Genomic DNA, 1,153,433 nt, shown 5'->3' on the forward strand with positions numbered 1-1,153,433 from the left:
GCAGATACTCTTTTTAGGTCAAAGCCTACTAGACAGCACAGCTGTCTGGTTTGCTAACAACATCTTGGGGACACTCGGAGAGCTTCCATGGGAATGCATTCTGCCCATTGTTTACCATTGGCTCTGTAACTAACATTTTTTTTGCTTTTTATTTGCTGGCTCTATTTGTTTTAGGCTGTCCGGCTTGAGTTTTCCCTTTTCGTTGCTCAAACCCTATTTACTGTATTCTTCCACCAGTATTGGATTTCTGAAAATAGGCCTTTAAATCTTGTTTTTATCTTGTCACCTTTGCAGTACATTGAGAGACAGAGATCATATGTCAGTCTCAGTCTTCCAGGGAGCTTGGTGTTTACATTTATTTTTCTTACTTCAAAGCAAGAGGATTTATGTGACAGTCACGCAGTCTGTTGGGGGTGTGCTTCAGGAAGGCTGTACTATGATATTTTTTCCTAGCACACAACAAAATGTAGATATCTGTAAATTAACTGTGCAGATATTTCAGAATATATCAGAATTAAAAAAAAGCACAAACGAAGCATATTTTTGGGTAATTCTGAAGTGAAGTGGAAACAAATATTTTATCACAATCAAAACAAATGAGTACACTAGTTGATGACATTTCCACATATTATTCTTTGTGTGCAGTAAAACTATATGTCTGTGTAAATGTAATGGTAATTGCAAATGAAAATATGTTGTCTGTAATGGAAGTTTACCACCACACCATGTATACTTCACTTTACCCTACTCTACTCTGCACCACTCCACACTATGCCACTCCACTGCACTCTACGCCACTTCACACTGCATCACTGCATGTTATTCTGCACCAGTCCACTGTATGCTACTTCACTCTATGCTTTTGTACTCTACACCACTTTACTCTACTATGCACCACTGAATTCTTCGCCACTGCACTCTACACCCCTCCATTCTGAACCACTTCACTCTATGCCACTCTACTCTGCAAAACTGCACTCTGTGGCACGGCACTCTATGCCAGTGCACTTTACTCTGTACCACTTCACTCTACGCCAGTGCACTCTATGCCAATCAACTCTATAGCACTTCAATATACTCTGCACTCTATGCCACTGTACTCTACATCAATGTACTCTATTGTGCACCACTCCACTCTACTCTGAAACAATCTACTCTATGCCACTGCACTCTGTGCCACTCCACTCAGTGCCACTCCACTTTACTCTGTGCCACTGCACTCTACTCTGCACCCCTACAAGCGCTCTACACCACTTTATTCAAAATCAATGCACTCTATGCCATTGCACTCTACACCAATCTACTCTCCACGACTGCACTTAATGCTACTCTGTTCTACTCTTCATCACTGTGCCCTACGTCGCAGCTCTCTGCACCTCTCTACCGTGCACCACTCTGCTTTGCAACTCTCTACTCTATGCCAATGCATTCTATGCCACTGTACTGTATGCCACTGTACTCTACTCTGTACCACTCAGCACTATGCCACTCTACTGCACTCTGTGCCACGATACTTTACGCTACTGCACTCCGCATCACTCCACATCACTCTAATGTATTCTACACCACTGCACTATACACCACTGTACTGTATGCCATAGCACCCTTCTACTCTTCACCACTCTACCCTGCATCACTCTACTCTGCACCACTGCACTCTATGCTACTGCACTCTTTGACACTCTACTCTACAAGTCTGCACTCTCTGCCATTAAACTCAACTTACCTCTGCTCTGCAACACTGCACTCGACTCTGCACCAATCAACACTATGCCACTGTACTGTACTCTATGCCACAACAATATACCCAACTACACTATGTATCATTTGACACCATTCTAATGTATTCTACACCACTTCACTAAACACCACTGTACTCTATACCACTGCACACTACGACACTCTAAACCTCTGCACTCTACACTGCACCGCTCCACTCTACCCTTCACCACTTCACTCTACCGTACTTCACTCTTCTCTGAAACAACCTACTCTACACCACCGCACTGTATGCCACTGCAATCTACTCTGTACCATGCTATGCCACTCTACTCTACATCACAGCACTCTATGCCAATGCACTCTACACCTAGTTACTGAAAACCAATGCAGTCTACGTCAGTCTACTCTGGACCACTGTACTTTTTGCCACTTCACTCTAGGCCACTCTACTCCACTCTACTCTACTCCACTCTACTCTCCATACTCAACCTTATGACACTCTCCTCCATTAAACTCTACTCAACTCTGGGGCACTCTGCTCCACTCTGCTCCATTCTGTTCCACTCTGCTCCACTCTGCTCCACTCTATGCCACTACACTCTACAAAACTGTATTCCACTTTATGCTCTTCACAACACTATTCCACTTTATGAAGTTCTATGCAACCCCCTCTATGCTATTCCATGCCATTTTATCCCACTCTATTCTATGACACACTACTCCACTCTACTCCTCTTCTTCTCTCTACACCACTCCACTCTACTCTACGCCACTCAACTTTACAGCACTCAACTCCACTCTATGCCATTCCACTCTCCTACACTACACTACTCTACTCTAAGCCTCTCCACTCTCCGACAATCTACCTCACTATATTCTATTCTTCTCTACAACACTCTACTCCACTCCACACCCTCTATGCCACTCCACTCTGCTCTATGCCACTCTACCCTACGGCACTACTCCACAGTGACACTCTACTCCACTCAGCTCTACTCCACTCTATGCCCTTCCATTCTGCAACACGCTACTGTCTCCACAACACTCAACAACACCTTACACCACTCCACTTTACTCCACGCCACTCAATTCTACTCTACACCACTCTATGCCACTCCACCCCAGTCCATGACACACCACTCTACTCCACTTTATGACAGTCCACTCTCCTTTGCACTACTAACTTTTAGCCATGCTGAACAGCAGCAATGCTCGTGTACAACATGGCTAAAACATATTGCCAAAGTCAATAGCTCTAGCATAGGCAAAACCTATTAGCTTTTCCAGTGCTTGTTGACTTTTGCTCATACATGTGTCTGTAGTCCCTTTCTCTCACTCAGCACTCCACCCACTGTCTGTTGTGTTTCCCCTACTCCCAACCCACCTCCAGCTGTCCATTGTTTTTCCCCACACCGATCCCCTCCCTCCTGCCGCTGTCCCTTCTGTATCCACCCCGCACTTGTGTTACTTGCTCCCCACAAACTCACCGCACTGTTTTAAGATAGTATATCAGCGGGGACTGCTGTGTAACACGGCTTAAAGGGAAAAAATGTGATAAAAGGCGTTCAGTGCTGGCCACGTCATAGCGTTTGTGGTGGAAGGGCTGAGGAAGCTGATTGTAGAAACCGCAAAACTAGTGGACAAAGCACTAAACCGCATTAGGTAATAGTGGTCGGGGGCTACCGTGCTCCCATGCCAATGCAGCATACATAACGCTTGGCCACAAGCTCAGCAGTTTTTGACACAGAATAAGGAGAATAATGGTATAAGTGCATTGTCTAATTTTGGGAGTAACGAGTGGAGTGGCTCCCACCAAATAACGACATTTCATCTATTTCATACAAAACAGTCACTACACCAAACTTACACCAATGTGCACTGTTTCATACAGCACCTTTTTTTAAACAGACTGAGAAGTGACACATATATGTACATTTATTTTCTTATAATGTAGCCAGTTTTCAAACCTGCAATACCAATTCAATACTTTGACTCTGCTGGCACAGATGGATTATTAGCCAAACATAAAAATAAAATCAAGGTGTAGAAATCATACGTTTTTATTGCTGGTAAGGATACTAGCCTGGAGTCGAGGCTAGCTGTTTGGAGAGGGAAGCCAGCAGAAATTGAAAAGCAGAATACAGATTATATAATTAGACAAAAAGAACTAAAGTAGAGATGATCTCACAGTGTAAGTACAACTGATGGCAAGGCACAAACACCTTAATTTGCAGTAGAGGATTTTGATTTACAGGATAGTTGGAAAAAATGTTAAATTCCTGTAGTTTGGAACGCTGAAAACAACACAGACAAAGATTAGAAAGAAGGCCTTATTAAAGCTAGCTTTGAGAAAAGAAAAATTTGCACATGGAGATTAGTATCTGAGTAGGTTATACAATATTGAATCTCATGAAGATTTAAACCCTTAGGGCTTGATTACAACTATAGGTACTATTTATCGCACCTGGTAAATAACGATTCTGGGGGGATCTTTATTTATCAGGTGCGATAAATAGCTTCTAATACGAGTTTCGAGGGAATAACACGCGGATGTTGGTGTTTAATGCACCCAAACCGCCTGGTACGGTAAATACCGTGTGATTCTTCCCTTTGAACTCCAGCAGGTTTGACCTGCCAACATGTAATGAAGGTTAAGATATTTAACTCATCTGATAATTACCAGTTGTGTTAAATACTTTGAAACTCTTAATTCCGACCCATGAGTAACAGGGCTTTACACATGGATGTCATTCGGAGGTAGTCAGGGGTCGCAGCTGTGACCTGTAGCTTGCTTCCTGCTACTCCTGGAACTTTCTTTGCAACCCCGGGCCTAAAAGAAGGCAAAGCATTTTCAAAGGAAGTGCCAGGAGTAGCAGAGAGCAAGCTAGAGCTAACAGCTGCAACCCCTTACTACCTCCAAATGAGGACCATGGGTTTACCCATAGGTCGTAATTTAAGGAGGGACTCATAGTCACAGCAAAAGTGTCAAGTTTTCTGGCATAACTCGATACAGACACAATGTTCTAGAGTTATAGATTACTATGAGTGCCTGTTGTAATTTGCATCATCCTGCATGTTACAGTGCGCAATCCTTGTATACCCATAACATCGTGAATGAGATCTGTGTTGGTCATCACAGTGCTGTTTGTGATTTATCCTTTTGTCTTTTTCAGATGGACTTGCTAGGGCATGGGATGTGTACGCACTCCTGCCGCTTACGTGTATTTGGGGTGTTACTGCTTTGGACCCTGCTGCTATCACTGGGTAACTCATCCGTGGATGTTTGCCGTGGTCTGTCCTGCTCAAGCTCTGAGGGGGAGAACGAGCCGCAACAACCTCGCCACCAGTGTGCCGGAGGACGCTGCCCAGGGGGGCGAGCAAGCAGGCCGTCCCGGTCCTTCCATGTGCAGCCCAGCTCCGGAAGCAGCTCAGGGCTTGGCCACCAATTTAGAGGGGCACAGGGTGTGCCCCACCAGCAGGCATCACTCCCAGAAAGCCGGGCCTCTGCAAGCATCAGCTACACCCAGCAGCAGACACCTGTGGTCCAAGCTTTGAGCCCACCTCTACAGCCGGCCGCACACTCTGAACCAATTCGCCAAGCTGCATCCCCCATAGAGGCAGCATGTGTGGGAGCAGATTGCCCCGCTAGACCGAGCAGCAACATTAGCCAGGAATGCAGGGGTATTGAATGTAGGCTGCCCCTCAGGATTCGGTTGAAGCCAAGGCCCAGGTTGGTACCCTGTGTCGGTGAAGGGTGTCCAGCTGCGGATTCACCCACCATGGTTCGTGTGGCAGACCGTGCTGCACAGTTTATTGGAGATGTCACAGATTTCACCTACCCGGGTGCGGACTTCGGAGGCGCAGCACTTGGGGTGCAGCTCACCTGCGACATCAAACCAGGTATGTGGAGAGCACTTAAGATGAGAAGGCCGGCAGTAGCGTGTTGTCGTCTTCCCTAGGTTTGCTCATTTTGCATTACAGATCAATATCGAAGATGGGGGTGGAGTCCATAACTCACAATTGGGTGCTAACATGCCTTGCTTTGCCATGATTTGGTTATATACCATATATTTCCACTGGAGGGCATCTGGAATGCACCCTAAGTGGTTGCTTTCCAGGTGAATTGAAGGTCACCCTTGAAAACTAGTCATATGTTTAGACGGAAACGGTTTCAAAAGATGGCACCTTTAAAGTAGTTTGCTTCAGAACTTTGAACTAGGTCTACCAGCCTTGAGTGATTTCTTGTTTTCAATGGGAAGAACTCGTTTTTCTTTAAGAATCCGTTTGTATCTATTTAGATAAATATGGATCCTCACTGTTTATGGATTGTGTGTTGTTATTGGCGACCATTATTTACTCAGTAGACTATCCAGAGTACCGAAAAATGTTTGTATTTCGGTGTAAGCATGGGTCAGTTTATTACTGTCAAGTTAGCAGCAATATATTTAGAATGCTAGTCTCTTTGCCCCACCCTCAAAAAATTGTCCACTTTGGTGCCAAAGTTCATGTGTATCCCTAACCAAAGCTTCCACTCTGGGCAAACTATGGATGCATCTAGAAGTGGATTTTTTTGAATATTAATGTCCTTGCACGAACATCCAGCAGGAGTTCGGTTTGCCTCACTCCAGCTTATGGGTCAATCAATAGCCTCATATTATACTGCCCTCAACCATTGAATTCAAAACATTTTTTGAAGGTATTATGAAATCCTCCATCAAAACGTCATGAAACACTTCTGAAAGATTCAGAACATCCTCTTGGAAAGTACTACGAACTGTAATACAAACATTGTATATAACTACGACCAATAAATCTCATGGTTGCAAAAACCCATGCCTAAAAAAAGAATTAAACCTCTTTTAAATAAATTGAGAAATAAATAAATCAATCAATGAAACATTTTGAAGTTACTTGTGAGGCAACCCTGGTACTGCAAATAATTTTATGATATATTTGTTATTAGACGGAGATTATTTTTAAATATCAGCTCAAATACACCCAGCAGGAGCAGAAGGGCCACAATGACTGACAACCCGCAACAGGAAATCTACACTTCACTTTCACTGTAGGAAGATACAACAGCATACCGATATACCCTCTCGGATATCTGTTTATAGTATAACAGTATTCAAATACAAGTTATAAAATGTCCTGCAGTGTTTAATCTGTGTCAGTTAGTCAGCAGAGTATTTCTTGGTGTGTGTGTATATATCACTGATCCAAAAGGTAAAGTCTTAAGATAGCAGTAATTTTTAATTTGATATTTTATTACTGTTGATGATGGAATGCAATTCCTTATTAATGACCTCAAGTCGCATCCATTGCATAGTAGTATAGGCATGGCATCTCCTACCCCTCGCCCTAAAGTGCTTTTGCTAGGACATGTAAGCGTGTACTCCTTTCACAGTCTGGTCATTAGAGTATGGGGTTATATTGCAGTCTGTTTGGGAAGTTCAAGTTCAAGTTCAAGGATTTATATAGCGCACTAATCACCCAGAGGGTCTCAAGGCGCTTGGGGAGGGGGATCATTATTTATCGAATAGCCAGGTTTTGAGTTCTTTTCTGAAGGGGATGTGGTTCTGTGTAAGGCGGAGGTGAGTGGGGAGTGAGTTCCAGGTCTTGGCCGCCAAGTAGGAGAAGGATCTACCTCCCATGGTGGATCTTTGGATACGCGGAACTGCGGCGAGGCCTTGATTGGAGGATCTTAGTTGGCGGGTGGGTGTGTAGAAGGATAGACGAGTGTTGAGGCATTCGGGTCCTAGATTGTAGAGGGCCTTGTGGGCGTGGGTGAGGAGACGGAATGTTATTCTCTTGTTGACGGGAAGCCAGTGGAGGTTTTTCAGGTGGCCGGTGATGTGATCTTGGCGAGGGATGTCCAGAATGAGTCTCGCTGATGCGTTTTGGATGCGTTGGAGTTTTTTCTGTAATTTGGCTGTAATTCCGGCGTAGAGGGTGTTTCCGTAGTCTAGTCGACTCGTAACCAGTGCGTGGGTGACAGTCTTTCTTGTTTCGGTGGGGATCCAATGGAAGATTTTTTTGAGCATACGAAGTACGTTGAAGCAGGAGGATGAGACGGCGTTGACTTGTTTGGTCATCGAGAGTGAGGAGTCTAGGATGAAGCCAAGGTTACGTGCGTGGTCTGTGGGTATGGGTGCAGAGCCCAGATCCGCAGGCCACCAAGAGTCGTCCCAGGCAGAGGGGGATGATCCTAGGATGAGCACTTCCGTTTTGTCTGAGTTGAGTTTTAGGCGGCTGTTTTTCATCCAGACGGCTACTTCTTTCATGCCTTCGTGAAGATTGGTTTTGGCGGTGTTGGGGTCTTTGGTGAGGGAAAGGATCAGCTGGGTGTCGTCGGCGTAGGAGATGATATTAAGGTTGTGTTGACGCGCGATGGAAGCGAGTGGACTCATGTAAACGTTGAAGAGGGTGGGACTGAGTGATGATCCTTGTGGTACACCGCAGATGACTTCTGTTGCCTCTGATCTGAACGGGGGAAGTCGGACTTTCTGAGTTCTTCCAGCTAGGAACGAGGTGATCCAGTCCAAGGCTTTTCCTTGTATGCCGATGTTGTTGAGACGTTGTATGAGGGTGCTGTGGCATACCGTGTCGAAGGCGGCGGAGAGGTCGAGTAGAATGAGGGCCACTGTTTCTCCGTTGTCCAGTAGTGTTCGGATGTCGTCTGTCGCTGCAATGAGGGCGGTTTCGGTGCTGTGTTTGGTTCGGAAGCCGGACTGTGAGGGATCGAGGGAGTTGTTGGATTCGAGGAAGGCGGCGAGTTGGCTATTGACGGCTTTCTCAATGACTTTGGCCGGGAATGGGAGGAGGGATATGGGGCGGTAGTTTTTAAGTTCGGAGGGGTCTGCAGTTGGTTTCTTCAGGAGGGCGCTGACTTCGGCATGTTTCCAGCTTTCTGGGAAGGTAGCAGAGTTGAGGGAGCAGTTGATGACATAACGGAGATGGGGTGCGATGATGGAGTCAGCTTTGTTGAATATGTGGTGGGGGCATGGGTCGGTTGGCGAGCCAGAATGGATGGAGTTCATGGGAAGACGTTTGGTGTTGTGGATGAGGGCCGCAGGGGTGCTCTGGTAATATAGTAAACTTGCATGCGTGCGGTGAACTGTATGTGGGGAATCAAATGAGTCAGGTTTTGCATATACACACTATCCATGTATATGGGACATGCATTCATTATGGGAGGTGAAAGGCCCCAACTATCTTTGGGTGTACATGGTAAGTGCCTCCTCTATTCATTATGTTTGGTTGGTAGAGGATGGGGAAGGAGTTTGTGTGTTGGGTGGCAGGCCAACAGGAATTGCTCTTGTTGTGTAGCCACAAACGTGAGGCTGAGATCATGCGTGTAGTGAAGCAAAGAAAACATGAGATAGAGTTCTGTTTTGGTTGTACATGCTATCTTTTTGAGTTAGGTTAATCCCTTTAGTCGTGGGAGTTATTAACAGCAGGTAGTTCACATTGTTGATGACGCCGTGACGGCCCTTGACCAAAATATCCCTTGTCTCCTGATCCTTCTAGACTTGTCCTCAGCCTTCGCTACCATAAAACATGAAAACCTGATCGATCTCCTACAATATAGGATGGGATTTTTGGGCCCAGTCTTAAACTGGTTTGCTTCCTTCCTTCAAAACCGCACGCAAAGGGCCACAGTTAATCATGCCCTCGCTGCCAATACCCTTGTCCTGATTGGAGTGACTCAAGGTTCTACGCTATCACTCACTCTCTTTAACCTGTTAATGGAGCCTCTGGCAGTCATTCTGAACAGAGCGAACATTCAGTACCACATGTATGTGTATGATACTTAATTGTACCTGAAGATCTCCTCGCAAGAGGACATTAAAACTTTAAATGCTGCACTTGCCCAAACTCAACAATGGTTAGCTCAGAAACATCTCCTACTAAATATGCTCAAAGCGGAATTTCTTTTGATCACCCCACCTAATCCCCCCGCTCCTACCCTTGACGGGATTAAAGACCTAACTGCTCTGAACTGTACACCTCATGTTGTAGACTCTGCCAAATCCTTAGGTATCACCTTGGATAAACACCTACATATGCAAGCTCACATCAGTGCTACTACTAGGGGTCCCAATTTCCAACTCAACATACTGAAGAAAATCAAACCATTCCCATCCCCGAAGATCTAAATCAGGCGGTTCAATCTCTGATTATCCCTAGACTGGAATATGGGCAGGTGACCCTCGCAGGACTTCCCAAAGCTAGCTTGGCCCCACTCAGAGCTACCTTGAATACATCGGCCAGACTTTTAACGGGCTTGAGGAAATTTGATCACATTTCACCCGACTTGCTGCAGGTAAATTGGTTATCCATTGAAGCGAAAATATGACTCAATGTAGCTTGTCTGACGCATAAAGCCATTCACCACAATACCCCATACTACCTTGCAAATAAACTTGAGCTATCGGGCTCCAGCCGGAACCTCAGAAGTACATCCACCCTTCTTTTGAAACCTCCAAGATTCAAAAAGAAAAAATCATATAACCGTGCGTTCACTGGTCTTGCTCCGAGAATCTGGAACTCCCTGCCATCCAAGATCAATTCCAATCCATCCACGACCTCCTTCAAAAAACTGGTCAAAAGGCTACTAATGAACAAATGTTAACACATTGATTATGCTCGTGTGTTTTGTCAAGAACAAAAACTTTGAATTATTTTCACTGATATTCCGTTATATGTGTTTGCCCTCTTTTTGTTCAAGTCCTAGATAGCTCCTTTAACTGCATTGGACTGTTTTCATTCTGTTAGTTCCTTATTTCTGCTTAAACTCTTTGTGGATCATCGCACATCTTGTTCGCGTCTATTGTATGATGTTTTACTATGAGCGCTCTATGGCACCTCCGAAACACTGTACTTTTTAATTTTGAATGTTTTCCCACAGATTATAACTTCACTTTCCTGGTTTATGTTTTGTATAATTGCTGGTGCTAACTCTGTACACTTGTTCGCGCTCTATAAAACTTTGAGTTCTCGTGATAAACTTTTATCTTACAAGTGTGGTACAAAAAGATGCAAAAATAAGTCATCATGACTTTGTCCTGAAGTATATACTACCAGAACATCCAGCTGAAATACTGTGCTGTCAAAATATCTTGACCAGAATTTCACCTACAGACTACCATGAAGGTAGAGATAGCTAGGCAAGAATAGACTTCCTGCACGTTACTGCAAATGTATGTATGTACCTTGCAAAAGTATTCATACATAAAAATATGTACTTGTATACATACCTAGGCGGACTTTGGGTCAGCGTTCTTCATCCAGTGGTGTTTTCAGCTGTCTTTCACATTTACTCACCACAGCATAGAGCATAGGACAATGAGTCAACCAACTCAAGTCATTGGCTCTCTTACATTGTGACTAAGAGCATTTAACCTCATCACATGTGCACATCCATTAAAAGAAGTGCACTTCATTGTAAGGGCTGTTACCCGAACACTTTGCTATCATTTTCTTTCTTTCCATTTTTTATTTTTTTTCTTACTTTTTTAGTCACCCCTGCAGTAATCCAAAGTCAATAGTACATTTCTTTGCACCAATAAGAATCATATTTTCCTGTGATGTTCATTAATACTAAATAGAGTTTGCATATATTTTCGAGGTACATCTGTTTGCTAGGAAATACTCGTATAAATGTTTTTTATTTAAATATACAATTTGCATCGCAAGCATACGGCCACCACAATTAGGCAGCATGTTTTTTTTCTTTTGTAGTATATGCTTGGCAGAAAATGTAAAGAGAGATGTCACCATCGAACCAGCTTGCCAAGGCCTGACCTATTGGCTTTGCCAATGCTCGTTTCAAAATGCTATGTTCAACAGTCTGTAGTATGCCTTTAAAAAATAAAATTCGGAGTTGCCCTCATGCTTAGGTCGGTACTTAACTCTGTGCTCAGGAATAATAAATCATAACCCGAAATTATTGATAATTCCACAAAATCTGAATCTATTTTTAACTCATCAGATTCAGTTATACCAGTCTTTTCAAGTAGTATTCAATTAGACGTAATCCTTGATGGTATGTGCAATATAACTGGCTCAAGTTAGTGCTATTACATTGCCGCCGCTCGCATAACTTTGAAAACATAAGTAGTACCAGACCTAGCGGCTTGAATGTAACCAGCTGCAGGCACTTTGCAAGCACGGCTGTGTTGTCATAAACAGTTACACTGTGCTCAGCTCATCCTACAACTCATGTATGCTGCAGCGGCAAAAATGATCAGTGCCCTATTGAATTATACAGTGGCAGCATAGACATTGGGTTCACTAGAATATTTTCTTAGAAACTGCATAGAACAGACAGGATTATAAACCTCACACTATGTAAATGAAACCGAAAAAATGTATGGTAGTACTAACACAAATGTCAATGCAGTCAGGTACAAATGGCTTTTGGGATTGTGTCATCGACATACAAAATCCCTTTGAGGGTGGTTGTAGCCTGCGTAAACGTAAGTCAACACATTGCCCCATTCTGCTGACATTTATGGAGCAGAATCCATATATTGAGCCTTAAGTCATCCAGAGAAGGTGAGGAAGGCCAGGATTGTCCAAAAAACACGTGAGCAGGAATGCATTTTTCAGGGTACGCTGGGATATAGTACCGGAGTTTTCAGCATTAATTGCGTGTGCAAAAGTGCCTCCAAAAGGGCTGTTGAGGTGTGCACGAGGCATGCACTTGGACCTGAATTTACTTACCTTCAGGCGTGGCCGGTACAGGTAAGAGAGGTGGAGCCCCGCCCCAACCCTACCGCTCTTACCTGTACCAGCAGCGCCTGCTAACCTTTTACTCAACACAACAAATGCGCCATATCTACTAAGATATGGCGCACCTCTTCTCTCTCCATGCGCAAATGTAATTCAGGCAGCCTAGTGCCAATGTAGGCCCTTTTGCACCATGGTGCAAGGGTGACTGAGGTACTAGCGACAGCACACATGGAAAGAGGAAGTAATAAGGGAAAATAAAGGGCAGGTGGACAATTTTGGGTCAAAACCAGGTGAACCCACTTAAGTAAATCTGGATTTGCATCAAAATACCTGGGTGAGTGCATTGAGAGTCCATGTTCCACTCATTTAATGTCTACCCGATGTAGGGTAACACAAGACAGCTTAAGGCCTTGTGTTGCGTTATTCTGTGGCTGAAAAGTGAGTTAATTAATATCAATGGCGTTACCCAGTACTGTACAGAACCTGGGGATAGTTGCAGTATACGAACAATGGTTCTGCTACCTATATTCTGAAAATATCAATACTTCAATCAAACCCACCAGCCCGGGGAATGTTCATTTAATGAAGAAATAACAAACTAGATTCTCCCAGTTTAACTAAATAACTACGAGTGAACAAATCATGAAATCCATGTATATTAAAGGCATAAAATGTATACACACATAAAATTATTTTCAAAATCAATATACAAGAACGCAATACAAATACAGTGTCTAAATTGTTACATACAAAAATCACACAACAATAAAGTAGACACACAATGATCACATATAAATATTATTCCATCAACGTCAAATTCATATGAGACAGTCAATTTCAATTTCAATTTATTTTATTATGTTTGGCTCTGGTTAAGGGCCACATAAAATTCAGAACAAATACAAACAGAGAAAATAAAATACATCACACATACAAAACTGATTTCATCCATAGAATTGATGGCATGAGGGCACAAAGTCAGATCTCTCCAGGTTGCCTTAATAAATAGCTAAGAAACCTTTAAAGAAATTAAAAATATAGGAGCAAAACATTTCATTTGGGGGACAGTATAGAGATCGTAAAAAAACATTAACGTCATATATACCCAATTGTAGACATATCGATTTTAACCATTTAAAACGCAATGGTCGAAGTGCAGGGCAGATTAACATAACATGGATACAATTCTGAGTACTTAAGCTACAGAAGTTACACATGGGGGAGGTTCCGTACCATTTAGAAAGAAGTGAGTTTAAAGGCAGTAAATCGTAACGTAACAGAAACCATAATCTACGAATACCATGAGGTAAATTCCATGTGGCATAGGGTTGGGCCAACTTCATAGTGTAGGAGTTAAGGAGAAGATTACTACCCCCTTTCCCTTGTATTGTGTTCCTATCCATTTGATAACAAAGTTCCCATGATGCCTGTTTTAGCACAAGTTTTAGCTGTGATGATGAATACAGGAATAACACACTTTCATCTAGCTTTAAGAGTGACACAGCTCTTCTGAAATTCCTTACCATACGTGAGAACTCATTAAAGTTGCCCAACAGTTCCTTTTTAAGGAGGGCCCTCATCGACCCTGATTCAGCTCTAGCCAAGCAAGCCACCCATCTTACCAGGGCACATAGTCCCTGAACCCAGCTGCTCGTAAGGCCGAAATCCAGTCTACATGCTGCCAAGGAGCAGGAGGTATTAAAGTTGGATAGAGATCTTAGGAGTTTCCCCTCAATTTTATTACAAAACTCCCAATGCTTCAACTCTAAGAGTTCTATACCATACAGTATCGTAGGAGGAATCTTGGCCCTAAACACTTCAAGAAGACAAGCGAAGTGTCTCTTTCCAGTAGCGGAATAAAGGGAGTTTAAGCCATTGCCGTGGGCAAGTGCTTTACGTGAACAGTGCTCAATATGGGGCCTCTCACTCAAATTGGCTGCAATAATTTCCCCCAAAAAAGTGTAGGTTTTAACAACCTCTACTTTTTGGCCACCAATAAACCATCCAAAATTTACAGAACGGCATTTCTTTTTTCCAGCAATACACATGATTTTGCTTTTAGATATATTCATTTTCATACAATGTGTATCAGCAAACACGTGTAAAGCTTGCAGCCGATTAGCAAGACCTTTAGGGGTTAGATCTAATACAAGAATATCGTCAGCGTACATGAGACAAGAGATCGGGGTCCCACCTACCACCGGAGCAATACCCACACACGCTGATAGATAAGCAGGAAGGTCTGCAGTGTATAGTGGGAACAATAGTGGTGCCAGGAGACAGCCTTGTTTAAGGCCATTCTGGGAGGGAATCTTGGGCGAAAGTCCCCTCTCACCCCCTTGGAGAACACTGCACCACGTTTCTGAATGGAGAGCACGCAACAGCTCTAATAGATACACTGGTAGACCAAGGGCAGCTAGTTTTCTCCACAGCGTTCGACGGTCGACTTTATCGAACGCTGTGGAGAAATCAATGAACGCTGCGAACACCACTCCTCCTCTTACACGTGAGTATTTATCCGTGATCACATGGAGGGTGGTGAGATTGTCCAATGTACTGTGTTCCTTACGGAAACCAGTCTGTTCACATGGAAGTATATTATTCTCCTCGACCCAATCCTCAAGCAAGCCCAGAATACATTTAGCAAAGACCTTTCCGACTGAGTCCAGGAGAGCAATCAAACGGTAATTCATGGGACAATCCCTTGATCCCTTCTTGAAAATGGGGACCAATATACTTCCCTTCCAGGAGGCTGGAACAGTTTTAGTTACAAAGCAGGATTTAAACACAGGGTGAAGAATCCTACTCCAGAGTAAAGGTTCCTGCTTTAAAACCGTCATGGGGAGTTCGTCAGGTCCCATTGCGCCCGACAAGCGCATATTCTTTATAGCCATTTCTATTGTTTTCACAGTTGGATAGTCGATCGGATCCTCAGATAGGAATTCAGGTGCACTATCTGAAGCCGTGTCTTCGTTCCCTGCATACAGCTTTCTAACATAAGAGGACCATACCTCTTCAGAGATGGGAATAGGAAGAGGACTGCTTCTGGTACCACAGCCCCTCCCGACTATGGCCCAGAATTCTCTATTTTTACCATGAGCAACTGCCTCCCGTAGGTTTATCCATACTAAGTCTTTCTTCTCCTTTTTTAGACTCCTTCTTAATCTGATTCTCCTTCTTTTTAACCTCGATATTTCCTTAGCTAGTTCCCCAGATCTTCCTATATATTGCATTCGCACTAATTTGTTTATTTCCTTATTCAGGGTGCGCAATGCGCTAGGGACAAAAGGCTTTTTTCCAGAGCCACTAACCTTTTTTACATCTGAGGTGATCTTTCTCACCAGTTTTTCGAAATTAGCAATTTCGGAACCACACCAGCTATTTAATTCTAGTATAGTTTTGCATAAAATATCATGTACACCTCTTATTAAAGTGCTGTTCCAGCAGCACCTACCCGAAGTTCCCTGGAAGGAGACCTCATTGTTACCAACCGACCAGGACTCAGTGGGTGGAGGTTTAAAAGAAAGCGTTATGGAAATTATGCAATGATCACTAAAAGAGGTGGGGGCTATCATTAGATCCTGGACATAAGGAAAAATGTTAAAGTCAGAGATCACATAGTCCAGGATAGAGGGGCTGAAAGGAGACTTATGCGTGAAGTTCGCAGGCACATCCGAGGGAAATCTCCCATTTAAAATAAGCCCCTCAACAGCCGAGAGTTCCTCCAGAAGAATCTTCCCTCTTTTGTTTGTTATTATTTTATCGGGGAAAATCGATTGTGGGATGAAATAAGCCTCTTCTTTGGGTATATTTCTAAATAAATTTAAGCTGGCGTTCGAGATTTTACAATTCAAATCTCCAACTAGAATAACATCAGGGGGAGAGGAAACATTCTTAATCTGTCCAATATATTGAAATACATGCTTCAATAAATTATTATAACACTCTTCAGGGGGGACATACACATTAATAATTACAATGCCCGATTTATTAGGAAAATTTGGGAGATTCGAAATTCTTATGGCTTGGAAGAGATTACTGGGATCAATGTAATGCGAAAATCTCCAGCTCAGTTTATTAGTTAACAGACAAACTATTCCCCCTTTAGCATGACCTTTCCTAGAAGGGGCGGCAGGTGCTTCCAACACATAGTATTCCTTCCCTCCATAGATACTATCAATGCACCATGTTTCTTGGATGCAGATCACACTTGCTCCTAGCGAGAATAAAAAATCAAGTTTCTCGGGGCTACTGTGTATCCCGGCTGCGTTCCAAGAAATTATTTTTAATTGATTATTAAAGATGATGGAATAATTTGGAATTATCGGTGCTCTTGGTTGCAAGAGCACCATGCAGCCAATTCCACCGGTGATTCTCGTCTACTGGTGCGGAGTTCCTGATTGGCGGAAGAAGCAGTGCTTTAGAGACTGACCGTTTCCCCTTTGAGACCCAGATCTTTAAATCCTCAAACGGAGAGGATGCCCTATCTAACTTGTCACCCTTTCGGGTCATACCGTGGGGAGAAATGGTCACATCAGAACTAAAAATGGGCAGCACATCGATACCTCTACATTGAAAACTCTCCACTTGCTGTAGTTTCAAATTTACAATGAATTTAGAATACAATTTGACTCTTATACTGGTTACACTATCTTCACCTAGCAGAGACACTAACTCAATATCCCTTGATTGAATAAGGTGAAGACATTCCTGATCACTAAGACATTTAAGCAACCATGATCTATTTAGAGGCAAATTTACATCAAATAGAGGCACAAAGTCCAAAACAAAAGTGTCCACATAATTCATTGATTTTTTTGCCTGGGGGCAATGAAGCGGGCCTATATCTGCCCTAACCTTAGGGGCAAAAGAGGGAGCAAAAGGATTAAGATCCCCCAGTGCAACCGGGGTAGTGCTACCTGTCTCAACCACCTGCGGGATAATCGGGCCATGACCACCCTTCTGGGGCAAGTCATCTAAAGGCAAAGGCAGAGTATTACCGTTAGTCTCTGTACCTAAGTGTTCATGATAAGATTCACTTGCCATTTTGATGATCCCCAAGTTTGAATTAATGGCGTTCTCCTCATTGTTGATTAAAACAATAGAATCTTGAAAGATTATCCGCCTTTGTCTTTTCTTCCTGTATTTACGTAGAGGTTTCCTTTTTTTCCCTTTGTCGTTTCTGTGTTTTCGGCTTTTTTTGCTGATTTCTTGATCGTCCTCTTCTTGTAGCTCTATTTTCCCGGTTTTAAAAATCGGGAATAGTTCCTGTGCTACTGAACTTGGTACACCAGTCTGAATATCTTCCTCTATTTCAAAATCGGAGTTTTTTACACAATTATTTGCCACTGAAACTGACGTAGCCGTAAAAATGTTTTCTTGAACCATAGCTGTCGGCTTTATAACAGGCTTCTCCAAAGGTACATTTAAGTTCCCCGTTGCTTGGTTGGTATCAGTCACGTTCCAGGAAGCACTCCTCACTTCAGGCACCTTGTGCAGCATTGCGTTCAATATTTTGGTGACTGAATCTAAGATACAGTCTGAGCTGCCCACAAATTTGCCCAAGAGACATAGTATAGATGAGAGCAAATTTTCAAGGGCAATCAAAGACTCCGATATTGGTTTTTCGCCAGTAGCAACAGGAGGACAGATTCCTGATAGATGGAATTCAGGAGACACAGAAACATTTAACAGTGCGGACATATCCTGCGCATTTATGGAGGGAGTACTACTGTATAGCAATAGGCCAGATGGAGTCGCGCCCACTAATGGTTTAGAGGATTCAAAAAGTTTTGGACTTCCTGCACTCAAATATCGGCCACAAAGTTCGAGGTCAATAGATGACAGAGAAACATCTCCCTCTGAGCTAACACGCACATTACCAGCCTGTGGCGCCGGAGGATTATTAGTGTGTTTTCCTTCCATTAAATGCACAAGAGGCCCAGTAGGACTATTATCAATAACAAGAGCAGGGCTTATCCCTGCAGTAGTTTCTATTTGGAATGGATCTATCAGTGTTGGAGGAGAGACCATATTATCAGCCGCTTGAGATGGACCCGCCTGTGAGATAGGTAGGAAACCATCATTAGCGTCCACAGCTGCTTTCTTATCCACAGCTTTTTCCCAAAGGTCAAAGAGCTGACACTGTCCTTTTAGCGAATAGTTGATCATAGATTTATTTCTTAAGGGGTTAGATTTTGTTTTTGCACAGGTCCTTCCCCCCACTAATCTCCCAGAACGGAGTTTCTTAGTCATCCTCACGAATTTCCAAAAGGATTGACGCCGCACAAAAAAGAGGGTATGTCCGCTAATGTTACAATAGTATAAAATGAGTAAATGAGCTTTAAAAGTAATATAAAAAAGGAAAATTGGAGAGACGAGAACAATCAGCCCGCAGACAAGGTCTATGGGTAAAATGAAAGTACGCTTAACCCTCAGAGCAGTCACTTCAATATCCGCCGGTATACAAGTACTTGTGTAAATGGAAATAACCGGGCCCAACCCAGCCTACCTCAGCCACCGAGGGCCACAGAGGGCCCGCCCTTTGCCCGGGCTTAGCCCCGGGCGCTCCCGCGACGCAGGGGTGACGCGCTCTTATGCGCCGCCTGGCGCGAAGTCTGCACCGTCTTCCGCTGCGGGGCAGACCGGGAAACGTAGTCCTGTGGCCCCCTCCGCTCGGCGGCCGCTTCGGGATGGTAAGTGCGGCTGCGGGAGGGGGACCAAGACCAACAGGCTCCGGGCTCCAGAAATGCTGTTCTGCAACGTTTGCGAGGTAGGCACTCGCTCCCTAGGGGTTCCGCTTCCTTAGGGATAGTCTCTGGGGTATAAACAGCGTCACCCGCTCCACCGGGGTGACGCGCTCTTATGCCCCGCCTGGCGCGAAGTCTGCACCGTCTTCCGCTGCGGGGCAGACCGGGAAACGTAGTCCTGTGGCCCCCTCCGCTCGGCGGCCGCTTCGGGATGGTAAGTGCGGCTGCGGGAGGGGGACCAAGACCAACAGGCTCCGGGCTCCAGAAATGCTGTTCTGCAACGTTTGCGAGGTAGGCACTCGCTCCCTAGGGGTTCCGCTTCCTTAGGGATAGTCTCTGGGGTATAAACAGCGTCACCCGCTCCACCGGGGTGACGCGCTCTTATGCGCCGCCTGGCGCGAAGTCTGCACCGTCTTCCGCTGCGGGGCAGACCGGGAACCGTAGTCCTGTGGCCCCCTCCGCTCGGCGGCCGCTTCGGGATGGTAAGTGCGGCTGCGGGAGGGGGACCAAGACCAACAGGCTCCGGGCTCCAGAAATGCTGTTCTGCAACGTTTGCGAGGTAGGCACTCGCTCCCTAGGGGTTCCGCTTCCTTAGGGATAGTCTCTGCGGTATAAACAGCGTCATATGAGACAGTCCTATATTACACGTAGAAACTTGATTCCACAATTTCGTGGTTTAGATGGACTAAGACATTTGATTTGTCATATACATCGACGTTTCGACCCCTCAAATGCAGCGTGAGATTTTTAATCATCAGTATGGGGTCTTCATCAGGACTAGAAATAGTGTGTGCTGCCGTATAATTATGGTTGAGCGCCTCAAAGTGCTGTTTGTCGTTCACAGACCATTAAAGGAAAGGAGGGGACACCATGTATTTATTCCGCCTTGAAGAACTTCAAGCGTCAGAAGTCACAAATCAAATCCATGTATTCATGTGAGGGCGCAATACGAAGATGAACCTCCGTTGCGAGAAACAATATCAAAAGGATTACTTCCAACCACTGTGTTCAGAGATGACAAAAGGTTCCAGTACATCTATTCATTAAGTCCTCTCAGGGCACCGACCTCATCAAGGTGCTCACTGAGATCAAGCGTACTCGTTCTGCCGTACTCGCTACAGCGTGTATAACATCTGTAAGAGCACAGACCTCAACTGGGTGCTCAGAGTGATCAGGCGCACTTGTGCTGCCGTGACTGCTACTATGTGTACGCTTTGCAGAGATGAATGGAAAAACTGCCTCTCTCGTGGGCCATAGACGAGAGAGAGAATGAAGATTGTAATCTACTGAGCCTAGAGGATATATTGTGTGTAGACAAAGAGCATGGCTAGTATAAAGCAAGTAGTAGGCATGCAGCTAGCACGTGCTTACAGACAGTCTGTAAACGCCTTGGCTCCTGGTCTGCGGTGCGTGCAGCTTTTGCTTCATTCTCTGAACTCTGATCCAATACAGACCCGAGATCCGAATATCAAAGTATGCACAAATGAAAAGGTTTGGTGGTTATTGGTAAATGTAGATGTCTACTCTAAAGTAAAAAATGACCAGGGTTGAGACGCTGTTGGAACAGTGTGAAAAGTTAGACTGGTTAACAACGCCTCTGTGCTCCCGGTTGTAAGACTCACATGATGTGCAGGACTTAAAGTGTGCAGCATTTTATATCAGCATAGGATGCGTTCAGGGATGTGTGGGTGGGTGGGGATTGAGCCTGGCTTTGGCAGCCACAGTGGCACAATGTAAGATGATAAGCCCCCAGCAGAATGTAGTAAGGGGCGTCAGAGACTCCATAATTTGTAGACATTCATAAGCTTTAGATTACTTGGGGCCTCCTTGAAGGGTGGTGACCCAAATGCACTGAGGGGGCCTGTGTTATGCCCCATGGCCTACAACAGCTGTACCGGGCTCTAATTAAGGACCAACCACTTTAAAGATGGGGCAAACTTGGTCCTGCAGATTTGGACAAGTTTCAAACAGCACCGAGTCCTTTCCTGGAACAGCCTCAAGGCCTTTCTTATACCTGCCATGTCATGCTCTCGCCCGTTGCTTCCCATCAGCGCATACGCCTACAGTTAGAAGTGGCCAAGCAATACTCCAGCTGCTCGCGGACCTCCGCTGAATTGGGTGGAGTTTTTCTGTAACTTCGCATAATTCCGCAGAGTGAACCTCCACGAGTTCCGCCCTGTTCTAGTTCTTGGTAATACTATACATTTTATAGAGTAGTGGTGTGGGTTAGTGCAGAGTTAAAGGCAAATTTATATTGGCAAGATTTGAAACACTGCATATAGATGTACTGTTTTGCAGACTGAAGGTGCATTTTTTGAGTCAGTTTTGATAGATTGGCAATAGGCGTATGCACTATGGAGATTGTTAGAGCACATACCCCAGTAGCACTACTGTTGGTTGTTTATTGATAAGAATGACTTTGCTTTATTGATTTTCCTTAACCCCTTCGCTGCGGGGTGTTTTCCCCCCGCTGTGCGGGGGGAGGGGGACCGCGCGCGGCGCCACTGTGTTTGTGACGAGCTTAGCTCGTCATGAGGCACAGTGGAGCTGCACTCATGACGAGCTGAGCTCGTCACAGCCACACCCGTTTTTGGAACGTTCAGCACAGCAGGGAAATTATCCCCGCGTGCGAACGTTGCAACGGCCAGCTCGTCATGAGTGCAGCTCCCCTGTGCCTCAAGCACTCAAGGGGTAAATGTGCCGAACATGGGTCTCTTGCGAAAATGCAGTGCCCATAAGAGACTAAAAACTGTGACAGGTATGAATATTCAGCCTCTTGGCTGAGCTTCTGAAAATTCTTTTTGAAGAATACATAGAGCGCTCATTGTAAGTGTAAGTATGGCAAGTTCATACAGCAATAGTTGCCAGTGGTGCAGAGTTTAGGGTGATTAAAGTTAGTATAGCCTAGTGTTTTGTTATGGTTTAGTTGTTTTGTGTTAGCTTGCAGTTTCTGGTAGTGTAGTGAGGTAGGCTTTACTATAAGTGTAGTTTAATATGTTATATTTACTCGTAGTATATGTTTGTTATTTTATACCTAATGCTATTTTATTTGAAATGTTTATCAGGTTATTTGTGGGCGTGGGTGGGTATTTTGTGTTTTCTTTGAGGTTTTTGGGGGCAATGGACAACTTTTCATATTTGTGAATACTCCTTTTCCAAATAAGGAAATAAGGTTAGTTATATTTTAGTTAACATTAGTTTTTATTTCATTTATTGTTTAGTTTTCCTGGAGCTTTTTTTAAATTTTGTTTTTGGGGGTTTTAATGGTTTCGGACGAGCATGAATTATTTTGTGTTTATTTTTGTTTTATCTTGAATCTTTGTATTTTGTGGGCTTTTTAAAATCTTTTTTTGTGTATTTAATTTTTGGGGGTTAATTCCAGAACATGGACATCTGTGACAAAACGTTAAAGTATATTTTAATTTATTTTAATTTGTGGAAAATGTCTATTTGTTTTATATGTTTTTTGTTACTGTAAAGCCTTATTAAGTGTTATATATTTTGCTTAGTTATTGTAATGTAATGTAATGTAATGTAAAGCACATTTCTATAGCGCTCCTATCACTCCAAGGAGTATCTTGGCAACTTGGTAGTAGGTGTTGAGATGCTAAGAGGTAGTAGATGTTTTTAATGTGTAGCGATTCATTTATTGATATATATTTTAACCATTTTTACTTTTTTTCTGTATTTTGCTTAAAATGAAATATATTTTTTAGACTGAATGGAACAAATAATTAAAATAGTATTTATAAATACATGTGCCTTGTATGCTATTGTTAATTAGAGTACCATTTTAGATTTTGTTTTTTAGAGTAGAGTTCTTGCTATGGATTCTTGGTATAGTAGGCCTTGATTATAAATAAATAGTTAAGCTTTCTATGGTTTGATACAGCTCTTTGGACTGCTTTGATATTTTAGGGTTTGTGTGCCCATTGGATTATTCTATTCTAAGCTGTTAGTAGCTTTGCTCTTTTTTTTTTAAACATTTCTAGGAATAGATAGAGTGTAGGGTGGCTTCAGCCTAGTGTGGATTGGAAGACAGTGTGCCTGCTTTCCACCGCATTGTTTACTTTGACTTGTTGAGCAACGGTTCTATCCTATACGTTCCACCATGTTATCTGATACTTGGGTTGGTGTCTGTGGCCAGAACAGTGCAGTCTGCTAACACAAGTATCTTCAAAATAGTCCATTAGGGGACTTGCTTAATCGTTGATGTGTTTGATTGCAGAGAGTCTCTATCAGGAGGCTGTAGTGATTAACTATTTCTGCAACTTGTTCATGTAGCAGGGCTATTAGTTTATTTGATCTCATAGCCCAATTGGTATTTGTTGAGTATTCTACACAAATTCTTAGAGGTGTCTCCAAATACTCTGGTTGAAATGAGAGCTGCAGCCCTGTATGACCGGCTTTATGTGGGTAGATTTTAAATATGGGACTAGTTATTGCTTGTTTGAAGTCAATGGTAATTTTTTGGAGGTTGCAGTTGTTAGTTCTGAATTGTACTTGAATTAGTAATTTGAATTATGCAACAACATGCATGTTGGGAAGAAGTGCATACTCTAAAGGTGTGTTTGTATTGTGGTATTCACCATGTATGGTATAGATTTGTATGAATGGTGGATGGCAGGATTAAAATGTGCCATCCATCATCCACGTCAGGCTTTGTGTTAATCTTAGCAGGTTATTTTCTGTAGCATGAGTGATTATTCTCCTGTCAATGTTACTGTTGTCATACATAAGGAACGGTTCTTTTTTATGTATTGTAGTTAAATTATAAGGGATATTTATGTCTTGGAAACGTTCAGTTGTAGTTTTCCTGGTGCATGCTGTGAGTCTTGTTTAAGTTTGGGATACTTGAGGGTTGTCCTGTAATATAGTCAGGAGAATTTGGTAAAATATATTTTAAAATAGTTCCTGTAGGTTCCTGTTAACTAGTGCGTGCTTCCCTAAGGTCTTCTAAAACTTTTATAAGTCCTATTTCTATCAGGTTTGGCAAGTGTTTATGTTGTCTAACTTTGAATACTTCATCACTTGTAGAGGTAGTCTTCCCATAACAATCATTCGAATAATGCTTTGTACTTTTCCAATTAATGTTTTCTTTGCACATGCTTTCTTGACTGCTAATATATCCCGTGTGTTAATAACAATTTTGGGTTGTTATATGTAATGTCATATTTATCTACTTTGTAGGTTTGTGAAGTGGGGGGGTTGGGAACATACATTTCTTATTTTTGTCATGTGATTTTCAAGTTTGCTTCAATGCTGTTTCCTATTTAAGGGACATATAAATAAAAATTATTATTTTATATTTTGTGTTTAACTTTAAAGCTAGGCAGTAGAGGACCAAATTGTAACATTTATGTTTTTACCAAAACAATACATTAGATGGTTTTATGTTCCTCTAACTGTTGTTTTTTTAAACAATTTTTATTGAGATTTTACACATAGCATTACAATCACACAGAGATGAACATGCAATCTTAAACATAATAGTGAAAACAGGACTTATTATTGCAAGCACAGTCCTGTATACAGTTCTTCAGTGAGTCACTATGTAATAGATCAGTGGCAGAGATGCTCAGCAAGAACAACCTCAACAATACCCCAGCCCTCAGTGCTCCCACTCCACCCATCTGTCAAGGTTTGTACCTTCTACATGTCAAGAATGTACTCTGTAAGAGCTGCATGGCTTGGACAAGCTGCCCTCCAGCCGTGTGCAAGGCAGCATGTATCTTGGCCTAGAAGGAGCAGAGTAATAGGCAATGACATAGTATGTGCGGCAGATCATAATTCTCTACTCTGCACTTCCAATAAGTGCAGAGTAGTCATGTGGTAGGATGCCCACCCAGTATAGTTTAGTTGGAGTCCAATGCTAGTTATGGAACCCCTAGAAACTTTCAACTTAGCCTCATGGAGCAGCGTATTGCGTGTACGTATGCGGTATGCCCAGTCTTTCTTGGTATGTTAATGTTCCAGTGCAGTCTGCCAGAACATCCTAGCAAACTCTTAAGTAGGAGTGGAGAAGAGGGCATCGATCAAGGGTCCTGATAGACCAGAGACGACCCCCCCTATATGTTCCCAATGTCTCTAAGTTGGGTGTACAAGTGATTTAAGAGTGATGTCAACTTTCTTTCTCTGTTGGCTCCTGATGCAGTGTGACAGTTGAACAAAGGACCTTATTTAGGATCATGTAAGGCCGAACCCTAACTGCATTTCCTGCAAAATTTCATTGTATCCCCAACAATTAGCTGATAGACCCTTATGATCCCTTCAGATTTCCATGGTGATCAGGCGATGGGTTTACCTATTTGCAGGCCATTGGCATGCCAAATGGGGGCAGGCATGTAACTAAAAATGGGATTTCAGAAGTATGTGATCCACAAGGTCAGCATGACTATGATCATAGGGTTGTTCACTTGGGAAGGGAGGGATCGATTTCTGTAAAGGACCTCTATGACCTATCACCCTCCAGTAGGTGTTTTTTGATGAAAATCTAGTTAAGGATCCAAGATCACAGGGAGCACAGTTTATTAGTTCAGATAAGTAGTTAGTATAGTAATATGTCGACATGTAGAAGTTGAAGTACCCTGATTCAGTGTGGGCATATCATTTATCAATTTTCAAGCCAGGTCTGCTACCACATTCAAACATATTGATAACCAAATCTATTTGGGCCACGGTGCTTTTGGGACCAAAAATGTAGTTAAATCTTGGCACTATAACCAATTTTCCAGCCTGCATCTGGATCCATAATGACAAGAGCAGGGGGAATCATTTCTCAAAGTTCACTCCCATGTGTGAGAGGCCTCCATGTGTTAAATGTTCTAGGTATTTATTTCCTTTTGGGACCCACCTACAATTGTAGCCTTCAACAAAGGTTCTCGTGGTGCTGTGGGATATGGAATTCACCCCCCCCCCCACTTGGCCCAGTTAACCTTGTACCCTGAGAACTGTGAGAAAGAATCTAAGAGTTTGATGAGCACTAGCAATGACTCATCTGGGTTTGTTACTGTCAATAGGATATCATCTGTGTAAGGAATGAGTTTGACCATGATGGAATTGACTGACATCCCATGGATTAATAGAGCAGTCCTAAGTGTTGTGGCCAGCGGTTGCAGAGCTAAGAGAAATAGGAATGGGGAGTGTAGCCAACCCTGTCAAGTGCCTCATCTAATGGGGGTGTTGCAGGAGAGGAAGCTGCCAAAGTTAAGACGAGCTTCAGGCGTCTGATATAACCATTGAAACTTTGTGTTAAATTGGTGTCGAAGACCATATCTTTCCATTTCAATGAATAGGTATGGCCTTTCATTTCAGTGAAAGGCCTTTCCTGCGTCCAGTGAGCTGGCCAAAGTATCATGTTTTTATTTTTTAGTGACCCATAGAAAAACCCAACAGAGTTCGTAAATCGTTCCTGGACGAGCATTTGGGCACAAACCCAGCTTGGGATGATCGTATCAGGGAGGGGATAACTTTTCCCAGCCTGTTCACTAGTATTTTAGCCATTATCTTGATATTTATGTTAATCTTTGAAATGGGTCTATAACATTTGCATTCCAGGGGGCTTTGATCTCGTTTGGTAAAGGGTAATGCCGCCTAGTGAATTGGAAGGATCACATTCCTTGAAAGCTTTGTATAACATAGTAACAATCTCGGTTTTGCAGTTTTCGTAAAGTTCCCATGTGGAAGTCACCCTCACCTGGAGATTTACAAGTCGGAAGGTTGGATATGGCATCATTGACCTCACCCTTCATGATCTCCCCCTCTAAAAGCGGAATGCCTTCCTCAGATAAGGTAGGGGGTGAACCGATGCTAAAAAAATATCTTCTGCCTCATGCTCAATCATACTGTAGGCTGCGCGTAGAAACTCATAGTAGGAGGTAAATGCCTCTGTAATGTATCCTCAGTGTATAAGGACCTTGCCCCGCAGTCTCTGACTACAGGAATCAATTCATTGTGTTTTCCTCTTTTGCAGCTGGAGGGCAAGCATTCTGTCCTCCTGTTCCCCTCTTTCATAGAGTTTCCATTTTAATTGAAGAAATGCCTTCTCTGCCATTGACAGATAATATTTATAAAGGGCAAATGTGGGGCAAGTGGCTGCATTCCATCCTGCTGCTATTTTGGCTATGGTATTGTCTAGGAGCTTCCTTTTGACTAAGAATTAGTTGTTCTTGGTAGCAGAATCCCTCATCATTCGTCTGCACCGTGCGGCTCTACTTGCCACCCGAGAGGATCTTAGGGGAGGAGATGGAGTGAGCATTTTCAGAATAAAATGTGCAGACGTGTTTTGAGCAAGCGTTTGATAGCTTGAGGAATTCATTCTCCAGTTTCTGTCTGGGTGTTTGCAGTGGCCTAATTGCAATGTCACTTGCATTTGTATCTTTCTTCTCTGTCAATCAAGTTGCAGAGCATCTTGTGTTTAAAGGACTTACTGACAAGTATAGCCACCCTGCAGTTTTTTGTGACTGCAGTTGTCATGGTTAGGTGCCTCCCCTGCTTTGAAAAGGCAGCTGTGGACAACTTTCCAGACCTAGTTCGTCTTTAGCTTATCTTCCTCCCCTGCCAATAGATAGGTCTCTTGGATCAATGCAGTGCCAGCATGTTTGTGCTTCAAGTAGGTCAGTACTCATGGTTCTTAATGTAATTGTTTATGCTGTAGACGATCCATGATATGATGTTGACAGGGGGAGGCCCATTGGTGGGTATTCTGCTTTTGATGCCAGTGGGGCAGAATAAGAGAATGTGAGCTGGCTCCTTTTGGGCTACCTGTTGTGCATGGTGTTATAGAAAATTAGCAAAGTGGAGAATCTGGTGTGGGTGTCTGTTCTGGATAAATGATGCACAGTTAACAGCGTTGAGTTATTATAACATAGAAGGACCCCACAAATGAGTTGGGGTGCATTTTGTGCTAACTGTCGTGCATGGTGCTATAGAAAATGAGCAATGTGGGGAATTTGGTGTGGGTGTCTGCTCTGGAGAAATGATGCACAATTAACAGCATTGAGTTATAACATAAAAGGACCCCACAACTGAGTTGTGGTGCATTGGAAGATTTCTTGGTCTGATGATCTAGAGAGAGAGACTTGCACTCCTCCCTATATATTAGTCCTGGTGTGCTGTCTGTGGCTTATAATGTTGTGCCATTCATCTAACACGATGATCCTCTATTGCTGCTGTCATGGTCTTTGCTTCTGGTGTGTGGTTGTACAGTTCTTTCTGGTGAAATGCCCTCTGTGTCAAGGAAGTCTGAGAGTTCTTTTGGTTCATAACATTTCAATGTTTTGCCATTAATGGTTATGAACATCACCGCTGGGTACAGAAATCCAAATTTCACATTATGTTGCCGTAGTTGTAGGCTCAGGACCAGGAATTTATTGCATTTGATTGCCATGTCACAGGAATAATCCTCAGTAATGTGAATCTGTTCTCCCTTATGGGTAAAGGGACCCCCATGCTATTTAGCCGGTTGCAGAATTGTCCACATTTGATCATATCGTAGAAGGCATGCTATGATTGTCCTAGGTTGGGATGAATCCAGGGTTTGATGGGGACTCAGTCTGTTTGTGTGCCTTACTTACAGCATGGATGAGAACTGGGTTTTCAGGTGTTTTAGTAATAGCTGTTTCAGGAAGAGGGTCATGTTGTCTCCCTCTGCCCCCGCTATCACTCCATAGAGGTGGATATTGTTCCCTCACCTGCCGTCTTCCAGGTCATTGACTTTGTGTTTAAGTCTCCAGATTTTGGCCTTTTTTTATCAGGATCCTCAATTCTGCAAGCTATGGCATACAGTAGCAGGTGTACAGATGTAAAGTCAGAACGCATAGAGCATGTTTTAACAGAAACCCCAGACATTTGTGTAGAAACTGGTCATTTTTGTACCCAGGGCTGTAATTTCTGCTAGAATTATGTCTGGTGGCATGTTTGTGATTTCACTCTGTTTTGAGGTGCTTCTCTGTTTGATTTCCACCACTGCCTCAGAGAAGAGCAACTGCCTTGATGATTGGCACGCTTTTGTATAAGGCATGTGGCTGACTATGGGTGGCAGTGAAAGTTTGTTCAGTGCCCCCAATGAGGATATCGAACAGCCTATGTGCATCAGACCTGGTGTGTAAGTGGGAGAGTGATTTCACAGCCAGGACCACGTCTCTTGGACCTGCAGTGCCATTTCCAATGGGGCAACATTCCTGTCTCCATGTAGATTCTTAGGTTGTCATAATGAAAGACTGAGGGCCTGATTTAGAAGTCGGTCGAGGGGAACATTCCAACACAAATTGACGCATATACCATTCACCGTATTACAACCACATTCTATCCTGTGGGGATCGTAATACGTCGTACGGGATATCTGTCACATCTGTGATGGAACACTCCCTCCGCTAACTTCTAAATCAGGCTCTATGTAAGTCAGGGGGTCCCGACACTGCTCCTAGGCCTCTGGCATAAGCCTCTCAACCAGGATGTATGTGGTGCTATGCCCCCTCTCCGATCTTCTAGATCCATCTCTCGTACCTCTGGTGCAGCACTTGGTGCTGCTTAGGGCCTGCACAGCTTTCTCATCAGACAAGAAGTCTTACAGGTATGGTTTTGTCAGTTCACCCTGCTGTCTACTATTGCTGGTAGGGGTGATTGTTAGGATATGCTCTTGCAGGAGTGATGGGGGAGGGTTAGCGTGCCTATCTCTTAATCTCAAGGCCACACAGATTGCTGTTCCCTTCCCATATATGGAATCTGTAGATAGGTAGGGCATATAGTCAAAATGGGTCTCGGAGACTCTGTTCTCTGACCAGCCTAGGTACTGGGCCTAGGCCTCTGTTGAATCCTCTCAGGTCCTCTGCTTGTACCGCCGGTGCAGCGCAGCTTGCTTCTGTCCTGAGGCTCATGCTGGTCCTACTCCCCAGAGTGGAGGGTTGTTCCTAGGCATGACATCCCTGGAAGGAAGGCAGCATGTCTCCGCTACATCCCAGGGGGGCTGTTATGTGGAGTGATCAGGTTCTGTACCTGCAAAGGCAGGAGGGGGCTACAAAGCTCAGATGCACTGGGCGATCTGCAGCTGCTGAAAAGTCAAAATGGGTTCCAGGTGAGGGAGGTCAGCTTTTCTCTCATTCCTACCGCTGCATATACGGAACGGGGCCTTCGGATTGCAGGGTGTGAGCCCCAATGACCTCCTGATCGGCAGAGGTATCTCATGGTGCGGTCATCTTCCTTTGTGATTGGCTCCATCTACCTGTTACGTTTTCAGCATTTCAAAGACTAGAACATATTTATTTTCCTTGCTTTATTTTATTAATTTACACATGAGTTTGCTATTCTTATTGGACTTTTTGAAAACGTTCTTGGGTTTGGAAGAGGAGCAAACGCTAATAAAATACCTTACCAACTATACATCCATCTCAAAATGTGATTGTGTTCCTCCCAGGAAAGATACTTGATACATTATCAAAGGTTTTTCAAATTTTTGTAATTATCTGCTTGTTATGTATTTTGGATGTTAAATTCTGTGGAGAAACTCCATTTTCAATATTTTTTTATATATGGTTACGAAGTGTCAGGCTCATATGTTGAGAGATGTTTATTAGGATACAGCTTCTGAGTCATTTGGCCATGGGCTTCTGCTCTCTCCATAAAAGTGTAAAAAAAGTGATGGATGGAATCCTTGAACTAATGTCAGCCACTGATAATTATTTGGGACAATATCTCAATCCATCCAATCCATCCCATGCCACCTCAGTTTGGACCCAGTCATATGTAAATCAGTCTTTACCCTGCTTCAAAGGGAACAGTCCAGCCTGTTCTTGTTGTTTCAGCCAGGACGCTTCACCATACCGTCTCAAACATGTTAATGAGACCCCTGATGAAGGGCCATGATTGACCCGAAATGCATTGGGTTGGAAAATATATAAATTGAAAGAATATTATTTGGCTACCAAGGAACCATTGGTAGTATGATACAAATTCATTGAATAAAATTCAAGAAGAAGCTTCAGCATCATACAAAGTGTTTTATTTCAAATAATCTGGTGAATTGAATTTCGGATACATTTTTGGTTTCCAGATAAGTCCTCCCATCAGCTAGGTGGGATTCTTCCCTCCAAGCATTCTTGTTGAACAGTCCAGCCTGAACCACCAGGCTAGGTCCTCCATGAAAAATAACACAAGCAACCCTGGACCGGTTTTGCCCTAGTTAGGGCTTATCAACCAGGTATAGCTTAGTTTCAGTGACACAGTGTGCATGGGTCCAATATCTGGGCATGCCCATCCCACTTAGGGCGACACACTCAATTATACAAAAAAGTGATGGATGAAATGCTTTAATGAATCTATATCATCAAGATCTCAGAAACAATGAACAATCTGAAGGATCTCCTTCCGGAGCTTGAAGGGTTTTTGGTTCATCCCCGCCTAAACCAAGATTGAGTTTCTTGCAAGGTATAATTATACCAATATTTTCAACTCTTCCATGCTGAGAGATGGACCACAACCCATAAAGTGAGCGTGGGATTTGTAATGTTATGGCATTGTCTGATGTACACTGTTTTGACTGATTGCGATGATGTAGAGATGAGCTGGCTGTAATTCAGCATCTTTGGCACTAGCAGTAAACTCTGAATTGCCCAGACCAAAACTGCGATTTTTCTAATTTTCTATATTGGTGGCAGCTGCTTGTAATTATTAAATAATCATGTGAACTTGTTTTGCATTCACTGATGCTGATTACCTTTTTAACTGATATGAAAACAGTTAGAGTGCAATACATTTTTCACACAAGCCTTCAGAATGTTGGCTGATTTTTGTGTTTAGTGAAATTTACAAATGGATAAGATATCTATTAATATGCAAGACCATAGAATCTTAAGAGGCTCTACTTTATTTTTGTTATCACTGTAGGCAGAATGGAGAATGTGACCCAGTTAAGGTAAGTGTGCAGTAAAAGTCCTTGAAAGTAGGGCCTTCTGCATCTTTTGGGCCATTGAAAATTTAGCAGTTCATCTCTACACCATCATCTTGGAATTGAAACTGAAGCTTGTTGCTAGTTCCCTGCAGAGGAAATGCCAAAAGCTTGCATATCACATGCCAGGCACACAGTCAACGAAGATGGCACATGAACACATTCTCTATGCCTTGTCCACCTCGTCTAGCTACCCTAATTTTTCCAAATGGATTCTATTTGTTTCCCCTCAGGTTTGAACATGTTTATTGTGGTCTTGAGCAGGAGATGATGCCGTCTATGTTCAGGAATAAGGGATCTTTTTTTTCAAGGACATTGACCACCATGAGGGCCTTACACTTGCCTGGAGTACATTGATTGCTCTTTGAGTCAGAGGTGGGCTCAGCTGGTGGAGCAGTGGCATACTTCTACATACATACACAACAAGACAGGATGGAAGAGAGAAGGCATTTTGGTCGGCGTACAAAGGAGGTAGAATAACCAGACCAGAGACCTGAGGAACAGCAAGCCTAGGAGCTCTAAATAGAAGCATATCCATGGTTACAAGAAGACAGCGTGCCCAGAGGCACTCAGTCACAAAACTGGGAAAGTAATCGAGATCTTTGATGCCCCATTCCAGACTTATACTTTAAGATAGTTGACGTGTGAGCCAAGGTGGATCATAAAATAAAGACAGAGGTTAGAATTCACAATAACATCCCAGTGCCCCTTCTTTGTGGTCTTATCCAATGTACTCTCTCTCTTTCAAGCATGAAGGATCTTGACACATTTCAGATCAGAGCTGCTGAACTACACGTCTGTTCATTCATAAGATGTACACAGAATATTCTTGGAGCTATACCTGTTCACTCATTTTACTCTGTTTATCTTCCAGTATGTCTTGTGGATGTTTGCAAGTCTGAAGACATGCCATACCCCATGGGAGACTGGGTGAGTTAGTAGAGGGTTTGTGTTAGCAAAGTAATGTGGGATAGTTGTCACCTGTTGCCAGCCATACTGTGGGGAAATCAAATAGTGGTGTGTGGCGGGGGTGACTAAAGAGCTGCCCCATCTTGAAATGACTTTATTGGAGATTGGATATTGAGAGCATCTAGCTAGATGACCCTTGTGATTGAAGGACCCACGTGGAGATAGGTAACCTCTGGCATAGCGAGAGTATTTTTAAGGGGGAATCAGACTCAGCAGCTTCATGCGATAGAAGAGGGTGTACACACATACATCAATTAGGGGCTGCCAGAAATACCAACTGCTTACCACTCCCTTAGACTGAGAGGTCACATGTTCATTCCATTCACAGATTTCTGTTCTCACTCTAGGTGCTGAATTGAATTGACAAACCTGGTGATGTGTCACTCTTCGTACTGCATCCTCAGTGGTCCCACTCTTATTGCCCTCATAGCCATTCGGAGTCTCACTCTATTTACATACCTGTAGGCTTACTCTGTGTACTACCATCCCAGAGCTGATGGGGGTCTCACCTTCTGCTTTGCGCTTAAACCTGTGGGTCACCATCTGCACTGCACTCTCAGCCTGACGGTCCAACTCTGACTGTAGTCTCAGACCTGGAGATCTCACTCTGTTCATCTCACACAGAGGAGCATCGTCTCAATGGGTTTATTGCACTGACAGAGCTGATGTGTCATCTTCTGTGTACAGTCCTGCTGGAAAGTATGACTTGCTTTCATGGTTCTCCCCACTTTTTTCTGTTTTCTGACTAGTCTGACTAGAATCCTGCTAATCAGGACCCCAGTCTCTGTGTTTCCTCCCTTAATTGGATCATGGTGAGTACTTAGGTACCTCCCAGATTGGATACTGGTGTCCCCTTGAAAGTCCCTAGTATATGGTACTAAGGTACCCAGGACATATATACACAAGTGGTCCCCCATGGGCTGAAGCATGTATTATGCCACCAATGGGAAACCACTCAGATTGTGACTACAGGCATGCCATTGCAGCCTGTGTAAGCTGGTGCTAGCACCACTTAAGGTAGGTATAGGTTTTCTTGTATCTGAGGTCACTAAACTTAAAACCTATAAGTCACTCCTAAGGCAGGCCTATCAATCCTGAAGGCAGGGTGCTTGGTAATAAGTGTGAGGGTGCCCCTGCATGAGCAGGACACCCCTAGAAATGCCGGAGTCCATTCTTCAGGTGTTGTAAGTGCATCAGCCATTCCGATACATAAAGTGGCTATGCATCAGTACCCAGTGGCTAACTCTAAACAGGCTATAATGAATCCTGGCATGTTTGGTATCACACATGTTGGAATCATACCCCAACACCATAAATGGCAAGCTATTGCTGCTGACAACCACAGACATGATTCTGTCCTCCTAGCAGGGGAAAGTCGGACAATAGGTTTCCTGTCACAGGAAGGTGTGACCACCTCCCAGACAGGACTTAGTGTACTGGGCCAGGGTGGGGCACTTGCCAGCGCCACTAGACTGCTTTGAAGGGCACATTTAGTGCCTTCCTGGGATACTCCAGGGAGCCGTTGGCTCCCACTCTGGCACAAAACTGGACAAAGGACATGGTAGTATCCTCCCAATTTTCCAGCCCCTTCTCTGGGAGGGACCCCTACATTTTCCTAACCCTTTCCTTAGGATACTTAAGGGCTCTTTAGATTCATCGTGGGACAAGATTCAGATCCAAAACCACATAATCGTCAACCATCTGGGCACATTGGACTTCACTTTGGAAACCGAGACTGCAACGGGAAGACTCCTGCTGCTCCTTGTCTCATCTTCCTGCCAGTGTTCTGCATTTTCTGTTCCTGTGCTCCATACAGGTTCTTGTCCAGGTCTGTGGGCATCCAAGACACCCAAAGGAATCTCGCTTGGAGTGATGGAGTCACTGGTTCAATGACTAAATATCGAGGGACATAATATAGAATGCCCAAAATATCGATTCCAAAATATTGAAGTACAAAATATAGAATTCCTATCTACAAACAGGTAAGTACTAAAATATCGAATCCAAAATATAGAATGCTAAAATATAGTTAACTAAAATATCGAATTTTTTAAATGCGTTAACAATAATATAATAAAAGTAATTAAATATTAAAAACAATTAAATAAAACATACTTAAAATAATGTAAAAAAAGCTTACAATGTAAAAATAATAAATGTAATATAAAAAAAGTAGAGATTTTGTTGGATAGTGAGAGTGTAAAAAATACTATTCCCACTCCAGTGAGTGCAACAGTAGGAAAAGCGTTGGATAGCGTAGGGGTAACAAATACTATTCCCACTACAGTGAGTGCAACAGCAGGTAAAACGTTGGATAGCGTAGGGGTAAAAATTACTATTCCCACTCCAAAGAGTACAACAGTAGGGAAAGGGTTGGATAGGGGGAGGGTAACAATTACTATTCCCACTCCAGTGAGTGCAACAGTAGGGAAAGTGTTGGATAGCGTAGGGGTAAACATTACTATTCCCACTCCAGTGAGTGCAACAGTAGGGTAAGCATTGGATAGCGTAGAGGTAAAAATTACTACTCCCACTCCAAAAAGTGCAACAGTAGGGAAAGCGTTGAATTGCGGGAGGGTAAAAATTACTATTCCCACTCCAGTGAGTGCAACAGAAGGGGACGCGTTGGAAAGCGGGAGGGTAAAAATGACTATTTCCACTCCAGTGAGTGCAACAGTAGGGAAAGCGTTGGATAGCTGGATGGTAAAAATTACTATTCCCACTCCAGTGAGTGCAACAGTAGGGAAAACATTGGATAGCATAGGGGTAAAAATTACTATTACCACTCCTGAGAGAGCAACAGTAGGTAAAGTAATGATTTAATATTAAAAGAAGTTTAAATTAATTATCAATACCAATTAAATTGAATTAAAAACAATTACCGATTAATGCAAATTAATTACCAATTAATAAAAATAATTACCAATTAATAATTAATTATCAATTAATTATCAATACATGTAAATAAAAATAAATATTTACTTTATTACAATTAAATTACTTCCACCCTATTCCCCTATAAACCTACAACCCGCTCAAAATAATAAATAATACAATTAACATAATTATCAATCAATTAATAAAAATGAATTACCAACTAATAAAAATTAATCACCAATTAATAGAAATTAATTACCAATTAATAAAAATGAACTACCAATTAATAATTAATTATCAAGCAATCAATTATCAATACATATAAATAAAAATAAATATTAACTTTATTACAATTAAATTACTTCCCACCCTATTCCCCTATAAACCCACAACCCGCTCCAAATAAATAATACAACTAACATAATTATCAATTAATCAATTAATAAAAATAAATTACCAATTATTAAAAATGAATTACCAATTAATAAAAATAATTACCAATTAATAATTAATTATCATTCAATTAATTAACAATACATATAAATAAAAATTAATATTCAATTTACTATAATTAAATTACTCCCCCCCCCCCCCCCTATTCCCCTATAAACCCACAACCCGCTACGGATTAAATTACGCAAAAAAATAAATTACATAACATTCACTACTTAAAAAAAATTAAACATACATTACAAAATTAATACATAATTTTAACACATATACTACCATACATAACACCTGAATCTGTAGGCACCACAACAAAGCTGACTGGTCTGCTGTTCCTGATCTCCCACAGACTCTGAGAGGTTTAGCAGCACAGGTGGTGATTCTGCAACTCCCTTGAGGCCTGTACTGTCTTCTCAGCAAGTTTGAAGTCAGTATCCCTCGTTGGAACCGCTGGAGCAGTACCCTGTGCACTGCGTTGACTTGCTGTTGCCAATGCTTGTTGACTCTCTTCTCCAGAGATCTTCAGACTCCAAGAAGGTCCAGCATCTCTTGCTACCAATATCCTCGTCCCCACCACATACTCTGCACCGTGGGCCTTCATCATTGGTGAGCTGCTCAAGGTCCTCTTGCGACTCCTATGCCTCTGGCCTCTGGGACCTCTTGAGGATCTTCTTTGGCTCCTGTGGGCTCAGCTGTTTGCTTGGGGCCTACTCTGACTCACCTGCACTTGGTGAGTCCCTTGGACGTAGCTGGTCCGGACACTGCACCTTTTTCATCTGCCACGTTTGTTGCCGCTGCCAAGACTTGTTGCTGCTCCTGCCAGACACCGACCTTCTTGCTCTTGACATCCAACGTAGGATAGCTCATGAATGCCTCCTGGTCTTCGGCAGCATCGCCTGGTCTGCATAGCAGCAGCGCCAAGGTCACCGTCAGCTCTCCTGCATCTTCCGACATCGGTGGGCATTCCCCTTCCGTGCCTCTTGGTCAATCTTGAGTGGCGTAGAATCTGTCCCCTCTGCTTACAGGTACCTCTCATCCTGTATCGAACCTTGGATTCCACCGTACTCTTTCACCTTCTTCGCTAGTGGCATCTTTACTGAAGTCCTCCATTGTGGTCCACGGCGGTATCCTATGTCACGGGTTAAAGAAAAAGGTGGTTCTGTTGGGTAAGACAAAATTGCTTTGATATTGCTATTAATGCACTCTATGGTGAAGGCTCTCTGAAATCCACGACTAACAGAAAACAATGCTTTAACTAAAACGTAATACGATCAAGTAGTTGTATTGTTTCTTCTTTATCTGAATTACGTCATTCAGTGGTTTCATACAATACATCAAAAGACTGTCTGGGTGTGTGTTACAGTGCAATTCAGTGACATTTGTGTGAAGTGCTCAAAGATGCAAGATATATACAGTGGACTCATTTACATATATACAAACATATACACATATTTTAGCGGCCAGCTACTGATTTATAGCCAAGGATCCCTATTTGTCTTGATGGAATCCTGGTGATGCTGGACCTAAACAACCGTCGAAGTTTTGACCCTGTAATGTCCCAATCGGTGGTCACAGCGGGTCTATCTCAAGACAAGTGGTGGGTGGGGGGGTTTTGACAGTATTTGTTTCAAAGGCTGGGGGTCCTCAGCCTTTGTGGGTATAAGGCAGACATCAATGTACCCGTTTGGTTGGGAGGAAACCCGTCAGATTTAGAGGCGGAGGTACAATGTCGCATCCGGCTGCAGCTTAAGATCGACGCTCATCCTATGTCACTTCACACCTGTGCACCTGGGTTCCCTAGTGTAGGTATCCTTTTACCGTGGTATCCACGGGTGGGGTGACCCTCCAACCTTCCATCTTCCATGGGGTTTCTTTAGGGTCCTCTGAGAAGGGTCCTTCTTCTTGAAAAAAGCAACCGCGACTTCCCAGTTGACTTGTATTGAGCACACAGTTGTGTTTCCACTCTGCGCACAGCCTCCGTGGGGTTTCTGGGTACTTATCTTGGGTGATTCCTTGGGTCCCCAGCTCTTCTAAGTCTTTTGGGTCCAGTCTCGACTTAGGTCATGGGTCACATTCCACTTTATTAGTATATGGTTTGGTCTCCCCCTGGAGACCACTGTGTTTTTGTGCTACTTACGTGTTCTATTACTGAAGTATTGTTTGTAATGTGATTATATCTCCTGGGAGGAAATATTGCAATGTATTATTGAGTGTTTATAATAAATACACATTTTTGTAACTACACTGTGTGATTCTTTTTGACCTAACTTACACTATTTGATTAGTACTGGTAAAACAAGCTGCTTTACACTCCTTCTGGACTAAGTCTGAAGGCTGCTCTCCACAGCTTTCTAAGGTTGTCTAAGACCACTAAAATCACCATAAGGGTTGTCTGGATTAGTGCAGGGTGCTACACTTACGTAAGTGTGCACCATAGTCTAAGCCAGCCTCCTACAAATTCTCTGAGACCGGACATTGTCACTGCATTCCCAGACTTTAAGGAACCCCTCTTACTTGAGGTCTCACTATGTTCACTCCCCTAACTCTGTGTCCACCTCTCACAGACTTAGGGTCCGTTACTTTATACAGAGCACTTAAAGACCTTGTTCTATCCAGTCAGTGTACCTTCCTCTGTGACTTGAGGGTATCACTCTCAGTGAGTCTCCCTCATTGTACTGAATTTCAGTTGGAATCTTACTCTGCTTGCTTAATTTACAGACCTGCTGGTCTCACTCTGCTTACTTCAGGCACTTGTGAGTGGTCTCATTCTGTATTTGCATGATAGCAGTTAACGTTCATCTTTTACCCAGCTCACAAACCTGTTGATTCCCATCATGTGCAGACACGTTATCTGTGGATGTATTATTCTATTGAATTAATTCAGAGGATATGATTTCACTCAGTTTATTTCACCTACAAGTCTGAGTCTCACGTTGTCAGTGAGTTCAATCTCCTTACTGATCACTCTCAGACATGTGGTGCACTCTGTTTATTCCACTAATATTGATTGCATTGTTCACTCATGTAATAGATCTGAGGGTTTCAGTATTTCTTCTATCAACCTTTGAAGATGAGATTGATCCAGCGCTTAGGAACTGATACATTTTCTAAAGGCAAGGCCCAATTTCCATTACTCAACAAGCCCCTTCACACTGGGTTAGTTGTGTTCCTTGTAACTATACCAACTTACCAATTTCCATTATTATGTATCCCTATTTTACCATATAAAGCTATGCAATCTTTATTAAGTAGGTCAGGGTAGACAAATTAATGCTCATGAATACAAATACACTAATAAAGACAAACTCATTTGTAAATGTATAACATTTATCTAAATAATGTGAATGAATGCTCATAAACATCAAATACAGCACCAATCATCGATCCTCACTAAGCAAACAACATCAGAAGAGAAAAATTACAAATTCACAGTCAATGACTATGCTTTGAGGAATGGATAGGAGAAAAGACAAAAGTTTCAGAGAGAAAATACATTTGCAAATAATTATGCAAATTAGATATCAGGCTAATACTAACCCAATAAGGAAACACTAACTCCTGGCCGGGATATCAGCATGGGCCCCTCAAATAGATTTGAAAAGGCAAATACTAAGGGGGTTAGGATGGCGGGCAGATTGCCCCCGCCGTGCCGGAATGACCCCCCGCCATATTAGTATGGCTGGGGGGTCCGCGGTGGGTGGAAAGACCGTCCACCGCTTTTAAGGCGACCGAGGCGGAAAAGGGTTCATATGGTAGCGGTGTCTATCAGACACCACCAGCAATATTAGAATGGGCTATGACAGATGCCTTTCCGTGGCGGCAATGCCGCCACAGAAAGGCATGCGGAGTCTGCTTTGGGGGCCCGATGCCGGCCCCCATGGACTCCGGGGGGTGTGCGGGGTGCACATGGGGGGTACCTATGGTACCCCCAAGCAGCTCCATGCACAGCATGGCAGGCACCGCGCGGTGCCTGCCATGCTGTGCATGGAAGTGCACAGCATGCCTTCATGCCATTTCGGCGGGCGCTGCTGAGTGCATCGCCCGCCACAATGGTAGGAATGCTGGATGCGCCCGCCATTGTGGCTGGTGCATCCTAATGCTGGCCACGGGACCCCCGCCCTTATGGCAGGCGGTCCCTACCACCGGTAGGATCACGGGCGAACAAAGTCCGCCCGTCATCCTAATGGGCCCCTAAATCGGGAAACACAGGAGAAACAGTAAACTGACGACATGCGACAATCTCACCCCAACAGTCAGCAAGGAGGTCTGTCCTAAACCCCTCCGTCCAAGCACCTTAATTATACCTTAAAAACGCAAAGACCATCCCACAGAAGTATCTAACTCTGGCATTTCTCTACTCTTGATTGGCTAGGAAAGGGGGTGTATGGTCACTCCACTCTCTACACACAGAGGAGCTTCTAAGAGTTTATTGTTCTTGTAACAACAATGACATCAGTTTTGTGACCCAGGAAATATTCTCCATTCCACTATCGCTTGTTTCCTCCACTCGGCAGCATATAATACTTTGTATAACAATCTGCCGCTGAACACCTTTCTGCAGAGGACGTTTTGCTCCCCATTCATAGTAACGTCCTTTCGTTCAGAATTTTGGCAGCTGTACAGACCTCCGAAAGACAAATTCAGGCTTCTTCTTCTCTTCTGCTCACACTTCATAATTTTTAAATATGTTTCTTCGGTTTTAGTAATAACCCTCAAACTGACATGCAGAACAAAAAAACCCATGCTTACTTTCTATAGAGAAAGAAACACAAACATTTATTACTTTCATGAAAATATTTTCTCTACGCACCAACCCAAATGCTGCATCCATCCCTGCGCATTCCACATTAGTAATTTATTTTATTTTCAGCAAATATTAGTAACATGAACTTGAAGCAGCATTAGTCTTTTTATTTTTCATTATCCCAAAAAAAAGCTTGCGGCTACTTTAGCAGTTTAGTTTCGTGCTTGCGCAGAAACATTTTTCCCCATGTTAGGCCTTGCTTTTAGATTTTCACTGCACACGTTTTGTAAATATTACTGAGGGTTCAATCCGAGCAGGTTCATTTTTACGCGGAAACCCTGCTCCACCAAGATCTCATGCTCTATTACATTACATTCCAGTTTTGAGAATCTGACACTGTTTAAAAAGCAACATCGAACTGTTTTGGGTCACAATGGCTTTAATTCCGCCTTGGACATGTAAATTGTCTTTCAAGATATTTGATTCAACACATTTGAGTTTTTTTTTTTAAGTTTCATTTATTTTAATAACGAGTTGTTTCTGTTATTATTCCATATTTCTCATACTATCAAGTAATTTAATATTTTCCATTATATTAAATCTGATTTCATCCCTTCAGGACATACATGAAGATTAATGCATTTCTGAGGAATGTCACTTCTTCAACAGGATGATATGCCCCTATTTTGATCAAAACGTGAGCGAAAGTCATGAGAAATAGTTAATCATATTGCCAAATAAGTGGCAAAATGTACATCAAGAAAATAATATAATAAAATTACCTCATTTTACCAGAGAACATCAACAGTTCTGTCCTTCTGAGATTCTACAAATGGAAAACAAATTGTAATCAACACCATATTGCCAGATACCCATTTTCAAGTAATAACTGTGATAACCAGTCTTTGGTAGCTTACATGAAGTAGTGTACAACAGTGTGTACCAGACTCTTCCTTAGTTTTCCACCATTTTACCTACCATGTTTCAAAGCCTTTAATTATTGTAGATTATTCTGTCATGTCTGGGCTGGACCAAAACAGTTGTATAATAATTCCTTTCTAGTTATAGTGTCGCATATTGATAACGTCACTTGACTTCTGTCCTGCCACCTTTGAATTGATGATTGACCATTGCTTTTTTGGTGAACTGCCTCAAGGCAAGTTATCTCCTGTCTCCACAGGGGGTGGCCTGGATGCAGAACTAAACCAGACAGGTTTTCTTGGGGAGTTTCCTCATTTTACAAGGATAGGCACTAGGTGGAGACGAACAGCATTTCATAGTGGCCCTAAGATTCTGACATCTTGAAATACTCCCACGCCTTGGCCAGACCAGGGTTTTCTGGGATGGGATTAGAGTAAAGCAATCAAAAGAACTGAAAAATTGCTTGCTTAACTTGGACAACTTTCTGGTGATGGCATTGGGACCTCTAATCTACTGCTGGCTAGTGGCTACTATATGTAAGGCTTCCAACCATGACCGTCCCAGAACAAAAATGGACTATGAAGAGGATTGAAGCCAGACCTGCTTCCCCTTCGAAACTTCTTGAGAGAGGAGTTGCATGATTTCTTGGTTAATTGCACTAGGAGTATTTAGCTGTGAGATAAGAGTTTTTGACCTCCACAATTTTATCTAGGTCAGAAACTGTTGACTGGGGTGAACCACTGGATTATTTGCCACCCATTAACATACATTGTCAGTCTTTGTTTTCCTGATTCTTTTTTACATTTAAATTGAGAAATTGGCATCTCCAGTTGTCTTGATCTGATTTTGACAATGTCTGTCAAATAGTAATTATTTTCTTTTTTCTTTTTCATTAATCGGCATGGGAACTTTATTGATTTGTTTTCTTTGATGTTCTTTTTGTGCTGCGAGAATACTAGTATTTCTCGAACGAAATGCCTGTTGCTTCGTGCCATAGCTACCAAAGGAAAGATATGGTTTTCTGCCTGAAACAGTACTTTCCTACAAATGCCTTGATTTATTTTCTTTATGGGAGTTCACAACTTGCTCACAATAGGCAAGCAGGGCTTTAGCCTAGAAGAATAATTAAGCGTATTTACTACACCCACAGATATGTAAGGCTTCTTTTTAATGGATTGATTTGCTGCGTTTACCGCACTGAGATTCCATAAGGGACTTAGCTGAAGGGAATAAGTCACTGTATTTACCACCTTTGCAGTCATTTTGGGCCTGATTCACAGAGGTAAACTTGCATTTTTGTGTAAGTTTATGATTTTTGCAATTCAAAGTAATTTTATTAGTAGTATTTTCACAACTGCAGAGTCTCCGCACTCGTGTCGGAGACTATTCATTTAAAAATATAGGCAGTCATAAAGATACTACTCATAAAATTCCTTTGTGAATTGCAAAACATCGTAAACTTACACAAAAGTGTACGTTTATTTTTGTGAATAACTCCTGTAGACTCTAACTTTATTGGAATGATTTGCTGTATTTACTCCATTCACTGTGAAGTTGTATGATGAAATATTGTATACAAAAATAGCGAGACACAGGAATATCGTGTCAGCCAAATCGTCTACAAAAATAATACTTTGTTTGTGAACTGTCATAATATCGATAATAGAAATATAATGGACAAGAATGTTGTCAAAAAAGGTATAATATATATATATATATACACACACACTCACACACATATAGATAATATGTAATTTATTGAAAATAGTAAAGTTAAAAAGAATATAATTAAAAACAAATAGTTTTAAATATTAATGCAAGTTAAATAATATAGTTACTCTTTAAAAAATGTAAAAACAATATTCCAACTATTAAAAAAATACACTACAATTGTTAAGAATGTAAATATTAAAACTGACAAACTCATATATAACAGAAATGTCTATTAAATTTAAATTAATAAACTAAAATTGAAACATAAACAAAAATACATTTTAAACAAAAAATTACAAATTATGTTTAATGAATAATTTAAAATTTTAAAAATAACAATAAAATATAATAACAGTCCAAGTAAAAAAAAATGGTATAGAAAATCTTGGACTTTGAAGGAGCTGGATTTGCTATTATAATTCCAACTGAAGCAAAAGTAGGACAAGTACTGGGCTTTGAAGGAGTTAGATTTACTATTCTCACTCCAATCTAAGCAACTGTAGGGAAAGTGTTGGACTTTGTAGGGGTTAGATGTGCTATTACCTCTCTAACATAAGCAACAGCAGGGAAAGTGTTTGACTTTGGGTTGGTTGCATTTATTATTCAGACTCCAACTTAAGCCACAGCAGGAAATGTTTTGGCATTTGGCCATTGGCGTAACGAAACTTGAGGTGGCCCCCCTGCAAAGAAGTATGTGGAGGGGCCTCCTCCATGCTCAATCAGGAACTCTCCGGCCAATGCACTGGGTTGAGGTGGCTCCCTGGAGATTAGGGTCCCCCGCACCACGGGGTGCTGTGTTAGGCCACTGCTTTGGGCTGGTGATTAGATTTACTAATCTCACTCCAATCTTAGCAACAGTAGGGAAAATGTTGTATTTTGGAGGGGTTAGATATACCATTTCAATTCCTAAACTTAAAAAAGAAACATTTAAATACATAACAAAATAAAAATATTTATACATATTTAAAATAAATAATATATTTATTATAGCTAAATAAAATTAAATTAAGTGGGAAAAATAAAACTTTCAAGGGATGGTTTGCCATATTCACTTTATTCGCAGTCTGGTGCTTCTTTTTCAGTTGAGTTTAACTAGGGGGCTGAGTGGCTAACTGGCTGAATGCAAGAGTGAATCAACGGTTGTAGAATAAGTAATCATTAAGTGCATGGATGAAAGAGTGAGTTAGTGGTTAAGCACATGGATAGATTAATCGATCAGTGCCTGCGTGGATAGATGACTGCATGGAACCATAATGTGTGAATTGCAGGCCCCATGGTTTAATGAATGAGGTCATGAGTGACTAAATTCACAAACCTAATTAATCACCCTTTCAACCATCCATGTACCAACTAACCAACCAATGGGGCCTGTGACAAATGACACCTATTGACTTTGCTAGTGCTTCAATATGTGTTGCTTCTTTACCAAACAAGTTTATTATTATAAAACTAATTGTCATATCAGAATGCATCAGTGTAGAAACATACCCAGCCTGCTACTGAATAGGAGGAACATGCAAGGCCAGAATGTCTGAAATGGAAAGAGAAAAACAATAGGTTTAGAGCTCAATTATGACACAAAGATGTAGAAACAGTGCTACTCACGTGCACTAAACAATTGAATTATTATGCAAAGAGATTAATTTCTGTTTGACGGCAGCACTGACAATTCAAATGTAAATTCAAAATATCTATAAGTGCTACCAGCAGGTGCAGAGAAATCCAACATCCTAGGGGGCATAATGACCCATTCAAGGCTTGCCTCTCATGAGTCAAAGCCCCTCCCCATAGACAACAATGGTACTACTTTGCATATTACAATCTACACATCTGCCTATTTACTATATACATGGTTCATTTTGCCCTTAACCTATTGACACATATTTAATCAAACCTTCGAGAGAAAAAACCAGGTAGCATTTAGTTATAGTAATTAATTAAAATCAAACAACCACTGAAATTCTCCAGTTATTGGGGTCACTTTCTACCTCTTCTCGAATCTGTATGAAATTGTAGTTGGTTATGCCAAAACAAATCTCCTCACTCCATCAGAGATGTCAATGTGTGGCAGCTGTTGCTGGCACGTTGCCATATTGTTTAAATTATGTGACATAGCCCAAACCGAGTGTCCAAAGTCATTTGACCATGATAGGTGTGAAAGATATACTCAACCGTCCACAGATACTCATAGTAATAGTACTTAAACACATTCCTCCTAGAGCAGATGCAATTCATTGCATAGCGCTGCACATAGTAAATATCAATGTACCATCTTTTACTGCTTGAACAAGATTATTATTCCTTTTTGGCCTGAGTTTCAAGGGATCATTTCAAGATGCCAATGGCATTCGGTGTGGGGTATATCACAGTTCAAACAATATACCACAATGTTTACCATGAGTATATATGGATGACAGAGCATTTCTTTCACATATCTCATGGTGCCCTGACTACGGGCACTCAGTGTGGGGTGAATCAGATGATTCAAACAATATGACTTGATTAAACCATCATTCCGGATAGGGCTGGCATTTATGGTTTGATTGTGCCCTTATTCTGGAATTGAAGGTGTTCACCAGGTAGAACAAGAAGCCCAAATTTGACATGTTTTGGCTGTGTAGCGTTCTGTGAGCCCGCCACCACACTCAATGTCTGGTGATTCACCTACCTTGCAGAACCCCCCCTCCACTTATCCCTAGCCATGCCAGGGCGGTTCAGATGATGCAGATGCTCAGGAACAAGCAGAGTGTAGCATCTGTCGGCATGTCGCCTATCAGCTTGAGCCGCAATTCTTCCTCATCATCTCACCTTAGGCTTCTGGTGAGTCGCTGTCTACTGACTCACTTCAGTTAAAAGAAGTGGCGAAAGGCCACCTTAAAACTGGATAAAGACTTTTTTGTCACTCGTATCTTTGTAGTGCTGTTCCATCTTCTGATTACGGATCTTTGGATTTGTTGTCTGCACCACACAGTGGTTCTGCACTTCATACAATAAAGTGCATTGAGACTGAAATGGAAATTGTTCTACTCATCTAGTTCCCACAGCACCATTCCAGGAACATTTTACAGTATTTCTGTGACCAAGATGGTGTTTAATTTTATTATTCTGCTAAAAACACGGATATTTCTTATACTCCTTTGTATACTTTGAATTCAGATGTTTTATCATTGTTGAAGTTTCAAAAGAGTACATATACTTATCTTTCTCCTGCTTAACTACTGGCTGCAAAGTTTCCACTTTATGAGTTGCGTTTTACTGTTATCTCCAGGTTACCTTATAGTGCATAGATTAGTCACTAACTTATACCCAAATAAGTGGGCCTGGGACACAAATATGAAATCCATTTGGACATATGTGGGTTCTTTCAAATTTTCAATAACTTGTCATAGATCCCCGAACCAGTCTTAATGAGATCCATGATTTAATCAGCTTTACTGGAAGAGGTAATAGAATAGAAAGAGGGTAGAATAGAAAATTGCAAATCGTAATAGGACCCTCTCCCAGCTACTTCATACAAAGGTCAGTTATGGCTCCACACCACAGCAAGATTTAAAGTTTGCATTTTTATTTATTTTATTTAAAGTGTTTTACATAGTGTTGTATTCATCATTACTTATTTTAGAACATTATTGCATTCCTTCTTGTGTTCTTACTTCTATGTTCTGTGCTGGGTTTCCATGGATGGACGGTTGGTAGGATTACTGAGCATGAGAACCTGAAGTAGAGTGGTTGTTTAAGCTGTACTCTTTCTACTATAATAAATACTTCCCACCATTTACCTGACTTTATTGTGATGATCATATCACAATTTTGGCGACAAGGATGGGATCTAAGGGACAGCGTTCACTCAGACTGCTTAATGAAAGATTTTGTAAGATTTTGAATTGTTAATGTTTCTTGCAATGTTATGTATATAGTTTTTTTTCTTTTTTGTTTTTTATTTTCTGAAGGGGGAGGTGTGTTGTCAAGTCAAGTCAAATTGGCTTTATTTCGATATGCAAAATATCTTAAAAAGCAGTGTATACATATTACAATAATAATAAAAGAATAAGAGCCTAGCCATACAATACATTTAAGCAGAATATAAATAAGATACAATTAAAATGGCGGCAATAAATTATCTAAAACGGTCAGACAAAATGACCTAGATTAAACAATGTACGAAAGCCTTTTTGACCTAATTAACCATGCCCAGCTTAACCCCTTCGGCGCTCATGAGGAGCTGAGCTCGTCATGAGTTGTGCCGCCTGCACTCTCATGACGAGCTCAGCTCGTCATATAACGCGGCTTTTTGAAAAAAGCTGCACAGCGCAAAAATAGCCGCCGCACGCATGCGGTTAAAAACTTCGCTATACCACAAACAAGCAGGGGCCGCGTATCAGATTATAAAATTCGCAAAGCCACACTGTAGTGTCTGGTACCCAACTCTTTACACAATGGTTTTAACCATCTGTTTCGAGGCGCTTTATAAGCACGGCATTCGAACAGAAAATGGGGCACTGACTCAATCTTGGAAGGGCAGAAACGACAGAAAGGAACAGTTTGCGCCGGAATCTTCCAGCGTGCTGTCAGATCTCCCACAGGGAGCACACCTAATCTGAATTTAAAATATAAGGCCCTATCTCTAGATTTTGAAATAATGTCGAGATAGGGTTCCTGGAGGGCTACATCCTTTACCATTAAAAAATCGCTAGAGGATTTACATAGATTAGGGTCATTATTTCTCTTATTCATTACCCAGTTCCAGTACACTCTTTTCAAAACCACCTTAGGAGGTGCGGGCCTAGAGTGCAACGCCTCTCCGAGGCCCAGCTCTTCTAACAAGTTTTTTACGTCCACTAACCACCTTATTTTTGGCCAACCGGACATGGATAATATTTCCTTCAGCCCCTCTGCATAACTACCAAGTTCAGGGACCCTCCATATGTGAGCCCAAAGGAGAAGGGGTCTTAGTCGGGCCAAGTCTTTAATGGGGCGACAACCCATATCCAAGAGCAAAGGAAGGGTGGGAGTGCTATTGGGGAGGGACATCAAATCCTTCAGGAATTTATTTTCAGAGCAGGATAGCTGATTTACATTCTGGGCTCCCCAAAGCTCTGCCCCGTATAGCGCCGCACTAACGCCTCTTGCCGTATAAATATCTAGCACCGGGGCAATAGGTTTAAGGGTGGATAGCCTCTGATCCTTAAGGAGAGCCCCCACCACCCTTTTATGACTTAATAGCATTTTATGGAGGTGACTATTCCACCTCATAGTATTGGAGAGGCGAATACCAAGGTAGTCAAGCTCCTTGACTCTATCCACAGGTACCATATTTAATGCAGGTGGCCGGCCAAGTTTTTTGGGAGGATTCAGGACCAAATATTTTGTTTTTTCTGTGTTGATCTTTAGCCCCCTAATCTCACAGAAAGATTGGAAATTGTCAAGTAGGCTCTGTAGACCAACCGGGGATTTGGAAATTAGAAGGGTGTCGTCTGCAAATATTAAAGTGGGTATTCTCCTCCCTGCCAGGTATGGGGCGTCAGCAGGATTTTTTAAAAGATGCTCCACCACTCCGTTCACATGTAATGAGAACAGAGTGGGGGCAAGAACGCACCCCTGTCGAACTCCTCTATTTACTATTATCCGAGCAGTCTTTTGGCCCTGATTGCCCCACCGCACCTGAGCAAAATTCTCAGCGTGGAGCTTCATTATTAATGATAATAGATACGGAAGCATTCCCAAATCGAACAATACCCTCCATAGGCTGCCCCGAGGCACTAGGTCAAAGGCAGTTCGCAAATCAATAAATGCAAGATACAGACTGCCTTTGCCCAGTACAACCACCTTCCAATATAACATCAGCAGTCGGAATGACTGCTCAGTGGTCCCCATGCCAGACCTAAAACCCGCTTGGAAGTCGGACAGAATCTTATTTTCTTCCGCCCACTGGAGCACCCTCCCAAGGACCACCTTCCCTGCGACTTTCTGAGATGAATCAATTAAGCTTATAGGGCGATAGGTTGCTGGGTCGTCCCGCCCCCCTTTTTTAAAGATTGGAACGACCTCAGCGCCCATCCAAGATTCAGGAAGAGTGGCACCGTGGTAGGTTGAATTAAGCAAGGCGGCGATAAGAATCCCCCATTCCGACAAGTTGAGGCGAAGCAGATCTCCTGGTAAGCCATCCGGCCCTGCAGCTTTATTAGATACAAGAGTTTTGATGGCATTCTCCACCTCCTTAGCAGTGAATGCCATACCCTCCCTCAACCCAGGGGGACCCGACGCTGAAAGATCAATGGTGGCTGGCCCATCTTCCACAATGGTACTGTAAAGGCGAGCAAAATGCTCAAACCATGACCCCTTAGTGATATTACATGTTATAAGCGAGTCGGTGGGCCTATTCTTAGATCTCACTAAATCCCAAAAGCCCCTAGAGTCTCTTCCTGCACTTGCTGCTTTCAAGTCGCACCAAAACTTATTTTCCCACCCCTTCCTAGCTTCACTAATTACAGCACTATACCTCTTCCTTGCAATACCAATCAACCCGATTTGCTTGGTTTTAACTGCGTTGATTAGATCCCTTTTTGCCTTCCTGCAAGGGGTAGAATACCATCCTGGGTTGCCACACCACAGCAAGATTTAAAGTTTGCATTTTTACTTATTTTATTTAAAGTATTTTACATAGTGTTGTATTCATCATTACTTAGTTTAAAACATTATTGCATTCCTTCTTGTGTTCTTACTTCTATGTTCTGTGCTGGGGTTCCATTGATGGGCGGTTGGTAGGATTACTGACCATGAGAACCCGAAGTAGAGTGGTTGTTTAAGCTGTCCTCTTTCTACCCTAATAAATACTTCTCACCATTTACCTGACTTTATTGTGATGATTATACCGGATGGTATCAGAGCACCTTACCTCACTGACAATTTCAACGGCTCTGCACTTTCCTCGATAGGTGCCTTTGTTCCAAAAATATGCGCTTAACATGCATCTTATCGCTCTTACACACAGATAGTGGGTTCTCAAACAAGGAGGACCTGTCCAGCTTTTCAAGGTTCTGCTTAATATATGCGAGCCAAGGTATTTTCATTCTGTGATCGCAAACTAAGTAGTTCTTAATTATTGCCTGATTTAGGACAGCATAGGGATTAATCCAAATGGAAACACACAGCAATAGGGGGCCATGTTTAACATAATCATCAATGTACAGTAAGCCTCGTTTTTCCAGATAGATAAAATTTGAAGTGGAATGGGGGAGGGAAAGATGACATGGTTTTCCACCACCTGAAGTGCACAGCAATCTATGTGACCCCACATACCATTTCCATAGGTCGTAAGTGGTGCACACTGGGTTCTGTAAATTTCCAAAAAAGGGGTAATAGGTTTGCCACCCAAGGAATGACTAAGAGTAGACACAGCACTACCAGAGTGGGTAAACTTTGAACAGTGATAGGAAATATTACTAGCCAAAGACAAGCTAGATTGAAATACTACCCCCAAATATGTAACTCTAGACATATTTACAAGCCTGTTATTACTTATAGGAACAGTACGTAATTTTGTGTATTTAGGGTGGCATTCCCTAGTATGCGATTTGGAGAAATAGGTAAATAAGTCTAAGCCAGACATAAACTGTGAGAAAGCTCTGACTAAGCATCACAAAGAATTGTAAGTGTGTGCACTTAGGACAGCATTGTCCACATACAAGAGAACGGGTGTTGGAACAGAATTGACCAAGGGTGCGTCTTAACAAGCTACTGTCAAATGGTGGTTAAGTTTATTAATTTACAAAATAAACTCGAGGGAGCAAGGAAACAGCATTACCATACTCATTGTTGTAGTTTAAAAGGATCAGAAACCTCCTCATTGGGTCCAAACCTGACCCTGGCTGATAAATGTTGTTACATGAGAGATAAAAAATATACCTTGGTGGCATTCAACTCCAGGTCAAGCAAAATCAACCACACTTTTGATATGGGTAAACTTATCAAAAGCGCATAAGTCCATAAAGCTAGATACTATAGCACGCGCTTCACTATACTATGCATAGAAGCAGAGGCAAATTTCAGCACTGCTCCATCGTACCCAGCCACTCCCTGAAGCAGTATTGGTAAGGACTCAGGATACTGTACTCCCTAACCCAATAGCGTATTTATTAAATATAACCCTCCCAATGATATTGACCGAGGAGTCTATGAGCTAGATGGGTCAGTACCACTTAAGATCGACTACTTTTCTTAAAGATTGGAACAATGACTGCGCACAGCCAAGAGGGATGATGTTCCAACCCAAAAATATTATTAAATTAATTGATAAGAAGTTGAACCCATAAATCAACATTACATTTTGAAAACATCAAGAGGGACCGCGGTTGACCCAGGTGCTTTGCATCAGAGCTCTGTTGTAGGGCACTTTAGCATAGTACTCGTGCTGCAGTAATTAGAAAAATCAATGGACACGTCACCAGAAGAGTACAGACAGCAAGTATTCATAACATGGGAGACCCATTATTCTCCTGTAATATGACTGCTCAGAGTAGATACTCGTTTCTTTTGCTCTCTGAGTGATTTTACCTAACTCCAGAAACAATGTAGGATTTTTTAATCTGACAGTTGAAGTCAAATGTTCCCAGCTATTATGAATATGAATTTCCTTTTTATTAAAGCCTTTTTACATAACTACAAGGCAGCTAAAACCTCTCTGGCGTTTCTTGGAAAAGAAGAGAGAGCCTTACTTAGGCATCAATTATCATGAGAGCAAGGTGCGCCGAACCAGTGCTGAAGACAAGCAGTATGACTACAAGCCAATTTGAGTAGTAAAAATGTATTGTTAGTACAGAGTTTAATGAAAACGAACCATAAACTGCCCCTTAGATATTGCATAAGAGAAAATAATCATACATTTATTTAGATTAGATTTGATTATGGAGGCAAAAAATTTGCTGGAATTGGGAAGATTACTTGCTAATCTAAACTCGCTGTGCTGAGACTGTGGACAAATTATGGATTCTGCTTCCAGTGCAAAGCTTATGCTAGACTCACGGAGACACCCTTAAACTATGATGGAAAGGAGTCTCTGTGGTGCATGTAATCTGAATTTTGAGCTGCGCAAGGGAAAAGGGAGGAGAGTGTCCTATTTCTGTAAAAAGGGCACTCTCCTCCTCTCTCCTTTTCATGCAGTGCAGCATTTGATTTTGCTGCACTGCGCTGCATGAGTAGGTGGCAAATCTGGCCCTCAGTCTGTACCATTCTATTGATCAGTTTAATACCATCAGGGACATTTAATCTCCTATTGGAATGAAGACAGTGAAACAGATTTGGACCATGGGAATCTACACTGCTATTCCTTTCCCTACTATGGAGTCCATTAGGATGGCGGACGGACTTGAGTCCGTCCGCGACCCTTGAGGAGGAGGGAACGTCCGCATGGGCTGCGGCGTTCCCTCCTCTGCAATTAGGATGTGACCGCCACCCTGGCGGTCACATCCTCTATTTTTAACATTGCGGCGGGTGCGGCTTCAAGCTGCACCCGCCGCAATGGTAAAAAAGCACGCATTGCATTTACATGCAGAAAGCTGCAGGCACTGCGCGGTGCCTGCCGCTGTCTGCATGTAAATGCAGAGGGGTACCATAGGTACCCCCCATGTGCACCCCCCAACCCTCCCACCCCCCCTTCACCCAGGGGGCCCGCAACGGGCCCCCGAAGTGCACATCCGTATGCTTGTCCACGGCGGAGAACCCGCCACGGAAAAGCATATCTGACACGCAATCCTAATATGGCTGGCGGTGTCTGAGAGACACCGCTACCATATAAGAGCTTTTCCGGCGTGGTTGTAAGCCGACCGCGGCGAAAAAGCGGCGGACATAAACCAAGACCCACCAGCCATCCTAATTTGGCAGTGGGTCTTTGGAGGCTCCGCGGCGGTTTTCTCGTATCCACCGCCGCCGCCACTGCCCGGTGGATGCGGGAAAACCGCGATCGTAATGTGCCCCTATGTCTTTATCTCCATGGTTGTTAAATGTATTTATGGCCTTGAAATCTCTTTCTTTCTTCTCTGATTCAGCTTAGTGTACCTCTCTGCTCTCTTCCTCACACCTCTCACAGTTGATTACTCTAGCCCTGGTGTCCCAAACAGTGGCTCATAAGCTACAAGTAGCTTGCAGAAATTTTCAGAGTAGCTCCCAGTCATGGGTTCATTTTTAACTGCAAACTGCAAAAAGTGTTACATTTTCAAGTTTGCAAGTTAAGGAAATGCTATGTTTATTTTACATCATTATCAGGCTGCAGATAGCAGAGCCTGATAATGAGCTGTACTCCACTCAGATTTATGACCCATGTGGGTCACAGAGGTTCAGACCTGAAATATTGAGGTATTTAACTTTTAAATAAAAGTCCTTCTCAACTCACTATTGGAGCATGAGAAGAAAATTATATTTCTGAATGCTTTTAAATGAGAAAACATTCAAATAAACAGTTAATTAAGTTAACTCTTCATTTTAATGTTCCCCTTTTTCAAAGTGTCTCATTTACAAACAGCAGGCATCTTGCTCCCAGTGACTAGTAGACACAGTGCCATATTTATAACTTTAATACAGTCATTTTCTTTTCAAACGGAAAAATTTAAAGTGAGGAAAAATGTTTCTTTGACACATTGTTGTAATGCTTTTCTCTACTTTAAATTAAGCCAATTAAGTCCTAATGTTTTATGAAGCATGTTTCTTCACTTTAAATTCCTCACATTTAAACAAATGACTGAATGTTCCTGTTATAAATATGGCACCATATCTACAGCCCACCAGGAGTAATATGCCTGATGTTTGTAAAGACACTTTGACATGGGAGAAACAAAACCAGTATGAGAATTGGGTGTTGTCCAATTCAGAATGGTATTAATCAGTGTAAATACTCTGAAGTTGAGGTAGATAGTACCTTAGGAAGTCCTGATTAGGGCTTAAACGGGCAACTGACAGAGCTATACCTGCTCGTCTGCAGACTGCACGACTTGTGCTGGCGCTGGTTTTAGGGTCCCGAATTGGACAACACCCAATTCTCATACTGTTTTTATGTCCTGAAGAAAGCCCAATGACCCACTAGGGGCACTTAAAGGGCTGAAACATGGTGACCATCGGTTTGGACTACGATAGTGCGGTGGACTCATAACCAGTCCATCGCTGCATGTATTTCACTTTTTGTACAGCCTTCCCATACACCAAACGGAATACAAAATTTATTTTTAGGTAGTATGAGGATCACTTTTTAAACATCACACCTCACTTGAGCACCTTTCACTCACCATCGATTTCTGATCAGTACTGTAAAAACAAGTGGTTCCCTCCAGGTGGAGGAAGCATACAACAAGAGACCTGATGATGATGCTGTCACGTAACTAACAAAGGCGGAAAATCAAGATAAACCGCCACACGACCTGCCTACGTGAATGAGGGTTTTTTAAGTACTTCTTTAAGTACTGGCAGATAGAATACAGTGGACCCTGTTTGCAGGTACAAGTGATCCATTCTCTTTTGATTTTGACAAATACATATGACACTTGTTTTCAGTACCCCATACACATATTTCCCATTCATTCACACACATGTTCAAACATCCCACAGTTCATGTATTCACTGACACACATGGTAGCCCTGTCGTAGTACCCCCAGTCACAGTATTTCTTTCAAACCAAAGTATCGGGCACCATAGACATGAGGCTTAAAGTCAATAAAGCTGGGCGAGGGGATATCCAGTAACAATGCACAAGTTACTTAGCCATCAGTAGCTCACAACGATTTTCACTGATCTGAAGTAGCTCTCATTACAGAAAAGGTTGGAGACCCCTGTCTAACCTCTACCTGTCACATTTGATTTGCCAGCCCCTAAACTTTAGAACCCTCTTCAAGTTGTGATACACTCTTCGCCCTACATCTTCTGTTCTGGATCTTCTTTTTCTCTTATATTGTCCCTTCCCTAAACTTGTTATTGATTATCAGACCTATTTTCGGCGCTTGGTAGTAACTGCTATAAATGTTAATTGCATGAAAAATACAAAATATTCTAGGAGTTAGGGGTATCAAATAGATACTAATCTTTCTTCCAAAAGATATTCAGCTTTGGGAAAAGTACTTAATTTCTTCATTACATGGACATTGCAGCATAGAATAGTTGTAATTCTGAAGATCCTCCGATTGCTAAATTGACAAATTCTTTTCTGTGTTTTAGGAGAAAACGAAGTGCCTTCAGAAGATGCCCTCATCCTACAACTGCAGCTTGCCAAGGGACAAGAGAAATTTGTTGAAATGCTTAGAAATCAGCAGAAGGTGATTGCTGATTTGCAGCAACGACTCACGGAACAGCAAAGCACACTAATCAACCAGCAGCGGGAGATCCTCGACCAGCAAAGGAAAATGTATGAACAGATGGATGTAGTGAAGGCCCAGTACGGAATGCTGTTTGACACTGTCAAGCAGATGTCCTTTCAGAGCTTGCAGGATGATATCCAGCACTATTTCGAAGGGCATCTCCAGGGTCTTCAGAACCAAGCCAGGAACCACCTACAGAAGTCATTTTCTGTGCAGAAAGTGGATGTGGATGCCAAAGTGATCGATGTTGGGCCACCTCTGCTGGACTGCGGCATTTGTGAAGATGATGAATTTTGTGATTTCCAAAAGAGCCCGTCACAGTGTGAAAAATGCACCCTGTGTCCAGCCGGGTTTTTCCAAATGACCGAATGCTCTGCCAACGCTGATCGAATTTGTCAGGTGAGGTTTCACTGTTTAGTTTATCTTAACTGTAGTTTGCCAAGGATTTATAAGGTAGGTGAAACCATGATGTAACTATAATAAAATTCAAACTTTGTTATCAAAAGATTGAGCAAGTCAACTCAATTAGGACTATTCTTGTATAGTCAAATTTGCTGTTGGCTGTTGCACAGATCAGCTGCACATATTGTCGATTAACCAAACCCGACAAAAGCACCAAGTATGGTTACATATTCCCACTGGCACAGAGATGCCTGCAGTGGCATTTTTTTCTGACTGGGGCAGAAAATTAAAGCCAACATTCTTCACACTTAGCTCTCACTCGTGCTCCAAAATGCACTAAGTAGCTTGCTACCCAGCAATCAAGAGTGCGTTGATGCCTTGTCACAGATATGATGGTACAAAAGGGGGTGGTGATGGACAGAGCATCTGAACCAATCAAACACTCACACCCAGTCAACAGTTCTGGGTTTGATCCATCACCGTTCTTTAGCCCACTCTGCCACCCCAGTTCAGACATGGCCATATGCAAATCAGTCTGACCCTGTGCCTCATGGGAACAGTCCAGCCCGAACTGCCAAGCCATGCCTTCCCTGGACCGCAAACAAGCTTCCTAGGACCGGTTTCTGGCATTACAGCCGTCTTCAGCCAGGCTTGCTTGAATCCAGTGGCAAAGTGAGCAAGGGACTCACGTCTGAGCGTACCCTGCCAACATATGGCGAACAAAGCGGTACAAAAGGGGGTGTTGACTGGGTGTGAGTGTTTGATTGGTTCAGATGCTCCATCCATCACGACCCCCTTTTGTACCGCTTTGTCACAGATATGAAGCATTATAGAAATACAACATCTAATCCAAATCAAGCCAAAGTAGATAAGAAGGAAGAAAGAATTGAAACGAGACAATCCAGTCATTCTTTCCACATCTAGTACCTGCTTTTCCTATCGAGCTAGCATTTTTAATTAATTTTCCTATGTGTGGATGTTACCGTCCCAGTATTGTTTCAAAAACATTTTCTGTTTAGATAGTCTTGCGGTGCTATATGTTGGATGGAAGTGCTTGGCTGCATGTGATGGATTGAGGGCTTTTCAAATGTGTAGACACATAGCCCTCCTGCAGATATAGCATATTTAGGAATACTACTCCATTGCAATTCGGTACTCTGTAAATCTATTGCGATTCGGATTACCGACCTGCACTTATAATGAATTTACAGTATAGACAAGGAAAGCATAGATTTAATATTCTTAAATCCACTCTTACTTACCTTGACTACATTTTGGTCAGTCGATACTGTGGTGCTGAAAGAAGTGCGGATATTTATTGAAAACGTAATATTTTGATAGAAAAAACACATTTCATAGTAGGCATACTGTTATATATTGAATTTGGGAAATTCAGGGTTTTCTTTGGAACACTGTTTTTTTTTCATCAAAGTGGCTTCCGTCTGCATGGCAGCAATGTTCTGGTGAAAAAAAAGTGGCAGTCAGTCCTACAAACCCTGGAGGCAAATCAGATGTTTGTCGTATTTTATTTTTCAAAGACAGACCCCAAAGCCGGGTCTTAATCTCAAAATGAAATAAATGTCCCTGATACAGTGATAGTCTTCTATCGGTGCATGGGGCAAAAAATTGATTTTGTGTCCAGGATTAACTTGCTGCTGATACTTCCTCGTGGGAAGGAAAAAAGCTGCTGGACATGGCTTGAGGAAGCCTTCTGACACCATATCCATCAGTGGGCTTCATTCGAAAGAGATTTCCTTCCAACCAAGCTGGAGGAGGCTTTTCCGCCAGTATAACCACCCATCTGAAAAGGGGCAGGGTGTGTGTGTGTGACAGCCATCAACTTTTGACAACAGTTCTTTTTCCACCCCATAAAAACGTCTAAGGTAACAGATTTATCTCAAACAGGTCTTAGATTGTTTTGCCTTATTGTAGTTCCTCTTCCTTCTACCCTTCCCCTAAACTGGTCAAATTACTTGACAGTCATTTTACTTTCTTAATTGGGAACACATATCATTGCAGAATTGGGAAACATAGGTTCTGAAGGGCAACCAAAGCACACCATATTATTTTAGATTCACTACAGAAGAAACCAGACTAGGGGCCTGATTTATGGTTAGGCGGATTGTACTCCGCCCTTCAGGGTGGTAGAGGACATTAGCTTCACCCTCTTCATGGGCCACCGTCTACCAAATTTAAAGAGGACTGCAGCCCAGATGCCATCTCTCTGCATTGAAAGGAATAGCTACCACAGCAGTTCCTTTCAATGTACTCAAAGTTTGGTGGACGGACACAGTCAAATTTGACAGCCATTCACCAAAATGTAACGTTTTTGTTTTTCAAAAACAAAGACCTCGAAGGATATTTAAAGTAACAACAAAATAATGACCTCTGCACACTGGGAGTTTCTCCCAAGGCATTGGAGTTATTATCTTTTTTCTATCCCTCAGCTCCAAGCCTTTCCTGTGGTGAGCCAGGGACACCTGACCCAAAACATTCCCCCATTGTGCACAGGTCTGAGGCAGGAACCCTGCCCCCTTAAACATGATGAGAGGCCACATCAGCGTGTGCATAGGTCATACTTTGCCTCAGTAATTTCAAGATCAGAGACCCATGATGTAAAACTGTGCCCTCTTCCCCCGCTGGCAGTAGGGCCCGACAGCACTGCCACCTGAGCAAATTTCAAAAGAGCTCGCCACCGGGCATGGATCGAAAGCGCTACACTGCATCGATTAATTACATTGTTTAGTTACTCTATTTTGAAACGATGTGCCCGGCTGCAGTAAAAATCTGTAATGAGCAACAGCATTCTCTGCAGCGCCCGTGGTTTCCTCTGACTCTGCCCTCGCGTCTGATGGTGGCAGCAGTACCTCCGAGAAACCAGATTGCTAACGCTATGCTAGGAATCGAGCAATCAACGCTAATGCTGGCTATTTTCTCGCTGACTCGCTCCCCCGTGGATATATTCTCAGCACGCAACGCCGCCATAGGGCGAACTGCCTTCCTAGCTGCAGAACACTTAGGGGCCCATTAGGATGTCGGGCGGATTGCCCCCGCCAGGCTGGCAGTTGCCACCGCCAGCCTGACGGGGGCAATCCGCCCGACATCCTCACTAGTTTTCCCCCCCACCATATTAGTATGGCGGGGGGGACCTCGGCGGACGGAAAGACCGTCCGCTGCTTTTCCGCCCGGTCGCCTTGCGGCCAGGGCGGAAAAGGAATAATATGGCTGGCGGTGTCTATCAGATACCGCCAGCCATATTAGCATGGGCATTTTACAATGCCTTTCCGTGGTGGCATGGCATGCGGTCTTCACTCTGGGGGTCCCCTGCGGGCCCCCAGAGTGAAGGAGGGGTGGGGGCTGCACACGGGGGTACCTGTGGTACACCCCCACATTTCCATAAACAAAGTGGCAGGCACCACGCGGTGCCTGCCGCTTTGTATATGCAAATGCTGAAATGCATTTGTAGCATTGTGGCGGGCGGTGCTGAGAGCACCGCCCGCCACAATGCTGCGGACAAAGTCCGCCCATCATCCTAATGGACCCCTTAGTATTAGTTGCAGGATCCGGTGCATTACACAACAGTATTACTATACGTGAAGCGGTAATGCACCCCAGGAACACCCTTCTGTGTGCGGGTTGACATTTAAAGAAAACTTTAATGACGTGTATTGGCAACGCAATTAAGGAGCTGCTCTTGTATTTGAGTGTGTCGGACATAACCTGGCCTGCTACGATAAGGAGGAATATTGAAAATCACGTGTTTGTACTATATGTGTTACATGTGTCGTGCATCATTCGTTTTCCTGTTTCAATTTTACGTTTACTACAGAGGCTTGGGGTTTCATTCACGAAGAAATGTCTTACGAGGGCAAGAATCAAAAATACTGAGGCAAATGTGTTTCAGAGCAAACAAAAAAACACAAGAAATGTAATCGATGCACGTGCCTGCGATGGACAGGAGTTCAATAGAAATCATTCATATATCACTAATATATAATTCGTTGTACCATACAGGCTCTGATGTCAAATATTCATTGTTATCACTTACTTTAGTAGTGACTACAAATATTTTATTAGGCCTTTGTTTCCTGTTAACAAGGCGATTCGGTGCAAGGGTTTTCAGGATATCCTGCAAACTGATCATGTGCCATGTTGGTGCTCCCATTCCCATAGCAATAGAGCAGTTGGCTGCAATTGGAGACCTGTTGTGGCCTCTTATCCTGGCAAAGCCAGCAACTGAACCCAGTGCCCTTACTGCGCTACGTTCCGGTAATAAGACCATTTGTTGATTCTCAATGCTTGCTGGCAGGATATCTCTGCGAGTTGACCATTAGAAAATGCACTGACCTGCATGTCACTTTGTAAAATCCAGCAAGGGAGCCCCAGGCTTCCTTGCTTTCATGCTTCAGAAAACTGGAAACAGAGTACCATTACAATGGTTAATAGTAATACCAGTTTTATACAGCGCTTAGAAATGAAGAAGTGCGGAGAAAAGCATTGTGTAAAAACCTTGATCACGTTTTCCGCGCAAATTGCGAACCTACAAATTGTAGTTCCTCCTCTTGATCACGCCCTTTGTGCCTCTTACTTCTGAACTTTGACTCACAATCACAGAGGGTGACTTTACAATAATATGGAGAGCTTTAAGGTGGTATTGCAGCTCTTCATTCTACCTTTAATACCTTTCAGTGTTGTTTAGTGGTGCAGCAGTTTTTGGAGTTTAACCGCATGCGTGCGGGCGGAATTCCGCCCGTACGCTGGGTTTTTTAAAATCGCACTTTACGTGACGAGCTGGGCTCGTCATGAGCTTGCGAGGAGGCTACCTCATGACGAGCCCAGCTCGTCATCAGCGTTGAAGGGGTTAAAGACTGGCTGACAAGATTTAGTATTCTGTCCTCTTTTGCAAGGATTGTTTCAAGTGCCTTGCTCCAGATCAGTGGAGCACCTACATTTGGTCCATAGTCATGTCTTGACAACAGAGAAAAACCTATTTTTAGGTCTCGCCTGGCGTTAGTAGCACCCATGCTCTGACCTCGCAATGCGAGAGCTTCATGGAATCAATACGGTTCCAGAAGTCTTGTCTCTATTTTTAGGTCCCGCCTTGCATTAGCAGCGTGCATGTGCTGTTCTCGCCATGCGAGGGCTTCTTGGAATCAATACGCTTCTAGAAATCATGTCTCTGCTCCGCCTGCATTTTTTATTGGTGCACGTCATTTCGCGTCACGGATTATGCAGAACGTAGTGTGATAATTGCACTGGAGGTTTTTTAGTCCCTCCTGGTTGCCACCCTGCCCTCTTTTGGCCATGCCCACCAGGATTTGATCTTTTACTTGCGGCGGGAGACAGTGCCTGACAAGCCTTTTATTTGTCTGGCGTGGCTTGTTTAGCATTACTGTGATGTACCGTCATGTGGGTTGTGCGTTTACTATTGTGTGGCGTTCAACTAATAATAATCATTATAAGTTTATTGTGGCTTGGGGCTTGTGCCCTTTACGCACTCACTAAAGAAGCCGCATGTCCGAAATGTTGTATTTTTTTTCATTCGGCTTTGCAAATGCTTAAGCCGCTTGCGTTTTTTTTTGTAAGTGCTGTGACGTCGTGATTTAACTTTAAATATATATTTTTTTATGCGACAGACCACTGCAGACTGAGCGTGTGACATCAGTGCTTGGCGTCTTAGCAACACGGTCCTTTCCTGTTATTTACAGCTCTGGCTGTCTGTCTGTTGTTTCCGTGTACGGCTCAATGCGTGAGCTACAGTTGTCATCGACAGCAATAAGTGTTGATCCTCCACATTCAGCCATGGCTACTGATGAGCTGGCTTTCAAGCCAAGCTGAACCGGAGGCTGAAGGTGGAGGAAGGCGGCGGAGAGCCTCCGGGACTTAGGAAGGGCAGAGAACCTGAGTCGGGGAGGCAGAACTGGGAGCCCACGCCAAGCGCATGACCAGACGTCAGCGTTAAGTTGCAGCTATGGAAAGACCTGAAAGAGGGCTTAGGCGAGCAGCAGCCGCCGAGTTTGTGGGTCTTCAACCCATACACAGAGTTCAAGGAGTTCAGCAGGAACCAGATCAAGAGCATGGAAAGCACGTTCAAACAGTGAGTCACTGCGCCAGTCTGCATCACTCTGCGTAAAAACAGTACTCCAGACTGCACCCCGGCTGGTCCACAACAACCATAAACTGAGTAAAGCCGCCACTCTACCTTGTGCACAGCCCGCACATGTTTAGCCCCTGTATATTTCTAACACGTGCAGTGTGTCTCCTACAAATATGCAGTGCTAGCATACAGCACTCCAGGTTGCAAGGCTCTTCACCCAGAACCACCATAAACTGAGTGGAACTGCTGCATGCCATCTTGTGCACAATCCGCACATCTGCAGACCGCCAACGTGTACATCCATTCACACCCACATTCATGCAGCACATGTAATAATCTCCTTGCTGCACCCTGGGCGCCAGCCTCTGCCAAACGAAATAGAGCACATCGCGTTGATACAGTAAGTCACGGCACTGCAGCGCCGTACACCCTTGGCAGATCAGCATAACTGAGGTTTGATAACATGAATACACATACGGCTGTATTTCCACACATCCAAGGTCTGCAGGTCAAGAGCACGTTCAAACAGTGCATAAATCATACAGCTCGTTAAACGCTGCTTTCTACCTACCACAACCTGTCCATGCAGATTAAATGTTAGAACATCCTCCCACCGAGTCACTCCACCTCCCAACCCATGAAGATCGAAAATGAATGTTAAAATAGTGAGTCAGATCCTGTCGCATAAAGATCACCAGGGCACCCACACACTACTATTTGAAGACACCACGCGCCTTGACCTGCTCGTTGTCGTTGCCCCTGTTCTTGAAGTGACCATGTCATCTTTATACTCTCTCAGCAAAGAGTACACCCACAACCGGAAGTCACAGTCCGACTCGCCCCCATCATCTCCCTCTCCCACCACCAAAACTCTTAGAGTAAGAATTTTTTTCTTGTTCCCTTCTGCTCATATAAAAACTTCTTCTGATGTTGTTTCAAATTGCTAGCTGCAACAGAACTAGACTATCGACCGGTTTTAGAACCGGTACAACCAGAGGGAGGGTGAAAATAATGTTGAGTAGCTTTACAATGCTCGAAGGGTTTGGGATGTGAGACAGAGTCTGCCGTCTTCACAAGAGTGTAGGTGCTATGTACTTGCTGTCCAGCCGCGAAACGCTACCTGCCAGTTTAGGACCCCTCATGCCCTAGCTTTATATATTTCCCTGCACAATCTAGTGCTTTGAGCCGACATGTGGGAACGTAATTGAACATTTATACATTGCTCTAGCTTACTACTAGTGACAAAGGCCAGATTGTGGTTTAGATTGGCAGATCCGACAATCCCCTCACACAACAGTACCTGCTTCTTCTCCTTTGCGATAAACGGTCACTGCCAATGGTATATTTTTGCTTACCATAAACTAGTATGTCTTTAATTCAATCGTGGTATATGGTGGTTTATCACACAATATTTTGTAATCAGTTTGTGTGCAGCTTTCCTATAGTTATGTTTGCTATTTTTTATATATAACAATATAGAGTTGACTTTATGCAGCAATGCACAACCTAAGTTTTGTGGCATTCTGTAGTGAGGTACACATAACCAAACTAGTAGTGTTTTCTAAAACACCTATGCGCTGCTTTTTTCTAGAGTCCTTAAGTGGCATGGCTACAGTGTACTTTCCTTGACCACTTAAGGGCTTCATTAAATGGCTATATATTGCTTTGCTGCATTCATGGGGCCAACGTAATTGGTTGGTGTCGTATTTAAAACTGCTACCATAAGTTCTGTTTCTGCATGTTAAACTTTTTTATATATATATATATATTTATATATATATATATATATATATATATATATATATATATATATATATATATATATATATATTAACTACTGGCGGTCGCCAGTAGGTAGTTATAGTTAGGATCGATTTCCATAGGGAAATCGCAACATTCTATTTGGAATAACTTTAGCGCCGGTTGAGGAATCAGCCTGAATTTTTCAGCAACTTTGCCTCGCGGCGCTCCGCTCCTTCCCTGAAAGTTTGGGGGGATTCGTCAAGCGAGGGCCGAGATAAAAGGGGGTCCCAAAACGTGTTTTCCCCATGTTAATTTCCATAGGGCGGTCTGTCGCACTTTTAGCTCGAATGGCTGAATGGATTTTCTCCAAACTTGGCAAAATTGTAGGGACTGGTAGCCCGATGTGCCTTTGCTATGTCTCAAGATATGTGGTCCAGAGGATTTTGAGTAATTTAGGTTCAAAAAAATGTATATATCTGTAAGCGCGCCCCGGTGCGCGTACCGGGGAGCGCTCCGGTCGCGCAACGCGACCTGCGCACGGGAAGCTGATTGGCTCTCGGGTGTCTGTAAACATTCGAAACAGTTCGCAGCGGCCGCCATCTTGTGTCTCGGTAGGATCGAGACACAAGAGGTGGTAAAAACAAAAGGGAAAATAATGAAAAGGGGGCAGGGTACACCCCCCCTGACCCTCTAGGTTTGATGTGGGGGCCATAAAAGGGTCCCTCGGGTAAAAAAAAAAAATTGTTTTTTTTTCGATTTTCGCGGGGGGAGCGCCCAGTACGCGCACCGGCGCGCGAACCGGGAAGCGAATCAAAACAAAAAGAGATTGCCAGAGTGCTAAACATTTTAGCAATTTTTTATAAATGGGTGGTAGTTCTGAAAAGAACTTTTTTTTTAATTGTTTTGTTGTTTTATATATTTTTTTATTTTTCTGAACATTTTTTTTGTATTTTTGTATTTTTTGAACAATTTCATATTTTTTTTGGTTTTTTTTGGGCGGAACAACGAAAAACAGGCATTAGAAAGGGCTCAACAGGAGCAAAAAAAAATAATTACTTCTTGGGGTGTTTTGAGCACTTGTGGTTTTCAAATGCTCTATTAATTAAAATGATACTCCTCTCCCCATAAGAAATTAGTGCACCACAATAAATGCACACTAGCTTCAGGTGCACAAAACTCTTTTGAATACTTGGGACCGTCTCCCTCGCCTCTGGTCCCGATAGAGTTTCCTGTGACGATATACTGGCCACAGGAGTTGGTGGGTTATCCTGGAGGTGACGCACCTCAGCAACGCTATAATTGATTGGATGCCACCTCTGCATGTGGCGGTGCATAGTATAGTTTCCAAAACTATACTTTTTGTCTGTGCCTCGGGACAGAACTGCATTGCAAATGAGGCATGTCACATACAGGGCATTGACCTTTTTTTGCTCTCGAGGGTAAGAAAAAAATTGCCATATAAAATGGTCTATGTGGTGGGATTGCCGGGGCTCTTCACGCAAGAACTGCCTCGGCTCTACCTCCTCTTCCTCTTCCTCTGGGTTTGGAAGGAACTGTGCAGGTGGTCCTTCCTTCCTAGGTGGTAGTGGTGGTGGTAGGGGTCCACTAGCTGCAGCTACTACAGATGCCATGACTGAACAAGCAGAAACAGGTCTTCCTCTCACAAAGATGAAAGTCAGAGTGAGGAAAAAAGGTGGGGTTTTCATCATTTGGGAAAAAAAAGTGTTCTGGACCAATGAAAAGTGTTATTTTCAAGTCACATGATCCAAGCTTTCATCATTTGGAAACCAAAACTGATCTGTACCAATGAAAAGTGTTATTTTCAGATCACATGACCCGACGCGCTTACGCTACGCGCCCCGGGGCGCGTTGCGTAAGCGCTTCATGACGTTGCGCGATCGTATGCGATCGCGTGGTTCCGGGTGCGCTTACGCAGTGCGTCATATGACGCATGACGCGACTACGCGAAACGTCATGATGTTGTTTTTGTTCGCGGGAATAGCGCTCTCGGGACACTCCCCCGTACGCGCCCCGGGGCGCGCCGTAACATTGCGCTCACCCGTGCGTTCACCGGTACGCACCCCGGGAGCGCACCGGGGCAAACAATAAAAAAAAAAAACATATTTACACAATATAAAATTCGTTATAAAAATTATTGCTTTTCATACCTATAGAGATTTGCTATTAAAAAACCTATGAAATTCACTGAAAAAACCATAGGTTTCACACCAGTTATAGTTAGGAATTTGCATTTAAAAAACCTATTAAATTCACTGAAAAAACCATAGGTTTTACACCAGTTATAGTTAGCTGGAAATTTTACTCGCATAAAACCATTGAAATTCCCACGTTATAGTTAGTTGGACTCACTATAACTTGCGTGTGCAATGCACTGCTGATGACGTCACATATTACATCACTCATGACATGGTCAGTGACATCACTCATGACATCGCTGATGACACCATCCTTGTGACAGAGTGACAGACCTCCTTTCACTGTAATTTAACCCTTGAAACACATATTCAAAAATAGAAACTAAAATTTTCTAAAAAATGGAGATACCCATACCAGTTACAACAACCAATTCAATAATTCCACTATCTATATATACATCCACTCATTCAGCAACAGTTCTATATAGTCACTCATACATATACTCACTCATCATATGTAGTGATACACCTATACATCCTGTTCCACACTGACAGGCATCCAAAAGTTACTCACACACATACTCACACATGCAAATAAACTATTGAACATCCATTCATTAGCATATACAGCTATACACACACTACCACTTTACTTCTAAGGAAACTTACACATACTTACTCTCTTAAACAATCACTTATAGAAACACGTACTAATTTAAACAGGAACTCTTAGAATCCCTCACTCTCACATATACTCACTTATATACATCAATATTCACATATACGGGGGAGGAGCCTAGCTCGCGAGCGTAATGGCCGCCTTTTAGCTCGGCTCCGTCGGCCCTCCAGCCAACCTCGAATATCCTGCAATATATCCTGTACTGCGACGATACTTCACTACAGATTTTGGATTATGGCGACCCACTCTTACTCACCGTCTGGTCCGGAGGCTCCTGCGTGCTGTGGGTCCGCAGCTGTGCCCTCGGTGGGATTGGGGCCTCCGGGCGCTCGAGACCGGGACCTCGCCTGTGGGACCCGACCGGCGGTGCTGAGATTGCCGGCCCCGGCCGCGAGAGTGAGCCACTGGTGGGAGCCGTTGTGTGTACGCCCCGGCGATCCTGAACCGGCCCCGATTTGTGGTCAGTGCGGCTGGAGGGGGACGAGATGTGTCGGGGGCTGACTGTGTGAAGGGGTCCCTTCGCCTTTGTTCTGTCTGGCAGCCCTGGACCCCGCGCCTGGCTCTCGCTTGTGGGCCCGCCACTGTTCGGAGGGGGCCCCCCCCCCCATTGAGCGACGGCCCGTTCTGTGCCGGTGGGGCCGTGGTTGGGAGCCTCCGGAGGTCTGCAAAGTCCTACATTTGGGAACTGTTTGGGGGCCCGCGGTGGAGTGCGGGGCGGCGAAACTCACAAAATGGCTACCAACAACGTGGGGAGTGATCCGCTCTGCACCGACGAACCTTGCTGGCCGGATTGCGCGGAGGCCTGGGCGTGTGCTCGGGCGCCCACGCTCGGAGATGTCCTGGACGCCTTGATGTCCTTGTACGCTGTCTTGGCCCCTGGTGCTTCTACCGACCCCATGCGGCCCGCCGCCATTTTGGGTCGTCGCTCTTTCTTGCACCCCTATCGTCCTGATGCCTCCATTGCTTTGCCCCCTTCGGCTGCGCCAGGAGTTGCTGTCGCTGTTCTTCGGCCGCTTGATGGGCCGGTGGCTTTTGAACCTCCGCTTTCTCACCGCCCGGACTTCGAGGACTTGCACACGACGCCGAGATCTGCTCCTTTCCGGACAATTGGGAACTATGGTGGACCGCTGTTTGCTCCCGCTTCGATGGATTCGAGCTTTTGTCCTGGTGAGGTACCTTTGCATTGTCGAACTGCGAAACTGGACTCCGGCTTGCTTTTGCTTGCCCTGTCGTTGCTGCTACAATTGACTTGCTTCTTTGACTTTTTGTATTCCATTGGTGTGGTGGCTCTCCCTACTCTACATCATTGCCGTAACCCTGGTCAACACTATGATTATTCTGTGCTGGGGGGTCCGCTCCTTGTTATCCTTTATTGGGTTGGCTTCGTGATTAGGAAGGGCTGGGGGTGAGTTGCAAGACACTGATGGACTGCTGGTTTACCTGTTCGTAGCACTGATGCTTGTACTCTCGACATTGTGAAACGTTAAAATTTCCCCCCCTCCCCCCCCCTGCGGGTTTTTGCTGTATGTGAATGGTGTAGCATTGCTTTGATAATTAGTCATTTGCTGGTCGGGGGGGTCGTAGCCGAGTGTGTTTGTTCATATCCTCTGGCTCCTCCCTCACATCTTATTTTTGTTTTATATTCCCTTTCCTCCTTCTTTTTGTCTCCTTATTCTACTTTCTTTCTTTACTATATTTCGGGTTTCGGATTAGGGCGACAGGCATGCTGTTGGGAGGGTAGGCCGTAGCCTTCTGCAGGGGTGCGGGGTGGGACGGGTGGGCGGGGTCTTTCAGATGTTGTTTTTTTTTTTGGTTCTATGGCCCTTTTCTATCCCTTTATAGCGGTGCCGCTTCTGTCCTCGCTTCTCTGGCATGAGTGGGTTGGGGTCTGTCGCTATGCCACTTTTATCTGTTTCGATGCTCCGTCGCGACTGCCATACCCTTCTTCTCGCCAGCTCTCTACTTTCTTCTGTATTATTAGCTGCGGGATGCCTGGCCCGGGGTGGCGCCCTTCTTGCACGATTGTGTTTCTCCTTCTCTATTCCTTTTATTTCTTTTTCCTTTTTCAATTTTTCATATTTTCGTATATTTTAGATCAGACGGGGGGTCGGGTGGTGTTCCTTTTGGGTAGGATTTAGCACTCTGTGATTATGTTGTTTGCACTGTTTATTGGATTTTGTGTGTACGGCGTTGATATTAGTACACAGCCATTGAATGCTCGCATATTCTGTTTTCACTTCCCGATTATATTTCTTAGAGGGCCTGTATCCTCCTACATGGCGTGCTCCACGTAAAACTCGCTTTATTGTATGACACTGGATCCTTTCTTCCTGCTGTAAGAATGTGCCCTCTCACGTCCTGCTATATAGTGGTTAAGTTCGCAAATAAATCCTGCAGTGATATATTGACTGGGTGGGCACTGATTGGCGCGGACTGAAGTGTAGTGTTTATGTATCCTGTCTGCAATGTTCAACGCACAAATCCTAACTATTGCTGCTCCTTTAGTTGATATTATGTCGTATGGCTCGCCCTTTCGGTTGTCTGGTCTGAATGTATGACACCTCTTTAAATTTATAAAATGAAACCTACGTTATTCTTCTTATGTCTGCTGCTAATGCACCGTGGCGCTCTTATTTTTAGCTTCTCCGACTAGTAAGATGACCTGGAATGTTGTTGATTGTCATAGCGGCCGGCCCGCAGTGGTTGTAGGCAGACGCTGTGTACTATGTATAAGATAAATAAAGGTTTTCAAAAAAAATAAAAATAAATAAATATTCACATATACTAGATTAAAACATATGTAGTTACTGATAAAGACACTAGTGAGACAGTCATTCAGTCACTAACACACACATATACACACTCATCCACCCATACAGTCCTGCACATATGCTGTCTTCAAAACACATACAAAGAGAGAGTCAGTCATTCATGCATCTATGTGATAAGTAACACCCCCACCAAACATATAGACACTCATATTGATATTAAAAAAATATCTAATAACCCATATACCTACACATGTAGCTACTCACCAACCCATGCACCCACTTATACACAAAGTCAATCAATCAATCAATCAATCAATCAAAGCATTTATATAGCGCACTACTCACCCGTAGGGTCTCAAGGCGCTAGGGGAGGGGGGTCCGCTACTGCTCGAACAGCCAGGTCTTGAGCTGCTTCCTGAAGGCAAGGTGGTCCTGGGTCAGGCGGAGGTGGGTCGGGAGGGAGTTCCAAGTCTTGGCGGCCAGGTAGGAGAAGGACCTTCCTCCTGTGGTGGCTCTTCGGATGCGGGGGACGGAGGCGAGGGCGTGGCCGGTCGATCGAAGTTGGCGTGTGGGAGCATAGAAGTTGAGGTGGCTGTTGAGGTATCCTGGGCCTTGGTTGTGTAGGGCTTTGTGTGCGTGGGTGAGGAGACGGAAGGTGATTCTCTTGTTGACCGGGAGCCAGTGCAGTTCTCTCAGGTGTCCGGAGATGTGGCTGCGTCGGGGGATGTCCAGGATGAGTCGTGCTGAGGCGTTCTGAATCCGCTGGAGTCTCTTCTGGAGTTTGGCGGTGGTTCCGGCCTAGAGGGAGTTGCCGTAGTCCAGACGACTGGTGACGAGGGCCTGGGTGACCGTCTTCCTGGTCTCGGTGGGGATCCACCGGAAGATCTTACGTAGCATGCGCAGGATGTTGAAGCACGACGAGGAGACGGCGTTGACTTGTCTGGTCATGGAGAGGGAGGAGTCCAGGATGAAGCCCAGGTTGCGTGCGTGGTCTGTTGGTTTGGGTGCGCTGCCCAGGGCGGGGGGCCACCTGGAGTCGTCCCAGGCGGAGGGTGAAGATCCCCGGATGAGGACTTCCGTCTTGTCCGAATTCAGTTTCAGGCGGCTGTTCATCATCCACTTGGCTACGTCTGTCATCCCTTCGTGTAGGTTGGCTCTGGCGATGGCGGGGTCGTTGGTGAGTGAGAGGATCAGCTGGGTGTCTTCGGCATAGGAGATGATGTTGAGGTTGTGTTGGCGTGCGATGGCTGCGAGGGGGCTCATGTAGACGTTGAAGAGGGTTGGGCTGAGCGAGGAGCCTTGAGGAACGCCGCAGATGACTTCAGTGGCTTCTGATCTGATCGGGGGGAGGCGGACTCTCTGTGTCCTTCCGTCGAGGAACGAGATGATCCATTCCAGTGCCTTCTCCTGGATTCCGACGTTGCTGAGGCGCTGCACTAGGGTACGGTGGCAGACAGTGTCGAAGGCCGCGGAGAGGTCTAGGAGGATGAGGGCCGCTGTTTCTCCGTTGTCGAGCAGGGCTCGGATGTCATCGGTGGCTGCGATCAGGGCGGTCTCGGTGCTGTAGTTGGCCCGGAAGCCAGACTGCGAGAGGTCGAGGGATCCGTTCGTCTCGAGGAAGGCGGCCAGCTGCTTGTTGACGGTCTTCTCGATGACTTTAGCAGGAAACGGGAGCAGCGAGATGGGGCGGTAGTTTTTGAGTTCGGTGGGGTCCGCTGACGGTTTCTTAAGTAGAGCGCTGAGTTTGGCGTGCTTCCAGCTCTCCGGGAAGATAGCGGTGTCGAAGGAGGTGTTGATGATGTCCCGCAGGTGGGGTGCGATGACAGCGTCGACCTTGTTGAAGACGTGGTGAGGGCAGGGGTCGGTCGGAGATCCGGAGTGGATGGAGTTCATCGTGCGGATAGTGTCCTCGGTGCTGATCGGGGTCCAGGCGCGGAGGGTGGTGGTGGGGGGCGGTGGTTCAGTCGTGGCGTGCGTCGGTTGAGTGCTGAAGCTGTTGTGTATATCCGCGATCTTGTTGTGGAAGTAGGAGGCGAGGGAGTTGCAGAGGTCTTGCGAGGGGGTGATGTCGTTGTTTCCGGCGTTGGGGTTGGAAAGCTCTTTAACGATGTTGAAGAGTTCCTTGCTGTTGTGTGCGTTGTTGTCCAGTCATTCCTTGAATGCAGTTTTCTTGGTGGCGTGGATAAGTTGGTGGTGTTTTCGGGTGGCAGCTTGAGGGCAGTCATGTTGTTCGGTGTTGGGTCTCTGCGCCAGGCTTTCTCGAGTGCTCGGCAGTTCTTCTTGGCGCTCTTGCGTTCGTCGGTGAACCATGGGGCTTTCTTGCTGCCGGGTCTGCTAGGCGGGGTCTTCAGAGGGGCAAGGTCATCTGCGCAGTTGCTGATCCACTTCGTGAGGTTGGTGGCCGCCTGGCTTGGGTTAGTTGCGCTGGTGGGAGGGTTCATGCTCAGGGAGGTCGTGAGCTGGTCGGCTGTGATCTTGTTCCAGCTTCTGTGTGCAACCTGTTGCTGGTGGTGGTGGATCATGGACCTTCTGAAGCTGAAGTGGACGCAGCTGTGGTCTGTCCAGTGGAGTCCGGTGGCGTGGCTGAAGGTGATGTCCTTGCTGGATGAGAACACAGGGTCGAGTGTGTGTCCGGCGTAGTGGGTGGGGGTGGTCACCAGCTGCTTGAGACCGAGGTTGGCGAGGTTGTCCAGCAGGGTGGTGGTGTTGTGGTCGTTGTTGTTCTCCAGGTGGAAGTTGAGGTCCCCAAGGAGGATGTAGTCAGCGGAGAGGAGGGCGTGCGGGCTGGTGAAGTCGGCGATGTCTTCGCTGAACTGTGTGCGTGGTCCTGGGGGTCTGTAGATGAGGGTGCCTCTGAGGGTGGTCTTGGGGTTGATGTGGATCTGGAAGTGCAGGTGTTCGGCGGGAGCGAGGGTGTCGTCGGTGTTGGTCGTGATGCGGATGGTGTTCCTGTGGATGATGGCGATGCCTCCTCCTGTCTGGTTGACGCGGTCCCTCCGGATGATCTTGTAGCCGTCCGGGATGGCGATGGCGATGTCGGGCGCTGAGGAGGCGTTCATCCAGGTTTCCGTGAGGAAGGCGACGTCTGGGGCTGTGGTGTCGAGCAGGTTCCAGAGCTCGACGGCGTGTCTGTGGATGGAGCGGGTGTTGAGCAGGATGCACTTGAGGTGGTTGCTGCTGGTGCTCGGCTTGGTCGGTGCTGGTGTAGTGCAGGTCCGGATGCAGGTGAACTTGCAGGAGTGGCAGCAGAAGGGTCCGTGGGTGCGTCTCGGGGTGGCTCGATAGCAGCCCGGGATTCGACCGGCGTTGAGTGCGTAGAGTTCGGTGGCGTCGTAGGTCCGGCGGGTGGGCTGGTGTCTGCGGGAGACAGGGGTCCTGGCACTGGACACGGTCCAGGCGCGGACGGGCGCAGACGGGCTTACCTTTGGCGCACCTTCGGCGCTCAATCGGTGCTCCCGCTGCGCGCGTCCACTGCGCGGTCGCTCAGGGGGCGTCATAAGTGAGGAGCCGGGAGGGCGGGTCAGCTGGGTGGCGGGAGCGGGGCGGCCAATGGGCAGGAGGGGGGCGGAAAGTGAAACATTAACACATATATTTAAATATTTAAACATTACTCACTAATATTTATTTTTCAAAAAGACACACATTCACTGGATGGTGTCACCAGTGATGTCATGAGTGATGTCACTGACCATGTCATGAGTGATGTAATATGTGACGTCATCAGCAGTGCATTGCACGCGCAAGTTATAGCGAGTCCAACTAACTATAACGTGGGAATTTCAATGGTTTTATGCTAGTAAAATTTCCAGCTAACTATAACTGGTGTAAAACCTATGGTTTTTTCAGTGAATATATATATATCTCACATGCCCACACACTATAACAACACATAGCACACTGGGACCAGTAGGGCCAATCTTGTAAGAAGAAAGGTGAACAGATAAGACCTATTTTTGTTGGTTACAAATAACATAACTGGAAGAAGCCCATCATCAGACATGGGTCAACTTAAAATTTAAGCAGTCTTCAGAATAAAAAAAACCTGTCTAAAACTGTCACCAACCACAGACCCTAATTGCCCTGTTGGTGCTAGCATCGTGCAGTGAGGGACAAAGATGCTCGAAGTGTGGATAAATAGCAATTGTAGTGTCAGTAGATGAAGGTTCTCAGGCTAATCCAGGCTATTATATCCATACAGAAGCCCTAGCTGTTTTGCAGCTGACTCCACACATGTATGCAGCACAGTATTCAGTGAAGAAGGAAGTCTCCCTCATGGGAGCTAGTAGCCAGTGGATCATTAATGGCTGTATTTTCCTTCTCAGATTTCAGCATTGGCTCATCATACGTGATGTACATACCACACAAATATAGAGTATATAGAGTAAAAGTCAATATTCCATGAAATATTAAGTGCCAGTATTAAAAAAGAAATTAAATGCTGCACAAGTATTTCTTACTCCAACAATTACACAAATCAGAAATATAATCAAAACTGACCACACAAAGCACAACACAAACAACTGTCTCTTGGTGTCTGATTAATTGGTGTTATTATCAAACTTGGAAGTGCACTGTTAGGATTCTAACATGCAACTTAACATTATAGGAACCTCTACATTGGGTGTTTAATGAACTGAGCTAAAATATTAGCATTTAAGAGAGAATTAAAACTACAAATTTGTTTTATCGCTTAGCATTTTATTACCTTTGCGCTGGCAATAACAATCTAGCGATTTAATATGTTGGGGGAAAGGGATACACAGTGCCATTAAAAAACTACAAATACTCATAAAATGGGTCTCAAAATATATATGATTATAATATATATAATGTATGTATATATATATATATATATATATATATATATATATATATATATATATATATATACATATATCCAAAGTCTTAGCACAAAGTCATACCATGCGCTCTCAGGAAATGAGTAAAGTTCCACAAATAAAGTTTTCACAGGTTTTAATCCACACAACGCGTTTCGCCTTGCAGCTTGTTCACGTGTAGACGTGTCAGAAACAAACTCACATTGATAAAGTGTTGCATGAACATCAAAGAAGGACACATTGTATCACCACAATGGCAGCCATCTTAAAATGTCAAAGTCGAATATTGAGAGAAGTATAAGGCAAAAAATACGGAATACGGCAAAGTATATCAATGTGGGAAAATAAAGTATATACATATATGACATTTCACACAGGAAGTACATTTCTCAAATTGCAATAATTATGAGTGTGTTTGACTACTTCTTGTAGAAAGATGTTTGCACTTCTAATACGTAAACTTAATTAATGTTGAACATTAACCACTGAAATACATGCCAAAAATATCGTATGTTATAAAACAAATTACTGGCAAGTGCCTGACTTGTCACCAAATATACATTCTCTACAAAACGACCCAAGCAATATCCATTAGGTTGATTGATACCTCGCATTATATTTTCATGAAAACAGTACGGAGTCCGCTATAAGCAAGTGCTCAAAGTCCAAATACAATGATGTTCGAACTAGTGGGAAAATATGTTATAAACGTGACATACGTGATCTACAACTCGGAGTGCAAAGGTTAGGTACGCCCGTGAAAGTGAATGTTCGTGGTTGGGCCCCTTCCTTTCCTCCTGCACAGAAAAAGAAGAAAAAAACAGAGAAATAAAGAATTAAAAGAAGATATTAAAAAAACTGTCACACAAGTGTGTGTGGTTACAGCTTAATGATTATTATGCATGGTAGGTAATAGTTAAATGCTCATTGTATACCATGATGCAGAAAAACAGCTCTGAGACATTCAAGTAAACAGTAAAAATTATTATTAAGATCCCTCTTTTAAATGTACTGCCAATTCTTCATCAATATTGAGCCCACCTGGAGTTCTACTTTGGAATTGAATTATGTAGCGTGATTCTCTCTGTCTGAGAGATAGAACTCTGCCCCCCCCTCTCGGGTTTCTAGGAATGTGTTCCAAGATCATGTAGCTACAGTCTGCAGTGTTGGAGAAATGGTGTTCCTCAAAATGCTAGCGACAGGGTACTTGGGGTCATGATTGGTTATGGCCCTGAGGTGTTCTAGAATTCTTTTTTTGGCAGCACAGGTAGTACTACCTATGTACCATAGTTTGTACGTACATTCGATTGCATAGATAACAAAATTCGTACCAGATGTGAGGAATTGAGTGAGTTTCTTCGTGACCCCATTGTATACCAACTTGTCTTTGTATTTACTGTTATTACAGGCCTTGCAATGGCCGCGAGGATAGAAGCCAACCAGACCATGCTGAGTATTAGAGGGATAGACAGTAACATCATTTCTGACCACAAGGTCACGTAGGTTCTTGTTCCGTCTGTAAGTAATATTGGGTCTATTGGGTATGGAACTTCCCAAAATCCCATCAGTTTTCAATATGTCCCAATTCTTAGTAATTACTTTCTTCACTCTGTGTGAATCAGAATTGAAAGTGAGGATCATACGTGTGATATCATTCTCCATCGATGACTCCTCCACATGTTTATCCCGGAGAGTTTCCGTTCTTTCTACCCCCTCAACTCGTTTAAGCGCTTTTGTGAGGACCCACTGTGGGTAGCCACGCTTTTGAAATCTTTCTACGATGTTTACGCTCTCTTCTTTAAAGGCCAGGTTGGTATTGCAGTTTCTTTTGGCCCTCAACAGCTCACCATAGGGGATACTCCATTTAAGGGATTCCGGGTGGCTGCTGAGGGCATGTAGGACACTGTTGCCAGCTGTTGCTTTGCGAAACAGAGAAGTGCAAACAGTATTGTTTTCTATTTTGAGTTTAACATCTAGATACTCTGTCTCGGTGTCACAGATGTTCCCTGTCAAAAGAATATTGTATTTATTGCTGTTGAGTTTGCCAATAAAACATTTGGCTTCTTCCTTGGTTCCCGTCCACACGATGAACAAGTCATCAATGTAGCGTAGCCACATAATAGTTTTTTGAAGCTCACCTGATAGGGTCGTGCTGGCGAAAATCTCTTGTTCCCAATAGCCCATAAAGAGATTCGCAAAGCTTGGAGCAAAACACGACCCCATCACATTACCCTTAATCTGCCTGTAGAGGGCGCCATTAAAGGAGAAGATGTTATTTTGAAGACAAAAAATCATCATTTTGATGACCATTTTAGTATGTTCACGATATCTGAGAGCTCTGTTGGAAAGAAAATGTTCGCATGCCTCTATTCCTTGTTGGTGATCTATGATAGTATATAGAGAATGTACATCTAGAACCATAAGAAGATAGTCGGGGCTCCAGATGAGATTCTCGATTTTGCATAGGACATCCTTGGTGTCTCTATGTAACTCGGTAATTGGCAAACAAAGTCACGTAAGAAAAAAATCAACGTACTTAGAAATGTGTTCACTAATACTTCCAATTGAGGAAACGATGGGACGTCCCGGGGGTTTCGTGTTGTGTTTGTGCAACTTTGGTATTAGGTACAGGATAGGGAGTTTAGGATAGTCTCTTTTTAAATAGCAGTACTCCTCCCATTCAAGTAGACCTTTGTCTTTCCACATAACTAGTTTGTCCCAAATAAGGGTAATGCTCAGGTTGTAAATTAGAGTAGTCACAGGTATGTAAAAATTGTTGTCACTTAGTTGGCGCATGGCCTCATTGATGTATTCTTCTCTCTCTAGAATCACAATATTCCCTCCCTTATCAGCAGGGCGAATAACTATAGTGGAGTCTTCATGCAATGAATTGAGAAATTTGCGTTGGGTGATGGAGAGATTGTTGTTACTCTGCATGTCTCCCCTGTGATTTGTATGCCTCAGGTCAGTAAGGCCCTTGATAACACATTCGTGAAAGGTGTCTATACTATCATGCGGGAGTGTAGGCATGAATGTAGATTTTACTTTGAACTCTGTTCTTGCTGCTACACTTTGTTCTAATTCCATATTCTCTAACATTTGTGTTGCACTAACCTGTTCACTGCAATTCTCACTCGTATTCTCTAACTCTGCTATTGTGAGCAATGCATCCACATCACCGATTACAAAGTTGTTCATATATGCATTTTCATTATTTACAGTTTTTGCATTGTGCCCCAATCTTTTGAGTTTGTGCCATTTTTTTAATTTGAGTTTGCGCACAAACTTAAATGTATCAATTCTAGTATCGGTATAACTGAAATATGTTGAAGGGCAGAATGAAAGTCCGAGACATAGGGTTCTCTTTTCATTATCAGTCAATTGTTTTTTAGACAAATTAACAACTGTTTTGTTTACCGTTTCAGCATCCATTAGTAGTTCTTGTTTGAGCGCGTAGTTCGGCTTCCCATGGCGCCCTTTGTTTTGTCTGTGCTCCCAGCATTGTTTGAGTCGTTTCTTACGGTTACGGCGTTTCCCCTTGTCTTGCCTCATCCGCGCCCTCTTCCTCTTGGTGTCGGTGATGCATGGTCTCTCACATTTTGACGGTCTTTCTGCATCACCCCAAACGCGTCTAAAAAATTAATCTGTTTATTTCGTCTCCTGATGTACTTCCTCCAGTGATGTCTGACTCAGTATCACTTGGGATGTTACTTTCATTCACATTGCTGTTGGTTATGTTCATACTGGCTTGTTGAGAGTGACTTCTATATAGATGGCCATATTTTTTACTAAAGGTGAGAATCCTCCCACATTCATAGTCCGCGTAATCTCTATTCATTTTGCTTTGTTTCCTAGCCTTAATTTCTTCTTCATATTTGTTTAGGCGTTCCTTCATTGAGTCATGCGTTTTTTTCAAATTGTCACTATCCATTGCTTGTGATAATTCTACTATGATCTCTTAGATCTGTTTTAATAGTTCATCTCTATCCAGCCAGGCGAATTTAATAAGAATTTCCATCATTTTCTTGGAGCTAGAGGCCCAATTTTCAGACCATTCTTTCAGCATGGTTGGATTGGGTGCTTCATAAGTGGGAGTTATAAATATCCTTAGACCACGCGGTACCATTGCCTGATCTACATAGTTTTGAAGTGAGATTGCTTCCCACCACTTCCATAACTCTGCACGTTTCAGTTTTTCCAGTTTTTTGATTTTTTCTTCCAAACTTTGTTTTTTGGGATCATGGCTGCTCGCTTTGCCAATGTTACTTGAGCTAGCCGGTTTTCTGCTAAAGAGAGTAAGAGCAGCCGCTCTTCTCTCCGTTTCTTCTTCCATATTGCAATTAAGTTTGTTAAACGACCTGTGTTTCTCAGATAGTATCAAATGGGTGATGCTTTACTCAAAATCCCCTCTCTGCATTAGAGAGTTCCCCTTGCCTTCTACTTCAAAGATTTGTGCCGACAGTGTTGTATCAGTCAATTAGATGTAAAGCTAACAGTGTATCCGCCGATGTAAGATTGTAACGACTGATATATCTGATATTTTGTCAGCATCGTAATACTTGAGTCAACAGTCTTTCCAAAAGTTGTCATACACATCTCTAATATCAGTGTGTTTGCTCGGAGACCCGACCTCCCCTCGAATCGGACCGCCCTCACTCATGCAGCAGTCACATACCACATGCAAGCCGCTGCCCCGGAGAAAGGAAAAAATGGTTGGCACTATCCGTGCGTTTCCACCCCTTACCTCACTAGGGACAGACTTAACTGCGGCAGGACTTACCTACGAGAGTTGCAGTGTCGGGTGTCCAAGGTCGTCTCCGCTGTTGACTCGTATGATTTACGGCCGGTCCAGTGTATCCCTCGTTCAATGTCAATCGCAAGAAGAGCTCCTTCTGAGATACTGGGACCCGAGAGGGTTGGCGCAAACTCCGGCGGAGCGTGCCGGTGAATCACAATCCAAAGTCTTAGCACAAAGTCGTACCATGCGCTCTCAGGAAATGAGTAAAGTTCCACAAATAAAGTTTTCACCGGTTTTATTCCACACAACGCATTTCGCCTTGCAGCTTGTTCACGTGTAGACGTGTCAGAAACAAACTCACATTGATAAAGTGTTGCATGAACATCAAAGAAGGACAAATTGTATCACCACAATGGCAGCCATCTTAAAATGTCAAAGTCGAAAATTGAGAGAAGTATAAGGCAAAAAATACGGAATACGGCAAAGTATATCAATGTGGGAAAATAAAGTATATACATATATGACATTTCACACAGGAAGTAAATTTCTCAAATTGCAATAATTATGAGTGTGTTTGACTACTTCTTGTAGAAAGATGTTTGCACGTCTAATACGTAAACTTAATTAATGTTGAACATTAACCACTGAAATACATGCCAAAAATATCGTATGTTATAAAACAAATTACTGGCAAGTGCCTGACTTGTCACCAAATATACATTCTCTACAAAACGACCCAAGCAATATCCATTAGGTTGATTGATACCTCGCATTATATTTTTATGAAAACAGTACGGAGTCCGCTATAAGCAAGTGCTCAAAGTCCAAATTCAATGATGTTCGAACTAGTGGGAAAATATGTTATAAACGTGACATACGTGATCTACGACTCTGAGTGCAAAGGTTATGTACGCCCGTGAAAGTGAATGTTCGTGGTTGGGCCCCTTCCTTTCCTCCTGCACAGAAAAAGAAGAAAAAAACAGAGAAATAAAGAATTAAAAGAAGATATTAAAAGAACTGGCACACAAGTGTGTGTGGTTACAGCTTAATGATTATTATGCATGGTAGGTAATAGTTAAATGCTCTTTGTATACAATGATGCAGAAAAACAGCTCTGAGACATTCAAGTAAACAGTTAAAATTATTATTAAGATCCCTCTTTTAAATGTACTGCCGCATGATAGTATAGACACCTTTCACGAATGTGTTATCAAGGGCCTTACTGACCTGAGGCATAAAAATTGCAGGGGAGACATGCAGAGTAACAACAATCTCTCCATCACCCAACGCAAATTTCTCAAATCATTGCATGACGACTCCTCTATATTTATTCACCCTGCTGATAAGGGAGGGAATATTGTGATTCTAGAGAGAGAAGAATACATCAATGAGGCCATGCGCCAACTAAGTGACAACAATTTTTTACATACCTGTGACTGCTCTAATTTACAACCAGAGCATTACCCTTATTTGGGACAAACTAGTTATGTGGAAAGACAAAGGTCTACTTGAATGGGGGGAGTACTGCTATTTAAAAAGAGACTATCCTAAACTCCCTATCCTGCACCTAATACCAAAGTTGCACAAACACAACACGAAACCCCCGGGACGTCCCATCGTGTCCTCAATTGGCAGTGTTAGTGAACACATTTCTAAGTACGTTGATTTTTTCTTACGTGACTTTGTTTGCCAATTACCGAGTTACATAAGAGACACCAAGGATTTCCTATGCAAAACCGAGAATCTCATCTGGAGCCCCGACTATCATCTTGTGGTTCTAAATGTACATTCTCTATATACTATCATAGATCACCAACAGGGAATAGAGGCATGCGAACATTTTCTTTCCAACAGAGCCCTCAGATATCGTGAACAAACTAAAATGGTCATCGAAATGATGATTTTTTTGTCTTCAAAATAACATCTTCTCCTTTAATGGCGCCCTCTACAGGCAGATTAAGGGTACTGCGATGGGGTCGTGTTTTGCTCCAAGCTTTGCGATTCTCTTTATGGGCTATTGGGAACAAGAGATTTTCGCAAGCACGACCCTATCAGGTGAGCTTCAAAAAACTATTATGTGGCTACGCTACATTGATGACTTGTTCATCATGTGGAAGGGAACCAAGGAAGAAGCTGAATGTTTTATTGGCAAACTCAACAGCAATAAATACAATATTCTTTTGACAGGGAACATCAGTGACACCGAGACAGAGTATCTAGATGTTAAACTCAAAATAGAAAACAATACTGTTTGCACTTCTCTGTTTCGCAAAGCAACAGCTGGCAACAGTGTCCTACATGCCCTCAGCAGCCACCCGGAATCCCTTAAATGGAGTATCCCCTATGGTGAGCTGTTGAGGGCCAAAAGAAACTGCAATACCAACCTGGCCTTTAAAGAAGAGAGCGTAAACATTGTAGAAAGATTTCAAAAGCGTGGCTACCCACAGTGGGTCCTCACAAAAGCGCTCAAACGAGTTGAGGGGGTAGAAAGAACGGAAACTCTCCGGGATAAACCTGTGGAGGAGTCATCAATGGAGAATGATATCACACGTATGATCCTCACTTTCAATTCTGATTCACACAGAGTTAAGAACGTAATTACTAAGAATTGGGACATATTGAAAACTGATGGGATTTTGGGAAGTTCCATACCCAATAGACCCAATATTACTTACAGACGGAACAAGAACCTACGTGACCTTGTGGTCAGAAATGATGTTACTGTCTATCCCTCTAATACTCAGCATGGTCTGGTTGGCTTCTATCCTTGCGGCCATTGCAAGGCCTGTAAAAACAGTAAATACAAAGACAAGTTGGTATACAATGGGGTCACGAAGAAACTCACTCAATTCCTCACATGTGGTACGAATTTTGTTATCTATGCAATCGAATGTACGTGCAAACTATGGTACATAGGTAGCACTTCCTGTGCTGCTAAAAAAAGAATTCTAGAACACCTCAGGGCCATAACCAATCATGACCCCAAGTACCCTGTCGCTAGACATTTTGAGGAACCCCATTTCTCCAACACTGCAGACTGTAGCTACATGATCTTGGAACACATTCCTAGAAACCCGAGAGGGGGGGACAGAGTTCTATCTCTCAGACAGAGAGAATCACGCTACATAATTGAATTCCAAAGTAGAACTCCAGGTGGGCTCAATATTGACGAAGAATTGGCAGTACATTTAAAAGAGGGATCTTAATAATAATTTTTACTGTTTACTTGAATGTCTCAGAGATGTTTTTCTGCATCATGGTATACAATGAGCATTTAACTATTACCTACCATGCATAATAATCATTAAGCTGTAACCACACACACTTGTGTGCCAGTTCTTTTAATATCTTCTTTTAATTCTTTATTTCTCTGTTTTTTTCTTCTTTTTCTGTGCAGGAGGAAAGGAAGGGGCCCAACCACGAACATTCACTTTCACGGGCGTACCTAACCTTTGCACTGCGAGTTGTAGATCACGTATGTCACGTTTATAACATATTTTCCCACTAGTTCGAACATCATTGAATTTGGACTTTGAGCACTTGCTTATAGCGGACTCCGTACTGTTTTCATGAAAATATAATGCGAGGTATCAATCAACCTAATGGATATTGCTTGGGTCGTTTTGTAGAGAATGTATATTTGATGACAAGTCAGGCACTTGCCAGTAATTTGTTTTATAACATACGATATTTTTGGCATGTATTTCAGTGGTTAATGTTCAACATTAATTAAGTTTACGTATTAGACGTGCAAACATCTTTCTACAAGAAGTAGTCAAACACACTCATAATTATTGCAATTTGAGAAATGCACTTCCTGTGTGAAATGTCATATATGTATATACTTTATTTTCCCACATTGATATACTTTGCCGTATTCCGTATTTTTTGCCTTATACTTCTCTCAATATTCGACTTTGACATTTTAAGATGGCTGCCATTGTGGTGATACAATTTGTCCTTCTTTGATGTTCATGCAACACTTTATCAATGTGAGTTTGTTTCTGACACGTCTACATGTGAACAAGCTGCAAGGCGAAACGCGTTGTGTGGATTAAAACCTGTGAAAACTTTATTTGTGGAACTTTACTCATTTCCTGAGAGCGCATGGTACGACTTTGTGCTAAGACTTTGGATATATATATACATACATTATATATATTATAATCATATATATTTTGAGACCCATTTTATGAGTATTTGTATTTTTTAATGGCACTGTGTATCCCTTTCCTCCAACATATTGAATCGCTAGATTGTTATTGCCAGCGCAAATGTAATAAAATACTAAGCGATAAAACAAATTCGTAGTTTTAATTCTCTCTTAAATGCTAATATTTTAGCTCAGTTCATTAAACACCCAATGTAGAGGTGCCTATAATGTTAAGTTGCATGTTAGAATCCTAACAGTGCACTTCCAAGTTTGATAATAACACCAATTAATCAGACATCAAGAGACAGTTGTTTGTGTTGTGCTTTGTGTGGTCTGTTTTGATTATATTTCCGATTTGTGTAATTGTTGGAGTAAGAAATACTTGTGTAGCATTTAATTTCTTTTTTAATACTGGCACTTAATATTTCATGGAATATTGACTTTTACTCTATATACTCTATATTTGTGTGGTATGTACATCACGTATGATGAGCCAATGCTGAAATCTGAGAAGGAAAATACAGCCATTAATGATCCACTGGCTACTAGCTCCCATGAGGGAGACTTCCTTCTTCACTGAATACTGTGCTGCATACATGTGTGGAGTCAGCTGCAAAACAGCTAGGGCTTCTGTAGGTATATAATAGCCTATATTAGCCTGAGAACCTTCATCTACTGACACTACAATTGCTATTTATCCACACTTCGAGCATCTTTGTCCCTCACTGCACGATGCTAGCACCAACAGGGCAATTAGGGTCTGTGGTTGTTGACAGTTTTAGACAGGTTTTTTTCATTCTGAAGATTGCTTAGATTTTAAGTTGACCCATGTCTGATGATGGGCTTCTTCCAGTTATGTTATTTGTAACCAACAAAAATAGGTCTTATCTGTTCACCTTTCTTCTTACAAGATTGGCCCTACTGGTCCCAGTGTGCTATGTGTTGTTATAGTGTGTGGGCATGTGAGTGGGGATAATGTGCTGCATGGCTAAACACTTATAAGGTCTCAAAGGCGAGAACTATTGGCTATGCCAATGTTTGTTTCCAATAGATAGCATGCTCTAAGAGGGGTCTTTGGGTCTTCCCCTTGCCTTTGATTGGATGACTTTGTTGCCCAGCTCACTTGCCTGCTCTTGATAGTTTTCCTACCTATGGTTGTGTTTGTCCCGTCCAAGAGCATTTTGATTGGTTGAGGTATCATTCCACCTGTGATTTCAGACCTTGAATTGCAGTGTAGGAAAGGAACTATGTTTTCCTCTCTCTGTTGCTGCACCCCCTTCTTCCCCATCCCATCCACTTTGCCCCTCACTTCCTTTCCTATCACTCACCCAGTCCCTACTTCCTGCCCGGGCCTCTGGTACTTTTTTCCCACCTGCCATGATATCGATGGACAGCAGTTTTAAGACAGTTTTGTAACATTTCAAGATAGCTTTCCATATGTGCGCTTGTGCTTTACATGTGCAGTAGGCATCTTTTAAGAAATGGGTTATATTTGATTAAGTCTGATTCAAAGATTGCCACTGCGAATGCGAAAGCGAATGCTTCAGCTCTGGTCATCTTTGTATGCGGTATGTTAAAATGTTTGAAAATGCATTAAAAGATGCCGATGAGCATGCAGGAGCATTTGTGGTAGACATCACTAAATTGATTTCCTAATATTTGAATAAATCCTAGTAGTAAATCTGTTCAGCACTTTTTGGAGTAATTAAAGAAAGAAAACTATGTATGTAGGGACGCGGACCCAGGAGCAATGCAAAGCCCTGATTGGCTGGCCGCAACCTGAAAAGAAAGTTGCAGCCGCCATTTTGTTTCTTGGTCAGCCTGGGGGGGGGGGGCAAATAAAATGAAAGATAACATAAGGGGTCAGTCAAGATAGAGGTATCCTGACCCCATAGGACAGATCTATGAGGGACCCCTCATGGGCATAAAATTGCCCTCTTTTTGGCCGAATCATGGATCTGCTTTTCCACTGAGGTGCTCAGCGTGGCCCCCAGTGTACCTCCGCGTCAAATCCCAGGATCCTAAGCCCAAGTGATAAAAAAAACCACCAACTCACACAGCAAAGCCCCGCAACGTTCTGCCTTCAGTGGGGGGTTGGGTACATGCAGGGTGGTTTGGCTGCAGGGTATGTCATGAGTGATGTAATATGTGATGTCAAAAGCAGTGCATGGCAAAAGTACAAGTTATAGTTAGTTCTGCTAACTATACCTGGTGAACGTCTGTGGTTCTATTAGTTCAAAACATTAAAAGTCACCTAAATATAAAGTTTTTTTTCAGTGAATTGCTAAGGTTTTTTAAAAATAAAACCTGATGTTTTTACCACACCTAACTATAACGTTACTTTAACCTTTGGTTTTCATAGTTAATTTCTAGGTTTTAAAAAAAATATTTTCTTACCAAACATACAGCCAACCCCCTGCTTCGGCTGTGCGTGGCGGGGGGTTGCCACAGGGACCTTAAGTTTTCTAAAGAGGAGGGGAGCCACGTGGTCTCCTCCCCAAGCCTTATTAGGGCCCTGAGGACCCAATCCCCTAGGCCTCTTTTATAATGAAAGATTAAGTACTCCCCTCCCTGAACCTTATTAGGCCTTAGGGACCCCTTCCCACAGAGCCTTTATTTTCTAAAACGTGAGAGGGTCCGCAAGGACCACCTCCCCAGCCATTATACGCCCTTAGGAACCTGTCAGACATTTTTAATGCATACTGTCTCTCTTCAAAACCCCACTTTAAGTGAACAATTTTTAAATGATTTCCATTCCCTTCATTCGCCAAACATCCCTCCCCTTTTGTTGCCCCTTGCTCCTCAGTTTGGGTCATGATATATATTGACAATGCATAAACACAGATGAGTGAACAGATTAGCAGTATATGGTGAGCGTTCACTGTCATGGAGCCATTAGTGAATGTGAACCAGCTTTGGGATTGAGAGAATGTATATGGCATGGTCTGTTACAGCTGCTGCTTCAAGGCTCTGTGTATGATCATGTGAAATAGGACAAGGGAAACAATTGTTCATTTGATTTGGAACCTATATACTGAGATCTATTTGGAGATATGGTTTCCCTCACTGCTAATAACACTTTGGTAGTATCATGTTGTTGCAAAGTTATCCTGTGCCCTGGGCACCCCCCAACTTTTTGCTGACTGGTACTGGTGGTAACTGACCGTGACTGACCCGGGGCTCTTCCTAACCAGGCACATGACAGTCCTATGCTGAAAACACTTAGAATACAGTGAAAAAACCTACATACACTAGGTTACATTAAGGGTTGGGGTACCCCTGGGATTGGTATGCCCTACCCCTTAGGGTCCCAGCACATAATTGGGCGGGGGTTTTGAAACTACCTATCAGTCCCTAGTATAATAATAGGGCATGGCAGTTTAGAGGCCAGCAGCCCTTTCTGCTCTTGTATGTGTGCACTCCTGAAGCCTGAGGTCCTTTTAAAACTGGCTTTGTGCTGTAGGACTACTTTTAAAAAGTAAATTGTGCCCACACTTGACTATTATGTTTGTGGCACTTAAGAATGGTTAACCTACAATGTTTGGGCATATTATGTACCCCCAGGGTCTCCCCTAGGTGTCCCAGGGGAGGGGTCGGGTATCTATAAGGTGAACCCTTATAAAATGAGTTTTATATGCCCTGCGTTAAGTGAAATTGCACATTTCACTCCCCACATTGTGATTAAGTGCTGCCCAAAATCGACTTTGGTGGTAGGAGCACTGTGGAGGGAGGATCTGCAATATTGTTACATATTCAGAACCCCTAAAGTCTCCCCTAGGAGGTCCTGGGGAGGGGGCCTCTAGATATATGTGGAGTACTTATAAAATATGTTTGAATAAGCCCTGGAAAAATGGCCCAAGTCACTTTTCCCATTGCAAATCCCATACCATAGGTTCACATTGGAAAAGGTTATTAGTTAATAACTGGAGAAAGAAAAGCCATACACCTAGGATTAAAGGACTCAGTAGAATGGTAATGATAAATCCAACAATATGGTATTGTTGGATTTATTGTGAAATGTACAGACAAGAAGTTATAAGACTTTTTTTCTTCCTCTGTAAGCCAGAATTCAACCCTGTACTGCTCTGCCCTGAGTGGTCAGAGATAAGTGGGTGAGCCTGGCTGCTTTAAAGAGGTGATAAATGCCCTCTGGGTTTAGGAAGCTTCTCAGGAGGAGAAGTTGCTGGGCATAGGAATCCCAGAGCGTGGGGAGGAGTCGTAAACGATGGACCTCAAGTGTAGGGGGAGGACCCCAGTGTCATTTACAACTTTACCCTGTTCATCTACAGCCAGATTCTAGGCTTAAGAAAGCAATGAGCAGATGCAAGGGGGGAGACTATGGAGATTAGCAATCCTAGGTGTGTGTTTAGCCAGCTCTTCTCTCCCTGCTGAAAATTCTGACATATTGGATTTTGGAAGAATAGTGGTGTCTGGGTTAGCATTTTGCCACACTCTGCAGAAAGTGGTCAGACCTTTGGGTGGAACCCAGCAGCCCATTGGACAGGAGTGGCATCCTGCGTGACCCGGAGAAGTTGGAATAAGTATCTGAGAAGGGCAGAGCCCCTCAGATCTGCTGCTTGAAACTTAAGAAAGCAAGACGGGCCATGCTGGAAGTTTGATGTGCATTTTCAAAGGCCTGCACTCTGAAGACTGCACCTTCTGCACCATCTGCAACTACAGCCTGTGGATTATTGTGCTGTAAAAGGACCAAAGAGTGGACTCCCTGCAAGATAAAGGTTGTCAGAGCTCACCTGGAACATCACTACAACAATCCCCAGCCTGGAGCACTACCGGTGGATTTGTAGGGGTTTTGTTCAAGTGGATTGTGGGGATTGAAGTCTCACACTTTCAAGGACCCTCTTAGAGATTCCAGAACCTTGGATTGTGTGTTGGATATTTTGGGAGCTGCAAGAATAACTTCAGGAAGGAGTTCTAACAGGAACCAGCCTGCTGGAGGGAGCTGCACAAGACTGGTGAGAGATCTTCCAGATCAATTTCTAAAGGTGAATGTGTCCCTGTCAGAGGCAACAATATGACTAAAAGGATCACTCTTGGTTTCTAAGCACTAGAAAGTGACTAATCTTTAAACATATCTCTGGTTCCCTACAGTGGTTTTGTTTTCGTTTTGGTGTCATTTAAAAGATACAAATATTTCCTATCTTTATAAATTTGTGTTGGATTTTTATTTTGTGTTGTGTCTTAATTATTTACTGAATTGGTGTTTTTAAATGCTTTACATACCTGTCTTTGAAGTTAAGCCTGCCCGCTCGCAATCACGTTACCAAGGGTTGAGCATAGGAATAATTTTCTAAGACCTATTCTGAGACCTATTCTGTGTTAGTGGCCTTATTGCCAGTGACAGATATATACTTGCCCCTACTAAGAATCCACTTTCCAACACATGTGATCTGTTTGAATTATAGTTATTGTTAATTATTATTTGCATATTTTCCTAGGCAGCCTCCAGAGTTACAGTGCTATTTATACTTTAGTTTCTTCTTATGAAAGCTATAGATCTAGACATATTCTATTTTCACAATTGCTCTTCTCCAGGTGAAGCTCTAAATATGACCAAATTAAATATTTCTCTGCTGTGTGTGACATGGTCTTTGCTGTAAAGTTTTAGACCAAGATGCTTTGCATTCCTTTAACCAATTAGGACCACAACACTTGCTTTAATTGCAATGAAGTGAAGGTCACATGTTTACAGTTCTCTCAGCAGTATAATGCAGGAGTGCACTATCATGTTTTCAGAAACAATTCTGGGAAATCGGAGACCCAGGTTGTTAGCAGCTAAAATCAAATCCCTGTGGCTCAGGGGTCACAATTCCGAGTTGTGTAGTACTTACAGGGTGCAATAAAGTCTGCACAGTTCAATACATTTCAGCAGGCCAAACCTGGCTGAATTTAACAGGGAAAAGGAGTATGATATTTACTGTGACGTGGACTTAAGTACCAGATTTCACTTGTTATTTTCCAATCCTCAGAATAGTTGCAATTTATCATATCTGATAAATTCGGAACTCCAATGAGGTGGATTTTAGCTGGTGTGCTAAATAGTGTCTTCCCTCTGTGATACTCTTAGTCAAGATATTAGACACAGAATCAAGACATAGGGGGCATTTACAATTTGCTGGGTTTTTTTCTGAAAACAAATCAGTTGCCCCAATGGCACATGGAGCCAATTGGACAACATCCTTTAGTTGGGACAACATACATCACAGTGTGGTGCCAAACAGGGAAATCTAATGATGATGGCCACCTCTACAAAGCATGAGACACCTGTCAGTATGACCTGACAATCCTGTGGTGCTCAGTATATCATTTCAGATGTTTCTGAGTTAGCAGAGGCCCCGCAGTCATAAACCAGCACTTCTTCTCCTTTAAATGTAGTGGGGGAATACAAGTTTAGCAGGAGCAGTTCTGATTTATGGTGGTCTTCACTCTCTCCCAAATTCTAAAAGACTCCACTAGATATCACCATGCCAGGATAGGAATTTGTTTGTGAAGCATTATCATGACTGATATTACCAATGACTGCACCAATGGTGTGATTATATTTTATTGTGACTAAATGCAAACTATATTTACAGAGGTCAGGTGAAGTGAGGTGCAGCAGATGCAGAACATGTCTCATTTATACATATTTTCCTTCCAAATTAAGGAGAACGATTCCTCCATGATGTAAAGGAATCAAGCGGGCCATTCCTCACCATTACCATTACCAAACTCATAGATTCAGCCTCAAGACATGAGTGATGTGTCACTGACCTTAGTCCTGTCTGATTACCAGAAAAAGGCTACATTAGGTCAGCAAATTAAGCTAGCTTTACAAGGCAGGTTTTTTTGGGAAGTGGGGTGATTCCAAGGAATCAGAAACTAAGGGAATTGTGTTTTGAAAGACATGTTTATGGGTTTTCTCCCCTATACAAAAGGGAACTAAGGGCCTGATTTAGTGTTTGATGGATTGTTCTTAATTCATCAGAGTGGTGGTGGACAACATCTCCGCCATCCTGAGTGACCACCATTTGTCAAATTTAGAGATAACTGCCAGCCCTGCGGTCATCGCTGTATATTAAAGGAAACCACCATCGCACCAGTTTTTCTCAATGTATAAAAAGTTTGCTGGATGTCTGCCTTCGGTTAAAACATAAATCTCCCAAGGTGGCTGTTTGTTTCTGAAAAAAAAAGCTAATGAACCCCACACATAAGTTTTTTATCTTCCTTCACTGCCAGGGTTTTCCTGTCAATGATGGAAAGGAAAACAAATATATGATGCCTTCTCCCTAAATGAACTCCATTGATGGAGAACTTAGGTCCGTCCGCCTTAAAATTAGGAGGTGGACTGAGGGTTTGCCAGGATGAGTAGTCCGCTGTGTTTGCATTGGAGTACCCTGTCCTCTGATCTCTAAATCGGGCCCCGAGTTTTCTGTGGTGCCAAAATCTTCCCATGGTCTTGATCTGTTCTGTAGATGTGATAGCCATTCATTGCCGGTGTTCTGGTTTGTTTCATCTTATGAGCAGATTGTAAGGACCCACAAAAAGGTGATGTGCTACTCTGCAGGCTGTCAATACTGGTCAGATAACTTATACAACAAACTACTCAATGTCTCTGGATTGGCTGTATGGCAACGAGCAGAAAGATGCAAAATAAAAGTCTGCAAAGAGCAGCAAGAGGCAAGATAAAGGTGAGACAAGAGTAGAAAAAGGCAGAATAAAGGTCAGAAACAAGCAGACAGAGGCAAAACAAAGGTCAGCTATCAGCAAAAAGAGGCACAATAAAGGTTAGCAATGAACAGAAAGAGGCAGACCAAAGGTGAGAAACAAGCAGCAAGAGGAAAAAAAGGTGAGAACTAGCAGAGAGAGGCAAAATAAAGGTGCCAAATGAGCAGCAAGAAGCAAAATAGAGGTCAGAAACGAGCAGCAAGAGGCAGAATTAAGGCCAGGAGCGAGCAGAAAGAGGCAATAAAATGGGCAGACTGAGCAGAAAGAGGCAACATAGAGGGAAGAAGCGGGCAGAGAAAACGAGCAGAGAAGACTCAAAACTGATGGCAGCAGAGAGTGGAGGAAAGCTGGACAGGAGGACCGTGGGGACCTGCTCCTATGAGCCCCCTACTTTTTTTTTACTGTGCCCCACTGACACACCCACTCATCTACTTATGCCCCACTCACAGACCCACTTCATGCACCTACTCACAGGCCCTCTCAGAGACTCATGCACCCTCTGACAGACACACTCAGACCCTCATGCACTCAGTCACAGATCCATTCAAGCACTCATTCACCCACTCACAGACCCACTAAGAGACTTCAAAAACACTCATGCACCCACTCACAGACCCAGACAGAAACTGACGCACCGACTCACAGACCCACTCAGACACTTACGCATCCAGTCACAGACCCACTCAGACACTCATGCACCCACTCACAGACCCAGACAGAAACTGACGCACCGACTCACAGACCCACTCAGACACTTACGCATCCAGTCACAGACCCACTCAAACACTCATGCACCCACTCACAGACCCAGACAGAAACTGACGCACCGACTCACAGACCCACTCAGACACTTACGCATCCAGTCACAGACCCACTCAGACACTCATGCACCCACTCACAGATCCACACAGGTACTCATACACCTACTTACACATCCATGTACACCCCCATACAGTTACTCACAGATCCATACAGCCACTCACATCCACAAATGACTCAAACAGCCACTCAGAGAACCATACAGACACTCACACACCTACTCTCAAAGGTTACAGGTTACAGTTAGGAAATACAATGTATAAAAAACGTTGCAATTCACTGAATAAACAAAAGGTTACAGGGATGTTATAGTAAGAAAATTAAATTAAAAAAAACATGGAAATTCACTGAAAAAAACAAAAGTTATGGGGATGTTATCTGATTACTTGTACAAAACCAGTGAAATTCAGCAGTTATAGTTACCTGAGCTAACAAATAACATATGCCCCTGCGATGCACTGCTTATGACCTCACATATTTAATCACTTATGACATGGTCAGTAACACCACTGATGACATCATTGATGACATCCATAAAACCACTCACACACCCACTTACACGCACATACAACATCTCTACACCCTCTCCCACACAACCAATGACATACCCATTCACAGACCCATACAAATACTCACACACCTACTCACTGATCCATTGAGCCACTCACACATCAACTCACCCATACAGCCACTTACACAACCACTAACTCATATACACAGCTGGCACTCACTCACCTACTCACTGACCAATACAGCAACTCCCACAACCAATCATATAGACATTTACACACCGAGTCATACACCCAAACAGCTACTCACATACTAATTCATTCACCCAAACAGCTACTCACACACCTACTCAATCACCCATACAGTCACTCACACAGCAACTCATACACTTACTCACACACCCACTCACTTACTCATACATATACTAACATGTGTACTGACTCAACTATATGGTCACTGAGACAAACACATACTCTCCTATACAACCTCTCACACTCACTTACTCACCCATACAGCCATTCACACACCCATTCACCCACCCATACAGCCACTCACATACTCACTTACTCACCCATACACCCACTTGCACACCAAATCATGCACCGATACAGCCACTCGTGTACCCTGTCAATCACTCATACAAACACTTATGTACCTGCTCAGTCAGTCATTCAGCCACTCATGCACCCTTTCATTCACCATCTACAGCTATTGACACACCCACACACTCACCCAATCATTCACCCTCTTATTCACCATTACAGCCACTTACACAACCACTCACTCACCCATACAGACACACAGCCACTCACTTACTCATACTCCCACTGACTCACCCACTCACTCAGCCATACAAAAACTTACACACTCCCTCATGTATAGAGTCTCTGACATACCCACTCACTCTTCTATACACCACTTGCACACCGACTTACTCACCTCTACAGGCACTCCCACAGCCACCATAGTATATATGTTTAACACTCAGTAACTTTTAGAGTATACTCACAATCACTGAATGATGTAATCAGTGATGAGATTTGTGATGCCATCGGAGATGTCACTGACCATGTCATGAGTGATGTAATATGTGAGGTCTTAAGCAGTGCATTACAGTGGCGCAAGTTAAAGTTAGCTCAGCTAACTAAAACTGCTGACATACTTACCTTGCATGATAAAAGCATGCATTATAAAAGCATATGCGTGGTAAAGACATTGTAGTGTAAAGGCATTGCATGGTAAATGATGCATGGTCAAGGCATTGCATTGTAAAGGCAATGCATGGTAAATGATGTGTGGTAAAGCATTGCGTGGTAATGCCTCTGTTGTAAATGCTGTTTCTCCTCTGAATTTGGTGAACAAGAAAGTTGGTGCAACATTTGAAAATGAGAGAACAATTGTTAAAAAAATGATTTCCATCCTTAGTCTTAAATAATTATTTTGCACTTAACTGCAGTGCTTTACCTATCCGTCTGTCATGCTTGTATTTGTATCTTTAGTTTAACCTTTGCTCAACTTATATGGTGCTTTGCCCTTATGGCTTTATATGAAAAAATTCAGAATTGCCTATTATCAAATAATCGTTTGTTGTATAACTTTTTATTTGCATATAATATAAGGTGCATTGAAATGTTTCATGTATTTGATGTATGATTAGTGTTGCAACCACCAAGCAGTACACATCATAAACGTGCTGTGATTTCGTGCAGTACCTAGTTAAACAAATTCAATTCACATGACAAGGAGATATGTACAACGTGGGGACCATGAGTTTTTAACAAATATTATTTGTTATAGTCCTGTTTTCAAGAAGGATCAGGCTGCAGCCTTAACGGAAACTTCAGCGGCGTCCAAATATCAGTGCTTCTCACAAAGATCCCACACCAACATTTCTGATTGTGTTGTGTAAGGGAGGGAGAGCCGTCTGATTAAAGGCAGAATCTCACGCGTCATGGGATGATCTGGTAACAAAGGCCTTACCTCTGTCAGTGCTTCATCATGATTATCACGTAGTACTTGTACAAATCCCACCAGATTGGCAACCATCTGTTCTTGTGAAAGTGCAGGAGTGGGTGAGAGCATGGAACTCATTGAAAGCCTTCTTGCAGGGTCCTTTCTCGTGAGCCATGAACAGCATTTTAAATTGAACCTCTCCCTGATCAAGTGGCTTTTGGCTCTTTGCTCACTTTGAAATGCGTTGATCATGAATTACGAGAGAGTTTTTTTTTTTTTTAAAGCGCACAATCACCCGTAAGGGTCTCCAGGCGCTGGGGGCCGTCGGGAAGATTAAGCAAGCTATTGCCCAGAGTCACATGGTGCTGGGCTAACCTGCCGCCGGTGCCAGGGATCGAACCCTGATCCCCAGATTCCGGAGTCAGTCGCCCTAGCCGAGGCGCCACACCTCTTCCTCGTTTATTGAGCAGAATGTTGTAGGCGCCATCTAGATACACATTGCCTTAGTCCAGTTTCGGAGTGATCAGAATTTGTGCAATGGTTGATTTAGCAGCGTTTGTATAAAAGAATATCTCAAAGTACTAAATTATTTCCGACTGACATGATGAGATATGTGGGCTGATTTCTGGCGCAAAGTTAAACTGGGGTCGAGCAGGACCTATCAATGCTTCATTTTATTAAACTTATTCCACAGGATTATAGAGGGAGGAAGTTGATGAGTAATCTGGGTGATGTTATGGTAAGGAAATTGATCTTCAATACCTTGAGAGCCCTCAGTTGTGTTTTGATAACAAATAAAATGATGACCAGCAGAGTGATGTGAGAGAAAAGGCTGGTCTGGTGGCTCAGTAGACTAATGCGTCCATTACAGGGGTCTGTGTTCAACCTCATGGTCACAGGTTCAAATCTTGGCGGGTCCACTCAGCCTTTCATCCATCTGAGGTTGATAAAATGAGTACCGTTGGGTATCAATGAACATCTGTTATTCAGCGCCAAGATACCTTCGGGTGAACGTGTGCTTGAAAATACATGTTATGTTATAGAGTAAATCAAGCATTATTCGCCATCCCACGAGGACTCACACAACTCTTTCACAAAAGGGCTCTACCAAAGAGCGTGGGATCTTTTCGTCACTACACCCACCAGTGTGGAGAATTTCTGAACGTAGGAGAACTGTGTTGTAACAGCGAAATCCAAACAAAAAATGGAATGAATGTCTGTGGCCTTCCAAATTGTTGCTGTCACATTTTTCTTCCTGCTAGAATCCCTCTCCCTTTTTTGGGACTGATGAACGAGACCACATGACTAAATACGGCATGAAACAAAGGAAAACGTTCCCAAATATTTATGTTTGTATAATTACATATGGTCATGCTTTTTCAGTGGTGTACATATTAGTGGCCTTTTAATAAACAGAGGCCCAGATTCTGAAAACAGTCACGGAACGCAGCTCAGCATCCAAAGAGACTGCGTTGCATTGTGTGACAGGGAGAGAGCAGCAGGGCGCCATATTCACAGAGATATGGCAGTCTTCTCCCCTCTCCCTAGCGCCGGTGCTGATTTCAGAGGCCCCGAGCCAGGCACATGCCTTAGCGCCATAGTGCTAGGGTGTGTGCCGGAGTCTAGTAAAGGTTTTGTACAGGAAGGATACCCTTCCTGTATGAAATACTATGCCTAGACACACTTCAAAGCTTTTCGTACTTTGTATGTGTGCTGGACAGTGCAGTATACATGTAAAGTCTGAAAATAAAGGAGAAATGAAAACATTTCTCCTTTTAACGCCTGATTTACAGCGGCGTTAATTTTTGGCGCTAAACTCTGTCTGCTAATGTTAGTAGATAGGGATTAGCATCAAAATGCATGGGTGGTAGCATGGGAACGCCCATGTACCACCCATGTAACGCCCCCTTGACTCAAAGTAATGCAAAGCAGCGTTTTGTGCTGCTTTGTGTTACTTTTCCATGCAAACCAATGCTAATACCAATTAGCGTTTGTTTGTTAATTCCCAAAAAGGTTTAGCGTCAGGTTAACATTAAAAAATTAACGCTAATCCGACGCTAAACCCTTGTGAATTTAGGGCAGAATGTCTTTTGTACAAATGAGGTTGAAGAGGTGCCGCTACACAAGTGACACCGTAGTCTACATTTGTGCTGACCTGTTGCATAGGTAAGAAAAATACAATAATGTAATTATTTAATGTGTCAATTGCAGGACAGAGATGAATGCTTTGATTCCCCAAATATTTGCGGTGAACGGATCAAGTGTTTGAATACCCCAGGTAAGATGTCATACTTTTTAAAGACTTGTTTCTGCCTTAATATTAATACATGTATTTGTGATTCTATTGGCACCCTTATTCTGTGTATGTCAGAATCCATAGTTTGGTTATGTATGGCATTTATGGACCAGATCCTGTTACTGCCCCCACCACCCTTACCAGCCCAGATGGAATGAGGCAGTTAGATGCAATCCTTGCCCCTGCTGCAACGGTACAGTAACTGAGGCTGCCGATGTATTAATAGGCTATACTACACCCTGGGTGAGCCATTCCATGTGCTACATATAACAACAGCTTCTAGAAGCATCCTACAGTGCATGCTGAACCAGAGTAGACCCCTTTGCTTGTGCCATATTTCTCAAAGGTTCCCAAGTAGTGACTCGAGGCACTGCACCCTAATAGATCCCTGCGTGTTTTCAGTGTTCCAGGAGCATCCGGGATGGCTTGAAGAACTGCACCCAGTAACATGAGGTCCTTGTGCCTGATTCATACCAAAGTTCGTGAGTGTTTTCAGTTACACAATGATTTATAGTGATCGCGAGGGAAGCGGATGTAGCGATACGGCTAGAGCTGCCGACTATGGAGGTGGGAAACCAGGTTTGAGCCTCCTCAACATCCTGTGATTCTGGGAAATTTACTTAATCTCCCCGTGCCTACCAAAAATGAATATGTCCTTGTGTAAGATAACTGGTGCTCATGTAAAGCGCTACCTGAAATTATTCACCTATTTTTATTTTGTGGTAATTATGAGGTTTTTAGATTCTGCTGGACTCACAATTTTAGTACGTTCGCCAAAATATACTGTTTAGTACATGTGCTAAAACCATACGTGTGCAGAGAGTGTGAGTACTATGTATTAAGCTCCCTATCTGCCACTCTAGAAACCTAATAATAAATATACCCAGTACAAGTTTGCAGTAAAGTGCAAAGTAGTTTTTTTTTAAGTTTTATGTTTATTAAGAGAGAAAATCATTACATACATGGAAAGAAATATCATATAAAAGAAATCACAATGTAGCAGATTATAGTCCATATCTGGAAAACGATTAAGAGGTGGAGGAAAGAGGGGTAAAGAGAAAAAAGAGGGGGGAGTATCATATAAAACAGTATAAATAAAAGTATTACCTGAATCTTACTACAAAATCATCAAAAAGAACATTGTTAGGAGTACTGTAAAACATAAACATGGAAATGGAATAATTGGAAGGGAACAAAGGAGTAATATCTGGAATATAAGGTGAGGAGATAACATAAAATTTATGGAGGTTTCCTAACTTCATCTCGAGTATTAACTTCGGTAGAAGAGGTTGAAGCTATATCTGTCAAATAGGAGGTTAGAGGAAGCCATAAAAGATCTCTTTTAATGCGTAGAGATAAGGGGGTGATATTGTACTTATCCAATCTGTGATGAAAACAAACAGCATTCCACCAAGCCTTAAAAGTAACTTTGCCAGCTTGTTTCCAATTAGAAGTTATTAAATGTAGGGCTATCGCTAATAACAAGTCGGTAAATGAGGGAATGGGGGTAGGAAGCAGCCAGGAGGCTGATAAGGAGCCTAGAAAAATATTGGAAATGGACAAGGGGACGTGGGTATTGAAAATTTTATTAATTTGGGACAAACTAAAAGACAAAAACGAGAGAGGGAGGGGCAGTCAAAAAGCATATGTTTTAAATCAGCTGGGGCGTTATTACATGACCAACAGGCTGAGGAGAGGTCTGTGGAAAAAGAGGCTAATTTCATTGAAGTAAAAAGAAGGCGTTTGTAAATAAAATATAGGGTCTGAGATGTATTGGCTGCTCTTGACGTTTTATAAATTTTTAACCATAATTTGTCCCAAAAAGGAATAGACCAACATTCTACAAGATCTTTTTCCCAGGCCAATTCAGATTTCTCCTTGGGTCTATCGGAGGAGAAAAATAGGTTTTTATATAAAGAAGAGACTGATGTAGTATTAGATAGGATTGGAAAGAGAGTAGAGGATCTGGAAGGAATATTGGGATTAGATGGTAAAGAAAGAAGATATTGTATAAGAGATGGAAGAAGTGAATCATATTGGGATTTACAGGAAGAGGGTAAGGAAAAATTTGATTGAAGTTCTGAAAAAGAGAAGGGAAGGAAATTAGACACCAGTTGTGAAATCCAAAGTAGACCTTTGAGTCTCCATGTTTTCCAATAGATGGTACAACCTTTGATACGTAGTAAATGATTATGCCAAATAGGTTCATGTTCTAATGAAGTAAGGGCAGGATAGGAGGACGGGAAAAGAGGTTTTAATATTTTACATTTATGAGAGATCACTTGAGGACGAAAAGAAGAAATATTATTAGTAAAAGACAGAGATTCACGAAAGTGGAAGGGAGTTATAAAGTGCTTCTCGATAGTCAACCAAAGAGGATGATGGACACAATGAACCTGATCAAGCCATCGAGAGGATTGTCTCAGAGAAAAAGCATGATGATAGGATTTGAAATCAGGGAATTTGAGGCCGCCAGAGATTTTATCAGCCTTGAGAATTTTTTCAGAGCGATACGAGGAGACTTGTTTTTCCAAAGAAATTTGTTTAGTATAGAATCAATTTTCTTGAAATACAAACCAGGAATGTGGATTGGAATCATAGATAAAGGATAGAGAACCAATCAGAGCATCATTTTAATGGAATCTAAGCGTCCACACCAGGAGAAAAAAAGCGGATGTCAACGGTCAATAGATGCAGACAGAGATTTGGAAAGACTGTCAAAATTTTCTTTTAGAGTTTCCGGAATAGTGGGAGAAAACCATAAACCTAAGTATTTGATTTTAGAGGTTTTCCAGGAAAAGCCAGAGGAAATACAATCTTGCTTTAAACAAAGAACATTTAAGGGGAGAACTTCACATTTATCTGAATTGAGACGGTAACCGGATAACTGCGAAAAAATATGAACTTGAGAGAGAAAAGCTGGAAGAGAAATAGAAGGATTGGAACAATATAAAAGAATTTCATCAGCATAAACATACATTTTAACATAGGAGGTATCGAGTTGAAAACCAGAGATTCTGTCATCAAGTCGAATTTTCGTTAAAAAAGGTTCTAATGCAATTATAAATAAAAGAGGAGATATAGGACAACCTTGACGAACCCCTCTAGAAAGAGAGAAATAATCAGAGGTTTTCCCATTAACATAAATAGAGGCTTTAGGGCCAGAATATAATAAAGAAATGAGAGAGATTAATTTAGCAGGAAAACAATCCATTTAAGAGCTTGGAACATGATGTCCCATCCTATTCTATCGAATGCTTTTTCAGCATCTAGTGCTATAGCAGCAATGGGATAATCAAGGGAAGACGCTTTACTTAAAATATTAAAGAAAACTCTGGAATTATCGGAAGATAGACGACCCTTGACAAAGCCAGATTGTTCCTGACCAATAATGTTCGGTAGAGCCCCGGGGCCGCCAGCAGAACGCCACACCAGATCAAGACGAAGAGCAAGAATTTTTGCAACAATCTTGTAATCTAAGTTGACTAATGAGATCGGGCGGTAATTTTTACAAGAAGACGGATCTTTATTTTCTTTGGGGATTAAACAAATCATGGCTTCTTGAAAAGAACCTGAAGAGGAGCCTTCTGTTATAAAATATTTATAAAGCGATAAAAGATGAGGAAGTAATAAAGAGGCAAAGTGAGTATAAAATTCGATAGTGAAACCGTCAGAACCAGGAGCTTTTCCTTTTTTCAATTTAGAAACAGCATGCTTAATTTCAGATAAAGTGATGGCTGAGTCTAATGAGGCAAAATCTATGTCACTAGTGGGGGGAGGATGAAGGGAATTAAAGAAAGAGCAAAGAGTATCAGGGGACGGGTGTTGCTCCGGTGTGTATACATTTTTGTAAAAAGAGACATATTCATTTAAAATATCATTATCTTTAAATAATGAAGCTCCAGCATTATTACAGATGGATTCAATTTTTGTTCGTTCCCGACGAATCTTTAAATAATTTGCAAGTAATTTTCCCATCTTATTCTGACCTCCATGATAACGGGCACTGCTTTTTAAAAGATAGGAGGAAGCAGCTTCCGTAGATGACTTATTAAAAGAAATGTTTGCGTCAATCAGATTTTTTAGGGAAATTTTCGGAATTAGAGCGATAATAGGAATATTCAAGATGCTTAATTTTGGCTAATAATTGAGCATTTTGGGCTTCAAAAAATTTCTTTTTCCTTCAGAGGAAACTTATTATAATTCCCCTAGCTGCCGCTTTAAAGGAGTCCCAAAGCATTACTGGAGAAGAGTCCGGAGTAGAATTAATAGAAAAGAATTCAGACACAAAAGAGGTGAATTGGCCTGTGAAATTGGGATCTGATAATAATGCATCATTGAAACGCCATCTGCCTGTATGAGGAGTAAAAGGTATAAGATCAAAATCTACAAAAACCGGAGCATGGTCTGATATTAGAATTGAACCAATCTCGGCATGTGAGACAAGTTGAGATAAGGGTTTACTAAAGAAAAGATAATCTATTCTAGATTGTGAGTTGTGAGGAGGAGAGTAAAAAGTATACTCCAATAGGTCTGGATTACAAAGTCTCCAAATATGAATTAAGGCTTCCTATAGCAGAGGTGAATTGTGAATGCATCTTGGTATTGGAGAATTTTACAGAGGAGTGTCTATCTAGAATGGGGTGAAGGATCTGATTACAATCACCTCCAAAGATAACATAGTCATCAGCAAACATAAGAAGTTTATCAGAAATCTGATTCCAGAACACATTATCAACACTAACAGGTGCATAAACGTTAAACAATACTAAGGGTATTTGATCAACAAGTAATTTAACAACTACCCAACGCCCTTCAAGATCATTTTCCTGATGGATTACCGTGAATTTATGTTTTTTATGACACAATATAGATAAGCCATTTTTCTTACCTAAGGCTGCAGAAGAGAAAACATGACCAACCCAACCTCTTTTCAGTTTGACTGCTTCAGCATCTGATAAGTGGGTTTCCTGAACAAAGGCAATATCAGCATTTAGTCTAGCTAAATGGGTTAACACGCGCTGTCTCTTTATAGGGTTATGAACACCTTTAACATTCCAAGTTAAGGCTCTAAACGAGAATCATGAAAACAAACATGCACAGATATTATAAAAATAGTATCAAAATAATATCCATGAAATAGAACATATAAACTAGTCATAGGAATATAAACTGTCGAAGAATCAAGGATTGGGTGATGAATAAGAACATGCAAATATGCTATAAACACAATTGAAGAATATATATCAACTAAGCTGTGAGCAACTAATATGTAAACAATATAATAATGCAAAATCTTATTATCTAAAGAAGAGAGAAGAAAAGAAAAAGGAATAGATTCAGGATTAAGTATAGAAACAAGAGAAGGTGAAACGATGGAAAGGTAAAAAAAGTATTGCAGAAAGTAGAAATAAAAAGAGTATTAGAATAGTAGATGAAATAGAGAGAACGATATGAGAAAAAGGAAAGGAGTAAGGGAGAAAACGTTGGAGAGATAAGGGAAAAGGAGACAAGTATGCAAGTTAATATAAGCAATTGACAATAAAAATGGACAACAAAAGGACATACCACAAGAAAACAATGAGACTGGGGCTGGTGGAACCACATGAGGAAAGCAGCACACTGGATCAAGGACTCCGTAGGAACACGCAAGGGGGAACAAACCTCCAAGTGAAACATGAAGACACAGAGATGAAGGGATTGCAAAAACCGCATCTAAAAGGAATCCAAATAAACAGTATTAACATCTGAATACACAGTAAAATTTTGTTTAAAATGTTTAGGATCAAATCTGGTACCGCCCCTAAATACTTACAAACCCTGGCAACCCCTACATTCCGGCAAGAGCGCTGCGTTCTCAACATTCCGCAAACTTCTCCACCCCGAAGTTCAGGCTAGCGAGAATGGGAGGAAGATCCTTCTCTGTCCTAGGGCCCACGCTCTGGAACAAACTCCCTCTTCACATCCGCAAAGAAACCAGTTATGTCATCTTCAGGAAACATCTAAAGACCTGGCTTTTCCAGAAATAATTCACCAGTCATGAATCCACCTTACTTTAATCGCTTCAACTCTGTCATTGGCGCCGGGAAACCCTTGTTGGGTAGCTGCGCGCCATACAAATGCAAAAAATTAAATAAATAAATAAATAAATAAAATAAGAATAAAATACAAAACAAAAATATAATACAAAAATTCAGAGCACAAAATACAAACTACAAAATACAAGATACAGCGGGGGTAGATGAAGGGAAAACATCATGTCGAACATCGCTCCGTAGGTAAAGTATCTTCGATCACTTGGAAGCTCGAGGGATGTCCATTGATTCAGTTGTACAAGAGTCAAGAAATTGTTGAAGCCTCGTTGGATCTTCATAAGTTGTCGTCTTGTTGTTATAAGTTACTTTAAAAAGGCAGGGATGGAATAAGCCATGGCGAGCATTCAAGGACCGAAGAGCAGGTCTCATCTCCAGAAACTTCTTGCGGGGATCTGCAGTAATTTTAGCATAATCTTGCACAAAGAAAAGATTAGATCCATTCCAAGTAATCTTCCCCTTCTGCTTGGCAGCATGTAGCACTTTGAGTAAATCTGTATACTCCAAAAAATACAGAATAATACCTCTAGGTTTTGGTGTTGAAGAAGAAGAAATAGGTTAGCGAGAAGATGGGCCCAGACGATGTGCACGTTGAATGTTCAAAGATGGAGTACTTGGAAGACCAAGGAGCGTAGGTAAGAAAGATTGAAAAAAGGATATGGCATTCGATCCTTCAAGACCTTCAGCAAGGCCATAAATGAGTAGGTTGTTACACCGATTTCGATTTTCTAAATGTTCAACTTGTTGTTTGAGATCTTGAATTTCCTTTTGCATACAGGGGACCTGGTTAGTAAACACCTGTATTGAAGCAATTATCTTTTCAAGATGTTCCACCTTTTGTTCAGAGTGCAACCATTTATCCTCAAGATTTTGAAGGCGGGAATTTGTTTCCGTCATGTAGGGCTTAAGTGAACGGATTTCCTCCAGTAGAAGGTCCATAGAGATAGAAGAGGCTATATTGGTCGGAGATGGCGGATTTGTTTTAACCCTTTTTCCTGATGTTGAAGTAGAAGATGAAGGTATTTTAGAAGAAGTTTTGGCATTTGAACGAGAAATATTAGGAGACGAGCACTTTGAGGAGAGAGAGCCATTTGATACATCCTCCATATTTTCTTGCAAAACACTAAAAGGGTTATTGTCTTCCAACGGAACGTTGACAGCGTTAATTTGCTGGGGAGAACCTTGGTTATGGCGAGGCATTGCCATTGTGAGAATGAGGAATAGATATAGAATTAAGACTATATCACAAAAACTAGTTCAGAAAAAAATCCTCAAATGTAGAAGCTGTACCTCTGATGGAGGAACATTGACAAATGTAGCAAGATGTGATGAATACTGACTAAAAACTGTGAAAAGCAAAGTTATAACAGTTAAAGAATACCATTGTATTGGAGGAGTCAAAAATATAGCAGAGAACTGTTTACTCTGTATTGTAATAAAATTGCTCTTTAATATAGTTTATAAAAAGTCACACTGCATAAGCGCATTTCCAGAGCAGTGAACTTATTAAGTGTGAAGCCAAAAGGAAGAATGTTGCTTTCCAGATAATGAAGGACAAACCTCCTCACAAATGGCGTCAGAAAGGTAATTTCAGGCAAATAGAAACAAAAGGGTTAGCCAGTGAAGAGAAAACTGCTATTCATACGCGAGGTCGAAAGCAGCGCAAAACGGCAAATGCGCAGCTCTCACCCGGCGTCAGGAAGTCCAAAATGGCCGCCGTGCCTCAGGCGCGAACCGCCGAAGGTCGGAAAATAGAATAAAATCCCTTCCGCTCATCCCGCAGCATTATAGAAGAGACTACAAGGGCAACAGGCATTCCGACATTAAAGGCAGCGACATTGCGACCCCTAAAGTGAGTAAAAACCCCTGGAGGGCTCCCGTTGCAATTACGAAGCAACGGAGCTCCTCGGCACCGCGGCCATTCCCTCTGGTGCCGTAACCACGCCCTGCTAAGTAGTACTTTTAAGGTTGCAGCAGCGTAGGGACCGTCTCCATAGGTGGCTAACCTAAAGTACAATAATTCACTTGTTTTTATATCTTTATATACCTCTTGGCTATTTAACACAGCTATTTGGTAACCAACCAGTGTTGGGACTTTTCAAATATTTGTCCAATCATTAATCAACAACAGACATTTAGCTATATTTGGAAATTCACTAACGAAATGCTGCAACAGAAGGAAAACAGCAGTGCACTCTTAGTCTCATGACTTCCTTTGTTTCTCAAGGCCTTGAAGTCACTGCTAGCTCAGCACAGCTCATTAGACCATTAGACATTCTCCCAGCTCCTATTAGGTGTCACAAAATGAGACTATATCCTCTCCTCTGACACCTTATAGTGTCGCTTACTCAATTTAAAAGCCACTGTTCCCTTTCTTCCTGGTCAGTGGTATGTCCTATTATATCAAATTCATTTCTACATATTGTCCTAGTGACTGCCCACTTGGGCCACTGGAAATATATATTGGGGTATGAATTGGGGGGATGGTCAAAAAAGAAAGGAAACGTTGTGTGTTTAAGTCCACACTTTATTTGGAAACCCATGCTGTCAAAATTCACATCTAATCTATCTATTCTTTATAACACGAACACCCTTTCTTTGCACTCCTTGCCTGATTCACGAAAAAAGCAGTTGGTGAAAGAAAATTCCACATCCTGATACTATGAATCTGTATTTGTAAAATGTTAATGTAGAAATATACACTCACAAATACAAACAAGCCAGATGTCTGGTAGGATTACCACATTTGTGATTTTTGGGTTACAGGTAGAATTAAGCCCTTTTTTTGAGGGAGTGGCTGCTCCCTATTTTGCAGTGAACACTCACAAACTTGGAGGATTGGTGGGTATCCACAGTTAGGTAGTGTCCTATTCTGCTAAAACAGGTGAAACTGCACCTGGAAAAAGGCAATACATACTATTGATCTTGGTGGACTTGACATTCTCTGCTGAGTCATTCCCATGCTTTTTGCTTTCATCCCTCCTGTTTTCTGAACCTGTCATTGACGGCTTTCAGGACTCTGTGCACTTTACCACTGCTAACGTGTGCTAAAGTGCTTGTGTATATTTAATGTACTTGTATTTCCCCCCTAAAGTGGTACAACATGTACCCAGGGACTGTAAATTAAATGCTTATTGTGGTTCTGCAGCACTTATTGCGCCACCCAGCCCCTTAAAACATGTCTCAGTCCTGCCATTGCAGCCTGCAATCCAACATTGCAAAATAAACATGTTGGCAAGCATAAAACTTCCTTTTTAATGCATATAAGTCATCCCTAAGTTAGGCCTTAAACAGCCCTTAGGACAGGGTGCATTGTATTAAAAAAAGTTAGACATTTATTTTTACTTTTTACGTGTGCTTGTAGAGAAAAACTGTTACATTTGTTTTTTTTACTCCTGCAAGGCCTACCTCTTCCATAGGATAACATTGGGTTACCTTGTTACATTTAATAAGTGATAACATTTGCTTGGAAACAGGTCGAAATATTATGGTTGGTCTTTAGAGAATTGTAATAAAAAATTCTCTTTAATAGTAAGTTTGGATCTTAAGTCACAATTCTGTAAATGCCACTATTAGAAAGTTGCCATTGTCTTGTCCTAACCATTTGGTGCCTGCAGCCTCTATCTTGGGTCAGATAGCTAGGTGTAGTGGGCCTTTGTTTATTCCTCCCAGGGTGTATCACAAAGGGGGCCTGGGTGTTGGCAGGTTGGGCCATTCTGATCTAATGGGAGGGGCACAGATGTCACTGCCATCTATCACACTTGCAATTCTAAGAAGCTACCTCATCACACACACAAAGAACTTCAAACTAGCCTTCTGTGACTCCAAGTATTCTGGGACCAGGCAAGGAGGAAGAAAATTCCAGAACCACATGTGATAGAAAAGCCTAGAAGTGTCTCAAAGCTGGCACTTGTTATAAATATCGGTCCAAGAGACCCACTCTTCGGTATACTCCTAGACCTGTTGATACTACAGAAGAAAGACTGCCCTGCTGCCAGAGGACATTCCTGCTGCTTGAGGACCTGCTCCCTTCATCCAAGGGTCAGCTGGCTGACCTCCTGTCTGGGCTACAGAGGCACAACAAGCTCCAGAGTCCTCCCTGCAACTGCTCAGCTGACCGGCTGCAATTGGACCGGCCAGGACCTGTAACTGGACCTGCCTGAGCCCTGCTGGCCTCTGCTAGAGTGTGTCCCTGCTCCCCATGAGGCACCTCCCTAGGTCCTGGACCCTTGTTTGGTATCTGAGTGCTCTTCTTTGATACAAAAGGAAGGATCCTGAATTTGGGAGCTCTTCATGATTGCATAAAAATCTTGTCACCCTCGACGACTATCATCACAAAGTTGTAGTGGACCGACTATTCACGTTACAATTACAGCGATGATTGGCAAAGCGAGATTTGGACTTTGTGCTTTAGCGACGACAGCCTGCGGTGACCATCAATGCAAGGCTGCAGTGACGACCATACGCAACTCTCTCTTTGCTCCTTGTGGCCTCCTCAACTGAGAACTGGACTCTTCCTGTTGATCTTTGAGAAGAGAACTCTTACAGTAGAACTAGCCTGGTCTCTGTGTCCGGCTCGCATTCCTTCATGGTCAGCCTGAACTTGTGCCTTTACCCCGGTTAAGCACGACCAGATAAGCGAGAGTAGTGCTTTGTGCTTTTAGGGGCTACATTTATCTCAATATTTTAAATTGCATATCTTCGGTTCTACTGATTAAATTTTAGTCATTTTGGTGTCAATATAAATGTTACCCTATTTTTCGAAATTGGTGTGGAATCTTTCTTGTGTTTGTGTTTTCAATTTCTTTCTGTTTGTGTGTTGCATAGAAAGTTTACTCCTTTCCTCTAAGTTAAGCCTGAATGTTTTTGAGCCAAGCTATCCGAGAGTTGACCACAGGTTATTTAGTGACTTTTGTCGTTGACCCTGACAGGTGTTGTGGCTGCTGCTTAAGAAGGGCTCACAACCCCACAGGCCCCAACAAACAACCCAATTTCTCACAGGGGCTAGTCACAAAGTTAACTTACTCTTGTTAGTAACTTACACATGTAAGTTTACACTATGTAGTCAAGTGCACATTTTATGGCATGTACAATTCATTCATGCATATAACGGAGATGTTTTGTGAATTTGTAGACATGAGTAACTTAAATTTTGTGCATGTATGGCTAGTTGAACATATCTTTGTGAATTAGCCTCTAATGTTCATGAGCTGAAGTGTTTACTTTGCCTGTGCATTTTTTTAAAATTAACCTTAAGCCTTGGACATGCCTTTTAAGAATATTCAGGTTGTACATGGAAATTATTAGTCATGCCGTTAAAAAATGTAAAGAAGTAAACAATCTGACCATAGCAAATGGATAGCTGAAGGCAAGTTCTGCTGTCACAATCCCAACAAAAACATAATTGCTTTATGATTCTCTAGTGATAACATCAGTGAGCGATTACTAACATGAAGCAATGCTCTCAGGAGACAGCACTACTCCTCAGAGGCCTGCCAGTTGCATTTTCAAAAGACAGAGTAAAAGTTGGTATTTTCCGCACTTCAATGCACATATTGACTGTTTCAAAAGTCATTGGTCTTGTTTGGGAGTTGAACCTTGAACAAGAATACTTTGTTGGATCTGGGTGCCACTATTATACTAATGACAGGTGTTGCAAAATGGGTTCTGTCCATTTAGTACACCCAGATGTTTTGGTTTTTGTTCACCCAGTTTTTAACTTTTTAGTGTGGGTGAGTCTCACTACTTGGTGTCTCATCCACGGTAATCACACAGTACGTTTACTTTATGTGTTTACCTCCAGTGTCTGCCTTTTAAGATAAGGTTGCTGCAACGCAGCTAGGGTAAGGGGCAATTGGCTGGTCACACATGAATACGTGAGAGGGTTGTGCTTGTGAAACTACTGTTGTACCTAGCCCGTAACTGCACACAGGTAGCCTGGTGCAAAGGGGACTCAGTAGGGTAAGATATTGACCTGGAGTAGGACTTATAATATTAGTGGGCACTCATAGGTAAAGTCAGTATGGTTTACTATTTTGTCTGCTGTGACACTTTATGTTATACATGGGGAAATATGTCTTAGAGTGCAGTTTTGCTTCCCTTTGCCCTACATAGTCCAGCGAGGTATCATGTTGAGGTGAGAAGTGTGCACCAAGATTGACTATGCAAGTCCCAAGCAGATATATTTACACCTCCCGGGTTGTCCAGAATTTTCATATTACTCTGGCTCAGCTCAGAATCAGAGCCCAGGCCTTTTGTCACCCTGCTAAGCCAAATTAATTGCTTCCCAGCAATGGAAACAGAGGCCTACCCACACAAAAGTAGTAATTAATTATGCTTCCTTCAACTCCATAGGAGAAAGGGGTCGGCAAGAAAGTATACACCTTTTAATTAGCTGTCCCATTGCACAAGGGCTGGGACAGCCCAGGTCCACTGAACAAAAGAGGAAGCCCAGACAACTAGAGCCAACACGGAGGGGACTCCTCTTTGAAGTTTAGGTTAGAAAGACCCTGACAGGGATGTCATCAAGGGGTGGAGCTGAGGACCCCAGAGGAAATGTGACTTCTGGATGGCAGTGACCTTGAATTGTACCAGCATACTATGCAGGAGAGGTGGGACAGGGGTGGTGGGGTGATATGAAAGCCCTGGGATTAGCCAGTGGTGCCTGACTTCTAGAACCTTCCTCCCCCATTTAAAATCTCTTCCACACATCGAGAGAGAGTGCTTTTTTGGATACTGGAACTGCGATAAGGGCAGCAGCCATGGACAACTGGAAGGACAAGCCCCAATGCCTTAAAGGACTAAGGATTCTGCCTACAGTTGACCCCAGCACAAGTGGGTTTCTCAAGGACCAGGGAAGCTGGTTCCCTTACACCCCTTAAGGACAAGTTGGGGGAAGATTTGGAATTCTGTGTCTCGACAAGAGAGAGGAGCGTGAGAGACAAAGGAAAGAGGAAAGATGGTGCAAGGAGCACGTAAAACCAGTTCCCTGCAGAATGCGCTCTTTCTATGGCAGAATGTCCACTGAAACTGCTCCAAGTGGCTAGAGCTCGCCACAAGAATAATGAGTCCAATGTCTTTAAAATCATCCTATTGTGGCCAACATATCTAATTTCTAAGATGCTTTACCTTTGACCTTCTGCAAGGATCGAAGCGAGTTGTGTCTTGCTACAACTCTGAAATTACCCCCAGGCTATATCAGGCCACAGGGGCAGATGCAAGCCTCTGTAATTTTTTTGGGACCCAGGAGGGGATGTTCTTGGGGCTATCTGCCTGGTGCTTCTGAGGCTCAGGGTCCCCATCCCCCTAGCCATTGCATGCCATTGTGTCCCTGGATCCCTTCTCTGGGCCCAAGTCAAGAAAATGAAAGGGGGAGAATTGTTACACCCACCCAGGAAGGAGAAAGAGGCCCAGGACTCCATCTCTGGGCCCCCGATGCAGAAGGACCAAGAGGGAGCACTGTTGCTCCCCCTCAGCAACAGAGGGATCACTCCTGCCTGTGTCTAGAGGGGGCGAGGTGGCCACCGCAATCAATGCACCCTGTCTGCATGAAGCAGGCAAGGAGATCGAGGAGGCCGGCACCTGTGTCGTCGAGAACAGAGCGGGTTGTGCAGGGAGCCCGCCAGGCCGTCCATGAGTGGACTCCCTGCATTGCCCCAAAAAGTAGAGGACAGGATACCCGGTTGGTACCGGGTGCCCCCTTACCACCCCCCCAGACAAAAAGAAGTAATGCGGCATGAAGCAGCACAGCTGCAAAGGAATACGGCCAGAGCCGTCTCATTAAAATTCACTGGTTCCACAGTGAGTGCCCCATAATGCCCTTCAGGGCTTCATCTGCATATATTTTTCTTGGATTGGCATGGCACCAGAGGGACACCACCAGCAAAATAAAGAAGTGTTGTGAGGACTACAGGAGGTGCTGCAGCCCCCCTTCCACATTGAAAGGTGACTATATGTTTGCCAGACTAAAAATGTATGACCTCCTCAGACGTGTTCTTACCTGTTTTCAGCACTCCTAAGGTTGAAGCTTCTGCTTTGCAGCTGGGAGAGCAGCTCTCTCTAAGGGCTGGCTCCCTGGTTTCATTTGATGTGACCTAAAGTTATATATAAAAAGAAACAGACACATGTTATGTTCATTTCAAATTATTTACTAATGATGTAATACTTACATTGATTTTTGACCAATGTTGAAATGCTTTATTGACAATACTAATTACACATGGGTGTTGATTACAGTGAAATGGTGATAGTTTTAACATGTGGGTTATTTGCCTTTTAAAGTGGTAAACCTCTGACAAAGCCAATAGGCTTGACAAATATGTTGTATAGTGAACCCTTGATTAAGCCAATAGGCATGTTTTATTTAATGTGTAATCTGTAATATGAAGTTGTATCTGGTAGAGGTAGATAGGGCACTGTGAGTTTGGGAATCATGACCCTTAAGGGGTCAAATGTGGTTTCAGAATGTCATATAAGATATTTCTATCTGCCTGATGCTTATATTTGTAAATTAATGTTTAGTATGTAGTAGTGTCTGTAATAAATGTACTTTTTCTCTTCTAATGAAAAAGCACTGACTGAAAAATCATTTACTGAGTGTTATTGTAGCGTGCTAGTGAATGATGATCTCTAGCACACACCACTTACCCTGAGTAGGCCTTTGACTGCTCTGCTTGGTTTCCCTGAGAGAGTCAAGTGCTACAATTGGGTGCTTGGTTCTCACTAATGGGAAATTGTGGGCCTGTTACTTGAACAGGCCTCACATACAGCACAACTAATAACCCCATTTTCTACAATAGGGAATATCCATTGAGCTAAGCCCTGATCCTCTGGTGCACTATTTTCTTGTCCCATTATAAGTGGTCTGGTGTTTGCCGCACCTGGATTTTATGGGTGAAGGAACATCAGACCCTATTTTACTGGAGTGGAGCACAGCCCATCCTCTGACCCCTGCTGACCACCTTCCTAGGCACTGGGGAGATATATTCCTCCCTCCTTGTAGGATACATCCTCTCTTTCTATCAGCCACCTGCAAACATGTGCCATCTTCTCCAATCAGGTGATGAATGTAAGCATTAAACCCCACAGAATAAGCTAGGGAAGTGGGCTACGGCATCAGAGCAACAAAGGCCTTCACCTTGCCACACAAACAAGAGGGACAGAAAGGTACCAGGTAGTCCCCACGGCCATATAGCAGGAACCAACCAACCTCATACATGTGGAGTTACCTAAAATGACCAACTGTGACCCAAACCAGTGAGGTGCCTGCCGTCATCCACAGACAAGATGCTTAATAAACAAAGGCACTACGAACATCCCTAGCTGTCCCATCTCTAAACACACTGCAGTAGCAAAGGCACAAACCATTACGAATAAGTTTTTAATCAGGGAATAGGTTGGAGCTCTCCGTTGCCTCAGTCTTAGTCGATTTAGTAGTCTTATGGATGGCAATGGAGTCAGAGCCCTAATGCTATTATATCTCTTAGTGGCATTCAGCACTACTGACATCCCGGAGTCCTTCAAAGACTAGAAGAAATCAGCATTATCAGATCAAATTAGCTATGGTTAAAGTCATTTTTCAGTGGCATAAGACACCAAAGCCTTTAAATTGTGGTGTTCTAAAGGGATTAACTCAGTCCCCACTTTTCTTTAACATATACTTGTTCCCTCCTGGGGAAATTACTCACTCAATTCAGAGTACAATTTTGCATGTACGCCACCGTACCCAGTTGATTTTTGGTCTGTCATTTAACTTCTCAGCCAAACTTATGTCCTACTGTCTTGATAGGAGCAGATAGTGTGTGCCCATCAATTTTTTAAAGTAAACCCTGATAAAAGTTAGTTATTCATTACTAAAAATGATTCTTTCACTTGCATCCCAGACCGCTGGCTAGATGTTATGGTCCCATCATACAAGACTGCAAACTCAGTTTGAAACCCGGGAAGCAAAATCTATGCCAGCCTGTCTTTAGATATTCATCAAAAGAGAGGAAGAGGGAAGACACCCAAGCACGACCTCCTAAATAACCATCATTATCACAAATGGTGCTTATGCAGGTAAATTAACATACACCTTTATTGTGTGTTGATTGTCCTCTAGATGTGTCTCCTGAAGGGATCCAAAAGGTATTGAAAAGGTTGCCTCACCCACAACTTATTGGGGCATGCTTTATTATTGGCGACCTTTCCACACCAGATTGGGTAAATACTAGGTGACATTTTAAATTCTGCCAGAAGAATCGGAGGAATTTGGTAATTTCACGTTACTCTTGCAGCAGTATTAATCTGCAGTGGTTTGATTTCTAAACAGTTTGGGAACACAGATTATTGTTTCATCTCCAGTGGTTTCTAAACATAGAGACACTGCTCCCTTTTCCTCCCCTATTTAGGAAACACTGCACTGCAGTGAACACGCCTCAGTGCCCTTACATACTCTGAAGTGATTACTGAAGAGCATGTAAGGGTGGCGAGGGTATGTACTACAGTGCACACCCCTTGGTCCCCTTACATACTCTGCAGCTATTACTGCAGAGTATGTAAGTGCGCCAAGGGGTATGCACTGCAGTGATTTCTAAACAGGGCGGGAAGAAGGAGCAGTCCCTTGTTTAAAAGCCACTGGAGATTAAGGTTTAAACACAGGTCTAAACCCCTGTTTAGAATGTATGTAAGCGCGCCGAGGGATGCAGTTTCTAAACGTAGAGGGACTGCTACCTGTTCCTGCCATGAGTGGTGCCTCTATGCTAAAGAAAGCACATAGTTCCCACTGTGTACCCTTAATTACAAGCTATCTTGTTAGGCAAAATGCATCCTTGCATCAATTTTAGGACACCAGAATGCACTAAGAAAATAGCGCAAAATGCATCTGGTGGAATTTTTAAGTAATTCTGTGAAATACAACCGCAACCCCCCCTCCCCCAACCCCACCCCCCTCCCAATCCCCGTTACACTATTTCCACTACAGCAGACTCAACCATTTTGGGAGTTCTAGGAAAATGTTCACCTTTACTAAAGCAGAGGTCGAGGTGGAAAGTACACATACCTCATGGCATGCCCTAGGAGTTCTCTTTGGTTGTGGGTTCCCTGGATATAATTCAAAATTATTTAAATGGCTATCTGATAAAATGCAATGATTCATCTATCCACTTATGACTGAAATAATACATAGATGATGATAGTTGCGGGTGAGGCGACATCTCCAAGGTTGGATCCCATCAAGCGACACCTAGAGAGTACAATTAACACACAATGAACTTTGATGTAGGTTAATTTTCCTGCGTACACACTATCTGTGACAATGAGCCTCACCATATACACAGGTGAGAAAAGTCACTGCCAGCTGCTTTTTACAGCTCACAATTTTAATGAGAATGTACCTTTTATTCACATCATCTTGGTTACCACACTAGTGTAGTCTAGAGTAGTATATGGAAATATAATTTACTTTGGCTTTCACATCAAACTCTTTAAAACTTCAACTAGTCTAAAACACATCTGCATCGCTTATTTCTGCTGTTTCGTTGAGACCACATCAGTCCAATTTTATGAAACCTTCATTGGTTACCACTAACGGCCAAAGTACTATTTAAATCCATGGATATTGTTCACTGAATTACCTATCAAGCTAGCCCAGATTTTCTGCCTGAAAATCCCTTCTCCATACACCTGCTCAAACAGAATGCTCAACAAAATAAGCCCTACTTAAGCTTCCTGAAACCAGAGCCACTACAGTTGGAGACAAAGCTTACTCTGTTGCCATAGTTAAGACATGAAACAATCCGCCTCCACCTTTACACCAAGAACTGTCTTTGCCGATGTTTTGTAGGAAGCTCAAAACTTGGCTGATCAAATAGCAGCTTTTCACTCCCGACACATTTCCTTTTTCTGGCTCATTTATTTATTTCCCCTTCTAGCCATGTTCTATCATTAAATATCCTTTTGACCTACCATGGTCAGTAAGGTATTTCTACAGTACCAAGAATCTAGAGAGTATGAGTGTTTGATAAATAAACATATAACATAACCTAGAATGGGCCTCATGAGTCAAAACATCCAGAAAGCAGTGCCATAGCTATTATTAGTTCAGATACAAGTCCAGGGAGACCCTGGGCTGCTAGAAGCACAACTGTTGTGCTTCTAGCAGCCCAGGGTCTCCCTGGACTTGTATCTGAACGATTATTATTTAGGAGGGAGTTAGGCACGCAACCCTCACGCTAGTAAGCACGCTAAAATTTCCTCAGAACCCACATAACCTAATTACATAATTGAACACTGGTGTGCAGATCCACCCCACACAAGCAATTTTATACCCACAGTGCCAACCCACGGATCAGCACCCAAGAGCAATCATGTCCTGGCAGGACATTTCAAATCTGTGAGAAGTTGGCCTGGTAGGGGATGTTTCCAATTCTGGAACCACCTACTACCTGACCAAACAATCCCCTTATGGTGTCTGGTTGTAAGTCAACCTTATTAGACAAGCTATCCTAGTGGTAGCATGGACTAAGCAGCCTAAAGGCTTAACTTAAGAGGTCGTGTTAAGCGAGCTGTTTTACCACATACAATCCTGTAATACCAAATGAAAGGACACCACACAAGTATATATTATAAAAATATATGTGTTTATTACTAAAAACAATCCCCAGTATTCTTTATGAATAAAGGGGCACAAGCGTTAAATCAAAAGCACTGTTTAAACATACAAAGTTGCACAATTATGGATGAGGGCAGGGGGCCACTCAAACCATATACTAAACAAGTGGTATAAGAGAGGCCACTCGAACAGTGGTTAGGCCTAGGGCCTAGGGAATCGCTGGGAGCAGTCAGGACAAGCAATGCTGAAGTCGGGAATGGCCCTCGGGATTCGGGAGATGTGCGGAAAACGCACGCATGCACCAATGTTAACCAATGGTGCGTAAAAGTCAAATAGTTAAAGTTTAAGGACACTTCCGCTGAACCTAGAGGAACAAAACTTAACACACAGACCCTAGAGGTGTGCACCAGTGTGGGAACACCGGCGGAGCAAAGTTACCTCACCCACAGGAAGTGGGTGCACAGGGTCGAAGTGGCGTCGGGTTTTGACACGCAGGCTCTTGGTGCTTGAAGCTGAAAGGGCTGCAGGCAGGGTGAAGACGAAGTGTCCGGTGGAGTCCAAGGGTGGACTCAAGTTGTAGAGTACCTGAAAGCAGAGGGGACAGAGTCTGGGTCACTCAGCAGTGACCAGGGTGGAACCAGGACGGAACCAGGCAATGTCGGGCGCAATCAGGTGGTCGTCGAGGCGCTTCTCTTCGCTGTCACGTGGGCTCTGGGGCATCTGCGACGTCCAGGAGCAGGTCACGATCTGTCCCACGCAGGCTCTCACCGTCGGTGCAGTCGGCTTCCGGTTTGGAGCAAACAAGCCTTGGTAAGAGCAATCCACGCGGGATTGGAAGATGGCGTCTCACTCGGACCAGGAAGGTCAGAGTCGGGGCTCCCTTTCAGGGGAGCTGGTGTGGATCTGGAGCAACCAGAATCACGAGTCTTCTTTTGTAGTTCGTCGGCACAGGGACCACAAGCCAGCTGGCAAGTGACCGGGCCAACGCGTTGAGCCAAATCGTGCCAAAGGGCCCCACGCAGCACTCGTCGAGTGTGGAGGGCTGAACTTCGGCTCAGGAGTAGCTCAGGGTGGGGGCTTCTCAAACCCCGGTGTACAGCTTCGAGGGTCACTCGTGGGCTGCACGGTCAGCGTCTCGTGGTCACTTCAAGATGGCGTGCCCCACGCTTCCGGTCGCCTCCACGGGTCTCAGCTTTGCAGGGACTGTGGATCGGGCTGTTAGAAGCTGGGCAGGCTTGATCTCGTCGATCTCAGTCGCTCGAGTTCCGGCGGGAACTGCAACCAAGTAGACGTCGAGGGCTGGATGGTGCCTGCTGCTGCAGGGTGGTCACTCCTTGACCACAAGGGAGATTCTTCGGGCTTCCACGTTGAGATGGAGGGCGAAGGGTCCAGAATATCGTTTCAAATGTTTCTTCCAGGAAATCTGATGTGCATTGGCACTGCTCCCACTCTTATTCGAATCTGGTGGGCGTGATTACCTGCTAGGTCCCCTCCTATGGGTGGGACCCAGGAAGTGGGTGGATACACCCCCTTCCTTTGATCCAGGCCGCCCTGGCACGAGGGCTGGAGTGCCCCAGAACCGGTTTGGCCGGATTATGCAAGGGGCAGCCTTGTGCGCCCCAGGCAGTGTCTGGTTTCTTTCAAACCTCCCTGCTACAATACACTATCTCCTGTCTGGAGGGCGGTGACACCCTCCTGTGACAGGAAACCCTTTGTCCAGGACCCCCTTGACTGGGTTTCGGTCAGCTCCAGGGGTCCAGACATTTGTCTGTGGCAGAGGCATCCATTTTGTGGATCTTAAGGCCTTTGGAGAAATCAACCGCATTAAAGTGAAGTAACATGTCTTACCCCTCTAGAGGGGTGGAATGCCATCCCCGTCGCCAGAACTGGCGAGGGGATGGTATTCCAAAGCGTATGACACCTTACACGACATGTTTTGATAAAGCCAAACCAGAGTTGCTAAATAACCGCGAGGATTATAAGGCACTTAATAGTATATGGTATGGCATTATCCTGAAACAGCTTAGGGATTTGTTCCCGACGGCTGCAGACAGGCTCAGCTCATGCTAGAGCTCCATCTCACATAAAAACCAAGCACCCAGCCTCCAGGATTGGTGAGGCCTGTCTATAGGAGTGGCTCACAGGTTTACATGTGTCCAGATATAGGTTTAGACATAGGTATACTATATCTAAGCAAGGGGTGTGTACACCACCTTACCCCAGCTGAGTGATCAGCCAGTTGTGTCAATTTAAGAACCAGCCAGGGGTGGCAAAAGATATGCTGCAGCCCCTGGTAGGCCTTAGTGGCTCCTGTGCCCTGTGCACCTATAGTGCATTCTACAGGGGCTGACAAGGAGTCCATTTCCAATTGGTATGTACCTAGGGTACATGGAATCCATTTTACAGAGAGAGCAGATGGCCTGGGGCCCTGATTAGCAGGGAACCAGGTCAACTAAGTCAAAAAACCAGCTAAACACAGGCAAAAAATCTGGGGTAACCATAGTCAGGTAGCCACCTTCCTACAAAATCTGACCACGAACCAGGCAGAAACAAAAGTCTATTCATCGGAAGAAGCGGAAATAATTTATGCCTTAGTGAAGGAAGTGAGGGAATATGGAACATCTACAGGAACTACGACGCAGCAACTCAAACAACTCGAATATTTGATGAGAAAAGAAGTGAACCAAAGACTACACGCAACAACGTTGATAGAATATCACAAAGTCAAGCGTATACCTCGAGGCTTAAGGGTTGCACTACGCCTAATGCTCTTCAAATACAACAAATCTTTCATGGCCCGTTGGAACGCAATTCTGAATAAATGTTCGCTCGATTTGATTCTGCTCATAATAGAAGAAATATCGTCACTATTAAGCGAACTAGCGTTTGACATCAATAAATTAAAAAACGAAATAAGTAATCGGATGGAGAATGAGAATTGGAATCAAGTACTTGAGAAAATAAACAAAAATCTTGATACGCACGCAAAGGAAGTACACGAAAGGAAGATACGGAAGTTCCGAAGGGACACGATCGATTACAAATTGGACGAGGTTTACACCTGGGCCGAAAAATATGCACAGAAGAGGGTCTTTAAAAAACCAGACGCAACATCGTCTGAAGAAAGCATAGTACAAGATGAGGATTTAATGATGCAGAGGCCACCTGCTACCTTGACACATCTCACAGTACCAAACTTGGAAACTACAGCTACCACCTCCACAAGTAGTGGACCTTTTTTAGGAGAGGGCCCCACGACCAAAATTCCACCAGACAAAACGTCAACACTACAAGACGAAACACAAGGCGTGGACAAACCAAAAGCGCACAAAGAGCAAGGAAGGCCACAGCGATCTGTGAAGAAGTGAACTCTTTGGTAATCAACATCTCATCAAGACAGTTAACCATGGAGGAGATTAAGGTACTCAATAAAGGAACCTCTTTTGTTCCATCCTACACGTCCAACGCATTAGAGACGGAGGTAGCCCTTTTTAAATTCATGCGTAAATTAAGATTAAGGTGGTTCTTCACCATCAACCCCAGTCAACAAGAACTCACGACTGAACAGAAAAAATTCAGACCAAAAAGTAAATTTTTATCACCAATCTCCCATAAGACCCTAGACACTTTTGAGTCTTTGGTCAAAAAGGATTTAGAATCAATCAAATATGGCTCAATACAACATCAAAATTTGAGTCCTAAGGAACGACGCACTCTTAACAAGTTGAGACAAGATTCTTCAGTAACTTTTCATCCAGCGGATAAAGGAGGAGCTCTAGTGGTGCTCGACACCGACTTTTACAATAAGAGTGTAATGGAACACATTCATGACAAAGATACGTACCTTCCTTTGGAACAAGATCCAACAAATGAATTGCTGAGAATACTGGATGAGTTCTTGTCTAGAGCCTTAGAATCTGGTATCATAGATGAGAACACTAAAAAATTTTTGTTCAACTCTGCACCTAAGATTCCGACCTTATACATGCTACCGAAGGTGCACAAGCACAAAACTAAACCACCTTTTCGACCTATAGTAGCAGGGTGTGGCTCTATCCACGAGACTCTTGGATACTATCTTGACTTTTATTTACAACCGTTGGTCCAATCCTGGAAGACATATGTGAAAGACACCACCGACTGTTTATTGAAACTGGAATCACAAAAACATCTCTTTGCGAATGACATCTGGCTCTGTACAATCGATGTAGTCGCACTATACACCTCTATAGCACACAAAGAAGGACTGGAGGCAATAGAATGGCGATTGTTAAATTCTGATATTGATCACGATAAAGCAGTTTTCCTTCTAGAACTACTACATTTTGCACTTTATAACAACTACTTTGTGTGGAAGGATAACTTTTTCATACAGCGCACAGGGACAGCGATGGGTTTTCCAGGAGCACCATCATACGCCAATACTTACATGGCTCATTTCGAGGACCAACATATACTTTCTAATTTGATGTGGAAAAGACACGCAGCAGTTTTCCTGAGGTATATCGATGACATTCTTGTCATCTGGACAGGCACCAGAGATGAACTTGAAGAGAGCATTTGCAAACTGAATGAATTGAACCCTCGCATCAAGTTCACTCACAGTATCGAAGAAAAGAAGATTCATTTCTTGGATATTGAAATAAGCAAAACACCAACTGGGTTATCTACGTCAGTATATAGGAAGCCAACAGACGTCAATAATGCGTTGCTTTTTACGAGTGCACACCCGTACAGTTTAAAAAAGCATCTTCCGATTTCGCAGATGATGCGAATCAAGAGGATAACATCAGATGATGTACGAAGTAAGGAAGAGATTACCAAACAGACACAACAATACAAAGAGCGAGGTTACCCAGAGCAAATACTTAGTGAAGCACGCGATGAACTTTTAACACCCAAAGAGAAAGTACCGATGCAACGTGAGGTATTTGTTCTTAAGAACTCCACGCAAGCTACACAGATCAAGACAATAATTAGGAACCGTTGGGAACTCATCGAAAATGAACCTGATTTCAGAACAGTTTTTCTAGGTAGTCCCCTTTTTGCACATACCAGAACCAAGAATCTGAGGGAACTCTTGAAACCTCAAAAAAGAACTGCTAGACAAAGAGAGAGGGGCATGATGAAATGTTATAACTGCGGACAATGTGGTAATGTTATCACAGGTGATCAATTCACTCACCCGCAATCAGGTGTCAGCATCAAACTAAGACACAATGCAGATTGCAATACGGAAGGCGTTGTATACGCGATTAAGTGTCCCTGTGGACTAGTTTACGTGGGACGTACAAGTCGAAAAATAAAGACTCGTATAGTAGAGCACAAAAGTCGAATCAGGAATCGCACCACAACCTCCCCATTGGCCAGACATTGGGTAGAAGCTAATCATACAATTCCTCAACTCAGATACACAGTCCTAGAACGAATAGAACGCTCCCCAGGATTGGATTTGCATACACTTCTAGCGAGAAGGGAAACACACTGGATAAAATTCTTAGGAACCATTAATCCAAATGGTTTAAATGATCATTATGAACTCTTGTGTTTTCTTTAAAAAATTTCATATGATGACGCACTTTAGATTGTAAGGGGGAACACTGAGTCTTGGTAATCACCCATACTTTTCTTTTCTCATTTCTGCTACAGCTCTTTCATAAATCACGTAATTGAGTCATGAATTACTTTTTTTACTCCTTTTGCACTTATTATGTTTTTCCATTTTTATTTTCACCTTCACCTTGTTACTCCAGATATTCTTGTATCAAGCGTAGGAATACAATAAGAATCAATGGCAGTATGTCTGAGACTCCTTTTGAGTTTATTTCAACACACTACTGTGTATATTCTCATTAAGGAGGGTATTACACCACCATTCCATTGTTTCAACTTAGGACAAAGGACTTTAGAATTAGTGACCCATTAGAAAACTCCGAATAGGTTTACTGATGATCCATACGAAAGATGCACTCATTGCACACAGCGCTCAGGCTGCAGGGCGCACTCTAATCGCCATGTTTAGTGAGGCACAACAAAGCTACTTGACTATTGTCCCTCCTTTGTGTTGAGTAAGGCAGTAACCGCCGGGCGAGTTCCGCACCACGTGATCGGTAGGGCGGACTCGCACCGGAGAAACTCATTCAGGACGCCGACGTTGGAAGCGGCAGGTTAGTTGACGGATATAACATCAATAGTCAGTTTTGGTAAGGGTGGCAGCTTTACAGCATTGGACTGACCGCGAGTCTTATTTTTACATACAGAATGTTGCTGGGCGACCACTTTTTGAGCAGCGTCATCACCCGTTTTTGAAGGTGGCAGTAAGATGTGCTTTCGACTTCAGAATCACACCGGTATATACACATAGTGCACAATAGTAACAAAGGCTCCCATTTATTTACTCGTTGTTCAGGTTTTGATACAGAAAGGGACATTGATGCTGGCTCCATTTGATAAACGTGAGACTGCTTTCACGAGTGTACGTACTCTTTTTTCTTGAAGATGCACCTTTAGATTTAAGGGTAGAAATTTGAATACTGCATATTCACATGGTGTAACTGTCACCGGCATGTGTTTTAATGTCACGGTTTTGTAGCCTGTTTTACACTTTTGAGAGTGCAGCACGTTTAATTTTCAGTAATGAGTTGGTTTTATTTCCTGCACCTCACATTCATTGATTGTTGAGTATGACACGGGTGTCATCTTCTGGTGGCATGTACTTTGGCTCTTTTTCCTCAGTGTTCACTCCAGAATGTTCTCTTGTGATGAATTCTTGTACATATGAAAAAATTCAAAATATATTCTGGTATGTTGTTGCCTTTTAGATCCTGTCGAATCTGCATATTGAGAAACCAATCATTCAAGGACGATTGAATTTTTGACTGCATATAATTAATCCTCTGAAGAAGGGTTCCTTACGTAACCCGAAATGCATTGGGATGTTGGTTATTGTTTTTGAATACCTATTATTGATGAACTGTTATTATCATCTAACAGGAATTGAAAATATGTCTTGTTAATTTTTTCATTTGTCTAATGTTGATATAAATAACGAATGATCTTTTGAAACATATGTGTATACATGTGTATATATATTTTTGAGGATTACTACTTATGAGCAAATAAGCTACCGGTTAAAAAATAAATGAAAACGTGAAAAAATTCCATTTAATTTTTAGAGGCTTAATGCCCAACTGTTGTGCTTCTAGCAGCCCAGGGTCTCCCTGGACATGTATCTGAACGATTATTATTTAGGAGGGAGTTAGGCACGCAACCCTCACGCTAGTAAGCACGCTAAAATTTCCTCAGAACCCACATAACCTAATTACATAATTGAACACTGGTGTGCAGATCCACCCCACACAAGCAATAGCTATTATTAGGGCAGCAGGTGTAATAACCCGAGGTCTGTGGATCGTGGGTCCCGCGTTCACAAAGTACAACAGTCTTTCACTATCCAAAATTGATTCACGGGCCCATTGACCTTGCTTGCATCAGGGTCCAAAGCACCCTTGCATCCTTACTGCTGAAGAGAACTGAAAGGCAGCTAACCTAGTCAAGTCTACAGTGTTATAACACAATACAAAGAATCCACTATGACCCACCCAACAGGCACCATGGAGAACCAGAGGGAGGGTGGATATAGAATGGTCACAGTGTGTGTATGTTTGTGTGTTTTTACTGCAGTTTCTGAATCTGTTATGTAGAGTGTCAGATATACAGATTTTAGAGAAAGAAAAGAAGACAGAGTGATGGGAACCAATTCAGGCGTATGGAAAAGAAGGACACAGGAAGAGTCTGTATGGGATGGGAAAGAAGCATCAAAGGGGATCCCTGCATGAGCAGTGCTCCACACTTGACTCCCACATTTCGCCATGAGCTACCAGAAAGAGCACAAGAAGCAAAATGTTTAAATTACCTCCCAACTGCCTAAACCTTTTGTCACTTCCACATATCCAGCGAAGCAGAACGGAAATGCCTACATAAGCCACTGTGCGTTCTTTTCGAAAGCTACTCATGAGCAGAAGAGATCTGCTTCTGCTTTTCTATAAGAGAAAACCAAATCTGGAACATCAAACACCGTTAGGGCAGGAGACATATTCCAATATGCAAAGAATTCGTAGATTATTGGAGTCAGCTTAGGGGTGAAGAGCACTGCATGTGTTTATATTGTCGCTTACACAATCTATGTCATTAAAGAGATCTTATGCAGTTTCAAATGTTGCTATGAGAACACGGACCTATGTCGCATCTGCTGTGCAGATATTGTTCAAGTATCTTCAAAATGTATTTGGAGTCATGCAAAAATGAGATAACCCTATTCTGATATTAACTCTGATGAAGCAATAGTTGCACTTTCAAATAGATGTAATAACAACAAGGTGATGGATGGAATGCTTAAATAATAACCACCTATGACGTTGTTGTTGTTGTTGTTAAAGGTGATGCTCTAAGTGCGACGAGTATGCCTAAACTTGGCTACTTTGCTCACTGTTCCTCTGGGAATCAAGCTATGCCTGGCTGATAAGCCCTAATCAGGGCAAAACCGGTCCTAGGTTGCTTGCATTCTAGTTTAAGGAGGACCTGGCCTGGCAATTCGGGCTGGACTGTTACCATTGGAGCAGGGTCAAGGAAGATTTGCAAATGGCTGGGTCCAAACTGAGTTGGCATGATGGGCATAAATTGATGGTCTTGGATGCGGCCCTAAGCAATTGCCAGTGGCTGAGATTAATTTAAGTATTCCATCCATAAACTTATTTTCTTGCATTCAAGAGTGGTCAGCTCTAGTAACAGATTGGTTGAGACTTCATGGTTTGACTGCATCTATTGTTTTTCATGGTGCCTTTGGCTCACTATCTTTAGAAATCCCTTGTGACTTTTTTACTAGACTATTGGTCTACAGCATCATTGAATAAAAGCAACAATTTCTCTCAGGGAATCCCTATCTTGGTGACTGAGTGAGAGCAATCTAATGATGGGAGTGTCCTTGAACCAACTGATGGTACTGGTGCAGCAACTACATTCTAGTTCATTAGGCTGAGGGTCAATACTGGAGCAGTGCTCTGCTGAGGTCAATGATTTGCAGAAGAAGGTCCTCAATTCTCCTATTGGAAGGAACTGTTAGCTATTCTGAAGGCAATGATGTTTGTTTCACAACAGCTTGATGGAAAACCCTTAGAAAAGACAATCAGATTCCCAGCGCATACATAAATCATCGGGGAAGAACAAGATCTTACACTCTAAGTCTAGTGGCATAAGAGATTTCCATGAATGGTGATTCCACTCCTTTCTCACTCTGAATTTATTTTCTATGAAAGGAAAATAGGTCTGGGGCCTACTCAGTCACAAGTTTCCATCACCTGTCCAATTTCACCTCCAGCACAGTGTTTCATTTTTAAGAAAGGGGAATCTCCAAAGATATATCTTTTTGGTATCCTCAAACAAGCATCAACTACCTTTCTTTGTTCAGCTGCACCATCTCATCTGGACTGGGCAGTGGATGCCCTTCCTGTACACTGGCCTCAAGTGCTTCTATATGTCTTCCCGGCAATTCCAATTGTAGCCCAGGTTCTGCCAAAGTACAAAGGGAAAGGGAAAAGTTCTGACTGATAACTCCAATTTTGCCACATGAGTATGGTTTCCTCTTCTGTTGTCTCTAGCTGTAGAGTCCATCTACCATAAAAGGTGGCAATGTCACACGTGGAATGCATTCTTGAATTTGTTTTTTCTGGCTGTAACATGAGTCTTTCTCTCGAACTACAATATACTAATGCTTCCAATTATGTACGTTAGCTTTCTTTGCTGTGGCTCCTTCCCCACCCACAACAGGGCAATTTCCAGGTAGGTCCACTTCAAGGCCTCAGTTGTATCTAAATAAAGATAGAAGTTTCTGTTTTCCTTTTTTGTTGATCAGGGATACAAATCACCCTCAACCTTGAGGATCAGGTGGGTACTCTGTGCAGGCCCATGGGCACTGGCCATGACATTCCTGAAACTCACTAGCATTGTGGGCCTACTCTCTTCTTCAGTTCATGTCATCTTCCCAAGCCTCTTCAATTATTGGACTTTTCAGTGACTCATGAACGGCTTTGGTGCCATGGAATCAGGGCTTTAAGTGGGCTGGGTTCTGAAAAAGCGGGTGCTGAGACAAGTTCGAGCTCTCCATTTTTGCCCTCCCACTCAGGAAAAAAAAAATCTTAACTCTGTAGCAGTGCCACCCTTCACTGCCCTTGAGGTAACTTCAAATCGACTTGTTATAGTTCTTTCACAGTCTCATTATTTCAGCTATAGTTGTTGCTTATTTATCTTATGCTACTAACAACCATTGACAAAGCCAATAGTCCTAACTTCTTGTCTGTATAGTGTTACTTATTGTATTAGATATATATTGATGCAACGACAGACACAGCAAAATACCAGTTGGGCGGCACACTATGCTAAGCACAGATTGTTAGCTTCGGTGTTTTTAAGCCACGCCCTTAATTACATCGGCCATGCCCCTTTGAGAGATTGCCCCCCGCACTCGCATTTTTTCATCCCACTTAAATCCCGGCCTGAACTGCTACCGGTACGCTGCAGGCACATATTTAAATGAGCTGTTTGCCAACTAATTTCAAAAGCAGGTAGTGCATGTTTTTTACAATTAAAGGGGTTCTACCCTTGTTTCTTTTTACATGTGTTCGAGTGTTTAACTTTTCTGCTTTACATGCAAAAATCTGAGTGAGGTTTACTATTAAGAGTAATAGAAACATTTGAAAAAAGAAGACAAATGTAGAAGGAAGATCAGAAATGACATAGACATGTCAGAGGATGTAAAGAAATTCAGTTTCAAAAGCCTGAAACGCCCAGTACAACGATAGGTGCTGGAGGATGGGGCGGAGCAATGAAGTGGCAGAGCAAACTGTGGAGTGAACACGACCTGAAATTCTGAAGAGTACGGGTATAAGACAAGAGACACTACAATGATAAGGGCAGAGGGGTATGTGAAGTAAATGATAGTAGACAGGTGAATTGTGAAGGGTAGACTGAATATGAGTAAGTAAGATTAAAGAGTTGTATGACGTTACAACTCATGCTTTTACCCCGCATGCCGTTACAACACAATCTTTTACCCCAACTACAATTTACTATTCCAACTCCAGTCTGTCCAACAGTATGGAAGGTGTTGGAGTTAAATCCAACACCCTATACCCCTAGAGCAAGCCATTTCCGTTATAATGGCATGCGGGGTAAAGGCATGCGTTGTAATGCATGCGTAGTAACTGCTCCCAGATTAAAAAGCAGTTACCGCCATTGCTATTTTAAGAGGAGAAGAAGGGCAGAGGGGAAAAAGTTGCAGAGCTAAGTTAGTTTTTCTTCTTGTCGCATGCTTAAACACTGTGGTCCACACTGGAAGAACTGACATGGTGAGTCAAGTCTCTGAGCTTTAATAGTCGTGGAAATGTTAGGAAACAGGTAGAACGACCTTAATTCAAACACTCTATAGTGATAAATTAGAAATGTAAAGTGGTGTCGACAATTTATAACAGAGGGAACAAACATGACAAAGTAGAACTGACAACAAGAAAATAAATTCGTGTGCCTACCGGTCCTTTGCGGCTGGGGCTGGAGTTCCCGAGATGTTGCTTCTGGGTCGTGGGCTCATCTTCCCGAGCTTGGCCGGGGGGGGTCGTGCCTAGTTGGATGTGCTCCTGCTGTTCCTGGCTGTGATGGCTGTGGAGTGGGGGCCTTGTTCCTGGGGTGGGCCCCCGCTCTGGGTGAGTCCCGCTTGCGTGGTTTTTCTTTCTAAGGACATGCATTTCAGTGAGACAATCAGCCGGCTTGATTGGGGTGCGGTGTTCGAGTCTCGGCGATGCCTCTGTTCATGTTAGTTTCTCCCCGTGCTTGGCATTTGATTCTGTGTGGCGCTCTGTTGCCACGCATTGTGCTTGCTAATTGTTCAATGTCCTGTCAGCTCCAGGCTCAGGAACTGTGGATGTTTTCGGGTTCCTGCCAGTCCATTCAGCCTCTTCTCCTTCTCAGTTCGAAGGGGTGAATGCCGTTGGATTGGGAGCTCCGTGATGCCCTTCATGGTGTTCATTTCCTTTACTACCTGTGCTGCTTTTCTGTGTGGATGTGTCCCGTGCAGTTCGTTTCCTGTGGACCCTCTGCCCTCCAGGCTGGCCCCCAGCTCCTTCCTGGGCATGTTGGCTGTGTTAGTGGGGGCTTCGGTGTTGGTTCTGCTGGACGCACTCGTGGCTGGAGCCCGCGCTGTTCTTTCTTCTGGGGTCCCTGTGTGACTCGTCCATTTGGCCCTGGCCTTTCCGCGCTTGGCCGGTTGGGTTTCGTGGGGTTGGCGTCCCTGGGATGCCTTTCTTTTTTGGCATGCTCCTGGGAGGACTTATGGCTGGTGGTCTCGGGCGTTGGGGTGCCGTGTTCCTTTCCCTGTCCCTCGCCTGCCTGTCGGTGTCCTGGGTTCTCTATGGCTGCTCGAGCTTGGCTGTGGCTTCGCCTGCGCCCTTCTCTGGGTCTGTGATGTTTTTCCCTGTGCCGGTGGGGGCCTTGTTGTGCTGTTGGCCCCTGCCCAGGCTGTTTCGCCCCCATTCTTCTTCTAGGTGTCTCGTGGGCTGGTCCTGGAAGTGGTGGCTGGCTGTCCTTCTGGATGTGCCATGTTCTGGCGTCATTATCTCCTGGGGTGCCGTGGTTTGGGCCGGGGCCTCCTACTTGGGGTGCATGCGTTCGCGCTGTGCTTCGTCCCCTCTTCTTTTTTGGGTTGTCCTGCTGCAGCCACAGGTGCCTGCGCTGCTTGCTTCCTGTGTGTGCTCAGTGGCGGGTGCTTCTGTGTGCTTGTGGTGCTCGGACGCACTGGTGTTCTCTGGTGCTTCCCCCCCCCCCGGCGGTTCGTGGGTGTCTGGTGGGTGCTGGTCGGTCGGGCGCTGTGGTTCCTGTGCTCCTCTTTTTGGTCTGCGAGGTCACGTTTCTGTTCCTGGCCTGCTGCCTTGCCACCTGCCCGCCCCAGCTCTTGTCTGTTCTCTGGGGGCGGGCGTGTCGTGGGGCTTCTCGCTTTGGTTCCCTTCTTCGGCTTGTTCCCCTGCTTTTGGACGCTTGAGTTTGGGGGTTTTCCCCTCCGGAGTTGGCGTGGGTTCCTGTCGCCTCTGTGGGGGCTGGTTCCTTTTTTTTTCGCTGGCTCTCTGCCTTTTTTGCTTGCTCCTGTGTTGTTGGGTTCTCCCTGCGTGCTTGCTTGTGCCTTGCTCTCTGCTACTCTTCTGTTTGGGTCGCTTCTCGCTTCTTCGGCGACTGCCTTCTCCGTGGGTGGCCTTGCCTCCGCTGCGGGCTGGCTGTTGTGGCCTTGCTGCGGTTGTGTGCCCTGGTTCTTCACCACCGCTTCCTGGCTTCTGTGGGGTTGGTCGGCATTTGGGGCTCCTGGTTCCTGGCTCTGTTCCTCCAGTCCTTTGGGCTGCACCTGGTTCCTGTCCTTGGATGCTTGCCGGTGTCGTGCCGGGGGCTCTCTGGGGTGCTTTGTCCCCTCTACCTGCACTTGGGGGGCTTGTGCTGCCTTGGGTTCGACTGTTCTGTGCTGTTCCGCCCTGCCTGTGCCTGTTCTCATCTGTTCCCTGTGGTTTTGCTGGGTCTGGCCTGGATGGTGTCTGCTTGGGCGCCCGTCTGGGTCTTCCTGGTGCTGTGGGCTTCCCTTTGCTCCGGCCTGGGCCTTCTGGTGTTGTCACAGGACCTTCTGTGGGCTTGGCCTGGATGCTTCTGCTCTGGCTCTCCCCGTGCTTGCCTTTGGTTTGCTTCTGGTGTTTCCTGGCCGCCCCTCCTGTTTCTGCATGGTGCCTGCCTGGTTTGTTCCTGGCTGGGGCCTCCTGGCTGCTGCCGTGTCCTGTCGTGCCGCCTGTTCTCCGATGTGGTGTGCTGTCCCCATGCTCCACTGTCTGCTCGGTGGATGTGCATGGTCGGGCCGGGTTGGTGCCTGCCCGGCCTCCTGGGGCTCCTGGGTGCTGTTGGCTTCTTGGTCCTTCTGCACGCGGGGGTGTTTGCTCCCTGGGTTGTTCTGGTCTCGTCTGGTTCCCTTGGTGGGTGCCTGGCTGAGGTTTTGGCTGGGGCGTGCCGCTCCTGCATGTTGGGCTCCTTTTTGGGCTCTGCTTCCTTGCTGGTCTCCCTTTGGGTCCTGGCGGGGTGTTCTGCGTTGGGGCCGCTTCCTGGTGGTTCCTTCTGGGCCTTCTCCTGCTGTTGGTTCTCATCCCGGGCTTGTTTTTCCGGTGTTGTGGGCCTGTGTGGGGTTCTGTGGCTCCGGTTCTACCGGCTTCTTACTGGTTGTGTGTGGCCTCGGTCTGTGCCTCCTGGGGTTTCGGACTGTGCTGTCCCTTTTCGGCCTGCTCTGGGGGTTTGTTGCCGGCCGTTTCCGGGTTCTTTCCTGGTTCTGTGGTGCTGGCTCGCTCTTTCCTCCCTTGCTTTCCCGGGCTTAGTTCCCGGTGTGGGTCTGTTTGGGTGCACCTCCCTCTCTGGTTGAGGTGCTGTCCTGTGGTGCTCGTGCCTCTGCTGGTCCCTCCCTCCTGGCTGCGGGTTGTCTGTGGTTTCCTGCTGCTTGGTCCTCTGCTCTCCTTCTGGGGTTTGCTTGGGCCTGCTGTTCCTCCTGCGTGGTCGGGTTGCTTGGCTCTGTTCCTGGCTTCCCGGTTCTGTTGGCGTTTGTTGGCCTCTTTTTTGCGGTTTGCTTGGCTCCTCTCCGGCGTTGCTGGGTTGGGGCCTTGTGGTTCTGGTCTGGGTGCTGTGCTCCCTGGGCTTTCTTTTTCCCGCTGCTCCTGCCCTTGCTGCTTGCCTGGCCTGGGTGTGGGGTTCCTGGGCGGTCCTGTGTCATTTGGGCACCTTCTTTGTGCTGCCCTCGGTGCCTCGTTGGGCAGCTGCTGGGGTTTCCCAGTTGCTCTGTGCTCCCCTCCTGCCTTGTGTTCCTTCCCTTTGGGGTTGGGGTTTTCTGGGCTTGTGGTCGTTTCTCTGTTCCCGACCTGGTTGAGTTTTCTTTGTAGCTGGTTTCCGGTCTTGTTGGCCTCTCCTTGTTTGATAGGCTTTCGGCTGGGTTCTGGGGTTCTTCCCCTTCCCTGTCTTTTGGGTCGGGTTCTCGGTCCTGGTCGGCTCCTGGGTGCTTGTTGCTTCCTGGGCCTCCTCGGCCGGGTTTCCTCCTCGGGTCTCTTGGACTCAAGTCCTTTCTTTTTGGGGATTTGGCCGGGTTTCTGGCCTGTGCTTCTCCTTCCTTTTTGGGCTGGGTGCTTGTGCCTGTGGTCTGTTGGCCGTTTCTTTCTTTTGCTTTCTTCCGGGTTGTCTCGTCTTCCTGGTGGGTCTGCCTGGCCCTGTGTGCCTTTCGGCTGGTTCTGTCCTTTGCGGTCTTCTCCGGTGAGTTGTTTTGGCTGGTCTTGGTGTCCTGGTCCGGGTCCCGGTTGCCGGTTTCTCGGGTTGGCGGCCTCCTTTCTTTGGAGCCCTGGCCTTTTTTCTTTGTCTCCGGTCCTTGTCCCTGCTGTCCTGTTCTAGGTTGCGGGCCGGCTGTTTCCTGCGGTCTTCCTTTCCTCCTCGGTGCTCCCTTGGGTGGCTGCTTTTGTTGTGGTTTCCTGGGTGTGCTTGTGCGTGCGGAAGGCCGGGTTTTCTCCTTTGGTATTCTCCACTTGTAATTATGAAGGTGTCGAGGACGAAGGGACCTGGGGGTAATGTCCTATTACTTACCGGTAATATTCATTACTCCGGGTCCCGTAGTACTCGACACCTTCTTACGCCCCTCCCTCCCTCCCGGGCGGCCGGCCTTCCTGTCTGGGTTTGTTAGTACAGGAGGGCTGCTGGGTAAGTACTGCTTATGTACTCCCGGGGGGAGGGGCAGTATTAGTATCCCAGCATTCCTCTTGTTTTTTTCTGTCGGGAGATGATCATCTCCACTTGTAATTATGAAGGTGTAGAGTACTACGGGACCCAGAGTAATGAATATTACCGGTAAGTAATAGGACATTACTGAGCCCAGGGCTGCGGCTGTGAGTCACCCTGGCTGCAGTATACTGCAGGGGGAAGACTCTAGTGAGCACGTTGGGCTGGTCGGAGAGAGGCCGCCATCCAACCCGACATGCGCACATGGGCCCCTCTGATTCTGACTGTGTATCCTGTCTGTCAGTAATATGCCTCACCCCCTCAGGCCCACACTGGACAATTTCCAAGGGACCTGCCTCCTCATGCCTGAAAATTAAATCTGCCTACTGCAGAAATGCCTAACATGTCCTAAAATGTTTAGGACTTTTACTTGCATTTAACTGGGGGCAAAATATCAGCAGGACAATGCCCCTGCTAGAGATCACTAAATTCACAATTACGTGTATAAATTGCTTGTGCTTAGATCTGTCATTTGCATTAAATTGCACATATTCCATACTGCCAAAGTGAATTAAACATAATCCATACTGCCAAATTTCAATTTGTTCTCTTCCTCAAAGACTAATAGAACATGATCTGGTGTCTGGCGAAATATCACATTACTCGATAAGAGTTATTTCATTTTAATTTGTAATTTATACGAAAATCTGCTGCATTGAAAGGAGTGTGCACAGACCATGCGGGGCCAGAGGTAGGCTAAACAAGGATTATTTGCAAGTATAGAAAATGATAGCAGTATGTAATGCACCCTGCAGAATAAGAACTTCTATATCTATAATCAGTTTTTTTTTTTTGTGAAGTTTTATATAGAGCAAACTTGACCTGAAGGGATCAGAGCGCTTTACATGAGCACCACTTCAATTTAGGGGTGTTATGCGTTTTCAAATCACAGAGCAGTAACTAATGTATGGAAGACTTCAGCCTACAAACTAAAATGTCCAAATATCCGGTTAAATCACAAAGAGGGTTAAAATATTTTGTGTACAGTTTATGTTATCAAAATCACGATTCTAATCTGTGTTCCCCAGAACTAGTGGTATCAAGGCAGGCCAATGGCAAAACGTACTAGATTTACGGCAATGATTCCATATATTTCACTGTGCAACTCTTAAGAATCAGGGGTCCGATTCACAAAGAATTAGTTTAAGAAGCCGTAAATTACTCCTGGAACACTCTTGAATTCCTACTTAATTCCAGGAGTAACTCCTGTAATAGTACTCCTGGCTTACTTGTGGAATTCAGCAGTGAGCTTAAGTGCGCCAAAAATATTTCACATCAAAATCAGACCCAAAGCTTCCAGCAAATGATTTCTAGAGGTATTTTACAAAGTCTCAAAATATTTACTTACGGGTTGTTATTATGTTGCTGCACATTGGTTATATTAATTGAACACTAATATTAATGATGTCATATTTTGTGCCTTGAGGTGTAATGGGATTGCTCTTTTTTGTCCACAGGTGGCTTCCGATGTCTTGGCGTTGCGGAGAGGGATGCTGTCTCTGGGCTCTGCGGAGATGGTTACTTTTTCAATAAAGAAATGGAGGAATGCCAAGCTTGCGCTGAATGCGAGCATGGAATGGTCGCTTTTGCTTGCTCCGCAGTCAGTGACACTGTCTGCTCCGCCGCCTCCGAGACCAAGCTTTCTGAATGTTGGGCGGCCAGCCTATCTCTACCCTCAGCTAAGACTGCCTCTTCTCAGGTGTACACAGGATTGAACATGAAGATCAAAGAAAAGCTAGAATGTGACATCCTATCGACTGAAGATAGCCGCCTGGTCTTTAGGCAGCACGGCTTAGTGTGGGTTGACCTCAACTTTGCTGTGAAGCATAATTGCCGAAATTTTCTTCAGCTCTCTTTGAAATTAAACAACAGTGAAGAGGGTTATGAGCTGAGCGGTGTCCGCATTGAGCAACCAGATGGAAAATATTATCAGAGCACGACTTTAAGTAGTGCAGCTGAGGTGGAGCCCAGCCACACGCTTTCTGTCTTTCTAAAGAGCCCAAACCAATTTTGCAACCAAAGCAAAGACTTGAACGCGTATGATCTTAACACACCCCTCAGCTTGTTCTGGTTATCTCATGATACTGGTGCGGTGGCCATGAGCGCACAAATGTCGACAGCGATGCATTATCAAACAAACTATCGACCAACTTTTAAAATTACCTCTGTGTCTGACCCATATATGATCAGCTCATCTCACGATGGCAGAAGTATAAAGTTTACGGAAATGGGTGTTGTGAAGTTCGTCTTTCAACAAGCCCTCTACTCCATGGGGCACACTTGTGTGCATGAAGGATTTTCTCTGGTCTCTTACATCAGTAGAAATGGTACCAACTCAGAGCTGATGCAGGTGTATAAGTCGGGGGTGAACTATAGAGACACTTCAATATCTGCTGCTGGAGCAACAAAAGTCAATGCTGGGGACATGATTAGCTTTGAGATACTCTCCCCGGCACAGTGCAATGTGCGGTACTTTGGAGAAAATTCAGGCATCAGCATGCTCAGCCTTATATGGATCCCAACAGCTGTCTCTGCTGCCCTGTCAGCCACCGTCTCCAGCACTGGCTTGCCTACAGGAGCGGTGAGAAACAAATGTTTGCATTTCAGTAAGTCCTCCTCCCAAGAGAAACAGATACAACTGGTCACTTCTGGACAATTTGCCCAGAAATATTTTCTTTTCACAGAACGGGGGACGGCTAGCGTGTCATTCAATTTAAAAGTCATTCATTCGTGTAACATCATCAAACTGACATTAAATGCTCACACCAGTGGCCAGGTGCATCCAACAGCAATCGCACAGCAGATTGGAGGTCAGATGCCAGAGGGAAGTGTTTGGACCACGGTGTCCCTGCGTTCATCGTTTGAAGTGCAGAATGGCACCATGATCTCCATTTCACTCGACTGTGTGCGTGGTAGGATCAATCAAATCGCCCATGAACATGGAACCAGCATTTCCATTCTATGGGTTTCCTTCTAACATTCCAAGAATTTCTAGTACTGACACCATACTGTCTTCTTGGTACTGATATGTGTGCGTTGGTGTGCAGTTATTTGAACTTAGCACGTGCACATCAGTGAAAATCAACCTCACCAGCATTGATGCAAGTCAAACTCTGCTCGATTACAAATGTGAAGACAGGTCATTGCCTAAAAATGTTCCACCCAATAACTTTCCATTGCTGTGGGCGATGAACAAACCCAGAGCTTAAGGCAAAGTAGCACCACACATCTCTAATAGGAAAAAAGCTTTCTAACTTCAATGCATTACTGTTACAGATATAGAAATGAATTACCAAATCAATAGTGAAAAATGAAACCACAATAACACAAATTGGAATTGGAAAGTTACCAGTAATGTGAATCTTTATCAACATTTGAATGCACCTCGAAGAAAACCTACATTTTCTACCTGGTGGATTAGTGCTTTGCGGTTAAGGCATGACTCAAAGCCATTCAAGATATGAAATTGTCAATCTTTATTTCAGTTCACATGTCTTCGGAACTGTAGGTTGTAAAGGCTGAGTATTTACGAACTATGGGGCATATTACCAACAACTAGCGATAATTTTTGTCTCTAACTTGTTTAGAGACAAAAATTATCGCGGCACATCATCGATTTTTATCGCAGATAAACCTTGCTATTAGCAAGGTTTATCGCAAATGCGATAAAAAACGGCCGCAATGCATGAATATCGCTGAAAAGTCAGCGATATTCATGCATTATCGAGCAAATGCTCTTAGCCATGTTATCCACCTCCCATTGGATAACATGGTGAAGAACTGCTCAGGGCAGGTGTTAGCTTTTGGAGATATTCGCGCTTAGCGCGAATATCTCCAAAAGTTGGTAATAGGAGATAGCGATGTTAGTGACTGTTTCCAGTCGCTAACATCTTGGCACGCCCACTTTGCATGTCATTAGTGATAAGTATCACTGACATGCAAAGTGGGGCCCAAGATGGTCGCTATCTCCTATTAGCTGTCACTAACTGGTGTTAGCGACAGCTTGGTAATAGGGAGATCATTTTATCTCCGCTTTCTTGGCTTTTAAAGCCAAAAAAGCGGAGATAAACCCCCTTGATAATATGCCCCTATGATATTTACGTTGAAATTGGCCAAGTAGGGATTCCAGTAAAGAGCTAACTTTTCATTTAGTGAAGCTCAAGGGCACATTCACCATGTGTCCTACTCATAGTCAGTCTACTATCTCGCTTGTATATATTTTTGTGTTTTTATGTCATCTTGAGCTCAGAATGTTTGACGTTCAAATAATTCACCTACTAATTTTCATACATTTTTCTTTTATTTACTTCCACTTCATGTTCAGTCATTCTTTTCTGCTCCACTTAGTGTTTCACATGTTTCCAAGGCAATTGAATGAGAGGTGATGGCCCTCAGGTCTCATATTGCAACCAAGGCGTGTTCATTCCACTACTAAATCAGTTTGAGATATGTCAGCCTGGACTGACAACACTGCCCAAAATTTGGAGGGCAGAAAGAAAAAAGTACGTTTTAACCAAAGATAGAGGAGTATATTTAGCAAGTTTCATCTCAGGTCTTAAAATAATTGGTTTTACTTCAAAAATTCACCACTATGGACGGATTTGGAATTTATATTGTGCAAACATACAGTGATGGGGATACATGTGGCAGTAGTGGTAAACTTTGAGCATTTTAGTATATGCGCAATGTTCTGAAAAAGCTTTGCATTAGTGGGATGCCTCAAGTACTAGTGACAATATAGTATCAGTTTATAATTTAAGGGTTCTTTTTTAAAAAAGCCTTTCATTTTATATAAATAATCAGACCTGTTCAAGAAAATAATACATTGCACTGGAAGCTCACCATCTCCATATGCAATTTCCTTAAAGCTATTGCTGCCATTATCTGATATGCTTTAAAAAGTAAATAACAATACTGATGCTGTAGTAACATTATAATAGCATTTTTGTTGGAATGTAACATGTAGGGATTTTAATTCTGAATGGATCATTTGAGTTGCCCCAAAATATGACAGAGACATTTTTTTGTGGAAGAAAGCATTTTCCCCTCTGTAAATTATAGATAAATTCAGCACTTGTGTAAGTTATATCTAAATATAAACCAACCATGCTGATCCTAGAAACACCTAGTAGAATATTGACTCCCAACCTTAGACGAAATGTATGTATTTAAAATATTTATTTTCTCTGCTTGACCTGTGGTGCGAATAAGTGGCCAAGTCCTTGCTTGAATTTAGATGGGCATTCCATGTGGTAGGAACTGGTGCGATTCATAAGCGAACAAGCCATAGGGTGTTTACGGAGTGCCAAATTCATGGTGACAAGGAAGGGTCCAAAGAGGATTGTTGCTGGACTGGCGAGAAAAGTCAAAACTTTTTTAAACCTCTTTCCTGTGTCAGCACATGACCCCTAAGCACAAGCAGTATGGAAGGACATGTGAGGCCCACTCTTTTTGTGAATTAGAGAGAGGGGGACTCAATGAGATAATTACTTTCATTCGGGGTGAGTCAAGTTTGTTGACATATATTTTGCTTGACAGAGTACTGCTAGTGCTCCTTTGCTTGACTGCTATCGCCATCTTTGTATTTACCATCATGCTGTTGCTATCACCTTTGAGATGAAGTTGAAGGTTGACATAAGTGTGGGGCGTGAGGCTAAGTAAATGACACAACTTAGTCACAAACAGTGCGATGTTCAGGATTATTTTGTCACCCCCTTGACAGCTAAAGAGGATCTATAGATGAAATCATCAATTACTAAACTATGAGACTGGGGTGGAGTGATCACCATATATGTCTACATACAATTGCTTTGTAGTGACCTGGTCCATAAAGAATACCTTAAGGGTTGCAATACCTGCCTGTTCTCTCACTGGGCCTGATTAACAAAGCTTTTCAGTGAGCATTTGTGGCTTCCTGCAAATTTAGATATGAGCTGCTATTTGGTACCATTTCCACATGACTGATAGGAGTAACGTCATACCCAGCAGAAGCTTTGGTGCATACAGTAACGCAACAATGGCCCCTGTAGACCCAACGATGCGGGGGGGGCAAGCTCCAGGGGCCCGCACCAGTACTGTGAATGAATGTCTGGCCCCTGGCCTTAGCGCTCCTGACTGGGCCGGAGCGTTGGAGCAGGGGGCCCCCCTTAAGCTTCATTATGCCGCTGGATACATACTGAAATGGAAGAAAGTTCACAGGGATGATTTCGAGCTTAGGTGGTGGTGGTGGTGGTGGCGGTGTGGGGGGGGGGGTGTGCTCTCTCATGATAAAATTACGTTGGTATTGCAAGTTCAAGGAGCTGGATATTTTCTCTGCAAGGAAAGCAGCCTCACTCTCGATGCGTTGATGTATTCCATGAATCACACCCTTGCACCACTGAGTATTTTCTTAAGAAAATGAGATCTCATTCTTTGTCATTAGACATCATCCCGTTTAACTGTCTGAAACAACCACATAAACAGAGCCCTGCTCTGTGAATGGATAATAAATAGACATCCATAGAAACGAACTGATGCTCAGTGCACTGACATTTCAAAACAGCACCCTCCTGGCAACCTGAACTCCAAAGATCGGTCAACTGGGTACAAAATAACCTCTGAGGCACAGTGACCGAAAACAATATCAGCTGCAAATTCAATATATGCTACTTCTGTGCCACTGGTATGAAAATGGTGTTAAGTAATTGTGCTTATTGGAATTTCTTCTTGAAGTGAAAAGAAAAGTCAATGCTTCAAAAGTGGCCTTAATATACAGAATAAACAATGCCTCACTTATTCAATGCCTAAACAATAACTGCATACATATGTCCAAATGCTTCCGTGACACACCCTGCTTAAAACCACATTTTGAGTAGAATATTCACTCTATCAATATGTGTAACTAATATAAAATGTATAAACATTTCATGTGTGGTATCTGAATGCTCAATTGTTCATGCGAATCATATCTCCAGCAAAAGGACACGTGAACGTTACTTTCTTTTTACACTATTCGCTTATCATATCCTACAAGGATACGGAGACTGAACTAATAACAGACATTTTTCAAATGTTCGGCCAAAAGATTTTACAGCCTAAAAGATTGTGCTAAAATATATATTTTATCATTTTAAGACACTTCTTTATAATGTTTGCAATATTGCAAATTTGTCATGTCAAATACAAAGTGTATGCGTCTTTTTTATTTAATATTGCTATAATATATATATATATGTATATATATATATATATATATTTCTTTTTACTTGATGTGTATGTTTTGAAAAGAGGTAAGTGGTACATTATTTCTTTTTGCGGTTTGATTTCTGAAATACTATCCTAAACCTGAGCAAATGCTCATACTAGTGTTTTAATGTCATATCACTATTAGTGTGCATAATATGGCTACAGGAAGCAGTTGAAATAAAAAAAATCTAACTTTACTGATTACGATCAAGATTTAGATTATATATATATATATATATATATATATATATATATATATATATATATATATATATATATATATATATATATATATATATACAATTTCTTTTTCGGGCTCATGACCAAAGGGATCCATAACTAACTTGCACACCTATCCAATCATGCTTTAAATATCAATATGTGTTTTGTGACAGAAATTTGATATGTTGGTTCGACTTCTTACACTCAAAGATCAGTATATAAAATAAAGATATTATTAAAATCTCAAGTTCATGAAACAATGCATTTGATAATTGAGTAATGTTCTAAGAGCCCATGAGAGTAAGCGAAAGAAGATTTGTAATAATTTCTGCATACACCAGTGGTAATCAACGTTAGGACTCTTGACACAAGTGACTTAACCAGCACAATAAAATACCAGGATCTAATAATTATGATCAAAATGCTGAGAGATTTACTGACAGTCAATATTTCTGACAGATACAATAGGAAGAAAGAGCTTTCTTAAGGACGATAAGCGTCACACACTAAGGTGGCATGCTTCATCATAGTGTTCCTATTCACACCACAATATCAGTTGTGGTGTGGGATACAACTCCTAAAATAGGAGGAGCTCTTGGATATTTTTTGTCCTGACCTTTGTGCGTAAAATGTGTGGGTTAGCTGTGCATGAGTGTACGTGAATCATAGTGAGACTAAACCAGCTTTAACTTCCGTTTTCTAGCAGTCAGCACTTTGTAACACTCCCCTTTGACGCGCAACGTCACACCACGCACGCCCCTCCCACCCACCCGTCACGTCCGCCCAGTGCATAGCCTGTATGTTGGCAACCTACCATTGAACAGTATGTCCCGGCGCCACTCAGACAGACGGGTAGATCTTCGGGCGTCTCAAGGGGCGAGCTATTGTAAGTGTCTCCTGAATCTCCGACGCAAGGTAATGTGGGTTCTAAACTAACGAGCGGAGCTCCGACTATGGGGAGGTAACGATGCATGCCATGCTTTCTACCCACAGATACTCTGCCACTTGCCCTTAGAGAGCGCCGACGTGGCCCACCATCCGGAATTTGGGGGTAGACTTTAAACTTAGCGCTTCATTATGATTTACGCTGTTTCTTTACATGGTTTATGTGACAGACCGGGCATCTTTAACCCTTCACGTTATGCCCTCATGTTAATGAACACATCTGCATTTACCCTTATTACCGTAGCGCATGTGTCAATTTCAACGAAGCACTATACAGCCACTGACTTCAGTTGTAGCCATACTGCAGCCTCTGGCAGACGATTTCCTCATTCCATTATAAGCGGCCATTTACGGCCTATGAGCCAAATTATAGTTGTTATGATGTGGAGTAGTTGGCCACCCACCATCGTTGTCCACACTTCCTTTACGATCTTCCCGTCCCCTCAAGGCTGACCTGACACCAGTGATTTGAATGTGCCTGTATATCACGCCATGTACGCCACCTTATCCCACCGATACAGACACCAGGTGTGTGTCTATCATCCACACAGGTAGCGGTGGCGCTTTGAGTTTGGTTCTGATCCAGACTACACTATATGTCGATTGAGTCATATTTTGTGGAGTGAGTCACATTTCTTCTAACATGCATGCAGAGTGGAATGCCAGATCACAATTATATCAAAGTACCAGTGAAATCCACTGTTTACATGTGCTGTATGTAATTTTATGTATATCTGTACGTCTTTCTCTTTTTATCTCACCAGGTTGGGTTTAGGAACCTGCACCACATGTTGGTTCCAGTGCGAAGACGCATTCATACCTGACTAGGTGTACTACAGGTATACAGGGCTCTTTCTCCCCTGATTCCTCAAACATCTTTCCTTTATTTGCACTCTTGATGGTCCTGACGAAGCGCCCTTGGATCCCTTATGGACCTACGAGCAGCACGAAACATGTTGACCATTTTCTCTTGAACACACACACATACAGATTCTGAGAGCAGGGGGAAGACATTCTACTCCCCCATCTTATTTTTTTCACAGAGGTAGCTCCAGTCTCTAACTCATTTTTTAACCTTGCCACATGGACCCCCGAATAAAATCAGATTCTGGGTATCGTTTGGTAATTTTAACTCACTTACTTTCTTACCACCTTGGGCCCACATACCCACATGCACAACTGTGGCATCTCCTTAAAAGATCTCTGATAAAGAGCCCTCTTGCGGGCCCGTAGACGACAGCAGTGCCACCCCCATAAGGAGCAATGCCCGCTGATGAAGCATGACACTCGCAAGGGTGTGTGAGGGCACTATATCCAAAAAAGGAGGGATCCCCCATCACTTGTAAAAACCCAACTTTATTGAGATTGACATATTACATACTACGTCTTCAACCACAATTGGTGGTGACTATTCTCTATTATAAGGAACAGCTACCCCCAAGTGAATACCAGACTAAAACTGTTGCCTGGTCAGACTCTACAACGTTATTCTTATCTGCTAGGGACAGGTTTTGAAACAAATAGCAGGCCAAGAAAATCATCCCTGACTATATCTTATTGGTAAACATGTTTCTGCCCCAAAATAACCCTTCAACAAGGTGTAGGGGGGAATTCATTAGGACCTAAATCAAATCACTCTGCTGTAAAATGTAACAGTGTAATAGCGTAAAAGAGATCTTTGACTAACCTAACCGGTTTGGGCTTTGATTATACTGCAGTACAGTCCATCCTGACCACACCAAGCATGCTTGAGACATGGGTAACTCAGACATTAACCTAGGCTTAAGATTGGACAAAACTGACTAACCTGAAGAAATTACAAACATGCATGACATTACATGATGCCATCATGACCCGATACTTATATGGCAATTGTGCACCCCAAGGTCTTATTGCAACTAATTCACCCAGGTTATTCTAGAGAACAAAACATTTAAGAAAGAATGGTAGCTTATTGCCTGGCGTTGTAATAGAGACTGATTAGTGTTGATTATTAATACTGCAAAGCGTTTTGTCTGATTCCCACAGTTTGATCTGTTTTTGTTGCGGGCCCTGGGCCCAGCCGATAAGGTGGGGCAATGTTTGTATTGGCACAAATGGGGTATTGCTATGTGGTTAGAAATTTTGTAGACTTCTGCAGATTCAGGAGATTCAGGCAATGTTTGAGATTTGAAGAGCATTGTGTGTATGAAAATCTGATGGGATCCATGCAAGGCAAACCACCCTGGACTCCCCTCGTTGTCTAGTTTTCAAAAATGTCTGTGGCTTATAGGTTTGCATGGGTGGCCACAGCACAGCCCCAAATACAGCAGCTATCCCTATTCCTTATCTCTCAACATAGCGCTTTGGGGACTTTTGTGTCGTGGTCTCTTGGCACACCCAAGCAAGCTGGGCTACCGTTCTTATCAGGAGACATGTGGGAACTCAGAGGGGTAGGAAATGTGTGGCTCCCCAAAGATTCCAGAAGTATTTGTCATTGAAATTTGAGAAAAGTGTGTGTTTATTACCAGCGTTTGACATTTGCAAAGGCTTCTGGACTCCCCTGCATGTCTAGCTTTCAAAAATGTTCCAGTTTTCTAGATTTGCCAGGTGTGCCGGCTGAGCTACGGTCCACAATCCATGGCTACCCACACTGCAAAAAAAGGGTCAATTTTCAGTGTAAAAATGTGGTATTTACATGTGTTTTGAGACGTTTCCTGTCACAGTCACTGTGCCAACCCACATAAGTGAGGTACCATTTTTATTGGGAGATTTGGGAAAATGATGTATGGAAGGATGTTTGTGGTTCCCCGCATATTCCAGAACTTTCCATCACAGAAATGTGAGGAAAATCTGTTTATTTAATCAAAATGTGATTTTTCCATAGGGATTCTCTGTATAAAAACCTAATGAGAGCTACACAAGTCATCCCACCCTGGATTCCCCAGATGCCTAGTTTTCAATAATGTGCAAGTTTGCTAGGTTTCCCTAGGTGCCCGGTGCCCTAGGGCCTAAAATCCACGACAACCCACTTTGCAAAAAAAGGGTCAGTTTTGAGTGAGAAAATGTAATGTGTCTATGTTTTGTTTTGGTCTGTTTCCTCCTGCAGGCACTAGGCCTACCCTCACAAGTCAGGAACTATTTTTATCAGGGGAATTTGGGGAATGCTAGTTGGAAGGAGGTTTGTGGCTCTCCACAGATTCAGAAATTCCCATCACAGAAATTAGAGGAAAATATTTGTGTGGGTCAAATTGTGAGGTTTGCAAGGGATTCTGTGTTAAAATTCCTAGTCGGAGCCATACAAATAACAAAACCCTGTATTCCTGCCGGTGTCTAGGTTTCAAAATGTGCAAATTTGCTACATGTCCCTAGGTGCAAGCCGAGCCTGGGCTCAAAATACACTTTGCGAAGAAAGGGTCAGTCTGGAGTGGAAAAATTTGATGAATCCATGTTGCGCTATGAGCCGTTTCCTGTTGCGGGCACTATGCCTACCCAGAGAAGTGAGGTACTATTTTTATTCAATAATCAAGGAGAGAGATAGGGAGAGTAGACTGACACTCTTATTCCCCGGTTATAATCACTAAACAAATAAAGAGTGTCTTATGGTTGCACTTAAACCACATTCGGGAGCAAAAAGAAGGGAGGGAAACGGCCTCACTTAGGACGTTCAAGGAAAGCCCTCACTCACCACCTGGTGATGACATGCTTCATCATCGGGCTCCACCAAGGAGACCGAGTGTCTCCTTGGTGTGCTACAACGCCAGATCTACTGCGGAGCAGGTTAGTGAGATTTGGGACGTGTTGGTGCAAATTAAGCTAGTGAGTGGTGAAGGTATTTAAAAATAGTCTGTAGTGTATCGAAAGGAAATTTTATTCTATGATCACTAAAGACAATATCTTAAAATGTATGTGTATGGAAACAGTCCACATTTAGTTGAGTGGTAGATTCCTAGAGATGACTGATATCTAGGAATCTACCACTCAACTAAATGTGGGCTGTTTCCATACACATAGATTTTAAGATATTGTCTTTAGTGATCATAGAATAAAATTTCCTTTCGATACACTACAGACTATTTTTAAATACCTTCACCACTCACTAGCTTAGTTTGCACCAACACGTCCCAAATCTCACTAACCTGCTCCGCAGTAGATCTGGCGTTGTAGCACACCAAGGAGACACTCGGTCTCCTTGGTGGAGCCCGATGATGAAGCATGTCATCACCAGGTGTTGAGTGAGGGCTTTCCTTGAACGTCCTAAGTGAGGCCGTTTCCCTCCCTTCTTTTTGCTCCAGAATGTGGTTTAAGTGCAACCATAAGACACTCTTTATTTGTTTAGGTACTATTTTTATTGGCAGACTTGAAGAAATACTGAGGGGAAGAAAGTTTGTGGCTTCCCACAGATTCCAGAACTTTCCATCACAGAAAAGTGAGGAAAGTATGGGTTTTAGTCAAAGTTTGAGGTTTGCATGGGATTCTAGGTAAACAAATCTGGTGAGAGTCCTTCAAGTCATCCCACCCTAGATTACCCCAGGTTTCTTGTTTTCAAAGATGTGCAAGTCTGCTAGGTTTCCCTAGGTGTACGCTGAGTTAGACCCCAAAATCCACCGCTACCCACTTTGCAAAAAAAAGGTCAGTTTTGAGGGGGGAAAAATAATGTATCCTTGTTGTGGTTTGGGCCCTTCCCTGTCTCAGGCAACTACATAAGTGAGGTACCATTTTTATCAGGAGACTTAGGGGAGTGCTGGGTGGAAGGAAGTTGGTGGCTCCCAGCAGATTAAAAACTTTCCATCACAGAAATATAAGGAAAATTTGTTTTTTTTAGTCAAATGTCAAGGTTTGCAAGGGATTCTGGATAAAACAACCTGGTGAGAGCCATGCAGTCACCCCCCTCTGGATTTCCTCAGGTGTCTAGTTTTAAAAGATTTGCAAGTTTGCTAGGTTTCCCTATATTACAGCTGATATAGAGCCTAAATCTTTGCAAAAAAGGGGCTATTTTGAGTGGGAAAATGTGATGTATCCATGTTGTGTTTTAGGCCGTTACCTGTTGTGAGTACTGGGCCAACTTACACAAGTGAGGTACCACTTTTATCGGGAGACTAGGGTGAATGCAATGTGGGAGGAAGGTTGTGGCTCTCTGCAGATTCTAGACTGTTCCATCACAGAAATGTTAGGAAAATGTGTTTTATTAGTCAAGGTTTGAGGTTTGCAAGAGATTCTGTGTAAAAAAAAGCCTGGTGAGAGTCATGCAAATCAGCACATCTTGGATTCCCCTGTGTGTCTAGTTTTAAAAAATGTGCCAGTTTGCTAGGTTTCCATAGGTGCCGGGAAAATGTAATGTATCCATGTTTCATTATGGGCCATTTCCTGTTGCGTCCACTTATGTTTACCCACATGAGTGAGGTACCATTTTTATCAGAAGACATTTGGGGGTATAAACTAGTAGAACATTTGTTATTACAATTGTAATTAGATGCATTTGGGCCTTCCAAAACTAAACCAGTGTGTAAGCAAACATTTTGAAAAATCTCTCCTAAATCATATGCTAGTATGGGTACCCACAAATTCAGATATGTACGAATACCTACTGTTTCTAAACTCCATATCTTTTGCCCATTTCAGAAATACAAAGGTTTTCTTGATACCCATTTTTCACTCAACATATTTCACCATATATATTGGTCTATACTCAGTACACAATGAGAAACAATTTTACAGTGCAGTTCGGTTGTTGGCTGCTGGTACCTTGGGTTCTTAGCGAAGCTACAGACCCCATAAAACCCACCAACCAGAAGGGTCTAGTGGACGTAATGGTATATTGCTTTTATAAATCGGCCATCATGAAAAAAAGTTACAGACGAAAACACTGTCATAAATGGCTGTTTTTTTCCTGGATCACCCATAGGTTTCACACTGGTTTCCACTACAAACTGGAAGTAGGTTGAGAGCACAAAAAAAGGAGAAAAGGGTTACCTCTTGTAAAATGCCAAAACTGTGGTAAAAAAGTATTTTTTTAAATTCAGCTCTGCATGTTCCTGGAAGCTGGAAATATGGTGAGTTTAGCACAGCAACCAGTTCATTGATGCCTATTTTAGGAATAAAGAACAGACTTTTTTATCCAGAGCACTTTTCTTTTTCTATTTTTCCCCAAAACTCTACATTTAGCTATATTTTTCATGTTTTCTCGGGCCCCTCCAGAAGAATCCATAAACCCTGGCAACCATCAGAGTCCTCTGGATGTTGGAAAAAAAGGACACAAGCTTGATTCCTTATGTGAAAAAAAGTTTATGAAAACCTAAGCGCAAAGTACCGCAAATAGCCAGAAAAGGACTCAGCGTGGGGGTGGCGGGGTGGGGGGAGTTTAGAGGGTGAAGCCCCAACAGTTAAGGGGACATTTTATGTTTACTATTGTTCCAATATTTTAAAATAGAGATAATTATTTTTGTACTTATCTAGGCCTCAATTATTGATTTATTAAACTGAAGTTCACCTGTCTTGTGAAATTGTATTACTTGCTCTTCCATTTATTTTATATGTCACCAGCATGTTTCTTGCTTTAAAGTCATCTAGTATCAGTACTTCGGCCTTTGGAAAAGTTCGTGTTTTTTCTTCAAAATGAAACAGATCTCTGGACATTAAGCAGTAATGTTTCGACCTTTGTTGAATACAAGCAATGTGATCATTTTATTTTGGAACTTGTCATTTTTAAACCAAATACATTTTCAGACGCATATTTTATTCATTTGCCATCCTATTCATATTTTGTTGATATTAGTGTAGCAAGACCATCATTTGGCCTCTCCATTTATTTCAGATGTACACTGGGGTTTACAATAAGCAAATAATTTCGATGTAGATCTATTTTGCATCAGTGGCATTTGTAGAAGTGAATTTTAAGGGGGCACACATTGGGCCACAGATAAAAAGTTTTTACTTTTCCGAATCACTAAATGCATTTAGTGCATAGGAAAAAAGATGTTAGCATTCGTAATCCCTCTGATTTACTGATTCAAAGGGTTTGTCAATGCTACAACCCTTTGTACATCTGGACCAAAGTTGGATAGTTTAAAATAACCTGCTAACATATCCATTTTGCAAAATATTTTTCTAAGGCTAGAAGTCATGTATGCAGACAGCTGTAAAGCGAAGAACAAACTATTCCAATTCTTCAGGGTCTCTCAATGTGCCCAAGAACCATTATTTTCCTGCATCTGCAAATCACATATGTACCTTTTTACTAAATTCGGTCACTCCCTTCATACTGCTTTTGGGGCTGGATGTGAGAACACCCACCGGCCCTCCAAGCCTCAAAAGCATCTTGTAGTCCTCTAGCCCAACGGTGCAGGATGATCCTGGTGTCCTATTAAGTCGAAGGCCTATTATATTGCTAATAAGCAATCTATCTGCTCTACAGTGCCATGCATCAGATGCTGTTTCAGTCCCCTCCCCATGAGTATTGTAAACACCTGAAGCTAGTTCAGTGCCGCCATTTTGCTGAATTCTACATGGGCGTAAAAATGGTGGCTGCGATTATGTTACTAACATTAAAAACCGTAGCACCGAAGGCGGATGTTTCCAGAGCCCTCAAATTAGCAATAATTTAGGTAATTGCAAAAGCAACAAAATCTGTAACTTGTAGGCAATTAAGAGGAAGTAATTAGGAACTAAATAGTTGCCAACAGTTACCGCTGTGAACAGATGATTTGGTATGTACTTGTGGCCCTTTGATGTTTTTAAGTGGTGTGCTGTGCTTGTGTAGCGGAACTGAAGATTTCTCTTGCGTGAATGACCTGACTCACAGTAGAACAAACTGCTTGAAACAACTCATAATATTGTGTTTTGCAAAGCATATAAATTGGTGGCAATGGCCTTCTAGATACACGCCTTCTGAAAAACTCTTAAAACCTCTTACATTGCATAAGCACTGGGATTTCTGTAAGACTATATATGTTTTATCTTGCAAACATGTTTTAATTACTTTTTTTCATTTCACATGCAGAAAAATAGCTACAACCAGAGTGCTAGAAATGCCCCATGTTCAAGCGCTCCCATCAGTTTTTCATTGTATTGACCCCAGAATATTGGATTTCTGCTGTGCGCACGTATAGTGCGCTCACAATGTGCAAATCACTGACCGTCACTCATACACAACTGACCCATCCCTGTGACAAATGCGAGTCATACTCAATTGTGTGGTCTACCAGGACGTAACCATTTTCATCACACAAGATTACTTCAAGGGATGAGAAGCAGTAACCTAGAAGTTAGACATGAGAAGCAAGCAAGGAAGGTAACACACATATTGTACAGCAGATGTCTTGAAATATATGAACCAAATACATTTCAGCCATGATTCCTCAGTCTAGTGGTAAACGTTTACAAATGCAATGTAGTCAGCAAATTCTTTCTATTTACACCCCCTGCACGGCAGGCACATGGGGCCAGCATTCACATCCCTTCCAGGATTATGGGGCCAATAATGTAGTCAACATCCACTTATACAAGCAGTCACAGTCACATCTGACTACGTGAGGGATGGAGAGTACAAACTGTTTGATACAGAACACGAAACACCAAGACCCGCATAACGCACTATCCCTCCCTGGCACACGAGGCCTGACCAGCCCCCAGGCAAAGCCCACATCAGTAATCAACTCCAGGTAACCAAAGTCAGGGCTGACCACCAGCAGGTGAGTACCCCCTTCAGCCAGCCCTATGCCCAACAAGTTCATTACCCTGTCAAGTGGACAAACCCAGCCAACAGTCCAGTTTGTAGGTAGCCCGTTATTTTCTGCTCACATTTCTACCACAGGTTGGTGAGGTCACTGGCGAACTTGCTCCAACCCAAACCCAGCCTCAAATGCACTTTCTTGGATATTGTCCCTGTGGTTGTTTGGATGAAGCCCTCTTTGTCCTTATGTGGTCAATGCACCCCTCAGAAGCTTCCCCGCTGTGGGTCTGAATCCTTTGGAGGAGCTTGCACCCAGATGGTAATTGGAAGAGGCTGCACTCGTGGCCGCTGCACTTTTAACCACCCTGCCTCAATGCCTCCAGATGACACCACCACCTCACAAGAACACTGCCTCAGTTGACCCCTCCCCCTTTCCTGCTCCTGCCCGTGGAGCGACTAATGGCAACCCTCTGCTAAGCACAGTACGCCAACCCAGGAATTATGGTCTCCGGAACTGCAAAACAAACATGTAATGAGTGAGGAACCACATCTTACTTGAATCATAAGGGAAAAAACAAACATCTAAAAAATTATAATTTTGCTTATGTGTGGCAATGCTGAAAGTTTCAACTGTAGGCAAATTTTACCAATAACATAATGTGACTATTGCTCATAATTGCAACAGCTCTACTTGTAGCTAACTTTAGAATTTGCATGTAAAACTCAATTTCTATGACTGTGATTCTGATTAGGTTTTTGATAACTCTTGCCAAGCACATGCTGTGAGAAAAAATCTTGATGGTCAGATAACTGAATTGAAAGTGGCTTCAAAGTTTAGTCTTGTGCAAGACAAGTAATTGTAACATATAAATGCACCTGGTGAGGGGTGGACCTCAGTTTAACCTGGCCTTCGATGTTAAACCTCTTAAGAGAATAGGGAATGATCCCAAGAGATGAAAGTGTGAAAAATAGATCTTAATTTAAGCATCTTTGCCTTTCCATATTAAGTGTTGAGCTAGAGTTACATTTTTCAACTGCCCTAAAATAACTAATTCTGTAAAGATTCCTAATTCACAAAATATGGGGATCCAGGTGCCTCACTCACTGATTAAATAGACAGATATGATACCATGCCTATTAAATAATAGTGTTAACTGCATACATTTGTAGTGTAGTTCCTATATTCCAAATAGGCTCTGCACATTGGAATAATATATCCTGCAGCTTAGACGTAGGACTTAGGTCGACTAGGTCTCTGCCAAATATATTAGACTTAATTGTGAGTGCCAGCTAGCTCAGAGGTCACTAGACACTTTCTCGAATAAACAAGCAGGGATTCGTCTCTGACAACCATATAACATGACAACTTTGTTTCCCCAGAATGAAACGTATCTCTAGAGTTGCAGAAACAATAGACGGCTATTTCACTCAGTTAGATGTGCATGCTTCGTTTCACCAGAGTTGCTTAGAAATAGAGAGACGGGCGTTTTCAATAAAAGTATTTATTGAACAGTCTTATTTCTTAAGCTTAAGAAATGCACTGCTACAATTGAAATGCTAGCTAAGAAGTACACTGCATATAATACGAATAGTATTATAAAATAGTACTGTAAAAGCTTTATATGGATTCTGAGCCATATACATAAAATACATAGAATGCATAAAATACATACAATGATAAAATAGTGGCTAAAAGTACTCAACTGGTGCTTCTAACATACGCTTACCCCGGTGTACCTAACCTAAGCCTAGTACAAGGGAGGAAGTAAGTGAGGAGTAGTTTAAGTTTTAGTACTTCTCTGCCAAGAATCTGTTCAAGAATTCTCTAGGGATCTAATCAGCTCCGTACCTTGGTTTTAGAATGATAGAGGTCTTGTATCTCTCTCTCGGGACTCGATCTCCCAGCAACCCGCAAGGGTAGCCTGGAAACACCGAAGCTGGATTTCTCGGCAAGAGAAAAGACAACGTCTTTTCAGTGCGTCAGTTGGAGGTTCGGCTTCCTTTCGCACTTGCAGCAGCAGGGCGTTGGGCAAGTAGTTAGTCGATCTGCTCCTGAACCACCGTGTGTTTGACTGGGCAAATGTAAGGCATATTTATACCCCTGAAGGTGCCGAGTCTGACGTAAGATTGGACATAATATCGTCACTAGTGCCTCAATTCCTTGAAAACGTCTGGATTTCTTGGATAAATTAGTATTCATGCAGGGGGAGGTTCCTGACTGCTGAAGGCTGGTTTTACCACAAAATCAATGTGGATTCTCGGAGTTTAGTGGAAGTAGCCATGCCGTATTAGGGCTGCACAGGCTATAACTAAATAAGGCAATGATTCTTTATGCCTATATAAGGACTGGGTGATTTATACCTATATATGGGCAAGAATCGGAAGAAATTACACTAGGGTCCTAGATTCCCACATAACAAATTGAGCACATACAGCCTTAGATGTTGCAGACAAACCCACAGCAATGAGTGAGTCTAGTAAGGACTTTGATATGTATTGCGTGGTTCCCCTTGTTGTTTTTTCTTTTTAAATCTATGAAGTTTTACCTTTGCCTTGGAGTGAGGAATACGAAAAAGGCCTCAGCCACATGTTGTCACTAAAATGGTGTGCATTCCTTCTCTCAGTGCAGCCCCACTACTTTGTGACTGGCCCGGCCTTCTTTCATGGCTTCCGGGTGCCTCAGGAGAAGGGTAAAATGTTAATAATTAATCCATTATAGGGTAACAGTCAAACACAGACCACCCTACCTGCTGCATGTGGGTCACTTATAGAGCCATGGACCAGAATATTTTCACAATAGATCAAAGTAAAATTCATGCTTAGCAGGTAGCTGCTCGAATTCTTAGCAGCATGCTGCTGCAAGAATGTCCACAAGGAAATGTATATATTGATCATTAATTTGGACCTCGGGAAATAATATTTTCAAAACCGAATCTGGTGTGAAATTCAGCCTGAAAAGATAAAGCGTGCAGTTAGATTCAAGACATCTCTTTATCTTTTGGTACGAAAAGTTGTGGGCCTGATCAAGTTTAAGTGAGGTATTCACACTTTGGACCAGGGATTTCACAGTTTTTCACATTACTAGAGGGAGGCATGTACATTTTGCCCGTGAAGTTGGAGAAAATAAGAAAACATCACCGTTTTGAAAAAAGGCAAGCACATTTTCTTCACTTGACCCGACTTAACATGTGGTTACATTTCGGGTCACCTCACCCAGATACCCAGCAGATGGATTGGAATAACTGCAGGATGTAGGCACTACGTCCTGAGTGACGCGGGGGAACAACAGCAGCTGCTTCATCCATTCCCAAGTGCCAAAAGTATAGCAGGCAAGCAAGGGGTGGAACATTTAACCACAGCTCTATGAGGGACATTTGTTATCACTTTTCATTTAAACTTTGACGTTTACAGAGCTAATGAATCATTCTTTATTTACTTTTTACACTATCTATGGCAGCCATGTTACACAAAATGCAAATACATTTACATCATTAATAACAGTACACAACAATGGATCATTATGGTGTAATAATTCCAAACTACTTTAAGAAAACCTGAACCATTAGCCTGTAAGACCATCTTTCTAATAGTGGACACAATGGTGATACAGACATGCCCGCTATCCACCCAAGGATAGGGGGAGAGGTGGGCAATGCCTCCACTTGGGGCACTTGGGCTGCGTGCATGCTCAAGTCTACTTTCTCTGAAGGGGAGAGGAGGGGAGCAGACCTTTCTTGTTTAGGAGGAGTGTTGCCAGTGCGAGGCTTGCCGTGGTATGGTTAAACAGAGCTATAATCGCTGTCAGGGGTCCCCTGAAGAGTGTGTGGGGGGGGGTCGTCCCATACCTCCCACCTCTGAAGTGCTGTGGCCTCCGCTGCACCCTTTGTTATGGTCGCAGCCTGCCGATGCACCATGCTCGGGAGCGTCGGGCCTTCCAGTGCATGGCTGTCATTCATCGAGCCATCAACAGCGCCAAATTAATAAAACGGTTAGTGACACCTTTTGATTCTTGTAGAAAGACCCAGTAGACAGCAAGTAACACTGTCCAGATCTGGACGGGCAGTAACGCAGGCTATGACTGCGCAGACTTCTGCCCAGAGTGTGCGCGCACTCAGACATGTCCAGAACATGTGCACCATGTCCGCCGCGGGGGCATGACAGCCAGGGCAATCAGGAGTCCTAAGCATGGGCGGATTTTGCGGATCCACGATTCGCGGATTTGCGTATTCACGGATCGTGGATCCGCAAAATCCGCGGATTTTGCGGATTTGCGGATCCGCGGATTTGGGGCGGGGCTTCCATGCGAGTGCACATGCCTCTTGTGTGTATAAAAGGTCAGAGACCGATCAGAGCAGCAGATGAAGATACAGAAGCTCCTGGCCACAGGAACAGCACGAGGATTGCGCTCGTGAAAGTCAAGGATGCAAAGGCCTCTGTCCAGCATCACAGCTGATTTTCGATGGTATATTTGGGAAGAAGGCACATCTGCCCAGCCTTGACAACGCTCACGATTGTTTTTTGGGCCGATGAATGAGTCACTGAATTTAAGCATCAACTAGGGCACATGCCTAATTGATATCTGTAAGTGCTTCCGGTTGAGGTTTAATTTTTGTGCCAGGACCATCGTGCCAGAATGAACCCTGCCCCTCATATTTATTCAAGAAGACGCCACCGTTTTGTGCCATACCTATACTCAACTGGAGTACTTTCTACTGGATAATCAGTAAGTGCTACATCGTTGGGTAAATGTATAGTGCTTTTACTACACTACAGCTGCCTAAAGTGCCAGAGAGTTGTCTACAGCGACCAGGTGTGTGTTACTATGCAATCGCGCCGAAGGGCGCAGGGGTCCCTTGAGTGAGCTATCATAGTGGGTAAATGGCGGGAAGACGGTGCACACCGCGAGTGTGTGGGCGGGGCCAAACGGACGGGGCTTCCATGCGAGTGCACATGCCTCTTGTGTGTATAAAAGGTCAGAGACCGATCAGAGCAGCAGATGAAGATACAGAAGCTCCTGGCCACAGGAACAGCACGAGGATTGCGCTCGTGAAAGTCAAGGATGCAAAGGCCTCTGTCCAGCATCACAGCTGATTTTCGATGGTATATTTGGGAAGAAGGCACACCTGCCTGGCCTGTTGTAACTATTTTACGATGGCGCCGGCAAGCTGCCAGCGCCATCCTAAAATAGTTACTAAATTAGCTTCAACAGGAATCTCTAATAGATAAAATAAAGCAGGTGCTCGAGCACCTGCTTTATTTTATCTATTAGAGCTTCCTGTTGAAGCTAACTTAGTAACTATTTTAGGATGGCGCTGGCAGCTTGCCGGCGCCATCGTAAAATAGTTACAACAGGCCAGCAAGGCTTGAACTTTTGCCCCCGGAATCCGCCGCTCGCGGATTTGCGAATTCGCTGTAAATTCGCGGGAGTTCGCGGATCGCGAATTTACCGAAAATTTGCAAAATCCGCGAGCGTAACGGATTTTGCGCTCATGCTTAATCAGGACATACTACAGGGTATATTTTGTGAAACTGGGCCTGTATGAGGAATGCTCTGTGTAATATGTTGTACTGGATGTACTGAAAGCAGGCATTGCAAGAGACCTGTTGTGGGTACGCCAGCACTCTGCCCTATTCCTTCTGGGTCAGCGCACACCCTATATCGCTCTCCCAAATTTGCCAGATAGGTGCCAGTGGATCTTTGTCGTATGAGAGATGGCATTCGAAAGCCAGGACATTAAGCAACACCCATTGCCCATTATGTGGAGGGCCTGTGTCGGGTGATGCGTAGCAGGCTCACTGGCTCAGCACTCCAGTTCAGTTGTGAGGCGCCTGAACATCAGCGAGTGACCAGCCGGGAGCCCCGTTTGTTCCTTCAGCAAGGTAAACTTGGGGCGCCCCAGCCCCCTACTCTCAGTCGGTAGCTGTAATTTAGACAGAGTCACTCTATGCAGGGCTTTAAATGGGATGAAAAAACTGTGTGGGGGGAGTCTTTCAAAGAGGCGGGGCCAGTGTAATGAAGGGAGTGGCTTAAAAACACGTATGCTAAAAATCTGTGCTTAGCATAGTGTGCGCCCGACAGATAATATGATACAACAATTAACACCATACCTACAACAAGGCAGGACGATTGACTTTGTCAATGGTTGTTAGTTGCATAAGATAAGTAAGCAGCAACTATGGCTTGTATATAGTATGGAAAAAGCTTCCACTTAAAGCCCTGGTGACACCACGACGATGTTGCTGCTCCTGAGTTTCAAAAAGAGAAGGGAAATCCAGAGAGAAAATGACTCTCTTTAAAGGATTTCCCTTCCACTACAACGCTCAACTGGCATGATGTGATGCCGTAACTTCTCCACTAGTGAACAGTGAGCACGCCCACACTAGTGAGAAGTGAGCAGTGTGAGTATGCGCACATCGATGTGCCTGCTGTCACTGCAGTCCGGGTAAAAAACGGACCGCCTGTGCCAGGGCACAAACCAGAGCCCGATAGAGACCTGTTTTGAGGCCCCCTTTAAAAAATCTGCTCAGCACCGGAGAGACCCAGCCCGCTTAAAGCCCTGACTCTATGCCTCCCTTTGTTCTATAGGAGGCCACCCTATGGAACAAAGGGTGTTCAGTGTCTGGTACATGCCGCAGGGGATACAGATGGGTAAATTTGTGAAGAGTCGTGGCAGCATCACCATTTCAGAGAGAAACCCCAGCCCTGCACAGTGAAGGAGACAGAACACTAGAAGGCTATCTGCGGGCACCGGAAAGAGACCACCCTGGCAAGGTTACTATCAATTAAATCTTGGGTCATGTGATAAATATTAAAGCCCAAGTATCGGAAGGTGCACTGCTCCCACCTAATGACATGAGTGCCAACAGGGTTGCTATTCAGGGGGCAGTCCGGATGTATTGGGAACAGCAACATTTTAGCCCAGTTGACCGCCAAGCCTTAGTTGGCTTTGAAATCACCCAGGATGTTGGTGACCTCAGCTATACCATCACAAACATCTTTCATGTAGACGAGGATGCCATTGGCATACATGGAGATGGCGTGGATCTTCCCGCCAACAGGTAAGCCCCAGGGGAAACAGTCGGAACACCGTTTTCTGAACCATGCGCGTTCAGACTACGCAAGCTCTACCTTGCTTGACTTACCCACGCATATGCGTGGTTATGGCAGTGCGCAGTCTAGCTGCTGGAAGACGGAAGGAGGAAGACGCTGCGGTGAGTTAAGCGGGACTGAGGTTTTCTTCAGGGCTGGGGGGCGAATGGGTAGTTGTGTTAGTTTTTAGGGCAGGGAGGCGGGGTAGGATTCAGGGCAGTGGCAGGAGTTGAGGTAGTTTAAGGGATGATGCGGGGTGGGGTTATTGTAGGAATTTAGGCCTTAGGGCAGTGGGAGAGTAATGAGTAGTTGAGGTAGTTTTTAGGGCTGGGGGTCAGGGTAGGTTTTAGGGCAGTGGAAGGGGTTGGGGTAATTTAAGTGACAGCACAGGGGGAGTGAGGGGTCGGGGTAGTGTAAGTTAGGGTGCAGGTAAAGGAATGCATGGTTAAGACGCATTTGTCGTTTTGCTGCGTGGTAGAGGCACACATGGTAAGATCATTTGTGCTTCTGTCATACAACCTTGCCCCACCCATTGTCAGACTGATGGAGGCGCTGTGCCAGGGGTTCCATTGCCAGGGCTAAAAGCAAGGGGTGAAGGGGGCATCCCTGACCCCCTGCCAATTGGAAAAGTACTAGATATCCTCCAACCTATTTTTAGCCTCCTAGATAGCTCCGTGTAGAGGAGTTTGTCAACTGTAATAGCCTGCCCCTGATGCCCACCTTCTGCAAGACCGGGAATATGTAGTTCCAGACCAAGATGTCAAATGCTTTCTCGAAGTCTAGGACCAGGCAAGCTAAGTAGGACCAGTTTGCTGGAGCTTCCTCTAATATTCTATGCAGTCAGCGGATATTGAGGGTCATGGATCTGCCCGGTTTGTACCTGTTCTGATCAGGAAGGACCAATGCCAGCATATGTCTCAGCAACCTTGCCACCAGTACCTTACTAAGGATCTTATAACTACCCATCATGGACTGCGGTCTGTGGGAGGAAACCTCTAGGGGGTCCTGCACCGGCTTTGGGAGGGACACCAGAAAGGCCTCCCACATGGACGGGAGTAAATGACCCACAGAGATGGTGGCAGGGTACAGTTTAGCCAATTTAGAGGCCAGCAGGGCTACATATGTTTTATAAAATGTGATTGGCAAGCCATGCAAGCCTGGGTTTTACAGGTAGGGGAGTCATGTGTGGCACCCCTAATTTCCTGCTCCGTTACAGGGCCGTTCAGTTCTTCTCTCCAATCTGCAGGCACCGCTGGTAATGGAACAGTGGGGAGGTTGTCGTAAATCATGAGCTGTCAATGGCGGGGCACAGGGTTGTAAAGGGCCTGGTAGTGCACGTAGAATGCATTATGTATTGTTTTCTGGGTGGTGGCGACTGTGTTAGGGAAATCGTGGATGGTAGCCACTGGGGTCCATTGAACCCTGTAGCAGCCATGCCAGTAGACTTCCTGGCTTGTCCTCTTCTGCACTTAACTTGGCTTGATAAGCCTTGTAATCAAGGCAGCTCAGCAACTCAATTAGTTGGGCATGGAGATTCCGGGATTCAGATCATTAGACTGGGCGACATCCTCCATTGGGGCCTGCTCGAGACCCTGTAAGGAGATTTCCACTTGGATGAGCTGCTGGCTGAGTGTGCCTCTCATCCCCATTACTGTATGTATGCAATGCACTTGTAGCATAGTTTTTTACTCGTTTCACTTCACCAACCGTAAAGAAGCTAAGAAGGCACATTCTCTGGCCGCCGGGTTCAGGCTTGCCAGCTGTCCACTAGGGACCAGTGAGTGCATGAGCCATTGTGACAGGTAGGACACAACGCATATGGTGAACGATTGAGGAAGGGGAGGGTATGTTCTATCCAGTGCGAGTGTAGTATGCAGTTAAAATAGCCCTGAAGAATCTAAGGGAAATGGGACCATCTGGTCAAAAGTGAAGATATGCATGCCAGAAACCCTGCCTGTGCAACATTCGGCAAATATAGACTTCCCAAAAACACTTCCACCCCATCCAACCTCCTCTCCACAAACACATAGCTTCCCTCCGGGCCGTCTAGACCACTGTGCTTTGAAAAGTCACCAACGGCCTTATCCATATTAACACCTGATACAAATTGGGTTGTTGGTTGACTAGGGTATGAGCCCAGGTCGGGCAGCAACCACAATCCTAGTCAGGGTAAGAAGCAGGTAACCTCTAAATTAACCAGTGCTCACCCTCTGGTAGCTTGGCACAAAGCAGTCAGGCTTAACTTAGAGGCAATATGTAAAGTATTTGTGCAACACTTCAAACAAATATGGCTCTTCACAACTAATGTGTTGTTCACGCATTCCATTACAACGCGGTCATTACAACGACCGCGTTGTTTCTAAGCAAACCATTACATCGCAAGTCATTTCAACAACTTGCTGTAGGGGGCGCGCTGGACTTAGGAAGTGTATTATTTACTATTCCTACTCCAGTTTGTGCCACAGCAGGGAAGGTGTTGGATTCTAAATCCAACACCAGCTCGCCCCCTACAGCATGTCGTTGAAATGACTTGCGATGTAATGGTAGGCGTGGTAACAACGCAGACGTAACGACCGCGTTATAAAGGAACCGCATTGTGGAGACAGCGTTGTAAACTCTGTTTCCCCTTCAAACAGTAAAACAGTGAAAAAACCACACAAAAAATTCTACAACAGGTTAGAAACAAAGGGGCTTATTTACAAGAAACTGACGCATCGGCATAGATGTGTTAGTTTAGTTTCTCTGTGCTTGCATGCAAAACCCATGTGCCACCATGGATGCGCCGTATTTACAATACGATGCACAATGGCGCAAGGATTGACAGATGCAACAGAAGCTGACGCATTAGTCGGCGCAAATAGTCATGCATTGCTAGAGGCATGACGCAACTCAAGCAATGCATGGGTTGGCCTATTCTTAATACACTGCGTCACTCCTTGCGCCTGCTCCAAGCAGGCGTAGGGTTTTGACGCAGTGGTGTCCTAGAAGTGGTGCAGTGAAATCTTGTAGATTACACTGTGTCACTTCTATGAGGCTTTCTCGCATGGGAATGCCCACCCTGCATACATTATACTTGACACAGGTATAATGTGGCACAGGGCTTTACAAGATGATGCATCTCCCTAGATGTGTCACATTGTTAATGGGCCGCAAAGTGGCAAATTGTTTACCCAGCCACTGCGTCACAAAAAGTGATGCAACGGCGGCACAAAAGTGTTGCAAGGGGCTTGTAAATCAGCCCCTAAATGAGACAAGACCAAAATGACAAGAATCAAATAACGAGAACTTGAGATATGATTTTTTAAAGAATAAACCGTAAAGTAGCACTTATAAGCAATAAGCGCTTACTTGGGTTATCTGGTCGCAGCGGACGAGGACAGAGCCAAAGTTTAGGCCAACCGCAATGGAGCACGGGCTGGATACAGGGATCCAGTTAGGCTGCGTCAGCAAAGATGTGGGGCACAGTCAAGCGATGCGTCGCTGTTTCGACGTAGTAGGGCTGATGGACTGAATTTCTCCATGCAACAGTGTTGATGTGTCGGTTCCGAAGGTGATGTGCCAGTTCTGGATTGCAATGGTTCTGAAGGCGAGATTCCTGGTTTCTCCACGCAGTAGAGGCGATGCAGCGATCTTCTCCAAGCAGTGATGGCGTTGCGTTCGTTCTGCAGTGGTGGTTCCGAAGATGATGCACTGGTTCTGAGGGCGATGTGCTGGTCCCCTTCCCGGAACAGCTGTGATGCGTTAATTCAGCACATGCAGCAGAGGATGTGTCGGAATTGCTGGAGCAAACACCTTAGACCCACTTTAATGGGTCTAGGACTGGGGTGGCACCACTTGGCGGGGCAGAATCACAGAGTGCAGAGTTCAGGTGTAGGAGCAGAATGGATGGTAGTCTTTTATGTCCCTGAGACTTCAATTCAGGAGGCAAGCCCTTGGAGTCACTCTGGGCCCAAGGAATTCAAGTCCAGCCTTCTCACCCAGGCAGAGTAACAGCAGGCGGCAGAGTAGCACAGCAAGGCAGGAGTCTAGCAAAGCAGCAGTCCAGTAGAGTAGCAGTCCTTTAGCAGCACAGCAGTCCTTCTTCCTGGCAGAGTTTTCCCTGTCCAGAAGTGTACTGAAGTGGTGGTGTTAGAAGTCCAGTAGAAATACCTGGTTTTGCCTATGAAGTAGTGGAGACTTCAAAGACAGGTCTTTAAAATGCACAGAGCTCCTCCCTTCCTGCCCTGGCTTCAGACACCCATCATCAGGTGCTTGCAGCTCTTTTTGTGGGGACAGGACACAGTCTATTCAGTGTGAGGCTGTGCCCAGCTCCTCCATCCCCTCCTCCCTGAACAGCTCATTGAGTCACACCTAAACTCGCATTGTGTGTAGCTGTCTAGGGGGAATACACAAAGTCCATCTATCTTCCTCCCCAGACGTGTATCAGAGACAGGCAGCAGGCACAGAGTGGATAAAGAAATAAAATGCCAAATTACTTAGAGGCCGTGGATCGCCACGACCTGTGTGATGCACAGTTCAGGACAAAAATGTCTCTTATGCTAGTAAACTTGCTTTAATTACATGAAAACCAAAATTGTGTGTGTGTGAGCAAACCAAGAGACAATTTAAACGTAGAAATTCTAATAAAAAATGCTCAGTGAATATTATTGTTGTGAATTCAAAATGAATCTTTATATACTTCATAAATGTAATCCAATTTTAGGACCTTCTTCTAACATTGTCATATCCAATAGGGACACAGGGCAACATCCCTATACGTGATTGCATGCTAAAACCAATTAAATATTGAATAAACACCCTTTATAGTTTGATGAAATTAGCTAAAACACAGGTGTGCAGGCCCACCCATTCAAATTTTAAATGACTTAAAGTGGCATTTTCAGACTTTAAATTTAGAAACCGACTTTAACTTAATTTGTGATTTTAAATTGTGAGTCCTGAGACACCAAACTTGAAAAGTCCATCTCTTCACAGTTGGGAATGACAATTAAAATGTAATAAGGTAATCCCAATGTTATCATATGGGAGGGATAGGCCTTGCAGTAGTGAAAAACGAATTTGCCAGTTTTTCATTATCAGGGCATGCAAATTTAAAAGTACATGCCCTACCTATCATACACTCACCGAATGTTTACACAGGAATAAACTGGACATGTGTTGCTGAGTTCCATCTCTCCCACTCGGCTAAATACCCCTATCCATATTACAGATAATAAAGGCAACTGGAACTAAAGGGGGGAAAGGGGAGTGGGAGAGAAAAGACACAGATCTGGATCCTGCCACCTTCCTGGAAGACATCTGAATTTGCTGGGCGGCACTCCCTGGAGGATGAGATTTAAGATTAGTGATGTGAAATGCACAGATATCCCACTATCACCCCATGTAGCTGAAGATTTCTTAAGAGATGTCTAATCACAAGGACAGGAAGACACAGGAACCTGGAGCCGGACAACCTGAAGGTATATGTATGAGTAGTGTACAATATACATACCCCAAAGTATACTAGAAACTGCCTTGTACCTATATACCGATGTCTTGTAGAAAATAAAAGAAGATTTTAACAAACAGAAAAAGAGTTTAGACATAAGCTCTCATGTTGTACTGGGTACATGCATGCTGAAAACATTCAACACTATGGGAATAAGTCTACCATTCACTCAGTAAGTTAACATCACTCATCAGTCACATATATTATGCCACATTATTATCAAACATGTAGTCCTTTATTTATGGCAAAAACAGTCATGCCAGAAATGTATTGGAACCTCTTGGATGCAGTAAACACACACACACATATATATATATATATATATATATATATATATATATATATATATATATATATATATATATATATATATATATATATATATATATATATATATATATATATATATATATATATATATATATATATTACCTACTGGCGGTCGCCAGTAGGTATATATAGTTAGGATGTTTTCCCTATGGGATTTTTGAAAATTCTATGTCTAATAACTTTGGCGTTTGTGGACGGAATTGGCTGAAATTTTCAGGAAAATGGCACATTTTGTTTCTGAGCAGCCCTTGAAAATATGGGGGGGGTTCGTCAAGGGGGGGCCGAGAAAAAAGGGGGGTCCCAAAACGTGTTTTTAACATTGAGTTTTCCATAGGGCGGTTGGCCTCACTTTTAGCCCGAACGGCTGAATGGATTTGCACGAAACTTGGCAAAATTGTAGGGACTGGTAGCCCGATGTGCCTTTTGTAGGTCTCAATATATGTGCTTCAGTGGATTTTGAGAAATTAACGTTCAAAAAAAGATATATATCTGTAACAGCGGACCGGGCAGCGCTCCAGTTCGCGTACTTTTCGCGCAACGGAACTTTGTGAAGCGAAGCTGATTGGTTCTCCGGCGTCTGTAAACATTCCAAACAGTCCGTAGCGGCCGCCATCTTGTCTCTCGGTAGGATCGAGAGACAAGAGGAGGCTAAAGCGAAGGGGCAAATGACCATAAGGGGGCATAGTAGATCCTCGCTGACCCCCTAGGTTTGATGTAGAGGTTTTAAAAGGGCCCCGCGGGGCAAAAAAAATAATAATAATAATAGTCGAACGGCTGAATGGATTTGCACGAAACTTGGTAAAATATTAGGGACTGGTAGCCCGATGTGCCTTTGCTAGGTCTCAATATATGTGCTCCAGTGGATTTTGAGAAATTAACGTTCAAAAAAAGATATATATCTGTAACAGCGCTCCGCTTCGCGTAACGGAGGTTTGCGAAGCTGATTGGTTCTCCGGCGTCTGTAAACATTGCAAACAGTCCGTAGCGGCCGCCATCTTGTCTCTCGGTAGGATCGAGAGACAAGAGGAGGCCAAAGCGAAGGGGCAAATGACCATAAGGGGGCATAGTAGATCCTCCTTGACCTCTTAGGTTTGATGTGGAGGTTTTAAAAGGGCCCCGCGAGGCAAAAAAAAAAAAATAATAATAATCGAACGGCTGAATGGATTTGCACGAAACTTGGCAAAATTGTAGGGACTGGTAGTCCGATGTGCCTTTGCTAGGTCTCAATATATGTGCTCCAGTGGATTTTGAGAAATTAACGTTCAAAAAAAGATATATATCTGTAACAGCGCTCCGCTTCGCGGAGATAAAATTATATCTGTATTACCTAGCTGTTGCTAACACCAGTTAGCGACGGCTAGTAGGAGATAGCGACCATCTTGGGCCCCACTTTGCATGTGAGTGATATTTATCACTAATGACATGCAAAGTGGGCATGCCAAGATGTTAGCGACTGGAAACAGTCGCTAACATCGCTATCTCCTATTATCAACTTTTGGAAATATTCGCGATAAGCGCGAATATCTCCAAAAGCTAGCACCTGCCCTGAGCAGTTCTAAGGCATGTTATCCAATGGGAGGTGGATAACATGGCTAAGAGCATTAGCTCGGTAATGCATGAATATCGCTGAGTTTTCAGCGATATTAATGCATTGCGGTCGTTTTTTATCGTATTTGCGATAAACCTTGATAATAGCAAGGTTTATCTGCGATAATTTCTGACGATGCTTAGCGGTAAAAAAATCGTTGCTAAGCATCGTTAGGGATAAATATCGCTTAACTTTGGTAATATGCCCCAACGTCTGTTAACGTTCGATTCGAAGGAAATCAGGAAGTGTTGAAAAACATTGTCTGCGCCATCTTGCCTTTTTTCAAATGCCACACTTTTGTCGTGCACGGCAGTCATTTTAGATGCCTTGACCAGACCCACTCTGTGCACGCTGTCGATCCTTAGCATGACTCCCCACCCTCGCAAGCATCTCCCCCAGGCAGTGGTCACCCCCGCTCTCTGTCTTATGCATGGGTAATAAACCACCCCCCATCTGCGCTGCTCTTCCCTGAGAATCACACCCTGTGCCCGCCCGACACCTCCCTTTCGCCCTATTCACTACCGCACCCTCTGACACTCCTTTTCCTCTGTGTCCGATTGTCCAGGCCGGTCCTAGGGTATCAGCTAGCCCTGCAGATGTAGTTTATGGCCCCAGCTGTAAAGAATCACCCCTCTTCAAAGGAGTTATAGTAGATCAAGGCCCACACTCGATGAGATCCGTCACAGCAGACGCGTTCCTATTATCTGAAAACCATCCTGTATTGTGATTGGGGAGGGGACCGAGCCTGAAGCGGAAGATTCCAGGGATGACTCTTTGTACATCAAAGTTTTTACAATTATGTGTCACATTAAAAATATATAGCACTCCAACAAAGTAGTAAGATTATAAAACTTTAATAACTTATAAATATATACAAGAAAACAAAAACAGTAATAACATATAAACATTTTTAGGGAAAAACAACGAAGTAGAGGTCGGCTGTGCGAATAGTCCCAACGCAGCACAACGTCCAGATTTCTGGCGTGGGGCGTCGCGGGGGGTGGGTCATCAGTAGCAAACTGTTGTGCGAATAGTTCCAAGGCAGCAGAACGATGGCACCAAGGTGATGTCCAGTAAGTTGCCGCACTGGTTTTGGTATCCTACAATGCTGCTCCGAATAACGGCGTGGGGCGCCCCGGGGGAGGCGGTGTGAACGGGCCTCTCCAGGTGGAGTCTCATCTGTTGTAGTGGGGCGCCCCTTTACCGTTTCAGTTGCCATTCCGTCCGCTTTTGGTCCACTGTGTCAAAAGCCGCAATTCAGCTGAGTTGCGCCCACTCTTGCGGTGCAGCGATAGGCGGCTGTCACAGGACTCTCAAAATGGCGGCAGGCTGTTTCCTTTTTGGGCCTGGTCCACTGAAATGGCCCTGGGACACCTTGGAAATCGGACGCTTGTCTGCTAGGTCTTGGACCCCATTCTCGAAAGCGTCCCCTCCGCCTTGAGGATTCATCAAAAGTTTTGGGGGCCCCCGACTCCTGTAGGCTTCTGGTGGGGAGCGGCTGCCATGATTGCTCGCGGAATGACCACGACGGAGCTACGAGATGGTGGTGCTCTCATGCTGACGCCAGCTTCAGTCTGAAACATCCAGAAACAAGGTGGGGCTTTCATCGTTTGGGAAAAAAAAAAAGTTTTCATCCAATGAAAAGTGTTGTTTTTAGGTCATATGATCAAGCCTTCCATCATTAGGAAACCAAAAGTAAAATGAACCAATGAAAAGTTTTATAAACAAGTCACATGACCTGTTATGCGGCATAGGGTATAAAATGCGGAGAAAATACGTTGGCACGTGAGGCGGCGTCAGTAGCGGACCGATGTGCGAATAGGCCGAAGGCAGCGCAACAATATTTCCTGAATAGAAGACACCACAAGGCGCTGAGATGCCAAGATCCGGATGGCACCGAGGTGGTGTCTAGTAAGTTGCCGCACTGGTGTGGCAATCCTACAATGGTAAAAGTCGGCGTGGGGCGCCCCGTTGGCCTGTGAGATGGCGTCAGTAGCGGACCGATGTGCGAATGGGGCCAAAGGCAGCGCAACAATATTTTCGGAATAGAAGACACCACAAGGCGCTGAGATGCCAAGATCCGGATGGCACCGAGGTGGTGTCTAGCAAGTTGTGGCACTGGTGTGGCCATCCTACAATGGTAAAAGTCGGCGTGGGGCGCCCTGTTGGCCTGTGAGATGGTGTCAGTAGCGGACCGATGTGCGAATGGGGCCAAAGGCAGCGCAACAATATTTTCTGACTGACACCACAAGGCGCTGAGATGCCAAGATCCGGATGGCACCGAGGTGATGTCTAAGTTGCGGACCGATGTGCGAATGGGGCCAAAGGCAGCGCAACAATATTTTCTGTATGGAAGATACCACTAGGCGTTGAGATGCCAAGATCCGGATGGCACCGAGGTGATGTCTAGCAAGTTGCTGTACTGGTGTGGTCATCCTACAATGCTGAAACTCGGCGTGGGGCGCCCCATTAGCCTGTGAGATGGCGTCAGTAGCGGACCGATGTGTGAATAGGCCGGAACCAGCACAAGGCGCCAAGATCCGGATGTCACCGTGGTGGTTTCATAGTTGAGAGGTACTTCATCTGCAGTGGGGCGCCGAGATCCGGATGGCACCGAGGTGATGTCTAGCAAGTTGCTGTACTGGTGTGGTCATCCTACAATGCTGAAACTCGGCGTGGGGCGCCCCATTAGCCTGTGAGATGGCGTCAGTAGCGGACCGATGTGTGAATGGGGCAAAGGTAGCGCAAGAATATTTTCTGAAGAGGAGACACCACAAGGGGCTGAGATTCGGTTACCACCGAGGTGATGTCTAGCAAGTTGCCGCACTGGTGTGGCCATCCTACAATACTGCTCCGAATAACGGCGTGGGGTGCCCGAAGGGGGGGGGGGGGAGGCGGCGTGAACGGGCCTTCCTAGGTGGAGGCTCGTCTGCTGTAGTGGGGCGCCCCTTTACCGTTTCAGTTGCCATTCAGCTGAGTTTCGGCTGCTCTTGATGCTACAGCGACAGGCGGCTGCAACAGGACTCTCAAAATGGCGGCCTGTTCTTTGGATTTGGGCCTGGTCCACTAAAATGGCCCTGGGACACCTTAGAACTCGGACGCTCGATTTTTTTTTTCCTTTCCTGTACATGCAAAAAAAGGTAAATGCCCGGTACGTTACACGCTTCATCTGCCACGATGAACTCTCCAGAGGAACCGAAAAAAAATATAGTTATGGTAACTATACCATGCATCGTCATATGGAGAGGTGGCACCAATTAATTATAGTGCTGCATAAAAGAGAGATTTGGAGGAGAACCCCTGACCTGCTAGTACATTCATCAAAGAAGTGGCACTGACAGCATCAGAGGCAAGGGAAACGGTCCCAAATATTTAGAAGAACTTTGGAAAGATTAAAATGACATGTTTAGATTGTGGCAAATTAATTTCATGTGGACAGATGAGTGCTACTCTAATAAATACAGCATATGAACATCATCATAGTCGATGGTTGGTAGAGACATTTTGACTATATCCTGGACCTGCCCGTCCTCGCCCAAAATGGCGCCGGAATAAATGGGACTCGTAACTCCTTGTTGTGTACTGGTTGCAGAACCTTGAAATCACGAGATACGTATGCAGTTTTGAAGCACATGGCGGGCGGGGACGAGAATTGATTGAATATTTCGACATCCCTATTGATATTAAGTTCTGATGTGTTATTGATTACTGTACTATTGAAAGTTCGAATTAACGTCACCCATGGTACTTGCCCGCAAATGTATATCTAGATAATTTTATTGTAACTGGCCCTGTCCTATTTTAATTATAAAATGTACGTCCACCGATTCCGTAACTGTTAGACACCTTAGTTCTTGCAACCTAATGGCCCGCCCGTTACGTTCCTCTACAGTGTAAATGTCTACTCATCATATACGATTACAGTTTGCTCCGTGGCCGGCCCACGTGGTTATAGGCTCGTATTTGTATAATGAAATTTTCACAATAAAGGTTTTTAAAAGAAAACATGGTAGTAGTATATACATTGGTAAAGTTTTTAATAATAGTCACTGTTTTAGAATCAGTAAAAGGCAAGTGAAATAAAGCAGACCAATTACATGAAGGGTAAAAGGTATAATTCGAAGGAACGCAGTAAAGATAAATGGTCAAGGGCTGTTGTGTTTTCTACTCCTGCAACATAAAGTGATCGATAAGAATCTCATATTCAGGCGTATCGGCGACTAAGACAGCAGGTCGACCCTCTTTTGCTCAACGGCTCCGTCATGGGACGAAGAAACGCTCTTTTTCTCGAAAAAAGAATATATTTTACTTGCAGGACAGTTGTAAATTTTCCGGGAAAGTACATTAGCCTGGAACATTATAACATATATTTAAGAAAAAATAATGTTCGGAAGTAATAAAAAGCGTAATTTTTAGGTCATATGACCAAGCCTTTCATCATTAGAATAAGAAAAGTAAAATGAACCAATGAAAAGTTTTATTAACAAGTCACATGACTTGTTATGCTTACGTTACGCGCTGCGCGCCCCGGATGACTTCCGGATGCGCTAGTGCGGCGCGTCATATGACGCATTACGCGACAACGCAGGTCCAGAATATAGTCAAAATGTCTCCACCAACCAGCGGTTGGAACACAACCCCTTTCAGCAGGCTAAATAGTTCTGTTAAATGACAACAGAAGGGACAGGCAACAAGAACCATCAGTCAAAGAGGGGAGGGCTAGTTCTTCTCTACCGGGTTACATTGGGGCGCTACCGGAACTGATCGAATTGGTAGTCTACAGTGTTTCTGGATATTAAGACTGAAGCTGGGGTTAGCATGAGAGCAGCACCATTTCGTAGCTCCGTCGTGGACATTCCGCAACCAATTATGGCAGCCGCTCTTTATCGTTATTTTGGGCGGGGTGGGTGGCGGAGCCAAGCTGTTTTGCAGCCATCATTGTGTGGAGTTCAGTTCATCTCACTAGTTTTGTATTTGTCATGAGGGGTTGTTCCTAATGTTTCTATTTTAGCGAGGTCAAAAAGAGATCCCATTAGTGGCCTACTGATTTTGCTCGATTCCTTTTCTTTTTTTTTTACACAATTTTTCGTTATCTGCGAAGACTAAACAGAGTATTGCGACTCTGTGTTTGTTTGTAAATAGAGAATGAACCAAAGAGAACCAATTCTAAAACAGTAAATACTTGGATAACAATCAATCAAATGGAGAGAGAAGCAGGCACGACGTATTACAACGGGGGCAAAGGCCTGCGTTAACTACCCTTCACTATGTGCAAAGAGAGAGTACTCCTAATAGAAATGAGGGGGGGGGGGCACCATTCAAAGCAGATCAGTGTGCATAAACACGAAAATGTTTTCACTTACCACGTACTTGACATTCGACAGCTTATGATATTTGCTATTAAAAAACCATTGAAATTCACTGAAAAAACCATAGGTTATAGACCATATATAGTTAGGAATTAGCATTTACAAAACCTTGAAAATTCACTGAAAAAACCATAGGTTATAGACCATATATAGTTAGGAATTAGCATTTAAAAAACCTTATTTTACTCACACAAAACCATTGAAATTCCATATATAGTTAGTTGCACTAACTATATATCGCGCACCCGCAATCCACTGCTGATCATGTCACATATTACATCATTCATGACATGGTCAGTGACATCACTGATGACATCACTGATGACATCTCAAATGACATCACTGATGAGATCACTGATGACATCTCATTTGACATCAATGACCACATCACTGATGATATCATTCATGTGAAAATACAATGCATCTCCTCACATTTTAATATAACCTCTGTTTCACCCAGTGTTAAATACAGAGTATAATTTTTGAAACCATTGACACACCAATACTAGTTACTACATACGTACTCACTGATTCCTGTCATGAATGATGTAATATGTGACATGATCAGCAGTGGATTGCGGGTGCGCGATATATATGTATGGTATATATATATACCATACACGATATCAGGATATCTTAGTTTATTGGCCACATTTGAATTGTCACTTTTCTATGCATCTGTTTGGTTGCAGAGTGTGATAACAGAATGCTGCCACCTTGAAGTATAAACAAAACGTGTCCGAAATTGTATTGTATTGTATGTATGTATTGTATTGTATTTGTATTCTTGTATAGCGCAATGACTGTCACCCAATGGGCATCCTGGTGCTTAGACTGTTATGACACATACATTATGTTTCCAGCATCCGATACAATTACATTATTCTGGGGAACAAGTGTGTTTTTAAGGCTTTCTTAAAAGAAGGGAGGTCTTCCAAACCCCTCAGGCCCAGCGGAAGAGAATTCCACAGTCTCGCTGCGGTGAACCTGAAGGACCGTCCACCCATCCGGGACCTCAGAATCTTAGGCACTACTACCAAGTAGGCCGAGGCTGACTGGAGTGATCTGGACGGGGTGTACCAAGAGTAGAGGTCCTGTAGAGGGGACGGACCTTGTCCGTGAAGAGCTCTAAATACCAGGCACAAAGCTTTAAAATCGATCCGTTGAGGGACTGGTAGCCAATGAAGGTCCCTAAGTGCCCTGGCAGCTGAGTCCAGGCGCCGGCGTAGAGTGCTAGTTTGTCGGCGAAATTCTGTACGCGCTGCAATTTTCCCACCAAAGTAGCAAGCGCCCCCAGAAGCAGTGCGTTACAATAGTCCAGCCGACTTAAAATTATGCTCCGCACTACCTCTGGTCTAGCCTGCACAGGGAGCATGGGTAAGATCTTCCGCAACGAGCAGAGCAGTGCCATACAAGTGGCCACCGTTTTGTTCACTGATACGTCTAGCTGTAAGCTAGAGCTTAACATCACCCCCAGGTTTCGAACGGATTCCACAGGCAAGCTGGAACCCTGAAAGTCAGGAGGCCAAAAATCCAGTGGAAGGGGCCTAGGGGTACGATCCATGGAACACTGCAGCACCTCGGTTTTGGAGCTGTTAAATTGCAAAGAGTTATGGCCAAGCCATTCTGCCGTTGTGCTCATGCAGCGATGGAAGACCTCCTGTGACACAGCCTCCTTACCCTCAAACGAGAAGATGAGTTGGGTGTCGTCGGCGTAGTTGGTGACTGCTATGCCAAAACATTTTATCAACGTGATCAGGGGGCGGAGGTACAGATTGAATAGGATGAGGCTGATGGCCGACCCCTGAGGTACTGATCCAGCGCTCTCACCAAAATATTGCATAAATGACACTATCTACTACCACAAAACTTACACTACAACACTAGGACCATATCAACAATAGAGCGTCTGAATCATGAGGCGATAAGATCTAAATATGTTGTTTAAACTATCCACAATAATCAAGACCAGCTTGTCATTTTAGAAAGTTTATTTAAACACATCTAGAAAAACTTAGGTTTTGGTATTTTATTAAGCAAGCATCAGTATTAATAAAAAGAGCATAAATCAAGAATTATTATTCATTAGCAGGAATAAGTAAAATTAAGCATTTCCAAAATCCTAACTATCTCTCTGTCTCTACCCTCATCACCTAGAAATAAAGTAATTAATAAAAAACTCCTTTCCTCACGTGTAAAGTCCATCAGCATAACACGTCCTCCAGAATTTCTCGAGCGTAAGCCAACTATCTGTTCTCTGAACCCATTCTTATACCCTAAATTAAGCTGAGCTAACTATTTTTCACATTCCAGCAGACGAATTCTAGTTCTCCATTGGCTGAGCCACCTCGTACCACAGTAAACTGTGACACCTCCTTCTTACATGCCCGGGCAAATTCACTAGTTCATTGTTCATGTAGAAGTCTTGGCAGCTCTTCCTTAGGCTGCTACATTTTGTAGCGAAAGCACGATTCTTCCTTTCAACCTTGAGCCTGTCCGCTCTGAACTCCCGTGGCACGTTAGCAAACGTTAGCAAATTTCTCCAAAGAGTCATCTTTTTAGCAGTTCATTCCAAAACCTTTCAAAATAAAAGCTCAGAGGCTTTTTCCAACCTTTCAGAATTATTTTCACTTGAGCCATTTTCATCAATAGGCCTCTTTTCAAAGAGCGTCAATTTTCTGCGCTACCTCTCCTGCGCCACTTTTAAAAGTGTACTATTTTCCTGCAGCCATCTCTAAGCTTCATTTGTAAAACTATTATATAAACAAACACAAAGAATAATTAATGAAAGAAATACAGTTTGTTCTGTTGCCTCCCATCATTGCTAATAATTAACCCATTAGTCTAAATTACCTAGCAGTAAAACACAAATAAAGCAGCATTTTATATCTACCATTCTTCATTGAATCCAGCAGGGTTCTTTATGCACCTATAGAGAATATAGTGACACCACATAGACAAGGGAAGCAAAATAAGCACATGCCATTATATAAAAACAGCTGCTATTAGTTATGACATGACAATAGACAAGATTAATTTAATATTTTCCACATACATGAGAATGCAACATAATGCACATTTATGAGCACACATGTTAATTTCCCGCGTGTTCTGTGAAAATGCAACTTTAAACTAGATTGAATTAGCACACACACAGCACAAATTGTTAACATTATTAATTTATTTATGGAAGTGTGACTTCACAAGTTTAAACAGATTTCTGTTTTCTATCTCGCTCCATCAACTCCCTCATCTGGTGATTAACAAATCACCACACCACCACCCAAAATTTTAGCAACATTTTTTATCTAAGATGAACATGATTCAATTTCACCTGTGTTAGTATTTCTAAAGACTTCTCTCATCAGTTTATCTACAATTCTCATATTGAGTTTTAAGAAACCCCTCTAGTTCTATTTCTTTCTTTTGTGTAACATACAACTAAGCTTCAATAAATGTGTTGCAAAAACTATAACTAATAAAGTGTCAGTATCTTGCTTGTCATTTTAACCTTAAACTTCTCCTTGTTAATTTCTAAAAGAACAATAACCTAAATTAACCAAAGCAGAATTATTAGGAGCATATATATCAGAGACATCTTACAACATTTATTTAAAATTAAGCATCTTGAGCTTGTTGAATGTATTTTCATTAAGCTTGCAAAGAAAAATAAAACAAAAATTTAAAAAAAATTTGTCTAAATTTTAAAAAATTTCTAACACAATTTTCTAAAAATTTCTAACACCCCCCTTTTTCAATTTTTTTTTTTTAATATATACTCTTTAAACCTTCTAACAGTGTTTCTTCGACCTAATGTCACAAATTAATTTTTCAGCTAACATAATTTCTTCAACCTTGTGTCACCTAACACATTTTCTTCAGCCTTATGCCAAAAACAGAAACCTAAAATGTTTAAAAGGTAAGTACTTCAATCATTGTCACTTTTGTCTTCAATTTCTTCCTTACTGTAACTTTTTACCTCCATTACAGGTATCACTTCCATTTTCTTTCCTGCCTCACTTTTCTTTTCAGAATCTTTTTGACTTGATTTTTCATCAATCTGTTCTTTTGATCTGTGTACCAATTTGAATTTTAGGCCTTCATTTTCTCCTGGCCATTCATCACTTTTTCTTGGTAATTTCTTCTTTTGCTTGGTCACTTTACATTCCGTTCTCCAAGCTCCTTTTCTGAATTTTCTTATTTGAGAATCTTCATCACTCTCATCAGTTTCAGTGTCAGAAATTTTCATTCTGGACTCAGGTACTTCTCTACTCAGCAGCTTCACTCCGTTAGGAACATCATCTTTGTAGCTGGTACTTGGCAATTCATTTTCTTTTTCTTCAATTACCTTCAACTTCCCAGTTTCAGAATTCCTGTTCCTGCTTTCAGAGCTTCCTTTCTGCTTTTCAATACTCTCCTGGTCTTGAATCACAATCTGATCACATTCTTCTTCTGCTTCTTTTTCTGGCAGATTTCCATCATTTTCTGAGTCTTCAGTCACAACTTTCAAGTCTTCTTCAATCAAGGCTTGTTTTCTTTTCGTGTTCTCCAGATATCGACCAACTTGTCGATCTTCAAGATCTGGATTCTTTTCAGGCTCTTCTTCAGAATCTGAATCAGCAGTTGTGACACTATCCTCATCAGGATTTTCAGGTGTAGATACACGAAAAGTATGGCCAGTGTCAATCCACCTCTTCAGTCTTTTGCACTTCACTGCATTTGTTGTGACAAGACTGACTGGCCTCCTTTTCTGCCACCTTGGCACTAGAGAATTTCTTTTTAGACAAACCTTTTTTCTGATCCTTTTACCTGGTAACAGATCATATGCCTGCTCTTTTTCTCTTGTTTGCACTTCAGTTTCATCTTCATCAAACACAGAAATCATTTCATCTGATAAATTCCTGCAGTTCTCCAAATTGATGCTATCATTGATAGTCATCATTCTTTTCTCTGGTATAAATGTCTGTCTCATGACCTTGTCCATCATAATATCACGTGGACTTAAATCTGTCTTTTTATCAGTAGTACTTCTCAGAAACATCAAAACAAGTGGAAGGACATCTGTCCACCTTGTACCTATAGCTAGACTCATTTTTGCATCTCTGTTTATAGTATCATTCTCTTGCTCCACAACACCTGAAATTTCTAGTCTATGTGTACATTGGAGCAATCTGTTTTCAATATGTCTTTTACCATCTGATAATTTTTCAACAGTAATTTCATCATGTCGCATCTGAAATGTTTCAAACCATTTTGAAAACAAACAGTAAATCACAAAAATGTAGCACAGTTTGTCATTCAGTGACATCTCACAGAAATCCATTTGTAATCCAGTGAATGAATCACTCTCCTGTCCTTCTGTTCCCAATCTCACAACTGTTCTCTTAATTGAGTTCACTTGCTGGCAAGTCAGACACCTCTGGTAAAGAAATTCTGCAATTTCATGGTACATTCTGTCCATGTCAGTAATCATGCTATTTAGCAAAACTACTCTGTCATCTCTGTGTATCCAAATCTCATCCTCATCTCGCTGTCTATTATCTGTTCTTAACCATGTGTTTCTCAACCATGTGTTTTTCTCCTCATGAGCTGCATCATCTTGTAAGTCTTTGACTCCCTGCCATGTTTCAACTACAGATGTTAGTATTAGTGAACTCAAAGCATGTTCATCATTCATTTTGTATGCTGCACATTTCAAGCCAGCAATCTTTTCTGCCAATTGAATGTCATCAATCAACCTTTTAATTATATTAGCATTTCTGATAAGTGAACTTGCAGAAGTCAATGTTTCAATCTGTTGATCATTTGTGTCCTTTACTTTGATGTCTTCACTCAAAAGAACATCAATTTTATTCCAACATTCTGGAAGTACATTTAATCTTTTTGGACTGTTTTCTTGTTCTTTAATTAATCCTGTATCTGTTTTCTCTGTCTGTTCATTAACAAAAATTTGCAATGGCAGTGAAGCCATCTCAATCTGCTGAATCATCACCTGTCGCTGTATTTGTAGCTCTTTATTTAGCTCATTTATCTCAGTTTCCTTTTCATTTGACCATAATTTTGACTCATCAGACTGTGTCAAATCAATTAGATCAGTATCAGACTTCTCACCTGCTAGAACTGAAGTCATTTCTGTTTCTTGCTGAGTTTTGATCCCTACTAGTTCAATTTCAAGTACAATAGAATAAACCTTTTCAGTTAATGGGACCTTTAAAACTGCGGAACTAATTTCATCCTTTCCCAGCACAGGGACTGTCACTGTTTCCATATATTTCATGGACTGTTTCAAATCATTTATTGAATTCACATGATCAGGAATATTAATTCCAGATGTACCAGGCATCTCATCATGTTTTTCTGATGCATCATTTTTAGAAGAAGTCTGAGCTGGCACTCTATCCATCTGATCTGGGACTTTTGGCGTTACATTAATCTGTTCTGGCGGTCTTCTTGGATTTCTGTTCTGATCCATATTTGCTACTCTGACACTTTTATTATTTATTTTCACTAATTTGGGAATCATTAATTTACCCTCACATTTAGCAACAACCTTTTTCATTTTCTTATACAAGGAAGACATTTTCTTTAGATAATTTGGTAAATGTACTCTTTAAATTTGTTTTGCAGCGTTTGCTGATCAATTAATTAATTAATTTAACACTATCAGGTGTAGAAAACTTTATAACTCGGTCAATTTAATATATTTCCTAATTTACCTGCATCACTAATTTTTTATAAACCTGGAAAAAACATGTATTTACAAAACAGCAATATAAAACATTTATTCAACACTTTAATGTGACTGGGTATATTTTTGATACATTTGTACATCAACTGTTGTGAGAAAAAGAAAGCTTAATGTTGTTTTTCTTTTTAATAATATAATAATCAGTGTCCTTGCTCTAGTCACCTTTGCTGTTGTTATCTAGGATAGCTGTTTGCTGTGATGTTTAATACTTTCCAGGAAATTCCACCTTCCCAAATGTTGTGGCTAAATATTAAAAACGAATTAAATATCAATCACAAAGCTCTGGGCACTGCTAGCGTAGAAATAAACACTTGGTAATAAATAAACAATGTGCATCAGCACAACGAGTGTTTTAGCCAATCAGCGTGTGGCTGCACAGTGCTCAGCCAACCACAATGTTCATCAAGCCTCGACCAATCCAGTCGCGGCCTTTCTATGACACTGCGCCGTCTGAGCCAATCAGGATACGGCTCTTCTCAAGCAACAACAAACAAACCTCCCTCAACCAAGCCTCCTAAATGAAAAATAAAATTCAGGAAGCGTAGCGCGATTTCACTATCGCTTCAGAGCCAGCGCCCATCACTATAGCCAGCGCACAGCAAAACACAGTAATTTCCCAAAAATAGCGCAGTCTATAAAAGAAAAACAAAATTCAAACGGGGAACACTTTTAAAATAAAATTCCAATATTAATCGCACCTCAACCAATGAGATCGCTTCTTTGGTCAGACACTCCAGACCATGTATTATCAAATGGGAGAGCTTCGCCCAATCAGAGCAGGGCTCACGGAGCCTCGGCCAATGAGGTTGCAGCCCTTATGTGACGCTGCGCGTCAATAGCCAATGGGTGCGCGGCCTTTTCTATGACGCGCCGGGACCTTAACTAACCACAGCGCTGCCCCTTCGTGAATATTTCAAAGCCGAGCAAGCATTTCAAAGCCTGTCAAAGTCACAGCAAACACACCATGCTCACAAGGTCAATCTCCAATTAACAAAGCATGCAAATGCTCGGCACACTCATAAATTCCACACGCCTCCCTCTTCAACAACAGCGCTTCTGAGCCAACTACAGCACTGCCGACGACACCTCCACGAATCAGAACGCTGCCTCACTCAGACACTCGGCGAACCGGAGCGCAACTCATTTATGATGCTCCAGAGCCTTGTCCAATCAGAGCGCGGCTCCTGCTATGACGCTACGCGTCACCAACCAATGGGTGCGCGACTCTGCTATGACGCGCTGAAACAAGGAGCATCTCCCTCTATGACGCGCACATTTCACGATCGCAGTCAGTTTCCTTCCATACACGCTCCTTTCAATGCGTGTAACACCCGAGGCCAATACACATCCCGAGGCAATAACAACAATTCAATACGGGGACATTTACAATTACTAAACTACCTACGGAGCCTCGCCCAATCAAAGCGCAGCTCCTCTATCACACGGAGCTTCGCCCAATCAGCGCGCGGTACCGTGTATGACGCGTCGGCGTTTACTCGAATGGGAGCGCGGCGGCTGACGTAGTCAGCTGCTGCAGCTGACAGCTCTTCTCTCCCACTCGCTCTTTAGCAGCCCCCCTCCTTCACAAAATACTCGGCACACATTAACTTTGTTTTTAGACTTTTGCGCGCATCTAGCAACTGAATTTGAAAGACAGGGATATTTACAGTTATAACCCAATGAGCCCACAACGCTATGCTTTACTTTAAGATAGTACAACGTTCGCCAGCATAAATCAGCTGTGATATACAATCAATAGCGCGATCTACGAGAGGAGGATAGAAATAAAAAGGGAACACTTGTAAAATAAACAATATTTCGAGCATTAATCACGCCTCAGCCAATAAAAACGCTGTATTGCTCTGACACTCCGGGAAACCTGAACCAATCAGAGCACTACTCAATGATGACGCTCTAGACAGTTCTACCAACCAGAGCGCGGCAGGGCTATGACGTATGCAGCAGCTGCAGCTGCAGGCTCTCCCCACACGCTCTCACTCCTAAAACAGCCCCTCCCTTACAATTTTCGATCGGGGCACTTTTAAATTGATTTAAATAGCGTGCAATGCTTTTTAGTGTATTTAAACACTGCACAACATCATAAAAAGTCTTAAAATGGCATAGACTTTACTCTGAACTTTCCTAAGTACCTTACTTTTGGTACAATTTAGTGAATACATAAAACAAACTCATCTGTCTGTTTCTCTAAATAGGATAGTTTACATACATTCAAGTATTCACACCTCGGAATAGTCGGCGCTATTCTCATAAGAATAATTTCCAATTGCCAGTAGAGCAACTCTTACTCTACCCTTCTAACAAGTAAAATATGAACTCATTTTCCTCAGAACGCACAACTAAGTGACTGTTCGAAAGTTCCACTTGAACATACCTTACAAAACAATCACGCACTTTCACACGGAAAAATCCCTAAATTCAAACACACATGAAACGCCTACAGGACTCTCACCTGTTTATAGATATCATGCACCGTTAGCAAAATAACGACGTTATCCGTACAGGACTCTCACCTGTTTATAGATATAAAACATGTACCCCTACAGGACTCTCACCTGTTTATAGATAATCATGCACCGACATTACCCTACCCTTCACTCAAGCTCGAATATAACTAATACTCTTATCACAGTGAGTTTTACAACAGGCTCTTTGTCCCTATTCTCATGCTGCTCTAATTTCTTAGAAAATCCTGACTATACAAGATTCACACCTAGCCCTAAAACTGTGTTGCACGACCACAACACTGTGTTGCACGACCACAACACGTGATACACGGCGATATCACTTGTGATACACGGCGATATCACTTCTGAAGCAGAACAAACATCTTGTGTGACTGCCTTCTCATCACACAAACTGTACCGGTACAACTCACATATAGCACAAAACAAAACAAACTCAACATGTGTTAAAATTTAATCCTATGAATTTACCAACATATATGTATCATGCATGTAACATGTATGTCAAAAACAACATATATAAACCGTCCGATGGCTACCATGAAATTGATCCAGCGCTCTCACCAAAATATTGCATAAAGGACACTATCTACTACCACAAAACTTACACTACAACACTAGGCCCATATCAACAATAGAGCGTCTGAATCATGAGGCGATAAGATCTAAATATGTTGTTTAAACTATCCACAATAATCAAGACCAGCTTGTCATTTTAGAAAGTTTATTTAAACACATCTAGAAAAACTTAGGTTTTGGTATTTTATTAAGCAAGCATTAGAAAATGTCATAAAGAAAGATTTATTCAGTATTAATAAAAAGAGCATAAATCAAGAATTATTATTCATTAGCAGGAATAAGTAAAATTAAGCATTTCCAAAATCCTAACTATCTCTCTGTCTCTACCCTCATCACCTAGAAATAAAGTAATTAATAAAAAACTCCTTTCCTCACGTGTAAAGTCCATCAGCATAACACGTCCTCCAGAATTTCTCGAGCGTAAGCCAACTATCTGTTCTCTGAACCCATTCTTATACCCTAAATTAAGCTGAGCTAACTATTTTTCACATTCCAGCAGACGAATTCTAGTTCTCCATTGGCTGAGCCACCTCGTACCACAGTAAACTGTGACACCTCCTTCTTACATGCCCGGGCAAATTCACTAGTTCATTGTTCATGTAGATGTCTTGGCAGCTCTTCCTTAGGCTGCTACATTTTGTAGCGAAAGCACGATTCTTCCTTTCAACCTTGAGCCTGTCCGCTCTGAACTCCCGTGGCACGTTAGCAAACGTTAGCAAATTTCTCCAAAGAGTCATCTTTTTAGCAGTTCATTCCAAAACCTTTCAAAATAAAAGCTCAGAGGCTTTTTCCAACCTTTCAGAATTATTTTCACTTGAGCCATTTTCATCAATAGGCCTCTTTTCAAAGAGCGTCAATTTTCTGCGCCACCTCTCCTGCGCCACTTTTAAAAGTGTACTATTTTCCTGCAGCCATCTCTAAGCTTCATTTGTAAAACTATTATATAAACAAACACAAAGAATAATTAATGAAAGAAATACAGTTTGTTCTGTTGCCTCCCATCATTGCTAATAATTAACCCATTAGTCTAAATTACCTAGCAGTAAAGCACAAATAAAGCAGCATTTTATATCTACCATTCTTCATTGAATCCAGCAGAGTTCTTTATGCACCTATAGAGAATATAGTGACACCACATAGACAAGGGAAGCAAAATAAGCACATGCCATTATATAAAAACAGCTGCTATTAGTTATGACATGACAATAGACAAGATTAATTTATTATTTTCCACATACATGAGAATGCAACATAATGCACATTTATGAGCACACATGTTAATTTCCCGCGTGTTCTGTGAAAATGCAACTTTAAACTAGATTGAATTAGCACACACACAGCACAAATTGTTAGCATTATTAATTTATTTATGGAAGTGTGACTTCACAAGTTTAAACAGATTTCTGTTTTCTATCTCGCTCCATCAGTACGCCCTGTCCGACCCTCCTGATGTTAGATTTAAAGGGTGGCAGGGCTACTACCTGGTGCCTAGGATCGAGATACGACACCAGCCACTCAAGGGCCAGGCCAGAAACCCCAACCTCCGCCAGGCTCCTGATCAGGATCGTGTGGCTGACCGTATCGAACGCGGCCGACATATCGAGCAGCACTAGAAAGGCTGCTCGACCCTGGTCGGCACGCGTCCGAAGGTCATCAAGAACAGTCACCAATGCCGATTCCGTCCCATGTGCAGGCCTGAAGCCTAACTGGGCCACGTCCAAACAATCAGTGGTCTCAAGAAAGTTGGAGAGATGTTTTGTGGCCAGTTTCTCCAGAATTTTAATTGTGGGAGAAGAAACACTCTCCAACACAGATAAGTCATGCTAGTGCATACAAGCATGGTTTCCACCTTTAGAGATTAAAGTATTTGTCTTATTCCATTTCAGATCTCAAGTATTCTGTGGGTAACAAACAACGGGTAAGGAGGCGGACAAAGCCACCGGAGAACTGAAGCCAGGAACGCCGAGGAAACAGAGAGTCAGGTGAGGCAATCCGGAAAGCAAATTTGGTGGAAGACTGGAATGACAAGGATTTCCAGCTTCCTCCCCATCAAAATGGGCCTCTTAAGCAAGGTGGCCGCTTTCTTGCGATACCGGGCTAGACTTTGGCTTTCAGTTCCAGAGACTACATCTTGCCGTACTAGCAGGCATAATACTACCTTGCACCCTGCCTTCTGGGGAACCAGGGTCTACCTTAGATGAGACTTCTGTGTATTAAAACGAAAGGTTTAGGCTTGACCACCAGAGGTTTATCTGGCCAGGTCAAAATGGCAGTGAAATTGCACAGACAGGCTCTGCAATGGCAGGCCTGAGCCATGGTTAGAGGGCTGCTGAAGTGGTTGGCATAATGAGTGCTGCAGTCCCACTAGAAGCATTTAATTTACAGGCCCGGGGCACATGTGGTACCCTATATTAGAGACTTATTAGCAAATTAAATATGCCAATTGGGTATGAACCAATAGTACTATGCTTAAGGGAGAGAGCACATTCATTGTAGCACAAGTTAGCAGTGGTAAAGTGCACAGAGTCCTAAAGTTAGTAAAAATGAGGTAATAATAAGTGGCGGAACTAGGCATAAAGTCAAGAGGAAGACCACCCTAAGGTTGTCAGGTCAAACACATGTCCCCCCAGCTGAAAGTAGGAAGAGCTGCACAACCCCTTGTGAGTTCGCTTCACTAAGGCAGAAAAACCTAGAGGAGCATCAGCATTGGCGTGGGATGACTGCAGACCGTGTTCCACCATAAAGTCAATTCCCTGTAGCAAGATGGACCAACTCAACAATTTGGGATTTTCACCCCTCATCTACATGAGCCATCTGAGGGGCCTGTGGTCTGTCTGAACAATGAAATGAATACCAAATAGATATGGTCTCAACTTTTTCACAGCAAAGCTTCTCTTTTAATGGCACTCCACCTCTGTAACTTCCTACTAATTAAGGCAATTGGTGGGTCTAGGCCCTCTTCATTTAGCTGTGCTAAGACTGTCCCTATGCCATGCTCTGAAGCATCTGTCTGCACGATAAATTGCCTGGAGAATTCCGGTGCCTTCAGTACAGGTGCTGTACACATGGCTTCTTTGAGGTAATCAAAGGGTTTCTGACAAGGCTCTGTCCAGACCATCAATCTAGGCTGCTTCTTAGAAGTCAGCTTAGGGGTGCCATACCCTATAACAAATCTTCTGTAGTAGCCTGAGAGGCATAAGAAGGCTCTCACTTCTGTTTGGGTTTTAGGCGGTTGCCAGTACATGATGGTTTCAATCTTGGCCTAGAGGGGCTGCACCATGTCCCCACCTACCATGTGTCCAATGTACACCACGAAATCCTGCCCAATCTGGCACTTACTGGCCTTGATGTTCAGGCCTGCCTGTTTCAGGGCCTGAAGCACCTCATGGAGGTGAAGAAGGTGTTCCTCCTAGCTGGAACTCTAGACAGCAATGTTAACTTAGTAGGCGGCACAAAAGGCCTCCTTAAAAGCCAGGGCTGTTAACCAACCTTTGGAATGTAATATGGGGCATTTTCCAATCCAAAGGCATCACCCTGAACTGGAAGTGGCCCTCAGGTATTTAAAATGTGGCCCTCTATTTGGCTCGCTCAGTCAGAGCAATCTGACACTACCCTAATGTTAAATCGAAGGTACTGAGGAATTTGGCAGCGCCAATTCTGTCAATGAGCTCATCAGCTTGGGCATGGAATGTGCATCAGTCCTGGTGACTGAGTTGAGTCCTTGGTAGTACATGCAGAACTGGAGTTCTGGGGTGGTGCCCGGTGGGGCAGCCGTTGGTACCAACACCACAGGGCTGGACCAGGGACTATTAGAGGGCTCAATCACCCCTAATGCTAGCACCTTGGAGGCCTCCTCCTCCTTGATGCTGGCTCTCACCCTGTCTGACAACTTGTAAATATTGTTCTTCACAGGTGGACTGCCTCTAGTGTCAACATCATGGATGCACAGATGTGTGAGTCCAGGTTGAGGTAGAACAGTGAGGCAAACTATCTCAGCAACTGGTAATATCACCCGGTGTTCTGGGGTCAGGATGAAAGAGAATATGACACCCTCTACTAACCCGTCATATTCCTGTGCAGAGAGGAGGCGAGGGAGAGGTTCACTCTCCTCTTCCGCTCCCTCATCTGTCACGAGGAGCATGCTCACATAGGGTAGAGCACCCTTTACAGAGAGTTTACATAGATCACCCTTAGGGAGTTCCTATGGGTCTGGAGGTTGACCAAGTACGTGGCCTCCCCCTTATGCTCCATGATTTCATATGGGCCAGCCCATTGGTCCTGGAGAGAACTGGGCTCTACTGGTTACATAACCTACATTTTTGAGCCAGGCTTAAACTCCACTTGAGAGGCCTTCTGGTCATACTAGAGTTACATGACTTCTTGGCTGGCCTCTAAATTTCTTTTTGACTTCTTACAAAAGCGATGCATCTGGTTGCAGAGGGCCAGCGTGTAGCTGGCCACATCCTGGGGCTGGGGTAGGGGTCCCTGGAAGCTTTCTCCCACCCCTCCTTGACAAGGCTCAGAGGTCCCCAAAGAGGGTGGCCATAGACGGATTCAAAGGGGTTGAACCCTACTCCTTTCTATGATACCTCCCTGTAGGCAAAGATAAGGCATGGCAAGAGGACATCCCACCTACACCTCATTGGGTTACACAGTCACATAATCATTCCTTTTAAGGTCTTGTTGAATCTCTCCACAAGACAATTGATAAGGTGTGGTGAGCTTGTAAGTTACACCACACTCATCCCACATGGACTTCCTGTAGGCGCACATGAAGTTAGTGCCTCTGTCAAACATGGGTAAATATCCCTATCAGAGCTCTAGTGACCACCAGTGTAGTCACTGACTTCATAGGGATGGCCTCTGGGTAGCGGGTGGCATGGTCCACCAAGACCAGGACAAACCTGCTGCCTAAGGTGGTCTTGATGCCCAAGGGTCCAATAACATCAATGCCCACCCTTGCAAAGGGGATGCCAACAACTAGTAATGGGACCAGGGCAGCTGTTTGCTTTCTCCCTGATTTTTTACTAGCCTGGCAGATGGGACAGGACAAGCAGAATGCATCTGAGGCTGTCTTCATTCTGGGCCGATAAAAGTGAGAGACAACCTGGTAAAGGATTTGTCTTGCCCCAAATATCATGCCAGGGGGATGTAATGAGTCAAACCCAGTAGGCATGCCTTGTAACACTGGGGGACCACCACCAAAAAGTCTGCCCTGGAACCAGGAGCCTTAGGCTTGCTTTAAACAAAATCATTCTCCCAGTAGATTAGGTGATCCCCACAGGCTTCACCTGCAGCATGGTCTTAGGTCTGTCGTTTAAAGCCCTCACGAGTGGGATACTCCTTCAGCGCTTGGCAGATTTCCTCCCTGGTGGGCAAACCCTCAATTTGCCAGCTAGCAAGCTCAGGTAGGTCACCTGGGGTGGCAATATCCTCCCTATTTAACTCGGGGACCTCCTGCTCAGAGACCCCATCAACCTCCACCCTGGGAACTTCAGGGGCTGGTTTCCCATTCCCCTTAACCCTCTCCTTGGCAGCTGTCTGGGTCATTGTTCCAGGCTCCAGACTCCAGACTCCCTTGACTCTCTCCCCGGGCAGCCAGGGACTGTGTGGTCATACAGACCCACTCAACCAATGCCATCATCTCCAAGTGAGACCTGAGCTCTACCTCCCTTCAGGCAGTGTATTCCAGGGTGTTGCATAGTAAACAATCAACAGGCATGGCAGCGCTCACAGCCATTTTCAGAGAACTTGAGACCCCTCCTATTCAAAGAGGACCAGAGCCACCTGTAGATGGCTCTCTCGATTGTTAGCGACTACGACTTGATGGAATATGTTCGGTAGAACCTGCTCTGCAGACACCAGCTGATAATTGACAGAAGTCATGCTAGCTCCTATGTCTCAAAGAATCTCCACCCATTGCCCATTATTGGTGATCCACTGCCTATACTTTGAAGTATTTGCAGGTATGTGGGCTTTTGCCACCATTTCTGTATCCCCCAGGGAAACTAGGGTCATCTCGGTCTGTTCCCCAAAGCTAACTGGGACTACCTCCTCCCCACCAACCCAGATGTCTGCCCATCAGTGGAGGGCAATGCCCTCTTGGGACATTTTGGTCTGTATTATACATACAACGCATTTTCCTTGATTGCACCGGGCCCACCTTTTAAAAAGTGCGCCCAGCACAATCAAGGAAAATGCACCATATTAGGCTGAATGTGCTACCCAGGGCAGCCTCAAACGATGTGAAAAACTGAGCGTCTGCTTTGAAGATCTGTGGCACCCACCTGCACTTTTAAAGGGGATTAGAGATCCCCTTGCAGGTGGGTACAGTGAGTGACTGCACCAGCCTGCAAGGGGGTGCCTCTCCTCCAGATAGCTGCAATCAGGAGGCACACTGACAGGTTGTAAATGTAAATGTATGAAACTTATATAGCGCAGGACTTACCCTGGGGCATCTCCGCGCTTGCTTAGGGAACCCGTCCTGGTATTCCGCTGTGAGAAACCCCGGCAGGGTGTCCACAAGGTGAAAGCCAGGCATCCCACCGCGAGGGGCCGATGTGGAGATTAAGCAAGCTATTGCCCAGAGTCGCAGAGTGTGACCCCGTGAGTCGAGTAGGCACCGGAGCGAGAATTGTCAAGACCGTGGAATTTATGAACCCGAGACCCGCCGAGGCGGGGGATCGAACCCTGGTCCACGGTCGATCTCAGATTCCGGGTCTGCCGCCTCTAACCACTGAGCCACACTTCTCCACTGTCAGTGCGCCTCCTGAGAGGTTCTTTGCCTCTGCACCCGTGCCTGTAATATGGCGTGGGTGCAGAGGCAAAGGAATTCCCTCATTTTGTATGGGGCCACACCCCCATGCAAATGGGAGAATGCCCTCTTGAGGAAGCACTGGCACTGTATGTGCACCAGCACTTTCAGCATTACAGAAGGGGACGCACAAGCATTTGTGGGCCCCTTCTGTAGTACCAAAGTGCCCCAGGGGCTCCCAAAGTGGGCACAAACACCCATTAAGCCCCCTGGGCACATCTATAATACGGCTCCTGGAGTCACCGTTGGAGAGCCCCTATTTGTAGCACTCAGTACATTGGGGTACACACCTCCCTGTCTGCTTGTCAAAGAACCTTTTCTTTTTAGTATCAGCCTGGGCCTGGTTTCCACTACTCCCTCCGGAATTATTTGGGGGCATTTTTAGCTTTTTCTCCCCCTCTTTCTTCTGTTGCCAACCCTGTCCACCTTTGTGGGAGTCGGCCCCAGATACCTTTTTGTACACTCTGGTGATAGCCCAGAAGTCCGCCTCCTCAGCAAGGTTCCTGTGGTCAGACAGCTTACAGTCAACTAGGCGCTGGTGCAACTTAGGAAAACAAATACTGAGCATGTGGTCTCTCATGAGCAAATAGTACAACCCTAGTTATACAGTCAGTGGTCAGTACTAGGCAAAGATGGCGGTCTAAGATCTATCACAAGTGCAAATCAATTGAGGTAGGTAATCTGCCACGATGCATAAGGTAGGGAAAACCCACCAGATCCCCACGTTTGTGGCCAGCAGACCCTTTATGCTATATACACAAATCTTCTGCACACGTTCAAAAGTAAATACATAAAGTTTAATTAAATATCAGAATTTTTTATATTTTCAGATGGCTTTAATTTAAGATGTTTAAGCCTTCTTAGCCAACGCGTGTTTTGTCGCTGTTACACGGGATTACCCCGCGACTTCTTCAGGGCTGAGGTCAGTTTCAAGTAGTCTCTTAATTTCGGTGATAATTACAACCTGGAAGGGGTCCCTATAAGCACTGCTCCTGGAGAGGTAGACCAATTAGTCTTGTGTCTGGAGAGCTAAATATGCTTCCAAATATAAGGGAGTTTCTTTTAGAAGAGCTGCCCCATCCAGCAGTATTAGATAGAACCCTTTGGATCTCCAGGCCGTGGCGTGTTCTCCATGCAAATCAATAGTACAACCCAACAAAATCACTGACCTTGCTGCCCCTCACCCAGACATTCAGTTCCTTACTGGAGTAATCAACAAAATCTACCCACCTTCTAGCATGAGAAGTGTGCCCCTCACAACTGTTGGAATGTCTTTCCATAGTCCACATCCCAGTGCTCCTCACAAACCCTGTGAACTTTCAGTACAACTCTATATGCAGAAAAAAATGTATCAATGTCATCTCCCAGCACATAACTGGGCACTAGGCCTGGGCAAAGCTTGCAGAGTTTCACTCCATGGAATTCCAGGGAGCTACTAAAAACTGCCAAATTCCATGTAGTTCAGCGAACAGGTGGAGTATTGCTCAAACACCCCAATTTTATGTCCTGTGAGTTTCACTCTTACTACTGACATCTGCACTGTGCTCTGCAGAGTAGCATACATGTCCCAGTGCCTCAAAACCTCACTCCTGGGCAGCACAAATGGGTCCAGTGACTCACTGTAGGGGAGCATACTTGGCCCAGAGCCTCATCTTTGGCCAGCCACGTAGCCTCCCTAATGGGAAGCCTTGGTTCCTGTAGATACTGACCCAGAGGCCTCAGAGGATCCCTCAACATCAACCTCAGCTACCCACAACCTCATTCCTGATTGAGCAAATTCAAGCAGTGTTACTGTAACTTGGCGTCTCTCCACGCTGCACAGCCAGACAGCAGCACACAAATCCTAGCCTCTTGGCAGGCCAGGAAGGCGTCCCGGCTCGGCCCGATCTTTCCACATACACCCCAGGGACGGCAGAGGGCACTCACTGTCTTCAGCATCTTGGTGTCTGCCTGTGTTCACAAACCTTCAACAACTTCTGCCTGCGGCTCCTGCTGCTCCATTATAAGTCCCTTTATGGAGGACTGGCACTGGAAGGCTGTGCGGGTCACATCCCTAGCTTGGATGATTCTCACTGGGGTCTGCTTCTCCTTCTGCCCAGTGTTGCATGCCTCTGCTCAGCCTCTCCCTCTCTCAGCGTGGCTTCCTGCTAACGGAACTCAAATGTCTGTGCATACGGAACTCTGGCGGAAGTGGTGGTGTCAGAGGTCCAGTATTTATACCCAGTTGTGCCTTTGTGAGGAGACTACAAAGACAGGTCTTTGAAGTGCACAGAGTTCCTCCCTTCCTGCCCTTGCTCCAGACTCACTACAGGGGGTTTTCAGCTCTTCGTGTGGGGAAAAGGACCAGTTTTCACTGGAAAAATGTGATGTGTTCACCTTGCATTTTGGGCCGTTTCCTGTCACAGGTACTAGGCCTACCCACACAAGTGAGATACCATTTTTATCAGGAGACTTTGGGGAATGCTGGTGGGTGGAAATTAGTGGATCCACTCAGATTCCATAATTTTCCATCACAGAAATAAGAGTAAAATTTGCTTTTTGTTTTACAATGTTTGAGGTTTGCAAGGGATTCTGGGTAACAGAATCTAGTGAGAGCCACACAAGTCACCCCATCCTGGATTTCCCTGGGTGTCTAGTTGTCAAAAATGTATAGGTTTGCTAGGTTTCCCTTGATGCCGGCTGAGCTAGGGTCCAAAATCCACTGCTAGGCACATTGCAAAAAAAGGGTACGTTTTCACTGGAACAATATAATGTGTCCACGTTGCGCTTTGGGACATTTCCTGTCGCGGGCACTTGGCCTACCCACACAAGTGAGGTACCATTTCTATAGGGAGACTTTGGGGAATGCTGGGTGGGTAGAAGTTTGGGGATCCACGCAGATTTCAGAACTTTCCATTACAGAAATGTGAGGAAAGTGTGTGTTTTTCTTTTTACAAAGTTTTTTTTACAGAGTGTGCAATGGATTCTGGATAACAGAACCTGGTGCGAGGCACACAAGTCACCCCATCCTGGATTCCCCTGGTTGTCTAGTTTTAAAAATGTACAGGTTTGCCAGGTTTCCCTAAATTTCGGCTGAGCTAGGGTCCCAAATCCACAGCTAGGCATATTGCACAAAAAGGGTCCGTTTTCTGTTAAAAAATATGATGTGTCCACATTGAGTTTGGGCCGTTTCCTGTTATGGGCACTAGAACTACCTACACAAGTGAGGTACCATTTTTATCGGAAGACTTTGGGAAATGCTGGGTGGGTGGAAATTTGATCCACGCAGATTCCAGAACGTTTCATCACAGAAATATGAGGAAAATATGTTGTTGTTTTTTTTACAAAGTTTGAGATTTGCAAGGGATTCTGGGTAAGATAACCTGGTGAGAGCCACACAAGTCACCCCATCCTAGATTTTCCTGGATACCTAGTTTTCAAAAATGTATAGGTTTGCTAGGTTTCCTTAGGTGCTGGCAGAGTTAGGGTCCAAAATCCACAGCGAAAAAAAGGATATGTTTTCACTGAAAAAATATGTGTCCACGTTGAGTTTTGGGCTGTTGCCTGTCACGGGTACTAGGCCTACCCACACAAGTGAAGTACCTTTGTTATCGGAAGACTTTGGGGAATGCTGGGTGGCTGGAAGTTTGTGGCTTCCCGCAGATTCTGAAACTGTCCATCAAAGAAATTTGAGGAAAATGTGGTTTTGTTTTACAAAGTTTGGGATTTGCAAGGGATTCTGGGTAACAGAACCTAGTGTGAGCCACAAACATCACCCGATACTGCATTCCCCTAGGTGTCTAGTTTTAAACAATGTATAAGTTTGCTAGGTTTCTCTAGGTGTTAGCTGAGCTAGGGTCCAAAGTCCACAGCTAGGCACATTGCAAAAAGTCAGTTTTCACTGAAATAAATGTGATGTGTCCATGCTGCGTGTTGGGCCATTTCCTGTCGCAGGCACTATGCCTACCTACACAAGTGAGGTACCATTTTTATCGGGAGTCGTAGGGGAATACAGAATAACAGAACAAGTGTTATCACTTATTGACTTTCTTTGCATTTCTGCCTTCCAAATGCAAGACAATGTGTAAAAAAGAAATCATTTTGAAAAATGTCCATTAATTTACATGCTTGTATGGGTACCCACAATTTCGTAAATGTGCAAATAACCACTACTTCTAAACTCTATGGGGCAGATTTACAAGCCCCCTGCGCCACCAGTACATTACTTTTTGTGATGTACTATTGGTGTATTTCACTGCTCCATATTTACAAGGACAGGAAAAGCCATCCTACATGGGTTTTCCTGTCCTTGTAAATATGGCCCCTTTACACGCAGCATTTTGCCTACGTAACACCCAGGGAACCAGACACATTTCCTGATTTACGAGGAATCGCATATCTGGAAATGCTTCAGTATGCTATGCTACCCTAGGGGTGGCAGTGAGGTGCAACGAGGAGAAATGTTTTCTTTTTCCTAATTGTTTTCCTCTTTCAATGCGTACTGCATTCTACAGCACGCATTGAAAGAGGAAAATGCCTGTAGTGATTGTTTTCATGCAGGAAGGTGCCCCTTCCTGCACAAAAACAATATCCTCATGACGAGGGGGAGGAGGCCTAGCAGCACAGGGGTTAAAAAAATCACAAATGCATGTTGCAAGCAACAGAATAAAATGAACATTTCTAACATAGTCTAAAATGTCATGTAAAAATTCAAACAACCTAAAATCTACTTTGATGCACTGCTCTAGAAGAGCATGGAGTGGGAAACATCCTTTACGACGCAACTTTTACCACACAGTGCCTTTACAACGCAGGTTTTTCAACGCAAGTCATTACAACGAATTGCGCTGGGGTGCGCTCTAGGATAGGTAATAGTTTAATTTACTATCCAACACCTTCCTTACTATCCACGGGGACTGGAGTTGGAATAGTAAATTAAACTATTCACTATCCAGCACCCCCCAACGCAAGTCGTTGTAACGACTTGCGTTGAAAAACCTGCGTTGTAAAAGCATGCGTGATAAAAGCATGCGTTGTAACAACGTACATCCGCATGGAGTAGTATAACTTGCATCTGGATGTTCCTAAGAAGAATGATGCACTTCATACTGTTTACAGCCAAACATTGTAAACATCAGTATACATGGATGCCTTGTTCCCTGAGAAAGGCAAACACTTGTTGCATCAGCATCAGCTCCTCCCAGACTCAGGCTCAATCAATCAATCATGCCATTTGTATAGCGCACTACTCACCTGGGAGGGTCTCAAGGCGCTTGGGGGGAGGGGTATGCTACTGCTCGAACAGCCAGGTCTTGAGTTGTTTCCTGAAGGCGAGATGGTCCTGGGTCAGCCGAAGGTGGATGGGGAGGGAGTTCCAAGTCTTGGCAGCCAGGTAAGAGAAGGATCTTCCTCCGGCGGTGGCTCTTCAGATGCGTGGTACGGCTGCGAGGGCGAGGCTGGTGGACCGTAGCTGGCGGGTGGGCGTGTAGAAGGTCAGGCGGTCGTTGAGGTACTTGGGGCCCAGGTCGTGGAGAGACTTGTGTGCGTGGGTGAGGAGCCGGAACGTGATCCTCTTGTCGACGGGGAGCCAGTGCAGGTTCCTCAGGTGGCTGGAGATGTGGCGGCGTCGGAGGACATCCAGGATGAGTCGGGCGGAGGCGTTCTGGATGCGCTGGAGTCTTTTCTGTAGCTTGGCTGTGGTTCCGGCGTAGAGGGCGTTTCCGTAGTCCAGTCGGCTGGTGACGAGTGCCTGGGTTACAGTCTTCCTGGTCTCGGTCGGGATCCAGCGGAAGATCTTGCGAAGCATACGCAGGGTGTTGAAGCACGATGAGGAGACGGCGTTGACTTGTCTGGTCATCGAGAGGGAGGGGTCCAGGATGAAGCCCAGGTTGCGTGCGTGGTCGGTTGGCTTGGGTGCGGTGCCCAGGGCTGGGGGCCACCAGGAGTCGTCCCAGGCGGAGGGCGAAGATCCCAGGATGAGGACTTCCATCTTGTCCGAGTTCAGTTTCAGGCGGCTGTCCTTCATCCACTCGGCGACGTCTTTCATCCCTTCGTGTAGGCAGGTTCTGGCGGTGTCGGGATGGAAAAATACCATCTTTCAGCAGCAAGTGTGATTCAGCAGCATCTCTGGCAGTCAAGCAAGACCTTCTCTGGCAGTATCTTGCACGATAATCTGGTGTGAATAACCTCTCCTCAGACAAGTGGTCAAGTGGCAGTCCTTTATCTAATCAAAAATGGAATTTCTAATATCACTCTAGGAATGCCTGGTGTAGCCAATGAGCATCAAGATGCTATTGTAAGACTTATTCTTATGAAGATTTAAGATAGAAATAGCACAATTCAGACTACACTGTTTTGACTATTGTTCTTGTTTGACCTTGAAATTGAAATAATAAAGAACTTATTCCAGATAAATATTGCATCAGGTATCTTGTTGAAGTCTATGTCTCAGTGACTTGACACTTTCACAGGGTCTTGGAAAGATATGCACAGATGATAATTGTGCCATAGGCAGGTATGCTCAGGATTCTGCAGCAATACATAAAATAGAGTCTCGGCCTACTTGAAATAGAGTTGGGCCTTATGGTCTTTACGTCAGTGGATTCACTGTATCAGGAGTGAATAGGTCAGAAGAGGATGTGGCATGAGTGGATGTAAAATAGGGAGGAACAAGAACCAAGGTAATTCTCCTTAAGGAGGACGGGAAATAAGGCAGGATCTGGAGCAACGTCATTAAAGTTCATAGTACCAACGATGACAAAGGCAGGAAGGCAGAGCAACAATCTGAGAGGTCAGCTCTTGTACTGGGGAAGTTATTGAATCAGACACTGTCCTTCCATGGTGGTGGCTTTTATCTGATCGGTAATGCTTCCAGTTGCACAAAGGTGTGTGAGAGGGACCAGACCAAACCAAACCTTCCACACCAGTGGCTTCCAGGACCCTGCATGGTGCCATTGTACTTAGGAGCACTTTGCTGTGTTGCATGCAACTCCCCCACTATGAGCCCAGTCTCCATAGCATTCTTCCCTACATCTGCATACATCCTGATGCCACATCTTTCCCATGAACTGGCTGTGTCGATAAATATGTATATCAAGCCTGCAATGGAAGGACAGTGATCGGACAAGTGCAATGGGGTGTTAAACATGCTCTCTATATAGTACACTCATGGCATAGTAGGCATGGTGGGGATATTAAAGGTGAGTATACACAGCCAGCAGCCACTCCCATGCACTCCCAATCATCGTGAAAGTGTTTGCTGTATTATATTTCTCTGCTACTGGTTCTTTCTAGAGAGCCAATGACATTTGGTCTGGCGTATCTCAAGTAATTTAGCAAAATTATTGCACCTGAAGCTACAAGGTCATAAAGATGCTCAAATCTGACATATGAGATGAAGTTAAGATTAAAAAGGGAAGAGGGAGATAGTAATGTAACAATAAACAAAGTTTTATAGTTTTGTATGCTTTTATGGAGGGGTCATATAGGTTTGTATTTATTTGGCAGAGACCCAGTTCCTCCACTGCAATTGCCACAGTCAGTGGTGTTTTTTCCTCCTAAATTAAGAGACAAATTTGTGGAGAGGAGGTAGTATCTTCCACCCGGGTGATGGTAATAGTACCACCATTCTAATGTCTCATTCCACCATGCAGCTATGGAGCGCATTTGGTTGGAACCTGGGAGTGATAGAGATAGATAAATTACAGGCCTGGGAAATCCCTGGATGCCTCCATGTTAACATGTATGTGGGGCAGTGACAAAATGGACCCCGTTGACTCCCCAGATCCTGGGGTTATGTGTAATTCAAGGGCCTAGAGACGATACACAGTTCTCTTAGGTCCTAGAAGATTATATTTTTCATTAGAAATTTTGAATGAAGGCCGAATCTTTTATAAGACTGATTGCCTTTTTTTAACCTCCAGAACCCATGAGAGAGAACAAATAACAACAGGACAGAGTGATTTTTATATGTTTAAGTCCATCAAGGGTAAGGGCAGTACAGCATTTTTCTTTTGATAGAAAAAATCATCCCCCAGCTGGTTGGCTGGTCTAGATACTACTGCATACCTTGCTATCACTTCAGACCCCTAGTAGTTTGTTTGCTCTAGCTATACTAAAGAGACTTGAGTGCGACAAGTATTTGGCACATGTGAGAGCAATTTTGTTTTACAAATGGCAGGAATTCATAAAAGGTGCGTTTGCACTCAATCATTCATTCAGTAGCAGAGTGGATGAAGACCAGCCGTTTGAAACTGAACTCAGACAAAATGGAGGTCCTTATCCTCGGCTCAACCCCCTCCGCATGGTATGACTCCTGGTGGCCAACCTCGCTGGGAGCTGCCTTACACCCACAAACCACACACGCAATCTGGGGTTCATCCTGGACTCAGCGCTCGCGATGACCCAGCAAGTCAACACTGTTTCTTCCTCCTGCTTCAATACCCTCCGAATGCTCCGCAAGATCTACAGATGGATCCCCACTGAAAACAGGAGAACGGTCACCCAAGCACTCGTCAGCAGCGTGCTGGACTACGGTAAAGACCTCTATTCCTGGAACCACCATTACACTCCAAAAGAGACTCCAGCGCATACAGAATGCCTCCACACACCTCATCTTCAGACTCCCTCGCCACAGCCACATCACCACTCACCTAAGAGACCTGCATTGGCTCCTGGTCAACAAGAGGATCACTTTCAAACTCCTCACCCATGCTCACAAAGCACTCCACAATGCCGGACCAGCATACCTCAATGAACAACTGTCCTTCTACACACTGAGCCGCCAGCTTCGCTCCGCCGGCCTCCCCTCGCCACCGTCCCACGCATCCGCCGAACGACCACTGGCAGCAGATCTTTCTCCCACCTCGCCGCACAGACATGGAATACCCTCCCCTCCCACCTGCGTCAGACCCAGGACCTGCTGACCTTCAGGAGACACCTCAAAACCTGGCTGTCCGACCAGTAGCTGCCTCCCTCACCCACCCCTTAGCTCCTTGAGACCCTCACAGGTGAGTAGCGCGCTCTACAAATGTTTGCTTGATTGATCCCTGCGTAATTTTTCTTTCCTAAAATGTTGCAACATCAAGCATGGGTAAATCCTACTTTTTGGTATACATTGGCATTTATGCCTGAAAAGTTAGGAAGCACCCATAAGTCATGGGTTTATGGGGGATGTATGACGTTACAACGCAGGCTATTACAACGCCTGCCTTTACAACGCGGTTTTTACATCGCAATCCATTACATTGCATAGTGCTTTTGGGTGTTGGATAGTGAATAGTTTAATTTACTATTCCAACTCCAGTCCCCGTGGACACTAGGGAAGGTTATTGGATAGTAAATTAACCTATTCCCTATCCTAGAGCGCCCCCCAGCGCAATGCGTTGTAATGGTTTGCGTTGTAATGACCGCGTTGTAATGGTAGTGCGTTGTAAAAGTTTCGTTGTAAAGGTTGTTTACCGTTTATGGGAACTCACAGACTTTTGAAAATAGCCAGAAATCTACTCCTGCCAAGGGCAGAAGTAAATCTTCTTCCGGGTGAAGAATAAGAAGGGAACACACAAAATGCCAGTAAAGTTTTAGCAGAAAGGATCTTCATGGGCAAAAATATTTTTAATGTGAAAAAAATAAACAAAAAGCTCAATTGTATGCACTATAATGCCATTTCCACATGAGCAATTGTGTTGTTCCACATTATGGATGCCAATATTTTTACCTCCCGACCTATGCGGGCTAGATTCCCAAAGATCACCAATCTCAGGTACCCCTTGCTTTTCATAGTGAATCTGCCTGCGAATGGAGATATAACTCGATATTAAGGAAAACACTTTCGGAAGTTGTGGAAATAACATAACAAAACAATGGCTCAGAAGTAGCAAAATCCTTTTTGAAACTTTCGTGTAGGTTACTTAATTTCAGACCAAGAGAATCATAAAATGCACAATCCGATTAATTGTAAATCTATTAATTACCGCTGCTTCTGTTCCATTGAGACAGAGGTCAGGTGAAGCACCAAGGTGTTCAGCGGTGGGAGACAGTTTTGGGGTTTTGAAATTATTGCTAAATGATATCTGCGATTTAATGATAGCATCAATCAGCTGTATCTTATAATATGAACAAAGCAGCTCCTTCCTGGCAGGTTTCTGAAGGAATTAACTCTGTTCGGTTCCACTCTGTGCCTCCTACAAGGAAATTGAGTGCCTTAATTACTTTTAGAACAGATTAACGGTTCAAATGAAAATGTACCTTCTATGGCTAATAAAAAAGGAATTAGAAACTTTGGATGAGAAAATAACAGGTGTAGATAATAGTATTTTTTTTTCAGACTGACATTGATAAAAAGAACAAATAGTATCAGCTTAGAAGAACAATCTAATAAATTATTCGGACTGCTGATAGCGATTTTTAGAGAGTATTATAAAACCAGCATGTGAACGCTGACTTTAAGGGCATGCACATCAATTGGCAGTAGAAAAATGCTAATTAAAAGTTATAAACTAAAATGTCTCCTAGTGATCGGTATGAACTTGTACAGATTCAGGCTTAGAGTATGTCAACGAACATTGAAACCAAACCTGATGTTCTAGTGAAATAACTACTAGAGAGTTTGCAGTAAGATCTATGTATAGAAGCGTTTAAGGAGAATTGGTAGAATATGGGCTTAGTTTGTGCTAGTAGTTGCAGGTAGCAGTACTAGCACTTAATTTGGGGTTTGAGATGTTATTTTTCAACATCAGACTTTGACCCAGAAAAAGAGAGAGAAAGGCAGACAAGTGAGAAAGAGAAGCCGAACGAGGAAAACAGTGACAAAGGGAGCTGCAAGGATTTAAAAATAACCTGCAAGAGTGAGATAAAGAGGCAGAAAGAGTGGAGTGATTGAAGGAAGAGGCATGGACTGAAATAAAAAACAGACAACCTTGATAATAGGCTACCCTGGCATTCGTTAGCGCCGGTGGCAAGCTTCTCCAAAGAACGTTGGGCACCTGCACCTATGTTAAGCACTACCATCTTTCTGGGGCCACCATCTTACAGTTAATACTATATTGAACTCCAAAACATAAGCGGAGTAATATTTGAACATTGACTCCTCACCAGTGAGGCAAAGACAGAGGCGGCAGCATCATTCAGCCAGGACTGAAAACACAGCAGCAAGACCTGCCAATAAGACATGGGAAATACCCCACAGATAGGAAGCTATCTCCACAAGTAATTGCAGCTCTATACACAAATTCAGAAGTAAAAAAGTGGATTAACAAGTTACAGTTTGTTTATTTTGTGTGTGTTTACCAGAAGCCTGTATCTGTTTGAAAACATTCTTGATATTTACTGTTGTGTCCCGCTGGACACAGTCTAGTGTTTCACCAGCCTCTCCCACGAGGGCTGGCCCATACACTCACCCCAAACCCATCCAACACAGGTGTCACCGGTCAGGTGACCCTGCCAAACAAAAAGAGCTTGAGTGCACATGCTTACAGCCAGTTTTAGTACCCTACTAACAGTGTCTGTGTCAATCATTTATCAGCATGTGGGGCTAGGGCCCTCAACACCACATTGGGAATGAGAAGGTCTGACTCTCGTGTGTGCTGGGTGATACTGTGCTGTGCTTTTTGGGGGGAAGTCTAGCTCGAGGCAACCCCGCACCTACTGCCTGCATAGCAATGTCTGTGACAAAATGGTGGCAAGATGACGGCCACCAAAAGAGTGAGTCTGAAGGCGTCCACAGGCGATGCCCCTGCAGGCGCCCACCTGTTTGCGTGAATTAACGAGGCCGTATGAAAAGTTAAGGAGGGGTCAGTGTCAACAAGAACACATGTCACAGACCTCCTCTCAAGGTACGGCAAGGCCCATGACTGTAAATACCACCCTACCTGCTGAAATGCCTGTGAGTTGCCTCCGCCTGCCGCTGTCTGTTCCAGTGAGGAGACAGCACCCTTCCACTGAAGTGAGCTACACACATGTAAAACTTAAGCAAGGCCCACATGCATGCCCCCCGCAGAGCGGCTGACACTGACAACCACACCAGTCCAGCACTGCCATCTCTAATGAGTGGGGGCCCGCGGTCTGAGGAGAGACTCCCCAGCCTAACACAAGAGGTGTCTGCAGTGCCCCGCCACAGTTAGTAGACAATGTAAAGCATCCCAGAACATAATAAACTGCCTCCACAAATTTAGGCTGGCTCTGACACAAGAAGGTGGCTTGTAGCACCTCCACAGCCCTGACTCCGACAGCTGCTGCACAGGGCGATGCCTCACTTGCTTCCAGTGAAGTGCAAAGTGCAGGGAAGTACAGCGATTGGTCAGCCAAGGAAACAATGGCCAGAGGCTGCATCAACATTCCGGGAAGCCTGCACCGACATTCCCCTGCCCAGTCATTCCAATAAAAAAGAGGTAAAGAATTAAACAAAAAATGCGGCGCCCCCAAGCAATCGGCCAGCACCGTATTGTCCTTACCTGCGGGTGAGGCGGCTCTCATCCGTACATGCTGCTGAGTTTGGTGGTCGACTGCCAGAGTGGGAGACTGTGTCTTGGACCCTGAGGGGTGGAGTGCCTTGGCCCATGCGAGCATGGCAGCGGCCTCACCGCAAGGCTCTAACACAGCTGGAGTGCTGGGGTCTGACCACGAGTGAGGACAGTGGCAGCCCAGTGCACGGCCTTTCAATTGCACTTGTTAGGTTTGAAAATCCCATCTCTGCAACGCACTCGTTTCTTGCTACATTAGGTTAGCAATGTGTGGCTAAATATACGTCATTTGTATTCATGTTGTGTAACCCACCGAGTTATCCTCGTAAAGTGCAAAGATTCAGTTAGCGCGTGTGACTCCATTTTGTATTACGTAATCCCTATTAGATTGCTTAGGCTGTGCCCGAACTAGGCCTCATTATTCAGTATTGCTTGCCTCAGCAGAACACTGTACTTTGTTATTGGGTTTCTCTCTTATTCAAGGCTGCTTCCTAACTCACTAATGAATAGGCCATTCTGCCCTCGCATACCTATCCGAGTGTGTAGTTTCTGCTCCCATGTTAGGAGACGCTGAGACCCAGTGCCGTAGCCTTGAATCACAGATAACATGTACCCATCTGGCAGGTGGTAGCTCATCCTACTGTGCATCTTTGTTCATGTTCGGCCCAGGCCGGTAGTTTTCCATTGTGGGCGTGGTTGGAGGCTTCTCGGGAGGAATGATTACTCACTGTAGACTGTTGGGAAGTCAGTCCCTCGGCAGACATCTTAGGTAGCAGGTCAGGATGGACTCCTCTGCAGAGTATTGCTAAATAAATGTATGTTTGTATTCTCTACTGTCTGACTGACTCTTCATTTTTGGGAAGGCATAGTAGGTGGTTGTAAGTAACCCGGGTGGCCCCTAAGGGCCACCTCCTTCAGTTGGGACATGTACAGGGACCCCACAAGGTGACCCGACTCATCCGCAAACAGGTTGCAGGGTCGAGGTTGCATTAGGTCGGGCGGATCGGGATACCCCACACGATTGAGCTTGGTTCTCGAGCTTGGTTCCCACAGCTGCTCCTCATCTAGTGGTCACCAGCAGGGGTCCTGAGAAGGCGGAACCTTGGAGTTAACCGTTTGGTCCGAAGAGTCGTAGTGGAGAATAATTTGACTCAACCTGAGTGCACCAGGTGAGTGATTTGATTCTTGGGAAAATGGCGCTGTGCTTGAACGGCACGAGCCTGCAGGCTGTGTCTTGATACAGACTCCTGACTGTCTTGGTGCAGTTTTTGAACTGCCTTGCTTGAACTGCACGAGCCGATGGGCGGTGTCTTGGTACGGTCTTTTGGTCTGCCTTGGTTTGAACTTGGTGGGTTTGCGGACCCTTGAAAAAAAGACAGAGAGTGTTTGCAAACAATCTGCCAACTGGTAATTTGGTCACCTTTCGAAAAGGTCTGGGGCTAGAACCTGTCTTCTTGAACTTGGTACAGTCTCTGGACTGCAGTGGGCGGTTTTCGAACCGTTTTGCTTTGGTTCTCGAACTATTCTTCTCTTGTTTATGTTTCCTTTTATTACTTTTGTTGACGTTATACTTGTCCGTTGGGGACAGTGTATGTGTCTTATATTTAGATGCCTTCTTTGAGGAAGTTAGGGTGTTTTGGTTGCCGATAGTGTTCCACTGATACTTGATTGGAAGAGAGCCAGCCTGCGCCTCTGGAGGGTTCCCCGAATTTTGACGTATACGTCAAGCATGGTATTGGCCATATTATGTTTAGCACGTTGTGGCATAAATATACAGGGGACAATACTGAGCTGCAATGGCAACTTACTGGCTTGTTTGCTGAACAAAAATGGAATTTCTTGCATGATAAATTACTAGCACAAGCCATGTGCTAGTAATTTACACATCACAGGAGATAGCTCAGCGGGAGTACCGAACATGAGCCGCCTGCATGCACAAACTGTGTATCTGCCTGACGCTTCACAGTGTGATCGTCCAGCCACCTGTCACAGGAGATAGCTCCGTGGGAGTACCGAACATGAGCCGCCTGCATGCACAAACTGTGTATCTGTCTGACGCTTCACAGTGTGATCGTCCAGCCACCTGTCACTGGCTGCCTAGAGCAAACTGCATCCCTGCTTTCAAATGTACATGAGAAAAAGAGCTGCACTATGTACACAGCGAGCTACGTGGCTGCAAGGTCCTTCCACTCACCGTTCCTCCATGCAAATCATCGACACCTGTCCTACAAGTTGGCTAATGGCAACCACTCCATCATTTGCCATGTGTATCACCACCACCGCTGGAACGTCAAGTAACAAGACTGGAGTCCTGCACCCTCGCCATACACATTGACAAGAAGCACCCGTGACGATCTGAAGTACCAGTGACCACCTGCTCTCCTGGTTTACATCCTGATCGTGGTAGCAAGCTCATGTTCTGAGCAGGACACATCCATCCCTGCTGCTGCCCGAGTGATTAGGCAGTGGCTCCGAGGTGGTCTTGCGGCTGTCGAGATGCAGACATGTATTCAGCCACAGTACAACCCACAGGCAGTCCTGTGGCAACTCAACCAAGGGGCCTCCCCCAAGCATGAGAGAAGGACATGACTAAGCCCAACCGCTGGATTTCAGGAGTTAGCGAGGCCATATCAAAGAGACTTCAACAGGTCACAGCATACCTAGACAGCCTTCAGTGGATCAAGCAACAGCATCGCCAAGCATTCACAATGGACTGCCCGAATGCTCCTGATGCACCAAGTTTGAACTGTTATTCACCAAATGCATCACAGTGCAAACACGCTGACTGATCAACAGCACATAAGTGAACTGTCACCCAACTGACGTTACTCCCAAGGGTCCGGCCTTCATCTGCTCTGTGTTCTTGTCCAGAGGTACCTGGTTAAGTTATGGATGTGTACCGAGATGCCCGGGTATTCCCAGCTGCACCTTTCCACTGCCGTCCTGCGGACTGCCTCTCGCAGCTGTGAAACTTATTGTGTTTTAGTTGCTTTTCATTCCTTCCCACAGGTTGGAATTTTGTGTTTTTGTCTTTTATTTTTAATAAAATTTGGCAGGAATGTTTTGTCCTACTGGACACAGTCTAGTGTTTCACCAGCCTCTACCATGAGGGCTGGCTTATACACCCCCCTACACCCATCCAACACCGATGTCACTGGTCAGGTGACCCTACCAATAAAAGAGCCCGAGTACACACACTTGTGGCCAGTTTTAGTACCCTACTAACGGTGTCAATCATTTATCAGCATGTGGACCTAGGGCCCACAACACCACAATTATCATGCGGTCTCAAGGTGTTACCAGCAAGGCTGTAACTGTGGAGAGCTTTAAAAATGTCTTGTAACTCCATTTCCAGAATGACCTACAAGACAGGCCCAGAAGTTTCTGATGTAAGTGTTATTATTGTTGGTGGCGTCAGCTCCCTTTCACACTTTCATAGCTTTGTGACAGGGTCTGGATACACCATCCATGACAAAATCTGATTTTGCTCCCTGCAAATAGGAGGAGTCTTTGATTTGTTTTGATGCATTTTCTCTAAACTAACATGGAAAGCTACGGTGCAGATGCCAGAAGTGAAGGTCGCTCTTCTCTTTCTCTTTTTAGCTAATGTGAATTTTCGGAGTAGCAAAGTATTAATTTTTTCTTGTGTACCAGAGGCTAATCATGGGTTTGGGCTTGATTTCCATTATTGTTTGTGATTAGTTTTAACCCAATTTAATGAATGTTCTTTATGAGCTTTGGGCTGATATTAATATATATATTTCATTTCATTTAATCTTTATTTCGGCTCTTTTTGGCCATAAAAGATACATTATAACACAGTACATTATACACATTAAACACACACCAGTAGTAAGCAGAAAACATACATTCCAAGAATTAGAACATGAAAAATCATCATCCCTGTTAAAATGGGCATATAAATAAAAGTCAAGTATATTTATAGTTTTCTTTTCCGGCATATCTCATAGCATCCTAGCCTGAATCTAATATACACATATGTGCTAGCTATAGATCAAGAGCCATGTTTTTCCGTGTATACCCAACATTCAATAGGAATCTGCTAACGCAAAACACTATAAGGCGTCTAGTGTCAGCCTTAACAATCCTATATACTTCCTGGTATGATCGAATACCTAAGGCTTTACACAAGGGTTTGATCCATCTTTGCCTAGCTTGATCATAGGCAGTACAAAAAAACAATATGTGAATATCATCTTCTCTTAGATTTAGTTCACAACATGTACAATTAGTATTTTTTGGTTGCCCAGGGATCTTGTCCCATTTCGCTAGTACTACTTTAGTTTTTAATATACCATATCTAAATTTTAGATACAGGCTTTTTGCTAGGGCTGGTTGTATTTAATTCAAGAGTTCCTCAAACAGTGGAGTATCCTTAAAATCAAGAAAACTGCGTGTAATGGATCCACATGGATGGTTATTTTGGTAATTATGTGTTATATAAAACCAAAATTGACTCTTAACCTGGATCTTACTTCTTTGTGTCAAACAAGATGGATTATCCCAGTAATGAGCAAGGCCTAATCGATGGAACCAATTGTTAACGTGTTTAAGCCAAGGGTTTGTATTGTAAGCATTCAGACTCTTGACTTCTATAATACCTTGTCTATAGTCTATGAGTTCAGGAGTACTCCATAGTCTAACCCAAAACAACAGTGGCCTAAGTAGTGCAATATGATCCGTTCTTTTCATATTTAAATCCAAAAACATTGGTACAAGTGGAGTACGTTTGGGCAGTTTCAATAGCCTTCTAAAAAAGTTATTTTCGCTAGTCGTGAAGATGTTACATGCTTTTATGCCCCAGATTTCTGCTCCATATAAAGCACCAGATTGAGCCTTAAATTTGTAGACTTCTAGCGCTTGAGAAATGGACTTACTTAAACTTGCCCCATGGCGCTTTATAATGGGTAAGGAGCTCTGGTTATATATAGTTTTGCTCTTTTCAATTTGTGTACTCCATGAGGTTTTAGAATCTAGGGAGACACCCAAATACGAAAAATTTGTTACCAATTCAAGTCTTTGCTCATTTAGAAAGAGTTGCCCATTAAAAGTTTTGTGTGGATTTATAGACATACATTTGTTTTTTTTGCATTTATTTCAAGACCTTTTGAGTCACAGTATGTTTTAAACGTGTTCAAAAGGGTTTGAAGGCCCATGGGCGTTTGCGATATCAGAATTGTATCGTCCGCAAATAAAAGGGATGGTACCCTCACACCATTTAGCTTTGGGGAGTCATTGCTACACCTATCTAATATTTCTGGGATGTCATTGACAAATAAGGAAAAACGTGTTGGTGCCAGCACACATCCTTGGCGGACCCCACGTCTAATAGGTATGGCTTCGGTTAGTTCCCCTTTCGGGCCCCAACGCACTCTAGCAAAATTATTTTCGTGTAATCTTACTATCTGCTGGAGTATACAGGTTGGTAATCCCAATGCAAACAAACAATCCCATAAACGATCCCGCAAAACTAAATCAAAAGCTGCCCTAAGATCAACAAAGGCTACATAAATATGTCCCTTTAACCAAAAGACATATTTCCAACAAATGCAACAAAACCTAAAAACCTGATCTATCGTACTTATGTTCCGTCTAAAGCCTGCTTGGAACTTAGTAAGAATCTCATTCTCATCAATCCATGTTTCCATACGATTTAAAAGATGCCTAGAAATTTTTTTTGTAAAATGTCCAAAAGACAAATGGGACGATAATTGGAAGGATCATGTCGATCCCCCTTTTTAAAAACTAATATGATTTCTGCTCCCCGCCAGCTGTGTGGTAACTTTCCACCGGCAACTATTATATTAAAAAGCTTGTTTATATACGCCGCCCAAATACTGGTCTCATGTTTATATAAGTCCCCAGGTATTTTATCTAGACCTGGGGCTTTCCCATTTTTCACTGTAATTAATGCTGACTCAGTTTCCTCAAGACTAAACTCTATAATGTTAGTTGATGACTCCAGCCAAGGGTTATTTACATCTGGTTTGTCACTATCAGGAGCTTTATACAAGTTGGTGAAATGATCCACCCAAGTTTGCTCATTAATAAACACGTCATCCAGTGACCTTCCTCCGATATTCTCGTTAGCAACTAATTGCCAAAAACCCACATTATCCTTAAGTTTAACAGCTATAAGCATCTTCTCCCAACATTCCTCATCCCATTCAATTCTAGCCATTCTCTGCACTCTCCTATATTCTTGTCTTAGGGACCTAATAGCGTGTAATGTATTGCTCTTTATTGCCTCTAGGAGTTTACTCTTGCAATTACGGCATTCTTTATTATACCATTGTTTGCTACCAGTGGAACTAATTTTGTTCAACCTTTTTTTATGCAGCATTTTCGTCACAAGTGGTACCAGGGCACTAAAAAATTCATTATGCTGGTTAATAAAGACATCACCCTCTACTGGTTGAGATAGATGTTTATCAAAAATATCCGCAAAAAGTGAGTAGATATTGGATAATGCCTCCTTATTGCTTAATAGACTAGCCCATTTAAGAGATCTCCTATTATTACTTATTAGAGGGCCATTATTAGTTAGGTGATCCACAATATTTTGTGTCATCGACGTCCTAGAGCTAGGGACTAGGCTGTTATCCATTGATAAGTGCAGTGGGCGATGGTCACTTTCATATCTATGGTCAATTACAAAATCTAACAATAGATTCCAAACATCGAAAGAGACCAAAATGTAATCAATACGACTTTGATGATTGTTTTTAACGAAGGTTGGTGCTTTCGGGGAGTCAGATGGAAAACGACCATTACAAGCCCTCAGACCATGTACAGATACCAGTCTCATTATCTGGGTAGCTAAGGTCGTACAGCTCACACCCTCTGTATATGATAAGGGGGGGATATTATTAGCTCTATCCTCCTCTAAAAAAACATCTCCAAACCCTATAATCGGTTCAAAGTTACAGTTAAAATCACCACATACTATTATACCAGTAGGCACCTCTACTAGGTCAGTAAGGAGTCTGTCCAGTTTGTTAAAAATTTCAGATTCCTTAAATAACCCACAAGGGCGGTTGTAAACATTACACAGTACAATACGCTTCCCGTCATTCAGCTTCACTAAGAGACACAATGGGGTCCATTAGGATGTCGGGCGGATTGCCCCCGCCAGGGTGGCGGTGGCCACCGCCACCCTGGCGGGGGCAATCCGCCCGACATCCGCATTCTAATTCCCCCCCGCCATATTAGGATGGCGGGGGGGACCGCGGCGGACGAAAACACCGTCCGCCGCTTTTACGCCCCGGTCGCATTGCGGCCGGGGCGGTAATGGAACCATATGGTGGCGGTGTCTATCAGACACCACCATCCATATTAGGGTGCCTGTCTGCAGCTGCTTTTCCGCGGCGGCAATGCCGCCACGGAAAGGCAGGCGGGGATTGCTGCGGGGGCCCCCTGCAGGGCCCCCAGGTTCACAACACTGTCAGGGGGCACATGGGGGGTACCCCCCCACATTTGCATATGCAAAGCGGCAGGCACCGCGCGGTGCCTGCCGCTTTGCATATGCAAATGCAAAAAAGCATTTTTAGCATCGTGGCGGGCGGTGCAGAGTGCACCGCCGGCCACAATGCTAAAACTACAGGATGTGCCTGCCACTGTGGCGGGCACATCCTAATGCCCCCCACGGGACCCCCGCCCTTATGGCAGGCGGTCCCGTTTCCCACTATGGTGACGGGCGGACAAAGTCCGCCCGTCATCATAATGACCCCCAATATGTCAGCAGAGTCTGTGGTTATTTGTGTAATTTTTACCTCTAGGGACACACTGATCCAAATTGTAAGCCCCCCCGATGGTCTACCCCTGGCTGATGGAATTGCCGTAATATTATAAGTCCTGTAACCCATCCTATGTGGCATTTCAAGGGACCAAGTTTCTTGGAGCAGACAAAAATCACAAGAATCTATATAGCTGGACCAATCAGGATCAGAGAGATTTTTGGTCAAACCAGCTATATTCCATGATATTAAAGTTCTTTTTTGTATTGTGGTTGATCTTATCCCTTCTGATGCTGATTTTTCCCCTACTAGTGAAGATGCCCCAAGATTGAAAACCACACTATTACAATCCCCTAATGTAGACCCTACTCCAGAAGGGACTTGATCACCTTTCACCTGTCCTGGTTTCAAAACACCTCCCGCTTCAGTAGCATCCCCCCTTTGATTTAACCTAGATGGTGGTAAGACTTGGATCATTTGCACTTCAGCAAGATGCCAGAAGTGAAGGTCGCTCTTCTCTTTCTCTTTTTAGCTAATGTGGATTTTCGGAATAGCAAAGTATTCATTTTTTCTTGTGTACCAGAGGCTAATCATGGGTTTGGGCTTGATTTCCATTATTGTTTGTGATTAGTTTTAACCCAATTTAATGAATGTTCTTTATGAGCTTTGGGCTGATATTAATATATATATATATATTGCATTGTTTTCAAGGCCTTCTATAACTTTGTTGCTGGTCCACTCGTTGCTGGAGTAGATGATGAACCTCCCATTTGCTTTATTGGTATTCTTGGATTTTGTTTTATGTTAAGGTCCTCTTGATCCTGTGTGATCTCGGATCCCGAGATCCCCATATCCGAGACTATCTAACCCCTCTATTACCGCCTCGCACCATAGCCCGTCCAGGCAGACGCGTAGAGCCCCCAACAACAGCGTCCCTGACGACAGGCATCCCGCCCCTCTCTCCTGTGCAGGAACCAATCAGAGGTGCCGAAGGACCGGAAGGGATACACCGTGACCCCGGAAGTCCCGCCTCTCCACCGACCGTCGGATACAGAAAAGCCGGAAGAGAAGACACGAGCGGGGTCGAAGGATTGTGGCAGGAGATTTCGGCTGGACCGGTGACGGACGGAGAAGACGGGAACGGAGAATGCGAGGAGTGGTCCGAAGAGTGGTGGAGTCCCACGGAGGTGGCTGGAGAGCGGCCGTAACTCGGAGGAGAGTTACGGCGGAGCGCGTGAGTACCAGTTACTCCCTTGAGCACGCTAGGTGCCCGTGTATATAGTTAGAAACCCCTCCCAGTGTAAATTGTTCCCGCTATCCTAGGCACGTCACAAGTAAGCACTAAGCAAGTTGTAAATACGCACTTCACACTGTATAAAGAGCACCCCCCTCCCCACATCCCTGAGCACTTCCATTCCTTTCCTTTCCTTGATCCATACCCGTACCGCCCTCACTTCCCCTTCGTATCCACACACTCCCGGGTTAACGGTGAAGGTACCGGATCTCGAGTCCAAGCACAGCTAACGGCTCCCTCTTTTCTCTTGTTTGCCCTCCGAGGTGTTCTCCGACCACAACGAGGCAGCTACACCAAAGACCCAGCCTTTCCTTGGACCCTCATCCCGCCCAGACAAGAAGAAGAAGACGGACACCTCTTCCCGGGATTTGGACCGAACTCTCCTACTGTCCCCGAAAAACCTTGTACAAACAAACCCCAATAAACCGCTATCGCCCACTATATCCGGCCTCCTCACCTGCTTTACCAGTCCGCTGACCGCCCACGATCACATCTGGTGTCGGAAGTGGGATTAACTGGAGGAATGGAGGCCGTGATGAAAAGGATGGCGGAATCTCAAGAACAACTGGGAAAGTTAATGGAGCAGTTCCTCAAAACTGCCGAGGACGATCGGGGGCAGCTCCATGATGTCTTGAAGGGACAAGGATCCTCCCACGACCAGGCTATGGGGAAACTGACCGATGTCCTGGGTCAACCGCGCCCGATGTCCTCCCTCCCGTCGGTGGTACTGCAGAAATACGCACCGGGGGAGGACCCTGACTTTTTCTTTACCAACTTTGAACGGCTGGCCCAGGCCGCCGCCTGGCCGTTAGACCGATGGGCTCACTATCTAGGGCCCCTGCTAACGGGGGATCTACAAGCTGCCTACCAGCAAGCGAATATACAAGGCAATACCCCCTATGACGACGTAAAGAAATGCATTCTTGAGCGGCTAGGTATAGACGAGGAAACCTACCGCGTACGTCTGCGCCAAGTAAAAGAAGGACCCCAAGAGACTCCCAGGGCCCTCTCCTTCCGAATCAAAGACCTCGCCAACCGCTGGCTGAAACTCGACAACTCCACTAAAGAGAATATCCTGGAAAAAATTTACCTGGAACAATTCCTATCGTCTTTGCATCCAGGCACGCAAAGATGGGTACGCCAGCATGCTCACCTGACCCTGGACACAGCAATAGAAATTGCAAGCGCTTATAGCAGGGCCCAGGAGGTCCAGAGGGGAAAGGACGATCACCCCCACAAACCTCATCCCCCCACAGGACTACGACCTCCACGACCCCCAGTACCAAGAAGACCTGATCCTCCTATCTTTTTCCCCACACCGGTGATGCATCGTCCTGTTAATCCCGGACCACAATGCTATAGCTGTGGCGGATTCGGTCACATTGCCAGGAACTGTCCACACAAGGAAGAGCCGATGGAAGTGGGTCTGGCACGGAACTATGTGTGCTCCGTACCAGGGGCCCCTCCGCCCCCTTTCCGACGTCCAGTGAACTTTGATGGACAACCCCTCATGGCCCTTATGGACACAGGGTGTCGACAGAGTGTTATCAGGCCTCAAGACCTATCCTACCCGGTGCAACCTTCGTCCGGCATGGTTGCCATTCAATGTGTGCACGGGGACACGAAGAGTTACCCCACCGCACAAGTACTGGTGCAGCATGAAAAGGATCCCGGCACGGCTCTTACAATGGGACTGATCCCCGCCCTACCAGAACAGGCGATCCTAGGAAGTGATTACCCCGGATTGCCCGGAATGTTGCATGACACCACAGAGTCCCTGACACACTGGTGGGAAGAAGCTCCCTTCCCTAAGGGATTGTCCTCCCCCCTGCAAACCCGTAAACCAGCTAAAACCAAAGCACAGAAGAAAAAGGAAAAAAGGGAATATACGGGCGCCTATCCAGTGCTTCCGGATGAACACCCCTGGCAAACGGACCGTGAATTCCGGGCCGCACAGCAGGAAGACCCTCTGTTACAGGAAGCCTGGGGAAGGGCAGTGGATCAAGAGGACCCCCTTAACGTAGGTCCCTACTTCTTTAAGAAAAACGGCCTTTTATACCGAAAAGGGGGGATCCAACAGAAACCCCAACTCCTGGTCCCCGGCCCCTTTCAGGAGAAAGTACTCTTCCTAGCACATAGTCATCTTCTGGGAGGGCATTTCGGTGAAGAAAAGACCAGCCAAACAATCCTGGACAAGTTTTATTGGCCTGGAATTCACCAGCATATCAAAAAGTTTTGCAAAGAATGTCCGGTCTGCCAAAAGCATAGTAGATACCGACCCCCTAGGGCCCCGCTGCAACCCCTTCCCATCATAGACGTCCCATTCAGCAGAGTAGGGATGGACATAATCGGACCCCTATTACCGTCCCGGAGTGGGTGTCGTTACGCCCTGGACATTGTGGACTATGCCACCCGCTTCCCTGAAGCCCTGCCCCTGAGACAACCCACCACCCAGAACATTGCGAAGGCCCTCATTACTGTATTCACTCGGGTGGGTTTTCCCAGGGAAATACTAACCGATCAGGGTACTCCTTTTGTCTCCTCTCTGATGAAACAGGTATGCGCCAGCCTGGGGATCAAACAAATCAGAACCTCGGCATACCACCCGCAAACCGACGGTTTAGTCGAGCGGTATAATGCCACCCTAAAACAGACCCTTAAGAAACTGCTAGGCTTAGAAGCCAAGCGGTGGGAAGATATGCTACCCCTTGCCCTGTTTGCTATCCGTTGTGCCACCCAAAGTAGCACCGGGTATTCCCCCTATGAATTGTTATACGGCCGACCCCCCCGCACCTTTCTTGATATGGCCCAAGAAGCATGGGAAGCAGAACCAGACCGTACCCGGCCCCTTCCCGAATACATGGAGAACCTGAAAACCCACCTATCCCTTATGAGAGATATAGTAAGCCAGAACCTCGAGAGTGCCCAGAACAGACAAAAAGGACAATACGATAAAGGCACCAAACCCAGAACCTTCCTGGCAGGGGATCTTGTGTTACTTATGCTGCCATCCTCCGATCAAAAACTCCTGGGACAGTGGCAAGGTCCATATAGCATCCTACGTCAGGTGACCCCAGTCACATACGAGCTAGACATAGATCCCGGTCGTGGAGTCACTCAGATCTACCACGTTAATCTTCTAAAAAAATGGGAAGGCCCCCGCCCCGTCTTAAGTGGGTCAGCACACATAGAACCCCTCTCCTTCAGCCCTTGTATCGATCCCGATATCACCCCACGACAGAGACAGGAACTCGAAACAGAACTATTTCCATTGCGACAGGTGTTCTCCTCCTCCCCGGGACACACCTCTATCACTGAGCACACAATACAAACTATTCCCGGGCAGGTAGTGCGACAAAGGCCGTACAGAGTCCCCGAGGCCCGCAGGGAAGTAATCCGACGCGAAACGGAACAGATGCTACAGATGGGTATCATCGAGCCCTCGGTAAGCGAGTGGAATTCCCCGATAGTACTCGTACCCAAACCGGACGGGTCTGTCCGGTTTTGTATTGATTTCCGGGGGGTAAATAAGATATCCTCCTTTGATACATACCCCTTACCCCGCGTCGACGAGATGGTCGAACGCATAGGGAAGGCCCAATACATCTCCACGCTAGACCTCTGTAAGGGGTATTGGCAGATTCCCCTACGGGAAGAAGATAGAAAAAAGACGGCCTTCTCCACACCTGACGGGTTATACCAATTCCTGGTCCTTCCTTTTGGGCTTCATGGCACCCCAGCCACGTTCCAACGGGCCATGAATAACATCCTGCAACCTCACTCTCTCTATGCTGGTGCATATCTTGATGATATCGTGATTTATAGTGACAACTGGACCCAGCATTTAGAACACCTGTACCAGGTCATCTCCTCCATAGGGGCATATGGTTTTACCATTAATCCCTCCAAAACTACCCTAGCAGCACAGACCGTGAAGTACCTAGGTTATCTCCTAGGGGAAGGCTTAATCAGACCCCAGGAGAGCAAAATCGAAGCCATACAGTCCCTCCCCTTCCCCCAGAGCAAAAGAGACCTTCGTGCTTTCCTGGGGCTCCTGGGTTACTACAGACGGTTCGTCCCCAACTTCTCACAAAGAGCAGCCCCCCTCACTGACCTCCTAAAAAAATCTATGAGAACAGACACCCTCCTCAAATCCCCTACGGTTGAACTGATGCAGGCATTCACGGATCTAAAGAATGCCCTGACCTCCCATCCCGTGTTAGTAAGCCCAGACTATACACGGCCGTTTATTTTACAAACTGACGCCTCCGAACAGGGACTCGGGGCGGTCCTCTCCCAGAAAGACCCCCAAGGGAACGAGAAACCTATCCTCTTTCTTAGCAGAAAACTGTTTCCCCGAGAGAAAAACTACGCCGTGGTGGAGAAGGAAGCCCTGGCCATTAAGTGGGCAGTAGACAGCCTACGGTATTATCTGGAGGGGAGACAATTCACCATCTACACTGACCATGCTCCCCTGGAGTGGATGGCGCGGAACAAGGGCCACAACGATAGAATCCTCCGCTGGTTCCTATCCCTCCAACCGTATCACTTCACCACTGTACACAGGAAGGGCTTAGAACAAGGGAACGCAGACTACCTTTCTCGTTACCCTGTGTCCACAGAGGGTACAAGAAAGACAGCTAGGGGAAGGGAATGTGATCTCGGATCCCGAGATCCCCATATCCGAGACTATCTAACCCCTCTATTACCGCCTCGCACCATAGCCCGTCCAGGCAGACGCGTAGAGCCCCCAACAACAGCGTCCCTGACGACAGGCATCCCGCCCCTCTCTCCTGTGCAGGAACCAATCAGAGGTGCCGAAGGACCGGAAGGGATACACCGTGACCCCGGAAGTCCCGCCTCTCCACCGACCGTCGGATACAGAAAAGCCGGAAGAGAAGACACGAGCGGGGTCGAAGGATTGTGGCAGGAGATTTCGGCTGGACCGGTGACGGACGGAGAAGACGGGAACGGAGAACGCGAGGAGTGGTCCGAAGAGTGGTGGAGTCCCACGGAGGTGGCTGGAGAGCGGCCGTAACTCAGAGGAGAGTTACGGCGGAGCGCGTGAGTACCAGTTACTCCCTTGAGCACGCTAGGTGCCCGTGTATATAGTTAGAAACCCCTCCCAGTGTAAATTGTTCCCGCTATCCTAGGCACGTCACAAGTAAGCACTAAGCAAGTTGTAAATACGCACTTCACACTGTATAAAGAGCACCCCCCTCCCCACATCCCTGAGCACTTCCATTCCTTTCCTTTCCTTGATCCATACCCGTACCGCCCTCACTTCCCCTTCGTATCCACACACTCCCGGGTTAACGGTGAAGGTACCGGATCTCGAGTCCAAGCACAGCTAACGGCTCCCTCTTTTCTCTTGTTTGCCCTCCGAGGTGTTCTCCGACCACAACGAGGCAGCTACACCAAAGACCCAGCCTTTCCTTGGACCCTCATCCCGCCCAGACAAGAAGAAGAAGACGGACACCTCTTCCCGGGATTTGGACCGAACTCTCCTACTGTCCCCGAAAAACCTTGTACAAACAAACCCCAATAAACCGCTATCGCCCACTATATCCGGCCTCCTCGCCTGCTTTACCAGTCCGCTGACCGCCCACGATCACATCCTGGAATTAGGAAGACATTTCTTAATTAGTGCTTTACCAAAATATCAAATAGCAAACTTTGTGTTATCACAATGTTGTTGCATTTATATTGTGATTTCCAAAATGTCCCTTTTTTCAAAAAGTATCACAGAAAAGAATGTTTTTGTGTTTTATTTAATATTATTGTTAAAAATATCATTCAGTATAATATTGATGTATGCAATATATTTTTTCTAAATTAATGTTATATTGTTAGGTGAGATGTTGTTTTTATAAGGTTAAGTTGTTTATTTAAAGGTAATTCTTTTATATTTTGTAATTTTTTAAGCTTTTAATAAAATTGTCTATATATTAAAATGATTATAAAATTATTAAAGCATGTAATTTTACTTTTTCTTTTTTAGCTATGTGTAAATGTAGAATTTTTAAATAGAGTTATTTTGTTATTACTTGATTCGGGATGTAGGATTATAAGGGAAAAGTGAGGGGAGTTTCATAATTTATGTTGTGAGTCTTTTATAAATTGGTTTAGAAACCTAATATTATAATTACTAATTTAAAACTTTACAAAATGTATTTTGCCTACCTTGGTAGTTTGTTGATATGTTTAAAAGGTGATGTTTGAATTTTTTTTTTTTACCTTACATTTTTAAGTTTTTCTGTTGCAAAAAAATCAATGTTTATGCTTTGTGAATAAAACGTAGCATATTTTGTACATATTTCAGCATTTGGTTTTATGTTTTGTGTTCGGCTTTTATTAATGTTTCAGTTTCACTACAAACAAGCACAAATATTCATTTGTTCTAAGTATTTTTACTGTAGTTAAAGTATGTAATATTCTAATATGTTTATGTATTGAATGTACTATTTTAAAATATTTAGGGCTCCATTACGATATCGGGCGGATTGCCTCCGCCAGGGTGGCGGTGGCCACCGCCACCCTGGCGGAGGCAATCTGCCCGACAACCACTCTCGTTTTCCCCTCCGCCTGATTAGGATGGCGGAGGGGACAATGGCGGACGGAAAGACCGTCCGCCGCTTTACCGCCGCGGTCGCCCTGCGACCGCGGCGGTAATAGATTAATATGGTGGTGGTGTCCAATGGACACCGCCAGCCATATTACAATGGCAATATGTAGAGGTCTTTCCGCGGCGGCAATGCCGCCACCGAAAGGCAGGCGGAGATTGGTGCAGGGGCCACCTGCAGGGCCCCCAGGTTGCCACCACTGTCGGGGGGCACATGGGGGGTACCTATGGTACCCCCCCACATTTGCATATGCAAAGCGGCAGGCACCGCACGGTGCCTGCCGCTTTGCATATGTAAATGCAAAAAAGCATTTTTCACATTGTGGCGGGCGGTGCAGAGTGCACCGCCCGCCACAATGCTAAAACTACAGGATGTGCCCGCCACTGTGGCGGGCACATCCTAATTCCCCCCACGGGACCCCCGCCCTTATGGCGGGCTGTCCCGTTCTGCGATAGGGTGGCGGGCGGACAATGTCCGCCCGTCATCCTAATGGAGCCCTTAATGTTTAATTAAAATATTGATGTTTTTCTACTTTTGATGAATAATATATATATATCATTTAGCGACTTATGATTTATCGTTTAAGCCCATGCGCACTTGTGCAAAGATTTCCATTTGTTGTAAAAAGGTCCGTGCTTGGCTACTGAGAGGAGCCCATAATTGTATCATGATCACATAGATTCAAGGGGAAAATGACAGAGTGTGAGCATCTTGTGAAAATACTTACCCCATCATTTATCTAAGTTTCGGATGTTTAAAACATGAGCGATGTTAAAGACGGGGGGAAGAATAAAGTTTTTTGGAACTGACTCATAACCACTAGGATAAAATTTAGGTTTGCTGCTCTGGCTTACTTTAAATCATAGCTGAAATGTTACCAACTGAATGTAAATTTAATATGATGTAATATTGAAAAGAAAACACGCATTTGTGTGGTGGTTGAAGTCTGTCTTCACGTTTTTTATTTTTTTCACCAGTCACGTGATGTTTATTTAAACACTGTCTTTGAGACAACTCAAGTACTCGTGAGCAGAGAAAAGTGGTTTCCGAAACGCGTAGAGTTTTTGCCATAAAATAAACTCTGTTTGAAAGCATTCGTGATGCCGTGGATCGTTGTTTATTCTGGGATAAGATACGACGGAATTGTGGATGTTTGGGCTTCGCTAACCCTCCACGGCCCTCCGTCGCTAAGTGGCTCGAGTTGAAGTGAACTTTGTTTGGTGGATATTTTGTATCAACTCCTGCCTGCCCTGCTGTTTGGATATTTGGTGCTTCCCGGACTGAAAAGCCTTTCATAGAAGTTACCGCGAATTGGAAACTGACAACGTCGGACTGAGGCAAGAAGAACCAGGTAAGCATGACATCGAGTGTTTTTGTTAACCATTTCAAATTCAAAGTTAACAGCTAGAGGGCAGACCGAGTCCTGAGGATCGTCATTTATCATTGACTTTCCCGAAAGGACCGCTTTCTTCAGAGACGCGCTACAAGCGTTTTATTCATTTTTAAGTACCAACACGATGGCAATGCAGAGAAATGCAAAATGCAATGAGGCAGCCACATTAATACTACCAATGATGTTATTGTGATCACAGAGGGTGCCCCTGATAGACCATCAACCAAGAATAAGAGACAATTGTGGGACAAGCTTTGGAAAGCACTAAAATCCGAACAAAATAAGTGGTGGGATGCGACCACCCTACAGAAATACATTGACGTAGGAAGAGTCCTACGCGGATTACGGATTTTTATAACACCAACTTTCAACAACCCCGAGTTGGTCGAGGAATGGGCAGGTAACAGCCACAACTGCTCTACAATAATGCTGGGTCTTCTTGTCAAATATGCACATAAAGATTGTGAAAGACTGGCTATTGAAATTGATGAACCAACATCCAAATTAAAAGACTGTTGTACACCTGAAGAGTTCCTCTCTGACATGACCAAAATGGAAACCAAACTCGAGAAAATTGAGGATGATATAAAAGCTAAGAAACAGCGCAAATATCACCGAGATCAAGTTGACTACGAGAAAGGACAAATATTAACATTCGCTAAAGGATACGATCATCTGCGGAACCAAAGACAAAATCAAACAACGAAACCTAAGAAAAGGGTTTGCGTAGTCACTTCAAAGTCTAACGATGCAGATAAATCTGGAGAACAAAGGGAAAACGGTGATAGTGACAATTACGAGAGTGATGCATCTGCCATTTCGGAACACCCGGGTGTAAAAAACGGAATTTTAAACAAATTTACGCTTATGGCACAGGGAAGGATGACGACCCAATACAAGCAAGGTGCCGCAGGCTCCAAAGGACGTGGACGTGGCGTGAGAGGAGAAGGAAGCAATACTGCAGTATCAGCAAGAGATGTCGACAGCCCAGTGGGAAAAAGAACAAGGGGCCAACAGAAATCAAAATGAATAAGACGAATAACAAAAGAACCTTTCAGGCCGGATTTTAAGCCAAGCAGAGATCGAGGTTCTTTTCCTTGGCCTTTCTTTTTGTCCCACTTCTAACTTCAATTATACACAGAGTAGTATTGATCTTTTCCAATTCACTCGTAAATTAAAACTCAAGAAATGGTTTTCAACGAAAGTAACTACCTATAAGGATGAGATACCCCCTGTAACCAGCACTCTAAGTATAGATGACATTGAATTGTACATGACATGCATCCCTTACAGGACGATGAACATCTTATTGATGACCCGTACCTCAATCTAATTAATGACAATATCCAACTAGACTTGTGCCATGCCAGTGGTTTCAAGACGAAATCTATCTTTCTCCCTCAGATTGTAGTGTGTTTTATCTAGGTACCTGAATCAATATCCTATTCATTGCCCTTGTCCGGTTATAAATCAATAATATCCCTGCAACGGCACAGAAACCCTTTTCATAATTCGGTCATAGCGCATGCTGTCACATTAAGCAAGCCTATTCCTCCAGCCCCCTAGAAAGCACACCGAGTTCTTAAAACAAATCCAAGCCTCCAGCAACCTGGGAAATCCCCGCTGCTATTGTTTTGATTTCGTCCGAGAACTCCTGTAAAGCACTGTAAGAACGACCAGTTCTTAGTGACATCTTTATTGACGTCTTATGTCCACCCTTACGTCAACCCCCGCACCTTTCAGGTATAAAAATACCAACGTTGCCTTAAGCAAACACACGGTGGTAATCCTGGAGCAGAGCAGCTACTACTTCCGAAGAGCCCAGCTGATGCGAGAGCCCACGGACGCTGCCCCTCCCTTTTGACGCGCTGAGAAAGACGCTGTCTTTTCTCTTGCCGAGAAATCCAGCCTCCGGCGTTTCCAGCCTACCCTTGCGGGTGACTGGGATACCGAGTCCTGAGAGAGAGATACCAGCCCTCCTGCCTTCTAATACCCAGGTACTGAACTGACTAAACCCTTACAGAGAATTCTTGAGTCAGATTCTTGGCAAAACAAACTTAACTTAAACTGCTACTTACTTACTCCCACCCATGTATTAGGCTAAGGTCACGTACACCGGGGTAGGCGTAGTTAGAAGCACCAGTTGAGTACGATTAGTCAATGTATATATGTATGTATCTATTTTATCCATTTTAAAGTATCATATGGCTAAGAAACCATATCAATGCTTTTACAGTATTATTTTATAATCCTGCTTTTACTGTATGCACTTTACTTAACTATAAGTATTGCAATTGTAGCAATTCATTTCTCTTGTATGAGGAAAGAGACTGCTCAATAAATAACACCTCTTATTGAAAACGCCCGTCTCTCTTTTTCTCTGCAATCTGGTGAAACTAAGTACGCACCTTTGACTTAGTGAAATAGCTGTCTTTTGTTTTCACACGACTCTAGAGATATACTCTTATTCAGGGAGAGCAAAGTTGTCATGTTTTATGGTTGTCAGAAACGAAATCCCTTCTTGTCTATCCAGGGAGGTTAAACTCCTCCTCGCTTATTCGAGAAAGTTTCTAGTGAACTCTGAGCTAGCTGGCAAAAAACTTAAGTCTAATATAGTCAGTAAAGACCTAGATAACCTCAGTCCTACGTCTACACTACTGAATATATTATTCCAATGCGCAGAGCCTATTGGGACTATAGGAACTACACTACATGCGCCCAACGTTTGGTAAGGCGATAAATCTAACGCAAGACGTTAGAGTAACTCAGTCGTGCTTTTTCACACAGACCCTTTCTCCCGTAAATACTCCAAAGACGTCTGGAGTGGGTAAAAGGTTAAAATCCGCCGGAACTTAGTAGAAAGAGATTTCTATGTATAGTTTTTGGTTTATTCAACGTTGAAGGATACAGTGTTCCAAAATATCGTGCACCTAATCTTTGTTTCCTTGAAAACTTGATCTGCAACAACAACAAAAAAAAAAACCTTCCTGTCAGTAAAATGTCAGACGGTGAAGGAGATAGGGAGACAGCTAGAATAGCAGCTCAACTCCTAGCGGAAGACACAAGTCTCCTACAGCAAGACCCGGATGCAATACTCATCCCGGTCAGCATAAGAAAAACTATAACTCTTAAAATAATAGAAAATGGACTAACATCGCGAGGTGGTACAGTCATATTCGTAATTGAGGCACATGAATATCGGCAGACAGAGGTATTCTATTCATGGATAAACTTTCCAGCAGCAAACGCTTTCACACATGAATTCCACTATTACAAAATAGAGGAACCACCGGATGAGTTTCGAGGAGGTGGAAATACCATTAAAATACCAAGAGCACCTGCTCTGGTTTAAAGGTGCCCTAAAACATAATAATCACATCACCAGGCTCGGTCCACTAGGAAGACCAGGAGCAACGTGGCCGGTTCTAGCCAGCTACACACCACATCCAGACATTGAAAAAATGTCAATACCAGAACTTTTGGTACAGTTAAAACAACTGATTAAAATACATAGACAATTAGTCCAATATGTAATGCAGACTTCAACAGTCCAACCACCTATTAACATTCCACAGCTGACCCCTCATCAGGGGAATACAAATAAAATAACACCACAGAACATACAGTCATGTCTGGGTAAAGTACCCGCAAAACGGTAACAAATTCCATTCTGGTTAGCACAAAAAATAGAGGCAGTATTTCCGGATACTACCCCTACTGAGAAACACAGAATTATGACTATCTGTCTTCCAATGGGGATCGCACCACATGTAGAGGACTGTGACACTTGGGGCACAGTCTTTGCTTCCATTTACACAAAAACACATGGTGTTCCGTCCATGGCGGTAATACCGGATGTGCTACGACAGATTCAAAACGAATACGGTCCAGAACCTGCTTTAACTCTGGGTATGAAATTACTGAAAGACTTCAAGCAGGTCTCAGCTTTATTATTATCTAACATAAAAGGAGAAGCAGCATCTGTGGCGATCCGCCAGAAATTGAAAGAAACAGATATAGCAGAACAGCCATTTGAACTTGCCAGAATCATAGAAAAATCCTATGAAGAACTAGGAAGAGATAGTTTGGGTGGGAAACCAGTAAAACCCCAACTAACTGAAAATCCTGAAAAGATATTTATTAAAAATAATCTAAACACTCCAAAAAAGAGCTGGGATGGAAATAAACAATCCACTCCCAAAGAAAAAAGATTCCAGTCCAGAGGAAAGTCTCCTCGGCGGAGAGAAAGATCCCCGGACCAAGGACACAGGTCTCCCCAGAGGGAGCCCTCTGAGAAAATATACAACCTTGGAAATACGGATAATTTGAAGAAACCTGATAGATATCAAGATATTGATACACGTCCCCCTCGATCTTTTCAGACTTCCTCGCAGAAATCGGAAAGAAGAGGACGGTCAGAACACAGGGAAGAGCACGTCAAGTCCAAAGACAAGGAACCTGCTCATCAAAGTAAAAAACCACAATTTCCAAAAAAGAAGGTATCCAGCATTAAAATAGTAAAACATGCCGAGGATCCTGAGGACACAGCTGAAAAAGGGAGAGTGGGCTCAGACAATGCTAGACAGCGCAGCAGAAGTGAGCATAGCTTGCAAGATCCTAATGAATCATCTTGAGACAGTGGACACGAATGAATACATTCAGGTGGAAACTGCAGACACCAGAGTTAGCAAACCTCATAAAATATACGAAATAACATTACGTATAGAGGGAGATAAGACTAGGAAAATAAGGGGTCTATTTTGGGATAACCTCTCAAAAGGCTATGACATCCTTTTAGCTGAAAAAGACTGGCCACCGGAGTTTGTCAGGGAGTGCCCTCATGGCAAATAAATGATTATGCCTGCCTTCTCAAATCACATTCCAATTCATAAAAAATATACACTTGCAAGAAAGTGGGCAGTAGCCCAAGCTCCTGCATTATATAAAAACCATGTTGGATGGGATGAGGACTCTCCTCCTCACAAAATCCAGTTAAAAAATCAACCAACTGCACAAAGGCAGTACCCAATTAAGCAAGAAGCTAAAAAACAGGTCAGGGAGATCTTAGATCAACTTGAATACCAGGGGGTGATTGAAACATGCACCTCTCAAATGAATAACCCTTTGTTTTCTGTCTCCAAGCCAGACGATTCATATCGTCTAGTTTTGGACTACAGACACCTTAACTCATGTTGCAAAACTTTTGCAGTACAAAACTCACATAGTGCAGCACTAATGAATAACATCGTGCGCAAAAAGTACAAAACAACATTAGACATCTCTAATGGATTCTTTTGTCAAAACATAGCACCTGAAAGCAGGTATTTGACCGCTTTCTCAATAATGGGCTCGCAGAAAAAATTCTGTCGACTCCCCCAGGGGTTCAAGAACAGCCCAGGATTATTCTCAGCGAGAGTAACAGAGTTACTACAACTGTATGATGATGAGGCATTATCTTATGTCGATGACATCTATCTAACAGATGATGACTTGGATACTCACTTGAAAAGAGTGAACACCATAATACTTAGGTTCGCAGCAGAGGGTTACAAATTCAACTTTAAAAAGTCCCGAATTGCCCATCTAACGGTCCTGTTTTTAGGATATGAATTATCAAGTGAAGGCAAAAGCCTGGCAGACAATTTCTTAGAGAAATGTGCTGTAATCCAAGCACCAAGAACGCTGAAAAACTTACAATCAATTCTAGGCTTCCTGAATTTCGGAAGAACTTACATTCTAAATTATGTAGAGAGGGTTAAACCTCTCTATGAACTAATAAAACCAGATTTTAAAACAATCAATTGGATTAAAAAACACACAGAAATTTTGAGATCATTGCAAACAGACATGTTAGCTAAAACAAAATTGCAAACACGCGATAACACTCGCAACCTTGTAATCCGGGTCATCCCAGGAAGATGCGGATTCACATACCTAACCTCAAATGAGGGAGAAACGGTACCAATAGCATACAAATCACATTTGTACACAAAAGCTGAAATGAAATTTAGCTCAACGGAAAAAATTCTAACTGCGGTTCAGACTGCGGTAGCAAAAGAAAGAGCCCTAGCACAAGGTAAACGAATAATCATCGTTACACCAGTACCAGCCCTAGAAGCGGTAACAAAGGCAAGCATTCCAAATGCTAAAGCGCTACATCCTAGATGGATCCAATGGGTTAATTCTCTTGCTGCAACAGACGTGGTCTACGAATTTGATCCTAATTTAAAAACACAAGAATTTCTCCAATATGAATTTGAATGTCCTCTGCCGACCGAAATCCTGCCCCTTGAACACTACGGCTGTATAATATATACAGACGGATCAGCACAGCCCGCAGTTGGGGGTAAACAAGCTTACAGTGCTGTGTGCGCGATTGTTAAAGGTCGTTGACACGAAGGAAAATTTAGACCACTGGTCACTAAAACACAATCTCTGGGAGATTGTACAGCTCAGCGAGCTGAACTACTGGCTTTTAAGATGGCGCTTGAAAATACTGATCGCGAATTCCCCACACTCATAGTGTGCGATTCGTATTATTGCGTTCAGTCTTATAATGAATACTTGCAGAATTGGGTTCTAAATGGTTTCAAATATGCAAAGGGTGGCACAATCAAGCATGGGAACAAGTAGTTCTTTTACAAAAGGAACTACAAAAGACTCACGTGATACATACACTGAGTCATCAACGTGATGGCGTTCACGTTGCAGGGAATTCATTGGCTGATGAGGTCGCGAAGGCAGCTGTGCAAACGGCTTCCGTAGCTGCCATCTCCCGGTCAAAAACAAAAATAGACAGCGACATATTATTTATTTATTTATTTATTGACATTTATAAAGCGCAGCATATACCCGAAGGTGTCTTAGCGCTGGTTAATTTGCAAGCTTCAGATGGTACTTAAATTAGATGCTCTGACCAAGTGCCCACTGAGTAAAAACTTATTTGGTGAACAGCCACGTTTTAAGTTTCTTGCGAAATTGGAGCAGAGACGGACATGTTCTAATGTTCTGAGGCAGGGTGTTCCAGAGTTTGGAAGCTGTCAGTGCTACAGTAAATAATGCGACAAAAACACTCCCGAAAGGCTTTCCAGTAAAGTACTCGTTAACTGATGGGAATAACGTTCCATTTGCTCGAATCCCTGGAGTGGGGGATAGGGCAATTCCAAACATGGAACATAGGTTAGGACTAATTATAGCGGCACACGATGGGCTCGCCTCTGCACACGCTGGTGTCTCGGCCACAGTATCAATATTAAAACAGAGATACTGGTGGCCACAAATGAGAAGACAAACTAGGAACTATGTTCTAGATTGTGAGATATGCCAAAAAATGAAAGTTTCAACAGTAAAAAGACCAGCACAGACGCCCCTTCTGATCTCAGATAAACCATTAGCTTGTGTTTACCTGGACCACTGTGGTCCCTTACAAAGGGATGGCAACTATAAATACATCATGGTCGCAGTGGACTCCTGCACGAGATTCATTTGGATGTGGCCCCAGCGCTCGGCTGACGCCAGAACTGTTATAAAAGATTTGCGAGTGTTTATCGGCACATACGCAATTGGCATGCTACACTCTGATCAGGGTCCTGCTTTTAGCTCTCGAGCTTATAAGGAGGCCATGACCAGCATGGGCATTGCGTTGCGGTATTCTTGTCCCTTCCAACCTGAGGGAAACGGGCTTGTGGAAAGAAAAAACCGAGACATAAAGCAATCTATAACGGCAAAGGTATTAGGTTCGGGTGTTGGGTGGGTCAAACATTTAATAAGTGTCCAACGTAGTCTTAATAATCTGCCAAGAAATTCTCTAAAAGGTTTCAGTCCGTACGAACTATTGTTCGGGACTAGAATGCATATCCAGGACCTCGATAGTCAAACTTCAGTGGTAGAAAGAAAATGCTTTGATATCAAAGATCGTTTGGCTATTTTACAGGACTTAAATGAAACAAGAAAAGACCTGAGCAACATAAAGTTGAAACAACAGCCAACAGCCACTGAAGAGAAACCACCTGTCCCAGCAAGGCCTGTCTGGATTCCAAAGATTGGGGATCTGGTCAGAGAGAAAATCGCGGTGAAGAAGGAATTTGGGCCTTCTTACAGAAAAGCAGTACCTGTCTTAGCTATCAACGGAACAAGATCAGTTGTACTACCGCCCCTTGCTGGTAAAAAGGAGAACCGAGTTGTATCCATCGACCTGGTTAAACCACAATCATGTGGCCAATAATAAGTAGTAGGCCAAGTGGACTCCCAAGAAGTAGCAGAACACCAAAGTTTGCTACAAATCAAGAGGTTCAAACTGAGAGAATAATCACATTTGATAAACCTACAGTGAATCAACAAGGACTATGCAACAAAGCCATGGAACTTATGCCTCTTGAAACCCAAATTACAACAATTCGTCAAGAAACACCTGTCTACAGCGATGTAGCCACAGACTATGCTAATAAAACAAGGAAAAATCCAGAAGCAATTCCAATAATTGACAGAACTGCGTCAGGCTACTTCATCAACTTCGATAACTTTTCTGAGGATCCGAGCGAACCTGAGGAACAGCCAACATCAACAACAACTTTTAAAGACAGGACTAAAAAACTCTTTCATCAACTAAAGGAGATATATCTGATTTCCCCATGGATTGAATTTTGGGTGGTGCTAGGTGTACTTTTCCTCCTGCTTTTGGCTCATCATGGTGCTATGCTTGGGACACTTCATTGAGGGAAAATATGTTACAATGGACACAGCAAGCCAGAACATCAACCTGGTCCTAAAGCCACACAAGTCTTCACACATCGAGAAAAGAGAACTTTCTTCAGTGAACTTCACAGCCAATCCATTACCCGGTGGGGTAGCATGGGACAAAACAGATTACGATATATATGGCCTGGTCGCACTCTTGAAGTATCCTCATCAATTTAAGGTTTCATTAAGTGACTTTGTAAAACCGAGTACATTCTCTGATGATTGGGACTTTGAAAGTATTAAGGATATGATGTCAGACTTAGTTATGTCAGCAAAATTTACAGAACATGATTATTTACAAACGAAGCTTGGAAAGTAACTCAAATTAAAACAGCAGAGAAAATACGGGAAATTGACCGTATTAATTTGGAAAAATCACTTTCTGTTGTGGACAATGGGTTAATGACTCTGTCTTCCAGAATATATTCACTGGACAGTATTGTATCATCTGCAATCGATATAATAGAACAGGACATGCTAATGTTACAACATGGTCAGTCCCAATTGCGTTCTATTGTACAGCTTGGCTGGACGTTACAAAATCTGCATTCAGGCTAAGTGCCTTGGCGTTTAATCAACACAACGTCACTATTCTCTATCTTTAACCTTACTGATATACAATACAGCTTGGCACAAAAGGGAGCAGAATATACAATTCTGAGCATTGAAAAACTTGAGAGATTACCATTGACAATGTCAGAACGACCTGTCATTGAATGGATAAGACACGGGATAATAACTATTCCGATACCGACTTTCCAATTTCGATACTGCCAACAGTATATACAGGCAGGCCAGTATGAAAGGTTGGGTAAAGGATACATCAAGTCATCATGGAAATTACCTTACACACACACATGTTATAGTGAAAAAGGACAGAATGTATTTCTTAGTGGTGATAATTGTGAACAATCACTAAGTGGTATACTTCTGTGTCAGGGCATAAATTTGCATGGGGCCTGTGAGGGGACTTCAAATAACCTTTCATGTCACCAGCTTGGCAGACCTGCAAATCGAATAGAGCCATTCTTTAGACGGCTTTCTAACGGGAGCTACATTCTAATTGTGGACCACAGATGTTGTGGCCTGGTGCCAGGAAAAGCTTATCTCGTAAGTGTAACGTCCAGGGTCACTTGCTGTGAGCAAGTATTGTATCCCAACGACACTCTAGACAGGGAGGGAAAAATTTGGCCCGGTCTGAAAATCTCTTCTATTCGAATTGATACTTTAAGCAGAATGAAGTCTGTTCTTCTACAGACGCCAGTGCACTTGACGTCATCAAAAGAAACGTATGATCTCCAAGTTGCAAGGACAACGGCAGAGATTCATAACCTTTTATCAACAAATTGCCCCCTACACTTCGCAGAAATGCTAAATGAAATCTTAAACATTTCTGATACGAATGGTATCGCAAGTGTATTTAAGACAATTTTTTCGGGACTGTTGACACCTTTCAAAGCAGTCCTGGGCATCTTTCCTAATTTTGTCCATTCACTCTTTGGTGGCCTTCCACTCCTGTTGGGACTCGTAGCAGGCATTTTATTTTTGACTCTCCTGCTTCGTTATGGCAAGCCATGTCCCAGACAAGACTCCAGCAACAATGGAAGAAACGATCCTAGCTATACGCTATCGGGACCGCATAACTAAAGTCCTTGGATTAGCCCGGCTAAGAAATCTGAATATGACCTGGTTTCTTTCATTCAGACCCATCTGGCAAAACTGTATCTTACCTGTGTTAAGATGTATGCTGTGCGGAGAAGAATGCGTGTTAGACGTCTGTCTTACACTACAATCAGAAGTACCATTGGATACAGATACTTTGCTGAACCCAGTAAAGGCTCATGCATCGTGTTGTCCCCAGCGGTTACCCATCCTGATGACGGCATTCGTTGAGACTTCACCACTGCGATTGAAGGGTAGTGAAGTGCAAGATGAGAGCAGCATCAACCAGGTACGACCCTATGTGAGCACTGCTGATCCTGTCATCGATGATAGCAATCATGCTCACAATTGCACAGTTGCGGCATTTTCCAACTTGGTCGAACTTTCACCCGAAGCGGTAAACTGCTTTTTTGAAAATCTATCTGAAATGATGTTCTCGCCCGAACAGAAAGAATAAACTCTTAAGCAAATGGGCACTCAGCGTTCCCTGAACTCTGAATTTGGCCTTCAGCTTTGAAAAACAAAAGCTTCTGAAAATATTTGGAACTGTTTTGACTTCTTCCCTTGAAAACAAAACTGTTTTTCCCCGATTCCAAAATATTTACTTTTTTTGGCACTCATCATCTGCTTAAAGTAGAACTATTCTTAGAGAACAGAGCTTCTATTTTTAGGAACTCTAGAGACAATATATTAACTCAGCCTCTAGCATATTTACAAAAAACTGTATTTATATGGGATGGAATGGTCTCGCACTTTTCTTTTCTGTATTAAGAGCCATTTCATGTGTAAATTTTCGCAAATCATTCATGCTGAGATATATGTGCAGCCTTTTTTTGAATGATTACACTGCTTGAAAGCATACAGTACCTATACTCATTTTCGTGTATTTCGCATATACCATTTCAGATGCAAAATAATGTATTTTGGGGTGGATCGGTATACACATGCACCGTTAGATATGTTTACTATTGCTTAGTTTTAGTAATTATGGACATGAATTCGTGGAGTGGGTGTAGTGTGTTTTATCTAGGTACCTGAATCAATATCCTATTCATTGCCCTTGTCCGGTTATAAATCAATAATATCCCTGCAACGGCACAGAAACCCTTTTCATAATTCGGTTATAGCGCATGCTGTCACATTAAGCAAGCCTATGCCTCCAGCCCCCTAGAAAGCACACCGAGTTCTTAAAACAAATCCAAGCCTCCAGCAACCTGGGAAATCCCCGCTGCTATTGTTTTGATTTCGTCCGAGAACTCCTGTAAAGCACTGTAAGAACGACCAGTTCTTAGTGACATTTTTATTGACGTCTTATGTCCATCCTTACGTCAACCCCGGCACCTTTCAGGTATAAATATACCAACGTTGCCTTAAGCAAACACATGGTGGTAATCCTGGAGCAGAGCAGATACTACTTCCGAAGAGCCCAGCTGATGCGAGAGCCCACGGACGCTGCCCCTCCCTTTTGACGCGCTGAGAAAGACGCTGTCTTTTCTCTTGCCGAGAAATCCAGCCTCCGGCGTTTCCAGCCTACCCTTGCGGGTGACTGGGATACCGAGTCCTGAGAGAGAGATACCAGCCCTCCTGCCTTCTAATACCCAGGTACTGAACTGACTAAACCCTTACAGAGAATTCTTGAGTCAGATTCTTGGCAAAACAAGCTTAACTTAAACTGCTACTTACTTACTCCCTCCCATGTATTAGGCTTAGGTCAGGTACACCGGGGTAGGCGTAGTTAGAAGCACCAGTTGAGTACGATTAGTCAATGTATATATGTATGTATCTATTTTATCCATTTTAAAGTATCATATGGCTAAGAAACCATATCAATGCTTTTACAGTATTATTTTATAATCCTGCTTTTACTGTATGCACTTTACTTAACTATAAGTATTGCAATTGTAGCAATTCATTTCTCTTGTATGAGGAAAGAGACTGCTCAATAAATAACACCTTTTATTGAAAACGCCCGTCTCTCTTTTTCTCTGCAATCTGGTGAAACTAAGTACGCACCTTTGACTGAGTGAAATAGCTGTCTTTTGTTTTCACACGACTCTAGAGATATACTCTTATTCAGGGAGAGCAAAGTTGTCATGTTTTATGGTTGTCAGAAACTAAATCCCTTCTTGTCTATCCAGGGAGGTTAAACTCCTCCTCGCTTATTCGAGAAAGTTTCTAGTGAACTCTGAGCTAGCTGGCAAAAAACTTAAGTCTAATATAGTCAGTAAAGACCTAGATAACCTCAGTCCTACGTCTACACTACTGAATATATTATTCCAATGCGCAGAGCCTATTGGGACTATAGGAACTACACTACAAGATATCTAATGATGTGATAGAGGTTTTTGAGAAGGGGGTGATGCCAAAATTTGATAAAGTCCGTAGAAAAAAACACTTTAAAAGGTACAATCTTAGTCAAGTGCAATTGAATGCAATTCAATCTATAAAGAATGACAGTAAATTCGTAGTCAAAAAATCTGATAAAGGGGGCAAGTGGTTGTCTTATCCAAGGAGATGTACCTACGTGAAGGACATCACCAACTTGACAACAAAGACAACTACGAAATAACTACTAAGACCAAATATGAACAGGCAAACAAAGAATATCGTGAACTGTTGGGAGAATGGAGGGATCGAGGGTTGCTGGAATGGGAGGAATATGAGTTTCTCAATTGCAAATACCCTAAACTCCCAGCATTCTATTTACTCCCAAAACTACACAAGAATGAGACTAATCCTCCTGGAAGGCCAATCATATCCTCAGTTGTTTAGAAAACACTTCACGCTATGTGGATTTCTATTTGCAACAGCTTGTTCAAAAACTCTCATCCTTTATTAAAGATTCGAGTGACTTTTTAAGACTACTCAATGAGATCAAATGGGAAGATAAATACCTATTAATGACTCTCGATGTTACGAGTCTGTACACATGTATCCCCCATGAGGCATGGATCAAAGCTTGCCGCCATTCCCTTGGAAATAGGCCAATCTCATATTTATTCCATACGGAGATGATCGTCGACATGATGTATAGGTGTCTCACACAAAATTATTTCATCTTTGACAAGGTTACATACCGTCAGATACTTGGAACTGCGATGGGGACCTGCTTTGCTCCCAGCTTCGCTGGATTATATCTCGGTTGGTGGGAGGAGCAGGTCGCCATCGCACTTCCTCTTTATAAAGAGTGTGTGGTCACATGGGCAAGATAAATAGATGAAATCTTTGTTTTCTGGAATGGCAGTATTGAGCAAGCTAATCAGTTTGTAGAATTGATCAATGATAACACCCTCAACCTTAAATTCAGCAGTAGGATTGAAAAGGAAATGATTGAATTACTTGACCTGAAACTAGAGGTGGCAGGTCAACGACTAGAAAGCTATTTATTCCGCAAGGAAACAGCTGGTAACAGCCTGTTACATGCGGCAAGCTGTCACCCCACAAACCTTATATGCAGCATCCCCTTGGGGGAGTTGCTGCATGCCAAGAGAAACTGTAGCAGTACTGAGGGATATGAGATGGAAAAGGAGACGATGATTAAACGTTTCCTTGAAAGAGGTTACTGTCAGAAAGACATCATGAAAGCCTGTGAAGAAGTTAATAACAGAGCTAGGAATTACCTCCTAAAAGTCAAATTAGCCAAATTGAATGAGAATGACACTGAAACCAAAATCAGGTTTACTACCACTTTTTCAAATCAGGTACACAAAGTTAGAGAAAGCTTTCAAAAATACTGGAAGATCCTTAAAACTGATAGCGATCTTGCCCCAGTAGTAGAGCACTACCCACAGGTGACTTACCGGAAGGCTAAATCTCTTAAAGACACTTTTATTCAAAGTACAGTAACACCGTTGCCTAAATCTGTTAACCAGATATATGGCTTCTACACATGCCAAAGATGTAAGGCCTGCAAATACAGCAAGAACTGCAAACAGGTTAAACTATCTCCCAACAGTAAGCCATATGTGATAAATAAACATGTTTCATGTAACACTGACCATGTTGTATATGCCCTCAGATGTCCTTGCAACAAGTTCTATATCGGCAGTACCATCCATCCCGCAAAGAAGAGGGTTCTAGAACATTTAAGGGCGATCACAAGAGAAGACAAACAATACTCAATAGCCAGACACTTTAAAGCAGTACACCAACAAACCACTAGTCTCCTATCATTCTGTGTCCTAGACACCATCCCCGTGAGAGAGAGAGGTGACAATAGGGTCCTTGAACTAAGACGGTTAGAGTCTAGATTGATAATAGAATACCAGACAGTACAGCCTTTTGGACATAATATTGACGAGGAACTTTCGGTTCACTTGGGTTGAGATGATCACAGGTGTCCCCGTGAACTAACTGACATACAGTGTTGTATGAAATTATTGGTTAGATCTATATGGGTGGGCAATGTCGTCCTTTTTTGCTGTTTTCATTTATGTCATTTTAAATTATGATGTATGAGTCATTTTTGTGACCCTGTTTTTATTATGTGTATTATTTACAGATCCACCACCAAACAAATTTTGGATCACGAGTTGGAATTCCTTTTTTATAAACAAAGAAGAGCAGCGGATTCTTGAGAATAGACCCCGGGACTGACAGAGTATAGCTGAGTTGCCATTTTTTGTGCAAAACTACTTATCCCCTTGAGTGTCAGGAATCTCCTTTAATAGGATGCCCAATTGCCATGGCCACTTGGGCTTGTTTCATTAGCGACTTATGATTTATCGTTGCACTTGTTTAAGCCCCTGCACACTTGCGCAAAGATTTCCATTTGTTGTAAAAACGTCTGCGCTAGGCTACTGAGAGGAGCGCGTAATTGTATCATGATCACGTAGATTCAAGGGGAAAACGACAGAGTGTGAGCAGCTTGTGAAAATACTTACCCCTTCATTTATCTGAGTTTCGCATGTTTAAAACATCAGTGATGTTTAAGATGGGGGGAACAATTACGTTTTTGGAAACTGACTCATAACCACCAGGATAAAAGTTAGGTTCGCTGCTCTGGGTTAAATCATAGCTGAAATGTTACCAACTTCTTGTAAATACAATATGATGTAATGTAATATTGAAAAGAAAAAACGCATTTGTGTGGTGGTTAAAACACACTACACATTTTTTATTTTATTCACCAGTCACGTGAAGTTTATTTAAACAATGACTTTGACACAACCCAAGTACTCGTGAGCAAGGAAACTTGGTTTCCGAAACGCGTAGAGTTTTTGCCATAAAATAAACTCTCTGTTTGAAAGCATTCGTGGTGCCGTGGACCGTTGTTTGTTCTGGGATAAGATACAATGGAATTGTGGATATATATATATATATATATATATATATATATATATATATATATATATATATTACCTACTGGCGATAGCCAGTAGGTATATATATTTAGGGTTGTTTTCCATAGGGAAATCGCAACATTCTATTGGGAATAACTTTGCCGCCGGTTGAGGAATCTTCCTGAAATTTTCCTTAACTTTGCCTCGCGGCGCTCCGTCATCAGTGATGTCATTTGAGATGTCATCAGTGATGTCACTGACCATGTCATGAATGATCTAATATGTGACATCATCAGCAGTGGTTTGCGGGTGGGCGAAATATAGTTAGTACAACTAGCTATATAGGAGCAATTTCATTGGTTTTGTATGAGTAAAATGTCCAGCTAACTATAACACCACTAAAACTTATAGTTTTTTGAGTGAATTTCAAAGGTTTTTTAAAAACGAATTCCTAACTATATAACTCCTGAAACCTATGGTTTTTTCAGTGAATTTCAAAGGTTTTTTAAAAATGCTAATTCCTAACTATATAAGGCCTGAAACCTATGGTTTTTTCAGTGAATATATATATATATATATATATATATATATATATATATATATATATATATATATATATATATATATATATATATATATATATCCATCAAAACGTGCCACAAAGTGAAGCGGTGAGAGCCATGTGAAAGGACTTTGATATATGACATAGCGGGTGTTGGCAACCACCTTTTAACCCACATGGGTAACACTAAGGCTTTTATTTGAGAGAGAGAGAAGGCACCCACTGTGGAAATAATCAGGCAGGAACTTCAAGCACCAGCATGCAGTGCGTGCAGACGCCCACTGGGGCGGGACTATGGGTGTAATTTCAGCTGTTCCTGCGCGACTGCCGGCCACCTCCCTTTGCCGATCAGCCCGTGAACAAGAGCAGTGATATGCTTGAAACGTGTTGGGCCATTCAAGAGACTAAGGGTGTAACTGTTACCCTGCCATGCCACAGCCCTTCATTAAAAGGCAATTTCTCATCGCTGTGTGGCGTCTTCACTTTGTGGCACTTTTTGATGGATATATATATATATATATATATATATATATATATATATATATATTTCAATGTTAAACAATTTCTCCACTGTGGTGTAGATTGGTGTGGAAATAGTAAAGGTACCCCCTCAAAGTCAGCCACTTTACCAAATTGGTTGAAATTGGAGTGGGAAGAGCAAATCTTCCCCTCAAAGTCCAACACTATCGCAAATGTAGCTGAGATTGGAGGGGAATAGTAATTTCACCAACTCAAAGTCCAACACTTTCTCCTATGTAGTTTAGATTAGTGTGGGAATAGTAAATGCACTGCCCCATAAAGACCACCGCTTTTCCCCAATGTATCTTAGATATGAACCTGAATAATACATTTCCCATCCTCAAGTCCACCACTTTCCCCAATCTGGTTTAAGTGATAGTGTGACTAGTAAATGTGTAGGTGAATTGTACTTCCAATCATGAGACATTGGTTTAGTAACATAAGTTTTATTTTTACAACAGTAAATCATTTTTAATGCAGTATTACGCTTTTATTAAATGTTTTACAGTTTTTATTTTGTTTTTTAAAAATATGTATGTAATAAATTTTGTTATTACAAATATTCATTGTTACAAACAGTTTTGCCTAATATTTAACATTTTCAAATGTGTTCCTAGTTTTACATGTTTCAGCAATTTTTTAATATGATTTCATTTTTTCACATTTGTAAATGTTTATAATTCTTTTCAATATTTCTAAAACACAGAAGCCATTTTGAATACAAACAAGAATGTGATAAGATCTTTACAATGATATTTTTGTGACTAGTAATACTTTCAAATAATTTGTTTCTTTTTTTGAAGTACTTACTAACATAATTGCAATGTTTTTAATTGGTATGTTTATATAAATATGAAATTTGTACATTTTTTCAGATGAGATAAAATTAAATATAAACAATATATTATTATTTCCAATTGTTTAACTTGTTTTCCAGTTGATATTTTTTCTTAAAGTGGCCATTATGTATACCAATTTCCATATTATTTTGGTCCATCTATCTCATGTGAGCTTCTGTGTGATTGTGGTTCCTCGTTCCACTCTCTGGTTGAAGTAAAACTAATTTTAATTTTTTTTGAGTGCTTGGTAATTTTGAGGATGTGTTTAGGGTTTAGTTTAGTATGTATAAGTTACTGTTTGTGGTTTCTTTGTTGCTAAGTGGCAGTGAAGTTTGGTAGGCTTTAATGTTTTGTGTTTATTTTAATGCATTTTATTGTGTATGTTTTTAGAGTAGCTATTTTTGTATTTGTGAAGTTTATGGGATTATTTGTGTTGTGTGGGTGGGTATTTTGTGTTTTTATGGGTATTTTATCAAGCCCCTGGGCATTTTATTCCCTTTTTCTGGATTGTGTTTTTTATATTGAATTTTTTGATTTTGGATGGATTTCCAATGGATTATTATTTTTCTCATTGAATATTATAATTTATTGTTGTTTTTTTTGATTATTTGAGTTCATGCACTTCCGCTACAAAAAAATAAGTTATATTTTGTATTATTTGTTAGGGGTGGGTAATGTTTATGTGTTTTACATTTTTATGTGTTATTATATTGTTTTATAATATGTTATACATTGTATTTTTTTGTTTTTGTTCTTTGCATTATGTGCTGTGCTCTTAAAAGGTTTTATTTGTTTGGTTTACTGTTTATTTATGTATTTGTTAATATTTATTTAAGTGATTTTGACATTTCAGTTTAAATGGATATTGTTTAAAGTTAAATATCTATTTTTGACTGATTAGTAAAATGTTTCAATAATATTCATTAATAACTAATTTAAATTATGTGTTTGATGTTCAGAGATATATTTTATATTTAGTTGATATGTATATGTCTGGTAAATCTTGACTGTTAGCAAACAGTTGGACTTTGCAGTGTAGCATTTAGTGCATTTCTTTGTTTTGTTTTGATATTTTGTGTTTTATTTGGATTAGAAATTGTTCTATTCTGAGTTGTTGGTAGCTTTGTACTTTTTTAATATTTGAGAGAATTGGTAGATTGTAGTGTGGGTTTTCCTAATCTCCCTTGGAATGAGTTGTGACACACAGCCACAGCATTGTTTGTTTTTACATTTTCTATCATGGTGCTGTCATATAGGTTCCACCATGGTATATGCCACTTGGGTTGGTGTCTGTGACCAGAATAGTGCAGTCTGTCGACTTAAGTATCTTTAAAATTGTCTACTTGAGGCACTTGAGACACCCCCCAGCATTCCTTGCACTTGTGGCCAAGCCCGGAGGCCGCAGCAGTGACAGCACCCTCCTGGAATTTGCATTGCCGCCTGCTGCAGCCTGAACTTTGTTTGCTTGCTGGAGGGAAGTAAAACTACACCCCCCAGCATTCCTTGCACTTTGGCCCAACCTGGAGGCCATGGCAGTGACAGGTGATGGGAGGTGCCGGAGTGCCTTAAAACTTTGACACAGGCCCTGCTGCATGGGACGCGTGTGAGGCACGGTCCAGGCAGAGACCAGGCCCAGAGCGGGCCGTCTGTGCCCTGTCAGAGCTCAGAACAGGCTGGGCTTGGCAACTACTTGTGGTTTTTCGACCCTAGAAGTCAACAACATGGGTAAGTGAAAACTAGAAAAGGGAAAGGGCAAGGGCAGCCCTGTTAAATACCGTACTGTGACTACGTTGGATAATTACCTGGCGTGTGTGGTCAGGAAATATTTACGGTAATAGACTTTGCCAAATGACGCCTACGTTTGGTTGAGGTAGGGTGCCTCTCCCTTGAGGACAATATGCAGAGTAATAACGGTGTGTCTAAAGAGGTGTTAACATATTCCCCTTCAGTACCAGGACGAGTGACAGTGAGTGAGACCTGTGGCCAAAATGAAATGTAAAAATAAATGACTAACAATAGAGAAGCCAAGCACACGGAATGCTAGGAAAATGGCACAGCCTAAGGAGACTGGAACAGAATCTGTTAGGAATTTGGACCCCAGTAACTGGGATTTGAAAGAGGAAAAACTTAAACAATTAATACAAAAATGTATTACTCCATTGCATGAGAAATTGCATAAATTTGAATCAATGCTTACAGGCTGATTTCGATGTTGGGCAGAATTGCTTCCACCTGACATCGACTTGTAAACAGGACCGACCGACACCTGATCGGAGGTCCCGCCCATCTTCTTAGGATGCGACCGAACACTGTTCGGTCGTATTTCAACAATTCCCGGCCAAAATGCATGCTCCTATAGGGAAATAGGAGGTGTAGTTCATCCCTGCACCCCTTGGCAGGCACCGCAAGGTACCTGCTACGTGGTGCATGGATCAACAGGGGGGCACCATAGTTGCCCCCTAGGCCCCCAAACGGATGCTGCACACTCAAGGAGACCCTGCTGGGGGCACCTAAAGACGCTTTCTGACATGGTTTCCATATTGGACAGGCTAGCATGGAAACCATGCCAGAAACCGTGCATCGAAATCCCAAGTGCGGAAAGGCCCGCCCTTTGGGATTACGAACCGGTTCCAGCTGGCCGATGGGCTCCTTGAGCCCATCAGAAACCAGATGAAAAGACCGGCCGGTTTCAATTCCGACTGGCTGTATAATTATCAGCCTGTCGGAATTGAAACCGATGTTGGTGGTTGGAAGGCCTCTAAACGCCATCGTAATAGGCCCCTTAATGTTTTAACCTCGAAAATAGATCATATACATGGCCTTCCAAATGTCAGTAAACTGGTCTACCGGACATTCAGAAATATTATTGGGCATTTCAACTCGGAGCAATTAACCAATGCATATATGGACCCAAGGGCGACCCTGCCTTCCAGATTGATAGATGGCTCCTGCCAGGGGTAGCTTTAAAGGGGCTCTATATGTGCGTTTGTTGAATCCTGCCACAAAGGAGTTTTTCAGATCACACAGGGAAAGATCACACAGGCCACGCCACTCTGGCATAGCGAACAACTGGGTAGACTGATTCGCTCGAAGGGCTTTAATCTCATAGGTATATCCAAGGTGGGAAACCTGTGGAAATCAGGAGGTATAATCCCTTTCACTCAGTTGCAGCAGGAATACGAATTGGCGCGGTCTGAACATTTTAGGTACCTACAAATTAGGCATGCCTTGCTTACTGTACTCCCTAGAGAAAGTACACTCCCGGAGTTCTCCCCACTCGAGGATAGAGTCTTAGATGGTGACCTGCCTGGGAAGGCCATATCACTTATTTACAAAAAGCTGATTAATAACAGGGCAGATCCCCTGGTCCAGCTCAGGGCAAAATGGGACCACGACGTACCAGGATTGGATGACGATGGAAGGCTGGCAGCTGTGGCCTCCCCTCTGGAGGTGGCCATCTCCTCCAGGCTTTGCATAGTGCAGCTGAAACTCCTTCATAGGTCCTACCTGTCTGGGCCATTACTGGTTCGTATGGGATATAGTTCAGATGGTGGCTGTGCAAGACAATGTGGGCAGGAGGGAACCTTTATTTACACACTCTGGGAATGTGCGATTATCCAGAGGTATTGGGAGGAGGTAGTGTGACTTATGGAAGGGGTGTTGAGGCAGATGATCGGCTGCAACATAAAGCTGGCTATCCTCAACTCCTGGGCCCAAACCTATCTGAGCTCCAAAGAACAAATATGGCCAACATTGGGGTTGATGGTGGCAAAGCAAAATATTGCAAGATTGTGGAAGGCTCAGACCTCACCAAGTATAGGAGAGTGGGGTAAAGATATAGACTGGTGTATGGTCACAGAAAAGACCATATACGAAGCTAGGGGGTGCCACAACAAATGGATGCAGGTTTGGGAAAAATAGAACACCCACAGGGGAGAGATATGTGCACTCTGAAGACGAGGAAGGATACTGACAACGAGATCTGAACACGTTAGAATTGTGACTGCAATTGTTGTCCTGTAATTACTTTTGCATTAAGTGTCCCTGGTATCATAACCATATTGCCAATGTCTGTGTAAATTGTCCTTTTCATATGGTAAACATTAATTTCAATAAAAAAAGATATTTTACATTTGTTTTATAACTCAGCGGTCAATATGGGCTGTCAAATTTCTGTATTATTTAAGGTCTTGTTTAGCCTAAAAATCAGGGCCAACTGTGGTTGCAGAATTTTAACTTAGTGCTTGGGGGTGATTTAAATGCTAAGACAGACCAACTTTGCCTTGATGAGAACCCTTTTGGGAGCGAAGTGCAACACAATTACTCATTTTGGGTCAATGAAAGAGGACGGCGGTTGATAAGAGCCCTAGAATGAGAAGATCTAGTAGATCTAGGCTCTTTAGTAGGGCAAGGCTTTAGTTGTAAACCAACTTTTATAGGGTGGGGAAAGGGAACAACTATTGATTTTCTATTCTTATCAAGGACAATGGGAGAGAGGGTCAAATCAGGCAATATTCTACCTACTAGTTATAGTGATCATAAGCCCATTGTGTTCGAACGAATACCTCTGGGAAAAGTAAGGACCAGCAATCCAGATTTAATTGGCCTGAAAACCACAGATAAGGGGTGCAGAATTAGGTCATGTAACATGCAGATTTCTGAGCAATTAAAGTCCCTGGTTAGCGCCAACCTGCATCTGCTAATGGATTCATTGCTTATGAATGATCCTTCTCCTGAGGAGGTTTTGGATGCTTCTGGATCCCTTACCAAAACCGCCAATGAGACCATGAAGAGTCTTTCTACCCCTGGGAAGAAGAGATTAACAAATAAGCTACGTAGAGAGACTCAACACTAGGCCTAAAATTAAAGCAGATGTTAACCAGGCCAGAGCAAGTTATTAGCTGGCCATAAAGTATAGGAAGCAAACACTAAAGGAAGAAACATGGGATAGACTAATGAATGCCTGTGCTGAGGGGAACTTCAGGGGCTTCTGAAAGATAGTCATGGGTAAAGATACGTTGCTAAATGCTCAAGGTGACACAGAGATTACCATCTCACCAGAACAGTCAGAGGACCCAAGCAAGTACAATGAAAAGGATGAGGATCTAATTGAGCTCCTACTAGCCATAACATTTGAATTGGAGGAAGTATGATAAGCTATTAGGATCAGCCCTGCCAACAAGGCTCCTGGCCTTGATGGGATCCCACTGGACTCACTTAAATCAAATATTCCATTCTGGGCTCTGCTGATGACTAATACCCTCATTGCAGCTGCAGCCAGAGATACCCCGAAGGAGTAGACGTCTGCTGCAATTGTACCGGTCTTCAAAAAATTGGACCATCAGAATCCTAGCTGCTATAGGCCCATTTCCTTGTTAAGTTCAATTTCAAAGGTGGCTGGAAGAGTTCTTTTGGGGAGACTAGAGGAATGGGCCCAAACTAATAATATTTTAGCCCTGTCCAAAATGTTTTTAGGTAGGGCAAGGGAACAATCGAACAATGCCTAAACCTAGAGTTGTTGATCGGGAAAAATGTGGTGGCAGAGAAACGTACCATCCACCTAGTCTTCATGGACCTAAGCAGCACCTTTCACTGATTCAACAGGTCAAAGATGTGAACTTTATTAGCAGATATAGGATTACCTAAAACCTTGTTAAATTTTTACGAGCCATGCACTCCAAATTAGCTGCTGTTGTTGCCAGGATGGGGAGTGCATGGATCCCTTCAATCTCCTGAGAGGCGTTAGGCAGGAGTGTGTCTTGGTACCCCTTGTATTTTTATTGTAAATTAATGTATTGAATATGTTTCTAATAGTCAAAGGAAAGGATATGCCTAGGGTTAACTCTGCTCTTGTACCAGCTCTGTTTCATGCAGTGGATGCGGTTTGCTATCCCGAACAGCTAATGGTCCTAGGGGATTGGTGGACCTGTTTGTAAATTGTATGAATTATATTGACCTGGACACCTACACTTCTAAGACTCATTTAATGATTTGCGGGAAGATAACCTCTAAAGTTAACTTTTTAACCATTAAGTGCAGAGTAATTTTGTGGGCCAGCTCTTTCCCATACTTGGGAGTTACTTTTGATCAACATTGCAATTGGAACCCTCCTATGGAAGAGGCCAGTGGTTTAACCAAGCTTGTGGTGCCCGTTTTACATTTTCTGCAATGATAGGACACACACCCATAGTTTCTCTTCTCCAAATTTACAGGATGAAATGTCTGCCAGTATTTACATAAGGTGCAGCCATTTGGGGATATCAAAATTGTACAATAATACAGAGGGAAGAGAGCCGGTCCTGTCGCAAATTGCTTGGGGCCGGTCCCACCAGCCCAAGTATTTTTATTCATGACGAACTAGGCACGGGGTTTATAGAACAATCTGTAAAATTAGCCCCACTGCTTTTATGAATTTCCGTTTGGTGTGGGAACCACACAGCTTGTAATAGGGGAGTAATCCAGGATTGCCTTGACTGTAACCTAGGGCATAAGATACCATGGTTAGTCTATATCAGGAATTTGGCAACTAAATTGGAGCATCCTGAATTGTACTATACTCACCAGTCTATTGTTAAAGCAGATGGGAAAACGATGAAAGAGAAGTTTTTTTGCCTAACTGTGTATATGGCTGAAAGTATTGCCCTGGAGACTCTGATTATGGGAGCCTGTAAGATAATAACATTGAACTTAGGACATTAGCCTTATCTTACATTGGTTAGAAATCTGTGGGAGAGATCATTGCTTACAAGGTTTCGATTGGGCTTAATACGGTGTTGTCTATGTTTCCCTCATGGACAATATGAACGTAATTCCATTTTAATTTGTCCATCTGACGGAATTGACCTACAAACCTTGGACCATCTGGAACTATTGTGCCTGGTGTATCACTACCTGTGTAGAAACTACCTGCTCCCTATATTAAGGTCTATGGGTTTTATCAGTATAGGCCTGCTTTTTTACACTTACAGATGTTGGCAGATTCAACTATCATAGCAGCTGTTGTGTCCTTTATAAAAAAAGTGCTTTATATTTTAATGCTGCTATGCACATGTAAATATCCCATTATATGCACTAAAGTGAGATGTCTTTTTCTCTTAGTTTTGTAGATCACATATTATATAATCTTTTTTAAAATGTATACTTATTTAAAGTATTTCTGTTTTATGAGGAGTGATGTTATGATTGTGATTTAATCATAATCGAATAAAGAATTATTGATGTGATATGAGGCACTTAATGTGTCTTTCTTACCATGGTGATTTCATTATTAGGTTGTAGTATGTAGCTATTTAAGTTACTGTTTAAAGTCAATGATTATGTTTTGGTGATACTAATTGTTAGATTTGGATTGTATTTTGATTATTATTGTGTGGTCTGTTGCACTTTGTTTGGTAAACTAATAGAATGTTTGTGTAGTGATATTTTCTGTGTAATGTGCAGAATCATATGAATGGTGGAGGACATGATTTGAATGTGCTATCCATAATCCACAACTTGCTCTGATTTAAGCTTTGTAGGTTGTTGGCAGCTGCATATATAATTTTTCTCCTGCCCATATTGGTGTCATCCTATAAAATGAAGGATTTATTGCTGTTTGATACAGTTATGTTTTCGGGGCTCTTTTTGGAGCATCAGGGGTTTTTGCTGGCTTGCCTAAGGTCTGGTAATATAATTAGGATTTCAATTTCTTTATTGACTTGGGGGTGAGTATGCTCTTTACATTATCAACAAGATAGTTGTTTTGTCTTAGCCCTCCCAAAACACACATTAGTCTAATACTGTGTACATTTCCTGTTTGTCTTTTCACTGCTTGTACTTTCTTGCCTGTAAGTATATCCCATGCCTGTCAATAACAATTCTCCTTTCCGAGATTTGATGTATGTGGCTCTTTCTGACATTTTATATTTGGATTTTAGAATAAAGCAATAAATATCTTAAGTAGCATTAATTTTTAAATATGTATTACATTGTTTCATTTATACCTATGGATTTGATGTAGCTGTAATTTGTAGAGGTGTTTGTTGAGGTATTTGTTGGAAAATTGTGGTCCAGGTGTTTGATTGTATTGATGCATTTTTTTAAGGCTTATTTTAGTTTAATTATTTTAAAACTGTAGAGCGGTTTGATATTTTTCTAAACTGAGGTATATTTGCTTACTTTTTTAGTTAAGTTTGGTGTGTTTGGCTTTTGAGAATTATGATGTACTTATTTCCTTGTTGTAATTATTAGATTTTTTTTGTTGCCGTTAAATATAGTAAAGAAACATGAATATAAAGTTTTATATGAATTATTGAGATAAAGTGCAAAGTTTTGAATGTTGGTGCTATTTATTTATTAATATTGTACTTCATTTTATTTATCCTGGAATTTGCAATTCCTTTTAATTGGAAGTGGCTTTTTAATTTCTTCTGTGCACAATCCATCAAGGTGTCACTTTCTTGTAGTTTTGAAGTTTGGCTGATTTTCAATTAGTAACGTGTTGATATTGGTTAATTAACACAGTGTTTAATTTCATTTGTTTGGAGTTTGATTTTGTTATGTTTAGTCCTTATTTGGTGGACCCTAATTAGTATTTATGTGTGAAAGTTACATAGATATATATTTTTAAATTATATTTAAATACAGTGTATTTGCCTTTGTTACAAATTGTTCTTTGTGAATATTTTCCACGTTCTTTGGTGCTATTTGTCTTTGTTACAAGTTGATATGTGCCTTCTTTATTGATGCTTTTCTTTTGGTGAATAGAATCTTTCATTTTTTTCATGTTCCTTATTTATGTGATATCAGGCAGAGCATTTCCCAAGGCTTAGTTAAGATCAATGGGGTGGGAGAGTTCCACAGTGACTACAACAAAACTTAAATACTCTTTAAATTCACCAGCCAAATTACTGACATAAACATAACTCCCCACAATCATGAATTAATACAAGAACAGTGCATAGCTCACATAAAATCTTTGCAAAAACTAACTCCAAAAAGAAAATGTCTATCTCTCCCTCTCTGTCCCTCTCTTTCCCCTCTCTCACTCTAGCTCTCTTTTTCATTCATCCCTTTCTCCATCACCTGATAGTAGCATGTGGAGTTGGGAATGGAAGTAATGGATTTTTCATATTCTACATATTGTAAACATTTTTATTACTATATCAGAGCGCATATAGCAACAATAGAAATTGACACTCAAAACTATTTACATTTAAATTGAAATAAAGACATCAATAATGACATTATACATATATTTAACATACTCCTGGTTAACTATTCACATTATGCATCAACAAATATGGTAGAAAAGAGAATTGAAACATTTCATGAATCTAATTTAGCACATGTAATATATATTTGTTATTTCAGTTTTTCAGGATTACATTTTTTTGCCCAATAATTGATGCATTTATAATCCATATTTTCCAACAAGGCCATATTTCACTGACATTATGGGCAAGGCAGAAGGGAATCAGGTGATCATCAACTTTTAAAGCACTTTCCCCTTTATTTTAAACTTTTTTAATACTAAATATGAAAGCCTATAGAAATGTTTTTAATTGACATCCAAGACCCTTTATATTTAAATTGAAACCGGGGAAGCTGTTTGTTTGTACCAGGGGACTTCAAGTGGCAGGATTCTATGCGCCAGAAAGAGGGACAGGAGAAGACTAGCAGCGCTTAATAAGTGCACTCTAACCCCTGTGGCATGGGATGCTGTTTGTTTGTACCAGGGGACTCCAAGTCCCAGGATTCTATGCAGCAGAAGGAGGACAAGGAGAGGCAGGAGAGGACCACCAGCCCTTAATAAGTGCACCCTGACCCCGGCTGCACGGAACACTGTTTGTTTTGTACCAGGGTACTCTGGCTCCCTGGATTCTATCCACCAGAAGGAGGGGCAAGAGAGGCTGGAGAGGACCAGCAGTGCTTAATAAGTGCAACCTAACGCCTGTGGCACAGGACATTATTTGTTTGTACCAGGGGACTCCAAATTCCATATTTCTTTGAACCAGAAGGAGGACTAGGAGAGGAAGGAGAGGACCAGCAGCGCTTAATAAGCGCACCCATGTCACCCGCGGCATGGGAGGCTATTTGTTTGTATCCAGGGACTTTTAGTCTCAGGATTCTGTTTGCAAGAAGGAGGGGCAGGAGAGGCAGGATAGGACCAGCTGCACTAAATAGGTGCACCCTGCCCCCCACAGCTCAGGACACTGTTTGTTTGTTCTAGGCGACACCAGGTCCCAATATTCTATGCACCAGAAGGAGGGGCAAGAGAGGACACCAGTGCTTAATAAGTGCACCCGACCCCTGTTGTGTAGGACTGCATGGGTTGCGCCCAGCCAAAGCCTAGGCCAAGTGCAGGCCTGTCCACACTTATCAGAGCCTGGATGAGACTGGGCTGGGACACCCCTCTGACATTCACTGTTCCTCCACATAAATGTGTTTTTTGATAATGGGTCCTCTACCCTTCTCACCCTGAGTTTGCTATCACATTGACTCCCCACTGGCCACTTGTGCTAATTTACTGATTCCTAATGGTTAAACCATGTCATAGCTACTTGTTGTTATCCACTTTTTCCTTTCAATCCTACTTTAGATCTTTTTATTGCAGTTTGAATCATGTGCAAACAGAAAATGTCACCTATGCCATGGACTCAAAAACATTTGCGCAGTGGGCCCAGCATATTAACCTATTTGACATCTGAATTTGGGGTGATAACTGATGAAATCAATACTTTTGAAGAGGAGTTGAGGTTGAGGATAGCTTCTCCTACTGATTCTCAATCCACTTGTGCTCCAGATGGGAGGGTGTCTCATGAGGGGGATGCCATCAATCCTACTGAATTATGTGGTCCGCCTTCCATGGGTAACTTACATCTACTCAAAGCTATTATCCACCATACTTCAGATAAGGGTCTTGTCACAAATTCACCTCCTCTGCTTCCTCTGAGAAAAAGAAAAGCAGCTGTTGCTGGGACTCCTAAGAGCACGGGATAGACTCTGGAATGTGTGGAGGACTTATTTTCTCGTTAATTTGGTAAACTCTAGAACTTTGTCACATCGTCTTTTCCATCCTGAAATGATAGGTTGGAGAAACTGGAATCTGCCTTTGCCAAACAGGTGAGGCATCACAATCGACTCAACCAGCCTCCTCTGGGGATCTCCAGTCCAACACCCATTCCTCAGCATTCTTACAGGACCGTGAGACACTGATGGTAGGGAATCTGGCATCTCAAAGCAAGTGGGCCCTGTATTGAAGGGAGTGTTTACATCTATTACCTTACCCAGCTTGTTTATAGGGGGGATGTTTGTTCTCTTGGTCAGGGATCCTCCAAAGGAATGTTCCCTGAGATGAGACTGTTTAACCCTTTTTTATAGTGGTGATTCTAATCCCACTCATAAGTTTCTTGATTTACCTCCTGCCACTGCTCTCTAAGTTATTGTTCGAGCAAATGTGGCCTTCCTCAAACCTGGTACGATTGAACGATTTCCACAGCTCATAAACTAAAATAGTACTTTGACCTGAGGGGCTAATACAAAAAGACCTGAATATGTGTGACACTATTATCATGGCCCGCAGTTTTCATTGGTTAGGTAAGTTGCCAAAGACTATGGATGGTGACTGCATTGTTGTGAATCTTGACAATCCTAGCACTGCAGGTCTTCTGTTGCTGGACCTTTCTAACCATGGTTACCTTGTGCCAACATTCAGCCTCTACCCTGGTGCTATTTTTACAGACCATGGATTGAATCTTCTATTCTTTCTGTGCCCCCTTCTTTTCCCTCTAATAAACAAGTTGCTGCAGTGGCTAGGTGTCTTTCTCAAAGCATTTCTACTTCTGAAAGATTTGCCCCTTTGAATTCTCTTAATGCAAATGATTGACTGTCCTGGGCTCCTCCTCTGTTGATGTTTATTTATTTTATTTATTATTTGAGCTTTTAGAGCGCGACAGCTACCCGAAAGGATTTCCCGGCGCTATGATAATGTAGTTAGTCGTGGATGGTCAGGCCAAATCAGTTATTGGTCGAAAAGCCAGGCCTTGACTGCTTTACGAAAGCGAATATAGCTGTCCTTGGAGCAGATGTTCAGAGGAAGAGAATTCCATAACTTAGGTCCCAGATAGGTGAAGGAGCGGCCTCCCATTCTGGAGAGTTTGATCTTTGGCACAGAAAAGAGGATTTGGGAGGAGGAACGAAGGGACCGGTTCGGGGAGTAGCATTTCACCAAGGTCTGTAGGTAGCTAGGTGCCACCTTATGCCTTATCTTGTGCATATAGCTGAGTGCCTTGAACCTCACTCGGTTTTCCACCTTTAACCAGTGAAGATTAAGAAGGCGACTAGATATATGGTCGGTTTTGTGGCAACCACTGAGAAGACGTGCTGCAGCATTTTGCACCAACTGCAGGCGTTGAGTGACTGCCTTGGCCGCCCCCAGATAGAGTATGTTGCCATAATTCAATCGGGAGGTGACCAAGGCATTCACCACCGACCTCTGGGTGTCACTGGGTAGCATCCACAGGCTCTTTCTCAACCAGCGAATGATGGTAAAACATGTGGAAGAAACCTTGTTGGCTTGGCATTGCATTGTCAGGTCCCTGTCAATTGCAACGCCTAGATTTCGTACCTGTTCCACCGGTGCAGGAAGAGGGCCCAGTTCAGCTGGCCAGTCTCTCGAAGTCCAGAGGTCAGGTTTGTGCCCCAGGACAAGGACCTCTGTCTTCCCACCATTCAGCTTGAGGAGATTGTGGTTCATCCATTAGGCAATTTCTCCAAGTCCAAGCTGAAGGAGGGAGACGGAGGCCCCGTCAGATTGAGTGAGGGAAAAGACGACCTGCGAATCGTCGGCATACGTAAACAGAGTCTACTATGTAGGCCAAAGTGGTGAAATAAAGATTAAAAAGTAGGGGACTAAGAATAGAGCCTTGGGGGACACCGTGAGGTTGGGGATAAGTATTGGAAGTGGCTAAGTGAGAGAAGATTTGAAAGGTGCGATCAGAAAGAAAAGAAGTCAGCCAGTACAGGGCCGATCCTTTCACGCCCATGGTGGCTAGGGAGTCCAGAAGGATTTTAAGGGAGATGGTGTCGAACGCCGCGCTGAGATCAAGTAATATCAGCGCGGCCGTCTCCCCTCTGTCAAGCAAGGACCGAAGATTCTCTGTGACGCCCAGGAGTGTAGTTTGCGTAGAGAAACCTGGCCGAAATCCTGACTGCGAAGGATGGAGTAAATTATTTATAGTCACAAACTGAGTGAGGTGATAATGGATGTGATGTTCCAGAACCTTAGAGAAAGCAGGTAACAATGAGATGGGGCAATAATTAGAAAGGAGCTCAGGGTCTGCAGTAGGTTTTTTCAGCTGTGGCGTAACCATTGCATGCTTCCAGGTGGCAGGGACGATGGCGGTCTTGAGCGATAGGTTCAAGGTGGAGCAGATTGCAGACAGTTGCGGAGGATCAAGGGACCGAAGAACAGCAATGGGTAAGGGATCCGAGGGGGAGTCAGATTTAATTTTGCAGAGCATTTCGCGAAGACCGTCTAGCTTTAAGTTGGGCCAGGTTAGTAATGAGCAGGGAATAGGAGCCACGTGACAATTGTCTTCCTTAACAAGAGTGGGATGAGTCACTTTATTATTGTCGCGGTTACAAGTAGAAATGTCCGAGTGGATCTTATCCACTTTACTTGTGAAGAACTGGGCAATTTCATTGCATCTATGACTCGACAGCGGGGGAGATTTTGCCGTAGTGAGAGAGCCAGCAAGATTTTTGACTAGGCCAAACAAAACTTTGGATTTATCAATGGCATCCGATATGGATTTCGTCACAAATTTAGCCCTAGTAGAGGCGCATGCTTTGTGATAAGACTTTAGGACGTTTCTATAAACGGAAGCTGCAGACTGGGAATAGTCTTTACGCCAGATGCGCTCGAGCTTCTTGCAGTAGGATTTTTCAACTTTTAGCGTCTCTGTGTACCAAGAAGCTGGAGTCTTGTGAGGTGCATCCTTCTTTAGAGAGATAGGGAGACAGATGTTCTCATTGACATCAGGGGGTCTCAGAAACCACTGGCCTAGGTTCACACAGTCATTTTGAGTTGGAGTTCAGCGGGTGTGATCAGAAATGCTGCAGATGCAGAGTGGGTTTATCTATTAAGAAAACACAAATGCCATTTGTTTACAAGAAACTATGGAGGCATCTAATAACTTCCCATTGGAGGGGTGTTCATTTTTTTTTGTTTCCGTTACTGGTTCAAATTCGGGAAGAGCTAAAGTGGGTCTTTCAATATTTATTTCTCCGAGACAAAACTGCAGTCCAAAACAAATTGACACTGGCTCTTTGAATTTACTTGCTGTTATTCTTTTTTTTCCAAATTGGGGCAATAATCTGCTTGTCAACTTGTATAACGCTAACCTGGCTCAATCTCGCAATGCTAACGCCTTGCAGTGGAGAGGCGTTTTGGATAAACAATAACATCTTATCAATGGGGGTCCCTCTATAATGTTAACGGTGCATTTTAATTCTCTCTTGTGAGATTCGTGTCCCCAGACTGATACCTGCACTTGTTCCCCTCTACTGCCAGTCACTCAGCATTTTAGACATTCTTCCCAGGGCAAGCTTTTAAATGCTATTTTAAGTGATTTTGATTTGTTTTTCTTAGATGCCGATGATTCTAATAAGCCCTCCTCTTTCAGTGTGTCCACCTTTTCTGGGAGGGGTTGGTATTCTGTTATTTATTTTATTTTTCTTTCCTCTCGCTTTGTATCCACCTTCTCGAACTTTGAGGTTTTCTGGGACCACAGAAGCGACCATAATCCCTTACGGGGCTTTTTTTTCCTGTGAAGTTAATATTGAGCCCTTCAATCACGTTTTGTGCAGAAGAGTTTCCACTAAAGACCAGGTTCACAGAATTAGCTGGGATAAGGTCCTGAGTCAATTTCAACATGGTTTTCAGCCTGGGAAGAGTACGGTGGATCTAGGTCTGAATCTATACTTGCTCATAACTACGTACTTCAAGGTCAAGACGGGCTCCTGTACCTAAACTCAGCCTTTTACAGGGTCAATAGGTCTATGCTTTGGAGCATTATGCTGGGCATGGTTTTTGATAAGACTGTCTTTTCTTTCCTTAATGACCTTCAAGCTGATCTCGCAACCACTATTCAGGGAGGTGTATGACCGAACTCACCTTTAATAGAGGCATCAGATAAGTTTGTATTTTGTTGCCGATTTTATTCACCTTATAACTTAGAGAAGTTCCTCTGTGCTCGGGGTAAGTTTTGCCTAGGGTGAATGGTCAGTCCATACCTGTATTACTCAATGCTGATGATTCTGTCCTGATTTCCAGAACCACTCTTGGTCTTCAATGTCTACTTAGCAGTTTTTGTGATTTCATTGGAAAGCCGCAAACTCACCACCAATTATACTAAGTCTAACATCATGGTATTCAGCCCTAAAAGTAAACAAAGCAGAGCCCAATCCATCACAGGCGACAAGCTTAGAGAGTTAAAGACAGTCCCTTATCCTGGGATTCTTTGTGACACCTCCCTTTTCTGGTTTCCCTTGATTAGCGCTAGAAGGCTTGCACTTTCAAGAAGCCTAGCCATGCTTTTCGAATTTGCCTCTAAACTAGAGCAACAATAAGTACCAGCAATTCTAACAAACTACCAAGCTAAATGTCTTTCTATTGCTTCTTACGGTGATGAGGTCTAGGAATATTCAAATTGGTTGCCCTTGCAAATTGTGGAGAATAGGTTTCTTAAGTGCCTGCTTTCATTGCCTTGCACTGAACCCTCTTTTAAAATGATAGCACTAGCCCATTTCCCTGTGACAGACGTAGTTAACACTACAATTTACTTATATAATACCCTTTCTACCAACAAAATGAAGACAAACTAAGTGCATAATGGATTATTTTAAAGAAATTTGGGTTGGCAGGCTGCATTGCTCCGGACACAGATGCCAACCCAAATTCAAATGGCATATAATGTATAACAGCATTTTGTCACACCAAGCCCAAAAAAACACGCAGTGGAAGGATGGCACAATGCCTTCCAATCCACACTAGGCAGAACCCAGCCTACACTGTATGGGTCTTAGTATGATTTTGGCAGTTTTGGAGTGGGGCCGCCACACTGCCTCCCTGCTCCGAGATCGCCAAAGCCATTAAAGACTGGCTGCCAAAGTCCAACTTTTTTTTACGCTGTTGGCCGGTTCTCTGGCTGTCCCACTGCTATGTCTTTGAAAAAGGCACTGCAGTGGGAGCGTCAAAGGCAGTCCCTGATGGGCATGGTCTCTTAAGTGGGGGACCTGGGGGTGCATGCCCACAAGAGGGAACAGCATGTGTCCTCCTGCATTCACCCCATGGCACAGAGGCCTTTAGTTTCATCCCTGTCACACTTTTCATGGTGGTCGCACTGCCATGGAAAGTGTGGCGTGATTTTGGCAGTTTTGGAGTGGGGCCGCCACACTGCCTCCCTGCTCCGAGATCGCCAAAGCCATTAAAGACTGGCTGCCAAAGTCCAACTTTTTTTTACGCTGTTGGCCGGTTCTCTGGCTGTCCCACTGCTATGTCTTTGAAAAAGGCACTGCAGTGGGAGCATCAAAGGCAGTCCCTGATGGGCATGGTCTCTTAAGTGGGGGACCTGGGGGTGCATGCCCACAAGAGGGAACAGCATGTGCCCTCCTGCATTCACCCCATGGCACAGAGGCCTTTAGTTTCATCCCTGTCACACTTTTCATGGTGGTCGCACTGCTATGGAAAGTGTGGCGTGATTTTGGCAGTTTTGGAGTGGGGCCGCCACACTGCCTCCCTGCTCCGAGATCGCCAAAGCCATTAAAGACTGCCTGCCAAAGTCCAACTTTTTTTTACGCTGTTGGGCGGTTCTCTGGCTGTCCCACTGCTATGTCTTTGAAAATGGCACTGCAGTGGGAGCGTCAAAGGCAGTCCCTGATGGGCATGGTCTCTTAAGTGGGGGACCTGGGGGTGCATGCCCACAAGAGGGAACAGCATGTGCCCTCCTGCATTCACCCCATGGCACAGAGGCCTTTAGTTTCATCCCTGTCACACTTTTCATGGTGGTCGCACTGCCATGGAAAGTGTGGTGTGAGGAAACTCTTAATATGCTTGCCGGTGGCGCAGCAGTACTGCCACCATATTAGCGGCCTCAGGCCGCTGCACCTCTGCCATGGATCATGAATTTCTGGCAGCAGCAGCGATCCCATGGTGATACAACCGCCACAGTCCTAATTTGAAGGCGTACCACCAGACTGGCGGACCGCGGACAGCCATCACAGGTTTGGCGGTCCATTGGAGTGTTACAAAAGGAGCAGAGCTACCAACAACTATGAATAGGGCAATCTGCTATCAAAATTGCCCCTAAACGTAGCAATCAACTAAAAGCATGCATGCCACACTCTTATGTAAAATCAAAATCTTCATTAATAGGAAAAAAGCAGCTTACAAGAAATAATAGCTAAAACATATAATAAAATTATTAGTAACCAACCACACTCCCAAAAAACTATTACAAAATTTAAACCAACAAAGATAATAAATATAACATTTTATTACATCAGTTAAGTAAAAAAGTCCTATAATAATGAACACTAAGATAATAAAATGATATATAAATTATTCACAAAAATATGTAACCATCACCAACTAAAAAAACAAACTTAACACCATCACATAATATAATTACAACACAACCACAGAATTCCAAAAGAAATTATATAAATAAGACTTACTGTTGTTTAACTGCATGATCTTTCCAAAATAATAATCCACCAAAAACAGGAAAAATATTGTCCAACCCACACCCCAAAAAATTCAAAAATAAAACAAATTCAATAGAGATATTTCAAAGCAATCCACAGTATCTAGGAACCATAAAAATAACTGAAAAAGTGTATAAAAAAAAGAAATGCTCCAGGAAACACCCAAAAAAGGAAATCATAGTAAAAACCATTGGTTTATTAAAAACCAAAATTGCTCTCCTTAAAAAAAAAAGCAGAAACTCCCAATGCCCATAGGACATATTAGTAAACAAAATAGTGTAAAGCAACTAAGAAAACCCACCCATCATGCTAAATCATCAAAATATAAGTAACATAACACAAATTAACATAACATTACTAAAAGTGTTCGTAATCCCCAAACTACAAACTAGTGAAAAATACTACTATTAATACATCTGAATGTACAAAGAACCCACAAACAACACTATAGGCCGGATTACAAGCTTGGTGGCCTGAACGCCGTGTCTGCCAGTAGACCACATCGCTAGCCATCTTCAGACCGCCGTATTATGAGTTAACCACGTTGGTGGCGGTTTAGCTGCGGAGATCTTGCAGATTTGGTGATTAGTTTTCCATATGTATCGATACCTGTGTTAACTTTTCAACTGAGCATAACATCTTCGACCCATCTCAACATGGGTTACGCCCCCGCCATAGCACGTAATCTGCCCTTTTGGCGGTTATCGAATCGATTCGAAGTAGGTTGGATGCGGATGAATCAGCGGCCATGATCCTATTGGACCTAAGTGCCGCATTCTATACGGTATCCCATGAGATTCTCCTTCATCGTCTTTGGACGATTGGTATTAGGGATGCTGCTTTGGAATGGGTTCAGTCCTTTCTGTCTGAACGGTCGCTCCAAGTGTCCGTGCCGCCGTTCCATTCGCATATACATGCTCTGGGCAGAGGGGTTCCTCAAGGCTCTATCTTGAGTCCCCTTCTGTTCAATTTGTACGTGGGACCTCTGGCGACAGTGGCCAGAGCCAGAGGGCTGACTCTGGTGTCGTATGCCGACGACACCCAGTTGGTGATTGCTTTCTCCCAAACATGTAGGACCAATCTGGAAAATTTTAAGGAGGATCTAACAGCTATCTCGGCTTGGATGAAGGTGAATTACCTTCAACTAAGTGCCAGCAAGTCTGAGATCTTGTTGTATGGGAAGGACCAGGGACTCTGGTCAGAGAAATGGTGGCCCGACCATTTAAAGGTGTCTGGTTCGATACCGGTCTGACTTTCGATAAGCAGACAAAAGCTGTAGCTGCTGTCTGTTTTGGGCTTCTGAGAGGGTTGAGAGCCTTGCTTGGTTTCTTCCCTCCCGGAGTACGTCAGACCATCCTGCAAGCTTCCATCTTGGCAAGGCTAGACTATGGCAATGCCCTATATCTTGGTGCTAACAAAGTTAGCATCAAACGCTTGCAGAGGGTCCAGAACGCAGCCGCACGTATGTTAGTGGCTCTTCCTAAATCGCACTCTGTGGCCCACGTTCTTGTGAAACTGCATTGGCTGCCAATCGAAGCTCAAATCCAGTTCAAGGTGCTCTGTATTGCGCACAAAATCTTGCGACTTCAAGGCCCAGCAGGGCTACTGGGCCTGTTGAAGCCTTACCTGCCTAGTAGAGCCTTACGATCGACCAATCAAGGTCTGGTCTGTGTCCCTCGTGTTAGGAAAGCAAGAGCGGGGGGCGGTCGTTTGGCCTCTTGGCGGCCAAACTGTGGAATTCTCTTCCAGTTTGCATTCGTGCCATTCCTATCTTCTGCCATTTCGCAGGTCCCTTAAGACTCGGCTGTTCCCCACACTGTGATATCCCTTGCTTGCTATGTTCTCCTGTTCTGATTAGGTTTCTGGTTGTGCTGGGACGCCTCGTCGCTGAGGCAGCCATGAGCATTATAAATCTTGTAATAAATAAATAAATATGTGTCAAATACACACATATCATGATACATGTGAAAAAATACCATCTACCCATTGCTGCAGTTTGGTCCTGTATGTGGGCAGTCCAGGCAATGGGCATATGGCACAAAAAGGACTCACCTGTATATCGCTGCAAACAGGGTCGTAATCGGGGTGAAAATGCTGCTGTAAAGGGGGACCCAAAGAATGGCATCCATGTCAAACTCTGATGGGAAGAACAGGAAAGAGGTTAGAACGCACCCTAAATCCTTTATTTCCTCCAGCTTGAAGCTGGCGGTCCCACTGCCGCGGTCGGCTCTTCAGAAAGCCAACTCGTAATATGAACGGAGGTTAAACGTCCCTCTACAAACCTATGGCTGCTGCTCTTCCCCGACCACAACCCTGGCAGTCTGCGGTGTACTGGCAATAGCAATCCACCCAACTCCTAATAGGGCTGTTGACCCGCCAAGCTTGCAGTGGTCAGACAGCGAGTACAGCAGCTCACAGACTTCCAAACTTGTAATAAACCCCTACAACTAACTTGTAGACCTCCCCTCTAAAAACTCCCACCCTCAAAACCCATAAAACTCCTGTTCAACAACAGCAGCATCTTACCGTAACCCATTTCTTGGATAATAGACTGCTAAACACAAATAGATTGCAAATAGAAAGTAGTAATATATAAAATGGCTGCTAAATGAGACAGAAAAAGACTCTCACCACAGAAATTAATGGGAATAATGTAAAATGCTGAATAAATGTATGAAAAGTGCAAAAAATGATTTAATGTGTAAAATGTGTTAGTAAATGATGTAAAAAATTTAAAGATTGTAAAGGCTAAATTAAATATCAGTACACAATATGTACAATCATTTAATATATATTGAAAACAATTATGCAAAACTGATGTTAGTAAATATGTATATAAATCAATTTAGGAAATGTTAAAAAAGTGTAAACAATGGAAAACAGTGGAAAATGTACAACAATAGTATTTACAGATAATTTACAATATGGTTTCAGTTCTGGGATGGGGACTATCGAACAAAGCCTTAACTTGAGCATCATACTATATACAAAGATCAAAGGCAGCAACCTGTGTTTGTAGATTAGTCCTCTGCCTTTGATTGCGTTAATCACTCAAACTTATGCGTCATTATGAGTGAAATGGGTGTGGACCACGCCATTATTCATTTTTACAGGATTTATATTCTGGTACTAAGGCTAGGATCATATATGGGAACCTGGACGAATGCACAAAGCCATTCAACATAGAGAGGGGCGGTGAGACAGGACTGTACCCTTGCACCGTTTTTATTTTCACTCTACATAAACAATGTAGGTACTGCGATGACAACAAACGCAAAAGATCTGGCTCAGGTGGACACTGCCCTGTGCCGGCCCCTCTCTACGCTGACCATGCCGTCCTGATGGTACGGACCACAATTTCCATGCAGTTGGTACTGAATGATTTTGGCAATTATGTGCAGGACCTTGATTTGCATGTAAATCAAACCAAGACATGCCACAAAATTAGAATCCAGGAATCCCGCATTGATTGTACAGATACTTTTTCTTATCTGGGTGTCTTATTTGATAAAGACGGAGCATGGAGGCCCGCAATCAAGACTAGGACACTGCTTTTTAGAAGCGCCTGTATGGCCTCAATGAAATTTGTCACAATATTAGGTACAAATCTGCTGCAAGAAATGTTGATAATTTATAGGGCAAAATGTGTAAGCAAAGCACTATATATGGTTCTGGCATATGGGGCTATGCAAACCGTACTGCAATACAATTAGTGGAAAATAAATGTTAAGGTACTTTTTTGCCTTACCTAAATCTGCCTCAATCTTTGTGTGTCATACAGAGTTGTGGGTATCTTTTCTTGTTGATCTAATAAAGATCCAACAAATTCTGCTGTGGCACAAGGTATGGTCGTCAGAGCATACTGCTCTAAACCAGCTCGTGATATGGGACTGCCTAAGGTCAACCCTCTATTCACGTATTTCATGGCTGAGATATATAGAATGCTTTTGTCAAGATCTGGGGCACCCAGAATATTTTTCTAAACCTGAATGTCTGGCCGAATTAAGTAGGAAAGATCTGAAGGCCGACTGTTTAACACATCTAGACAGTGTTAGGATGTCCGTAGAATTGTTAAAACCAATTGTTTTAAGGAACCAGCTTATTTTAACCAGTTACGATATGCAACTATACCTTAGATTTGTACCTCATCAAAAACATAGATATATATTAACTTGTTTCAGATTGGATAGTTTTCACTGCCTGGTCACTTTCCCTGAACAAAATAACTGGTCCCCTAACTTATCAAAATGTCCTTGTGATAATGTTTCAACACAGACTACAATCCATGTGGTATTCTTTTGTAAATTGGATAAAAAGTGGAGGACATTTTATATATTAAGCTTTTTCAAACATTTAGAATTCACTCAATGTCACCCGGCATACCTTTTTTTGCAGTCCCTGCTCACAGTTGATATTTGTGTAAGAAAGTCATCTTTTTTACGGAGCGTTCTTTGACCATATTGATAGAGGATATAGATAATCAGGGAAACAGCTTTTAAAGAACCTTGTGAGTAATCTGATCTGTTGTGTGTTATTTTTTATTTTTTATTGTTGTTTTATATACAATTTTATTAATAAAATGGCAGTAGGCCAACGAAATTAGGATCGTATGGTAGACCCAGATATGAGGTTTTTACCTTCCTGTATTTTTTAGTATGTTTACATTGTTAGATTTTTCTCTTTTAACGGACATAATTCAACACTTGGTATAGACAAACATTTTGAATGGTACAGAATTAACTGGTTCTATATACGATGTATGATTTTTAATTTTCTTTGCAACTTTTTATCATCATGTGTGCGAATTGATGTAGTAACGAAATGGTAATGAAATAGGATTGAAAATGTACTGTTTTTCAAATTATTTGTGTTTGTCAACGCTAAATGTGTTTATATGATCTAATATATTTTTGATTGCATAAAGAAGAAGAAGATGATGACATATAATTAACATTTTTTAACATTAAAAATCATTGCAATTTTTTTCATTTATTTAACTATATTAAAGCTTATTTTTAAGTTCAAAAATATATGTTTAAAAATCTAAAAATATACATTAGGTAAAGTTTGAAAACAAATAAAATGAGAAAAGTGTTTTAAATGTTTTATTCTATAATTTTTTTATAAATTAGATTATTGCATACAAACATACAACTAACTATGAGGCTGATTACAATGGTTGAGAGACTGCCACTTACAGACTCTCGGTGGCAGTCTCCTCACTATAATAACCAACTTTACAGTCTGCCATATTATGATGGCGGGCGGACGTGTGACTTTCATAAAGACTAACCTCCACACATCTGATGGGATCCTTGAGCCAGCCGGTGCAGCGGAGGAGCTTGTAGTCCCTACAATGCTGGTGATGCCTACCAAGAACTGCAGTAGGGATTACGATGGCCCTTACCGCCAGCCATTTCATGATGGGTACCCGCCATGAAAAGGCTGGTGTAAAGGGACATTGGGGGCCTGTTGTGGGCCCCCCTTCTCCCCTGGCCTTTGGTTATGGGTGTTGGGAGGCACCATAGTTATCCCTGTACCATTTGGCAGGCACCACATTGTGCCTGCCACGTAGTGCAGGGATATGTAACATGTTCCGTTTTTACATTGCGGCGGGTGCTGCAGCCAGCAGCACCCACCACAGTGTAAAATAAAGGCATTGTGACCAGCGTGGTGGCGGTTACATTGTAATGCCTACTATGAGACTGCCAACAGCATATCGGGTGGTCCCAATCTCTGATACGATGGCAGATGGACTGAAGTCTGTCCGCCATTGTAATCAGCCTCTATATTATGTTACATTTCTAAGCACCTACAATACTAATGAAATAACACAAACTATTTATACTACATGCAAATTACATTAAAAGAAAGGATTTCAGATTGAAATTTTAAAAGTAAATAATCACACTCCCAAAAAAACATTTTTAAGAAAGTGTTGGACACTAAGGGGCCGATTGCAATGCCGTAGGAAATGGCTCTGACCCTCTGTCGGAGCCATTCCTACGGCATTGTAATCAGTAGTTTGGATTCATTTCCACCGACCAATTTGGATGGAGTAGGTCGGAAATGAATCCAAACTGGATTTCCGAATCGTTTCCCACAGGCTTGGAGAGCCATTCGGAAACCCTCATGTAATCCCAAGGGCCGTTCTTTCAGCCGGAGCGAATACAATGTCGGATTCCGGCATGCCTTCTCTGCAGGCCTTTCAGACACAGAAAGACTGTCGGAAGTCAACTTTGGAGGCCCCCAGCAGGGCCCCATGGGTGCAAGGCCTCCGGATTGCAGCTTAAGGTGCCTGCCACGGGTTGCAGGGATCTGCACCTTTTCACTTTACACTGAGAGCTTGCATTCCACTCAGAATGCATGTTCCCATTGTAAAGAATAGGAGTGCGACCAAACAGTGTTTAGTAGCATCCTAATTGCTGGGTTGAGACCGCTAACAGGAGGTCGGTCAGTCCCAGTACCCAAATGATGTCGTACAGACTCAGGTCCATCCGACATCGTAATCGGGCCATAAGGAGTGATATTCACTATTCCCGCTCCAATCTAAACCAATTTGGGTAAGTCATTGGACTCTAAAGTTGTGTCATTTACTATTCCCACTCCAGCCTATATCAATTTAGGGAAGGTGTTGGGCACTAAAAGGGTAGCGTTTACTATTGCCACTTAAATGTATACCAGTTGGCCACTAAAAGGGTGATATTTAGTATTCCCAATCCAATATAAATTAAGGGACGGTGTTGGACACAAAAGGAGTGCCATTTATTATTGCCTGCTCCAATCTAACCCTACTAAAGTGGTGAGGTTGACTATTCCCAATCCACTCTAACCATATCAAAGGAAGCGGTTGGGAATTAAAGGGGTGGAATTTACTATTCCTACTATTCCTACTGCAATCTAACCATAGTGGGGCAAGGTGTTGGACACTAAAGGGATGATATTTACCATTCCCACTCCAATCTAAAACAATTTATATAAGGTGATACAAAATAACATTTTATATACATAAACAATGCTCCATAATCATGCAAAATTATTTAACTATAAAAAAACGAAAATGTAGTCTACGAAGAAACCAACACTACAAACCTATGTAGTTAACATATCAAAAATATTTTAATACTATAAAATAAAATATAAAACCATAAACCAAGACAAAATCACAAAATAAAAAATACATAAAACCAATTTAAAAATAAAAATATTTTTTCATAAAAAAGTATAATTTTAAACAATAAAAAAATCAAACATTTGTATTATTTATATTAATTTTTAACACAAATTATACATTTTAGAACTTTTATATACAAATACTCTAATTAATTTACTTGATTAAAATACATTTTTATATATTTAAAAATGTTAATATATTTCAATATTTAAAAAATATATATTTTTAAATATTAAATTTAATAAGGTCCCACAAAGCCTTTTTTGACCACACTCAAGTCATGAGGCACAGAGTCAGACTGATTTGCATATGGCCATGTCTGAACTGGGGTGGCGGCGTAAGCTAAAGAATGATGATGGATTAAACCCAGACCAGTTGACTGGGGGTGAGTGCTTGCAATGTTCAACACTCCGTCCATCATCCCTTTGGTTTTGCTTTGTTTACCCTAAGTTGGCAGGGTATGCACAGACGTGGGTGCCTTGCTCACTTTGCCACTGGATTCAAGCTAGCCTGGCTGATGATGGCTGATTAGCCAGAAACCGGTTCCAGGATGCCTGTTTCCAGCCCAGGGAAGACATGGCTTGGCAGTTCGGGCTGGACTGTTCCCATGAGGCACAGGGTCAAACTGATTTGCATTTAGCCATGTCTGAACTGGGGTGGCGGAGTGAGCTAAAGAAGGATGATGGATTAAACGCAGATCAGTTGACTGGGGGTGAGTGCTTGCAATGTTCAACACTCCGTCCATCATCCCCTCTGGTTTTGCTCTGTCAAGTAACAAGGCACCAGGTCCGTATGGCATCCCACCGGATCTCTTCAAATCGGATCCACTCTTTTGGGCACCGGTTCTTGTGGTTGTGCGTAACGCTGCAGCTAGAGATGGTTGCCCTCATTCTTGGGCTACGTCAACAATTGTGCCAGTGTTTAAGAAGGGGGACCGCAATAGCACCTTTTGCTATAGGCCGATCTCCCTTCTTCACTCAGTGGTAAAGGTGGTGGGAGGGGTGTTATTAGAAAGATTATCTTCCTGGGCAGAGGAGCACACAATATTCTCTGATATCCAATACAGGTTTCGCCCAGGGCGGTCAACTGTGGGCCAATGCCTCAATCTTTACATGATCCTCGGTAAGAACCCGATCGCTCGCCCAGGTACCATCTACATGGCCTTCATGGACCTTTCAGCCGCGTTTGATTGTGTAAACTGGGTCACACTGTGGCAGTCCATGAGGGCCATGGGGTTGGAGGATAATATCGTTAACTTCCTAGAGGATCTGCCCAGGGCCACTAAGGCCAATGTTAGATACACCCAGGATCTTCGTGTTTCAGGAGATTTTAACATCAAGAGGGGGGTACGGCAGGGCTGTATTTTGGCTCCTTTTCTGTTTAACCTCTATATAAATGATTTGGATAGAGTGTTGGCTGATACAAGGGCAGATTTTCTGTTGTAGGGTGACGGAGTCTCCCCGTCCTACTAACGCCGACAATGCAGTGCATATAGCCAGAACTGCTAGGGGCCTCCAATCCCTGCTTGATACCTTTCTAAACTTCATGAGGGCCCAAGAACCAGCAATAAATAATGCTAAATCCTATATACTGCAGGTTGGGACGCAGCCTAAGAAAAAGTTCCTCTTTACAGTAGGTCCCGAGAAGGTCCCTCTGAAGACTATTTTTTCATATTTGGGGTTTTTATTGGACGATAACTTGAAGTGGGGGGCCCTTATTCAAAAGAAAAAGGGTGAGCTTACAAGGGTAAATGCAGCTATTTTTAACTTTGCTTCAAAGTTGGGCAAGCGCCCAAATGCAGCCATGCTGAAAGTCTATCAGGCCAAAAGTGTAGTAACAGCTTGTTATGGTAGAGAAATCTGGGGGTACACTGCCACAGATAGAACACTTTTTTAAAGCACTTTTTGGGCATGCCAAGCGGTTTATCGAACCTGTTGGCTCATGAGGAACAGGGGGTGCCTTTTTTATGTGACAACTTGGCTCTGCGCCCCTATGGTTCTGGCTCAAGTATTGGATGAATAAGGATTTAGCCCTCAGCCAGCAAATTATAAGTGAATGTATGAGCCTTGACCACACGTCCCGTATACCATGGTTGAAATATATTCAAAGCTGCTTTGAAGAGTTGGGGCGTCTACAACTTTTCTCACAGCCTGATTCTATTGTACAAAAAGATGTGGAGTTTGTCAAGAAAGCATTTAGCAGTCTAGTGAAACTAGAAAGAGACAAGCGAGAAGTACGAAAACCCAGCGTTCGCAAATTTATAATGCTAAAAACAAATCCATTCACAGAGCCTCATCTCCTGGGATCACTGTCTACATATGAGCCGTTTTTATTGTCCAGGTTTCTTCTGGATTTTTTTCTATTTGCTACTAGCTGTTCCGAAAGGGTGCAGCAGAGGACAGGTGTTAGCACCCTGTGGCTGTGACTGAGTGTCTCCACAGGATCTTCTACACTTCATGTTCTTTTGTAAATTTTACGAGGTACCCCAGAGATATTTTCTATTCCCCCTTTTAAAGAAGTTGAAATGTAACCAGGTTCGCCCAGCGCTTCTGTATTTGCAACTGTTGCAGGCTGACTGTATCTATTTTATTGTGGGCTATTTGAAATCTTCAGTGAGAACCAGGGCCTGTCTGGACAATTAGTAACTCTTTTGGTAGAAGGCACTCTTTGTATTAACGTTCAGTATGTGAGTCATACTAACGGGGCCTTTTTCTCCCCTTTTTATTGTTATGAACTGTATTTTGTATGTAATTTTATTTTAGCATGTTTTAAATGAAATGTGGATGTTGTGAAACTTTTATGGTTTTCTGTACGCGAAACCGAATAAAGTTAATTATGATTTGATTTGATATATATTTTAATTAATTCTAAATTAGAATGTATTATAACCTAATGTAACAAAATAAATGTAAACATTTTAAAATATACATTTGCATATCATTAAGATAACTAACATAACATTTACTATAAAATATACACTTTTTGAAAATCTCACCATTCTTATCCCCTAAAAACCCAATATCCTGCTACAAAAAAATTATAAAATCATTATTTATCTATATATATATATATATATATATATATATATACTAAAAATATAAATTTCAACAATTTTATAACTAATGAATTCTTTTTCTAGAAACAGAAATAAAAAAATAATAAATATGTAGAACCAAACATAGTACAATAAATGACATTCTAATTAACACTTCCAAACAATATTCTTTACATTTTCTGCACCAATCATTTTGACAACAATATTAAAAACAACACTTAAAACAATAGTTCTACCTTCAATATTCATGTTGACAATATTTTTAACATCCCGATATTCTTGACACAATATTTTTGTATCACACTATTTTTTGCTGATATTTTGGCCAAACACCTTTTATGTTGCAAGACAAACACCAAAGACTTTCCATAAAAACAAATAAAGTCAGGAAAAGGAAGGGGACTTCTCAGATAGAAGGCCATACTACAAAAACTGTATAGTTCAGAAATCTAGGGGAAGGGCACCAGATGGAAACCTATAAATATTTGCCTATAATGGACCAAGCAGAAGCACAAATATAATTCTGCTTCACAATCAGCCAGAGCACAGACTCTATACTGAGCCATATAACCAGTAGACTATTGGGCATGTGGGATGGGTATTGATCACTAGGCAGTTCATAACATACACCTCCCAATATACACTAATTCATTTTAACCAGGATTTAACCCCAGAATATGCAGGTACCACTTATAAAAATGCAGGGATGGTCACTGTAGGACCCTGGAATAGCTATTTGATGGGGGACAAATAAGGTTGCCCAAAAATTGCAAAGAAACTATGGTATTTAAGAAGACATAATCTTATGATACTAATAGCTCAGGCATTGGGCTCTCAAACTTACAAATAAGGCAGTAGCAACTAGATAAAATAATTGCATTTTAGAAAGCCATTAAGACATTTAATTGCATCAACGGTCTGCTTTCATCTCTGCCATACCAAATTATGGTGACATTTTTTCATGCCATTAAATGGAAATATATTACCATCTGGGTAAAGGCAGCAAGTTGAGAAATACCCATAGAAGCATAGGGTTATTTAATGAATCAATCATTCAATCAATCATTTGTAAAGTGCACTGCATACCCGCGAGGGTCTCAAGGCGCTGGGGGGGGGGGGGGCGCTACTGATCGAACAGCCAGGTCTTGAGTATCCTCCTGAAGGTCAGCAGGTCTTGGGTTCGTTATAGGCTGAGTGGGAGGGTGTTCCATGTCTTAGCGGCGAGGTGGGAGAAGGATCTCCCACCGGTGGTTGTTCTTTGGATTCTCAGGACGGTGGTGAGTGAGAGGTCGGCGGAGCGTGGCTGGCGGTTGGGGATGTAGGAGAGCTGTCTGTTGAGGTAGGCTGGGCCGGTCTTGTGGAGTGCCTTGTGTGCGTGGGTGAGGAGCTTGAAGGATATCTCTTGTTGACGGGGAGCTAGTGCAGGTTTCTCAGGTGGGGGGTGATGTGGCTGTGGCACGGTACGTCGAGCATCAGTCGTGCCGAGGCGTTTTGGATGCGTTGTAGTCGTTTGATGAGCTTGGTCGGGGCTCCTGCGTAGAGGGCGTTTCCATAGTTGAGTCTGCTGCTGACGAGAGCCTGGATGACTGTCTTTCTTGTATCTGTTGGGATCCATCTGTAGATCTTGCGAAGCATGCGGTGGGTGTTGAAGCAGGAGGAGGAGACAGCGTTGACTTGCTTGGTCATTGAGAGTGTTAAGTCGAGGATGATTCCCAGGTTGCGTGCGTGGTCGGTGGGTGTCAGGGCTGCCCTCAGTGCAGTCGGCCACCAGGAGTCGTCCCAGGCTGAAGGGTTGGAGCCGAGGATGAGGACCTCCGTCTTGTCCGAGTTCAGCTTCATACGGCTGGTCTTCATCCAGTCGGCGACGGCCTTCATTCCTTCGTGGAGGTTGGCTTTGGTGGTGATGGGGTCTTTGGTGAGGGAGAGTATCAGCTGAGTGTCGTCGGCGTAGAAGATTATGTTGAGGCCGTGCTGTCGGGCTACGTGTGCGAGCGGGGCCATGTAAATGTTGAACAGCTTTTGTGGTTGATGCAATGATACTTGTAAGGCAATGCAGGTAGAAGCGGAGCTAGCAAAGTGTATTTTAAGTCATACCTCAGGCTATTGTTGGTGCACCCTAAGGATTTTCCCCTAATGAGAATGCATTTTGATGGAGACATATTTATGGCTATAACATTACTCCTAGGAAGTGCCATTTCTTCCTTCTAGTTGAAAGATTAGGGCAGTGGCGTAACACAACTTAAGGCCCCCCCCCCTGCAAAGTACATGCAGGGGGCCCCCCAGGCTCCGGACCCAGTCCGGAGCACTCAGGCCAGGGACCTACCAATGCTCAAGGGGGTCCCCAGAGCTCGGGCCCCTGCACCGCAGGGGCTGCAGGGGCTTTTGTTATGCCACTGGGTTCACTTGGTTCTACGTATACCCCTTTGCTAGAATTATCACTTCATAAGACTTCCTCTTCCCAGTCCTAAGATTTGAAGGGTGCTAATCTCCATGGACTGACTTCTAAAATCTTTAACTGGAAATCTGAAAGATGTTTGCACCACTCCTCCAGGGGAGGGATAAGATAGAGCTGTATCATGGCACAGGCTTGTTTGTTGCCTGTGGGAGACAGGTAAGATGATGTTTGTCTTATTATTTAGTTCAGTGAGGTTTGGAGGACTTATTCAAAGAGAATGAATTAAAGAGGAGGCTGCTCTGCTTCCATCTTCTTTATGATTAAGGCATAAGTCTTGTTAGGTGAGCAGCCAATGGATTCCTGCATGCCATTTCTCCTCTTTGCCCTGGGATGATGCCATTAAACTGTTTATTTACTCCACAATGCACTGCAAGCAGCATGGTGGGGAGAGTTAAAAAAAACTTTATTTTTCCCTGTCTGTGTAAAATTTGTAAAATTGTTATGGAGCCTTGCTTGGCTGATCTTGTGGAGTGGATTTCTAGATGCAGAGGGTTGTATCTGATGCTTCTGGGCCAGTTTTGCACTGTATCCCAGCAGGGTTTGCACACACTTTCCATAGGAGCTTTCTTTATTTAAGAAGAAGCTCAGTTTTACATGGTTAGTAGTTTCACTAAGCATATTTTGTGCTAAAAGTATCTCTTTGTACGCTATGAACTCGCTCTCCCTTCCATTACGAAGCGTTTCTCAAAAATATGCAAATCAAGAAAGAAAGCCTGTCTCACTCACACAGATGACACAGGCATACCAGGAGAGAGCAATAGCATTGGTCTGTTTTCCCTACTTCTCCTGCTACTCTAGTCCTGTTAACAAATATTTTGAGACTGATGATTGAAAATACTGAATGCTGTCATTGCTCTGCATTTCCAACCTAAGCTACATCTGCTTGGTCCTGGTCTTGGGAATGATGAAGATTTTGTCTCTTTAATAAATCATGATGAAATCCTACAGTAGAGTAAAATGGTGATATCTTTTTTTTAAGTGTTTTCTTTCAAAGACCTAAGATATGATTTTTTGGTTCCTCCCTGAGATCTTCCATTAGTTGCAAAGGCTTTCCAGATGGCCCTTTAGAGCCCTTAAAAGAGGCCCCTTTTAATAACCTTTCTGCTAAGGTGTTTTTTCTGGAGACCATCCCTATGGCAAGGAGAATAGAGTAAATTGGTACCCTACATTTTTTTCTTCTTTTCTTTCCTGTGGTCTTTGTCCTACGTCTCTCTCCTGCTTTCATTCCAAAATAATGTATTTGTCTATATCCTTCCACTCCTTTACCTGGGGAGATTCCTCTGCAATCTCTAGATGTTGACAGAGCTGTATGCATTTACCTTCAGAGAACTTCTGAACTTTGTTCATGAGATCAATTTTTATGACTTTTGGTTCATTAAGAAAATAAAATAAACCTTCAGTGGCTACCTTTAGTCATTGAGTATGAAATGCAATTTTAACCTCTAATGAGTTGTCACGTATTTCATTCTCTCCTTCTATTTTGGGCTGCTCCATAAGGTGTATGGCTACTTGTTGAGCAGTGGCCCTGTGAATTTCAGTGTCTTGGGTGTAATGAGCAGCCACTTTACACTTTGCATGTGTTAAATATTGTGGCTATGTTGGTTTCTATAGTCGTTGAAGCAGTGAATACATTAATATGGTATATTTATTTTCCAGGGTAAGTGTATTGGTGCAGAATCAATTTATTTGCTTGTTTGTCCAACCATGCCTCTTTTGTTTGTTATATCCCCAAATCCTATAACTGAGAGAGAGAAGTGTAACAAAGCAGTAATGCCCTGATTACATACTGGCACTTTTCATTATCCTGAGTATACGTTTCCTTGTCCCATTCCTACTCCCTCCCTCCCGGATGTATGACATTACAACGCATGCTTTTACACCGCATGCCTTTACAACGCGGTATTTACAACGAATACCTTTACAACACATAGTGCTTTTAGGCGCTGGATAGTGAATTGTTTAATTTACTATTCCAACTCCAGTCCCCGTGGATCGTAGGGAAGGTGTTGGATAGTAAATTAAACCTATTCCCTATCCTAGAGCGCCCCCAGCACAATGCGTTGTAATGGTTTGTGTTGTAAAAGTTGCGTTGTAAAGGCACTGCGTGGTAAAAGTTGCGTTGTAAAGGTTGTTTACCCTCCCTCCCTCTCTTGAAGTTGTGGGAGGCATAAATGTATTTTGTTATGCTTACAATTTCAGGAAGTGTTTAGGGTAGAGCTCTATCTAGTACCTCCCTTGAGGGAGGGTCAGAAGCCAGTCCTTCCTCAACTCTTAGGACTGGGAAAAGGAAGAGTATATAATGAAAGTAACTGGTAAGTAAGAAAAGGAGTTCTGTTAAACTTAGCACTGGAAGCGTCTAAGCTTTCCTCTCACCACTGCCCAGCAACAGGATACAAGGGAATATACATGAAATCGCCCAAAGCCTTCCCTCCTCTCTGCAGAGCCCTAATCAATGCCTTATTAATGAGCAAAATAGACATCTATGAAAGCTCCTTTCCAACCTTCCATGATATGCTCTTGCCTTACTGGACAAGGACCTCAGCTTTGCCAATCAAATCCTCTTTGACCAACCCAAACAATGTTTCGCCTCCTCTTTTATACACAATGCCTGGTGTTTGTATTCAAACAACTACTGATGCAAGTGTGTACCACTTGCAAGATACACTTTGCTGCTCACCACATACTACCCACTCCCCAGCTGCGTGGCACCACATCCAGGTTTGAATCTTTCAGCCTCTTTGCTCTGCTGCGTTTGTACATACTCTAGTTTGTTCCAAGTAGCCACCTCCCTCTCAAAACTGCACTCAGAGTGCCCCTCACTTTAATCAAATGAGTGGAATGCTGCTCATAGAGTGCGGCCGCTACACAAAGGGGGCCCAGACTCAGAACATGGAAAAAAGAAAGAAATTGTAAAAGTGTGCTACACAAAAGAAGAGAAGGAAAAGAAAGGAAAGGAGGAAGGGAGATATATGTGATAGGAAGAAATAGAGACGAAGGAAGAAAGAGAAAGAAACGCACACAAAAGAAATAGGAGTAGGAAACAACAAAAAAGAATGAAATAAACAGAAAAATAAAAATAAAGAAACAGAAGGAGGGAGAAAAGGAACAAGGAAGAAAGGAGATGTGAATAGGGAGGAAAAGGTGGAAAGGCAGGAAGATGGAAGTGTGAGAAATAGAGAGAACGCTGATGTCCTACAAGTTCTTGAGACACTCTCTCATCCGCACCTTTCTGGTAAGCTCTGTCGGAGGAACAAGGAAGCGAGCGGCGTGCTGAGTGCTACACTTGAAACATGCAGGGTAACAGGAGGTAACAGTGTGAGGAGCAGAACTGAGGAGAGACAGACAGGCACAGAAGAGAGACAGGCACAGAGGAGTGGCTGCACAGAGAGAGGAGAAACAAAGGTATAGGAGAGACAGCAGGGGGGGTAGACACAGGAGCCATGGATAGACAGACAGCAGTGACAGATACAGTGGGGGAGAGGTGGGGCAGAGCGAGAAGCACACACGAGAAAGAGGCACAGAGAATAGATAAGGGGGGTCAGCCACAGAAGAGAGCAGCAGAGAGACAGCCGAAACCAAGAGTAACATGGGGAAGAGACGGACACAGAAAAGGAATAGATAAAAAGACAGTCCGAGAGTAGAGACAAATAAAAGAAAAGACGGAGGGTGAGAAGTCACGCTGTCACACCGGGGTGGAGAGAGACAGACAACTAGAGAGGCACAGAGGCACCAGAGTGGAGAGAGACATACATCTTGACAGAGAGGTCACCGCGAGTACAACCACTGGCGGGAGACACTTCGGGGGAAAGGGAAAAGGAGACAAGAACACTGAAACATACAAAGTCTGAAAGAGACACTCAAGACATGCACTTCAAGACACGCGGGACAGCAAAGCCTTGAGCAGTAACTAGAGCAAAAGAGAACACAGTGCGTCAGCGGCAGGAGACGCCGTAGGAGAGACATCAGCACACAGGCCGCCCCAGGAGAGCAGCATGTGTGGCATGAGGAAGATAGAGACCACAGCGTCAGCAGCGCTCTTTTATCATCCAAGAAACCCCCGAATCTAGGAACCCGCGCGGCCCTGCAAGATGGGGGTCCCCACGACAAGGTAGGTGATACCCCATTGCTCAGATAAAGACATGCATTACTCGAGGTCCCGGTCAGAGGGAAGTTTGCTTTGTTGAGGTCACTGGTGGTTGTGGCCTTCATCATGCTGAACATGTGCAGCGCCAAGTTTGGGACCGCATAGTGCCTAGCGCTCAGAGGTGCACGCCTGTGTGCCTGGAGATCCCATTGGGGCCCCTCACATTACAGAGAGGCTGTAACACGGGGGCTGCGGGCCTACACTAAGTTTTATGGCCTTCCCCATCTGATGTCCAGTATGATGCCCAGCCCAGAGCCCACCCTACCCTCTGAGACTCACCTGAGGCCTGGACTGCAGCTTCAGTGAAAGGCGGAGCGGGTGCCAGAAGACTCAAGACTGGGCAAAGGTAGCCAGGTGTTAGCAATAATTAAAATATAGCTGCAGCCACCACACCCTCTCACCCATCTTGGATTAAAGGCATGCCTTCCTCGTCCTTGTGCGTACTTTTAATTGCGCAATGCGAATGCGCATGACAATGACCAGCTTACACAAGGTGCATCGACGGTGCAACAAGCGTAACCTAACCAACATATAATCACATCCCAGGCACAGTGATGTGTGCAGTGTTTTCTTGCTTTGCGGTGGGGGCCCCTGGAGCGTGGGGGCTGCGGGGACCTGTGTTAGGCCCCTGGATTAGGGGTTTATTACGATGCCAGTCGACACTTGTCAGACTGGCATTGTGTCAGAATGGAAACCGCCTGACTAGTAGTCGGCGGTTCCATTCGTCAAATTAGGATGTGACCGCACACGAGGAGGTCGGAAACATCAATTTTTCCATTGTGCCTTGTACTGCGGTTGGAAAAGGGCTGCATCACAAGCCACATTGGTAACAAGGATGTTTTGAAGCATCCATGTGCCAGGTGCCTTGTCGTGCCTGGCATGTGGGGTATGGATGTTTTGGGGGGCAGGCCTCATAGCGGAGGTTTTGGAGGGACATAAAGTCTGTTTCCTACAGCCTTTCAATGGTGGTCGGACCGCCATTGAAAGGCTGTCTGAAAGGGACATCGTAATCCCTATGGCGGTGTCTGAGTAGGCACGGCCCTCATTGTAGGGAATTATATTCTGACCGATGGTCGGATGGGCTTGGCAGCATTGGTCGGTCCCTCCACCCTTCCTCTCACCGCCTCGCATCTAAATTCAGTGGTCAGACTGCAGCAGCATATGTCGGTCAGACCGCAACCGACAGCCTGTTGGTTGCGATCCAACCACATCGTAATGAGGCCCATAGTGTTCACTTCTACAGTTGGCATTTCTGTTAAATCAGGTTGCAGGCTTATTGCTAATTTTTTCATGATTTCTTAATTGTTGGCTCAGGCATGTGTGAGGAGGCAGTCAAATTGGACGTGTCTGTAAAGCCAAAGAAAATGGAAGGGCCAAGTTTGATTATAGCCTTCTTTGGAACAGACTTAAATACAGACTGCATTCAGACAAGGTTATCGAAAATATTAATGTGATGTTGTAGCTATTGGATAAGGCAGTTAGCTAGAGAAGGATAGAGCTAAAGAAGGTGCAGATGTTGCTGGAACATTGGTATTTTAGATGCAGAGTTGTGAGAGTGGACAGAGTTTTCTGCAGGGAATTGAATTTTGCCATGTCAGGGGCTGTATTGTGGCACCAAAGAATAGAATTTTCAACAGGCTTTTGAGCTGACTTGTGGATTTGGAAATATTTCTTGCAACACTTTTAACAGAGTGACCATGTTAGCATTAGATGACAAGATGCTGTAGCTGTGAAATTTTTTCAGAAGAGGCAGACTGGCAGCATTGCTTTGTTCTGGAATGATAGGTAGCTCTCAGAATGGTGGATGGAGCTTGAGACTGCTGAAGTACTTGTGAATGTTCATGCTTGGTTGCTTAGAGCATAACATTTCTGATAGGGCCAGACACATGCCCAGTGTGGGCAATAACATTGCTGATGATTTGTCTTATTTACAGTAGCAGCCATTCTGTGGCCTATTGCCTGACCTGACTTATAGACAACCAAACTACTGCGGGAAATTGGGCTTTGGCACAATAAGGATGCTTGAGTTGCTTGGTAAGTCACTGGCATCCTCCATGAGGAATAGATATGTGTAAGCCTGTCGGAGCTTGTGGACAGAGGGATTAGAAAGAGGAAGCTAAGCCTGACCTGTTGATCCATTCAGGAGAAAACAAGTCGGTCCAATTGTCAGGATTAGCATAATTGCAAGTTATGAAGGTGGAATGCCTGGGGATCAAATGATTGTGGTTGTGCACTTTCATTGCTTGGACAGAGCTGGCTTAAAGGAGAAGAATGGCATTGAGAAGTCCTGCAGGAAACTAAATGGAGAGGTGTGAATGTTTTTCAAAAGCCAAGAAATTGGCCTTCTTCAGAATGTGAAGATTTCAAAGAGGATTTTAAGTTGTTTCACCCAGATAGCTTTAGTTTAAACTTGTGGAGTACTGAGTACTGTTAGAAGTTCGAAAGTTATTTTTTAAATGTTTGAGTGAAGCACTATGGGGCCGATTATGATGATTAAAGAATCCGAGCCGCATTGTAACGGGCCGGTCGGATTCCTTTCCGACTGTCTCATTATGATGGAGGCGGTTGGAAAGGAAACCTGCAGATCATTCTGGCCGGCTTCCGATGTCCGAGCCCGTCTGCCAGTAGAAATCCGGCAAGTAATCTTAAGGGCGGGCCTTTCTACCCTTGAGATTACGATGACCTTTTCCGACATGGTTTCCATGCTGGCCTATCTGACATGGAAAACATGTCAGAAAGCGTCTTTGAGGGGCCCCCAGCAGGGCCCTCTTGGGTGCACAGGCTCCGGTTGGAGGGTTGAGGGGACACCTTGGTACCCCCTGTTGATCCCTATTAACTCAATAGGGTAACACAATTTTCCCCAAGGAACTAGGTAAAACGATTATCTCACACATAATATAGCCCTTGTGGAATTATTTACATCCAGATTATTTCCAAACTTAATCACGGTCACATATGTGAATCAAGTGATTAATCACACAATTGATAATTACAGTCACGGACGTATTCCAAAATTCAAATATTTTTGCTTCATTTATACGCAATTCATTAAATTTATATTATACACATCATTCAAATAATCCACATTATGTATACAGGCAGTATATACCTATAATTAATAGCAACAATGGCACTACCAAACAATCAATTCAAATCTCTAGACTCTTTCAAATCAAGGGATTGATGGTAGTGCAGTCACTACTTTTAACTAAAACAGTGTAGAAATCATCTTCAATCCCAATGAACCAATCATTCAAATGCTTGCATAAAAGGGACATGACAAAAAAAACAATGTTTAATGTTTCAAGTTAAAAAGGATGCGGTACTCGGACCGGATATATTAGTCAGACGTGTTCGCATGGACTACAAAGGAGACGATTAAAATTAATTTGGAGTTGGTACTCAATATACAGATTGTTGACATTTGTCTTGAAGTCGATTAAGAAGGAAGCAAGTATTTATAGGATTTACTTTTTTGCAAAGATGAGTCCTGAGGATGGTCTCGCGGACCTATTGGGCCACTGAAGACACCAGAACATTTTTAACTTGAAACATTACAAATTGGTTTTTGTCATGTCCCATAGTAAAATGTAGGAATGCGACAGACCATGACCGATGCGGTGTCGTAATGAGGGCCTATGGTGTTAACGTTGACTGTTACAAAGGAGGCTGTTTTAACTGGAATTGTTTGGGGGTGGTAAAGTTGGTTTTCCTAATTGGCAGGAGGAGGTGATGACTCACTATTTGGAGAGTGTTTGATATTGGTTGGAGGGGATCCGGATCAGCTAGAGGGAAATTTGGCTGTTCAAGAAATTAGGGAAGGCATACAAGAGAAAACATTTGGGGAAAAAACTGGTAGGTTTAATGAAGTGTTAGAATGGTTTGATGTGGATGTGAGGTGGTTGTTTGGGGATATTTGGGTAACTGGAAGGATTAAGAATAGGATGGCTTTAGAAATGTTAGTGTATTAGTGAGGTGGGTTTTATTATGTTTATGTAATGTTTATATGATGGTTTATGGACTTATTATATTAAAGCAGCCTGGTGCACTACAATTGCCTGCAATGTGGTTCTTTGTGTCATCTTTCCCAACCAGTATCATATAAAGCAGGTACTATGATAAGTCATCCCACTCTTTCCTTCATTACACTGGGGTTAACCACTTTGTAGTATTCATGCAACGTCTAATCAGGGGGAACATATAGCGAGTAGAGCGTGCAAAGTCTAACAAAATGCAGTGTTCAGAAATAGTTCAAACAACAGTGTGTGGCGAGGGCAGGTGAATCACTCTCAGAGCCTGCATCCTTATTATTTACACCTTTCAGCAAATATATTTTGCTGCATAATAACCGAAATTCGGAGCTAATTCATTGTTTCACAGTTTCACTACTGAATCCCCATTTTTAGTTGCATAGGTAATGATGATCAGAGTATTTCGGTGTATATAGTACTGCATAACTATGCTAATGAAGCAGCATACAGTAAACTCCTTCTCACATCAAACTCATCCGTGATCAAAGAAAATGATAAAATCACGTTAACACATTTTTAAACATTTATTAAGGTTCCTCGAGACAACACACAAAATACTTTGATAAATTACAGCTTTATATTTGGTAAGAAGTGCAGGTTCTAATCCAGTCTAGCGTTTTTCTTGTTACACTTAAAAATGCTGGCATTGTGTTGAAATACAACACGTGTACCCTGAATTTGGTCCACAAGTGAATTCAGTCAGATGTTTGGATTTTAGCAAAAAAAGAAAGAGCATTGATCATACAAAAGCAAGAATTGTCAATTCCTCTTCAGTTGTGTCCACTTCATTCCTTTTAACAAATTTGACAAGGTTTTCTGTAAAATACAGAATTATTGAATGTTAAACTTTAAGATGTATAGGAAACATGTAATTTGACATTTCTTCCAATAAAATATGTTTTGCCCTGTTATCCGTTAGATTTTATTATCTGCAGTGTGCATTGTATTTTTTCCCATACACATAAAATAAATATCTTTTTTTTATTAGTAAGATAGAACATTCCTTTGATTTAAGTATTACATGGGAGGCTTTGTGATCTCCTAGTAGATCGTATAAAACCTGCTTCGAAGCTGGTAGGGTGGGGGAAGGGAAGAAGGGGAAGGAGTACTGGGCCCTAACCTGTTACAGGTTGGAGCACATTCTTAACAATTATCAATACTGATACCAGACAGAAAAAGACATATATCAATAATATATTGTACAAGCTTATACAACAACACAGGTTGATTTGCAACACTGTACAGTTTAAATCTAAAGTGCACGTCCTCAATCTGAGGTGACAAGACAGTACTATCAAGATACAGGATTAAAGGCAACACAGTTACAAACACAATTCAATCCCTTTTCTCAAATCACTCCCATATGACATTACATATAATCAAATGATAGCAGTTATGTAATTCTGATCAAACGCCCACACAGTGCACATCGTTTTTTCAAGTATCGTAAGGAAAAGGAAAGAATATTGCCTGATAATGGAAAGTGATCTAGTAAATTCTTGTAACATCAATAGCTAACAGTGCTGTAAGATTGAAAAGAACAATAGCAATACACGGTAGGATTACATAGACCAAGTTTGTGCAAATTTGCAAAAACATAACTGCATTACATAAATGATTGTGTTGCCTATGCAATTTTGCACTTACATTTGGGTCAGTTAGCTGGTGCAAAATGACATTTTAACACTGGGGTCTGATTCAGAGACAGATGGTGTGGTATCTCTGAGGGACAACCCGCTCTGCCTGATCAAAGTTTTTTTTTTTAAATATATCCTTTATTGAGTGTTTTACAGCGTGTAAATATTAACTGTTGTCATCATTAACATTGTCAGTGAGAGAAGGAGCAAATCAAGATTTTCCAGATAAAAGACTAACCAGGTTGACTTTATCAGTTGGAAAATGCAGCTGAGAAAATTGCAAGAGGATTGGGTAGGGACAAATAGAGTCTAGCTCCTGTCTGACCTATTCCTATTACGAAAGGGAGTAAGGATGGCTGCCACCCACCAAGCTCCTGCCTTCCCTGGGCCTGACACTCTTGGCATTCATTAACTGCTCAGAAGGTCTGCTCAAAGCAGGTGGTAAATTGTAGTGAAAAATGGTCCATTAGTCCAGCCGAAATGGGAAAATGTGTGTGGGTTTTCACCCGGCATAAGAGGGTGCATTTTTTTGTAGCCATTTCAGGTGAAATAATTCTGGATAGTTGGACGTGGGTGTGGGGATACTGTCTGAAAATATTTTTTCTGGCCAAACAGTGCCCTGCACCTAAATACAACCCACTCTTATTTAGGGCCTGGAAAGTGATGAGAATGATGGTGCAAAATGGCACCAATGCATTTTTAAACATTTCTTTATTGAAGTTCTCAATTTCAAAAAGCAAAAGTAAGCAGACTTTCAAAATAGCATCATAAATCAGATCATCCTATTTACAGTCCTGCCTTTGGTAGAAACTGTTAATATCATCATAGAGCTTTGCATACGAGGGAGGTGTCAGTAATTTAAGGGACTGGCAATCTTAGACTGTTCCTGTCTGCAGCCCTGCAATTAAATTCCACTGGCTGCTGAGATCGTTTCACAGTAGCCATGCCCACGTGGTAACCTCTATGCTTTATCTTTTCCGAGATGCCTTCCTCCCCTGTCATTAGGCTATCTCCTTCCCTCAAGAGGATGAAAAGAAGTTCAGATGTTCCCAGGGAGACCTCTGAATAGCAATCTCTGAATTATCTAGAAATGTTTTCGAAGGAGATTCTGAGTCTGTGAAGCTAAGTCCTTTCTGACATTTTCTCTGAATACCTTTGCATATGAAGCATGCCATCCGACTGTCTACAGGGCAGTATGAGTGCATAGGATAAATGAATTCAGCAGAAAGAAACTGAAGTGTGTGAGGTATCCATAAATGTTAGAGCGTATTTTAATCATAGATTTCAAGTTAGCTCTTTTTCAACGTTTAACAGTCACACCTGAGAGTTGGCTGAAGGATTTTCAAACAGTAGCCAAGTTAGGTAAGTACACAGCAAGTGATTTTGTTTTCAGCACTATGTGCAACAACTGCACAATGTTAATATTTCTTAGCATTACTTGACTGTCACCAAACCACTCTCTGGGGCATATTAGCAAGAACCTTGTTAAAATTATCGCAGTTTTAGCAGCAGGAAACTGCCGCTAAAACGGCGATAATGGGCTTGCTAATATGCGTTATAGAATTCCAATAGAAGCCCAGGTTAGATGTCCTGCCCATCTAACCTGGGCTTCTATTGGAATTCTATAACGCATATCAGCAAGCCCATTATTGCTGTTCTAGCAGCAGTTTCCTGCAGCTAAAACTGCGATAATTTTAACGAGGTTCTTGCTAATATGCCCCTCTGTTAATGTCTAAATAGTGATAGGTGATATTCTATGTTTTTCTCAGCAAAATGTAAAAAACATTAAAATAAATATATAATATATATATATATATATATATATATATATATATATATATATATATATATATATATATATATAAAATAGGATAAACGTACTTGTTATCATATTGACTGAACATGTGTTATCCTCAAATTGATTGGAGATTTGCTCAAAGATTACCCTCGTAGGGAGTTGATTAAAAGTGAGAGTCTTATAATTGGTTGGTTGAATTGTTTACTTTGGGAGTGACAGCTGTCAAAATGTACATACCTCTGAGGTTACCAGATAACACTGTTCCTTCACAACATAGGGAATTCTGGGAGTTGTAGTCATTGGTTGACCTCATTTGGATTAAACATTGTTCAAAAGGAAAGCCCAGTCCTGGAAATATGGTGTATACATTAATATGAAGGGGCTGATTATGAGTCAGATCAAGTGGTATCCCCAGTGGGATCCTGCTCTGTCTGATCAAGACTGGCCTGGTGTTCCTGCACCCAGTTTCCTAACGTGCGGGAAAACCATATCCAATGTTACTGACATATGGTAAAATGGAGTGAGGCTTTGACTGCACTAGCAGCCAATCTTCTTTCCCCACTTATCCTGACTTTTTTCTGAAGCTCTGTGGGAGTATGTAATGCTGGAAATAATCTTCCACTTCCCTCCCTACTATCCCAACCAACTTCCTCCACCCAAACAGTAGCCCCTGCTCCCATTTACCGCCTACTCTGAGGGGGTGATAAATGGGAATGTTGACCTCCATGGATTTTGGGAATTCAGAGCGGGTTTACACTCAGTAAATCTGGATCTGGCCAGTTATTTCCCCTTCACTTCGGTTTAACCAGTGCTGAATTTGTAAAAGAATGAGTGCCTGTGACCAATGCTCAGTTCAGAAGCCCACAGCTGGCAGCATTAAACATTGGCAAACCAGATACTAAGGATCCTTAGCCTTGAATCCACCTCATTCCACTTTAATTTACTACCAGACACACCCTGCACCTTTATCTCACTTTTGCAGGTTATTGCTTTCTCCTTTTGAGATGGTTTTTTTCCCTTTTTCTATCTTTCTTTTCATCCTTCTTTCCCCTTTGTCTGTTTTTCCCTCTCTTGCTTCCGGCTAATGTCTGATGAAGAGCAATATGTGCCAGTCTCCAAAAATGATTGTCGGTTGGCCCCACTGGAAACCACCTGTTCAAAGTAAGCACTCAGTTTATATGTATGGGTATACTAGCCAGCAACGGTAATTCTAGCCTTTGCACATGTCTACTCCTAATTCATTACTGGAGCCAAAACGTTCCATTGACTAGTGCACTAATGTGCTCTTGTGATTGACATTCTTTATATCAGTGGTGCTGCTGCTCTGCTTTTACTTCTTGTTGTCATCTTATACATACTTCTTTCAGATAATGGCTTTAAAGCAAACGTTTCAAGGAACAAAATGCTTTTCACATTACTTCAGCTAAAATACTTATTTTGATCAGTCCCATTACGCAGATGTACTGCCGTATGTGGCTGGTCAGCTGGAAATGAATGTCAGTATATTTTAGGTTGGGCAACTGGACAGAGTGTAGATTGACAAAATAGTCATTGCGGCCCCCTCCACTACAAAAAATTCCCCAGGTCTTGGCCTTCATTTTATTGAGGTTGGTCCTCTCGTATATATCCTCTTCCTTCCCTCTAGTGTTTTCCCCCTGATTTTTCCCTCCTTTCCCATTCTGTATTATTGCCTCTCCTCTCCACACCACTCCCCTCTCATCCTCATCCCGTCAGAGGCTCTTTGCTCCTTATATATTCTGAAAATAAAAAAATATATAACATTTAATAACAAGAAATGGCAAAGTCAATAGGTCTTGGCCGAGAAAACTATTGGCTTTGGGAATGTTTTTTTTTACTCAGATGGCTGCTGCAAATGCAAGAACATTTGTAGCAGCCATATTTCAATGGCTTTTAAAACAAACCAATATGCATTAGAAGATGGCCACTACAGTTACGCGTGCATCCATGGTGGAAATCTTTCGGTGCAAGTGGTGTGTTTGAATAATGGCAGTCATGAGTGTGTACGCAGCCATGATGGCAATCTTTCGAAAACCTTTCTTTTATTCAAATTAATATAGTCGAAAGATGGCTGGTGTGGATGCATATGTAACCACGATGGCCTTCTTTGAATATAATTTATTTAAATACAAAAAAAACATGATGTCCAGGGCTGCTGCATACGGACTAAGATGGACCTCATCAAATTGTCAAAAAAAAGCTTTAAAATGTTCACCCACCAACAGAGTGAGAGTTATCAAAAAGCACATAATTCAAGTTTCGAAAACACTGGGACTGCTGGGAAGGACGAAAAAGTCGGGGGGGGAGGGGCAATGGGAGCATGGTGAGAGAGATGAAGAGAAAATAATCCTTCCCATGCACTGCAAAGAATTATCTGATCTCAGCAGTAGAATAATATATCATCCATTCAAAGCAATATAAGACTGAAATGTCCCTGAGCAGGACAACCGGAGGAAAACCACTGACTCAGGATCAAGGGGCTGACTGAAAGCCGCTAAGTATATATAATATGTTGTAAACAATAGATCTTGTCAACAGGCGGCTAAGGTTGCCTGTAGCGGAAACATTAAAAGAGTAGTAGAATGCTAAAATGTAATGCACCTATGTGCTCTTGTCATTGTTATTACTAAACAATAAAAATAAAATAGCACAAAGGTGGATAATAATTCACATTCTTTCATTCCTTCCTCTTAAATATCTTGGCCCGATTACTAAAAGGTTACTCATAGGTTTTCTAGGCACAGTCCAAGAACAATGCATTTTTAACAAATGACACCAATAAATATAGATATTAACAGATCTCCTGCAGAGTAATGTGATATTTGAAATACAACATTTTCTAACAAAATTCAGACATCACTGTGTCATTCTAATATAGCGTGTGCATAGCAATAAACGTAGTCATCAGATAGCTTTGCTTTTGTTCCTTATATGTTGCAGCATGTTGGATAGTAGATTCAGTCTTGTGGATTCACTGGAATAAAAATTGTTGTTATATAATACATGTGACCTATAGATAAAATTACTGTTCACCTTAATATATTTTGGTCTCTGCTTCAAAAATAAATAATGGCAAATGTAATACCTATGCTTAAAATTACTACAGCACATTCTTGTTTTGGCCCATTTCTTTTAATATTCACAGAAAAAAACTATACAAAATAAGATTTCGCTCTAATATATATAGATATATCTGGTCCCTTTTTAAAATTATATGTATTTAAATACATCTGAAATGTTCCTGTAAGTAAATAATACATTATTTTAGAATGCTATGAAAAGGCAATATATTTTCCTTTCTAAACAAACATGCTTTTTGCCTTTCAGCTTTTATCACCCACACAAATATAGATTCACCTGCTAGTTAACACATTTGGCATAATTCAGTCTAATAACTTTCAGATATTTGTAAAGTTTGTAATAGTTTCCTAATGGGAACAGTTTCATGATATTTTGTCATTGTTCCCAATTGAATGCAATTTTCAGATGCTAATCACAGAGGTATTCTAACATGAAAAAGGGGGTATTTTAAGAGGAGCAATGTTTCTTGATTTTAAACTGTACTCTACCTTGACAGCACAATATAGAATCACTTTGAAACACACTAAACATACATTCACACAGCTTGTTATAACTCATCCGTGTCTAAGTAGGGATTTGAAGCCAGCCTAGACTATATTATAGCCCAGACTATAAATCTTGTCCAAGACGTTCAATTTCGTCCGTCAGGAAATCAATGTCCTGGAAAGAGGCTGCAGGGTTTGAGATGACCATGCGGAAGAAGTTTACTTTGTCTCCTAGTGGCTGATAGCTGACCATGGTGGACCCATATTCCATCATCCGAGCTTTAATCACTGGTGCAACCTGAAATGAGACAAAACATAAGTATGACTTTAGAGCTGGGATTTTTATGTTCAAAACAGCACTGGTATTATTCTCAGTATGTGCACATGAGATACCTTTCTGTGTATACAGATCAAAATATGCAAGTCAATATAAGTAATTTAATTGGTCCAAATTAATCAATTCAAACGTGAGTCACCACAGAAGAGCATTTCTTCTAACTAAATCTAGGAAAAAAAGAATTTCAACACTTTCTTGGGATAACAATGAACTATACTCATTAGAACTGCTTTCATGATCTAACTCTAGGATGGATTCAAGCTAGTCAGTTTCAGTCAGCAAGATAACATGGCTTTACTCATGTTTCCAACCTCTTGATGACAAAATGTTTAATACCATTGTACAATCTGTTTTTATCAGTTTTACTATCTTCATTATGTATTATTGTTTTGTAACAACAGAACATTTTTTATCTGTGGTACAGGTGTTAGATTTGTCAGTAATAGAGTGATCTCTCTAAGAAGTCTGCAGCACCTAAAAGTGGCTCTTGTGATAAAGCCAGACTAGAATTTGGGCTTTTGATGCCGGGTTACACCTTGCTCAATGGAGTACTCCATTGTTGTACTATTACAGCTAGCCTTTTCTGAAAAATAATCTATCCTCTTAGCGAAAAAAAAAAATTCATTTATTGAGACTTCTTAAAAGCATATATAAATGTAATTAAATGTTAAAAATATATAAATATATACATTTATTTTGAATAATCCAATAATCTATTTTAAAACTTTATTTATAATTAAGTTAAACATACATGTAACTTTATTTTCATTCCCCACATACATTTTAATAAGCATGTATTATAAATAGGAAAACATTATTTTTTGTAATGTAAAATTAAATTAATATTTCATGTAAAACAAACTTAATAGTGCTGTAACATTTTTTTATTTGCTATTTAAATTAAATAAATTAAAGTAATTTAGATTACTATTTATCTTAAAACTATTTATACTAATTTTCTTTAAACTTTAATAAACTTTTACACTTTAAATTGTACTTTACCATAGGGAAATCTCAACCCCATTGGTACTCTGTTACAACCCCTGTCTGTGATACTGATGTTCCACCCAACCTATTGAGAATTGGGGGTTGTCAGATTTCCATTGACTGAGCCCTTGTTGGATCTGTCGATGGAAAACTTCCTCCGATGGCCCAATGCAGTTGGGCCTGTTGTAGGAATGGCATTACACCCTCTATCCTATTTATGGTTGGCGGTGTGATGTCCTTTTTTCTATCCCTCACTGGCAGAGGTAAGAGACAGAGAAAACAAAAAATGACCCTCACACCCAGATAAAAAGCTCCCCAGATGTGGGAGTCATTAGGCTGTAGTTTATCGATAACAAACTTACAGTTTGGGAGATCGTTTTTGAAAAACAAAAAGCTTGTTAAAGTTTGATGGATGTCCATCAAACTTAGAGGCGGACATCCACCATACTTTTTTGTACCTCGACAGTGACTGCTGTGCCAACTGCTTTAGTTTAGTTACAGAGATCACCCCTGGGCCAGTGAAGATTGCTAAATTTGCCAGACAGTAATTCATCAGCGTGACGGACATAATATTCTCTGCAACTCTTACAGAAGGAGTACCATCTGCCAAGCTCTAGTTCTAGCCCTAGGGGTTGATTTATAGTTCAGCAGTCAATCTACTCCATTGCAAATGTGATGGAGTAACCTGTCCATCACACTGATGGTCTGTGCACCGTATTTAAGGTTGGGACAACTGGCAGCTTTCTGTTAATGGAGCTCACTTAACTCCAGCGATGGAAAGCTTTCTCCAACAGCCCAACAGAATATGGACCATCTCACGAATGGTGTTACGCTGCCCACCTTAGGTAGGATGGACAATATAATATCCTTCTTAAACCTGTTGGTAAGGGACAAAAGAAAACATATAATGGGGGTGTCATCAGTTTTTTTTGCTTCTCAAAAACAAGTTGCAACTTTGGGAGTTTGTTTTTCAAAAACCAAAAGTTTTTTAAAACTTTGATGGACGCTCACCAAAACCGCTGGTGGTCGATCAACCAGCTTTTTGTAACTTGACAGGAATCACCATGACAGCAGTTCCTGCCAAGGTAAAGACATCTCTCTTGGACATTCATGATCTCTAAATTTGGCAGATGGTAATCTGTCAGGGTAGCAAAGGTAATGTCCTCCGCCAACCTGATAAACGGACAACTGTTCACAAAACTCTAAATCCAGCCCTAATTAACTAACATGACTCATTGTATTGTTTTACTCTAGGTGATAACATTAAAAAGAAAGCACAACATTTGAGTGCCCGATTCATGTAAGTATGGAGGTCAGTACACTAAACTCTAGCTTAGAGATAACGATCCAAGAGCTTTTTTCGAAAATAGAACCGCATTAAGAAACCAGGAATGTGGTTTGGGAGGGGACAACTCAAATTCAGTGATGTAAATGGATTGCCATGCCTTTAGAGGTCAGAAAAACATAGAAACAGGAGAGGACTTATACTTGTGAATGCCACTAAACATTTACAGAACATTGTGTTTATTTTATCCATTGGCTGTAATGTGAATGGAATGCAGCAGGTCTTTGCGGTGGGAAGGTGGGAAGGATTAATATTATGTGAAAGTAAAACGTTTAACCAGGCAAAAAGGAAAGTTGTTTTCCAAATGAAAGCATACGTTTTAAAGGTTCACTTGGAATAGTGTTCAGTTCTAAAATTCACAATATTAGAAGGATGAAAACAGATTGGAGACAGTCTAGAGAGAGGCTACCAAAATGGTTTCCGGTTTACCGTCAAATTTATGAGGAGACCAATACATTGTAACTTGTTTATCAAATACACACTCACATTTTCACATTCTCTAATAGGCACAAAGTGCAAGCGACATACTTCACTTACTGAGTAGACTTTGAATTGGAGACTATGACAGGAAGTGGAAAGAGGGGCATGGAAGCCTCCCTAGTACCAGTAGAACAAAAGTTGAAGAAGGGTAGTGAACTTAATATCAGACATAATAAACAAAACACTACACATTACAAATGTTCTAAATTGAGGTCCAGGGTCATAGACCACACCCTGTGAAAATTGGGAGGTTAAAATGGAAGAGGAATACAGCACAGTTTCTATTATCTTGTGGAGTTATTCCCCAAATATCCCCAGTGAGAATGGACAATAATGTATATATTTCCCTTTCTAATTTGCCTTGCAAATTCTTCCAAGTAACCTGGGGGATTTGCTCCAGGAAAGTTTCCAGGACCATACACAAATGTATGCACTACTGCGAGCAGGCAGCATTCGTACCTTATTTCACATTCAAAGCAGTACACTGATACTGATAGAGGAAATATAATGCTGACAAGTGAAGAGGTTTCTTTCAACCATGGAGCATGCCGGAGAAAAAGGATAATCTGCATTATCTTGGCTGCTCTGGTCAATTCTCAAATTGTGTTTATCTTTTAATGACTTCCCCAGAGCAAATGAACGACTAATGAACTCCTCATACCTCACGGTTAATTAGGCAGCTAGAAATTAAATGCTATGGAGGGATTTGTATATAGGTCTTTGCCAACCTCTGGCAGCAACTTCATGGTATTAGAACACTCTGGTGCAGAGACGTTTTAAGCATGGGCAAAGTGGGCTCTAGCTCCGGGCCCCAGGCTTTCAGGGGGCCCCTGAGAGAGCCATCTGTTTTCTGCAGAGAGCCTTGCCCTAATGACCTTGAATAATTCTTAAACAGATTTTTTTAAATACCATTTTCCTATAATGTGGGTGATATGTCTATTGCAAACATATTGTTGTGTTTATACTTCATGCAACATCCCTAAAAAAGTCTCTTTTAGATCAAAACAGGACCCCCATATGAGAAATTGGAGGATGTCACGGAGATTATTTGCAGTAACATTAGTGAACTGCTGCTGAGTTACAATATTGAAAACGACAACCACTATCCCTGAATATTATATGTAAACACATGTATAACTTGACAAGTGTTCTTGTGCACTATCAGTGACCTGGCAAAGAGGGCATGAAAGAGCTGAAATTGGAGCATGAATTCAAAGCTCCTCAGAACAGGGGCCCCAGAATACGTTTGGCCCAGGGCCCCCAAAATCTTTAAGATGTCCCTGCTCTGGTGCATATAGAAAGCAAAACTGTGAGGATAAGAAAGTCCGTGATGGAAACATAAAATATACCCAACGTTTTATGACCACAGTAGCTCTTTACCAATGGCTTCAAATTGAGAATAATGCCCTTTGTCCTGTGCTTTACTGTCTTCCTGCTTCTGAGTGTAGGCAACCATTCTAAAACAGTATAAATACAGAACTAACTTTGCATAGTTCAGATGCTTTTTTTCCTGAATATATTATGCTTATGCTGTTTATGTTACCATAATTGCAAGAAATGGGATCATTATTTGAGAGTGGGGGTTGCAACCTACCTCAAGGAGTAATCACAACCCTGTCAACGTGAACCGTCAAAGTCACTAAATTAACCTCAGCTCAAGCCCTTGGTAGCTGTGGCACAGAGCAGACAGGCTTAATTTAGGGCAATGTGTGAAGTATTTATGCAATACCAAAACAGTAATAAAATCCAAATGCAAAACAATACAAATCCAAAAATGAATTAGAACCATAAAGTAAAAGGTGATACACAAAATGACACTAAAGTTAAAAAATCTCATAAGGGAACCAGAGATATGATTTTTTAAAGTTTTAAGTAGGAATGGCGTCAACAAAAAAATGTGCCAATGATAGTTAATGGTCACGTTTGACCAGAACCTAGGTGCAATTTGACAATGATCTCACTGTAGAACAGGTTGGATACACCAACTAGGTTCATTCTGGTCAAAGATTTTACCTTCTGACTTTAGCCTTTTATGTCCCAATCCACCACAGGAGTACACTTCAAAAGTCCCCATAGGACCTCAGGGGAGGTACTGAAATACTCACAGAGCGTCAGGAAAAGGGCAAATAGCAGGGTTCAGTCCATAGCCAGTGGCCACTGCTCACCTGGGTGGTTCCAGAAAAAGGTATTTTGCAGCTTGTTGCCGTAGCCTTAACAGATGTTCAGATGTATGACACTTGGAGTCCACTTCTTTGTCATGGATAAGCGAGAGAACAGGTTCAGTCCTCTAGGGCTCTTCTCGTCACACATAGCAGATTCAGTCCTCTTCTGATCTTCCTCGGGTCCAGGAGTGTTCTGAAGTGGGTGCTTGGAGATGCTGCTTTGCTTGGGATGAGCTGGTGGGTGGGAATGACTTCCAGGCACACCCTAAAAAATGGGGTCAAAGTTCCAATGCCCAACCCTAACCACTTTAGGCATTTTCAAATTGACTGTAGTCTTTGGTCACACTAAAAGTGGGCTGGAGGGTGTGTTGGTAGTGAACTATGGCAATCTTAGTGTCCTAATCTACAATTCAACACTAAAATCCAGTTTGGGACAGTCACTGTAACCCCAATAAACACAGGTCTGGTCAAACAAAGCAGGGGTTTCCAACAACCAGACAGTGGATACATAATGTAAGAAATTGGAGTATTTACTGAAGAGTTTGAGTACTTTAAATAATAGTCACAGTTCGTATAAGAGTGAACCACTGAAGTTACTAAATAAACCTGTGCTCAACCCTCTGGTATCTGAGCAAAAAACAGTCAGGCTTCAGTTAGAGAGGCAATGTGTAAAGTATTTATGTAGTACTCAAAAAATAAAGTGAAACACAACAAGAAAAATAGCAACACAATTTTAAAAAGTAGAGAATATTTTAATAAATAAAATGTCACCAAAATGTCACACATCCAATAATTGGAACCGTAGATATGAATTTTGAAAGTTTGAATCAAAGATAGCTCCAAAAAGCACAAAGCAGTTATCTGGTTGTGCTTGACCAGGTCAAAGTCAAAAGTCAAGGCTGACTGTGATGGATCCCCGGTTGGATATAGGTGCCAAATCTGTCCCAGTGGAAAGTTTACCTTCTACTCAGAAATACTTCTGAGGCAAAGTGGTCATCAACGAGTCATTGATGGGGCAAGCTGCATGCTGGATCCGAAGTGGGGCTCCACGACGGCAGGTTGCTGAAGAGCAGGATCACGGTGAAGACATCAACGAAGGCTGGAAAGCTCTCAGTGGGCAAAGTTAAACGTCTGTGTCTAGGAAGTCCTCAACATCAATAGGAGGCTGCTCAGCATCAATCCTGATAAATCCTTTGACATTAGGCCTAGAAACGTTTTTGGAGGTCTGACCTCCTTCAGTAAGTCAAAATAGCCAGCCACGGTCAACCGACGATTGGACAGCTTTGGCTTGGATGGCAATCCCCATTTCCATCAGTCCTCCAGGAATACGCTAACATCAATCTAGTGCCCAGGATCTGGGGGCACCACTTCGGGGGTTAGTACTACCTCATCAGTGGCCAGCAGCAGGGTCCAGGGCATATCCATTAGGAACTGGTTAGCAAGGCAATTGCAGGGAGAGGGTCCTTTATAAGCTTGTTGTGTCTCTGTAGCTCAAACAGGGGGTCAGCCAACTGACACTTGGAGTCACTTCTGGGGTCCCTGGTTCAAGGTATGCAGGTCCAGTCTTCCTCCAGGTTCTTTGCTGGGCAGTCCTTCTGATTCTTCATAGGCCCAGGAGTGTTTTCATGATACGTCTGGTGGGTCCCCTTTTATGCCCAGCTTTTGGGTGTAGAGCAAGCCTTTGTGTACACCTAGAAACCTGTTCTGGTCAGTTACTCCACTCCCACTGGGTTCAGTGCCAGCCTGACTAGAGAGATAAAAGGGAGGCAGGCCTAGGTATGAGTTTCCTCTGCCTGTGGCAAGGCAGGCATCCTTTCAAGCGCAGGAAGGGGCTGTGGACAGCTTCCCTGGCCACCCGGTTAAAGATGACTCTCCACTTTGCCCACAGAGCCCTTTGTCCACTGTCTGACAGGAATATACATCCCACCACAGAGGAGCCATCAGGGGTCAGATGATAGCTGGACACTGACAGGATAGCTTTTTTGTTTCAGGTACGAAAATGTCAACTTTCTAAAACTGTCATTATGAAAATAGTAATATAAAATCCTACTTGGCCATGAAGTTGGAATTCAATTACTATTAACATGATTCCTTAAACCATTTTTCTAGGTGCTCCCTAACTGAATTTAACATTTACTAAATGTAATAGTGTAAACAAAAGTTAGCCTATCAGAGAGCCTGCCTTGCCACAGTAAAAAATGACTTGGAGTATTTTCACTGCCACGACATGTAAAACATTAAATATACCGGTCCTACTTTTTAAATACCATGTACCCTGCCTTATGGCCCTCTTGGGCCTACCTTGGGTTGATATATAAGTATAAAAAATGAAGGTTCAGGCCTGGCCAGATTTGTTCTGCCAGGTTGAAATGACAGTTTCAAAACTGCTCACCTAGACTCCAGTGGAAGGCGTAGAGACTTTTCTACAGTGCTACTTTAGTGGGTGGCACAAAGTGCACGGCAACCCACTAGTAGTATTTAATTTACAGGCCCTGGGCATACATGGCACCATCCACTAGGGAAGTACAAGTACATTAAATGTGCCAAATATGGCAATTCTAGCATGTTTATCAAACAGCATACTCCACTGGAGAGCAGGAGTAAAGTGTGCAGAGTTCTGTGGCCAGCAAAAACTGGTTCAGCCTAAGAAGGCAAACATCTGGTGGAATACCATGAAAAAGTTGGTCATTTCAACCACACAAGGATTGTTTTGGAATTATGTTCCCTTTCCTTTCAAGAGTGTCCCCAGTGTTAGATGCAAAAGCCCAGAGGCAGAAGTCTGGTGGAACAGAGTAAGGCTTTCCAGCAACCAGACAATGGATTCACAAGAATTGTTTTGACATCCTGTTTTCCATCCTTTCAATTGTGCCCCCATTGGTATATATAAACTAAAGAGAACTATCAACTAGGATTTGACACTGTAATGTCAAAAAGGATGTTCACGGCCCCACCCTGCATACCCTGTCAGGTTTAGCGCAGTCATCTCTGGCCATTCACGTCACCCTATTTATTGTTTTCTCCTGGGAGGCATTTGACACCTTTCACACTTGTTGAAATGATAATTACAGGCTGGCAAACATGGGAGAGAAAATGCAGGGAAACAGTAACTTTCTAAAAATGTATCTTCCTTAATGTTTATCAAATTGTTGTTCAACTATTCCCTATCTGTGTTCTAAGCGAAATTAGCATGATTAAATGTAAAAATGTATCCAAGCATTTTCATAAGGAACAACTAGCCTTGATACAGTGAAAATAGCTTTCAGGACATTTTCACTATATGGGCATATTTAACATGTAATCCCTAAATGTCAGACTTTTAAATGCCATGCAACCTGCCTTAGTAGCAATAAGGCCTACGTAGGAGTGATTTGAAAATATTTAAAAGGAAGGTTTTGACCTGTCAAAAGGGGTTATTTTGACAGGTTGAATTACAGTTTTTAAACTTTCACAGACAGGCTGAAATGTTAGGCCTGCAGCGAAGTTTTACCCTATCACTGTAGTGGGTGGCACAATGGAAGTTGTAGCCCACTAGTAATATTAAACTTACTGGCCCTGGTTACATGTTGTACCATATGCTAGGTACTTATAGGTAAGTAAAATATGTCAATCAGGTGTATACTAATATCTCAACATTTTGGAAAGGGAAGCAGAGGCATCTGTACCACATCTGTACCACATGTGTACCACATGTTAGCATGGGTAAAGTGCACAGAGTTCTATAGCCAGAAAAAAATTGGGGTCGGTAAAAAGCCAAAAAATTCAAGGTGATCCTGCAAAAATGGCAAATTTTTTACAATAATGTCATTTTAACTAAGCGTAAACTTTGCACTTGTCCTGATTTTCAATCATGTTGACTTTGATGCCTTCCTAAGTATGAACTAAGGATTTCAATACTAAATTGCAAATCCGCATTTGGCAAGGATGGCAGTGGTTTACTTTGCTCACTTGCTTGAATCAAGTACTAAGGTAAGGCGACTTAAAAAGGTTGGAAGAGAAAATGAAGTGATGCAAGTAGAATATTAGTAAAAAAAAGCAAGGAATTTCAGTTCAGTCTCTTAGTTGAAAATCAACTTCTTGCCCTGGAAATATGAAAACAATGTGAATGTGCTCGCTGTAGCTACAGGGAAATAATTGAGGTCATTAGTTCAACAATTTGGGACTCTCTATTCATAATATGAAGGGAAATACAATATCTTCTGTGAAGACAGTGGGCAGACAACAGACAATTGCAGTTGGACACACAAAACAAAGAAGTCAAACAGCCCACTTGCAGGCAAATTCTCCTTTGATGCAGTAAGACATATGTAAAGCTGCCATGAGAAACCCATATGTGCATGAAAACAATCTCCAAGCTTAAAAACAATATGTTGACCGTATTTTATACTAAACAAGAACTTTTATAATGTCCTTTGACATTGAAAATTTTCTCCCATGGATTTAAATTGATCTTAAAATCTGAATTTGTGCCAATGTTAAATATGCTTCACAGCGGTGGGATGAGATATGGCTGTAGCCTTGTCCACTTTCATTCATATTCTTTGTGCTTCTTAAACTGTATTTTTCCTTTGTAAACCATGTGGGAGCTGGTCAAAAATTACACTTGTAAGTAATTTACACTTGTAATTTACTCTTACATTTTTTTGTACATTTACCGCTATTGGCTATTCTCAAAATACGGATATAAAGTTACTAAAAAGTGTAGACTTACACTGTTCCAGCCCCTGAAGTAAGCAGGTGGAGCTAAATTAAGAAAAGTAAGTCACTGCTAGCAAAAAGAAACAGTAGTAAGTCCAGGACCACACATGGCCAATCACTGGTACTTAAACATCTTCATAAAGGAAATAATGGAGGGGGGGGGACTAAAAATAGAAAAAAAAGTTTACTGAAGTTCGTAATAAATTTATAAAAATATTCTTATGGTAAATATTAATGTAAATTAATTTGATATCTTTATTTTAAATGTAGAACCAAATAAAAAAAATGCTACAGCCCAAGTAAAATTTTTTAAATTAAATGTTTAATTTATTTAATATATTAAATAAAATAAATATTCCTATTATAAAGTTTAAATACAAAAATAATTCCCCACCTAAAGTAAACAAAAAAGTTTTTATTATTCATTACTAAACATGATGTTTTGTATTAATTAAAATAGTTTAATTATATTTTAATAAAAAGGCATGTTACTTTACTGTGTAAAACCAACAAAGGTTGTGAAAATATGTTATAATTAAATAATTAATATGTTTTATCTTTAGATATTTTTTTAACAAAAAAATATATTTATATTTTTAACTATTTTAATTTAATGTCACATTATTTCCTGTGGTCCCTACCTCCATTATTTTCTACGGGAAAGTGCTGAAGTACCAGTGGTTGTAGAGCTGGAATTGCTTCATGTATGAGTTGGAACAATTTACTACTTTTTGTGTCCCTTTTAAGCTATAGTAACTTTAGAAGTGCAGGTTGTGAATAGCAATTGTCTTACTCTTACTCTTTTTTGGGTGGGTGCATGTTCCTCCTACTTAACTGTCTCTAAACCCTTCCCAACTAGTCCCTAAACCTCTCCTGTTTAGTAATAAGTAAGCCACTCTTTCCTGTCACTTCTATCATCCCTCCAACATTTACTACTACGTAGCATATTTACATCTCCCCGTAGAAAAGGTAGGAGAGGTGGATTTACACTCATAAGTTTGTGTATAGCTTTTTGTAGTACTTAGGTAGTGCTATTAAACATTCTAAAAAATGCAGTTTGTGAAAAGGCCCTTGTGTCTTTATTCCAACAAGTCTGTAAAATTGAGTAATACACTTTGATGTGCCTTAAATATGTTCTTACGTATGCCTCTGTTTTCCCCCCTTAATTAAATAAAATTCAAACCAGTCTTCTTTGTGTATTAGTGACTGTATTCCATAGTGGCCAACAACCAGGAAAATACTCTTAGCCTTGGGAACATTCCAAATACTTCCCTTTCTTTAATTAAAGCACTTCTCTCAAGGGCAAGGAATATTCATGACATGAGAAACCTAGCAGGAAACCTACACCGTGGCCATCAACAAAATCTCCATCCATTAGATATTTATACACCAGCTCACAGTGAGGTAGAGTGGACCTCATGTACTGCTGACCTCTTTCCTCAGGAAATCAGACCGAGGTAGTAAGGTACAAACCAATTCTCTGTCACATTCGAGGGCATGATATAGACCTAATGCAGGTAAAGGGCAGTTAAGATGAATCCATTAAGAGCTTTAAATCTTCATCAGCCGGATAACTAATTTTGACATTAGCATCCCAAGTCTGGACTACTTCAACTTGTTCTAACTTAAAAGTCTCTTGATTTCTTGACAAGATGTTTTCTTGCTGAAAACTGCACCATGGCAGCGAAAGAGAGTTTCTAGACTATATAGTTAGAGACCGGGCCGCCGTTTGCCCAGGATTTGCCGGGGTGTGGCCCGTGCTGTAGGAGTGGTAACTGCACCCAGCGAACCCTGCTCATCAGGACCCAGAGATGGGGTCTTCTTGCACTGTTCCCCTGGCACCAGGGGCCAGAGGAGAAAGGATTTGGACTGACGTTTCTAGCCCTCTTGGAGGAGAGTGAAGTAGTGGAGACTACCTGACTCTGGAGAAGGTCTCAAGATGAACTCATCCAATCAGCTTCTGAAAGCCAGGCTGTCCAGGTTCTCGGCCCTATATCTACTGGACTTAGGTATGCCTTAAGACTGCCCTCAAAATTTACATTTAATGAACCTCACATCATATAGGTCTTATAAAGGTAAAACCAACCAACATCATTGTCTAATCTGTACCACTTTGAACATTTGTTATTACACCTAACAATTTTTCCATGAACTCAGTGTATTCCACTTTGTTGTGATTTTCAAGCATATTATATTCAGAAAACCGCAGCTGTAAAAGACTTAAGTAACAAAAGATAGGAAGGCTAAACTAACTTTGTTGTTTGGACCCAGCCATTTGTTGATAGGCGCCCAAATGCTCTAATAGCAAATTATTACTGCCTTCCACAGCATCTCTGGTGGAATTAAACATATGAGGTCACCCAGGGCTCTAGTTGATGAGAATTAGAATAATTAAAAGGGCGTTTTACTAGCTTGTAAACATACACAATTGAGCATTGTGGGAGCAGTTGTCTTACCCTCTCCAGCCCAGCCAATCAGTCGTTTATATTCAGACACTTATACTAGTCATGAACCCTGTAACACATATATAAGATGCATACATACGTAAGGCATTCTGAATAGGCCTTTTTTATTTCATATATGTACATCAAAAGGGCAGTCACACCATTTCATATATGTTTACATAATTCATATTTTCTTATCTCAGATTCCTTCAACGTACTTACTTTAGCTTCAAAACAAATACTTTCTGAAAATCAAGATACTTATCAATAATCAAAAATCTAATTTGGGGCAAATATAAAAAGCTCATGCCCAAAGCCATATTAGGAACAACTCTTATAAGTCACAGAAGAGTTGTGCACCTGTTTTGAAGACAGGGCTCTGTCTAAAGCAATATACACTTAACTCAGAAATTCTCTGAGTCTGTGCATGACCTGCACACAGCACAACTCAGAGAAGTGGTTGGCTCTTCAATGACTCTGAGCCGTGTTGTCAGCAGCTTATGTACTAACTTGATTTTTTTAAATTAGACAGGGCAGTTTCTTATTACAAGCACACAGCTCTGCACCAGTGCATCTTTCATGATAAGGCTCCTAGTGTTTACCATTCTAAAATAACAACCATATTGTACCAATAGCTGATGTCAAATACGTTATCAACACAATAACACAGCCCTCTTTGCCCTCCCCCTTCTTCTGTTGAGTAGGCTTCTTCTTCCTCATATTTTAGGTAAGCAAACAAGTTACCAAATTAGCAGAAAATCCAGTCGGGGAACAAGCAAACAGGCCGACTTTAAGCCTCTGATGTTTGTAGGGGTTTTCAAAGTTCCTAGTGAAGAGAAAGGGCCTGGCTCGGCCTCAAACAGCCACGGATGGGCCCACACCGGCCCACCATTTGCCCAGGCTTTGCTGGGGTGTGGCCCGTGCTGCACGAGCGGTAACTGCAGTATATAGCGCTCATGTGCTGCGTAGGACGGAGGTTTCACATCCCCCTCCTAGGACCCAAAGTAATCTGGGACACATATTCCCTGTGGAGCGTTAACTGCACTAGATTATAGTGGTTCCACGGACCACCTCCTAGGGCCCGAAGCAATCTGAGACATGAAGTTCCTGTGGAGCCAATCCAAGCATTGTGGAGAATCCTGTGCTGTATAGTGCTCAGGTGCTGAACATAATGGTGGTTCCAAGGGCCAGTTCCTAGGGCCCAAAGCAATCAGGGACACAAAGTCCCTGTGGAGCTAGTGCAGCAGAATCTCAGCTAGTGGACAATCATAGAGACGTTGTTCTTAAAATGATTGAAACCCTCCCATTTGCAATCCTTTGAAATGTCTGCAGTAGGTTATGCCAAACCGTTGGGTGGAGTGCCCATTATTGACTTAAGGGATCCTATGTCATTAAGCGTTAATAATGAAGCAAAGGGTAGACTGAACTCAGCCAAACTTTGTATCACAAGTGACTCTCATGTGATCCTCCGGTGGAGATCTCTATAGACATATCATCCAATCCCCAGCAGAGTATATTAACACTATCGCCCACAAAAAGTAAGAGGGGAGAAGACAAAGCACAGCGGGTGGAAACCATGGAAAGAAAATGAAAACCCGCTGACCATTTAAAGTGCTGTACGACTCTGGATGGATCTGGGATCAAGGCAGAGTTGATTGAAATTTGCAAGTTCTTCCTCAGAAAAATGGAGGAAGTTGTGTCAGCCTTCTTTCAGGGAATTTCAGAGCAAATTAAGTCTCTATAAACTAAAGTTCTAGCCTTAACTCAGATACAGGAAGAAATCCCATCAGTTTCAGTGCATGGGCAAGCAGGTTGACCAAGCGTTTAGCTGTCACTCCTAGTCGGATAGCTCTGGACAGACTGAAATACATTGCTGGGTCCCTTCTCTGTTGTTTACTCAAAACTCTGGAATTTTATTTCAAAGCCATCCTCAACTTATAACATTAGTCTACGTATCAACCGTGCACTGAAACATAACCCAACAAAAAAGTTGAAGGGGGATGTGTTATAGTAAACTTCAAAACTCCATGGGTGGTGAGCTCCTTGCTACTCCGGCTTGACCTATCCATAGAACAGGTAAAGATTAGGGCCCTTCCCTTGGGCTACTTACATTGGCCCCCAATGTCTACCATCTCTAAACCTAATTAGCCCAACTCTGGTCCTAATTTGGTATTCCATCAATTATCTTTCCGGATACTGAAAATCGCTATGCTCTTCTGTCTGGACTCTCAGATATTGAATGACTGGATGTACCCTTGGCTCCAACTTCTATTACAGTGTTTCTCTTCACAGCTCCCACTCCTGTTTCCACCTCTAACAACAGTAGTGAAGAGGCTATAAATACTGCTACGCTCTTGGGTTATGATCCTCAGAGAAACCTGCGGTTTATTATCTGGAACATTTCGTGTGTTTGACAAAAATCAAAAAACGAAGATTGTTTACAACTGATTAAGAACTTTGATGCAGTGTGTGTCCATGAGAATTGGTCTGATAAAATCTTTTATATAGATGGTTTTCTGTCTTTTTGTATGGCAGCTCCACCATCTTCTCCTGGTAGATCTATATAAGGAGGGCTTGGGGGTCTTGAGCTCCCTTAAGTGGAAGGACATCAAAGTGGAAGAATTAAGGTCAACTGCTTGTTACAAATTTTTGTTATTGTCCACCCAAGACTTCTTAGACAGTTTGTTAATTAATTTTTAGGTAAGCAACCTTCAGCCCTGATTGATGATTTGAATACCTCCATTACAGACTATGCCCTTGGAAGGCATGACCGGGTGGCTATTTTTTGGATGGGTGACTTTAATAATCAACCTTGCCAGTACAGTAGTGATTGCGTCTTCAGCCTTACAGACAGACAAGGAGAAATGATCACTCATTTTAGCCATACTCCTTATAGTGATGCTCTAAACCTTTCTCATCTGACTATTGTAAAGAGGGCACCTTCCAGCCACCTACCTTTGTAGATAGAGGCAGGGGCAGCACAATTGATGTTGTTCTACTCTCATCTGATCTTGTACCGCTAATAAATGATTGTAATATTCTTTCCTCTAATATAAGAGATCATAACTCTGTTTCACTCTTTTTAAATGGGCCTCGCATATTTGCCCACGTCAGAATCTATCCCTGATCTCCAGTACTGCCCCAATAAGGGAGTCCACAAAGACCATACCTAGTTCTTTATGGATTTGTTATTAGGAAATCAGGAAGATGTAATGGCGGCTTATCGGAAGAAGTAAAGCCCCAGGCCATGCTGGCCAGCTAAAAAGATCTCTGCAAAAAGGTATCTGGCATGTTAACTATAAAGAAAACTAATAAGAGCCGCCCCATACAAAACTGGTTTAATCCTGCATGCACAGTTGCTTTAAAACATCTGAAAGTGGCAACTAATACCCTACCCCGCAATATTGAGAACATCAGATTGGCAAGGCACACATATAAATCGACCTTAGAGAAGAGAAAACCTGAGCTGAGAAAGAGGGCTTAGGAAGACTTAACAGCTGATGCTGAGCTAGGGGATAGATAAAAGGGTTTTCGGAAAATTATACATTGGCCTTTTTTGGGGAAATAATAACCCAGATTAGAGTGCTAAATCCCTGTTGAACAATGGGTTTACCTTTTTTCAAAATATTTTGATCATTGCAGCTACCCTCTTTAGATGCACCAAATATAACACTGGATCAATCACCTTCTCTAAGTGTAAGTGAAGTCACCAAAGCCATTCTTAGGTGGCAGGCTGGCAAGGCTCCTGGCCCGGATGGGGTAGCCATTGATGTTTATAGACAGAATCCAACACTTGGGCACCCCTATTAACTAATGTGTTTCAGGCAGCAATCAGAGACGGACTGTAAAGATACTTGGGAGGATTATCTTCCAAAAATTAGAATCATGGGTGGAGTAGTTATTTTTTTAATCAGACGTGCAATTTGGTTTAGCATTGCTAATCGGCCCTTTGCTTGTGTGTATCTTGATCACTGCGGTCCTTTTTCTCAGATACTGCCTATAAGTATATTTTAGTTGCAGTGGATTTGTGCACAAGGTTCCTTTTGGTATGGCCCCAACGCAGTGCTGACGCTCGAAATGTCATCAGGGATTTGCATGTCTTTGTAGGGATTTGTGACTGAGGCGCCTTTCTTTCTGACCAAGGTCCAGCATTCACCTCTAAGGTGTACAAGGATGCTATAAGGTCTTTGGGGGTGCTGGTGCAGTTTTTGTCTCCATACAGGCCCGAGGGCACCTCAACTGTGGAGCGAATGAACCGTGACTTAAAGCAATCCTTGACAGCTAGAGTCTTAGGTACTGGCAGGAACTGTTTAGCCCATTTGTTTGGAGTCTAACGTACATTAAATAATTTCCCTGGAAGACCTCTGGGTGGGCGGACCCCGTACGAAATGCTCTTTGGCATCAAAATGTTTGTGCCAGACCTTGATGGTCTAGACGTTGCGGCGGCTGTCGCAAAATCTGACGTAGATAATCATTCTGCTATGTTACTGAACCTTCAAGAGACCCATGCCAGCCTTGATTCTGAACATTTGTCCTCAGCAACTGATGCAGCACTCCAGAATCCTGTGTTGTTCGGCTGGCTTCCTAAAGTTAGAGATCTCGTCCGAGAAAAGGTGGAGAACAAAAAAGAATTTGGTCCCTCTTATCGTGCACCGGTTCCAGTGCTTGGCCTGAAGGGTACTCGAACAGTCATTTTACCTCTTCCTAAAGGTCGAAAAGACAACAGATACATCTTAGTGGACAATGTCAAGCTACAACATCTGGCCGATTCTGATTTGTATAACCCCAGCTGTGTTGTGTCCAATAATTTCTAGGACTCGAGAGAATATAACATTTTAGCAGCAGACATTGTGATTGAGATGGACTCTGTAGCTGACCAACCTTCTAACCCCCTTGCTTCTACATACAACGCAGATGTTGAATACAAATATCCCATAAATGTAAATGTGCAGGAATTTATATAGCGCAAATCACCAAGCGGTTTCTAAGCGCTTGCTTAGGGAACCCGTCCTGGTATTCCCCTGTGAGATAACCCCGGCAGGGTATCCGCAAGGTGAAAGCCAGGCATCCCGCCGCGAAGGGCCGTTGTGGAGATTAAGCAAGCTATTGCCCAGAGTCGCAGAGTGTGACCCCGTGAATCGAGTAGGCACCGGAGCGAGAATTGTCAAGTAAATGGACATTTTAGGACTCAAGACCACGCCGAGCCAGGAATTGAACCCTGGTCCCGGGCTGACCTCTGCTTCCAGGTCTGCCTCCTCTAACCAGTGAGCCACACTTCTCCATCCCATAGTGGGTCTGTACATGATTTACCTGTTAGTCCTTTGCACCATGGAAGTTTTTCTAGTGATTCATTCTCCACCTCTACAAGAAACCCTACCAAATTGTTCATTTTTTAAATCTCGGTTAAAGAGACTTATTTGGTTCCTCCATGGACATACATCTGGTTGTTTATTTTTGATATTTTTTATGTCGATTGGATTTGTGACTTTGTTTTTCCAACTCATCAATGGTCACTACTTGCCTGAACGCTCTGCTGTGAACCCTGTTGATGGAATTCTGGCCCGCCATCATGAAGCATAACCTGACTCTTGTCAACATTTTAGCGTTCTTAGTATCAGATGGTATCGTTTGAGATAAAGTAGATTTTCAAGTACATGGTCCGACAGAGCTGAATAATGTACTGTATAGCTTTAGAGTCTCCATGGGTGATGTGGTCACACATGACATTCGTTCTGATGATTGGGATGTGCATGCTATACAGGCTTTGTTTTGTGATCTGAAATATTATGCTGCATTTGATGCTGAAGACTTGTATATGAATTATGCAAATTATGCCGACCTATTGTGTTATCAACAATATGGGCATCATTTCATACACAAGACCAGTACATTACGTCCTGTGGTAAATTACACGCAATGGGAACATTGCCCTACCCCCCCAAAAGGCAGCTCAAAAAATCTTAAGAAGAAGTGTACCTACTTCTCAGATTTTGATAAAACAGATCCTGAGTCATATTACTTCAAGTTAAGTGGCCTTTCATCTCAAAAGGTCATGTTGAACCATAGTAAATTGATGTATTCCAATTCCTTTCGCAATGCTTAAAAAGGTGCTGCATGCCTTAAAAGGTTATGATCATTGGAAGGATACCATTGATTTAAAATCAATTTGGGGTTCTAAGGACTGGCAAGTGGGCAGCACTGAGGCTCTACATCGTGCCTGCCTCATCCCAACACAAATTTTGTTTTTTAATATTACAGTGTACCAAACAACATGCTTTGGCTTGGCAACTGCTAAGAAATGGAATGCCCCTGTGTGAGAGGGACCCCCGGTGCAACCCCGACAATGTATGTAGCAACCCCCAGAACGTGACCTGGACTCCTTACCAGTATGAGGTAGACGCCTATGGACTAAGCCAATTAACAGGTGACCGTTCCCTCCCGCAGAATCCAGGAAGTCACCCGGAAGAGCTCTGTCACCCGGGAGGCGGGAAGGAACACACAACCGACCAATTAGGGGCCAGTGGGGAAGGTCACGGTCTGCAGAAAACTGAAGGACACACACTGGAAGGCGCGTCAGCCAGCACAGTACCAGAATGAGACTGCCGAATCAACAAGGACTCGCTGAGGTACAACGCGGACGCCACCACAGCTGAGACCGAGGATTCCCCGAGGACAACCTACGACGGTGAAGCCCGAGAACCAGAAGACGACAGAGCCGAGACGTGGTCGGAAGACTGGTGGATCCCGGTGGACGCACGAGCCGCCACAACTCAGGAGAGTTGTGGCTCCTAGTAGTACGTGTCAGGAAAAGGGTCTTAGAGAGGGGGCGGGAGTTTGTTGCGGGAAGCGGGTGGTAAGCTTCAGAGCCAGTGGGCTTAAGACATTGGTACACCCCTGTTTTTCATATTGCCTGGGGACAACGGGTGGCTAAAGTCGCTTTTGCACCTCGGTCCGTCTCCTTTCTTGTGCACTCAACTGCCTATTCTGCGAACCTTACCCCAAATGCCCTCACACCATTAATTTTCCCTATTTTCACACGTGGTTTGGTGACGGTACCCTTCTTAATACAGTTGTGGGTTCTGACCACTATTTTCTCTTTATTTTGAGCCGCTCCAGGATCTGAAACCATAGGTTTCTTGGCCACCTAGAAGACCAGCCGACCAAGGTCCCCTCCAGACCCCGAGGAAGTGCTACAACTCTTGGAAAACAACCTATTGCTTTCTTGTTTTGGGCTCCCAAGACTGTTTCTTTCTCAATATTTTGCCATTAACCTCAATAAACCTTGTCACTATTGACCCCATACGGCCTCCTCACTTCTGCTTCCGACCATCCCTCTGGCACCCTGCCATCCCGAATTTAGCAGAATATAATCATTGGCAATCACATACAAATTATACCATTGAGGCTTTACAAAGTTTGTTCCAAAATAATTAATTTAATGAATCAGCCATGGATCTCCTAGGCTGCTTAATTAGGCCAACTGGTTCGAATGCCTGCCAACTTCGATTCCATAACTCAAGTCTAGGTTACACACAAGACAGATCCGACCCTAGATTTTCTGATTCGCATACTGTCACGACCTACTCAGTTGATAAATTGTGTCAACAATGGTTACAGCTGTATACACTCTTGTCCGCTAAACAACATTTATCTTTGTTGTCCAACAATATACATTTGGCCGATTTTGTCTTAGGACCTAGAGCTCCTAGAACAAAACAATGGATATATGCAGCTTACAATGAAATTTGGAAACTTTCTCAAATTGAGGCATCTTGTTTGCGTGAAATAGACCAGGTTAATTGAGAAAAAGTTTTGGCTGTTGTCGACAACAGTATTAATACACTGTCTTCCAGCATTTATACATTAGATAATATTGTTTCCTCTGTTATTGACATTGTGCAGGAAGATGTGTCTCTGTTATATCATGGTCAGAATCAATTGCGTTCTGTGATGCAATTTGCATGGACTTTACAAACATTGAAGATGGGAAAAGTGCCATGGGATTATTTGAATGCAACTGCCTTGTTTTCTCTGTTTAATTTGACAGACAAACAGCAATTCATGTCCATGAAAGATACAACCTACACCCTTTTGCACATTGAAAAAATAGAACCTTTGCCTTTTTCTGTGTCCGAGTCTAACTCTGCTGTTTGGTTAATCCATGGGGTAATATCTTTGCCATTTTCTCTGTTTCAGTTTAGCTCCTGTATGAAACATTACTCTGTAGGCCACTTTGAACCCATCGGTAGTGCTTTTTATATGAACTGTGGTTCTTGCCTTTCATTTATCGATGTTTAAGGGATGACACTGAGGTTTATCTTATCGGGGAGGATTGTGATTCCACAGTAGGACATTCCCTGGTATGCAAAAACATACAGTTACACGGAGCGTGTAATCTATCGGCTCCGAACCTCGCTTGTGTTTTGAAAGGTAAACCAGTGCCCGCCATAATTCCAACATTCACACTGCTTACTAATGGTAGCTATCTTATTTTAAATAACCAGGAATGCTGCGGCTTGCTTGCTGGCATCCCCTACATTGTAACGTTTTCCCAGCGCGTAATTTGTTGCAATAATGTGCTCTTTCCAACCCTGTGTGGGCAGCTGGATAGTTCGGTTTGGCCTTCAATACTAACTTTGAAAGCAGAGTTCAACAAGCTGAGCAGATTGAAGGCGCTTTTAATGCAACAAGAAACTGTATTGACCTCTGCACGTGAAATCTTTACCATCCAGGTGGCGAGTGCGGCCAATGAAATTCAAATGCTTTGGAATACTAACCTCCCACTACATTTTGGGGAGTTAATATTCAATGCGTCTAATACTCAAGGCCTGGCAATTTTTTTTAAATATGTGTTCCAGCCTTGTGTCTTCTTTTCAAACTATGGGGTCGACTATGAGGGCGGACGGACCTGCGTCCGTCCGCCACCCCCGAGGTGGAGGGACCGTCCGCAGGGGCAGCGGTGTTCCCTCCGTTGCAATTAGGATGTGACCGCCACCTGGCGGTCACATCCCGTATATGTAACATTGTGGCGGGTGCTGCTTTAAGCAGCACCCGTCGCAAAGTTAAAAATGCATGCTGTGCATTTGCATGCACATAGCGGCAGGCACCGCGCGGTGCCTGCCACATTGTGCATGCAACTGCAGGGGGGTACCATAGGTACCCCCCATGTGCAACCACCACCCCCCTTCACCCTGGGGGCCCACAACGGGCCCCCAAAGCAAGGACTGGATGCCTTTTCGTGGCGGAAATGCATAGCCACCAGCACATCCTGATATGGCTGGTGGTGTCTGATAGACACCGCCACCATATTAGAGCTTTTCCACCGCGGTCGCTAGGTGACCACGGCGGAAATGTCCGCCATGGTCCCCCCGCCATTGTAATATGGCGGGGGGGAAATAGGTGGCGGATGCGCAAGGATGGCAGACGGATCGCCACCGCCTGCATGGCGGTGGTGATCCGTCCGCCATCCTAATTGACCCCTATATTTGGTGTAATACCTGCATTCATTAATTCTATCTTTTCCAGCGTCTTGGGCGGTTTTCCTTAATTACTGTCTTTGGCAGCGGGAATCCACAATGACTGCTCCTCTTGTGGTACTGCACAGGCCAGGCCAGCTTCAACTGCTTTGTGACCGGATGCATGAATGCTTCGGTACATTGCCCCTTGCGACACTCAGTGTGTCTTATGGATTATCCTTCTGTTTTCATATTTTACTTGCGTGCAACCTGTGTTTTCCTGCCTCCGCTGTGAGTTTACGTGGGCATTGGAATTAATCCTCACCAACTCGTCATGTCCAGTCGCGGATTTTGATCGGCTGATGGGCCCCTTAGTTTCTCATGAGCAGGAGTGTACTGGGATTGGCTTAATGGTGCGTGCTGCTGCACTCGGAATTTTGGCACAATGGGATATCTGTGAGGCTTCACAGAATCTCCTACTTCAGAGCTACATTGAATATCACGAACGTTATGCAGAAATGCTAATGGAAGCACCCGATTATGAGGACCACTCATTTTTCGAACGACCAAAATTATGTCCTTCTGGAGGGTATTGCATTCTTTTGCACTTATACCTTGATGGATTAATCAGGTACTTTGCCAGTAGCCATCAGCTGGATTTTCGATGACTTGTTCTTCAACAATTTCTTTTACTCCCACTTCCTCCTCTCTTCTTCTTTCAAATTTGTTTTTTTTACACAGACTTTCTGCTTTGCTTTTTCCAAATTTATAGACAAGCTTATTATATCTGCTCACACTTTTTGAACTTTATTTTATTTTCATCTACTTATGATGGACTTATCAGGGGGAGGGTGTAGTAAGGCTTATAGGTCCATTGACGACATTTGTTAAGTTTGCCTGTGCTTCGCTGCCACGGGTCTGCTTTTGCGCACGACACTGCATGCATATTTTTAGCAAGACTCTGTTTCAGGGGCATAACACAGGCCCTTGCATCCCCTGTGGTGTGGGGGGCCCCAAGCTTCAGGGGGCCCCCTCAGCACAGAGTTGCCCCCTGTACTCGCTTCACCCGGCTACCTCAAGGGCGCGCCTGTATTCGTGCCTAGTTTCTGTGGTGTCAGGTTCTCCGCCTTTTGAGGGCGTGCGTACGTAAGAACTTTCCCTGTGTGTCTCTCGCGCTTCTGTGTCCCGCTCTCTTGTTTGTCTCTTGGGGATGTCGTGCGGAGAAGGGAAATTAGCTCATGTGCCCCTTAAAGAAACCACAGAATGTTCAAGTCATCTCAGCCTCCAAATCTTCGAGTGGTCCCTACGGCGTTATGCTCGCATTGAGCCCAGCAAGGCCACGTCTCAGGATAGTGAGAAGCCAGGTTTCAGCACCAACGCAGCCTCTTGGAAGGTGAGGGATTCCAGTGCTAGAGGGTATATGGCAATAGCAACTTGGCTTGCTTTTTATCTAAATTCAACATCTTGTGCATTTTAAAAGATGGCATAAATGCAGAACCTTTTTGAGAGTTTGTGTAGAACACTTCAGACGCCGAGCCCCAGTGACATCTAGCGCTTGACCCTCGGTGAGGAGAGTGACTGGGAGTGGTTAATTTGTAAAAGAAAAATTGCTTAGGGCTCAATGTTTTGCACAGAAACCTGTGGCCGACCCTATCTAAACAATCGGGGGTTCGGGTGAATACCGAGGCTGCTTAGCCTTGGTTCCACCTCTTTATTACACCACCAGATGCCAGCGGCCAGTTTATCTCACTTGAGAAAGCTCTTTTTCGTCCCTGCTTTCCTCCTCCTTTAGTTTTTTCCATTGTTGTCTTCCTCATTCGGTCCCATCTTTTGTGTTTTTTTTCTCTTGCTCTGGATCAAAATGTATTTAATAAAAATAATACGCGCATGTCTTATAAAATGAGTTCAGGTGGGCCCCTCCTTCAACCACCGGCTGAGTAGCCCCCTTGGACAGCCACCATCTCAACCTGAGGTGCTGCTCTACACATCTTTGAGTTTAATGTCAACCCAGCTTCAGCAAATCTAGGGGCCTGACACATTTTTGACTGTCATGTCTGGTACAAGGATTTATTTGCAACTAGGCTGGCCATGGCCAGACTGGGACCCAAAGCAGCCCTAGCAAATTTTGTCAGACCAGCCGCCATACATTGCATAGTGAGTGCAGCTAGAAAGCCTAGAACCACTACAAAGAGGCTTTGGTTTTTTTTCCCCCCCAAGTAAATTTGGACGAAAAACGACGCATTCTACAGCACATGTTTCATTGAATATTCAATTGTATTAACTTTTAAAGCAAATTAATTGTTGACAGAGTGCACCAGAATTCAACAATCTTTGTTGGGGCTCTGCAATGATTCCCTCACTATCATTCTCCAACAGTTCCCTTCATCTCGCCATAGCACTGCTCTCACATTTACTTCATTTGTTTTATAGTGCCTCTTATACCAGTGTACGGTGCTCCGACACCCTACCCATGTATGAGAGGCGCTATAAAATCACACACAAATACAGAGTCAATGTATCATACGTGTGTAAATCAGTATATAGAGAATGTTACAGAAGACTAAGGGCACTGCAAGGTGTACAATTCATGTCATACCTACTTGGTAGGCATTTTTAAGAATGCTTGGTCGGAGAAGCACAAACTCAGAATTCAGAACACAACACAGTAGGTCTAGTTGGCTTTACTAATAAGAATTTATTTCTATCCAGACAAACTATTTTTAGCAACATTAGGATAAGACTCAGAAAAAACATACTTTCTAACCTGTACCATGTAGTTTGCATGCAGCTCTTTGATGACACTTAATAGCTCAGTGTACTGGATTATGATTGTAACTTTTGAACTGTACTATAACAAATGGGTCTTTGTGACAAAAGCAGTAACCCACCAAGCAATGCACTTAGAATACTATTCTGTGATCTGCATGGTACACGTCCTTTGCAGGGGTATATTAACCTTTGGCGCTACATTAGGTGAGTCAAAACATCCACTAGACAAAGCTACTTGATATACAATGAACTCTGCAGCGGATGTTTTAAAAACTTCTGCACTGTAACAAAACCGGCTTCCCCACCCTTCCAGACTCCCGGTGAAATGCCAGACACCTAGTCTGGCCTTGAGGCTGGCCAATTTCAACTTAACAATAGCCTCATTGACAAGCAGAGCAGGGCAAGGCTACAGAAGATAACAGTGCAAAGTTGAAAGCCCTAGTGTCAGCGCCTGCTTGAGAGTGACCATCGGCTTTGTTGCTTTGTAGTTGGAGGGAGTGGCAAGGACTGGGAGTGTGACCCAGTCCTTCACCAGGGCTTCAGACCCCAGTATGGTGCTTCTATTTTCAAGCACTTCCTGAAGACTGCCTAGAGTCTGACATTTAGACTTACTCACTCCTACTCTGAGCAGATCATAGGCGTCGAGTGTCTACCAGTGCTACAGTGCCTGACAGATTAAAATGATCTTACAGACCAAAGATTGACTCAGCTGATCATAGGCTATATGTGAATATATTCCAGGTTAGATAACGTGGAGACAAAACAAAACAATGTAATGAAGGCAACTAAAATAATAGTCAAAACAGCCTTGCTGGTCAATTCTTAAAATATTTTCAGTAACTTCACTGGTATTTCTGGTACTTTGTGATGCCAGTAAGATGGCTGTTGTGATTAGTAGTTCTCTAGTTCGAATCACCTAGCTTTGTTCTTGACTAGAGCACAGTAACATAATTAGGCAGCAGAGCTGCTTCAAATTAACCTTCTGCAATGACAGCTGTATAAGTAATATCCTTCAGTACACGTGAAACTAAAGAATTTTCACAGTCTCTGCCCTACCTCTGTTAACTGCTGCAGCAGCAGAGGTACTGTGTGACTGAAGCAATATCTGGGTGATTTGATAGACCATGCTGTAAATGAATGTGACACAGATTGCAGGTGTGGCACCATGAGAGTACCAATAATTTACACGTTTAAGGAATAGCAAAGTATGAAACGTTATATAAAAATAAATGTTGGGATTGAAATATCCCTTGCATGGTGACAGATGTGAACTGCTCCCCTCAGTGTCCCAGCAGCAATGATGTCTGCATTCCTGGTCCAATTTCCTATTGTTATAGGCAAACAGGGATTATTGTAATGCACCATGACATAGGCCTCCTCAGGGACTGCAGTCTTATTGGACCAGGAGGGGAGCTGAAAGTATTAACCTGATAGTAGTGAAAGGCTACGGCCTTTGCCAGGACTTGAGTATCACAAGCGTGGTGGCGGCAGCACACCGCATAGTGATCAGAAGAAGTGAATAGGCCTTTTTACCTTCGTCACTGAAGTGAGACCTATAGACTTGCATGTGGGAAGTTCTGTTGCTGTGTGTGTAACTCACCATTGGCATACATTAAATGTGTATGTAGTGCTGTGCAGTGTGTGTGTGTTGTATGCATGTGCTGGGTATATGTCTGCCTGTGAATGATACAATACTTGGGAGATTTTGGTTACATTTTGAGAGATCTAGGGCTGACTGGAGGATCATGAGGAGATAGAGGAATCCCTCCCACCACCCTAGACATGTGATGTGGTGTGGATGGGCACACTGGAGGCAGGGAAGAGTCCCTACAGTACACTTCAAAAGGTGGTCTTTGATTCAGAGAGGCTACTGGAAAGGGGGGCTGTGCAGATCTCAGGAAAGAGATGAAGCTGATAAGAAAATCATAAAGAGTAGGACTTGGGGCCCTGTGGTAAACTTTTGATGCACATATTACTGTGGCTGACATCGAGGTGTGAACCTCTAGTAACTCCTGTGGCCTGTGTTGTGGAGTTGTCAGATTTGGAGTCACTCCTGCTGTGTCAGGCTGATATCTAGAGGCATGAAATGAAATGAAATGAATTTGTACTTGTATAGCGCACTTATACCCTGAGGTGTCTTGGCGCTGTACGCATACCGCTGTGGAACCCTTCCTGGCTTTTCCTTGTGAAATACCCACACCTGGGCACACCCACGGTTAAGCCAGGCATCCCAGCGCTGTTGGGGCCGTTGTGGAGATTAAGCAAGCTATTGCCCAGAGTTGCAGAGTGGGACCCATGTATAGAATAGGCACCGAGGAGAGAATTATCAGGTCAGAGGAAATTGAGCCCAAGACCCGCCGAGGCGGTAATTGAACCCTGGGACAGACCTCTGCATCAGGGTCTGCCGCTCTAACCATTGAGCCACACTTCTCCACATGGCAGAGGAGTGGGCACTTCAAAAGGAAGCAGACTCACTGGAAAGACTCAGACCCTAAATAACATTTGGTTTCTTGAAATGGGCTATAAAAAGGGGAGCTGGCCCCGAGAAGCCATGGGCTGCTCAATCCATGCTACCACTGAGAGTCAGTGATGTAACACAGGCCCCCACAACCCCTGCGGTTCATGGGGGCCCGAGCTGCAGGAGGCACCATCAGCACAGTTCTCTGGCCCGAGAGCTCCTGATTAAACCTGGGGAGGGCCCCTTAATGTACATTGCAGGGGGGCCCCTCAAGTTTTGTTACACCACTGGTTTGTGCTCCTTTCACACGAGAACTGTCTACCTTGCAAGTTCTTCGCCGTGCTCTGAGGTTTAGTCTGCACTATGGGTGGACGGACATTTCCATTCCGCCCAAGGAATGGTCGGAAATTTGCACTTTCTTCCTTCCGCAAAGAAGGCGGAAAAACCAGGCAAATTTCCGCCCATTCGCGGGCGGAACGGAAGTTGGCCGAAGGCCCGCCTCCCTCCACCTGCCTCCCATCTTATTACATTAAATTAAAAGGCTAAATAGAACTTTAAAGCAAACTTATCTTATTGCGCCGCATCTTCCCAATCCCGGCTTCATCTTTGGAAACTGCGCATGCGCGGGAGCCTGCGCATGCGCATTCCTGGCCAGGAATGCGCATAAATACCTAGTTTAATAATGAGTTGCTTTCTGGCCTGAAGGGCGGAAGCTGCGACCTTATAAGATCTAAGAGGTCACATTACAAAGTAGTATTGTTACAGCTTCGTAAGGCCTTGGGCGGTTAATTCTGGTACCTCATTCCTAATACGATCAAAACTAATGATACCAACGCTTTTTGAAAGCTAGTGGCCATGGGGTCCAGTGTGGCAAATTCAGTCTCTATAATGATATACAGCCCAAGGTATGGAGGAAGCACTTTTCAGACTTACAATACAGTAGGCACAGATGATTCTACCACCACAGCCTTCGTACCACCTTAGGGCCCTAGTCTGTGGAGCCTGGTCAGATTATAAATCTTTATGCCACAAAAAGTGCAATTAGGAGTATTCTCCCAGATAAAGCTGCTGGCCCGGAAGGGATTCCTGACGATCAACATCCAAAATTGGGTGCTATTTTTTCATATGGTTGCAAATCCAGTACTGGAGGGTGCTGAGATCCCTGAATCCTGGAAGGCTGTGGAGATCGTACCCATTCACATAAAAGGGTCCAAAGCATTTACCATTAAAGTTTAGGCTGATAGGCGTAATAGACGTTTCCCCAAAAATATTTTTAGACAGTTATTGAGTAGACTTGAATCATGGATAGAACAGGCTAATGCCCTGTCACCCCCACAAGCAGGGTTTAGAAAGCAAGTGCCATAGATCAAGTGTTTAGATGTATGACAATCTACTGAAAAACGGTGAACATCCAGAAAGACCATTTTTACATAGTTTTTGGGGACCTAAAAACAGCATTTTAATTAGTCCCCTGTGAAAAACGATGGGAGTAGCTTACAAATAGAGGGTTGCCCTTGCCACTGCTTGTTACCATTATCAGATAAGCATCTGGATTAGCTCAGGGTAGTCTGGGAGCCTGTGTATGCATCAACGGAGCTGAAGAGGCAGAGAACGTCAGACAAGAGGTACGTTTTGTTTTTATTTATTTTTTGTCTCCTGCACTGCCACACCGTTTTCCCCTGCTAGTGGCGGCCACTGGAAATAAGATCAAATGGATAAGTAACCTGAGGGCATCACTATCACATCTGGGTTTAGACGATTTTTGGGGAGTTGAGTGTCACTTGAAACCTTTAGGCAAATCTCAGCTAAAGGAGCTGTATTGGGCTCATGTATGGAGCCTGGAAGTCAAGGGTAAGCATCTAGGTTTTCTTTTTGTAGAGTTCATGGATCTTAAGAATAAGCTTGGCTTGAAGACTTCCTTGATTACATCTTGGTTCCCTTATCAAGGAATCTTTACGTTAAGTTCCGGTTTGGAACCCTCACTGTGAAGCCTTTTTGCAACAAGTGGAAGGGTACCCTTGATCAGAGCATTACCTTTCCTGTCTGCTCACATGCAAATTAGACACCCTTATACTTTTTTGTCTTTTGTCCAGGTTATAATCATCCAAGGAAACAGCGGCTGGTCCCTATTTGTAGGCAGTTGGGTACTAGGTAGTGCTATACTGCACTTAGATCGCTGCATGTTGAGAATGTGAAGATTCTGTGCGCAATAGCTAAGTATTTGCTTTGGAGTTAGACCATAAGGGCGAACATAAGAAACCAATTGTAAGTTTTGCTATGAGGTTAGAGAGGCTTTGATTACTCTGAGGCTTTCTTCTTGTACACACTTTGAAGTCCATTGTTGGTATATATATATATATATATATATATATATATATATATATATATATATATATATATATATATATATATATATTCACTAAAAAAACATAGGTTTCAGGGACATTATAGTTAGTTGAACATTTGACTCATATAAAACCAGATAAATTCGCCTGTTATAGTTAGTTGAACTAACTATAACTTGCGCGCCCGCAATGCGCTGCTGACGATGTCACATATTACATCACTCTTGACATGGTCAGTGACATCACTGATGACATCTCAAACGACATCACTCATGACATCATCCAGTGAATGTGTGTTTCTGTAAAGTTTAAATATGTTTTATATATATATATTAGTAAAACACAAACAATTGAAGAAGGGTCTGAGGGAAATTTAAAGACCTGCCCAGTTCGTATCCCCCTAACTGTAATCCTAACAACAAAAGAACCGGGGGTCTATAACGGAGCTTCAAGTACTCCGAGCTGCTGCAAAACTCCTACATAAGTAAGTTAGGCGCTAATGGAGCTACATAAGTCTCTATATCAGAATGTGTGCCAGGACAAACCTGTCGAAGGACCTACTGAGATTGTTGGTAAGACCCGTACAGAGATGTGTTGGATTCCCATCAAATAGGTATGTAGATCAAGTGTTCTCATTTGGTAATCCAAAAATGGGGTGGTATGTCTCTTGATCAATGAGACCCATCCATCGCCCTTACTCAATTGGGTCGCACCATCAATCGCTAAGGTACCCATGAACAAATGATAAAGATGGGATCGAGTGCAGTGCAAAAATCAAAAGATGTGTGAGTTAAAAACAAGGGGTAAAAGGATCAATAGGCGAAAAACTCTAATGTAATTTGTCCTTTCCCTCAAACAAACAAGAACAATGCAGAGGAAGCAGTCTAAACATATAACTGCATTTACAAGGCCAACATGTTTCAGCCGGTAGGGACAAGATCCCATGGCTTTCTTCAGGGCCAGAGTTCTAAGCATTAGCTACTGCATACATAAAGTGAACGTAACGACAATCTGTAAAGGATATACATAAATAGTCCAAAATCGTGTTCCTCTGTACCAAACGGTGTCTCTTACATCTGTTAACAAGAAACAAGAAATAAATTGTAGTAAGTCCTATCAAAACAGGAAAGACCTGGCACTGGCTTCTACTAATTAAGCCAATTTATTTAACTAATGTTACTCACCTGAATAGTACAGGGAGTGTACCTCACCTCTCCTGGAACCCAGCTCAGGAAAAAGGAGGCCCCGCTCTGTGAAGGCAAGGAAGGGGTAATGAACGGAAGGGTGGACAGTACTACTCTATCTCTCCCTCCAATACATAATATAGCCCCTATAACAGTCAAGCTTCACAGAGCCACAAAAAATCCTAAGGGTGGAATAAGTCACAGAGCCCATAAAAGTCCCAGGTTCCCAAGATCCATCACTTAATGTAAAAAGCTTTCCTCTAAATATGAGTGTCCTAAATAGGATGGAGCTAAACTGTAGCAGGTTTAGATCTAGGCTAGCAAAAGTTTGACAGACCAAGCCTGGTCTCATATCCCAGAAACATAGGTGAACCAGTCTATGCCACCCCAAAAGAAAAAAGGCCAAGAATAAATCCTAATGAGCCACTAACCTGTCCGGCGTTGTCTCATCGCAGGACCCGAGCTTGGTGGAAGGCAAAAAATGGCTGCCCACAGGAAGCTTATAAAGGAGATAGGGGCGGAGTATCACGTACTCTCGCGGGATTCGATTGAACTACAGAGTGATGTCACAATCCACTGTGTTGTAGTTCACCCAAGAACTACAAGATGACATCATTACGGCCATCTTTGTAGTTTGAACTAGTTAAAAAATAAAGGTGCTTTATTTAACCATAGCGCAAGTGTTTACAAGCGCGAAATAGTCGACCGAGCTGATGTCTGTTTATAAAGATCCATCAAAGTGGTCTCTGATAATGATCCCCAAATGAACCCAAAGAAAGGTAGCCAACGGTGGGAAGGGGGGAGGAGGAAGAGGGGGGCTGAATCATCCGCCCCTCACTTCAAAAACTGAAGTGGTAGAGGGCTGTCAAAACAGTACAATATCGTGCTGTGCCTGCCATATCAGAATAATGATGTTGCTTGTTAGTTCAAACTCACATATAGGCAAACAGTGTGCCAAGGGTACATCTGTAAAGAGCCCTAAAGGACCAAAGTGAAGGTGGGTGACCCTAGACTCAAAGGAAACTGAACCTAATACCTCCCCAGAAGATTCAGTGGTGCAGACTAGAGCACACAGTGTCCCTGGCGAAAGAACTACCTCCATAAAGTGTAGTCTAAGAGAAAGACCCGCAGCTGGCAGCTGCTCTAAACAGTAAAACACAAACAATTGAAGAAGGGTCTGAGGGAAATTTAAAGACCTGCCCAGTTCGTATCCCCCTAACTGTAATCCTAACAACAAAATAACCGGGGGTCTATAACGGAGCTTCAAGTACTCCGAGCTGCTGCAAAACTCCTACATAAGTAAGTTAGGCGCTAATAGAGCTACATAAGTCTCTATATCAGAATGTGTGCCAGGACAAACCTGTCGAAGGACCTACTGAGATTGTTGGTAAGACCCGTACAGAGATGTGTTGGATTCCCATCAAATAGGTATGTAGATCAAGTGTTCTCATTTGGTAATCCAAAAATGGGGTGGTATGTCTCTTGATCAATGAGACCCATCCATCGCCCTTACTCAATTGGGTCGCACCATCAATCGCTAAGGTACCCATGAACAAATGATAAAGATGGGATCGAGTGCAGTGCAAAAATCAAAAGATGTGTGAGTTAAAAACAAGGGGTAAAAGGATCAATAGGCGAAAAACTCTAATGTAATTTGTCCTTTCCCTCAAACAAACAAGAACAATGCAGAGGAAGCAGTCTAAACATATAACTGCATTTACAAGGCCAACATGTTTCAGTCGGTAGGGACAAGGGCCCACATGCATCATTGTGTCTTTTTGCATTTCTTAATTTGCGAAAAATAAGGAATCGCAAATTAAGAAATGCAAAATGATATGCATCAATATTTTCGGTATTCTTGTGGGATTCGGTAAAAATCGCATTTTTTACCGAATCCCAAAGAAATACCGATTTCTTAACTTAATTTTCGCAATTTCCATTGATTCCTATGGGCCAAAAGGCCCATAGGAGTCAATGGAAATTGCGAGTGGCACTTAGAAAATTTCATGGGTGCAGGGGGGGGTCCAAAGGACCCCCCCATGCACCCCTGAAATGTACTTTTCAGCATAAGTTACATACACACATGTCCTAAGGACATGTGTGTGTGTAACTTTACAGTTTAAAAAATGCATTTTTGTGCATATTTAATCAATTTCGCAATTTACCACGAAGTTGAACTTCGTGGTAATTTGCACTTCCAATTTAAAAAAAAGCATATTTTTCTATAATGATGCATAGCATTTAAGAAATCGCACAATTGCGATTTCTTAAATGCTAATGCAATTTTAGAAATCGTAAAAAAGATGCGACTTCTAAAATGGCATGATGCATCCCAACAAGCACTTTTGCATTCGCAAACGGCCGATTTTAAGGAATCGCACCGTCTGCGACTGCAAAAATGCTTGATGCATGTGGGCCAAGATCCCATGGCTTTCTTCAGGGCCAGAGTTCTAAGCATTAGCTACTGCATACATAAAGTGAACGTAACGACAATCTGTAAAGGATATACATAAATAGTCCAAAATCGTGTTCCTCTGTACCAAACGGTGTCTCTTACATCTGTTAACAAGAAACAAGAAATAAATTGTAGTAAGTCCTATCAAAACAGGAAAGACCTGGCACTGGCTTCTACTAATTAAGCCAATTTATTTAACTAATGTTACTCACCTGAATAGTACAGGGAGTGTACCTCACCTCTCCTGGAACCCAGCTCAGGAAAAAGGAGGCCCCGCTCTGTGAAGGCAAGGAAGGGGTAATGAACGGAAGGGTGGACAGTACTACTCTATCTCTCCCTCCAATACATAATATAGCCCCTATAACAGTCAAGCTTCACAGAGCCACAAAAAATCCTAAGGGTGGAATAAGTCACAGAGCCCATAAAAGTCCCAGGTTCCCAAGATCCATCACTTAATGTAAAAAGCTTTCCTCTAAATATGAGTGTCCTAAATAGGATGGAGCTAAACTGTAGCAGGTTTAGATCTAGGCTAGCAAAAGTTTGACAGACCAAGCCTGGTCTCATATCCCAGAAACATAGGTGAACCAGTCTATGCCACCCCAAAAGAAAAAAGGCCAAGAATAAATCCTAATGAGCCACTAACCTGTCCGGCGTTGTCTCATCGCAGGACCCGAGCTTGGTGGAAGGCAAAAAATGGCTGCCCACAGGAAGCCCTATCTCCTTTATAGCTCCAGTTTAGCTCCATCCTATTTAGGACACTCATATTTAGAGGAAAGCTTTTTACATTAAGTGATGGATCTTGGGAACCTGGGACTTTTATGGGCTCTGTGACTTATTCCACCCTTAGGATTTTTTGTGGCTCTGTGAAGCTTGACTGTTATAGGGGCTATATTATGTATTGGAGGGAGAGATAGAGTAGTACTGTCCACCCTTCCGTTCATTACCCCTTCCTTGCCTTCACAGAGCGGGGCCTCCTTTTTCCTGAGCTGGGTTCCAGGAGAGGTGAGGTACACTCCCTGTACTATTCAGGTGAGTAACATTAGTTAAATAAATTGGCTTAATTAGTAGAAGCCAGTGCCAGGTCTTTCCTGTTTTGATAGGACTTACTACAATTTATTTCTTGTTTCTTGTTAACAGATGTAAGAGACACCGTTTGGTACAGAGGAACACGATTTTGGACTATTTATGTATATCCTTTACAGATTGTCGTTACGTTCACTTTATGTATGCAGTAGCTAATGCTTAGAACTCTGGCCCTGAAGAAAGCCATGGGATCTTGTCCCTACCGGCTGAAACATGTTGGCCTTGTAAATGCAGTTATATGTTTAGACTGCTTCCTCTGCATTGTTCTTGTTTGTTTGAGGGAAAGGACAAATTACATTAGAGTTTTTCGCCTATTGATCCTTTTACCCCTTGTTTTTAACTCACACATCTTTTGATTTTTGCACTGCACTCGATCCCATCTTTATCATTTGTTCATGGGTACCTTAGCGATTGATGGTGCGACCCAATTGAGTAAGGGCGATGGATGGGTCTCATTGATCAAGAGACATACCACCCCATTTTTGGATTACCAAATGAGAACACTTGATCTACATACCTATTTGATGGGAATCCAACACATCTCTGTACGGGTCTTACCAACAATCTCAGTAGGTCCTTCGACAGGTTTGTCCTGGCACACATTCTGATATAGAGACTTATGTAGCTCTATTAGCGCCTAACTTACTTATGTAGGAGTTTTGCAGCAGCTCGGAGTACTTGAAGCTCCGTTATAGACCCCCGGTTCTTTTGTTGTTAGGATTACAGTTAGGGGGATACGAACTGGGCAGGTCTTTAAATTTCCCTCAGACCCTTCTTCAATTGTTTGTGTTTTACTGTTTAGAGCAGCTGCCAGCTGCGGGTCTTTCTCTTAGACTACACTTTATGGAGGTAGTTCTTTCGCTAGGGACACTGTGTGCTCTAGTCTGCACCACTGAATCTTCTGGGGAGGTATTAGGTTCAGTTTCCTTTGAGTCTAGGGTCACCCACCTTCACTTTGGTCCTTTAGGGCTCTTTACAGATGTACCCTTGGCACACTGTTTGCCTATATGTGAGTTTGAACTAACAAGCAACATCATTATTCTGATATGGCAGGCACAGCACGATATTGTACTGTTTTGACAGCCCTCTACCACTTCAGTTTTTGAAGTGAGGGGCGGATGATTCAGCCCCCCTCTTCCTCCTCCCCCCTTCCCACCGTTGGCTACCTTTCTTTGGGTTCATTTGGGGATCATTATCAGAGACCACTTTGATGGATCTTTATAAACAGACATCAGCTCGGTCGACTATTTCGCGCTTGTAAACACTTGCGCTATGGTTAAATAAAGCACCTTTATTTTTTAACTAGTTCAAACTACAAAGATGGCCGTAATGATGTCATCTTGTAGTTCTTGGGTGAACTACAACACAGTGGATTGTGACATCACTCTGTAGTTCAATCGAATCCCGCGAGAGTACGTGATACTCCGCCCCTATCTCCTTTATAAGCTTCCTGTGGGGAGCCATTTTTTGCCTTCCACCAAGCTCGGGTCCTGCGATGAGACAACGCCGGACAGGTTAGTGGCTCATTAGGATTTATTCTTGGCCTTTTTTCTTTTGGGGTGGCATAGACTGGTTCACCTATGTTTCTGGGATATGAGACCAGGCTTGGTCTGTCAAACTTTTGCTAGCCTAGATCTAAACCTGCTACAGTTTAGCTCCATCCTATTTAGGACACTCATATTTAGAGGAAAGCTTTTTACATTAAGTGATGGATCTTGGGAACCTGGGACTTTTATGGGCTCTGTGACTTATTCCACCCTTAGGATTTTTTGTGGCTCTGTGAAGCTTGACTGTTATAGGGGCTATATTATGTATTGGAGGGAGAGATAGAGTAGTACTGTCCACCCTTCCGTTCATTACCCCTTCCTTGCCTTCACAGAGCGGGGCCTCCTTTTTCCTGAGCTGGGTTCCAGGAGAGGTGAGGTACACTCCCTGTACTATTCAGGTGAGTAACATTAGTTAAATAAATTGGCTTAATTAGTAGAAGCCAGTGCCAGGTCTTTCCTGTTTTGATAGGACTTACTACAATTTATTTCTTGTTTCTTGTTAACAGATGTAAGAGACACCGTTTGGTACAGAGGAACACGATTTTGGACTATTTATGTATATCCTTTACAGATTGTCGTTACGTTCACTTTATGTATGCAGTAGCTAATGCTTAGAACTCTGGCCCTGAAGAAAGCCATGGGATCTTGTCCCTACCGGCTGAAACATGTTGGCCTTGTAAATGCAGTTATATGTTTAGACTGCTTCCTCTGCATTGTTCTTGTTTGTTTGAGGGAAAGGACAAATTACATTAGAGTTTTTCGCCTATTGATCCTTTTACCCCTTGTTTTTAACTCACACATCTTTTGATTTTTGCACTGCACTCGATCCCATCTTTATCATTTGTTCATGGGTACCTTAGCGATTGATGGTGCGACCCAATTGAGTAAGGGCGATGGATGGGTCTCATTGATCAAGAGACATACCACCCCATTTTTGGATTACCAAATGAGAACACTTGATCTACATACCTATTTGATGGGAATCCAACACATCTCTGTACGGGTCTTACCAACAATCTCAGTAGGTCCTTCGACAGGTTTGTCCTGGCACACATTCTGATATAGAGACTTATGTAGCTCTATTAGCGCCTAACTTACTTATGTAGGAGTTTTGCAGCAGCTCGGAGTACTTGAAGCTCCGTTATAGACCCCCGGTTATTTTATATATATATATACCAAGGTTTATTGAAGAATGAATACATTTACAAGTGCCTAAAGGAATTATTTCGTAGGTGCGTGACTGATTGTATAAGTGAGTGATTAAACATGTCTTACTGAATGCATGGGTTAGTGACTAAACTGTGTGAAAGTCTGTATTAGACTCTCCATTGGTGTGTAAAGAACTACATGGGTTGCTGAATAGATACATGAGTGTCTATATAGGTTATTGATTTCTTGTCTGAGTATCTGTATGGGTCCCTAATGTCTATGTGGGCGGGTGTATGACTCTGTGCATAGATGTCTGAGTGGGTGATTCAGTGGTTGTATGGATTAAAAAGTGCATCTGGGAAGGGATGTATGGGTGAGATAGTGTGTCTATGGGTGTGTTAGTGAGTTAATAAATGTCTCAGTGGTATATCTGTGACTAACTACATATGTTTCAAGCCACTATATGTGAGTGTTGGAGTATATAAATGAGTATACGTGAAAAGTTATTTGAAGAGTGGGTGTATAAATAAGTGTCTGCTTCTATCCGTGATTGCATAAGACAGTAAATATGTGTTAGTATCTGTATAAATAAGTGATGTGGTATGTCTAAAAATAACGAAGTTGGTGTGTATAACTGTATACATGGTTAAATGGGTATTGATTCTTTGCATTACTGACTAGGTGTGTGAGTAACTCTATGGATGAGTGGCAGAGTGTTACTGCATGTATAGATGTATGAGTGCATATTTTAGTCCTGTATTGATGAGTAACTACATGTATAAGTGACTGGATGTGTGTGTAGACCTAGGAAATAGTGAGTGCTATGTAGTATATGGCATTCTTCTGCGTATGGTTTCAAAAATAGCAGTCAGCATTTTAGAATGGGTGTATCAAAGTTTATAGTAGAGCATCAGTATGTGCATCAGATTGTCATGTGGATGATGTCATGAGTGATGTCATGAGTGATGATATTTGAGATGTCATCAGTGTTATCAATGATGTCACTGACCATGTCATGAGTGATGTAATATGTGACATCATCAGCAGTGCATTGCGGTCGCGCGAGTTATAGTAAGCTCAACTTACTATAACAGGCGAATTTTAAATGTTAATTTCATATTATAATGTTTCTAAAACCTATATTTTTTCAAATATTTTTTTAAATATTTTCGAACTCTATTACGCTTCTTTTTTTTTATTTAAAAATTATGTAATGTTTTATATCTTCCCAAAAAATATGTATATACGCCATTCCCTATTTTCTTTTTGTCTCAAAAGTATATCTAAATAACTTTAAACAGTATATGAGAGCAAGCGATAATCTAAAATATTTTAAACATTTATATATTTCTAACTGTAATAAACTTATATTATGATAAATATATTTTGTCAAAATTGCGTCTGGTGCAGCCTCCGTCTCGCTCGGTGCACGATTGCCAAATTACCTTAAAAAAAGCATTTGATTGGTTGATAACATTTCCCATTGTAACAGTTGTACGACCCCACCCATTTTACTCATTCTCTCTACAGCATTTGATGAGAGACACCTCTTCTGCTTAGAAAGCTTTTTTGAAAAGTGTTTCCTGTATACACATATCTTATACTACACACAACATGCAATGATCATCTTGATCAATATTCATGTTCTGTACATTAGCCTTCCACGTGTGATTGCCATGCATCTCAAACGTTCCATCAATAAACAAATCGGTGTTACACAATGCCCCTGGTGTGTGCACATTATTGTGCTCCCTTTCGGCCTGGGTATTCATGGCTCTAAGAAGTATCAGAAGCCACGGGCAGAGTGCACGTCCTAGATCACATGTGACAAACAGTAAACAGGAATGTGTAGATTTCTTTTGCTGTACGCTCTGTTGTCAGGCTTTACCAATATAGTAGTGTGTTATATGTGAGACTTTCAGATTCACATTTGACATGAATTGCTTGACTGTAATGAGTGTTATCATTGTGTATGACGTAGCCTCATTGCTGATCCTCCCTCCATGAAACGCGTTACTTACCTGTAACAGCAGTTATCCAGTATTGGTGTCTTTCATAGATTCACATGCCTGAATCATTCACCGTCGTCGAGACGGGAGCCTCCGGTACATAGAAAAGTAATGTCCTATAGACATACATAGAGAAAAATAGGCCTAAGGGCCTAACCTTAGTAGCCTATCCTTGTCCTTATGTAAAAAGGACCAAACTCTTAGAGCCAGCCAATCAGCTATCACCTCCCTCTAGAACCTTCCTGACAGGAGCCTCAGTCTCTCAGATTTTCGTACGCACCAAGCTAGGTAGGCGTAATATAGTTAGAGAGAACGTGAGTCCTTCCAGGGGAGGCGGGAGGGTTGCGTGTGAATCTATGAAAGACACCAATACTGGATAACTGCTGTTATAGGTAAGTAACGCGTTTCTTATCCAGTATTAGGGGTGTCTTTCATAGATTCACATGCCTGAATCAGAGTAGTCAGCAATATATTATGCACATATCTGATGTAATCATGCTATACAGTCATTTTAGATAATACACCTATTATCCTGCGACTTTGAAACATTAGCATATATCAATATATCATAACAGCAAGAGATGTGCATACCAGGATGGCGGGATGTTGGAAGGCTCACCTCACTGGAATAGATGGCGAAGCACCGCCTGGCCCACTGCTGCATCCTGCATAAGTTCAGCATCCAGGCAGTAGTGTCTGGAGAAGGTGTGCGGTGACTTCCACGTCGCCGCTCTACATATGTCCAAAATCGGCACTCCAGCGAACAGGGCTGCTGATGTGGACATTGCTCTGGTGGAATGCGCATGAACATTAGCACTCAAAGGCCGTCCGGCCCTGTCATGGCAGAATGCTATCCCTGAGGAGATCCACCTGGAGATGCTCTGTTTCGTTAGAGGCATACCCATCCTTGGCCTACTGTAGGCCACAAATAGCTGTGATGACTTCCTGAAGCTCTTTGTCTTGTCTATGTAAAACTTTATACACCTTTTGAGGTCCAAGGAGTGCAGCGTTCTTTCTGCTGCGCTGGTAGGGTTTGCAAAGAAGGAACGTAGAACCACCGGTTCATTAAGGTGAAAGTCTGAAGGCACTTTCGGTATGAACTTGGGATTTGTCCTCAGCACCACCCTGTCCTGTTTGAACTGCATGAAGGGTTCCTGAATGGATAGATCCTGTAGCTCGCTGACTCTCCTGGCAGATGTTAGAGCGAGTAGCAGAGCCGTCTTCCATGAGATATACTTGATGGGTGCCCGATGAATGGGCTCAAAAGGGTGCTTCATGAGTTGGGTGAGGACTAAATTGAGGTGCCATGTCGGTGGGACCCTTCTAGGTCTTGGGAAGGATCTAAATAGTCCCTTTAGGAACTGCTTGATAAGTCTACTGGTCCAAAGAGACGGTCCCTTGTAAGTTCTGGTGAATCGTGAAATGGCTGCCAGATGCACCTTTATAGATGCGTGCGCCAATCCTGACTGTGCCAAGTGCAGTAGATATGGCAATATCTGTTCGGGTGTGATATGGAGTGGTTTCAGGCCGTTCTCTAAACACCATATGCAGAACCGTTTCCATTTTAGAGAGTACGTCCTGTTGGTACTGTCCGCTCTTGCTTTTGCCAGCACATCCCTGCATTCCTGCGGGATGTTTAGATGACAGAACTCTCTGTGCTCAGGAGCCAGGCCGATAACCTGAGCGATTGTAGGTTCGGGTGCCGCACCTGCCCGTTGGACATTGTCAGCAGGTTCGGGTGCTGCTTCAGACGAATTGGTGTCCTGATGGAGAGGCGCTGAAGATCCGAGAACCAGTGCTGCCTCGGCCAGAACGGGGCAATTAGGATCAGGGTACAAGGCTCCGCCTTCATCTTCCTGAGAACCCTGGGAATCATCGGAAATGGCGGAAAAGCGTACGCAAATACGCTGAACCAACCAATGGAAAGGACATTTCCGAGTGACCTTGGTTGGGGACGCCAGCTTGCATAGTTTGGGCATTTGGCGTTCTCCTTGGTGGCAAACAGGTAGATTCCTGGGACTCCCCCATTCTGAGAATATGTGATCCAGCGTACCCTCGTCGAGCTCCCATTCGTGGGAGAGGGATTTCTGCCTGCTTAGGGCGTCCGCAATGGTGTTGTCCTTGCCCGGGACATAGTCCGCTTTGAGCGTGATCCCATGGAGAACAAGCCAGTTCCAGATCTTTTGCGATTCGCGTGATAGAGTGAGCGAACGCGTTCCTCCCTGCTTGTTGAGATAGTGCATCGTCGTGGTGTTGTCCGTTCTGACGAGCACCTGGGAGGTCTGGATGCGTGGTAGAAAGGCTTTCAGTGCCAGATGCACGGCTCTCAGTTCCAGAAGATTTATATGGAGTTGTTGCTCCTGATGTGTCCATTTGCCACTTATTTGAAGGTCCTGGAGAACAGCTCCCCAGCCTGCCAGGGATGCATCCGTGGAGATCACCAGCGGTGCTGCTGGAAGTAGGAATGGCAGACCTACAGACAGATTCTTGTGATTTTTCCACCATTCCAGGCTCTTGGACATTTGTGGTGTTATCTTCACTATGTCTTCGAAAGAACCTGTGCTCTGTGTCCATTGGTTTGTGAGGGCTTCTTGCAATGGGCGCATCCTGAGTCTGCAGTGCGGGATGAGGAGTATACAAGAAGACATCATGCCTAGGAGTGATTTGTAAATTCGAACTCTTAGGGACCTCCTTGACGCCACAGCCGTGGCCAGAGATATTATCTTGTTTTTTCTTTCCTTTGAAGGAAATGCTCTTGCGCATTCTGTGTTCAAGGTCGCCCCAAGGAAGGTGATGTTCCTTGTTGGGGTCATGCAGGATTTCTCGTGATTGAGAGTCAATCCTAGCTGCTGAAAGAGATTGTTGCAGGCGTTGGAGGATTCGGTCGCGCCTGCAGCTGAAGGTGCTTTTACCAGCCAGTCGTCGAGGTAGGGGAAGACCTGGTGACCCATTTGACGGAGAAAAGCTGCCACAGGTGAAAGGCACTTGGTGAAAATCTGCGGTGCGGATTTGAGGCCGAATGGTAGGACTTTGAATTGGTAATGCTGTCCTGCCACCTCGAACCTCAGGAATTTTCTGTGCCCCCTGAGTATCGGGATGTGGTAGTAAGCATCCTGGAGATCCAAAGATGTCATAAAGTCTCCTTGCTCCAGCATGCCCAGTATTTCTTGGATCGTCACCATCCTGAACGACTGACTCTTCAGGAAAGAGTTGAGTGCCCTGAGGTCTAGTATGGGCCTCCACTTTTTCTCCTTCTTGCGTATAAGAAAGAAGCGGGAATAGAATCCACTCCCTCTTTGAGACGATGGAACTCTCTCGATCGCTCCTTTCTTCAACATCGCAGATATTTCCTGGAGCAGCAGTCATAGATGTTTGTGCGGAAGCCTGCGGGGAGGTGTTGCAGGTGGGATGGTGGTGAATTCCAGGGAATGGCCGAATCTTATTAACTGGAGCACCCAACGATCTGTGGTGATGAGATGCCAATTGTCCAGGAAATGGGTCAATTTTCCTCCAATCTTTAATGAGGGATATAGTGGCTGGACTGGCTGGAGTAATCGGTCACTGGCGTCCGCCAGTGCCCCTCCTCTGGTTTTTGCCCCGGAAGTTTGATCTCCCGTAAGAAGTCTGACGACCTTGTTGCTGCTTCTGTTGGTACTGGGATTTATTCTGATAGGAATACGAGGACCTATTTTGAAAGGACCCCCTGTAGGAGGACTGGCCCCTGGATCTGTTACCTCAAAAGGACTGGTTCCTTGCCTGCAAAGTACCAAGTGCTCTAGCAGTATCAGTGTCTTTCTTGATTGTTTGGAGCGCTTCGTCAATTTTGTCTCCGAAAAGGTGTTGGCCATCGAAGGGCATGTCCAGCACCTTCGTCTGCACTTCCTGTCTGAATGATGTTGCCTTGAGCCATCCCTGACGGCGCAGGACAGCTGTCCCAGCTAGTTGACGAAAGCCCGTCATGGCTCCATCTATGGCGCAATCAATGATCTCAGCTGCCGAGGTTTGACCCTCAGTAAGTAGTGCCTTGACCTCCTCTTGAACTGTATCCGGCAGTTCCGCTATATATGGGACAATATCTTCCCAAAGCTGGCGATTATAATGCCCTAACAGGGCTATGGAGTTGGCCACCTTGATGGTCATGGCCGATGTCGTGGTAAATCGCTTACCGATGGTGTCCAACTTCCTTCCTTCCTTGTCCGGTGGGTCTGACAAAGGGGAGGAAGGGTTGCGAGAATTCTTTTGGGCCGCCTGGGTTACAACCGAATCTGGTTTCAGGTGCCCATGAAAGCAAGCTGCCGCCTTGGTGGGAGCCTTGTATTTCTTGTCCAGGCGTGGAACCACCGCAGGTACAGAGGCCGGCGTCATCATCAGTTTCTTTCCCTGGTCCCAGAGAAAGTCTATTATTGGGATAGATTTTGTTATCTTCTTTGTTTGCTCCTTAAAATCATATAAGAAGGACTCGGTCTCAGTCGATTCCATCTCCATATGAAATCGTTTCGCTGCTCGTTCCACTATTCTGTGGAAACCGCCAATGTCCACTGGCGGTGAATCTGACTGGCGAGGTTGGGGTGAAGCTAGGGAAGCTGCCACATACTCATCGTCCTCGTCATGATCCGTCTGATCCTCGTTGTCAGGATCCGTGTCCCTCGCCAGAGACTGTCAGCCAGAAGGAATCCGTGCTGGAAAACATCTTTACGATGTCTGCTGAGGTCCTGCAGCGTCCCGCCATGTTGGAAAGGTAGTTTCCAGCCCCATCAAGCAAAACATCCTGCAGCGGTCTAGTTGATAAGAGCAGTGGCGAGCATTGTCGTTAATGCGCATGCGCGAGCCTCGCGCTGCGCACTTCAACCGACTTTCATCGCCTGACAGGAGCTTCCTTGCTCGCTGTCATTTCCTTGAGGAAAAATCTTGCGCACTTTTCAAAGAACATTTTCCCTTGTCCTTCACAGTGACTGCGTGTTATTAAAGAGTCTTGACACGCTGCTCAATTTCATCGTTTGCCCCCTCCCCCCCCCTTGTTTCTCCTCAAGTGTTCCGGAATTTGGGCAGCTAAGACGCTACTCTTTAGCGTTTTCAGTTCAGAGTGGAGAAGAGACTTCAGAGTGTTTTCTGTGAAGAGAAGACCTCGAATCCCAAGTAAGAGTGTGGTTTTTCGTGCTTCAGTCTCTGGGCAATGACTGAGGTGATGATATCTTCAAGCTAATGGTGTTTGGAGCAGAGGATCCTAGAGCCCAGAGACTAACACTTCAGAGCTCAGAGAGAGAGCTTTATTTTTTCCTTAAGACTTTTGAGAGTACTTGTTTAATGGACTTATTTCCTGTAACCCTCTTCAAGGAAACTCAATGACAGTATGTTTGCTTGCCGCCTGTGAAGAGAGTTGGTGGCCTTGTTCTTAATTCAGTTTCCAATGGGTTATTTGCCTGTTTCTATCCAGTGAATCAGATACTTGAGTACCAGACAAGCACACATAGGGAGGAGCTAGCTTCTGATTAGACACTGGTAAGGATAGCTTGGGTTTTAGAAAGAATAGATAACAAGAAATAATATTCTTTGTGAGTCAGAAAACTAATAAGTGTTTTGCCTTTACAGCGCAGACCAGACCAGACCAGGTTGGAAGCCAGTGTCGAAGCGTGTCTCTCGTTGTTTGTCTTCCACTTCCCCTTTCCCCCACGGGGTAATTTTGTGGACTGCGAATTCTCAGTAGTCCCTGAGTTATCCTTGGGGTGGATCTGGGGTAAGAGCTTCTGTTCCTGAGGGGACCGCACCAGTGTATCCTTTGAATCTGACAGATTGGAGTGCCAGCCTCTTTATTGAGGAATCAGGTCCCCTCCTGAGCAGAAGATGGTGGAGAACTTTGACCTAAAGGCCTTAACGGCTGTTTTGAATGGTATGCAGGAACAATTAAATAATACTTTAGAAGAAAATAAAGCCCTGAGGGAGGAGATTAGGAGGTCGAGGCAGGAATCCACCCGAACTAGGCAAAGGTTAGACGACTTAGAAGCAGCTGGGTCCTTATTTCAAGGTAATATTCCTACACCTCAATCCACATCCTCAGCGGGTGTCTCCACCCAGGTTATTCATTCCATTTCCCCAGTAATTCCGTTAGCTCCTCCTGAGAGATATGGTGGGGATCCTTTGAAAGCACAAATCTTTTTGACACAGTGCTCATTACACTTTCTGTGTCGTCCGGTTATTTTTACAGACGACCAAGCTAAAGTGGCTTTCATTTTGTCGTACCTGACCGGAGATGCGGCTGCATGGTCCATGTCCTTGGTCACCAGGAAGGATCCTGTGTTGACCAATTATGCCGACTTTAAAGTAGAATTTGAGAAAATATTTGATCGAAGGTCAGCATCACAAGCTACAGACAATGAGTTGTTGGACCTTAAACAAGGAAATAAAGACTTGGTAGGGTATTTGGCAAGTTTCAATAAGTTAGTGGTGGAAACAAATTGGCCAGAGACAAAACGTGCAGCGATCTTTTACAGAGGCCTACGAGATGATCTTAAAGATGCTCTGGCTCAAATCCCTCAAAGACCTACGGAAGTTTCAGAACTAATTGATCTGGTGTTGCAGTTGGATCATAGGCTTAGTGAGCGGCGGAATGAGAAGAAGAAGGATTTTCGTTTCATGCCTCCACGATTTGATCGGGTTAAGGTGGAATCTTCAAAAAATTCAGAAGCAGTTTCCCCGGAAGAACCCATGCAAATCGGCTCAGTTCGTGGACCTCTTTCTAAAGAGGAAAAAGAGCGAAGAAGAAGTTCCCAACTATGTTTATATTGTGGGGGCGCCGGCCATTTTGTTAAGGAATGTTCTAAGAGACCAAAGACCACCTCGTCAGTAAAAGATCGGCTTCGCCCGTAGATAGAGTCGCACGGGTGGAAGCGTTTTCAAAGACGACTCCCGATAAACAACACATTATGAATACCTTACAGTCTGCGTCTCCTCATTTGACAGCTGTTTTTGTGGTTAAATTTCGTAACCATGAGTTACATGAAGTTTCCGTGATGATCGACTCAGGAGCCACAGGGAATTTCTGCGACCTTAAATATGCCAGGCAAAATGGAATTCGACCAGTCCAAAAACTTGTGCCAGAAGCGGTTCGAGCAGTAGATGGGACCAACCTGTCATCAGGTCCCATTACTCACGAAACGGAAATGGTGCTGTTAACTGGGTTGAATGGGCACTCAGAGTGGATGTCGTTCAATTTAATAGACGCACCCCAGTTTCAATTGATCCTTGGTTTGCCTTGGTTAACCGAACACAACCCGAGAATAGATTGGAGTAAGAGAACCATTGAAATGAACTCTTCTTATTGTAAGGAAAATTGTTTCCATGTTCAAGAACATAAGGAAGAGCCCACTCCAGTAAAGATTTTAGCCTTTGGTCACAATACTCAAATCTGCGCTCTGGAGATTAAGGAAATTCCTGAGCAATATCAAGATTTGGCATTGGTGTTTGATAAAAGGGGTGCGGAGCAATTACCCCCCCATCGCCCATATGATTGTAAAATTGAAATCGAGCCTGGAGCAATTCTACCTTGCAGTCGGATATACGCCCTCACTGAAAAAGAAAATCAGTATCTCAAGGAATATCTGGATAAGCATTTGGCTAATGGATTCATACGCCCATCTCAGTCCCCGGTGTCATCTCCTTTGTTTTTCATTCCAAAACGAGATGGGGATCTTCGGGCTTGCATAGACTATAGAGCTGTTAATCAAGTAACAGTGAAGAATCGTTATCCTCTCCCGTTAATTTCTGTGTTGCTTGACCAAGTTAAAGATGCCAAGATCTATACCAAGTTGGATCTCAGAGGAGCGTATCATTTAATTCGAGTGGCACCCGGTGATGAATGGAAGACTGCGTTCAGAACACGATATGGGTTATTTGAATATTGTGTTATGCCTTATGGACTCTGTAACGCTCCCGCTGCTTTTCAACATTTTGTAAATGATGTCTTGGGAGAATTTTTGGACAAAGTTGCCGTAGTCTACATAGATGACATCCTCATTTTCTCGAACAGTGAAGAAGAGCACGTCCCTCATGTGAGAGCAATTTTAACAAAACTGCTAGAGAATCATCTCTACGTGAAGCTGGAGAAATGTGCGTTTCATGTAACTCGTGTGGAGTTCTTGGGGTTTGTACTGTCCCCTGATGGTGTGAGTATGGATTCCACTAAGGTCAAGGCAGTGCAGGAGTGGCCCTCTCCGAAGTCAGTCAAGGAGGTTCAGAGTTTTTTGGGATTTTCCAATTTTTATCGAAGATTTATCCCAGATTTCTCTCAGAAGGTGATTCCAATAACTCGTTTGTTGAAGAAGGGAGTCAAGTTCATTTGGAACATAGAAGCCGAACACGCCTTCCAGTACCTCAAGGATTCTTTCACAAGAGCCCCAGTTTTGCTGCATCCTCGAATGGAGGACCCCTTTTTTGTGGAAGCAGATGCTTCAGACGGAGCTATTGGAGGAATTCTATCACAACGGCATCCAACTTCAGGACAGCTGCATCCAGTGGCTTACTATTCTAGAAAATGAAGTTCCCCAGAGTGTAACTATTCAATTGCGGACAAAGAGCTGTTGGCGGTCAAGAATGCTTTTGAGGAGTGGCGCCATTACTTAATGGGAGCCAGACATAAAATAACAGTCTATACTGACCACAGAAACCTCCAGTTTTTAAAATCTGCTCGAACCCTCACGGCTCGGCAGTTACGTTGGTCTTTATTTTTTGCTGACTTTGATTTCATTATTACCTTTCGACCAGGAAAGAGTAATGCTAAAGCTGATGCTTTATCTCGGATAGAGTCTGGATCTTCAGATGCAGAGAAAGAACCTCAGAATATCATTCCAGAAGAAAAAATCGTTTTGGCTGTGGATTCTTCGAAATTGGTTGTCCAGTTGCAAAAATCCATGACGGATCAAGAAATGAAGGATTGGTCCAATCAGGCGGAGGGTCGAGAAGTGAAGAATGGAGTTCCTTATCAGAATCATCGCATGTTCCTCCCTACCCCTGCACTTCAAGAAAAGGCCATGGAATCCTGTCATGATAGTCTGTTAGCAGGGCATAAAGGAATTCATAAAACTACAGAGTTGGTGGAAAGGAATTTTTGGTGGCCGGACATGAGATCTCAGGTACGACAATTTGTAACCACTTGTGAGAGATGTCTGAGGGGGAAGTCTGAGAGAAAGTCTCCTCAGGGAAAATTAAGACCTTTACCTGTTCCGCCTCATCCTTGGCATACTGTGTCCATGGATTTGATTGTGGAACTTCCCTTAAGTCAGGGGTATACCACAGTTTTGGTATTTGTAGACGTTTTTTCTAAAATGGCACACTTTGTTCCCTTGAAGAAAATTCCAGATGCTCCTCTTCTAGCTCAGCTTTTTGTTCAGCATGTGGTGCGCCTTCATGGCATTCCAAAGGTATTGATTTCGGACAGAGGAACTCAATTTGTTTCACATTTTTGGAGAGCCTTCTCTGCAAAATTGGGAATTGACACTCGTTTCTCCACAAGCTACCACCCAGAAACGGATGGCCAAACGGAAAGAGTGAACCAGGAGCTTGAGCAGTACCTGCGTTTATACCTGTTGGACCAGAAATTGGATTGGTCTGAATTGGTGTGGGCAGCAGAGTTTGCTTATAATAATGCTGTTCACTCTTCCACTGGTTATTCACCCTTTTTTGTAAATTATGGTAGGCATCCCACTTTCATTGTGGAAAAAGAGGAAAGTCCGGTCCCTGCAGTGGAAAAGAAGGTTAGTGAAATGCAGAAATCCCTCGTTCAAGTCAAAAGAAATTTAGAAAAGGCCAAAGAATCTTACAAAAGACACGCAGATAAAAAGAGAAGAGAGAATCCAGTATTTCAGGCAGGAGATAGAGTGTGGCTATCCACAAAGAATTTGAGGTTAAAAATAAATCGAAAATTTCAGCCCCGATTTTTAGGTCCATTCAGAGTGGAAAAGATGCTAAATCCAGTCACAGTGAAAATCCAACTGCCTTCATATCTTAAGGTACACCCTACTTTCCATGTATCCCTGTTAAAGAAAAGTCCACCCAAGTTGAGAGGGCGTTTAGCACCAAAACCCATTCAGGTAGACACACATGAAGAGTTTGAGGTACATAAAATTTTAGATTCCAAATTGAAAAGAGGTATCTTGTACTATCTGATTGACTGGAAGAATTTTGGCCCAGAGGAAAGATCGTGGGAGCCCTCTGAAAACGTTCATGCTCCAAGACTCCTTCGGGAGTTTCACAAGGCCAACCCTTCTAAACCCAAAGGAGAAAGAGCATTCTTGGTGGGAGGTACTGTCAGGATCCGTGTCCCTCGCCAGAGACTGTCAGCCAGAAGGAATCCGTGCTGGAAAACATCTTTACGATGTCTGCTGAGGTCCTGCAGCGTCCCGCCATGTTGGAAAGGTAGTTTCCAGCCCCATCAAGCAAAACATCCTGCAGCGGTCTAGTTGATAAGAGCAGTGGCGAGCATTGTCGTTAATGCGCATGCGCGAGCCTCGCGCTGCGCACTTCAACCGACTTTCATCGCCTGACAGGAGCTTCCTTGCTCGCTGTCATTTCCTTGAGGAAAAATCTTGCGCACTTTTCAAAGAACATTTTCCCTTGTCCTTCACAGTGACTGCGTGTTATTAAAGAGTCTTGACACGCTGCTCAATTTCATCGTTTGCCCCCTCCCCCCCCCTTGTTTCTCCTCAAGTGTTCCGGAGTTTGGGCAGCTAAGACGCTACTCTTTAGCGTTTTCAGTTCAGAGTGGAGAAGAGACTTCAGAGTGTTTTCTGTGAAGAGAAGACCTCGAATCCCAAGTAAGAGTGTGGTTTTTCGTGCTTCAGTCTCTGGGCAATGACTGAGGTGATGATATCTTCAAGCTAATGGTGTTTGGAGCAGAGGATCCTAGAGCCCAGAGACTAACACTTCAGAGCTCAGAGAGAGAGCTTTATCTTTTCCTTAAGACTTTTGAGAGTACTTGTTTAATGGACTTATTTCCTGTAACCCTCTTCAAGGAAACTCAATGACAGTATGTTTGCTTGCCGCCTGTGAAGAGAGTTGGTGGCCTTGTTCTTAATTCAGTTTCCAATGGGTTATTTGCCTGTTTCTATCCAGTGAATCAGATACTTGAGTACCAGACAAGCACACATAGGGAGGAGCTAGCTTCTGATTAGACACTGGTAAGGATAGCTTGGGTTTTAGAAAGAATAGATAACAAGAAATAATATTCTTTGTGAGTCAGAAAACTAATAAGTGTTTTGCCTTTACAGCGCAGACCAGACCAGACCAGGTTGGAAGCCAGTGTCGAAGCGTGTCTCTCGTTGTTTGTCTTCTACTTCCCCTTTCCCCCACGGGGTAATTTTGTGGACTGCGAATTCTCAGTAGTCCCTGAGTTATCCTTGGGGTGGATCTGGGGTAAGAGCTTCTGTTCCTGAGGGGACCGCACCAGTGTATCCTTTGAATCTGACACTCGTGGACTTCACCCTCTTCCATTTCCTCAGCCTCCTCATCTGATGAGTCTATCACCTGAGGTGGCACTGTGTCCTGGTGGGCCGGAGTATCTGGTCGTGTCTGTTTTGGGGCTGCCGCTGGTGTATCTGCAGCAGGCGTCGGGCACCTTGTCTCAGTTGTCGGTGCTTCCGGGAAGCGCTCTTTGTAGTCCCGGATAAGGTGTTTAAGGTCATCCACAATTGAAGCAGGAAGGCACACCATCGGGGTAACCTCTGTATGAACATGAGCTTGGAAAGAGTGTTCCTGGTAGCTCATCTCCTCCTGTTCCTCGTCTGTGCTCTGACATTTCACATGGAGGTCTGAAATTGAAGTAGCCTGCTCCTGGAGTTCTTCTTCAGATTCTTCACTCTGGAGAATCTCCCTGGGCAAATGACTCTGCACCTTACTTGGTGACGTTGTTTCTGGAGTAATCTGTTTCTTAGTCAGTTTGCCAGACACAGGACCTTTTGCAGGAGCCCCTGCCATCGTCCCTAGTGTTGTCGGCGGTGGTAGAGTCCAAGACGATGTTTCTATCAGCTTGGATTTCTTCCACGGTTCAAGAATGACTACTTCCGTCGACGATCCCCCCGTCGACGGTACCCTCGTCGACGGCATGACTTTCGACGACGGTGCTTCCGTAGACGATATTTTCTTCGTCGACGATGTCTTCGTCGACGATGCGCTCGTCGACGATTCATTCCTCGTTGACGTCTTCGTCTTCCTCGTCGACGTCTTCGTCGTCGACTCTCCCGTCGACGGCGGACTCTTCATCGACGTCGTCGTCGTCGACGGGCCCATCTTCATCGTCGACTCTCCCGTCGACGGCGGACGCTTCATCGACGGTGTCGTCGACGTGCCCATCTTCGTCGTCGACGACGGCTTCAGCAGTATTATAGATGGAATAGGTTTACCAGCTGACGACGATGAAGGGGTGGTCGTCGTCGTCGACACTGTCGTCGTCACTGTGGAGACTGAAACTGGCGGCACAACCCTTTTTTGCGTCGAGGATGTCGCAAGCTTACTGGATGACTGCGTAGGCTTCTTGAAGGCCTGAGAGGCCTTATCAGACACTGAAGATTTTGTTGATCTTGCCTCTGAAGACTTCTTTTGAACCTTTCTGAAGAAATAAATCACTTACTTCAATGAGAAGGGTTTGAAGTAGTCCTGTACGAACTTTTGGAGAAAGAACTCACTTTACAGAGTGAACAAGTTGGTTTTGAAGAGATCTTGAGGAGAACTCAGGTTGGAGACTCCCTAGCACAACGTGCGGTAGAAAATCTGAGAGACTGAGGCTCCTGTCAGGAAGGTTCTAGAGGGAGGTGATAGCTGATTGGCTGGCTCTAAGAGTTTGGTCCTTTTTACATAAGGACAAGGATAGGCTACTAAGGTGAGGCCCTTAGGCCTATTTTTCTCTATGTATGTCTACAGGACATTACTTTTCTATGTACCGGAGGCTCCCGTCTCGACGACGGGGAATGATTCAGGCATGTGAATCTATGAAAGACACCCCTAATACTGGATAACCGAGCACATTCACATGTGTACTCTTCGCGATAGCAACACTTTCAATAATACCGCACACCATTGACATGCGTGTCTGTGCATATCCACAACCTTGACAGCGACATGTAATGTTCACCATTCAATTTTTTCAAACGCCCATCTCCTTAACGATAGTTTCTGCCCTCCCGACACATGCTACACTAATTTAAATTGCACACTCTGCAAGGTCAAAACTACAAAAGAAACACACATAAGTACACTTCCTGGCCAGACAGGAACTGAACAACGCCCAGGTCCCCAGAATAATTATTCACACCCCTACGCTGGCCTGGTGTACGCAAGCCCTGCCCACTTTGCGTATGTATAAATAGGATAATGACGACGCCACATGTCCCAGTTCTTCCACACTGCCTCAGGTGATATGGCTGCATCCACCTCACATATCACAATGCGCAATCAAAAAAAAGAAATGGATCCATGAGGTGTACACCATCCTGGCAATCAACACGGGCTCTAAATTGTGAGCCCTACTGCCCGTCGTCTACGAAAGGGATCCATGAGGTGTACACTATCCTGCAATCAACACTCCATCTGAATTGTGAGCAATGACAGCAGGTAAGCAGAGCGGCCTGGGTGCAAAGGGCCACCAATTGAGCGCGGTGTGGCAGGACGGGTGGGGTGAATCATCCTGGCTGCGCAGGTGCGAACAAAACGATGTTGCCGTGCGTAATGATGTGATCTCTGACCTCATTCAGTCTCATCTCTGTCTCATTTTAAAGACCTGCTGGACCGTAAGTAGGCCTGAGCCAGCGGGCAGCGCTGCCGTACAGACACCTCTTGAGCACGGTGCTGCAGGAGGGGTGGGATGCATCAGCCAAAGTGCTCATGTGCAAATAAGCGATGTTGTCGTGTGTAATGATGTGATCTCTGACCTCATTCAGTTTCAACTCTGTCTAATTTTAAAGACCTGCTGTACAATACTGTAGGCCTGAGCCTATGGGCAGCGCTGCCCTACAGACACCTGTTGAGCATGATGCTGCTGGAGGGGTGGGGTGCATCACCCTGAGTCCGCACGTGCGAAAAAGCGATGTTGCCATGCGTAATGATGTGATCTCTGACCTCATTGAGTCACATCTGTCTCATTTTAACGACCTGCTAGACCGTACTATAGGCTTGAGCCAGCGGGCAGCACTGCTCTACAGACACATGCCGTTGGCTTTTAGGACACTGTAGTGACCTCGTTACTAAGTGTACCTGCACACAGGCTTTGGTCACTGCATTACACACGCACATTATGCTTCTAGCATGCGCTCTGTTCCTTTCTATATAAACCGTCGTATAACGCATAATTATTTAACCTTATGAATTCTCGAGCACTCCATCTCCTCTTTGAACCACGATTACAAATAACAGGTGGTAGATCGTACTTCAAAAATGAAGGATGCACTCAAGTCCTATTTTCTATCAAGCTTGCAATAAACCTTCATTTACCTCCAGACGTTTCCACCATTAAATTATTTCTCCCTTTTCAGACATTCCATTGATTGACTCAAGAAGGGCGGAGCGGGAGCTGACCCCCCAATGATGCCCTGGGCATTCAGACACTTTTAATTGTGGTATCAAGGCACCGTCCCCGACTGGAGACCTGGTCTACTGTACAAACGTACCCCGGACTCGGAGCTTGCACCAACACATTGTGGGACACACCGGTGGTGGCAGGTGAGCAGTCAAGCCTTAGTGTGCAAGACCTACAATTGAGCACAGTGCGGGGGAAGGGGCTGGGGTGCAGCACCCGGGGTGCAGCACCCTGGGTGCACAGGTGCATGCAAGCGATTTTCCCGTAGCTAATAATGCAGGACAATATTATCAAAGAACGGCGATAACATTATCACCACTTTAGCGGTAGGAAACTGCCGCTAAAGTGGCTATAATGGGCTTGATAATATGCCCTCGTGAATTCACATAGAAGCCCAGGTTCACACCAGAACCTGGGCTTCTATGGGAATTCACAAGGGCATATTATCAACCCCTTATCGCCGCATTATCATCAGTTTCCTGCCGCTAAAGCGGCGATAATGTTATCGTCGTTCCTTGATAATATGGCCCATAATCTCTGCCCTCATGCGTTTCATTTTAAGGACTTGCTGAACCACACTCTTTCTCGCGATTCCAGCGTCCTAGACAAACGGGTGATGGGAGGGTAAACACTAAGGGCTGGGTGCAGTAGGCCGATGATCTGTCTCCTCCTCCCTCCCTTCTTTTTGCTCTACCTCCCCTTCTCCATTCCACCCACTCCCCCTCCCTTCCATTCTCACTATCAACCTTTCATTCAGACTACCTTTCTTTACCTCTTCCACATAGCACATATACTTATGTTTCATTTTTGTCTTGCAGGTTTCCTACGCTGCTTCCACTGGAGTCCAACCCACTGTTTCTTCTATTAAAGTTACATTTCTATTTATTTGTGTTTTAATAAAGGTGACTTTTTTTTCAACTAAATAACTGAGTGTGTAGGTCTTCTTTTTCTGACAACACTTGTCTATTATTTATTGTGAAAGTCATCTCTTTATAAGAGATTTTGAGGACAAAGTTATCTAATATTAGAGTGCACCTACCAAAACATAATCTAACTGACTATTAGACAAATGAAGCCTGGGTAATTGTACAACTGCAAGAGTTCTATGAGTGTATCACTTTATAACACCATAAGTACTGCCTGTGTGATTACCAAACAAATAAGGCACTGCCTAGGACCACTGAGGCTTCAGGGACTGCCGAGGCCCACCCTGCATATTTAAATGAAGCCCCGGAGTGTGGCGATCCCCGGACTTCAGTTGGCCTCGAACCCCACCGAACAATTAGTAAACAATACCCTGGAAGGTGGTGGTCCCCTAGGCTGCAAAACGTCTCTGTGCCCTTCCGTGTCTAATTTTCATGTGACATTAAGATCCCCAGATCTACAGAGAGCCCGCAATATAATAATTGGATTGGCCACGGAACGATACCCACCAGGGGCCTCATTTAAAAGAATGGGTGAGACCCCGCTTTTTTTTTTCTTCTTTTTTTCTCTACATTTTTACCATCTGCATCCCCACTATTAAAGCGATACGAGGTTTTCCTCCTCTCGCTTCAAGTAGTCAAACAAGTATTTGCTATCAAAGGGTGGAAACCATGCACCGGCCCTCTAATAGCAAACACAAATGTCCCGCAAATGCACACCCCGGGACATTTTGTGACCTGCGCCTGACATGTCGCCCTCCCTAGGACCATGATCAATTTGTTAGTATAAACGCATACTAACACTACTTACACATGTGTAGTACAGCGACCAGAATGTAGTAAAGAAGCAGAGGAAGCGCAAAATATAAATCCTACCAGAAGTCGGATGACAGTTCAAAGAGCTGACGACCCTGGCATGAGTAGAAACAGCTACACGAAGAAAACGGGTCTTCAGCACAACGCAACCAATTTTGAAATATTGGTGAGTGGTGCTTTCTTTTTACCTTCTCCTGCTCGTCGCCAAATTTATGTAGTGAAGAGGCAGACAGCAGTGGATTCAATAAGTGGATTTATTACAAGAAAACAAGACACCTGAAACAACTACCAACAGGAGCAGACATCAAAGCAACCGTCTTCTCCAGCACCACGTACAAACTCCGCAAGGGTCCCCTCATGACAGCCCTACATTCTAACATTAAATACTTAGATTCTAGTAGAATTACATACTAACATTCTACTATGACTTACATTGGAATACTACACAGAGCACATGACTTTACAGCAATGAGCTCATGGGTTCATTCACGAGTGTTGAGACCGGTAGTGGCAAGTATTTTGCTTTCCACTCCCTTTATTGTATAAACGTAAACTAACACTTCTTCCACAGGTATTCTACAGCGTCCAGAGCACCTCACTTTACAGCAATGAGCTCACAATTTAGGCTCACGGTTTAATCCCAGAGTCTTCACACCAGTAGGGGTGAGTAGTTCGCTTCCCACTCCCTATATATTATAAACGCATACTAACACTACTTACACACTTATACTTCAGCGGCTAGTATCCTATAGCGCCCAGAGCCCATCCCTTTACAGCAATCAGCTCGGTTTTATCCCCGAGTTTTCACACTGGTAGGCGTGAGTACTTCGCTTCCCACTTCCGGTATAGTATAAACGCACAGTACCAGTCAGTAATTCGCTTCCCACTCCCTGTATGGTAAAAACACCTACCAACACTACTTACACACGTATACTACAGCAGCCAGAGCCCATCCTTTTACAGCAATCACCTCGATTTCATCCCTAAGTCTTCACACCGGTAGGCATAACTACTTCGCTTCCCGCTTCCGGTATACTATCAACACACAGAAGCGGTCAGTAGTTCGGTTCCCACTCCTTGTATGGTAAAAACACCTACTAACACCACTTGCACACGTATGCTACAAACACCAGACCACATCACTTTACAGCAATGAGCTCACGTTTTAGACTCTCGGTTACATACCGGAGTGTAGAATCATATCATATCAGCACCATGTCACTCTGAGCAACACCGCAGTTTCAGACGGGTAACAGTGACTATTTAGCTTCGCACTCCCCCACAAAGCTTACAGTGCTCCTACCCTCCGTTGCTACTTTTATCGCCCTTTTTTCCCCTTACTCACTTCAACGGAATCACAAAATGGCGGCCAACACTTCGTAGTTGCAACACCATCACACCCAATAAGCAGCAAGCTCCTGCTCGTAACGCCTCAGCCAATCAGATGGCAGAATTCCCAAATATCGATATCTATAAATTTTGATATTTCTCAAAAAACACTGAACGGATTTACACCAAATAAACAAAAGCGTGCTTTCTACACCAAGGCCCTTCTCCCTGCCAAATTTGGGGTAATTCCGTTCGACCTGTAGCCTTGTCTAAACTTTCCTATGGAAATTAACATGGAGAAAACACATTTTGGGACCCCCTTCTATCTCAGCCCCCCTTGACGAATCACCCCCAAACTTTCAACATAGGAGCTGATATGAAAAAAGAATCAGTTTAAAAAATTTCATGAAAATTCATCAAATGACGCCAAAGTTATAAAGAAAACAAAAAATGCTCTTCCTACTGAAACTCGGTCCTAACTCTATAACTACCTACTGGCGACCGCCAGTAGGCAATAAAGAACAAAGTAGAATAGTTCCTTCATTCTTTTAGCTTTCAAAACTTCTCTCTATTACTGTCTTTCTAATTTTCCATATAAATAATTTTATTAATATTCAAGTACACATAGAAGTCAGAAATGCAACGTATTCTATCAACACACTTTCTAAAACATTCTATAATACGTAGAGGTTAAAAGTTCATCAATTTTTTTTAAACCTAACGATATGTTTTTGCAACATTTTCTCGAACATTTAAAGGCACTTGCAGGTTAAAAGTTCACGATTGTTTTAATTTCGAACAGTGCCTTCCAAATGTAAGTAGCAGGTGTGGTTGAGTTGAGCACATTTTATCCTATAATATGTACTCCACGTTCAAACTTCTTTAGCTTAACAAATCACAAAGACGCTTTTCCACAAAACGAATGTGCACCCTACTTTAAAAAACAATGCTTTTCATCTCCCAATCAGGTACCGCTTTGTATGCGAAAAGAAACTAATTCCCCATCTTTAAACATATCTCTTATTCTACAAAGGAACCGCATGAGCTACAAACATCTTTCCATACCTTCCAGCCAATCCTTCAAAATGCTAGTGTGAATCGTAGGACATAGCTATGTATTCTGGTGCAAGAGGTATGCAGAACAGAGACTTATTGACTTAGACCTAGGTTTACAAAATGTGGACATTAAATGGTTTGCACAGAGAGGATTCAAGTGGCACCAATTGTTGCCTTTGGTTAAAACCTGTTTGCATCTCCAACACCCTGACCTCATGATTGTGCACTGTGGTGGAAACAACCTAGGCACATTGACTCAGGTAGGTTTGGAAATGCTTATGAAGGACACCTTTGGGCAATTGATGTTACTTTTGCCTCAAACTGTCTTTGTATATTCCAATATATGCCAAAGACAGAAGTGGAAATGGTCCAAACGATTTTGTCCTCAGATGTAAAAATCTCGGAAGAAAATCAACAAAGCTGTGTCTACATACCTCAGAGACCACAAAATGGGCTCCATCTACAACAACAACATACGTTTTGATATGGCGGACATATACCGAAGTGATGGAGTACACTTCACAGATCAGGGAAACTGAGTTTGCTTGAATAACTTGAAGCTAAGTATCCGCACTTATAAGTATCTCCAACTAATAAACACAAGGGCTCTTTTTAGAGCCACCCTATAACTTACAACTTAAGACCGCTATTTTAGGGCCAGAGGCCAGATAATGGCAACTCCTGGACCCTCGCCATAAATGTATTCGCCACACAGCTGTGGCGCTGCAGCCAGAAAATCTCACTTTGTAGCACAGACCTCTCGCTTTGATCCCCGGCTCTAACCACCCATGAGGGTGAGTAGTTGGCACTTTACAAATACCAGATTGATTTACCTTCGCACTCCCTATACAACACCACCTAAGCACTATATACAAGTTGAACACATGTGGCACAGCACCCAGAGCACATGACTTCATAGCATAGCACGCACACTTTAGGCTCACGGTTTCATCCCCGAGTCCAGCAGCAGCTCAATTCAACAGCATGACACTCAAAGCAATACTTCACTTAATTTTCGTACCCATCACTTTCAGACTGGTAGAGGTCAGTAGTTCAACAGCTCTACCCCGAGTCCGTCAGCATCTCAGCTTACGCCCCCAGCACCAGCAGACCCGTAGGAGTGAGTAGTTAGCACTTCACAAATACCGAATTGATTAGATACGCGCAAATCTACCTTCGCACTACCTCTATTACGCCCCCTAAGCACCATACATAAGCTACAATGTTCGAAACAAAAGTTCATCCAAGTAGCTATAACTACATGCTAACACTACTTTTTCAGATGTGGCACCGAGCGGCCAGAGCACTTGACTTCACAGCATATGACACACAGTTTGGACTCACGCTTTCATCCCTGAGTCCGGCAGCAGCTCAGCTTAGCAGCATGAGACTCTAGACAGCACCTCACATATTTTCCGTACCCCAGGACTTTCAGACCAGTAGGGGTCAGTAGTTCGTCTTAGTAATTATAAACACATGCTGACACTACTTCCACAAGTGAAATGCAGCGGCCATGGCACATGACTTCACAGCATAAGACACTCAATTGGGCTCATGCTTTAATCCCCGAGTCCCGCACAAGCTCACCTTAGCAGCGTCAGACTCTAGGCAATACCTCACTTAATTTCCATAGCCCACCACTTTCACACCGGTAGGGGTGAATACTTTGCTTTGCATGCCCTCTATAGCACACCCTTTACATAATTAATGTCTTTAACATGCGCACCTTGCTCAAACATATATTTACGGCTGGCCTTAGTCGTGGAGAGGAGCTCCGTTTCAGAGGCAAAACAAGTATCCGTACCTATGAGGACTGAGGCGAGGAGAGTGATAATCGCCTGACAGCGCAACATCCACTAAGAATAAGCGGTTTCACAGCCTGCCCTCCCCTCCTACTTAAGGATGTTAAAGACATTAATTATGTAAAGGAACCCCAACCTACTCAAGGCAATTATGACTACTCACCTTGCAGGACTACAATATCCATAAGTCCCGGTGTTGAAACTCCACCCACTTAGGGCGGACCACGCCTTCTTTTCAAATAAAAAATGTTTGATCAGAGCAAGGTGAGCCTGGTGTTCCTTCACCTTGTCCATGAGGAAGGGGCGTTTGTGGCCCCGAAACGCGTCGGTCCTACTTTAAATTGGAGGGAGCCTGTGACACTGCACGGGAGCCAAACTGAAACCGTGAGGGTTTGGGTGCTGTGGTGAGCCCTCCCAAAGCGCTTGTGCACCTTGCTCAAACATATATATATATATACATATATATATATATATATATATATATATATACACACACACACCTTTGCTTTTCACGTTGTAGTCTTTTTGTGACTGTTTATATTTGCTACTTGATTATCAATGTCATGTTTTTTTAAAGATAGTATTTATCTGCGTAATTACGAGTTTTTCGTCTATCCATATTAACAATATGGTTGTAGCTGGCCCCATCAAAGCCAAGCGTTTATATTGAAGGTGGCTTGTGAGGGCGATACTTTGAGTCTGATGTTTTATGAGCACCGAGATTAAGGTAGTTTTAGACTGCACAGTGATATTAATAGTGATATTTATGTTTTAATGTTGTTCCCAAGGACATAGTTCACCATGCAGTGTTTGATAAGCATATGTACAATCAATGGGACGACCGAGTGTAATTATTATTTTTAGTTCACTCAATTTTAGTAACTGGACGTGCATACTGTAGGAGATGCTAGATTTTTTTTCTGGAGATTCTTATTCAAGTTAAATTGTGCCTATAGGGGCCCAACATTTTTAAATATTGCAATCTTTTTGTGGGGTCCATTATGGTGATCATAGGTGCCAATAGGTTTACTTTGCTGAACCTAATCTTGTGATGTATTTTTCAGTTCGCACTGCAAACGGTCTGTAGGTTTAACTCAACCTTTTTAATGAATTTATGGCAAGTAGTCTGAAGGTCAACCAACAGAAATCCTTTGTTATGACATGTGGCCCTAGAATTTACAGCTTAGGGGCAACTACTATAGGGAAGGTACAGAATTTGAATTGTCTTGGAATCCTGCTGGAAGCCAACCTCAGATGGAACAAACTTTTAACACAGAGGACATCCAAATTTGCTGGGCAGTTTACCCAATCTTTAACTTTGTGGAGAAACTCAACCAAAAACCTATAAAGTAATAAATTATGTTGTGCAAAAGCAAAAAGCAAATGCCTCTCTGTGAGTACATATGATGAAGGTGTATGGGTCATCTTGACCCAGGGACTCAGAAAATAATTGCAACCCCAAGGAGTACCACACGTTTTATTACCCATTCAGAAACAGGCCTCTCTTATCTGGAGGATGTGGTTGAAATCTCACCACTACTCCTTTGGTTAAAGATATGGCACTCTCCTTAAACAAAATGTTCCCGCTAAGGGGCCGATTCCGATGCGGTTAGGAACGGCTCCGACCCTCGGTCGGAGCCATCCTAACTGCATTAGATATGCCCGTTCGGATTCCATTCCGACCAAGCCATTCTGATAGGCTCGGTCGGAAAGGTATCCAACTCAGTTTTCCGGATGGCTTCCGAAGGGCTCGAGAGCCCGTCCACCATCCGGAAACCCTGCAGTTCGGACAGCATTTCTATGTCAGAAAGGCCGGCACAGAAATGCTGTCTCCACCCAACTTCGTAATCCCTCGGGCGGAAGGAACCGCTCTTGGGATTACTGAAAGCATTCTGAATGGTGGATGGGCTCTCCAAGCCCGTCGGAAGCCAGTCGGAATAACCGGTTGCAGTCCTTTCTGACTGACTACATCATAATGGGTCAGTCGGAAAGGACTCTGACCGGCTGATTATGATGTGGTTGGATCGTAATCAGGCCCTAGATATTTAAGCCTAGTCTGTACTGTAATATCTGTTTAGGCCTACTTCTTGTTGTGTTGTCTATCTGCTATTTGCAAGAATATTCTTGGATGTATTTAAATGGGAATTCAGATCGTTTTTATACTGTAACTTATTTTACCCTCACTTGTCTTTATTATCTGTTTTATTGTATATTGTTGTTTTTATGTGATAACCTCTTTAATGCAATTTGCTGAATAAAAGTATTTGATGATTAAGAACAACCATATTACCTATTGTGCTACAATATTATGATTCAAAATAAATCCAAAATTTACTAAAGCAGCACAAAGGAAATTCCGTGTGTGTTGCAGGTTCCCATGTGATTACTCAACCTCTTATGGAATCGGACAGCAGGTGTTTGCTTATGAAGATCACACCACAGATGTACAGTGAACAATCCTGCAATATTATTTTATCACTGGTTTCCTAAAGTCAATACACTTATTTTTTTTAAAGAAAAACTAGAGGTGAGGAATATTGTGGATATGGCTGCATGAAAATCAATATTGTTTTTGGATCGTGGTATGGTCATGCCCAGCAGAAAAATGTTATCAGGAATGACTTTAGGCGTTTTAAGCAGTAACATTTCTGTTTATTTTATAATTGATTATCTTTAGATCTGCACTGTTGGTACCGGAAACCAAGTTTTGGATTTATACGGGGGAGATCTTGTTAGAAAGCTCTATATTTGTGCAAGGATTCCATAAATCATGAAGCACAGCACTGGCTTCATAATTATTTATAGATTGTTTGGAAGTGAATGCCAATAAAGTTGGGTCTAACAAGTTAATTCAATGCATTTTTTTAAAAAGGTGACGTATTATTGACTTTAAATGTTTTAAGATCGTCATAATGAATTGTGAGTTTGTATTGTATTTTCAAATTTTACAGAGTGATCCAAACAAATTTAAGTGTGTGGGTGTTTGTGAGAATTTAAAAACCCACAAAAAAACTCTTCACACTGGTGTGATTTAACATACTGGACATACTAAAAGATAAGAAAAAATGGAAAATGGCCATCATATGTAACATTCCCATATGACGACAAATAGAAAGAAGATATCTATAGCTTCCTGTGTTTATCCCTGCTACTTCAAGTACTAGAAAGGTAATACAGAGAGGGGCACCTGATCCTGGAGTATAAGAGACTATACAGGAATTATTGAGATTCTCATGAGAGAACAGTTTCCTGAAATTTAAATAGGTAGTTTGCAAATTTCCCCTACAAACATGTAAAAAGAGAGATTCGCCATGCCAGCCTTCTTGGAACAAAACAACTAACTAAAGACATTATATGAACATTCCTCTCCTGTATTCTAGCTCTTTGAGTCTCTGACCCATTTACACCCCTTTTATACCCCTGTCTCTAGTTTTCATTCTATTATCCTGTAACTTCAATGCAATTTTCTTCGGGTAAATTTTCTTAAGCTATATTTATTTGTGGAATGAGGCACAACAGCCTATGCGCAGATTCTCTTCTACATCATATTTCCTTTCCTTTCTTTTTGATGCAGTTTTGACTTTCTCTTTTCTAATGTAGATCTTAGAAGATGAACTACCGTATTATATTTTACACCATGTTGTGGACCTCTTTTTGAAAGTGATTGAAAACTCTAAACACTTTAAGTACAAATGATCTGGTCTACAATATAGTTAAAATAAAGTTGGGATATTCATTAGTAATCACAATAGTGTCTGCAAAAATAACTCTGGAAAGCTGCCCTTACCTTTACAAGGTGCTGCATTCTTTCTTCATTGTGTTCCATGTTGCGTAAACTTGGAGGTACGTACCAGAAGCAGACATTGGTATGCTGTGGCTAAAAAGACATGAAAAAATACCAAATTACTCAAATGTGAGCAACATTTGAACTGTAAGTCACTCAACAGAATCTTTTGTGGACTGTGCATATATTCAGATGCGGAGGTTGATTGCGTTTATATTTTCTCAGTAAATATGTCTTTAAGCACCAGCAGACAGGCACCACGAGCAACAATGTATTTTCATATTGAATTTTGCCCACTGCATAATTAAATTGCATATAGGTACTATTTGCGATTCCCAAATAGCGATTTTTATGAAATCGCTATTTGGGAATTGCAAATTGGGATGTATGTAGAAATTCGCTATTTTTTAGCGATTTCTTAAAATTCCTTAATTGCGATTAGCAAATTGCTAATCGCAATTAAGGAATAATTTCCCATTCATTTCTATGGGCCAGGAGGCCCATATGAAGGAATGAGAAGATATTCTCAATTTGCGATTCGCAATTTGAGAATCGCAAATTGAGAATAATTTCAAAGGTGCAGGGGTGTCCAAAGGACACCCTGCTGCACCCCTGAAACTTACACGTGTGCGCATATGGCACACATATGAGCGCCACATGGCACCTCAGCAAATGCCAAAAAGTGCAGTTGTAAAAGAAATCGCAAATTACCACCAACTACAAGTTGTTGGTAATTTGCGATTTCTTAATGTGGATTCGCAAAGAAAAATGCTTGATGCATAGCATTTAAGGAATCCCAAAATTGCGATTCCTTAAATGCTTGAGCAAAGTAAGGAATCGCAATTTTTGCGATTCCTTATTTTGCGATTTTGCACATACATACCAAAACACAGTTTGCGATTTGCAAACGTCGGAATTCTGAGAATTCCGGCGTTTGCGAATCGCAAACGGCTTCATACATCTGGCCCCAGATGAGGTGTTGAGGGTGATATAACAGCTGACATTTGGGCTAGGCATGTTTTTAGTCTTTTTTGAAGGCAACAAGGTTGTTTGAGTTGTAGGTTTGCTTTCAAAGGTTGTTCTGCAGGTGAGGAACAGCCACTAAGAATCAGCATGTCACATTAAATCTTGCCATTTCTTTTTCAGACAATAGTGAGGTAGAAATTATTTGAACAGAGGGGTATGGAGGGCATTTAATTTGTAATCACTTAACTTAAAGCACTAACAGATACCATTTCCTTATGTATGGGCATTGCAGACACCATTCTGAAACAGTGAACATCTTTTCCCTCTGACATTAAGCAATTTGTTTAAGCGGACTTACCCTGCTCCCCACGATTCGCTGTAAAAAGTGGCATCTCACAAGGATCCAAACTTGCTGCTCCACTAGTTGTTCTATACATACAATACATACAATCTCTAGGGGGACTACTTAGGCAGCAGGACATTCAACCTCAGCCTCGAATATTATTGGAGAGTGACACTCCTAAGCTCATTTCATGCTAGGATACTGCCAAACATGAATGCTTCCCATTTACATTAATCTCATTTGAAACCAACTAAAACTGAATGTATCCTCATTAATGATGACAGACTATACAAAATCATGTCCAGGCCTGGCTAAACAGCATGAACATGGAGTGCTTTTTACTCAACCTCTGAACCCACCTAAAATCCACTAGTTTTTTTTGCATGGGTTTTATAATGTCCTTTTTCTGGGAAGTATGCAGGTTATCTTGTTCAAAGGAAGCATTGATGACATCTTTCCAGAATTGGATCAGAGAGGGGCTGATCAGTTTGAGTGTATTATGCAGTCAAGTACATAGCTGGAAGGTTTTGTGGAGGAGATTACTTCCTCCAGCTTTTCAAATGTGATATGTCTACAGGACGTCCAGCAGTTCCAATCTTCTTTAGAATCAGTGTTAATGATATTATAGTCTGGAACAGTTGCTTAAGCGGAATGTCACCTTAAATACTTTTGGGAAAGAAGTTTGCCTGTTCATCAGCCTTTATTAGAATAGCATTGCAAAGGATCTTGAACTGCAGGTCTATGCTTAGAAGTACGGTTAAGTAGAGCAAATGGTTGTTTAGATTGGGAAGGGCAAGTGAAATAATTAAATCAGGGTAAACAGAATAAACTGCATGAAGATAATATTGCTTACAGAGCATGCTTCAATAATCTCTAGAGACAAGTTAAGTGCGTATTAGTGGTTATTATGCCCTTGCTAAACCAAAGACTAAGTAAAACATTTAGTAAAACATTACTTTGAAGGTACACGTTTAGGAGCAAGTAATTGGTAAAACATAATCTAGATATTGATTTAGAGCTAAAACTCTGGGTACACATGTGCATATCATTAGAAATATACTTTCACCATCCTCACTTGCAGCATCGAGTGGCCGTCAATGTTCTTTCCGCACCAGGAGGCGTATAAAGCAGGGTCCTTGTCCCCGCAGCGTGGGAGACTTTCACCAGTGGCACCTGACTACAAGCCCCAGTCTCACCTAAAGCATCAAGGGGCGCCAACACTTCTACGCATCAGGAGGTGCATAAAGCACCCTCCTTTTTCTGGCAGCACGAGACGCGCGATGCTTGTCTGTGACCGTCAGAGCCATAAGAGGCTGGGCCACACTCTTTGCCCGAGGCACCAGTGTTGGAAGGAAGAGCACCAGTCATCAAGGACTATGGGTATGAAAAAGGTTAGTGGCATCACCGTAAACAATCAAGGAGAAGCGGGGATCGATCTCTATAGCTAATTACTTGTCTACTGCTATGACTGTGATTAATAGGGAGAGTGAATCTGTGACTCCTTTTAACCCTAAGGAGCGGACTCCAAAAGTGTCAGAGCTAATGAACCAGTGGGCGGCTCTTCAATGGGAACAGGGAGTCGAATGAACAAATGTAATGCTAACTTGACGAAATGCTTTGCCCTCAAAGTTGATTTGGATATAACCGCAACGCCAATGGAATATCAACCCCGACTCATGCCAGGATAAATTCACATCTGGATGACATTGAACATCCAAACAAAGAAAGAAAGTTGCCCCGCGCCTGGTGTATGCTTCAAATACAACTGGGAAGAAGCACATTGAGCTTGCTAGGCCTGCTAATATGGCGGGGGTCTTTGAAAATAAGGGGCAATCCCGGTTGTTAGCAGGGCTAACGGGAACCGCAAGTGCTGGAAAAGACCAGGGGTACTTCTGTTACCTGGAGGGTCTTCTTGAGAGATTATTGTACCCCCTGGCCATGGCATTGAAGACTATTGACAAAACCCTGAAAGAGCTCCTTGTCTATGCTAAAGCCAAGACACCCAAAGTAACGGGACGGAAAGAGGGATATTTCTTGCCCTGTAGGACGGAGACACCAATTATAATAGAGCCAGGAGATGACCCAGAGAAAAAGGTGTGTTCACAGGCTAATTTTGCAAGACAAGCCCCAGCAGTAAACTCCTCTACAATGAGCCATGCACGGCCATCTGGTAGAAGACCCATTCCCTCAACAGCCTCTAAACCTGGTCTGCTAAATAGATCCGAAAGCAGTACCTTTCAGGCTTTACAACTTTCCGCAGAGTGCACCCCATATGAGGTTGTTCTAAAAAACATCCCACCTCTGGATCCATCCCTAAAGGAATTGGACTATCGATTAAAAAACAAGGTGATCTACTGGTTTCACAAAACCCTCAGATGCTCTAGTGGTAATGTGCTTTAAAATGGCGTAATTGCTGTATGGAGGGTTCACTGGCTGGGCAACTAATGGAAGGCAGAAACCAGTGATTGTGTTGTAGTTACATTTCACGACCCACACTTTGTGGCGTTTATCTTGGCTAGACTTTGAAATCAGCAAGAACTCTTTCAAAGAATTCAACCGGTCCCACTGTGTTTTTTTACCAGCCCAGAAGAAGTCTCAGGAACCACGTTCAAGGCAGCAGTAACTTTCTTATCCCCAAACACAACCGATTTGCTACCTTGGAAGAGGTTGATTGACTGCCAAGGGGGTTGCAAATGTGTCCAGAGATGATTTGTCCTGGGTAAGTATAGGCTCTATACTGAATTGCTTAGTTGCTGTCTTGATGTGGCTAAGACAAGTCACTTCCCTAGCTTGCTGCCTGTTCATCTGGACCATCCGCCTAATCCATTGCCAAAAGGACAAGCTGTCCTTGGTCGATCTTGCAAGAAAGCAGTAAAACCAGCGGAATTAGTTGGCAATGAGGTAATTCCTCCTGACATGAACTAAATTTTTGGGAACATTGAGGGCATCAAGAGTAAATTGACAGATAGTAATTGGGTACCACTAATGTTTACACAGTAGATTGTCTGTCTCCAAGAAACCTGGTTGAGGTTGTGTGCCGATATAAATGGCATCCTTTCCGTCTCTTCGTGTGCAATGCCAACTCCTGCTAGACATTACAGTGGTGATATTCTAATTCTTATAAGTACCAAACCATAGGTTAAAGTGGTGAAGACCTGTGTGGACTCTCCCTTTTTCCAAATAATATTTCTGGCATGATTGGCTGCCCCCAATCATACTTATTCATATCTATCACAGCAACTTTGTTAGAAATAATGTCCAAATTGTGGATTCTCTTGCATGCAGTTTAGATGTAATGTTATTAATATTTAAAGGTGTCTACATGATATTGGGGGTGTGTGTGTGGGGGGGGGGTGACTTGAATCTCAGGCTCTGCCATATTGTGGACCCTCATGTGTGTGGGCTAGCCGATAGTGATTTCTCCAATTTTTAGCATTTAGAACATAACCCATGTGGAGATAAGCTGAGTAGGATGCTGAAGACCCATTTCCTTATTTTGGCTACTGATCAAACAGCAAATCTTACCCCACATCAGGTGACATATACAAGGAGGGGTAAAGGTTCCATAATTGATGTTGTTGCTGTATCAAAGGCATGGGCCATCAAAGTTTCTGATTTCCAGATGCTTGATAGTGTTTTAAGTCACCATAGCCCACTGGTTCTATGTCTTAGTGTAGGCTTTCCTAGGACACTCATGGACAGGATGGATTGCCCTGTCAAATACACTAGAAATTGGGGTGTGCAGAGGAACTGGAGGGACATTGACTCTGGGGTCTTTTTCATACAACTTGTGGGAAATCACAGTCTACAGTTTGAACTCTGCCTCAGTGATAATCCTGACCCGGGTCTAATTTTGGATGCCTTCTCTGAGATCTGTGAATTGGCTAAGGAACAATTAGCAACTTCTAGGAGTCATTATCCATGGGAAACTGTCAAATGGTTTGATAAAGAGTGCTCACAGGCTCACTGTAGCCTCTTTCACACTCTGAAATGCTCGCCAAGGGTCCAAGTGGAGGTAAGAAAGTGCAGGATGCGCTACAAAGAAGCCATCAGGCAAACAAAAGAGTAGAGTGGAGGCATGGGAGAAGCTGGGTAGTACTTCCATGAAGAAGGATGCAACTCAGTTCTTGAAGGTAGTAAATGTCACTTTCTGTGCATTTATTCCTAATTTCGGAATAGACGTATTTATCCCTGAACAAGTCTGGTTTGACTATTTTACTAAGCTAGATGAGCGTAACAAACTATTACCCCATGAACATAGCTTCCCCACTAATGCAGGTGTCTTGATAAACACAGATGATTTAATCATTACACTGAGGGACGTAACTTCGGCTATTAACAGGTGTCCTTCGAATAAAGCTTTGGGAGCAGATGGGGTGCCAGTTGATCTCTTTAAAGACAACCTGTCTTTCTGGGCCTGTCTCCTGATCTAGGGCTACCATTGTCCTGTGTTGTACATAAATTAAGTAGACAGCAGGACACGTCTTCCAGTAGTTAAGTTGGATTTATTAAGTTACAAGGAATAAGATAAGACAGCGGAGCACAAAGCCTCACAGCTGACCAGACCAACTGCCAGGGCTAGAATCCCAACACACCAGATAGAACACAGCTAGGTAAGAAGATAGAAACACAAAGAAAGGACAAAAGAGACCAAGAAGCCATATAGAGCTAAGAATGAATTTACAACATCCTGATACACAAGAAAGGAGACAGCAGTGACCCACATTGTTATCGCCCTATATTGTTGATTAATGCAACAGCCAAGATCTTGAGCAGAGTCCTGCTAGACCAATTTGAAGGCTAGGCAAACTATAATTGAATTCTAACAGCTGCCCAGTATGCCTTCATACAGAGATTAGGAAAGTCAGACAATTGCTTGAATCTGCACTTGTTGATTGATAAGTATGTGATCTTCAAGGAGGGTTGTCTCTTCTTAACATTCATGGATTTAAGTGCAGCATTCAACAATGTTGTGAGGGGTAAGCTGTGTGCTATGCTGCTAAAGAGGGGTGCTAACACAAAAATTGTACACCTTCTTTTAACAATTACACGCTGACGTAGAAGGTAAGATAAGGTATGGGCCTAATGGGGAATGCACCCTTACATCAAAATCAGAAAGTGTGTCAGGCAAGGTTGTGTCCTGGCACCCTTTCTTTTTAGCTTTTACATTAATGGTCTGGTGGTTTGCCTGACTGAAGCACAGCAGACCCACCGAGGTTAGGGACACAACACGTGCCAGTTCTCATGTATGCGGAAGACTCATGGCTCGAACGGGCAGGGGCCTTCAGAAACTCCTAGATAGTTTTGAGCATTTTAAGCCCAACCTAGTCCTCTCCACCAAATCCTATGCCATGGTTTGTGGTTGTCTGGGAAGCAGGCCAGCTCCCTCCCGTATTGGCGATTCTTCTCTCAAACGTATTTCCACTTTTTCTAACTTGGTTACTGCCTTTTGACAGCAGCAGTCCGTGGGTCCACCTGAAGACTGTTAGGGTTACGCAGTTCAAACAGGCATCAGAGTCCTTCTGTAAATTCACCTCCAGATTAGGCTCTATGCTCCTAGATGCTGCCATCACAATTTAAAAAGCTAAATCCATATCTATTGCTGCTAATGGCACTGGTGTCTGGGGGTCCACTGACTGCTCGTCATTACAGATTATTGAGAACAAATTTCTAAGAAAGCTGCTGTTGCTCACTGGTAGTATCCATTCCATCATAGGCCATGAAGAATTAGGGCTGCAGTATCTGAGAGTTAAGTAAGGCTGGCTCCAACTTTGCTTTGGCTTTCAGTTTGGTCCAGGCCTGAAGTGGGATTGACACAGCCACTGATTTCTAACTGCCTAAACTTGCCAAGGGTACGCAAGAGTAAGTGACTCATGTATGTCAAAAAATCCTTACATGCAATTAACAGATCTGAGCTATTCACTAACCCAGTGTGCATAAATATCCAGGTCAGACATCTGGTTAAGAGAGAACTTTTAAATGAGATAGTTGAAGAGAGGTGGAAGGTGGAACTAGGAAAGGGAATGGTGGCGGCATATTTACCCTTATGCACGTCCCTCAATATCGAGCCATACCTCCAAAGGGTTCCTCAACTTTGCAGGTATTTTTTGACAAGGTTTAGGCTTGGCCTGGTCCACTTTTTAGTGGCTTGCCCTTCCAATGTGTATACTGCAGAAGAATTGGCACCATGCCTGTGCACCTGAATCTCAACTACATATGTTCTTTTTGCGGGCTGTATCATGAGCAGAGAACTTGGATCTTGATTCCTCTTTTAAGGTCTCTAAATATCTAGCAGTGTAAAGAAGCCTTGATGTATTTGCAACTAATTCAAACTGACCAAGTATGTGTTACAATGGACAGATTGTATTTCTTTTGTGGTCAAAGCCAGGAAAAATGGCGGGAAACAAGCCTTTTTCAATACATAGTCTACCTTTGTTAGTAAGGGCTGCCAGTTGTATGCATTGTCTGATTGAGGGGTGAGTTCAAAGGATTTTTTATGTCTTTTTTTATTTAATCAGCTACCAAAGTCATGTTCAATCTTCCCTCTATTTGAACAATAATGATGAATTGCTAAGGGGCTATGAAATTGATTTTAAGGATGTATTTTTTTTAAGGATGGATTAGTGTCTACATTTTGAGACATTTTAATATTGACTCTGATAACTTATATTTTTTGCTTGTTTGCACAGTTTACTATGGGGATTAACCCCCTTTTTAACTAGCTTGTATATGTATGTATGCTTATATGGTTTATTTTTTTACTGAACAAAAGCTTATTTGAACTTGATCTTGAACTTGAAATATAAATAGGCGCAGGTGAGCCTCTTGAGTATTTTCTATTTCGCTAGTTTCAATATGGACGGTTTAAATTCCTATCAGCATATGTGAAAGCTATGTGAGATGATCACGGGGTTACCTATAAGTTCCCCACACAATATTGCCTCCATACCAATGGACTTGCTTGACAGATTTAACAAGACAATGATTCACTGGAATGGTAGACCATCAAAAGGTTGGGTCCTCCCGTTTTCTGCTTTCTTTTTGCACAAAGGGAGGTACGGAGGTGCCAGAGACGGGAGTTGGTTACAGCCGAACATGCGCTTCAGCTCCCAATAAGAGTCCCACTAAGTTTAGCGAGACATTAATGAAACAAGAAACTCAGACAGAAGACTCATGACATAGTTAACAGATTGATGAAGGCTCTGGAACAAGATTTTGCTGTAAACTGTAAATGGTAACTAATATGTAAAGGTCTGTTAAGAAGTGCTCAGTCACAGGTACGATGGAAAGGTCACCTTTTTTGGTTATTACTTCCCTGGACTGAAAGGCTAGATGAAGAAACATGAATTTGAAGACCGTCAGGACCCGGAATCAGGACATTGCAAGTGCTAATCAAAGTTAGCAAGGCAGGCTTTCTCAATGAGCAGGAGACCATAGGACAACCAAAGCGAGTACTATATGCCAACTGCCTGCAACCCAACTTTCTCACTGATGCCATGGTGAAATCAATTCTGCAAGATGAGAGATAGGAAGAAAAAAGAGAACCGAGAGACTCTCCCTGAATTGTGGCCTAGCCCAAAATTTTTTTCAGAGGAGTGGTAAACCTTTCTCCTGATCCGACAGAAGGACAGCAGTGAAACTGTAAGAAAGTGGTATGTCATTACTCTGAACTATTTTCCTTGCAGCCTGGGATCACTAAATGGTATTTGCATACAATTGGCACTGGAGACAGCAGTCCTTGCAGGAACAAGCCAGCATCAAGGAGGGCATAACTAAGACTTGTTTGTGATTGACACCTTAATCAAGCCTTAGTTCAAGCAGGCTGTATTGGTGCCAAAGGAATTCTCACTAGAGGAAAACAGACAAGAAACACTCTGCTTTATCTACAGGTTCCTCCCCTCTACTAAGCAGGAGAAACAATTAATTTGCATAGAACAGACAACTTCTTTGCTCTTTGACAGGTTATGGGCTACCAAGCTTTTTAAGCACATATGACCAGACCCCAGGCTATTGGTTGAGGGCTTAGAAGGTTGTCAGATGTTGGAGGATTTCAAGGTCACCTTGATAGATAACATTACTGTCTATAGCTCGAGCTGACAGGACCACCTTTTAAATCTTAAGATACCTCAAGAAAGCGCCCTGTGTTATATTATAGTGTATTGTAGATGCATTTGTATAGCGCTTCTTATGTCTAAAGTGGGGGTGAAGCACATAAGCAGACAGGTCCCATGCTAAACTAAGATGAAATGCTAGGTTGTACTAGTGTTAGAATTACAGGATGCCCTTTGTGTTTTGGCGTTGCATGTGAGTGGTGCATCTAGGTTTGTGATGGAAGGAAGAGGTGAGAGAGATAGAACACATGCATTTTCCAGTAAGGTACTATTGATTTCGCCTGCTTATATCTGACTACGTCTGACTATGTAGGTCTCAATAGATGTACTGAGTGAAGAATGGAAGTAAATGGAGTGCATTCGATACAGGTAGTCATATATGAGAAACGTTTTAATCCTTGAAGGGGAGAACATTGACCCATAGACATGGGACAAATACAACCAATTGTGCTGAATCATTTCACACTGTTCATGGCTTGAACTCTACAGGTCATGTATGGTATCCATGTATGTAATGGATCGAACGGTCACCCTCAGTATTGGTCTTTATACTTCGATCTTAGTATAGTCCACCTATTAGAAGCAGAAGGGGTACCCAAGGAAGAGACAGGTGGCTCCGCCATTTAAGTGTTTCCATAAGGACTGTTCATGGATGGCAGTGGAGTGACACATAGGGTACAGTTTGTTACAGGTGGAACACCTTAGTTCATACAGTGTTCCTTTACCCAGGTCTGGTTTTGAGGAACTTGAGGACAAGCAATAGCTGCGGGGAATAAATATCCTATAGAGAATTGCGTGGAGTGCCCTGTGAGAACATGCGCTGGTCTGTATAAAGTAGCCATAGTTAAACTGAAGGAGCAATTGAAAATGGGTGTAATTAATATGTATACAAACGAAGGTGCCATTATATAGGGTACTCTTGTAGCATCAACACAGGGCCACTTAAGGGTATTCTGTACAGGTGACCTGGGTCAAAAGGTCCAGCCAATATCAAAACAGATGGGACAGGACAAGACAAGCAATGTAAACAAATATGGCAAGTCACATCATGAAATTATGGCTTACTGTCCAGCTTGGGAGCCAATATTATGGAATCTAAAACTATATCTCAGAACAACAGCAATCTACCCAAGGGTATGTCTTCGTGTTTGAACTATTGTGAAGGGACAATTCACTTATAAAGTTTTATTATAGTGTTTGAATATCCTGTTTTTCAACATCCTTTGCCTTTCTGTACACTAACATAAGGGGAAATACACCAGACTCTCTACTCACTAACTCTAATCTCGAAGCACATTTAAAGGGATGTGTTACAAATGTCCTCCTCAGCCTATCCATCATAAAACGTTTATTTAACCACAATGGAGCATCTGCATATAGGCATGAACTTGTTTATAGTTGGTCTTTATTAGTGTAGTTTGCCCCCGTAGGGAAACTGATTACTTCAGAAATGAGATACCATCTCATTTACATCTGACACTGCAGGTGTCTGTGGTAAGTTTGAGCCCTGGAGAGACCTACACGGCTATGGTCTCAGTGCCCAACAACCATATGGCAAAGGCCTCCCTCTCAATGGCGGCCTATCATTTTTACTGCTGCTGCTGCTCCTGTGGTGTACTTCTTCCCGGGGTTAGAGGATCTTGCAGCTACCTCTGCTACAGTGGCGTCACTAGGGGGATGCGAGGGGTGCGGACCGCACCGGGTGACACTGTCACATCGGGTGACACCGTGACACCGGTCCGTGATCAAAATGCAAAATATTACTGTGAGGGAGGTGACTGTCCTTTGACTCATTCAGTCTTTTTTTTCCATGCTCATCGAATGAGCGGGAGTGTGAATGTTTTACTGGTGCTGTAAATCTCTCAGTGTTGTTAAATACAATAGAGCCCTTTTAAAAGGGAGGGGGGGCAGTGGGAGGTGCAGCGAGTGTCTCAAATAAATGGGGATTTATTCAATCAAACCAGTAGGCAAGGGTAGCAGCTGTTGCCCCCATATAGTTGTGCGTGGCACTGCCCGTGCTTTCACTGTCCTCGGGTAATGGAGGAGGCAGCAGAACTTAAAGTAAAGAAGGTTCGCAGAGACCTGCTGACTGCCAGCATTTCCTCTGTTGTCGATCACCAAGGCCATTGCCAGCAATCTGGTGGCTGTGGAGCAGCTAAAATGTACCTGAAGGCCAACCCTTTGATGTTTTTTGAGGTTAAGGAGTGCATGATGTCATTGTCACGTCGCACAGGGGTGTAACGCAGGCAGCTGCAGTCCCTGCAGTGAAGCCCCCCTATACTGTCTACTCTGGAGTCCAGTGGCGGCGACCACCCCCCAGGTGATATCCCTATTCGACTGCTCAGCCATGGTGCTCCATAGACACCACAGGAGGCCGCGACTTCTCCAATTGCTGCAAGGTCATCCACACTATGCCCCAAAGGTCACCTATCCCATCGATGCACCCCTCCCTAAGACCGCTTCCCCGGTGTCGCTCTCATGGATCTGGCCCCCACCTGTCACCGGTTTTTCCAACAACAGGCATAGCTCCTTACTGCAGACTCGCCTGTAGATTATTGCCTGTTAATTACTTAGGTGCTGGGGGGAAGGGGGAGGTCGGCCCCACTGAGTATTCCCGCAATCCCCGACAGGGATTCCTTGTATTTCTCTTCCTGAGGCCTATATGTAGGCCATCTGGCAACGTCCTTCACGTTCCCAGAAAGCTTGTCAGGCAGTGGTGTGCGTCTCTCGGCGCTCCGGTGGGATCCGTATTGTTCTCTTGGCCAGATTCTCCCTTCTCTGTTTTTCTGGCTTGCGTGGGTGGAACTACCCAGCAGGCGCTCCGCCTCAGGTCACTCAGCCCAATTCTCCATCAGGCCCATGCCTCTCTGGCTGGCGTGCACACCTTCGCCGAGACGCACACGGGGACTCTCTTCCCCCCCCTCCACCCAGCACTGTTGCCTGCGGGCCCTGCTCCACAGCTCCGACGGTCCACCAAGCCTCCATTAGGTACTTTGCAGCTGCGATGTCTGCCAGAAAGGACGGATAACATATGAATTGGCTGTCCAGCCCTCAGAGGCTCAGATGAATAGTACATCTCCTCGAGGAGGTCCATCATGGATTCATGAGGTAAGTCGTGAGGGGGTGACACCATGAGTTACCCGCACTAGGTGACACCAACCCTAGTGACGCCTTTGCTCTGCTATGTACCTGCTAGATGTGAAGGAAGCTTGCAATGCTACTGCCTGTACAGCACATGATCTTTGTGAGAGAAGCATGCCCTGCTGCATAATTGCTGTACCAGGTTAAGCGTGCTTTGCGGAACATTGTGAAAACCTTTTACCCATACAAGCGCCAAAACTATTTAGAGCTGATATGACCAAAGTCTGTCATTTTTAGCTAAAATACTGTTTATGTTTGGTTCTACTTCTTGATTTGATTAGCTTTACGAAATAGAATCCATTTTGATGGGTAAGTTAGAGGTGCCTTGAAGATGTATATTTCTATGAGAAGCATTAGGCAACACACAAATCTGACAATGACATATTACTAATGAATTTCCCTTGCACTCCTAATTAAATCTTGGTGACAGTCCTCTTTCTTACAAAGTTCCACTTCCCTCCTCCAACCAACCAATGACAATCCAGGGGCGGAGACAGATACACTATCAGTCGGGTGGCGGTATTCCCGCCTCTGTCACTCAAAGAAAGAGGCCTGGTTAGTAACCGCTGCCTGGCTCACATATACTCCTCAACCAATATATATCTTTGACAGCGCAATTGGAACATATAACATATAGGTTTACCAGTTATAGGTAGGTCTGTAGAAACAGACATATAACTTGCATAGGGAGAAGTTAAAACGAGAAAGAAAATGAAAGAAAAGCAAAACCTGAAAATCCATGAGTACGAATAAGAAACGATTTTACTTAAAGCTTCCTTTAATAAGACGGACAACGCAACCACCACACTAAGAAAATAGCTCCGCTTAGCCAAAGATGTTGTGTCTAAGGAATTTAAAACTTAATGTGCAAGCAAATGAGTCTGATAAGATAATTACTCCTATCAACAGAAAACACACCGCTGCACGAAAGCCAAAAAAATCCCACTTCAAACGTAAGAACTGTCGACTCTCAAGACATGAAAATCTCTTGAGCAGCTTAGGGAGAGCGCTGCTCTTTAACATCCTGCGTGTGTCGCACCGGGTAAAATGTGGCGTTGAGCCCTGGCCTGTCTGCCCTGAACATGAAAGAATGTAGCCCCAGCCAGGCTCTTTTCATTAGAGACATTATTAATACACCCTTACTGGGATGACCCGCAGCAGATGTTTTTAAACTGGCCTAAATAATTACGCTATTAAACAGGCAAAATCGGGGTCGCTAATCAGTGAAGCATACAGGACATTTCTATTATCTTTCCAAGGCAAAAACTCGGTAAAAGTGTGTCCGCTCCAAACACATGGTGAAGTTTAGGAAATTTTTAACTCAAGACAACCGTAGTCCTGGAAAGAGAAACGGCCATGCTGATTAGAGCACATATTGGGTTCTTGTGACGAAAAGTTGTAGGACTATTATATGGTCTCGTATAGTGGGATCCTAGCTATAAAACAAGGAAGACCTGTACAGCCTTGGGGGGCTACGCTTAAAGAATGTGCCCCCGGGATATCAAGACCAGAATGTCAATGGCACAGAATATCTAGAGCTATAGTTTGAAGCCGAAATATAGACAGGTAAGTAAATGTAGAGTTCTACATCTAACTCCGCATACATGCACCTTGGCAATATATATATATATATATATATATATATATATATATATATATATATATATATATATATATATATATATATATATATATGTTTTTCTTTTCAAAGTAGGCAGATATAGCAATACAAATATTAAATCTATACTTCGCTATATGCATTTACCTTTCAATATTTTGTCGAATCTCAGTAACCTCCCAGGCCAGTGAGGTGTTATTCGCTGCTTCAGATAAGCCTGGTCTAAATTGTGTCTTGTGAGTCAGAGCCTTGAATTGAATATGTGCTTCAATTGAAAGGCAGTGCAGCTTGCGGAGGGAAGATAAAACATAAGCAGCCTCTGGAAGATTAAAGGCTGTACGCACTGCAGGATTCTGCAAAACTTTAATGTATTGATAGTTTTGGACACGGCATTGTCATAAATCATTTAAGGGGCTATCACTGAACTGGCGATGGTTGTCCTGTCTTGTTGGTGTGTCTTGTGCAGTAATATAGGATGTAGACTACAGGTGTGATGGAAGCTGTAATGCTTTCGCCAATGATAGGTCCAGACGAGTAGCAAATAGTGCTTACTCTTCCATAGAGCAAGGCAGGAAACACAGGGTGTTAATTGCAGAAACCTCCCAATAAGGCTACTAGGTAGAAAGTGAAAAAGTCTAGGAAAACCTGCAAAAGGCTATCCTGAAGGTCAACAATCATTATTTCAACAACCAGAGCAGAGTAGCGGCAAATTCTATGAATGCACCTTATCATCTCGTGAAAATGGTCTGAGACTGAACTATTTTGTCTGATGCCCGATGGAGCTACCTGGTTTAGCTATAGGGGAGATGGGCCGTGGATTCCCTCCTTGGTCGTCACCTACCCAGTCTTTTGTTAGCCAGACTTCCTTTTGTCTCTACTCGTTGTCTCTTTCCCTATCCTCCCTTTCTCACCTCCCCTGGCCCCTCCACTACTTTTCTCTCTTCTTTCTCTCCTCTCCCAAGGCATTGCCTATTTTTTTTATGTATTGTGTAATTGTTGATCTTTTTTCTGTTACATTGTTGATTCTCATGTAAAGCGCTCTGATACCTTCGGGTCTAGCCAGCGCTATATAAAACTCTTTAAATAAATAAATAAACACCCTGTGTTTCCTGCCTTGCTCTGTGGAAGAGTAAGCACAACAGAGAACCATATATGTTATTAATTAGATATGTTACAACTCAGTGACTTTGCTGGTGCAAACTCATCCACAAAAGCCAAGCATAAGGGGACATACCAAAGCCCCTAAAATCTATCTGGCTCTAGCTAGCATGCATGTCAACCCGTTGCTGGACCTCCGCATGGCATGACACTGCTAGGTGCATTTTTGGCATATGGGAACCACTCACTAAATGGTAGAATGGCCAGTCAAGTCCCTGCTTGCACATAACACTAAAACACTTCTCACACGGACCACATTGCAATTCAGCACTCCTTCAACCAAGCACTCTCCATGGTTAGGGCCAATGGGATTATACAATGGGTAGGAGCAAATTATACAATAGGGTTGACTAAATTATGCATCAAGGAAAAAGGTAATTATGCAGTGCAATGTGGCTCATTTTCTGACAGTATTACTGCATTGTTTCGTCTTTTTTTACACATATTACCACTGTTTGGGCAAATGTTCCAGCTTATTAGTAACAGGTTACCTCTCAAATACAGCAGTAGGCTATTAAAAAAATGATCAGTCTTATTTTGCGAAAGGCCTTCAATTGTGCAGAAACATGTCGTGTTTTAAGTAACTTTTGATCTGTTTGAGTTAGAAAAACATCTTCATTTGGAAAAATCTGCAAATCTTACAGCAGATGATGGCTAAGTGGCAAATGCAGCCAATCTATAAATATGCGGAAAACAGCGCAACCGCAGAATCACATGAATCCAGTGGCCCTGCCCAAGATGTAGCATGATACCCTTCTGCTAAGGCACTGTAACAGGGTGCCTCTTCAGGGGTATAAAGCGCTATGCAAATGCAATTATAATACAACATAATGCATACTTCAAATATGGAAGAACAATTCTAAGATGTTAAAAAATGGATTAAAGGGCAGCACAGTATCACACACCTACAATGAAGGGTCAACAAGAGGTACATACCTTTCCATTGAACACCATTTCATATCCTTCCCTGTTCTTTATTTTATTGTATAGATATTCTGCCAGCTCCAAACACTTATCAACCTGAGCTTCAAACCCTTCTGTGCCCTGGAAAGAAAATAGAACAACATTCACAATCACAGTTACACGAAAATAAATGACCCAGCAAAATGCAGACATTATGTTGAGCAAAATAACTGCTCTATTTTTCGTGTGGAGGTTTTTTTGGGGGAAGACCACGTAATGGCTGTGGTTTTGGCAACAACCCAGTCCTTTCATGTTCAGCAGCCCGTGTCTGTCTAATAGGCCTCATTCCATTTTCTTGCTGTTTTGAAAGGGTGATCCATTCCAAGAGCCCTGGCTGCGTTTCAGAAGCTCTTTATCTGTTATTTTGTCTAGAAACGTGAACACGGCGTGGATGTGCTCGGCACATGTGCTCGACAGATTTTCCAGCCTTTTATCTCCCCGTACGACATTTCACAGAGCTGTAAATTGGGAGCACTTACAGAGAGGTTTACCCAGCACGAAACACCAATCCGGAAAGGGTCTTTTTTTACAGCATGAAGCAAATACTGGGACCCAGAATCACAAAGATATTGCTGTGACCTACTCACTCAGTATTCCTGATTTACTCCTGGAATACTCGTGGCTTACTACTTGAATTCAAACGTAAGCCATGTGTACTACAAGGTGCAAATTGAGAGGAGCAGGCCACAGATAAGTAACCACATGATGGCTGCACTAGCCATTCTGCCACTCTGTCATCTTTCCAGTTGGCTGCAGATTAGGGGGCTGCTTTCAGGGCTGGGTGGGCTACCATGACCAAGCCATGACCCAATTGCTCCTTTTAGGTTAATGCCTTTGGAAGCGTGGTCTGATATGAACATTTTTGCCACGTTTGATTTTGGATTTGAGTCTAGCCTTAAGAGATTTGCAATATTTTGTCCTGCATTACAAGTACTGGCCTAACTTCTGTTCCTTGTCCAAATGCATGTTGGCACACGGATTAATATTTACCACATGCAGTGAATACCTCACCCTATTACACCCAAATTGTAATGATAGTTTTAGAGCCGTCTTACATATATTTCAGCTAAGAAGGTTGCCCAGGCAAAAAAACACTCTAAGAAATGCATCATGTACAGCTGCCTTTTCAAAATGCTCATTTAATAAAATAAACACAAATCACAATATCTCGCCTGCTTAAACATCTATCACTTTAAGTGTTTAATTACAAGTCTGGGGGTCCACGGACTACCAGACTCATGGGGGCGCAGCGGTGGTGGTCTTCAGATGGCCCTATTCCAATTAGGGCAGGCGGACCGCCATTACCCTGCCACGGCAGCCAGGAAACTACTGCTCCCTGGCAGTGTTGCAGTGGTCAGGAGGCCACAATATGCTTGTTGGGACCACAGGGGTCCAGCCAAGTATATTACGAGTTTCCTCTCTGCCATGGTTTTCATAGTGGTTCCTCCTCCATGAAGACCGTGGTGGTGAGGAAACCTGCAATATGCTAGGCGGGACCACTGCGGTCCAGCCAAGCTTGTTGAGTTTCCTCTTCACCACGGTTTTCATGGCTGTTCATCCTTCACGAAAACTGAGTTGGAGAAGGAACAAAGAGGGACCTAGAGAGCCCCCTTGTGCCTTTGCGCCATGGGGTGCATGCTGGAGGGCACAACATGTGCCACTTTGTGTGCCTGCACCCCTGTTCCTGAATAGCATAGTCTTTATAGTCCATGCCATCCAGGAACTGTTTTTGGCGTTCCCATTGCAGTGCCCATTTTCAGGGCAAGGCTGTAGAAACGTAAAAGAAAGCCCAGACACGAAAAATTCCCATAATCTGGCTAGTGGCCCTATCACAGGTTTGGCGCTGCGGTTGACCTATCGCTGCACTTCATACTCATAATCTGGCCCTAAAACAGGAGATTCTGGTCCAAGGAGCACTGGATCCATGCCAGTTTTCTAAGATAAAAATATTATAACAATATGCATACAATTAAACTAAATAGAATTCATTGGCTTAGTCAGTAAATAACCTAAATATCTAGCATGGATCCAGCCCCCCAGTCCTAGGTTGGATGCCACTTCTTAAAGGGATGTCACTGAGAAAGTGGCAAATAATTATTAAAGTCAAAGACCCTGCCATGAAGACATTCTTGATATTCCCTGAGGTCTCTGGTGAAGAAGACATCTCGTTTATTATTTTCAGATTCTAATTTTGTAAACATCTGTGATTGGCAGTTAAAGGAAGCTCTTAATCCAAATAAGTGACAAAGGGTGTTATGAATTGACATGATGAGGGTAGGCATAGTTGAAGGAGGACCATTGAGCACTTTGGCAAAATAGTCTAGGTTGCATTTCTCTTCTACTTTTAGAAAGGTAGCACTAATTGGCATGAGATATAATTCATTCAGGTAAGCATGAACCTCAGGTACATCTGGGAGCTGCTTGGATGGAATTCATGTTGAAACGATTTTACGCCCTTGCTCCAAGTTACACCAAGCAAAAGATACTCTGACCTGACATGTAACCATGTAAAATAGAAGGGTAAGCATTTCTCAAAGACAATAGGTATGGTTTTTGTTTTTCAAAAAGTGTGCCTTCTTTTATTTGCAGATTGTATGTGTGTTTTTGTGAGTATTGGTGAGTAGGTGTATGAGAGAATGAGTCAGCCGGTAGATGAACTGATGAATGACCGAATACATGGGAGGACTGAATGGGTGAGTGAGTCAGTGCATAGATAGCAATATGGATCAATGCATGGACAAGTGGCTGCATGAGCAAGTGGGGCATTTGTTTGTGTTTCTTTGCTTTTCCAACGCCAAAGCCTAGGAACATATCTCTTGAACAGCAAAGGTCAGTGATTAACATGGAGGTTACCTATTTGTATTCATCCAGCCTTTCATCCTTCCAATGAAATGAATCTCATTCAACCACGGGTAACATTAGCATCAAGAGACAACTCTTCAAACGGTCAGTATGATTTTCATTCTACACATAAAAGATCATACTTCGTTAAACTGCCAATTTGTTACTCATGGAAAATTAGAGGATCCACTTTGAAATTAACATAACTGAATGTTTCATCCTTAAAGCTTTAGAAAAACTACTAATAAGTCTGGCTTGTTTGACACTGATATTCGATTCCCAGCAACTTAAACGCTCAGGGCCAGATTCACAAACTGCACTGTGTGTTACGTTGTGTAGTACTACATACGTACTAAAAAACTCACTACAAAGTGCTATTCACAAACTGTAATTTTGTAGTAACTTACAAATTCAACTTACTCTTCTGTATTAAGTCGAGCTCTGCACATGGCTAAACACTGGTACTGCAGCACTATTCTATTGAAAATAACAGGTACGGACTTAAAATAAAACTCTGTAGGGAGTAGTGTGAAATACAATTAGATCATTTAAAAAAGATAAGAATATATAAAAATATAAAAATTGCAAATATTATTTAATTATAAATATTTACTAACCTATTTTTAATGAAAAGCATAATGTAACATTAAATTATATTAACAATAATTCCATTAATTTAAATGCATTCCATACACCATTTTGAATGATTATTTTGAAAAAATCTTCCTGTGGGATTTTTAAACTTCAGAAAAATCATTTACATTTATTTGAATATATTTTTATTAATTAATGTTTTAATTCAAAATTAATTTAATAGTGCTGCAGCATGTTTTCTATTTTGTCCCACATGTAAAGTAAAATGAATTTGCTTTAATATTAAACATAAAAATATTTTTGATATTGATTTTTTAGTTATTTTCTTTTCTTTTTGTATACTGTACCATTGCGGAGATCTCAAACCCACTGCAAAGTCTCCCTTTGGTAAAGTGGTGAAGTATATTGTAAATTTAAAACAAAAATAAATATTAAAAATATTTTGCAAGGACAGACCAAAATGTATAAAAGGATACATATTTTAATATATATTTTAAGTTGCAGTTTGTCATTCTCCAATAACAGGAATGCAGTGCAGCACTAACATTCAGAGCACATATCCATATGGTAATGCCATAAGGAAGTAAACTCTCACAGCAGTTTAACTTGAATGTCCGCAAAGGGCCGCTTTGTTGTATTTGGTTATCAAAGCCAACACCCTAAAGTTTACGATATAACCGCAGTGTGCTATTTTTTGTTATATACTCATAAAACCTACTGCTGGGCTACTTGCCTGTGGATGAAACTCAACTACATGTCGCATAAAAAGACATGACCCCTGTGAGACTAAACGTTTTAGCTACCCATGACCCTGTCTTTAGCCAGGTCGCTCCTGCCTCGCCCCACAGCTCCACCAGTGTGCCCCTGCTGCTTGTCACCGCCACCTGACGCAGGTTCGAGGCCCCTCTGCCTTGGTAGTCTGGTACTGCTGTTTTTGTATTGCTACTTTTGTTTCTTGTATTGCTTCCTTGGTTTTGCACTGCTGCCCTATATTTGTCTCCTTGGTTTTTCTCCTTGTCTCTGTGCCCCCTTGTTTTTGCCCTCCGTGCACTTGCCTTTGCCAGTTTCCCGCCTCTGAGTCCCCTGCAGCCCCGCCCCCTGCCCGCCTATTCCTCACCCCACTCCCACCTCCCAACTGCTCCTCCCTCCCTCCCACCTCCCCTTATATGGCAGCTGCTGCGCGGTGAGGAGAGCGACCCTTGACCCTGTCTTCAGGCAGGTTGCTCCCCACTTGCCGCACAGCTCCACCAGTGTGCCTGTGTGCCTCTGCTGCTTGTCACCACCGCCTGCTGCAGGTTCGAGGCCCCTCTGCCTCGGTAGTCTGGTACTGCCGTTTTAGTATTGCTACTTTTGTTTCTTGTATTGCTGCCTTGGTTGCACTGCTGCCCTATATTTGTCTCCTTGACTCTGTGCCCCCTTGTTTTTGCCCTCCATGCCCTTACCTCCGCCAGTTTCCCGCCGCTGAGTCCCCTGTGGCCCGCCCCCCCTGTCCGCCGATTCATCACCCCACTCCCCCCTCCAAGCTGCTCCTCCCTCCCACCTACCCTTATATGGCGGCCGCTGCGCCTAAGGCAAGCCCTTCTTCGCCCATCCGCGCCTGGACCGTGCCCAGCACCAGAACCACCGGCCCCCGCGAACGCCACAATGCCCATCTCCGCTACGATGCCAGCACCCTCCACGCACGCAACACCGGATGATCACACACCTGCTTCCAGGCCGCCCTGAAGCGCATCCAAGGACCCTTCTCCTGCTGGAACTGCAGCTTCACCAGCATCCAATCCGCCAAGTCATCCACTGTGAAAGAACGCAACCACCTCAGATGCATTCTTCTCAACACCTGCTCCGCCCGCAAACACACCGCTGAACTCTGGGACCTACTCGACTCAACCTCCCCAGACGTCGCCTTCCTGACAGAGACCTGGATGAACTCCTCCTCGGCACCCGACATCGCCATAGCCATCCCGGACGGCTACAAGATCACCTGCAGGGACCACACCAACGGAACAGGAAGAGGAATTGCCATCGTCCACAGGAACACTTTCAGAGTCTCGACCAACACCGACGACACCCTCAGCACCACCGAACACCTGCACTTCCAGATCCACACTGACCCAACACCATCCTCAGAGGAACCCTCGTCTACAGATCCCCCGGACCCCAGCCACAGTTCAGCGACTCCATCGCCGACCTCGTCAGTACACACACCCTCTCCTCCACAGACTACATCCTCCTGGGAGACCTGAACTTCCAACTCGAGAACAACAACGACACCAACTCCACCACCTTGATCGCCAACCTCGGCAACCTTGGACTCAGACAGCTCGTCACAACACCCACCCACTCTGCCGGCCACACGCTTGACCCCATCTTCTCCGCAAGCTACCACGTCTCCTTCAGCCACACCACCGAACTCCATTGGTCCGACCATCGCTGCATCCACCTCAGCTTCCGGAAACCCACCACGCACCACCGCACCCAACAGATCCCTTGCCGCTGCTGGAGCAAAGTCACTGAAGACCAGCTAACCACCACCCTCGCCCAGAGCCCACCCGCCAAACCCACCGACCCCGGCACACCCGCCCACAACCTCAGACAGTGGTTCGACGACTGCACCAACACCCTCGCCCCGATCAAGAAACCCTCCAACAGGCACACCAGCAAGAAAGCCAGCTGGTTCACCAAGGACCTCCAGGCCTCCAAGCAGAAGAAGAGAGAAGAAATAGCACCGTGAACCGACACCGGAGAACTACACAGCCCTCAAGAACGGCAACCGCAGACACCATCACCTCATCAGATCCGCCAAAAAGGCCTCCTTCAAAGACCACTTAGATGACAACGCACACAACAGCAAAGAGCTCTTCAACATCATGAAGGAACTCTCCAGCTCCAACACCAACGACATCCCACCTTCACAAGACCTGTGCGACTCCCTTGCCACCTTCTTCCATCGCAAGATTGCAGACATCCACGACAACCTTCAACGTCACAACAGCCCCGACAGCCACTGAGACATCCGCCCCCACGGCCACCATCCGCACTGATCCTTTGCTCTCCATGACCAACATAGGCGACGACGACACCATCAAAATCCTGCACACCATCCACTGAGGATCTCCGTCAGACCCATGCCCACACCAAATCTTCAACAAAGCCAGCACCGCCATTGCACCCCATCTCCAGAAAGCCATCAACATCTCAATCGAGACAGCGACCTTCCTGGTGAGCTGGAAGCACGCCGAGATCAACGTCTTACTCAAAAAACCTAAGGCTGACCCTAAGGACCTCAAGACTGTCTGGCCCATCTCCCTGCTCCCGTTCCCGGTGAAGGTCATCGAGAAGACCATCAACAGACAACTGACCCGCTACCTCGAGGAGAACCGCATCCTGGACCCGTCCCAGTCCGGGTTTCGCAGCAACCACAGCACCAAAACTGCTCTCATCGCTGTGACTAATGACATCAGGGCCCTGCAGGACATTGGCGAAACCATGGCCCTCATCCTCCTGGACCTGTCAGCCGCCATCGACACTGTCTTCCACCACACCCTTCGCACACGCCTCCACAATGCTGGAATCTGAGGCAAGGCTCTGAACTGGACTACCTCCTTCATCTCCGACAGAACCCAGAGCGTCTGCCTTCCCCCTTTCCGTTCTGAAGCCACTGAGATCATCTGCGGCGTACCCCAGGACTCAACCCTCATCCCGACATTGTTCAACATCTACATGGCACCGCTCGCCCACGTCGCCCTACTGCATGACCTCAACATCATCTCCTATGCAGACGACACCCAGCTGATCCTATTCCTCACCAAGGACCCCCTCACCACCAAAAACAACCTCCACGAAGGAATGAAAGCCATCGCCGAGTGGATGAAGAACAGCCTTCTGAAGCTCAACTCGGACAAGACAGAAGACCTCATCCTCTGCTCCACCCCCTCGGCTTGGGACGACTCCTGGTGGCAGACGGCACTGGGAACAGCACCACACCCACCGACCACGCACGCAACCTGCGGTTCATCCTTGACTCTACTCTCTCCATGACAAAGCAGGTCCACGCCGTCTCATCCTCCTGCTTCAACACCCTCTTCATGCTCCACAAAATCTACAGGTGGATCCCCATCCGAAACAAGAAGAACGGTCATTCAGGTCCACATCAGCAGCAGGTTGGACTATAGAAACCCCTCTATTCAGAAGCCTCGGCCAAACTCCTGAAAGAACTACAACGCATTCAGAACGCCTCTGCATGCCTGATCCTTGACATCTCTGGCCGCAGCCACATCACACCCCACCTGAAAGACTTGCACTGTCTCTCCATCAACAAGAGGATGACCTTCAAGCTCCTCACCCACGTAAACAAGGCACTCCACAACACCGGACCAGCATAACTCAACAGACGACTCACCTTCTACACGCCCAACCGCCAGCACCGCTCCGCCGACCACGCCCTCACCATCGTCCCCCGCATCCGAAGAGCGACCTCCGGCGCCAGATCGTTCTCTCACCTCGCCGACAAGACCTGGAAGACTACTCAAGACCTGGCTATTCGAGCAGTAGCAGCATCCCCACCCCCAGCGCCTTGACATCCCCACGGGTGAGTAGTGCGTTTTACAAATGTTCTGATTGATTGATTGATTGATTATTGAAATGGGAAATACTTCACACATTTATCTAGTGCTCACTGCGTGACCACCACTGATATGTGCCACTCACTTGCTGTATAGCTGATATCCATGCTCCCTTTCTTCAGTACATGCAGCCTTGGGACAAAGTGACAAAGCACTTCAGACTCTACATTTAGGAGGGACTCCTGAGGGATGACCTGGATTCCATTTACGCTGGAGTTGTCAGGTTGAGCTAGTTTTCAATAAGCAGGGACACCTCTCTTGGGGTCCCTCATACACTCAAAGTAACTCCTGCTCTCTCAGAAGCATGGCCGGACTTCGTAACAAGCATTGGTAAAGTCACTAGTTCTTGCCTATGAGGCTTTTTAGGACCACTGTACAGCAGAGTCACCATGGCTAAAAATAATGTAAAAATGAAGATAATATGTCTCAACTGTCATGTAGTTTTGTAGAATTTTGTCAGAAGTGTGCACCTACAAAAAAGGGCAATCTTTTTATTATCCAATTCATGATGCATTAGTAAATAAAAAGTTGCACAAAATGCACTTTTTGATATTGTTCTAACACACATTTTTGATATAGCACTAATGCATTAAAAAAAAGAAGGAGTTGGTTAGAGGTGGGAAGTATGAAGGGAACAACATAATAAGGAGGGGGAAGGGCGGGAGAGAAGGATGTGGGTGGGGAAAGAAGTACAATCAAGAGACAGAAATTGGGAAGCGCAAGGACAAAGTAAGGTGGGCAGGGATGGAGAAGCACACGTACAACGTGGGTTAGATGGGCTAATAGAAAACAACATGGACAACGGTGGGTGAACAGGCTGAGATTTTGACGCTTACTGACAAAGGAGGTTGAGCTGGTGACAGCGCGGACAACTTAGCCAGGCAGGGATGGTGAAGCTCAAGCACAATGGAAGGTAGATGTGGAAGCACACAGACAATGGAAGGTAGGCAGTGAGGGTATACAGGGATGGGGAAGTACATGGGCAATGGAGGCTGGCAGGCAAGGATGGATATGCACACAGACAATGGAGGATGGGTGCACAGGGATGAGGAAGCACACAAACAATGGAGAGAAGTTAGGGGTGGGGAAGCACATAGACAAGATAGGAATGGAGTGTGAGGAGAAAGCAAGAATGGCAATCGAGGGAGGGAGGGCAAGGGGAGAAAACATGAGCAAGAAAATGGAACACAGATTACACAATTGTGGCAGCTGGAAAACACATGCACTCTTGTAGACTATTTGACCAAAAAGAAACAATATAGCACTTGAAAATAGAGCAGTGGAAGGACACAAGTAATGGGCCAATGGTCCAGGAGAGGGACAAACATTAGAAGAGGAAGGAAAGCTCAAGGAAGTTGAGGAGTAAGGAGCAAGCACATGAAAGTGACAATAAGGTCAACCAGTGGTAAGCAATGGGCAGCCTCTAAGACCACCGACAATATATCTCGCAACAGACACACCAAGCACTGTTTTAGGCAAAACCTGAATGAGTCACTATATGGACAGACAGGGCCTTAGAGGGGCTGGTGTTTATGCTGAGAACAGACTCATAGGAGCTCAGGCCCCCACTATCCCCCCTTTAAAAAAAGACTGAACACTTGTTAAGTCTGCCACTGATGTTGTGGGATGTTTTCAAACCCCTTAATGGACATCGGCTAGGAAGAGCCTCTCAGTGCCTAGATTTCCAGCTCGCCTTCCCTACTCCATGTGATAGCACCTCCTCATACATGTGCTAAAGTGTTGCACCATGTGCGTTGGTAGGTCTGTCGATAATGTGCATGCTAAGAGCCTGCTTTCAGAGCAGGGTGGCCTGCTGTGACCAACCCATGCCCCTCATGGCCCCATTTTAGCCACTGCCTTAGGTAGCGTGGAGCTGGCTTGAATATTTTTGCTAGGACTGATTTTGGTTTCAAGGTTTATCCAGCTTATAATTAGTGGAAGAAAAATGGACAGGTCAGTGCCAATTTAGAGTAACCCAGCTACTCTTCTACACAGCATCAAACCAACCCAGATGAGGGGATGAGTTAAAGGGTTGGGGGTGACATCCTGTGTGTGTGCTTGTCTTCTTAAGATTAGTACATATGGGGAGGAGCTTGGCGGGCATCCGAGATGGCCGCGTGAGCACAGCGCTCCCCGGACCCCCGCCGCTCCCGGCTTAATATCCTGATTTGATCCTGATTTTTGCGAGGGTTCATATAGAGGACGTTGGGCTGATCTACCTGGACTTTTCGTAAACGAATTTGGACCTCGGGTGTCTGAATTATGTTCACTTGAACTTTTGGGCTCCGCCCTCGAAGTGCGCCCGGGACTGGGTGAGGTTCGGTGGCCGTCTTGGAGTTGAACAACAACGGCAGGGGGATTGGTCGTGTGAGACCCCCTCTTAAGTTTCGGTTTCATTTCTGCCTCGGACTGGGACATTGGTGAGAGGACTGGGCCAGAGCTGCGGCCGCGCTCCACGTAGGTTGTTTGGCCCTTGGCTGCACTGTTTCTGGAGTGGGCTGCATCTATCCTGGTGCTACATCTCTTGTAGTCCTTTGGTCCAGGGGCCTCCGTTTCTGGTGCTCGGCCTGTCGACCCTGGTGACATTGCTTGTGACGCATCTTCAAAATGGCGGGCAGAGGGGACCGAGAGACGCGCAAGACGAAGGCACCTCTGCGCGGGGGTCCGGTTCAATCTAATGTCATGGATCGTTATACCCACTCTAAGGGGTCCCCCGGAGCTGCCCTGCCCGGTCCCACTGCGTCGGACCAAGTACTAGATGCGTCGCCGGAGCCCTCCTTGCAAGACATCATGGGCGCCATTTCTGGCATGAGGGAATCCATAGGCCACCAGTATGAAACTTTGGCCCACAAACTGGACACTGTGGCGATTGAGGTCAATTTGATTCGAGCCGATCTCTCCAAGACGAACGAAAAGGTGAAATCGTTGGATATCAAATCTTCCAGCCTCACGACGGACGTCTCTGATATTCAGACGGAGATTGGCAATCTCCGCAGGGTGAACGATTTCATGACCCGGCGCTTGGAGGATTTTGAGAACAGGGCGCGTCGCTGTAATGTTCGCGTGGTTGGTGTGCCGGAGAATCCAGAACCCCACTCGGTTGATCTCCTGGTTGAAGATCTTATCCAGAATCGCCGTTCACCGTCTGGCCTTAGTAAATTTTTCGCAGTGGAGCGCGCACATCGTGTTCCGGGGGGCCAGGGCAAGCCTGGCGCCCCGCCGAGACCTATTGTTGCCAAGCTTTTCCACTACAGAGATCGGGACGCTATCCTGCAGGCCTCGCGGGCGAAGGGCCCAGTAGCCTTTGAAACTGCCACGGTGAACTTTTATCCGGACTTTTCCCAACAGGTCCAGAAGCAGCGGATGGGATTTCGTGGTGCCAAGAAACGTCTTAGGGACTTGGGGATGCGTTACGCAATGCTCTTTCCGACCAGGCTGCGGGTGGAGCATGATGATCGAACTTTCTTTTTTGATCGGCCAGAGGCTGTGAATGACTGGCTGGACTCCCTGCCTAATCGACCTCCTGAGACTGAGTCCGAAGCCCACCCGGGCGGTGCTGAAGGTGGTGTTGAGAGCTAAACGTTTCGTTTTTGACTGATGCCTTGTTTTGTATGACTTTTCCAGGGATGTAAGCCTATGTTCCTCTATCTCATATGTGTTTTGATGTATGGTCTTATTCTCGTTATTTATTGATCGGGGGGCGGGTGGGACGGAGCCTTTCCTCCTCCGGGGTCTTCGTGTAGAATAGGGGTTCTTGGGCGACAGGCACACTGCAGGTTGGGGTGGCTTTTTAGCTTTTTGCAGGGGTGCAGGGTGGGGGGTGTTTTCCTGTTATTTGGGGGGTGGGTGGTTGGGAAGTTCATTGTTTGTATGTTCTGTGTTCAAGGCGACTTTATTCTGTATTTGAATTGCTTTTTGTGGTGTGCTCATTGATGGGGGGTTTGGGCTTTGTCGGGTGGGATGGGGGGTAGCGGGTTGAGATTTGTTTCGTGGAACGTTAATGGTCTGGGTGATCGTATCAAACGCAGTGTGGTGTTGAAATGTATACGACGTTTATCTCCTGACGTTGTTTTCCTGCAGGAGACTCATTTGATAGGCAATGTCTGTCATGCAATGAACAGGTGGGGCTATCGCCTCGTAGCACATTCGGGGTTCACCTCGGGTTCCAGGGGTGTGGGTATCCTCATTCGGGCTTCCCTCCCCCTGGCTATTGATGATGTTATACAGGATGACCGGGGGCGGTATGCTGTCCTTGTGGGTCGGTATGAAGGCCGTACCCTTTCCTTATTAACTGTTTATGTGCCCCCCGGCTTGCAGACTTCCACCTTTTCAGATTTGGGCCGTGTCTTGTTGGACCTTCCTGATATTACTCTCTTTCTGGCTGGTGACTTCAATTCGGTAGTCTCTGGCATTCATGATCGCCACCCTCCTAGGGATACCCCGGCGGCTCAGCAGTGGTTGGGTGGCTTTTTGGATACCTTCGGCCTAGTGGACTGCTGGAGGCTTTTGCATCCTACGCAGCTGCAGTACACCTTTCACTCCGGGGCCCATGGGAGTTTGTCTCGGCTGGATTATTTCCTGATGCCTGCGGCTCAGTCCCCGGCTGTGCGTGAGATTGTGCACTTGCCCAGGGGTATCTCTGACCACTCTCCGCTCTGGCTTCGTTTTGAGGTTGGGGTGGAAGCGGCGGGCAGGGTGGCTCCCATTAATCCGTGGTACCTTACCTCCCCTGAGACCCGCACCCTTTTACTTAAGTCCCTCGACTCGTATTTTCTGGATAACGAGGGGTCGGTTTCATCTGCTGTGTCCCTGTGGGAGGCCTTTAAGACTGTGATTCGTGGGCAGGCCCTCTCCCTTATTGCTGAGGCTAAGAGAGCGAGGAATAGAGAAGTGGTTGATCTTGAGGGGGAAATTTCTGTACTGGAGGAGGGCTTGGAATCTGGTGTCACGCCTGAGAAGCTCCATGCCCTGGGTCTGAAACAATTTGATTATAAGTCCTTGGTCACGGATGCCGCCAAAGTGATGTTTCGGGAGCAACAGGGACGTTTGTATGATGTGGGTGATAAAGCGGGTAAATTGCTGGCGTGGCTGGATAAGAAGGAGAGAGCTAATCGTGTGGTACCCGTGATTCAGTCTGCCTGTGGTGTGAGTGTAACGGACCCGATTGGGATAGTTGACCGGTTTGCCGAGTACTTCCGTGTGGTGTATACCCCTGTGTCTGTGAGGGATGTGGTTGACTCTCGCCTTCTGTTGCGTGATATAGCCCTGCCCATTGTTTCTGATTCGGACCGTGTGGCGTTGGACTCCCCCTTTACGGTTGATGAGATAGCTACTGCCATCCGTTCCCTCCGTTCTGGCAAAGCATTGGGCCCGAACGGGTTGCCAATCGAATTGTACAAATTGCGTCCGGATAGGCTTGCTCCGTATCTCCGCGCCATGTTTCTGGAGTCCCGGGAACGGGGTATTCTCCCTTATGATCAGAGACTAGCCACGATAGTTGTCATCCCCAAGGAGGGCAAACCACGTGATCTTTGTTCCTCCTATAGACCCATATCCCTACTAAATGTTGAACCCAAGGTGTTGGCGAAACTCCTGGCCACCCGTCTCTTGACGGTCATTAGTGACTTGGTCCATCCGGATCAATCTGGATTTATCCCACATCGCAACACGGCTCTGAACCTACGTCGTCTTCATGGCGCGATCGCGAGGGCGGGGCTTCTGACGGAGCCGGCCATTTTGGCATCGTTGGATGCATCCATGGCCTTCGACACGGTGGAGTGGCCCTATCTTTGGGCGGCTCTTGAGAAATTTGGTTTTGGGCCTGATTTTATTGGTTGGGTCAAGTTGCTGTACGCGGCACCTCTGGCGCAAGTGGTGGTGAATGGTAGGGTCTCGGCTCCTTTCACCCTCGGCAGGGGTACCCGTCAGGGATGCCCCTTGTCTCCATTACTGTTTGCTCTCGCCTTGGAACCGTTGGCTGCCTGGCTCCGGTGGGAACCGTCTCTCAAGGGGATTCGCTGGTCTCCGGACTTTGAGGACCGCGTTTCGCTTTACGCGGACGATATCCTTTTTTACCTCACCTCCCCGCGTAAATCTCTGTCTGTTCTGTTTGATGTTCTTGCTTCTTTTGGGGCCAACTCGGGCCTCGTTATTAATTGGGCCAAGTCCTGTGTATATGTTCTTTCGGGGGTTTTGCCCCCCTTGCCGAGTAGACTTCCCATTCAAGTGGTCCAATCGGGCTTCAAGTACTTAGGGATTTTTATTACGTTGGACCCGACGCTCCGCTTTGAGCATAATCTCCTCCCACCGTTGCTTAGACTGCAACTGGATGTGGCCCGTTGGCGCAAGCTTCCTTTATCACCGCTGGGCAGGGCGGCCCTGTTTAAAATGATGTCCTTGCCGCGATTCCTTTACGCGCTTCACAACTCTTATGACGCTATCCCTAAGACCTATTTCCAAGAGATTGAGAGTCTTCAACGGCAGTTGATATGGGATGGGCGACCCCGTATCGCACTCGCAAAGCTCACCATCCCCTGGTATGACGGGGGCATGGCGCTCCCTGATATCAAGCGATATTATTGGGCTTCCCAGTTGTCTGCCATTAATCATGTGATGTTTTCCCCGGGTCGTAATCCTGCATTCGAGATGGACAGACTCCAGCTTCCGGGTGGGGACTTTACTAGAGCGCTTTATTCCCGATCAGCCGGGCGCCATCTTGTCGGCCCATCCAGGATTGCAGTAACGGTGTGGCGGGCTGCGAGTGTGAGTTTGGGGTGGGAGGATCGATTGACGTTAGCGACACCGCTTTATGCATCCGAACGTTTGGGCGGACTCTGGTCTACCAAGGGTTTCGACCGCTGGGATGTGATTGGGATCTGTAAGGTGGGTGACGTGTACTCAAACGGTTGTGTGAAGTCGTTCCAGGCCCTCCAGGCGGAATATGGTTTGAGTGGTAGGGAATTTTTTCGCTACCTGCAGGTCCGACATGCCCTCGTCTCAGTCTTGGTTCCTGATGAGGCCTTGCCTGACTCTTCCCCCCTCGAGGACCGTGTCCTTGATGGGCATCTTCCCGATAGCACTATTTCTCTGATTTACAAGAAGTTGATTAATAATCGGGTGGACTTACTGATCCGACTTCGGGAGGCTTGGGTTCGCGATGGGTTGGAACTGGACGACGAGGATTGGCAATCGGCGCTCTCTTCTCCCAAGGAGGTGGCCATTCCTGCCCGTCTCCGTTTGGTTCAGCTTAAGATTCTTCATCGAGTCTATGTCACTGGTCCGCGTCTGGTTACGATGGGCTTTTCTTCGGATGGGCTATGCAAGCGTGGATGTGGCTTGAGTGCGACTTTTTTGCATATCCTTTGGGAGTGCCCGGTTATAGCTGCTTATTGGACTGCTGTGCTTGAGGTGATGACTGCTGTTACGGAGGTGGCCCTGCGACCGGAGCCTCGCAGATGTCTGTTGAATGTATGGGAACCCACTGACTACTCTGTGGCCCAGACCAGATGGGCTACCCTTGGTTACATGATTGCGAAGCGGGATGTCGCGCAACTCTGGGGCGCTTCCAGGCCCCCTGAGGTCTCGAGGTGGGAAGACAATATGGACTGGTCCATGTTTCGTGAAAAGACGGTTTATGTGGCCAGGGGCAGACCCAGGGCGTGGACGAAGGTTTGGGGCCAGTGGAATGATTATCGTGGGGGTATTTGCACCCCTCCCCTTGAAAACACTGCTGAGATTGTCCTTTCTCCCTAGACTAGAGTTCCCGGAACCTTTCCGTAAGGTTTTTTATACTTCCGGTTCTCCCCGCTGCTCCCCTCCCCCCCCCTCCCCGACTTGATTGGAGCCTCCGGGCTCTGGGTGTGTTCTCCTGATCGTGGAACCGTCCCCTCCGCTCTTTGGGCTGACCTTAATTATCGTCCATTCGCCTTTAGTGTTTATGTTTTCCTTTTGTAAAAAATAAAAATACAAATTGTTCTGTGATGTCTATAGAGTAACGCTCTGTACTTGAGCTGTACCTATCCACGGGTGTATATTTTCTTACATGCATTTTGCCTTGTTATTAGCGGCCAGCCCGTGAGGTTGTAGGCCCATTCTTGTATTTTTCTATGCTTACTCCAATAAAGGTTTTGAAAAAAAAAAAAAAAAAAAAGATTAGTACATATAACTCATGGAGCAGCTTTGTGAAATATATGAAGTAAAGCATGGAAGCAGGTCCCCTGGCAACCAACAGTGCTATATGTGAATATAATATATGCTATGCCATACTTTTAATAGTGCTTTATGAAACTAATTTAAAACATGACAGCAGGCAGAGCAATACTAAAAATGCCACCCCCCATTTCTTCCTCCCAGCCCCCAAACCGTATTCTTCATGGATGTTAAGTACCCCCTGTCAAATGTGAGATCTACTGGGACTTTTTAGTCAGTAGCAGTTGAATTATGTGCTGTGTGGTATCCCTTTCAACAGAAAAAGTGTTGGAAAACAAATATGACTATGCCAGCTGCTGCTAGCTCAGATGCAAAACTGGCGGAAAGTAACACAGATGACAAGAGGCTGCTTGATAGCTACGGGACATTATAGGAAGCAATGAGCAGAGGTGCAGTCTGACGTGTTGCCCAACTTTTAAATGCTACAAATATGTCACAGATACTTAAGAGACACACGGTATGAAAGGGCACTTAGCACATATTTCATGTGTGCGTATTGCGTATTGCGACTTATATAGCGCACGTATCACCCGAAGGCATCAAGGCGCTTGCCTTGGGAACCCGTCCTGGTTTTTCCCTGTGAGATAACCCCTACTGGGTATCCCCAGGGTGAAAGCCAGGCATCCCTCAGCAGGTGGGCCACCGTAGTGGAGATTAAGCAACTATTGCCCAGAGTTGCACCGTGGGACCCCATGATTAGAATAGGCACCGAGGCGAGAATTATCGAGTCCGTGGACATTTTTGGGCTCAGGACCCTGCCGCGTCAGGAATTGAACCCTGGTCCCGGGCCAGACCTCTGCGCTCTAATCAGTGAGCCATACTCCCCCATGTGTGGTGTAACACACTAAAATAATTGTTGCACTTAAATATTATTAAAGAGTGACTTCATTGTAGGATGACAGAATTTACCCATATTAATGTGTTTACTATTACTGAGTGTGAAAATTAGACGATGCTCATTTAATAGATAATGTATTCACCATATAGATGAAATGTGATTCTCTTAATGTGTGTGCTACATCACGTGAAAATACTTAGGGGCTAATTACAATGTCTGTTGGAAAGCCTCGGACTGCTGGTCGAAGGCTTCCTGACCGACATTGTAGGTTTAAAGTCCGACCGCCGTATTGTAATGACAGCAGTCCGAGTTTAAACTGGCCGGGGAATCCAACACAGTTCCGACGGGCTCAAGGAGCCTGTCGGCCAGTCGAAATGGCCTCATAATCCCTTAAAAGGGGCATTCCCGTCATCAGGATTATGATGTTGGTTTCGGGGAGCCTTTCCATGCCGGCCTTTCCGAAATGGAAAGGCTGTTGGCAAGTGACTTTGGGGGCCCTTAGCAGGGCCCCTGTTTCCCCCTGACCCACTGTATGTGGCCCGTGCCTGCCACACTATGCAGGGATTTTCACAGACTCCCATTTCTCAAGAAGCACAATAATGAGGGTCCTTTGCTGGTTTGGGAGGACCAAAAGCAGTGCCTCACTCATTGTTGGAGTAACTGATTTGGTGGATGCTATATGATTAAATAGGTGTAGGTAAGGGATTATGTCAGAGCTCAAGCCCAGGGGATTTATGCAGTTTAAGGACATTGATTGCTGTCTGAACTTATTCCTTGCTAATTGGGCTACTCAGCTCTTCGTTTTGATCTACTTGGGGTAACTCTACTTCCTGGAAATATTCAAGCTGTGACCCCTCGTTTGTTTTTTTGGACTTATATAGATTTGCATAGAAATCACTGAAGGCTTTCGCCTTGTCTTCCGCAGTCTTGGCTACCTCTCCCGTCTCTTTGCAAATATGAGGGATGTAGTCTTTCTTGTGTATTACTCTTAGTTGACGTGCCAAATGGATGCCCACCTTGTTCCCTTTGTGGTATGTTTTGTGATTGAGGCATAGCAGAGTGAATTCTGCTCTGTCGGTGTATATTGCATCCAGTTTCCTTCTTAGAGCTGTGATCTTCCGCTGCAATGGTAAGGTGGGAGCATTTTGGTGAGAGTACTCTGCTATCTGAAGCTCTTTCTCAAGAGTAAGTCTGTCTTGGGTTTTCTGTTTGTTTAATGTAGTAAGCAGGAAGATACAATTCCCTCTAATTGTCAGCTTGAAATCGTCCCATGAGGTGGAAAGACTGGTGTCTTAAGGGTCATTTAATTGGCAAATTCTCAAAAAGGCTTTACATTTTTCGTCCCATAGGAGACAGGCCCTGATGAGAGACCACAGTAAAAACCAGCGTCACAGTTGAGGCCGAGGGTCAGTCCAATGTAATGTGAGCTCTACTGAGGTGGGTCAGATAACACAATCGGATGAAAGTCGGTTGCCATGATAGCATGTTCTAATGATTGGCTGATAAACGTGTACTTGAGACATGAACATGAGCGATGGGAGTGGGAAAAGAAAGTATAGTCGTGGGTGGATGGGTGGTTCCCCCTCAGGCATCTATTAGGCCCATAGATGGCATTGATGTTATTAGTGCTTTGGAGAAACTGAAGGGGTCGGCTCTTTGTGGGTGAGTGCTATCCACTTCGAGATCACAAGTAAGGTTAAAGTCTTCCATTGATATAATCTCACACTGCAAATCCCCCCAAGAGAGTAATGAAGGAGAGGAAAAAAGTAGCTTGTGCAGTATTCAGGGTGTAGATTGATGCTATCTTGCACATCTTGCCCAGTTGTGCTCCCTTCACCATTATTACTCTCCCTTCTTTGTCTGTTTTGCAGCCTAATGGTTGGAACCTGAGAGAGGAGTGGAAGTGTAGGGCCACTCCATTGTGTTTGGTAGAAGCTGAAGACCAATAAATGACAGGGTGTGCTTTATGTTGTAGCTTTGCCACAGTTTGTGCCTCTTAACTGGCAAATGTAGCCCTTTAATGTTCCTTGTTAGTGTAGTTAACACCATATTAGCACTGGATGGTCAATGGTAAACATGGTTACCCATCGTGCCTCTTCCCTGGTGTCCCAGTATGACCCTCCCTCCAGAAGCCCCGGGCTTCTGCCCTCCCAGGCGCTCCCCATGACCCCACCCCGTACATTGACTTGGTCTCACTTATAGAATAAAAAATAAATAACAGAACAAAAACATTCGGGAACACCGTTCCCCAACAGTTGTGTAACAATAGGGTAAATTGTGTTCGTGTAAGCATGTTAGCCATGAACCACTTTAAGCATTTGCGCTAAGATAATATTTGATCGAGGTAACAGCATGTAAACTAGAATCTGAAATAAATCTCCCAATACCACTGGGCATAATGCACCATACAGGTTCTTCCAGTTGAAGCAGAATTTTATAGAAGCTGGTTAAGAATTTCCCCTGTGGTGGGGCCTACCATACAAATATATAGCAGATAATGCAGAAAAAAAGTCATTTCTGGTATACAAGTTTTAGTCTCCGTGTCCAAGTTCTCATTGCTTTATATTCAGAAGCCTGGGTAGGCATGTCAGCCTAGGGCTCCACACTTCTCCTGCCGTTGTGACCATTGTTGTGAGAACCATTGTCATGCGCCACCAGTACATGTTGTGTTACTCATGGATTGACCTTCTGTTTGATCATCTGGATGATCGGGTTTGGAGATTGAAATCCAGGGCAGAGCTGCTGGCTCCTAAAGGTCTGAGAAATGATATGACCTGTTGTGGTAGTTGAAAGCGAGACCAAAAGGATAGGTCTTTATCTGATGTTCTCGTGGCACAGTTTGTCCATAACTGGCTTGAGCTATAGATGTCGAGCTAGAGTTGCTGGGGCGAAATCTTGGAACAGGAGCAGGATACTCCTTGAAAGAATACCTCTTAAGTTTTCCTCGCTGCCTGCAGAATTGCATCTTTCACTTTGAAAGAATTGAGCTTCACCAAGACGTCTCGGGACACTTTCCCTCACCGTGGTTGAAGGGACCAACCCGGTGGAACCGTTCAAGCTTAATTTTCAGACTTTTCTTCCCCAGGAGTTCTGAGATCAGGCCAATTAAGAAAGCCTCTAAGTCTGATCTCTCCAGTCTCTCCTCTAGGTGTTGTAGTCTGAAATTGTTGCATCGTGAGCGATTTTCCAGTTCTTCACATTTTAGTAGTGTATCCTTTAAGTAGCTTTTAAGGTGAGAATAGGAGCTTTCGTGCTAGCTCGCTAGTTGTTCTAGGGTCTGACACCTGTTGTCCAGCGCAAATGTCTGTGTTCCAAAGGAGTCCACATCTTGTTGAAGAGTGGTGAGCTGCGAGGTGAGATCTGACTCAAGAACTTCCAGGGAGGTAGTGAGGTCAGCCGTAAGTTTTTCTCGCTGTTTTTTTAAAAGTTCTGAAGGGAGGATAGGAGATTGCCCTTAGTTAGTGCCATTTTGCCATCCCGGGTTGAAAGTGGGTGCAAGTCTCTTGTTTTAGCTGGTTGAAAGTAGCTGGACACCCTATTTGCTTGCGATTTCTTCGAAGGCATTTGGAGCTTGGATGCTAAAACGGGAAGAAGATTGGCAACTAGGCCTCTTTTAGGGCTCCTTTAGGTGGGTCCAGGAAAGCCCATCCGTGTGTCTCCCCCTTGTTAGATACCTTGGAATCTCTTTGGGGCTGCTGACTAGGGCCAATCTGAAAAGCTCTGTCTAATTGAGGGGGTACTCCGCTGTAGCAGGGTGGCATTGGATCAATACTCTCCAAAGCTGGAAGGGAGCTTGTTTTTAAATCAGGGAAGTGGGTGCCTAGCTCACTAGCGTTTTGTAACTGAGCTTTCTGATGCACCCGATCGGCCTGGCTCTGCCTGCTCCAAGGCCACATGGAGAGGGTGTAGCATACTCAGATGATATTTGATGTGGCGCTATGGGTCAGCTTCTAGCCTAAAACTTGCTTCAGGAATCACTCAGGCCTTCAGGAAGGGAACACCAGGTGCCCACCTCCTATTTTATTACCTTTGCCTCATTTCCCATTGGGGGGTCACAAGGTCTCAGGCCCCAGGCTCGTTGGAGGCTCTAAATCCTCAGTGCTGCCAATGGAGTTCAGTGATGGACATGGAGCAACTGGGGATACATTGGGTAGCAGCAGCGTGGGGTACCCTACTCTGGCTTCTCTCGTGATCTCCCCTCCCCCACTGTCATACCTGATGAGTTTTTTTGTGTGGCTCCGAAAGGAGTAGCAATGCAGAAAGTTTGACTTTGAATCATCTGCATCTGCCACACACTGGATGCAGGGTTATACAGCGGTGCGGCTGATCTCCTTGCAGCGCATCCTCCATTTTAAAGTCAGGCATTGTATAGTCAGGCAACAAGGTCTCCCCCAACACCACGAGGCCACCACCCAATACAGCGCAGTTCTTCCTCGAATGTAGGCACCGGTGTCCATGCAGCTCAGGCACAAAGTGAGAGGCGGTTAGAGTTAAGTTATCTTCCCCAAGGCCCCCCGAGTCCTTGTACCTGGCGTGGGTGCTTCCGTTTACGTTGCCTCCTCATGGCCCTGAGTTGCCACACTATCTTAAGGGTGGGGATCTCATGGGGGACAGGATATTTGTTTGTGTGCCATTAGATCCTGCTACAGCCTCCGTCCGAAAAGACAGTGGGGAGTCTCTTGCCTGCGCTGCGGGGGGCGGGGTTAAACCATGTGTCTTTCCGTGCCTCTCCTTCTCCATTGTTTCAGGGGCACAGTGTGGGTTAATTTGTTCCTGATGGGTGCAAGCTTCATGGAGAGGAAGAAGCACCGCACAGCCCGAGTCTGTGCAGAACAACTCCCAGCCAGCCTGCTCCAGTGTAGAGAACAGGCACTTGGAGGATGACAATGCACCTAGGACACACCAGCTTGGCGAAACATCTTTTTAGCACATAATTGACCCTAGCAGAGACTTTTTTTTTTTAAATTAAACTATATACATGTGTGTTTAATATTTACCAATAAAAGGCATACCTGCTTATTTCCTTTGGGGGAGGGTTCTAGTAGGTTGTGTGGAGTAAGAGAATGGTATCTGTGCACCTTCCCGAAGTCTTAGCAGCACAGGTGTGAATTGCTGCTTCTCATCGAGGCACTTGTGGGGACACTTTACTACAGCCTTTGAATAAGGGATGGTGGAGGCTGAGAGAGGGCTGGCATAAACACACTGGCTTTACAATCTGGGCAAAGCAGGGGACATACTAAGGAGGGAAGAAAGCTACCTGACTCTTGTGTAAGTCAATGATTATCAGTCTTTGGCACTGAACGGGCTAAATTTCAGGCACATTAAGCACAGACAAAATGCTAGCATTCACTATGAGGGGAGCAACAGCTGAAGTAGGCTTGCACACTGCCCTATCCTGAGTGCAAATTGTGAAAGACTCTGAAGCACACCAATGAATGAAGAGGAGAGACTGAAAGCCACTCTATGCATGGATCTTGGCTAATGCCAAATCTAAAAGTAAACAACATTTGTGGGAGGCTACTGGGACAGAACACCTGCTATTTAAAGAAGCTTTTGAGTTCAACACCAGTAGTGCCACAGTAATTTACTAATATGTTGGTACATAGTAAACAGGTAGTCCATGACATCAAAAGCATTTACATATGCAGTTCTATATGAATTTGTGGTTTTATTTCATTTTAAGTGACCCTGTATTTATTTCTACATTCGTTTAACTGAGAAAACCCACCACGAACTGAATGTTATGACTACACTACTTCCCCACATTTAAAGCACATGTATTTTACTTAACAAGGATTCTAGAGCAAATAATTCATCCGAATTTTAAAAAAGGGGTCAGGACTAGGTCTGTGCAAATTTTGTATTATGCCCATGTATTTACTACATTTGACTTTATTCGGATTACAGAAACTGTCAATATATTTTCCCACTACAAAATATAATTTAACATAATATTTTCCCACTGGAGATTAGTTCGAGCAGAAAACGCCTTTTCTTCTAGGATATTGCTCCTGCCTTTTGAATTCGATTTATGTGAGGTATGCAATCCATTTCAATATAAATTCCATGCAAGACACCTGCAAGTGAATTTCACTAAAGTTCAGGTAATTTTGGGCAATTTTCGCAAATTTTCCCTAGCATACATTGGCCATACTTAGCCTGAACATGGCTTATGGAAATGTATACATAATATAATTTTGTTTGCCCTTATTAACCTTTTAAAACATTCCCTATTATGACAATGAAATGTTTTTCGTCTGAGGCACAGGTTCTTTCTTTCTTAACCTTTTGACTTATCTGGTCCCCAATTACTAGAATCCGGGGAGCCCCACCGAATCATTACTGGAAGTCGGGGGTCACTGGCTTAAGCAATTTGGATGGTTTTAACCTCAAAACAATGGACATAATACAGAAACAATCATGTATCAAACACATACAAAAATTATACAATATTTGATTTAAATCCTATACAATTTTAAAAAGTCAACGTTTTCATTTTATTGGGAAGGTTGGGACTCTTCAAAATTCAAATGAGACCACACACCGGGCACACAATATATTTTGATTGATATGCTTGCACTGCTCCCATGAATCAATCTGAGGACAGCAACCTAATTTTTAGCCTCCAATTTGAAATTCCTTCATATTTACAGGACGTTGTATAATTGTACATTTTATGTCTTTATTTATATACACTTTAATAATCTGTCAATATAATTCGATTTGCTAAGCAGTCACAGACCCCTTCAGTAAACATGGCAGACTCCAGGGGTTCCTAGACCACAGGTTAAGAACAGCTGGTCAAAAGTTACAGAGGGTTTAATTGAAAAGGAAAATCGAACGCCCATTAAGGATGTTCATCTCCTTACAGAAGACTGTTAAAGATTAATACAAAAAAAAATCCAAGCTTTTTGGGTGATCTTGCAAAAGACACATGTTTTAGTTGTTAAAAAAGCTTTCATTTGTAAGGATAAATAGACAAATACATGCATTCAGTTGAACTATAAGGACGTACAGGAAAGCAGGGGATGAATCTAGCGGTGTACCGTCAGTGGCGTAATGAAACTTGAGGGGGCCCCCCTGCAAACTACATGGACGGGGCCCCCCTCCCATCCTCCGTGCCAGTCTAGAGCTCACAGGCCAGCGACCCGCCATACTGCAGGGGGTGCGGGGCGATTGTTACGCCACTGTCACCAATGCACCCGTTATAAGTAACACTGGATGGTGGAGTCAAAGTTTGGGATTAGTCTGCCAGCAGGCTTTCATAGGTGGTGGTCCAGTCATTACAGGGTCCCGCCATCGGTAGACCGGGGAAGTTTGCCCAATGTTAGGTGGGTTTCCTGATGCAGACTCCTGTCATGATATACAACATCGGGCTCACTCATTTTGACAAAAGTGCATTGACTGCTCCTTCTCGTTTCCGTTTTAAAACATTAGACAATGCGACAATGCAGTATTTCAAAAGCAGATGTAACTACAAAGAGCAAATTTTCATAATACATTTTTATTAGTGGACAATAGCAATCTTAAGAGGCATTGCATAGCTTCATACACACTTTGACCCCAATTCCATCACAGACTCTCTCTCTCTCTCAGTGAGTCAGTCTCTCTCTCTCTCTGTCATTCAGTCTCTCTGTCATTCAGTCTCTCTGTCAGTCAGTCAGTCAGTCTGTCAGTCTCTCTCTCTTAGTCTCTCTCTTAGTCAGTTAGTCTATCTCTGTCATTCAGTCTCTCTATCAGTCAGTCTGTCAGTCAGTCTCTCTCTGTCAGTCGGTCTCTCTCTCAGGCAGTCAGTGTCTCTCTCTCTCTGTCATTCAGTCTCTCTGTCATTCAGTCTCTCTGTCAGTCAGTCAGTCAGTCTCTCTCTCTCTCTCTCTGTCAGTCAGTCGGTCTCTCTCGCTCTATCAGTCTCTCTCAGTCAGTCCCTCTCTCTGTCAGTCTCTCTCTCAGTCAGTCTCTCTCAGTCAGTCTCTCTCTCAGTCAGTCTCTCTCTCAGTCAGTCTCTCTCCCTGTCAGTCCCTCTGTCTGTCAGTCCCTCTGTCTGTCAGTCCCTCTGTCTGTCAGTCTCTCTATCAGTCCCTCTCTCTATCGGTCTCTCTATCTCTCTCAGTCTCTCTCAGTTAGTCAGTCTCTCTCAGTTAGTCAGTCTCTCTCTCAGTCAGTCTCTCCCTTTCTGTCAGTCAGTCTCCCACAGTCTCTCTCTGTCAGTTTCTCCCAGTCAGTCAGTGTCTCTCTTTCAGTCAGTCAGTCTCTCTCTTTCAGTCAGCCAGTCTCTCTCTATCAGTCAGTCTCTCTCTCTGTCAGCCAGACTCTCTCTCTCTGTCAGTCAGTCTCTCTCTGTCAGAGTCTCAGTCTCTCTCTGCCAGTCTCTCTCTCTCAGTCAGTCTCTCTCTCAGTCAGTCTCGCTCTCTCAATCAGTCTCTCTCAGTCAGTCAGTCTCTCTCTTAGTCAGTCTCTCTCTCTTTTAGTCCCTCTCTCTGGCAGTCTCTCCCTGTCAGTCTCTCTCTAAGTCAGTCTCTCTCTCAGTCAGTCCCTCCCCCTGTCAGTCCCTCTCTCTGTCAGTCCCTCTCTCTCTCAGTCTCTCTGTCAGGCTCTCGCTCTCAGCCTCTCTCTCTCAGTCTCTCTCTCTCTGTCAGTCAGTCTTCCAGACAGTCTCTCTCTCCCTCTGTCAGTCTCTCTCAGTCAGTCATTCTCTCTCTCTCGCAGTGAGCTAGTCTCTGTCAGTCAGTCTCTCTCTCTCTCTCTGTCAGTCAGTGACTCTCTCTGTCAGTCAGTCTCTCTCTCTGTCAGTCAGTCTCTCTCGCTCTGTCAGTCAATCTCTCTCTCTGTTAGTCAGTCTCTCTCTGTGAGTCTCTCTCTCTCTCAGTCAGTTTCTCTCTGTCAGTCAGTCTCTCTCTCTCTGTCGGTCAGTCTCTCTTTCTCTGTCAGTCTCTCTCTCTCAGTCAGTCTCTCTCTCTTCGTCTCTCTCTCTCTCTGTCAGTCAGTCTCTCTCTCTCCCAGTCAGTCTCTCTCTTTCCCAGTCAGTCAGCCTCTCTCAGTCAGTCAGTCTCTCTCTCTCTCTGTCAGTCTCTCTGTCAGTCAATCTCTCTCTCTGTCAGTCAGTATCTCTCTACGTCAATCAGTCTCTCTCTATCTCTGTCAGTCAGTCTCACTCTTAATCAGTCTCTCTCTCTGTCAGTTAGTCACTCTCTCATTCAGCCAGTCTCTCTCTCTCGGTCAGTTTTTCAGTCAGTCAGTCTCTCGGTCAGTCAGTATTCAGTCTCTGAGTCAGTCAGTCAGTCTCTACTTTTTCTCCACTCTCTCCATTCTCTATCTTCATTCTCTCTCTCAACTCTGTCCACTCTATCTCTACTGTCTCTCTCTCCACTCTCTATCCACGGTCTCTCTCTCCACTTTCTCTACTCTCTCTCCACTCTCTCACTATCTCTCTCTCAACACTCTCTCTCCACTCTCTCCCTCCACTGTCTCCCCCCACTCTCTTGCTACTCTCTCTCCACTCTCTCGCTCCACCCTCTCTCCCTTCTCTCTCTCTCTCTCTCTCTCTCTCTCTCTCCACTCTCTCTCTCCACTCTCTCTCTCCACTGTCTCTCGCCACTCTCTCTCTCCGTCTCTCTCTCTCCGTCTCTCTCTCTTCACCCTCTCTCCCTTCTTTCTCTCTCTCTCTCTACTCTCTGTCTCTCTCCACTATCTCTCTCCACTCTGGCTCTATTCTCTCCCCACTCTCTCTCCACTCTCTCTCTCTCTCTCTCTCTCTCTCTCTCTCTCTCTCTCTCCACTCTCTCTCTCCACTCTCTCTCCAATCTCTCCACTCTCTCCACTCTCTCTCCAATCTCTCCACTCTCTCCACTCTCTCTCTCCAATCTCTCTCCACTCTCTCTCCACTGTCTCTCCACTTTCTCTCTCTACTCTCTCTCCACTCTCCCACTATATCTCTCTCTCTCCACTCTCTCCCTCCACTGTCTCCCTCCACTGTCTCCCTCCACTCTCTTTCCACTCTCTCTCCACCCTCTCTCCCTTCTCTCTCTACTCTCTCTCCACTCTATCTCTCTCCACTCTGTATCTCTCCACTATGTCTCGCTCCACTCTGCCTCTCTCCACTCTGTCTCTACTCTCTCTCCACTGTCTCTCCACTGTCTCTCTCCACGTTCTCTCTCTACTCTCTCTCCACTCTCTCACTATCTCTCTCTCTCCCTCCACTCTCTCTCCACTCTCTCTCTCCACCCTCTCTCTACTCTCTCTCCACTCTCTGTCTCACTCCACTGTCTCTCTCCACTGTCTCTCTCCACTCTCTCCCTCCACTCTCTCCCTCACTCTCTCTCTCTCTCTCTCTCTACTCTCTCTCTCTACTCTCTCTCCACTCTCTCTCCAATCTCTCCACTCTCTCTCTCCAAACTCTCTCCACTCTCTCTCCACTGTCTCTCTCTCTCCACTCTCTCTCTCTCTCTAACTCTCTCCACTGCCTCTCCACGCTCTCTCCACTCTCTCTCTTTCCACTGTCTATCTCCACTCTCTCTGACTACTCTCTCTCCACTGTCTCTCTCCACTCTCTCACTCTCTCTCTCTCCCACTCTCTCCCTCCACTCTCTCTCCACTGTCTCTCTCCACTCTCTCTCTCTCTCCACTGTCTCTCTCCGCTCTCTCTCCACTCTCTCTCTCTCTCCACTCTCTCTTCCCTCTCTCTCTCTCTCCACTCTCTCTCTCCTCTCTCTCTCTCCACTCACCCTCTCTCCACTCTCCCTCTCTCCACTGTCCCTCTCTCCACTCTCGCCCACTCTCTCTCCACTCTCTCCACTCTCTCTCTCCACTCTCCCTCTCTCCACTCTCCACTCTCCACTCTCTCCCACTCTCCCTCACTCTCTCCCCCTCCCTACTCCACCTCCGCCTTGCATCCTTTTCTACCTTGCAGCATTCTCCCCTCTGCCTTGCAGCATTCTCCCCTCTGCCTTGTACCCTTCACCCCTTTGCCTTGCACCCTTCTCCCCTCTGCCTTGCACCCTTCTCCTCTCTGCCTTGCACCCTTCTCCTCTCTGCCTTGCACCCTACTCCACATCCGCCTTGCACCCTTTTCTACCATGCACCAGTCTCCCCTCTGCCTTGCACCATTCTCCCCTCCCCCTTGCACCCTTCTCCTTTCCCCCTTGAACCCTACCCCACCTCCGCCTTGCCCCTTTTCTACCTTGCACCATTCTCCCCTCTGCCTTGCACCATTCTCCCCTCTGCCTTGTACCCTTCTCCCCTCTGCCTTGCACCCTTCTCCTCTCTGCCTTGCACCCTTCTCCACCTCCGCCTTGCACCTTTTCTATTGTGCACCATTCTCCCCTCTGCCTTGCACCATTCTTCCCTCTGCCTTGCACCCTTCTCCCCTCTGCCTTGTACCCTTCTCCCCTCTGCCTTGCACCCTTCTCCCCTCTGCCTTGCACCCTTCTCCTCTCTGCCTTGCACCCTACTCCACCTCCGCCTTGCACCCTTTTCTACCTTGCACCATTCTCCCCTCTGCCTTGTACCTTTCTCCCCTCCGCCTTTCATCCTTCCCTACCTTGCACCTTTCTCCCCTCCGCCTTGCACCCTTCTCCTCTCTGCCTTGCACCCTTCTCCTCTCTGCCTTGCACCCTTCTCCCCTCTGCCTTGCACCCTTCTCCCCTCCGCCTTGCACCCTTCTCTACCTTGCACCCTTCTCCTCTCTGCCTTACGCCCGTCTCCGCTCTGCCTTGTAGCCTTCGCCCCTCTGCCTTGCACCCTTCTCTACCTTGCACCCTTCTCCTCTCTGCCTTACGCCCTTCTCCGCTCTGCCTTGTACCCTTCGCCCCTCTGCCTTGCACCTTTCTCTTCTCTGCCTTGCACCCTTCTCCCCTCTGCCTTTCACCCTTCTCCCCTCTGCCTTGCACCCTTCTCCCCTCTGCCTTGCAGCCTTCTCCCCCTCCGCCTTGCACCCTTCTCCCCCTTGCACCCTTCACCCCTCTGCCTTTGCACCCTTCTCCCCTATACCTTGCACCCTTCTCCTCTCTGCCTTGCACCCTTCTCCTCTCTGCCTTGCACCCTTCTCCCCTCCGCCTTGCACCCATCTCCTCTCTGCCTTGCACCCTTCTCCTCTCTGCCTTGCACCCTTCTCTTCTCTGCCTTGCGCCCTTCTCTTCTCTGCCTTGCACCCTTCTCCTCTCTGCCTTGCACCCTTCTCTCCTCTGCCTTGCCCCCGCCACCCCCCCCCCTCCCCGCGGACGCCCATGGTGCTTCTAACAAGAGTGCTTACCTGAGGGCCCCATTTTGCTGCCTCATCCCTTCTCATATGAGCTTTGCCCTTGAGAATGCTCTCTCTGGGGGCCCCCACCCCCACCCCCACCCCCACCCTTATCAGGGTCCTGACTCTGAGCAGTGCTCTGTGCTGCCGCCTACTCTCAGGGGTCCCCACCCCATGCTTGTCCCCGTCTCTTCTCTTCTCGGGTAGGCTTTGCTTATGGGGAGGAGAGAGTGGCGGCCGGTCTCTGAGCTGCCTCAGAGGAGCAGTGGAGACTGCTGTCTCTGGGGCCCCCACCCCACCCCATCCTTGTCCCTGTCTCTTCTCTTCTCTTGTGGGGCCCCCACCACCATCCTTGTCCCTGTCTCTTCTCTTCTCTTGTGGGGCCCCCACCCCATCCTTGTCCCTGTCTCTTCTCTTGTAGGGCCCCCACCCCATCCTTGTCCCTGTCTCTTCTCTTTTCTTATGGGGTGGGGCCCCCACCCCACCTTTGTCACTGTTTTCTCTTGTGGGGTGGGGCGGGCCCCCACCCCACCTTTGTCCCTGTCTTCTCTTATGGGGTGGGGCCCCCACCCCACCTTTGTCCCTGTCTTCTCTTATGGGGTGGGGCCCCCACCCCACCTTTGTCCCTGTCTTCTCTTATGGGGTGGGGCCCCCACCCCACCTTTGTCCCTGTCTTCTCTTATGGGGTGGGGCCCCCACCCCATCTTTGTCCCTGTCTTCTCTTGTGGGGTGGGGCCCCCACCCCACCTTTGTCCCTGTCTTCTCTTGTGGGGTGGGGCCCCCACCCCACCTTTGTCCCTGTCTTCTCTTATGGGGTGGGGCCCCCACCCCACCTTTGTCCCTGTCTTCTCTTATGGGGTGGGCCCCCCACCCCACCTTTGTCCCTGTCTTCTCTTATGGGGTGGGGCCCCCACCCCACCTTTGTCCCTGTCTTCTCTTATGGGGTGGGGCCCCCACCCCACCTTTGTCCCTGTCTTCTCTTATGGGGTGGGGCCCCCACCCCACCTTTGTCCCTGTCTTCTCTTATGGGGTGGGGCCCCCACCCCACCTTTGTCCCTGTCTTCTCTTGTGGGGTGGGGCCCCCACCCCATCTTTGTCCCTGTCTTCTCTTGCGGGGTGGGGCCCCCACCCCACCTTTGTCCGTCTCTTCTCTTGTGGGGTGGGCTTTGCTTGTGGAGAGGAGAGAGTGGGGGCCGGGTTCTGTGCTTCCTCAGAGGAGCAGTGGAGACTGCTGTCTCTGGGGCCCCCACCCCACCCCACCCTTGTCCTCTGACTGAAGAGAAACAATGTTGATACTTTGTTTCTCTTTAGTCAGAGGGAGGGGGCGAGGGGCTCGGAGCAGGCAACAGGCTGCACCTGCTTCAGTCACAGAGGGAGAGAGGCTTTGCGCTAGCCTCTCACAGCTTTCAGAAGAGCTGAGGGGGCAGGGGGGGCTCCCTTAATAAACTGACCAGAGTGTGGCCCCCCCGCACCGCGGGGGCTGCGGGGGCGTTTGTTACGCCCCTGTGTACCGTTGGCAACAAAAGGCAAAATCTTTGGGGTTTATTTTTACAAAGATGTTTCTTAAATCTTTAATCCACCAGTTGCTTCCCACTTCACTGACTTTCATTTTTTTTCTCCTTCTCATGCAAAGGGTAGCTCTGCTGATGGAGTGCGTCTGTATTTGGACTAATCTCCAGTTCTTCTCATTAGTCAAGTCATTTGCTTGACTTGGATTCTGCACCAGAAATAATGAAGGAAACTTAGTAGAGACGTGCAGAGTCAATTACCTCTGGCTAAATTCTCAGTTTTCACTTTTCATGAAGCTATCAATCCCAGTTCATTTCTAACTTTTTTTAAACTGGAAAATATGTGCTGATTTTTTATTTGCATATTTACCTTTTGCTCATCTGCTCTGTGAACAATGGTGTATTGTCTATAGGGAGGACATACAGGTGGCTAATTTAGGCTTTGGTGGGAAGCCACATTTTGTTTTCCACTATGTTGGTAGGGAATGTTCATGGAAAAGGCTTTTGTTGACAGGGCAGAAGCACTTTTGATAAAAAAAAATGCAATGCTGTTTAGGTTGCCATGTCATGATGGCAGGTCAGCATTTTTTTGTTTTTCAGAAACAAACCACAAAACAGTTTTATTTCTAAAAGCCGAACAAAGACACCTGCAAGACTTTGAAATTGTTCATAATATCTTGGGCACATCGTCCTTTTTGTCTTCCTGGGACCACCATGCATAGCTCCCAGTAAACCAATTCACAGCTGCCAGTAAGGCATGAATGAGCCCTTTCGCAACTAGGCTGTAGCAATGCTCCACGCACAGCCATACCTGATATTGCTTGACACTATAATAATTGCTCCCCATGCAGCAGGAACATTAATTAATGGACAGCGAAAGTAGAACTGGACCATAACCACACTTTAATAACTATGTTGGCTTTTCTTGAAACTCTGAATTACCTACAAGGTTTGCTTATTCAAGGCTGTCACCTCCAACACCCCACCCTAACTAGCATACACGCTCCAGCTCTCGACTAGGGAACATAATACTCACTGTTAGGGCACCGGCAGGCCTGTAACAAAGATATACTGGAATGAAAAGACCAGAGAGCCTTCTGTTTGTGCACACTAAGCATCTGGAACTCAAACTCAAAGCAGATCTGTCTAACACCTTTACTCCCCCACTTCAGGAAGAATCAGAAGACCCTCATAATGAAAGTGCACCTCAGTCAAACTTAACTATATTATTTCCTTACCATGGACGCCACCATTGCAGTGAACCCTCCCATTTTGAAGCACGTATTGATTGCTTTCACTTTGTTACTCCCTCTATTATACAGCGCTCTGTTACTTTGAATTGAGGTCTATGATATATAAATACTTACACATACATTGGTTGTATTATTCTGAATTTCCTCAGGTATCAATGAAAAAAGGGTGGATCCAATAATGTATGTGCTAAATCTCCTAATTGTTTTGTCTGACTCTTGTAAACAAGTTGTAGTGATTTCCTCCCTTTATGAGAGGAGGAGAACTTATGATTTAAGCAAAATTGAAAATGTGTCGTGTCTCACATAATAATACTAATCACTGAGTGCAAATAATCCATAACTTTAGCAATGTCAAAGAAATTTCATATCAATATTGAACACCCAAATGCCCATCAAAACATCCCAGTCACAATCCAAGCAACAGGGTATTAAAAATGTCCCTGATCTTTATTTACTCAACTCCAGGAAAGCAAAACTAGCCACTGTTTTATGAGGATGACAGCCCAAAGTAGCCCTAAAACATGGAGCTAATAGAGCTAATTGCAAGCCAGGAAGAAAGAGAAGCAAGTCTATTCATTTAAACAAGTGCACAGAGTCTACCTGAGGCAATGCGTAAGTTTACTGAGTTTCCATTACACGATAACAATATTAAATAGGATTTTCTTTTACCAAACCCATAAGGGATGGTGTCCATGGTAAACGTTTGTTGCAGAATACACTAATCGACAGGATCACCAGGAGACATCTCTTGATCACTCAGTTTTTGATGGCTCGGTGGACGGGTAAATCAGTGCTTTGTTGCTGGCAGGTGCGCAAAGTAATGTACTAGAGAACAAGTAGTTGACTCTTCAACACTCCAACTCGCAAGGTTCTCTTTCAGTGGTTTTCTCTAACGCAAATAGTGACAGACCCTTTCCTTCAATTTGTGCTTCTCTCTTTTCTTACCATGCTGCATGCAAAGTGTGCTTCATACCAGGGTTTGGAGGGTTAAGGCAGCAGGTCAGCAAGGGTAAGCAATAAACTATGGAACATGTGGTCCTCTTCTGGTCATTCATTCAGATCTCTTTTCTGAAATTTTGCCTATGCGCTTATCACTCAACCTACATTCCTCAGCTAATAAAACTACTTGTAAAAATACACTGACTCTTGACTATGACACTGCAATGGAACTTATATTTGGACTCATTGAAGCTAAACATATGTGTGTTTCTCAGTGAGAAATGTGCATAATGAGAACCACCATTTCCTACTGTGAATCAGTCCTTGAGCGACTTGTAATGGGGAATGTTTCTTTCCTACAGTCTGTTGTAATTGTTACTTTTCCACTACCCTTCCATTGATTTTATTTTCTAATTTTCAGTCTTTTTACTTTCGTACTCTCAAACCATTTTAACTGCATCACACAAATGAGCACCAAAAACAGCAAAAAGCACCGGTGACTGTTGCATGGTATTGAGAGGCGTCACCATTTGTCTGGCCACCTTTAAAGGGACAAGTACTGCCTTTAGATTATGTAATTATGCCAAGCTTTAGCTTGGAATCACTGAAGCTAGAAATGGCCTCTGTAAAGGTTTCTTGGTTTACATTTATGAATAGAACACTCAAGGAAGTGTGTGGGGTGGAGATAAACCCAACACATATATCTCCTACTCTACCTTATAAGGAAAGAAGCCACCGATGACTACAAGTATTTGAAATATTTCACACACTTAGCCTGTTGTTACGGATTACATCAAATCATTTCTGGATGAGCAAAAACAAATCTATATATCTTCTGTATAGGCTACATACTAAGACTAATAAATTCATTTTCGTCCAATACACAGTCTCCAAAGGAATTTAGAAAGCACACGTCTGCAATCGGCATTATATGCTTACTGTATGCAATCCTTCCAGAGTTTGCATGAAGGTGCTGGCAGATCCAGTTAATATGATTCCCATTTACAAGCGTGTCTTAGAATTCAAATGTTATTCGTTTAAAACCTATTACACAGATAAGATTCTGCAGAAAACCCAGGATACAGAGGATGCTGAGACAACATAGCCTGATCTCAGTAGGAGCAGCAATGCAATAGGATGTCTTCCCTGCCTTTCTAAAAGTCCCCATTTCCTAGTTTCCAAGGCAACCAAGGACGTGCTGTGGGAGAAGAATGATCAGTCAAACCTTGTGAAACAGCCTTTCTAAGTAACATAGCCACAAAACTAATGTAAGCGTGGCACCATCATGATTCTGTCTTCTCTGATATTAGCCACTGAGACAAGCTTCTTCATACGCTAATTTTGACAAAAAGTGACTTTTTAATAACACTATGTCCAATTATCTATTTAAATGTATAGTGGGGATGCTCAACTCCATGCCTTCTGGAGGGCTTCCCTCCCTATTATCTATGGCACCCTTTACAGACCCTAGCTGATTACCAGCCTATCTGCGCCAACATACCGAAGATTTCTTGCCTATGTCCCCCTGATATATTGAAAAATGTAATCGTGGACCTTCCACCTTTCACCACCTCTCTCTGGCTTTTCCTCTATTTATTCGTCCCATGTATTAAAAGTTCCTTGTTCCCTGCTCTTCATACATTTCATTGACATGCCTACATCTTTATCCTGGCCCTAGGCATAACAAATCCCCTATCTCTATGGACGTCAAATCATCAAAATGCCTGGGGTAGAGAAAGTGACATCGCATACCCTTTGACCATAATGACATCAAGGAAGTGACATCATATGACTTTTTGAACATTTTGAAGAAAAGGGTCAAATAGTGCATTTTAAAGTATGCTTTTCACATACATTTGCTAAAAAGCAATGGACTATGTTAGGGCGCTATTTAAATATAAAGTTCTATCATGATCTGAAAAGCCAACCTGACACTCCCCAGGAGATGAACCCCATTTCTTCAAAATGTTCTATGTGTGCCACTATGTGAAAAAACGAACCTCATTGTGTCAGAGCCAGCATATTTTCAACAACAATTAAAAACAATATGCCAGTCCTGGAATGTTGCTAATAATGTTTAAATAATATTAATGTTAATGCTATATAGTACACGTAACCACCATTATGCCAAATTTACCTCTAGTATGTTAGGGCCAGCATTTTGTCATGGCTGTCCCCCTCCTAAGTACCGCAGCTGTCCTCCTATATGCCAAGGTTAATCTCCAATGTGCAAGCACCCACATTTTGTCACGGGTGCTCCGTATGCCAAGAATGACCTTTAGTTTATTTTTGAGTGGGAGTCCCTAGTCAAGAATTATCTAAATTGTCTAAATTGATACTCTACGAAGGCGACCCACCGTTCCTTTCCTTTTAGGCCCTTGATAGCCATCTTCGGAGGTGCCTGGATCCCATTAGCTTTTTAATATCACTGTACTGAAGGCATTAATGCTGTTTTAATCTGTTTATGGTTTGTTGTTTTTCGCATTTATTTAATTTCATTTGTTGGTTAACAGTATTCTGGTACGCACAGGGGGGCCTGTGCTGCTCGAAGAGGGTTGCTGGACCCCAGTTGTATTTATTTGCTCAATTGTTTTACTTAAAGAACTCTAGCCCGACTCTGCCATTTGCCACACCCCTTCAACCACGCCCCTCTTAAGGGGCTGTGCAACGCAGCCGCGTGCAGCAGGCGTGCCAATGGTGTGCCAAAGGCAAGCCCATCTGTGCCCGTCCATGGCTGTACTGCCAAGTCCTTTTACTATTCAAAAGTACTCCAGAGCAGGAATTTAGAAAATTGGCCCATCTCGTGCATTGCTTAGGACTGATGTTTCAACCACGCAATTCCTGTGCCACATTTGTCCTTTCTCCTTTCAGACCGCCCGTACTCATTGCATGATAAGGAGGCTGGTCAGTTGTCTGCCCATCCTTGAATCTTACTCAGTAGGGCAAACCACGAGGTAGCCTGTTTACTACTCAATACACAATCGCTGATAATGCATAAACAGGAATTTGTTTAGAGCTACTTGTTCTTGAAGCTACAAAATCCTGATATCTCTTTTTTAACAGGGACATGGGCAGATGTGGTATCTAACCTAGATTTTAAAACAGATATTCCTGAAGGTTTTGATTTTGTTAGGGCTGATAGACAACATAAGAGAGGTGGCAGCAATGCCATTATTTACTGCAACCCTATTTCAGGCGACCTATAAATCCCTTTCACATTTGAACTGAGAACCCCTCATGTTCAATTTAAAAATCCATAACATCTTTTCCTTCAATGGCCTTTTGATTTATCACCCCCCAGGGCCTAGGGAGAATTTTATTTAGTCCCTATTTGGATTCATGGAATCCTGTGTAGATTTCCCTTACTTTACAATCCTTGGGGATTTCAATTACTATTTAGAACGTCTGCACAATAGAGACACAGAGCATTTAACTGGCAATTTACAGGGTGTTGATCTAACCTCCTGTTGTGTGAATCCCAGCCTGTAATCAATGGCGATGTTGAGCAAGCAGCGGCCAATTATGCTGCATGGGTTGACGCACCAGTCACCCAACTCGCTCCCTTAAAAATCAGGCCTAATCACAGGTCCTCACCATTGGTGCCCTGGTACTCTCTAGAGTTGAGAGAACTTCAAATAAAATGCATATACCAAGAGCAACTCTAGAGGCTAAATTACTGTTCGGAGGAAAAGCTATATATAAATCTATGATAAAAGAACACAAAGCCCAAATATATGCAACTAAAAAAAAAATCCACAGACAAAATTATGGCAGCTGGCAAGTCAGTTAAGGAGGAGCTCTTTCAAACAGTAAAGTCATTATCAAATGTTTGCAATAAAACACAGCCACATTGGACCAACAGCTATGTGACATGACAAAATAGCAGATTTCTTTTTTACCAAGACAAACAAAATATATTCAGAATTTACTATAATATCTGGCAAAACAGATCGACCCCATATAACAATAACGGATGAGGAATCTGTGTCTGATTAACTGAGTCAAGGCCTTCCTGTATTGACCAGCTTCTAACCCTTACTGCAAAGAAGGTAACCATCATTATTGAAACCATTAAGTCAATAGCCTCTTCTGAACCATGCCCTCATCAGGTGCTTCCTCCTGTATATTAGACTATCTCACGTTATCTTACTCTGCTTTTAACAGGACTGTCACTGCTCTGGCTGTTTTCCAGTTGCGTGGAAAAAAGCATCCATATTCTCCCTTTTGAAGCAGCTTATGCTTGAGGTGAAGAATGACAGGCCACCTTCCCCTACCTGCCAAGATCTTCGAAAAGGCCATGAATCAGGAGAGTATAACCTTTCCTGAAACCTCCAACCACCTTGACATAGCACAGCATGGGTTTAGACCCAATCATTGCACAGAATCCCATCTTGTTACTGCCACTGAACAGATCAGACAATATCAACAGAGGCAACCCGCCAACCTGAACCAGGGGCAGTAATTAAATATTCCAAACAACAGTTCAGGCGATTAACAAATCACAATTCAAACAAAATCAATTTAAGACAACAAAAAAATACAATTTCAGCAGAAAAAAGGAAAGAGAGGAAGGGAGCACAAAGGAGTCAAGGGAGAAAACGTGGAAAAAATTAGGAAAAAATTGTCAACAATTAATTAGAAAAATATCAAAAAAATGTATTATAGATAGTGCGCTCAACACATAATTGCTGGTTTTCAAATGTAAAACATATACACAAAAACAAAAAAGTGGCAAACAATATTTGTATTACAGAAGAAGGGATGCCACATATACAGAGATTATGTGCCCTCTACAATTCATATGCCACATATTCGTCGACGGCGTTTCGACCGTTGGTAAAAATAGCGGTCATCATCAGGACAAAAGCAGTTGGAGGAGCGTCAAGAATCTGTATTTACAACCAGAGCAGAGCAGCCACAGTAGGTCATTGCATGCTCACAATAGATTCCAATATAGAATAATCAAGAAGTGTATCAATTCGCACATGAGTTAAATCCTCTTTCCATGTGCATTTACACAAATATGTATCTAATGGAGCCAAAGCTAAATCATCAATCACGGATGCATAAATCAATTGGGCATCCGGCAGTCGGTCTCTACAACGCCACTGCCACGGTAAGGTCGGACGGTCAGATCAGAGTGTATAGCAAAAACAATGTCTCAACAGGTGATATTTAGGAGGCGGTTAAAAAAGGAACATGCACATTAAGTTGCAAAGAAAAAAGGAAAATAGACTCAAGGGTTTTGCTGAAAGATGCAAGGAGCAATCTGTATTTAGAACACGTATAAGCAGGAGAACAGTATCAGAACTGTTTACAATAAATGTGGACGTAACCCGAAAAAAACGTGTGCACGAGTGCTCGTGTGATATAAGGTGAACGGCGCACATGACAAGCGAAACAGTGAGAAACAGCGCAGACAGACAACATTAACAATATATTCAAGGTACTTTCTTGTTGACGAGTAATTTTTAACAGTGTCAAATTTGCAAGGGATTGACAATTTCGTGAACAGTCGATTTGAGCCAAGAATTGCGCTGGAAGGTCAACAGTGTTTTGACCTTTAGTGAGTTATGGTCACCTTCAGGGCCAGGTTACAGTATTTTCTTTTTCTTTGCAAGTTATTGAGCATATTTCTTTTGTAACGGCCTCCTAAATATTACCTCTTGAGACATTGTTTTTGCTATACACATTTATCACCCAGGTCTCAGCTGGGTATATGCGTGATCTCCGGTTGGTTGACCCCATCGTTGAATAGATCTTAGTCATCGTAGATAGAGGTGGCAATGCAACCCCGATCCTGTTGAATCAACTGTCTTGAAAGGATTGATATTAAAGGCTCTGCTCTAAAACTAATTAGACCTTTTTGTCCAATAGAGAGCATGTTGTGTCCCTAGAGGATTTCACTTATGCCTCCTTCACCCTTCCGTGCAGGGTCCTCATGGATCTTCGCTTAGTCCAACCCTGTTTAATGCTTATATCACTCCGCTGATCAAACTTATTTGAGCTTGCAGGTTTGCAGTATTCTCCGATGCTGATGACACCCAAATCGTGGTGTCTGTCTCTTCCTGGAAAAGTTTAATGCCTATATGACCCACATCGCTGACTGGATGCAGAAGAATTGTCTAAAGCTAAAATCGGAAAAAAACTAGATGCTACTGTTTGCAATGATAACTCTTACTGGAACACTACTTGGGGGCCGCCTAATTTAGGTCCCCTTCAACTGCCAGTCCAGAAAGCTAGACCCTTGGGGGTCATCTTTGTTATCAAACTAGCTTTCATGGAAAATCCTCCTGCTTTCTCACTCTAAGAATATTAAGGAAACTTCTATCCTTCCTCTAATTTGAGTAGAGGAAAACAGTCATCATAGCCTTAGTAATTTCAAAATTGGATTACTGCAATGCTCTATACATAGGCTCTCGATAGCATTGTCTTAACACATTGCAGACCCTTCAAAATGCGGCAGCCTGAGTTCTGAGGAACCTTCCAAAATTCTGTTCAGCCCCTGAAACTATCAAGGAAATGCGTTAGCTGCCGATCAGTGCGAGAATTAGTTTTAAGGCCTTGTGTTGGGCTCAGAAAGCCTTGCATCAGGTAGGTACTCTTTTTCTTCAAAACATTTTACAATGGTATTCTCCTACTCACAGTCTTCAGTCAAGTACATCCAGGCAGGCGATCATTCCCCAGTATTAAATAAAGCACACTGGGGAGGAAGGAGTTTCTCTTTTCCACATCCAAATGATGGACCTCTTTGCCCAACCATCTTCTAGCACAGCCTAATCTGCTAAAATTTAGGAAAGAACTAAAACCTTGGCTCTTCTGCCCCTATGCTTAAATTTTCCTTCTTGTTTGCCTTTTTTTTCTCTTAATGGACAATAGCGCCAAGACGCTGATTGGTATTTGCATGCTTTAAAAATTATTAACATTAACCTCCAGTATGTTAACAATTAATGTTTGCTGTGCATGTCCCATATGTCAAGGATTATCAGCCAGATGCATCAAGCTAAAAACCGGTCGCAAAGGGGCAGATTCTCAGAGTCTGCCCCTATGCGACCGGTATTTTTGCATTTGGGATGCATCATCCCAAATGCAAAAATCGCAATTTGAGAATTCGCTAAATTGCGATTGTTTGCATTTAAGGGATCTCAAATTGAGATTCCTTAAATGCAATGCATGAAAGTATCAAAAATAGCGAATTCGCTAATAGGGCACGCAAATTGCCATGAAGTACAACTTCTTGGTAATTTGCAAAAACTTTGAAAAATGCACCAAAGTGGGTCACAAAAAACACCTTAGATAATCTTTGTACTTTTTCGACTTTGGCAATTTAGCGGCGCTCATTAGCCTTTCCGATTTGGCCAGCTGAGCACTTTTCAATAGATCCACGGTGACCACCTAAGATGTTATGTGTACTTTTTGTTTTCAGCCAGCAAATAAATCACTCTGTATTCAACAGTTATATAACCAGGCACACATTCTTGACCACCAAGAAGAACTTTTTTCTACATCATTTATTTCCGAAATTACTGGCATGATCCACTTTTTTACTTTCTCATTATTTCTCACTGAGCACTGGAAGGTTCACAAACCATGTATTCATAATGTTTCCCTGTAAACTGCACGACGAACAGTCTCCCGTTTCCATTCTTTTAGAATTGATTGGGCAACACCTGATGAAGGGTGAATGGTTGACCCAAAATGCATTGGGTGCATTAAAATGCGATTTGGTTGAATCCTGAACGTCCTACGGAGAATAATGCATGAATGATTAATGTATAGAATGAACATTCAAAATTAGAGAATCAGATTCATAATTGGTTTAAAGTGTGTTAATCCTCAGAAAGATTGATTTAAACTTTATTTGATACCTCGTGTTGGTATTGATAACAGGGCTCCCACCAGCAAGAAGGGTTCCCCCTACTGCACACTTTTCAGAAATTAGCACGTTAACGCCCACGGACACGGCGTTGGTGGATGAAGCACACTGTAAATACATTGGCAGATTATTGAGTCTCATATACACATGAGTGCACATTGGCATCTATTTTGGTCACAAAGACAGTGCCAGCGGTCGCAACTGGCCAGCCAGGAGGCACAACTGTGACCCTTGTGGCCCGTATATGACACATATGGCTAGCCCCTTCCTCAGTCAGAGGAGTCAGAGGAGTGTGAGAAATCCAACTGCTACCATATAAAGGTTAAATAGCCTTTCATTAAGCGCAGCAACAAGAGCGTAGTCACCCTACGCCAGCCAGCATTCAACTGCCATGCTTAGGACACTCCACTCCAATCAGTATAGAACATCGTCAACATTCAAATCTTTAAAGAGAAACCCCCAAGATACACCATACAACATATCCTCTTCCCTTAACAATGCAAAGAATACAAAGAAATTAACAAATGGAGAAGCATGAGAATGAAAAATATAATAAACAATGAATATTTATGAAATTATACACATGATAGAAGTCTAATTAACATAATTGAATTGGTGATCTTCCATTCCTGACACTTCTTGCCCTCACCTCACACAATTTGAATTGGCACTTAACATGCATCAGGAATTTCTTCCACCCAAGGAAACTCCCTCAACAGCCCTATTTGATGAGGAACACAATGCATTGTCGGACATTAACGTGAATCCACTACACTCCTTCTCTTACTGACCCTCACCACATTTTTAGTAAAGTGTAACTCTCCTATTGTTTCAGCTCTCCCTATTCTCAAGAATAACAAATTACTTATGCACATCTTTAACCATAAAAGGCCTGTTGTACTTAGTGAGTCCCTGACCAACCCAGTCATACTTAATCTCACCCTTGCCCTTTCTTCCAGCATGCAACATGCCATTTAGCCATTCCTGAATCAACTTGGTGCCCAGAACCCTGCTACCCATCATCTCAAATGGAGATTTATCATTTACAGTGTATATATACCCTGCATGGTTTTTCCTCTCCTTGTTAATACAACCCCTTCATACACAGAACTTTGCGTTGAAGGAGCGTTTCATAGGGGTTGCTTTGGGTGTTCCCACGCAACACCCATAGAACAAGACACATCTCCAGATTTATGAGAAATCGTAAATCTGGAGATGTGTGTAAATGCTGCGCCATACTAGAGTTGGTGTAGCAAGGCGCAACGAGGAGAATTGTTTTAATTTCTCCTCTTTCAATGCATGCTGCATACATTGAAAGAGGAAAGTGCCTTTACTGATTCTTTTTGTGCAGGAAGGTGTTCCTTCCTGCACAAAAACAATCTCCGCATGATAGAGACATCCTTGCACCATGGTGCAAGGGTGCCTGTGTCGCCGCATGCCTGCAGTTTGTGCAGCAGTGCAGAGGGAAGCACAGAGTTGCAACATATTCACGTTACTTATGTCACATCTCTGTGCTTTGGAAGTGCCACAGTGCAGTGAGGCTAAAGAGCTTGCAGTGTCACGCTGCAGTACTTCCTCATAAATCTTCACCTATAAATGCACCATACACTACTAATGCATTCTTTCAGTCAATCATCCTGTGTACATATATTCAACCAAACTTTCACACATTACATTGCAATTATAGTTCTTTCTTTAACCAGATAAGGTGTTCTGATAACAACTTTTTTTTCTTCTTTTTTCTTTTGTATTTTTTTTGTTTAAATTGCATTTTTTTGGTGTTTTTTCAAAAAATGAACAAAAAAAAGAATGCATCAAACAGGAAACTTTTGGAATTACTTATCATTCCAACAACAACCCAAAAAAAATTAACAACGATGGTTGCGTTGCGCAGCAAAAACTGCATCCACCGACTGCTCACCGAAGCATATACGTTTCTTACACTTCACGCAGTGTTGCTGTAGAAAAGTGAATTCTGACCTAATGTCCATTGCAGGTGTTCCTGAGGACGCTCCAGACGTACTTGCCACAGCAGGTGAGGGGTTCTAAGCAGCTAGCCTCATTTCCTCCCGAGCAAGATTGAGAGGATGTGTGGTCCGGAGATGCTTGTACATAGAAGCAGTGCCGCAAGAGTATTTTTTTTCACTGCCTCTTGGCAGGACTCGGTCACAAATTTTGCACGTCACCTTTCTTGCATTTACTTTTTTTCTCTCCAGGTGAAAAAGTGAAGAATTTCCACACAACAGATTCTGGCCTCTGTGGACGTGGTGCCTCCTGCAAGAATTTTCTTCAGAAGATACTTCCTCCTGCTGCTGCTGATGTCCAGATGCCATTTTGTTTATATATGTTTTGAACAACACCAAAAAAAAACAAGCAAAAAGGGTTCTTGTAGGAAAAGAGATGTCTCTCTAAAGATGCTCCAACAAGAATGATTAAAATGGGTGGGGTCCTTTAATGTTATGAACTAGTGAAATCTTTTTTTTTTAGGTCACATGGGATCCGCGCACTCTGCGCTCACGAAGCACGCACCCGACGCGACTTCGCAAAAATATATTTAAAAATAATATAAGTTTATTATAAGTATAAATATAATATTTTTATGAATATCTTAGATGATCTCTTGCCCTAATATGTATATTAAAGACGCATACATATCCTTTTAGAACATACACATTTTTTGGCGGGAGTTGCACACCCAGCCCGTCCCAGTACGTATATGACGTCACGTGGGACCCCCCACCGCACAAGGATCGCATACAGTAATGCGCATGTGTCGCGAATGCGCGGGAACAGGAGTCGCAACTGGTCGCATACCAATCGAGCACATCACTTAATATTAAATGTATATGATGTAACTGAAAAACACGCAGCCGTCGCACACTGTACGCAGATCCTTCATGGCTTTCCTAAAATGGCGGCTAGAATCCGCGCACCCACCGTGATGTGTACGCTTTGGGTGCGCGACTCTGCAAAAAAAATTGGAAAAAAAAGAAAATAATATACATAAATAAATATATTAAAATAAAAAAGAAAACAAAAAAAGAAACAATTTTCAGTTTGAATTTTTTTTATATTTTTTTGCAATTTTCAGCAACATATATAATGTTATTTAATGAATACAATATTTATAAATAAACAGTTAGTAAACTGTAGAAAATCAGTTAAAAAAATAGGTATCACTACTATTACACTTAAAAATTAGCACTTAAAAAAGCTTTGAAATTCACTGAAAAAAACATAGGTTTCAAAGATGTTTTAGTTAGAAGTTAGCAGTTAAAAAAGCTTTGAAATTCACGGAAAAAAACATAGGTTTCAGAGACGTTATAGTTAGAAATTAGCATTTAAAAAACCTTAGAAATTCACATAAAAAACCATAAGTTTCAGGGGTGTTATAGTTAGCTGGACATTTCACTCGTACAAAACCATAGAAATTCCTCTGTTATAGTTAGTGCTGCTAACTATAACTCGCGCACCCATTAGACGCTGACTTCAGCTGCTGTCTAGAAATTTTAGGGGTGATATGTCAAGGGGTGGCCGAGATAAAGGGGAGGTCCAAAAACACGTTTTCCCCATGTTAATTTCCATAGGGACTTTAGACAATGCCATAGTACGAACTGCTGAATGGAATGGCATCAAATCTGGAAGAAAGGCAGTTATTTAAAGGTTTTTCAGATATACAGCTGGGGACACGAAGGGTTCGAGACCCCCTCCTGATCTCGCGCTGAGATCTGATTGGCTGCCAACACTTCAAACCAGGAAGTGTTGGCAGCCATCTTGTAAACTGGCTTGAACTGAGTCACAGAAAAAATCTAAAAAAAAAACGAAAAGGGGGAAGGGTAAAGACACCGTAAACCCCTAGGCCTCCTGTTGCGTAGGGACCCCGCAGGGCCAATAAAAGCATGTTTTTAGAAAACGTTTGCCATGATCCGCAGGTCCCAATGAAAATTAAACAAAACACGAAGCCTGGGATTCTGCGCTTCAATAATTATCGGCCTCCGGACATGCCCGGTCTCGGGGGGACTGTTTTAATAAGGGACAGAGAAGCATGGGTCCCCCACCTGGGGCTTAATATTGCCCCGGAGACCACCACCTCCCCGGGGCTTATTTAGCTTTTTACACAGGGGCTTAATCTGAAAATGTTGCCAGGGGATGCGTGGACCACCTGCAGCCCCGGGGGTTGTCACATCCTGGGACTTTAATTTTAAGGAATGGGGGGCCGCAAGGACCCCCCTCAGCCGCAGGGACCACCACCTGCCTAGGGCTTTTGACAAATTGAATGAGGGGATGGCCGCGCGCCCCCCATCCCCGGTTAATTATTAATTCAATATACAAAAAAATATTCTATTACCAGACGCCCAATGCATTCTTATATCTTTGGGGGGCCTGAAATAGTCAGAATTGTCACACTTGTAGGAGTGTGAAGTTTAGTAGTTGTGTTATAAGTATCATTGGCAGCATGGAAGGGGTGATGTGTGGCGTCCTCACCTTTTGCGACTGTTTAGAAAATCAATGAATATTAGATGATTAATAAAGTATGTATGCATAAAAAGCTAAATATAAAATGTTAAATGTAAAAAATGTAACCATCCAATTAATATTACATTTTTAATGTGTGTAGAATTTTTGTTTGCGCATTCCATTTTTCAAAATGTGTATACTTAATCAATTAATGCTTGTTTCTGTATGTTTGTATGTTGTGTTGATGCTCAAATTGTAGAAATTTCTTATGGTGGGGTCCCAGGCTTGCAATAGTAATTGATTGCAAGTCTCCAGAATCCAAACTGTCAAGGACAGCAGCTCTGGTAGATAAAGCTGCTGACTTTGAAACATGGAGAATGAGGTTCCAATCCTGACCTTCGCACAACATCCTATTATTCTGCAAATTGCTACCATGGCCAAAAACTGGAAAAAAAATTCTATCATAGCGTAGTACAATTGTGAAGTGCTCCAATGCTCTTGGGCCAAACTCACACTACTAAAAAGTGATACAAAGTTGAAGAATAGCTCTTAACCTTGATCAATGCAGCAGTGAGGGGCAGTTCCGGATTACCAAATAGGCAAAGTAGGCACCGGCCTATAGGCCATACTCCTTTTAGGGGCCCCGCAACAACAGATCAAAATAATATTGATTTGATTTTGAAAGAAAATTACAATCTAGGTTTCTTAAATTGTTTCTAAAAGATAGAAAAAAATAAATCAACTCAAAGAAACAAAAACTTTACATTAAAGACTCCACAGAATACGATGTCTTCCAAAAGTTAGACTACCGGCATATCATGAATGATTTCACCACAAACAAATTGAGGAAAGTTAATATTTAAAGATTTGTTGGATTATTAAAATAAAAAATGTTAAATAACATTAATAATTTTTTATGTTTAGTTTTGTGAAATAAAATTGTTTAACCCCTTGAGCGCTCGTGACGGAACCACTCCGTCACGGGCCACGGATGCACTGTGCTGGTGACGGAGTGGTTCCATCACGGCGCACCCGGCCCGCCCACGCTGCCACGATTCAGCGCCTGCGTGGCGGTTTTATTGAGCGGGCGGGGCCGTGACGGAACCACTCCGTCACAAGCACAGCGTGCCCGGGGCTCGTGACGGAGTCGTTCCGTCACGAGCATGGCGGCGCCGCACGGACCCCCTCCCCACCAGCGCCGCGGCGGAATTACCACCACGGCCAAGGAGTTAATTAAAATTGTTGGTGGTAAAATGAAAAACATATTAGGAGATAATTTGCGAGAGTGCCCTCCAAAATTTCGACTGCCTAGGGGGCCTCCACAGGGTTTCATCCGGGACTGGTGAGGGGCTGAGCTACTTCTGGGCAAGGCCCATACATGCCATTAGACCCAAATGAGTCAGAAGACTACCTATCTCTCTTTGATGAAAAATTGCTTTCTTTTCGCTTCCTCCCGCCAGAAGTTATTTTTTTTTGTATATCTGCCTTTTTCTTCTAAAATGCTGGCATGTTTGTCAGTGACTCCCTACATGGAATCTGCTACCTGTGATAAAACTGGGTAAATGTGGGAATCATGCCCAAAATAATTCTCCTGCAGAATCAGTAAAACTGAGCAGTAACAGCACATCCACAAAGTCGACTCTAGTTGATGCTAGTTGTATGTGTTACTTAAGCGCGCTTTGCAAGTTATGCCATTTTGAAGTTTTGACGTCCATTTGTACAGAGGGAAAAAAATACAGGCAGGGGAGAAAACTGAGGCAAGAGGAAAAAACTGAGGCAAGGGGAAAAAACTGAGGCTGACCACCATATTTGCACACTGCATTGGGTAATTTTATGTTGTACAATGAATTAAACCACCCTCATATGTCTCATACCTGCTGCTCAGCCAGGGTGACTGTGTGAGAGAATGTTGGTGAGTGGAATGTTGAGGAGTGTGTGAGGCAGTTGGTGGATGGGCTGAGAAGCAGAAAGGCTGCTCCAGGTGGGGCGCTACGTTGTAACATCATACTTGGAATAAACCTACATGAAAACTACTTGGACTGGACTGTCTTCTGTTCACAACATTTTGGCGACGAGTGCACACAGTGTTACAAGCCTTTTTCTTCTACAACCCTGTGGTTCCTAGTGCCACCGCACGTGGCAAAGTTCATTTTGACTTTGGTAAATTAATTCATGGGTGAGGTGAAGTACTTCACAAGTCGGCTTCATCGGTCAACTCGAGTGAGATTTCGCTCACTGGTGGCATTACTAGACATTGTTGGTTGTTCATGGTAGCACTTGCAAACTATTTTGCAAGTTTATAATGTCACGGATGGGTCCAGGGCATTTAGCAAGCCTAATGAATGAATGGGTTTTTCGGGGTGGGGGGCAAAGGGGGCAAAATGTTAACATTGGTTTATTTTCCGGCATGTGCTACATGTTTTAAAACATTACGGGGAATTTAGGAGGTACTTACAAAGTCCTGATGTTCTTTGCTACCAGAGCCTCGTTTACATTTTCAGTGTGTAGATGCTTTTGTTTTTTCTACACTCTTTTTGCTGAACATGATTTCAAATTCTGCAGATTTTGGAAGTTATGCACTTACTATTTTTTCTTTTTATATGGTGGTTGTGTGCTGTGTTTTTTTTTCTGAGAGGATTACCTTACTCTTCTTGATGTTGTGCAAGGGGTTGTGTGATGTGCTCATGATTCAGGGCAAAGTTCCGAAGTCATATTTTGTGCACGTGTAGTGTGTTCCGTGTGGTGTGTTTCCCACACATTCCACCCCAACTAGGGTTGGGGGAAGTACTGAAATGTTGTTGGGTGTAGTGTTCTGTGCATACTTTGTATTCCGTGTGGTATATTTCCCACACATTCCACCCCAACTTGCATTGGGGGAAGTGTTGAAACTATTTTTAAGTGTAGCGTTGTGTGCATGCATTGTATTCCGAATTGTGTGTTTCCCACACATTCCACCTCATCTAGGGTTGGGAGAAGTACTGGAATTTTGTGGGGTGTAGTGTTCTGCGCGTGCTTTATGTTCCGTGTGGTGTATATCCCACACATCCACCTCAACTTGCATTGTGGAAGTGCTGTGACTATTTTTTAGAGCAGTGTTGTGCGCTTGCATTGTGTTCTGTGTAGTGTGTTTTTCACACATTCCACCCCAACTTGTGTTGGGGGAAGTGCCGTATCTGTTGGGTGTTGCAGTGTGCACTTGCTTATGTTTCGTGTGGTGTTATACCACACATTCCACCTCAACATTGGTTGGGGGAAGTGCTTACTCTATATGATTGACTTACCTACTATTTCCTACTCCCTATTTCCTACTAGGTTGTGGAACTTCTTTGTTCCGTTCTAGAATCCGTGTGGTCTTTTATGCCACATCTTGCACCTAGGCTTCTGACTTAGGTGTAGGGCAGTTTATGCCATTTGTTCCCTGTGGGGTAGTTTACCACACGTTTTAACTTTTTCTTACTGTTTATTTTCTTCTTTTTTTGGATTGTTCTCTTCTACACTTAGTGGTTGCCACCCTTTTCTCTTTTCTCATGTTTGCCTGGCCATCTTGAATGTTTCAAAAATCTGGGTGTGTTTCTTGATTGTGGTGTGGGAGTGGATGAGGTTTGTTTTCATAGAAGGGGGGATGGGGCATGGGTGTATTCTGTTTATGGTACTTGTGTTTACTTTTCCTCTCTATCCATTTTATTTCTTCTGCATGGAGCTGTTCCACCTTCTTTTCCATGCTGATGTATCGGAACGTTGCCACCTGCTCATTTGTTTGCAATTGTTCTGGTATCTTCCTGAGAGTTTCTTTGCTGCCAATATAAAGGAAGGAGATGTGTTATACCTGCTGTTCAGCCAGGGTGACTGGGTGAGAGAATGTTGGTGAGTGGAATGTTGAGGAGTGTGTGAGGCAGTTGGTGGATGGGCTGAGCAGCAGGAAGGCTGCTCCTGGTGGTGCTCTACGTTGTAACATCATACTTGGAATAAACCTACATGAAAACTACTTGGACTGCACTTTCTTCTGTTCACAACAATATTGTACCTGGCTACTCTCTAAGAAGCAGCAGCCAATCTTTCTTTTTCTATTAGGAACAACAACTACTTCATCTTATTTGACTAGACTCTCATGAAAACATTGTTGAGTAACCTCCAGAAAACCGGGCACACTGCATGAAACTTCATCAAAGGAGCAATCCATACATAATTCTAACAGTTTTGACATTTACACAGGGAAGCACTTTCGGCCGCCCCCCTGCGCCGATGTTTGTGTTGGCACAAGATACACAGCTCATGTGCAGTATAAACTTCTAAATTAAACAGCTGTTTTTTGTCACCAGCAACACGTGCATGCGAAATATCGATCCATTTTATTTTGTGAGTCGAAAGTGGAATGCTGCCTTTGTTCAAACTTCCCAACAATTTTACAACTTGAATTGCATTTCTAACTTTGAATTCTATTTTAGTAAATGTTTAGTGCGTGAAACAGACCTATGTGGGTTACGTTGCACTGTGCTGCTTACTGAAATGATCTATACCAGTAACTCGAAGATTTGATTTACAAAAAGCAGATTTCAGTTTTGCAAATACTACATTTATATGTTCAATGAAAAAACTCTTTAATTAGGGATTGATAATGTTGTGATGGAAGTAATTGAATACATGGTTGCTATATGGTGGTTAATAGTTATGAAACCTAGAATCTCCCCCATGCACTGCTGAAGATCACACACATGGCTTTAACCTCTTAAATGTGTAGATGCCTTGTGTCCTCCACTGCAGTACCTCTGCAGTGCCTCCACAGTGTGGTGGAAGTCAACAGGCCGTCCCCCACATTCAAGATAAACATTTTTCTAGCACTGGCACCAGAGCTTTTTCTTTGAAGAAATAAAAAGGAGACAATGGAAGTGTGGTGGCACTAGCTTATCAGTGGTTGTAAACCCTGGATTGGGGTTAGCTGCTGTACACAACACTCATGCTCTCAGTTTGCTTTTCAGAGGGAGCTCCCAGCGACTCCACCCCCATTGATTTATATCCAGAGGCTCACCCGGCTTGAGAGGTGTGCAATGACATCACAGGCCTACTGGAGAGGACTCGTGGATTTCCATAGAAGAGATTCCCTCATATCTTGAGTTTCTTTTAGCTAAAGACATCTTAGGGACATTCAGAAACCTTCCCTGGGAATTCATCCAACCATTGCTTATCATTGGCTTTGTGGTTTGCAACTTGTATTTTCTGGCTTTTCAGGTTCAGTCCGTCCCTTCCAAGGAGCAACGCCATTTCACACTACCTCCCCTTGTATTCTTTCACGAGTGCTCATTTCTGTAAACAAGCCCATAAATCTTGTTCTGATCTTGTCACATTTGCTGTGGATTTAAAGACGGAGTCACATGTCCGGTTATGTCTTCCGAGGGAGCTTAGGGGCACATGCATCATTGAAAATTGCATTCGCAAATGGTGCGAATTGCAAAAATCGTCCGTTTGCGAATGCAATTTGAACTTTTGGGATGCATCATCATTTTTGTACTTTTCGCAATTTAAGAAATCGCAAAATTGCGATTTCTTAAATTGCGATTGCATTCCTTAAATGCAATGCATCAAACTTAAAAAAATAGCGATTTCGCTAATAAGGGGAGCAAATTACCATGAAGTTGACCTTCATGGTAACTTGCGAAAATGTAGAAAAATGCACTAAAGTGCATTTTTCAAAGTTAATTTTACACACACACATGCCCTTGGGGCATGTGTGTGTGCAAGATGTACTTATAGGCAGATTTCAGGGGTGCAACAGGGTGTCCTTTTGACACCCTCGCACCCTTGAAATTGCATTCTCAATTTGCGGTTCTCTAATTGAGAATCGCAAATTGAGAATGTCTTCCCATTCATTCCTATGGGCCTCTAGGCCCATAGGAATGAATGGGGAGGTATTCCCTATTTGCGATTCTCAATTAGAGAATCGCAACTAAGGAATTTTAAGAAAACACTATTTTCTTAGCGATTTCTTCATGCACAGCCTTTTGCAATTCCTTATTAGCGAATCCTTATTTTTCGCTAATAAGGAATCGCAAATGGCATTGTGATGCATGTGGGCCCTAGTGTTTACTTTTCTTTCTCCAACTTCAACGCGAAGTTTTGAAGCTAAGCCAGCAGACCCGGCGTCACACTCTATGCCACTGTACTCTATGCCACTCTACTCTAAATCACTGCACTCTACGTCACTGCACTCTACTCTGCACCGCTGGAGTCTACACCACTGCTCACTACGTCACTGCACTCTACGCTCATGCACTCTATGACAATCTACTCTACAACATTGCACTCTCTGCCCCTGAACTTTATGGCACTCCACTCTGCACCACTGCACTATATGCAACTCCACTCTCCGTCCCAAGACTCTACACCACTACACTCTAATTGACTCTGCTCTGCACCACTCTACACCAATGCACTCTACACCACTCCACCCTACTGCATGCTACTCAACTCGACTGATTGCCACTGCACCCTACTCTATTCTACTCTGCACCACTCTACTCGACAACACTCTACTCTACATTACTGCACTCCACTCCACTCCACTCTCCACCACTGTACTCAACACCTCTACACTCTATGCCAATCTACACCACTGCCACTCTACTCTGCACCACTCTACTCTGCACCTCTCTAAACCACTGTGCTTTATGTCACTCTACTCTGCATCACTGTACTCTACTCCTCTCTACGCTTCACCACTTTACTCTACTCTGCACCACTAAGCTCTGCAACACTCTACGCCAAAGCACTCTGCACCTGTTCACTGTACATCACTCTACACGACTCCACTCTATGCCACTCCGATATATAACACTTTATGCCACTCGCCTCTAGGACACTCTACTCCACTCTCCGCTATTCCACTCTATGGCACTTGACACCATCTCTCCTCTGCTCCACTAACTTTTAGCCATCCTGAACTGCAGTCTCGCTGGCATACAACATGGCTAAAACAAACTGGCAAAGCCAATAGCTCTTTCATAGGCGAGGCCTACGGGCTTTGCCAATGGTTGTTTTGTTTGCTGTGATGCGCAGTAAATAGAGTAAACAGAGAAAGCAGACAATGGGAGTAGGTATTTAGTACTGGAATTGCAAACTGATGCGGCTATATACGTTTGTTTAAACAATATTTAGGAAAACTTTCTTGTGCGGGGTAGTTTTGGAGCTAGAAATGTTACCTTTTTTACATTTTAGCATTGAAACGCCTACACACAGAATTTATTCTCAGCAGCTTCCATCTTATTTGTGGAGAAACAGGAAAATGAATGTTACAGTAATCATTGAGAAGATAAATTGCAAGCAGGTGTGCGAATTAAAAACGTTTTATGTTTAATTTTGTAGTCTGGTGGTGAGAAACAAAACATTAATCTTACTGCTTTCTAAGAAATATCTATCTAGGGAAGATCCAAACCACAAAATAACCCCAATTAAAGAAACCAACTTTTTCTCATGGAAAAATGAAAAAAGCAGAAGGTGGTTGAAGTCTTTCACTGAGCAATCTTAAAGTTACGCCGTTTAAAACATATCCCAATTCCTGGCCCTCAAAAATGTGGCCTGGTTAATTGCAATATGTGCAGTAATTTCTGTTACCGCACATATTGCAATTAAGATTTTTCTGGCCAAACCTGTCACTATTTATTGTGGGAGAAATGCCAGGTATTTACCAGAACACGCAGATTTTGGTGTAGTCAGCACTCAAAATCCGCATGTTATTCCCCAAAACCCGTAATTGGGTGGCATTTAAAACCCCGATAAATTCTCAATCTGCAGAGTCAAATTTTATCATGTGCGATAAACATCACAATAATTATTGGGCCCTCATAATGAGCCCTTTGTCTTACTACTGTTGCTCTCAAAGGTCTGCAGCTTTACCTTGATTCTATGTTGCAAACTATGGGGCCGATTATGATATCGGTTTTCCCGCATCCTCTGGGCCGGCGGAAGCCACCGCCAGCCCGGAGGATGCGGGAAAACCGCTGCGGACTGAAAAAAGACCCCTCGCCAGATTAGGATGGCTGGGGGATCTTTTTTCCATCCGCAGCTTTTCCGCCGCGGTCGCCTTCCGACCGCGGCGGAAAAGCTATAACATGGCTGGCGGTGTCTGTCAGACACCGCCAGCCATATTATGATGGTGCAAAATGTATGATTTTCCGCTGCGGCTTTTCTGCCATGGAAAAGCATACGGACCTTCACTTCGGGGGCCCGTTGCGGGCCCCCTGGGTGAAGGGGGGGTGGGGGGTGCACATCGGGGGTACCTATGGTACCCCCCTGCATTTGCGTGAACAAAGCAGCAGGCACCGCGCGGTGCCTGCCGCTTTGTGCACGCAAATGCGGTGCATGCATTTTTAACATTGCGGCGGGTGCAGCTTGAAGCTGCACCTGCCGCAATGTTAAAGATAGAGGATGTGACCGCCACCCTGGCGGTCACATCCTAATCTGCACGGAGGGAACGCCGCAGCCCATTCGGACGTTCCCTCCTACTCTGGGGTCGCGGACGGACTCAAGTTCGTCCGCGAACCTAATCGACCCCTAAATTAGGAAAACAAGGTAGGTATTTTGCATCTGAAATACACTGATTAATATTTCATTAGTATAAATTGAATAAACACTGCATTTCATTTTACTACCAAAGAACAAGTTTTAAATTAATTCATGTTTGAATGAAATAGACAAAAGTGATGAATTAACATGCTGAGCTATTGAAAAAACCTCTAGAACCTGATTTGCAATGCCATTGAAGTGCAATTGCAGTTTTAATCAGCAGATAGCCTTTTTACTAGTGTAAAACCATTTCTAAAATTCACAGAGAGTGGGTGAGGAGCATGTCTTTGAGATCAAAACCCCCTTTTTTTTCACACCCAAAAATACCCACAAATTTAACATAGGATATTTAGGCCTGGGTGAAATTTGAATCATGCCAATGTAATTGAAGTGATTTGGAAATTGTGTGACAACATTTATGTGGAATTACTGTGATGATGCTGTTATGACACAGCACCTATTTTCAGGAAGAAATTTCATGCAAGCTACTTTAGGAATGGAATCAGCATTTTAGGTAGAATTATTTTTACCCGAATGGACTGTTTGGGACGTTGTGAGCATGAAACTACAAATCTGAATGCGAGTTGCAGTATGTGGAACACAGGTAGTAGTTCCTTTAATGTGAGTGGTCAACAAATATTTCAGGTAGATTTGATACTCAAGTGTGCTGTTCAGTTAATTTTTTAGCACAAAACTACAAATCCAAACACAAGCCACAGAGAAATCAACTAAAAATTACATTTTCAAGCTGAATATTTACTGAAACAGAGAGTTCAGGTGAGTTTTTGAGTATAATATGCATTTTACATAACTATGCTTAATTTTGCTGTAATTTTGAGTTATTACAATACAGCAAATTGCATGAGTTTCTCACACCCCTAAAAATAATCACTTTGTAACATAGACTACATATGCAATCATGTATACAGTCAGAACAATAAAATTACAGATACCAATGAATACATACAGCACGCTTACAGAAAATGAAGCACAAGATCACCAGACATAAAGGCACCCGTATACACAGACCAGCAGACATTCAAGAACACAGACCGACACAACAAACATTCAGTGAGGTTGAACACAAGAAGGCAGAGATAGACCCATAGAGGGATGGTCAGCCCAAGAGAGTGTTCAATAGACAAGTGGATGGATGAATTCAAGCATTGGGCCTTTTTACCCTTCTTCTCTTCTTGGAAAAATTAGATGAGACTAAACACCCATACGATACTTAGCCTATGATTTGTGAAATCCTTCTCCATGTTCATCCTTTGTTGAAAAAGCAATTCAGATGTAGCAAAAGCAATCATAGAGGCATGACATTGAATGATGCTGCCTCACAGTTGATTTTGGCCCCTTTCACAATGTAATGTTCCTATGTGTTGGTATTTCCCTAAACAGAATTGTAAGCATAGTAACATTCCATATTGGTGCTAGCCAGTGCCTCAGTGCAATTTCACTTTTTTCTCCACTGTCAATATATTTTACCCATGTAGAAACACCTTTGCCTCATCCCATACAAAGTTTGGGAGTGTTCTGTTTCCCCTTTCACCCTGGAAAGTGATTTACTACACTAGCTAGCAGGAGCAACTTTCACATAATTTCCTGGGTGGAAAAGGGTTGGAACACAGTTTGTTAATGCCCACACACTGATGTGTTCTGTGCCAGAACTTCTGAAGGCGTACCATAGGTTGAACTACCCATTGCCTACTGTTTGCACATGATTTTCTCATGCATGGTAGTTTGCCAACACAGTGTAGTATTATCTTGGAATATACAGATTTATGAATGGAAGGTTCTTTTATAAATGCTTCCACTCATAAACCCAGCCATTTGTTTCTAACTTTGTCAATAGACTGGCTCAATATGGTTCTTGCTCCGTACAGACACTCTTTCCCACCTGGGAGATTACAAAGGGCCTGATTACAACTAAGGTGATCCATTGGACTGCCTTAGTCATAGTGGCGTTCCATGGACCACCAAGCTAGCTGTCCATCTGCCAGATTACGACTAGGGCAGTTGGACAGCCACTGGACCGCTGGTAACGCCAGGGAACCATGATCTGGCGGTGGTGGCGCAGTGGTCAGAGAAAGTAATATGCTAGTAATGCTGCTTACAAGTTTCCTCATCGCCCTCGTTTTCATGGCAGTGGTGAGGAAACTAAGGGGGCCCTTACAGTGCCCCTGTCACCTATGTGCATAGGGGTGCATGTAGGGGGCACATGGTGTGGCCCCTTGTATTTCTGCACCCTTTGTACCTGTACAGGAAGAAATGCACTTCACAGTGCATTTCTTCCTGTGAAGGAACATGCTGAAGCACTCCCATGGCTGTGCGTTGAGCCACAGAAATGCACAGCCATGGGACTGCTGCAGCGCTGACCGCCTACAAGAATTAAACTCGTAATCCTGCGGGTGATCTGCCTACAAGTTTGATGGTCTTCCTGCAGGGCGCTTGCATGGCAGCACACAGGAAGAACGCCAAACTTGTAATCAGGCCATAAGTAATGACTGGCAGATCTGAGCATGACATGAGGATTACTAAGTGAAGGGTACCAAAAATAAGCATACCACAAGTATTACTAGATGATGCGCTGCAAATCTCAGCCTAACATGAGAATTAGTAATGGATTATTTGCAGATATGAGTATGTCTATGAACTACCAAGGGTTCTACAATCATTTAAAATCCTCCAGTGTCTGTACAAAAGTCGAATTATACAAGACAATCCACTGGCTGAATTCCCTCCAACATAGGAATTGTGAAGGATATTATCTGGTGGATTTTATTCCATATTTAGAGTTTTTCTGGCAACAGGAGCATTTTCAGTTACCATTAACCTCTAAATTTGGCCCTATGTGATGGGAGGCACAACTGAGCCCTAACTGAAGATGCTGAATGAAGGGGTGCACATCTGAACATGTATCAAAGATTACTCCGTGACTGAAGTCCTATAGGAGGCTACTTTCTTGCTTAATGACCAGCCAATGCATTATGTACCAGAAAGAGGGAATGGGCTCAGGGGCCAAGTAAGAATGTATTGGTATTTAAACTAATATGGAGTTATTAATATTGAGCTGCACAAATGTTGAGTTTTTAATATTGTGACACATTAATATAGTGATGCAGAAATATTAAAGACATAAATATTGATTTTTAGGTACGTTATATTGTTTGCGTGAGTATCTGTGTTTTAATATCGTTTGCAATAATATTGTTTGCAATATTGTTGTAAAAAAATACCGTTTTTTATTATTTGTATGTTTTAGTTCATATTGTAATTGTATATGCTATATATTGTTTAAATAATTGTTGTTAATCGTTGAAATATATAGGGGGTAATTAGAATGGCAGAAGGACCACCACCACTGGGCCAGGGGTGGCGGTCCTTCTGCCATCACACAGGATATTCCCACAGCCGAATTAGGATGGCAGTGGGAATCCCAATCTGTCCCCGACAGAAGTAAAGTCCATCTGCCACGGTTCTGCAAGGCGGTCCTTTACCACCCACCTTGCGTAACCAAAACATAGCGCAGCATTGCGGCGTGACCTTGCAGGCACCGCCGTAGGGATTAGTAAATCCTTTCCGCCTGTCTTTTCACGGCGGTCATCCCAGGGCCAAAACACAGTCGGAGGCCGGATTTGGGGACCTGTTGCAGGTCCACTCTGTGTAGCAGGTGCACTGGGGGGTACCCATGGTACCCTCTGCAGTTCCCTGCACTAGGTGGCAGGCACAGCGTGGTGCCTGCCATGTGGTGCAGGGAAATGCACAGCATGGCATTTTTGCATTAAGTATGGTGCTGCAGCCAGCTGCACCGCCCACAATGTTAAATGCACTGGATGCGCTCGCCAGAATGGCAGGTGCATCCTAATTCCAGTGGTGCATGTCTGGCGTGCGGTCCCAGCACCGCAACGATGGCAGCATCGTAATGAGCCCCATAGTTTTTAATTTTAAGTTATTTATAATTTTTCATTTAATTGTTAATCATAATTTGTAATGTTGTAGTGAGTTGGGAAATGTGCAGGCTTACAGGATGGGAAGTTAATTAAGTATAATTAATGAATAATGAATGTTTAAATAACAATTATTTATTTGATAATTAATTATGTAAATTGTGTAATTATATTTTTTGTGATATTTTAGAAGTGGGATGTTTTGTTTGTAGGGGTATAGGGTGGGAAGGTAATTAAGTAATTATTGATAATTAATAAAGAATTGTTTATAATTATGTTAGTTAATTGATCATTAATCAGGTACATTGAGTAGATATAATATGTTTTGCTATTTTGTAGATGTGGGTTGGTGCATTTGGGTGGGAAGTTAATTAAGTAATAATCAATTAGCAATTAATTGTTAATTTTGTATTAATAATTATTTGAATCATTTACACAATATATTTTGTGTTGGTATGTTTGTAGGGGAATACGGTGGGAAGGTATTGAATTATAAATAAGTAAACAATATTTAATAATGAATTAATAATTACTTTATATATTACTTAATATGTTAATTGTGTTATTTTTAAAAATTATATTTAATTGTGTTAATGATCAATTAATAACACATTTATAAATGTTAAATGAAATATTGGAATTTTTAAAATGTATTTATATCAATAGTTGTTAAATATATATACATATACATTTGTATATATATATATATATATTTTTTTTTTTTATATTTCTGGATAATTAATAGAGCTATTCAAATATGGTATGTGTTTGAAGTGAATTACATTGTTTTACTGTTGCACGGGCTGGAGTGGGTATGGTAAATTCTACCTCCTCAGAAGTCCAACGCTTTCCCTACTGTTGCACAGAATGGAGTGGGAATAGTACATTTTACCCCTCAGAAGTCAAAGGCTTTCACTATTGTTTCACAGACTGCATTTGATATTTTTAGTAAATGTGTTTTTTATTGATGTGATTTGTTTTCATTTTTTAATGTTTTATGTATTTATATAAATATTTTAATATTAGTAAATAAAAAACATACACATTAATATAATGTAAAATATGTATATTTAATATTAGTTGTTTTTTATAGACATGTATATATAAACATACACACACGTGTTTTTATGAATGCATGTTTACAAAGGTATATATGTATTTTCAATATTAAATGTTACTTAAATGTAAGTAATATACGTTATATAATAGTTAATCAAAACAATATTTTGGTCAAATATTTAACGATATTAGTGTAAACAATATTTTTTACACAATATTTTTGTACTTACCTTTATAAGTATAGGAAAACGATATTTGTGTCAATATGTTTGACATGATATTTTTGCATCACAATATTTGTGTGGTTGATATTCTGTCACTGATCCGAATTTATCTCTACTCAAAAATAGATAGCAATGTTTTTTTACTCCTTTTCAAGTTTGCCTACACCGTGAATGAATGCTACAAGTAATGTGAATAAATGGCATACTTATAAAGTAGGCTTCCTAGTTTCAAGTGTAACTATTGTTCAGATAGGCAGACTATCTGCATTTCAAGTCTGTTACATAGCCAGTAAAATAAATTTAATACAGTGCTACGAGTACATTTAAACAATGAGATAACTTGCATGTATGCTAAATAGGTACATAAAAATTATTTAAAAAAAAATCTTCTACCAATCACCCTTTAATTAATTCACAACATACCAATACATGAGTCATAGACTTTTAGAAAAAATATTAATGCCAAGATATACAAAGTTGCTGTGCTGCGTTGCTTCAGAGGGAGAGAGTAGGTAAGCACAATATTTACTAAGATATGGCATTATCCTGTTCTCTCCCTGGCGGTAATACGCAATGAGGCTCCCTAGCATCCGTCACATACTGTTGATCCATAGTGTGTAGGATTCTGTATCATTTCTAGTATATGTTTTGTACTGAAAGGTTATTATTCTAGCACAAAATATTATGCTTAGACTAACTTTAAAACTTTTCCCACATCGCATGTGTGCTGTGCAGTGCAGCACACATGAAAAAGTGGAAAACTTCAGGAAAAAGACATGCATTTTCCCGTTTTACACCTGCTTCAAATTGGCATTATTTTTTTTGTTGCAAAACCCTATCTACTATTGTTGCTAGATAGAGTTTGTGTGGTTATATGCCCACATTGTGTCACTTTTGGGATCCAGTCCGGTGCAAAGTGTTTTTAAATCACCTGAGATTACTCTATGTCATTATTGTTCCTTAAGTTATTTGTACATAGAGAAAGAAATGCTTATGAAATGCCGAGTACTGCTATGCGATACTGGTTCAGAAAGGATAGTGCTGATAATAAATATATTAGTACATTGTTATGAATGCTTCTGAGCTACTACTACTAGAAATGTTTGTATAAGGATGCAATGAATGCTGGGAAGGCAGCATGCAACAGAATATTTTGATTTTCAGTCACTATACAGTGGTATTAAAAATATGCAATGTAGCTCCTTTCATTAGGGGGCATACACCAGTATTGTATTATTTGCATGTCTATTTCAGTTCAGAAACCACCTAATTTACCCAGACATGTTTAATAGTATGTATTATTTCCTTATCAGTACATTTAGATGTAATATACTTCAAAAGGAATGCATAGAGTCGCTCTTATAGAAGTAAATGCTTGTTTTTAGCGGATTTGGCACTGCAATAAGAACATTTTTCACAGTGCAAAACAACATAGCTGCTGTATCTTCATGATAACATTCCCATACACCTACAAAGAAGAGTGCCTCTATAGCTATTATAAGGATGTTTGCCATGTTCTAGAGCAAATCCAGGCTGGCTACTTTTTAGATCTAGCATCAGCCAAGACCTTTTGATTTTGCTAAAATGATATACTCAATATATTTACTAACAGGGGCTTACACCCTGTCTTATTTATGCATTGCTCTTTTGTAGTGTCATCCACATTTTTCATACACCCACTATGCCATACAGCTTGGAGCAATGGATGACCCCACTTCAGCCATTGTCTACCTTAACTGTGAGGGACAGCATTCTGCTTGTGCTTTCACAAGCAGAAGTGGAGAAGTGTGGCTCACTGGTTAGAGGAGGCAGACCTGGAAGCAGAGGTCAGCCCAGGACCAGGGTTCAATTCCCGGCTTGGCCTTGAGTCCTAAAATGTCCATGGACTCGACAATTCTCGCTCCGGTGCCTACTCGATTCACGGGTTGACACTCTGCGACTCTGGGCAATAGCTTGCTTAATCTCCTCAACGGCCCCTCGTGGCGGGATGCCTGGCTTTCACCTTGCGGATACCCTGCCGGGGTTATCTCACAGGGGAATACCAGGACGGGTTCCCTAAGCAAGCGCTTAGAAACTGCTTGGTGATTTGCGCTATATAAATTCCTGTACATTTACATTTACATTCAGAGACAAAACACATTTTTATATTGTCGAGGGACTAACAAATACTGCAACAATAACGTTTCCCCAAAAACTTGTCAAAACAAAGCAAATCTTGACAAAGTTAGAAGGCTGGAGGCTGATTGTAGACCTGCTGGTTTTCCTAATAATCGATTTTAAATGTACTGAAGTCCAAGAAGTGATGGGAGGCTAAAAAAACAGGCAATAACACATACGTGCCTTTAACAAATTAAAGTTCAAGGGTGGTACAGAGATAGTTTGGGAGAAGTCATGTCATGTTTCTGATAATGTTGAAGTGGCAGTTCCAGTCCTTTGTCAGTGGGTAATAAGAAAGACAAATGATTTATGAAATTCTTTCTATCACATATTTATTGGGATTTACACGCGATAATGGTATTAGAGAATGAGCACCCCGATCAGATTATCCAACAGTTAATACACTGGGTTCACAGCAGCTGGGTAGTTAGTAAAATAAGTCCGTTTTCAGTGCTTGCTGCTCACACCTGGTTTGATCTGTAGGTCATGAGTTCACATACGGCATGGCCTTTCTAAGCTTATCAATCATCGGAGATTAATAAACCAAGGGGCATATTATCAAGCAGGGCGTTAAAAATTATCGCCGTTTTAGCGGCAGTAAACTGCCCCTAAAGCTGCGATAATGGGCTTGATAATATGGCCTTGGAATTCCAATAGAAACCCATGTTCTGGTGTGAACATGGACTTCTATTGGAATTCTCCAGGGCATATTATCAAGCCAATTTTCGCAGCTTTAGCAGCAGTTTTCTGCCGCTAAAAAGGCGATAATTTTAACGCCCTGCTTGATAATATGCCCCTAAGTCCCATGAAATTGGGTAAGAGAGATACACTTATAAGTTGCAGTGTTTGAAATGGTAGAACGTTGGTATTATGCCTCATATAAACAGATGTAGTATTTTTTCATGGGAGCCATGACATCCATTCAGACTTTGACAAGCCTTGTTAAGAAGTTGGAACATACACAAGATATTGCCCTTGTCTTCATTATGGTTATTTGAGATACGAAATTGTCCTGTAGATAAATTAAATTGTCCCCTCTAAGATCAACCAATCATTGTTCAAGCACTATCTACAGATGTTCTGGTTCTTCTCAGCTTTAAACACACGTCTGATCGAAAATGTCAAGAGCCCCCAACAATCATCACTGCATCATTTTTTTACCACAGCGTATTCTATTAGTCAAAAATGATACGTTAAGACCAAGGTTAGGAGCTGTAACAATTTAAAATGGTTGTTGTTACATTTCGTTCTATTATCTTCATTTGGTAAATTTGAACAGAATAGAGGTTGTAGACATGAAAATATTTACTTAACTTATTCAGGGAGCATAAATGTTAGTACAGCAGTTAAACAAAAGCAGTTAAATACTTTTATATTGAATTTGCATCACACAGCAGTGTATTATTTATCATGTTTGTCACTCAGTAATGATTGCATTTTTAATAGCATCTTTAGAAGAGATGCGAAAATAATGAAACATAGTTATTTATGATGAATTCAATGATGTCCTAAATTATAGGCAGTACTTTTTTGTTTGCTTTTTACAAAATTGCTCCTTTCTGGAGGATATAACTTTGTTCTGACATATTACTGTTGTCATAGTTTCATTATAATACTGCTTGTCCAATGGATGTGACAGTCATTGGAGGTCCTTTAAAGAATATACCAGAGTGCACCAGAAGCCTAGCATTGTACACAAATGTCGAGGGTGTTGCAAAAATCCCCAAGAACACTAATAGAACTCTTCACAGGGTGTTTAGGACCATAAGCCCTCCTGCTACCCTGTATTTACTTGTGCTGATTAAATGCATTGAGGATAACATGTAACAATAAGAATGGGAAAATGTGGATTAGCACATAATATTTAGTGGCCTGGCCTAAAGACTGCTTAATCCTTTTGCCACCCTTGTGTGATAAACAAAATGAAATATACATACAAAAATACACACATAAAGAGGCTTTGGATCATCTCTCTCCATTTATTAGTCTGTTCAACTGCCATTCATTTTTTGCTTTCCGGCCAACACGACATACGTGGCAATAACAGGCCAGCACACGCATCATAATTGGCTGTCTTGCATTTTGTCTGATACCATGTGTAGAGCCATTTAAAAGGAGGTGCACTTCCTTGTTGGGGCTGGGGTACCAATGCGTTCATATGCGAGTGCTTTTACTTAATTTTTTTTATCATTTTTAAATTTTCTGTAGTCATTCTTCTGGGTTTAAACTATACTTTCAGTTTATAGAAATTCAAAGCCAATAGAACTTTTGCTTTGGGTTTATAAGAATACTTTCCTGTGATGTGCCAAACAATTAACAGCTTCTATGACAGAATATAGACCACAGCCACACAAGTATTGCAATATTGAAATATTGCTATAAAGAATACTGAGATCCAAAATATCGACTTTATATACTTGAATTATGAAGTAAAAAAATATTGACTACAAAAAAATATTGTGTACCAAAATACCAGCGACATAGGTAAATATTTAGTTAAATACTTACCCATAGTATGCATATATATGAACATATTATATTTAGGAAGGATACACGATACACATTTATAAAACTATAAAATATTAAAAACACTAACATTAATTTAACAGCTTCACAAAAATTGACATTCATAGCAATGCACGTAACTCTACAACAGTTACATTTTTTATATGAATATATTTTTTAATTGAATTATGAATTTTAAAAATATATTTTTTAAATAAAAATATATTATCAATAATCAAACGTGCATAATAAAAAAGATAAACATATACAAGTATTAATAATACTATGAACAATTGAAAGCAAAAAAATTAATCAACCATTAAAAATAATTTCAAGTAACTTAAAAGAATAGTCAAAATCAAAAACATATGAAAAAAAGTATGTTAAAAATTGAGCCACGATTGTTTTTAAAATAAAAAATTATAAACTTTTTGATTAAATACACTCTATGTCTTTTTTTAAACATTAGAACAATTAAAATAGCAACCAAAATCCAATCCAAAAACACAAAAAAATGAATTGCCAAATACATCTATGAATGTAAATATTGGGTAAAGTGCATAAGTTGTGGAGGGGGACCAGAATTACTATTCTAACTTCAATCTAACAAACACTGGGGAAAGTGCACATATTGGGGTGGGGAGGGATCAGACATACTATTCTACTATTCTAATTCCAGATTAACAAACATTGTGGGGAAATGCATTTATTTGGAGTGCAGATGTTCAATTCTAACAACTATTTAATAAGTACTGGGGAATGTACACTCACTGGGGGCTGTGATTTACTATTCTAACTTCAGTCTAACAAATGTTGGATAAAAGTGCATACATTTAGGGTGGGAAGTCAGAATTAATACTTTAACTCCAATCTTATAAACATCAGAGAAAGTGAATATATTGGGGGATTCAGATTTGCTATTCTAATTCCAGTCTAAAAACATAGAGGGAAGTGCATATACGAGGTGAGAGGGGAGGGTCAGATTTACTATTCTAACTCCAGCCTAACAAAGAATGGAGGAAATGCATAGCTTGAGGGGAGGAGTTGGGGGTTCCAAATTTACTATTCTAACTTAAGTCTAACAAATACGCATATATTTGGAAGTGAGAATTACTTTTCTAGAATTCATTTAACAAACCATGAGGAACATGAGTACATTGTGGGCGAGGGGCAGCTTTACTATTCTAACTCCAAACTAACAATTATTGAGGAAAGTGCATACATTGGGGTGGTCATATGTGCTATTCTAACTTGAATCTATCAAACATTGCAAAAATTCATCCGTTGGGGAAAGGAGTGAAAGATAGGCTTACTATTTGAATTCTAATAAAACAAACATCAGCGAAAGAGCATATGCGGGTTGGAAGGCACAATCACTACACTCAAATAATAAATGTTCCCTTTATATTTAAGAAATAATACAAATTAATAATGCAATAAAATGATTACAATTATACTAAAATAAACAGTACACCTCATATTCACCCATAAATCACACAAACATTAAAACAATCCTTTTATCAAAAAATAATTATTCATAAAACAGTTTGTTTCCCATTAAAGTTTAACAACTATAACTATTAGCTTAATAAAATATAAAAAAGACCATCAAATCCACAAAATACCACACGGCCATTGATTAGCCTGTTTCTTCAATTACATGCAATAATAATGATCAATAAAAGACACCTGCAATTGACTGCTTAAAAATTAATCATTAGAATAATGCATTAATCAAGTAGTAGAACTATTAAATATTTTATTTAAAAAGCTTCCCACCCAATTCTCCAAAAACACAACAACCAGAATTATAATAATTCATAATTACAAAAATTAACCAATTAAAAAACATTAGCTAATATATTGAAAATATTGTATGCATTCAATCCCTCAACATACCAAATCTAAAAAATAAAAATAAAAATAATGTTTAAAGAAATAATGATAATTTTACAATAACATATGTAATAAAATATAAACCTAAAGCAATACAATAGCACACCACAATACATACTGAATGATATTACAGTAAATGGCATTTAAAGTTTCGATATTACAGCAAAACACTTGCAGTACATAACCTCAATATTCTGGGCAAAAATGTTTTGGGAGTCACAATATTTTGACCATGATTTAATGTTCAGACAATATTTTTTAGTCATCACAATCATCATAATCTTTATTAGGTTTATAAATGAAACCATAATAGACAAAGCATAACAACATGAAAAACATCACATATGTGATAAACGTTTCCGCAATTGGACGGTACCTGATAAAAAGTTAGCCAAATAGAAAACAAATCTGCCCATCAGGTAACATAAAATAGAAGAAAGAAGGTTGTACTTGAGCAAAATGAGTTCCAGCTAGCAAAGGTACTATAAACGTTTTACGAAGTAAAAAAAAAAAATCCATACATCATAAGTGCATAGTGTCCTGGATTGAAACACCTTCACACTTACAAGGAGTAAAAACAGTCAAACTACCATGCACGAGGATTGGCCAGCAGGTGGTAATCTAAAATGGGTCAGTAGAAAATGGTAGGGTAGTTTGTAACAAAAAATAAGCTCTAACAGAGGTTTTATACGGTACATTTCTCTCTCACTCTATTTTACTTTTAGAGCCCTAAAGGCTGTCTTAGTCTAGACAGTATCACTAGTGGCTATTAGTTCTGGATAATTACAAATTTCAGGTTGACCTAATTTACTAAACCTATGAAGGTCATTACGTTGGCAGAAGGCCCGCCCCCGCCAGCAGTGCGGTGGCGGGCCTTCTGCCAATCTGAAAGCAATTTTCTCCCTGCCACATTACGATGGCGGGGGGAATCGTTTGCAACTGCGGCGGTCACAAAGACTACCTGCCACGCCTCCGCCACAGGCAATCGTTACGATTGCCTAGCAGAGCGGTTAGCATGTGTAAAATGGTGGCAGTGCCTAGCAGGCACCGTCCACCATAACGATGCTGGCCGTAGCCAGCCTTTCTCTGGCGGGTAAACCGCCATTGGAAGGCTGGTTGGGTTTGGTTTTGGGGTCCCGTTGCAGGCCCCCCTTGTGCTCTGTGGAGGTGGTTGTGCACTGGGAGGGATACCCATGGAACACCCCTGCATTTCCCCACACTGAGTGGTAGGCACCGTGTGGTGCCTACCGCGTAGTGCAGGGAAAGGCACTACATGCATTTTTACTATTGCAGCGGGTTCAGCAGCTAGCAGCACCCACTGCAGTGGTAAACATGCAAGATGCGACTGCCATGATGGTGGTCACAATGCAATTTCACATGCGGGACCTCCGTGTTGCAGGTGAGCTGTCCCAGGCACCGCTACGGTGGCGGGCAGACTCGAGTCCACCCACCATCTTAATGACCCCATATGTTTTGCAATTTTTAACCATGGTATGCTGGACGCACGCATGATCAAGAACCAAATAATCTTTATGAACAAGATGGTTAAAATGTTTTTTTAGAGTGTTGACAGACCGATAAACATTAATCTGCAGAATATCAACTAAAAACCCTGGACCAAGTACCTTATGGAGAATAAAGGAAGAACAGGTTTGAGGGAGGCATAGACTCAAGAGAAGAACAATCATTATCACTATGCTGTTTACAGCACCCTAATAAACAGGGATGTAAGTTAAAATTGTCGGCTAAGGCGATAAAACTATTTTCTAAGGTGGATTGAGACAAACTATCAAATACATTTCTAAGAGCATGAGGTTGACCAGAGCTTCCAGCAGGGAAAGAGCATTATAACAATTAATTATAAGCAAAACAGGAAAATTAAGAAATGTCAGCAGGCACGCAGCTAGAATTGGTGAACTAGCATTTTACACCCAAAGGGCAAAGACACCAACATAAGAAGACCACCTCTTGCTCTCCCATTAGATGAAAAAGAAGAATGACCATCAAGATGGAAGTTAATATCAACAACTCAAGTTTCTTGTAGGCCCACTAATTTGAATCTATGTAAGCGGCTATAAAAAGGCTCATTCCCCTCTTTGTTAGGAAGAAGAGTAAGAGTGTCCAAATTTCCCAAACAAAGCAAGGAATCAATCTAACAAGAGGATTGTCTACCGTTTGAAGTAGAACATGGTCAGTCATTGTCATGCAAAGAGCTGGTGCAAATGTGTTAAAAGTGGGAATACTGCTTTCATAAGTGTGCCTATGGTTGGGAGCTATAAGAACCGTAAAAGGGACTTGAGCAGTATTAAGCCCCTCATGATAGAAAGGAGGTGGCTAGTAAAAATAACTCAGAGGAAGATGACAACTACCAACAGGGGACTCAATTTGTATTGGTAAATGGGATAATAGAAAACCTGGTGGATGAGGATTATCACAATTCACTACAACACAATCACCTTCAAAATACTTTGGTTGGGAACCTACCCAAGAACCCAAACTGGCCATGATAGAGTTAAACAAATATATTTTGTGCCCAAATTGATTTTTAAACCAATAAAACACTTTATTATTAATTGAGCATCTATTTTCCCTAATAATAGGAGCAAGTGCTGGAACTTAGGACAAAATGGCATCAGGAGTCACCGGAGGAGAAGGACCAAGATTATGGCTCGCAGTATCTGATGGCCCGGGAACGGAACACATCATTACTGTGTGCCTCGATGGAACTAGTGTAAGGGACAAAGGCAAGAGGAAGAGCCAGCTAGAACATTCTCTTGATATTTGTGAAGCAATATTAACTAGAGGTAAGGTGAACTGCGACCCCGGAGCAGAATTTGGTCTCTGTACATGCTGACTCATGAACTGACTAGCTGGTAATGAACAAGGGTTGAGGCTTCAAGGTGCCCTAGAATGGGTCAGGGTGCCTAGAGGCTGTGTCAGTGCAGCAGTGGTCACTGCTCTTGCTCTCTTCACAGATTATTTGAAAACAGGAGGTTCCCCCTCAAAATTAGATGGATAAAGGAGTGTTAAAGAGAGGTATGGGTTTGTTAATAGTATCCTCAATCAAAGCATGTCTACGTTCACATGATTGAAAGGTAGAGGCAATCAAAAGTTCTAACCTCATGGAGAACTTTTTCATACGTCTGTCAGCTATTACATCACAATAGTCCTGAGATAATGGATAAGCTAGAGGAACACAAGTGGAGGGCTGCATAGTTAATTTACTCAGAGGAGCCTTAGTGGAAGGTTTTTTACTGGAGATGGTGGAGGGGCAGCTAAAGGTCTGCTCAGTCCAAACCGCCAATCTAAAGCACAGGAACAAATAAGGGTACCACCAATATGAGAATCCTAGGAACCATGAGGAAAGGCCTGCTGGAACAAGCAAACTAGCAGGGTCCTCAGTATCTGTACCAGAACCAGTGCCTAACTCAGGATGGGTAGTGACCTGATTAGCAAGGCCAAGTTCAATCTCCACAGCACTGATTTCCTCAGTAATAGCCCCCACTGTGGAAGTGAGGGGCGTCATAATGTTTTGTCCATTGCGAGGATGCTTAACTTCCCCCGAAGCAAGACTCAGTTTCCGTTCCCCATGATGGGGTAACAATAATAACCAAAGTCAATGACAAAAACCAAGAGGGGGGCCCAGTAAGGTCTCAGCGGGCTGTGGACAGGCCCAGACAGGCCCGCTCTTGGTTTTGGTGTGTTCCGCACTATTTGGAATGTATAAAAAACAATGGTCCTGGACCAACTATTCAAGGAAGAGTTAGATTAACAGAATTATCAATTTTTTTGAGCTTGCATTAATCAGCTCCCAAACGTCTGTAAATGGTGAAAATAAATGTGCAGAAAAACTACTAAGTATGATTACAATATATGTATTTGGTCATTTACAGGAACAATCATTAGAGGGTCAAGAAGGTAGGGAAATGTTCTACAGAACATGTAAGAAAGAGTGCTCAAGTGTATATATAAGAGTCAAGAGAGCTCAAAGTGTGTAGAAAAGTAAAGGGCATATATTTACATGACTGTGCAAAACTGATATCTAATAAACAGTTAGATGCAACCTGGCTCACGTCTGACCGACAGAGGCTACCCGCTCAGATTTTTAAAAAACGTGCGTAAACGTGCATGGTTGAATAATAGAGATTCCCTTTTGGAACCCAAAGAGAGAGGGAATAATGATCACGACAGGTTAGTCTGTGTGACTACATTCTGCACAAAGAGCAATACCATCAAGAAAATTATAAACAACCACTGACACCTGGTGACAGATGAACTTGGTGGACTGTCACCACCCATGCATGCGTTCCGCAAAGGCATGAATGCAAGGGAACATGTTGTTAAATCCCTATTACCCATAGAATTGAGAACGTCAAGGATGTCACTATGGAACATCCCGCCCGTGAAGGGACATTTTAAATGTGGGCAATGTAGGGCGTGTCCCATGGCCAATGAATTTTAAACTTTCACACGCAACAACTACAAACACACACTTCAATATCACACTAACTGTAACTACAGCAGGGTAATCTACGCCATGTCCTGTCTTTTGTATATATAGGACAAACTATACAAAAAGTTAAGTCCCGTATCCTGCAACACTGCAGTCGTATACGGTGCCAGGTACAGGGAGCACCCCTCCTGGAACATTTTACATTATTTGGACACACACCGGAGAGCCTATGCTGGTGTGTAATAGAGAAGGTACACCGAAACCCCCGGGGAGGGTATTTTGGTAGAGTTCTGAGCCGACGCGAGTGTAGATGGATACATCGCTTTGATACTGTAGCGAGAGGATTAAATGAATTATCTCGTATTCATTTAATCTATCATCACCAGACAGGTGTCCACACTCAGTAATGTTTGTTGACAATAGGTCCTGAAAGCATAATCTCATGGCAATCTCCTGTGTAACACATATATAAATGTTGTTTCTTGACCCAAACCTGTTTGCTCCTACTGAAAATTGGCATCCTATGCCTTTTAGATGTGATCATTTATTGTTTCTTTTTTTTTTGAATGTCTGTATTTATGTTCAATGTGAAGTGCAATTTTTATGTCATATGTGAATAATTACGTACCACTAGGTTGGTACTTCATCTGTGAATATATATCCAAGCTTCAACACTGGTCGCTAATTGTCTATACACACTGATTCCGAATTGTGAATTGTGAGACTGCACTTTTTGTTTAATTGTACACTATCAGTTTCAAATACTCATTGATCGATTGAATCTAGCTTAAATATTACAATGGTGACATTGCACCTTGAGGCGTGTTGTAATTACATTGAAAACGCCACAGAAAGAGGAGCAGGCTTTTTACTTAATTGTACATTGGCAGTTTTAATATACATTGAACAATTGTATGCATCTACAAATATTAGAACCGTGACATAGCACTTTGAGGCCTTCTGTAATGCTGTAGAAACTGTGAGCTTATTGAGTCTTTTGACCCTTTTTACTAGCGTGTGGTTGACACCGCCCCATTTCAAGACCACCACCCCCTTTTCTCAGTATGAATGCTCCCGCGGACTGCTGGTCTGTTGGCTGCTACCGTGATGGAGTAAGGACGTCGATCAGATCGTCTCCAGGTAATTTTCTTTCACAACCGACCATCACTTAGGAATGCCTGGCGCTCCTTAGATAGCATTTTAATTAGAATTTGCTTCTTTTTTTTCTAGTTAAAATTACGCTGTGCCCTGGATAGCCTGATTCATTCAGCAAACTTTTGCCATACATACAGGCCTGAAATATTACGTTCCATGGATGGTCTGGGCACCACTCTATCTACTAAATAACGGGATTTGTCCTTAGTTGGCCCTGGCCACTTTATGGGTGAGTTGCTATAGGCAGTCCTTGTGTACTTTTAGTGAACCATCCTTATGGACCCTTGACAACAACTGTTGTTATTATTATTGAATTGCAGGCATTGGTGTAACCATGTTTTGGACTCCAATTGAGCATTGCGAGATTGATGAGGTGGGTTTAATACATTACTCCTGCCAATTGATGTTCAGACACCATGCCTGGGTAACCTATCAGGTCCCGGTTCTAAGTTCCATTGTTTTTATTCTGTGGGGTCACTTCACCTGACCCCTTGTCCTGAGGAAGATCCACATAGCTGAGGTATTAAAGTCACTTGTTTGCCGATAATCCGGATCGAAACGTCAACACTACACCCTACCGCACCTGGACCAATTTCCCCTTCCCCATTACCCCTGAAACTCTCCTTACAAATTCGAATGAATAATTTGCATGTGGCCAAGTTGCATCTAACTGTTTATTGGATATCACTTTTGTACAGTCTTGTAAATATATGCCTTTTACTTTTCTACACACTTTGAGCTGTCTTGACTACTATATATAGACTTGAGCACTCTTTCTTACACGTTCCCTAGAACATTCTCCTACCTTCTTGACCCTCTAATGATTGTTCTTTTAAATGACCAAATAAATATATTGTCATAATACTTTGTAGTTTTTCTGCACATTTATTTTCACAATTTACAGACGTTTGGGAGCTGATTAATGCAAGCTCAAATAAGTTGATAATTCTGTTAATCTAACTCGTCCTTGAATAACTAGTCCAGGACCATTGTTTCTTTATAATAACCGATACCCAGGTCCAGGGAGGGACCATTTGGGAATGCCCCAATGTTTATAATGGCTGTTTGGAATGTAGGCATACATAAGCGCCTCAGTAGCCCCTCCTCCAAGGCCAATCAGGAGCAGGGCAGGCTGGTCAATGTAGTCCCCCACACCAGCAGCATCTCCAGTCTCAGTGCCTTTATTAGGCAACATTTTGGTAGCATGCTGATTAGTTTGTGTTTCCGCTCAGCTGACCGTACTTCTACTACAATATAAATTCCACCAAAATCTTACTACAATACATCTGCCATATAGGCCACTTTTTCCATAATAATTGTGATTTAGGGTCGAACCCCACTTTAATCCAGATTCCTTAATGCCAGGTTTTGACCCAAGTTGACATCACTTAAAATCTATTGTTAATTAATGTCTGTTTGCAGTGCCTCACACAACTCCAGATGCATGCATTTTTAGTACTGGATTGAAACACAAAGGGGCTAATTGACAAAGAAAACTGAAAATTTTGCGCAGAGTTCTTGAGCTATTGCACATCAAGGGATTTCTTGAAGTTTGCCAATGCCCCTTATGTGTGGTTAAAAATACCACACAATTGCACACAGTAAGCAGCACAGCCGAACATTAAAAAGTATTTTTTTTCTTTTTCTCCACTGGAAAAATAATATTTCTGGTTTGACCCATTCCTCTTTCTATCCTGTAAAGGGAGTTACAACAGCTGTTTGCTGGAGTAAATCTGTGATAGTTACTGGGGCGCAAAGGCAGTGGCGGCTCCTCCGCAAAGGCGGAGGAGCCTCGTCCCACCGCTCCTTGAGCAGTGCAACAGACAAATAAAATGACACTAATAAGAAGTTATTCGTTTATTTTTCTTAGCTCTAGCCAGGTTGGGTGGGGCAGAGCTGGCATGCCGCAGAGGGAGCAGGAGTGGTTTGTACTTCCTTCCTACGTGCGCATTACGGCTTGACTGGCCCTAGAGGGGCATGTTCTTCATTGGGCTCTATTGCACAGACCCATGGAGAACATGCCCAGCCTCCCCAGACACTGACTGAGGCGCTCACACCCATCACGATGCTGCTCAGGCAGCATCATGATGGGCAGGGATAGTCCGGAAGCCTGGGTGCTTCCGCTGCTGCCAGCAGACGGACGAGAGGCGCATGGCGGCGGGAGCTGCTGTGGAGAAGGTAATTAATTATTTTTTTACCCACCACCCCCGTTCAGAGGCAGTGCCACTGCCCAAAGGGTCATATTTCAGTCTGTGAATGCTCACAAATGTATTCATTTGTGCATCCCCAAACTTACATGTAAAACCACATCTAGTTATTTTCTCTTCTCACCCTTGTTTGGAATTTACTACTGTAAATTTCTTGGCACTCACACCAAAGAAATCTTTAATAGTTTATCCATTTACGCCTCTCAAGAATTCTTCTGTGCATACCTGACAGGCGTAAATTAAGACATTTTCAGCAACAAGCATATGCCTTTGACATTTGGGCCCATGATTTCTCTAAGAGCAAGAGATTTCTCTAAGAATCATATGCTCCCAGTATTTTGGCTTGTATTCCATTAGTCTCATTTTCCTGTTTCTGTGTTTCATGGTGAATACAACGACACTGTGCTGCAATCTGTGGCTCCTTTCAATACAGATGAAGTTTGAGATAAATCAGGACAACAAAAATATATATAAAGTTAATTACTTCCACTGGCAACTCACTGCCTCCTCAGGGGTAATGGCCCATGGAAGATCCTCCTCAGCCGCGTTTACGACAAGCTCATGACCTCAAATGATGAGCTGTGGGCTGAGTTACATTTCGATTTACCACGAATGAATGAGTAAAGGAGAGTTAGTCTGTGGATCCAATGCTTTTTAACCTCCACCTTTCAATTCAAGGAAGTAACTTGGTCAGCGATAAGCAAGAGTCCTCTAATCTTACTGTGTGCCTTATTGTCATACTTAAATGCTGATACATAACTTTACTTTCGAACTTGGATAGAAGGGACCTACGATATTATTCGGCAGATGTCCCACTCTACATATGACAAACCGTAATTTCTCTTTTTGGTACTTCCTTTGCTTCTTGATAGCCGTTCACATACTGCTTTTTGCTACAGCTGTAGTAGCAAGCAATCACATCTATAGTTAGACATTTTCCAGTCTGCCATTGAAAAGCAGGCAATCTCAGAATCTATGGGGCTGTGCAGGTCAAAGATGAGTTACAGAAGGTAAGAAAAGCACGTTCCCCTTAATATCCATCAAGCATAATCTGCCTGAGAGGGAAGAACTTTATTTATTTAATTTGTAAATGTATTTTTATAGGGTTTTGGTAAAAACCTATAAACCACAATGCAGTATCCTCAGTGCACTTTGTAACAGATACATAGATGTGACATAATGGAACAAGTTCTTGGAAATAGCAGACAGCAGCCGCAATGATACTACATTTCAAGGCTCCTTTGCCATCACAAAAGTGATAAAGTCTTGGTGAAGAGTAAACACTGGTGTCATGTTTAGTTGTCTACCCAGCATTCCTCTGTTCTGTATGGGAATTGAGACTAGCAGAGGGAGGGATAACCACACATTTTCTTGAATAGGTGGGTTTTTGCATCCTCCTGAATTTGAGAAAATCAGATTCCATTATTAAAGATAGTTGTGGAGTGATCAAGAGATGAGACTTGCACAAGGAAGTCCTTTTGTCTGATTGTTTTAGTGAGCCACTAAAATGGACACCTTGGACATCTTGGGCCTCATGTAGTAAGGGTTTTAGAATTCGAAACCCCTGGTTCCATAACTCACAGGATTTGCACGTTAAATCGTTTTTCAAACGTACTAAGTCAAGTTAACAGTTTGTAAAACTTTCCCGAATCATTAAATGGGTTTAGGAAACCATACTGAATAGGTATTTGGAATCGGTCTGTTAAAGACATCCCTTCCAAATATCGATTCCTTCTGGTATGTATTATTTTATTGCAACTTAAATCAGGTTGCAAAACATTATTATTTTACTGATACTGCACATGAGGTGGTAACACGTTACCATATTGGACATGGTTCCCGACAGAACCCCATTTCCTTTGTAAATGTTGACAAAATATGATTTAGGACCAGGCATTGGTTCAAGGGACCTTTAAGGAAAACGGGCTGCATTTAAACAAAAAGATTGTTCTTTAAAAAAATAATCAGAAATGTTGTTGTTTGATCACCCCACCAGACCTCTATCCCTGCGAGGGTGGCAAATTGTAGTAGGTCTCAATTTGCAACCTACCTAATTAGTTATGATAATGTAGGTTAAATTCTGACACACTACAATTTGGTATTTGCTGAACCTACCTATTAGTATCTAGGTTGGTTTGCAAAACTCCAAATACCAATGTATTTGGTAAAACTTGGAGCGCAAATTCTGACCACTTTTATAAAATGCGTTCTTAGTACATCTGGCCCTAATGGGTTGATAAGGTACAAACAAATTAAGTGCTCAGCCATTTAAATTGTAATGGACAATACATATAGATTTGAAATGTTCTCTTTCCGGTAATGGAAGCCAGGAAAGAGATATCTGAGCTGGTGAAATGTGGTTGTGTTCTCTCAGGTGAAACAGAAGATGAGAAGCATAGTTCTGGATTTTGTAGAGTATTGATGCTGACATGTTGTAGAGTCCAATGGAGTGGCTAATGTAGTTATTGAGGCAGCATGTGACCATAGAGATCATTACAGTGATTTTCAGTGAGAGGTGAAAGAGTGACAGAAGACCTCTGATAACCCATAAGTAACAGAAGGCTTTTTGAGACAGCACTAATCTAGGATTTAAAGGATAGGACACCGTCAAACAGCACACCACGTTTTTGAGTTTTTATCAACAAATCTGGGGTGATCCCAAGGTCTGTGGCTCAGAAAAAACGTAGTTAGACTGGATTGACAGACGACAAAAGAAAGATTTTCATTTTCTCGACTTTGAGAGGGAGACGATATTTCTTCATTAATTGGTGAATGTGCATCAGTGAATACAATGCAGAAGGGTCTTACGTGCAGCTGTTTTATGCGTAGAAAGCCTGCTAGTTGTACTCTCACTCCCATCGCACTAACCCGTCTCACATCTCATTATCCTACACTCACACTCTGTCTGGACTCTGGTATTCAGGACTATTAATAGATTAAAAAAGTAAGAGGGCTGTATTCAAATGTTTTATTAAACACATTTCTGGACACAGTTGAGGGCCACATACCTACTCCTTACTGAATATTATCACAGTTAAGGGGTGGTCAATCCTGATAACAGCATAGTAACTTGTGAAACCTTTAAAAGTTTGAATTACACCAGATTCATTTGTAACCCTGCAATTTCAAAAGATCAAATATGCTTTGAATATTTCCATATTCTCTACAGTGTATAAAATAATTAAATCAGATCTAAAACATGCATCTAAACTTTGCATGTTTAATCCAAATACACACAACTGGAAGAAACAAAATTAACAAAGAAACAATATTTTAGGGACATCCCTGAACAAAAAAACTCAAACAGAACAGTCTTAGACCAGTCTTTCTTGCTGCCATCTTACATAACAAAGTTTCATAATTTTGGGCCCTTCGGGAAGAAATAAAAATGGCACATCTCTCACTGTCCTTTCTATTAATTGTATTTTAGTTTGTGGCTGTGCAGGTGTTTATAAATGCTTATATGTTTACACTGATGAGGGCAGTTTCCTTTTCAATTGATGTTATCAGTTATTATAGGTATAAACCTAAAGCAAGATAGTATATTTATATTTTTCAATTATATCTAGGCTGTCCGGTTTTCGGTTTAAACCGACTCTGAACGAAAAAACACTACCGAATGAAAATCAGCCGACACTGTTTAAACCGAGTGTCACTGATTTTCATTGCCGTTGCACCACTTGCCCACTTGATGGAGCCAAAGCATTGCAGACCAAACTGCAATTAAGGCACCAAGAAGGAAGCAGCCCAGAACGTGCGTCACCCCCATTAAAAGCGGGGAGACACATTGGTTGGCAAGGTTACTGGGTGTTTTAATTGTTATTCCATTGCAAAATCGGCCCGTGAGCAAGGCCCCCCTGCCTGGCTAACGTGGGGTGGGCGACGGGTAAGGAGGCCGCATGCTTGTAATTGTAATTGTTATTCCATTGCGAAATCGGCCCGTGAGCAAGCCCCCCCCTGCCTGGCTAACGTGGGGTGGGCGACGTGTAAGGAGGCCGCATGCTTCCAATAACTCCCTCGCGCTCATCACCACACACAGCGCACTCACAAATACACACACCCTCTCACATTCATCAACACACACGTAATCACACGGTTTCTGATTGTGCTTGGAATCGGGCCACAGTCATAACTCCTGCAGAAATTTTTTTGTCAATATTTGCGCACTTCAGTGTCGAAGCCACGTTACTGTCTCTGCCGTCAGCTTGTCTGACCCACCATTTTCTGTTGGCCCTACAAGTTTCACTTTTTTAAATTTTATTTATTTGTGTTTTTTTAATAACCAGGCGGCCCACAATCGGAGGCGCCACATGAATACTGTCTCTCCTGCCCCCCCAGAAGATACTCGGGGGGCTCCTGCCTCCCCCCCCCCTTGGGTTCAGGAGGCCCTACTGAGTGGCAGCGTTTTTAGGCGAGCAGCCTGGCTGCACCAGAGAAGACACGTGCACCCCCCCCCGGTCACTGGGGACCCCGCCCACTCATCAGTGCATTTGCTAGAACCCCACCAGGGCCTGCTTTACGTCAGGAGGTGACCCCTGACCTCGCTGAGGGTCCGTGTTTCCATCCAGACACGGCGGGAGGGGAGGTGGCTGGACTGGGTTAAACCCTGACCCTGACCCCCCGGGGTCAAGCTGTCAGTCACAGGTGCCTCCCTCCTGTAGGTGTTCCATGGCAACGGGGTGCAGAGGGGCCCTGTGGCCCCGGGGGCCTGGGTTGAGGTGTTTCTGGCTTCTTGTGGAGATCTGTACATGGGATGTGGGGTTGGGTTCAGAGGTCAGGCGCATGATGTGGGGACCGGTCGCATGATGTGGGGGCTGGGAACTGGATGTGGGGCTGGGCACCGGATGTGGGGCTGGGCACCGGGTGTGGGGCTGGTCACCAGGTCACTGTCTCTGCTGTCAGCTCGTCGCTCGGTCAGAGGCGCAATATTGTTTCATGCGGTGGGGGAGAGGACCTGTTGAGATCTGCCGTTTGTTAGCCTGCGGCCGTGCCCCATTACTTCACAGGTCGTTAAAAAGACCATTTACATAATGAGGCTTAAATGCTTGCAATGGCTAACGTGGGGGTGGGCATTCTCTCTGGCGGTCTGGTGACTCAACGATAAAGTGCAGGGGTGCGGTTATTAAGGAACCACCCTGGGTATGTCTACTACCTTGATGCTAAGACCTAAAAGAAGGAAACAAGCAGAAAGTTTATCATCCTCAGTCTTTAAAATGGTGTATAGCAATGAACCCTCTCACATTCATCAACACACACGTAATCACACGGTTTCTGATTGTGCTTGGAATCGACCCACAGTCATAACTCCTGCAGAAATGTTTTTGTCAATATTTGTGCACTTCAGTGTCGAAGCCACGTTACTGTCTCTGCCGTCAGCTCGTCGCTCGCTGCAGTATGTAATCTCTGGGACAAGGGGCCACACACAGGCTCTGTTTGTGGGCCGGAATGTGTGTGTGTTGGGGGGGGCGAGATAATTAAAAAGAGTTCGGGAGGAAGAACGAGAAGGGAGAACTGCGAGAAGTGACATGTGAGTGTTAAAGAGAGGGCAAGCTACGGTGGAGTAACAGCCAGAGCTGCTAACTAGGGAACCGGGTTTGAATCTGAAGGTGGGCTCAACATCCGGAGATTCGGGCAGATCACGTAGCCTCCCACCACAATCTGAAGCAGCAGGTGCTACAAACAGGCTCAGCGATATATATATATATATATATATAAATATATTTATATACATTTATATCCCCCAGAACTGCTTTCATCTCGATGAGCATAGCGCCTGCAATGCCTGGGGGTGTCAGATTATTGCAATTAACTTGGCGCAAAATAATTTCAAAGAGGAGAAGGCATGTGTGTTTGTCAATTGAAAATGGTGTTTTATAAAGGTCAAAAATATATAAAGGGATGATTACATCTTTTTTTGTGATGAGCTGAATACTGACATTAAGGTACGAATACAACATTCCATGTCCAATTATCAATATCTTTTTGTTTTGTCATTTTATTTGAAAGCAGATACATAACAAAAAAAAACATTATTAAAATATATCCAGGTATACAAATCAGTCCTACAGTAAACGTGACTGTCAGTGTAACACTGTTATTAACATTTTGCAAAATCTTCTACACCGATAACCACGTTCTATTTAAAGATTTCTATTGTGTTTCTGAATTGCTTGCAGCTGTAAATATAGACAGGAGATCGTTAGCAAGAAAACTTTATTTTAATGTTGGGCAGCCTTTCTCTGCAATTCACTCTAAAGAAGCATTTGCAATGCAATAGGTCTCGCACTAATTAAGTTTGAGCTATTGGCATTTCTAAATATTGCAACACCATACTGCGATTGCTACATTAGTTAATTGTGGATGCGTTAACAATTGATGTGTGCACTGATGGCTGGTGGTGTGTGTGCCTGTAGAAATTATGCACTGATGGCTGGTGGTGTGTGTGCCTGGTTGAAGTGTGCACTGCCGGCTGGTGGTGTGTGTGCCTGGTGGGAGTATGCACTGATGGCTGATGGTGTGTGGCAATGACGCTCAACATCCTGTGAATCTGGGCAAACCACGTAATCTACCCGTCCCTAACAAAAATGCATGTGACCTTGTGTAAAGCAACAGGTGCTCGCATGAAGCGCTTCAAAATCTTCAGGTCGAGTTGTATGGTCTACTACAATAAATTTGACTTGTGAAAATGTATTTGAACTTCATATACACGTACATGCACTGTCTATATGCCATGCATCAATGAAGAAAGCCAGCAAAATAAAAGCAAAGCGTTTCATAAACACCGGAAAAACACCGTTTCAGTTGTTTTTTATGGCGCGAAAATTTGAAATCACTGAAAAGCACTGTTTTTTTCAGGTATTGAAATCACTGGATAACACTGACAAAACACCACCAGAATTTACCCAAAATAGAAACTGAAAACAGGGAAGCCTAATTATATCCTATGCCTCAAACCGAGTACCCACATACTGCTGAGCACCTGTTTTGTCACAGGATTGGAGACTAAAGACCATTAGCTGAATCTATCTGGTTGACGCAGCAAGAACAAGGATGTGGTGAACCATGATCCTGGAGTCCCAGCAGATACCAAGCTTGTTGGTTAGCCAGAGGTTGGCGTCATATTCATGTTGTGGCCAATCACTGGACAGAAAGTTGGGGACCCAACCAGCTGTGATCACAGAAAATTCAGAGGAGGATCCAGGTCGGAGAGGTGAGAAAGTGTGCTTCAGCATGACTAACAGAACAAAGAGTGGCGCTTGCCAGCTTGAGCTTCCTTGGCGAGGAACTGCAGCTAGAGAAACCAGCCAGGGACCAATGAAACGGAGAGAAAGGAAGACAGTGTAGGCCTTAACTCACCAAGTGGTAGGGGAGGGAACAGAGAGCAGTAAAGGGCATTAAAAAAATTAGGAAGTTCATGCAGAAAGAGCTGAGAACACAGCTTGCAGGCCTGCAAAGAAGGCTATCTGCAATCACTGGGGGCTGAAGATATGACAAATACAACCCATGCACCGTTTTTCAAATTTGAATCATCCATTGAGTGAGTCAAATAATAGGAGTCAGGATATTTCATACATCACTCAAATATACTTGGCACACCAGGCCTGGTAGGTTTAGACGTGCGCAATTAGCAAACAAAAGGAGATCACAGGGACTTGAGTGACATGAGTCTTTTGGAAGGAAGAGAAACCGCCCTCAGTGCCAGAACCCCTGGACCCTGCGAACTCCATGACAGCCGACTGCGCTACGATGCCAGCACCCTCCACGCATTCAACCCCGGACAAGAACACACTTGCTACCGGGCCACCCCGAGATGCACCCAGGGACCCTTCACCTGCCGGAACTGCAGCTTCAACAGCATCCGCCCCGCCAAACCTCCGCCCAGGAAAGAACCCAACTTCCTCAGATGCATCCTCCCCAACACCCGCTGCACACGCAAACACTCCATTGAAATCTGGGACCTTCTCAACACAACCTCCCCAGACGTCGCCTTCCTGACAGAGACCTGGCTGAACTCCGCCTCAGCACCCGACATTGCCATGGCCATCCCGGACGGCTACAAGGTCACCCGCAAGGAGTGCACCAATGGAGTAGGAGGAGGAATCGCCATCGTCCACAAGAACACCCTCAGAGTCTCGACCAACACCGATGACACCCTCAGCACCGCCAAACACCTGCACTTCCAGATCCACACCAACCCCAACACCACCCACAGAGGAAGCCTTGCCTACAGACCCCCCAGACCCCGACTACAGTTCAGCGACTCAATCGCCGACTTCCTCAACACACACGTCCTCGCCTCCATGGACTACATCCTCCTTGGGGACCTGAACTTCCACCTCGAGAACAACAACGACTCCAACTCCACCAGCCTGATCGACAACCTCCCCAACTTCAGACTCAGACAGCTCGTGACAACACCCACCCATGCCGCCGGGCACACGCTTGACCCCATCTTCTCCACAAGCCCCCATGTCTCCTTCAGCCCCACCAACAAACCCCACTGGACCGACCATCACTGCATCCACTTCACCTTCAGGAAGCCCACCACGCACCACCGCACCCGACAGATGCCCCATCGTTGCTGGAGCAAAATCACAGAAAACCAGCTATCCACCACCCTCGCCAAGAGTCCACCTGCCTGTGGTAAATAAATAAATAATACCCTATTTTTGACTAGACATATATCATAACAGATAGCTCAATAAATAAGAGTCAAGATTCGAGGTAGTAGGAGTTTTGCAGGTTTAATACAGCATAAGGACAGGAACAGGACAACCTGCATAGGAATAGGATGACAGGGCCCAGCAGCTGCTGGGGCTGGGATGAGCGCGCTGACTTTTAATAACAATACATGAGTATATATACATAGCGCAAACACATAGCATTACATTGCAGTAGGCGTAGCAGTGGGTGGAACAGAAGGCGTGACGCGTAGCAGTCGCGAAAGATAAGAGTAAAAAGAAGGTGTAACTCAGACATGTGATGCAAACGTAACAGAATATGTCATGAATGGGCGGAAACATAGGAGGGGGCTACCTAAGGAGCCGGGACCTCTAACCTAATGGTGCGCGCAAACTGGCAATGACGTGTTACTAGGAGAAGCTGGAGGCTATGAACTCTGTGCTAGGAGCAGAGACTAAAGTCTGGAGGGTCGGAGCGACATGTACCTAAACCCTATCTGGTATCTAATGTTTAGGGAACATGTTGATATAAACTAGAAGTCATGAGGGGAAAAGCTAACTGACTCTAAGACTGGAGCATGCATTTATTCTACATGTAGTGCGTGATGAAGAATATTAAATGACCATTAAATACAGTATTTCTCTTAATATGGAGCCGCATAGGCTAGACAATGACGGAAACTATTGATGCAGTTCAGTAGCTTAGGAATGCAGAGAAGGAGGACTAAACTGATAGCTGGAATCATAACATAGTCTTGGCAGACTCAGAGGCAGAGCCAAGCTGCACCGGGCACTGCGAGGCAGGAAGTAAGTGAAAGGTCGAGGATACAGGTGGGGGCTGTATCGCTCCTTAGCGAGGCTTCAGGAGACAGGAGCTGAATCTGATGTCCGGGCCCTGTTGAGGCCTAGAAACGGGACTTTATAATGAAATAACGTGCACACTGAGAAGCGTGGCAACATTACTTTACATAAGCCTGATATTCGTAGTATTCACGGGGACTGGAAACTGGCATACTAGAGGAGGACACAACTATAATTGCGTCTTGAATCGGACATGGGGAATAACATATGCATATTGGTCATGCATACATAACATATGATGGATAACACGTAGGGACACAGAACATGGCAAAATTTACTTTTCCACATTCCCTCCTTGTCACTACGTTTCCATCAGGAAACATCAATATTCATGATACCATCTATCATTTCATACAGTACCATTTGTTCATCTCGAATTGTCTTGAAACGGGATTTAGAACGGGGCTTGGGACTAGGAATACAAGAGGTAGCACACATGCCGCAAATCGCAGGGCCACATTGTATACAGAGGCAGCAGCTGAATATGATCGCTACTGCGATACCTAGAAAGGACAGGACTTTCCATCCCCAGGCGGAAATTATATTCCAGAACCAACCGGACCATGTCCAGGTGCCTGGATCTTGGTGTAACAGATGGGCAATTTTATGAAGTCTGGTTATAGCTGAATAAACAGACGGCGCGTTATTTGGAATAAAAATGCAACAACTGGATCCGAGGACTCTACAGGCCCCGCCCCTATCGGCCAGTATGACGTCAAGGACGAGACGATTCTGGAGCACAACAATTCTCATAAAGGATTGCTCTTCGGTTAAGTTACCTAGAGCGGAGGCAGTCTCATCTACTACAGCTTCAAGGGTTCTCGTTAACCTACGGATTAGCTTACTATTTACAACTGTACCTAAATAAGGGAACACACCTTTATCAATATCAATGAATTGCTCTGCAGCAGTTTCAGTATAATCGACAATCGGGAGGTTTCTCTTGTGTCTAGTATGTACTAGGTAGGAATTCCTATGGTAGTCAGGTGGGGCTAGGAAAACAGGTGGCAGTAGGAAGGCAATGTAACAGGTTCCCTCCCAATCGAGGGGCAGACGAGCATATGCAGTTTGACCACAAACAAAATAAGAATGACGTGAAGCTTTAAAAATAGATTTCCCACTGTCACTATACTTGATAATAGTAGTACAATCACTATGTCCTACGTGTACAGAACCATGATTTCGGACACATAATTCGCCTTTAACTGGTAATACTGAAATAGCAGGTGAGTCTGGAGTAGTATCAGACTGAACATTCAGGACCATGAAATTCGAAGAATAGTTACCTAAATTATACACTTCATTTTCTAGATCTAAACCTGTTCTGTGGGGGAGACCTTTCTTGTCTGGGAAACATGTGCTGTTAAGAAAAGACATATCTGTTAAGGATGACGTTAACGTGGACCATGCTCCACATGAACCATTATGTGAAAAAGGATAAGGAAAGAGTGGCAGAACTCCCTCTGACGTCTGAAAAGGGGGGAGTCGACCACACACCCAACAATTAGTGGCATTGCTGGTCTGGTGTGAGTAATGTAACATGCGGATAAATGTATTGTTACGCAGAGCGAGGCGGTATGAATATTCGTGAGGAGGCAGATCACTAAACGTGTGCTCTACTGTAACATTAGAAGGCTTATTTACATGAGGAACTGGAAAACACAGGAAAAATGCGTAACTAGTGCAGGAAATCATTATGCTGAGAAATAATATGAAACTTAGAAAAACGATACATCGGTTTGAGTTTTGACTGACTCTCTCACTATGGGGGTCTATTTTATACATGTCAGAAACAGTCTAACCGTTTCACCTAGGGGAGGACTTATACAATCAAACTGACTGACTTATTTTACTGGACCGGAGTTTTTGCTTATACTCCTGCTGCGGAGTTTTCTCTACCAAGGGAGGGGTTGTGTCAATGTCATTTGCGGGACAGTCCTTAGGAACAATGTTTTGACAAGTCTTGATATCCTGGGAAATGTTTTTAGAGACCGGCTTTAATCCGTAGAATTTCTTGACGTGCGAAAGGTGCACCCAGCCGCGGCGTCCTTCCAATTTCACAGCTGTACGGGTGGTGAGGAGGACCTGACGGGGCTCCTTCCAACGTGGCTCCAGCGGACTTGATCTGTCAAAGTTCCGGACGAGTACCATCGAACCTGGAACGATCTCATGCGGTGCCACCTCGGTATTGTCTGGAAATGCGGCGGCAACCTGTGAACGACATGAGTTGAGGGCAGACATCAAGGAAGCTAGGTAATCTGTCAGCATATTACATGAAACATCGGTAATACTTCGGGGTCTAGGAGTACCCCACATGTTAGGGGGGCGGCCGAATACGACCTCATACGGGGACAGACCTGATCTGGAATGTGCGACCATGCGCATATAAAACAAAGCAACTGGCAGAGCTACTAGCCAGTCCACACCTTTCTCTTTACATATTTTTGCAATTCGAATTTTCAGAGTCTGATTATGTCTCTCGACTAGACCGGCTGCTTCAGGATGGCGTACACAATGGAACTTCCACTGGTACCCCAACAACAGGGAAACGTGCTTCATCAGTTCAGATGAGAATGGCTGACCGTTATCAGAATATACGACTCTAGGGAGTCCATATCGAGGGAAGAACTCACGAACCAACTGCTTGGCAGTGGTCGCGGCTGTGTAATCTGGGACTGGATATGCTTCTGTCCATCTGGACAAAGCGCATACAACTACAAGGACATACTTGAAACCTCGACATCGCTCCATCTGAATATAATCCATCTGGAGGACTTCAAAAGGGTGGTCAGGGGGCTGGAATCCACCTTGTTCCACCGGGACACTTTTACCTGGATTAAACTGACAACATATCATACAGGTACGGACTTTCTGCTTAGCTGCAGCTCATAAATGCTTGTTAAACCAAATGTTCTGGATACTATCTAACATTGCTTTTTCTCCTAAATGTGCTGGACTATGTGCGGTATTAATAATGACTTGAACCATAGAGTCGGGGAGAAACCATGTGGCTCTACCCTTTGTTAACCATCCTTGATCTGTCTGGACCCCTCCTTGTTCAGACCACTTCTTGATTTCATCGGGAGTAGCATGTAACTGGATATCTATGACAACTTGAGTAGGGTCCTTAACTGTCATACATGTAGTCGGATCTGGAGTATGTGTCTGTGTCGGATTAACTTGAATATCTGGAGTCTGTGCTGTAAGCTTGGCTGTGCGATCTGCTAGATCATTACCTTGGGAAATAATGTCAGTAACTTTCGTATGTGCTTTGCATTTCATGATAGCAATAGATGTCGGTAAATGTATGGCATCTAACAGAGCTTGAATAAGGAGACCATGCTGAATCTTGGTTCCATGAGAAGTCATGAAACCTCTCTCCTGCCAGAGCACTCCAAAGTCGTGTACAACTCCAAATGCGTAACGTGAATCTGTGTAAACATTAACTTTCAGGTTCTTGGCGTGTATACAGGCTTGTGTCAGAGCAACTAGCTCTGCTGCTTGAGCAGACAGAGTGTCGATACGGTGTGTTTTAATAACTTCGGTGTCAGTAGTCACTGCATACGCGGCGACTAGTTCTCCTGTACTAGTTCTCATACATGACCCATCCACATAAAGTGTCAGGTCAGGGTCTGGTAACGGAATGTCTGTCAGGTCTTGTCTTGGCTTTGTCGTAATGTTGACTACTTCCACACAGTCATGTGTGGCAGAATTTGAATTAACTGATGGTAATAGTGTAGCAGGATTCAGGACGTTGCAGCGTCTAATATCTATGTGTGGTTGGAACAGTGTCAATTCATAACCTGTTAAACGTGCAATTGTCAAGTGCTGAGTTTGTGTTCTATTTAAAAGAACTTCCACGGAATGTGGGACTTGTACTGTCAAGGAGTGTCCTAAAACTATGGGATCACTTTGTCTGATAGCTAGGGCTGTGGCTGCAACTGACTTGAGGCACGCAGGCAGAGCCTGGGCGACTGGATCTAGTGTGCTCGAAAAATAAGCACAGGGCTTGTATTGTCCTGCTTGATCTTGTGTAAGAACAGATAATGCTGTACCTTCACGTTCTGTGACGAAAAGTGTAAAAGGCTTACTGTAGTTCGGTGTAGCTAGAACTGGAGCTTGACATAAAGCTTTCTTTAACTCGTTGAAACTAAGTGTATGTTCAGATGTCCAAGGGAGGACAGTCGATACGGCTGCCTCCTGCGTCGTTAACTGTATCAGTGGTTTGGCTAGGAATGCATACTGAGGAATCCATTGTCTGCAATAAGAAGTAAGGCCGATAAAGGCACGTACCTCCTTCTGGGTTCTGGGCTGGGGAAGACTCGCTATTAACTGGATACGGTCTGGTGTCAACTGCCTACCCCTCTTGGACAGTAAGTGTCCTAAGTAGACCACTTGCTGGACACAGAATTGAAGCTTCGAAGGGGACACCTTGTGCCCCATCTCGGCTAGGAAATACAAAACTGTAAGGGATGCTCGCTCGCAAGCACGTTCAGAACGGGCTGTGATCAGTAGATCATCGACATACTGGAGCAGGGCAGTGTCAGTTGGCATGTGAATATTGTCTAGTTGTCTCTTGAGTGCTTGACTGTAAATACTAGGACTTTCTGTGAAACCTTGAGGAGCGCGTGTGAACATATAGCTCCTTCCATTTAAACAAAATCCGAAAAGAAACTGACTGTCTGGATGAATAGGAACACTAAAAAATGCGTTCTTAAGGTCGATTACTGTAAAGAACGTGGCTTCGGAATCAATGGCTGTCAATAGGGAAGAGATGTCTGGGACAACTGGGTACTGAGGAATAATACATTTGTTAAGTTCTCGTAAATCAATCACTAATCGATATACTGGGGGTGCATTTGGATCAGTACGTTTCATGACTGGAATGATCGGAGAGTTACATACGTTGGAGTCAGTTTCTACAACTACTCCTTGAGCCATGAGCTCGTCTATAATTTTGGATAAGGCTGCTACAGCCTCAGGTGGCAATCTATACTGCCTGATTCGTGGTAACACTACACCTGGTTTCAGGGTCACACGATGGGGTGTGATTTGCATATAACCTACATCAGTTGGACCTTGCGCCCATAAATGCTGCGGAACATTAGACAGTCTGGAATCAAAATCTCGTAATACATAGTGACCCTTAAAGTCACGTAGGAACAATCGTATTCCCTCTGGGGAACAGCATATAACTGCACCTAACTCTTTCAGTGTTTTAATGCCTAATAGATTTTCTGGACATGACTTAGTAAGTAACAGATCAGTAGTGCGGGACAATGGACCTACTTCTAGAGTGACTGGCTTTGAAATCTCATTAACGATAGGCTTTCCTGAAAATCCAAGGGAAACATTTCTTGAGCCTGAGAGCGGAGCCCCTGGAACTTCGGCATGACTAATTGTGGTCCTACTTGCCCCTGTATCAATCAAAAACTTTCTGTCTTTCCCTAATACTTGACTGTGAACATAGGGACCTTCTTGATCTACAGGTATCTCGATGAGAGGCAAGCCTACCTCCCTCTCTAGGCTGTTTCATGAATATGGCTGGTACTCTGGATACTCAGACTGTGCATACTGGTACATCTGCGATGTAACATGCTGTGTTGCAGCAATAGGCTGCGGTGCTGTAACTGTCTGTGGTGCATTCTGTGACTGAGGAGTCTGTGAAACTTGTTCTTGTCTAGGCGGACGTGGTCTTTCTTTTGTCTTACCAGTAGCTATGTTGTGTTTCAGAACTGCACACTCATTTATAAAATGACCTGGCTGTTTACAATAATTGCAGTTCCCTTTAACGGGAGCTGCAGGATGACTGGCTTGATTCGGACCCCTCTTCTGACTGTCTTGAGGAACAGATTGTGCAACTAGTACTTTCATTTTCGTGTCTTTCATACGTTTTCTCTCGTGTTCTTGTTCTTCCCTGATTCTATTCTGGTGATACTGGAGCATTTGCAACATCTGGGACGGAGTATTAGCTTGCCAGGTACTTTCGACTTTCAGAACTCGATTTTTAATTGGTGGACTTGAATTCTCGACTAATTTAGTAACGAAAAGGTGAGGATATGACTCACTACTTGTCTTGAGACCACTGTTGATACTAAAGCACTTTTCAAACCTAGAATAAAAATCACTAATATCTTCATCTTGTTTCTGTTTACAGGCTGAGATTGCATCCCAGTCTTCTTTTCTCGTTGTTAATAATCTGGGTAAAACTTGAATTAATAATTCTGGTAATTCTTTACATTTCTCTCCAAGACCAGTACCTGGTACACGTATCTTGTCTTCAGCTTCTAGAACTGCCCAATCGATCTTTTTCTCTCCCACCTCCCATTCTTTTTCCTTTAGCTTTTCATACACCCCTGCGGGTAGCAGAACCTTTAACATTTTAATGATATCTGGGTAAGTGTATTCTCCCATACGGAGCATGTCTTTTAATTCTCTATGGAACCCTGCTGGATCTTTGTCATGACAGGGAATTAATTTCTTCATTTCGAGGAGTTCCATCTTTGTGATCGGAGTGTATACAAACACTCGTTGCATTTCGCCACCCGCTCCTCTGACTGGGTGGACTTCTCGTAACGGATTCTGTCTGTCTATGTAGAATGATTTACTTTCTGGGGGTGAGACATGAACAAAATGCGGGTTCAAGAATGTTCTATATTTGTGGCGCTGTTCTAGAATGACACTAATTAAAACGGTACCTAGACCTCTCCATCTATACTGGAGTAACTCGTTCAAGATATCATGTAACGGGCCTGGATCAGAATGTTGACCCTCATACAGAGTAATGAGGTGCTGAATCATATACATACCCACCAGTCGCTGCTCGGCTGGGGGCATTTTCAGAAACATTTGTGCCACTATTTCATCCGGAAAAGTGGTAGGATCAGTAATCCATCTGACTGCTGATCGGACTAGTTCCTGTTCATGCATAGTACTTAACTCACTATAACCGATTCGTGATTTCAGAATGTGATCGGTAGCTTGAAATACTTGTTCTAGGGAACCTTGTTCTGGTGCTGAATGATGGAAAGTTGACTTGTGTTCTAGACGTAAATGGCGATCTGGAAATCTAGGTTTTCCTACATACGCTATTCTGGCAGTATTCTCGTCGTCTTCCTCTTCAGGATCAGAGGTACTTTCTTTCTCGCTTACTTGTGCTGCTTTACGCTGTTCGTGTATCTTTATTATCTCTCTACGGATTTTCTTGTACATACTTTCCATGGCACCAATGGTATTGTGCTTTCCTTCGGCTATATTATCACTCCACTTTGTTAGAGTTTTCATTTCTTCCGGGTCTTTAGACGGATAATCCTGTTCCCTTATTAGACAATTAATTAAGAACTTTAATATCATGCGCTGAATCTCGGCTTTCCTTTGAGACATGGCATCACTAATACTTCGTGGGTCATCCCCTGTACGGATGAAACGATATATTCTGTCTAGATCTTCTTTCATATTGGGTAGGGTGACTAGATACTCGGTCACTCTCCTTACGCGTACGGAATATAAAACCATATTAAACTCGCCTGGAACTGGGTCATAGACACATTCGCCAAGGGTTTGCCTGATTTCTGCAACAGACTTATTACTCTTAGGAGTACGCTGTGATGCTTGAGCATGTAATTCGAGTGCTGATAAACGTTTGTATGGCGGCGGGGTTTGGGGAGGACCTCCTCCTGCGGCCCCTAAACTAGAATCATCAACTGATGCTTTTCGTCCTGGCAGGGTCGGTAATTGTAACGTGGGCTGGACTTGTATGGCGGGCTGACCCGGGGGGGCTGTTAAGGGCACCCCGGTGTCTGGAGGAGCAGGAATTACCTGATTTACAGGGACTGGCGGAGTGCGAACAGGATTTGCATATTCGGGGACTGTGTCGTCCAGATAGGACGAAATAAAAATATCAGCTGCGGTCGGTTTGTGACGTAGCTTGGTCGGAACTAATGGTGGCGGGAAATTACTGGATGCCTCCGGGGTCGCTTTTGGCAAGCCTTCGGCAAGAAGAGGATACATACCCTTAATGAGGGCATTCCTCTGTCTGTCTGATTGCTCAGTTCTAACTCGTTCACCTATCTCGATTAATTCTCTTTCTTGGGCTCGTTCTTGGGATTCTCTACTTAGTTCTGACTTTCTGATTTCTTTTTCGGTTCTCTTATGAGCTTCTTTGCGCCATAACTCGATGGCATCTTTCTGTGATTGTCTGGCTTTCTTTTTCCATAATGCCTCCTCTACTCGCATGATGCATTCGGCATCCCATGTACCCGATACGGGCCATCTATACTTTTCTTCTAACTGTTTGGTATACTCTACCCATAAATCTAGATACAATATGGCGCTTATGCCATGCTTCTGATACATAAAGTGACCTGGACTGTCCCTGGGCGGGACGGGAACTGCTGCTTCCAGCAGACCCTTTCTAGTTTTTAACTGACGTAACTTGGAAAATATGGGCATGACTGAACTGTAATCTAGACACAATACAATACACAATAAACACGATACTTATTTCCCATTCATACCACGACATTAGAATACATGAAAAACATTTAAAATAACAGTTCGGACAGAATACTACCTGGAAATACTGAGAACAGAACACGTGAATTTTCTCGAGAACAGAAACTGACTAGAACAGAAACGAGATGCACTGCTGAAACAGTACGAAACTTACCGGTCTCATAAAGAGACACGTCAGGACCCGCATCCACCGAAGTGGACACTTCGTTTGTGGGACTGTGTACCACCAACCCACAGACCAGAGTCAATTAAATTGACCCTGTCTAGATACCACCCCAGTAACGGTACTCACCGGGCAGCAAGAACGGAAGGCCTCGGACTGGACTGGACTGCTACGACGATGACGACGAACTTCGGACTTCGGACTTCAGTTACGGGTGGACCTCCGGATACCTCGGACCTTGGACTCTTGGCTTGGGCTCTGGTCGGGACTCGCCGCGTTCCTCCACCGTCTCGTCTGGATGCTGGACCGCCTCCTCCGTCTCCTCCGTGGGCCTGAGGGATACTTGAGCAGAAATATCTGCCACTGCGCAGAAGAGTTCCGTCACGACTGCAGAGGGTCAGGGGTCGGCGTGGCTTCACCGACGCGTGGGGAAAGGGCAAGTCCCTATTCGGGCGCCATTATGTGGTAAATAAATAAATAATACCCTATTTTTGACTAGACATATATCATAACAGATAGCTCAATAAATAAGAGTCAAGATTCGAGGTAGTAGGAGTTTTGCAGGTTTAATACAGCATAAGGACAGGAACAGGACAACCTGCATAGGAATAGGATGACAGGGCCCAGCAGCTGCTGGGGCTGGGATGAGCGCGCTGACTTTTAATAACAATACATGAGTATATATACATAGCGCAAACACATAGCATTACATTGCAGTAGGCGTAGCAGTGGGTGGAACAGAAGGCGTGACGCGTAGCAGTCGCGAAAGATAAGAGTAAAAAGAAGGTGTAACTCAGACATGTGATGCAAACGTAACAGAATATGTCATGAATGGGCGGAAACATAGGAGGGGGCTACCTAAGGAGCCGGGACCTCTAACCTAATGGTGCGCGCAAACTGGCAATGACGTGTTACTAGGAGAAGCTGGAGGCTATGAACTCTGTGCTAGGAGCAGAGACTAAAGTCTGGAGGGTCGGAGCGACATGTACCTAAACCCTATCTGGTATCTAATGTTTAGGGAACATGTTGATATAAACTAGAAGTCATGAGGGGAAAAGCTAACTGACTCTAAGACTGGAGCATGCATTTATTCTACATGTAGTGCGTGATGAAGAATATTAAATGACCATTAAATACAGTATTTCTCTTAATATGGAGCCGCATAGGCTAGACAATGACGGAAACTATTGATGCAGTTCAGTAGCTTAGGAATGCAGAGAAGGAGGACTAAACTGATAGCTGGAATCATAACATAGTCTTGGCAGACTCAGAGGCAGAGCCAAGCTGCACCGGGCACTGCGAGGCAGGAAGTAAGTGAAAGGTCGAGGATACAGGTGGGGGCTGTATCGCTCCTTAGCGAGGCTTCAGGAGACAGGAGCTGAATCTGATGTCCGGGCCCTGTTGAGGCCTAGAAACGGGACTTTATAATGAAATAACGTGCACACTGAGAAGCGTGGCAACATTACTTTACATAAGCCTGATATTCGTAGTATTCACGGGGACTGGAAACTGGCATACTAGAGGAGGACACAACTATAATTGCGTCTTGAATCGGACATGGGGAATAACATATGCATATTGGTCATGCATACATAACATATGATGGATAACACGTAGGGACACAGAACATGGCAAAATTTACTTTTCCACATGCCCACCCCAGCAACCCCGACACCGCCGCCCACAACTTCAGACAGTGGATCGATGACTGCGCCAACACCCTCGCCCCGCTCAGGAAACCCCCCAACAGCCGCACCAGCAAGAATGCCACCTGGTTCACCGAAGACCTCCAGGCCTCCAAACGAACATGCCGAAAACTGGAGAAGAACTGGCTTCGCGAACAAACACTGGACAGCTACGCAGCCCACAAGGACGCCACCCGCAGACACGATCACCTCATCAGATCGGCCAAAATGGCCTCATTCAAAGACCACCTATATAACAACGCACACAACAGCAAAGAGCTCTTCAACATTGTGAAGGAACTCTCCAACCCCAGCTCCAACACCAACGACATCCCACCCTTGCAAGACCTGTGCGACGCGTTGGCCACCTTCTTCCACCGCAAGATTGCCGACATCCACGACAGCTTCAACGCTGCAACCACCCCGACAACCACCGAGACCTCCGACATCACGACCACCACCCACACCAACCGCCTGCTCTCCTGGACCAACATCGATGATGAGGACGCCAGCAAAATCATGAACACCATCCACTTTGGATCACCGCTGGACCCTTGCCCACACAATGTCTTCAACAAAGCCAACACAGCCATCGCACCCCATTTTCGGAAAGTAATCAACATCTCATCGAGACAGCAACCTTCCCAGGAAGATGGAAGCACGCCGAGATCAACGCCTTACTCAAGAAACCCAAGGCGGACCCCAAGGACCTCAAGAGCTTCCGGCCCATCTCCTTGCTCCCGTTCCCGGCGAAGGTCATCGACAAAACTGTCAACAAACAACTGACCCGCTACCTCGAGGAGAACAGCATCCTGGATCCATCCCCGTCCGAGTTCCCCAGCAACCACAGCACTGAAACCGCCCTCATCGCTGCCACGAATGACATCAGGACCCTGCTAGACAATGGAGAAACAGCGGCCCTCATCCTCCTGGACCTGTCAGCCGCCTTTGACACAGTCTGCCACCGCACACTATGAACACGCCTACACAACGCTGGGATCCAAGAGAAGGCCCTGGACTGGACCACATCCTTCCTCTCCGGCAGAACACAGAGCGTTCGTCTCCCCCCTTCCGCTCTAATGCCACTGAGATCATCTGCGGTGTACCCCAGGACTCATCCCTCAGCCCAACGCTGTTCAACATCTACATGGCACCTGTCGCCCACGTCGCCCGGCAGCACGACCTCAACATCATCTCCTATGCCTATGACACCCAGCTGACCCTCTCCCTCACCAAAGACCCTCACACCGCCAAAACCAATCTCCATGAAGGAATGAAGGCCATCGCCGAATGGATGAGGAACAGCCGACTGAAGCTGAACTCGGACAAGACGGAGGTCCTCATACTCAGATCCACCCCTTCAGCCTGCGATGACTCCTGGTGGCCGACCACACTGGGAATAGCTCCAACACTCACCGACCACGCACGCAACCTAGGGGTCATCCTCGACCCTTTCCATGACAAAACAGGTCAACGCCGTCTCCGTCTCCTGCTACAACACCCTCCGCATGCTCCACAGGATCTACAAATGAAACTAAACGAAATGAGAACGGTCACCCAGGCCCTCGTCAGTAGCAGGTTGGACTATGGAAACGCCCTCTACGCAAGAACCTCGGCCAAACTCCTGAGACGGCTGCAACGCTTCCAGAACACCTCTGCATGCCTGATCCTCGACATCCCTCGACACTGCCACATCACACTGCACCTGAGAGACCTGCACTGGCTCCCGGTCAATACGAGGATAACCTTCAAGCTCCTCACCCACGCACACAAGGCACTCCACAACACCAGACCAGCATACCTCAACAGACGACTGAGCTTCTACACCCCCACCTGCAAGCTCCACTCCACCGGCTTCGCCCTTGCCGCTGTCCCACGCATCCAAAGAACAATGGCCAGCGGCAGATCTTTCTCCCACCTCACCGCCAAGACCTGGAACTCTCTCCCCACCCACCTACGGCAGGCCCACGACCTACTGACCTTCAGAAGACTCCTCAAGACCTAGCTCTTCGAACAGTAGCAGCACCCCCCACCCCCAGCGCCTTGAAACCCTCATGAGTAAGTAGTGCGCTTTACAAGTGATATGATTGATTGATTGATTGATCCATGGATCCAGATGCCAATTAAAAAAATATATCCACTCACACACCTACTTACACACCCACACAACCACTCGCACACCCACTCACACATCATTACAGCCACTAATTAGACCCAGAACACCACTCACACACCCACTCACAGACCCACACTGCCACTCATACACCCACTTACACACCCACACAACCACTCAAACACCCATACAACCACTCACACACCCACTCACAGACCCACAACACCACTCACACACCTACTCACAGACCCACAAAACCACTCACACACCCACACAGACACTTGCACACCTACTCACACACCCACAGAGTCACTCCCACACCCACTTACATACTGACACAGCCACTCACAAACAGGCAGTGATACACTTATAGAAATTGCAATAGCATCAGTGCTTGATTTGAGCCGGTGGTTTACGTTGCTCAGCACCAACACTTAATTGCCAACACCTGTACTTCTGACTCAGCTACATGGTGGCACTGTTTGTCTAAGTTAAAGATGAGCACACAACATTGGTTTATTAATTAAACAAACATTTAAAAGGACTAATACCTGCGGCCCAAGTCATTTGCATAGCTTTGGGGGCCTGGAATAGTCTGAACTGTCACACTTGTAGGAGTGTGATGGTTAGTAGTTCAATCAATCAATCAATCAAGACATTTGTAGAGCGCACTACTTACCCGGAGGGTCTCAAGGCGCTTGGGGGGGGGGGTGCTGCTACTGCTCGAACAGCCAGGTCTTGATTGAGCTTCTTCCTGAAGGAGAGGTGGTCTTGGGTCAGGCGCAGGTCGGTCGGGAGGGAGTTCCAGGTCTTGGCGGCCAGGTAGGAGAAGGACCTTCCTCCTGTTGTCGTTCTTCGGATGCGGGGGACGGCGGCGAGGGCGTGACTGGCTGATCGGAGATGGCGTTTGGGAGCGTAGAAGTTGATGCGGTTGTTGAGGTAGCTCGGGCCTTCATCGTGTAGGGCTTTGTGTGCGTGGGTGAGGAGACGGAAGGTGATTCTTTTGTTGACGGGGAGCCAATGCAGGTCTCTCAGATGACCGGAAATGTGGCTGTGTCTGGGGATGTCGAGGATGAGTCTGGCTGAGGTGTTCTGGATCCGCTGGAGTCTCTTCTGGAGCTTGGCGGTGGTTCCGGCGTAGAGGGCGTTGCCGTAGTCCAGTCGGCTGGTGACGAGGGCCTGGGTGACCGTCTTTCTGGTCTCGGTGGGGATCCACCGGAAGATCTTCCGTAGCATGCGCAGGATGTTGAAGCACGACGAGGAGACGGCGTTGACTTGTCTGGTCATGGAGAGGGAGGAGTCCAGGATGAAGCCCAGGTTGCATGCGTGGTCTGTCGGTATGGGTGCGGTGCCCAGGGCGGGGGCCACCAGGAGTTGTCCCAGGCCGAGGGCGAGGAGCCCAGGATGAGGACTTCCGTCTTGTCTGAGTTTAGTTTCAGGCGGCTCGTCGTCATCCACTCGGCTACGTCTTTCATCCCTTTGTGAAGGTTGGCTCTGGCGGTGGCGGGGTCGTTGGTCAGGGAGAGGATCAGCTGGGTGTCGTCAGCGTAGGAGATGATGTTGAGGTTGTGTTGGCGTGCGATGGCCGCGAGGGGGCTCATGTAGACGTTGAAGAGGGTGGGGCTCAGCGAGGATCCTTGCGGGACGCCGCCGATGACTCCGGTGGCCTCTGACTTGTACGGTGGTAGGCGGACTCTCTGTGTTCTTCCGTCGAGGAAGGAGATGATCCACTCCAGTGCCTTCTCCTGGATTCCGACGTTGCTGAGGCGCTGCACTAGGGTGCGGTGGCAGACAGTGTCGAATGCCGCGGAGAGGTCTAGGAGGATGAGGGCCGCTGTTTCTCCGTTGTCCATCAGGGCTCGGATGTCATCGGTGGCAGCGATGAGGGCGGTCTCGGTGCTGTGGTTGGCTCGGACGCCAGACTGTGAGGGGTCGAGGGATCCATTCGTCTCGAGGAAGGCGGCCAGTTGTTTGTTGACGGTCTTCTCGATGACTTTGGCTGGAAACAGGAGGAGCGAGATGGGGCGGTAATTCTTGAGTTCGGTGGGGTCCGCTGTAGGTTTCTTTAGTAGGGCGCTGAGTTCGGCGTGCTTCCAGCTCTCCGGGAAGGTGGCGGTGTCGAAGGAGGTGTTGATGATGTCCCGCAGGTGGGGTGCGATGGCAGCGTCGGCCTTGTTGAAGACGTGGTGAGGGCAGGGGTTGGTCGGAGATCCGGAGTGGATGGAGTTCATCACGCGGACGGTGTCTTCGGTGCTGATCGGAGTCCAGGCGCGGAGGGTGGTGGTGGGGGGCGGTGGTTCGGTTGTGGCGTGCGACGTTGAGTGCTGAAGCTGTTGTGTATGTCTGCGATCTTGTTGTGGAAGTAGGAGGCGAGGGAGTTGCAGAGGTCTTGCGATGGGGTGATGTCGTTGTTTCCGGCGTTGGGGTTGGAGAGCTCTTTCACGATGTTGAAGAGTTCCTTGCCGTTGTGTGCGTTGTTGTCCAGACGGTCCTTGAATGCAGTTTTCTTGGTGGCGCGGATCAGTTGGTGGTGCTTCCGGGTGGCAAGCTTGAGGGTGGTCATGTTGTCCGGTGTTGGTTCCCTTCTCCAGGCTTTCTCGAGGGCTCGGCAGTTCTTCTTGGAGCTCTTGAGTTTGTCGGTGAACCATGGGGCCTTCTTGCTGCCGGGTCTGCTGGGCGGGGCTCTCAGTGGGGCGAGTTCGTCCGCGCAGTAGCTGATCCACTTCGTGAGGTTGTCGGCGGCCTGGCTGGGGTTCGCTGAGCTGGCGGGAGGGTGCTGGCTCAGGGAGGCGGTGAGCTGGTCGGCTGTGATCTTGTTCCAGTTTCTTCGAGCACCTTGTGGCTGGTGGTGGTGGATCGTCGTTCTTCTGAAGGTGAAGTGGACGCAGCTGTGGTCCGTCCAGTGGAGTCCAGTGGCGTGGCTGAAGGCGATGTCTTTGCTGGATGAGAAGATGGCGTCGAGTGTGTGTCCGGCGAGGTGGGTGGGGGTGGACACCAGCTGCTTGAGACCGAGGTTGGCGAGGTTGTCGAGCAGGGTGATGGTGTTGCGGTCGTTGTTGTTCTCCAGGTGGAAGTTGATGTCCCCCAGGAGGATGTAGTCAGCGGAGGGGAGGGCATGCGGGCTGATGAAGTCGGCGAAGTCCTCGCTGAATTGTGTGCGTGGTCCCGGGGGTCGGTAGATCAGGGTGCCTCTGAGGGTGGTTTTGGGGTCCGTGTGGATCTGGAAGTGCAGGTGTTCGGCGGTTGTCAGGGTGTCGTCGGTGTTGGTCTTGATGCGGATGGTGTCCCTGTAGATGATGGCGATGCCTCCTCCAGTCTGGTTGTTGCGGTCTCTTCGGGTGATCTTGTAGCCCTCTGGGATGGCGATGGCGATGTCGGGCGCTGAGGCGTCGTTCATCCAGGTTTCTGTGAGGAAGGCGACGTCAGGAGCTGTGGTGTCGAGGAGGTTCCAGAGTTCAATGGCGTGTCTGTGGACGGAGCGGGTGTTGAGCAGGATGCACTTCAGGTGGTTGCTGCTGGTGTTCGGCTTGGCGGGTGCTGGTGCGGGGCAGGACCGGATGCAGGTGAACTTGCAGGCGTGGCAGCTGAAGGGTCCGTGGGTTCGTCTCGGGGTGGCTCGGTAGCATCCCGGGATTCGGCCGGTGTTGAGTGCGATGAGGGTGGCGGCGTCGTAGGTCCGGCGGGTGGGCTGGTGTCTGCAGGGTGCAGGGGTCCTGGCCCTGGGCGCGGTCCAGGCGCGGACGGGCGCAGACGGGCTTACCTTTGGCGCACCTTCGGCGCGCAATCGGCGCGCCCGCTGCGCGTGCACGCTGCGCGTTGGCCACTCTGCCATAAGAGGAGAGTGGAGGGGGCGGAGCGAGGGAGGGGCAACTGGGAGGCGGGAGCGGGGCGGCGAATGGGAAGGCTCCAGGTGGAGGGGGGGCGGGGCCGCAGGGGATCAGCGGCGGGGAGCGGGGAGGTGGCGGGGGCACAGCGGGAAAAACGGCGGGAAAAACGGCGGACTGGGCAAGAGACTGACAAGAAGAAAGAAAGGCAGGGCAAAGCGGGGGAAAGCAGCCCCAACACAGGGGGACAGACGAGAGTGCAGAGGCAGGAACAAAAAGGTCACGCAGGCAGCAGTAAGCGGCGCTGCGCTCCAGAAGCAGAGACCACGCCTCGTGGTCAGGGGCACAGCTGCGAGCAGCGGCGGGAACGGGGCAGCAAGGGCACACCCACGGGGAGTGTGCGCAGTGCGTGGAGGAGTGACCGGCCCAGAGGCACAGAGGTCACAGATCACCACTGCGTGCACTCCTCCCTATATGCTCCAGTGGGAGGGAGGGACAGCTGGGAGGCGGGAGCGGGGCGGCGAATGGGAAGGCTCCAGGTGGAGGGGGGACGGGCCGCAGGGGATCAGTGGCGGGGAGCGGGGAGGTGGCGGGGGCACGCTGCAGTGACCTCCTGAGGAGGGCCCTGGCACTTTGTTTTTTACACATTAAACACTGAATAGCATATGTTTGTATTATATGTGTTGTTGTTTTAGTACGGAATGTGTGCAGTATAAGAAGCAGACCCCTTATTTGTCTGAGGAATCAAGAAGGATCTGTGTATCCATAAAATGAATTCTAAAAACAGACAGACTTGGTGAATTGCATTACAGAAAGACTACATGTTACCTTACCTCAATACATTTTCTAACTTTATTTTAATTTTTAGTTTTAAAATATGTAATAATAATAATAATAATAATAATAAGCATGAATGTGTGAATAAATTGTATTAATAAAATCGTGAAATTGTATGCTATATTAAAAAAAGGGTGAAATTCACTAAAAGGCCAGAGGTTACAGGGATGTTATAGGTAGGAAATAGCATTAAACAAATATCAAAATGAAGTGAAAAAAAACAAAGGTTACAGGGGCATCATAGTTAGGAAAACATTTTTTTAAAAACCTTAGAAATTCACTGAAGAAACCAAAGGTTCGGGGATTGTATGGGTGAGTTCAGGTTGTACACACACAAACTAATAAAAATTGAGCAGTTATAGTTATCTCAAGTAACTAAAACTCATGCCTAAGCTGTCCGGTTTTAGGTTTAAACCTATAATAACTGATAAAACCCCACGGATGGGAAATAGCCCTCACCAGTGTAAACATATAAACACTGAAAAAAAAACTGCACAAACACAAACTAAATGCCATTTAAAGAAAGGAAAAGAAGAGTGAAAGAGTCATTTTTATTTTTCCCTGAAGGGGCCAATACAATGTAACTTTGTTATATAAGGTGTCAGTAAGAAAGACTGGGCTAACATTATTCTGCTTGAGTTTTGTTTTTTAGGGACGTCACTAAAATAGTGTTTTGTCTTCCTTTTTTCAGTTTTGTGGTCTTTGGTCTAAAGATTCAGGGGTTAGAAGCATGTTTTAGGTGTTGTTTGTTTATTTTATAAACTGTAGAAAATCAGGAAATATCAAAATCATATTTAATTTTTTGGCTACATTTGAGTCTTTCACTGATAGGAAAAATGTAGGTTTTATAAGAATCTTTCCTAGTATGTACCATCACATTTACTCACAGAGAAAGGGTAAAAACCCTTGATACATCGGCCCCCTTTTCTAGTGAGTCAGTATTGATACTAGGTGAATTGCCAAACATCAAAGAAAGAGTCATCCCAACTGTGTCACTTAGCTGGTGGCTCTCAGTCCTAGAGGCCATGAATGCTATATTATCCATGTGGCAACTGCTTACAGAACTTTTTCTGAGTGATGATGCCAAAGGCAATAAAAGTGAGGATCTTTTGTCAAATATTGATAGTGATTTGAAAAAAAGTACACTCTACTTCTTAGATATTTTTACAGGAAAGCATGACTGCTGTAGTGGACATAATAGAGTATGGTGTAGATGTGAAACATTTCCTTGAGAGTAGGATGGGTGAAACTTTTAGTGACTTTGGCACTCCAACATATTCCATGTTAGAGTGCTTGCCACTTGACAAGCAAAGAAATGTTTAGGAGCAATTCAGGAACTTTTATTTTACAATGTATGAGGAATAGCCCTTCACCAACAAGGCATTTGAAGTCAATAAAGTCTCATTATAGTACTCTGCACGAGTTATAGATCCCTTCCAGAGTTTCAAAAGTTCTGCCTCATTTGTGACTGCTTCAAAAACTCTGAGGGCATATGCGCCCAGTTCAACACATATGTTGCAGAACCTGCTGCAGAGAATCGCAAAGCTATGTCAGTGGCCAGAGTTAGCAAATTGTATACAGACTATTTTAGCATTCCCTGTCTCAAGTGCCAATGTTGAGAGGGCCTTTTCACAGATAAAAGTTTACATGGGAAGGAAAGAGTGAGCGTGCATTACCAAAGACTCACTGAAGAAGTATTGTATAGTTGACTATGATAAGTTTGCTTTGTAAAAAATTATTTGGATCTCATTTACAATGTACATACACTGTCTATATACCATGCACTATCAGTGTAGAAAGCAAGCAATAAGGAAATCAAATAGTTCCATAAACACCGGAAAAACACTGTTTCTGTTGTTTTTAATGGCGCGGAAATGTGTAACCACTGATAACCACTGGTTTTGTATGGTATTAAAATCACTTGAAAACACTGGAAAAACCCCACCAGAATTTATCAAAAATAGAAACTGAAAACAGGAAAGCCTACTCATGCCCTAAGGTAACAAAAACTTGCGCCGTCACCATGCCCTGCTAATTACCCCACAGATTACATCAGTCATGACACCCTCCATGACATTATCAATAATATAATTGCAACAGTGAAAAGTGTGCATAGCGGGGGCCCGAGTTATAGTTACCTAAAGGGCATGAGTTATAGTAACTTGAGATAAATAAAACTGCAGAATTTCTATGGTTTTGTGTATGTAAAATCTGAAGCTAACTATAATGTCCCTGCAACCTTAGTTTTTTTCAGTGATAGTTGGCACTGCACAACTGTTATTGATATAAATGTTTATTCATACTCTGTTGTAATATTCTACGTTTCACCCAAAAAAACAATTAAAAACATGAATGCAACACATCTATAGGGTTACCCGGCACATCTTTAAGTATGAGATAAAGCATGAGATCTACATGCACATGAAAAACAATCTTAAACACCATCCTAGCCCTATAGAACTTCAGTTTTTGAGAGAAACATTGAGCATTGTAAGTAAAAAATAACAGCCCTAAGTGTGTGACTTAATTGATATCCCTGCTCTTTACCCTTGGCAAATCCTTGAGAAATATCTGTGAACATGGAAATCAGCTCATCTCCATTGGCTTAGCTGCCTCAATGGCTAAAACAAGATCACTCAAAACAAACTGAACATCAGTGTAAAACTCTACAAGCAAAACTGGACCCCCTCAGTTAGAAAAGTGGCTATAGGCAATTAAGATTAAGATTGCTGTATGCAAATATTGTCATTCTTTCACTCTCTGATCAAAGGGTATCTAGTAGTGTAGAGCTTTTAATCATCATATTTCCTCTTGATTTGTATCAGCATATTTCCTCTTGATTTGTGTTCTGAGGTTGTGTTATGTTCTGTGTGTCTGTTGTGTTCTGAGGTTGTCTTTTGCTTTTGTATTGTGTTCTAGTGTTGTGTTATGTTAATTCCCGGTGCGCACATACATCATTGGTTTTTTGGCATTGAATAACCATCATGTCTGTCTAATGCCTGAAAAGAGTAGTTTAACATAGGTTAGTTGCCTGAATTGGGTAACTACAAAAAGTTTTAAACACTTAGGAAAGCAATTGAGTTTTCAAGTTTTGTCTCAAATTGACTAGAAAAGTGCTAGAGCTCAGATTAGCTGGTGAGGAGTTTCATTGCTTGGCTTTGGAAACACAAAAGCTGTGGCCTCTAATTCTGTTTTTGGCAAATGTAGGGATCATCTGTTGGTTCAGAGTGGAAGACCAACGAGCACTAGGTGAATGGTAAACCTTATTCCATTTCTGTATAATCCAGGGAGGGTATTTAGGCATTGTTCTGTGGAAATGCATTATATTTCGAAGTGGGTATAGTCCTTGATAAGCAGTCAGTGAGATAACCAGAGTGGAGGATGAGTTTGGCTGAATCTGGAAGCATTGAGCATCTCACCTATGGCATGGCTCTGAATCACCGGAATTCTTCTTTGGAGGAAGTGTTCAGGTAAATCTAGGTCAATGAAATCAGTGTAGTCCAGTCTAGCACCAATAATCGCTGATTTAATCCATCCTATTCCACCTAGTTATGGAAGGAATGGTTTTTCATAACACTTTCAGATGGTATAAACATTAAAAAACCAATCCAGATATCTGATTGGAGAGGGATACATGCGATTTGGCCTTCACTCCTATGTTTTTGACTACTTTACAGGCAGCAGAGAGGACCCATTTCAGTTGGACAATGAGAATCAAGCCAAAGGTCCACTCCCCATAAACCACCATCACTTCAGTTTTTTGGTGTTTAATTTGAGTGACTAGCTGCCTAGTTAATGGGAAAGATTCTGTACTATTAACTAGTTGAAAACCAGCCTGCGTTGCACATAGTATGTCAGTTGAATGCATGGAGCTAATAAGTTGTTTCACAGTGTATTTTTCTAGTACTTTTGTTGCTGCTGGTAAAAGACAAATAGGGGGAATGTTCTCTATTATTGTAGGGTCTGGTCAAGTCTTTTTTTTTATTCATGATAGGTATGACAGAGGCAGACTGGAATGGTTATAGCTCAACACCTTGTTAAAGCAAGAATTTGGCTTAGAGGATTTAGTGAGTTACTCAGTAGCTACTTTAAAAAAATCAATCTGAAAGAGGTTAGAGCAAACAAAAGATTTGAATTTGATTAGATCATCATGAGAGTCCTCAGTCGAGAATACAGCAGAGATCGAAAGTATATTATTAGAGACTTATTTTCAGTAATAATTGATAGGACGTGTCTGGTATCTATCTGTCATCCTAGCTGATGAATTTTCTCAAGAAAGCAGTAATTTAAGGCATGGGAAAGATCATGTGAGGGAGTGACTTCACGGGTAACCTTAGAGTATTCTGAAGAGTCTTTAATAATCTGGAAAACAGTGTTCTGGGGATAAGAAGAGGAAGCAACTTATTTCTGAATAAAATGCTTGCTTGGTATTTTTGAGTACAAGTTTATAATAATTAATATTTCTTTTACACTTTATTTGAGGAGCTTCATCATACATGCATGAGCAAAGTTTATCTGCTGGCATATCCTTGCTTTATCTAGATTTACTACTGTTCCTGCGTACGAGGATGCTGTTTTTTTATGTTTGCAAACAAGCTTAACTTTACAGGTGCATGTAAACCCACCAACTGAGATCTTCAGTAATTATCATTGTTTTTCTTCTATGTAACCAGATTCTGTAGTTGCCCTTTTGAAATGGAGTTATATTTATTTTGGATTAGTTTCAGAGTTGCTTGCATTATTTTTTTATTTTGTGCTTTATAAAACATGGAGTAATTAGAAACTCAATGACAGAATGATAAGACCAACGATTAGGTTCAATTTGTAAATTTTAAATTAGATAGTTATCTGCCCATATATGGTCCAATATGTGTAGATTAATATTGGTTGGGCCACAAACTCTTCGATGTGACTTCTGGGGGGGAAGCAATTCACAAAATTCCCTTGACATTCTAATCCACAATATCATCAGCCAAGTAACTGAAATCTCCACTAAAGGTTTAACTTAACAATGAACATACTAGATCAAAAATAAGATAGGGCAGGCATTCATGTATTCCAGAGGCCAATAAGTTAGTAACATGGAGAAGGTGGCAGAGGCAGAAGAAATACATATAAAGAAGCAAACCGTCGACAACACTAATAGCTAGAAATAGTTCTTTACAAGTTTTATTTATTTATGTTTTGGCTCTCATAGAGGGCCACATAAAAGATAAAAGAAAACACATATTACATATTCAGAATAAAATAGAAATTAAAACACATGTAACATATTCAGCGATAACTACAAATTCAAACACATTATTCCACAAACATGTGTTATACAAGTCCATGATTCAACCATTAACAAGAGTACCACAAAGGCAGGCAAAATTCAGATAGCATACTAATAAATATCTAAAAATCCTTTAAAAAATTTAAAAATGTAGAAGCAGAACATTTCATTTAAAGGCGAGTACAAAGATTGTAGGAAGATATTTACATTGGAAACACCCAAACGGATGCAGATTGGTTTTAGCCATTTAAGGCGCAAAGTGCGAAGTGCCGGGCAAATCAGTAGAACATGCATACGATCCTGTATACTTAGGTTACAAAAATTGCACATTTTCGATGTTCCATACCATTTGGATAGAAGAGTATTCAATGGCAATAGGTCATGCCGAATAAGAAACCACAACCTTCTAATGCCATGAGGTATATTCCATAATACGTAGGCTTGGGCTTTCTTGGCAACATATGAGTTAATCAAAAGATCACAACCACCTTTTCTTTGTATTTCATTCTTATCTAGTAGAAAGCCTAGTTCCCAAGATGCCTGTTTTAGCAGGATTTTTAGTTGCGCTCGAGAGTGCAGGAACAAAGTACTTTCATCTAGTTTCAGAAGAGTCACCGCTTTTCTGAAATTCTTTACAAGTTGTGAGAACTCTTTGAAGTTGCCTAACAATTCGCTTTTAAGTAAAGCTCTCATCGTCCCCGGTTCTGCTCTGGCGATTGAGGCCACCCAACGTACCAGGGCACATAATCCCTGCACCCAACTGCTCCTTAGGCCGAACTCAAGTCTGCACGCTGCCAGGGGGCAGTTGGTATTTAATGAGGCCAGGGATCTTAATAGTTTCCCTTCAATTTTATGGCAGAAATCCCAGAGTTTTAACTCAACGAGTTCTATACCATAAATAAGGGTAGCGGGGATCTTAGCCCTATAAACCTCAAGCATACACGAGAAATGTCTTTTCCCGGTCGCTACGTATAATGAATTTATGCCTTTACCATGTGCAAGGGCTTTTCGAGAACAGTGATCGATATGAGGCCTCTCGCTCAGGTTGGCCGCAATTATTTTTCCCAAGAAGGTATAAGTTTTAACTACCTCCAGCTTCTGGCCACCAATCGACCACCCAAAATTTTCTGAGCGGCACAACTTTTTCCCCCTAATGCACATGATTTTACTTTTAGATATATTAATCCTCATGGAGTGGGAAACTGCAAAGGCATGAAGTGCTTGCAACCTATTTGCCAAACCTTTGGGTGTTAAGTCCAAAACGAGAATGTCGTCAGCATACATCAGACAGGAGATGGGGACCCCCCCAAGCACTGGAGCAATGCCCTCACAGACAGATACGGCAGCAGGTAAATCCTGCGTATATAGAGAAAATAACAGAGGCGCCAAAAGGCAACCCTGTTTCAGGCCGTTTAGAGAAGGTATGCGATCAGAAAGACCCCTTTCTCCCCCCTGCAACACCCTGCACCAGGTTTCCGTATGTAATGAGCGAACAAGTTCTAACAAGTATGGGGGTACTCCAATAGTTGATAATTTTCTCCACAGCGTTCTACGATCCACTCTATCGAACGCCGTGGAGAAATCGATAAAAGCTGCATACACAACTCCCCCTCTCACCTGCGTATACTTGTCCGATATCACATGAAGGGTGGTCAGATTGTCTAGAGTGCCATGCTCCCTACGAAATCCCGTTTGTTCGCGTGGTAAAATATTGTTCTCATCGACCCAGTCGGAAAGTAGATTTAAAAGACACTTCGCAAAGATCTTACCGACTGAGTCGAGGAGAGCAATCAAACGATAATTACTGGGGGTATCCCTTGAGCCTTTCTTAAAGATAGGAACCAAGATACTACCCCTCCAGGATGCTGGAACCTTCTTCGAGTCAAAACAGGATTTAAATAAAGGGTAAAGTATTTTACTCCAGAGGGAGGGCTCCTGCTTCAGGACCGTCATAGGGAGTTCGTCCGGCCCCATTGCACCAGAAGAGCGCATGTTCTTTATGGCCGCAGCTATTGTTTCCTCTGATGGGTGCATAATTTCCCCATCAGTGGATACCTCGGGGGGACTAGTATCCACTAAAGTACCATACCCCCCATAAAGATCCCAAATATAGGCGGACCAAACCTCTTCGGTAATAGGGATTGGGCAAGGGGTTAATCTATTGCCACATCCCGTCCCGATTATGGACCAAAATTTGCGGATTTTACCATGCGCTACTGCTTCCCTTAGGTTTATCCAAACTAGATCTTCCTTTTCCTTTTTTAATTTCGCTTTTAGTCTAACTCTCTTTCTTTTTAACCTCAACAGTTCTTTTCCCCGTTCCCCGGATCTACTTACAAATTGGGCACGGACTAATTTATTTATTTCTTTATTCATTGTGCACAAGGCACTGGGCATGTATACCCGCAACGGGGGCAGTCTAACCTTTTTCACATCCAAGATGATAGTTCTTTAGATATGGGCAGATGCTTTTTTAACAATTGCTACCAACACCCGATCACATTTACACTTCCATCCATTTGTTTGAAAATTAAGATAAACTGTTGGTACACCAATAGGTATCTTTGGGGCACCTGTGTCTGCTAACCAATTTTCTGCAGATGGTAACATATTCATGTTATGTTCTTGTATACCTTTGCACACTTCAGTCACATATTTTGCTAAAGAGTAAACATTGGTGTAATTGATTGCACTACTAAATACAGACACCAACAAATATTGTGGCATACCAAAATCGTGAACAAAATATGAAAGGGTAAATGCATAAAGGCATATGTTTACCACTCCTATCTCCACATCTACGGACCTTAAATCTACATGTACTGCATATTTGTGGAGATAGGTATGGAAAATCTAGACTTATTTACCAGTAGATATTTTATTTTTGATATTGTGTCCTCGACATTCTGCCCCATCGATATTGTGGATTCGATCTTCAAGGGGCACACCGGTGTAACTTATTTTTACGGTATTTGGAATTTTAGGAGGAGGGTTAATGTCAAGGGTCTCTAGCCAGACAGGAAGGGAAAATGCAATTTACACAAGAGTGGTTTGGGCATTTTATTCTGCATCAATACAGTTGATTTTGTCTTGCAGAAATGTAAGAGTTTCAGATAGATAAAGTAAGTTAGTGCACTGCTAGCATGCCTACTGGATTTGCTGTGTGCACTGGATACTCTTAAATACCCAAGGGGGTCTTTAAACATGGTCACAGAGGCATCAATAAGAAGACTGCTGGAAGTTAAAAAACAAAAAAAATGAAAGAAACTCATAATGGATGCTGTAGTTTAAAAAAACACCCCTGGTCGAGGCCAAACAATTAAGAATATGAAAGTGCTGAAGTGTGTTGTGTGTGCAAGTTCAGAGTTTACAGGAAATTAGATATTCATTGATCCCGAGCATTTTCATGATAAACACACTATTAACATGCAGGTAAAAGCAGAACCTGAGGAAAATGTTAGAAAATGTTAAACATACATATGTGAATCTAAAAATGACAGCTGGACATGACCAGTCCTGTGGTCATCATGTAAGTTCAGAAAAACACTTATGAAAAGGCTCCGCAACAATATCCAATGGGGCATCCCTACTACCTCACAATTAATACTGAGAACCCCAGAAAGTCTGTGTGAAATGTGCCTTTTATATAAGCCAAATATACATTGATCCCATTCTCCAAACACCTATGCAAGGGGTAACACTTAACTGAATGACAGATCAAAACATTGGTAACTCTTCACACAATGACAGATGAGCAGAAGAACCCAAGAACATCAGCCCCAAGGTATGACCTTTTCTGCCCTTTCCTTTTGTGGGAAAGGGCTTATTATACCTTCATTGAATTATGTTTAAGTAATTTAACGCCTTTGATTATAAACCTTGCATTGTTTGCTCTGGTTTTATTTCTCTCTCTTGACAGGCCAAAATCCACCAAAACTTTTGGAAGAAAATGCCTGATATGCATCAAACATGGTACAGATAAGCCTCATGGTCATCTGTTGTGATGCTTTCTACATCACTCAACAGCATAAAATACCACACCACAACCAAAGAGAAAAGTTTCTACTTATCTTATCTTATCACCAACGTCCAACCGAGTTCCACTTAATCATATTGTTGGCTATCACTGAAGTTTCAAGAGCATTTGCCATCTAACAATGCATTTTATTTAGTCCCACCCAGCTATATTCAAAATTTCGCCTATGCGAAAAAAATACACAACACTCAAACCCCGTGGCACCCTCATGAACAGAACACCACACCTAAGTCAAGTCGTTGACAAATGGTTGTCGCATCAAAATAATATCCTTGTCTTCACAACAACAAACATAGCTGGACCAATCAGAGCATACCTCATCCTCATACCTACTAAACTGCATCAAAGTCTTGCATTTGGCAACTTGTCTGTTGATAGAAATGTCTTCTTAAGCTAGGCAATGGATTGCTGTTAACTCTGGCTGAACTAAATACGCAAAAAAGTCCTAAAGCACATGCATCAATACACTTTATATGCTATAAAGTTTCCCACTTAGCTAAGCAACATCTGATTCTTCCTATTAACCAATTCAAAACATAATTTAACAATACATTGGGCAGACTGATTCCCACTAACTAAACACAACACCATTCTTCATACTTGAAAAGTGCTAAGACACCATAGAAGTAGTCACTAAGATGCAATCTGTTAACTTGCCTACTGAATAATGGAGATTGACACATAAAAAGCAAAACACATCCACAAAGGAACAGCAAGCCAATGATTTTTTTTACTGGCGTAATACGCACTTTGACAGTGATCATTGACCAGTTGTACAGACTATGGGTTTTAACCATCAGCATTGTAGAAAAGTATATATAGTATCAAAAACAGTGTGATTCAAGTGTTTACATAATGTTAACATACAACTCATTTGTGAAGAAAGAAGTAAAATATAATTTTACCTTTGCTCGCCACATCAGCCATAATTTGAAGATGTCAACATGACGGCCACATTGCAATGCTTTGTCCCCTGTATCGTATGATAGGTCATAGTGCTTGTCTTGTTGGAAGAGGTAGGAAGCATGCATTTGGTTACAACTTTGCATCAAACCCTAGACAAGAAAAATATAACGCATAGTATTTATCCACTAATCATGCTCTGATTTTTTATTCTTAGGGCATTTAATAGTTACCAATCTAAGTTCCCAGGAGCAGAGGAGCACTTCATGGAGTACCTTTTTTATATTACAGCTGGAGCATCTCATTACAGTTGAAACCAGGATGTGGCAACAAGCATTGACAAAGATAACAGATTTAGCCTATGCAAGATCTAATGGCTTTGTCAGTGCAACACAGTATTTATCCAGCAATCATACTCAGATTTTTATATTTTGTGGTCATTTAACATATACCATACTAAGTTCCCAGGAGCAGAGAAGCCCTTTATGGAGAATCTTTTTATTTTGCAGCTCAAGCATCTTATTTCAGTTGAAACCGGGATGTGACAACAAGCATTAGCAAAGCCAATAGGTTTCACCTATGCACGATCTTGTGGCTTTGTCAGTGTTTTTTTGCCATGTATGGAATGGTATGGATGGTTGGTCATTGTTTGATATGGTATGTTCTGTCATTACATTATATGGCCTGTTATGGTATAGTTTGGTCTGTCATTGTATGGTATGTTTGGTTTTTTACTTTTGACTTTCATGAGTTGTTATCATTATATGGCTTTTGCTGAGACAATAAAGGACATTTAAAAAACTGAGGTGCCAGAAAAAAATATTAGAAATGTGTAATTTGGTGAATATTACAAGCAGTCCACAAGCCAACGCCAACGACAAATTTGGCATTATATACTTTCCTGCAGCAGTCACACACGGAGGACTAATAGTGTGGAAAGAGGAATAAACAGGTTTGAATGAACTGCTTTCTGTTTCTGCAGCGCACACTGTATTATTAATTGCCTTTTGGCACTTGTATAGTAGATGCAATGACGTTCATATTATTACTCTGAAAAAGATGAATGATTAGGTCAGCATAGATTGAGATGTGGTCCAAAAGACAGAATTCAGCAAATTGAGCTACCACCCTATGTATCGATCATTATTGAAGTCTGTTATATCCTGCTCACAGTGCACACACCTCTTGTCCTACAAAAATGGTACTAAATAGCCCCTGTGCCCCCTGTGTCGATATATCAGTCCACAGTTCACCGTTTTCTAGCCGATACTCAACCGTTATGCTGCTGCTCTGAGTACTGATTCCGGTGCCGCATTTGGGGTTCAATCGATACCCCATGTTCATTAGATTTGGAACTCTATGCATTAGGCGATTGGCTCAAATACGAGTACTTTAAACTTTACACACAGTCTTATTTTTCGAGTAAATTGTTTGTAGGACACATTTGAGGTGAAACTTGAGATCCGCAACCTATTGTGAACTGTGGACTGATGTATAGATCCATACCACAAGCTGTGACATTGCTTACATCACACTTTGCCCTGAAGAAGTCCAGTGTGCTGAACGAAACACATTGGCTGTCTGAGTGTCACATGTATCAGAACTTTTGAAAAGACGTACAAAATAAAAAGAAGATCGGTACACAAATTGGAAACCCATTTCTTCTGGACTTTTGATTTTATTTATAGACGCTACTTGGTACACCTCACTGTGTGTTTATGCTTGTAAAGTTCCTCTTTTTTAAACACAACTCGACAGTGGATGTTGCTATTGTGTGCACCTTCTATGCATATTCCTATTTTGAAAACTTGGGGATATACTGATAAGGTGCGTTTTGCGCTTGGGGTCCGCTGTCATATATATGTTCTGAATTTATGTATCGTCTGTTAACAACTTCTAATATAATTACTTCATACCAAAATTATTACTGCTGCATATGTTTATCCAGATTTGTCTCTTACAAATCAATGCAATTTTGTCTACACATTTGCTGGCTTGTTTTACTGAACTTGATATTTTGAGCAACACTGCGATGCCTTTTTAAATATCATATATATATATATTTTTAAATACTGTTGTTGGTCGAACAGTGCACAGACGTCTGCGGTGGTTGCGTGTTTGTAAAGCAGCAAAGAATACTGAACTGGTTTTTAGTCATGAACTATCAGGCAGAAGTTAGAGCTTCTTTGGAAATTAAGGACTCCTGGACTACTGAAAGAAACATTGTTAACGAAATGAGTTGCGGAATGACTAGTACTATCATCCCAAACTCTGTGCCTACTCTATTGGTACAGTGGTATAGTTCACCTCCCTGGAGCTCCCTGCCAATGGTTCGGCCAGGGGTGTAGACTGAATTCCTCCGTCAGGTTGTAGAGTACTGGTTAAGTTAAGTATTTCCTTTGTTTCCTTTACATGAGTATTCTATAGCTGATGTAAGTATGTTCCTGAGCGCGCACTTATGAAGAGAATGTTTCTCTTCAAAAGTGCATCGCTCGTGATACTGTAATGTTCATGCTTGTTAACTGTTTTATTTATCAGATAACTGTTGACCTTCCCATGAAGCGGCCGTGCTCCTGTAATATGCTGTGTTACTTAAACTCAATTAAACTACAAGAATTATTTCTACAATTCAGCCTCTTCTACCTTTCTTATTGATGTAAAGCCCCACTTTACATTTGGTGACGACGGAAAAGAAAAACAGCATATTACCAATTTTGCAGATTCGCCGATTCATACTACGCGCATGAAAACAAAGAAGTAAACCGAGAAAGCTCTTCATACCTTGTTCAGCGCTGAAAACGGACTTGCGGAAGCAAAAACCAGCCTTTCCTCAGATTTTCAACTCTTTTTGGTATTTCCGATCAACTCTTTGGTTGAGAGCATACGTCACTGTGACAAGGAAAGTAAACGTCAACACGTTTACCTACGTTCGGCGGCCATCTTTGTTTTCATAACACTCTCGTTTCCCTGGTAACCGAAACGAGATGAGGATCGGCTTGCTGAGAATCACTTTGTTTGCTTTTATCGTTTTAGCAACCATTATTTAACACAACCTTCGCGCTGGACAATACAAGGTATTTATCATCTTTCTTACATTGTTTACTCATTAGGACTATTTTAAAAAAAATATATATATAATAATAATTTCAAAAGCTACCCCAGGAAGATAACCCTTCAGCTTGTTTAAACATATTTAGAGACATGGCTACCAATCAACAGATTGTTTACCTGGATCATTTCCTACCCACTCCAGGCAAACCAAAGGAGGTATGGAAACTTTGGTTTAAAAATTTTGAAAATTATTTGGTAGCAATTGGTGCGGATGAATATTCTGCAAAGAGGAAACTGGCAATTTTATACAGTCATTTAGGCTCTGCTGGAAGGGAGATTTTTAACAATTTACCCATTTTACAACCTCCTTCCGGTAATGGAGAAGGATGGAACGAATACACTGGTGCAATTTTAAGACTGAATACGAAATTCTTAGAGGAACCAAGTTTAATGATGGAACGTTTTACGTTCATGAAAAGAAAACAGGACCAACATGAGTCTGTTGAGGAATTCATTTCTGCGTTACGAAATTTGGCGGCAGAATGTAACTTTGGTCCCTACTTGGATACAGTTTTGCGTGACCAGTTTGTCTATAAATGTTTCCATAAGAAGATTCAGGAAAGAATACTTAGTTGTCGTGACCCTACATTGTCTGAAGTCATAGATATGGCCAAGAGCGTGGAAAGATCTATAGTCTCTTCAAGGTGTATCTCCGATGGAAATCCTTCTCGTTCGGAAAATGAGATACAAGTTAATGCTTTGTTAATGAAAAACAAACCAGTCAAAACTTTTCAGAAGAAAACTACCACATATTGTTTTAGATGTGGATCTAAAACTCATCTTAGCAATAGTCCTACTTGTCCAGCTTTGGGAAAAAAGTGTACTTTTTGCAACAAATTTGGTCATTTTAATTTGGTTTGTAGAAATAAGAAATCTGTTCGTGTTAACATGCTTTCCACCTTTGATGATGATAACGTTGATATTTCTGTTCCATCTCTATCTTCTATTGATTCAAGTTTACTTGATGTTCACATTAATACTGTTGATAATTTGGATAAGAAAATATTGTCCATTGATCTGGTTGATATATCAACGGACAATATTCCGGTCAAAGACCCAACATGTGTCGTACATGTTGGTGACATTAGGTTAGATATGATGGCTGACTCTGGAGCTCCGGTAACCATCATTTCTGATGTTCTTTTTAATTCACGTTGGAGAAAAAGTACACAACTTTTACCATTAGATATTGTCCCAAAAGCTTATGCTGGTAAGAGCATTGATATGTTGGGATATTTTATTTCCATAATTTCTTGTTTAGGCAGATCTACTTCAACAAAAGTTTACGTGGCTATAGATGGTAAGAGCATTGTAGGCTGGCAAGACTTGGCTAAAATGGGCTTAAAATTGGTACCAGGTTCTAGTACACCTGTACAAATAAATGAAATTCCCATTTACGAAGTATATAATGATGAAAACAAAGAAATTCATGATTTGATTTCAGAATTTCCTGAAGTTTTCAAGGAGTCTGTTGGCCATATAAAAAATTTTGAACACTTAATCAGATTAAAACCAAACGCCATTCCCATTGTTCACAAGTTAAGAAATGTACCCTTAAATGTCAGAGATGAATTTAAAAAAGTCCTAGATAATTTGGTATCTGAGGGAATCATTGTACCCACTAATTCATCCCTGTGGGTCAGTCCTATAGTTGTGGTTAAAAAAAAAGATTCAAGTATCCGTTTGTGTGCGGATTTACGCTCTTTGAACCAGAACATATTGGTTGATTGTCATCCATTACCAAAAATACAAGAGCTACTCACAGGCATTTCTGAGTCAAAGTTATTTTCCCTTCTTCACCTCAGAAGTGCATACCACCAGATTCCCCTCACAAAATCATCATCTGAATTTACCACTTTTATAACTCCCTTTGGAGCATTTTGTTATCTACGCTTTCCCTTTGGCCTGGCATCCACTGCCAGCGTGTTCCAAAAATTAATGGATTCCATTTTAGTTGACATTAAAAACGTACAAGCTTATCAAGATGATGTGCTTGTACATTCCAAAGATAAATCCGAACATTTAAAAATCTCAAGGAAGGTTCTTTCCCGTTTTAAAGAAGTTGGCATAACTCTTAGCAAGAAGAAATGTAAATTTATGGTAGAAGAGTTGGACTATCTTGGACATAGTATTTCCATTGAAGGTATCAAACCCAAACTTTGTTTAACTAAGGCCATTTCAGACGTTCCCATTCCCAAAGATAAGGATAAACTCAAATCATTCTTAGGTTTGGCAGAATATTATTCTCGCTTTATTCAGAATTATGCACAAATTGTTCAACCTCTTCGCTTACTACTTAAAAAGGAGGCGAAGTTCATATGGTCTGATGAAGCAAATTATGCTTTTAATCTGGTGAAGAAAGTTATTATTGAAGCTCCAGCCTTGTCTTCATTCAACCCCAATTTGAAGTGCATCATTTCCGTTGATGCAAGTCAGAAAGGTTTGGGGGCTGTACTTTGTCAACAGGACGGTCACAAAGAATACACTGTGGGTTTTACTTCAAGATCCCTTAATTGTGCTGAGTCAAACTACAGCACGATTGAAAGGGAAGCTCTTGCCTGTTCTTGGGCCATAGAGAAGTTCAAGATATACATTTGGGGATCACATTTTGTGCTCCTTAGTGATCACAAACCGCTCTTGAATCTTCTCTCTGGCAATGGAACGGGTAAAGCTTCCTCTAGATTAGCAAGAATTCTTTCAAGGCTTCATGAGTATAACTTCACAATTAATCATATTTCAGGAGGAAAAAATATTAGGGCGGATGCCCTATCCAGACTTAGTTTGGTAAATATGGATGATAAACAACATGAAGTAGATGATATAGAGTGTGTAGTAGCCTCTATAGAAGAACTAGTATTATCTCCTTTTTCCATCTCTGAAAGTGAGTGGCGTAAAAGTTATTCTAATGACACTGTTTTAGTTTCTGTTAAAAATTTAATTATTTCAGGTTGGCCCAAGATTCGTTCTCTACCTGCTTCCCTGAAAGTCTTTTCACAAGTTTCAGAAGAACTTTCGATCGTCAATGATGTGATTTTTAGAGGTGACTTATGCATTCCTCCCTTTGACTTAAGGAGGAAAATCTTTGAATCATCCCACCAAGGTCACTTGGGTGTTGGCAGCACCTCGAGAAAGATAAAAGAACATTTCTGGTGGCCTGGACTTGAAAAGGATGTCAACTCATGGATTGATCAATGCTCAACTTGTTTAGTATCAGATAAGCATTGGAAAGTTCCTCAGTTGCCCTTACATACAGTACCGTTGCCAAAAGAAGCTTGGCATAAATTAGCGATTGATTTTTCTGGTCCTTTTCTGGTTTTACCGAAAAACAAACGTTATATTATTGCTGTAATTGATTATTACTCGAAGTGGTGTGAATTTGATTTTTGGAGAACCCAAACTCATGCACAGTGGTTGAATTTAAAAAGATATTTTTAAGTGAAGGTCCGCCCAAAGAACTGGTGAGTGACAATGGCTCACATTTTTGTTCATCCACCCTTGAAAAATTCTTAAAATCTCATGATATCAAACATTTGAAGGTCGCCCTTTACTCACCGTCTTCAAATGGTTTGATAGAGAGAATGAACAAATGTATTAAAGAGGGCATACAAACAGCTATTGCCTCTAATCTAGATGTAGAGGAGTTTCTCAGAAGCAAATTATGGTCTTATTTGGTCACTCCTCACTGCACCACTGTAATTTCGCCTTTTAGATTACTTAAGAAACGTGCTCCAAATGGGAACATTTGTCCATCTTGGATTAAAGAACTTAAAGTCAATGATAATTTTTGTTGGGATTGTCATGATAGAGATATAGTTAAGGAAAATGTTTCTTCTAAGCAATTGGTTCAACAGAAGAATTTTAATTCCAAATTAATTTCTTCAAAACCAGATTTTGTAATAGGAGATTGGGTTATGGTCAAACTTGACAACAAAATCACTAAAGGTTTATCAAAGTTTTCCTTTCCCACACAAGTTCTTAAGGTCTCCAAAGGTTCCCTTTTTCTAGATAAGAAAGGGTGGTGGAACAAACGAGTTATTGTTAAGCTTACATCTGAACAAGCCAAAAAGATTTGTTCCTATAAACATTCTGTTGATGTTCCTTCATGTTCTTATTTTCGCCTAGGAGCACCTTCTGATGATATTCACTTGTGTAATCCTCAGAATGCTTGCTCTTCTGATGTCAATACTAGTCAGGATGTCGATTATAACTGTGACTCACATGTTATTTCCACTTCTTCAAATGATTATATTTCTTCCAACAACTCCAATGCTACTTTACCTGTTTCCCCAAAAACTCAAAGAAATTGTTCCTTTCCCTCTCACTTTAAGGATTGTTATTTTTATTGAATCCCATCTCTTTATTTATCTCTATTTCTTTTATTTAAGGGAGGGAGAAGATGTAGAGTACTGGTTAAGTTAAGTATTTCCTTTGTTTCCTTTACATGAGTATTCTATAGCTGATGTAAGTATGTTCCTGAGCGCGCACTTATGAAGAGAATGTTTCTCTTCAAAAGTGCATCGCTCGTGATACTGTAATGTTCATGCTTGTTAACTGTTTTACTTTTCAGATAACTGTTGACCTTCCCATGAAGCGGTCGTGCTCCTGTAATATGCTGTGTTACTTAAACTACAAGAATTATTTCTACAATTCAGCCTCTTCTACCTTTCTTATTGATGTAAAGCCCCACTTTACACAGGTTGCGTGAGTGAGTGATCCCTGGGTGAGCAGGGCTGTCCTGGGCCTTGTCTGAGCTGCGCTGAGAGTCACTGTGCTCCTATGAGCCTGACGATGCGGTGGCTGGTCCTGGACATGTGCAGGGACACTGCAACAGGAAAGTCAGTGACCTTTGGTAACAAACGCACAAGTAGAGAATGCGGGGTTGTGGGGCTTCATGTGTTCTCAGGAGGCATTGCGCCCTTTCGAGACCTAGTTAATCTATATCTGAGACGCCCTGCCCTCTGATATTAATGTGTATTGTTTATTTAAAGACACTATCAGTATCTGTAAAACATTTTACCTATAAAAGAATTTGCATCTGCTTAAAACGTTTATATTACATGATTGTTTTAGTTTTGTACACCGGCAGCATTATATGTTTTAGTTTTGTAAACTGGCAGTTTTATCTGAAGCACAATGAGAGTCGTGCATAACTCAAATGCACACACTCAGTGGAAAGTGCAGAACTGGTAGGTTTTTAACATCGGCCGAGAGTACGTTGGTTATACAATGATGCGTAGGGGCGGGGGGGGGAGGAGAAGAAGGAATAGTACTTGGATCACAGCACGAGCAGCAGAAAAGTTCTAATTAAGTGGAATCAATCTGTGTTTGGTCGATGCACCTCGAAAAGGAACTGAAGTGCCAGCATAGCCTGCGGTCGCCAATAGTCACCATAGAAGGCTTACAAAGAAACCAACGAATGGCAAGCAATAGGCTGGCTGCAAGCCCCTTGTACACAAAAGTCTCACAAGTGAGTGTACATGTGCATGGTACACATGCAATGTTACAGGCTCGACCGAAAAAATGGGCGTGATACATAATTGGGGCAGTAATATGAAGACTAGATATTTTTCATCAGAAATGTAATTGATACATTACACAAAAAATCAATTTCAGGTTCAGCGAGATAAAGTGATTTTCACAGACTATTGCTGGTCCATTACTAAAGCCGGTACCAGAACTTAGGTGTCCAGTTTCAACAATGTAGCTCTAAGATACTTCCTCACCCTGGTTTATTTTTATCTAAGTACGGCATTTTGTTTTTTGCTGGCGCTCGCTTGAAATTCAGTTTAGGTAATTGAACAAAAGCTTTAACCGCCTGGATTTTTAATAAACCATTATTAATTTGCCCTTATCATTTCATTCATACTTTCTCAACTTTTTCACTTTAAAGCAACATCTGTATACCACTCAGTTTAATTGCTTGAAGATTGGTGGGCTCTCACCAGTATAAATAAAAGAAAGAGCAGTAAATTAAAGTGACTGTGACTTGTAAAATGCAGTGGCAACCTTAAACCATAGCAGCAGTCAGACCACCAGAGTTAGGAAGGATTGGATGTAATGAAGAGCCAAGTATTCAAAACCTTGTGAAGCTAACAATTAATTTAGGCATTTCTATCAATAAAGAAAAGGCCTTACCTCTGAGCCGTGCATGGGCAAACAAGGGGAATAATCAGTTGATAGTCTGATGTTATGTTATGTTAATTTAACTTATTGAGCACGTGAACACGAAGAGGTGTCTTGGCTCTGAGACAAATGTATGGCCAGGGGATCGTGATCTAGTTCTGGAACAGCCAGGTTTTAAGACTCTCTCTAAAGGAGAATAGCGAACTTGCTGACCTAATATGCATCGGAAGAGCATTCAATAATTTGGACGTACCATAACCAATGCTTCGGCCCCCCCAACTGGAGGTGCGAATCCTGGGAACCATCATGAGCCTAGCGTCAGTAGAGAGCAGCTATCTACCAGGCTGATACCAATAAAAAATAATTTTTAAGAATACGGGTCCCATGTTATTCAAGGCTTTATAAGCTAAGCATAGAGTCATAAACTTGATGCGACTTGCTACAGGAAGCCAGTGGAGTTTCCGAATTTCCTTAGCAACTGACTCGTGTTTGGCAGATTCAATAGAAGTCTTGCGGCTGCATTTTGTATCATCTGCAGCTTTTTTAGATGTTGATGCAGATTTACCCTTGATTTCTAGACCGCACACATTTTTTTTTAAGTACTCACCGCCAAATCTAGCTGGTATTTTGAAAAGCCCTACAAAGTTTGCACAAGCTTTGAAAGCAGTTTGCTTGAAGATTGGAATCTAATAAAGGGTGGAAAATTGTCTGAAAATGTGTTCTTTGGTTTTGGATAGTAAGAACTGAGCTAGCTATCACTTTCTGGTCAACTTGCTGTTAAGTCATCCAACATTTTTGGAGATGTTGTAAAAACAGTTATGCTACATTTTATTTCTAAAGCATGCATTCACAGAGAATCTTGGTAGGGGTCACTGACATAATAATTAAAATTAGGAATCAATGCTTAAAATGGCTACCTCATGCAGAAAGATTATTAGTTGAAAAAACAGGTTTTCCGGTGCCTCCTGAAGGTACGAAGTTTTGAGTCAGGGCACTGTCTGTAGGGTACTGAGTTCCATAGAAGGGTTGTGGTCATGCAAATGGCATGTTCACAACTATATGTCACTGTCTTACCTTAGGGTACTGTGAGCAAACAGTTTTGTTGGTGCACAGACATAATATCGACTCCAAAATATCGTTTGGACAGAATATCGAGTTTTAAATATCGTTTGGAGAAAATATCGACAGGACAGAATATCGACAGGACAGAATATCGACAGCCAAAATATCGTTTTTAAGGTAAGTGAAGTAATATCGACTGTAAATAATATTGAAAGTAAAAAATATCGTTTTTTATATAATATGTAATTATTTATAGTGTTTTTATGTTATAATATGTGTGAAAAGTGTCATTTTATGTTATAATTATTTTTAATTAATGTTTTTTTTAAATTATTGTGTAATTTTATTCTGTAGCGGGTTGTGGGTTTATAGGGGAATAGGGTGGGAAGTAATTTAATTATAATTAATTAAATATGTAAATTTATTAATTGGTAGTAATAATTAATTAATTGGTAATTAAATATTATATGTTAATTATTTAAAATGTAATTGGTAATTAATTTAATTTAATTTATTAATTGCTAATTATGTAAATTAAAATAATGTATTTCCTGTAGCGGGTTGTGGGTTTATAGGGGAATAGGGTGGGAAGTAATTTAATTATTATTTATTAAATATGTAAATGTATTAATTGGTAGTAATATTTAATTAATTGGTAATTAAATAATATTTGTTAATTAATTAAAATGTAATTGGTAATTAATTTAATTTAATTGATTAATTGCTAATTATGTTAAATTAAAGGGGTATTTTTAGGGTTCTGGGTCAGTTTTTAGTTTTTGGGTAAAGGGGTATTTTTAGGGTTCAGGGTCAGTTTTTAGTTTTTGGGTAAAGGGGTATTTTTAGGGTTCATGGTCAGTTTTTAGTTTTTGGGTAAAGGGGTATTTTTAGGGTTCAGGGTCAGTTTTTAGTTTTTGGGTAAAGGAGTATTTTTAGGGTTCAGGGTCAGTTTTTTGTTTTTGGGTAAAGGGGTATTTTAAGGGTTCAGGGTCAGTTTTTAGTTTTTGGGTAAAGGGGTATTTTTAGGGTTCAGGGTCAGTTTTTAGTTTTTGGGTAAAGGGGTATTTTTAGGGTTCAGGTTCAGTTTTTAGTTTTTGGGTAAAGGGGTATTTTTAGGGTTCAGGGTCAGTTTTTAGTTTTTGGGTAAAGGGGTATTTTTAGGGTTCAGGGTCAGTTTTTAGTTTTTGGGTAAAGGGGTATTTTTAGGGTTCAGGGTCAGTTTTGGGTTTTTGGGTAAAGGGGTATTTTTAGGGTTCAGGGTCAGTTTTTAGTTTTTTGGTAAAGGGGTATTTTTAGGGTTCAGGATCAGTTTTTAGTTTTTGGGTAAAGGGGTATTTTTAGGGTTCAGGGTCAGTTTTTAGTTTTTGGGTAAAGGGGTATTTTTAGGGTTCAGGGTCAGTTTTGGGTTTTTGGGTAAAGGGTTTTTTTAGGGTTCAGGGTCAGTTTTGGGGTACAGGGGTACAGGGGTACAGTGTAAAAATAAAGTAAAATTAAATTTACATTAATTTAATTTAATGAAATGAAATTAAATTAAATTATATTTAAATAATTTTAAATAATTTAAATTTAAAAAAATTATTATATACTTACCAATACTTACGTTGTAATGGTAGTGCGTTGTAAAATTTGCGTTGTAACGTCATATATCCACTGTTGCACTCTTTGCAGTGGGAATAGTAATTTTTACTCTTTTGTATTTGTACGTTAATAATATTGGCTATTATTTAATTAAATTTTGTTACTATATATATATATGTTTTAAGAAATATGATTAAAAAAATATTATTATTTTTACTTTCATTAGTTATTTAATTATTAAAAGTTATTTTAAGTATTGTTAATTATATTTTAGTAATTAATTTTTTATATTAATGTAATTAAACATTGTTTTTATTAAAGTCGATATTTTTTACAACTATATTTTTGTTAACGATTTTTTGTACTCGATATTTTTGTACTTACCTGTTTGTACATACAAACTCGATATTTTGGTTGTAGATATTTTCTCGTCGATATTTTGGGTAGTCGATATTTTGGTAGTCGATATTATTTCAGTGATCCAGTTTTGTTAGTAGCTAGTAAATTTGGAGGCCCACAGGTCTGTGGTGTTTTTTTTATATAAGACCCTATGGGTAATAGTCAAAGCCTTAAAATATACTCTGCTTCGTATGGGGAGCCACTGAAAGGACTTGATTACATGAGAGGTGTGGGGATGCCTGACTGCCCCAGCGATCAGTCAGAGATGTTCTGCAGTAGCTGTAAGTGACTTAAGAATTTGTCAAATAAGGCAACATATCTGCAACTGGTGTAGTCAAGTTTAGATAACATGAAGGTATTATTCACCACTGTAATGTGTAAAAGGGAGTCAATGAAATGAAGAATCTTTCAACAGATTCGGTGTCATATAAAACAGCCATTTTGTCCACCTGACAGTATACGGGTAACATTTTACAGGGCTAGTAGTGAACTCATTACTTCAGGCCAGAAGTGGCTGTTGCTTTGCTTAGTATGAGAGGTTGTTAGCAGAATCTCAAACATTGTGGGATTCAATTTAAAACAAGCATTACCAAAGCCAATGGATCTGGCGTTGACTAAAATCCGTTGGCTCTGTCAATGCTTGCATTGACATAGGTTTGTATAACTTTAATGTTGGAGGATCTACAACCTTGATCAACAGAAAAACGCATTGGCTAAAAGCCAAAATATGTATTTGATTTCAAAAAGCACACATGGCGATGATTCTTCCTGGCACTAAAGACACTATGTTGCGTGTGAGTGCGCTCCTTGTGAAAGAGCAGAATTCTGCCCCTCACGGTGAAGTTAGCAGGTGGCTGAAATGTGTTGACCCATTGCCCTATTACATATACTATAGTAGGTGGAAGAAAAACGTGAATGGCACCATAACAAACCAAAGTGATTATGTATGTGTATAATTTTTGTAAAAACAAAAGGTCTTGACTAGGGCCACAAAAAATACTCTTTTAGAATTGTTGATCGATCCAACCACATTTCTTTTATTACACAATTGCATTTCATTTTACAGGACATTACCAATTTAGAAGCACAGACTTCTAGCCCAAACATTCTATTCACACACATGATATCAGGAGACCAGAGTACATTAATTTTGATAAAAATTCAAAAACACTATGGAATGTACATGACATAAGACCAGATTCATGTATAGCTTTTTCTGCACTTCATCAATCCTGGGCAGATGAAAGCTTAAGTCACTTTCACTTAAATTTAATGGTGCAACTCTCTGACTCAGACAGATGCCACAGCTGGTGCATCACCTTGCTGGTCGATTTTACGGTGTACCGGCAACATTGAATAATAAAGTGATAAATGATGTGACATATAATTCATCATGTGAGAGAATGTTACCATATGGGCTTTCTTGATTAATATATCTGCATGTTTGTGACTGGGTTATGATTTTTTGGCTCGCAGGAATTGAAATCTTTGACATTATAAATGTAGACGTTACAAATTACAAAGTAATATATACATCAATAGTCTATAGTTTATCTGCTGTTAGATATAGCGTGTATTTAATAATCTGTAGTTCGAATGTTCCCTTTGGTAAATGTAACATGCATTCGTCAGCCATCCAGGACTCGGACACGAGAACCACCAGAAAACTATTGTATCATTATTGAACCATTATTAGATTTTGTGACAAAAAAAACTCGGTGGTTTAAGCCCTCTGGAATAAAGGTACTTGTTTTCTTCACCTGTGTTAAGAAATATGGCGAATTTACAATCAGAGGTTATTAAAAAATGGAGGACTACCATAATATACTTACCTCTTCTCTCACTAACAGGGCGGAGCACTGCAGTGGCACACCCATCATTTTATGTGGGTTCCATGTCACAGAATTGGCCCTAAAAACAAAGAGAAATGAATGGGTTAACGTTTTTCTGAAACATTAATTCGTTTTTTTTTATTAGGAAAACAGTTTCGTTCCTTTCAGTAGTCTTTACTCAGTCGTAATATCGACCATAAAACAGATTTAAAAATGCATTAAAACAATCAGTGTACTTTAAAAATGAAGACTTTGAGCCAGTCTCTCGGAGTTAAAAGACTTCTATCATGCATAAAAGCAGAATTTGACGTGTCATGAGATATGCCTTTTTTCAAAGATTGATAATAGCATTTCATGATTTTAGCAGATTTGACATATCCTAATACATGTCTTTACTTAGGTTACTAGCAACAGGATATTATTGAAGAGGGTAAGCAGATTGTAGCAGGGACTGGTAGCAGGGAGAGGTGTGGCGCCGCGGCCAGGGCGACTGACGCTGGAATCTGGGGGATCAGGGTTCGATCCCCGGCTCCGGCGGCAGGTTAGCCCAGCACCATGTGACTCTGGGCAATAGCTTGCTTAATCTGCCTGACGGCCCCCAGCGCCTAGAGACCCTAACGGGTGATTGCGCGCTATACAAATGTGGATTAATATTATTATTATTATGGATGTTTTTTAAAGAATCACCCCTTCTTAATAAAAACAACGTGCTCAAGCTTCTAAGATATAACATAAGAAAAGGCACCTATCATAACATGTAAATACCTGTACCTAAACATTCAGCAAGATTATAAGGATGTTTTCTCGCCTCCAAAATGGATGTGAGGATGCATTATGTGTTAAGAAATAGCGCTAAATGCAACAAAACGAATAGCAGTGTGAGCAGCCACTCGCGCTCACTAAATGTACTCTTGGGGTATGATTTTTCTCCAACGTACTCACGGCATTTAGCACTAGTTTCTATACAAAAACACACTCTTGTGTCCAAATGATGACAAGGATGCATTTTGCACTAAGTACATTGCGCTAAATACAGCAGAGCACAAACTGAAGAGCAAGCAACCACTCGCTAAATGTGCTCTTGCAGTAGGATATTTCCTCCCAAATGACTCTTAATTACACAAGCTGGAGTAATCACATTATTGTTGGTAATACCATATCATAGAGTATTGCTGAAATACCAAAATGACTCCCAATACTCTGGTATCATTAAAATTACTCCCAGGCCTAGACTACATCCTCTTTGGCCTATACAGGTATATACCGCTCACACCGTTTCTCACAAGGCACTTTTTGGAGAATAAACCCCGAAAAGTTATAATAATGTGCACATATTCTACTATGAATTTTTCTACTTAAAGTAGCCCCCATCACTTTCCATACTCATCACACTCCTGGGCTCTAATTAGGTAATTTGGGCAGCTTTTAATTTCCAATGTAGGTATAGACCAGATCAGTGCAATATATTCTAAAAGCATGGGAATTTACAGAATTCACGCGTATTTTCCCGAAAAAGGCCGTCCTACAATGAGTGAGTCGGCACTTCAATGACTGAATACCCTTATATTATCACTTTATGCACAACTACTTTAAATAATGACTGTAGTTCCAATTTGAGAAGAAAAGCAGATGCAAGAGTACAACATCGCTTTCCGTCCCACCAAGGCTCTTAAAATGATCCCCGCAACTGAACTAAGATCGTTGGAGAATCCTACTCCGAGGCCTCGGTGCAATACGTTAAAATCCATACACAATGGGCCTGATTCACAAAGGGCCTCTGCACCTGTGGCGGTAGCCCCACAGTTGTAGGGGGAGTCTCCGCACTCAGGATGGAATCTCCGCAATGAGAATGCTGTGGTGCCCCGAGTCCGGAGGCTACCTCTGGACTGCGGGGCCTCAGCCACGAGAGTGGAGCCCCTCTGTGAATCAGTACCATAGTATGGAGCGCACCACGTGCAAGTTGAAGATCCAATTAAGGCAGTTAAAAAATGCACCAGTTTAAACTTTTGTTGATCTCAACAATAATGTAATTAGTGTAACAACCAGAGTTGTTAACTTTGATGAAGAATGATGTAAAATAATTGGCTCAATAGCAACAGGCTGGGATCTTATCCCACATTGATAGTTTTGCCCAGAGAATATCCTGTTCCATCTGGTCTGTCTTATAATCAGTGCAGCTCCTTGACTAAAGTGGAGGAGTGTCGCCCAACTTCTTTTCTTCAGTGAAAGGAAAAATAAAATTATAATTACTGAAAGTTATTATCATTTTATTTTTTCCTGTTGCAGGCATGATAGCTTTGCCATGCAGGGTGGGTCTGCTCTGCTGACAGAGCAGGGGAGGAGAGGAATGGTTTGCACTCCTTAAAGTGCATATGAATGTTTGGCCGGCCCTCTGGGGCCAGCTAAACATTCATGCACACTTAGCATGTTCTCCACCCACAGCCTGGGTGGAAAACATGCCCAGGCTCCCTGCCCTGTTCTGAGCACCGTGGTTTAGCGCTCAGACCAATCACAGCGCTGCAATACAGCATTGTGATTAGTTCCGGGGAGTCTCAGCCTGGGTGCCCATGCTTTGTTCCAGCCATCAGAGGAGAGACGAGATGAGGATTACTCAGCGAGGGAGGACGCGACGAGGGGGTAAGTTGAATTTTATTTTATATTTACCCCTGTCCCAATTCCCCCCGCCTCTCCGCCTCGCCCCACCACCACCGATCCGGGTGGTCCGCACTGCTTATAATCAATAACAGCAAAGTAAAGGATTTCCGCTGAAACTCAAAGTTTTGCAAGCAAAACAGGACAGAACCTAGCAATTAGACGAGAATGCTATCCCCTTTCTGTGTCCTTCTTGGGTTAAAGAAATTTGATGGTATTTCCAAGTGATGGCATAAGCTTCGTAATCACCTCTAACCTATTTTTTTGAACTGACACTCCTTTCACCTATTTTGTGATTAGCACCGAAAACTAGTGCTCCAAGAATCAGAAATGATTACATTTAGTGCAGCACATAGGAAAAAAAGAAAACAAAATTGGGACCCATAGAGATGGAGTATTTTCAGGCGTGCATTTGACAAGCCATGCGCGCTGGATATATTTCATGGATGTATTTTAAAAATAGCGTCACCTATTTCAACATTCTCACTGGTAATTTTAAAAAAATGAAAGGGAGTGTCAGCTCTGTGTGGCAGAAGGCATAAACACATTGTTCCCACAGTTGCAAATGTATGCGATTTGAGGGGCCTTTAAGATGGGTTCCTCTTCTAGTTACTAAAAAGCTCTAAAAATTCTTCTCAATGTATGAACAGTACCAACCATTAGGCGCTAGTTGTCCTGCTACTATTTTTCGTTCATCATCCTTACGTAGTTCTTCAAGAAGTGTTGCTAAAATGTAATATCTGTCTGCTTCCAAGTAGTACTGACCTGATGGTATAACATATGCCATGTAATAAGAGTCACTTTGAGATGAACTTTGGGCATCCTTTGAGAGACTTAAAACCCCATGACGAGTGGACAGGCCAAACCCTAAAGTTGCTGAGAGGAGGTCTAGGTACCTGTTGGCCACTGTGTTATAGGAAGAACCGACATGCTGGGAGAAGGATTACATAGTTTCAGTAGCGGCCCCTGGAGGGAGTGCTGTGGGGAGGTGAGGCGGGGCGGGGGAGGATCAGGGTGGGGGGTAGTAAACTATGGCATAAGGCCAAACAGAGGTAAGTAAACAAATAAATAAATAAAACAAATTTCATTGCGTGCGCTGCGTTGCCAAATGCGATGCAGCACACGCACGGAATTCGTTTTATTTATTTATTTGTTTACTTACCTTCATTCTGCTGTATGCCGTAGTTTACTATGCCCACCCTGCTCCTCCCCCAACCCGCCGCCCCGCAGCACTCCCTCCAGGAGCCGCTATTGCATAGTTGCACCCGATGGCCGAGGTCAGAGGTTGTCTGACAGTCTGAATATATTAAATCTTGGTAAATAATGAGGCCTGAATCACTACTTTAGCACACAATACTGATTACGTGATGCTATAACACAGCCAAAAAGCTTTTAGCTTGACCCTTCAAACATGACGAGTGTCTCAGATTGGTCCAACTGGTTAGGGATAAGAATGGTCGACATGAGTGTGGCTATCACATGACCCTTTAAAGCTTACTATGTTTCTCTATACCAGTCAATGGCTGGAAAAGATTTGTATATGTGCATCCTGAGAGTGTGTCCAGTCGCCAGAACACTTAATTTAGAGGGGGAAGTGGAGGAGGTACAGACTGCAATAGATTCATTTAAAAGGGGAAGGCCCTGGATCCAAACTCTTTTACAGTGTAAATCTAAAAATGTTTCTCAAGCAGGTTAGCTAGCCGTAGAGGGACAGTAGAAGGTCATCTACCAACAGATGTCTCTATGGCCACAATAATGCACAATAATTCTATTCCAAAAAGCCAGGAGCCATGCATAGGAATGTACCTCTTCTTGGCCTATCTATGCCGAGGTCCCTTTTAAACATTGAAACAAAAGTGTTAGATAAGGTCTTAGCTCATCATGGGGCGAGTGTTACACTCCTCCAAGTGGATCAATCTAGATTGGAGGCTATCAGATACACAAGATGCATCCTGCATTGCTTTCATTATTGATTAAACTATGCCTGTAGGTCCAAATTTACTGTCCTTTGACACAAGGCAACAATACACAAATGTTGCTGTGCTGCCTTGCATTAAAAGAAAGGGAAAAAAATAGCCATATCTAATAAGATATGGTGAACATTTCCTCTCACGGGTGCTGGGGTACGTTTGGCATTTCTTCATAGTGCAAGGGGGTGTGCGTTTTGTGATACATAGTTTTTGTTTTACTGGAATGAGTCTCTTCTTGTACAAAATCTATGCTTTAAGACTTTTAACACTTTGTGTGTTGTACGATGCAGTGCACATGCAAAGTTGGAAAAACGAGGAGAGATGAAAACATTTCTCCCCCTAACACCTACCTCGTGTTGTGTAAAATTTTGGCCCAAATTCCTGTCTACCAATGTTTGCAGATAGGGATTTGCGTCAACCTCATGAGTGGTTGCATAGGAACATTCACGCACCACCCATGGATTGCCCCTTGACACAAAGTCACACAAAGCAGTGCATAGCACTACTTTCCAATACTTTAGAATACCATCTAACGCAAATCCTGATTTTGCATTGAATAGTATATCCCACTCTAACACCTTTGCACTGGTTTTGTGTCACAAAAGTGACAGAAACCTGACACAAAGAATTAGTAAATCTGGGCTGTGCTGCCAGGGAACAGGCAGACTTCTCTCACTCAACAGCGAGAAGGTATTGGAGTTCATCACTTTTGCGATTATTATTTAAGTTTGTTTCCACCAACTGATATAAGAATATAAATTAAGAATAACTGAATTATTCTAATTGGTGATTGTCATAAACACATATAATCTCTACAGGGTGTTTTGGAAAATGCCTTTAAAATCATACCTGTCAGCACCATTTAACTTCCATCTGTGCTTCCTGGACATCAGTAGACCTCCACCCCATGCTGCCTAAAAAAAAAAAAAAAAAATGTAATCACTATTCTCTGAAGAGATGCTTTCACGAGAATACACTTGTATGACCCAGCTGTTATCCACTTACCAAGATAAAAACAACCTAAATACAAATCTGGGCACTTAAAAGGAGGTGCTTAGCTTCAAACATTACTTTAGGTTAAACACAATTTGTTAAAGAAGTACACATTGTTGGCTAGTAGGCATTATTTACCAAAATTGATAGAGATCCTATCCTGAACTGACAGAAAGTACTTTTCATTCACTCATACTGCTGAACAAATACAAAGATGTTTGAGAATAAAGCGCAGAAGGTGCATTTCTGCATAATCCAGTAAAACACATATCAACTTTAATCATGTACTTAAGGCAGGAATACAAAAGCACAACATGCCACAATATATTATTCTCATATTTTCAGAGCGGAGTATGAATGGTATGTATCTACATATATTCCACATATATTTTATATAGGTAGTACAAAAATAATTGCATAACATGAACTCTTTTGAGAACAGATTTGTAGAAGTGTGCTAGTCTGCCAACATTTTCAACAAAGCGCGTTTTTTTAGCAAAGCCATAAGTATATCTAATGAGAATTATTGTAATACATATAAATTATATATTATCAGGGTTAATTACCTACACCTGTTAATCTAAGCAGCATATGCTTTATTATTTATCTGCAATGGAAAGGAAAATCAAACCATTTGAAAGTCATGACTTTGATCTCAGCAGTTTTCAAAAGGTAGAATTCAGAAGATTTCAGAGAGGCGCAGATCGGAAAAGCTAGACACTTCTATTATTTTTCTTACAGAGGTTGAAGGCCGCAAAGGAATATTTTTAATGTTGCATCTACAAGAGATAATCACTCCCCACGCACAAGGGTCAGACTTCCATAGACAGCTGTATGCCATCAGAAGCTGTGACACCCAAGGTTGGAGAGCTTTCAGGAAAACACATTTCTCAAACAAAAGGTCACCTGTCCCGGGAGCTACTCGAAGGTTTCCCCACAAAGCAGAAAACACAATATTGGCCCACCTTATGTGGCAACCTACAATGACTGCACCTTCAGGTGTCTCAACGCCAGCGAGCTTGGCAAAGGTGGTATACTACTCCTGTGACCATTATTTCACTCCATGTCCCCTTAGAAGTTATTTTGGTTAATGAACCAGCTATAGTCCTCTCCAATGCACCATGTACAGCCTGTGATATAGCACACGTACTAGTAGTCACCAGTGTGTAATTTGAGCTGGTGGGGGGTTCCAGCACCTATTTCTGGGGAACAGCACTTCCGTTTCCGCAGCAGATATTTACAGGGCAAAGAGAGGGTAAAACTCACAGACAGGAGAGCCAGAGGAAATCAAAAGACGGCAAAATGGTCACAAATGGAGAAAGTAGGAACCTGCAAGAGTGAGATAAAGACAGGAAGGGTCTGGTTATGGATTAAAGAGGTGTGAGCTGGATTTAAGACTACCAGCCTTAATAGTTGGGGTACATGTTTAATTGCACAACTGTTAAGTTTTGATCAGTGCATCGGGCACAGGCACTCCTTCTTTTACTAATTGTGTGTGTGGGATAACAAAGTAGATGAGGATCCTCAGTTTTGAGTAAATATGTAATCAAATCTCATTCCTGGGGCAAGATATGCTGAAGAATGTACCCATAATACATGCTCTGTTGTGGGTGAACCAATCATGTTGGCAACTAAAATAAAATGTGATGGCAACTAACAAAGAATTTGACTACAAAATAACTATTCACCAATACCACTGTAAATATCTTTATAAGTAGAGTCCCATTACATGCCACAAAGTATATCCTTGATACAAACAACAGAATTCCCGTCGGTAACCAATTACATACAAGACCAACATGAATTAATGGGCAAATGAAGAACTGATCAACAGTTCTTCATTTGACCATAAATTCATTTTGGTCTTGTATGTAATTGATTACCACCAGGATTGTTGTTGTTTAAAATAACTGCTACCCAGAGTCTTGAGGTTTACTGGGTCACCCCATTAGAAATTAATGGGTGAAGTATACCTTAGCATGGCTATTCTCTTTCAGTGCCACTAGAAACGTCATCATTTCTTTGAGTTGTTCCCTCATATGATATTTGAGTGTGGAAAAATAAGACTCTTCTATGAGAACATTTAGGAAACCAAATGACCTATCCTATATTTGAGTGAACCTGATATCCTTCAATTAACAGCCCCTATGTTTGAGGGGCCATATCTAGCACACAGAAAAGAACTGTTTTGTGAACCCTTCAGTGTCATTATACTTGATAAGCACATCCCCCTGAAAGTAATCCTTGCATCCCAGATGAAATAGTGCATGATGCTGGCAAAAGCAGTGGAATCTGAATCACTGCCCAGCTCTCTCATACTCTCAGTTCGCTCTTGATTCCATTATTTTATTTACAAAATTCATTTCCACCCTCCCTTCCCAAACCCACTGCTACTTCTTGCAGCTGCTCTTGCATGATGATGGCTCTCAGTTTTGTGTGAAGTCGGCCTACTGCAACTCTCACTGGCTAACTGTAGTTCACTGTCCCTGTCTTGATCTGTAGTCATTGCTGTATCAAAATGTTTGTATTTTATGAGACGTAAGATAAATAGCTAGTCTCTATAGATGGAACACAGGGAATGGGTACACAGGTACTGTATATAGAACTTATGGCCTGATTGAGAATTCAACAGATAGCATATGATCCGCTATGGTCGTGGAGGTCATGAATTCTACCATCCTGGCAGATCAGCGCCAACAATATTTAGAGACCGCAGCCAGCCTGGAGGAGATCGCTGTGTCTTCATAGGAGAAGTTGCCATGTGACTCCCTGAAGGCTCAGTAACTTTGCTGAGATACCTCCATGCTTAATATGGCCACCAAGCAAAGTTTTTGTTGACCAAAACAAACTCTCAAAGCAGGAGTTTGTTTATTAAAAACAAAAATAAGAATGGCTCTGACACACTGGGAGTTTTCACCCGGCTTGGCGGCAGCATTTTTGTTTTTTTTGGACTGCCAAGCTTTCCCTGGCGGTCCTAAACTGAAACAAATTATGTCAGAATGTCCTTCCTCAGTAGGAAAGATAGTCTGATGTTCAATGAAAGGTGGCTTGATATTTGATGGGCCGCCAGTTGAAGCTTTCCACCACTGAGGGCCTGCACAACTCTAGATATACCTTGCGGTCCAAGAGCTTGACAGACATAGTACTCCACCATGTTGTTGGTGGAGTACCCTGTCTGGCAAACTCTAAATAAGGTCCAAAGCTTGCAATTGGAGAGAAATATAAATCCTACTACAAACCTATTCATATTATTTTTTATGCAAGAAAATCAATCTTTGTCACATATATTGGTGATTTGCTCCGAGTTAAAAAATCTGACTCATTTTTTAATGTTATAAGACTTGCAACTTGGTTGCCTCCAATATATGTAATGGCTTGATTGTAATGCTTTAGTTACCTATACATTATTTGCAACTATTTCAACAAATAATGTCCAGTTTACTTACATCCACGTGCATCCAGATCTTGTATTTTTTGCAAATATCAGCTATTGCTATAAGTGGATCAAATGCTCCATACACTGTTGTCCCAGCTGTGGCACTTACAAAGAAAGGCACAAATCCCTGCAAGAAAAATAATACAAAACACTTGTAATGAATGTGATTAATTTTCTTGTTATGATTTCAATGGCAATACACTGTTATGGCAAGGTTCCTATCGCAAGTGCTGTAGTTCCCTACTTGGGTCCCACAAGAGCCTGTGGTAGTATAGCAAGTTTACTCAAGTGGTACACTGGACTCTCCAGCTGAAGCAATAGTGAGCATTCAATAGCTATGTTGGTCGATTGGTGCACTTGATGCTCCAATGAAAGCAAGAGGAAGGATGTAAGCATTATTCCAGAAGGCGATAGATGGTTTAAAATGTAAATGCTGTATAGCACAATTAATTACACACAAAAAAGAACAGAGAACAAGAGGTCAAAAAGTAGGGAATAAAATATGACCACAATCTCATTTATAATGTTTGCACAGTATGACACTACAATTCAATTGGCCTAGAGCCCTATGTCAAGGGTTGTCTTATTAGAAAATGATACTGTGCCCAACTACCTTCAGAAATTGTCAGTTCTCAAGATTTTACCACTGGTTTAGTTTTGAAAGTTTTAATCACTGGGTTATAGGTGCCAGACATTGTGTGCAAACTATCAAGCTTGCATTTGTTTGTTGATCTATTTTCTTAGTGGCCTGGGTAAAAGAGTGGACATTTTAGGGGGGCTGAGCCTATTTAGCTGATTGTTCACAAACATATACAAATAAAGGTATTCAAAAACCCAACATCCTAAATGAATGAACAGGGTTTAGTTAATGCCGAATGTGTTTCTTCAGGGTTGCCCACTGCTTCATCCCTAAGTGGAGAGTCTTTTTTTTACAATTAACAGGACTACCATGAATCTAATACAAAGGGGTCTGCGGCACAGGACATGCTTAAAGGAGAAATATTTACTGACTCAACTGGTTCCCCATAACCCATCAAAGTGAAGCTGCTGCTGTTGTAGAATAGAGACTAGCACCTTGTAATTCATTCCCAGAAGATGGCAACATTTTAAAAAACAGTTACAATTAGGGTTTTTAGATCTTGTGAGTATCCACAGTATAGAGGACACCTACGTAACCCAACCAATCAACAGATGGAATTGGGATTCAGTCAAAGGATCCAATCACAAATTTGAACTGCAGAGCTGAGGCGTGATTTGGCTGTGCAAGACAGCGGTTGCACTCTAGGTGCGATCCAAGCTATTCCGACCATCTGCATTGATCTAACCCGTCGTGCATGGCAATCCTGCTTATGATCCCTGCAGTGACTTGTTCAACACAGTGGTCTGCCTGCCTGATTTTTGCTTTGGCTGGGGTCCCAACAGTGCGGCTGAGACTCAGACCTAGTGAGGCCCTGTTGCGGTTTCCTCTGTTCCTCTCTCCCCCCTAAGCTGGGGTCAACGGCAGGGAGGAGCCCCATGGGCTGGTGCCATGCAGCTGGAGGTGTGTCTGTGGCAGTGCAGGGCAGGTGTGTCTTCGCTATACCAGGGGGGAGAGGTATCTTATTGGGCTGGCCACGGAAGGTGCAAAAAGAGACATCACTCATGGGTCAAAATAGACCACTGCCGGTGTATGTGGCATGGGGTGTCCCTGCAAATCTGACTGCATATGGGGGTTGTGGCTGGATAATTTTGGACTGAAAATGACTGTATTGTGGGCTTTGTTAGGTGCCTGTTGTATGACTGATGATGTCAGATTTAGACTCAAGATGAAAAGGGTCGCCATTCTTGTCAGCTGAAAAACATCGGATACAGGTTCCTACATTATCTAGGATGCACTAAAACATGGGTCAGGGATGATGCACTCCCACTCCTGGAAATGAATTGGATGTTTTTCTGTCCTTTGGATTCAAAGATGCTATGCTAGTCCTGGTCAACTGAGCCCTGATGCATTTGTGGCTCCTTGATGGCTTACTTGCTCTATACTGCCATCTATCGGGCTACAGTTCATTCTACAGTTCATTAAGTCAGAGTTCTCAATATTCCTGGCCATGGATCTGCTCCTCACCACACAGTTTTTTCATCTTCTCTAAATGACACCTAGATTTCTTCCAAATCCTAGGCCCGACCTTAAGGGGACAGCAACAAACCAACTCATTTCCCCAGGAAAATATTTCTTTATTTCTTTAGGCTGATGCTCATTAAGACTCTAGATTAAATACACATAACTGCAGGGTGGGGACACGTTTTCTTGTCTTCAGGTCCCTGCAAAAAGCCAAGGGCAATAAAAGATTGTGTTTCCTTTAACATGTAACCTCTACCTAGCCAGTCTGGGAAACATGAATTTTACCCAGTTTTCTGAAGAAGGATAGTAGAGGTTGGTATAAACTAATCAGGTTATGTGGATTCGATTGATTGAAAACAGACTCTTTCAGCTAAGGTCTCTTGGTTGCTCAACACAACAAACAAGGGGAAAGAGGAGCTCAGGTAGTTTCCGAGAAGGGGCGAGTCTGACAAGGAAAGGAATTACATTAGTTCAGCCCACCAATCAGCTACAGGGAATCTACAGCAACACTCCAGTTGGTATGTCCACAGTTACAGATGATGAAATCCTGAAAAGAAACCACCATTTTGTGCAACTTTATATCTCAAAGGATGACATTCATTCACCACACGGTTTCCATCCACATGATCACAGTGGTGGATATACAAAGGAATTTATGGATTGAATATATTTTCCATGGGAGAGCTGGTAGGTTCTAAGGATAAGGGCCAAGAAACCTGTCCCGATCCAGAATCTGACCTAGCATGGCACGAGCGGGCTGTAGCAATTTTAAACCGCACCAAAAGTGTTGAAGACCTCCACCAAATTCAAATAATTTTGAGTCTACCGAAGAAAAAGCACAAGGCATGTGAGCAACAACCAAACAGAAGCAGCGTGGCACACCTTCCCCAGCCATTGAACAAGTTCTGTCTAAACATACACCTGTTAAACTTAAAATAGCAAACTATGAACACATCTACCTTACCAAGAATGTGCCTAGCATTTTGTTCACTGCAATCAGTGTCAGGCATCCTTGTAAATCTCTGGGACAAGGGAAGTTATAGTCATTGGTATACACCACAGACTATGTTTTAATGAATGTGTTCTCTGCCAGTGATGGAAATGCCACTGTTAGATTTAGTTCTTTTTGTAGTCAGTTTATCAGTATTTTATTTTTCATTCATATGGTGCACACTACAACGGTAATTGTGTTTAAGTGCCTCACCTTACTTAAATAAAGAGTTTGCTAATAAATTGTAGGGTATACAGCACGAAGCTCCACCGGAAGCTGATTCTAGGCCCTAGCTCCTAGATGGACCAGAGAGCTGCCACCAGATTTCTGATTGCAGGCCCTCGGGACAATCACCAGAAGTTTGTTAGAAGTGCGAAGCTGCCTGATAGGGGATTAGAAACCGAATCTGGACTGAAGGTAGGCCGGGCCATGGCCATATAGTGCAGAGTGCACAGTCACAGGGGCCTTGAACTTCACCCTCATAACCATTGGAAGCCAGAGCAGAACGTGAAGATGAGAACTGACATTTGCTCACTTGGAAAGGTTGAACAAAAGAGTCTGGCCGCGGCATTCTAGATCACCTGCAGTTTCTTAAGTAATGTATGGAGTGGCCAGTTTCCCCTTCCATATTGCCCAATTTTAAAGAAATACACATGACCCAAATAACAAAATAACTTTTCTTTCCACTCTCTCACTATAATGCTACTCTCAAAACATGTATTTGGGAGCCTGAAGACCTTTTTTCGCATGCCTGGGCATGCAGTGGCTAATCTTAATGGGTGACATAATATTGGAAAGAAAAAGGTTACGCTAATATACAAAATGATGGCACAGGGGAGTATTCCAGATTTTCATGCAAAAGGCCAGTTACTTTTTAACTTTGTGAACATTTGGGGGGTAACTAGGTGGGATCGCAAAAAAAGAAAATTTCACAACTTTGGAAATACCTTACAAATGATCACACCATAACTTAACATGAAATAGGTCAGTATCCCTGATTTGGCAACAGCATCATCCTAAGCTATCTCCGGTCCCAAACCTCACATTCGCTGATGTTGTGCTAAGATAACTGGGTGCATTCAGAAAGCCACATTGAGAATTACTGACAAGTGGTCAACCCATATCTTCATGAAATAGGATTCCTTGGGCACTGCAATTTCTTGTAATGAAACAAAAAATGTCCCTAAGTAATTGGTCTGGGTGAATTCATGGCAAGTTATTTCAGGATTTTAGCATCTGTGTAAGCATAAGGCTACCTGATATCCTCCGTTCAACAAAGTTAAAATGAATAAAAGCAGTAACTCTGTAAATAATCGTTATTAACCCCAATAACAAAAATCTGATAATGGCAAAAAATTACTTTCTTAAATAACTTTCCTCTATTTAAAAAGAAAAACAAACGTTACCGCCATGTTCCCATACTATCCTGGTCCCTAGGTGCTTGGATCTTCTCATCCACACTGCCATCTTTCCTCCTCATTCCTCCTCTTATCTGTCAGGGCCATTCAGCACAGACCTGGATCAACATGCTTCATTTGAAACTGAGCTGCTGCTTCTACAGTGCATGGGCTTGCAGTGCTATAGAAGCAGCTTCACTGTACAGTGTTCACCCCCATCCTAAACATCAATTGAGATTTTAATGATGGTTTTATCATGGTGTCCTCACTGGTAACCCCTGTATCCTCCTATCTCAATAGTTTTTTTTAAGAATATTGAAGCATTTATTTTACATAAAAAGGAATTTATAATATTATCTATTTTAAATAAAATATATTTTATATTTTATACAACTATTTTATATGAATATTTCATGTAAATTATATATAAATATATGTTTTGTAGTTTACTTTCTTTCAATGCATTTGCACCATAAAAAATTTTTTGTTTAGCTTGTCAGGCTTTTTGGCTAATAATTTCATTATTTTAAGAATGAAAATGAAAAGAAAATATCTGTTAACTCAAAAATATCAATCGATCTATTGGTAAATTTATACTACTAGCTATTTGAAAAGATCACTCTCACCAGAATAGGGAATTCGATTTTCAAGCTTGATAAACCTCAATCAAGTTTATTTTGTCAAGACCGTTATGGATTTATCACATTCAAAACAGCCATAGGATCTTTTAAATCTAGCTAATGTAAAGAGCGACATAGTTTAGGGTGCCTTTGACGCAGACAAAATCTGTGATCCAGTTGAAAGTCTTTTCAAGTTATTTTGGGCATATGTTCATCGAATTGATTAAGAGATTTCGTTCAAATCCTGCTGCATGTATTTTGCAAATTTGTCACGCTCATTAATCTTCAAGCTGGACATTAAAATCATGAAGAGTTACTCTGCCTTTGATGGCGCTACACATTTTTTATCTTTTTTAAATACTTTCATCTATGCCTAAGTAAACTTGGGAGCTTATTTACAAGTCCCTTGAGCCACCGGTGTGTCACTTTCTTTGACGCAGTGGCAGGTTAGTCTGCGTGGCTTTTCATTGCCTTGTAAATACTTCCCCTCTTCACGCATCACTTTGCGTGGAAGTGGCATGCTATGGGAGTTGCTGTGGGTGCACCCATGGATTCTGAAGCATTTCCAGATTACATCTCGTAAACCTTTGAATGCATTAGATTCCTACACCATAGCCAAGGGAGGGATGTATGACATTACAACGCATGCTTTGACATCGCATGCTTTTACAACGCGGTTTTTACCACGCATACCATTACAACGCATAGTGCTTTGGGGCGCTGGATAGTGAATAGTTTAATTTACTATTCCAACTCCAGTCCCCGTGGAAACTAGGGAAGGTGTTGGATAGTAAATTAAACCTATTCCCTATCCTAGAGCGCCCCCCAGCGCAATGCGTTGTAATGGTTTGCGTTGTAAAAGTTGCGTCGTAAAGGCACTGCGTGGTAAAAGTTGCGTTGTAAAGGATGTTTCCCCCAAGGGAGTCGTAAGGAGGTGCAACAAGGAGAAATACTTTAATTTTTCCATATTCTATGCGTGCTGAATTCTGCTGCACACATAGAAAGAGGAAAACACCATCAATGATTGTTTTTGTGCAGGTAGGGTCACCTTCCTGCACAAAAACAATCATCCCCGCAATGCAGGCACCCTTGCACCGTGGTGTAAAGGTGCCTGCGTTGGCACACGGCAGACAATTGTGTTCCAGCACAAGGCAAAGCACAGGGAGGCATCATATTGTTTTAAAAGCATCCCTGTGCTTTTAAAATGACACAGTTCAGCATAGCAAAATGGCTTGCAGTGGCACGCTGTGTCATTATGTTGTTAAAGAGGCCATGAGTTTGGAAATATAGCATGCAGTTTATGACAACATCCTGCTCATTTACGTAAGAAGTGCACAGAAAAGTCTACCAGGGCCCGTATTACCGATAGGGTGCACTTTCCATGTTTGTGCCATGGCACACCGCTAAGCAGGTGCACCGGGTGCAAACATGGAATGTGTGCCCTGTCAGGAAGAATGCACTGCCCTCAGGGCAGCTGTGAACTCGCACTGTCAGGCCAGCTCATTCAAGATAATACCGAGCAACTGTTTAAAATCTGCTTTGGGTAACCCACCTGCACTTTTAAAGGGGATTAGTGTTCCCCTTGAAGGCGGGTACAATGACTGACTGCACACACCTGCAAGGGGATGTCTGGGTGGTCCTTTGGACCACCTTTCATCCCCTTAGAGGGTTGCATTTAGAAGGCCACAGAAAGTGCTCCCCCTTTTTGTAGAACACTTTAAGGGTGCCTTTTAAAAGCATGTTTGCCCCTGCGCCTACGTCAATAATACGGCACGGGTTCAGAGGCAAAGTGCTTCCCTCATTTGCATGGGGCTACTCGCCATGCAAATGAGGGAACATCCTCTAATGATAGCGCTGGCGCTACATGTGTGCTAGCTCTATCTGTATTACAAAAGGGGCCGCAGATGCTGTAATAGCATAATGCCCTGGGGCACATAAAGCGGGCCCAAATGCCTGTCGCACCCTGGGGGCTTGTGTAATATGGCTCCAGAAGTCTTCGGTTTGCCTCTGGCAAGGCGCTCGCTCAACTATTACTGTACTGTAGTTTCAATAGCTAACATGCACATTATGCTTTTCTCATGCTGATATAAAATTGACAGTCAAAATGCTGGTTTACTTAGCAAAGGTGACAGGCATGATTAGCACAGAACAAAAGAATGCAGCTGATCTCCTAAAGCAAACTATGCAACATAAAGCACAGCTAACTATAACAACTGCTTTCATTTTGAAAAGTGAAATACAAGCACTGATGCACTGAAACAGATAATGCTCAATTATATTATGGAAATGAAACTGGCCCAGATGCACTACACTGATATCTTTACTGCCCAGACACATTTTGGAAACATTCTGGCAAGTCAATAAAGGTTTTAAAAGCTGTTCTTGCAAACAAAGAGTAGTGTTCCTAAAAACTAGTAGCTAATCATTGTATCTATAGGTAGATAATGCACATTCAGGCTTTCTAGACCAATTCTGAAGTTCACTGTTTAAGTTCACACAAGAATGCTCAGATCAATGACAAGAAAACTGTAGATTTCAATTGAGATAAAGAGGGACAAACAGGCAGTATTAAGTCAAAGGAATGAGAGTCCCAGGTATCACAGTGCTCCAGGAGGCGGCCCTTCACGTCCCCTGCACATGATCATTGTTGCAGAGCTCTATTTAGTGCGAGTGGATATCCTGTTGTATTTGACAAACAAGCGGCATTCTGTGGAGGGGCTCAGAGTCCCAGGTACCACAGGGCTCCTGGAGGCGGCCCTTCACCTGCACCTGCACCTGTTCATCGTTGCAGAGCGCTACATAGTGCAAGTGGACATCCAACTCTGTGGGACAAACAGGTGGCATTCTGTGAAGGGACTCAGAGTCCCAAGTACCACAGGGCTTCAGGAGGCAGCTTTTCAACTTCCCTGCACCCGATCATCTTTGCAGAGAGCGATTAAGAGTACAAGTGAACATCCGGCCTTGCAGGACATGCACGGGCTGAGGACGGGCCCATCCACACCCGTTGGAGCCCAGAGGAGGCTGGGCTGGGCCACGTCTCTTTGCTATTATTTTTTGGGCCTTGTTTCCTTGCCTGCGTACCTTTACAAGCTAAGTGACGTCTGCCTCGTGACTCCACAGCTAAAATGGTGAAGAGAAAACTAGCAGGAATCCTGGTCACTACTACGCCACCAGCCAAAGCCGCCTCCATAGATAAAATGATTCAGTGAGTGTGACAAGCAATGAAAGTGACCTTGCAGAATGTAGGCTCTCTCTTGGTTCCTCCACTGGGATAGGTTCCACAGGAGTTTCCCCGGTCGCCCCTTCTTTACCTGCTCCTCCTATAAGCATACCACGGTGTACTTCACTTTTGTTGACCACAAATGACCCAAGATCATCCTCCCTAACCGTAATGTCTTGTCCATCTGACAGCGCGCTTCAACCTGCAGCGGCTAAGCGCTAAAAGCAACCTATTAAGTTGTGGTCAGTGTAAACGCCAGTCTTGAGCAATCCACCATTGTTGGCTTACATGTTGAAACCCTGGGAGCAAGGAGCATGATTGAGGATTGTTTGGCTAAAGTAATTGCTTTACTGTGGGCGGAAGTATCTCTTACATTGCCTCAGCTGGATACCATTGAGTCCACGCTGACAAACCTGAAACGTACATGGGAATCCTCTGCCCAGGGCCTTAATAGGCCCCCCCGCCACAAGTACAGGCGAGATGGACACCAAAATACCCCTGAAAGGCACCAACCCAGCCTTGAGGTGCTCCCAATTCCCAGAGCTCGATCTGATTCACCAAAGTTGGTCTCTAATACTATCATTCCAAGTAAAATAAGGAGTGCTGCTCCTCAAAGCCCAGCAGCTATGCACAAGCAAAGGCTGACACTATCAACAATCCCAGGATTTGGATTATGATGGCTGGTGTGGCCCCTCAAAAGTGTCAATGCAGCCAGTTATTAATCTACCCCCAGCCCTGTGCCCATACATGGCAATTCTTTCTAGTGTACCCCTGACACTGCATCAAAAAAAGTCCAAGGCAGATTTGTCCAACAAGACACTGAACTAGTTGAGTAGCAATAGATATGTTCCATTGACTATGGCAAATAACATCATGCTGACAAGGGGGGTGGGCTAGCGTGGTGTGGGAACGAAGGACAGGCATGAGGACTGTATCATTATCAAATTTACATCACTTTATTTGGTACAGCAATTGCTTTTTTGGCACATGAACAACCAGCCGAAAAACAGTAACAATCCCTTATTGCCCTTGGGCTAATTTTTACAAACCTGGTTCATGTATTAATGAGGATAGCAGACGGATGCAGCACATGGCCTCAAGATTGAATAATGTTTTACAGAGTGGGATTTCAATCTATTATCGCTTTGATGTACTAGCCGACATCGATTGACATGATGGGGTAGGGCCTGGCCTATTTCAGACACCCAATTGTTCCATTTCATGAAGCTGATAAGGCGAATGTGTGTATGGATGGGGATGGGCCCGATCTACTTAACACAGTTGATGGTGAGAGTGCGTGTGTGGATATGGCTCATTCTACTTTAACCATAAAATTGGTATCCTGGAATGTAGCTGGGCTACCATCCAAGCTGATTTACCCAAGTGGTGTGCTTCTATCCATGCATACAACATATACTTATTTCAAGAAACTTGGCCGACTAGCTCTATACATCTCTCAGGATTTATGCAATTCAGTAAAGAGGCCATTTCAGTGGGAAGAGTCAGGTCAGTGGGGGGTGGGGGTTAACAATTTGGGTTAAAACAACTTCAATGTGTAGTATCAAGGAAATCAAGCTGACCTATCCAGACTTGTGTATCAATTTGACCTCTCCAATTATGTCCACATATTATATTTACAATTTTTACTGTAGGCCCTCAGCAAGTAAATCTTAGTCTGGATTAATCCAAATGCTATCCGCCCATCTGGCCAAACTACGGACCGAGGCCGTCAAGATTGTGCAATCTCAATTGCCAATGTGAGCCCCTTGATGCTCACATTGAGCTCTAATCAACCAAGGAAGATCAGTTGTGGCTTATAACTGCTCTAACCATCCCTCCTATAAAAAGATGGTCCTGTTTAGCCCTTCAACAAAACTCCCTTACACTTAATCAGTGACTAAGAGCCTGCACTGGAAGGTCATGGTCGACAGAAAAGGCAAACACACGTTTAATAGACTCCACAGTACAAGCCTTATTGATTATTTTTACTTGAAGTCTTATTTTGGTCTAAACTAATAGACATGGTAGTCCTACCCCACCAGGATAGTGACCACAATGTGCTTGTCCTAGAACTGAGGGACATTACTTCTGTAGTGCAGCTAAACAATAATGAGATCTTTGATAGAAGGCTAACACTGGCCCCTAATAAACAAAGAGTAAAATGGAGTGCGTTCTAGCGTGCCAGGGAATCAGCTGCTGAAATCTACAAAGCAGTTGATAGAGGAGTTAATGTCACTATTAAACATGCTTCCGGAGCATGGTGAGGCTCTATTCAGTTTTAGAAATCTTCATACCTAAATGTTCCAGAAACTGAGACATAACTTTTTTGTAGAGGCTAGTCGTTCAGCTAGGAGGCGAGGTGCTCCCACCTGGCACAATACACAATGCAAACAGGCCCGCAGGGCATTAATGGGTGCTACCACATCAAACAACTGACTATTGCTTCAAACAGCTTGAGTGGCAGATACAAATGCCATGCGGGCAGCCAAGAGAGAGTGGGAAATCAAAAAAATGGGTGGGTGCACTTAGAGGGGCAAATGAGGACACTCATGAATTTTTTGGGACTATTATATCCACTGGCTCTTGTGAAGGGTATACGCCAATTTGAAAACTATGTCACGATGATAGAACGGGTTGCCCACTTCTGTAGCTTATATTCCCCTTAGGAGCAGTGTGAACACTTTGAGCTGGCCGCTTGTGGTGCTGGCTCATCGAGCTCTCATGGGTTAGAACTTACCCCAAGACTGCTCGCTTTGCTAGGTAGTCCGCAGGAAGATATAGGGTTTAGTCTTAAGGACATTAGGCAAGCCATTCATAAAATTGTGCGACATAAACCTCTGGGGCTAGTTAGGTACCTGTTGACCTTTTTTGGGATGAGATCAATGTTTGGACCCCTTACTTTGCCATATTTTTCAAAACCATATTGAAAGGGGGCCCATCTGCCCCCCCCACCTGGGCCGGTGCTGAGATTGTCCCCATTTATAAGAAGGGATCCCGAGATCTTCACTCTAATTATAGGTCAATAGGCCTAGTTGATTGTGCCAAAAAGCTCTTTGCAAGGGTCATCCTGAGTAGACTGCAAGACTGAATGACTCCCTCAGATAAATTGACCCCTCTGCAAGCGGGCTTTAGACAGCATACCAGTACTCCAGCTCTCAGCCTCCAGTTATTGTACTGGAAGTTAGTGCAGGAGGGGGAAGGTGACTTAGGTTGGCATTCAACCTTCTTCCTCGACTTAAGTTGTGGCAAATTTGAGCAGACATGGGGGTCCCGCTCTACCTTTTGAACCTGATCGTAAGACCTCAATTTTGCCCAAGTCTGATGTGGTCAGATGGTGTAAATGATGCGGTTACTGGTCAGTAGGGGAGGTAGGTAGGGGTGTGTCCTCACACCCACTCTCTAGTATCACTCTTCATAATTGATCTGGTAGTGTATGTGGACCATAGCAAATCTGACGCACCCCGCCTGGCAAACACCTGGGTTCCTGCTCTGATGTTTGCCGACAACACGTTGCTTCTCTCAATATCCCCCATGGGACTGCAAAAAATTCTTGATAAGTTTGACAGCTTTTGCATGGCGAGGGGTCTAGATGTTAATCTTGCAAAAACAAAGTATATGGTTCTTAACCCTTGCCACTCCACCCGCCAAAATCCACGCTGAGAGGGAACCTCCGAGAGGAAGCTCATACTTTTGAATATTTTGGCGTTAATCTGACTGAGCATTTTAATTAGCAGAAAAATATTGCAAGGTGGATTAAAACTAAATCAAACCACTGGGGGACTATTGAAGACATCTAAGGCCTCCCAATATTGTCCCATTTCACCAGTCCTGCAGGTTTACATTCATCCAGGGCTAGGATCCGCTTTGTATGGCATTAAACTCTGGGGGCAATGGTAGACATTCTCTTTGGTTGCTGCAGAAAACCACTTTATATGATAACTGACTAGTTTGCCAGTAAGCACTCCATTGCTCCCCCTGCAGTTGGAGCTCAGATTTAATAAGGTTTCAGATATAGCTAGGTAAGGCCTCTTCTGTTCCAGAGAAGCATTTGGGCAACCCTGGAACTGAGTCATTACCAACAGGAACCAGCAGAGGTCTTGCGCCTGCCAGGAGCGGGTGATCTCTCGTGGGTTAGGCACGTGAGGTCAGCCCTCATGAATATTGGGCTAGAATGCCTATGGGACACCCCGGAAAAGGCAAGTGCAATGCCAAAAGATCTAATAAACAGGGCATATCGTTTGCACAAAATAGGCTCATTGCAAAGTGGAGCCAAGCTATTTCAGGCAGCTCTACATGCAATGAAGATAAGGGACTCCTCCGCTCACCTCATTCACAGCAAGTTGGGAATAATCGGCCATTAATATGAATAATAGAATATGTACTATTGTTTTTCCCTATGCATTACAGTATAAGAAATAAATGGGTTGCCCTACTATCTCGAAGCCTAGGGGTCAGAGAATTTAGAGAAGCTTTAAAAATGTAAATGTCTGACATGAGGCAATTTGTGGTCTTTGCAGTCTTGCGGTTTCTAATTCTGATGACTATTTGGAGGATCAGGCAAAGAACACTTTAAAATAGCACTGTAATGTACTCTTTCTGGCAGTTGTTTGGTTGATTACACTTGGTTTTAATTTTCTTTCTTTTAAGCTGTATTCAGTTTTAAATATTTTAATGCAAATTGTACTGTATTAGTATGTTCTTATGTTTTTTTTATTCTTGACTTTCTACTTTTGTATGTATATGCTTTTATGATCCTTGATGGTGAAATTCACCGAATAAAGTTTGAACTGTACTGACAAAGATGGCCCACATGTGTCTAAGAGTAATGCAATCAGCCCACTCACGAAAGATTAATTGAAGGAGCACTTTAAGGTATAATTCAATGAGATGAGAAGGTAAACGGTAGATAGTCACTTGCTTACAACAAAACAGCACCTCACCCTGCACATGACAGCTCCTAAGGGAGACAACAACTACTGTAGAAAGGTAATGGTTACATACTGGCCTTCCTGTGTCTCATATGGAGGGGGACAAGGTTCAAATGGTTTCCTCCCACTACGATATGATGGTTTAAATTCTGGCATCTCAAGGCACTGCATTTCCCATTCTGGTGGGTGGTTTTGGGGTTATTAGAACTCCTACTGTGGTGCATCCTTCTGCCCCCAAATCTACACTGCATGATGTGGTTTCATGTCACATTGTAGTCCCATCTCTGATCTGAGGTCTGTCAAGGCACCCACGTGCACCACTGCAGGTCCAAGCATGGCTCATTGCTCAATTTTCCAATTCAGCTGCCAACCTTCCCCACAGTCCTGAACATTCTCTGTACTTCTGCTTCAGGGATCCTATGCTTTCCTATGGTCATAGCAATTTACTCTTCTTGAGTTTTGGTAGAGATATGGGAGGTCACTATACGACTGTCTCTAAATCTGGAATATTTTATGTTGTGATTTTCAATAAAGCTTCCTAATCAGATGATTACTTCCTTATTCCAAGCTGAGATGACTACCCTCTACATCTAGTTTATTTTGGACTCATACTAAACAGGACAGCCAGCTCCAAAGTGATATTGGAGCAAGAAAACACATATTTGCTACTTCCCGTTCCATATTATGGTACTGCCTTTTGGGTCAAGGCTTTAGAGAATGATGTCATGTCCTGAGTGGCTAGGATGCCTTCAGTGGCACCTTTCAAGCCAAAATAGTTGTCTTCAGTGACACCTGCAGGTCATGTGGTTCACCAGAGAAGGCATTTAGGACACTGAAGAGTGCAAACCGCACTGTGAAGGTGTCCAAGTGCCAGATTGTGCAAAGTTCTGTTTTCTACCTCCATAACCAGGTTTGTGGTGGAAAGGTGAGGTCTCTGAAGGCCAAGAATTAAGCCATCCTGATTTATGACGTCCCAACCGCTCAGGTATTTATTCAGGACAATATTGGACCTTACAGGGTACCACCAGACCTTTATGTAGAAATATACTTCCATCATTGCTCTACTCATGATGCTGCCATCCTCGAAGGAGCCCAAAAATGTCTATTGTCTTCAGGCCTTTGAGAAATTGAAGAAAGTATTTTGCAGTGTACAATTGTGAACAGTTCAAAACTTCTGTTAGCCAATTATTGGCAAGACTAGCTATACTGACACCGCAGATCATGGCACTGGCACAATTATCTTCCACCTCTATGAGAAGGGCTGAGAACATCTAGAGATTTTCATTATCCAGTGGTTGCTATTGAAGGAGTAGAACTGCACAATGCAATGCTGTCATCGCTTTGGTGAGTTCACAGTCATGAACCCAATCTGCTCTGTGGCACTGCTCCAGGAGCCCCTCTGTAGCTTTGTTTCAGGATGTGTTTTAGCTATCTCTTGTGTCACTGGTTCGCATCACAGTGCCTTAAAGGCCAGCAGAAGGGCCTGGTTTGAAGAATCTGTTTCTGTGCCTCCCACTGTCTTGGATGATAGCGATGCACCTGTTGTTGCTCATGCTGCTACCGGTAAATGCGGGCAGGACGAATGTCATGGGTCAGAGGGGCTGTGACGATGGGACTGAGCATCAGCTACAGGTAGTGTGAGATCCAATGAGTTATCTGCTTGTTCAGACTGATCAGATTCCGATCAGGAGAGCTATTAGTAAGGGATGGCAGCAGACTAGCAAATGCTGAATTAACATTTCTAGGGGAGGCCTTCAGCTAAGGGTGAGACTCCTGTAGCTGCTGAGATAGTGCCTGTCTCTGGAAAGGTACAATTCATTTTTTCACCAGTGGGCCTTTTCTTTGCATGAAATTGGATCTCACTGTTGAGCACAAGGATTCAGCCTCCCATCTCAATGTGGATGTACTCTGAGGTAGTTCAACTGACTGAACAAATGAGACTCTCCTGAAGATGAGCAGTTTCTCAGTTTGAGCGAACATGTGAGGAGTGACCAGTATGGATGAAACTTCGTAACACACTGAGCAGCTGTGCCATCCCTCCGTTTTTCCTTGGGTCAAGAAAGTTCACCTTTTATTTTTTTTCTGTCTACAGTTTGTAGAGCCCCTGATCTTGAGGGCCCCCTTAAATTACAAATGTTGTTCTATTTCATCACACTGTTTTGCTAGTACATAGATGAACAGACCCCACATTAGTCTCCCCCTTTCTGTATCCCTTATATATCCTTCCTTTGCATGCGTCCTTAGTGGTGACAATTTCTTTTGGTTTTGAGCTGCAGAATCTGTACAGTCAGGTGCGATGCCTAAAGCCATTTGCATGGAAATTACACCGAATGGCTTGGGAAATAGGAAGGAAAAAGGGGGGGGGGGTGGAAAGAAAATCCAACCGAAAAGAGGAACACTTAAGTCTCAATGAGTGCTCATTGCACTGGTTATCTGACTCACGGATACAAAGAGTCTGTACCGCCAACATGCGCCAAAAGTGTATTGTGAGCAGCTTAACAGGAATTATGTTAATTCTAGCCACTCACCTAATATTTCACAATGTTCCAAAAATAACAGCAAAATTCGAATTATTAATGAGTATATATATTTATCATATTTCCAATGAACACCCACTGGGACTTTAGCGTTCCTCTTTTTGGTTAGATTCCCCCACCCCCCTCTTTTCTTGGTTTCTTTTCCTCTGCTTTCACATTTTCTTTATTAACAATTAGGCCCTAGTGCCTGAACAGTCTATTATGACTGCACTTTGGTGTTTTGACTTATTGCTATTCTGGTGCTTCACATTTCTGAGTAAGAATTGTGGTTTGTATGTGGTATATCCTATCAGTGAATTGTCTGTATCACTCATGTTTTGGGGATCGCAACCATTGCCACTTTTTTTACCTTAATGTTAAGTGTTTTATAACTGTGTGTTGTGCTTGTTGTAATGCACAACAATGGAAAGAACATAGAATTGCAATACAGGTTTTTTGTGTGTTCTAAATTCTAGCCCTGAGGAAGTCTGTGGCTTACACCACAAAGAGACGAAACACATGTTGGCGGCTAGGACTGTTCTTGAAGAAGTTTTAAAGAAATAAAAGAAGACTAAGAGGACTATTAGTGCTAACTCATTAATAACTTTAACTGATTGTTGTGGAATGTGCTCAGGATATATCCCCTTTCTTTTATTCATTAAAGGTGTTTCAGAACTAGGAAATTAAAAAGTCCAGGAATTTCACTGGCTCTACTCCATCATATCATCAAGCATATTAAATTCGAGCTTCTAGTGCTATGATAAGTTTGAAACATAATGTTCACACGTGACTTATAAAAGGAAATAGTACAACATGTGGTATTTTTCATACCTTCTTCAGAAAATAGTAAGGCCCTTATTATGAGTATGGCGATCCTAGACCCACCGTACTCGCAGTCGACCACCACTGTGGGTCTGCCTGCCGTATTTCGAGAGTGGTGGTTGGCCTCCACTAGGATCCGGGATACCACGGCGGTGGTGCAGTGGTAAGGGGAAGGAATATGCTGGCAGGGCTGCTTCGATTCAGAAAAGGGGGTGGTGATGAACAGAATGTCTGAATTAAGCAGACCACTCTTACCCAGTCCAAAGATCAGGGCTTGATCCATCACCCTTATTTAGCTCACTGCCCCATCCCAGCTCAGAACCTGGCTATATGCAAATTAGTCTGTCCCTGGCCCAGTGCATCATGGGAACAGGGCAGACCAAACTACCAAGCCAATTCTGCACCAGAAAGGAGACAAGCTTCCGGGGACCGGTTTCTGCCATTCCAGGCGTCGTCGGCCCGGCTTGCTTGAATCCTGATGGAGCAGTGAGCAAGGGACTCATGTCTGAGTATACCCTGCCACACCTATAGTGGCCAAAAACGATTCAGAAAAGGGGGTGGTGATGAACAGAGTGTCTGAATTAAGCAGACCACTCTTACCCAGTCCAAAGATCAGGGCTTGATCCATCACCATTATTTAGCTCACTGCCCCATCCCAGCTCAGAACCTGGCTATATGCAAATTAGTCTGTCCCTGGCCCAGTGCATCATGGGAACAGGGCAGACCAAACTACCAAGCCAATTCTTCACCAGAAAGGAGGCAAGCTTCCGGGGACCGGTTTCTGCCATTCCAGGCGTCGTCGGCCCGGCTTGCTTGAATCCTGATGGAGCAGTGAGCAAGGGACTCATGTCTGAGTATACCCTGCCACACCTATAGTGGCCAAAAACGATTCAGAAAAGGGGGTGGTGATGAACAGAGTGTCTGAATTAAGCAGACCACTCTTACCCAGTCCAAAGATCAGGGCTTGATCCATCACCGTTATTTAGCTCACTGCCCCATCCCAGCTCAGAACCTGGCTATATGCAAATTAGTCTGTCCATGGCCCGGTGCATCATGGGAACAGGGCAGACCAAACTACCAAGCCAATTCTTCACCAGAAAGGAGACAAGCTTCCGGGGACCGGTTTCTGCCATTCCAGGCGTCGTCGGCCCGGCTTGCTTGAATCCTGATGGAGCAGTGAGCAAGGGACTCATGTCTGAGTATACCCTGCCACACCTATAGTGGCCAAAAACGATTCAGAAAAGGGGGTGGTGATGAACAGAGTGTCTGAATTAAGCAGACCACTCTTACCCAGTCCAAAGATCAGGGCTTGATCCATCACCGTTATTTAGCTCACTGCCCCATCCCAGCTCAGAACCTGGCTATATGCAAATTAGTCTGTACCTGGCCCAGTGCATCATGGGAACAGGGCAGACCAAACTACCAAGCCAATTCTTCACCAGAAAGGAGAGAAGCTTCCGGGGACCGGTTTCTGCCATTCCAGGCGTCGTCGGCCCGGCTTGCTTGAATCCTGATGGAGCAGTGAGCAAGGGACTCATGTCTGAGTATACCCTGCCACACCTATAGTGGCCAAAAACGATTCAGAAAAGGGGGTGGTGATGAACAGAGTGTCTGAATTAAGCAGACCACTCTTACCCAGTCCAAAGATCAGGGCTTGATCCATCACCGTTATTTAGCTCACTGCCCCATCCCAGCTCAGAACCTGGCTATATGCAAATTAGTCTGTCCCTGGCCCAGTGCATCATGGGAACAGGGCAGACCAAACTACCAAGCCAATTCTTCACCAGAAAGGAGACAAGCTTCCGGGGACCGGTTTCTGCCATTCCAGGCGTCGTCGGCCCGGCTTGCTTGAATTCTGATGGAGCAGTGAGCAAGGAACTCATGTCTGAGTATACCCTGCCACACCTATAGTGGCCAAAAACGATTCAGAAAAGGGGGTGGTGATGAACAGAGTGTCTGAATTAAGCAGACCACTCTTACCCAGTCCAAAGATCAGGGCTTGATCCATCACCGTTATTTAGCTCACTGCCCCATCCCAGCTCAGAACCTGGCTATATGCAAATTAGTCTGTCCCTGGCCCAGTGCATCATGGGAACAGGGCAGACCAAACTACCAAGCCAATTCTTCACCAGAAAGGAGACAAGCTTCCGGGGACCGGTTACTGCCATTCCAGGCGTCGTCGGCCCGGCTTGCTTGAATCCTGATGGAGCAGTGAGCAAGGAACTCATGTCTGAGTATACCCTGCCACACCTATAGTGGCCAAAAACGATTCAGAAAAGGGGGTGGTGATGAACAGAGTGTCTGAATTAAGCAGACCACTCTTACCCAGTCCAAAGATCAGGGCTTGATCCATCACCGTTATTTAGCTCACTGCCCCATCCCAGCTCAGAACCTGGCTATATGCAAATTAGTCTGTCCCTGGCCCAGTGCATCATGGGAACAGGGCAGACCAAACTACCAAGCCAATTCTTCACCAGAAAGGAGACAAGCTTCCGGGGACTGGTTTCTGCCATTCCAGGCGTCGTCGGCCCGGCTTGCTTGAATCCTGATGGAGCAGTGAGCAAGGGACTCATGTCTGAGCACAGCTGAGCACAGTCTCAGTAGCATTTCCTCCACCCATTTCATGGCACTGAGCCCGCCATGAAATGGCACTGAGCCCGCCATGAAATGGGTGGCAGAGATACAACTAAAGGGGCCCTAACAAGCCTGGGGTGCATGAGGCTAGGGGGCAATTACACCCCGGTTCTTGCATGGTTTGGTATGAATGACATGCTGCATGTCACACCGTGCAGGATGCTTCAGGCATTGTCATGGCGGAGGTTTGGTGTTGAGCCTAACCCAACTGTCACCGTGAGACCACCGCAGCACTGCCCACCCGCTTTGGAATCAACTCACAATCCTGCATGTGGGCGCACCACGGGCATGACAGTCCTGCTGCCATCACAGTGATGGAGGTGCTTCAGGAGGACAGCCAAATTCGAAATAAGGCTCTAAGTGTAAATATGTGTTGATTGTAGAAATCAATGTTAATATAAAATGTAGGTGATACATAGATCAATAGGAAGAAAATCTCCATACTACGGATGAAATATATTCTTTAACAATTTAAACAAGCATTGGAAGAGCCAATAGGTCTGTCCTTAACAAGTTGGAGAGGTGGTTAAAATGTTTACAGGTTTTTTATAGAAAGCAAATGACTCAAAAATTAAAAGAAAATAAATGCTTCCATTAAATGCTTGCACTAAAAAAAATACACTAAAAAACATGAATTTACCATTGCATGAAATTTTAATACAACCGTACGGGTACTTTTTACTGACAGGTGTTCTTAGAAGTGGTATGGATACCCTTATTGATTTTAATGCACATCACACGAAAACATGATTCTTATTGGAGAAAAAAGGCACTGTTACTTTTGAGTAACTATAAACTGAATTTTAAACACCAAATTTGTAAAGTATTGGCCCACCAGCCCTGGAACTGAAGAGCACTTCCTCTTAATCAGATGTGTACACATGATCAGGCGAAAGTCTGTCGCTCACAGTGTAAGCACTCCAGTGGCTGAAGTGTGGTCAATCACAGCCACATGCAGTCGTGGGTGGAAGCTAAATATGACTGACAGCTGAACATAAAGATAGAAGATAGCAGACTGTGTGATGTATTCCTATAGGTTCTGTATCGATCCCCCTATTCCTGACCCTGTTCTGGTTAACAAGTTAACTAGCAGCCATCCCATGATGCAGAAACCGTTATCTGATGAAGCCACACCACGGCACAGGAACGAGTTATCTGATTAGGTCATAACGCTTGCCATCTAATTAGACAAGCGATATTCCTCCAGCCCCTGATAAGGCATACGGAGTTCTCAAAACAAATCAAACCTATGACAACCTGGGAAAAACCCTGCGGCCATTGCTTTGATTTCACCGAGAACTTCAGCAAAAGAATGTGCTAACGACCAGTTCGTATGACATCCTTATTGACGTATCTATGTCCATCCTTACGTGAATCTCGGCACCTTACAGGTATAAATATTACCGGTATTGCCTTAAGCAAACACACGCGGTGGTGACGAGATCGGAGCAGCCAGACTTGCCGAAGCCCAGAGCAGAGCAGACCCCGCTGGCACAGCCCCGCCTTCCTGACGCGCTGAGAACGAGACGCTGCTTTCTCCTGCCGAGAAATCCAGCTCCGGCGCTTCCGGGTAGCCCTCGCAGGCAGCCTGGAATATCGAGACCAGAGACAAGAGATACCATCCCTCATTCATCCTAGATTCCAGGTACAGAACTGAATAACCCCTTGCAGAGAAATCTTGAGTCAGTCACTTGGCAAAACAAACTTAACTTAAACTGCTACTTTCTATTCCCGCCCACGTATTAGGCTTAGGTCAGGTACACTGGGGTAGGCGTAGTTAGAAACACCAGTTGAGTACGATTAGTCAAATGAATATGTGTATGTATCTATTTTATCCATTTTAAACCACCTTATGGCTTAGAAACCATATAAATGTTTTTACAGTATTATTTTATACTTCTGCTTTTATTGTATGCACTTTACTTAACCATAAGTATTGCGATAATATCGATCCATTTCTCTTGTATGAGAAAAGAGACTGATCAATAAATACCATCTTTTATTGAACACGCCCGTCTCTTCCTTTTCTCTACAATCTGGTGAGACTAAGAATGCACGTACTGACTGAGTAAAATAAGTTGTCTTTTGTTTTCACACGACTCTAGAGATACACTCTTGATTAGGGGAGAGCAAAGTTGTCATGTTCTATGGTTGTCAGAAACTAAATCCCTTCTTGTCTATCCAGGGAGGTGCAACTCCTCCTTGCCTATTCGAGAAAGTTTCTAGTGAACTCTGAGCTAGCTGGCAAACCCAAAACTTTAAGTCTAATATCGACAATAGAAGACCTAGTTAACGTCTGGTCTAGGCCTATACTATTGAAGGTATTATTCCAATGCGCAGAGCCTATTGGGATAATAGGAACTACACTACATGGCGCCCAACGTTTGGAAAGGCGATAAAACTAACGCAAGACATTAGAGTAACTCAGTCGTGCTTTTTCACACAGAACCCCTTTTTTCCCATAATACTCCAAAGACGTCTGGAGTGGGTGAAAGGTCATATCCGCCAAACCTCGCAGGAGGAAACTCCTATGTATGGTTCTTGGTTTAGTCAACGTTGAAGGATACACTGTTCCAAAATATTGTGCATCTAATCTTTGTTTCCATAAGAAACCTGATCTGCAAACAAACAGAATAACCTTCCTGTCGGTAAAATGGTAGACAGTGATGAAGAAAGAGAGACAGCTAGATTAGCAGCTGAACTAGTAGCAGCTGATAATACTATGCAAGACGCAGACCCGGATATAATACTCATCCCGGTCAACGTAAGAAAATCTATAACTTTAAAACTTATAGAAAATGGACTGACACCTAGAGGTGGCACAGTCATATTCGTAATAGAGGCACACGAATATCGGCAGACAGAGGTATTCTATTCATGGATACACTTTCCAGCAGCAAACGCTGTAACAAAGCACTTCCACTATTACAAAACAGAGGATCCTCCTAATGAGTACACTCCTTTCGAGGAGGTGGAAGTACCACTCAAATTTCAAGAGCACCTGCTCTTGTTTAATGGCGCCCTAAAACATAATAATCACATCACCAGGCTCGGTCCATTAGGTAGACCAGGAGCAACGTGGCCGGTCCTAGCCGGATACACACCACATCCAGACATCGATGGGATGTCTGCAGCAAACCTTTTAATACAACTAAAACAATTAATAAAAGTACATAGACAATTAGTCCAATATGTAATGGGGACTTCAACAATCCAACCAGCAATTAAAATTCCACAACTGACCCCTCATCAGGGGAACACAAATAAAATTACACCACAGAACATACAGTCCTGCCTAGGTAAAGTACCAGCTAAACGGGAACAAATACCATTCTGGTTAGCACAAAAAATCACCCAAATAGAGGCGGTGTTTCCAGACACCACCCCGTTGGAAAAACACAGGATTCTGACTATCTGTCTTCCAATGGGAATCGCACCACACGTGGAGGACTGTGACACTTGGGGTACAGTCTTTGCTTCCATTTACACAAAAACGCATGGTGTCCCATCCATCTCGGTAATTCCAGATGTGCTAAAAGAAATTTAAGATGAATACGGTCCAGAACCCGCTTTAACTCTTGGTATGAAATTACTCAAAGACTTCAAGCAGGTCTCGGCAATACTATTAGCCAACATAAAGGGAGAAGCAGCAAACGTGGCGATCCGCCAAAGGTTAAAAGAAACAGATATAGCAGACCAACCAGCTGAAATTGCCAGAATTATAGAAAAATCCTATGAGGAACTAGGTAGAGATAGTTTAGGTGGAATACCAGTAAAACCCCGACTGATTGAAAGTCCTGAAAAAGTATTTTTTAATAATAATTTAACATCACAAAAAAAGAGCTGGGATGGAAACAAACAATCCAATCCTAAAGAAAAGAAATTCCAGTCCAGAGGAAGGTCTCCTCGGCGGAGAGAAAGGTCTCCAAATCAAGGACACAGCTCTCCCCAAAGTGAGCCCTCTGGGAAAAGATACAACCTTAGAAATAGGGATAATATTAAGAAGCCTGATAGATATCAAGAAATTGATACACGCCCCTCTCAATCTTTTCAGACTTCCTCGCAGAAATCGGAAAGAAGAGGACGATCAGAACAAAGAGAAGAGCACGCCAAGTCCAAAGACAAGGAACCTGCTCATCTAAAAAAGAAATTACAATTTCCAAAAAAGAAGGTAGCCAGTATTAAAGTAGTTAACAATTCCGAGAATACTGAGGACACAACTGAAAAACGGAGAATGGGCTCAGACAATGCTAGACAGCGCAGCAGAAGTGAGCATAGCTCGCAAAGTCCTTATGAATCATCTGGAGACAGTGGACACGAATGAATATCTTCAAGTGGAAACTGCAGACACCAGAGTTAGCAAACCTCACAAAATATATGAAATAACTTTACGTATAGAGGGGGATAAGACTAGGAAAATAAGGGGACTATTTTGGGATAATCTCTCCAAGGGCTATGACATCCTTCTAGCTGAAAAAGACTGGCCACCAGAGTTTGTCAGGGACTGCCCTCATGGCGAAGAAATAATTATGCCTGCCTTCTCAAATCATATCCCAATTCATAAAAAATACACACTTGCTAGAAAGTGGGCAGTAGCTCAAGCTCCTGCTTTATATAAAAATCACGTAGGATGGGATGAGGACTCTCCTCCTCACAAAATCCAGTTAAAAACACAACCTACTGCACAAAGACAATACCCAATTAAGCAAGAAGCTAAAAAACAGGTAAAAGAAATCCTAGATCAACTAGAATACCAGGGGGTGATTGAAACTTGCACCTCACAAATGAACAACCCTTTGTTTCCGGTTTCCAAACCAGACAATACATATCGTCTAGTTTTGGATTACAGACACCTTAACTCATGTTGCAAAACTTTTGCAGTGCAAAACTCGCATAGTGCTGCGCTAATGAATAACATAGTGCGCAAAAAATACAAAACAACATTAGACATCTCTAATGGATTCTTTTGTCAAAACATAGCACCAGAGAGCAGATATTTGTCCGCGTTCTCAATAAATGGCGCTCAAAAACAATTCTGTCGGTTACCCCAGGGCTTCAAGAACAACCCAGGATTATTCTCAGCGAGGGTAACAGAGTTACTACAAACATATGATGACGAAGCATTATCTTATGTCGACGACATATACCTAACAGATGATGACTTGGATACTCACTTGAAGAGAGTGAACACCATAATACTTGGGTTCGCAGCAGAGGGTTACAAATTCAACTTTAAAAAATCCAGAATTGCCCATCTAACAGTCCTGTTCTTAGGATATGAATTATCAAGTGAAGGCAAAAGCCTGGCTGACAATTTCCTAGAGAAATGTGCCGTACTCCAAGCACCTAGAACACTAAAAAACCTACAGTCAATTCTAGGCTTCCTAAATTTCGGAAGAAGATACATTGCAAATTACGCAGAAAGGGTCAAGCCCCTTTATGATCTAATAACACCAGATTTTAAAAGAACCAATTGGACTCAAATACACACAGAAATTCTGAGATCCTTACAAACTGACATGTTAATAAAAACAAAATTAGAAACACGTGATAACACACGCAATCTTGTGATTCGAGTAATCCCAGGAAGATGCGGATTCACATACCTGACCTCTAATGAGGGAGAAAAGGTATCAATTGCATTCAAATCACACTTGTACACAGAAGCTGAAAAGAAGTTCAGCATTAAAGAAAACATTGTTCATGCAGTTCAAACCGCAATAGCTAGAGAAAAAGATAAAGCTGACGGTAGACGTATCACAGTCAGAACAGCAGAATCAGCCTTTGAGGCATTAACAACACCGTGTAATTTACCAACAACAGCATTGAATCCGGAATGGATACAATGGGTGAATTCCATTACAATGGACAAAGTAAACTAGTACTTTGATCCAGAACTAGAGGAACTAAAAAATCTAGAATATGAAAGAACATTCCCTCTGCCAATCGACATCCTGCCCTTACGACAATACGCTTGTGTAATCTATACAGACGGACATGCTCAACCCTCTGTTTGGGGAGAACAAGCATACAACTCCACATGTGAGATTACAAAAGAAGTGTGGCGCGGAGGTAAACTAAGACCCCTATTAACAAAAACACACTCAGTAGACACTAATTCAGAACAACAGACTGAAATAATAGCATTAAAAATGGCGCTAGATAATGCAGATCGCGAATTCCCGACACTTATAGTGTCCGATTCATATTACTGCGTCAAATCATATAACAACGATTTGCAGACATGGATTCAAAACGGTTACAAAGATGACACAGGTGCAACAATAAAGCAAAAACTGCTTTGGGAACAAATAGTTCTGTTACAAAAAGAACTACCAAAGACTCACGTGATACATACACTGAGTCATCAGCGTGATGGCGTTCACGTTGCAGGGAATTCATTGGCTGAGACAGCCACAGCGGTAGCAACTAAATCGGCTTCCGTAGCTCGAAAAAAGCGTACAGTGAAATACATTGACGGTGAAACAGTGCTGGCGGTGAGAACGTCGTCAAAAGGCGACTGCTCAGCGCTACCGATCAACTATCCACTCAATTATACATACATAATCGATGCAAACTCCGTCCCTTTTGCTCGAATCCCTGGAGTGGGGGATAGAGTAATTCCAAACATGGACAGGAGAACCTTGTTAATTGCAGACGCACATATGGGTGAGGGTCTCAGACACCTCAAACTAAAAGATTCTCTGGAAGAATTACAATCAGTATACTGGTGGCCAGGCATGAGCCTGCATCATACCATTTTTGTAAAAAACTGCCCTAACTGCAACAGAGATCGCAGTGGCGAGAGAAACGGTATACTACCGTGGCGTTTCACTCCAGAAAGGATCAACAGTAAAAAGCAAAGCGTCCGATTAACATATACAGGCTAGTTTCCACTTATAATGTAGATCCCCAGCACTCGGCTGATGTCTGGACTGTTATACAAAGATTTGCGAGTCTAAATGGCATATACGCTAGGAGCATGCTACGTTTGACCAATGTTTTCACTTTAGCCCTCAAGCTTGTGGGGAAGCACAGCCAAATGAGCATAGCGATGCGGGATTCTTCTCACTTCCTTCCTGAGGGATACGGGATGGTGTAAAGAAAAAACCAAGGCATAAAGCTATCTATAACAGAAAGGATATTAGGTTCGGGAGCTGGGTGGGTCAAACATCTAATAAGTGTCCAACGTAGTCTAAATAACCTGCCAAGAAATTCTCTGAAGGGATTCAGTCCGTACGAATTATTGTTTGGAACTAGGATGTTAGTCTTAGATCTCGACAGTCAGACTTCAGTGGTGAAGGAAAAAAACTTTGATATCAAAGATCGTTTGGCTATTTTGCAGGACTTAAACAAAACAAGAAAAGACCTGAGCAACATAAAGTTGAAACAGCAGCCAACAACCACTGAAGAACCACCACCTGTCCCAGCAAGACCTGTCTGGATTCCAAAAGCCGGGGATCTGGTCAGAGAAAAGATAGCGGTAAAGAAGGAATTTGGGCCTTCTTACAGAAAAGCAGTTCCTGTCTTGTCTATCAACGGGACAAGATCAGTTGTACTACCGCCGCTTGCTGGTAAAAAGGAGAACCGAGTTGTATCCATCGACCTGGTAAAACCACAATCATGTGGCCGATAACAAACAGTAGGCCAAGTGGACTCCCGATAAGTAGTAGAACACCAAGGTTTGCTACAAATACAGAGGTCCAAACTAAGAGGCTAATCACATTCGAAACGCCTACAGAACAACAACAAAGACTGTGCAACAATGCAATGGAACTTAAACCTCTGACAACCCAAATAAAAACATTTAGTAAAGACACACCAACCTACAATGAAGTAACAAACGAATATGCAAGAAACAGTAATCCTGAAGCAATTGGAACAATTGACAGAACTGCATCCGGCTACTTCATAAACTTCGATGATTCCTCTGAAGACCTCAGTGAATCAAAAACACAGCCATCAACATAAACCTTTAAAGATAAAGCTAAAGAACTTTTGAAACAACTGAAAGAAACCTATCTGATTTCTCCATGGATTGAATTTTGGGTGGGCTTTGGTGCATTTATCCTCATACTTTGGCTAATCATGGTACTAACTTTGGGACGCTTCATTGAGGGAAAATATGCTAAAATGGACACAGCAAGTCAGAAAATCAACTTGATCCTCAAACCACACACATCTTCACACGTCGAGAAAAGAGAACTTTCTTCAGTCAACTTCACAGCCAATCCTATACCGGGTGGGGTAGCATGGGACAATACTGACTACGAAATTTATGGTCCGGTCGAAATCCTGAAATATCCACACCAAATCAAGATCTCATTGAGTGACTTTGTAAAACCAAGCTCATTTGCTGATGGTTGGGACTTTGAAAGTATAAATAATATGATGTCTGACTTAGTGATGTCTGCTAAATTTACCAAACATGATTATTTGCAGGGTTCGACTAATTATGATAGTATGTACTGTTACAACCACTATGGTAACCATTTTTTACATAAATCGGCACAACCTAGAAATGTTTTAAATTATAATCAATGGGAACATTGTGCAACCCCTCCAAAAGGAAGCTCAAGAACCTTTTATGACAAATATTCATACTTTTCAGGATTCAACACAAGTAATGCTGAAACATTTTATTTCAAATTGTCAAATAAGACAGGGACAAAGACCATGCTAACAAACACAAAATTGATATATTCAGACTCATTTTTTGAACAAATGAATACTTTTGGTTTTGATTATTGGGACAAAAATGTTGAAGTAAAAAGTGTTTGGGGTGCAAAAGAATGGCAAGTACAAGGTATAGAATCATTGTTTAGAGCCTGCATGATCCCAGAACAAATTATATTTTTAAATGACACTGTTCAACAAACCACCTGTCTTGGCTTAGCCAAAATCAAAGAATTAAATAAACCGTCTATTCCAAAGCCAACTATGAACAGCAATAGCTCTACAGATGAAGAGATAGACGTAAACTATGTATTAAACCAAAACAGAACACATCCTGATTGGAAACAATGGTTGATCTGGCCCACAGATACAAATAACTGTCAAGATAGATTCCTGAACAAAACACAGGGGTTCACATTGACCAGGCCAGACCCTAGATATTCCCAAAGACAACACCCAGGGATGATCACCACCTACAGTGTGGGCAAATTATGCCTTCAATGGCTACAAACTTCCACACTGGCAGAAATTAAGCAACATCTAACTTTACTTACTGATGGTGCTGACTTGCGTGATTTCATTATGGGACCACGCAAACAGCGTCAAAAACGCTTCATAGCAGCCTCTGTATATGCAGCTTACAACGAGGCCTGGAAGGTTACTCAAATTGAGACAGCAGAAAGTATACGGGAAATTGACCGTATTAATTTGGAAAAATCACTTTCTGTAGTGGACAATGGGTTAATGACTCTGTCCTCCAGAATTTTTTCTTTGCACAGCATTGTGTCTTCAGCAATCGACATAATATCGCAAGACTTACTGTTGTTACAACACGGTCAGTCTCAATTGCGTTCTATTGTACAGCTTGGCTGGACGTTACAAAATCTGCGTTCAGGCTATGTGCCTTGGCGTTTAATCAACACAACGTCACTATTCAATATCTTTAACCTTACTGATAAACAAATCAGTATGGCACAAAAGGGTGCTGATTATACAATCCTGAGCATTGAGAAACTCGAGAGATTACCAGTGACAATGTCAGAACGACCTGTCAGTGAATGGATAATACATGGGATAATTAATATTCCAATATCAACCTTCAGGTTTCAATACTGCCAAAAATATATACAGGCTGGCATGTACGAAAAATTGGGAAAAGGGTACATTAAGACAACATGGAACTTGCCCTATTCACATGCATGCGTCAGTAATAAAGGACAGAAAGTGTTTCTTAGTGGCAATAATTGTGCGATGTCACTAAGCGGTACACTTCTGTGTAACGGAATTAGTTTGCATGGAGCCTGTGAAGGGAACTCAAATAACCTTTCATGTCACCAGCTAGGCACACCTGCAACAGAGATAGAACCATTCTTTAAAAGACTCTATAATGGGAGTTACATTCTAATTGTGGACCGCAGATGTTGTAGTCTTATGCCCGGGACTCCTTATCTCGTAACTACGACTGCGAAGGTCAAGTGCTGTGGACGCTTATTGTTCCCCAGCTCCTTTCCAGACAGGGAGGCAAGGGCATGGCCTAACTTGAAAATTACTTCTATTCGAGTAGATACTTTAAGCAGAATGAAAACAGTGCTTCTTCAGACGCCGACCAGGCTCACGTCATCAAAAGAAACGTATGATCTCCTAGTCGCAAGGACGACTGCAGAGATTCACTCATTGTTATCAACTAATTCCCCCATACATTTCGCAGAAATCCTGAATGAAATCTTAAATATTTCTGATACCAGTGGAGTCTCAAAAGTATTTAAGACAGTATTTTCGATGGCATTAACACCATTCAAAGCCATACTGGGTATTTTTCCAGATTTCGTCCATTCGATTTTTGGCGGACTTCCCCTCATTTTAGGACTAATTGCAGGAATCCTATTCCTAGTCCTTATATTTCGTTATGGCAAACCGTGTCACAGACAAAACACCTGCGACAAGGGAAGAAACAATCCGAGCCATTGGATACCGGGACCGGATATCAAAAATCCTGGGACTTTCCCGGCTTAGAGACCTGAACATGACTTGGTTTCTTTCATTTCGACCAATGTGGCATCGATGTGTTTTACCTGTATTAAGGTGCTTGCTGTGCGGAGAAGAATGCGTGTTGGACACCTGTCTGACGCTACAATCAGATGCGCCAATGGATGCAGAAACATTGTTGAGTCCAATAAAGGCTCATGCTTTGTGCTGCCCTCAACGGCTACCAATCCTGATGACGGCATTCGTGGAAACTTCACCACTACGATTAAGGGGTAGTGAAGTTCAAGATGAAAGCAGCATCGATCAGGTACGACCTTCTGTCAGCAATACTAATCAAAACGTCAATGGAGACAATCATGCACACGAATGCATGGTTACACCTTTTTCCGAGTTAGTGGAACTCTCCCAGGAAGCTGTTGACAGCTTTTTCGACAGTCTAAATGATATGATGTTCTCACCAGAGCAGAAATAGAGACTTTTGAGCAAGCTAGCACACGGCGGTCCCAACACCCTGAATTTGGCCTTCAACTTTAATAATAAAGTAACATGAACAATTTCCCCTCCAGTTCACGGACAGCAATTTTTTCAGCAGCCCCAAAATATTTTTACGATTTTTTCGGGACACTAATCATCTGCTTAAAGTAAGAACTATTCTTAGAGAACTAAAATTTCTATTTTTAGAAACTTTATAGACATTAGCTGCCCGCTGGTATGTTCATAATTATTTTTATTCTGTGATGAAATGGTCTCGAATTTTTTTTTCTGTATTAAGAGCCATTTCATGTGTAAATTCTCATATACAACTTAGCAATAGTGTATACATATGCGTGATTACTTTAGCATTATTCTACAGCGTGAGTGCATATAATACATGTGACTGCTTTTTCCATATATTAGATAAATTCGAAATGCATTTCATGTATTTTGGGGTGGTAAGGTATACACAATACTCTACAGTATGTTTTACTATGCCTAGATTCGTAAACATGGCCATAGTTAGCGTGGAGTGGGTGTGATGTATTCCTATAGGTTCTGTATCGATCCCCCTATTCCTGACCCTGTTCTGGTTAACAAGTTAACTAGCAGCCATCCCATGATGCAGAAACCGTTATCTGATGAAGCCACACCACGGCACAGGAACGTGTTATCTGATTAGGTCATAACGCTTGCCATCTAATTAGACAAGCGATATTCCTCCAGCCCCTGATAAGGCATACGGAGTTCTCAAAACAAATCAAACCTATGACAACCTGGGAAAAACCCTGCGGCCATTGTTTTGATTTCACCGAGAACTTCAGCAAAAGAATGTGCTAACAACCAGTTCGTATGACATCCTTATTGACGTATCTATGTCCATCCTTACGTCAATCTCGGCACCTTACAGGTATAAATATTACCGGTATTGCCTTAAGCAAACACACGCGGTGGTGACGAGATCGGAGCAGTCAGACTTGCCGAAGCCCAGAGCAGAGCAGACCCCGCTGGCGCAGCCCCGCCTTCCTGACGCACAGAGAACGAGACGCTGCTTTCTCCTGCCGAGAAATCCAGCTCCGGCGCTTCCGGGTAGCCCTCGCAGGCAGCCTGGAATATCGAGACCAGAGACGAGAGATACCATCCCTCATTCATCCTAGATTCCAGGTACAGAACTGAATAACCCCTTGCAGAGAAATCTTGAGTCAGTCACTTGGCAAAACAAACTTAACTTAAACTGCTACTTTCTATTCCCGCCCACGTATTAGGCTTAGGTCAGGTACACTGGGGTAGGCGTAGTTAGAAACACCAGTTGAGTACGATTAGTCAAATGAATATGTGTATGTATCTATTTTATCCATTTTAAACCACCTTATGGCTTAGAAACCATATAAATGTTTTTTACAGTATTATTTTATACTTCTGCTTTTATTGTAGGCACTTTACTTAACCATAAGTATTGCGATAATATCGATCCATTTCTCTTGTATGAGAAAAGAGACTGATCAATAAATACCATCTTTTATTGAACACGCCCGTCTCTTCCTTTTCTCTACAATCTGGTGAGACTAAGAATGCACGTACTGACTGAGTAAAATAAGTTGTCTTTTGTTTTCACACGACTCTAGAGATACACTCTTGATTAGGGGAGAGCAAAGTTGTCATGTTCTATGGTTGTCAGAAACTAAATCCCTGCTTGTCTATCCAGGGAGGTGCAACTCCTCCTTGCCTATTCGAGAAAGTTTCTAGTGAACTCTGAGCTAGCTGGCAAACCCAAAACTTTAAGTCTAATATCGACAATAGAAGACCTAGTTAACGTCTGGTCTAGGCCTATACTATTGAAGGTATTATTCCAATGCGCAGAGCCTATTGGGATAATAGGAACTACACTACAACTGAATATGTATATATGCATATATATTTACTTATTCTTTTTTTTATATTAATGGAGGCTGGCAAGACCATTAAACCTGCCGCTTGGCCGGACCTAAAAAAAACGAGGCCTGACTTCTGGGTCTCAAAAAACTGCTACCAGACAGCTTAACGAGAACTGGGTAACATGGAAAATCACAATCATCACAAGAAATGGACAGTGAGAATTTTCAGACATCACCTATAGTGATTTTCCAAATGTAATTCCTATCATCTCCATTAGATTTTGGGATAATACTTTGGCTTGTTCATTATTACTAATTAATATAGAAACACTATGGGGTCTATTACGATCTGCCTGCCCACCAGCCATTGTAAAGGCAAATTGGACCGCATGCTATATGTGCGGAGGTCCCGCGATTCCAATTAGGAAGCGCCCGCCACACTGGCGGGTGCATCCCGCATTTTTCACATTGTAAGCAGCACCCTCCGCAATGTGAAAAATGCACGTTGTGCTTTTGCATGCACAACGTGGCAGGCACCACACAGTGCCTGCCATCTTGTGCATGCAAATGCAAGGGGTACCATAGGTACCCCCCATGTGCCCCCACCCCTCCAACATCCTGGGGCCCGCAACGCCATACTAATAGACCCTTATATTTTTAATGGGTATGATAAATCGACTGATTAAAGGACTGGTAAAGTCCACACCATTTTAATTTTAGTAACTTTGTGTGAGAGAAGTGGCCTTTTTGGAGCAAAACATCAGAAAATAAATAAGTGTTAGCAGAGACAAAATGTACCATCTTTTTACTAGATTATTCAATTTAGGTCTCACAAACAGCTTAAACTCTTTTGCCGAAGAACTATTGCGAATTATCGATATTCACCGTCAGCTTTGGATGTCCCATACTTATGATTGGATGGGTCTCCTATCTATTCTTGTGTTTGTCCCACTCCTGTTTTTATTAGAGCCTTCTACTCTACATCTCCCAAAGCACTGCTGTCTTTCACTGCTATCTGCCGTGCTACCTGCCATTTTAAACTTTTTTTCATCATCACAAGACTGCATGTGTAAATGTGGATATGTGCATTGTGGGCATCTTGGAATTTTTATTTATGTTTATAGAAATCCCATCCAAAGATGACCACTACTGATATGGAGATCTCTGCCCCTAGTGCACAGTCTCTCTCTGGTACAGAATAAAGAAAATGTAAAAAATGTATTTAACTCGGAAAACAAATATTGAAAGTGTTTTTATGTTCATTATTAATGTAAATAAGTTGTATATATTTATTTTAAATGTAGAACGTAAGGAAAACAATCCTAAAATACAAATATTTTTATTTTGAATTTATTATTTAATTATGTATGTATTTTAAATTGAATGTAAATTTATTGGCATGCATTATTTATCTAAATGTTAAATTAAATAGTAAATCCCCACTTAATTTTTTGTAAAGTAGTTTTTAAATGTGCTTTAATAATTATTAACAGTGATATATACTGTATTTAATCCCGTCCGTGCCTGGACTGCCCCCTGCGCCTGGCACCCTGGTGCTCCTGCCATCCACCGATACACCACCGCAGAGCTCCTGGTCCTGGATCTCAGATGGCACAACAACAACAGCTGCATCGCATCTCCTCGGCAATGGTTGGACAGTCCGTCGGCCACCACTGTTGATTCACCTGCAATGTCTGACTTCCAACTCGCACAGAAACCTTTGCCACACCCACCTCACCGAACATGGACACCCCAGAACTGCTTCACTGTCTTCTGCTCAATGCTCCAACCCTCTGCAAACAAACCCCTGAAATCTGAGACCTCGTCACCACCCTCACTCTGGGTCAGCTTCTCCTCTGCCTTGACACTGCCACCGCAGCACCCAATGGCTACAAGATGAGACACCTCAACCACACCAACAAACAGGGAGGTTGAATAACCATTGTCCACAAAGAAGCACTCCGCTGCACCACCACTGAAGACAACACCACTCCTATCAAGGAGCACCTCAACTTCCAGCTCCAAATCAATGACAGAATGACCCTCAGAGGCACCCTCACCTACAGATCCCCAGGACCATGCCCCAGCTTCTGTGATGCCATCCACGAATTCATCGTCTCCTAGCAATCGACTCAGAACCTAAATCTTCCTAGGCTACCCCAACTTCCACTTCAACGACCCCAAAGAAACCAATGTCATCAAACTACTGGAAAACATGAGCAACATCAGCCTCACCCAGCTAGTCACCAACCCCACACACATCACAGGACACACACGGGACCTAATCTTCACCACCAGCGACAGAGCCAAGTACAGTATGTCACCGTATTCACCTGGACCAATCACACCATCATCCACTTCACCATTGCAGGATCCCCTGACATCACCACCAAACCTCCGTGCTCCACCCACCACAGCTGGAACAAAGTGACTGAGACCCAATGGGCTGATGTCCTCAACACCACGCAGCCTGACTCGACAACCAACCTGAAACAAGTCACCTAGAACTTCTCCACCTGGATCACAAACTGCGCCAACAGAGTCACCTCCATTAAGCCAGTCAAGACCATCAGAGCCACCAAGCAAGCCAGCTGGTACACACCAGACCTCATGGGCTTGAAACCACAACTGCAAATACCTGAAAAGAAGATGGCACATCAGCAGAGACCCCAAAAACCAAGCCACCTTCAAGTCAACCCACAACAGACACCATCAACACCTCGAGGACAAGAAAAGACGAGACTTGGCAGGCTGCACTGAAGCAGGCACAAAAAACAGCAATGAGCTCATCAACATCATCAGAGAATTCTCCTGCCTATCCGCTCCTGCGAACCAGATCCCCCGTTCCCCGGAACTCTGCGACATACTGCAAAACTACTTCCACAACAAGAGAACTACCATCTAAACTAACTTCAAATCCCAACCCACCATCCTCTACAATCTCATCACACATTCAGACACCACTAACCTGCTCACCGCATAGGAGCAGCTCACTGCAAGGGAAACTACCACTATCATGAACTCCATCCACTCTGGGGCACCATCGGACCCAAGCCCACACCACCTCCTCAACCTTGGGAGCAAAGAGATCAGTGGGACACTCATCTCCATTCTCAACACATACATCACCACGGGGCCTTTCCTGACTAATAGACACACGCAGATGTCAGGCCTCTCCTAAAAAAACCCTCTCCCGGCCCCAGGGAACTCAAGAACTACTGCCCCATCTCACTGCTCCCGTTCCCCGCCAAGGTCCTCAAGAAGATCATCAACCTCCAGCTCACCGAACACCCGAAGAGACTGCTGGATGCCTCACAGTCTGGCTTCCCCGCCAACCATAGCACCGAGACCGCCCTGATTGCCGCCACCGACATCAGAACCCTCCTAAACTGAGGAGAAACAGCAGCCCTGATCCTCCTCGGCCTCTCAGTGCTTTTGACACAGTATCCCACCACCATCTCATAAAGAGGCTCCTCCACATCAGAATCCAGGGGGACACCCTCAAATGGATTGCAGTCTTTCTCATAGGACACACCCAGAAAATCCAGCTCCCACCCTTGACCTCAGGTCTGCGGCATCCCTCAAGGTTCATCCCTCAGCCCAACCCTATTCCACACCTACATGACCCCTGGCCGATATCGTCAGAACCCAGGGCCTCATCAGATTACCCTATGAAGACGACGTCCAGCTCATTTTCTCACTCATGGAAGACACTTCCACCATCAGAACCAACTTCCACAGTGCCATGAGGAATGTCGCCGACTAGATGAAGACTAATTGCCTAAAGCTCAACATGGACAAGACGGAAGTGCTGATTTTTATGAATAACTCCTCCCCTTGTGACTACACCTGGTGGCCCGCAGAACTTGGAGCCACTCTTTCTTCTACAGACCACACCCACAACCTCAGAATCATCCTGGAAAGCAAAATCACCATGAATTGCCAGATCAGCTTACCTCTGTATGCTCCAAAAGATCTTCAGATGGGTCCCCGTCAACACCAGGAAATCCATCACTCAAGCCCTTGTCACAAGCCGCCTGGACAACTGAAATGCACTCTAGGTTGCAATCACTTCCCAACTCCTGACGATACTCCAGATGATAAAGAACTTGGCAGACAGACTGATCCTTGACCTCCCCAAGCAGACCCACATAACTTCTCCTAATTCATTGCCAAAGCCTGGAATAACCTTCAACTACGGACTTCACCCTCTCTCCCGGACTTCAGAAAGCGACTCAAGACCTGGGTTTTCAAATGAACCAGCAAGACCTCAGCACCTGGATTCACTTTACATGCCTTTTCCAACATGTATCATGGCAACTTAGCTTTTTGTAGTTTTGTATAAAGTCCGACAAATTTGTTTGAAATTAATTAAAAAGAATTACATAACTATTTATATTAAACAAATATTGGTTAAATATGTTATAATTTGATTTTATTTGACATTAAATTAAATGTATTTATACTTGAACTATTTAAAATAATTTAATATAACTTAACATTATTTCCTATGGGGTTTAAGCTAAAGTCCCTACCTGCAATATTTTCCATGGGAAAGTGTTGTAGTACCAGTGGTCGGCCATGTATGGCACTTGGCTTACTACTGTTTTTTTGCAGTAGTACTTTGTAGGGCAGTTTGTGAATAGCATTTTGTAGCATACAACATACAAAGAAAGGTGGATTTGCTATTGGAGACCTGCACATCAAATAGTGTCCCCTTCTTGTAAAGATTACAAAAACTAAATACAAAAAATCAAGTTATGAGTGCAACTTTGGTGTTTGAAGCTCATCCACCTAAGGCATCAAAACTCTGTGTCCACTAGGAGTGCAACAGATATCACATTAACAAAAAAAACACCAGGCTGTGGAACATTTTGTTTTAAAAGAAATAAAGTCTGAATGGTCTACGCCACATGATTTTCTTGGATTTAAAAAGAGTTATCCTGCAAGAATATTGATTGAAGAAGATTGCTGATTGCACAAAGGATAAAAGTTACTATATGTGATGTGCTCTAGTCTTTTTCTTGCTAGCATTTTGTAGCATGTTTAGTAGGTGCACAAATTGTACTATAAAATGTAGTTTAAGAATCAGGCCACAACAGTTTTTGAAACAGGACTCACAAGTACATGCAAATAGAAGCAGTAATAATGATTAATCCAATACTTTAAAATACTTAATAATTAACTGAGTTGAGTCTGTTGAATCTATTCTGAGAATGCCTTGCAGTTTGCTGCATAATCAATCATCATTCAGACAGCAGTTACCACCTACAATGCAATTTTAACTGTCTTACATCGAAGGATTATCAGAAGTAGGTCATGTGTCATTTCAATATCGCCCAAGCCAATGAAGGCTGGAAATATTTCTGACCAGCATCTCCACAGAGCCAGGCATATATCATGCATTTGCACACTATTAACTACTCTATATATCTAGGGCATTTCCCTTGGAGGAACTGATTCCTTATAACAACATGGGTGTTTAAGCTTTTATAAAGCAGAGTGACAAGGGATAAGGTTACATCGAGTAGTAGATTTAATAAAGTCAATATCAGATCAAATAAATTTGGGGTAAGAATAACTGCAAAAATATTTTAGTTGAAGATATTGTAAAAACCCTTGTTAGTTACATCTAGATATGCTTTCATTTGGTAAAATATCTAAAAATGCCCATTCTTAAAATATAAACTCTCAAAATTTTTTGTTTTTGGCAAATTCTAAAGAGTTATTAGTGACATTTTTTTAGGATTTTTAGGGTGCCTCCATAACCCACTGTTACCTTCCCAATAGGTCTCCCTGAAATATGGACACTGCTGCTTGGTGTAGTAAGCCAGATGGCGTAGCAATGCACTTCGTCAGGTGTGTCAAGCATTGTATAAATACAACAATAACAATATAATACAACAGAGGGAAATATTAAGAAAGGACATTCTTGGCAGATGAGAAAATGTTATGTAATTGTTTATCCAAGCGAAGGACGGTTTCAGTGTACTCAGAGGATCAAGGTCGAACTGGAGGGGAAAAGAAGGGACCCTGAATCTAAGGGCATCAGCGACCGGCATCATTTCGGAAACTGGACTCGGTGGTCCCGCTGCCATCATTAAAAAGCAACTGCCTTTGCGTGGTCACAAAGTGTATATTTTCTATTGCAGTTTGTGCTGTGGGTAGCAGCCTAAGCCGCAATAGTAAATATACACTTTTAAAACATCCCTGCATTATGTGGCAGGCACTGCATGTGGGGCCTGTCACATGGTGCAGGGATGAGCAACTCCAGCAATGCTTCATTTTTGTGCCAACAGATGCGTTAGTATTTCTGACCCATCTGATAATCCTTGCACCATGGAGCATTGTAAATACAGCTAATCCATGGTGGCGCAAGGACATTTGGCACTGGAGCTAGGAAACTGGTGCATCTATGCAGATGCGTCAGATCCTTTTAAATCTGCCCCATAGTGCTCTCAAAACCCATTTATTTGCTTTCTTACACGTGTGATTTTACGTTTGATTTTTCACATGGTTTTGTTTCTGATTTTACATCTCTAAATTCAACTGAAAGTGGCCTTTGTTTTTTTTCTATATGTACAGCCAGAAGAGAGATGGTAACTCCTTTGTGTCTCATGCAACGGCTGTCAGTGCGCGCATAAAGGACGCAAAGCTGCTTTACTTGTTAGTAAGGAATCAATCACGTAATTCGTCATTTTATAACGGTGCAAACATAAAGACAAAAAGACTTACTTTCTGTTTCACTTCAATAATTCTTCTTTCAAGGTCCGATGGAATCATCTTCCCCCTGTTGTGATGGAAAAAAATATTTGGGAATTGTTTGTAAGTGATAGTCTTACGAAAATGAATATGCTGTCACACGGCAGGTTCTTTCTCTAGGGGTTTATATTTGCACCTATTTAAAAGTTTACTAAATTATCAAATACACAGCAGATTAACAGCAATCAACACTTGATTTTTTAGTTGAACTCCCAGTTTTAAGCCACAAGGAAAAAAAGAAAGAAAAAAAGGAAGAAAACTGAGAGACAGAGTAATTTTATACTCATCCCAATACCAGCTTGGATGCACATCCTTTTTAAAAGGTTTGAGGAATAAAGATATGCATAAACAGATGCAGTTTGATGCCAGATAAAGAGAGTGTTTTTAATCTAACATTTCTATCTCTGTTACAATATTGCCATCTCGACATAATGTAACACCCTACATTCAGCCTATTTTTACATTGTAACACCGATGTGTAAATTCCGGACTTTTATTTAAATCTGACTCTTTTCTTGCTAGAAAGTAAACAATGTATTCGCCACTCGAGCTGAGAAGAAACCTTCCCGTAGCGCCTCTGACCAACGTTGCCTCATCCAAGCGAACTGCAAGGAAAGGTACAAATGGTTTGAAGACATTACTGTGTTTTTGAAGGTTTATATAGTTTAAACTCAACCTGAAGGTATCAGATCGCTTTACGTGAGCACCAGTTGCGCAACAAACGGATACTTCCATTTTGGTAGGCACGGGGAGATTAAATGATTTGCCTAGAATCACAGGATGTTGAGTGTCCCTGCCGAGATCTGAACCTGATTCCCCAGCTTCAAAGTCCACTGCTCTAGCCATTAGGCCAAATCATTGATGGGACACCAACATCCTAAAGGTTGTGGGATTCATCGGCAAAGTTGAAGCTGTCTATGAGGGGACGCTTCCATGAAGGGACTGTCATCTGCAGGCAACAGGGGTCGTAGACAGCAGTCCAGCAGATTGATGCATGGGCCTGCGTTGCACTTTTCATCACAGCCATTTTTGTGGGTTGAACTTCGATCAACCTGTTATATCTGTTCTGTGGGGTTTAGCAAACGCACTGATTGCCATTGGTTACTATCTGTAGCATTCAAAAATGCTTGCTTCTTACTGGTGCATTTGTGTGAATGCCCCTCTTTTGCGTCCTTCATTCCGTCCCTGGCGATTTCACTCAGAGAATGTTCTGTTTGACCATCACACTGTACAGCATGTGATGGCTCCTCCAGCTTTTTTTTTGTTTCAATTATCGTGTCAAATACGGCTTTCTTTATATGCATCTCGACGTATTTAAATTTGTTTTGGGACAATGCTCGAAGCGGGCGATGTGTTAAACACATCTTCGGGCGCTATTGCTCCTCCTCCCTCCACCATCCCATCTCCGTTAATGCCCTTTGTGTGCCTTGTTTTTTCCCACTGGACGCAGTGTCCGCTTTATAGTGTTTGCATTTGTTTTATTATTTTCTGTATTGGGGCAGCCCTCTCAATCCCAGCCTCTGCAGCACACACTGCGCTATGTAAACACCGACTGCAGCCAGTGCTCCCGCCTAACACCCCCGCCTTCGTCACATTCAGGCTCGCAGCCTGCCGTGGACGAGGGGGAGGAGGAAGGGTCTGTAAACTTCCCTGGGGCACAGGTAAGGTAAGCAATCCCAATATAATAACTCAAAATGGGACGGGAAAGGTGTGTCTTTGTTTAAATGGCAGTAGCTTGTGATATAGAACAGCTCTTCAGGTATGTTCCTCTTCATTAGCATGCTGACTGCTTCCACATGTCCTAACTATACATTTTAATTACTCAGTGCCAATGGGGCAGTGTTTAAGTGCCTTTCTTTTTTTCACATCTAGCCGTGCTTGCCCACGTTACATTTTATTACTAAGCGTGACTGGTGCCCAAGTGTCTTTCTTTTGCCAGGCTGCCCCGGGCCTCCGAAGGGGGCCACCTAAGAAGGCGGCCACCCTTAGTGCCACAGGATAGCACAGACCCCAAGGAGCGGTCTAGTGTCTGGGACCTGGAGGGTCCCTAGTGATGTTACGTCCGGCGGGGGAGGGGCGGGCCGAGGGTATATGGCCTGGGGTCGCAGGCCTGGCGCCCTCTTTGATCCCTGATCGGCCGCGTGGAAGGACCCTCTCCCCCTTGACCCCGACGAGTGGTGCTGCCCGGATGCTGTTTTCCCTCCCTATCGCTAACCTGGCTGTGGGGCAGCAGGGGGGGGTTCTTATCTAATACTATTTTGCTTTGTGTTGCAGGCGGAGTTACAGGGCGATCCAATGCTGGAAGGTACAGAAGGGTACCCTCTACAGGAGCACAGTAAGGGTGCGAGAGCCAATTATCCCCAGGGTTTTCCTCGGTGGGATCCTGGAGGAGTGACGGTGCCCCGTTAGTCTTTCGGGCGGTTGTGGACCTGAGCAACCGGGGGTTGCCTGCAACGTTCCGCCCCCCGTAGTGGGGAGGGGTGTGAGTAAGGGGTGGACTGGTGGTCTGCCAGGAGGAGGGGCTAGCCCTTTGCCCAAAATTGACAACACCCCTGCGGTTAACACCACAGGGGGTTTATGGCTCATCAGGTGGGCAGGTCGCGAGGGGCGGCCTGACCCTGGATCGCCCGTAAGATAACTCAACATGTTGGCATAATGTTTATGCAAATAAAGCTGCAACAACTTTCTCCAACAAAACATTGTGTGGTGTCTGTTATTATGGGGAATTGTTGTGAGCGGTCTGGGGTATGGGCCGATGTTGGCACTAAATTCATGGAGCGGCTGTGGGGCTAGTTTAATTTTTTTACGTAACTTTTTGAATTAACTAACTTGGAGAGAGGAGCAATATTCTGGTTTAATTTCTCTTAATTGACTCTGCATCAAGTGCAAACGAGCAGCTTTCTGACCACTGCACAATGTGCTTTTGAAGTGTTAAAACATCTGAGAATAATTTCCTCAGCACAGCATCCATGTGCGTCTTGTTTGTTTCTGCCTATTTCAAGCTCCGGTCGGTGCAAAGCAGCCAACCCGGGACAGTTTCAGGTAAGTGCAACTGGATGACATTGTTTAAAATATGCATTGTAAATAGTGGCATGGTGCCTTTGAGATTTGAGTTCATGTTTATTGAGTATTCCCCTGTTTCAGCAAGTTACACTTTAATTTGCATTTTTTACTTGGAGAGGCGAGAGATGTACTGTACTTTGCTGTTTCGAGTATTTTATTTATTAACCCCCTGCATGCCTCGGATGGCCCCTGGCCCTCCGACGACACGGTGGGCCTGTGCAGAGGACTTCTGGGGGCCGTCCGAAACCCGCCCACTATTTAAATTGCCCATACAGCACAGAAATGTGTGCAGCATGCAAGAGGTGAAAATGTGACAAGGCTTTCTTTTGTGCATTGGCTAACGAAAAACATATAAGAAATAGGAGACAGTAAAACAACAAGGCAAGGGAGAGAGGGATTTTCCTTGTGACAACGATGTTCATGCACTCCAATGGAAAACAAATCTGTTCTTCAGCCCATATCCAGCATAGTCAGTTGCCCTGGTAATGGGCATTTCAGAGATGGCTATATTTAAGAACAGCATTTTGAACTTCTGTGCTTTAATTACGGTCTACACAGCAAAGAAAACAACTTACTTGATCTCGGATACAGGTGAAAAGTAATTCACATTTTCCGGGGGCAAATGAAGTAGTCCATGGTTTAGAATCAGATTCTCTCTAAGAAATCGCTCAGCACACTCTGTTGCCTAGTGACTAAGATACTGCATTGGTGTGAGCTCTAAGCATGGGCGTAAAATCCGTTCCGCTCGTGGATTTTGCGGATTTTCGGCAAATTCGCAATCCGTGAACTCTCGCAAACTTGCCGAAAATTCGTAAATCCGTGCGAAGCGGATTTTTTGCCTGGTCGCACTTGCCAACTAGAATACTATACAATTTTGCGGGAGTAAACACTTGTGAACACGTAGATGCGGCGGGCAGCGACAATCTCGCAATTGCGAGATTGCAATATTTGCAATTTCGCACAAGAAATCCACCAGCAGGCAGCATAAACCTTGAAAATTATGATTTTTATCAGAATAACTCCTCAGGTTGACATTTGCCTGCACTTTTATTTTGCAAGGAGTCCATTTTGGGGGGTGGGGGGGGGGTGGGAGGGTGGAAGTGCCCCACAGTCTCCAACTTCCTGTTCCTGTCCAGCAGGCTCCTCCCAGTGCTTTCTTCATGTGCTGGTCACTTTGATTTGGATCTTGACCTGGAAGGATTACCTTTTGTGGATGCTGCTGGATATTTGGATTTTTGCAAAACTGAAAGCACTCAGCAGGTGCAAAAGTTCAATCTTATCATTAGTAACCATTCCCTGTAGTGCCTGGAAGGATTACTTTTTGTGGATGCTGCTGGATATTTGGATTTTTGCAAAACTGAAAGCACTCAGCAGGTGCAAAAGTTCAATCTTATCATTAGTAACCATTCCCTGTAGTGCTTCCTGAGGGGCCCCTTCAGAGTTCAGTTGCCTACTTGCAACTATTCTATGACCCTGCTCTGAACCTCGCAGCAGGCTCAGAGAATAGCTACAAGTATACAACAAAGGTCCTGTTAAAAAAATTACACTGCAACAGAAAGCAATTACAGATAAGGAAGCAGGTGCCAGCCTGGAAGTTCAAATTCAGTGACACATTAATCAGCCCCTAATTCATTCATGTCAGTTGAGGCAGGGCAGGTGTGCTTTTCCCCCCATAATCTACAGTGATGAACTAGAGGGTGGCATGGGTGAGCCAGAGGGTGGCATGGGTGAGCCAGAGGGTGGCAGTGGTGAAACAGAGTGTGGCAGTTGTGAAACAGAGAGTGCTATGATGAACCAGACGTAGAAACAACATGGTCGCGACCGTTGGTACCCGACAAGTAAGTCCGCGTTTGCGAACTGGTAAAAAACCCTTGCGAAATGGCAGAAACACTTGCGAACACACAAAAAAAAAGGAATCCGCAAAATTCGCGAGAGGTCGTGGATTTTGCGGATTGCGAATCCGTAAATACGCAATTTCGCGGATTGCCAATTCGCAAAATCCGCCCATGCTTAGTGAGCTCTGAAGCACTGACTTTGCATTTGTAGCACAATTTTAAAGGTGTATACAGTTCATATTGGGCAGCTGAGGTAGAGTTGTCACCCCCACATAAATAAAATGTTAGTTGCTATTATGCTATATTTAGCATTTAGCAGGTAAAATACCTCGGTTTACCAGTCGCCTTAGGGGTGGGGTCTAAGCTGCCAGTAAATGAGGTTGGGGCAAGGGGGTTGGTAGAGTGACAATACTCGCTGCATGCAGACTGCCTTCTACCTAAAAGGGCACGGACACAATACATTCTCTGCCTTGGCTTCAAAAGCCACAAAGCTTGAGCCAGCTTAGCAGACTGAAACATCTTCATAGTGTGCTCTCTGCTTTTTAGGCAACACGGAGTGTGGAGCTGAGTACCAGAGTGACGTGAAAGTGAGCGAGAAAGTCCAAAGACAATGCGATGGAAGATAGGGAGCAGAAGAACAGACAAGTCACATGCTCTCCCATCTGGGAACATAAATTCTTACAAGGACAGCTGTCAAGAATTCCAGGTGCTCTGCCCCTAATGAAAGAAGTACACTGAGCTCACATTGTGCACACTTTTACGCAAGTCGATTTTCTACGTTAACAGCTAAGGCCAGATGAGCAGTCTAGTGTTTCCTCTGCTCTCTGTCCGGGGTGACCTATTTGGCTCCTCTCCCCACCCATAGCACCAGAGCCAGCCCTCTCCACCATAGAGGAGTTTCAACTGTTCCAGCTTGGTAAGTGGGGATGGGGTCCCCAAGGAGACCCCTGCTGCAGTTTTCCTGGCTCAGCAGAACAGCATGATGGCAGGTATAAACAACAAGGGCTTCAGTATCTTGGAGAGATGCCTAACTCCTTGACTGTCCATCTTCACACCCTTCCTCCATATCCTGAGATCCTAAGATCCCCTTTCAATTCCATAACTAATAAACCTTCCTTGTACTACCTACTAGTCCCTTCTCACCTATATCCACTGACCGCACATCTTGCCTATCCCCTTTCAAATAACCTCCTGACTCTCCGGTCCACCCTAACCACTGATTCTTACAATCCACTCACCTGCTCCCACATTCCAGAACTCCTCCGCTAAAATACCCAGGCCAATAATGCAACCCATCCTTGTCTTTTATTTTAACCTCTACCCAAGAACACACCTGGTCACCAGCATATAATGCAGTATTTCATTCACAGCTCATTTATTCCTACTGCTTCCCATACAAGAAATTTCCAAGTTGTCAGAGGGTGTCTTCCAGAACTGCATTGCCACTACATGTGCCTCCCACAAAATCAGACCCAAGCCAGCATGCCACAAACTTAATAAAAGACTTTGTAATTTACAATGCCAATAGCTCAAACTCAAGCAAATGCGAGACCAATTTGCATTGCAAATGCTTGTTTTACATTATACTCGCTGTCCCAGTCACTCCATCCAAATGTGGACCAAAGATTCGATGTGAAGTAGTGGAGCAAATTCATTGAAATCATAGTGGTTGTAGCACAGAAATATTATGACATTTAAACTGCGCTATCACAGGAATTGAAAAGTAACAGTCCTTGACACCACAGGACAGTTTACCCTGATGATGTCACAGCAGGCAGCATTATTCACAGCGAATAATGCAATCACTGAAAATGACACAACTGAGGTGATTAAACAAACCTATTATAAGTTTGATTATTTTTTTATGAAGTACATTTTATGTGATCTTTGTTGAACTCAAGAAATAACTTGGTTACTGCCATGGAAGAGTACCGCGATGATGTGTACGGACCACTGCTGCCAGTGGCCAGGGTCACAGATCAGATCCAGCTATCATATGCCTGTTATAGCTTTATTTCGGCAGTTCCATATTCAAATGTCTGGAAAGGCCATCATATGCTGAAGAAAGCTATCAGAAGCTCAAGTAAAAACTCCTTGGGCCAAACTCAGACATCATATGCCTCGGTGCCGTCATCATGCGCAGGTACAGCCTCAAACATCAGAAACAACCTCAAAAGTAAGATACAGTTTTAAATGTTAGATACAACCTCTTCATTCAGGTAAGTGCTTCCATCATATTCTAATCACATCTTCACACAACCAGATGTCACCATACTAGGTCGACGTATCTCCATCATGTGGTTATTTAACTCTCTTGGTACGGGCATCGTAGACAGGTACAGCCTCAAATGTCAAGAATCACTTAAACTGAAAATGCCAGTGACAGCTTCAAATGTGCAAGCATATCCAGTGTGATGATATGCCAAATTTAGCATTCGGTAATTACGTAAAGCCATCATAAGCCCAGGAACAGCTATTATATATTCTGGTAGGAGTATCATGTACCCAGGTACTGCAATCAATAAACACATTTAGAATCTCCATATGTTTAAGTGTCCAAGAATTCCCATGGCAGGGGCCACCACTATACCAGAGACTGCCATCATATGGCAATGGTTCAATTTCATGTGTCCTGGTGCAACGGAATACACACCCTTGCAGTCTTCAACTGCCAAGTGTGGCAACAGATGATGAATCACAGGCGTGTTTGGAAGAGATGAAAAGATTAGAAAAAGATGTCTCAGTAATTTGGTATATTCTCCTCTCCTTCACAACTGCCCATTATGAAATTGATCTTTTATGAACATGACTCCTGATATTGCAATTTCTACACTGGCAACAAGTACTTCTGGATGCCATGTGTGACATAATTTTTAATTTGAAGTGCTTTAATACTATTTCATCCATTTATTACCTACAAGGAGAAACAAGCATCATACACCAACAAATCAGTGATATAATCTAAACACAACCTGCATTTCTAGTTCTCAGAAACTGCCCTGTACACAGACCGCAGTGTTTCTGAATAACAAGGACAAGTTAGAGTGTTTTGGTGCATTGTCATGTAAAACTAGAGGGGGAGAAAATGACATAGCCCTGAACTATAATAAGACAGGTCCTTAGAAAGTGTGACACAACTCAATTTTAAAAAAAGGGGTAGGATCGTGGGACCTCAAACATTTTGAACTCTTTGCAGAGTCTTTACAAAAATATATGTTGCTGAAAAAAGGACATTGATAATAGGTTGGCAAGATTTAGCAAAGTTAGGCTTGATGTTAATTCCTGGCTTGGATAATCCCATTGTTATAAATACTAATGTTGTGCGCTCAATTGCAGACTATACTCAAAAAATTAAGAATTTTCTTAATGTTTATCCTGAAGTATTAGACTCAAGACTTGGCGTTATTCATAATTTTGAAGACAATATAAAATTAAAGAAAAGTGCCATACTCTTTGCACATAAAGCTACAACAGTCACATTGTCCATTAGGACAGAATTGAAGTCATTGCTGGACAAATTAGTAAAAGAAATGATCATCATTTCCACAGACTCATCCGAATGGGTAAGTCCAATTGTTATCGTACGAAAAAGGGAAGGGGACATTCGCTTGGGTGCTGACTTGCACACTCTTAATAGCAACATACTGGTAGGTTACCACCTTGTGCCCAAAATTCAAGATTTACTAGCAAATCTCCCTGAAGCTAAAAAAAAATTCATTATTAGATCTACGCTCGGCATGCCATAATGTCACTCTCGCTGCCGACTCTCTAAAGCTCACAACATTTGTAACTACATTTGGGCATACAAGTTCCTTAGACTTACTTTCGGTCTGGCGTCTGCAGCAAACATATTTCAAAAACTTATGGACACAATTCTTTCAGGGATAAGGGGCACACAAGCATATCAAGATGATGTGCTAATTTATGCTAAGTCTTCTGAAGAACATCAATCAATCAATCAATCAATCATGCCATTTGTATAGCGCACTACTCACCCGGGAGGGTCTCAAGGCACTTGGGGGGAGGGGTATGCTACTGCTCGAACAGCCAGGTCTTGAATTGTTTCCTGAAGGCGAGATGGTCCTGGGTCAGCCGAAGGTGTATGGGGAGGGAGTTCCAAGTCTTGGCAGCCAGGTAAGAGAAGGATCTTCCTCCGGCGGTGGCTCTTCGGATGGGTGGTATGGCTGCGAGGGCGAGGCTGGTGGACCGTAGCTGGCGGGTGGGCGTGTAGAAGGTCAGGCGGTCGTTGAGGTACTTGGGGCCCAGGTCGTGGAGAGACTTGTGTGCGTGGGTGAGGAGCCGGAACGTGATCCTCTTGTCGACGGGGAGCCAGTGCAGGTTCCTCAGGTGGCTGGAGATGTGGCTGCGTCGGGGGACATCCAGGATGAGTTGGGCGGAGGCGTTCTGGATGCGCTGGAGTCTTTTCTGTTGCTTGGCTGTGGTTCCGGCGTAGAGGGCGTTTCCGTAGTCCAGTCGGCTGGTGACAAGTGCCTGGGTGACAGTCTTCCTGGTCTCGGTCGGGATGCAGCGGAAGATCTTGCGAAGCATACGCAGGGTGTTGAAGCACGATGAGGAGACGGCGTTGACTTGTCTGGTCATCGAGAGGGAGGGGTCCAGGATGAAGCCCAGGTTGCGTGCGTGGTCGGTTGGCTTGGGTGCGGTGCCCAGGGCTAAGGGCCACCAGGAGTCGTCCCAGGCGGAGGGCGAAGATCCCAGGATGAGGACTTCCGTCTTGTCGAGGGATCCGTTCGTCTCAAGAAAGGCGGTCAGCTGTCTGTTGACGATCTTCTCGATGACTTTAGCAGGAAAAGGGAGGAGCTGGGGCGGAAGTTTTTGAGATCGGTGGGGTCCGCTGTAGGTTTCTTCAGGAGGGCGCTGATCTCGGCGTGCTTCCAGCTCGCCGGGAAGGTGGCGGTGTTGAAGGAGGCATTGATGATGTTCCGGAGTTGGGGTGCGATGGTGGAGTCGGCCTTGTTGAAGACGTGGTGTGGGCAGGGGTCGGTCGGTGATCCGGAGTGGATGGTGTTCATCGTGCGGGCTGTGTCTTCGGTGGTCACCGTGGTCCAGGTGCGAAGGGTGGCGGTGGGGGGCGTTGGTTCGACGGTTTTTATAATTTTATTTTGAAATAAGTACTACATTTTTTCAAATTAGCTGGGATCACATTAAAGATGGAAAAATTATGATTTTCAGTCCAAGATCTAGATTACTTGGGACATCAAATTTCAAAAGATGGTATTACTCCAAAATGTTCTCTAGTGAAACCTATATGAGCAGTACCCCCACCCAAAGACAAAGAAGATCTCAAATCTTTTCTTGGCATGGCTGAATATTGTTCTCATTTCATACAAAGCTATGCTTTTATTGTACAACCCTTGCAAAGTTTATTCAAGAAAGGGGAAAAGTATGTTTTTGGTGAGGAAGCTATTCAGGCCTTTGTTTCCATTAAAAATCTAATTCTGCAAGCTCCTGCTCTAGGGTCTTACAAATCTGGAGTTGATTGCACATTAATTTTTGATGCAACTCAATTAGGATTAGGTGCAGTTCTCACACAAGTGAGAACTGGTAAAGAAAGAACAATTGGATTTGCCTCAGGATTGTTGCTAAAATCTGAAAAAGCCTATAGCACCAGAGAGAGGGAGGCACTGGCTTGTTTATGGGCCATAAAGTTTAAAACATTTCTTTGGGGCATGCATTTCATGCTTTACACTGACCATAAACCACTTTTATACATGCTCAATGGTAAAGGCTCAGGCAAAGCCTCGGCTAGTTTTGTGAGACTTCTTTCTAAACTTTAAGAGTACAATTCTACAATAGTACATATTCCTGGAAGTATTAATGTGAGAGACAATTGTTTTGCTAGATTGCCTTAATCTGCCCAAGATTGTATAGCTCTCAAGAATGATGTTGAATGTGTTGTGGTAACTTTAGATAATGCATTAAGTTTTTCAAGCAATCACATTTCAAAATCTGAATGGTTAGATGCTGTGAACAAAGATGAACGTTTATTAAAGGTTAAAGAATATGTTCTCAAAGTATGGCCCACGGATAGAATACTGCTTTCTCCCCTTAAACCGTTTGGTCGAATTCAAGTAGAGTTAACACTCTCAGATGGAGTACTAATAAGAAATGATATTTGTATTCCATCTGCTCTAATTAGAAATACATTGGTGGAAGCAGCTCACTCTGGACACTTATGTGTTGGTGGTACATGTAAGATTTCAAACAATTTTTCCGAGGGCCTTCATTAGAAATCCAAGTGTCAAATTGGATCCCAAAGTGTACCACTTGTTTGTTATCTGATTAACATTGGTCAACTCACAATACTCCTTTGAATACTGTTCCAATACCAGATGATGTCTGGTCTAAAGTTGCATTGGATTTTGCAGGACCTTTTGAAATTCTTCCTACACAACAAAAGTACTTGATTGTTCTTGTAGATTATTGTTCCAAATCTGTCTATTTTGATTTTGTTTCCTCTGCTTCAAAAAAGTATATTATTGAGTTTTTAAAGTTGAAAAGTGTTGTAACACAATATCAGATTAAGCATCTGCAGGTGGCGCTGTATTCTCCCACTTCAAATCGTTTGGTGGAGAGGGCAAATAGATTTTTGAAGGAAGGGTTCCAAACAGCGCTGGCTAATAATTTAGAAGAAGAAAGGTTTCTTAGGCAAAAGATCTGGGCCTATTGTACAATGCCACAGAGTACCACTGGTTTGTCTCCGTTTAGAATGTTAAGAAAAAGATCACCCAAAACAGTAATTTGCCCTGACTGGATAGGGATAATACTGGTAAAGAGAAGAAATATTGGTGTAACCTGAGCAAAACTGCTAAAGAAACTTCCATTAAAGCACAAACCATTTAAAGGAAATACTATGACTCCAGGCATGGAGTCAGAAGTACAGATTTCACAGTCAGAGACCTAGTGTTGATTAAATCACCACAAAAGGTTAAAAAAGGTAAACAAGATTTTCAGCTCCTCTTAAAGTGTTAAGAGTGTCCAAAGCTTCACTCGATATTGAAGGGAGAGGGTGGTGGAGTAAGAGATCCGTAGTCACGCTTAATAACGAACAGGATACTTTAATAATTACATACAGACAGAAAATTGATAATGTACAAAGGGAAGACTCTTCTTGGTTATCTTTGAATGATCTGAGTGGTTCTAATGCAACCTCCACTGACGCAACTCTTACTCATGAAGGTCCTCATCCAATTCCAAACAAGTAAGTATGGAAGATAACTTAGATATGAATGTAACACATGCGATCAGTGATACGTCTCCTCAAAAAACAATGGGTTATACAAAAGTGACACACAATGCTTCATTACCAGCAAGATTCAAAGGTTTTTACATCCAATAGCTCCTTTCAATTTATGCAATATATTTATTCTGTTTTAAGCATTGTTGATATTTATATACTTGCTTGTTTAAAAAGAAAGAAAAGAAAGCATATATATAAATTTATATATTGTTGTAACGGAGGAGATGATGTAATATTGGTGCTTTAGTCCTTCATTACTTTCTGTGTCATCTCTCGTGACACACGGTATGTATACATGTTATTGTTTGATAACTCCCCCTCTCACCCATATAGCACCATAGGGAGTGCTACACATAGTAAAATAAACACACTCACTATAATTTAGTTTATTTATTTAACTCACTTTTACACATACTCACTTGGTCCTGAGGAAAGCTTGTTTTAAATTAAGAAAGGCCAGGCTGAAACATGTAGACCACACAGGACACTGGAGGTCATAATCCATACTCCAACGTGTCCGTCTGCCTTTTAATACACCAGCAGAGACCCAGTAAATTAAAATATTGTTTTACCCTCGGGTGCTGGGACCATCTGCATGGTTTTTTAATTTTCACCTTCACACTCACTACACTGCACACTCAGCAAGTATACCAGCTCCGCAGTAATCTGGCGTCGAAGCACACCCGGGGCACGCTAGGTGCCACTGTGGTGGGCCCGATGATGAAGCATGCCACCAACTAGGTTGGTGGGTGAGGGCTTTCTAAAAAACCTACTGGTTTCCTTGACACACGTACTCCTTTGAGTCCTTTCCTTCGTAACTTAGCTAGTCCTTTTTGATTTTGACATTGTTTGATATGGCCCTGCCGTTCGAGTTCCTTATCCACGGTAATTATCATTGAACTCTGACAGTTCAACGTGCAAACCAGCAGAGAATGTTCTCTTGAATGTGGGCTCCTTGTACATATGGAGAAATAAAGAAGAAATCTATAAACCAATACCTACGTATTTTTTAGTTTCATTATACTCAACATAAGAAAGACCTGGAGACACTTTCTTAAAAAAAAACTAACATAGTGCGTATGGAGAAATGTGTGTTGAACACGAAGACATCTTTTGCCTAACGTTAAATGAGCAGCGTCAGGTATTGTATTTATAACATGCTACAACCTCCTTAGTAAATTAGTAATCTATGGCAGAAAATGGAGTAACAATTTCTTAAAGATGAGCAGTTTGTAACCTAAGGTCATGTCCACTATTATACCAGAAAATATATTGAATTTCTAATACACATTGTCTTGTCAATCAATGTAAGTATGACCATGCAACAGTGACATACTAAAACGTTTTAATATGTGAGCCTGTATGTGATGTGCCCCTAGAGTATCACAACTGAACATGTGTTTTTGCACCTCATTGGCACCTCTAAATATGTGGGACTTTTATAGTGCTGCTTAGGAATATGTGAAACCATATATGGAGTGATCTGGAGTGTCACACATGAAACATGATTCTGTTTTATTTTCTCATGTCAGTATATATGACTTATGTAGAGTGTCACCAATCAGTGTGCAAGCTGTTCCACAGTGTCACATTTCATTAAGCGATTTTGTGCCAGATAGTGACTTTTGAATCATTGATGCAGCCATAGGGTCACCCACTAGAAAGTCACCTTCAAATCTGTGAGATGGTGCTCCCGGAGTTTAACCTTGTAGCAATGTGATGCATTGTGGCAAATAAGAACAAAGCCAAGCTCCTGCATAGTACTAATTATTTTGGAAGGACAGGAAATGACAAGCTGATTTAGAGAAAATTGTGGAGCCTCCACCTCCAAATTTCAGATTCTAAGCTGCCCCATTTAGAGCCCTTTAGCTAAGATAAATCTTGCCACTGAAAACACACCTGTCTCCACCGTCAGGTCTGCCAGGTGCAGTAGCAACTACACCAAAAATAATGGAGGAGCAGTCACCCAATGTATGGTTAAATTGATAAAGGGCCATCATGATGTTGGAGGTGGACTTTCACCAAAAGAAAAGTATAATGGCATTCAGATAAACATCACACAGTATGTTAGCATTACTATACATGTTGATACTGAAAATGTACTGTACATGGGGTGTGCATTTCTATGGTCCACAACTGGAGTAGAAACCACCCATCACCGTCATTGGCTAAATTCCTGCATAAGCTTCCTTTACTCCCCGCCACCTTTCAAAGTGGCTCTATCCATGGCAGGGGCTCTTTAGTGGACAAATCTTTGCTGCAGTGCAATAGTTCTTTTAATAAAGCCGATCACCAATGTGATAGAGGACTTGCATACTCTACCTCGTATGAACATTCTGCCATTAAAACTCTATTGAGAAAAAAAAATAGCAAACCTGCATGCCCATTTTTATTTCTACCTGCAGGTGCTGATTTACTACTGTTTGGAATTCACCAATTCCAATTGGTATCAATATGGAAAATTGTGTTTGGTGCATGCATTGATTAGAATGACTATGGAAATTATTTGAGTCCGATCTTTTGTTTCCATTCCCTCTGTACAGAGTTCTCCATGACAGACTTCTCAGTACAGGGGGAATGAATGTGCATATACAAATCCACTTTTTTTAAAACAAAAAGTGTCTTTCTCCACATGGACGATATTTTCCCCTTGAAGAAAGCCCTTTGCCTACACCCCCATCAAAAGTGAGGGGTTGTTTCTCTTTCCCACAATGGGTGACGTATTAGGCAAGCTCTGTGCCTCAATAAGTCTCCAAGCTTTGCAAGGGAGGAAGAGGATGGATCGTAGTTTGGGAATACCAACAAACTTCTATGTCAGTGGGTCTTCCCTAACTTTCAAGATATACCAATCCTTGAATTTAGCACCTCATTATTGGACTTACCACTACGGAGATCTCCATACTAGTGGCTGAGATCTATGTCCTCGTAATTGGCCACACTCTTGCCAGGAATACTTTTGTGAATTCCTGGCAAGGTTAAAAGAAATGTGGTTGTACAAGTCGAGTTTACAACCAAAACCAAAATGTACCTTTGTGAATAGGGCCTTAAATCAGCCTATTGATACTCTCTTGAGCTAGTTATATTAAAATTGCAGTTTTTTAGTGAAACATCACAACACTGAAAAAAGCCTCTGCACACCATCACCTGCTTCAGGTAGTAGTAACCAACAGGTGTGTTCATAGAACAGAAAATAAAATTCTAACGTATTTTGTGCCTGTTGGACTCGGCCCTTTTTGCAGGGTAATCCCTAAACTTTTTGCTTTCCTTCTAGCCTTTTTGCTGACCCGGTGTTGGTGGCTTTTAGGACTCTGGGCACTTTAGCACTGGTTAGCAGTGCAGAGTGCGTGATCTCTCTACCTTCCATAGGCTAACAATGGGGACTCACCCCTTATGGGATAATTCCTAAATAAAACAAAATGAGTATGGCATGTTTGGTATGTGTGGAATGGAAATGATAACTGCTGCACAATGGTGTGCGCAGATTTACTTTTACTATTTTAGGAATGCCACTTTCAGAAAATGGTGTTTCTATGTGCTGTGTGCCTGCCTGCATGTCTGTTTCTAGAAGTGACTGGGGCTGGTGAGGAGTGGGTGGCTCTAGGGAGGCAGAGTCACGCTGAGTGGGGGGTCTACAACTACAGTAGTGGTGGAGGAATCCCCTGTCCCTGACTAGGTCAGCGCATGCCTTGTACAAGGCTTGCTCCGCCCCTCTTAACACCCCTCCCAGTGCCACGATTCGCTCCCTGTGCTCTCATACCCACCACCAGGGGGCCACATAGTGGGACTTTACAGTCTTCTAATAAGCTTCCAGACCCTCCCCTGCATGCATATCCTGACTTTCAGCCATTTGGACACTTATTGGGAACTGACATCCATTCCCAATCCCTGCCAGGTTTTGTGAAAGCCAGCCTGCTTATACTTGAATCCAGCCTACTCATGCCTGAAACTCCATTACCCAGAATTCCCTACTCACTGCTTTGTCCCCCCCTGCAGGCCAAGGATGGGTGGAGGAATTCAGCTCACCTGTGGCTGGCTGCTGCTAGCCTGCTCACACCCGATGCATATGATTACTGTGAGCTCTTTTAAGCCCCAGCTCCCTTCAGGCCAAGGTTGGTCATTGTAGCTGTATACCGGTGAGACGATCCTTGTTTCCAGTGCTCCTGAGCTTTTGCTGTTCTTGTTTCCTGAGCTTCAATTATGCTTTGTTCCTGATCTGTTGCTACTTTCCTTGTTCCTGAATTAGCACTGCCTGCAGTGCTACCCTGACACCTGCGCCTTAGTATTCATTGTTCCTGAATTGCAGTAGTTTCCCTTCTCCTGCATTAGCACTGTTTGCAGTGCTACCTTGTTTCCTCAATTCCTGACCTGTAGCCATTCCTTGTACCTGAATTAGTACTGCCTGCAGTTCCTGAGCTGTAGTTATTCTTTGTTCCTGGGCTTCAGCTAGTTCTTGTTCCTGAATTGCACTGCTTGCAGTGCTCTCTTGACTCCTTGTTTCCTGAGCTGTAGCTATGTCCTGTTTCCTGAAATAGCACTGCCTGTAGTGCTACCTTGTCACCTGAGCTAAAGTAATTTCCTTGTTCCTGAACCAGCACTGCCTGCAGTGCTACCTTGACTCCTCAAGCTTTAGTAATTCCCTGTTCCTGAACCAGCACTGTCTGTAGTGCTACCTTGTCTCCTGAGCTAAAGTAATTCCCTGTTTCCTGAACTAGCACTGCCTGCAGTGCTACCTTGACTCCCGAAGCTTTGGTAATTCCCTGTTCCTGAACCGGCACTGGGTGCAGTGCTGCCTTGACTCCTGAGCCTTAGCTCACTTCTTGCTCCTGCCCCAGCACTGCCTTCTATGCTACTTTGTTTTCTTGATTCCTTAACCTGCACTATCCTAGTATACCATTGTAGCCTCCCCTTCTGTATATCCTTTTCCAGTCCCTGCCCCTTTTCCCATTTCCTTGGTTCTAGTTCTAGTTTGCTGTCTTTCTATTCTGATGTCTTGCTTCGGTTGCCTTGTATGTGTGTTAAATGCTTTCTGACAAGTGTGCCCTGTCTTTTCCTTCCTTTCCTGTTAAGCACTCCTCCTTGTTAGCTCCTTGTCTATTGTGCTTGTGTTTAGTTCTACCCCTTTGCTGTTACTGCCTTGCGTGTTCCTGTTTGATCGCCAGGATCCGTGGGCACAGCAGACTACCTAGGTGGTGTTTCTTGTTCACTGTGAGTATTGTCTATGAGTTACATTTATAACATCACCATAGGTATAAGCTCCACAGACCCTGCCTTTGCATCCATATCCTACATGTGGGTATTTGCAGTCAGTATCTGTAACAGCAATTGTGGGTAAGAAACTTACTGAGCTTCAGTCTTCCCGTGTGGAGCTCCTGAGTGCTTTACCCCACACCCCCCTTTATTGTTAATGTTGTTTCATATATGTCTTGTACATTCGTCGTGGGTGTAGTTATTCTGAATGTTAAATTGCTTTGTGAGTGCCCTCCTTTCTTAGTCTTACCTTTCGTGTTCACTTGTACAGGCTTCCCCTTTGGATCCCTCTTTCTCCTCTGACTCCCTGTATGATCCTGGGCAGCGCTGTACTCCTCTTCCTCTGTAGGTTTTCCACCCAGTGCCCAGTCCTTGCCCAAGTCCCTGACTGTGTTCCCCACATAGTCCCGGACAGTCCCTGACAAGTTGGGACAGGAACTTCCAAGACCCTTCCAGAAACCCCTACCCCTAGACCCTTCCAGACGCAGGGCAGGGAGGTGTATAAATACAGGGGCTGTGAGCCCATGTGGGTTGTTGTGCCTACTGGGCTGGAGGGGACACTCTGCCAGGAGGAACCACTGCGGGACCCAACTGCTGGCTCCTGAGGGTCCCTGCGTGTTGGCCTGCCTATGCCTAGCTCTGTCCCTCTACCCTTTTGGTTACACTGCTGGACCTGGAAGAATCTCTGCTGGAGTGAGGGCTGCTGCACCAGGAAGGATTGCCATTGGGAGGGAGGCTGACTGCTCTAAGGAATTGCTGCCCAACCTACTGAGCTGCCCTACTGCTGATCCTGCCCTGCTAGGGAAGCCTAAAGAAACACCTCCAGTGTGTCTCCACAACACACATAAGAACTGCCTTTTCTGGAACAACAACCACATCTCCAAGCCCTTTCCCTGCAGCTTGTGGACCTGCTCTGCTGCAGAACGGAACAAAAAGGATCTGTAATCTGTTTATAAGTCACCGCCACCACCTGGGGACCCCAATTGCACTGTGAGGCACTGCGGAGGAGAAGCGCTGTGGCAAAGACGCGCTGTGCCGTGACTGAAGCGCTGGGGCAAAGAAGCGCTGTAAGTCTGCAGTGTTGCGAAGCGCTGTGCAGAGAGCGCTATTTCTGTCCAGAATCACCATCGTCACCCCGGGCACGTAACTGGCTGATATCTAAGGTGCTGCCGAAGGACACGCTGTTTGCCCCCTGACCACGCCGCGGGCCGCGAGTCTGCAGCAGGACTGGTTCGGGAATCCCAGGGGCGTCATCGGGAGAGCCACGCTGGGATTAGTGCTGGATTCAGTGTTGCCCAGCAATGAGGAGCGTCATCCAGGAAGCCGGCTGGAAGTCAGGAAGGGGGCTCCGTGGTGCCGAGGGAGCCCCGTGACTGCCAAGAAGCCAGACGGGAGCCTACCTCATGCTGGCACATCACCAAGAGGTTGCTGGAGACTTTGCTCCCTAGGTGGGGGCTCCCCGTGAGCAGAGGAGAGCCCCATGTATGTGCGCATAGATGAAAGCCCCTGGAGCAGTGAGAGGAGACCGTCGGTGAGTGGGGGCTGGCCTGGGGGAGCAGGAGCTGATGCATGGAGAAGCAGAGACCCTGAGGGAGTCCCTGGTGGGTGGGACTTTGCCGGTGTCTATCCTTCTCGAGCGGTCCCGCGGGGAAGCGGGCCGTTCCAACGTGGGTGCCATTTCTTTTCTGCTTGAGTCCTAGAGTGGGCTCACATTGGTAACAGCGGCGCCGCAGTTGCGGGCGGCTGCAACGTTTGGGCATTTTTATTTACTTCAGAGTCCCGGAGTGGAGCTCCAACGTGAACAGTAGTGCCAGGGATTCTTCTGCTGGCCTTATCCTTCCTCAGCTGTTTCGCAGTTGCAGCAGCTGCGACGTCGGGGATATTTTTGCGTTAGAGCCCCAAAGAGGGGGCTCCAATTTGCCTCGCCCTGGCCTGTGTACTTCACACCTGTACCCGAGGCGCGGGCATCTGCAACGTAGGGGGCAGTTATTTTGTGTTACTATGGGTGCACTCCTGATTATGTTTTATGCCCCATGCCCATATGATTAAGCCTCCTGCTCTTTACGATGATGGTGATGCCTAATGTCATACTAGGATGTTTAGATGATACTAAAGCATATGTTTATGCCTAATGAGATGCCCCCTATTATGCCTAATGTTTGTATGCCTAATGAATGGCCTCATGTGATCATGCCCAATGCTAATATGGTTATGCCTAATGTTATGCATGATGTGATTTATGCCTATTGGGAGTATGCCTAATGCTAACATGATTTATGCCTAATGTGGTTTACGCTGATTGCAGTGTTGCTACATTAATTATTTTACCAGTAGGGACTGGTAGTTTTACATTTACTGTTCATGCTTGGTGATGGTTCTGGCAGCGACCCGATTGGCGCTGCCCTGTACATAATCCCCTGCAAATTGCTACCTGGTGCCAGTTGGCACAGTGTAGATATGTATATGATTGCATTCTAATTTGTTTTTATAATACAAAGGCTATTTTTACATAACCTTGTGTGGAGTCTCTTTTTTAGTGTGCCTAGTGTGTTGCTGCTGTGCGTGTGTGTTGCGCAAATGCTTTACACATTGCCTCTGGGATAAGCCTGACTGCTCGTGCCAAGCTACCAAGGGGCTGAGCAGGGGTTATCCTCAGGGTGTAGCTCCCTCGCCCTGACTAGACACGGGGTTTCTGCCTGGCTCTAGCGCATGCCCTAGCCTACCGGGAATCCCCATTTCTAACAGTGCCATAAACACTTTGTCAAGAGACATCAAAAACAATTAACAGTGCAGAATAGAGATTGCCTGGTGTTTAACTATCATGGAGGAATTTCTGAAATTAATTCTTCTTTAGTAATTGCACTTTGCAAAGTCATTGGACAATACACATTCAGCAAAAAATCAGTATTAGTAAAAGTGCTCCAGCAGACCAGGCGGTTGCAAAGTTCCTGCTCAATGGATTTTACAAACGTTCCCAGTAGTACTTAGCCTAGATAGTTGGAGATGCAAATAGCTCCTGGTATACTCCTGCAAACGTACTGTGACATATTCTCTGGGCTACCATTTTCACAGTCAATAATATTACAAAGAATAGACTTAAGCCAGAGTCTTCAAACTGGGGGGCTTAGGTTTTCAAAGGGGTGGGGGCACCAGGCACTGGGGAAATAGGAGAAGAGCTGAGAACGGAGCTGTGCTATTAGTGACAAAAGCGAAAGTGGAATTAAGATACTGTGTAATTAGCTGTCATTACATTTTTTGGGGGTCTAAATAACCCTCAAAGTCTTTCCGACCCCTACTTCTGATAAAAGAATCACTCTGTCCATCGCATGATGGCATTCATATATTTGATGGCATTTTGAAAGGGTTTAACTGAACATAACTACGTCAGAATTGTTAAAAGACAATGTTATAGTATAATTCTGTCCAATTGTGAAAAAACAAGTTTGTCATTCTGAGGGAGAGGGCCTATAAAACTTTTGTACATGGAGAGGCCTGAAAATATTTGCCTTAAACACTGAGGAAATGTGCACCATGTACAAATACCCCTTTGTTTTTGGAGAGTGCCCATCCCCTACATAAATTCCAGGTTTGGAGGTGATCTGTTCCCTTTATCATCCTAGCAGGAGGGTTACTGCAGCCCTTTCCTGGAGTAAGAGTGTTAACATTTTGTTAGGTTCTGCGCTCAGAACCTAGAGCAGGTGACCCCTTGACAACTGTGCCCAAGGATGAAACTGGAACGTGTAAAAGTCTGAAAACAACAGTTGCTGGATGCTGCCTGTCCTGTCAGTCACACATAACTTATTCTCATAAATAAATACATGTATTTACTTGAAAGTCCCCTAGCTGTGAGTACCTTTTACATTTCCAGGGTTGAAAACGGTTGGATTGGAGTTTTGTGACTCTCCACTAATGTACAAGTTTGTAGGCGTTTACAAACTTAGAAGGCTGACCAAGTCTTGTTCTGGCCAAATCCCATCCTTTGAGTATGAGTTAGAACTGAGCATTTCTCTGTAGTCATGGCAAGAAATAAAAAGTAGTAAACCCATTTATGCCTGCAAGGATTCTTTTTGTGAATTAAAGTATTTTTGTCTGCAAATGTACGTGTATGACTGAAAATGCCTTTGCCAATTTCCCACAATGTGTGTCCTATTACTAGTTGATTACTAATCGTGTGCTCAAAGAATGCACCTAAGAGTCTTCTGTAATATTCTATAAATTACTCATTCCATTTACATCCTGGATGTACCCATTGCTTTTTACATAGACAAGTTCTCTACCAACCCATATGTATCTTTCTTGTTCTGTTAGTATCTCTCTGTTTCTTTGCTGTTTATTTTGCTTTAGGTTCTGTGATCCATTCATCATGGCTTTAGCTGGTCACATTTGCTGACCTTGTGAATCTGCTTTTAATCAGGCTTGTTTTTTTTTTTGCTGAAGCATTTGTTTTTTTGCTTTTTTCTGTGTCATGTGCGCAGTCTGGCTCTAATTATCATATCCAGAATAAACTATTGATTATCAGCTCTTGGTTCGAGTTCCATGTGTTCTTTTGACTCTCAGCTCTCAATTCCTATAGTGAAGAAATAACTGTTTACAGATCAATGCATTTACATGCATGTTTTTGTTGTTTCTATTGTGTTCCTTTTTGATGCATGCTCGATAAATTGCTGTGGAGTGCCAGGTTTGTCACTCATACTTTCTGGAGGCTTTCACAGACATGTCATTGAGAGTGATTCCATAACCGTTTTATAAGACAGAAGCACTAGACATGGATTTAGGGACACTTATATGGGAGGGAGCCTCACATTGCCCCTATATTAGACTAAATCAACTGCTCTATGTTATTATTATAGCACCAACCACTCAGGATTGGCAAATGCAGGGATTCACAGGATGAAAGCCCATGAATGGCTAAATGAAAGATAACAGAGGAGAATCCCATCTACTTTCCATGAAGGCATTTCAGTAAGGTCTCTGCCTTCTTCCTCTGAATCAGAATCTCAATTCCTCTATCAGTCATGAAAGGGGAGGACATTTAGCAAATTCAGGGCAGAAAAGGATGATGACTTCCACAGGCTTCTATGTTTTCTCAGCTTTCACCACACAGATCAGAGGCATGGGAATCTCTTTGATAGAGCATGCTAGCACCCCTGCATCTTTATTCAGCAACTTTACCAGGGGAACCCTACTTCCACTCAGCACCACCACAGACATCTGCTATTCACAGATGAATCACAACCAGGATATTCATTTTTAAAAATGTTTTATTAAACAACTCCAATTATTACTTATAGAAAAATACAGATTACATCAGTAACAAATATATAAAAATCTTCATGATTAATAAAACTAACTAGAATACATAATTCACTACATTAATTAAATACATTTTGGGACTTCGAAAATATACAAGTTGTAGCGGAAACAGTTTATCTTATACATTTCTTACCTCCCTACTTCAGGCTGCTTTTGGAGACCAGATCTTACTGCCACGTACTCTAGAATGTCTTCCTCTAGTAGCATAAATGGCTTTTTTCTGATTATATACCCCCAAAAAATGAGCTAGACACATTTGATAGCTTGGGGGATCCACGTCCTTCCAGCGGGCTGCAAGTATTATTCTATAAACAGCTGTACCTACAAAAATACATGATTCCTCCTCTGTATTAAGCCCAAGAGTGCTATCATAGCCAGGAATATAAAGTGTGGGCGATTCTGCCACCTTATGCCCAAACACCTCCTCCCAAAATTCTGATAGCATCTTTTTAAGTGGTGTTAATTTAATACATTCATTAAACATATGTGATGGGGTGGCTGGGCCTAATACACACCTGGGAGACTCATTGTTTATTCTTTTACCCCATGCATATAGTTTAGCAGGGGTATAGTACAAATTGTAGATGGTCTTGTATAGCTGGGCGCTTTAGATTAGAATATAAGAGTAAACGTGATGTTATAAGTAGGCTCATGTCAATATCAACATTGGGGTTAGCAAATTTACCAGCCCATGATGACTCTGTATGTTCCAGGTCATCTTGAAGTTTTTCAAGAAGCAAACCATATATGGTTTCAATTCTAGTCAAGTTTTTACTTATAATATCAATTAATGGGATCTTTTCCAGTGTGATACTTGGAATTTTTAGGTTAAGAATAGTATTAACTTGAATAACTTTAAAATATTCATTAATAGAAATCTCAAAGTTCCTCTGTAAGTGCAAAAACCTTGTATTTGAGTCATCTCCCAAAAAGTCCCATACTGTAATAATCCCCATGCTTTCCCATTTCTTGGCAATGTCGTCATTAGCCTGTATAGGCAATAGAGAAGAATGCCACAAGGGGGTATATCTATTGAATTTTGGGATTGCCATATATCTAGAAACCTTCCTCTATATTTTCCATGCACTACTGATGACTTTGAATTACATTTTTTTTTATAGTAGCTTGGTTCTAGTTGTCTCAGCAAGAGCCCTTGAGCTTTCTTTCCAATTGATAATTCATAGATAGATGGTATTTCCATGACCTCCGTGTTCTTAATGACAGCCGTGGTATTAAAGAGTGGTGCCATTTGATGGAGAATGGCAGCCCAAAAGTATAGCATTATATTGGGAATAGCGAGGCCGCCCCTGTTTTGTGGTAAGGATAAATATTTTAGAGACCTCCTGATTTTTCCATATTGTCAAACAAAATTGGACATTTGTGATTCAAGAGATTTAATAATATGATCTTCTACAATTAAGGGAATAGCTCGAAACAAATATAGTTCCCTAGGAAGTATGTTCATTTTAGAATATTTCCCCTACCAATGATTGACAGATGGAGAGTATTAACCCTAGTAAGATCTTTTCTTATGACCCTCATAAGGGGTTCATAGTTGAGTTTGTAATGTTTTCAACCTCTGGACTCAGACATACCCCAAGATACGTGGCTTTTTCTGCTTTTTTAGGATCCATATAGTCAATATTATTGGTGCATAGAACAATAGTTTTATCCCTATTAAGAGAATATCCAGAGTAATGGCCAAATGACTGGGTAATAATCTCTATTTCTGCAATTGCCTCAGCGGGGTTTGGTGTTAATACTGCCACATCATCGGCATAAGCAAGTATCTTTGTTTCATACGCACCGGCAATGATTGGTTTTATTTCCTGGGTCTGTAATAATTTTATAATCAGAGGGTTGATGTACATAGCAAACAATATCGGGACGCAGGGGCATCCCTGCCTTGTTCCTCTCGATATACTAATTGCACAGATTGCAATACCCATTACTTGGAGCTTAGCTCTTGGTTCTTGATACATTGCTTTAATCAATTTTACAAGACCAGGCACAAAATTATTAGCCTCCAACACACCCCACAAAAATTCCCATGACACGCGATCGAAGGCTTTCTCAGCATCTAGACGGATCATTGATATCTGGCCCCCTGTCCCGGACATGATATCAAAGAGTGTAATAGCTCTCCGGGTGTGATCCGTTCTACCCTTACCAGGGATAAAACCATGTTGCTAGGGGGAGACCAGATGTTCGATGACCCTCCCGAGCCGATTAGCCAAGATCTTTGCATAAAGCTTAGAATCGGAATTAATAAATGAAATTGGACGGTACGATGATGGAACGCTCGGCAGGTTTGCCCGTTTGAGGAAAAATATTTATATTGGTTTCTTTCCATGATTCCGGCGGGGTGCCGCTCCATTGTATCCCAACAAACAGATCTAATAGAAAAGGTAATATTTGTTCTCCTAGTATTTTATAGAGTTCTAGAGGGATTTTGTCGGGGACAGCTGCTTTCCCAGAAGCCAGACCAGATAGAGCTAATTGTAGCTCTGTAATAGTAATCTCTTTTTCCAGATCCTCTCTAGTTACAGTATCTATGGCCTTGCTCCACCCAGTGTCATTTACAAATTCCCTTAGAAATTTTCTAATTTCAGCTGAATCAACTATAGTGTCCCTTTGGTAGAGCTTTTGGTAGTATTGTTGAAATACTTCAACTTTATCCCCTGGTTTTGTATACTCCTGACCTTCTGCCTTAATAGAAGTAATCATGTTATATGAAATCTCCTGTCGAGTGCGCAAGGCCAGTTGCTTACCCACCCTCTCTCCATTTTCATAAATGCTACTTTGGTGTGACTGAAAAGTTTCTGCAGCTTTCTGAGTCAGCCCATTGTTTAGATCTGTTTTTAGAACCAACATTCGGCGCAAAGTGTGTTTTCCATCTTCACCCCGAGCTATTGATGCAACATGTTCTGCCTCTGCTCTAACCAGATCTCGCATCAGTAGATGGTTTTCCTTGTCATGTTGTTTTTTAATTCCAGCCACGTAGCTAATTGTCTCCCCCCTATGGGCAGCTTTAAAACAGTCCCAAACAACCCCCCTGGGAGCACTTACTTGATTCATGTCGAAATATCCTTGAGCCCAAGCAGTTATGAAGTTTATATAGTCTCTATTAACCAAAAGCTTCCTATCATCCAGTTTGAGCGTTTATTTTTATTTTATTATTTATTTTGGCAATTTTTAAAGCGCGCAAATACCCAGGGGTGTCTCGGCGCTTAATCTGATCAGCTGATGACAATAACAGCTCTTAGTAGGGAAACAGCCAGGTTTTTACTTGCTTCCTAAAGCTAAGGAGGGAAGGGGCAGTTTTAATAGAAAATGGAAGTGAATTCCATAGTTTGACCGTGGAAATCACAAAGCATCTGTCACCCCAGTTGGCTTTCTTTGTGCGTTGGACATTGAGCAGGTGAGCTGAAGATGACCGAAGGGTCCTAGTTGTTACAAGGGGACGGAAAGCTTGTTTGAGAAACTGGGGGCCAGAGTTGTTGATGGCTTTGTAAGCAATACAAAGAGCCTTAAATTTTGTACGGCTTTTTACAGGCAGCCAGTGAAGTTGTTGAATGAACGGAGTGACGGAGGTTGACTTGGGTATGCTCAGTAAGATTCTGGCAGCGGCATTTTGCACCAGTTGAAGCCTGTTAATAACTTTTTGCTGCGCATTGAGCAAAAGGGCGTTGCAATAGTCCGTTCTTGAGAAGATAAGGGCACTGATCAAGGTTTTGCCAGCTGAGATGGGAAGGTAGGGGAGAAGCTTTCTGATCTTTTTTTAGGTGAAGAAAGAGGTGGAGACTATGAAGTTAACATGATGATGAAAGAGCAGTCTATCATCGAACATAACTCCAAGGTTACGCACCTTAGTAACAGGCTTAGGTGGAGATCCCATCTCAGACGGCCACCAAAGGGGAGACCAAGCGGGTTCAAGCTTCCCAAATGTCATCACCTCTGTCTTTTCAGAGTTCAACTTAAGACAGTTGGAGGACATCCAGGAGCTGATGGCAAGCATTCCCTGTTGAAAGTTTGCGGCAACTGAGGATCCATCATGGTGTATGGAAAGAACCAGCTGGGTGTCGTCGGCGTATGTGGTAAGACTAATGCCGTACGATTTGATCACCCTCGCTAAGTCCGAGACATAGATATTGAACAGGGTCGGACTTAGCGAGGAGCCTTGCGGCACTCCGCATGGAAGGGAGAAGGTGAGAGAGAGAAAAGGACCTAATTTCACGGTTTGGGAGCGGTTGGCTAGAAAAGAGGCAAGAAGGTCTTTGGCTTTGTGCTGGATACCGATTGCCGAGACACGGTCGATCAGAGTGGGATGATCGACTGTGTCAAAGGCCGCGGATAGATCGAGAAGAATTAGAACTGCCGCACCGCCTTTGTCTAGCGTCATTCTGATCTCATCTGCCGCTTTTATTAGTGCTGTCTCGGTTCCATGCGCTTTCCTGAACCCAAACTGGGTGTCATCCAGCAAATTGTTAGTTTCAATGAATCTGGAAAGCTGTATATTCATGAGTCTCTCAAAAATCTTTGCAGGGAAAGGGAGACAGGCAATGGGTCGGTAGCTGGAAGGGGAAGTAGGGTCAAGGGTGGCTTTTTTTAAGAGTGGCTTAATTATAGCCTTTTTCCATACAACTGGGTATGTGCCTGTGGTAAACATAGTATTGCAAATATTGGTCAGAGCAGGAGAAATGGCATCAGGAATTAGATTGAGGATGGACGGAGGACATGGGTCCTGGGGTGATCCCGATTTGGTGCTAGAGATTAGACGAGAGATATCTTCCTCTGATACACTAACAAACTCTGGAAAGGAAGGGGAGCTGATGGTTGGAAGTTGGTTATCTGTAATGTGAAATGAGGAAGGTATGTGCAGGAAGGCAGAGAAAATGGAAGTGACTTTGTCCAGAAAGAAATCTGCAAGGGAGTTGCAGAGGGATTGAGAGGTGTCGGGAAAGGGAGAGGGGGGATTTGAAAGGTGGTTAACCACCTGAAACAATTTCCTGGCAGAGTTAAGCGCCTGATTGATTTGGGAGGTATAATAAGTCGTCTTTTCCAAAACAATGAGGTCTTTGTACTTGGATAGGGCGCATTTATAAGACAGTTTGTCTAGAGGGTTGTAATGCCTGCGCCAACGCCTTTCCAAGTTTCTGTAGTGTTGTTTATGCAAACGGAGGGATTCGGAAAACCACGCGGCGGAAGGGGAGTTTCTTTTTGCCTGGTCAAATTTATTAAATTAATTGTAAGAATTAAGGAATTATGATCGGAGATTATTTTAGGACATTTAATAACTTCTGCTTGGTTAGACAAGTCCCTTGTCGCTAAAATATAATCTATTCTAACATATTTGTTGTGGGGGTGTGAAAAGTATGTGTATCCAGGATCGAACTGATTTTTAACATCCCAAATATCGACAAGGTCGTAACTATCTCTGAGTTGGCTGATAGCTCTGAATACCCTTGGTTTGTGGCCTGAATATATTTCCTGACTCTGTTTCCTAAATGCAGAAACCAAGGAAGTATTAAGATCACCACAAAATACAAGCGATCTTGAACAAGATGCGAGCTCTAAATCTTCAAATATTTGTGGGTCATCCTGATTTGAGCCGTAAGCCGAACAGATAGTTATGCCCAATGCCAGTTCTATGATAACCCACCTCCCATGGGTGTCCACTGCCTTACGTATAGCTTGTCCTAAGGGAATTTTAGCTAAAATAGTTACCCCATGAGTACTTGACGTTTGTGTGGTACAGGCAAGCAGATTGTAGCCACCAATTTTTAGCAAATCTCTTTTATCCCAGGGCAAGGGAGTCTCTTGGAGACAAATTATATCAGCAGAATTTTGTTTAATTATTTCACATAAACATGCTCTCTTACTCCTATCATTAAGTCCTGCCACATTCCACAAACATATTGTTATCTTTACCATTACAGCTTATTGGCTAAGTTCCGAGAGCCTATGATCCCAAAATTCTGACAAATTTTCCAGACATCTCGATTCCTTTGTGCATTTTTTGTCAGTATTATCCATTCAATTACATTGGTTACTGTATCAGTATTAATATTGGAGTTGTTCTTTTTATCTGCTTTAACCCCTTGCCTTCCCACCACCATTCCCCCACCCTTCCCAACCTCCCCCCCACACCCATTGTGAGGCATACAGACTCCATTAGAGTCTGTTTGTGATGAACATGCAACACATGACCAGCGCTCAATCTGATATCTTACATATATATATACATACAAATGCTGAGTTACTCATATCATATATACAAATACAGAGCTACACAGTTTCCTATATAGTTTCTAATGCCTTATATTTTATGTCTTTTTCATTCTTGATCTCTTCACATTATTCCCATTTCACTATTTGCTAGCACTAACTTAGCCCATAGAGGTATTCTTTGGCCGTTATTTCGGAAAGGAAGAATTTTGTCTGGCCATCATAAATTACTTCAAGCCGAGCTGGGTTGTTAAGATAGGCCTGCGCTTTTTTGTCTTGAAAAGGCTTAATTAGCTGGCGTAACCTCCACCGCCTTTCGACGGTAGAATGACAAAAATCGGGGAGCACAAAATAAGAAACCCCATTTCTGGTGCGCTTAGCCTCAGGCCTGGCCTTCTCAAAAATCGCCTGGCAGAGCAAGAAATTGCCAAAAAACACAAGAATGGCACGGGGACACGCCCCGGTTTTCGCTGGTTGTTTTAAGGTGAATGGCACATGGTGGGAACGTTGAACTTCTGCAGTCCAGTTCAATCCAGAAAGTTCCAGGAGAGAGTCATGAAGAAAGTCCACCACAAATGAGCGAATGTCTTCCCCCTCCACCACCTCGGGAACCCCTAAAATGCGTAAATTATTTCTCCGCTGGCGGTTTTCAAATTCCTCCAGTTTCCATCTGACAGCTCAGCTTCATGAGATTCAACCCGTTCTTGGTTCATAGTGATCTCCGATTCATTAGAGACCATTCTAGATTCTAATTCAGTCCGTCGATCCCCAAATGTACTACAGGTCCTAGTCAATGTACGCACCACCCCTTGCACCTTACGTAGGGCTGCCTGAGCTTTGTGCCCATCCTGAGATGTTTCCTCGCGATGTGATGCGATGGCTTGGAGAACAGTGTAAAGGGTTGGAGCAGCAGGATCTAGGTGTATCGGGTGATAAAATTGCTGTACTGAGTTTGCCAAACAAGAGGAGTTAGTGAGCTGGTTAGTCAGGGTATAATCCCAGGCCAAATCAGTTGCCCCATGATGGCTCTTTTTTCGTTTCAAAACAGTTTTTAGTTCGACCCTGGGGTCTTCTAGTTTTTCGCCACTTCCAATTTCATCAGTCAGACAAGATGCAGTGTCATCAGACCATTCAGCTTTATCACAGAACAAAAAAAAGTCGCTGGGGTCCTTCTCTAACTCCATGTCATTATTATCCATGTTACTAGCATTAGCCACCTTAGTACTGCCTGTGTTTATTACTGTATTGGGGTCAATCAGTACTATTTGAGGCGCTTGGGTTTTGTGAGCTGACCCAGGTAAAGTATGCTGCTGACCAGCCCCCCCGGCGTTAGCCCCGCTCTCCATGCTAGACACCCATCCCAGCGTCTCCCATGCCAGCATCAGTGGCTACCATCAAAGAGGATAATGGTGGAGGTATACCTTCGTTTTTTCTATTATCCGCCTCGCAATGGTCCCTCACGCTCAAATCAGAATTTGGCAACAAACCATTATCTTTTCCGACCCCCGCCAGGGTCATCGATTCTAGAACATCAGGGCCATCAGTTTCATCGGGCAGCATATCCACAACGCCTGGGCGCTCATCCAAAGTCAATACGGCTGCAGCGGTAGTCAATTCATCGGAGTCTCCAGCCCTGCTCTTCCCTCCTGACCTGGAAGCAGTCTCGCCGGGGTCTTCCGCAATAGATCTGCTACTCCCCCTCCGGGCGGCAGCACCTCCGCGCTTTGGTGTCTTCGGTGTCTTGGAGACCGACGCAGTCCCCTCCGCAGCTCCTCCGCCCGGCTTGCCTCCCAGCTCAGTGATCTCTCACTGCGCCATTCTCGCTGCTCTTGCCTTGGCAGCCGCTGATGCTGCAGCGATCTTTGGAGCCATGATTTTGTCAGCCCCAGCCCCAGCACACTCCGAAAGGTAAGCTTTAGTATCTGCTCTTTCTCCTTCTTGTGCCTTGGGAATCTCTTTCCACAGGTAACAAAGAACAGCGAGGCCAATTACGGTGCCTAAATTTAGTAACTGGCTTCTGGACGGATTTTTTTATCTCTTCCGGGCAATGTTCTGTTAACATCTCCTCTCCTCAGCTTCTTAGCTCTCTTTCTTCTTCTCGATATGGTTCGACCTTCAATATAACATTACCAGCATATTATCGGCACATTCTGTGTTTTCTTCAAGAGCTCTGGTCTGTGTGTGCACTGCGGTTTCATACAATCGCCATTTTGCCTCAATAGCTCCAACCAACCAAGAGATTCTAGGGTTGTTTGTTTTAGGTCTTGACACGATGTGGAGTGAAGCAAGTGCTCATTCCATCAGGTCAGGGCCATTAAATAAAATAATGAGTAAGAATTCAGGGAGCGAGAGAGAAGGAGAGTTTATATAAACAGGAGCAATCCTTAAGAAGTAGAAGTGAGGTAAACATATTTTTTCAGTGCAATTAGGAATAAATGCTTTTCAAGAGAGACAACTATTCAATGTTGTTTAACCATTATGAGCAGTGGAGAACTTCTTTGAAATTTTATATCTTATTCAGGGATATCTTTCACAGCTCTGTATACCACAGGAAGGGATCCAACAGATTTTGTAAAATGTTTTGTTGCTTGAATTTTAGACTAATTCAATACAAGTTGCAGGAGTTGTACTAAGCTGTTTGTAGACCTTTAAAAGACTAGAAAGCTGACACATTGGTTTGTATATGTTCAATGACTTTTGTTTACCAATCCTCAAGAACGCACAACACAACTTCACCACTCAGATCTTATCTCCATCATTGTACAGTAAATGTAGCAAGCACAAAATCTCAGTGCTACCGCAAGAATGTTAGTTTTTAAGAACTGAGCTATCTGAACCTTCTGGACCAGCCACCACAGAAAACACAGCTAGGAAAGGGTCTCCTCAGCATCACTCAAAATTAGATAAATGATGCTCAATGCAAATAACAATCATTAATATTAACTAAGGACCACTTAGAATTCTAACACTTTGTTTATATCACATCCTCCCTCAAAAGGAGAGCAACTGTGATCATGTTTACCTGTACTGAAATATGTTCTTTGAAAAGCAAGTAAGTTCAGGGATCCAGTAATACTACTAGATTATCCACTCGTTTTTCCCAACATATGTGATTTATTTGATTGAGTGCATGGTAAAAATAAGCTATTTGTATTCACAGCACACATGCACTGCATGCAAATTGACCTGATATTGAATGAATTTGAAGATGATTTGCATGTTACATATGTACTTTTTTAGAAATGAATATGATTCTGGCTAGTTTATGTCAACTGTCTATAAAGAAGAACTTCTAACATGGTTAAGTTCAGGCTCTAGGAGATTTGAAAGAGGAATTAATATACTTCTGTCTCAAAGAAAGGTAAAGTCCCTAGTGCTTGACTTTGCTAAGAACCTTCATATCCAGAGGAAAATAAATGTCCAAGCTGACCCGACCTTGGTAAAAAAGAAGGTGCTGGCAGACTTGCAGTGCACACCAAAACCCCCCACTTTTACTTTTCTCTTTACATGATTATGTGGGATCCATAGACACATAAGTTCAAGCATTTGACTCAGCTCGAAAAGACCTAATGTCCGATTTGGAAGACTGAGTAGCTTCAACCTTGGGGGGTTATGGTGTGTATTTTAGGCAAGACTAATCCTTGTGGTCGTGTTCAAACTAATACGAATAGGGATTTATTATTTTCATGGAGTATCATCAGATTGAAAACCTTGATTCAAAAGGTTTTCAGAATTAGCCTGTCTTCATTAAATGGGATATTGTAAACCATCTTATTATTCTTAGTTCAACGTGGGCACATGAGTCTAGTGTTTACCAAGAGAATCAGACACAATAAAGTAGGGAGACTCACCTTGAAAAATAGGTAAATATGTTATGATTAATTTATCACACACAAAATATTACTATTTGGAGTAAAGCCTAGTGGACTATACAAAGTAACTGCAGCTTATAGACAAACCTAGCAAGCATTTTATAAGCTACAGCTAGCCAGAGCTTAATTTGTAAAAGAATGAGTTCCGGTGCCCAAGCTCTGCTCAGAAACGCATGGCTGGCACTATTAAATGTCAAAACACACCAAATCCCAAGGCTGCTACTTCTTCAATATGCTTCTGCCTCTTTAATTCACAGCAGACACCCATTCCCATTTATCTTGCTCTTGCCTGTCCCCGCTTGCTCCATTTCAATGTAATGATGTTTCTGACTTTCCCTTCCTCCTTCTTTATCCTTTGTGTGTTTTTCTCTCTCCTACTGGCAGGAAATGTCCGATCAGGAAAAATGAGTGCCGGTAGTCCCCCCAGCTCATATAAAAATTCCAGTCAGATGTGCCAAAACAACTCAGTGTAGGAAATAATTATGCAACCCATGTATCTGGATTGTCTATGGCTTCCAGCAGCTCAGTTGCAATGCACTCTCTCCCTCTCCTCAACGAACAACGACAGGGAATAGGCTCCCAAAACAGGGCTTAGAGATCATATGCCTGAAGGCAAATCACTTTACGCATCTTGGGAAAATTTACTGAATGACTTAGCATGCTTTTTGAAATATTTATATTTTCAGCCACCCATCCCACCAATCATAATGACAGCAAGCAAAAAGAATGACAGTTTAAAAATTCCATACCAGTAATTTCACATATCAGTTTAGAGAAATCAAATAATGTTAAGTAATGGGTGGTGGGTAAATTAGTTGAACATTGATGGACAAATACCTAACCCGGTACAATTATTATATTTTCACAAGTCTTTGACAATAGCATGTTTTTGGAGTCAGGTACAACTTGGAGAGCACCAAGTCTTCAAGTGAGAGAATATGCTGAACAATCAGCAGAACCTGGAAGAGACATATTAATTGAATCACTCCAGCCATCTTATAACTACAGCAGCCTGGAGGCCTCTAATGTTGAAGACCAATGGGCAGCAGCCCCAGTTCTCCACTTAATCACCATCATTTTACCCAGTTCTTGATTTGTTATGGAATAAGTGCTGGAGCCCAACGTTTTTCTCAGATCCTGTGCCGGTGCTATCAAAGGTCAGGGTGCTGAATACCAAGTCTGAGTAATCTTCTTTGCATCTCATGCCTCTTTTATCCACTAGAAGACACTCCCCTACTTTATCTCACTCTTTTTCATCACTGCTTTCTCCCTTTGTCACTGTTTTCCCATCTTTCCTGTCCTCCTCCTTTTTTTACTTTTGTGTGTTTCTCTCTTTTGCTCTGGTTCAAAAAATCTGTTGAGGAAAAAATAAGTTCTGGCCCCAAAAAGTAAGTGCTGATGGGTCCAACTTGCAACCACCAGCTCATACTAAACACTGATTGTACTATTCATGTACCTCCAGGCATTTTCTCATACTTTTCTTTCATATAAATAAAAGGCATTAGCTGCTAATAAATTCAATGGATAACTTTTTTGTAAGAAAGAAATGTACAAATACCTAGACAATATGCCCATTTTTCAACTGCCTTTCCATGAAACATTCTGAGCATAATTGATATCACTGGTTCATGCTTGAATGACACATTGATTTAGGAGCTTTCTCTTGAAAGCAGCTGTTTGGTATAATATGCTTCTATGAGCCCAGAAAAGCAATTTCAATAATAATGGAATGATCACAGTTTACTTTTCATCTATGATGAGAACCCATATTCCAAATCTCCACTTACCTTTCATCACATTTGATCAAAATCACACTGTCAGTACCGATTCCCAAAGCTGAAGCACCTTTCTTTACAGAGAAGTGACTCTGAAATGGAAGGGTTGGGTTTTATTTATTTTCTTTCACAAAAGCAATTTACATTCAACTTTATGGAATTCGCATTTCTTCACATTGTTTACAGAACAGCATTATATGTAATAATGGAAAAAATGTGACTTATTTCACCCGTGCAGACCTACTTGTCTACATTTTTTTTTTAGACTAATATAATGGATACAATAATACATAATTTGCTTGATTTTATTATTAATGACTACATAATAGCTTATGGATTCCTCCAAGACAACATGCATTTGAGACTATTGGAAGTAGAAAGTTACGGTCTTACAAATCCTTAGCTGTTTTATCTCCCATTAGGAGCTTATACGAGCACAATATCATGTCACATGACCAATGATTTAATTAGAAATGTGAAATCATGAAATTAGGTAAAGGAGAGCCGTTTATGAATGGTGTAAGAAAGAGAAATATGGGTTGTGCATATTGTCAGAACCCCTTGCAGAGGGCCAGATGCATGCAGGGGCTACTGGGCCCAACCGTGGTGGCTGAGGCCTTTTACTCCTGATGTGCTGGGGCAAAGCCTAGTATGGATCCTGAGGAACTCGGCCAAGCAACCCTTCTGCACTTGATTCTCAGTGGTAGATGTGGATGAGTAGTGAAAGGCTCCCTTGGGGGGCGGGGGAGAAGAGTGTAGATACAGGTAAGTAAACACGACTCATAACTCAAAGTGTGAACAATAAATTAATGTCCAGTCCAAACCTTACTTTTAAAAGAAAAAGTATTTTATTTCTAACTCTACACTTGCAATGGAATAACGATACTCGTATGCAATAACATACTCCCCTTGAGGCTGGGGCTCTAAGTAGTTGTCAGGCAAATCCCTGTCCCACCTCTACCTTGTAACATGCTTGGGGGTTATTTCTCATTCACTAGTGGCCACATCCAGGAATGCGTACTAGTAGGCCACACTCAACAGTTCCCTTTGAACTCCTTAGTTATATGTCAAAAATGTCTATGGTCCCACAGCACTGAGCCCCCCGGGTACCACAGGTTCAGTTCCAGTCTTACCCGCTCAGGTGGAATGGAAGTGTTCAGCTGTGCTGTAAGTGGCCCCTCCGTGGGTGCTCCTGAGTCTAGATCCCATTCAGCGAAGACGGACGGGCAGCACCTTGCAGGCACAGACTCTCTCCTCTGAGCAGCGTTGCCAGCTCATCCAGCAAATGCAGCTGCAGGCACTCGTCAACATGACGTAAGTCATTCTTCCCCTAATAGGAGGGGAGAGGTGGGGGGACTTCTTAGGCTCCCAACTGGAGCTCTCATAAGGATGTGGCCTCTTTGATGGCGTCATTGCGATCCTCGGGCAATCGGTCTGGTGCTGATGGCCAATTGGTCCCACTGGTCATGGCAGTAAACCTCTCGTCCAGGACATGGCCCAAAAACTTGATCACAGTGGTACTGGCAGCACCTCCTAATATACGGGGTTGCCACTTTCCTCACAATCGGGCACAGACTCTTCCAGTATGTTCGCCCTCACTTCAGCAGCTCCTCCTGGTCATGGTCCTGATGATGTCTTAGAGTGAGACAGTGGCGGCTCGCTATGGTAGTGCTGCGGGGAGGTGTGGCGGGGCGTTGCAGCGGGGCGGGAGAGGGGCAGGGTGGGGGGTAGTGGAGTCGGACATATAATGTCCACAAGTAAAATAAATAAATAAAACTATTTACATTGAGCTCGCTGCATCGCCGAGTTGGTGATGCAGCGAGCGCACGGTAAATAATTGTATTTATTTATTTATTTACTCGTGGGCGTCGCATGTCCGACTCCACTACCCCCTCACCTTGCCCCTTCTTAAAATACCTTCTCACTCGTCACTCATTTTCTCAAAATTATTCCTCCCTGCTATTTGCACTTGATTTCTATTCACCATTGTTATAATTATCACATGCCTTTTTATCTTTTACTAGCAGCCCGCCCCGACGTTGTCCGGGGATGAAATTTAATGTGTGCAATGCTTGTAATAGTAAATCTCAATTTATTGTAATATTTCACGGTATTTAACAATGATCTTGCACGTCGTCATTTACCTGTCTTGAAAAGTTGTTGATATAGGCTGGCTAACGTCACTTTGTAATGTTTGTTGAATGTGTTTGTCCTCTTCTGCCTGCACTGTTTGTAGGAGCGTTTTTCGAGATAAGTGCCTCCTTAGCTGTACCCAATTTGAAGAGCGTTCATGATCGGTGCATCCTCAGTGGTAACCTTTGCAGCCTGTGGGTGTTGTGGAGTGGCTTGCTTATGGAATCCCCAAGATCGTTCTCTTACACGTGAATCTGTGTACACTGCCAGTGGCCTGCGTGACAGCGTGCTTGCGAGGGCTTGGCTTGTGTGATTGACGCTAGTATTGTGACAGCTTTTATGCCTCGCCTGAGCCCCGTAGTGAACTCTCTTATTTTGGCTGGTACGCTGCCTCGCTTCATCCTCCGCCAGCAGTAATGGCGTGTGAATGGCAAAAGCCGCGCCCATTTTTTTATTTTTTATTTAGCCAGGCCCCTCTGACAACGCTAACGCCCACACGTAATGGAGCGTGAATGGCGCGCCCAGTGAATGGTGCGCTTGTGAAAGCGGCGCTTGCAAGGGCTTGGCGTGTGTGATTGACGCTGACAACGTTAACGCCCACACGTAATGGAGTGTGAATGGCGCGTCCAGTGAATCGTGCACTTGTGAAAGCCACGCCCATTTTTTTATCCAGGCCCAACGCTGACGCCCACAAAGGACTAAATGTGAAGTCTTCTTTGACACGCCCATCGCTGACAGCACAGCGCCAACGCCCACAAGGGACTACTTTACCCCTAAGGTTCTTTCAACTTTGTGATGTATATGGTGGGCAGCTGTATAGCCTATGTCCATATGCTGCAACTCCCCTTTACAATGCTGTATTGGGTGTAGTGATTGGTGCTGTACTTCTTGAGCTTACCTGCCTCAAAAGTTTCAGCTCTCTCTTTATAATAGTAGTATGGATATGGATGGATATGGATTATGCTCCATCCTGTTTAGTAACTCCATTATACTTGCCTATTTCACTGTCTTCTTGTCCTCTCGCATATTGCTTGTCTGGTAGTACCCCTTGGCCATCAACTTTTCATCCTTCTTTTCCTGCGCTACTTATCCTGTTTTGTGGGCTTGTGTGGGGTTACAACCTGGACTTTCATGCTCAAGCGTTGGTGCGCTGAACTAACTTCAGACACCCGTGGACGGGAAAGTTAAACCTTGCAGAACTAGCCCTGGTTTACTCAACAACTTGCCGCTATTGTGCGACCCATCCTCCTTAGAAAAGTATTACGACCATTTGTGTATTTCAAATTTTCAATGCTGTTTGCTGGTTTTTTTTCAAAACCAATTTTATTGAGCAAGTAGGCAATAAGAGAGTGGCATCCCACCAATCGGAGATCACCACCAACATTACAGGCACAGTATATCAGATAAGTAGCAAGTATTCAAGTATGCAGTGAAAATAAGCTCGACATTAACAAACCCCGAACCCACCCGACCCCACGACCCCTGTCCCCCCCCAACTCCCAGCAACTCCCCCCACCCCACCCCCCCATGCACGTGTACATACAGCAGCGGATTAAGGGTATAGGTGTAGTGTTATAGGAGTGTCACAGAGTCTGGCCTACAACGTCTATTCAATCAGGTGTCCTCTTCTCGCTCCACGGGGGGATCCAGGGACAGACCCCGGTACTCGGCCCACCGCTTCCAAATTTTGTAGTGTTTGCGAGGGCAGCCCCTCGCCTCAAAGATCGGCCTCTCAAGGCCCATGAAATAGTCCAGGCCTGCCTTCCACGCTGACAGGGGAGGGGCCCTCACACTCTTCCACGCCTGTGCTAGGTCTCGCTTGGCTGCAACCAGCCCCAGAAGCAACAAATGACGCTTATAGACGTTCCCAACAATACCCTCCATAATATGCAGCAACCCCAACCGGTGGGTGCGGGGAAGGTCCCAGCCCAGGACTTCAGATAGACAGCTCCACACGCCTCTCCAAAAGCCAGACAGCCTGCCACACGACCACACAGTATGCAACAGGGATCCAGGCACCATCCCGCAGCGCAGACATTCTGGGGACGCAATCAGCCCAGCTCTCCACAATCGTTCGCGGGTGTAGTAGGCCCGGTGCAAGTATTTAAATTGGATGAGCCGGAGCCGCACAGCAATGGCGGCCCCACGCGGGGATTCCAGTGCGTCTCTCCAATCGTCGTCATCTAGGGGCCCCATGTCCACCTCCCAAGCAGCCCGAAGAGAGTGTAGGGTAGAGGAGCAATGGATAACTAGTGTCTGGTATATCCGGGACACCTTCCTATCCCCCAGGTCTCCCATAAAGATCTTCGCCTCGACAGGACTGAATTCAGGCAGGGAGTCCAGGTTAGCAATGCTCGGGGTGAGGGCATGACGCAGTTGCAAATAACGGAAAAACTGGGACTGAGGCATTTGGAACTCCGTACGTAGTTCCTCGAATGATTTGAGGGTACTGCCGGACATGACCTGGCCCAGCTGTGAGATACCTATCGCCTCCCAGCCCTCAAAGCCTGCCAGAGCCGCGAGCTCCGGGAGCAGGCCATTATGCCAGAGCGGCGTCTCGGCCGTCAGCTTGCCCCACCAGCCCATGCGGCGGAGGGTCTGTCTCCACACCGCAAAGACCACTCTGGTAACCGACGGCAACGCACGACGCAGACGAACTGAGTATAAAATGGTGTGCAGCGCGTGCTCGCCCATGAGCGACCGCTCCAATGCGTACGCCGGGTCCCCCCTGTCACCGTACCACCACTCATTAAGAACTAGCAGTTGGGAAGCCTGGTAGTACAAGAGGAGATCAGAGGCGGCCAGGCCCCCGCAATAGGTGGACAGGAAGCACATTTTCAACGCCACCCTGGCCGCCCCACCGGCCCACAGAAAGCGACCCAGCGTCGAATTGACTTGGCGAAACCATTGCAGACCGATAGGGTGGGGGAAGTTTTGTAGCTGGTATAGCAGTCGAGGAAGCGCCACCATTTTGAAGATGGCCGACCTCCCAAAGATATTGAGGGGCATTCTGGACCAAGTCTTGACATCGGCTTGGACCCGTTCCCAAACCGGTAGGACGCCAGGATCCCACGCCACGGTGCATGATTCCGAGAGATAGATGCCAAGGTATTTCAGCCCATCCGTCGCAACTCGCAGTCCTGCAGCCCAGGGGTCCACCACGACTCCGCCACCCAGCACCCATAGAGTGGACTTGCGAAGGTTGAGCCGAAGGCCGGAGATCTCACCAAAGATGCACATGACCTCCAGTACCCGGGGACCCGAACGCTGCAGGTCGGTAATGAAAAGAGAATATCATCTGCATATAATGCGATTCTATCCACCAGGTCCCCACCCCACTCAAACCCACGTATCTGGGCATCCGCTCGTATCCGGGATGCTAGGGGCTCCATTGCCAGGGCAAACAGGTATTTGGATAGCGGGCAACCCTGTCGGGTACCTCGTCCAATTTGAAAGCGCCCGGACGTGGCTCCGGCCACCCGGACTGAGGCCGTGACGTTGGTGTACAGTAGTTTCAAATATGATAGGAACACCGGACCGAGGTTTAGGCGGGGCAAGAGCGTAAACAGGTAGGCCCAACTCACTGAGTCAAAGGCCCTGTCCACATGCGCCAATAAAAGCGCTGCCTGCTCACCCCGAGCCCCCATGGCATCGATCGCCGCCTGCGCCCGCCGGATATTGTGGCGGGTTGCCCTACGAGGCATGAACCCGGCCTGATCAGGGTGGACCAAGGCGGTAATATGGGGCAGCAGGCGGTTTGCCAAGGCCTTGGCCAAGACCTTGGCCTCTACATTCAGCAGCGAAATGGGACGATATGAGTCGTGCCTGTCTGGGGCCCTGCCAGGTTTTAGAAATACCACGATCTCGGCATGGCGCCAATCCGGCGGCATCTCCCCCACCGCCCGTGCTGCCTCAAGCGCGCGCCTGTATTGGGGCCCCAGTTGAAGGTGGAACTTTTTGTAGAATTCACATGGGTAACCGCTCGGGCCCGGCGCCTTCCCCGTATTGAGTTGCCCCAGTGCGTCCCCGAGTTCCTCGGCCGTAAGCGGGACCTCAAGCGCAGTTCTAGTGTCGTCGGAGACGGCCTGTGGCAGCAGGTCATCAAGATATGTAGAAAGCTCCTCTAATGCCAGGGAGTCCTGGGGGGCGTATTGTGTCTCAAAGTGATGGGCGAAGCTAGCTGCGAGACGAGCCGGATCCGTCACCACCGAGCCATCTTCCGCCGTGAGGCCTGGTAGCGTGAGAGGCTGGAAGGTAGCCTGACACAGCCGATGGAGCATTGTGCAGGACTTGTCCCCCCATTGATAAACCCTGCTACGCGTGGCGAGCCACGCCTGTCTGGCTTCATCACGCAAGACCGAGGCATAGGACTGCTGCGCCTGCAAGAGCTGCCGTACCGCAGTCTCATCCCCACCCTCCCGGCCACGCCGCTCCAAAATCTCTACTCGAGCCGCAGCTGCCATAATGGCCTCCCGGCGCTGTCGTCGGGCGGCTGCACACCAGGCGATATCAACACCCCGTATTGTGGGTTTCAATGTCTCCCATACCGTTACTGCGCCAACGTCCCCTCTGGATTTTTGCGCCAATAATTATCGATCGCTTCGCGCAAGTGATGTACGTATTCAGGGTGCTGTAGATGCCACGAAGACATCCGCCACCGAAACGGTTGTCGGTGCGTGAGAAGGTCTATTGTGGCCACTACTGGGGAGTGATCTGACAGACCCCTGGGCAGGATAGCAGCGTCTCTCACACGACTCAAACAGGCACCAGGCATAAAGATGTAATCCAGTCTCGAGAAGGAACCATGCACCGCCGAGACATACGTGAACTCACTCGCAGCAGGGTGAAAATGGCGCTACACATCAACCCAGTCCAGGCTGTCCGCTGTTGCTCGCAGTTTAGTATGCGGGGGAGAGGAGGAGGAATCCATTGCCACAGGTGCACATCGCCGACGGTCCAAGCTCATATCAATAACATCATTCCAATCGCCCCCAACCACCGTCAACACATCCGGCATGTCATCCCACACAGCAAAGAGTCTCTCCGACAAGGCCCACTGCATAGGAGGAGGGGCATAGACACTGCCAAAAATCACTGGTTCGGCACCCATCCGTCCCTTGATGAAAACAAAGCGGCCCTGGGGGTCTATCCTCTGCCTCTCATGAACGTAAGCCACCCTGCGATGAACTAAGATAGCCACCCCCCTCGATCCCCTCGCAAAGCCGGCATGATAAACCTGCTGGAAGCCAAATCTCTGGAGGCTTAGGACCTTAGAGCCCTACATATGAGTTTCTTGGAGCAGCAGCACATCAATCGCTTCCCTCTTCCCCCAGCGCAACACTGCTCCTCGTTTGATTTTGTCGAGCATCCCCCTCACGTTCCATGTGACAACTCGGATGACCTTATTAGGAAGTACAGTAGTTGGATCAGCCATCGTCTAGACAGTCACCCCCGTTAGGCCCTCCGCGCCACCCCAACGCACCCCACCATTCATAAGATCCACCATCAATATACACGTGCAGTCCCGCCCCCCCAACCCCAAACAGCAACAAACCAACCCTTCCCCCATCCCCGCTCCCCCCACCCCAATACCTCATAAAACACTGAAGTATCTGTCGCGGCATGGAGAGACCCGGGTCCAGAACCGAGGACCTAGGGCCCACCATACCAATGGATCCCAACACCCCAGTCGCCACTCACTCACCCCCCTCCCACACCCACAGCTCGTGAGGGTCTAAGGCCCTTAGAAGTCGCCTCCCGAGCCCCACAGCATTCCCACAGAGAACCCCATGTTGTGACACGCGTAGAAAGTCCGGCACCATCGGGTCCCCAGTAGCTAATCAAATACAGAGTAGGGCAACACATTACCAGACAGGATCAAGGTCCAGGCCCCCCCAGAGTTCAGCTGCCAGCATCCGAGTGGTCAGAGTCCATAGTGCCACCGGTCTGTGTCGCACTAACGGAGGCCGACCGTTTACGTGATCTGGACCTCCGATGTCGCCCCTTCCGGTTCGGGCGGTTCGTCCGCTCCTGCGATGATCCCCTTGATCCGCCCGGGTTCAGCCCCGGCTGGGGATGCGGCCTGACCCTTACCGCCTCGTCCGTCCACCGAAAGACCTCCTCGGGGGAATCGAAGAAATGTGTCCGGGACTGGTGCACCACCCGTAGGCGGGCCGGGTATAGGAGAGAATACTGGAGTTTCAGACCCCGCAACTTAGCTTTAGCGGCCACAAATGACTGCCTCTGCTGCTGCACCAGCTTCGTATAATCCGGAAAGATCATAATAATGTGATTTTCATAGGAGAGCGAACCCTTTTTTCTTGCCTCTCGCAAAATGACATCACGGTCGTGGTAGTTCAAGAGTCTTGCAATTACAGGCCGGGGGCGCTCACCTTCCGGCGGCCGTTGTGTCAGGGCCCTGTGTGTCCTCTCAATCACGAAACAAGTGGACAGTGTCCCCTCCGGGAGCCAGTCCCCCAGCCATTGGGTCAAAAACCGTACCATGTCGTCTTTCTCACACCTCTCCGGAAAACCTATAAATCGTAGGTTGTTTCTCCTCGCGCGCCCTTCGGCATCCTCCACCCGGGTAGCGAGAGTCTTCTGGGTGCGCTCCACCTCCGCCAGTCTCTGCTTCAGCGCGCCAATGTCCGTCTCCGTCACCGTGATGCGAGATTCGGTCTCAGTAATCCGCTCCACAGCATTGCGGAGATCCTGGCGCAGCAGCGTAACGTCTGCACCCACGGCCCCGATCTTGGCATCAAGCATGTCCCGGGACTGTGTGATGGCCGCCAAGATCGCCGCATTGTCCGGCCCTGTCCCGCTGCCACTGCTGGACGCCCCTGATCCACCACTGGGCCCCGTGAATTTGTCGATTGGGCCTTGTTTAGGCGGGCCTCCTCCACCGCCCCTGGTCATTGCTACCTGTAGTCCCAACGTTGTCTCTCACCGGGCTGCCGTCCGCGGCCTCGGCGCCGGATACCTCCGCCCAGCCGGACCGTCCACTCAAGTTCAGGGCGGACACCTCCCGTATCAATCCACAGCCAGTCTCCAGGAGCAGACCCGCTGACGTGGGCACAGGGGGCCCCGGGTCCCGGCCGAACGCCACCACAGGCGTCCCGGGGGTGCAGAGTGATAATTACTGCTTCCAGGCCAGACCAGTCCCAATAGCGCGAAACTTGAGGCCCCGGTCTCACTAGGGCGGTGTAGGCCTCCACAACGCTGTATTGTCCGTGAATGGGCTCCCAGGCACAGCACTCATACACAGGGCGCTCCCACACCTCGTAGGCCACTGGAGCTGCAGAGTCGGGTCGGGACCCGCCCAGTTGAAGCGATCTCCGGCAATCTGTCCCCGACCGCCGCTCGGCGTCTTGAAAATCCAGGTCCCGGATCCACTGCCAGTGACCAGGCCGCACTCCGCTGCTGATGCCGCCAGACCCCGGGATAGATGGAGCCGCAGGACCAGCGCACCGGAGGGGTCAGAGTATTCCCCGGAACCGATGCCGCTCACGTGGTACTAACTGCGGGCTCGGGGGCCAGGATAAATGAGCAAGTTATGTCCGGGCCGGCGGGAGCTCTACAAAGCTGCGACCGCCATCCTCGCCCGCTAAGCCACGCCCAATGCTGTTTGCTGTTTAAAAAAGTAAACGTATGTGACTTGACATTTTTTTGATTGAAGCTAAAAAAAAATTAAAAAAATGCAGTTGCCTGTGATGCTATATACTTTTTTCCCTTTCGTGTCCTCTTTGCATCTATCACAATTCCCGAACGATTGGGCTACTTTTTTTAATCACCAAATGACCTTAGTTAGCACCTTTGTTTCCTTCATTTTTTGCCCAAAAAGATTTTTTTGTGTAGCCTCACCTCGTTACAGTACTATAAATACGTATAGGAAGGCAGAGTTATAGCTTCAACATGTTTTTGCAAAAGAAGCTTCCATGGTTTGACTGAGATAGACTGGCAACAGTACAGGTTATATAGGCCCCGGTGCGCAGCAAGGGAGCAATGGGCAGGTTCGGACTGGCCTATATGGCAATCAGGAGTGTGAGATGGGCTTGACTGGCAAGTTAGTGTGTGGGACAGGTATTCTACTTTGTGGGCCTCTTTTATGGTCAGGTTGCATTTTAAACTGTTCATTTCCCTGATTTACTATAAACCTTGCCTGCAGCCAGCAGAAATGCATGCCGTCTCCCATACATTGCAAAACAGTTATACAGAGTGACTTTCTTTGCAAGTTCTAAACCAGCCCAATTTGCAAACATGGGCCACTTTTAAAAGATTTTGATTCACTAATGGGGCAACTTTTATTTTGGTGCCCAAGAATATTTTCTGCCCCAGTCCGACCAAAGTCATGGTCCATAAGGCAAGCAAGGAAAATTAGGCCCGAATGTCCTGGTTTGGTTTGTACAAAACAACTATACTTTGGGACCAGGCTCTGTCTCACCTAAGCCCTGGTGCTACAACGTTGTTACAACGCATGCTTTTGCCATGCATGCTTTTACAACGCAGGTTTTTCAACGCAAGTCGTTACAACGACTTGCGTTGGGGGTGCTGGATAGTGAATAGTTTAATTTACTGTTCCAACTCCAGTCCCCGTGGATAGTAGGATGGTGTTGGATAGTAAATTAAACTATTACCTATCCTAGAGCGCCCCCCAGCGCAATTCGTTGTAATGACTTGTGTTGAAAAACCTGCGTTGTAAAGGCACTGCGTGGTAAAAGTTGCGTCTAAAGGATGTTTCCCGTGCTACAGCACCTACTGCACTATTTATAGCTGCACCCATGACTCTACCCCCATTATCACGGCTCATTTAAAAGGAGGCAAACAGCTGACAATGTATTGGTATTCCCAATTTGAATTTAATTAATGACTTGCATTGCTGGCCACGTTCCTTGTTCTAAATGAGTTTACTGGAGCCCTTACGGTTATATTTCTCAATTAATAGCGATACCTAAATTTAACATGACATTACCGAGCCTAAAAACGTTTGTATCTATTGAGTTTAAACAACGACCTGCATGCTTAGCATTTCTCACAGTGCTAAATAAATTATTTCATTTAATAGAAAGCCTGAAACATTAGCATACTATTTGCAGGAAGTGAATTTACTTAATTCATGGGAGAAATGGTGTTTTGAGAAATAGCTACAGTATTTCCCTATATGAGAATTTACTTTTCTACGTCATCAAGTTCTTAAAGTAAAACGTGCCAAATAGAAGATCGATTTATCTACAACAGATATTTTAATTGTGAAAAACAGCAAAAACTTTTCATGCATAAATGCTTGAATAAAAAACATTTCTTTCATTCACGTTCAGATAACACACTGTTAAACAAGATTCGCTTTCACAGTTTGAACTGCATACGTTTATAGTCAATAAAACATTCACGAGAATGAAAGGAAAGAGACAAAAAGACGTACATGCTCTGATGTGAGGGCAATCAGTCGCGGAAGAGATGCCATCCCTTTCTCTTTCACTTCTGGGAACATCTTGAAACGTGCAATCAACATAGCATATAGGTTAGAAATGGCGCCACCTGGAGTCCACAGTAACACATTGTTACTTTTCAAGTCAAAAGTATTTCAGCATTTACAAACAGTAGTAACGCATGACATTACGTTTCAGTCTTTCTTGAGCCTTTATCTCCAAAAGACATCTTTAAACAGCAATACTTTCCAGAATCTGTCTTTAATTATATTTCTTTGCCTTTTCGCAGAATTTAGGATTTACTCTTATAGTGCAGTTTTTGACAACATGTAAAAGTCTATTGGTCTGAGCATAGCCGCGTTAGATGAACGCGATATACATTGATATGTTTGCTTTTTGTAACAATTTAAAACATTTTCCTAATATTTTTTGTGGCACTGGGGATTCAAGTCCTAAGTGACGCTTTTTAGAGATTTACTTATGAGCATAACAATTTATCATTGTATGAACAGAGCAAAACCACATTCCAAACTTTTCCAAATTTAAAATACCATTCCATCATTATAGTTCCATCAGTTAATTTAAAAAAGAACACGTATATAACAATTCACCATTTGCAGTGATGCAATAAATATAATACAAATATTTAGCCTCAGAGAAACTTGGTGCCACGTAATACAACTTTAAATTAAAATACGCAAGGAGGAAGACCAATTCGTACATTTTTCATCTCATACTAACCCTGCCTCATGGATTTGGGTAATTTAAAGTAGCCTACATTTACGCAGAAATCACGCAACACAGTGCAGAAAGCAAAGTAAAGACAGAGCAGACCAGCACCAAACCTACTTGCACTGGCGCACTTAAGGAAATAGTCCATCCATGGGTTAATTTGTAAAAAGAATAAGTGCCGGGGCTCTTGTCAGGAGGCAGCTTCCACCAGCTCATTTCTCCTGTTTGTGCCACCTAAAACGGAACCATGAAACCATACAAGAGGGGAGAGCATGTGGCTAATGGCCAGAGCTGCTGACTTCGGAGCTGGGGAACCAGGTACAAGTCTTGGCATTGGCTCAACATCCTGTGATTCTGGGCGAATCACTTAATGTTCATGTGCCTACCAAAATGAATGTGTCCTTAACTGGTGCTCAAGTGCCGGTGATGATGATTAAAGGCCGGTGATGAGCACCGGAAACCATGAGCTCAAATTAAGAACTGGGTCCCTTCCAGTACCAAAACTATGCTTTAAGGTTTTCTCAGTTTGTATGAATGCTGTAAAATGCAGCACATATGCAAAGTGGGAAAAAGGAGTAGAAATTAAAACATTTCTCCTTGTTACACTTCCCTCGAGGAGGTGCAGAGTTTTGACCCAAATCCCTGTCTAGAAGTCTTGGTAGATAGGTATTTGTGTCAAAGCCCATGGGTGATTGCATGGGAATGCACATGCAGCACCCATGGAACACCCATAAAATGCCCTCTTGATACAGAGTAACACAAGGCAGCGCATTGCAACACTATGTATTACTTTCGTTACAATCCAACACAAGCTGCTATTTGTAAATCCCACCCAAACTCTTTGCCTCAGGTTCGCATTAGAAAAGTAATATAACCCAGTGCAAAATGTGTGTTAATCTGGGCCAAAACAATCTATGAGACTTGAAGCAGAATGGCATTGTTAGAAATGGGGGTGTCTAGTTGGCAATTGTTTGCAACTTTGGCTAAATAGGGACCTTTCTTCCTAGTCAGCGTAAGGGGGATACACTTCTAAAATAACCCCTGCTCACCCCGTTGGTAGCTTGGCACAAGCAGACAGGCTTATCTCAGAGGCAGTGTGTTAGCCATTTGCACATAACCAAGAGTAATACAGTGAAAACACTACAAAATGACACCACACCAGTTTACAAAAATATCCAATATTTTTATATATTCAAAACAAGACCAAAACGACAAAAAATCCAACATACAGTCCTTAAGAAATATGCACTTTGTAATAATACTTGAAAAACACAGTTCCTGGAAGTCGGTAGCTCCGTCCACGCTACTGCGGTTCTATAAACAACAGAATCCAACAGTTCCCTCTGACCGCGCTGGTCAGGGATGTTAACAGACTTGTAAACAGTACCTTTTGTGTTGCGGCCGACACGTTGGTGCGGGCCAGTCATGGCAACCATCGCGTTTGTGGTGTGAAGCAGATCGGTGCGGCGTGCGATGCCCTCAAGTTGTGGTGCAGGCAGCGGTTCAGTGACGGTCGACCAGCGGCGTCGGTGAGATGAGGGCTGCGGTGCGGAGTGCAGGCGGGGCTCATTGTGGTGCTGACAGATAACGGTGCAGGCAACAGATCCGGTTGCAGGAAGCTGGCATTGGTAGGTCTAGACTGCGGTGTGGGACGGGACGGTGTGTCATCTGACTTACGAGCGGTACCCCCAAGCCACAATGCGGGAACAGAAGTCGCGGTGAGCTTGCAGCGACAGTGTCGGTGAGACCAGGGCGGCAAAGTGAAGTGAGTCGGTGGGAAGTGTGGTGCCCACAGGTAACGGTGTGGTGGCAGCGGTGGTTGTCATCGTCAGTGAGACCAGGGTGGCAGTGCGAGATGCAGCGGTGCCCTCTGCAGTGCCTTCAGGACACGGAGCCGGCGATGGAGTTGGTTGCTTTTATTTACTCTGTGGCAACTGAAACAGGGGTTCCAGAAGTGGTACCCAGAGGTTGGTGAAGTCTTTGCAGTCCGTGAGACTTTAGAACAGGAGGCAAGCTCTACTTCTAGCCCTTGGAGATACAAGCACAAGCAAAGAAATGTCAGTCCAGTCCTTTCATTGCCCAAGGTAGAAGCGGCAACTGCAGTCCAACCCAACAAAGCAACAACACAGAAAAGGGGTAGTACTCCTGGTAGCTCTTCCAGCTCTTCTTCTTGGCAAGTTACTTGATCCCAGCGAGTTCTCAGAAGTCTTTTATCTCCCTGAGACTTCCAACAGGAGGCAAGCACTACTTCAAGCCCTTGGAGAAAACTCTAGCAGCAGATTAATGAAAGTACAATCCAGTCCTTTCCCTGCCCAAGACAGAAGCAACAAGCAGCTGGCCAACACAGCAGAGCACACAGCAAAGTGGCAGTTTCTCCTGACAGCTTTTCTAGCCGTTCTTCCTGGCAGGTTCCTTAGTTCAGCAGTAATCTAAAGTTCAGAGGTCTGGGCCCTACTTTTTTATAGCACAAATTCCTTTGTTCTCTGTTGGCAGAGAAGCTCTTTGCCCAGCCAAAACCAGTTCTATTCTCTGTGGTGCAGCTGCCTGGCAGGAGGTGGAGACAGCATTGCCCAAGGCAGAACTTACCCATTCAGGTGTGAAAAAAATCTCCTCCCCCTAAACTGAATGCCGCCCAGGTCTATTCAGCCCAGCCCTAACCCATCCAGGAAAGGCAGGACACACATCAACCCTATCCGGTAGCTGAATGAGAGAATACGCAACCCCAGCCCCTGTCATTCAAAAGTCAGACAGTCAATCCACAAACCAGCAAAGGCACACAGGATGGCTAAGCAAGAACATACCCACTTTCTAAAAGTGGTATTTTCAAACACACAGTATAGAAATCATCTTTACTACAAGATGCATTTTTATATTCTGAGTTTCGGCATACTAAACTCCATCTTTCTATCTTGTCTCAATGTGAAGTTATATTTATAAGATGTTATAAATAAACTCTCATTCTATCATATGGGACAGATGGCCCTTCAATAGTGAAAAACAAAATACACTGTATTTCACAATCAGGACCAGTCACACACCTCAGTACCCCTCATATCCACTACCAGCTCTTGTATGATACTGCTGTCAAGCAGAACAGAATTCAAAGAAAGATGGGATTGTGCACCCAGAGATATAACAGTCCCCAACTCTTCAGTTGTATTAAAAAATATTCTTCCTTTATACAATTACAATTTGGTACATAAAATCTAGCAATCAAACATCCAGCTAACGCGTTTCGTTAAAAAACAATTGCACTTCATAGGGGCTATGAATGATTTACAAAAAACATGCATAAGAAACTGATACACAAACAATACACGATATACTAACATATACAACATAGTATACATTACAAATGTTCTGTAATCAATAACAGTTGTCAATTATGGGTTTGTGTCTTGTGAATGTCACATCAGTGTTTTATTAGTGTATAAAATAGATTTGTAATGTGTTAACTATATCAGACATGTTAGTATATTGTGTATTGTTTGTGTATCAGTTTCTTATACATGTTTTTTGTACATCATGCACGGCCCTGATGAAGCTCAATTGGTTTGGAACTAAACACGTTGGCTGGATTTTGTGTCCCAAATTGGAATGGAAAAAAGGAAGAATATTTTTAGCCAAAACTGAAGATGTGTGTACTGTTATATCTCTGGGTGCACCATTCCATCTTGTTTTACATATGTAGTATGGCTAGCAGCATTAGCAGCAAAACAAAACAAGAATTTCAACAACATAAAAAGTATTAAAAAATCTCACAAGCCCAGACTAGGCAAATGCATCATGGTCATACAACAATGCTGCTGCTTAACTGGATCAAACTTACAGGAATAGACAGCAGACAGATTACATCAAGCTCACATGCTATACCTTAAAACTGCAATTGTAATAATATCACAGAAAGCTTTATGAATCTAGATGAGTTGCAATATCCCAATATAAGTCATGAAATAATAGCAGTAGCAGTACCTGCTATCTAGTACCATGGAAACAAAACCAGCAATCAGCTTCCTGAACAAATTTGAGCTTTGAAATTATTTAACAAATACAATCGACTTCTTCAGAAACATCAGCTTGCCAGTTTCTAAAAATGTAGACATTCCACCAAGAAATGCCACATTTTTATTTTGGATAAATAACCCAATTTCCTTCAAACAGAAGCTTGTCCATGTTATAAAACTTATTTTATCCCAAAACACCTAATTTTCATTTATATCAAATACTTTTTTGGAGATCAAACATCAGCTTATCATTTTCACAAGGCATGCTAAATAACAACTGTCACGTGTGGGCAGCTTTTTCCTTTTAATGGGCGTTTAACACAATCATTAAATAGCATTGATGTCTTTCTTATGGCAGTGGAGATCAATATAATTACATCAAGAATAGCCCAAATAAGTAAATGATGGACACCATTCTACCAGTGCCAGCAACTCAAAATAAATAAGCATAATGCTGTTGCATATTTGCCATACGTCCACAATATGTCAGGAATGGATCACAAATATGCCAGTGATAGTCAGAATGTCAGGTAATGGCTATAATATGTTAAAAATCGGCCAGTATAATGCCAGGGATAGCCGGAATATTTCCAGAATAAGCACTGTATGTCAAGGATGGGCCAATATCCGCATTATGCCAGGGCTTTGCCAAAATGCTCCTCTGAATGCTCACAATACATCAAGGATGTATCACTATCTGGAAAAAGAAAGCTGTGATGCCACCAAGTATTCCCATTATATTATATGTCAGAAAGTATGGCCATTTTATGTCAAGGAATGGTAAACATTACACCAGGTATTGCCAAGATGTTGCCAAGAATGCTCACCATGCCAGGTATGTTTCAGCACCATTAAGCCAATATGAGCCTTCTCTTACCGTCAACCATGCTCTCAGACCCGACCACTCATTCCACCAACTTCCACATAAATACATACCCAGATGTAGTCACATGGTCCCTGGGGAGCAGATGGAACAAAGCAGAAGCATTCACAGTCAGATACTGCCTTGAGTGAGTGCTTCCACTGGCACCACCAGGGTCCATGCCTCCTCTGCTAATCAGAAGAGGAGGGTGGGATGAGGTGACATCTATGTTTGATGGAGAATTGGTGTTTCCATATGCTTTAGTGAGCCAGAGCAAAAGAATGATGGATTAAACCCAGATATTTGTGACTAGGGGTGAATGTTTGCATTGTTTAGCATTCCGTCCATCATCTGTTCCTTTTGCTCAGTGAGGCAGAACAGTAGTTCCTTTTATGGCCCCTATCTATAGAAGAATGACTATGGCTCAGCTTTCTTCCATCATCATGTAGTGTGCATTTGCAAGGAAGTAATTAGTCAAGCTAATGACCTAGGTTAAAGCCTACAACTTAGCTAATAAATGAATTGACTGGAAATGGAACGTGCTGGAATCTGCCCACCATGTCCTAATGATCCAACTTCTATCACTGTGAAATGGAAATGCTAATTCCATTCCTATTAATATTTACACATCAGTTACTTGTTGCAACTCTGGTTATGATGCTCCTTGAGTGATATGACTAGCAAGCAGTCCTATTCAAAAATCATATTTTATTCATTTGGACTGAATGCTGGTATAAGACATAAGTTTAAATCAGAAGGGTTTTGTGCTACCTGCTAGCCACTCTCGCTATTTAAAGTTATCTTGTTTAATTTCCTGCACTGGGTACATAGCATGAAGACATCACATTTAAAAGCCTTATATTTTAATTTTGTCAAAGGCATTGTGGCCATCTGTGAATAATCAATAACGTAACAGGAAAACAATCTATTCACTTCTGAATTTACTTATGACACAGCCCTATTAAAGCTTCTATGTGAATTTAGGATGACATTAGTATTAGATTATTATTTTGGGCATGAGAAGGCACGTTTATAAATAGGTATCGATCACAACTGACTTCCCTTACCCATAGGTTTTTGCAATTCCCTCGGCTGCCTCATCTTCGCTTTTTAACTAGGAATTCAAATGAATGGATAACTATTATTATCTTTATTAGTAGCAGTACTACTTGTAGCAGTAGTAGTATATCTTTATGCAATTATTCATGTAGTCATGTTGTCCAAATGCCAAAATCTTTGGCAGGGAAACCGAATTAGCAGTCATTCACATTAGAAAATGATTCAAAATTTATAAAAATCCTTTAACAGCATAGCATCAAGTGCATTTTCTGGGCTACGGAATGCGAATACTTTTGTTGAAAGAAATAATCCGCCTGTGGTGGATTTGATAGATTTTGTTTGTTGCTCTTCCAAAATTAAACAACTAGAGTTGTGGTCATTGCTTAATTTGTGAAAGAATGAGCACCAGTGCCAACAGTTCTGCTAAGAAGCCTACGGCTGGTGCTATTAGATGTCGGAGTGCCAACTACCAAGGCTGTGTAGTCTGGAGTCTAGCTCGTACCTCTTTAATCCACTAACAGACACTCCCTGCCCATTTATCTCACTCTTGAAAGTCTCCGTGTTATCCCTCTGTGACATTTTTTCTGTCTTTCTCTTTCTCCTCCTTTTCCCTTTAAGTGTTTTTCTGACTCTCCCGCTCGGGAAATCCCCAGTGAGAAATAAAAAGTCCACAATAATAAGTGCAAGTGGGCCCCAGCGGCAACCACCGGCTAAAATTAAGCACTGGGTCTGGTTCTCCAACTCAAATATACTCTCAATTAAATTGAGATTATTTGAAAATGAAAGTTTCTGATGTTGCGAACAAATAGTCATCCTTACTTTTACATCATAGAGGAGATTACCTACGATTAAAATAATTATAGGTCTATTTATTTTTCACTTAATCTTATCATTACCATGACATGTACCAACATTTTTTTTAGAATTCAAAAAAGGCCAGAATCTCACTTTCTAAATTCAGACTTGCTATGTAAAATGGGAGAATTTGAGTTACCACCTTTTCATCGTATCAATTAGCTCTTGTTTTGAGGCAGACAAGGTAGTAAAGGAAAGATCCTACAAAAGAAGTTACCTACTTTTATTTAACTTTTTTCTTTTAAGGAATTAACATCCATATTTCAAATACAGACATTCTTTCCATTTCATTACATCCACTGTTTTTTAATGTCAGTTGAAGACATCGCTCCTGATCTCCCTTATTGAACAACAAGAATATATAATTTGGAGCAGCAGCTACTATATGGTGAACAAGGCTTCCTTTTCCAGTATGATTAACTTATTCCAAATGTTCTCCTAAATTTCAATTCCTTGTAGAGCACCACAATCTATTTCATTTTACATTTTTCTGCAGAAAATAATTATAAGTCAAAAAATCAACACATTTACCAAATAGTCCTTCATATTAATTGGCTGACTCAAGTTTGGGATGAGATCTACTTTTAGATCTACTATCAGAAGCTAATCACTATATTACTGCGCCTTTTGTGCATGTGAAAATTGTTCAATTTCTAACCTTTGTTGAACGACCATGTTCTAATTCCATTTGTGCTTATTTTCGCATACTTTTTAGTTGTCCTATAGTCAAACTACTTTGGTTCAAAATACAAAAAAAGTTTATATTGCACACTGATGTTTCTTTCAAATTATGTAATGTTTTGTTATGTAGCCTGGTAGAACAATGGCACTTTCTTCCTTCCATGAGCAGCACTGTTGATTTATTATTTGTGATTGAAAATATGTCTACATGGGAAAAACATTAATGAACTAGCAGGTAAAACCTGGCAGAATAGAATACTTTTTAATCACATGTTAGATTGGATCTAGATATCTCCTATCAATATAAATATATATGTATGTATGCTAAATGTTAGAATATATATGGTCTTCTTTGATTTCCTGTTTTTCGAATGTACAAACAGATACACTGCAATGCCTGGCTTGTTAGTACACTGTTACAACAATTATTTAATCATAATCCTAAACAAAATGATTATTTAATTTTAAAAATGTAATCTAGAATCATCTTTATTGCTTTTATTTTAAATGTTATTGTTGATTGACTGAAGTATATTTGAATCGTATTCCACACAAACATTGTTGTGACTCAGCAATCGTAAAATTAAATTAAAACCCCAAAACAATCTTGGTAGGAATTGAAAATGTAAAATGAATGTACCAATTCAAAAAGCACATAGACTTTCAGGCATAAAAATGCAGAACACAATTTCATATAATATAATATACATGAAACTTAGAGCATGAATGCAATAACACAGCACCAAATGCGGTTTGAGGTTTAAATTTAAACACAACCATTGCCTTGAATGTAAATACATGGAAAAAGTTTAGATGCTATGGTAAAAATCGAAGCTAACATCCTAAGCATTCACAATATAAATGCGCACTGATGTTTTCAGATGATGCACAAAAATGTACTTTCCATTTCCATCCCAAAAAGCAGCCACTAATGAGATGGTCCAATTAAACAAATACGTTTTATATTAACTAAATATGCTTTTTCATGTGTAGGAAAACAATTATTAGAACTCACTGGGATATTATATGCCCTCATAGCAAGTAGTTCAATACCAATACATCATATGCAATGATAGTTCATCATACAAGTCATTGTGCTATCTGCTTACAAGTTAAAAGGCTTTCTATAGAATATGTTTTCAGTCTTAAATGTTATAACAAATGCAGGTTTAGTAACTGAATAAACAAAATGCTATTTGAAATCAAAATTGTGAATGAGCGTTTTTAAGATAGAAATGCAAGCACCATAATGTTTCTAATATGATATTCAACTGAAATTGTAAAATACAGGTAACAGTCATTATTATGACAAATTATTACATTATTCAGACTTTTATCACTCTCCTTTGCTTTTTCCATTCTAAGCACCTAGTGGCTGCATGTACCTGGAAGTCACATTTTGCTTCTGGCTCAGCTCATCTAAAAGGAAAGGTCATGCTGCACACGTCACAGGTTGGTTCACAGAGGACTACACCAATGAAAAGTGCAGGTTTGTGTTGACACTACTACGGTTGACCTGGTCAAACATCTGCAGCAATGACATCATGTAGTAACATGAAAGTTTCCCAGGTGATATTTTGTGACACTCCCAATTAGTTTCTTGATTTCCTTTTTATGAGCAGTGATTAAAGGAGAGCTGTAGAGATCATGCATCTGCTGCTATTCACCATTGTTTGCATTTGTGTTGCTTGGTATCGTTTCCAACTATGCTATTAAAACTGCTGGTTACCCTGTTTATTTTTGCCATACATGACAGTATATTTGTACATTCCTTGGGGCAGTGTTGTAGGTGATTTGTATTTCGTATAGGCTTGTCACTATATGTTCTGATTTGTGGGTGCATTTTGCTTGCATTTGTCTTTATGTCAAATGGCAGACTTTGATGTGATGTTTTTTTTGCTCAAGTGACTAGTTTATTCTTGCTTGATTCAGCTAGTTGCCAGTTATGTAGTCGTTTTCCTGCCACTTAGGTGGTGGACATTATTATCTATTTAAGAATATGCTTTTAGTGTTTATTGTTGCTTATCATAGACTTATTTTGCTCTATGTGATTGTTATCATCTTTTAGTAATGATTTTACTATTATGGTTAGATTTCTAGTTAGTGCATACTTTGACATCTTATTTAACAACTGTTCACGTGCTAAATATTCACAGATAAACACTATATTACTTTTGCAAGATCTCTAAACATTGTCCATATTTGAGGAAAGAAAACAAAAGCTACTAACATCAAGTCCTTTATATGTACTGGGATCCTTTCAAAACTGATCTGTCTCTGGATGTCTGGGCTGCTGAAAATTAGCATCCTGCATTAGCACTGATTGAAGATCTATTTAGTAGTACTGCAATTGCTGGTGAGTCAAATGGAAATGGACAGTATGCCACGAAAAGCAAGTATACTAAAAGGCGTACAGCTCAGCAAATGCTAATGAGAGTGCCAGATTCCTTAACAACTCTATTTACTAAGCAGGTCTATATTGATTTTCTAATGAGTCTTAATTTCTGCTTTATCTTCACCCAATCAGACTAAAACAATTTTTCAGCATGTGGTTTATTTTCGGAAATAGCACTAAAGCTTCAAAAAGGGAGAAAATCCTACTGATCCCCCCACCCAATCGAGAGGTTGGGAACCACATACTTTCTTCCATCTGGATCCAGCCCATGCCCCACTGGGCTGCGAAGTCACAGAGACATTTAACTCAAACCATTTAGGGAAGGGCAACTATTTTTTGATTTTCCTGCTCGGGTTTACAATGTGAAGTGTGGCAGTCCTAAAAAGGAAAAACAAAGAATTGCTCTGATGTTCAGAGAAAACTCGTTTTGCACCTAAGGGCCACTGATTATTTCTTTTACTGAAACAAGCGTTTGCGTTAGGGTTTCCAAATGAGCGAAAAAGCACAGCACTGACTCAGCATTCATTAGTGCCTTTGGAGTACTTGCCTCACCAAAGAATGCACCAACGGTAAAGATCACTGTCAGGTACACACAGATTCTAACTATGATAGTGGTCTTCTGCTAGGGCAAGCTGATGGGCCTTCTGCCAAATCTTTAATTAAGTCTTATGTATTTGAAAGTCATCGCTGTGCTGTATTATACAAATGCCATATTATACAACTAGTAAAATCATACTTTAAAGTCAAGATTTTTAGGGAATTTATTACATGGAGGTCTTCTATGAGACACAAATTATTTAATGTAGACGCATGAGAATAATACATATTTATTAAATGTAAAATGCTTCTACGTAGCATTACATTTTGCACATAAATATTTTCTTAGAGTGGTGCATCTAGCAATTTAGTCATTTTCAGCTCCATAGAGCAAAGCATAAATTACCATAATAGAGAACACAAAAAAGCATGAATAAATGAACATAGAAGTGTAGGGGATACTGCTACCTCATGTATGATCCAGGTGCTAGGCAAATTGAAGCATCAAGATATGAATACGGAAGACCTAGCTGGCGGGAGTGAATAGTCACGACCTAAGATGTTTCCGAATAAGAATTTGGTTACTTAGCTTGTTGTCTCGGAAGTAAAGTCAAAGAGTTCCATCTTGTGCCATTCAATTAAAGAATATGCTTGCTCCAAGTTGTATTTTTTAAAATGTTTGTAACAAAGTAGAGCAGCACTTATAGAATGATGCTTGTATCACACAAAGCGCTCATGATGAAAGGAAGGCTTGTGACCATGGATGGCTCTGTCACAGACTATGAGACATTTAAAAGTAATTCTATTTTGAATTGGAAGCCAGTGCAGTTTTGCCAATAGGTTAAGCACCAATTCATAATGAATTAGGCATAATAGCATGCCTGCCGCATTTTCCACAATTTGAATTAGTGGTATAATGTACTAAGGTATAACCATGTAAACAGAATTGTGGTAAACTAGGCATGATGCTACAGTTGGCTGGATGACTTGTGACAATCAAAAGGCAGGTGTGGAAGAAATTGTCTAAGATCTTTGTGGGCTACTGTGATAGTTAGTGGTTTTAAGGGTAGCTATATAGCAAAGGTGACCCTTCATTTCAATTTAGGTTGATCACCAAGCGTGGGACCAAAAGTGATGATTAACCTTCAAGAACAAAGACCTTTCTTTTCTTGGTATTTATTTTGAGAGAGTTTGTAGTCATCCAGTTTGCTATAAACGTTAAATACTCATGTAGATGAGATTGTGTAAAGGAGGATTAATGATCTATATGAACAATCAATTGGGAATCATATATGTAGTAGGGCAAGTTAACCCCAAAAGAATAAATGAGAGCAGTAAGAGGAAAGATGTAAACATTACAGAAAGTGGGGCTTAAGGAAGAGTCTACTGGAATGTAACACACTCATGGTTTAAAAGATTAGATACAGGGCTAAAGAAATATTGCCTAGACATGATCAATGAGGAAAGATGACACAGCATGGCAGAGTATCTTTTAGAAGGGATTCAAACATTTCTATCTTCCTAGGAGTGAACAGGCAACGTTAATCCATACAGTTTCCAAGGATGCACAACAAGAGACACTTTTGAAGTAATCCTTCCCCAATCAGCAGCTCTGCCTGATTTGTATGTGAAATCTAATTAACACACCCCAACAGACAACCAGCAGGAAGAACACCATAAACTGACATATCTTTTTTTGCAGTTTTATGTAGGGTGACCTCGACCTGAACACCTGGGAGAGCTTCACATGAGCACCAATTACACTACACAAGGTCACATTCATTTTTTAATCACTGGTAGATTAAGTAATTTGCCATGAATTGCAGAAAATTGAGCAGATAATAAGACTTGAACCCAATTCTCCAACTCCAAAGTCAGCACCTCTGGCCATAACACCGCATCCTCTCCCCTACTTGATTGTAAACTGCGAAGAAAGCATGTGATTTTCTAGTTTTTTCACTGTGAGAAGATGACTATGATGCCAATGTAATGAGCATGTTTCAAATCAATATTACTACTAAAATGTTATTTTTTTGTGATGTATGCCCCCCTGTTTTTTAATGGACTGTAGCAGCTCATAAAGAACTGTGTCAATAGCCTCTATCTGAAAGGTAAAGAAACACCATCTACTCTTTACCAGAACACCAAAGACATGAGGGGGACTCACAGTTTGCTCACAGCAGGAGCCACATCATGTTATCTTTCAGGTCACAGGTGAGCAAACATAGAGGCATACAACGTTAGTGAAATAACGCTTTCAGTTGAATTACTTTCAGTCCAAGCCCAATTAAGCAATTACAAAATGGTTATTATCCTTTCATGTTTACTGAAGGCAATCTGCTTAACCACGTCATCTAATTAGGCTTTCGATATTTATCAATGGATTATATATGTGAAATGTTGTTAAGGTCTTAATGCTCTGCATTTGTGTGACTGCTTCTCAAATAGTTTGGACGTGTTTCTTAGACACTCAAGAGGGACAATATTATTGGACACCACGACTTGCCTAATATAACCTAGACTTTATTCTGCTCCGAATTTCCAGTAAAGGGATTGATTGTATTTATTATACATTAATAGCCCCATACTGAAGACTGGGGTTTGATGTGTCCATTCCCACCTCTTTCACGGCAGAGGGTTTGATTTTACGAATGGCATGTAATTTTGTTGTGGGTCTTGTACATAGATTCAAAATCTTTTGATTGACAACATATATCTAAACTCATAGGGTTCAAATGCTATTTGTTCAAAAGACATGCGGGACGTTTCAGATTCATCATATATTCTGGCTACTCCAGCTAGCAGGAAGCAGGATTGTTTGGGATCCAGAGATTCCTGTGAGGCTATGTAGTTGATTGGTAACTACTGCAAGTCTTTGTAGTGGTGCGTGACACTCCCGCTCAGTCCAATTCACAGTTCAGTCTCCTTTGAACTAACTCTGACTTCACCATAAGGCTGCTGAGCGGATATAGGACTTTTTTTGCATGCAACCACGTTGTTATTTCCCATACTGTTACAACGCAAGTCAGGACCAACGACATGCTTTTAGGGGGCGCTGGATGTTGGGATAGTATAATTTACTAGAACTCCAGTCTGTGTGGGCACTAGGGAAGGTATTGGATTTTGAATTCAACACCTTCTGCCCCCTTATGCAAGTCGTTGTTCCGACTTGCGTTGTAATGCTATGCGAAATAACAATGCGGTCGTTGTAACAAACGCATTGTTATTACATGCGTTGTTTAGCATGCAAACTAAACGCTGTTTACCTTGCTGGGCTGCCTCTGGCAAGAAATATATTTGGGTATACGTTTTATTGCCAGGGTTGTGGATCCCATTTATAGTCCATGGTTTGGGTATTTGCAGCATCATAGAAAGGTTTTGTCACTATAGTAACATTATAAGAAATGCAGCGTTTGTCGCTTGGATGCTATAGAGACATTTGCACTCTGATGTCTAGTTAGAAAGGGGCGAGAGAGCTCTGACTGTCACTGTTAATCCCCATTTCATGTCTAGTATTTAGATTTCTGTGGTACCTCCTTAGAGTTTTGCTCTCAGCATCACCCCTGAGTAATCCTTGGCATGCTCAGTCTGATAGCCACACACAGCACATTCAGAATGTTATTCAGTCATTAAAATAATAATCCATGGACCAGTTGACCTCTAATACTATTTCCATGACTAGGGCAGTGCTTTCTGCATCAACGTGAAACTATGATTGATTACACTAATAATGCTTAAAATGGCAGAACTGTGGTATGAATTGTTATATAAATACTGGTTACCACTATTATTAGTAGTAATAGTGGTAGCAGTAGTGTTGTTGGTATTATTATTTTTACCGTTAATAAGAATATCAGTTTTATTATTATTGTCATGTTTTTTATATTTTAATAAAAACATCCAGGCACTCTGAATGATGAAAGAAGAAAATCAGATTTTGCTGAAAAGTGAACAACATTGAGATGATGGGGTGAAATTAGGAAGTATTTCATAAAGAAAACCTAGTGCTACTGTTATTGTGTTTGCATCTGTTGGATCACTAAGAGCCATTTAGTATCCTTAATATTCTCCATTAAAATATCTGCTAAAGCCTCTTTAAGAGTCACTGACCAGTCCTCAAACAGTAGGTGTGGTGGATCAATATCACAGTTCACAGAACTTGAATATTAAAGGCTGCGGATTAATCTGTCTTTAGAGATGTGCGTTTGAGAACATTCACCGATGAATCCTACATCAGCACTGAGGACCATCCCTCATCGGTGGTAGCCGCGACGACGAACCTCCCCATCACAGCTTCACACACTTTATATTCTATGAAAATTATTCCTGGTTTTTGCACATTGAGCCTTAATGTGGATTAAGTGGGGGGAGAGGGGGCGCAGTGTGGCCTACCTAGTCCTATGGGTGCCCGTGGTGGTCTCTGCGTCTGTGGCCCCGTGGCGGCAGCAATGAAGAGCAGGGGGTTGCTGGCGAGCATTTTCACGCTTTGTCGCCCTGCGGCAAACGCATTGAGGAGTGAAGGGGGGTGCTTGCTGTTGCTTCCCCGAGACGGCATGTGATAGCCCCAAAAACGTGTGCCGCTCGGGCGGACTGCCTTCCCCCCTCTACCTCCCCTAGCAACGCCACTGGTGGGGGGTAATTGAAGATCTAAAGACGAGGTAGGAAAATGGAAAATGGATGGAAAAAGCCCAACCTGGAGCTGCAGCTACCTCGAACCCAAACTGAAATGGCTTGAAAGGAGGGAAACGTACCATATCTAAAAACTTGGCCCTGGTAAACACACTAGAGATCTTGGAAACAGGTGATGCAAAGTCAACAACATGTTTTTAGAGAAACTGTAGCAATAAACCCACAGTCTCACATGTACTACTAGAGTTCAAATGTCAAATTGGTAATTATCACCACGGTACAGCGTAACTGACGTGAGACATAAACTATTCACTGTTTCATTGATTGCATGTTGCAGTTACTCTCAGTCGGAAAGTACTCTCCCAGTACTTTTAAACCTCTTCAACGCGATTTCACCTCACCACACAAACTTAACGCCTTTCATACTGCTTTTAGTTAAATACCTCATTTTAAAACAAATGCGCATGAAAAGAACCACATGTCACGAAACAAAAAATCCGATGGGCAGACTGTAAAATGCTATTTATTACTACTGCTCGGGGGAGAATCATCCCCTAAGTGAGCCTTCCTCTCTTGAGAGCTACTTTCAACAATGGTAAAAAATAGCATATTAGACTCTGCTGAGCTCTGTACAGTGCAAGCATCAATGCCCTCGTGTACAGTATAATGAGCCTATTTTTTGCCATGCCTGGGGTTCAGATTCTATCTCTGTCTCAGATCATTATTAGAGGTCTGCTTAATTCTCTTTGACCCAGTGTCTAATGCATTAATAGCACTTAAATGGCATGATTTATTTACTTTTCTTTTCATATTGCGAAGCAATACATTTTAGGCATTTTTTCTAAGTATGATTCTCTGTAAATTTAATAGTAATATTAGTCTCAAAGTGGTTTAAAGGATACAAATATTGTTAAAGGTGTTTCTACTCTCTGACATTTTATTTCGGTCAATTTACTGTCAGAATAGAAAGAAATAATTCTAAATGTCCAGCACTTCATTTTCTCCATATGAATGTTGGACTGCACAGTTGTTATTTCTGGCTGGTCATCTTTTTAGATCTTCGTGCTGTGTGGCATCGACCATCCCACCTCCCTCCCTCATGCTGTGGTTCTTATAACTGTTCAGGTTGGTGGTATAGAATCTTGAGGTATGGATTCTACTGGCAGCAATAGGGAATGCCGGGGTTAAGCGAGATTTGGATGGTTTTGATGTTTGAATTTCTTTGTAATAAACGTTCAATATTACTCTCATGTTTCCCTTGTTTTCTACAATAGTGCTCTATAAAGTTGTGTTTCAATGGTTCATGTTCTAAGAAACGTTGAGTAAAAATATGATTTAAACCAGTTTTTCTTAGAACTTTTTGTGTGAATTTTAAGCTTTTAAAGACATGATTGTTCATATCTACCAAAATAAAGTTAAAATGTAAGTACATAGTCTGCTGATGAAATAACTATTATATAGGAATATGAACATGTTGTGGATATTAGACAAACATTTCAGACATGGTTTAAAGATATTCTGAGAGGCTCTGAAGGCAAACTCTTTGTTAGACCTGACAGCCTTATAATAATAATAATAATAATCCACATTTGTAAAGCCCACAATCACCCGTAAGGGTCTCTAGGCGCTGGGGGCCGTCGGGAAGATTAAGCAAGCTATTGCCCAGAGTCACATGGTGCTGGGATAACCTGCCGCCGGAGCCGGGGATCGAACCCTGATCCCCAGATTCCAGCGTCAGTCGCCCTGGCCGCGGCGCCACACCTCTCCCATGGTGATCTTTCCCCCAACGTTTTGCCTGCCTCCTCCAATTTTCTGAACCAGTTCTTTCTGGCATTAGTATACTTTACCACTGCTAGCCAGCGCTAACGTGCCTGTGCTCTATCTCCTAAACATGGTAATCTTGTTCATTCCCAATTGGCATATTTAATGTACTTATACGTCCCCAGTAAAGCGGTGCTTCCTGTACCCAGGGCCTGTAAATTAAATACTACAAGCAGGCCTGGAGCACTGATTGTGCACCCACTTAAGTAGCCCTTTAACCATGTCTCAGGCCTGCCATTGCAGTGCCTGTATAGGCAGTTTACACTGCCACGTTGACCTGACAAAATAGACCTGTTGCCAGGCCCAAATCTTCCCCATTTGTGCATATAAGTCACCTCTAAGGTTGGCCCTGTATTTAAAAGGCAGGACATATGCTTTTAAGTTTTACCAGTCCTGGTAGTAAAAAATCTCTCAAAGTCGTTTTTTCCTACAGCAAAGTCATACGATAACATTGGGATTACCTTGTTGCATTTTATAATTTAATGTCCAATTGGGAAGAAATAAAATGTCAAGCCTCATGTCTCTGGAATCCTAATTTAAAATCCTAAATTATGGTGAAGTCAAATTTTTAAATTACACAATTTTGAAAATCCCACTTTTAGAAAGTTGACATATTCTTTCTTTAGTCATTTTGTGCCTGCTGTCTATCTAGTCACATGGCTGGTGTGGGTGGCAGATGGACTTTGTATTCTCCCAGACAGCCACACACAATGAGCGCCTAGGTGTGACTTGATGCACCATCTTGGCAGGATGGGAAGGAGGAGCTAGGCCCATCCTCACTTACACCTGGATAGGCTGTGTCCTGTCCCCACACAAAGGGCTGCATACCCCAGTGTAGTGAGTCTGCAGCCAGGACAGGAAGGGCAGGACCCCTGTGCACTTCAATGGCCTGTCTTTGAAGTCTCCCCCACTTCAAATATCTAACTGGGTATAAGTACTAGACATCAGACACCACCACTTCAGGTCACTTGTGGGTCTGAGGATGCCCTGCCACTCTGCTGGACTGCTGCTTTGATGTACTGATCTGCTGCCCTTTTGCCTGGATGAGAAGGACCCAACCAGCTTCTCTCTTGAACCCAAATGTGACTTCAAGGGCTAGCTGGCTGGCTTCCTGATCTGATGCCTCAAGGACATAAAAGACTTCCAACCCAGCTGCATATGCACCTGGACTCTGTCATCTGTGAGTCTACCCTACCAAGTAGTGCCACTCCAATCCTGGCCCTTTGAAGTAGACCTAAGGTGCCTTTCCAGCTGAACCAACACACCCTCTTCTGAGCGGTGCAACCCCCGAGAAGAACCGAAGAATCTCCACAGCTGAGTGGCATATCTTCATGCAGAACCTACATATCACCATTGTTGTGTGGATTGGACCCATCGCAAAAGACTTGCATCGGCGCTGCATTCCGCATCCTTCGGCAAGTGCATCACCTTCGGAACCACCACTGTGCAATGCTTTTCTCAGCACAAGCTCCTCGCATCCCTCATCGAGGGCAGCTTTGATGACGAACCTCCTCATTGCATCTTCTCTGCTCATCAGGACTGACCCATCGTCACCACTGCACATCGCAAGCTCGAGCTCGGCCCTCACATTGCAAGCCCCACTGACAGGATCCTTGACGTCAATGCATCAGGGCTACACATTACAGCCTTGTCGCATCTCGGAACTGGAGCATTACCTTTGCTGTGCGCTGCATCTTTGATGATCCATACAATGCTCCGCAACCAGAACTTAAGGTACTTGGTTCAGCGGGCCTAACTGGGTCCTTGTAGTTGGTCCACATTCCATCGCTGAAACTATGTGCTTTTTCCCGGTCCAGAGTGACCAGATATCCCCAATAGAACATTTTGCTTTTTGGAGCTATTTTTCACTTAAAACTTTAAAATAGAATATCTCAAGGTGTCGTTTTGGTCTTGATTTATTTATTACATCAAAGTCTATTTTTCCAACTTAGTGGTCTATTAGAATAGTGGGCAGATCGCGATCCGCCCGCCATCTCTCACCGCCTGCCTACCGTTTCCCCCCACCATTTTACGATGACTGGGAGGACCCCGGCGGATGGAAATACCATCTGCTGGTTTCCCGCCCGTCGATGAGTCGACCGGGTGGAAAAGGGGCTCAACATGGTGGCAGTGTCTGCAAGCCACCGCCATCTATATTAAAATGTAGGTGGAGATGTACCTTTCCATGGCAGCAACGCCGCCATGGAAAAACATGCGGTTTCTGCATGTGGGGACCCGTTGCGGGCCCCCCGAGTGTTGGGGGGTGGGGGTTGCACATGGGGGGTACCCCCTACATTGGCATGGACAAGGTGGCAGGCACCGCGCGGTGCCTGTCACCTTATGCACACCAATGCACAAGGTGCTTCCACAGCATTGTGGCGGGCTGTGGTGCGAGCACCGCCCGCAACAATGTTGTGGATGGGGGATGCCAGCGCCACCATGGCATCCTAATTGCCAGTGTGGGACTGCCGCACCACTGGCGGCCGGTCCCAGCACCGCTAGGGTAGCAGGCGGACTAAAGTCCGCCCACCATCCTAATAGACCCCTAAGTGTGGAATCTATTTGTGTGGTGTTTTCACTGTTTTACTGTTTGGCATGTTGCACAAATACTTTACACATTGCCTCTAAGCTAAGTCTGAGTGCTCTGTGCCAAGCTACCAGAGGGAGAGACCAGGTTAATTTGAGGTTTGTTTGTGCCTTACCCTGACTAGGATTGTGGTTACTGGTTGACCAGGGCTCATATTCCAGTCAACCAGAAACATAATTTCTAACACTCTTAATACATTAACTGCCACAATTTACAGAGCAATATTTAGCTTGCCAAAATTCGCCTCTCAGGCACAAGTGCAGCTTGAGTTCTGCCTCACTAAACAAGTCCCAGCCAACCAAGAACTGTTTTTGAAGATTTGCCCCTGGCTCCAGCTTGCAAAAGATGACATATTATATAGCTTATTTTGGATGGAAATTAATCATTCCAATTAGAAGAATCCATACTGTTTTTTTTTTAGAAATCAATAATAGTTTTCAAGCAATAGAGCTTTAAATTTCTCCAATTTTGACAAATATATGAAAAAAACATTAAACTGGACTATACTTAAAATATTCTTGCTCGAGGATAAAAAAGAGATTGTGCAACAGTCCCATACTTGGCTGATAATTAACACTTACTCTGAGGCACAAATGCAATCAAACGTAGCAACATGCTATTCTAAGTTTCTAAAAGGCAAATTTATGTTATATTACCTCAGAGATCTACCAGCACTTGACTTCAGTCCTCTGAAGATATTATATGGGCTTTTTCAATTATAGTTTTATCCAGAACCTATCCCTCTTCTATTTTTTTAAATGAGCCGTCAATCGACTCCTCCTACTTTTTAATAACAGCACCCCAGCATATTTTTCATGGAAATATTCCAGACATTGCTCATAACTAGACCATTTATTTTCTGATTTAACAAGAGGAGGGAACGAGGGATCCCCTTCACTCTCCCCACTGGATTCACTTATTTACCAGCATTGACTATCTGCTGTATAAAGGTATTTAAACTTTCTTTTTCTTTTCCAGTCCAGCCAGACAACTTGACGAGGATAGCCTCTAAAGTACCTCACCGGCCTGTGATTCCCCTAAAGTCCCAAGAAGTTCTCCCTGTTTTCCTATTAAACCTGGCAGATTGTCTATCTAACCACCAGGAACTAATAGGAAATATATTAAATATTACAAAAATGTTTAGGAGATTATGGCCACTAAGAAGAAAATCTGTGTCCTTTAATCACTCAACAAAAAGGAGGAAGGACATCCTACCACCACATAATCCAGTGTTGGCTGTCCTCCTGGAACTTAATGTAGATATGCTGCAGGGAAATCAGAAGGAAACCTCCCATTCACTAAAACACCATCAACATTTTTCCTCTCTTAATATTTTTTATTTTTTGAGGAAAAAGAGTATCCACAGAGCTTCCTTTTTTACTACCTCAGGCAATTGATCTAAGGCAAAATTAGATATTCTGCAATTTAAATCCCCAAGCAAAATTATATGTGGGGGAAGTTCCTTATTGGAAGCTTTTGTAAGAGAAAATCCACTTAAGAGGGAATCATAAGAGGTGGGAATATAAGCATTTATCAACACTAGAGGGGGAGTTCTCTGATTTCTACCTAATTAAACAAGGTTACTGCCATGAATAGATTACTTGTATCTTTATAGCAGTCATATCTCCTCCGAATTTTATTAGACAGTAAACATGCCACCCCAACCTTTGCATGTCCTCTCTCTGAGGGTGTTGCTTTCAATCTAAAATAATATAATAGTCGCACACCAGTTACCCCGCACACCAAGTCTCCTGGAGACAAACCACATCTGCCTCGAACAAACTCAATTTATACCCCTTCTCCTACTACTCTTTCATCCTGCAGCATTTCAGGATATAATTTTTAGCTCATTGCTAATTAGAAGGATGCTGCAGGCTGCTATTCTGGGAGACACTGGATAATACACCAGGTAGCCAGTTCCATTTGAATGACTCCTCTTAGTAAATTCCTTGGGCGGGAAGTGCAGAATATTCTCTAATAGACACATGTCTGCCATGTTTATCTAGATGGATTTTTATCTCCTTTGAATCAGCCACAAACCCCCCACTGAAAAAAGAGGACAGGGGAGGTGGAGACATTTTAACCTCAAAACACAACCCATTCTCTTCTAAAATTTGAAATAACATCAATCCTCCTCCATTGCAAGCATTCAGAAAATCTTAATATCAAATTTGCCGTTAGTTTAACATAAACATTTGCCATTGATTTGAAACCAGCTTGAAAGGGTAAAAGGGAAATCTGAATAATATTGCTACCTTGAATAAGCTTCAGATTCCCAATCTCCAAAAAATATTTAAGTAATGAGGACCTAGTAAGAATTAAATCTGCATCAAACACAGGAATACAATCCAACATATAAGTATCTACATTACACCATAAAGGGTCTAACCCTTCAAGCACTGGAAGGCCTCTCTTTATTCCAGAATCTAAGAAAGGATCAACCATTGTATTCAACAAAGATGGCATCTAAGAGGGAGGAGCTCCATGATATGCTGTTAACACTGCTGCTGCAGACCCCTAGGTCAATGCGTTAACTGGACCACAATAAGAGTCCATGTCTGGATGAATTGCTTGCGGGGGAATGTATTGTACCCTCTGCCCTTTGTATGGCATCCATACCCTCTTTAAAATGTAATCTCCGTTGACACTTTTTTATCAAGTCTACGGAGAGGTTTTTTCTTCTTCACTTTTTCTTCCTCTCCACCACATTTACCAGTGGAGAACTTGATTCACCATCATTTAATTCCTGTCTAGGCTGAGATTTAAAGACGGGGAACACTTCCTGTTCAACACCCTGAGAGTTTCCCTCCAGACTCTTCATTTTAGAAATAGCATCAAAGGTACATTTTATAGATTCGACTGGACTTCCAGTGTGTGAAACTTTTTTGGTAGGCTTCTTACATTGTGATTTACCTGCCTGGGATCAAAAATCTATTTGACAACCAACATCTTTCTGATCATTCTCTCTACCAGGCATCAAGGCCTCTTTACTTCTTCTGGTTGTCTGTGGCCTATATTCTTTTCCTTTTTCATTGCTTACCAGTTCCCTTAAAAATACTGTCACGGTGTATCGCACACAATGAGAGCAAACCCAAAATGTTTCTAACAGCTTTAAAATTGAAGATAAAGCCGTTCTAAACACAATAGGAAGGCATATACTTTTACCTCTTGATCAGGAGCATGGCAGGAATGTATACCACTTACACTGAGGTCAGGAGTTACAGAAAGATGATATATCAAGAAAGAATTATTTGAAGGAGTACTATCCCATAGGAAACATCATAGAAGGTGTTCTTACAGTCTCCACAGTCTTACTATTATCACATAAAAAGTATCTCCTGCATAAATCGATGTCCAATGTAAAATCCTCATCCCAGACATTTGCCACTGTTGAAAGACAAGGAACTTTTTGAGGGTTTATATGGGGATAATCTACCATCACAGAGACTGATGGGGGGGAGGGGGTTCCTAAGAAAGTTGAGGGCGAGATAGACCAATGGGGGATGGACTAGAAATATCCCCAGAGCACTGTATGGCATCCTTCTGCAATGAAGGCAACACTTCCTCCCTGTAACCAGACTCCACATGACCAACAGGATGCGAATTAGCATAACAATAGTCCCCCCATTCAAATCGACAATCAAATTTGGCTCCTCTTGCGATTCATTTTCCTTTTCCCTCAAGCTGAACATCTGCTTTTTCCCTTTTAGCATCATAGCAGAGGCATCTTTGTTCCGGAGAGAATTTGATTTAGTCTGTGCTCAGGCCCTACCCTGAAGCAGATGACCTGATCCCAACTTTGTTGCAGTCATTATTAATTTTGGTATCTTTCAAGGCTTCACACTGGGAGAACGCCGCCTCTTTCTTATTAGCATCTGCTAACCCTTTCGGCACTGACATCCCAAAAAAGTCTAAGGACAACTGACCACTTGTAGGCGTCAGGGGCGGTGGGTGACATTTGAAAGTGGTGAGGCGCAAAGTGATTTGCATACAGCACCTTAGCGCGCGAGCGTAGCAAGCGAGCCCGAACCCCAAAAGGGCGGTTTGGGAGGGTTACCCCTCCAAGAAAATTTTGAAAAAAAAGAAGAAAAATCGTGCATTTTCAAGCAAATTTGAGAAGGCAGGAAGGTTAATAAAGCAATTGTGAAAGTGCAGTTATTACATTAATAGATGGCATAACATAGGTAGCTGCTTATTCAGTATAACCACAGAGCTTCATACATTCCATCCTATTATGCTCAGGTACTGATTTCTGACTATAATAATAATAATAATAATAAGCCATTTGTAAAGCGCCTGGCTACACAAAAGACCAGTGTGTCCCGGCGCTAACCGCTGCTAGATTTCAGGAGGCAGATGTTAACAAGCCAAAGAGAGGGAAGGTTTACGTGATAGGGAACAGAAACGTTTTGAGTTTCCCCCGGAATCCAGATTTGGAGGGTTCCATTCGGAGGTGGAGCGGGAGTTCATTCCACTGTTTAGAGGCCAAGTACCTAAAGGAACGGCCACCCATCCTGGCTCTGGTGATACGGGGAAGTTTAAACAACATCGCGCTAGACGATCTCAAATTCCGAGTAGGGCGATGTGCAATGAGGAGATTCTTTCGGTAGCCTGGGCCTTTGCCCTGGGCAATGCGGTGCGTAAAACAAAGGGCTTTGAATTTAATCCGTTCCCTGACTGGGAGCCAGTGGAGCTTGGCCAGAGCAGTCTTCCCAGAAGCTCTGCGAGAAAGCCCGAGAACAAGGCGTGCGGCGGCGTTCTGAACGCACTGAAGTTGGTGAAGGCCTTTCTTACTCAGACCTATAAGCAGAGCATTCCCATAGTCAAGGTGAGGAGTCACCAGGACATGGACAATAGTCTTTCTGGCTCCAATAGGGAGGAGATCTAAAACCTTCCGAAGGACCCTTAGTATGCTGAAGCACCTACCAGTAACCTTGCTGAAGTGGGACTTATAGGAGAGGTCTGAGTAAAGCAATACGCCAAGATTTCTTACCGAATCCACAGGAATGGGAGGGCTGCCCAATTCAGTGGGCCACCACCTGTGGGACCATGCTGATGCTGCTTTCCCAACCACCAGCAGTTCTGTTTTTTCGCTGTTAAGGCGCAGGCAGTTGTTATTCATCCATGATGCCACAGATGACAGACAGTTAGAAAAGTTAGTGGCATCTTCTCTGTGGTCGGGCGTAAGCTTGAACATCAATTGGGTGTCATTAGCATAGCTAACAATGCCCACCCCAAATGCCTCTACTACGTGAGCCAGGGGTTCCATATAGATATTAAACAAGGTAGGGCTCAAGCTCGAGCCCTGGGGAACCCCATGGCTCACTTTCCTGAGGGAAGATTTGAAGGGTGGGCAGTGCATCTGAAAGCTTCTATTGGCCAGGAAGGATCGTAGCCAGGCATAAGCTGATCCAGCCACCCCCATATCAGAAAGACGAGACAGTAGCGTTGTGTGCAGCACGGTGTCAAAAGCTGCACTCAGATCTAATAAAACCAACGCTGCTGTCTCTCCTTCATCCACTATCTGTCTAAGGCACTCAGTGGAATAGAGAACGGCTGACTCAGTAGAGTGGCCGGTTCTAAATCCCGATTGTGAGGGTTGGAGGAGGGCTTCCTCCTCAAGATATTCCATGAGCTGCCTGTTAACCACCTTTTCTACGATTTTTTAACAGAAGGGAAGAAGGAAGATGGGGCGAAGATTTTGGAGTTGAGAGATATGGATATTGCTTTTCTTTTTTAGAGGAATAACCTGAGCTGTTTTCCAAGCGTCAATTACGTGGCATTCCTGGAAAGACAGTGTCACCATGTGGCTAATATGGTCAATCAACGTGCTCTTCATGACTCCTTTACAACGTGCAGGCGGGCACGCGTCGCAGGGAGAGCCGGATTGTATGCTGTTGACGATACATAATAGTTCATGTCTTTCCGGTGTTTTGAAGCATGTGAGATGGGATTTCCTTATAGAACTATCTCTTACGTCCACATGGTTACATGAGAGATCAACGCTATTTTTAAAGGTGGCATGGATTTTGTCGACCTTGTCTACAAAGAAATCAGCTACAGAGTCACATATCTCATTAGAGTAAGTATCTTGAGCTTCAAGTCTGGATGGAACCGTAAGCTCTTTATAAATATTAAAGAGTTCTCTGGTGCGATTGTCCGCTAGCTCAATTCTGCTCTTAAGATAGATACTTTTCTCTGATCTCACTAGTTTCTGGTATTTTTTTACTTCCGTTCTATAACGTACTTTGTGTTCTGGAGCATAGTTTTTCCCCCAACTCCGTTCCATAGTTTTACATTTGGCTTTAGCTAATTTAAGTTTTTCTGAGAACCAGGGAGCAGTTCTAGATTGCCTTGCAGGAGGTTTAAGAGTCCAAGGCGCTACCTCGTCCAAAGCATTGGGCATCCAATTCTCATAGCTGCTCCATGCCTCCTGTAAAGTATTGCCTAGGGGCAGGGGATGTTCTAATAGGGCACTTTCAAATGTTTCTGGAGTAAATTTCTTCCATTCCCTGCGCTTCTGCAATAGGGGTTTCCTAAATCTAGTTCCTGAGGACACACTTTCTATTTCAAACGGAATAATGCTATGATCCGACCAAATCGTTTGGACCGGAGATGAAACCTTAATACCCTCCCAATTAGCAAAAATAGGGTCCAAGAGGTGGCCCAGTTGGTGCGTGGGGGCTTTAGATAGCAGATTGACCCCAAAGATTTCAGTGCTGCAGTCACAGCTTGTGCCTCTCTACACTCTATGTCATCAAAGTGGAGGTTAAGATCCCCCAAAATGAGAAACCTTTTATATCTGAGCGCCGATTGAGTTATTAGTTCCAGAAGTTGGTCCCCAAACTGTGCTGCACCCCCTGGTGGGCGGTATATCAGTAATCCGTTAACAACGTTTTTGGGTCCAACTTTTATAGCGAAGAAGCCACTCTCGCTGTTAGGTAGAGTAGCCTTTAGTAAAGTGCATTCTAAATCTGATTTATAAATGAGGGCTACCCCCCCTCCTCGCTGCTTTTGTCTGTCTAATCTAAGTAGGCTGTAACCAGGGGGAATGGCTTTGAGAGCATCCGGAGATGAAGCTTCGGCCATCCATGTCTCGGTGAGAAACAGTGCATCCGGGCCACTATTTGTCAACAGATCGTATATCTCAGTTTTGTGTTTTTTCATGGATCTACAATTCAATAATAGCATATTTAACTTAGCTTCTTCCCTCACATCCCTCCTCAAAAACGGAAAAATCTGGTCACACGTCTCGCAGTAAGGTGGTAATGAATCAGCCTGTAGAGTATGGTAACAGCTGTTCTCCAGACTCTGACATAGGGATAGTAGATCTTGCTTAGTGTAATGTAGTCGGTCCCTATGCGTACCCATCGGGCCAGAGAGCTCTGAAGGACCAGGGGGTCCTGCCCCGCGCCCCAGTCGATCGCGGACGGGCGCAGACGGGCAGGACTCTGGCTTGACTCCGGCGCGCCCGCTGTACGCGTCCGCTGCGCGGAGTCATGGCCGTATGTTTTTATACCGGCGACCCGAGCGCTAGAAGAGGAGATCCCTATCAAAGATGGCCGTCGCTGAATTCTCAGCCCGAGCCCCAAGAGATGACAGCCCTGCGATCGGCCGGTCGTTGCTGGGAAAGGCAAGTAAATCTGCCGGCACGAAACTGAGTGCATTAGAGATGTATTTTAAAAGGAGCTGGTTCCTTCACCCTAATATCGGTGAGTAAATCAGCAGCACCGCAATGGTCTTCGAGCGCCAAGCGCTAATGCCGGGGGGGAAAGGACACAGAGGAAAAAGCACACAATGCGAAATTAAGAACAAGTTAAAATTAGTAACCACCCGGCTCACGCCTCAGGGGTCAATAACAGCAGTCTCCCGATTGAAGTGCGTCCTCTGTTTTTATACCGGCGACCCGAGCGCCAGAAGAGGAGATCCCTATCAAAGAAGGCCATCGCTGAATTCTCAGCCCGGGCCCCAAGAGATGACGGCCCTGCAATCGGCCGGTCGTTGCGGGGAAAGGCAAGTAAATCTGCCGGCACTAAACTGAGTGCATTAGAGATGTATTTTAAAAGGAGCTGGTTCCTTCACCCTAATATCGGTGAGTAAATCAGCAGCGCCTCAATGGTCTTCGAGCGCCAAGCGCTAATGCCGGGGGGGAAAGGACACAGAGGAAAAAGCACACAATGCGAAATTAAGAACAAGTTAAAATTAGTAACCACCCGGCTCACGCCTCAGGGGTCAATAACAGCAGTCCATAAGACTTAAGACTATAAGACTTTAAATAAATACCAGCTTGAAATACCATGTTTTAACAGTGTGGCTCACGCTCGCACCATGCACAGCTTGAGGCAATTAAATAAAGGCATGTCAGTCGCAATGATTTAGATTATCAGCTTTCACAAAGTGCTAAAACAAATGCCGTCCTGAACAGTGCCATCCTGCCATCCTTAGCAGTGCCCCCACATATAGTGCCCAGTAACCACCTAATGTCCCAGGTCCAAAAGAAAAGGTCTCACTATCTACTACCGCCATGTTCGAGTTGTATTGAAATATGTAGGCAGCTTCAAAAAGACTCAATATAGGTAGCATGCGCTATTAAAAATAATAAAACACTTTCACAAAATACCTAAGAAGGTGTACAAATCACAGGGACTGGGCAGACACAATCACTATGCGTGGCAATTTGGGTATATTTTAGTCTTGCAACTAGCCCGAGGGAGGGGCAGACAGCTAAACAAGTCTGGTTGCCTAAAACAAATGTAAATGTGCTCAACTGGTCAAATTGCGTTTACGCCGGTTTTGGCTGTAATTGATGGCATCACTTCAAACTTTCTGACAATGCAACCTATCTTATACTGTCAGTGATGGAACTTTCAAATATTTACGTACATATTCACATTGTTTTCTGGCACAGACTTGGACCTCCTAGCACTAAACATACATAAATCATGGGGAATTAAAAAACAGGATGAGATTTCCTTAAATAGGCATATGTTAACATATTTTTGTAGTATAACACTAATATGTACTTATGAGTGTAGTGTTTAGTTATACATGGCTGCTTAATTTGCTAAATTGTGACAGGCATCCATGTATGCATGTTCAAGAGTTAAATAAACACAGAAATATACAATTTTACGGCTCCATTTATTCTCAAAGCACAAAATAAACATTGAAATATATATCAGTTATAAAGGCAAAAAATAAATATGGATAAATACAGACGGAAATGTCAATAAAATAAATACCATAAAACCAGGAGCCCTAACCATGATGGATGATCAGGGGTATACGTCCACACCACGGGTGAGTCAGTTTGGTGGCCTTACTCCAGCCACTAGACAGTGGTTGGCTACTAGGAGTGTGATTGTTAGTAGTTGTGTTCTTACCATCATTGGCAGCGCTGGCAGAGGCAATCTGTGGTGCAAGCTGCAGTAGCTTCCTGACGAGAGCCCTGGCACTTAATTTTTTACAAATTAAGCACTGCTTTAGAAAGCCCTTCTCTGAATCCCCCTTAAATTGGGGCTAGTATGCTTTAATATTGAAGTGATTCGTCGAGAGAGAGTACACATTTGGAAATTAGTTTGCAGTCAATGTCAATAAGGCTTATTGGGCAATAACATTTTGTGTTGCTGTAGGGACTTTTTTGCACAAAAGCACAATAATGCTCTTCTGCAAAGATTCTGGGCAGATATTTATCTTACAACGCCTGGCTTGTCCCGGGCCACCCCTAGCACAGCCTTTGTGACCCCTGACCTTGGTGATGGCAAAGACAATTCAAAAACAGAAGCCAAACAGTGCTGTATTGTGCACTGTTTACTTTCTCCAGCTCAGACATCAGCCACTAACTAAACTGTTAGCTCTGCAAAACAAACACATACAACACATCAAAGTATACTCTTCCCAAGGAAATAAGGAAAATAAATAAACAAATATACATTTTCAAACAGGATGTTGTCGATTTCCATTATTGGAAACACAAGGGAAATTATGTTTGAATCAAAAGCTCACCTCTGTGCTTTACTGAGCATTACTGCCTTAGAAGTTATGCTAAAAAACCTCAAACAATGCTGAGGAGTAATTTATGTCAGAAACTTAGCTCACATTCAATATATGGTCTATATGAAGAAACACAAATGGACAAACCAAAATTACATAATTTCGTCAAGTACATTTTAAGCTTGGAATATACACCAGTGAACCCATTGAATCATGACAGTTTGTGGTGTAAATAAGTTGGCTTCCCAATAATTTTTTATGTTCTTTTTGGGGCACCAGATATATCGTACTCTTCCAAAAAACACCTATTGTTCATGCAGTCAAAAATAGAACTGTGTAACGTTCCCATATGGCAGCACCATATTTAAAATGTAGGTGCTAGTAAAATGGACACATATCTGTGATGGTAGTGTTGTGTTATTATATAATTGTGTGCTTTAGAAGCACTCAAATTCAGTAATGCCAGTTGTGATTTTGTGAGGATTACAATCATACGAGAACGCTACCTGAGAACATTAAGTGTCAAAGATCATTTGATATAATTTCATGTGATGTCATTGGGTCAATGGGTTATATGATGTAATTTCTGCCACCCTAAACCTTTAGTGAATTGACGCCCTTGATGTGTTATCTATGCCCTGTAAAACTAATTCTCATAAAAAAACAACCTGGTCAATTGTTTATCAAACACATTATGAGCCTCCATCATCTGCCACCGATTATAGTCTTGGATCGAGGCTCATAGTATAGATGAAGGGTTTTTGAAAATCATTTTGCACACAGTTGGAATGATTATACATCTCTTTTCAAGTTACTGTCCACACCGAGTCGGATAAAATCGAATAGACAATCAAAGTATGGAGCACATTCATTTTGTTACCTTTATCAACATTTTGCATAGAACTGCTCTTGATAATATAAATGATAAATAATGTAAAAGCATTGGATGGCAGACTACAAAACTGACATTCTACAACTGGAAACAAATCAAATGTAACTTTCACCTAGGCTCATACAATAAATAATTACTTAATAAATAATTTCTAAGAACTCCCTCAAGACAATCCCACTTGAGATTGAGTCCTCCATGGTCATCTGGCCAGGGTGGGATGAGGTGGCCCATGATGAAGCACGTCACATTACATGAGTGAGCCCACCTCATCCAATTCTTGGAATTGCTCAGAATTTGAGTCAGAAGGTGGCATAGGTAGACAAGAATTCTCAGAATAGGTACTAACTACATAGTTAGTACCTATCCATCTGACCACTGCGTCAACGTGTGATATGATATCTTACAGACGTAACCTAACTCACCACAGTCATAAATTAGGGTTATTACGTAGGGCACTGTATTTTACATTACATCTATGTGATATACTTTTATGCTTGTTCCTGTATCAGACTGCGGCCATGGCTTCACCAAATGAAGGCCCTCAACCATAGGTGTTTGTGTTTTTGGATATTTACTTCATCACACTTAATGATTCTTCTCATGTTTTTACTGCTCTACAATGTTCTTACTTGTCAGGAAAGTTCTTCGAATATCCTAACTTACTGCTATATTTAGGAGCTAATTAGTTTTTCCAAGCCACTGAACTCTGAATAAGAGATTGCATAAATATTCTTTCATTCGTTTAGTTAATTAAGGTGGACCAAGTGATCTTAATGAAAACGCATCTACATATTTCATAATTAGGTATCTGCACTGCCACGCTGCCTAATTTAGGTTATAAAGAGAAGAGAGTTGATTCATAAATATAGCATTTACCACATTGCAATGGGCATTTTACTTGCCTTAGTGTGCAACAATCCCTCACAACAGGTGGGACCTGAATATTAAGGGAGAGTGCATGATACTGGAGGTCCATTGGTGAGCGCAAGACCTATGCACACCCACCATCCATAAATAACTAAGAATTGCAGCCACCCGACACAGTCACCCATTGAGTCCCATCACCTATGCGTTTAGAGGATCAAGGGACCAATGACACAAGTAGGTCAATTATTCTCCAAAAGCATGAGCAACATGCATGCCCATTGGACGACTGTTCTTAAAGATCTGACCTCTAAAATGTATTTTTTCCATATCCTCTCCTAACTAAATTTTGGAAATGTATATATAGTGGGACAAAGGAAGTACCGCAAATGAACATATACATACATGTCTTGGCAATGCATTAAACTGTCTGGGGCCTATTATGAAGAGTGCAAGACACAACTGTGAGTCTGTTTAATGGGACTAAACTGTCTACAATTACATACATTTAACTCGGAATTTCTCGACTTAGTCCACGAGCTGCAGAGAGCAGAGCTCAGAAACAGCTAGTAGTGGTTGCCTCTCTCTGTTTCTGGGTGTGCTTCCTGTAGTTCATGCACTATAATATTGCTGACTAATTCCAAGTTAAACATATGCACTTTATAGAGTGCACCTATTAGGAACAGGTGTGCATAATTGCCCTGCGCGAGTCTACAGAACATGGACAAAGCTCCAGGTGCAGCCTCACCAGGTTATACCAGCCCCAGAAAAAGGGAGCAGCAATGTGTTCCATTTGATTTCACACACACGAGTGAATCAGGAAGCGTCACACAGATGCAAAAGTCAAGCTCATTGGACAGCGGCTCGCTGGACCAATGAGCGTGGCTTAGGTCTGCATAGCTGCATAAGCGCAGTAACATCTAATCTTTGAACACGGTGAAGCACTGGGTGAACTGGGCTTGCATGTTTTTATTCTAGTTAGTTTGCCTTGCGCGTTTGCCACCTATTGGAAAGTCAAATTTACGTTTTGTGAATTACCTCCAACACGAATATCTCCTCCATTACCGCTATTTTTCTGATTAGTGCTCATTGCTCAACACTGCTCAAAGGAAGGGCCAGTGATCAATATTCTGCCTATTGGTGTAGCATAAATACCGAAGGTCACTGAACTCAGGGCCGGTCCTAGGACTTCTGGGGCCCTGGGCAGAAATTAAATGTGAGGCCCCCCTAATTTGCATACAGTGTGCAATCACAGAAAATGTGCCATACAGCCAGGTGGAGAACATGCTAAGTGCACATGACTGTTTGGCCGGCCCAAGAGAGCAGGCCAAACAGTTATGCACACTTAGGGAGAGCAAACCACTCCTCACTCTGCTCTGGTAATCTCAGCCCCACCCGACATAGCTCAGATAGCCACATAAAAAATTAAAAAGATAATAACGCCTTGTTAATATCATTTTATTTTAATTTTTTGCACCGGCCTCCCACTTGGACAAATTGTGTGTTCTTGGGCAATCACTTTTCTGAACTTATTGCTGTGATCCTTTTTTGTCAAGATTGGGAGTATTTTGATTCGATTTATAAACTGCTTAATAGCGTAGGATTACAACATGGGCTAAGGGCTTGATTATGACTACGGCAGTCCTTTGGAACACCGTAGTCACGGTGGCGGTCCACCCGCTGCATTACGACTTTGGCGGTTGGACTGCCACAGGACAGCTGCAACTGCTGTGGATCCGCGATTGCGCAGCGTTCAGAGGCTGAAATATGCTGGTGGTGTCGCTGCAGCACCGCCAAGCATATTAAGAGTTGCCTCACCACCATCCTTTACATGGCAATGAGACTGCCATGAAGAGGGTGGTGGTGAGACAACCCAGGGGGCCCCTTGTGCCTTGGAGCATTGGGGTGCATGCAAGAGGGCACATGATGTGCCCCCTGTATTTTTGCACCTCCCGTTCCTGCACAGGAAGGAATGCATAACATCGTGCATTCCTTCCCGTGCAGGAATGTATTGCGGTGGTCCCACAGCGGTGCCTTTCTATGGCTCTCCTATGAGCCTTAGAAAGGCCCTGCAGTGGGGCTGCTGCAGCGCATTTGCCTGCCAAGGATTACAGTTGTAATATGGCAGGCGGTGTTAGGATGGCTTTGGCAGTCCTACCGCGGAGCGCTGGTGTGCCGCTTCAAGGGAATAACGCCAAAGTCATAATCAGGCCCTTAATATTACCTGGGAGAGAAGTGCCCAGTCACATGGTATATTCACCTAAATGCAATAGTGGTAAATATTGCCAGGGCCACTGAAACTATGCACTTGTGTGGCCAAGGTGGTTATCCCATAATTATGGATTTGTCTCATTTGCCACATAATCCAACATCTGCTACATAATCTACAGATTTTAACCCAAAAAATGTTTCTTGCTCAACCGGTTCAAAAGTTAGTAAGACCCAGCAACACATGTTGCCATGCAATTAAAGGCCCATTTCAAAGGTTCACTTGTTACCTATTTGTTCCTTATTACTATATTTGAGTGTTAAACCGATACTAATGACAGGCAGCCTATCCACCGACAGTGTTACCAAGTGTAAAATGAGAAAATAGTAAAGTAATGCTATGACAAAATGTACTGCATTACATTGCATTATTCGTTTTTACCACATAGAACTCTGCTGCACAATTTGCCCATCCTCGTCTGCATAATTACAGTGGCCCTGTGAATAGCTAGCTTTTGAACCAAATAGACGCGTGTTACACTCTTGGCTGTTTGTTCCTGTTTGTTCCTGGCCAAATAATCTCCCTGTGCCTCATTTGGTGATTTACAATTGCGAGAGCACTTTAAAATAACCTTAGAGGGCACACTCTCAGTACAGGTCCTGATTCTAGGTTTCATTCATTTATTTAAGGTTGTTTGTATCCCAGTAGCTGAAGGCTCTACTGAAGCTGGTTGGTGCCTGACACCTCGTGTGCTGCTCTGTGTCCCTGTCTGCCGCCCACAAGCATCTCTTTCACAGCTCATCAAGGGCTGAAAGAGTTGAAAGGGTTAAAAGTGCAGGACAGTGGGTGTCCTGCAGTGCCTCTGTGTGAGCAGTGCGGATTGCCAATTACAAGCCGTGATTAGCTTGGGAGAGGCCCTTTGTTCCCGGAGCATTCACTAATGGTGTAGAGCTGCGAGGCCCGGGATGAGGCGCCCCTTCCCAGTGCCGTCATGGCACAGTGCGGTCATGGCACAGTGCGGTGACGCCCCTTCACTTATTATTTCAGGAGTTACCTACAAATGATTGTGAGGCCTTGGGCCTCGCAGTGCTACATCACAGGTGTGAGGCCCAAGGCAGGGGGCCTTTGAGGTGCGAGGCCCCATATTGCTTGTCTGGGCGGGGGGCCTTGGGCAGCTGCCCATGCTGCCCAGGCCTAGCGCCGGCCCTGACTGAACTCAATAGATGCAAAGCTCGAATTAAACGAAATGAGTGAGTTGGTAGTTGAAGCGCCATGTTGTGAACTGATCAATTTTGTTCAAGTATTATCTCACTGCACGCTTCTTTTAATGGGCAACTCACAATTGTATTGTATTTGTACTTTCAGCAGTTTCGTTACCATGCAATGGTCCGAAACAAAAAAATGGCATGCTCGCTGTCCCTCCAGTCCGCACTGACCCGAGAGAGGCGAGAGGATGCAGGCAGCCCTGGGGTGCCCCAATTGCCGCTTCCTGTCAACCATAGGCGTATGCAAACCTGTACTGACAGGGAGTTCTCTGCTGTAGAGGAGGCACCCAGCCTGAGAGGCAGAGGGAGGCTTCAAGTGGGGAGGGAAAGTGTAGGAAATGCACAAAGGCTGATGCGAAGGGGGACATGAGGCCAGGCAGCTTTTTTTTTAATATTGTGAGGGTGAAGGTTGGCGGGGTGAGATAGTGACGAGGCGCGTAATAGCTTTGAAAATTGAGATGCATAGAGATTTACGAAGGGTGGTGTCAATGGGCAACAGGATGGCACATATTTATTTTCAAAATATTTTAAGAGGGGGGGTTTAAAGCGAGGGTGTTGGAAGAGGGTGACAGGATTCCATGCAGTTTAAAAAAAAATGGGCTCTGACAGGTAGCAGAGTGGCGAATTGGGAGGAAGGGAATTGGAACACGAAGTTGAAGCCATGTTGTGCATCGACTTCCACATTAGCGCTTCACTGCACAGTTGATCCTTTTCATCAGCTGCATAGGAGGAGTAGACTTGAGAGGCATTCACAGCATTAAATTATAGATGGACAGTGTTGGGCCCAGCCCTTTGTGCAGTGTCAACACAGATTTTTGCCTTACTTTCCTAAACCTGTGTTTTTTGGCTTTTAAGATTCTGCACACTTTACTCCTGCTAACCAATGTCAAACACCCACCCCAGTACAGAGAGCTGGTCAATCAATTGCTCTTTTTGCATTTGTCAGCCTAAGTGCAATGGGTATGCCCAGATGTGGCACCCATGCGCTCCATGCACCAGGAGCCGCTACTGGTAAAGAAGTGTTTAAAATAACCGCAAGGTAATCCCCTTTCCGAGTTACTTTTATTAGTAGGGTAGCGTTGGTTCATTAAAAGATTAATACAGGGTTCTAATTGAGCGTTAATCTCTAGATCACCCCTGATTTATTGCTGACATGTTTTGACCTGCACAAAGAGCCCAATTGGGTCAGGGGCTTTCCTCAGGACTAAGTATATATGTCCCGGCTTACTCCAGCATACATTCCATGCAATTTTAATGAGGCATACGGCTCTCACCTAACATGCTAGAGTCCTTCTGTATTTCAGGGGTACCCTGTCTTGTACTATTTCAGGGATCATGCATGTCTGGCAGCGGGGACCATCATAATGTCACACATACTTCAAGGAGCTGGTCCAAGGAAATAAAACAGTTGAGCTGTCGAGACTGCCGCAGCAAACGTATCCCTGAAATGATCTCACATGCCCAGCCCCCTGTGCTCAGTCCTCCCTCCCTCCCTCACTCTTTTCCTTGCCAAACGTTTTGGAGGGGGGTGGGGGTCTCAGAGAAAAAAAAAGTTGAAGACATCTGGTCTAGGGTAACAAAAAGCAGGCAGTCACAGGTGCGAGCTGCATTTGCCAGCAACCAGGCAGACAGCTTCAGATGTCAGAAAGACATCCCTCAGGCTACCTTATAAAGGCTCAGAAAAGGCTGAGAACTACCCCATTGTGTTAGACCTGTCAGCCGTAGGGTTGTCTTCCCCCCAACTTTTTGCCTTCCTCCCCCATTTTTGCTGATCTAGTTTTTGATGGCCATTGGACTGAAGCAAAAAGAACAGATGATGGATGGAATGCTGAGCAATGGAAACATTCACCCCCAGTCAGCAGGTCTGGGTTGAATCAATTTTTTTGCCTACCATGCTACCCCAGTTTAGACCCAGCCATATGCACATCAGCCTTGACCCTACTCCTCATGGGAACAGTCCAGCCCGAACTGCCAAGCCAGGTCCTCCCTGGACTGGAAACAAGCATCCAAGGACCGGTTTCGGGCTTTCAGCCCTCATCAGCCTGGATAGCTTGATTCCAGTGGCATGGAGAGCACGGGACTCACGTCTGAGCATACCTGTCCCACTCGGGGTGACAAATGCAAAAACAACAGTTGATGGACAGAATGCAGAACAATGTCATACATTCACCCCAGTACAGAGATCTGGGCCTAAATCCATCGTTTTTTTGCTCACCATGCCATTCCAGTTTGAACCCAGCTATATGCAAATCAGTCTTGACCCTGTGCCCCATGGGAACAGTCCAGCCCGAACTGCCAAGCCAGGTCCTCCCTGGACTGGAAACAAGCATCCACGGACCGGTTTCGGGCTTTCAGCCCTCATCAGCCTGGATAGCTTGATTCCAATGGCGGGTGCACACACTTGCCAGTCCCTACACTTTCCCTTTTCTACATATTAGTCACCCCTAAGGTAGGCCCAAGGTACCCCTGCGGGCAGGGTGCATTGTATGTTAAAGGTAGGACATGCCCTGATGTGTGTGACATGTCCTGATAGTGAATTACTGCCAATTTCGTTTTACACTATTGCAAGGCTACCTGTTTCCATAGGACAGAATGGGGAGTTTGTTTATAACACCTTATAAGGTAGAAAAATAAAGTTTAGTATGCCTGAACTCAGAATGTTAAAGTGAATCTTTTAGTGAGGGTGATTTTGACATTCTGTGTTTGAAAATACCACTTTTAGAAAGTAGCTATTTACTTGCCTAACCACCCAGTTTGCCTCTGATAGGTTTGCACATTGCTTGTCTGGCTTTTGGATGACAGGGGCTGGAGAGGGGCAGTGGCTCCAAAAGTTTGATGAGTCGGGCTGGGCTGAATACGCCTGGTCTGCATTTGGAGTGGTGGGAGGAGTAACACCTGCACCTGAATAGGGCTGTGCCTGCCTTCCACAATGACGGCGCCACCCCCCTGTGATGTGTCTGGAACCAGGGCTCACACTGACAATGGAGGTTGTTGTGCACTTGCAAAGCGTCCGCAGAACTGGTTTTGGCTGGGTACAGACACTCTCTGCCTTCAGAAAATAAAGGATTTTGGGGTATAAAAAGAGGGGCCCAGACCCCAGAGTTTTAGATCACTTCTGGGAAATCAAGAGGAACCTTTGCTAAGGAGAAGATCCAGATAAGCTGTGGAGGAATACTGCCCCTGTGCTGTTTGCTGTCTGGGGTTGGCCTGCCATGGCTGCTCGCTGCCAAGGAAAGGAGAAAAGGTCTTTGCTGTTTGCTTTGTCATCTTGAGGAAGATCTCCAAGGGCTTGAAACTGTGCTTGCCTCCTGTTCTGAAGTCTCAGGGACACAAAGACTTCACCACCAGCTCCCCTGAATTTCCTTGCTGGGAAGTCCAACCTGCATAGAGATGCCTGCTGCTGTTTAGGACCTCTAGAGACTGTTTGTCGCTGGGAGCCGCAAAATCAACACAACACCGAAGAAGCGTGTCGCATCCACACCTATTTTCAGACGCATCACTGAAGAAACCGTCACAGAGCCTGCTGCGGCTCAAGAAATCGCTGCACGACACTTCAGGTTCAATGATCTCCGAAGACCGAGATCACCGCAACGATCGCGACGCAAGCCTGCTGTGTACGAAACCACACATCGTGCCAAGATTGTCGCATCGTTGGGGGCCTCAGTATGAAACAACCGCATCAACTCCCCACGCAGTAAGGAATCGACGCATCACCTCCCCTGCCATTTTGTTTTTTTTGCGTGAAGCATCTAAGGTACTTTTGAGAAAAATTTCGCATTTACAACTAGCATTGAACTATTTCTACCATTTGAAAGCCTTATTTTTTATACTGTTTTGTGGATTTTTGTCATTTGGTCTTGTTTTGGTTTGGATAAATATTACTTATTTTTCTAAACTGGTGTGGTGTCCATTTGTAGTGTTTTCACTGGATTACTGTATGTGTTCACAAATGCTTTACACAATGCCTCTGAGATAAGCCTGTTCTATCATCATAAATTGGTTCTATTTTCATTTCTGATCATGTCCCTGTTTTGTCTTCTTTTGATTTATCCCTTAAAAACTCCCAAATATGGTTGTTGAAGATTTAACAATTCCTTACTATCAGATCAAACTTTTATTTTGGAAGCTACTTCCTTTATTGAAGAATTCTTTCAATTTAACCAATCTATTGATACTTCTGTTCATAATAATTTGGGATTTTTTAAAGCTTCCTTTAGGGCCTTTACAGTTGCTTACACTACTAAAAAGAAAAAGTTGTTGAACTCTCAATACCTCGCCACTCTGCAACATATTAAGACCCTCAAACATACCTATTTTACCTCTAAATCACCTTCTCATTTGCTGGAGTTGATTATAGCCAAGTCTACCCTGAATAAACTTGCTATTGTTGATGCATACAACAACCTCCTCAAAATTAAGTCCAAGTATCATGGAGGTCAAAATATAGCTGGTACAATGTTAGCCAATTATATAAAAATTAAATCAGAATGGAAAAATATTGGACCTATTCGTAATGAACATACAAAAAATGATAATGTCCTCCGACTCTGATATTATTAATGTCTTTCAATCTTACTATGCATAATTGCATGCAGAGGATACCTATCCTTCTGAATACAATATTCAAACTTTTTTAATGGCCTCCCTAATCCTCCTTCTACTCCCGACACTTTGGCTACTCTTGAAAAGGATATAACTCTTCAGGAGGTTCTTGATGCTATAAAATCTTTAAAGAAAGTAAAAGGTCCTGGTACGGATGGTTTTTCTATTGAGCTATTCTCTTCTTTTTCTACTTTTTTTGCTGCTAAATAATTTGAACTATTTACCCCTTTTCTATTGAAATCTAAACTTGATGGCTCTTTTTTAGATGCTCTTTTTGTTCTTATTCCTAAACCAGATAAAGATCATACCCTTTGTAAAACTATTGCCCTATCTCACTAGTTAAATATGACTGAAATGTTTGCAAAATTCCTTGCCTTTAGGTTAGAAGATGGTATCCCCTTCTTATTAAACCTGATCAATCTGGTTTTATTAAGGATAGACTGGCCTCAGATAATGCTAGGATGCTCTCTAACATTCTTGTAGTGGGGAAACATACCCCTTCCACCCTACTACTCCATCCCTGGATGCTGAAAAAGTGTTTGGTCATAAATTGGCAATTCAGCAATGTATTATTAGACCTGTATTGACACTTAAGACATGACGAGTGCAGTTGACACGCCATGATACTTTGAAAAAGATGTATGTTCTTACTATATGAAATCTCAATAAAATCTGTTTAAAAAAAAAATAAAAAATAAATTGGCAATTCATGTTTAAAACTCTTCATTGGTTTGGTTTTGGCCATAAGTTTATTGCCATATGAAACTACTATATTCAGAACCATGTGCTGGTGTCTTTGCTAATGGACACTACTCCCCTTATTTTAACTTACATAGAGGCATGAAACAGGGATCTCCCCTTTCACCTCTGCTACTTCTTCTTTGTTTGGTACCCTTTCTTGAACGCATTCGTTGTAACCCCTCAATATGTGGCTTTCAACATAACTCCCTTGACAGCAAGGTTTCAACTAATGCAGATGATATTTTGGTTTTATGTCTAACCCCCTTACCTCCTGAACTCCCTTTTCGCAGAAGATTGAGTTATATTCAAATATATCTGGTTATAGATTAAAATCCTCCAGACTGAGATTTTACCATTAAATCCCTCATGATATCAATATATATTTCATATTAATACTTTTACATGAGGTCCTTTCAAGATTAAATACTTGGGTGTCTGGTTCTTGCTCACCATATCTCATACACTTTTTTACAATTGTATTCCTCTAAAACTTAAAATCCAAAAGCTATTTTCTAGAAGGTCTCCTCCTCATGTATCCTGGTGGGGTAGATTGGACACCATTAAAATGATGATTGTTCCACATGTTTTTTTTTCTACTCTCCATGCTACCCTTCAAAATTCCCAATTATTACTTTACCCAAATTAACTCTATTTGTACTAAATTTCTCTGGAATAATGAAAATGCTCATATTTTCCTAAGCTAAATTAATTCCTCTTAAAAATGAAGATGGTGCATGTTTCCCTAATTTTAAGTTAGATCATACTGTTTTTTTTTATCTGAAAAGTTGATGCTTTAACTAGAAACCATCAAGAACTCTCCTGGACGAACAGCGTGATTGAGACCCTGACGCTGCAACACATCGCTGCTCAGCGCTTCGCGCTTTTAACCTACCGCATTTTTCTATTTTTGTTAATTTTCTTTTACTTTTACCCTGATTTTAATAGGGACTCCTGGCCCCCACTTGCACGTAATTGTCTCCCGCACCGCTACTTAGCGGGTCTGGGCTCCGTGGGCTTCCTAGCTCGCCGGTACTTGCATAGGCGCCATCTTGGGTGAGGACGTGCCGTCCTAGAGGCGCAGGACCGAGCGCTCTAGCCTTGCGGCCCTCCTCCGCCCGCCCTACTTAAGGCTGATTATTATCTGGCTTGCTAGAACTCTCCTGGACGAACAGCGTGACTGAGACCCTGACGCTGCAACACATCGCTGCTCAGCGCTTCGCGCTTTTAACCTACCGCATTTTTCTATTTTTGTTAATTTTCTTTTACTTTTACCCTGATTTTAATAGGGACTCCTGGCCCCCACTTGCACGTAATTGTCTCCCGCACCGCTACTTAGCGGGTCTGGGCTCCGTGGGCTTCCTAGCTCGCCGGTACTTGCATAGGCGCCATCTTGGGTGAGGACGTGCCGTCCTAGAGGCGCAGGACCGAGCGCTCTAGCCTTGCGGCCCTCCTCCGCCCGCCCTACTTAAGGCTGATTATTATCTGGGTTGCTAGAACTCTCCTGGACGAACAGCGTGACTGAGACCCTGACGCTGCAACACATCGCTGCTCAGCGCTTCGCGCTTTTAACCTACCGCATTTTTCTATTTTTGTTAATTTTCTTTTACTTTACCCTGATTTTAATAGGGACTCCTGGCCCCCACTTGCACGTAATTGTCTCCCGCACCGCTACTTAGCGGGTCTGGGCTCCGTGGGCTTCCTAGCTCGCCGGTACTTGCATAGGCGCCATCTTGGGTGAGGACGTGCCGTCCTAGAGGCGCAGGACCGAGCGCTCTAGCCTTGCGGCCCTCCTCCGCCCGCCCTACTTTAGCCTTGCACAGGCGCGCAGCGGCAACGCGCAGCGGCTCGCGCCTTCACTGCGCCTGAGTCGTGCCAGAGTCCTGCCCGTCTACGCCCGTCAGCGCTAAGGAGGCGCTAGGGCAGGGCTCTGCTTTCGGCCGGTACGTATACTTGTTATCTGTTGCTTTGTAATACTACTTCAGCCATGTACTCTAGAACTGATTTATTATTTTGTCGCCCAATCTCTGGTTCTTGTTTTGACCACTCCCTTCATCCTTTGCTTGGCCCTTTTACTTGTCCCGACTGTTCCTTTTCGCTTCCTACACCGACCCCTATTTCTATTCTTTGCCCTGCCCTTGGTGTGTCATCAGAGCCTACAACTTTCAAGATCTTTCATCTTAATGTTAGATCTTTGGTCAAACACCATCGTGATGTCTATGACCTACTCGATGAGGCCTCTGACATTCTTTTCATGTCAGAAACCTGGCTACACAATGACGCATCAGTTGCCATCAATTCTGCACTCCCCCCAGACTATACTATTTATACTCTTAATCGTGACTCCAGAGGAGGCGGCATCGCTGCCGCGATTAAAACTAGGTATCCATGTACATGGAAGGCCATGGATATCGCGGGATGTGAAAGTGCCTATTTTTCAGTCTCTGTCAATCCGCACTTTACCTTCTCTGGTTTACTTATTTACCGGCCTCCGGGCCCCGATGCTGCTTTTAGAGCCGCCCTTCCCGATGTAGTTAGCTCTCTCGTCTTGAAAACTGCTAATTTTAATATTATCGGGGATCTCAATCTGCATTTTGACTCTCCTTGTCCCTCGGTAGCCAGTAGTACCTGTGCTGACTTGGAGGCTCTCCAACTCTTTCAATTAGTTCAACATGATACACACATTGGTGGTCATATCCTAGATCCTTTTTTTACTTCTATAACATCGGCCAAAGTATTACCTCCTAGACCTATGGCCTGGACAGACCACCACCTAATTGAATGTCATCTTCTCCTTGAAGATCCTCCTGTAGTTTCCTCCACTCCTGCAATTCTCCGGCGCTCTTGGAAAAAGTTGAAACTCAATGATTTTCATCAGTTGTTAAGCGAGGCCCCTTTGGCCCCTTTTAGAGATGTGGAATCCGGCTACAACTCCTATTGTAGCTGGCTCACCAATGCGTTGGACAAACTTATTCCCCTCACTCTGCCCAAAAACAGCGCATCTATTCCAGTCCCTGGTATGATGACGCTCTTCGACTACAAAAAAAATCTTGTAAACAAGCCGAAAGAATGTGGCGTAAGTCATATGACCCGGTCAGCAAAGCTTGGTACCGCGCTACCATCAAGAAATATCATAGAGCCATCTGTAGGGCCCGGGCATCGTATTTCTCTCGTGAGTTCAGTGCTAGCAACAACCCTAGCAAACTTATTTTCAAAGCACTGAAAGATCTTGCCACCTCTAGAACTTCTACTACTGTGATCTGCTCTCCCTCCCATTGCGAGGATTTGGCTACTTTTTTCATTAATAAAGTGGAAGGTATTTATCGTGCTTTTTCCAACCCTACTGGCCCTCGGCAGTGTATTACAGCTACTGCTAAAACCTCTATGTCATTATCCTATCTCCCAGAGCTCTCTATGGAGGAGTTTGATAAACTTGTTATCAGAGTGAAATCAGGCTCGCCTAAAGACCCTCTGCGGCCCTCACAATTCAGGGAATCTCCTTCTTTCTGTCTTCCCCCGCTTTGTGAGCTTATTAATTTGTCTCTGTCTTCGGGTTCTGTACCTTGTGCCTGGAAACAGGCACAGGTAATTCCCATTCTGAAGAAATCTACTTTAGACCCCGAAAAAGCTGAAAGCTACCGTCCCATCTCTCTCCTCCCGTGGGCTGCCAAACTGACTGAGGCTTACGTAAATACCATTCTAGCAAACCATCTCCATTCTGCGAATATTTTAGATCCTACGCAGAATGGCTTTAGGCCCGGTCACAGTACTGAGACTGCGCTCCTGTACATGGCTGAACATCTTCGCATGCTGGTGGATTCGGGTCACACGGCGGCACTTGTGCTTCTCGATCTAAGTGCCGCCTTTGACACTGTCTCCCATGACACTTTACTCCAACGTCTGGTTGAGGCTGGGGTGGATAAGTTGGCCCTTGAATGGTTCAGATCCTTTCTATCTGATCGCTCCTTCAGGGTCATCACTCCCCCTTTCGAATCCAAACCACATGCGATTGCCCAGGGAGTACCACAGGGATCGGCTTTAAGCCCCACCCTATTTAATCTTTATGTCCAGCCGCTAGCTGATGTCGCCATGCGTGGGAACCTCTCCATCGTGTCCTACGCAGACGACACTCAGCTGGCGGTTGCGATTAGTGGGGCTTCCGATCTCGAGGCAGCTAAGTTCCGTGAGGGACTTATATCTGTGGCCCACTGGATGAATGACAATTTCCTGCAATTGAACGCTAAGAAAACCGAGGTGCTCATTGTGGGGAAACAAATTCATCTGTGGGGCGATAGCTGGTGGCCTCAAGAGCTCGGCCCCACTCCTACCCCTGTTACTGAAGTAAAAAATCTTGGGGTGTGGTTTGACTCCCAATTGAGCTTCTCCACCCATACTAAAAAGACTGCTGCATCCTGTTTTGGGATTTTGCGCCAGCTTCGGTCCACCTTTAAATATTTTGACGCTCCCACTCATCAACTTATCGTGCAAGCCATGATCCTGTCCAAACTGGATTATGCTAGCTCTCTTTTTCTTGGAGTCAATCAGGCTGAGCTCTTTCGCCTTCAACGCGTCCAGAACGCTGCCGCCAGGGCTCTGGTTGGCTTGCCCAAATTTTGCTCAGCTAGGAAAACCATCTACAATCTCCATTGGCTCCCAGTGGCACAGAGAATAAAGTTTAAATCTTTGATTTTGACTTTCAAAATCTTTAAACTTTCTTCCCCTCAGATTCTCCAGCATCTTATCTCTCCCTATGTGCCAGCTCGCACTCTGAGGTCCTCTGCTCTCCATCTTGCCACAGTTCCTCGTTTTAAGAGATCCAGGATTGGCGGACGCTCTTTTCAAGTCCTTGCTGCCAAGTTATGGAACTCCTTGCCTGCTCATATTCATGCCATCGAGGGGCTCTTTGCTTTTAGGAAGGCGGTTAAAACCTTCCTCTTTCCTTTAGCTCCTTAGTTCTGCTGTTGTTGTGTTCTCGCGCCAGGACGCCCCTTTGCTGGGGCATCTGTGCGCGTAATAAATCCGGATAACATAACATAACATAACATAACATATCTCGATGGATTATTTTTGAATGTTTTTTACTACATGATTTTTCTTTTAATTATTTCATTTTCGTGTCTAACTGTACATTTATCTCTACAAATCTAAAAAAAGTTCAAACGCTAGAAAGAAAAGCATATTTTATATGTTCATAATTTAGTTTCTCATAATTCTGTTGTGACTTTTGCTCAATTAAAAAGAACGTTATAACTTACCCAGCTCTTGTTTACATCCGTATTCTCAACTGTCACCTGTACTTCAGTCTTTCTTAGTATCCAAAAATGTTCCTCCTGATTCCACTCTGTTTAACCTTTGACACCTGAGTCCACTCCTATAGCAGCCCTCATATATAAGTTTATATCCACTCTTATTCCTAGTAGATTTAAATCCTCTGTTGAATTATTATGGTAATAAGACCTTTCTATATTGCTCTCTGTTCAGAAGTGGGATAAAATATGGCACAAAGATTTCACTACTTTTAAAGCTGCCAATGGTACTCAATCCTTGTTTTTGTGTTTAATAGAGCTGTTATCACTACTACCTTTAGTCATAAAATGAATCCTTCAGCTTCACCCTGATGCTGATCCTGTCTCTCTTCCAATTGTACTTCACTTCATCTCTTATACCTCTGTCCTAAAGTACAATTTTTTAGGAAATATATTTGGTCCATGTGTTTAACGATAATTCAATGTAGTATTGCATTATCAAGTCTAAATGTTTTTCTTGGTACTACGCCGATTTGTTCTGAATCTTTCTCCAAATCCTTTGCCAGTTAACCTTTTCATTGCTCTTGCGTTTAAGGTTCAAGTTACTTGTTGGAAAGATAATTCTAAAATATGTTTGTTGACATGGAGGAATCTTTTTTGTGATAGGCATTAAGCATGGGCGTAAAATCCGTTCCGCTCGCGGATTTTGCGGATTTTCGGTAAATTCGCAATCCGTGAACTCTCGCGAACTTACCGAAAATTCATAAATCCGTGCGAAGCGGATTTTTTTGCTTGGTCGCACTTGCCAACTAGAATACTATACAATTTCGAGGGAGTAAACACTTGCGAAAACGTAGATGCGGCGGGCAGCGACAATCTCGCAACTGCGAGATTGCAAAATTTGCAATTTCGCACAAGAAATCCACTAGCAGGCAGCATAAACCTTGAAAATTATGAGTCCATTTTGGGGGGGGGGGTGGGAGGAAGGAAGTGCCCCACAGTCTCCAACTTCCTGTTCCTGTCCAGCAGGCTCCTCTCAGTGCTTTCTTCATGTGCTGGTCACTTTGATTTGGATCTTGACCTGGAAGCACTCCGCAGGTGCAATAGTTCAATCTTATCATTAGTAACCATTCCCTGTAGTGCCTGGAAGGATTACTTTTTGTGGATGCTGCTGGATATTTGGATTTTTGCTAAACTGAAAGCACTCAGCAGGTGCAAAAGTTCAATCTTATCATTAGTAACCATTCCCTGTAGTGCTTCCTGAGGGGCCCCTTCAGAGTTCAGTTGCCTACTTGCAACTATTCTATGACCCTGCTCTGACCCTCACAGCAGGCTCAGAGAAAGCAATTACAGATAAGGAAGCAGGTTCCAGCCAGGAAGTTCAAATTCAGTAACACATTAATCAGCCCCTAATTCATTTATGTCAGTTGAAGCAGGGCAGGTGTGCTTTTCCACCCATAATCTACAGTGATGAACTAGAGGGTGGCATGGGTGAGCCAGAGGGTGGCATGGGTGAGCCAGAGGGTGGCAGTGGTGAAACAGAGGGTGGCAGTGGTGAAACAGAGGGTGCTGTGATGAAGAAAGATGTAGAAACAACATGTTCGCGACCGTTGCTACCCGAAAAGTAAGTTCGCGTTTGCGAACTGGTACAAAATCCTCGCGAACTGGCAGAAATCCTTGCAAACACAAAAAAAAAAATCCGCAAATTTGCGAGAGTTCGCGGATTTTGCGGATTGCGAATCCGTAAATACGCAATTTCGCGGATTGCCAATTCGCAAAATCCGCCCATGCTTAGGCATAGAATATCTACTGTTTCTGCATCTTCGCTATCTCAGAAGATTAAATCTGATTTACTCTGGTTACCTTTCACTACTTTTCTGTCTTCTCTCTCATTTTTATCATAATTCCTACATTTTCTTTCTCTTATATTTTGTCTCTTTTTCTTTCTCTGCCTCTTCTTTATTTATTTTTCCCTTTTTCTTTTCACTTTTTTCTTTATTCCCCTCCTTCTTTTTTTCTATAAAATCAAGAAACAGAATAGATAAATAAGCACCCTATTCTTTGTCCTATATTTCACGATTAGATTGCATCTTATAGTGTTTCATCTCAATTGTATTATTTCTTCATTTGTTTTTATAAGCTATGTAATATATTTGAATGTTTTTATCCTTTTTTGATGAATGTAATGTTTTTATTCTTCTTAATCGTGATAAAAATATATATTTTTAAAAAGACTAATATTTACTTGAAGCAGCTGCAAACAAGGAGAAACGGCACGTTGCATGGATGCTCAGTACAGAATACACAACCGAAGCATGGGAGCCGTTTGAGTTGTCTATGCATAGGAATTTGTACTGTAAGGTTCTGCCTTCATGCTAGACAGTGCAGACTCACCTCTGCAAAGTTGTGCCTCGTGCAAGGCAGGCATGCACAGGGGATGGCACTAGCAGCAGGATAGTCTCTGTAGTTATGCCCCTACACTGTGTATTCCCCTTGAGCAATGCAGCACAACAAATTTAAATGTTGCACTGCTCTGCATGAAAAATGTGTTAATCTGGCCATGATCTGCAGATCACGTCAGCAGAAAGTGCTCAAGATACTGATCAACCATGCTGAAATAGCTCCAGGGAGGAGCTACGCCAGCAACCAAGATGGCCGCGTAAGCTCCCGGCTCCGCCGACCTCCGCCAGCAGCTCGTATATCCTGTTCTCAATCCTGAACTCGCACCAGGTTCCCGGGTTCGTGAAGTATTCCTGCTTCTAAAGGTGTAATCCCGAGCTTTTTATCTTGTCGGATGCCAAAGATACGCCGTGTTCCCATTCTCTGCCTAACATCGTGTGGAAGCCGGGGCCTCGCTTTCTAGCCTATCCGGGTTGGAGTTGATCAACAACGGCCGCTGGACCTGGACTGCGCCCGGTCCCCCGGAGTGCATCGTAAACTGCTTGTTTGATGCTGACATTGTGAGCGTTCTCCACCGTGGAGACAACAGCGTGCCGCACCGGTTGCCGTGTTCGGGGGTCCGGTGCCCGGAGACCCTGCCCCTTCCTGGGGTTGAGGGGCTGGGGCCCTTGCTGCCGGCGACGGTGTCGATCTGGTACGACGGAGAGCGCCCATTATTGTCATCGGATTTGCGTGGCCTGTTACCCCGGAGAAGCCGGCCTCCGGGGTTCGAATCCTGCTCTGCCTCTTCGTGAGAGGAGATGGGGCGGACGGAAAGTACGCCATCACTACAGGCCGTCATGGCCGCCATTGAGGCGCTCCATTCACAATCCACCGCTGTGTTCCGGACGCTGATCGTGCAAGTGGACGGTATCTTGGGACCGGCACACGACTCTCCGTTTAGTCCTGATGCATCTGTGGTACCAGCGGTGCAATGTACGCCTGAGATCGAGGTCCCCGGGCAGAACCTGGATTCAATGTGCTTTGCCGGCCCCCAATGCACACTCAGCGAGCCCGTGATTGTCGCTATCGTTCCCTGCTCGATCCTGCTGCCGCCTCGTACAGATATGGACAGTCTTCTGTGCAGTAACAAGTTCCAAAGTGACTGTTGGGGAGATTTGTTATTTCTGGACACATTCCCTCACTCGTTTTGTGGCTATCGTGACCTTCTATCCTTTTGTCGATCCTGCAACACTGATGTGGACTTTACTGAACATTCTGCCTTTTCCTATGTGATGGTGGTTCGAGTGAAAGAGACTCTCCCGAAATACCGTACTGGTCAGGGTTGAACTTGAGGGCTTGGACTTGATAATATGGTTTGACTCAATGCCGGGATTGTCACATGTAATGTGCTGGGAGCTGGGTGGTGCTTTGTTATACTCCCCCGATTGGTTTGTATATTTTGCTAAATGTTGGTTCGATTATATCTCGGGGTGATCACTGCTGGCGGCGGGTATGGGAGACCGGGGGTGTGTTTGCTTTTACGACATTCCCTCCTCCATCTTTTCCCTTCCTTGGGGTTAGTTTAGTGGGCGACAGGCACGCTGCTAGTGGGTTAGGTCGTAGCCATCCGCAGGGGTGCAGGGTGGGGGGTTGGGGGGGGTTTGTTATTTTTCCTTTCTTTTGTTCTATGACCTTTCTTTTTCCCTTTTCCCTTCTTCACAAGAGATGTGGCGTATTCTCCTGATTTTTACTCATCATATTCGGGTATCGAGTGTCTGGTCTTCATATCCTGTATTCTGGGTGGGCGGGATTCGGCGATGTTTACTTAGGTTAACGGTAACGTATTGTTTTACCTTTGCCCTACACTGCTATTGATGTCTTTCAGATGCTTGTAATTGTTGTGTATTTTCTTAATTGATTTGCCCGTCCACCATTATGCTATGTTCCTCCGAATGATGCCCGATATGTATATTTTTACTCTTGTGTTATAATTAATAAAAATATATATAAAAAAAAACCATGCTGAAATATGATACCCTTGAAATTTGGAACTAGTGCTAAAAAAATCCTCATTTTCTTTTTTGCTATGAGTTTGACATGTCCTTTGCGATCATTGCTCAAAAAGGTTTTGAATTTGTTTTCCACAACTCTTAGTATTTAGCCCCGTTAGTTTTCTTGAAAACAACCTTATTTCTTGCACCTGGGGTTTTTACTGATACCTAAGATTTCGAATTCCCTGTGCTTTCTCGTCATCTATAATTATTATGATTAGCTGCTGCAGTTTGATCAGGATAGTTCTGCACTCTAAATTGACCACACAAGGGTGCCTTGTTTTGTTACTTCACTTTAAAGTTCATTCTAGTATATTTCTGAGCCATATTTCAGGTGCTCCGTGGTGTTTTTACTATTGAGTATTCCCTCTGCTATCCTTCACATGAGAATGTACAGGTGTTTCATGCTTAAAGCAACCATTTTGGTAACCTCTGGTGCTTTCAGCCTTTCCCCCTGCTCCTTGTTTAATGTACCTAGTAAGCGGAAAGTTGAGGCTTGATTTAGAGTTTGGCTGATGGATTTGTCTGTCAAAAAAGTGACTGATATCCTATCCGCCTCACTGCCAGTGACATAGGATACAATCCATTCGTAATAGGGCGGATAGGATGTCTGGCACATTTATGATGGAGCAACCCATCCACCAAGCTCTAAATCAGGCCATTGTTTTGCTGAGGTTTATTGAAATCACTTTTTACGCTTTTACTCCATTTAACAAGGGTGACGAATGGAGATCGTAAGCCTTCTTGAGGATTTCTACCTTTGTACCTTTTGAAGGGAAGTCATCAAATCTCACCAGGCTTTTATACAATTAATTTACCCTGACAATTTACCTTGCAGTTTGAGGCCCTTATTACAAATGTTCCAGAATTCCCTATAGTGCCAGTAAAACCCCTTAACAGCCGCATAGGGAGTCAAAAGTGATGGCGAATAAATGTACCCAGTATCTGTGTGTTCAGTAATCCGGTACATGTTACAGGAGACAAGTAATATCCAGATCACTTTCTTCTGAGTAAAAAATAATGCAATAGAGATTTAAATGTGGAAAGTTGTGCAGAAACACAGGTTCATGTGGGTTGTTCCACATGGTATACTGGGCTGCAGGGGATCAACTTGTGCTCTGCAATTAAAACGGAACTTGGAGTAACCCATACCCATGCATGGGCTCCGGGTGAGGAATTTCTGGTTCTTAAATCAGGTCCACTGATAATGAGAATGTTAGTGTTGAAATATCTGCATAAGCACATCCTTGACATACAGAGATATTGCCTGGCTCTGATGGAACCTACAAAACATTTTAGCTTGTCCACAAAAATCCCAAAACTTTCCTGCTACAGGATGAGGGTGTACAATTAACGCAGCAAAATTATGTTCAAAGTTATTGTTCAAATTGCATGAGGTATGATTTTCTGATAACTATTTATGCTCACGCCTGTCCTTTATATTGTTCACTTTAACATACCAGGCTGGAAAATAGATCCATGTAATTGATGACATCTTCAGCTAACCCCGCATTTTCAAACAAAAGCCTTTTCATCCTGGGCATACTTCTAATCTTCAAAGTGAAACTAAAAATCCCGAAATGTAACCGACTATCTGTTGAAATCACAGATCCAGTGGAAGGTGTTGTACACAAAGTGGGTCAACTTGATATCTTTAAACATAACTAGCATTTCATACATTCAGTTATCACTCTTAAAACCACCCTCAAAACATGACTGCCATCATGCTTAAAAAATATCACAATTTAGGGAGTGAGGATTTGGTATGATTTGAAAGTCCTACTTGATACCTACTGCTATATAGGACATGACTGACAAAGGGCGTTACTGACAGACCAGTATAGAGTTACTGCGGGTACTCTGGATCCCTTCACACTGGGCAAACGGTCCTGTTTCCAATTCAAAGACTACAGGTACATGACAAATTGACTGTCAAAGATGTTTAGGTGAAAATTGCTCCATGGTTTGGCGCCTCTATAAATATCGCTGACCATGTGTTCCATAATCCATATGTTGTTTAAAGCATCTGGGGAATAAAGGTTTTATTTTTTTGTAGTTCTCTTACTCTGCCTTAAATAAAACTACTATTATTACATTATGGGTGCTACTAACCAACAGAAGTAGAAAACAGGTGCTACTGATCTCTTTCCTGCTGCTTTAGTTGCTGGCAAGGTTTTTTTGGGTGAAGCCAGAAAAGTTGGATCGAAGAGAGAACTATTATCAGTAGAAAGACAGTCACACTTGCCACCACTGTGACCCAGCGCAAGGAATCAGAGTTCCAATCCTTGGCCAATGGCTTTCCATGTGCTGAATAAACCTATCTAGCATTTAGAAAATCACCACCATCTATGCTCGTAAAATCTAGAATAGGTGTATATAGGTGTATATTTGTGCTTCTTCTAGTTAATATGCCTATGATGGGACAGCAGTGCACTTCTATGGTTTAGCTGTAGATATTTGGGCTCATTCACCTATGATTGTAGTCTGCACAGAACAGTAGGCCCCCACTTTTACAGATGTTGAATTAACCTTTTGACTGCACAACTATTATTATTATTATTAAAAACCTATTCGATTTGATACACAAACCATTAAAGCATATAAATAGCAGTCATAAAAAATATTTCACAGGAATACGTTTGAGTAAAATAAGCTAAAGTAACATATCATTAGCATGATTCCTTAACTTACTGTGTGTTAACGGGAAATACAACTCAGTAATATACTCAATCCCCCCTTGTTATTCGTCCCTTTAAAGCGGCTCTTAAAATGTTTACCACACAATAGAGAGTAAAAACATCGGTTGACAATTTTAAAAACAACAATGCTACCCATGCCTGCCTAAGTCTAGCTTTCCTTAACAGGTCCTTCAAAAACAATTCCCTGGGGAGGGCGTAATATGGGCAGAGTAAAACTAAATGAAGGGTATCCTGCGGGGACCTATTGTCGCAGCCACAGGGCCCTCTCGCTTCTAAACTTATAATAAAACCTGCCGGTACTGCCAATACATGATGGATGCAATTAAATCTAAAGCGGGTTATCAAAAATCGGTCATGGGCACTTGTCATTAATGTTAGATAAGGTTCTATGTCCTGTGATGTTTTGAATAAGATAGGATCTCTCACTGATTGTTTCCCCAATTCAACGGTTTCGCGCTGCGCCATCGCAAACTTTAGGTACAGCGCTTTAATATCACCTATGTCTTTTAACCTTATTGTCTGTAGTTTGTCAAATAGATCTGCGCGCCCCAGGTTAACAAAGGAATCCCTAACGTATTTCAACCATCTGATTTTCCGCGCGTACACCAGGGAGAGACAATCCCGCACTACCAGCCTTGTCAGGCCCACCTCTGCATTGATCCAAATCTTCAACCAACCTACTAGGGGCTTCACTCCTACACTATCTGATATGTACCTAACCCCCAGTTCCTCATGTGCTCAGTATGCTGGCATGATATGTGGGGCCTTCAGCATCCGCCTTAGATATTTATTCTCTTCCCTTTGCAAGTTGGTGGGCTTAACATATCCCCACACCTTACTCCCATACAACCCTTTAGCACAGCGGATGGAATTAAATAGTTTTAAAATCACACCTGGGGTCCAACACCCCAGCAGCCTCTGGGCATAATTTGCAATTGAACCCATGGACCCATTCAAAGTCAGACACTTATCCTCTATTAGATGTTTGAAGTTCAGGTGGTTGTCAAAAAACACACCCAAATAGGCGAAGGCTGGGACTTTTCCTAAGGTTTATGAGCATATGGTGTAATTATATTGTTTACTAGGCTTCTTTCCCATCTCCATTACAAATGATTTTGCAAGGTTAGAGGACATATCCAAGTGATCCATCAATTTCACGAAGCCATTTATTAAAAGCTGCAAGCTATGTGGGGTATGAGCAAGAAGCACTGGATCGTCTGCATACAGCAGAACCTGAACTGCTCTATCTCCTATTCTAGGTATGTCAGCCTCAATGTTACGCAAGGTGGTATCGAGCCCGTTAATATATAAGTAAACAAGAATGGCGCTAAAATGCATCCTTGTCTAACCCCATTTGCTTTTTGAAAGGAAATCGCTACTTACCACCAACTTGAAGATGGTGGTAAATAGCGATTCATTAAGGCTGAGGTGCACTGTTTTAAGTGCTACCTACATTGCATTTAAGGAATCGGTATTGCCGATTCCTTAAATGCAAGGCCAATAAGGAATCGGTATTAAGGAATCAGTATTTAACGATTCCTTATTACCGATTCCTTCCCTACATCCCACATGGCTAAATACCGGTCGGGAATGGTGAAATTTAATGAATTTCACGGTTACCGACCAGTATTTGCCCACCTACATCTGGCTCTCATTGACTTTCCCCTCCTTTGTATATCTTACAGCTGCTGTTGTGATGGAATGCAATGACTGAAGGATATTTATTATAGCTATGTCTACCACGAGGTCCCTCATTAGAATCCACAACTTATTGCAATGCACACGATCAAAGGCCGCAGGTGATGTCCATGAAGGCTAAGTATAGCCACCCAGCCTTTGCTATAGTATACTTTGAGGGGATAAGGTACAGGGCGCGCTACGAAATTCGTTTTATTAATTTAATTGTTTACTTACCTGTAATCATCCATATTCCGGTGTTTATCACCCCCCACCCCATACATTGTAAATGTGTTTATTCTGAAAACGGAACAATGCAGATTGAGTAATATTTTGTTTTCACTTCTATCTGAAAAATAACAGCTAGAGCACCCCAATCACTCACTATTGTTGCGGTGGTCCTTTTGTATAACATTTCAGTTTCAAATGTTACTGTTGTCCTAAAATATAAATTATATGAAGTCTGATCCCAAAGCCAAAGTTGCTTTTTGTAAAGTTTTAGCCTCTTGAATTATGTGTTAGTCTGTAACAACTTTAAAACAAGTTGAATCATATAACTCAAGAAGTAAGCTGAATAGGAGAAAGATAATTCTAGAAGTGACAATTTGATTGATCCATTGGGATCACTCCCTAAACACAGTCCTTGGGGAGTACAGTTTCATTTGCCTTCAGAGTAGCATGGTCATGTCCCCCCCCCCCTCTTAGGTTGTGCAGCTGATTGTTGTTGGTGCCAGAAAGTGGCTGTCGCTGTTGTCTAAGATTCTATTTTTGGAATCCCACGACCTAAGTTCCGAGCCCAATTTTGGGTAAACCTCTACATTTGATTGTGCCTGAAATTGTAAACATATAAATGTAATTCACACTGCGCAAACGGTCCTGTTTCCAATTCAAAGACTACATCTAAGTTCTGAGCCCAATTTTGGGTAAACCTCTACATTTGATTGTGCCTAAAATTGTAAACATATAAATGTAGTTTAAATCTGTAATTCGCCACATCTCCCAAACACCCCAGTTAATGTAGATTCCAGCTTAGTTTTTGCCATATGAATACCAAAAAATACAAAACAAACTCAAAGGCTAGGTTTGACAGTGATATCAGGTATGGAACTGGCGTAGGGTTGTATGAAAGTGTCTACGGCAGTGGCTCCCAAACGTCTTGGAACCATGACCCACTTTTTAGCACAACAAACTTTCACAACCCACCTACCTTCAATAGACATGAGGCGGGCGATTTTTCAATGTAACAAAAGCACACAGTTTTACTGAGAAAACTATATAGCACACAAATTATAATGTGTGTAAATCGGTTTTCTGAGAATATCGTTTGTGCATCACCAAGTGTCATGATATGTTTTGATCCTGTTAAACTATCTATCTCCAGCACACTTCAGAATTACAAAAAAGTGCTTATTTTTTGCTTTCCTACCTGCTAGATGCATACAGTTAATTTACAGATATTTACATTTTGTTGTGCATTACAAAAAACAACATCATACATGGTCACATAATTCACTGAAAAAACGTCTCTCACTTTGCAGTCAGAGAAAAAAAAAGTAAACATCAATCCTCATGTTAAAAGAATAAAGCAGCCTGGCATTAGACCTCTGTCTTTGAATCACCGGCAAGCGTGACAACTTAAACACAGAATTTGAAGTCATCTTTATTTATTCCTCTGACTTTCACGACCCACCAAAAATCAGGTCATGATCTACCATTGGCAGGGGGACCCTCGGTTGGGAAACACTGGTCTTAGGTTTTCATTAGAAGGTGACCTCTGTCAATGATTTAAATGAAGACACTCTATGCGCCTGAGGAGAATCCTGCTTTGGATCATGGAAGAGTCTGCTTTACCACCTTTCTCTAAATCAGGCCTTTTGTCTTTTAATGTTTCCTGATAGAAGAAATGCTATGTACAGCTGAGGCACTGTTTCCAACTCAGTAAACACTGTCAAATTCCTACAAAGCACATTAGTGTTCCTGATGTGGGCGCAATGCTGTCCATTGTAATTGCTTCCAACGTGAAAGGAGCGAGCAGATTGAAGTAGCATACACACTTCATGTCCGTTTGCATTACATTTTTGGGGAACCGCGTTGCTGTGCTTGTAGGTTCAACAACAGTTCGTCAATGTTAGAAACTAACGTCACTGCAAATCATGTCCAGGAATTTTGTGAATCGTAAAAAACATTTTCAAGGTATGAAAACTACTTGGGTCATCCTTCCAAGTTCAGCAGTAATACCAATTCAGTGACATTGCATGGAAAATTACTTTTACTGAGGTCCATGCTAAATGGGGTGCGGGGAGCGTGGGGAGCGACCTCTGACCCTGCTCGCAGGCAGGTTGCTCCCCACGCTGCTGCAGTGTTCTGCCAGACTTGCTTTGCGCGCCTAATTTTGCTTTTCCAGACTGTGCTTGCTTGCCTTAATTTATTCTCCTTCTGCTTCCCTTCTGTGCCAGGTTTTCCCTTTGCTCTTTTGCCCCTTTGCTCCCCCCGTTTTCTCCCACCACTGCGTCCCTGTGGCCCTGCCCCTCTGCTCTCCTATTCCCCACCCTGCTCCCGCCTCCCAGCCGCTTCTCCCTCCCACCTTCCCTCATATGGAGACCACGCAGTGGGCGCCCCGCTGGCGTGCCGAAGGCGCGCCTAAGGCAAGCCCGTCTGCGCCTGGACCGCACCCAGCACCAGAATCCCCTGGTCCCCGCAACCATGCCCGACACCACTATGATGCCAGCACCCTCCGCGCACTCAACACCAGACGATCAGACACCTGCTTCCTGTCCGCCCTGAAGCGCACCCACGGACCTTCCACCTGCCGGAACTGCAGCTTCACCAGCATCCGCCCCGCCAAGCCGCCGACCAGTAAGGAACCCAACTACCTCAGATGCATCCTACTCAACAGCCGCTCCGACCGCAAACACGCCGTGGAACTTTGGTACCTACTCGACTCTACCTCCCCAGATGTCGCCGGTCTGACAGAGACCTGGCTGAACCTCTCCTCGACACCCGACATCGCCATAGCCATCCCGGAAGGCTACAAGATCACCCGCAGGGACCGCATCAACGGAGTAGGAGGAGGAATCACCATCGTCCACAGGAACATGCTTAGAGTCTTGACCAACAACGATGACACCCTCAGCACCGCCGAACACCTGCACTTCCAGATCCACACCGACCCCAACACCACCCTCAGAGGAACCCTCGTCTACAGACGCCCCGGACCCCAACCACAGTTCAGCGACTCCATCGCCGACTTCCTCAGCACACACGCCCTCGCCTCCACAGACTACATCCTTCTCGGGGACCTGAACTTGCACCTCAAGAACAACAACGACCGCAACTCCACCACCCTGATCGCCAACCTCGGACAACTCCTCACAACCCCCACACTCTCCGCCTGCCACATGCTTGACCCCATCTTCTCCGCAAGCCCCCACGTCTCCTTCAACCACACCACCGGACTCCACTGGACCAACCATCGCTGCATTTACTTCACCTTCAAGAAGCACACCACGCACCACCGCACCCAACAGATGCATCGCCACTGCTGGAGCAAAGTCACCGAAGACCAGCAAACCACCACCCTCGCCCAGAGACCACCCGCCGACCCCACCGACCCCGACACCGCCGCTCGCAACATCAGACAGTGGATCGACGACTGCGCCAACACCCTCGCCCCACTCAAGAAACCCTCCAACAGTCACACCAGCAAGAAAGCCAGTTGGTTCACTGAAGACCTCCAGGCCTCCAAGCAAACCTGCTGAAAACTGGAGAGACACTGGCTCCGTGAACGAACACCAGACAGCTACGCAGCCCACATGAACACCACCGCAGACACCATCACCTCATCAGATCCACCAAAAGGGCCTCCTTCAAAGACCGCCTAGACAACAACGCATACAACAGCAAAGAGCTCTTCAACAACGTGAAGGAACTCTCCAACCCCAGCTCCAACACCATCGACGTCCCACCTTCGCAAGACCTGTGCGACTCGCTGGCCACCTTCTTCCACAGCAAGATTTCAGACATACATGACAGTTTCAACACCATGACCGCCCCGACTACCACCGAGACCTCCGCCCCCACGACCACCATCCGCACCAACCGCCTGCTCTCCTGGACCAATATCACTGACGACCCCACCATCAAGATCTTGAACACCATCCACTCCGGATCTCCGTCAGACCCATGCCCACACCACATCTTCAACAAAGCCAGCACAGCCATCGCACCCCACCTCCGGAAAGTCATCAACATCTCCTTTGAGACAGCAACCTTCCTGGAGAGCTGGAAGCACGCCGAGATCAACTCCTTACTCAAGAAACCCAAGGCGGACCCCAAGGACCGCAAGAACGTCCGGCCCATCTCCCTGCTCCCGATCCCAGCGAAGGTCATCGAGAAGAGCGTCAACAAACAACGGACCCGCTACCTGGAGGAGAACAGCATCCTGGACCCTTCCCAGTCTGGGTTCCGCAGCAACCACAGCACCAAAACTGCCCTCAACGCCGCCACCGATGACATCAGGACCATGCTAGACAACGGAGAAACAGCGTCCTTCGTCCTTCTGGACCTGTCAGGCGCCTTCGACATGGTCTGCCACCGCACACTACGAACACGCCTCCATGACACCGGGATCCAAGAGAAGGCCCTGGACTGGACCACCTCCTTCCTCTCCGGCAGAACACACAGTATCCACCTTCCCTCCTTCCGCACCGAAGCTACCAAGATCATCTGCGTCATACCCCAGGGTTCATCCCTCAGCCCAACGCTGTTCAACATCTACATGTCACCTCTCGCCCACGTCGCCCGACCGCACAACCTCAACATCATCTCCTATGCCGATGACACACAACTGATCCTCTCCCTCCCCAAAGACCCCCACACCACCAAAACCAACCTCCAAGAAGGAATGAAGGCCATCGCCGACTGAAGCTGAACTCAGACAAGACTGAGGTCCTCATCCTCGGATCCACCCCTTCTGCTTGGGACAACTCCTGGTGGCCGACCGCACTGGGAACAGCTCCAACACCCACCGACCATGCACGCAACCTAAGGATCATCCTCGGCTCCACCCTCTCCATGACTAAGCAGGTCAACGCCATCTCTTCCTCCTGCTTCAACACCCTCCGTGTGCTCCGCAGGATCTACAAGTGGATCCCCACCGAAACGAGAAGAACGGTCACCCAGGCCCTCATCAGCTGCAGATTGGACTACGGAAACGCCCTCTACGCATGAGCCTTGGCCAAACTCCTGAGATGGCTGCAACGCATCCAGAACGCCTCTGCACGCCTGATCCTCGACATCCCTCACCGCAGCCACATCACACCCCACCTGAGAGACCTGCACTGGCTCCCCGTCAACAAGAGGATAACCTTCAAGCTCCTCACCCATCCACATAAGGTACTCCACAACACTGGATCAACGTAACTCAACAGACAACTCAGCTTCTACACCCCCACCCGCCAGCTCCACTCCACCGACCTCGCCCTCGCCACAGTCCTCCGCATCTGAAGAGCAACCTCCAGCGGCAGATCGTTCTCCCACATCGCCGCCAAGACCTGGAACACCCTCCCCACCCACCTACGGCAGACCCAAGACCTGCTGACCTTCAAAAGACTCAGCAAGACCTGGCTTTTCAAGCAGTAGCAGTATTCCCCACCCCCCAGCACCTTGAGAGCCTCACGGGTAAGTAGTGCGCTTTACAAATGAAATGATTGACTGATTGATTGTATGATGCAGAAATACTGTCTTCTTCCTAGTTTTCCCATTTGGAAAAAGAAATACTTCAGAAATTGGCATTGTTCAGTGCTTGATTAAGATGAAAAAGGTGGTGGTGTGGGGGGGGGTGAGCTTCTATGAAAGTGGCATTATCAAAGAAGCATAACTAGGAACTCTTTCTATGCGAGGCCTATTAAAATAAACGTGTGGCCTAAAACATTGCATAAAAAGTTCAATACTTGACTAAGCACATCAGTTAACTAGTAGTTAGGTGACTGTATGAGTATTATTCATTAGTACATCCAATATATGATTTTTTTTTAAAGCATACACCTAAAATAGACCAGACATAGTCTCATTATCAATGCATCTCAACGTGATTTTCATTCACTATTAGATTAATTAGAAACAACAGTATTGTGTTGAACCAATAGATTCAACATTTTACAGTACTGTTACAGTTCTGAAAGTGTAAGTGTGAAAATAATCAGAAAATATTAGATTGGGACTTAAACCTCAGGAAGGTCTATGGAAGAATGGGAGTCCTTGTGAGATTCACGATCGCTTTCATTCTCCATCTTACATCGCCTCAATTCAGTGAGGACCTCAAGACCTGGCTCTACGACTGAACGGTTGAAACCTCCCCCCACCCCAGCACCTTGAGATCCTAATGGGTGATTAGCTGCGCTTTACAAACAAACCTGATTGATTGATTGACATCACTTCAGTCTGCAAACTTGCACTATACCTTAATCACCGACATGCTATTTCACCCAAATTTCTCTTTCTAAAGTCTCAGCATCTGCATGTCCCACTTCATCAGGGCTGGACTGGAGAACAAACTCAGCCCCCGCTAAAACGTTCAAACCAGGCCCACACTACACAAGGCAGTGACTGGAAACTGGTCGTAGGGGGGTGGTGGGTCACGGCAGCCCATCCATGGTGGAAAGCAGCCCTTGACCTGCAGGCTTCTGGGAAACAGGCAGGGTGGCAGAGTAGCCCATTTGGTCCTGCCCTCAGAATACCATGTATGGAACACCTTCTATGGTATTACCACATTACTCAGAACAGTGATTGGGTGGAACCTGTCTTTCCATTGAGCTCAGAATGATGGTGGTAGCTCCAATTTACCACTTTTTTAAAACAACACTGATTTTAGGTTTGTCAATCGTGTAAAACATCAATCCAATGACAAAAAGTTGGAAGAGCATCATTGTGACTTGGGTTATCCACCACAATGAGGTGCTGCCATTGCATTCACTGACCACGGATGCCTGAATTGCTGAGCCTTTCTGAACTCAACATTCTCTCTACTTAATTTCCAAATCCACTACTAGCTGGCGTGTTTTCCTATCTGCAAGAGCAGCAACCTCTAGTTACGAAGCCCAGTTTAAAACAAACAACATTATAAAGAAAAGTACCGGGTGAAAATATTCCATCACCGGAGCCTCCTGGCCAGCCGATCATTTCTCTCATTTTCTTTAGCGTGACGTACTCCAAAAGTACAAACACTGGAGCAATCTCATAGGTGAACCTAAAAAAAGAAAGACATCTTAAACAGCGAAGACGTTTTGAAATAAGTAAAGAGCAGATTCAGGTTTTTTTCACATTACTTTGTAAAAACAGCGGAATTAGGAAACACATTCATATTGAAAATCAATTATTTGTTGTTGGAAAAAAAATTGCAGAGTTGGTCTAAAGAGTCAATCAGTTGTCTTGTCACCATTTACAGTTCGCAATGTTTTTTAATTGTTGACATTTTTCTTTTTTGTTCTCTGCACACGTTTGATTGAATTGCTGCTCACCCTTTGTTGACATAAAGTAAGAGGGAAAGCTCAGTAATGGTAGCAGCTAGTTCATTGGTCACCTGTTATCTACTGAACAGTAAACTAACTTTCACATCCTATGCTTTAGAGAGGTAGTATTTCTTATTTAGCGTCAGATTTACCATAGTTTGGCGAATCACAATCCCTTTAGAAAGAGGATTGTGACTGCTAAAACAGAGAGATGCAACCTTTGACAGGGTCAAAGCTGTTGGAAAATGGATCCCTGGTTGGCTGAAGTATGCACCCTGGTCAGGCAGAAACCACGACAATAGTTAGGGTAAGCCAAGTACAAAGATGAGTCCTTTAAGCAGCACTGCAGTCCTACTGACAGAGGTTCAGTTAAAGATCCAGAAGTGTCTGGTTTTAGGGGTCAGAGACCCAGTACTCATAACCAAAAATGCCTTTAATGTTGGGGGTGACTTCAAAGTGGCTCTCTGAAGTGCACAAGGGTCCCTTTCAACCCAGTCCTGTCTGCCAAGTTATCTGTGGGGGTTAATCAGTCCTTTGTGTGGGAACAGGACACAGCCTGTTTAAGTGAAGTGTTACCCCTTCTCAGTGGCGGCTGGTGATATTTGAAAGTGGTGAGGTGTAAAGGTTTGTGGTGAGTGCCAGGTGTTAAGCTACCATAGCGAGCGAGCCCGACTGTCATAAAGGAGGGACAGGGGGCTCTCTCCCAGAAAAATTGTGAAAAAAATTGGGGCCAAATGGTGCATCTTCAACCATATTTGAAAAAAGCAAGTAGGTTAATAAAGCAATTGTTAAAGTTTAGTTTTAACATTAATTAAGGGATTTTATATGATAATGACGTAGGTAACTGCTTATACAGTATAACCACGAACTTCATAACAGAATTTTAGACAACAATGTACCTCACAGATTTTCTTTATTGATAGTGCTCATTGGTGATATGTATGTTTACATGACTCGATTTGTGATTGTGAAGTTCGGTCTTACACTACTAACTACAGGCTCATTCCACCTACAGCAGCAGCACCATTGCTACACTAGGTAAAAATAAAAATCCTGAGACATCACGGTTCTGGCCTCAGCTCAGTCATGAATCATGATACATTTCTGCTGCACCAAGAACAAGAAAACCACAGCGTAGAGTAGAGTACATACAAATAAATAAATGTGAAAATGAAATAAATAATATCAACAGTACACATGTCATGATATAAATAAATACATTTAATACTGCCCCTCTCTTACCTTCAGCACAGCAGGCAGGCAAAACATGGGATCATAGTGCTAAAAAGCACCACCTCTAACTGTGCCAATGGCAAAATGTGGGAGCTGGAACACAAGCTGGCAACATTTGCTTCACAGTGAATAGTACTCACCAGGTCACAGCCTCAGAGAAGTCAGGAGAGGAGCTCCTGGACAGTAGGAGGTGGGCGTGGAGTTAGGGAAGAAGTTTCCTGGCAGTGGGATGTCAGGGATTTGGCAATGCATTTCCTGAAAGTTGGAAGTGGTGGCTAGGGGACTAGGAGAACAGTTTCCTTTCTGACCGTGGAACGGAGTAGGAGGAGCTTCCTGACAGGAGGAGATGTGTTAGAAGAAGAGTGCATTGATAGCACATGGGGTGTTAGGGAAGCCTCCGTTCAGCTGAAAGTGAGGGTGGGTGGCGTAGGCAGAGCAGGAAGCAATGTGTGCAAAGAACCCCATTTGCCACACTACTGAGATGAACGAGAGTGGGTCAGCGTATCTCTCTACAGCTTGTCATGCAGGGCTGTGGGATCCTTGTAGGGCAAATGTGGTGTTCATCAGCAGGCACAGGCTTTTGCACCTTCTGTAGTATACACCTGCACACGTGCACGTCCATCTGTACTATACAGAGTGATCCCAGACACTGCCATGCCATCTCTGCCTGAGTTCACGGTGTGCAGTCACTGTCTCTAACGTACATGGTGTCTACATATTCAACCAGTCTTCTGTAAACCCCCACTAATTTTTCATCATAACAGTTGCAGTTGTTTTAAGCAAGTCATTACGACATCAGAATTTGCAATGTTGGTATGTGGCCCATAGAGGGGGAGGGTAAATATTCATTTGGCCGGAATTACAATGCACCCGGGACACACACGACACAACTGAGTTTTCATAGGAGATTTGATGACTGTGTTCTTTTAACTTGGCGGTAGAGAGCTGAGACGTGTGCTCCCCAGGTGCATAATTACATACTATTGCCTTGTTTTAAAGGCATATCCATCATGTTTTAAGTTTATATAAGTAGACCAATTGGGATTTGATTCCGCACTCTAAGTGTGTACTTAGTTAATTTTGTGGTTATATGAATTTGTTATGTTTCGGTGGTGCATAGGATGGCAATCCTACTGAGCTGCTGGATTGATATAATAATGAAATTAGAGTATGGATCCTGTGTCACAAGATACATTCCAACCTTGCACTCTTGTTTTGTTCATCGGTGATTACTCAACACATTCAAATAAATTTCAATAATTTCATAGTTTCGTATTTCATTTATTGGTAACGAAGATTTTTTTGATTTCTTCAAATCTTTCTCATGAATATTTCACTTCATATTCAACAATTGTTTCTTTGCCCAATGCATTTCAAGCATATAGCCCTTCATCGGGGGACTTCTTATATCTGTAAACAGTATCATATGTCATTATTGGTACCGAACTAAATTAAATTAAACAACTGGTTAATTCGATGTAACGTCCTCTTATTAATTCTATTACATACATACTTCGCATTCACATTACAAACGATATAGTTTTTTATCACAAACTTCTAATAGTACCTGTTTTAACAAGCGTTGTATTTTGTAACTTGCTATATGAAAACGGGTTCACCTTATATCCCATGTGCAATGTGGTTATGTATCTCGACATTATGTGCGTGCCTCCTTTTTAAAAAAATAGACGAGGAATCTACCATGTTTTGAACATAGGTAGTTTGAACGTTTTTTATGTTTATTACACCGGTCAACCACGTGATCGGTACTGCGGATATAGAGTAGGGATCAAAGAGTTGCGGAAAACAGAGCGTCGCCCGCCGACGGTAGCGAGGAAAGGACGTATTTAGGCGAATTGCCGGTAAGAATTCGTACAAAATATTTTTGCACATAAAAACATTATCGTCACCTCTGCTATCCATTTCAATACATGTTTGGTTTAATTACTCTGCAGCGCACAGAGATCGTAGCCAAAGACTAAAGGTTAGTGTTTTTACCACGGCGGCAAATACACCGGCACGCACATAATGTTGAGATACATAACCACATTATACATGGGATATAAGGTGAACCCGTTTTCATATAGCAAGTTACAAAATACAACGCTTGTTAAAACAGGTACTATTAGAAGTTCGTGATGAAAAACTATATCGTTTGTAATGTGAATGCGAAGTATGTATGTAATAGAATTAATAAGAGGATGTTACATCGAATTAACCAGTTGTTTAATTTAATTTAGTTCGGTACCAATAATGACATATGATACTGTTTACAGATATAAGAAATCCTCTGATGAAGGGCTATATGCTTGAAATGCATTGGGCAAAGAAACAATTGTTGAATATGAAGTGAAATATTCATGAGAAAGATTTGAAGAAATCAAAAAAATCTTCGTTACCAATAAATGAAATACGAAACTATGAAATTATTGAAATTTATTTGAATGTGTTGAGTAATCACCGATGAACAAAACAAGAGTGCAAGGTTGGAATGTATCTTGTGACACAGGATCCATACTCTAATTTCATTAATATATCAATCCAGCAGCTCAGTAGGATTGTCATCCTATGCACCACCGAAACATAAGAAAATTCATATAACTACAAAATTAACTAAGTACACACTTAGAGTGCGGAATCAAATCCCAATTGGTCCACAAATATACCTAGCAACTGAGCTAAGTGGTTCCAGCACCGACAGAAATGCAATTTGCGGATATAGCACATACCACAGAACAAAGAGCTGAAACATTAGCATTTACAGAGGATGATACAAACCGCATATACTCTCTTATAGAAGAAGCAGAGGAAATAAATCCAGGTACAGGATCAAAAGACGCTAACATCAAACAATTACTATACATATCAAAGTGAATCGTAAACCAAAAACTACATGCAAGTACTTTAATAAAATACCACAAGGCACAAAGGATTCCTCGGGGATTAAGGATATTGCTTAAATCAACTTTATGTAAAAACAACGCGAGATTTACAGAACGCTGGCATGCTATATTGAACAAATGTTCACTAGACTTAATACTGCTTATTATAGAGGAACTGGCTAAACTCATCGAAGATTTAGTGAAAGAAGTCAATCAACTCAAAGATGATCTAAATAAACTGGTAACTAAGGATGAATGGGACCAAGTACTGGCCGATACAAACAAAAAATTGGAAGAATATACTAAGGAGATTAATGATAGAAAGCTAAGAAAATTTAAAAGGGACACTACTGATTACCGTCTAGGGGAAGTATACTCGTGGGCAGACATATATGCCAAAAGACGCCAACAAAGACCAAACATGGAAAAATCTACAGATGATACATCTTCAGATGATTCACAACAGAGACGTTCTACATTTGATAATAGAAGACCGAAACCAGGTCAGTCTACAGAATCACCAAGTCAAAGAACAGACAAAACGGTTGCAAGCACATCGGCAACAACATCAGAAAAAGTATCGTCTACTTTTTTATTGACAGGCCCTAGACCTCAAATAGAACCCAGAGGAGTAAAGGCACAGATAAACATCGAATCAGTCTCACAAAACACGTGGATTCAGAAAACCTAGTAATAAACATATCCAAATACAAACTAAACAACTCGGAATTGCAGACATTACAAAAAGGTTCATCGTATGTTCCAACTTATCATTCAAAGCTTTTGGAAACAAAAGTTTGATCACTAAGGCTTCGACATTTTTTTAGCAACATAATTGAGACACCAACAGCAATCGCAGATATTAAGGAGAACACACTAATGGGATTAAGAACTAAGAGTAAATTCATTGCCCCAATAAGTCATAAAGTACTTGACGCATTCGAGTAAGTGGTTATGACAGAAATTGAAGATATATTCATACTTCCAAGACCTAAATACACAAACATGTCTCAAAAAGAAAGACAAATTCTACAAAATTTGGCAAACAATCAATCAATTACCATAAGACAAGCAGATAAAGGTGGAGCATTAGTAATAATGGACACAACTTTTTATGAACAGAACGTAGAAACACACGTTCAAGACAGGAATACAAACACTGTAATGACAACGGACCCTACAAAGGAATTCACGAAGGTATTAACCATCATCGTTCAAAAAGCCGTGGATCAGGGCACAATTGGCCAAAAAGAAAAAGAATATCTCATTAAGGATAATCCCACCATTCCTTATTTATACATGACACCAAAAATACATAAACACGCAACGTCACCCCCCCTACGACCCATTGTATCAACCATTGGATCAATACATGAACCAGTAGGCAAATATATTGATAAACATTACAGAACATCGTACAAAATACTTCCACTTACATCAAGGATACCACCCATTTCTTGAATATATTGAAGGAAGAAAAAAGCAAACTTCACAAGAAATATGATAATGGCAAGCATTGACGTAAAGTCATTATACACATCCATACCCCATGATCTAGGTATGGCAGCGGTGGAAAAGTTTCTTGATACACGAAGACAAACCAGAAGACTTGAAGATATTCCTCATGGAATTACTACATTTCACGCTGTTCCACAGTTATTTCAAATGGAAGGACACCTACTACGTGCAAGCATCGGGAACATCTATGGGCAATTGCGCAGCGCCCACCTACGCCAATACGTTTATGCACAGGTTCGAGCTTGACAACATATTGAACAACGAAACATGGACCAGCAACTTAATACTGTATAAAAGGTATATCGACGATATATTTGTATTATGGAGAAGCAGCCAAGACAGCCTCAGAGAGGCATTGCAAAATCTAAACAAAGCAAACGAAAGAATACAATTCACATTTACAATACAGAAGAATGAGATATAATTTCTGGATGTATTGGTAACCAACAAAGAAGGAACCATCATAACAAGTGTATTTTCTAAGACAACATAGAGGAAAAACTTACTCCATTACAAAAGTTTCCATCAAGCTCCACTCAAGCAACATTTACCATTTTCACAACTCCTAAGAATCAAACGAATTGCATCCACTAATGACCTATACTTAAAACACAAAACAGAAACATTGGAGAAATTTAGAAAAAGAGGATATCCCCAACCTATCTTGGAGTCCGCAGCCGAAAGGGCTGACAAACTACAACGGGAACATTTTTTAACAACCACAAAGAAACAGGAGGAACAACGAACGGTGTTCGTTTCAAAATTTTCAACACAAAGCACTAGAATTAAAAAAGCAATCAGGAAACACTGGCCGTTGCTGGCACTAGAAGAAGACTTCAAAGGAATATTTAGTAGTCAACCGATCTTTGCTTATGAAAGAACAAAAAACTTGAAAGAATTGATTAAAACACCATCAAAGCAAGAACAAAGTCAATATAAAGGAACACTACCATGCCACAACTGTGGAAATTGTTCGGCTATAATAAAGAATAATGTCACCAACCATCCCACGAAAGGCACACCAGTGAAATTAAAAGTAACAGGAACGTGCGATACTAATAATGTCATTTATATGCTAAGATGCCCGTGTGGAATATCATACGTAGGAAAAACGCAAAGAAAAATTAAAACAAGGATAATCGAACATAAAAGCAACATTCGCCTGAACAATCTCAAATCTACAGTGGCAGTACATTCTAATGAAGCAAAGCACAACGTCAGTCAACTATAATTCTGTATTCTGGAAAAAGTGGCAATACTCCCAGGAAGAGACAATAACAGCCAATTATTGAGAAGGGAAGTTTTCTGGATAAATTATTTATGCACCCTTCAGCCGAAGGGATTAAATGAAAGGATGGATTTGAACTGTTACTTATGATACACATGGACAGCTATATATATCAATGTCTTGTGTAATGTATTGACATGTATAGATATAGATTGTGGTTATATGAAACAATAGCAAAATGAATTTATTTGGTTTACGTAGTAGTAATGGTCATGTATAGACGCCAAACGCAACTTTCAAATACGCTGATTGGCACACTGTGAATAGTAACATCACCTTATTATAGTGCATTGTCATTCGATAATAGAACACCATCACAATGTGGCACCATAGAATCCCTGTATACGTATCGAGGACATCGTGATCAACATATTTGTGCAACCGATGTCGATAAAGTTAGTTGAACACTAGCCTCCTTTTAAAAAAAATATACGAGGAATCTACCATGTTTTGAACATAGGTAGTTTGAACGTTTTTTATGTTTATTACACCGGTCAACCACGTGATCGGTACTGCGGATATAGAGTAGGGATCACAGAGCGTCGCACGCCGACGGTAGCGAGGAAAGGACGTATTTAGGCGAATTGCCGGTAAGAATTTGTACGAATTATTTTTGCACATAAAAACATTATCGTCACCTCTGCTTTCCATTTCAATACATGTTTGGTTTATTTACTCTGCAGCGCACAGAGATCGTAGACAAAGACTAAAGGTTAGTGCTTTTACTACGGTGGCAAATACACCGGCACGCACATAATGTCGAGATACATAACCACATTGCACATGGGATATAAGGTGACCCCGTTTTCATATAGCAAGTTACAAAATACAACGCTTGTTAAAACAGGTACTATTAGAAGTTCGTGATAAAAAACTATATCGTTTGTAATGTGAATGCGAAGTATGTATGTAATAGAATTAATAAGAGGATGTTACATCGAATTAACCAGTTGTTTAATTTAATTTAGTTCGGTACCAATAATGACATATGATACTGTTTACAGATATAAGAAGTCCCCTGATGAAGGGCTATATGCTTGAAATGCTTTGGGCAAAGAAACAATTGTTGAATATGAAGTGAAATATTCATGAGAAAGATTTGAAGAAATCAAAAAAATCTTCGTTACCAATAAATGAAATACGAAACTATGAAATTATTGAAATTTATTTGAATGTGTTGAGTAATCACCGATGAACAAAACAAGAGTGCAAGGTTGGAATGTATCTTGTGACACAGGATCCATACTCTAATTTCATTGAGTTTATATAAGCCCAGAACTTCCTTGGATCATTTCTTTTGAAAATCTTGCAAATGTCAAATAAGGTGAGCCTCTCTTTTTCCCTTTTTTGATGCTTAGACTCCCATACTTGTATAGCTTCCATAATACCAGCAACTGTCTTGAGGGTGGACTGGCCAATGTACCAACTTGGATACCATGTGGCGAAGAGCGCCTGAAGGTGACTAAATTCCTGAGCGGTGGAAAAAAACAGACTCTTTTGCCCCAGGTAGTTCTGCAGCCCCTCAAAAACAATCAGGAAAAGCTCTGATATTCAACTTGAATGGAAGTATGCACTGCCAATGTGTTTGTCATAGATACGATCCCAGCGGAATGGAAGTTCACACAACTCCATCGCTGCATTACTTTAGAAGTGCTTTATTAAGACGGCGGGATAGCTCAGTGAGCTGAACGTTTACAGCCGAGAAAATGCAGTGTTCTGAAGGTCATGTGCCAAGCTTGGCAGCTCAGGCACGGCATTGAATCATTCTAAGGTCAGCAAACCGACTACCGTAAAATAGGTAATATATGGCGTAGCTAGAGCTCGTGGCGCCCAGGGCTACCCCTCAGAGTGCCGCCCCTTGGGGGGGGAGGTGGGGGCGGCTGCTGGGGAAAAAGGACGGTGAGCACTTGAAAGATGTCCGAGTCTCCGAGGAGAGACACGTAGTATTGCTGCTAACAGTTACCTCGATCATGAAAGTTCTCTATGCACAAGACAGTGAGTCTAATTTCAAATATTTATAAGTTTCCCTTGCTGACTCGCTCGTCTTCATTGTATGATTCTGCTTGCAAGACAGTGTCACTCATAGTAGTTGAAATGTCACTCCTAATTACACTCTGAAAGCCAAGCAGTGGCATTCTGAACTGACATTTCTTCAGTTGGAAATCCGGAAGGCCTCAATAAAGAGCATTGGCACAATCAAGCAGAGAGTTAACAAGAGCATGAATTACAGTTTTCTGGGTCTTCAACGGCAGTAAATATAGAAATTACGTTATGAATTTTAAAAGTCCAATGCACAAGCTCACAACACCCACCACCTGGGGGTGAAAATGGCAAGATTATCAGACTTTCCCCTCAAATTGCACGCAATGAAGCCAGGCAGGTGAGGCCAGAATATGACTGGACCAGCATTCACCATCCCATACTAGGTGAGGTGAACCAATTAAGAGGCTCTCCATTTTATTGGCATTGCACTGAAGGTTTCTGGGCTGCATCCAATGGAAGACTGCTGTCAGACATGACTTAATTCTGCAAGGAAAACATTGGGGGCATTCCTCTCCAGGGCAAGAAGAAGCTGAGTGTCATCAGCATGAGACACAATCTGGACGCCAACAGATTCCACCAAAATTGACAGGGGAGTCGTGTACATATTAATTAGCGTTGGGATTAGGCCTGATCCCTGGGGGACATCAAACTTCAAAGGTTTGGAATCAGAAGCAAACTGAGCCATTCAAACTGATTGGCTCCTACCTGTCAAAAGGAACAAAACTAGGCTAATGCTGATCCACCCAAAGCAGTGTTCTCTAAATGGTGTAAAAGCATGGAATGGAACACAGTATACTGTGTTCCATTCCATTCTTCCACTCTGCAATGCGGGGAGCGCAAAGTAAGTGGTTTTACTTATTTTTTATTTTACTTTCCCTATCCAGTTGTCTGTCCACATCTGCCCCGCCCTGCCCCCACCTCGCCCCACCGGTTACCTTGGCCATCCATGCCTGGTCATCAAACAATCATCCTGTGTATCATCCCTCCAAGGCCTGTTCAGTCTCCCCAAGCATGATGGGATAAATTCCAGCAAATACCAAAATGGCGTCATAGATGAACTAGTACTTACAGGATCCAAATCACAACTGTCTGAAACATCACCAAGGGCAGTAAGGGAAGTGAGATTGAGAGTTTGAGCAAGTCGGATAGTTGTTCACACAAATTGAGGGAAGCCACTAATGGCTGGGATAAAGCATCCAGATGGGAAAACCTCTTCACTATTTTAAAGATATCTTTCGATTTATTGCTAGACAAAACAATTTGTTTGGAGAAAAAGGCTTGGGCTTTCTTAATGGAACGGTGATAATCAGACCGAGCATTTTTGTTATGGACTTTATCAGCGAGAAGATAATAGCCCTTCCTCCAAACTGTTTCTAATTAAATTATGAAGATGTCGTCAGACACAAAGCGATTTGAAACCTTGGCAGCCTATAATGCATCATCATCACCACCCTGGTGTCTGCCCCGGGCTGGGGCTCCCATCTGACTCGACTCCGACGTCCGACCCGAGTCACCCTAGACTCTCACCTAAATTAGCTGTTTTACCGCTGGCCTGTCGCGCAGAGTGCCGCCCGCCCGCCCGCAGCCACAGCCAGCCCACAGAGAGACAGTACTGAGTACTGTAAAGCCAGCTGAGCAGCAGCAGGGCCAGGCAAAAAGAATGGTGGTGGTCTCGGTCTCCTCCAAACTCCTCGACACGACGGGAGGGGCGCTGGGGCGGTGAGGTGAGCGCGCAGCGCGTACCGCGTCACACTACGGTGCGACCCAATTTTTTTTACAGGCCCGTCATTGGTTAAGGCTGTACACACCGCGCACGCTACCACTGATTGACGGCCCTGTGTGAGCGAGGCTGGGAGGAGGTGGGGGCCCCCAACAACGGTCGGCTGCACACTATGATTCGAAAGTCGGGAAGTGGGAACCAACCTTTATAAATGATTTATTGTGTGCGTTCCTTTGCTTATGCTTACTGCTTAGTTATCCTTAGTGCTATAATCACTTCCGAATCCGAATATTGAAATCAGATGCCGACGGCAGGTGACGGACGGGTCACTAGTGTCAGGTGTGGTGATAATATATGTGTGCATGCATATAAACTAAAGCGCCACGGGCCACCGCACCGCCTGCCGCCCTACAACTCACTGACAGGCCTCCGCGGCCGCAACGGGCCTCGGCCGGGCCCGGGCAGCCTCCTCAGCTCAGTCAGTCAGTAGTGCCGCCTCAAAAAAAGTGCCGCCTAGGGCGGACAGCCCCCTCCCCCCCTCCACCCCCCCTAGCTAAGCGACTTTATAGCGCTTGGAAATGGCAGAAGAGTGGAACATAGCACTATTAAAAACATTATTTTTTCTATAATGCATCATCATCACCACCCTGGTGTCTGCCCTGGGCTGGGGCTCCCATCTTACTCGACTCCTACGTCTGACCCGAGTCACCCGAGACTCTCACCTAAATTAGCTGTTTTACCGCTGGCCTGTCGCGCAGAGTGCCGCCCGCCCGCCCGCAGCCACAGCCAGCCCACAGAGAGACAGTACTGAGTACTGTAAAGCCAGCTGAGCAGCAGCAGGGCCAGGCAAAAAGAATGGTGGTGGTCTCGGTCTCCTCCAAACTACTCGACACGACGGGAGGGGCGCTGGGGCGGTGAGGTGAGCGCGCAGCGCGTACCGCGTCACACTACGGTGCGACCCAAATTTTTTTACAGGCCCGTCATTGGTTAAGGCTGTGCGCACCGCGCACGCTACCACTGATTGATGGCCCTGTGTGAGCGAGGCTGGGAGGAGGTGGGGGCCCCCAACAACGGTCGGCTGCACACTATGATTCGAAAGTCGGGAAGTGGGAACCAACCTTTATAAATGATTTATTGTGTGCGTTCCTTTGCTTATGCTTACTGCTTAGTTATCCTTAGTGCTATAATCACTTCCGAATCCGAATATTGAAATCAGATGCTGACGGCAGGTGACGGACGGGTCACTAGTGTCAGGTGTGGTGATAATATATGTGTGCATGCATGTAAACTAAAGCGCCATGGGCCACCGCACCGCCTGCCGCCCTACAACTCACTGACAGGCCTCCGCGGCCGCAACGGGCCTCGGCCGGGCCCGGGCAGCCTCCTCAGCTCAGTCAGTCAGTAGTGCCGCCTCAAAAAAGGTGCCGCCTAGGGCGGACCGCCCCCCTCCCCCCTCCACCCCCCCCCCTAGCTAAGCGACTTTATAGCGCTTGGAAATGGCAGAAGAGTGGAACATAGCACTATTAAAAACATTATTTTTATCAAGCACATAAAGAGCCTTTGAAGACATCAGGCAGCCTTGCTGCAAGCTAGGAGTGCAATGACATGAACTATTTATTATGAGAACGACAACAGACTTGCAAAGAAGGAGATGTCAACCTACACATTCTGAACTACAGGCAAGGGGGACAATGTACTTTGATACTTCTTTAAATTGTGTGTATGAGTTGGTTTTTATGTCCCTGTGATGAAGACAGTTTAATTCTGTCTTTAAATGCCTCATCGCTGGGAAATGCCACATGTTGGTGTTCCTACTTTGTGAGTGAGTCTGTGCTGTGTTTGTGCTAATGCTTCTATAGTAGGTGTGAATTGACCGCCCTTTTTTGGATGCTGAGATGCTTGTCGGACAGCTCCCTTGCAGAGTTCTAACTGCGTATGCCATTGTGTCAGTAGTGACACCAGGCTGTGAATGTCTCATATGTTCTCATGTGCCATGTTAGTTTTAGATGCCCTTACAGACCAGAACATTTGCTGAGATTTCAGCTGCTGTTGATGCAGGCAAACTCTATTCCTGTAACTGTGATTTAGGCAAAGTGATCGCTGTCGAATGTCTTGATGATTTAAAATTAGAGTCTAATAAGGAGCAGTCACTTCTTTGCAGAGGTATTTTCCAGAATACCTGCACTGGATATGGTGCCTTTAAACATGAGAGTGACTCTAAACACTGTCCAGATGATCCGTTCCAGAAGAGGAACACTCGTGAATTTGCGTGCATGAAAGTTGTAACCAGCTCAGCCTAGCCTCTGGTCCCACCCCACACGACTCCTGAGTTAATGGTGACGCAGGGGGATGGAAATGGTTCTAAATTTAAAGAAAAACAAAAATACACTTACATTAAGGGCGGCCACCTGGCTGGCCGCCGCCTCTTGGTCCGCTCGCCGCTGCCTCTTGCTCCTGGAAGCAGGAACAGGAAGCACCCAGGCTCCTGACTCCACCTAGCCAATCACAGCTCTGCAATGCAGGGCTTTGGTTGGTCTGAGTGCTGTGGATCAGCGCTCAGGCAGGTAATGAGAGCCTGGAGCATGTTCTGCACCCAGACTGTAATGCAGCCTGGGTGCAAAACATGCAAAGTGCGCATGACTGATTTGGGCGGCCAGAGAGGGCCAGTCAAAAAGTAATTGCGTACTTTGGAGTGGGCAAACTACTCCTCCCCTGCCCTGCTCCGGCAGCCCAGCCGGCCCGCACCAGGAAAGGAAAACTGAAATGGTAATATCGCTAGTTATTATCATTTTAGTTTTCTTTAACTACTGCTCCCAGAGCGTTGGGGCGAGTCTCCTCTGCCCTAGTGAAGGAGCCACCATTGCCCCTTTTATCCTGCCAAGGCAAGGACTTCAGAATGCAGATGTATGTAGAAGGGTACTCATATGTTTGTAGATAACAAGGACCCCCTGATTTGGATCGTACTCCTGGGTCAGGGAAAGCAGTTTTGTGCAAAGGTATCTACCCAGGCAGACAAATAGGACTGAAAACTGGCTATTGAGAAAGACACATATTCATGAGTAACTCATTAAAACAAGCAATGGACTGAAATGATATCAAAAGGGTTGTTTTTTAATATAATAAAAAAGATATGTGGATACATATGATTCAATAAAAAGATAATTACATGATGTGGATAAACATGACTTATTCGAACAATAGATCACAAACAAACATGTAAATATTCATAAAAAGTTGAATAGAAGGCTTTTTCTTAAAAAATAATTTCTCTAGTACAGAAAGTATCTAAGGCTGTGTGTCAACGCGTTTCGACAAAAAACATTTGTCTTCATCAGGACAGTTTGGTATCAGCCAATTTATCTAAATTAGAGAAAATATAGACTATTGGGTTCGTGGTAGATGGGGCAAGTAAGGCACCTCTCCTTTTATATCCGGAGACGGTATGTGATTGCTGTTTAGGCAGTAATCACTGCTGCCATCCTACTAATGCCAACAAATACTCTTCTGCATCTTTAAAAGTAAAGGATAGATAACCTCGTAGTTTTCTTTAAAAGCCGATGTTTAAATTCAGGCTTTCAATCGAAGTTCAAGGTTCGAGGGAATACTAGGAGGTTAGAAGATCGTGGTGTGAGTTTTCTTTCTTTGTTGTTTTTTAAAAGACGGCTTTTTTTCGGAGAACAGCTGTCATTTCATGGTGTGTGTAAGGTCAAAGACGCCGGGCTTTAAACGCAGTCTCTCTCCGTTCCGCTTGTGTTTCACAGATGAAAACGATTAGAAAGCGTTTGCAGATCCGAATAAATACCTGTCATACAATAATCGCTGAACTACGAGTAGGGCAAAAGACGGTAAACATGATGGTTTACAGCTCTGCTTGCGTCCCAGGCGATGGTTATTGCTCAGAAGAGATTGCCGATAGCTAGAACGCGGATATCCAAACAGTAGAAGGGTACTCAGACACACATCATTCCTGTGTTATTGCTATCTAGAGGGAATGCACAAGGTGTAGCTGTCACCCACCCCAGACAGGTATTGGAGACAGGCTGTTAGGCACACAGAGCAGTAAGGGCAGAGAAATGTCCACTTTCCAAAAGAGGCATTTCTAAAATGGTAATGGTAAAGCTAACTTCGCCAGTAAGGAGGATTTCTCAATACCATTCTAAACATATAAAACATGAAAAAGCTACTCTTCTCTGATCAGGAATTACAGCTTGACAGTGTATTAAGTAATTCCCAATGCTAGCCTTTGAGAGGCATAAGCCTCACAGTAGTTAAAAAAGATATAGGCTGTTTGTCACTACCTAGACATGTTAACCACTTGGATGCTAATGACAAGGGTAACTCGTCATGGAGTGCCCATTCATTTCAATGGAAATTACATTGAAGTGCCAGAAGATGCTTAGCATCCAAGTACATAAACACACATGTCCTACTTTTTACTTACATGGCACTCAGTACTTAGGGTTACTTAAGGCCTACCTTAGGGGCGATATATATAATAAAAGAGGAGTCTAAGGTTTGGCAAGTGGTTTTAAATGCAAAGTGAAAGTGGCAGTAAACTACACATACAGCCACTGCAGTGGCAGGCCTGAGACAGGTTCGAAAAGACTACTTATGTGGGTGGCACAATTAGTGCTGCAGGCCCACGAATAACATTTGAAGTACAGGCTCTGGGTGTATGGTATATCACTTTACAAGGGACCTACTAGTACATCAAATATGACAATCAGGTATACACCAATGTCATCATGTTTAGGGAAGAAGCACATGCACTTGAATTATTGAATTAATGAAATGGCATTTGTAGAGCGCACGGCTAATCAGAGGAGTGTCCCGGCGCTAAAATGTTGTCTGTACACCAAGACTGGACAAATTGCTTCATTTGCTAAAAAGCCAGGTTTTAATTTTTCCTGGGAATTGAGGGTTCCGAGGTGACCCGAAGTGTCAGCTGAAGTTAATTCCAGGGTATGGCACCGAAATAAGAGAAAGATCTTCCAGCGATTCTAGCCAGGTGGATTTTAGGGTTGGTGGCTAGGTGACCCGAGGATTACCGTAATGTTCTTGGAGGGGGATAGGTAGACAGCCTTCTCCTACGGTAGATTACGCCATTTCCATACAGAACTTTATGTGCTAGGACTAGTGCTTTCAATCAATCAATCAATCAGCGAATTTATAGAGCGCACTACATACCGGCGAGGGTCACAAGGCGCTGGGGGAGGGGGTCGCAGCAGCTATTGGTCGAAAATCCAGGTCTTGAGTAGTCTCCTGAAGGACAGCGGGTCTTCAGTCTGTCGTAGTAGGCGAGGGAGGGAGTTCCAGGTCTTAGCGGCGAGGTGGGAGAAGGACCTACACCCGTAGGTGGTTCTGCGGAAGCGTGAGATGGCGGCCAGTGACAGGTCGGCTGAACGGAGTTTTCTGTTGGGTGCGTAGCGTGAGAGTCTGTCGTTGAGGTAGGCCGGGCCGGTGTTGTGGAGTGCCTTATGTGTGTGGGTCAGGAGTTTGAATCTGATTCTTCTGTCGACGGGGAGCCAGTGCAGGTTTCTGAGGTGGGGGTGATGTGGTCTTGATGCGGTACGTCGAGGATCAGGCGTGCGTAGGCGTTCTGGATTCTTTGAAGTCTGTTGGTGAGTTTGGACGGGGCTCCGGCGTAGAGGACGTTGCCGTAGTTGAGTCTGCTGCTGATGAGGGCGTGGGTGACGGTTTTTCACGTGTCTGTCAGGATCCATCTGTAGATCTTGCGGAGCATACGGAGGGTGTGGAAGCAGGTGGAGGATACTGCGTTGACTTGGTTGGTCATGCTGAGTTTTGAGTCGAGGATGACTCCAAGGTTGCGTGCGTGGTTTGTAGGTGTAGGAGGGGAGCCCAGTGATGCGGGCCACCAGGAGTCATCCCAGGCTGAGGGGTTGGGCCCGAGGATGAGGATCTCCATCTTGTCCGTGTTCAGTTTGAGCCGGCTTTCTTTCATCCAGTCGGCAACGGCCTTCATGCCCCGGTGGAGGTTTGCTTTGGCAGTGAGGGGATCATCTATCTTTGAATTACTGCTCGGTAGCGAGGCTATTGGGGTATTATTAAGGAGACCAGAAAGAAGATATTATAACAAGTCTAGATTTAAGACACTTGAAGGGATATGGGGGGTCTGGGTAGCAGCTCAGAAAGTATTGGCAATTTCTAAATAAAATCACCACACCCCTCTCTGGAACTCGGGCCTCTTCCCTAACCTAAGTAAAGATGAGTTCTGGAGACACTGGGAGCGACAGGGTATCTTGACACTGGGGCAAGTCATGGTCAGGGATGAGTGTAGAACTCTGGAAGAATTAAGACAAAGGCACTCCCTCCAGGGCAGCCAAGATCATAAATATGCTCAGGTGGTCAGCACAATCAGATCAACAAGGCCCCGTATCATCTTGAGGGAGAGGTGTAAGATACTGGATTATCTGAAGGGGGGTGAACCTAGAATCAACGGTGTGTATAGGCTCTTTTTGGAGGAATCCCAGGACGATATGGACAAAACTGAGGCAGCCTGGGCTTTAAAATTGGAGGACCCGGACATTGACCTAGACAGAGCCCTCGTAATGGACAAACGATTCCTACGCTCCTCCAATTTAAGAGCTCAGCACTTCAAAACACTATTTAATCTCTATTACACCCCCTCCAAGCTCTACGATTGGGGCAAGAGGGAGAACAGCAATTGCCCTAGATGCTGCAAAGGACCAGCCGATATTACCCATATGTTCTATGAGTGTGAGAAACTTGAATCAATTAAAACAGAGATTGAATCATTCTGGGCGAGGCTATTGGATGCTCAGATAACCCTGTCTCCCACACTCATGATTATAGGATGTCAAAGTAAATTGAAATTAAATATTGAGACTGAAGCTTTAATTTTTATCTCCACAGCTGTACTTAGAATTCTAATTTCAGCAGCTTGGAAAGACACTGAGGCCCCAACCTTTCAAATGTGGTTGTCTAGATTATTGGGAATACATAATATAGAGGCGGCTATGTATGAACTCAAGGGTAAAAAATTAAGAGATCTGGGGCTGAAGACCTGGGCACCAGTTGCTGCCTGGCGTGATAGCAGATTGTAGCAAACTCAACGATTTTTTTTCTTTTTTTTTTTTCTAGGACTAGGGCTACGGTAATGCTCTTATTTCTTATATTTTCTTCTCATATTCTTTCTGTTTACATTCGCCCTCACAATGTATACAACATTCATATTAACAATATTAATTATTCTTGGATTTATAAGCATAAATCCAATCAGACACTAAGCTATGTAACTCGACAACCGATCTCTACATTACCTTCTTAATGTTAATTTAGGTGGTTTGTTTATGCTGTATCTTGTCTTTGTCTTTTTAATCATGTACATTGATTTCTTATTGTGCCTCATGGATTCTCAATAAAATATTTTTAAAAAAAAAGAGGGGATCCTTGGTGAGGGAGAGGATCAGCTGGGTGTCGTCGGCGTAGTAGATTATGTTGAGGTCGTGTAGTCTGGCGATGGGTGCGAGAGGTGCCATGTAGACGTTGAATAGCGTTGGGCTGAGGGAAGAGCCTTGCGGGACGCCGCAGATGGTCTTGGTGATTCCGGAGTAGAACGGGGGGAGGAGGACTCTTTGCGTTCTGTCGGAGAGGAAGGGGGTAACCCAGACAAGGGCCTTGTTGCATATTCCTGCGTCGTGGAGGCGTGTGCGTAGTGTGTGATGGCAGGCGGTGTCGAAGGAGGCGGGGAGGTCCAGGAGGATGAGGGCTGCAGTCTTGCCGTTGTCGAGCAGGATTCTGATGTCGTCTGTGGCGGCGATGAGGGCGGTCTCGGTGCTGTGGTTCTTGCGGAAGCCTGACTGGGAGGGGTTGAGGATTCGGTTGTCTTCTAGGTAGCAGGTGAGTTGGGTGTTGACGATCTTCTCGATGACCTTAGCTGGGAACGGAAGCAGGGAGATGGGCCGGAAGTTCTTGAGGTCGCTTGGGTCCGCCTTGGGTTTTTTCAGTAGGGCGTTGATCTCGGCGTGCTTGCAGCTCTCCGAGCTGGATCCTCTTTTCACAGGCAGCCAGTGAAGAGCATCTAGGTGTTGGGAAAGGCAAGTTCTCTGGGTGAGATTGAGAACTAGTCTAGCTACCGCATTTTGAACCACGTGCACTGGTTAGCAGTGGTAAAGTGCTCATGGTCCTAAGGCCAATGAACACAATCAGCAACACACAGAGGCAAAAGGCAAAAAGTCTGGGGAAAAACCACCCTAAGGTTGACAGGTGAAGCAAAAGCTGTCTGTGAAATATTGCAAAGTTAATCAAGTGAACACCAAATCAACATATTTTTTGTGATTCCATAACCGCAATTGCTTGTTTGCGAATCTCAATTGATATGTACTAAGCATGCTCAGATGCTTTCTATGTGCTAAATAACGCTAAGGGCAAACAGGTGGTAACGAAGGCAAAATATAAAAAGAGATGTTTTATATTTTTTGCTTTAGAGTGGCTGCACTTTATGTGATGGCAAGAAAAGTTGAGGCTTTAGGCAGGGCAGAAGAGGAAGAGATGACAGAATGAGAGAACATTCAGGGCAGGATAACAATGCTAGACCAAACTGAGGACAATACTTATGCTACGTACAGGCTGAGCAAATTGATGATATATGACTTCATTCTGAAGTTAGACCTAGTATTCCATAGAAACACAGAAAGAGGTGTGACTATAACCACACATGTGCTGGTCCTTTATTTATTGCACTTCACTGCTTCAGAAACCTTTCAGGGTATTGTAGAAACAATGGGAGGAGTGTTCCAGAGAACCCTTTCCAGGATTTTTAGATAATCTGTTAACACAATGTTGTCTATGATTAAAAGCTGTATTTATTTTCCAGTACACCACAGGAATTAGGTAATTGATGGCCTCTCTGCTAGTCACTCCTAGGGGAAGACCGTAAAATGGGGTGGCAGAAGCTTTTTTCATTTGGCCTCTAAACTCTGGAACACTATGCCTTTTACACTGAGAAGCCAAACCAATAGACAGCTGTTTACTGTCTATTCAGCCAAGGTCTATTCGGCTCAGCTCTGAGTCATCCAGGCAGGGCCAGGCACACCTCAAACGCCCCCCCGCCCCCAGTGCCTGTTTACAGTGGATGGATATCCCCAGCCCTTCTCACTCCAAAACCAGACAGTCAATACACAGTCAGAGGCACACAGAATGGTTAAATGAGAAAATGCCTGTTTTCTAAAAGTCACACTCCACCATGCATGCCAATGCTGATCTCAGCTAGGTATCACTTTAATGATCACACTGGACACTATATGTGATCCTGTTTTTTTATTTTAATTTGATTATTCTCTTTTGATTTTTTTTTTTTAAAAGGAATTTTGCTTCTAATAAATCATGAATTGTTTCAATCAAAATAACACAAGAATTTTACAAAAGTCCACAGAAGAACACATAACATACAATAACTTACATTGCAGATTATTTCCAAGACCATACAAAATTATCAGACAAAACATCAAACAATAAATTCACTAAACAACAGCTACAGAAGGGAATTTTCAAGTTCTGCTTCTGCCAATTTCACATAAATAAGACACGAGAAGGGGGAAAAAAATAATAATAAGAATAAATGGGAGGACGGGGTTGACCCCCCTATATTTTCATAGTCCTTAACCCAGGGCTTGCCCAAACAGTGCTCTATTGCGGCTCAATGGACAATGGTTTGTCTGTTTTAATTTTACTTAGTTCACATCATGAGCCGGCATAGTAAATCCTTATGTCAAACACATGTTTGGCAGAATGACAGTTGACACATTTCGAACCCAATAATGTTTCTATGGGGTTCTCCTCAGAACTCGTAAAGAGTTTGTATTTCTTTTGAAAACCTCACATGTTGGTTTATATCCTATTCGGACTGCGCCCTAATTATATTTCGAATTTGAAAATAAGTCTTATCTCAATATATCTTGTAACAATGTGCCCTGGTCGTGGGGTCCACAGGTTGTTCAGTAGATGCGTATGTCATTCCCCTATGGTTTATTTTTAGGCTTATTCAAAGACCGGCATTTACACAAGACCAATTAGGTACCTTGAACATACAAATATGTTAGTTGAGACGATAAGATTCTGCCTCACTAACAATATTTTTATGTTCAACAATGAGATCTACAAACAAACACTCAGCACTGCGATGGGGACTTGCTTTGTCCCCAGCGTTGCAAATCTGTTCCTGGCGGCGTGGGAGGAAGAAATCCGCAGTGATCCCACCATGCATCCTATGAGGAGCCAAGTTACCACCTGGCTCCGCTACATAGACAACATTTTCCTAATCTGGAAGGGTAGCGAAGAAAGTGCCACAGAATTCATCGAACTACTAAATACAAATAACTGCAACATCAAACTCACATACAGCATGAGCAGAGAAACAATAGAGTTCTTGGATGTAGTGGTTACTACAGATGGTGAAAAACTTAACACCAAACTCCACAGAAAGAGTACTGCAGGCAATAGCCTTCTCCATGCTCTCAGCAGCCACCCAGATGTACTCAAATGGAGTATTCCATTTGGGGAACTGCTAAGAGCAAAATGAAACTGCAGCACTAATGAAACGATCGAAACAGAAAGTAAAACTATGCGGAAAAGATTTAAAGAACATGGCTACCCGAAATGGGTTATCAAAAAGTCCATCAAAAATGTAAAGCAAATATCTAGGGATCAAACCCTCACAGAGAAACCCACAACAAAAGAAAACAACGTGTGCAGAGTGATTCTCACTTACATTGTAGAATCCAAAAAAGTGCCAAAAATCCTGAACGCAAACTGGAACATTCTCAAGAGAGATCCAGTGATCGGACAGGATCTGCCAAACTCCCAGATGATAACTTACAGAAAGGGGAGAAGTCTTAGAGGCATTCTAGGGAGAGATGATATCACTACACAACTGAGAAAACATCAACACAATCTACAGGGATTTTTCCCTGTGGACATTGCAAAGCATGTAAGTCCAGCTGCATGGTCAGAAAATACAACCCCCTGAGTACTACGAAAACCATCAACCAATTTCTCACATGTAGTACCACCTTTGTAATCTATGTGCTAGAATGCCCCTGCAAGATGCGATACGTAGGGAACACCACCTTTGCAGCAAAAAAACTTATTTTAGAACATCTATGGGCCATACATAACAAAGATAAACACTATCCAGTAGCACGCCATTTCATCTCATCTCTGAACCAGCTCGCTACTGAGATACTTCGTCATTGAACAAGTTGCATCTAACAAACGAGGAGGCAACAGAACCCTCCTTCTCAGAAAACGTGAATTAAGGCACATAATCGATTTGCAGACTAGAAGCCCATGGGGCCTGAATTAGGATGAGGAAATGAATATACATTTACAGGATGAGTAGGAGGTACAGCAATTAGAGCAGCGTTATTATGTGTTAGTCTAGTTACTGATATAACTTAGAACAGAATGATTCCACACTGTATCTTTACTTCTTTGCGTCTGTTATTGGGAGACTTTGACCATGCGTAGGTTCCCCTTTTAACCTTTTACTTTTTTCTGTCTAATTTCCTACAGGAGGAAAGGAAGGGACCAACACTTACCTGTTTGAAGCACTAGAGGTCACCTACCCTTTTCTTCAAAGATCCTGAGGAATCAGCATGGGGCACAGTTAAAGATAAGACTATAATTTCACTATCATTTTATTACATGATCATTTCTGCACTTTTTTCACTGTACTATATTATCTTGATCTTTGCACATATAACACAGTTAGTGAGAGGATTTAATTTATTTTAATTGTATACTATTCAAATATATCCGAATGCTGACGAATGGTACACCACCGAGTGTATGTTTTCACGTGGACATCAGTAGCATCCGCCCAGATTAGGCTACTTTTGGGTTATCAATTCCAGTATGTATGTATGTATGTATTTAATGCTTGTTAAGCGCGGCTGTCACCCAGAAGGGTATCCTGGCGCTGAGACCATATCCAATCAACAAAAATAGGCTACATTACTCTAGGAAACAGATGGGTTTTAAGATCTCTCTTAAACGTGAGCAAATCATGGCTACTTCTCAAAGCCAGAGGTAAAGTATTCCATATTGTGGCGGCCGTAAAACTAAAAGCGCGGCCGCCCATTCTCACTCTGTTTATCCTGGGAATCCTCACCAGGAACGCAGAGGAGGATCTTAAAGGTCTGGCTCCTTGATACCAGGAAAAAAGATTTTGAAGTGGTATCGGTCCTAGTCCGTGCAGAGCCCTAAACACAAGACAGAGAGCTTTAAAAGCAATCCTCTGCTGTACCGGTAGCCAGTGAAGGTCAGCTAGAGCTGTCGATGAAGAGGCGGACCGTGGTCGAGACAAAGCCAGTTTAGCGGCCATATTCTGAATCCTTTGCAACTTTAGGATCAAGGTCTTGGGAGCTCCCAGAAGTAGTGCGTTGCAGTAGTCTAACCTACTGAGGATGGAACTACGCACTACCTCGGCTCTGGCTCCTCGGGGAAGGATTGGCAGAATTTTACGTAGGGTACGAAGCAGACCCATACATGTCGCTGTCGTCCTATTTACAGATGCATCGAGCTGCAAATTGGGTTCAAACAGAACTCCTAAATTGCGAGCCGATTTTGCAGCTTCCACCGAACCCGGGATGGAAGTCGGCCAGAACTCATCCGGTAGTACGCGTGGAAGACGGTCTGAAGAACAGTGGAGCACCTCCGTTTTTGATCCATTAAATTGGAGTGAGTTGGCTCGCAGCCAGGCTGCTGTAGCCGACATACAACGGTGAAAAGTGTCCCTCGATATTATCTCTGATCCTTCAAATGAAAAGATCAACTGAGTGTCATCGGCATAATTGATGACAGATATGTCGAATGACTTTATCAGTTCAACCAGAGGTCGGTGATATAAGTTAAAAAGGATCGGGCTAATCGCCGACCCTTGAGGGACTCCTTGATTCACCAGTCATGTGGATGATCGAAAGGGTGGAAGTGCCACAGCTTGTTGTCTGTTATCAAGATAGGATGTGAGCCAGTTTAGAGCTAGACCGCTCACTCCCACCTTTCGAAGACAGCCAAGTAGAACTTCATGGTCTACCGTATCGAACGCGGCTGACATGTCAAGCAGCACCAGAAATGCTGACTTGCCCCTGTCGACACGCGTCCGTAGATCGTCCAACACGGTGACCAATGCGGTCTCGGTACCATGGGCCGGTCTGAAGCCAAATTGGGCCGCATCCAGACAGAGATTTATTTCTAGGAAGTTAGACAGTGCTCTCGTGACCCACCTCTCGAGGATTTTAATCGCGAATGGTAAAAGCGATATAGGGCGATAGTTGGCCACACAGAGAGGGTCCAGAGAAGCCTTTTTTACCAAAGGAGTTACAGTTGCCAACTTCCAGCTGTCTGGGACTGATGCTGTGGACAGTGATTGGCAGCAGATGGAATGAAGAGGTGGAAACAACTCATCTTGAAATGCCTTCCAGATCTTATGGGGCATAGGATCAAGTGGTGACCCTGAAGATATGCCATTGGCCAAGACGCAAAATTCCTCTAACGAGGGAATAGGAAAACATGACAGCCGAGAGGAAGCTTCCTTGATGTTATCTAGGTGCACGGAAGGATCCAAAGGGGAAGACATAGACGGCACAGCCTGTCCAGATGCTGTAAGACCCGTCAGAATAGTTCTAATTTTCTCCTCAAATGCGAGGGCCAGCGAATCACATAATACCTGTGAAGCCGGCGTAGTTGGCACTATACAGGACGGGTTGGATAAGTTATTAACCAACCTAAACAGGGTCTGAGATTTATTAGAAGCCTTCGCCAAGGTATCTTCAAAGAACTTAGCTTTTGCATGTCTTAGCTGGGCCTTATATTCCTGCAGGGTCGCTTTATAAGCTACCCTATCTTGTTCCTTATACCCTCTCCTCCAGGTACGTTCTGCCTGTTTACAGCAGAGCTTATGCTGTCCAAGATCTTCAGTGAACCAGGCGTTGACTCCTCTAGGCCTGTCCCTCACCCTACGCAGGGGGGCCAGCTCATCCAACGCTGTTAAGATGTGCTGGCAAAGGGTTGCATAACTCTTGTCCACAGTATCCTCTATTGAGAAGGTTTCAGGCAGTAATGTAGGTCGAATCGGCTCCCTCAGAAGGCGATTCCATTGTCAGTTGAATTTCATACCACCCGAGTTACTAGGCTTCAATGGAGCAGGCATCACAAAAGACATAGTGATCAGTGAATGATCGGTCCAGCACTGATCCACAACCTCTTCCACTATAACCAGATCTTTATCGGCGAATACCATGTCCAAAATATGCCCTTTAGCATGGGTAGATGATAAAACCAGCTGTGCAAGATGGATATTGCTGCACGCTTGACAAAGTTCTCTAAAGGCCAAATCATGAGGACCGGAAGGCCAGAGGTTAAAATCACCCAATACTAAAAATTTAGAGTGGGAGTTAGAGAGGTCGTAGATCAGGTCAACTAACGTTTGAAGAGCCGTTGTGGTAGAAGAGGAAGGTCTGTAGCAAAGTAAACCTGCTACCAAGGTACCGCCCTGGGCCACAATGGAGAAGCCCATGAGCTCAAATCCTAACACCTCTTTTATCACCAAATCTGTAAGAACGATTGATTCTCTATAGATGTATCCTATTCCCCCTCCCCTACCGGAAACTCGGGGAGTGTGTCTTATGAGATAACCTGGTGGGCAAGCCCAACCCAGTTCTATCCCACAGTCCACCGTAGCCCAAGTTTTGGTCACAAATATGTCCAAATGGGAGGTTTCTATCAAGAGAGCAATCTCGGCATGATGCTTTACAAGCGAGCGGACATTCAGTAGTCCGCAAGATAAAGTCCTGTGCAAAGACGGGGTGGACAAACAGTGCTTACCATCAGCAGAGCTCACAGAGTCATGGAAAGTCACACAAGACTCTGCCAGAAGAGGTATGGCCGGTGCGCCAGAGGCGCCCGGGACGCGAACGGGCGCAAAGGGGCTTACCTCTGGCGCACCTCCGGCGCGTCTACGGCGCGTCCGCTGCACGCATTCGCTGCGCGCCTGCTTGCACATCTCTATTTATACTATAACGCCACGCGGGCTTCCGGCTGCTAGAGCCTCTAGACCCGACCAGTATGGCGCCTGAGAGTGGCCCAAGATTCTATACCCACCCAAGATGGCGGACGGAGCACCAGGACCAGGGACCCTACTACCTAAGTCCCGACAAGTGCGGGTGAAGACACAAAGTTTCCAGGGTTGTTGATTGAGGTACTTTACTTGATACTCCCACAACCCCTACTTTTGCCCGTTCTAATAAGCTTCAGAGGGAAATAAATAGGTCTTTTAAGCCACTAGAACGACTAAATGTCCTTTCTCTCTCTCAACCCACAAGCGTCTTAAAAAGTTAAAAGCTTCTTAGATGTAGGGGGGATATCAGCACAGAACATCCGTGATTTCAAGATAACCGATTATTTCCTACATAATGTGTATACAATTTGTGTTGAAATACAACATATTATGAAGTAATTAAATGTCTGCACAATAGGGCACGGTATGTAAACCAATTCACTTTGAATTATAAGAATCTATGCTACAATAATGCATTGTGTATCCATATATCCTGTGTACTAAGCAATTACAAAATAGATGCCCTGTTTACATGTAATTTCTCCCATCTGGAGAAGTAGATTGTCCTTTGTCACTGTCTACGTACTACAAGTGTGGTGATGGAATCCAATACCCAGTGTGTGAGCAAGGGGACCGTGTTCCTCGAAACGCGTTACTGAAAATAAAATCTTGTGCATTGGATTGTCATGAGAGAATGTAATTACTTGAAATCTTACAACAAAACTTATTTCCGGTGAGCTTCGCCGGAATGCGATCCATTCAGCACGTGCCAAGTGGGGCAGGAAGGAGCAGCTTGTGCAATATATATATATATATATATATATATATATATATATATATATATATATATATATATATATATATATATATATATATATATATATATATATATATATATATATATATATATATATATATATATATATATATTACCTACTGGCGGTCGCCAGTAGGTATATATAGTTAGGATTTTTTCTCTATGGGATTTTTGAAAATTCTATGTCTAATAACTTTGGCGTTTGTGGACGGAATTGGCTGAAATTTTCTGGCTCCACCCTGCCCCTCCCCCTCCCCGCCTCCCTGCCCCACCGTAACTCCCTCCACGGCCCGCGGCTGCTTATATCTCACCCTCCCTAATACACATATTATATTATTTGCTAAGAAGGTCTGTTTGTGTTGGTTTAGGGCGTGCCCATACTTTAGTGTCTTAGATTTGAAGGAATCACATCAGCATACACCAGCTCTCTCTTCATGTGAACCGCATCAACTGTTGTGTTTGTGTGTTCGGCAAAGCAATATAAAACCCGCCTCATGCCCAGAATTGGCAGAAGCTGCACTTATGTTATGAGTATGAAGTCGTGCAGATCAGACCTCATAAAAATTCTGTATCGTGTTGTTCTTGAAACTTCAGCACTCGCTGTACAGATATAGTTTAACAAGCAAAGCAGATAGTAGAGCAATAACATATTATTCTCATGTAAACCACGATGAACTACTAGGTTGAAAGCTAAAGCAACAACTAAGTGTCGTGTGCAGAAGTTGCAAAAAAGGAAAAATTGCGTTTAAACCGGTAATGAGCCCATGCTAACTTAACACGGTGTAAAGATATCCAGGACCTAGATGACACCTCCCCATGATCCGGAAACGAACTGAATAAGATAATAGAAGTGCCATCTCATGAGAGCAGATTGCAACTTTATATGTGGACGGTCCGCAAGGTAAAACATTAAAAACTAGGAAAATTTAATGCTAAAGAAAAATAAAACAGCCAAGTACTTTATCGAGTCTTAAGCCAATAGGCAAGCTAAATAATAAAAACTTGACAAATAAGTCAATGAATTGTTAATGAAATGCTAGTACTCAGCATATCAAACATGAAAAAGGTCTATGACATAACTGTGTATGCAAAATAAGCTGCAACAGCCTCCAATAGGAAGTCACCGTCTTCATCCGAAAAGAGTTCAGCCATCCAATTTAAAAGCGGAAAAGAACATACGTGCTCTCCCAGCACCGGATCCTCTATCACCATCAGAGGACAGCTCGGTGGGTTTTCAAGAAAGCTCTGTTCCAAGAAAGACTGTGTTGCCGCCAGTAAATTCCAGGGACCAATTAGTCCATGCATCAATGCCACAGCCATAATCCTTTCGCCAGGACAAACCAACTCGTGAGTAATGATAGGAGTCATCAGCTGATTAAAGTCGACGTCAGGAGAAACCGGTCCGCAGAGACACAAATCAATGGCCCAATCGAAATCACAGGTCAGGCAGTGAAATACAGGCTGGACACAGGTGAAGTAGGAGAATCGAAAAGATAATCCATATGCCGTGCTTAATATCGCCAACGGCATTGTGCCATAATATTCTAGCATGCGATTGCGGAACAGTGTCAGCAGCTGCAGGGCGGGAGCTTGCACAGGAGGGACATCCATATTTAAAAATGTAAAAAAGCACAAGAGCGTCCGCTGGTAATGCAAGTAAAAATGGCAATCCACGAAGCACAGTTGAAAAAATAGAATGAAAGAAAGCAGGGATGACTCCAAAGATTTTCTCAAATGAAGTCACGAGACCACTGGTAACAACTTTAAAAAAGTGCGCCAGGGCCTTTGTGGAGGACGCGTTAAAGATAGTCCGAACCATCTTGCTGAAATGGAAAGGCGAATCACTATTGAAAAGGGTCTGCACCTCTGTACGGGTGTTCGCTATGTGAAGCACGAAAGTTTCACGGGCCGAACTCAAGGCCACCTCTCTCTGAGACAAAAGAGCTCTTATTCTTGCCATGCCGTTGAAATCTGCTCCCAAGGTTGGTATTTGTGGCCAGATTGAAAACTCCCTATGTTCATGTGTGGGAGGAAATAGAACATTTCTGCAGCAAATAACCCGTTCACTTACTGTTACGATAAAAGGAATACTTTTAATTAACCCAGAACAATCTTCATTATTGAGCATCAAATAACTACCATTTTCCAACAACTTGAACGTGGGGATGATAGCAGGAACTGGCGTGCCTTGCAACACACAAGCCATATTTGGTCGGTGTTTGTTGCATGAACCGTGTAACTGTATGTGCCTACACATTAGTGAATGATCTGGCGTCTCAGTGCATTCCTCTCCATTCAGATAAACTTCTTGATCATCTTTGAAACATCTGTATGTGTATGGAAGCGACCAGAACTCATGAAGAAAAGCACTACCTAAAGGTTCATAACGACCTATTGGTATATATTTCATACAATTTGAAAACTTATATAAAGCAAAAGGCAGCGTTATTAAACCGTGGATAAGGCACGTTGCCAAAAAACCCGCAATCCTCTGCTGATGATGTCACTGAGCATGTCATGAATGATGTAATATGTGACATCATCAGCAGTGGATTACGGGTAATAGTATCTCTAGTTTACTCCCCTATAGCTGTCTTTCTTTTAACATAAGTGTCTGTTTCCTTCCCTTATACTTACTGTTTTTGGTTCGCTTCCGGTTCGCGTACCGGCGAGCGAACTGGGAAGCGTACTACGAGAAATAGAGGTTGGCACAGTTCCAAATATTGTACCAATTTTTTAATAACGGGGAGGTAGTTCTGAAAAGAACTTTTTTTTTATTGTTTTTGTTGTTTTATATTTTTTTTATTATTTTTCAGAACATTTTTTTACTTTTTTTGAATTTTTCTGAACAGTGTTATATTTTTTTGGGTTTTTCTTGCAGGGGGCAATGAAAACGATTCATTGTAAAGGGCTCAACAGGAGCAACAAAACAAAAAAAAGTATTTATTATTTGGGGCGTTTCGTACAAACTTGCATATGATAGTCAATAGCTCTGTTCATCAGAGTGATGCTTCTTTCTCCGTAGCAAATGAATCCACTGCAATGTACGCAGACGTGTTTTACTTCATGAAATCTCGTTTGAATATTTGGCACCATCTCCCTGCCCTCTGGTCCCGTTACTTCCGGTACAACAGATCTTCTGGCCATAATAGGGAGATTATCTAGGTCGTTACGAAACTGTGCAGCACTGTAGTTGTTAGGATGCCACCTAGTCATATGGCGATGCATTGTGTAGTTTCCGAAACTGTATTTTTTGTCGGTCCCTCTGGACAGTCTATCTTGACATATAAGGCAAGTTACGTATCTTGCATTTACTTTTTTCTGACCTTTGGGAATTTTAAAAAATTGCCAAATGAAGTTTTCTTTCCGGTGAGACGTCCTGGGCTCCTCAGGCAAAAAGTGCCTCTCTTCGTGCTCGTCGTCCTGTTCCTCTTCTTCCTCTTCTTGCTGCATTATAACTTGAGCAGGTGGTCCACTCTTCCTTGGAGGTGGTGGAGGTGGTGGGGAAGCACCAGCTGAAGCTACTAAAGAAGCCATTGCTCACTGGTAACAAAGGGTCTTTCTCTCACAATGATGAAAGTCAGAGTGAGGAAAGAAGGAGGGATTTTCATCATTTGGGAAAAACAATAGTTCTCAACCAATGAAAAGTGTTCATTTTAGATTATATGACCTAGTCTTACATCATTAGGAAACCAAAAGTGAAATGAACCAATGAAAAGTGTTATTACCAAGTCACATGACCTGCTGTGTTTACGTTAAGCGCTTTGCAGGGCCTCCCGCTTTGCTTCCAGAAACCTGTGCTTTGCGACTCGGTAAGCGTACCAGTTCGCTAACGTAGCACGTCATATGACGTATCACGCGACAACGTGAAACGTCATGCGGACGGGAGGCGTCACGATGTTGTTTTCTAACGCGGCAGTTGCGGTAAAGAAACGTTTACCGGCTCGCGGTCTATTTCGCGGCATCAAGGTCAGCTAACGGGAAGCTTCCCGATTCGCGAAGCGGGAACGAAGAAAAAAAAATATTTTTAAAAAAAATTATTAATAAACATATAAAATATATTTTTGGATTTAAAGAAGAATATATTTTACAGCTACAGATATTAGCTGTTAAAAAACCAATGAAATTCACTGAAAAAAACATAGGTTATAGACCATATATAGTTAGGAATTAGCATTTACAAAACCTTGAAAATTCACTGAAAAAACCATAGGTTATAGACCATATATAGTTAGGAATTAGCATTTAAAAAACCTTATTTTACTCACACAAAACCATTGAAATTCCATATATAGTTAGTTGCACTAACTATATATCGCGCACCCGCAATCCACTGCTGATCATGTCACATATTACATCATTCATGACATGGTCAGTGACATCACTGATGACATCACTGATGACATCTCAAATGACATCACTGATGACATCAATGATGACATCTCATTTGACATCATTCTTGTGCTAATACGATAAACCTCTTAGATACACTCAGTGTATACAGACACTCACACACTGTCACTCATCCATGGAGTTACTCACACACCTAGTCAGTCATGCAAAGAAACAATCTCACCTCCATTTCTTCAACTATACAGTTATACACACCTTACTTATTCAAACATATACTAACACATATTTACTCTCTTATACAATCCCTGATACAAGTTCACAATGATCCATACAACCACTCACATATTCAGTGGCTCTCATGCACAGTTATTTATATATGCCAACTCTCACATGTTCTGTGTTTTACATATGTACTTACTATGACATGTAGCATTGAGATATCCATTCACTCATCAATACACTCATGCACACAGTCAACTGCCCATGTAGCTGTTTCCACATGCACTCTTGAACTCATACACCTAGTGAATCAACTGCTCACACATCTATGCACAGAGTCACACACCTCCCAGCCACCCCTACACAAACTCAATCTCCCATACAAATACTTGGGCAACCAATCAATAACACATATAGCCTCTCGTATAGCTAATGATCAACACATGCAGCAGTTTACATCACAACAGACATAATAATGCACAAATTAAGACAGTTTAGTCACTAACCCATGCATTCAGTGAGACACATTTAATCACTCACTCATACAGTCAGTCACGCACCTACTAAATCCTTCATCCAGACACTTATACATCCACTCATTCTTCAATATGTAAGACATATTTTAACTTTACAGAAACATACAGTCACTGGATGTTGTCATCAGTGATGTCATCAGTGATGTCATTTGAGATGTCATCAGTGATGTCATCAGTGATGTCACTGACCATGTCATGAATGATGTAATATGTGACATGATCAGCAGTGGATTGCGGGTGCGCGATATATAGTTAGTGCAACTAACTATATATGGAATTTCAATGGTTTTGTGTGAGTAAAATAAGGTTTTTTAAATGCTAATTCCTAACTATATATGGTCTATAACCTATGGTTTTTTCAGTGAATATATATATATATATATATATATATATAAATCGCAATTTAGAAAATCACTAAATTACGATTTACCAATAGGAAATCTCATAATTTACACATATGGGCCAAAGTGAAACTAAGAACAAGTAATGACCTCCATCAAGGGGGATGCATTTTCTTTCTGCAGAGACACATGAGTTGTAATGCCACTGATGATTTTATTCTACACTGTACTTCCAGTAGGGCTCTTCCTTTTCTTAAATTATGCAAAGAACATTCGGATCTCCCATTTTACCATCTTTATTCCTTTCATTGCTTAATGGAAAACCTGCAGTGAAATCCACAGGATCGAGAGCGTGCCTTAGACCCCTTAAGCAGCCAGCAACTATAATGACAATTAAAAAGGCATATCGATTTGGCTCATTTGTGTTTGTTTAACATGGGGTGCTACAGCCACAGTGGCATAAAATCATCTGCCACCAAGCAAGTACCTGTCATAAGTGTGTTCATTTACAGTGATAGTAAATGCCTCATTCCGTGAGTAGTCAGTACATAACTTAGCTTTCTAATTAACTATACATGGCAGTCAATAGGACAAAATTTGAGGAGGAGTGATCAAAATGTAGAACAACTGTACGACTCCAAGCCTCAAAGGCACTTAAATCCTCTAGGAGAAGAACAATAAAAACACTCATTTGTATATGTTGCAGGCAATGCTTGTAGTGATAGTCAAAAACACACGAGGGTCCCTGAATATGAATGCTAGGGGGAGGGAGCAGGGAAAACACTGTAGTCAAGAACACGAAAACCTCCCTTAGAGCAAATTATAAAGAAAGGCAAACGCTCTAATCTTTGATACAAAACATCATCATTGTCCCACACAAGGAATATTTATTAGAAAAACATAAGTCTATTTATTGTTATTTTCTGAAATTTTTCATTTGTAAATCCAAAAGCAATAAAGACATAAATGTATATACAACTCTATTTACATTTCAAAAACACATGTGAAGCATACCCCCTAACAACTTCAATGCAATCACCAATCACACTCATCCAAACCATCATCAATCATACCACTCAACAATATATACACAAATCACAACCAAATTACAGAAAATAGACAATCATATATATACACACCATTTAAAAACAACATACTAAAAAGAAGCAAAAAAACACACAGCAAGCGCCGACGCGCGTTTCGGTACAGGACCGATATCCACCAATCCTTCTGAAGGGCTGAGTTTCGGCTCAGGTACTGGTAAGGCTGAGGCAATCGATTGCCTCAGCCTTACCGTCGGACCCTTGCCACGGTTTTCTATGAAGAGAGACGTGCCAATTTTATGCGCTACGCCTTTGGTGTACCTTGCAAAAGCCTGGGCCCTCTATCCACTTTTCCCAACAAAGACTATCGGTTGATACCTGGGAAATTTAGCGGGAAACCCCTTTTTTTCCCGGTTTTGAGGCCCTCTCCAGCTGGAGAGAATCTCAGGAGCGTGAGCCTGAATCACCGTTGTGACTTCCCTTCCTTGAATCAGATCTACCAGTACCTGAGCCGAAACTCAGCCCTTCAGTGAAGTACTTATTTTGCCATTGTTTATCGCTTATGTCTTTCCCCTTCTGAAGGTAGGGCTATATTGTGATGTGAAGCTGCAGCCCGGACTCCATGTATAAAAAGCATTGTATTTAACTAATTGACCCTTCTGGTATTCTTTCCGGTGTTCTGATGAAGTACAGAAGAAATTACATGTATCCAATTGCTCCCTGAAGAAGGATTGGTGGATATCGGTCCTGTACCGGAACGCGCGTCGGCGCTTGCTGTGTGTTTTTTTGCTTCTTTTTTGTATGTTGTTTTTATTTTTATTTTTTTTATTTTTTTTTATTGAAAATGTTTCCCCCATTTTCTTTATAACATGGGCAGGGCACAATAATTACAATACATTAAGACGTGAAATTATACATGCAATTTCAAACAAAAAATCTAGACAGAGTTCTTAATCTTTTAAGGATCTATTCCAAGCTTCCATCGGATAAAAGGTTCCCAGATTTGCATACCCAACTTCTTACCCTTTTTTCCCTTTCTAGCGTATATGGCTGTTTCCAATTTTTGTATTGACATTACTTTGCCTAACCATTGGTGATATGATGGGGGGTTAGGGTCTAGCCAAGCAGAAGCCACTAACAATCTCAAGATCGCCATTGCCACAAATATAACATTTTTACAGTTCGACTGCTCATCAACGCTTATCCCCAATAACATGGTGGCTGGTGTTAACTCTATTATTGTTGACATTGCGACCCGAAAGAAATTCACAATATCCTTTTTCAGTTTATCTAGGTGGGGACAAACTGCAAAAATATGTATCAGGCCAGCATCTATGCTTCCGCATCTAAAACAGGTAGTGTCTGATGTACCACCCCACTGAGCAATCTTCGCAGGCGTGTAATATAGATGGTATAATATCTTATAATGTTGGGCCTGGAGGGACGACGAACACAACATTTTTCTCCCCATTTCCAGTGAATCAATAAAGATGTCCCTGCCCATTTCTAAATCTGAAGACCATCTATCTACCCATTTCTCTAGATCATCTTTCTTTAGAATTGTAATTTCTAAATAGAACCTTTTAATTTGTATGTTGTTTTTAAATGGTGTGTATATATATGATTGTCTATTTTCTGTAATTTGGTTGTGATTTGTGTATATATTATTGAGTGGTATGATTGATAATGGTTTGGATAATTGTGATTGGTGATTGCATTGAAGTTGTTAGGGGGTATGCTTCACATGTTTTTTTGAAATGTGAATAGAGTTGTATATACATTTATGTCTTATTGCTTTTGGATTTACAAATGAAAAATTTCAGAAAATAACAATAAATAGACTTATGTTTTTCTAATAAATATTCCTTGTGTGGGACAATGATGATGTTTTGTATCAAAGATTAGAGCATTTGCCTTTCTTTATAATTTGCTGTAGGGGAGGTTTTCTTGTTCTTGACTACAATGCTTGTAGTGATATCATGGAACTCAATAGTAAAAACAAGTATTGCCAATGCTAATAGGTCTGGCTTTACAAGAATATTTTATGGCAATGTAAAGCATTACTAATAAATACCAAGGGAACAAGTATGTATTTTTGTGGAAGCAAAGAACTGTAGAATAATATTGGTGTAGGTTAAAAGGTCAGGTGACAGGTGCCGAAGACAGGGACACAATCACCACCGTCACCTCTGAAATGACTGTCATCACAGAAACCTGGCTCAAACTCTACTCTGCCCCTGACATTGCGACCACAACACCCAGCAGCTAGAAGACGGCACCCTGAAACCGCACCAGCAAACACGGTGGGGGTGTTGCCATTATCCACAAAGAAACAATCTGATATACTATCATCGAGGACGACATCGTACCGACCATGGAACAACTCAATTTCCAAATTCACACTGTCGACAGAATTACTATCAGAGACACCCTTTCCGACAGACACCCCAGGACCACACACCATTTACTGCAATGCCATCACCGACTTCATAGCCCCTCTAGCCATCAAGACCAAGCACTACATCTTCGTCGGAGACCTCAACTTCCACCTGGACGATCCCATACACACTAACTCTGCCAACCTCCTAGAATGCATGAGAAACATCGGCCTGACCCAGCTGGTCACCAGTCCCACACACAGATCAGGGCACATACTGGACCCGATTTTCATGGCCAGAGACAGAGTCAAATACAGACATGCCACAGAAATCATTTGGACCAACCACTCAATCATCCACTTCATCATAGCAGGATCACCATGCACTGACACAAGCCCCTCCAACGCCCCCATCCACAGTTGGAACAATGTAACCAGACCTGATAGATAGATGCCCTCAACAACACCCAGCTTGACCCCTAAACCAAGCGAGAACAAGCGGAGACAGAACTTTACCACCTGGATCACCAACGCCGATGACCAAGTAAACCCCCATCAAACAAGCTAGGACCCATAGAGCCATTGAATAAGCCAGCTGGTACACACCAGATCTCAGTACAATGAAACACAGCTGCAAACTACTTGAGAGAATATGGTGCACCAGCTGAGACACCACAGACTGAGCCACTTCCAAGTCCACCCTAAACAAATACCACCAGCAACTCAAATACGCAAAAAAGGACATCCTGACAAACAGCATTGAAGCAAGGGCCAAACACACCAAGAAACTCTTCACCAATATTAGATTGGATGCAGGATACTGTTTTGATAACCGAATGGGTTATTCTTAAATGGATAATGTTGTATGACTGATCCACGTATGTCATTACCACGCAAGTCTTTACCATGACTATGCCTTTTCCACGCATGCCTTTACAACAAAAAATTGAGTTTTTTACAAGTAAGTATAAACTCTTTGGTCCCAGGGGTGTTATAGTTAGGTTCAGGTTTCACTCATACAAAACCAGTGAAATTCAGCAGTTATGTTTACACCCCCTCAATACACTGCTTATGACCTTACATATTACATCACTCATGAAATGGTCAGTGACATCACTGATGACATCTCAAATGACATCACTGATGACATCATCCACAGAATGACTCACACACCCTCTCACACCCCATAGAACCTTTCAGACACCCACTCCCATCCAACCCTTCTCATTTCCATTCACAGACCCGATACCAGTACTCACAACTACTCATCCATCGAACCACTCGCACATCTACTCACTCATACTGCCACTCCCACACCCACTAACTCACCCATACAGTCACTTATGCACCACTCACTCATCAATACAGCCACTCACACATCCAGTCATACAGACACTTACACACCACCTCATACACCCTTAGAGCCACTCATGCACCCACTCAATCACCCATACAGAAACTCACACAGCCACTCACTCACCCATACAGGTACTCACACACCCACACACTCACATATATAGCCACTTACCTACCAATACAGCTACTGACACACCCACTCATGTACCCATACAGCCACTGACACAGCCATTCACTCACCTATACAACCATTCTCACAGAACCACTTCTATACACATTCACACATCAATACAGCCCCTCGTACCCACTTACCCATACACACACAAAAAACAGCTGCTCACTCACCCATACAGCCACTCAAACACCCACTCTTCTCACCCATATAGTCACTCACACAGCTACTCAGTCACCCATACCGCCACTCACACACCCACTCACATACCTATGCAGCCACTCACACCACCACTAACTCCCTGATACAGGTACTCACACACCCACTCACTCTCCAAAACAGCCACTCACACAGTGACTCATTCACCCATACAGCTGCTCACATACCCCACTAACACATCAATACAGCCACTCACACACCCTCTCACACCCCCATAAAGCCACTCAGACATGCACTAACACACAGATACACAGTATGTTGACTAATTACTAGTACAGAAAGAATAGTAATTTAACTTGTGATGTAGCTTAGTATATATCTTTAGTGTCTCAGAAATGTTTATGAAACACTTCCTGGCACGGGATGGTGTCATGAGATGATGTCATATATATACTTATATTAAAAAATGGTATGAATATAATATAAATATTTATATCCACCCAAAAACCCGTACCTACCCCAAACACTTAAAATATCCTTGCCAACAAAAACCCCGCAACCACCTTAAACCCTAAAAATGGTCCTAATATATATGTATATATGTATATATATATTCACTGAAAAAACCATAGGTTATAGACCATATATAGTTAGGAATTAGCATTTACAAAACATTGAAAATTCACTGAAAAAACCATAGGTTAGAGACCATATATAGTTAGCTGGACATTTTATTGACATAAAACCAATGAAATTCCATATATAGTTAGTTGCACTAACTATATATCGCGCACCCGCAATCCACTGCTGATGATGTCACATATTACATCATTCATGACATGGTCAGTGACATCACTGATGACATCACTGATGACATCTCAAATGACATCACTGATGACATCTCATTTGACATCAATGACCACATCACTGATGATATCATTCATGTGACAATACAATGCATCTCCTCACATTTTAATATAACCTCTGTTTCACCCAGTGTTAAATACAGAGTATAATTTTTGAAACCATTGACACACCAATACTAGTTACTACGTACGCACTCACTGATTGCTACGTCTACACACACCTTCACTCATTCACCCATACAATCATTCATACATACAATCACTCATCTTTACAACACTATCATATGCACTCATACACCTATACAGACACTCACAGTCTGCCACTCATCCATGGAGTTACTCACACACCTAGTCAGTCCTGTAAAGAATCAATGACACTTCCATTTTCTTGTCTATACAGTTAAACATAGAGCACCTTACATTTTCAAACATATACTAACACATACTTACCTTCTTATACAATCATTGATACAAGTACACATTGATCTGCACAGAGTCACACACCTCCCAGCTAGCCACACACACACTTAGTCTCCCATACAAATACTTGGGCAATCAATCAATAACCCATATAGTTACTCATATAGCTACTGATCAACACATGCAGCAGTTTACAGAACAACAGACATAATGATGCACAAATTAAGACAGTTTAGTCACTAACCCATGCACTCAGTGAGACACATTTAATCACTCACTCATACAGTCAGTCATGCACCTACTAAATCCTTCGTCCAGACACTTACACATCCACTCATTCTTCAATATGTAAGACATATTTAAACTTTACAGAAACAAAAAATCACTGGATGTTGTTATCAGTGATGTCATCAGTGATGTCATTTGAGATGTCATCAGTGATGTCATCAGTGATGTCACTGACCATGTCATGAATGATGTAATATGTGACATCATCAGCAGTGGATTGCGGGTGCGCGTTATATAGTTAGTGCAACTAACTATATATGGAATTTCATTGGTTTTATGTCAATAAAATGTCCAGCTAACTATATATGGTCTCTAACCTATGGTTTTTTCAGTGAATTTTCAATGTTTTGTAAATGCTAATTCCCAACTATATATGGTCTACAACCTATGGTTTTTTCAGTGAATTTTCAAGGTTTTGTAAATGCTAATTCCTAACTATATATGGTCTATAACCTATGGTTTTTTCAGTGAATTTCAATGGTTTTTTAATAGCAAATATCATAAGCTGTCGAATGTCAAGTACGTGGTAAGTAAAAACATTTTCGTGTTTATGCACACTGATCTGCTTTGAATGCTGCCCCCCACCCCTCATTTCTATTAGGAGTACTCTCTCTTTGCAGATAGTGAAGGGTAGTTAACGCAGGCCTTTGCCCCCGTTGTAATCCGTCGTGCCTGCTTCTCTCTCCATTTGATTGATTGTTCTCTTTGGTTCATTCTCTATTTACAAACAAGCACAGAGTCGCAATACTCTGTTTAGTCTTTGCAGATAGCGAAAAATCGTGTAAAAAAACAAAAGGAATCGAGCAAAATCAGTAGGCCACTAATGGGATCTCTTTTTGACCTCGCTAAAATAGAAACATTAGGAACAACCTGTTGAAAATAGCAATGTGTATGTACATAAGCGGCGTTCATTTGTGTTCACAGTACCCCTTGTTGATTGTTTGAATCGAGCATTGAATTGTTCGAAGTTGGTTCTCTTAAGGATCTTCTCTGCCTGCAAACGAGGAAGAATAGGAATATTCTCTCTCCCTTTGCAGATAGTGAAGGGTAGGTAACGCAAGCCTTTAACACGTCGTACCTATTTCATTCCTCATTGATTGATTGATTGTCCGAACATTGACTGTTTGGGAATTAGTTCTTTTTGGAGGTATTCCCTGTTTGCAAATAAACGTAGGAAAATCTTTGCAAGTAGTGAAAGGGTAGGTAATGCGGACCTTTCTCCCCCGTTGTAATCTGTCATGCCTATCTACTCCCCACTGATTGATGCACCTGTTTCACCCGGACCATTTACTAGAGATATCTGGCCCAACAAGAGAGCACCCCTAGTGAAAAGGACATATGCAATAATAACGAAGTGATCACTGTATCCTGTTAACAGAAACTTTAGCATGAAACAACCTGGAAAGAAAAGAATAGGAAAACGAAAATCAGTAGGCCACTGATGAACTTTTTATTAAATAACAAACAAAGAAACGATAACAATACGTAATGATAAAACCTATTATTGTCCTAGAAACAAGAAACGTTAGAAGTAAGCCCGTAATAAGAAACCTGAAAACATCGCCCCTCACTGCCCCAAAACGTGTCTGTCCCACCGCCTGCCACGGCCAAATAACGGCAAACTGGGAAAGATAGAAGTCAGCAGACATCCGCCCCATTCTAGAAACTTCCAAAGGGCAACAGGTTTTCGGCTACGCCCAGCCGGAAGCAACACATATAAGGCGGGTCCTGCTGCCACGCCTCGGAGATCATCACGTAGGGTGTAGCCGGAGGAGAGGCCGAGGCCGAGGCCAGCGGGACCCGGCCAGGGGGATTGACAACGCTGGAGAGTTGCAGGGGGGGGAATGTCCGTGTCCTCGACCCTCCCCTCTCTCTCCCAGTCCGGCCGCGGTGGCCCTTGACAGTTTCAGGTAGTCCCGCCACATTCTCTACCAGTCCGGCCACCAACGGCCGGGGCCGATGGGATCTGGCTGCAGCCGATAAACCAAGGAACCCGTTCATGGGGCCAGAGCAAGGGGCGTCCGGCCGACATCCACCGGAAGCCCGGCCCGAAGACGGACGGGACACTTCTTCTTTCTTGAATAATGGCTTTACCAACACTGGGGGGGATGTCTTGCACATGCCTCCGACCCCCCCCCCCCTCGTCCTCATCGCCTGGTCCGGCCATAACAAATCTCAAGCGAGGCGCCGTGGGGTGCACTGGGAGGGAGAGACGGTGCGAACAGGCCTCTCCCGCCTCCCCAGTGGAGGCTTCCCACCTGCACCCTCAGCGCTCCAGGCGCCCGGAAAAGGGTTCTTCCACTGTGGCGATGCTGCAACGTCTCGCCCGGCAGGGTGGAGCCCGTCCGCTCATTTGACCCCGCGATCGCCAGTAGCTACCGAACTCTCAAAATGGCGATCGACCTGGCAAGAGCGGGCCCAGCATAAAGAAATGGCCCGGTCACTGGTTGACTCCACCACAGTAGTCCTCCACGACCTTGAAGATTCTAGAGGAGCCGCGGGAGTCTCTGACCCCCGCAGACACCCCCGATGGGGAATGACTGCCATGATCGCCCGTGGAGTGACGAAACTGTATCCGCGGGACGTCGGCGCTCCCATGCTGGCGCCAGCCTCACTTTGAATTACTAGAATCCTGCAAACCTCAGTTCCGGTGAAAGCACACTGTGACCCGGTAGGAAAAATTGTTGCACCCCCTCCCCTTTTTGACTGATAGTTCAAACCACCGATCCTTTCCTTTGCCCTTTTACCAGAACTTTGGACTGCCTCCTCCTCTTTTACATTTTCTAGAGAAAACAAAACATTAACCACTACATTAGCATAGCAGTTGACACCAGAACTGTTTTCAAATTGAAAACCAACAACATCTTCAACAGAATCCTTTTTGTTTCTGCTGTGACCCTGCTACAGCACAGGCATTGTCCCCAGCAGTAATTCTGCAATGCCGGTAAGAATACCTGTGGTGCCTACTGGACTAACTCACCCCCGCGGCGCCCCACGCCGTTATTTGCTGGGCGGCAACTTACTAGACATCACCTTCGTGCCATCTAGATTTCAGCGCGTTCTGCTGCCTTGGAACTATTCGCACAACAGACTGCTACTGACGACCCACCCCCAGGCAACATCTTCTGAATTTTCATAATTTGAAAGAACTAGTAACATGTCCTCATCAGGAATTTCCTCATGAAAAGTCTGCAATGATGATTCTTGTAACTCTATGGTCTCCAAACATTCGATAAATTCGCCATCAAGAGATTGATCAAAAAAATCATTCAAGTCATCTCCTCCTTGTGAGAAAATTTCATTATTGGTGCTGTCAATTTCAATAAATGTATTGGATAATTCAAAAGAAATTGCCACGGTCTCTTCGTTGTTTAAATGTTTTTACTGTTTTTGTTTTGTTGTATATATTTATAAGTTATTAAAGTTTTATAATCCTACTACTTTGTTGGAGTGCTATATATTTTTAATGTGACACATAAATGTAAAAACTTTGATGTACAAAGAGTCATCCCTGGAATCTTCCGCTTCAGGCTCGGTCCCCTCCCCAATCACAATACAGGATGGTTTTCAGATAGTAGGAACACGTGTGGTGTGACGGATCTCATCGGGTGTGGGCCTTGATCTACTATAACTCCTTTGAAGAGGGGTGATTCTTTACAGCTGGGGCCATAAACTACATCTGCAGGGCTAGCTGATAGCCTGGACAATCGGACACAGAGGAAGAGGAGTGTCAGAGGGTGCGGTAGTGAATAGGGCGAAAGGGAGGTGTCGGGCGGGCACAGAGTGTGATTCTCAGGAAAGAGCAGCGCAGATGGGGAGAGGTTTATTGCCCATGCATAACACAGAGAGCGGGGGTGACCAGTGCCTGGGGAAGATGCTTGCGAGGGTGGGGAGCCATGCTACGAATCGACAGCGTGCAGAGAGTGGGTCTGGTCAAGGCATCTAAAATGGCTGCCGTGCACGACAAAAGTGTGGCATTTCAAAAAAGGCAAGATGGTGCAAACAATGTTTTTCAACACTTCCTCATTTCCTTCGAATCGAACGTTAACAGACGTTGGTGCATATTACCAAAGTTAAGCGATATTTATCGCTAACGATGCTTACCAACGAATTTTTTACCGCTAAGCATCGTCAGAAATTATCGAAGATAAACCTTGCTATTACCAAGGTTTATCGCAAATGCGATAAAAAACGACCGCAATGCATTAATATCGCTGAAAACTCAGCGATATTCATGCATTACCGAGCTAATGCTCTTAGCCATGTTATCCACCTCCCATTGGATAACATGGCTAAGAACTGCTCAGGGCAGGTGTTAGTTTTTGGAGATATTCGCGCTTAGCGCGAATATCTCCAAAAGTTGGTAATAGGAGATATATATCTTGCATGTTGTAATGCAAATTATTGTGGTATATGGAACTCATACCATAATCTCTCAGGAAAGCAGAAACTGATCCTTTTGAGACCGCCTGAGAAGGCCTAGGGGGTGAGGGGTACTCTACTTTGCCCCCTTTTCACGTTCCGAACTATTTTATTTTACTCTCTTCTGTAATTACACAAAATAGCAGCGATAAGATGCATCAGAGACACACAGTGAGAGAAAGGAGGCCGGAGATGAAGAAGAGATGTCAAATACACATTGGAGATAATATAGTGGGAGAAGGGAAGTAAATATGAGTAAACTTACCATGTAACATAAAAATGTTGCACTCTATACTATAAGTCTCATTTTATACTACAATCACTTCGCTACAACCTCATAAATTAAAAATAAAAATGAATAATGTCTCAAATAATTTTTGATTTCTAAATATAAATTTATTCTTCTGAATTTTCTAAATTTGAAAGAACTAGTAACATGTCCTCATCAGTAATTTCCTCTTCAATCATCTCATCTGGAATCTCCTCATTAAAAGTCTGCAATGATGATTCTTGTAACTCTATAGTCTCCAAACATTCGATAAATTCGCCATCAACAGATTGATCAAAAAAATCATTCAAGTCATCTCCTCCTTGTGACAATATTTCATTATTGGTGCTGTCAATTTCAATCAATGTAGTGGAATCATTCAAGTCATCTCCTCCTTGTGACAATATTTCATTATTGGTGCTGTCAATTTCAATCAATGTAGTGGACAATTCAAAAGAAATTGCCACGGTCTCTTCATTGTGAGCCATTTTATTTTGAAATTGCTTGCTGTAAATTGCAGAAAAAAATAATCACTTTCATTTATCGTTTTTAGTAATACATAATATAAAACTAACTTTATCAAGTATTTAGTATAACAGAAGGACTGCAAATAAATAACAGAAAACATTTTTCAAATTATCTTCAAGTGTACAACATAGTTCCCCTTACAAATTAACAACTCACCTTTTTAAAAGTAGGAGAAGTGTTAGTACTGTGTAAATCAAACACCAGAAATTCACCACCAAAAATTCCTCACAAATGTACCTCAGACAGTAGTATCACAAAATGGCTGTGGTTTCCTCTCATTTGAGATATATACATAACCAATTAACTTTCATCACACACAAATACAAAACAAAAGTAACATTTTAATTGGTTCTAAATTTCAACACTTTCAAATGTGTTTTCCCCATGCAATTTTCCATAGGACATTTACATACGTCTACAGCCTGAATGGCTGAACGGAATTACACCAAACTTGGCAAAATGGTACATCAAACCTAAGAGGTCAGGAAGGATCTACTATGCCCCCTTATGGTCATTTGCCCCTTCGCTTTGGCCTCCTCTTGTCTCTCGATCCTACCGAGAGACAAGATGGCGGCCGCTACGGACTGTTGGGAATGCCGGAGAACCAATCAGCTTCGCAAAGCTCCGTAACGCGAAAAGTACGCGAAGCGGAGCGCTGTTACAGATATATATCTTTTTTTGAACGTTAATTCCTCAAAATCCACTGGAGCACATATATTGAGACCTAGCAAAGGCACATCGGGCTACCAGTCCCTAATATTTTGCCAAGTTTCGTGCAAATCCATTCAGCCGTTCGATTATTATTATTATTATTTTTTTTGCCCCGCGGGGCCCTTTTAAAACCTCCACATCAAACCTAGGGGGTCAGCGAGGATCTACTATGCCCCCTTATGGTCATTTGCCCATTCGCTTTGGCCTCCTCTTGTCTCTCGATCCTACCGAGAGACAAGATGGCGGCCGCTACGGACTGTTTGGAATGTTCACAGACGCCGGAGAACCAATCAGCTTCGCTTCACAAAGCTCCGTACCGCGAAAAGTCCGCGAACCGGAGCGCTGCCCGGTCCGCTGTTACAGATATATATCTTTTTTTGAACGTTAATTTCTCAAAATCCACTGAAGCACATATATTGAGACCTAGCAAAGGCACATCGGGCTACCAGTCCCTACAATTTTGCCAAGTTTCGCGCAAATCCATTCAGCCGTTCGGGCTAAAAGTGAGGCCAACCGCCCTATGGAAAACTCAATGTTAAAAACACGTTTTGGGACCCCCTTTTTTCTCGACCCCCCCTGGACGAACCCCCCCCAATTTTCAGGGGCTGCTCAGAAACAAAATGTGCCATTTTCCTGAAAATTTCAGCCAATTCCGTCCACAAACGCCAAAGTTATTAGACATAGAATTTTCAAAAATCCCATAGAGAAAAAATCCTAACTATATATACCTACTGGCGACCGCCAGTAGGTAATATATATATATATATACGGCTGAATGGATTTGCACGAAACTTGGCAAAATTGTAGGGACTGGTAGCCCGATGTGCCTTTTGTAGGTCTCAATATATGTGCTTCAGTGGATTTTGAGAAATTAACGTTCAAAAAAAGATATATATCTGTAACAGCGGACCGGGAAGCGCTCCGGTTCGCGGACTTTTTGCGCAACGGAGCTTTGTGAAGCGAAGCTGATTGGTTCTCCGGCGTCTGTAAACATTCCAAACAGTCCGTAGCGGCCACCATCTTGTCTCTCGGTAGGATCGAGAGACAAGAGGAGGCCAAAGCGAAGGGGCAAATGACCATAAGGGGGCATAGTAGATCCTCGCTGACCCCCTAGGTTTGATGTGGAGGTTTTAAAAGGGCCCCGCGGGGCAAAAAAAAAAAATAATAATAATAATCGAACGGCTGAATGGATTTGCACGAAACTTGGTAAAATATTAGGGACTGGTAGCCCGATGTGCCTTTGCTAGGTCTCAATATATGTGCTCCAGTGGATTTTGAGAAATTAACGTTCAAAAAAAGATATATATCTGTAACAGCGCTTCGCTTCGCGTAACGGAGGTTTGCGAAGCTGATTGGTCATTCTGTCACTGGGCTATAGTTGGGCTACATCTGGCTGATATTTGGGCTACATTTGTTTTTTTTGTCTCTGGCGGCCATCTTTGGGCTACATTGGGCTACATTGGGCTTCATTGGGCTTCATTGGGCTACATTGGGCTACATTTGGGCTCCAACATATATATAGGCCAATGTAGCCCAATATATATTTTTCAAAGTTAATTTTCGTAAAAACCACTGGAGCATATATCTTGAGACATAGCAAAGGCACATCGGGCTACCAGTCCCTACAATTTTGCCAAGTTTCGTGGAAATCCATTCAGCCGTTCGAGCTAAAAGTGAGTCCAACCGCCCTATGGAAATGAAGGACATGAATGGGTAATTTGTAATTAGCAAATAGCTCATCGCAAACTAGGAATGGTAAAGAATTGCTATTTATTCCTTAAAGTTCGCTATTTAGGAAATGCAAAAAACTTTGATGATACATATGGCGGTTCATCTCGAACAAGATAAGAAGTATAGGGATAGATTTATGATGACTGGCGCATCACCAGGGATGTGTTAGTCATTCTGTGCCGCTGTTCCGTCACCTATGGTGTGCTGCATTTACAATGCGGCGCATCATGGGGCAAAAACAGCACAGATGCGTGATGTATCTGTGCCGTAAAGGTGGCGTATTGCTGGAGTTGTATCGCAAGTGTGATGAAGCTCCAGCAAGGGTCGGGGGTGCCCCTGTCGCAGGGTTTCTGTTCTCACACAGAACTGTGGACAGAGGATTGGAACCTCGGCGAATTAGGGTGCCCCAAAACTCACCTTAGTAATCAAAAACCCCTTAGCAAGCTAGGTACAGTGTCACTTTGGATATAACAAACTCTCAATGTTTAGACAATCCAGAATATGAACTTATAGTACCTCAGGATACGTGGAACTCATGAACCGTCGGTCGTTATATATTTCTTAGAAACCAGAACATGGAGTTAAGAAGAACACATGTGTATTTGAAATGTTTATTTACTAATGCCGTCTTCTCAGGCGTAGTATCTTAGATAATACAAGTACACATATTATCAGTAGGAAAATTACCAGCATAGTTACTAGTACATAAAAAGCGAATGGTGACAGTATGTTAACATGCTGTAAATGAATAAGAGTTATCAACACTTATAAGCAGCCACGGGCCGTGGAGGGAGTTACGGTGGGGCAGGGAGGCGGGGAGGGGGAGGGGCAGGGTGGAGAGGGCTCCACCCTGCCCCTGCCCCTCCCCGCCTCCCTGCCCCACCGTAACTCCCTCCACGGCCCGCGGCTGCTTATATCTCACCCTCCCTAATACACATATTATATTATTTGCTAAGAAGGTCTGTTTGTGTTGGTTTAGGGCGTGCCCATACTTTAGTGTCTTAGATTTGAAGGAATCACATCAGCATACACCAGCTCTCTCTTCATGTGAACCGCATCAACTGTTGTGTATGTGTGTTCGGCAAAGCAATATAAAACCCGCCTCATGCCCAGAATTGGCAGAAGCTGCACTTATGTTATGAGTATGAAGTCGTGCAGATCAGATCTCATAACAATTCTGTATCGTGTTGTTCTTGAAACTTCAGCACTCGCTGTACAGATATAGTTTAACAAGCAAAGCAGATAGTAGAGCAATAACATATTATTCTCATGTAAACCACGATGAACTACTAGGTTGAAAGCTAAAGCAACAACTAAGTGTCGTGTGCAGAAGTTGCAAAAAAGGAAAAATGGCGTTTAAACCGGTAATGAGCCCATGCTAACTTAACACGGTGTAAAGATATCCAGGACCTAGATGACACCTCCCCATGATCCGGAAACGAACTGAATAAGATAATAGAAGTGCCATCTCATGAGAGCAGATTGCAAGTTTATATGTGGACGGTCCGCAAGGTAAAACATTAAAAACTAGGAAAATTTAATGCTAAAGAAAAATAAAACAGCCAAGTACTTTATCGAGTCTTAAGCCAATAGGCAAGCTAAATAATAAAAACTTGACAAATAAGTCAATGAATTGTCAATGAAATGCTAGTACTCAGCATATCAAACATGAAAAAGGTCTATGACATAACTGTGTATGCAAAATAAGCTGCAACAGCCTCCAATAGGAAGTCACCGTCTTCATCCGAAAAGAGTTCAGCCATCCAATTTAAAAGCGGAAAAGAACATACGTGCTCTCCCAGCACCGGATCCTCTATCACCATCAGAGGACAGCTCGGTGGGTTTTCAAGAAAGCTCTGTTCCAAGAAAGACTGTGTTGCCGCCAGTAAATTCCAGGGACCAATTAGTCCATGCATCAATGCCACAGCCATAATCCTTTCGCCAGGACAAACCAACTCGTGAGTAATGATAGGAGTCATCAGCTGATTAAAGTCGACGTCAGGAGAAACCGGTCCGCAGAGACACAAATCAATGGCCCAATCGAAATCACAGGTCAGGCAGTGAAATACAGGCTGGACACAGGTGAAGTAGGAGAATCGAAAAGATAATCCATATGCCGTGCTTAATATCGCCAACGGCATTGTGCCATAATATTCTAGCATGCGATTGCGGAACAGTGTCAGCAGCTGCAGGGCGGGAGCCTGCACAGGAGGGACATCCATATTTAAAAATGTAAAAAAGCACAAGAGCGTCCGCTGGTAATGCAAGTAAAAATGGCAATCCACGAAGCACAGTGGAGAAAATAGAATGAAAGAAAGCAGGGATGACTCCAAAGATTTTCTCAAATGAAGTCACGAGACCACTGGTAACAACTTTAAAAAAGTGCGCCAGGGCCTTTGTGGAGGACGCGTTAAAGATAGTCCGAACCATCTTGCTGAAATGCAAAGGCGAATCAGTATTGAAAAGGGTCTGCACCTCTGTACGGGTGTTCGCTATGTGAAGCACGAAAGTTTCACGGGCCGAACTCAAGGCCACCTCTCTCTGAGACAAAAGAGCTCTTATTCTTGCCATGCCGTTGAAATCTGCTCCCAAGGTTGGTATTTGTGGCCAGATTGAAAACTCCCTATGTTCATGTGTGGGAGGAAATAGAACATTTTTGCAGCAAATAACCCGTTCACTTACTGTTACGATAAAAGGAATACTTTTAATTAACCCAGAACAATCTTCATTATTGAGCATCAAATAACTACAATTTTCCAACAACTTGAACGTGGGGATGATAGCAGGAACTGGCGTGCCTTGCAACACGCAAGCCATATTTGGTCGGTGTTTGTTGCATGAACCGGGTAACTGTATGTGCCTACACATTAGTGAATGATCTGGCGTCTCAGTGCATTCCTCTCCATTCAGATAAACTTCTTGATCATCTTTGAAACATCTGTATGTGTATGGAAGCGACCAGACCTCATGAAGAAAAGCACTACCTAAAGGTTCATAACGACCTATTGGTATATATTTCATACAATTTGAAAACTTATATAAAGCAAAAGGCAGCGTTATTAAACCGTGGATAAGGCACGTTGCCAAAAAACCCGCAATCCTCTGCTGATGATGTCACTGAGCATGTCATGAATGATGTAATATGTGACATCATCAGCAGTGGATTACGGGTAATAGTATCTCTAGTTTACTCCCCTATAGCTGTCTTTCTTTTAACATAAGTGTCTGTTTCCTTCCCTGATACTTACTGTTTTTGGTTCGCTTCCGGTTCGCGTACCGGCGAGCGAACTGGGAAGCGAACTACGAGAAATAGAGGTTGGCACAGTTCCAAATATTGTACCAATTTTTTAATAACGGGGAGGTAGTTCTGAAAAGAACTTTTTTTTTATTGTTTTTGTTGTTTTTTATTATTTTTATTATTTTTCTGAACATTTTTTTACTTTTTTTGAATTTTTCTGAACAGTTTTATATTTTTGGGGGTTTTTCTTGGAGGGGGCAATGAAAACGATTCATTGTAAAGGGCTCAACAGGAGCAACAAAACAAAAAAAAGTATTTATTATTTGGGGCGTTTCGTACAAACTTGCATATGATAGTCAATAGCTCTGTTGATCAGAGTGATGCTTCTTTCTCCGTAGCAAATGAATCCACTGCAATGTACGCATATTTGTTTTACTTCACCAAATCTCGTTTGTATATTTGGCACCATCTCCCTGCCCTCTGGTCCCGTTTCTTCCGGTACAACAGATCTTCTGGCCATAATAGGGAGATTATCTAGGTCGTTCCGAAACTGTGCAGCACTGTAGTTGTTAGGATGCCACCTAGTCATATGGCGATGCATTGTGTAGTTTCCGAAGCTGTATTTTTTGTCGGTCCCTCTGGACAGTCTATCTTGACATATAAGGCAAGTTACGTATCTTGCATTTACTTTTTTCTGACCTTTGGGAATTTAAAGAAATTGCCAAATGAAGTTTTCTTTCCGGTGAGACGTCCTGGGCTCCTCAGGCAAAAACTGCCTCTCTTCGTGCTCGTCGTCCTGTTCCTCTTCTTCCTCTTCTTGTTGAATTATAACTTGAGCAGGTGGTCCACTCTTCCTTGGATGTGGTGGAGGTGGTGGGGAAGCACCAGCTGAAGCTACTAAAGAAGCCATTGCTCACTGGTAACAAAGGGTCTTTCTCTCACAATGATGAAAGTCAGAGTGAGGAAAGAAGGAGGGATTTTCATCATTTGGGAAAAACAAGAGTTCTCAACCAATGAAAAGTGTTCATTTTAGATTATATGACCTAGTCTTACATCATTAGGAAACCAAAAGTGAAATGAACCAATGAAAAGTGTTATTACCAAGTCACATGACCTGCTGTGTTTACGTTAAGCGCTTTGCAGGGCCTCCCGCTTTGCTTCCAGAAACCTGTGCTTTGCGACTCGGTAAGCGTACCAGTTCGCTAACGTAGCACGTCATATGACGTATCACGCGACAACGTGAAACGTCATGCGGACGGGAGGCGTCACGATGTTGTTTTCTAACGCGGCAGTTGCGGTAAAGAAACGTTTACCGGCTCGCGGTCTATTTCGCGGCATCAAGGTCAGCTAACGGGAAGCTTCCCGATTCGCGAAGCGGGAACGAAGAAAAAAAAATATTTAAAAAAAAAATTATTAATAAACATATAAAATATTTTTGGGGATTTAAAGAAGAATACATTTTACAGCTACAAATATTAGCTGTTAAAAAACCAATGAAATTCACTGAAAAAACCATAGGTTATAGACCATATATAGTTAGGAATTAGCATTTACAAAACCTTGAAAATTCACTGAAAAAACCATAGGTTATAGACCATATATAGTTAGGAATTAGCATTTACAAAACCTTATTTTACTCACACAAAACCATTGAAATTCCATATATAGTTAGTTGCACTAACTATATATCGCGCACCCGCAATCCACTGCTGATGATGTCACATATTACATCATTCATGACATGGTCAGTGACATCACTGATGACATCACTGATGACATCTCAAATGACATCACTGATGACATCACTGATGACATCTCATTTGACATCAATGACCACATCACTGATGATATCATTCATGTGACAATACAATGCATCTCCTCACATTTTAATATAACCTCTGTTTCACCCAGTGTTAAATACAGAGTATAATTTTTGAAACCATTGACACACCAATACTAGTTACTACATACGCACTCACTGATTCCTATGTCTACACACACATTCACTCATTCACCCATACAATCATTCATACACACAATCACTCATCTTTACAACACTATCATATGCACTCATACACCTATACAGACACTCACAGTCTGCCACTCATCCATGGAGTTACTCACACACCTAGTCAGTCCTGTAAAGAATCAATGACACTTCCATTTTCTTGTCTATACAGTTAAACATAGAGCACCTTACATTTTCAAACATATACTAACACACACTTACCTTCTTATACAATCATTGATACAAGTACACATTGATCTGCACAGAGTCACACACCTCCCAGCCAGCCACACACACACTCAGTCTCCCATACAAATACTTGGACAATCAATCAGTAACCCATATAGTTAATCATATAGCTACTGATCAACACATGCAGCAGTTTACAGAACAACAGACATAATGATGCACAAATTAAGACAGTTTAGTCACTAACCCATGCACTCAGTGAGACACATTTAATCACTCACTCATACATTCAGTCAGGCACCTACTAAATCCTTTGTCCAGACACTTATACTTGCACTCATTCTTCAATATGTAAGACACATTTTAACTTTACAGAAACATACAGTCACTGGATGTTGTCATCAGTGATGTCATCAGTGATGTCATCAGTGATGTCATTTGAGATGTCATCAGTGATGTCATCAGTGATGTCACTGACCATGTCATGAATGATGTAATATGTGACATCATCAGCAGTGGATTGCGGGTGCGCGATATATAGTTAGTGCAACTAACTATATATAGAATTTCAATGGTTTTGTGTGAGTAAAATAAGGTTTTGTAAATGCTAATTCCTAACTATATATGGTCTATAACCTATGGTTTTTTCAGTGAATATATATATATATATATATATATATATATATGTGTGTGTGTGTGTGTGTGTGCGTGTGTGTGTGTGCGTGTGTGTGTTTATCTTTACAAATTGCATATGTGCTATTTGCCAGTACCCAAAGTGCATCCCCAGGCTATTTGCCCACAAATTTAGAGCAGGTAAAACCTAACAAGGATCTTGCTGCAAATAGCACACAAGTTTAATTTGCACACCGTGGAACATGTTAAAATGAGTCCCAGGCGATATGAGAATTAAGTCAGCATAATTTGCATGATTTTGCGGGAGATTACTGAAACTAGGCCAATATGCCACATCGCTTTATTTTGCTGCCTCTCACATCAAAATTGTAGCCTGTGAATAATGCAAACAACTAGAATGTAAGTAGTTGTTGTTCACACCAATTGTATTTTTCACCGATTTTATTTTTAATACTAAGACACATAGGCCCAGATTTATGAAAGGATAGTACATTTCTTATTGGTACAAATCACTATTTCAGGCCGTTAAGAAATGCAAAACTGCCTTTCCTAATGTAAAAAACATATGCAGCATTACAAAAAACGATTTTTACCCAGTAGAAATCGCATTTTGCGATTTGCAAAATAGGAAATTACAAATAGGCATTTCCTATATGCGAATGGGAAACCGCATGTACATAGCATGTTTTAATTGCGCCTGGTCGTAAAAAGGTCAATTAGGAAATGCCACTACCATCGACTGGGATCTAATGGTAACCTGGTGCAAACTGCAAAAAGGCTCCCAAAATTAATCAGGATCATTCCCAATGGCGGCATCTGGCACATTGTCAAGGGGGATAAGGATAAGTACTTCTTAGGTAAGTATATATACTGGGTAGAAATCGCTTTTTAAGACACCACATACGCCTTTGTATATTAAGAAAGGCAGTTTTTGTTTTACCTGCTCTAAAAAGGGGATGAGTTTAAAAAAAAAGGGAAAGTGTAAGATTTATTTTTTAAGAGTAGGCAGTCTCTCTTAATAATGTTTTTGTCAACATTCACAACGTGGAAGTGGTTCCTTGGGGACCCCTTTCCATTTGTGAACGGATTACCACTTTCTTTGGGGTGTCGGTAAAACATCATTTTTTTGCAACTGTTTTTTTGTTGAAAAACATTAATAAACACCACTACGATTCGGTATACAGAAAGGACACTCCATAGACGCTCCTTCCAACTGCTGAATCGCAAACTCAAATTCTGATTCTGTAGAATTGCATTTTGGTGTTTGTACTAAAACACCACAGGCTATAAATGACCTGATTCTCAAAATCGGGCTGTTACCAACCGCAAAAATGCTTTTCATATCTAAAAAACATAAATTGCGTTTCGGTAACATATTACTGAATTGCAATTTGTGTTTAGGGATTGGGTATTTGGAGCGGGTGTGCATAGGACATCTATTCCTAGTGCCGAATCGGAAGTGGTATGTATGAATGTTTTGTTTCATTTTTTACTGACACCTCAAGGGGGGTGGTAACCATTCACAAATGGAACAGGGTCCCCCGGGGACCTCTTCCCGTTTGTGAATGTTTAAATGCACATTTCTTAAGAGGACCACTGCCTGCTCTTAAAACATGAAACATAAACGTTTAATTGTATTTTTTGAAACATACCCCGTTTTCCTTTAAGGAAAATGAGTTGCATTTCAAAAAAAGAAAAAGATTGCTTTATTAAAAAGCAATCACACACATGATGGTCTTCTGACCCCAGTAGGCCACTGATGGCTGTAGTACCTAATGGTTTGCAAATTGCGACCTACCTCATTAATATGCACGAGGCCGACTGATTGCGATCCCATTAGGAATTTCTAAATGAAACTCAATGGATTTCATACATTATGATTTGCGTTTCCTAATTGCGATTCACAATGAAGATACTTTATAAGATGTGTTAATCACAACGAATGTCATCAAACATTAAAACCCCTGAAAACGTATGTAATGTAGCTGCCCATGTCAATCGTAGAGGCACACGTTGATGGGCAGCTACACAGCATTTCATGGGTAAGCAACCCTTACTCTTTTTCTCTGCCAACCCTATATGTGGGCTAGGGGAACGCCACAGGAGCTGGTGAAGCCATCCCTCCAGTTACCACACTTCTGGGGCAGGGTGAGTAAATTAAAAGGTTTATCAACACAACACCTTCAAGGCTTTTTTTCTGTGTGGGATCATTATGAATCTGGCTCATTCTCTAACCCTTATCACGTATATTTGTACAATTACTGCAATGTTATCAGATCTACTTGTAGAACGAATGCACTTTAAATGTTATGTTGTGATAGTCTGAAAGTTGCAGGCAGAGACACAAAGGGATTCAAAGGAATAACAAGATAACACCCCAACCCCCTTACAGTAAGCCTGGGATGAAAACAATTATGTGCTGCTCTTTCTCTGGACAATAGGGAGACTGACAAACTAAGGTTGATACCTCTCATCTCCTATGTGGAAGAAAGTTTTCTGGTTACTTGGTGCAGATGTGAGTAAATCCCAATATATTTCAATACCAGATATCTATTCCTGGTGGTCGTTGGCAAATCAAGCAGGCAGACAGATTATCATTGCTGACTGCCCTTGGATTGTCTGTAAATTAACCCATTGCCTTGTCAATTAACTTGACAAATAATTTTTTCCCAACAGAACTTCGGCATGGCATCATTAATTTCATGTTAGTATCTTTAATTCATTGAATGAACATGTTAGGAGTTTGGCTTGGCTATGGGAAATCAACTCTAGGCCTCTGCCTCATTTTTGTAGTTAAAAAAGTAATCCTTTTTCAGGCAATTTAGTGCAAACAGACCTAGAGTACCAAAAATTATTATGTATTCAGTAAAAGGCTTAATATAGATCACTAATTAACCCTTGTAACCCATTAACACCAGGTAGCTGGATATTGTTTGGATAGTTTTACCAACTGGTAAAAGTAAGTGGACATTCAGGATGATAGGATGATACCCTCCCAGCTATAGCTTCAATAAACTGGTAAAAGCCTCATGTGTGCCCCATCTGACAAGACAAATGTTTAATCAGTCCTTAGTTTGCTCTAATCTAAAAGAGCATGACGTGAAATTGTTACTCAAGAACTCATACTGCTCAGAAAGATCTTGCCAGGAATTGATCAGTTTCTCCTGTTTTTGGGTTAATTTTTTACCATGAAGCATCTTCTCACGTTTTGTGTGGAGAATAACTTGAAGGATGGCCACAGTAGAGAAGCAAATATTACATCCCTCCTAGATATCCTTGGTGTCCTGTGTCTGAAGGGTAATGGAGAAGGAGTCAGAACCATTTTTTGTCAGTGGTTTTCCGCACCATTGAGCAAGCCAGACTTCATGGGGGTTGGGGGAATGGAATAGGGCCTTAAGCTATATTTAGGGCAAAGTGTTTGCCACATTGTAGACTGTAGTTTAACTCCTTTTCCAGGCCCCACCCACAGAACCAAACTGATTATCTGGTGGAGGTAATCGGACTAATGTGATAATTGTACTTCTTATTCCATAGCCACACAACTCATATTTTAGCTACGACTGCCCTAAAGGGGCATTTTCCAACTTTGACATCTGCCTTATGTTGAGTAATTGATGAGTTCCAACTGACCAAGTGACTCTAACCAATCTGATAAACACCGATTTAATAACGTAAGAGTCTTGGCATGGCAGTGCAAGGGCTGTGCTTGAGATGCTGCAGGATAGGGAATTTGATAAGGTATGGGATGTTGGTGTATACCTGGCAGTTACTCAAAGTTTGAAGGAGTGTAAAGTACTGGCAAGAACTTAGGACTTGATGCAGTATCTGGGGGTCTAACATGTAATAAAGAAGCTACTACCTTTTACTAGAATGGTTCTTGCCTGATCTGTGTGAAGAACTGCCCTCCAGCTACAACAATTTGCAGAAGCTATTTTAAAAAAAACAGTGGGACAACGCAAGGGCCTCTAGAGGACATATTACTAAATGGATGAGAATGTGTAAATTTGAAAAAAGGATCCGTTACCAGGAAGATGCAATCTGGGGCAATCCACCATCACGTCTGGTGCAGGGGTTGGTACATGTTGTCGCTGGGCAAGGGCAATCCAGTGAAGAGGGATGTCAGACTGACCCAGCCAGAGATATCACAGGGACAGCAGCAGTAGCTTACATGGCACGACCCGTGACTAAAGAGTATCAGCAGTGCTTAATTGATCAAATATTTAGTGCTGGTGCGCAAAGATTTTCACAGAAGTCCAGAGGTGACAAATGACTAAATTGCCTTTTTTGGCCTTCAGATATGAAATTTCATCAGCAAAAAGTTATATTTTTTACATCCCCTATACTGGTGGGGGGTGGGAGACAATCACATGCTCATTGTGTAGTCTTGTTGCCCATGGCTTAATGAAAAAATAAAACAAAACCGGTGACAATGGGCAACGCTGTCGAGTGCTTCTTTTTATTGCCACCGACCCTATTTCCTTAGAATTTATCATTATCTTTGCCTCTGCAGCTTTATACATATTGTGCAGCATGGTTAAAAATTACACTGGATAATAAAACTTTGTTAAGATCAAAAATAGTGCCTCCCAATTATCTAAATTCAAAGCCTTCTCAGCATCAATCATCACTATTGCTACTTCTTTTTGATTTTATGAAAAATAGTCAATCGCCTGGACCAAATAACTAGTATTTGCCACAATCAATCTAGATGGTATAAAACCATTCTAGTCCTTGTGGGTGATATTTTGTGCTATCAGTGGCATTTGTGTTGCTATTCTTTTGATAAATAATGTATAATCAGAATTAAAGGGCTAATTTGTTGATATGAATAAACGTTGTAGGATGGCTTCTCTTTTTTGAGAAAGCTGACTACCACTGTTTCAGTAAAAGAAGGGGCAATATCAGTTCCCGAAATAATTTAATTGAGCAATTCCATTAAAAAAGAAAAATTGTTATATAGCTCTATTGGAATGCCATCATTACCACATGCTTTAGCATTCGCAATTCATTTAAGTGCCCTCTCAACCCCACTAATTGTTATTTTTGCTCAAATACTCTCTTTTTTCTATTCTACCAATCTGGGTACTTCTAAGGAGCTGATGTTCTGTTCCAGTTTATCCAAAGGAACTTGTTTCACATTGTGATAAAGCTGGAGTAAAATCTCATTAATTTCCTCGGTATTGGTTCTCTGAACCTTAGTAACAGGGTAAAGAATTGTTTTGATATTTTTTCTGATCTTTTGAAGACCATGCCAATGTGCTGGTTCTCTTCATAAGTTCTATCCTGAAAGGTTTTCTAACTGCATACCTCTTTTATAAAAATAAGTCTTTTACATTTTGGTATGCTTTTGAGAGCTCACTTTTATTCCTACCTGTACATATCACTGCATCTCTATGGCAGCATTAAGCGTCTCCTGTACCTCACATATTCCCATATAACGCTCCATAATTACTTTAGCTTTGTAACAAAGACCCACCCTCTAAAAGTGGCTTCAAAGGGTTCCCAAACAGAGAAAATTTGGGCTGAATCCCTACTGATTTGGAAAGCGCATCAATTAATACTCTGGTTTCCTCCCTCCAGACCTAATCTGCCAAGAGTAGTTTATCCATTTACCGTCTCTGGGTTAGCCTTATATGAACATTTACTTCAAGTTCAAGAGAGACTATCGAATGGTCCTAAAAGGGATTAGCAACAATAGCAGATATTGCTCTTCTTATTGTCTGAGAACCCAAAAAATAATCCAGATGAGAAGCAGTATTAAAACAACATGAAAATCAAGTAAATTAGGGAAAACCTGAATAGTCTAAATGCCAAAGGTGGGCCATCGTAAACTCCTGTTAAAGTGCGTGTGTTCACTCCTTAAAACATGGTAAAATTGGCTTGTGCCCAATTGACATATTTAACTTGCTTGTACGTCCCTCATACAGCAGTACTCCACCTACTCAGGGCCTGTACATTAAATGCTATTTGAGGGCCTGCAGCACCGATTGTGCCACTCACTTAAGTAGCCCTTAAACATGTTGTGGGTCTGCCATTGCAAAAAACTAAAACACATGGAAGGTACTATAGGTCTGAAGAAAACAGAGGGAGAGAAGAATAAATAGCAAATCTCTCTATGGGACCTAATAGTGTCCTCTTTTCATACCCAGAACACACAGTTGATCTGAAGAAAGACAAGAAAGAAGAGAAGATACAGAAAAAGGATACCCATCAGCCCACTCATAAGTGGAATCTCGTCATCTGGGTATGTGTTGGTAAATGGTGTCCTCTAGGATCTGCCTTGGAATAAACCCATAGGACTGCCTAGTGATGGACCCAGAACATTACACCAACAGATGACAGTAAATGAGCGGGAGGGGCTAAGTGTGCAGTGCTCAAAGAAAAAGAAGAAAAAGGAAAATGATCCAAGTGATTCTAAAAATACCTACAGTGATGTCATAAAACACTTTATTGGGGCTGACCATCAAAGTGGTATGGTTAAAAACAGTGTGCTGATAGCATGTAAAAAATTGCTACCCACCAGTGTTGTTTAATCGGTCAACATGTTTCAGCCAGCAACGGCTTTCGTCAGGACCTCTATGGTGCTACTGCAACACTTACTTAAGTGATGTGAAGTGGAATCTACACCCGCTTTCCAAAATGAAAATGGTGTATCTTCTCCCTTATTGTAGGGAGAGAAAACCTCACCTCACCTGGCCACTGCTCAGGATAAAAGGAGGCCACGCACTCTCCGTCGTTGCCTCGGAGCGAAGACTGAGCCGAGGGGGAGGCCACCCCCTCGGCTCAGTCTTCGCTCCGAGGCAACGACGGAGAGTGCGTGGCCTCCTTTTATCCTGAGCAGTGGCCAGGTGAGGTGAGGTTTTCTCTCCCCACAATAAGGGAGAAGATACACCATTTTCATTTTGGAAAGCGGGTGTAGATTCCACTTCACATCACTTAAGTAAGTGTTGCAGTAGCACCATAGAGGTCCTGACGAAAGCCGTTGCTGGCTGAAACATGTTGACCGATTGAACAACACTGGTGGGTAGCAATTTTTTACATGCTATCAGCACACTGTTTTTAACCATACCACTTTGATGGTCAGCCCCAATAAAGTGTTTTATGACATCACTGTAGGTATTTTTAGAATCACTTGGATCATTTTCCTTTTTCTTCTTTTTCTTTGAGCACTGCACACTTAGCCCCTCCCGCTCATTTACTGTCATCTGTTGGTGTAATGTTCTGGGTCCATCACTAGGCAGTCCTATGGGTTTATTCCAAGGCAGATCCTAGAGGACACCATTTACCAACACATACCCAGATGACGAGATTCCACTTATGAGTGGGCTGATGGGTATCCTTTTTCTGTATCTTCTCTTCTTTCTTGTCTTTCTTCAGATCAACTGTGTGTTCTGGGTATGAAAAGAGGACACTATTAGGTCCCATAGAGAGATTTGCTATTTATTCTTCTCTCCCTCTGTTTTCTTCAGACCTATAGTACCTTCCATGTGTTTTAGTGATTAGTTGGGGGACTAGGTACTAGTAGGTCTATAATAATTTCTCCCCTCGGACCCTCCACTAATTTTCTGTTTCTCTGGTCTGCCATTGCAGCCTGCGTGTTCAGTTTTAAACTGCCATTTTGACCCGGCAAAATAAACCTTTTGCCAGTCCCAAACCTTCCTTTTCAAAACATATAACTCACCCCTAAGGTATGCTCTGAACAGCCCAGAAGGCAGGATGCAGTGTATTTAACAATTCCTGCATGTACTTTTAAGTTTTAACTGTCCTGGTAGTGAAAAACTCTCAAATTAGTGACTCACTACTTCAAAGACTGCCTCTCCCACTGGAATTACCTTATTACATTTAATAAGCGACAATTTCCAAATGGGAGCAGGTAAACAGTTCATGTATAGTATGTTTAGAATTGTAATGAAAAATAGTCTCTCATGGTAGAGTCGGATTTTAAGCTACAATTACGTGTTTGAAACACTCACCCTATTTAGATGCCACACTTTTTGTGATCATAGATAGAGCGTTAACCTTTTAGAAAAAATACCTACCAATAATAAAATACCATTCGGTATCTTTGAGATCTGTTTTTTCCTTTTAGGAAACTCATTTTCTGTATGTGAAGTAAGAGGTTAAGCAAACTAACTCATTTGTAAATACCACTCATTGAGTGATCCTTACTCCCGAAAAATAGTATTCTTTAAATATTATATTTCAATTTACTCATCCATCAACTTTCTGTTCAGGTTGACTCATGATACTTGAGACACCTCTTATGTGATTCCAGTTATTTTTCAACTTACCATCTGATGACCAGTACGTTTTTTGCCTCCTTCGCAACCCAATCACTTATTTCCTATCTAATTAAAATAATCTCTACCTCTACTAAATGGTCACATTCCTTCACAACTATTTATTATTGATTTGTTTCACTTTCACCAGGTGTTCTTGTTTCAATATTTGAAGAATATTGAAGTCTACTCTTATTCTTTCGATATAGAGGGGTCAAGATTCTACATAAGAATAAAATTTGTCCTGAAGATGTGATTCATCTTTGAGTACTGGGTCCTATTTATAGGACATACTCATAAATTCACCATTTGAAGATGGATATACACATTGACAATTAAGATACTTTTCTGCATCTAATCTATATGTTCTCTGTTGTCACTGTTAGTTAAGCTTTGTTATTGTATTTTCTGTACCCTATATATTTGTTCTGTTGATTTAATGGCATTGTATTGTTAATGTAACTGTATTTAAAATATATTTTTCTACAATTCATCACCCGGTTATTGTGATTAATTTACTGATTGGTTTGATATATTTTTTATTTGCCCTTTTGAGTGCTATTAGTAATCACTCCATAAAGATATATTCATGATTTTTATTATAATAATTCTCTGTTTTCAATAAATCCCTTGTAGGCACCTTTACCTTCCTAATTCTATTACCCAAGCCCACAAGGGCCGATTGGGTTGCGCAACATCCTATCATGTTTTAGAATGTTGGCATTTTCATGTCTTTGTCATTTGTGTCAGTAGCCTGTCTCTGCGTCACATGACTGGGTGTAGCTGACAGCAGAGCTTTCTGTACTCCTCCTAGAAAGCCACACACAAAGGAGAACATAGGGTTGCCTGGATGAGCCATCACTGGTAAGGATGGGAGGGTGGAGGTGGTCCAGCCCTACTTACACTTGAATAGGCTGTGTCCTGCCTCCACACAAAAGGCTGAATACCCCTTGTAATTAGTCAGGAGCGAAAGCAGAGAAGCCAGGATACATGTGTACTTTAAAGTGAATTTCTAGGAGCTTCACCCACCTTCCCAAGAAAGGGCATCAGATATAAATATTGAACCTCAGACAGCATCTCTTCAATACACTTCTGGACCTGTTGATACTCTGCCAGGAAAAAGGACTGATGTGCTGCTGAAAGGACTGCCACTCTGCAGTGCTGCACTGCTGCTCTCTTGCCTTGGCAAGAAGAACTGGACCTGTATCTCTTAAACCAAGGACACCAAATTGACTCCAGGGGCTAGTTGGCTAGTTGACTAGAGCCTCAGGGACAGAAGGCTCCAACAACCTTGAACCCAGCACCTTGACTCTGCCATCTATGAGATCTACCTTGCCAAGTGGTGCCTCCCCAGTCCTGGACCCTTGCAAGTTGGTCTGAAGGTGCTCTCCCAGCCCATCTGTGGACCCAGCAGAACCGATGCATCTCCTCTGCTCTGCTGCTCAAACCCAAGCAAAACCGGCGCATCTCCTCTGCTCTGTCGTGCAATAAGGAAGAATAGTTTATTAGTGACCTCAAGAAGCTGTTTAACGTTACCCAGATATTTTTTGAACAATAAATGAAATAAACAATCCTTCAGTCATTCATTTTTCTAGTTCCAATACTTTGTCCTAAGCAAGCAATGTTCTTTTACTGCCATTGTCTGCCCTCCAGCCGTACGTACTGAGCACCGTTATTACTGTGACTGTCTTGTCTACAGAAGCTAGCTAGCAGCATGGGCATAACTTCTTCTTTGACCTCTGATGGTGTTAGGCAGCCAGGGCCAAAGGGTGCACACACCATTAACAAAATTGAGAATGAGCACCGCTCAGCCTTTCAGTGTGTGTGCAATGTGTCCTTCACAGTGCCCCGCAAGTGCTTCAGTAGATTCTGCTGCCTGAAGTCTGCCTCCTGCAACTGCAGGAATTAGATGTGACTAACAGCAAGTTCCCAGGGCTGTAATAGGTTCTGTAGCTCTAGTAGGCAGTGGTGCTAGAACAATTTTAAGACTTGTGGTGCTGCCAATAATGTTATTTTACTGAACTCACAGGGGTTCTGAAAAATCCAAGCATCACATAGAGATCAAGTGCTGCAAATGAGCCACGTCCATTTAGCAGATGAGTGGTAAGGGCGGAGTGTCTAGCTCGTGTTGCATTTAGGAGTACACCATTGCAAATATATTACAAAATCATGGTGTGGTGACCACAGTCATTTAAAGACAGAACATTTTAACATAACATAAGTATTTGTAAAGTGCACGTTCACCCCAGCAACGGGGCATCTTGATGCTGAAATAACAGATGTATATTGTTACCCAACTCAATGGTACTCACTTTATCGACCTCAAATGGATGAAAGGCTGAGTGGACCCGCCGGGATTTGAACCTGTGACCATGAGGTCGAACACAGACCCCTGCAGTGGATGCATTAGTCCACTGAGCCAGACGATCCGGCTGGGACCACTAAATTTGCACAGAAATACAATTTCATTGATAACACTATATAGCGCACAAATGATATTGTGTGGAAATTGGATGTCAGCGAATATTTGTCATTTGTGAATCACCAAGTAAAGTGTCTTGATTTGTTTTCACCCTATTAAAATCTTTGTTTCCATCACTCTTCAGAATTAAAAAAAATGCTTCATTTGTGCTTTCCTGTTTATTTTGAAATATTTGTATAGTTCATTTATAGGTATTTACATTTGTTTTGTATCCAAGAAAACAACATGGTAAAGCCTTTCTTTTCCCACCAGCAAGGTTTTCATATAGTTCATTCACAAAATCCTCACACTTTGCAGTAAACAAAAAAAAGTAAAAACAAGTCTCAATTTTAAAAGAATAAACAGTGATTTGCCAGGAGTGGACTGGCACTTGACTTCTGTCTTTAAATGCACAGCAAATGTGACACAGAACAATCTAAATTAAAAGTCCTCTTTAATGCTCGTTCACATTCTGAACCTCAGCAAGGTTGTTTAGGTGCCCACTCTGGACTCGAGGGTCTGTTGTTGGGTCCCCTCCCACCTCGGGCCAAGTGCATGGCACCGGCTGCACCACTGGTTGTTACGCCCCTGCAATGGGGAGTGTATCCAGGATTCCTGTATTTTAATATTGCTTGTGTTATTAGTTCACCTTTCCCTGGGCGTAGTTTGTGGGCTGGGTAGTTTTATGCTAACTGCTGGCTGAACTACTTTTGCTGGGCAATGGATGTGAACCAACTGCCTTAAGAAATAACTGTCAAATATAGTGTTGTGCCAAGTTTTTAATTACACAAGCACATTCTTGCATATATCCCAATTGTAGGCCTCCCCATAGTTTAATGAGTGTTCAGCTCTGCCTATGCTCTGATGCACTTTTTTAATACAACCTGGCATTAGTTCCTTATTATTATTAGTTGGCACTAAAAATGAATGTGTTGTTTTCTCCTGGGTTAATTTCAAAACCATTTTCCTCTTAGCTTTGAAATTAGACAAATGTGGGCAATCATTTTCCCACAACAGCTGCAAAGAGCTGCAGTAGGTACATTGGGTAACACAGCTGGGCTGGCGCCCTTGACGAAGTGACAGAGCTCGTGGGGGTGGATGCATTGTTTCATTAGGATGAAGATGTCCCTGCTAATGACCCTAATTTACTCCATCCCGCAGTGTGTGACTGTAGGGCCTGCCCGTCTCTATTATGTCCTATGGGGCCCGAGTAAGCACTATATTGAGGTTCTCTGTTTTTATTCACAATATTATTAGTCTTTTACCCTACATAAGTGTGTTATCCATGAAAAGTCACCATGGAGGTACACTACAGCATAGCTTCCGGGACTTACACAAAGAAATATCTCAATGCATGTTGTCTCTGTTCACGCCTGTTGTACTGTCATCACACAGTGCTGATGTTTTATAGTATTTGGCAGTGCTCCCTACCGGTGAGATGGCCATAATCTCCAGAGAACCATGATGTTTACCTTTCTTCAATATTCTGTTTTCTGTGCTTTTGTTCATCCGTACATGTACCGGGCCAACAGGGAATATGTAGGTCAGTGACTTTCACAAGTGAAAGGACTCTATTTACAAACCTCAATTTACACTACTATATCATAAATAGTGTTTCCTGACACATTGACTGTAGGATACTCTCCCAACACTTAGGATAACAGGGATTTTCCACCAGGAGGTCCTGAGGAAAACCACGAGACCTGGTCTGGGACTAGGTGGCTGAAACATGTAGCCCATTCTTGTTTGATGACATAAGTGGCCATTTGCATGGCCCATTTTATACACCTTGTGTTTTAATCCTACCCATATACCCATAAACTGAATAAATTACACTTGGATATTTTAGATAATTTTAAATACACTATACAGATCCCACTGACAATTTCACCTACAAGTGCTCCCTCCTAAGGGAGGTTAAGCCCACTCAAACAAGCTAGGTGTCTTGAGTGTAGACTTAATGATGAAGCATGACAGTAGTGAATTCTAGTGTGTGAGGGTCTCTTAAAATCTTATTGGATTTCTGGTTAGGAAAGGTGTAATAGTGGCACTACTCCCCTTTGACCGTCTGTGTTATTGCTGGAATTCAAGTAGTTGCACCGTTAATGCTTCTACCGCCCTTTCCTGATTCTTATCAATACCACTTGACGTCAGGGCTATCACAAACAAGGTGCAGGTACTATCACACCACATATACTCACAATATGGTAGGAATTGCCACATTACACCAGGACCAACATTATACCAAAGATGGCCAATGGGCACCATTATGCCATTATCACTCAAACATCTGCTATTAATGTAGATTTGGAAACTATATTCTGCATTGCATGCCCATATATCAAACTCGAATGCCATGAGTGCCTTAAATATTCCAAGAATTACCACTATTATGTCAGAGACTGTATTGTCAGGACTATGAAAAGGTAAATATGTCAGAGGATTGCAAGATTCCTGGTGAGTGCCGAGTTATCCAAATCCTAAGGCTCTTGGATGCACTACAGCACACTTATATCCTGTGATTAGCATGAAATTTCAAGGAAGCAATGGGTGGCAAGAAATCTGAAGAAGCCTAATGCATTTTGGAGTGCACATTAACTACTTTAATGCATCTTTGAGTTCCTTAGTTCATGGTGAGACTATATCTATTCATATTTACTTCCAATTGCATCAGATTAAAGGCCTTGTTGGTTATACCCAGTACCTGACCCTAGTAGACCAACTGAGATGGTGTCCACATGGTTATTCGCCTCACTTTTACAGTATGCTCTTTAGTGGCTAATGGTATTTGACTAAAGTCCCTACATCTAAGTTCAGACATCTGGTAACTTGGTGGTCCTTATCAAAGTCTTCTACTACCTGCAGGTTAGTTCTATTGGTTGCAATTCAGGCGCCCAGTTTTCCACTTGTATTTTGACAAATGAAAACAGACAGAAAGCCACACAATTCTGTCTATAATTATTTTAAAACATGAAAAACAGAAATGAGTATTCTTTGAGTGATTCTCAAAGCTGGCAGTCAAAACTGCAAATCCAATAGCTCTGCAATCTGACAGGAAAGAGTGTTAATAAGAAAATAGACAATATTTTCTTATAAAGTTTTAAACAACTGCTGATACACATATGTTTGTGCTAAATATCATATAGCAAAAGCATTAATTAATTTAAGGTTTCTAGTTTTTCTGTGATTATTATTATTTGCCCTTTTTTTCTTTATTGTTATGTTTCCTTTCCACACACGTGGTGGTTTGCTTTCTTTCCTCATTCTCTTTACTCTTTCTTTTTTTCTCTCTCTGTATCCAGGTTGCAGTTTAGATTTTGCTCTCCTTGCATTACAAGGGAGTGACATTCTCTTGTACAAAGACACATTTGTTTCAGATTGCACACCTTGAGTGAAATTAATATACTTCGGAACACTCTAGTGGCAACGGCGACAAATGAAAATGGAATATAATTTCTTTAACTCACTGCAAGAGACTATGAACCCCTGTCATGGTATTCCATGGCTTGTTCAAAAGCAAGCACAGCACCATACTGATGTGTACTTGCACTGCTATCTGATTATCTGTTTTATAGTTGATTCAGGGGGCAATGAGTTGTTGGTAGCCTGGTAACCTTTCTTTGGTCTGTGAGTGGTTTTCTCTAATCTCCCTTCTCTCCACCTGTTCACCTCTATTATATCTGTTCTATCTTCCTTCCTGCAACCTCTGTGCATCCTGCCACCTCTGTCTACTCTGTATCCTTCTCATGCCCTCAGGAGCTTATCTTGCACATTGAGAAGCTGACCTTCTGTGTTTTTTCACAAACACTGTACATTGCACCTGTAGAATCTATTTTGGGACACTCATTATGAAGCATGCAATGCATCCAATGTCTTGGCGACCTGTGTTGAGCTTGCAGTAACTGCAAGGCCTAGAGAAACGATGGAAATCATGGGTTTTATGTGTATGTTTCGTTTTGCTGCATTGCTATAGTTGCACATTTCATAATATCATGCACAAATATAGTTTAATGTCTGTTGTCATTTAATGATGGGATAAATGCTTGTAAACCGCCATCTCCTTTTGCCGGGTAGAATGTTGTATTAATGGAGAGATATGTACAGTAGCGGTCGGCAGTAGGTGTTTCTGTAGGGCGGTGACATGGGCAGGGGGAGGGGCAGGGTGAGGGGTAGTAATGTATGGATTACGGAATTTTACAGGTAAGTAAACATTTAAATAAATAAAAGGAATTTCGTTGCGCGCACTGCATCACATTTTAAGATGCAGTGAGCGCAACGAAATTCGTTTTATTTATTTAAATGTTTAAACGAATTTATAAATAAAACGAATTTCGTTGCGCGCACTGCATTACATTTTGTGATGCAGTGAGCGCAACGAAATTCGTTTTATTTATTTAAATGTTTACTTACCTGTAAAACTCCGTAATCCATACATTACTACCACCCACCCTGCCCCTCCCCCTGCCCACGTCACCGCCCTACAGAAACACCTACTGCCGACCGCTACTGGATATGTATCAAAGGGGTATAAAACACATGTGATATTTTGGGTTAGCCACCTATCGAGTACGAGTGTGTGTAACTCACATAATTGCATGCAGCATAATAATGTGGAATTTCCGAAGAATTCTGTGAGATTACACTTGAATTATGCAAGAAAAGTAATTTTGCGATATCGCTATTTTTGAGCACAAAAATGCCCCCTTGCATCTAAAATGGATGCAAAGATGCATTTTGCTAAAAAAATAGCGTAAAATGCAGCAGAACAAGTATAGCAAGCAGCCGTTTACGCTTGCTAAATGTGCTCTTGATGTAAGTTTTTTCTCTAACTCACTACTGTCATTTAGCACTATTTTCTTGATGCAAAATTCATCCTCATGTCCAAAATGGGACGCTAGGGTGCACTTTGTGCAAAGAAGTAGCTCTAGATGCAACAAAACACAAAATGTGCTCCTGTACTTGGATTTATCCCGCAAATTACTCTTTATTACTGAAGCTGGAGTAATTACGTAATGATCTGTAATTCCGCGTCAACGAGTAATGCAGATTTACCGAAATTACTCCGATTACTCAAGCATACTTGAAATTTCACCCAGGCCTTCTACAGCCCATGCCGCTGTGTTTCATAAAGTATTTTCCTTTGAACTCTCCCTGTGTATCCATGTATTGCTTTTTAGTTTTGTGCATTTAGTAGAGAATGCGGCTTGGGTCTTGATGTGGTCGGCAGGTCAAAGTTATCTTCGCATTTAGTGGAGTGACCCTTCCAGCATCCTACCTCCGAGCACGCTTACTATCAAAGGAACTGGTTCTCCACACAGACCTATGTCTGAGTCCCCCACAGCACTCCCATGTCATAGATCAGGCTTCCAATGATGTCTCGCCATTGCTATTATATTTGCAGTTTCGCTCAAAGCACTGTATTTGTTGATCAAAGGATCCTATTCACCAACGTTTGTGTTCATACATTGATATCCTGAGCAAACAGGGAACTCTGGCCATGGTGTTAGTATAGGTCTCAGTGACATTTAACTGTTTCAGAACCAGGGCACCCTGAGGTAAAAATGGTTTGTGTACATAGATTTTGATTATCTGTCTCTCTTTCACACAAAGCATAGGTGTTGTACAACGACATAAGATATTGACTACTCCGCGTGTGTTAATAAATTACTGTACAGATTATGAAGGCAGTGCATTGGGTAGGTTCAAAACGCACCAGGTTAAGGACAATTTAGGCTGTTTTACTAACATTTGGGTGTCTAAGATTGTATGTTTGCAGCTTGGGCAGACGCACCATAGATATCTGCAAATTGATGAACGCAGGTGGTCAGCCAGTATCAACTGAAAATTCTCAAGCTTTATTTTTCTTTTCTTTCACACTGATGCCTTTTCTCTATCGTCTTTCTTTCCTTCCCCTCTTCCTTTATCCTCTTGGTCAGGTCCGGGGCCTGTGCCTTGGCAACTTGCTCCAAGTACAGTACTTCCACTGTAGTAATTCTGTTATGCATGTTGCTGGCTGAATTATGGCTAGGGTCTGTCAGAGCAGGCTTTCAGACAGTGCCTAATTTGTTAATGAAAGAGTGCCGGTGCCTGAAGCTTCTGCTGAGAAGTCCCCGGCTGGTGCAAATAAACGCCAGCCTCTTAAATCCCCTACCAGGCACTCCCTAGGCCTTTATCTGACTCCTTCAAGTACCTGCTATTTTCCTTTGTGACGTTATTTGCGTCTTTGTCGTCCTGCTTCTTTTTGATTTTGTGTGTTACCCTCTTTTGCTCTTGGGGACTATCTGATGCGGAACAAACAGGTGCCAGTACCCAAAAATAAAGGCCGGTGGCCCCCACCGGCAACCACAGGCTCAAATTAAGCACTGCTCTCAGAACATTAAACACATTGACAAGAGTAAACGTGAGCCTCCACAGGGCTCACTGGCATATCAACTCGGTAGCAAGGTAGGTCTGCAGTCCTGTATCTGCATGCCCAAATGGCACAACGAAGGGTTGCAACATATAACTGAAGAAATTGCAGTATTTTGCCACTTCTATAACATATTTGGGCATGAATTATCTGAAATATCCAGAAAGCTATAGACATAGGGTCATTTAGAACCATTACAAAGTTCCCATCACTCAGAAAGAAGTTAGAGCCTATCTCAGTATGGCAGGCTCCAGCTGCCATTTGGTCCCCTATTATTATTTATAGCGCACCACCTAATGGTTTCGACTCATAAGGATATTCCAGATCAAGTCCCACAGTCTCAGCAGTGTGAAGACATATTTGTTGCAGTCAAAAAAGAATTTTGTCTGGCCCCAGCTTTGGGCTACCTGAATATTCTAAGGAATTCCACTTCTTTTGCTTTGAAAAGAAAGGCTGCGCATTGGCTGTGCTAACTCAGAAACATGGTGGTTTCTTTCACCCCGTTTCCTATTAGTTCTCCACACTAGACCCAGTCACGGGGACTCTGCTGCCTTGCCTTTTTTGTATCCTCTGCAGCCACGGCCAATAAAAATCTTGTCCTAGCACACCAATTGATTTTATATGTTTCGAAGCAGAAGAAAACATGTTGACCATGAAAATAACTTAACCGATGCCAAATTAGCCTGAAGTGTATTGACCTAGTTTTTACTACACATGTTTATAAAAAGATGTACCACTTTGAATTCTGCCATGTTGTTACCAACAGTACAAAATCAACTGCTGAATGATGATGACTTTCTCAAATGCATATTAGCTATTGAGTGTCACATTAAGGTGCAACCTGACTTGCAAAATATGCCTGATGCTGACGGGGATTTAGCTGTGGATGGTTTCTGCCTAATGGACCAGCAAAGCGATACAAAAGGGGATGAAGGACGGAGCGTTTGAGCAAATCAAACACTCACCCCCAGTCAACTGATCTGGGTTTAATCCATCACCAATCAATGGACCAGCAAGGCACACTACATGCTTCCTATGCTGTTTGAACTCTACACAGGATTGTAGAAGGCACAGAATCAATGAGTAGTAGAAGGGCAAAGGCAGTGGAACTAATAGTCTTAAATAGAGCCTGTTGCAAAGCAAAACATATGAAAGCTAACATGTATGCCGATAGCCGATATGCATTTGGGGTCACCCATGACTTCGGTCAGTTATGGACAATGGGAGGTTTTCTCGCGCTGGCCAGACACAAAATACAGCATGCACAGTTGATATGTGACCTTTTGCAAGCTCTTTTGTTGCAATCAAAAATTACTGTCATGAAATGGGCAGCTCATACATCATCAAAAGATTATTTGTCTTTAGGCAATACATTTTCAAGCAGTGTGCATGTGCAAGTACTAGGGACCTCTACCGTGAGAGATGGCTGAGACCTTTCCAAGGAACAGCAGGAAGTTCCCCTTATCAGTAGCAGTTTTGTGTATGTTTGTGCCAGCAATAATAGAGACTGCTTTGCTCATTACATTCAAAGACCATATAAACATCCCAGAGATCTGGCAGAGAAGGAACTGTGAGTGACTGTAATATTATGAAATACCTTCTGATGCCACTGTGATGCAGGAATGGACAATTGTACTACTGAATATCAAGGCCTTGAATAATGTGGTACAAAAATATCAGGGACAAACTATTGAAGACCAAAATATAAAAAAGAAAGTACATCTAAATGGCGTACAGATTTACTATTCCTAACTCCACATCAACATACCTTGAGGAGTTAGGTATAGAAACGCCTATACTTACTTACCTTTTGATTTTTTGGCTTGGATATTTTATCCTTGATATTTGCCTGTCTCAAATATTCTGACATTGGTAGTCGTGGTGCACACCAACGTGGAATGAATTGGAATGGAAATATAGTAGAAATATTAAGGAAGTATGCATGTTCCATTGTTGTAAAAGTATATTCCAGTCCTAAATATCTACAAATGCTATGTTTGCACACTTCTCCCATTCAGCACTGGAGACAATATGACTTATAGTGCAGAGCCTTTAACAAGAGCTGTGAGTTATGTCATAATGTAGGAAATGCTTTCTGGAATAGGACAGTATAACATATCAGCAAAAACACACCAAGGAGGAACAAGAAGGAGAACACATAAGCAACTAAATACCCCCTCTTTAATAAACACGGACACAAAATCAGAAGATTTGTCACTAATAACAGTATGACAGAATTCCCAGAGTGGGACTGAGAAACCACATCCTGGGGGGTGTGAGAGGCATTAGAGAACAAACATGAGATTCCTCAATGGAGGATAGAACACGAAGTAGTAGCCCCACTGTGTATATGAGCTACCGCATTTACCACCCTTCTCCCTTGCATGCTGTTCTCAAAATTGGGAGACAAAGCAATGCAGAACAGTCAACCTGTTGATTACATGATGCATTGAACAAAGAGAATACCTTTAGATAGAAATATACATTTTGAAAATAGTACTTGCCAACATTACAACCATTTACACACTCAGGGGCTCATTAGGATGGCGGTTTTTCCGCATCCTCTGGGCCGGCGGAATCCACCGCCGGCCCGGAGGATGCGGAAAAACCGCAGCGGACCCACCAAAGACCCACCGCCACATTAGGATGGCTGGTGGGTCCTGGTTTGCGTCCGCAGCTTTTCCGCCGCGGTTGGCTTACAACCGCGGCGGAAAAGCTGTAATATGGTGACGGTGTCTCTCAGACACCGTCCACCATATTAGGATGCACAGAAAGAAATGCTTTTACACGGCGGATATTCCGCCGTGTAAAAGCATACGGAGCTTCACTGCGGGGGCCCGTTGCGGGCCCCCTGGGTGAAGGGGGGGTGGGGGGTGCACATGGGGGGGTACTTATGGTACCCCCCTGCATATGTATGCAGCAAGCGGCAGGCACCGCGCGGTGCCTGCTGCTTGCTGCATACATATGCAATGTATGCTTTTTTAACATTGCGGCGGGTGCAGCTTGAAGCTGCACCCGCCGCAATGTTAAATATCCAGGATGTGACCGCCAGGGTGGCGGTCACATCCTAATTTGCACGGAGGGACCACCGCAGCCCATGCGGACGGTCCCTCCTACTCTAGGGTGGCGGCCGGACGCAAGTCCGTCCGCTATCCTAATGAGCCCTGTGTGAAGAAAGGGAAAGTTGAGGGGTTGTCTCCAGATGTAATTGGATAAAAGGGTGTGTTTTTAGTGTGTGGAAAATGTGCTACTTTCACCTGACCCGGGTTGGCATAGGGGATGTTACCTACTCTTTGTTACACCGGGGATATTCCATGTCCAACATTTGCCCAAAGTATGGAGTGTAGCAAGTAAAGGAATGATGAGACACACAAGAGTAGCTAACTGGATTAGCAATATGCTACTAGGCCAAGGAATAATAATATCCCAAATTGGGGTGTCCCATAATAGTCAAGTCAAGTCAAGTCAAAATCACTTTAATCGATTAATTAAAACCATAAAAGTTCATAAAACATATTACATTTCAGTTACAAATGGGAGACCAAATATTGTTAAAAGAAACAAATGTAATCAAAACATCTCTTAAGTTAATGTTTAGAGACAGTTTAAAAACATGATAATCATGTAAAAGACAGTACGTGGCTTCTTATAATCTTCTTTCTAGCAGCTGCCACCAAAAAGTTTGCAATGTTAAAAGTAACCCATGGGGTATCCAGTAGCTGTAAATACTTTATTGCTGGTTTCACTTGAAGGAACCCTTTGCCTTGTAAAAGTGGAAGGATAAACTTTTTTCTAGACTCAGAATAAAAATCACAAAACAATATAAAATGGGCAGTGTTTTGGGTGGAGCTGTGATCGCACTCACAGGGAGCTCCCTCCTCAGGTTTGATCCATCCATGAACATTCCCCAGAGTATAATGAATCATGTTAAAGCGGAACCTTATTAGTAACCATCGATCAAACGGCTTGGTTACCAACTTTAGGTAGGGTTCTATAGTGGGAGATGTCATTAAAAGAAAATGAGCCCTAACAGTAGATTTTCTCAGCTCCACAGTCTCACGATCCTGGGCCATAATTGACAGGAAATTAATTTTCACCCAACTGACATCGCCTTTAGTGATCAGTTCTGGATTCAAATATATTTCAGGCCGCCCTAGTTTAGAGAGCGTATCTTTTATATAGGTGAGCCAGGGTATAGCAGATACTCTATCTATGAGCAGACAGTCTTTTAAGATCAGGCGATTCATACTGAGTTCAGGGTTCAACCATGTTTTAATCCAACAAGTTAAAGGAGCCAAGCTTAACAGATCGGAGATATATCCCATCCCCAGCTCTTGATGCACAGCAAAGGTGGATGACGATTGGGGGATAGAGAGGAGGGATCGGAAGAATTTGTTCCCGACCTGCTGAATCCCCTCAACATTCTTATACCCCCATAAGGCAGCACCATACGCCGCAACTGTAATACATTTAGCCTTGTAAATTGTCAGGACTGCCTCACAAGGCTTGCCACCCAAACGCCGCGTAAAGCTTAGAATAGCAGATGCGGACCTGCTTACGCTGTTTCTTTTGGCTAAAAGTTGGGGGACCCACGAACCTCTATTGTCAAGCAGGACCCCCAAATAAGTAAAAGCCTTAACTCTGGTGAATGCCGACCCCTTACAATAAAAGGTTCTAGCTTTATCTTCCCTAGGTCCCATCGTTAAAACATGGGATTTAGCTATATTAACAACTAGGTCCAAAGAATTCATGTAATCACCAAAGGAATTCAAGAGTCTTTGCAGGCCTAGTGGGGTACGTGCTAGTAAAATGGCATCGTCCGCGTATAGGAGGACCGGGATGGCTTGGCCTCCTACACGCGAAGTATCCAGTGTAGCTTCCCCTAGGGTTTTATCAATATTATAAATATATAAGGTAAAAAGCAGGGGGCCAGAATGCACCCCTGGCAAACTCCTCTACCGATTTAAAAGGGCGTGTACAGTTACCATCATGAGAGACTCTCACTGCCGCATACAGATCCTGGTGCAGGTCAGCTAAGAAGTGCACCAAACGCGGGTCTAACCCCATTTCCAGGAGGATAATCCACAGCCTCCATCTGTTGACCAGATCGAAGGCCGAGGATAGGTCCATAAATCCTAGATATAATGAGCCCCTTGTGGCCAAGGTGTACTTATCAATAAATACAGGTTTAGACACTGGTCCATAGTGCCTCTGCCAGCTCTAAACCCATATTGAAATTCAGACAGGATCCCCTGCTCGGTCACCCAGTCTGAGACCTTGTCCAGGATTACTTTTCCAAGGATTTTTACGGCAGAAGAGATGGGTCTGTAACACCTAGGGTCGTTTCTTTGCCCTTTTTTTAAAAACTGGAATTATGATCGCTTTGGCCCATGATTTCGGAAACCCCTGGGTAACACTGGCATTAAATACATTATTAAGGATTTTGGCCCACAGTACAGTATTGCTCTTATAATAATCTACCAGAACCCCATCAGGTCCAGGGGCTTTTTTACAAGTGGAATCTTTTATCGCCTTCTCATTATCCTGAACATTAAAAACCAGGGCGGACATAGGGGATTACGGGGGAGGACTCTAAAGGTTTCAGCCCCATGATTGCTGGCGTATATTCCTTCGAAGTGGGCCACCCACTCACCCTCCGGAATGATGATATCTAAAGCCCCATTGTCATCCCCTGTAAACAACGGGATGTTAACAATGGACCAGAACTTGTAGCTGTCTTTAAGGACCTCTTGCGTGGATAAGGCATCCCAGGCTGCCTTTTTTACTTCATTTTTCCTAGTGTTGATAGCTAGCTTATATTCTTTTCTGAGGCTTGCAATGTATGTTTGATTCCGGGGTACCGATTTCAGGGAGTTAATCAGTTTTTGGGGGGCCCTAGTACAATTATGGTCGAACCATCTTTTTATTGTCCTTGGTTTAGTTGTCTTGGGAGTGGTGAGGTCTGAAGCAACCTGGGAGCAGATGGTTTCAAAGGCTGCGATGATGTCCCTACCCATTACATCAGGGTCTGAGCATTTGTTAATCTCTGCCTTGAGTTTGAGGTTTATGCTCTCGTGGAAGTGTTCTGGAACTATTTTTGCCCATTTTAATTTCCTTCCTTGAGCTTTGGGGACTACAGCAGTAGGTCCAATCAGGGTGGATTTGATGGCATCATGGCAGAAACACTTATCCAATGCTAGAATTACTGGATTGTGGTCACTAAAGGAGGAACGGGTTGCATTATACATTTGGGTAATCCCTAAAAGGGCAGGGGATATAAAGATGTAATCAATAATTGTTTTGCAGCCTCTGGCTTCAAAAGTTGCCACCCGTTCGCCTTTATCAAAAAAGCCGGGCTCATAAGGGTCTGCTTGTAAAAGAAGTTCTTCCAATGCCTCACCCCCTACCGTATGTTCAAAATGAGGTAAAACAGAGTGGGGGGGCCGTTAGGGTCACTTATTCGGCAGTTATGGTTGCATAATTGAATGTTAAAATCTCCCATGAGTATGATATGGAAAAAAGTGATTTGCTGTTCTTTATATGTAGTTAAAAACTGTGTCAGATAACGCAAGTGTTCGTTCGGGGATTCAGTTACATTGGAGTTATAAAAATTGATTATCAAGGTCTTCGATTGATTCTCGGGGGTAAATTCGATTATTTGGCAGTTTTGGGAAGGGGTTTCAATTGGTTTAACCTGGGCCCTAAGTTTAACTGATATCAATAACATCAATTCCCCCTTGGCTCTCCCTGCTATCGATGGTCGGGCGGGCTTGAAATAAGATCTAAAGCCATCCACCCACAAGCTACAGTCCGTATCCCAGGTTTCTTGAAGGGCTATGATCTTGTTGGAACAAATAGACTTCAGCCAATTTACGTCATCCCTTTTTGCCCGTAGCCCTGCAATATTCCAGCTCATTACCCTTAAGTTGCCCCTCTCCCATATAGAGGTGATGGGAGCCTCGACCTGGGTACAGAGGTTGGTGTGGGCTAGTCAATCAGTTTCATCAAGCTGTGTCAAGGGAGTGAACCTATTGGCAAGAGGGATGGTACTGTTAATAATGATAGACTTGGGTGGGTTTGGCTGGAGCGAGGATCCAACAGTGCTCCAGGTGGAATGGGCAGCCCTAATAGAGGAGCTGTGCGTGGACCAGACTCTATACCCAGCCGGCTGTTCCTGGCAGCGACTCCTTGCTGGTGATATGAATGGGGGGGTGGGGGGCGGGGGGTAAAAGAAACCTAAAGGTAAGGCCCGGATAGCACTGGTATCCCCATTTAACTCTGAGGCATCCCACAGCATGCGTGATGATGCATGGGGGTCGCTGAAGTTTACCACTACACAATCCCCTCTTACTTTCTTTCGAGTCCCACCAATCCAACCCACCCGTCTGGCCATTAGTATGAACGGTGAGATTTCGGAGTCTCCCAAGCAATTACGATCGCACCAGTCTCTGGTTAGTGATAATAATGCATCGGTTGACTCCACCTCCCCTCTTGCCAAAGGGGGGACTCTAACTAGAATTGCCACAAGCGGGGCTGACGCAGGGGGGAAGTTTAGGGGGGGTTTAATGGGACCGTTGCTCCAGCTCTGTGAGCGCATAAGGTCCTCAAGTGGTTTAGATGGAAGGGCAGTGGAATCAGCGTTAGGCTGACTTTTTTCTAACCGCGCCTGCATCCCTTCTTGAGAACATGTTGGTTCAAGGCTAATGGTATCCTCAGATGTTATGGGCATCCCCCTCCCTGCGGACATATGATTTTCCCCAGATCTCCCAATTGGCCCTACCCCGGGATTTGGGACGTCACGAATTGTGACGGCTGGTTGTATGGTACCTGGGATGTAATTGTGCCGAGATAGAAAGGAATTAATACGTTCACATTTAACCAATAAATCCGCCACACAGGAGTTTAATGTATCGATAATATCCTTGGCAACATCTGTTAGGGCCTTCTCCAGACGGCTGGTGAAGACCTCCTCTACCATGTCCCGAACAGTGGACTGAATTTGGTTAATTAATACTGAGTCACAGGACAAAGTGTCGCACTTGGTCATCTTATCCCTTCTGCCTATCTTCTTTGGGGTTATCTTTGTCTCCTTTTTAATGGGCTTGTCCTTTTTTGCTGCATCTGTGCCCGGCTGAACACGAAGGGTATTATCCTCTGCTGGAACAGCGACTTGTGTTTGCAAAGTACAAGATGAATTGTTAACCAATATGGTGGGTTCCAGGGGGACAGGATTTCTCAGGAGAGGGAGCGGTGAACCAGATAAGTTGACAACATGTTGGTCGATACCAAGTTCCTTTTCCGCTATGGCAATTTCAGACGATAAAACACCCACAGCAGACGTTAGGTAAGATATAATTGAGGGAGACTTTCTGCGTACCTTAGCGTTCACTTGCTCCTGCTCAGGTGAGCGGTATAATTTGCGCTTACCCATTTCTCCTTATCGTAACGACAGAGGGGGTGGCCCAGCCCGGCCTCCACCGGCCCCGGACGGCCCGCCCTTTGCCCGGGCTTCGCCCGCGCGCGTCCCGCGAGGCGGGAGACTCTCCGTGATCTTATGGCGCCAGCAGGCGCAGCGGGAGCGTCACGGGAGTGCCGGGGCAGCTGGGGGATGTAGTCCCTGGCCCGTTTCGGAAAAGTGATGGCCGTTTCCCTCACGGCAGGACGGTGGAAGCAGGAGATAGCCGTTGCCCTCACGGCGGACCAACACACAATGTCAGTGGTGCAGGTGAGCTCCTCCCATAATATTCACTGAAAATATGAATTGGCAAAATTAATTGAGGACCTCTCTGATGAAACAACGGCATCCCTAGAGAACATCACAGATGAGAAGACTACAATGAGAGTAACAGTTATGCAGAAAAGGATGACACTGCATATTTTACTTGCTAAGGAGGGTGGAGTGTGCAAGGTGGTGGGTCTGAAGTGTTGCATTTGCATACTGAATAATGGTAACCAGTGGCGGTGCGTCCATTTGGGCGCTTGGACGTTGATCCACTAAGAGTCAGCAGCAAACAGTCAGGGGCTCTGAAGGGGGTGGGGCAGCAGGGTTTGACTGACAAGTTCATGCATTGCAAGCAAGGCTTGCTTGCAATGCATGCTGTCTTAGCACGGGTGGTCTAGCGCAGGAGCAAGACAGAGTGCGCGTGTTCGGTTTTGGGCTGGTAATTTTTCTGACCGGCCGTAGATGCGCACTAGCCTGCACATTCGGAGAGCGAAGGTGGCTTCATGCCGCAGACCCTGGTCTACTAATGAGCAGGGTGTATCCCTGCTCAAGCCAATCCTCGCGCTGCTGGAGCAGCGTCTGGTTTGGCTGAGAGGCATATGCATTTGCCAGGCCTCTCCCGCTCTCTGGCGCAGTCCTGAGGCATTGGGTGCCGCGCAGCACGCACACCTCAGCAGGCACGGTTCAATCCACTGATCTGCGTCCACGGGTGAGTCAAAAATGTTTCATTAATGATTTGGCATTAATTTACAACTAAATAAAGTTTGCCGCAGTGTGCACCTCCCTCTGGGTGCGATGTCTCATTAGGTGCGCCAATTAAGGGGTCTCTTTTTGGCGGGTCCGAGTGTGAGGTATGCGGGCAGAGTTAGGTTTGGTTCTAGGGCCTAAAGGGAAGGGACATGTTGATATGCAGAGAGGTTTTCGGTCTGAGGCCCGATTAGTGTGCCAAATGGTTGACTTAAATGCCGTCCTTCTTTCATTGCGGCTAAAATGTAAGGGGCCTTATTTATGAAGGCCTTGCATTTTTCCCATTTTAAAAGTGACGCACCAGCGGCGCAAGGCCTTCATAAATAAGGCCCAAGATATTTAACCATTAACCCTGAGTGTTCATGCATGTGTTCCAGCTTGGAATCGCAGGCTGGCTTTTGGATTGTTGTAAAATAATGTACTGTTATTTACCATGATTGGCAGAGACTTTAATTTTAAGTACAAGCCCAGGTGGAATACGAAGCGGTGGAATCGCCTGAATATGTAGAGTGGAGTTTACTGCTGAAGTCATTTCCTGTCCTGTAAATAGCTCTCGGTGCCTGTGGAAGTCTACTGCCAGTGGCAAGCTTCTTTTAAACAGAACAGCGAGCTTTTTATCTGCGCAGCGGAAACGTCCGAAGCACCTTTTTCATATAGTGCATTATTGTTATTTTTGAAAGAAACTAAAATCCAGCACATTTTATGCCTTTTAAGTTATGTTTTTTTTACTAAAAGAATCTTGCATTTCAGAGTGTTTAAATGTTTCGTTTTATGCCACTGCTGACCTGCTTGTGATCTGTCTTTCTCTGTGTGTCACTGAAAGCTGTGTTACAAAGGTGTTTGTGTCTGTAAAGGGGTAAAGGTAAAGGGGGTGGAGGGCTTTAAAAGAAACTATTCCTCAGAGCACATTTTGAGTAACACTCCTGCGCCTTTTGCTGAGATGAAAACTTCTTCTCAGGGAGTGTTTGCTTAACTGCTCCTGTTTCCATACTCTTCTTCTTTATGGCGCCCATATACCCATAAATCAACGTGTGTTTCAGACATTACCCCTTGTGCTACTGCTGAGGAGACATTTCACTCCTTTCCAAGGACAAGTAGTGGTGTGTCCTTCACGGAGTTATCATGTGCTCAGAGTATTAGTCAGAAGTGTTCTTCACGCCACTATCATGTAATGGATATGCAGCCCCAATAGTCATCACACCACATTTCATTATCATACGAAATCTCTTTATTGATGTCATTCAAAGTTGCTTTATTATCTCAGATTTGCTTATAAATCCATCATTTGCCCACACTTTTTTATAAATTTTCTCCGGCAGAGATCCCTCCGAACCTTCCTTATGGCAGTCGGGCTTGCTCCCTAGACTCGCTCGCCACCAGCCACTCACCCAGACCTTTTACGTCTTACCACTTGCAAATGTCACCAGCCGCCACTGCAGCTGGCCCCCAGGACGCTTCCAATACTTGATGCTAAACTGGAATGCTACAATGTGTTTTAAGCAGTCCTTACTAGGAGGCCTCTGCAATTCCTGAAGGCAGTCCTGAACCTGACAACTAAAGTTTCCCTGGGTCACACTGAATGATCGACGTGAAACTGATTTTGTGCCATCTTCACAGGTTACTCATTGTAATTAGAGATCACTTCCCCAAGTTAGTTTTCAAAAAGGTTAAACGCTATAAAGTTCTTCAAGAGATGTGTTCGGCATATAGACTAACAATGGCAATGAATAAGGCAAAGAAGTGCCTTGAGCCCGTTTAGAAACTTAATGACTGTTCAACTTTCTGAAAACAGGTGACACTGCAACCCAGATTTCCTAAGGCAGTGCGCTGGCACAAAGCAACGCAAAACAATGCAAAGTGATGCAATGCGTCAAATACTATTTACTCAATAGCGCAAAAGGTCTCTTGTGCTGGAAATGTGTCATTTTCTCATTCAATAAACTACTTTGTGCTGCTTTGCATCAAATGGGTGCTACTGGGGTGGATCTTTGAAAACCTCATAGAGTTTTTGACGCAAAGCATGGTCTGCTTTGTTAACCAGACTGAAAACTAGAACCCAGAAAGCACAAGTACTTGAAGCAGGAGCAAACAATGGAAAATATGTTCACTTCTCAAAAACGCAATGACTTGCATGTGTGCAGCAGCGCACAGCACACATCCAATGCATGGAATACTTCAGAGTTTGCATAGGAATTTATAGTGAAAAGGTATGCTTTCATGACCAATCCTGTAGCAGCGCATTCACCTCCGCACCATGCAATCATGCAAGCAGCCTTGTTTGAGCACCAGTGCAAGGAATGACAACAGCAGAAAGGGCAATCTAAGTAGCTATGACTTCGTGCAGTGTTTATCTCTTGAACACTGCAGCACAGCAAGTTATGGTTGTTGCATTGTGCTTCATGAAAAATTAGTAAACCTGCAACAGCATTTCTAAATTAATTTTCCTCCTTCACCCTAATAGTAAACAATGTGCTTACACCTGGTAGAGATCTACATAAGGCATTTCACTGGAGTGAATTGTGGTGGTTGAGGGGGTGGGGGTCAGTCAAACAAAAAGAATGACATCAGAAGGATGTGTGGTTCTTAAGAAACTCATCAAATGAAGAAGAAATACTTAAGTCTCTTCTAATTTGGGACAGATTCTGGAGATAGAAATTACTTATAATGAGGGCTGTAAAGCATCTACAATGTGATGTGGGCATTCACTATGGCAACAAATTCAACCCTTGAACTAAGTGTGAATGCATTTTTGATCACCTCTATACCTTCCTGCATCCCAAGACACATACCGCAGTGACTGTGGCAATTACAGTGGCAGCAGTGCATTTGAGCCTTCATGTTAGCGGCAGGAAACATCCCACTGGCTGCCCTGACTTTTTTGCTTAGGCTCAGGGTCTGTTAAGTGATCATGAGATCACCATGTGTAGTCCATAGGGCTCTCAATGTCCTTGTTGCCTCAATTTCTGGGTCCAAAACTGAGATAATATGCTCCACCAATGCATCTGCCTCTGCCATCGCGCAGACCCCCTGTGCGCCGCTGCTTCTCCTGACTGCCTCGTTGCTCCCTGTGTGCCCTTGGCTGCTCACTGCTATCTCATTTTGCGATTCTTTTTCCCTTCGTCTTTCGCTCCGTGTGTGCCCCTGTGTGCCCCTTCTCTGCCTGCCTGCACTGTAATTTCATTTTGTGATTCATCCTTTTTTCCCTTCGTTTTTCGCTCCTTGTGTGCCCCTGTGTACCCCTTCCCTACCTGCCTGCACTAAAATTTCATTTTGTGATTCTTCCTTTCTTACCCTTCGTCTTACGCTCCTTGTGTGCCCCTGTGTGCCCCTTCTCTGCCTGCCTGCACTGCTATTTCGTTTTGTGACTCCTCAGTGGGTCTCTGCCATCTCCACTGCGCCCACTCCCCCCCAGCCCCCTCTTGCCTTCTTTCACCTGCTTCCCGCTGCTCACGCTTCCCGCGGCCCTGCCCCCCGCTTCCCATTGGCCGCCCTGCTCCCGCCTCCCAGCTGCTCCGCCCTCCCTCTCTGCCTCTTATGGAAGCCGCGCAGTGGCCGCGCGCAGCGGGCGCGCCAAAGGCAAGCCGTCTGCGCCTGGACCCCTGGCTCCCGACGATGCCAGCCCACACAACGAACCTACGAGGCCGCCACCCTCAACGCACTCAATGCCGGCCGGAACCCCGCCTGCTACCGTGCCAACCCGAAACGCACCCACGGACCTTTCACCTGCCAGGCCTGTAAATTCACCTGCCTCCGGACTTGCACCGCACCCGCAGGGACAGGCACCAGCAACGATCACCTCAAGTGCATCCTGCTCAACACCTGCTCCGTCCACAGACACGCCGTCGAACTCTGGAACCTCCTCGACACAACATCACCAGACGTCGCCTTCCTCACAGAAACCTGGATGAACGCCTCCTCAGCCCCCGACATTGCCATAGCCATCCCGGAGGGCTACAAGATCACCCGGAGGGACCACGTCAACCAAACCGGAGGAGGCATCGCCATTGTCCACAGAAACACCATCCGCATCACGACCAACTCCGACGACACCCTCACCGCCGCCGAGCACCTCCACTTTCAGATACACACCGACCCCAAGACCAACCTCAGAGGCACCCTCGTCTACAGACCCCCGGGACCACGCACACAATTCAGCGAAGTCATCGCAGACTTCGTCAGCCAGCACGCCCTTAACCCCTCATACTACATCCTCCTAGGAGACCTCAACTTCCACCTAGAGAACAACAATATCAGCAACACCATCGCCCTCCTGGACAACCTCTCCAACCTCGGACTTAAGCAACTGGTGAACACCCCCACCGACTACGCCGGTCACACGCTTGACCCCATCTTCTCCTCCAGCAAGCACATCTCCTTCAGCCACTCCACCGGACTACACTGGACAGATCACAGCTGCGTCCACTTTAACTTCAGGAGAACCACGACTCACCACCACCCCAACAGGTCCCCGTAGAAGCTGGAGCAAGATCTTCGCCGACCAACTCACCACCTCCCTCAGCCAGAACCCTCCCACCAACACGAGGAACCCCAACGAAGCAGCCCGCAACCTCACACAGTGGCTCACCAACTGTGCCGATGACCTTGCGCCTCTGAAGACCCCCCACAGCAGACCCGGCAGCAAGAAAACCTCATGGTTCACCAACGACCTCAAAAACTCCAAGAAAACCTGCCTCACCCTCGAGAAAGCCTGGCGCCACGACCAGACAACGGAGAACATGACAGCCCTCAAGAACGCCACCCGCATAGACCACCAGCTGATCCACACCACCAAAATGACAACATTCAAAGAACGTCTGGACAACAACACCCACAACAGCAAGGAACTCTTCAACATCGTCAAAGAGCTCTCCAACCCCAGCGCCTGCAACAACGACATCAAACCCTCGCAAGACCTCTGCGACTCACTCGCCTCGTTCTTTCACCGCAAGATCGCCGACATACACAACAGCTTCGGCGCACAGACCACGCACCCAACCACCGAACCAGCGGCCCCCACCATCACCCTCTGCAACTGGACCCCGGTCAGCACCGAAGACACCACGCGCACGATGAACACCATCCACTCCGGCTCCCCCACCGATCCCTGTCCACACCACATCTTCAACAAGGCCGACTCCATCATCGCACCCCAACTCCGGGCCATCATTAACAGCTCCTTCGCATCCGCCACCTTCCTGGAGAGCTGGGAACACGCCGAACTCAGCGCCCTCTTGAAGAAACCCACCGCGGACCCCACAGACCTCAAGAACTTCCGCCCCATCTCACTCCTCCCTTTTCCTGCCAAAGTCATCGAGAAGACTGCCAACAAACAACTCTCCACCTTCCTCGAGACAAACGGATCCCTCGACCCCTCGCAGTCCGTTTTCCGTTCAAACCACAGCACAGAGAACACCCTCATCGCAGCCACTGACGACATCAGGTCCCTGCTCGACAACGGGGAAACAGCGGCACTCATCCTCCTGAACCTCTCAGCAGCCTTCGACACCGTATGTCACCACACCCTGATACAACGTCTCAGCAACACCGGAATCCAAGGAACGGCCTTGGAGTGGATCATCTCGTTCCTCGCCGGAAGAACCCAGAGAGTCCGCCTCCCCCCGTTCCGTTCCACAGCCACCGAAGTCATCTGCGGCGTTCCGCAAGGATCCTCGCTCAGCCCCACCCTCTTCAACGTATACATGTGCCCCCTCCCAGCCATCGCATGCCAACACAACCTAAACATCATCTCCTACGCTGACGATACACAGCTGATCCTCTCCCTCAAAAAACAACCCCACCACCGCCAGAGCCAGCCTCCAGGAAGGAATGAAAGACGTCGCGGAATGGATGAAACTCAGCCGTCTGAAACTGAACTCAGACAAAACGGAAGTCCTCATCCTGGGACCTTCTCCCTCTGCCTGGAACGACTCCTGGTGGCCCCCTACCCTGGGCACCGCCCCCAAGCCAACGGACCATGCTCGCAACCTGGGCTTCATCCTGGACTCCTCCCCCACGATGTCCAAGCAAGTCAACGCCGTCTCGTCGTCCTGCTTTAACACCCTGCGCATGCTCCGAAAGATCTTCCGGTGGATCCCCAACGAAACCAGGAAAACGGTCACCCAGGCCCTCGTCACCAGCCGACTGGACTACGGGAACACCCTCTACGCCAGAACCACAGCCAAACTCCAGAAAAGACTCCAGCGCATCCAGAACGCCTCTGCACGACTCATCCTGGACATCCCCCGTCACAGCCACATCTCTGCCCATCTAAAAGACCTGCACAGGCTCCCTGTCAACAAGAGGATCACGTTCAGACTCCTCACCCACGCACACAAGGCTCTCCACGACATGGGCCCCAAGTACCTCAACAGCTGCCTCACATTCTACACACCCACTCGCCAGCTCCGATCCGCCAGCCTCGCCCTCGCCACCGTCCCACGTAGTTGCAGATCCACCGTCGGAGGAAGATCCTTCTCCTACCTAGCAGCCAAGACATGGAACTCCCTCCCCATCCACCTACGGCTGACCCAGGATCATCTCGCCTTCAGGAAACAGCTCAAGACCTGGCTGTTCGAGCAGTAGCAACTCCCCTTCCCCCCAGCGCCTTGAGACCCTAGCGGGTGAGTAGCGCGCTCTACAAATCGCATGATTGATTGATTGATTGACTGCTATGCTGCATTGATCTAGATTTTACAATTTCATAGGCTGAGGTTATGAAGACACACCATCTCAGTCTAGAGAAGTCTCTGAAACAAATTTCCGATTGATGTCAGAAGGACAGAAGTCTAACTGCTTGCCAGAAGCAGACCGTGCAGGTAAGAACGGTGGGGTGGGGTTGGGGGCAACTCGACACATGACGACAATGGAAAATAAATACTTATTTAATTTTCCCTCATTGTCATCTGTCTAGTCCCCCCCCCCCCACCACCACATCCCCAAGTCTTACCTGCACGGGCCGCTCCTGCTGCTTGCCAGACAGAGGCAAACCCCCTTTTCTTCCCACTGTACTGACCTAGTTGTTGTGTCATGTAGTGAGCTATGTTTCAGCATAAGGAAGCCATTTAGGACTATCATTGCTTTCTATAAGTACCATAAGCATAACACACTAAGACCAATTTCGACATCCCATGAACTCAACTGCTCTTTAAAATTTGCTTTTGTTTAAGTAAGTGATCTACTTTTGTTATTTGTGTTTTTCTTTATGCATCTAAAATAATCGCAATCCAATATGTGCATGTCTTTTAAATAGCAAACTAACTCGCTGTATGGTCTGGCTTTCATGAGCAATGAATGTCACTTACATTAATAGAGGAATATTTAATTATTTGAGCATAGTTCTTTTGAAATGAAAGATAATACAAGTTCTGACAGCAGACACACAATGTGCCAATATAGTCTACGTGAGTTTTGCTGCTTAGCAGGATTCACTTGGCGTTAGGGGTGTATTTAGCATTTGGTGGGCAGGTTGCTCTGCCCATTACGTGGAGGAGTACCCAATAGATGGTCTACCTGTTCAATTTAGAGTGGAGTGAACTGTCATGATTTGGCCAGGCCAGCCCCCGCCGGCCCCACCGATTGAAACATTAGACAAATGGCTCCACAGACACCGGCCCATTGGTGTTAGTGCCTCTGACAATCTGACTCAAGTACAGCAGAAATTCTAATGGACTTTTATTTCCTTTTCGGGACCTCAAGAGAAAGTCTGGTGGTCCCTAACAGAAACAATAAACATGATCCCCAAACTGCAGGAGAAGACTCCGAGGGTCTCTTGGACATTAGTTTTTGCTTTGTTTTTTAAAAAAAGCTCATTTTTAGGGGGTTCTTTTTGAAAAACTAAAACAATTGTTGAGTGACACATGAAAAATGGGCTTCAGAGGAGCCATTGTGGCAGCTGCTCCTCTGAAGGCACAGAGATCTGTGCCAGGCATCTGTGCCAGGCAGGCAGAGATCTCTAAAAAATGATTATTTTTGTCATTAAGAATCCAATAACACAACTCAATCGTTTCCGTCTTTGAAAGAATAGACAACATGAACACGGATGCAGCAAATTATAGACCCGAAATAAAGTTATATAACCAGTTTCTGTTGCATAGCCATCAACAATAAATGAGCCTTTTAAAACGCAAACAAATCAAACACCCAGCAATCAAGATTAAAATATGCAATGTCTGCAACAGCACCCCGCCAAGTTTAATACCAGAAAATGCAGGAAGGACTAAAGCACACATTATTTTGGCCTGGGCGAAATTTTAATTACGCCGTAGTAATCGGAACAATTTCAGTTATTACACATTAGCTTGATAAAATGATTTTTGAGTAATTTAGGGAAAAGTTCCTGCTGCAGGAGCACAGGAACAATGAACGAAGAGAGAGTGAGTGACCTGTTGCTACTGCTGTTCATATCCTATAGAATTTAGTGCTATTTTCAAAATGCAACCTAGGAATAATTTTGGACACAAGGGTGCATTTACGTGTTTCACATAATTACGCATAATTATGAGTAATTTTGCTGTAATTACGCTAGAGAAAATTACTCTCACCCCTAATTAGTATTTCTGTTGCTGTGAACCAAGGATCTGGACTTTCATCCCTGACCAGATCCATTAGGCTCCATCCCTTTTCCACTGCCCAGTTACCATAATCAGGAAAATATAATTCCTGCCCTCCTTCCTGTTACAATTTATCACTTCTGTACATTTTGTGCCTTGCCCATTCCCAAATTGTGCTCCAGCATCCTACCTCTTGCAAAGTACTATGTTATTTTGTAGTTAGGTCTATACTACACAAACCACAGGCATAAATAAACACAGCACTTCAAACTTAAAATTCTTCACCACAAAAATTAGTAGACTACGCATCACATCATGGTCACTCGGATCTTCAGTTCACTTTTTCTGGAGATAGAGTTATTAACATGCCATATCTGAATCTTTGGATGACATTCCACATTTTGGGATTTTAAATTAATCTATGAATATACTTCTGGTAGTAAATGACTACTGTAAAAAAAATAGATAATCCGTAGTTGGGTGAAGTGATTGGCCACTCTTCCACTGTGGAGGTGTGGCATAAACCCATGAGCGGAGGAGAAAAGAAAGAGAAGGGGTCAACAGTCTGCTCTGCTGCATTCCTGCTGCTTGATCTGACAGCTGGATTGCTGTAGAGCAGTACAAACATTAATTCTGCATATGAGTGTGAGAAGACTCAAATTTTCCTTCAAACTTGTATCTTCAGTGGATGCGTGTATGGTATGAGTTAGCGCGGAGCCACTGACAAAGCTGAAGGTTTTAGCCAGTGCTGATGTTAGAGAAACTATTCTGCCCTGAGCCCTGCCTGACGCTCAGTCCTATCTGCAGGTTCCAGCCTCCTCTCATCACTGACTGCGCTTTCTAGTGGCTTTGTCAATGATAGGAGGATGCAGGGCCCTGACTGATACAGATCGTAGGGTAGCCATTGATGCCTCTGTTCTTGCTATTTCATCGTGCTGCTGTGCCCCCTCCCCCAAACTCTCCAATATGCCTATCTTTCAGGGCACATTGTTTTTATACTGCCTGTGTAGTGGCACTATACTTTCTCTGTGATCCGGAGGCAGATGGCTGAAACATGTAGCTCACTCCTACCAGAGATCAGGGAAAGAACAGCCTATGCCTTGATTCAAATGGATATTCTGTACTCTTACTTTAGTGTAGGGTTTAGTAGATGTTGTGAATTTTTTGGCAATGTACGGGGAGAAGTATCAAAAATATTTGCCTAGTCATCAAATCCATTTCCTTATTTTCTGCATAGCTGCCACAGAAGTACTTATGTGCTCCTTGCTGTTGAGGACCAATATTGTACGCCGCTTTGGTCTTCCTTTGGTAATCTTTCACTTTTATGCTATGTTCTTGTGCTTGATATATATCAGTCTGGCTTTGAGTTTGTAATAAACCTTTTAACTCAATTTATTGACTAAGACTTTCATTGTGTGGTCTCAATGATCACACTGTACATGGAGATTTAAATTGTTGTTAGCCACTTTTCCTCTCAGGCCATTATCAAGATCTATTGATCTGCGTTAAATTGGAAGAAACAGTCCAGAGCATTCTCAGATGTTAGTAGACCAAGGATGGTTAGTACCTGAAGAAGAGGGTTTAGGACATTGTTACTTTCGATTAGCCCAGATCGAATCTTAGTCTCTAGTGCCCATGTTTTGACTTGGAGAATTGATGATGTTCAAGTGGGTTGAGAGTGAGATGTCACAGCGGAGGAGTATCAATATGGTTTTGTATATCCAGCTTATGCTTAGCTCGCAGTGTTTGTGGCTATTGTGTGGTGTATCGCTTATTGTGGAGAAGCTGTTATCAAGTCCAAGATCCCGGAATGATATTAGAAAAAGGGAAGAAGGCACTGTATTGTATTGCTCGGCTGAGGGTTTGTGGGGTTAGTCGTGGGACATTGTTGACAGCCCAATTGAGATAGGGTAGTTTATCTTTTAAATTCAAATTAGTTTTATTGGTTTCTAGAAAAAGCACAGGCAGTTCATTGCAAAAGGAGGGTTCCACATATAAGTAGCGTACGAGACAGACAAGCATGTCTTCTCCATAATGCAATCGGTAATCGGGATACATGGACCGAGCCATGAGTATGAGACAAAAGGCATATGTATGAAGCCTGGTAAGAGAATGCAATCTTAAGAACACAAACCAAGAACCCCCTCCCCCCAGCTTCCCCCCACCCCAACCAGTGTGCCAGATTAATGGAGCAAACATCAAGGCTTCCACAGCTCGTTCATCTTGTCCCTTCATGAGATAGGTGAGGGTCAGTCGGTATCTCTGTAAGGCGCAGTAATCGAAGGTATCTAGGGCAGGTAATTTCGTTAAATTCCTTCAAAAGAAGGGACAATAATGGTAACCAAATCTTGCGGAACGTGTCAGCTGACTGTGTAAGTGTGGCGTGGATGCGCTCCATTCCCAGTGTAAACCAAATTTTGTGTAGCCATCCTGTGTGAGTGGGCCTAGTGGTTGTGCCACAGAGTGACAGAATGTGTTGGGATGCGGCTTGCATGGCAATCCCCATTTGACGCCTGCGCACGGATTTCAGGGGAAAGGTGATCGCATTGGGAATGCCCAGGAGAGTGTAGGCAGGAAACCTCGCGATTTCAGTGTCGAATGTGCTGTCTATGTCATCTAACACCGCTTTCCAGTAGTCCCTGACTTCTCGGCAATCCCAAAGGAGGTGAGTCAGTGTACCCCGCTCCCCGCAGCCCCTCCAGCAAAGCGCGCTCCGAGTCGGGTTCCCTTTGTTGAGCCGAATGGGGGTGAGGTGCCAATAGATAGCTAGTTTCACTGCCGCTTCTCTACCGGCAGTATTGCGCATTGTGTGGAAAGCTCTATAGTATATGTTGCACCATTCCCGGTCCGTCAACAACCTCTATAGCTCCGCTTCCCAGCGTTTCTGTCCCGCCGTGCGACCTCTCGCGAGTGGAGGTGTGAGCAGCTGATAGAGTTCCGAGATGAGGCATTTATCCGAGTCTTTTGTCACTAGCCAGCGTTCAAAATCCGTCATCCGTCTGCCAACTAATGATGCATAGTCGGGGTGAGTGAGCCAGTGCCGGAGTTGGAAATATTGGAAAAGTTGGGGTAAGACAACACCGTACCCCCGAGATAGATCTGAGAGGGGAAGAAAACCCTGCAAATCGAAGAGATGCCCAGCCGACCTACAGCTGGTGCCGCGCCATTGTGAGTAAGCGTGTGGGTCAGTGCCTGGCGGGAACTCTGGGTTATCGAGAAGGGGAGTGAGCGGGGAGGGGAAAGTCGTAAGGCCTTTCCTGATGGCGACCATATCCCAGACGTGCCGGATAGTGCGGGTGATAGGTGATCTCTGGAGGTACCGCGGCCTGTCATGTCGGCGGAGGAATGGAATCTTCCAGAGGGACGTCTGAGCCATCGCCCTGTCCTGGAACAGCCACCTCTTGTCAGACTCCGGCCTATACCACTCGCGAGGTAGTGGAGCTGTGTTGCTTGAAAGTATTGCTCAATATTGGGGATCCCAAGACCCCCCTCATCCATGCCCCTGTAGGCTAGTTGTCTGTGCAAGCGCGGGCTTTCCCCCCCCCAAATGAAGTGCTGAAAGGCACCTTGCAGGGTGGCAATGGCGCCTGCCGGGGGTAATACCGGAATAGTTTGGAAAACATATAAAATCTTGGGCAGAGCCGACATCTTCACCGCCGCAACACGCCACAGTAGGGAGAGAGGCTGTTTGGACCACCGTGCCATATCTGAGCGGATCTTGGATGTAAGGTTTGCGTAGTTCAGGGCGACCGTCGAATCCGTGGAGGAGGTGAGGGTGATACCCAGGTTCGGAATCTGTGATCTCGTCTGCAGGCCCCCTCCATACACCGGCATGTCCTCAGAGGAACGGGCATTGCCACCCAGTGGCAGTATAAGCGACTTTCCCCTGTTCACCTTAAAACCGGACACCGCACCAAAGGATTCCACCTCTCTCAGAAATGCGGGGATCGAGCGCTCTGGGCGATCAAGGGCAGCTATAATGTCGTCAGAGTAGAGGCCAATCGTATGAGGCTCTCCGCCAAAAGTGATGCCCTGTATGTCTGGATTATCACGGGTCTTTTGCGCTAACGGCTCCACATACAGAGCAAACAAAAGGGGCGAAAGACAGCACCCCTGCCTCGTGCAACATTGAATCTCGAAGGGGCTCGAGCGCAAGTTACCCAGGTGAAGCCGCGCTTGGGGGCGGTGGTAACAGCTCGCAATCCAAGATTGAAAGCGATCTCCTATACCAAAGTGGGACAAGACCCGTTGCAGGAAAGACCAGTCAACGCGGTCAAATGCTTTCTCGGCATCAATGGCCAGCAGAGCCAAATCCGACTGTTGGAAATGGGCCTTGTCCACCAAGTGGAGGATCCGTTTGGTGTTATCGCTACATTGACGGCTCGGGATAAAGCCCGACTGATCGGGTTCGAGAACCCCAGGCAAGTACGGCCTGAGGCGTGCAGCCAGCACGCCTGTAAAGAGCTTCAGGTCCAAGTTGAGGAGGGAGATAGGGCGAAACGCTGAGCAATGTGTGGGGTCTTTGCCGTGCTTCGGTAGCACCACTATCTCGGCTTACAAAATGTCTGGAGGGATGGAGCCCGGGCCACAGAAGGAGTTGAAAAGCAGAGTAAGAACTGGAGCTAATAACGGGCTAAAGGTTTTATAAAAACCGGCGGAGTAACCGTCCGGGCACGGAGACTTGAGGGGCCGGAGGCTGGATATAGCTGCTACCACCTCATCTAGTCGGATGGGGGCGTCCAGGGCCTCCATACTCGCCGAGGAGAGCGCCGTGGTTGCCACGCTCTCCAAATATGTATCGATGTCCGCACCGGGACAGCATCAGCTCGGTATAGAGAGGCGTAGAAGTCTCGAAATGCCTCCGCGATCTGTGTCTCCTCCTTGATCTCATCGCCCTTTCCGTCTTTCAGGCCCTGAATTTTTGAGTGGTGGGTTTTCGCTTTCAACTCGCTGGCGAGTAGGCGGCCCGTCTTGTTCCCTCCCACATAATAAGTATGGCGGAGGCGCAGGGCGGCGAACTCTGCCCTATCCATATCCAAGCTGGCCAATTGGGCTCTGGCCGCTTTTAATTGTTTGCAGACTCGCGGCGCCCCGGTGCGGCTGTGAACCCTTTCGAGTTCGGAGACTTGGGCTGTTAGATCGGCCCGTTTCGCTGTACGAACCTTAATTTATGCCGCTGCTATCGCGATGAGCTCGCCGCGGGCCACCGACTTCAGAGCGCCCCATAAGGCTGAAGCCGAGCTCCCTGGCGTATCATTAATGGTCAGATAGTCAGTAATGCATTTGCGGAGCTGCTTAGTGACCTCCAGACGTTGCAAGAGAGTTTTGCGTAACCACCATTTCCCGGGAGGACGCCTAATCCTGGGGATCTGGAGTGTAAGTTCGACTGCATCGTGGTCGGAAAGAGCTGCTGGCACAATGCAAGTGTCAGCTAACTGGGCGAACAAGTCAGAGGACCCAAGAAAGTGATCTAGTCTAGCATAAGTGCGGTGTACATGTGAGTAAAATGTGAATTGTGATGCCCCTGGGTGTTTGGCCCTCCATAAGCCTTGATGTTTGCTCTATTAATCTGGCACACTGGTTGGGGTGGGGGGAGGCTGGGGGGGAGGGGGTTCTTGGTTTGTGTTCTTAAGATTGCATTCTCTTACCAGGCTTCATACATATGCCTTTTGCTTCATACTCATGGCTCGGTCCATGTATCCCGATTACCGATTGCATTATGGAGAAGACATGCTTGTCTGTCTCGTACGCTACTTATATGTGAAACCCTCCTTTTGCAATGAACTGCCTGTGATTTTTCTAGAAACCAATAAAACTAATTTGAATTTAAAAGACTCACTCATTATGGTGCTGCAGAAGTACCGCATAGTGCAGGATCTTCGCAAAGGGAATAATGTTGTGATTCCCTGTTGTATTGTGGTACTTAATCCGGCTGTAATACTGTTTTGAATTCCATGTGAGGTTGAGCAGTTTACAGTTATTGATTAGTGCCAGGCATTTTTCTCCATGCACTTGCATAAGGACAGTCAGTTCCTGTTTGCATTCAGGCTTGGCAACTGTGTTTTGGCATGGTGGTGATTCCAACGAGGGTACATGGAGAGCCCTTCTATTTTTAACCAGATTCTTGTGAAGAATTTGGAGTCTCTCGTAACTCTGTCTTAGTCCATTATATTGATGACCTGCTGGTTGCTCCAAATACTTGTGAGCCATACAAAACTGATACTATTGCATTGCTAAACCACTTGGCTGAGATGTCCACAAATAGGTTGCAGTACTGTTTGAGAGAAGTCCTGCATCTTGGTCATCATATCAAGAAATGTGCAAGAAGGGTGTCACAAGAGAGAATTTTGGCTGTTGACTAGAAAGAGGACACAGTCGCCTGACCCGGTATGAGCAAATTATCCTGGTGGCAGAGAACGTGTCCCTAAAGAGGTGTTCTGTTTTGAATCCTACCACGTTGCTACCCCTTCCTTAGAATGATAATGATGATGGAGAAGTGGAGTATGACCGTCTCAATGTCACTGAACTATGCATCAATCTGAGACCAGATATACAAGATAAACCACTACCTGTATCTGATTACGTATTTTTGTGGATGGTTCATGTTTACGCGATCGTAAAGGAAATTTGAGAGCTGCTTATGTGGTCTATATCATTTCAGGAGTAGTGGAAGCTGCTTGGTTTCAAGGAGTAGTCTCTGCACAAGTGGCTGAATTGATTACTCTTACCCAAGCATGTTACATTTCAGATCAATTACAGGTGACTATATTTATAGATAGTCTGAATGGGTTTGGTGTGGTGCATGATTTTGGACAGTTATGGCCCTAAAGGGGATTTATGATGTTATCAGGATCCCTTATCCGTAGCAGTGAGCAGGTGAGAAAACTGCTAGAGGCTTTGCAAATATGGGTTTCCGGAGATGGTGGACCTGTTTTGCAAATTAGTTTGTTGCTACAAATGGCTAGACATTCCCTCGGTCTGACTCATGTAGGGAGGGATGCCATGGTCAGACTTTTTTTTACCAAACATGGTTTAATCCCATGTTCAGTTTGATGGCAGAAGCTTTATGTCACTGATGTATTGTGCGCCAACAGAACAATGTAGGAAAATAAACTGCAGAAACATTGAGCCAAATAGGGAGGTCAGGTGGTCCTTTCAACTGGACGCAAATGGACTTTATTGAGAAGCCTGTGTGCAATGGCTGACATCTGTGTTGGATGTTATGTCCATCTTTTCACAATGGATTGAGGCATAACCCACAAGAAGAAACGATAGTCTCACAGTAGCAAAGTTGTTGTTGAGGGTGTTTATACCAAGGTTTGGCTACCCGCCTTCTTTGGAATCAAACCTAGGCACGTACTTCAATAATGAACTGCTGAGTATGCTGTGTGCTGCCTTGCAGGTTGAACAGTGACTGCATCGTAGTTACCGACCTGAGGCTTCAGGTCTGGTGGAGCAAGTCAATGGGACACTGAAATCAAGACTTGCCAGTGTGTGCTTCCACATCTTTAAATGGCCGAGTGCTTTGCCATTGGGGTTGATGAGCCAGCGCAGCACATCCAATTGTAGGACAGGACTGTCTTCCCATGAGATTATCATGGTAAGAGCAATGAGATTGCAAGATGTACCTGCAAATGCACTTGTGAACATTACTGATGATCTGATACTTGATTACTGGAAAGTTTTGGCTGGCGGGGTGCGTTCTGTGTCCCATCAGGTTGAAGATGCTACAGCCCGCCACCCCAGGAGCACTGCCATGACCTAAGTCCCGGTGACTGGGTGGTGGTAAAAAAACATGTACGGAAGTCAGGCTTGGAACCTTGTTGGTGAGGGCCATACCAAGTCATACACATGACTACAACTGCTTTGAAGTGGTGCGGAGGTCTCCCCAATTGGATCCATGCTGCCCCTACTCACAGGGTTCCATGTCCCCATGAGCAAATAACAGCCCCGCTCCCAGAAGAGCCAGTGGTGGTCGATTGATCACAGGAGCAGGTCAGTCAAGCTGTAGGGGAACAGTCAGAAACTGAAATAGCACTTGATCAGTCTGAGGAGGGTTCTGAAGAGTTGGATGATGAAACTGGAGGCTAATGCAATTTTCATAATAGTGATAGTCTTGGACCCTGATGGTCCTAGTGCTAGAGAACCATAAGGGGCAGCAAAAGAACGTTGGCTAAGAAGGCAGGAGAATGGAAGACTGATTCCTCAAGGAGAAAGTGATCTCCCAGGTATCCCTAGGGGATATAGAGGATTCAGATCTGAATGAAGGAGGAGAAGAGACAACACTTAAGAGGTCGAAGCTAGCGAGAGTGCCTTCCTTGAGGTACTCATCCCCTTAATGGACATAATTTCTTGCAAATGACAGGGAGAACGAGTTCTGGGAATTTTGGGATCTCTGTGAAAGTTCACTTGAAACTTCAGGAACTTGATCTCCAGTTTGATCTTATGATTTAACTTCCTTTGTTGACAAGATTGAGTACCTTGAGACGTCTCATCTGAGATGTGGCTAAATTTCCCTTTTTGGATGCTAACAAGTTTCCTGTGCTAGTTGATGAACTGAAGCAATTCGTACTGGGACCAATAGCGAGTTAACTAGAAACATTTAATATTAAAGGCATGTTATAGACTTTGTAGGGAAGAAAAAAGAGTACAGAGGCTCAAGGGAACATAAGGAGCCAAAGGTTGTCTTTAAGAAGAACATAGAGTAGGGCTGAGGAAGATTCACAAAGATTTCTCTATATATTGTATGGCATATCATTTGAAAATTGGTTTTGCTGTTTGCGCAGGTGGAATAGACAGCTTCTATGTTCCACCCAAGGTTTAGATTCCAACAAAGTAATGGAAGCCAATCCTAATACTGGTAGGTGCAGATGCATCATAATAGGCACACCAAGGGCTTTAGTTTCAGTATTAGTTATAATGCCCATGGAGTTATATTCAGCTACAGATAGCACAGTGGAATTTAAATCTACTGTTGCCCCTACCATACCACATTCTTCTGATAGTAACATGAAGTTGTGGGGGGTTATGAAATTACACACAGAAGTATCAAGAGGGGATTATACTGCAAATGTTTATTATCGATTGCTTTATGAGTGCATAGAGACGATGAATGCTAGAAGTTCTTCTGTTTGTACTCAGTCACTTGCTTCTGCTTCACAGGGAATTACCTATAATGATCTCCCTCTGACATATGGTATTTATTGTAGTCTTTTATTAGGTATATATTATTGGGAGGTAGCTTTCAATATTATTTCTTGAATTATGATTAAAGCTCCCTGTTTTCTGTTTTTACTGATTTTTACAGATGAATACAGACATAAAACAATGTGTTTTCTGTCTGTATATATTTTTAAAAGTGGATAAATACAAAAAATGGTGCTCCTTTTAAGTGACTCTCCATGCTGTATTTGATGAATTGTAGTTAAGCAGCTGAGCATATGGACAGCATGGTAAATTAAAAAACAGGATGAAATGTATTTAAATAATGGCATATGTAAACATACATGTATAGCATAATGCTAGTATTTACCAGTAGATGTATTGTTATGTAATATTTGCAGTTTAAATAGCTAAAACACAACAGACATCAAGGTATGAGTGCGCGTCTATCAGTTAAAAAAATATGGAAATGTACAGTTTTTCAACTTCATTTATACGCAAAACACAAAATAAATATGGATAAATGCAGATTCATTGGCCAAAAAATTAATACAGATAAATATAGATGGAAATGTTAAAAAAAATACCATAAAACCAGGAGCCCTAATTATGATGTAGTTCTTCCACAAGTTCCCCCTTTCAAACATTTAAATAATAATCCTTATTTTAAAGCTGCAGAGATTGCAGACAAATATTTTGTATCCCTTAAGTCATTAGATACGGCATAAGCACACAAACATAATTTGACTCACTTGGTTTCAGATGTGGAAAAGAAAATGTTGAATTTGATGGGGAATAGATGGAGAGACTTAACAGAAACTGAAATGGATCTTACAAATCAGAAGTGGAGTAGTGGAGAAATTGAACATCAGGAAAAAGGATATTTACCTGCTTTCATTTCAGATTGGAAACACAAAGGAAAGTTGTGTATATATGTTGATCAGAGTTATACAGATCCGTTGTTTCTAAGCGAGAGCAACTGTGAATATGCTTTTGAAGTGAGAGGGAAATATTATAGTTTCCAGGAGGGACAGGATCCTGTAATTTCTTGAGTCTATTTAATTTTTGGACAAAATGCATACTTCAAATTGCCACATGGAAGGCATGGTATCTGTTATCATGGCATGGTTTTCCTGAATATTTATCATGTGGAACATTTTAGTGATCCTGTACAGAAAGAGAAATCCAGAACCAAATGAGGTGTAGGTGCAGCAGGAGTAGTAGGAAATATTTTTGGTACCATAATCCTGTCTGTAGAAGTAATTCTAAATGCTTTTAAAATTAGAAAGCTATCTACAATAGAGGACAAATTGGTTAATAGTACTACAAATTCCTTATTAGTTGTAAGTACAAAATGATTACGATAAGGTCTATGGTCTTACAAAACCGACTTGCGTTACACCTTTTGCTTGCAAAAGAGGGCAAAGTCTGTCAGACAATGAAAGTTCTGCAATGCTGTACTTATATTCTAGACAAAAGTAAGGACCCGGAGAAATATATAAGAATATATCTGGGTAGACAAAGCATTTGAAAGAGTTGGAAGCGACCGGTGCTTTGGAAGCTATTGAAAATAAGTTTCCTTTGGTAAATTGATGGTTTGGAAGTTTGGGAAGTGGAATTATGGGTGCTATTTTGAAACCTCTTTTGACGATCGCCCATTGTGCGATATTCCTATTCTTGAATTTTAAGGGATATCAGCATGCACAAGTGAGACAAGAAGTGCAGTGAAGAGAAAGAGAGCAGATGTGTAGTTAGAAGTAGGTCAGAGCAATGATGATATGAAGTATCTAGAGGAGTCTAGATGAAAGATGCTCAAGACCACTAGGTTTGGTTGGCCTAATGTGATAATGATCTGATTGTAATATGTGATAGCTTGATCACCATCAGAGGGGGGGATTGAAGTAGCATCATTTTGGATCCATCATTTTATGTTTGGCTAGACCATATATATATTTACCTTTGGCCTTATGTACCCATGTAACATAATATTACTAATGAGATATGTTACACAAAAGCTATCGAAAGTGCATTTATTGTGTGTTTTTGACACATATATGTCCCTTTTAAAAATAATCCCTTTTCGGAAGCATCTGGGTTGGTTCATAATAAACACTTATAGGTTTAGATTGTAAGGTGGTGCACTAAAATAAATTTGATGCAGTGCATTCACCAGGGGTTAGTAATGTGTGTTCAATGCATACTTTATAAATTGTGATCAGTTATCGTTTTTGTTTAACAATACATGTATTAGTTTATTGTGCTGCACATAAGAGTGCAGTATAACATTGCTTGATTCTTTTATGAAAGATTTCATTTATTGGATGATATGTAGCTTGTAGAATAAATATGCATTTAAAGAAAACTGTTAAGTCAGCATGATTGTGGGCCGTAAGCTTATTTATTTTTATTTTTTTTATTTTATTTTAAAAGTTTTATATAGCGCTGGCTAGACCCGGAGGTATCAGAGCGCTTTACATGAGCATCAGATCATAGTTACAGGTTACATCGTTACAAAGGTTACATAGTTCTTAGAGCATGGCAACATAGTTACTTGTAAGGTTGAGATAAACAATAAGCACAAATACGTAAGGGGAAAAGAAGGCAAGGTGAGAGATTCAGGGGGGAGGGTTGGAGTAGGGGAAATAGACAGATAATGAAGGTGGGAAAGAGGAAGGGAGGGGAGGGTGAGAGTCACAGCATGGGGAGAAGAGGGGAAGGGTGACGGGGACACAAACCGGTAGACGAGTCAAGGCAACGTCCAAAGTCCAGTAAGCTGTGATCCCAGGGGAAGTGATATCCCTTTCCTATTTCTATTGCGAGAGGCTCCCTTTACGCAGTGGACTCTCTCAGAGAGGTCTCTGAGACTCCAAGGTCTACATACTGGATCCTTCCCCAAAAAGGGGAGAGGGAGTGCTTTGGCAAGGGGTGCCATACCAAACCTCAAGTGTGAGTGGCTCCCTTGGTGCAGTGGACTCACTCAGCAGGTTCGCTGAGATTTCAGAGTATAAATATTGGATCTTTCCCTTACAACTGAGACATTTAATACTAACATGGAAGTTGCTTTTCTGCAAAATTTCTCCCCTGCAGGTGCAGACCAAAGGCATTCATTAGTTAGTAAAAAGCACATTGTACTTCATAGATAGTGAGGTGAGGAAGAATTGGCAAGGTCAAATAATTTTAATGAAGAACAAATGGAGTGTTACCAGTTGGTGCTTTCAGATGGAAGGAGGAATTCAAGGATACTTTGGAAGCGAAGAATGGAATATGGTAGTAGTGTTTAATGTGTCAAGTTCTTTCATGGTAAACAGAAAAGTACTATAACGCATGTGAGGACATATTTCCAGAATGTTCTTTGTGCATTTTAATTAGTGAACCCACCTTGGGTTTGCTCAGATTCCCTTTAGACTTGGAGAGATACAGACCTCTCTTGTCACCTCTGATTGTGTTTCTTCATGCTATACATAACTCTACAGAGGTTCTAATGGTGACACCGTTCTTGCTTCCTTGATTCGATTGGATATTCTGTACTCTTGCTTTAGTGTAGGGCTTAGTAAATGTTGTGAGTTTCTTGTCCATGTACGGGGAGAAGTATCAAAACTATTTGCCTAGTCATCAAATCCTTTTCCTTATTTTTTGCATAGCTGCCACAGAAGTACTTATATGCTCCTTGCTGTTGAGGACCAATATTGTACGCCGCTTTGGTCTTCCGTTGGTAATCTTGTACTTTTATGCTATGTTCTTGTGATTGATATATATCAGTCTGGCTTTGAGTTTGTAATGAACGTTTTAACTTCAAGTTATTGACTAAGACTGTCGTTGTGTGATCTTGATTACACTGTACTTGGAGATTTAAATTGTTGTTAACCCCTTTTCCTCTCAGGTACTATCAAGGTCTATTGAGTATTGACCAACAATAAATTGGAAGAAATGGCCCAGAGTGTTCTCAAAGACTCTGTCAAACTGGTGTCTGGGTTAAGGGTGGAAAAGAAAACTGTAGAAGATGAAGAAGACTTTACTATGTGAGGCACACTGAAAAAAGAGGGGTGTATGAGGTTTGGCATGCTTGTGCAGACAGTATGGTTCAGCTGTTTCCCTGCTGAGTCCTGACTCTCATGTATCTATCTGGCGAGATAGGATGATGATGGAGATTGGTGACCTAAGGTGAGTGGCGAGCCTGTGTCAAGGGGCACCAGATGCAGCTTGCTCCTTTTTTGTGGAGATGACAGTAATTATTGGGGACATATCCCAGACCAACGCTTGAAGATAGTATTAAAATCAGACTGGTCCCAGTTGGCTACAATGAGCACTATGAGTGAGCTGAATACGCTGCTCACTCATAGGCTCAGAGGTACAAGTCACAGATCTAAAAGCTCTTTACCTAGCTTGGTGACTTGGCTAAAATCCACTCATCTGGCATATCTGCACCACCACATATACCTATATCTAGCATCAAGGTAGACCCTGGAAGAAGGAAAACGAGTAGGTGCATGTAAATGTGAGCAAGGGGAGAAATCTACAGGCACTAGAGTTGAGAAATATAGGGTGTTGGTAAATAATGATGAAAGCAGAGGAGAACTCATAGACTCAGATATGAGTTCAGTCTTGATGAAGCAAGTAGTGGAAAAAGGACAAGTACAGTTAGAGATGAGGAACACTCCCACAAACCAAGCAAGGAGAAAACAAAGACATACCTGCTGTTACCAAATAAACAAAACAGTTATTCCAGGCTTTTAAGGTGCCCACCCAAAGATCACCAAAAAACATTAAGGCCCAAATGGAGGCACCAGTCATCAAATCAAAACCTGGAACAGTCAATGTTCTTCAGAAGACTCAGCCAAGCAACAGATCAAAAACAGAAATGTACTCCACAATACCCTGTCAAAGTATGGTAAGAATGGAGCAATAATTGGCATATACCATGAACAGGACAAAGTAGATCCCAATTATCACACAAAATTGGCAGTCTTTTTGTGGACACAGTGAAAGAGCAACAAAACAAAAACAAATATTTACGGCTAGAGCGGTCGTCCTCGAAGCTGGGGAACCAGGTTCGAGTCTCGGCAATGACGCTAAAACATCCTGTGATTCTGGGCAAATCACTTAATCTCCCTGTGCCTAGCAAACATTAATGTGTCCTTCTGTAATGAAACTGGTGCGCATGTAAAGTGCTCTGATACCTGATTTCTCTGGTCATGTTTGCGCTATATAAAACTCTAAAAATAAAATAAAAGACAATGGCCACATCATTAGTAAAACTAGAAGCTGATGAAAATCTCCTTCAACAGTGTGATAATATTGGTGTGCGGATAATTCTGTTCACTTAGATCCTAGATCCTACAACACAGCACGCGTATAGGTCACCAGAGCAAGATTATGATGCCCAAAGTAAATAAGAATTCTGTTGAGGTACAACATAGCTCACCGTTCCCTCATAGAGGCCATATATCAGCTTAAGGCATGGCCAGACTTCACTTCTGACAAATGAAAGAAACTAAAATCAGATTTAATGACAGAACACACAAAATGCACAGCAGCAATTCTAGGCAAAACAATAAAGGAATGGTAGGCTCAACAGAAAGTATGTGCCATATGAAAACTTTACAACTGCAACCCAATTGATTTAAACAATGAAAAAATGAATAGAATATTTTCTTGGGATGTTTCAGGATATTGAACAATGAATTTTAGAGTTAAAAAATACAAGTTATTGTGCATAGGTACAGATCTCAATCTTAATTAAACAATTTCTGGTAATATAAGTTAATTAGGAGGACATTGAGAATAGATCCTGTTGAAGCAATCTTCCCAATAGGATGGACAAGACGACTGCAACTAGTGCAAAACTCTGCTGCAAGACTACTATGCAAAATTCCCAAAACAGCCCACATCTCTGGACACCTTTGTGACCTACATTGGCTCAGGGTAGAGAGTCGTATCAAATTCAAAACCCTGAGCTATATTTTTAAAATCAAAACGGGCACTGCCCCACAATACCTACAATCCCTTGTCCGTCCCTACACTCCCTCTCGCCTCCTCTGATCTACCTCTCACGGTAACTTCACTGTACCCAGAATTAGACTCGCCAGGATGGGTGGCAGTTCTTTCTCTTACCTCGACACAACACTGTGGAATTCTCTCCCCCCTGACATCCACAAAGAAACCATCTACATACGTTTCCGCAGAGCCCTTAAGACCTGGCTATTCAACCAATAATTTCGTCTTTCTGTAGTACCGAGGTTACCAGTTCTCTGACCGTCCAGCGCCGGGAAACCCTTTGTGGGTAGCTGTCGCGCTCTACAAGCTCAATAAATAAATAGGGTCTCAGGGAATAAATTATACCGAAACATATCCAAGATCATGTAATTGCAGGGTTTAAAGGAGATCCAACCATTGGAAGACATCAAAGAGTGCCCTTTAATCCTCCAAAAAAGAATACCATACCATACACTGATTTTGTACACATTGAGGACAATCACACTAAAGAAAAAATACAAGTAAGGCAATGCAAAGAACACATTTCTGTCAACAAATAATTTGACTTCAGAATCTTATCAAATATGTCCATAGAAGCATCCAGAAGGCAATGAGGGCTCAAACAGAAGCTTGGACTTTATCAAAATCCTGAGGTTCAGGCAATGATAATTCAGCAGAGTAAACAAAGTGTTTTTTGTGGCAAGTGTATAATATTTACAAACAATACAGCAGCCAGAAATGTAATAAAAACTTTAACTACAGAACAAAGGTAAAAGAAAGGAATATGGGATGCTGTTAAAGGGGACACACAAGGAAAACATTGATTGGTCGATATATGGGAGGAATGGGGAATGAGGGGTCCATGTAATAGGAGCCAAAGGAGGTTTTCCCTAAATAAGTACAATTTAAGGGCACCAAATAGGTTGGGTTGGTCCTGGAGGTCCCGGCAAACTATGTTCCATAATTCGTTTTGGGGTGAGGGCATGACTCTCCGAATGGGGGAGTAACAAGGGGTGGGGTGTAGGACAACGAGCATGTAGAACTAATAAGGACCTGGTGGAACTACACAACAGCGAAAAAACATATCGCAAGGCTGGGTAGACTAAATTATGCAGCAATAAAAGACCAATTATATGACATATACAGCACATTTTGTGATATTATTATCTCATTATTTTGTACTTTTTACAAGTCAGCACTGTTTTGGAAAATATTTCACCTCATCAGTACCAGATTGATAACTAAATGAAGAAGCAAGCAAGTGAAAGGTGATCAGTCGACATTTGTGATGTCCCGTCTATTGTGCAGTAACATATTTTGTCATATGTTTACTAACTGTTGGTCAGTGTGGGACAGAATCAATATCTTTTGTCAAACTCTGCAAATTAAGCACCAGCTGATCGATAATGTGACAAATGCGACAAATCTATAACTATTAGAAAAACATCACAGCAGCAGAATCACTTAATTTCAGCGGACGGTAGATAAGATACACTCAGGTGCAGACAAATGGGAGGAGAGGGAATGTACACTTTTTTCTATATATTGCAGCTGATAATATAAATTATTTGAATAAGGAACCAGACAACGTCATTCCATTACGGCTAAAATATCAAAATAGTTCAATTACCCTGATAGAACGCTCTATTTTTTCTGGGGCTCAGCAGGGGGTAAGTATTGTTAGCAATTGGGTTTCTGGTTTACTGGGGTGTGAGCTCAGGTCAGGCAGCAACCACAATCCTAGTCAGAGTAAGGCACATGCAAAGTCCAAATTAACCTGTGCTTACCCTCTGGTAGGTTGTCACAGAGCATTGACGCTTAATATGAAGGCAATGTGTAAAGTACTTGTGCAACACTTCAAACAACAAAACAGTTAAAACTCCATACAAAAAGATCCTACACCAGGTTTACAAAAAAATAAAGCTTAGTTTAATGAATAAACCAAAATTACAACAATTCAATCAGTAAAACCCAAGAGATTAAACTTTTGGGATTTAAGTTGAAATAGCACCAAAAATCACAAAGCACCAACAAGGGGTATCTGGTTGCACCTGACCAGGAGAAAGTCACAAGTTCAGGCCAACCACGCTGGAGCAGGGCCAGCTACACAGACCCAGTTAGGCCCCCTGAAAAGAGTACCATAAATCCTGTTTGTAGAGAGTTGTTTGGATCCCGGTCGAAGAAGCATCATGCAGCCGAAGTGATGTATTGGTTTGAAGATGTGGTGAGGCTGAGGTGCAAGGTCCTGTTGTATCATCATTGAGAATCCCATCGACAGGGCTTGTGTTGCGAAGTACGGAGTCGGGGATGCAGCGCACAGTTGGTGACATGTCCGTTCTGAAGAGCTGCAAAGTTGCAGTGCGGAGTCTGGCGTTGTTGTTGAGGTGGCCATCTATAAGAGATGCGAGTATCTGGGTCAGAGATGCGCTGTGCCTTCTGCTATGCATTGAATCTGAGAACTGTGAGGGTCATGCGGGCCTTCTACACTGAGTCCAGTCCATGCTGCAGTGGTGATGCGTCGGTTCTGCTCGCGGATGCATCACTCAGCCAAGGAGAGGCATCAGTTTGGTTCGGGATGCACATATCAGCAGAGAAGATGTATTGGTTCAGCTGGAAAGCACCTTAGGCACACTTCCAAGGGTCCAGGACTGTGGTGGCACCACTTTGCGGGATAATCTCACAGATGGCAGAGTCAGGGTAAGGGGTGGGTGTAAGTAAGCATGTTATGTCCCTGAGGTTTCAGATCAGGAGGCCAGCCAACATGCCCTTGGAGTCACTCTGGGTTCTGGGATCAACAGATGCAAGTCCAGTCCTTCTCAGCCAGGCAAGAAGCAGCAGGCATCAAGTCAGCACAGAAAAACAGAGTAGCAATCCTTTCTGCGGCACAGCAGGCCTTCTTCCTGGCACAATAGCCACAGGTTTAGAAGTGTACTGAAGTGGTGGTTTCTGAGATCCTTCTTTTATACACAGTCGTACCTTTAAAGTAGGGAGACGCTATTAGAGGCATGCCTTTGAAGTGTACAGATGCCCTGCCTATCCCTGCCCTAGCTCCAGACTACTTGTCAAAGCAGAAATTCCCCTTTGGGCAATAATAAAAAGCAAAACATATCCAATCATAAACACAAGTCAGCATGATTGTGGGCCGTAAGCTTATTTATTTTTATTTTTTTTATTTTATTTTAAAAGTTTTATATAGCGCTGGCTAGACCCGGAGGTATCAGAGCGCTTTACATGAGCATCAGATCATAGTTACAGGTTACATCGTTACAAAGGTTACATAGTTCTTAGAGCATGGCAACATAGTTACTTGTAAGGTTGAGATAAACAATAAGCACAAATACGTAAGGGGAAAAGAAGGCAAGGTGAGAGATTCAGGGGGGAGGGTTGGAGTAGGGGAAATAGACAGATAATGAAGGTGGGAAAGAGGAAGGGAGGGGAGGGTGAGAGTCACAGCATGGGGAGAAGAGGGGAAGGGTGACGGGGACACAAACCGGTAGACGAGTCAAGGCAACGTCCAAAGTCCAGTAAGCTGTGATCCCAGGGGAAGTGATATCCCTTTCCTATTTCTATTGCGAGAGGCTCCCTTTACGCAGTGGACTCTCTCAGAGAGGTCTCTGAGACTCCAAGGTCTACATACTGGATCCTTCCCCAAAAAGGGGAGAGGGAGTGCTTTGGCAAGGGGTGCCATACCAAACCTCAAGTGTGAGTGGCTCCCTTGGTGCAGTGGACTCACTCAGCGGGTTCGCTGAGATTTCAGAGTATAAATATTGGATCTTTCCCTTACAACTGAGACATTTAATACTAACATGGAAGTTGCTTTTCTGCAAAATTTCTCCCCTGCAGGTGCAGACCAAAGGCATTCATTAGTTAGTAAAAAGCACATTGTACTTCATAGATAGTGAGGTGAGGAAGAATTGGCAAGGTCAAATAATTTTAATGAAGAACAAATGGAGTGTTACCAGTTGAGCTTTCAGATGGAAGGAGGAATTCAAGGATACTTTGGAAGCGAAGACTGGAATATGGTAGTAGTGTTTAATGTGTCAAGTTCTTTCATGGTAAACAGAAAAGTACTATAACGCATATGAGGACATATTTCCAGAATGTTCTTTGTGCATTTTAATTAGTGAACCCACCTTGGGTTTGCTCAGATTCCCTTTACACTTGGAGAGATACAGACCTCTCTTGTCACCTCTGATTGTGTTTCTTCATGCTATACATAACTCTACAGAGGTTCTAATGGTGACACCGTTCTTGCTTCCTTGATTCGATTCGATATTCTGTACTCTTGCTTTAGTGTAGGGCTTAGTAAATGTTGTGAGTTTCTTGTCCATGTACGGGGAGAAGTATCAAAACTATTTGCCTAGTCATCAAATCCTTTTCCTTATTTTTTGCATAGCTGCCACAGAAGTACTTATATGCTTCTTGCTGTTGAGGACCAATATTGTACGCCGCTTTGGTCTTCCGTTGGTAATCTTGTACTTTTATGCTATGTTCTTGTGATTGATATATATCAGTCTGGCTTTGAGTTTGTAATGAACGTTTTAACTTCAAGTTATTGACTAAGACTGTCGTTGTGTGATCTTGATTACACTGTACTTGGAGATTTAAATTGTTGTTAACCCCTTTTCCTCTCAGGTACTATCAAGGTCTATTGAGTATTGACCAACAATAAATTGGAAGAAATGGCCCAGAGTGTTCTCAAAGACTCTGTCAAACTGGTGTCTGGGTTAAGGGTGGAAAAGAAAACTGTAGAAGATGAAGAAGACTTTACTATGTGAGGCACACTGAAAAAAGAGGGGTGTATGAGGTTTGGCATGCTTGTGCAGACAGTATGGTTCAGCTGTTTCCCTTCTGAGTCCTGACTCTCATGTATCTATCTGGCGAGATGGGATGAGGATGGAGATTGGTGACCTAAGGTGAGTGGCGAGCCTGTGTCAAGGGGCACCAGATGCAGCTTGCTCCTTTTTTGTGGAGATGACAGTAATTATTGGGGACATATCCCAGACCAACGCTTGAAGATAGTATTAAAATCAGACTGGTCCCAGTTGGCTACAATGAGCACTATGAGTGAGCTGAATACGCTGCTCACTCATAGGCTCAGAGGTACAAGTCACAGATCTAAAAGCTCTTTACCTAGCTTGGTGACTTGGCTAAAATCCACTCATCTGGCATATCTGCACCACCACATATACCTATATCTAGCATCAAGGTAGACCCTGGAAGAAGGAAAACGAGTAGGTGCATGTAAATGTGAGCAAGGGGAGAAATCTACAGGCACTAGAGTTGAGAAATATAGGGTGTTGGTAAATAATGATGAAAGCAGAGGAGAACTCATAGACTCAGATATGAGTTCAGTCTTGATGAAGCAAGTAGTGGAAAAAGGACAAGTACAGTTAGAGATGAGGAACACTCCCACAAACCAAGCAAGGAGAAAACAAAGACATACCTGCTGTTACCAAATAAACAAAACAGTTATTCCAGGCTTTTAAGGTGCCCACCCAAAGATCACCAAAAAACATTAAGGCCCAAATGGAGGCACCAGTCATCAAATCAAAACCTCGAACAGTCAATGTTCTTCAGAAGACTCAGCCAAGCAACAGATCAAAAACAGAAATGTACTCCACAATCCCCTGTCAAAGTATGGTAAGAATGGAGCAATAATTGGCAGATACCATGAACAGGACAGAGTAGATCCCAATTATCACACAAAATTGGCAGTCTTTTTGTGGACACAGTGAAAGAGCAACAAAACAAAAACAAATATTTACGGCTAGAGCGGTCGTCCTCGAAGCTGGGGAACCAGGTTCGAGTCTCGGCAATGACGCTAAAACATCCTGTGATTCTGGGCAAATCACTTAATCTCCCTGTGCCTAGCAAACATTAATGTGTCCTTCTGTAATGAAACTGGTGCGCATGTAAAGTGCTCTGATACCTGATTTCTCTGGTCATGTTTGCGCTATATAAAACTCTAAAAATAAAATAAAAGACAATGGCCACATCATTAGTAAAACTAGAAGCTGATGAAAATCTCCTTCAACAGTGTGATAATATTGGTGTGCGGATAGTTCTGTTCACTTAGATCCTAGATCCTACAACACAGCACGCGTATAGGTCACCAGAGCAAGATTTTGATGCCCAAAGTAAATATGAATTCTGTTGAGGTACAACATAGCTCACCGTTCCCTCATAGAGGCCATATATCAGCTTAAGGCATGGCCAGACTTCACTTCTGACAAATGAAAGAAACTAAAATCAGATTTAATGACAGAACACACAAAATGCACAGCAGCAATTCTAGGCAAAACAATAAAGGAATGGTAGGCTCAACAGAAAGTATGTGCCATATGAAAACTTTACAACTGCAACCCAATTGATTTAAACAATGAAAAAATGAATAGAATATTTTCTTGGGATGTTTCAGGATATTGAACAATGAATTTTAGAGTTAAAAAATACAAGTTATTGTGCATAGGTACAGATCTCAATCTTAATTAAACAATTTCTGGTAATATAAGTTAATTAGGAGGACATTGAGAATAGATCCTGTTGAAGCAATCTTCCCAATAGGATGGACAAGACGACTGCAACTAGTGCAAAACTCTGCTGCAAGACTACTATGCAAAATTCCCAAAACAGCCCACATCTCTGGACACCTTCGTGACCTACATTGGCTCAGGGTAGAGAGTCGTATCAAATTCAAAACCCTGAGCTATATTTTTAAAATCAAAACGGGCACTGCCCCACAATACCTACAATCCCTTGTCCGTCCCTACACTCCCTCTCGCCTCCTCTGATCTACCTCTCACGGTAACTTCACTGTACCCAGAATTAGACTCGCCAGGATGGGTGGCAGTTCTTTCTCTTACCTCGGCACAACACTGTGGAATTCTCTCCCCCCTGACATCCACAAAGAAACCATCTACATACGTTTCCGCAGAGCCCTTAAGACCTGGCTATTCAACCAATAATTTCGTCTTTCTGTAGTACCGAGGTTACCAGTTCTCTGACCGTCCAGCGCCGGGAAACCCTTTGTGGGTAGCTGTCGCGCTCTACAAGCTCAATAAATAAATAGGGTCTCAGGGAATAAATTATACAGAAACATATCCAAGATCATGTAATTGCAGGGTTTAAAGGAGATCTAACCATTGGAAGACATCAAAGAGTGCCCTTTAATCCTCCAAAAAAGAATACCATACCATACACTGATTTTGTACACATTGAGGACAATCACACTAAAGAAAAAATACAAGTAAGGCAATGCAAAGAACACATTTCTGTCAACAAATAATTTGACTTCAGAATCTTATCAAATATGTCCATAGAAGCATCCAGAAGGCAATGAGGGCTCAAACAGAAGCTTGGACTTTATCAAAATCCTGAGGTTCAGGCAATGATAATTCAGCAGAGTAAACAAAGTGTTTTTTGTGGCAAGTGTATAATATTTACAAACAATACAGCAGCCAGAAATGTAATAAAAACTTTAACTACAGAACAAAGGTAAAAGAAACCAATATGGGATGCTGTTAAAGGGGACACACAAGGAAAACATTGATTGGTCGATATGTGGGAGGAATGGGGAATGAGGGGTCCATGTAATAGGAGCCAAAGGAGGTTTTCCCTAAATAAGTACAATTTAAGGGCACCAAATAGGTTGGGTTGGTCCTGGAGGTCCCGGCAAACTATGTTCCATAATTCGTTTTGGGGTGAGGGCATGACTCTCCGAATGGGGGAGTAACAAGGGGTGGGGTGTAGGACAACGAGCATGTAGAACTAATAAGGACCTGGTGGAACTACACAACAGCGAAAAAACATATCGCAAGGCTGGGTAGACTAAATTATGCAGCAATAAAAGACCAATTATATGACATATACAGCACATTTTGTGATATTATTATCTCATTATTTTGTACTTTTTACAAGTCAGCACTGTTTTGGAAAATATTTCACCTCATCAGTACCAGATTGATAACTAAATGAAGAAGCAAGCAAGTGAAAGGTGATCAGTCGACATTTGTGATGTCCCGTCTATTGTGCAGTAACATATTTTGTCATATGTTTACTAACTGTTGGTCAGTGTGGGACAGAATCAAAATCTTTTGTCAAATTCTGCAAATTAAGCACCAGCTGATCGATAATGTGACAAATGCGACAAATCTATAACTATTAGAAAAACATCACAGCAGCAGAATCACTTAATTTCAGCGGACGGTAGATAAGATACACTCAGGTGCAGACAAATGGGAGGAGAGGGAATGTACACTTTTTTCTATATATTGCAGCTGATAATATAAATTATTTGAATAAGGAACCAGACAACGTCATTCCATTACGGCTAAAATATCAAAATAGTTCAATTACCCTGATAGAACGCTCTATTTTTTCTGGGGCTCAGCAGGGGGTAAGTACTGTTAGCAATTGGGTTTCTGGTTTACTGGGGTATGAGCTCAGGTCAGGCAGCAACCACAATCCTAGTCAGAGTAAGGCACATGCAAAGTCCAAATTAACCTGTGCTTACCCTCTGGTAGGTTGTCACAGAGCATTGACGCTTAATATGAAGGCAATGTGTAAAGTACTTGTGCAACACTTCAAACAACAAAACAGTTAAAACTCCATACAAAAAGATCCTACACCAGGTTTACAAAAAAATAAAGCTTAGTTTAATGAATAAACCAAAATTACAACAATTCAATCAGTAAAACCCAAGAGATTAAACTTTTGGGATTTAAGTTGAAATAGCACCAAAAATCACAAAGCACCAACAAGGGGTATCTGGTTGCACCTGACCAGGAGAAAGTCACAAGTTCAGGCCAACCACGCTGGAGCAGGGCCAGCTACACAGACCCAGTTAGGCCCCCTGAAAAGAGTACCATAAATCCTGTTTGTAGAGAGTTGTTTGGATCCCGGTCGAAGAAGCATCATGCAGCCGAAGTGATGTATTGGTTTGAAGATGTGGTGAGGCTGAGGTGCAAGGTCCTGTTGTATCATCATTGAGAATCCCATCGACAGGGCTTGTGTTGCGAAGTACGGAGTCGGGGATGCAGCGCACAGTTGGTGACATGTCCGTTCTGAAGAGCTGCAAAGTTGCAGTGCGGAGTCTGGCGTTGTTGTTGAGGTGGCCATCGATAAGAGATGCGAGTATCTGGGTCAGAGATGCGCTGTGCCTTCTGCTATGCATTGAATCTGAGAACTGCGAGGGTCATGCGGGCCTTCTACACTGAGTCCAGTCCATGCTGCAGTGGTGATGCGTCGGTTCTGCTCGCGGATGCACCACTCAGCCAAGGAGAGGCATCAGTTTGGTTCGGGATGCACATATCAGCAGAGAAGATGTATTGGTTCAGCTGGAAAGCACCTTAGGCACACTTCCAAGGGTCCAGGACTGTGGTGGCACCACTTTGCAGGATAATCTCACAGATGGCAGAGTCAGGGTAAAGGGTGGGTGTAAGTAAGCATGTTATGTCCCTGAGGTTTCAGATCAGGAGGCCAGCCAACATGCCCTTGGAGTCACTCTGGGTTCTGGGATCAACAGATGCAAGTCCAGTCCTTCTCAGCCAGGCAAGAAGCAGCAGGCATCAAGTCAGCACAGAAAAACAGAGTAGCAATCCTTTCTGCGGCACAGCAGGCCTTCTTCCTGGCACAATAGCCACAGGTTTAGAAGTGTACTGAAGTGGTGGTTTCTGAGATCCTTCTTTTATACACAGTCGTACCTTTAAAGTAGGGAGACGCTATTAGAGGCATGCCTTTGAAGTGTACAGATGCCCTGCCTATCCCTGCCCTAGCTCCAGACTACTTGTCAAAGCAGAAATTCCCCTTTGGGCAATAATAAAAAGCAAAACATATACAATCATAAACACTACATTCAATTTAAACAGGAGCAAAAGAAGAAATATAAAAATTCGAGATATGATTCTATAAAAAATATGCAAATGTATTCAGATATACATAAAAAACATATTAATCAATACATTGACATTAAAAAATCATACAATGATGTACGGAAATATACACAGGTGGGAAACAAAAGAAAGGAAGATATAGTTCCTATACAGCTGAGGAAGATACAATAGTCCAAACAATGCAATCTCGCTCTATCCCTGGTATTGATATCTTGGTTAGAGTGGTTGCTTCACGGACTTAGTGTATCACTACTCAGAAAGTGCATCGACGCGTTTCGGTGGGCAATGTAATTTAAGAGCCAACACCTTCTTCAGGATAAAATGTATGAATCCACATTTATACAGAATATCTCTCTTAGCAACTGTAGACTCCCTTGTAGTCCCTCCAGGAGAATGGGCAGCACGAATATACAGCGATCAATCAACTGTATCCTAATTCTTGCGTATAAGTCTGATCTAAAAGGTCAAAGAAGGCACAACCAGTGTCCTCCAACCGCCCGAGTCCTTGTGCTCTAAGCGTCTCAAATAGGTAGCAGGTGTACGTATAAAAGCCCCGTTTACCGAAATTTTGCAAGACCGCCAGCATCCTGGATTTAGACGAAAACACGAATAGTACGGACCAACGCCTCGTTCCAGACTATCCACAGCCCTTTGTGGTGGGGACAGTAAATAGCCTATTGAGGTGTAAGTGAGGGTGGGCTGAGGTCTTCCCTTCCGTCTTGTGAGTGATGGCTCATTAAGACACACCTATGCTCCCATTGTGTGTGGCTGTATAGGAGGAATACCCAAATCCCAATTGCCAACTAGACCTAGTCATGTGACCCACGAAGTCTGCAGGCACCAAATGGCTAAGGCAAGACAATACCAACTTTCCAAAGGTGACATTTTCAGAATGGTAATTTCAAATCTGACTTCATTATAAGTTAGGATTTTAAATTAGGATTCAGGTACACCAAACTTGAGTTAGTTATATCTTCCCATTTAGAAATTACACTTACAAAATAAAATAAGGTCAACCAAATGTTATCCTATGGGAGAGATAGGCCTTGCAGTAGTGAAAAACTAATTTAGGAGCTTTTTTCTACCAGTACATGTAAAACCTCAAAGCACATGTCCTACTTTTTAAATACATTGCACCCTCCCCTGTGGGTGACATATGTATCAAAAAGGAAGGTTTGGGTCTGGAAAAAGGTTAATTGCACAGTTGAAATGGCAGTTTAAACTGCTTACACAAGCTCTACAATGACAGGCCCGAGACATGTTTAAAGGGCTACTTAAGTGGATGACACAATCACTGCTGTAGTATTTAATTTACAGGCCCTGGGCATAAGTAGTGCACTTTATTAGGGACTTATAAGTAAATTAAATGTGCCAACTGGGTATAAGTGAATGTTACCATGTTTTAAGTAGAAAGCACAAGCACTTTAGCACTGATTAGCAATGGTAAAGTGCACAGAGTGCTAAGGCCAACGAAAACTAATTCAGCAAAAAGGGGAGGACGAAGGCAAAACATTTGGGAGTGACCCTGAAGAGAAGGCCATTTCCAACAGTCATCTATGAAAAAGAGGGATTGAAATAAGGATAATATTCTCTGGGGCAGATAAACACAAATATTATGGTGTGGTAAACTATCGTGGGACAAGAGATGACAATCCAAGACTACTCTATGATATGTTGTTAAATTTGATTAATGTGCAGGGTGAAAATATAACACGGGTTATTTTGACTACATTAACTCTCCTGTCCAGAATACTACAAATACAATTAGAGACTAAACTAAGCCTAAAACATGCAGAGATTCATGTCATTTATTGAGAAAAATAGGTATGTTAGATTTCTGGTGCACAGTAAACCCCCAAAACATTAGGATACACTTTTGTTTCAGGGGAGTATAAATCTGCTTCATGGATTGAATACCTCCTAACCTCATAAAATCTACAGAATATAGAGATAACCAAACTTCTACTTAGTTTCTCAGGAAACTCAGCAGTAATAAAACTATTAGTACCATACAAAACATTGACACGGGAAACAGCGTTTACAACGCTGTAGGTACATCGTGGTTCCTTTACAACGCGGTCAGTACAACGACCGCTTTGTTACCACACATACCAACACATCGCAAGTTATTTCAACGACTTGTTGTAGGGGGTGAGCTGGTGTTGGCTTTACAATCCAACACCTTCCCTACTGTTGCACAAACTGGAGTAGGAATAGTAAATAATACTATTCCTAAGTCCAGTGCGCCTCCTACAGCAAGTCGTTGAAACAACTTGCGATGTAATGGTTCGCGTTGAAACAACGCGTGGTTATAACGACCGCATTGTAATGAAACGCGTGAAATGCGCATTTATTGCCAAGAGTCCTATTCATTGACACGTTATAACTGGGTTGTAGATCATTACTACAATATTTATACATTAAAGAGACAATAATTCCTCAGTCAGAAAATATGGGGAGGAGTCAGAAAGTAGATACATTAAAAGGTACACATCTGGAGAATAAATAGAGATGGGAAAAGTCTTAAAGAGATTTAAATGAATATTACATTTAGCAGGTGATCCTCAACGCTGCCAATGTAAGAAAGGTGCTAGAATGGATGGCCAAAGGAAAAAGGTCAGACATCAAACTCAGGAAAACATACATTTGTAAAATGGTCTATTAACTAAGACACCAACATAAATAAATTATATGAAATTAAATGAAATACAAATTTGTAGAGTGCTCTACTACCTGAATGTGTCTAGGCGCTGAGATTCGGAGGAGTGCACAAAGGAGCCTAGCAGAAGACCTGACTACACTGTGAAAGTGTTTATCAATCGGAAATTCATGATTTCTTGGACTAATTAGCTATTCCCCGACTTTTGGAAGAGCTGGCCAAGATGCTGACCGTGCCTATTTCGGTAGAAGAAATATTACAAAAAGATATTTCGAACCTAAAACACAGAAAAGTCAGTGGGGATGATGGTTTCCACACAGAATTTGATTAAAAAAATTGTTTCACAATTATTTACACCTCTTGAAACATTGTTAACGATATCCATGTAGGAGGTAAGTCTCCTCTCCTTTTTATATCAGTAATGCAAATTAATACAAAACCAGGAAACTCATTGAGATAAACAACTTCCCATGGATCAATTACCCTTTTAAATAATTACTACAAAACTCTATGGAAATTACTTACTGATAGGGTTGAAGGTGTCTTAGATATATTAGTTCATCAACCAGAGTGATTTTGTACTTAAAAGAAACATAGCCTCAAATATAGAAACCATCGACCTGTTTCAATACAAAACAATTCCCACTGCTTTTTATACTGCTCAATGCCAGAAATAAACTTGACCACCTGGGTTGGAAAGTCTATTTACTATATTACTAAAAGTAGGTTAACCATCATTCCACAACAGGTTAAGAACATAATTATATATAGGTGCATTTTCTTCAACTTTAATAAATACCCAAAAGATGTGCTCAGTACCAATCATGATGAAAACATACCAGAGATGTCCCTTATCTCCAATGTTTTTAACCAATTTTAGAACCACTTGCAATAGCTCTCTGCTCAGTTTCATATCTACACCCATCATTGAAAAGGATGTCTAAACTAAAAGTGTGTGCGGATTGTGAGAATATGAATTATTAGCTGGAGTGGATGCATAATAATTTCACAATTCAGTACCAGGTACAGTTTGGTCTTGATTAAATAAACCTGAACTCAACCCTGTGGCACCGAGCAGAGAGACTTAACTGAGAGAAATGTGTAAAGCATTTATCTGTACCAAAATAGTTGAAAAGTAGAAAATGCAACACAATTAAAATCCCACTCCAGTTTATAATTATAGAAAACGTTTACTGAATGAATAGATACCAAAATGCCAAAAATCCAATAAGAGCAACTAGAGAAATTAATTTTTTAAGTTTGAATTCAGTTTTTGCGCCAATAAGCACAAACCACCAACTTTAGCAAACTAGTCACACTAGACCGGGTCAAAGTCAAAAGTTAAGGCCGAATGCGATGGAGCACGATTGAATACCGAGACCAGGTTTTACCCGGTCAGACATTTTGCTTCCTGACTTAGGGCCTGATTACGATGACTGTGAGACCGCCACCGATGGGCTGTCGGTAAGCATGTTTACCGCCTGTCATATTACAATTGCGGGCGGATGGTTGGCAGTCAGAAAGCCCAAACACCACGCATCAGACAGGCTCAAGGAGCCCGCTGGTGCATCGGAGGCAGCCATAATCCCTACAATGGTGGCAGTGCCTACCAGGCACGGCAGTAGGGATTATGATGTCCCTCCCCATGAATGTAACCCAGATCTTTTGACTGGGGGAGAATGTTTGAATTGTCAGCATTCCGTCCATCATTTGTTTTCTGTAACACTCCCTCCCCACCAGCCGTTTCATGGTGGTTAACCTGTAGCGGGCCCACCTTTTCCCACTGGCCCATGAGTTTTGGGTGTTGGAGGGCACCTATGGTGCTCCCCAATATATCTGTGCACTATGTGGTAGGCACACCATGGTGCCTCTCACATAGTTCAGGGATATGTGTTATGTCTATTTTTTGTACTGTGGCGGGTGCTGCAGTACGCAGCACCCGCCACTATACAAAACATAGACATTGCAACTGCCTTGGAGGCGGTCGCATTGTAATTTTGCACCCAAAGAAAGGTTCCTAGCTGACCGGATACCTTTGGCGTCTCAGCCCGGTGAATATTTCCTCCTTCGGGCTTAGTCACTTTTTTGGAGTTCTCTAGTATAGGCTTTTGTGAAAATGTTTATTCTTTTACTTTTTGTATTCACTTTTTCCACCATACTTTCTAATTTTCTAGCAAGATATTTTTCCAAAATAAAAAGTGCTACTGGCAAATTAATTTGGTGCATTAAAAAAACAAAATTTACCTTGGCTAATTTCCAAAAGAATACTTATGACAGGGGATTCAGTCTACGCAATTGAGAATGTATTAAGCAGCTGCTGCCTCACAATATATAATATAGGATTTTTTTTTCCCTCAATCAGCATTTTTTGATAAGTACATGAATAAAAGATTGCTGTTAGATTTAATTATTGGTCCTACATTTTTCTTGAAATTGGTAAGCAGCCTGAAGCTAGCTAGATATTATAAATTGACAGAGACAAAGAAATGACTCAACGTTCTATTCCAGTCTAAGATAATACCCATAATACATGCTGAATTGTCACTTTGAGAATGCAAAGAATTCAGTTGCCTACTGGAAGAAGGCATTCTCACAGTATGGGAAGAAATTAATAAGAGGTTCTTCTTACCTGGAACTTTTGCCGCCCTTGTTGCTTGTGGGGGTTTTCTTTGATTGTTGAGGGGACTTCTGCCTGTCTGCCTTGCCTGCCGCCTCCTTCATCTTGCGGACCGCGCGCTGCCCAGGACTCCATCTCCCAGAGGGCATCGCGGTCGCGAGAGAGGCGTGTGGCACTTCACCCGCCCCCCGGGGATTCAAATTGTTGCGCGGACTCCCGCGAAGTGGGACGCGCTATCGGAACAACCTCCTTCTTTGCCTCGGTTCTTCTGACCTGGAACTTTTGCCACCCCGGGTTGCTTGTGGGGGTTTTCTTTGATTTTTGAGGGGACTTATGCCTGCCTGCCTTGCCTGCCGCCTCCTCCATCTCGCGGACCGCGCGCTGCCCAGGACTCCATCTCCCAGAGGGCAGCGCGGTCTCGCAAGAGGCATGTGGCACTTCCCCCGCCCCCGGGGCTTCAAATTGTTGCGCGGACTCCCGCAGCGCGGGCCGCGCTATCGGAACAACCTCCTTCTTTGCCTCGGTTCTTCTTACCTGGAACTTTTACCGACCCTGGTTGCTTGTGGGGGTTTTCTTTGATTGTTGAGGGGACTTCTGCCTGCCTGCCTTGCCTGCCGCCTCCTCCATCTCGCGGACCGCGCGCTGCCCAAGGCTCCATCTCCCAGAGGGCAGCACGGTCTCGCGATCGGCGTGTGGCACTTTGCCCGCCCCCGGGGCTTCAAATTGTTGCACGGACTCCCGCGGCGCAAGACGCGCTATCGGAACAACCTCCTGCTTTGCCTCGGTTCTTCTTACCTGGAACTTTTGCCGCCCCTGGTTGCTTGTGGGGGTTTTCTTTGATTGTTGAGGGGACTTCTGCCTGCCTGCCTTGCCTGCCGCCTCCTCCATCCCGCGGATCGTGCGCTGCCCAGGACTCTATCTCTGAGAGGGCAGTGCGGTCTTGCGAGAGGCGTGTGGCACTTCCCCCGCCCCCGGGGCTTCAAATTGTTGCGCGAACTCCCGCGGCGCAAGACGCGTGCAGGCTCGCCCTGGCGAAGCCCGGGCCAAGGGTGGGCCCGTCCTTGTCCGTCTTAGACCGTATGAGGCTGTGCTGGGCCTTGGTTTTGTCCCCTGATTTTTACTATTTACTATTGTAAGATAACGTGATTTGTTGATTTTGACGATATTTAACCTAGTTGGGTGATTGGGAAAACCGGACAATATTATGGGCAAAAGGAAATTAGTGAGCCCCAAACCGATCAGGGGTAATAAGACGATTTCTGACTCCCAGCAAACTCTCCTGAATTATTTAACTAGTGCGGTGGGAGCACTAGATAAGTAGATGTTATCAGTGGAAGAGTCCATCGAAGGGACTTCCTCCAGGCTAAGCCAGGAGTCACTTCACCATGAAGAAATTGTTCAATCAGATTTAGAGAAAAAAGTTGAAAATCCATCTAATGGTTGTATTCAACCGAGCTCCGATGAGTTTCTATCTAATATTAGTGACTCCCCTACACAACCCCCTAAACAAAAGCACAAAAAAACGAGATCCAGAGATAGACAAGACAACTTGAAAGATATTGCGCCAGTTGTGGTCCATTCTTCTTCTAAATTGAAAAAACAAGTGAAATGTAACCCACAGGGAAAAAAACGAGTAGAGCAGTATAAAGGCCAACCAAAACATAAGGCCAATCTAACCAGCAGTTCCACAACTCAGTCATAGATTAAGAACCTGACATCCCTGGTGGAGAGATTAGATTCATATGTAAGGGTCAGGATGGAGCAGTTATCATCCAGAATGACCAACATAGAAGATCTTCTCACTAGTAAGCTTAATTCAATGGTACAAAACCTGAATAGCTATGTTAACGCTAGTACGAACGCCAATATTCCCACAGGGAAATTACTAAGCATGGGCACAAAATCCGTTCCGCTCGCGGATTTTGCGGATTTTCGGCAAATTCGCAATCCGCAAATTTGCCGAAAATCCGCAAATCCGCGAGCGGAACGGATCCGGGGGACAAAAGTTCAAGCTTGTAACTATTTTAGAATGCGCCGGCAATCTGACAGAGCCATTCTAAAATAGTTACTAAGTTAGCTTCAACAGGAAGCACTAATAGATAAAATGAAGCAGGTGCTTGAGTTCAACTGAATTCGAGCTTCAACTCGAGCACCTGCTTTATTTTATCTATTAGTGCTTCCTGATGAAGCTAACTTAGTAACTATTTTAGAATGGCGCTGGCAGCTTGCCGGCGCCATTCTAAAATAAAACAGGAGTGGGGCAGAGGGCAGAAGGGCACAAAAACGAGTGTGGCAGAGGGCAGAAGGGCACAACAACGAGTGGGGCAGAGGGCAGAAAGGGCACAACAACGAGTGGGGCAGAGAGCAGAATGGCACAACAACGAGTGGAGCAGAGGGCAGAATGGCACAACAACGAGTGGGGCAGAGGGCAGAATGGCACAAAAAGGAGTGTGGCAGAGGGCAGAAAGGGCACAACAACGAGTGGGGCAGAGTGGGTGAACCAGAGGGTGGCAGTGGTGAAACAGAGGGTGCTGTGATGAACCAGACGTAGAAACAACATGGTCGCGACCGTTGCGACCCGACAAGTAAGTTCCGATGAGTTTCTATCTATTATTAGTGACTCCCCTACACAACCCCCTCAAAAAAAGCACAAAAAGACGAGATCCAGAGATAGACAAGACAACTTGAAAGATATTGCGCCAGTTGTGGTCCATTCTTCTTCTAAATCGAAAAAACAAGTGAAATGTAACCCACAGGGAAAAAAATGAGTAGAGCAGTATAAAGACCAACCAAAACATAAGGCCAATCTAACCAGCAGTTCCACAACTCAGTCGGAGATTAAGAACCTGACATCCCTGGTGGAGAGATTAGATTCATATGTAAGGGTCAGGCTGGAGCAGTTATCATCCAGAATGACCAACATAGAAGATCTTCTCACTAGTAAGCTTAATTCAATGGTACAAAACCTAAATAGCTATGTTAACGCTAGTACAAACGCCAATATTCCCACAGGGAAATTACTAAGCATGGGCGCAAAATCCGTTCCGCTCGCGGATTTTGCGGATTGTCGGCAAATTCGCAATCCGCGAATTTGCCGAAAATCCGAAAATCCGCAAATCCGCGAGCAGAACGGATCCGGGGGGCTAAAGTTCAAGCTTCAAGCTTGTAACTATTTTAGCAGGTGCTCGAGTTTAACTGAATTCGAGCTTCAACTCGAGCACCTGCTTTATTTTATCTATTAGTGCTTCCTGATGAAGCTAACTTAGTAACTATTTTAGAATGGCGCTGGCAGCTTGCCGGCGCCATTCTAAAATAAAACAGGAGTGGGGCAGAGGGCAGAAGGGCACAACAACGAGTGTGGCAGAGGGCAGAAGGGCACAACAACGAGTGGGGCAGAGGGCAGAAAGGGCACAACAACGAGTGGGGCAGAGGGCAGAATGGCACAACAACGAGTGGGGCAGAGGGCAGAATGGCACAACAAGGAGTGGGGCAGAGGGCAGAATGGCACAAAATGAGTGGGCAGAGGGCAGAAAGGGCATAACAACGAGTGGGGCAGAGTGGGTGAACCAGAGGGTGGCAGTGGTGAAACAGAGGGTGCTGTGATGAATCAGACGTAGAAACAACATGGTGGCGACCGTTGCGACCCGACAAGTAAGTTCGCGTTTGCGAACTGGTAAAAAACCCTCGCGAACTGGCAGAAACCCTTGCGAACACAAAAAAAAGAATCCACAAATTCGCGAAAGTTCGTGAATTTTGCGGATTGCGAATTCGTAAATACGCAAATTCGCGAATCGCGAATTCGCAAAATTTGCCCATACTTAGAAATTACATTCTCCAATAAATATGGTTAATATAGCTAAGAGAACAGACCCGATTGTAAGCACTAAAGCATCGAATGAGAACGGACCCAAAGCAATTATAGACGGATATATGACGGTACCACGCGTACTTTTACAACGCGTACCGTTACAACGCTACTTTTACCACGCAAGTCGTTACAACGACTTGCGTGGAGGGGCGCTGGATAGTAAATTTTTTAATTTACTATTCCAACTCCAGTCCCCGTGGACTCTAGGGAAAGGAGTTGGATAGTAAATTAATCTATTTACTATCCTGGAGCGCCCCCCAGCGCAAGTCGTGGTAACGACTTGCGTGGTAAAAGTAGCGTTGTAACGGTACCGCGTTGTAAAAAATGCGTGGTTACCGTTGTATACCTTATAGACAATAGGGCACAGTATTTGCCTAAAACATCGTCCAACATGTATAATAGAAGTTTATTAACTCCACAGGTGTCTACATCTCAGGTACAATCGTCTCAACAGCAAAAACAAGTATATCCAACAATTCTTCCTCCCGTTGATCTACTGGCTGTAGATATCCATTTAGATCTCCCACCAGAAGCCACTCCCTATATCATTGTTTTGGGCAATGTACCGAACAAACAAGTTGCTGAAGAGGAATCATGGGTATCCCTCAAAAACAAATCGTTACATTGGTTGAGTACTAGGGTAGGATTACACAGACAGCTTTTCCATGATTTTAAGATGGTTAGACGAGTCCAGTGGGTGGGATCACGTGAAAAACAGTTGTCAGGTGATTGTATAGTTATGACATTTGGTTCACCTGCGCTAGTAAATGAAATTCTGAGGTCAGGTGTAAACCATACTGTAGACGCCGTTGGGATAAATATTCTACCATTGGGTTTCTTCTATCCTCCTAGAAGAATCAATCACTTTCCCGTTAATTTGAGACATTCTTTTACCAACCAAGGTCAAATGCAACCTATACCCACTTATAATAGATTCAACATTCTCTCAGGGCTGGATGACAACAAATGACTGAAAGCGGTAGATACTCCAACAGGGGGACCAGTAACTGTGAGTCCAAGCTTGGTTCTCAGTCAAACTGAAACGCTAGTACTAGGGAATTGTCACAGCAGCCTGGAAACAGTTAATTTTTTTAATCCAAGTGCGCAAAGCCCTGTCCCAATTACAACGCTTGAAGGTGCGGTGCCCTATTCAACCGTGGGGGAGAGTGAAAGCGAGCTGATGGCCTCCACATTAAACGCAGACTTATCTGTCCAAGCTCCGACAGAGCAGCTCGAACCAATAGGTCAGAAACTCGATATTGTCTTTTGGAACGTAGCAGGTCTTCATTCCAAAAGTACAAATGACACTTGGTTGGAACTGGTGAGGAACCATAACATCGTTTGCTTACAAGAGACTTGGTTAAGCACCCCAATTCATTTGGAGGGGTATAAGACTTATTTCTCTAAGGCTATGCCTTCCATTTCGGGAAGACTGAAGGGGGGTCTAATAACGTATATATCGAATGTCCTACCTATCAAGGAAATTGTTCCACTGAGGTTTGAAAGTATCTATCAGATTCTTATGTTAACCGTAAACAAGACGTCCATTTATTTTTTGGTACATTTTTACAATAATCTGAACCAAATTGATTTAATTGATGTTTTAAATAAGATTTCCTTATTTTTACAAGAATTGCAAACAAAGTATATCAACAAATCGTTTATACTGATTTGGGGTGGAGATTTTAACCTTTCACTGTGTAAAAAGAACAGTTCTAATAATTGTGGCATCCAGGATGAGGGCGGGAATAATTTAACGCATTTTAATCATACGAATATTGGTAACCGCATGAATGAGATTTTGTTTGTAATGGAGCTGGGGTTTTGCAAATATTTTGAAAAAAGGGGACCCCTATATAATATAGTTCTACTTGCTATACATAGGGAAAGAACAAGACATTTGGAAGAGGTCTATAGCCAAGTAACAGAAATTCTTTTTTGATTTCGATATCTGAGTGTTTGGATATATTAACAAAGTCCAACTGTAGTAAAACACTTCAAAAAGATAGCTTGTTTGATATTAGATTTTATTAATGATTTATGTTTTACATTTGATAAATGTTTGTATATATTTTTTTATATTTTGTATATTTCTCTTTTTTTGTCAAATTAGTTGTTTATAAAGAACAATACACTGTATAAAGTGACTAATATTATACATAAAACTCGTGTATTTACATATTTATCCAAATTCACAAAAGGTTTAAAAAAACATATGAACACAAGAGAGAAAAGACATAATCAATAAACTTAAAAACTCAACAAATGTGTTGAAGGCAATACGGTAGATAACACTACGCGCGTTTCGGCTCTTGGGCCTTCTTCAGGTGACCGTCTATTGCTAGCAGGAAAAATTGATTAGCCCAGACCAGATGTATGGCAACAGTGAATTCAGACAGCTGCAGAGTAGAGGGGTTGCTCAGGTATAAAGATTTCCGGATATCTGGATGCTTACACCTTCTTTTCTCATAAGCGTAGTTGGCAAAGAAGCTTGGCAATGGTTCTGTAACGTCTTTAGTTGTCTATGGATGAACTTAGATGTGATGATCTATTATATTTCAGGCATTGTACGCAGGCAGATGTTTTATAGGTAGTTGGCAACGGAACTTTTAATTGAGGATCTTTCGTTTTCCAGGAGTTCGAGTCAGATGAAAGTATGCAGATTGCAAAAAAACGTAACTGTTGGTAGTCAGTCGATGGCGAGGAACTCCCGGTATTCGTGCACGAAGATAAATCGGCTATCTGAGGGCGGGGTGGTCGGGTTCAGAGCTGAGCTGGGGTTTGCCAATGAATTGGTTGTGCCTTCGGTTACTTTTCCCCCTACATTTAATGGGAGGGGGCTCTCAAGTACAATTGATTTTATACTAGCTTCCTACAGTATTGCACCCATCATGCGAAAGTTTGATACAATTAATAATGCAGTCAGCGACCATTTTCCCATTACCCTCTCACTACTTGTAGCAACTGTTTTGGTGGAGCCAGACTATTTGAGTCTTCTTGATCAGCAAACTTTGAAATTAGATGGACTTAATGGGTTTCTATAAAATGGGGAAAAATTGACCAAGCGATGATAACAGCTAAAGTGGTTAAGTGAGCCTTGTCTTCACTCGAAATCTGTCTTAATTTTAATTCTTCTTCTGAACAAATACTGTCTAGCTATAATACCATTACTAGAATTGTAGAAGAGGAGTTACGTCAAAAACCATCACAAAAAGGGAATATTAAAAAGGGGTGGTTTAATGCAGAGTGTACAAAAGCTTACTCAACATTAAAAACTGCACTCCATAAAAGTAATCGGGATAAAGAAGAGATTACTAGACTCATAAAGGCCTATAATGTGGCCCTAAAAACCCGCAAAACTTAGATAAGAAATGGTCTGTGGGATCAACTACATAAGAGTTGCTCCATGAATGATAGCGCCAATTTCTGGAGAGTAGTTAAATCCCCCTTTCTTTCAGACATAAATGATTCCCCAAAGATAGCCGTCGCTGTAGATGACAAAACATGGGTTAACCATTTTTCCCAAATATTTAGTCAGGCCTCTGATGTAAATCATGAGCATCTTGAGGGAGGAGGGAGGGAACCAGTCTTCAGCCAGTCAGTATACCCAATCCAATTAATTTTTACACATACGGAGGTGATAAATGCCCTAATGGCCTCCAAATCTGGAAAAGCACCGGGCCCGATGGGGTCCCGGTGGATCTTTTTAAATATAATTTGGATCTATGGTCCCCCATTCTTACAAGAGTGCTCGAAGCTGCTAATACTGTAGGTTTAGTTGAATCCTGGTCGACATCAATTTCAGTACCGATCTTTAAACAGGGTGACCGACACAGTCCAACGTGTTATCGGCCCATATCCCTTTTGGATTCCCTTGGTAAGGTCGCTGGCCGCATCCTATTAGAACGACTTCAGGATTGGGCCACAGACCACAAAATATTTTCTGACCTGCAGTACGGGTTTCGCGAGGGACTGGGTACTGTGGATCAGGCCATGAACCTTTCACTCTTAATAGGGAAATAAGTTTGAGCAAAAGGAGGCTATTTGCACATGGCCTACATCGACCTGACCGCAGCCTTTGACTGCGTCAGTCTTACAAAATTGTGGTCAATCATTTTAGCAATTTATTATTTATTTATTTATTATTTGAGCTTTTAGAGCACAACAGCTACCCGAAAGGGTTTCCCGGCGCTATGATAATGTAGTTAGTCGTGGATGGTCAGGCCGAATCAGTTATTGGTCGAAAAGCCAGGTCTTGACTGCTTTACGAAAGCGAATATAGCTGTCCTCGGAGCGGATGTTCAGAGGAAGAGAATTCCATAACTTAGGTCCCAGATAGGAGAAGGAGAGGCCTCCAATTCTGGAGAGTTTGATTTTTGGCACAGAAAAGAGGATTTGGGAGGAGGAACGAAGGGACAGGGTCGGGGAGTAGCATTTCACCAAGGTCTGTAGGTAGCTAGGTGCCACCTTATGTCTTATCTTGTGCATATAGCTGAGTGCCTTGAACCTCACTCGGTTTTCCACCTTTAACCAGTGAAGATCACGAAGGCGACTAGATATATGGTCGGTTTTGCGGCAACCACTGAGAAGCCGTGCTGCAGCATTTTGCACCAACTGCAAGCGTTGAGTGACTGCCTTGGCCGCCCCCAGGTAGAGTATGTTGCCATTATCAAATCGGGAGGTGACCAAGGCATTCACCACCGACCTCTGGGTGTCACTGGGCAGCATCCACAAGATCTTTCTCAGCCAGCGAATGATGGTAAAACATGTGGAAGAAACCTTGTTGGCTTGGCATTGCATTGTCAGGTCCCTGTCAATTGCAACGCCTAGATTTCGTACCTGTTCCACCGGTGCAGGAAGAGGGCCCAGTTCAGCTGGCCAGTGTCTCGAAGTCCAGAGGTCAGGTTTGTGCCCCAGGACAAGGACCTCCGTCTTCCCACCATTCAGCTTGAGGAGATTGTGGTTCATCCATTTGGCGATTTCTCCAAGTCCAAGCTGAAGGAGGGAGGCGGAGGCCCCGTCAGATTGAGTGAGGGAAAAGACGACCTGCGAATCGTCGGCATACGTAAACAGAGTAAGATCTACGCTGTGTGCTATGTAGGCCAAAGGGGTAACATAAAGATTAAAAAGTAAGGGACTAAGAATAGAGCCTTGGGGGACACCGTGAGGTTGGGGATAAGTATTGGAATTGGCTGAGTGAGAGAGGATTTGAAAGGTGCGATCAGAAAGAAAAGAAGTCAGCCAGCCCAGGGCCGATCCTTTCACGCCCATGGTGGCTAGGGCGTGTAGTTTCCGCAGAAAAACCTGGCCGAAATCCCGACTGCGAAGGATGGAGTTAATTATTTATAGTCACGAACTGAGTGAGGCGATAATGGATGTGACAATCCATAACCTTAGAGAAAGCAGGTACCAGTGAGATGGGGTGATAATTAGAGAGGAGCTCAGGGTCTGAAGTAGGTTTCTTCAGCAGTGGCGTAACCATTGCATGCTTCCAGAGGTCAGAGACAATGGCGGTCTTGAGCGATAGGTTCAAGGTGGAGCAGATTGCAGCCAGTTGCGGAGGATCAAGGGACCGAAGAACAGCAATGGGTAAGGGATCCGAGGGGGAGACAGATTTAATTTTGCAGAGCATTTCGCGAAGACCGTCAAGCTGTAAGTTGGGCCAGGTTAGTAATGGGCAGGGAATAGGAGCCATGTGGCAATTGTCTTCCTTAACAAGAGTGGGATGAGCCACTTTATTATTGTCGCGGTTACAAGTGGAAATGTTCGAGTGGATCTTATCCACTTTACTTGTGAAGAACTGGGCAATTTCATCGCATCTATGACTAGACAGCGGGGGAGCTTTTGCCGTAGTGAGAGAGCCAGCAAGATTTTTGACTAGGCCAAACAAAACTTTAGATTTATCAATGGCATCCGATATGGATTTCGTCACAAATTTAGCCCTAGTAGAGGCGCATGCTTTGTGATAAGACTTTAGGGCGTTTCTATAAACAGAAGCTGCAGACTGGGAGTAGTCTTTACGCCAGATGCGCTCGAGCTTCTGGCAGTAGGATTTTTCAACTTTTAGCGTCTCTGTGTACCAAGAAGCTGGAGTCTTGTGGGGTGCATCCTTCTTTAGAGAGATAGGGAGACAGATGTCAATAGCATTTTTAAGGCGGGAGTCTGTCAATGAAGCTGCAGTTTCCGCATCAGCTGACATGAGCAGTTCTGCAGGGAGGTGAGAGGCAAAAACTTTGTTTAAAAAGCCAATATCCAATTTTTTCCATGCCCTCCTGCTTTCCATCTGAGTACCACTGTGCGGACCTAGGGTGTTCATAGCTGTGACCCTGAAACTGATCAAATAATGATCAGACCAGAGAATAGGCAGGGCGGGATAGCATAGTAGGTCAGGTAGATTGGAAAAGATGGAATCTAAAAGATGCCCACCTTTGTGTGTAGGGCCTTGATTGTGAAGAGTGACGTTCATTGCTAGAAAATCAGCAATCAGGGTTCTAGCTGTGCCGTTGCTAGAATCGTCCAGGTGAATATTAAAGTCACCAACGACTAGCAGAGTGCTGGAGTTAGTCAAAGTGGAGGCAATGAGTTCAGACAGATGACAGGCCCAATCATTGACAGGACCAGGGGGATGGTAGATTAAGAGGCCGGTCAGGGATGTTTTGGGATGAAGGGTCAGTTTTAAGGACGCGGCTTCACAATTGTGTAAGGCGATAAGGTCCAGTTGACACTGATATACATTTTTAAAAATAATGGCAATGCCCCCGCCAACTTTCGTCACCCTGTCACACCTAACAGTGGCATAGTTGGCCGGCAGAGCTTCTGCGAGGTCCGGGCCAGAGCCATCGTGAAGCCATGACTCAGTGACGAAGAGAGCATCAGGTTGTTCATCGTTTAGGAGGTCAAAAAGCTCACGCCTATGCTTGGGTACAGAACGACAGTTCATGCTAAGAAAGTTATACACAGTTTTCGGGGGAATCAATGGGAGTGGATCCACCATTGGTAAACTTCCTTTGTGAGCTCTTCACGGGTGCATCAGCAAGAGTCAGGTACGGACTTGGGGGAGAACTTACTGAGTCATTCCGGATAGAGAGGGGGGTGAGACAAGGCTGTGTCCTGGCTCCCTTCTTATTTACCCGTTATACTAATGGGCTAGAAGCAGCAATATTGGAAGGGAGTCAGGACCTGCCTACCATTTGTCGTCGACCAACACTGGCATCATTATATGCCGACGACGCTGTGATTATGGCAAGAACCCCCCTGCAGGTTCAGCGGGTCCTAGATAAATACTGTAGCTTCACGAAAAGTTTGAACCTCATGGTGAACATAAAAAAGACTTATGTAATGCACGCAGGTCTTAGACCCCCAAAAAAAAAGATATTTTTATAAATAAAATTACGTTGGAGCGCACGTCTTCGTATCCTTATTTAGGGATTTTAATTGATAATAAGTCTAAATGGACGCAGGCTATAAATGCGAGTAAACTGTTATTCTTGAGGGCTACTACCACCCTTGTGGTATTTGCCCAGAAGATAGGGAAGAGGTCCCCCCCAGAAATGATAAAGATTTATCGGGCCAAATGTATTAGTGTAGCAAGCTATGACTCAGGGGTATGGGGCCATGCTAAGGTGGATGCACTACAGAAGATTGACAACACTTTCTTGAGATACCTACTTGCAGTCCCCCAGAGCACCTCGACATACTGTTGCCATCTAGAGTTAGGGTTGGACTACATATCGGATATCGTTAGAATCCAACTGATTATGTTATGGCATCGTGTCTGGACATCAGAACAGTGTGACTTGTCACAATGCCTCATTCAGGATTGTCTGATGCTCGATAAGATGTATAAGATCAGATTGCTAGTTTTCGTGAAATTTTTTTTTGACAATCTAGGTCTTGCGAGATGTTTCATCCATCCTCCATCCATCTCTGAGATCTCGAGGAAAGAATTAAAAAAGCTATGTTTGTTGCACTTAGGGCAGCCGCGACTTTCTAACGAGATAGGAAAAAGCTCAGTGCAGCATATCCTAGCTATCCCGACTACCCTTACTGTGCAGCCCTACCTAACGTATAATTTGAATTCATATGAAAAATTGTATTATCTCGTTTTAGACTTAACATTTTCCATCGCCTAATATCCTTCCCTCAACAGAATGATTGGTCTACGAATCTATCTGTGTGTCCGTGTGATGATCTCTCTACAATCTCCAATTCACATAGTGTTGTTTTGTAGATTTTATGTAAATCCACGAAGACGATAGATAGTTCCAATACTGAGATCAATGGGATTACGAGGCTGTTGTCCAGCTTTTTTAGCGCTCCAATTTTTGGAAAATGAACTGTATGCTAAATCTATAGCCTGTTTTCTGAAGTTTTGTGTCAACCATCGTCCTAATCTTGGTTAATCCCTGGAGTACAGGCATTTTAACTTGAAGTACTTTGTTTTAACCATTTAATCCTTTTATCCATTACTGAATTCGCAATGTACTGATGTATTGATTGACTGTATTGATTGTATTTATTGCTTGATATTGTTTTTATCTGTACTTTTATGGTTTTCTATAAATTATGGAAACTGAATAAAGGAATTTTGATTTGATTTGACAAACATCAAAAAATCTGAGAAAATATTGAGAATTGCTAGATATTAAAAGGGAGAAAATCTAGAGTTTGAAATTTTATATTTAACAAATCCATATGAATTTGATCGTAATACAAACCTTTTCAGGAATTAATCTTAACTTGATAATTGCTAATCAATAAATGTGTGTATTTATGAATTTATGTATCGTGTCTGAAAACTGAAAATATTTAATGTATTTTCTCAAAACTCTGATATATTTTTTTTTTTAAAGAACAATTGGGATTGGCAAAATGCGGCGCTCTCAACATTAACATAAACGCGAAGAATTGACTATGAGGAGGAATTTCGGAGAAGAGCATGTAAATGTAATTAATCAATCTGTGCCTAATCAATGTATCATCATGTATCAATATCTGTCAAACTGTAATATTAGGTGCCAATTAATAAAAAATGCAAATAAATGTTTTAATAAAAAAAGAACAATTGGTAAAGGGGTGAGGGATGATGGAGACATCAAATTGGTAGCAACTGATAAACTGTAGCAAGAAAAGTATTATGTAAAGGTTATGACTAGAGTTAGTTTCGGGATAGGTTTAGATTCAGGGAGAGGGGGGTTTGGGATAGAATTGGGTTTAGGACTAGGATGAGGTTCAATGTTAGGCTTAGGTTCCTTGCTATGGTTCTGGGCTCGAGTTATGTGTAGGGCTAGGGTTATGTTCAGGGTTAGAATTAGGGCTAAATTTTGGGATAAGGCTATGGTTAGGGTTAAGACAAGGATTTAGGTCGGGACTAAATGTGTTCTTCTATTTTATTTTTTTGATGTATAATTTACCCTTATATTGTACTCCCTTAAATGGCATGTCTATACCAAACTGATATATCATCTGATATAACTGTTGACGATAATATGGTATAACACATAGTAAATGCAGAAATGTGATCTTTATCCCTGCAATGTATGATGGTATTTATGTCATTGATATTGTGACTGAGAACCCAAAACAACAACTATATTCCATTTTTTTAGATGTGTTGACAATCATGTGCGCCTCCTTCAAGCAAATCTCCCTTACCCACATTTTTGCAGCCAGCCATCTTTTTACACAAACTCCTCCCTACTTCCTGGGATAGTAGTGACAATTTACTTTTGCTCTATACTCTTTCATCCTCTGACACCTCTACGATATCCACCACATGTTTAGGCTTAGAAAATCTTGCTTCATCCTAACAACCAGCTCAGACTTTTTCACCCTATACATATGCAACATCACTAACCTGGTATCAATATCTCTTTCATTATGCAATTTTCAAAATAATATTTATTAATAATAATCATATGTTGAGCCTAAAATTTGCATTAGGAGGCTGACTTTAACAACTGGCACTGCAAACTACCTGCATGGACACCACCCAAAACATCCAGTGCGCTCACTAAGCCCCCAGGAAGTTATTCAGTTGGTGGGAGGATGATCCTGAATATGTGGTAAAGGGTGCTTTAATGTTTAGGTTAGTCTCAAATGCTTTTCTGTTAGTTCCAGCCAATTGAACCACTTACACATCTAACAGAAATAAACGTAAGGGTTAAAAAATGCTCTGCTCAAATAAGTCGCAAAGTTAACATGCTAGATTGGTGGTCTGGGTGTTATTTCTTTTAAAGTAATAGGGTATAGTAAGATATGGGACCTTTATTACAGTGAGTGAGCAAAGGTGGGTTCCTGGAGGATGTTAGTGATGCATCCCCACCCTCAAAAAAGAAGAACAGTGTTTCCAGTGTAGAACCAATTATTATACACTATGTGCATAGGTCTCTTTGCCCTACTCACATTCAACTTTATTCTGTGATCACAAGAGTGGGTGGTTGCAACCCAACCCACACACCAAATGATGGAATATACAAACTCAGATTACCCCGACACTTTCATTGATGTGACCCCAGACTAAACTCTATCTTAAAGTTTGGCAGGCTGAATGGAATTGGGAGGAGGGAGTAAAAGTGCTCAATAGCTAGCAACTGCCACCACAGGTGATTCTCCTCCAGCAGGAGGCCCGGGGGGACCATGGCTCCTGGAACATGTTTCCTAAGTGGCCCCAAATAGGACAGGGATAGGCTTGCTTTCCACCACCACGTTAATCCTGTTGGGGCTTGAGCGCTCTTGTTGTGTACTGTAGGCCAGTTCACAGGGCACCTTCCTATCAACAGCATGACGCAGCCAGGAAATGTCTTGTCCTATGGACTTAAGTTCCTAAGCCTACATTCCCCTCGATCCACTAGCTGGTGCTCTGGCCTGGCAATGAGCTTTTTTCTGTGTTTGTTGGACCTGACCCTCTCTACAGGGTCGTTCCAAAAGAGGTTGCCTTTCTCCCTCCACTTTTTTGTTGAATTTATTCTGTTAACACAAAGAGATGATATAAGGGGTGCTGAAACTTTTCGGACACTCGCCCCCAGTCACAGATCTGGGTTGAATCCATCATCGTTCTTTAGTTCACTTCACCACCCCAGTTCAGACACAGCTATATGCAAATCAGTCTTGACCCTGTGCCTCTTGGGAACAGTCCAGCCCAAACTGCCAAGCCAGGTCTTCTCTGGACAGGAAATAAGTATCCTGGGACTGGCTTCAGGGTAATACCCCTCATCAGCCAGGCTAGCTTGAATCCAGTGGCAAAGTGGGTAAGGGACCCACATCTGGGCATACCCTGCCAGCTTAGGGCAAATAAAGCAAAGACAAGGAGATGATGGACGAGGCATTGAAACTTTCCAGACACTCACCCCAGTCACAGATCTGGGTTGAATCCATTATCGTTCTTTAGGTCACTTTTCCACCTCATGGGAACAGTCCAGCCCGAACTACCAAGCCAGGTCTTCCCTGGACCAGAAACAAGCATCCTAGGACCAGTTTGGGGTAACACCTTTAGACTCTGAACACTTTACCACTGCTAACTAGTACTAAAGTGCTTTCTCCTCTAAACATGGTACTACTGGCTTATACCCGATTGGCATATTTAATTTACCTGCAAGTCCCTTGAAGAATGGTATACCACTTACCTAGGGCCTGTAAAGTAAATACTATCATTGGGCCTGCGACACATATTGTGCCACCCACTTAAATAGCCCTTTAAAACATGTCCCAGGCCTACTATTGCAGCCTGAATGTACTTTCGAACTGCCATGTTGACCTGGCATTAGAAACAAAAAGTCTTAAACTCTCCTTTTATTACATACAAGTCACCCCTAAGGTAGGCCCTAGGCAGCCCATATGCCATGGCGCTTTGAAATTAAAAGGTTGGACATGTGCTGTCAAATTTTACATGTCCTGGTAGTGAAAAATTCCTACATTCGTTTTCACTACTGTGAGGCCTACCCCTCCCATAGGATAACATTGGGGATTCCTTATTACATTTAAAAAGCTGTCATTTCCAATTGGGAGCTGGTGGCGTTGTCATGTTCTGTGTCTTTGGAATTGTGGTAAAGAGTCCTATTTAAGGATAAATGTGTGTTTTGCTCACAGTTATAAAAATGCTACTTTTACAGGTTGGCATTCTTCTGCCCTTAGATCTTTTGTGGCTATAGCCTGACCTGGGTCACATAATTGGGTGTAACTGACAGACTTTGTGAATTCCTCCCAAACAGTCACACAATAGAGGTATTATGTGTCCCTGAATTGGCCATCTGCTGGTGGGATGGCGGAGAGGGCGGAGCTGAGAACAGCCTTGACTTGCAAATGAATAGCCTGTGCTCTGCCTTCACACAAATGGGCCTAACAACCCCACATTGGTACTGCAGCCAGCTTGGAGCCGGGGCAGTGGAGGCAGGATATTCATTGCACTTCAAAGCCACTGCCTAGAAGCTTCATCCACCTTCCATGACCAAGGCACAAAAGTAGGACCTCAGGCACCAACTCTTCTGGACCTATGGATACTCCACTGGGAAGAAGGGTTGCTGTGCTGCTGGCAGGACTGCCAATCTGATGGAATACTGCTCTAAAAGACTGCTGGTCTGCTGGATTTCTGCTCTGTTTGTCCTGCTGCTCTGCTACATTTTGGATGGGGATAAGGACTGATCTTCAACTGTCCCAGGACATCTAAGGTGACTAACATTAAAAATGTGATGGCCTCCTGTTCAGAGCCACAGGGACACAAAAGATTTCCTCCATCAAGACCCAGCCTAAGTCTCCATGTGGTGCCCTTCTAGCCCCAGACCCTTGAAAGTGGTGCTGAAGCTGCCCAGATAGCCAAAATCAAAAAGTGAGGACTTAAACATTTTTTGGCTAACAATTGCTCTGAGAACCAGGGTGAGACCAGGACCAACCTGCTCCCCTAGACGCCCGAGATGCATCACAACTGGATTGACTTTGCGGCTTCTCCTGCTACGTTCTACTCCGCAGCAGCACATCCGTTTTAGTGATCCATCGCCAAAGGGTTATCCAACCTCATGGAACTGTCTTCGACTACAGCCCTCTGCCTCAATCCACTGGAGATGTTCCACTTCCATTTCATTGACTAAGCCCAAACATAGAAAGCTTCACTGAGGCTCCATCCCAAGGCTATCCATTCTTTGGACACCTCCTGCAGCCTTGTTCCACCAAACTTTACCTTCTCAAAACATTTTTCTCAATAATTTTTCCAAGTCTGAACATAAGCGCTGATCAGGCCCAATCCTCCACTTGTATCTGGACCGTCCTGCATTGCACTGAGCCATATTTTTTTATTTTGTCCAGGATTCACGCAAACAAAATGCCCAACGTTGGCACTTTGATCTTTGAGGCATGGATTTTACTAAAAACTTTTTAAACTCGTAACTCCGGATCAACTGATTGGGTTTTTGTTGTTTTGGTATCAAATACTTTATTAAAAAGTACTCTATTTCTATGAATTGCTTTGGGATTTTTCTTGCAGTGTGTTTTCACCTTATTACTATTTGTGTGCTTCATAAATACTTCACACATTGCCTCTAAATATAGACTGACTGCTTTTTGTACCAAGCTACCCAACGTTGAGCACAGTTTAATTTAGTGCTTTTTTGTGGTGCACCTTGCAAGGGCTTGTTGCCCTTGCTTGACCAGGGCTCACACTCCAGTCAACCAACAACCCAATTTCCAACAGTATTCTATTGGACAGGGAACTTACAGAACCCTATCACCAGTGTCTCACCTCTAACACTGAGTTTCAGCCTAGTCGGTGATTGAAGTTTTCACTGCAACATTTAAATCACAAGACGTGATGTGCCATGCAGGCATGGATGGAAGGAAGTGGACAGGACAGACCCCTGGGACATAGTGAAAATTGTTGGCATGAAAACGTAAGTGCCAGAGACAACCACTGTCATGTCATGTTATGTTATGTTGTGTTGGGTTTGATTGGATTAAAATACGTTATGTTATCAGTAATTTTATAGCATAGGGTATCCTGAAGCTCTGAAGCAGGTGTTTGAGGCCTGCCATGCAAGCTTACTCGACAAGCCAAGTCTTTAGCTTCTTGTGAAAGTCAAGAAGAGGGCAAGAGGTTCTGATGAGTTGTGGGAGTTCGTTCCATGCTTTAGGGCCCGGTACTAGAAGGTCAATCCCCCTGCTTTATTTGTAGGTCGGGTATTCAAGACCTCTTGTATATACTTTAGTTTATACTTATATGTGCATGTACTTTGTGGGCTGGAGTTCATCCCTAGGACGTGTCTGCTTCCGCTTTGGGACTTTTTTTCTGTTCAACTGCCTCTATTTAACTGTCTTGATGGGAAATGACCAGTAGAGGTCAGTAAAATACCAGATTTGCTTTCTGCTTAGGAACTTTCTTTTTTTTATTTTTCTGGCAACTGCCTCTATTTAACTTTCTTGATAGAAAATAACCAGCGGAGGTCAGTAAAATACTAGAATCACTTTAGCATTCTCTAGATTCCAGCCCATAGAAATTATCTTCTACAAGCACCCGTAGACAATAATATTTTTTTCAAATCTTGTATTTTCAGTGATATGATCACCGAAGTTCGTGATTTTATATTAAAAACAGAGCTTCGGATTATACTATTTCCTGCTGAATGGCAATATTTCTGTCCATGTGTTCCCATATCTGGCAGTTTGGTGCTTCATTTCCCTCCATGTTAAAGAACAGGAGATTTTTCAGCACCCAGGTTTCTGGAAGGCTGGTGGAAGTAAATATAGCAGTTTAGGTTGTCATGGCAGTGTTGTGGAGAGTTTTCTAGGTGTGGGTAATGAGTTTAAAGTGTGTGCACTTGTATTTCGGAAACTAGTGGAGTTCCCCGAGGTGTGGTGTAATGTGGGCACGGCATGGTCAGTTGAGGACTAGTCTAACTGCTGTGTTTTGGATGGGGTTGTGAGAAGTTGGCCTTGTATATGATGCTCACTAGTTCTAGTGATCACCTTGTACCATGCCAAGCAACCCTTATGGTGCAGGTTGTAAAGTCAACCTTATAGACAAGCTATCCTAGGGGTAGCATGGACTAAGCAGTCTTAGGCTAAACTCTGTAAAGGCATGTGAAGCAAGCTGTTTTACCACATACAATCCCTTGAATACCAAATGAAAGGACACCACACAGATATATATTGAAAATATATATAAATTTATTTCTACAAATAACCCTGATACTCTTTATGAGCACAGAAGCAAATGCGTTAAAACAAAACACAGTTTAAATATACAAAAGTTGCACAATTATGGATGAGCCCTAGGGGCCACCTAAACCATATACTAAAATAGTGGTATAAGGACCACTATGGGGAAAGTGAAGAGGCCTAGGGCCTGGGGAATCGCTGGAGCTGTTCGGGACTAGCAGTGAAGAAGTCGGGAAAGGCCCGCGGGACTCGGGTGCTGTGCGGAAAGTGCACGCAATACCAATGCAATGTCAATGGTGCGTAAAAGTTACAAAGTTAGTTATTAAGGAACCTTCCGAGTGACCTAGAGGGATGAAACTTTAGACACCGACACTAGAGGTGTATACCAGTGTGGGAACACCGGCGTTGCTGAGTTACCTCACCCACAGGAGCGGGTGCACAGGGTCGAAGTAGTGTCGGGTTTCGTCACGCAGGTCGATGGTGCTTGGAGCTGAAGATGCTGCAGGCGGCTCGATGTGAAGAGTTCCGGTGGATCCAAGGGTGGATCTGAAGAGGTGAAGACCTGAAAGCAGAGGGGACAATGTTCAAAGTCACTAGCCAGTGACTACCGTGGAACCAGGAGGGAACCAGGCGATGTCGGGCGCAAACAGGTGATGTCATGAAGATTGTCTCTGCAGCCACGTGGACACGAAGAGGTCAAGGATGTCCAGGAGTCAGTCACAAGCTGTCCCACATAGGCTCTCGCTGATGACGGTGTCGGCAACTTGATTGAAGCAAACAGGCCTTGGCTAAAGCAAGCTACGCAGGAAGTGATTCAAGCTTCTCGCTCGGACCAGCAAGGTCAGAGAGGGTGCTCCTTTTTAGGGGAGCAAGGGCCAGTCTGGAGCAACCAGACCAGCGGTGTAGTTTGTCATTTTCGTTGCCAAGATGGCCGCTAGCCACGCGGCAAGTGGCCGGGATGGCGCGTCGAGTGGCACAGTGCAAAAGGGCCCCACGCAGATCGTGGAGATGCTGGGGGGCTGATCTTCGGTGCAAGGGCTGCTCGAGGTTAGGGCTTCTCAAACCCCAAAGCACAGCGTCGAGGGGGCCTCGGGTGCTGCGCAGTCAGCTTCTCGGGGGTCTTTCAAGAGGTCCGGTCCCACGTCTCTCGGTGCCTCCACGGGTCCCTTCTTTGCAGGGACTGTGGATCAGGCTGTTAGAAGTCTGGGAATCTGGGTCTTGTCAGGCTCTGGGCTCGGTCTCCGGCGGGAGGCAGCGGCAAAGCAGACGTTGAGTTGCTGGATGGTGCCTGTGTTCACAGGGTGGCCACTCCTAGGCCACAAGGGAGATTCTCTTCAGTCTTCTGTGCAGCAGAATGTCGAAGTCCAGTCGTCTTCTTAGTTTCAAGTTGATTCAGGATGATCTGAAGTCTCAGGACACAGCTCCCACTCTTATTCGAATCTGGGGGGCCGGATCACCTACTAGGTCCCTCCTCTAGGTGGGACCAGGAAGGGGAGTGGTTACACCCCCTTTCCTTTGTCCAGTTTCATGCCAGGACTGGGGCTGGAAGGCCCCAGCACCGGTTTGAACTGGCCTATGCACAGGGACACCTTGTGTGCCCCAGGCATGTCTGATTCTATTCAGCCCTGTCCTACCCAAGACACAAAATCCTGTCTGGGGTGGTGCTAGCACCTCCCAAGGCAGGAAACCCTTTGTCCAAGCTGCCCTCGCTGGAAGGACTCCCAGCAACAGGAGGTCAGACTTGTGTCTGTGGTGGCAGCATCCATTTTGTGATGCTAAGGCTCAGTTTAACTTTAACCGGGGTTCAGGTTAGGTACCTGTCGTGTTCCTCTAGAAGGGTGGAATGCTACCCCCGTCGCCAGAACTGGCGAGGGGGTAGTATTCCAATTCATATGACACCTTACTCGACAGGTTTTGATAAAGCCAAACCAAAGATAGCATTTAACCGCGAGGATTATAATGCACTTAAGAGTATATGGTATGGCAGTATCATGAAACAGCTAAAGGACATGGTTCCGAAAGCTGCAGACAGGCTCAGCTCATGCCAGAGCACCATCTCACATACTTCCAAGCACTCTGCCTCCAGGATTGATGAGGCCTTCCATAGGAGTGACTGATAGGAACATATGTGTCCATTTTAGGTTAGGTATAGGCATACTACACCTAAGTAAGGGGTGGTTACACCGACTTACCCCAGCTGAGTAATCAGCCAGTTGTGTCAAATGTGGAGGCCAGGCCAGGGGTGGCACAATACATGCTGCAGCCCCTGGTAGGCCTTGGAAGCACCTATGCCCTGGGTACCTGGGTACACTGTTACAGGGGCCAATAAGGTGAACCAGTTCCAATGTTGTTATGCACCTAAGGTGCATGGGTTACAATTTAGAGAGAGAACAGCAGGCTGTGGGTCTGATTAGTAGGCCCACAGCCACATTAAGTCATAAATCAGTGCAGCAAAAAGCAAAAAATTGGGGTGACCATAGGATAGCAGACCCTACTCTCCTACACAACCCCCCCCCCCCAACGCAGGGACATTAGACTAACCTTGACCAGTTGTGTCTTCATGTTCTAAGTGGAAGTACCTGGAGAGACCATCTGCATTACCATGGTCAGTCCCTGGGCGGTGCTCCACTGTAAAGTCCATCCCCTGTAGGGAAATGGACCACCTGAGCAGTTTGGGGTTTTCACCCTTCATCTGATTAAGCCATAAGAGGGGCTTATGGTCGGTCTGAATCTTGAAGTGAGTGCCAAACAAGTATGGTCTCAACTTCTTCAGGGCCCCCACCACAGCAAAGGCCTCCCTCTCAATGGCTGACCAACGTTTCTCTCTGGGGGTCAGCCTTCTGCTGATGAAAGCAATGGGCTGGTCTTGACCATCTACATTAAGTTGTGAAAGCACAGCTCCCACTCCCAACTCAGAAGCATCTGTTTGGACAATAAACTCTCTTGAGTAGTCAGGACTCTTCAGGATAGGTGCAGAGCACATGGCCTTCTTCAGGTCATCAAATGCCTTTTGACAGTATTCTGTCCACTGAACCTTTTTGGGCATCTTCTTGGATGTCAGATCATTAAGAGGAGTCACAATGGACCCATAGTTCTTAACAAACTTCCTGTAGTACCCAGTCAGGCCCAAGAAAGCTCTGACCTGAGTCTGGGTAGTTGGAGGAGTCCAGTCCTTTATGGTCTGAATCTTACTCTCCAGTGGTTGAACTTGGCCTCCACCCACAAGGTGGCCCAAGTATACAACCTTACTCTGCCCTATCTGGCACTTGGTTGCCTTGATAGTGAGACCTGCCTTTTGCAGAGCCTCTAGCACTTCCTTCAGGTGGACCAGGTGATCCTCCCAGGTGGAGCTAAAGACAGCAATATCGTCCAGATATGCTGCACAAAAGGCATCCAACCCAGTAAGGACTTGATTCACCAACCTTTGGAAGGTGGCAGGGGCATTTTTCAAACCAAAGGGCATCACCACAAACTGATAATGTCCACTGGGGGTAGAAAATGCTGTTTTGGCTTTAGACTCCTCAGCTAACTTGATTTGCCAGTAGCCAGCTGTCAAGTCAAATGTGCTCAAATACTTGGCAGAAGCCAATTTGTCTATGAGCTCATCTGCCCTTGGAATTGGGTGTGCATCTGTCCTGGTGACAGCATTGAGTCCTCTGTAATCCACACAGAACCTCATCTCTCTCTTTCCATCTTTGGTGTGAGGTTTGGGGACCAGAACCACTGGGCTAGCCCAGGGGCTCTCTGAAGGCTCAATGACACCTAACTCCAGCATCTTTTGCACCTCAGCCTTGATACAGTCTCTGACATGGTCAGGCTGCCTGTAAATTTTGTTCTTCACAGGAAGACTATCACCAGTGTCCACCACATGGGTACACCAGTTAGTCTGACTGGGTGCCAGGGAGAACATATGTCGATATGACTGCAAAACCTGTCTACAGTCATGTTGCTGATGTTCAGTGAGGCTGCCATCTAAGGCCACACCATCAACTGAGCCATCCTCAGGATTCTGAGTCAGCAGGTCTGGGAGAGGGTCACTCTCTTCCTCCTGCCCCTCATCTGTAGCCATGAGCAAGCCCATGTCTCTCCTGTTAACATATGCTTTCAGCCTGTTAACATGGAGCACCCTGTGGGGGCTCCTGGGAGTTCCAAGGTCCACCAAGTAGGTAACCTCTCCCTTTTTCTCAAGGATTGTATGGGGTCCAGACCATTTGTCTTGGAGTGCTGCTGGGGCCACTGGCTCCAACACCCATACCTTCTGTCCAGGCTGGTACTCAGTCAGGACAGCCTTTTGGTCATGCCAGTCTTTCTGTAATTCCTGGCTAGCCTCAAGGTTTTTGGATGCCTTCTCCATATACTCAGCCATCCTGGAGCGGAGACCAAGTACATAGTCCACTATGTCTTGCTTGGGCTTTTTGAGAGGTAACTCCCATCCTTCCCTCACCAGACATAGGGGTCCTCTTACAGGGTGCCCAAACAACAATTCAAAGGGGCTGAAGCCAACCCCCTTTTGTGGGACCTCTCTGTAAGCAAACAGAAGGCAGGGCAGAAGGATATCCCATCTTCGCCTGAGCTTTTCAGGTAATCCTTTGATCATGCCCTTTAGGGTCTTGTTAAATCTTTCAACAAGCCCATTGCATTGTGGATGATAGGGAGTGGTGAATTTGTAGTTGACACCACATTCCTTCCACATAGCTGTCAAGTAACCTGACATGAAGTTTGCACCTCTATCAGATACTACCTCCTTAGGAAACCCCACTCTGGAGAAGACTCCAAGTAAGGCCCTGGCCACAACAGGAGCTGTTGTGGTCCTAAGTGGAATTGCCTCTGGGTACCTGGTGGCATGGTCCACCACCACCAGTATGAATCTGTGCCCAGATGCTGTAGGGGGATCCATTGGTCCAACAATGTCAATCCCTACCCTTTCAAAGGGCACCCCCACCACAGGTAGTGGTATTAGGGGGGCCTTTGTGGTACCACCTGCTTTGCCACTTGCTTGGCAGGTTACACAGGAGCGACAAAACTCCTTTGTATCTTCTGACATGTGAGGCCAGTGAAAGTGACAGACAAGTCTGTCCCATGTTTTGTTCTGGCCTAGGTGTCCTGCTAAGGGAATATCGTGTGCCAAGGTAAGAAGGAAGCCCCTAAATTGCAGAGGTATGACCAACCTCCTGGTTGTACCAGGCTTGGGGTCTCTACCCTCTGAATAAAGGAGCCCATCATCCCAATAAACCTTATGGGTACCTTGAGCATTCCCAGCAGCCTCAGCAGCAGCCTGCTGTCTGAGGGGTTCAAGAGAAGGACAGGATAACTGAGCCTGCCCCAAGTCTGCCCTAGAAGGTCCCCCTGTTCCCAGAAACTCAACCTGATCAGGTTCAAGCTCTATAGGGACAGTTCCTTCAGGGGTCTCAGAATCATCTTCCTGTGAAGACTGATCCTCACTTGTAGGCATTTGGGAAGGCACAGCCTTTACCCTCCTGTTCCTTGTCTTGGGAGGTACTTGGTCCATTATTCCAGGATCCAAAACCTGAGGTTCAGAGAGGCACTTTTTGGCCTGTGACCTGGTCACAGCAAGGACATGTGATAATATCCCTAACATCTCTGCATGAGTCCTGTACTCAACTTCTGACCATAGAGAGCTCTCCAGGTCATTGCCCAACAAACATTCTACTGGGAGATCAGCACTAACCACAACTCTTTTTAGGCCAGTTACCCCTCCTCAGGAAAAGTTAACAATTGCCACACTATGTGTAGTAGTGACATTGCTGGCATTGGTCACCAGGTAATTATCACCTGGTATGTACTGTCCAGGGTCCACAAAGCTAGGCGTCACCATAGTGACACTGGCACATGTGTCCCTGTATGCTTGAGCCACTTTTTCATTAATTAAAGGTGTCTGTTTGTACTTGCCCAAATTATTGGGACTGATAGTAGGGGAAAAATCAATCTCCCCATCACAAATCAGAACAGCCTGTGTAGGAGTTCTGACTAGGCCAGAATCTCCATCAGTTCCCAAGGTGATACCCACTACCCCCTTAGTCTGTGGACCAACACTGCCAACTGTACTAGTGGGTGCAGGTGCCTTAGGGGCTGCAGTGTTGGGGGCTCCACCCTTTTTACAATCACTTGTCCAGTGAGTGGTGTTTTTGCAAAAAGCTACACCAGGGTTTTCTTTGACCTTCTTTCTTCTTCTTCTTGGAAGTTTGGGACCCACCCTCAGTATTAATTTGGGGCCCTGTTGAAGACTTCTGGTCTTTAGCTTTCTGCTCCCCACCCTTCTGGTCTGTTTTCTTTTGGTCACCACCCTGGTTCTGGTTCTGGTTCTTTTGCTTAACTCTGGTTCTAACCCATTTGTCTGCCCTCTTTCCCAATTCTTGGGGAGAGGTTAGATCTGAGTCAACCAAATGTTGATGCAACTGCTGGTTCTGACAGTTATTTAAAATCTGTTCTCTCATAAGCAAATTATACAATCCTTCATAGTTTGTAACCTTACTTCCCAGTAACCAGCCCTCCAGAGCCTTAGTGGCACATTCAACAAATTCAGACCAGTCCTGAGTCTGTGTCTTCTGGGTATCTCTGAACATTAACCTGTACTGTTCAGGGGTTAAGCCTAACCCATCAATCAGAGCACTCTTCAGGACCAGGTAGTTTCTAGAATCCCCATCACTAACTGTGAGGAGTCTGTCTCGGCCTCTACCTTCAAAGGAGAGCCACAAGATTGCTGCCCACTGCTCCTGAGGGACCTGCTGTACTTTGCAAGCTCTCTCAAGTGCAGTCATCCATTTGTGGATGTCATCCCCACTCTTGTAAGGGGGCACAATCTTACTCAGGTTTCTATTGTCATAGGACCTGTCTTTATCCTTAGGGATAGTGCTGCCACCAGTGGATCCTAATCCACTCTCTCTAGGCTGTCTTGCTCTAGCAAGTTTCTCTCTGACCAGGGCAACTTCTAATTCTTGCTTCTGGATCCTAAGTTCAGCCTCTCTCATTTTGGCCTCATGTTCCCTTCTCTGAGGGCTAGTCATCTCCCTTCTGGAGTTGCCATGAGAACCTCTAGAAACATGGGAAGTATTGGATTCACCTGAGTGATTCCTCCTCCTCCTATGCTCCTGGTTAAGTCCATTTGGGGGTCTGAAGGGGTTGGACCCACCTTCAGTCCCAAATAAGCTTAAGTTAGCCTGGTTAAGCCTGCTGACTAACACCTGGCTATTTCTCTCATCATCAGACCCACTTTCTTCCTCCTCCTCCTCCTCTTCTTCCTCATCCTCTGGCTGAGTATCTCCAGTGATCTGGTCTTATCATCTATGTGGATAACAGGGGCAGGGGCATCAGTGTTTTCTTCTTCAGAAGGAGAACCTCCATCACCAGTCCCTGAGGAGCCTGGTTTAGAGTTTTTTAGAGCTTCAGACTGGTCTAAAAGCTCTCTGATGTGTCCTGCTGTAGGAGTAGGACCTGTTTTGATTCCTCTCATGGAACACAGTTGCCTCGGTTCCTTAAAAGGAAAGATAGCAAATTTGGATGGTGCCCTGGGAGGGTCACTCTCAACAGAGATGGGTCCAGTGGATCCCTCTGCTCCAGACATTGCTCTAGTGTGGTGGATGTGTTGCAATCTACCTACACTTGTGTTATCCTACCAAACCTATCTAGTAGTTGTAGTCAGGGTGTGCTACTCCCTATCCTCTACAACAACTAAGTTCAGTAGAACTTAAGTATACTAGTCTTGTTTTAGTGTACCTATCAGGTACCTGTATGATCTTTCAAATGATACTTTCAAAGATTGTAATGATAAAACAACAGCAAGCTCAAATCCCAATCCGCTGCTCACCAATGTGAGAAGTTGGCCTGGTAAATGATGCCCCCATAGTTCTTGTGATCACCTTGTACCATGCCAAGAACCCTTATGGTGCAGGTTGTAAAGTCAACCTTATAGACAAGCTATCCTAGGCAGTCTTAGGCTAAACTCTGTAAAGGCATGTGAAGCAAGCTGTTTTACCATATACAATCCCTTGAATACCAAATGAAAGGACACCACACAGATATATATTGAAAATATATATAGATTTATTTCTACAAATAACCCTGATACTCTTTATGAGCACAGAAGCAAATGCGTTAAAACAAAACACAGTTTAAATATACAAAAGTTGCACAATTATAGATGAGCCCTAGGGGCCACCTAAACCATATACTAAAATAGTGGTATAAGGACCACTATGGGGAAAGTGAAGAGGCCTAGGGCCTGGGGAATCGCTGGAGCTGTTCGGGACTAGCAGTGAAGAAGTCGGGAAAGGCCCGCGGGACTCGGGTGCAGTGCGGAAAGTGCACGCAATACCAATGCAATGTCAACGGTGCGTAAAAGTTACAAAGTTAGTTATTAAGGAACCTTCCGAGTGACCTAGAGGGATGAAACTTTAGACACAGACACTAGAGGTGTATACCAGTGTGGGAACACCGGCGTTGCTGAGTTACCTCACCCACAGGAGCGGGTGCACAGGGTCGAAGTAGTGTCGGGTTTCGTCACGCAGGTCGATGGTGCTTGGAGCTGAAGATGCTGCAGGCGGCTCGATGTGAAGAGTTCCGGTGGATCCAAGGGTGGATCTGAAGATGTGAAGACCTGAAAGCAGAGGGGATAATGTTCAAAGTCACTAGCCAGTGACTACCGTGGAACCAGGCGATGTCGGGCGCAAACAGGTGATGTCGTGAAGATTGTCTCTGCAGCCACGTGGACACGAAGAGGTCAAGGACGTCCAGGATTCGGTCACGAGCTGTCCCACGTAGGTTCTCGCTGATGGCGGTGTCAGCAACTTGATTGAAGCAAACAGGCCTTGGCTAAAGCAAGCCACGCAGGAGGTGATTCGAGCTTCTCGCTCGGACCAGCAAGGTCAGAGAGGGTGCTCCTTTTTAGGGAAGCAAGGGCCAGTTTAGAGCAACCAGACCAGTGGTGTAGTTTGTCGTTTTCGCCGCCAAGATGGCCGCTAGCCACGCGGCAATTGGCCAGGATGGCGCATCGAGTGGCACAGTGCAAAAGGGCCCCACGCAGATCGTGGAGATGTTGGGGGGCTGATCTTCAGTGCAAGGGCTGCTCGAGGTTGGGGCTTCTCAAACCCTAAAGCACAGCATCGAGGGGGCCTCGGGTGCTGCGCAGTCAGCTTCTCAGGGGTCTTTCAAGAGGTCCGGTCCCACGTCTCTCGGTGCCTCCACGGGTCCCTTCTTTGCAGGGACTGTGGATCAGGCTGTGAGAAGTCTGGGAGTCTGGGTCTTGTCAGGCTCTGGGCTTGGGCTCCGGCGGGAGGCGGCGGCAAAGCAGACATCGAGTTGCTGGATGGTGCCTGTGTTCACAGGGTGGCCACTCCTAGGCCACAAGGGAGATTCTCTTCAGTCTTCTGTGCAGCAGAATGTCGAAGTCCAGTCGTCTTCTTAGTTTCAAGTTGATTCAGGATGATCTAAAGTCTCAGGACACAGCTCCCACTCTTATTCGAATCTGGGGGGCCGGATCACCTACTAGGTCCCTCCTCTGGGTGGGACCAGGAAGGGGAGTGGTTACACCCCCTTTCCTTTGTCCAGTTTCGCGCCAGGACTGGGGCTGGAAGGCCCCAGCACCGGTTTGAACTGGCCTATGCACAGGGACACCTTGTGTGCCCCAGGCATGTCTGATTCTATTCAGCCCTGTCCTACCCAATACACAAAATCCTGTCTGGGGTGGTGCTAGCACCTCCCAAGGCAGGAAACTCTTTGTCCAAGCTGCCCTCGCTGGAAGGACTCCCAGCAACAGGAGGTCAGACTTGTGTCTGTGGTGGCAGCATCCATTTTGTGATGCTAAGGCTCAGTTTAACTTTAACCGGGGTTCAGGTTAGGTACCTGTCGTGTCCCTCTAGAAGGGTGGAATGCTACCCCCGTCACCAGAACTGGCGAGGGGGTAGTATTCCAATTCGTATGACACCTTACTCGACAGGTTTTGATAAAGCCAAACCAAAGATAGCATTTAACCGCGAGGATTATAATGCACTTAAGAGTAAATGGTATGGCAGTATCATGAAACAGCTAAAGGACATGGTTCCGAAAGCTGCAGACAGGCTCAGCTCATGCCAGAGCACCATCTCACATATTTCCAAGCACTCTGCCTCCAGGATTGATGAGGCCTTCCATAGGAGTGACTGATAGGAACATATGTGTCCATTTTAGGTTAGGTATAGGCATACTACACCTAAGTAAGGGGTGGTTACACCGACTTACCCCAGCTGAGTGATCAGCCAGTTGTGTCAAATGTGGAGGCCAGGCCAGGGGTGGCACAATACATGCTGCAGCCCCTGGTAGGCCTTGGAAGCACCTATGCCCTGGGTACCTGGGTACACTGTTACAGGGGCCAATAAGGTGAACCAGTTCCAATGTTGTTATGCACCTAAGGTGCATGGGTTACAATTTAGAGAGAGAACAGCAGGCTGTGGGTCTGATTAGTTGGCCCACAGCCACATTAAGTCATAAACCAGTGCAGCAAAAAGCAAAAATTTGGGGTGACCATAGGATAGCAGACCCTACTCTCCTACAGGGGTGGTGCAGTCTTCTTGTGAATTGGATGGCAATTAAATAGTGAACACTATACATTTCCTGTCTTTCTATCAAGCACATTGCACTCAACTTCCCTTCCTGCCGCCATTCTCTACCCACCCTCTCTCTGTATAGCCTGGTTACTGACACATCCTTTCAATAACATAAACAACCTTTCATGGAACCTCAAAGATAATGCCCAAAAGGCTGAAAATAGTCTGAGGTTGCGTTGGTTCCCATCACAAGCGGACCAAGCTTGTCAGTTTGGGCTAGATTATGGATACTGAAGTAGGACCACACCTAACTTTCATGTGGCTGCTCTTTCTAGAGTGGCATAGCGGAGAGAAAAATGGTCTAGAATGTTGCCTAAGTATTTCCAGTGCATGACATTATTTCAAGCTGACCTATCTCTAGTTTGTTTTTCTTTGTGAGGTGCCCTAAGAGCAATGGATATGACCAACCATAGATCTATAGCTCATTGTGCCATTGGACTCAAGATGCACATAAGTGACGAGGGCCAATAGGCAGAAAGTGCTCTTGGGTTTGCGCGAGTTTCTGTCTGGAGCGGACCAGGTTGGTTCCACTGAGCTTCTTAATGGAGCAGAACTATGACTGATTTACATGTGCTGGTCTCTGTCTGGAGTTGTATAGTGGACAAAAAAATAATGAACAGAAATGTGGCCTAAGTAATTGCCAGTGGCTGAAATTAATTAATTAAAGCATTTAACCAATCTGATGGTGCGAGTCTATCTGGCTTTTTTAGCTTCATGTAACTTAGGCAGTCAGCTCCCCGGGTAAGGAGCGAGAACTAACACACCCCAAATCTTGGTGTCATAATGTAAACACAATGCAGTCTTTGGAAGTCTTTGACTCGCTAGCTCAAAATTGTGAATATTGTGTGGCTTTCTCTAGACTTAAAAGGTCTAAAACTAGCTTAAAGAAGGTAATGTGGTCATCTATCTCAACAGGGCTGATAGCTGGTGAGATCACCAGTTTCCATGACAACAAAAACATCCCATCGAGTTGCCCATGGCTATGATCTTTTTCCAGTGAGGAGGGCAGAAACAGGGAATAAAAGTATTAAACATTGAGACAGTGTTGCACTCACTCAGATGTTCCTTTCAAGTAAATTGATATATTTTAATTTGGTTGATCAGTGGCCAGGTCAAAAGGATCCATTCTGTTTTTTCGTCCAGAAAAGTGGTCCCAGGATCGCCAATAGAAGATTAGCCAAAAATAATGGCAGGAAGTATCAATTACGACAGAGATAATGAGAGAAAGAGCAACACTTGAGTTTCTTTTAACCCTACTGATGATCTACAAAACTCAACAGATTTTTTTAAAAAATCTGCCCTAAAGCCTCAGAACACCCACTGCCTGCACAGGGACTTGCCACTTAAGACTGCAGTAGTCATTATTATTATACAAATGGTATATGTTTGTTACCAAGTCAGAACAAAGGGTTCAATCCAACCTTCAACCTCTCGTTTGAACATATCTCTTCAGCAAATGCATTAACCCACAGAACTACCATGCTAGCTGTGAAAAGTTCTCAAGCACACGTGAACTCACGCCTTTATTTAGACATGTAATGTTAGCCATGTACAATGAAAGCAGAATGGAGCAATGAGATAAACATGTGACCGGCTGATTATGATGAGCATATCTCTGCAGCAGGCTCATTGACCTACCAGCTTGTCAAGTCAGCTGTAAAGACATCTCAAACACACGTCGATGGACAACTTTGTATATGTATATATGTTACTTTTCTGGACGTCTCCTAGACGCAAACAGCAAACAGTGCCAAAATTCAACATTATGCATGGATTACTTCGTACTGATGAGACACACCTAATTACCAGTGGTGTGTTTCTGCTGCACAACATGGCGAGTGTAACTTTAAGGTGCACTACATATTGTCAAAGAACGTCTCGCACATGAAAGGTGGAGGGGGCAGGTGGGTCACCAAACTCCATAGTATGCCAAAATAGACCTGATATTTGGGATTTGGAATCCGACAAAACACTCTCCGTAATTCACCAATGTAATAGAAATGTTCTGAATATCTTCATAGCACGCGGCCTCTTAAATGCCGTTTTCGTCCACAATCGTGGCATAACCATAAACAGGAGTTGCAGGCATGCCAGTACGGTTGGGAAACACCCACTTTCAACCTTGCGGAAATCATAGGTAACGCAGGCCATTTCCTGAACGCAGGGTGACTTTGCCATCCTACAAAAGACATCTCTCAAATATGTTCAAGAAGCACAGACGCCTTTCGCCCTATGAAGGAAGGGTAGGTGTCAAGGGAGGGATATGAAGCAGTAGACAAGCATGCAGTACCTCCCATCAATAAAGGGTTTCCCGCCTCGGACTTTGTGACTCAACATTTAAAAAAAAAATCACAAATCTATCTCGCTAGCAAAATTTCCACATTTTCGCTGCTCTGGGACCCGCAGCTGTGAATTCACGCACGCGCACATCCAACACCAACAGGTGTCACGCACCATGATCGAAACGGCGCATCATGCAAGAAGGAAGCAGTTGGTACTCACATGTTAGTGTTCGCTGTTGACGTCAACCAATCGGCGGCCAGTCCCACCATGTCTAGTCCAGTTGATAACTGATTGAAATATCTAGGGTGCGCTAAAAAAATAAGAAACAGGGTTTACAAATCTTTTAACCTAAATAGAACACAGATTGCAATTGTTTTTAGAGAACGAATTTTCGGTAAAAGGCATTGAAAACAACCATCGTCCTCTCTGTGTAACGTGTGTGGATGTACCCGTGTACACAGCTTGTATTTTTGTATATGTGACAAACAGTAGAAAGTGTGTATAAACTTACACACATTTGATATACATATATGGGGGCATAACGGGTCTCCAGCATAACACATTTCTATGTCGCCAATGAAGGATTTCAGGGACATCACAAACAGTGAAACAGAATACCTAGTATAAACGTCAACCCAACCATGAGATGTTCAAACAGTACGTTACATAAGTTAACTAATACGTGTTTTAAATGTTTATTCTGGAGCAGTTAACTTTAAAGGTTATTTTTTCAAACAAGAAAATGTTATGAGAGACAGTAAGTGAAGAACTAGATTATAAGGTTTAGTTGTCTATTGAAAAAAAAAACGATATATGTAACAATGTAGAGTTTGACCTTTGTTTTAAAAAAGCATTATGGCTGCAGAAGAGAGATAGCTTGTAGCGGTTTTCTGCAAAGTGCAAAAAACAATAAGAGCTGATTGAATTAGAATGTTGAGGTATTGTTTTCTTTTCATGAATATAATGCTAATTAAATAATACACATAAGAAAAGCTGTGCTGATTGATTGGCCCGGTAAGTATGACGTTGAACTCTATATTTAACAGGAACAGATTAACTAGTTCACAGGAAACTGTTAAATATTTTCTATATTTCACAGGACCTGTGAAATAGTTTCTGTAGTTCAAAGGTCCTTGTGAAACATGGGTTTTCATATTGCGGCATTTAATTCAATAAATGCCTTCAAATATGTTCTATATGTGTGTGTTTGAGTGCGCACGTGCCTTCTGTAGGTATAAGAGGGGCTTGGGTAGAATGCATGCCTATAATTATACGCCTCTGTCGACACATATAGATACAACCAATAAAAGGGTACTGTTAATATCGTGATTACGTATTTGTTTGTATGCAGTTTTATGTAAATTTGAGTATGATTATTGATGTGTATTGTGTCTATACCTGCGTTAATTCCCATATTCCAATTTCATGACACCCTTTAAGGTACACACTTAATAGCAGTCTCACATAGCAGCCGAGCGCCAAGTACACATTGATACATTTATTCTGAAACATTTTCGTACACTTCGCCCATTCTTCACATGTAACCACGCCCTCAAACCCATGAACGACTATAAATAGATCCGTCTCGCCGCTCTCTACCCGCGTGCGGTGCTGAATCTATCTCGCGACCACGCCAGCCCCCCTCGCGCCGGCCGGTAATGGACCGTCCGAGGTGATCAGCCCTGTTTATCTGCGCTGATGAATGGCCGCTCATTACCCGGGCGGGGGGACGGAGGGCCGCCGGAGCGCTGCCCGCTCCAAGGCCCATCCGTCTGCGGGTACCATGGACAGCGACAGCGCTCCCCTTATCTCTCCGCCCGCTGACGGGGGGACCGAGGGCGCTTCCACGGGCTGGGAGTTTAGACTCGTCACATCGTGTCCGGATCACTGCCGGGGCGGGTGATTCATGAGCAGGGATCCAAAATAGGTCGATTAGACCACGAGGGAGGCTTATCACCCAAGCCGTGGTTTATAGACAATATTATTTCTCAAATTGGCTGCCACCAGCTCGAACGAATGCATTAGGCTGTTAAACGCGAATTTACATTCCTCGGTGCACGCGGGAGAACTAGAATCGTTTTATTATAAATTCGTTTATTGTGCGCATCAAAAACGAGAAAATGCCCATTCCACCAGCTGTCTTTTCGAAGCCCTGTGTATATATATTCTCGGTCTACGAGGATTGAAGGAAAAAAGGCCGTGGCGGAAAATCTTCTGACAGAAAACAACCGTGTTTGCGTGTTTCCAGCAGGCAGACCTCTTATCAGGGAGCTGCACACGGTGGATAATTTTGTGCTGAGGAGGAACGCGTTTGTTCTATTAAAAGGAGGTGAGGCAGTGGTTAATTAAAGTGGTACGTCACGGCACCAAGACTGGCCGCCGGGGACTCCGTCAAACCCCGGGCGGTTGGAGACAGGAGCCTTCGGGGCTGAGAAGTGTCAACCAATTTGGGGTCACTGAAAGTAGCCCACGCAAAGTACTTTGTTAACAAGCACATGATTTGCTGATGAGTGAATCATCTATGTGATGTACTTCAGAATTGAATGTACGCCCGTTGCGTTAAAATGGAAAACTGCGTTGTAAAAACGAATACTTTAAAACATATTATTAAGGTATCAGCCCCTCGGCCTCTCTGTGCATTATGGACTGTTGCTCTTGTTAGTTTGGATATGGTAGATGTGGAATAACAACGAAAATTCCTGATGGGCCTAGGGGGGGGGGGGGGGGGGCGGGGGGGGGGTGAGGGTGGAGAGGGGTTTGATCCGTGCTTGTTTTTAAACTGTAGCCACCTAGAACATTATTTCCTAGATGAACTGTATGTACATTTATGACGCTGGTATCAGAAATCTGAATTCAGCCCAGTCTTCTTCCGACGTTAGCCACTCCTCGTCTCCCTATTGGTTAAATGGGCCGAGCAGTTTCCAAATTGCCCGTTTCATTGCGCAAATCAGCTTATTTTGGAGATCAGGCAATTGTATAAGCCTCTTGGTTTCTAAATGTAGGAGAAAGCACCCCACGCGCAAGTGTGAAATGTAGGCCGAAATCGCGCCATGCCCGGTGACTTTCTGCACATGTGGAAGAGGGCAGAAGAAGCAGATGGACACACGAGCTGTTCGACTAATGATACTTCCGGTGCTCTGACTGAGACTCAAAGGGTGTCAAATAAGGCACAGGGTTAAGTTATTTGATAGTTTATGGTTTCTATTTCTGCAACGTGTCCCGAGGCTAGGAAAACGCCGTGGCCACTAACTGGAGCACAGACGTGTCCTCCGCACGCACCAGCTACCAGTGCCTCCGGCGGGGGGCAGGGTGCTGGAGAGAGCGCGCTCTTCTGCCCCGGATTGTCAGAGCGCTGCCAGTTCGTGTAAAACGGCCGAGTGTGGCGGTTGGCACACACACAGCGTGCTCGGTACACCACATCCGGAGTGCCCTCATGTCCTCTTTTGTCTAAGAGTGCAGCCAGACCGTGGAAACCGGCAAAGTGCGAGAGATGGCACTTGGCTGAAATAAAGCGCGCTCTGAGCATCAGTCTCGGTGGGCACTCATTTACTCTTATGGCAAGAATGCTGCCAAACATGCAAAACTGGCAGAGTGTGGAGGCTGGCAGAGAAAGAGCGTGCTCTGAACACCACTCACGGTGTGCCCTCCTGCCACATGATAAGAGTGCAGCCAGACTGACAGAGTGTGGGATACTAGACAGATAGAGTGCCCTGAACACCACTCACGGTGAGCACTCCTTTCCTCTTAAGGTAAGAGTGCAGCCAGACCAACAGAGTGTGGGATGTCAAATAGAGTGCAGTGAACACCACACGGGGTGTGCCCTCCTACCACATTGTGGTAAGAGCGCAGCCTGACGTGGTGTAGGATGCCAGACAGATGGAGGGCTCTGAACACCACTCACGGTGAGCACTCCTTTCATCCTATGGTACGAGTGAAGCCAGACCAACAGAATGTGTGATGTCAGTTACAGTGCTCCGAATACCACTCAAGGAGAGTCCTCCTGCAATAATGTAGTAAGAGTGCAGCCCGACTGGGCGAGTTGGATGGCAAATAAAGTGCTATGAACACCACACACTGTGTGCCCTCCTGCCACATTATGGTAAGAGTGCAGCCGGACTGACAAAGTGTTAGATGCCTGACAGACAGAGTGCTCTGAACACCACTCACAGTGAGCACTCCTTTCCTCTTATGGTAAGAGTGCAATGAGACCAGCATTGTGGGATGCCAGATAAGGTGTTGTGAACGCCGCACACAGTTTGCCTCCTGTCACATTATGGTAAGAGTTCAGCCAGACCAACAGAGTGTGGGATGTCGAACAGATAGAGTGCCCTGAACACCACTCACAGTCAGCACTCCTTTCCTCTTATGGTAAGAGTGCAGCCAGACTGACAGAGTGTGAGATCTCAGATAGAGTGCTGTGAAACCGACACAGGGTGAACCCTCTGGCCACATTATTGTAAGAGGGCAGCCAGACTAAAAGTGTGGAATGTCAAAAAGAGCGCTCTGAACACCACACACGGTGTTCCCTTCTGTCATTATGGTAAGAGTGCAGCCAGATCAACAGGGTGTGGGATGTCAGATAGAGCGCTCTGAACACCACACATAGTGTGCTCTCCTGACATAATATGGTAAAAGTGCACCAGACCGACAGAGTGTGGGATGCCAGATATAGTATTGTGAATGCCACACATGGTGTGCCTTACCACCAGATATTATGGTAAGAGGAATATGTGACGTTACTACTCAATCAAAATGATCGCGGTACGTTACATCATAGTTTTTACAACGCAAGTCGTTACAACACTTTGTAACGAATATTCCAACACCAGAATAAGAACAGTAGGGATGGTGCTGGTATAGTAAATCATACTATTCCTTAGGTTAGAGCGCCATCCAGTGCAAGTCGTTGTAACGACTTGTGTTGCAATACCCGCGAAGTAAAGGCATTGTGATTCAATGCCCACATGGTAATGGATGTCTCCTGGTGAGAGTGTTAGATGCCAGACAGACAGAGTTCCTTAGACACCACTCACAATGTGCACTTATTTCCTCCTATGGTAAGAGTGCACCAAGGCTAGCAGATTGTGGGATGCCAGATATAGTGTTGAGAAATGTGCCCTCCTGCCACATTATGGTAAGAGTGCAGCCAGACCAACAGGGTGTGGGATGTCAGATAGAGTGCTCTGAACAACACTCACGGTGTTCCCTCCTGCCACATCATTATGGTAAGAGTGAAGCCAGACTGACACAGTTTGGGATTATGAACATACAAAAGATGCGATCGTGCACTGCTGGTGGTTAAATCACACACTGACGTGTATTCCGTGCTCCAGAAAATGTCTCCCCGTTCAGGAGTGTATCAAATCAATAAACAAGTAGCACCTATATAGACGTGTAGGTGTCTTTCTGGGCACTGGATTGTAAATGCTGTGGGTCACAGCCAAGTTCAATCAAAAAAGTTCTCAAATATAAATGTCGAAGTATAAGTTTCTTTTATTATCGAACATAAATCCATGTAAAGATGTAAATATTTCTTGAAACTTCAATCAATGTAACCATTATGGTACTATGACATGCATAATCAATATCAATGATGCGAACATCAATTCCCAATGCATTTCGGCGCCGAGGCCTTCATCAGGGGTATATCTATAATGAAAATCAAATGAAAAGACCATAACTTTAAGAGAAAAAAAACACAAAAAATGGCCATCACCAGACTGATAAAAAACTCCACAATATTGTGTGTAGAGATAAGGGCGGTTTGGGCGTGTATATAGATGTGATAACTGATGAAAAAATAAAATTTGAGGTGTTTTAGGTAAATGCAAAAGAAATGGTATGCCAGACAGATAGAGTATTCTGAGCTCCACACACAGTGAACACTCACTTCCTCAACAGTTAAGCATGCCGCTGATATCGGCGATCTCATCCTGAGCCAAAAACTTGACTTAGTAAACCTGACCTAATCATGGCTCAATGAATCCTCATCTCCCTGCCGAGACCTCTTAGTCCCTCCCAACGATAACATCACAAGGCTGGACAAGCAATCTTAAAAAAAAGGGGGATGCATTGCCTGCATCTACCGCTCTAACCTCCTCGTCACTGAACTTCTGGCTGATTCCACAGACTCCTGCGAATACCTTGCTCTTTCCATATGCAGCAATTCCACCAACTGTGCAGTCTGCACATTTTCTACCAACCCAGGCATGAATGACACCTTTACTGACTACCACATGGAAATCATTACAACCAAGGTTTCCTCCAACTCCGAAGACATTTTTCTTGGTGACTTCAATCTGCACTGGAATGACCTCAAGGACCTTCAGCTGAACGCCATCAAAGACTTCTTGGCTGACCAAGCTCTTACCCAAGCCTGCTCACTCCTAACACACTCGGAAGGTGTCACTCTAGACTGGATCATCGCTAAGGAGTCAGCAGTCAAGCTTATCTCTATAGACCCATGAGACTGGCCTGATCACCATGCTATCACTTACCTATTACCTGGCAGCCACAAGACAAGGGCAGCGCAACCTGTGATTCCAAAACTTTGGGTTAGAGACACCAAGAACCTTGATCTCAGGGAACTGGCTGCTCGCTGCAAGTCTGAACCCCCCCCCTCATTTCACAATGGTCAACAACCTCAATGAACATTACTCCATGACTATATCTAACATTCTTGATGATCTTGCTCCACTAAAACTAAAAAGGACCCAAATCAAAGACAGAAACCCCTGGTTCAACGGGTCCCTCAACAATGAGAGGAGATCCCTCCAGCAGACAAAAAGAATCTGGAGACAGCACCCTTCAAGCACACACAAAATTTCTCCGCCAGACCAGAAATGCTTATAATAGAAACATCCTCAACTCAAAAAATGAATTCTTCAGACCAGAATGGGAGAATAGTCCTCGCAAGCTCTTCATAATGGTCAAACACCAATCAAATAAACTGGCTAAAAACTCTAAAGAAACCCCTAACTCCCTAATATCATGCGAAGAATTCTCCTCCTTCTTCTCCCAAAAAATCACTGCACTAGGAAACAAACTTAGATCTGCCACTTACTCCCAACCCCTTCCGGATCTGCCCCCTCTCTCCGCGCTGCTCCCCGACATCACCCAAAAACTAAGCGTACTGGTCCAACTTCAAAGTTTATGATGAACACTCCATCTCAAAAATTCTACCCTCCTTAAACCCGAACAACCACTTTAGTGACCCACTTCCCTCTAACTGGTTAGCCACTGCTGCTCAATCTATTATTCCCAGTTTGACTGCAATAATCAATACCTCCCTTCTATTATTATTATTATGGAATTTGTTAAGCGCACGGCTACCCCCGCCGGGGGTGTCCCGGCGCTGTGGACAGTAACGGTAGTGACCAGGGCGGCTAGTAGCTGGAGAACAGGTATGTTTTCAATTTGGACCTAAATTGGGGTTCTAATTCAGTTAGTCTGAGGTTAAGAGGCAGGGAGTTCCATAGCTTAGCAGTAACCACCGCAAAAGCTCTGCCTCCTCTTCTGGAGCGGTGGAAACGGGGAGGGAGTAAGAGACGAAGGTGGTTAGATCTAAGGGAACGAACTGATTGGACCTGCTTCAGTCTGTTCCTGAGGTAGCCTGGTCCATTCCCATTAAGTGCTCTAAAGGCCAGGACCAGGGCTTTAAACTGGATGCGATGAGATATCTGAAGCCAATGTAAGTTCTTTAAGTACGGGGAAATGGAGTGGCGGTAGGGGATGTGGCAAATCAGTCTTGCCGCCGCGTTCTGGACGATCTGTAGTCGATGAGGTAGATATGCAGGAGCCCCTACATAAAGACTATTAGAGTAGTCCAGATGTGAAGTGATGAGAGCGTGCACGACAGTCCTCATCGAGTCCCTGGATAGATAGGGGGAGATTTTTTTAATCATTTTTAATTTGCCAAAACAGGCAGAGGTGACCTTTTGGATTTGTGTTTTGCATGACAGTTCGCTGTCAATATAAAACCCCAAGTTCCGGGCAGAGTTGGCAGGGATAAGGGGAGGGTTCAACTCAGGCGGCCACCATGTGGAAGACTATTTACAACAAGTGGTGGTGATGGACAGAGTCTCTGAATTAAGCAGAGTACTCTCACCCAGTCAAAAGATCAGGGCTAGATCCAACACCGTTTTTTAGCTCATTGCACCATCCCAGTTTCAGAACCTGGCTGTATGCAAATTAGTCTGCCCCTGGCCCAGTGCATCATGGGAACAGGGCAGACCAGACTACAAAAGCCAATTCTTACACTGGGAAGGAAAGAAGCTTCCTCATCGAGTCCCTGGATAGATAGGGGGAGATTTTTTTAATCATTTTTAATTTGCCAAAACAGGCAGAGGTGACCTTTTGGATTTGTGTTTTGCATGACAGTTCGCTGTCAATATAAAACCCCAAGTTCCGGGCAGAGTTGGCAGGGATAAGGGGAGGGTTCAACTCAGGCGGCCACCATGTGGAAGACAGCAGTGGGGATTTCAGATTTAAAAATAGCACCTCAGTTTTATCGGTGTTCAATTTTAACGTATTAGATGTCATCCATTGGACAATGTTAGTGAGGCAGGGTTTAAAATTAGCGAGTCCTTTGTCAGAGTGGTCTCTAAATGAGAAAATCAGCTGAGTATCATCAGCGTAAGAGACCACTCTGACTCCACAGGCCTCGATAACCCTTGCCAACGGTGACATGTAAACATTAAAAAAGAGAGGGCTGAGGGCCGACCCCTGAGGGACTCCACAACCAAAGGGCTTCTTATCTTTCGACAAGTAGGGTCGACACCACACCTGTTGCGTTCTTCCAGACAGGAATGATTTTATCCATGCCAGTGGTGTGCCCTGTATCCCCATGTCACAGAGCCTGTCCAGTAGTATGGAGTGAGACACGGTGTCGAAGGCCGCGGACAGATCGAGGAGCACCAGCATGGCCACCTCGTCTCTGTCCACGCTCTCTCTTATGGTCTCTGATACTTCCAGGAGGGCCGTCTCTGTGCTATATCTGGATCTAAATCCGGATTGAGTATCATGCAAGAGAGTGTTAGATTCCAGGTAGTCAGCCAGCTGCTCCTGTACTACTTTTCTACAAGGGTCAATACCTGACTATCTGAAAGCCGGCCAAGTTATCCCCATCTTAAAAAATCTACGCAGGGTCCTGCTTTCCCTGACAACTTTAGACCTATATCTAATATCCCACTCCTAGCTAAAGTTTTGGAGAAATATATGCAACAGCAGTTGAACCGATACATCACCAACTTCCACCTACTAGACAACTTCCAATCTGGATTCAGCCCTGGGCACAGCACGGAAACCACCCTTCTCCACATCGTGGATGATGCCCTCCAAGCCCTTGATCAAGGCAAAACCTGTTTCTTAATCCCCTTAGATCTATCCTCAGCTTTTGACACGGTCAACCATGAAAAACTTCTTGAATGCCTCAAACTCAGGATGGGACTGGATGGCCCTGTTCTTGAATAGTTTAGGTCCTTCCTCCAGAACCACTCACAGAGATTCCTAATCAACTGTAACTGGTCTGCTCACTCTCTGATCACTTTGACACAAAAAATTGCCGCCCCACTTATTCCATTAGCCCTTGGTTATAGGCAACACATCAACTTTGATTAGATATGTTAGGTATTTTATTTACCTTTGTTTTCAATTCTTTTTTTGAAAAAATCATAACATCTCATGACAGAGAAGGAACACTGCACGTGTAACATATAAATACATCAACTGTAATACAACATCAACCAAATGAAAAAAATCACAAAGTGAGACATACAAAACAACTGTACCAATTTCGAACTGTTCAAAAAAGGCAGGTTAACTTTACAAGCCTCAATGACCAACAATGGACAAATTCTTAAGAACAGTATTAGACAGAATCACATTAGCAGGAGATATCACAGTGCACAAATGACATGAGTATAAAGCTTTCAATGATCATGAATTGCATCTCCTTTCATGCCGACGCGTTTCGAACTCCAAACAGTAGTTATGGGTTCTCTTCAGGGCTTTGTCATTTTCTGTCTGTACATATGTAAAAGAAAGGTAACAGTGTGTAAGTGTAATTGACTATGGCCTCCTTGTTTTATACTGCTAGTAGTGTACCACATATAAATCCCATAGTACCTTGGTTGTAGCTGTGGTTATCCTATGGGAGTTTGTGCATCTTTGGAACTGCCGTCTACAAGGTAATTAAAATCAAATTGTCATTTCCAAGTAGCGTTCAACGCTCGCTCAGCGGTAACCTCCTACCAAAACACTGCAAGACGTACCTTTCACTATTTTTTGGTCCGTGTATGGGCCGTCCCTATGGTGCGGTGAAGTTTTTCAGACCTAGGGGGAAGGCGGAGGTCGGGTTACTATCATTGTGCTTCTATCGTAATCTGTCTGGGTATGAAAGATTGTAGAAACAATCCTACCTTATTCGCGTTCACCGCGAGCTTAAGGAGCCACCGGCTCCGTTGTCAGCCGTTTGCACTCGAGTTCTGTTTTGTTTGGACGAATCCCGTGTTAAGTCCCGTGTTGTTCTCTCGAGTCGCGCACTGTTAACAAAATAGGGAATTAGGTTCGTATCCCTGTGGCGGGAAGCATATGTGTCTACAACCCTCTGTCCCGCTCACCTTGTTTGCCGCGACTTGCTCTCACACTAACTCCGTTCGCTATGGAAGGCGGCAGCCTGGTTGCCTAGTGACTAAATGCAAACCCAGGACAGTTAGTGTTCTGGGATATGTAGTTCCATGGGAGTGCGCCAAATCACCGCAGATTACGAAGGCATTATTCTGACATCCCCGGTTTTCTACCCTTCAGTCACGGGGGTCACAACACCCCCCCGTGGAGCCCCACGCAATTATGGCATTATAGCCTAGACACTTCAGAGAGAGAGTTTAATCCATTTTGTGTGCTATTAAATTTTAGAATGAGGTATGCCTCTTTCCTAAGAAGTGTTTCTTCAATATCAATTGGACCTTTATTGCCACTTGGCGTTATTGTCCAGAGTACAGTCCATTTAAAGTCCATTTCGCTGTGGTTTAAATCCAGGAAATGTTGGACCATGGGAGCGCTTACAACTTTTCTCTTGATTCTTGATCTGTGTTGGGTGACCCGGCTGTTGACCTGTTGAGTGGTTTTGCCTATATAGATCTTATGGCAATCGCAAATGATCGCGTATACCACATTTCGTGTTTTACAATTAGAGAAACTGGCATGTTTACATTTGACTCCCCTATGGTCAAACTCGGACCCTTCAATTGTGGAGTCACATGATATGCAATTTCCACACTTGTGGTGTCCCTCAATTGGCTTAAGGCCCCATATTGATAGTAAATCGCTTTTGGGCTTTGGGGTGGATACGTCTGCTCTAATGACGTCCTGGCCAATACTTTTGTTCTTCTTATATGCGAACAGCGGTCGCGGGAAGGGGCATTCAAGTCCATCAAGTAGATGCCAGTTCTTCAAGACTATTTGTCTTACTTTATGTGTGTCTGGTCCGAACGTAGTCACACAGACCAGTCGATCCGTGTCTTTCTTAGCCGTTCTCTCAAGTAAGCACTCCCGGGGAGTATACTGTGCCCTTTTCTTAGAGTTATTTAGTAGTCTCTTAGGGTAACCCCGATTCTTCATCTCATTGCAGAAACGAGTTGCATGTTTTTTATAATCTGTCACCTCCGAGCAGTTTCTCCGTATCCGAAGCAGCTGCCCGTAGGGCAGATTGTCTCTCAAGCTTCTCGGATGTGCACTCCGGTGGTGGAGGATAGTATTTTTGTCCGTCTTCTTTCGAAAAAGAGAAGACTTCAAAAGCCCATCCTTGCAACTTATCTCTAGGTCTAAAAATGTCATTTTCTCATTGTTGGACTCCAGTGAAAACTTAATGTCGCGATGTCTCCCATTAATCCAAAGGTGGAAGTCCACCAACTCTGTGCGGCTCCCCTGCCACAGGAGCCACACGTCATCGATGTACCTCAACCAATTTTTTAATGTGTTTGCTGAAGGGGTTGTTGGAGTACACAAATCTATTCTCATATTCCGCCATGTAGAGTATGGCCATCTCCGGCGCATAGGGACACCACAAGTGTGGAAATTGCATATCATGTGACTCCACAATTGAAGGGTCCGAGTTTGACCATAGGGGAGTCAAATGTAAACATGCCAGTTTCTCTAATTGTAAAACACGAAATGTGGTATACGCGATCATTTGCGATTGCCATAAGATCTATATAGGCAAAACCACTCAACAGGTCAACAGCCGGGTCACCCAACACAGATCAAGAATCAAGAGAAAAGTTGTAAGCGCTCCCATGGTCCAACATTTCCTGGATTTAAACCACAGCAAAATGGACTTTAAATGGACTGTACTCTGGACAATAACGCCAAGTGGCAATAAAGGTCCAATTGATATTGAAGAAACACTTCTTAGGAAAGAGGCATACCTCATTCTAAAATTTAATAGCACACAAAATGGATTAAACTCTCTCTCTGAAGTGTCTAGGCTATAATGCCATAATTGCGTGGGGCTCCACGGGGGGGTGTTGTGACCCCCGTGACTGAAGGGTAGAAAACCGGGGATGTCAGAATAATGCCTTCGTAATCTGCGGTGATTTGGCGCACTCCCATGGAACTACATATCCCAGAACACTAACTGTCCTGGGTTTGCATTTAGTCACTAGGCAACCAGGCTGCCGCCTTCCATAGCGAACGGAGTTAGTGTGAGAGCAAGTCGCGGCAAACAAGGTGAGCGGGACAGAGGGTTGTAGACACATATGCTTCCCGCCACAGGGATACGAACCTAATTCCCTATTTTGTTAACAGTGCGCGACTCGAGAGAACAACACGGGACTTAACACGGGATTCGTCCAAACAAAACAGAACTCGAGTGCAAACGGCTGACAACGGAGCCGGTGGCTCCTTAAGCTCGCGGTGAACGCGAATAAGGTAGGATTGTTTCTACAATCTTTCATACCCAGACAGATTACGATAGAAGCACAATGATAGTAACCCGACCTCCGCCTTCCCCCTAGGTCTGAAAAACTTCACCGCACCATAGGGACGGCCCATACACGGACCAAAAAATAGTGAAAGGTACGTCTTGCAGTGTTTTGGTAGGAGGTTACCGCTGAGCGAGCGTTGAACGCTACTTGGAAATGACAATTTGATTTTAATTACCTTGTAGACGGCAGTTCCAAAGATGCACAAACTCCCATAGGATAACCACAGCTACAACCAAGGTACTATGGGATTTATATGTGGTACACTACTAGCAGTATAAAACAAGGAGGCCATAGTCAATTACACTTACACACTGTTACCTTTCTTTTACATATGTACAGACAGAAAATGACAAAGCCCTGAAGAGAACCCATAACTACTGTTTGGAGTTCGAAACGCGTCGGCATGAAAGGAGATGCAATTCATGATCATTGAAAGCTTTATACTCATGTCATTTGTGCACTGTGATATCTCCTGCTAATGTGATTCTGTCTAATACTGTTCTTAAGAATTTGTCCATTGTTAGTCATTGAGGCTTGTAAAGTTAACCTGCCTTTTTTGAACAGTTCGAAATTGGTACAGTTGTTTTGTATGTCTCACTTCGTGATTTTTTTCATTTGGTTGATGTTGTATTACAGTTGATGTATTTATATGTTACACGTGCAGTGTTCCTTCTCTGTCATGAGATGTTATGATTTTTTCAAAAAAAGAATTGAAAACAAAGGTAAATAAAATACCTAACATATCTAATCAAAGTTGATGTGTTGCCTATAACCAAGGGCTAATGGAATAAGTGGGGCGGCAATTTTTTGTGTCAAAGTATTATAAGGTCCAGCCTTCCCCATTTCCCAAGGACCTAACTCCACTCTCTGATCACGGTTGAAATCCCCCAAGGATCAACCCTGTCTCCTACCCTCTTCAATCTCTACCTCAAACCTCTAGCTGAAATATTACGCACTGCTAATATCTCCTCCCACTAGTATGCCGATGTCACCCAGATCTACGTCATAATCTCTTCTCCTGAGGAGATTCTTTCCCTGAATGAGACCTCGAAATTGACTGTCCAATGGCTCACCTCTAACCAGCTCAAATTCAACGCAGAAAAACGGAATTTCTCCTAATCTTCCCACCCAAAACCAACCCTGACATTCAGGAATGGATTAAGGCAATCACAGCTTTAAACTGCCCACTGACCACACTGGACTCCGCCAAATCCTTCGGAATAACCCTAGACTACAGCTTGAACATGCGTGACCACGTCAACTTGATGGCCAAATCAGTCAGATTTCACCTGAGCTACCTAAGAAAACTGAAACCTTTCCTTGACACTCCCGACCTAAAAATAGCAGTCTAGGCACTAGTCATCTCCAGACTGGCATATGGATGCTCTACCCTCTCGGCTCTACCCAAGATCTCCCAGGCCCCATTAAAAATCTGCCTTAACGCGGCCGCCAGACTACTAACAGGCTCAAGGAAATTTGACCACATTTAACCACACCTGAAAGCTCTGAACTGGATTCCCTTTGAGGCCAGAATCCAACTTAAACTGGCATGTATCACTCACAAGGCTCTATACTCAAATCCTCCAGCATTTCTTGCCCAGAAACTCGTGCCATCCAGAGGAGTCAGAAACTCCCAGTCCGCCAGAGACCTCTTGCTCCAACCAGCACGCTTGCGAAAAACAACAACTTACAAACAGGCCTTCTCTGGGGTCGCACCAAGAACATGGAACTCACTCCTGCCCGCCATTAGAAGAATTCCATCTCTGGCACACTTTAAAAAGGAGGCCAAAACCTTCCTAAAGGGCAAATTCCTCTCCTAAATCTTGCTTCGCAATCATCTCAGTGACTTTGTTCTTCTTCTGATTACTGCCACACCTTGGATTATCTGGATGCTATCTACCCGGCACCTCCGTGCATCCCACCCGGGGATCTGGGACCTCTTGTTCTCATAAAATGTATTTATATGTTTTTATCCAAAATGTTTCCACCCCGCCCCTTCTAAGTCTCTTGTATACAACTTGTTAATCCTGCAAAGCGCTCTGATACCCTAATAGGTCAAGTTTGCGCTCTTTAAAACACAAAAATAAAAATAAAATAAGAGTGCAGCCGGACCAACAGGGTATAGGATGTCAGATAGAGTGCTCTGAATACCACTCAGGGTGAGCCCATCCTGTCACCATATGGTAAGGATGCAGCCAGACCGACAGAGTGTGGGATGTCAAATAGAGTGCTGTGAACACCACACAGGGTGTGCCCTTGTGCCATATTATGGTAAGAGTGCAGCCAGACCAGCGCCAGGATACCTGTTGGGTGGCAGCCGCGCTTTAAAAGTTTCCCATACAATTCAATGCCAAGAGATTGGAATGTCAGATAGAGTGCTGCGAATATCTCAAATGGTGTGCCCTCCTGCCACATTATGATAAGAGTGCAGCCAGACTGACAACGTGTTAGATGCCTGACAGACAGAGTGCTCTGAACACCGCACAAGGTGTACCCTCCTGCCACAATTTTGGAGAGATTGCACCCAGAGTGAGGGATGCCACGCAGATAGAGTGCTCTGAACACCACACACGGTGTGCCCTCTCACCACATTATGATAAGAGTGCAGCCAGACTGACAACGTGTTAGATGCCTGACAGACAGAGTGCCTTGAACACCACTAACAGTGAGCACTCCTTTCCTCTTATGGTAAGAGTGCAACGAGACCGGCAGATTGTGGAATGCCACATAGACAGAGTTCTCTGAACTTCACTCACGGTGAGCACTCCTTTCCTCTACGGTAGGAGTGAAGCCAGACTGTCAAAGTGTGGGATGTCACATAGAGTGCAGTGAACACCACACACGGTGTGCCCTTGTGCCACATTATGGTAAGTGTGCAGCCAGATTGACAGAGTGTGGGATACTAGACAGATAGTGTGCTGTGAACACCACTCACGGTGAGCACTCCTTTCCTCTTAAGATAAAGGTGCAGCCAGACTGACAGAGTGTGGGATGTCAGATAGAGCGCTCTGAACGCTACTCACGGTGTGCCCTCCTGCCATAATATGGTAAGAGTTCAGCCAGACTGACAGAATGTGAGATGTCAGATAGAATGCAGTGAGCACCACACATGGTGTGTCCTCCTGCCACATTTTATTAAGAGTGCAGCCAGACAGACAGAGTGTAGGATGCCAGACAGATAGAGTGCTCTGAAGAACACTCACTGGGAGCACTCCAATGTACTCTTATGGTAAGAGTGACGTTAGACAGTGTAAAACCTTAAAGTATAAAAAAAGTGATGGGGGGAATGCTTGAATTAATCCCAGCCACTGGTAATCAAAGGCCACGTCCTGTTGTGCACACCATCCCATCTCAATTTGAACCCAACAATCCTGTCCCGAGTTAGCTGTGTTGTCCTGGCCTGGCAGTGTAAGTTGCACTGCTCGGATTGGAGCAGGGTCAATACCGACTCGTATACGCCTGTGTCCAAAATCTTTTTAGTATACTCTGGATCGTGTAAAACCGGCGGTGTGTCACTCGGCAGACATTCACCGTCCTCTGAACAGTACGCACGGTGTGCAGTTCTGTTAGACGTTGTAGACCCCGACATTGTGGGGGAGTCAGACAAAGATGGTCCTCTGAAGACCACATATCTAGCGCCCTCTGTCATCTTATAGCAAGAGTGCAGTGAGACGGTTTGAACGCAGCAGTGTGGCCAGTGGCAGACATACAGCGTCCAGGGCGTGCAGTTCAGCTAGAGCTAGACGGTGTTGAACCTCGACAGGGTGGGGAGTCAGAGACCGTCGCCTGAATACCACATCGACTGTGCACTCTTCCCCCTCGTGGCAAGAGAGATGTCAGACGGCGTGAGAGTGGCAGGCACAGAGCGTCCTGTGAGAACCACACACGGCGCATGCTCTGAGCACCAGAGACCCGTGTGCTCTGGCGCAGCCAGGCCCTATGAAACCGGCCAAGGCACGCTGTGCGGTGTCAAGAGCTCGCTAGGAAGGGCCGCCCCTTGCTTGAGTCGGTGTGCTGCTGGCTTCGTCACAAGGATTCAACGAGGGTTTAACTGAAGTGCCTCTCACCAGTTAGATTTATTCAATCGATTACCGCGACAGGAACACTCTGTAACGGTTGCCCTAAGTTTGTTAACGTTGTCGTCACCTGGTCCGTGGCAGATTTTGCCACCACCGACAAAAATGTAAGTGAGTCAAAGACAAACCACGACTCACGTTTCTGCCACGTATGAATAGACAGGCTCGAGGCTGCTGCTTTCGCTGCTTGTATTTGGCACCCATTTCTACGATTGATCAGGCCCCCTTATAACCGAACTTTTGTCTACTTATGACGTCATGCCGCAGTGACGATTAACTAGGCGCGTGGGGACCGAAACAGGCAGTTATATGTGGATCCGATTTTGGGGGGAATTTGTTTTAGAAAAACAGAAGGGATAATCTACCGGTTCAACGCAAAAGTCAACTGAAGTAACTGACACCACGAACCATAATAAAAAAGCTAATTCCATTAGATTATATTCCCACCACAGAACTGGATCCAGCATTGTGGCAGGCAAGTGTGCAGCTGGTGCAGTGGCACCAGGCCCCCGGTCCAGGGCCCTGCTGAACAGTAAACACCAATCATGCACCCGAGTCCCAGAGCCCGGCCACGCGGCCGCCGCAAGGTGTTTTCTGTCTGATATCGGAGCTCGAGTGGCAGCGAGTCACGTGGGAGGATTACAGCAGCGCCTGGGGGCGCAGATAGCGACGGAGAAGAGGGCGGCTGCAAATCTAAATGAGATCTGACTGCTCGCCGCACCTCCTGAATGTGCAATGACGGCCTGCTCTGGGGGCAGCGCTGGGCACGGACCCGAAACACTCAGCGCCTATAAATCAGGATTAGTGAAGGCAGTACAGCCATTCACTCGCGGGAGGGAAGAGCTGTGCTGAGAGCAGGAGCTGTGCTGACTGAAACCCGCCCTATCCTGCACAGCTCACTCACTGAGAGCAGGAGCTGTGCTGACTGGAACCAGGCCCACCCCTCTCCCGCTCGGCTCATTCACTCACTAAGAGCAGGAGCTGTGCTGACTGGAACCTGCCCCTCCCGCTCGGCTCATTCACTCACTGAGAGCAGGAGCTGTGCTGACTGAAACCCGCCCTATCCTGCACAGCTCACTCACTCACTGAGAACAGGAGCTGTGCTGACTGGAACCCGCCCTATCCTGCTCATTCCCTCACTGAGAGCAGGAGCTGTGCTGACTGGAACCTGCCCTATCCTGCACGGCTCATTCACTCACTGAGAGACGGAGCTGTGTTGACTGGAACCTGCCCTGTCCTGCACTGCTCATTCACTCACTGAGAGACAGAGCTGTGCTGACTGATACCTGTCCCTCTCCTGCACGGCTCACTCACTCACTGAGAGCAGGGGCTGTGCTGACTGGAACCCACCCCTCTCCTGCACAGCGCATTCACTCACTGAGAGCAGGAGCTGTGCTGACTGAAACCCGCCCTATCCTGCACAGCTCACTCACTCACTGAGAGCACGAGCTGTGCTGACTGGATACCACCCCTCTCCTGCACAGCGCATTCACTCACTGAGAGCAGGAGCTGTGCTGACTGAAACCCGCCCTATCCTGCACAGCTCACTCACTCACTGAGAGCAGGAGCTGTGCTGACTGGAACCCGCCCTATGCTGCACAGCTCACTCACTCACTGAGAGCACGAGCTGTGCTGACTGGAACCCACCCCTCTCCTGCACAGCGCATTCACTCACTGAGAGCAGGAGCTGTGCTGACTGAAACCCGCCCTATGCTGCACAGCTCACTCACTCACTGAGAGCACGAGCTGTGCTGACTGGAACCCACCCCTCTCCTGCACAGCGCATTCACTCACTGAGAGCAGGAGCTGTGCTGACTGAAACCCACCCTATCCTGCACAGCTCACTCACTCACTGAGAGCAGGAGCTGTGCTGACTGGAACCTGCCCTATCCTGCTCATTCCCTCACTGAGAGCAGGAGCTGTGCTGACTGGAACCTGCCCTATCCTGCACGGCTCATTCACTCACTGAGAGCAGGAGATGTGCTGACTGGAACCGGCCCTATCCTGCACTGCTCATTCACTCACTGAGAGACGGAGCTGTGTTGACTGGAACCTGCCCTGTCCTGCACTGCTCATTCACTCACTGAGAGACAGAGCTGTGCTGACTGATACCTGTCCCTCTCCTGCACGGCTCATTAATTCACTGAGAGATGGAGCTGTGCTGACTGGAACCTGCCCTTCTCCAGCACGGCTCATTCACTCACTGAGAGACGGAGTTCTGCTGACTGGAACCCGCCCCTCCCGCTCGGTTCATTCACTCACTCAGAGCAGAGGCTGTGCTGACTGGAACCTGCCCCTCCCACTCGGTTCATTCACTCACTGAGAGCATGAGCTGTGCTGACTGGAACCTGCCCCTCTTCTGCACAACTCATTCACTCACTGAGAACAGGGGCTGTGCTGATCGGAACACGCCCCTCACCTCTCGGCTCATAAACTCACTGAGAGCAGCAACTGTGCTCACTGGACCCTGCCCCTCTCCTGCACGGCTCATTCACTCACTGAGAGAAGGAGCTCTGCTGACTGGAACCAGCTGCTCTCCTGCACGGCTCATTCGCTCACTGCAGACAGGAGCTGTGCTGACTGGACCCTGCCCCTCTCCTGCATGGCTCATTCACTCACTGAGAGCAGGGGCTGTGCTGGCTGGACCCTGCCCCTCTCCTGCACGGCTCATTCACTCACTGAAAGGAGGAGCTGTGCTGACTGGACCCTGCCCCTCTCCTGCATACTCAGGGGTTTCACCAATGTGCAACCTTCTGATTTATACACAGAATAACCAGGAGTGCGTCTGGACCTACCCACATTTGGATTTAACACCTCCCCTGCACGGCTCATTCACTCACTGAGAGCAGAAGCTGTGCTGACTGGTACCTGCAGCTCTCCTGCACGGCTCATTCACTAACTGAGAGCAGGAGCTGTGCTGACTGGTACCTGCCCCTCTCCTGCACGGCTCAGTCACTCACTGAGAGCAGGAGCTGTGCTGACTGGTACCCGTAGCTCTCCTGCACGGCTCATTCACTCACTGAGAGCATGAGCTGTGCTGAGTGGTACCTGCCCCTCTCCTGCACGGCTCATTCACTCACTGAGAGCAGGGGCTGTGCTGACTGGAACCCGCCCCTCTCCTGCACGGCTCATTCACTCACTGAGAGTAGCAACTGTGCTCACTGGACCCTGCCCCTCTCCAGCACGGCTTATTCACTCACTGAGAGCAGGAGCTATGCTGACTGGAACCTGCCCCTCCCCCTCAATTCATTCACTCACTGAGAGCAGGAGCTGTGCTGACTGGAACCCACCCCTCTCCTGCACAGCTCATTCACTCACTGAGAGCAGGGGCTGTGCTGACTGGAACCCGCCCCTCTCCTGCACAGTGTATTCACTCACTGAGAGCAGGGGCTGTGCTGACTGGAACCCGCCCCTCTCCTGCACGGCTCATTCACTCACTGAGAGCAGGAGCTGTGCTGACTGGAACCCGCCCCTCTCCTGCACAGCTCATTCACTCACTGAGAGCAGGGGCTGTGCTGACTGGAACCCGCCCCTCTCCTGCACAGTGTATTCACTCACTGAGAGCAGGGGCTGTGCTGACTGGAACCCGCCCCTCTCCTGCACGGCTCATTCACTCACTGAGAGCAGGAGCTGTGCTGACTGGTACCCGTAGCTCTCCTGCACGGCTCATTCACTCACTGAGAGCATGAGCTGTGTTGACTGGTACCTGCCCCTCTCCTGCACGGCCCATTCACTCACTGAGTGCAGGGGCTGTGCTAACTGGAACCTGCCCCTCTCCAGCACGGCACATTCACTCACTGAGAGCAGCAACTGTGATCACTGGACCCTGCCCCTCTCCAGCACGGCTTATTCACTCACTGAGAGCAGGAGCTATGCTGACTGGAACCTGCCCCTCCCGCTCAATTCATTCACTCACTGAGAGCAGGAGCTGTGCTGACTGGAACCCACCCCTCTCCTGCACAGCTCATTCACTCACTGAGAGCTGGGGCTGTGCTGACTGGAACCCGCCCCTCTCCTGCACAGTGTATTCACTCACTGAGAGCAGGAGCTGTGCTGACTGGAACCCGCCCCTCTCCTGCACAGTGTATTCACTCACTGAGAGCAGGGGCTGTGCTGACTGGAACCCGCCCCTCTCCTGCACAGTATATTCACTCACTGAGAGCAGGGGCTGTGCTGACTGGAACCCGCCCCTCTCCTGCACAGCTCATTCACTCACTGAGAGCAGGGGCTGTGCTGACTGGAACCCGCCCCTCTCCTGCAGAGTGTATTCACTCACTGAGAGCAGGGGCTGTGCTGACTGGAACCCGCCCCTCTCCTACACAGTATATTCACTCACTGAGAGCAGGGGCTGTGCTGACTGGAACCCGCCCCTCTCCTGCACAGCTCATTCACTCACTGAGAGCAGGGGATGTGCTGACTGGAACCCGCCCCTCTCCTGCACAGTGTATTCACTCACTGAGAGCAGGAGCTGTGCTGACTGGAACCCACCCCTCCCACTCGGCTCATTCTATTACTGAGAGCAGGAGCTGTGCTGACTGGAACCCGCCCCTCTCCTGCACAGTGTATTCACTCACTGAGAGCAGGGGCTGTGCTGACTGGAACCCGCCCCTCTCCTGCACAGTGTATTCACTCACTGAGAGCAGGAGCTATGCTGACTGGAACCCGCCCCTCTCCTGCACAGCTCATTCACTCACTGAGAGCAGGGGCTGTGCTGACTGGAACCCGCCCCTCTCCTGCACAGTGTATTCACTCACTGAGAGCAGGGGTTGTGCGGACTGGAACCCGCCCCTCTCCTGCACAGTGTATTCACTCACTGAGAGCAGGGGCTGTGCTGACTGGAACCCGCCCCTCTCCTGCACAGTGTATTCACTCACTGAGAGCAGGGGCTGTGCTGACTGGAACCCGCCCCTCTCCTGCACAGCTCATTCTATTACTGAGAGCAGTGGCTGTGCTGACTGGAACCCGCCCCTCTCATGCACGGCTCATTCACTCACTGAGAGCAGGAGCTGTGCTGACTGGGCCCTGCCTCTCTCCGGAACAGTTCATTGACACCTTGTGAGATTTGGATTTTAGTATTGATCTAAACGCCAACACCGGAAAGAGGGCTATTTTAAAAACAGCATACATTTAGAAATATAACTATTACATTTGCTGTAATTTCATTGCCACATAATGTGGTGCAATTTTTATGAAACACGTGACTGGTAACAATAAAAGGCTATACATTTATAGAGCATAAAAAAATAACCAGAAAAAATAACAAGGATACAAGCCCTTGCTCTCCGCCAGCTCTGTGGGTTCTCTGATGAACTGCCCGCTCGGTGCTCCAGTGCCCCCCGGGGTCCCGGGCCTCGGTTCACTTCACCCAGTCCCGCCCCCGAGGCTCTTGTCACATAGATTTCGAGATGCTCGTGTTCCCATTGGGGGCTCGCAGAGGGGTCGTTCTCACCGCCGCGTGTCCGTGCAGCGCCCACTGGCTGTGCCAGGGAACCACATTCAGCGAAGACCCGGTGCCTGAAATGTAACCAAGAGCACACGCCTCCGTGCTCCGCCCTAACGCACATTTACAAGAGTAAATATTACGGCAGAATAAATTAAATCCTCGATATTCTGCTAATACATTTCTTTTTTGTTTACTCTAGAATATATGTATTGATATTTATCTTTGAAAAGGCGTATAGTTGGGTTATTTCGTGTTTTCAGCTTCAACTTTAAAAAAGCATAGCCAATTTACTAATCACAAAATAAACAATGCTAGTATTTTTTATCGCAAATATGAGGCTTAATTGCTAAGTCTTTCACTTAAAAGTTATTGTTTCGAAAACCATGACATCTGCTGTGACAGGGAGTTAAAAGAAAACGTATGATGCATGTGGAATTGTAAGTTTAATGTCACCAACAGTAGGTGGTTTGGCTCTACGGATGACTTGTGGACAGGGGAAACGGCTTCTCCACTTGACTAGAACCGTGTGACCTCAGGCGTGTCACGTCACCTCAGTGTCCCTCGGTTATTTCATAAAATGGACGTAGCGCTTAGAAATGGAGCGCTGGCAGCTGCCGTGAGCGATATAATAACTGCACATTTACGACCGGTATTCTTGGCGGCCCCTCTGTATTCGGCTTCCCAGGCCTCTGTGTTTGGGATAAATCCGCTCCCTGTCAGGCGACGGAACCCGTCCTCTTCTTTCAGAGAAGCAATTGCCTCGCCTGTCACTGGAAATAATTGACTCCATTACCGGCATGGCTGGCTCTGTGAATCTCGCTGCCTCCCGCTCCCCCGTTAATGTGCCGCCCCATTTCCACCTATGATCGCCTGGAACGAGGCCACGGGACCGGGTTTACGGTCCGCCGGGCCGGGGCGGCCCTGTCAGGGCTCATCTGCCCCAGCCCTGTTGCAATTAGATGCCATCATTACCTCCAAATTACCCCCATTTCCTTTTTTCCGCCTTTGTTCCAGGGAAGATTACGTTTAAGAAATATCTCTCCCTGCACCCACTATACTAAACTCTCTGAAACGGCATAAAAGTCACTGTCACCAACCTGCACAGCGTTTAGGAATACATTTGCACTTTTAACCAATTATTTTGTAGACAAATAATAATTCCCACCTAATGAACGGCATTGAGCAGCCCTAAAATATGTCTTTTTTGACGCAGCAATGCCATACCTAACATGCACAGATCTGCATTAATAGAAATGACAATAACCCGCAGGAGTGAATAAACTAAACATGAAATGGGAAATTCCAGACACAATCAATCCAGTATTCCACAACTTGAACTTATCGACTTGCAGGTTAAAAACACACTTGAAAACACACAATTGCGCTCAGAAAGTATTTACGCGCACACACTCATTCTCACGCGCAGGGCCCGGGCGGCACGCGCAAGCACGCGTGACGGCGGAACGCACCTGTCCTGATGGCGTACTTGAGCGCGGTCTTGCAGTTGAGCAGCACGCCGTCCAGGGCCTCGGGCTGCTCGGACAGCTCCCAGTTGTAGGCCTGCATCAGCTCGTTGGGGTAGTGGAAATCAATCACCTTGGTGGACCTGTCGAAGGACGTCACCACGTACTGCAGCAGGGCGTCCACCACCTCCTGCAGGAAGGCCAGGGTCGCCGCCTGGCCGTGACTGGCGGGCAGCAGGTCTGAGGAGAGGGCAGACGACGGAGAGCAGAAACATTAACATGTGCGCAGAATAGAAACAGCTGAGAGAAAACGATGTGGGCTTCACAATAAAAAGAAATGTAGACACGCCGCGTTCTCTTTTTACATTCACTAAATAACAGCATCAGAAAATCAACAATACAGACTAACCTTTACTGATTTTAATTGTTTCTAATTATCGTTCGCCAACAAGTGTATGCGGCATGAGGTGCTGTTATTTTTATATTGTTCTGGTATCGCCCAGGTGTTTTAAGGTGAACTGATTTATGTTCTAAACCAAAAACGTTAGTTCGTGGTCTGGGGGCCTGTCACCTTTTTAAGCTAGGGTTTTAGTCACAAATATACCTGAAATATTTGCATAATTTTGTTCTAGAACAACTAAAGGAGCATTGGTCGACAGTGACTGTGTGACCCTCCTTAAGCATATATTGGATATTTATTTCTGGGAGGGGGCGGGCGCTTAGAAATACCCCCGGCAGGTTCAGACGCGTTAGCACTATTTAAATGGCAGAGTATGGACGTCCTGGTAGCCTTTAGCACTCGCCGGGCGCTGTGCCCAGGCGTCCTGCAGGTCGGTGTGAACAGGTGAAACCACCTGTTTTTATTCAAGGAAAGTAGCATTTCCGTTTCAAGGGCACGTTTGAAGAAAACCACAATTCACACAGATGTGGAAAATGGGCATTGGAGCACAGAGACCACCTTGTTATAGCGACGTTCGATGGGGGCTTCGCTGACAGGCCGCCGTATTTATTAATACCTGTGCGTGCTTCTGGTGCGCACATTGTGATAAAACAGAGTAACGAACAACTCAAAAATGAATAAAGAAAGGACAAACAAATTCAAGAACAATTCTCTTCAAATGCAAAAACAATAATAAAAATCCTGCGATTGTTTTTTCCAAACGCTTTAAAACAACGTTTACATATGTTATTTGTTTTCATAATCTCTCATATTGGCAAACAGAGTTGAACAGGAAAATAGTATACACCCCACGGGGACACAGTGCTGTGTCGAGTACTGAGGGCAAGTGCTGCTCGGAGGCACCGCAGTGGTAAAAACAATGACAAACAAGAGGGTAACACCACGACAATGGCACGGTAGATGCACAGGCTAACATCAAGGCACATGCTGCATAGAGACCAGACAACAGCAAAACACAAACTGTCAGACAAATACGAGGGTAAAACCTCAACAGGACCAATGCAGATGCAATACAGAGTAAACACCAGGACACACGGACTGCACAGACAAACGCGAGATTAAAACCCCTCCAAGACCAGTGCAGATGCAACAGGAGGGTGAAATCAGGACATAGGCTTGCAGAGTCAAAATGATAGTGAAAAACACAACACAGACTGCACAGGCGAATATGAGGGTAACACCACACCAGGGCCACTGCATATGCAATACAGGGTAAAATCAGGACACAGGCTGTACAGAGAAAGATGATAGTAAAAACCAACGCAAAGGGAGCACAGGCGAAATCTGAGGGTAACAGCTCACCAGGGCCTGTGCAGATACAAAAAAGAGGGTAAAACAGGGGCACCGCCTGCACAGAGACAAGGTGATAGTGAAACCAAGAAAAAAAATCCCAATACAAGGGGACAGTAAAACCAGGACACAGGAAAATGATAATGGCAATCACACAAAGGCAGGTGCAGATGCAACAAGAGGGTAAAACTAGGGCATAGGCTGCACAGATACAAGATGATATGAAAACCAAGACAAAGGATGCAGAGACAAAGTATGAGGATAACACCAACAACCAACACAGATTTACTTGGAAAGTAAACGAAGGGTATTTGCTGTATAAAAATAAGGTCACACTAAACCCACGGCAGTTACTTCGCAGATACGACCCGACAGTTGTGCCAGGGAAGAGGCTGAAGAGGAAAACACATATTAGGGCAAAACCGGGACAGAAGCAATATAGAAGGACGATGAGGTTAAATGAAATCCCGGGAACAGGCTGCACAAAAAAAAAAGTTGCAACACCAGAGCAATACTGTTCAAACAAAATATGACGGTGAAACCTCAACAGAAGCAACGCAGGTGTATAGTAGGGTAAAACCAGGGCACAGGCAGCACAGAGGAACACCATGTAAAACCAGATCATACCCTGCACGCAGGGCACTCGGGATAACCCCAGGGCACTGCTTGCACATACTATAAAAGCAACAGGGTGGCCACACACAAAGCTGCACACCACTACTGAACCGTCAGTGCGTGCAGCACGGCTCTCCCAGCTCCCTTCACATGTGCGCTCAAGGGTGGCTCTGAGAAGCTATGGCACATTAATGGCCGGGTGGGAAGAGGCTTCTAGCAGCAGACACATTCCTCGGAGTCATTACCTGTTGAGTGCAGCGCCGAGTAGTTGAGGTCGGGCTTCTGGCAGCTGCATGGCTTCTGGTCGCAGGTGCAGGGCGCCCGGGGTTCTTCCGAGCACATGGCCTCCTTAGGCCCGGTGCCCATCGGCCTCTCCGCATCTCCATACAGCAAGGCTGCCGACGAGAAACAACGAAGCAATGCTTAGGTCAAAGGGCGGCGGCAGCGCGTGTGTATCGACGTTCATATATAATCCTGAGAAACACTGGTCTGGGTTACGAAAACATGCACACGTTAGGTAGATTCCTGCCACGCATTCGCCGTCTTGCCTTACGAAAATACGTCTTGCAAAAGAGTGAGTAACTGTTGCTTTAAATTCCGCTTCAGGGACTTACCACAGAGCTTGTTGCTGATTCCACCTGTGAACTTCTGGGCGACTTGGCACCAGGCTTTAGCTGGAAAACAATAGGTATTGTGATAGTTAAAAAGAAAAAAAACAAGTTATGCGCTATGGGTATTCGGTTTAGGAACACAGTACTGGTGCCACTTACACCCAGCCGCTGCGGTGGGTCCCTAAGATCGTCTGTTCACACGTACATTTTGTAACAAAAGGCTTGACATGTTAACCGGAAACCTTTTTGAGGTAGGAAACCACAGATATGACTCTTGCAGTAGTCGCTAGACTAACACGATTCTTAATTTATTTTCTATAAATGAGGTTCTTTGCAGCTGAGCGTCTAACCTGGCAGATGACGAACAAGCACCTGGCTATTTTTCAAAGGCGGCAGGGCTGGTGTTTACTCTCAGACATTCTCCCCAGATTACTTGTGCTGCGGGCAGCTCTGTCCGTTTTACCTCATGCCTGTTTCTTCAGAGTGCCAGCGCTTCTAGACTTCAAGGCACCCTGAAGCACTGACGAGCATGGCGGATGTATCGACTAATGTGGTCATTTGCCCCTTCCAACCTCTTAGGCTAAGACTATCTGTTTACCCAGGTGATGATAAAATCGTGAGATCTGAAAGATACCCCACCACACCCCGTCCCCTTAAAAGCACCCCTCTCTCCGCCCAGCCCTACCTGTGGTGGGGTTTTCGGGGTCGCTCGGGACCTCCTCCGACCCGAAGGGCCAGAACCCCGGACCGGGAGCTGCCATGGATGCTGCCCGCTGGCACAGAGTCAGGCGGCGAGGACAGGACGAGTAGAGCCGGTGCTGGTGCCGGTCTGTGCCCGGAGAGCTGTGGAAGCGCGGGTCCCGCTGCACATCAATGAGCCGAGGCGCGCTCCGGGAATAGAGGCGAGAGGAATGTGAAGGAAGCGCTAGAGCTGTGGCTGTGCGCGAGAGCCCGTGTTTGCGCAGGGGAGTCTGAGGTAGGGGGAAAGGGAGGGGGTCAAAGAAAAGAAATGGAGGGGGAGAGAGAGCGCGCCTAACCACTAGGAAATGAGCAACTGTGGCACAGAAAGAGAGAGCAGGGTGCAAAGCTATTGAGAGAGCGCAAACTGATATAAATATATGAGTACATCACATTTACCTATAGAGAGCATAATTCATGAAGAGAAATGCCATGAGTGCTAATAGTATTTGAAATTATATTCTAAATGTATAGCTAATATAGAGATTTAAGTAGAAGTGGAATTAATACAGAAATGTGTGACATTATATGATTTTATTAGACGTGATTATTTTGAATCTATGTCGTGTAGCTGTTAACATATAAGATGGTCTGTGGTAAAACGCAGAACGTGGTAGGCCTCAGGGCCAGAGCTGGAGCTAAAAGGGAAGGTGTTTCTTTTCACGACACAGATTGTTTAACGTTTTTGGTCATTGCATTAATGGGCCATGATTTAGAGTAATGTTTTCTAAATAATAGAATAAGAGTTTTAACATGCTTTAATTAAATGAAGAAATAGAATGCTATAATCATAATGTGAAATATTGTAGGCCTGAAATGTTTTAGCATTGATTTACACGTACATGTCTGGGCTGAGAAATGTTGCAAGCCTTTTTAGAAGTCTATGAGAGTTGGGTTCTTGGCGGCAGATATCTGCCTGCAACAGGAAAGGGGGGATCCAATTATAAGTGAATGAATAGAGGTCTGTTCAGTAGACGGCCCAGACATGGAGGAGGGTTCTGGAATGTTTAAGGGGTATCAGCGGGCCGGAGAAGAGACTGAGAAGCAAGGTCAACTCTAACGTCTGAGGCCCAATACAAAGCATCATGGAAAAAGCCTGAAGTTGCACCACGTGAGAGGCGTTTCGCAAGGGGCGTCTCAAATGTTGTTGACTGTTTTGTATTAGGGACAGCACCCCTGGGTGGAGTTAGAGCAGAGACCTGAGGACCCTTTAGAGAGCGGATGGGTAGGCAGTGAGGGGTCATGACTGGAGAACTTTAGGTTTTCACCAAGAGACTTAGAGTGGGTGACTTCCCTTGGGGGTCATTCATTGCTGACACCTTTGTTAGGTTGGGATTTGGTTAAGTAGGGATACCATCTAGAACAGGGTAGGGACGCCTAACCTGTGTTTGTTTTCCTCCAACCTAAATGAAGGAGAGATATGCGTCTATGCTGATAGCTTTGCTATTTTTAGAACTTGTGTTAGTGATTTCTGTTGCTCGTCTGAGGGCTTTTCGAGAGCACATGTATGTAATTGGACCTGTGTACCTCGTGAATCTCATTCTGAGATGCTTGTATTTGCAGCTCATTATATCTTTACAATAAACTTTTGAAACCTAGAAGTTGTCCGTGATCTTTGAGAGCAGAGTCCTTTCTTGGGTGAACTAATTTGCAGATAGGTGTACTGTTTCCTTCCAAGACAGGCAATAAAGGTTCAGTCGACCAGATCGAGGTTTGGATCAATAGATATAAGGTATCGATCAAAATCTCGCCCTTTCAGTTGGTAGCTATAGAGGATGGTTGCCTTCTTGAGGACGGTGACCTAGGCCAGGTTAGCTTACCCCAAGGCCCCTAGAAATCGATGATCGGAAGAACAGCCCGCAGATGAAGATCCGGATGACGTGAGACAGAAAAAGCAGCAGTATCGGTCGAGAGTGAGTATAAAGGGTTATGCGTGTTAGATTGCGGTGTTTTTGTATTGTATCTATGTTGTAATGTCTGGCGGAGTTGAATGTTTGTAGAGTGACTGTGGAACAGGTTGTGAGCGCGCGCAACCGGTGGAAATCTTAAGTTCAAGGAGAGCTTAAGTGGTTCGGGTGTATCGGACACCCAGAGTAATTGTCAACTAGTGTGAAGGGGGTCATGAGGTACCATTGATCACCCGAGAGACCGAGATAGGGGGAACGTAAGAGTGAGTGCGTGAGTAACGGACGCTGGTCGGAAGTTACTGTGTGTGTAAGGAACCTATCAGAGAGACGATAGACATCTCGTCAGTTGTGTTGACAATTACAGATAGACTGTGGACGTACAGTCGAGAGAAGTGACCGCTTGGTCGGAAGTAGTCATTTTTTTTCAGTGTATGAATGGGACGCATGCATAACCGGGAGACGAGTTGAGAAAGGAGGGGTGCTGCTGCGAAGCGGAGAAAAGAGACGTCAGGTGGTGTCGCGCAGTGATTGGCTGACCGGAGAAAGACCGCGCTGTGATAGGCCAGCTAGCGAACACGTCATACAGGGTCGCGACGTGTTTGGCTGACAGGAGAAAGACCGCGCTGTGATAGGCCAAGCTAGCAAAGCCGCGACAGGATTGGTGGATTGTCATCAGGAAGTAAACAGAGTAGCGAGGCTGGATTTTGTGCGCATAATTATGAAGTGTTTTAAATGGTTGAAAGCGCTGTTTAAGAAAGAGAAGCGGGGATCGTATGAAGGGGAAGAAGCCCCGCCGGAGGGTACGCCAGCTCGTTATATGGCAGTAAATGTTGGGTTGCATACGATCCTTTGGATATCAGAGTGGAGTAAGATTACTGAAGGAAACGAGGAACTGACGTTCCCGAAGTACGGGACGTTCAGATTAGAGGTGTTACATCGATTGAAATCAGTCATGACCTCAAAGAGACCCTTGCCTAGACCAACCCAGTTTGAAGCCCTTGAAGCATGGCTTAGGGCAGCGCATGAAAGGAATATGAACAGACGACAAGAAAGGGTGAAACGCTCGGTAAGGGCAGTACAGGATGCCAGGTGGGATGCGGATGCTAAAAGATGGAGAGTGCATAATTTGGAAATAAATAAACTGTACCCAGTGTTAGAGGCGCCAGTAAATAAAAGCCCCCTAGAAGAGGATGATGAGAGCGAAACAGAGGACAGCCTGATAAACAGATTACTGACAGACAGGCCACCCCCGTATAATAGAGCAGGGGGAGAGGTCGAGAATACTGAAGGAGAAAAGGGGGGCAATGCAGGAGAGCATAGATCGCTTCCCAGTTCACAGTGGGATCCTGAGCCAAAGAAAGAGTTGTTCCAGCCTAGTCAGGTGCAACAGGTAGTCGGTAGGTTTGTGGTACAAAGAGCGCCGGAAACGGAAAGCGCCACATCCTACCCATTACCAGATGCACTACAGGTACCTGTTACCATAGGTCCTATAATATCGATATATGACCAAGAGAGAGCAAAAGGGGAAGAACGGAAACGGAAAGACAGAGAAAGAGCAGAGCAGGCAAGGAGGAACGATACCACTAATTCCCCAAGTCAGATGCCGATACCCAGAGAGTGGAGTACCCCGATGCACACAGCAGGGGACCCAGGGGGAGATCCTGGGGGCCCCAGATGGCCAATGGATCTGAGGGGATCTGGACGAAAGTCCTTTCAAGAACTAAATGAGTACATGAAGCAGTGGGATGAGGCAGTGAAGGCTCAAAAGTGCATCAATGCTGCAGAAGCAGAAAGGGAAAGTCAGGACAGCAGAGCACGGACTCACTGCGGGGCTGGGGAGAGTAGCCCGGAGTGGGACTGTAGAGGGAGTAGGGGAGTCACCCATTGGGCCCTGAATGGAGGTAGAACAGACCTGGAAAACGGGGGCCCCGGGAGTGGAGGGGTGGCGTGCCCATTACTCAGTGAAGGGGAGAAGAGAGCGCAAGAGTACAGGAACAGCTTTAAGTGTCCACACTGTGTGCCTGACACCAGAGAACAGAATGGGAGTGGTGAGAGGTCGCACCATAGTCCCTGTGATGACAGAAATGAGCGCAGCCCAGGGAATATGGGGAACCAGGAAGGATCGTATCGGATACTGAGCGATACGAGGCAAAGGGAGTGTAGCGACCAGAGGGAAAATAACAGAGAGATGTGCGGTGAGAGGAGAGAAGAAGACGAGAGTGGGCAGAGAGAGAGTAGGGATAAAAGGCCCGTGTTCCATCACCTTCCAAGATTGGATGGCCGAGCATGGGACCTGGAGAGATGGGAGCAAGGGAGGCCACCCATTAATTCTCCTGAGCCCAAACGCAGAGCTCGGAGTTGGGATGGTAGGGAGACCAGTGAGCCCCCTTCAAAAGACATATTGCGAGCTGAGATAAAAGCCAAGAGACTTGATGTCTCCAGCTTAAGGTCAGATCTGGATGACATGGTAGATGGTACCCTGCCTTTAGAAAGAATGGAAATGTATGAACAGGATGAAATACTGTATATGGCAAAGGACATCACACGAAAGGCGAGAGCAGTCCATGAGAAGTTAGTCGAACTAGCAGGCAAATATATGGTGGACTTGTCAAGAACCAAAGCATTACAGGGTAACCACAGGCTACATTACTCAGATCGAGATCTAGATGAGAGGAGAACGATTGGGCTGAAAACACACATAAGGGAACTGATTACTGGAATAAGGACATGGAGGGCACTAGATAAATGGGAAGAGAGGTGGTCCAAGAAAGGGACCGGCAGAAGAAGCATGATTGGTATAACACCAGGACAGCAGGGAATAGAAGCTTACCCTTTGCGTGAAGTTGCCAATGGGAGCTATGTACATGTCCCTTGGAGTAGGGGAGATTTAGCTGCTTTTACCACATCTTTCCCCAAGTTACGAGAGAGCCCCGTGGAGTGGTACAAGCAAGTCGAGAGGTTTGTAAAGATCTCAAAAGTCCTATGGATAGATCTGAACACGCTGTTTGACATTGTAGTACCAGGAGATCTGTGGACAGCATGCAAGGTTAGCGCTGAGTGGCCCACAACGGAGCCAGAGAGAGATGCTAGGACTAATGGGCCGTCCGAGATCGTGATGGCAAAATTCGAGAGAGTGATGACTTGGCTGAAAGAAAAAGTGCCAATGCAAGACATAGATTGGGTCAGAATAGACAGAACGAGACAGGAACCCAAAGAGACAGTCCATGAATATTACGAGAGATTGCTGAAGGCGTTTAAACAGTATAGCGGCTTGGATGTAATGGATCCAAAGGACATAGGGCAATTCGTGTCCAAGTTCGTCCTGGGACTGAGACCGGATATTAGTTTAATGATTCAGCAACACTCGATTTGTTGGCAAAGTAGACCCCTAGATGAAATACTGAGATATGCCAGGTACTGCTGTGATGAGGTAGACTCCAAGGCTAAGAAACTAAAAGAGAAGCTGATGGTGGTACAATTGCAGGCAGCAGGAAAGGGGGGACCGCAACAACAGCAGCAAGGGACAGGTACAGGAGGTAAGAAGCAGTACAGTCAGAACAAGGGTAATGAGGAGAGTACTACCTTTAGACCCAGAGTAGACATAGCTACCTTGAAGAAAACGACTAGGTGCCACCAGTGCAACGAGTTGGGGCATTGGAAACGCGAGTGCCCTTACAATGTAGAGATCGGAGAGCAAGAGATAGAGGAGGAAGAGGTCCAGAGCGCACCTATGAGAGGGGCGACGCCATACCAAGGAAAGGTGCTCAAAGGGGGGGGGGCTCCTCCCCGAGCCCAGTTCCCGCAACCTCCTCGAGTAGGGAGTATGGGTAAGACCTATAGACAAATGCCCCTGTTTGTGGAAGGTGAAGAGTGCTATTATGTGGACCCATTAACCGGACAGAGAGTGGAAAGAGAAGACTGCACCCTCGGGGCAGCCTTAGAGGTAGATCAGAGGGGACCCTATGTGGAAGCAGAAGTAGCAGGGTGCCCTACGACATTTCTGGTGGACACAGGAGCCACTAGATCCACGATCAGATCAGCTGCAGTTCCAGACCTGCCCATGTCTGGAGAGACCATACAGGTGGTAGGGGTCGCAAACAGGAGAATAACCAGCCAATTGACAGAACCGGTACAGGTGAAAATAGGGAAGTACAGCGATGAGCACCAATTTGTGGTTTGCGATTCAAGCCCTGTGTGTCTGCTAGGAAGAGACCTGTTGTGCAAATTGAATTGTACTATATACTGTACACCCCAGGGAGTGGAGGTATTGACTAATGATGATGATGCAGATTTCAAAGTTGCAAACTCAAGAATATGTGTGGAGCTGTACCCTACTTTGACAGTAGACGAGCTTCCCTGGGATTTGAGAGAGACAGTGGCATCAGAAGTATGGGATTTCACTGGGGAAGAAATTGGATTGGTCAAAGGGGTGGACCCAGTGAAAATTGTAGTGAAACCGCATGCTGAGTTCCCAAGAACACCCCAGTATAAATTGACTCCAGAAACGATTGCAGGCATAAAACCCGTGATCGAGTCCATGATTAAACAGGGAATACTGAAAGAAATCGTGGGTAGTCCATGTAACTCCCCGATTATGGGTCTGCAGAAACCAAATGGGAAATTCCGGATAGTGCAGGACCTTCGAAAGATTAATAACATAGTCGTTTCATGTTGTCCAGTGGTACCGAATCCATCAGTGATACTGTTTCAGATTCCATTCCAAGCTGAGTGGTTCACTGTGATCGATCTTTGTCAGGCTTTCTTTTCGATCCCTTTGGACGAAGATAGCCATTTTCTTTTCGCATTTAAGCTGGAAAATCGCGTCCTAACATGGTGTCGTATCCCTCAGGGGTATACAGAGAGTCCATCGATCTTTAACCAGCTTCTGAAGAAAAATCTTGAAAGTCTAGTGCTGCCCCAGAAGTCAGTTCTGGTCCAGTACATAGACGACCTCCTTGTGGCGTCAGACACAGAAGAAGCTTGCAGGGAAGACTCCATTGCTTTGTTAAATCACCTAGCTGCCAATGGGCATAAGGTATCCCCGGGAAAATTGCAGTACTGCCTGACAGAAGTACAGTACTTGGGACACAGAATTGAGAAAGGCAAACGAAAGGTGTCACCAGACAGGATAGAGGCGATCATGAAAATGAACGCGCCTCAGACACAGAGAGAGGTCAGGATGTTCCTAGGGATGGTGGGTTATTGCCGACAGTGGATCGTGAACTTTTCACTGAAAGCAAAGCCCTTGCAAAAACTGACGCACAAAGAGGTGAGTGATCCGGTACCATGGGACAAAGACTGTTTGATGGCATTCTTACAGCTGAGAGAGGACCTGTGTCGTGCTCCGGCATTGGGAATGCCTGATTACAATAAACAATTCTTTCTTTACTGTTGTGAGAGAGAAGGTTGTGCGTTGTCTGTGTTGGTCCAAATCCATGGGAATGCCCGTAGACCAGTTGCTTATTTCTCAGCTACTTTAGACCCAGTAGCCGCAGCGTTGCCCGGATGTCTCAAATCCGTTGCTGCAACGGGTGTCAGCATTGAGAGATGTGAAAATATCGTCATGGGGCACCCGTTAGAGGTGTGCGTGCCACATTCTGTTGAACTGTTGATGACCAGGACCAAAACACAGCATCTGACCAATAGCAGGCTCACGCGCTATGAGCAAGTTATTCTTGCTGCAGAGAACGTGACCCTCAAGAGATGCTCTGTTTTGAACCCTGCTACCTTAATGCCACTTCCAAATGATATTGATGATGATGATGAATATACAGACCATGACTGTCTCGATGTGACTGAACTATGCACCAAACCCAGACCCGACATCGTAGATGAGCCACTGACGGACCCAGATGAAGTTTTCTTTGTCGATGGCTCATGTGTAAGAGACGAAGTTGGGCAGTTGAGAGCAGCTTATGCTGTTTGTACAATTGAAGGAGTTGTGGAAGCTGGGTGCCTGGAAGGAGTACACTCCGCTCAGGTAGCCGAGATTATTGCCCTAACACGTGCTTGCTTAGCAGGCAATCAAATTCGAGTCACCATCTACACCGACAGCCAATACGGGTTTGGGGTAGTTCATGATTACGGGCAGTTATGGTCTCAAAGAGGGTTCATGACTTCTTCAGGCTCTCCCATTCGCAATGGAGAGTTTGTGCGCTTGTTGTTAGAAGCATTGCAATGTCCAGCAAGTATCGCAGTTGTAAAGTGCATCGCACATACCAAAAATGAGGACTTTGTTTCGAAAGGCAATAGATATGCTGATGAAGTTGCGCGGTATTGCGCAGAACAAGGTTACTCTTTCACAGAGGTGGATGTGGGTGGAATAAATGTAAGAACTGAATTAGCCATGATACTGGAAACTGTTGATACTTGGGATGAACTGTCAACCATGCAAGAAAATGCTCCTGATTCAGAAAAGGAAACATGGGAAAAGGCAGGATGTGTAATGGGTGAGACTCATTTTTGGGTCTCAGCAGACGGCAGAGCAGTGTTGCCCAATGAGATGGTGAGTCCAATGGCTAGACTCATACATGGTCCAGTACACTTAGGGAGAGATGCTATGCTGAGAGTGTTTAGACAGACTTGGTACAATCCTAAGTTTAGAATAGCAGCAGAAGCAGTGTGCCAGCGTTGTGTGACCTGCCAGCAGTTGAATGTAGGGAAAAGAACACCAGTTGCACTAAGTCACATAGGAAGGTCTGGAGGTCCATTCAACAGAATGCAGATAGATTTCATTGAAATGCCAAGATGCAACCGCCTCCGCTATGTCCTGGTGGTTGTTTGTGTGTTCTCCAGATGGGTTGAGGCATACCCTACACGTAGGTGCGACACCCTCACAGTGGCTAAGTTACTGCTTAGAGAACTTATCCCTCGGTTCGGGGTGCCGGCCTATTTGGAATCAGACAGGGGAACACATTTTAACAGCGAGCTTGTGAAGATGATTTGTGTTGCACTGAATATAGACCAAAAGCTCCATTGCAGTTACCGACCAGAAGCCTCAGGAATTGTGGAACAAATTAATGGCACGATCAAGTCCAGAATAGCGAAAGTTTGCTCCTCAACGACCCTGAGTTGGCCTGATGCCCTGCCATTGGTACTCATGAGCCTTCGTAGTACCCCAGACAGAAGAACAGGGTTGTCACCACATGAGGTGTTAATGGGGAGAGCAATGAGACTGCCATCTATTCCAGCTACTGCACTGTTAAATATTACAGATGATATGATCCTGGACTATTGTAAGGGGCTGTCTGACGCCATGCGTTCTGTGTCCCTTCAGGTGCAGGCTGCAGAGGTTCCAGCGTGCCAGGGCCCCTGCCATGACCTGTATCCTGGGGACTGGGTCCTGGTGAAGAAACATGTGAGAAGAAGCTGCTTGGATATTCGTTGGCGTGGGCCCTACCAGGTCATCCTGATCACAAGTACAGCTGTAAAGGTGGGAGGCCTGCCCAACTGGATACACGCGTCGCATACGAAAAGGGTTCCAGCACCTCTGGAAACAGCTCCTCTCTCGGATGGACGTCCAGCTGAGGACCAAGAAGCCATAGAGGGGGCTAGCCAAGCTGTAGAGGTGCCAGTGGAAGCAGGGAACGAGTCTGACCAAGCTGAGGACGGTCAGTACAACAGCGAAACAGAAGACGCTACAGAAGGAGAAGACAGCTGGGAGTACGAGTCTGACCCTGACAGGTCTGAAAGAGAGCGAGAACAGACCAGAAGGAGAAGGAGTAGAAGGGCACGTGGAGAAGCAAATTGGCCGCAAAGAAGAAGTTCTAGCCTGAGGTCAACTCCAGAAGCAACCCTTCCTCCGATATCAGAAGACTCAGACCCAGAAGAAGGTGCTCAGGGCGCTGAGGCACCGGACCGAAGAAGGTCAAGAAGAGTGCGTGTGCCTAACAGAAGATACTCCACACCTGAGTGGACATATCTGGCGACAGATGTCTGTGAAACCGGAGACAGGGAGGATCCGAGCGGTGGTGGTGTCCAGTTCTGAGCCCATTATCACCGTGGAAATACAACTGTTGGTACCCGGTGTCGAACAAGAAGGGTCACTAACATTCGTGCTCCCCAGACCTCCCCGCCTCAGCAAGTTAAAACACATGTTTCTTACAGAATTGAAATTCCCCGACTTTGGTACCACGATAACAGCACATGAAGAGCATACTCTTCGCATGGAAATATTGAACTATGCTATTGAAGCTGCAACCACAAATCTAATAGTCGATTGTTAAAGGACTTTGTAAATAAAGCAAGCAGAAGAAAAGAAGATTACCTAGCGCCCAGGAAGCAGAGAATTTTAGGGAACCCCTTGAGTGGATGGAGAAGGGCTAGGGTTGTCTTTTTGAACTGTAAAAGGACTTTTTGCGAAAAAGGCTGTCAGCCTCCAGCTGTGTGGATTCTAAAGACAAAAAAGGATTGAAAGAGACTGTAAAGGAACGAGAGGAAAAGAACTTTTTTTGCAAAGAGAAAGGGAAAAGCTAGATTGTCTGACGAAATGGAGGCCGGCACCCCGAACCGCAGAGCTAAATGTATAATAGGTACACTAATAGTAGGAGTGATAATATTAATAGCTTTAGTGGTAACAATTTCTTATGTAAAGGGACATGAGGAAGAGGTAAAGGTAACTGATGCGAATTCTGTAGTAACACTTACACCCACTGTTGCAGGTGAGAAAAGGGAAAACACTCAAGAGAAAGCGTTATTGGCTGCAGAAGCCCGCAGGTTACATGTAGACGAGTCCCAAGGAGACTTTAGGTCAAATGCTTATGCTAAACTTTTGTATGAATACGTGGATGCCATGGAGGTTAAGGATTGCTACGTCTGCATGCAGTTGCCTGCGTCTGTAGATGAAGGAATTCGATATCATCACCTCCCTCTGACATATGGCATTACATGTAGCTTATTGCTTAGTATATTTTATGAGAGAGATAGTTTTGAATACTATTTCTCCAATTATGATTCTGTGTTGCCAGAAGTCCCGAATTATAAGCAGATGAATAAATGGGATTACTGGAAGAGTGAAGACAGATTGGCCAAGTTCTTCATTCCTTGGATTACCTTAGATACTTCACATGCCCGTAGAAATAATCTGACATGCAAGGTGTCAGAAGTCGAGAAAAAGTTCATAGGGCAGGTGGATGATCGTTACAGGAGACAAAAGATTTTGAAAAAATCAGGACAAGGGAAATTAGATTGGACCGAGGAAGAGAAGTCACACAAGAGAAAGGGTAGTAGTGGTCCAATAGCTTTAGATAAAGCGCAGAGAGGAAAGTTATGTCTTCACCGAGCCAAAACGTATTATGAAAATGTATACGTGGGTGAAGTTGACTGTGAACATGCTTTTAATTTAGAGTACTACACTAAGGATTTCCTGAAGGGAATGCAAGTAATTCCAAATGTGTATTTTGTATGTGGAAGAAATGCTTACGTGAGACTACCTGACAACTGGTATGGATCATGTTACTTGGCAATTGTCTTCCCCAAAATATATCATGCACAAGACTTATTGATCATTGAGGGCCAGACATCATCGAGGGGAAGGAGGGATTTAGGCGATGCAGAAATGGTTGGAGATGTCTTTGGAGCTATGTTCCCTCTTTTGGGAATAATCCTTAATGATGTTAAAATTAGACGACTGGCAACAGTTGTCGACAGGTTGTCTGCCAGCACTGCTCAGTCCTTAATGCTGGTAGAAGGAGAGATGCAATCGATAAGGGCTATGGTTCTTCAAAATCGGCTTGCATTAGATGTCTTATTAGCAAAAGAGGGCGGAGTCTGTAAGGCTTTGAAGGTTCAGGAATGTTGCACTTACATTCCAGACCTTTCAAAACCCCTTGAGAAAGTTATTAAGAACATAACTAATATACACAAAGAGATCGAAGACTTGAGTAGAGAAAATGTCTGGGAAAGGGTGGGCCACGGAATGAGTACAGTTGGAGGGTGGTTTTCCACCTTAGGCAAAAGCTTTATTTGGTATATCCTAAAGCCTATCATCATAATATTGATCTGTGGGATAATATTGTGGGGATTGGTGAGGGTATTCAAATGGTACAGAGCAAGAAGGTCAGAAAGGGCCCAAAGAGAACAGTTGCAGAGATTGGCTGCCATACAAGATAATCAGTACAGGAGCCTGAGAGCTCTGGAAGCGCAGAGAATGCCAGCAATAACTGCAGTTTAAATGTTAGTGATGACCCCGAGAGGTCATCAAAGGGGGGAACTGAGAGAGCGCAAACTGATATAAATATATGAGTACATCACATTTACCTATAGAGAGCATAATTCATGAAGAGAAATGCCATGAGTGCTAATAGTATTTGAAATTATATTCTAAATGTATAGCTAATATAGAGATTTAAGTAGAAGTGGAATTAATACAGAAATGTGTGACATTATATGATTTTATTAGACGTGATTATTTTGAATCTATGTCGTGTAGCTGTTAACATATAAGATGGTCTGTGGTAAAACGCAGAACGTGGTAGGCCTCAGGGCCAGAGCTGGAGCTAAAAGGGAAGGTGTTTCTTTTCACGACACAGATTGTTTAACGTTTTTGGTCATTGCATTAATGGGCCATGATTTAGAGTAATGTTTTCTAAATAATAGAATAAGAGTTTTAACATGCTTTAATTAAATGAAGAAATAGAATGCTATAATCATAATGTGAAATATTGTAGGCCTGAAATGTTTTAGCATTGATTTACACGTACATGTCTGGGCTGAGAAATGTTGCAAGCCTTTTTAGAAGTCTATGAGAGTTGGGTTCTTGGCGGCAGATATCTGCCTGCAACAGGAAAGGGGGGATCCAATTATAAGTGAATGAATAGAGGTCTGTTCAGTAGACGGCCCAGACATGGAGGAGGGTTCTGGAATGTTTAAGGGGTATCAGCGGGCCGGAGAAGAGACTGAGAAGCAAGGTCAACTCTAACGTCTGAGGCCCAATACAAAGCATCATGGAAAAAGCCTGAAGTTGCACCACGTGAGAGGCGTTTCGCAAGGGGCGTCTCAAATGTTGTTGACTGTTTTGTATTAGGGACAGCACCCCTGGGTGGAGTTAGAGCAGAGACCTGAGGACCCTTTAGAGAGCGGATGGGTAGGCAGTGAGGGGTCATGACTGGAGAACTTTAGGTTTTCACCAAGAGACTTAGAGTGGGTGACTTCCCTTGGGGGTCATTCATTGCTGACACCTTTGTTAGGTTGGGATTTGGTTAAGTAGGGATACCATCTAGAACAGGGTAGGGACGCCTAACCTGTGTTTGTTTTCCTCCAACCTAAATGAAGGAGAGATATGCGTCTATGCTGATAGCTTTGCTATTTTTAGAACTTGTGTTAGTGATTTCTGTTGCTCGTCTGAGGGCTTTTCGAGAGCACATGTATGTAATTGGACCTGTGTACCTCGTGAATCTCATTCTGAGATGCTTGTATTTGCAGCTCATTATATCTTTACAATAAACTTTTGAAACCTAGAAGTTGTCCGTGATCTTTGAGAGCAGAGTCCTTTCTTGGGTGAACTAATTTGCAGATAGGTGTACTGTTTCCTTCCAAGACAGGCAATAAAGGTTCAGTCGACCAGATCGAGGTTTGGATCAATAGATATAAGGTATCGATCAAAATCTCGCCCTTTCACTATATATAAAGGCGGGAGCGGAGATGGAATGAGAGCCAGAGAGGCGCGTGAGTGCTGGACAGCAGCCCCCGGCGCACCAGCGTGGAGGGGCAGAGGTGGCGGGAGCGGAGCGGAGGAGCTGTCCGCGGTGCTGAACCCTCGTCGCTGCCGTGTGCACTGCTCACTGGAGGCCACTCAGGGACGGCCTAGGATTGTTTGACTGGCAGCGATGTTTTGTGAAGGAATCAGCCCTGTTTTTGGATCTAAAAACTCCTCTCTGTATGACTTGGCTGAGAGGACAAAGTGGAGGTAGGAGGAGGCCGTGTGGAGTCAGAGCGCAAGTCACGTCAATCACATCCCAACTTCGCGATGAAGAGCGGCAAGAAGCATGGGGAAGGGTCAAGTTTATGTGGACATGACACAACACCTCTTTCGGTGGGCCGCCAAGGGTCTCCCTTTTGAAGGAAAAGGAGGTCCCTCTGCAGGTGTTCAGTCAAGGGTCAGGCATGGAAAAGACTGAGCGCGTCTTGGGAATGGACAAATTAAATATCTTGCCCAGGAGTGCTTGGGTGACTGGAAGACAAGATGGAGTGCCCGCGGGCGCATACGGCAGATTACACACCTCCAGGTGTGTTGGGCGAGTCGACTGATTACATTAAAGACAGAGTGTGATGTTATGCCCAGGGCTTTAAGTGGGCCGGGTCGCAAGGGGTCGGAGCACCGGCAGTTTTTTTCACGGGGCCTCGAAACGGGTCTCTATCGGGCTCTGTTTTGAGCCCTGACACAGGCAGACCGTTTTTTTCCCCAGATTGCAGTGACAGCAGTTTGCTGTCACTGCAGTCCGGAAAAAAGTGCCAGGATGCAAAACAAAGCCTGATAGAGACCCGTTTCGAGACAGCCTGCTTGCACATCGATGTGCGCTGCTCACACTGCTCACTTCTCCTGACTAGTGGAGAAGTTATGGCATGACGTCATGCCAGGTGAGCGTTGTGGAGGAAGGGAAATACTTTAAAAAGTCATTTTCTTTCTGTATTTCCCTTCTCTTTCTGAAACGCAAGATCAGCAACATTGTCCTAGGGTCACCAGGGCTTTAATTGGAAGCTTTGTCAATATTATATACAAGCCATAGTTGCAGCTTATTTATCTTCTACAAATAATAACCATTGACAAAGCCAATAGTCCTGACTTGTTGTAGGTATGATGTTACTTGTTGTATCTATCACATGTCTGGATGCCATGACCGAAACAGCAAAAAACAAGTCGAGCGGCACACTATGCTAAGCACATATTTTTAGTGTGAGTGTTTTAAAGACACGCCCCCAATTACACTAGCCACGCCCCTTTGAGAGACCCCTCAGTTTTTTCATCCCACTTAAAGCCCTGGTTATGCCTCAGCTGAGTTCTGCAGGAAAGTTAAAGGGGAGTGGGAGGAGTGCAACAGGTGGGAAGAGACACCTGAATGCGCAAAGTGGGTCCCATTTTCTCGAGTGCTTGGTGCCCGGAAAGAGGAGTAGAGTATGCTGGGTGCGCGGCAGAGCCGATGACCTATGGAGGGTCTGCTACTGCCAGATCTCCAGGGTGCACAGTCAGTGAAAGGAGGCTGTGTGAATGGGCAAAGGACCTCGTGCGGGGTGAGTGGAAATAGAGCTTTAAGAATGCAGTGGGAATGGACCATACACGAAGCCCCTTAATGAGCACTGGTCGAGTGGAAGGAGAGGTGTAAGGACTCAGTGTGATTGGATAGCACATCCCCCTCTAGGAGCGCGGGGTCAGAGGGAATAAAGGGCCCAAGGGCCAGATGTAGGTAACTTCAATTTACCGACCCATAAATACCGAATTTTACCGATTCGGTATTTATGAATCGGTAAATTTGAAGGAGGGAGATGTAGGTAAATTTTATATTTGAATTACCGAATCGGTAACATTCGGTATTTACCGAATCGGTCAATACCGATTCGGTAAATTTACAGATTCTGTAAAATAATGGCCCCTACATCTCAATCACCACATACCGGTCGGTAACGGCCAAATTCGGCCGGCGTTAACGACCGGTATTTGGTGACCTACATCGGGCCCCAAGTGTGCAGTGCGAATGGATACCATAGCTCACCCCTCCGAGGGTGCTGTCTGGTTGTAGGGACACATAGAAAGGTGCAGAGTGAAAAGGATAACACGGATTAACCCTTAAATCGTGATGGATGAGTGGAGGGTAGAAGGGCGAGTTAAAGGTATAAGGATGAGTCGAAGGTGTAAGGAAACATTGGGAATCGCCAGCAGAGCTCCCCTCCTGGCACCTGCCCTGGTGATTGGAAGGGGAGGTGGAACGATGCAGTGCAAAAGGATTAAAGATAACCCCTCTATATGTGAGTGGAATGATAGGAGAAAGGATGACATGTAAATGGACAACACAGGCCACACCATAGGTGAGGGCAAGGAGAAGTGTTACGGTCCTGTATGAATGCATCACTCAATGTACCCTTCTAGGAGTGCTGGGTGAATGGAGAGCGTGGTGCAGATGTGCAGTGTGTGAATGGATAATACACCTCACCCTTCTAGATGTGATTAGAGAGGGAGAGTACATGTTTAATAATTTAGTATACATGGATAACAGAGACCACCCTTCTGGGAGTAATGAGTGAGTGGGAAAAGTGGTGAGAGGGTGCAGTATGAATGGCTAACATAGAACACCTCTCTAGAAGTGATGGATTGAGTGGTAAGAGAGGTGTGAGGGTGCAGTGTGAATGGAGAACGTAGCCCACCCTTCTAGAAGTGATGGATGAGTGGTAAGAGAGGTGTGAGGGTGCAGTGTGAATGTAGAACATAGATCACCCATCTAGAAGTGATGGGTGAGTGGTAAGAGAGGTGTGAGAGTGCAGTGTGAATGGAAAGCATAGATCACCCTCTAGAAGTGTTGGATGAGTGGTAAGAGAGGTGTGACGGTGCAGTGTGAATAGATAGCATAGATCACCCTCTAGAAGTGGTGGGATAGTGGTAAGAGATGTGAGAGGGTGCAGTGTGAATGGATAGCATAGATCACTCATCTAGAAGTGATGGGTGAGTGGTAAGAGAGGTGTGAGGGTGAAGTGCGAATGGATAGCATAGATCACCCTCTAGAAGTGTTGGGTGAGTGGTAAGACAGGTGTGAGGGTGCAGTGTGAATGGATAACGTAGACCACCCTTCTAGAAGTGTTGGGTGAGTGGTAAGACAGGTGTGAGGGTGCAGTGTGAATGGATAACGTAGACCACCCTTCTAGAAGTGATGGGTGAGTGGTAAGACAGGTGTGAGGGTGCAGTGTGTATGGATAACGTAGACCACCCTTCTAGAAGTGATGGGTGAGTGGTAAGAGAGGTGTGAGGGTGCAGTGTGAATGGAGAACATAGACCACCCTTCTAGAAGTGATGGGTGAGTGGTAAGACAGGTGTGAGGGTGCAGTGTGAATGGATAACGTAGACCTCCCTTCTAGAAGTGATGGGTGAGTGGTAAGACAGGTGTGAGGGTGCAGTGTGAATGGATAACGTAGACCTCCCTTCTAGAAGTGATGGGTGAGTGGTAAGACAGGTGTGAGGGTTCAGTGTGAATGGGTAATGTAGACCACCCTTCTAGAAGTGATGGGTTAGTGGTAAGACAGGTGTTATGGTGCAGTGTGAATGGATAACGTAGACCACCCTTCTAAAAGTGATGGGTGAGTGGAAAGACAGGTGTAAGGGTGCAGCGTGAATGAATAACTGGGATCCCCATTATAGAAGTGATGGGTGAGTGGAAAATAGGTACTTGGATGTACTGTAAATAGACAACATCGGCCACCCCTTTGGGAAGGGTGGGTGAGCTCATGGAATGTGTAAAGGTGCTGTGTAATGGCATAACGCAAACTTCCCCTCTCAGTGTGATGGTCGAGTGGATGAGGGAGGCGAAGGTGCATAATGAATAAGTTAGAAATCACAGTCTGGGAAGTGTAAAAAGGGTATAAGTAGGGGAGCAAAGGAACAGTCTGAATGGGTAATGGATCAACTCCTTAGGAGCAGTGTACGAGTGGACGAAGAGGTGTAAGGGTGCACTGTGACTGGACAACACTGACCCCCCCTCTAGAAGTGCTAGGTGAGTGGCATGAGAAGTGTAAGGGTGCAGTGTAAGTGGATAATAGACCAACTTTCTTGGAACACTGTGGATTGAAGGACCGGTGTAGAGATAAAATCTGAATGTATCCCAGATCTCCTTATAGAAATGATGGATTCGTGGCAGTAAAGGTGTGAGGATGAAGGGGTAATGGAAAACGCCGGCCGCCCCTCTGGGAATGGTGGGTCAGTGTAAGGAGCAGTATTAGGTTGCAGTGTGAATGGATCATTCATTCCACCTCTATAGGGATGGGACTAGGGGGGTCAGTGTGAATGACTAACATTGATAGCTCCTGTAGGAGCACTAGATGAGTGGAATTAGTGGTAAAATGTTGCAATGTGAATAAAAAGTGGGTGTCCTATGAATTCACAAGGAAGGTCTCCTCCACTCCAGGGATGCTGGGTGATTAGTAGAAACGCGACCAAATAAACATACACCTTCTCAATGAGCACTGAATGACTGAACATAGGTTTGAAAATATGTTGTGCTGATCGACAGAACAATCCCTTCTGGAGGCTTCTTTGCAATGAAACAACCAGGGCTAGTTGGATAAGTGGATCAGTGAGACAATTTAGGTATTGGTAATCAAGGGTTGAATGTGGACTGGATGTACACAAGTGGCTTTTTACTGGGAGTAAACATTGAAGGAAGTATGCTAGATGGAATAGTATGGACGGATCAACAGGAACACTCACTCGATGTTAAGCTCTCGAGTGTAAAGAATTTATAAATTCATGGACGTAAAATTTCACAAGCATTATTACCACGGGAGATGTGTTTGAACAGAAAATGTCTTGGGAGAGACATTTTCTCCCCAAATCGGTTCCACATGCCAGTATTTTGCATGACTTTGAACATGGAATATGTCTTCATTCAATATATGTGGGACAATGCTGAATGTGCAGAGAGAGCAGGTCATGTTGGGCAGAGGAGTATGACCGGTAGTGCTAAACAGTCCATCCTGCTTGTTGAAGGGGGGATTTATGCAGAAAGCATAATTGACATTTGAAAAAATATTTGAAAAAATAGCAACCTAGGCAGTTTGTAAATACTTGTCTATTCAATAATAGAAAGATTGCGGACCAAAGGCAAGTGAACAAACACAGTATTCAATTGTCCAACCATGTAAAATATTTAATTAAAACAATAGTTTTTATTTCACACTCAATTAAAAACATGTAGAAACACTGAAAATACAGAGTAGAAATGATATATAGGTACAAAAACGAATCAAATATTACACAAAATATAATAAAAGGAAAAGTTAAATTGTCGAAAGCATAATTGACTGCTGGCAAAGATGCTACTTACCTGCTCTGTGGAGTAGGGACTCAGTGCATACGGTATGGTACCAGAATATCATTGTCAGAATATTGTCTGACATAAATATTGTGTCCTAAATGTCATTCATAAAAATAGCATCCATTGGCATTAAACAGAAAATATGCATCCAGCAAGACAATGTTTTTGGACCCAATATTTTGAACACAATATGTATGTCAGTCAATATTTCCATAGATAATATTCTGACGTACAACTGTGCACAAGCATAGCAAGGCAAGGGTTTCAGTAACTGAATATAAAAAAAACTTCATTTTGGGCCATCTTAAAAGTGACATATGGATCCAGCAGGAGCTCTGTGTGTGGGAGAAAATGAGCAAAGGATAATCTTTCCATAATAGGAGCGGTGGCACAGGTCCTGTCTCCAACCCCCGTCCATCCCACCTCCCCTCTCCCAGGGATCGTGCCCGAACAGCCACGGCTTGCTGCAATAGGAGCAAGTATTGATAGGTTGGAAAGCTTGGTTTTGCAACCATTGCCTCTCAGTACCAGTCCCGTAGTCACGGGACCAGGCTCCGTTGTGCAGCCAAGCCCTTCCATCAGTCAGGACTGTTACTCACCCTCTCAAGATCCTTCCTCGGGCTCGACCCTGGCGTGCTTGGCCCATGATTCTTAGGTTCGTATTAAAAGGAAAAGGAAAAGGGCTGTGAGTACTCCGAAGGGTAGCTTTCCAACACTCCATAAGCGCCCAAGGAAGCAGGCGCCAAGAGGCCCCGGCTCAATAAATAGCTGTGGTCCTCCTACGCTGATCCATGAGCCAGTAGGAGGAAATGTTCCTGTGGTAGCTGCGGCTGAAGTTGTGCAGGCACACCCTATCCCCTCTACCTTGCCAGCAGCACCACAGGAATTGCCTTCCCTAAAGCTAATTGAGAACCTGGTTAAGTCCCTACTGGTCCCGCTTATTGATCAAGTTAAGGGTCTGGGGGAAAGGTTAGATAGGTTCGAGCAGACGACCTTAGATAACTTTTTTCCATGAAAACCCTTATCAAACTCCAGTCTAGGGCTAGAGAGGATAGTACGGGTGGGAATGATGGGAAGGGGGCTACAGTGGGCTCAATACAGGCAATATCCCCGTTAACGACTGCATCCTCTACAACAGTAAGTAGGGACTCGACTACTGCCTCTGTGGTCCCTGCTTCCGTGAAACCGGGAACTGTTACTCATACTGCCCTGGTCCACGCAAGCACTTCCCAGTTACCAAAAAATGTAAAAACCAAACCAGGCCTAATGAAGTTGCAAGAAGGGGGGGATCAATCTAAGCCAAAACGATCGGCCCAGTCACCAGTTCATGCCAGGGGAGTTGCCTCAGTTGTAAAGGCAAAAAAAGTAACGAGCCATCTGGGAGCTCCTCCCTCAGCGGTCATATCACAGAAGGCGGCCCCAAAACCTCTGCCAGTAAATCTCCCCCCAGAGTGTCAACCCTATGTTGCTGTCCTTGTTAATGTTCCCATTCTGAAAGATGCCCAGTTGGAATCCCACCAGGCCCTAAAGAATAAAACCATGCACTGGCTAAAAGCCAACAAACCCCTACCTAGGGGTGTGGATGGTTTGATTCTTGGAGTGCGGAGGGTGGGATGGGTAGGTCAGGGCAAGAAACTATTTGAAGGCGATTGCGTGATAGTTAACTTCCAAGACACTAGAGTTGCCCACGCAATCTGCAACCCCAATCCGGTTGCGGGTGGTCCTGGCATTGATGTTGTAGATTTAACATACTTCTACCCGAGGCCAGTTACGAACTACCTTGGCCAATCCGATGTGGTTACCTGCCAAAACAACACTGGTAGCGAACGGTATCCTGTGATACCTCAGTTCCAGCCGCATGCTGTATGGCCAAGGTCAAGTTGGGGACCTATGGGGTATTGACTTGCTGATTCCCTCGGGGAGGCTTGGGGGGGGTCCTACATCTGGTGGGGCTCTCCATTTTACCCGAACGTTGATTAGTCCATCTATTCCAACAGGAAAGTATGTAGCCCCAAAGGTTAGACGGGAAACAGGACAGGGGCGGGACATCATTGGAGATGATAGTGGCCCTCCTATTCCGGTCGATGCAGTCACGGGTGGCGTTGTTGCGTCCAGTAGTGCTGCAGCTGTGACGGACCCACCTTTTAGGGTTCTCAGCTGGAACGTGGCTGGACTAGATAGGAAGTTAGCCTTGCCCGACTGGAATGCCCTTGTGGAGGAACATTCCATCTGCATGTTCCAGGAGACTTGGAGCAGGGAGCCTACCCACAAGGCGGGTTATTCATCCCATTCTATACCTGCTGTCTATCCAGAATCGGGCAGGGGACGTCCCTCGGGAGGCCTCCTTATCTGGGTGGCCTCTTCCCTTAATTGTAGGGTAGAGGAGCATCAAATTAGTTGTCCGGATCTCCTCAACATTACCCTAAGAAACTCCAGGGGCCGTGTCATCCTAAACATTTATAACATCTATGCCCGGGGCACAAAGGGAGGCAGACAATCGCCCACTATAGCTCTCCTAGAGAGCTTGCTCAGGTTGTCCCCTTACAAATCATGTACCTTGGTTGCGGGGGACTTCAACTGTACGTTCGAGCCTCTCGGCTCGGACGTCACTCTAGAGCAGGAAGAGGATGATCAAAGGAGGGGGATTCCGGCTCTAGAGCTAACCCCAATCAAGAGATGGACGGAAGTGGCTCTCCAGATTAACACTCTTACCATGGAGTTCGAGCTGAGGGCCCTTAACGGCAGGACTAGATCTGACAAAGCGGGATCCCATACGTTCAATAGGCCTAACCGCACGTCTAGAATTGACTACATTCTTCTTGACGTCCACCAATGGAGCGCGGTGAGAGATATGGAAATTATATCGTCGATCGAGAGCGATCATAATCTCCTCTCTCTTGCCTTGACTCCCTGGTGGCTGGTGGGCATAAGGGGTTCGTCTCCATGCACCACTGCTCCTGGTGCAACAGTTGTCTCGAACTGCGGCAGACGGCTGAAGTGGGCTAAGCGTACACTTTCGTTAGAGAAGGTGACCATCATAACGCAGCTACAAGCCGCAGTTCTAGACAAATTGGACTCTGCTGAGGGAGGGCCAGCGGAGGTGTCTGGGTTGTTCAGTGATCTGACCCTGGCTATAAGCAGCCTGTTCATTGTCCAATCTAAGTATACTGGGGCCAAGTCACACACAGGGAAAGGACAGGGTTGGTTTAACCGCAAATGCAGGGATTCTAAGACACTGCTAATTGAAGCTGTGAAATCGAAGTCCCAAATAAGGACTAGGGAGGCTAGGAAGCTTTATTCCCATTGCATAAAAATCGCGAAAAAAGAGTGGGAGGATAATTTTTGGCGGGACCTCTTGGCCGCTAGTAGAGGGAAGGACGCTAAGTGATTTTGGAACTTGGTGGGCTCCAGGAATCATCCAGATGACACTCTGAGGACTTGTACGATTCCAGCCCAGACGTGGTTTAACCACTTCAGGGCCCTATATTCAGCAGTAGAAGGGCCTCTTAACGAGCCATTCTCCCTTCCCCCACACCCACTGGATAGAGCCATTTACCCTTTTACTGTACGAGAGGTTACGAATGTTATTAAATCCTTGGTTCCCCTGAAAGCAGCTGGCCCTGATGGGCTTCCAGGGGACCTACTTCGAGCCTACCCGAGTGAATGGGGCAAATTGGTTTCTGTTACTTTGAATGCCATCCTAGAGGGAGGTCCTGTCCCTGAGTCTTGGAAACGGGCAGAGGTTGTCCCAATTTTTAAAAAGGGCTGTCGGGATCAACCTGGGAACTACAGGCCGATAAGCCTGATAGACTCAACCCAGAAGGTGGCGGGAAAGGTGATCCTGGGGAGGATTCTTCATTGGGTGGACGAAACCACATTTTGTCTGACTTTCAGGCAGGCTTTCGCTCCGGTACGGGAACTATTGAGCAAGTGTTCAGACTGATGCTTCTACACTGGAAGGTGGTGGAGCTAGGCAAAGGCAGTCTCTACTTGGCTTTCATCGACTTAAAGACTGCCTTTGACCTGGTTCCTAGGGAGGAACTTTGGAGGGTTTTGCAGGGTCTTGGGCTGCCCCCTTACATTCTGTCGCTCCTTATTAATTTACATACGAACAACTACGCCCAGGTGCTATGGGGCCAGAATGGGGAAAAGACCGATAGGATCCCGGTCCACAGAGGCGTCCGACAGGGATGTGTATTAGCTCCCACACTATTTTCCCTGTACGTAAATGGTGTGGTAGAGCACCTGCTTAACGAACCAGCAGAAGCACCTTCCCTGGGGGGCGTGCGGATTCCAACCCTGTTAATTGCCGATGACACCCTCCTAATTTCAAAGACTCCCCAGGGTTTACAGAAGCTTTTGAACCGCTTTCAGGATTTTTGCTCAAAAAGAGGGTTGGTCATCAATGTGGATAAAACGAAATACTTGATCATGCACCCCCCACGGAAACTTGGTCGTCCCCCAGTCTTGAACTCTGTTCCTCTTGAGAGAGTCTCCGAATTTGATTATTTGGGAATTCGCATGAGTGATGCCATGAGCTGTTCACCCCACATTAATAAAATGATCCTTAGCCATAAAAGGGTGGGTGGAGCACTGCTAAGGGAATATCGTAACTCTTCCAGACAATGTGTAGCTCCAGTAATTGACATCTACAAAGCCAGAGCCGTTACAGCATCACTATATGGGGCGGAGTTATGGGGCCTTGGAAACTCGGAGGCTCTATCCAAGGCAGAGAACAAATTTTTGAAGGATCTTCTGGCTATCCCTCCGAGTACCCCAACAGTCCCGGTGTTACTGGACGTGGGATGCAAATCAATCAAGGACCAGGCTCGCCTCCGGCCCCTCCTTTTATGGGCTCGCCTGTGGAGGGTCCCTGAACTGAAAACCTATGCGGATGGACTGTCTGAGGTGATGGGAATGGGTGGTTGGCACAAGATCAAGTGGCTAAGGGACATCAAAAACCTTTTGGGGGAACTGGGCTTGGGGTCCTGTTGGATTACAAAATCAGCCCCACCAAAGGCAACCCTAAAAAAACTTTATTGGGAGTGGGTCTCTGCTCAACTCATCGGCAATCCACGTCACTGCAATTCCACCACAGCTTATTTGAAAATCAAAGACGTGGCTGCCTACGAGCCCTATCTGGACTTGATTACAATACCATTAGATCGGGCACTTTATATCAAGTTCAGAGTGGGTACTTTACCCCTAGGTGTCCTGCTCTCAAGATGGAACATGCCTGCGCAGGTATCACCCCATTGTGCCCTCTGTTCCACTAGGCTCGAAACTGTGTCACATTTCCTTTTTGAGTGCCCAGATTATTCCCGCCCAAGAAGACGCTGGCTCAAACCTCTATGTAGCCAATTGGGAACTCGCCAGTGCAAGGTGGCGCTACGCATTTTATTATCTGACACTTCCTCCCTTACAGTCTGCGCTATTTCTAAATTTTTTAAATGGGCATGGTTGATTCGCTTAAAAAGACTTTCCATTTCAATTTAATTCCATTTTAACTAAATTATTCTATGTGCAATGGTACTTTTTTTACCTGTTCTTATCTCGAATTAGTCTTTTATATTTATGATGTGCTGTCTTTTTATATCTATGTAATGCTTTTATGATATCTGCATATCGAAATAAAGCTATCAACCAACCAACCATAATAATGGGAGAAGATATAAGTTGAACATCAGTCCAAAGAGGGAAGGAGCCGGTATCGCTCCATGAAAGAAACAACATGTTTCATTTCTTTTCTAAAATGTAATACGTAAGTGGGTTGCCACTGTGACTCCCTCACTGGCACATTTCTTAAAGGTTAATATCTTAATTGAAAGGACGTGAATTGCTAGGTTATCATCGCTATCAGCAAGCACAGTACAAGAAACTGTTTTGAATGAATGAGCTATCATTAAAGGATATATATATATATATATATATATATATATATATGGGTCAATGCACATGTTAATAAAGGGGAGGGTAGCACATGGCTCCCCTTCACTGAGCCAGTAAACTGCCCCAAGGACCCCATCTTCTGGGGCCTGAGACTTAATTTGTGATTAATTGAGGGTAGGGGGAATGGGGCCCCTCCCAAACCTTAGGATTGCCCAGGGACCCCATACCTCAGTGCCCAAAAAAAGCCAGTGTCCAGGGGACCCCATCCACCAGGACACTGTCTTGTTCCCTGCCCAGGAAAGTGCAGGCAGGAAACAGAAACAATAGCTTTGCTCTTGCAAGGCAGGAGCAGAAACAAAAGCTGCTCTTGCTGGGCAGTAGCAAAGCAATGGAACTGGCTCCCACTGGCCATTAGGATGGCTGCTGGCAGGGGAACTGATGGGGCTGTGGGTCCATGGGCCTGCCCCCACTACCTCAACAATTGCATATGTTGGGGGTGTCTGGTTGGGATGGAGACACCCATTAAAATGAACAAATATATTTTTCAAAAAATACACCAGCAGCACAGGGGTGACCTTCCTGCTATTTAAAAAATGTAATCTGTTATTTCCCCAAGTGAGACTGGTGGACTTCCATACATATAATAAACGAAAAGCAGCCTCACTGCTTCATTATGATCACCTCTCAGCAATCCAGCTGTGTGGGTCTTACTGGAGGTAACAGGAGGGCTAGTTGGCCCCCAAGAACCCTCAAGAGCCAAGAGGACTTCATCCCCAAACAGCAGTGCACCAGGAGGCACGTTTGCACCAGTGGTGGAGAAAAGGGGCGAGGCCTATGACAACTTCTCAGCAATCCTGTCTGTGGGACTTACTGGAGGTAACAGGAGTAGTAGTTGGCCCCCAAGGAACTCCTTGAGGGCCAACTACCCTTCCTATTACATCCAGTAAGTCCCATACAGCAGGATTGCTGAGGTCTGATAGCAAGCTATGCCCCTTTCTTCACCACTTTGCAAGCGCACCTCCTGACACACTACTAGTAGGGAGATGAAGTCCCCTTGACTATTGAGGGACATTAGGAGCCAACTACACCTCCTGGTACCTCCAGCAAGTCCCACACAGTGGGTTTGCCAAGAGGTTTTCAGTGGCCACGCCCTCTTTCTCCTCCGCTCTGCAAGCATGCCTACTACTTGGGGGATGAAGTGCCCTTGGCTCTCCCCGGGGCAAGATTTTTAATTAAAGAGGGAGGGGGATGCGTGGTCCCACTTCCTGGCTGTTTTCGGCCCTTGGGACCACCACCTCCCCGGGACAGCCTATTAAAGTGAAAGGAGGGGCCCCCCTCCTGAGGCAAATAATGGCCTTGGGGACCACCACCCCCTAGAGTCGGCTTCTACTATGTCCGGGGTGCCCACCCCCAGGACACAGCAATTTACTCTGACTTGACAGGAGCTTTGACAACTCCCGCCAAGTCAGAGTAAAGACCCGTTGTCAGCAAGCGAAAACTGTGTTCCTGCTAGCTGAGCACTGTGGTGTCCTCTGTTTCCCTGCCAGCAGAGATGAGGGCAGGGAAACAGAGGACAATTGCTTTGACACACAGGGAGCTGCATGTTTAGCAGCTCCCTCTGTGTCAAAGCAATGGTGGCTCTCGCAGTAGGCAGAAAGCAGTCGGGGACCGTGGGAGGATTCAGGCTCCCTCGAAATCCCCAATGGAGATAACAGGCGCTGGGGTCCCGTGCCGAAACCGGTCCGGGGAGTGGGGCGCCTAGCCAGCAGCCCCTTTGAGAATAAAAAAAAAGGCAAGGGATGGGGTTCCCTGGGCCGAAATTGGCATGGGGAGGGGGGCAGATCATGTCATGAGTGATGTAATATGTGAGGTCATAAGCAGTGCATTGCGGCACCATAAGCTAAGCTAACAACTGATGAATTTCGCTGGTTTTGTAGACGAGAAATGTGAGCCTAACTATAACGTCCCTGTAACCTTTGGCTGTTTCAGTGAATATATATATACTGAAATAGAGAAATATTTCATCCATGTGGGTCTGCACCATGTAAATATAGTGTATTGAACTGCTTATCAGACTACAAGGAGTTAAACATTGGCATTGCAACATTTTCATACACAATAAAACTAGGCCCTTAACCCACAATACAAAAAAGAAGGAAGCAAATATGTCTCTCTTTCATAATGTGAGGATTGAGCTGTTGGCTTTGCCAAAGTTTGTCTGAAAAGTATTGTTTAAAAAAAATAAAACATTTCAAAATAATGGAGGAAAGACATATGTTATGGTATATCAAAAGTATACATTGGATTCAAAATTTTCAACATTTATAAATGTTGTGCATTATTTTTCATAATCTTATGCTCAGGAAACTCTGGACAGAATTTAGAAAGAAAACAGAAGTGCCAGAATGTAAAGGGAAACCCTTTCCATAGCCTTATTACTTTTGACTTGATTCAGCCATTCCGTCTCCTGCAATAGCCCAAAAAGTAGACTTATGGGCACTCAGTAGTAGTCGGGGTCCAGCGGAGGGTCGCTACAGGTACACTACGGGTGCCGAGCGTCGAGGGCGGTGTGCCAATTACGCTTCCACCCCCCCCTGTGACCCATGGTGTGAACATTTTACACCTTAAAAGTGCAGAAACCGTAAAAGTCGGAAGCCTCCTAAACCAGGAGTAATTAGGAAGACAATCTTTTTCTCCTAATTTTTTTGCACTTTTTCACTAATTTCTTTTCACTTTCACGTCCCTAGGTAAGGGTGGGCCTTAGCGAGCCCATACCGCCAGGGTTTATTTCACACTGAGTCCTGATGAATGCCAGGTAAATTCATACCGTTTCATGGCTGAAACATGTCGACTGACTTAGGAAACTACCACTTAATTAAATGTGGACGAATTTCCTACACATAATTTTTATCTTTAAGTCCTTAGTGATCATAATAATAAAGTTAATTTTGATACACTACTGACTTTTTTTAACCTCTCACCACCCACTTAATTTTCTTTTGCACAACACTGCCTTAACCCACTAACCCGCTCCGCAGTTGATCTGGCGTTGAAGCACACGAAAGAGACGCTAGGTCTCTTTTGTGGGGCCCGATGATGAAGCATGTCATCACTAGGTGGTGAGTGAGGGCTTTCCTTAACGCCTTAAGTGAAGTCGTTGATTTGCTCCAAACCGGTGGTTCGTTACTACCTTGGAACACTCTTGCTTTGTTTATTTGATTCATACTGGGGTATAAGAGTGTCCCACTACTCTCCCTGCCTCTCTTCTTGTTGTGACACACTCAGTAGTAGTGTCATGATATTTACACCTTCTGCCTCAGACAACAGTGAGTGCACCAGATGGTCTTTCCCAAGCACCTTAAAAGTCTTTATGTACCAAACCTTGTACATTCATGGAAAATGTGGAATATAGGAACTAAACCAAAACATACCTTAAAGTCTTCTCTTCAGTTATACCCCAGCAGAAATATGTGCTTTTACAGACCAGAGGAGTGGGGAGCAACATGGCGCAGGGAAACATTTGCGGGGGTGACGTAGCTTACCAGGCAAATAGTTAGAAAATAATTGCACTTTCATGAAGTGCTGAATAAAAAGAGAAAAGAAAGTCGTTCCTTAAATGTGAGAAGATACAAGTCAGCCAAACAAAAGGATCACAAAGAGCCTGTACTAGGACAAACACAAGAAATGGAAGGCAAGCCATTGAATAAGAAGCAATTAAAGATAGACACAATAAGCTAACCAATGGTAAGCAGTCAAGGGGCTGTAAGACCACTGTAAATTCACAGCAGGCCTTTTGCAATTAGTCAGCTTGCAATGCCTGGTAGACCAGATCTAAAAATAGAATCCGCTTTTCAGTATGTTCAAGAGTGTAATTAACATATGATGAATATTTGCATGTTTTTTTTGGTCACTCTGAAAATCAGACTGGATTTTATTTTTTGGTGGCTCAGTAAGCGGGGCACTAATAGCCGATGCGTGGATCACTTACCAGTAAGAGAGCACAGATTTATCACCTGTGTCCAATGTCAGTATTGCATTTGAAGTTCATTGACCTCAGAAGTTTTGCACCCACAAACCGGTGAATAGGGTTTCTATGAGTAAAGTTTATGCAGGTCGTTTTGTAAGTGTTCATGACGCACATCAACATTTGGTGATTTAGCATAACATTTCTCTGGTAATACCACTGTTGGTCTGTAAGATATTTTGCAGCTGTTGTAATGTAGCTATTGTGGCTATTTCTCTGACTCATTGTAGACAGATTCACGGTACACAACAACAATTACTAAAAAGAAATATCACAATCACTGTGTAAGAGGTGGCATCTTTTAAGCTTGTCTTTTATTCATCTCACCATCATTTAGGACATGAGTTTAACTTGGCATTCCAAATATGATCCCTTTCTCTATGTTTCAAGTTGCACTTTGAGAATTTCTTAATCTAAATCCATCCTCCTTTCTTTTCTAGGAGACTATTCTTACGGTCACTGAAGAAAACAAATCTAATTTTTGAAGGCATATTTAACTGCTTGTAGACGTTGATTTTTACCAAGGGTTTTTTAAAAGGTTCTTAAATATCCTAAATTTGTTTCATGGATATGAGTTGGCTGGGTGCTCAAATCGCTGGTGGTGAGTGGAAGGTGATTTAACTTACCTTTCTTCACTGATGTGAGTCTTAGTAGATTTAAAGTCCACACCAATGATACAATGTGAAACATTACTATGAAGAAGATTGTAGCCAAAAAGGGGAGGTTGGAGGAGGTCCCACGTATTGTGCTAGCCTCGGAAGATTCAGGAAACTCCAGTGAATGCCATCTTTCATAAGTTGTTGGAAACATATAAACACCGGGCTACCATTACAAGAGACATTCTATTAGATGGTTATCTGGCAAACGGGAACAAACATGGTGCATTATAAATATGAATGTCATCACAACGTTAAATAACTAATTACTGAGGCTTATGTTGGCACAAAAAAGTACCCTAATATTTTAGGTCACCCCAAAATGTAAAACCCCGAAATGTTATCTCATATGGTTCTCTTGCGTAAAAGCCACCTTCCCCAACACCCGTTTAGCAGAGTATCAAAATAAGTAATGGGGCCACTGAATAACTGAGTTCTAAGTCAGGAAAAAGTTAAAGGGTTTTATTACACAAATCTCAAAATCAAGCAGAACTAAATAAATGCCATAAAGGCTCAAAGGCCGAGTTATTACAGAATATTCAAAAATCAGAATTCATTCTAAGTCTGAAATAAACAGGAAAATCAGAAACAGGCTTGACAGCATCCCTGTTAGCATCTAGGGAAACTCTAAATCATCTGGCCCACTTTTCCAAAATCAAGGCCTTCTTATACGCAATTGTTGCACAAGTTAGTTCAAATTGCAGATTCATCATGATCGCATGTATCAACGCTTTAGGAAATCAAAAGTAATAATGTTGATAACTTTATATGTGAACATTATCTCATTCTAAGAAAGAACCCAGCATCTTCCGTGCCACTGTCATATGGAGATGTTCAAACAAAATATGAAACATTTTAATAGTATCAGTGCACGCAAATGAATAGCACTTATTTGTACAGGGGAACTACAGTGGAAAGATCTTGAGTGTATCTACATATCTGGAAACTGAAGTTTCATCCATAAATCTTGTATTCGTAACATTGAGAAACAAAATTGCATCAGATGTGTTGCAGAACCAATGAAGAGTGATGATACAGGGGAACCTGATTGGATGGGTGAATACAGGAATGAATGATAGAATCAGCAACCAATTTATCCAACTAGGGTTTTCACCTCAATATGGCATAACAAATTCATGTTAATAAATACACTTCTAAACTTTATATTAAACTTGTTTTAACTCTTATCATATTAATTAGTTATCCGCATATTAGATCCAACATAAAACTCATTAGTACTCATTATTATTTGTACACAAAAATATAGTTTCCAAAATACTTTCACACTAATTTTGTCCTAAAATTAGGGCCACATCTTACCATAGGCTAATTTAAAGAGTATCATGGATAAATGGGTATTAGGGCATTTGTAAATCACACTATTGGTTCCCAGTCTTCCAATTGGTGGCACTCTTTCTTCTATACCAACAGTTTCATTGCTGCAACTATACCATACTATCCAACTGTTTGAAGACCATATTTTACAAGAAAACATTGGTTTTTTCCATTCATATCTTTCAATTGTCAAATATTGATCAGACTTTAAAAAGATGAAAGAAGTATATATGCTTGCAAAATGTTTCACTAATGCTGTGCCATTAATGCTAACATTGGTAAACTGTACCAAGGCTTTCTGAGACCACATCTAATAATTGCATCTGAAAACTACAGCGAATGACCACTTGCATTTTTCCTCTCAATAAAACGTAAACTACCTGTCGAGAATATGTGTGAGTTACTGATTATGTTCTCCTGAACACATAGGTGCTTAATATGAAACAGAAAATCCTTTATTCGGATGCAAAAGCAACCATTAAAGTATGTGTTCAATTAAAATCATGGTTAAAACATCATACAGAGTAAAATAACACATATAAAATCAAGTAAAATTCATGTGCATTAATTAGTTTAAAAAAAAGAAAACGCACTCAAGGTGCATAGTGCTCGGTGAACGAAGTGATAGTCTCAGAAAGGATACTACATAAAAGCAACACTCGGCATCTGCCTGCTGCTGAAGGAATCGCATGGCTGGTCTACACTTCCTAAAATTGTGTGACTTAATAAAATGGATAAAAAATTGTTTAATATTTTTTAAATAAAATGTGCAAAAAAACCGTTGTTTTGAGGGATCTACAATCGCAAGGACAGAGGGACATGCTAACATTCTTCTGAAAGCCCAGAGAAAAACCAAGTAGATAACAGTATCAGTTCTAAAGCAGAATAATAAGGATCTTTCCCATCGCCCAGGTTCGTTATAAATATATCGCACAGGGGCACTATCTATTTTCAAGTATAGATAAGCTGCAATTGTGGGTTTTCTATTTTCTATTGTAATTCTTTGCAAGCAAGCCTAGTTTAGCACTAACATTTTCACTGTCTTTTTGCATATTCTTCTGCTGAAACAAGGGTCAGCAAAGATGTGAGACAATCTTACACCATGATTTTTTTTTTTTGCATATGCTAACCATGGGATACTAAGGCCCTTGTCACACACTAAACCATCATTGATAATGGTTTGACTCAGAGCCGCCTCCTTAGTTCGCCATATGGATAACCACAAAAGTAGGGTGCTAGCTCTGATACGGTCCACTAAATAGCTAATGCCCCATTCCTCTTGACATATAAATTAGGCAGTAGATGGGGGAATTGATAGAGCCTTTCTACAAAATCGATTTTCATCTGCCTGAACAGCTGAACAATTAGCAATGTCCCAGATCTCAGCGTTTGACACTACCACAGGCATGCACTGCGTTTTGTAAATCTGTAGGAGCGGGGAGAGATCTCTCCTCTCCGCAGGCTGCGACAGGCTGAAGAGAGAGCCCACTGCTCTAGATAGCTTCAGCCTACGATGTCTAATTTTTGGAACCCAGGAACCTGAGGAATCAAAATTGATTCCAAGATATGAGCAGGGCCGGCTTTAGCGATGGTCACGCCCAGTGCGACAATCATTTTTGGTGCCTCCACACCCCATGACCTCCTCTTCGCATTCTCTCCCTACCAGCAGGCAAAAGTGACCCTCATCTCTCCAATATTACTTAACATAGCACCCCTCCTGAAGTCAGCACCCCCTCAACAGGTCAGACCCAGGGGAACTGCACCAGTCGCACTGTCCTAATGCTGGCCCTGGACACGAGAACCTGCTAGTTTTATCTAGTCATTTGTTGCCAACAGTAAGAGTAGAGACTTGAATCTGTTTGGGGTAGCAAGAGCAAGCTGTAATAAATGATTTGGAGTAGTTTGTATGTAAGTCAAGGCCAGCCATGAATTGAGCAAAGGAAGTAAATCTCAGATGAAGTGCTTTTGTGGCGGCTACTTCCTCTGGACTTCTTGGTTTAGCAGTAAGAGACCCACGTAAGTGTCAGTTGGCTTTAGAGCACTATTTATTAAACCACCCTGAAACAGCAGGATTAAACCTGATTGGTTTTGTGAGAGCTTTTTTTTAACACAACACAGAGGGTAACACAATAACAAACTACTGATTCCGTTCTTTCTTCAACGTCCAAATATTGCATAAACAGCGCCAGATTCTCTCTTATTAGGGCTTCAAGGAATTGGCTTTGTTTATGTAGCTCCTATGCTAATCCGATACCATCAAAAGATGGCTTGGTTTACTGATCCCTTCTCTTACTTTGGGTATCTTCTCTACTGGTACCGATACTGTCGCTTCTATGGGATTATGATCGCTAATGTTTGCAGCTTCAGTGATACCATACACTAATGGATTAGTTAAGCCACTGGAGATACAATTATAATTGATTACTGAGGCTCATCCTTTACCCCTATTAGTGGGCAGTACAGGTTCTCTTGAGTCGCCTAAAACCATGACATTTCTCTAATCATATGACACTACAAAGGTCTCTAACGCCTCGCCTCTGTGTTCTTCGCTACGCAAAAGAAACTCCAGGTTTTGTGACATAGGGTAGTGCCCGAGTCTACTGTTAACATTACCAGCTTAAATCAGGTCTACCCCGCACCCCCTAACATTGAATTTTGATATGAGTGAGTCAATAAGCACAAACAAAATTGGGAATTTCACATTGGGAGTCTTTACAAAATCATTATTATAAAAGGTAATTATATACAAACAAATGCTAAAGTTCCCCTTGATGAGTACAGCTTTAAAATTCCTTTTGGGTGCTTTGAAGGCTTGAACTCTCAAGCCCAGTGACAGATTATTCCAAATAGATAGGGGCATGTCCGCATCATGATGAATTAGCTGGCACACTGAAACACTTTTACCCTCAAATACCATTGGCTTAAAATCCCACGTGTCCTGGAACCACAGGATATCATAATCTCTTATGAACAGTTGTCAATCAGGAAGGTGTGCCTTGGTTTGTAGGCCAGCAATGTTACAACTCAAAAATCGTTAACAGGGATAGTTTGAGTTAAGGTTTGTTAGGGCTAGGGTGCGATTAGTGGGAAAGGGAGTATGCATTGATTGGTCAGACACAACATCCTGACTTGCATCCACAGTACCAAACAGTCAATCTGCGTCAGCAAGTTCAGACAAGGTTGAGAATCTATTCTTCAATTCAGGGCTGGCATAGCTAGTAGATGGCTTTGTGTGGGTTATGGATGTGGTGGGTTGAGAAAACAACCCAGCAGTAAAGTGACACACCCCGAATGGGGGTGCTTGCCCCCTATCTGCAATTTAAGAAGATTTCTCCCACAAGCCGCAAATTGAAAGTTCATCTGCAGGACAAGGTTAAAAGAGAGGTCTAGGGATTAAACCTATATATCCCTAATATGGGTCCACATGATTCTGGCATGAATTGGTCCCCTTAGAGGGATCCAGCGGCATTCATCAGGACCTTTATTTTTAAATAGTCACTATGCATATGAGAGTAAAAAAAGAGAAAATGTGAATATACTAGTCACCACAGGAACAAGTGGTCAGATAGTCAACGGCCCATGTAACTTCTTAGGGGTTCGTCTTCCTACTGTTACTGTACCAAACCAACTCTCCAAGCTCTAGGTACGTCTCATTGTGCCCAACTCCATTTGCATGGTGCACCTCAATATGGACGTACCAGTGAGAGTCCCGCAGACCACCTAATAAAGAATCAGTGGACCCACTGAGACAATTTTAAATCACTATATTGATTACACTTTTTTCACTCTGCCCCTCATTCACCTCTTTTCATCGCTCATCTTGAGAAAACACCTCAGCTCCTCCCTCCGGGGAGTTGTAGCCAACACCTTGGTGTGAGGAGGGAACCCATATGATGAAGCATGTCACCTAACTGTGAGTGAGGGTTCTTGTCCTGAAAGGATTTCTCCTTCGTGACATCCTTTGAAATTTCACTACTTCTATTTTCTCCTTTTTCACATATAGCAGGGCGTATTTTGTGTGCGATATTGTAATTTGAAGGGATCAGTACCCCCTGGCTTTTTAGATCCCTTTTGATCCCCTATGTGTAGAGTAAGAGGTTTATCTTTCCAGGTAGAAATAGCAGTATAACTGCACATACATGATATGGTATGATATGATTCAGCACTTATATTGTGCACAGCTACTCCAAGGAGTGTCCCGGTGCTGTACCAGCTGGATGGTTGGAAGGGAGTGCGCAGAATTTATTGAAAAAAACAGGTATTCAGTTTCTATTTAATTAACCATGCATCACTTACAGCACATAATTCCAGGGGGAGCTGAGTCCAAACTACAGCCCCCATTAGGGAAAGTGATCTGCTGCCAGCTCTCTGTCTACGAATCCTGGGGGTGCATATCAGGAATTTATTTGAAGTTCGCAGTTGCCTTAATGGGTAGGATCTTTGGCATTGAGGGTGGCATGGACCAGCACTAAAGACTTGAACTTCACTCATTCCCTACTAGGAAGCCAATGGAGATCCCAAAGACATGGCCCTAGTACTCACCCTGCTTAGAACGTTGAGCAGAAGCTGAGCAGCCACCTTCTGGATCACCTGAAGTTTGTCCAGGAGATATTCTGGAAGGCCTGCATTCAACGCATTGCCATGGTTAATACAGGACGTGATTAATGCTTGAATTACTGTTTTCTTAGCATGGAATGCTAAGTGCAGCAGAAATGTCTTCAGCGATCTCATGATCCCGAAGCAGGTTGCAACCAGCCTTTTGATTTGTGTCCTAAATGACAACCTGTTATCAAACCAGATCGCTCATTTTTTAACCGGCCCTCCTTGGGGATCTGGCAGGGGCGCATCATTTGGCCAAAAGGAGAGCCAGAACTATGGGGGAATTCCCTAAAGAGGAGAATTTCCATGTCATCCTCATTTCATTTCAGTTGTGCTTTTGCTAGCCAGTGTAAGACTGAGGTAAGACAGGTTTTTTCATGAGAGCTATCCCCCTCTTTTCCCTTTTTCCAGGAGGAGAAGAGCAACTGTATATCATTCGCATAGGAGATCACTTTTGCTCCAAATTTGTCTGCTAACTGGATTAGAGGGGTAAAATAACTATTAGAGTAGGGCTAAACTCTGCGCCCTGAGGGACAGAGTGTCCAATTTTTGTGGAACTGCTGAATAGGGGGATGAGGAGGGGGGGGGGTACAGATTTGTTGGCTTCTGTCTTCCCGGAAGGATTTTAGCCATCTCCATGACGACCCTGTCACTCCTATCTCCTGCAAACGATCTAAGGGAAGGGCATGCAGAACTGTGTCGAATGCCACTGACAAATTATGGGCACTGCCATGGCAGGCCTGAGCAATGGTTAAGGGCTACTTAAGTGGGTGGCACAATGAGTGATGCAGGCCCACTAATAGCATTGCATTTGCAGGCACTGGGCCCACGTAGCACACTTTACTAGGAACTTATAAGTAAATTAAATATGCCAATTGGGGATGAACCAATATTACCATGTTTAGGGGAGAGAGCACAAGCACTGGTTAATAGTATTAAAGCGCACTGAGTCCTAAAGCCAGTGAAAACAAGGTTAGAAAAGTGAGGTGGTTGGAAAAAGGTTGTGGGGAAGACCATCCTAAGGCTGTCAGGTCTAACACTAAGTTCAGATTTTTATAGTTACATTTCTGAAAATGCCACTTTGGAGGAAGTCGTTCACCCAGGAATGATTTCCCTTTCAGCAGTGCAACAGTTGGGTGCAGGAGAAAAGTACCCTTTGGGAGATATTTCTCAAATTTAGTTGTGATTAGGGGCATTTTCACTGCTCCTGTTTGCATGCATTTCACATATTGAGTTGGATAAAAGGATAAATGATTTAAGGGAAGGAGTGCATTCTCTCAGCAAGTACTTAACTACTTTTACAAAGTTGGCATTTTCCTGCATTAGTCATTTAGGGTTGTGTATTTACAGGAGGTTTGCATCGCATTTTCACCACTCAAAGTGGTACATGTGCAATGCAAATCTTAAGTAAGCTTTATGAAACCAAGCAAAGCCACTTTGCTTGGCCCTTAGTGGTTTCATAAATCCGGAGTAACATAAAACAGAGCAAATCGATGAGTTGCATTACTCTGGGAAGACATTCCACGGGTGTTGCATGGATGTTCCCACACAACTCTTATAGGTTTTGACACATTCCCAGATTTACGAGAAAACCTCGGAATACCAAAAAGTTATGCCTTCCCAGGCGAAGCATAACAAAGAGGAATATATCTATTTCTCCTCATTTCTTCTTCTTTCTATGTCTCCTAGGATCGTTTTTGTGCAGGAAGGTACCCCGCATACACCACCAACTGATCCGGATAGCCAAGAAAGCCGCATTCAAAGACAGACTAGACAACAACGCCCACAACAGCAAGGAATTATTCAACATCGTCAAAGAGTTTACCAACCCCATTGCCAACTCCAACGACATCACTCCCTCTCAAACCCTTTGCGACTCCTTAGCTTCGTTCTTCCACGACAAAATCGCAGACATCCACAACAGCTTCAACAACCAACCCGAAGACCAACCCACCCAACCTTATGCCGAACCTTCACCCCCTTGAACATCCTTAATGACTGGAACCCAATCTCCACTGAGGACACCATCCGCCTGATGAACTCCATCCACTCAGGATCCCCCACAGACCCATGCCCTCACCACATCTTCAACAAAGCAGACTCCATCATAGCACCACACCTCCGAGACGTCATCAACTGCTCCCTCAACTCCGCCACCTTCCCGGAAAGCTGGAAACACGCCGAACTCAGCGCCCTTCTAAAAAAAACACAGCTGACCCCACCGAACTCAAAAACTACCGCCCCATCTCGCTCCTTCCATTCCCGGCCAAAGTCATCGAGAAAGCAATCAACAACCAGCTCGCCGCCTTCCTCGAAACCAACAATTCCCTCGACTCCTCACAGTCCGGCTTCCGAGCCACACACAGCACTGAGACCGCACTCATCGCAGCAACAGACGACATTCGAACTCTACTGGACAATGGAGACACAGTCGCCCTCATCCTCCTCGACCTCTCTGCAGCCTTCGACACAGTCTGTCATAGTACCCTGTTACATCGCCTTAGAAACATCGGAATCCAAGGAAAAGCACTGGAATGGATCACCTCGTTCCTTGCCGGAAGAACTCAGAGAGTCCGCCTCCCACCGTTCAAGTCAGAGGCTTCTGAAGTCATCTGTGGCGTGCCACAAGGATCCTCACTCAGCCCCACCCTCATCAACGTATACATGAGCCCCCTCGCGACCATCGCACGCCAACACAACCTCAACATCATCTCCTACGCTGACGACACTCAACTGATCCTCTCACTCACCAATGACCCTAACACCGCCAAAACCAACCTACATCAAGGAATGAAAGAAGTAGCAGAGTGGATGAAGCTCAGCCGTCTGAAACTGAATTCAGACAAAACAGAAGTCCTTATCTTAGGTACCTCCCCCTCCGCATGGGACGACTCTTGGTGGCCAGCGGCCCTTGGAAAAGCACCTATCCCGACGGACCACGCACGGAACCTGGGCGTCATCCTGGACTCCTCACTCTCGATGACCAGACAAGTCAACGCCGTTTCATCATCTTGCTTCAACATTCTTCGCATGCTCAAAAAAACATTTCGCTGGATCCCCACCGAAACTAGAAAAACGGTCACCCACGCACTGGTTACAAGTCGCCTGGACTACGGAAACACCCTATACGCCGGTACCACCGCAAAACTTCAGAAAAAACTCCAACGCATCCAGAACGCATCAGCCAGACTCATACTAGACATCCCGCGTAAAGATCACATTTCTAATCACCTGAAAGACCTCCATTGGCTCCCTGTCAATAAGAGGACAACATTCCGCCTCCTCACCCACGCACACAAAGCACTTTACGAACTTGGACCCGAATGCCTCAACATGCGAGTTTCCTTCTACACCCCCTCCCGCCAGCTACGCTCTTCCAACCAAGCCCTTGCTGCTGTTCCACACATCAACAAAACCACCATGGGAGGAAGATCCTTCTCCTACTTGGCGGCTAAAACCTGGAATTCACTCCCCATTCACCACCGCCTCACTCAAAACCACCTAGCATTCAGAAAGCAACTTAAAACCTGGATATTCGACAAATAACTCCCCTCCCTCCTCAAGCGCCTTGAGACCCTCTGGGTATGTAGCGCGCTATACAAATTACTTGACTTGACTTGACTTGACTTGACTTCCTGCACAAAACAATCCTGCATGCAATGCAGGCACCCTTGTACCATGGTGCAAGGGTGCAAGGGTGCCTACGTTAGTGCTAGGCCGCCCATTGTGCACCAGCGCATGGGAAAGGACAGGTATGTGCCACATTCATTTAAATATAGTGCATTCCTGCCCTTTCGGCGAGGCACAGCAAAGCAAGGTGACTTTCTGCACTGTGCAGCACCACATCCTCGTAAATATACCCCTTAGTGCCTGCAGCCTGTCTCTGTGCCATATGACTGGGTGTAGTTGACAGTTGGGCTTTGTGTATTCCTCCTGGACATCCACACACAACAGGGAACTTAGGTGTGCCTGGATGAGCCATTGCTGGCAGGATGGGAGGGAGAAGCTGCGCACAGCACTGCTTACACTTAAATAGCTGTTTCCTGCCTCCACACAAAGGGCTGCATACCCGTTACAGTTAATCTGTAGGCAGGGCAAGTAAGGCAGTGCACCTGTGCAATTCAAAGGCATGGCTCTAGAAGTTTTTCCCACTTCAAAGGCAGAACTGTGTATAAATGTTAGCCCTCAGACACCAACTCTTCAGTATAGTTATTGACCTGTAGATACTCTGTCATGACGAAGGAGTGCTGTGCTGCTGAAAGGACTGCCACTCTGCTGAACTGCTGCTCTGAAAGACTGCTGCCCTGCTCTATCGACCTGATGTCTGGTGCCCCCTTGTCTGGGTGAGGAGGACTGGACCTGCAGCTGGTGAACTCAGAACTCCAGAGTGACTCCAAGGGCTAGTTGGTTGACCTCCTTCCTTGAGTCTTATGGGTAGAACGCACCAACAACCTTGACCCCAGCAGCTAGACTCTGCCATTGGTTAGTTTACCCTGTTAAATGGTGCCAACCCAGCCCTGGACCCTTGGAAGTGGGCCTAAGGTGTGTTGCCAGCCCCTGTCGATCCAGTGATACCAATGCATATCCTCTGCTGCACAGTGCAACACCGAGCAGAACCGACACATCGCTGCCATTGCTTGGGTCTCTTTCTTCACAAAGACCTGCATCACATCACAGCTCACTGCCTCATCAAAACCTCAGCTGCAGGAAGCTTCTTCAGTGCAGGCCCTCGCATCCCTCATCAATGGCAACCCCTACGGCAATGCCGGACTCCGCTTCGCATACTTGCAGCTCTTTAGAACCAAGGCATTGGCCCAAAGGTGTGATGTATGCTTGACTGTGGAATTTGCATCATATACCCTCATTGATGGAATCTTTAATGACAATGCAGGGCCTTGCATCGCAACCTCAGTGCATCTCGGACAGGCGCATCGCTTCGCTGTGTTATGCATCTTAGATGCGTACACTCAAAACTCTCTGCAAACCAGGTGAAAAGTACTTTGTTCGGCGAACCTAACTAGGTCCATGTAGCCGGCCTGCACACCATGGTGGTCAGCCTGAACTTATTGACTTTGTCCTGGTCCAGCATGACCAGATATCCACAGTTGGCGCTTTTTTCTCTGACATTTTTTGAAATGCATATCTCTGGGTCTCATGATTAGATTTTTGTCATTTTGGTCTTGTCTTATTTATTACAAACGACTACATTTTTCTAATCTAGTCTTGGTCCCTTTTTGTGTGGTGTTTTCACTTTATAACTGTTTGAAGTGTTGCACAAATACTTTACACATTGTCTCTAAGTTAAACGTGACTGCTCTGTGCCAAGCTACCAAAAGGTTGAGCACAGGTTGATTTAGGGTTGGCTTGTGACTCAACCTGAAAAGAATTGTGGTTTCTGCTTCATTTGGGTTTACACCCCAATCAACCAACAACCCAATTGTTTTACAAACACATATTAACCCATGCAAAACATGACAAGTTTTATGAAATTATGGATTGTTGTGTTGATATATATCTGTATATTTCATATGAATAATGTAGGCGTTCTATTACTGGATGTGGAATGTATAGCATATTTGTACTCATTGGATGATTTAACCTAACTTAATTTTGTAAAACAGATGGATGAGAAAGTATTCTATGAACGTAACTTCAGTAGATTGGTTGAGGGCTTCAGCCATGATATGGACCACTTGCGCCAGTTACCACTGCCATTGCTGGGTTGCACGGTAAAAAATGATATTCCTACCTACATTTCTCTATGCCTTGCAGAACTCTTCATTTGATGTCAGGAATGTTCTTCTGGTTGGGGAGATGGAAACCAGACTGCTGTTCTGGAACATTGGGGTGCATGGGTAGCACTGTCAATGTTCACCAGGAACCCTCAGAGGGAGGAATAGCACTACCAGATTTTCATTTGTAATATTGGGCACCCCACCTTACTGTGGGGAATAATTGAGCTATTGCTGAATAGAGGGAACATTCACTGATGGTGAACAGATGGGCAATGGACCAGCTCGGCTATATGAGACATCTCTATGACAAGGGAAATTTAGGTAGCCACCCCCCTTAACAACAGTGGGAGTCACAATTTGGAGGCAGGCAGTTAGGAAACTTGGTTTGTACGATACACTGACACTGGCACAGAGGGAGGCAGCCACTGTAGTAGCATTGAGAGAGGTAGAGGGATATACAAAGCGGGAGCTGCTGGGCATTTCTAAACTTCGGTATATCTGGAGTACAACTGGGATAATACCTTTCTCAGACCTCCAGTAGCAGTGCAAATTGACTGGTAACCAGTACCTCTGCTATATACAAGTTCTGCATATTTTATGGGGCTGCATCAGACCCAGGCAGGAGATTGCTATCAAGAACCCATTGAAATTTAAGAACCTGGGGGCACCGCTACACCAACATGCAATATCCCTGACTTACGCTACATTGCTCAATAACAGCCAGCCCTCATTGACGGCATTGAGGAAAAAATGGGAAAGGGACCTGGGAAGATTAAAAGCCAATGACTGGGAACAGTATGTAGATATCCGGGGCAAGTGGCCATTAAAGCAGGGTTTTGACTCATACAAGTGAAACTCCTCCATAGTGCATATTATACCAGAACCAGACTCTATGCCATGGGACACACCCCAGATGTTCGGTGTCTGCAGGGCCGGCTTTAGTGCTGGTGGCGCTCAGTGTGACAATGTCATTTGATGCCCCCCCATCCATGGGGGAGGTAGTGACCACCTCCATCACAGATTCTCTCACCACCACCTCTTAACAGTGCCCCCCAAGTCTCCATAACCACTCTCTTTCAGATGCATTTAATTAGTTATATAATGCCACTCATACCAGTGTAGGGTGTCAGAGTCCGTTGCATCACACACACATTACACAGAGACAATCATATGTGTGTAAATCAGTGTATAGGCAATGTTACATACACCAGAGGACTATAAAGTGTAGGAGTGACATGTCATCCATACTGCTAGGCAATATACTTTAAGAGTGCTTGGTCTGGAGAAGCACACACTCCGAATTGATAATGGAACACCATAGTTGGGGTATTCTTTAATAATAAGAATTAATTTCTACTCAAATGAACCATTTTGGCAACATTAATCAACACTCTAATCTACACTTTGTAGTCTGCGTGCAGTTCTTTGATGACAGTTAATAATTCACTGTTCTATATTAGAATTTCAACTTATAAACTGCAAGAAACAAAAGGATGTCTCTTAGAACAGCAGTAACCCACTGACTTATTTGCATTATATGAACTTTGTGATCTACACATTCTTTGCAGCAGACACATAAAACCTCTCTGCTATTTCATGATCAGCCAAATCCTCAACGAGACAAATCTCTGATCACTCTCCAGGAAGAACATTAATCACATGGGAAGGTTGGGGAATAAAATAAAAAGGCTAACCTGCTGCTCCGCTCTCACTGACGCTGCCGGCTGCCTCTTTGCTCCTCTCGTCTGGCCCGGAAGCGGGTGGGCCTCAAAGCACAGGGTTCCCACCCAATCCAGCCACTGGTCTCATGTTATACCTAGACAAGTAAACTTATAAGTGCACACTGCTCCTCCCCCTTGCCATGCCCGACCCGCCTTACACTCATTGCTTGGACTCCATCTTGGCTCAGACAGCGATAAATAAAATGATAATAACAGTGTGGTATAATCATTTTATGTATCATCTGCTGGCTCTGGGCAGTGGGGTAACACTCCTCCGCCATTACGAAGGAGCTGCCCCTGATCCCCAGCATTATCTTGTCATTCGTTATTGTTGCCTGGAATTTGCTGAAGGCAAGGAACATGCAGCAGAGCTTTCAAAACCAAAATAAACTTGGACACACGGTGCCCCCTGAAGTCAGCACCTGGAGCAGTGGCACTGGTCACACCACCCTAGAGCCAGCCCCGGGTGTCTGAGGGGCTGCAATCAAAGGGGTACTGCCTACACAGATTACGGGGAATGCCTGAGCCTAAGAGCCTTTTTGAATGGAATGCAGCTAAGAGTCTCCCAAGTACTGGAGGCCATTTTTGAACTTACCCTCCAAATGGTGGCGTTAGAGATTTGGAGGGAGCTGATGGTGGCCCAGTGACGTATTATATACAACGTTGGTGGTGGGTGGAGGCCCCAGACAACTCGGGCATAGTAAACTAACATGGACTGCTGTGTGCAGAGGAACAGATATAGAAGTCAAGAGGGTTCTCAAGGAAGTTGTAAAGGTATGGGGCCCATGGAAGGGAATGGAGATTGGGTCTGAAAAGGGGAGAGAGGGAGTGGCTTACCGCTGAGACTGGAAGTGGAGCAAGGTGGTTGGTAACTGAGGTTGTTGGGGAAATGGACCCCACCAGTGAGGTCATTAGGCGAATATAACATGAGATCTACAGGGAATGACAGGGTGGATCCCAGCTGCGGCCCGTGCAGGTAAAAGCTGTGGGGCCGGGTGGGGGAAATCTCAACAGACAACCGTGAGGGAAAATAAAATAAATAAACAATTTTCCCTCATGGACGTATATGTCGAAATCCACCCCCACCGCCCCCCACCGCTCCTATCCGGAACGGGCGGTAGCTGGTGGATCCTGACATGATTGTTGTATGAGTACGCTAGCTGGGCAGTGGGAGGTTGGGGTTGATTTGATGTTTATATTGCAAACTCATTAAGAAGAATAAAAATAATAATAATACACTATGCAGATCAAAACATTTCTCATTAACAAATATTTATTAAAATAACTGTTGTCTGGAACATCTAAGTTACTGTGTGTTTCTAAGAATTGATGTGCATACAATCTTAAATGGTAGACATAGAACTTGAAACGTATTCAGTGGGGTGAATCAAAATAGTTTGTAGGCTAATTATTAGCCCCACATGAATTGACCCACTTAATCTGTTTGAAAAATGTCTGTAGGGAAAATAATTAGATATATAGAAGCATAGTCTTCGAGGTTGTCCCTTACCAATATTTATCAGCCATTAGTAAAACATACGGATAATTTCATAGATTGCCATAGCAGGAAGTAAGAAATAAACAGTTAAAAACATTCCATTACTGACTAAGGGGACTTCTGGACAACCCACACAGTCTCCTGATGAATCATACATACATTAATGTGCCACGCAGACTGAAACAACGTCACACAGATCACTATACTGTCACTGATAGGTTAAATCGTCTATGAAGCACATATTTCACTGCAGGGCTTCCTGCCTCACAACAAAACACAATTTACTATAAAATCACAAGAACAGATTAGCCGCTTCCCATATTGGTTCGACTGCACATATATATGGCAGAAATGAAAGGATCCAGATGCCGCCGTTTCAAATACTCCTCGGAAATATCTAATTATGTCTAAAATATTCACAGTAATCCAATAGATATTGAACTACTGTTTTCTCAAATCTGATGAATGCATGAATTGAATTAATTGCCAATAGGTTCAATAGAGAACGAACTCTTCCGACTCGAAAACCTCCACAAATTCCGAAGAGGCAACAAAATCTCAATTTTAAATTGCCTATATTAAACTCTGTTGTCTAAAAATATGACTAAATGTCAGCATTACGAGCGGCTCTGTCACAGATCTCAGCGGTCTCCCATGAGTGGAGCCATTATCTCCCCTCCCACAACAGAAGACACACTTTCTTTGAGTTTGCAAACTGAAGGCTAGGCACCCTTACTCAGGCAAATGGCTGCCTGATTTTTTTTCTATGTCTGAAGGAAGTTCTGTTGCACTGTTTACCCCTCCTTTGCCAACAAATTAAGTGCTCCTGCTGCAATTTTGAAGCCCTTCATCAGCCGTTCAATATCAGATCTCGAGGGCTCTCATGGGGTCTGAGCATGTGGCGCCCTATTTTTCCCAGACAAACTGCACACATTTCCTGTTGAATTTGCACAATGAAGTCCAGGCACCGCCATCCCATAGTCAGGCAAGTGGCCACTTGATTCATTTTTAGGGCGAGCCTGTCCCATTCCGCAGGAATGGATAGGATCGAATTCATGTCGGCAAACCGCTCGTGAAACCACCAGCTTTTTGCCTGGCGTTTTCACGAAGTTCACGTGAACCACGTGATCAACACGAACGCGCATCAGCCTCCCTCCCTCCTAATTGCATCTTGCCGCAGAGCACATCAAAGGGCTTCGCCCAGCGTGCGCTCTGCGGCTTCTCGGCTTCTCCTCCCCTAACTTTACTTGTCGTTGATCACTTAACACTTCACTAAAAGTCACATTACTCCTCGAGTGAAGAACAGATGTCATGCTGCAAAGACAATGCGTGCAAGGGTGTTCGTTACTACTGCGAGCACACCACGCACAATTCCCAGAGTCTATTCATAACCACTTGGTAAATTTTGCAGCGCCTTTTTATCCAGAGTGCGACTTTTAACGGATACATTTTTTTAAGGATGCACCAATTTTCTAATACACCGACACAACTTTCGAAGATTAGATACTATATATTGTGGATGGACATCTTTCATTTATGTCAAATACATGAGAGGAACATACTCCTCCCCTCACACACGCACCAAATTAAAAAAATTGTTTGATTAAAAATAAACGGACATTTGTTCTTAGGCACATTTCGTTAGGTTAAATAAACATTAAAACATACAGAACAAATACACACTCCTCCAACAATATCATAATTTCAATAAAACGGGCACCAACATTCTTTATATGCACTTTACCACTTCATTTTCAATAATTTTCTTTTTAACATAACCTTTGCTCACAAGTACTTAGTGCAAAACAGACAAACGTACACTACGAAGGAGCTAATGCTGAGCTCCAGCTGCACCATGGAAGGTGAGCACGCACACTCACGCGCAGTTACTAAATGTGCTTCATTAACACTGCGCTGCCTTTTCTTGTACTTGGTAATTTAAATTGCGTCCTGTCCAGCTTGGGAAACACCCGAGCCTTCTTAGTTTACAGTTAATGAATGAAGATCAATGTAAAAAGTACATGTATTCTATTTCGGGATGCCGTTTTGTTCCTGGGAAGTGCCAGCACTCTCCCATAAACCGTTCGATCGCTGCAAATATGCATATGTTCTCTCCCTTACAAATTGAAGAACGGGCGGTACTCTGTACCGATCAGCACCCATGCATGTAAAGCATTGCAGTAGCTCGTTTTTGTGTTAAATTCTTTCAGAGACAAGGGAACAAGCGCTGGCGACGCGTGTGCCTGGGGCAGGAAACTTTCAAAGCAACAGCGCGTTTCTGGCTTTGACACCGGCGAAATGGAAGCAGACTGGCGTCATTTTGACATGATATCTAATAACGGGGTCCCTACCTGCTTGGAGTGCTGCTCCTGCTTTTTGTTCTTCTCCGGCCACTTCGCCACGCCTCGCGGCCCCCGCTCCGCGGGCGCCGCTCGTAGGCAAAGACTTTGGCATTTGTGGACTTAGCCTCCTGTCCCTCGACGTGCATTGAGCACCAACGCGCCTTCAGGAACCAACAAGGGCAGAGGCGGGACTGCGAGGACCAGCGTGCCTAGCGGCGTGGATTGGCCGCAGCTGGTCCTCTTCCCGCCCCCTCCTCCCAATAAAATCTGAACGGAGTGAGTGCGCCTTGGGTCCCTACCTGCTTGGAGTGCTGCTCCTGCTTTTTGTTCTTCTCCGGCCACTTCGCCACGCCTCGCGGCCCCCGCTCCGCGGGCGTCGCTCGTAGGCAAAGACTTTGGCATTTGTGGACTTAGCCTCCTGTCCCTCGACGTGCATTGAGCACCAACGCGCCTTCAGGAACCAACAGCTGACCACCAAGGGCAGAGGCGGGACTGCGAGGACCAGCGTGCCTAGCGGCGTGGATTGGCCGCAGCTGGTCCTCTTCCCGCCCCCTCCTCCCAATAAAATCTGAACGGAGTGAGTGCGCCTTGGGTCCCTACCTGCTTGGAGTGCTGCTCCTGCTTTTTGTTCTTCTCCGGCCACTTCGCCACGCCTCGCGGCCCCCGCTCCGCGGGTGCCGCTCGTAGGCAAAGACTTTGGCATTTGTGGACTTAGCCTCCTGTCCCTCGACGTGCATTGAGCACCAACGCGCCTTCAGGAACCAACAGCTGACCACCAAGGGCAGAGGCGGGACTGCGAGGACCAGCGTGCCTAGCGGCGTGGATTGGCCGCAGCTGGTCCTCTTCCCGCCCCCTCCTCCCAATAAAATCTGAACGGAGTGAGTGCGCCTTGGGTCCCTACCTGCTTGGAGTGCTGCTCCTGCTTTTTGTTCTTCTCCGGCCACTTCGCCACGCCTCGCGGCCCCCGCTCCGCGGGTGCCGCTCATAGGCAAAGACTTTGGCATTTGTGGACTTAGCCTCCTGTCCCTCGACGTGCATTGAGCACCAACGCGCCTTCAGGAACCAACAGCTGACCACCAAGGGCAGAGGCGGGACTGCGAGGACCAGCGTGCCTAGCGGCGTGGATTGGCCGCAGCTGGTCCTCTTCCCGCCCCCTCCTCCCAATAAAATCTGAACGGAGTGAGTGCGCCTTGGGTCCCTACCTGCTTGGAGTGCTGCTCCTGCTTTTTGTTCTTCTCCGGCCACTTCGCCACGCCTCGCGGCCCCCGCTCCGCGGGTGCCGCTCGTAGGCAAAGACTTTGGCATTTGTGGACTTAGCCTCCTGTCCCTCGACGTGCATTGAGCACCAACGCGCCTTCAGGAACCAACAGCTGACCACCAAGGGCAGAGGCGGGACTGCGAGGACCAGCGTGCCTAGCGGCGTGGATTGGCCGCAGCTGGTCCTCTTCCCGCCCCCTCCTCCTGACCTCTCCTTAGATAAGCAGTGGCAACAACGCGCACGCGGGACGCGCGCGGGGCTAAGGCCGGGGCGAAGACCGGGCAAAGAGCGGGCCGTTTAAGGCCGTTCAAGGACGGCAGAGGACGGCCCTGGCCCTGAACCCCTCCATCTTCGCCCTAAATCCATCAGCAAGGTAGGCGGCACTGATTACCAACTTTTCTCTGAACATATAGTGGCCGCCTCCTAGCCCTATCACTTACCGCCTTCTTGAGACCCCATTTTGCATCTGGCCCAGTACCACAGATGTCAGCTATGCGCAATAGAACTAGAAGCTGTACCAAAAAAGCCATGGGGGTAGCACAAGTGACTGGTCCTATAGATCTTTTTATCTCACGAGTGAATGAGACCATCGATAAAAGTATTGTATTGCTGGAAAAAAGAGTCTCCCTGGACCTCATGAACGCTAGGCGCTCTTCCTTGGGCTCTCTCGCAAATGCAAATTCACCCTCCCAACAAGCTTTGAACAATTGTTCACTACCCCTACCCTTGACTACTGCTGGCACAGTCACAGTACCGAATGCTGTTGATTTGTCAGTCACCCAATCTGACTCGGATCCATCCTTTGTTGATCTTGAGGCTACCCCAGATCTAGAAGCCTGTCAGACATCTGAAGAGACGGAGCCAAGCCTAGATGGGCAAATGGATAAAGTAACACCTCATGTACCTATCGATTCTGGGGGAAGGGTTATTATCCCTACAAAGGTAGCGTCCAAGACGAAGTCTAAGGAAAAACCCAAAGCTAAAGCCAGGAACCACAACTTGATATCGCCTACTCCGCACCTGACGCCAGGCATACCCTGTTGGGTTGAAAACATGGTAACAGATCTTAAACAGGACCTTGAGGCCACAATAGCAGCACAAATAAAGCCTCTAGTCTCTAAACTCGACAGACTCACGTCGCTAATAAATTCGAAGTGGCCCAATAAGATGAATGGGCCTGGGTCTGCCCAGTTACAAGGAATTAAAGAAACGCTTCCCAAGCCTTCACCTTGTGCCAAGCTGCCTAAAGATGCATCTAACAAAGCAATAATACCATCAGTCACCAAGGATTCAGCTGCACTACACTTGTCCCAAGCAGGGAATAATTCTGCTCAACCCCCACCTCTATCTACTCCGAAGGCGGTGGGTCTTATTTCGACCTTGCAACAATCAGCTGGTGGAAATAAAACTACCACCTTACAAGCGAAAGATCTCGCAGGAAAGCCTACTAATCCTGCAGTTCTTCACTCTACAAACAAGCCTGAAGGCTCTAAGCAAAAGCAGGCACGTTTTAAGTCAATTAGCCTGCCACCGGAAGTCTCCCCTTTTGTGGTTGTACTGACAGCTGTTCCCCCACTGAAGGAGGGAGTAAAAGAAATGTTTGTAGAGTTAAGAAACAAATGTGCCCAGTGGCTTCAACTACACAAACCTTTACCTAATAATATGAGTGGTGAAATTCTTACTGTGCGTAGAGGGGACTGGGTGGGCAGGAGTAAGAAAACAATATCAGGGGATGTAATCACAGTTAACTTTAGGGATATAGGGGTAGCCAGTTACATATGTAACACACCCAACAGTGGTTCTACTACCCAAATTAACCCACTCCCCTTGTCTTACTTCCTCCCCATGCCGCCAAGATCAAATCCCCATCGGCTTCCTCCTCTAAATAATAGAGGGCCTGTGTATCCCCCTCAACATACCACTAAACACTGGCAACAGCCAGCACATTTCTCATTCTTATTTCCACACCATGCTAGCCTTCAGTGGCAACAACCTTTCCAGCATCCACCACCCCTATATCAGTCTGCTCAGCAGTGGCAGCAATCCCTTCAGCCCCCACTATCTGCTAACCATCAATGGCAACAGCCATGGCAGGATTTGCCCTCTTCTTTCGACCCCTCATTTTCACAATTCGTCCATCCAAATAGGTACTGTGTGTTAGATGAGGTAGATTGACTTAATTTTATGGAAGGTCCAGATACAAATCTTGCTACCACTAATAACGACATGGAGGATGTTTCGCCAGCCACATCCTTCCCCATATGCCTCGAATTTCCAACAGTGACACCTCTAATATCACTCCCTCACGCATTAACTAAGGATAGTGTAGACCCACCAAATTCTAAAATTATTGTTATCCCCGACGGTGATCCAACACATGGTGAGATAAAAATCCTTAGTTGGAACCTTGCGGGGATCTCTAGGAAATTAGGCCTCCCGGAGTGGAATGTCCTGATTGACGCCCACAAGATTTGTGTATTCCAAGAGACCTGGATCACCGAGCCATTGCACCGTGTCGGGTTTGTCACATTTTTCACACCAGCTGTAAAACCTATTGCAGGGAAGGGGCGGCCATCAGGGGGGCTCATTATCTGGGTAAGCATTTCGCTCAACTGTCGGATAACTATAAAGAAGGCAGGAAACCCAGATATCCTTGGTATCTCTCTATCAGGCCAACGTGGGGGACTACTTGTAGATCTCTACGATGTCTACGCTAGAGGTTCTAAAAATGGGTGTATCTCACCAACAGTAGCGGAGCTTGAGGCTCAATTAGGGGACCAGAGCGAACCTGGCCATATCATAATAGCAGGAGATTTTAACTGCACATATGAACCACTCCCTTTAGAAGGAATACCTGATTTAGGAGAAGAGGACAGTAGGTGGGGTATTCCCATCCTCTCTATTCCACCTATCAAGCGATGGACTCGCAGTGCAATGCAGCTTAATGCACTTACCTTAGAGTTTGGATTAAGAGCAGCCAATGGCCGTACACGTTCTGACCAGATGGGTGCCCCAACGTTCAACAGAGTTGGTCACTCCACAAGGATAGACTATATTCTGTTGGACCGGGGGCTCTGGAGTTTGGTCATCGATATGGTTGTTATTCCTACCCTAGAGAGTGATCATAACTCACTTTCCTTAACCCTAATGAATTTTTGGTCCACTGGAGCGCCGCTAGCACCACCGAGCTGTCCACAGGAGATTACTGTCTCCTCTTGTGGAAGACGCCTTAAGTGGAATAAAATCTTGTGTAATACTGATAAATTGTCCACTATAGAAGAGGTAATTAAAGGCACACAGGATGAAATTAGCTTCATAGATCCATGTATGGCAGTAGATAAGGTAACAACTATCTATGAAGTAGCCATAAAAACTATAGGGGACCTTTTTTGGGTAAAAGGGACTATAGGGAAATCCAAACCTCTAACCAAACCCAAAGGCAGACATGACTGGTACTCTGCATCATGCAGAAAGGCCAAGGCACGTCTAATTGAGGCAGTTAAAGGGAAGTCCCCCTTATCAATCCAAATAGCTAGAAGGGATCATAAAAAGGTTTTGTGGTTAGCCAAAAGGGAGTGGGAAGATGCCTACTGGCTAACCCTTAAAGAAGCCAGCTTGAAAAAAGACTCTAAATGTTTTTGGGACACTATAAGGGCACGTAACAGACCAGACAGTGATCTGTTAACCTGTAACATCCCAAGCCAGGTGTGGGAGGATCACTTCTCTAAACTCTACTCCTGTTACGGCGGCTCCAACGGGAGAGGGTCTGTCATATTTCCGTTTACCACTAATTATGTATCTTGCCCCAGTGACTTCGACTTTACGCTAAAGGAAGTGGAATATGCAATAAGCTCTATTATTCCACAAAAAGCGGCCGGACCTGATGGGATTCCCAGGGATCTGCTAAAATCCGATAGCGCCAAATGGGGTAAATTGATTCACTCCCTCCTTGTTGCCATCTGTAGGGGTGCCCCTATTCCCTCATCGTGGAAGGGGGCGGAGGTGGTCCCCATCCATAAGAAAGGTTCGAGGGATGACCCATCTAACTATAGGCCGATCAGCTTGCTAGATACCAGCCAAAAAGTCGTCGGCAAAGTCCTGTTACTCAGAATTCTTAACTGGGTAGAAGAAAATAAAATCCTTTCCGACTTTCAGGCGGGTTTCAGAGTGGGCACTGGAACGATTGAGCAAGCATTCAGGCTCATGATGGTATATTGGAAGGTTGTGGTGATAGGCAAGGGCAGTCTTTATCTCGCATTTATCAATTTAAAGACTGCCTTTGACCTCGTACCTAGGGACCTATTATGGAAAGTACTGGCTGACATGGGGCTGCCACATTATCTATTATCTCTACTAGTCAGACTACACCAGGACAGCTTTGCCCAAGTCAGGTGGGGCCCTGGAGGGGAGAAAACGGGCAGTATTCCGGTCGAGAGAGGAGTCCGCCAGGGATGTGTTCTGTCTCCCACCCTTTTCTCTCTTTACATCAATGGGGTGGTCGAGCATCTCCTTAAACATCCATCTGATGAGCCATCCCTGGCTGGCGAACGTATACCAACCCTCCTCTTCGCGGATGATACGCTTTTAATCTCCAAAACCCCAATGGGACTCCAGAGACTTTTGGACAATTTTCAATCATTTTGTACCGTTCGAGGCTTGGTCATAAATACAAACAAAACGAAGTACCTTGTCCTCAATCCACCGAAACAACATGTGCGTTCCCCCACCCTAAACGCTGAGCTCCTGGAAAGGGTGAAAGTCTTCGATTACCTTGGGATACGCCTTTCGGACAAAATGGATTGGATGCCACACCTAGACAAAATGCTGTTGAGCCACAAAAGGATTACAGGCGCCATTTTGAGAGAGCAACGTTCCAGTACAACAAGACCTATAGGAACAGCCCTTGAGATTTATACAGCTAAAGGTGTTAGCTCTGCCCTTTATGGAGCGGAACTTTGGGGCTTTTCGTCCATCGACGCTCTGCAAAGATCTGAGAACAAATTTTGCAGAGAAATAATGTCCCTTCCACAAGGCACCCCGACACTTCCTTTATTCATGGACCTTGGCTGTATCCAGATTGGCGAAATTGCGAAATTTCGCCCGTTACTACTATGGGCCCGTATTTGGCGGGTAGAAGAACTGAGTGGATATGCCAGAGGCCTTAAAGAAATTATGTCATCACCAAGCTGGCATAAAATCAAATGGCTAAAAGACATGAAAAGCCTATTAACTAAGGTGGGCCAACTTGAATCATGGCTAAGTAGAACTTCACCCCCAAAGCAAACACTTAAAAAGCTTTATTGGGACTGGATTTGTTCTCAAAGACACTCTAGCACATCCCTAGGTAGGTTAACAGAGAACTTTTTGATGTTCAAAGACTGTCCCAGGCGGGAACTATACCTGGATACAATTGGAAAACCCTTTGATAGGGCCTTGTATTTCAGATTTAGAACGGGAACTTTACCACTTAACACCTTCACTAAAAGCTGGAAATCTTGTATAGAAATGTCTGATTTATGCCCATCGTGTCTTGCTAAACCGGAGACATTAGCACATTTTTTGTTTGTCTGCGGCGAGTATGCTACTCCAAGGAGGGTCTGGCTCAAAAACCTATGCCGGCAGCTGGGGACTAGGAGTCATGTTGTGGCAATCAGGATACTTATTTCGGACAGTAATGTACCTTATGCTTGTGCCCTAGCCAAATTTCTATCCTGGGCCTGGGCTATTCGAGCTAAAAAGCTAAAATAATTTGTTTAATTCCTTTTTAGAAAAATTTCTTAAACTGGAAATGCTGCTATAATTGTTTTACCTTTATAAACAAACTAGCTGACTATGTTTAATTGAACATACATTTTTTGAAATTATTGTTTGAAACAGAGATATAGAATCTTTTTAAAATTGTACTTAACTGTAATTTTTTATACAATTGATCTGCTTTTATGATAATGACTTTTATCGAAATAAAGCTTTTTGACTTTGACTAATAACGCATGGAACTTGTGAATTCGAGTGCTGCGCTAAGTAAACGTTAATAATTTGAACAGGCTTACTCACAAAGTGGTAACGTGTGGGCGCCAGGACCCGACCACAAATTAAGTGATTCGTTCATTGCACTCTGAACCATATCTCCCGCGTGTCCCATTTATCAATCGGCCACCCCTCCTCTCCAACCCCCCATCTTGCTTTGTAATTGCAAAAAAAAACTTACAACACGCCAGACTTAATGTTTGCAGCTAGTTGCGGATGTTCATCCTTTTTCCATTTTCATTCCTGTAATTTTCACTGCTACAATTACAAGCCGACGAGAATCAGAATGGGAAGTAATATGCCACAAAAGCAAATAAAATGTGCAGCGCCACGATGGCATGGTAATAGCAGTAGTAGCGTGCTACATACAAGCATTGGCATTGCCAATAGGTCTCGCTTGTGGGACCTTATAAGTATTTAGTTTTGCAGCACAATATCCTTGTTGCATAATCGGATATTGTGCTGCAAAACTAAATACTTATAAGGTCCCACAAGCGAGACCTATTGGCAATGCCAATGCTTGTTTGTGATAGACGTTTCTAGTCCTGGTCACGTATTTAAGAGCTTATGATTCAACCCTGAAGCCCGTTACAGATGATGCTGCACCAATATTGTATGTCCTCTCCGCAGAGGATTGTTCTTGTGGGAAGGAATTCCTATCTCACGGCTTCCAGGATATTTACGGTCTTGCCTTGCAAAGTTGTATGACGTATGAAATAAAGCGTGTCTCCATGGGCCCTGTAGCCAGAGACCATTAGCCTAAGCCCTTAGTCTGTTGCTTCTTTGTCACCCAAACTTCCTTCAGTCCCCTGCACACTGCTTAAAATTGCCCAAGTGCCCAGTGAATCAATACTTATGCCTCTATATTGATCAATGAATGTGCTATGAGTTGTTCTAGGCGTTCTTTCATCTGTACGGAGCCTGGCCCTAAAGTATTGCTTAGGCCAACATTTGAAAGTATTTTTGTACTTATTTATTTTCGTTGAAAGTTGTGGGGATTCTATTTCCCAAAAGAGACGTTCCTCCAGTTTCATGGATCACCCTTTTCTAATATACATATAATACTAGCCAACTGGAAATTTACTGATATGCGTTCAGAGCTCAGGGGTGTAATTGAATATCCTAATCTATAAAATAGAATCAGGATTTAGTGAAACGATTCAGGAGTGTGTGAGATACTAAGCATTGAGAATTTGGGGATATTTTCTTTACCCGAGTAGATCTGACTCATCAGAAGTGACCTGTAGATTGAGTTTGCCAGATTAAGCCAAGAGGAAATGACCCGCAAAGTGAAAATAATAAATTCAGGTAGTCAAAAATTCTCTCAAATTACCTTGTAAATACTGGGAAGTTTGCCAGTTATGCAGTATTTGCCATCCCAAACAAAAAGTAAAGTCACAGGATGATAAGCATACTTAATTATGTGACCACAGCCTCCAAGGGAAGCTGCCAATCATCCCAAAAAAGCCTGACGTAAACATCCACTTCCCATAAGTACACTTTGATCAGAACATCTACAAAATGAAAATCACATGAAAAGCGTGTTAAGAAATACACCAACAAAGAAAACACATTCTAATTATTTACTATGACAAAGGGAGATGTATTATGCTTATAAATGTAAAAACTTAATGAAATTACAGCTGATGCATTCCAAGTCACACATACGTGCAAATTCTATAAAAGCACAGAGGCCAGCATGAACAGCCTGCACTGGAATGATTGCACAAACAGGAATTTTATGTACTACAAAGATGCAGACAACCTACAAGAAAAGCAAAGTGTGAAAATACTACAGGATTTATTGCTTTAGATTTGGTGCTTGCAAGAGATGAAATAACTATGAACTGGAAGGTACTCAGGAAAGTGGAGTTGGTTCATTGGGTGGGTTATAAGAGTGCAGTATTTTATAGTGATATGAGGAAAGTAAGAGGATCAATTAAAAAAGTTAGTGCTTGGGATCATTTATTAGATTCCCTTTTTGAAAAGAACGATGATTCTGGGGAAGAAAATGGGTAAAATTGTATTTTGCAAGATAAATATGTGTTGTATACATACTGTAATGGAGACTGGACTTAAGAGAGAGTGGTGGTAGTGGGGGTAAGGTGTTGAATATTGTTCTCCGCGTCTTATTTAAAATGCTAATAACAATTTATTTACAAAAAAAACTACAGAAAAAGCACCACCTCACTGTCATGCAGCTTCAGCTCACACACTAATGCAATACTACTTTAGGAGAAGAACCCACAGATAAATAAGGTCCCTGCAAAGAAGTCCACTCCTTGACTCCACTGATAGAGAATGTCGCAGAGATTTTGACTCACTAATGACATCTTCTCAACCTGCTATGCTTAGTCATGCTATACATTGAGTGATAGAAGAACACAGTGCAGACTGTGCCAGGTGAGAAACAGCTGGTAGGTGCACTATGCCACTTGTTCCCAATCCAAAAGATGCAGGGGCACATTAGAACAATTTATCTGAACAGGGACCATCAAGTGGGACTCAAGCCTTGCTGCTAAACTGTCTCATGGTTACAATATGGTACTCAACAGATGAGTAACAATCTGAATGTCAATGTACCAGCCAGATCGGGCCAATGCCACAACTATTCAAGTGCAGGGCAATCACATACATATAAATACAGCAGCATTTGGGGCTGCTGCCAGGTGGAGGTGTGTTGCACCAGTTCATAGCATGTCCCCTTGGACCTAACTAAAGAGGCACGGACTACATAGGCCCCTATGATGTTTTGTAGGGGTGCTAAGCATGTGAAATCATGTCTGACCATGACCGAGCCCAAAGCCATGTCTAGTCCCACCCTCACTCACTTTAGTTTGCATAGTGATAGGGTGAAGGCCTGGGGTATTACATGAACATAGAGCTACTAAGGTCAACTGCTGTAGGTACAGGATATGTCAGGAGAGGTGAGTGGTGATCATCACCAGTACAGTTTCCAAATGGACTTCTGGATTGTCAATTACGTTGTTCTGTTGACTCCCCCTTTATCTATAACTGCAGTGTTTAAAGGTGTCTCATGTTAGTTTTACTCAAAGGCATAACTAGAAAATAAGACTTGCTGTGCCAAGCACTGCTTGGGATAGTAGGTGATTGTTAATCTTTTACTTAGTACTCTATTTATCCAGCTATTTATGAGAGATTTTAAATAGCACCCTCATAATTGCCTCATTTTCCCCCTTTCACACAATGGTGAGTACAAGCATGTCTCATGAGGTGGAATTAAAATATTTTGCTGGAAGAGGTGAACCTAGAAAATTACAAGCACTTTACCAAACCTGTCTATGAATGTGTATGACCATTAAAAATCTGGATAGTAAACCAGATGAAAGTGAATACCTTGCAATCACACACCGTCAAGTGCATTTACTGTAAAAGAGGTGGTTTGCGATAGCGGCCGGTATCTGGGCAAGGTGGCGGGGGAAGGGGAACTAAGGACAGACACCATAATAAAAAATATAAATAAATAAATAACTTGCCTGCCAATGTGGATCTGTGCACTGCAGGCACAGGCTTCCAGAATCCCCTGCGGTCAATCCTGACGCTGCATGAAAGCAGTATCAGGATTGCCTGAGTGCTGTGGATTTGTGCTCCAAGGTAGACTGGGAGCCTGTGCCTGCTCTCTCCAACCCAGCAATGCAGCTGGGGTTGAAGAGAGCTTCAGTGAGCATGTCGCTTTGGCCGTCCTGAGATGGCCAGCCAAACTATCATGCACACTGATTACAGTGCAAAGCACTCCTCCACCAGACTGTCATCACTGGCCCGCCCCCAATCTCGGCTCCGACAGCCAAAATAAAACGTTAATAAACAAGCATTTCTTATTGTTTTAATGTTCTTTTTTTGGGCTGCTGGCGGGGGGGGGGGGTACGCTCCTCCACCCTAGTGGAGGAGCCACCGCTGTGGGCTTCACCTTAGAAGTCGCATCAAAGTGAAGTTGCCACAAATGTATATGATGATGATAGTGGAAAAGATAGTGGGCTCTCACAACCATGGAGGAGTCTCTGGGGCAGGGTATCTTGATATCACCACCCCCTTTTGTACCGCTTTGTTCGCCATAAGTTGGCAGGGTATGCTCAGACGTGAGTCCCTTGCTCACTTTTCCACTGGATTCAAGCAAGCCTGGCTGAAGACGGCTCAATTGCCAGAAACCGGTCCTAGGAAGCTTGTTTCCGGTCCAGGGAAGGCATGGCTTGGCAGTTCGGGCTGGACTGTTCCCATGAGGCACATGGTCACACTGATTTGCATATGGCCATGTCTGAACTGGGGTGGCAGAGTGGGCTAAAGAACGGTGATGGATTAAACCCAGATCTGTTGACTGGGTGTGAGTGTTTGATTGGTTAAATTGAAAAAATTGTAAATTGATACTTGTATAGCACTACTCACCCGCAAGGGTCTCAAGGCGCTTGTACGAATACCGCTATGGAACCCATCCTGGCTTTCCCTGTGGAGTGTCCACTCCTGGGCACCCCCAAGGTGGAGGCCAGGCATCCTTAGCGTTGTGGGGGCCGTTGTGGAGATTAAGCAAGCTATTGCCCAGAGTTGCAGAGTGGGACTCCATGATTGGAATAGGCACCGAGGCGAGAATTATCAGGTCCATGGAATTTTGAGCCCAAGACCCGCCGAGGCGGGGAATTGAACCCTGGTCCCGGGCTAGACCTCTGCTTCAGGGTCTGCCGCTCTAACCATTGAGCCACACTTCTCCACTGGAGGTGGCAGAGTGGGGGTGGCACAGTGGGCTAAAGAACGTGATGGATTAAACCCAGATCTGTTCACTGGGTGTGAGTGTTTGATTGGTTCAGATGCTCCGTCCATCACCACCCCCTTTTGTACCGGGTATCTTGATACCAGCAGCTTACTTTTGAGGACACATATGAGCTAGAGCACGCCGGAGGTCCAGGTGGATGAGGAGGAAACTCTATGTTGTCTTATAATGACAACATATGTCAAAGGTATTGGAAAGCAATGTCATGGCCTGTTTTGAAAAACATGCTTTATCTTGTAGCTGAAACCTATGTGTAAAAGTAAAACTGAATTGAGGATAAGATGCTGCAAGAACAACAAATTCTGATAACTCAGTCTCTGGTCTTACCAAAGAAAATGTTAAAGATTTTATGATTGTTACAGCCATACACTAATTGCATCTTAAACAGCAGTGACTCAAACCTTCATTCATGCAGGTGATACAAATGATTGATTGTGTTTAAATATTCTTCATCATTCATGTTCACACAGAGGCCACACTTCAAGAGCACGCTCCAGAGGATGGGATGAGACAAGGGGCAATGTCACCTTGGAATTACAAGTAGTATGCTACAAGTAGTATGCTACACTCATCCTTCTCCCATCTTGTACAAGAGCCTTTGCAAGAGATCATTGGATGACCTCAAGCGCACAGTAGACTGAAATGGAAATGTTCCACTATGACAAGTATGTCCCCAAAAGCTCTCAGTTTTGCTAAAACCTATACTCTGTTTTCTCCATTTAGGAAAAAGGTAGAATCATCGTTATTATAGCATGTTAGAGTGCAGGAAAATAATTAGTTAGCTTTGAGTTTTATCATATCAATGTTGGAAAATAGCTATTTCGGCAGGGCACCTCCAAACCTTTTGCCTTTCTCCTCCTATGTTTTGCTGAATTCATTTTTGTATCTGAGCACTTTACCACTACTAACCAGTGCTAATGTGTATGTGTTCTCTCCCTAAAACATGGTTACATTGTGTTAGAAATGGGATTCCTGGTTAGCTAAGGTATACCCCCAGGCCAGGAAAGAACCACCACTCTAGTCAGGGTAAACAAAATACACAATAAGATAATCAGTGTTCACCCTTTGGTAGTTTGACACAGAGAAGTCAGGTTTAACTAAAGAGGCAATGTGTAAAGTATTTTTTCAGCACACACACACAGTAACACAATGAATACACCACTAAAATACTCCACAAAAGGTTAGAGAAATAGAGAATATTTATTTGAGCAAACTAAGACCAAAAAGACAAACATCCAACCAGTAGAAGTCAAGATATGAATGTTTAAAGATTAAATGCAAAAATCGGGCTTAGAAGTCACTAGCAGTCAAAATGTTACTTGAGGTCACGAGGGTCCAGTGCGAATCCAAAGTTCAGGCCAACTGCGATGGAGGGCAGGCTGTATACAGGACCCACGCAGGGCCCACGGAGAAAGTACTTTGGATGGAGCCAAGCATCGACGCTGATGGCACGATGTGTCAATCTTTTCCAAGCAATTAGGTTGTTGCGTCATTGTCGAGCTTAGCTGAAGTGAATTTAATGCACCATCGTCAAGACAGGCAGAGCGTCATCGTCAAACCATGCAGGCTGTGGAACCGCTGTCATCAGGCAGCTTCGGCGTCAAAGGGCACTGCAATTTCTCATGCAGTCATTGCAATCTGTTGGTTTTTGATGCATACAGCTGCAGAACCCAATGATGAGGCCCAGAGCTTGGAGAGGGCACCTCACAGAAGGCAGAGTCCAGCAGCACGAGCAGAATTCTACTATGTCTTTTGTGTCCTTCAAACAGAGTCAGGGAGCAGCAGGCAGCAGAGCAACAAACAGAAAAGCAGTCCTTCCAGAAAAGCGGTGCAGTTGAGTACTTTAAGCAGCAAAGCAGTCCTTCAGACATGGTTTCGTTCAAGATCCAGAAGTGTCTGATTTTGGGGGTAAGAGACCCAGTACTTCTACCAAAAACTGTTTTTGATATGGAGGGTGACTTCAAAAGATCTTTCTGAAGTGCATAAGAATCCCTTCCAACCCAGTTCGGTATGTCTGGCTACCTGTGGGGGGTAAATCACTACTTTGTGTGTGGACAGGACGACACTACCTATTGAAGTGGAAGTGTCAGACCCTCCCATTCCTCCCCGCCCAGGAAGACCCCTGAGATGCAGATGAATGCAGAAGAGCGCTCAGAATTGTGTAGCTGTCACCCAACCCAGACATGTATTGGGCAAAAAGAGCAGTGAGTCCAAAGAAATGTCCACTTTCTAAAAGATAAATTTCTAAAACAGTAATGTTAAATCCAGATTCACCAGTAAGGAGGATTTATCATTACAGTTCCAAACATATTAAACATGAAAAAGCTACTCCTCTCTGTTCAGGAATTACAGCTTAAAATTGTATTAAGGAATTCCCAATGCTGGCCTATGAGAGGGGTAAGTCTCATAGTAGTGAAAAATGAAATAGGCTGTTTGTCTCTACCAGGATATGCAAAACATACATGTACATGTGCTACTTTTTACTTACATGGCACTCTGCCCTCAGGGTCACTTAGGACCTACCTTAGCAGTAACTTACATGTAAACAAAGGGGAGTTTAATGCCTAGCAGGTAGTTTTATATGTCAAGTCGTAGTGGCAGTAAACAGCACACACAAGCACTGCAGTGGCAGTCCTGAAACAGGTTGAAAGGCTACTTATGTGGGTGGCACAATCAGTACTGCAGCCCACTAATAGCACTTTCATTACGTGACCTCGGTATAGGGTTTGCCACTTTACAATGGACTTGCCAGTGCAACAAATATTCCAATCCGGTATACACAAGTGTCATCATGTTTAGGGGAGAAGCACATGCGGTTTAACACTGGTTAGTAGTGGTAAAGTGCTCAAAGTCCTATGGCCAACAAAAAGAAGCAGCAAAAATAAGAGGCAAAAGGTAAAAAGTTGGGGGAAAGAATGACAGGTCTAACACATTGGCTCATATCCAATTAGCATATTAAATTTACTTATAAGTCCCTAGTACAGTGCACTACATTTACCCAGAGCTTGTGAATTAAATGCTACTAGTGGGCCTGGAGCACTGATTGTGCCACCCAGTAGCTAGCCCTTTAACCATGTCTCAGACCTGCCATTGCAGGGTCTGTGTGTGAAGTTCACACTGCCATTTTGTCCTGGTAAAATAAATCTTTTGCCAGGCCCAAATCTTCCCTTCTTATACACAAAAGTCACCTCTACGGTAGGTCCTGGACAACCCAGAGGGTAGAGTGCAATGTATTTAAAAGGTAGGACATGTACTTTTAAATAAAACCTTCAAGTCTGGTGTTTCTAGAATCACAATTTAAAATCCAAACTTCCGGTGATGTCGGATTTTAAATTGAAATTCTGAAAATGCCTCTTTTAGAAAGTTGGTATTTTCATACTTCCATTTAGTACCTTCTGCCTGTCTCTGATCACATGTCTGAGGTGGGTGACAGCTCGTGTTTGTGTAGTACCCATAGATAGCCACAAACAATGTGAGCTTAGGTGTGACTTGATGGGTCGTCCTTGCAGGATGGGAGGGAGGAGCTGGACCCAGCCTCACTTACACCTGAATAGGCTGTGTGATGTCCCCAAACAAAGGGCTACATACCCCCTGTAGTGTCTGGAGTCAGGGCAGGGCCTCTGTACACTTCGAAGACCTGTCTTTGAAGTCTACTCCACTTCAAAGGCACCACTGGGCATAAGTACTGGACCTCAGACACCACCATCTCAGTACACCTCTAGACGTGTGGATACTCTGCCAGAAAGGAGGACTGCTGTGCTACTGAAGTACTGCCACTCCCTTGACCCTGGAACCCGGAGTGATTCCAAGGGCTAGTTGGCTGTCCCTCATGATCTGAAGTCTCAGAGACATAAAAGACTTCCAAAACCTGCATCGGACTCTGGCACCTGTGATTCTGCACTGCCAAGTGGTGCCCCCCCCAGTCCTGGACCAACCATTGGAAGTGTGCCTAATGTGCTCGACAGCAGATCCGACGCATTTTCTTGGCTGAGCGGCGCATCACCAAGCAGAACCGACACATCAACGCTGTTGCATGGACTGGACCCATCGCAAAAGACTTGCATTGTGGCAGCCTTCTGTATCTTGTGACTGCCTCATTGCCTTCGGAACCACCACTGCATGATGCTTTTCCTGGGGTAATCTCCTTGCATCCCTCATCAACAGCAGCCTCAGCAATGAAACTCTGCATCGCAGCTTCATCACTCATTGGAACCAATGCATCGCCTCGGCTGGGCCTCTCATCCTCGACACCGGACTTTGGATTGCAAGCCCCGTCAACAGGATCCCCAATGTTGGCACATGGCGACCTAGCATCGCAGCCTCGTCACATCTCATAGCACACACATCGTCTTGGCTGCACTACAAATCTTCAACGCAGAACAACCCAATGCTCCGCAACCACAATTTAAGGTACTTCTTCAACAGGCCCAACTGGGTCCCTGTAGCTGACTCGTGCTCCATTGTGATCTGCCTGAACTTGTGACTTTGTCCCAGTCCTGTGTGATCAGGTATCCCTAATAGTGATTTTTGCTTCTTGGAGCCATTTTTTTAAAACTGCAAATGTCAACATCTCCAGTTCTACTAATTGGATTTTGGCCTTCTTTTAGTTATTAAAATCTACTCTATTTTCTTAACTAAGGGGGTCATTAGGATGGCGGATGGACTTTCGTCTGCCCGCCATCCAATCTTATTCGGACCGCCTGCCTACTAGGCGGCGGCCCCACATGGCAAATCAGGATGCAACTCCCACCCTGGCGGTCGCATTGCCCATGTTTTGCATTGTGGCGGGTGCTGAGGTCTGCAGCACCCATCGCAAGCCAAAACAGACACCCCACACATATCCCTGCAATACCATGCGGTGCCTACCACATGGTGTAGGGATATGATGGTTCCCCAAGGCCTACGTACATGGCCCAGGGTGTTAGGTGGGCGCTCTACAGGCCCCCAAATCCATTTCCACCTGCCGTTTTGCTGCAGTTTGACTGCCGCAGACGACCGGTAGAAAGCAATATTGTAATCCCTACGGCGGTGTCTGACAGGCTCCGCTGCAATTCTGGGATTACAGGGAGGTCTGACAGGTGGTCAGATACAGACTGCCTGTTAGAACAGTGGTGGTCGGTGTTTCCGACTGCCACCTATCAAAATGCCATTGTTAAATGACGACGGATATCCCTGTTAAGATGGCCGAAAAACCGCCACTGACAGCCTGTCGATTGTAGTCATAAAGCCATCGTAATGAGGCCCTTAGTATGGGAACTTTTTGTGTTGCATGGATTCTCCAAGACATAGAGGAGCCTTTCACTGCATGTGGTATGAGCAGGTTTCCCTAAGATCAGTGGGAATTTTTTTGTTGTTCTAGGAGTGGATTGGGCTGGTTTATTTGATCGTTAAAACAGATAATCATAAAAGCACATAATCACGGCAAAAATATAAAAAAGCAGTACATTGCAGATCTAGATGGCACCAATAAATATAAAATTATTAAATTAGATATCTAGCAATCTAAAACAATAAGGACAGCCTACGCTGGAGAGTCGCTCTGAAAATATAACGGCGGCGGAGTATATCTAGTCACCAAGGCACTTCTGAGTAACTGGATTAAAAACCTTTTTAATCTACCAAAGAATACAAAGTGTGCCAGGGTTTGCACAGAATGATCATCACAGGGAAAAATAAGGACAGCTTTTTGGAAAAACTGGCCCAGGGAAACAAAAGCTGACACCTGACTAGACCAACCCTAAATCTTGTCAGTAGTACCTTGTCCCAAGCATTATGCATGATATCAAGATGGCTCCATCCCTGGAGTGGTTTGGATCAGTATATACCCCTTGTTAGTAGCTTCCATAATTCAGTCCCCTCTGTTTTCCCTTTCCCGATCGCCATAAAACTTGATTTAACCCAACATTTGTCCATAGTGGATATACTATCAAAGTTTGAAAAGCTAGTAAGCCTTCCTAACTCATTGCAAACATCCTTGATGTATATTAGCTAGGGAATGTAGTGACCCCTGTCATATAGGAGATAAATGATAATGATCTCCCTCTTCTAAGCGGTCTCAGAATTACACTAGATTGCACACCACAACCTTAAAGGGGTCAGATAGGTCAGTCCTCAACATAGGGTATCCCAAGTTCTTCATGGACTGCATAGGTTGGAGACCTAGGAGGAACACCAAGGATGTCCCTGCATTTTCTAAACACCTCCTCCTGCAGACATTTAGCAGTTTGTAGCCTCACACCTCTCAACCATAAGTTTAAATAGGTAAGCATTTTCATTTATACAATTCTGTAAGTGGCACAATAGGCTTTTTCCCTATTTTAGAGCCCAGACTAAATAAGAAGCCAGCAGAATAACAAAACTTCAACCTTCTCAGAGTCAGGCAGGACACCCAATACCCACCGGACCCCCAAATAAGGAACATAATTGTGTTCTTGCAATAGGGGTACCCCGTAGCGTGATGCAATGAACCTTGACATTTTTTGGGTCACAAGCCACAACAAACGTGTTTGCTAAATTGGTGGCGAGACCTAAGCCATACATCAAAACTGACAAAAGCGCCTAAAAGTACTTAGAGACAATTAGATGTTCTAGATATTAAAACAGTGTCATCCATCTATAGAAAGACTGGGACAGGCCAACCATTCACAGTTGCCATGTGCCTGCCCTTACTGACTAGAACTGAGCCTGGCTCAGTTATGTATAGTAAAATTAAAATAGGTTCCAAGACACATCCCTTCCAAACTCCTTGTCCCAGGCCAATAATCACTGTGCATTCACTACTGGGACCAAGTTTAAAGGAAGCTTTGAGATCTAACTGAAGGACACGCAGGAAAGACACCAGACCACTTTTCATCCATACATTTGTTTTGTATTTTCATCTTTGATAGTTTTCAAATGTGAGTGCATCAACAATTTTCGAATTAATTGAAATCACAACCCAAGATTGAAAACGATCTGCTCACTGCGTCTGGGGAAACTGTTTTCTTCTCCAGAAGTTAAATACAAAGATACATCTACGAAGGCAATACATCAATTTTCCAGCTGATACAATTATTAGCAACTGGTTTATTAAATCACACATACCAAAAAAACAATTAATTTTCAATATCTGATTTTCGTGATGGAATTTCACATTCAGAGATACGGTGCAGCCGGCATTCAAGCACGTACACCTGCCGCTCTGTCATTCACACAGAGGTCCTTTTCCAGCCCTTAAGTTCAGGATTTCCCTAGCTGTTTTTACTGCAGTAGCTGTCATTCTTTTTTCACTGACCGCAGTAGTTCAATAATGTTCCACCCCTTGTACATTAAAGGAAAATATGCATACAGCCCTTCATACCTCCAATTACAGGAATCATAATAAAACCAACCTTTTGTTTAACCTCTTATGTGTACCGTAAATGATGTCTGAGTTCACACAGCTTCTCAATGCAACATATATGTCTCGCAATGACCTCCTAATTTCCAATTTTCAATTACCTCCAATATTTGAAAATTTAATTTTTTCACCTAATGACATAGTTCCATGAAATGCCCTATTATTGGTGACTTGTTAACTCTTTTGGCCTCAAGTTAGTTTTATGTTTGCTTATTTTGAATATGACTGGTCTCCCAGTCTTGCCCACAAATAACTTGCAACAGAATATGCAAACTGTTAGGTGCCATGGAGAAAAGTATCCGTGAGGTCGCGATTTGAATTAATATTGAAGTCATCGGTGTAATTACAAATGATAAAAATGAGTTGGAAAATAAAACTAAATATAGCGATGAAACTAACTGTGTGTCATTATGCATTCCGGATAAAGGGCAAAACACCCATGACCTTCAATCAATGTATGTTTGTGTAAGGTGCCTGATAGCCAGGAGCACTACTGACTAGAACGAGGAACAGGAGAACAGAAAAACATTGATTTTAATCAAATATGAGTGAGATTGCCCCAGTTTAAGCCACAGCAGCTGGTAGTGAGAGATAAGTAATGGGAATTTTGACCCCATTCTAAGGCAAGGCACAAGGGCCTATAACACCCTCAGCGTAGAGAACCATGGCACAGATGTTGTCCCTGTAATCCAATCCCAAAAAAGCAGTGCTGGCACACATGATCTACTTACATGTTGCAAAGGGTTATAGCTAATTTCACAAACGGAAAACTTATGTCAATGTTTGCTTACAGAGCACTCACCATTGAGTCTAGTTGAACCAATGCTGCTGTTGTACAATTATCCATTGGTAGGAGAAGAATGATAATCCCAGTTATTCCGTATAGAAATGTGTCACAATTACTGAGAAAATACATAGCATCTCTGGATACCTTGGAAATAATTATGTGTGGCTTTATTCCCCTTAGCAGAATGAACACCATCATGCACTTCCAGTGCTTCGCCATTTTCATCTTTTTCCATCTCACCCCCGCCCTCTTCCCCCATTTACCTTTTTTTCAATAAACATGCCTATTGTTATGTTGTGTAAAATAGAACACATGACTATACATGTGTTTTGCGTCAAAGGGAACATGCTTACATGCCAGCTCAGATCTTGGAAGTTATCAAAATCTGGTCTTAAGACTCCCAAAAGTAGGTCAATTGCCCTGTTTGTCCGTTTGTTTGCACTGTTGTGCATGTGATGCCTATCCGTGGAGGGGTGTAAGTAAGGTTTGTGTAAGACCCCACAACGTATCCCATCAGCACTGTCACCTGGATGGAAAAGTAATGCAAGATGTGGGTTAACAGTAGACTGACATATCACATTTCAGCACTTCCTAAGAAAAGATTTGTCTCGAATCTCACTATTTTTCAAAGGCTAATACAATGCCCTGTGCAATAATATGTAAGCATCATGTGTGCTCTTGGGGTACGTTGCCACTCTGGTCCTCTTTACCAGTGGCCTTTTAATTTCACTTTCACCCAGGGATTTGGGCTGCAGTAAACAGACAAAATCTCGACTTTAAAGTTTGAGGAAAAATGAAGAATTATTAGGAGAATCAGAACTGAAATGACCAATTCCTAAAGTAATTCTTCCTTTCTTAGTTGACCCTCAGGGTATAGGTGCTGCATTTTACTTTCCTATCGGTACATCAAAGGGAAGAGAAATCAGGCGGAGTTGTTGGACTACTCCAACTGTGGGCCTAGACCAGTTATGAGATGGCCTATATCTTAAAGTCCCTGTACGTTCATAGAGTGTTAATCCTTCATAGTTTTATACCTATGCTTTGTGGTGCGGGAACAGCAGGATGTGTGCACAAACAGTGGCTCCCGTGACAATGAGGAAGTGTCCCCTAAGCCCTTATTGTATAATATACCAGTAAATAACAGATATGCAACACTGGAGGAGATAGATTGACAAGAGGTGAGCTTGATTCCTGATGGTAAACCTGGCAGGCAGTGGTTGGACAGTGAACTGGATTAGTGTAGTGGGCTGGGAGCATCAGGTAAGGACCATATATTGCAGACCACAGGATTAGAAGGTGCTGGGGCACAAATGAGAGGACCATCTGATGCCACATCATTTGCTACCCTGAGTAAAGCTTCCAATAAAGTTGTGGGTACGAGGGTATTAGGATACCTACCACACACTCCATTTGAGGGACATACGAATCCCCAGCACTAGTACAATAGAGGCCCTCAATGGGAATAGTGAGCAAGGTCATATCCTGAGGATCCTATCTTGGAATCTTGCTGGGCTTAAAAGTAATCTCTCTTGCCCAGACTTGGGGCTTTTTATGGATAGAGATGATATTTGTATGTTCCAAGAAACCTGGGCTAGGGAAGACCATCAGAGGGTAGGCTTTGCTACATTCATTATCACAGCCAGTTCAGGTGGGACAGGAAGACCATCAGGGGGCTTATCCATCTGGGTAACCTCATACCTGGGTGGTAGAGCCGAGCAGCTGCTAACCGCTACAAGTGACATCCAGTGTGTTGTACTCACCTTCCCCTCAAAGATAAAAATTGCTCTCATTAACGTTTACTCTTGACCTGTTGCCACTAGCCAAGAATCTGCCACTATAGACCAACTAGCCCTTTTTATTCCCACAATTGATACAGCCATATGGCTGATAATAGGGGGTGATTTCAATTGCCAATTCGAACCCTTTATTGATCCAAGTAATACCATCCCCTGTGAAGAAGACCTCCAATGGTTAATCCCAGACACGCAAATCCAACCTATTAAAGCCTGGTCCCCGCTGGCACTCCAGATGAATTCAACTACATTAGCTCTTTTATTAAGAGCATGCAATGGCCGAACAAAATCAGACACTCCGGGACAGCTAACATTCAACAGAGTAGGCCAGGAATCCTCTCTGGATTATATTTTAGTGGAAACTAGACTATGGCAAAGGGTTCATGACTTCTCTGTAATAATGAGGCAGGATAGTGATCACAATGCCTTGATCCTAGAATTGAAGCTGCCGAACTGGGGCCTCATTAATCCCAAACATAATCCTACAACCCAGAATAGCGGATTACCACTTGCAAATAATAGAAGGAAAACTAGGTGGGGGCAATTCCAACAGACACCACACAAGTTGGCTACAGTCTATCAGACAGTAATCCCAATACTTACAAAAATGTGGGGTGTTGCACTTGTAGAGGTGTTCTCCGCTAGATGTTGAGAAGGTAGCAGAAATACACATAGAGCTGTCGGCATCTTGTACAAGGAGATCGGGTTGGTTGCTCGCCGGCTTTCTTGCTCTCCAGTAAACCGGGCTCTCAGTGGCCCTTTGACTGATCTCCCTCTCATAACCCCAGCTCACGTGGACCCCACCATAGCTCATGAACTAGCTCAAATCAATCAGGCTGAAGGCAATAGGACTAGCTTTCATGTGATTAAGGGAATCACCGAGCCATCAGATAGTGGGGCAGCCACACTAATTCCTTCAGCCATACCTGCCTCATCCTCATGGGAATTTCACCAGGAAAGGGAGCAAGATCTAAAAGGAAGTACCCTCCTTTTGGGAGTAACACCAAGTGACGCAAGAGCAATGGGGCGCCCCCATGTCTTTTGGACACTACGGTCATATCTAAACTGTACCTGAGTGCCACGTTGGAACCTCTTGTGGCATCTATCACAGCCTTTCTGGACCTTAAATTATACCCTATTGTTAAACGACTAGCAGCCCTTGAAAGGTACCTCTCTACCATGAGCCCATTCCCCCAAGCAGATTTCGGGAGAGCAGGTACAAGGCCTCCAGTGTGTTATAGTCGGCAGGTGCATGATGCCAGAAGCCAACTAACTCAGAGTCACCCCCTCTGGAGTTAGTACTAGTAGTACACTTGTGGGACACCCCCGCGCCGCACGGCCACCAGCTGCTGCGTGTGCCCCAGTGCCTGCCTTCTGCCTCAGCGCCGGCCTCGCTGCCGCCTTGAGCACTCCCCTTTGGTTTCCGCCGGTTTTTGACCTCAATTTGTGCTTGTTTTCTTTGTGTGCCGGATGATCGTTTGCCTAACTGTTTTTCCTCCGTTTTGACCTGCATTGGTGCCTGTATTTTTTGTGCCGTTTTGCTTCGTGTTTTGCCCTCCATTTGTGCATTTGTGCTTGTCTCCTTCCTGTTTGCCCGCTCTCCCTCCCCGCTCCCGCTTCCCGCCACCGCCATTAGCCCCGCCCCTTTTCTCTTCTGTTCCCTCCCCGCTCCCGCCTCCCAGCTGCTCCGCCCACCCGCGCACTTGGCCTTAAATGGCGACCGTGCGACGCAGGTGAGTGTGACCCACTTGTGGGACACCCCCGCGCCGCACGGCCACCAGCTGCTGCGTGTGCCCCAGTGCCTGCCTTCTGCCTCAGCGCCGGCCTCGCTGCCGCCTTGAGCACTCCCCTTTGGTTTCCGCCGGTTTTTGACCTCAATTTGTGCTTGTTTTCTTTGTGTGCCGGATGATCGTTTGCCTAACTGTTTTTCCTCCGTTTTGACCTGCATTGGTGCCTGTATTTTTTGTGCCGTTTTGCTTCGTGTTTTGCCCTCCATTTGTGCATTTGTGCTTGTCTCCTTCCTGTTTGCCCGCTCTCCCTCCCCGCTCCCGCTTCCCGCCACCGCCATTAGCCCCGCCCCTTTTCTCTTCTGTTCCCTCCCCGCTCCCGCCTCCCAGCTGCTCCGCCCACCCGCGCACTTCGCCTTAAATGGCGACCGTGCGAACGCGCAGCGGTCACGCGCAGCGGGCGCGCCGATTGTGCGCCGAAGGCGCGCCAAAGGTAAGCCCGTCTGCGCCCGTCCGCGCCTGGACCGCGCCCAGGGCCAGGACCCTTGGTCCACGAAGACCCCGTCCGACCCGCCTGACGTACTCCGCCGCCTCCCTCACCGCACTCGACACCGGCCGATTCCCAGAATGCCATCAAGCCACTCCACGACGTACCCAAGGACCTTTCAGCTGCCACGCCTGCAAGTTCTCCTGCATCCGGACCAGCCTCGCACCAGCACCCGCCAAGTCGAACACCTGCAGCACCCACCTCAAGTGCATCCTGCTCAACACCCGCTCCGTCCACAGACACGCCATCGAACTCTGGAACCTTCTAGACGCCACAACCCCTGACGTTGCCTTCCTCACGGAGACCTGGATGAACGCCTACTCAGCTCCCGACATCGCCATCGCTATCCCAGAGGGCTACAAGATCGTCCGGAGGGACCGAAACGCCAACCAGATGGGAGGAGGCATCGCCATCATCCACAGGAACACCATCCGTCTCACGACCAGCACCGACAACTCCCTGACCAGCGCCGAACACCTGCATTTCCAGATCCACACCAACCCGAACACCACCCTCAGAGGCACCCTGATCTACCGACCCCCTGGACCACGCACACAATTCAGCGAGGACATCGCCGACTTCGTCAGCCCGCACGCCCTCCCCTCCGCTGACTACATCCTCCTGGGAGACCTCAACTTCCATCTGGAGAACAACAACGACCGCAACACCAGCACCCTGCTCGACAACCTCGCCAACCTTGGACTCAAGCAACTGGTGTCCACCCCCACCCACCTCGCCGGACACACACTCGACGCAGTCTTCTCTTCCAGCACAGACATCGACTTCAGCCACGCCACAGAGCTTCAATGGACGGACCACAGCTGCGTCCACTTCACCTTCAAGAGAACGACGACCCACCAACACCAGCAACAGGCCGCCCGCAGAAGCTGGAACAAGATCACAGCAGACCAGCTCGCCACCTCCTTGAGCCAGCACCCTCCTGCCAGCTCAGCGAACCCCAGCCAGGCCGCCGACAACCTCACAAAGTGGATCAGCAACTGCGCGGACGTACTCGCCCCACTGAAGACCCCGCCCAGCAGACCCGGCAGCAAGAAGGCCCCATGGTTCACCGACGAACTCAAGAGCTCCAAGAAGAACTGCCGAGCCCTCGAGAAAGTCTGGAGAAGGGAACCGACACCGGACAACAGGACCTCCTTCAAACTTGCCACCCGGAAACACCACCAGCTGATCCGCGCCGCCAAGAAAACAGCATTCAAGGACCGGTTGGACAACAACGCACACAACTGCAAGGAACTCTTCAACATCGTGAAAGAGCTTTCCAACCCCAGCGCAGGAAACAACGACATCACCCCATCACAAGACCTCTGCAACTCCCTCGCCTCATACTTCCACAACAAGATCGCGGACATACACAACAGCTTCAACAACCAACCAACGCTCACCATGACCGAACAACCACCCCCCACCACCACCCTCCACGCCTGGACCCCGATCAGCACCGAAGACACCATCCGCACGATGAACTCCATCCACTCCGGATCACCGACCGACCCCTGCCCTCACCACGTCTTCAACAAGGCCGACGCTGTCATCGCACCCCACTTGCGAGACATCATCAACACATCCTTCGACACCACCATCTTCCCTGAGAGCTGGAAACACGCCGAACTCAGCGCTCTACTCAAGAAACCAACAGCGGACCCCACCGACCTCAAGAACTACCGCCCCATCTCGCTCCTCCCGTTTCCAGCCAAAGTCATCGAGAAGACCGTCAACAAGCAGATGGCCGCCTTCCTCGAGACGAATGGATCCCTCGACCCCTCACAGTCCGGCTTCCGAGCCAATCACAGCACCGAGACCGCCCTCATCGCCGCCACCGATGACATCCGAGCCCTGATGGACAACGGAGAAACAGCGGCCCTCATCCTCCTAGACCTCTCCGCGGCATTCGACACTGTCTGCCACCGCACCCTAGTACAGCGCCTCAGCAACGTCGGAATCCAGGACAAGGCGCTGGAATGGATCATCTCCTTCCTCGACGGAAGAACACAGAGGGTCCGCCTACCACCGTACAAGTCAGAGGCCTCCGAAGTCATCTGCGGCGTCCCTCAAGGATCCTCTCTGAGCCCCACCCTCTTCAACGTCTACATGAGCCCCCTCGCGGCCATCGCACGCCAACACAACCTCAGCATAATCTCCTACGCCGACGACACCCAGCTGATCCTCTCCCTGACCAACGACCCCGCCACCGCCAGAGCCAGCCTACACGAAGGGATGAAAGAGGTAGCCGAGTGGATGACGACCCGCCGCCTGAAACTGAACTCGGACAAGACGGAGGTCCTCATCCTGGGCTCCTCACCCTCCGCCTGGGACGACTCCTGGTGGCCTCCCGCCCTGGGCACCGCACCCAAACCGACAGACCATGCACGCAACCTGGGCTTCATCCTGGACTCCTCCCTCTCCATGACCAGGCAAGTCATCAACGTCTCCTCGGCGTGCTTCAACATCCTACGCATGCTACGAAAGATCTTCTGGTGGATCCCCACCGAGACCAGGAAGACCGTCACCCAGGCCCTCGTCACGAGCCGACTGGACTACGGCAACGCCCTCTACGCCGGTACCACCGCCAAGCTCCAGAAGAGACTCCAGCGGATCCAGAACGCCTCAGCGAGACTCATCCTCGACATCCCCAGACACAGCCACATCTCCAGACACCTGAAAGACCTGCACTGGCTCCCGGTCAACAAGAGAATTACCTTCCGGCTCCTCACCCACGCACACAAAGCCCTACACAACCAAGGCCCGAGTTACCTCAACAGCCGCCTCAACTTCTACGTTCCCAAACGCCATCTCCGATCGACCAGTCACGCCCTCGCCGCCGTCCCCCGCATCCGAAGAGCGACAACAGGAGGAAGGTCCTTCTCCTACCTGGCCGCCAAGACCTGGAACTCCCTCCCGACCGACCTGCGCCAGACCCAAGACCACCTCTCCTTCAGGAAGAAGCTGAAGACCTGGCTGTTCGAGCAGTAGCGCCCCCCCCCCCCTCCCCCAAGCGCCTTGAGACCCTACGGGTAGGTAGCGCGCTATATAAGTGTCATTGATTGATTGATTGATTGATAGTACTAGATGGCACCCTCAACGGCTTACGTCCATCTTTGCCCTCCATTTACCCACCAACACCATCCATGGCTTTGAAGGAGAAGGTCCCCCTTACCCTAAGTGTTCTTCTGGAGAAGTAGTGAGAGTTAGAGCCACGCTGCTCAGTGGAAAGGAAAATAACCATGGTTATCAGACACCTAACATCCCAATCCGACCTTCAAGTACCCTCCATCTGCCACTAGAATCCACCCCCTTTGTGGCAGTTCTCGCAAATGTCCCTTGTCTTCCTTCGGGAGCTAAAGAAGAATTTGGCCAACTTAAGAATAAGGTGGTGCATTGGATGAATTTAAACACTGTTCCTGGACTGAGAGTGGAAAGCGAAATTATCATGCTGAGGAGAATAAGCTGGGTGGGTAGTGCAAAAACGTATGGAATGATGATTGTATCATCATAAACTTTAATAACCGCCATGTTGTGGACAGAATACTGGCCTCGACCTGCAGTCCACCAGCGCTGGAGTCACCTCGACTATTATGGCACTTCCCCTGGGTTTTTTGTACAGACCATCCATTCATCTGCCCCTTCCCAGAGCCAGGATCCAGGGTGGCCCCAATGTTTCAGAGCCGGGGGCATAGCAGGTGGCTGTCCCAGGCATTAATATTTTCAATAGGTTTGCGCCATTTGTATCGCTTGACTGTTGAGACTGAATGGCCGCTGGCATCTCTCCTGACCCAAAGACCCCTCCGATCCAACTGACAAATGGACCCCTGGGGCAAGTCATCGAGGCCTTCGCTGAATGCAAATTTATCTCTTGGAATATTGCAGGGATGGCAAGCAAGTTTAACAATCCTAGCTGGTTACTTTTTATAAAACAGCATGATTGCAGGAAATGTGGGCCACTGCTAACAATTTCTTTTTGGAGGTCTTTAAAATGTTTTTTGTAACAGCTACCCATCACAGTGTGGGTAGAGCTAAGGGGGGATTGGTCAGTTTCGTCTCTCTGGCCATCTGTAGTCATTAGGTACCAGTACCCATGGATCACTCCACCCTGCAGGCTCTGAAACTTTTTAGCAGCTCTATCGAGTTGCTGGTTATGAACATCTACAACGCCGCACCCTCTCTTACCGAAGGATGTGACATATCTTGGTTGGGCTCTTTTCTGAGAAACCTGCGTTTGAAAAACCAGAGCCATACTAATCTTGTGATTGTAGGAGGTTTTAACATTCACTTGTGTGGGGACTTGAGGTGAGGAGGGATCGAACATATGGGTTGTGCACGGTTGTCTGGTTTGCATATGGAACACACACTACAGGGTGACTTACTTAACGCCATCATAAACAAGCATGATCTAATGTCATCTATGAATACGTTAACGATATTCTACTTTTTCTGGTAGAGGGTGTGAATCAATTATTGACTTCATATTTGTTTCCACCCCTTTTTTGCACATATTTTGGACTTTTCAAATCAGGTAAGCAAGCATAGTGATCACAACCCTGTGTGTATGTCTACGCATTGGCCGTGTGCATCCCGAACTAATAGGGGGCCACCTAGGGGGCAGTTGTCAGCTACAAATGGTGGGAGGAGATTGAAGTGGGTACTGATTTCCCCAGATAAGTTCTATGAATCTCTTCTCACCCAGTGCCATAATCAGTTTGCAACCTGTGCAGATAGCCTAGCCGAGCCATCAGCCATCTTAGGGGCCTTTGATGCAATCTCAGGTGCAATTGTGAGCTTATTAAAGACCCCAGCGGCACAGCAACGACCCGTAGTTCAGAGATGGTTCGATTCAGATTGCTCCAGAGCCTCCAGGAACTTGAGAGTATCCCTCAGTATGAAACCAAAAGACCCCTCTGTTAGTAAGGTCTGTTGGAGACCATAACTTAGCCTTGGCGACCCGTAAATCCGCATTGAAGCGAGTACCCGTACCAATAGTTGTAAAATTCTGGAGTATAATCAACAACCCCATTTGGGCTGGAGATGATATGACCCTCTTGGACTCACACATCACTGAAGAGGAATGGGGACGACACTTTGAGGCCATGTTTCTATCCTCTTCTATCATAAAAGTAGCCCCTAGTCTCGGGGGGAGGCCCCCCTTAACGGTGGTCACACCGGAAGAAGTCAGAGAGGGAATAGCAGGGCTAACAAAAAAGAAGGCCCCGGGCCCTGACGGGATACCCCGGGATGTCTACATTGCCAAAATGGATATATGGGTACCGACCCTTACATGGGGTTATTAATGCCGCAGCAGCGTCCCGCTGCCCGGCCTCTTGGGCTTAATCCATAATCGTACCGGTTTTTAAAAAGGGAGATAAAGATAGCACCTATTGTTATAGGCCTATCTCACTACTTGACTCAGTGGTAAAGGTGGTAGGCCATATTGCTCTTAACAGACTTTCTACGTGAGCTGAGGACAACATCTTGTCTGATGCCCAATATGGTTTTCAGCCGGGTCGATCCACAGTGGACCAAAGCTTACATTTGTACTTGGTACTTAACAAGTACACTGTCATGCGTGTGGCACTGACTATTTAGCCTTCATGGACCTGTCCTCAGCATTTTATCTTGTCAACTGATTGAAGCTTTGGCAGACCATGTTATCTATTGGAGTTAGCCCAGACATCGTACATTGTTTGAGGGGCCTGCATAGTGATACCAAGGCGGTGGTTCGATATACAAAGGACCGCCAGCTCACCATTGAAAGAGGGGTCTGGCAGGGGTGTATTCTGGCCCCTTTTCTTTTTAATTTGTGTATCAACCAACTGGAGCAAACCTTAGTGGAGACAAACTCCGACTACCCACATGTGGGCAGGAAGATTCTCCCAGTATTAATGTGTGCTGTTGATGCTGTTCTCATGGCCAGGACAGCTAGGGGGGTGCAAACCCTTTTGAACTCATTTGAAAATTTTATGGAGCAGCTGGATTTACGAGTGAACAATAATGAATCCTTTGTACTGCAAGTAGGTGCTCGCCCCAACAAACCCTATCCGTTTGTGGCAGGATCGTTGCCAGTCCCAAAGACAGATGTATTCTCATACTTGGGAGTAGATGCTGCCATGACTTGGCATCCCCTTATTAACAGGAAAAACGGGGACTTTGTTAGGGCCAATTCTGCCATTTTCAACTTTGCTTTTAAACTGGGAAATAGATCTATTGGGGCCCTCTTAAAGATCTATAAGGCCAGGTGCATCACCAAGGTAACTTACGGCAGAGAGATTTGGGGCTATATGGGGCACGAGGAACTCCAAGTCGTTGAAAAAACCTTTTTAGAACATCTCCTATGTCTACCGCTGGGTATCCCCTCTCTTATAGTTCATGAAGAACTTGGGTTGGCATTTTTTTCTGATAATTTGTCTTACCACCCCCTAGCATTGTGGACGAACTTGTGGCTCAGGTAGGGAATAGCACTTAGCAAGGATATTTTAATTGACTGTCTCTCCTTGGATCACTACCATCGTGTTCCCTGACTTAAGTATGTAAGGGACTGCGTTGCAGACCTGGGAAGGGTCAATTTATTTATCAATCCAGAGAATATGTGTAGAAAAGACCTGCATTGGGTGAAGGAGAACTTTCTTAGAAAACGGCAGCTGAATAGGGAATCTGAGGAGCTGACAAAGCCAACTGTGCGTGGATATTTCCTTCTGAAAACCGCCCCATCAACTGAGCCCTATCTCCTCCGGATGAAAAGTCCCCTCGATCGTTTTTTATTGACCAGGTTTCATTTGCACCTTTTCCATTATCTCCTGGCCAATCCGGGGGGGGGGGGGTCGGGACACATAGATGGATAAGAGTCTTCCTCCCTGTGGCTGCGATGGGAAGTCTCCACAAGACATGATGCATTTTCTTTTGTTTTCTAGCTTCTTTGAGGTCCCTAGAAAATCACCATTTTAAAGAAGTGAAATTTTAGACAAGTTAGACACATGTTTATTTTTCTAAAAATGCTTACTAATGAATCTGTTTTATTTGTCCTTAGCTTTTCGAGGTCTGCAATTAGGCTTAGAGCCTGCTGCGATTAATTAAATTATCCACCACCGTTCTTAAAGATAGCCAGCAGCCATTTTTATACAACTAGAGGGCTGGCTGGTGTTTTTGGAATAGTATTGCTAAACGTACATCATGTGTTTCTTTATTAATTATATTTCTGTTTTTTATTGTTGTACATAGCTTTTTAATGTCGTTTGGGGTCTATAGAGAAATTTGGGTGGAACAAAATTGCACACAAGATCGTAAACAGGCTTTTTCCTTTCACCCATCTTCTCAGATTTTATTAGGAAATGCACAAAATGTTTTATCATCGTTTTATCGTAATGGAATTCACTTCTTTGTTTTGTACTGTAATGTATCGTATTTTTATTTTTTTGCCTGCTTGCGCTTTTATAGTCTATTGTTATAGATCAAATAACGTTTACTGAATTGAATTGAATTGAGTGGATTGTGTGCTGGTATGCCAGGCAATGTGTTTCCCAATCTTTTGTGATTAATATCACGTCTTAGTCGATAAGGTGATTTTCTGCTCTCTCCCATTGACGCAATGCAACATACTACATATTCAAGTGATAATACATCTGACACCTAGTTTGCATGGTTGCTAACGCCTTTGTAAATTTGCAATGACTATGTGATTTATTCCCAATGATTGAATTTGCACCTTCAAGGCGGAACTTGTAGTATTACATTCCAAATTGTTGCTGTCAACATATGCAATATATTACAGGACCGGTTCAAAGATATTTCTCAAACCAACCAGCTATGATGCCTCCAAAGCTGTGCTTTTCTCAAATGGAAGCACTGAAGGTAGTTAGGAATTACACAAATTTAAAAAAAAGATTCATGTAATAGCTGAGCTCTGTGAAAGGAAAATATTGTCACTAAATAATTTGCTGTTTTATTGTCTAAGCCGATTATCAGGAGAAATCAATTGCCAGCTCCATTTATTTTTTAGAAAAAGATGTAGGCAACGAAGAGGGAATTATGTATTTGATAGTTAATCATTTGTGTAATGATGTGTGATTGAAACTGAACGAATTTGTACAGGAATTTACAAGCTGTCGTACTGTTGCTAAACAAAGCTATTTAACGTGTGTGTTATGATAAAGTCCTATATATAAATCATAAAGTGGGTCTCAAATAATGTATCATTTATATTGCAATATAAATTATGAAGATGGCAGAAAGGGGCTAAAATCCAATTGAAAGTATACACCTGTCATTTTATTCTGCAGTAGTTGACAGAATTATAACTGTAAGTTACATTTTTTTTACAAATATTCACATTTCTAGACCTTGCCTATAGACCGCTTTAGCTGTTTGTTTCTTAAGAACTATTGTCACGATCCATACTAATATTATAAAGAGAGAGCCCAAACCTTTGAGGCGGGTAATCTCAGTAACCACAGCACCAATCACAACACCCAATACAGCATTGGAAAGGGCAGTTGCAGCAGAAGGACATAGGCTATGCAGACGGCCACCATATACATTTTTTTAAAATTGTTTTTAATAACTTTTAAAGAAACAGTGGTGTTCATCACAATCATACTGTGCAAGACATACAATTGTACCGTAGGACACCATATACATTTAAACGGTAAAAGAACCGTGCCAGCAAAGTAGTCCTTTGTGGGCGTGTCTGCGTTGTGCTGTGGGCTGGGGGCGTGACTAATGCGGGGGGCGTGTGGTACGGCCATCACATCGTGGGCTGTGGGCGTGTGCTGGGGGTGTGACAAACGCTGGGGGCGTGATAAACGCTGGGGGCGTGTGTCCGCCCTTCATGCCATGTGAGTCATACATACAAGCACCAATTACGTTGCTGCGCAGCATCAAGGGGCACGCTGGGGGCGTGACACGCTGGGGGAGTGAGAAACGCTGGGAGCGTGTGTCCGGCCTTCATGCCATGTGAACACATTGCGCCGCATCAAGGGGCACGCTGGGGGCGTGAGAAACACTGGGGGTGTGTGCTACGTTCCGCCATTCATGCCATGTGGGTCGTACATTAATCAGAAGATCGTCTGCTGTGGCCGTGTGCTGGGGGCATGACAAACGCGTTCAGCTGGAGGCCTGGTAAGTAACATTACTGCAGCCTCTCCTGCGCGCTGTTACTGAACTCTCTCATTCAACGAAATTAGACGCGCCTGCTACCATCAAACAGGGCTCTAGCCGGGCTCAGGCGGCGGATCAGTACACTAATTACACGTGCCTGATAACATCCACCAGGGCTGCAGCTGGGCCTCAAGCGGGGGAACACACGCCTGCTAACATCAAACAGGCCTGCATCTGGGCCTCCAGCGGGGGAACAGGCAAATGAGCGTGTCTGCGGGGACAATTACTGCAGCCTCTCCTACTCGCTGTCACTGAACTCTCTCATTAAACGGATTTACCCGCGGCTGATAACTCTCTCATTCAACGACATTACACGCGCCTTCTAACATCAACCAGGGCTGTAGCCGGGCTCAGGTGGCGGATCACTACACCAATTACACGCGCCTGCTAACATCAACCAGGGCTGCAGCTGGCCCTTCTCCGTCCCTATTCTAATGAAACAAAAAATGTTGTCTACCGCAAGATTTTAAAATAAATTGCCCTTTCCAAATACACACATTACACACATTCTATTTCATACCCAGACAACGTCGGGACGGGCTGCTAGTACAATAAATAATTACATAAAGTGGGCTTTGGGTCAGCCAGATTAGCTTGATTGGACGGCTTTGTGCATTTCACATTTCCCTGCATCTTATTCAATGGCTTTCCTCTCTATTCTTTGTTTGCCTCACTCTGAAGCAATTCATCTTTATTGTGTCCTGACTGGAGTCTTTTACCTGCTTACATTCATGGAACTACAGTTTTCTTTTTCTTTTGACACTTTACAGAAAATCAGTAGTTTTTACTCTCTCCCTCATGTGCTGCTCACCCCAAATACCTACCTCCTTGAGTGCTCTATTGTTCCCTCCTCACCCCGATCATCCACTGCTCTGCTTTTATTCTTTCTTCATTCCCTCGCTAGTATAAGCTCCTCTGTTGCGCCCGCCGCCTTGTCCGAGCACTCCGTTGAAATGTCTCAACACCTGTTTCTCCATTACACCCCACCTCTTCCATCAAAGTGCTCACCTTCTTTAAAAAAAGGTCAGCTGCAAATTATTGCCATGCCACTGCTTTTTCAAAACATGCTTTTGGCATGTTAAAATTATTTGTATAATTTCTCACTAAGATAGGCATCCACCATCTTGGAATGAGAAATACAAAATTATGGCAGCTGCATCATGCCACATACACACATATATCATTGCAGCCCTACCAAGATCCCTAACAAATCACAAGTCACATACCCAGATGTCTGAAAACATACCAAAGTACTCCCACTTTCAACAAACCCTCAGCAAACCACAAGATGCTAGCCAACTACCGGCATATCCCACTGCTACTGGCAAAAGTCATAAAAACGATGATGAACAAACACTCAGCCACCAATCTCATTGACAACTCCTTCCTCAGCATCACTCAATCTTGATTCAGACCCAACAACAGTTTAAAAATCTCCTTCATCACCACCATAGGTAACGTCCAGATGATCATGAACAGAGGTAACACACAACCCTCATCTTACCAGACCTTTCCACAGGCTTTGACAATGTCTCCCAACACATGAATGCATGAATCTAGCATCCAAGGACCCGCAATTTATTAAATGTTCTCCTTCCTGGCAGCCAGCAACCCAGTCAGTCAGCCTGACCCTCTCCAACTCAGATGCCGCCAACCTCATCCCTGGAGTTCCACAAGGATCCTCACTCAGCCCCACCGTTTTCATCACCTGAATGACCTCACTTGCCAGCATAAACCATACCCATGAAATCAACATCATATCCTACGTTTCCCACTCTGACAAGACTCCATACACCTGGACCAATTTCTTCACCTGCATGAGCAAAGTCGCCAGATCAATGAAAAACAACCACACAATCAGGGGAACCCATGCAAAAAAACGTCAGAATAGTAATGAACCACAAAGTCACCACAACAAGCAAAGTGAATGCACTCTCTAGTTCCTGCCTCCACACACTCAAGATGCTCAAGAAGATCTTCAAATGAGTCCCCAGCAACACTTGGAGAAACCTCACCCCAGGCCTCAGCACCAGCAAGCTTGACTACGGCACCTCTCTCTATGCCAGAATCAACACTCAGCTGACCAGAAGACTCAAGGCATTAGAAATCTCAGCAGTCAGGCTCACCCTCAATATCCCACAGCATACTCACATCACGCTGCACCCACCCGTCCCTCAAACAGCTCCACTGACTCCAGTTAGGCCTGGTCAAAATGTTAATTTGTATAACAGGGGAGTAATTGGCATAATTTTGGTCAGTTCTCGTAACAAAATGTATGTCAAATTGCAGAGACTATGACATTATTCAATATTGTGTAATTTTGGAGGTACATTTTAACACGAAATGTATTGTACAGGTAATTTTTTAACGCAAGCATCATTTCAGTTAGATGTTTTACCTAAACAGAGCATTCAAGTAATTGTTGAGCGTGACATTACAAATTAGAACAGCAGTGTTTTGAATGCGAGTGGCAGTTCCTTTTTTTTTTAAACATACTTTATTGAGTTTTATAGAAGGTTCCAGTAACCAACAATGCATCAGAGTTATCATTAAGCAGGTTAGCGATTAGCCGGGCTATCATACAGACATCTCAGTAGCGATCAAAAGGAATACAGGTCATTGCTATAATCATGAGTTCCCCTTCCTCCCCCAGCAAACCAATGGATGGACAGGAGTCGTACTGTGGGCGTCAGTTCCTTTAATGTGGGTGGTCAAAAGACATATAAAGTAGATGTTTCACCTGAGCAGACCATGAGCATCTGGAGTTCAACTCAACATTATAATTTCTTGCTGAATTTTTATCCTAACAGACCATTTGGGTAATTGTTATGTGTGAGATGCATTTTGGTTAAAACCATTTTTATTTATTTTTTGTCAAATCTGTAGAAAGCCATGGCAAAGCCAGTAGTTCTACAAAGGGCCTGTTCTCCCAGCCTGAGGCACAACAGTAATGTGTACGACGACCACGAGAACACCAAAGAATGGCCTTTTTATTGTGCTTTGGAGAGAGTATTCTGCCTGAGAATGGGCCTGTATTCCCCCCTCACCCGCTAGCACAACAGTCTTTGAGCCCCGAGGTTGCACATAGGGGATCTTTGCCCCAACCTGCCCCACCCAGGGGGCAGCAAGCCTACTAGACCACCAGGGAAGGGATTTAGTAATTGTTTTGGCGGGATAGGCCACTGTTGGCATGTGCTTGGTCACCCTCGCAACTGTGGGCATGCGTCTTTTTGCCCCCATGGGGAGGAAACATATTGGTGTTTACAAAAGCCCATTAGACCACCAAGTAATGTTTTTATTTACTTTTTTGGTGGAGTTACCCTTCAGGCCATGGACATCTGCTGCCCTGACCCTCAATCATAACAGCCTTTCTGCCTCCCAGCGGTATAGTTTTTTTTCACCCCACTCAACCCTCCCAGATAGAAGGGCAGAAAACCCACTAAACTCCAGGGGACAAACTGCCTGAAAGCAAGGAGGGGTGGGGTGGGGTGCCCCACCCAGGTATCTGACTGTGTCCCAACCCAGAATGGGCCCACCAGTGCATGTGTCCCCTTGGGGCAGTTTGGGGGAGTTTATACCCATTTTGCCCATGAGGTAGAAAATGGATAGTAAACTTTGGTGATTGAAGACCACCCAGGCTTTAAGCCGTTTCTCCACCCCAGAACAGGGCGAGCAGTATTTGTGCCCACTCTGGGAGATGATTGGGGGGTTTATCACAGTTCTGCCTTGAGGTGGGGGGGGCAAAAAGCCCACTAAACACCAGGGATATTTCTTTTTTGTTTTAGGAAAAACCATGGGGTGCCCTGGAGTTGGGGATATCCCTCAGCTCTCAGGCCCCAACTGTCTTTCTGACCACCTGAGTTGCAGAGCATCCCCATCCCTGATGCAGGAAAGAGGAAATTTGGATTATATTTGGAATAGTTTTAATTTATGGATTGGCAGAGTTGGAGTAAATGTACATGTTCTCTTATTTGCCATGCTGAATGGTTGCACTATTTGGGCTTGAGCTCGACCCCCATCCAGGGTAACCTGCTAAACCTAGATATTTCTGAAAACTAGACATTTAGGGGAGTCGAAGGCCATGTGCTCCTGCCCAGAATACCCAGCAAACCTCAAACTTTGCTTAAATCACACATTTGCCCGACAGATGCACCAGGCAGGAGCTCTAGGTAGATGCATTTACACATATAGGAAATGGTCTGAATGGGAGGATGGTCTCAAGCAGAACATTAAGAATGTGTCTTTGTTGACACAGGTGTTTCATTTTGATTCTTTAATAGAGGTTGGAATATTCCTAAGATCTTCAGTTGTAAGACATATATACTTTTGCTGTCTTTATGATGAAAATATACATCATGAAAGGGTGTGACCAGTAACCGTGGGCGGACTTGTGCCTACTCCGCATTCCGAGGAGAACGCCGTGTAGGCACAATTCAGCACACTCCGCAGCGGAGAGGAGTTGCCCAGCCCCCCCCCCCCACCCCCTTAGGAGAATTACATTAAACATACTCTAAAGGTAAAAGAAATAAACACTTACCTTAACTGTGGGGTCCCCAGGCTGCCGTTCTCCTCTTCCTTGGTTTCACGATGATCTGCCAATGCGCACGCGCTTACGCATTCCATGCGAGAAATGCGCATGAGCGGGCGTGCGCCCATATTCAGATTATTGTGAAGCCAAGGAGGAGGAGAACAACAGCCCTGGGACACCGCAGTTAAGGTAAGTGTTGATTTTTTTAATCTTTAAAGTATATTTAATGTAATTCTTCCTCGGGGGTGGAGGCGGGCGGAGGAGCAGAGTTTCCACGGAGTTGGTCTCCAACTCCGTGGACCTCCGCATAGTGCCGCTCTGCCAGCTCCACCCAGGCTTAGTGACCAGGCACCCTCCATTCCTGGCACCCATTTGTTTTCTTGCCCAGATTAGAAACTATTCCCTTTTTGTGGTGGGGAGGGGGGAAGGAGTTTGCTGGCGCCAGATCGCTTCCTGACACCAGCAAATCAAATAAAGTAGCTCAGTGCTCACTTCTGGGTTGCCTAATTTAAATGCATGTGAGGTTCCCCTAATTCTCTGGTTTTCAGATGATAGGTATCAGTAGGGGCCTTCCTTCACCAGGACCAAATATGGCCATCCTATAACAATGAAGCTCCCTGCATATAAAATGTTATCTGGATCTAGTGGAAGGATCCCTGCTCAGACCCATTAAAATGCCACATGTGGGGTTGAGACCTGCAGCACGATGAGTATGGCACCGACCCAAGAGCTCCGCTATCTAGCCATCCTGGAACATATTGTTTGGACATGGCAGCTCACCATAGCGCATCCCAATGAAGCACTCGGCCACTGGAGGAAGCAGTGTGCAGTTAGTGTGTTCTGTAGCAAGCACAAATGCCCAAAGCAGCAACGTCTACCATTGAGTGCTCACAGTGCTGCCCCCATGCAGAGGCTGCCATCTTAGGCCCTCGAGCTCCTCTGGCTCATCAGAATGTGGCTGACCCTCACTTGCTGGCTCATTCACAAAGAGGTGGTGACCATCCTAACAACCCACAGCACCTGTGGCGTAACATTGAGACCCACCAACTTGACAGGAGCACTCTCCCAGTGAAGCAAAGCAACCCACTTCCTACAATGAGGGGTGGCTGGGAAACCTGCATAAGGTATTTAGCACTCTATAGACCGCAACCTCCACCATGAAGTGGTATATCTAAGGTTGCACAAGACTGGCATTGAGGAGGTCGGAGCAAAAATTGAAGAGGTACATTACAGCTAGGGGTATATGACTCAGCAATCTCCACCCCCCCCAAACTGCCCATGAAGAAGTGCAATGAAACAACAGAACATTGGAGACTGATGGGGACAGATAACTTCAACACTCACTGTCTGTAAACTAGGCCTTGGCAGAGCTCGTGGAGTTTTGCTCTGAAGAATCTCTCAGTGTGTCAAAACAACTCTGTCAGGTTCAGCGGAACTCTGTGAGCGGGCGACAGAGTGCACCCACCCATTTGCACTGTTTTTTACATGCCAGTAATGCAAAGGACATTTTTGAACTGCAAAGTTAGCATGGACAGCACCATGTTCTTTGCATGGGCATGACCATTTTGTTCTGCATGCTTTCTGTTCTCTGCATAGTGGAAGGCCTGAGTTTTTTAATCCTTTTCAATCGTACCCCTATCCCACTCATCCACCCCTCATTCCCCCTTTTTTTAATTAATGTGTGTCTTTGTGTTTTTTCACATTTTTGTGGCTTTCTTTTACGTTTTTAGTGACTTTTGGCATTTTTTCCCTCTACTTTTTTTAGTTCTTTTTTTCTGCTTCTGTAATTTCTGTAACTTATTTTCTGTCATACTCAGCACCATGTCAGAGCATCCGGGAGAAAGCGGTGGCACCGGTGCTGTTTCTACACGGCGCACACCTTGCAGTCGCTGGTGCTGCCTAGAGATGCAGCCCCCCCTATTTTTTCTAAAGGGGAGGTGTCAGCACTGGCTTTCTATGTGCAGTGCCACCTTCCTTCCATGCTGGCAGCAGGCGGCAGGCCTGGTAGAGTTTATGCCCTGCGGGAGCATCAGCTGCCGTGGGAGAGAGTGCATCAGCGTGTGCGCCAGCACAGTGGGTTGTAGTGCATGATGCAGCAGCTGATGCACCGCTGGGCAGATATAATTGACTGTGAACAGGACCTGCTCGACCAGCTGAGTAGCCAGATTGCAGGGCTCATGAGTAATTATTTATTCTTTGTTTTCTAAAATGCGATTTTTTTTGTTGCAAATAGCATGCTGCTCCTACTCAGAGGTACATTGCATTTACACCATTATAAATATATTGTGATCCAGCTTGAGCTAGCCAGGTGCTCGGCAGTGGTGTTACATAATCGTACTCGTCGACGATCTCTTGGGCTAATTATTTTGCTTAGTCATGCAGACTCCTCTGTCCTGTTACTAAGATAGCGACAATAAGTAAATCAGTGAATTACTGTTCTCTGTGCCTTTTCTTATGAAGCTCATACAGTCCCAATCTCCCAGTGATGAATATGCATCTATGCATTGAAACAGAAGACTGAATGGGCCCATCAAAGGGGGATGAGAAGCAAACATTATTCATTGCAACACTTTAGGAGTTATGTTTAGGAAATTAGGAATAGGTCTCAGGTTTAGGAAATTAGGAATAAATCAACTTAATACTAATAGTAATATAGGCAATCTGATTTAGAAAAGTGCAATTCTACTGTGTTTGCCTGTCAAAGTATTTTGGGGAGATTAACTGTACCACTAATATATTTGTTTATCTTCTATAAATTCGTGTTATCTGTGCAAAACACAATTTTTCCATATTTCATGTTTCTGTAGCTGACTTTCTCTTGTCTGTATCAGTCTGTAGCTTTCTTCTACTTTGTTAGCAAGCTTTCCCTTTCCCCTCATATATCTTGTGGTACTGTAAGACTAAGAGAACAGATTTTTGGTACTACTTGCTGAGAAAGGTTTCTTTTTCTTGCTCATAATCAAACAACTAAAATGAGAAAGTAGCATGGAGAACCACCCCCATGCTGTGCTATAATTCATTTGTATACCAGCAGTTTACATGACAGTGCAACATGGTTGGAAAGAGTGAAGTCACATCTTGCATTTGCCAACCAAGATCATATGTCCTTCAGTGACCATTATTCCACCCCTTCATTATACTTCAATGACTCAGTCAACATAGCTCTGCACCTCCATTATGAAAAATGTTTGGTTGGCTTGAATATCTAGGTTTTCCAATATTATCAACCAATTGCAACTAACGACCTAAGTGATAGTTTTTATAGAAGATAATGCTAACCGAACTGTAATGAGGTTTGAAGTTGTATTGTGTTAAAGAAATAATAATAAGTGGAGGCATATCTGGCGCCTAAAATTTGCATCAGTGCCGAGGCCAGCGGCAGCACCAGCGTTCCCGAGGGAGAGGAACCAGTTGGAGGGGGGGTCCCAGTGGCAGCAGGGACAGTTGATGGTGAGTCACATTGCTTGATTTTTGATAAAATAAATATACTCAATGTATTTGTTAAACGAGGCAGATAGCCCGCCCATTATTATGCAGCACCTCCCTACCCATGGCATTTCGCCAACCGGGTAACCTAACTGCAGTATGTTTCAATTTGGCATTGCAGTGTTGGCTGTGCAAGGTGCCTCTGATTCAGTTAATGCAGCATTTACTAAGTTTTCAATGCTTTACAAAACCGAAAACAGTGTGTGTGTCCCGGTGCCATCTCAGTCATCTCCTAGTACTTTACCCCTTTATTCTTTCTTAAGTTCTGTCCCAGCCTACCGAAAAATGTGTCATATATTTCTGGTCAACTGATTTATGTATATAAATGTCATGTCATGGGTAATAAATTATCCATTACTGCTGCCCCAGGTGCAGACTGCAGAGAGAAGTAGAGCACCTGATGCGCTAGAAGCCTCTATTAATTTGGCACAAGAATAATAATAGTTGTGTTGCATGGTGCACAATGCCTTTCTTATTAATGAGAGGTAATTGTTAAAATTATCTTTGCACACAAAGTGTTAGTTTAGGTTTATTTTACTGGGAAATCCTTTAAAGGAAAAAACACTTTTTAATCTTGTGGTATAGACATCTGGCTTAATTCCTTTGGACCAGTCAGTGCTTAATTTATGTGAGGAATTTGTGGGGGAAACTGGCCCTGTGACTAATCACATCAACAATTCCAATGGCCCTAGCGAATCAGCAATGTACTGCTACTGTGGCAATATCTAAACAAGTGTTTGCACAGAGTATTATTTACAATTTGTCTTTTTTCTTTCTCATTTTTTTTTGTAAATATTTTTTTATTGCAGCAAGAGCATATAATCAACCGGCATGTTCCATCGTCTCTCCTTGGTTCGCCTGAGGTGTGTCGCCCCTCCCCCCAGTATTACACAGCCATTCAGCTCACAACCCAGAGGTCGAGCGGCAATAACACGTTGGGAAGAAAAATTTAACAGGGGCGTTCAGTACATGCCCGTAGCCACCAATCGGAGGAGGAATAACATGGCCGCTTTTGGTCCTAACATTCTCTACTCCCTGTCCCAAAGCCAGGTGAACCAAGAGCCTCTTGTCACCCAACCTGAACAAACCCCCTCCCCTCTCCCACAACACCCTCAACCCCAACTACCCCTCCACCCTCGCCCCGGACCACCCCTAATAGCCCTCCCACCCCTAGCCAGACCCCCCTCCCCCCCAGGCGTTCCAGAGTATCGTCCAATCAGAATCTTAATCCCAATCACAGGACCAGATCCGGAACTTAGTACCAGGAGTTATCAGCTATCATTCGTAAGTCCTCACAGTGGAACTCAAAGGTAGGGAAGCAGCAAATCAGGTCTAGACCGTCCCCCCGTCTGACGGGCGCTCCGCCGGAGCCGGACTATGTCCCGGGGAGTCCTCCTCCTCCATGTCCACGAGAGTGAGTCCCAGGACCATCCCCTCCCACGCCCTGGCCCTCTCCAGTGCTGTGTCGTTGCCTGCCCTGAGCGCGGCTCGCAGGCGAACCTCACCCTCACATCTAGCCCACTTATGCAGTTCAGACCTCCAGCGCCCTATCACAGGGCCCCGGGACGCCTTCCATTGGGACGTGATGGCTCGCTTCGCCAGGAGAAGCCCCAAGTCCAGAAACTTGCTAGTGACTTTATTTTTTGAAGTGTGTGGGAACCAGTGTAGTATGCAATGCGCCATGGTGAGTTGCAGGTCCCTTTCCGTCACCTCCCTTAGAACCTCCACTACTTCCTCCCAAAAGGGCCCCAGCTCGGGACACGACCAGAACATGTGTTGGAAGTCGGCGGGATCTGCCGGGCAACGTGGGCAGGATGCCGGGTGGGCCGGGAAGTATGTATGCAATTTATCAGGGGTCAGGTAGGCCCTATGCAGGACATAAAAGTGCACCAGCTGGAACCTTGCGTTGCGTGTGCTATTTCGGGCCCCCTCCAGTATTCCCTTCCATGCCTCCTCGGGGATCTCAATCGCCAAATCAGCCTCCCATTTCGCCTTCAAGGCCAGCAGTGGAGCGACAGATTCCGAGACCATGCGACGAGACAGGCACGCGACAGCCTTGACCGTCCCTGTCATCATCACGATGTACTGGCAGCCCAGAGACAATGGTGGCTCCGACATGCCCGTTCTCCAGTGTCTGCGGATCGCCGCCGTTAGGGCCGCATGAAGGAGGAAGTCCCCGCCTGCCAACCCAAAGCGGTCCTGGAGGAGATCAAAGGGTAACATCGCCCCGTTTTCGTACAGGTCACCCATGGATGACAGCCCCTGCTGGTCCCATCCTTCTAGCCCGCGCCACGAGCCCCCATGCGGAAGTGCCCCGCAGAGCCCAAGAGGGATCTCAGGTGCGTACGGAATCGCAATACCACACCTCCGGCGATATCTGTTCCAGCATTTCCGGGCCGTCGCAAACTCCTGTGTGAGGTGGAAATCCCCCATCGGTAGACCCAGTACGATCCGCGACAGCACCTGGACTGGACCCGCCGGTTCTCCCGATCCGTCTGTCCCTCTCCTGGCCCGTGCTACCCATTGCGTCAGCCACTGCAGCTGTGCCGCCAAGTAGTAGAGCTCGTAGTCCGGCAGTGCCAGCCCGCCATCCGCTCTAGGGCGGAGAAGTGTGGCGTGAGCCACCCTGCGCCTGCCTGCCCCCCACAAAAAGCCGATGACCATCGATCGCAGTCGCCGAAAGTAGCTCGCCGGGATCCAGATCGGGAGGGTCCCGAAGAAGTAAAGCAATCGTGGTAAGGTCACCATCTTGAGCAGCGCCACCCTCCCCATGAGTGATAGCGGGAGCGTGCCCCAAAAGTCGAAGTTCCCTTTAGCATGCCTGATCGCCGACCCGATATTCCCCTCAAGGATATCGGCCCTGTCGTGGAAGATCGTGGTGCCAAGGTATCGTAGGCCTCTCTCCACCCAAGTCACGCCCTCCGTTTCCTGCGGGCACTCTCCCCGCGGGTGGGTCGGAAATAGGTGGGATTTCGCCCAGTTCACACGAAGACCGGAGACACTGCTCAGCGACTGCAGGAGAGTCTTAGCACCACGCAGAGAGTTCGCCGAGTCCGCCAGGAACATCAGCAGATCATCTGCGTATAACGCTATGTGGTGTACTTGGCCATAGACGTCCAGTCCCTGATACGCCCGGCCCAGCCGGGCTCGTGCCGCAAGGGGTTCGACAGCCAAGACAAATAGTAAGGGGGAAAGAGGGCATCCCTGACGGGTGCCCCTGCCCACCCTGCACATCTCAGAGATAACCCTCCCTGTCCTGACTCTCGCCGTCGCTTCTTGGTAGAGCAGTCTCGTCCAACCTATGAAGCCTTCCCCAAGGCCCAACGCTCGTAATACATGGAATAAGTAAGGCCATTCCAAGCTGTCAAACGCCTTCTCCATATCGACAGCGAACACCACCGCCTCGTCACCATCATAAGTGTCGGCCTCCAGTATATGTAAGAGTCGCCGCACATTAAGCGCCGTATTGCGGGCCGGGATGAAAACCGACTGGTCCGCATGCACCAGTTTGGACATGTGAGGGAGCAAACGCGCCGCCAAAATCTTGCTCAGGATCTTGTAATCCAGGTTAAGCATGGACAGTGGGCGGTATGCCGATCTGTCGCATGGTTCCTTGCCCGGCTTCAGAAGGGGGACAATCAACGCCTCCCTCGTGGTCTCGGGTAGACAGCCCAATCGCCTCGACTCATTGTACAGCCACGTCAGTCGGGGCGCAAGGAGGTCCACGTAGGTGAGATAGAATTCCGCAGGGAATCCATCCGTGCCCAGCGTCTTATTCCTTGCCATACTCTTAATGGCAACCCGTACCTCTCTCTCCACGATCTTGTCCCCGATCCGTTTCGCATCCTCCTCACCAAGGACCGGCAGGTCCAGATCCTCCATAAAGGTCTGGAACTCCACCAACGAAGGGAGGACCCTGCTGCGGTATAGTTCAGTATAGTAGTCGTAGAACAACGCGTTGATCCCCTGCTGATCGAATCTCGCCGCTCCCGTGTGGTCTCGGAGCTCAAGGATGACCGAGCCCCGGCGGGCCGGGTTGGCCAGCCAGGCCAGGAGGGCCCCCGATTTGTCGCGTTCCGAGTGCGCTCGTGTGAGGTAGGCTTTGTAGTCAAAGCACCGGAGGCGCTCCACCGATGCCGCCACCGCCTCTCGCGCCCCCAGCAGGTCTCCGTGAGTGTCCGGCCGCTCAGGTCTTTCCCTCTCCAGCCTCCGCAGGGTCTCGTCCTCCTTCCCAATTTCGTCCAGAAGCGTTTTCCGCACTCCCGACGCCGTTGCTATGCATTGGCCTCGCAACACCGATTTGAACGCGTCCCATTCCGTTACAGCTGAACCCGCCGTGCCCGCATTCACCTGAAAATAGCCCTCTATGCCTGACGCAATTGTGGTCCGGAAGAGCTGGTCATCCAGCGCCTCAGGACGTAGTTTCCAAGCCGGGATCCTCGGGCGAAACTGCGACCAGCACAGCCGCACGAGGAGGGGGTTATGGTCCGAGATCGAGCGTGTGAGATACTCACTGTGGTTCACTTCCGCGTGCACGTCCTGGGAGCTCAGGAAGGCGTCAATGCGGACGTGTAGCTCGTGAATGCCGGAGAAGAATGAGTAGTCCCTGTCTAGTGGGTGGTTAGCCCTCCAAGAGTCAACCAGACCCCACTGTCGTTGCCAGGCGGAGCGCGCAAGTGCAAGTCTACCAGCTGGTGCAATCTGTAGGGGGGGGTGGGACCTGTCCAGGGTAACGTCGGCCACGCTGTTAAAATCGCCGCCCAGGAGCAAGGGCTCCATTAAGAACTGAGCCAGTTTGTGGGACAAAAGGGAGAGGAAAGCAGGTTGGTCTACATTCGGGGCGTACAAACAACCCAGGTTAAGGTCCCTCCCGTCCAGCTTGCCCCGCACCATTACGTATCTCCCTTCCGGGTCAATTACCTGTTGTGTGCACAGGAAGGGTACCCCCGCCCGTACCCAAATGGCCACCCCCCGAGCATAGGCAGAGTAGCCAGTGTGAAAGACCTGTCCCCTCCAACGCCGCTGCAGAGCCCTCCCCTCCTTATCCAGCAGATGTGTTTCTTGAAGGAAGGCGATGTGAATGCCCCGCCTGACCAGATAGGAGTGAATTTTATGACGCCTATGCATCGAGTGCATCCCTCTGACGTTCCATGTGAGACATTTGTAGCCTAAGTCGGATCCCATGGCAGAGACCACCATGTCCCCATCCCCCTCTCAGCCACCCCTCCAGCACGCCTAGGCCCCCCTCTTGTTCCCCCCCCAACTTGTACTATCAACCTACCCCAACTCCCACTCCCCCGGACAGATAACCAACATGGAAACCCCATCCAAACATAGTTAGCAAAAAAGCGTATCATTACAAAATAGGGCTGGAGTGGCGGCAATGCCGGCTCCAGACAGGCCCGAAGACCCCCGCCCCACTACCCCCAGCAACCAACAGGAGATGTCCCCCGACTCTCCCCGTCCCCAAGGTCTCAGTAAGAAGTCCCAGTGGGCAGCCGCACCCCACAGCATAGCGTCCTGAAGCGGCCCTCCTCCGCCCACACATCCCGGTACCTTACTCATGTGATCGATGTCCCGCGAACCATCTCAGTCCAGGATACCATCCGCAGTCTGGGGAGTCACAACCGGCAGGTCTGTCTCGGACAACTCATGCCCACTGCTGGAGCCAGGGCTGGGAGCACTGGCCTTCGACTGCTCCGAAGCACTACTGGAAGGGCTGGCGTCCCCCTGGCTAATGGTCGCCACAGCCTGCACCGCCTTGGCGCGTTCCTGTTGCCAGTCCGATGGGGAGCCAGGTCGTCCCGCCGGCGGCGTCTCCGACGCGTGTCTCCTGGGGGGGGTCCTCGTAGCGCGGTCCTCTGCCGATGCCCCTCTTGAATCCAGCCAGCTCCAAGCCTCCTGTGGTGTCAGGAAAAAGTGGGTGCGCTCTCCTGCGACCACCCGCAGCTGCGCCGGGAACATCATAGCGTAGGGCAGCTGTAACGACCTCAGTTTCCTCTTGACCGCCAGGAAGGAGGCCCGCTGCTTTTGCACCTCTCTGGTGAAGTCCGGAAAGATCATGATCCGACTGTTGTCGATGCTCAGGTCCGGGATGTCTCTCACTCTCCGCAGGATATGGTCTCTGTCCCTGAAGTGCAGAAGACGCAGTACGATCGGTCGCGGAGGCGCCCCCGGTTTGGGAGGACCCGCAGGGACTCTATGAGCCCGTTCAATGGCAAAGAACGACGAAAGTCCCTCCGGGGCCACCTCTGAGCGTAGCCAGCCCTCCAGGTAGGTGACCGCGTCTCGCCCCTCGGCTTTTTCGGGGACCCCCACAAGGCGAAGATTATTGCGCCGAGAGCGCCCTTCACTGTCCTCAGCTCGGAGCTCCAGCACTCGTACCTTCTGCGCCATTTCCGCCAGGGTCGTCTTTAGCTCCGCCACGTCTCCTGGCAAACTTTTCAGGGTACCCTCGGTCGTCGCTACCCGCTCCTTCAGCTTTTTGTGGTCGTCCCTTAGCAGAGACAGGTCCGACCCAATGGTGTCCATGCGTTTCTCAAGGGCCTCCCGCGACGCCACTATCGCCTGCATTATGTCCCCCAGGGAGGGGTCCCGCGGGCGGGATGGACTCCCGGCCCCCGCCCCCGGCGGGACTTCGTCCTCTGGGTGCCCCGGGTCGTCCAGCTTCAGTGCCTCGAAGCCCTTCTTCCTGCTGCCGCGTGTCATCCTGGCGGGCAGTTAGTGTTGCGTGCCCCTTCCAGACCCTGGTCCGCCCCACGACCTTCACCCACTCCGATCTCTGGGCCCTCGCCCCGTGGGGACCAGTCCGTGCAGTAACCCAAGTGCTGGGGCTCGCTCCACCAGGGTTGTGGGGCACAATAGTCCCGGGTCAGGGCACCTGACGAGGTTCCCGCGTCGAGATTGCTCAGGCCGGATGTGCACCTACGGGCCCCAGTGCTAATGCGGCGCACTGGTCTCGGGCGCCCCCGGGCAGGTAGACGCTCTCTCCCGCCAATGCGTCGCAGGGGCGGGCAGCCAGCCTCTCACCCCCTGCACTCTTTTCTGTCGACACTCTTGTGCTGTACACCCCCCCTGCGGTGTGGGTCCCTCAGGAGTCCCCTCAGTAGGGCAGACCAGGTGCTCTGCGCCGACCCCGAGTCCCTCACAGACCCAGAGACTCCGCAGTCAGTTCTTCAAGCCGGTCTTCGTGTCCCGGCTGGCGCCATCTTAGGGTCAGGCAGTGAGGTCGTCCTCTGCCCCGCAGCTCCGTGCACGAGGATGTCCGCCAGCTCTCCTCACCTCCGTTTGCGTTCCGGAGGCAACTTCGGTAGACCCCAGCCACCACAGCATTAGGGGAGCTCTCCCCCGCCTCGTAGGCTCCGGCGCCAGGCGCGTCGCTACAGGACGGCGGCCGCCATCTTAGGCGCTCTCATCGCCGGGTGCCGCGCTCACCGCTCTGAGTGCGGCGGGGGTAGTTGCAGAGGCCCCCAGACCCCCAAAGTCTCACTGCGCGTCCCTGATGCTCTCTTGAGCACTCGTGGGGGGACGGAGCGCGAGTCGGGGCTCAGGATATGTGGCGGTGTGAGGCGGGCACGGAGGAGCTCCGGAGTCCCGCTTCCACCTACATCGGCGCCTAAACCACGCCCCTTTTCTTTCTCATATAGCTACTCCTGCAGGTCCACCATCTCAGAAGGAGATAGCAGCATGGGTGCCGCAGCAGTGGATGGAGGCCATCCAGGGTGAATATATCTGGCTGGTTGCTCTGGAGAAGAAGGAGGCATCTGCCATTACTGCCCCAGGGCCCCAGTTCCTCCAGCCAGCGGCCAGTGCTTCTATCCCAGCCACAACATTGGCAGTGCTGTCTGCAGCTGGGATCCTCCTGATCCACCAATGCTGCCCCCCCTCCTACCCAGTCCGCTTCCAATGCCAAATAGTCAGCTAACTCACTAGCTGTGACAACTTCAGCAGGAGATTCCAAGCCTTTGTCAGGAGGTGGCAATCCTTAGCTCCAAAGTTGAAATGAAATGAAATGAAATGATTACGCACTTGTATAGCGCACGACTACCCGTAGGTATCTCGGCGCTTGTACGAATACCGCTGAGAAACCCTTCCTGGCCTTTCCCTGTGAGGAGCCCACTCCTGGGCACCCCCAAGGTGAAGTCAGGCATCCTCAGTGTTGTTGGGGCCGTTGTAGAGATTAAGCAAGCTATTGCCCAGAGGTGCAGAGTGGGACTCATGATTAGAATAGGCACCGAGGCGAGAATTATCAGTTCCGAGGAAATTGAGCCCGAGACCCGCCGAGGCGGGAATTGAACCCTGGTCCCGCCAGACTACTGCATCAGGGTCTGCCGCTCTAACCATTGAGCCACACTTCTCTACTGTTGAGAGCCTCTAATGTCCTTTTTCCATTTTTGCTTTGGTGGAAGGGACTTTTGTTCTGGGTTGAGAGCATATGAATTGGTAAGGGAAAGTTGGATTTTTAGACATTATTTCTTTTGGACAGTGGTTGGGGCCAGAGTTATGTTTAGAGTGGTGGGTGGGCTTGTTGGGGTTGGAGAGAGTGGGTTTTATACTTTTATTGTTACAAAAGTAAAGAAGCAAAGGGAAATTATTTTTTTATTCCCCAAACTTTTCTTGGTGTTTTACTTTGCTCTGTTACTTTTAGTGCAGCCTGTTTTTTAACATCGGCTTAAAAAAGTGTAGACAAGTTATTAAACCTTTTTCCGACTACCTTCTGTTACTATACTCACCACTAGGGGTGCATTTAATTTGCCTAGATTGCCTACAACAACTTAGATAAACAGCATCTTCAGTAGAAGTTAGTCACTAACTAAATTGGTTCACTTCACTCCATTGTTCTCTTTTCTAAATTGATAAAGTGATGGCTGCTACTTCTCCCAATCTTCTCACTGCATAGTTTCCCAAGGTGCCATCTTAATGGTGGTGGCGGTAGTAGCAGGGTAGGGCACTAACAGGGACAGCATCACAAGTGTCTCCGTCAACTAATTTGAAAGAAACACAGAGTTAGTGGGTTATATTATATTTATGTCATAACTTTAGAAAGACTTACAACAGACTACCATCATGACACAACAACTAAGACCTGATAATATAACTGTTAGACCTGGCATCATTGGCATGAGTCTCTCCTCCATTTTTTGTCTGTTTGCCTCCTCTGTTTACGATGTTTTGCTGGAATATTGCTTTGGGCACTGTGCCACTGCTGATCAGTGCCACAGTGCAAGTGCTCCCTATGTTAAATTGATACATTAATTGGATTCCATGTTTGGCCTATTTGGTTTACTCTCAGTCCCTAGTAAAGTGCACCAGGAGTGCCAGGGCTTGTAAATACAAATGCTGCTAGTGGGCTTGGCAGTTCGGGCTGGACTGTTCCCATGAGGCACAGGGTCAGACTGATTTGCATATGGCCATGTCTGAACTGGGGTGGCAGAGTGGGCTAAAGAAAGGTGATGGATTAAACACAGATCTGTTGACTGGGCGTGAGTGTTTGATTGGTTCAGATGCTCCGTCCATCACCACCCCCTTTTGTACCGCTGGTGGGCTTGCAGCACTGGCTGTGCCACCCACAGAAGCGGCCTAGAAAAATATGTCTAAAGTCTGCCATTGCAGAACCTGCGTGCAGTCTGGTACTGCCATGCTGACTGCGCAAGTACACCTACTTGCCAGTCCCTAAAACCTTCCCTTAACTTCATGTTAGTCACCCCTATGGTAGGCCCAATGGCAGGGTGCATTATAAGCATGAGGTAGGACAAGCCCTGATGTGTGCGGCATGTCCTAATAGTGAATTACAGCCATTTTTGTTTTTCACTATTGTAAGCCTACCTGCTCTCCTTAGGCCAGACTGAGCTGCTGGAATTATTACACTATATAATCCTATCAGACTCAGAGAGCATGGTGGAAAGTTGAGTTTAGTATCCCTGAACTCAGAATTTGATAACAAATCTTTTAGGATGGATGGTTTTTAGATTCTGAGTTTGAAATTAGCACTTTTAGAAAGTGACTAGTTTCTTGTCTAACTGTCTACCGGTCTCTGCTGGTTTTTGTGTGTGTGACAGAAGCTGGGTGGCTCCAGAGGTCTGAATGAGTCAGTGTGGGTAGAATGAGGCATTTGCATTTAGAGTGGGGGAAGAGTAGTTCCTGATAGCCTGCCCTGCCTGACACAATACTGGCTCCACCTCCTGCCGGGCGACTGATGGCCCTGCCCCTGCCAGTGACAATACTGGCTCCACCTCCTGCTGGGCGGCTGAAGACCCTGCCCTGCACAGTGAATAGGCCAGGTGCCTCGGCCTGGCAACACCCACAACAAACCCAGGATGGGGGAAATCCCCCTGCATGGACAAAGGGATCAAAGCAAAAAAGGAGTATAAGAGAAGGACCCCTGAACCAAAGAATTTAGATCACTTCTGACAAGGAAACCTATACCAAGGACAAGAAGCCTGCTGATCCAAGGACTTGCCTACCCCTTCTGCCAGAGTGCTGTTTGCTGGGGGGAATCCTGCAGTTGCTTCTTTATTTTTGCCAAGGAACAAGGAGAGAGGAACTGAGTGTGTACTCTCAAGCTTTGCCAAGAAAATCTCCTAGGGCTGGAAGAGTGCCAGCCTCCTGTTGAAGTCACAGGGCTAAAGTACTTCACCATCTGTTAAAATTACCTGTTGCTGGAACGTGGGAGTCCAGCACATCTAAAGAAACCAGCAATCATGCCGCCGCCGATGCCGGCGAATCCAGCTCGAGATCGTGAGTTCGACTCCAGTGTCCCGCACCTTCGACGCCGGCCGCCGGGCCCGATCAACGCCAGTAGCGACGCTGCTACCTATCGCCTCGACACCGCAGCCCCCCTTGACGCCGTGAGCGCTGCTCACTCTTGCAACGACGACATCGACAACGACGCCGTATCCTGCTTCGCCACCGTGAGCGTTGCTCCGGCCCGACATCTCTCGATGCCGCTGCGGACCGCCCCGACCCGAGGCCTGATCGATGCCAACGCCCCGACGCCGATACTTCTCGACGCCGCAGATCATCGTTTTCTTCATTCTAAAAGGTACTGTGTTTGTGGAGTCTGCTTCGACTCCGGGCTCGACGTAGCGCTCCTCGCTGTCGACGCCGAACCTTTGGAATAACTGTGCCTCGACGTCGTGTCCCCCCAGTGTGGGTTACATAGTTGCCAAGAACTGTGCTTTAGAGGAGAAGAGTTACCTTTGTTGCTAAAGAACTGTTTACTAAGAAGAGACTTTACCTGAACTATTATTTTTCCTTCCAAAGAGTATTTATTGAGATTGTGGTATATTTTTGTCGTTATTTGGTCTTGTGCTAAGCCTTATATAAACATCCTTATTTTTATAATACCTTCTGTGTTGTGTCCATTTGTGGTGTATTCACTTTATTACTGTATGTGGTCATAAATGCTTAACACACTGCCTCTGAGATAAGCCTGTCTGCTCTGCCAAGCTACCAAGGGGGTGAGCGGGGGTTATCTGAGTATGTGATCCCCTTGCCCTGACTAGAGGAGGTGGGTCCCTATTTGTCAGAAGTGTATACCTCTGCCAACTAGAAACCATCCGATTCTAACATTGGTGGTCAGCGGTTAGGATTTGAATTTTGCATTTATGACTCATGTGCAGTGATTAGTGTACGCTGCATAGTGAAAGCGGACCATAGCACAGCCATAATCTATTTTGGTAGGATATTCTATTTTTGTTCTCCGCTTTCCTGGAGCTTATTTTTTGAACACTACCAGTTTTGACCATGAGTGATGCCGGAGTCACTACCCCTGCTGTTGTAGAGGAGTTTGATAGGAAGAAGATAAAAAAAATACAGGAGAGAGGAGCTGGACCACTTTTGCAGGCAGTTCAAAGTTCCTACAACAGTCCTCAAAAAGAAAGATGACTTTCGCACAGCATTGGAGGCCTGGTTAGAGGCCAGAGATCCCTCTGATCCGGTGGTGGTACCGCCAGAGGAAGGGGAGAAGGAAGAGCCCGTGAATGGGCCAGTGTCCTCTCCCGGCAGCAGCGTTTCCTTCAAGGGTCTTTCTCCTGAAGAATTGGAAGACAGGGCGAGGGAACGAGAGTACCAGCTAGAAATGGCAAAACTTAAATTAGGAGGGCAGTTAGAGTTAGAGAATGCAAAAAGCAGGAGAGATGCTGACATGGAGAGCAAAAGGTTAGATTTTGAAAGAGAAAAATTAGCATTTGAACGTGAGAAAATGGTGAGGGAGATGGAGCTCAAAACTAAGAGCTTAGAATTGAATCCCTCTGGTGGCAGCATTCCATCTGGGCCTGCAGAAAGTAGGTTTTATTTTCCCAAAGATGCGATAAAAGATTTTCATAAAAATGAAGATATTGGCCAATGGTTCAAAGCATATGAGTTAGCATTGTTGGCCCACCGGGTCCCTGAGAAGGATTGGAGAGCGGGGTTGTGGGGTCGCTTTGTTAATGAAGGGAGAGATACCTTGTTGGACATGCCTGTTGAGGATAGGATGTCTTATACTCATATGAAATATGCTTTAATGTTAAGGTATGGCCTAACTCCAGAAAAGTACTGACAAGCCTTTAGAGAATGTAAGAAGTTGCCTGGTACTATGTGGGTTGAATATGTGTAATTTTTTTGCAGAGCCATGGATGGTTGGGTAAAGGGTAGCAAAGTGGAAAGTTATGATGCTCTTTATGATTTGTTTGCTTGGGAGCACTTGTTTAATAACTGTTTTCCAGAGCTACGCCAGCACCTTATTGATAGCAAGATACCTTGCCCTAGAAAACTTGCTGAGGAGGCAGACCGCTGGGTCAGTACCAGGGTCCACAAGGGTCCAGTGGGAGACTCAGCCAAAGGTGGGCAGGGTCCCCAGCAGAAGAGTGGGGGGGACAGGGGTAAACAGAGGGAGTTTCAGAAAGGGCCCCAAAGTAATCCCCAAGGGAACCAAGGGAAGTGTTCCCAGCCTCCCCCAGTAAAGAAGCCAGAGGCCCGACAGGTAAACCTGTTCCTAGGGGCCCCATGACCTGCTACACTTGTAAGCAGGTGTGACACCGTTATTATGATCCCCAGTGTCCCATGAAGAACTCTAATACACCACCACGTGCACCCCCCCCGTCAGATGGCGAGTGTAGCCCTGGGAGGGGAGGAGATGGTTGCCCCTGGTGGGAGGAACCCCGCAGAAATGTCCCTGGTCTCTTTAGGAGACATGGAAATGGTCCCTCCACCCCCTCTGCCTAGTAACACTAAGAAATATAGGCAGTGGGTGACCATTAATGGCAATAGGGTGGAAGCTCTCAGAGACACCGGAGCAAGTGTGACAGCTGTCAAGTGTCACTTGGTGTCCAGAGAGCAGGTGGTCCCTCATGCATTCTACCCTGTTGTAGCTGCTGACAACTCCCAGAGAGAGTGTGAGGTAGCTCAGGTTCCCTTTGAATGGGGGGGTCTCAGGTACTCTTCAGGTTGCTGTGAGGCCCGCCATGCCTGTTGACTGTCTCCTGGGCAATGATTTGGAGGACTCCCCTTGGGTGGAGCGAGAGACACATTTGAAAATGTTGGGCGTGCCGGAGTGGGTGTGTGCAACCACTCAGTCCATGACAGCTAGTAAGGGTGTTGATGGGTTTCTGGAGCCTGAAAGTATGGCCCAGGACCCAGCTGTGATGGGAAGAGGCAGGGGGCGCGGGAAACCGTCCCCCATAGTTCCCCCGGTCCAGGAGGAGGCAGACCTTGAGGGGGATGCCCTGGAACCGACAGGGGAACAAGTTGCTGAACTGGGAGACCTACCCGAGCTGACCCACTGGCAGCAGGATGGTGGTCCCTCCAGGGAAGAATTTTGTGCTGAGCAAAAAGTGTGCCCTTCTCTTGTGGGTATGAGGCAGCAGGCCTCAGCCCAAACAACAGGTGATCAGTAAATATGGGCGAATTCACGTTAAATCGAATTTGCAATCCGCAAAATCCACGAATTCGTGCGAATTTGCAGACTTTTGTTTTTTGCGTGTTCGCGGGTTTTTTGCGTGTTCGCGGGGTTTTTTGCGTGTTCGCGGGCCTTTTTGCGTGTTCGCGGGCCGCTTGCATGGTGAAGTTACCCATGCGGTCGTGTATGGACACAGCACCCTCTGGCTCACCACTGCCACCCTCTGGTTCATGACTGCCACCCTCTGGTTCATGACTGCCACCCTCTGGTTCACCACTGCCACCCTCTGGTTCACCCCTGCAACCCTCTGGTTCACCCCTGCCACCCTCTGGTTCACCACTGCCACCCTCTGGTTCAGCACTGCCACTCTCTGGTTCACCCCTGCCCCCCTCTAGTTCAGCACTGTCACCCTCTGGTTCACCACTGCCACCCTCTGGTTCACCACTGCCACCCTCTGGTTCATCACAGCACCTCTGGTTCACCACTGCCACCCTCCGGTTAACCACTGTCACCCTCTGGTTCAGCACTGCCACCCTCTGGTTCACGACTGCCACCCTCTGGTTCACCCCTGCCTCCCTCTGGTTCACCACTGCCACCCTCTGGCTCATCACAGCACCCTCTGGTTCACCCCTGCCACCCTCTGGTTCAGCACTGTCACCCTCTGGTTCACCACTGCCACCCTCTGGTTCACGGCTGCCACCCTCTGGTTCATCGCAGCACCTCTGGTTCACCACTGCCACCCTCTGGTTAACCACTGTCACCCTCTGGTTCAGCACTGCCACCCTCTGGTTCACCACTGCCACTCTCTGGTTAACCACTGTCACCCTCTGGTTCAGCACTGCCACCCTCTGGTTCACCACTGCCACTCTCTGGTTCACCACTGCCACCCTCTGGTTCACCCATGCCACCCTCTGGTTCACCACTGCCACCCTCTGGTTCACACCTGCCACCATCTGGTTCATCACTGCCACCCTCTGGTTCACCCCTGCCACCCTCTGGTTCACCCCTGCCACCCTCTGGTTCAGCACTGCTACCCTCTGGTTCAGCACTGTCACCCTCTGGTTCACCCCTGCCACCCTCTGGTTCATCACTGTCACCCTCTGGTTCATCACTGCCACCCTCTGGTTCATCACTGCCACCCTCTACCGAGACCTTTTGTGACGCAACGGCAGCACAAAAGATGCGCCATGGTGCTGGGTATTAACAACGTGACGCATCTGAGAGATGCGTCACGTTGTAAAGCCCTGCGCTATCAGGAGGCGTTCCGGCGCAGGGGAGGGCATTCCTGCGCAGGAACGCCTCCTAAAAGTGGCTGAGTGAAATCAACAAGATTTCACTCAGTCACTTTTAGGCCAATGCTGCGTCAAAACCCTGCGCCTGCTTGAAGCAGGCGCAAGGCTTGATGCAGCATTGGGGAGATAGGGCCCCCCAGAGCATTGCTGGAGCTGTGTCACAAGCGCGACGCAGCTCCAGCAATGCGCTGCTTTTATGGCACAGATGCGTGACGCATCTGTGCCGTTTTTGCCACATGGTGCGCCGCATTGTAAATGCGGCGCACCATGGGTGGCGGAGCTGCGTCGCACAATAACTGGCGCATCCCTGGGGATGCGCCAGTTATTGTAAATCTGCCCCTATACATTTAGCCAACGAGGGAGCACTTACTGATTAGACAGTAGAAAGTACTCCAGTTGAGTAGAGGTATTGCACAAAAATGTGGCATCTTCGTGGACAAACACGCAGGGCGGGATTCATTCTGCCCCCTGTTAGACTCGTTTTTTGTGCCCTTCTGGCCTCTGTTAGACTCGTTTTCCCTTGTTTTTCTGCCCTTCTGCCCTCTGTTAGACTCGTTTTTCCCTTGTTTTTCTGCCCTTCTGCCCCCTGTTAGACTTGTTTTTTGTGCCCTTTTGCCCTCTGTTAGACTCATTTTTCCCTTGTTTTTCTGCCCTTCTGCCCTCTGTTAGACTCGTTTTTTGTGCCCTTCTGCCCTCTGTTATTCCCTTGTTTTTGTGCCCTTCTGCCCTCTGTTAGACTCGTTTTTTGGGCCTTCTGCCCTGTTAGACTCGGTTTTGTGCCTTTCTGCCCCATTAGACTCGTTTTTTGTGCCCTTCTGCCCTCTGTTAGACTCGTTTTCCCTTGTTTTTCTGCCCTTCTGTCCTCTGTTAGACTGGTTTTTGTGCCCTTCTGCCCTCTGTTAGACTCGTTTTTCCCTTGTTTTTCTGCCCTTCTGCCCTTTGTTAGACTGCTTTTTGTGCCTTTCTGCCCTCTGCATCACCACATCATCACTAGGCGCTACCCCAGCATCACTCAGCACCACCACATTATCATTAAGCACCACCACATTATCACTCAGCACCACCACAGCACCACTCAGCACCACCACAGCATCACTCAGCACCACCACAGCATCACTCAGCACCACCACAGCACCACTCAGCACCACCACAGCACCACTCAGTACCACCACAGCATCACTTACCAACACCACAGCATCACTCAGCACCACCACATTATCACTCAGCACCACCACAGCACCACTCAGCACCACCACAGCATCACTCAGCACTACCACAGCATCACTCAGCACCACCACAGCATCACTCAGCACCACCACAGCACCACTCAGAACCACCACAGCATCACTCAGCACCACCACAGCACCACTCAGCACCACCACAGCACCACTCAGTGCCACCACAGCATCACTCAGCGCCACCACAGCATCACTCAGCGCCACCACATTATCACTCAGCACCACCACAGCACCACTCAGCACCACCACGGCATCACTCAGCACCACCACAGCATCACTCAGCACCACCACAGCACCACTCAGCACCACCCCAGCATCACTCAGCACCATTCCAGTGTCACTCAGCACCACCACAACACCACTCAGCATCACCACAGCACCAATCAGCACCACCACAGCACCACTCAGCACCACCCCAGCATCAATCTGCGCAACCATTCAACAACAACTGGTTCAAATATGTTCTCTCAATGTTTCAAACTTTATTACAAATGTCACAAAAACATGTTAATATTTCACTTCTGTTCTTGGATTTTCGTCACAATAAAATACACTGAACATAATCTTCACAAAAGTTATTTACAAAAGTTTAAGCTATTGCCATTATAAATTAAAATCACTTTTATTTAAGTATTAATTATTTAAAGAAATTAAAAGCCATTGTAATTTGTAATATCAATACAGCTATGTCACGTAAATACAAAACATGTTGCATTACAAATGCTATAGGTGTCTCATTTGCGAAAGTTATAACTATTGGCATTGTAAATGACAAAGCTATTAATTTAGCTATTTCCAAAACCAACACATAAATAAAAAAAGTGTCATTTACAAGACCAATAGCTCAAACTTTCCTAATGCGAGACCTATTGCATTGCAAATGCTTGTTTTTATATCTGTCAGTGCTTCCTGTTGAGGTTTAATTTTCGTGACAGGCGCCTCATTGCCTACTTGTAACTGTTCTCTGACCCTGCTTCAAGGGTCAGAGCAGAGTCAGAGAATAGTTGCAAGTAGGCAACGAGCCGCCAGGAAGCACTTACAGGCTTACAGTAGCAGGTGCCCAAGTTGAAGTTAATTTCTTTGTAACCCTTTTGTAAAAGGTTACAAAAAATTAGCTTCAACTTTTGCACCTGCTGCTGTAACCCTGTAAGTGCTTGGCTGAAAATTCGTCCCCGCTGATTCGCGGGTTTTACTGCGATTTCGCGAGATTCGTGGATCTTTAAATCGCGGAAAATCCGCAAATTCCACGAGCAGAACGAATTTTCAGCCCATGCTTAGTGATCAGTCAGGATCACATTTGGTCTACTGGGAGAACGACCTCCTGTATAGCGAGCCTAAGGCTGCTGAGCCTGGGTCAGCCCGTGTGCTGGTGGTACCCCAGCGCTTCAGAACTTCCTACTGGGTTTGGCTCATGACGTTCCATTAGCTGGACATCTGGGGCAGGACAAGACCCATTTTTATTGGCCCCAGATGAGAAGGGATGTAGACATCCATTGTAAAACCTGCCAAACTTGCCAGGCAAGTGGGAAGAGCGGGCGGAAGCAGAAGGCTCCCCTCCAACCTTTTCCCGTCGTCAGTACCCCCTTTGATCGGGTGGGGATTGACATTATGGGGCCACTGGACCCCAAGACAGCCATGGGCAACAGGTTCAACCTGGTCTTGGTGGACCATGCCACCCGGTACCCGGAAGCCAACCCTCTCCGCACAGTGACGGCCCCCATGGTGGGACGGGCACTGATGGGTGTTTTCTCCCACATGGGGTTCCCCAGAGAGGTGGTGTCAGACCGGGGCACCAACTTCATTTCCAATTACATGAAGTCCCCGTGGAAGGAGTGTGGGGTAACCTACAAGTTCACCCCTCCTTACCAGCCACAAGGTAATGAGCTGGTTGAGAGATTCAACCGGACCCACAAAGGCATGATCATGGGTCTTGAAGAACCAATGAGGCGTAAATGGGACGTCTCTTACCATGCCTGCTGTTTGCTTACCGTGAGGTGCCACAAAAGTCTCTAGGGTTCAGCCCCTTTGAGCTTTTGTATGGACACCCGGTAAGAGGACCTTTGAGTCTGGTTAAAGAAGGCTGGGAGCAATCTCCCAGGAAACCTCCCCAGGATGTATATAGTTAAATGCTGGCCTTTAGGAACCAGACTCAGCGCTTCAGAGATCTTGCTCAGGCAAATCTGGAGGCCAGCCAGGAAGAGATGAAGCGGTGGTACGACCGGAATGCCACTCTGGTGGAGCTTAAACCTGGTCAGAAAGTTTGGGTCATGTCCCCTGTAGAACCTTGTGCGCTCAAGGACAGGTGGACTGGACCATTTGAGGTTGTGGAGAAAAAGAGCGATGTCACCTACTTGGTGGACTTGAAGTCTCCCAAGAACCACTTGAGGGTCCTGCATGTCAACCGGTTAAAGCCCCACTTAGAAAGGCCCGAAGTGGGCATGCTCCTAGCTAAAGACGCTGGAATGATGGAGGAGAGTGAACCTCTTCCTGACCTCCTGTATGCAAAAGAGCAAGATGGGTCAGTGGATGGTGTTGTCCTCTCTGACACACTGACCCCTGAGCAGCAGCAAGATTGTCGCCAACTGTTGGGACAATTCCCTTATCTGTTCTCCTTAACCCCTGGTGTCACTGGGTGGTGTGTCCATGATGTGGACACCGGGGACAGCACTCCTGTGAAGCACAAGGCCTACAGAGTGACTGATAAGGTCAGAGCCTACATCAAGGAGGAGGTCTCCAAGATGTTTGCCTTAGGGGTGGTTGAGTCCTCTAGCAGTCCTTGGGCCAGCCCAGTGTTCTTGGTCCCAAAGGCTGCAGCACCTGGTGCTTCACCAGAACTTCGGTTCTCTGTGGATTACAAAGGACTCAATTCAGTCACCAAGACTGATGCGTACCCCATCCCCAGAGCTGATGAGCTCATAGATCGGTTGGGGGCTGCCCGGTACCTTAGTACATTTGATCTAACGTCTGGGTACTGGTAGATCGCATTGACTGATGGGGCAAAAGAGAGGTCTGCATTCTCCACACCAGATGGGCACTACCAGTTCCGGGTTATGCCCTTTGGGATGAAGAATGCCCCTGCCACCTTCTAGAGGTTGGTCAACCAGGGATTGGCTGGACTGGAGGATTTCAGCGCCGCCTACCTGGATGACATAGCAGTGTTCAGCGCCAGCTGGGAGGAACACTTACGCCACCTCCAGGAAGTATTGTTGGCCCTGCGCAGAGCAGGCCTCACAATCAAGGCCAGCAAATGCCAGATTGGGCAGGGTTCAGTGGTGTACTTGGGGCACCAAGTAGGGAGCGGCAAGTTGGCCCCCCTGAAACCCAAGATAGATACCATCCTGGCTTGGGCTCCACCCAAAACCCAGACTCAGGTTAGAGCCTTCTTAGGTCTCACGGGTTACTACAGGAGGTTTGTCAAGGGGTATGGTAACATTGTGCACCCCTTGACTTCGCTGACTTCCAGGAAGCAGCCAAGACTTGTGATCTGGACTGACGCCTGTCAGACGGCCTTTGACACCCTGAAGACTGCAATGTGTACGGCACCAATACTCCAGGCCCCTAACTTTTCAAAGGAATTCATTGTCCAGACGGACGCTTCAGAGCATGGCGTGGGGGCTGTTCTAGCACAGGAGAATGAGGAGGGCCGAGACTTACCTGTAGCCTTCATCAGTAGGAGGGTACTGCCCAGGGAACAGAAGTGGAGTGCGATAGAGCGAGAAGCATTTACTGTCGTCTGGGCGCTGAAGAAGCTAAGACCCTACCTGTTTGGGACTCACTTCCCGGTTGAGACAGACCACAGGCCCCTCAGATGGTTGATGCAGATGAGGGGTGAGAACCCAAAGCTGTTGAGGTGGTCCATTTCCCTACAGGGGATGGACTTCACGGTGGAACACCGCCCTGGTACAGATCACGCCAATGCTGATGGTCTGTCTAGATTTTTCCGCCTGAGTGCTGAGGACTCCCTAGGTGAAGGGTAGTTCCCCCCACATTTCATCTGGAGGGGACACGTGTTAGACCTGGCATCATTGGCATGAGTCTCTCCTCCATTTTTTGTCTGTTTGCCTGCTCTGTTTAGGATGTTTTGCTGGAATATTGCTTTGGGCACTGTGCCACTGCCGATCAGTGCCACAGTGCAAGTGCTCCCTATGTTAAATTGATACATTAATTGGATTCCATGTTTGGCTTATTTGGTTTACTATCAGTCCCTAGTATAGTGCACCAGGAGTGCCAGGGATAGTAAATACAAATGCTGCTGGTGGGCTTGCAGCACTGATTGTGCCACCCACAGAAGCGGCCTAGAAAAATATGTCTAAGGTCTGCCATTGCAGAACCTGCGTGCAGTCTGGTACTGCCATGCTGGCTGCGCAAGTACACCTACTTGCCAGTCCTTAAAACCTTCCCTTAACTTCATCTTAGTCACCCCTATGGTAGGCCCAAGGACAGGGTGCATTGTAAGCATAAGGTAGGACAAGCCCTGATGTGTGTGGCATGTCCTAATAGTGAATTACAGCCATTTTCGTTTTTCACTATTGTAAGGCTGCCTGCTCTCCTTAGGCCAGACTGGGCTGCTGGAATTATTACACTATATAATCCTAACAGACTCAGAGAGCATGGTGGAAAGTCGAGTTTAGTATCCCTGAACTCAGAATTTGATAACACATCCTTTAGGATGGATGGTTTTTAGATTCTGAGTTTGAAACTAGCACTTTTAGAAAGTGACTAGTTTCTTGTCTAATTGTCTACCGGTCTCTGCTGGTTTTTGTGTGTGTGACAGGAACTGGGTGGCTCCAGAGGTCTGAATGAGTCAGTGTGGGGTGAATGAGGCATTTGCGTTTAGAGTGGGGGAAGAGTAGTTCCTGATAGCCTGCCCTGCCTGACACAATACTGGCTCCACCTCCTGCCGGGCGACTGATGGCCCTGCCCCTGCCAGTGACAATACTGGCTCAACCTTCTGCTGGGCGGCTGAAGACCCTGCCCTGCACAGTGAATAGGCCAGGTGCCTCGGCCTGGCAACACCCACAACAAACCCAGGATGGGGGAAATCTCCCTGCATGGATAAAGGGATCAAAGCAAAAAAGGGGTATAAGAGAAGGACCCCTGAACCAAAGAATTTAGATCACTTCTGACAAGGAAACCTATACCAAGGACAAGAAGCCTGCTGATCCAAGGACTTGCCTACCCCTTCTGCCAGAGTGGTGTTTTCTGGGGGGAATCCTGCAGTTGCTTCTTTATTTTTGCCAAGGAACAAGGAGAGAGGAACTGAGTGTGTACTCTCAAGCTTTGCCAAGAAAATCTCCAAGGGCTGGAAGAGTGCCAGCCTCCTGTTGAAGAGTGTCTAGAACAACAAGGGACCACAATTAAGTCTGCACAGGACCTCGGGGAACAACTTTTTTTATAACAACAATGGTCCTAGGCGTGAGTAAATAAAACAGCAAGATAAACACAGACGAAATCGATTCTGTATTAAATGACTTGTCCAGCCGGACAGAGGTCTAATTTTACTTCAACAATAATTCAACCAGGATTTCCATCAACAATTCCACGTTGTGGGGCACAAGCCTGTACCCCAATTTAAGTACAACCACCTTAGTACATCAATAGTGGACAGAAAAGGGCTTTTAGGTAAAAAGCTTAGGCTGTTCTTACAGTAACAATTTTTAGAACAAGAAATACTTAATGCACCTTTACATAAACACAGTATATAATATAACCATTGTATAAGGTACAAGAAATGGTCAACGGTGTTTCGATCCCAATTTTTAAGTCAAAGGGATCATCATCAGGACTTTTGGTAATTGCCTAATTGATTTAAAGCCTCTAAACCAGTCAATTTAGTGGCTACAAATTACGGCGTCCAGTGGTTATCACATCAGGAATTCCACCGCATGGCGTCGGGGTCCGATCGTGTTCAGGGCGGGAAAAGCCGGGTCAGTCGGGCAGTGCTTCCGCTCGATAATGCGATCCAGATCCTGGTTGAATTATTGTTGAAGTAAAATTAGACCTCTGTCCGGCTGGACAAGTCATTTAATACAGAATCGATTTCGTCTGTGTTTATCTTGCTGTTTTATTTACTCACGCCTAGGACCATTGTTGTTATAAAAAAAGCCTCCTGTTGAAGTCACAGGGCTAAAGGACTTCACTATCTGTTAAAATTGCATGTTGCTGGAACGTGGGAGTCCAGCACATCTAAAGAAACCAGCAATCACGACGCCGCCGACACCGCCGAATCCAGCTCGACATCGTGAGTTCAACTCCAGTGTCCCGCACCTTCGACGCCGGCCGCCGGGCCCGATCAACGCCAGTAGTGACGCCGCTACCGATCGCCTTGACACCGCAGCCCCCCTCGACGCCGTGAGCGCTGATCACTCTTGCAACGACGACATCGACAACGACGCCGTATCCTGCTTTGCCACCGTGAGCGCTGCTCCGGCCCGTCATCTCTCGACGCCGCTGCGGACCACCCCGACCCCGAGGCTCGATCGACGCCGACGCCCCGACGCCGATACTTCTCGACGCCACGGATCATCGTTTTCTTCATTTTAAAAGGTACTGTGTTTGTGGGGTCTGCTTCGACTCCGGGCTCCACGTAGTGCTCCTCGCGGTCGACGCTGAACCTTTGGAATAACTTTGCCTCGACGTCGTGTGACTCCAGTGGGAGTTACATAGTTGCCAAGAACTGTGCTTTAGAGGAGAAGAGTTACCTTTGTTGCTAAAGAACTGTTTACTAAGAAGAGACTTTACCTGAACTATTATTTTTCCTTCCAAAGAGTATTTATTGAGATTGTGGTATATTTTTGTCGTTATTTGGTCATGTGCTAAGCCTTATATGAACATCCTTATTTTTATAATACCTTCTGTGTTGTGTCCATTTGTGGTGTATTCACTTTATTACTGTATGTGGTCATAAATGCCTAACACACTGCCTCTGAGATAAGCCTGTCTGCTCCGCCAAGCTACCAAAGTGGTGAGATGAGGTTATCTGAATGTGTGAACCCCTTGCCCTGACTAGAGGAGGTGGGTCCCTATTAGTCAGAAGTGTATACCTCTGCCAACTAGAGACCAGCCGATTCTAACAATAACAACTAGCAATTGTAACACTTTTTGAGAAATGGGGAGCTGGTATTCAATTAAAACAAAACTTTCAAAATTCCTGAGTCAGAAGAATTGGACTAAGAGTCGGAGTTGACAAGGTTAAGCATTTACACAGCACAAGGCTTGAATGATAATGTTGATGAATTATATTCTTCTCAGTCTAAAATAGGGACACATTTAATGCATGGGTGGGTAAGTGGGGCGGGTGTGGGCTACTGCTCAGATAATAGAGTATCCCGCAGTGAGTTGGTATCACGTTCACCACATCTGCCCCACCAAGTGTATGATCCATTTATGGTATAAATTAAGTTATCCCTCAAATCACACAGCCCTTGGGAAGAGGGTTAGGAGCTTGATGAATGGATGGGAACGGGAGATTTGGGGAAAGGTGTAACAAAGAAAAACAATATACAACAACAATATTCATCAGGTCCATGAGCAGCACATAATCTTCAATCTGTTGTTGAAGGAAATGGAGGAATGAAAATGACCCCGTTCAGTTAAATGTGTAAAGATCAAGGGGAGTGATTCTGTTAAGGACCAAAGAGGCTGGAATCAGACAATATTTTTCAAAAAAGAAGAATACCGCTTAGACCATAAATTATAATTATTTTTAACGGCTAGGACCAATGTACTTTTGCCCTAGTCTCTGTTCCAATAGTAAACTAACATTCATTAATGCCTATTATATCTGAGTTTTAACGTGCAAAACCTTTTTCAAGATGTACAGATAGAATCATGCAAACAACTTTTTTATAATCATCAATACATTTTTACTTCATTTTTTTCAAATCATTTTTATCAACAAACTTATTCTTTTTTTTTTGTACTTTAAGAAGATGTTACATGCATAACGTTACTAAATCATATCTTTTCGTACATGTTGGTACTCATACATGATATCGAGGGAAACATACTGTGCCAAAGAACGCATATATGAACACATACAGAAGTGCCCTGTTCGGAAGCCACATATAACGTGCCCGAGACGCTGCCGCTCAGAGAAATTACGGAGCTGCCCTGTTCGGAAGCCCATCAGAACACACTTGAAGAATAAGGAACCACAACTTCTACACGAGTGGACTATACTGATATGAGTGGACTCTGACTTTGACATTAAAATGTAACCACTCCAAGACACTAAGAAAGTGACTGCCCAACAGCAGTGTCCTACACTTTTAGAAACCCCTGCCCTAAGGAAGACCTTCCCTGAAACCTCACGGTCCACGCACGATGGTCGAAACACGTCGGCACACCCACCACCCCTTACACTAAGGCCAAGAGCATCCGTAGTCCTGTCTTCGAAATTAATCTCAAATAAAAGGATACACAGATCGAGGTGCAACAAAAGACATATGTTTTTCCTCACCTCTCTTTAATAACAACTTCTTTGAGACATGCTCTGATCTATTCATCATATGGACCAATAATTGAACAGTACTAAGGACAGTCTGAGTCTTGCTACCCTGGTACATAAAACTAAAATCGTAGGACAGGATTAATTTGTATCTTGAATGCATTTGTAAATACATTTCACCACTTTTGGAAAAAAAGTTCAGTTAAATGCATTGCAAGCAATCCTTCAGCCACAGTGGTCCACTTTATTATATATCTAAATGTTCTGTCATCCAGGTTTGAAAAATAGTAAATACAAATTATGGAGGAGTGAAGTAAACCGACACAGTTCTAAAAATTATGATTGTTAAAAGACAAATGATACTGTATTGCCAAATTGGGTGGTGCATCTGCATCCTTCTCGGAATGTCTGTTACTCTTGGGTGCCTGGCTGAACTGGTTCGGTAAGGGAAGCAGGAGTGTTATAAAGCTTTAGCCTTTTGTGCAGGAGAAGACTAAGACCTGCTGATTGTAAAACAGAAACGATATTGCAGATTCAAAGACAAAGACAGAAGGTAAGCTTCATGAAGAGGGTACCAATACTAAGAGGCAGCGCAAGAGCATGGGCTGTTGCAAAATTTCAATGTATGCCTCATGAGCAATTAATTGAATGAGAAGTGAGAGCAAATTTACAACTAATCATGGACAAATACTAGCTACCGGTACCAGGGTGATTAATCTGACAAATGTCATAACATTTAGCCGAGTAAGTGCATCATATGATGATGTTCCATCACATGTCTGTCTTCAGTTAATACAACAGGCCCCCCTGAACACAACCACGTAATGAAGGAGTTTCACATTTGAGTCAGCACACACACACAGCAGCATTTCCCAAATCAACGCACCTCTCTCCAGTCCATAGAGCTGATGGTTTAACTGAAATCGATAACTTCTTTCTTCTGGATGTTGAGGTTAAGGTAGTCCACCTTGAGTTCTTCTATCATTCTGACTCTGAATATCAAATCAATCATGCTCTGTTCTGACCCAAATGAGAGAGCTCGATCTGGAGTTGTGGTCTGGTGTTGATGAACAAGAATATCATCATTATTTGAGTAATATTTTTGTGTAGATTTGTGTTTGCTAGCTAAACTGACTGGTCTGGTCTCAGAAGACTGAGAACCAGAAAAGAGGAGTGGACCCAGTAAGTAAATCTCACTAAGTGTGAAAAGGCCAATCACCTTCTGGAAAAATGATCACCCATCAGGATCCAAACATTGCAAATCACCAAAATCAAGTTTATAAATTAGTTGAACACCCTCCCTCACTGTCTGCCACCACGGGAGTCATCACTTACAATCACTCAATAATATATCACTCATTGGTGAAGTAGTTACCTTTCCCAATCCAAGCATGGTGGTACACAATTGCATCTCCTCTTTGATGCAAGCAACACACATTGGGCAGTTTTGCATTGTGTGTCTTGTAATGCAAATAATCTGGGGCAGTCCTGCTAGGAGATGAAAAAAGCATAGTCATGGGACGGGGGCAGGCATTGTCTTAAATGTCCTTGAAGGGAATAGGGAGGCTTCTTTACTGCACACTGGTCCAACTCCAATCCAGTCATACATGTGCCTAAAATGGTGAGGCTGCATAAGTCAGTCAGACACAAGCAAACAAATATATAATGTTCCCCAGGCTAGATTTTTCGTTGTTGTTTGGCAATCAGTATGACAATAAATATATGAAACAGTTCATGGTGGCCTACTCAGTCAGAGAATTAAAGTTCATACTCAAACTCAGGTGGTTCGCCCACAAGTTGCTCAGCTAAAACACTTAAGTCTGACTAATCACCCTCATCCTCATCCTGTGGTATTTCAGGAAGGGGGTAATTTTGTGATATGAAGTTTTGGTCATTTTGATCATGGTCAATCTCTCCACTTTTTAAGGCAAGAGACTGGTCCTTCTCACGGTGATAAGTGAATCAGCTGCACTAAACACAGGTTCAGCAGACAGATGGCTACTGGACAATCCAAATACTGTATTGTCAGTTTACTGAGCTCTAACCATTGGCACATCTTACCATAACAATACACCAATGGGTTTTGATCCACATAGACCACTCTTAGGTCATTCAGATAGTCTTGGAACAACCTCTGAATGGTCATTGGTGCTGCCACTTGTGTGACCTCTTTTGCCTTTGCACTAGCCTTAAGACCTGTCACTTGAAACAAGCCAAAGCAGAGATTGAGGCCAATTCTTCTATTCCTATTGTTATCGTCAATGGTGTTCTTACTGCTAGTGGTGGCTGCTGTGAGACAATAGGACTGCCCTCTCAGGAAGTTGAGGCTGTACCCCAGAACTTCTGCCTGGGTGTGGCACTCTAATGTCTAGCAATTTTTCTTCCTTGTCTCTGGCTCGCTCAACAATTCGTGTCTTATATTGTGGAACATCCCCTTCTGAAAAAGTAATGAAAGTGGCCAGTATTTTTTTGTACTGTGGATCAAGTATTGTGGCACCGTTGTACTCTTTGGATGACACAATGTCTATTTGCATCCTTTTATTATCAGCCAAGCACAGGATTAAGCCCTCAATCAACTCATGCGCAACTTCATATTTATTCACACCAGCAAGTTCAAACACTTTGGACACCTTTTTTAAATGGTCCTGTAGTAGCTGCAACAGCGGCATAGCTTGGCTCATCGTACTGTCCTCCTTTTTGACTTCCTGTGTGAAAACCTTAAAAGGGAATAGCATATCTGTCAGGCATTTGACTAGGCCTCATTTGTCCATCTCAATGATCATGCTTTTCCCAGTTGCACCCCATGTTTGCATGACATTATCATACTCATTGATCGGCTTGTACTGCTCAAATGGACCAATCAATCAAATAATCAATCAATCAATCAGTAATTTCAGTAATCATATAAAGTATGACTACTCACCCATGAGGGTCTCAAGGTGCTGAGTGGGTGGGGGTGGGTGGGTCTGCAGTTCAGTTGAAGAGCCAGGTCTTGAGGTCCTTCCTGAACTGCATCAGGTATGGCGATTGCCTGAAGTACAGAGGCAGGGAGTTCCAGGTCTTTGCAGCGAGATAAGAGAAGACTCTTGCAGATCGGTGGGATGGTGACCAATGCCAGTTGAGAAGAGCAGAGATGTCTGGTGAGAGTGTAGAAGGAGAGGCAGTGGTTGAGATGTGCAGGTCTGGCGTGGTTATGGGCTTTGTAAACGTGCATGAGAAGCGTGAAGGGGATTCTTTTGTTGACAGTTAGCCAGTAGAGGTCTCTCAGGTGGCCAGGGATGTGGTTGTGTCATGGGATAATCAAGATGAGTCACGCGGAGGCGTTCTGGACTGTCTGCAGTTCTTTTTTAGTTTCTGGGTTGTGCGGGTGTAGAGTGCATTGCTGTAGTCGAGTCTGCTGCTCATGAGCGACTCTTTTCCTGGACTGTGTGGGGATCCACATGAAGAACTTACGAAGGAAGGAGAGTGTATGGAAGCAAGAGGACAAAACAGCGTTGATTTGGTGGTTAATTGAGAGGGAGGAATCCAGGATGATGCAAAGGTTTTGTGTGTGGTCCGTGAGTGTGGGGAAGATTCAGAGTGTTGCGGGCCACTAAGAATCATTCCAGACAGATGAGGAGGAGTCCAGGATGAGGACTTTGGTCTTGTCTAAGTTAAGCTTCAGGCAGCTGTCTTTCATCCAGGTAGAGACTGCCTTAATCGCGTTATGGAAGTTTCTCTTGGTGGCTGTGGGTTCGTTTGTGAGAGAGAGAATCATCTGGGTGTTATCGGTGTAGGAGACAATGTTGAGTCCATGGCTTCTGACAATGGCTGCAAGCAGGGCCAGAGAATGCACCCATTGTCCCCTACCGCAGAACACATTTGGTGTTGTTCTCTTTTGGGCATTCTTATTGTGCATCCCTCCCACCAGTCACAGGGAAATAACCTGGGCTGTGAAGCAAGCATATACAAGCAGGGCGCCGGTCATTGTGGGTTAGAGTGGGACACTGGGGATTCCAATAGGGGTACCAAAAAGTAGATTATGCAAGAATGCATGGTAGGCATCAATCTCTGCAGTCCTGCTGAGGATCACACCTGGTTATAACGTCAGAATGATTTCATCTGACCCACTTAAAGAATAAAAGTGGGGTAGTTGGTGAGAGGGACATCCTGGCATAAAAAGAAGAGGTCTATGAATAACACAGGGGGGACATCAATCCATAACAGGTGCTGAGGATCACATCTGCTATTCACCCCGAAGGAAAACATGTTCTTTGTGGAATCATTGGTTACTTCAATAACTGCAGAGATTTTGTGTGTAACAAGACAGAAACAAAAAATGTAGTCTGGTGCACTGAGAAATAGTGACTTCAGATGTTGCAACATGTAATAGGTTGAGTACCAACGTGTTGGCACCACCTGTATGAGTGCTTAAATTGATATTCTTTTAGCACGCTGAATGTTCCTCAACTACTTCCGGGCTTTAAAAGAATTGCTGAAATGAGTGCATTTTCTTCTGCAGGTGGTCAGTTAGTTGCTATGTCTTCTTTTTTGAAGAAAGTCATACACAAAGATGTTGATGCAATGCGCCAAACACAGGACCCTGAAATATTTACCATCTGCCATCGCCTTAACTATATGACTGCCATTGTCCATGACAACAAATCCAATTCTGAGACCTCTGGGTTGCAGCCATTCAAATACCTTGCTGTTAAAGTCTTTCAAGAGTTTTGCCGAAGTTTGGGATTTTTCCATGGTGAACATGGCTACTGTTGCATGCCGTCGAATGCCCTTAAAGTTTTCTTCAGTGCAGAGAACTATTGATACATGTTGCCTACCCCCCCCCACCAAAAGATATCCAGCGTCCACTGGTACATTTGTAATCAGTGGCTTGACAACTGATCCACATGTCTGTCGTCAGTGGCAAGTGTAAAGAGCACTCTGCTGCAAAGTTTGTCCAACCAATTGAAGCACATCTTGATGGAGTGCTGGAACAGCAGCTATTGAAAAATAGGTCCAGCTGGGAACCTTCAATTTGGGCAGATGGCCACCACAAATTCTAAAAAACCCACTTCTTCCACAAAATAAAAAATGGAGGAGGTCCAGCACTAACATTTTAGCCAGCTTCCCATTATACAAACGTGCCGTTGGGTGGTTGCGTTCATTGAACCCTTCCTGCCTAAACATGCCCATAACAGGAACCTGGATTTGTTTCTTTGGTGGTGACACTGACACTGGCAACTTTCAGAAAGAACTAGGAGGTAGTAGACTCAATGCGCGTCTTGGGGCAGTCGCTGTTGCCGTGGTGTCTCCATTTTACTCTTGTGCCATTACGAAGTTGCTGAGGCAGGTGATACTGGTGCAGTACAGGGGACAGGACTGCTTCGTGTAAAGAGCATTTCACCTTCGTCTTCCTCATCATCATTACCTCGCACCATGATCGGAGCTGATGCCCCTCCCATGTCACCATCACCACCTGAAGCAAATGTATTAAATGTGCCTCCCACCAGATTGTGTGGAGTTATTTTTATATGGGTCATTCGGCCTCTTGTACCAATGTGTGAACCAGGCTTCTCTTGATAAACACTCATGTGGCAAATGGAGCATATTGCAAAGTTATCCTCCTGCTTGCTAATCGTAAAAAAGTTCCAAACTGGTGAGGGGAACTTTTCAGTGGGCCACTGGTACCAATACTCGAAGAACTGGATGCAGGTGGGTGTGTCGATAATTGGCTCTCTGCAGTGAGTACTTCTACTAAGTTAGTGATGGATGCAGGTCTCAGTGGGGGGCTTATGAATATGGGAGCTGGAGCTGCTGCATCCCTCACAGCAGGTTCAATAAGAGGGGTAATGTTGGGCTCCTCTGGGCCAGCTTCCACAATGACTGTCTCATCTGCATCCTCATCGATTTGCATAAAGGTAAGGCTTTTAAGAATGTTCCTTTTCCTGAGTATCTCTTGGCCTGCTTTGGACTCAGCTGGGGTCAAATCTGTGTCCGGATCATCAGAAGGGGGCTTGGAGAAGATGGTGGATTACACTTCCTTTTTCTTGCTGAAGATCTGGAAGCCAGTGGTTCTACAAGAGTACGTTCTTGCTCAGCAGGAAACCCAACATCCTTTTCTGCTTCTACTTCAGCTACTTACTGGATGCGGCTGTTGTCTACTGTGCTCAGTTTCCTGCAATGATTGGGTACTACTTTGAGAAAAAAACAAATACAATTCAATGTCTGCATCACCATGTTTGCACTGGATGCCTCAGTGAGAGACATGGGCTTGGGCTTAGGTTGGGGTGGTACCGTTGATGTGGGAGTGCTGCTCTCAGCTTGCTCCCAAGAGGCTTGTGCAGCATGTCCAAGTTTGCTGGAAAAGGTTCTAGGTGGCCCGCCAGTAGTGGAAAGCTGCTTCTTCTCACTGGCCACATTCTTGGCCAGCATCTTTCTTTTGGGCCATCTTGAATCTGACGGTGGCACTTAGCTCTGCAAGCAGATGAGATTGGAGGACTCACTTCACGAGTTGTGTGATCACGTAACTTTGTACAGGCCTTCTGTCTGGCAGTACTCTGGGTGATATCTCTTGTCTACAAAAAAGAAAACAAGGAAGAAAAACATTATGGGCCCAATTACAAGTCTAGCGGTCCGAGGACTGCGAGACTCGCGGGGGCCCGACAGTGGCGGTCTTCCGACCACCCGATTACGAGTCAGGCAGTCGGTCTGCCACAGCACCACTGCAGCCACCAGGGAAGCGCCTTTCCCTGGCAGTATAGAGTAGGGGTGGCAGTAAATTCTGTTCCGCTCACGGAATTTGCGAAATTTCAGCAATTCCTCATTCCGCGGATACTGCAGAATTGGCAAAAATTCCGCGATAGGCGGGCGGAACAGAATTCATCATGAGCATGGTGAGACTGGAGTAGAGGTATTGCACAAAACTGTGGCATCTTCGTGGATAAGTAAGCTGGGCAGGATTCATTCTGGCATGATGCTCCTGTCACAAAAATTAAACTTCAACAGGAAGCACTTACAGCAGGTGCCCGAGTTAAAGCTCAAATTCGGTAACGCATTAACAGCCCCAAAAAATCGTGAGCTCGGTCGAGGCTGGGCAGGTGTGCTTTCTCTCCATATCTACAGTTGAAAAATTAGCCGTGATGCTTGATGAAGGTCTGTGCATCCATGACTTTCTCGCACAAAATCCCCGTGTAGTTCCTGTGACGAGGAGGTTCTTTCTCCTCATCTGCCGTTCTGATCTGTCTCTAACCTTAAACAAGAGGCATGTTGTGAACTCGCCTAGAAGCCCCGCCCCACACACACTAGCAGTATGCAATGTCTTCCCGCCCTTTACCTACTATGATGGACAGCTCACTCAAGGGACCCCGGCACCTTTCGGAGCAGTGGCAAAGTTACAGACACACATGGTCACTGGAGACAACTCTTCTCTTCTGGCCCTCCTTTCCACAGCTGCAGTGTAGAAAGAAAGGGACTATACATTTACCCAATGAGGTAGCACTTACTGAGTAGCCAGTAGTACTCCAGTTAAGTTGCAGTATTGCACAAAATGGTGGCATCTTCTTGGATGAATATGCTGGGGAGGATTCATTCTCGCACGATGCTCCAGTCCTGTCACAAAATTAAACCTCATTCCGCGAGCTCGCGGAGATTTTTTGCAGTTGCGTGGAACTTTGCGTAGCACAACTACACAAATTCCCCCCACCCCTATCAATTTGCTTGGCGGGACCACCGTGATCCAGCTAAGCTTATTACGAGTTTTCTCTCCGCCAGGGTTTACTTTATATGGAGGTTCTTACTCCATGTAAACCCTAGTGGAGAAGAAACACCTAGTGCCTCTGTGCCTTGTGGGTGCACACAGGGGAACACAAAATGTGCGTCCCGGTGTGCATGCACACCAGTTCCTGCATGGCATGGACTTTCCTTTCCATGCTGTGCAGGAACCGCCATAGGGATTACGATGTCCCTTTCCCTCAGCTCTTACATGGCAGTCCCACCGCCATGTAAAGGCAGACAGAACTGGACTTTTGGGGGCCCCAAGCAGGGCCCCTGACCCAGTGGGTCACTGCTAAGTGGTCAGGGAGCATATGTGGTGCCCCACCAAACATCCATTTACCTTGTGCCTGGCACAAAGTGCTCAGTAAACACTGTAGCTTGTGTGGCAGCCCTTTTCCAGGACCACAGCACAAGCCGCAGTGCTAGTGAGAACATTCAGACTGCCCTGCTTGCGGTCCTATCATAATACAGCAGGTGGGACCTCCGACTTCTTGTCGGGCGGACCCATTCCTGCTGCGATGGAGGTCAGTCGTCCAACCGACCACCATCATAAGAAGCCCCTTTATTCTTTACTGATAGTCTTCGGTCATTGTCAATGAGATTAAGGACTTTTCAGGTGATGAAATGTGTGTTGTTGTTTAACTATTTTTCATTATATTATCTGGTGCTGTGAATGTCTGGTTGTTCATCAATTTCATCTGGCTTGATCTAGATGCATTGGGTTTTAAAGGCCATTTTTGTTTGCCAACTAAATCCAAAATGAAAAAGTCCAGTAATGACCATTTGTTTGAGGCTGTGTTTAATCCTTTGGTGGTCCCAGTTGTTAAACCCAGATAATGGGTTTCTTTAATGCTGCCATTTGATCTACTTACCTCCCATGGTGGGTGGGGCTTGCTGTCATTAGATACTAGAGTATGTAAAACAGAGATATGGACATCACTGATCATAGCAATCTTTTTTTCAGATTCCTAACTGTTATGTCAGTGGTATTAAGCAATGTATTTTCTGTATTATTCTTATATGACAGTTCTTTCAGATGTGATTATTTGGGATGACCTGTCAGTCTATGAATTTGTTATCGTACAGCCATCTTTTTTTAAGTGTAGTGATCTCATATCTTAGTCATTGGACCTCTTGTCTTAGGGTGTGTAGTAGCGGGGCTACCTCAGTACAGCAACAGGTGGTTTTGTCATTTATGAGAATTTTTTATGGAGTGAGAGGGTGTTGGCTTGACAACCAACTATTTCTGTTTCCTTGTTTGGTAGGGTCTGCAGCCATACACCTCATTTTGGGCTGCCTTTTTTGTGGACTTGAGGTTTGGTACCACAGGTGTAGAGATGAGGCCTTAAGTGGGTATCCCTTGAAATGATTGACAACGCCCGCCAATGGCAAAGGCGTTTCATCAAATTCTAATTTTATTGCTGTCCTCAGACTGTTAGCTATCAAGTCACTTCCTTGTGTGAGGATGGCAAAACTAAATTCCAGTAGGGGTGTACCATTCAACTGCTCTAGTATATCTAGCATTGTACTATCCAATAATGTGATGATACATGTCGTTGGGGAGTCAGGGAGCATTTCCATATCTAAAGGAGCTAGCACCAGCTGTTCAGGAGATTATTGAGGCCACGTGAACTTCTGCTTTGTCTGTCATCATTGTCATTGGGCTGTTTACAGATTTTACCTCATTTTTACCTTCTATATCCTTCTCTTTATCTTTCTGTACCTGCTCTGACCTTTCCAATTGGACCTTTGGCCTCTCTTCCCACATCCACATTGTGTGATGGATATCTAGGGATGGTTCCTGATTACCTTGGTTGGGTTGGGTTGGTCAGTTAGTTAAGCATCTTGGCTTGCACCAATTTGTGCTATGGAAGAGGTTCTATTGTTGTGAAGGCCATTAGTTTATAATACTGTGAGATACCACTTGGTTCAGTCTTTCATTTGCCTTTAACTGACCTGTAATGGATGCATCTGCAGTGATAGAATGAGGCATGGCAAGCAGAGTTGTAGGTGCCAAATGACACCCAGCAGGCAGCATGTGTCATAAGCAGAGGTTTGTATTGGTCTGCAGATGTCTGTTGGTGTCCGTAGTTATCTTTTTAAGGGTTTGAATACTGGCCTGCAGAAGTCACCAGCTGGTCGAAGCAAACACACGCACTAGAAATGCTTATTTGAAGTAGCAGACACACCTGCCTACCCACTGAAATTCCACAAATTTCAGCTTGCTCACTGCCAAGCTTACAAATCACTTTCATTTTTGCTATATGTGCTTTTTGAGCTCGCTTGCACTCTATAGTACTTTCGTGCTCTTGGTGTACGAGTGTTCTTTCAAGTGTGCTCTTCTGTGTTCTAATAGATGCAAGAGCACCTTAGCCCCCTCTAACTCCTTCAACCTTTATCCTCACAGGCCCACACACACAACTCTACCTGTCAACAGCAATAGGTGGCATGCTGTATTCCTTGCTAATCTGTGGTGCTTGACTTAGGAGCATGCAAGCCTTCTTAAGACTGGAGGAAGTAGAAAGCATTGTGAACGAGCAGAGTAGACAGAGGTGGTCACTATGATCAGGTTAGACGGGTAAGGCTCCAAAGCTCTAGGAAATTCTGAGAAAGGCGCCAGAAAATGCTACTTAGGAACTGCCTCTACCCATAGTGACCATGCCTAGTATACTGACAATATGAACACGGTTTAAGGATGCCATGAGTAAGTTTGGGTTTTCAGCAGAAAAGAAATTATTATTGTACAGGACCTGCCAGATTTACTTTCAAATAGTTTCTTCTGGTAATTATAGTTACGTTTCAGGAACAACATTTGGTGCAAAATGTGTCCTTTCGCAAGTGGAATGGGGCTTATCATTTTTTAATGGTAAGTGTGTGAAAAAAGGAGAGATGTTTGGACAGCGAGTCTGATAACAGTTGTGAGCTTGCAGGACTTGTTAAACAAATACAATAGTCCCAGTTCTGTTGTGTGGGACAGAGGATATTCAAACTTGGTCTCTTCCGGATGTTTTTGGGGGGCATTTATGGTATTGGAATAACAATTGCATATGGGTAGGGGGATTTACAGATTTCATTGTTTATCACTTTATTCATTTTGTAGTTTATCTTTGTTATTTTGGGCTGTTCCGGGATCCCTTCAGCTGTGGTTTCCCTTTACTGTGTTTCAGGTAAGGTAATTATTTTTAGATTTTTGGGTGTTAGTGTTGGGGGAGTTGTTACGGGATTAGTTTTAGTTAATTTAGGTTAGTGGCTTTTATTGTTTTGTTAGGTTAGTGTTAACATTGTTTTGTAATTGTGGTAGGTGGGGGATGTAGGTCTCATTGTATTGTAGTTACAGGTTTATTGTGTTATATATTCATTTTATGTGTTCTTTCATTTGTATATTGTATTTTAATGTTTACGGGTTTATGTGTTGTGCAGGCGATTGATATATTTTTCTTTTACTGGTTTTTATTTGGGTCGTCGAAGATGTAAATGTTTTGGATGCTTTCAGTTTAAGGAAATAAATGTGGCTTTTTTATCAGTTATTTTTAATTACCTTGACTTTTTGTTTTTTTCAGTAGTGTTTTATTTAATTGTATTTGTTTTTGGTTTTCTATTCTCAATTAATTGTTAGCAACTGATTAAAATTTTATTTTTGACTTTCATATTTTTTATTTTCTGGGGGATTATTTTTTTATGGACTATTTTTACATTATGGAGTCTCATGGAGTATCATCTCAGCTAAGAAACTGCAAGTAACTTTTATTTTTATTTTTAAAGATTAGAATAAGTTATTGCATTGTTTATTATATGTTATTTAATGCTAATTACATTTTTATGCTCTCTATTTTATACTCCTTTTGTATTTTGTGTTCCTATTTGGCTAGTTCTCGTTTTTTATTTTGTATTTATTTTTATTTCAATATTTTACTATTCATTTTTGTTGGCTAATGTTATTTTTAAACTGAATAGTAAAAATATTTTAGTATTATTGATACAGATAAACAATTTTTAGTTTACAGTTTTGTAAAGGTTGCTTTTGGTGGGTTTTTTCCCTGATTACAAGACCTCCAGGATCAAGAATCCCGCTGGGCCGGCGGTCTCCCACCGGCAGGAATATACTGGCGATTCCAACAGCTGAGAATATTCTGAGTAGCAATTTCACTGTCCTTTCCATGACTGGGTTTGGGCCTGTGGTGCATGCGGGGGAGGGGGGGGGCATATGTAGAGCTTCCCTGGATTAGCACCCCCCATTTCCTGCACTATGTGGCATATATGCCACACTGCCCAAGAAGGTGCACTCGGCGATCTGGCAGCAGCGGTCGGCATGTAAAGCTCTTCCATGAGCCTCACACACTGCCACAGTCAGACTGCTGCAGAACCACCAGCCAGACTAGCATTGAAGTCCTTATCTGGCGAGTGGCAGCACATGGGCTTTGGCGGTACTACAGCGGATGGCACATTGCACCCTTCGCCATAGGCCCACCAACGTCATAATAAGGCCCTAAGTACGGAAGGCCTTTACTTCTTGGTAGCTTTCTTTTTTTTATTGCAAAAAGTGGTATAGTGTAGGGTGACTTTGTCCAAGGGTTCCTTGGAAGGAATTGTGGCACTGTTCAACAGAGTTGTTGGTTTTTGCCTGTTTCAGATTTATGTGAATGGTGGAGAACACAATTTGATCATGCCATTCATCATCCATGTGTTGTTTTGGGTAATCTTAGTAGGTTGTTGTTAGTGGTATGTATAGTTTTTTTTTTAATTATTACTATTGTTGTACAAAAGGAAAATATAATTTGTCTGTGCTAAGATTAGTTTTTCAGGAATGCTTATATCTACAAATCTTTTTGGAGCAGCAGGTGTATTCCTGGTTCTATGAGTCTTCTTACATTGGGAATTGCAGAGAGCTGGCCTGTAATATATTCAAGAACACTGGGGATTATATTTTTTTTAATTGTGCCAGTGGGCTCTTGGGAGCTAGTACTAATTTCCTTGAGAACTTGCAGTACATTTCTTACTTGAATTTCTGGTAATGGTGGAGGGATAATTAAGCTCTCTAACATTTTCAGCAATGTAATTTTGTAGTTGCCCCCACATAACATGCATTAGGATAATATGTCATACATTTCCAGTGTGTTCTTTCACTGCTTGTACTTTCTTTGCTATATGTGTATCTCATGCAGTTTAATAATAATTTCCCTTCCTGAGCTCTTGATCTTGAGTATGACATTTTAGCCGTGGGTTACACAATATTTTAGTTTCCATAAATGATCAACAACTATATTTTTATTATAAGTTAATTGCTTATATAGCTGTAAAATATTTTTTACATTTATACATATGATTTAGATGTTTTGTCACTTAAATGTTTCATTGGTTTTTGGCGCAGGTGTTTCTTTTGGACTGTAGTAAAAATGTATAATATTAGTTTTACATGAGAAATAATTACTTTCCTTTTAATGTTTGACAACTTTTATCTTTGCTCTTAAAAGAGTTCTTTGATAATGTATCTAGTAATATTTTTATAAATGCTCCTGTGTTGTTTAATTTTCAAATATTTATCAGATTTTATTTTCTGTAATGTTTCATTTTTCATTTGGATGCCAACAAGCTGATGCATAGCATGTTTTCCTATGTGGTAAAGCCAATAGCTTGAAGAGGCGAGACTTTACCAAATGGCAGCTTTACTATGGCTCAACCCCAGAGTGCCTGATCTACCTTAAGCACTTTCCCATGTGTAAATACTTAGCCTTACAGATTGCTAAGACTTGATAAGTTTAGTGTTGTACAACTACGTCCAGCAATCTGATGCAATGTACAATATAACAAGTGCATAACTAGCAATATCACAATACTTATGTTCATGTCTTCTGTGCCTTGTAGGTCTATGATCATGGGCCCCAACAATCCAGAAGCCTTAGAGGAACTGTCATGCCAGTTGTACCTCCTGCCAACAGACTATTCTGCAGCAGCACAGAGGTCTTCTTGATACAATGTGTTGGGTCATCCAAATCCTGTAGAGAAATCCTGCATGAAGCACATTAAGGGGTCAATTCCGATCCGGTAAAAAGCGCTCCGAATCGTCGTACGGAGCGTTTTTTCCCCGTACGAATCGTACCTGTAAACGTCACGTACGTACGACGAAGTACGATTCGTACCAGGAGCCGTACTCCGTACGAGTCGTACAAGACACCGTACGACTCTAATCTCCGTACGATTCTCCCTCGAAACCCGCTACTGTATGACCCTTTTTCTACGGGAGCTGAAAACAGCCGTAAAAGCAGAGTTTGCGCCGAAACAGGTACGGAACGGCCCCCCGGTATGGTGTGGTACGCACCGTACCCCTGCGATCATGGGGTGTATGAGCCGTACCCCCATTGTACGATCGGTGTACGAGCCGTACCCCCATTGTATGATCGGTGTACGAGCCGTACCCCATGTACGATCGGTGTACGAGCCGTACCCCCATTGTACGATCCGTACCCCATGTACGATCGGTGTACGAGCCGTACCCCCATTGTACGATCGGTGTACGAGCCGTACCCCATGTACAATCGGTGTACGAGCCGTACCCCCATTGTACGATCGGTGTACGAGCCGTACCCCCATTGTACGATGGGTGTACGGCTCGTACAATGGGGGTACAGCTCGTACACCCCATGATCGCAGGGCTACGGTGCGTACCCCTGCGATTATGGGGGGTACGAACAGTACGGTGTGTATGTGTTTGTGTGCTTTTCCGTACGACTCGCCCTTACCTGACGTGGACCGTACGAATCGCGTCCTCATACCCCGGTCCGGATCGTACTCATCGGGTCGTATGGCATGTGTACGAGTCGTACGGTATGTGTACGAGTCGTACGGTTCACGGTTTCAGCCTTGCAATACGTACGGATCGCGACGATTCGGACGGATTTACGGAATACGGATCGTACTTCGCGACTCGGACGGACGGGTACGATTCGTACGGAGAGGGCTCCGGATACAAATCGTACGGACGTTTTTTTTCTCGAATCAGAATCGACCCCTAAATGTTTACCATTTGAAACACCAGGGGCTTCAACACGGGCAGTGTCATACGGATGCTATTGGCATGTGCATCTGGTTCCTAGACCCAGGGTAATTGTTGTATCACAGAAAGTTCCACTGATACATGTGCAACACCTTCTGTAATACTGATAGCGCAGGTGTACATGTAATGCCAGCACAATCTTAAGAATACATTCTATCCTTTGCATTGGGCAGTGCTCTCATGTAAATGAGAGAAAGACTTTGCCTATGTATCTGTGCAATATTAGGGGTGAGGGAGTAGAGGGAAAGAGGCTGAGAGGAGGCACAGTGACTGTGCACCACAACATGGTGGAACATAGTAAGTGTCCCCATAAAGGCAGCTCTCAGGAAGGGGGAAAGAGGGTCCCATGGAACGCCATATACATACTCACTGCCTTTAAAGTGCGGGATGATACCTCCTGCACTTCGGAAGGCAGACTGTTTCAAGCAGCCAATTGGTATGTCACTAATATACTGTCCTTAGGGCAAGTGCCGGTTTGCAGCAGCCCTGGGGACAACACCTTATCAATAATAGGGCACACTGTCCCTGTCTGCTTCTGGTGCCTGTTTTAAAGGCCCAGTGCACCCTTAACATATTGTGGCCCTATGTCTGTCTGAAGGCAACCCTTAAAGGTAATTCCCTGCCTTGCTGTATATTAGTATTATAATCTTATACTCACATCACATCCTACACAGGCATGTGCAAGCTGCCACCTCGCAGAACCTCAAACTCATTTACTTTCACTAAATAGGCACCATAGCATTTCCGGGATGTGTGTCTCGCAATGGAGAAGAAAGAACAAACAACAAATTATTCCAGTATCTAAAAGCAAAATGAAGTGACCAGAGCATGATACAACTACTTTATATTTTTTTTTGTCGTTGCTGCCATGGTGACTGGCTGCAACCACAACTTTCTTCTTGAAAAGCTGGGACGAACAGCGAAATTATCCAGATTGGGAAAAGGAATTAAGGTGTTTGGAAAGAGAGTAAATAGGCTATGCCGTATAGTCGAACAGAAATAAGCAGTCAAGGCTATATGGTTGCAGTATTAGAAAACCGGGCAAAATGGTTGTACAAGATTTCTTGGGACGAGACAAAGGCAATGAGTGGGGCAAGACCCAGGACGGGTATTGTTGGTGGATGATGTTGTCATCAGAGTGATTGACTTATACTTTCTTTTCAACACACACCTCTACACCTCTGATGGTGTGCTGTTCTTCTGTATATTCTGGCATTGCTGAGAGATCATAATGTATTTTTACAGTGCTTCCGAAATCAGTTAGCAGTTGCTGTTCAATGAAAACACATACACAAGTCGTCCAACACCGTTTCACCTTACAGAACATCTACTCTGTGTCTAGAGTATTCTGTATGCTCAAGATGCCTAAAAACTGTTTGTCAGCATTCCTTCACTACCTGTTTGGCAAGGCTTGAAGGCATTCAAAGTGTGTCTTCATGGTTGTCGTTAGATCAATTAGGCTACACTGTCCTTGGGCATAGTGTTGGACCCAGCAAGGATGATATTTAGGGGACAGACTCTAAGGTTTTTTGGTTAAGGTTGAGGGGCTGTGATTGGGGGTGAATGTTTTGCCATTGTGCAACATTCCGTCCATCATCTTGTGTGTTTTGCTATTCACCCTATGTGGGAAGGGTATGCCCAGACGTGGGTCCCGTGCTCACTACGCCACTGGAGTCAAGCTATCCTGGCTGCAAACGGCTGATAGCCAGAAACCGGTCCTAGGATGCTTGATTCCAGTCCAGGCAAGACATGGCTTGGCAGTTCGGGCTGGACTGTTCCCATGAGGCACTGGGTCAAGACTGATTTGCATATGGCCATTTCTGAACTGTGGTGGCTTGGTGTGCACAATAACGATGGATTAAACCCAGATCTGTGACTGGGGGTGAATGTTTTGCCATTGTGCAACATTCCGTCCATCATCTTGTATGTTTTGCTATTCACCCTATGTGGGAAGGGTATGCCCAGACGTGGGTCCCGTGCTCACTATGCCACTGGGGTCAAGCTATCCTGGCTGAAGACGGCTGATAGCCAGAAACCGGTCCTAGGATGCTTGATTCCGGTCCAGGCAAGACATGGCTTGGCAGTTCGGGCTGGACTGTTCCCATGAGGCACAGGGTCAAGACTGATTTGCATATGGCCATGTCTGAACTGGGGTGGCTTGGTGAGCAAAATAACGATGGATTAAACCCAGATCTGTGACTGGGGGTGAATGTTTTGCCATTGTGCAACATTCCGTCCATCATCTTTTGTGTTTTTTCTACTGTCCCCTGTATTTTTACTATCGGTTTTGCTGGTCTAAATGCTTTGGGCACTTTGCCACTGCTGATCAGTGCCAAAGTGCAAGTGCTCCCGATGTAAATTGTGCATATGGATTAGTGTTTCCATGATTGGCTTGTTTGACTTACTACTAAGTCCCTAGTACAGTGCACTGTTTTGTCCCCAGGACCTGCAAGTCAAATGCTGCTAGTGATTGTGCCACTCACACAAGCAGCCTTTCAAACGTGTCTCAAACCTGCCACTGCAGGGTCTGCGAGCAGTTCCTTCTGCCATGTCGACCTGGCAAGTGCACCCACTTACCAGACCTTAACCTTCCCTTTTATTATATGTGAGTCACCCCTAGGTTAGGCCCAAGATACCCCTTCGGGCAGGGTGCAGTGTATCTGAAGGGTACGACATGTACTGGTGTGTGTGTGTGTGACATGTCCTGATAGTGAAACAGTGCATTTCGTTTTTCACTATGGAAAGGCTATATGCCCCATAGGATATAGTGGAAGTTTATTTATAGTAACTTATAAGTATAACTTCCTATTGAAACAAGATATAAAGATGCCTGAACTCAGAATATAAAAATGCATCTTCTAGTAAAGATAATTATTATATTGTGTGTTTTAAAATACCACTTTTAAAAAGTGTGTATTTTCTTGCTTTGCCATTCGGTGTGCCTCTGCTCATTCGTGGATTGACTGTCTAGCTTTGGAGTGACAGGGACTATATATGAACATTCTCTTCAGACAGCCATGGAGGGGTTGAGGTGTGTCCTGCCTTGCCCGGGTGAGTCAGGGCTGGGCTGAATAGACCTGGCTGCATCTAGAGTGGTGGGAGGAGATTTACCTGCACCTGAATAGGCTGGTCTGCCTTGGACGATACTGTGTCCACCTCCCGTGAGGAAGCTGGGCCAGGGAGGACAGAACCGGTTTTGACTGAGCATACAGCCTCTCTGCCACAAGACAACAATGAGAAATTCAGTATAAATATTGGGGCCCAGACCCGAGGACTTTAGAATACTTCTGGACTCAAGAGGAATCTCTGCCAAGGAGAAGAGCTGGAGAATCTCTAAGGAGGAGTACTGCCCCATTGCTGGGTGGATCCTTTGCTTGGTTGGCCTGTAGTGGCTGCTTCTGCGAAAGAGAGGACAGACACTGAACTGTTATGTGTATGCTGCTTGAAGAAGATCTCCAGGGACTTTGTGTAGAGCGTGCCTCCTGTTCTGAAGTCTCAGGGACACAAATACTTTATTTCTTCTGTCCTCCTGCACCTAGAGCTGCTGTTTCAGCTGCCACAGAGGAAAATTACAACACCGACTCCGAGCAACGCCACGACCTGCAATGAAGCCGTGGCACCAATCATGAAGTGCATGATGCACTGTCCTGATTTGCACCGCAGCCCTGATGCCTGCCAACACCACACCATACCAAATCTGATGCCGTCACCGAGGCCACTGTCTGCACTGGAGCCAAGGACATCGCTTGTGATGCTGACGATGCACCACCCCGACTTGCACAGCATCCCCGACCTCACCAATGCTGGTTCATCATCATCATGGAACCAATAACTGATGTAAGGTGACCTCCCGAATCCATCAACCTCGCATCGTCGTAAGGAACCAACGTCTCAACACCACCGCAACATCACCTCCCCAGCAACAGTAAGGAACTGATGCCTCACCTCCCCTGCATCGTAGTAAAAAACAATGCCTCACCTCCCCTGCGGTTGTAAGGAAACAACGCCATCCGACATCACCTCCCCGACTGTGGGCACTGTCTTTGTTTTCATCGTTTACCAAGATACTGTTTTTTAGGTCCGTGTGACTCTGGGCCCAACGCCACGCACCTCGCGGTTGATGCCATACTTTGGGATTTTCAGCTGTGACAACATTGTTATAGCCCCTGGTGGAGCTATTTGTTGCTACAAGCTTTATTCTTGTGAATAACCTATTTTTGGTGATATCTTGACATGTGTATGGTGGATTTATGTAGTTTTGGTCTGGTTTGGTTTAGATAAAGAATTCCTATTTTTCTAAACTGGTGTGGTGTCCATTTGTAGTGTCACTGTGTTGCTGTATGTGTGCACAAATGCTTTACACACTGCCTCTGAGATGAGCCTGTCTGCCAAGCTACAAAAGGGGTAAGCAGGGGTTGTCTAAGGGCGTAAATCCCTTACCCTGACTAGAAGCAAGGGTCCCTACTGGGACAAAAATGCAAACCATTGCCAATAAGAGATCCCCATTTCTAACACTCTTTAACCTAGTCATCGAGTGGGTGATACAAAGTTCAACAGAAGGCCGAGGCCTCATTTGGACCTTTCACTCTACACCGGAGGACTCCGACTATGTAAATGACCAAGCCTTGCACTCTCACGCACACCAGCACGAGCAGGAAAAAAGGTCTCGCCTCCACATCTATGCACAGCAAATGGGCTTAAAGATCAACACAAAGAAATCAGAAGTAATACTACTCATTATTGCAAACCCTTCACCAATCGAGGTGTATGAGGAGATCCTAGCCATAACTGAAGAGTTCAACCACCTAGACAGTACTATCGGACATCATGGAGGTGCAGGCAGTGACATTCAGAACATGTTGAAAAAGGCAAGGAATACCGTCAGGATCTGAACAATGTGTGGAGGTCATCTCAGTACAGCACCAACACCAAGCTGAAGCATTACCAGAGTTGCTTTCTCTCCACACTCTTGTATGGATCAGAATGCTAGAGGATGACAAAAAGCAACATCACTAAATTGTCAGCCTTCCACATCAGTAACTTCAAAAGAATCTTGCTCTTTTTCTGCTGGTGAAACATCTTCAACCAGGAAATGCTCTTCAAATGCAAGGAAGAGAGCATAGACACCATCATTATAAGATAAAGATGGAGATGCAAATGACAGACCATTAGAAAATAACAAGACTCCATCACCAAAACAGCTCTCCACTGGACCATGGAAGGCAAACGGAAGAGAGGCAGGTCTAAGAACACCTAGGGGGGAGCTGTGGGAACCGAAAAGAAGACCCTGAACCACAGCTAGGGTACCGTACATAGTACTTGCTCCAGATAATTAGAAGTGGAAGTACTTAATTGCTGCCCTACATGCTAGCCAGCATAATGGGTAGTAAGTACAATATAATACAATCATTCCTTTTATCCTGCCCCAGAGGATAGGAGAACTGAAGTCCTGGTGCCCCTTCTAATTTAATTTAAGGAAAACTATTCCTGCCTGGACAATCTTCCTCAAAAAGACTTGTATACGGTCTTAAAGCCATCACACTATTGCCACTGTGCTCTTCTATCATCACAATGAAGAAAACCCTTTCGGGGATAACATGTCATATACTGTTTATGCCTTCTCAATGTCTACTCTTCACACTTGCTCTTTGTCAACTATCCTGGGTGAATGGAGTAGGAATCCATTAATGACATAAGAGCAACCTGACATCCCATGATCCTAAACTTAGATTGTCTAAAATACCTGTGAAACATGCCCCTTGTGGATGCATCAGTCATGCAGGGAACTGTGGGGGAAACATCCTTTACAACGCAACTTTTACTACGTAGTGCTATTACAACGCAGGTTTTACAACGAAAACCAATACAACGCATTGCGCTGGGGGCACTCTAGGATAGGGAATGGATTTAATTTACTATCCAACACCTTCCCTAGTGTCCATGGGGACTGGAGTTGGAATAGTAAATTAAACTATTCACTATCCAGCACCCCAAAGCGCTATGCGTTGTAATAGTATGCGTTGTAAAAACTGCGTTGTAACAGCATGCGTGGTAAAAGCATGCGTTGTAATGTCATACATCCAACTGTGGACAATATTCTCTTCCCTTTGGGGAGCATGAAGTGGAGAAGCCTAGCACAGGCAAGAGGAGACACAGAGCAGTGTGTGAATTTAAGGTAGTGTATATCCTGTCTGTAGCTGCTAGATCTTCTCTAAGATAAGCAATCAAACAAAGAAAAGTGTTCAATGTTGCATAGCTAAGGTTATCACCCCATCCCTCCCATCAAGTGTCTCGCTGAACTAGACTTCTACTTTAAGCCACTTAATGTTAGAAGGGAATTTGACAAAACAAAATGTAAATTAAACACACATTTATTTTCTTCCAGCAAAGGAACTTATTTGTGTAAGTATAAAAGAGTGACAAGTATAGATGACCGAGCAAAGAACGTCACAAGCCTCTATGACACATCTGTCTGGTTCTGAGCTGGCCCTTGTCAATGGAACTGACGAGCAAAAGTGTAACCGGGTCCTGCAACCCAGGCACTACAATATCCCCTTCCTAATGTAGTTTTTGGAACAAGACAGAAGCCATTGAAGCATACATGCTATTTAAAAGTGTCATTTTTTCAGGAGTTAAAAAGCTTTTGTCGATTTGAAGAGCTGTAACCCTTGATCAGACTCATGGCCATATTCACAATCTATGAGTTCAATTTTACTACTAATAGTAATTGTATGCAGAGGTCGAAGTGCATTAGGAAAAGTATGGGAACTATAATGCTGTGCGCAATGAGGGTGCGGTGAGTGAGCGTGAAGGGCGGGATCAAAGGCGTGGCTAAAAAAACTGAATATTCTGTAACGTTTGTGGTCCTTCACCTGCAGGTAACTACATATAAAATAATGCACAGGTTAAATGAAAAATAAATGTACTTTAAGTTAACCAGTGGGAAATGCACTATCATACTTTATGAAACCTCTCTATTAGGCAGTGCACGTCTAAGGCCTATTAATATAGACCTTATACGTCTTGGATGGAGTACCATTATCTTGTAAAGGAACTCTGGAAAAGTATTTAGTGTGGTTCTGATCCTTCCCTGATGATGCACAATGGTATAGTTGTACTCTTGTAACCGTAGTCCCCATTGTTCACCAACCGTAGTCCCCATTGGGGAGGCATTTTTGCCTTTGGATCACCAAATATAGTCAGCAAATCTTGAAGATCAGTTAACAGTGTAAAGGGTTTTCCATACATGGATATATGGAATTTTTCTCACACCCATACCATGACCGCTTTCTTTTTCAGGCTGTGAGTAAGCACATTCTGTCTGGGACAAACTTCTACTTGCATATGCCACAAAATGCCTTCAAGCATTCGGGTGTCTGCTGTGCTGTGCAAGGATAGTGCCTCAACCGACTGGGTTAGTGTTTACGAAAACCTCTGTATAAAGCTTAGGACTGAAGTATACCATTTCAGTACCATTCTTAATGGCTTGCTTGATTTTCTTAAAACTATTCTCACATTCATGTGACCTATGAAATGAAACAATCGTTTTCTTGTACATATCTGGAACAGTAACTGGCCATGCCAAGAAATGAACGCACCATTGAAACAACTTGTGGGGGACCAGCATTTGACAGCGCTTGTACTTTAGCAGGATCTGGGGTTAAACCCCCATCAGAAAAGATATGGTGAAAGAACTTCAGCTTTGTCTTATGGAACTCGCACTTATCTACATTCAAAGTTAAACTCGATCCGGCATGTAAATGACAGACTGGCCTAAGATCATTATCATGCTCTTTTGTGTAGCATCGAAAACTAATATTTCATCGATGTAATTGAACGCATTCATGACAGGCAGTATGATACGATGAATGGTGTCTTGAAAGAGTTCTAAAGCGGATAACACACCAAAACGTAGTCTTTTGTATCGATACAGAGCAACATGTGTAGAGGAGGTTGCACTGTACCTGCAATCTTCTTCGAGCTCCAACTGTTAATAACGTTTATTTAAATCAAGGCGAGAGAAGAACTTTCCACCATTTAATTGAGTTATCATGTCACCAACGAGTGGGCTTGGATGTTGTTCTTGTTCAATTTCCTTGTTTGCTTGATGCATGTCAACGCATATGCATCAAGCTCCTTCACTGACCTTTCTATCCACTACTACTACTATGGGAGAACCACATATCGTTGGACCAGTGGAGCAATCAATAATATCATGCTTAAGTAACTATTCAATTTCTTTTTCAACAGCTGCTTATCAATGAAAAGCAATTTGATTATGTCTCTGAGCAGCAGGGCGGACATTCTCATTACTTTGTAACTTTACTTTGATAGTCTTAAACTTTCCATAATCATGAAATAACTAAGGGAACTGACCTACAATTTCGTGGTGAGCATTCATGTTATAACTCACGGAAATCAGTCCCATATCAGCGGTTGGGCTGAAATTGAGTAGGCAGGTACTTGATGCTGTGCCTTAAAGCACATGGATGGGTGTTAGCACCTTTGTTTTCTTGTGTTTCACTGTCATCACAATGAATCTTGACTTTTTAAGGGCGTCGATGGAGCCCATGCATACAGTTTGGTTTTCTATGTGGTAAGTTGCCGCAATGGAGATAATTTATTGAATTTCTCCTCAGGCATAATGTTTATCAATGTGCTACTGTCGACAATGAAAGGTATCGAACAACCATTTACTTTCAGTATCATTTGTGGACAATGTTTGAATGACTTTGACATTTTGATCTTTCTTTGAATGACACTGAGGTAAACATCATAATTTTCTTCACTTTCACTTGATGCTGATAGAGAAGAACAGTTTGATGAGGATATAAATGACAATCAAATTCGTTCAGTGTTGTTTTGTCTTAACGGATGTCGCCGTTTGGCCATGTGGGTCTGCATCGAACGTTGATTCTGGAATGTTCTGGCGATCATTTTGTCTTTGCACCATGACACACTTACTTTTCCTTTGCTTTGCAAACAGCAATAAAATGGTTCTCCTTCCCACAGCCTTTACATATCTGTCCAATGGTTGGACATTTACTTCTGTGAGTAAACGAAAACCCTCACATAAATTACAACTTCTTTTTATGTGTAGATATCACTTTGTGTCCTTCAGTCTTTTGTTTTGTCTTACTTTTAACACTCATGATAGATTCATTCTGGGCACTCCAACCTCCATGTCAGCAGCTTGTCTATCAGCACATTCTTCAGCACTTGCAGCCATCAACACTCGCTCCAGACTAAGCGTTTCTCTCAGCATTTGTTTTCTGAATGAATCTGACAAGCATCCATCAATAACTCTGAGACGCATAGCTTCGTCATCATAAAGTTTATTGAACTTACAATATTTGATGAGTTTGTCAAGCCTCTCTATGAATTTATCAATGGTCTACCCACCTTTCTGGCATTCTTGGTTGAAGATATATTGTGTGTAGTCAACAAATGGCATTGGAATAAACTTGAGACTCGACACTTCTTTAATTTGATGATATGTGACTTCTTTGTCAATTTGTTGCATTTTCTTTTACACCATCTCCAGCAAGATTTTTGAGATATTTGATAATCTTTTTATCAGTCTCTTCAACTGCATCAATGAAATCATCAAAATCTCTATCCAAGCAGTCCATCTATCACTAATATTTTTCTTTTAGGGGTATCAAATGGTGGTGGTTTCAGGAAAGCAGCTGCATTGTAGCCAGTCATGGGAGTGCCTGACATCAAGGGTGGAGCTCTGTCAGAGTTTGTAAGCAGTCCACTATACCCTACATCATCTGCACCAGTAAACAGTCAAAATATTGAGTAAAAAATATCGAATGGACATAATATCGAGTGTAAAATATAGAATGGACAAAATATCGAATGGGGAGAATATAGACATCAAAAATATCATTTTTAAGGTAAGTAATGTAATATCGAATGTTAAAAATATAGAAAGTAAAAATATCGAAGTATATAATATAGGTTATTAAAATTATCGAATTTTTAATAATATCGAATTTTTTATAGTGTTTTTTATGTTATTATATGTGTGAAAAGTGTGTATTTATGTTATAATTCATTTTAATTAATGAATTTTGTTTTTTTAATTTTTGCGTAATTTAATTCTGTAGCGGGTTGTGGGTTTATAGGGGAATAGGGTGGGAAGTAATTTAATTAGAATTAATTATATATGTAAATGTATTTATTGGTATTCATTTTTAATTATTGTTAATTAATTTATATTTGGTAATTAATTACATTTTAATTGGCAATTAATTTTAATTAATTGATTAATTGCTATTTATGTTAATTTTACTAATTTATTTTCTGTAGCGGGTTGTGGGTTTATAGGGGAATTGGGTGGGAAGTAATTTATTTATAATTAATTAAATATGTAAAATTATTTATTGGTATTTATTTAGAATTGTTAATTCATTTTTATGGGTCATTAATTAAATTTTAATTGCCAATTAATTTTATTAATTGATTAATTGCTAATTATGTTAATTTTACTCATTTATTTTCTGTAGCGGGTTGTGGGTTTATAGGGGAATAGGGTGGGAAGTAATTTATTTATAATTAATTAAATAATTCAATTTATTTAATTGTATTTCATTTGAATTATTTGTTAATTCATTTTTAATTGTTAATTAATTAATTGTTAATTTGTAATTAATTTTTATTAATAGGTAACTAATTCTATTAATTAATTGTTAATTTGTAATTTTAATTGATTAATTATTATGTTATATTAAATTGGTAATTACTGTTAATTAATTTTTTATAGATATTAATGTATTTTTTTAAAATAATATATGAAGTATTTACTTTCCCTAATGTTGCACTCTCTGGAGTGGGAATAGTAATTTTTACCCCTATGCTATCCAACGCTTTCTCTACTGGTGCACACTTTGGAGTGGGAATAGTAATTTTAACCCCTACGCTATCCAATGCTTTCCCTACTGTTGCACTCTTTGGAGTGGGAATAGTAATTTTAACCCCTACGCTATCCAACGCTTTCCCTACTCTTGCACTCTTTGGAGTGGGAATAGTAATTTCTACCCCTACGCTATCCAACGCTTTCCCTACTATTGCACTCACTGGAGTGGGAATAGTAATTTTTACCCCAGCGCTATCCAACGTTTTCCCTACTGTTGCACCCACTGGAGGGGGAATAGTAATTTTTACCTCTACGCTATCCAACGCTTTCCCTACTCTTGCACTCTTTGGAGTGGGAATAGTAATTTTTACCCCTACGCTATCCAACGCTTTCCCTACTATTGCACTCACTGGAGTGGGAATAGTAATTTTTACCCCTACGCTATCCAACGCTTTCCCTACTGTTGCACCCACTGGAGTGGGAATAGTAATTTTTACCTCTACGCTATCCAACGCTTTCCCTATTGTTGCACTCATTGGAGTTGGATTAGTAATTTTTACCCCTACGCTATCCAACGCTTTCCCTACTGTTGCACCCACTGGAGTGGGAATAATAATTTATACCCCTACGCTATCCAACACTTTCCCTACTGTTGCACTCACTGGAGTGTGAATAGTAATTTTTACCCCTACGCTATCCAACGCTTTCCCTACTGTTGCACTCATTGGAGTGGGAATAGTAATTTTAACACTTTTGCTATGCTACGGTAATAATATTGTGTATTTTTTAATAATATTATGTTAATATATATATATGTTTTAACAAATAAAATAGTATTTTTTTATAACTTAAATTAATTATTTAATCATTTTAGGGTTATTTAAGTATTTTTAAGTATATTTTAGTTATTTATTTTTAATATTTTTTTAATTTTACATTAATTTTAATAAATTTGATACTTTTACAAAGTACATATTTTTAAACGATATTTCTGATTCGATATTTTTGTACTTACCTGTTTGTAGATATGACTTCGATATTTTGGAGTCGATATTTTAAATGCCTATATTTTTGTAGTCGATATTATGTCAGTGATCCATCTGCACCATCTCTAAAACCCTGCAATGAATCGACCTCTTGATCGCCTGGATAGTCAGTGTTGCAGTGACCTTCTTTTAGGTCTCCATCGGAGCCCTTCACTTTCTGGTGACCTCTGGAGTGGGTCTGAGCCACCACCTGGCAGCTTTGGTGGTGTGCCACTTCAAGTACTGGACAGCTTACAACCCTCTTGCTTCTTCTTAGGTCTCCTCACTCCATTCTGAGGTCATCTATCTCCAGTTATCGAGGCTCTGGTAAGTGAACTGACAGTACACTTACTGGTCACCTAATTCATCAGCCAGCGCTTTACGTATTTTATTAGTTTTTGACTACTGCAGTCTTTACAGCTCCTTTTCTGTATCTGTACATATCCGCCGTTGACAATAACACTCTGTATAAGGCACAACTTTATCTTGTGTGGCAGTGTGGTACCTTTATGTGTGGGCTGACCAGCAGGTTCGCAACCAATGACATTCTCTGCAATGCTTTTGTTGTCAACGGCTTCACAGCGGCTGGAGTTGCACTTTGACTCCACATGCCTTAAGTGTCAGTTCTGTACTTCGACTACAACACATGTGGCACAGTCAAACAGTTTGCTTGGACCACAGTGGGAGAGCACTGTCAATCTTTGGGTTACTTATCTCCTATCTTGTCACCATTTGTAGCGTCCTCTTCAGCCTAGGTACTGACTAATGACTATGGTACACATAGAGCTTAGTATTACACATCTATGTTCTTCTACATGTAAGTGAGAACTCAACATTCTAAACCAGCCTTCATTGCTTTCTGCTCTAACATTTATGTCACAGTTCTACCGAGTCTAATAGGAGCCAAAAGTGTTTCCATCATTTCTAACTAGCAAGACACTTCAAGGATGTTGTGTGGTGTCAGCGATGTTTAAGGTGAGTGTGTTACGCAATGCGTAGACACATCCCTGTATACTGGGCACACTTATAATAGTTCAGAAAAACTGACTCCAAAAGATAGTTTAAACGAAAGGGTTAACAAAGAGTCCACACGAAGGTTTCATCAAATATTTAGTTTTTAGTGGTTCATAAATTCTTAAGTTGAAAGCGTTACATCACGCCAAAATAATTGTATGCAATCCAGCACAGTTTCCAAAAAATGCCCCAATGCATTTCGGACTAATGAAAGTCCTTTGTCAAGGAGCCCTGCGAAAGGATACAAAAATGCAGCTTAGATCAACGGAGAATGAACGGAAGGTAATCAAGTGACATGCTATATACAGTGGTGTCGGGTTCGACATGCATTAAAGAGGAGGGTAGATGGGCTAAACCGGAGACAACCAGTGCGTGCGGGAGGGAGTGATAGCGATCCGATCAGGTTGAAGAATCTTACCAAGGTGGTGAGTGAACGGTTGAGAAAACGGGAATAGGACGATGCTGGTGTGCTAAGAGGAAGCATGCGGGTGAACGCTACATGAAAAACAAACGTGACAAGAAGTAAAAAAACGGGTCTCACGTTTACAACTTAGCGGAAGGCTCACGTCAGTGCTGCAAAAGGGAGAAAGGATAGTGAGAGGTGTAACTCACATAGGGTGAGGGGTTCAAAAAGTGCTCAAGACGTGCAACTAAAGGTCACTTACTGTGGAGCTGTTTAAACGGTGAACCGGGTACCTGGAACTTCGCGGAGTTACTGCAAAGTTCAGAGGAAGTGAATGTGGTTGAAATAGACAAAGGACAACGTAGTGGGGGAAAGAATAAGAGCGGCCATCTTACAGTGGAGTGTGGAAATTAGAGGGTGTGATAGAATAAGTATGCAGAACAGAGGACACAGTATCAAACATGGTATAACAGGTAAATCAATTATAGGTAACAACTGAGTTCTGTTCGGTCGTTCAGGCCAAAGGGTTTCAGAGACTGAAGTCTATAAATCCATGAGGTTTCACGTTGAAGGAGTGTCTTATTATTGTCTCTGCCCTCAATGTGGGCAACAGTTTCCAGTACGAGATATTTCAGTTGTGCCACACTGTGGTGGGCTTCATTGAAATGAACAGCCACGTTGGATTTGGTGTTTTTGGTCCTGATATTGGACTTATGTTCATTAAGTCTGATTTTGATTTTTCTGCTCGTTTTTCCCATGTAGGACTTGCCACATGGGCATTTAAGCATGTAGATAAGGTTGGCCGAATCACATGTGGCATCTACCTTGAGATTGATGTTAAAACCTCTCATAGGGTGGTTCAGGGTGTTACCTCCAATGACGTTATTGCAATTGCTGCAGTGGTGGCACGGGCGAGTGCCCGTGTGGGTGGTTTTTGTGACGGCTGGTTTTGATAATATTTCTTTGATGTTCATTGGTCTACTATACGCAAAAATAGGAGGTTCTTTAAACAGGTCACCAAAGTCTGGTTCCGATGATAGTATGCGCCAATGCTTTAGGATGGTTTTCTTGTAAATCCTACTTGAGGTAGAATACCTGGATACTAATGCCATTCTGGAACTTGGATCCTTCTTTTTGCTTTTCAGGGTTTCTGACCGTGGGATCAATTTCACTTTGTCATGGGCCTCTTTGATAATATCATGTGGATATCCCCTGGTGGAGAATCTACTGGCCATTGATTTAAGTTGAGTGTCTCTTTTGTCGTCATTAGAAACAATCCGGGTCACTCTGAGCATCTGACTGAACGGTAAGTGCCTCTTCAAAGAGTCTTGGTGAAAGCTGCTGTACAGCAGGGTGTTGTTACGGTCGGTTGGCTTCCGATACAGATCTGTTTCAATGCCCTCAGGGGTGATTTTTACCAGTACGTCCAAGAATGTGATTTCTTTGTCAGAAATATTCCAAGTCAATTCGATCCGGTCATCTTTAGAGTTCAAGGTGTTTAATGCTGATTCCAAATGGTCTCTAGTGCCTTTCCAGATGAAGAATAAATCATCTATATAACGAGCATATAGTTTCAAGTTGGCATTCCAGTCAATGTTGGTGAGTATATGGTCAAGTTCGAAGTTCCCCATGTAAATGTTCGCGTACGTGGGCGCGGCACAATTGCCCATGGCCATCCCGGACATCTGAAGATACCATTGTTTTTCAAAAGAAAAGTAGCTATGGTAAAGGGTGAAAATCATAAGTTCCAAAATGAAAGATTTCATGGGGTCCGTGATGTCAGATTTCAAAAGTGCTAGTTCAATAGCCTCGATCCCGCCGGCGTGGGGGATGGAGGTATATAGACTCTTGATGTCGGCCGTGCACAACAAAAATTCCTCATCCTCATTGATTTCAATGGAGTTCAACTTATTGATAAAGTCAGTGGTGTCTCTGGTATAGCTCTTTAAGCTGGTAACCATCGGTTGTAGATACCGATCGATAAATTTACCGATCGGTTCATGAACTGAACCCCTTGTGGATACGATCGGTCGAAAAGGTGGGTCCATGAGGTTTTTGTGGATTTTGGGGAGCATCGTTAGAGTGGGACTCCTTGGGTGATCCACTATCAGATATCGCCTGGTTCTATCGTCGATGACATCCTGTTCTTTGGCTTTGTCCACAATGTTGAGTAGAACCTTCTTGTATTCATTGGTGGGATTGCTCTCGAGGGGTAGGTAGGTATTATGGTCAAGAACATGTTCTCTTGCTCTACGATTGTAAAGATCCGTGTTGAGGATGACTAAGGCGCCTCCTTTATCGGCTTTCAAACATTTTATTTCCGGGTTGTTGGCGATGTTTAACAGGGTGTCATAGTCCTTACTGGTGAGGTTTTTGCGAGTCTTTTTCCTGAAGTTGATCTTAGCGATGTCTTGTCGTACAAGGGTCTCAAAAGTGTCAATGCTCTTATGGCTGCTGGGAGGCATGTAATCACTAGGAGGTCGTAATCCACATAGCAAGTCTGGTTTAGTTTCTTTAGATGGTTCCAAAACTCTTTCAAAAAAGTGTTTGAGTCGTAGTTTTCTTGTTAGCTTAAAGGTACTAACTTCTAGTTCGAGGAGATTGGTGTTGCTGGTCGGAATAAATGACATCCCCTTCTGTAGGACTTTAGTTTGGTTCATAGTGAGGTTGGTATCTGAAATGTTGATGACTAACGATTCTTCCTCGTTTTGGGTTTGCCTTGTAGTTGTGGTGGAGTCTTTTCGTTGGTTTTTGTGTGTCCTTTTACCCCGTCTGGGTCGTCGGTTCTGTCTGGGCGTGACTCTAAAAAAGGCACGGCTGTGGTTGTAGTGGTTTGAGCAGTGGAAGACGCTGGTGTTTGTCTAGATTCATCACTCGGTGTTGTCCGTTGGGTTGATTGAGACCTTGGGGGGCGGTTGGTGTGATCACTGTCGGAAGAGGAAGTATCAGTATTTTGGGTATACGGTCTGTTCCTACGACGTTGGGCGTAAACCTCCGCCCAAGTATAAACTTCCCCGAGCTTATAATCTAATGTATCGCGCCGGAATTTGCGCAATTTCCGTTCGTTGATCTCCCTAGTGTGAGGGTCAATCTGTCTGTTGATGTCTTCCAAAGTGGTACCTAATTCTTCAGGGGTGAAGAGATCTTTTAATTCACTTTCTGTGGTGGAAATTTCAAGAGTGAGTTCCTGAAGGATACCAGACAGTTCTTCAATAATCAGTAGTATCAAATCCAGACTACACTTGTTAAGTATGGCATACCATTTCTCTAAGAAGGCTTTGGAATTTTTACATAACGAGGGCTTGAGGGCAATCCGGAGGCCACGGGGGATGCGTAGCGCTTTATGATACTTTATCAATGTGCTGGCGTGGAGTTTTTGGTTCACGCGGCGTTTAGATAGGTAGAGTAAGTGCTTGATACATTGTTCCTTCGTTCTGCTGGAAGGTGTTTGGGTTAAATCATCGTTGATCAGTGCATAGATCCTTTCGGTTGCTTCAGGATCAAATGCTAACGTTTCAGCATGAGCTTCAGTGGATTTGGTGATATCGTCGTACTGCATAATTCCTGTAGAGATGAAGTGAGCGTGCTGCCAGCCAGATGGGCAGTAGAAGGATAGGATCAAAGTGAAACAAGGCTTAAGCGCACAGCGTTAGGTTGAAAGAATGGTAGGTGGGAGAGCTAATGTTGGGTTCGGTAGGATGAAGGTGCTCCAACAGGTGACGCAACTGGCCAAATGCGTCCGTAGATGCTTAAGGTGAGTGTGTTACGCAATGCGTAGACACATCCCTGTATACTGGGCACACTTATAATAGTTCAGAAAAACTGACTCCAAAAGATAGTTTAAACGAAAGGGTTAACAAAGAGTCCACACGAAGGTTTCATCAAATATTTAGTTTTTAGTGGTTCATAAATTCTTAAGTTGAAAGCGTTACATCACGCCAAAATAATTGTATGCAATCCAGCACAGTTTCCAAAAAATGCCCCAATGCATTTCGGACTAATGAAAGTCCTTTGTCAAGGAGCCCTGCGAAAGGATACAAAAATGCAGCTTAGATCAACGGAGAATGAACGGAAGGTAATCAAGTGACATGCTATATACAGTGGTGTCGGGTTCGACATGCATTAAAGAGGAGGGTAGATGGGCTAAACCGGAGACAACCAGTGCGTGCGGGAGGGAGTGATAGCGATCCGATCAGGTTGAAGAATCTTACCAAGGTGGTGAGTGAACGGTTGAGAAAACGGGAATAGGACGATGCTGGTGTGCTAAGAGGAAGCATGCGGGTGAACGCTACATGAAAAACAAACGTGACAAGAAGTAAAAAAACGGGTCTCACGTTTACAACTTAGCGGAAGGCTCACGTCAGTGCTGCAAAAGGGAGAAAGGATAGTGAGAGGTGTAACTCACATAGGGTGAGGGGTTCAAAAAGTGCTCAAGACGTGCAACTAAAGGTCACTTACTGTGGAGCTGTTTAAACGGTGAACCGGGTGCCTGGAACTTCCTCTTCCGACAGTGATCACACCAACCGCCCCCCAAGGTCTCAATCAACCCAACGGACAACACCCAGTGATGAATCTAGACAAACACCAGCGTCTTCCACTGCTCAAACCGCTACAACCACAGCCGTGCCTTTTTTAGAGTCACGCCCAGACAGAACCGACGACCCAGACGGGGTAAAAGGACACACAAAAACCAACGAAAAGACTCCACCACAACTACAAGGCAAACCCAAAACGAGGAAGAATCGTTAGTCATCAACATTTCAGATACCAACCTCACTATGAACCAAACTAAAGTCCTACAGAAGGGGATGTCATTTATTCCGACCAGCAACACCAATCTCCTCGAACTAGAAGTTAGTACCTTTAAGCTAACAAGAAAACTACGACTCAAACACTTTTTTGAAAGAGTTTTGGAACCATCTAAAGAAACTAAACCAGACTTGCTATGTGGATTACGACCTCCTAGTGATTACATGCCTCCCAGCAGCCATAAGAGCATTGACACTTTTGAGACCCTTGTACGACAAGACATCGCTAAGATCAACTTCAGGAAAAAGACTCGCAAAAACCTCACCAGTAAGGACTATGACACCCTGTTAAACATCGCCAACAACCCGGAAATAAAATGTTTGAAAGCCGATAAAGGAGGCGCCTTAGTCATCCTCAACACGGATCTTTACAATCGTAGAGCAAGAGAACATGTTCTTGACCATAATACCTACCTACCCCTCGAGAGCAATCCCACCAATGAATACAAGAAGGTTCTACTCAGCATTGTGGACAAAGCCAAAGAACAGGATGTCATCGACGATAGAACCAGGCGATATCTGATAGTGGATCACCCAAGGAGTCCCACTCTAACGATGCTCCCCAAAATCCACAAAAACCTCATGGACCCACCTTTTCGACCGATCGTATCCACAAGGGGTTCAGTTCATGAACCGATCGGTAAATTTATCGATCGGTATCTACAACCGATGGTTACCAGCTTAAAGAGCTATACCAGAGACACCACTGACTTTATCAATAAGTTGAACTCCATTGAAATCAACGAGGATGAGGAATTTTTGTTGTGCACGGCCGACATCAAGAGTCTATATACCTCCATCCCCCACGCCGGCGGGATCGAGGCTATTGAACTAGCACTTTTGAAATCTGACATCACGGACCCCATGAAATCTTTCATTTTGGAACTTATGATTTTCACCCTTTACCATAGCTACTTTTCTTTTGAAAAACAATGGTATCTTCAGATGTCCGGGATGGCCATGGGCAATTGTGCCGCGCCCACGTACGCGAACATTTACATGGGGAACTTCGAACTTGACCATATACTCACCAACATTGACTGGAATGCCAACTTGAAACTATATGCTCGTTATATAGATGATTTATTCTTCATCTGGAAAGGCACTAGAGACCATTTGGAATCAGCATTAAACACCTTGAACTCTAAAGATGACCGGATCGAATTGACTTGGAATATTTCTGACAAAGAAATCACATTCTTGGACGTACTGGTAAAAATCACCCCTGAGGGCATTGAAACAGATCTGTATCGGAAGCCAACCGACCGTAACAACACCCTGCTGTACAGCAGCTTTCACCAAGACTCTTTGAAGAGGCACTTACCGTTCAGTCAGATGCTCAGAGTGACCCGGATTGTTTCTAATGACGACAAAAGAGACACTCAACTTAAATCAATGGCCAGTAGATTCTCCACCAGGGGATATCCACATGATATTATCAAAGAGGCCCATGACAAAGTGAAATTGATCCCACGGTCAGAAACCCTGAAAAGCAAAAAGAAGGATCCAAGTTCCAGAATGGCATTAGTATCCAGGTATTCTACCTCAAGTAGGATTTACAAGAAAACCATCCTAAAGCATTGGCGCATACTATCATCGGAACCAGACTTTGGTGACCTGTTTAAAGAACCTCCTATTTTTGCGTATAGTAGACCAATGAACATCAAAGAAATATTATCAAAACCAGCCGTCACAAAAACCACCCACACGGGCACTCGCCCGTGCCACCACTGCAGCAATTGCAATAATGTCATTGGAGGTAACACCCTGAACCACCCTATGAGAGGTTTTAACATCAATCTCAAGGTAGATGCCACATGTGATTCGGCCAACCTTATCTACATGCTTAAATGCCCATGTGGCAAGTCCTACGTGGGAAAAACGAGCAGAAAAATCAAAATCAGACTTAATGAACATAAGTCCAATATCAGGACCAAAAACACCAAATCCAACGTGGCTGTTCATTTCAATGAAGCCCACCACAGTGTGGCACAACTGAAATATCTCGTACTGGAAACTGTTGCCCACATTGAGGGCAGAGACAATAATAAGACACTCCTTCAACGTGAAACCTCATGGATTTATAGACTTCAGTCTCTGAAACCCTTCGGCCTGAACGACCGAACAGAACTCAGTTGTTACCTATAATTGATTTACCTGTTATACCATGTTTGATACTGTGTCCTCTGTTCTGCATACTTATTCTATCACACCCTCTAATTTCCACACTCCACTGTAAGATGGCCGCTCTTATTCTTTCCCCCACTACGTTGTCCTTTGTCTATTTCAACCACATTCACTTCCTCTGAACTTCGCAGTAACTCCGCGAAGTTCCAGGCACCCGGTTCACCGTTTAAACAGCTCCACAGTAAGTGACCTTTAGTTGCACGTCTTGAGCACTTTTTGAACCCCTCACCCTATGTGAGTTACACCTCTCACTATCCTTTCTCCCTTTTGCAGCACTGACGTGAGCCTTCCGCTAAGTTGTAAACGTGAGACCCGTTTTTTTACTTCTTGTCACGTTTGTTTTTCATGTAGCGTTCACCCGCATGCTTCCTCTTAGCACACCAGCATCGTCCTATTCCCGTTTTCTCAACCGTTCACTCACCACCTTGGTAAGATTCTTCAACCTGATCGGATCGCTATCACTCCCTCCCGCACGCACTGGTTGTCTCCGGTTTAGCCCATCTACCCTCCTCTTTAATGCATGTCGAACCCGACACCACTGTATATAGCATGTCACTTGATTACTTTCCGTTCATTCTCCGTTGATCTAAGCTGCATTTTTGTATCCTTTCGCAGGGCTCCTTGACAAAGGACTTTCATTAGTCCGAAATGCATTGGGGCATTTTTTGGAAACTGTGCTGGATTGCATACAATTATTTTGGCGTGATGTAACGCTTTCAACTTAAGAATTTATGAACCACTAAAAACTAAATATTTGATGAAACCTTCGTGTGGACTCTTTGTTAACCCTTTCGTTTAAACTATCTTTTGGAGTCAGTTTTTCTGAACTATTATAAGTGTGCCCAGTATACAGGGATGTGTCTACGCATTGCGTAACACACTCACCTTAAGCATCTACGGACGCATTTGGCCAGTTGCGTCACCTGTTGGAGCACCTTCATCCTACCGAACCCAACATTAGCTCTCCCACCTACCATTCTTTCAACCTAACGCTGTGCGCTTAAGCCTTGTTTCACTTTGATCGTGTCAGCGATGTTCCCATATCTCACAGATATTCATAAACTTTGGGTTCAATCAGGACTCCTCTGAAGGGTGAGGGCATACCATTCTGCAGGGCCTGCAGGGGCATGTTTATCTTGTGTCTAACATCGACTGAAGCATTACAATTTAACATCCCAAAGAATTACATGTCTTAAATGAATTTGGGGTTCTCACAAATGCTTGTTTGTGATAGGTTTATGTGTACCTTTTGTCTAACATTGACTAAAGCATAACAACATTTCCATATTTACTATTTGGTTGTGTTTATTCACAGATGCATATAGAAATGTAACTTAATACTGACCGAGGACATGAAGTGACTAATCCATTTGTTTTAAAGGTATGCCTTGATGCAATGATGGATTAATTCCTGTGTATTTAAGTCTCTATACCTTTCACATACCTACATATAGGTAATTGGGTCTCCACGGTTCTGCATACTTGCACACTACACCACTAATTGAGTTATTAATAGCATGACATTTTAAAATCCTTAACTCATTGGGGCTTGTTCAAATGCTACTCTAATATAGAGCACCTGTTGATGAGGCACTTAGAGTCCTGCCACCACTTACTATGTGGCCACAGACTTTTTCTATTAAATCTTTATTATAATTTTACTTACCTCTCTGTTCATTCTCTCAGAATACTCACTGCTTCCTTTTTTTATGGGTATGTAGAGCCTGAACATTTAATGTACCAAGCTGTGATTTCAAACTTTACAGCACCAACCCGAGTTCAAAAGTCTTGGACTAAGAACCACTCTCTACTCATCGGCACATGCAGAATGATTGCTCTTCACTCTCACATATGTTGATGGTATCTTTGGTACATAAGATTTTAAAACTAATGTGACTTTCAATACTATCTGGTTTTTACAGCCTTGAGAAAGCCCCAGGCTTATCAGCCTGAGGGGGTGTAACACTTGTTTTGCTGTTCTTCAAACTACATTGCATACCAAATCATCTACCTTCTAATAAAGAATGGAAGTTACTTACAAACAGATACGACTTTAATTCATTATTTCATTGAAAAAACACTCCTACTTTATTCTGAACATTTTTAAATTGGGATACCAGGGATCTAAACCCTATAGAAGTGAACCCCCGCCTAATATTTCAGGGATTTCAATTGACAGGAAGAGGTCTATGGACCCTTTATTCTTGTTTAACACCTCCCCCCACCCCCCTATCACCCCTACTTGGCTCTGGATTTGCTAACCTTATTGATTTACTGGTTTGCCCTCCTCAAGTTAAAAGCTTACATATTTGAGACCACTCTACAAAATATCTTGAAAAGAAATCTAAGGAGGAAATTAACTATAGTTAAAGCTCTAGATTACTTTATTTAATACTTTTTGTGATGAGATGTATGCATGTATGTATTATACGGTATTTGTATAATGTACAGCTAGCCGAAAGGCAACAGAGCGCTGTACACAACCAAAGGCAAATGCCCGACCAATCAGTGATTGGTGGAGTGGCTGGGCTCTGAGAGGTAGTTTATTGGCGATGTTGATGAATATGTACTTCTTGGAAAAGAATACTGCATAAATACAATAATTACTCGCAATAGCTAACTGAAGGGAAAGGAAGATGACAGGTTGAACCAGTCACTGAGCATCTACTCCTCCCCATACCCCTGAAGCCTCCGGACACCAGCCATTCTACCTCGATCGAGGAACACCGATCACGGGAGGAAAGATCGCAAAGACGAGCTGCCGACCGCTGCTACTTCTACTCCTGCTTCTGCAATGGGACTTTTGTAGAGCTGGTCACAATTATTTACTAACGCTCTCTTCTACATGTGGCAATTATTTAACCATGAGTGAGTGGAGTGGGATAACCGAAGGGGCTGAAATGAGTCCCGGTAGACTCTATTGCCATGGCCCCTTACAGCCCTCGCTACTGACTTGTGACCAGCTAAGAATACAATTTACTGTTTGTCTCTGCCTCTTGTATACTTCTGTAAGCCAGTGAGCCTGTCTGTGAGCCTGCTGAGCACACACAAATGACTTTTTACCTATTTCTGCATGAGATAAGTGCATAATCTACTACTTCTTCTGTGCAGTACATATTGAATCTGCCGCCTTCAGACCCTACTACCCTTACTTATATTAGCATATTGGGCAGTACTGAATGTATTGGTCTCTCTTCAGCTGCTCTGTGTTCGGTTGGTGCAGCTGTGTAGTCGGCAAGCATATGGCCGCTTTGGATTAGCAGTCTGGCCATTTTACGTTGTACTGCAGTTGTTACAATGGCTTCAACCTCATGCCTCCAGTCATAGACTTCAACCTGTATATATATGGTGCCACAAAAGCGGAAGCCGTGGGGTTCGTGGGGGCACCAAGGGGTGCATATTGGAGACACAGAAGCAACAAAAACGAGCAGAGGCTGGGTCATGTTTGCAAATAGCCCCTTCAGACTTAGGCTTGTCACAGGTTGGCCAGCCCATTTGAAAGTTGCTCAACTCTTGTACCATCAAGGAGGTTATCTAAGCAGCCAGTAGAGACCAACAAGTCTGTGATGGGGAATCTCCATTGGCTGATACTATTATGGCCACTGCCACAATAGGAGGTATAAATGATGGGGATCAAGTGGTTCGCCCGTACTCTTTGGCTAAGACCATTAGCGGAGGTAGTGGCAAACCCACTGCAGAGCTTACCTCAGATCCCTTGGATGTGGTTACTTTACAACAGTCTGTTAGCGACCAGCCAAGTTCTTTGTCTGATGAATCCATATGCCTCTTTTGGAGTCTAATGGGAATCAGTGCCCTCAGACAGAGTCGCAGGATGTAGTAAATGTGAGTACCATCTGAAGAACTCTAGGGGGCTGTAGAGTGGACTTGGAAGTGGCTGTGGTTCCAGATTGGGCAGTGGTGGTGGATAATACAGATTTGACTACGCAGCCGACTTGGCGCTTCAATTTAGGTCCAAGTTCTATTTACACCACCGATCTACCCCCCAGCAGCTCTGCATTATGTGTTTCAGGCGAGCAGATAGATGGTACTATTTCAAGTGACAACTCCATACATGCTCGGGGTGGTCTTGGGCAGCTATTGCAGTTAAATCAGAGCACTACAAGAAGGAAGTTCATGGGCTAGACTCAGACCCACAATACTGGAAAACAATGGCGGGCAAGTAAAATTGGTAAAACTTGAATCCCGACCGCTAAGAGTAGCCCGTTAACAAAGTGGGTCACCTCTAAGGGGGAGGTCAAAGCTCTCATCTCACATTTATCTGCTGCTATTCCTGGGGTGGATGAGGATAAACCGCCTTCAGGACAACACTCCCCTCTAAGTGTTCTACTCCTAATCCTGTCTTTACCTCTGATATATCCTCTGGTACATTATCTGATCACTCACCGCCACTGGCTCACTCAGAGGCTGACTCACAGGAGCCATCATTGGCAACAATTCTGCAGCTTCTTCAGGTTCAACGGTCGGAGGCCTGTGCATACTATACACAGGCCAGGGAAGTTAATCAAAAAATGCAGCAATCACTGTGTGAAGTATCAGGACAAATCAGAAGTTAGTGAACTCCAGCAAAAAGTAACTCAAGTTGAGGAGGTGGGATCGGCAACAGTCAAGGCAATTGGGAATCATGAAAGTCAGCTGGAGTAACTCCAGACTAACATCGAGGTTTTGGAGGACCGTCAGAGGAGAAATTATTTGAGGAATTTTTGAAAAACAAAGGACAAGGAGGGGTCTAATACTCAGGAATTATATTGTTCAATTATTCGAAAGGCCTTTTCTAATCAAATAGACTGGGACTCAAATAAGCCACGAGAACATTGCCGCTCCCTCATTTTTAATGCCTCCAATACTAGATCATTGCATTCTTGCCCAATCCTTATATATATTGGGAACTTCCTTTTCAGGCAGGCGATATCTCTTAAGGAATGTCCTACTATATCAGTCATGGTTAATCAGGTATCAATTGTTGCGTAGTCAGACCTTTCCAAATCTTCAATGGATCGCAATGAAAGATGCACCATCTTATAGACCCTCTTAAGGCCATTGGGGCCCAAGGTTTTTTGCAGGAGCAAGCTCGCCTTAATATTATAAAGAACGGATGCTCACAGATGTGTTACACAGAGGCAGATGCTTTGCATGGTCTGAGTCAGTTTAAAGGGGCTTCCCTCCACATTACTTCTAAATATCACCCCTGTTTTAGGATGTGCTTTGTTTGCTTTTTTCTTCCTCTTTCTTGAATTATAACTGTATATTTGATGATTAGGCTCAGTCTTCATCTTATAGCTATATTAAGCTTTTTAAAGCTTTATTGAGCAGCAACAATACGGTGTTCCTGTTTCAATGATTATTAGCCTAGTGAATTGTATATGTATTATATATGTTTCAGTGCAAGGTGGTTGGGAGGTGGCAGGGGGGTGGAGCCTGACGGTGATCTTCTAGGGCTGCTCCATCCTGCAGCCAAGGGTGGGGTTGATTTCTTTCTAAAAATATGAAAGTGTGGAAGTGGTTGTGGGATGGGTTAGGGTTGATGGTCTTTTTTGAAATTGATGAAGCAGAACATTTTATTTTATGGAGGGATAAAAAAAAGTCAGAATGTTTGCAGTATATTTAGAGAATATATCTTATTTTATTAAATTTTGAGGAATTGTAGTTTTACGCATGGAGGAAGGTGCTCTTAAGCAAAGTATTGAAGAGTCATAGCTAAGGTGCAAAGCATGTGTTTGAACGTTTCTGGGATTAATGGGCAAAATAAGCAGGTATTGGTTTGAGAGGAGATAGGGCTTTATAAATCTCAATTAGTAGCCTTAACTGACACACTCAGCATATAAAGACCGTTTTTTTTTAAAGAAGCTGGGATATACCATAATGGTCTGTACCTCTCAATTGGTCTCAATTCGAGGGGTTGCTATACTCTCAGCGAAAACATTTCATTGTTAAGTTCTGAAAACCACTGCTGATTCAAGAAGGCTTCTGGGTACTGGTAAAATTAATACTGATCCAAAATAAATGTGTCATTTGTGTTTTTCATGGCCCAAATACCGATGACCCAGAAGTATTAAGGATATTATCTTTGGAATTGTTGGATTGGGGCAATGAAGTGATCACAATGGGCAAATTTAATTGTGTACTTGATTCTAACATTGATCTTACTAATTGTACAGCGAATCCTCATAAGCCTAGAACCAGACCACCAATCAAGGACTTCATCCGGCTACATGGGTTGGTTGATGTCTTGTGGTACCTCCATCCGGCCGTCCCCAGGTATACTTTTTACTCATGTCCACATAAGCAGTACTTTAGGATAGATATGGCTTTTGCACGTAGGTCCCTAGTGGCTGGAGTGGAAATAGACAAATGTCCTAGGATTGCCAGGGACCATTACCCAATTCTATTCTCATTTGCCCCAACTGAAACTAGGTATAGTATTCACAAGTTAACATTCCCTCATCACCTGTTGTCTAATTATAACTATAGAAAGCATAGTCTGGGGCTACTTAAGGAGTTATTTTTGTTTAACATAGGGACAGCTTCACCTGCAGTAGTCTGGGAAACAATGAAGGCTTATGTCCGCAGTGTTACCCTTTAGTTTGTGGTTAGGCAAAATAGGGCTGCCTCGGAAGAGGCTCGTCTTTTATGTCAAGCCATTCTTCAACTTGAATTATTACATGGTTTGAAAAATTCTCAAGGAGAAGCAGAAGAACAAACTAGCTTCAATTAATAGAAAAATGGTCTCTTCTGGGCCATAGGTTGAAAGATCAAATAGCCACTAGATATATGAAATATAAACAACATGGGTTTATTACAGGCAGGGACACTACAGGCCACACCGATACGGCAATTGCAGTATTGGATGTGGCAGGCAAGTCTAATACCAATATAGGTATGATCCTATTGGATGCCGAAAAGACTTTTGATCAGGTATCTTGGGAGTGCATGTGGGCCACTATGGGCTTAATTGGTCTTGCTGAGGGCTTTATTAAACTGACTCGGGCACAATATAAGATCCTGCGTACCCGGGTGCCATATGCTGGGAAACAAATAAAATACATTTTCAATCACCCTAGGTACTCTACAGAGGTGCCCGCTCTCTCCCCTCTTATTTGCTATGTATATAAAGAATAGTGGAGGCAGCACCAAACTTGAAGTAAATCAACACGACCAAAGTTTTTTTATCCAAAAATATATTTTTCTTTTTCTTTTCGTATTTTGAAAGTGCACAGGACAGCCAACGCGTTTCGCTCCCCAACCATGGGAGCTTCATCAGGGCATTTATACTAGATGGTTTTTCTCACAGTTGTGCAGTCAAATTTGTAAAAAGAATAGGAACTGGCCAGTATAATGGTATATAAACTAGTGCAGATATTCCAAGTAGAAATAGGGTATCCAAAGCGTCAAAGTCCGTCAGGTTATTCACACTAATAGCATAACAGATTATATTAATATCCAAGGTTGTCGTAACGCAAAGCGACGTATGTGCAGTCCTTGATAAGCTGCTAAAACACACGTGCTTTAAAAATTTAACAAAACGTGACGGCCCACGACGGATTTTCTCAAAAAGTATGTATATGGAGCCATTTTTACTGTTGCTTCCTATGAATGTAGGTATTCACCCTCTGCTCTTTGGAGGCCAACAACTTAAGCTGACCGCCTATGCAGACAATATGGCAGTCTTCTGCACTAATCCGCTATTCGACAGGTCTCAGATGAAGCGGCTAGGTTTGGCATGTTCTTGGGGTACAAGCTTAATGTGTGCAAAACACATGCCCCTTTGAACTTTAAACCAGACTTTCCTATGCCTGGGGCCAATGCAATGGCGGTCTATCTTGGAATTAGACTGTCTCCCTCAGTTACGAATATTATTAAACTGAGCTATGAACCTTTACTACTCTCAGTCATTTAAAAAAAAAATGTTAAAATGTTAAGAGATTTCTAGAGCGCATAGCTACCCGGAAGCGTCCCAGCGCTGAACAAGTACAGGCGGAATCAAGAGGGGAGGCTTACGGGAACAACCAGGTTTTCAGACATTTTCGAAATGCCAAAAGATTGGGCTGTGCGCGGAGATCAGGAGGGAGGGAGTTCCACAATTTAGAGGCGTTGTAGGAGAAACGCCGACCTCCCGCTCGTGCTCTCTTGATCCTAGGTGGCAGAGTTAGGTGGGCGTTAGAAGATCGGAGGGGTCTGGAAGTAGTATAAGGAGTCACCAGATCTTTGAGGATAGAGGGAGCTTTCCCGTTAAGAATTTTGTGCGTGATGCAGAGCGCCTTAAACTGCACTCTTTCCACGACGGGCAGCCAGTGCAGTGCTTCAATAGCCGGCTTAGCCGAGCAACGACTCTTGGTGTTGGTACGAATCCGTGCAGCCGCGTTCTGCACTACTTGTAGTTTAGAAGTTACTTTCCGCTGTGCGCCAAGATACAGTGCGTTTCCATAATCCAACCTTGACAGGATGAGGCCCTGGATCAGGAGTTTTCTTGATTGGAAAGGGAGCAATGGTAGAATTTTCCTGGCGGAGCGCAGGAGCCCATAGCAGACTCCGGCCGTTTTCCTTGCCTGGGTGTGCATGGTGAGGTTTTGGTCCAACCATAATCTGAGGCTTTTACTCTCGGGTTTGGGGATTGGGGGTTTACCCATGCATGGGGGCCAGAGAGAGTCCGGGCGGAAATGGGACTGATTGCCCATCACCAGTATCTCAGTCTTGTCACTATTAAGTTTCAAGTGAGATCTGGCCATCCAGCTGACTATGTCTCTCAGGCAGGAATAAAGGTCGATGGTAGGATTTTCCTGCTGAGTGAGAGAGACAACCAGCTGGGTGTTGTCCACATATGTCAGGAGTTTAATACCATATGGGGTGACTATCTTTTCCAGAGGGGACATATACACGTTGAAGAGCGTAGGGCTCAAAGAGGAGCCCTGTGGCACTCCGCAACATATAGGGGTCTCTTTAGATGTACAACTACCCTCTATCACCTGGAATGATGGGTCATGAAGAAACAAAATCAGCCAGGACAGGGCAACGCCTGTGATCCCAAGATCTCTAAGTCGTTGGGCCAGGATCTGGTGGTTGACCGTGTCGAAGGCCGCACTCAGGTCCAGGAGGATCACTGCCCCTGTTCCTCTTGCATCCATGATCTTCCTGGCCTCTTCGACCACCGTCACCATCGCTGTTTCAGTACCCTGGCCAGGGCGAAAGCCTGTCTGGGAGGATTTAAGTAGTTCGTTTGATTCAAGATATTTGGACAGCTGGGAGTTGATGAATTTTTCTGTCAGCTTGCTAATACACGGGAGGAGGGAGATGGGCCTGAAATTGGATAAATTGAGGGGGTCTAGATTGGGTTTTTTAAGTAGGGCCCTCACCTTTGCCTACTTCCAGCTAGGGGGCACCAGTCCATCTGCTAGCGAGGCGTTGATCAAGTTTGTCAAGGGTGCAAGAATGGTAGAAGCTACCTGCTTTAATATTTTGACTGGGGCGGGATCGGACGGTGAGCCACTCTTAAGAGATTGGAGAATGGGGGACAAGGTGTCATTGCTTATGGGAGTGTATGTATCAAGTCCCATGTTAAGGTTCTGGACCTGCCTTAGGTACGTGGAAGGAGGGTTCGGAGGGGTGAGCGGCGGAAGTTGCTGACGAATATTTTGAATCTTTTTATCAAAATAAGTGGCCAATTTGTCACAATGGTTGTCCGAGAGGTCAGTCGAGCATATGGGCTCTGGTGTTTTTAAAAGTTGTTTTACAATTCGGAAAGTCTCCCGAGACGAACAGGATGCAGAACTAATTTTCTCCTGGAAAAAAGCAGTTTGAGCGTTTTTCAGGGCTTTTTTGTAATTAAGAATGGTCAGTCTATAGTCCTTCTTGCTATTAGGGTCAAAGTCTTTCTGCCACACTCTCTCCGCCCTTTTACAGAGCTTCTTCAGTAGGCGGGTCTCTTGGGTGAACCATGGGGAGGAAGTTTTTTTACGGGATGTCAGATACGTTTTTTTTGGGAGGATCAAGTTAAGAGAGTTTTCAATCCAAGAAGAAAACTCCGCGTCCGCTATTACGGGGTCAGTTTCATGGCTTGGCTTAGAAAGTTCCAAGACCTGCTTCCAATTTTCGGTATCTAATTTGGCCCAGGGACGAGCCGGTTTACCAGGGGGTTGGTTAGGAGGAGGGGTAGTCGGAATCTCCCACCTGAAGGGGATGAGCAGGTGATCCGACCAAGGCATCGGGATTGGGGCATTTATTTTGAGATCGTCGATGTTGCAAAAAATAGGGTCGAGTAAGTGTCCAAGGATATGCGTAGGTAGGTTGCTCTGAAGATGGAGGTGGTGGGTAGCCAGGTCTAAAAGCAATTCTGATGCGATGTTGTCGTCGCTATTGTCAAAATGGATATTAAGATCCCCTAAAATTAGCAAATTGGGTAGAGTACTAGTCATGGCCGTGGAGAATTCCAAGAGGGAGCTGCAGAACTGACCCAGAGCCCCTGGTGGGCGGTAGATAAGGACTCCTGATAGGGAATTACATGGGGACAGTTGGATGCTAAAGTGTACATTTTCACAGTCCGTGAGGGGGCTGTCATGAAATCTACATGCAAATTGGTCCTTATGGATAATAGCTATCCCACCTCCCCTTCCCTTTGCTCGGTCCAGGTGTTGCACCAGATAGCCCTGTGGTAGCGCCTGTACAATATCATAATCTGAGTCTGGAGTGAGCCATGTCTCAGTGAGAAACAGAATCTCAAATTTCTCCTCTTCTAGTAGCATATGAATTTCGTGAGCGTGTTTGGCCAAAGATCTGCAATTTACCAAGGCCATATTAATAGTTGTCAGGGGTGTTTGGTTTTCCATTGCTGAAGTAAATTTAAATGTGCAATGAGGACAATAGGCACGCGAGCTCTCACCTGTAAGGATATTGGTACAAGAAGGCTGGGGAGACTGATTCAGTTGAAGCAGGGAGTCTCTGGAGTATAATAATCTTGCTTGGGTGGAAGGCTCCAGGGTGTCTGGCCCTAGGCTCGTACTGGCGCGGACGGGTGCAGACAAGCTTGCCTTAGGCGCGCTGACGGCGCGCCCGCTGCGCCCGTCCGCTGCGCTTCCGCCAAAGACACATATTTAGTGATGTTGGGAGGGCGCTAGGGGGGCGTGGCCTCGAAGGGGCGTGGCCTCGGTACACGCCGGCAATGGCGTCAGCAAGTGTTAGCTTAGTCAAAGTCCGCGACAGCGTTAAGATCCGCTGCGCGGGTTACCAGGATAAGAGTTACTGTCCCAAGATTCAACCGAGGTAAGGTAGGTTTAAAAAACACAGTTATTACACAAAGTGACACTCAAATGTTTAAAATACGGGTAAAGCTCCCGGCTTCCGCCTGAGGAGTACAGTTCTGGCAAGGCGCTCGTTCTCAGCGCCTTTTGAACTTGAGCAGGGGGTGTGGCCTCGACGGGGCGTGGCCTCGGTACACGCCGGCAATGGCGTCAGCAAGTGTTAGCTTAGTCAAAGTCCGCGACAGCGTTAAGATCCGCTGCGCGGGTTACCAAGGATAAGAGTTACTGTCCCAAGATTCAACCGAGGTAAGGTAGGTTTAAAAAACACAGTTATTACACAAAGTGACACTCAAATGTTTAAAATACGGGTAAAGCTCCCGGCTTCCGCCTCAGGAGTACAGTTCTGGCAAGGCGCTCGTTCTCAGCGCCTTTTGAACTTGAGCAGGGGGCGTGGCCTCGACGGGGCGTGGCCTCGGTACACGCCGGCAATGGCGTCAGCAAGTGTTAGCTTAGTCAAAGTCCGTGACAGCGTTAAGATCCGCTGTGCGGTTTGCCAGGATAAGAGTTACTGTCCCAAGATTCAACCGAGGTAAGGTAGGTTTAAAAAACACAGTTATTACACAAAGTGACACTCAAATGTTTAAAATACGGGTAAAGCTCTCGGCTTCCGCCTCAGGAGTACAGTTCTGACAAGGCGCTCGTTCTCAGCGCCTTTTGAACTTGAGCAGGGGGCGTGGCCTCGGTACACGCCGACAATGGCGTCAGCAAGTGTTAGCTTAGTCAAAGTCCGCGACAGCGTTAAGATCCGCTGCGCGGGTTGCCAGGATAAGAGTTACTGTCCCAAGATTCAACCGAGGTAAGGTTACAAGATGAAATCCTTATATAAGCTCCCACTTACTATTCTAGGTCGAATCAATATTTTTTAAATGAATATCCTTTCAAAGTTTCTTTATTTATTTCACACAATCCATCTGAGAGTTCTTGAGCCTTTTCTTAAGCGCCTGAGGGTGCCCTTGAAAGTTTTATATGGAGCTATAGGCGCCCAAGACGTGCAATTCATTTTATGAAGCTTCTGTATTAAAAAGGAGGACTGTAGCTTCCGGACTTTAAGTTAAACTATTGGGCATCCTTTAAGGGTCATCTGTGCAGCCTACTAAACCCAGGGGATTCAGACCCTTCATCTTTTGGCTACCAACTCGCCCTTGGTTCTGAGTTTACGCTTTTTTTTTAATAGGCTAGGGGAACCGAACTATTTTAAGAGGGTATGCTTTAAAATAATAAGTGATATTTTCTATATTTGGTGAGGGATATGTACTAAATACTTAATAGCTTTTTTAAATACAGATACACCACTTTAGGATAATCCTGCTTTCCCCCCAATTTGCCATAATTCAGTCTGTAGGGTTTGGGCACAGCACGGGGTTACAATGCTGGGCCAGCTGTATGATCTGAATGGTTTTCTATCCTTTCAAGGATTACAAGATCAGTATGAACTTCCTCGTCAAGTTTTTTTTAAGTACTTACAAGTTAGGGACTATGTTCAGTCAGGTTCTGAACACATGTTCGATATGGAAAGCTCAAAATTGGTGGTATACTATTATAAATCTTCTATAAAACCTTCAATTAGTATAATGTATCATGGTTTCTGTCAAGATATTACAGTCAATATGGATTTATTAGCCACAAAATGGAGCCGTTCTCTTGCATCTGATATTTTAATCTCAGAGTTCCAGAGCGCATTTGAGATACTGGATCAATCATTATATTCTACAAATCTAAAATTGCAACAACTCCAAACAATCTGTTTCTATATCGTACCCCAGATCAAATCTCCAGATGGAGAGCTAATTCTACCTCAGATAATACCAAATGACCTAAACGTAATCTACCTGCGGCTGATATTGTACATATGTTTGTGTTATGCCCTGTCTTAAGAAAAAATTGGGATGGGGCAATTAAGTGTATGTCATACTGCTTGGACCGTCCAGTTATACTATCCAAGAAGGAGATAATGCTGGGAGTCAAGTTTTAATATAAGGGTGGTTTACAGCGCTTAACTATGATATTGTTAGCTTGCACCTGGTTTTGCATCACAAGGTCTTGGGTCTCCAGGGCGTCTCCTAAAGCGGTTGAATGAAATGCCCTTATCCAACAGATCTATGATTCTGAGTTTGCCCTGGCAAAAGCTAGACGTTTATCTTCCCGAAAACTTTTTTACTTACTTTGGATTCACTTTAGCTGGGAGCGTGTTTATCTAAACCATGAATAATCCTGTAATGTCACTATGTTTTATTCTGCTGATCTTTATGCTTAAATCTTATGCTTTTTTATGATTATTGCATGTTGAACAATGCTGACTTGAATAATAAGGAAAAAGAGAAAACATAATAATAATTAACGGCAATAAGAATACCACATACATGGAATAATTACCTGTAATTCAGAACACTGCTAAAACCCACTTGAAAACATTTTACTAATACCTCTTAGCGGCTGCTTGGATTTGTACTCTAAGTAAAAGCACAGAGGAGAGGAAAGGTTATTTCTCAGTATTGTGCTTCTAAAAAACCCTCACAAACAGATAACATTTGAAAGCATTTCTATTAAGAGCAATGTACTGAAAGCACCGACGCAAAATACAAAATAATGCCTCTCTCAAAGAAAATGGGATTCCTTGATGGATAAGAAACTGTCTATTGTTTGGTAGGTGCTTTTGTTTATTATTCCTAAATTCACAAACCATAACTCGGGGGTATTTCTACCCCGATTTATTCTCAAACATTATGAGAAACACACAGATATTAACAGAAAACTGTCAAAAAATCGCGTTGCACGTTTACTGAAGATAGGATGGACACATGTCTCAAAGTCGACGCTTAAGGGGCAGGCTTTTATTTTAAATATGCAAATAGCTACTTTCACGCTCCATGATTTCCCCATATTTCTTTTGCAGCTTGGAATGAACGACACATTATACGTTCGTTTGTTTTATTTTCCCTTTCCTATAAAGACATTTTCCGAGGCAGCTGGGCCGGGGCTGTGTAACGGTGCAGCCCGGGGCGCTAATTGCAGTCATTACTTTACAATGCATGCTTGCAGATGGCGAGGCCTGCAGGGTACGGGCCATGTCAAACCATTCAGCCCGCTTCACGCCTCTTTCCTTCTCATTCACCTTCCCAGCATGGCTTATGAAAACAGCTCCTGGTGGGTCTGAGGCCGAGGCAAGCACAGTTACGCACACAATCTGAAACAACCCCGCCTGCGTGTTTCCAGGACTCGTGTATATGCAAACTCTAGTCTTGGGTTGTGTTTTATGTCACTTTGTATCTGAACAGCGCACTTCTGACCTTGCTATGACTTGCAGCGCTATACTCGTTCTGAAAAGTGTGCATTCTACCCGAGTCCTGAAGGTGCCCCTGTTCATGTTCGCGTGATTTTCTATCGATAAACAGTGATTGTTTTCTCAGGTCGAAAGCGTTTTGATCAGTAACAGATAGCTTCTAATGGATGCACCAGCTTCATATGGGTTTTGCAAAGCAGTTAGTATGAACCAGATTTTTTCTGGGACGTTGCTCAGCCATTTAAAGCCATTAGTAGTGTGCCAAAGTTGCTTCTTATTTTTTTTTGAAAGGCATAATTTTCATGAAAGTCCGTATATTTCGCGATACATATTTCACTGGTGCCTCCTGTAACTTGTCTCCTCATGGGTATGCCTTAAATAAACAAGCATCTGTAATGCAATAGGTCTCGCATTTAGGAGAGTTTGAGCTATTGGCATTGTAAATGACAATGCCTTCTATTTATGTGTTGTTTTTAAAACAGATAAATAAAAGGCATTGTCATTTACAATGCCAATAGGTTAAACTCTTGCAAATGCGAGACCTATTGCATTGCAAATGCGTTTGGCGCCCGTGATATAAAGATTTTTAGAAAAGCATTAGGAGCGCGCGTGTCCTGCCTGCAACATGAAACAGGGCAAAGCGATTTGAGAAAATAGTGCTCAGAGGCTGTAATTAAAGCCTTCCGGGTAATAAGCATCCTGGGACCGGTCACTTTGCCACTGGATTCAAGCTAGCTTGGCTGATGAGGGCTATTAGCCAGAAACCGGTCCCAGGATGCTTGTTTCCGGTCCAGGGAAGACATGGCTTGGAAGTTCGGGCTGGACTGTTCCCATGAGGCACAAGGTCAAAACTGATTTGCATATAGCGGTGTCGGAACTGGGGTAGCGAAGTGAACTAAAGAACAATGATAGATTCAACCCAGATCTGTGACTGGGGGTGAGTGTGTGAAAAGTTTCAGCGCTCCGTCCATCATCTCCTTGTGTTTGCTTTGTTTGCCCTAAGTTGGTAGGGTATGCCCAGACGTGGGTCCCTTGCTCACTTTGCCACTGGATTCAAGCTATCCTGGCTGATGAGGGATGTTAGCCCAAAACCCGTCCTAGGATGCTTGTTTCCGGTCCAGGGAAGACATGGCTTGGCAGTTCAGGCTGGACTGTTCCCATAAGGCACAGGTTCAAGAATGATTTGCATATAGCTGTGTCTGTACTGGGGTGGCAAGGTGAGCTAAAGAACGATAATGGATTTAACCCAGATCTGTAACTGGGGGTGAGTGTCTGAAAAGTTTCAGTGCTCTGTCCATCATCTCCTTGTGTTTTCTCCATTTATGAACTAGGCAGATATATGTCACTCTTTCTTTTACAGGCATCTAATGGAGTAATTTCAGGGCAGATGTGAGGTGGTCATTCAGTGCAAATACGACTTTTTGCACTTGTCAGGATGATCAAATGTTAATGTACAATTGTTGCAGCACAGGAGCGATCTATACGGTCGGAAAATGACTGTGCAACATTCTACCAGCCTGTTACAATCAAGCAGTATGGCCTTAGGTTGTTTAAATAGTGCAGTGTGTTGTGGTGGTCCCAACCTTCAATGTGGCTTCATGCTACTTGAAAAGCAATGCATATAAGAGTGGCCATGTCCCACAGGCAAATGTTCCAGGATATTTCCTGGAAGCAGAGTCACTGATAAGGCAGTGAAAACTCTTGCAACTAAACAAACTTGCCATAAAATCAGTTGTGTGTGATACCCCAAGTGTAAGGTATGGACTGATAGTTCAAGTAACCGAAGCATCTGGGTCACATTGGCCAGAGCCTGGAGGCTGAATTTCTTCCTAAAACAGCCTGGCGAGGAAGGATAAGGCAGTCAGTTCTACTATGGTTGATACAGAACATCACACTTCAAATCATTTCTTACAACAGGCTCCAAAACACTAGCCAGGGTCAATGTAATTATGCGTCATGGAAGGGACAAATTCTGTGGCAGGATTGACAAATGCAGAAAAAAAGTCAAATGATGCTGCGTAATGTGGCACATTTTGTGATAGCATTACTTCATTATTTTGACGTTTTTACACTGGCTAACACTGCCTGGGGATTGGTTGCACCTCATTAGTACCAGTTTAACACCCAAATATAGCAATAAGCAACAGAAACTAGACCAGTCAACCTTCAAAGGGCATTCCAAGGCGCAGCAACATGTGTTGCTGCTTTTTTAGTAACTTTTGAACCGTTGTGCTAGAAACAACATTTTTCTAGTTAATTATTTTTTATTTTTTTTTATTTTTGGAGTTTATAGAGCGCACGGCTACCCCCGAGGGGGTGTCCCGGCGCTAACAACCAATGAGCCCAGAGACAAAAGAGAGAGAGCAGAAAATCAAGAGGAGAACAACCAAGTCTTTAATTTGCGGCGAAAGATGGGTTCCGTGGGGACAAATCTTAGCTCCAAGGGGAGATTGTTCCACAGTCTGGCTGCAGCTACACCAAAACCTCTACCGCCTACTCTAGATAGGCGGAAGCGCGGAACAACCAGAAGACGTAAACTATTAGAGCGTAAGGATCTCACCGAATGAGAGAGAACAAGCCTTTTTTTCAGATAGCCTGGGCCGAGGTTGTTCAAGGCTCGGAAAGCAAGTATCAGTATCTTGAAGTGGATACGTTTAATGATAGGGAGCCAGTGCAGTTGTTTACGATAAGATGCTACGGATTGGCGGTAAGGAATATTACCAATCAATCTAGCCGCGGCATTCTGCACGATTTGTAAACGTTCAATCTGATACAGAGGGGCACCTACGTAGAGACTGTTGGCATAGTCTAAGTGAGACGTAATTAAAGATTGAACCACAGTTCTACGAGCATTCAAAGGGAGGAATGGCAGAATTTTTTTAATCATACCCAGTTTCGCAAAACAAGCAGATGTAGTTTTGTTAATGTGAGGAGCACAGGAGAGGGTATTATCAAACTGGAAACCCAGATTGCGAACTGTAATAGCTGGAATCGGGGGGGGATCAAGGACCGTTGGCCACCACAGGCTAGAGGGAATGGACGTTTTCTGATTAAAAAACATTACCTCTGTTTTGTCCGTATTTAGCCTGAGGTGGTTAGTGGTCATCCAGTTACAGATGTTGTTAAGACACTGGCGAAAGTTGGCAAACGAGGTGTCAGAGTGATCCCTAAATGAAAACACCAGCTGAGTATCATCAGCGTAGGAGATCACTCTGACTCCCCAAGATTCCACCACCTTGGCCAGGGGGGCAAGATACACATTAAACAACAAAGGGCTCAAGGCCGAGCCCTGGGGGACACCACAGAGAAGGGGTTTCCCAGCTGATGTAAAAGGTCTCAAAAAGACCCTCTGAGAACGATCCTTCAAAAAGGAGCTGATCCATGCCAGCACAGTACCTCCTATGCCCACCTGGCTCAGGCGATCTAGTAAGATCGTATGGGAAACCGTATCAAAGGCGGCGGATAGGTCGAGGAGGACCAACATGGCCTCCTCGCCCCTATCCACACACTCTCTGACAGTTTCGGAGACTTCTAGCAGAGCCGTCTCCGTACTGAAGCCTGCTCTAAATCCCGACTGAGAATCATGGAGGAGCATATTAGTCTCCAAAAATTCAGCCAGCTGCAGTTGAACTGCTTTCTCCAGAATCTTAGCTGACTGGGGGAGGAGGGAAATGGGCCGATAGTTTGAAAAAAGGCCAGGATCTGAATTCGCCTTTTTAAGGATCGGGACCAGCATGGCCTCCTTCCAGATAGAGGGGAACTGGCCCGAACCAAGAGAGCAATTCCAGATATCAAGGAGAGGCTCAATCAATATAGGGGCTAGAGTGCCCATCATTGTAGCCGGAATCAGGTCAAGGGGGGAACCAGATTTGCATTGGGTAATTAATCTCTGAGAAGACTCAATAGTCATCTCCTTGAAAGATTCAAGGAGAGGATTGACCCCGTCAGTCTCACTAGGGGCTGATGAAATTCCCACTACGGGGAAGGAGGACCTGATGGTCACGATCTTCTCCTGAAAGTATTCCGAGAGACCATTACATAGTGCCTGGCTAGCCAGGATCTGGGAAGATAAGGCAGCAGGATGCGAGAAATCCTTTACAATTTTAAAAAGGGATTTGGAGGAGTTCTTAGATTGCTCAATTTGAAGAGAGAAAAAGTCTCTCATAGTCGACCGCTTTAAGGAAAGGAATTTTCTCAAAGCGGCTTTGTAAATGGATTTGGCCTCAGGATCGTAGTTTTTACGCCATAGACGTTCAAGTTTTTTACAACGGCTCTTCTCCTCCCTGAGAGTCGATGAGAACCAGGGAGAGGAAGGACGAGATCTAGCAGACGTGATAGATTGAAGGGGCGCAATAGCATCTATGGCGCTCAGCAAGGTAGCATTAAACTTAGACACCCTTTCATCCACAGTGTTACAGGACGAGGGTTCATTGCCACAGTGCAAAAGAGGACCCAAAGTGGCACAGGTAACTTTGTGCCATTTTCTCCCATACTCCTTATTGAGTGCGATAGGTGAAGGCACCAGGATGAGGGTAAGATCAAAGGGCAAGAGATAATGGTCCGACCAGATAAGCGGAAGTGGAGGGTGAAGCATAATGTCCAGGTGCCTTGAAAAAATTAAATCCAAAGTATGGCCGGCTTTATGCGTAGGGCCCTGAACTAGTTGAGATAAATTTAGGCCCTTCAAAGTATCCAAAAATTGGATGGCCGGAGAACATAGTGGATCATCCACATGTAAATTAAAATCACCAAGCACAATAAAGTTCTAGTGTTTAAGGGACAGGTCTGCAATCAGATGTACCAGCGACAAAAGAGAACCGGACGAGGCAGTAGGTGGATTATATACCAGAATCCCGGCTAAAATGACGGCCGCGGAATCTGCCAGGGTGAAGTGCATGGCTTCAATTTTTCCAATATTTCCAAGTTTAGTGGTTGTTACATTGAGATGGGCCTTGGCTATAATAGCAATACCCCCACCCATTTGGCCACCTTCGCGATGACAACCTTTAAAGAGGTAGCCCGGAGGCGTGGCCAAAAGAATATCAGGGTTCGAGGAATCCTTCAGCCACGTCTCAGTGAGAAACAGTACATCCCAAGCATCTGAGGTGAGGGATGACCAAATCTCACCAGCATGGCGTGGCAGTGAACGGCAATTGAGTAACGCAATTTTAAGCGGAGATGCTCGAATATGACGCTTATTTATATTACTATGCTGAGAAACATGTTTTCTAGCTGGTAGCAATCTAAAAGTACATAGCGGGCATTCAAACGAGGAATTCTCTAATTGACTCGGGCAGCATGAAGGGGTCAAAGTACACACCTTCGGGCGCAGTAGTAATAATGCTGTTTTAGACCAAGTAACGATAGGAGCCCCTGAAAGACGGGCAGGGGGACCGGCACTAGGCGCGGGCCAGGCGCGGACGGGCGCAGACGGGCTTGCCTTAGGCGCGCCTTCGGCGCGCCATCGGCGCGCACGCTGCGCCCGCCCGCTGCGCCCGCCCAATCTGCAGATTGTGCAACGGATGATGGATTATGTGGTAAATGCAGTAAATCTATATTTATGCAAAGGCCGCCGTAGCGGCAGCACAATTGCTTTTCAAATAAATAAATAAATAAATAATTCCAGTGGTACTGATACTAACGCTTTAATTCCAATTTCCATGTCACCAAGATTCGGGTATCTGAGTCTTCTATGAATGTATAATTTAGAGTAAATCTGAAGCCAAGCAAGTTATTAAATGATGCATGTATTGTAGTTTGTATATTATGCTGTAATAGTCAAGAGAACTGCATCCTTCCAGTGCCAGCAAATATGTAAAGCTTTGTCTTAAATAGATTCTTCCTTTACTTTATTGAATGGGCTTCACAGAGGAATACAAAAAACATTAAAAAAGTTCATAATTTAAGTTGAAAAAAAATTATAAACTGAAATCTTTATTTGTATAGCTGAATTTTCTGATTTGCGAAAAATATGTCAAATGAAATAATTCCTAGCGTTTCCAACAAAATCACATAAAGGAACCGAAGAGCAGTTTCATGTCTCTCACAGCAGATCTGCAAGCAGGGGTGAGACCAGAAAAGAAAGGGACAGAAGAGGGACTGTCAGGGGATTAATGAGCAAGAACCCAAGATCTGTCAGGCACTCTTCCTTAATTAACCTATTTATAATCGACATCTCTCGTGGGACAGGAAATTGTGCTTGTTTCATCTGACATTTACAGTACAGTGACAGATCAGATAATCAATAGAGTAAGCACATGGTGCTACTTTGGGCCCTAGTGTATACATCACATAACTCACCAAACAGAACATGCAACATTTTAAAGCAAACACATGTTAAAATCATGTAAAAAAAGTTGGTTTCAAACACTATATTCACACTCTCACATAAGTTGCTGTGTGCAAAAATAAATAAATAAAAAAGGGCTATTTCAGATAGCTTTCAAGAGGAAAAGGTAAAATTCAAATAAGGCGCCGACGTTGTGATGTTTTCCGAAGCAGTTTCCGGTAGTCGTAGGGGTTATTATCAGCTTCATTGTCTCCAGTGAATGACCTGCAAATAAAACAAAGCAATCCATTAATCATTCAATGCACTTTATGGACTTCTGTTGATTTTACCTTAAAGTAAACCAGGATAATTGTCTACTACGTCCTTACTGTCCCCCACTTCCTTATATTAACCTCACAATCATTAATTAGATCATTCACAAACCCGGAAGCATGTTGATTAAGCACTTCTCAGAAATCAGAGCAACAGCCACAACTTTATGTCAACATCAGAAGGCTACAATATATAGGGGCTCTATCGGGCATGAAAGGCCCGCTCCAGCGTTAAAGGCCCAAGTCGAAGGCGAGGGTCGTTAAAAAGGGAGAGGGCCTTTAATAGCTGGTAGAGTCGCTACGGAGGGCTCTTAGGCAATTAGAATAGCTAATTTGCCAAACAAAGGCATCACGGAGCACGAGGGGTTTGAAATCCCTCTGTGAGGCCTTTTGTTCACAGCAAAAGCTGTGAACAAAGATTGAAATGTTGGAGCTCCATGCTTCTACTGGCCACTAGAAGCCCGGAGCACTGCATTGTTTTCAATGGAGCTTTCAATATTCCAGTGTTCTAATTTCTGGTAATACTTCTTTACTGAACTTAGCTGGTAAGCAAACACATATTTATTTTGGTTATGAAAAACCTATAAGCCAAAAACAATGGGTGATGGTGCCATGTTGTCTTTACTCTCGACCAATATTCCTTCTAAAAGAGAATTTAGTGATGATTAACTCTCTTCTTTTACTACTCACCATGACACCCACTATTTACTACAAAAAGCTCTGTGATAATTGTATTTGTGTTTCACTGCAAGCTGTTAACAGTGACATTTTCTTGTGTGTAACAGATAGTTGCATTTGGGCTTAAAGGGTATATGCAAAATTATATTGCTTTTCTAGTCACATGAAGCCAAAAAATATATTTCATGAATAACAAGCATTGCCAATTCCAATAGGTCTGACTTATGAATGAAAGTGCCTATTGTGTTATTGAATGGGTTTGACATTTGATAAGTGTGCATACATGCACTCTGTCACTTATCTTTGAACTCATGAATCCATTCATCTATCTTCTGACTCATTCGTGCATTCAACCTCTAAAACAACTAGATAAAATGCACAAAAACTCAATAGGATATGTAAGATAAATTAAAAAAGAATACACAAATGTTGGAAAGTGGGTTATAGGGAGTGGTAGGTTGGCATGTAACACCAGAAACAAGACCACTAATACAGTATTGGGTCCTAAATAGGGTCTCTATATATTACTCCCATGATCAACCCTTGGTAGCTAACACCGAGGAATAAGGCTTAACTTAGGAGACAAGCATGCAAAGCATTTAAAAGCACCAATACAGTGAATAAGTAAGACACAACAAAAATCCCACACCAATTTATGAATATAGAAAATATTTTTATCTTTATAATCACAGCAAAACCATGAAAATCCGGTGTAGGGAACCTGAGATATTAATTTCTAAAGAATAAACACTTTCAATTGCTTAGAAGCCAATTGTGCCATTCTGGACATCTGGTTGCTCTTGAATGGGACAAAGTCAATGTTTGAGGCTGACCTTGATGAAGCCCTGTTCGGATACCCCACATGGTAGTCCTAAATCAAAATGTTACTATTGGACTTAGAAACTTTTATGGAGCTTTTTTGGCTGAGGGCCCTCGCTGCTCTCCACCAGTCCGGATTTGGTGAGGGTTCTCCGGCTTGACTTTCAGGAAGCTCCCAGTCAAACTCTGGAAGTTGAACCACCAGAACTCTTCAGTAGGATGAACCTGAAATCCGGGCTGGGTCGGGGTGGCTTGGCTCTCGTGGTCAGGTCGGTCACCTCCTGGAGCTTTTTCCAAAAAGTTTCCCAAAGGTCCTTCCAGAAAGTCTCCTGGTGAGTTCCAAGTGTCCAAAACACAAATCCAAGGGTCTGGAATCTTCTAGATGATCCATGGCAGGCCTGGACCTTACTTCCAACAATGCACTTCGTCAACCCCTCAAAACTCCAAGAGGGGGAAGCTGGCTGGAGAAGGGTCAGTTAGGCTCCGTTAACCTGTAGCTGCAGGGAGTCCACTGCTTATTCATTCTTGTAGCAAGTCAAAGTCCTCAGAGGTGCAGTCCCGGATAGTGCAGCAGGCGCAGTCGTCCCCTGGCAGATCAGGATTCCAGCAGGACAATCCTCCTTTTTCTGGTAGTCTCATGCAGCAGAACTGAGAGGCTCTGCACCTCTCACCCTTTATCCAGTGTTCTCTGGTGACAAGCAGGGCAGCACATCTGTCCAATGAGGTGCAGGGCAACACCCTAAAGCAAGACAGATTCCTCCAAAGTGTGGCATAGTCTTGTCCCTAAAAGCACTATTCTCTCAAAATCAATCATGTCTGAAATTTCAGCAGAGCAGCAAGAGCTAAAGAAACCAAATTCAGAGTAGGGCTTATTTCCATAAACTCCCTCCACTCACATCTGTGAAATCCTTCCTCAAGCCTCCCATCTGGCAGGGAGAGGGTGTGGCCCTTTTTGACAGGCTTGCTTTGACCTGTTCTTCCATTGAAGCTGATGCATTATGGCCCAATCCCCTGATCTGGCATTCCTGTGCAACATAGAGATCTCTCCATCAGATAGCTTCTGCCTGGCCAGGCAACTTATCACCTAATCAAGGCAGCCAGGCTAATCCCCTCCTGGCAGATCTATCTGGGAAGAGTGCTAGAGGCGGGAATTTGGCTTACATAAAAGAAAGTATTATAACTTCTTTTCTGTACAAGTTATGATAAATTCAATAAGGCCAAGTTGATTGATTTACCAATACCAATATGTTCAGTCTTTGAATGATATTTTCACACTCTCCTAGCAATACTTATGTGTCCATAATATATTGCCATGTTAGCCTAGAGGCCAACTATCGTCAAGGAAAAAAAAGGAAATGTGCAATTTCTTCCTCAACAGAGTTTATAAAACCTTGTTTATAATGCCCCTGCTCACAATTACAGAACCTCCCACCCCTGGAACACCTAAGAGAGACTTTGGGGGTTCCTCAAATGCAAAACCAATTTTGGTTATTATTTCACATAGCCCACAGCACCAAACTCGAACTTGTAGTGCATGTCCTACACTGGGAAAAAAAAATGGGCAGTTTTCACTTACCAGGGTTTATAAAACCTCTTTAGTAGGGACCCTCCTTATAGTTACATGACCCCCCCCCACTCACTCCTGGAACACATAGGGAAGAACCTGGGAGTACCCACAATGTAAGTATAAGGTAGATTATCACTTTTAAAGTGCCCATACCACCAAAGTGGAGTTTGAAGTGAATTGTACTTTTAAAAGCAGTTCTGTAACACTGGTCTGCTTTTAAAATGACCCTAGGCTCTCAGTAGTGCACACACGCAAGTGCAACAAAGGCTGCTGGCCTCTAAACTGCTATGCCCTATAATATACTAGGGAATTATAGACAGTGTTTATCCCCTGGCCCTATTACCTACTAGAGACCTATAGGGTAAGTTATGTCAATTAGAAGCATACCTCCATGTATGTGTTTGTGTTTAACATAGCACTGGCCCTTGGCCCGAATAGCAGAGGCCAGGACACATGACAGCTACCACAAGTTCCATACAGCACCAAAAAATGGGGATGAATAGGCCAAAAGGGCGACTTTCTAACAACACAGAAAATATAAAACATTCTAAACACAGTTTGCAATAATAACACTTAACATTGCAGAGAGTGTTCATCTTGCAGAGGTATTGTAAAACGTCTATTGCTGGCCATCTTGGAATGGTAAAACAATGATTCTCTATGAACAACAGCATTCCATAATGATCTCCTGGTTTAGAGTACATGGCCAAGGGGAATGTGTTGCCCTGCAGATGAAGTGAGTGGCAATGAAGCAACCCGTTAGCACTGCCTGGGGTGCTGCAGTATCCTCTTATCAATTATTAAAATAAAAACTGGAGGCGTACAGAAATGAAGGAAGAACTATAATACGAGAAAATTAAAAGCTAAGGGGCTGTTTCACCAGCCCTGGCACTATACCACACTAATTTTCAGGTGGACACATACATGTAATCAGAAAATATCGTCATTCACAGGGAAAGAGTACCATGAACTGATGTGGGCTGAACCAGTAGCCCAAGAAGTGCGGTGTCATTGATGAAAGCAGAGTGTAAAGTCTATTCAGAGAGACAAATGGCAGAGATGAGCATGTGTGTGTGTGTGTGTGTGTATATATATATATATATATATATATATATATATGCAACAGCTTTCTGTCTCTCCGAACGGCAGTACAGAAACAACGGACCACCAGGCAGCCTTGAATCAACAGGTAGGTTTATTATCCCTTTTTCCTCACATCCAGCATGACGCGTTTCGGGCAACAAAGTGCCCTTGTTCACATAATCATCATGCAGTAGGGAATTGGTTTTTATACATGTTTTTTTAAAGTTTCAATGCCACGTGGCCATAAGCAGTGAAAAAATACTACTGTGCAAAGAAAACATGTCAATGGAACGTCAAATTTTAAGACTTAGATGTTCTCGCCTTATGTATAATACATATCTTCGCAATAATTCAATAGTAACATTTAATTGTTTACATATTGTCATTTTGGGGGAATATAGCTGCTTCAATGCCAAACTATATATGCCAGTATCGCAGTTATTATGTGCACATACAAATGTAGGAATAAATACATCTTTAAAAGGTACCATAATTTAGTATTTTTGTTAAAACCACAATATAATATATGATTTTGTGCAACAAACGCATTAACCCATTTTTATCATTCCGATTATATGCAATGTTTCATTTTTCCACAACATCATAGCTTCAATGCCTTAATATATGTGCAAATTTCGCAGTTCTTATGTGCAAACAAATATGCGAAAATAAATACATATTTAAAAATAGGTACCCCTAAGCTCATATTAAAACCACAATATAGTATATGTTTTTGTGCAACCTACGCATTATTCACTTAATTGGTCTTTTATATATATTTAATGATAAAACAAAGGTTAAAGTGACTTTATAGTTAGGCACGATAATAAGATCTTTCTTTGCATTAAAAAAATAAAAACCTTAGAAATTCACTGAAAAAAACAAAGGTTAAAGTAGTGATATAGTTAGATGAAATGTTCAGCGACAACTTAGGGCCATATGTAGGTAAATTGCCAATACCGAATCCTTAATACCGATTCATACCGAATCGGTATTAAGAATGAGGTAAACGTGATGTAGGTAAAAAATCGTTAAACATTACCGATTCGTTGCAAATCGGTATTAAATACCGATTGTGAACTGATCGGTAATAAAAATACATACCGAAAGGCTATTACCGAATCGGTGTTACCGAATCCACACCCAAAATCGGAATTACCGAATCGGTAATTTAAAAATTAGCGTTTTGGTGAATCAGCCAATCCTGATACACCCATTTACTTCCCAAACAGGAAGTTGCCACACCCAGCCAGGTGCACAGGGCCTGGAGCTCACTGTGAGGCAGGCAGGCAGGCAGGCAGGCAGGAGAGCTGAGGAGCCAGCAGCAACACAGCCAAGAAAATAAAAAGAAAAACCACTGAACAAGCATTGAAATGGCAAGCCAGGACAAGGAGAAGGAGGCAGGTGAAAGAAAAAGAAAACTCAAGTTCAGCGACAAGGAGCTTGAGATCCTGATCGAGGATGTCACCCAAGAGTACCACAAGCTGTTTGGAGCCCAGTCCCAACAGGTGCCAGACGCACAGAAGAGGCAAATATGGAGTGGCATTCGGGACAAGATAAATGCCATAGGTGTGACCCTGCGCACCATAGAGGACATCAGAAAGAGGTGGTACGACCTCAGAAAAACAGCAAAACAGAGGATGGCAGAGAGACATAGGCTGGCAGGGAAAACTGGAGGAGGAAAAAATCGAGCCCCAGTACCAAGACCACTGGAACAGATGGTAGAGTCCACCATCCAGCGGGAGAGTGTGAGTGGCATAGGAGACGCAGACAGCTCCGCCAGAGCAGCTAGAAAACAAGGTAAGAAACATGCCCAGCATGCTGCCCTACCCCCTCCCCAACCCCAACCCCCATAGTGGTAAATGTGCTCCCACTCCACACCATGTCTTACTGCTTACCTGCAATGCATTCTGGGTGATGTAGTCAGTGTGAAATCATGATCAGGACTGTCAGGGCAGCTAACACAATAGCATGGTAATAGAATTGGATAGGTCAGGATAACCACTGTGGACTGTTGGCATGTACTTTAATGCAATGGCATTGCAGACAGAGCATTGAGAATATTTACATTTGTGTCATTTCAGGCGAGTCATCTCGCAGTGCAGCTGAGGGCAGCAGAGGCAGGTCAGCCAGGCCAGAGGGGAGTGAACAGGATGAAGACAGCATGCCTGCAGGGAACACCAGCTCTGCGCCATCGCAGCCAGCCAATCCTCCACCACAGCCATCACCACAGCGCCAGGGAGGTCCGCAATCCCCTCTCACTCAGTCACCACTGCGACGTTCACCAACACCACCACCACCACTACCACAGTCAGGCAGGAGGCATGCCGTGAACACCCTCCAGCAGATGGAGGCGTCGGAGGAGGAGGGCAGCCAGCGCGCACAAAGTCCTATCGTAGAGAGATCCAACAGGGAGCGGGCTGGTTCTGCATCCGAGGGTGCGAACATCTCATCACGACGCCGCAGGCCAAGGCCAGACAGTCCAGTGGCATTTGAGCAGGGTGACAGTGTGTTTGCTGGACTGGAAGGCAACATGCTGAAGGTCCAGCGCCTGCAATGGAGGGAGATGAAGTCATTACACAGGGAGGTGGCAAACATTAACAGACATATGCACAAGATGGAGAAGGGTATCAGTGCCATGGGGGAGAATATGTCTGCAGGGATGGAGAGGGTAGCAACCTCGGTGGACAACCTCTGCAGCCAGCTGGAGCAGGACCGTGTTGGCATGCGCCGGGAGAGACAGAGACTCCAGGACTATACCAAGTCGGTGAACCGGCTGGCCACTACGACATCACTGATGTGTCGCCGGTCCATCGCCATGCAGGAGGAGATGGCGCATTGCAGCAGGGATGTGGCCAGGGGGATGGTGTCCATGACCTCAGTGCTAGAGCTCATGCAGAATGCTAAGGCCTCAAATATGGAAGGGGGGGGACAGTGAGGAGGCTACCAGCCGTGGTAGCATTACACCCTCACCCACCGAGTGCAGGAGGCGTAGTGGACGTAATGTCCCAGCACAGGAACGGTCCAACTCACAAGTCTGTGTCGATGGGGTACATGCACGTGCAGCACGGGGACACAAGAAGTGAAGGACACTGGCTGTCCACATGCATGTGATGGGTGATGTAACCCATGTCCAATTGGACAATGCTCACAATGCTGGAGGTGTGCCAAATAAACACCTCTACATGTAATTTGAAATGCCTCAGTGTCGTTACTCACTCAGAAATAGTGTGATGTAATCTCTGCCCGACTATGTCTCCCATCATGTTCAATAGCAGCACCAGCCGCGCTGGGCTCTGGCTGAGGGTTGTCCTCGTCCTCGTCCTCTGACTCAGTTAGTTCCACTGCTGTTCCTTTTTTAGTGGCCAGATTGTGTAGCATTGCACACGTAGCAATGATCTTGCAACATTTGATGGGGCTGTACAGACGCGCACCTCCTGTTTTGTGGAGGCAACGGAATCTGCTTTTGAGCAAACCAAAAGTGCGCTCCACCACGTTGCGTGTGCTCCTATGTGCCACATTGTATCTCCTCTCCCTTCGGGTGGTTGGGTTCAGATATGGTGTGAGGATATACGGCCGGAGGGCATATGCGCTGTCACCTATGATGAGAAGTAAGTGGCATTGATTGGTGTGACCAACAGCTTGTGCCAGGGTGTACATCAGGGTGTGTGACATTTACTTACCAAGTATGTATCCGTCGGCAAATTCACCAGCAAGCAGACGTGTATGTATGCCACTGTTCCTGAAGATGTAAGCATCGTGGGTACTCCCGGGGTATTTTGCCACGATGTCTGTTATTATGTGTTTGGCATTGCAGATCACCTGCACATTGATTGAGTGGGTGGATTTGCGGTTCCTGTAAATGTATTCACTTGCTGCAGGTGGGCAGATGGGAATGTGGGTCCCATCGATGCAGCCGATCACGTGGGGGAAGTGGGCAAGTTGATAGAACTCCAGCTTGGTTCTCTGCAGCTCCGCCTGCGTACTGGGGAAGGATATGTAATGTTCCATTCTGTCCATCATGGCGTCTAGGAAGGTGTTGAAGAACCGGGATAGGCAGCTCTGTGATACTCCACCCACTGCTGCTATCACACCCTGGAAACTTCCTGATGCAAGGAGGTGCAGGCAGCAGAGTACCTGGACATGGGTGGGGATTGCGTGGGCCCTTGGCGTCTAATGCTCCAGATAGGGTCTTAGGTCCCGTATTAGCTCCAGGATGGTTTGTGGGTGCAATCTGTATCTCTCGTGTATTTCTGCGTCTGTCAACTGGAACAGAGTGATGCGTACTCTGTACACCTGCTCCTCACGTCTCCAGATCCTCATTCCTGCTGCTCTCAGGCGTAGCCGCCTTGCTATGAGATAGAGGCCTGCCATTGTGTTCACACTGATGCATTTTGGGTCTGTTTATATAGACTCCTCCTGATTACCACATGCTCCTGAAACGTGGTAATTAACGATTCGTTATTACCGATTTTGGCCAATATCGGTATTACCGGGGTTTGCTACATAGCATATTTGGGGGTTTTACCGATTCGTTTATACCGATTCGGTATTCATTGTTTCGGTAATTCCAAGTCGGTAACTTATGGTTTTTACCGATTCGTTATTATCGAATCTATACGGTATTACCTACATCTCACATGGCTAAATTTTTGTCGGTAACACCGAAAATGACCCTTTTTCGGTGTTACCGATCAGTATTTGGCCACCTACATATGGCCCTTAATGTTTTAAACTCAGAAAAACTGAGAAATTCGCTAGATATAGTTAATATCATGTCAAGGAATTATAACTCAATGTCATAGAAGATGTCATAAGAGATGTAATATGTGGGGTAATCAGCAGTGCATGGTGAGAGTGTGAGCTATAGTTACCTTCGGACATGAGTTATAGTAGATCCTCCCCAAAATCATAGCAAAATTAAAAAACAAAAAAAGACATTTTAATTTTTACAACTCCACCGGATGAAGAGAATCAGGGTATCCCTACCATGCCATCTTTTTTTTTTGCGCTTTTGTAAGACACGAGTGACGTGGTGGCAGCCAATAAGATCTCAACTGGAGAGCTGTCTGGCCGATGGATTCTTCACCACCTGATGTATATTAATTTATTTGATCCTTAATTTCACCAAACTACTGAATGGACTCACATCAAAACAAAAAAAACACTCTTTCTGGACCAAGGCCTAGCTGTCTGCTAAATTTGGTGTAAATTATTCAGCTGTTTTGTCTGTAAGTTCCCTCCCATCATTTTTCTCAGCCCCGCTTGACAGATCACCCTGAAACAACAAGTAGCACTATTTTGAAAAGTGTTCTGGAGATTCGTCAAACGGTGCCAAATTTATTAGCAAACACAAAAGAGGCAATTCACATAGAAACACCATCCTAACTAAGCTATCTAGTGGTGACCACCACTGGGTAATGGATGTATGTATTATTTAATGATTTTCTACATTGCAAGATCATGGCAGATAGCTAAGAAGACATTCTAGCAAGAATTACTTCAATGCAAATGTCTTCCCCTATGGATGTCAGAGGCAGTAACAATCATCAAAAGCCTTCCCTTCAAAGATTCTCTTTGATATTTCATGTTATAAGATACCTATCTGTAGGCTTTAATACATAGAAATAACAATCCATCCTTACATCATATTGACTTTAGCATATGCTTTACACAATCAATATGTCAGGCCTACTGCATTTATTTTACTTTTGATATTAAACAGATCAGATCTTTGGCATCAAAATGTTTTTTCCTGTTGAACAAATCAAGCCTGTAGCTCTTATCTTTGGCTTCTCACCATAACCAACTAAGGCCTCCTATACTAAGTGTAATCATCCGACAGGGTAACCCCCAGGTATACAGTTATTTAAATATATAGTACACAAAATGACAGATGGCAAAGCAAAATACCAATCCTCCTAAGAAGGCCTAATCTTCTATATCCATGGAGGGGATACTCCTCACCAAATCCTTTGAATATATGCTAATCTGTGAGATTCCATGCAGCAAAATACTTATCTGTAGGCTTTAATACACAGAAATAACAATCTAAACTTAAATGCTAATTGACTTTAAGAATGCTTTTCACAATCTATATGTCAAGCTTGCTGCCTTTATTGTAGCTTTCATTATACACAGTTAGACCTATAACTTTTATAATTGTCTTGCCACCGTAACAAACTCAGACCAACTGTGTTGCTTATAAGCCTTACCACAAGGCACCCATCAGGTATACCATAATAAAATTGCAAATATATACAAAATGCAATTATCAAAACAATATAAAATTCTCACTAATAGTGCCTAATCTGAATTGCCATAGGGAAAATCGTCTAGCCCCATGGTTCCCCACTAAGTAGTCTGCGAGATTCCATGTAACCAAACACCTGCCTACGGGCTTTAGAACAGTTTAATGACAATCCACCCTTAAAGGCCTATTGCATTTAACACATGCTTTTCGCAATCAGTAAGGTCTACTTGCTTTGTCATATCTTTTAATAATGAACAGACCACACCTAAGGAATCTTTTGCCAGTGAACCGATATGGCCCCTCTAGCTTGTGCCAATAGCTTGACACTATACACAACGCAGTACTACTGCTTCTGCCGGGATATTGGAACTTTGTAACTATCTACACTAACCTGCTGGTTAGTGGTTTCAAGAAAATGATTGACCTGGAGGGTATATGCTTTTTATTCTATAAGATATTGAAAGAAGCACATTTTAGCAATACTGATGGCACAGGTTAATGGCATGGGACACTAGCCTGCAAGTGGTGACCCAACCGTATAAAGCCCTGTAGCACAATCCTGTGATGGGTACATCTGCAAATATCAATATCATGTTAGCTGGCATATGCCTGGCTGCAGTGACTTGCCAACTTAGGGTAGGGAGTACGCTCAGGTAGGAGAAAGTGCCAGATTCCTGAAATTATGCTATATGGCTTTACATTCCTAGGAAGTTATGCACACCAGATACTAATGAATGATCCCTGATTTCCACATCTGATTACTCCTCAGGGCAATTACTTGCCAATTTATTAAAGTCCAAATAAGTGCTGAAAGAATACACCAGCAATCTCCTCTGTCATACTTTTTCCTACTCTGATAGTACTCATGGGTCATCAGGAGCAGAGAGCGAACAAAGGTGATGCTCTACAAAAGCATCACAACATCTATTTTGCTGTCTGTACCCCCTTCATATTCCTCAAAGCTGCTTACATTTGGGGCACACCAACATTCTGTTTGAATGACAGAGCTCACAATAACTAGACCAATGTCTATTGAAGCCCCAAGGAGGAAGTGGTACACAGAAAGTGGAATGTGTGCACAGTGTCACTTGATTGAGCACCACTGGGCTGCACAGCCTTTTGGTTATTACAGAGATCTCATATAGATCACCACATTTTATTACAGGGGAATGGACATCTAGCAGGACGGTCATCCATTCTTAAAAAACAGGCGCTGACCCAGCAGACCTACACAATCTCCGGCTTGGTATGAATCTCCTGTTATTAGTGAAACATTTAAAAACTGCATTTCAACGCAACCCAAACTATATAATGTTGATCACAACTTTTTATTAAGTTCACAATGGGGGAAGCATCACTCCACTAGAAATCAGTCCAAAGCCTGTGACATGGCAGAGCAGGGCAGCTGTGTACCCCCTTCCCACGTGGCCACACTGCTCTGTCCTTCGACATTCGGAAGCCATATCACAGGCTTTTTAGCTGTGCCGCTGCGTGTCCCCTAGCAATGTGGCCACGCTGCTCTGCCCTTTTGCATTCAGAAGCCACATCACATGCGTTGAGTATGGTTCATCATTTTGGACAGACTTCAAGGGGGGAGGTGCGTCACTCCCCGTGAACTTCCTATGCTGCTATGATTTTGGTGTTCCTTTGTCTAGTTTGAGAAAGGTTAATTCCTTCCTTTAAATGTCACTGATAAGATGTACGTGTTTTCTTACTTTGATTAGGAATTAACATGGCAATAAGGATCCTTGTTCCCATGTACTGCCGTTTGTTTTTCTCCCTGGGATGAGGAAACGCTCAGATATTGCCCTCTCTCTGTTTCATTCACACTCACACACTTAGGGCATGTTCAAGACGAACTCAACGGCCTCCCACTCCCACTCACCATCAGAAGTCAACATCCTAGTAAATGAGTAAGACAGCCGAGCTTTGTGGAACTGAATGTGCCATCAGAAACATGGCATTCAAGCCAAGCACTTTGCACCATGCCAGACCCTCTATTGCTCAGAGAACAAGAGATCCACACAAAGGCAAGAAAACAGATGCAAAAGTATCAAGGTCGTTGATGGTCACATGGAAATCAAGGCACTTCGTTCAGTTTGCAGATTCCACATTAAGTCCTTGAAAGGCTCTTTCTCAATACAAGTAGAGACGACAAGGTAGGACTGTTTAAGCTGATAACTTTTTCACTAAGCATTAACATATTTGCAATGAATTATGGTTAAAACTGGAGTATACAATATAGTTTCAACATAAGCATACACGAGATCCAAACACATTTTGAGAAATGTGTTAAGTTAAACACTTGTGTATAAAGATATTTTTATGTTACTTTATGTGTTAAAAGCTAAATACAAAAAAGTCTCTCTCAAAAACTACCATTAAGGAAAAAACGAATACAATCAAACCTCTCTTCAAGGCTGCGAACCACTGCAATAAACTGTTCTCAGATAGTACAGTAGCACAATCAGTCAGAGTGCATTATCATCAATCATTTCTTCTCCAAGAAGATAAGAAAAACTATGTCAATCATCAATAGTAATGCCAACATCACCTTCACTCAGCATCCCACACTGCTCTATCTTCATTTGGAAAGCATTAAAAATCCTCAGTGGATTTAAAGTTACCTCCCACGAAAACAACATTATACCATCATTTATCTGAAATCTTTTCATGGAGATGCTCTAACATTCTTTCTCTACATCGTCACTGTCACTCACAGCCAAGGCACTTTCCTGGATGACCTCAAACCGGACAGATCCTGCCCCTGCTCAAAAAGGTTACCTTAGATCCAAATGATATTGCCAACCACTGACTCATTGTGCATACAGGCCCTTTTTAAGTCTTGCGCCTAGAGTTGCAGTGCGCAGCACTACGCAAGCAGCGCAAGACCTCTTGTATGGGGTTTTGAAAGCTGACCACACGCTCGTGCGTGTGATCAGGCTTTCACTGGCAGGCATTGGCTTTCGCATGTTTTTGCGTGATTGGGCAAAGGCGGGTGCATGTCCCGCCTTTGCCACATCCATTCCCGTCCGTGTCTAGCACCCGCAGCAGCGTGCGTTCGCTGCGCTGCCACGCTCCCTCCCTCCACTCCTCTGTGGTGCGCGCGCACCAGTAGTTTCCATTCCCGGCCCTGCTCCGCTGTGGTGCGCGCGCACATCTGGTTCTGACGTGTACAGCACCTGGGTGAGGAGGTGCCCACAGTAAGGGACATGAGATGTTTTCTCTGCTTCAGGGAGGGACTTGTATGTAGAGGGGCGGAGTCCACATCGGTTCACTGGCGCTGCAGGTGTTGGGGGGGCCTACGCGATCAGGGGTGGTGTCTGGACTGATGGGTGTGCTGTACGTCACAGCTGTTCCGCTTCTGTGAGTGAAAATGCTTTGGATCTGTGAGTGGCTCTCGGGCTCAGCCAGTGACAGGAGGCGGCAGCAAGGGAATATATGACGTTACAACGAATTCCGTTGCAACGCATGCCTTTACCACGCATGCGTTACAACGGAATTCGTTTTCCACGCATAACCTTTACCTCGGATGCTTGCGCGGTGACGTCATACGTCGTTAAGAGAAAGCGGAAGTTTATTTTCCGATTTCTCTTAAACGACGCTGATTAAATACATAACCCGACGTGACTTCAGGTGAGATTTTTTTTTGGGGGGGGAACCCCCCAAGCCCCCCTTTTTTCACTTTTTACCTTTACCACATATGCCTTTACTACAAACCTCGTAGTAAAGGTATGCGTGGTAAAGGCTTTCGTGTTAACCACGCATGCGTGGTACTGCATGCGTGGTTAAGGATTTCGTGGAAACGGCTTCGTTGTAGAGGCCATTTCCCCAGCAAGGGCAGAAGCCCGGTAGAGCCTGTGAGCCGCAATCTCGCACAGATGGCGACATGTTCAGAGCGAGGGAAGGCCCTGAAGCTAAACGAGCAGCACCAAGCCACCTGCCACGCATGCTGCGTGAGGAAGACAACAAAAATTGTGCGGATTGTGAGGCCAAAGGTGAGATCCGAGGTGGGGTTAAAGGGGTCATAGCCAGTTGTGTAGGAGAAGGCACGGAATGGGCAGAGAGCAGTGGGGGGAGAGTGTCTGAAGCATTATGAGCAACAGGGTAAGCGCATTATCACATCACCAGAACAGAGGAACATCATTAGATAAGGGTGACAGCAGCACAGGTAGATTGACCATACTAGTAGATGAAGTGATAGACCAAGTGTTTTAGAAAACATTCAGAATTCTGTTAGTCCAAAAACAAAAAGAAACTTTAAAAAACTGACAGCAACAATAGTGCTTAACCAGCAGAAAAAAATTGACAGTGGCACCTTCGGAGAAGCAAGGGGTCTGACAGTAGCACCATTGGGGATTCGCTGACAGACGTCCACACTTTGCCAACTGTTTTTCCAGTGTCGGTGATTCACTGCTAACGAGTAATTCCTTGCTGGACTGATTATGAGTAACATCAGTTTCTGTGCTTGCTGATTGGGGAAGTGTTAGGTGTGTCCTGTCGTCGCCACGTTTACAATGCAGATCATGTATCAATCAGTCAACGGTATTGTTTCAGCCTATAAACGCAGGACGTACAATATAAATCACAAGAATCACATTCAAAGTTACATAAAAAACACACAAAATAATAGGCTCTTTATGCACAAAGTAAATATAAAAAACTGTATCCCTGTAAATCATCTACTTTCAAAGTGCTACCAGATTATAAAGTGCTCATTCTAGTCACAGCTACAAAAGCATTTGCAGTGCAATAGGTCTCGCATTTACGCAAGCTTAAGCTATTGGCATTGCAAATGACAATGTATGTTTTAAAACAAAAACAAAAATAAAAGGCATTGTTATTTGCAATGTCAATAGCTCAAACTTGAGTAAATGCGAGACCTATTGCATTGCAAATGCTTGTTTACTTCAGTCACTGCAGGGAATTACTACATGTGCCGATGTGGGATCCTTTTTAGAATGTGTTGTTTGGGGGCGTGGCCAAGATGGCAGAAGGATAGGACGTGTTTCCGGGTCCCTCCATCCTCGCTGTTGATCAGGCCCTGCCGCCTGTCCTTCCCACTTCATAGCAGGAAACCTGAGGTACTCACTTTGGCTTGGGGGCCCGACGAGCATCGGGGGACACCATCAAAGCTGGATATTCAGCCTCCCAGGGCGAGACCCTCTCCTGGGTTAGCAGTCGAGATAGAAGCCCAGACTGCAACAAAATTTCAGTGCCCACAGAGCGGCGTCAGTGAAACAGGCCATGCTGCATTGCTGCATGCCTGGAGGCCTCGTCTTGGGCAGCGATGACGGCAGCAATACCACCCAAATTAACTCCCGAACAGTGCCCAATGGAATAAGCCATACGCAGCACCACAAGCCTCGCAGCCCTGGGGAATATATGCCAAGTGGTGGCTAAGACAGGTAATAGCGGCAGCATCGGAGCTGCAGGAAAGGACAAGATTACAGCTCCCTTGATAAGCCACTCCTGAAGTGGGCAATCATAGACCGAGCGCAAGTAACAGCAGCTGCAGGAGCCACCCCTGGGACAGGCACCCACAAGTAAGATGCCGTCAGCACTGAAATAGCAGCAATAACCTGTATTTGCCCCACAAACCTGACGCTGCCGCGCCTATACACTGCACACACACTCCGGGGGCCACTGGAGAGCTACAAAGCCCACACTGGCAATGGGGACCCCCTCACTGCCTCCTTGTCTGGGGCTCCCCGGATGCACACAGGCAGACTGGGTCTGGGAGCCAACCCAGGCCCTCAAAGTGGATGACTGCTGCCTGGGAGAATTTATGTTTGTAGCCCCAGTGGTTGGAGCCAAGGTATAGTGGCCCGCATTGGCTCCAATTACTGGACTATGTCTACAAGAGGGCCCCATGGAGAGGCATACTTCAGTGAAGAGTGCATTGCGGTGCGGACCTCAGCCGACAGGAGCAGTCTAGAAACTCCTAGACCACAGGCCCGCTGTGACACTATGACGAGCTGAGTATCGGAGGAGGCAACCGAAGCCCTAGCCCCTGCAGAACCGGCTGGGTGTACCTAGTAGGACCCGCGCATCCCACAGAATACCCTAGCGGTGGCCGAGGGACCAACTCATTGTCTGAGAGGTGAGAGAAACATTGTGAGGAGATGCCAGTGGTGTGCCTCAAGTCAGGACGAATAGTTGGGCCAAACAGGCAAAAGCTGAGCCAGGGTGTGAGAGGGTGCACATGCACTGAGGTGGAACTCCTCCAAAGATTGCAAGTGTGCCCGCTGAGCCCCAGGGGAGTGAGGGGTCCTGATAGGACCCTCACTCTGGGGAAGCAGTGGGCCATAGACACTAGACCATGCCATATTGGCTGAACCTACACCAGAGGCACAGGCTTGCGGCCCTTCCGACCTGGCCGGGAACTCATGCATTACACCTGTGATTGTAAACCTTTCCTGCAAGAAAACTACAAGGGGGCCATGGGCGAGCCTTGGCCACAGCAGGGGCAAAAAATGGAGCCCACCCTCAAAGAAATGTTGACTAAACCAACTATGACCCAACTGGGAGATCGACGACTAACCCCAGCCCCGGAGCCACTACCAGAAGTCGAGGATGCCGAAGGTCAGGTAACCCGCTCATTTCTAGAGGCCTTTTTTGCTTCCCTCAAAGATGACCTAGAGACGGTTAAAAAGTATTTATCTAATGACCTGAAAGAGGTCAGACAGGACCTGGTGGAGGTGGGGGATAGGGTCTCTACCCTGGAAGACCATGAGTTCAGTCTAGATGAGAAAATAGAACAGTTAAAGCAAGAAGTCATCCTGCTTAGGGACCAACACATTGACCTGCAAGCAAATGCTGAGGACCTGGATAACCGGTTAAGGTATAATAACATACACATCAGAGGCCCAAACAATGTGGAGGGCAAAGACACAGGAGCATATGTCAAGGGCCTCTTTCTTCAAATCTTAGGATCATTTCTGAACAGAGAGATACAGCTCAACAGGGTGCATCGAGTGGGCGTCCATCACTTCCAGCTTAAAGAAAGAATTCTCCACAAGGCCAAGGAACAGCATCCCCTGCAATTCAAAGGGCAAACGCTGATGCTCTACCTGGACTTGTCAGCTCTCATACTGGAAAGAAGATGAGATTTTCACCCAGTGACTGCTTATCTCTGGGACCACGGCATTTCATACTCCTGGGGGTCACCCGCTCCGCATAATCTTCTGCTGGGAGGACAAGCTTCATCCTCTCCCTTCTCAAACAGAGGCCTGCCAAGTGCTGAACATTGGGGAGTTCACAGAAGGAGGCCAACGGACCAACCCCCAAGAAAGCAAAGCCCGGAAATGCCTACTGTGGAAGGGCTGCAAAGGCCCATCTAAAGGATTATGACCAGAGACATTGGCTATGGAATGACGAGCGGTGCTAGAGATGCTGTCCTGAACTGCAGACAGACCAGAGTCTACATGAGCACCACTGAGTCATGGATTGCAGTCAATAGTATGGATGGGGGCGGGGTAGTGAGGAGGGGAGACTGGGCAGTCCAGAGTGGTCCTTGTGCCACCGTATAGACCTTTAAATCCAAATTCCCAATGGGACATTTCTGTTTCGAGCCGAAACCTCAGATTTTTAGAAACAATGTTTTTATTCTTGTTCACTGTTGTATTTCCAAGAGGCTGGTACTCACAGTACAAGAATATGCACTACAGTCTAAACTTCAGCACACATAGGATTCACCAGAGATGGCACATGGTTCTGGGGAGAGAGGGAGGTGCCTTCCCTTGAGTGGCTACAATTGAGCGCTTCTTCCCTCAAACCCCCTACACAATAGTTTAAAGGTTATTACCCTCAAAGTGAAAGGGCTCAATAAACCGACCAAACGTTGAGCCATCTTATCATACCTGGAGGGGACAGGGGCATACCTATGTCTCCTAGAGGAGACCAGTTGTGGTGATTGGCATAGGCTGCTGCCATGCTCATTCCCACAACAGTTCTTCTCCTCTTCCCCCTCAAAGACTGCAGGAGTGGCCATACTGGTTTTCCGCCTATTCAGAGGCAAGGTGGGCTTCAAGGTGATACAGAGAAATGGATGACTTCTGGCACACTCCATGAGTGTGGGAGACAACATCTATTCACTAGGTTCCCTATACGCCCCTAACGAGGGGCAAGAGCGATTCTTAAGGTGGGCAGTAGTGGAATTGAAGTCCTCAGAGGAGAGGCTGGGGGTCTTGGTGGGGAGACCTTAATTTGGCATTCAACAACAACATAGACTGCTCAGCACACCAATGTGATCACATGGGGGCCATTGCAGGGGTGTAGCCCAATGGTTACAGGAGATGGGTTTGAGGGACCTTTGGGGAGCATATCACCCCCAGACTCAGGATTACACATTCTACTCACACGCTCATAAGACCTAAGCACACCTAGATCACTTCCTGGGGATGAGGGAGCTTCTGATCTTAGTCACAGCAACAGAGATAGAGACGCATTTGTTATTAGACCAGCAGTAGTGTCCTTTACCATAGCCCTTCCCCATACACGTCACACCTACCGGACATGGAGAATGCAGGAGACATTACTGCCCAGGTCAGAGTTGGTGAGAAAGGTTACCCAAGAGATAACAGATTATCTAGCTAATAATGACACTGCCTACACCTTAGTCACTCCCCTCTTGTAGACCCTAAAGGCTGTTATTTGGATGGAACTGATCACAGTATCAGTGGCGGATCACAGACTCTGCCGTGACAAAAGGAGAGCACCTCCACAAACAGGTGCAGGAACTAGAATGCATTACAACCACACAGGAGCCTTAAGGGTTTGGTGGGAACTAGAGTCAGCATGCGCATAATTAGCAAGACTTGACATTGACAAGGCCGAGTATGCATTGCTTTGGCTCCAACATTCCTTTTACGGAGGATACAGGTGCGGGAAGTAGTAAGCCAACAGACTTAGGGCACATAGACAGGCTATGGTAGTGGATTCCCTGGTGACCAAGGATGGTACAAATGTTGTAGGGGGTGGCCCCATGGCATATACTTTCCGGGACTTAAATGAGGAACTCTATTCTGAGCAAACTCTGGCACTGGAGGGGCCAGACATATACCTAAAAGGGGCATGCAGGCGACGACTGATGCTGTACCAGGCCAACTGTCTTCACCGCCTGATTGGAATAGAGGAGGTTATTAACCCCATAGCCCATCAGAAACCCCTCAAGTCGCGGGAACCAGATGGCTTCCTGGCTCTCTTTAACAAGACCTTCTGCTCCACACTCACTCCAATTTTAACCCAGCTCTTTAATTCGATAGCGGAACCGGGGAAGGTGCCACCCTTGACCCTGGATGCCTCCATTGTAGTGATTGCTAAACCGGGTAAAGACAAAAATCAATGTGGCTCATACTGCCCAATTTCTCTCCTCAACGTAGACATTAAATTATTCACCAGCATCCTTGCAGTGTACTTATGACCACTCATGGCAGGTTTGATAGATCCAGATCTGGTGGGCTTTGTCCCACACAGACAATGCAGCGACAACACCAAGCGTATCATCTACCTGATTGACAAGGTCAAACACTCTCGCAGGGAAATAATGCTCTTGACCACAGATGCTGAGAAAGCATTTGACCGGGTGCTTTGGTCCTACCTGGATGTTGCGCTAACTCACTTTGGCAAGTGCTTCAGCACATGGGTCCTTAGCAACTATGGTCAACCAAGAGCAATGGTTTAAGTGAACAGGCAGACCTCAGCTCCCTTCCAAATCCGCAGAGGTACACATCATGGGTGCCCACTCTCCCCGCTGTTGTTTTCTCTCTGCATGAAGTCCATAACCCAGTGTATATGAGACAATCCAAACGTTACAGGGGTCACTTTTGTAGGGGAGGAACACACTGTCAGTTTATACGTGGACAATGTGATTGTGGCATTGGATAATTTGGTCACGGCTCTTTTGTCCTTTCTGGCCAAGATATATAGTTTTGGTGCAGCTGTGGGGTTTCGCATTTATACTCAAAAGTAGCAAGCCCTCAACCTATCTATCCTTTTGGCGATGGAGGCGCAGATTGCTCACCAATACCATATAGAATAGGCGACCACGTCCATCCGCGATTTAGGGGTTCATCTGGCCCCCACTGTAAAAGCAACCACAACCCTTAATTACCACACCCTATTTCGGCAAATCAAGAGACCTGGCCCAATGGAAGCACTATAGGCTGCGCGGGCTTGGCCGTGCAGCCGCCCTAAAAATGACTGCCCTCCCAAAGATAGTGTTCCTATTTCAGACCCTCCCGATAGAACCTCACACAGATATGCTCCAGACCTTGCAGAGGAAGATAAATCGCTTTATCTGGACAGATGGGAGACCCAGACTGCGGCGTGCTCAGGGCTTCAGACCTCAAGAGAAGGGGGCTTGGGCATCCCAAACCTCCTGCACTACTAACAGGCGGCACATCTTAGGTACATCTTGGAGTGGAATCTGAGAAACATTAGTTGTTTATGGATTGAGTGGTTTCAGAGTTGTATTTATGAAAATACCGGTTTCTTTAAAGCTCGCAGTGACCATGGAGCCTATACTCCTCACCAGTCACTAAGGCAACACTCGAGGTGTGAGACCGAATGGCAGCATGCAAAAGCTTAACGTCGTTTTCCTACCCCTTAACACCGATTATAGACAACACTAACTTCACACCGGGACTTGAACACAGTGCATACCGGCTGTGGCAACGAGCAGGGTGCCGTGTTAACAGTCACCTTATTGACGAGGATGGTCATCTCCCCTTTGATCAGCTGCGTATAGACTATGCACTGCCAGAATCGGTGAGAATGCACTACCTTCAGGTTCGGCATTGTCTAACACATCCGACAGTGCGCACTGGGGCGCAATGGCCCCTTACCTCTTTTGAGAAGTGGTTGGTCATGAAGACCTCTGATGCATGTCTTATCAGGGAACTGTATGGCATACTACAACAAGCCATCACATCGTCTAAGACAGTGGGACAGAGGCGCTGGGAAACAGGGCTGGGGTAACAGTGGACTCAGAAAGAGTGAGAGGAAATATACTATAGGACAAAACACACAACACGAAATACAGCCATCATCAAGGCATCCACCACAATAGTGACATTTTGGTATCTTACACCAATATTCCTACACAGAGGCAACACTACACAGAGAAGTTGTGGGTTCCCTGGGCCACTACTCCACTTGCTCTGGAACTGCCCCAAACTCACACAGTGCTGGGATACGATCCTAACCAACAAACAGCCACCTGAACACACAGCTACCATGATTCCTACAATATTCTATCCTAAGGCTTCCAATGCTCTCACGATTCCACTTAAATCCCGTAGAGGGTGACATATTAGTCTTGCATTAGGAACCACCATTCAGAACATCCTAGCTTACTGGGGCACTGACAAAACCCTGACACAGCTGGGTTGGCTTCATCGTTTATAGTATAACCTGGGAAGAGAGAGACTTACTCTTGCACTCACCACCAAGAGTTACTCTTATAGGGAATTCTGGAGCCCATTCATCGCCCTGCTATCCATGGAAATTAACAAACCCTATATACCTCCGCCTTGTGCGATTGACAGAGGTCAAAACCCCTACACAGAATGAAACTACCGACCAGGGCAAGTCCACCAGTGGTACAAAGTGCCTTACAGGGTAAAAGAAATTGGCAGTGAGTACTCCGGGGCGGGGGAGGGAGTAGGCGGAGGGTAGGGGATTCTGTTGGGATTTTGTTGGGATTTGATGTACGTAGCTTAATGTTGGAGTGCCTTAGCACTACCTGTATGCTATTGTCATTTCTTCTTGAAATGGAATAAAGAGATTTAAACAATAAAATGTGCTGTTTGATGCTGAAATACCATGTATTCTTAACACAGATTTTCTAATGTTTTTTACTGCAATCTTGTTGTCTTGTTTAATGTGCACTTTTATGATTAATTATTTTCTTGATCAAATACAGTACTGTTTGATTTGACTCATTACCCACCTTCCATTTATCTTAAAAATCAATGAGAATGTAGTCCCCATCACCCTACAGGATCTAATCATCAAGAAAAGCCTCACACAAATTTGGCTACCTAGCATGCTACGGCATGTAGATAACAAGTATTTAAGTACCTCCTCGTCTTCCTTCACTGACACAAATTAACCCTGTCTCCTGATACTGCTCAACCTCTCAGCTGCCTTTCACACAGTCAACCACCAAGCAATGATCAAAACCCTGGAAAAACTGATACAGTCCAGCAATGGTTCACATCCTACCGCATCATTTGACACTAGGCCATACAAATTGAAAACACATGGTCCCTGCAACTCCCATCTAATGCAGAGTCTCCAAGGTATCAATTCTCTCCTCGATCTACAGTTGCTCCATGAGCAACGGACTACTTTGCTCACTTACGCAACTCTGCATCAAAATTACTTCAGTGAATAGCATTTGATGACTTAGAAATTGCCTGAAGTTAACTCAGAATTAGAGGTCTAGCAGCTATTTAAAACTCAAACCAACAAATACAGAATTTCTAATGTTTTACAATAATATTAAACAACTTTTGATTAAAGCTTAACAAACATGAATCTTCATGACTTCATTTCAGCAGTCAGCAAATGAGATTCACACTAAACATCGACCTATGCTTCAAGTAACATACCACCAATAAAACCAAGATAGCATGATACCAGCTTTCCCTCCACAAAAAGTGAATCTTTTCCTCCCAAAACTAATTTCAGAACAACAGTGCAATCATTGGTCAACTCCAACCTGGTTGGAGGCAACATTCTGCTAAACACCCCACTCCGATACTAATACCACATCACTCAATCACTGAAGGAACATTTACTGACTTCCTCTCTAGGCCTATATCATCTTAAAGACCTACAAGAGTGGTAGAAACAACAAACCAATACACCTGTACAATAAGGTAGCGTTCCCAGGCCGGTATTACCACATGGTAGCCAAGACATTGCCAAATTCCCAAAAAGGAGATGCAGGAAAGAGGTGACCAGATGTTAAGCCTACTCGGTCTATGCACCCATGATCTGTAATAACACCCCAATCAGAATCAGAACTGCTCCTACCTTCCTGCAGTTCAGAAATAAACATAAACCACATAATTTCACAGAACAATATCACCTCACTCATTCGGTAATCTACTTTCCCTCTGCTGCCCTGTAAATGTTCTAAAATTGCTCAGTATTTTTGAAGAAAGGGGCTATCAAAAGAAAGTTTCACAGAAGGAAGTAATGAAATTAGAAAATTTGTTACAGTTGTATTTGTTTTTTATTAAGGATATAAAGGTGAAAGACAAAAGAAACAACGGCATCAAGAATTGTTACTAATATTTAATCAACAGTTCAATAAGGACAGAAAGATTTTCGAAAATACATTAGAATATTATTCAAAGTGATAATATAATTGGAGGTGAAATACGGCCGTGACTGCAAGTCAGACATCTTAAGGGTAGACCTTTGAAAGATACTTTGGTACACAGCCATCTCCAATCTCTCAAAGGAATCAACTGCTTGAGAGCATAAAATAGTTTAATGCATCTTCCAAATGCAAATGCAAAATACGTGACAAGGGTCAACGTAGACAGCAATATTAGAATGTAGTTATCTTTGGTACAGGCAAGAGACCGATTCAGATACACATTCATGTAATTCAGATTTCACTGCATACAATTTTAAATGTCAATGTGGCAAATATTACGTATGCAAAACCATTTTCTTTATGTCAAGAAATACAATTTGGAACATCTAAGAGCAATCAAATCAAGGTTCAACAAGTCTTATTCTTCACCACTTGACTAGCTATTCTGGAGTTGAAAGTCATCCTAGAGGGAGCACAGAACTCAGTATGGAACTTAATATCAGAATATGTCATTAGATTGGATGCAAAAAGAACAAATTAATTTGAAAAAAGATGAAGAGCAGGCAATACAACGTGAAATATCCTCCCGTCAAAGTCTAAGAATAAGTTCCCATGTTGCCTGTTGAGTCTTCTATTGTAACTAGATTTCAACTCATATACACCTTTTTCACAGGTTGAAAATAATGCATTAGAAAAAATTTGAGACTGGCCGAAAATGGCCCCCTACCCGCTCCGGATCTACATTGCAAGTGCGGAAAAGACGGAACAAGCGTCGGCCAGGGAGCTTATACAAACTCCTTCAACTTCACATCTGGTGGATGACATCGATATGGAGTGCCCTCTTCAGAAATGCAGACGTGCTATGGAAAAACAAAAATTGGGCCCAGTCCATATTCTAAAGTAAGGAATCTTCGGCAAGATATCTCTATCAGATATGGGGTTCAAGCCCATTTTGGTGGCTCTGTGTTTTTTAAATAGTTTTTGAAATGGCTTTACTACCAGTTAAAACAGTCCACTTTTTTGTTTGTTTAAATTTTTTTATTGGTTTTAATATCTCACATACAGTTTGGCAAATTTCTGATACAGATTACAAGCATGCATTTGTGAACAACTGTTGTTTTTCAGATTTGTGATAGTTTTTCATACACTACGTAATCAGCATTTGTCGTTCTTACATTTCAGTCGCTACACTTGGTAAGTCCATTTGCCTTGTCAGTATGCTTTCTGTATCATTTTATTATTTTTTTTAAACATTTTTATTATTGAAGTTCTTTGGGTCATGAAATCGGAACAAACAAACAAACAACTTCAAAACAACAAATGAAGTTAACGCAAAAAAACGCTTTCTGTATCATGACTGGGTTAGCATTCCCTTGATGGAATTTTTGCCAAAATGATTTCTTTAAAATAGATTCTCAATATGAAATTTCCTAATTTATTTAGAAGCAAGAGCCAAGCAGGCCAAATCCACAATTTGTATCCGACTCACACTCCATTGTGGTCAATCATATTTTTCTACTTTGACTGGGCCTCATATAACTAGATGTCTGAGGTTGGTGTTTTGATCTTTTAGGCACCAGTTTTTACCCTAAATGTTAAAAATTCATAACTTCGCCTTCGGTTCTACTGATTGGATTTTTGTAGTCTTGATGTCAAATAATTTGTAAAACTGAACCCTATTTTTTTAAATTGGTGATTTTTCTTGTGTTTTCACTTTATTACTGTTTGTATACTGCATAAATAATTTTTACATTGCCTCTAAGTTAAGCTTGACTGCTATGTGGCAAGCAACCAGGGGGATAGTTAAGCACAGGTTAATTTAGTGACTTTTGTGGTTCACCCTGAAAGGGATTAGGGCTGTTGCTTGAAAAAGGCCCACTCCCACCATAACCCAAATCATCACAAATTGGATTGCAAAATGAACGGCAGGTTGCAAACTTGTTGGTGTGCAAAACACACCAACTGGTTTATGACCTGCCCTTACGACAACAGGCCCATGATTGGAAAAATCTGTCCTAAAGCCATTTCTTATCAAGGTTTTTCTCAAAATTGGAAATAGTGCCTTTTGCAATGCTGAAAGTTAATGAGACTACGACTGTAGATATTAAAGATGGATCTAATTTACAACTATATGTATCATTAAAGAAATGTTGAGCTGTTTTTCGCCCCAAAAGTTGCCACTGCTCATTGCAGCTAATTTTATATATGCAATTGCTATTTTGCAATATACATGTGTGCATTATAATGTGCACTTAATATTCAGTCGGACAGGAAGTCTTCAAAGGAGCACTGCAGTTGTGCAACTTGAAGAGAATGTGCAAATGTTTTGCCACTGCTCATGCAGTCTCAAGTCTTTGAATGGTTACCATCTGCTGAGGGCAGATTGTCAAGCATCAGGAATTGTTAGCTGGTAATTCTGACAGTTTCTACATTGTACATTCAGGCCGCTGGTATCCACAGGAGCAGGTAGGAGCATTCAGTGAAGCATGCATCGCTACTGTTCCTTTCACAATGTGCCTTTTTATTCATGAATTGAGCCTTGTCCATTGCAGAGGCAGTGGTCTGTCAACATGCTGCACATTTGAATGGTAACATTGAGGTCTCCTGTTCCTTCAGGCCTCATGAATATGGACAAGGTAGATCTATGCATGCATTTCTTTTTCCTGTGCAAGATTAGTATATCAAGGACGGTGCTAAGGACTGGAGGTCTCACTTTACCTTATCATTGGTGTATTCCCATATCAGAACAAGCAACATGTAATAAGGAAAAGATGTCACTATTCGCTCGTAATAATTTAGCAGGTGTTTAAACAGGCTGTTCATTCATCCACTGGCCAAATTTTACAAAATCTCAACTTTTTTAGTTTGTGGCTGGCTAATTATCAGATGCCATTCATTATTGATTTAACCAGCAGCTAAGAGGCAGCTGACTAAAGACAAAGGAACGTAATTACTGATACATCTACCACTTAAATAGCAGAGATTGCGCACTATCTGGCTGGTGGCAAGGCAAACAGCAATTTTACCATTTAGTGATTCAATAAAAACCTCCTGGACACTGTTTATCATCTGGCACAATACCTTGCAGAACAAATACCTTGGTGGCTCAGACAGAAAAAAAGGACACATGGAGAGGGTTTTTTGGGTCTGGGCTCCAGCATGTGGCAGCATTAGAAGAGTTCTGTAGGAAGAGAGCATCTAAGGGGAACTTGGATGGAAAATTTGAAAGAAGCACTGAGTCTGTTGACCTTTAAAGTGCGTGAATGACATTTGTTAGACCTGGCAGTCTTAGGGTGATGTTCCCACAAACCTTTCACCTTCCTCCTCCTGTTTTTGTTGAATTTATTTTTCCTTGCCTTAATACTTTGCATACTTTACTATTGCTAACCAGTGCTAATGGGCCTCTGCTCACTTCCTAAACATGGTGAAATTGGCTTACGCCTAATACACACATTTTAAATTTACCTCTAAGTCCCAAGTAAAGTAATGCTAGCACCACCTAGGGCCTGTAAATTAAATGCCTCTAGTGGGTCTGCAATACTGATTGACCCACCCACTCAAGTAGCCCTTTCAATATGTCTCAGGCCTGCCATTGCAGCCTCTGTGTGCAATTTTAAACTGGCAATTTTACCTGCAAAATAAACATTTTGCCACGCTCAACACATTTAAGTCACCCCTAGAGTTGGCCCTAAAAAGCCCATGGGGGCACTATGAAATGTATTCAAAAAGTTGGACATGTACTTCCAACGTTTACATGTGCTAGTTGTGAAAAACTCTTAAATTTGTTTTCCACTACTGCAAGGCCTACCTCTCCCACAGGATAGCATTTGGTTACCTTATTTAATTTATAAGAGATACATTTTAATTGGGAATAGGTAGGAATTTTGTGTTTTGTGTTTAAATAAGGGTCTTATAAAAACCTCTTAAAGGTTACATTTGGATTTTGAGTCCCAAGTCTGAAAATGGCACTTTTAGAAAGCTGGCGTTTTCTTGGCTCAACCATTTGGTGCCTGCAGTCTGTTTTCAGGGTCACATGACTAGTTACAATTTGTCTTTGTGTATTATTCCGAGACAGTGAGAGTGTAAGAAATGGGGGTGTTGGTTGACCCCCTGGTCAGGCAGCAACCACATTCCTTGACAGGGTGAAGCACAAGCCAACCCTAAATTCACCTGAGCTCAACCATCTGGTAGCGTGGCACAGAGCAGTCAAGCTTAACATAGAGGCAATGTGTAAAGTATTTGTGCAACACTGCAAACAGTAAAATGAAAAACACCACACAAAGAGGATTTCACACCAGTTTATAAACATAGAGTAATTTTAAATAAATACAACAAGACCACAATTACAAAAATCCAATCAGTAGAACCGGAGTTCTATTTTGCGCAGTCATTCAGAGGAATTGAAAGATGCGTGGTCCGGCATCATCATCGAGGTTGCCGTTGATGAAGAATTTGAGGGCCTGTGATGAGGATGCGTCACACAGCAGTGGTTCTGGAGTGGCTGCTGAAACTATGCTAGCCTTTCCAGTGGTTCTGATCATTGCATCAGCGACAATGCAGCGGTTCTGCTCGAGGTTGTGCCGTGAAGCAGAAGAGATGCATTAGTTCTGACGGATCCACAGTACCTGGCAGAGCACTTTAAGCTCACTTCCAAGGGTTCTGGACTGGGTTGCGACCACTTGGCAGGGTAGGCTCAGAGATAGCAGAGTCCAGGTGCATGGTTGTTGGAAGCCTGTTCAGTTCCTGAGAATTCAAGTCATGTGGCCAGCCAACTAGACCTTGGAGTCACTCTTGAATTCTGGGTTCAAGAGGGCAACAATCCTTCAGAGCAACAGTCCAGCCGTGTGGCAGTCCCTTCAGCAGCGCAGCTGCCCTTCTTCCTGGCAGAGTATCCACAGGTCCATACTGGGGTGGCATGGAGAGCAGACACACTGTGGATTTAGCCCAGTTGTGTGACTGAGGGATTATGCTTGACAATGTTCAGCATTTTGGTGTTTCTATAGCCACCCTAAAGTGGGAAGGGTATGCTCACTGTGCCACTGGATTGGAGCTAGCCTGGCTGATGAGGGGTGATACCCCGGAACCGCTCCCAGTATGCTTGTTTACAGTCCAGGAAGGACCTGACTTGGAAGTTCGGCTAGACTGCTCCCAAGGGGAGCAGGGTCAAGACTGATTTGCATATGGCTGGGTCAAAACTGGAGTGCCATGGTGAGCAAACAAAATGACAGATTTAACCCAGATCTGTGACTGGGATTGAATGCTTGACAATGTTCACCATTCCATCCATCAGCTTTTTGTGTTGCTATAGTCACCTTATTGTTATACCCTGGTGCCCTGCTTCTATAAGGTGAGAGAAGATTCTGGACAGTGGCTATGAAGTGCTTGGTATTTTCTGACTCCCCTGCCTTGGCACAAAGGTAGCTGCAGTGACACTGTGGAGGCGTTAGGTCCTTTGTGTGAAGGCAGAGCACTCCCTATTCAGTTGCAAGTACGACTGTGGTCAGCCCTCTGCCTCATACTGCCAGCAGATAGCCCATTGAAGCACAACGATTCCCTCTATTGTATGACTGTCTGAGAGGACTTCACAAAGTCTGTCATTTACACCCAGTTAAGTGACCCAAGTGTAGCTGCATGCACAAAAGGGATAAGGGCAGAAAAATGTCATTTTTCTAACAGTGGCATTTTCAAAATTGTAATAAAAAACCTGACTTTACCATTACATAGAACTTTTCATTACAACTCCAAAGACACCAACCACGATTTTAATACTTGCTCCCAATTTGAAATTACCGCTTATTAAATAAAATAAGGAATCCCCAATGTTATCATAAGGGGGGTAGACCTCAATATAGTGAATAACACATTTTGGAGTTTTTGGCTTCGAGACATGTATATCTTAAAAGTACAGGCCTGAACATTTAGTTACACAGCACCCTGCCATATGGGCTACCTCAGGGTGACTTATATGTAATAAATGGGGAGTTTGAGACTTCACAAGGGGGATTTAATGCCAAGTTGACATGGCTGTTTACAACTGCACTCAGGTTGCAGTGGCAAGCATGGGACATGTTTTAAGGTGCTACTTAAGTGGGTGGCACAATAAGTGCTGAAGTCCTACTGGTAGCATTTTTTTTACAGGCTCTGGGTGTATGGTATACCGATCTACAAGGGTCTTACAAGTACATCAAAAATGCCAATTGGTTATAAGCCAATTTAGCCAAGTTTTAGGGGAGTGAACACATTCACTTTAGCAGTGGTTAGCAGTGGTAAGGTGCACAAAGTCTTAAGGCCAACAAAAACAAATTCAGTGGAGGGTAAAGGTGTAAAGTTTGGGGGTGACCCTACAGAGAGGGCCAGGTCTAATATAGACAAAGGGGGAACAGGTGTTGGCAGAATGGTCCATCCCTACTTGATATGGGGAGTAGCGTTTAACTACCACACTTGCACATCACAAAGACTCTGCCTCAGCATACTCACAAAGGGTTGCATAATAGTCTTTTGCCCCCCCCCCCCCGCCACTATGTGGCCAGGACAGGGAAGCAGGAAATTCCAACAACCATCAGAACATTCCCCCACTTTAAAGATGGCTTAAAATATAAATATTGGACCCTCAGACTAAACTCTTCAGTATACATCTGGACCTGTGGAAGTCTGGGAAGGACTGCTGTTCCACTCTGCTTCAAAAAGGACTGCTGTTCTGCTCCCTGAGGGAGAAGGATTGGGCCTGCACCTTGAACCCAGGACCACCATAGTGGCTCCAAGGGCTAGTTGGCAGACCACCTGATCATAGCCTTAAGGTCAGGAAAGGCTCCAACCACCTTAATCCATGTACCTTGACTCTTTCTGCTGTGAGTACTGTCCCCTCAAGTGGTATCACCCCGGTCCTGGATCCTTGGAAGTGGGCCTGCATGTGCTCTGTAAGCCCAGCTGTGGTCTAGGCAGAACCAACGCAGCACAAAGTATTGCCTCGCAGTGTCACATTGGAACTACCGATGTGCAATAAATCCCGACGCAAGATGCTCTAAGCAGGACCTCGCATCGTAGTCCTACAGCTCCCTGGAACTGTCAATGTGCAACACATCCTCAACGCAGAACCGCGTATCGCAGCTCTGAATCAGGTCTAAGCAACGCATCCTTAATGCAGTACATCACAACGCTCCTTATACAGGATGTAAGGTACTTTCTTAAGTGGGCCTAACTTGGTCTCTGTATCAGGCACATGCTCCATCGTGGTTGGCCTGAACTTGCGACTTTGCCATGGCCCAGCACATCCAGATAACCACAGTTGGTGCTTTGTACTTTTAGGCACCATTTTCACTTAAATCTTTAATATTGTACATCTCCTGTTCTAATGATTCGAGTTTTGTCATTTTGGGCTCAAATAATGTATTCCATTTTGCTCTATTTTTCTAAATTGGGGAGGGATTTTTGAGTGTTGTGTGTTCACTTTATTACTGTTTGAAGTGCTGCATACATGATTTACACATTGCTTCTAAGCTAAGACTGACTACTTTTGTGTCAAGCTACCAGAGGGTTAGAGACAGGTTAATTTGGGGTTTACTCATGTTTCACTATGACAAGACTTATGTTTGCTGCTTAAGGGTTTAACCCCCTCAACCAGTTAGCCAATTTCCTACAGCATTGGACAGTGAGGGTGCATGCTGCTGCTCTTTGTGTACTGCTGAGTCACTTCTAGTGCTAGCCTAGTGAGACTTTCTCTTGGCTTTATGGCATGGAAATTATACGGCACTCGGGCATCCCTTCACTTAGTTCCACATTTTTAGTGGACCAACAGGCATTTTCTCAAAACCATCACTTTCTGGCCTTTCTTATTGTTCCTAGTCCTACTGATGATCTACCAATTCATTATAACCTAGATAAGCTGTCTCCATTGTTATACATGAACGAATGGCATTGTTGCACTTGGGACAGAGAGTCACCAGAAATGCACTGTGGTTGTTTGGCCCTCATGTCCAAAGAGAGAAAGGAAGCATGTCTATAGCCCTCACACTTGTTGGGTGGTGGTGTATTGCTAGTTAGCATTTGTGTTCCTGCAGCTGCATACGAGTTTCTAGCACACGGTTCAGAGAGACTGGCTTGTGAAATACCCCAGCATGGAGGAAATTAAGGATTACAACAAGGGTCTTCCTCAACTTATTGTTTCTAAGAAATGGCAGGCTCAATTAGGTGTAGGCATGGCTAACCATAAATCATTTTCTATCCAAGATGTTTTGCTTCCAGTTTTTGTCGCCAAAGTTTCCCAATCCATAATGGTGCCAACCTTTTTTCCTGTGATGTCATTTTCCCACTAGACCCTATATAAGGATGCCTCAGTCAGAGAAGAATGCGTCACAAACATGTTTGTATATCCAATGTTCATTGCATTTATCGCTAACTGAGATTCTTTTTGTCCCAGATTTTCCCTCTCTTTTTCTGCAGCAGTATCCCTTTTTGGATTTTCTTGCTTGGAAAATTTCATGCAGGGCCGCTGCTCAACCCTATGATGGGGAAGCATTTATTACTTGTTTATAAATTCCTGTACCATTCATCATGCACAATCAAGACCTACCAATAATACCAGGGAGATTTTCATATGAACTTTGTGGCTTTTCCTTCTGGCTGAAGCTCTTGTAAGGAGACAAGGTGACACCTTTCACATGAATTGGTATTATGGCTAATGGGAGAAGTCTTGTGCAACAAGTAGAAAACTAGGAAGACCTTCACAGCGTGCAGTCCTTGACAAATACCAAATCAAATGTAATTACTTATTGTAATGATTACTGGCTATGACCCCCATTATGAGTTGCCTGGAACTGTATCTCTAGAGGAGAATCTACTATGGATAACTCTAAGTTCCAGTGCATCCTAATCTGAAATTTCCAGGTCCAGAAACACTGGACTGACTGATGAACTAGATCAAGAAAAGAAAAATATCTGGGAGCGGGCCCGACCTCACTTTCCTCACTAGAAGAGGAACAGACAATGCTCTTCTCTGAGAATGTTCAGCATCTTTATTGTCCACTGACCCCACCTAACACTCTCTGACCTGCACACCCCCAAAACAGATACACAACACCATAGCAGGTGTTACATTTAAGTGTGAACTCTTAGAATTGGGAAACTCTACAAATGGGGTCCCTGATCACAGGGTTGACAGGTTATTCTTCTTTCTGGGGATTTAACTCATGGTACCTGTTAATTCATGAGGAAATACCAGCTAGAATTGTTAATTCCACCAGCCACTGTATCACCAGACAAATTAACGGGAACTCTTGATTGAGTACTAAGAATTCCCAACCTTACTGATCATTAGTCAAGTGTATTCTTTAGTACACAGATACTTATATGTTTATTCAGCACTGTGAAAGTCATGCAGTGCACAAAGCATTTCTTATTTTGGTTATCAGTTTTGTCAATTTAACACTTGAAATAAATGCCTGTATATTGTCAAACACCGTTGGGCAATTCTAAAAAAATCCTTTGATACTTTAAGTACTGTGGACCAATTGTGGATCGCTCATTACATAAAAGAAATTGCAAGTGAACTTTAAAATGATTTACTGTTCCCAATTACTTTTCATACACAGAATCATTTTGGTACATAAGCATGCCTTGCTACTTTCTACAGAGTGGAATCTATGCCACAAAATTAGGCAGTACTAGGTGGAGGGGAATGAAGAGAAAGTGTCTGGTGCACAGATGGAGAGGGTGTCTGTAATCAATTGGTAGTGGGGCAATTCAGGTAGAGGTAGCATTTGTTTAGGGTAATTGGTGACAGGCCTGGGAGGAACCAAAGAAGTCATCTGGTAGATATAAGCAGTAGCTAGTCTTGGGGATGTGTCTTCTGAAGAATAGGAAGTGGCTGGTAGGGACATTTAGAACTGGCTCGTAGGTGTGTGTATACCAAGGGGATCATCTGTTGTAAAACACAAATGATGCCCGGGACATTGAGCAGGATCACTTGTGGCTTCTGCATAGAGATGAGTCATCTGGACACATTAGCAGAGAGGCAAACTGGGCCAAAATGTGTTTCACACCAGTGCATAGCTAGGTTGCCCCAAGCACTAGTGCAAGCAAAGTAACTGGGCTCCCTCACTAGGGTGACATCTCGGTTAGTCCGCAACCCCCAACACTTCTCAACCTTCAACAGAGTCTGCATCTTCTATATCAAAACTCACTATTATACTCATATACACACTATTGTATTACCAGTCCATGTACTACATTCTTGCACGTCAAAGCTTTAACCCTAAAACACATTAACACAGCTAATAGGGCTGACCAAGTGCATTCACACAAAGACATAACATACAGGGACACCACAGTAACACTGCTACCTTCACATAGGCACAGCCCTTACTCACTGCACTCACACAGGCACAACTTTCAACCTGTAGACCACTTATCCTGCGCTCACAAAAGACAGTGTTAATCCTGCATTCACACAGGCACACCCCTCACAATGTACTCAGAAAACATTGTGGCTATCCTGCACTCACACAAGTACACTGCTGCTCACACACACGTACACAGCTCACACACAGGTACACAGCTCACTAGGAAGAAGCAGAGTTTAGATAGATGGTGGAATAGGGGGCAGTATCAGGTGCATCGGTCCACTAGTGTAATTCAAAGCTGATAAGGTAAGCTAGACTGAAGCCTAAATGCCCACTGAGGTTATCTAATCTTCCATTGACCACACCTTGACCAAAACTGCAGACTAAGTGAGTCTGATCTTTGTGGACTTTTGCAGGCAAGAGTCTAGGCATAAAAAAGTCTCACTTGCATATGAAAAAGCAAAGTAATGGTGTTCTTTGTAGTACACGCATATGCTAAAATAAATCAAGAAATGCAAAAGAAATAAATATGGCAATTAACTGTGGAAGGCATGTTCCTAAAAAAAAATCTAAAAAAACGTAAAGTTTCACACTGGTCTGCCATCTTGAAACAGTAAAAAATATATGCAGAGAATGCAGAATACTGTTTCAAAATTGTGGCATTGTTTTGAAGCTTTTCATTGTTCAGAGGATCTACAGCACACCCGTTCTTTTCTCGTTAATTGAAGCTCTTCATTTTTTTCACTTTCAGCATGCATACACTCCTGATGCACTCCGCTCCTTTTAGTGCACGATTAGAACAATATCAACACGGGGATTGTGACTCGTGGCTTACGAGTCACTAAAGGAGTTGCACAGCTTTATGCACATTTGTGTTAAATTTTTATCACATACTCACTAGTGAACCCATTTCATCCATTTTGTTTCGTTAATGTATTCATTTTTTGTCCGTCACGTCACAGAAAACAAAGTTCGATATTTTCACGTTTGTTTATTGCTCTCAGATTGCCCATCCGGGCCTATCCATAGGCACGTAAAGAAAACTTCATCAGTCCATTACATATCTTCACCCAATGCATTTCGGTCTCATGTTGACCTTCCTCAGGGGTATCTATGATTATTAAGAATGCATATGTCAGTCCCACATTTTTTTCAATAATAATTAATAAACACAAAATCATTATTTACTCAAACTCCAAACTCATAATTCGTCCTTTTTACAAAAATTATAACTCCCCACTATTCAACTGTTTGCCTTCTGTGCACTTTCCCCAAACCAGACCCCTACAAACATAAACACCCTCCTCGTGGTTTCAACAGAATCAGTTTCCCAAAACATTTTAGATCTAATATCTCATCCACCTCGCATTCCCCCAATCGGTTATACTGCGTGTCTTATTCTCCCCTGCTCCCCACGTTGTACCTGTAATCCATTCGTTGTAATTCCAAGCGATAACCGCTCCGTGTGAAACGCCATATTGCCACCCACCTTTACTCGAAACTCCCTGTTTTTCACCTGTGTGTACTACCCCCACGTGACTCACTTGCCCCACCCTCAAAAGAAACTAACCAATGACCTTACACAAATCCTCAAAACGTTCCTGTTCAACCCTGTTTACCATGAAAATAGTATTGTATGTACCAAAGGAAACTCCCCACCATATTAAACATCCTTTAAAAACATCAGTGAAAATGTGGTAAAACATGTAATATTAATCGCATTCCTCTGTGATGCCATTTTTATGCACAGTCCATGACGTGACATAATTACTCTTCTTTTTTTATCTTCCTTATTTGGGGTGCTACCAGAGTAGGAACGGCAGTAATGCAATTCATTGTTCAGAGGATCTACAGCACACCCGTTCTTTTCTCGTTAATTGAAGCTCTTCATTTTTTTCACTTTCAGCGTGCATACACTCCTGATGCACTCCGCTCCTTTTAGTGCACGATTAGAACAATATCAACACGGGGATTGTGACTCGTGGCTTACGAGTCACTAAAGGAGTTGCACAGCTTTATGCACATTTGTGTTAAATTGTTATCACGTACTCACTAGTGAACCCATTTCATCCATTCTGTTTCAATAATTTATTCATTTTTTGTCCGTCACGTCACAGAAAACAAAGTTCCATATTTTCACGCTTGTTTATTGCTCTCGGATTGCCCATCCGGGCCTATCCATAGGCACGTAAAGAAAACTTCATCAGTCCATTACATATCTTCACCCAATGCATTTCGGTCTCATGTTGACCTTCCTCAGGGGTATCTATGATTATTAAGAATGCATATGTCAGTCCCACATTTTTTTCAATAATAATTAATAAACACAAAATAATTTTTTACTCAAACTCCAAACTCATAATTCGTCCTTTTTACAAAAATTATAACTCCCCACTATTAAACTGTTTGCCTTCTGTGCACTTTCCCCAAACGTTACCCCTTCAAACATAAACACCCTCCTCGTGGTTTCAACAGAATCAGTTTCCCAAAACACTTTAGATCTAATATCTCATCCACGTCGCATTCCCCCAATCGGTTATACTGTGTGTCTTACTCTCCCCTGCTCCCCACGTTGTACCTGTAATCCATTCGTTGTAATTCCAAGCGATAACCGCTCCGTGTGAAACGCCATATTGCCACCCACCTTTACTCGAAACTCCCTGTTTTTCACCTGTGTGTACTACCCCCACGTGACTCACTTGCTCCACCCTCAAAAGAAACTAATCAATGACCTTATACAAATCCTCAAACGTTCCTGTTCAACCCTGTTTACCATGAAAATAGTATTGTATGTCCCAAAGGAAACTCCCCACCATATTAAACATCCTTTAAAAACATCAGTGAAAATGTGGTAAAACATGCAATATTAATCGCATTCCTCTGTGATGCCATTTTTACGGACAGTCCATGACGTGACATAATTACTCTTCTTTTTTTATCTACCTTATTTGGGGTGCTACCAGAGTAGGAACGGCAGTAATACAATTCATTGTTCAGAGGATCTACAGCACACCCGTTCTTTTCTCGTTAATTGAAGCTCTTCTTTTTTTCACTTTCAGCGTGCATACACTCCTGATGCACTCCGCTCCTTTTAGTGCGCGATTAGAACAATATAAACACGGGGATTGTGACTCGTGGCTTACGAGTCACTAAAGGAATTGCACAGCTTTATGCACATTTGTGTTACATTTTTATCACGTACTCACTAGTGAACCCATTTCATCCATTTTGTTTCGATAATTTATTCATTTTTTGTCCGTCACGTCACAGAAAACAAAGTTCCATATTTTCAGGCTTGTTTATTGTTCTCGGATTGCCCGAGAGCAATAAACAAGCGTGAAAATATGGAACTTTGTTTTCTGTGACATGACGGACAAAAAATGAATACATTATCGAAACGAAATGGATGAAATGGGTTCACTAGTGAGTACGTGATAAAAATTTAACACAAATGTGCATAAAGCTGTGCAACTCCTTTAGTCACTCGTAAGCCACGAGTAACAATCCCCGTGTTGATATTGTTCTAATCGTGCACTAAAAGGAGCGGAGTGCATCAGGAGTGTATGCACGCTGAAAGTGAAAAAAATGAAGAGCTTCAATTAACGAGAAAAGAACGGGTGTGCTGTAGATCCTCTGAACAATGAGTTGTATTACTGTCGTTCCTACTCTGGTAGCACCCCAAATAAGGAAGATAAAAAAAGAAGAGTAATTATGTCACGTCATGGACTGTCCGTAAAAATTGCATCACAGCGGAATGCGATTAATATTACATGTTTTACCACATTTTCACTGATGTTTTTAAAGGATGTTTAATATGGTGGGGAGTTTCCTTTGGTACATACATTACTATTTTCATGGTAAACAGGGTTGAACAGGAACGTTTTGAGGACTTGTTTAAGGTCATTGGTTAGTTTCTTTTGAGGGTGGAGCAAGTGAGTCACGTGGGGGTAGTACACACAGGTGAAAAACAGGGAGTTTCAAGTAAAGGTGGGTGGCAATATGGCGTTTCACACGGAGCGGTTATTGCTTGGAATTACAACGAATGGATTACAGGTACAACGTGGGGAGCAGGGGAGAGTAAGACACGCAGTATAACCGATTGGGGGAATGCGAGGTGGATGAGATATTAGATCTAAAGTGTTTTGGGAAACTTATTCTGTTGAAACCACGAGGAGGGTGTTTATGTTTGTAGGGGTAACGTTTGGGGAAAGTGCACAGAAGGCAAACAGTTGAATAGTGGGGAGTTATAATTTTTGTAAAAAGGACGAATTATGAGTTTGGAGTTTGAGTAAATATTGATTTTGTGTTTATTAATTATTATTGAAAAAAATGTGGGACTGGCATATGCATTCTTAATAATCATAGATACCCCTGAGGAAGGTCAACATGAGACCGAAATGCATTGGGTGAAGATATGTAATGGACTGATGAAGTTTTCTTCACGTGCCTATGGATAGGCCCGGATGGGCAATCCGAGAGCAATAAACAAGCGTGAAAATATGGAACTTTGTTTTCTGTGACGTGACGGACAAAAAATTAATAAATTATCGAAACAAAATGGATGAAATGGGTTCACTAGTGAGTACGTGATAAAAATTTACCACAAATGTGCATAAAGCTGTGCAACTCCTTTAGTGACTCGTAATCCACGAGTCACAATCCCCGTGTTGATATTGTTCTAATCGTGCACTAAAAGGAGCGGAGTGCATCAGGAGTGTATGCACGCTGAAAGTGAAAAAAATGAAGAGCTTCAATTAACGAAAAAGAACGGGTGTGCTGTAGATCCTCTGAACAATGAATTGTATTACTGCCGTTCCTACTCTGGTAGCACCCCAAATAAGGAAGATAAAAAAAGAAGAGTAATTATGTCACGTCATGGACTGTCTGTAAAAATGGCATCACAGAGGAATGCGATTAATATTACATGTTTTACCACATTTTCACTGATGTTTTTAAAGGATGTTTAATATGGTGGGGAGTTTCCTTTGGTACATACAATACTATTTTCATGGTAAACAGGGTTGAACAGGAACGTTTTGAGGATTTGTGTAAGGTCATTGGTTAGTTTCTTTTGAGGGTGGAGCAAGTGAGTCACATGGGGGTAGTACACGCAGGTGAAAAACAGGGAGTTTCGAGTGAAAGTGGGTGGCAATATGGCGTTTAACACAGAGCGGTTATCGCTTGGAATTACAACGAATGGATTACAGGTACAACGTGGGGAGCAGGGGAGAGTAAGACACACAGTATAACCGATTGGGGGAATGCGAGGTGGATGAGATATTAGATCTAAAGTGTTTTGGGAAACTGATTCTGTTGAAACCACGAGGAGGATGTTTATGTTTGTAGGGGTAACATTTGGGGAAAGTGCACAGAAGGCAAACAGTTGAATAGTGGGGAGTTATAATTTTTGTAAAAAGGACGAATTATGAGTTTGGAGTTTGACTAAATAATGATTTTGTGTTTATTAATTATTATTGAAAAAAATGTGGGACTGACATATGCATTCTTAATAATCATAGATACCCCTGAGGAAGGTCAACATGAGACCGAAATGCATTGGGTGAAGATATGTAATGGACTAATGAAGTTTTCTTTACGTGCCTATGGATAGGCCCGGATGGGCAATCCGAGAGCAATAAACAAGCGTGAAAATATGGAACTTTGTTTTCTGTGACGTGACGGACAAAAAATGAATAAATTATCGAAACAAAATGGATGAAATGGGTTCACTAGTGAGTACGTGATAAAAATTTAACACAAATGTGCATAAAGCTGTGCAACTCCTTTAGTGACTCATAAGCCACGAGTCACAATCCCCGTGTTGATATTGTTTTGAAGCTTGCATCTGTGAAGTCTGGTGCCCTACATACGAAAGTTGTGGTCTGGTAGCAATGACAGTGTAGTTGCTGGTAGTCTGATTGATAAATTAGTACAAGTCTGCATTTGCCGGTGAGCTGCTGAGGGATGAATTAAAGGAAATACATCCTGAGGTGGGACTCCTCTGGATACAGGGTATTAAAGAATAAGTACACAAAATTCTATCCCTCTGACTGCCTGACATCCTAAAGACCACCGCTGTCTTGTAGTCAGTGCCAAACATTGACAAAAAAAGCCAATGGCTGTAGGGGGCTAATTCACTGCTCAGTTGTATGTAGGCTGTTCTGAAGATCTGAACTAATATGTTAATGACCCTCTGTCTGATAAATGAGTTAAGTTGGCTTACGCAAAACCCATTTCTTCATTTAAGAATATGTATTATTTTTGAGAAAACATGAATCTGTTAAGACAGCTAAAACAGTCTTTTGTTCAGACCAAAAATACACAGAAATAGAAAGAGAAGAAGAAGCAGGAGCACAAGTGGTTCTTGGCTCACATGCATAGGATATACAACACAGGTCAAGAGTACTGTTCCATTTAAGCTGCGCCCTTGCGCGCCCGTGCACCTCTGTGCCCCCGAGCGCGCAGTGCCATGTGTGTGGCGTGCACACACATTCCCGAGAGCGTTAGTGCCGCTGCTTTTACAAGGCGAGCGGCGCGAAAAACCTGCACTGCATTTCCTGGTTGCAGAGGAAGAGGCAACTTGTGGGCTCAAGGAAGGAGCACTTCATTTCTTTTCTAGAGTGTGGCTGCAGCTTTTGTTTAAGTATTCATGATAATTGCAGTGCCCGTCACGAGCGATTAACATGAATACTTTAAACAAAAGCACACAATCACCTTGCAGCCACCCTGTAGTAACAAAATAAATCAGCACCGAACACAGAGTTTTCTTTCAGCATCACCTGAAAACACACGCCGTGTTTGTAGGTTTGCCAAATTTCTTTTCTTAATTTCCCATGTTCTGCACTTCACGTTAACTAATGATTGATACTACTTTAGGTGAACATTTCATTTTAATGCGAAACAATATGACCTTGGGCTCAGGTTTTTAATTTTTGGGAAATCAGCTGCTGCAATTAGGTTTTTTATTCAGATATGCGTGGTGAAAGGCAGAGACGCAACTAGAGCCAAATCTCAGGTGGGTTGTGGGGGGCTGATAAAAATTTCAGGGGAGGGGGCTAATTTTTCCAGCATTTGCAGAGTGGAGCTGCAGGGGCTCTAAGAAGAGTGACAAAACAACAAAGCCTTGTTAACAAGTGAATGATCTTTTAAAGACCTGTGAAGTACTCGGGTGCTGCTCTAATTAGAAGATGCCAGTCAAAAACTCTGGGTGTGCGCCAGGAAAGCTGTCTCAGGCCGGGCAGACACACGCGACGGAGGGGGGGTGGAGAGCGGCTGTAGCCCTTTAATCACTATGGGCTTGGAAAAAATAGTTTCTGGTTTCTATTTTTTTGGATACTAGAAACAAAAAGTGTCTGTTCCTGCACAATGACGGAAGGGGTTGTTTAGCGCTTTTTGACCTTATCATAAATTAATGAAAAGATGTATAGCTTTCTGTAATAGTAAATGTAATTTCTAACCAAAATACAAAGTTCCTTAAGTGATACTGGCTACTGTTGGTCACCCGCTCAGGCATACTAAAATCTATTTTACAGAGTAAAGATGTGTCCTATCATTAAGCATAAAGAATACAGGTCTCACACCTCTACAAACTCCTATGCCCAAAATCCACCAAACTTAACAAAAAGAAAATTAACTATTTGGAAAAACAAACCAAAAACACACTTAATGAACAAGAACTGACAACGGTATGGACATCTCCCTCACGCAATAAAATCTCATCAGTGCTTTCACAAACAAAATTCTGGCTACTCCATAAGGCTTTCTGGACCCCTGCACGCTTATTCTCACTAGGTCTCAGGGACAATGCACTATGCTGGAACGGTAGCAAGGAAAAGGGGGACCTAGCACACCATATCTACCAATGCCCAACTCTCAAAACATACTGGGAGAAAATCTTTGGTTTTATAAATAGGGTACTGAGCTGTACACTAACAACTGAATTTGCCTCACTGGCCATTGCATTTATGACTGCAGAACTAAGATCAGAGCACGATAAGGACCTACTAGACCTGCTGCTGACTGCAGCAATGAAAATGGTCCTAGCCAATTGGAAAGACACAAGTAAGACCTCATACGAAGGCTGTTTTAACTGGGTTACGCACTTCAGAGGTGCGGACAACATTGCACTACAGAACTCACCCTGGGGACCAGCAACCAGAGGGATGTGGAAATCACTCGACATGTACCTAGACTTTTACGAACCCCCATGACACCAATTCTTCCTGGTGACACACCCCTTGACCCCCTTTAAGGGCGGTAAAAATAATGTAACTGAGCACAATTACCATGGCCCTACGGATCGGTAGGATCGACTTGTCTCCCTATCCGCCAAAAGCAAGCCAGTGGTGTGGCGGCTTTGTCAGGCGTTTATAAGTCTCACGACTACAGAGCCTTTCTTGTGTCCTCCTTTCACCCCTTTCTGTCCTGCTTTTTTCTATCACCCTTTTTCTTGTTCTCACTAAGCCACGTCAGGTGGGGTTAGCTAAGCATATGTTTCGAAGTGACTGTAAACACTGTTGTACAAACTACGAATGGCTAACCTTGTAACAGACATGCTAATGTCTTTGATTATAAAAAATGAATAATAAAATACTTTGAAAGTGAAAAAAAAGAACACTCTCAGAAACAGATGACATACATTTTGGCAAATCTTGCTGTGCTCCTTAAGTACCTTGTCTCTAGGTACCTGCCTTAGGGCGATCTTCAATGGCTGCAGGGCCTTGGAGCAACTGGTGTCAAACCATTTTGTTCCCTTGGAGCTACTGTTTGTTACAGAACTGAGACCTTGTGTGAAATATCCTCGTATGCTGATAAAATAGCACCACTTGGGGACATGGGTCCAAGCGTGGAAATTGCTTGCCTGCAACAGTGTGTAAACTGCTTGGACGACACCTGAGACCATCTAAGCCTCCTGCATTGATTTCTGAGGAGAGCGCACCCTGAGCCTCTGACAAGGTTCTAGCACCACCATTTATCCCACCGATTGCAAGGGACAAGGGGTTATGCTCACTGAATGGACTATGCATTAAACTAAAGATATTAATAAACAAAAACAAAGGAGCTGACACAAACCCAAAATCTAAATTGGAGGCACATCCCCTTCCTCTAAACGTTGATATTGGGGTTGATGGAGTTAACTAATTTCTCCAAAGAAAAAAAAACAAGATTGAAGTACTTTAAATTGGGTTCAGAGCCCTCTCTTTTAGGAACCATGTGCAGCTACTCCGGCAACATACATTTGGGCTTGCTGCTCCGTGGATCTAGAGGACAGTCACATAGGTGACAGTCACTGTTCCTTTTAAGGTGCGCACCTCTGTGCCCCCGAGCATGCAGTGCCATGTGTGTGGTGTGCACACACATTCCCGAGAGCGTTCGCTCTGCCACTTTCAAAAGGCAAGCGGCGCAAAAAACTGACAATTCCTGGTTGCAGAGGAAGAAGCAGCCTGTGGGATCAAGGAAATAGCACTTTAGTTCTTTTATTTTCTAGAGTGCTGCTGCGGGGCACATTGTGTGCTTTTGTTTAAGTATTCATGTTAATTGCAGCACCCTTGCACATTAACCAGCATTCAGACAGACACCGGTGCACACAGGACAATGAGCATTTAGGCACACACATGCACAGATAAAGAAGCGACCAAAATGAATGCAGGCACCCAGAGAAATAAACACAGAAATACTCATGCACACATTCCACATGCAGGCACCCATGACAGACCAGGCACACAGATCAGTAGGCATACAGAAACCCTTGCACACACACTACCATACACATACACACCCTTGAACATAGGCCTAGAGACACACACATTCCAACGCACACACAATAAGAGATAGACACCGATGCACATGGATCGTGGTTATCCAAAGGCCTCCCAGCGCTAGAATACTCTATAATATCAACGTTACACCTGTTACACATACAGTCATCAAGCACAGAGAACAATAGACATACAGACACCGATGCAAACAGACTAACTAACACACAGGCATCCAAGCACAGAGAACAATAGACACACAGGTTTCAAATTCCTAGTAGAATAATGAAAGCAATAAAACAAACTGGCAAAACAAAGAGGCCCTGGAGGCCGTGCAGGGCGTGCTTCCACATTACAGGCTAAGCTCGTAGATAAACATGCACTTGTCTCATTTAAAGTGCCTTCTCAGAGTAGGAAATCTATAAATAAACACAGGCTTTTGGAATAGAGTTAAATACACTATCCAGCTGCACCTCTCAGTATGTAGGGAAGGGAGAGATAAGACGACATGGATGCCGGCCTGGCTCAGTTAGGCTCACCAGTGGCATGTGAGCTGTAGGCCTGGTGAGGCACACTACTCTTCGATCTGTTATGATAAGTCGTTGTTGTGTTCATTAGGATGGCTGGTCCACGTAGGCCTGGTGGGGCATGCTACTCTTCGATCTCATACGATAAGCGGTCCACGCCGGCCCGGTGAGGTACAATACTGTCATTCATGTTAGATCTTCTATAAATTTCCCTTTCATTTCTCCTCGTTTTTTCCTCTTTCCATGTGTGCTGCATTCTGCAGCTCACATCGAAAGAGGAAAACGCCTCTCATGATTTTGTTTTTAAGTAAGGTGCTCCTTCTTGTACAAAAACAATCATGTCTATGTTGGTGCTTGGCAGCAATTTATGCGCCAATGCAAAGGAAAAGGACAGGAATGCACAGTATTTCATAAATACTGCGCATTCCTGCCTTTTCACATTGGCATAGGGCAGCACAGCAAGAAGACTTTCGGCACTGCCCTACGACAATTCCTCATAAATGAGGCCCTTTTTTTTAGCTACACGTTGAGTACACTCCCATGCTCACTGACCTTAGGTTTGCTAAACACTGTTTAATATTATTTCCCCAACGTAAAAAACTATTTATTGTGGGCGTTTATGGTTGTCGATAGTTATCTATGATGAGGAGCATCAAGTTCCAGATATTTTCGTCAGAAGGGGGTCCTTCCGCCTAAAACTGTTTGACAAGGGGGTCTCGGCATCAAAAAGTTTGAAGACCACTGGTCTAATGCCTGATGAGGCCCTACCCTAACCCAGCTCTGAAACTGCGAAAAATACAATTATAATAACTAAGTTATTATAATTTTATTTTTCCTGCTCAAAGAGGACATTTGTTAAAGTTTTCATGTTAATCGCAGCGCCCGTCATGTGTTGCAATTAACATGAAACTTTTAACAAATGCACACAATCACCCCGCAGCCCAGCTCTATTCAGAAAAGAAATGCAGCAACATAGCTGACAAGGTTTCAAATTGCTATGTTGGACAGTTTCAAACCTGCCTTAACAGCGTTCATGTGGATCTGTATGTGTGGAAATGCACTGTCTATTCATTTTTTAAACCAAAGTTTGGAGTGATATTTGGAGCTGAACCCACACGCGTGGACTGGTTACTGGCGCATATAGCTTTGGTTGCAGAGCACACAGACCTTACACTGCCGCATACAGAGGCACAAAATTAGAGGGAACATTGGCCAAGAGCATTGCAATCTTCCCTGAAAGACATGGAGAAAGTGTGGTACAGCAAGAGCAGCACAAGTATCCTTCAAAGACATGGAACAAGTGTGCTGCTACAGTGCCAGCCAGTGCAAGCTTCCTTCAAAGACATGGAACCAGTATGCCATGGCAGGGCCAGTCAGTGCAAGCTTCCTTCAAAGACATGGAACATACGTGGTACTGCAGTGCCAGTGCAAGCTTCAGTCAACGGAATGAAATAATTGCGTACTCAAGGCCATGGCAAGCTTGCTTGCTTCAAAGATCTTGAACAAGTGTGGCACAGCAGGACCAGCCAGTGCATGCTTCCTTCAAAGACACTGAATAAGTAAGGTATTGAAGCGCCACTGCATGCTTGCTTCGAATACATGGACCAAGTGTGACCCCTGCAGCACCATTTAATGCCTCCCTTAAGAACAAGCAGCATGTCAGATTTGGTACACGTGTAAGGAACAGCACTAGAGTATATGAAAATGATTTTGAATCACAGGCAAAGCAAGATGTCCACAAACACAAAACATGTACAGCACGGGGCAGGAGTACACACTTCCAGGACCCCCGTAGAACACATAGCGATCTGGTCAGAAAAAATGCAAGCTTCCTTTGCGTGTACAGAACAGGGACAGCATCTGCAGCAGTAGTCCAAGTAGTCCACAATGTGCAGCATTTAGAAGCAATATAATTTCCACTCACAGACAGCACAGTTACAAGACAGTCATCAGCAGTGCAAACGAAGAGCATTCAAGACAGGTATCACACTGGCAGTAACATCTCAGCTTAATTCAGTCACAGAATTCGAAGAGTATAATATAAAGGTGGGTGAGTCACAGATGGCTCGAGCCAAATGCTATAGTCTGGTACAGCTTGAGATCTTCTTGAGCCCAAATTGAGCTGAGTTTTCTTGTGGCTTCTGAATGCTACCCAATACTCTAACCTTATGCAACAAGAATGAAATACAATACATTAAACTTCGATGTCAAACAGGAGTGAGAAAGGAATACCAATCTAGTGGCTAAATAACAAAATGTGAAACTAGATAACCTGAGATCATGAGATAAAATTTTGAAATACATGAGGATGTGTTCTGTACGAAATTATCTTGTGTTTTACTTAATTGACTATAATGTTGCCCAGTCTAAAATAAGAATATAGCCCACATAAAGGGTGTGCATGACAACAAATGTTCTTCCTAGTTCACTAATATTGTCAGTGGAGTAATCTGATGTACTAAGGTAGAACTCTTGTCAAAGAAATACTTCTGTGAATTTTAAAGACACTTTATCATATTTGTTCATAATGTCTGTTGCATACCGAATGTTCCCATGGCTTATCTTGTACCTGAGCTCTTAGAGCCAAGACAGGCTCTTAGAGCCAAGACAGACCAGACCCTTGGCTCGGCTCTCTCAGTTAATTTGTTGGCTTGCCTAGTTCTACAACTGTACTGTCTATTACAGTTACTCAAGTTCCTACTATCCCAATATCTCACCCTGAGGAGTAACATCATGTTTTCTGAGATTCTGGCCAGTTTCCATGGGCTTCAGACGGATAACTATTCCTACTCCTGGGTTTAATAAGGAAGAATTGTGCATTAGTGACGCGATATATTTTAAAGTTACCTTTAAATTTCTTTAGGATAAACTGAAACAAACAACAATCACATCATTCTTTTTTCTAGTTCCAGCACTCTGTCCTAAGTCTATTTTCTTTTACTGACTGACATATTTTTCCCTCCACCCATTGAACAGTGATTATTGTGACTGTCTTGTATTTAGAAGCCACTCAGCAGCATGGGATAACTACTTCAACCTCTGCTGGCAGCAGACATCCAGGGACGAATGGCGCACTCTGCATTTACCAAAGTGAGAACTTGAACTGCTTGGTCATTCAGTGTGCACGCATTGAGGCCTTCCCAGTGCCCCTGCACTGCGCAGTGCCCTGTGCTTCAGTAGATTCTGCTGCTCAGAGAATCGAACAGAACTAACAGCAAGCTCCCAGTGCTGTAAGAGCTCCTGTGGCCTTAGTAGGCCGTGATGCTTGACAATTTTTCAGATTGGTGGTGCTGCCATCAATGTTACATCACTAAACGTATAGGGAATCTGGAAAATCCAAACATCATACAAGCAAGAAGTGTCACAAATGACCCACTCCCGTTCAGCAGGAGAGTGGCAATGGTGTAGAAAGTAGCTGGTGTTGCATTTAAGAGTACACTGTCACAAATATATTACTAAAGCATGGTGTGGTAGCCACTGTCATTAACAGACAACACATTTTCCATGTAAATGTCCACAAAATTTGCACAGATTTACAGTCTTACTGATAAAACTATATAGCATAGAAATGATAATGTGTGGAAATTGGGTTTCAGCGCATTTTTTTTTACGTGGGTCACCAAGTAAAGTGTCTTGATCCTATTAAAATCTATGTTTCTATTGCACTTCAGAATTAGAAAAAGTGTTTCATTTGTGTTTTCTTATGTTTATTTATTTTGAAATATGTGTCCTGTTTATTTATAGGTATGTAATTGCTGTTCGATTAGAAGAAAAAAACCTCATATAACCTATGCTTACCTACCAGTAAGACAGTCACATAGTTCACTTTACAAAATCCTTACACTCTGCTGTAAGTGAAAGAAAAGCAAACTTCAGACTTCCTCTTAAAAGAATAAGCAGCGATTTGTCAGAAGACTAGACTAAGAATAAGCAGCGATTTGTCAGAAGACTAGACTAACATTTGACCTCTGTCTTTGAACGCACAGCAAATGTGACAGGATAAAAACAACATTTAAAGTCCACTTTAATGCTCATTCATCTTTAGAACTCCATCATGGTTATTTAGGGCTCACGGGGCTGCTGTTGTCGTTGGGCTCCCTTCAACCTCTGGTATGGTGCATTGCACCACAAGCAGCACTGCTAGCTACGCCCCTGGTTTACTCAATGAAAGGTTGTTTGGTGGTTCGGATGGCAGAAACTGTGGGGCACCAAATGAAGGAAGTCTGCATGTGCTATGAGGAGGTGATTAGGGGCCCTTACATTGGGCAGCTGGAGGGGCAACCAAAGTGTAGTAATTGAGTTAGAGTGCTCAAGCAGTATTGTTGTTAAAGTATTTATTCAGCTTGAAGGAAGCACAGCGACAGGGAGCAGTGACAGGAAACCAACTGCCAAAGCACCGCATTCTAAGACCAAGCCTGGAACCATCAGGCCAACAAGGTTCCAACTACAGATGCCTGAGAGGCACAACAGACAGAATACTACATTATCCTCCTTTCTATAAAGAGGGAAACGAACAAAAAATGATGGTTAAGGAAAAGGAAACAAGAAGCAGAAACAGGAAAGAAATAAATAAAAGATGAAGAGTAAAAATGGAAAACAAACCTGAGAGTAGAGAAAGAACAATGAAGTTACATGGCAATAATCTGGTACAACAAAGTTTGAAATGCAATTATCAAGTTACATGGTAATAATCTGGTACAACAAAGTTTGAAATGCAATTATCTGAACCTGGCAGGAATCTTACAAGTTCTGAGACTCCTGCGAGGCTCTGACACAGAGGTTGCACTCCTGCGAGGCTCTGACACAGAGGTTGCATCCACAATACCATTTCCTCCTTTATCAACAGAATTAAGTGACGCATTACTACTATTAATCTTTGTAACTTTACACATGTTCCACCAATCCTTGTTGTTCACACGCACAGCATTCCCACAGACCCTGTCAACCACTAGTGGTTCAGAGAACTTGCTCCTACCTTTGGTGACATGAACAGAATCCTTTATGCGAATGACATCCCCGACAGAAATATTATGAGGCACAGATCTTTTCCTCTCATCAAAATAAGTCTTCTGTTTCCTCTGGGCTGCCAAAACATTGTGCCTTACCACACCATCAATGCCATCCATCACATTCATCTTTACCCACTTAGACATCCAACCTGGACAAATTTTTGTAGAAGGTTTCCTCCCTCTTAAAAGTTCGAAAGGAGAAACTCCAGTGGAAGAATGCGCAGTAGTACGGTAGAACCATAGCATGGAACGTACAGCATTTTCAACAACACACTTGCTGGCGATGGCCCACTGCACACAATTATTGAGCACACGATTCATCCTTTCCACAAGGCCGTTGGCCTGAGGATGATACAGAGAACTTTTCTTGTGACTAACACCACCCTGCTTCAGAAAACACTCAAATTCAGAACTGACAAACTGCACCCCATTGTCTGTCATAACCACAGAAGGAAAACCTTCCCTCAAGAAAATATCCTTTAAGAAAAGAATGACATTGGCAGAGGTGGGCTCCTTGACAAATCGAACCTCCGGCCATTTTGAGTAATAATCTATGGCCACGATGGCAAAACGAGAAGAGGAAGGTAGAAGATAGAAAGGGCCAACTAAGTCAACTCCAATCTTTTCCCACGCTCTATCAGGAAATTGAATGGGCTCCAGTGGGGGTGTCCTTACTTTGTGACTTTTGTCGGAAGATTTACAAATAACACAATTATCGATCAAAATATCAACACACACATCCATCTGTGGCCACCAGAACACATCCCTCAACCTTCGCTTTGTAAACGTTTTCCCTAAATGACCTTCGTGAGCACCCTCCACGAGACGTTTCCTCAAGCTCTCAGGAGGAATGAGTCTGCCACATCGCAGAAGAATACCATCTTCTACCGTAAGTTCATCAGCCACTTTAACGTATGTCTGGAATTCTCCAGAAACATACTTTTCCTTGGGCCAACCATACTTCAGATAATTTGCAACCTGAACAAGAACCTCATCCTTCAACAACTCCTCCTTCCACTCAACTTCATTGACGGCACACATCCCTTCAAGATCAGCTGCGGCAACAAAACAATCTTCTTGGTCATCTTCCTTTTGCACTTCACAGTCATCCTCTGTTATGGGAAAACGTGAAAAATAATCCGCCCTGACATTCTTCGAACCAGGGAGATACACAATGTTGAAGTCATACTGTAATAGTTTGGTGGACAACCTCGCAATCCTGGGAGTATGTTCTTTGATTTTCTCTCCAGACAGAATGGAAACTAAAGGGCTGTGATCTGTTCGAATAGTGAAATGGCTGCCCCAAAGAAAAACTTTCTGACCGCCCACCAGCAAGCCAAGAGCTCTTTCTGGATGACAGAGAAATTGACTTCAGACCCACGCAACACTCTTGAAGCATATGCGATGGTATTGTCAGTTTGCCCATTTTTCTGAGTGAGAACAGCTCCAAGGCCAAAACCACTAGCATCTACCGTGACAACACACTCCTTATTGGGATCGAAGGGTTTAAGTACATTCTCACTCACCAGTTGTAACTTGATCCATTCAAAAATTTCTTGACAGTTCTTGTCCCAGACAAAAGGTACATTTTTCTTTAACATATTTGTGAGGGGCTGAACCTTAGATGCATAGTCCTTGATAAACCTGGAGTAAAACTCACTAAGCCCTATGAAGGACTTCAAACCAGATTTATCAATGGGTGGAGTGGCATCAACAATGGCTTTAACCAGACCAGGACGTGGTTCCACCCCCTTATGTGAGACTACATGCCCTAGAAATTCCATTTTTTCCTTTAGGAAAACACACTTCTCAGATTTTAGTACAACACCTTTGTCTTGCATGATTTGTAGAACTTGACTCAAAGAAAAATTATGACCCCCTTTGTCCTCCCCAAAAATCAAAACATCATCCTGGAACACGATTACCCCAGGGACGTCTTTAAACATTTGATTCATTAGTCTCTGAAAAACTGCCGCCGCCGAAGCCAGGCCGAACGGCATTCTGCAGTATTGAAAACTCCCAAAAGGAGAGACAAAAGCAGTCAGATGTCTAGATGATTGATTCAACACCACCTGGTGGTAAGCGGAAGCTAGATCCAGTTTGGTGAACCACCTTGCACCCCTGGTAAGAGACAACAAGTCTGTGATCTTCGGCAAAGGATGTGAATCAATCAGAATGTTCTTGTTGACACTGCGCAAGTCCACACAGACGCGCAAATCACCATTTCTCTTCCACAAGAGGAGATAACCACAAAGATGACTCTATGGGCTCTATGACCCCTCTCTTGCACAAATCATTCAACTCCTTCTCAAGGGCATCTCTTACACTGAGAGGAACACTCCTGACCTTGTGCTTAACTGGAATAGCCCCATCTTTGACTCTTATCTCGTGGTTGAAATCCTTAATCATGCCAAGACCGTTCCCAAAAACAGTAGGGAATTCCAGAATTAATTTTTCAATGTATTCATTGGAATCCACCACAGCAAGGTTATCAAAATAGTCAGATGACTCATCAATACTGATCTGTTCCCTAGTGCCAGGTCTTAGGATCATTTTAAATAATCCTTGGTGAAACCACCCCAAGATGTTCAAACCTTTAATGGAGACGTAAACTTTCCCAAAAATTCTCCTACCCCTGAATTGAATAATATCTTCAAAGAACCCATAAAGAGATATTCTGTGTCCCTCATAAGAAACAGGGGCTCTGTCTGGAGGCAATAATTCCCTTTCAGGCCAAGTTTCATTAAACAATTCTTGAGTGATCATTGTAACTTTTGAGCCTGAATCCACTAATAGGGAAATAATTTTATCGCCAACCTTAAAATCTTCATAATGGTCAACACACTCTGAGGGGTCTCCAATGATGACACCATCATCTCGAACCACTACGACCATATCCCTAAATTCGTTCTGAACACAGTTGATGGAATCACCATCTTCTCGTACCACTACGACCATATCCCTAAGGTCATCTTGAATACAGTTGATGGAATCAGGATCCTTCCCAGTCCCACCATAACTTTCTGTGACATCCCCAACCACATTAACATTGTTTTGTCCTTGATACTTATTACTAAATGTCGAATTCCCCTGTTTGGAAATTTGACAAATTTTGGCAAAATGCCCAAACTTTCCACAATTACGACAAGTAGAATTTCTTGCAGGACAGAATTTGTTGTTCTTGTTATGTGAGGGGTTCCCGCACCTATAGCAAATGTCACTTCTTGAGAAAGCATTCTTCTCAAAACGTTGAGAACTAGCGAAATTACTCTTTTCAAAACGTTGCTGACCAAAAGCCAATTTGTTGTCTCTATTTTCTTTGGTCCTAACTACCGAAACAGTCTCTTCGTTTTTTTTTTCAAGTTCTTTCACTTCTTTTTTAGACAATTCTATACTCTTGGCCACACGGATAGTCTCTTCAAGAGTTGGATTGCCCAACGTCAGTAGTTTTTGTTGAATTGACTTGTCTACACATTTGCACACGTACTGATCTCTAATCAGTTGTTCTCTAAAACCTTCAAATTTGCATTCTGCGCTCAACAATCTTAAGCTAGAAATATAAGTCTCAACATCCTCTCCATGTAGCTGGTCTCTTTTGAAGAACTTGTGTCTGATTACTACTAAGCTGGGTTTAACATCAAATCTCAGTTCAAGTTTCATCCTAGTCTCTGTATATTCGTCTATATCCTCCTCTGCAATATTTCTAGTTAAAGGGGGCAAATGTTTATAAATCTCCCTCCCTTCAAAGCCCAACGAATGTAGCAAAAGACATTTCTTCCTCTCTGCGCGATATCTTGATGCACCAATCGCACCCAAATATGTCTCGAAGGCATCAAACCATTTTTTCCAACTGATGGGTGGATTTCCTGGGGTCTCCAGGAATGGTGGTGGTGGAGAAACAGACTGCATCTTTGTTTGTAATGTGAAAAACCCTGTAAAATTTCACTGAAATGCTGTTCATTAACTTCTTGTTAATTTTTTTTTATAAACTTTGCCCTGTCGCTGTGGATAATATTGTTTATAGACCATTAATGTTCGAAATGAGTTCAACATATGTTTTTTTTTTTTTTTTTTGAATGTACTGTTCAGGGTATTTAGCGCATGTGTTTGAGCTGTAAACAAAAACTGCTCTGTGGATGTGCAGCCAGACGCGTCTTTTCTGAAGCTTTGTTGTTTAGAAAACGTAAACAGTGACCGGCTGAGACGCGAGGTTGAAATGAGCAGTGACAGGCTGAGATGCGAGCAGGCTGGAAATACGAACAGTGAGATGCGGCCCGGTTGTCAAGAAACACTTGGTTGCTAAGGGGCGCTCACGTCACTAAGAGGGCGTGCTCTTCCCAGGAAACACGAGCAGATCAGTGCGCAGAAAGCTGGTTGAGGGCTCACGTCACAGACGTCTCGAGCGTTTGCGCGAGCAGTTCAGTGCGCAGATAGCTGGCTGAAGGCTGACGTCAGGGATGTCTCGAGCGCTTGCCCAGAATCCAATTAAGGCTCTCTTTTTCCTTTTTAAAATTACGCCAATACCCCTTTATATGTCGAAATATACTTATCTCGCTTCCAGTGCAGAGCGGGTGCCTTTTCCACTCTTCCGACGTCTGAGCTTCACTCGTCTGGAAAACGAGGGTGTGCGAGGTAAGACAGGCGGGTTCTTTACCTTCCTCCAAGCAGCATCGTCGCCAGTATTTTTGTAGTAATTGAGTTAGAGTGCTCAAGCAGTATTGTTGTTAAAGTATTTATTCAGCTTGAAGGAAGCACAGCGACAGGGAGCAGTGACAGGAAACCAACTGCCAAAGCACCGCATTCTAAGACCAAGCCTGGAACCATCAGGCCAACAAGGTTCCAACTACAGATGCCTGAGAGGCACAACAGACAGAATACTACACAAAGGTAACTATTAAATAGAGGTCAGGACAGCCTCAGGCACTGACAGCAGTGGCCAGCAGCAATCGAGGGTGGAGGGGCGGCGGGGGGAGTAAATAAAACAAATAATTTAGCTTACTTGCTTGCTGCATCCTCCTTGCCACTCATCCTGGTCACATCCCTCCTCTTCCCCCCAGCAGGAACAGGAAGCAGCCTGGAAGCACCCAGGTTCCCCAGAGCCAATTACAACGCTGCAATGCAGCATTGTGATTGGTCTGAGCACCGTTGCCCGGGGCTCAGATGGGTCATGGGGGCCTGGGCATGTTCTCCAACCAAGCTATAATGCAGCCTGAGTGGAGAAGAGGGAAAGTGTGCATATCTGTTATGGTCGGCCCGAGAGGGCCGTCCAAACAGTCATTGCGCACTTCGGAGTGTGGGCAAATCACTTCTCGGCTGCTCTGTCAGCCCGCCCCGCAAAACTGCCTCGCAAAAATTAAAAAATCTAATGATAATAACTTAGTTATTATCATTTATTTATATATTATACCGCTGGAAAAAAAACAGTAGGGGCGACACTCCTCCACCTTAGCGGAGGAGCCACCACAGGGCACAGATCATTTGGAGCAGTGGATTTCGAATAGGGCACCTGTAAGGGCCGATTAAAGCAGAGGTTGATGTACAAGGGTCAACAAGGGCTGGAGTGCACAAGGTATGTGGCACATAGTAGGGATGGCCAAAAAGCATTGAGATGTGCTACTGTTGATATGTGGGCATAGAGAGAGGGCATTTGTGCCCACAGGGTGAGATCTTATGAGGGCAATTGGTGTTGGATTCATATATTGACGTGTTATCTGCAGTGTAGTGAGAAACCAAATCAGGGACCTTAGAAAGAGAAAACTTGGGGTGGAGGCACTGAGACAGGGTGTTTATATAAAATGGCGCACATATTGGCAGTGAAAGGGAATGGGAAGAAGCACTTGCAGTTGGACACAGAGACAATATGAGGCACATAGAGTGGGTTCTTGGGACAATTGGTAGAAGGGCTTTCAGAGGACGCAACATTCTCAGAGTTATTCAAGCACGTTTCCAATGGCATTGGTTGGAGGCAACCTCTGAGGCAGATGAGGCTGTTATGTGAATGGGATTGTAGGGGCAGAGAGAGCGCCATCTGTAGAAATTATGGGAGAAGATGTCTGCAGGCACTTTAAGTGGATAAGTATGTTAGGGCATGAAGAGGATGCACATGGGTCACAAAGAATTAGGGGACATGATGCACTTATAGCATGCATCTGATTAAGTGGCATGAAGAGGAGCATGACATATGGAGGTTGACACCTATGGGCATTAGGTGGGGGCACTTAAAATGAGCATCTGATGCACAGTGAGAGGGGGTGCCCATTTAAAACTGGTGTTGGGGGCACAGCACCTGGGGCAATGTGTGAATAGATTGGTGTAATTGGAGGCCTTTTTAGGAGGGACCCTGGCCCAACGGAGAGAGATTCGAAGGACAATGTAAAGAAGACAATTAGGAAGTGTGAATGGTGGGATGGCTTCTGGAACATAAGGAGTTGGCATTGCAAGAAGTTAGAAATGACAATCAGAATTGGGAGCACAAAGTGGAGGAATTAGGAGGCGAGAGAAGAAAATCCTTGTAGATGTTTATTTAGACATTTAGACCCATGCTCTAGTGCTGAAACTGGTGCAAACACAATATGCCCCAGTATTAGTAATAGTGTCTCTAAAAAATTGAGAGCAAATGGAGTTCACTCCTGTGTTTACAAGGGCAGTACCTTCAGGTGGTACTGCATTGTGCTTGCCTGTGTAAACCACAGTGCTAGTGGTGGTAATGCAGACAAAACAGATGCAAACAATCTTATATTAGCAAATCCGATGCAAACCCACAGGGAGCACCTCACACTCTTCTGGCAGAGTAGTTTTACACAAGAAAAAATCAGGCATGTATTATAATAACTATAATAATAATATTTAGTGCACACTGGACCATACCACATAAGTATCATCTGAGGCAGCCCAGTGGCGTCCAAAGATTGAAGCAGGAAAACATAATGCCCCTAATGTGTCTAGAGGTGGGAGTCATGCTGTTAGACAAGTTCTCATGCCCTGATCCTATTGTACTGTCCCAATTCACTTGGCGTGGTTCTAAACAGCAATAGAAATCACAAAAACCTAGGTGTATATCTGGATTTTTAACCGAACAAATACATTCAAAAAGTTACTTAAAGTGATTCATGTCATATGTGTAGCTGGTTAGAATCATTCTGCCATTTTAAATAGTCAGTTACAGGATGCCTTTATGAGGGGAACAGTCCTTGGCTGACTGTTCCAAGTTGCTCTATATTAGACGCCCAGTTGCTGTGCTTACAGTATAGGGTGGTTTGAGTCATCTACAAGCTGAAAGCTCTGGATGATGTCACCACTGACAGGCAGTGCTTCGTTTGTACTGGCTTACTCCCAGGATTAGGGTTAGGGTTGCTACAGTCCAGGGCCAGCTTTAGGGCTGGTGGCGCCCAGTGAGACAATAATTTTTGGCACCCCCACCCCTATGACGTCCTCCTCGTATTTTCTCACTACCACCATGCAAAAGTGCCCCTCATCTCTCCAATCATAAGTTGGTGCTAAACACAGCACCCTCCCTGAGGTCAGCGCCCCCCTTCACTAGTCAGCGCCCAGTGCGACTGAACCAGTCGCACTGCCCTAAAGCCGGGCCTACTACAGTCCCACCCTAACGCAAAGGAACCTGATGGCAGTGAGTGTTCATGAGGTGTGCATGAGGCTATCTTCAGGAACTCTCATATAAGGAACTCTAACTGATTGTAAACACTCTGGCTTTGGAAGGCAATCAAGGTCCTCTTATTCAGTGAATCATACATTAAGTTGGTAGTTGAGGAGCATAGTTGTCACCTCCTCAAAGTATTTTAGAAGTGGCACAAGCATTCTGGTTTCAGGATCCTCTGAGTAAACTGTTCAGACTATTTCCTCAACTTATCTAGGCAGACCCAAAGTGGATATGCCCGACCACTTAATTTGCAGGAAGAATACTAGCTCTGAGATATATATCATGGTGTGGCCACTTAATGCCCTACAATATCTGACTAAATAAACTTGCAAAGATGAGTGCCAATTTTACTCCATTCCTGCAAGACGTAATTGTAACTGTATTTATATAGCATCGTAGTGATTTTAAGCGAGTAGCATGATACTCCGAAACCCAAAAAAGATTAGTGGTGAATCAGTATAGGAAAATAGGATTCAATATGAGCGGTGGACATGTGAGTCTGTTAGTTTGGATTGAAAAAGATAATGGAGGGATCTAGGAGGGAAACGTCTAGAAAGTATTTATTGGGAGATCATAGTAGTAAGAGGAGATTTGGAATGGGTAAAAGAGAGATGGAGGAGGGAAGAGTCTCTAGAAATGGATTGGAGAGATCATAGTAATAAAAATGTGTTTTTGGGATGAGTCCAAGGAGGAATACATGAGGGAAGAATTTACAAAGTGTTGATAGGGGTTATTTACTAATGTTTTGCATGGGTGGTCGTTTGGTGCAAAGCATTACGTCGATTAACTTACCATTAAAAAGGCTTGTGGCCGCAATGCAAAATTGTTAAGCACTGCTCAATCGCCTACGCAACCTTAGGAAAAGCTAAGCCTAGGCCTCAACAACCATGGAGCCTCACTACTACCAAAACATACTCTATTTAAGCCTCGTTAATGTAAGAGGTGTAAAAAAAACTGTGCAATATGTGGGAAAAGTTATTATCGTATTAAGAAAAGTAGTGTTATCACATTCAAATATGAAATTACATGACTTTGATTTGTGGGAAATCCGTGCCAATTAGCACTAGCAAAAAAGCTGGCCCTAATTTTGTACTTTTAAAAGCATATTTTGGTAGGGCACGATTTCCATATGTTACTGCAAATGTAATTGCAGATTTGTGGTAATATCACAATTGTGCTAATGCAAATAATAGAATGCTGATAAGGTTTGACCTTCCCTAAATGAGGGTTATAGTCTTTCAATAAATGTAAGCCTTTATTCCATTAGAAACCCGGGAATTGTTTTATACGATTTTATTTATTTCGGGGGTTGAGTTATGTATTCAATAAAAAGAAATCTATAGGTGTCAGCTGATCTACTGCCCGCTCTCGATGTTTAATCTGGCCCTGCACACAAATAGAAAATCATTACTTTAAATAATTTCAGAAATGCGACTGGTGACACATTGTACATTTCATACGCACATAGGGACATATTCATCAAACTTTCACGCAGCGCTGAAAGCCACCTTGCTGCACTGCATTAAAGGGCAGGAATGCGCTGCTAATGCTCCTTGGCAAGTCCCCCACTTTAAATATATAGGAGCATTCTGGCCAATTTGTCTTAGCTCTGCTCCCTCTCCCAAGTACCAGATCAAGAGCCTGGGCATCTGACTTGACTGCAATCTGGACTTTAAGGAGCAGGCACGGAAGGTGGCAGCTAGCTGCTACAGCACTCTAAGGATGGTGTGAAAGGTCCTTTACCTTTTACCTGTCCCTGCCAGAAGTCTTTTGGTCCAGGCATTGATCCTTTCCCGACTGGACTATGCAAATGCCCTTTATTTAGGAGCCCCACGCCTTACCACTACAAAATTACAGATTGTCCAGAATTGTGCAGCACGTATGCTATTGAGACTCGTAACAGTCAATCAGCAAAGCCTACTCTCGCCACTCTGCACTGGCTTACCATACAGGAGAGAATCAAGTTTAAGGCCTTGTGTATTGCCCACAATGCATTAGCAGTCAAGGGACCACCCATCATTCGCTCCATTATTCTGCCCCATTGCTCAAGTAGGGACTTGCCGTCGGACAGTAAATATCTGGCCACAATCCCTAAAATAGGGAAGTCAAGAAGTGGAGGACGTCTTTTCTCTTATAATGTCACTAAGCTGTGGAACTCCCTTCCTCTCCAGACTTGTCTTGAGGCTAGCCAACTTACCTTCCGAAAACTCATTAAGACCTTTCTATTTCCATAATGTTGTACGGAGTTCATGAATGTAACATTCAGCGCTGGAATGCCCTTGGGTAGCCATGCGCTCAAGAAATGCTGTTTCATTCATACATTTAATTTAATTTAACATTATACAGCTCATTACTGTCCTTTCCTTGTGTTGGTGCACAAAATGCTACCTAGCATCACGCAGGCACCCTTGCGCTGTGGTAGAAGGGTGCCTGCGTTGCAGATAGGATTGTTTGCCCCTTTCTGCACACAAACAATCTTCTGAGGCATTTTCCTCTTCTGTGTGTGCTGCTCTGTGTGGGCTGCAGAATGCAGCACACTTAGAAAGAGAAAAAAACTAGGAGAAATAAAGTTATTTCTCCTTGTTACACCTCACCTGGGGAGGCATAGCATTTTGACGCATTCTAAGATCTACCAGTAATGGTGAATCTGGGAAGGCCCCAAAATCCATGGGTTGATGTGTGGAATCACCCACACTCCACCCATGGAATGCCTCAATGGGCCAGAGTAACACAACGCATCGATCTGCACTGCGTTGCGTTACTCTAGATTTATCAAACAGGGACACGCAAGGTGGCCTTGTGTGGTTTGATAAATCTTAATTAGTAGTTATGTCGCCCTTGTGCCCAATTGCATGGCGCATGGGCGATGCAATTGCATGATAAATATGCCCCAAAAATATTTAACCAGAATAAGAAAAAGGATAACTGTGTGATGAGGCAGCATGCACACCCAGTCCGAAACTGAATGTTTTACAAATAGTGAGGCTGAAAATTCATTTCAGCTCTTCGGGTATATTTCTTGCTAGATTATCTATCTGACTACCAGCTCTGCGCATATAAAGCAAGAGATCTGACACTTTAGCAGCAATGCGGTCTGATCACGTTGCTGCGGTTAGAGATGGGTATCTGGGCGCTGACAGCTGGCGCAGTAGGAGCCGAGAAACGAACATGACATCCATTCCAGATAAGCTGTGACTGGAAGTCGCAAAGAGAGGAACGGTACCAACACACTCTCTGCATAAAGTGTACGCCTCAAGGTAAAAGCATTTGGAATGCCAGGATTGCCGCCACTGACATTTTCAAAAAGGAAAGATCGATGGCCCAATCTTTTTCAGGCAACGCGATGAGAATCTGGAACTCACTTCCGCCTCAGCTCCGGACCACCACCTCATCCCGGTCCTTCAAAACTGAACTCAAAGTTCTCCTCCTTCAAAGACACTTCCAAATCTAATTCACACCCTCTCTATTCCCTCAAAGAAGTTATTTCACTATAGGAAATGCTGTACTAGATTGCCTATAGAAGTGCCTTCCCAGTGTGTTCTTGTGTTGTGAGTGTCTGCAATTTACTGCAGTATTATACCTCTACTTGTATCTTGTACGCTTATGCAACATGCACACATGTCACTTTTTCCTGTTGTAACGTATCGTTTGCTACCCCTTCTTGTATTTTGTTTGCTTTTGATACATGCACCATTGTCACTTTTGCCTCATGTAACGTAACGTTTGCTTTTGTAACATGCCCACTTATAAATTTCTCCTCATGTAACATTACTGTTCCTATTGTGAAGCTCTCCGACACCTTCGGGTAAAGTCTGCGCTGTATAAAAATGCCTAAAATAAAATAAACAAATAAATAAAATTAAGTAGGGATGTCAGGGGTAGCAGCTGCTACATGCGGCTTGCCCTCTGTTGCCCTTGGCACAGCTCTTCCTTGCCCTTTTCTTAGGGCTCATGAAGCCTGCATGAAGATAGGAAAAAGAACAGGTATCGTAAAGCCATGCTTGTTTTCTGTAGTTTCTCCTTCATGCCATCCTCTTGATGCCCCCCAAGTGGCAATTAGCAGGCTGCTGACAGGGTAAAGCTCAACCCTGTGACATCATGGCCAAAGGGTGCGTGTTGTCACTTTTGCGACACCTGTTATTTTGGTACAGCCCCCTCCATGTCTGCAGGTTCTGGGGGGAAACATTTTTGTTTTACACAAATAAACAAGCAAGAATATTGTAAGAGGACTACTTACTAATGGAATCCACGTGCAACGTTCAAATAAAAGTAGAACCTCTTTTTGTTTTTAAAAAGAAATTATAATTGTGATAATTGTCAGCTTCCTACAGCAAATGGCAGCTGGACATGCTTCAGGGGAATAGCTTTGTGCTAAGTTGAGACAAGTCTGCAAAGTGTTACACGATACTTAAATCAATAATGTTTTCCATGCTTCGAGCAGCTTAAGCTCGCATCTCAAAAAGTGCATTTCCCAAAATCTCTACAGCATGATCTCAACAGGCTAGGATATCCTATGCCGTTGCTTAATTTATTAAGGTTTTTGGAGGGCACGGGTATTCATGTTTTGGGTTGGGACACATTTTTCATCAACTGTAAAGCCGCTGCCCATTCCCTACTGCTCCCTGGCACTCACACCGTCCAGTATTGCACCCTTCCTTATTTGTGCAGGCTGGGAGCCGGACATCAGAGGGATGAGAAGCCTGCAGGTGGTGGAGGGGTCCACACTGGAGGCTGTGGGTGCTTTGGAGTTCTTGTCCTTGGTAGAAGGATTTCACATCGTCATCACTGGTTCACGCTAATGTGGTACGGAGGTTGCCAGAACAGAAAGAGAAAAGATCTGCGCAGCCCTCCCCCACATGATGTAGCACTATCGGCTGGGAGGAAATCGGCATCTCTTATTTAGCTTGTCACACTAAAACACAGGAGGGAGCTCAGACCTCTGAATGCCAATGCAGGAGAGGCTCACCTTTGAAGTTTTGGTGGGAAGGGATCAGGCAGCTGTGCGAGCTAGGGGCGGAGCAGAGGCTCTCACTGGAGCTCGTACCAGAAACAACTATCATTCCCCATCTGGGATTGTCCCAGAATGCTGTGCAGGAGGTTTGGGACAGGGGTAGGCAGATGATGTAGCATCCCAGGATTGACCAGGGGTGTGTGCCCCTTAAAACTTTCCACTCCGACTTAAACCAAAACTTTCACAAAGGAGAGACAGTTGAGAAGACCTGGACCTAGGAGTGACAAAGGCAAAAGGATGCTCTTCAGAACTTACTTGGAAATGCTATGGATTAAATCGCCTAAAGAATTGACTTAACAGTAGTAATCATGAACTTTCCAATTTATGACTGTCCCACTCTTGCGATTATGACTTATGTTTCTCAGTACTGTGCCCCCACTTGAAAACGTAAATGAAAACGTAAATGTATGTATTAATTGCCAATTTTGACACTCGGTTCTGATTAATATACTGTACCGGTTGTCGAGACAAATGCTGGCAATCCCTTGATCGATTCCCTATTCCCATTGTCAATTATGCAATGTCTTTGAATGTTTAATTTGGATACAGCATTGGTCGACTGACTACGCATATCTGGTTAATTGCTTAGCCTAATTGTCTCTGATCAGTTCTTAATAATTGTAAACTGTCCTTTATCACTTCATGCAACTTTCAATCTTTTGGTTGCATTCTCAATTCTATGTCAGGACAGGAGGCTCCGATTATGCTTTCTCATTTCTTTATTAGAAATGCTCAGCAGCCAATAGAAAAACGGTATGCAAAAATAAAACTACAGTACCCAAGAACCTCTGGGTATCACGTGACATATCATAGAGTCCTTGGTACAAAAGGTGTCATAGAGAATACCAAATCCTCTTTCTTTGCTGCTCCGTAGCCAGTTAAGTGCTTTTCTACTGATTATTCATGTTTTTATTGCTTGCTTATGTTTTGCATTGTACTTATTATTGCTGTGTATTGGGGTTCGGCGCGCTTTGTTGCCGCTTGATTTCGCATTGCCTGCGCTTTGTTTCCGGCTGATTTGCCGATTTATTTCCTCGAGTCTTTGTTTCTCCTTTGCGTGTTGTTTGCGCGTGTGGCTTTAGGAGCGCGTGTCCGCCTCCTTAGTGTCGGCGCTTCGCGCCCGCATTCAGTTTTTCGTGGAGCGGGAGTTAAAGGGGCAGGAGGGCTCGTGCGCGATGCGCGCGAGTTTCTTCTTTGGTACAGGCTGACAGGCGGCTTTTCCGCGCATGCGCGGCAGCTATTTTCCGGCATTCTCAGCACCGGGGTTTCTCCTGAGACGGCAGCTTCGCCAATTAAGATCCACAGCCTGCAGCTGGCCCAAACTTACGACCATATTCGGAAAATACTTCGTCTGGGCTGTATAATTTTCATAGGCTTTGCCTAGAGTGGCTGGTTTAAGAAAGCCCTCCCTCCACATTTGAGTTTATTGTGTTTCAGGCTCTGCCTGTGCGTTTTGGCTTGCTTTGGGCTTGTCACTCCCCCTGCATTGCGCCTTTGGCCTTTTTTGATTAAAGTCTCCTCTGTGGGCATTATTGTCGCCTTCTGCGATTATGGCTGAATATTATTATGATGAGGAGGACTATTCTTACGAGGATGATGCCTCTGGCTCTATGGAGCACGATTTAGTTGAGGCTTTGGATCAGGGAGTGCAACAGTCAGTCAATAAGGCTCTGGTTCGAGCAATCACTCCCTTGAAATGTCATTTGTCCAAATATGCCCAACAACAGGGCTGGTTGCCTTCTTCATGGAGTTCCTCTAAGTCCCCATCTAATCCCCATAGTTCAGATTTGAGGAAATTGGCTAAGACCTTATCTGCTGGTCACGCTCCTGCGAAGTCTTCTGGGGGTGCTTCCACGTCCCAGGTTCCGCTTACGGATACGGATAATACCCATTCCTCTTCATCCTCCGACCATGATGACCACCCCCCTTTGAAGAAGGCTCGTAAGGAGCATTTCGTTAATGCTCCCACCCACCCTTCCCTTCTCAATTTTGAACCCTCTGATATAATTCACCCGAATTCCTCTTCCTGGCTCCTATCCCCGGCTGTGGCGGAATATGTTCAGGCGCATATTCGCCAGCCCTTTGAGAAAGATGTTAGGGCTCTCCTTCGGTCAGAATGCCCTTGTCCCAATTTGACCGACAATTTGGCTGATACACCGGAGGTTGACCCTATGATGGTCACTTATCTTGAAAAATATGCCAAGGACCCTAAGAAGGGTATTGACCGGGCGTGGCATTCTTGCCAAGACAAGATGCTTGATTTATTGGGCCCTGTCACTAAAATCTTGGACCTGGGTTTCCAGGCCAAAGCGGCTTCGGCTCTTGTCGATCCAGATGAGTTAATCGAATGGTCCCAACGCGCAATTTGTCAATTAGGGAACGCTAATTGCGCAATTTCCTGTGAGTGTCGCCGATCCATCCTCCTGAAGTTGGGTCCAAAATTGGCAGAGCTCTCTTCCTCTGAGTCCGGTCCTTTAGCTCAAGGTCTGCTTTTTGGACAACCTTTCCTCAAAGAACTTACTAAGTTTGTGGCAACTTTTAGTGGCCTTGATAAGGCTCAGGCTTCCCTGCGGCGAGCGTTTCGGCCGGTTTTTGCCAGTGCCGGACGACACAGGGGACGCTCGTTCGGCCGTGGCTCTCAAGAAAGTTCCCAAAGGGGATTCCAGTCCCAAAGAGGCAGTGGTCAAGATACCTGCTACAACAATCGTTCCAACTTCTATCCCTCTCGCAAAGGGAAAGGGCAGTATGAGAAAGGAAGATTCAGCGGGAATCAAGGAGGACACCATGATTCCCACACTTCAGGTGAGGTTGATTCCAGCTTCCGAGGTGGTACTGGGGGGAGGATCCAATTTTTTCTCCACAATTGGCGTCTGATCTCAAACGATGCTTGGGTGCTGGACACGGTTCAGGGTTACAAAATAGAATTTTACCAACACAAGCATCAATCCCACCCTCCAACCCCCATGGTTTTCTCCCTTCAAGATCAAAAGTTCATTTCAGAGGAGATAGACTCCCTTCTGAAAAAAGGGGCAATTCGTCGGACTGTCTGTTATCCCCAAGGGTTTGTGAGCACAGTTTTTCTGGTTCAGAAAAAAGGGGGGCGGGTCCCGTTTGGTTCTAAATCTGAAGGATTTCAACAGAGGAATAGTTTATCGCCACTTCAAGATGGAAGGCATTCATCAGTTGCGGGACCTTCTTCGCGAGGGGGATTGGATGGTCCGTCTCGACCTCAAAGAATCGTGTTTGTCAATTCCATTTTTCAGCCCTCACCGTCGGTTCCTTCAGTTCCAATGGCTGAGGAATTGGTTCGAGTACCAGGTCCTCCCGTTCGGCCTCTCGTCAGCACCTTGGTGCTTCACTAAACTTCTGAGGCCCGTCATGGAATGCTTGCGGGCTCGGGGTGTTCGTTTGATTATATGACGACATTCTGATTATGGTGGATTGTCCCATCAAACTCCGGACCCATCTGGAGTGATCTATCACCCTCTTACAGTCTCTGGGATTTCTGGTAAATCCTCAGAAATCGGTCTTCATTCTATCGCAAGTGATAGAATTTCTGAGTTTACAGGTCAATTCTCTTTCCTGTCAACTTCTCTTACCCAATCAAAAGATTCGGTACATCAAGAGGGAATTGACTTCAGTTATATCCAGACAGTATGTATCATTGAAATCCATAGCGTGAGTTGTCGGTCTGTTGGCGTCCTCGATTCAGGCGATTTTCCCGGGCCCTCTACACTACAGGGCCCTTCAACGTTTGAAGATCCGTCATCTCCAGAAAGGCCTCCGCTATTCAGATCTGGTCCCTCTTTCAGAGGAAGCGAGGTGGGAGATGTAGTGGTGGTTGGACCACATGGATGCCTGGAATGGGTGAGCCCTGTCCGGAATATCTCTGGAAATGGTGATAGAGTCCGATGCCAGCCTATGGGGTTGGGGTGCCCGGTGCGGTCGAGTGTCGACGGGGGGTCGGTGTTCTCCTCAGGAATTGTCTCTTCATATAAATTGCCTGGAACTCCTGGCAGGGTCCTTTGCGATCCGTTGTTTCACTCCTCTCCGATCCAATTGTTGCATTCTTCTCCGCATGGACAATGTTTCAGTGGTGCGGTATGTCAACAAGTTGGGAGGGATCGCCAATGATTTTTGGCATTTTTGTCTCCAGAGGCAGATCACTGTTATTGCTGAATACCTCCCCGGTCGCAACAATCTGATTGCGGACTGGAATTCTCGCCACCTTCAGGACTTCAGCGATTGGAGACTTCATCCGCGCATGTTCCGAACTCTCCTCCGGGTTTGGGGCCAGTGTCAGATCGACCTGTTTGCCTCTCGCCTCAACGCTCAGCTTTCCCGGTTTTTCAGCTGGAGGCCTGACCCGGAAGCCCTGGCCACGGATGCATTTCTACAGACCTGGCCATCGCTCCTGTGCTACGCCTTCCCCCGTTCATGATGATTCCCAGAGTCCTGGCTTGCACAGAGCGTTATCAGTCGGAACTGATTCTGAATGCTCCTCTGTGGAGGGCTCAAGCTTGGTTACCGGTTCTCCTGGAAATGTGTTGTGCAGTGCCGCTCCTTCTTCCCCTGAAGTGGAATCTCTTTCTGGATCCTCTCGGCAATCCGCATCCCCTGATCCAATCAGGCAATCTCCTTCTACTAGCATGGCGAATTTCGGGGATCACTGGACGATCCCATGCCTTTCACGAGACGCTTCCAAGTTTATCAGCGAAGCTTGGTCACCCAACTCTCATAAACGCTACACAGGGTCCTGGAAACGATGGTGTGATTGGTGTGCTCAACGGGAGGTTGATCCCACTTCAGCAGATGTCTCTCTGATCATTAATTTTCTAGCCTCCATTGCTTCCTCCGGTTTGGCTTATCGTACTGTTAATAATTTCCGTTCCGCCATTTTGGTGGGCCACATTTATATTGATGGTAAACCTGCGGGTGAACATCCATTAATTTCTAAATTGCTTAAAGGCATTCGTCTGGCAAAGCCTCCTTGTCCCCAGTACGTGTCCTTGTGGGATGTTTCCACTGTTTTGCGTTTTTTGGAGGCCTGGCCTTCCAATTCTTTGTTACCTTGTAAACAACTGTCAGCTAAACTATGTTATTGTGCCTTGTGTCCTGCAAACGTGTGTCTGACGTTCGGGCTCTGGACTTGGCAGGTCGCAGTTTTACTCCTCAAGGTGTTACTTTTGTTCTTTCCAGACGCACCAAGACCAATACAACTTCGATTACCTATCCTTCTTTTCCCAATAATCCCTACCTTTGCGTTGTTCAATGTGTTAAAGTTTACGAGGTGAGTACTGCTCCTTTACATTCCGATATGCAGGGTCAACTGTTAATTGCTTTGCAGAAGCCTTTTCGCCCTGTCTCCCCAGCTACTTTGGCCCGCTGGGTCAGATGGCTCATGTCAGAAGCAGGCATTGATGTCTCAATTTTTGGCGCACATTCTGCACGAGAGGTTATGGCTTCCAAAGCATTCTCAATGGGTGTTACTTTGTTTGACATTATGAAGGCTGCAGATTGGTCTTCTGACTCAGTGTTTAAAACCTTTTATGACAAGCCTATTGATCATATTGCTTCTGTTGTGGTGGATCATCTTTGAACAAGCATAATCAGAGCCTCCTGTCCTGACATAGAATTAAAAAATTGCAAACATTCGTGACAAGAATTTTCAATTCTATTAAGGACAAGGAGGTGAGGATTATCCCACCCATGTTCTGCATTTGCATATTATATTGTTCTTGATTCTTGCTATTTGCATATGATGTTTACCATTCATTGTTCTTACCCCCCCTCTTCTCTTATGGTTCTGAACTCTGATGGGTTATTACGACTATGTATCTCTTTTCAGGATCTGATCCGAAATAGGAGTTGCTGTCCAGCACGACTTGTCCTGTTTGATTTGTGTCTTCACTTCCAAGTTGTCTACATCTTCAGAAATCGGATTTTTTCCTTCTCTTTAAGGATTCTGTTGTATGGTTCCTTCCTTCTGGATCTGCATATTGGACTGCCGTTGGTTTTCAAATTTGAACTGTTTTAGTTGCCAAAGACAGAGGATTTGGTATTCTCTATAACACCTTTTATACCAAGGACTCTATGATATGTCAGGTGATACCCAGAGGTTCATGGGTACTGTAGTTTTATTTTTGCATACTGTTTTTCTATTGGCTGCTGAGCATTTCTAATAAAGAAATGAGAACGCATAATCCTCGTCTCCTCGTCCTTAATAGAATTGAAAATTCTTGTCACGAATGTTCGCAAATTTTGAACTGTCTGTTACACCCGTTGCTTTTCACGGCTTATGTGAGACTCTATTCATCACTTCATCTCACACTCACTTAACATGGCCGCCGCTGTGGTATGCGCTTCACTTCACCGTATTTGAGTCCAGGGCCACGCCCCGTAGTTAGCTCACCAAGCTCGCGCCATTGTGGAAGCAGCTTACGGCCATCGCTGCCGTCTCGTAAGGTAAGAGTTATTTCTTCCCAGTAAAGGTTTTCACCCCCAGGTTGTATAAGGTACAAACGGGGCACTAATGCCATTTTTAATTTCCTCTGGCATTGCCCTCCCAAGCAAGAAGGCTGCATAACGGACCATTGTTCCCGCATCCCTGAACCCTTGATATCCTCGGATTCACCCGCCCGAATTTAGGAAGCTTGACTCCGGTTAAGGTAAACGCTTAACCACCTACTTTCCCTTACGTTATTCACTTATGTGATCTCACCTATGGATAGCTTACAAGGATCATTGTTCCTTTAACCGGAAACGATCGTGGTTTGCCTTTTTCATCGTATTGACGTACATCCTCTGCCAAGGTCAGTTCTCTTTTAGCCCGATACAGGTTGCCGTATTCCACGTGTGATTTCACGATTTTATTACTCACGTTATCTTAGCATGAACACTGCCACGTCATGCTTTCTGATCATTGGCGGCGAAAGTATTTATTAACGCATGAAAGGTTCCTACACGTTTAGAACTATCTGCTAATAGGCTGGTCGGAGGACCTAACACAGTTATTTTCACCTTATCGTTGTAGGCACCATCCGCGACTTTACTCGCCCCAGGACCATTACAGACAATTGTTCATCACGATAACACTTGTGGCACCTCGCAAACACAGCCTTGTGATATTCTCCAGTTTATGCCTGTTTTGAGTGGAGCTATTCTTAATTGATACACTGTGGCTATTAGTCTCACAAACCGTGCCAATTTTAACTCTGCTTTCTCAGGTCCTTTCACTATTATACATACATACATCCTCTTTTAGGCGGCCTTCACATTCTATACCTTCACTACCAGCTGTGAACAATTGCATGGTTCTTAATCCTTAAGTGCATGGCTCTATGTGCCATAGTTAGATGGTTTGACAAGCTGTATATTTTTTGTCTTTCTTCACACTTATCTCTGCCTTTGCAACCCCTCCCCTTTTTCTAACAGGCAGATTCTAATTCAGGCATGTGCTAACAACAGTCCTGATGATGATCCTGCTATATGCTGTAAGGGATCAAAACGCCGTCAACCACTTGTATAGTTTCACACAGTCAAACCAATGTGTTCTACCAGTGTGTTAACTATCGGTAATAGCTTGTATGTGTATTACCATTGACCAAAGCTCCCGCCTACTTGTAGCCTGAAAACTTTATGTTTGTTTTATTTTTATTTTTGTGTGAATTTCTTGTATATCGGATGCAAGAGTGTGTCCTACTGTATTGTTTGTTTCCTGAAAATGTGTTACATATACCTAACTGATTACATTTTTGTCCGGCTGGACACAAATGAATATAGGACTCATTGAAGGCTATATTTTATCTAAATGTTCCTACAATTCTTTTTAAGGACCACTGTTGTTACTGAAACTTCAGAAAGCAGAAGTCACCTGATGCATTGCAAGGATGTACTTTGGAATTTTGACTCCAGCTAACCCCCAAGTCTAGGGTGGGTCTTCCCACGGCCAGTGGGGTTGGCACCGTTATACCCCATGAGGAACATTTTGGGAAAAGACCTTCTGGGGGATGCTGGATGGCTATTGTAGGAGTTCTGTAGACTAACGTTACGTTAAAATTATTTATACCGCGCACTTTCACCAATGGTTTCATGGCGCTCTTGACAAGTACAGTGATCAAGGGAGGGGGGGTTATTCAAAGGCAAACTGAAAGAGCCGGGTTTTTAGTAAACTGCGAAAGCAGTCATAACTGGGACATAGACGAAGTGTAGGTGGCAGGGAGTTCCAAGTGAAGGGGGCCAACACGGAAAAACTCAGTCCGCCATGTTTTTTCCGTTTAAATTTAGGAACCACTAGAAGGTTAAGGGATGCAGAGCGAAGAGCTCTGAGGGGGATGTAACGTGTCAAGGCGGATGAGATAAAGACTGGGGCTGCCTCGGAGAGGGCCTTAAAAACTGAACATGCCAGTTTGAAGGTGCAGCGCATAGAGACCGGGAGCCAGTGGAGACTACGGAGGAGGGGGGGTGACATGCTGGTGTTTAGGCTGGCGGAAAATCAAGCGGGCCACCTGATTCTGAACCAGCTGCAGCCGATGGAGGTGGCATGCGGGAATACCTGCGTACAGCGTGTTGGCGTAGTCAAGCCTGGAGGTGATGAGGGCAATGATGACTTGGATTAAGGCCTCCCTGGTGAGAAACCAACTGATTTTACGTATCCGCCTGAGATGGAAAAAACAGGATGAGGTGACCGAGTTGATTTGAGGTCTCATCGAAAGGTCATCAGAGATAATCACCCCCAGACTTTTCACTGTTCTCACAGGGGTGGGTGCCGCCCCCAGGGGGGTTGGCCAGAAGGAGGAATTCCAGGGGTTTGAGGGACCCCCCACCAGTACAAGTTCAGTTTTTGTGGGGTTCAACTTTAGTTGACTGTGATACATCCACTCAGCGATAGACAGCATTGTGGACTGAAAATTAAGACGGGTGGAGGGAGAAGAATCGATGGGAAAAATTAACTGAAGGTCATCCGCATAATTAAAAATTGTGATAGGGGAGTTGCGGAGAGATGTTAGTAAAGGTTGCAGATATAAATGAAATAAGAGAGGGGACAGTGCAGAACCTTGGGGAACACCACAAGAAAGGGATGTGAGAGGTGCAGAGAAGGTAGACAAATGAACAGCTTGTGAACGCTGGTCAAGGAAAGATCTGAGCCAGTTAAGGGCCACCCCCTGAATGCCAGCATTGTGGACACGGTCGATCAAAATGGCATGATTGACCGTGTCGAATGCAGCCGAGAGATCTAAAAGGACAAGGGTCTGAGGGATGTTTTTATCGGCACCTTGCCTGAGGGCGTCCATGACTGCTACTATGACCGCCTCAGTGGAATGGAGGGGTCTAAACCCGGCTTGTTGGGAATCGAGGAAGGAAGATTTCTCTATGAAGGAGCTCAGGCAGCGAGTGACATAGGTCTCCAGAATCTTGCCTAGGTAGGGAAGGAGGGAGATGGGACGATAGTTACTTAGAATGGTGGGGTCCGCATTGGGCTTCTTCAAAATGGGTAGAACAGCTGCTTGTTTGAAGGAGCGAGGGACCTCCCCAGTAGCAAGGGAGTTATTGAGTAATGCCAGTGGGGGGCCTGGACAGGCAAGGAAGGCTTCTCTCAGGATCATAGAGGGACAGCAGTCATTGGGGGAGCCTGAGCTGACTTTAGAAAGAAGAGAGGAAAATTCCTGAGGGGAAATGGGAGGAAATTCCACCAATGAGTTGGGGTTCCTGGGGGGAAGGGGAGGAGGAAGAGGAGATGCAGGGGTCGGAATATTGTTTTTTATGGTTATAATTTTATCGATGAAATATGAGTTTAGCGAGTCACACAGAGTTTGGGTAGGTTGGGGTTGGAGGGTGACCCTATCAGGCAGGGAAAGCTCATTGACAATTGCAAAAATGTCCTTGGTTTTGCTATGAGAGTCCATTATTTTTTGAGAGAAGTATACCGTTTTTGCTTTCAGAATCGATTTATTGTAGGTTTTTAGAGAGTTGGTATAAAGAAGTTTGAGCTGTGGGTCATAGTTACGACGCCAACGTCGTGGGGGCGTTTAGCTTTGATATTTTTATAAGGGGCCACTTTATTGCTGGCGAGACGAAGCCATTCGTCCAGAAGATCAGCTTGATCATTTAGCGAATTCAATGGCAAGGGTGCCGTGGAAGCCAAGGTGGCGTGAAAGTCAATTAGATTTGCTCTTTTCCAGTTGCGAGCAAGTAGATTCTTAGCAAGGGGAGGAGGGCATGAAATGTGAAGATGTAATTGAAATGAGATAAAGCTGTGATCGGACCAAGAGCAGGGGAAAACAGCTGGAGGGGAAATGTCAAGGTTGGACGTCCAAACTTGATCAAGGGTATGGCCTTTATAGTGTGTGGGGGAATGAACGTGCTGGGAGAAATTCATGCTAGTTAATAAGTCGGTGAATTCTAAGGAGGATTGATTTTCCCGAGCAGCAGACGGCCAATAATTAAAGTCGCCTATAACCATGATATGAGCATGGTTGATCGCAAGTTGGGAGATTGAGTCGCTAAAGAGTTGGGGGAAGAGAGGCATATGTTCAGGGGGCCTATAAACAATGACACAGATGAAAGACGATTTTTCAGAAGAGAATTTGAGAGCTAAGCATTCAGTTTTAGGAATGGGATTAACGGTGATCTCAGAGAATTTATATTGGGAGCTGATGATAGCCGCTACCCCGCTGCCCGTTTTCCCACCGGGGCGGTTGGCTTGCATAATATAAAATCCCGAGGGAATTGCAGCGAGGACATCAGGGCCTGAGTCCTCAGTGATCCAGGCTTCGGTTAAAAGAAGGATGTCGATGCTGCTCTGATGGAGCAGTTGAAATATCTCAAGCTGGTGGCGAATAAGGGAGCGGGTATTGATGTAGTATATAAGTAATGAGTCAGAGATCGGCGACTGTGCCGAGAGGGGGGCCTGAGAGGGGGTGTGACACGAGTCAAGAGCAGGCACATCGGAGGGGACGAAAATGCCGCAATCCTGGGCTGCCCTTATAGTACGGGCGGGAATAGGCCCTGATTTCTTTAGTTTTATCAGGTCGGTAGGAGAATAAGAGTAGCTTTGAGCGTTACGACAGGGCCCTGGGCCTGGTCGGCCGCGGACGGGCGCAGACGGGCTTGACTTGTGCGCGACTTCGGCGCGAAGTCGGCGCTCCCGCTGCGCTCGTCCGCTGCGCTTCCTCCAGAGTGCCATTAAGTACTTAGAGGGGAGGGAGTACTAGACCGCTAACCTGCCAAGATTCAATGCAGGGCGGAAGTGGTGTCACTTAACAGGAAGTGACGCTCCTCGATCTGACCCTCCGCAACAAACGGCACAAGCTGGGGCGGAACGGGGCCACGAGGGAAAGAGAGTGCAGGTAAGGGTAGCTTCAAATAGTTCCCCAAACAGTGTGCAAAATACAATTTTAAAGTGCTTGTCAGGCGTACTATTAAAATCAGCAGCGACAATATAGAAAGTGTGCAAGTTACAATTTTAAAATGCAATCAGGCGTGCTCATTAAAATCAGCAGCAAGAAATGGTAAGCAGCAGCATCCACAACAACACACTTTACAACAGACTAACCTTTAACTTCCCTGCTGAGAAACAGGTATCCTGCAATACGGCCATGGGGCCTGGATAGTGCAGCAGGGAGGGTGTTTTGCTTTTTGTTGTAGAAGGGGGAAGACGCCCGCCAAGCAGAAAAGAGCCTCAGGAGAGCAGGCAGATTACAGGTCTGGCAGGGAGCAGTAAAAATAGAGCTCTCCACACAAAGCACCCTTTAGAGACCAGGAGACCCATAGAATCCTCTTGGCAACTAGGGCTGGCCACTAGGAGGAAGACAAGCCAACAATAAGGGAAAACTGGCCCAACAGCACCTGAGAGATGCTGATTTAAAGATTTGTCTTATGTAAAAAGAAAATGATTAAAATCGAGTATGTGGTACATTGCCTGAGTTGGATAATATTCCCTCGGGGAGGGCCAGGCCCCAGGGGATGACCCAGGGCTTATTGAAAGTTCATCCTTGGGTGGTCCCCATCCCCCTGAGGGCCACTGTAAGAATGTAGGCTGAAGGGACCCCATCCCTGGTTCTGCATACATTTTGGTCATGTCTGGGTTGGTTGGTCATGGCAGCTTTACATCTCCCTGCCCGCCCTCAATGCAGGCAGGGGATATTCAGCTCCTGCTTCTGGTGGAAGGCCATGCGCCCACTCAGCAGGAGCAGAATGAGAAATGTGGTTCCTGCATGTGTCCCAGGAAGTGGTGAACAGGTGTGAGGAGCCAGTTGGGAAACAAGGGGCCTTGGGGCTCCTCCAGCAGACTGCTAAGAAGCCTCCAGTCTATGGGTGCCTTGGGTGGGAAAAGGGCACCCACCATAAAAATTAAAAGAACAAAGAAAAAAACAGCAAAGAAGACACAAAGTGTGATGACACAGGCGGGAAAGACTGCAGGCAAATCTGCAAATACAATATTCATAGCTACGGAACTTGCGTGCCCTAAAATTCCCCAGGAGGGCTTATTTTCATATGTTCTCTTTCTTGCGGTGGCCCCAAACTGGGCAAGGGCACCACAAACACGTTTTAAAATTCATTTGTAGGCTGCAAGAGCACAGCAACTCCCCAAGAATGCATTACAAAATTAACCCTGAGTCTCTTGAGACCTTGTAAGGATGATACTGGGAGTGGGCTAACATTACTTTAAGCACTCCCAGAGCTGGGGTTTTGTTCTTGAGTTCTGGAGTGTGGCAATTCCTTGTGGTTGGACCTGTGGTTAAATAATGTTGCATGTAGAGAGTGAGACAACATCTCTTACCCATATGTTTCTGATTTTAAATATGCTTCATTGAAGATACTGCTGATGGACACAGCAATGTTTATACTTATGATAAATAAACTTGAGAATGATTATGGTGCTTGTTGGTTTGAATGGTAATACACATGGAAATCATAACATGTGTCAGTTTTATTAATGTGGTGACTGACAAAGGTAGAAGGTCAGCCTTATATCTAAGGACAACAGCTTATATTGTGATATTGCATCTGGTATAGGCTGGAGGGTGTATTGTGAATATTGGGTTTAGGACTTACAAAGAGAATAATGTGCTAAGAAGAAGTCTTCAAAGGTACTTCTATCTACTGGATGTGCACATTTGTAAACACAGGTGTAGTATTGAATAGTGTGTGTAATAAAAGTAATTTTCCTTCTTGAAAGAAAAAACACTGACTGGACAATAATTTATTGAGTGTTGATTTTGCATGCCACCAAATTTGGATTGCTAATTCGCACCAGCTCCCTGAGGAGGCAGTGGAATGCCCTGCCATTGACCTCAGATGAAGTGCATCACCTAACCTTGATCCCCTCCAATTATGACAACAGCAGTGATTTCACATGTTCATTGACCGTAATGGTAAAACAAGAAGCGCTATTAGTGAAATAGAAAAGCCTATAACAAGTGCAAGGCTGATTACAAACGTTTAAAAGGAAATCTTGAAAAGGTATGTATTGATTGGAGTTACTATCAATATATTAACCAGTATTATGCCATAATACTCCAGGGGCACAGCCACCAAATACCCAAGCACATCAATCATAGGTCACATAATGACATTATAAACCCAAATAAAAACTCCTATGGTCAATTATAGTTTGATATGTGCAGGGACAGCTATAGTTAGTTCAGACACACCTTCAAATGTCCAATCACATCTTCAAATTTCCAGTCAAGGACTCAAATACTTAAGCATGGCTTCAAATAACCCAGTATAGCCTCAGATGTCCGGGCACCAATCCTAATATGTCAAGATAGAAGTATCACATGCAGAGATAATAGCCTTCTGTGCTCAGGAATAGCCATACTTGACACATATGCTAACAGCAGGAATAGCCTAAAAAGCTCTAGTTTAGCCCACTATACAGCCTCAGCTATTTAAAAAATGGTCCCTGCAGTCTCCCTATGTACCAATTTAGCCCCTTAATTACCAGTGTATCTACTTGATGCACAGGTAAAGCTTCAAATTCCTTCTGCAATACTCCTAATATGTTGTTGTATTCATAAAAGTCTTGTTCACATTGGGTGAAAAAGCCTTAATTGACCACTGAAGCCTTCAACTTCAAAGGTAAATTCTGAAATGGCCACTTAAGCTTACACAAATGCTTTATGCTAAAATGACCACAGTTGCCACAACATGCTCAGATACAGTCTCAGTGGTGTAGCACTTTTCCCGTGTCACCAGGCTCCTCTATTTTTTTTATTTTCTGGTTCAACAGTATGAGAGGGAAGAAGCACTCACAACCATTGCCCTTATCGAGTACGTTGCACTATTAACAGCCACTTCCATTAACTGGTTTACCCAAGTCCTCAAGTCCCTTTCTCGGCCTTCCTTTATATGAGTAGTTTTGATGGAGATGGGGCGAGAAAGCCTGCAAACTAGATACATTACAACTGTGGTCAATCTGGCTAACGTCTTCACATTGTCACGTCAATCTCATTGTCAAAAAAAGGATCTACAGCTAAGACTACAGAGGAATAGATCTGTGGGTATCACTATTTAAATATCAAGTATTGTTGGGCAAGATGCCACAGTACACAAGTGAGGCACCACCATGAAGAATAAAAAAGATCAAGAGCTAGCTGTGACATACCACCCGAGTCCCTTTTATTTGTAATATTCACAGGGCTTTAAGTGGAAGGACATTGAAATGGGTCCCTTGCGGTCTTAGGTTCATGTCCTAAATCTTACTGATAAAAACACTGATTGATTTCTGAATAATGAACGTAAACAACATTGAGGTAATTGAGGTCAGTAATTTATTTTCATTTTATATTTCACGTTTTATTTAATATTGCATTCCCTAAGAGAGTTAACTATTTCCAAAATGTGGTCTTTTTGTGTTTTCTTTCCTGTAGTATATTAAAGTGATTTTCGCTCCCGGTTGCCTCTTGGGGGAACTTTCTTCGATTTCTTCGCCAAGGTCCAGATTGGTGTCAGCATAAATTTAGATTTGGAGTTCAGTAGCCTTATGAGGGGTGATGTCTATTGGAATCTGCACCTAAATTAATTCCTGAGCCAGATAAACAGGATCCCTTTGTGTTTATTTATTTGAAAGTATTGTGAATTTGCTTTTTTTCCAATAATGGTGATGAGCACTCAGAAGACGTAGAGACCAAAGACTGATGGCCATCGATCACTTTTGATGCATCTGTCATTACAAGGAGCCTAAGATAATTCTGACACGTTTGTATGAATGGTGAGTTTAAGACGGGAGATGGGTAATGCCCATGGAGAAACAAAATGGTGAGCCCATCACCCACTTCCTCCACAATTTTCTTTCTTTGTACACAACATTTTCCACTAGAGGAGACCCCTAGCACATCCACTAGCCAGGTGTCACACAAGCATCTCCCTTCGTAGTGTATTACAAGGGAATGGAAATGCCCCCTTGATCCAGCATTATCTCTGAGAAGAGAAAAACTGCCCAAAAGTGCCTGGCTGGATTTTTAAACTGTAACGCTAACCAGTCACTGATTTTTCAGTAGGCTCCTGCCCGACTGCCAAGGATTACACTTGTAAATTGGAGCCCTACATCAGCACTCCCATCAGCATCTGGTTTATACTGAACATAGAGCTCCATGCTATTCAGTTCTTCACGACTACGATGAAGCCTGTGTCGCAGGGATCCTGCTCTCACACAGAACTGTGCATAGAGACTTGGAACCTCAGTGAATTAGGGTGTGCCAAAACTCACCTTAGTACCCCAAATCCCCTACCAGACTAGCAATCAGTGTCTCATTGGTTCTTACAAACTCCCAATGTTTAGACAACCCAGGACATGGACTTAGAACACCTCAGGTAACGTGGAACACATGAACACTCTTTCGTTATACCAACATATCAATCCAGAACGAGGAGTAAATGAAGACACGTGCAAGTTTGAAATGTTTATTTCTAATGCAGTGTTCTCAAGCGCAGTATCTTAGCTAATACAAGCAAACATATTATAAACAACAAAGTTATCAGCATAGTTACTAGTCCATAAAATACAAAGGGAGAAAGCATGTTAAAATGCTAGAGGGAAGAAGGCTAAATGGCACCTAAGTCTTACCCTCCCTTGCTAGTATATTATATTATATCTAAAGAAGGTCTCTTTGGGTTTTAGAAGGGCGGCCCTATACCTCTGATCCTAGTGGAAAGGGATCACATCATCTTCCACCAGATCTCTGCATGCAAATATTCGTCAAGTGTGTTTGCATGCTCTGTGCAGTGCAATATTAAACGCGCCTAAAGCCAGAGTTGGCCACAGCTGCATATGTGTTATGTCGAGAATGTGCGCAGATCAGACCTCACAACAACCACTGTGTTGAAATAACCTTGAAGGCCTCGGCACTCACTGTTCAGACATAGCTTACCAAGCAAAGCTGATACAATAGCAAAACATATTATTCTCGTGTGAAGCAAAATATTGTACTAGGCTCAAAGCTCTAATAACAATATGTGCCGTGTGCAGAAGCAGCAGAAAGGTAAAATGGCGTTTAAACTTCTAATAAGCTCATGCTAACTTAACACAGTGTGAAGGCAAAACATATCTATATGACACCTGGTGACCAGCTGAATCTCTTGTGTCCTGCTTTTCTACTGCTTGGGGTTGCCCTACCTGCATGGAAGAACCAAGCCTTACCAAAGCGACCTATCTACCACCACCAGGGGACCACAAAAGGGCTGCCTTTGATCCACCCTTGTTACCCGCGTGATGACTCTATGTGGCAAGCACACTCCCTCCCTGTGCCCATAATTGCTTTATTCATTTTTGTGGGATGTCCACAAACATGCTTTCTTAGTACCCACTAGTTCCCATCTTGCATGGCTTGGCCACTGGTATTGCACTATGATTATGAGTCTTGGTTCTAAACAGTGCATTGGAATGTAGCCCTTGTGATCACTAATGGTTGAGACTTAATTAAAGCATTCCTTCCATCCCTTCCAACCTTTTCTTTGTGGCTCCAGTAGACACCCTAAGTGTGTTGGGTATGACCATACTTGGGTCCCTTGCTCACTTTGGCAGAAGACTCAAGCTGCACCACACTGACAAGGCCCTAGTTGACCAAACCAGTCTAAGTTTGTTTTTGTTCCTATGCTGGCCAGGCCTTTTGGATTGGAATTTCCTATTGGAGCAAGGCCAAAATTGATTTGCATGTGGCCGTTCTATGTTTAGGCTGGCAGAGTGCATGACAAACAATAAACTTAATGCCATCAGAGTTATCATGGGACTTTGGTTATTTAAAGCACTCCTTCCTTCATTTTGTTGTTTGTTGCAGTAGACACCATAAATGTGAAGGCTTTGCCCAGATGTGGGTCCTGTCCTCGTTGTGCGTAAAACTCAAGCTGCATACCAATGATGATACACAAGTGGGGCAGAGCCCCTATGGGATTGCTTGTATTCCATTCTATAGAGGAACTGGCCTAGCATTTTGGACTGGACTGTTCCTATTGAGGCAGGGCCCTGACTTAATTGCGTATGGCTGGCCTCTCTCCAGTTTCAAAGCTAGACCTTTCGCTGCCTGTAGCGATCCCTGCATTTGCTGCTCCACGACGGCCGCAGGTAAGAGCGGTGGGAGGGTGCTGGCGATCCCAGCGTTTGCCGCCCCTGCGGTGGGCGCAGGTCAGAGCGGGGTAGTCCACCACTCCCTAAACTCATGCTGCCCGAGGCAGAACGCACCCCCCTTGCTACACCCCTGCCTCTCGCTACAGGGAGACTGAGCAAACAACAATGTACTGTAATGCAGCCCAAGTGATTGCATGCATAATTGAAGCATTCCATCTTCCACTTTAGGCTGAAAGTTAGGCAGGTCTGATGTAACACTTATGGAAATCGGACTTAAAATCTGAAGTAAGTTATTTACTTACTACTGCTTCTGTGATCACTACTGACTACGTTATCGGAAGCACAGTTTATGCTTTTTAGTTATTATTATGAGAAGCGAATTTAAAAATGTGACTTTAATATTTTTCAAATATTATTTTTCAGAATGTTCTGATAGGTATTACTATATTCCTCGAGTGATACTGTGCACAAGATTATTTATGTTATACCACGCAACACGGTTATTGCTGATAGGTCCTTCTGAAATGTGCATTCCCCATTGACATTTAAACGCCTTTAGTTTCTCCAAGCATGTGTTATGTAGCTAGATTAGCATCTAATCTAGTGCACGTTTCACAGGTCCAACCATGCTCTGTGTCAATTTACGACTTTGTGACACCATAGTTGTGAAAATCATTGTCGACATTATGTCATTTCTAAACGAAGAACAATTTGAGCCCTAAACAACACTCATAAAAACAGTTTCTTTTGTGATGTAGATATTTCTTCAAGAAATTGGAGAGATTTTCAGTTCCCTGGGTGAATGCAGCGTTCTATTCATTAAAGATGAAATTCACTTTCAGCCCTGAATCTGTCAAGGTTAATGATCTCTGAACAAAGGCTTAGCAGAGGTCAGAAACCACAGTTAGTCAAATGAACACGTGCCAAATTGCATTAAAAATACAAAAAGCAAATTACTGATTGATTAATTTATTTTTCTAAATACATTACCAAAAGTCTTATTTATTTTTCATGCTACAGTGAGTGTGAAAAGCCTATTTCTCAAGAAACAAAGAATAGTTTAATGTACTTTATGCATGATCTCCCAAAGTTGTGTGGGCTGATGCTGCTGTTTCATTGACTGCACTAGAACACTGCTAACTGGGCCCCAGTGCAGGTGCTCTGACCCCTAAAACATTTAGAAAATTGGCTATACTCCTAATTGGCATATTTAACTTACTTTAAAGTCCCTAGTATATCATACAAAGTGTACCTGAGGTCTGTAAGTTAAATGTCACTAATGGACTGAAGCACACATTTGTCACCACTAGAGTGACATGGCAAAACCTGGTTGCAGGCCTATTACTGTAGCCTGTGTGTCAACTTTTAAAACTGCAATTTTTATATGTCAAAATTACTCCTTTTTATAGGCATAAACTCTCCTTTTAAGTATTGGTAAGTCACTCCAAGGAAGGCCTTAATGAGCAATACAGCAGTGTAGAAAACAGGGTTGTTGATTGACTGGGGTATAAGCTCTGGTCAGGCAGCAACCACAATCCCTGTCACGGTATGGCACAAGAAAACCACAAATTAACCTGTGTTGAACCCCTGGGTAGTTTGACACAGTGCAGTCTGGCTTAATTTAGACACAGAGGGGCCGATTCCGATCCGGTAAAATCACAGTCCGTACGACTCGCATCCGGAGCCGTTTCCGTACGACTCGTACAGACGCGGTACGACACGACGAGTACAATCCCGACCGGGGTACCAGGACGCGAGTTGTACGGTCCACGTCAGGTAAGGGCGATTCGTACGGAAAAGCGCACAATCACATACACAACGTACGGCGCGTACACCCCATGATCGCGGGGGTACGTGCCGTACACCCAGCGTACATGGGGTACGCGCCGTACACCCAGCGTACATGGGGTACGCGCCTTACAACCAGCGTACAAGTGGTACGTGCCGTACACCCAGCATACATGGGGTACAGCGCGTACCCCCCATGATCGCAGGGGTACGGCGCGTACCCCTGCGATCATGGGGTGTACGCGCCGTACCCAGGGTTAGAGGGGGGCGTTCCGTACGTGTTTCGGGGCGAACTCTGCTTTTACGGCAGTTTTCAGCTCCCGTAGGAAAAGGGTCGTACGGTGCGTACCCAATACGAATCGTACTTGCCGGGTCGGAGAAATCGGCCGCGAACCGTACAGAAGTCGCGTAAAGCGGGTTCCGAGGGAGAGTCGTACAGAGATTAGAGTCATACGGTGTCCTGTACGACTCATACGGAGTACGGCCCCTGGTACGGATCGTACTTCGTCGTTCGTACGGGGACGCTTACGGGGACGCCTACGGGTACGAATCGTATGGAGAAAAATGCTCCGAACGGCAATTCGGAGCGCTTTTTACCGGATCGGAATCGACCCCAATGTGTAAAGTATTTTTGCAACATTACAAACAGTAAAATAGTATAAACACCACACAAAAAGAACACCACTCCAGGTTAGACAAATAGAACAAAATGTATTAAATAAAACAAGAGTACAAAGACACAATTCCAATCAGTAGAACCGGAGATATCAAATTTGAAAGATTTAAGAAAAAATGGTGCCAAAAGCACAAAGCGCCAACTGCGGATATCTGGTCGTGCCAAACCGTGACAAAATCACAACTTCAGGCAGACTGCAATAGAGCCCAGGCCGACTACAGAATCCCAGTTAGGCATGCTGTACAAAGTACCTTAAATCTTGGCTTGCGGGGCATTTTGTGGACCCGCATCGAAGATGTATTGCGCAGCTAAAACAAGCAGTTTGTTCCGAGATGCAGCAAGGCTGTGATGCGAAGGCCTGTGTCATCTGCGAGAATCCTTTAGATATGAAGTCCTGCATGACGATGCGTAATGCAGTCGGGGGTAGCAGCAGTTCTGAAGATCTGCGAGGCAATGCCAGTCTTTGCGACTTGTCCAATCCACACAGCAGCGGCGATGTGTTGGTTCTTCTCTTGTATGCGCTGCACAGCAGAGAAGATTTGATGGTTTTGCTGGATTCTCTGAGGCTGGTAGAGCACTCTACTCCCATTTCCAATGGTCCAGGACTGAGGTGGCACCACTTGGTAGGGTAGTCACACGGAGAGAGTCCAGGTGAAGAATCAAGGTTGTTGGAAGCCTGCTATGTGTCAGAGGTTTCAGATCAGGAGACCAATCCACATAGCCCTTCGAGTCACCCAGGGTTCAAGAGATGAATGTCCAGTCTTTCTCACCCAGACATAGGGAGGCAGGACAGCAGTTCTTTTAGGGCAGCAGGACAGCAGTTCTTTCAAAGCAGCAGTCCAGCTGAGTGGCAGTCCTTCTGGCAGCAGAGCAGTCCTCCTTCCCTTCCTGGCAGAGTATCCACAAGTCCAGAAGTGTACTGAAGTGGTGATGTCTGAGGTCCAGTATTTATACCAAGTTGTGTCTCTGAAGTGGGGGTGAAGTTTCTAGATGTTCTTGCCTTCCCTGTCCTGGCTCCAGACTAAATACAGGGGGTATGCAGCTGTTTGTGTGGAGGCAGGACACAGCCTATCCAGGTGTGAGTGGGAATGTGCCCAGCTCCTCCCTCTCATCCTGCCAGTGAGGGCCTATCCAGTCACACCTAAGCTCCCCATTGTGTGTGGCTGTCTACAAGGAATACACAAAGACCAACTGTCCTCTACACCCAGTCATGTGATCCAGAGACTGGCTGCAGGCACTGAATAGCTAAGGCATGAAAATAACCAACTTTCTAAAAGTGGCATTTTGAAAATTGGAATTTAAAATCTGAGGTAAGCTTTGCAGTAGTTAAAAACAAATGTAAGAGTGTTTCACCACCAGTACATGTAAAACTTAAAAGTACATGTTCGACTTTTTAAATACATTGTGCCCTGCCCTGCGGGCTGTCCAGGGCCTACCATAGGGGTGACGTATGTGTATTAAAAAGGGTGGTTTGGGACTGGCATAAGGTTTATTTTGCTAGGTTGAAATGGCAGTTTAAAACTGCACACATACAGGCTGCAATGGCAGGCCTGAGATGTGTTTGTGGCACAATCAGTGCTGCAGACCTACTAGTAGCATTTAACTTTACAGACCCTGGTCACATGTAGTGACACTTTACTAGGGGCTCATAAGTACATTAAATATGCCACTTGCAGTGCCTAATTTGTAAAAATAATAAGTGCCAGGACCCTCGTCGGGATGCCACCCCACCTTGCAACACCCATTGCCACAGGCAGCACTGCCAATGAAAGTACCTAAACAACTACTAACCATCACACTGCTACAAATGTGACAATACAGACTGTTTAACCCCCACACAGCTATAAGAATGGCTTGGGCAACATATATTAGTAGTTTTTAATGTATTTTGTATCAATAAACAACTGCTTTGCTTATCTCTAGTTTACACAAACAGTGCCACTATGTAGCAGCTATCATTAGTGCAAGTGTCGACAATTAAGTGCTGGTGCCAAGCACTTGAAACCACTGGCTCAATTTAAGCACCAAATTGGGGATAAGCTAATAATACCATGGCTAGAGGAGAAAGCACAGCACTTTAGCACTGGTTATCAGTGGTAAAGTGCACAAAGTCCTAAGGTGAGCAAAAACAAGGTTAGTAAAAAATGGAGGAGGAAGCAAAATGTTTTGGGGGGGTGAGCCTGCAGAGAGGGCCAGGTCCTACAGTCAGGGTGCATAGTATTTTAAAGTAGGACAAGTAAAAGTTTAATATAAAACATGTCCTTACAGTGGCAAGGTCTAAACAGCTATTTTTATTGTAGTAGGGTTAGCTGTTCCATAGGAAAGCACTGGAATATACTATTAAAATTAAAAAACAATTATCTGCACTTATGAAACACCTACACAGTTCAGTTTTTGAGTTTTTAAATAATGTATTACAAGTCAAATTTACTGGTTGAGTTAGATTTCTTCTAAATATTTAAAAAAAGGTACATTTGAAAAACTACCTTTTCCCTGCCTAAAACATGTGTAAGCCCATATGCATGAGCCTCCAAATGTCAGCTAGGAGCTCAATAGCACCTTTGACGAGGAGTGAACCTGTTCCCAGAGCAGAACCAAAGGCCTTGGGTGTGGCAGGGTATTCTGTCCGACTGACAGGCTGACCGTCTGGACTGTGCCCAGGATCTTACTTAACTTCAAAGACAACTACCCTGTCACAAGCAGATGCAGCTAACACATGGTCCTGTTCCATCCCCTATTCAGACAGGTGGCAATCCCAGTGGGAGAGGAGCTACCCCAGAATTGTTTCAAGTGACCACAGAGGAGATGTTGCTCATTTCCCTGGCCACAAGAGCTCTGCACAGGGGAATAATGTTTCAGCCATGTTGAATTTACACAAAGAGGGACACTGTGGGATTGTTTGCAGTAGAGCACACACAACTGCTGCAAAATTGGGTTGGGTTACCCTGGGAACATTTCCCCTATTCCTTAGGGAAGGGCACAGAGTAAGTCCCACCCACAGGCTATTGCCAGCTAATAATGTAGAACTCCAGAGCACCCTCTGCAGAACACTACAGGACCTGTAGGAGACAGAGGAAGCAAAATGCCTGCTGGTGAGATCTGTGAAGACACCTGAGAGGTTAGACCTTCTTCCACCTGTGCCCAGGACAAAGAAATGGGCTCCAAGGGTCAATTGGCTGACCTAAGTTACAAGGGCAGAACCATTGCAAGAAGCTCTCTCTTCCTGAAGAGCCAAGCTGACCAGTTACAACAGGACCTGCTGAAGGTTTCAGCTGGAGTGAGCCTTGACCCCAACCGCTGGCGAGGAACCTGGATTGGGTGCAAATTTTTTATTATTCCAGCTCAGGGCTTTCCCGCCAAAGTCAACAGCCTCACTAGGACCTTATCCGGTAGCCATCTGCCTTTGAGGAGCCCTTCTCGTTCATGGCATGTTGTCTTACTTTGCTTAGGATTTTGGACTTCCATGTCAGAGATTAAGTCAGAACGTAAAACTCCCAACAGGGATGACCTGGTTTCAGTACCTGACTTGTGATGTATCCTGGTATGCCTTAAATCGTGTCTCGGTACCAATGCACTGCAACCAGATGACTGCAGTTGCGGTTAATGCTTTTGAGCTCTATTTTGATTTAAAACTTTAGCAATTCATATCCATTTTGGTGTCATTAATTTACTCATTAAAATATTTTCTATTTTTATGAGTTGAAGTGGGATTTTTATTGCATTTTCATTTCGACTTTTTAACTCTTTTGGCTATTAAATCCTAAATGCTTCACTCATTTTCTTAAACTAGACCTGGATGTTTCCTTTGTCTGAATTCAGCTACTTCTAAACACGGACATGCTTTATAGTAAGCCAATATATGTTGATACTCCAGAAGTCAAGTCCAAACTTTGTATTGGGCTTGGGTCGATGAGAACAACTTTCGGAAGAACCATCTTGGTAGCCTAACATACGCTTTCGTCGACCTGAAACCTAATTGCCACTTAGAAAGCTACCTTGATATTATTAAGGTCCCAGCCGACAGGAAGCTGTACACACAATTTAGACACGGTAGCTTACCAATTAATGCTTTTAATAGCTCCTGGCAGAATAGCTGGTCTCATCCTAAGGGCTGCCCTTCCTGTTCATGTCCAGTTGAATCTATAGGCTATGTACTTTTTGCCTTTAAAGCATACCCAAAGCCAAGAAGCAAATGGTTAGCTCCTGTGTGCAGACAATTAGGGACCCTGAGCTCTAAAGACGCTCTACGGATATTAAAATCAGATGCTAGACCTCTCTACGCCTGTGCCACTGCTAAATTTCTAGGCCACTCCTGGGCGATTAGAAGGAGGGCACAACTCCTAAGACCAACTGGCATGAATAGAAAAAATAGGTTGTGCTGACCAATTAAGATTGTTCAAATCAAATAATGCTCCTTTTTACATTTCTAAATCCTTAAAATTGTTTTAGGACTCTATTTTATGTATTAACCAGGTTTCTATGATTAGTCTTAGCACCTTGCTTTTTTTGATTAAGGGTTTAATACACAGGGTATCGATTTGGAAATTGAGTTGTATAAATATTAATGACACTCTTCCCAAATAATGTTGTTAGTGAGACCCAAGTCATGACCGCTGTGGATATTGTTTCATTTATATGATGCTGCATCCTTTAATGCCAACTTGAGCATTTTTATTTCTTATTTGCACATTGTTTATTGACACGCTCTTTTAATTATAAATGTTATTTATGATCCCTATGGTCGCTTCTTTTATGGTTTGCTAAACCGAAATAAAGACATTTGTAGTGAGATTAGGAATGAGATACCAACATGTGCACGTTTAAGAAAAGTAAGAAAGGGAAAGTATAGTTTTAAATGGCTGAAAAAATGCAATGGTTTATATCGTCCGAATAATTGATTTGACATTAAAACTGAACTCTCTTAGCTTTTCTGAAAGAATCAATCTCCATGCACAACAGAATTCTTTGCATGAACGTCTATCTTTTAGCTTGCTTCCATCCGACCTCCAACTTTTAGCTGGTTACAATTACTGCGCTCATCACAACAATGCTCCCACCCCATTTGAAATCTTACATTTCTTGGTATGACACCGAACATAGGGGCCCATAAGGATGGCGAGCGGATTTCCCCCGCCAGGCTGGCGGATTTCCCCCGCCAGGCTGGCAATCCGCCCGCCATCCTCACCTAAATGACCCCTCGCCATATTAGTATGGCGGGGGGGGACCACGGTGGACGGAAAGACCGTCCGCCGCTTTTCCGCCGCGGTCGCCTTGCGACCGTGATGGAAAAGGTCTAATATGGTGGCGGTGTCTATCATACACTGCCAGCAATATTAGGATGGGCTTTGGGGAATGCCTTTCCGTGGCGGCAATGCCGCCACGGAAAGGCATGAGGAGACTCCCTGCGTGGGCCCATTGCGGGCCCCCTGGGACTCCGGGGGGTGAGGGGTGCACATGGGGGGTACCTATGGTACCCCCCCGCATTTCAAAGTGCAACATGGCAGGCACCATGTGGTGCCTGTCATGTTGTGCTTTGAAACACACACCATGCACTTTAACATTGCGGCGGGCGGTGCTTTCAGCACCGCCCGCCGTAATGTTAAAGATGCGGGATGCACCCGCCACTGTGGCGAGTGCATCCTAATTCCGAGGACTGGACCCCCGCCCTTATGGGGGATGGTCCCGTTGTCCGAGAGGATGGCAGGCGGAATAGGCCCCATAGTCAGTCCTGTGAAGACTGCACTGTATTAGATTCCATTATAGTTTCCTGAGGCCTTACAAAATTATTGGGAAATGCTCAGCAATGGCAGGGTTGCTCATCATAAAACATAACTTTGTTCACAATTTCATTGAAGAAATCTAGCAATACCAATACACATTGCTGAACATTACATTCTTTAACTCATTTTAAAAACCCAATAGCATAAATTATGCACTTTGAAGCGAAGAGAGAACTGGAAAAATGAATTTCTTTTGGTTTATAATCACAGGTTTCAAGAGTGCTTCACTGACACCACTGGTGCCAAAGTGTTTTAGTGAGATGCTTTCCCACATCCAAGGTGGGAAAAAACCATTCACTGACTTCTAGCTTGAAATGACTGATCAGTTCTGCTTTTTCAACGATGTCGCATTCCTGAAAATATTGTCCTTTATCTGTTTCATAAAATATGTAAATATGGAATTAAGTCCAGTATCGAAGTGAAATGTCTTGAGGTGATGTTTCCATTCATTACCGTATAATTTGTTTGTGCATTCTAAATAATAGGTATCCTTATAATATGACTAGACATTGGATATTGCCCCCAAGATACCAGACTTAAGGTATTAGGGGTCAGATGGAAAGGTGAGAGAATGTGGCTTTGCCTCCTGATACAGATCTGAAATAAGGCAGGTTGTCTTTCTAAGTGTGAGTAGGCCATTATGTCTCCTTACATTGCTAAGAGTGTACTTTTTTCAGTATTCTGATAAAGGAGAGAGTGGGTTTAGTTTGACTATATTATGTTACCACTATATACGGTATCCTTTTGAAAGGAGGGCCAGAAGCACGATAACTAGCTTTGCTGCATTTTTTCTTTCCTCGGGTCTAGATGTTGGGTTGCCATGCTAACTACTAAGTGGCTTAATGTCTGTGTAAGAGGTGTGTTAATAGAGACATAACCCTAGTTTAAGCTTCCAGTCATAGCTGCAAAACAAATATGACCCCTGGTGTACTTTCTCAGTGGAAATCACTATTGTGAGAACTTGAAAGGTGCTTCTCTTCTGTCATGTTAGCAGCTGACTATGGGGAATATGTGAATCTTTGATATGGCCATATTGGGGGGAGGGGGGCAGGTGGGGAATAGGAAGACCTCTGTCAGAAATGGAACTTTAGAGTTATGGTAATAGCAGTATATAACAAGCATTTGTAATGCATAGGTCCTGCATTTGCGAGAGTTAGAGCTATTGGCATTGTAAATGACAATGTCTTTTATCAATGTATTTTGGTTTGGAGTGGTTGTGAATGGGTTGGAGTGGAAATATGTGTGTTAAATTGGAATTGTTAGTTGTGGAATTGTGTGGAATGGAACTGAGTGGTGTGTAATGTATTTGTGTAGTGGCATTATGTGACATGGTGAATAGATAGGGATGAGAGCTGAGCAGAATAGACAGAGAGGTAGACAGAGAGGGAAAGGTAGATTGTGCATGAAGTGGTGAATTAACTCTAGATAAAAGGGCCGAAAGTGTGTGAGAAAGACAGATAGAAGGGGAGAGTAGACCACAGATGCATAAAGAGGGAGCACCAGTGTACGCAGAAGAGTCCTTTAGAAGAGGAGGAGAGTGTGAGTTGAGGGACGGAAATGTTGAAAAGACACTGGAAAGCAATTGTGCTTCAAGAACTGAACTAATAAGAGAGTGGTGTGAAAAGCTAGTGAGAGAGCAAGAAAGAGTTGTGAGAGAGAGAGAGAGAGAGAGAGAGAGAGTGAGGAACGAGTAGGAGGGTCGCCCAGTGGGTGGGGGCAGGTGAGAGGTGGACTTTGTGCAGCATGAGCTGGTACAGGAAGGAAGCATGTGTGAGCAGCATTATAGAAAGGAGACAGGGAGTGTGAGGGAGGGATGAGAGGGTGCAGTGGAATTGTGAGATTAGTGGTGGTGTAAGGGAGAGATGAGAGGGGCAGTGGGTATGTGGGGGAGAGATGATAAGGTTAGTGGAAGTTAGATGTAGAGATGGATTGATTTGGAATTGTTTGTTTTGGAATTGTGTGGTGTAGGATTGTATGGTGTGGAGTTGTGTAGTGTAAATATATGTTATGGTGTGCTGTGGAATTGTGTTTATAGTAATTAAATGGTATTAACTGTTGTGGAATTATGTAGAGTAAGATTGTGTGTTATTGAATTAATTATGGAATGGTATTGTGTTGTGGAGTGGCATGATGTGGAGTTGAATTATGTGGTGTGCTGTTAAATTTTGTAGCATGGTGTTGAAATCTGTGGTTTGTATTGGAGGCATGTTATGTGTTGTGCAGTTGAAATATGTACTTTGGTGTGGAAATATGTGGTGTGTTTTGGAAATGTGTGGAGTTGAATTGTGTGTTGTGGAACTGTGTGGCATTGAGGGAAATCATTTTTGAAATTATGGAGCATGATTTGTAATGCATTGAGGTGGATTGGTGTATATGTACAATTGACATACATTTATGCCACGCTTCATAGCAGCAAAACCTATGGCTCGGTCTAACAACAAAACACAAATGGGTCAGCCTAACTGATAGGAAGCTACGTACACAGCACCCAGTAATATGGAAACGCTTGTACTCCAAGCCTGAACACTACACAGAATGAGAAAAAAAGTTAAATAAAATGCAAATAAGCAGGCAAAGCACTGAAAAAGTAACCTGCAAATATGGCATAGGCATAAAAGTTAAGATTCCAAGCAAATACTTACTCCTTTGTAAGGAGTAATAGATGATTAGAAGTATCAGGAAATGTACTCTGAGATTAGCACAATAGTGGGGCAAAAATACTGTGATGGTGCTGATTTTACAATGCACATCCTGACCGTAAAGGTGACATTATATGAAAACCAAAAAGCTACTATTTTTGGCACAATTTCGTTGTGAAGAAGAGCTTGTATATTTGAATGGAGAGTTTAGTTATGCAGAAGATGAAGCAAGTAAGGTCTAGATGTATCAAGCCGTTTGCGAATCGCAAAGGCCGAAATTCGCAGAATTTCGGCGTTTGCGAATCGCAAACGGTCTATTTGCATGTTTTGGCATGCATCAAAAATTTGCAAATTAAGGAATTGCAAAAATTTGCGATTCCTTATTCTGCCATAGCATTTAAAGAATCGCAATTTTGCGATTCCTTAAATGCTATGTATGTAGCATTTTTCAATTCCGAATTTTGGTTAAGAAATTGCAAATTACCACCAACTTGTAGTTGATGTTAATTTGCGAATTCTATTAAAAACGCACAATTTGGCATTTTTGAAGGTGGCATGTGACGCACACACATGCCCATAGGGCATGTATGTGCGCCATATGCACACACATGTACATTTCAGGGGTGCAGCAGGGTGTCCTTGAGACACCCCTGCACCCTCGAAATTATTCTCAATTTGCGATTAGCAAATTGCGAATCGCAAATTGAGATTAATTTCACAATCATTCCTGTGGGCCTCCTGGCCCATAGGAATGAATGGGAAATGATTCCTTATTTACGAATTCGCAAATAAGGAAGATTAAGAAATCGCTAAAAAATAGCGATTTTTTACATACATCCCATTTTGCGATTTCTAAATAGTGATTCCTTAAAAATCGCTATTTAGAAATTGCAAAGGGGTATGTTGATACATCTACCCCTAAGTCTTTTGCAAGGAGGAAGGTTCATTCCAGGCACTGCATGTATACAAATCCATATCCAAAATGGAGGCACTGAAGCCAAGAAAAATGACATAAAATTTCAGCTTCTACTTTTCTGACACTCTTCCATCTCCCAGGTAGAAAGAGTAAATCAGGGATTGAAGAGCTATACAATTACTACACACTAGGTTATGCAGTCTGATTGAGGAGTACATGCTATACATATTCATAGATTTGTTTTGAGTGCAAAACGTAATAAAATTGGTAAATGTAAGAAATGAGAAATTTGAACAGGTGAAGAATCAGAGCAGAATGGAGAACAATTAAGATGCATCTTTCTTGTATGTTCTATTGTCGAGCAAAGTACTGGGATTGTGCAGCAAGGAAAGGGCAGGTAAACCTTTTCAAAAACATGGTGGTGGTACAGGTTCTGCAAAGCACACGATTTCACCCCCTCCACCCTCCCTGCCTTAATTTGTTCTAGTAATCTTCAATCAGTTGACTAAGCAGATCTTTAGTTACCAGCCCAGAAACAAAGATTGGAAGAAAGGAGGTAATGCCATTATACTTCCAAATAACTCTAATATGTAAAAATTATCGATTGTATTCAAAATGTCAAATCCCAATTCTATACAACTGTGTTATTTATTTATGTTTTCTTAACCTATTGCTCCCATCATAACCATACCCATTATAAATATTAACATTAATGTACAGGAGTACTCCTCCTGGTGTTGAAATCTGTCCTGAAAGATCACTCCTTTGCAATTGTGAAGGGCTCCAGTCAAACATTCATGTGGTGCATATTCTGTTGTGATGAGTTGTGGGTGTTTGACGTGGAGTGGCTGGAAGAAAATGTGAGTGAGCAGGGTATGAGGTGCGATACACACCCAAGAGGATGAGTAGAATGTGAACATCTGACACCCAGGTGTAAAGCTCAAAGCTACCCTAAAGGCCTAAACCCTCTGCCACAAAGCAACTGCTGCAATCTGATGGTATTAGGAACATCTTTTAAATATATACATTTGGGTACTTAGAAGACCTGGGTTTTCAAACATGCACTGCAAATACACCACGTACTAAACTGTACAGCGGCATATTTAATGTTGTGGAATATTAGGGTAAGAGTAGTCTGATACAAAACTACATCGAAGCCTGAGTGGTGATGGTGAGCAACACTATGACACAGCAAAATTTGGGTACGAACTGAAGAAACAAGAGAAAAGCAAACCAATGCCGCTGGAGGAGCCCAAGGGGCCTGTAGCAACCATCCATAAAGAACACAGGGCACGGGGTGCAAGACTATTCTTAATCTGACCCTGCCATGTTTAGGTGTGGGAGTAATACCTGCATAAACTACCCTCAGAGAGGAAGTGGTATGATCCGGTTGGCAAATACGTACTCACTAAACCCTATGATGGAAAGCAGAACCTGAGAACTGCTGTGGAGATTTAGAGGGTGCACAGAGAAGAATGGCACTGTGAGTGAAGGAAGCAAATTCCCATGGGGTGTTCTGTCATCCGCTTGTCCACAAGAACCATTGAAGTGATAAGATGAATGCCTATGGCAATCCCTGAGTTTGCAGCGTTGAGCCACAATGCGTAAATCAAGTGTCCAAGATACCCAATATAGTGTGTGATGGGGAAAAATGAAAAAGTTGGAGATGCCCAAGGAATGTTTCTGAATAAGCATACAATTAAGGTTAAAAAGTAAGCTACCAATTTAATATACACATGACAGTGAATTTAAATGATTTCTGTGGACGTGCAGTGTTGCATTAAAAAAACAACCCGACTAAAAATAGGAAAAAAGGTATGACAAACCAATACTTGACTTAAAGTCCTCAAATCACTCTGTGGCTTTATAAAATAATAAAAAGACAAAGAAAAGTTTCTAATTTGAGTTTGTAAACCCAATGTCACATGGCCTGGTGTTGGAAAGTGGGTTATTGATAGGGGCAAATGTAGGTCTGCCACTGGCAATAAGGCCACTAACACATGGTAGGACTCAGCATAGGTCTTAGAAAAGTATACCTATGCTCAACCCTTGGTAACGTGGCTGCGAGCAGACAAGCTTAACTTTAAAGACAGGTATGTAAAGCATTTAAAACACCAATTCAGTAAAAAATTAAGACACAACACATAATAAAAATTCAACACCAATTTATAAAAATAGGAAATATTTTTATTTTTAAAATGACACCAAAACGACAAAAATCCAATGTAGGGAACAGGAGATATGAATTTTCAAAGATGTAATAAAATATAGCACTTAGAAGATTATAGCACCATATTGTGATACCTGCTCGCGATAAACCGGGCCAAAGTCAAAGATTAAGGCCAGGCGCGATAGACCCCTGAGTGGCTACAGCTCGTGGCAGGTCCCGGTCTCAGTTTCTACCTTCACACTTAGAAACTGTTCTGGAGCTTTTCTCCTCGAGGCCCCTCGAAGCTCCCAGTCAGTCCGGATTTGGTGAGGGTTCGCCGGATTGACTTGTGACGAGGTCCTGGTCAACTTCCGTGGAGCGGACGTAGAACATTTTTTAAGATCGCTTCAGCAGGGCAATCCAGGAATTCAGGCCGGCACGCGATGGAAGGCAGGCGGCTTGGCGTTTGCAGTTGCTCCCGGTCACCGTTTCTACGAGCTGACTTAGAAACTTGTCTGGAGCTTTTTCTTGCGTGGTCTCTCGATGCTCCTCATGTAGCTGGATCCAGTGAGGGTTCACCGGCTTCAGATTTCTTCTAGTCCCAGTCAATCTCTGGAAGTTGAAGCGATGGAGCTTTTAGTGGGACGAACCTGGTTGGCTTGGCCGGCTCGCGGTTAAAGGCAGGCGGCCTGGCTGGTCAGGTTGAGTCGGTCCCTCTATGGAGCTTTTATTCAAAGTTGCCCCAAAGTTCTCCACACTTCTTGAATTCTTCCTGAAGTTCCTTAAGGGGTCCCAAAGTGTCTCAAACTCACTCAAAGGGTCTGGAAGCTCCAAAATGGTCCTTGAAAGTTGAGGACTTCAGTTCCCACAATTCACTGGTACAAAACCCTTACAAATCCACTGGTGGTTCTCCAAGTTGCGGATTTAGTTGATGATGTTCCAGATGAGCTCTTTTAACCTGCAGCTTTCAGGGAGTCCACTCTTTAGTTCTTAGTCAGCAAGACAATCCACAGGGCTGTGGTTTCATATGGTGCAGTCTTCAGAGGTCAGGCTTTAGAAATCTTTGCACTGCAAAACTTCTCAACAGGGCACTTCTTGCTTCAGTAAGTTTCAAGCAGCAGATCTGGAGGGCTCTGCCCCTCTCAGATACTTATTTCAAGGTCTCTGAGTCAAGCCGGAGGTCACCTGTGACCAATGGGAGTAAGGTAACTCCTCCAAGATATGACCGCATCCTGTAGAATGTGGCATTATTTTGTCCCAGAATGCATCAAATCTTCCAAATCCATAATGGATGATTTTCCAGCAAGGAGGTAAGAGCTGGCTAAACACACCCCTAGGATGGCTAATTTACTTAGATTCTCCCCCCTGCATCTGCTCATACCTTCCTTAATCCTGCCATCTGCCTAAGGTGGAAAGTTCAGAGTTGTAAATGGCACTGTTCTCTGCTCTCCTCTTTGAAGAACATAGTTTACTACTCCTCCTCATGGCCTGGCATTCCTATGGAACAGCACACTGCCCTGCCAGCAGAGCTGGTTAACCCCAGGGGCTCTTTATCACCTCTACAAGGCAGCCTGGCTAATCATCTTAACTCTGACCAATCAGGGCATACCACTGGAAGGCTGAATTTGGACTTACAAACAAGAAAGTCGTTTAACCTCTTGTATGTATGTAGGAGAAATGTAACAATATGATATTGTTGGATTTATTAATACCATCATGGGAAGTCTTTGAATGGAACTTCTAGCCTTCTCCTATCAAGAGTTATTAATCAATAACTTTCTACCATGTTAACCTATTTAGCAGGGGATTTGCAATGGGAAAAATGACATGGGCCATTTTTCCAGCACCAGGACTTACAAAAACATGTTTTATAAGTACTTTGCTTACATCTACAGGTCCCCCACCCCATGTGCAACTAGGGGAGACTCTAGGGGTTCTGAATCTGTTGAAATATTGCAGATCCTCCCTCCACAGTGCTCCTAGCATCAAAGCCGAATTTGAGCAGCACTTTATCACAATGTGGGGAGTGAAATGTGAAATTTCACTTTACCCAGGCATATAAAAACTCTTTTTATAAGGGTGTACCTTATAAATACCTAACCCCCCACCCTTGAGATACCCAGGGGAGACCCTCGGGTTCCTAATATGTCAAAAAATTGTAGGTTATCCATTTTTAAGTGCCCCAAACACCAAAGTCGAGTTTGGACACAATTTACTTTTTAAAAGCAGTTGTGGCACCCAGAGCTGTTTTTAACCTGACCTCAGGCTTCAGCAGTGCACACATGCAAGTGCAAAAAGAGCTGCTGGCCTCTAAACTGCCATGCCCTATGGTACTAGGGACTTCTGGGTAGTTTCAATTCCCCTGCCCTATTATATAATAGGGGCCTATAGGGAAGGTCATGCTAATCACAGGGGTACCTCACCATATCATTGTGTACCCTTGTGAATGTAGGTGTTTTAACTGTATTCTAATGTGTCTCTCCCAGCATAGCACTGGCCCTGGGCCTGGTTAGGGAGAGCCCAAGGTCAGTCAGAGTCAGTTAACACCAGTATCAGTCAGCAAAAAATTGGGGGGTGCCCAAGGCACAGGATGTCTTTGCAACACCTAGCATGCTAACCAAACCAAAAATACATTCATTGGACTGATGTGATGTATGTGATCGCTTGATCTTGAGCTCCAGCCAGAGCCAGACATCTTGGTGGGTATGGTGGAGTGGGGTGAAGTCCCTGAGCAGAGGGAGTAGTTTGGGCAGGGTAACCCATAAAGGAAACATGTTGGTCGCGGGTGTCCAACAGAGGCTCGGAATGGCTGGAGCCCTCCATTGTGGAATATGCCACATCCATAGGCTATTTCCTGAACAAACACGCAAGTCTGTAAGATCTCACTTAGGCAGCAAGAGGAGGATAAGGAGGGCAGAAGCGGCTGATGAAGCGAGGGTCAGCTGAGCTGGTGTTACCCTGCTGCTGCTCCCGGGCTCCAGCCGCCTCCCACGGTGATGACATCAATGTGGTGAGAAAGCACTTGGCATGATGGGATATGTAGTGCCTACAACTCATGCTATTGGTTTGCCTACAGCATTTAAAAGGCAAACAGAACTACATGTCCCTGAATTCAGTGGAACAGTATTTGTTTTCACTGAAAAGCCAAAGAGCCGCAGGGAGACAAGGACAACAGTGAGATGAATAAGAATTTTATGGACTAAACACAAAGCGACGCTGGGGAAGGTGGGGGCAGGCATGCAGCACATGGGAAGAGGTGGGAGACATCGCAGGAGGGGTGTGGGACAGGAGTACAGGAAACAAAGACATAACATAGCCCCCCAAATGAGCGTGACTATACAGTAGTTGATCCCTGCTCCAGTGGGAAGAAATGAAGGAAAAACAGGAGGGAGAAGAAGAAGGATTGACAACTAGCAAGCAAGTATTTTTAAAGGACACTGAAACATGAATGCAGTGGGTGGGCTGGGCTGTAAGCCCACATATAAATATACACAAGAGGTCTCGAATGCTCGACCTAAAATTGAATAAATATACCACCAGCATGGGTTGAGACTTAGGGGTCCATTAGTATGTCGGGCGGAGGCAATCCGCCCGACAAGCACTCTTGTTTTCCCCTCCGCCAGATTAGCATGGCGGAGGGGACAGCGGCGGACGGAAAGACCGTCTGCCGCTTTACCGACGCGGTCGCAAGGCGACCGCGCCGGTGATGGAATAATATGGTGACGATGTCCAATGGACACCGCCAGCCATATTACGATGCCTGAAATTAGGGGCCTTTCCGCGGCAGCAATGCCGCCACGGAAAGGCAGGCAGTGATTGCTGCGGGGGCCCCCTGTGGGCCCCCAGAGTGACAGCCAAAGGGGGGGTGGCACACGGGGGGTACCTGTGGTACCCCCCTGCATTTGCATGATCGCAGCGGCAGGCACATTTGCATGATCGCAGCGGCAGGCACCGCGCGGTGCCTGCCGCTTCGATGATGCAAATGCGTGCATTTGTATTTCACATTGTGGCGGGCGGTGCAGTGAGCACCGCCTGCCACAATGTTAACTTGAGGAATGCGCCCACCACTGTGGCGGGCGCATCCTAATGCCAATGGTGGGACCCCCGCCCTTCAGGCGGGCGGTCCTGATCTCCGTTAGGATGGCGGGCGGACAAAGTCCGCCCACCATCCTAATGGACCCCTTAGAACCTACCGAATTTCTATTTGCTGACGGAAACACGCTAGTCTTCAAAAAGAGCGAAACCTATGAATTCTCTTTTCCAATGGGTTAATGTATCCTTCTTCTGAACACTTAATTTATTCCACAGATTGGCAAGACTCTGAAATGTGTAACAGGGCTGTTCGCTACCGAGATAGAGGTGCTTTAAAGCTCATTTTCGCTGCAGCAACAATTAGAATTACACACAATCTCAACATGTAACGAGCTGCTATATAAATTAAGAGACAAATACATCGAAAGTTAATATTCTCTTTCACGTAATTGGAAAACAAACATTCAAGCTATGTATATCTAAATTAAATCTGTGTAATTTGCTTTAGTTTTAGAACATAAAAGATGAGACAAAGAAAAACAGAATGAGAAACCAATCGTGCAGCTCAGTAAACACTGTAATGAGAACATTTCAATTCAAATGCATGACGTCCTGAACATTCATGCTGCACACACAAAAACGCCCCTACTTTATTGAAGTGATTAGACTTAACACATCATAGGAACATATTGCAATGGCCATGTTCTCATAGAAACTGCACTGTGTCATCCCAGCGCAAGCCATTGCCTGCAGCCCTACTTGTGAATATGCATGAGCCAACCTTTTTCAATTAGGGCAAGTGATTTCTCGCCGCGGGAGGCTTGTCTTTAACATAATTCATCAGTTAAACAACTCCTCAGAAAAACACCAGTCACTGTTCCAACTTCGATTCCTGAAAAGAAAGATCGCGGTTTTACGAATTGCTTGTTTTGGTGTAAACTTTTCACTGAATTATATTTTATGACAGTAATTGGTGTCATACTTACCAGTGTTTGTTTTATATGTTTTATCAATTTGTAATGGCTTTAATTAGCTGTGCAAAAGAAAATAAACTTACAACAAAGTAACGCAGCACGGAGCAATAAGTCATTTTGCTGTGCCGTGCTGCGTTAGTTTGGAAAGCACAGAGGTGCGACATATTAACAAGAATATGTCACATCTCTGTGCTTCCCCTGCGCTGGCGCACAAACTGCAGCCATGAGCTGGCGCAGGCACCCTTGCACCATGCTGCAAGGATGCCTGCGCCATGGGAAGATTGTTTTTGTGCAGGAAGGGGCACCTTCTTGCACAAAAAAATCACAAGAGGATTTTTCCTCTTTCAGTGCGTGCTGTAGAATGCAGCATGCATTGAAAGAGGAAACAAGCATTTACAATGCAACGGTTTCGCCTTTGACAAAGTTAGAGCTATTGGCATTGTAAATGACAAATTGTTTATTTATGTGTTGGTTTTGAAAACAGATACATAAATGGCATTGTCCTTTACAATGTCAATAGCTTAATTGTTCGCAAATTTCTGACAAGATAGGTCAAATCTGGTTTGGCAGGGTATAAGCCAACTGTTATTATGTTATGTTAGTAACATGTTACTGACTGGGTAATACATTTGATATATATGACTTCAATTGATGTCCTGATGCCTATATGTCTAGACATTTAACTATCTCTCTGTTCCTTCTCCTCTTTCTTTTATATGTGTGATCTACATGCCTTATTGTTCCCAGGGGTCCACTTTTAGCAGCCTGTGCCAGCTACGGAGGCCGGCATTTATTTGTGACTCAGAGTTCAGTTGTAATAAGTTGCTACAAGAGGCAACTCATGGTATTACAAGTAGCATACCATCAGAAAGCGACACGCTGCTTAAGTAAATGGTACGGTATCTCCAGGCATTCGAATAGAACCCATAATAAAAGATATGAGATAGCAGGAATATAGCGAGTGTTGTTAGCTGGGCCGCCTCTAGGCGCTGGAGGGAATTTTGGAAGCCAGACTCGCACCACATAAGAATGTGCTGACCTGAGTGTTTCGGAAATTAAAGCGCTTCCCGCAGTGCCTGCAGCTTGTATAGGGACAGGGTATGCCCATTCAGTGGTAGGCTTCCCTGCTGAGGGCACCTCTTACAGTGGTGTTTTCTTTTATGTGAATGCGCCGGGACTTTAGCAGTGAGGTCTCTAGCTCTATTCACGGGTACCACTTAAATCCACCTCAGCCACTTTTGTCGCTCTCTCTCATAGGATCACGGATCCACCTCAGCCTCCTTCCGTGGCTCTCACACTCTCTCCTAGACGAAGCTTCTAACAGACTTAATAACAGCCCGCTGGCTTTCCCCACAGTAGAGGAGCTGCTCCTAGTAGCACTGAGGTGGCGTAAGGGCCAGAGCTGCCGCCTTTTGAACTGGAGAAATGAAATACCAGCATTTGTAAAGCGCACAGCTACCTCCGGAGAGGTGCCCTGGCGCTGGGGGCCCACGGGAATATTGAGCGAGCTATTGCCCAGAGTCTCACTGGGCTATCCTGTCGTGGGTAGCGGACCCTGAACCCCATGGTCCGGAGTCAGGCACCCTGGCACCCTGGCACCCTGGGCACTGCGTCACACCTCTACCACCAGGCTTGAGTCTTGGCGTCCGCTCAACATCCTGTGTTCTGGGCAAATCACTTAATCTCCCCGTCCCTACTAAAAAGGAACGTGTCCTTATGTAATGTGACTGGTGCTCGTGTAATGCGCTCCGATACTTTCGGGTGGACTTCGCGTTATATAAAACTGCACCAAAAAAAATGATTACAGTGTACAGCCAAGACTATGAGAGCCTAACGAGAACCGGCGGCGGGGCCTCGCACGCCCCTTCTACGCCCCACACTTCCGCGAACCATGAGGTAAAATATACAATACATACTATTGCATTGAAAATGCAATAGGTCTCGCCTTTGATAAAGTTAAAGCCATTTGCTTTGCTGATGGTATTGTATAGCAAAGCAAATGGCTTTAACTTAATGAAAGGCGAAACCTATTGCATTTGTAATGTTTCCCTGCAAGAACGGTTTATTTCACAGCTGCTGCGAGTATGCAGTTTGGCTGCTTTACCTCAAGTAGAGAGGGTGAAAAAAGCTGCTTTCCTTCTGAGCGCCAGGGCGGGCAATGGCAGAGAGAGCCGAGGGACATGAGACACCACAACCAGCGCACCCCTTTACTATTTCAACTTGTCCGCTCCACAGACTGAAGCAGGGAGGTCCGGGGAGGAGCTGATCCTAGATCTTTAGTGAGGTCTGTTCTGAGAGCAGTGGGGGCCGCAGGCCAGTGGCAAGGGTTGGAATACAGGGAGCTGATTACTTGTGACAGCAGCAGTTAAGTTAATCACAAGAAAACAATGACAGTGTATTAGTTTTGCAAAGTACTGACTGATTGAGAGGGGGGAGTGACATCAGAGAGAGTGGGGTGAAGGAGCAGGAGAGGGAGACAGGAGACTGAAAACAAACAAGCGTGAGGGCGCCTCGCTGCTAGAAACTTAAAGGTGACGGAAAGACCTCAGAGCTGCCCTTCTCCCCGGAGACCAGAGCCAGTCCACGGCCGGGGGAGCTGCAAAGAGCAGGACAGGCACAGACAGCAGTGCCCCTGCTCTGAAGCAGGCTGCGGCACAGCTCTGGCTCCCTCTTGTCCGCCTGGCCGTGCTGAAGCCTGCTGACTGATTGGAGGGGGCGGGGGGAGGTGAGCACAGAAAGTGAGACTGTGCATGTGAAACAGACATGGCTGGGGCCCCACAGGCATGCGGGATAGACTCGGGTCGGGATAACAGGCATGGAGGGATGACACGGTCATGCCTGCTTGACTGGGGGTGGGTAATAATATATGCTTGGATGGCGTAGCACCGGTATGCAAAATATACCGGGCGACAGAGTAACTAACAAAGGCATGCAGAATAGACAGTGGATTAACAAAGGCAAGGCTGGAGTAACAGAGTTACAAAGGGCATGTGGAATACCCTGGATTAGGGGTATTACAGGTATTCAGTGCAGGCTTGGAATGCAGTAACTTGTGCATGCATGATATATTGCTCTTAACATGCACGCAGTTAATACTTTACAGCATGACTGCTCAATGGCCCAGAGACAGACCATGTCGGAGGCGGGTCGATTACAGAGGATTTGGGGAATGTAGGCCAATTTAGCAAGCAGACGGAACTGCCGTCTGGGTGGCTAAATCGGACAGATGGAGAGTAAAACATAGGAACAGGAGGGTGGGTCGGACAGAGGTCCTGAATCAGCGTGGGGTCTGGAAATGTGGGTGAAGCACAGACACGCAGAGTACTCTGGTGTTCCGGGGCATGGGAGTACATTTGGGATCTGGGGCAAGGGGGCCACGGTGCAGTGCAGACACGTAATCTAGCGCATGGGTCAGACCCCGACGTGCAGCGCATGCACGGGGCTTGGGACAGTTTCTTTAACTAGAAATGCAGGGTATCCGTGGCCCTGTGAGAGTGGGCCAGCCTCAGGCTTGAGTTCAGAGGTCTCCGGGCACTTCCTGGCGCACTCACCTGGCTCGTTGTTGGCGGGGGCGGGCTCGTCCCGTAGCGTCCGTAGGAGATGTAAGTTCTGCTGTAGCCCATCTCGTAGGGCTTGGCCGGGTAGGGAACGGAGCTCAGACCGCCGGGGTGGTACTGGTAGGAGCCCAGCTGCCCAAACGGGGGAGCCCCCGCCCTCACAGTGCTGCTGGTTGGTGTAGAAGCTGCTGTCCATGGCAGTAGACACCAGTAGCGTGGGCAGCTCCTGCGGCTTGTGAAGGGTGTGGTAGTTGCTGGAGGTCATCTGTGTGGAGTGCATGTCCAAAACTAGGGTGTGAAAGATGCTGGTCATCGCTGGGCTTGCGCAGAGAGGCGGCGGCAGCGCTCACGGGCGGTGAGGAGCGCACTGAGTCCTGAGGAGTGATCAAAGGCGGGCTGCAGCGGGCATGTTCCCCCCCAGGTGAAGTAGAGAGCTGGAAGAGGCAAAACGGTCTGGGCAGTGCGGTGCTGCGATCACTAGAGGGCTGCAGACATTAGTCTGCCTGCAGGACTCTGTCAGAGAAACACAGAGTAGAAAACTAGCACAGTGTGCCTAGCGTGCGCCGCGCTTATTAAAGTTAAATAAACCTAAAATGTCGGTGTTCGCCCCCCGTTGCTCTCCCTCCAGCCCCGGTATCACTCGAACCCCCTACACCGCTCTCCATTCACTCCTCGCCATCCTTGCCTTCATCACGACCGCCCTCCCTTTCTCTCGATATCCCCTCCACCCTGCCTGTCCACTGCGTCACCCCCACCAAGAGCCCCAAGTTGTCTCCGACCCCCCGGCTATGACAGCCGAGTCTGTACCTGGGCAGCTTTGGCAGGGCCTTCCTCACAGCATCGAACACAGACAGTGGGCGGGCGGGAGGGAGGAGGCACGGACAGTGGGCGGGCGGGTGGGAGGGAGAAGACAGGACAATGGGATCGAACACAAACAGTGGGTGGGCGGGAGGGAGGAGGCACGGACAGTGGGCGGGCGGGCGTGAGGGAGAAGGCAGGACAACGGGAGGGAGGGCGGGACTTAAAAAAAGAGTCAAAAACGCCCACGATTCGCGTTCTGACTGGGAAAAAGTGATTGACAACGATGTCTTCCAATGGCTAGCCTCCATTTATGGGGCTAGCCAATGGAAGAAGGGGCGTGTTCAAGTCCCCCATAGTGTTCTAACATTAGATTTTGCCTCGGCGACACGCTGCTTGCGCAGCTTTCGACAGGCAAAACCTAAAAACTAGGAGAAATGAAAACATTTCTCCTCATGCCTCTCTACGCCACCTCTAGGGTGGCATAGCATTGACACGCATCTCCAGATTTGCGATTTCTCGTAAATCTGGAGCTGTCTAGTTCCATGGGTGTTGCGTGGGAACACCTACAATAACATCCATGGAACGCCCCTTCCACGCACAGTGCTGCGTGTGAAGGGGCCGTATTTACAAGGAGAGGAAAAGTCACGCAGGGTGGCTTTTCCTCTCCTTGTAAATATGGAGGAGCCCCCTGCGTCACAAGGACGTCACGTAAAGTGACGTGGTGGTGGCGCAGGAGGCTTGTAAATCTGCCCCTTGGTGTTTTAGAAAAGAACAAGGCCAGTGTTTTCTGGTGTGCCAATGTAATTAACCTGTGAAGGAATGTGACATGGGTGAAGGGTCTTTACATGATGTCATGTTATGTGTAGATGGCACACACATCGAGGAGCAGTTCGTACCACTGGCGATTGCAATTAGGCCTGGAAAATATATTACACGACGAGCATCATCTCGCATAAGTACCCATTATTGGGCTAGGTGTTTTCTGCGAATGTTTTTGTCTTCTCCCAATTATGTTTTATAATGTAATTTTTCTCCCACGGAAGATTCATTCAACTGAAAATGTGTCGCAGGAATTGTGAACATAGACGTGTAGTGGGGCAGCAGACGCTGACCACTGATCAGCAACGTTTTCCGCGTTACTTTAGAAACTGCTTTGAGTTACTTTTGTTTCAGAGAACATATCTCAAGTACAATTTTCACACAGACAACAACTCAAGTGTATTTCATGTAATATGTATATTTTACAAAAAAAATTGTTAGATTTTCTGTAAAAAGAAGAAAACAAAACCGTGGTCTATCTGTAGTGTTTCTGATTGACTGGTTGTTGCGAAGTCTTTAGGGTCAAAGAGAAGTGACTGGGTCACACATGCACAAGTAGACCAACTCAATTACTGATACATGTGTCCAAGAAGTCTAAAGAAGGTACATATCCTCTTTAATACATAAACCTGTTTAGCAGCAGGCACATGGAGATGTTCCACAGTAGAGCAGTGGGTGATGTGCACTGAAAGAGCATAGGGTGATCTGTAAAAGGAAAGCACAGGGCATGTGCACCAGGGCTGCACGGGGGTGGGGGTTGTTGCAGTAGGGTAACATCAGGGACAAAAGGACTACACGAAATAGGAGCACTAGGTAAAGTTCCTCAGGGGAGCACAGGGTGGCGCTGTATAGGTGAGTACTGTGTCATATGTCTCACAAGAGAGAGCACTGGATAGTATGCTTCGGTGAGCTCTGTCTTTGTGCATCATGGGAACAGTGGGTAAAGAACAGTTTATGGACTGCATACATAATGAGATCACAGAGTGATGTACAATCGGTGTGCACAGAGTGTTGCCAGAGGCCCAAAGTAGTTCCATGTCACGAGTCAGTACCTCTTCAAGATGATTTCGTTTTCTTTGCACTCTGGGACTTGTGGATTTTTCCCACTATGAAAACAGGATTGCAAGGTCTAGACTGCAAATGATACTAGTTGAAGTTCAGTTTAGTTCAATAAAACTTTATTCGTTTTTTTACAACCATAAAAGTATACAATTGTTAACAATGCCTTCAATAAAATAGATAAATACAGTTTTAAAATCAATTTCTAAAATTCACAAATTCATTTTGATCATCTCAAGGTAGTGTGTTTCTATGCACGTGGCTTCTACCCTTTTATGACTCATTCTCCTCGTACCTATATACCTGATCATCTCAATTCTCAATGCATTTAAGGGCCTCTTTAACTTTTTTTTATATATTTTCCCATGGCACAAGCTATGTCTAAATTAATCATTTCAACTAAAAGGTTTACTGCTTGCATCCTATTTTTAATATTATACTTTAAAAAAATCGGGCATAAAAACTCTCTTCGAATTTATAAAAACTTCTGACAATCTAATAAAATATGTATGCTATCACATTTTGTTCCTAAGGTGCAAGTGCAATTTCCTTTTTTATCTATCATGGAACTTGTTACCCCTTTGTTCGGTTGACATGGGGTTACTACAATTCTTAGCCTTAACACCTCTCTCCTTAATGGGCAACTAAGTAGCCTGTCAATATAGGGGAAGTGTAATTCCTTCTGCCACGCTGTGGCCATATGGAGAACTGAGCTTTTCCTCAAGAGGTAATCTTGGTCCCCTACTCAAGATATTTCTTTTCCCAGGATCCTAAGTTCCCTCTTATCTATCTTGAGTTGAAGGGACTGGGGGCACAACTTAAGCTTTAAAATATTACACGCTTTCTTGACAATATCTCTGGTCTCTTTTGCCCAATTTAGCTCACTATTTACAATTTTATTCCTACACCCTTGTGATATTATGTGTTCTTCACCCAAACCCAAGCGTTGGCAAAAGTGTAGTAGTGCCATGCAAGCTGTTATACTCCATGAGGTAATTCCCAGTTCTAGCCTCGCTGCCTGTACCATTCACGATTTAGGCAGAGAGAATAGATTTTTCAAGCTATTTCCCTCTTCCAAGTCCCACCGATTTTTACCGCTCAAGTAAAGGACTTCTCCCCCATACAAAAATTGAGGTGGAACCATTGCTGAGTAAGCTTTTAGGACTGGTCGGTCACACATTTCGCCATACACATTGTTAAATCTTTTTAAACCCTTCACTGTGGTCGCTGTCCTCAGTTTTAGTGTATCGAGATAGGTACACCATTGAAGGTTTCTTTCGAACCACATCCCCAGGTATTCATATTCTGTTCCTTTTTCCAACTTTTTGGTCCCTAAATACCAAGAAAACCCTGTTTTCTTTCTACCCCTTTTTTCTTTCTATACCTAGTTGAAGCCATTGAGCTTTTACTTGCCTGGCATTTTGCAAGAAAAATGAGCGTATATATTAAACTTTTTTAACAATGCATTTCAGTGATTGTTTTACTGTGGCAAGCTTGCTTTGGACACACCTACACCTACTAAAAGGATAGCTCAACGGGCCCAAATACAGACAAGCATAACCACACACACATGCACACATTGTCACCTGCATAGCTGCAAGTCCAGAAAACCAACTGAGAGTTACCACTTTGAGTTAAAGGGCCAGCTTTAGCAAATTTGGAAATGACAACAATCCTCAAGTTTACAATCTGGTTTGTGGTAAAGGATCCCAAAATGCAGAAAGTTGCAATATGCAATTGGAAAATAATTGAAATATTTTCATTAAAAACATTCACTATTCATTACTCTAAATGTCATTTGGTAAATAATTATTCATATATGTATATGTATATGGAATATGTTTTATTTTGTGTGATGTTCTTTCTTATAATAGAAGATCTCTTATTTATAACAATATTTTACAATAACGATCTTTAATGTTTTAACTAAATATATTTATATTAGTTTTGAATTGCATATTGTGATTTTATGCCATTTTGATCCTTTATCACAACCCAGATTGTTAAATTGATGATTCTTATAGTTTCCATAGGTCCGAAGGACTCATTATCATTTGTGAAAGTATTCCTGTGTTTTTGGGTAATAGCGTTTTGTATGGAGGGGTTTTTAGGGCTAAACTCATAATGATAAAAACAAAAGAACAAATCAGAATGCAACATTCTGTGGATAAGAAGCCCGAACTGTTTGATAGTATCACACATAACATGGGCCATTTGGTAGCTAGACATATTGGCATAGGGCATGCTGCGGGGCGGTGAGGTGGGGAGGGGCTGGGTGGTGGCGTAGTAAACTCGTACATACGACGGAACGGAAGAAAGAAATGATTACTTTCCTCCGTTCTGTCGTATGTCCGAGTTTACTAGCCCTCCACCCTGTGCCTTCCCCCCTCAACGCCCTGCAGCACGCCCTATGCGAGCCGCCACTGATTGGTGGATAGATGCAAAATAATTTTTTTTAAGTGACATTTTGTGAAAATTTCACTTGTTTTTGACTTGCTTCTTTAAAGTGGTCTATGTTTTTTGTTGTTTTCCATATCTTTATCAATTGTTTTAATTTACCTACACATTGAAGGTTTTCCTAACTAGGTTTTACTTTTCAATCCAGGCATATAGTATTTCACTGACTTATCTGAATGGTTTATGAGATGATATAACACTTTCTACCTCTGCTGAGCAAATGACAACAGTTTTCCTTATTAAAATTTTCGGAAGAAGCAATTACCATTTATGATGCAAGATGCTGTCAATGCAATCAATTGCTAAACAAGGATTACAACTTCTCACACACAGCTCTTATTAAAAATTATCTCGATTAGGCTGTGACAGAAATAGATATTGATTCTCTGCATTTATCAATGCCACATTTTACAAGTGGTAACAAGGCAAATGGGTTTGCCTGCTTTCAGAAGTAAAAATGCTTCTGCACCGATCGTGAAGTTGGTGGTTGTGTCTGTACATATGGGAGAATGTGAGGATTCAATTGTTGAATAAATGGATGAATGCGTGAGTACATGTATGTATCACTGGGCATGTGACGAGGTGCATGGATGAAAGGACAAGTGAAGTAGTCAATTAACGGATGAATGATTAAGGGTCTAATTACGAGCCTGGTGGACTGAGAACTGCCAGGCTAGTGGTGGACCAGCGGTGGCTGTCCAGCCACCACCACACCAGCGGTCCGACTGCCCCATTACAACTTGGGCGGTTGGACTGTCCTGGGACTGCTGCCACTAGAGTACTGCCTTTCCCTGGTGGTGGCGTTGTAGTCAGAGGCTGCAATATGACTGCCAAACATATTACAAGTTTCCTCTCCACCAGGGTTTTCATGGCAGTTCCACTACCTTGAAGACCCTGGAAGGAGAGGAAACAAAGGGGGCCCCACAGTGCCCCATTATGCCCCTGTATATGCACACAGGGGGGCACAACATGTGCCCTCCAGTGTGCATGGACACCAATTCCTGCCCGGCATGGACATTACAGTCTATATGGTGCAGGAACCTTGTGAGGCATTCCCATTGTGGTGCCTTTTTTAAAGGCCCTACCACCTTTTATGGGGCACCAAAGAGGGAACCACCCGCCCGTCTGACTACAAAAAACTTGTAATCGGGCAGGCTGCTGTGACTCTTGGTGGGGCGGGGGCGTGGCAGTGGCAGGCCACCTGCCCAACCCAAAAGTCTTAACAGGGCCCTAATCGAGTGCATGGATGGGTATATCGGAGTCAGGGGGGTAGAACCTGGATGATTCCGAGTAAAATGATGAGTGCTTTCATGGAGATAGATGCATTTCTGAGTGAATAAAAGTATGAGTGATGAATGAATCTGTGTAAGGATGAACTAATGGCAAGTTGACAAGAGTGCATGACTTTAGACTAGTAGATTATCCATTCACCCATAACTATGCATTCATCTCCAAAATGTGTCTATCCACCAGCCCACTTCTAAATATTTATGCATGGCTTTTTGGTCAACAGCACTTTGCATTCTAGAACTTGTAGTTTCGGTTTTAGTGTTACAAGTGCATGTTCAAAATTGTAGTTAAAAAAATGCTTTAGGCTAAAAAGGCAGTACTAGCTTAAAGTATAACACGGGGCATTCATGGACTCTGCAGATATGCATGCCTTCAAACTATGTCTCCTTCCCAGACACAAAATTGGTTAGGATTTTCTCCTTTGTTACAAAGCAAACCTCAATGTTTATCTCAGACAACCTCTATAGACGGCACCTTCCTTGTGTCATCCTGTGTAACGCAAGAGTCATTCATTTATCCAGGTCTTTTCTTTGCATTCTGATACCTGTCGTCCCGGATATATAATGCGAAACACAAAACAACAAGTACCAGAAAAGCAAAAAAAACTCTAGAACTACATGAGCTACTCATTTATGACAATCAGAAACTTCAGGGCTCAAAGCAAATAAAAACACACTGAAATTAAGCACATGCATAACCACCTAAACACCTGGCATTGTGATATTCTGTATGCCTTGTGCTGTGGTAGCCCATTTACCCGGTCAGTAGGCATTGTTGTATTTTTTTTACGATATTAATGGTAGATGCCAATTTGTAATCATGCATCTTTTCTTTGACCATCTCTCACAGAGTTTAGTTTTGAAAAGGTAGTCATTCTAAGCTTTCGTCTCCCAGCAGTGACAAGTGCCTCAGAGAGCAGCTAATGCAGGGATCCCTGACACAATAGCATGGTAAAAATATCATTGCCAAAAAAAGGGTGTAAAAAATATTGTTTACCACAATATAGCATTCCTTTACATATAATGGTAAGGACAGAAATATCTGCAAAAATATAGTTGATACTAATATCATCCAAGAGTATACAAAAATATAGACTTTTTAATATATATGCTGTGCAAAATAGTGCATCTTAAATATTATAATATATAGCATTAATGTAATGTAAATTAAATCAAGTCCACTAATATTTAATACTATATATAAATATATGCCTATATAAATACACAGCTTTGCTTTTTATGTATTCGTATATATATATATATATATATATATATATACATATGATATACGCACATATATCTACATATAGCGTGACAATTAAATATATATATATATATTTTACATTATATTAATTCCATTGTGCAATATTCAAAATTTACTACTATAAAAAGCATATATATATATATATGCATACATATTTATGTGTACACACACACACCAACATAGACATAAAAAAAACAAAATATAAAAAATACAAATAAAAAAAAATATTAATTTAGTAAAAAAAAATAACAAAAAATAAAATCCCTAAAAACACACTTACTAAAAAATGCTATAAGCATTTAATAAAATTACAAATTACAAAAAATACAAATCAAAAACAAATAATATAAAATAAAAAAGAAAGGAATAATGCTATAAAAATATATTTAACGAATATTAGGAAAGTATTGGAGTACAGTGTATACAACAGTAGCAGTCCAATCTGCACCACAGTAGGGAAAGTAGTGGACTTCAGAGACTTTAGATTTACTATTCCCACTCCAAACAGTGCAACAGTATGTGGAAAGTGTTGGACTCAGAGTGGTTACATGTACTATTTCTGCTCGAGTCAGCACAAATGTAGTGAAGGAATTGGTCCTTTCTGCAGGGTAATCCTCAGACATTTTGCCTTTCTCCTACTTTTACTGAATCTATTTTTGTTTGCCTTAGGACTCTGTGCCAGTGCTAAAGTGCTTATGCACTCTCCTTTAAACATGGTCGAATTTGCTTACACCCAGTTGGCATATTTAATTTACTTGTAAGTCCCTAGTAAAATGGTACTACATGTACCCACGGTTTGTGAATTAAAGTACTAATGAGTATGCAGCCCTTGTTGTTCACCCTCTCAAGCAGTCTTGCAAATCTGTCTCCGGGGCCTGCCCTTGTAGCCTGTGTATTTGACTGTCATTTTGACCTGGCAAAATAAACCATTTTCCAAGCACAAGCGTTCCCTTATAATACAGTCAGTCAGTCAAAGATACTTTATTCAGTTCATTGCAAAAACCATAGAAGTGTACTACAAAATTCATCGAAGTCAAGACATTAAGTAAAAAATGATACGTTGATTTACAAACCATTTCACAACGAAATCATATATATATATAGAAATGTACATTATAAATGTTAATTTAAAAAGATAAAAACCTACAAAGAGCCAATTTGAAAAAAATGAAATAAAATGAAGCGCTGAGTCCTAGGGCCTATGTATACCATTATGTACAATGTATCCAGTTAATTTTCCTCTTCAATCTTAATGCAATTGATGAAAAATTTGCTACATTGAAAATCTCCCATGTACTAGACAACAACTGTATATATAAAAGGGACGGCTTAACTTGTTTGAAGCCCTTATCCTTGATGAGGGGAATAATGAACTTTTTGCAAATAGGGCACAAATGCTTACAAAAAAAGATAAAGTGCGTGGTGTCTTTGATTGAGAAACCGTCACAAGAACAAATCTCCAACTCCAAGGCCCACATGCATCATTGTGTCTTTTTGCATTTCTTAATTTGCGAAAAATAAGGAATCGCAAATTAAGAAATGCAAAATGATATGCATCAATATTTTCGGTATTCTTGTGGGATTCGGTAAAAATTGCATTTTTTACCGAATCCCAAAGAAATACCGATTTCTTAACTTAATTTTCGCAATTTCCATTGATTCCTATGGGCCAAAAGGCCCATAGGAGTCAATGGAAATTGCGAGTGGCACTTAGAAAATTTCATGGGTGCAGGGGGGGGTCCAAAGGACCCCCCCATGCACCCCTGAAATGTACTTTTCAGCATAAGTTACATACACACATGTCCTAAGGACATGTGTGTGTGTAACTTTACAGTTTAAAAAATGCATTTTTGTGCATATTTAATCAATTTCGCAATTTACCACGAAGTTGAACTTCGTGGTAATTTGCACTTCCAATTTTAAAAAAAGCATATTTTTCTATAATGATGCATAGCATTTAAGAAATCGCACAATTGCGATTTCTTAAATGCTAATGCAATTTTAGAAATCGTAAAAAAGATGCGACTTCTAAAATGGCATGATGCATCCCAACAAGCACTTTTGCATTCGCAAACGGCCGATTTTAAGGAATCGCACCGTCTGCGACTGCAAAAATGCTTGATGCATGTGGGCCTTAGTCCTTAGTCCATCCAGAACGTTCAGTAAGGAGAAGGTGGAATTTGTTCAATCTGAATTTAGTCAATAAACATAGGTGGTTCATGTTATTGACGATTCTCAAATAGGGTTCTATACCTCCAGTGGTAATTAACATTTGGTGAGCCCTTACAGTTGGTTTACATAGGTCTTTTTCTTCTCTGTCCAGAAATGCCAACTGTTTATATGTATCTTTCGCCCATTTGATATCCCCCTTCAACAGTTTATTAGGGGAGTAATACAATTCTGGTCGACCCAATTTAGCTGCCAATTTTTTGATGTAATTCAACCAGGGAATAGAATGACCATGCTCCAGGGATAAACAGTCCCTCAAGATTTCATGATTCAGTTCTAGTTCAGGGTTCAGCCATATAGAAATCCACTTCAGTAGCGGCGCTAAAGCAATGCGATCCTCCAAATAGTCAACCCCACACTCTTGATGAACAATATATCCTGGAGTAGACTGGGAGACACATAGCATGGATTTCAAAAACTTGTCCTCAGTCACCTGCAAGGCCTTTACGTTTTTTAGCCCCCACAGGTCAGCTCCATACATAGCTATTGCAGTGCATTTGGCATCATAGATTTTCAACACCGCCTCCATAGGCTTCACACCCAATTTACGAGCGAATTCCCGTACCGCCAGGATAGACCTGGCAAAAGCATTTCGTTTGGCAACCAGCTGGGGTAACCAGGTAGAATTATCATCAAAAATTACCCCCAAATAGGGGAATCTTGTCACCCTAGATAAAACATTTCCTTCGCAATTCATGGTCTTGATTCTTTTGGGTTTACTCCCCACAATCATTACATGCGATTTAGAAAAATTTACACTTAGATTCAGCGCCTTCATAAAACTAGCAAATGAATTTAAAAGACATTGCAACCCCACAGCTGTACGTGCTATTAATGCAGCATCATCGGCATACAATAATGCCGGAATGGGAAATTTACCGGCCCTTGGTGTATCTTTACATGCCTCAGTTAAAACAGCCCCTAGTTCATTAATGTAAAGGGTGAAAAGTAAGGGGGCCAGGATGCAGCCCTGCCTAACACCATTAATGATCGCAATCTTGCCCTTGCAATTTCCCAAGCGATCATACCTAACTGTGGCTGTAAGGTCCCTGTGTAGGTCCGCAAGAAAATACACAATGTTTTTATCAACTCCTAACTTGAGAAGCTATTCCCAAAGTTTGGACCTATTCACTCGATCAAACGCCGAGGAAAGGTCCATAAATGCTAAATACAAGGTACCCCTTTTAGCAATGGTATACTTCCCTATTAGCAGGTGAAGGTTGAGGCACTGATCTAATGTGCCTCGGCCTTTCCTGAACCCATATTGTAAGCATGAGAGGGTTTCTGTGTCCTCCAGCCAAGATGTTAATTTACCAAGGACCACTCGCCCTAGCACCTTCACTGCGGCGTCAATAAGGGAAATAGGGCGGTAACAACTAGGGTCCCCCCTATTTCCTTTCTTAAAAATGGGTACAATGACAGATTTGGACCAAGTGTCCGGAATATCTGCCTTGCAAACCCTATTAAAAACATTAACTAAAATTCTAGCCCAGGTCTTGACGTCTGATTTAAAGAGGTCGGCGGGGACACCATCGGGACCTGGAGCCTTGTTACTGGTCATCTTCCCGATTGCATCTGCCACCTCTAGCTCAGATACCTTTAAAGTATAGGGATTTAAAAAAGGGGTAGCTGTAATCCCCTCACCACAGTGTTCCCCTTCATATACTGACTTGAAGTGAGAGCACCACGCCTGTTCCTGGATACCACAATCTAAGTGGCCATTACAGGAATCCTGAAAAAAAGGTTTATTAACGACGGCCCAGAATTTAGCACTATTCCTGAGCACGTCTACTGAGGTTAGGTCTTCCCAGGCAGCTTCCCTGATCTCCCGTCTTCTTATGTCCAGGGCTTTTTTATATCTTTTCCTTATAATACATATAAGCCACCTCAAGGGTAGAAGCTAAAAAGCCCACAGGGCAGGGTGCAATGTATTTAAAAAGTAGGACATGTTCTTTTAAGTATTACATGTCTTGATAATCAAAAAATTGACCATTTGTTTTTCACTCTTGTTAGGCCTAACTCTCCCAGAGGATAACACTTGAGTTACCTAATTTCAGGGAAACACTTCATGTTTGGTGTCTTTGGAATAATAAAGAAAAATCCTCTTTTATGGTGAAGTAGGACTTTTGGTTATAATTTTGAACATGTAACGTTTAGAAAGTTGGCATTTTCCTGGCCTTTCTATTTAGTGCCTGTCACCTGTCTCTGGGTCACCTGACTGAATGTATAGGGCAGTTGGTCTTTGTGTATTCCTCTTAGACAGCCACACACAATAGAGAGCTTAGGTGTGCCTGGATGGGCCATCACTGGGAGGATGGGAAAGCAGAGATAGGCACACCCCAACTTGCACTTGAATAGGTTGAGCCCTGCCTTCACACAAAGGAGTGCATACCCTCTGTAGTTAGTCTGGGGCTAGGACAGAGAGGGAGGAAACATGTGCACTTTAAAGGGAAACCTCTAGAAAAGCTTCCAGAGGTTTCCCGTTGAAACCTCTAGAAGTACTTCAAAAGAGGCACTAGGTATAAATAGTAGACCTCAGACACCAACTCTTCATTACACTCTTGGGCCTGTGGATGCTACAGAAGGACTGGTGTGTTGCTTTGCTGCCAGAAGGACTGACACACTGCTGCCCTGCTACTCTGCTTAATCCCAGGCTGAAATGACTCCTAGGGTCAGCCAGCTGACCTCCCGTTCTAAGCTACAGGGACATTACATGCTCCCGAGGTTCCCTGTAACTGTCCAGCTGACCTGCTGCCTGGATCTGTGACTGGACCTGCCTGAGCCCTGATGGTCTCCGCTGGAATGGTACGCCTCAGGTCCTGGAGTCTTGGTGTGGCTCAGTTGACCTCCCCTGCAGTTTGCCAACAGGCTCATTCATTGCAAAGACTGCACCTACTGTGGCAACCATCCCTTGAAAGTTCCAGCGAACCATCTCTTTGTGCTGCTGCATTGACCACCACAGTAACTGTCAATGGGTAGCTCCAGCCAAACCTATCTGAACGCTGACAGGAAAGACCATTGAGGATGCCTGGCTGGCCCTTCGCGCTACTTTAATAGACACCTGCAACACTCCCCCTGATCCTTAGGCCCCTTCCAATGCGAACAGAACTCTTGGTCCTGGACTGAGAAGGTAACTCTCTCAGAAGGACTAACCTGGGAGAGGGTGATGTCCGTGACTTCTCTGGGGAGGTTTAGTGAATTCTTGGATGATGCTGAAGAGTTCCTACGAGTTGCTGGAGCTGGCGGTGATCTTGTTCTGGATGAAGGTCCTTTTGGTTGATCTGATGAGCTGGTGTTTTTCTGTCATGGCATTCTTGCATGTGGTGCTGTCTTCCGAAGATTTGCTGTTCCTCCAACTTTTCTTGAGATGTTTGCAAATGCGTGTGGATTCTAGGAGGTCGATGGTGAACCAGGTGGCCATCCTTGGGCACTGTCTGTCGAGTTTGCAAAGGGGTGCGAGTTTTTCTGAGCAGATGGTAATCCATCTTTGTAGTTCTTTGACGGCGAGGTTGGTGCCGGTCAGGGTGGAGGGGTCATTGTGGTTGAGGGTGGAGTAGAAGAACTCCTCGGTGACCTTGCTCCAGCTCCTTCATGGTGGAGGGGTGTAGTTTGGAGGCGGTGACAAAACTACAATTGTTGAGAATTGAAGAGTTAGACGATACCAGGGTTCAAACAATTATGGCGTGAGCGGCCATCTTTAAATTCTCCATGCCCAGAACTAAACATGTACACAAGGCTGGAAGGGAGACACGCAATAGGTTTTTAGATGACTGATTTAAGTAACATAAATGTTCAGAACTTGAATGAGAATTTGTAATCTACCTCCAGGTCAAAAGACCATTACACACTATGCAAAAGCAATAGAGTTTGCATGGACATGGCAACATTTCAAAGGCAAAACTAGATGAAAATGATAAACTGGGTAAACATATAGCTACATATACTTGTAATAAGGGAATCAAACGGTAATCATTAAATTACAGATATTTTAATAATGAAAGCAAAATATCTCTTTTAAGGGAATTCCACAAGCACCAAGTTTCTTGATAAAGAACTCTGAGCACTAGTAAAATAAATGGATAAATATTTAATAATTGCCTGATATAAAATGGTTAATACTGGTATCCAAATACCATATAGACATACACTATAATGCATGTTTTGTGATTTGATCTTCCTTTATCTAAAAGCAGCATAATCATTCAAAGTTCCACTGTCAAACAAGTTCACCTTATGTGATATGGTTTCTAATAATGGACTCCGATGCACCAATAGCTTAGAGGTGGGAGCTGTTCATGTTACCTTGGACTGAGGATGGCTTAGAATTGAGGCCACTGCTGCCTTATTAAGCTACACTGCACAGGCTTAGGCAGGCTCAGAGTGTACTGCGGTCAGCCTTGAGCTTTTGGTAACCCTGTCTGAGCACCGAGCCCTTCAAATTCATCTTCTTTCTTGGTATGCTTCAGTAGACTCTGGCTGCTGTTTTACAGTCAGGCAATGCTATTGCAACTTTATTTCTTACAATTGCATGATTTGCTATCAACGTATTCATTTATTTGTTTGAGTTTTTCAATTTCCACCGCAGGCTGATGTGATGATTGCCACTGTTTCCAACAGGTAACAGGTTATATTGCCAATAGTCATAGGAAATGGCAGATTGCATAAAAGGGTAGCAAACGCAGAAAAATAAGAACAAAATAAAAATGTAGTTTGAGTGTGGCTGAGTTGCTGCACATGGCCGGTACAGTGAAGGTGGAAAACGGAACTGGCAAATTTGATTGAGTTGAAGCCAGTGAGTGGTCGTTGGCGCTAATTGCATGGAACTGTATTGCCTTGGCCTGGGGTGACCAGTGCCAAATCTCATGCGATAGTTCACCTTTGTACCCATAGTAGATTTTTCTTAGCAACTTGCTTCACAAGCTTCGTAAGTTTTATAAGGTTTGCTCCAAGACCAGATGGTCTATCATGCTGATCCTTTCTTGGGATTTTTAAAAGTAGTAGCCCTACTGGTAATCCATAACCTCTAAACTAGATGAAAATGAAAATTATCAGAAAACCTCACAGGGAATTCCAGTGGACAAGCAACAAGGAAAATCAAGAGGGCAATTGAAAACCCATCAAATGACTCAAAGGTATGAGCATAACATTTTGTGACCACTCATGATGATCAATATGTTCAATGTTTGCTAGGGCAGGATCCTGGCTTTATCTTTATATTTACCTTTATCCATCAAGCACATATGACCTCTTTTTGTGTACGTGGTGTTACATTTGCATGTTGCTATTAATTAATGTCTGACTGATAAATCCAAAGGTTGACCACTTCATGTGATTCTTTATCTTTCCCTTCCCTTCTGAGAATAAACAATCCCTTTCTTGATAGTGAAGATTTGCAAGTGTTCCACTGTTTGTCCAACATGACCCTTGGTTGCATTGTCTTTCCTCACCACTGTGAATATCCATCTAGCGCTCTGCCCTTTCATCTCTTCTCATGTTCAATTGAGTCCTGCAGCTCACAAAGATGCTAGAGATTATACAACTGGAACACTTTGCTTACTGGAAAAGGTAAGGAACTGTCCTAAAGCCAAAAGAATAGAAAAAGTAAGGAAACTATTCCAGTGTCCCCTCGTGTCTTTATCCCACCTTTAATATTTCTACTTCAAATGAGCTGACTATAAACTAATACCTAGTTACCCCTGCTCCATGTTTGAGCTCCACCTAGTTGAGCGGACTCCCTTGCACATTTCTGTACATTAGATGTGCCTGTTAAATTTTAATCTGTGTTTTATTTTCCAGGGTATGCCCAGACGTGGGTCCCTTGCTCACTTTGCCACTGGATTCAAGCTAGCCTGACTTATATGGCTTGGCTGTTCGGGCTGGGCACAGGGTCAGACTGATTTGCATATGGCCATGTCTGAACTGAGGAGGTGGAGTGAGCTAAAAAATGATGATGGATTAAACCCAGATCAGTTGACTGGGGGTGAGTGCTTGCAATGTTCAACACTCCGTCCATCATCCCCTTTGGTGTTGCTTTGTTCCCCCTAAGTTGGCAGGCTATGCCCAGACATGGGTCCCTTGCTCACTTTGCCACCGGATTCAAGCTAGCCTGGCTGATGACGGCTGATTAGCCAGAAACCGCTCCCAGGATGCTTGTTTCTGGTCCAGGGAAAATATGGCTTGGCAGTTCGAGCTGGACTTTTCCCATGAGGCACAGGGCCAGACGGATTTGCATATGGCCATGTCTGAACTGGGGTGGCGGAGAGAGCTAAAGAATGATGATGGATTAAACCCAGATCAGTTGACTGGGGGTGAGTGCTTGCAATGTTCAACAAACCGTCCATCATCCCCTTTGGTGTTGCTTTATTTCCCTTATACTCTTGAAAAGGCTATAATTTGTTAAATACTGGCATGCCTCACAAGAAGCTAGGATAATTAATTCAGGGTCAGGTTGTCAACACGTGGAGTGATGAATGTACTCATATCTCATTGTTCAGTAGTTATGCCTATAATGAAAAACAAGACTGATACAAGAGGTCAGTAAGATTGCCAATATAAATAAGCATTAGCAAAGGCAATATGGCTGTCGTTGACAACCAGGCTTTTGGCTTTGACACTGTTTGTTTTAGTTTGTCATGTTTTCACAAAACATTATTCTTAGGAAAGCTGCAAGACCTTCGTCAACATAAAAAGAAAAAAATGGAAAAACTAAAAATATTTTTATAGCCGCCTCTGGCACTTAAGGGAACTAGAATATACGTGAATTTACTCCTTGTGAAAACGGCAGAACGCCTTAAGTCGGATGAACCAGTAACCCATGACGTACACTGTAATGGATGGAGGTTAACTGCGAAAGACATAATAATAGATCAATGGCTGAAGATGGCTGGGAGAAAGTCCCTGAAAACACTTGCACATATAACTTTAGTACAATCATAAAGTATTAAATAACACCAGACCTAAAAGAAATAAAAACATGAACAGTTTTGTTCTCAAAAATCAAATCAGATAAATCCCATTCATGCTTGTGCATATTCACATGGGAGGACATGAACTTTTTCAAACCCCCCTAAAGTTAATGACATAAACTGTTTTCTTTAATGCATCTCATCACAAACTATAGAGGCAGCATTGATTTGTCAGTTACACACACTATGTATGAGAGGACCTTTAAATGATGATTGTGTATCTTCAGCTGTAAAGACTCTCAGTATAGCATAATAGCCCTCTGTCTTGAGCTATATCGGCCTTTAAAGTCCTTCTACATTGGTTATAGGATCTAGATAATGATATGGGAGGAATGGCCCACTGTGGCAGGCTATAAGTCTATTAAAACATTCCACCCAATGAGAGTAAAGTGTCCTCGATTAAAAACAATTCCTAGCATATGGCATGCGGGTTCGAAAACAACTGCAGCTGTCTGCAGCTTTTCTCTACCCCTTTGAAAGATGTTCCTGACCTACAGTAACTGGCATTAAGCAACAACAGGAGCTGTCAAAGATTTGAGAACGAAGCCTCCAGAGCTACTAGCTTTCCCTCAGCTCTGCCAAACTTATTTACTTAATTTGGCAGGGACTGGAGTCCTCCTCCTCCTTCCACTGGTCTGGCTATATAACACAGCAAAACATTTGTTTGGGGTATCTTGGTGCTGAGAAACAGATTTGTTTGCTACCAAACTTAATGGTGTAAATACCCACTGAGATTCAAATCTGTGAACATAAGATCAAAAACAGATTTCCACGGTGGATGCATTATTTTCACTGAGTCACTAAAACTTCCTATTATGGCATGTGCCTACCAGTGACAGTGAGAGCAGCAGGAGGAGAGGGAGAGGCATGCCCTTTTTATTTTTACAGTGGTCCATAGTACTCTCAATCCCTGTCCAATTCCACATATTGTGAGGAGAGAGAGTCTATGCAACAGGGCAACATAATGTTGATGACGGCAGGCCTACGCCAGTTTTTATAGCTACGACAACTCCATTGTCTTCAATGGGGCTCTCAACATCCAATGGTTTAATAGAATAATAAGAATTACTTAGAGCTGTCAATAGTTATCAGTTCAAATCTATGTTATTTCCCAATAACCGTAAATACTACAATCAACAGTAAATTTTTGACTTACAAAGAAGGGGAATTTATCTTTATATTTACCTTTATCCATTAGAGAGCTCATATGGGCTCTGGGCCAATGGTTGTCAATTTAAAGAGCTATTTAAGTGATTACAAATACACAAACTTTTTTGCAAAGCCCTGGAAAGCCTAAAGTATATCCATCCTCTTTATACTTGTAGATTTGTTTTTAATGTATTTTATTGAGTATACATAACATAGGTACAATGAATAAATTGACTGTTCTCCCTTCGCCCCACTCCAGCTAGCCGCATATCAATAGAGTCGTTTTTAAGCACCATCGAGTCCTGCAATGTCCACGCAGTGGGCAGAACTGCAAAACTTGGACCCTACTGGCCCATAAACCCTGTGGTTGGAGGATAATGGAATCAGTGTCTTAGCAAAAACAGGAAAAAGGAGTGAGATGCAAGGTGCACCAACGTAAATCTTAAGAATCAACTAGTCCTGGTGAAGAGAGATGTGCTACAATCTTTACACCTATAGATTGTGCTGAAACATTAGTGTACACATTATCTCTATGTATTTAATGATAGTTTATGGTGATGTTTTATTATATGTGAAATGCTTAAGTTAGTGCCTCAACTGTCTGATACCTCACGTGTAATTATTAAATTATATGTCTTCATTTTCTTTTCTTAAACATCTGTTTATTGAAGTTTTGTTAATAATCATCTACTTACATATTATATATATATATATGACATTTGCATACTTATACAAGGTTTTAACAGCTTTGATGCTCAAGAATTGGCTACAACCATTCTTATCCGTTCTTGTTTACCTGTACTGCACTGTACATATTGTGCATTACTTTAATGAGTTTGCCAGTAAGTAATACTGGGCACTAGTTGCCTATGTTTGTTAGAACTGGTGGTTAGAAATTGTGCAACAGATTTGAACATGTATAACAAAAACTACTGAGCATACTGTTGTGTTTGTATTAAACTTCTTGTGTTTACAAAGTATTGTAGAAGCATTATGGGTGTGGCTTACAATATTTCATAAATAATACATTTCTAATAGGTTTTGCTTCCCTTGTTACATAAACATGATAGGTCTTTATATTGTGTTGTGTGAAGGTACTTTCCTTGAAAATGTACTCCATTTTTAAGCTCTTGTGCACAGATTCTGAAAAAAGTAGGAAGAGTCGCTTTTCATGATTCAATTCTGTAAATTAGGTCTCTTTTACCCTGTGAGAACCTTCTGGCAATGACCTGCCCTCCCTTCCTTTCAAGTTAAGTGAAAATATAGTCCGGCAATGTCTGTCTGTGTCATCAAACGCACAACATGGCACCCAACTGACTTCCAAGGAAGACCAACCGACGTCCAGGACACACACACAGCATGCTGTTTAACCATGATATGTTTTCCTCCCTCCACCTCGGATTCCACATTTATTGGGTATACCCTCTATCCCTGTTCAGAGATCAATGTCAATCAGGAATAACAATAGATATTTTCTCCCTCCAGGATCGCAGAAAATCCATCAATTTCCCAGATCCAACGCAAGGCCCAAAGTCAAGCATGAAAAGAAATAGGTATTGGCCAAACAAGTGATGCTTTGGACACTTGAGGCCTCAATAAGTCAATTCAACCATTACATGCAAATAGAAAGACTAATGGTGCTCTTGCCCATTAAAATACGGAACAGTTTCAGACAGCATTCTAACTTCCACATATTGGAAAGAAGATCAATTGGTGGCCCAAGCAGGCCCTAGAGGCTGTGTAGAGGCAGTAGGCCTTGGAAACATCTGCATCACTGACACATAGACATTACAGTATCATGCTGTTTAGGAGACACAGAAATACAGTTCTAGCTCCGTCCAAGGATATATAGAGTATTATCCTTCCACAACTATACTGATGGTCCCTTCACCATGTTTTAGAGGCAGCTCACAGAAAGGCACTCTTGCACATTTATTATGGTGGAGCCCTTTTGCACAGTAATTTTCGAAGATGATACAAACATGGCTAAATGCAGTGATCAGTCACCCAATGGCACTTAGGCCGCAACTCCTGCAATGTAGGGAACACAAACATACAATGTCACATCGATAGCAAAATTGCTACCTCATCCGATCATGCATTCAGCCAGGAAAAGCATTGTATTGAGTGAGAAGACATCACAGTCCGTCAGCTGGAGTTTTGGGGAGAAACCCCCTCACATTTCTGTTCACTAGAAAATAGATCAACTGATCATACAATACAACGACATAGTGGATTTGGAACACTGTGTATCATAAGTGGCTGAACAGTCCATTACTTGTGATGTAACCTTTTTTCCATCTAGTACTCTCAAGGTCATTGAAAGTTATAGAGTGCATCTCATAGTTCTGAGGAAGACCATAACTCAGCAACAGAGGGCTGAAATGTCAACAGGTATTGTTATGGACTGTAATCTGCATACGTGTTTCTCTGTGACTAAGCATGCAAAATGTTTGGTCTTACAAATTGTCAAACAGTCATGAAAAATAGTTTTTTTCTTTAATTAACATTATTGAGGCATTTTCAGCTCTTATAATAACTGCACCAACACAGTGCAGTTTTTCACTTGGGGCACCCTTAGATTCATCAAAGATTTTTCAGTTTTTGAAAAACTTTGTTTTGAGTACCCATACTATTGACTTGGCTGTCTATTTAGAATACAGAATTAGCCTGAATATTTGTCATCCATTCCTTTGTACGATGACGGTTTGTGCCTAATTGATAATGTTTTTCCACTCATGCTAGTTAAAAAAAAATACATAGGTATTAATGCAAATCAGACCTATAAGTTACGAATTTGGAAACTGGTTTGATTGTGCATTATAATACTTAATACTAGATACAGTGGAATACTAGGTTATCCGTTTCCTTACATAGAAAAGAAATACAACAACACCAAAGCATGAATGCAGACACAGGGTATTTTTGTATTGTGTGAAATTTAGGTAGCATATATTAATATCATTTTACTTACCCCGTGTTAATGAGGGAAGGCCTAAAGCTGGGTGTTAACTTATCTTCCTCAGAACTGCCAAGTTTATCTTTAGGTACTTTGTGGACTGATGAAATTTCTTCGTAATAATCTTCCAAATCTAAATATTTTCCTCCACTGAAAATATAAAAAATTTTAAATGCAACATTTCTTGCACAACAGTGTATCCTATACAAAATACATTTCTTGGAGTAGACATTTGTATGCACATTTATCTGCAGTTTACTGTGGTTGGAAAGGAATCAAATGCTAAAAAAGGACCATTATCAGAATTTTAATAAAGACATAAGCAGTGGATAACTCAAAACTGGTAAAATCTACAAAAAACAATACATCTCTCTAGCATTACAAACTGTTTGGATAAAAGCACTATCTTCACTCTAGTTTTAGGCATGGCAACAGTACAGTTCACAATCAATATGAAGTGCCAGTACTTCATCAATTGTAGCCTATATTTAGCGTTCCAGGATCTGGAGGATTCCTTTATGGAGGTTTATGAATTAATTACATTTTGTTTGGTTGCAATGGTGCATCTCTTTCACTGCAGATCACAAGCGCAAATAATAAAACGTTTGGCTAGAATACTATCTGAACATACAGACATCTTGAATGGGATACTTTTGTTGAATGCTGTACCATCTTCATCAGTGTTAAATGCCAGGATCTAGAAAAGCTGAAATCACATATTGTACTTGTGGTGCAGGGGTGCTCCTTTGCAACAGACATGAGTGTGACTAGACTCCCCAGAATGCTATCAAGTTTAAAGATGTATTATAATTTCAAAACCTGCCCACCTATGAAATGCTCACAGTTGGCTAAGAGGGACAATAAAAATTGCCATTGCTCTCAAATGTTCAGCCATTAAGCTACGCTGATTGTCTTAAAATTTGTTTTCAGGAGCAAGGGAGCTGAACAACACTGGTGACCAATTTTAAAGCAGCTCTGCTACATATCACAGCAGTAGTAAAGCAGATTACTTCAGTCTTTGCTGTGGTGCTCATTAACCCCACCAATTTTGGTTTATACAGTAAAAATATTAACGGACGCACACTAGGACACAGTATTGTAAGATTAGTCTACTGCTAAGCCTCCTATGATGGTGAAGAACTCTTTCTTCATGTCACATGAACGTTCTAAAGAACACTTACTTTGGCTCTTCAGGCAAAGAACATATACCCATATTTAAGTTTATCATACTCTGAACTCCAATAATATGATATGATCATGGCCTAAATGTAATCGTCATGAAGCTCCAGATAACTAAATAAAATTTGGAGAACAGTATTTGGTGAATATGCCACATCAAAGATATGCTGTCCAATCTTCCTCTAATTAGTGTTTGAAATTACTTCGTCATATTCAGTTTATTAAAGCTAACTATTGCTTGAACACTCTCAATGTTAAAAGGCAAGAGGCATAACCAGTGCTATGAAATGTCTTGAAAGCTGGGCTCAGGCCATATATTGCAAAATAAAACTTGTGGTCCTTCCTTTAGGATACAAAAATTATTGACATTAGAACATCTTGCATTGAGAATGAAGCCTCTTCTGTGCTGAAATAATTTAGACCAGTGGTTCTTAACCTGGGGTACGTGATGCAAACTGTGGGAGTCCACGATTAGTTAGAAATTTAAATAATAATAAAACAATAATAAAGTATACATAACTAAAGAAGCAACATGTACAAATGAACATTTTAAAACATTCTGTGAATGTGAAGGAATTTGAAATTGGATGCTATGGATTAATTTAGCATCCTCAGATTGATTCGTGGGAGAGGTGCATGTGCACCAAAGAGACTATATAGTAAGGATGATGAGTGGCCTCAATTCAATTTAGAAACACTCTAACCTTTCTTTTTGATTTTAATTATATATTTGTTTTGGAATTAAATAAAACATTTAATAAGTTTTGTAATTTTGTCTATTGTTTTGTGGTTCAGGATATCAAAAAAGCTTATGTCGTGGTACCCGGCTTCCAGTAATGGCTCAGTGGAGGTCCCTGGTTTCCAGTAATTATATAGTGGGGATTCCCAGGTACTACTAATGATTAAATGGGTGTCTTCAGAAGTCAAAATGTTAAGAATCACTGATTTATATCATTACTGTTTGTTCGGAGCAAAGTGTGGCACTGTAAATCTATAAACTATACATATCACTCAAACACAAAATGCTTCTTCTAAATACATTGCTTGGGCTTGAAAACAAATACAACAGCGGTCAAACAAAATCCCAACTTGTTTAATTGTGAACACTGAACATCTGGAATTGTGACAGCAAGACAAACCTTCAAAGTCCAAATACTATACCATTAAAGACCAAAGAAATGAATCTTCTGTGAACGATTGAGGTTCCCTTAGTAAATCATTATATACAGGTCATAATATCTGAAACCTCTCTGATAGGGATGAGGATTCTAAAGTTATTTACTAATTATGTTTTTGTATGTGCTGTTTAATTATCAATGATCTTCAAACCGAAGGGGGACCCCACATCAATAGAAGGCAGGTAGACGGGGACAGTAAAGATCAAACAAGAGAGGGAAACCTGCCCTATATGGTCTAGTAAGAGGCCTCAAAGAGGTCCACTATATTAAGCAAAGTGCCCTGAACCTAAGGAACATTTCAAAGATACATTTACTCAAGGTTATCAGAATTTATTTTTATTTTAAAGTTCATTTTTCTCATAAATAGGTTGAAACAATCCAATGAATAAATATGTACAAAAATAAAAAAGAACAACAAAGCAAGATTAACAGTGGTTCTTACTCCACACTTACATACCACCTACATACATACATAAACATTCATACATCACACAACACAATGCAAGGATGGTCTTTTGATGGAATGGGAACCGATGGTTGGGTATCCTGGTTGGTTCCGTAAGTTCCAGGATAGGAACAGACGCCAACGCGCGTTTCGGTGTGTTGCCCCGTCAGGGGCTACACCTTCATCAGGGTAAAGTGAGGTGGAGGATATGGAACCACAAGGAAGACGATTAATCTGTTTCTAATGTGCTAAGTTAACTTCAAGTAGAACAATCTTCTTGTTCATAGGTTCATTTTCTCTGCTAACACCAGTGTGCCAAGGTATCACAATCTTTAAGACCTGTAGACAACTAGAATAAAGCACCCGAGGGCAGATAGTGAGAAATGAGCTGCTGCAGACGTCAATGCGACGAAGCTAATAATTCCCTGGTAGGTGAAGGAACAGTTCCGTATATGGGTTCCGTTTTTTAATACTGGTGTGCATACACACAGCCGGCCGGCAGACAGCAGGTACACGACCACATAGGCAGCCTTTTCCCCTTCGGAAAGGTTTCAGATGTAAATTTAATTGGTGACGCAAGGTTTCCTTCAAGGATAGGAAGAGGCAGGGGCAGGGGAGATGCAATCTGGAGCAATGAAGGATAGAATGCATCCGATCGGCGGCGGCGGCAGCACACACGGGGGCAGAGAATATCAATGATATTTACAAAGCATGGACCTAGTCACATGGGCAACAAAGGGCTTCACATCTAACATGAATATGTACCTGAATGAGAGTAATAGTGGAATGGAAAGAAGGTGGAACAAGAAATGTCATTGTTTGATCTTCAGCAGCAGTTTAAATAGGTGTAATTACTGCTTCTTCCCAAATAACAGAAGATTTGGATTGAATTGGAGTTCTTCTATTAGGTAAATCAAGACTCTGCGGTCTTGGAGGTAAAGACCTGGATGATGGATTGATGGAGCAAGGATTCGCACATGAAGCGACTTGCTTGTACTCATGATCCTCGAATAACGTTAATAAAATAACCAACATGTTTGTTTGACTAATTTTGCATATTCTACATCTACTCGGGGTGTCCGAGTGAAGCTTGCATCTAAGATGGCTGCTGCTACGCGAGGGTTTCTATTGCGCATGCGTCTGTCATACTCACGTGACATGACGTATTAGTTATTTTGGAGGGAAGCTGCCGCTTCTGCGCACTAGTGTTAATATGGCTGCTCTATGTTCTCACATGTGAGAAGCGTGCCCTGCTGCTTTCGCCAAGCTGTTTGTTCTGTCTAATCCTAATGCTATGGTTAAAATTAAGATAATGGGTATAGAGTAAAAATACATGGTATACACTGTATTCAGTTATTCTGTGTTCTAATAATGTTTCTTTCTACTTTTCATATATCGTAATCTTTGGGGCTGGGGGACGTTGATACTCCATTTTGAAAAGTTCTTCTGCGCATGACACACTCCAAAGAGAATCTGAAGGCATTTGTCATTGAAACCAAGCCAAAGACAGTCACAGCCAAGATGTGCCTGGGAGGCTGAACCTTCACCTTGCTAGAAGAAGCTAAACTGTACCCATTGTATTACAATGTATTCAATGTTATATTCTGCATTGTTGGGTGGAATAAAGATGTCCTGAGAAAATTTATTAATGGGCGGGAACATAAAATTAATATTCAACACTGAAGTATCAAAATTTGGTGTGGTGTAACGACCTCTCCTCCTACTTTGTCCAATCGAAATTGGGGATCCTTACACTTGCAACATTGGGGGGGTGGTACACTGACCTGGAAAATAGTATAACTAGCGTAGGTTTAGCTAGAGAAATTATCCGACTTGTTCGAATAGCTGACCTGTCACTGACCCAACGCACTCAATAGGTGACTAAGAGCAGAGGGCTGCGGAGCACTCTGTCAGAAGATTCGTTGACCCAATCGGGGTTCGGGAAGCTGAAGTGCTGGCGGAGCACTTTGTCGGTGAAATCAATAACCCAATCGGGGTTCGGACTGTTAGCTGCAGAGAGGGAGTAGCGCAGGCGTTGCAACTGAACTGCGGGTGCTGGTCTTAACCTTTGGTGGTCCGGTCCTGATCCAAATCTGGTTTATCCTGTCCTGATTCTGATCTGCACCTGCAAGCCTACTGGCGACTGCAGCTTTCGGGGTTTCTGTCCTTAACTGACCCGTGGCCAGGGTTGGTCATCACATCATTCTAGGTAAATATAAATCTGTGTGGGTATCGTCATTATATTTCTGTGTGTCCTTTTCTTTACCTTCCCTAAATCGATAATAGCTATGATTGCATATGTTCCCTTTTCTTACCCTTCCCTTTTAATGATCAAAATGTGTCATTTGATTTAATAGTGTGTTCCATTTTCCTACCTTTCCCATAGTTATATGATCAAACTATTTTTCGTGATTGCATATTATGTTCCTTGTTCTTACCCACCCTTTGATAAGTGCTTAAAAGTGGTATTATATAGCATGTTCCTTCTCTTTCCCACCCTTAGACAAATTGTGCAAGTCTGTTTGAATTTTAAATAGCATGTTCCCTCTTCTTATCCTCCCTTTACATTGCTAAATGATTGGCATAATATATCTTTTGCACAGCTATACATTATTTCTGATTTTCGTTATTGAGAGTTGTATTGTGTTCAATCTATGGATCATGACCATTGATGAAGTTTAGATAAAGAGTTTAAAACTTTCCCGAGTCTGTGGTTATTATACGAGTGCATATGTTATTTGCTACCAAATTTAAACTAACTCCCTGATCCAATAGGTTACAGGTACCAGTGACAAGAATTGGTAAGTCAATGGTATAGGACCTAGTAGGTAAAATATCTGGTAGTCAGAGCGAAGGTTACCTGATTTTAGAAATGTGTAATTGACTATGGGCCCAGGTGAGTATGGTAAATTTATAGTCGGGTGACCTGCGCGCTCTATCAGTATATTTCTTTGGCAGCAGAGGAAAGGTTAGGGATTAGTTAAATAAAGGTAGTTAGTTAGTTGGTTATGAAGACATTATTATTGATTGATCGATCAAATGTGATATTGCTTGAAATGTTTTGAAAATATATTGACTGTTGAGATTCATGAATTTCATGTATTAACCAAAATCGTTCGCACCTGTTATGTGTTTGTCTGGAATCCCCACGGGCAGAATAGCGGTTGGTAAATGGAAGCCACATCGCAGAGAGGTCACTTACTCGCAGGAAGTTAGTGCATTGTTAGGTAAAACTGGAAGCACTATTTAGGGTTTTTCTGTATGAATGTATGAATAAATGATAGCAAAGAGTTCGCTAGCAAAACTTTTGTTGTGATATCACCTAGAAAGGGTCACACGGAAGGAGTAGCAGGTTCGTCTGAGCTTGATTGATAGCAAAGGGGTTCGCTGGTGAAACTTTGGCCTTAGTATATATCCCGGAGTGGATGAGTCCGAAGGAGTAGCAGGTTCTCTAATGCTTGTGTGAAGGGTAGGCGGAAGGGATCTACTCGTAGTATATGAAAAGTAAATGGAAGGGATTTACTTGCAGTGAAATATATCTTTCCTTTCCAGTCACTCGAGTACAGTGGCGAACGTTGTTAATTAAAAAAAAGAATTGCACTTTAAAATAAAAGAATTTCGTTTTTGCATTACCTTGTGAAGGAGGGAGTCAGTTGCGGAGCTGCGCTGACGTCACTCAGAGCCGCGCTGGTATTGGTTGAGACAGCGGGTGTGTAGCTGAGATAGTACTGTAAAGGAGGGGTGAGTGCAGGAGCGTGGGAATTCGTCTCACGAGAAAAGCAGCGCCATCGTTGGTTAAAATTATTTGAAACCACATTGTTGATTGGTTGAAGACAATAAAAGACGTGCTAGTATTGGAAGTATTTTGTAAACAAATCTGAGAGTTATCGTACGATTTCAAAATTTTACAAAATATATGTGGCATTTAAATAGCCCAGAAACTCGACCTGATCGAAGATATTTAGGGTTTGCTAAGCAACAGATGATAAGGGGCAGACCTTACAAAATGTATGGAAGCGAGAGGAAAATGTCACTCGTAAGCAGAGTTAAGAATTAAAAAAAAAAGATAAACCATTTAAAACTAGAGAAGGAGCTATTATTCCACCACCAAATACTCCCGCATCATTTATGATGTTTGACCGGGGTTACCACACTTGTGTATGGTTAGAGAATTGGGTGGAATACACTAAAGATGACGGAATTTTGGCATTTCCCTTAGATGGCACGTTTAAGGGCAGAATTTTGTTCAATTTAAGGACATGAATGAATAATTTACATCCTAGACCAAGACTAACACAATATGAGGCACTAGAAGAATGGGAGATTGAGGCTTTTGAGCGAGACATACCTAGAACTGACAAAAGATTGAGTAAGTTCTACCCTAAATGTAAACGAGAAACTAGCGATGAACAGATGAAACAATGGGGACAGAACATGTTAGTGGAAGGATTATATCCTATATTAACGTTAGAAGAGCCCACTGGAAGTAAAAGGATGGAGAAAACAAAGCATTTAATGACTAGTGGTGATTCAGACGATGATTATATGGAGGATTTGTAAATGAAAAATCCACCACCTTATAATGAGGAACCGAGTACAGTAAACCCAAATGCCCCGTTTTTAAAACCACCTTTAATTCCGCAGGTGGTAAATGAGACCTCAATAGAGAGAGAAAGAGAAGCATTAAATAAACAGAGCCGTGAATTGATTCCGAACATTTCTCAATTAAATACATGTCCAGAAGCTCTGACAATTCCAGTAACTATTGGCCCAGTTGTTCCTTTGTATGGAGATAAGCAAGCTAGTCCAAAAGCTCCAGTTAAAACTACATCGGTAGTACAGCCAAGAAAAGAACCTCTAATAGTAGACGATCAGGCAAGTGAATGTGAGTCAGTAATCTCCTTAATGGATTTACCAATAAGAGAAATAGAGAGTAGTTCATTTAGAAAAACCACTCCTTTAAATTCAAGAGAAGTACAGATGGAAACAGCCTCAGGTACGAGAAGTGCAACTGTAGTAACTCCTGAAGAAATAGATAGATGGACTCGAGAAATAGAGAAACCAAAAACACAGCCAAAACCATTGGATATATATAAATTGAGAATCGAATTGGAGGAACTGATGGCTGGAAATGTGGGATTGGACAGATTAAATACTCTTAGTGAAGATGAACTATTATTTATTTGTAAAAGCATTACTAGAAATACAAGGGTGTTTCCTGAAAAGTTAATGGACACAGCAGCTAGCATGGGAATTGACATTGGTAAATCTAAAGTATTACAAAAACCATATCGAGCAGAGTTTTCTGACAAGGATTTAGAAAACATGAATGTGTCCGGAAGAAAAGTGCAGATAAGAGAGCTACTAGCATTGTTACAAAAATGGGGAGAATTAGAAAAATGGAAAGCCAGGTGGGCAAAGAAAAAGGAAGAGGTTCTATCAAAACAAATAACTTCAGAATATGTTTTAAAAGAAGCAGAAAAAATGGAAAAATGATGTCCTATGCGAGAGGTACCAGGTGGAGGTTATGTACATGTTCCATGGTCCGGACAGAATATTGTGTCATTTACAAAGGACTTTCCAAAACTTCGTGAAAAACCTGTAGAATGGTACAGACAAGTCAACAGATTTGTAAAAGTTTCAAAGTGTCTTTTGAAAGACTTAGATGGATTATTCGACATTGTATTTCCAGTAGATTTGTGGACAGAATGTAAAATTGCTGTTGATTGGCCCAGTGATGAGTACCCTAAAGACCCAAAGACAGGGGCACCTTCAGAGGATGTCATGAAGAAGTATAATCAGGTAATACTTTACCTTAAAGGAAAAGTGCCTGCAAAAGAGACAGACTGGATGAAAATAGAGAGAACCACCTAGAATAAAGATGAGTCTGTGCATGCATATTATGAACGTTTATTGCAGGTATTCAAACAGTACAGTGGACTGGATAACATCGACATGAAGGATATGACACATTTCATTTATCGATTTGTGTTAGGATTAAGACCTGAAATTTCACAATGGATTAAAGATAATAAAATTTGTTGGCAGGCTAAGCCCATAGACGAAGTCCTTAAATATGCCAAATATTGTGAAGATGAGCTAGGAAATAAACGAAAAGGGTTAAAAGAAAAAGTCATGTGGGCACAAGTAAAATTAGCAGAACAACAAGAACAACAGTTAAACCAGATAAATAGCAATCAGAAGCAGGGTGATGGAAATGGCGGAAGGCCAAGGGGAACATTCAATAGGGAGGATGCAAAAAGGAAATTCCCATGTCACGGGTGCGGTAAGTTGGGGCACTGGAAGGGCAAGTGTAAGGCTGTGCAGAGTGGTAATGTGCTGATTAATGATTTAAATCCAAAGACGCAGAATGAGGTGCCACGGAAGACCCAGCAGCAGGTAATACAGAATCAGTTACGCCCTCCACCTATGCCAAAATACAGGAGCAAAGCACAACAGGGTGTAGATACCACAAATTGGGAAGGAAGGGAAAGAAGAGATACAGCAACGTCACAATTTCTTCTAAGTGATACATTCTTTTGTGATGAACCTTACTGATGGTGCCTGAGGGGGGAGGACGAGGAGAGCGTGCTTGGCGCCTCCTTGCCGGTAGACCAGTCAGGGCCATACATTGAAGGAAAGGTTGAAGGAAATGATGTCACCTTTCTGTTGGACACTGGGGCTACCCGTTCTACTGTGAGAACAGCAGACGTTCCCAACCTACCCCTCTCGGGAGAAGCGATCCAAGTAGTGGGCGTTTCAAATAAACAAATTAGTACCCCAGTTACAGAGCCAATGGAAGTTAGAATAGGCAATTTTAAAGAGATGCATAGATTTGTTGTCTGTGATTCAAGTCCAGTAAACCTCCTAGGTCGAGACTTACTGTGCAAAATGAATTGCACTATTTTCTGTACCCCAAATGGTGTTGAAATTCAAACCCCAGACGAAGATGAAATTTATAAATTAATGCTAGCAAGACCAGAGACAGAAATTAAAAGACTGACAATAGAAGACTTACCAGAAGAACTGCAACAGACGGTAAAACCAGATGTACGGGACTTTACTTGAAACGATGTAGGATTAATGGTGAATGTTGACCCAATAAAAGTAAAGAACGGTGATGGATTAAACCCAGATCAGTTGACTGGGGGTGAGTGTTTGTATTGTCAACGCTCCGTCCATCACCACCTTTGGTTTTTCTTTGTTCGCCCTAAGTTGGCAGGGTATGCTCAGACGTGAGTCCCTTGCTCACTTTGCCACTGGAGTCAAGCAAGCCCGGCTGAAGACGGCTGTAATGCCAGAAACCGGTCCTGGGAAGCTTGATTCCGGTCCAGGGAAGACATGGCTTGGCAGTTCGGGCTGGACTATTCCCATGAGGCATAGGGTCAGACTGATTTGCATATGGCCATGTCTGAACTGGGGTGGCGGAGTGAGCTAAAGAACGGTGATGGATTAAACCCAGATCAGTTGACTGGGGGTGAGTGTTTGTATTGTCAACGCTCCGTCCATCACCACCTTTGGTTTTTCTTTGTTCGCCCTAAGTTGGCAGGGTATGCTCAGACGTGAGTCCCTTGCTCACTTTGCCACTGGAGTCAAGCAAGCCCGGCTGAAGACGGCTGTAATGCCAGAAACCGGTCCTGGGAAGCTTGATTCCGGTCCAGGGAAGACATGGCTTGGCAGTTCGGGCTGGACTATTCCCATGAGGCATAGGGTCAGACTGATTTGCATATGGCCATGTCTGAACTGGGGTGGCGGAGTGAGCTAAAGAACGGTGATGGATTAAACCCAGATCAGTTGACTGGGGGTGAGTGTTTGTATTGTCAACGCTCCGTCCATCACCACCTTTGGTTTTTCTTTGTTCGCCCTAAGTTGGCAGGGTATGCTCAGACGTGAGTCCCTTGCTCACTTTGCCACTGGAGTCAAGCAAGCCCGGCTGAAGACGGCTGTAATGCCAGAAACCGGTCCTGGGAAGCTTGATTCCGGTCCAGGGAAGACATGGCTTGGCAGTTCGGGCTGGACTATTCCCATGAGGCATAGGGTCAGACTGATTTGCATATGGCCATGTCTGAACTGGGGTGGCGGAGTGAGCTAAAGAACGGTGATGGATTAAACCCAGATCAGTTGACTGGGGGTGAGTGTTTGTATTGTCAACGCTCCGTCCATCACCACCTTTGGTTTTTCTTTGTTCGCCCTAAGTTGGCAGGGTATGCTCAGACGTGAGTCCCTTGCTCACTTTGCCACTGGAGTCAAGCAAGCCCGGCTGAAGACGGCTGTAATGCCAGAAACCGGTCCTGGGAAGCTTGATTCCGGTCCAGGGAAGACATGGCTTGGCAGTTCGGGCTGGACTATTCCCATGAGGCATAGGGTCAGACTGATTTGCATATGGCCATGTCTGAACTGGGGTGGCGGAGTGAGCTAAAGAACGGTGATGGATTAAACCCAGATCAGTTGACTGGGGGTGAGTGTTTGTATTGTCAACGCTCCGTCCATCACCACCTTTGGTTTTTCTTTGTTCGACCCAATAAAAGTGACAATAAAAGATGATGGAGTTTACCCAAATACTCAACAGTATAAAGTGAGTGCAGAAATAAAAGCAGGTGTTGAAGTAGAAATAAAACGTTTAGTTGAAGCAGGCATTTTACAAGAACTAATGAGCAGTCCATGTAACTCTCCTATAATTGGTATAAAGAAACCGAGTGGAAAGTACAGAGTAGTACAGGACCTGAGAAAGATTAATAAGATTGTTGTCCCATGCTGTCCAGTCATGCCAAATCCTGCAGTGATTCTATATAAGATACCGTGGGAGGCTGGATGGTTCACTGTCATTGACCTGTGTCACACATTTTTCTGCGATTCCAGTACACCCAGACAGCAAATTTCTTTTCTCATTTGAATTCGATAGTCATGTTTATGTTTGGAATCATGTCCCTCAGGGGTACACAGAAAGTCCTTCGATTTTTAATCAAATTTTGAAAAAGTGCCTTGAGTCACTAGTACTACCTGGACAGTCAGTTTTGGTCCAGTATATAGAGGACCTATTGGTGGCGTCTAAAACCCGGAATTACTATGTTGTTGATACTATCGCCTTACTGAACCATTTGGGTGAAGGAGGACATAAAGTGTCACCAGACAAGTTGCAATTCTGCACCACGTCAGTGAAATATCTGGGGCACCAGATAGAAAAGGGTGTCAGAAGAGTTACCTCAGAAAGAATCAGAATAATAATAAAACATGGACTTGCCTAATACCCAGAAAGAGATCAGGATGTTTCTTGGAGTTGTAGGATACTGCAGGCAATTGATTGTGGGATTTGCAGTCCTAGCAAAACCACTGATACAAATGACAAAGAAAGGAGCCAAGGACCCAGTAGAGTGGGATGACGAAAGCATGTCTGCTTTTGTAAAATTACGAGAATGTCTGTGTACAGCTCCAGCATTAGGGATGCCTGACTATTCAAAAGATTTTGCACTTTTCTATGATACCCAGGATAAGTGTGCACTGTCAGTTTTGACTCAAATTCATGGTCTAGTGAGACGTCCTGTGGCATATTTTTCTTCCACATTGGACCCAGTGGCAGCTGTATTACCTGGATGTCTGAAAGCAGTAGCTGCAACTTGCATGAGCCTTGAGCAGAGTGAATCCATTATTATGGGACATCCTGTAACTGTGTATGTTCCACATGCAGTTGTAATTTTGCTAACAAGGACTAAGACTCAGTATCTCACACCTAGTCGGCTGACTAAGTATGAACGTGTTCTTGTAGGTGCAGAAAACTTAACCATTGCTAGGTGTAAAATCCTGAACCCAGCAACACTGTTACCTAAGACACATACTGCAGAAGTGAAGGGAGAGGTTGAACATGACTGTATTGATTTGACTGAGTACAGTACAAAGCCACAACCAGACATAAGAGAAGAGCCATTAATTGATTCAGAATATGAGCTATTTGTAGATGGCTCTTGTATGAGACATGAGGAAGGAGGTCTGAGTGCTGCTTGCGCGGTGTGCACATTGGGAGTTCCAGTTGAAGCATCCCATTTGCCTGGAGTCAAGTCTGCACAAATAGCCGAATTGGTTGCTTTGACAAAAGCCTATACATTTGGGAAAAATTGGAAAGTAACCATATACACTGACAACCAATATGGTTATGGAGTTGTGCATGACTATGGCCAACAATGGATGCAAAGGGAGTTTCTGACTTCTTCAGGTACTCCGATTAGGAATGGAAAATATGTAAAAGATTTGCTGGAAGCAATCCAGTTACCAAAAGAAGTGGCTGTGGTCAAGTTTGCTGCTCACAAATCTGGCAACGACAAAGTGACAGCTGGTAATCGATATGCTGACCAGTTAGTCCAGCATGTGCAAAATATAAGATGGCTGTTAATAAGAAAAGGTTGAGGTGGGCGGAAACAGCTGCCAACTTATGTTGCTGGAAGGTGTGAACATGTGGGAAGAAGTGAGAGATTTGCAGAATGCAGCAGTACCAAAAGAAAAGGAACAATGGAGGAAAATAGGTTGTCAGAGAAGGGCTGAGGATGGTGTCATTGTTTATCTTGATGAAACGGCAGTGTTACCCGACTGTCTGCTTGCTCCTATGGCTAGGTTGATTCATGGAGATTCTCATTTGGGAAGAGATGCTATGATACGTGTGTTCAGACAAACATGGTTTAATGCGAAATTCAGAAACATAGCAGAGGCACTCTGGCAGAGGTGTTTGATTTGCCAACAAATGAACCCAGGGAAGAAAACAGTAGTGTTACCAGGAAAAATTGGGAAGGCAGAGGTCCTTTTATTCGATTACAGAATGACTTCATTCAGTTACCCCCTTGTCGAGGACTAAAATATATACTTGTCATTGTCTGCCTGTTTTCAAAATGGGTGGAAGCTTACCCCACACGCAGGAACGATAGCATCACTGTAGCTAAGCTTATACTTAGAGAGCTTATACCACGTTTCGGTTTTCCAGTAACAATTGAATCAGACAGAGGAAAACATTTTAATACTGAAATAATGGGTCTAATTTGTGAAGCATTCAAAATTAAGCAAAAGCTGCACTGTCCATATCGCCCAGAGGTTTCTGGAGTGGTAGAACAATTGAATGGCACTATCAAGTTAAGATTGGGAAAAATGTATGAGTCAACTCGATTGGAGTGGCCAGATGCTTTGCCACTTGTTCTGATGGGACTCAGAAGTATTCCAGACCGGAACACGGGCTTGAGTCCCCATGAAATACTGATGGGAAGAGCAATGAGGCAAACATGGGTGCCAGGACACAAACTGCTAAGCATATCTGATGATTTAGTACTGGAGTACTGCAAAGAACTGGCTGACCAAGTGCGTTCTATCTCTCACCAGGTTGGGGAAGACGCTGTCGCCAGACCAGCAACTCCACCACATGATCTGAATCCAGGTGATTCGGTAGTGTTAAAGAAACATACTCCAAAGTCTTGCCTTGCACCGAGGTGGGGAAAACCACGACAAGTAATTTTTGTTACCACCACAGCTGTAAAGTGTGCAGGAGTTCCACACTGGATTCATGCCAGTCATACGAAAAAGGTGACTGAACTTGATAAAACTGAGGCTGAAGGTTGTGCAGCTGAGGGGTCTCAAGATATCGATCCTGAAGTAGCCGAAGAGGAACAACCGAGCACCAGTCAAGATGGTTGGATTCCAGTAATCGACATACCTGCAGAATATGTGAGAACAAGAAGCCAAACATATCTAGATAGACAGAGTGATAGTGAGGACGAGACAGGTGTAGAAGAAGGTACTCAGATCATAGAAATCCAAGTCCAAAGTGATTCTGAGGAGGACCAGATAGGGAGAGATCAGATAATCGACACTCCACCAAGAACTCCTGAGCCTGGAAAGGGACGGATAGAAATTAGGGCGGAGGCTCAAGCAGAAGAAAATCAAGGGTTCGAAGAGCTTGAGCGGGACCAGATAGGAGTAGAAAATTGTGTTCAGGACAAAGAAGGAGAAACAAACAAAAGCCAAATTCAGCAGCTACCTGAACAAGGCCAGATTAGCAACCAGGCAGAAGAAACAGAAATAAGACCTGGACATAGTCAGTTAGTGAAGGAAACAGAAAACAGCATTGAAATAGATGTGCCACAACTGAATGAAAATAAAAGAACATTTGAAGAGAGCCAAGACACAGTGCCAGCTAAAAGACTCAGAAAAGGAGAAAAATGGCCTAGATTTGTCAAAAGACTGAGACTGCGTTTAAAAACAATTGATGAAGAACCTGAACAAGTAAATAAAATATCAAGTCAAGCTGATCAACCTGTAATCTGTAATGCAACCAAGAAGGAGAAGACCCCGGTTAAAGAGACTGAATAGTAAATACAATGGCCCAGAGTGGACCTACATTCTTTTGGAAGATTTTGAAAATCTGGAAATAAGTGATGAAAGTGATGAAGAATTGATTACTGATCAAACTGACGAAGAAGTGAGACCGACCTGAAATACCCACAGGGTAAAGAAGCTGTGTAAAAGTTACAAAGAGGGGTTGAATCTTCTTTAGTCAGAAATGGCTGATCATACTGTTAATGGAAGACCGAAAAGAAATTGTTTAAAGACATGCTGTAGAGTATGTTTATGTAGTATAGCAATAGTACTTATAGTTTGGATAAGACTAACAATAGCTATTCATTACATGATGAGTAAAGAAACAAAAGCTAACACTAATGAACAACTGCCACTAGATAAAGAAGAGTTACAGACAAAAGATACACCAAAAAGAGTAGATACACAAGAAAAAGCACTTAGTATTAGACAACAGAAGGTAGACTTAGAAGCACCGGATGAGGAAGGACTACATTATATGAGAATTAAAAACAGAACACATTTGAATGTATTTGCAAACCTATTAGTACACTATGTAGAAGCTATGGAGATAGAAGATTGCTATGTTTGTATGAAACTGCCTACTTCGGTAGCTGAAGGTGTAACCTATCACCATTTCCCACTAACATATGGAATTTCCTGTAGCGTTTTAGCTAGTTTATTCTATAAGAAAGGACCTTCACAGTATTATTACTCTAATTTAGATGTGATATTTTCTGAACTTCCTATACGTAGAAACCTAAACACTGTACATACCACTAGAAATGTAGCATGTTACATGAGTGAATATTTTCTAACTATAGGTACAATAGATATAGCTGATGCACACAAGAATAATTTAACATCCTTATTACAAGAAAAAGAGAAAATATTTTTGAATATTGTTGAGAAAAGGAGAGAGAGTTTTTTTTTTTTTTTTTAGTTCAACACTGCTTTATTGGGCATGATGGTAAAGAGTACACAGCTGTTCGTGCCTACAACCCGGAGGCCGGCAGCGTAGACTACGTGTTAATACACAGCCTTGTAGCCGGCATCCCTGAGGCCCGGAGGCGTAGCGTATGTATGAACAAGGAGCACAGCATAGTCAGTGTTGTTCGGCACTTGAAGGATGGGCCGCAGTAGAACAGTGGTTTCAGAAGCAACAGTCAGTATCGTAACATTGAAAAAACAAATAGAACTCCCCAACCATTAAGAAACTCAGAGGCAATTCAGTCATCTACGGAAGTCTGTGGGTATGAAATCAATAAAGCATCAGCAAAAGGCAGAAACTCTCATGACAGAAAAGCAGCATTGTGGTACAGTCAATTCTCGAGCCAATGAAGCCACCAATAGCGATAAGCGCAGTGACGTGGAATGTAAATGTGGTACAGAAGGGTAAAGTTGTGTGGGTGTGTCTGTTAAGATGTCAGAGGGAGGGCGGCCCGGCCGGCGGTGAAAGGGAAAAAGGGGGACAGCCACCCGCAGGAAGAGGGGATCCAGCACCCAGGGTCAAGTGGTGTACCAAATGTCAAACAGTGTATCCCAACACGAAGATAGTAGGTCCCGGTTAAACATTGCCCAACATGAGTAGTATGTAGGGGGTCAGGATCAGTGGTCGACGTGAGGGCCGGAGGACACATCATCGGTCGACTCCAGGGGCATCGTCAGAGGCACTACTCTCAGTGGATCGTGTTAGAAGATATGTCACCAGTGGACCCCATATATCTTTAGGTCGGCTGGATATAGGTAACAGCTCAGTAAACGTGGTGTATTGGTCTTGACAATGGGTCAGATCCGCCAGCCATTCCTTGAACTTGGGCGCCCTGCCCCGGCCCCACCGACAGGCCACGCGCCGTTTGGCCAGTAGCAGTGCAGTGTCAATGAATTTTCGGCATGTACTAGGGACCTGTGGCGTATATCCGAGAATGGTCACCAATGGGTCCATGGGCACCCTGTTACCAGTCATGTCCTCGAGGGCACCCAACACCTGCTGCCAGTATAGTGACACCTGAGGGCACTCCCAGGCAAGATGCAACATATCCGCATGAGCAGCATGACAACGCGTGCAGCGATCATCCTCTGCCAGACCAAATCTATGCTTTTTTACTGGCGTGTAGTACATCCGCTGTAGGAATTTGTAATGTATGATTTTCAATCTGCTGCTGGCAGATATGCGGGAGGTGAGCGCACAACAGTATAACCATTGGTCGTCCGTGATGTCAGCGGCCAGCTCAGCGGACCAGCGCGTCCGTGCACTAGAGTCCGGCATCGTGGCCGCGCTCCTAAGTTGGCGATAGAGGCCAGAGACCAAATGTGTCCCGTTTTGGGAACATAGCAAGAAATGAAGGGGAGGTAGAGCCTCTGGTTCATTAGGGAAAGAAGGTAAGATGTCCCTCAACCCCGCACGTAGTCGCACATAATAAAACAAGTCTAAGGGAGTGCGGGCATGTGCCGCGAAGAAAAGGTCTGCCGTCTTGAAGCTCCCGTCAGTAAATAAGTCGCCCCAGCAGGAGACATTGACCTTTGCACAGAGGTTACGAAAACCCCGTTCCCACAGTAGGGTGAGATTAGGGTGATAAGTAAGCGGCAGTTTCGGCGAGTAGGGTAGGGGGCAGGACAGGCGTTTCGCTATCCGGCGCCATGCATCCATTGTGCATGATACTGAGGTGTTCGGCGTGGTGATGGATGATTCCGGACAATGGAGTAGTCCTCTTAGTGGAAGGGGGTGTACTATCCAGTCTTCTACCGCTATATGTGGCATAAATGGCGTGGGAGCCATCCAGTGGTAAGCGTAGTGCGCCTGCGCACATAGATAATACTCCAGAAAATCAGGAACGTCAAAGCCCCCTGTATCATAGGGTAGAGTAAGCGTGGACCATTTAAGCCGGGGGTGCTTGCCTCCCCAGAAAAGCCTACACACCTCCATTTTCAGTGTCTTAAAGAAAAAGGCACCCGGGTAGTAGGGAATGTTAAGGAAGAGGTAGAGAAACCGGGGGAGAATAACCATTTTGATAAGGGATGCTCTGCCAGCCATGGAGAGCGGCAGGGTGATCCAACGATCCACAGTGGAGGTTAGCTTGGTGATAGCTACTCCATAATTAGATAGCAACGTCTCCTCCCTATCCCGGGATATACGGATTCCCAGGTATCTGAGATCCGTCCGGCACCACTCCAATGGGTAGTCAAGAGGAAAGTCCTCCACCGCAGCCGTCAAGGGGAAGAGTTGGGATTTAGACCAGTTAATGTGCACCCCTGACATCCCGCCAAACATGATGAATTCCCTGAGCAAGGGATTCAGGTGTATCTCGGGGTGTTTAACATATATGGTAATGTCGTCAGCATAAAGGGATACGCCGATTTGTCGCTGTAGGCACTGTATCGCACCGTCTCGATGTAGTTGACGCAAGCGACAGGCGAGAGGCTCAACCGCTATGGCAAATAGTAAGGGAGAAAGTGGACAGCCCTGGCGCGTGCCTCTGGTGATGTCAATAGGTTTCGATAGGCGACCGTTGATCAATATTCTCGCCGTGGGATGAGTATAAAGCAGACGAACCCAAGATAGAAACAAAGGCGGAAATCCCATACTAGCCAACACCGAAAATAAGTAGGACCATTCGACAGAATCGAAAGCTTTAGTCGCATCCAGGAAGACGGCTGCGATAGGTATGTCAGGGTGAACCGTGCGCAGGAGAGAGAACAGGGTACGAAGATTGTGTGAAGTAGACCGGCCAGCCACGAAGCCAGATTGATCCGGTAATACGATTCGAGTCATCAGTAAGGACAACCGGGTAGCTAGAACCTTAGCAAGAATTTTTACATCACAGTTCAGGAGAGAAAGGGGGCGATAAGAGTCGCAGGAGCAGGGGTCCTTACCGGGTTTCAGAAGAGAAGTGATAACCACTTCACGCATGGAGCTAGGAAGAATGCCATCACTAAGGGACTCCGAGTATACCTCACGTAACACTGGAGCCATTATATCAATATAGGCTTTGTAAAACTCGGCAGGGATGCCATCCAGACCAGGGGCTTTACCATCCTGAAGGGACATAATGGCATCACGGATCTCGTCAATTTCGAAAGGTGCCGCCAGGAATGCTCTATCTCCATCGCTTAGCCAGCAGAGCGCAACATCTTTTAAATAATTGGTATAGGACGCTTCGGAGCTCGAGATAGAGGTGTATAATGCGTGATAGTGTGCAGTGAACGTGTTAAGGATTTCATCCGAGTCTCTAATGGTGGCGCCGGATGCATCCTCGAGTTCGATAATAATATTGCGACCCTTAGGAGCCTGAGTGAGCATCGCAAGTACCTTCCCAGGACGATCCCCTTCGCAGTACTTCCTGGCCTGCCAGTGTTTACCGCGAAAATTGGTTTCCCTGGAGACCTCCTCCTCATACCGAGAAAGTGTCTCCCTGAAAAGTGCATGCAGTGTAGGGTTAGTGTCCTCCACCATCCGGCATTCCAGGTCCTTCAGCTCTCTCTCCAATGTGCCAATGGTGCGGAGTATGTCGCGCAAGACTCCGCAACTCTTAGAGATACAGTATCCCCTAACGGTGACCTTAAAGGCCTCCCATATATGTTCCACCGAATCCACTGAGCCCCTATTTCTAGGGAAAAAAGCGGCTATCTCTTCAGCTAGTTCAGTCCGGAAGACAGTGTCAAGCAATATGTTAGGGCGAAGTCTCCAGTGTGGTCTAGGGTTATCCCATCCCGGCATGTGGAGTTGAAGCATGACAGGACTGTGGTCAGAGTATGTCCTGGGTAAATGCCTCCCCCCTGTTAGTGTTGATGCTATCTCTTTGGTGACAAGAATATAATCCAGGCGTGCCCATGTTCCCGTGTGAGACGTGAAGTGCGTGCCTTCCCTCTTGAATGGGTGCAAGTGTCTCCAAGCATCAAGCAGCTCGCCCTCTGTAAGCACCCCCTCCAGCGCCTCGCGTGCTCTAGGTTTGTAAGTGCATAGTCCATCCGCCCTATCTAGGTGAGGCACTATCGCCAGGTTGAAATCACCTCCCCAGATGACGTGACGTGATCCCACAGCCATGATCTTGCCCCAGAGCGCAGAGAAGAAGGTAGGATCATCCGTATTCGGTGCATATGCAACAGCAAACGTGACAGTATCCCTCCCCAGCCTGCCCCACATTAATGCATACCGCCCCTCCCCATCCATCAGATCCCCACATTTATAAAACGGAACATTGCGGGCTACAATAATAGCTACCCCTCTCGCATATGTGGAGTACGAGGAGAAAACTCGGTCTCCAGCCCATCTATTCGCAAAAGTAGGGTTAGTACGTGGTGGCAAGTGGGTTTCCTGTATCATGGCAACCTGCACATGATGTCTATCCAGATAGGCTAGCACACTACGACACTTCTTGGCATTATTTAGACCACGAACATTCCAAGACATAGCCGTCAATTGAGAGTTAACATTTAGAGTAGCCATAAGTAGTTCAATAGCAAAAACGATAGTACCAACCAATGCAATAGGTGTAGTTCAAAAGCATTCCACCAAGTTAGAAATACAATTTGGCACACAATCTGCATACCCAGTCCCGGTGATAGTTGCCTCATCTTAAAACTACCAACCCCCCCTCGCACCCCAGCATCCCAATCATGCCGGTAGCCGATGAACCCCCCCCACCCTCCCCCCCCCATCCATCCCCTCCCAGTTTCTGCAACAACAACAATAAAAACAGTAGCAGTCTCAGGGGGAACACCCTGTAGGGGTTAGGCATAGAGCGTGCACAGCACCCTCTCGGCCCACAGCTCCCATCTGTACCACCCTCGGCGGAGCATAGGGCCTAGAGAGTGGGCCTCGATGTACATTACCACAGGTGTGTTACATCCTCGCAGGTTCGAAGCAGGTATTCAGCGCAGCGTCCGCAGGTAGGAGGATGGGCGTCACGCAGTATGTGGAGAGAAAAGAACCAACATAGTCCGCACAGGTAGTCAAGGAGCATTCTGTGCCGGCGGCAAGTCCTCGTCAGATACCTCCGCCTCAATTTCTCGTTCTTCTCTGCGTGATCTCCTGAGCGATTTTAAGAAGTCTTCAGCCTTCTGCGGATTCGTGAAGAAGCGCTGTGTGCCCTGATGCGTGATCCGTAGCTTTGCAGGATACAGGAGGGCATAATCTACCTGTGCCTCACGCAACTTCTTTTTCACTGGGAGAAATTTGCGGCGTTCCTCCTGCACCATCGGGGTAAAGTCCGGATATATGGAAAACGCAATGCCATTGTAATTCAGCGAGCGCTGAGTGCGGGCTGCTCTCAATGCAGTGTCCCGGTCTCGATAGTTCAGCAGTTTAGCTATGATGGGCCGGGGTGGCAGGCCAGGTTTTGGCATAGGCGCTAAAGACCGGTGCGCTCGTTCAACAATGAATTGGGGTGAAAAAGCTTCGTCACCGATTGATCCCTTAAGCATCTTCTCGACGTATAGCTCCATTCTGCCCGTATCTGTGGATTCCGGCACATTCGTGATGCGTATGTTGCTCCGGCGGCTGCGTGCTTCTAAGTCCTCATTTTTAGCCGCTATAATGCGAAGCAGATTGTCCATCCGGGCTAGTTGCGTCGTGTGCGTCGCGGAAACATCCGCACCATCAGAGACACGTTGTTCCACGGTCGTCAGTCGCTCCTCATGGCGATCCACCTTGTGGACCAGCGCGTCCAGTCGCGCAGTGACCCCGTCCACCTTTTCAACCACAGTAGCGAATCCTTGCCGCATCTCCTGAAATAGGCTGTGAAGGTCCAAGTCAGTTGACGGGGGTGTAACAGCCCTCGAAGGGGCTCCGCTAGGACCGGGACCGGTGGGCACTGATTTGGCGCCTTTTTTGGCGCCGTCAAAACTCAATTTTGCTTGGCGGTTATCCGGGCGCCCCATGATGGGCGTGGTGTCCAGTTGATGTTATCGCCTTCAGTAGGGTATAAGAGCAGTATGTATAGGCCGGTAGGTAGATAGTCAGCCGGTAGTCCTGCCAGACACTGAGAGTTATGAAGGATCCTCAAGGAGAGATTGCAGCCGATGTCGGGGGAAGGGCGCAGTGTTCCAGCCCTTCTTCGGTCCCCCAGTGTCCTCTCTGCAATGGTGGGGTGCAGCGATCAGTGGGGGTCAGAGTGCCCAGTAAACTGCAGCCACGAGGGAGCTGGCTCAAACCTCCATGCAGCTAGGAGGCGAATCAGTGGTCGCATTTGACAGCGGTTGCAGCCGGTGAAATCCGGGCGTCTCCCGGTCAATCTGGGCTTCGCGGTTCCTTCTGCCCGGGGAGCAAGGGTGAGGAGTCTCACCGCCGCGTCAAGGCTCAGTGCGGCTACCGCTCCCCCGTTGTGCGGCCCAGAACTCCGTCCGTCCCCCCAGACACGCGAGGAGCGCTGCAACGCACAACCCGGCCTCGGCGGGAGAGCCGGCTTACCCGCAGTCCAGGCGCCGGTCGGCAGCAGTCCCTGACGGCAGAAGGGTGCGGATTGAAGAGACCTCCGTACCTTGTCCCCAACCGCCGGCTCTCCCTCCAGGCACAATCACAGCTCCGGGCGGACGACGGAGGACGCGGCCCAGCTCCTCGTGGTCAGCCGCGGTGTGCCGTAGTGCACAGCAGCCGGGTCCGGGCGCCCTCAGGGACCAGGCAATCGCCGGTGCTGATAGATGCGGCGATATCTCCAGTTCCACGGGTCGCAGCAGCGTCAAACTCGGGTCGAGTGTAAAGGTCGCCGTCCTGCACCTTTTGCTGGTTTCTGGGTTTGGAACAACACCTTGTGGCGCAGGATATATGCAGGATCACTCGTCGAGGCACGGGAGCTACCAACCTAGGCAGCCATTCCGCTTGCGCGCCCTCTAGCGCCCCTTCAGAAAAGGAGAGAGAGTTTCCAAAGAAAAGCAAATGACAAGAACAATAAAATTCCTAAATGGGCTGAAAGCATGGGGAACACCTCAAATGGTGGGGCTAATGCTGCTATGTTGCTGGATTTCGAAAAGAAGGGGTAACTTTGTCTCCACAGAGAAAGAACTAGTTATTATAACAATATATTCATTGGTTACAGTGAGTGTGAACACAATTATAAGGTAATTGGGGGTTGGGGTTTCAAAGATGGACCTGAACCTGTGTTTCCCGGAGTCCATTATATATGTGGGAACAAGGCTTATTACAAATTACCAGATCACTGGTATGGGAGTTGTTATTTCGGAATAGTCTTCCCAAAAATATATCATGTGGATAAAATCACTGGAAACAATGAGGAAACTAATGGATTAGTACGTAGTAAAAGAGCTAGAGTAGTTTTGGTGAAATTGTAGGTGATATATTTAGTGCATTGATACCTACAGTGGGAGTGGCTCTGAATACACACAGAATCTGCAAATTGTCAACCGTAGTGGACCGTTTATCAACTGACACTGCTGGAGGTTTCTTAATGGTCCATACTGAATTGGTTGCGATCGGATCAATGGTTTAACAAAATCGACTGCTCTTGATACATTATTGGCAAAGGAGGGCGGCGTATGTAGAATGTTGAAAGCGCAACATTGTTGCACTTACATAGCAGACAAAAGTGTTGAAATTAAAAGGTGTGTGAGAAATATTACTAATTTGGAAAACTAGCTTAAACCACTGGAGGTTGATAGCGCATGGAAGAGGCTTACTGACGGTCTCTCCTCTGTAGGTAGTTGGCTTTCTAATGTAGGAAAAAGTATTGTAGGTAGAATACTGATGCAAATGGTGGGAATAGGCTTACTAGTTCTAGGTATAATAATTTGTTGCAAATGCCGAAAACATAAAAAGAAATACTCCGTAGATAGGCGAGGAGTAAAATGAAATATTACTGAACTCGAATTAGAAGAGATGAATAGTAAAATATACAAGAAAATGAAAAATTCTCATGGTAATAATGAGAAGAAGCAAAATAGAAAGTTTGAAGAGATTGAGTTGGGTGAAATGTGAAAAGTTGGCATCTGTTTCATTAATTAGTGATGAAATAAAATATCATCAAAGAGGGGATTGATGGAGCAAGGATTCGCACATGAAGCGACTTGCTTGTACTCATGATCCTCGAATAATGTTAATAAAATAACCAACATGTTTGTTTTACTAATTTTGCATATTTTACATCTACACTGGGTGTCCGAGTGAAGCTTGCTTATGTGTGTACTAATCCTAATACGCTTGCATCTAAGATGGCTGCTGCTACACGAGGGTTTATATTGTGCATGCGTCTGTCATACTCACGTGACATGACGTATTCGTTATTTTGGAGGGAAGCTGCCGCTTCTGCGCACTAGTGTTAATATGGCTGCTCTACGTTCTCACATGATAGAAGCTTGCCCTGCTGCTTTCGCCAAGCTGTTTGTTCTGCCTAATCCTAATGCTATAGTTAAAATTAGGATAATGGGTATAGAGTAGAAATACATGGTATACAGTGTATTCAGTTATTCTGTGTTGTAATAATGTTTCTTTCTACTTTTCATATATCGTAATCTTTGGGCCGGGGGGACGTTGATACTCCATTTTGAAAAGTTCTTCTGCACATGACACATCCAAAGAGAAGCTGAAGTCATTTGTCATTGAAACCAAGTCAAAGATAGTCACAGCCAAGATGTTCCTGTGAAGCTGAACCCTCACCTTGCTAGAAGAAGCTAAACTGTACCCATTTTATTACAATGTATTCAATGTTATATTCTCCATTGTTGGGTGGAATAAATATGTCCTGAGAAAATAAATTAATGGGCGGGAACATAAAATTAATATTCAACACTGAAGTATCAAAATTTGGTGTGGTGTAACGACCTCTCCTCCTCCTTTGTCCAATTGAAATTGGGGATCCTTACACTTGCAACATTGGGGGAGTGGTACACTGACCTGGAAAATAGTGTAACTAGCGTAGGTTTAGCTAGAGAAATTGTCTGAGTAGTCCGAATAGCTGACCTGTCATTGACCCAACGCACTCAATAGGTGACTAAGAGCAGAGGGCTGCGGAGCACTCGGTCAGAAGATTCGCTGACCCAATCAGGGTTTGGGAAGCTGAAGTGCTGGCGGAGCACTTTGTCGGTGAAATCAATAACCCAATCGGAGTTCAGCCTGTTAGCTGCAGAGAGGGAGCAGCGCAGGTGTTGCAACTGAACTGCGGGTGCTGCCAATTTTGTTTTTCACTATTGCAAGGCTACCTGTTCCCATAAGACGGAATGGGGAGTTTGTTTATCACAGCTTATAAACATAACTGGTCCTGGAAACTAAGTAGAAAAATAAAGTTTAGTATGCCTGAACTAAAGCTGCATCTTTTAGTGAAGGTGATTTTTACATTCTGTGTTTGAAAATACCTCTTTTAGAAAGTAGGTATTTTCTTGCTCAGCCACCCAGTAGGCCTCTGCTAGGTTGTAGATTGACTGTATGGGTTTTGGATGGCAGTGGCTGAAAAGGGGCAGTGGGTCCAGATAGTCTAGGTGGGTCAGGAAAGGGCTGAATAGACCTGGGCTGTATTTATCATAGGGGGAGGAGATTTCCTTTCACCTGAATGGGCCTGGTCTGCCTCTGACAATGCTGTCCACACCTCCTTCCAGGAAGCCACACCAGAGAGGGCAGAACTGGTTCTGGCTGGGCACAGACACTCCCTGCCTGAGAGGACAAAGGATTTGGGGCGAAAAAAGAGGGGGCCCAAAGCCCTGAATTTTAGAACTCTTTTGGACCAAGAAAACTGCCAAGAAGAAGACCTGAAAAAGCTGTGAGGAGGAACTACCACTTTGCTGAGCGCTTTGCTGTGGTGGCCTGAAGTGGCTACTTCTGTCTTCGGCAGTGAAAGGACTGGATTGAACTTTCTGCAATCTATTTTTGTCAGTTTCTCCAAGGCCATGAGGTAGAGCTTACCCCATGTTCAAGAAGTCTCAGGAACAGCAAAGACTTCAAGTTCTTCTGCCCTCAGCATGGGGGACGGTGTGTTTTGTGCTGCAACAGATGAAAGAGCACCCCAACGCCATCTACGACGCCGCTGCCGACTCCGTGTCCTGAAGGCACCGCAGAGGGCACCCCCGCAATGCCGCACCGTGACCTGTGGGCACCGCACTCCGCATCGCCTTGCTTCACGATGTCACCTTGGTATCACCGACGATGCTCCATGCCGAAATCAATGCCGCTGCTTGCACCGTGGTTCGAGGGCACCACCGTAAAGTTACATGATGCACAGCCCTCATCCTGCACCTCAGCCTTGGGCTACGGACGCCGGCGCCATAGACTCCAGTTTGTCTGCCGACGACAGTGATTCAGCAACGCCGCCGCCGCTGCCTGCACCTTGACCTGCCAGCATTGCGATGAGCACTGCATCACTTCACACCATGACCCTGGTCTCACTGACAATGCCATCTGATGCCGCCACCGAGCCGCTGCTTGCACCGTGACCCGAGGGCATCGCATGCCGCACTTCGCACTGCAGCATCCGACGCCTGCCAAAGTCAGCGCTCCTGACTTCAACCGTGAGGAGGTCAATCAGCAATGCATGTGACTTCAAGGGCCCGATGACTCTTGCACCGACCTCCGGAACCAATGCCTGCAGACGCCGTGCCTTCGGAAACTCAAAGATACTGTTTTGCGGGTCTTCCAGACACCGTAGCTGACCCGCGACGCCGAGGTCAGCCAGAACTGTTTGGATTTGTTTGTTCATGATGCTGTGATAGCCCCAGACGGAGCTATCGACATCAAGGAACTGTATTTCAAAGTTATTTTGATAACTGAAGATTTCTAAGTACTGTATTGTGGATTTTCATCATTTTTGGTCTTGTCTTGAGTATATAAAAGTATTGGATATTTTTCTAAACTGGTGTGGTGTCCTTTTGTAGTGCTTACACTGTATTACTGTTGGTTATGTGCAAATGCTTTACACACTGCCTCTAAGATAAGCCTGACTGCTCGTGCCAACCTACCAAGTTGGATGATCAGGGGTTATTTTAGAAGTGTAACTCCCTTATCCTGACTAGGAAGAAGGGTACATATTTGGACAAAGGGTATCTACCTTTACCTTTACCAAAAAGAGACCCCCATTTCTAAGACTGAGAAAATTATTTCTAGCTCATCACTTGTGGTGTAACCATTCTGCAAAGAATCTGCAGAGAGAATCATTAGAGTGCTCAAGGGGATGCAGATCTTTTTGTGCCATCAATCCAGGGGTGACAAGGTGATGGCTCTTGTTAGGGTACATATTTTACATTCCACATTGTCATGAAAGCATATGTCTAATATTACCATGCAAGTACTTTTGTCTGATTTTTATTTTACCTTTATTAGGTAGGGTGACAGTTTTATTGTTCTGTAGGGCAATTTGTCTTCTTGAAGATATCATCATCTCCTCCTGTGCTTCGATCTGAAATGTTCTCATTGTTTTCAGCATTGCATTCCTTTCCATATGGAACTAGAGGCAGTAGTGCAGGATATGTAGAAGGTCTTATATTTTGGTATTATGATGAATACAGATATAGGTGTAAAATTTGCACCATCTCGTTTCTTCGAGCTCTGAAGTCAGGTTGAGGAGTAGTAGGCTTGTGAAGGTATTGTTGCAAGTAGGCAGTTTTAGTATATTTAGATATCTGAGTTAATCGTTTTTAGGTCAATGATGAAGCCTAGCTTTTTGATTGAAAAAGGGACTAGCATTGTCCTATATCTAGGAATGGGAGGTGCTGAAGACATTCTTTTAGAAGAGAAGAAATTCTCTAGATGAGAGCAGCAGGAGTACTGATTTGGTTGGGCTCGATTTTAGATTGAAAAGAACTCATCAATTATATTAGTTTGCAGAGGAAGACTTTGCATACTATTATATCTGTTGGGTGGTGAGATTTTTTTGTGAAGTAGGGTATCATATAGGGCTGTATATAATGATTTATTTTGTGTCAAATTCCATGATAAACTCATGAAATTATACTTTTAGATCATTAGTGGTTTGTTTGTAGCTCTCATGCCTTTTTTCACATGAGTGCATACTTCATGTGCATAAGTCTTGCCAAATACCAAAAGGAGACTGGCTGTCTAATGCAAAATTTCAAAACTTTTCACAAATTTCATATAATGTGAGATTCAGAAATGATACAAATTTCACTGCCTAATTCAAATTTTGTGGAGGTCTACTTTCATAAGCATATTGATGGTTGATGAGTCTGCTTTTCTGTACAATTATCTTCCATCTTTTACAAAAAGTCCTTCAGTATTGTTGTATGCTGCTGGGCTGAAATCCAGATTGGAAAGAATTGGAAACTACTTTTTGAAGATGAGGCTATTGAGAGTGTCTTTCTATATTTTAACCCAGGAAGAAGAGTTTGGAGAAAGGTCTTTGGTTTTGGAAGTCGTTAGGATCATATCTGTGTTCCTTAGGGATGTGATCTGTTCACAGTTTAGTTATGAAAGGAATGTTAACAATTTAAAGTGTTCAGGGGCCATGTATTGTATACACAATTATATCAGGTTTCTTGGGATCCCTGTATGATGGAGCTTAAGATATGGCATTATTTGGAATAGAGATTCAGTGTTAAGGTTTTAGCAAGATGGCCATTTTGTACAGATTCTTAGCAGTATCTTTGGATGGTCTTTTTTTGAGAATCCATTTTTAATTCACAGTGGAATTTTAAAATGTTTTCAGAGAAGTAGTTTGCATGATTGACCATGCAAGAAGGTTTTGAGAAAGGAGTGATGGGTGTGTAGTAGATTTTAGACAGTGTTTGATTGTATGATAGTTTCAAAGAATGCCTTTGGTGTGACTGTCTCTTTAGCTATCATTTGATGTATTTTGCTTTGGTGAGGAGAGTCAAATCTTTGTGGATTTGTAAGACATTGGGTTACTGGTTGAGGGCGATGAAACCCTACTCAAGCAGAAACCACAATCCTTGTCAGGCTGAAGTCACAAGCAAACCCTACAGTAACCTGTGTTCAATGCTCGGTAGCACACTGGCAAAGCACAATCAGCGGAACAGATAGCCAATGAGTGAATACTCACAGGAGGAGCGGTAGGACGAAGCTGGATGTCTGCCTCTCTGCCTTTCACTCCAACAGCATGACAGTGCATTGGGGGCTGAGAAGTGGTTATCATTCGAGTTCCACTGAGACTAAACAGACTCACCTAGACCCAATAACTATTTGCAAAAATAGATTTACACCATTGTTGAGCAATGGAAACAATCTTCAAGATGTAACTGAAGTAGAACCATTAGACAAGAGGAATGAACAACCTCCTGTTGCTGGCTCAGAGAACAATTTTACATTAGGATTGAATAATTGCAGGATGAAATTTGTGAGGTGAAATATATGGTTCGGCTCTAACCTTACAAATACAAGAGATGCTTGAAAATTAATAAATCTATTATCTGAATGAGAATGAGCCTCTGCACCTTAACATAATCTGTTCCTGGGGCTTCTTATAGCCAGAATATAGGTACATTGACTCCACTAGTAAAGTGAGGAACAAAAGTCAGTAGAGTTGCAATATTAGAAACTATCCACCACACAAATGCATGAGATTCAAAGTACTAAAGACCTAGCAGACTTCTTTTTTATATAGCGAAAGAATCAGTGTAGGAATTTGACCATAAGCAATTGGGAGGTCTTTTTCCTTAACCTGGCTAAAAGTGCAGAAGAATGTATTCCTCAGGCAAATGTATACAAAAACTGACAGAAAAAAAACAACTTACTGTAGTGCACCAAACTTTTTTGTTTTTCAAATACAAACTTCCAATGCACTTGTTTGTTAATAAAGAACAGAAGCCTTATGAACTTCATGCCCTAGGAGTTTTCTTGAAAGTGTGGTGGTAATTTTTCTATTTCTTCTTTCCAGTAATTCCAGGTTTTTCTTGTCATTGACAGACAAAAAAACTAAAATTTCACACCATCCACTCTAAATTTGACAGTTAGTCTAATGTCCGTACTCTGATGGTCTCTACTTTGTCAGCCTGTCAGTGTAAGCTTTCTGATGGCACAGCCAGTGGGGTCACGACTGTCAGAAAGATGAAGGACAGAGTACTCCACCACATATGTGACTGAGGACCCTGTATGCCAGACTGTTAATCAAGCCCCTAGTTCTCAAGAAGCAATATATATGTATTATTAAGAAACTGGTTAATAAAAACACTCAGAGGACTTGACCTGATTATTCAAATGTACCTTTCAACGCAAAAATAAAGCACTGCTGTAAGAAAATGGGCTATTGGTTGTAAGGGTTGAAAGCCCCACTCAAGCAACAACCAAAATCTTTGTCAGGGTGAACCACAAAAAGTTACCAAATTAACCTGTGCTTAACGCTCTGGTATCTTGGCTCAAAAGCAGTCAAGCTTAACTTAGATATAGTGAAAACGCAACACAAGAAAAATCCCAAACCAATTTAGAAGATTTTAATAAATAAAATGATATTAGAATGAAAGAAATCCAATCAGTTGAAGCAGAGATATTCAAGTTTAAAATATTTTGTGAAAAATTGCACCTAAAAGTAAAAAGCTCCACTCGCAGCTAGAGAAGACTTTTAATAAAAACAAGAAAATAATACAGGTTTATAATAAATATGCAAAATTAATATGTAGCCTTTAATGAAAAAATGTGTTTAACATGCATACATTGTAGTAGGCAACCATATTTACTTGTGCTAGGCCTCAAATGGCTAAAGCAGCATTACCTGACAAGCAGACTTGACTAGAAATACTGTACATGCACAAAAGGTTTATTTCATGCCCTTTCAATGAACATATTTTTCATGATCAATAATAGTTGCATAAATGTTTTTATATATTTTCACAAAATGTTTCTACTTATGCAAAGACTACTCTTAAGAATTGATTAGAAATTAATCTTCATTGGGGTAATGAAGAGTTTATTCAGGAAGATGCAGCATTCTTAAATAGAATAAATGTTTGCTGTGCTGAATTCTTTTCTCTTTTGGTTATATTGATGTTTCAACTTCTACATAGACCATTGTTAGCTAATGAATATATTTGAGATATTGAAAGGATATAAATGTAGTTTATAAGTGGGAAAGTAGCCCTGAATTGGAGAATGACTTATTTTGAAACCTCAACTTGAAACAACTTAGATGAAAACTTGAAATTACTGTCTGCAGACTATTGCATTTCTGTGAGAAGATGAGGAGTGATCCTGTTCTCTGGAGAGCATCAAATGTTGATTGGCTTACTGGAGACAGAAGGAGCAACATGTTGCACAGCTTCATTAGATGTGTAGTCTATAATAGTGCATGTTCCTAGAGTAGGTTAACACTCTTTTCCGGACGCTTGTCCAGACCCACGTACCCAGACCTATTTTCACTCAGTTTCTTGAATGTCTCTATGAGAAGTTTAGCTTTATTGATATTGTGATCTATTTGAGCTGATTGTAATTCTGGAAGATTTATGCTCTCTCTCACTCTCACGAACTAGAAATCTTTAGGGGGTCTGACTGACACAATTTTCTCCGATTCTTAGAATAGGGGTTCTTTCATTTATGGAACACGCTTGATTCATTTATATGATTTTTATTGACCAATATAGATTATTGATTTTTGTTTATGTTTGAAATTGATAATAATACAAATTATTTTGAGACCTTAATAAAGATGAATCAACAGAAAGATCGGTTTAATAAAACCTTTAATTCATAGCAAACTCTCATTACTGACTGACATTGGATTCATGATTGTGATTATAAGATATGTGATCGACTGAAAAACAGGATGGGATTGGAGGGTACAGTGCTATCCTGGTTCAGCTCCTTTCTGGAGAATAGATCGCAAAAAGTAATGGTCAACCAAACCCTCTCAAACGCAACTGACAATACTATAGGAGTTCCTCAAGGATCCACGCTATCTCCATCACTCTTCAATCTATACGTAGAACCTCTTACGGAAATACTCCAAAAAGCCAACATTGCTTATCATATGTATGCTGATGACACTCAGATGTACATTAAGGTGGCGTCGACTGATGATTTAAAGACAATGAATCTTGCTCTAACAAGAACACTTCTATGGCTAACCAAGAACCACCTAAAAATAAATCCTCAAAAAACTGAATTCCTCCTGATTACTCCAAAAAAAAAAAAAACATTATTTGCTGAATGGTCCAACCTCATTACTGCACTAAAGTGCACTCCAAAGATTGTGGAATCAACTAAATCTCTGGGTATAACTCTGGACAAAAACCTTAATATGTCTGTACATATCAACACAATGGCAAAAAACGCCAGGTTCCACTTAAGCTACTTACGAAAACTAAAACCTTTCCTAAAGAAAGCAGACCTCAAAACAGCAGTTCAGGCACTGGTCATCTCAAGGATTGCATACGGTTGCACAACCCTAGCTGGGCTGCCAACGATCTCAACAGCACCATTGAAAGCATGTCTTAATGCAGCCACAAGACTCATAGCGGGATCCAGAAAAGTTGACCATATCTCTTCACACTTGAAAGCTCTCAACTGGCTACCGTTTGAAGCACGTATCCAGTTCAAGCTGGCATGCATCACCCACAAAGCAATACATAACAAATCTCCAGTATACCTCGCCAAGAAACTCACGCTGTCAGGAGGGTCACGTTCCTCTAGGAGCAATGCAGAACTACTACTGAAACCGGCGCGCTTCTGTAAGAAAAGAACGTATGACAGAGCATTCTCAGGGGTTGCACCGAGAATTTGGAACGCCCTCCCCCCGAACTTGAGAAGAATTCCAACCATCGCAAAATTTAAAAAGGAAGCAAAATCTTTTTATATGAGGAAATTTCTCCCTTAATCCTTACAACTGTACTTCAAGTATTTCATTATACAGGGCTGGCTGAATTTTCACACAAGCAGCCATGGTACTAAGGGGCCGATTAGGATGGAGGATTTTCCGCCTCCTCCGGGCCGGCGTAAGCCACCTCCGGCCCGGAGGAGGCGGAAAATCCTCTGCGGAGTCACCAAAGACCCACCGCCAAATTAGGATGGCTGGTGGGTCTGGAATTCCGTCCGCCGCTTTTCCGTCGCGGTCGGCTTCCGACCGCGGCGGAAAAGCTATAACATGGCAGGCAGTGTCTATGAGACACCATCCGCCATATTATGATGGTTGTGTAAAACTGCTTTTCCACGGCGGCTTTTCCGCCATGGAAAAGCATACGGACATTCACTTTGGGGGCCCGTTGCGGGCCCCCTGGGTGAATGGGGGGTGGGGGGTGCACATGGGGGGTACCTATGGTACCCCCCTGCATTTGCATGCACAAAGCAGCAGGCACCGTGCGGTGCCTGCCGCTTTGTGCATGTAAATGTAACACATGCTTTTTTAACATTGCGGCGGGTGCAGCTTGTAGCTGCACCCGCCGCAATGTTAAATATAGAGGATGTGACCGCCACCCTGGCGGTCACATCCTAATCAGTACGGAGGGAACGCCGCAGCCCCTGCGGACGTTCCCTCCTCCTCAAGGGTGGCGGACGGACACAAGTCCGTCCGCCATCCTAATCGGCCCCTTAGTTTGGAATGTTATACTAGTTTTTATCTCAGTTAAGTTCTAAAGACTCTATGGAAATCTATCTGTGAACTTTCGGATGGGTTATCTTTCTGTGAACTTTTAATGGTGCTGCCATAACGGAATTGCTTATATCTCATTCACCAATGACTAGTAATATGTAAAAATGCTGTTTTATATTCTACTGTAAAGCGCTCTGATACCCTGTGCAGGGTCATGTTCGCGCTATAGAAAACAATACAAATAAAATAAATAAATAAAAATAAATGTTCAGCTCAAGATCTTCTCTTAAACAATGGCAAAGATCCATTCCAAACAAGTTCAATGAGCGCACTAGACGAGGGGAAAGTCACAAGTTGAGACTGACCGTGAAAAAGCGTGGGTTGGATACAGGGAGCAGGATAATCCAGCTGAAATGTTATCCACTAAGTCCGGCTCGATCAGTTTAATTGGCTTTGGAGGAGACCAGAAGGAGAAGGCTGAACATCGTGGATGGTCATCGCATTAACGCAAAGAATCAGTCAAGAATCGCAGACGGCTGTTTCTGTAGCAGGCCTGAGACACACTTTACAAGCTGCTTCTGTGGGTGGCACAATCAGTGCTGCAAGCCCACCAGCAGCATTTGATTTACAAGCCCTGGGCACACATGGTGAACTGTACTAGGGGCTGACAGATAAATCAAATAACCCAATCGTGGAATAACCAATTAGTACATTAATTTAACATAGGGAGCACTTGCACTGTGGCACTGATTAGCAGTGGCACAGTGCCCAAAGCATAAATCTAGCAAAAACATATCAAAACAGAGGAGGCAATCCGTCAAAATGGGAGGGAGACTCACGCCAATGATGCCATGTCTAACACCATTGCATCACTGTCTGGAAGGACTACACACACCCCAGTAGTAGAGCCATTTGCAGCCATGTGACCCAAGAGAAGGTACAAGTGGTTAGGACAATAGAATTCCAACTTACTAATAGTGATATTTTCAGAATAAGGACTGAAAATCTGACTTTTATAATAAAAAGGATTTTAAATTACAAATCCTTTGAGTCTAAGGCAGCATATCTCTATCTTCTCCTAATCCAACGTTAACACTTATTAAATGTAATAAGGTAACCCAGTGTTATCCAATGAGAGAGATAGGCCTCGCAGTAGTAAAACGACTTTTAGGAGTTTTTCACTACCAGGAAATCTAAAACGTAAACCTGCATGTCCTAATGTTTAATTACCATGAGCTGTTGGGACCTTAGGGATTGCTTAGAAGTAATACATGTGATGGTTTAAGCATGGCAAAAGGTTTATTTTGTCAAATCAAACTGGCAGTGTACAACTATGCTGCAGGGGGCAACGGCAGGTGGTCTGAGACATATTTTAAAGTGCTACTTTAGTGGGTGACACAATGCATGCTTCAGGCCCACTAGTAGCATTTAATTTACAGGCCCTAAGTACTTATAGTATTGTATACTAGGTTCTTACAATTAAATTAAATGTGCCAGTCAGGTGTGGGCCAATTTCTCCATGTTTAGGTAGAGAGCACAAGCACTTTAGCACTGGTCAGCAGTGGTAAAGCATACCGAGTCCCAAAGTCAACAAAAACGAATCCAGAAAAACAGAAGGGGTGAGGACAAAATGTTTGAGAGAATATTATGCAAAGGATGTCAGGCCTAATATTTGCTTAAAGTATGGACAGACGAGTCTAAGTCACCTGGGCTCAAGGGCAGTACAGGACAACAATAGGTTGGCTCGAGCCACAAGTGAACAGTTTCTCTTTCATTCTCCAGAACACTGGTGGTGTCTATTCAGCCAAGCGTTTACGTTTAAGATGATGGGGACACGCTGTGGTGTCTCCCCACTGGGGAGTAGTCACCCAATAGAGTACTAAAATGTAATAGTGACAATTAAATATAAAATTCTTGTATTGTTATCCCTTCCCTGACCACTCAGTCAAACCTTGCACACTTTGTGGGTTTTTATACAATCAATATATTTCTAAAGTGCATGGTTACTTGAAAAGAGTTTACCAGCGCTAAATATAAAGACGGGGACAAAGAAACTTAGAACAATGTGGTTTTCAGCAATTTTCAAAACTCCAACAACGAAGAACAGCTACAAATTTTCCAGGAAAGTGAGTTCCATAGCTTGGGATCTGTTTGCAATCTTTAGATTTTACAGAAATGGACTGATGCGTTTTAGGTTCTTTGATGTCTTTCTCAACTTTCCAACCTCGACAGAACTTCGGTGAACAAGGGGGTGCTGTGCTCTTCCATGTTGGCAAAATATGTTTTATCCAGCAGTAAAAATGGAAAGTTGGAATACAGTAGGAACACCTGAGGAGTGACTTCTGGAGAGATCCTTTATCTGTTACCATCAAGCCACGTCACATAAGGTTCCACTGTGCTGGTTGCTCCGAGCCAGAACACCGGTCTAAATGTGAAAAATGTATTTTCTCTTTGAAATGCTTCTCTTATGGATTCAGAGGAAGAAGATAAAAGCTGCTTCTTTTTTAATGTTTCTTATTACAAGATGGTGGTTCTGCTTCTCTAATAAATAGGTTAGGCAATAAAGTGGCAATCATGTGTCCATAGATCACTCGCCATCCACACACACACACTCACTGACATACTCACAATCACTCACACTCATGACACTCACATGTGCCCTTTCAATCTCCCACACACATACACACACTTCCTCGCTTATGCACACAATGGAAAACCCTCTATTTTTGACTGTCCACAACACAAATCCAACCGATCTGACTTATACAGACAAAGCAGAAGGTCTAAGCACCTGACACACCTACGTACCCCCCTTCTGTTGCCAAAACCCCCAAACTGCAGATGACACATACACACCGAAATACTTCCTTCAGAACCAAGAGACCAAGGTATTGATTACAAGTGTAAGTACTTAGAATATGACATCAGAAAATGTATCCTTTAAAATAGTTCTACAATGGAAGCAATTCACACATTATGTATAAAACAACAAAACAAGAATCACGGTAATGGAAACACCTTCAGAGATTTTCACTGCACACAAATATCAAACGAGCAGGGGATTTTCTTCTTCAAAAACCATTGGAAATAGACCGAGTAAAGGTACTATGTAGCAGTGGGTACGTGAAAGTAAAAATTCCAATACGCTGTTTTTTCTTTGTCAAGGTTATTGAAAGAAATTGTTTTGGAATGAAGGCTGGGTTCAAAACTGGGCACACAGTTTGTGCTTTACATAACCTGATGTTGACAGTTTACTCCTCTGTAATGCACAGTACAATTTCTGAAATCATATTACCTTTAGTTGAGAGGTGGGCCCAGCCCAGCCGTGAAAAGGTGTCTGCGTCCTATCTCCCTTGCATGTCAATTGAAACGGCTTGAGTGTGCAGTGTCTGTGACAGGACATGTACTCCTGCCTGAGGCCGCTGTCCACGCCAAGTAGCACTTGCAGCAAGAGACAGCAAGAATCTTTCTATGCACTGTAAGGCCCATCCCTAAGCCTGCCTTAGCTGAGCCCGTGTGAAGTGCATCTTCAAATCAAGAGGAAGCACACCGACTGAGGTGAACGATGGGCGGACCTTGCAGGCTGAATCATTTAAGTTTTTATGGTGCTCCTGCACTGGAAATGATGTGACTGGATCATGGCCAGCCCTGAATACCTATTTTGACCCCCTGGTCAGCCTCTAAATGACAGGCAAGCCCAATTAACAGCAGAGGAAATTTTCACACTAGACCAACACTCGCAGGGGGGACTGAAAGAGCCCCGGTCCCACACAATAATACCGGCACTCACCAGCTCAAATTAACCAATATCAAGCCCACTGCTCACTCCCTTCGTAAGCACCACCAACAGCATCAAATCCTAGAGTTAGGAAAGCAGTAGGGATGAGGGATAAACTCAGCTCCACCGGCGGAGTTTGCAGAGTTTTGCCCACTCCGCATTATGCTTTTAATGTAGAGAACCGGCAAAACCCGCCAACCGCTTGAGTTTTTTTCCACTCATGGCTCGTCAACGTTAAGTGGTCAGCAAGAATTTGCATCCCCTAGCACGAATTTCAGGCACTAAAATGATACCTGGCGAGATTTCTCAATGTGGGCAGTCACAGCAGGTCATGACCATTCAAACTAGGAAAGTTGCTGCTTGAGTAGAAAATCTCGAGCTGCAGAAAGAAACAACGCCCTCTGGCCGGCTGCGTGGTGCTGTTCTCCCTACGAAACAGCATGGGACAAGCTCTGGGCACTAAAAATCAACACAATGTCCCAAATTCCACCGCATACAGAACTCCGTGGAATCTCACAGAGTTGTTGTGTAACTCTGCGGAATTCCATAGAGTGACGCTCCACAAGTTCCACCCATCCCTAGAAACCAGCAGACTTACTTCAATACATTATCAGCACTAGCAGCACTGCCATTGTCAATGACCTGGAAATCAGTGATGAGCCCTCAAAGGTATTTGAGTAACTTTGTAAATGGCTTGCAATAAATGTATAATGAAAGTAAAATGGCAGGCTTAAGGGAAAGAAGCCCTTCTCCAACATTACCACCATACATTCAAACAAACATTCACCCCAGTCAAGAGATCTTGATTAATTCCATTGTTCTTTTGCACACTACGCCACCTCAGTTTGGACCCAGCCATATGCAAATCAGTCTTGACCCTTCTCTTCATGGGAAAAGTCCAGCCCGAACTGCCAAGCCAAATCCTCCCTGGACCAGAAGCAAGCATCCTGGGACCAGTTTCAGGTTATTCTCCCTCATCAGCTAGGCTAGCTTGAATCCAGTGGCACAGTGAGCAAGGAACCCAGATCTCTGGACTGGGGAAGAATGTTTTATTTATTGTGCATTCCAACCATCATTTGTTACCACAGCAGCACTTTTCGCCCTAAGTGGGATGGGTATGCCCAGACATGGGTCCCCTGATGAGAGGTGGTTTACAACAAAACCGGTCCCAGGATAGAAACCTTGACAGTCCACAGATTTAAGTTCATTGGTGGGAAATAGTCTCTAATGCTTTTATTCTTAACTCTCCGTTTTGACTAAACATATATAGAATTTTAGAGCAGGATCAATTAATAATAAAGATGTTTTTCAATAAGGGGTTCAGAGAGGCATCAAATAGATAACAAGAGTGAGGCCCAGAGGTGATAAACATCTACTTTTAACCCACTTACGCTTTTATGTTATGCATTTCTCCAACAAGGTATCTCCTTACAAAGGTTATGCAGGGCAGAGGGTTAATTGAGGAACAAACATAACATAGTCTTCCCTCTTTCATCCCCACTATCCTCTGCATTAGAAATCTCTTGCCAACATTCTAATGTAACCTGGCCTACTGCTTCCAACTCCCAACAACCACTATGTACACTCACTGTCCAAACTAAAAAAATGCCTGCCCTGGTATCATACAACACAACCACCTTCTGTACCTTCCCTACACAACCAAAGTTTACACAATCCACTCCAACATAAAGAGCAAAGAGCCGCTGATCAGTGTGGTATGTTTTACTCTGTCAAGGGAAGGATAAACTCAGGGGTGTAACAGAGGAACCCCACAGCCCTCCGGTGTGGCGGGCCCCCACACCATCCACTTCAAAGGGGGCACCCTTGGGCTGGCCAGCGACAAACAAATAAAGCACTCAAAAGCAGCAAGGCAATTAGGCAATGGGGAATGGAGGGCCCTCACTTTACCATGCAGGGAGCCCCCCCTGGGTGTTTGTTACGTCAACGCACTGGTTAGACTGCCAATCACGTTTTGCCAAGGGCCCGGTTGAGGTGGTGAAACACATTGAAAAGTAGCGCTTTCCCAACAGCAGTAGGAAGCAACTTTTGTTTGCCGCTGTGTTTTTTTACGTTGCAGCAGTGAATAACCATATTGCAATCCAGTTAATCGTGCTGTTTCTCGACACCTATTCATGATAAAATAATGTATTGTGGAAAGCATTCTTCAGTCAAAATCATTCTAAAAGTCATCCAGATGTAAACGTGAGCTTGCTTACAACCTTGGTGTAAAAAATCAAGCATTGCACCAAGTGATGCCAGAATGTGCCATTTTACATCAATAATACCACCTATGTTCATATTTCCTTAGGGCAGATACGAACTGATAAAACCTGGTGATAAGCGCCTTGGCCAAATGAAAATGATCGCCAATGTTCACCCCGTCTTTTAAAAACACTAGCTCAAAAATAGGAGTAAAATAAGTTTCCACCTTTTTTTCACGTCTGGTGTATTCTAAATGACTTCTATCGTAAGGCCTGTACTTCTCCTTGGATACATCACGGTTTTTTCACTGAAGAAAGATTCATGAAAATAACACACAGTTACCTATGAATTCGAATTGCCAGTGTTTGCATAAGAATGCACTGCACAAATTTTAATGCAAATGAAAGCATTGTGAATGGTAATTGCAACGAGGCTCGCCTCCTGTCCCTGAAATTGGCAATGCATTAGCCGGACAGCTCCTCTAATGCAAATACTAAGAGCGATAATTCTAGCCCTCTGATGGACCTAGACCAGAAAACTAGGGCAGGAGGTTTTATAATCATCATTAATTGCGGGGCCATGGCAGGAGAATTAATAAACTAAAATCTTAATAATAAAAAAAATGAAATACTGGACCCATTCTGGTGTGTAGCATAGCTGTCACAGACGGAAAGCTAATTTGATGAGGTGAGTGAGGATGCGACTTTCCAAGTATGTTACGTTCTGTCACTAATTACACATATTTGCCAGCTTAAGTAGCATTTATTCAGTGAAAATCCAAATGGATGTTTGCGCTTCCTCTATGTTATTTCCTAAACGGGTTTGGAATATTTTAGATCTGTATGAAAAACTTAATTTCCGATAGACCCATGTTTAGAAATATGTGGTTGCACTGCGTGGTTATAGAGTACATACAGACGGAGGGTCAAAGGTCAGGCCCATTCAGCTACTGGTTGATTGTTACCGGTTAGTCATATTGTGGGGAATTTTCTAAAAACACCATATCATAAGAGCAATAAATGTATGAATCCACAGATTAAGGATTATTTTTATCCTTGTGCTTTGCAGATAGGGGAGTCGCCAGTCCAGAAATTCACAAGGCAGAGCTTCATGTGGAACTGCATTTGCTTTAAATTATTACTCCATTGAAGGGTAATCTTGGACTAACTTTTATATGAACAGCTCGCCTTTTTTAAGCCCCTCTTGTACAAATGAAGTATTTTCCAATTGTAATGGTTTCAAATATTCAATCAAAGTAAAACAAAATTCACTAGTTAGGCATACTATTTGTCATTTTCGGATTAGGTATTAGTTTTTCATTGGTTGTTGGGCCTCAACGAGGCGACAGTGACAAGGGACACTCTTGCAGCTGTTGATTTATTGTGCTGTTCTGCAGAATGCATTACCCCCGGGTAAGGAATTACTGTCACTCTTATTCACAAATCAGTGGGAGGGGTTCTCTAACTCCTCATTGGATACCTTTTCCTGTTGCTGTCTGTGACTAGTGCTTGGGAGCCCCAAGGAGCTTGGAGAAAAAACAAGGACCACTGTGAATGGGATTTGTCAAGATGAGTGGACTCTTCATCAAAGGGGCCTTCATCTGACTGGATCTGGCTCGAAGAAGCTTCAATGATGATAACTTCCATCACAGAGCGTCCCATGGCATTTAACTGCATAGTCTCTTTCAGCACCTAGTGAGCTCCATGGCTACCCAGTGGCCCGTGATGAGCAGCTAGCTCATGGAAATGTGGACACTACAAGAAACCGTGGAAGCAGGCTCAGACGATCGTGTTTTAGGTCCGATGTGGACGATACAAGTAAAAAATGTAGATTGCCTTTGGGATGTGTGGTGTGTGCATTTGTGTACGCGTGTGTGTTAGTGAGAGAGCGAGCGTGGGTAGGTGTGCCTGGTGTTTGGTTATATTAACCTTCCAGTACCTTCAATGGCGACTGCCCTGAGCAGTCTAATGGGTCAAGGATGGCATCAGTGACCCCTCTCCCAGCATACTGTACAGACACCCAACATGATGTAGCCCACCTGTTATAAATTTATGATGATTTTTGGTATAATGGTAATAATTCTTGGTATAATATGTGTCTCTGTGGCATGATGGTGTAAGCCCTAGGATATAACACACCTGGCTTTATGGAGCTAAATCTTTCCATATTGCGGGCAGTCTTCAGTTTTGGGTTATTGCTTGCCCTAATATTATGGTGATAATGCTTGGCTCAGTAGTGCCGCCCCTATCATAATGCTGGCACTGGAATACTGCATTAATGGTACTGGAATACTGATGATAAATATTTGGATGACACAGACACCCATATAACCACCCAACACACTTCTGAAATAGTTCTTATCCTGACATAAAGGTGATAGTTACTAGCATATTGTAGGCATCTATATCATGAATGCATATTGCTGAAATCCTTGGCATGTTGGTAGGCCTGCTTCATGATCCTGACAAAATGAAGTCCATAGCAATCACTGTATGATGGTACAGATTTCTCACATAATGCTGGCCCTGGCATCGTGGTAACAGTTCTTTGCATATTGTGGCAATCCAACTACATGTTCTACTAGTCGTGTGCAAGTAAAATTGTGAATGACCCTATCTGATGGCGATCATTCTTTGCATACTGTGGACATGCTGGCCCTGGCATCATGATGGATATTCGTGGAATATGGTGGGTATCCATGCACATGCACTTCATGGAAGGACAACTTTGGATGGTGGGTTGGGCTAAAATAATACTTAATTATCTGATGAAGACATATCCCGTCCAACTTGTTCTCTTCATGACAAACCGTGGTCCCTGACTATTTCAACAAGTTCCATTTATCCTTCCACCAATGCAATCACTCATCAACGTAACAATTAATCGATCCTTGCACTCGTGTATTTCTTCATCAATGCATGCTGTCATGCATTCATGTAGCCATCTACTCATATTCTCACTCACTAATCCTTCATGTGCTAATCATTCATCTGTGCACTCACTCATCAATCCATACTCTCAGTCATCTACATTCTACCAGCCATTGATTCACTCTTGCACACAAACGTCAGCACAATCACAAGCACAAACTCATCAAATAATGAATATGCATTTTCAATTATAGAATGCAGACAATTGGCACTGCTACCATTTCGTTTTTCTTGGCTTAATGGTCATCTGCTCTTCAAGACAGAACTATAGTCCAAATCATGCTGTGCCTCTCTGAGCAGTAAATACATGTTTAGACAACAGTATTTTGTTAATGCTTTAGTGTCTAAATGTATCTATATAAAATGATGCATTTTATGTTTTTGCTTTCAGATCTATGCAACAGAATATGAATAGATAATGTTCTTAAATTGTAGGAAATTGTCATTGTGCTTTCAGGAAATTCCGTGCAGCAGTTAACATCTTGATGGGTGCATCTAGGTTGAACACTTCATGAAAGCAATGAGAAGTTTGCCAATATACACTTTACTACAGTGCAACACTTTGACTTCATTCTATTCAGAGCTAGAGCTTAAATAATGTGGTGTGTTCAAGCGTGTATATATACATGCGCATTGAACAAACTGACCTCAGACAACCAAGAATATGCTCTAAACCAAATGGTGAGCTAAGCACATTCAGTATCAGTCACCAAACTGGCCACAAAAGGGTGACCATGGTGCTATTTCTACCCTTATGGGAGAAGAGCCATGAAGAGTGGGAAACAATTCCGGGCCTAGTTTAGAGATGGCTACCTCTATGCACCAAATTCGTGTGAGGAAACTAGACAGAGGATGGAAAGCAGGCCTGATATTTGATTGTATATTGTGCGATGGGGAAAGTCAGACAAAATGTGGAGTAGGCAGTGGAGAGGACCATGTTTTGAGTCGTATTTACCCAGATTGGTCCCTTCTTCCATTGAACCTATTTTTGCTGCCAATAGAATGCTGTGCCCTTTACACCCACTAACCAGTGGTAAAGTGCCTGTGCATTTCCTTATGAACCTAGTACAATTGGAATACACCATATTGGCATATTTAAGCTACGTACAAGTCATTAGTTTATGGTACTATGCCTACCTAGGGCCTGTAAATTAAATGCTACAAGTGGGCTAGAGCACTCATTGTGCCACCCACTAAAGTAGCACTGTGTGCAGTTTAAAACTGCCATTTCTAACTAGTAAAATAAACCTTTTCCCAGGGCTAAACCTTCCTTTTTCAGGAAGGTATGCCTTAAATGTCCATAGCGGAGGGTGCATGGTAAGTTAGAAGCAGGGCATTTATATTTATAGTTTTACATGCCCTGGCAGTTAAAATATCTCCCTAGTCATTTATCACTTTAGCAATGATTGCTCTCCCATAGGAAAACACTGAATTATATTATAACTCCTTATATTGCTTAATATCAGTTTGAGAACAGCTAGAAACAGGATTCAAGGGCTTTGAATAGTAATTCAAAATCCAACCTAATGGTAAAGTTAGATTTTCTATTACTGTTTTGGAAAGGACAATTATAGAAAGTTGCCATTTTCCTGCCTAAGCCAAGTGTGCCTTTCTGTCAGGATGATGGCTGCCAATGATTGTTATGTGTGATGGAGCAAGGATTCGCACGTAAAGCGACTTGCTTGAATCAAGAACCTCAAATAATATTCTACCTGTTTGTGTTACTAATATTGCACATTTTTCACTACACGGGATGTCCTAGAGAAGCTTGCATATGTGTGTATTAACCATAATACGCCTGCCACTAAAAATGGCCGCTGCTTGGCGGGAGTTCGTCTGCGCATGCGTCGGTCACACTCACGTGACGTGACGTACTCGCAGTTCTGGTGGGAAACCTTTGGGCTTGCGCCCTAGCTTTAAGATGGCCGCTTTGTGTTCTCACATGCTGAAGCTTGCTCTGCCGCTTTCTGCATTGCTGTTCGTATTGCACTAATCTTAATGCTATAGTTTAAATAAAGTAAGGGGAGTCATATAGGGATTCCTGGTATACAGTGTATTCATTTATTCCTATGTTCTAAATTGTTTTCCTTTACTTTTCATGTGGCGAGTCTTTTGGGCCGGGGAGGTGTATGAAACCCCATCTTAGAAGTCCCTACTGCGCATGACATCCTGGCAGAGGGAAGAAAACCTTGTACCAGTGGAACCCAGCCAGCTGGCAGCCACAGTCAAGATGCTCATGAGAACTGACCTGCGACCCAGCAGGACGAAGCTGAACTGTACTGCACTTGTAACAATTGTATATTAAATTGTATTCTCTATTGTTAGGAGAAGAGCACATGTCATGGGAACCCCAAATTCAATAGGCGGTCCCAAAAGATGCAAATTGGGGCTTGTAGAAGTTAATCCTGGTTGGTGTGTTGACCTGTCCTACTTGAGGACCAATCGAAATTGGGGATTCTTACACTTGCAACATTTAGGGGGTGGTACACTGACCCAAAAACAGTATAACTAGCCTAGGTTTAGCTAGGGAATTTGTCCGACTTGTCCGAATAGCTGACCTGTCAATGACCCAACGCACTCAATAGGTGACTCGATACAGAGAGCTGCGGAGCACTCTGTCCGAAATTTCCACAGACCCAAGCGGGGTTTTAAGAACCTTAAGTGCTGGCAGAGCACTTT

General features: G+C 43.9%; 2 protein-coding genes across 2 annotated transcripts; one reads left to right on the forward strand and one right to left on the reverse strand.

Moving 5' to 3' along the window:
- Positions 1-4,894: 4,894 nt before the first annotated feature.
- On the forward strand, positions 4,895-135,127 carry LOC144785500 (uncharacterized). The gene is made up of 4 exons (XM_078664364.1): positions 4,895-5,622; positions 56,019-56,557; positions 96,954-97,020; positions 133,053-135,127. Exons 1-4 carry the CDS (start codon positions 4,896-4,898, stop codon positions 134,570-134,572), a joined length of 2,853 nt encoding a protein of 950 aa, XP_078520490.1. The 5' UTR covers position 4,895; the 3' UTR covers positions 134,573-135,127.
- A 139,235-nt stretch (positions 135,128-274,362) lies between these two features.
- Positions 274,363-812,375, reverse strand: GAD2 (glutamate decarboxylase 2; the record flags this gene model as incomplete). Its single annotated transcript, XM_078662797.1, has 13 exons — positions 274,363-278,156; positions 341,033-341,122; positions 357,303-357,410; positions 467,758-467,907; positions 481,861-481,939; positions 487,332-487,396; positions 490,922-491,038; positions 529,886-529,940; positions 564,516-564,595; positions 576,055-576,170; positions 637,975-638,087; positions 788,386-788,476; positions 812,138-812,375. Coding segments are annotated over 13 exons (1,476 nt in total), but the record flags the coding sequence as incomplete, so codon positions are not given.
- Between the last annotated feature and the right edge of the window lie 341,058 nt (positions 812,376-1,153,433).

This window comes from Lissotriton helveticus, chromosome 10 (genome assembly GCF_964261635.1).
Source record: "Lissotriton helveticus chromosome 10, aLisHel1.1, whole genome shotgun sequence".
Taxonomy (NCBI): domain Eukaryota; kingdom Metazoa; phylum Chordata; class Amphibia; order Caudata; family Salamandridae; genus Lissotriton; species Lissotriton helveticus.

Excerpts from the sequence above, each read along its gene's own strand:
- LOC144785500 (XM_078664364.1), top strand. The coding sequence starts at position 4,896 with ATGGACTTGCTAGGGCATGGGATGTGTACGCACTCCTGCCGCTTACGT. Across the intron at positions 5,623-56,018 it reads CACCTGCGACATCAAACCAG|GAGAAAACGAAGTGCCTTCA; the intron begins GTATGTGGAGAG and ends TCTGTGTTTTAG. Across the intron at positions 97,021-133,052 it reads CAAGTGTTTGAATACCCCAG|GTGGCTTCCGATGTCTTGGC; the intron begins GTAAGATGTCAT and ends TTTTGTCCACAG.